The 1,082,868-nt window shown below is 42.7% G+C and overlaps 8 protein-coding genes, 1 long non-coding RNA gene and 1 pseudogene across 16 annotated transcripts in view; 4 read left to right on the plus strand and 6 right to left on the minus strand.

Annotated features, from left to right (window-relative positions):
* Window positions 1–22,288, minus strand: part of pds5b (PDS5 cohesin associated factor B) — a 218,689-nt gene extending 196,401 nt beyond the window's left edge. Inside the window, exon 1 of one of the 2 annotated variants that reach the window (XM_067985956.1) lies at window positions 22,218–22,288. The gene's annotated coding sequence lies outside the window, so the exon portion shown is untranslated. Of the gene's footprint in view, window positions 1–8,389; window positions 8,411–22,217 lie in introns of those variants that run through there. The other variant, XM_067985959.1, reaches the window with a different exon arrangement.
* Window positions 22,289–47,753: 25,465 nt separating this feature from the next.
* LOC137322837 (uncharacterized) lies at window positions 47,754–133,416 on the plus strand. 3 transcript variants are annotated; one of them, XR_010963241.1, is made up of 13 exons: window positions 47,769–48,065; window positions 50,273–51,285; window positions 55,042–55,166; window positions 71,304–71,392; window positions 71,914–71,990; window positions 77,936–78,085; window positions 106,917–108,628; window positions 108,764–108,985; window positions 112,292–112,377; window positions 124,531–124,576; window positions 126,304–126,541; window positions 131,902–132,006; window positions 132,560–133,416. XR_010963241.1 is itself a non-coding variant. In XM_067985961.1 (12 exons), the coding sequence occupies exons 1-11, from the start codon at window positions 47,882–47,884 to the stop codon at window positions 126,498–126,500; spliced, it is 3,720 nt and encodes a 1,239-aa protein (XP_067842062.1). In that variant the 5' UTR covers window positions 47,754–47,881; the 3' UTR covers window positions 126,501–126,541; window positions 131,902–133,416. The 3 variants fall into 3 exon arrangements, 2 of the variants coding, with proteins under 2 accessions (XP_067842062.1, XP_067842061.1); XM_067985961.1 differs by having other exon boundaries at window positions 47,754–47,884; window positions 131,902–133,416; XM_067985960.1 differs by having other exon boundaries at window positions 131,902–133,416.
* Window positions 133,417–135,982: 2,566 nt separating this feature from the next.
* On the plus strand, window positions 135,983–148,111 carry LOC137322838 (NEDD4-binding protein 2-like 1). Of its 2 annotated transcripts, none has more exons than XM_067985963.1 (5): window positions 135,983–136,402; window positions 143,487–143,614; window positions 143,727–143,815; window positions 144,591–144,686; window positions 144,905–144,981. In XM_067985963.1, the coding sequence occupies exons 1-4, from the start codon at window positions 136,245–136,247 to the stop codon at window positions 144,681–144,683; spliced, it is 468 nt and encodes a 155-aa protein (XP_067842064.1). In that variant the 5' UTR covers window positions 135,983–136,244; the 3' UTR covers window positions 144,684–144,686; window positions 144,905–144,981. The 2 variants fall into 2 exon arrangements, with proteins under 2 accessions (XP_067842064.1, XP_067842063.1); XM_067985962.1 differs by lacking the exon at window positions 144,591–144,686 and adding an exon at window positions 146,960–148,111 and having other exon boundaries at window positions 135,985–136,402.
* An 8,680-nt stretch (window positions 148,112–156,791) lies between these two features.
* brca2 (BRCA2 DNA repair associated) lies at window positions 156,792–274,298 on the minus strand. Its single transcript, XM_067985964.1, is given in 29 exon segments — window positions 156,792–157,034; window positions 157,037–157,112; window positions 157,114–158,106; window positions 159,094–159,243; window positions 161,204–161,460; window positions 163,965–164,103; window positions 166,375–166,541; window positions 172,035–172,233; window positions 174,391–174,515; window positions 175,242–175,389; window positions 178,222–178,377; window positions 181,724–182,111; window positions 184,552–184,722; window positions 187,092–187,279; window positions 198,163–198,353; window positions 209,456–209,904; window positions 220,824–220,902; window positions 231,941–232,039; window positions 239,364–244,505; window positions 246,221–247,642; window positions 248,041–248,164; window positions 250,900–250,952; window positions 256,403–256,517; window positions 256,599–256,639; window positions 256,946–257,001; window positions 262,442–262,547; window positions 269,354–269,608; window positions 269,845–269,996; window positions 274,138–274,298. Coding segments are annotated over 28 exon segments (11,490 nt in total). The 5' UTR covers window positions 269,903–269,996; window positions 274,138–274,298; the 3' UTR covers window positions 156,792–156,891.
* Window positions 274,299–282,582: 8,284 nt separating this feature from the next.
* On the plus strand, window positions 282,583–287,725 carry LOC137322478 (zygote arrest protein 1.S-like). Its single transcript, XM_067985397.1, has 4 exons — window positions 282,583–283,373; window positions 283,987–284,079; window positions 286,600–286,674; window positions 287,412–287,725. Exons 1-4 carry the CDS (start codon window positions 282,672–282,674, stop codon window positions 287,553–287,555), a joined length of 1,014 nt encoding a protein of 337 aa, XP_067841498.1. The 5' UTR covers window positions 282,583–282,671; the 3' UTR covers window positions 287,556–287,725.
* Window positions 287,726–290,735: 3,010 nt separating this feature from the next.
* LOC137322840 (protein furry homolog) lies at window positions 290,736–596,216 on the minus strand. Of its 3 annotated transcripts, none has more exons than XM_067985968.1 (61): window positions 596,082–596,216; window positions 519,275–519,474; window positions 502,157–502,210; window positions 477,997–478,136; window positions 476,555–476,645; window positions 475,531–475,610; window positions 475,357–475,437; window positions 471,320–471,488; window positions 470,146–470,238; window positions 469,958–470,056; window positions 467,917–468,018; window positions 466,974–467,077; window positions 460,949–461,057; window positions 458,876–458,962; window positions 457,796–457,967; window positions 455,420–455,552; window positions 452,362–452,469; window positions 449,438–449,693; window positions 442,362–442,517; window positions 441,434–441,520; window positions 432,876–433,135; window positions 432,205–432,394; window positions 430,646–430,770; window positions 428,024–428,081; window positions 427,048–427,139; window positions 424,603–424,775; window positions 420,952–421,112; window positions 411,503–411,613; window positions 409,405–409,559; window positions 408,371–408,470; window positions 398,883–399,054; window positions 397,034–397,290; window positions 392,221–392,367; window positions 389,791–389,959; window positions 387,225–387,315; window positions 383,516–383,601; window positions 379,445–379,595; window positions 368,982–369,085; window positions 368,001–368,186; window positions 365,725–365,923; window positions 359,889–360,010; window positions 356,107–356,294; window positions 354,234–354,328; window positions 350,786–351,393; window positions 346,475–346,572; window positions 346,204–346,374; window positions 344,834–344,974; window positions 337,659–337,838; window positions 335,724–335,885; window positions 335,467–335,541; window positions 332,441–332,614; window positions 326,526–326,726; window positions 324,587–324,748; window positions 319,407–319,555; window positions 318,054–318,261; window positions 317,795–317,944; window positions 315,248–315,346; window positions 311,199–311,282; window positions 301,263–301,373; window positions 296,408–296,610; window positions 290,736–292,503 (listed from the first exon to the last, which is right to left on the minus strand). In XM_067985968.1, the coding sequence occupies exons 2-61, from the start codon at window positions 519,392–519,394 to the stop codon at window positions 292,245–292,247; spliced, it is 8,868 nt and encodes a 2,955-aa protein (XP_067842069.1). In that variant the 5' UTR covers window positions 519,395–519,474; window positions 596,082–596,216; the 3' UTR covers window positions 290,736–292,244. The 3 variants fall into 3 exon arrangements, with proteins under 3 accessions (XP_067842069.1, XP_067842066.1, XP_067842067.1); XM_067985965.1 differs by lacking the exon at window positions 596,082–596,216 and adding an exon at window positions 574,244–574,537; XM_067985966.1 differs by lacking the exon at window positions 596,082–596,216 and adding an exon at window positions 548,960–549,612.
* On the plus strand, window positions 369,547–370,103 carry LOC137322841 (transcriptional activator protein Pur-alpha-like; annotated as a pseudogene).
* Window positions 596,217–610,050: 13,834 nt separating the features above from the next.
* On the minus strand, window positions 610,051–631,747 carry LOC137322842 (uncharacterized). Its single transcript, XR_010963242.1, has 3 exons — window positions 631,622–631,747; window positions 614,347–614,682; window positions 610,051–612,428 (listed from the first exon to the last, which is right to left on the minus strand). It is a non-coding gene; the product is annotated as an uncharacterized lncRNA (long non-coding RNA).
* A 19,906-nt stretch (window positions 631,748–651,653) lies between these two features.
* Window positions 651,654–777,285, minus strand: LOC137323169 (relaxin receptor 2-like). The gene is made up of 18 exons (XM_067986678.1): window positions 777,216–777,285; window positions 757,243–757,389; window positions 755,055–755,132; window positions 747,104–747,209; window positions 734,617–734,688; window positions 731,108–731,179; window positions 721,453–721,524; window positions 720,058–720,129; window positions 718,308–718,382; window positions 718,061–718,132; window positions 705,168–705,239; window positions 700,311–700,382; window positions 700,135–700,206; window positions 699,656–699,727; window positions 694,436–694,665; window positions 691,201–691,611; window positions 679,449–679,667; window positions 651,654–651,901 (listed from the first exon to the last, which is right to left on the minus strand). The coding sequence occupies exons 1-18, from the start codon at window positions 777,283–777,285 to the stop codon at window positions 651,654–651,656; spliced, it is 2,232 nt and encodes a 743-aa protein (XP_067842779.1).
* Window positions 777,286–961,085: 183,800 nt separating this feature from the next.
* On the minus strand, window positions 961,086–999,755 carry LOC137322479 (uncharacterized). 2 transcript variants are annotated; one of them, XM_067985398.1, is made up of 3 exons: window positions 999,691–999,755; window positions 970,172–970,404; window positions 961,086–963,156 (listed from the first exon to the last, which is right to left on the minus strand). In XM_067985398.1, the coding sequence occupies exon 3, from the start codon at window positions 962,747–962,749 to the stop codon at window positions 961,382–961,384; it is 1,368 nt and encodes a 455-aa protein (XP_067841499.1). In that variant the 5' UTR covers window positions 962,750–963,156; window positions 970,172–970,404; window positions 999,691–999,755; the 3' UTR covers window positions 961,086–961,381. The 2 variants fall into 2 exon arrangements, with proteins under 2 accessions (XP_067841499.1, XP_067841500.1); XM_067985399.1 differs by lacking the exon at window positions 970,172–970,404 and having other exon boundaries at window positions 999,691–999,754.
* Between the last annotated feature and the right edge of the window lie 83,113 nt (window positions 999,756–1,082,868).

A 1,082,868-nucleotide genomic window follows, 5' to 3' on the forward strand; every position in this document is an offset into this window, starting at 1 on the left:
ATAAATAAATACCAAAAGCAATCATGGTTACCTTCTAATATGTGATGATTTCTTGGATCTGATTAGATTGTGCTGACAAGGTCATGTGTAGCAGTTTCCAATCTGAAAGCAGAGAGGGACTGTAGACACGGTTCTTTTTAAATAGTAACGTTTTAGGTTAAACCCATGTCCTCCGAACTAATTTTGTTGAAGTTTAGCTGTGTTTGAACAATTTCATGCTAAAAAAAATAACCGAGACCTAAGTAGAGAGTTCTTTTAACTTTTTGCTGCCTGGATTTTCAATCATTAACCAGTCTTTGGTTCCTCATATGAACCCTTTAACTCTACTTAATGAAATTCATTTTTGCACTTTGGTTGCTGTGCCCTACATTTCCACTATGTGGGACGTCTTAACAAAGTTAAGATCATGAGCAGCATCACAGCTAAGTCCAATACTGCTGAAGTACTCACCATCCCAAGTGATCAGATTTTTTTTGATCAATTAATGATTGAACTATTCTGTTATATTTTATTATTAGATCTTGCTATTCATCTGAAAGAGAAGGCTGAGGGGTGACCTGATCAAGGTCTTCAAAATTATGAAGGGGTTCGATAGGGTAGACATAAAGATGTTGTTTCCTCTTGTGGGGGGAGACCAGAACTAGAGGCCTTAAATATAAAGATAATCACTAACAAATCCAATAAGGAATTGAGGAGAAACTTCTTTACTCAGAGTAGTTAAGAGTGTGGAACTTGCTACCACATGGTGTGGTTGAGGCGAATAGCATAGATGCATTTAAGGGGAAGCTAGCTAAGTACATGAGGGAGAAAGGAATACAAGGATATGTTGACAGGGTTAGATGACGGTGGGAGCAGGCTCATGAGGAGCATGGAGCCAGCACAGACCAGTTGGGCCAAATGGCCTGTTTCTGTGCCATAAATTCTGTATAAAACTTCCAAGTTATAATAGAAGGCCATGCGAAGAGGAAAGCGGTTACTATCAGCTATCTGGTAATGGGAACTGAGCCTGCATTGCAATGTTGCAGGATACTGTGATACTGCTAGATCAATATAACCCACAATCATAAAGGTCAATAAAACAGGCATGCTCAGCACAAATTAACTAACTTCAGCTAGTGATTAGAATTACATTTAAAAATGCTGACAACTGAATTTTCAATTTTTACGTACGTGTTCCACAACTTCAGTAATTTGTCCCATTCTAGGAAACCAAAATTTCATAGCACGGTAATGTAGCAAAAAGTAATATCAAAAATCTGTGGCACTAAATATTTTTTAACCAATAGTGGAACATTTAAGAGGACAATGCAGCATTAGCCAATTTGATTCTTATTAGAACTATACACTTAAAACATAAACTTGTCCTCTCATTTTATGAATGCTGACTGACCAGCTGTACATTCTCTTGTATTTTTGGCAGCATGTTAATATTTTGATAAGTTACAGCTGAAAATGATACTAACTGATATTAAATAATTTCAGCAATAATTTGTGTACTTAATTTACCCTGGGGAATTTCAAGATGACAGGCTACAGCACAAGAGGAAGTGTCAAATGTGCTGCAGGTGTTTACAATAATCACTATTAAAACTTCAAATCCAGGGCATACACCAAAGTTGAAGGAATCGAACATCCAGTTTATTCCATTCAAGGAAAATATGTCTTTTACATTTTGCTCACTTGAGTTACAAGGTTTTTGACACAAATGGAATAAACTTCTCATCTTACTGTGCCAGCATTCTCAATTCTGGGTTCAAGCCCCACATCGGGACTAGAGGTCATAATCTCGTCCGACACTACAATGTAATACTGACAAGTGTTGTCCAGTTACAGGTGACATCCTTCAGGAGACATTGGGTTCCTGCCTACTTCATTAAATATGCCACAGCAATATTCAAAAAACAGAATGTTCCAGCTATTCTCCTCTCAACCAATATCACTAAACAAAAAATGAACTGCGCATTCATTTAATTGGGGCTTGTGGGATGTCACTGGTGTAGAATGGATGGCACAGAGACTTACTAACAGCCAGTGCTATATAAAAGTAACCGTGATGAGACATTGACGTGATAAAGCACTGTTGAGGTCTTTTCATATCATGTATCCTCTTTATCCCAGTCTTAACCACGACCTAATGCAAGTTACTGTTAGTTAACAAGAGTGAAATCCAATTTATCACTCTTTCCAGCAAAGCACCAAAACCAAGTTAACTTTTAGTTCCTCAAACAATGGGGTGATTTTCAAATGCAACTGCATGTTCCTCATCTGAAAAACAAGCAAGCAGTAGTGGAAATATCAGAGGGGGGCGGAGACACACACCTCAGAGGAACCTTAGAGCCCAAGGCCCACCTAATGCAATTTTCATGCGGGCCTGTAAATGGGTGTGCACCTGTTTGCAGTGGGCGTGAGATTGATTACATATGCAAAATCGGGGTCCTAAGCTATTTGTGGAACCCCCATTTGCAATTTTTATGGAAACTCAATTCTGTAAAACTTATTTGTGCAATTTTGAGACAAAGGTGCATTCCACTTTCAATAGAAAATGTAAATTTACAACACAGAAATATCAGAAGAGATAACATACTTCGGTCAAAAGACTCATTTTCAATATCTCTTGAGAAGTGGGATTAAAGGATACTGGAGGTATTTAACAACACAGCTTGATATTTTTCCCCCCAGGGAGGAGGGAAAGAAAATTTGTGTTCCCTAAATTCAGTTGGGGGGGGTGGCGTTGGAGGAGGAAAGGAAATCAACTGGTGTCGTGAAATCTGCAATAGAATAATTGGATTCCAGCTCTGGGCGGAGTAGGCTCATTGGACTGAACGTTTTTTTTAAAAATTGACCATTCTTCTATGAGAGCAGAACTGCCTAGTTTGTATTCAGAGAGATAAATTCTATCAATTGAACAGTAAAGTAAATTAAAGCATCAATTTGAAAAGCACCTTTTGCAAAACCAATTTTTTTTTTTAAAAAGCTGCTGATTGCAATACAATTACATAACACTTTTCTAGAACATTAGATACTTCATCTGCACTCTAACATACCAATATAAATATCCTGCTGCATTTGTAACTGTCCTTTTTTGGAACAGATTATAACCTATGCATTACCAGTCAAGGCATTTTTTTAAAATGCAGACAAGAGCTTTTTTAAATTAAAAAAATAGAATTTCAAAACTTCTTACTCCAATTACGTTTTGTCTTCAATCAACTACCACCAGAAAACTTACATATCAATTCAGCAACAGTCATCCATCCTTCTTTCAATATCCAACGTAGAAACCAATTGGAAAAGCGGAACAATTTACAGAATTATACACACATTCCTGCTCATCTCCAATGTAAGGACTAAAATTAAACAAGCACAAATGCACCAGTTTCACAGTAAATGACAAACATAATGGTCTTTTTGCATTACAAAAAAAAACTGATGGTTACAATTGCTCTCGAAAGTCATTGTGGACAAGACCTGGCATCAATATGGACCAGCGATAACCATCTTGGGACATGTTATCTTCAATCTGTACTTTGAACTTCGGCAAAGTGAATCTAAATGCATGCTTGCAACACCCCCACCCCCGGCCAGTGTAATTTCATCTAGTCTCGACAAGGTGATTGGATAATTATAAAATGAACAAGCATTTGCAAATGTTGCCCATTTTCTACTAATAATATTCCTACAGATTTAATACATTTAGGAGGTCATCTGTTTCTGATTTCAAATACAAAAAAAAATTGCACTTTCTTCATTGTATGGTCCTCTATAAATGGGAGCACTCACATTTTAACAGTAGATGATCAACTTGAGGATTCTACTGAGCCCCATTAAAATGACCAATCTTCACATATAGATGCACTGGCTAGGGAGAGTTCCAATCAACATAAAACAAATAACCAACCAACCTGCTGAAAGACTGTTAAAAATCACCATTTACAAGATCGCCAAGAGCAGCTTCAGCTTGCTTTCATATCGACTCAAAAATTACTTTGCAAACTCTGAAAATACTATGATAAACAGACCTTTGAATGCCCAATTTGCAATTCACTCAACAGAGATGTTTCCGTTTATTCCTCAAACAAGAGGTTATCACAGAACAACCACCATACAGGTCATGAAGCAATCATTTCAACTCTAAATTCCTCAGCTACAACTGAAGATTTGATTCTCCAAAAATTTGTATTCTACTATTTTGAAATCAATCCTCTAGCTGAAAATATTACTTCATGGATAAATTATATTTTCCACCATGCTTTCATGCAAACAATATTTGAAGTCTTTTAGTATGTTGAATTGACACAAATAACCACTTCAAAACAAGAGAACTGTCCATCACCGACAATTCCAAATTAATTGACAATTCCACAATGCCAGTAAAATTGCTGATGCTGCCATGCGCATCCATTCGCAAACTTGGAAAATATTACCTAAAATAGTTCCTCCATGCAATACCATATAACTAATGCACCAATGGTAGTTCAATAAAAAAAGTCAAAATGAAACGGTACTTGACCAGTAAATGATCAAAGTTGCTAAAAGAAACAGAAATTATTCAATTTACACATGGACAGTTTTCAATGCAAATTCACACTTTAAAAATCAGAAATTCTGGCTGGTAGAATGTAGTCTCACGTAGGGCCGGCCAGCCCTCCAACTGTTGAACGTCCATGGCTAAACTTACAATTTTCAATTAGCATTAATTGAGAACACTAGGTTGGAACATCAATTTTTATAAGCTTTAAAAAGTACAAAATACAGGGATTTTTGAGAAAACACTTATTAACTTTTAGAGAACTACTCCAGAACTTAAAATCTTGAGGCTTCAATTAGTTTCCTTTGCCTGAAACACCAAATTCAGACAAGAAATGGCCCTGAACATTTGGTAAGTACACACTTAAGCAACATTCAACCTATGTCTCACCAAGTTACAAATTCTATGTTCTGCCAACCCCCGCCCCCCCCACCCCACATACAAATCTGATGAAAAGCTCCCAGAGTCAAAACCCAAGCATAAACACAGCTGTCCTGCAGGTTTTGTTGAATGCCGAATCAGAGCCACATAGTTAAAATAACAATCACAACTGAATAGACACTTGCTGCTGAAACTCTCATTCATGCCTTTTTCACCTCCAGATTCCACTATTCTGGTGCTTTCCTGACCCGCCGCGCCCCCCCTCCCCCCCCCCCCACCCCTCCACCCGCCAGAAACTAAATCTCATACAAATCTTTGCTGCCTGCATCCTTTCCTGCACCAAGTCCTGTACTGGTTGTAATGCTGTAGGAGATTAGAGATTGTACTGGCTCACCATCACCCATAAACTCAAATTTAAAATTCTCATTCTCGTGTTTAAATCCCTTCATGGCCTCATTCCCCACACAACTACCACCAACCCACCCCCAATACGAACATTAAGAGCAGGAGTAGGCCATTCTGCCCCTCGAGCCTGCTCTGCCATTTGATAAGATCATGGCCGATCTGATTGAACCTCAACCCTACTTTCCCCATCTACCTACTATAACCTTGAGTCCCTTGTTAATCAGGAATCTATCTAACTCAGCCTTAAAAATATTCAATGACCCTGCCTCCACCGCTCTCTGGGAAAGGGAGTTCCACAGACTCACTACCCTCAGGGAAAAAAAATTCTCCTCATCTCCATCTTAAATGGGAGACCCCTTATTTTTAAACTGTGTCCCCTAGTTGTAGTCTCTCCCACAAGGGGAAACATCCTCTTAGCATCTACCCCTTCTCGTCCCCTCAGGATCTTATATGTTTCAATAAGATCACCTCATTCTTCTAAACTCCAGTGTTTACAGGCCCAACTTGTCCAACCTTTCCTCATAAGATAAGCCCCTCGTCTCAGGAATCAGTCAAGTGAACCTTCTCTGAACCACCTCCAAAGCAATTATGTCCTTTCTTAAATAAAGAGACCAAAACTGCACACAGTATTCCAGGTGTGGTCTCACCAATGCCCTGTAGAACTGTAGCAGAACATCTCTACTTATATATTCCAGTCCCCTTGCAATAAATGACAATATTCAATTTGCCTTCCTAATCACTTGCTGTACCTGCATACTAACGACAATCTCTAATCTCCTACAGCATTACAACCAGCCACCACCCCCCCGCCCCCATTCCTCTGACTCTGGTCTCTTGGGCATCCCCCCACCTTTGACCCAACATTGGTGGCTGTGCCTTGACCTGTCTCAGCCTCATGCTTTGGAATTCCTTCCCTAAACCTCTGCCTCTTCACCTTCTTTAAATCCCTCCTTAAAACCTAACTCTTTCACCAAACTTTTGGTCAACCCCCTTCACATCTCATTCTTTGGCTCAGCATCCTTGTTTTGATGGCACCTTCAGCTAAAGTCCTTACAATATTTTTATACCTTAAAAAGGCACTACATAAATGCAAATTGTTGTAATAATAGTAATGTGGTAGTGGTAGTAAAGATTGTTCAGCACCTTGTTTGGTGACTCATGATTCTTCATCAAGGCACATGCAACAGTTACCAACTAAAACAGGCTGGTAAATTCAAGCACTACTCTTCCCACTAATTGTGACGGAATCTGACGATTACTTGCACTTACTTGATACAAATAATATTTCAAACCAAGCTAACATCTCAAGCAATACATCAGAGAGAAACATTCTATCTGCTCCAGCAGTTGAAGGAATGTCAGATACAGAGGTAGCCTGGATCTGGAAACAGTGTTGTTGAAAGGTACAGTATGTAAACAGTTCTTTCAAAACGCTGAAGAATGTCAAAATGTATTCATTGCTAGCAACTCTAGCACCCTTTTAACCAAAGAAAGCTGGGAGTGACATAACCTTGTGCAGAGCAGCTAGTAGGCAGAAACAGACCACTGCAAACTACTTAACCCCCCAGCTTTGGTTGGATATTGTGCTTGAAGTGCTACTCCTTTCAAATTGCAGTTTTTAAAACTGGCAGATTGCTGGTGGTACGCTGCAATATTTGCAATTCCATGCCCATATCAGTTGAAAGACTACTCCTTTGAATATTCCCTATACATATCATATTTCAGTTTAAATTTTGGCAATAAACATAATTATTAATTTAAGGCCTGTGCCTTAAACTTCTAGAATTCTATTTTTCACCGTCACTTAGGGCATTAATTAACAAAATTAAAATCAGAATTCTGAAAGACCAAGGAAGTGGCTTAGTAACCTCACTAACATTACCCACATTTTCTCCCCTCCGTGCCTCAAAGATGCAGCTCATCAAGACATCGTTCCATGGATATCAACCAACTTGGACACAAACAATCCACTCAGAACCCCACCTGTGACCTCTTCATGTATAAGCAGAGGCAGCATGTTGGTAAGCATTTCGAATGTGGGGCACAACACTGCCAATCCTGTCCTTGACAACAACGCCACACATTCCAGGAGGTAGCACTGGATAGCCAATAGAAGTAGGATTCCTTAGCTGATTCTTCCCCTCCCTCGCCTTGAGACAATGAAGCCAATTGTGATGCCCTCATCACTGCCCATCTGAGATCAGCAAACTCAACCAGGTGAGAGCTCAAACTTGAAACCTTCCTGATGGTTCAAAAAAACACCAAGCAGCATACTGGCCTACTAACCCATAAGCAATCTTGTAACATTTTTGAAATACTAATATAACTGGAGGGGGGAGAAAAAAAAAGTCTACATGTATATTGATATTCAACCAGCACTAAAACAGGATTTGGCCCATTACAGACATGTGGAACCAGACAGTCATTCCATCTACTGAGTCCAGTCTTGTGTATTTCTATGTTGTTCTCTCAAACCTAAGTTGATTCGATAGATACTCAACACTCAAGGGAAGTTATAATGACATAAGTGAAAGCAATTTGAGATGGTGGATTAAGACAAATCACCCAAGCAGCACATGGAACTTCTCCTGTAGCATACTGATAAATACACCTAGTGACAACACTGGAATACCTTTCAATAAAAAAGAAAAAAAGTCAAATTTTAAGTTTACAAAATGAAGCCTAACATGAGGAATATAATTACCACTTTTACCAAACCCAAAGTCAGACAAAGGACAGAAAAGAAACAGGTCAAGGGGTTGTGCCTCTGGACAAAAAAAACTGTCCAATACTTGTTTTGTTTAGAAAATAGGTAGTGACCCCATACTGTCCCAGGTTTTAGAATCTGAAGCCTACAAATTTTATTTCTGAATCATTCTGTGGTGTAAAACTAAATTCCACAAACACTACAGACTTTCGACTTTTAAAATCTATGACAATATGCGGTCACTTACTTTCCGAATAAAGCAAGCATTGGACTAAGTTTTGCTGCACAGAGTCAATCTGCTTCTTCCAGGCAAGCGGACAGTGGTAAATCTAACTTGGATAACAATTCAGCATTTTTGAATGTATTACCCAATGAAATGCAGAGATCAATACGAGGCTTGGATTTTACCAAACTGTGATCATCGAACGCTGAAAATTAGTTCTCACCGCCTCTGAAACAAAGCGTAACGAAAAAGTTTCCTGATGTTAATCAATATACAGCAACAGAATACTCACCACCTTTCAACAAGAGATTAATAATATAAACTTGAATTTGACACTTCCTTCAGAGAATTACAGCAGAACATACAAGATTCCAAATGCCCCTAAGCAGTGCATTTCTCAGATTAGATTTTTTTTAATGAAGAAGTTGGGTAATAACAAGCTACAGGGTTGGGATTGACAACAATGTAATTAAGATTAACTATGTCACTATGACGTGACACAAATCTGCCCAACACAATCATGAATTTCTGGTCTTATTTCTATTCCTTTATTTAAGTGATTGATCACAATAATAATGGTCACTAACTCCTCTTACAACCTAGTAAAGCCGGTAGCATTTAGATAATAATTACGACACAGTGCACGTCAAGTGAACACATAGCCGCAGCAACGACATCTGGCATTTATATTAAGAGGAGTATTAGGAGAGGTGGTCAAAAGGTGTGGGTTTTAAGGAAGGGCTTAAAAGGAGGAGAGGAAAGGCAGGGGTTTAGGTAAGGAATACCAGAGTATGGGACCTAAATGGCTGAAGGCACAGCTGCCAATGTGGGGTGACAGCAGGAGGGTTGCACAAAAAGCCAGTCAGAGGAACGGAGCGTTCGAGGAGGGAGGCTGTTGTCGGAGGTTACAGAGATAGGGAGGGTTGAAAGCATGAAGGGATTTGAACACGAGGTTGAGAGTTTTAAATTGGCTGGGGGTGGGGGGCGCGGGAAGACAATACAGGTCAGCAAGGACCGGGACAACTGGTGAGCGGGACTTGGTGCAGGATGCAATTCAGGTAACAGATGATATTTGGATGAGTTGAAGTTTACAGTAGGTGGAGGATCGGAGACTGGCTAGGAGAGCATTGGAAATCTGGAGTTGACAAAGGCACAGATGAGGGTTCCAACGGAGTTGGCTGAAGCAAGGGCAGAGATGACTGATTTTATAGGGATGGATGTAGGCGCGCTTTAGGATGGAGCGGGTATTTGGTTGGAGATTCAGCTCCGGGTTGAATAAGACACACAGATTGGGAGCAGTCTGGTTGTGCCTGAGCAAAATGGCCTGGATGGGGATGGAATTGGTGGCTAGAGTATATAGAGTTTGTAGTGGGAGGCCAAAGACAATGGCTTACTACCATCAAAAGCACAGGGAGAAGGTAAAGCCCTTTGGAGAAGATCAATCACTACATAACGACTACAGGCTGATGTTTCCAGCAGAAAGCAAGGACAGCACACAATTTCCCCCAATTTCCAGATTCACATTTCACACTCCCTTTAAAATGCCAGAGCAACACTCCATGTCCTCATCGAATCTGCCAGATTTGAGTCTCTTTTGCTCTGGTGGCCTTGTGATTGTTGGATATATCCCTCTTGGTTCAGATGTTGTGCATACAATTCCTTGCATTTTTAACCCTAACGTATATGCTTTACTGGCCTCCACATATGTCCACCAGTGCAGAGCGGACCTGAGGCGAGAGACCTGACAGCAGGGATATAAGGAGCGGCGACCCAAGGCCCGAGACCAGCGCAGAGGGGACCTGAGCGGGACCAGAGGCGAGAGACCCGATAGCGGGTGCTTAAAGAGCAGCGACCTAAGGCCCGAGACCAGAGCGGACCTAAAATAGAAAACCAAGGAGTAACGTCACAGGACAGCAAGTAAGTGATTGGTTGGTGAGTATTACATTTTTTTCCCTCTCTAAACTAGGACATTAGTTTCCCAGCTATTAGTTTAAACCAAAAAGGGGTAGGTTAATCGGGGTAAGTAAGCAGTAAGTAAACTAACAATAAGAGTATTTTAAGTTTTCAGTTCATCTGTTAAGTGAGTTAATAATCTAATAAATAGAGGCATGGCAGGGCGCCTCAGTCCCGTCAAATGCACATCTTGTACCACGTGAGAACTCCAGGGCACTTCCCAGGTCCTGAACAAGCACAGGTGCAGGAAGTGTCATCAGCTGGAGGAGCTCGAGCTCCAGATTTTGAAGCATGAGCAGCAGCTGGCATCACTTTAGTGCATCCGTGAGGCTGAGAGCTACATGGATAGCCTGTTAAAGGAGGTGGTCACCCCACAGCTTAAGAGGAGTGCAGGCAGAGGGGGACTGGGTGACCGCCAGACAGACAAGGAGGCCTAGGCAGGTAATGCAGAAGTCCGGGGTGCATCTCGCTCTCTAACCAGTAGTCAGTTCTGAATACTGGTGAGGGAGAGGGATCCTCTGCAGAGTGCAGCCAGAGCCAAATCCATAGCACCATGGGTGGCTCAGCTGTACCGGGGAGGGGAGGGGAGGAGCGGAGCGGAAAAAGGTCAGGAGAGCAAGAGATATAGGGATTCTATAGTTAGGGGAACAGACAAGCGTTTCCGCGGCCGCAGACATGACTCGAGGAGGGTATGTTGCCTCTGTTGTGCCAGGGTCAAGGATGTCACTGAGCGGCTGCAGAACATTCTGGAGGGGGGAGGGTGAACAGCCAGATGTCATGGTCCATATCAGTACCAACGACATAGGTAGAAAGAGGGATGAGGACCTGCGTGCAGATGTAAAGGAAAGAGATTAACAAGCAGGACCTCAAAAAATTAGTAATCTCCGGATTACTTCCGGTGCCACGTGCTGGCCAGTACAGAAATAGGAGGGTAGAGCAGATGACTGCGTGGCTGGAGAGATGGTGCAGGAGGGAGGGCTTTAGATTCCTGGGGCATTGGAACCAGTTCTGGGGGAGGTAGGACCTGTACAGGCCAGACAGGTTGCACCTCAACAGAGCTGGGACCAATGTCCCCTTGGGGAGGTTCACTAGTGCTGGGGGGGGGGGGGGGGGGGGGTTAAACTAATGTGGCAAGGGGATGGGCATCAGGGTGTAGCATTGGAAAAGGAGAAACAAGGGGCACAAAGGATCAGGAGACAAAGATAGCACTAGAGCAAGAAATAGTACAGTATTAGGTGGGAGCAGACTAAGAGTACAAGAAAGTCTAAGACTGGTTTGCAGTGCACATGTGTAAACGCACAAAGTGTGGCAAACAAGGTTGGTGAGCTGCAGGCGCAGATAGCCACATGGGAATACGATGTGGCGATAATGGAGACCTGGCTCAAAAATGGGTAGGATTGGGTACTAAATATTCATGGATACAAGGTGTTCAGGAAAGATAGGGAAGGAAAGAAAGGCAGGGGGTTGGGGTGGTAGTATTGATTAAGGAGAATATTGCAGTGCTGGAGAGAGAGGATGTCCTGGAGGGATCAAGGACAGAATCTATTTGGTTAGAATTAGGTAACAATTGAGGTGCCATTACACTCCTGGGTGTATTCTATAGGCTAACAACTGATGGGAAGGATATAGGGGAGCAAATTTGCAGGGAAATTACAGAGAGGTGCAAAGCTATAGAGTAGTGATAACGGGGGACTTCAACTATCCTAATATAGACTGGGATAATAATAAATTGTGTTCAGGATAACTTTCTTGACCAGTACGTTTCTGGTCCAACGAGGAAGGCGGCATTGCTGGACTTGGTTCTAGGGAATGAGGCAGGCCAAGTGTCAGTCGAGGAGCATTTAGGGAGCAGTGATCATAGTATCATATGGTTTAGAATAGCTATGGAAAAGGACGAGGACCACGCCAAAGCAAAAATACTCAATTGGAGGAGGGCCAAATTCAGTGGGACGAGAATAGATCTGGCCCAGGTAAATTGGAATCAAAGATTGGCAGACAAAACCATAATTGAACAGTGGGCAGCCTTTAAGGAGGAGATGGTTTGGGTACGTCTAGTTACATTCTCACGAGGGAGAAAGGTAGGGCAACCAAAGCCAGAGCTCACTGGATGACAAAAGAAATAGAGTGTAAGATGAAGTGCAAAAGAGGGGCGTATGACAGATGTCAGGTTGATAACACAAGTGAGAGCCAGGCAGAATATAGAAAGTTCAGAGAGGAATTGAAAAAGGAAACAAGAGGGGCAAAGAGAGAGGTGAGAATAGACTGGCGGCCAACATAAAAGGGAATCCATAAGTCTTCTCTCGGCATGTAAACAGTAAACAGGTAGTAAGGGGAGGGGCCGATTAGCGACATAAAGGAGATCTACTCAGGGAGGCAGAAGTACTAAATGAGTACTTTGCATCTGTCTTTACCAAGGAAGAAGATGCTGCCAGACTAAAAGGAAGATATAGTTCAGATACTGGATGGGCTAAAAATTGATGAAGGAGGTACGAGAAAGGCTAGCTGTACTTAAAGTAGATAAGTGACCCGGTCCAGATGGGATGCATCCAAGGTTGCTGAGGGAAGTAAGGGTGGAAATTGCAGAGGTACTGGCCATAATCTGACAAACATCCTTAGATACAGGGATGGTGCTAGAGCACAAGAGAATTGCAAATGTTCCACCCTTGTTCAAAAAAGGGTGCACAGATAAATCCAGCAACTAAAGGCCAGTCAGTTTAACTTCGGTGGTGGGGGAACTTTTACAAACGACAGTCCGGGACAGAATTGTCAGTTGGACGAGTGTGGGTTGATTAGGGAAAGCCAGCACGGATTTGTTAAAGGCAAACAGTGTTTAACCAACTTGATAGTGTTTTTTGATGAGGTAACAGAGGGTAGATGAGGTGTATATGAACTTGCAAATGGCGTTTGATAAAGTGCCACATGGTAGGCTTGTCATCAAAATTGGGGGCAGTAGCAACATGTATACAGAACTGGCTAAGTGACAGGAAATAGAGTAGTGGTGAACAGTTGTTTTTCAGACTGGAGGGAGGTGTACAGCGGTGTTCCCCAGGAGTTGGTGCTGGGATCATTGCTTTTCTTAATATATATTAACGACTTGGACGTGGACATACAGGACACAATTTCAAAATCTGCCGATGACATAAAACTTGGAAGAGTAGGGAACAGTGAGGAGGATAGTGACTGACTTCAAGAGAATTAGAGACAGACGAGTAGCATGGGCAGACACAAGGCAGGTGAAATTTAATGCCGAAAAATGCAAAGTGATACATTTCGGTTGGAAGAACGAGGCGAGGCAATATAAACTAGAGGGCACGATTCTAAAAGGGGTTCAGGAGCAGAGAGATCTGGGGGTATATGTGCACAAATCATTGAAGGTGGCAGGGCAGGTTGGGAAAGCGGTTAAAAAGCATACGGGGTCCTGGTCTTTATAAATAGAGGCATAGAGTACAAAAGTAAGAAAATCACGATGAACCTTCATAAAACACCGGTTCGGCCACAACTGGAGTGTTGTGTCCAGTTCTGGGCACCGCACTTCAGGAAAAATGTGAAGGCCTTAGAACATGCAGAAGAGATTTACTAGAATGATTCCAGGGATGAGGGACTTTAGTTACGTGGATAGACTGGAGAAGCTGAGGTTGTTCTCCCTGGAACAGAGATGGTTGGCAGGAGATTTGACAGAGGTATTCAAAATCATGAAGGGTCTGGACAGAGTAGATAGAGAGAAACTGTTCCCATTGACGGAAGGATCAAGAACCAGAGGGCATAGATTTACAGTGATTGGCAAAAGAACCAAAAGGTGACATGAGGAAAAACTTTTTATTAAATACAACGAGTGGTTAGGATCTGGAATGCACTGCCTGAGGGGGTGGTGGAGGCAGATTCAATCATGGCCTTCAAAAGGGAACTGGATAATTACTTGAAAGGAGAAAATTTGCAGGGTTACGGGGATGGGGCGGGGGAGAGAGACTAGCTGGATTGCTCCTGCATAGAGCCAGCGCGGACTCAATGGGCCGAATGACCTCCATCCGTGCTTTCGATGATTCTAAGGCACTGGGACTGCATTAATTTAACCCTGAAAGCTAGAGTCACCATCAACATACATCATCTTCCAACCAAATCATTCAGTTTTTCTGTTGTAATTATGAAAGGAAGATATATGATCAATAGATATGGATGCAAAGAAAAGCCACAAGACAGACAATGAAAAGGAGCAGATTTTTATTTAAAATTTTGGTGCTAGTGTGCGAGCACTAACATTCACTGACAGAACGTGTATCCCAATTCAGTCCTAAGATTGGCGGAATAAAGGTTTCCCCTCTCGATAAGCTTTAAGGTCCTGAGTACAGCAAGTTTGGCAGCTCAACCCAGTACAAAAATCTTACAACAAACTGACTACTAATTGGCAACCTCAAGGGTGGCTCCAGTAGGAAATTTGAAAATCACCTAGGAGAGGTGTTTTAATGAAGCGAGGGAATGAAGGGAAAATATTCCATATCTGGCCTGTGCTTACAGCTGATCTTGGAGTGTTGATGCTGTCTGGATGTAAAAAGTGGAAGTGTTCCACTCCCCAGCACCAACATCCCTGACCTTGAGCATAAACATTTAACTAGACAAAACAGAATATTTTGTACAACCATGACAAAATATCATTGAAAACTAATCCTTCAGTCTCCTCTTCTCCTTGTTAAAATAGCAAGACTTAAAATAATGTAGAATAGTAAATGTTATAACTTTGTAGTCTTGAAAGTAGGAAGAATCCATATCCAGATCAAAAAGGACCAATCCAATACTAACTTGCAGAGTGTGTTGCAGACAAACTGTACATTACTAAGTTCTCAACATTGCAGCGTTAGTCCCATAACCAAAAAAAAACCTCTAGCTCCATTCCATTCAGTTTAGTGAGTATGATGTAAACTTTAGTGCATTCATTTCTCGAAGGGGTATTCAAACACCTGGGAGTAATTATGACCACAGGCCACCACTGTCCAACAGCTATCTGCAGTCCAAGTGACACCCATGTGGTTGAATTACAGCACTGAAGATAATAAAACGCAAGTACAATTCTCAGCAACTAAACAATTATTTTCCCCATTCTCAACACATAGGAACATAGGAACAGGAGTAGGCCATTCAGCCCCTCGTGCCTGCTCCGCCATTTGATAAGATCATGGCTGATCTGATCTAACTCCATTTACCTGCCTTTGGCCCATATCCCTTAATACCTTTGGTTGCCAAAAAGCTATCTATCTCACATTTAAATTTAGCAATTGAGCTAGTATCAATTGCCGTTTGCGGGAGAGTTCCAAACTTCTACTACCTTTTGTGTGTAGAAATGTTTTCTAATCTCGCTCCTGAAAGGTCTGGCTCTAATTTTTAGACTGTGCCCCCTATGTCCTTAGTAGTCACATAAAATCGTGAAGTTGTAACTTTAAAAGTTTTTTTGACAAGTCAAATATTCCTAAAACTGAGAATGCATATCCTGAATTAATTTGCTCCATATCAGGTTGTTCAAATCAACAGGATGACTGAAACAGAGGCTTGTCCTAATTGCATCTTTTTTTAAAAATGTTAAGTCAACCAAGAAGGTTGACCCTATCCAAGTTAGCTAAGCAAGATATTTTGTTTGTTACAAAATTATCAGAATTATCTTCTTATTCCAAATTCACTTCCCTACCATAATGATTTAACGCAAGTATGGCAAATCACAGATCATTTCATTCAGCTGGAGTTCATTTATAACCTTAGATAAATTTCAAAGTCCTTAAGAAGCATGGATTTGTGCATGTGCAATACCCCAAGACAGGCAAAAAGTTGTTCACAAGTTCACCTACAAACAGGAATTGCATAACCATACAAGGTGATCATTTCAACCATTCACCAATTAACTAGTTCTCTTGCTGCTAATACTGAGTTTACACAAAAATTGATATGCTGTTACATTACCCCAAAAAATGTTGAGCACTTACAGTACCAAATAAACAGGAACAATCTGCACCTAGATAAAAAAGGTCAGCTTACATCAATATTTCTGCCATGAGTTTTCTCATACACAACTATTAATAACACCTGTAAATAGGAATATCCACTTAAGAGACTGTGTTGACATTGAATACTGTCAAGTCTTGTTCTTCCCATAGACTATCATTTTTTTTTAAATGTGGTTACTCCCCCCCACTACACATTTTTTTTAAAATACAATCAATAGTGGCACAATTTACTTATTTTCAGAGGATAAGAATGGAACTAGAGAAAATAAACTGGGAAAATTCACCAATAAACAAGGAAATAGAACAGCGGTGGGAAACATTTAAAAACAATGATCAAGAGAGTCCAGGAGAATTATATCCCACTAAAAAGCAAGAACAAACTTGCCATTGATGATACACCATGGATGAATAAAGAAATAAGGCCAAAATTAAAACTGAAGATAAAGGCATACACTGAGTACATAGACAACAAAGGAGAGGAAGACAAAAGGGACTATGAAAAGGTTAGGAAAGATGTTTAAAAAATTAGGACAGGAAAGAGAAACTACAAAATCATAGCAGGTACAGCACAGGAGGATGCCATTCGTACCATTGTGCCTGTGCCAGCTCTTTGAAACAGTTATCCAATTAGTCCCACCCCCCTGTTCTTTCCTAGCCCTGTAAATTTTTTCCCCTTCAAGTATTTATCTAATTTCCTTTTGAAAGTTACCAGTGAATCTGCTTCCACCGCCCTTTCAAGCAGTGCATTCCGGATCATTACAACTCGCTGCATTAAAAAAAATGTTTCCTCATGTCACCTCTGGCTCTTTTGCAGATCACCTTAAATCTATGTCCTCTGGTTACCGATCATTCAGCCACTGGAAACAGTTTCCTTACATTATCAAGGAATATGAAAAGAAATAGTAAAGTATTCTACAGACACAAACAACAAAAAAGGGATAGGGCCACTAAGGGTTACATACGATAAACTCACAGGTAATGACAGTGAAATAACAGAAACATTAAATAATTACTTTGCCTCAGTATCTACCAGGAAGACAAGGTGGGCATGACATCACAAGAGATAAAAAAAAAACATTTAAGATTTAAAAAAGAGATAATTGATAAACTAATCAAACTTAGAGGAGATAAAACCCCTGGTCCAGATGGATTGCATCAGCACATATTAAAAGAAGTTAGGGACGAGATAACAGAGGCACGACATATAAAAATTCATTCGAAAGAAAAAGAGAATCGTGCCAGAGGACTGGAGGACAGCTAATGTGATTCTTGTATTTAAAAAAAGGGAGATTGATCTATAGTCCCCTGGACTAGTTCTATTAGCTTAACGTCAGTGGTAGGAAAGATAATAGAATCGTTACTCAAAGATGTAATAGAAAAACATCTAGAAAACAAAAATATAATAAAGGATAGTCAGCACGGATTTCAAAAGGGAAAGCCATGCTTGACCAATCTTATTGAATTCTTTGAAGAAGTAACAAAAAAGAAAGATAAGGGTAATGCAGTAGATGTAAAATATTTGAATTTTCAAAAGGCCTTCAATAAAAAGGTACCACTCATGACTAAGGTCACAGCATGTGGAGTCAGAGGACAAGTAGCAGAATGGATAGCATGCTGACGACAAAACATAAAACAGAGTCGGGGTTATAGGTAGTTTCTCAGGCTGGAAAAGGTGGGAAGTGGTGTTCCACAAAGATCAGTGCATGGACCACTGTTCGCCATTTACATAAACGATTTGGACTATGGAATCGGAAGCACAACTTCAAAATTTGCGAACGGCATCAAACTGGGTGGGGTATAGTTTACACTGAGGAGGACTGCAACAAAATACAGGAAGACATAAATAAACTTGCAGAATGGGCGTGCAGTTGGCAAATGAATTTCAATATAGACAAGTGAGAGGTATTACATTTTGGTAGGAAGAATAAAGGGGCCACATACTGCTTGGATAAGAGTCTAAATGAGGTAGAGGAGTAGAGGGCTCTGGGGGTACAGATACACAAATCACAAAGTAGCGATCCAGGTTAATAAGGCCATAAAAAAAGACCAACCCAGCACTGGGGTTCATTTCTAGAGACACAGAATTGCAAAGCAGAGAAGTTATATTAAACTTGTATAGAACCTTGGTTAGATCACATTTGGAGTACTGTGAACAGTTCTGGCCTCCATATTATAAAAAGGATATAGAGGAACTGGAGAAGATGCAAAAAAGAAAAATTTACTGGGATGATATCAGAACTGCAGGTGGAAACCAGAACTAGGGGTCATAAATATAAAAAAAAGGCAGACACTAATTAATCCAATAGGGAATTCAAGAGAAACTTCTTTACCCAGACAGTGATTAGAATGTGGAACTCGCTACCACAAGGAGTAGTTGAGGCGACTAACATAGATGCATTTAAGGGGAAGCGAGATAAACACGTGAAGGAGAAAGAAATGGAAGGATATGATGATAGGGTTAGATGAAGTAGGGAGGGAGGAAGCTCATGTGGAGCATAAACACCTGTATGGACCTGTTGCACCGAATGGCCTGTTTCTGTGCTGTACGTTCTATGTAAATATGTACAGGATGCATAGGAACATAGGAATTGCTGGACAGAAAAAGACCCTGGTCCATCTAGTTCTGGCCAATATGTATCCTTCAACCAGCACTACTAAAACAGATTATCTGGTAATCACATTGTTGGGTGTGGGACCTTGCTCTGCACAAAATGGCTGCCACATTTCCCATGTTACAACAGTGACGACACTTCAAAAATACTTCAAAGACTGTAAAGTACTTTGGGACGTCCTGGAGGTCACGAACGGCACTATATAAATGCACGTCTCTCTTTAGTTTGCCTTCTAAAGAGAGACTTGGTAGTTGTATGACACAATGATGGAGTTGTTGACTAATCATAGCAATCAATCTCTATCAATCAATCAATTAGTTTACACTAGACCCAGAAATGACGAGAAAAAGTCAAGTGGTCGAGAGTTTTGGGAGCCATTAGATCCAAAGTCACCTTTTTCCACCGAAGCAAGCTACACTTTGCACGTCATGTTTCAAATTACTCATACACTGTGTCCCAAAATATCATTTTCTGAAAGAATCTAATTTGCATATTCCTGGATAATTTGGATCAATTAAACTTCATTCGGTAATTGTGTGCCCTCAATCTTACCCATTTACAAATATGCTAGTTCTTATGTTAGTGCCACATTAACACTATGCAGAACAATCTACTAACACTTCGTTCAAAACGCTAATGCCCATTGGGGTTACATTTAAATATTCCTTTCCTTACAGATGCTGCCTGACTTGCCGAGTGTTCGCAGAGTTCCTGTTTCAGATTTCTAGCATCCGCACTCTTTTATTTCATCAAGAATATCAGACTGCCGACACCTCGTCACAAAAACAAGGATCAGAGATTTATGTCAATAGATCCCCATTAACCAAGCTATCAAATATAAATGGTGTTTAAAGAACAAAAGCTATTCGGAGACTTACACATGACTGTTAAAACACCGAAACTGAAGTAAAACTTTACATGACAAGAAGGTTTAAGTGATTCAATTCCACTTACGAATGGAGCCTAAAACTAGCAACATCTGAAATATGAGCCACCAAGGTTTTTACAAGTCATTGTGGCATTTTATCTACCCATTTGCATGGGACTTTGGATAGTGGTCCTTTTGAATTTAATCAACAACAGAGCAGTGTCCACAAGTTGTAGTGGACACATAAAAATGAAATTGGATATCTAACTGACAACGTAGGGTAGATGCAAATACCAAATGCCAGCACACACTCGTTGCAGGCTTAGGGTAACAAAGCAAACTAAAACATTACACTTTGATCTGGGTTTGAATCTAGACTTAGTCAAAATTAATTGGAAAAGTCTCCTCAGACAGACGCAAGGGTCCTAATGAGTTTGACCAGTTTCAATCCAGTTCCTTCTGACCTCATCTCACTGCACTATATTTCAAAGCAAGAACTTGCACTTATATAGCATTTTTCACATCCTCAGAATGTCACAAAGTGCTTTGCAGCCAATGAATTACTTTTGAATTGTTGTTGCTGTGCAGGAAAACACAGCAGCCAATTTGCAAACAGCTACATGTCACAAAGATGGAACTGCGTCAGTATGACAATAAACTGTCAGCCTGGACTATTTGCGAGAAACCCTGGCGCAAGGCTTGAACTCACCACCTTCTAACTCTGAGGCAAGGGTGCTACCACTAAACCAAGCTCACAGATATTCAGTCCCAAAAAACTTGTGGTGTGTCTCAGAGATAATACAGAACTGCTGTTGAGGAAAAGCAGGAAATTTCACATTGTACTAACAAGAAACATTCTTCTGAGGTGGAGTTAAGGTATGTGTTGCAGGCAAAGTGAAGGAAATTTTACCTATATCTGGCACCTGCTATACCTGACCACTCATGCTAACATTGGGTACAGAAACAGAAAATGTTGCAATTCCTTTACCCTGGCACCCCCCATCTTGACAAAAACACCACTTCAGAATGCTGGTTAGCCAATAGTCAATTTTAATTGAAGCCAATACAAATACACAACCTCTTAAAATGTGCAGTCAGATGAATCTACATTGGCTCCTAGACTCCAGGTGAAGTGCCTGCACCACTGAACTAAATGGAGCTACTCCAAAATTCTTGTTTCCTCTCCTCCCTCCACCCATCAGGTTTGTCAATCCTTGACTGGGCTGCTGATTGCAAGTGCATTGTGGTGGTGGGCACTACAGAGAGAGTATGGGTAAAACTAATTGTCCCAACAGCTAACTGACATATCCTTCTGTTTTGAGAATATCTGGAGACACTAAAACTTGCATCACCTTTACCCAAGCCAAGTAAATCTGAAGTCAACAACTGTGATTGGTGTGTTGACATAAGACCTTTTGCGCGAGTTCAAAAAAAATCCTCAGTCCTAAATTTTAGAACAATTATTCAAAATATTAGACATCAAGCTGTATTAGAGTACAAGTCAAATGAGGTGCAAAAATATTCAAGACGGTTTAGGAAAAATAACGTTTTTTCAAAAATAGCAATTCTTTTTTGCTCTCAAACGATACACAAGCATTAACAAATCAAAGCTAGAAACGGCCACGAAAGATCATTAAAAAAAAATCTTACCTACGTTATGTGTCAAAATAACATTTTTAAAAGTTAACCCATCTTGCAGCTTTGATTGAAAATGACAAAAAAATGCCTTTTTAATAGCAAGGGCGAAAACACTTCTAAGCATCAAAACCTGTTACCATTCTAGATCCTCAATGGCTACTGTTTATCGCAGGTATTGAAATGACAGGAATGCCATAAATACGGCTATTCCACTTCTTGCTTTACAGTATTTTCCCCTGAACAATGTCAACTCCTATATGTTGAATTTAACATCTGTAGTAACCGTAACAGATTTAATAATCTAATTTTTGGCCAAGCTGACCATCTACAATTCAACACGTCCGACCTTAAAGAACACTGTACTACACCTCGTCTGATCTGATATTTCTTAGTGAAGGCAAAAAAGGGAAAAGAAATAGAAATATGTGGACGAGCCCAAGTACGTCAAGCTCTAGGCCAAAGCAAAACACGAACAAAACCAGGCCCTGAAACCCTGCAAACTCGACCCTTTCAGGAAAAGACCCATCAACCACACTTCTAATATCATTTTCAATCTCACTCTCTTTACACCCCTACAAAAAAAAACAAACAATCATAATCTCGCATCATGGCTTCCACCAGATCCGAAAGAGCTTTTCCAACCGATCCCCGACAGTGTCCAGGAGCAGAAGCACTCTCCTAATCACTAAAACAAAACGACAGCAGCGAAAGGCATAACCGAGTTAGAAAAAGCAAAAGCGGGCACGCAATGAAGCCGCTCAGCCAAGCCGCCACTGCACCCACACCACACTGCAAACTCGTACAACATGTCCGTCAATATACGGATTCTGCATTTATTGCCTTCCAATAAACGATAGAACAAAAAAACATTGAAATGTTCCATGATCTTTCTCTCGTCCCCCGCCTTGTACTTACCCGTGTCAAAGCCCAATCCTCACTGTACTGCTACCGCCTACCCCCGTACGCTTCAAAATGGCGCCAATTTGTCTCGGGCTGCACCAATGAACGAGAGCGACGATGAGACAAGGGGGGGGGGGCGGTCAGCAAGAGGGAATGGGAGGAGGCGAAGAGCAGGAGGCGGGAGACACTGTCAACAGATAATTGAACTCCACGGCACAGTGAAGCCCTGTACGCTGATGAGAGAGCAGGACATGCTGTATGGACAGTCACACGAGTTACCTAAAGTCCTCATAATGTGCACATTTGTTTTGGGAGGGGGCGGGAAGAGAGAACAAGGTCGACAACATACGTGTACCCTCTCTGTAATACTGTAAAATACATCGGAGTTAATAGGGAATTATAGCACCAATTACAGGGTATGAATCAATATGAAATCTTGAATATGAAATAAAAAGTGGTCTGTCTGTTAACGGTTATAGTGCATACATTTTATTATACAGCATTAATAAAAGTTTAGCAAAAAGAACTTTTATGATTCGTACCAGTTTGCTGGAAAATTGAAGCAAGAGCATCTCCAAACGTCGATAAGAAGGTATTACAAGCTAAAAAAAAGTACAGTGTTCCATTTGATACAAAAGCAAAAAGTATTCTTCGCGAGAGTTGAGATTTTGAGTTTGATGCAATGGATGATACTTTGGGAGAAACAAACGTTCCTTGTTGCAGAAAAGGTTCTGAATTCGAACACTAGCAGCGATGTGATTGTTTATTACAACGTCACAGAATCCTAAGTGTTCTTATCAGAATTTTGGAATCTTCGTTCCATTGTTAAAATGATGAAACAAACCATGTGTTCAGCGTGCTATCACATCGAAATGTTTTTAAAAATTCTTGATACTTCCAGTTTTTCACGCCTATTTCCCGTTCTCACCATTTAGTAACGCCTTTGTAATATTGGTAACACCGAGCGGTAACGCTTAAAGAAGACAAGTGCATTCTTTCATTCGGTTTTGTATTATTTTTAAGAGATGATACTGCAGCACTTGCTGTTCAGTCCTCCTGCCACTGGTGGTGCTATGGCACAAGTCACCCTGGCCCTCTGGCGATTTTGGCCTATTAAAACAAATACCTGCTATTCTTACTTCCTCCAGGGGTGGTGTTGGAACCCTTTTTGAAAAATGATAAGAACGCTTGTGATATTTGCTTGCTCTAGAGGTGGTACTGTAACCTCTCAGCTTTTTGGGGGAGAGAGTTCCAGACTTCCACTACCCTCTGTGTGAAGAAGTGCGTCATGACATCACCCCTGAATGGCCTAGCTCTAATTTTAAGGTTATGGACTCCCTCACCAGAGGAAATAATTTCTCTTTATCTAGCTTATCAACTCCTTAAATCATCTTAAACACCTCAATTAGTTCACCCCTTAATCTTATATACTCAAGCCTGGCTACAGCTAGATAGGTAAGAGTGGAAGCAAGCGATGAACAGAAGAGAGGCATTGGAAGAGGATGATATGGTTCACCATGTCAAAGGCTGCAGAGAGGTCTGCAATACCTCTATTGTTATAAAACAACATATCCTCCCACTCACAGTGAGCAATGTCACATATTTCTTCTCGTATCTATTAAAATGTTGCATTTACTGCACATTTTGTCCATTACATTCCATATGTCATACTTGATTAGAAATGCAAAATAATCTTTAAAAACTAAATAAATTTGTCTACTGACCTGGAGCCTTAAATTTACAAGCAGTTTCCATTCTGCATCATTCCCTCACCAAACTCTGATCTGAAGCTGTTTATTTAACAGCAATAGTAAAGGGATATAGTTCTGCCGATAGTACATCTATGATATAGTTAATAGAAATATTTACTTAACAGTACAACAGGAATCCAGAAAAAGTACTATTTTGAGCAACCATTCAAACTCTCATTAAAAAGGAGCAGAACAAAGGAAACTTTGTTTTTATGATATTGTCCCCCTCCATGTTTAACACTTTACTATCCTCCAACTAGGGTCCCTGGTGTCTCAGATGGTGACCTCATCATATTACAAATGCTAGTGAATAGGAAGTGCACAATGTATATGATAACAACCTACGATGTTTTTCCTGCACATTTTTTTCCCTCCTTGGTAGGAAGGCATTAATTTCTGCTCAGCTTTTCTCACACATGTCCTGACTGAGATTGGGAACTCATCATGAGGATAATCATGACTGTGAATCCAGATTAAAAGATTGTTTCAGATGAAGAAGGCAACGCCTTTGGTTCATTCAATTTTATTCTTCCAGAAAACCAATAGCTTTAATGTCCACTTGAACAGACAGACAGGATCTTATCTGACAATAAAACACTCCTTCAGTACTGGAGTGTCAGCCCGGATCACCAGTACACTAGGGTGATAGCTGGGATGATGAGCTCTGATGACAGATTGGAAAATTGGAAATGTCACTCTAGTATATAAGAAGAGGGGGAGGGAGAAATTAGTAAACTACAGACTTGTCAGTTTAATGTCAGTTGTGGGAAATTACTTGAATCTATCAGGGACAGAGTGACTGAGCACTTTAACACAAATGAGCTGATCAAAGGAGAAGGCATTGCTTTGTGAAGGGTAGGTCATGTCTGACTGATCTAGTTGAACTTTTTGAGTAAGTCACTAACATGATGGATAGAGGAACGTCTATGGATGTGGTCTATATGGACTTTGAAAAGGCATTTGATAAGCTTCCGCATAAGAGATCATTAGCAAAATTAAAAGCGTAGGGAATTGAATGTAACCTTGTGACATGGGATGATAATTGTTTGAGACATAGGAGACAGAGAGGAGAGATAAAGGGAATGTACCCTGGATGGCAGGATATGACAAGTCGTGTTCCCCAGGGATCTGTATTGAGGCCTCACTTTTCATCAAACATAACAATGACTTGGATGAAGCTGTATATCCAAGTTTGCAGATGACACAAAACTAAGAGGCACAGTAAGTTGTGCAGTTGGGAGCAGGAAGTTACAAAGAGACATAGACAGATTGTGAGTGGGCAAAACTATGGCAGATGGGGGGGATGTGTGAGGTCATCCATTTTGAATCCAAAAAAGACAAATTGGAATGTTTTCTTACTAGCGAGAATAGGAACTGTGAAGGAGCAAAGGGATTTGGGTATCCTTGTACACAAATCACTAAAAGCTGCTGCACAGGTACAAAATGTAATCCAATGAAATGTTGGCCTTTATCTCAAGGGGGCTGGGATACAAAGAGGAGATGGTTATACTTCAGCTGTACAGAGCTTTGGTCAGACCCGCATCTGGAGTACTGCATTCAGTTTTGGGCACTGCACTTCAGAACGGATATATTGGCCTTGGAAGGGTTATAGCACAGATTCACCTGAACGATACTGGGGCTTAAAGGGTTAAATTATGAGGCCAGGTTAATAAAATTGACTTGTATTCCTTTGAATTTAGAAGACTGAGGAATGATCTTATTGAGGTGTTTAAAATGATAAAGGAACTCCATAGGGTAGATACAGAGAAACCATTTCCGCTGGTGGAGGAATCGAGAGCAAGAGGGCATAATCTTAAAATTAGAATTAGGCCATTTAGGAGTGAAGCACTTATTCACATAAAGGGGAGTGGAAATCTGGAATTCTCTCCCCCAAAAGGCTTTGGATACTGGGTCAATTGAAGCTTCAAGACTAAGATCGATAAATTTTGATTAGTTAAGGGTATCAACAACAACAACTTGCATTTATATAGCACCTTTAATGCAGTAAAATGTTGCAAAGCACTTCACAGGAGAGTTATCAAACAAAACTTGACACCGAGCCACGTAAGGAGATATTAGGACAGGTAACCAAAAGCTAGGTCAAAGAGGTAGGTTTTAAGGAGTATCTTAAAAGAGGAGAGAGTGGTACAGAGGCAGAGAGGTCTCGGGAGGGAATTCCAGAGATTAGGGCCTAGGCAGCTGAAGGCACGGCCGCCAATGGTAGCGCGATTAAAATCGGGGATGCACAAGAAGCAAGAATTGGAGGAGCACAGAGATCTCGGAGGGTTGTAGGGCTGGAGGAGGTTACAAAGATAAGGAGGGGCAAGGCCATGGAGGAATTTGGAAAAAAGGATCAGAATTTTAAAATTGCAGCATTCCCGGACTGGGAGCCAATGTAGATCAGCGAGCATAGGGGTGATGGGAAAACGGGACAGTGCGAGTTAGGATACGGGCAGCAGAGTTTTGGATCAGCTCAAGTTTATGGAGGGTGGAAGATGGGAGGCCAGCCAGGAGAACATTGGAATAGTCGAGTCTAGAGGTAACAAAGGCATGTTACAGAGGTGGAAGTAGGCGGTCTTGGTGATGAAGCGGATATGTGGTCGGAAGCGCATCTCAGGGTCAAATAGGACACCAAGGCTGCCAACAGTTTGGTTCAGCTTCAGACACTGGCCAGGGAAAGGGATGAAGTCGGTGGCTAGGGAACGGAGTTTGAGGCGGAGACCAAAGACAATGGCTCCGGTCGTCCCAATATTTAGTTGGAGGAAATTTTTGCTCATCCAGCATAGGATGTCGGACAAGCAGTGTGACAAATGAGAGACAGTGGAGGGGTCAAGGGAGGTGGTGGTGAGGTAGAGCTAGGTGTTGTCAGCGTACATGTGGAATCTGACGTTGTGTTTTTGGATGATGACGCCGAGGGGCAGCATGTAGATGAGAAATAGGAGGGGGCCAAGGATAGATCCTTGGAGGACTCCAGAGGTAATGGTGTGGGAGCAGGAAGAGAAGCCATTGCAGTGAATCTCTGGCTAGGACCAGATAGATAGGAATGGAACCAGGCGAGCACAGTCCCACCCAGCTGGATGACGGAAGAGCGGCGTTGGAGGAGGATGGTGTGGTCAACCATGTCAAAGGCTGCAAGCAGGTCGAGAAGGATGAGGAGGGTCAGTTTACCATGGTCACAGTCACATAGGATGTCATTTGTGACTTTGATAAGGGCCGTTTCAGTACTGTGGCAGTGCGGAAACTTGATTGGAGGGATTCAAACATGGAGTTGCGGGAAAGATGGGCTCAGATTTGGGAGGTGACAACACGTTCAAGGACTTTGGAGAGGAAAGGGAGGTTGGAGATGGGGCGGTAGTTTGCAAGGACAGAGGGGTCAAGGGTGGGTTTTTTGAGGAGAGAGTGATCAACGAATCAAGGAATATTGACCACTTAACCAGCATAACTGATACAGATTATCTGGTCATTTACCACATTGCTATTTGTAGGACCTTTGACAGTTTCCACAAATATTCAACAATTACACCAAATAATTTTCTTGCTCTTTTTTGGTCTTTGCTATTATCCACTCAGTGTCTTCATATTTCAAGTTTATTTTGCCAATATGTTTTAACTTAGATTTAACTATATTAAACTTCATCTATATCAACAACAACTTGTATTTATACAGTACATTTAATGTAGTAAATGTCTCAAGGCACTTCACAGAAGAGAAGCAGATGGAGAGCAATAGTAGAAGGTTTAGTTGTGATGACTGAAAATATGATCAAAAAGATAGGATATCTTCTTGTAGAGGCAGAGGGCATGGCTAAGATGCTAAATGAATACTTCGCAGCCATCTTCACGAGAGAACAGGATGCTGTCATGTAGCAGTAAAGGAAGAGGTAGTAGTGATATTGGATAGGATAAAAATAGATAAAGAGAAAGTACTTAAAAGATTGGCAGTACTCAAAATAGAAAAGTCACTTGGTCCAGATGGGATGCATCCTCGTCTCCTGAGGGAAGTAAGGGTGGAAATTGCGGAGGCTCTGGCCAAAATCTTCCAATCCTCCTTAATATGGGGATGATGCCAAAGAACCGGAGGATTGCAAATGTCACACCTTTGGGAGAGGGACAAACTCGGCAATTACAGGCCAGTCAGCCTAACATCGGTGGTGGGGAAACTTTTACAGACAATAATCTGGGACAAAATGAATTGGCACTTGGAAAAGTATGAGCTAATAAATGAAAGTAAGCACAGATTTGTTAAAGGAAAATCATGTTTGACTAACTTGATTGAATTCTTTGATGAAGTAATGGAAAGGGTTGATGAGGATAGTGTGGTTGATGTTGTGTATATGAACTTTCAAAAGGCATTTGACAAAGTACCACATAATAGACTTGATAACAAAATTAAAGCCCAATGGGATTAAAGGGACAGTGGCAGCAAGGATACAAAATTGGCTAAGGGACAGAAAGGAAAGAGTATTGGTGAATGGTTGTTTTTCAAACTGGAGGCAAGTATACAGCGGTGTTCCCCAGGGGTCAGTATTAGGACTACTGCTCTTTTTGATATATATTAATCACCTGGGCTTGGGTATAGAGGATATAATTTCAAAGTTTGCAGATGACACGATACTTAGAAATGTAGTAAACAATGTGGAGGATAGTAACAGACTTCAGGAAGACATAGATAAGCTGGTGAAATGGGCAGATACATGGCAGATGAAATTTAACACAGAGAAGTGTGAAATGATATATTTTGGTAGGAAGAATGAGGAGAGGCAATATAAACTAAATGGTCCAATTTTAAAGGGGGTGCAGGAACAGAGAGACCTGGGAGTGCACATGCACAAATCTTTGAAGGTGGCAGGACAAGTTGAGAAGGCTGTTAAAAAAGCATATGGGATCCTGGATTTTATGAACAGAGGCATAGAGTACAATAGCAAAGAAGTTATGCTAAACATTTATCAAATACTGATTAGGCCTCAGCTGAAGTATTGTGTACAATTCTGGGCACCACACTCTAGGAAGTATGCCAAGGCCTTAAGAGTATGAAAAAGAGATTTACTGGAATGGTGCAAGGGATGAGGGACTTCAGTTATATGGAGAGATTGGAGAAGCTAGGGTTGTTCTTCCTAGAACAGAGAAGGTTAAGGGGAGATTTGATAGAGGTGTTCAAAATCACAAACGTTTTTGATGGAGTAAATAAGGAGAAACTGTTTCCATTGGCAGAAGGGTCGGTAACCAGACGATACAGATTTAAGGTGATTGGCAAAAGAGCCAGAGGCGACATGAGGGAACATTTTTTACGCAGCGAGTTGTAACGATCTGGAATGCACTACCTGAAAGGGTGGTGGAAGCAGATTCAATAATAACTTTCAAAACGGAATTGGATAAATACGTGAAGGGAAAAAATGTACACAGTTATGGAGAAAGAGCAGGGGCGTGGGACTAATTGGATAGCTCTTTTAAAGAGCCGGCACAGGCACGATGGGTCGAATGGCGCCCTCCTGTGCTGTACCTGAATCATACTATGATACTATGATAGGTTTTGGGAGGATGTTCCAGAGAAGAGGGGCAATACAGCTGAAGAAACTGCCACCAATGATAGAGCAGTGGGGGAGGGGAAGTACAGGATGCAGCAGTTGGAGAACTGAAAGCCATGGGCTGGGAAATAGGACTGAAGCAGTTTACAGAGGTAGGATAGGGTGAAGCCATATAAATCATTTTTTAATTCAATGTGATGACAGAGTCCAGGAGGACAGCAAGGACAGGGATAATTGAACAGCAAGGGCTGAAGCTGGAGAATTTGGGGTAGAAATTCGTCAGTGCCCGGTTTCTGGCTCAAAGATGGAGAAGAGACTGCATCGCATGCCCGAACTGGGAGGGGGCCAATTGCAGGCTGGCAGCAGCCCTCAGGATTGCTGTGGAGCTGGGAAAATAACTCCTGCTGTTTCTGGCTCCACAGGAAAGTTTTAAAAACCTTACCTTTTGTTGGCGGTTGCTGCCTAGGGCACTGAAGAATCCTGAGCAGGGCTGGCCCAAAGCCTGTCTCACTCATGGCAGACCAATTTTGGCAAGGGGGGCTTAAAACAAACATTTACAAATGCAGAGCGTAGAGGAGGAGGATGAGTAGGGAGAGATGGAAGGAGGGAGGAGAAAGGGGAAGGCCAGAGAGGATGGGGAGGAAGGGGGAGATGAGGGAGAGGAGGCAAAGGGGAGAAGGAGGGTAAGTAAAAGAGGGGCAAAAGAAGTAGGAGGGGAGGAAGGAGGAAGAGGAGAAGAGAGAGCAGGAATAGGAAAGGATCTAAGACTATAGTGGGAATTGTGTAACGGACCCCTGGCAGCAGCTCTGAAGTGCTAGATTGTATAAATGCAGAGATTAGACAAGCGTGTAACAAAGGCATAGTGGTCTTAATGGGGGACTTTAACCTTCACACAGATTGGGAAAAGCAGACTAGCAACTGTCAGAAAGGTAGTGAATTTCTTGAGTGTGTCCGGGATAGTTTTCTACAGCAGTATGTCCGAGAGGCAACAAGGGGGCAAGCCATACTAGATTTAGTAATGAGTAATGAACCAGATTTAGTTAATGGCTTAACTGTTCGCGAACATCTATCCAATAGCGATCATAACATGATCGAGTTCAATGTAGTGTTTGAAAGGGAAAAAAGTGAGTCAGCTGCTAAGATTCTAGACTTGGGTAAGGCCGATTTCAATGGGATGAGACGGAGACTGTCCACAGTAAACTGGGCAAATCTGTTAATGGGTAAAATGACTGATGATCAATGGGAAATGTTTAAAGAAACATTTAATATGATGCAGAATTGGTTTATACCCCTGAGGGCCAAGAACTCTACTTGCCAAAAAAAACAGCCATGGACAACTAAAGAGGTAAGGGACAGTATTAGACATAAGGAAAGGGCACACAAAAAGGCAAAAAATGGCATAGGTCCTGGCGAATGGGAGATACAAAGATCAACAAAGGGTCACAAAACAGATAGTAAGAGCTACAAAAAGATAGTATGAAAAGAAACTTGCAAGGGATAGCAAAACCAATACGAAGAACTTTTATAGTTACATTAGGAAAAAGAGGGTGGTCAGGAGCAGTGTTGGCCCCTTAAAAACTGAAAGTGGGGATATTGTCATTGACAATGGGGAAATGGCGGACATGTTGAATGATTGCTTTGCGTCAGTATTTACAGTAGAAAAAGAGGATAGCATGCCAGAAATCCCAAGAAAACTAATATTGAATTGGGGACAGGGACTCGATAAAATTAATATAAGTAAAGCAACAGTAATGAAGAAAATAATAGCACTATAGAGTGACAAATCCCCAGGTTTCCATCCCAGGGTTTTAAAGGAAGTAGGTGAGCACATTGCAGATGCCCTAACTATAATCTTTTAAAGTTCTCTAGATTCAGGAACAGTCCCTCGAGATTGGAAAATTGCACATGTCACTCCACTTTTTAAGAAAGGAGAGAGAGGGAAACCGGGGAATTATAGACCAGTTAGCCTAACATCTGTTGTGGGGAAAATGCTGGAGTCTATAATTAAGGATAGGGTGACTGAACACCTTGAAAATTTTCAGTTAATCAGAGCGAGCCAGCATGGATTTGTGAATGGTAGGTCGTGCCTGACAAACCTGATTGAATTTTTTGAAAAGGTGACTAAAGTAGTGGACAGGGGAATGTCAATGGATGTTATTTATATGGACTTCCAGAAGGCATTTGATAAGGTCCCACTTAAGAGACTGTTAGCTAAGATAGAAGCCCATGGAATCGAGGGAAAAGTCCGGACTTGGTTCGGAAGTTGGCTGAGCGAAAGGCGACAAAGAGTAGGGATAATGGGTAGGTACTCATATTGGCAGGATGTAACTAGTGGAGTCCCGCAGGGATCTGTCTTGGGGCCTCAATTATTCACAATATTTATTAACGATTTAGATGAAGGCATAGAAAGTCTCATATCTAAGTTTGCCGATGACACAAAGATTGGTGGCCATGATGTGGAGATGCCGGTGATGGACTGGGGTTGACAATTGTAAACAATTTTACAACACCAAGTTATAGTCCAACAATTTTATTTTTAATCCCACAAGCTTTCGGAGACCCACACCACCTGAGGAAGGAGGAAGCCTCCGAAAGCTTGTGGGATTAAAAATAAAATTGTTGGACTATAACTTGGTGTTGTAAAATTGTTTACAAAGATTGGTGGCATTGTAAGCAGTGTAGAGGAAAACATAAAATTACAAAGGGATATTGATAGATTAGGTGAATGGGCAAAACTGTGGCAAATGAAATTCAATGTAGACAAATGTGAGGCCATCCACTTTGGATCAAAAAAGGATAGAACAGAGTACTTTCTAAATGGTAAAAAGTTAAAAACAGTGGATGTCCAAAGGGACTTAGGGGTTCAGGTACATAGATCATTGAAGTGTCATGAACAGGTGCAGAAAATAATCAATAAGGCTAATGGAATGCTGGCCTTTATATCTAGAGGACTGGAGTACAAGGGGGCAGAAGTTATGCTGCAGCTTTACAAAACCCTGGTTAGACCGCACCTGGAGTACTGTGAGCAGTTCTGGGCACCGCACCTTCGGAAGGACATATTGGCCTTGGAGGGAGTGCAGCGTAGGTTTACTAGAATGATACCCAGACTTCAAGGGTTAAGTTACGAGGAGAGATTACACAAATTGGGGTTGTATTCTTTAGAGTTTAGAAGGTTAAGGGGTGATCTGATCGAAGTTTATAAGATATTAAGGGGAATGGATAGGGTGGATAGAGAGAAACTATTTCCGCTGGTTGAGGATTCTAGGAGTAGGGGGCACAGTCTAAAAATTAGAGCCAGACCTTTCAGGAGTGAGATTAGAAAACATTTCTACACACAAAGGGTGGTAGAAGTTTGGAACACTCTTCCGCAAATGGCAATTGATACTAGCTCAATTGCTAAATTTAAATGTGAGATAGATAGCTTTTTGGCAACCAAAGGTATTAAGGGATATGGGCCAAAGGCAGGTATATGGAGTTAGATCACAGATCAGCCATGATCTTATCAAATGGCGGAGCAGGCACGAGGGGCTGAATGGCCTACTCCTGTTCCTATGTTCCTAATATAAGGAGAGAAGGAGAAAGGAGGTAAAGGGGGAAGGGGAAGGGAGGAAAGGAGAGCAGACAAGGAAAGAGAGGGGAGGATGCAAAATTTTTAAAAATGATCCCAGCACTCATCTCTTCCCCTTTCACTAACCACTCAACTCCTATATCCTTCTCTCCTCCATCTCCCTTCCTCTCCTCCTTGTTTCTCAACTGCCCCCTCCTCCTTCCCACTCATCTTCTCCTGCCCCATCCTTTCCATTCCTCCTGCCCACTCCACACTCCTCCTCCTCTCCCTTTCTCTCCCTCCTCCTCTCGCCTCCTCCCTGCTCTCCCTCCTCCTCTTCCCTCCCTGTCCACCCACTAAACCTTTTCCTGCCCAGGTCTCCCATTTCTCTTTCCTCCCCTCCCCGTCCTCCTCTTCCCCCTGTCAGTCTCCCTCTTCCTCCTCAGTCTCCTCACCTCCTTCCCCTCTCCCTCTCCCGCTTCCTCCCCCTCATTTCCCCATCTCCTCCATTTCTCCTTTCCTCCCCCTGCTTTCATTCCTTACTCCAACTATCCCCTCTAAACCTACTTGACCTAAAAACAGGACTTATGCAATGCCATGGAAGATCGACTGGTAGTATGTTAATAATATTACTTCTGCATTCACTTCCTGTCAAGAAAACTTTGTTTCCTGTTGTCACAATTTTGTGTAAACTTTTTCCATGATAAATTTCTGTGTCCACATTTATGATGGAAACTGTCTTTGTAAACTTTCCGTGATGTAATTATACCTTACTGCCGATGGTCATGCTGTGGCATTTCAGTTATGTGTGTCTTTCTATCTCCCAGCTTCTCAGCCTGTACTGCAGAGAAAGGCTTATGCTCCACACAACTTCTCTGCTTCTCAAACAGCCATAAGTTTTGTTATTTCATTATAAATAATAATATTTTAAAAAGGACAAAATGTGTGACTTTAAAATGTGGACTGAATTACGTCTGTGCACCCTGATCCAATTATCACCCACCCTAACCTTACTTCATCTGACAACTACACTTGGTCTTGACTCCCCATATGCAATGCTACGGGAGATTGGCTGGTGATATATACATTTTTTTATATCTGCCATACTTCTTGTCTTTGCTACTTTGTCTTCCTGTTGTCATGTTACTTTTCACACTTTTTGCTTCAGCATTTTCATTATAAATTCCGATGTCCACATTTATAATGGGAAATGCCTGTGTAAACTCATCACTTTGAATGCAGTGAGTACTACTTTGAGTCGTGATGTTAAGCTGGGGATGTATACTAAATGGAGTGCCCCAGTGATTTGTGTTGGAGCTTACTGTTTACAATCTACATATAAATGACTTGGATTCAGAAGCACAATGCAAATTGGTCAAATTGGCAGATGATACTAAATCTGGGCACTTATTCAAATCTGTTGAAGTAGCCAAGGAACTTAAGAAGGATTTGGACAGCATTTGCAAATGGAAAAATGATGGCAGATTAAATTCAGTACAGATAAGTGCAATGTGGTACACATTGAAAGAACTGACCAGGAGGAAATTTGAAAGAGATCTGGGAGTGACAGTAGACTCAACACTTACTGTGTCTGACAGAGTATTAATCAACAAAGCAAACCGAATGCTAAGCTAAATTGCCAACTCAGTAAAGTATAAATCTGAGGCAGCTATGCTGAAGCTGTATAGGGCTTTGCTTAGGTTGCATTTTGAATGCTGCATTCAGTTCTGGCACTGAAGCACATGGAAAACATCCAAGTGCTGGAAGCATTGCAGATAACTCTCAGGCAGATCCTCATTCTTACAGGACTGAGTCATGAAGAAAGAATAACAAATCTTGAGACTTCAGCCTTGAAAGGAGATAAATGTGAGGGGATTTTAAACAGGTATATAACACCAAGTGGAATAGAAAAGTTGAGCACTGTTTCAAGTTAAACCATAAGTTTAGGTTAAGAGATCGATGGCAAAAAATGAAGTAATTCTGTATTTTTATTTTAGTTTGATTCAGTGGCTGTTCCTTTAAGTCTAGCTACAGTACATAACAACAACAACAATTTGCATTTATATAGTGCCTTTAATATCATAAAACATCCCGAGGCTCTACACTGGAGTATTATCAAACAAAATTGGACATCAGGCCACATAAGGAAATATTAGGACAGGTGACTAAAAGTTTGGTCAAAGAGGTAGGTTTTAAGGAGCATCTTAAAGGATAGAGAGGTAGAGAGGTGGAGAGGTTTAAGGAGGGAATTCCAGAGCTTATGGCAGCTGATGGCACGGCCACCAATAGTGGAGCGATTGAAATCGGGGATGCGCAAGAGGCAAAAATTGGAGGAGCGTAGAGATCTCGGAGGGTTGTAGGGCTGGAGGAGGTTACAGAGATGGGGAGGGGCAAGGCCATGGAAGGATTTGAAAAAAGGATGAGAATTTTAAAATTGAGGTGTTGCCGGACCGGGAGTCAATGTAGGTCAGCAAGCACAGGGGTGATGTGTGAACAAGACTTGGTGGGAATCAAGATACCGGCAGCAGAGTTTTGGATGAGCTCAAGTTTACAGAGGATGCAACTAGGACGCCAGCCAGGACAGCATTGGAATAGTTGAGTCTGGAGGTAACAAAGGTATGGATGAGGGTTTCGGCAGCAGATGAGCTGACGCAGGGGCAGAGACGCCTGATGTCATGGAGGTGGAAGTAGGCAGTCTTGGTGATGGAGTGGATATGGGGTTGGAAGCTCAACTCAGGGGCAAATTGTATGCCAAGGTTGCAAATAGTCTGGTTCAGCCTCAGACAGTGACCAGGGAACAGAATTTGTTGGCAGGGACCGAAGACAATGGCCTCGGTCTTCCCAATATTTAGTTGGAGGAAATCTCTGCTCATCCAGCACTGGATGTCAAACAAACAGCATTGCAGAGGCAGTGGAGGAGTCAAGAGAAGTGGTGGTGGGGTAGAGCTGTGTGTTGCCAGCGTATATGTCAAACTTGACGTTCTGTTTTCGGATGATGTTGTCGAGGGGCAGCATGTGGATGAGAAATAAATAGTTTCAAACTGTCTGCAGTTCAGATCCTAAGCTTATCTTGATACAACACTGCAAGATTCACAGGCTGCAGATTGGGAAAGGATAATAATTATTGACAGTATAAGTTAAATTGTATTATTTTACAGCATATGGCACAGGAGAGGGATTTGGGGTACTGATGGATATATTGCTTAAGCCATCATCACAGTATGTGGCAGCAGAAAAGAACAAAGAGGATATTGGGCTGTATAGCCTGAAAAATAGAACAAAATTCTCACAAAACAACTCTGAGTTTGTTCAGAGCACTGGTCTGTCCCCATCTGAAGTACTGTGCACTATTTCGGTCACCGTATTATGAAAAGGAGATCCAAGCGTTGGGAGGGTGCAATGAGGGGCAATCAAATTCAAATTCATTGCTGGAATTAGGCTTCTGAGGTATGAGAAGAGGCTGAGATGTTAATTTACATGCTGTCACAGAACCCTAAATGTTAATTTGCACGCTGGCACAGTCTCTGTCAAAGAGCCCTCTAACGTTTATAAGGTCACAAGATAGATACAGATGAAGAAGGCCATTCAGCCCGCTTTGGCTCATCCATCCACAAGGAACATACAAACTTCCTTAATCACATCTTGTAACTATTATTTAAATGATCCCGGAGCTTTCCCCTCAACTAAGCCACTCAGAAATCTATTCCCATATTCAATCCTGGCCACAAAGCATTCAGCAGTTCAATAAGAAAGTCTACCGTCACCTTCTCAAAGCAACTAGGGATATGGTAAGCGTACTAGGGTAAGCGTACTCCAAGGCGGCCTTTGAGACACACGACAACGCAAAATCGTCGAGCAGAAATTGATAGCCAAGTTCCGCACCCATGAGGACGGCCTCAACCGGGATCTTGGGTTCATGTCACGCTACACGTTACCCCACCAGCGAACAAATGTTATCTGTTTTTAATATAATGGGTCATTTGCTGGCTCTCTCTGCCTTCCGGATGTTTCTGCCTCTCTCTGTGTTTTTTTTTTCTCTGTTTTTTTTCCCTGTTTGTTTTTTTGTTGAATGTGTATTCGGGGGTTCTGCAGGTGACACCTCTCTGTCTGAACACGGTGATTGCCTTGGCAACGGGCAGTTGCAGGGGCAGTCTGTAAACACCATGTATTGTTCAATATGTATAAATGCATAGGCTTCAAGGAGCTCTTGAAACATTTGCCTGAGGAAGGAGAAAATCTCCGAAAGCTTGTGAATTTAAAATAAAATTGCTGGACTATAACTTGGTGTTGTAAAATTGTTTACAATTGTCAACCCCAGTCCATCACCGGCATCTCCACATCATGACTACCATCGACACCACAAACTGCCGGCTCACAGTGGAAAGGATATCCAAGAAGATCGCGCATTTAGACACAGACATCAAGTTTTTACAGAGCTGCAAGAAAGCAGACAAGCTCCCGAAAGGACTCCAGATCACGAACCCACTCAAGTCCACATACAACTCGGATTACGCTGAGAGACTCTGCCGCCGTACCTCTCGCACACTCTGCAACCATCTCATACACCAACTCTACAGCAGACGCCACAACCTCGAAACCAAGATAGAGTCCATACTCTCAACCTGTACTCAGGACACAGCAGACCAGCTACGTTATACCGCCAAACAGACGAGGCAACGGAACTACGCTGCCTACATGAAAACCAAGAGCAGGAAGCTTGAGAAACTCGGCATCACCACCAGCAACGACCAAGCTTCCCCTGGTACCACGGTTGCAACCACAGGGAAGTCTATTGTCAATTTATCCGACCACACCCTTCAACCAGACGAAATCGAAGTTCTCAGCCGAGGGCTCAATTTCTGCCCCACTACCAAAATGGACCCCACTAGTCTCGCGGCGGACACAGAGGAATTCATCAGGAGAATGAGGCTCCGGGAATTCTACCACAAACCCCAAGATTTCAGCAGCGAACCCAATGAGACAATCGACGATCCGGAACAGCAGACAGAGGGATCCGCGGTACAGCAACCGAAGAGGAAAGAGTCAAACTGGACTCCTCCGGAGGGTCGCTGCCCTCAGCTGGACATGTATGCTCAAGCTGTCAGGAAATGCGTCAATGCCAGATTCATCAGCCGCACTCAGAAGACAGTCCAGAATGTCACCCGAGCACAACGCAACGCCATCAACGCTCTCAAGACCAACCGCAACATCGTCATCAAACCAGCGGACAAAGGAGGAGCCATAGTCATACAGAACAGAACAGACTATTGCAAAGAAGCATACCGACAACTGGACAACCAGGAACACTACAGACGGTTACCCGCAGATCCGACCAAAGAACACACCCACCAGCTCAACAAACTGATCAAGACCTTCGATCCAGACCTTCAAAGCATCCTACGCATTCTCATCCCACGTAATCCCCGCGTGGGAGACTTCTACTGCCTCCCAAAGATACACAAAGCCAACACACCCGGACGTCCCATCGTATCAGGCAACGGAACCCTGTGTGAGAACCTCTCTGGATACATCGAGGGCATCCTGAAACCCATCGTACAGGGAACCCCCAGCTTCTGTCGTGACACTACAGACTTCCTACAAAAACTCAGTACCCACGGACCAGTTGAACCAGGAACACTTCTCACCACGATGGACGTCTCGGCACTATACACCAGTATCCCCCACGATGACGGCATCGCTGCGACAGCATCAATACTCAACACCAACAACAGCCAATCTCCGGAAGCCATCCTACAACTCATCCGCTTCATCCTGGATCACAATGTCTTCACCTTCGATAACCAGTTCTTTACCCAAACACACGGAACAGCCATGGGGACCAAATTCGCACCCCAATACGCCAACATTTTCATGCACAAGTTCGAGCAGGACTTCTTCACTGCACAAGACCTCCAACCAACACTATACACCAGATACATCGACGACATTTTCTTTCTATGGACCCACGGCAAGGAATCACTAAAGAGACTACACGATAACATCAACAAGTTCCATCCCACCATCAAGCTCACCATGGATTACTCCTCAGAATCAGTTTCTTTCTTGGACACACGAATCTCCATCAAAGACGGGCACCTCAGCACCTCACTCTACCGCAAGCCCACGGACAACCTCACGATGCTCCACTTTTCCAGCTTCCACCCTAACCACGTCAAAGAGGCCATCCCCTATGGACAGGCCCTGCGAATACACAGGGTCTGCTCAGACGAGGAGGAACGCGATGGACACCTACAGACGCTGAAAGACGCCCTAGTAAGAACGGGATATGACGCTCGACTCATCGATCGACAGTTCCGACGGGCCACAGCAAAAAATCGCATAGACCTCCTCAGGAGACTAACACGGGACGCAACCAACAGAGTACCCTTTGTCGTCCAGTACTTCCCCGGAGCGGAGAAACTACGCCATGTTCTCCGCAGCCTTCAACATGTCATCAATGAGGACAAACACCTCGCTATGGCCATCCCCACACCTCCACTACTCGCCTTTAAACAGCCACCCAACCGCAAACAGACCATCGTTCGCAGCAAACTACCTAGCTTTCAAGAGAACAGCGTCCACGACGCCACACAACCCTGCCACGGTAACCTCTGCAAGACATGCCAGATCATCGACACAGATACCACCATCACACGAGATGACACCACCCACCAGGTGCATGGTTCATACTCCTGTGACTCGGCCAACGTTGTCTACCTCATACGTTGCAGGAAAGGATGCCCCAGAGCATGGTACATTGGCGAGACCATGCAGACGCTGCGACAACGGATGAACGGACACCGCGCAACAATCGCCAAACAGGAGGGTTCCCTCCCAGTCGGGGAACACTTCAGCAGTCATGGACATTCATCCACCGACCTTCGGGTAAGCGTACTCCAAGGCGGCCTTCGAGACACACGACAACGCAAAATCGTCGAGCAGAAATTGATAGCCAAGTTCCGCACCCATGAGGACGGCCTCAACCGGGATCTTGGGTTCATGTCACGCTACACGTTACCCCACCAGCGAACAAATGTTATCTGTTTTTAATATAATGGGTCATTTGCTGGCTCTCTCTGCCTTCCGGATGTTTCTGCCTCTCTCTGTGTTTTTTTTTTCTCTGTTTTTTTTCCCTGTTTGTTTTTTTGTTGAATGTGTATTCGGGGGTTCTGCAGGTGACACCTCTCTGTCTGAACACGGTGATTGCCTTGGCAACGGGCAGTTGCAGGGGCAGTCTGTAAACACCATGTATTGTTCAATATGTATAAATGCGTAGGCTTCAAGGAGCTCTTGAAACATTTGCCTGAGGAAGGAGAAAATCTCCGAAAGCTTGTGAATTTAAAATAAAATTGCTGGACTATAACTTGGTGTTGTAAAATTGTTTACAACTAGGGATAGGTAATGAAATGTTGCCTTGCCCACATTGCCTACATCCTGTGAACAAGTAGGATACCTTTTTTGTGTAAAGAATTTCCTGGTATCAGTCCTTATTTTGACTTTCCATAGTTTATAATTTAACCTATCTGCATGAGGTTCCTTCCAGTTTCAAATCTTAATTTGCATACTTAGCCCAGCCTTGTCACAGAATCAAAAGGAAAATACTGCCGATGCTGGAAATCTGAAATAAAAACAGAAAATGCTGGAAACATTTAGCAGGTCAGGCAACATGTGTGGAGAAAAGGAGTTAATGTTTCAGATTGAAGTTCTGATCAAAGATCATCCACCTGAAACATTGGGGTAATTTTTACCTCCAAGAACGGGTGGGTTGGGGGCGGGTTGGAGGTTAAAATAGCAACTTTTTGGAGCGGGACGCATCCCAGCTCTAACGCTCCCACTTATGGGTTTAATCCAGGCGCATTAGGATGCGCACGCACAACAGAAACCGGAAGTCCCATCCCCACTCAAAGCCGGTGGGCCGATATTTAAAGGGGCAATTCAGATAGTTGAAACACTTTAGGTACTTAACTTTTTGTGGATTCTGCAAAAGAAGCGGATTTAACTAATCCTGAAAGCGTCTCCCGTGGCTTCTGAAACATGGCATTGAAATGGAGGCGAGTTGCAGCAGAAGCTCATTTGGCCCTTTAAACTAGTGATTAACATATCTCAATAAAAGGTGAAGTATTGCAGCTGGGCACTCAGTTCTCTCAGACAAATGTTTGGCTGGGAGTTCTTTGTGTTTAGACTGAGTTTTCGTTGTTGAGAATGAGAATTCTTGTGTTCAGACAAATTTACCTACATTTTGGAGCCCCTCAAACTGATAAGATCAGGATTGGGGGCACAATGGATATATTCCACAATACATCTGAGGAGGGGGAAAATGAAGATGGGGAAGCCATCACCAGGGCAGCGGCGCACATTGCTACCCATGATGTAATGGATGCCCTCATCTCTAACAGGTTCTCGTAATGAGATGTGCAAATTGAAGACTTTGAAATATTCAGGCCACCTGGAACAACCACCACCATAAATCCCCCCACCCTCCCTTTGCACAAAACAGACCTTCAACCATCCATACACCCATTGCACACATGCCCAATGGGTTGCATTATGTCTTGGCATTCATGATGAAGCACATGTAAAGGCAAATTCACAAAAGGGACTCAATAATGGCCAAGATGTGGCAGCGATGGCGATAATGATTAAATTTGAAGTGCCATAACAAAAAAAATATATAAATTAACAACATGACAGCTCGTCAAACACCCTTGTGCATACTATTGTGAATTACAATTGCTTAGCCTTTCTCTTTCTACCGCTTCTATGTGGTGCATGCCCTGTGGCTTCAACAGAGGTATTGGCAGGTTGCTCAATTCACTGCCTGACTACTGAGATGCTCTCGGCCTACGACCTCTAGGTTTTGGAGCCTGTGAGGGCCCCAAGACTGCTCCACCTGTGCCATTGCAAAGGCAGATGGCCATTGGGAGAGGAGGCAGCATTATGGGTACTGGTTGAAGAGGGGGCAACAGGTGAGACATGGGAGTGCTTTGCGTGGAATCCCCACTTCCATGTTCTCTTTCGCCATCATCCCTCTCTTGGGCCAGCGCGACATGTTAACATCCTGAGTCTGCACGGCTGTTGTCATGGCCTGCATGGACTCATTTGAGAGCCGTACTTGAAGCTCAATGGAGGCGACCATTCTCTCCATGGAATCATAGAATCATAGAATGGTTACAGCACAGAAGGAGGCCGTTCGGCCCATCAAGCCTGTGCCAGCTCTTTATAAGAGCAATCCAGTTAGTCCCATTCCCCTGCTCGTTCCCCGTAGCCCTGCAAACTTTTTCCTTCAAATATTCATCCAATTCCTCTTTGAAAGCCATGATTGACTCTGCTTCCACCACCCTTTCAGGCAGTGCATTCCAGATCATAACTACGCACTGCGTAAAAAAGTTTTTCCTCATGTTGCCTTTGGTTCTTTTGCCAATCACCTTAAATCTGTGTCCTCTGATTCTCAACCCTTCCGCCAATGGGAACAGTTTCTCTTTATTTACTTTATCTAAACCCTTCATGATTTTGAACATTTCTATCAAATCTCCTCTTAACCTTCCCTGCTCTAAGGAAAGCAACCCCAGCTTCTCCAGTCTATCCACGAATCTGAAGTCCCTCATTCTTGGAATTATTCTAGTAAATCTTTTCTGCACGCTCTCCAAGGCCTTCACATTCTTCCTAAAGTGTGGTACCCAGAATTGGACACAATACTCCAGCTGTGGCCGAAGCAGTGCTTTATAAATGTTCAACATAACATCCTTGCTTTTGTTTTCGTGCCTCTATTTATAAAGCCCAGGAACCCATATGCCTTTTTAACCACTTTCTCAACCTGTCCTGCCACCTTCAAAGATTTGTACACATATACCCCCAGTTCTCTCTGTTCCTGCACCCCCTTTAGAATTATATCATTTAGTTTATATTGCCTCTCCTCATTCTTCCTGCCAAAATGTATCACTTCACACTTCTCTGCGTTAAATTTCTTCTGCCATGTGTCCGCCCATTCCACCAGCCTGTCCATAAGAACATAAGAACATAACAAATAGGAGCAGGAGTCGGCCACGTGGCCCCTTGAGCCTGCTCCGTCATTCAATCAGATCATGGCTGATCTTCGACCTCAACTCCACTTTCCTGCCCAATGCCCATATCCCTTGATTCCCCTCGAGTCCAGAAATCTGTTTATCTCAGCCTTGAATATATTCAACGACTCAGCATCCACAGCCCTCAGGGGTAGAGAATTTTAAAGATTCACAACCCTCTGAGTGAAGAAATTCCTCTTCATCTCAGTCTTAAATGGCCGACCCCTTATCCTGCGACTATGCCCCCTAGTTCTAGACTCTTAAGCCAAGGGAAACAGCCTTTCAGCATCTACCCTGTCAAGCCCCCTCATAATCTTATATGTTTCAATTAGATCACCTCTCGTTCTTCTAAACTCCAGACAGTATAGGCCCATTCTACTCAACCTTGCCTCATAAGGCAACCCTCTCATCCCAGGAATTAATCTAGTGAACCTTCGCTGCACCACCTCTAAGGCAATTATATCCTTCCTTAGATAAGGAGACCAAAACTGTACACAGTACTCCAGGTGAGGTCTCACCAAAGCCCTGTACAATTGTAGTAAGACTTCCTTACTCTTGTACTCTAACCCCCTTGCAATAAAGGCCAACATTCCATTTGCTCTCCTAATTGCTTGCTGTACCTGCATGCTAACTTTTTGTGATTCTTGTACGAGGACACACAAGTCTCTCTGAACACCAACACTTGATAGTTTCATTAATTTAATATGTCCTCTTGAAGTTTATTACTATCCTCCTCACTGTTTACTATACTTCCAAGTTTTGTGTCATCTGCAAATTTTGAAATTGTGCCATGTACACCCAAGTCCAAATCATTAATATATCTCAAAAAAGTAGTGGTCCTGGTATCGACCCCTGGGGAACACCACTGTATACCTTCCTCCAGTCCGAAAAACAACCGTTCACCATTATCCTCTGTTTCTTGTCACTTAGCCAATTTCGTATCCTTGCTGCCACTGCCCCTTTTATTCAATGGGCTTGAATTTTGCTGACAAGCCTGTTATGTGGCACTTTATCAAACACTTTTTGGAAGTCCATATGCACAACATCAACCGCATTGCCCTCATCAACCTTCTCTGTTACCTTATCAAAAAACTCAATCAAGTTAGTTAAACACGATTTGACTTTAACAAATCTGTGCTTGCTTTCCTTTACTAATCCACACTTGTCCAAGTGACTATTAATTTTGTCCCAGATTATCGTTTCTAAAAGCTTCCCCACCACCGAGGTTAAACTGAATGGCCTGTCGTTGCTGGGTTGATCCTTCCACCCTTTGTTGAACAAGGGTGTAACATTTGCAATTCTCCAGTCCTCTGGCATCACCCCGTATCTAACGAGGATTGGAAGATTATGGCCAGCACCTCTGCAATTTCCCTCAGCAACCTAGGATGCATCCCATCTGGATCGGGTGATTTATCGACTTTAAGTACATCCAGCCTTTCTAGTACCTCCTCTTTATCAATTTTTAGCCCATCGAGTATCTCAACTACTTCTTCTTTTACTGTGACTTTGGCAGCATCTTCTTCCTTGGTAAAGACAGATGCAAAGTACTCATCTAGTACCATCGCAGACATTCTCACACTTACCTGTGCCACCAATCCATTACAAATGGAGTTGGACTCCTTCCTCCTCTCTGCTATTGTGGAGAGTATGCATGACACTTTTTCCATTTCCTCGCATAGTTGCTGCTGCACCTCTATCATTCCCCTTCTCAACAATGGTCTCTGGGTTTCAGAATCTATGTCCAGCTGAGCAGAGCCTGGAGAGGAGTGCGTTCCCTGGTGCGGATTCTCCACATCTGCCCTTGCCACAGTGTCTGCTCATGCTCATTTGTGAGTGGTGAATCACCAAGTGACAACTCAACTATCTGACTCACAGGACCCACCGATGTGCGAGTAACAGCGCTGGTACAAGGCCATATGTCATGTGATGGTGCACCCTCAGAAGGAATGAGCTCCTCTGATGAATTGCTTTCTTCCATTTCTGCAGATTCCTCGTAAAGGCGTGAAGGCCCCGGAAGACAACGGAAAACGATATTAATGATTCATCGCAAAAGTGACAATCTTTCCAATGACCGTACTGAGGTCTGGCACAGTTACATCATTGATAAAATCACAAGATGTTAAAGTTCTGTCACCAGCCATCTACGGGTTGCCAGTCTCTCCATCTGCGATGGATAGGCATGTGATGGTCCAACTTATTTCCATGGCCTCCTCCTCCACGTCTGTCAGCTCCACTATATCTGGTGGGCCACCTCCAGTTCTGGTTGTTTCCCTCGCATTTTGCGCTCTCTTCTACTACAAGGGGAGAAAAATCAGGCGTGAAGGTGATGTATTCACCCTTTGAATGCATTGCTTTGGGTGAGGCTGACCATGAAAGAGATGCATCAGAGGGTGACTATCAGACAGATACATCACATTGCATCAGGATTGGGATGAGTGGCAGTGGTGGGTGAATAAAAGGGCAGTTGAGGAAGTGCATGGAAAGTGAAGGATGGTTGCTTTGCTGACACTTAAGTGGGTGTGAGGAGTAATGTGATGGGGTAGGCTTGCCAACACAGAGTGACGGGGGCGGGGGGGGGCGGGTGTTGAACAACACAGGATGTGGGTGAATCAGCAACTATACTCACTTTTCCTGTCATGGTTTGGTCATTGAAACGCTTCCTGCATTGAACCTAAGACCTGGGCACTGTGCTCCTGCTGCTCACCTCTTCTGCCACCTCCAGCTAAGCATTTTTGGTTACAGGGCCAGATTTCTTCCTACCATCCATTGGAAACATTACCTTCCTCCTGGCTCTCACTGCATCCAGCAGAACATCCAGGGAGGCATCATTAAATCTAGGGGCAGTCTTTGCTCTCCTTCAAAATCCATTCTTGGATTGGCCCTTTAAATAGTGGGCTTTAAATCGAATCATTCGGGTGCGCAATAGGCCTGCTGCATAGCTTGGAGACTCGAAACATGGAAGCAAAGTTAATTGACTGGAATCAAGATACAATCGCAGATTTAAACACTCTCACTTTGACTCCGGGTTGCCCACGGGCAAATCCATCCACCAGCTGACATCCCACCACCATGCTAAAATCATGGCCATTAATTCTGTCACAGAATATTGAGTGGTGTTAATTTACATGTTAGCCCAGCTAGTCCATTTCTGAAGAAAGGTCTTCCACCTGAAACGTTAATTCTGTTTCTCTCTCCACAGCTACTCTCTGTCCTGCTGAATGTTTCCAGCATTTTCTGTTTTAATTTCTTTATTTTTTAGTTATGCCCCTTAAAAGTGGGTGGGTGGCGTCAGGTGTAAATTTGTTTCTCTGTTGATGACAATAGTGCAACCCATGTCAACTTTGTAGATCAATTTCAAAAGCCAACCAGGCAAATTAAATCCCAATATTATTATCAGTGTCTACTATGCACTCCAGTCCACATGGTGCCCACCGGCCGCGGAAGGCTTCAAGCGTACCGGCAGACACCACGTGCTCCTTCTCCAGGGCTAGCCAGGCGCGGAGAGAGCCACGGAAAAGATCTGTTTTTATTTCAGATTTCCAGCATCCATAATTTTTTTTTGTGTTTTAGGTCCCCTTTTATAAGAAGGGGGGGGGCGTTTAAGGTGTGTTTATGTACAGAAAAACCAAAAAACCCAAAATAAGTGTCAAATTAAAATTTTATCATGTCGGTCCAGGATGCACTCCAGTACATTCGGTGCCCACCGGTCGCGGAAAGCCTCAAGCGTACCGGCAGACACTGCGTGCTCCTTCTCCAGGGCTAGCCAGGCACGGAGAGAGCCACGGAAAAGATCTGTTTTTATTTCAGATTTCCAGCATCCATAGTATCTTTTTTTTTCTTTCTTTTTTTTTAAACCACTAATGCTACCGTACTGTATCTGAACAATAACATATTGATTTGACTCTGTTTATTAATTAGTATTAAAAAACCCGAATTCCCACGGGTCACACCGAGATGGGGCCTATTTTCAATAAACTATTAAAGGTGACGTTGGGTCTAAGAAATAAAAGTGACTAAAAAAGCAAAATAGAAACTAATAATGTGATTTGGTTCCAGTTTCGTTTAATTTTGTGATGAAGAAATAAAGGTGTCAAGGGGGAAATAAGCAACAATTTCAATGCAAACAAACAAAAAGTCCAGGGGCGACTTGTGGAGCTGTCGTTGGACCCAGTCTCACCTTTTTTCTTCCATTAAAAACAGGCCCATCTCCATGTGAGCCGTGCGAATGCGGGTTGATGTTCCGTAGCCCGTGGGCCTCGGACTGTGCCTCTGGCTGATTGGCACTTTTTTTTTTCTCTTTTTTTTTTCTTTTTTTCACCGAATTAGGCCCCCCTTTTATAAGAAGGGGGGTGTGGGGTGTGCTTAAGAACTAAAAACCCAAACAAACCAAAACAAGTTCTTCAAATTAAAATTTTATTCTCCTCGTTCAGGATGCACTCCAGCCCCTGCGGTGCCCACCGGTCGCGAAAAGCCTCGAGCGGTACGGCAGACACTGCGTGCTCCTTCTCCAGGGCTAGCCAGGCACGGAGAGAGCCACGGAAAAGATCTGTTTTTATTTCAGATTTCCAGCATCCATGGTATCTTGCTTTTGGTCCAAGACCTTGCTGTGCGGATAATTTGCATGTTGGACACGCCCAGCGCATTGTCGTCTGCAGACTTCAACTCCCGGAAAGCTGTGCGGGCCGTGACGTCAGTTACCCGGACATTTTCTAGTTGTGATACGGTTGGAGTTGGGTGTGAGTTATGGTGTAAAATAAACGGCCTGTGCTTTTTGTGGACATTAGCCTGGTTATTGATGGTGAGCTAGGTTTTTTTTTTACCCTACGTTGAATTCTGCTCCTTTTTTTGTTGATGATGTTGCTATAATTGCTCTGGTTGAAGACATACAAAACATTTTGGAGGAAGAATTGAAGCTTTGGCCTAGGAACGACTTTGGCCTCGGCATGATCGGGTCACCACCCCCAGGGCTGACCGTGAAGGTGAGTCGGGGAATTCGCAGATTTGCCGTCGACCTTTACCGTTCATATTGCAGTAAGGAAAATGAAGCTGGGCGGAAAGGATCAAGGAGGAGGAGGAGGGGGTGTGGGGAATGTTATTTGAGAGAGTGAAGCGTGCGCGCCCCGCGACGTCGCATCCGTTCCATATCCGCGCAGGTCACAGTCGTTACGTGTACTGTCAATAGTCGCCGCCAGCCCTCAGCGATTGTCGATTAAGAAACCGCGTTGTGTGCATTTCGTCTTTCCTTTTTTAAAAAGATGTTTCATTTACTGCAGCCTTTCTCTTTTTTTTGAAAAGAAATCACGATCATGGTTTCTGCAGCTAGCTAACCGAAGAACTGCATGCATTATGACACTCTAGCATTTACTCTTCACTCATCATAATTTTTTTTAAAGGTGTAGTTATTCTAGGTTTCTAATCAACATAAGTGGCAGTAGCACTTGCTACATTTTCCGAGCACAATGCAGTCCGGTATTTCTGCTGTAATTTTTTTCCCAACGATAATACTGGCATGCAGTTCACATGTACAATTATGTGCCGTCATATCTGAGTTAGCAGTGCATGTGTCGGAAGCCAGCAATGGCTTTTAAGCATGAATGATGCTCAAGTATATTATAACTCTAGCCAATTTGACCATTGTAAACAATTTTACAACACCAAGTTATAGTCCAGCAATTTTATTTTAAATTCACAAGCTTTCGGAGGCTACCTCCTTCCTCAGGTGAACGATGCGGAAATGAAGTCCTCGAAATGAAGTCGCATTTATAATTCACAGAACAATGCTGGTGATAACAGACAGTTTTTTCAACTGCCCGTTGCCAAGGCAATCAGTGTGCAGACAGACAGGTGTTACCTGCCAGGTCTCAGAATATACAAATCACCAAAAAAAACAACAAACAAAAAAAAACAGAGATAGAGAGGTAGAAACATAGAAAAGACAGCAACTGACCCGTTATATTAAAAACAGATAACATTTGTTCGCTGGTGGGGTAACGTGTAGCGTGACATGAACCCAAGATCCCGGTTGAGGCCGTCCTCATGGGTGCGGAACTTGGCTATCAATTTCTGCTCGACGATTTTGCGTTGTCGTGTGTCTCGAAGGCCGCCTTGGAGTACGCTTACCCGAAGGTCGGTGGCTGAATGTCCTTGACTGCTGAAGTGTTCCCCGACTGGGAGGGAACCCTCCTGTTTGGCGATTGTTGCGCGGTGTCCGTTCATCCGTTGTCGCAGTGTCTGCATGGTCTCGCCAATGTACCATGCTCTGGCATGGTACATGGTACAATGTACCATGCTCTGGCATGGTCCATCACCGGCATCTCCACATCAATTTGACCACTGCATTTAAACTGATAGGTGCATTATATTTACATCCTAAAAAAAACTGTTTATTGACGTTTTGAAAATAGACTACAGTCCTAGTCTTTCTTTACATTTGGCTGTAATCAGCTGTGCCTATAGTATGGATACCTGAGATAACATTTTAACAAAATGAAAACATTTCCTGTTAAACTACCAGCATGCCTCAACCTGTCTAATCTGCTTTGTTTTTCCTTGGTTTTAAAGAGCTACAATTTTAAAATAAGAAAAGGCTGTGTCAACTATTTGATTTTCTTCATTGGGTAGATTGGAAAGATGTGAGGAAACTTAACTGTGTGCTGCATTGCAGTACTATATTTCTGAAACCCAAAGCAAAGTAGAAATTTAGTTGCAGAGGATGACATGTAGTTATAGACAAAAGGAGTGAGAAAGAAAATTTCTGTTTTTAATAATGGCAACCTATCTCAAAATTGGAATTTTATTTCTTATAATTTGAAAACTGAAGAAATTAACCATGAATATGAAATTAAATCAAGGAGACTGGACCAACTTGACATCTGAGTAACTCCCAAACTCCAAAGTTAGAAAATTAGAAAACTTTCGATGCACAAGTATTTCCTTCAAAGACTTTTTTTGCACAAAACAAAATATCCCTGATCAAAACAACCCCGAATAAAACTATTTTTAAGTAACTGTGAAATGACACGAGAGTTGTTCAAATTTTATATTTTAGGAACTTTTTTATTAGCATTGTTGAAAAAATTGTATATATTTAAAAATGTACATAGTTACAATGCTTAAAAAAAGCTTCATACCTGGCCAGAGGAAAAAAAACTCTGCATATTTAACCAGTGCTTATTTTGTTTCTCAGATGCCTGGTGTAGAAGTTAATACTGGGTCTTTGGAACCCAGTGACGGAGAAACTAGTATTCCAAGTTCCAAAAGACAAAAAACAGAGAACGCCGCTACGCAAGATGAATGCGACTCCTCTGAACTGCCTGAGAAAGAGAAAAGCGATGATGCTGAACAGCAAAATGGAACTGATTTTCCGACCCCACACAGCAATCAGAGCTCACAGAGAGAAAGCATAGGGAATGAGTCACCAGCAGTTTCCAAATTCAAAGAGGACAATGGGCAACATAATGAGAAGAATTGTATTGTGCCTGCAAACAGACCTGAACTTGAAAATGAATTAAGTCTGTTTTATAAGGAATTGGAAAAACTTGAAAATGATACTGATTTGCTTGTGGATGGTTCAACAGAAAGCAAAGAAAATGCTGCAGTGGATAAACATAGAAAAAATAAAACTGGTAGTGGACGCAAAAAAATTGCAGATGTGAAACATAAAGCTGAAAACATAGGTGACCCATGTATTGATACCAGATTCTTGTGTTACAGTACATCACAAATTCCTGCTAATGCACACCCATGCTCTGTGCATTGGAATAACGTCATGTCCCTCTCAAGGCCTCAGTGGAACCAGCCACAAGCTTTCATAGGACCTCAAGGACCACCTCTGCCGAGGCTCAATATCCCATTCGCTTATCAAAGATACAGTGCCCCACCACGGGGGCCAATGCCTTTTCCTCATGACAGAGGTTTATTAAATAACTGCAACATTCCACCATTCACAGCAAAAAATGAGAGTTGTATTGTGCAGGCATACCCCGTCAATGACTGCCCGATACAACCTGGGCATAAATATTTTTGTAACTATGGCCCACGTGAAAATACCACGGGCCAGCCCATTATGTTGAAGCCGAGTAGAACTAACTTGTGTCAGCAGTACCAGCAAGCAGAGAAGCATTCAAGACCAGGTGTTGGAGATAAAGTGCTCATATTTATGCGTGGTCCACCAGGCTCTGGAAAATCTACACTTTCACGGTAAGTTTAATCCCAATTGATTGCAATTCACTGGTTACTTTTTTGACAAGAATATGTTCATATTTATATTGGCATTACTTAGACTCTATTGTCAGTCTACTTGTATTTCGAAGAGCTGCAGTCAGTGAATCAGAAGTGTAATCATTTTAGCCATCTGAAAAAGGATCTTGACTGGATAAGCGTTTGTGTTTTATTACTTGAACAAGGAAGAGATTGCTGTTTTTTTTCATATGCTTACGATGTAATACTGTGCAAACCTTAATGGCACAGATGGAAGGTTTTGAAACCTCTGGTTAGTCGTCTTCCAGAAACTCAATTAAAGTCGTTTGATACATTGGGTAGTTGGACAGGAATAGGTTTGTTAACCATTGGATTTTCCATGGAAGCTGCAGCATTCCGCAACTTTTCAGTTTCTAGTTTATGCACCATGATGAAATGATACCCAAAATTACAGTGCTATCACTCATCAGCAGCTTTATTACCCCTTTACTAGAAATATACAGTTTTAAATAGTTCAGTGTGTCAATGCACACTTTACCTATTCTCATTTCTATTTGTCTTTTAACTTTGTTATCTAATTTCTAATTAACAAAGTCTATTTTAACATTTGAAAGGAAACTTTATTAACATGTTTTTTCTGTGCCTTAGGAGTCCTGTTGCCCATTAAGTTAAGACCCACATCTTAATAAATTCCCTTCAGTTGAAACTGTTTCCAAAGTTGCCTTTTATCAACCGGTTGAAATTCTGAAGGCCCATGGCTATTATGATCCGATCAATTTTTTAATGCAGTTTTCCAGCATTGAAAAGAAGCATCATTGTTATCACATGTTACCTTGGTGGTTCCGGTGTAATGAAGGGGTAACTTGTCTGTAGCATAGCTTTTTGTGCTTGAATAAATCTATTTTTGTCAATATCTTTAAGATGTTTAATTGAGCTGTTTTTGACACAGTTTTACACTTGTCATTCTGTCTCTTTTTAATTGTGTTTAATGAAGATATACACAATTCCAGTCACGTGGCCATCACAATTTCAGCATAGCACTTGGCTATCATATTTTGCTGATTGGCTTAAAGTAAAATAGCAACAAATCAGAACTGAGGAGGTCGAAAACTTATGAATCAAAAGCAAGGAAGGTGGCTAGAAAGCTACCACTGTGGGCTTAGGAAAATATCAAATCCTGAATGACCAGCCTGGAGAACGCACCAATGAAGAAAGAAGGCAAACTGAATCAGATCAGTCTTGAATTTTTTTTTTGCCAACAGCCTGGCAAGTGTGTGCTAATATATGGCTTCTAACCCAGTAGAAGCATTAAAAAAATCACTTTTTCACAAGAACTTGATTTTATCTGTGAAGTCTTTCAAGTGTTTGAGTAACTTCATTAATGTTTTTATGTGAAGGTTTCAGCTTTGCTCAAAATCCTGGGTTTGCAGTTGACATTTGACCAACATCTATCGTGCTGTTGGCTTCATGGAGATGGCATAGTCTGTGAAGTTTAGAATTTCCCATCAGGCATCAATAGAATTCTGTCAGGGCAAGTGGCAGGCTAACATAACTGGAAGATTTTGTCATGGTGCATTAGGATTTTTTAGGGTTTTTTTCCAAATTTGTTGAACACAAGCTGCAGAATGATTTTTTTTTGTGTGAATTGTTAATTAGCTGTTACTTTTTTAGCCTAGAGAAATGGCATAAGTCGGAGACCACTGACCAGACAGACTGAGAGAGAACCAGTGTCTTTACTTCTCCTAACTTTTTTTTAATGAATAGATCTTAGAAACTTTTGAAGTAAACACAGGCTTTGATTACCATTTTACTTAGAGCTAAATGTTCTTCTTGGTGCCAGTTGTGCGAGAGGTGGACATGGTTTTTAGCACTACATTTGCTTTAATATTGTACTTGACAACTCTGTGTCCAAACAGTCTCCAAATATTGTACTTGTGCCAAGTGTACTTCAGACTGGTATAAGCATTGGTGTCGAGGAACATAACAGGGCCCCCTATGGGCTGGGGGTGAGAGAGGTCACATTTTCTCTGGGCCTGTCGTGTTCTGCTCCATCGAAGTGTTCTCAAAATCTGCCACTCTGAATTCAATTTTTTCGTCCATGAATTTATGATAAAATGCGATGTGCTAGTTTGAATCAGTAGCCTACTCCAGTTAAAACTGCCTCTTTCCTGGTATTTATGTGCTTGCAGAAACACTTCACTCATCCCAATGAGATGGGGGTAGGGCATAGTTTTCAGGAAGCATACCTCAAAATCAATCCTGTCCCTTTGGTGATGAGCTTATGAACAAAAATCAACCCTGCACCCCACAAGCTCTGGCAAATTCAAAATGTAACCACTTTTCCCACTCCTGCTTCAACATCTTACCTGACTGTGCGCTGCACCCCCTCATGAGACAATCTATGCCCACCATCCCATCTTTTTGTTGTAAACAAATACTGTTATCACAAAGAACCATTGTTTTAAAAAAAAAAACCATACGCAACCATACTGAAAGATAGAAACGCTACCATAATAAAAGGTAATAACTGTATCTTTACATTTATATAAACAGTGAGACTGAGTCTACATCCATTCAAATGATAAAAAATTCTGTTCATCTTAAGAATCAGATACACCAAAATAGCTCATCTTTCCATACTGTCAACTGTCCCTCATTTCAAATGAGGTTCACCTCTCTCGCTCGTATATCCTCCAACTTACTATGAGCAAGATCTGCTAAAATATTACAAACGCTTTGTCCAGCAATCCGGATACTACTGTTTGTTGTATATATTGGGTGCTTCTGACTTGCACTTCTAACCTCTGGTCTGGAATTGATTAGCACATTCCAATCTGCAGAGTTCCCTGACCAAACAGTTAAACTATAAATGGCTGGTGTCTCTGTTCCTCAAAGGGAAGTTGCTTTACCTTAGCAGTAGAACAATACATTGTATATTACATGGTATAAGACTCCTGTCCTCAAAACTGCATGGCTTTTGACTTATCATGAGCAACACACTGGGAGATGACTGTGTGTGTTTGAGTAAAATTAATTTCTTTTTGTTAAGGCCATTGTAGTAATTCAGAATTGTTTCCATCTCAGAGAGGATTGTTACTTATTTAAGATTGTTGATCTTGGCATAAATGAACAAGTATCCCTGTACTAAGCCACAGCTGGCCCAATTGCGTTTTCAAATCAGAATGGAACTTAGTACTGGCATTACTACTGTAGACGTGTATCGCCAAAAAAAAACAAGATTCTGTTGGCTTGCTGTCATGTTGGGTATTTTGTATCATCATCCATGAACACCTGGAGAATAATGTTCAAGGGAAATGTAATTATAATTACTGGCCATGAGCAGCACTAAACTGATGCTTGACATCCAGCAGAACAACAAATAAAATAGATGGTCTTTACATTTTGTAACCTTGTGCTAGATTCAGTTTTTTTTTTAAAAAAAAGCTTAAAGGAAAAAAATTCTTGCTGGATAACTTTTTTTTTTAAATTGGTAAACAAGTTCTGCATCCCTCGGTAATTGTATCCATTGCTCTAATTAACTATATTAACCCATAAGCTTTACTGTTACATTTTGAAGTAACTTAAATACTTTTATAATACATCTCCTGTCATAGGTTCATCTATTGTCAACATTCCAATTTTTAAAAAGAAATTCTCTTCCTGATGGGTTAAGATTATTAACTAATTTGCTATCTAATTTGACTCTTCCAAATCTAATCCAATTGCCTATGTACTCATGAGTATTTCTATCTGCAGGTTGCTGTTAGCTCAGAGTCCTAATGGTGTGGTGTTAAGCACAGATGATTATTTCTGTCAGAATGGAGTTTACTGGTTTGATCCCAGTTTCCTTGGGGAAGCTCATGATTGGAATCAGAACAGAGGTATGAATTAATAATTAGTGTTTTGTTTTATGTCACTCTGAACACTTCTTATCACTCTGTTTATTTTGGAAATTTGTGTTACGTTTATCCGAGGCTTTCTTATCAAAAGAGTGTGGAAGCTAAACCTAGTTAACTTCATGAATAATAAAGGACAAGCCTTAATGGTTTATTTATGGAACAGCTATGGGAATGTAAAAAAGTAGCATAGTACATTAATATGTCATGAGTAGCAGTGTGCCATGTCCTTCAAAATTTGTGAAATGAAAACACGAGGCCCTAAAGCAAAAGATGTTAAAATGAAGGGAACTTCAAATTCTATCAGTGGATTGAGAAGTAACCTTTAAACTTCCATTAAGGTATAATTGAAAAGTTCAAGGTTCATTCATGAATAAATGTGTTTTTTTTTCCTATAGTAGATTTTTGATTCTAAGATGTTTCCTTTTAATTTCAAAGAACAGTTTGCATTCTTGACCCAGCCTTCATGTACCATAAAGCTTTAAGCAGTATTGATTTGCAAGTATGGACTTTTTGTTGAGCCACTTTTTAAGCGGCTTTTATACTAAAGCCGCTTGAATTCAGATTTAAGGAGGCTGGCTTTTGTGAACTGGATTGTGCAGCTTACAGCACTAACTCGGGCTCTCGTCACAGTGACAAATTTTGTAGACGTAGTTTGTCACTGGGACTATGAGTCTGTCACTGAGACAAAGGGAGCGGGATTTAGCAGTTTGATATCCAGGTGTTGATAACCATTTGCATGAACAATTGTTTTCTGACATCAGTCCTGAATTTGATTTTTACCAGTCTGTATCTGTCTCCTTGTCCTACAATCCATTGTTTAATTTGAAATAGATATTAACCTTTTTCATTCCATTTATTACCTTCTCTCCCTGTGTAAGATTCTCGCTCATTCATCTCTTTCCAAGATTGAAGAATCTGAGTTTTTCTAACCTTTCCTCATAACTTGACCTCTGATACTAGGGTTCAGGCTCGTACACCTCTATACCATTTGGGTGTTTACTTTTTGCGTCGATGAACTGAACGTTGTGTTAAAATTGTGGTTTGACTTGAACACGCTACAGCTCAGCATAGCAGTTTCCGTTTTATTTTGTATTGATAAGGCAGAATAGCTCAGCATTCTATTTGGTCTACTGGTTGCTACTATACTGTACATAGTCAATGCATCTAATATAACTCCCAGATATGCTCAGGCTCTTGCCCAGCTAATATGACACCATTCATTGCAGATGTCCTCCAGTTTTTCTTCGTGTAAGTCATATTAATCTTAATTTGTTTAGATTATGCTTGATCGTTGAATAATTGTTGAGTTTCAACACAATACTGTGTGCTGCAGTATTGTGTTGAATAGCCTTCACTACTTTAGGTGTCATAACTGCAGCTTCTAGTGCCTTTTGTTTAAACTAGGATATGGCAGCCTGAAAAATTTGTTTAGGGTTCTTTATAAGGGAGAGGAACCACACTCAGCAAGAACAATATTTACATAGTGTCTTGCATGTCGTGAAATTTTGCAATACACTTTGCAGTGGCCATAGTGGGCATCTAGCAGAAAAAATGTGCCAAACTGACAAAGGAGGGTTAAAAAAAAAAAACAGATTTTGAGATTTGGGTATAAATGTTGCAATTCTTGGATTTTGGAAGAGAATTCTCGTGCGTGGGACATGGTGTCAAAAGGTTGTGCCACCATTGATGGAGTGGAGGTGGGTAGGGGTAATGCACATTAGACCAGAGAGAAATGGGATGGTGTGGTAGATGGAGAGCTGAGAAGATTTAAGGGGTAAAATGGAGGGATTTAAAGATGAGAATGAGGATTTTGAAGTTCATAAACTGGGGACAGGCAGCCAATGGAAGTTGACAAGGGTGGGGATGATGGACTTTGCAGGATAGGAAATAGACTGCAGAGTTCTGGATCATTTGGGTTTTATTAGGGGGGGTGGGGGGATCCATGAGAGTATCGTGGAAGACTTGCCGTGAGTTCATAAAGATGTAGATGAGGATATTGGCATTGATTGGAGTGAAGTAGCGGGATTAACAGGCACTGTTAGAGGTGGAAGCAAGCAGTCTGGGTGATGAAATGGATGTTGGGTGGAAAAGGACGACGAGGTTGCGTACTGTTGGGTTCCATTTGAGGGAGTAGATGGAATAGGTATCGGAGGCATAATATTTCTGGTAGGTCAATAGCATGTCTTATGGCCTGTTTATTTTGAGTTGACTTTTTTTGGTCTCATCCTGCACTTCATATCTGACGGGTAGTCAACTGCGGGAGACAGTCAAGAAATCAAGGGTGATGATGCAAAAGTGCAATTCGGTGTCGGTGTTATCAACAGTCATACGAAAACCAACTCCAAGTTTGCGGGTGATGTGGCTAAGAGGCTGCTTAGGGAATGAGGAATAGGAGGAGGCCGCCCGAAAGACAGGGAAAATAAAAAATGGCCTTGCACATATATTGGTCCTTTAATGTCTTCAGGACACCCCATAGTGCTTCACAACTACCCAATTACTTTTGCTATGTATTCCATACTATTTTGTAGGCAAGCATAGCAGTCAATTTTTGCACAGGAATATCCAGCACAGCAGTGAGATGAATGACCAGTTAATCTATTTTAACGGTGTTGGTTGAGGCATGAGTGATGGCCGGGATACTGTGGGATCTCTCTGCTCAAGTGATGGGATCCTTTATGTTCACTTTGAACAGGCAGACAGGCCTTTGGTTTAACCTATGAGCCTAGAGTTGTTTGGACGTTCTGGACTTTTTTGGGGAACTAATATTTCAGGTTGACTGTGGAAAGCTTTATGATGTGGTGATGCACCGAGGATTCCTGAAAGCATTTGACCAAGTTCTGCATGAAAGGCTATGACATAAGCTTAGTGTTCAAGGTACAACTTGGAATTGGATAGGAAATTAGCTGAAGTTAAGGAAGCAGTGGGCAATTGTGAGGGGAGTGCTGTTGGGAAGGGGAAGAGAAGTGCCCTCGGGATTGGTGTTGGGATTCTTCAGTTGTAAATTTACATCATAGACTTTAGAAAGTTATTGCAAACTGATGAATCCTAAACTCTGGGGGGATGCAATTAATTTTGATGAGGACTTAATGGATGAGCTAAATAAAATCGAAATGGCAGAATAACAGCAGTTAAAATTTTAATGTTGAATAAGGTATTGCACATTGCAACAATTAAGGGATCGATGGATGCACGATAAATGGATTGAAATAGCTACGGGTGAAGTTGAAAGTGGTCCCGATATCTGTAGACATCTTAACGTGTTCATTCACTCTGGAGCAGAATCAGCAGAGTAAATAGAATGCAGAACTTTGCCAAATTAGTGAAGTACAAGTTGGCGAATGCTATGTTAAAATTATACACTGCTCTTGATCTGTACCTTGAGTACTATATCTGGTTTTGGTCACCAAGATACGAAGAGATGTACACAACCTGGAGTGGTTCAGAGAGGAGCCACAAGACTGATTGATTGTACCTCAGATCTCTGATGCCAAGAGAAACTGAAGAAACTTTGGGTTGTTCAATCTCCAGAGAACTGACTGAGAGGACCTTTAGAACAGTACTTTGTTTAAAAGTGCAAGTAGGACGGGGGGTTGCATGTTTAAATAAGTGAAAGGAAAATTTAGGACTGATGTTGGAAAGTTGTTCACAAAGAATGATGAAAATTTGAATTGGGGTTCTGGGTAAAGAGAATTGGACGGAAAATGCTGGAATTAAATAATGAACCAGCTGAATACTGTAATTGGAATACTGTAGATTATTTCTGGACTGGTGAGCTCGGATGGGCGTGATGGCTTTCCTGTTCCACTGATGACGCAATCACAGCTATCAGAGCAACTCTGCAGAGATTTTTTTTAATAATGGCAATCTCAACTGGAAAATGTGACTGCTTCAGTGAAAAGATAGACCTCCCAATTGATTATGTAACTTTTTCCCCCATTAAGGGTGGAAAGAATTTGTTGCTTCTTGTCCCAGGGAGGGGGTCAATAAGAACAGGCTGCATGTGTGAACTTATGCTTGTGGTGCTGCTGGTTTAGGTCACTGTACTTGACTTAATCCAGGTTGGGTGTTGCTGCTGTTAGTTCTGCTCCTTCCTGTGTTGTTCTCCTTTCTTGGGGGTTGGTTTTGTGACATAATGAATATGTAGTTAACTTTTATGAGGATGACTGCCTTGAATTTCTCCAGCTCTAGATGGAAACCAAATGTCATTTATTTCAATTAGAATATGTTTCATTGGTGTTTCAGCAACATGTTTTGTTAGGGGCAGGGCTCTACTTTACCACAGTAGGGGAGGGTTGGAAGAAGGGAAGGAATGCTGCATAATTCCTGCAACTGTTGGTGAAAGTTGAGTAAACTTTCATGCTCGTGGGAGAAGGACTCATGGAACGAGTTCTACTGCCTGCCTCACCCCAGAGCCCTCTGTGGTCCTTGCTTCAAATATTTATCTTTTTTTCTTATAAGATGCAATTCCTTGTTCCCACAATCCTTTTGTATAAAGAAATTTCTCCTCACAACCCTCCTCACTCTGACAATATTAAATTGAAGATCCCTTGTCACTGACTCCCCAACAAGAGGAAATTGTCTTTCCCTCTTCACTGTCTAAAGTCTTCAGTTTTAAAAACCTGTTTTCTCTCCCACCCCCCCTCCGCCCTAGCCATGAACTCACATCTATCTCGAGTATCTCTCCTATCCCCCCTCTTGCCCTCGACGAGCTCATCTTGCCCATGAGCCACAGCTCCTGCTCCCTTGACCCTATTCCCACCAAACTGCTGACCACCCAACTTCCCTTCCTGGCCCCCATGTTAGCTGATATTGTTAATGGTTCCCTATCCTCTGGTACTATCCCCCTCCCTTTCAAATCTGTCGTTATCACCCTCCCCTTCAAAAAACCCACCCTTGCCCCCTCTGTCCTTGCAAACCTCCCTTTCCTCTCAAGTCTTTGTACGTGTTGTCCCCTCACCAATCCATGTCCATCTTGCCCGCAATTGCATATTTGAACCCCTCCACAGGTTTCCGCCCCTACCATAGAACTGAGACTGCTCTAATCACAGTAACAAGTGACATCCTATGCGACTATGACCATGGTGAACTGTCGTTCCTCGTACTTCTCAACCTGTCTCCAGCCTTTGATAAGTTGACCACACTATCCTTCTCCAACTCAACCTCCTCCGTTGTCCAGCAGGGTGAGATTGCTCTTGCCTGGTTCCATTACTATCTATCCAGTCGTAGCCAGAGAATCTCCTGCAATGGCTTATCTTCTCACTCCTGTACTGTTACCTCGAGTCGCCTAAGGATCTATCCTTGGCTCCCTTCTATTTCTAATCTACATGCTGCCACTCGGCGACATCATCTGAAAACATAACATCACATTCCACAGGTTCACCGACGACACCCAGTTTTACCTCATCACCGCCCCACTCGACGCCTCCACTGCCTCTGATTTGTCATGCTGCTTGTCCGACATCCAGTATTGGATGAGCAGAAATTTCCTCCAATTAAATATTGGTACGACCGAAGCCATCGTCTTCGGTCCCCACCACAAACTCCATTCCCGAGCCACCGACTCCATCCCCCTCCCTGGCCGCTGTCTGAGGCTGAACTGGACTGTTCGCAACCTCTGCATTCCATTTGACCCTGAGCTGAGCTTGCAACATCATATCCTCTCCATCACCAAGACTGCCTACCTCTACATCCGTAATATCGCCGGTTTCCGCCCTGCCTCAGCTCATCTGCTGTTGAAACCCTCGTCCATGCCGTTGTTACCTCCAGACTTAACTATTCCAATGCTCTTCTGGCCAACCTCACATCTTACACCCTCCATTAAACCTGAGCTCATCCAAAACTCTGCTACCAGTATCCGAACTCGCACCAAGTTCCATTCTCCCATCACCCAGGGAAGGGGAGGAATAAGAGTGGCAGGGCTACGTTGATAGGGGATTCAATTGTAAGGGGAACAGATAGACGTTTCTGCGGCCGCAAACGTGACTCCAGGATGGTATGTTGCTTCCCTGGAGCTAGGGTCAAGGATGTCACGGAGCGGCTGCAGGGCATTCTGGAGGGGGAGGGTGAACAGCCAGTAGTTGTGGTCCATATTGGTACCAACGACATAGGTTTCAAAAAAAAAAGGGGATGAGGTCCTGCAAGGTGAATTTAAGGAGTTAGGAGATAAATTAAAAAGCAGGACCTCAAAGGTAGTGATCTCAGGATTACTACCAGTGCCACGTGCTAGTGCAGGAGAATAGACCAGATGAATGCGTGGCTGCAGGGATGGTGTAGGAGGGAGGGATTTAGATTCCTGGGACATTGGGACCGGTTCTGGGGAAGGTGGGACCTGTACAAGCGGGATGGGTTACACCCGAGCAGGACCGGGACCAATGTCCTTGTGGGGGTGTTGGTTAGTGCTGTTGAGGAAGGTTTAAATTAAAATGGCAGGGAAATGGGAACCTGAGCTGGAAGACAGAGGAGTGGGAAACAAGGATCGAAACAAGACAGAAAGGGAAGAAGCAATAGTGGAAGGCAGAGAAAACAAGGGCAAAAAACAAATAGGACCATAGTGCAAAATAAAACTAAGATGACGAGCAATCTTAAGACAAATCTAAAGGCATTGTGTCTTAATGCGCGGAGCATTCGCAATAAGCTAGACGAATTAACAGCACAGATAGATATTAACGGTTATGATATAGTTGCGATTACGGAGACCTGGCTGCAGGGTGACCAAGGATGGGAACTGAACATCTAAGGGTATTCAAAATTTAGGAAGGACAGGCAAAAAGGAAAAGGAGATGGGGTAGCATTGTTAGTAAAGGAGGAAATCAATGCAATAGTGAGGAAGGATATTGGCTTGGAAAATCACCGATGTGGAATCTATATGGGTGGAGCTAAGAAACACCAAGGGGCGGAAAACGTTGGTGGGGGTTGTCTATAGGCCCCCAAACAGTAGTGGAGATGTAGGGGAGGGCATTAAACAGGAAATAAGAGACGCATGCAAGAAGGGTACAGCTATAATCATGGGTGACTTTAATCTACATATAGATTGATCAAACCAAATTAGCAATAATACTGTGGGGGAGGAATTCCTGGAGTGTGTACGTGATGGTTTTCTAGACCAATACGTTGAGGAGCCAATTAGAGAACAGGAAAGGTGGCTCAACCCTTCACTCGCTCACCTGACGAAGGAGGTAAGCTCCAAAAGCTTGTGATTTTCAAATAAAACTGTTGGACTATAACCTGGTGTTGTAAGATTCCTTACATTTGTCCACCCCAGTCCATCACCGGCATTTCCACATCATCGATCCGAGACTGGGTATTGTGCAATGAGAAAGGATTAATTAACAATCTGGTTGTACGGGGTCTTTTAGGAAAGAGTGACCATAACATGATAGAATTCCTCTTTAAGATGGCGAGTGAAGTAGTTGAATCCGAAAGTAGGGTCCTGAATCTAAATAAAGGAAATTACGAAAGTATGAGGTGTGAGTTGGCTATGACAGATTGGGGAACTTTACTAAAAGGAATGACGGTGGATAGGCAATGGCTAATAATTAAAGAACGTGTGCAGGAATTACAACAATTATTCATTCCTGTCTGGCGCAAAAATAAAACGGGAAAGGTGGCTCAACCGTGGCTTACAAAAGAAATTAGGGATGGTATTAGATCCAAAGAGGAGACATATAAAATTGCCAGAAAAAGCAGCAAGCCTGAGAATTGGGAGCAGTTCAGAATTCAGCAAAGGAGGACAGAGATTGATTAAGAGGGGAAAAATAGAGTGTGAGAGTAAACTAGCAGGGAACATAAAAACTGACTGTAAAAGCTTCTATAAATATGTCAAGTGAAAAAGATTAGTGAAGACAAATGTAGGTCCCTTACAGTCAGAAATGGGGGAAATTATAATGGGGAACAAAGAAATGGCAGAACAATTAAACACATACTTTGGTTCTGCCTTCATAAAGGAGGACACAAATAACCTCCCAGAAATGTTAGGGAACCAAGGGTCTAGTGAGAGGGAGGAACTGAAGGAAATCAGTATTAGTAAAAAAAATAGTGCTAGGGAAATTAGTGGGGCTAAAGGCTGACAAATCCCCAGGGCCTGATGATCTACATCAGAGTGCTAAAGGAAGTGGCCCTGGAAATAGTGGATGCATTGGTGATCATCTTCCAAAACTCTATCGACTCGAGAACAGTTCCTACAGATTGGAGTGTGGCAAATGTAACTCCACTATTTTAAAAAAGGAGGGAGAGAAAAAACAGGGAATTACAGACCAGTTAGCCTAACATCAGTAGTGGGGAAAATTATAAAAGATGTGATAACAGAACACTTGGAGGGCATTAATGGGAATTGACAAAGTCAGCATGGGTTAATGAAGGGGAAATCATGCTTAACAAATCTACTGGAATTTTTTGAGGAGGTAACTAGTAGAATAGATAGGGGAGATCCAGTGGATGTGGTGTACTTGGATTTTCAGAAGGCTTTTGATAAGGTCCCACATAAGAGGTTAGTGTGCAAAATTAAAGCACATGGGATTGGGGGGGAATATACTGGCATGGATTGAGAATTGGTTGACAGACAGGAAACAGAGAGTAGGAATAAACGGGTCTTTTTCCGGGTGGCAGGCAGTGACCAGTGGGGTACCGCAGGGATCAGTGCTTGGGCCCCAGCTATTGACAATATATATCAATGATTTGGATGAGGGAACTCAATGTAACATTTCTAAGTTCACAGATGACACAAAGCTGGGGTGGAATGTGAGCTGTGAGGAGGATGCAAAGAGGCTCTGATGTAATTTAGACAAGTTGGGTGAGTGGGCAAGAACATGGCAGATGCAGTATAATGTGGATAAATGAGGTTATCCACTTTGGTTCTAAAAAAAAAAGAAAGGCAGATGATTGTCTGAATGGTGATAGATTGGGAAAAGGGAATGTGCAACGAGACCTGGGTGTCCTTGTACACCAGTCGCTGAAAGCGAGCATTCAGGTGCAGCAAGCAGTTAGGAAGACGAATGGTATGTTTGCCTTCATTGCAAGAGGATTTAAGTACAGGAGCAGGGATGTCTTACTGCAGTTATAATAGAGCCTTGGTGAGACCACATCTGGAATAGTGTGTGCAGTTTTGGTCTCCTTATCTGAGGAAGGATGTCCTTGCCATTGGAGGAAGTGCAACGAATGTTTACCAGACTGATTCCTGGGATGGCAGGACTGACTTATGAGGCGAGATTGGGTTGACTAGGCCTATATTCACTAGAGTTTAGAAGAATGAGAGGTGATCTCATCAAAACATATAAAATTCTAACAGGACTAGACAGACTCGATGCAGGGAGGATGTTCCCGATGGCTGGGGAGTCCAGAACGAGGGATCACAGTCTCAGGATACGGGGTATGCCATTTAGAACCGAGATGAGGAGAAATTTCTTCACTGAGGGTGGTGAACCTGTGGAATTCTCTACCACGGAAGGCAGTGGAGGCCAAGTCATTGGATGTATTCAATAAGGAGATAGATATATTTCTTAATGCTAAAGGGATATGGGGAAAAAGCGGGAACAGGGTACTGAGTTAGACGATCAGCCATGATCATTTTGAATGGCGGAGCAGGGCCGAATGTCCGACTCTTGCTCCAATTTTCTATGTTTCTATGTTTCACCCCTGTGCTCACTGACCTTCATTGGCTCCCGGTCCGGCAATGCCTTGATTTTAAAATTCTCATCCTTGTGTTCAACTCCCAACATTGTCTCATCCCTCCCTATCTCTGTACTTCATCCAGCCCTACAACCATCTGAGATCTCTGCTCCTCCAATTCTGACCTCTTGCGCATCCCTAATTTTAATCACTCTACTATTGGTGGCCGTGCCTTCAGCTGCCTAAACCCTAAACTCTGCTATTCCCTCCCTAAGCCTTTACGCCTGCCTATCGATCTATCGATCTGCTTGCTGTCGCTCCTTACAACCTACCTCTTTGAGCACGTGTTTGGTCACCTGCCCTAGTATCTCCTTATGTAACTCGGTGGCAAATTTTGTCCAATTGCGCTCCTGTGAAGCACCTTAGGATGTATTTACCACATTAAAGGTGTATTTCAAACATAAATAATATTATAAGTAAATTTAATTTTCATGTAAATTTTATACTTAGTCTTCATTATGTTGCAAACTTTATTTCAAGAGAAAGTAATCATACAAGTGGAGAAAGCAAGGTGGTGATGGCAAAGGTTTTCAAAAAAAATATTTGGAATGATTGACTTGTATATCAGTGGTTGTTGTTGCTCGTTTTTGATTTGTGGTTTTGATGTTCATGATTGGTAGGTTTAATTTGCTTGCTAGTAGATCTTGTTCCCTGGCCCCTTTCATGTTTTCTATGCTGCCTTTTTTTATCGTGGAGGTGAATAAGGTTGGAAGGTGCCTGCAGCAGGCTGTCTGGTGGTATAGTTCTGTGCAGCAGTTGTATTTTAGATTCTTCTCGGTCTCATGTCTTTGGAGGTTGCGGTATAGGTCTTGCTGGATGAAATGGCTGACCAGGTGCTGGAAGGGGAATTATCTATCCCATGTGGAGGAGTCGTCCAGTGTACTTATAGCCATATCATGCAAGCTCTGAATCAACTCAAGGGAAATATTTCTGGACTTCATATGATGCACCAGGTTGGTTACGTAGCTGAGAAATGCAGAAGGGCCTTCAGAAAGGCACAGGCTTCCCTCAGAATGAAAGGATTGCTGCAATTTTTTGGTGCGTCTGGGTCACTTTCAGCCTCATCTGTGGGGGAGAAGGACTGTACAGGTGTTTGGAATAGATGTCCTTGTTTCCATCTTGAGATCTAGGAATTGTTAGGCTGTGACCTAGATTATGGAGTTTGAGATATTCATCTTTGTGATTTCCCTCTCCTAGAAGTGACCTAACAACCCCTTTTATCTGTCTAGGTCTGCATGTATACAGGTCTGGGTGAAGTGAAGTTTGTTTTGTGTACGTCCGAGGGTTCCCAAACTAGGGGGCACAACGGGATTATCGGGGGACGTAAGGAAGACAGGCTGGTTTAGAGTTTGCGCTGTGTCTCGAGTGCCCCATTGGGGGCGATCACTTGTGTTCTTTCATCGCAGAGATTGGCCAGCACTACCAGGGAAGCATGGAAATCCCCAAGCAGATTATTGACATGACGGAGGTACAGTGAAGGTCCGGCTTGCTGATGAAGAGGCCGGTATGGATACTGTTGACGGAAGGGCTGAGCCATTGCAACAGTCCCTCAACAGTATCCAACAGTATGCATTCCCCTATGTACCAGGGGTGTAGCCAGGCATATGTGCTGTACCTGTTAAACACCGTTCGTCTCCTGGGGCAGTAAATCAGCTGCTGTGGTGCAAGTTGTGCTGCACCAGCTGATTTGTTGCCCCAAGGAATCTGGCTGGGAGATGATCGCCACTTCACTTAATAGTGCTCTTCTCATTGCCGGTTCAGCTGTGGCTTGTATCTGATACTTCAGCTTTGCTTTGGGAATGGGCTCTCTGCTGCAGCAGCATTGGGTAGGAGCTGAAGGAGGACTGGCAGGGGAGACTGGTAGTGAAAAGAGCATCAATGAGGCAGAGTGCCTCTCTGAACTGAGGAAGGGCAAGGGTCAAAGGGTGAACAGTGCCATTGTGAACTGTAGTGAGGGGGCATTAGAGGAGTAGAGTGCCTCTGTGAACTGTGTGTTAGAGGGGCAACATGCTTCTGTGAAATATGGGGGGAGTGTAGAGGTGAAAAGTCCCTCTGAAATTAGCATTTGAGAGAGAATGCGTCTGCACTCGGTTGGGGTGTTGAGGTGTGGAGTGGCTCTATGAAGGAGGGAGTAATTGCCCCTCTCGGATGGTGGGAAGAATATGTCTCCCTGTGAATGGGAGAGTGATTGTTCAGAGATTTTGGGAAGTGAAATTCTGGTTGGTCTGCTGAAAATGAATAAACCCAAATACAACTTATTATTCCTCCTTAAATTAAACATTTGCTGATTTGAAATGAACTGTTTTAAACAAACTTGTATACACCATTTTCAGTACAAAGATTTGAAATTTTCCTGGAAAACATGCTTTAACCCCTTCGGAAATGCTTTGGCTATTAGGCACTGAGAAAGGTGGGACAGCCTTTTGCGGGAGGGTATTTTCTTCCAAATTTGTGGCCTTTGTCCCTGATACAAAGGAATCTGCAACCAGTTACTCTTCCTTCCCTCCCTATTCCGTTATCTGTTAATAATGTCTTCCACCTAATTGATTTAAGTTAATTAAGGGATTTTACCTCATTACTCCTGCAAGTCATTGAATGCTGTTCCTGTTAAAAAGGCAGTCTGGTGGTAGTGAAGACATGTCGCTCCTCTAGTGTGGTTGAACATCTCAATTAATGTGGTTGTCGAAATTAATTAATAAATTCTGCGACAGTCCGGTATCTACAAAGCCAGATTTTTCGAACTCTGTTTTCACAGATTTGTATTTTAATCTGACTTGACAAACTGCATTTAGGATTACCCTGAGGGGATAGTTAGCTGGATCATCTTGAGGAAAAAGAATAAACTGGTGAGGGACAGGTCCCCTCCCATATTGCTCAATTAGGCCTTTTGGTGAGTGAATCAAGAAGTGGAATTCATGTCTTCGAAGAAATCTGTTTTAGCTCTACATAAAGTAGCAATGGCTTTTTGAGAAGTGAGAACAAAAATATCCCCATTCCCCCATTAGTTTTATGTAACCATGGTCCAGAATTTGCTGGAGCAGGGCATCTCAGGCGTGCCACATTTGTTACATTTTTTTCCCTCTGCTTTCAACTCAAAATTTTTGCACCATAAGTTGCTGGAAGTGTGAGTTGATAACGGCGCGATGAGGTCAACGGGGCATCTGGGACCTTGGTGAACAACAGGACCAACGGTCTAACTCCTCAACCAATTAAATGTAAGGATAGAGAAAGAAACAGAGGAACAACTGAGAAGGAACTAGAGTGAATTAGAATCAAATTTGATACAGAAAGAGAGATTGGATTGAGAGAGAAAAAATAGATAAAACTAATATTGAATCGGGGTCAGGGACTCAATATAATTAATATAAGTAAAGCAACAGTAATGAAGAAAATAATAGCACTAAAGAGTGACTAATCCCCAGGACCAGATGGTTTCCATCTCAGGGTTTTAAAGGAAGTAGGTGAGCACATTGCAGATGCCCTAACTATAATTTTTCAAAGTTCTCTCGATTCAGGAACTGTCCTCCACATTGGAAAATTGTACATGTCACTCTGCTTTTTAAGAAAGGAGAGAGAGGGAAACCAGGGAATTATAGACTAGTGAGCCTAACATCTGTTGTGGGGAAAATGCTGGAGTCTACAATTAAGGGTAGGGTGACTGAACACCTCGAGAATTTTCAGTTCATCAGAGAGAGCCAGCATGGATTTGTGAAAGGTAGGTCGTGCCTGACAAACCTGATTGAATTTTTTGAAGAGGTGACTAAAGTAGTAGACAGGGGAATGTCAATGGATGTTATTTATATGGACTTCGAGAAGGCATTTGATAAGGTCCCACATCAGAGACTGTTAGCTAAGATAGAAGCCCATGGAATCGAGGGAAAAGTACGGACTTGGTTCGGAAGTTGGCTTGAGCGCAAGGCGACGGAGTAGGGATAATGGGTAGGTACTCATTGGCAGGATGTGACTAGTGGAGTCCCGCAGGGATCTGTCTTGGGACCTCAATTATTCACTATTTATTAACGACTTAGATGAAGGCATAGAAAGTGTCATATCTAAGTTTGCCGATAACACAAAGATTGGTGGCATTGTAAGCAGTGTAGATGAAAACATAAAATTACAAAGGGATATTGATAGATTATGTGAATGGGCAAAACTGTGGCAAATGGCATTCAGTGTAGACAAATGTGAGGTCATCCACTTTGGACCAAAAAAGGATAGAACAGGGTACTTTCTAAATGGTAAAAAGTTAAAAACAGTGGATGTCCAAAGGGACTTCGGGGTTCAGGTACATAGATCATTGAAGTGTCATGAACAGGTGCAGAAAATAATCAATAAGGCTAATGGAATGCTGGCCTTGATATCTGGAGGACTAAAGTACAAGGGGGCAGAAGTTATGCTGCAGCTTTACAAAACCCTGGTTAGACCACACCTGGAGTACTGTGAGCAGTTCTGGGCACCGCACCTTCGGAAGGACATATTGACCTTGGAGGTAGTGCAGTGTAGGTTTACTAGAATGATACCCGGACTTCAAGGGTTAAGTTACGAGGAGAGATTACACAAATTGGGGTTGTATTCTCTCGAGTTTCGAAGGTTAAGGGGTGATCTGATCGAAGTTTATAAGATATTGAGGGGAACGGATAGGATGGATAGGGAGAAAACTATTTCCGCTGGTTGGGGATTTTAGGAGTAGGGGGCACAGTCTAAAAATTAGAGCCAAACCTTTCAGGAGCGAGATTAGAAAACATTTCTACTCACAAAGGGTGGTAGAAGTTTGGAACTCTCTTCCGCAAACGGCAATTGATACTAGCTCAATTGCTAAATTTAAATGTGAGATAGATAGCTTTTTGGTAACCAAAGGTATTAAGGTATATAGAGTTAGATCACAGATCAGCCATGATCTTATCAAATGGCGGAGCAGGCACGAGGGGCTGAATGGCCTACTCCTGTTCCTTTGTTCCCTTTCTCAGCCTCCGAGGTTGAGTGGCATTGCAGGAACATAAATCTAGTCATTAAATACCAGCCCTAACTTTCTGCAGCGAGTTTAATTCGTTTAACAGCACAAATGCAGCGGTTTCTTGAAACTCGTGGGGAGGTTAATGGCGAGCTCCAGTTTTCGCAAGACTAACGGAGCAGTGCAAATCGTCCAGCAATTTTGGCGATTCGTAACTCACGCGTATTTCTTCCTCGCCACAAATTGTTGGGTTTTTTTTACACACTAATTATGGTGTGCACATTTAACTCGCCCTTATTTTCCCAGCAAATTCTGGGTCCATATATTTGAAGTGATCGTGTTGTATGTTCAAATGTGCCTGTAGTGCAAAAACTCTGTCTAGAACCAAATGAAAAATACTATCGCTAATTACTTAATTTTGATTCGGTGTCTCTCGACTTCTACCATATGCTCTGACTCACGGTGAGCAATGCCACTGGAGATCCATTAGTTTGTATGTATGTAATGTATACATAAAATTATCAATTTATAGTGTGAATTAGCCTTACTATTGAGGAATTTTGTGTTTGTAAGTGTAAAGATATTTTGCAATGCTAGTCAACATCCTGTAATGTTATACATGCAGAGCAAAGACCTTTACAATGTTGATCTGTCATCTCAATATTCCTTTTTTAAAAAAAAGTGATTTAATTCCTTAAAGCAGTGGATGACACAACCTCCTACTATTATGACACACAAAAAAGAAACCCAATCAATAGCATAACTTCAATTGCTGTGAAATGTTACTTTTCTTTGTTTGATTTTATGCAACCTCAGCAGGAAAACTCAAATCAAAAGCAAGTAACACGTACCAAATGCACCATGACTCACTTAGCATGGCTAAAGCTTACTGACCAACACATCAGTAAAGCATTTGCACAGCAAGACCAGAAATCAGTTGTTCTTCAAAGTAAAACTATAAAAATTGAAGTTCAATTCAAGAAATAAATCACAGCCAGTATAGAAATTTGACAGAACTGAGTTCTAATTTGAGATGAGCAGGCAGCAGCTGCAGTGCTGGTATTTATTTATTTTTGGTGGAAGAGTAAATTTATTTTTAGCATCAGTTTGGGGGAAAATATTTTTTGAATGTTTTAAAGGTGGAAATTGTCAAACATATATTGAATGAATAGATTAATAATAAATCTCAAGTATGGGACAATACCTTTCACTTCAGACTTGGAGTTAGCAAACAGCTGAGACAAGTTCATGGTTTGCATTAAAGAAATGAGCATTATTTCTTTAGAGGAAGTACGCACAGTCGGTATTACCTGTTAAAGCATTTTCTATTGAAAGGCCGTGCTGAAATGTTGGCAAATATCACAAGGGTGTGGGAAAGTTTTGATGATGGAGAGAAACTGAAGAGTTTAAGTAAGTTTAAATGGAAACTCCACTGCTTTCTTCAGTTATAAATTAATTATATTTTTGTAACAAAGCTGAATATAATCCATATCCTTTTTTAACAGCAAAACAATCAATGGATGAAGGCAGGACACCTATAATTATAGATAATACAAATATCCAGGCATGGGAAATGAAGCCATATGCAGAAATGGTAAGCTGTACGAGTACTTTTGAAGTGTGTTAGAAAGAAGTGGCATAGCCCCTTGTTGACTATTGTTAGCTTTTCTGATTGTACTGTTATTAGTGGAAATCAAATTAGCACTTTTAAAAAGAAAACTTTCTTTTTAAATAGTTTATAATTCTTAAAATCTTTTGCATATTAAGGTTGACTTGTATTGCATGCACCTTGTAACTGATGTACAGCTAGAAACAGTGTAAGCTACCTGCACCAGCTTATGTCAGTTAGAATTTGTTAGTTCAAATGACTTGCTTTCTAGGATTGTGTGTTTCATGTAACTGGCAACTTTTTCTGTAGTAAATAAACAGGTTTGTTGAGCTTACTGGTAGTAAGGTACAAATGGCAAAACTCCAGGAACTTTCAATTCTAGCTTCAATGCGCTTGTTCAAAACATTCAGTATATAAAAATGTTCAAGTCTGGAACTGCAGCGCATACATAGTTACTCATTTGTGAAATGCTTAATCCTGATGTTGATAACTATTATCCTGCACAGGCTGTGGAACGATGTTACAGAGTGAGTTTTCGGGAGCCAGAAACCTGGTGGAAATTTAATGTTGTGGAGCTGGAAAAGTAAGGACAATTTTTTTTAAAAAAAACTTGTATTAAATATTTCAGAAATGGCTTCAAAGGAAGATTCCATGTGTTATACACTGAAAAGTGCTAACTGAAGAAATGTTCACATGAAACCATTGTTTCTAAAATTGCTGCTTGTACAGTGTTTTTTAAAGTAAGCAGGTTCCATGGACATGGTCATTCAACCCTACCATGGACAGTAGGTAGTAAGGTAAACAATGAGTGAAAAGCTTTACATTATAGCAGTCATATCAAAGACATTATATGTGATCTTCACCTATGTTAAAGTGCATGCTTTCTAACACATTATATACATACTTCTTTGGAAGCAGAATTGTCATTTGCTATTCAATTCTATTCCTGATCCATTCTTGCTGTTTTGCTTTGTTGTATAAATTACTGCAGTATCTAAAGGAGATAGAAACCAGTCTGAAGCTGTTACCTGTACACTAAGGATATCTATGATGTATTAAACTTGCAGGATCCCACAATAATTTGTTAGAGCAATCTCTGTAAAGGATTGGAGAAATATATGCACTCAACATTTGATCCTTTCCACAAATAAAAATGAAATGCTTCATTTTCTGAAATAGAATGTCTTTCATAAATGATATAATCCTGTTCACGATGATTGAAGAAGAAAATCTAGAATTTGTTTTAAAAGGTAATCAGAACAGTATTTGCAAAATTGTGATTTATTAAATTGATGTTTACTTATGGAGCTGCAGCATAGTGGTTGTTACTGGACTAATAATCCAGAGAACGTGAGATCAAATCCCACCATAGCAGTTTGTGAATTTGAATTTGAAAAATCTAGAAATAAAAAGCTAACACCAGAACTAGCCGTGCCCTTAGCTAAGCTATTACACTGGCATCTACCTGACAAAGTTGAAAATTGCCCAGGTGTGTCCTGTCCACAAAAAGCAGGACAAATGCAATGCTGCCAATTACCATCCTATCGGTTTACTCTCAATCATCAGCAAAGTGATGGAAGGAGTTATCAGCTGTCAAGTGGCACTTACTCATGAATAATCTGCTTACTGGTGCTCAGTTTGGGTTCCAGACCTCATTGCTGCCTTGGTCCAAACATGAACCAGAGATGAGGTGAGAGTGATGGCCCTTGACATCAAGGCAGCATTTGACCAAGCGTGGCACCAGACAGCCCTGGTGATACTGAAGTCAATGGGGATCAGGGGGAAAACTCTCCAGTGGCTGGAGTCATACCTGGCACAAAGGAAGATGGTTGTGGTTGTTGGAGGCCAATCATCTCAGCCCAGGATATTGCTGCAGGAATTCCTCAGGGCAACGTCCTAGACCCAAAATTCTTCAGCTGCTTGTTCAATGACCGTCCCTTCATCATAAGGTCAAAAGTGGGACTTTACTAATGACAGTGTTCAGCTCCATTCACAATTCCTTGGATAATGAAGCAGTCCATTCCCACACACAGCAAGACCTGGACAAAATCCAGGCTTGGACTGATAAGTGGCAAGTAACAATCACACTGCACAAGTGCCAGGCCATGACCATCTCCAACAAGAGAGAATCTGACCACCTTGATATTGAAGGGCAGTACCATTTCCGAATTTTGCAGCATGAACGTTCTGGGTGTTGCCATTGACCAGAAATTCAACTGGACCAGCCACATAAATGGCGTAGCCACGAGAGCAGGTCAGAGGTTGGGTGTTCTGCAGCAAGTGGCTCATTTCCTGACTCACCTCCTGACTCCGCAAAGCCTCTCCAAGCCCCCACCTGCCTCCCAGCTTGAGTTCGTAGCCTGTTAGTTCATATCACTTCCATCACCTCTTTTACCAGATCTGTATCTCAGAAGCCTCGGCTCGGAATTGATTTTCTTGCCAAAGCTATCACTGTCAGATGAAGGGATTTACCACCTACATCAGTGTGTACAATTCGTAGGATGTTACTGTCAGCATGTTTGCAATGGGAGAATCTCCCAGCTTGATCAGTAATTCACTGCATATTTTATTCTTCAAGTTATAACAGTATTTTTTTTTCCAAATTATTTCAGAAGAAGCTGGAAACAGAACTTAAACCTTTATTGAATTAAGATTTCATAGGAAAGCAATTTGTTTATATTTAGAATTTGCAAGAAAACCATGATCCTTTGCAAGAAGATTTATCTTGGTGTAGAACTCAAAGCCTATCTTTCCTCAGGCTATAGCAGTATTTGCGCTTGTCTTTCCAAATGATTTCAAGACCAGGTGGAGAAGTGTTTTTTTTAAAAAAAAAATTGAGGTAAGGTTTTTCCAGGGAAACTATATAGTGTTTATTTTTTTACTTGATTATGACGAAAATGAAACTTTTTGTTTATGGTGTATAATTTGATTTCTTTCCCTGTTATCCATGCAGGTTTAAAAACCTAGGTTTAGGTACAAAAAATGCTTTGGCTTTCGGTACACAACAGCTGAGGAAAAGATGGATGCATTATGTAAAATATAATCTTGTACCAGACCCAAAAATGCCCGCTCAAATTGGTACTTGGGTTCTCGTGCTGTGCTTCTCACTCACTCCCAGTTCTTCTTGGCTGCTTTGATGTGCTTCTGTGTTCTGGCCTCTTGCTCCGTTTCCAGCTGTACCCAGACTCAATTCGGTCTTGCTCAGTTCTTCAGACATGCGGCCCATTGCTAGCTCTCCTCCAAAAAAATTTAAAATGTCGCCTTGCTCCCTACTCTAGTCTAGTAGTCTGGTGCCTGCACTTTTGGCCTAATTTGAAGTGCCGTTCCATCTGGCCCTGCTCGCTGCTGTTCCCACGAGACCATGAGAGATAGGAGCAGGAGTCGGCCATTCGGCCTCTCGAGTCTGCTCCGCCATTTAATGAGATCATGGCTGATCTGATTTTTACCTCAACTCCACTTTTCTGCCTTTTCCCCATATCCTTTGACTCCCTTGCTGATCAAAAATTTGTCTAACTCAGCCTTGAATGTATTCAATGACTCAGCCTCCACAGCTTTTTGGGGTAAAGAATTCCAAAGATTCACGACCCTCTGGGTGAAGAAATTCCTCCTCGTTTCCATCTTAAATGGACGACCCCTTATTCTGAGACTATGCCCCCTAGTTTTAGATTCCCCCAGGAGGGGTAATATCCTCTCAGCATCTACCCTATTGAGTCTCCTCAGAATCTTGTATGTTTCAATAAGATCTGCAATGTAGCCCATTGTTTTTTTATTCGTTCATGGGATGTGGGCGTCGCTTGCCCATCCCTAATTGCCCTTGAGAAGGTGGTGGTTAGCCGCCTTCATGAACCGCTGCAATCCGTGTGGTGAAGGTTCTCCCACAGTGCTGTTAGGAAGGGAGTTCCAGGATTTTGACCCAGCGACGATGAAGGAACGGCGATATATTTCCAAGTCGGGATGGTGTGTGACTTGGAGGGGAACGTGCAGGTGGTGCTGTTCCCATCTTCCTGCTGCTCTTGTCCTTCTAGGTGGTAGAGGTCGTGGGTTTGGGAGGTGCTGTCGAAGAAGCCTTGGCGAGTTGCTGCAGTGCATCCTGTGGATGGTACACACTGCAGCCACAGTGTGCCGGTGGTGAAAGGAGTGAATGTTTAGGGTGGTGGATGGGGTGCCAATCAAGCGGGCTGCTTTGTCCTGGATGGTGTCAAGCTTCTTGAGTGTTGTTGGAGCTGCACTCATCCAGGCAAGTGGAGAGTATTCCATCACACTCCTGATTTGTGCCTTGTAGATGGTGGCAAGGCTTTGGGGAGTCAGGAGGTGAGTCACTCGTTGCAAAATACCCAGCCTCTGACCTGCTCTTGTAGCCACAGTATTTATATGGCTGGTCCAGTTAACTTTCTGGTCAATGGTGACCCCCAGGATGTTGATGGTGGGGTATTCGGTGATGGTAATGCTGTTGAATGTCAAGGGGAGGTGGTTAGATTCTCTCTTGTTGGAGATGGTCATTGCCTGGCACTTGTCTGGCGCGAATGTTACTTGCCACTTATCAGCCCAAGCTTTGATGTTGTCCAGGTCTTGCTGCATGCGGGCTCGGACTGCTTCATTATTTGAGGGGTTGGGAATGGAACTGAAACACTGCAATCATCAGCGAGCATCCCCATTTCTGACCTTATGATGGAGGGAAGGTCATTGATGAAGCAGCTGAAGGTTGTTGGGCCTCGGACACTGCCCTGAGGAACTCCTGCAGCAATGTGCTGGGGCTGAGATGATTGGCCTCCAACAACCACTACCATCTTTGTGCTAGGTATGACTCGAGCCACTGGAGAGTTTTCCCCCTGATTCCCACTGACTTCAATTTTGCTGGGGCTCCTTGGTGCCACACTCGGTCAAATGCTGCCTTGATGTCATTTTACAAATGATTTTTGTGCACATTGCGGCTCTGCTTTTAATTGTTTTTTTTTTAAAAAGCATGTAAAATTCTTGGTCTCCACTGTTTCCCTTTCAGACGGGTTAATTTTAAAATTGAAAAATGCTCTCACTGTGGTGTGGTTAATTTGAAAAACTTTTGCTGCTCCAGCTTTTTTTTTAGAAAGTAAAATTACAGCTATGCTTTCATTCTTTGGCCTCACCCATTGCTGGCTTTTTTAGCACCCTTGCAGGTATGACTAGCCTGCAGTGAAAAGAATTCAAACCATAGGCATCTTGCAGCAATATCAGCTGTACAGTGGACCAAGGCTTCATCCTTTATTCCTCCTTCAGCTGCATACTGCCACTTGATTATATCCATAATCACAGGGATAACTTGCTTTTGTATGCAGATGACATGCGATTTCACCTCTTTGCTGCCACGTTGACTCCCATGTGGTGTTGGACTGACTGACATCAAGTCGTAGGTGAACCAATGCTTTCTCCAACTCAACATCAGTAAGATACAAGGCATCTTGTTTCACTCATTAGAAACTTGGCACCTCAAGCACTAATTCTATTCCTGTCCCTTGATGCTCATTTAATGTGAGCCTAAGACTCATGCTACTTACTTGGGAATAAGGGATCTGGAGCAAGGATGGGAAATTGGAATTAAAAAGATGGAGCTGCTGTGGATAACAAAATTGTGGAGCAGGCTCTGTGGGCTGAATGGCTGTCTCCTGTTTGTTTTTATCTGGAGGTGAACTTTAAATCCACATCTAGTCTTCCTGAGATTACCCATCTGTATTCCTACGTCACTGTCACCACCACCACCTCCGAACATTCATCACCTCAAGGCCTAATTTGTCCAATGCTCTCCTTGCCAGCCTCCTAACTTTGTCCCCATATGAAGTTCAACACCCACATAACTCTGCTGTTCTTATCCTATACTGCGCCAAGCCTTGCACACCCAGGACCCCTGTCCTCACTGGCCTTCATTGTTTCACCAACCCTCGGCACATCAACTTAAAAATCCTCATCCTCATTTTCATTTTACTCCATGGCATTGATTCTGTAATCTTCTCCAACTCTAAGCTCCACATCCCTGCACTCTGGAACACTCTTTCAAAACTTGTCTGCTTTGCTACCCCTCTCCCTGCTTTCAAAAGCCTCAAAGCTTATCTCTTTAACATTGCCTTCAGTCATCTGCAGTTTCTTGCTTGGTGAATTACAATCTTCTGTAATGCACCTTGGGTGTGGGAAGAATAGTTAGAGCGAGATACTAGACAGATACACACACAAACAATTGGAGATCCAGTCACCCAGACCTCTCTTGTATTTCTAGGGATATAGTATGTTTGCCATTCTTTCAGCATTGAATACTGCATAGTATGGGGGATCAAAATAAGGTGAGACAATTACAGGTATAAAGAAGTAAAAGTCCAAGTATGTCAAATCATAGTTTGATTTCAACATAGCACTTGTGGCAGTTGAATGCAAGATAAATAAAATTCATTTTTCATCACTGCTATTGCGCCGACAATAACTACAAACGGAGTTAAATCTTTTCTAAATGCTTTTTAATTTATATTTGCAAAATGTTTAGTGATCGATTGTATTCTCTTTTAGGAGGAATAAGCATCGAGTTCCACGTGAGAAGATTATTCAAATGATGGAGCGTTTTGAACATCCCATGTCTTCAGATATAGTGTTAAGTTCAGTGGAGCCTTCACGCAGTAACAAAATTTTGCTTAATCTGCCTGCACATTACAGCCAGAGGTGGGAAGGACCTGTTGATTCTAGTTCTTCTATCAGTGTTATGAATAACAGATAGCATGAGTGATGCTTTATGAACTGTTGTCATTTCAATTTGTACAATATTATGCAAAATTGTACCACTGTTTCTTCCCAACACGTGGATTCAAGGGAGAGCAAAGTTTTAATAGTTTGTAATGACCTTTTTTATAACCTTGGAACAAGCTGATTTTACTAACAAGTTAGTAAACTGTTTTTGAAGATTTTTATTTTTAAGAAGTCTGCATTTATTTTCTATGGGTAAGTACCATGCCAAAGGGCACATAAATAAAATAGTTAGGCAGAAAAATTATTTTTTAATTTGAGCATAAATTGTTTGCAATTTTATACATGAATTTGTGACGGGATATAAAATATGAATAGAAAGCCGGTATGTGAATTGTAATAGAGAGCTGGGTAATAAGACATACAGTTGATTTTCCATCAGCTTGTTGCTTCTAGTTTGAGTGACACTTCAGAAAGCAGTCAATAAGTTAGTGTATTGATTATGATTTGTTAGGATTGTACACAAACAAATGCTTTGCTGAAGGATCTGATAGCAAATTTTATTACAAAAAGTATGTTTATTTAACTTGCTGACTGCTGTCCAGAAGTTAAGCACGGCTCTTGCTGTCAAGATCAGAAGCTGGATTGATCATGTATGTGGGTGATTGCATGTTTGTAGAGACATAACCCCATTTCCTTTTTATGGTGGGACATATCGATGTCCCAGATTTACATGAAACAGTTGTGGGATTGACTGTAGTAAATTGTTGAAGTCTTTAAGATAGAGAAATTCACAGTTTTGTTATTAGGCATGATATTGCAAGTTTTTTTAATGGCCAACTTGCAGGTTTATTTGTACTTTTCTGTGCACAGTGGCTGTGATCATCAAATGATCAGGTGGTGTCGCATTTGAAGTACCCTGTTATACCAATGTAGTTGCACATGTTGCAGCAGAGGCCATCTCCCTAACTTGGCGAACTATTACAATAGTTATGATTGATCAATTTAATTGAGGAAAAATTGACATTAAGTTCTTCCTATTGAAAATTAGTTCCTGCTAACTAGAATTTGTAGGGGTTGAACTAAAACTATGGAGAGGTGGCGATAAATGAAGTTCTGTCGGCCTGCCCAAAGGATGTAGAATTATAGAAGAATGTTACATAATTTTTTTTAATGAATTAGTTTCAAAGTGTGATTTTTAAAAATAAATATGTAATAACATTGGTAGAACCTATAACTTCTCATCAAACTTGATGTGTTGCAGTTGAAACATGAGCTAACAGTTCTAAAGCAGGGTGAACCTGTGACTAAAGAATTTTAAAATAATGTCCATGGTGCATATATTAATATAAATCTTTTTAATTAATCAAAGCTGCATAATTCAGCTTTCCTGAACACTTGCATGCAAAGGTGTCAGCCTTGGCTCAGTGGTAGCACACTCACCTCTGAGTCAGAAGATTGTGGGTTCAAGCCCCACTCCAGAGACTTGAGCACATAATGTCGGCCGACACTTCAGTACAGTACCGAGGGAGTTCTGCACTGCTGGAGGTGCTGTCTTTTGGATGATACATTTAAACTGAGGCCTTGTCTGCCCCCCTCAAGTGGATGTAAAAGATCCCATGGCACTATTCGACGAAGAGCGGGGGAGTTCTCCTAGCGTCCTGCCCAATAATCATACTTCAACTTCACTTTAGAAAAAACGGTTTATCTGGTCATATGTTTCATTGATATTTGCTGTGTGCAAATTAGCTGCCACATTACAACAGTGACTACACTTTTTTTTTTAAAAAATGTTTAATTGCCTGTAAGCGCTTTGGGATGTCCTGAAGTCATGAAAGGCAATAAATAAATGTAAGTTTTTTTCTTTCCTTTCAAAGGGATTTTTTTAAACTCTTCTGACCTGCATTTCATGTATGCCAGCAATAAAAGTATATAGCAATATATATTCCCAATGACACAAACAATCCCAGCTACCCGTCATCTGGTACTTTAGTACTACATCCCATTCAGGCAGTTACTGTTAAAATAACAAAAATGTACTGAACTGTATTTGAAGGCCAACTTTTGAGAATACTGTTTATGCAGTTCGTCATTTGGAAAAGTGAAGATGTGCATAATTATAAATTCATTTTTAGGTCAGTAAAACCTTTGTCGACTAGTGTTTGATTAAAAATGCTTTGCAATCAAAGAAATAGATTTGGTAATCATTTAATCAAGTTGGGGTTTGGATCTATTAATATATTTTTAGAGTTAAGCAATTCCTTCCAGTAAGCAGGAGTTCAGTGACTGACAAATGTCAAGTTTCCAGAGATGGTGGTGAAATTAGGTTTCTTGTTCTTTTAAATGACCTACTAGTTCAGTGGACAATCCCACATTAAGTATGTTTTGGTCAGAGGTTACTTTTTAACATTAGTCATCACCATATAATTAATATGATTGTATTTTCCAAGGCTTCCAATTTAGATAGAATTGCCATGGAGCATTCTTGCGTATTGCCATTCGTGTGTGTATATATATATGTTGTAAATTTGCTAAAATGCGTTTTTCAACTTTGTACAGCAATTTGTTGTAAAAGTTTGCATTAAATCTTTCATGAATTGTCTATTAAAATGTCTCAATGTTAGGAGTAAGATTCTATGTCGTACAATTATCACTAATTGTGTACGATTTGTATTGTAAAAAAAAATTAATATGTGCAGTTTGTTAAATAATTATTCAGCTAAATGTTTGGAGAGTATACATTTTGTATCAATATAATAAATTGTGTTGTGTTTGTAAATTTATATTGGAGGATATAGAATTAAACAGTACAGGGTGGAAAGTATTCAGTTGTAGGTGTGTGCATACATGGAAAGTATGAGTTGCTTAATTTTTGAAAAGTCACTCATCAGAGTGAGAGAAATTTAAGCCAGCTTTTGTTCAAAATTATCTTTTTTACTTATTAATCAAAAGTCTTGTTGATAAATCTCTTGTAATGTTATTTATTAATGTCATTTGTTGTTCCCACCCCTCTGAAAAATTAATCAATGTGTTAGATGACATTTGGGGCTTGAATTTAATCCCCCCCGGATGGGTAGGAAAGTTGGGCGAAGGGTTAAAATCCTAAAAATCGCGATGCCGCCTCCAATCCACCACGTTCTAGGCCGCCATACTATTTACGGCAGCGTTTCCGGCCCTGGACAAGGCTCCTGCTAAAAGCAGGTGGGGGCCTGCTTAAGATTCAAAAATTGTGGCTTGATGATGTAATTGGCGCTGTAACAAAATATTACGGTCCACACAAGGGCTGTCCTGTGTTGCCTGCTGCCCGACATCATAAACACGGTGGGAGGAGCTGACTGGCCAGAAGAGGCCCAGGTAAATTTTAAAACTTTCCACCTCTTTGAACTCCTAGTGGGCAAGGAGGAGTAGGAATGCTCCTCCGAGGCCCCTCAAGAAATCCTTGGGCTTCCCCAGCTCCCGCATTCTCCTTTTTTTCCTCCCCCACCCCCCTACAAATCTTCAGGAAATCCTCAACCCTGGCCACCCCCAATTACTGATGGCAAGAAACCCCCAGCCTCCCCCTGCTGCTGATTGAAAGGAAACCATGACCCACCCTCCCACCGCGAGGCAATCCCCTTCACCAACTGACTACTGAGAACCGTTCCCACAGGTCCCCAGCTGCGGCCAAATTCTTGCTCCCGCCTGCCGGCCTGATAGTGAACCTGGTTGGATGTCGGGCATGAGTCTACAAAATGTTATTTAAATGAGGCCCTGGCCATTTCCATGTTAGTCCCTTGGGTTAGATTGTCTTTATTGCAATTATATACAGTGGATTGAGGATTATAAATGATATAAGGGTTATGTATATGAATGACTTATTCCTGGAAGTCACTAAAAGCAAACAATTTGAAATTGTAGTGCTGTGTTATGAATACTAAATTCAATAACTTCAGAACATTGATATTTTAACCAAATAATAATCTGCATGGGATGAAAGTTATATTCCAGTGTCAGTCGTGAATCAAGTTCTGTATCTGCCTACTGGGATTTGGGTTGCGTGCCAAAACTCTTCATGGAAATAATGACTCTTCAAGCCAGAGGATACTTTCAACTCCTGAGTTTAGACTGCATTAAAGTTCAGAACTTGTTGATGAAAAGACATGATGTTTGTTCCTCTGGATTTGGGAGTGACTGATTATCAGGAGTAAACTTGATAATTGTCTGTACAATGACCTAGTAAGCAGCAGTCAACATGAATTTAGATGGGGAAGATTCCACCTGATGAATATCTTGACTTTTTTTTTGAGGCAGGGACATCCCAGTGGACTTTGGAAAGTCCAAAACATAGTCTAAATATATGTCCAAAAACATTTGCTCAAAATGCTACTAGGTGAGCTTAAAACGGTGGTGTTTCAGTTTAAGCCTGAGAATGGGTGTGAGATTGGCTGAAGTCCTGAAAACAGCAGTTATTATTGGTTATGTCAGGGTCGGGGGAAATGGTAGGTGGGGTGCCCAGGGTATTATACTGGGATCATAGGAAGAAAACTGGGCAATACTTGTACTCCATGACTAGAACACCCACGATCTGGATTTGAGTCCCTAAACCCCTCTACCCCATCTCCTTTAAGACTCTGCTTAAAATCAAGCTTTTGGTCACCCTCCTAATACTTCCTCCTTTGGCTCGTTGTCCACATTTGTCTTTGCACTTTCTGTGAAGCACTTTTGGGATGTTTTTCAATGTTAAAGTTGCTATATAAATGCAGATTAGTTTTATTATGTAGCCAAAACAATAGAGTACAATGTCAGAGGAAGTGTTGCTCAAACTTTATATTGGAGAAACTTGGACTTTTCAGGCTTAAAAATAGGTAACTTGAGAGGTGATCTTGAGATATACAAGATGGTATGGAAAAGATAGATTTGGAAAATTCCTTCATTGCGAAAGAAGGACAAGGACAGGTTCAAAATTGTAAAAAAAAACTTGGAATTTTGTATAACAATTGGATGCCACAGTGGGGGGAGGGAAATATTTTTTTTAACCTTGTATCATCAAGTTTCAGGTAAATTTTGTAGGTGTGTGAAGATGAGAAGTTAGGAAGTGCTGTCATAGAATTTGTGTTAAGAGTGAGAGGAAGAGTAAAAGAAGTAAAACTCTTCATTGAATATTCACTAAAGGTCATTGGGAATCTCTCCCTCAATTATTTTTGAAATTGGATTGTATTAGAACTATCATTGCAAAAATATTTTTGTAAAACTAGCAGTTTTTCTGAAACTTGACAATACATTTCATAGTGCATTCGAAAATGCATATTGTACAAATGTATGACCAATACTTTTTTTAAAAGAGCACATTTCTCTCATGTTTTGCTTGTTGTTGAGTGACTTCAACAAATAGTATTTGTTGATCAGTTGGCAGTTTGATTATTGAACATGTTTTTTAGTGTACATTTCTACTGAATCAAACAATTTGTGCCTTTAGAATAAATGTGTAATCCAGTAGTATATGCATGTTAGCAAAGTGTGATTACTTTCCACTAGATTGCTAGTACTTACTCAGTTAATGCTCCAGAGAAGTTAGTCATGGGCTAGTTGTTTGATGCATTGCCACTGCAAACATAAGTGTAACCTTTAAACAGTTTAGAGACACTCCTGCTTCCTTGGCCAAAGTGGCTTTATTTTCACTCATTACCTGTCAAACATAATGTTGCAGTAATCAAGTATTCATTCATCATAAATAGCTTTGACTGGAATATTAACCCTAAACTAAACATCTAAAGCACATGTTTACATAAATAAACTAAAACTAAACCTCATACAAAAGTTTACATTTAATTAAAAAAAAAATTTAACCTGTGCTCACCTGTTTTTGCTTATAACTAATTTGCACATGTTAATTTTGGAAAATTCTGCACTGATCAAAAAATGTCTTTCTGGTGTAACAGCTCATAAATTTGAAGTGCAATGTTTGCATTTAGTAGAAGACCTAGAAGGATAACGTATTTTAAATTAAATCTGAGCTGTGAGCCTATTAAAGAAGATCCATTTGTATGTGTTTTTAATTAATCCAAACGTCATATGTTCCTTGATTCTTGTAAGTAAACTGATGGGGAAAATGGCCTGCTTATATTGGTAGTATAAACTTCAAATATGCTTGTAATGTCGACAAATGGATGGCAGGCAACTTTATGGATATTTGTCTCTGGATGTTGCAATAGTTGACTATAGAAGATGGAAAGTTAAGACCACAACAAAATTGAATGAAGCAAGGCGATTGGGTGGAAATATGGTTCAAAGTTTAAGATGCATGTAAAGCAGCAATACTGACTGAATTGGTATCAATTGTGAAGTTAATTTGATTCTTCAGTGACTGGTTTTTCTCTTGCTTCTTGTCATTGAAATATTTTTAAAATGTAAACCTGTAGAATCTCAGTATCATCTGTTGTTTCATAAATGAGTCAATCAGGCATTCAAATCACCCAGATGAAATAGCAGTTTGTTTCGATGATTATTTAGGGATGTAGCATCTAGAACAATAACAGGATGTCAGTTCAGTTTAGTGTCATTTTTAGATTGAAGTTTTCAGTTTCTTTTTTTCTTCAATTGGGGAGGTGCTAAAAATTAAACAGCTTTCTCTTGGTTTGGCATACAGCCAGCAGCAGATTTTCACTGTGTGGCATCACAATGCAAAGTGGGGAACTTCAAGTACCAGGCAAATCTTGAGCAATATTAGTAAAAGCTATCAGAAAGTACTCTGCAATCTGAATGATGTTAGAGTGAAATAAGGGACATCTAATTGGACGGACAGTAAAGTGTTATATGATAATGAGGTTAAGTCCTGCTTAACCTCAGGCATAGCTGCCACTTGAATCTGCCTGCCAAAAAATGGGCTGATTTAAACAGCTCTCTGGCTACTAGAAAAACAGGTACATTACACAATGGTGCAAATTGTTACAGTACTAACTGATATTGCACTGAATTTGAAAATCTGTCCATAAATATTTAATATTCTTTCCATATATACTTTTAAATTTTGCCTGTTTGTGTTTTTGCAATGATGTAATACATGCACATGCATTGCTTTGGCCTACTCATGACAGTAAAGTCATTACTCATACATTCTCTGCATTGCCCAATTAAATAGAAACATTAACAAATAAAATCAGATGTATTAATATTGCGGTCTAGTGTTTAATATTTGGTGTTGGGTTTTCATTTTCTGCTTGTGTAGAAGTTGAATTTTCGGCACTTATTGAAGAATAGCTTTAATTATTGAGCCTCATTTTCAGTTTCTTTAACTTATTTTCTTCCTCCAGTAGTGAGAAGAATGGCTAGATGACTGACGTCCTTGCCTCTGCCAGTGCTCATCTTGCGCTGCAGCTTGGAGACACAAAGGAACAGCCTCATTTGATTCTTTCTCTAATTTTATTTACTTTTCTCTCCTTATGAAGAAGTGCCTGGTCTCTGCTCTGCTTGTACGTCAATCACCCCCACTCCCCAGCAGCGATTGATTCTGCAGCTCATCATGTGGAAGATGATGGGTCTGAACCGAATAATGCAGCATGTGAATGCTCCTGGAATTTTTTTTGTTTTAATTTTCAACTTCATTAAAACTATTGACTTTTCATAAGCAGTAACTTCATTGAAACTGTTTTGCTACAATTCTATGCCATAACCTACTTGCAACAGAATTTCAAATCCCAACTATTTTACTTCTACTTAAGTTTTTTTTGTACTAATGGAGTCTATTTATTATGCTAACTTTCTAGGACAAAAGCGATTTTAACAATGATTAATGTATCACCTCATCAGCTTTTCACATGTTCCTTGGTATGAAGCATGTACAACTTTATTAATATCCTGAGAATACATTAAGAGCTGTCTATAATTGCCTTTTTCATAAGAGTGATAGACCTCTTACCCGGAACAGGTTTTTAAAATCCATTTCATAATATATAAACATTTGAGTATTACATAAGAAATAGCAGCAGGACTGGGCCATACGGCCCCTCGAGCCTGCTCCGCCGTTCATTAAGATCATGGCTGATCTTCAATTGCAACTCCTCTATTGACCTGCCTTCTCTTTTTGATTTTTATCCTTTCTAGGCACTTTTTACATATTCTGAAACATTTTTCTTTTAATTATTTTATTTTACTTTATTGCAGTGCAAGTTTTTCCTCACCCCTGACTTTTCACTTTTACAAGCCTGCTCAACCTCATAATTTTTGCTGGCAAATAGATATGATAGAGATTAGATTACTGTAAATAGCATATTAAATAGACCCTCCATATAAAAGTAATTTTAAAAAATCAAAATGGAAATGTCTTGGAAGCAAGTCTAAACTATGACATAAACTTAATTGTTTCATAGATGCTAACTGTAGCAGAGGCAGAGACCAAGTCACAAAAAGCTAAATGACCCTTATGCATGATGTCATGGGTGAATTTTGAAAACTGGCAGAGGATTTAGCAGGTGATTTGCCTACTGATTCAATATTTTTTTTAAAATTATGTTTTTGCCATTGCAAAAGCTCCATGTGTGGAATCACACAGATATGAATGCAGATGCTATCCTATCCTTGGCGGAGTATACTAGAGCATCAGTGTGATGGTCTGCTGCAGAAGTGTCCAATCATCACCCTGTGCTGTAGCTGTCTGACCCTTTGGAAACCCAGGCAACTCTGACCTCGTCACACATATTTCTTACTTGCTAGTTTTACTGTTCGAATTTTATGGGCCTGAGGGTTTTAGCACTGTTGCCTCTGCTTAAATCTGAACACCAAGACCTGCTGGTAAGAGCAACTTAGGCTCAGATTAATTTCTGTAAATCTTATCAGTTTTATGTGTGGTTGCTGAGGCACCATGGTACACACTGATCTGGTACACAAAGACAAAAAGCTTGGACAACCCTGGTCGAATGTACTTCCCGAGGTGTACATTTAAACTTAAAGAAGGGTCCAGCATTGCTAATTTGCAATATGTAAAACTGAAATCTAACTGCTGCTGGAAATATTAGTTTTGTTTTAACAGTGTTTTATTTTTTTTAACCGCCGCCCCCCCCCACCCCCCAAAAAAAAATCTGGTGGGAAGCAGCTCATGTATTTGGTAGCAACCCAACAGCATAGCTGGAATTGGAAATATGCTGCGAGAGGGGTTTTGGTTCTGAGCTCATGCCCTGTTGCTGCATGCACAGCTCAGTGGAGAACCAGGTGGTGATCAACCTTATTTATTTTAATGCAATAAAAGGAAAATATGTAGTTGGAAAAATAACAAAGCGGAAATAATAGTATTTTTTAAAGAAAACTGCTTCAATTGTAGCAGATTCACCACTAATGAAAATAATGTCTCTCTCAGTCCTTTTTCTGATGATTTTATTGTTAGAATTAGCATTATTCAATGAAGAGGTCTCGCTTTATAGCGATTTACATTGAAGAATATTTTGATCAATACGTACATATCTACAATATATATGTCACGTATGTTTATTCAAATCTGTAGTTTGGAAAGTAAAAACACAGCAACATTCTTGGAGGTTGAAAATGTGTCCAACATCAGTAGTAAATTTGGACAACTAACATGGTAAGATACAATTTAATTATTACAGATCCCATAGTGGTCTTGGGTTTCATTTTATATTTGTTCATTTTAGTACAAGCAGTCCTACATGAATATGAAATATAGACCAAGCCTACAATTGCAGTCTATTTTTATCCATTGCATATATAAGATAAACAGCTGTCAGAATCTTTTTTGAAAGCGGGCTTCGGGGTAACAATACTAATTGAGCATTCATTATGAAGATTTGTGGGATATGGTTTTTGTCTCGCGAGTGGACTGACCTAATAAATCACGTGCAATAAAGTTATGGTCAGCACCACTACATGGCGTTAAATCATATCCTGTATATTTAAATTACCTTGTGTTTAAAAATTGGGTATAAGAATTAGAAAAACATAAGACCATTGAATTATTCTGTGTTTCGGTTCCAGTATACTGGAGGCAGTGTAAATGTTAACTAAGCTGTTTTAATGCTGACTGTGTAGAATGCATATCATAGTATGATACAGCACAGGAGACTGCCATTTGGCCTATCATGCCTGTGCCGGTTCTTTGGAGAGCTATCCTATTAGTCCTGCTCGCCTGCTCTTTCCCTGTAGCCCTGTAAATTTTTTTCCCTTCAAATATTTATCCAGTTCCCTTTGGAAAGTTACTATTGAATCTGCTTCCACCACCCTGCGAGGCACTGCATTCCAGACCATCATAACTTGCTGTGTGAAAATATGATTCGTCATGTCGCCTCTGATTCTTTTACCAATTACCTTAAATCTGTCCTCTGGTTACTGACCCTTCTGCCACTGGAAACAGTTTCTCCTTATTTACTCTATCAAAACCGTTAATGATTTTGAACACCTGAATCAAATCTCCGCTTAACCTTCTCTGCTCTGAGGAGAACAACTCCAGCTTCCCTAGTCTCTCCACATAACTGGTACCATTCTAGGAAATCTCTTCTGTGCCCTCTCTATGGCCTTGACAGTCCTCAAAGTGTGGTGTCCAGAATTGAACGCAATACTCCAGCTGAGGGCTAACCAGTGTTTTATGCAGGTTTAGCATAACTTCCTTGCCTGTATACCCATGTCCAGGTCATTGATATATATTAAAAAGAGCAGTGGTCTAATACTGACCTGTGGGGAACACCACTGTACTTCCCTCCAGTCTGAAAAACAACAGTTCACCACTACTCTCTGCTTTCTGTCCCTTAGCCAATTTTGTATCCCTGTTGCCTCTGTCCCTTTAATTCCATGGGCTTGAATTTTGCTAACAAGTCTATTATGTGGTACTTTATCAAACGCCTTTTGAAAGTCCACATACACAACATCAACCACACCACCCTCATCAACCCTCTCAGTTACTTCATCAAAGAACTCAATCAAGTTACATCGAGTCTACAGCACAGAAACAGGCCATTTGGCCCAACTGGTCTATGCTGGTATTTATGTTCCACATGAGCCTCCTCCCTCCTTCATCTACCCCTATCAGCACACCCTTCTATTCCTTTTTCCTTTGTGTGCTTATCTAGCTTCCCTTTGAATGTATCTATGCTATTTGCCTCAACTACTTGTGATAGCGCATTCCACATTGTTACCACTCTTAGGGTAAAAAGGTTTCTCCCGCATTCCCTATTGGATTTATTAGTGATTATCATATTGATGAACTCTAGTTTTGGACTCGCCCACAAGTGGGAACATTTTATCTACGTCTATCCTATCAAACCCTTTCATTATCTTAAAGACCTCCATCAGGTCACCCCTCAGCCTTCTCTTTTGCAGAGAAAAGAGCGATTAGCTGAACATGATTTTTCTTTAACAACTCCGTGCTGACTTTCATTTATTAGCCCTTACTTTTCCAAGTGCCAATTAATTTTATCCCAAATTATTGTGTCTCAAAGTTTCCCACCACTGACATTAGGCTGATTGACTTGGAATTGCCGGGTTTATCCCTCATCCCTTTTTTGAACAGGGTTGTGACATTTGCAATCCTCCGGCATTGCCCCCATATTTATGGAGGATTGGAAGATTGTGGTCAGAGTCTGCACAATTTATATCCTTCCCTCAGTAACCTTGGATACATCCCATCTGGACCAGGTGACTTTTCTACTTTGAGTGTTGCTCTTGGGGATTGCTCTTGCATAGGGCCGGCACTGACTCGCTGGGCTGAATGGCCTCCTTCCATGCTGTAACCTTTCTCTGATTCTATTGCTGACCTTTTAAGTACCTCCTCTTCATCTATTTTTATCCAATATCGCGACTACCTTTACTGCTACATTGATATCATCCTCTTTAGTGAAGACCGATGTGAAGTATTCATTTAGTACCTCAGCCATACCCTCTGCCTCCACAAGATCTTTTTTGTCCCTAATTGGCCCCACCCTTTCTTTGACTACCCTTTTACTATTTATATGTTTATAAAAGACTTCAGGATTCTCTTATGTTAATTGCTAATTTATTCTCAATTTGTCTTTGCTCCTCTTATTCCCTTTTTTTTTAGATCGCCTGTACTTTCTGTATTTAACTTGGTTCTCTACTGTATTATGAATCATACACTTGTCATAAGCCTCCTTTTTCTGTTTCATTTTAATCTCTATCTTTAATCATCCAGGGAGCTCTAGCTTTGGATGTCCTTCCTTTCCCCCTCTTGGGAATATGTCTACTCTGTACCTGAACCATCTCCTCCTTGAAGGCCTCCCATTGTTCAATTTCTGTTTTGTCTACCAATTTTTAATTCCAATCCACCAGGGCAAGATCCCTTTTTAACCCACTGAAATTAGCCCTCCTCCAGTTTAGTATTTTTATGCTTGAATGTTCCTTGTCCTTTTCCATAACTATTCTAAATCTAATGATATTATCAGTGTTCTCCAAATGCTTCCCCACTGAAATGCTTGCCCCACTTCATTCCCCAGAACTAGATCCTGCACTGCTTCCTTCCTGGTTGGGCTGGAAAGACATTGATCAAGCAAGTTCTCTTGTATACATTTCAGGAATTCCTCCCCCTCTTTGCTCTTTATATTGTTACTATCCCAGTCTATATTGGGATAATTGAAGGTCCCCCATTATCACTACTCTATATAGTTCTTGTATCTTCCTGTAATTTGCCTGCAAATTTGCTTCTCTATCTCCTTTCCACTATTTGGTGGCCTGTTGTATACACCCAGTAGTATACTAGCTCCTCACTTGTTCCTTAATTCCACCAAATAAATTCTGTCTTTGACCCCTCAACTACATCATCGCTTTCCAATGCTGTAACAGTTTCTTTGATCAATACTGCCACTGCCCCCCACCCCACCTTTTTTTCTTTCCTTCCCTATCTTTCCTGACTACCTTGTAGCCAGGAATATTAAGTACCCAATCCTCCCCTTCTTTGAGCCAGGCATATTGTTATCGCTACTATATCATAGTCCCATGTGGCAACTTGTGCCTGCAGTTCACCAACCTTATTTACCATGCTATGTTCATTTACGCATGTGCACTCCAAACTCATATTAGACTGCCTCGCATTTGACCTCTCCTATTTCTGAACTGTTATTTACTCTAGTAATATTTGTCTCTCCCAGTCCTCTGCACCTTGTTTCTCCTGGCTAGTGTTTCATTCTGGTGCCCATCCACCTGCCAAATTAGTTTAAACCCTCCCCCACAGCACCAGATAACCTCCTTGGGAAGACATTGGTCCCAGCTCTGTTGAGGTGCAACCTGTGCATCTTGAACAGATCCCTCCTGCCCCAGAACTGGTCCCAATGCCCCAGGAATTTGAAGCCCTCCCTCTTGCACCATTTCTCCAGCCATGCATTAACCTGTCTTATCCTACTATTCCTATACTCGCTAGTGTGTAGCACTGGGAGTAATCCAGAGATTACTACCTTTTCGAGGTCCTGCTTCCCCCTACCCCCACCTCTTCTCCCCCCCCCCCCCCCCCCCCGCCCAGCTCCTGAAACTCTGACTGCAGGACCTCAACCCTTTTCCTTCCTATGTCCCATATTGACCACCACTTCTAGCTGTTCCTTCCCCTCAAGATGTTCTGCATCTTCTGTGTCCTTTACCCTGGCACCAAGGAGGCAGCACACCATGCAAGACTCAAGTCGGCAGTTGTAGAAACCCCTGTCTGTCCCCCTGGCTCTTAAATCCCCTATAACCACTGCATTCCAAACTTCGCTGTGCAGTACTTTGCCCCACAGTGCCATGCTCCGGACTGCATTCCTTCGAGGTGTCGTCACCTTCACTGGTATTCAGTACTGCAAACCAGTTCGTGAACGACACATCCTGGTGGATTCCTGCACAGCCTGCCTCTTCCTACTCTGCCAGATGGCCACCTTCTTACTGTTCTGAGCTTTCTGTGGCAATGGGGTGACCACCTCCTGGAAAATAAAATCCAGGAAATTCTCAGCCACCCATATGCCCTGCAGTGATTCCAGCTGCTCCTCAAGCTCAAACTCTGATATCGAGCAACCAGAGGCACTTCCTGCACACGTGTTCACCCAGGACACCTGAAGTATCCTGGAGTTCCCACATTGTGCAGAAATTGCAGGCAACAGGTTTCAGCTGTCCCTCCATTCTATTTAGAGTCTACATATGTACTTATTTATATGTTTTAATACCTCTTGATACCTCTTTAACTCCTATTTATTTATTTACCCTTTTTTTAAGATAACCAACTGCAGTTAATATTAGAGTGTATACTAAATTGACTTAGCTTAACTTTCACCTCCTCCTCCGCTACATTGACTTTTGCAAAATATCTCAGTTGTTTTCCGTGCTCTCCCGATGCTCTGCTACTGCTCTGCCGCGCTGCTGTTTAAATTCTTGGGGCAGCACCCGTGGTGCTCTGTGCTCTGTGCTCTGACCTCTGACCATGCTTTGAACATTCTCATCAGACACATTTTAAAAAAGAAAACTCCTACAATAATTGGAAAATGCTTAGATGTGCATAAATGTTAATATTTTTTTCACATTTTTATCATAATGGTAAAAATGTGAAAAATATACAAGTTTTCCTCACGAATAATGTTCATGTCAGTTGGATTGGTCAGCCGTGGTGAAATGGCCCCATTACAATATTTAACGTAACAGAACAAAATGCTAGGTTTATTTACAATATGTTGAGTGTTTATTTTTAACCCTGACAGTTCCGTGAATAAATGTTCTCACCCAGGCACTAGTAGAGTGCATTTGCTCCCAACGATTTGATTTGTTAATAACCAAGCACTTTTGGTTATCAAAGATGAACCTGGTAGCATCCAGGATGCCACCATATTGATGTACAGAATCTGAGCCTTTTAAAGTCTGTCTCCAAGTGGACAGGGAGGCAGAAGAAGAAAAACAACAAGAAGATTTAAGGTAAAAAGGAGTTCGAATAGGTATGATTGGTAGTAGAAAGAAACATGAAATTAAAATAAAAAAGGCAGATAGAATAAGAAAGGAAAATGATTCAGAGAATAAGATGTGTGGGTGACCACAAGTAAAGTCTTCAGATTTTTTTTTAATTGATGTTTCATTAGCTTTTTTAACTGAAGACAAAAAAATTGTTTAGCCCAAGAAGGCAGGAGTTTCCCAGAATGTTTCAGGAGTTTCTCAATTTGTACTTGAGCTCCAAGTCGAAGTTGGTTGGATGTTACTGATGGATGTTAAATGAGAACAGCCATATGGGTGCTCCTATTTATGTGATGGTTGTAAAAGTATATGTCAGGCTTTGTGGATCAGTAATACAATATTTTAACTTGGGAAGAATGTACAAATCTTGGCTTTACTGTTATTATTGACATGCTTCCATTTATCTCGTGTGTCTCGTTGATGTCTCCAAAGTACTTTTGAAGTGCAGTGATGGTTATGCAGGCAATCGTGACAATCTTTCTGAACTAGAAACTGCCTACAAACAGCAGTGAAATGGAAGAACAGTTTATTTGCTCTTTGGTATTGATTGAGGGCCTTGCTCTTGAATAGTGCCATAAAATCTTCAAATTCCACCTCCAGTCGAACAGAAAGGACCTCAATTTAAGACATCATCCAAAGGATGGCATTTGTCACAATACAGCACCCTCTCGTGACTACACTGAGGGGTTAGAATCGAAGCTCAAACTCTGGTAAGGGGCTTGAACCCATATCCCCTCTGACACACAGGCAACAGTGCCACCAAACTGAAAGTTTGCAATATACCTATATTTGGTACTGAATAATGCTGTCAATTTTAATTATTGTTATGCCTAGAGTTGTTTGATTGCAGCCTATTTCTCCATACTTGTCTGGTGGTTGAATCTTTCCTGGTTGCTTAATATCTTCATTAGGACAACTGAACCACGAGTTGGAACAATTGTGCGACTGAAAATGAATCGTGGTACATAGATTTTATATTTGTGGTGACTAAAAACTCGTGTGCTGCTGCGCTGAATAGGAATTTATTTTTGTCGATTTATAAATTAGCCCACCCACTTGGCTAATTGGATCAGATAACTCTACCAACTGTTAGTGGAGAATGCCATTTCATTGTGCAGGCCATTGTTGTTTCAGTTAAGTATGTACTTCAGTGTTGATAGAATCAGAACAAGTCATCAGTAAACAATTTACTTTTTAAAAAAAATTGGTAGCTACCTGGGTAGCCACTAAATTTTCATGTTTAACAACCGATTACAAGTTTTGCTGCCAGAGTTTTAATTTTTTAGCAACAATAACATTTTGGAAGTCAGCCACATCGTCCTTCTGTAAATTAGTAAGCGAACTATTTTTGTAGTATGTGGACTGCCACAAATTCAGATCTTGATTTTTGCTCATTTATCCTTGTGTATTGTCATGATTGAAAGGGCAGTCATGCACCCACCTATCAAGTTTTCCCAATGGCACATTTGGTACAGATGTTTGCAGCTGTCCAAGAATGGTTTGAGATCACTATCATTTGTTCTCTTTCCTCTTCGTAAAATCACTCAGCTACTTTTTTTTTTATATTTGTTCACGGGATGTGGGCGTCGCTGGCGAGGCCAGCATTTATTGCCCATCCCTAATTGCCCTGCTTAGTACCTTGCTAGTATGGCACAGCCAAGATCAAGAACTTGGTACAAATCAGTGTCCTGGACTCTGTGATATTGCATAATAAAACACAAGTTAAGAAAAGGCCATTTAAAAAGAAATCATTCTCTAGATCACTGGCAAAGCCGGCATTTATTGACCATCCTTAGTTGCCCTTTAGAAGGTGGTGGTAGGCCTTCTTGAATCACTGTAGTACTTGTGGTGAAGCTACTCTGACAATTCTATTATATAGGGAACTCCAGGATTTTGACCCAGTGATGATGGTGATATGTCAAAGTCAGGATGCTGTGTGACATGGAGGAGAACTGGTGTTCCCACGCACGTGCTGTTGCCCTTGTCCTTTTAGGTGGTGACGGTCGTGGGTTTGGGAGGTGCTGCTGAAGAATTTGGCCCATCAAGTCCGCTCCTTTCTTTTGAAAGACCAATATCTTCCCGTGATGGGCCCACTCCTCCTGAGTCCCTGTTACTTCTCAAACATAAGGCCCTGCCTCTTTTCCTGCCCAAGCCCCCTCCCCTAAATAATCCTTCCCAACCCCCTCCATGCCACTAGCTACCCTCTCCCATCCTGTTTTATTGCTATCCCTGTACCCCAAAGCCACCTTTCTCCCTCCCAATCTGAACTCTCCAGTATATCCTCGGTAAACCTCCCCTTCTGCCTTCCAGCCCAACTTGAGCCCCCCCACTTTTTCTGACTCGCATTGTATTCTGAACACACTAGTACCAGTTGAGGTCATGGTTGTAGATGAGATCATCCAGCCCCAAGGAGACATGCTTCTCCAGCTCTGTCCCCTTCCTCCCAGCCTGGTAATTCCTCGCACCCCCGGCTCCCTCACATCCCATGCTGGACCCCAGTTTTTCTGTCAATCACACATTTGACAGTAGCTTGCAGCTGGCCTCCAGCCTATCTTTACTGAGTCTTACATTACTCACTTCTGACATATTGACTATTATTATGCTGTATGCCATGAGCTTTAAAAAAGGTAAGAAATGCAAATTGAGTAAATCAATAAAGCAAAATATGAGATGCACAAAGATTCCAAGGCATAAAGAAGAAGCAAGAACAAACTTGCATTTATATGATGTCCTTCACATCTATGGGCATCACAAAATATTTCACTGGCAATGAATTACTTATTTCTTGGTGTGTAGGTAGCCATTTTGTACACAGCAAGGTTCCACAAACTGCATGCGAGATAAGTGACCAGTTAATGAATGAGGGATGAATGTCAGTCAGGAAACTGGGAGAACTCCTTGTGCGTCAAACTGAACAGGCACACTCCGTTTAATACCTGATCTTGAAGAGCGAAGGAAAGATTTATGTAAAGATTGAGATGAAAACAGTGACCAGTAGAGTCAGGTAAACAAATGCAGAGGCATATATCGACACAGAGAGGAAGCAAACGGTAAATAAACTAAAAAAGAGACAGTAGGAAAAATGGATAAATATTTGAAGCACAGGAAGATTCAGGGCTTGGTGAAAGAGCAGGGCAGTAGCATTAGTTTTGGATTTCTCTAGCGAAGAGCTGGCGCTGGCACAGACACAGTGGGTCAAGAGACCTCTTTCTGTGCTATTGGTTTTAAGGAAAGAATTGGAGATTAACAGATAATTGAGATAAGCATAGAATCCTAGTATGATACAGCCCAGAAGGAGGCCATTCAGCCCATCGTGCCTGTGCTGCCCCTTTTGAAAGAGCTATCCAATTAGTCCCATTCCTCTTTCCCCATAGCCCTGCAAATTTTCCTCAAAGTATTTGTTAAATTCCCTCTTGAAAGTTATTATTGAATCTGCTTCCACTGGACATAGTATTAATCAAGAAATAATAGGAGCTTGTAACAAAGGTAATGCAATAATCATTGGGGACTTCAATCTTCATATAGACTGGACAAATCAAATTGGCAAAGGCAGTCTGGAGGACAAGTTCATCGAATGTGTTCGAGACAGTTTCCTAGAACAATACGTCATGGAACCAACCGGGGAACAGGCTACTTTAGATCTTGTATTGTGTAATGAGACAGGGTTAATTAGTAATCTCACAGTAAAGGATCTTCTGGGAAAGAGACTGATCATGATGATCGAATTTCACATTGAGTTTGAGAGTGAATGCACGTAAGACTGAAATTAGTCTTAAACTTAATTAAAACCAATGATATAGGTATGAGGGACAAGTTGGCTAAGGTAGATTGGGAAATTAGATTAAAAGGTATGACTGTAGATAAGCAATGGCAAACATTTGAAGAAATATTTCAGTATTCTCAACGAATATACATTCCATTGAGAAATAAAAACTCCACGGGAAAAGTGATTCATCCGTGGTGAACTGAAGAAGTTAAGGATAGTATTAGATGAAAAGAAGAGGCTTATAATGTTGCAAAAAAGAGTAGCAAGCCTGAGGATTGGGAAAGTTTTAGAAACCAGCAAAGGATGACCAAAAATTGATAAGGAAGAAAATAGAATATGAAAGTAAACTAGCAAATATTAAAAACAGATTGTAAGAGCTTCTACAAGTATGTAAAAAGGAAGAGAGTAGCAAAAGTAAACATTAGTCCCTTAGAGACTGAGACAGGAGGAATTATAGTGGGGAATAAGGAAATGGCAGAGACGTTAAACATATTTTGTATCTGTCTTCACAGTAGAAGACACAAAAAGCATATCAGAAATAGTGGGGAACCAAGGGGCTTATGAGAGTGAGGAACTTAAAATAATTAATATCAGTAAAGAAAAAGTACTGGGGCAATTAATTGGACTAAAAGCTGATAAATCCCCTGGACCTGACTGCCTACATCCTAGGTTTCTAAAAGAGGTGGCTGCAGAGATAGTGGATGCATTGGTTATGATCTTCCAAAATTCCCTAAATACGAGAACGGTCCCAGCAGATTGGAAGGTAGCAAATGTAACCCCGCCATTAAGGAAAGGAGGGAAGAGAGAAAACAGGGAAGTACAGACTAGTTAGCCTGACATCAGTCGCCGGGAAAATGCTGGAACCCATCATTAAGGAAGTGGTAACAAGGCACTTAGAAAATCATAATATGGTTAGGCAGAGTCGCCACTGTTTTATGAAAGGGAAATAGTGTTTGACAAAGCTATTAGAGTTTCTCGAGGATATAACTAGCAGGGTAGATAAAGGGGAACCAGTGGATGTCGTATCTTTGGATTTTCAAAAGGCATTCGATAAGGTGCCACATAAGTTTGTAATGCAAGATAAGGGCTCATGGGGTTGGGGGTAATATATTAGCATGGACAGAAAACAGCGAGTAGGGATAAATGGGTCATTTTCAGCTAGGCAGGCTGTAACTAGTGGAGTGCCGCAAGAATCAGTGCTTGGGTCTCAGCTATTTACAATCTATATTAATGACTTGGATGAAGGAACCGAGAGTAATGTATCCAAGTTTGCTGATGATACAAAGCTAGGTGGGAAAGTAAGCTGTGAGGAGGTCGCAAAGAGGCTGCAAAGGGATATAGACAGATTGTGAGTGGACAAGAAGGTGGCAGATGCAGTATAATGTGGGGAAATGTGAGGTTATTCACTTTTGGTAGGAAGAATAGATGAGCAGAAAAGTTTTTAAATGGTGAGAAAATATTAAATGCCCTGGTGTTCAGAGGGATTTAGGTCTCCTCGTACAAGAAACACAAAGTTAGTACGCAGGTACAGCAAGCAATAAGGAAGGCAAATGGCATGTTTGCCTTTATTGCAAGGGGGTTGGAGTACAAGAGTAAGGAAGTCTTGCTGCAATTGTACAGGGCTTTGGTGAGACCTCACCTGGAGTACTATGAACAGTTTTGGTTTCCTTATCTAAGGAAGGATATACTTGCCTTGGAGGCGGTGCAGGGAAGGTTCACTAAATTGATTCCTGGGATGAGGGGGTTGTCCTTTGAGGAGAGATTGAGTAGAATGGGCCTATACTCTCTGGAGTTTAGAAGAATGAGAGGTGATCTCATTGAAACATACAAGATTCTGAGGGGGCTTGATTGGGTAGATGCTGAGAGGTTGTTTCCCCTGGCTGGAGAGTGTGGAACTAAGGGTCATAGTCTCAGGATAAGGGGTAGGCCATTTAAGACTGAGTTGAGGCAGAATTTCTTCACGCAGAGGGTTGTGAATCTTGGAATTCTCAACCCCAGAGGGCTGTGGATGCTGAGTCATTGAATATATTCAAGGCTGAAATAGATGGATTTTTGGACTCTAGGAGAATCAAGGGATATGGGGATCGGGCGGAAAAGTGGAGTTGAGGTCGACGATCAACCATGATCTTATTGAATGGAGGAGCAGGCTCGAGGGGCTGTAAGGCTGCTTGATTTTTTTTCCCTTTATCAAATCTCCCATTAACCCTCTTTGCTGTAATGAGAACAACCCCAGTTTCTCTCGTCTCTCCACATAACTGAAATCTTTCATCCATGGTACCATTGTAGTAAATCTCATCTGCACCCTCTCTAAGGCCTTGACATCCTTCCTAAAGTTTGGTGCCCAGAATTGGCTCCAATAGTCTAGCTGGGACCTAACTAGTGTTTTATAAAGATTTAGCATAACTTCTTTGTGCTTGTACTCTATATGCCTCTATTTATAAAGCCAAGCATCCCAAATGCCTTTTTAATGGCCTTCTCAACTTGTCCTGACACCTTCAAAAACTCGTGCATGTACAGCCCCAGGTCTTGCTGTTGCTGCACCCAGTTTAAAATTGTCCCATTTAGTTTATATTGCCTCTCCTCATTCTTCCTATCAAAATGAATCTACTGCGTCTGCCCATTTCACCAGCCTGTCTGTCTTCCTGAAGTATCCTGCTCACTGTTCACTACATTGCCAAGTTTCATGTCTTCTGCAAACTTTGAAATTGTGCCCTGCATACCCAAGTCCAGGTTATTATATATCAAAAAGAGCAGTGGTGCCAACACCAACCCCTGGAGGACACCACTGCACACTTCCCTCCAGAATGAAAAACAACTGCTTACCACTACTCTGCTTTCTGTCCCTTAGCCAATTTTGTATCCGCGCAGCCACTGGCCCTTTTAATCCTGTGGGCGCCAACTTTGCTAACAAGTCTATTAGGTGGCACTCGTTATTATCCAAGACATACCAATCATTGGTTGTAGGAATGAAATGTTGGTCCCAGACACCTGCAGAGGATTCGGAATGTAGACCGTTTGTTGGGTTTTGTCCATGGGTTGGGGGATGGGGATATTTTTAAATGATGAAACCGCTAAAACAATACAGCAGAGCCCCTCTGCCAGATCCAGGATTCTGGCATCTGCAGTCCCCACACACGGGTTTTCTTCTTCAGGCAAAACTGGGCTACCTGTGGCATAATATGAAGTTTGGGTTTCCGCCCATTCCTATTAACTATCTCCAACACTATTAAATGAAAGCAGCATGGGGCTTTAGTACTTGGATCAATCACATCTCAATACTGACTGGGATTTTCAAAGGAATGACATCCATGTATCAATATAATTTTTGAAAATGTAAACTGCCTTCTTTAATGTGATATAAAACACGAAGTTTATTACTACATAGGTATGTACGACGAAGTGAACTGCCCGGAATAGCTGGCAGGCTTAATACATTTCAATTGTAAACAATTTTACAACACCAAGTTATAGTCCAACGATTTTATTTTTAATCCCACAAGCTTTCAGGGGCTTTCCCCTTCCTCCACACCGCCTGAGGAAGGGGAAAGCCCCTGAAAGCTTGTGGGATTAAAAATAAAATCGTTGGACTATAACTTGGTGTTGTAAAATTGTTTACAATTGTTAACCCCAGTCCATCACCGGCATCTCCACATTATTAATACATTTCAGGCAGCACCTTTGTAATTGACTCCTGTGGTGATGGCAAATGGTTATTGCTATTTGGCCGAGATAGGCGGCTGCCCATAGTAAGCATGGACAGTGTAAGTGGTGGGGACTGTAGATTGTTTTTAAAAATCATTTGAAGCTCTTCTCTATACTGTCTGATTGTGGAGAAAATAAAGTGTTATGTACTGCCATGCCTAAACAAACATTAGGCCAGAGCATCTGGATTTTGCACATACTACTTGATGAGATGTCACTTTTTCCTTCTCCACAAGAGTAACTAGAAGGTAGATTTTGGTAATAGACAGAAAGCTCTGCAGAACTATTAACTACTAAATTGATTTTACTATAGTGGCTAAATTAAAAGGTTGCCAAATGCTAGACTTTTTGGTGGGCTTTTGTCAAGTTCAAGAGAATTGCACAAGAATTGCACCTTGCAAATTGCCTACACATTTTGAGATGTGTATTGAGTTATGTTCACATTGCTTGTTCAAGTGAATCAATTCAAGCAACAATGGGGAATTGCGCTCATCATGCATTCAAAAAAATATTTGCAATACTGATACACATAGTGACTAACAATTCTTCCCCCCCCCCCCTCCTCTTTCTCGTCTTCCCCCCCCCCCCCTCCCCAACGTTCTTTCACCTTAAAAACAGAAAATGCTGGACAGAAACAAGTCAGTCAGCATCTGAAAGAGAAAGGACAGGTTATGATGTATTTCCAGCATTTTCTGTTTTTATTTCATATTGACTGATCTCTTGTCTCTCTTTCCTTCTTGTCTATCTTTCATTCTCTTGTGCTTCCCTCTAACTCTTTTTGCTTCTCTTTGTCCCCTTGTGCTGTGTTGTTTTCTTTCAAGTGGGGTGTCATGGGAAAAGGAGACACCAACAGTTGCAGGCAGCATTTGGGCTACGGGTTGCAGAGGATGCAGTTGCCTTCCCCATCACATGCTTTCCCCAATCCCATATCTCATACCCCTTCACCTAGTCACTACCGTATCTGCTTTCTACCCCATCAATGCTGCTACATTTTTCCACTTTGAACTACCCACTCAACCACTGTATCCCACCCACTTGCCATATGGTCACTCACCTCACACTTACCCCTTCCAGGGCAAGTGATACGCTGGAGGCCCCCTCAACCAGTTTTCCCCTTCCCTCTGCTTATCTGTTTCCTCAAAGAGGCTTTGTTTCCTTTTCAAAATTCAACTTTTTTAAAAAAAAATTGCAATGAGTAAAGACTCTCTCTAGAATCTGTTTCTTACAGATGCATCATTTACCGTTTCTAATTGTCAACAGAATATAGATGAAACAATTAATCAATGTTTTTGAAAATTGAACTAACATTAGCATGAGGAAAGACTCAGCGAAATATGCTTTTTGAAGTTTAGGTGACTCAAAACAGGTCTATAGTCTATACTCACATTACCTCTGTATAAATCACTCAAATAAAATTTACCTGAATAAAGCTTTTCAAATCTGTCCTCTAGCTTTTCTTTAAATAATTTGAATAATATACCAGCAGTACAACTGACTGGTTCCAACGTATCCTGAACATTGCAAATACTCAGACTACACAATACAAATTTAGCTCAAAACGTCATTACTTTTTTTGAATAAATTTGATCATGCTATTGTTTACACCATTAATTTGGCGATTTGAATTTTTCGAAACGCATTTTCAGTGGTGTAAAGAGAAGAGAATGCAGTGCCACTGGGTGGCCGGATTCTGCAATTACAGGGTGAAGAGTTTACATATGTGGGTTGTCATATCAAAAGCAAAATACTGTCGATGCTGGAAATCTGAAATAAAAACAGAAAATACTGGAGAAGCTCAGCAAGTCAGGCAGCATCTGTGGAGAAAGAAACAGCGTTAATGTTTCAGGTCGAAGACATTTCGTCAGAACTAGAAGATGTTAAAGTTTTTGAGCAAGTACAGAGCCGGGGGAGAGGAAGAAAGAACAAAAGGGAAGGTCTCTGATAGGGTGGAGGGCACGCGTGATTAAATGACAAAAGGGATGATGGTGCAAGGCAAGGAAGGTAGTAATGGGACAGGTTAAGAAATAAAAGATTGATCAGGAGTAGCTGTAAATGGCAGCAGCAGAACTGTTACCAGCACCAGCTGACTGAAAAAATGGGAGCAGTGGTTATGATCTGAAGTTATTGAAATCAATGTTGAGTCCGGAAGGTTGTCAAGTGCCTGAACAAAAGATGAGGTGCTGTTCCTCGAGCTTACATTGAGCTTCATTGGAACAGTGTAAGAGGCCGAGGTCAGAGTAGGAGTGGGATGGGGATTTAAAATGGCAAGCGACCGGCAAGTCAGAGTCATGCTTGCAGACAGAGCAGAGGTGTTCAGCAAAGCGATCACCCAATCTGCGTTTGGTCTCCCCAGTGTAGAGGAGACCGCATTGTGCGCAGCGGATACAGTATACTAATTTGAAAGAAGTACAAGTAAACCGCTGTTTCACCTGGAAGGAGTGTTTGGGGCCCTGGACAGTAGGAAGGGAGGAGATGAAGGGGCAGGTGTTGCATCTCCTTCAATCACACGGAAAGGTGCCGTGGGGAGAAAAGCGGGTGTTGGGAGTGATGGAAGAGTGGACTCCTGTATTGCGGAGGGAGCGGTCCCTTCGGAATGCTGAAAGGGGAGGGGAAATGTGTTTTGGTGGGATCGTGCTGGAGGTGACAGAAACGGTGGAGGATGATGCATTGAATGTGGAGTCTAGTGGGGTGGAAGTTGAGGACAAGGGGGACCCTATCATGGTTCTGGGAGGGAAAGGAAGGAGTTGAGGGGCAGAAGTGCAGAAAATAGGACGGACACGGTTAAGGGCCCCGTCAGCTACAGTGGAGGGGAATTCTCGGTTGAGGAAAAAGGAAGACGTATCGGAAGCACTGATGCGGAAGGTGGTATTGTCAGAACAGATGCAACGGAGAGGGAGAAACTGGGAGAAGGGAATAGAGTCCTTACGGGAAGCAGGGTGGGAGGAAGTGAAATAATGGTAGCTGTGGGAGTCGGTGGGCTTATAATAGATATTGGTTGACAGCCTGTCCCCAGAAATGTCTTATCAATGTAGACATAGGAATTTATAGTGACAAAATTGACAGAGAAGGGTGACAAAAGGAAGTAAAGTTTTGTAGACAGAAAGGATGCATCGAATTTTGACATTTCTAGCATATGCCGTTTTTCCCTTTTCAATTTTTGTTCGCAATCAGTTTGAGGCTAGCGCCACAGTATGTCCCAGAAAGGCACTAAACCTGGAGGAATGCTTTTAAGTATTTTATGGTGTATCTCTTCAAAATATGAGGATTTTCTTTTAATTATTGAAATTTCAGCACAGCTCATCATGTTGTCGTTAACTCCACATCAGAGCTATTTATTCTAATGAATCATTAATATCTCTAACGTGCACCAAGATAGGAAATTGTCACTATGTAGTGTTGGAAAGAGAATTGTCATATGGGATGCTCAAATCAATCGTTTTAACACGGACATTCTATTGCATTTGTCAACTTACTGATTCATGTCTGAATGCCATCAAAGGTTTTCTGATTAGTTGCAACATAGCAAACAAGAAATTCTTATGGTAAATTACCTTTCCGTTTATACTTAAGAACACATAGGAGCAGGAGTACGGCCCCTCGAGCCTGCTCCACCATTCAATAAGATCATGGCTGATCTTCGACCTCAACTCCATTTTCTCCCCGACTCCCATATCCCTTGATTCCCCTAAAGTCCAAAAATCTATCTATCTCAGCCTTGAACACACAACGACTCAGCATCCACAGCCCTCTGGGGTAGAGAATTCCAAAGATTCACAACCCTCTGCATGAAGAATTGCCTCCTTATCTCAGTCTTAAATAACCGAACCCTTATCCGGCGACTATGCCCCCTCGTTCTAGACTTTCCAGCCAGGGGAAACAACCTCTCAGCCTCTACCCTATCAAGCCCCCTCAGAATCTCATGTTTCAATGCACCGCCTCTAAGCCAAGTATAACCTTCCTTAGATAAGGAGACCAAAATTGCACACAATACCCTAGATGTGGTCTCACCAAAGCCCTGTACAATTGCAGCAAGACTTCCTTGCTCTTGTACTCCAACCCCCTTGCAATAAAGGCCAACATACCATTTGCCTTCCTAATTGCTTGCTGTACCTGCATGTTAACTTTCTGTTCCTTTTACAAGGACACCCAAATCCCTCTGAATAACATTTAATATTTTCTCACCATTTAAAAAAAAAAATCTGTTTTTCTATTCTTCCTACCAAAGTGAATAACCTCACATTTCCCCACATTATACTCCATCTGCCACTTTCTTGCCCACTCACTTAACCTGTCTATATCCCTTTGCAGACCCTGTCTTCCTTGCAGCTTACTTTCCCACCTAGCTTTGTATCGTCAGCAAGCTTGGATACATTACACTCTGTCCCTTCATCTAAGTCATTAATATAGATTGTCAATAGCTGAGGCCCAAGCACCGATCTCTGTGACACCGCACTAGTTAGAACCTGCCAACCCAAAAATGACCCGTTTATTCCAACTGTCTGTTAACCAATCCTCAATCCATGTTAATACATTACCCCAAACCCATGAGCCCTAATCTTGCGTAACACCCTCTTATGTGACACCTTATCAAATGCCTTTTGAAAATCCAAATATACGGCATCCACTGGTTACCCCTTATCTACCCTGGTAGTTACATTCTCAAAAAACTCCAATAGATTTGTCAAACACTATTCATTTAACCTTTCATAAAACCGCGTTGACTCTGCCTAATTATATTATGATTTTCTAAATGTCCTGTTAATATGTCCTTAATAATGGATTCTAGCATTTTCTCTACTACTGATGTCAGGCTAACTGGCCTGTAGTTCCCTGTTCTCCCTCCTTTCTTGAGTAGCGGGGTTGTATTTGCTACCTTCCAATCCACAGGGACCGCTCTAGAATCTATAACTATAACTATAACTTGTGTGGAACTGGCATTTTAATTGAGCACTTTTATAGATATATTGTAGCTAGAAATAACGTCTCGACACATTTTATCAGAAAAGAGAAATTATGTTGCTTGACCTCTAGTCTTAATGTTCTAGACAAAATAGGCTTGCATGGCCTTTTTGGCGAGTTAAAGGCTGCAGAACTAAAATACAGATTGTAATTTTCACATATGACAAGATGAGGATTTCTGTATTTTTTAATGAATTGTTATACAGGGTAAATGCATTTTTTACAATAGCCAGAGATAAAATGGAAACTGCCTTTCATGACTAAATTTCAGACCATTTTTCTGCAAAACTGAAGCCAGGTTGTTTTGATCTGTAAATTAGTTTGGGTACAGAGGCTATGTTGTGAGTGTTAATTAATGGTACTTAGTCATAGCATTGACAGGTCCTGGGTGAACAGACAATGTGGAAACATCTGCTTGTCATTTATTCTATGTAGTGATGATCACTATTGCAGCATTGACCTTTGGCTGTATGACTTGGCTCTGTCTCCAAGGAATCTTTGAACTGAAGTAAATGATGGAGACTTTTCAATCGCTTTAGTCTGAACTCTGAAGTTTGTGTGCCGACATAGGGTTTTGTTTCAACCATGCACACTATCAAGTCATTGAATGTATCGAAAGACTGCTTCATCTGAAATTTCTCATCACGTAACAAACTGTAGAAGAAATGCGTTCTAGAAGAGTATTTCAACCCCTTATCAACTGATATTATCTTTGTTTTAAGTATTGTACTTTTAGTTTCATGTTGTATTTTCTGTATTACAGCACTTGTAAATAAATTTGACTAAGTTAGCAAGAACTTGACAGTTTGATATTTATCAAATTTTGGAGAAGGCAAAAGAATGTGATTGCCATCTCACATGATCTCAAGTACACTACACCATAATTAAGCGGTAATTGTGGTACATTATCCCACTCATAGGGTTCAGGTTAATGGAAACTGCCTTTCTGCTATGCGCACAATGACTTTTGTATTTATATCTCACTTCTTTTAACAGAAAAATTCCCAAAAAGTTTGAGGTGTAATCAAAAAAAAATGGACACTGAGCCAAAGGAGGAATTATTAGCAGGGATGCCCAAAAGCTTGGTTTTAAGGAACTGAGAGGAGGAGACCGAAGTGGAAATTTAGGGAGGGAATTCCAGAGCGTGGAGTCTAGGTGACTGAAAGCATGACTACCAACAGTGGGCAAAGGGAGGGGGAAATACAGATGAGTGGAGAAGTTGAAGGGGGAAGGGAGTTCAGTGTTGGGAGAAAACCTGACCTGCAATTAGGTTCTTCCCCGATCAATCAAAAAAGTCTTTTAACATTTTAAGAGAACTGGCTGAAATTTAACTTGATAAATGCAATATATGTTCATAAGCTTCAAAATTATTTGACAGTCTTGCTTCAAAAAGTGCAAATGCTGTCAAAGTTATGAATGATTGTTTGTTTTAATATTAGTCATTTTAGAAAGCTCTATTTATTGTTTTCACTTCTCTGATTACATTTTTAGGGAAGGCAAAGTTAAGAAGAAACCCAAGGTGCTTCCTCCTCTAAACAAACGTACAAAAAGAAACACAAAACACAAGAAAAAACGCAGACCGCACAGAAAAGTGAAAGCTAGCCAAAACCAGATATCTGAAATAACAGCTGAATCCCATTGGCCTGGAGGATCTCAAGAGCAGCACACATCTGAATGTGAAGATGACCTTTCAAATGAAGAGCACAGTGATGCAGAGGATATCATTGTAACTGATTTGGTGTCTACACTGAGAGATTCTCAAGATAGTATTGGAGCACCAGTTGAGAAAATTCTTAATTGCAAAAGATTTGACGATAAGGATGAAGTATTTTCTATCGAAGAAAATGTGTTTGTATCAATATATGAACCAGTTGGTACAGGAGATTTTAAAATGGCAGATGTTTTGTCTGTGGAGTCATATGACATACATATAAATCTACTAGAAGATTATGATAGAATAACTAATGAGGATTTTTCAGATGTAGAAAATAGTTTACTTTTATCTGATAGTCACCAGGAATTAGATCAGAGTCATGATTCTTTAGTGAAGAATTATATTTCTGTGACAGATACAGTAGCTGATAAAGCGAATCTTGTAATCTTGCCACAGAAATATTTTATTTGTATAAGTAAAAAAACCATTACTGATGCGGTCCAGTATCAGTCTGCAATTGGAAGTACATTTAAAGAAGCATTAGTGTATGTTGAAGGACAGGAGAGAGTGAAGACCCTAGTTTTGGAAGATGATGCTGATGACTATAAAAGAAAGGAAGAGGCCAATCTAAATTGGAATAGAAATTTCTTAACCAATTTATTGGAGGAAAAAAAAATTGCTAGTTGGGGATGTTGTGATTGGCCTGTAGATAACAAATATAGGCCTTGTGAGCAGAGACAAAAGAGAGACTGTAGATTCAGACACAGAGATGCTTCTGTTAATAAGAAAAATGAGAACAATAAAAATCAGGCTGAAAAATTGTTGCATAAGGAAACTGCTCAGCAAAACCCATTGGCTAGTAGTGCATTTTGTCAAAGTTCAACAGAAAACATTTCTCAAGGAAATGATTATGTTCTGCAACTGTGTCCTCAAGGTAACTCTTCCACAGCACAATGTGTGGCAAATCAATTTGCATCCTCTAATATTCTTTCTGAGACAACTGATGGCACGAAAGAAACAAAAAGTTTTTGCATTGGCAAATCAGTTAATGAAACTGGTAAAGAGGCAACCTTGATACTGCAAGATTCATTTTATAATCCACCATTAGTCAAGATAAATTACAGAAGAAAATCCAAAAGATTTTACAGATTAGCACCTACTTTTCAGCTTCCTCGAGAGATACCAGTGGATTCAAAAGGAAGCAGAAGGAAAGAATTGTTAACTGAGATTAAACCAATGAACTGTATATCAACTGATGACATCTTTCAGCGTGAAGTGACAAGTTTAAACCTTAGTATGAAGGAAAATATAGGAACATGCCAAGGAAAACTGGAACAAATTGCTGTTGAGGGCTCTCAATTTGTAAACCGATTCTGTGAAACCATTAAATTGAGCAAAATAATCAATAATGAAGTAAAGAAGGAAGGTAGCCAAGAGGACAACGTGCCAAAGCAGGGACTTGATGGTTCTTCCAGTGTGGAATCATTGCATACCCTCAAACATGAAACAATGCATAATAATGTGCTTCCAGGTCCATCACATGAAACAGGTGATTATATTGTTACTACTTCAATGAATATATTAAGACTTGAGCAAAACTTTGTTTTCACAGGAAAGACAGTTTTGGTATGTTTTCCTTTAGCAAACATTTCCAGATCTTCTGAAACTTTATTTTCCTATGTAGACAGCATGAAGAAAGAAGGTAATTTGTCCCAGTTTGATGAGCAGTATGGTGCATCACTCTGCAATCCATGTGTTGGCTATGAACTAGCAGAAAAATCAATGCAAGATGATGAACAAGACCTTCTGATGTTCCCAGAAAAATGCCCTTTTCTTGAGATGCAGTTATCACTTGAATTTGCATTGCAGCTTGTTGAGTTGTTTGGGTCTCCTGGTATTGACCCCGGTAAGTTGAAACAAAATAAATTAGTAAAGCATGTTTTTCTTTCTTCTCCTATTCCCTCCATCATCTTTTATCAATCCATAATTTTCTGACTTATGCAATTCTTTTGCAATGTATGTACGTATTTATTAAATTGATTAAAAGTTAAGTGCATTTATTTCATATTTTAATATTCAAGTGATATTTTATGCTAGCATTTATAGGTAAGTAAAAGAAAGCAAGGTTCAACTATTCAAATTACATAGTTTAATCCCAGGGGTCTGCCATCTGTCCGTTTCCTCTGTCAACAAAAACCTTTAGAAAATACAATTCAACAAACTCCATCATGTTTTGAAGATGGCAACACAAGTCAATGTGAAAATGACCTATCCATTGCTCCTGTGAATCCCTTAACAAGTTGATGTCTTGTAAGATACTCCAACAAATGTTATCCTATTTATAACTTTTTTGTTTTAAATTTCATCAGGATAACAAATATAATTTGAGTGCATTTATGTCATAATCTCCATCTTAGAGCGGCTGCAAAAGAAAGCCATGGAGGTCTTCTGAAATAAATGGCTAACTTTTTTCTCAAACATAATTATTCTGTACAAAAAGAAAAAAGAAGTTCTCTCACACACTAGAAGTGGCCAACCAATGTCCCCTGAGTTACATGCACTGTCCTGTGGGCTGTGTTGTGGCTCTTTGAAACCTTAGGGACATCTGCACCAGAAACCATTATAAACTCTCTCATTTATATTCAATACATTAAATAGCTGCCTGAATTGTTTCAAGTGTAAGTATATGTCCAATCATTCTCAGCAACAGATGGCTGATGATTTTTCCAATGAAGGAGCATAATTAGAAGAACAAACAGTAAGTTAGAAATTTTTTTTCATGGACTATTAAACCTTATATTGCGTTCATGGGGGAATTGAATGCTTTACCATAAGTGGCTAATGAGGCAGGGATTATAACATCATTTAAAATGGAATTGGATAAGTATTTGTAAAGGGGGAAGTAGAAGAAGTGGGATAAGAGCAAATAGCTCAATTTTAAGAGCTAGCATTGGCACAATTGTGATGAGGCAAATGGTCTCCTCTGTCCTATAATTTCCACCATTTCCAGCTCGGGTAACTTGTTCACCTCCAGTTTTATTAGATGGCTGAAAGCTCATGTTTGAGCTTTTGTAATTTAAAGAGACTTAAGATTCTCAATTGATAAAGTGCCCAAGTTGAAATTTAAAATCTGGGACACCTCCAAACCAAACAGATGATTTTTGGTTAAAGAAGGTAGTTGTTGTCCATCTTTATTTGGGTTGTGTACAAACATATTCCTGTACAATAACTGGCTACTCATTTCTTGGATTCTCATTCTATTGGTAGAGACAGCCATGAACTATGTGCAGTGAATGGAGGGTATAACTCTGGTTTAGAAGAACCATGTATCCAAATGTGGTATTTGAGTATGCTGCCATGGGACGATCTTGATGTAATTTTGTTAAAAATGTTACTGTTAAGTTAAATGAAGCTCACAAAGGATTAGATTTACAGAACAGCTCAGCTAGGAAATTATTCAGATGAAGATTCTGAACCAGAGGGCTTTAGATAATGAAAGTTTAGAGATCCCAGTGAACGTTCACCCTCATTTAAGGTGAGGATGTTTCTATTTGTGATCCCAGTATGAGTTGGTTGACAAACCTAATGGCAAAGCTCTAAAAGAGGGATGAGCTGGAGTCTCTGCACTCCCACTTGCTGCAACTTGTATAGGAGACAAGAGACACTTGGGCAGTCTATCAGCTTTCAAACGGGAAACTGAGAGGTGTTGGCCTGGGCTTGAAGCTGGAAAATAAAATGTAGGAGTTCAATTTTTGTGGTTTGAAGCTGTCTAGGAAGAAAGGTAATGCCAAAAACGTGCAAATTAGCCCTTGAAAAGAGAGAGGGTACATAGTTGATTATTTTTTTTCTCATATTTGAGGAGAGAATTGAGATTAAGTGGAGAAAATGGGATTTGCTTTGACTGTTCTGTATGTTTACTTGCTGTCTATAAAATAAAGCAGTTTATTGATTCACATGAGGCTTCATCTCACTAATGTTTCTTCCTACTGCAAGATTGAATAAGTGCACGTGAAGTATGTATAAAAGGACACAAGGGTGTCCTACTATATCCCTGGGCTACACTATTGTATAATTAGGAACTGGGCAGTACAGGCAAGACGTTCAAACCCCTTACAACAAACAACAACAACAACTTGCATTTATATAGCACCTTTAATGCAGTAAAATTTCCCAAGGTGCTTCACAGGAGCATTATCAAACAAAATTTGACACTGAGCCACATAAGGAGGTATCAGGGCAGTGACCAGAAACTTGATCAAAAAGGTAGGTTTTAAGGAGCGTCTTGAAAGAAGAGAGAGAGGTAGAGAGGCGGAGAGGTTTAGGGAAGGAATTCTAGAGCTAAGAGCCTAGGCAGCTGAAGGCACCAATGGTGGAGTGATTAAAATCAGGGATGTGCAAGAGGCAAGAATTGGAGGAGCGCAGAGATGTCGGTGGGTTGTAGGGCTGGAGGAGGTTGCAGAGATGGGGAGGTGCGAGGCCATATAGGGATTTGAGCACAAGGATGAGAATTTTTAAATCAAGGCGTTCCCACACCGGGAGCCAATATAGGTCCGTAGCACAGGGGTGATGGGAGAATGGGACTTGGTGCGAGTTAGAATACAGGCAGCAAAGTTTTGGATGAGCTCAAGTTTATGGAGGGTGGAAGATGGAAGGCCAGCCAGGAGGGCATTGGAATAGTACAGTCTGGAGGTAACAAAGGCATGAATAAGGGTTTCATCAGCAGATGAACTGAGGCAGGGGTTACCAGCGCTACTGTCCTGAAAAAATAGCTAAAGTAGACTCAAAATTTGTAACACCATGTTTCGAACTACTGTGAGATATTTGTGGATTTGTTAAATGAACTTTACCATTTAACTTTAATGTAGTGGATTATTTTTCTAGCTCTTGAGCTTTGGGAGTTTGATCACAGCTGACATAGTCCAGTAGTCGGTGGAAGTCTCAAATTATCCAATATATTTGAAAGGTGCTGCATTTATTCAAGAAGCTGATCTTGACCTCCAATAATCTGAATTAACTTTGACAGGCTCATTATATATCAAATACAAGTTTTTAATTATCTTTTATCCTAATCCTTTGTGTATTACTGTGGTATTCTGGAGATCAAAGACAAGCATGAATGAATTATGATTTGTTACTTTGTAAAATACATTTAAAATGTAATTTTGCATTATAGAAAATATGGACATGAATTAGTTTCTCCATCTTCTTTTAGACTTTTTATTGCCCGAAGACTGCAAAGTTCATTTAGACAAGCAAATAACAAAAATGATCCATTCACAGTGGAAGAAGTCTGTGGAGGCAAGTTTTTTTTAAAATTGCAGTTTATCTGTTTTCAAAGTGAGGTCAAATTATGAAGTTCTAGATGTTTAAATGTTACTTTGTACAGGAAGTAAAATATATTGGTGATAGCAGTAATTGATAACTTTGTAATGCCACTGCTTGATATTTTTAGACCATTTCACCCATTTTCTACCATTTTTGTATCTACATGTTATGGGGTGTATCATGTACTGCAAGTACAGCACAATGCATTTCATCATTCTGCATCCTTCACACACCATAGGAATTTGTCCAATCTTGGTTGGTTCTGGGGAACCACATGCTCAGAATGCCCTTGTACTGTATCTTGACATCATGCTGGGTAGTAGCTTGTGGCCACTTGGCCCCATCTTGTATAAAGCCCCAGACTTGTGTCAGAAATGAGTGCACCTACAATCGTGATTTCTGGACTTCCAGAGCAGATCCTGTAGCTTCCAACATCTTTAAGGAACAATAATACAGTCTTGGTGCATACTGACTTTTTTATTTATTAATATGTTAGCCTTGGCTCAGTGGTAGCGCTCTCATTTCTGAGTCAGAAGGTCATGGATTTCAGCCCCACTTCAGGTACTTGAGCAGGTAAATGCAGTGCTGAGGGAGTGCTGCACTGTTGAGGCTATTTGGAGAATATTTCTCTCTTTTGCTAGGATTTAAAGAAGGAACTTTCATTTACAAAGCACCAACTGTACTGATAGGTTAGTAAATTCAGCAGCCAATTTGCACACAGCAAGGTCCCACAAACAGGCAATGAGATGATACTGGATTTAGTGATGAGTAACAAACCAGAATTAGTTCACAATCTGATGCTAAGGGAACATCTTGGTAATGACCAAAATATGATTAAATTTGATACTAGGTTTGAGAGGGAGAGTAACAAACCAATGTTTTAAATTTAAGTAAGGCGAACTTTGAAGGGCTGAAACATAAATTGACTTACAGTAAACTGGGCTGAACTGTTAATGGGTAAACCTTACAGACAAACAGTGGGTTTTCAAGTATTTAAAGTATTTGTTACAATACAAAACTAGTACATACCATTAAATGGCAGAAACTCCACTTGTGCAGTTAAGCATGGTCAACAAATGATGTAAGAGACAGTATCAAGCTAAAAGAAAAGGCTTGCACAGCTGCAGGGAAAAGTGGAAATCCAGCACACTGGGAGAGCTATAACAGAGCAAGAAAGGGGTACAAAAAGGGAATATGAAAGAACTTGCAAGGGGTATCAAGGCAACAGCAAAAGCTTTTGTAAATATATTGAGAGTGAGTGGTTAGGAGAGTTGTGGGCCCATTGAAGACACATGCAGATGAAACTACTAATGGACAATAAGGCAATGGCAGACTAATTAAATAAATGCTTTATATCTGTTTTCACCGGAGGAAGAGGACAAAATACTAGCAGTACAAAGGAATGTTAAAAATAAATCAAGGGGAGAAACTTAGTGGATTTAATATAAGTAAAAAAAATAAAATGGTATTAGAGAAAATAATGGAACTTAAGATAGACAAATCTCTAGGAACTGATAGTTTCAACCCCATGGTATTAAAAGAAATAGGTGAGGACGTTAGATGTGTTTGTCATAATTTTCCAAAGCTCTTTAGATTCTAGATTGTGCCCTTGGACTGGAAAATTGTAAATGTCATTCCATTATTTAAGAGAAGGAGGGAGAACCTGGAAAACTATCGACCTGTCAGTTTAACTTCAATTATGGGGAAGTTACTGGAATCTATTATCAGCGATAGGATGACCTTGGCACTTGGACAAGTGTGAGCATGTCAAAGAGAATAAGTATAGATTTGTGACTGGTGAGGGAACTAGACCAATCGAGTTGAATGTTTTGAGGAGGTTGTTAACAAGGTGGATAGGGGAGTGTCTATGGATGTTGACTATATGGAGTTCCGGAGGCATTTGATAATCATAGAATGATTACAGCATGGAAGGAGGCCATTCGGCCCAAAGAGTCCGTGCCAGCTCTATGCAAGAGCAATCCAGCTAGTCCCACTCCCCCACCCTTTCCCTGTAGCCCTACAATTTTTTTCCCTTCAAGTACTTATCCAATTCCCTTTTGAAGGCCATGATAGAATCTGCCTCCACCACCGCCTTGGGCAGTGCATTCCAGAACTCGTTGTGTTTAATAAAAAAAAATAATAATTTTTTCCTCATGTCACCTTTTTTTTTGCCGATCCCCTTAAATCTATGTCTGCTGGTCCTTGACCCTTCCGCCAATGGGAACACTTTCTCTCTCTCTCGCTCTCTCTCTCTCTCTCTACTCTGTCTAGACCCTTCATGATTTTGAATACCTCTGTCAAATCTCCTCGCAACCGTCTCTGTTCCAAGGAGAACAACCCCAGCTTCTCCAGTCTATCCATGTAACCAAAGTCCCTCATCCCTGGAATCATTCTAGTAAATCTCTTCTGCACCCTTTCTAAGGCCTTCACATCTTTCCTGAAGTGCGGAGCCCAGAACTGGACACAATACTCCAGTTGTGGCCGAACCAGTGTTTTATAAAGGTTCATCATGACTTCCTCTACTCAATGCCTCTATGCCTCTATTTATAAAGCCCAGGATCCCATCTGCTTTTTTATCCACTTTCTCAACTTGCCCTGCCACCTTCAACGAATTGTGCACATATACCCCCAGATCTCTCTGTTTTTGTACCCCTTTTAGAGTTATGACCTCTATATTGCCTCTCCTCGTTCTTCCTACAGAAATGTATCACTTTGCATTTTTCTGCATTCAATTTCATCTGCCACGTGTCCGCCCATGCCACCAGCCTGTCCACATCCTTTTGAAGTCTATCGCTATCCTCCTCACTCTTTACTACCCTTCCAAGTTTTGTATCATCTGCAAATTTGCAAACTGTGCCCTGTACACCCAAGTCCAAGCCATTAATATATATCAAAAAAAAATTGAGCACAAGAGATTATTAGCAAAAATAAATGCACATGGAATTAGAGGTAACCTTGTGACATGGGTTGGTAATTGGCTGGGAGGTAGGAGACTGATAATAGGGATGGCAGGATGTGTCAAGTGCTGTTCCACAGGGATCTGTACTGGGTCATGTTTTTCACCATATATATCAATGACTTGGATGAAGGAATAGAGAGTTGTATATTCAGATTTGCGGATGACAGCAAGTTAGGAGGCACAGTAAGTTGTGTAGATGGGAGCAAGAAGTTACAAAGGGACATAGGTTAAGTGAGTGGGCAAAACTGTGGCAGATGGAGTTCAATGTGGGGAAGTGTGAGGTCATCCACTTTAGATCCAAGAAAGACAAATCAGAATATTTTCGTAATGGTGAGAGACTAGGAACTGTGGAGGAGCTGAGATTAGGAAGTTCAACTGCACAAATCACTAAAAACTAGTGCACAGGTACAAAAAGTAATCAATAATGGCTAATGAAATGTTGTCCTTTATTTCAAGGGGGCTGGAATACAAAAGTGAGGAAGTTATACTTCAGTTGTACAGAGTCTTAGTCAAGCCCTATCTGGAGTACTGCATTCAGTTTTAAGCACCACACCTCAGGAAAGATATATTGACCTTGGAGGGGGCACAGTGCAGATTCACCAGAATGATAACGGGGCTTAACTTATTAAAGTAAAAGGACAGGTTGCATAAACTTGGCTTGTATTCCCTTGAGTTTAGAAAGTTGAGGGGTGATCTAATTGAGGTATTTAAAATGATGAAGGGATTTGATAGAGTAGATACAGAGATACTATTTCCTCTGGAGGATTCCAGAACAAGAGCACAATCTTAAAATTAGAGCTAGGCCATTCAGGAGTGAAATCAGGAAGCAGTTTTTTCATACAATAGGTAGTGAAAATCTCGAATTCTCTCCCTGTAGATCAGGGCTGTATAATTCCTGGCAATAGATAACGATGGAAAGAGAATTTTTGAGAACATTTTTAACCATTCACTGGGATCAGATCAGGCAGCAGTAGAAATATTAGATGCTGCTCTGTCACAGAGTATGGCTGCACCTCTCAGCCCTACACTGGAAACTGCAGCAATAGCTTTGCCATTTACCTTTTGGATGGGAAAGATAATTATTTCTAAAGATGTTTTGGCAATCGGGTGCAGAGTTTATTAGGATATTTTAAATGGATCTTCAAAGCATTTAGGACACAATGGGATGGACCATAGGAGTTCTGTCGAGTTACAAAGACCTTTTAGGACATTTTTGTTCCAGGTATGTTCAAGACTAGTCTTTTTGTAGTCGAGGAATTTTGGATGCCTTGTGCCAAGCCATTCTGGTGCACCAGAGTAGGTGTCACTTTGCACAATTACAGTGGCATATGGTATAACTACCTCAGATTTTTGAACTCTAGGAGCTATTAGCCTCTTAATTTGTCTTGGGAAAGCAGGGCTTTTCAAATGTATTCCCCTTGAGCAATCATGAAGATTTCTTTCCTGCTTCATTATTATCCCCATAGTGGGATCTCAGAAAGCTAAACCAACAAGAAATAAATAAAAATTTTCAATAAGTATTCATCCAGTGCCCCAGAGATTAGTTAGTAGCAACATGTCTTACGGTGATTGAAATTTTTCAGGCTCTATTTCTGGGAAATATCAGTATAGATTGCACCTCTTCAATGTAGCTATGCACCTTTGTATGCAGCATCTCCTTGTGTGCCCTTATTTCGACCACTGTCTAGTCATATCTCCCAATCAAGATTGCTTGATGGGCAACTCTATAAGTAGTCAGTACTTTCCAGGGATTGGGCTTCATAGCCAATCGTGGAAAGTCTTAGCTGGGTCAAATATAGAACTTATTATTTTGGTGCAGTTTTGCAAGGTTAGGGTTTCTGAAGTCTCTTCAGATAAGTTCAGATATTTAGAGATCTTGGGAAATTTTCCCTTCTGAAAATCTGCTCCCACCACCACCCCGGCTCTCTTCCCCGTTTCGAGTAAATATTGGGATCCTTATATCTCCTCCAAAGGAGGAATCATGTATTTTGTGTTGGGCTTTTTTTTGGGTACGAGGGTTGGTGGCTGCAGCCATCTTCGTGGTTGCCGATGCCGAGACCCTTCCAATTATATCTACTGAAATAGTAATTTCTCCCCCACGTCATCTTTGTCAGATGCAGTTCAAATAGACTGAGAGTCAGCTCAGGGGAAATGGCACTTTATGAGCAGGCCTATTGCTTTATGATTAAGTTGGATTCTGCTTTTATTACATGAGGTGCTGGAATTTTTGTAAGTGTTTTGGAGGTCACTCATCACAATTCCATCTATTTTGTATTGCAAAAGCACAGACCAGTAGCCTTGCCTATAAGGCATTCCTCTTCTGTCAGTTTGTCTGAAGCTGGTGACGGCGATGGATCCCTGAGGTTGAGAGGTGCATTGCAAAGAGAATTGGGTAATTGCTAGCTTGAGACATGTTGCTGTGCATTTGAACAGACAATGCCATGGTCACCTGTTAATGTTAGCAGGAAAACTCTCATGCACTTGGCCAGATGCAGAACAGCTGAAATGCTATGGCATATTCCCATCAGCTTAGCTGAGATGGACATTACACAATGGATGTCCTCCGTTGCCTCACAACACATCTGCACAAATAAGTATGGAGTTCATATACCTATAACAATAACAACTTACATTTATATATCACCTTTAACATAGGAAAAAGTACCAAGGCACATCACAGAGCCATAATCAGACAAAAGCGCTGAGCTAAAAGAGGGGATATTAGAGAGGTGACCAAAAGCTTGATCAAAGAGATTGGTTTTAAGGACCGTCTTAAAGGAGGAGAGGAATGTGGGGAAGTATAGGGGTTTAGGGAGGTAATTCCGCAACACGGGGCCTAGACAACTGAAGGTACAGCCGCCAATGGTAGGGTAAAGGAAATAGAAATGCACAAAAGGCCAGAGTGAGAAGATCGTAGAGTGGGGGAGTCCAGAACTAGGGGCCATAAATATAAGATAGTCACTAATAAATCCAATAGGAAATTCAGGAGAAACTACTTTACCCAAAAAGTGGTAAGAATGTAGAACTCGCTACCACAAGGAGCAGTTGAGGTGACTAGCATTGATGCATTTAAGGGGAAGCCAGATAAACAAGTGAGGGAGAAAGGAATAGATGGATATGCTGATAGGGTTAGATGAAGAGGGGTGGGAGGAGACACATGTGGAGCATAAATGCCGGCATAGACCAAGTGGGCCGAATGGCCTATTTCTGTGCTGTAGACTCTTTATGTAATTCTATGAACAGAGTTCTGGGGGAAGGTTATAGTGCTGTTGAAGGCTTCAAAGATAGGGAGGGACGAGGCCATAAAGGGATTTTAAACACAATAATGAGAATTTTAAATTGGTGGCGTTGGGGAACTGGTGCAGGTGGTGGTGTGTGTCAGCTTCACGTCGGACTTGAGCGGTCCGAATCGCTCCCACTCCCTGGGCTCTAGACCTTGGACTTATTTGGGGGTTGTGACAAAGTGCAGCAGACAACTGTTTTTGGTGCAAGAAACTTTGACCTTTATTCAAGAGAGGAAATACAACACAACAATCTTAACACTAATAAAATGGGGAACACTTCAGTACACACGAGAGAAATTACAGTAGAAAGATACCTCACCCCTCCCAATCCCACTGTACTAGCTAGGTTGGACTCTAAAGGGCCAGAGATAATGCTCACCAAACGAAACCTTGACAGTAATTCACCCAGAGGTAAGTCAGAAATAGATTGTAGAGTGGAAACTTTGCGGATCTTTGGTTTTCTCCTGAGTTAGTTTTCTTTGGTCGCGGTGGCTCAATATTACCCGGTTGGTTGGTGGTAATATTCGGTTGGTTGTTTCGTAAGGCCCTTGTTGCCGCGAGGTGTCTGATGGTCACTGGGGCTGTTGCTCTGGTTTCTTCTTGTGTGTCGGCCTGCTTCTAGAGCTGCTTTCTAGAGCTGCTGACCTTCCCTGTCAAACTGCTTTCCCCTCGCCTTGTTGTTTGCTGGAAACTGCTCTTCTTTCCATACACAGGCAGAGCCAGGGAGAGGGAGAGGGAGATTTCCAGTTTCCACTTGTGGATGTCTCTTACAATTGGCCTTCGACACTTTTTTAAAAAAAAACTTTGTCTGTTTAAACAGTTCTTACAATGTCTTTAAGAATCTTTGATGGCTTTTTGATGGTCCCTCATCATGTTGCCATTGCTTCTCCCGACGGGTCATTGTTAATTCCGATTTGCTGATCACCTGGTACACAGGCTTCCTTTTGTATCCAACGTCCTAGGTGTTGATAGGTTTTGCATTTAAACAAAAAGATGGCCCCACCATGTCTGGAGCAGTTGCCTCTTTCAATGGCTGACTGTCTTTCAAATTCGTGCTGAGTGTCGACCACCTGCTGTCGGTTTTGCATTAAAACAGAGACATGTCGAAGCATTAATTCTCCAAAGTTCCACGGTATGTGTGTTGTTGATTTCGTCTGGTGACCTCTCACCTTTCCTTCCATTTTAGGATTATAGTCAATGGCCAAAGTTTTCCCATACTCAGTTTAAAACCTTTACTCTGCAGCAGCTCCAGCAATTCGGCCAGTAGCGGGCCATGCTCCCCGACTGAGTTAGTAAACGAGCAGGTCGTCTACATACTGCACCAATTGCCTGGGCTGACTGAAGCCCTTTAAACTGTTTGCCATGCACTGGTGAAAGATGCTGGGGCTGTTATGAAAACCTTGCGGCAAGCAGTTCCAAGTATACTGTTGCCCTTTAAAAGTAAAAGCGAACTTATACTGATCTTCCCTCCTCAAGGGGATCGACCAAAACCCATTCGAAATATCCAGCACCGTGAACGTAGTCGCAGATGCTGGAATGCTTCCGATGAGGTCGGCAACTGCTGCCACTGTGGGGGCACACGCGGGGATATTGCTGTTGAGCACCCGATAGTCCACCGTGGCTCTCCATGAATTGTCCGGTTTCTTGACCGGCCAAAGCGGAGAATTAACATGGGTGGCTATGGGCCTCAGCACTCCCTGCTGCACCGACGAGGATATGGCCATCTCCATATCGGGCTCTGCTTCTCTAGGAAAGTTATACTGCTTCTGAGGCCAGGCCATGGGGTCCCCGTCTACCCTGATCTCAAACCCGGTGACCCTCCCGCAGTCGTGTTTGTGCGTGGCGAACGCAGCTAGGTGAGCCTGCACGAATGCTTTAAATTCCTCCGGGACACCCTCCATCATGAGCCCGAGGTCGTAACCTCCTTTCGGCTTCACAGTACACAGGGATCCCTTCCCTTCTTTTCCTGGGATAACTACCACGCCATTCTCCTCACCCGTGTCGGCTCCCCAAAGGCAATGGTTGCGGAGATCCACGAGGATCCCGTGGCCCACGATGAAGTTGGCCCCTAGGATCCCCTTTCCTCCCTCCACTTCCCACCTCCCACTTGGTTTGGAGTGGGCCCAGGCGGATTGAGAGCAGCTTGGAGAATGCTCCCGCCTGTTCCTTGCCGGTGAACCCCGATAGAATGTATGGAACTCCTCTAGACAGAGGTGAGGTGGTGGGATTAGCTGTGTGGATCACGGTCCATGATGCCCCCGTATCCAGCAGATAAGTCCCTTTAACCTTCTCTACCTCCATCTGCAAGAGCAGTCTCTTCCATCATACCGGAGAGCACACAGGTAGACAGGCTGCGCGGGCTCTAGTCAGTTCAGGGCGTTGTCAGAGGGGGCTGAGTGAGCTACCACACCAGTAGTGGCTGCTATTTTTCCCTGGCTGGCCATAAAAGATCGCATGGCCCCAAAAAATGACTCCATGGCAGCGGGGGCAATTCCTGTCTCTGCCTCCCCCATCGCTGCCTTTTGGGCTGGGGCGGTGGGATTCTTTCCCTTGGTGTCCTTCCAGGGGTTTTTACAATCTTTGCACCAGTGGCTGTCCTTCCCGCACCCATAGCAGTTTAACTTAGCCTGGGCGGGACGATTCCCTTCCTGGTGCCATTCCCTTTTATGCTGGGCCTCTGGTTTAACCTCATGGACTTTCCCCTTGGGTTGGGGCGTCTCGATACCCCTGATATTTTTAAATGCTATCGTGAGCTGGCGGATCACCGTTTCCTCGGTGGTCTGGGGGTTACGGGGGTCAAACCAGACCGCAGCTCGAGTTCGAATTTGGGGCAGGCAGTTTGCCATGAGACAGCGGAGCCAGTGGGCTGATTGATCTCTGTCCAGGAATGCCCACCCTGGCATTCCCGGGCATGCGCTCCGGTAGACTGGCCACTGCCTGTCTGCGAACGCCTGTGGGGACTCCCCGAGGAGCTGTACCGTTTTTTCCACCCGGGCGAACGGACTCCCGTCATTGAGTCCCATGGCCTCTAATATCTCATCCCTTAACTCCTCATAATCTTTCTGCCCCCTTTTGCACTCATCTGATAAGGTTTGGAGGAGGTCACCCCGCAGAGAAAACAGCATTTTTGCTTGTTCTGCTTCATCGCAGTCATTAACGCACGCTGCCTGCTCTATCTCACTGAAGTGTAGAGAGGGGTCTCCCTTCACTGTAAGCTTAGGGATATGGCTAACCACGGCTCTGAGCTGTGGGGTGCCATGCGGCACTACAAACTGGTTCTGGATGGCCCCTAGATCCCCGCCATCGGCGGGCGGGCCGTACCTTTGTTGTCGGAGGGGGTACACTGGCCCCGGTCCTGGTCTATCTACCAGGGCTTGCTGGGTCTCCCCTAATGCTTCATCCTCCACCCCCCCCCCCACCTTGCTGCCAGACCTTCTGAAAACTCGGGGCTATGGGTGGTGGCCGTGAAGCCTCTGGTTCCCTAACCAGTGTCATTCTGGGAGCTGCCTGTGGGACTTCCCTGCTTGGGTTGCTGGTAAAATCTGACTGGCCCGCCGTCGGGCTAATGAGGCATACCATGCCCTTCGCCCTTGCTAAGGCCATGCCCAAGCTTTCTATTTCTTGCCTGCAGCGGCCATGATCTGCGTCTTCAAACCTCTGGGCGCAGGCCAGCTTATATGCTGCCTTTACCTCACCTACTTTCTCCTCCTGCTCTTTTAGTTCTTGCGTGAGGCTGTGGATCTTACCTATTAACCTAACCTCACTGCCTCTCGTCTCTCTGACCTGGTATTCCAGATGTTCCATTCTACCTCTAGCGCTACTTTTGAGCTCAGCGATCTGGTATTCCAGGCGCTCTACCTTTGCCTGGTGGTCCCTTGCCATCTGCGCCCTTTCTTGGCTTAGCGCCGCTACCCCTTTCTCTTCCGCTGCTGTCTTTTCCTGCAATTCTCGGGTCAACTGCTTAATCTTGGCTGCTGGCGCTGCTACAGCACGGTCTAGTACTAAGACCTGCTTTTTAAAACACAAGAGCCAGACCGCCTTCTCGATACCATTCTTATACTGTTTACTTGCTGTCCACTGGATGGCTGCATCTATGGGACGCTCGGCCTTTAACATATCGCCCACCCATTTTTTCGCGATATTTATCTTGCCGCACACGTAGGTAGACAACCTTTCCTCCATTGTGGATTCCTCTTCCGCACCACTGTCTGCCTTGTTACACACTTTCGCCTGAGCTCCCATCTGGGTCGCCATTCTGTAGGGGGTGGTGGTGTGTGTCAGCTTCACCTGACTTCTGAGCGGTCCGAATTGCTCCCACTCCCTGGGTTCTAGACCTTGGACTTATTTGGGGGTTGTGACAAAGTGCAGCAGACAACCGGTTTTGGTGCAAGAAACTTTGACCTTTATTCAAGAGAGGAAATACAACACAACAATCTTAACACTAATAAAATGGGGAACACTTCAGTACACACGAGAGAAATTACAGTAGAAAGATACCTCACCCCTCCCAATCCCACTGTACTAGCTAGGTTGGACTCTAAAGGGCCAGAGATAATGCTCACCAAATGAAACCTTGACAGTAATTCACCCAGAGGTAAGTCAGAAATAGATTGTAGAGTGGAAACTTTGCGGATCTTTGGTTTTCTCCTGAGTTAGTTTTCTTTGGTCGCAGTGGCTCAATATTACCCGGTTGGTTGGTGGTAATATTCGGTTGGTTGTTTCGTAAGGCCCTTGTTGCCGCGAGGTGTCTGATGTGTCGGCCTGCTTCTAGAGCTGCTGACCTTCCCTGTCAAACTGCTTTCCCCTCGCCTTGTTGTTTGCTGGAAACTGCTCTTCTTTCCATACACAGGCAGAGCCAGGGAGAGGGAGAGGGAGATTTCCAGTTTCCACTTGTGGATGTCTCTTACAATTGGCCTTCGACACTTTTTAAAAAAAACTTTGTCTGTTTAAACAGTTCTTACAATGTCTTTAAGAATCTTTGATGGCTTTTTGATGGTCCCTCATCATGTTGCCATTGCTTCTCCCGACGGGTCATTGTTAATTCCGATTTGCTGATCACAGGCTTCCTTTTGTATCCAACGTCCTAGGTGTTGATAGGTTTTGCATTTAAACAAAAAGATGGCCCCACCATGTCTGGAGCAGTTGCCTCTTTCAATGGCTGACTGTCTTTCAAATTCGTGCTGAGTGTCGACCACCTGCTGTCGGTTTTGCATTAAAACAGAGACATGTCTGAAGCATTAATTCTCCAAAGTTCCACGGTATGTGTGTTGTTGATTTCGTCTGGTGACCTCTCACCTTTCCTTCCATTTTAGGATTATAGTCAATGGCCAAAGTTTTCCCATACTCAGGGTTTTTTTTAGCGTTTTTCTCCGAGTTTTGGGGTTCTGTGAATTTTGAGAATTTAACACTGGGAGCCAATGTAGGTCAGCAAGGACGGTGATGATAGGTGAGCGGGACCTTGTGCAGGATAGGATATGTGCAGCAGAGTTTGAATGAGCTGAACTTTACAGAGGGTGGAGGATGGGAGGCTGGCCAGGAGAACTTTGGAATAGTTGAGTCTGACGATGACAAAGGCATGGATAAGGGTTTCAGCCATTAGGTAACTTTTTTCTACTCCAAGACAAAAGGGCACATCTGCTTGGATGCTGGATGACTTTTTTTCTATCGTGTTTCTGTATATATTTTCTTTGTTTCCCCTGATCCCAAAAGTGCTGTGGAAACACACTGAGTGAAACTCGTCACAACTTAGGTTGAACAAATTCCAGCAGTGTATAAAGGATGTTTTCATTCGAAGAAAGACAAAGACTTTGGAGGACAGATGATTTACTTCAAATCAGAAAAATGTTTAATTGAATTAAAATGTATGACCTTTTGCTGTTTTAGGAAAGGCTGAAACAAATTTCATTGATGGGTCCCAACACCTTCAAAGGTGAGTTCTTCAGTTATTCTTGGAATGGATAAATTGATATTTTTCTTCTAATAAAAATTGAAAATCCAATTTTCTTTTAAATGCTATTTGTTTGCTGTGAATTTTTGTTTTTATTACTGATTTAAGATGAAGAGATTGTGGTGCTGAGTAATGATGTGCAGCTCGTGTCAGCATTAGATACAGCCCAGTCAACTATAGAGGAGGATAGATCCCTAATTAGATACAGCCCAGTCAACTATAGAGGAGGATAGATCCCTAATTAGATTCAGCCCAGTCAACTGTAGAGGAGGATAGATCCCTAATTAGGTACCTTTACCCTCCCCCCACTGCCCCCCCCCCCCCCCACCAACCCCAGAAGAACATTTCCATCACATTAACGTTCCTTGTTCTCCTTCCAAGTTTTAATTCTGACTTGAGTGGATTTGTGATCCCAATTTACGTCCAATAGAAACCTAATGTGAAACAGGCCAGATTAATTTCATTTAGTACTCTTACAGTTCTCAGAGAAGATGCTTGCACCCCAAGAGATTCAATTGCACCTTAAGTCAGGGGCCAGTGGTAAAAGAGTACTTACTATGGTTTTATCCAGATCCAGCAAGTGACTAAATTGTACTGCCGATACTTTCTTTTGCAGTATTGTAATTTTCAGGTCCATGTATCTGTAAATAGTGACTTGGCACCTCAGGAATTTTGCTCGGCCGTTAATATACTTGTCACAGGAGTCATCCTGTGAAAGTTTTTCTTTTTCCAGTATTATATTTTGAAGCCAAAATATGCAATCACCAATGTGCGCATCACGTTCCATGTATCTTTTTGAATATTTACCCACGCATAGCAAACATAATGGTAAACACTGTGCATTCTGTACATAAGCTCAGTAGAAGTGGAAATCAGATTTACAGTAATGCTTGCATTTATATAGCACTTTATGCCAAAACATCTCAATGATTTACACAACAAATTCATGATTTTTTTTGGAGTACAGTGATTGTTTGTTTATTTATGGAGATGCAAACAGCAGCCTTTCTGCACTAGTAATAATCTGATGGCCAACCAAAACACCAAAAAACAGACCAAGAAAATTGGGGGAAATCCCTGCTCTTTAATGCGATGGAATGTTTAATGCTGAGTTGTTGGTGCTGCCCTTTAGATGAGACATTAAACCCATGCCCCATCTACCTGCTCAGGTGTGCATTAAAGATCCAGATATGATAAGACACTAAAATGCAAGTTTGTTCTTCAACTTTCACCCAAGGGAATGCATCTTTGACAGTGCAGCACTGCCTCAGTACCTCACTGCAGTGTTATTCTAAATTATGCACTCAAAGCCTTGTATCAAGTTTGAGCCCACAAACTTATAACCCAGAGTCAAGAGTGCTACTAGCTGAGTCTGGCTGGTGCTGGTATTTTCATATGCATGCTAAAGAAAAGGCTAGAAAAGATTGTTTCAGTAATCTGTACCTGATCTAGTGAAGAGCTTGCACACACACTATCGTGCTGTAAACTTCTATGGTTTGATCATGAATTGGGAGGATAGTAGGTAGAGAATTGATGCTCCCTACTCACATTTCAAGATAGATTCCATTTATTGACTGTTTCTAATATACTTTTATCTAACCCTTTGTCGTTGTAAATTGCAGAAGATTCTTATTAATTCAATAATCTGATCAATTTATACATAATCCATGACAATTGACATTCTTTTCCGTTGTGCATCTGGCCGGAAGGTGGCATGACATTCTACAATATTCAAGATATAAATGGAGAGATTCATCAGGAGCCTGATCACGAAGCTGAAGAAAAATCATCAGCTGTGTTGGATTCATATCCTGACACAGATTTGAGTAGTGAAGAAGACTTGAAGCCAACAGGCAATGATGATTTAGTTGCACTTTCATCTGATACACAGTTGCATACAGCTTGAAAAAATTTCACGAAGTAATGAGACCATCCCAGGAGCAAAAGGTAGGCTGGCCATTTAAAAAAAAATTATATCTTGATCTCATTAAAGAATAAGAGGAAGAAAATAAAGATTATTTGACCTTTTGAGTTTAGAGGGGCAGGGTTCTATCAGTCTGTGATACTGACCCTGTTGCTATCCAGGAAGGACTCCAATTTGAAAACACACTGGGTGCATTTTTTAAAATTCATTCATGGGATGTGGGCGTCGCTGGCAAGGCCGGCATTTATTGCTCATCCCTAATTGCCCTTGAGAAGGTGGTGGTGAGCCGCCTTCTTGAACCGCTGCAGTCCGTGTGGTGAAGGTTCTCCCACAGTGCTGTTTGGAAGGGAGTTCCAGGATTTTGACCCAGCAACAATGAAGGAACGGCGATATATTTCCAAGTCGGGATGGTGTGTGACTTGGAGGGAAACGTGCAGGTGGTGTTCCCATGTGCCTGCTGCTCTTGTCTTTCTAGGTGGTAGAGGTCGTGGGTTTGGGAGGTGCTGTCGAGGAGCCTTGGCAAGTTGCTGCAGTGCATCCTGTGGATGGTACACACTGCAGCTACTGTGCGCTGGTGGTGAAAGGAGTGAATGTTTTGGGTGGTGGATGGGGTGCCAATCAAGCAGGCTGCTTTGTCCTGGATGGTATCAAACTTCTTGAGTGTTGTTGGAGCTGCACTCATCCAGGCAAGTGGAGAGTATTCCATCACACTCCTGACTTGTGCCTTTATAGATGGTGGAAAGGCTTTGGGGAGTCGGGAGGTAAGTCACTCGCCACAGAATACCCAGCCTCTGACCTGCTCTTGTAGCCACAGTATTTATATGGCTGGTCCAGTTAAATTTCTGGTCAATGGTGACCCCCAGGATGTTGATGGTGGGGTATTTGGTGATGGTAATGCTGTTGAATGTCAAGGGCAGGTGGTTAGACTCTCTTTTGTTGGAAATGGTCATTGCCTGGCACTTGTCTGGCACGAATGTTACTTGCCACTTATCAGCCCAAGCCTGGATGTTGTCCAGGTCTTGCTGCATGCGGGTTTAGACTGCATTATTTGAGGGGTTGCGAACACTGTGCAATCATCAGCGAACATCCCCATTTCTGACCTTATGATGGAGGAAAGGTCATTGATGAAGTAGCTGAAGATGGTTGGGCCTAGGACACTGCCCTGATGTATGCACAGTGATTATAAACCTATTGTAATGTGATTTTTATGAATTATAATCTTTGCATCGAGATTCCTAGTTGCTGCTATCTTATCGATTACTAAACTTTGGCAGGAGCTGCAGTGGGAAATCTCCTGATTAATAAAGGACAAATAAAATCTGTAATCTCTCATACCTCAGGTGGTTCTGAACATGTTAATAGCAGGACCTTTTGAACCTATGGGTTTGTTTTTTGTAGGTTTCTTATTCTAAAATGGTGACTGTAATAGGCCTCATTTCAGCACAAGGGGTTAATGAGTTGTATGTTTTGGTGCAGGGGTAAGGTGGTTCATAGGCTCAATTTAAAGTGCATCTAATTTTCAAGTAACTCAAAGAATCAAGGTACTAAGATTTTATCGAAGACCTTTCACGACCTCAGGATGTCCCAAAGTGCTTTATAGCCAATGAAGTACTTTTTGTAAGGTAATGTATTATTCCTTGACACCCTTCTTGGTTTATTTAAATGCACCATTTGGTTGCTATGCAGTATATTAGTTTTCTGTTTAAGTAGGATGAAACATTTATGCCAATCCAGGCAATTGTTTGTTTCATTTGGAACTGAGTTTGGGTAAACAAATTTCTGTACCCAGATTAGTAAATTATATCATGTAGTGGACCTTATTATTCTATTCCTTTGCAATAGATAGAACTCATTCTTCTCGTGAATTGGCCACCTTATGCACCATGTAATGAGTTCCTCTTGAGGCTATTGGTAAAGATAGCTGGAGCAGTTTGTATGTTTTTTCAAAGAACTTTTATCTTGGCCAGACAGTTTAGTAGGTAAGCATTTGAGTGTTGCAAAGCTTCGAGCCAGCCTAAAGATGAAGGCGTGTGCAGCATCCACTTTTCCACTAGTTAATGTAATTCTATTTGTATGTGGATGCTGAACAAATGATGAATGTCATAGTTGGCCTTCCACAAGCAAAGCTCCCACCTGACCCACCCTTGTTTCTTTTCCTGACCTGGTGCTGCATTTATTCTCCTGTGTTTCTTGGCTCTCGCTCTCCAAATGAAGCAAACAATTGCCTGGATTGGCATAAATGTTTCATCCTAGTGGGTTCTTAATGTCTTATTTAGTTTAAGAACTAAAGCCTTACACATGGTGGGAGTGGGTAGGTGGGAAGTCATCTGATTGAGATGGCACTAGGAGTGTTCCAAGGTGATTCTTCCTTTTCCCCCCCCCCCCAACCCCCCAACCCCCCACCATATCCCAACGAGAAAAACCTAAACCACCTTATTTGCATGTAAAGATTGAGCTGCTTTCCAAGAATGGGGAAGACCCCATCAATGCATGTAAACAAAGGGTTGACAAAGTTCATTGAATCATAGAAATTTACAGCGCAGGAGGAGGCCATTCAGCCCATCGTGTCTGTGCTGGCCGAAGAAGAGTTATCCAGCCTAATCCCACTTTCCAGCTCCTGGTCTGTAGCCTTGTAGGTTACAGCAATTCAAGTGCATATCCAAGTACTTTTTAAATGCGATGAGGGTTTCTGTCTCTACCACCCTTTCAGGCAATGAGTTCCAGACCCTCACCACCCTGTGGGTGAAAAGATCTCTCCTCAATTCCCCTCTAATCCTTCTACCAATTACTTTAAATCTATGCCCCCTGGTTATTGACCTTTCTGCTAAGGGAAATAGGTCCTTCCTATCCATTCTATCTAGGCCCCTCATAATTTTATACACCTCAATTAAATCTCCCCTCAGCCTTCTCTGTTCCAAAGAAAACAACCCCAGCCTATCCAATCTTTCCTCATAGCTAAAATTCTCCAGTCCTGGCAACATCCTCATAAATCTCCTCTGTACCTTCTCTAGTGCAATCACATCTTTCCTGTAATGTTGTGACCAGAACTGTATGCAATACTCTAGCTGTGGCCATAATGTTTTATACAGTTCTAGCATAACCTCCCTGCTCTTCTATTCTAAGCCTTAGCTATTAAAGGAAAGTATTCCGTATGCCGCCTTTGCCACCTTAACCATCTTATCTACCTGTCCTGCTACCTTCAGGGATCTTTGGACATGCACTCCAAGGTCCCTCTGTTCCTCTACACTTCTCAGTATCCTCCCATTCATTGTGTATTCCCTTGCCTTGTTTGCCCTCCCCAAATGCATCACCTCACACTTCTCCGGATTGCATTCCATTTGCCACTTTTCTGCCCACCTGACCAGTCCATTGATATCTTCCTGCAGTCAATAACTTTCTTCCTCACCATCAACTTTTGTATTATCTGCAAACTTCTTAATCACGCCTCCTACATTTAAGTCTAACTCATTGATATATACCACAAAAAGCAAGGGACCTCGTACTGAGCCATGCGGAACCCCACTAGAAACAGCTTTTCCAGTCACAAAAACAAACATCGACCGTTATCATTTGCTTTCTGCCACTGAGCCAATTCTGGATCCAATTTGCCACTTTCCCTTGGATCCTATGGGCTTTTACTTTTCTAACCAGTCATGTGGGACCTTGTCAAAAGCCTTGCTAAAATCCATGTAGACTACATCAAATGTGCTACCCTCGTCAACCCTCCTTGTTACCTCCTCAAAAAACTTAATCAGGTTAGTCAGACACAACCTTCCCTTAACAAATCCTGACTGTCCTTGATTAATCCATGCCTTTCTAAATGACAATTAATTACCTCCCTCAGAATTTTTCCAATAATTTGCCCAACACCGAGGTTAGGCTGACTGGCCTGTAATTACTTAGTCTATCCCTTTCTCCCTTTTTAAACAACGGTACAACGTTGGCAGTCCTCCAGTCCTCCGGCATCACTCCTGTAGCTAGAGAGGATTGGAAAACGATGGTCAGAGCCTCCACTATTTCCTTCTTGTTTCTCTTAACAGCCTGGGATACATGTCATCTGGGTCTGGCGATTTATCTACTTTCAAGGATGCTAAACCCCTTAATATTTCCTCCCTCACTATGTTTATCCCATCCAATATTTCACACACCTCCTTCTTAACTACAATGTCTGTATTGTCCTCCTCTTTTGTGAAGACAGATGCAAAGTATTCATTAAGAATCATACCCACATCTTCCGCCTCCTGACACAAGTTACCTTTTTGGTCTTTCATAGGCCCTACTCTTTCCTTTGTTATCCTCTTGCTCCTTATGTATTTATGAAACATCAGTTCCACGTGAAAGGCTGTTGAATTCAAATCTGCCACAATTCTGGGTATGGATAAGATTTTGGCTGAAGGATAGGTGATTTTCACTTCAGTTTGGGTTTGAGAGAGAAATTTCTTCTCAATTTTTACCCGTGGCTTTTCATCCTCCTCCATAAGCTGAACAGAGTCCATGAGAATACAAATTGTGCATGATCTGTTCACACTTGTTTTGGTGGATTGAAAACATTTTCTTGTTCCATACCTATATTTTTATATATTTTTTTAAAACACCTTGTAGTATTACAGATCCAATTGTGTCAAATCACATGGAAACAGCAAGAACTCCTGTAAACAGGTGTTGTAAGGCCTCATCATTTCAGCCTCTATAACACTACTGCTTAATCCAGGGTTAGTTAGCTGGGAATACAATATCCCTTCGGTTCCCATATCTGAAAATCATACGATACCTCAAATGACAAGATAGTGTAACCATGTGGCTCGTAGACCATTAAAACGTTACAACTGTAGTCTCATCTAATATTCAATTGGGTTCCTGCTATAATCCACATGGAACTGTTCATTATTCTCTATAAATAGGTAAATCCAATGCAACATTCACAAGTGAGGTTGTCATTTATTTTTTCAAGTTAATGGCTATATTATCCTACTTTAATTGAAAACAAATACTGTACTACCAAGTTACTTTTCAAGTATTTTATTTGAATCAAATTGAGAATGTGAACATTCTTAAGTCAGGGAACATGGTGAAATGGATAATAAAATGATTAAATTATTAAGGGCAGTGTTTCATGCATCTCCACATGATCAATTGAAAGACAACCGGCAAGGCATAGAGTAGATAGGTTTGACATCAGAAGGCTCTGTTCTGTCTGTGCTGAAAACAGTTTTAGATTTTTTAAAAAGATGATTATTTAGGAAAAATGTCTTCGTGTATTATTACTGCTGGTATATTATAATAATTTTTTCTTTTGGACTGTTTAAAAATCATAATTTTTTTGCTCTGAATATTTTTACTTCCAGAATGTGAAGACTAATATTAACTATACCTTCAACTACAGGTTTCGGATTCCTCAGAGCTGGTCTTAAAATAATTGAGAGTGGGGAAAAAACTGTGGAATGAAGAGGACTAATTGGATTTTCAAGAGGTTTTGATTACAGAATTGGTAACTATACATCTGTAGTATTCTGTTCTTGCTTTGTTTTGTATGCAAGGTTTTAGTGGCAAACAGGATATGATCAGGCATGCATTTATTTGATTAATCACAATGTATACTCATTTTGAATTGTAAAGCTTCAATGTTTTGTAACTGTTATGGCTGTGTAGTTTCACAAACAATCATAACTAGAAGACTTGTGGAAAAAAATGCAGAATGAGAAAACATTTGATAAAATTGTTCAAAAGAGCAATCAAAATACCTAATTCCATATTTTAATGACTTTTTTGTACCTGCATAACCACAATTCATACACAGAATTTGAAGTTATCAAATATGTAGTTTAAGAAGTTGGATATATCCAGTTCAGAATATATTGTCTTTGTTGGTTTTTGAGAGGAATTTGATGCCATTTTATTTCTGGTAACTATATAATTTGTGTTTTACCTTGTAGGACCCATTCCATATGCCATACAGTAGTCCAGTTTGACTAAGGTGGTTTGGGTGCTACTTGTATTTACTTATATTGGAGTTGATGCTTTTCCTTTTAAATTTCATGTAGATTTGTGCCTGTGGTTCACCTCATGCCAAGCTCCTGATCTTTGACATGTCATGAAGGGGAGAAACTGAGTAGAGGCCAGGCACTTTCCCTGCAGGAATTGAGAGAAAATGTTAAGGCAAGTTGTTCTAGATCACTTTTGAGTATCTCCCAATGGCCTGATCAAGAACAGCATTAGTGGAAGCCTGGTAGTAGTTTATCTTCCAGTGTTCTTGATTAGACATTATAGAGGATCTAAGGAGAGGAGAAAACAGAAGACTAAACTTGAAAGAATTTGTTAGTTTGAATTTCAGCTAGTATTTAGTATGATGCTTGCGTTCCATTTATGTATTTTTCAATGCCAAATTGAATCACTGGGAAATGAATCAGCTACCCTACAAACAATAGCACATAACGTATTTTCTGCATTTGTTATTCTCAAGCCTAACCAAAATAGAACTTTTTTTCTTCATTCTAATTTAACAGTTGTGTAATTAAAAAAAAACTCTCAAAAAGTAAAAAAAAATGAAGTTGAATATGCAAAATAAGTTTCTAAGAAGTTGGAATTGTATTTCACATGCTTCTTCCAATTTAATAAGGGTTTGGGGATGTGCCTATATCTTCATGTTGCAAATCTTGATTAGTATTTGATGCAAGGCACTGAACTCAACATTGGCACATGTAGAAAGTATTGCCTTAAAATTGCACTGTGGAGAATTCAAAATAGCTTTTGATGCCTAAGATCTTTTGGTTTTCTTGAATGTAATCAGAACAGCTACATTGAATTACTGTCTTGTAATACTCTGGCCAGGCATTATCCTATGTACAAGCGATCAAATGTGGCATTTTACATTCACTGTGAAATAAAAGCTCGCTGAAGAGAGTAATTGTCCTGTGTGTGTATATTAGGGCTGTTTTGTCTGTAAGTATGAAGGTACTGCATGTGCTTAACACCAAGCTGTATGAGTGGCATTTTCTGCATTTCTCCTCAAAGTAACTTATTCACACAGTAGTTTAAATACTTCAAGAACGGTTCACAGAAATAATATGTGAGATTTCCCTTCCAACTAGTATTGTGAAAAATTCAAATTAACTTCAATTAACAATGAAATGTTTGAATTTCAATGGCCAGCATATTGGGCTGGTTGACTATGAATGCTCTCCAGTTCCCATCCTCATGGGTCCAAAATGACACACACTGATTAACTGATGTGTAGTACAGCAACCTCTGGTGCTAAGCTGAGCACAGACTCCCAATAAAATATTATTTCAGCAGTGCTGGAGGGAAGTAACACTGGGAGTTAACATTGAAGTTATTTTTGCTCAATTGCATGTTAATTTTGCTCAATTTCATATCTGGACAGGCACAGTCATTCTAGTTCCTCTACTCAGGTCTCATGATAAATGATCACTTGGGTAAGATACTGTGGGCATTTGGCATCCCTAATAATAACTTGTAAATTCAAATACTAAACTTTGAAACATTTTTAAACATCAGTCTCACTTTACATATGGTAAGTTGCAGCTACAAAAGAAACCTTGCTAGTGAAAGTTGGCAGTGATAAGTAGGACTTTGCACCCAGAAAGGTTCTAGAATTAATTGCTGGATAAGAACTTTGACGCCACCAGGTGCATTTTAACTTGCAACATGTGATCTCAACTGAATTTTCAAAGAGTATTAACTTCAAAAAGTTTGAAGTCTAAACCGAAATAGTGATGGAATCTCCCACTCCCCTAGCCCCACCATTGGCAGCGGTGCTTTTAGTTACCGAGATCCCACTCTGGAATTTGTAAAGCCCTCTGCTTCTCCACCTCCCTTCCAAAGCCCACTTCTTTCACTGAGCTTTTGGTGTCCCCTCCTAATCTCTCCATCTTTGGCTCAGCATCTCTTTTTTTTCCTAATACCTCTATGAAGCACCCGTGGACATTTTTCTCTGGCCCAGAATTTTCTGTCAAAATAACAGTGAGGCTAACGGTGCTCACTGTTATTAATGCGCAAATCGCACAACAACTTCAGGAGAGGGCAGAAGCACAGTTAAACGCGAAAATCCGAAAGTTGCTGTCCGAGATGCGCCACTCCGCCGTTAGCTTTGCGAAAATGGCATCTTGCTGTGTGACTCACCATTCAAATACATTGAATGGCGTGAAGCTCCTGTACTTGCATGGTAGATATGAACTAAACTCGCCACAGAAAGTTAGGGTTTGTCCATTTCAGTCTAAGTACCCTTTAACGATGTGATAAGTGTTAATTACTGCAAAACAACTTCTCTGGCACTGAAAATTAACTCTTACAAGTGTGGAATCTCATTCCTTTAGGTTTTAATTGTTGGAGTTTTTCTTAAAATTTAAATAATTAAAAAAAAACTTTTGTCTTTTCTCTCTCTTAATCCAATATTTTTTCCCCTCTTTCTGTACCTGTTTTGACATTGAATTCACCCACTCTAACTTGCACTTCCTTCTCAGTCCTTGCACTGTTCATTTTACAATCCTTCAATCTGATTAGTTAAGGAAATACACAGTTGCTTGACCTGTTCACTCAGGTCCCAGATGCACTGTAGAGGGCGCTGCGCTGTTTCCATCTCGCATTTCCAGCAACTTGCAGTGCAAAACATCTTGGAGATTAAACGGGCAAGGGCAAGTCTAACTAACGGTGGGTGCTGTTCGTTGACCAGTTACAGCAAATTCTGGGTCATTGTTAAAGCTGGTATATCAATGCAAGTTGTTGATTAAATGTTTTGTCAAAGCCTTAATCAACTACAATAAATTTATCAATTGTAAACAATTTTACAACACCAAGTTATAGTCCAGCAATTTTATTTTAACTTCACAAGCTTTCGGAGGCTTCCTCCTTCCTAAAGGAGGAAGCCTCCGAAAGCTTGTGAAGTTAAAATAAAATTGCTGGACTATAACTTGGTGTTGTAAAATTGTTTACAATTGTCAACCCCAGTCCATCACCGGCATCTCCACATCAATAAATTTATCAGCATGCAAGGAATGTAGGTCAAGTCTATCACAACAGTCTCCACAACATATTTAGATGGTTGCCCACATTCAATTTTGTTAACAGTTATATTGATTTTTCACTGGTTTGAAGTACACGGTTCACGAGGATAGAAGGGACAGATCATAGAATCATAGGATGATACAGCACAGGAGGAGGTATTTTAGGCCATGGTGCCTGAAGCTATTCGATTAGTCACACTCCCCTGCCCTTTCCCCTTAGCCCTGCAAATTTTTCCCTTTTGAAAGTTGTTATTGAATCTGCTTCCACCGCCCTTTCAGGCAGTGCATTCCAGATAATAAGATTTTTTTTAAAAAAATCCATAAGTCATTAACAAAAATAGCGACTGTTAGTAAACTTTGTTCTATATGTTCAAATGGGTTTGTACTATGGAATAACCCTGCTGACCAGTCCCTCCCAACATTGTCCTCTTGTTGATAGCGATTTAACACGTCATTTCTTGCATGTTGTGACCCATTAGTCAGAAGAGGCAGCAGGAAGCTCGCAGGGAACCCAGACAAACTGGAGAAACCACCACCACTTCTCATGTGACAACAAACCTGCGTGTAATTTCCTAAAGAAGGGGCTTTTTAAAAAAAAAAATTCATCGTGTTTAAACGGCATCGACCCCCTTCCCCCATAAAGGGCGGCTGCGGATGGCAGGCGCGGGGCTGGCACTAGGCCGCGGATTTTGTGGAATTCGGTAAAATGTCGGCGGATTTTTTGGTGCCGTCCTTTCAGAACCTGAGCCTGCAGCGCTCCGGCCGCAAGCGTCCCGGCAAACCACACAGAGGCCACTTTCAGAACAGAAAACGCCTTTATTTACTGAGGGGGCTTCCTGGATCAGGGAAATCCACTTTAGCCAGGTTTGTTTTTCCAACTCCTGACGAGTCCGATCTTCGCGATGACGCCACTGCATCTTTTGTTGCAGCAATTTTTTTTTAGGAAAAACAAGTAATTCGTAAGATTGTCCGATCGACCCATCCCCGTTGGGTTCATGTAAGGGAATGAGCGTCAACATTAGTTAATTCAGGAAATAGTGAACATTTTCCTGGTTTTTGCTCCCCTGCACAAAATGTGGAGAAAGGTAATTGGGAAAAAGTCACGAGGAATAAGTGCTGATGCTCTCACGTGAGCTGTGGTGTGATCTAAAGATTTATAAAGCTAATTTTTAATGGTTCGATTTTAAAAAAAGATGAAAACTTATACAGTTATCTTTAAACTCCCATTGCTGGAGGCTTTTGTGCACGAGACAGAGAAATATACAGTATATTTGTGCATCACCAGGGACCATAAAGGAGATCTACTCATGGAGGCAGAGGGGATGGTTGAGGTACTAAATGAGTACTTTGCATCTGTCTTTACCAAGAAGATGATGCTGCCAGAGTCTCGGTAAAGGAAGATGTGGTTGAGATATTGGATGGGCTAATAATTGATAGAGATACTAGAAAGGCTAGCTGTACTTAGTCAGGAATCTATCTTACAACACCAGGTTATAGTCCAACAGTTTTATTTGAAAATCACAAGCTTTCGAAGCTTACCTCCTTCGCTGAGCGAGTGAGTTAAAGTCAATAAGTCACCCGGTCCGGATGGGATGCATCCGAGGTTGCTGAGGGAAGTAAGAGCGGAAATTGCGGCGGTACTGGCCATAATCTTCCAAACATCTGTAGATACGGGGGTGGTGCTAGAGGACTGGAGAATTGCAAATGTTACACCCTTGTTCAAACAAAGGGTGTATGGATAAACCCAGCAACTATAGGCCAGTCAGTTTAACTTCAGTGGTGAGGCAACTTTTAGAAACGATAATCCGGGACAGAATTAGCAATGGACAAGTGTGGATTGATTAGGGAAAGCCAGCATGGATTTGTTAAAGGCAAATCATGTTTAACTAACTTGGTAGAGGTAACAGAGAGGGTCGATGAGGGCAGTGTGGTTGATGTGTATGTGGACTTTCAAAAGGGGCTTGATAAAGTGCCACATAATAGGCTTTGTCATCAAGATTGAAGCCCATGGAATAAAGGGGGCACAATTTCCAAATTTGCAGATAATACAAAACTTGGAAGTGTAGTGAAGAGGATAGTGATAGACTTCAAAAAGATATAAACAGGTTGGTGGAATGGGCGGACACGTGGCAGATGAAATTTAACGCAGAAAAATGCGAAGTGATAGATTTCGGTAGGAAGAACGAGGAGAGGCAATATAAACTAGAGGGCATAATTCTAAAAGGGGTACAGGAACCGAGAGATCTGGGGGTATATGTGCACAAATCGTTGAAAGTGGCAGGGCAGGTTGAGAAAGCGGTTAAAAAAGCATACGAGATCCTGGGCTTTATAAATAGAGGCATAGAGTACAAAAGCAAGGAAGTCGTGATGAACCTTTATAAAACACTGGTTCGACCACAACTGGAGTATTGTGTCCAGTTCTGGGCACCGCACTAGGAAAGATGTGAAGGCCTTAGAGAGGGTGCAGAAGAGATTTATTAGAATGATTCCAGGGATGAGGGACTTTAGTTTCATGGATAGACTGGAGAAGCTGGAGTCATTGACCTTGGAACAGAGAAGGTTGAGAGGAGATTTGATAGAGGTATTCAAAATCATGAAGGGCCTAGATAGAATAGATGGAGAGAAACTGTTCCCATTGGTGGAAGGGTGAAGAAATAGACGACATAGATTTAAGGTGATTGGCAAAAGAACCAAAGGCGACATGAGGAAGAACTTTTTTACAGTGAGTGGTTAGGATCCGGAATGTACTGCCAGGGTGGGTAATGGAGGCAGATTCAATTGTGGCTTTCGAAAGAGAACGTGATAAGTACTTGAAAGGAAAAAAATTACGGGGCTATGGGGAAAGGACGGGTGAGTGGGACTAGCTGGATTGCTCTTGCGTAGAGCCGGCACAGACTCGATAGACTGAAAGGTTATGGCACGGAGGGAGGCTATTCTATGATTCCGTGATCACAAAGATGTCTACTTATATCCCTAATATTGCCCGCCTCAGCCCATCTGCCTCTTGTCGGTTACACTAGTTCTTGTTTGTGTAATCAGTGACTTCGGACTCCAGAAATAAACGTGCTTACAGGTTGAATTTGAAAATATTAATTTGCGATACTTATAGACTAAGCAACAACAACTTGCATTTATATAGCACCTTTAATGTAGTAAAACATCCCAACGTGCTTCATAGGAGCGATTATCAAACAATATTTGACACTAAGATATTGACATGGATTTGACAAGGCGAGATTAGGACAGGTGACTAAAAGCTTGGTCAAATTGGTAGGTTTTAAGGAACGTCTTAAAGGAGAGAGGGAGGTAATTCCAGAGCTTATGGCCTAGACTGCTGAAGGCACGCCCCCAATGGAGGGGTGAAGGAAATCGGGGTGCACGAGGCCAGAATCGGAGGAACATGAGTTCTCGGAAGGTTGCAGGGCTGGAGGAGCTTCTGCTATGTTACCTATCATACTCAACTAGCCCACTCTAATCAGAACCACAAAGCCATCTGGCTATCACACAGAGCTATCCTGGCATGAGTAAGAATATTAGGTTATTATAACGTTATTGTCAGATACACAGACATTGCAGTCATAACAAAGCTAACGTTTCACCCTGATAAGAGTAACGGTTTTACTAATACAAGGATTTCAGTAATATTTACATTCCTGGAAAAATGTATGCCAGTATAACACATACTGGCCAGCTTAACAGAATCTCACTGGCCGACAGTAATTTTCCATTATAGCAAAATAGTAGCATGTCAAGACTGGAAGAATTTACAATGTTACACAGCAGAACAAGGTTTGTGAATATACATTAATTTATGGTCATATTGTTCTGGCTAGCCAAAGGGCCTACGTAATATGCTGAAACCCTCATCCATGGCTTTGTCATTTTCAGACTCTACTATTCCAATGCTCTGTTTGCCGGCCTCCCATTCTCTACCCTCTAAACTTCAGCTCATCCAAAACTCTGCTGCCCATATTGTATCACACACTAAGACCCACTCATCCATCACTCCTTTCCTTGCTGACCTACATTGGATCCCCCAATGTCTCAAATGTAAAATTCTCATCCTTGTGTTTTAATCCCTTCATGGCCTTGCCCCTTCCTATCTCTGTAGCTTCCTCCAGCCCAAACTCGCCGTTCCTCTCGCCCTGATTCCTTGTCCATCTTCTTTCCCTTTGCCCCACTGTTGGTAGATGTGTCTTCAGCACTCTAGGCCCCACACTCTGGAATTCCTGCCCTAAATCCCTCCACCTCTCTCTCATCCTTAAAACCCACCTCTTTGATCAAGCTTGGGTTACCCCCTCCTAACATCTTCTTTGTCTCAGCGTCCATTTTTGTCTAATTCAGCCTCTGGAAGCGCCTTGGGAAGTTTTTCTGTTGAAGGTGCTATATGAATGCAAATTGTTGAGAAAGAAAGCACTGTGTTTGAGATTAAACAGAGATGGACTCATAGTGAGTAGGATGCACACAGATTTAGCACAGATAGATTCCACACAGATTGAAAGTGAGAGTAAGTTCACAATTTCACATGGGTGTGCTAGAGTTTATAGCGAACTGATTAGGGAGTGATGATGGTGAAGGAGTTATAGGAAAGGGTGAGATTGTAGGTGGCAAAGGGGGCAATACAACATGCATCTTACACTTTCAATCTTATTGAAAGTGAAGAAAACTGACACCCAAACATTATTTCAGGACTGTGCTTAATGTGCACCATCTAGCAGAATTCATGTTAAGGTATTTGCCAGCCAGATATACTCCACAGTCTGTATGAATAAATGAATTTAAAAACTGCCGCCCCATCAAATAATCAATTTAAAAGCTCTATTCTGTGAAGTGCTCAATATAACACCACCATATCTTTCTCCAGAGCATTCTGCAGCCCTTTGGTCTGAGCACTGACATTAGTAACTTCAGACTTTAACTGTATTCCACCCATTTCTTTACACTTGTGGGTGCTGGGGATGAGGGGAGATGCGTTGATGTTTTGGATTCGTCCCTTTGTCAGAACACACTTATTGTGGAGTCTGTGCCCAGTGTGTTGGCCTGTTTATTTTTCATTTTGGGGGCTGGCGGACCTACTGGGGGTGATTTTAAACCCCAAGAATGGGTGGGTTGGGGGCGGGAGATGAAAGTAGTTGTTTTTTGGATCGCGATCGCAACCCAGCTTTATTTCCGAGTTTAACATCAGCACGCAAAAGTACAGGCTTCCCACTGGAATGCAAAGTCCGAAAATTTTGTGGTTACGACCCAAAAAAACAACTGTTTTCCAACTCCCACCCGCCCCCCAACCCACCCGTACTTGGAGTTTAAAATCACCCCCATTGTGTTTCCAGCATCTTCTGTTTTTATTTTAGAACCCCTGCATCTGCAGGTTTTTTTTAAACAGGATTTCATTTTAACATCTCGACAGAAAGACCGCACCGCCAACAATGCAGCACTTCATTGGTACTGCACTGAAGTGGCAACCCAGGTGCTCAAGTCCTGAAGTGAGTCATGAAGCTATGGCTGACTCAGAGGTGAGGGTGCTACACTGAGCCAACCTGACACTTAAGGATAGAATTGGCTACGATTTTGGCAGAGAATGTTAGAGGAAGAAGCTCCACTGTGAGGGAGAATTTGGTAAACTGGCATTGGAGCCAAAAATGGAGCAATGCAGACTGGAGGCTCACTAAGAAGAAAGACAATGTGCCAAAAGGCAGAAGAAAAGAAGTAGTAGCAACAACATCAATTAACATGGCAGAACAAGATCTGCCCGAGTGAGGGTACAGCAAATCAGCCCATTATCAATATATAATAACTTTATCAAAACTAGCCGTGTTCAAAATTGTAAGGAAGGGAACAATATAGATAGATTCTGAAGAGCTTCTGAAATGTTAGTAACCTATCATAGATGGGGTAAAGATATGTGGGTGAAAAGGCCGATTGAAGCATCTCTTGTTGCTTTTGACTTCGTGCCAGAACCATACTGGTATAAATTTAACATAATATTTAATGCTCCTGGCCACAATTATAGAGAACTAACCGTTGAAATGATAGACATTTGAGGGAAAGAATATAACAACTTTCAATGAATTGTGTGAGTTAATAATGGACCTTTTTTCTGAAAGTTATTCCAACTAATTTATGGATATGATTGCTTGTTCAGGGAACTACAATCCTAAATTAGATTGCTGAGCATTATATAGCCTCAGAGCTTTGGTGAATGGATAGGAAGCAACATTTTTCACACTGCTTAACTAGCCGGTGATTCACCAAACCAGATGAACAACTGACACCTCTAACATAGGCCAGGGATTTCATAGCCACATGGATCACAAAGTGGTGATTCATAAGGTGTTGTAGTAACAAGGTAGGGCACAAAGCAACTGAATTTTGGTCCAAGGGGGAGTCTGGATGCAGTTGGCAAGACAGTGAGGCACTGTGGGACCTGCCCATACTGTGCAGCAATACCAATTACGCAGAATATAGTGAAATATTTTTTGAACAATCACCTTTACTGATCAGCAAACAGAAGACTTACATGCATCAGGGTGTAGTCTGACTTTAGTACCCATGCATCTGGTGTGAAATGGTCTCTAGAAGAAGAGTGCTCACATTTTGGAGCAATGGATGTACCTTTTGCCAAAGTAATGCTACATTGTCCATTTTGGACAGATGAATGAGAGGTAGGGGTTGTCGTGACATTGCTGTAAGATGTATCATTAGGAAACAATTTAAATAGCAAATAGGTAACCTGTGCAGTTATTCAGAGTTGGGTGACTGCTGGAAAGCAAAAACAAACCAATGAGGCATCAGCACAGATGGTTGTAGTGGATGTGGTAACATCTCAGACTCCCTCTTGGACCAAAATTCAGTTGCTTTTTGGCCCACCTTATTATAAGGCTACAAGAGCAGGTCAGAGGCTGGGCATTCTGTGGGCGAGTGACTCACCTCCTGACTCCCCAAAGCCATCTACAAGGCACAAGTCAGGAGTGTGATAGAATACTGTCCACTTGCCTGGATGAGTGCAGCTCCAATAACACTCGAAGCTCGACATCATCCAGGACAAAGCAGCCCGTTTGATTGGCACCCATCCATCACCCTAAACATTCACTCCCTTCACCACTGGTGCACCATGGCTACAGTGTGTCCTGTCTACAGGATGCACTGCAGTAACTCGCCAAGGCTTCTTTGACAGCACCTCCCAAACCCGCGACCTCTACCACCTAGAAGGACAAGGGCAGCAGGCACATGGGAGCAACACCGCCTGCACGTTCCCCTCCAAGTCACCCACCATCCTGATTTGGAAATATATCACCGTTCCTTCATTGTCGCTGGGTCAAAATCCTGGAACTCCCTACCTAACAGCACTGTGGGAGAGCCTTTACCACACGGACTGCAGTGGTTCAAGAAGGCGGCTCATCATCACCACCTTCTCGAGCAATTAGGGATGGGTAATAAATGCTGGCCTTGCCAGCGACGCCCACATCCCATGAACGAATAATTTAAAAAAATTACTTTCTGAAACACCATCTTGTGATCTATGTGACTGTGCTATCCCTGATTTGTGTATGAGGTGTTACCTGAACATCAGGTTTAGTGAACCACCTACCTACTAGTTAAGCAGTGTGAAAAAATGGCTTCCCATCCATTCACCAAAACGCTGAGGCCATTGTGCAGGGGCAGATACCTTCCCAGATTGAACCAGATGAGGGGAAAGACTGACCACAGATGGGCGACAAGAAAATAACTTTCATTCTCATAGGTTTGGTGGGTTCAGACTCCGTTCTCAGGGTGATGGAAGTTGCCAATTTCCATTAAAAATGATTTTCCTAGTGATTTATTTTTGTACAGCAATCATATGATACTATGATATATGGTTTAGGCTATCTATTGCCACAAATCAATCTAGGATCAGGATTTGCAAAGTGGATTCTTCTCATTTCTTATTTTCTCCCCCTTATTCAATCAGGAATCTAAAATGTCAGTTTCGTGGTGCAGTGATACTGAGTACAGATGATTATTTCATCAGACAAGATGGCTCCTATTTATTTGAGAAGTACTTACTTGATGAAGCTCATGAATGGAACCATGAAAGAGGTGATCACTAAAACTTGTCTTTGAGTTTCTGAATTTTGAAAAAATTACATTTGAAAAACTTTAAATTTCCTATATTACACCTAATACATTTATATAATGCATCTACTTCCAGCCAAATCGGCCATGAGACAAGGGAAATCTCCAATTATTATAGACAATACCAACATTCAAGCATGGGAAATGAAACCATATGTGAATATGGTATGATCTAGATTTTCAACTAATTTCTTAAATATGTAATATTGATTGATACACTATATCTAACGAGGTCATTTGAAAATCAGCTTTGCAGTTCTTCCTGTTTTGCATAATTCTTTTGACAAGCTTTTCATTCTTGTTTCCTTTTTTTTGTATTTGTTAAAACTTTTTTCCTGTATTTGTGGAAGTCTGATTTTTTTTACTTCCATATTATCTTTGTGTAAGGGGAGTTGTCAGTGCTGTGCTCGGTCATTTAATTGTTATGATGTGGAGATGCCGGTGATGGACTGGGGTGGACAAATGTAAGGAGTCGTACAACACCAGTTTATAGTCCAACAGCTTTATTTGAAATCACAAGCTTTCGGAGCTTTGCTCCTTCGTCAGGTGAGCAAAGCTCCCAAAGCTTGTGATTTCAAATAAAGCTGTTGGACTATAACCTGGTGTTGTACGACTCCTCACATTTAATTGTTACACATAGTTACAGATTTATTGTAGCTGTTTTTTTAATGGGCGGTTGTCATTTGTGTTTTTAGAAATGTAATATTAAGGAATGTAGTATGGTGGATTAGGGCAATGCTTTGAGCACCTTAAATTTTAAAATGCATATAAACCACTTTCAAGAGTTTAATTTAAATTTGATAAAACAAAAGTGTGTAACCGCAGAAGGTCAAAACAAAAATATATCACATATCTTCCTGTAGTTATTCCTAGATTCAGCAGCCCTGTAATTAAGAAATCTTAACTGGTCAATCCTTATGACAACCATATTTTCTTGTAGAACTGTATTCAGACCGTGAAGGCAGTAGTCCAAGAACATACTACAGATTTTTTTGTTTGCTTTTCCAGTTATTTCCTGGTGGTATTTCACTGACAGGTATGTGCATTGTATTCTAGTGTTAGAAATATCTTGTTACAAAAGCCCAAAAAAATCTGAAATTACAATAAACTTATGTACTTTGTTCAAATTGATTTTCATAAATTTTCCAAGGATGATTAGGTAGTCTTGGATCTTAGATCTAAATACTGCTAAAATGAAGTAAAAGATTATCTCTCTAGATTTTAAATTTATGATTAATGTTTTGTCATCAACAGGCACGTGAGAGCGGTTATGAAGTGAAGTTCAGAGAACCAGATACACCCTGGAAATTTGACATTAGAAAACTAGCCAGGTTTAAACCTTTTAATTGCTTCATGTGTGAGAATGTGGCCCACTCCTGCTCCTATCTCTTATGGTCTTATAGAATGGCATTTGCGTTGTGAAAATAATTGCAATCTCTAGTGGAAAGGGGGAGAGCTATAAGGTAATCATAGTTTAATGTCGTCTTCCGTAGAATCTCGAACCTATGTTCTACTTATAGAAATACATAGAAGTTACAACACGGTAACGGGCCATTTGGTCTAACCAGTCCATGTCAGCATTTACCCTCCATTTGAGCAAATACTCCCTAATCACGTTTATCTGCCCTGTTCCCACATGCCTTTATCCCCTTATTCTTCATTTATTAATCCAGTCAAATCTTGAATATTGTCATAGTTTCTGCCTCAACCACTAACCCTGGAAGTGAAATCCACAGCCTCACAACTCTTTGTATAAAGAAGTTTCTTTTGGTCGTTTTCTAAACCTCTGCATTTAATCTTGAATCTTTGGCCACTCGTTCTAAACTCCTGAACTACTGAAACCAGAGTGCTTCTATCTATCCTGTCCCTTTCTTTCATAATTTTAAGCACTTCTATCATCTTGTCCCATAATCTGTTCTAATGAAGAAAGTCCCAATTTTTAAATTCTGTCTTTGTACTTTTTGATATCAGGCAGCAGCCCCTCTTCAATTTCAATTGGTTTCTAACCTCATTATTTATCGATGGCATCCTGAAACTAGTAGTAGTTTCCATTATTAATTGAATATACTTATTCTGTATCATTGCAATTTCTTTAAAAAAAAATTCCCAGTGTTGCTTTGCAGTCCAGTGCCAATTTCTCCTTCCACTTCACCTTTCTAAAATCTGCCCTAATCCAACTGGTGTTCTAGTACTTGATACTGACTTTTTGCCTTTCTAGTTGGATCTTAAACCATAGCATATTGTGGTCACTACTCCAAAGGTTCTTATCTGCTTCATCTATTTCATTACTCATAACCAGATCTAGCAATGTGTCCTTGTAGTAGAATTACAAAATAGGAATTTCAATGTGAAACCTAATACAAGTGGAGGGGGTGTGGTGGGGATTAAGTGGGTTATGTTCTGGAGGTAGAAACCGATGGTCCTGGTAATGACAGAATGTCAGGGTTGAACAGAATATTGAGGTAGCACCACATTTGGTTCAGCTGAGCGAGCACCTAGGATGCTTAATGGAATCAGAGCCCAAGGCACATGGTGGATGGTGAGAGGCAATCACAATAACTCAGGTCTTGTCAATGTTCAGCTGTAGAAAGTTACAGCTTATTCAGGACTTGATATTACCAGGCAAGTCAGACTTCCCACAGTTCTGGAATCAGAGTTTGTGGCAGAGGTAGAGTTAGGAGTTGTTGATGTAAATATGGATGCTAACATAGGAGTAGGCCATTCAGCCCCTCGAGCTTATTCCACCATTCAGTTAGATCATGGCTGATCTGCATCTTAACTCTACCTGCCTTGGTTCCATAACCCTTAATGCCATTGTCTAACAAAAATCTATCACTCAGTTTTGAAATTTTCAATTCACCTAGCCTCAACAGATTTTTGGAGAGAATTCCAGATTTCCTCTACTCTTTTTGTGTGAAGAAGTGCTTTCTGACATCACCCCTGAATGGCCTAGCTCTAATTTTAAGGTTATGCCCCCTTGTTCTGGACTCCCTCCCCCTTCCCCAGAGGAAATAGTTTCTCTTTATCTACTCTATCAATTCCTTTGATCATCTTAAACACCTCAATTAGATCACCCCTTAAATTGTAGAGGCTAGTTTATGTGCTCACCCTGGATGGGGGCTTGAACCTGTAATCTTTTGACGCAGAGGTGAGAGTGCTTCCATTGAGCCAAGCTGACACCTATGATTGTGGTTTTTGATATCATCTGAATATTAAGATAACTTAGTCATATAACAGTTATAATACAGTACTGTTTAATGGTGTTGTTTATAGTAGTTTAATTTTATACTTTTTTTTCACTGTGTATAGAACAAATACTCATGGTGTTCCAAAAGAAACAATTGAACGAATGAAGGAACGTTATGAGAGGAATATCACTATTGACAAAGTGCTGCATGCAGAAAGGGGAGACAGATATAACTGATGCCAAAGTTGCCAACAGGTTGCTTTGGAAAGAGGAACGGGGGCTACGCCGGGAAGAGTTTGTACAAACTCAATACGTGGAGGATTTAATACAATTGAATTGCACAAATCCAGGACAGCCAGCCAGGATCGAAATTCTGACAAATTCAAATTTTAAGCAGAATCAAACAAACTGGTTTTAAAGTAATGTTTTTTTTAACTTAAGTGAATGATATTTCAGCAAAGAAAGCAGAGTACTCTACCACTTCAGGTCTTTAATCACAAAGTAAGAATAACAAGTGTGACTAACAGATTTCATTCCTTAGTAATTTTGTCAAATACAATTTGATAAACTTTTTTAAGATGGTCACAGGCTACGAACCAGAAACTACTGCAGCAAACCTCTGTGCTGTAAACTTTCTGCAGGTGTTTTCCATCAACATTTATAGATTGGATATTACACTGTTAGGATTTGTATTGGTAAAATGCATTTTTTTTCAATGGTTTTATCTTTTAATTACTTTTTGATACTGGTTTAAATTGTAGACTCTGTGCAACAATTTTATACTCCCAGTTGCTGATGTGTAATTTAATACCTGTTGTCTGCAATTATTTTTAATTCATTCTCAGGATGTGAGTGTCACTGGAAATGCCAGCATTTATTGCCCATCTCTAGTTGCCCTGAGGAGGTGGTGGTGAGTCTTCTTGAACTGCTGCACTTGTTATTGTTTGCAACAGTTTGATACAACTGAGTGACTTGCTAGGCTACTTCAGAGGGCAGTTGAAGTTAACTGCATCAATTTAGGACTGGAATTCACGTATACGCCAGATGGGATAAGGACAGCAGGTTTCCTTCTCTGAAGGACTTTAGGGACCTGTTGGGTTTTTATGACAATCCGACCGCTTTGTGGTCACTTTTACTGATACCAGCTTTTTATTTCCAGATTTGAGTAGTTAAATTTTTTTTTACATTTTGTATTTTCTTTTAATCACAGTATGTACATAAGTTTAATATTATGAAAACAGATTGGAATCAAAAATTAAATTGTAAGAATTAAATATTTTGTTGCTTTTGACATGTCTCGCTGAACACTAAGTATAACGCTATGCATTATCACATGTTCATTCTAAAGAAAATTGGGTATGGAGTCCAGATACAGCTGCAGAACTTCAGTCCTGTGCAAATGTGAAGATGCACATCTCTGGGGTGGATTTAATGCCAATATCACACCAGACTCACAAAGAATTCTTTTAAAACCTCATTTCAAATCTGTTATTCCTTGATTTGTCAGACAAGCACATTTTGGTTAACTTTGTACAAGATTCCATAGCTGAAATAAGTAATGTGTTCAAAATTATGCAAATAAACAGATCTATAGAGATACAGCATCAAAACAACAGCCATTTAGAAGCTAACACATTGGAATGGGGATGGAGTTCTTTGAAGTTGAAATATTGCCTTGCCTTTTCATACCACCTTTTTTGTCTTCAGTGTTTTGATGTTTGATGTTAGCAGCAGTAATATACAAGTTTGACTATAGAGCTAAGTGAGGAATATAGTTTCCAAATAGTACTTTTAGAATTACACAAACTTTAAGTGCCTAAAACATTTTATGATGGAAGAACCCCCACAAAAGCAGCATCTAATTGGATTCTAATCTACAGTAGTTTTTTCTGTACAAGTGGATCTCCACCTGGGTAGTCAGAGGACTCACATAGCTTGTGAGTGTTAGCTGCTAACCTAACATGTCCCTTTAATGCGAATGCCCTTAAAAGGCAAATAGAGGTAATTGTAGATACTTGTAAACTGTCAGCCATAATTCATTGCCTGTAAGTTTCAGACTCCAATTTAATAACTGGCTTTTCTTCCAAGATCATTTGCATATGTAAAATTGTGTGACACTCTGAATTATGACATGCACACACTAGATACAAGATATGTGTACAGACTCAGCACATCTGTGGTGAGTTAGAGGTTACATCTTGCGTTGGGGAACACTCAAGAACATAACAAATAGGAGCAGGAGTAGGCATACGGCCCCTTGAGCCTGCTCCGCCATTCAATCAGATCATGGCTGATCTTCAACCACAACTCCACTTTCCCGCCTGATCCCCAGATCCCTTGATTTCCCCTAGAGTCCAAAAATCTATCTATCTCAGCCTTGAATATACTCAATGACTCAGCATCCACAGCCCTCTGGGTTGGAGAATTCCAAAGATTCACAACCCTCTGAGTGAAGGAATTCCTCCTCATCTCAGTCTTAAACGGCCGACCCCTTATCCTGCGACTATGACCCCCAGTTCTAGAGTCTCCAGCGAGGGGAAACAACCTCTCAGCATCTACCCTGTCAAGCGCCCTCAGAATCTTCTGTTTCAATGAGATCATCTCTCATTCTTCTATACGCGAGAGTATTGGCCCATTCTACTCAAGGGCAGGGTTGTTAGGGTGCGGAAGTACACATGAAACCCAGAGTCACGATAGATGCTTTGGTATCCATGAATGGAGGCGATGTATGGAGAACATAATAGGAAAGCAAAAAGAATAGCGATGAGCTATCAGCAATTTGAGAGGAAACTAGATAGCCATGAATATTGTTTTGGTGGAAAACCGTGTGATGGTAACTTGTTTGGAAGTGCACAGAGCCAACTCCTTGCAAAAGCCTTGGAAGTGATAAAACAAATGCAAATAACATTTATAATGTGTTCTTTTGTGTACAATACTCTGAATACATTTCCTGGGATAAAAAAAATCAGAAATTAATAGACCTGTTTTCACACAGTAGTATATTTTTCATGCACCATCACTTCCAATTCTGTATTCTTTCCTGCAGACTTCTCCAAGAAAATGGTGTTATCCTGGTCAAACTCAAGTCCAGCTATATTTAAAGCAGCAGCCTTTGACTGGCTAGAGAGTCTGTTTATGTACCACATATCTACCTTTAGTAAATCTGTTTTGGTGAAGATAGGGATATCTGTGCTGGGTAATGGAGCACTTATAGTTTGGCAACTCGGGAAGATTTTCTCAAAGCATCAAATTCATTTTTTTATTATTTTGTTGTTGGGATGTGGGAGACACTGGCAAGGAAGCATTTATCGCCCACTCCTAGTTGTCCCACGTGCCTTGAGCGTCAACAATGTAGTGTGGAACTGAAATCACATGTAGGCCAGACCAGGTAGGGGCAGCAGGTTCCCTTCCCTTGAAGGGCATTAGTGAACTAGTTGGATTTTTAATGACAATCTGGCAACTTTTATGGTCATTTTCCGTTGCTAACCCATAAATTGTCAGATTTTCTAGAATTCAATTTCAGAACTTGACAGTGGGATCTGAATGCATTACCTCTGGGTTGCCAGTCCACTACCATAACCATGGCAACCATACCCATAATTTGTTTGTTACAAAAAGCATGGCTAGAGGTACCATCAAGTCCCTCTGATCTCCCCCAGCAATATGTCTTAGCTTCAACCTTAGAACATCATCCCTACCTCACTAATATAGATATATAAAAGACACTGGGAACAAGGAATTAGTTGAATGATTGCTTGTTGTCCAAAATTTTTGCTAGTCACATCAAACCCTCATTTGAAGCAATAGATATTGAGGTCAGTAATGAAATTAAGTTTTTCCAGACTGCAAGTGGTGAGAGAGTTAGTCACCAAAGGAAACTTGGATGAAGCAAAAAAATTTGCTTGAGGCCAAAGGTTGCTACAGTGAAAACTGGCAAAACCTCAAGCTATCTATAGGAACAGTGAAAAATGCATTTCAACAACTTGATAAGAACATGAATACTTTTCAAAGCCATATAAAAAAGATGCAAATATGGAACTCTCTGATCATACAGGAAGTAGTCACACAGTATCAAATATTTCAGTTTGTGCTGCAGTTATAGTTCCCAATGAGGAAAACATCTCTCAGCATAGTGATTCAATTCAAAATGATTCCAGTGCCTGTAGCAGCAAACAGTGAATGAAAGGATTCCAAATCTCTGTGAACCGTCTTTTGACAAAGCAAAAGCTTTATTTGCTGAGGAGATCCTATTGAGTAAAACTATAAAACATTCTGTCGAAACATTTTCCACTGTATCTTCTCATCCACATACTGGCTCACCATTAATTCAGAGTGCAATAAAAAGTGCAGTGAATAAACAATTGGAGAATAACCGCAGTCCTGAAATGCTTCACCTTTTGAATCCTAAAATTCATAGCAAGTTGCATGATTTTTCTGTTCAAAGAGAACATATATTTAAGCACTTGGATATGGGCATTGGTACAGAAATGAAAGGTTGCCAGTAGTTTAATATCATCTGCAAACATTAAAAATACACATTCTGAGGGCACCTGACAGAGGAGGAAGCCTCCGAAAGCTTGTGATTTCAAATAAAGCTGTTGGACTATAACCTGGTGTTGTAAGACTTCTTACAAATGTTTTCAATGATGGAGACTCAGAGGAAGCTAAACTTCCACAGAGTGTAGATATGAGAAACTAGATGAATAGTCTTCCAGCTAAGCAGGCTTTAGGGTTCTGTACTGCAAATGATAACATTGTTTCAGTTTGATATATGCAAAAGAGAAGTTTTTCAGATGATGAACCTGGGCAATGCAAAATTTCAGTTTCATTTTCAAATACTGCAAATGTTAATAATCAAGGGGATTTTGCTGGTGATGTCATTGTATCTGAGATTCAACAGTTTCTTAAAACTGGACCAATTGCCTTCAGCACAGCAAGTGGAAAGTCTGTACAGGTTTCAGAAGAATCTTTAAAGAAATGTAAACATTTCTTTACTGAAGTAGGAGCTAATAAGGAGGAGTTTGAGAGGATCATAGACAAAGATTTGAAATCTGAGGAAAACAGACTTTCAGAAGAAATATGGCATTCAGATACCTCCAGTTCAAAGGCATCTCTTAGATTCAACACAGCAAGTGGAAAAGTGGTAATTGTTTCTGATAATGCACTTCAGAAAGTTAAGAATGTTAAAAGAATTTGACATGAATGATTGTACTTTGAGTAGCCCAAAATTGTGAAAAACCCTCGAAAGCTGCCAGTAACATCTACTTGTTCTTCATCTCTGTTCTGTAATATCCCATGAGCAGTGAACAAACATGTAAAGAAGAAAGTTCAGAGTTGATTCACAAAAGCTTATCAAATAACTGCTCAGTGTTCGACATGAAAAACCCTGTTCAAGTGGAGTCAAGTGAAAAGGAAATGAATGAGCCTGAGAATAGGGCTACAAGAAATTTGGCAGCATCTTGTTGGAAAGCTAACATTCTCATGTCTGGATTTCAAACTGCTAAGGGGAAAGAAGTTACGGTGGAAGAAAGTAGTTTAACCGCAGCAAGGAGGTGTCTGGCTTCAAACGAAAATAGTAAACTGGAACACTCAAGTTAATATGCACACTGAAAGTAGAATTAGACCACTTTGCAATGTAAGCAGCGTATCTACATCTGTAGTAGATGCATTGAAGAGTAATCATGGCACATATCTTAAAATGATGGAAAACTATATGGAAAATGAGGCTGTGGACGGTTCAAAGACTCTGATGAAAAATGATGAACTTTTTGATTTTACTTCAGGGAAGGCCTTTAGATCAACGTACGACAGCACAAATCAATCCATTAGACCAGAGTTGAGAACAGGAAAGAGAATGAGATCAGAGGGAAAAAGTGAATAATACTAAATTATTCACATTTAATAGTGAATATTATACACTATATTAGTATAGTAATATACTACTATATATATATATATATATGGTGATTTATATTAAATTATGAAGGATAATCTGTTTGATTTAGATAAAGGCATAATGCAGATGGAATGAGTCCATTGAATGCTGGACACAAGTTTAGACCACTATCCTGCACATATTTGGTAGGCAGGGCCAGCTGCTCTACCTCAAATCAAGTATTAACTCATTAAATATTGAAATATTTAAATGCTACCAGTCCACAGAGGGTGAAGATTGGACGGCTCTTGGCTAACTTTTGACCCTCTCCACCTTTTTAAAAACCACCTCAAAACCAATCTCTTCAACTTAGCTTAGTCACCCCCTTAATCTCTCCCTGGCTCGGTGTCTGTTTTCATTATGTCTATTTGGGAAGTGCCTTAGGACGTTTTTGACATCAAAAGTTTGAGATAAAAGCAGGTTGTCTTCAGATGATGATCATAAGTTTTTACGGAAGTGTTTGTGTTGGGTCCATTTAATGTAAGGTAATTCTGTTTCTGCTTAACCCGTGTATGCATGTTGATTCCAGCTCTAGACCCAATTTCTTTTTCCACCCTGCCCACTCCTATTTTTCTTACCACTTCCATCCCTGCTCTGTTCTCTTTACCTTTTCATCTCCTCCAACCTATCTTTTCTCCTGCTGCCATCTCTGTCTTGAGTCTATCCTGAATCATAGGAACACAAGTAGGCCATTTAGCCCCTCGAGCCTGTTCAGCCATTCAACGAGATCATGGCTGATCTGTGACCTAACTCCATATACCCGCCTTAACCAAAGGTATTAAGGGTTATGGGGCTAACAAAAATCTATCAATCTTAGATTTAAAATTAACAATTGAGCTGGCATCCACTGCCGTTAGTGGAAGAGAATTCCAAACTGCCACCATCCTTTGCGTATCGAAGTGTTTCCTAACTTCACTCCTGAAATGGAGATGCCGGTGATGGACTGGGGTGGACAAATGTAAGGAATCTTACAACACCAGGTTATAGTTCACCTGACGAAGGGGATAATCTCCAAAAGCTTGTGATTTTAAAATAAAATTGTTGGACTATAACCTGGTGTTGTAAGATTCCTTACATTTGTTCACTCCTGAAAGTCCTGGCTCTAATTTTTAGGCTATGTTCCTTAGTTCTAGACTCCCCATCCAGCGGAAATAGTTTCTCTGTACTATCAGTTCCCCTTAACATCTTGAAAACTTCGATCAAATCACCCCTTAATCTAAATCCCAGGAAATACAACCCTAGTTCGTGTAATTTTTCCTCTTAATTTAACCCTTGGAGTCCAGGTATCATTCTAGTAAATCTACGCTGCATTCCCTCTGAGGCAAATAAATCCTTCCTGAGGTGCCCAGAACTGAACACGGTACTCCAGGTGTGGTCTAACCAGGGCTTTGAAAAGCTGTAGCATAACTTCTACCCCTTTGCATTCTAGCCCTCTAGATATAAAGGCCAGCACGCCATTAGCCTTTATGATTATTTTCTGTACCTGTCCATGACATTTTAATGATCTATGTAAATGGACCCGTACATCTCTTTGGACCTCCACTGTTGAGTTTTTCACCATTTAGAAAGTACTCTGATCAATCCTTTTTAGGTCCAAAGTGGATGACTTCACACTTGCTTACATTGAAATCCATTTGCCAGTTTTGTCCCTTCACTTAATCTATTAATATCACTCTTTAATTTTATGCTTCCATCTACACTGCTTACAATGCTGCCTATCTTTGTGTCATCAGCAAACTTGGATATGTGGCTCTCTATTCCATCACCTAAGTCATGAATAAATACAGTGAATAGTCGAGGCCCCAACACAGATCCCTGTGGGACAACACTAGTCACATCCTGCCAATTTGAGAACCCGCCCATTATCCCTACTATCTTGTCTCCTGCCGCTCAGCCAATTTCATAACCAGGTCAATAATTTCCCTCAATTCCATGAGCTTCAACGTTATAGCTAACAGTCTCTTCTGAGGGACTTTATCAAATGCCTTCTGGAAGTACATATAAACAACATCCATAGAAATTCCCCTGTCCAATACTTTAGTTGTCTCTTGAAAAAATTCAATCAGGTTTGTTGGCATGACCTACCCGTTACAAATCCATGCTGGCTCTCTCTGAACACCTTGAAAATTTTCAGCTGATCAGTCACTCTATCCTTAATTATAGAGTCTAGTAATTTCCAGATGTTAAGCTAACTGGTCTATAGTTCCCTGGTTTCCCTCTCACCTTTCTTAAATAGCAGAATGATGTGCCATTTTCCAATCTAAAGGAACAGTTCCTGAATAGAGAGAACTGTGAAAGATTATAGTTAGGGCATCTGCAATGTTCTCACCTACTTCCTTTAAAACCCTGGGATGGAAACCATCTGGTCTTGTGTATTTGCCACACGTTAGTACCATTATTTTCTTCATTACTGTTAATTTGCTTACGTTAATCATGGTGAGTCTCTGTTCTTGATTCAAAATTAGTTTCCTTGGGGCGTCCGATATGCCAGCCTCTTCCTCTACTACAGTGATGCAAAGTAATTATTTAACGTGTCCACCATTTCCTTATTTGCATTTACAATATCACCATTATCAGTTTTTAAGGGACCCACATTGCTCTTGACCACCCTCTTTTTCCCAATTGTAAAACTTGTGTTGATTTTGATATCCCTTGCAAGTTTCTTTTCATACTCCCTTTTTGTAGCTCTTATTATCTATTCTGTCACCTTTTGCTGTTCTTTGTATCTCACCTAGTTGCCAGGATCTGTGCTATTGTTTGGATTTTTGTATGCTTTTTCTTTTAGTTTTATGTTGTCCCTTACCTCTTTTGTCCTCAATGGCTGTTTTTTTTTTGGCAAGTAGAGCTCTTGTCCCTTAGGGGTATAAATTGGTTCTGTACCACGTTAAATTATTTTTTGAACACCTCCCATTGATTTTGTGTCGTTTTACTTCTCCCTTTCAAACACAACGTTGAACTTGATCATATTATGATCGCTATTAGATAAATGTTCACGCACCATTAGGCTGTTAACTAAATCTGGCTCATTACTCATTATTAAATCTAATATAGCCTGCCCCCTTGTTGGTTCTAGGACATATTGTTGCAGAAAGCTGTCCTGAACACACAAGAAATTCAACCCTAGTTCGTGTAATCTATCCCAATCTATATGAAAGTTAAAATCCCCCATTAATACCACTCTGCCGTTGCTACATGCTTGTCTAATCTCTGTAATTTTACATTCTGCCACTTGACAGCTGCAACCAGGGGGCCTATACACCACTCCCACTAGTCTTAAATCCGTTTCTATTTCATAATTCTACCCATAAAGTCTCCACTGCCTGCTTACCTCTCATTATATCCTCTATCATTGAAGTAATTTTGTCCTTAATCACTAAAGCTACTCCTCCCCCTCTACCAGTTTCCCTATCCTTCCTGCCGTGGTGATGGTGTGGTTCTTATGCAGAATTAGATGGAAATTACAACATGGAAATGAGTCATTTGTCCCAACAAGCAATAGTCCTAATCCCATGTGCCAGCCCTGTTCTTGTATCCCTTTTCCTTCAACCACCTATAAAGCAATTAAAAGTTGACATGGTTCCTGCTTCAGTCACTAACTCTGGTAGTGCATTCCACAGCCTTGCAACTCGGTGGGATTCTCCTGCTCTCTGTTCTCAATCTCATCCATTTAATCTTGTATGTATGTCCACTTGTTCTGGACCTCAATCACTGAAAACAGTCTGTTTCTATTTGCGTTATAATATTAAACACCTCGATCAAATCACTCCTTAGTCTCTGTTCCAACAAAAATAGCCTCTTTCTTCACGCCTTTCTCCGTATTTGTATTTCCTCATACCAGGCTGCATCCTAGTGAATATGTGCTGTACTATCTCTATTGCCTCAACATCCTTTCTGTAGTAGAACCACACAGTGATCACTTTGTTCCACAGCTAAAAGGACACTGTGCTAGCCACCTGTGTCACTCAGTTCATGAAGAAAGCAGAATTATGAAATAGCAATACGTTCTGACATGAAGTATATACAAGTAAAAGAAAATAGTTTATTGAAAGCTGGTACATTGTGCATTTACAAAATTTCTAGATGTGCTAATTGTGAGCAGCAACAATGCATGGATCAAGTTTATACACAAATATTCACTCCTAAACAATGTATGTATATCCTAAATGCAGTGAAAAAAGCAATTACCTCAATTATCAGTAACATTTTCTTCTGCAGTTTCTTATGACACAAAAGCTGCTTGTTATATAAATCATCCTCATCTGTACTTCAACTTTATCATCATTGTTTTGGGTTGTGACAGTCTTCTTTTCAGACTGACAAGTGTCTTCACTTGCACTTACTTACCTTACTAGTTTCATCTTTACGCCTTCTTTTGGACTTTGATACAACAGGAGGACTTTTATCTGGCGAAGCACTGACTGTTTCAAGTTCACCGTCAAGATCATTTTTAACATTCTGTTGTAATGAGGCAGTGTCATTAGAACTGCCGAATTGTGCCTTTTCAATCTGTCCCCCACTATTTTCACTGCTCCCATTTGCCCAACCGTCACAAAGCGCCTGTGTATTTATCATTGCAAGCTCCTCATCTGCAACCCAGTTGTCTTCAACAATTTTGGAAACTTTGCTCCCAAGTTCACTATCAAGATAACTAGCATTTTGAGGCAATAAGGCAAGATCTGTAGTATTGACAATTTGTGCCTTTTCAACCTTCCCTCTGGCCTTTTCACTGCTTCCATTAGCCCACCCTTTTAAAAGTGCCTGTGTGTTTATCATTGCAAGTTCCTCATCTGTAACCCAGTTGTCTTCAGCTATTTTGGAAATTTGTGCCCCAAGTTCAATGTCTAGATCATTTTTAACATTTTTAGGTAATAAGGTAAGGTCCTTAGGACTGATGATTTGCACCTTTGTAACCTTTCTCTCATTTTCGCTGTGCCCATTTGCCCAACCTTCACGAAGTGCCTGAGTGTTTATCATTGCAAGTTCCTCATCTGTAACCCAATTATCTTCAACTATTTTGGAAATTTCAGTCCTCTTCAAAGATGATGCCTGGGCAAGTTTATTACTTCCAGTTTGAATTGCTTCTTCATAGCTTTGTGGTGTGATACATCTCCTGGGTGGTCTAAAACCTTTCTGGACAGATGGTGAAACAGAATTGCAAAGGGGAGACAACGGAGCAGGGGAAGGAATTCGAGACAAAAAATTAAGTCCTTTTTTCTTCAAATTTGTGAGGGAATCAACAGATGTCACTTTTGTACTACACAATGCAGATCTGGATCCAGATTCTACAGCTGGTGAAAGTGTCTGCATCTTACTTTCAGCACTAGATGGAGTAAGCTGTTAAAGGGTATGAAATGAAAAAAAATACATTAGGACATTAGAAATTAACGAATCCATGAAATGCTGTCCTGTTAATTTTTTTTAAAAGAACTGATCCAGTAGAATCTGTTAGATCATTAAAAATCTTTCAGCTCCAGTCTTACAACCCTCTGAGAACTCTGCATTCCTCCAACTCTGGCTTCTTGTGCATCCCCCCCAACTTCCTTCACCCCCCCCGTTGGCGGCCATGCCATCAGCTGTCTAGGCCCTAACTCTGGAATTCCCACCCAAAACCTCTCCCCCTCTTAACCTTACCTGTCTTCCTTTAAGACACTCCTTGAAATATACCTCTTCACCAAGCTTTTAGTCACCTGTCCTAATATCTCATTTGGCTTGTTGTCAATTTTTATCTGATTACGCTCCTGTGACGCACCTTTGGACGTTTTACTATGTTAAAGGTGCTATATAAATGCAAATTGTTGTTGCTGTTTAACTATACAGGACCATATAATAGGATTTCTGACATGCCATACAGTTGAGCTTAAAGACTCTGAAGAGTGGACCAAACCAGCAGCTTTCCTGAGATTATCTAAAGTCAGTTTTTGTTTAACACTCAACATTAAGCCAGCTGTTTTTTTTGGACAAGGGGAGAGCCAAATTCGCAACTATTAGATTTGGTAGCTTTTGGATTTAGAGTTGGAATTTGTTGCCGAAATCATTGAAATTTTATTTTAATTCTCCAAATCACAAAATCTTTAAGATCTTTTGTTTGTGACAATGGATAATCTATTCAAATAGTCAAAAGGTACCCTAGAATTAATTTATTTTGCATCTAATACTTATTGAAAATGTTGATTATAGAAGTGATTTTTTTTAATTTATAAAAAAAGTTCACCTGTCTACAAGTGTTTTGGGGGAAAAGCTAGCAAATAAAAACAAATTCTTTATTAAAGTAAAATCTACTTATGAAAAAGGAATATTTTAATAGAATGCATTTATACATACCACAGTGCTATTAACTGGAACAAAGCTGGACGTTCTGTTGGCAGGGGTAAGTGAGTCAGCACCAAAATCTCTGGACAACCGCGGAGTATTTACTGTTTCAAGCACAGTCATCACCTTTTCTTCAGTGTCCTTGATAAAACTCTGTAGATTCTAATGCAAGACAATAAGAATGCACATATGTAAACTGAAAAACCTCATGGTATCGGATTTTTGAAGGTGATAGTACAGATGCAAATTGTACAGATATTCAGTGACAAATCAGACAAACATAGTAGAACAAATTATTTTAATTTGGTCGTATTTATGCAGCTCATAAATTGATAGTATTGATCCTATTATAACAATAGCAACTTGTATGAAATTCCGTTTGAGACAATCTTTTTAATGACGTGTGTGCAAAAATAATTTATTGTTTTACTTAAGTTTATTTGACCAAAATAAAGTTACATCAGTTTTTCAACATTAAATGGTGGTAACAATGCCATGGAAATCCAGTCTCCCTCAGCCAGCCACTTAAAGAACTTTTCAGCTCACTGATGCTAAAATAAATCCCCTACTGTAATAAAGCTTTATTAGAAAGAACTTGCATTTATATAGCACTTTTCACATCCTCAAAACAGGCCAACAAGTTTATAACCAAAACTGTTGTAGTTTAGACAAAAGTGGTAGCCAATTTGTGTATGCAAGGTCCCACAAACAGCAAATAAATGAATGATCAGATCCTCTGTTTCTGTTGGTGTTGGTTGAGGGAGGAATCTTGGTCAGGAACTATGAGAGCAAAACAGAAACTGCATCCTGATGCAAGTGTCAAAGCAGTACGATAATGGGCCTGAATTTGCTGTAGCCAGTCAATGAATGGCACCTGCCGGTAGTTAGACTTGCCTCCTTAATTTCCATGAGACGTTGCACTAGAAGCTGCTGGAAATGTGAGATGGAAATGGTGCAGCGCCCTCTACGCAAGAAACTGTGTATTCTTATCCAATCAGATTGGAGGATTATTAAATGAACTGCACAGACTGAACAAGGAAGTGTAAATTAGAATAGTGAATTCAATGTCAAAGTCAAATCAGGTACAGAAAGAGAAATAGAGAGGGAAAGAAAGATTGGATTGAGAGAGAGAAAAAACAGAAAAAGTTAAAAAAAACTAATGTAAATTTAAAAAAAATCTCCAACAACAATTAAAATCTGAAGGAATGAGACTCCACCCTTGTAATAGTTAATTTTCAGTGCCAGTGAGATTGTTTTGCAGTAATTAACACTTATTATGCCAATAAAAAGAGTACTTACACTGAAATGGACAAGCCCTAACTTTTTGTGGCAAGTTTAGTTTGTACCTACCATGCAAGTACAGGAACTTCACGCCGTTCAATGCATTTGAATGGTGAGTCAGACAGTGAGATGCCGTTTTCACAAAGCTAGCAGCGCTTCTCGGACAACAACTTCTAGATTTTCTCGTTTAACTGCGCTTCTGCCCTCGCCTGAAGTTGGTGTGCGATTTTTTAGCCTCACCGTTATTTTGACAGCAAATTCTGGGCCAATATTACACAAATATTCGTATTTAGTAATAAAAATCAGTGACACAGGATCTACTGAGACTCAAAATCAAATGAGAACTACCATATGAACCATCAAAGAATTAAGCTTAAAAAAAAATCTGAAAGACAATTCCCTGCTCTTCTAATAGTGCCATAGAATCTTTTACATCCACCTAAGCAGGCAGGCTTGGTTTAATGTCTCACCCAAAAGACAGTGGGGGTGAAATTGGTCAACACCAGTAGCACAAAATGGCCTGATAGCGAATTGGAATCTTTTCAATGGAAAAGAAAATTGTGCGCAGTATAGAACGGGCTGCCGATTTGCTATCAGTATGCTTTTGTATGAAAGTACATCAATTTTCTCCACGTGAAATAGTTCTAGTGTGGTCAGGGTGAAGTACTACCATTGATGGGTTTTAACAATTTTTGTTAATGCTACAAATACGTCAGGTATTTTGTACTGATGAATATTTCAGTTTAAACCAGTTTGAAACAATGCGTAGGCTCACTATAGGAAAGATCTTATTCTATTGCCTGATTGCTATAACAAATATAGTTATTTTCAAATACTCTACCTCCACAGAATTTTTTAGTTGAGTGTACTTTGCCCGTAGATGTCCTTCCTTTGGATTTGCAGAAAAGCTGGAAAGATCCCCAGTGAACAGTATAGGAATACCCATGTAGCTTTCCGATGTCCACTGTAAGTTACTTGCAACAACTAAGGCACCTGGTTTGACAATATCTTCCAAAGCCAGCTGACTAAAGCCTGCCCAAACTTTCACAGCTACCAGATCCTGATTTTCATCAGCCAGGTACACAGTTGGAGGTGCACCTGCAATATGGCATAAAACAGACAATTAGCACTGCAGTGTTCCTTTAATTCACTTCCTGGATCCACACATTTGGTAACTTTTATGTTCAAAGTGAAAAAGCACCATCAGTCAAGTACAATGAAGAATAAATCTCATGACCTTACATTAACTTGACCACAACAGCAACTCCCTTTCACCATTGTGACATTTCCATTTATCACACTGAACATCCTATTGGCCTAAAGATTACAAATCCAATTGATGCCAAATTACAAGTTGTTTTTGAGATGTAGACACTCAGAATTGACTGACCAAACTAATTGCACTGTTTCAACCATTACAGGATTTTTTTTTCTCATGTTTCTGCTGGATCTAAAACCAAGTCTCAAAAGTGAAACAACTGCATTCTATCACACATTATCCAGTCCCTTAAAAGAAATGTTTTAAATGACTATCTACTTACATGGTCACCTTCAAATTTGAATCATGAGGTCTTTATTGAGTAATTGTTCTTGAAACAGAGTGGTTATAGTTACAAACAAACTTGCATTTATTTTGCACCTATCACATTCCGAAGTGCTTCACAGACAATGAAGTGCATTTGAAGTGTAGTCACTGTTGTAATGAAGGAAAACATGGCAGCCAAATTGTGCACAGCAAGGCCCCACATGCATGAATAATGATAAGACATAAATGACAAGATAATATGTTTTTTTGTGGTGTTGGTTGAGGGATAAACGTTGGCCAGGATACCAGATGGACTCCCATTCTTTGAGTAGAATCTTCTACATCCAGCTGAGAGGGCAGAAAGGGGCTCGGTTTAATGGCTCATCAGCAACTCCTCAGTACTGCACTGAAGTGTCAGCTTAGAACAGCTCTTTCAAAGAGCCAGCACAGGCACGATGGGCTGAATGGCCTCCTGAACTGTAAGATTCTATGATTATGTGGGTCATATCCGAAATGGGGCTTGACGCCATGACCTTCTGTGTCAGAGCCACGAGTGCTACCACTATATCCAGGTGTCAACCTCGGTTCAAATAATCTACTCCACTTAAATGAAAGCAGTTTAAAGTCAGATTTCAAATATGTTTATGGCTTATTATCAGGAACGTTCATTTCTATAGTCTTCTGCTGTAATTTGTACAAACCACAATTTTCATATTACAAACACCCACAGAAGTGAGACCTATGTTAGGAATTCAATTCATGTTAGTCACAAATGGGAAATTCACACAGTAGTGGTAGTACAATGATCTGAAGAGATTACTATTGGTTAGGTACATGATTTAACTAACAAAGCAATCATGTTACAGTATCCAAGGACAGTGACACAAATGGTCAGCTCACAGTATAGTACATCGGCAAAATGTTTTTAACGCTGGACTATCTTGAGAAATGAGCATGAAACTGAAAAGAAAATCTGACCAATAAAATACAAGCAACATTCAGCAATATAAAATAATTTAGTTAGCTTGTTATGTAATCATGACACAAGAGTTTTCTATAAATTTGTTACATTAGGAAATGGCTATAGGGAAAATCTCTTCACACAATTAAGTTTGAATTATATTCCAATTAAAGTTAAATTCATTTAACAAAAAAATCCCAGTCCCAAATAATTGCAGACAAGAGCCAGAGTTTATATTTAAAAACCCACCCTGGGTAAATTACCAAACTGCAAAGCAATTGAACTAGCCCTTTATGTAGGCTTGCAATGCAGAGCACAGCAACTACTTTTTAAAATTTAGGAGAAAACTTTTGTCATATTCTAATTATACTAGAAAATTATTGCCAGGGAATCAGCACATTGTACACCAGCATGGGTTTCCCAATTCAATCCTATTTGATATTTTTCAAAACTCTTCACCATGAAAGTTCTCCATTTGCATTTATCCAGAAAGGGCCAAACAGCAGAGACAAATTCCAACGAGGTTGGTTAAAATGATGTAGGTTGTGAAACACAGATAAAAGAATACCCGTTTCAATTTTCCTCAAGATAATTTTGAATTTGCAGTTTTTTGCTGATTGTGAATGAGTTATGTTTAGGGCACTTTGGCGCATACAGCAGTCCCATATCTAATATTAGAGCAACACCAACAAAACGTTTTCATCAGATCACTGCAGGAAAAGCCATATTGCTAATTCAAGATTTACACACTAAAAGTTAACCTGGAACATAGGTTTACTAAGAATTTTTACAAGAATGCAGGATTTTTATTCTGTAAACCACAACATAATGGCGCACATGATTTTTTTCTCGACTCTCGTTTTCCAAGTCTGAAACAAAAACTTAGCTATAATTCTCATTCTGATGGAAGTTTTGGAAACTACAGAAACAACTTTAATTTTTATTTAGCCAAGTAACCAACCATGAAGGCCGGTTGGCTGTCAGGAGCCTAAGTGGCTATGTAAAGTTCATGATAGGGCATGTACATCCCCTGTGAAATGAATAACCTTAATGAGCCAAACAGCCTTTTCCAGTTCCATATTTCTAACCTGGTAAAATAATTCCCATATGTGATACCTGGTTTTTCCAAAATGTGGACCACATATCCTGCTAGATCCACCTCTTTGCAGACAGGTCTAAAGAATGTATCAAGGAGCGTGCCATAGGTCACCGCCTGCCTGGGTTGGTAGAGTTGTTCCAACACTTTTGGAGATGGCTAAAAGGAGGAACAAAATGCATTGTAAGATGATAAGATATTCACAGATAAGGAAGGCCCATGTCCCAGCTCCATTCTGCCATCCAGAATGGCCATAAAGTCCCCTGTTGCAGCATCCAATTGGCTCTTAAATGAATCCAGGGTTTTAGCCTCCTCTGCTCTATCCGGGAGTCCATTTCGTGTATTGATCACTCTGTGTGAAGAACTTCCTGATATCATCCTAAATTTGTCTTTAACTAGTTTGAACCTGTGGCCCATTGTCCTACTCTTGCAGCTTTATTCAAAAGTAATTTTCTAGATTTACCACTTCCATAAAAATTATTACTATATATACACCTTTATAACAGTGTTGTCCCAAAAGGTTAGCTACTAGTCACATGTGGCTAATTGGGAATTCAGATGTGGGTAATTGCATTTCTGATTAGTAAATACAAAAAAGAGCAATAGACGTAATCATTGGGCATGCGATTTCAATATATATTCACATGGCGTGTGCATGTGAACATTAACCATTTTGTGCGATTTTTGGTAAAATGGTAAGACGAAATGCAGAGCGTGCGAGTATTTTTTGATCATTGAGTGCTTTTCTTCCTTGGTTACTGAATGGTGATAGAGGTTTGTTAAGTAAGTAAACACGTAATGTTCATGTACCTGCATTGTGTGAGTGTACATAATTCATTTTCTACAAAAATTAGTGTATATGGTTAAAATGGTGTAGTAGCCACACCTGTGGCTAGTCAGAAATTTCTATTGGACAATACTGCTCTACAAGATCGCCTCTCAGATGCCTCCTTTCAAGGCTGAAAAGCCCAGATTTCTCCAGCCTTTCCTCATAACTCTGATCTCCAACACTAGGTATTAGCCTTGTACCTGAGACACAAGGAAGACATTCATTTATTGGAGGTAGTGCAGTGACCAGAATTGAATACGTTTTCAAGATGTGGTCTGACAAGAGCACAATACAGTTTGATCACGATATTAAGAGGACCGACTATTTATTACAATCAAAACAGGAACTTCTCAACATTTAGCAGAATTGGGTTTGCCAATACAGTGAAACCTGTACAAACGGACAACCCCAAAATACGGACATCTGAAAAAAAAGGACACTTATTGACAGTCCCAAATAACTTGCATTGTAAGCTGCACCTTGAAACCACGGACACTAGCAAATTACGAACCTTCAATGCACCAAGTCCATTTACAACTTAAAACATGGGACACAGGTCAGCACGAGGCAGCAGCGGGTGAAACAATCAGCTTTTGTGGAATGGGAAGCTCTTTACCCAGCATCCATAGTGGCAGAGAAACCGATCTATCTCTGGGATTGAATGCTTGCACGACTCTATCTTAGGAATAGAGTGGTTCCTCTGCTGCTATGGATGCTGGGTAAAGAAATCCCCATTTGACAAAAGCCAGGCACTGCACTGGGCAAAACCACAACACTCCACCAGTATGTCAAGTACTGATGAGCTGCTAACAGCCCCCTACCCACGTCCCAGAACTTCAAACATCAGCAGCTACAGCACACGGAGGGAGGGGGTCCCGGAAAAGGATCTGCAGGACAATAATTCCCCCCCAATTTGTCTGGGATCTCCCGACATTCTGGCTCTACAGCAGCCATTTCGCTGGCTGCCAACATAGCAGATCCCAGGATCATGGCATCCCTCTCTCAATGGAAAACGGCCCTGGGATGGCAATAAATTGGGAAATCCAATGAACAGAAAATGAACTGAAATCACAACCCACTGGCAGGGCACCAGAATTAGGCACGATCCCAGGTGAGGGTGAAAAACACTGCAGGAGATACAGCCAATCATGGGATATTTAGCTCATTTAGTTTGCTGTTCATACAATGACCATTTTGAAAATAAAGATACACGCAAAAGAAAAGGACACCTGCTGCAAGTCCCTTAGGTCTCCCTAATTTATAGGTTTCACTGTAGCTACCTTATTTTGCTGTGCATCAAACCTTCATGTTTGTAGTCCACTGATATATGTTGGTATTTTATCAGTCCACATTTTGCCAGCTGAAAATCTATTCTATTATTTAATGAACTGGCTAAGGGATTTGCTAATTTTAACAAAATGTCTAATGTATGAAACATGAAAGCTCCTAATTACTGTGGCAACCAATATTTCAGGAGGCTTATCATTATTAACATAGTGTTTCTGTTATTGTTCAATTTACATGAGATGGTCTTCATACAATGTCCTCACTGAGAAACTTTAAAACAAACTAAATTGAAAATCTATAAGTATTTGAATTACCTGCAGCTGCTGGTATCTAGTTTTCTTTGTAGCAGTCAACTGCAGATCAACATGACTTAGCCGACTCTTGCATGATGATGTGGACAAATAGTAGATCCAATATCTTCCACCCTCCTTTAGTAGGGAATGTAGTTCAGCAACTGGACGCCAGATGTTTAACATATAGACTATTTTGGAGGAAATATAAGCTTAATAGAGGGTTTCTATATAATGTCCCACAGAAATGAAAATATTATATTTGTAAAGACATTAGGACAAGTTACATGAGCCAATACCTTGCAATAAAAGATCAACAGCATTATATTTCTATAGCACCAGGAATAGTAGCAAGTGACATCACAATGCAGTGTGCAGTAAAGAAGTTAAAACACATTGAGGGTAATTTTAACCCCCAATAACAGCTGGGTTGGAGGGGGTGGGAGGTTAAAATAACAGATTTTTGGCGCAGGACTGCATCCCGGCTCCAACGTGTTCACATCCAGGTTTGACCGAGGCGCACTTGGATGCGCGTGCACAGCAGACATCCGGAAGTCCGGCCCCCAATTAAAGACGGTGGGCTGATACTTAAAGGTGCAATAAACTTCACTGAAATAGTTGAGGTACTTAATTTTTTTGTGTATTGCAAAAGTTAAATACTTACCTGTTCGGCTTTTCCATCACTTCCGATTTATATCAAGTGAAAGCAGGTGGGAAGGGCTGGACCCATGAGGTGAGTGCCTTTATTGCACTGCTTGTGGGCCCGGAGGAACAGGAGTGCTTCTACCAGGCCCAACAAGCTCATCTGGCGCGACATGACCCGGCAATCGGGGGGTGGGTGGGGATTCCCCCTCCTGATGCTGACAGGACCCCACTAGATCCCAATGCTGGCCGACAACCCTCCCCCCAATCCCGATGCTGGCTGGATCAGTGATATCATCCACGTCCCCCCACCCCGCCCTCCGATTTGTTCCAGGACCTTTGATCTCCCTCTCTCTCCCACCCCTCTCTGTGATTCGTGGCTCCTTTCCCTTCCAACAGGCAGCCAGCCTATCAATCTGGCTGCCTGGTGCACGGGAAACCCGGAAGCACAAATACCGTCGCACATTGCGATGCACTCATTTGGCTTCCGGGTTCCCCACACAAATATCGAGGAATGGGCTGGGTTCCCGGTTCCAAGTTAAAATCATGTCCATTATGCATGGAAATATTCCATAGGTGACTAAGATAGAGTGCATTAACTTGAAGCTGCCCAACAAAAATGACAATTTCAAAGACTTGATGGATTTGGAGCCCCACATTTTTATAGGTCTTGAAAGCAGCCATTGGGCCTGTTAGAAGAAAAATGTAGAGCTGGATTCCTTCACTTTTAGCAATGGAAATCAACGGTTTCTGGGTGGCTAGGAAGAAAAATGAATTGGGAGGAGCAACATATAAAATTTGTAGATCTCCATTTATGCCATTTCCTCAGCACCACTTAATTTAACATATCACTGAAAACTGCAGAATTTAAGTCATGAAGTTCTTCCTCACTGATGGGTTATACCATAAAGCAAGATCAATTGTTTTATCATTTTCATCCTTATTCATACCAAGAATAAGCCTATGTCACTTCATTTCCCATACTATCTATCTTTCGGCCTCTGAATGAGATTGCTACTTAGTGCAAAATTAGAGACAGTTTTGTGCTTATAGGCTCATGCCTGCTAGGAATTGGATCGAGGTTGCCTAAACTCATTTCACGTAGGATGAAAATTTTCATGTCTATCAGTCTGAGATGGATTGGAACACAGGTTCCAGTGGTGGAAGGCCAATGCCTAACCCACTGCACCACTCAGTTTCAAGAACATGGTTCCAGAAACATTAGCTTAGATTTTCCGCACAGGCAAAAAAGCCAATTGGAAAAATGGTGGTGAAGGATTCTCAACCAACACAAGAACTGTCTGACCTGCTGGAGTTTCTGAGATGAACAGAATTAGCAATGGAACTCACCATTGTGGAGTTGGAAACTTATGTGCTGCTGCAGAATTTAAAAGTCTACAGCTGTTTAAAGGGAGATTCCAACAAACTCAAACTTCTAGCAGTTCTGAAATCTAAGATGGTGGAAGAACTTCTATGTGAAGTTAGACAAAGGAGTCCTTATTGGGAACCCTGTGATGGTATCCAGCAAGGAAAGTGGTACAGAAACAATGACAGGTGGTGGCCAGGGCAGTCAGTTTCAACTTCATTACCCCACACACTGCAATGAACTGCTGCAAAAAATGTAACAACTTTACATGGTTTCCCAAGAGCAGCCAGCCACACCTTCTAAGAATGCACTGAACTAACCATGTTTGCAAATTATAATCATCTCACCTCATTGAAATGCTTCAATAGCAACCGTAAATGCCCAAGAGAAATTGTGGTGTCCTTGACACTATAAGCTTTTCTCTGTATTCCTTCATTCACATTCTTCCTTACCTGCTTTCACTTACTAAAAGCCTCACATGATGTCACTGCTTATTTCATGCACCCGTTGTCACCTCCATTATGGTATACAGGCTAATACCTGCATTTGAATGCATCTTATGTAGGTCACTCTCAATTTTTGCATCCCTTGTAAAAGGAGAAGACAGCCCATAACACCGGAGATTGGCCACAAGTGGCAGACTCCTGAATCTTCTCCCCATCACCCCTCTCAAGAGACAAGCGTTGGAGGTTCCGGGAAGGGAGGCATTGGAGAAAGTTGGAGTTGGGGAAGTTGGAGGTCAGGCTACCTACTACAGATTGATCAGAGCATTGTATGTTTCTTTTTTCATGTGTGGTGCGATGCTATGACATTATCTATCGGCAAACCAGACTATAAAACAATCATATTATTCTTCTCCTGTGTGTCCTCTAAGTGACATGTTAATTCAGCTCCCCAGCAACCCATTCTAATCTCTCCCTCTTCTTCCACTAGATGTGCCTCATAAACTGCAAGAAACAAAAGGAACAAGAAGCAGGCCCATCAACCTCCAAACCTGCCAGCACATGAGAACATGTCGTTAATCACTCTTTCTCAGAGGCATCCACTCTGGGGACATTGAGAACAAGGCACAGAGGATTGCATAGGGCGGTGTGTGTGTGTGTGTGTGTGTGTGTGTGTGTGTGTGTGCGCGCGCACACACACAGTCGGAGCTGAGGTGGAAGATGAATGAGGAGGAAGCTATTGCTGACTGGAAGGTCAGATGTTGTCCCTTGGTTGAAGAACCTCAGGACCCAGATCTCAGGAGTCCTACTTTTAAAGAAGGATCCTTGCAGAGCACCAAACGTATGTGCAACAGATGACAAGTCAACTGCAGAAGTCAACTACTTGCATCTGGGACATCACGACAGTTGACTTCACAGCACCGCTGTCTACCATGGAGAATGTAGCAGCTCCAGGCCAATCTGTTGGAGATGCTCACAACGACTGAGACCCTAAGGACAGCGTTAGCTTGGATGCTCAGATTGATGCCAGAGGCCTTGGTGCCAGAGTGGAGAGGGCTGTATCTCGTAGTTTTGATAGGCTTGGCAAACAGTTATGGACAACCATCTGAAAGTTTCATTAATCTTATTAATCTGCTTTACCAACAATCAATTGCCATACGGAGCCAGTGCCCAGTATTAATGGCATGGCAGGAAGGTGCTGTCTCATAGGATAGTAGCACATGTGTCCCTTGCCAGATTCTTCAAATGCCAGCACATACAGCAGAAATGAGGCAGGTCCATCCCAGGGCTCAGCGGTTCAAGAAGGCGGCTCACATCCCATGAACGAATTTAAAAAAAGATAAATTAGGCAAAGATCCAGTGTTACAAATCCCCATGCTATTGGAGTGGGCAATAAACATAAGAAAATTCTGCCTGTTAAATTTTCCAATCTTAGCAGTTCCATTATGGAAAACCGCTAAGTAGAGACCAGCATTTGACCATTGGAATGGGGGTGGGGAGAAAAAGAGAAAGAGTGACCCTGGGTAACTCAAATACCTCCTACCAACCAGTCACACTGCAGGGTCGGGGGAGGCCTGGCCACCCCATTGATGTAAGCAAGAGACCATTTATACTTGTGAACGTCACGTATTATTGCTCATGGCAAATCAGAGGCGTTGATGTTTTATAAGGAGCAGCATTATACCACTTAACCTAAATATGTCATTCTAGTATTAAGGACCCTTTAAGGCCACATATTCTAAGTGTTGGAATTGGTAAATCCGGAGGAGATCAAATAGAGGGTAATTACTAATACTGAAAAAGTGGTACATCTAAAGGTCAAACAGAGGGCAACTGTTTCTCTGTATACTGTCTATAAACCTCTGGCTCCACCCCAAGGGTAGAAATCCGGCAGGAAATAACTGCCGTTCCTTCACTTTTTTTAAAATAAATTATTTTGTATCTGAAACGAAGTGCATGAAGTGTGATGGACTTAAACCAAAAATACACAAGTCGATCTATAATATAAAAATGGTACATCTCGCACACATTTATAGTTGAACACTTTTAAAAACCAGTATAGAAACAGTCATTTGACATATGAGCCAGAATGTCTGTACCCCGAGCAGCTGTACAAAATCACTTAAAATAAAAAGCCAGAGTTGTGGTGTGAAGAACTTTTAAACTGTGACAACACTCAATGTTTACTTAACAGCAATGAGACTTTTAAAACAGACACAGATTTGCTTTAATAGCAGAATACTGTGTACAGTTCTGGTCTCCACAGAAGGTGCAAAAAAGATTTACTAGGAATGATACCAGAACTGAGGGGTTATACTTATCAGGAAAGATTGAACAGGCTAGGGCTCTTTTCCCTAGAAAAGAGGCTGAGGGGTGACCTGATAGAGGTCTTTGAGATTATGAAAGAGTTTGAAAGGGTCGACGTAGAGAAGATGTTTCCACTTGTGGGGTAGACCAAAATTAGGGGCCATGAACATAAGATAATCACTAATAAATCCAATAGGTAATTCAGGAAACACTTTTTTACCCAGAGATTGGTTAGAACATGGAACTTGCTACCACAAGCAGTAGTTGAGACAAATGGCAAAGCATTTAAGGGGAAGCTAGATAAACACATGGGCGAGAAAGGAATAGAAGGATACGTTGATAAGTTAGATGATGTAGAGTGGGAGGAGGTTCGTGAGAAGCAGAAGTACCAGCATGGACTATTTGGGCCGAATGGCCTGTTTCTGTACTGTACATTCTATGTAATACAATATGCATTAAATGGTATAACACTCCTGCTCTTATAAAACACATCATCTGACTTGCTGTGTGCAATTCCACAGGAAATCTGCATGATATATACAAGAAAAGATTTTCACAAAGCAAAACCAACAATTAGGCAACAGTTATAAGTATTATTAAGCAAAGATCACCCCTTTTCTTTGGAAAAGTTGAATATTTGATTTAAAAAATCTCTGGAAACAAACCAGTAGCCAACACTTTGAAACATACAGCACACACTTTTAAGCTCTGTTTTTCAATGAAGGTATAAGGTATACATTTGAGCTTGAAGTAGTTCGATAGAGTGGCACTGATGCTAGTGCAGGGGCTGTTGTAATGTAGGTGCTTATCACATTGAGTCAAGTGCTACAATATCAAATTTTATTTGAATAGCCCAATAGTTAATTCAATAATATCCTTACTGTAAATTAGTTAAGCATTGATTAACATTTGTATCCAATACTCACCTGCATCATTGTCCTGACCTTTGTAGTCCACAACACGTAGTTTCCACACAGGGGTAACATCCCTTTTTGTGTAGCTATTTTCACTCTGAGCGCCTTCTAATGCTTTTCTGAATTCAGCCTCGATCTGGATCTGTTTGCGTTCCTTCAACAACTGTCTGTAGTTATTGAGAGCTCTCAACTGTTGTTCATTCAAATAGGCCTGTAAGATAAAACATATGATACGTATTCAATCCGTCAAAAATCCACTCAGTTCGCTAGTACTTGATGAACATAAAGGCATCATCAACATTTATTGCAGTTTGATTATTTAGAATTATTTTTAGTCTCAAATACCTTAGCAATTTTATACTGCAGAAATTACAGATTCATATTGTATAAAAGCTTTACTCACAGACAAATCCTCAGGTTAGCCATTGAAATAGTTAGCCACACATATCTGTGCAGAAAAAGTGCATCAGTTGCTAACTGCTGCAATAGTTATCTGTACTATGCATGTGAATCCACTACACTTGAATTGAGTAACACCATTAAGACAGCTGATCTTTCATTGTAATTGCTGCAGGTTTTAGGCTTACATAATTCACTTGCATAGTTGCATAATTTGGAAAACTATTGCAGCAGTTAGTGATTAATGCCTTTGAAGCAGGATTGCAGTTCATAGCTGAGAGCAACTTGCTGCACAGGTATGCGTGACTATTTCAATTTCCTGCCTGCAGCAGCCATTATGTCCCTCCCTCCAATCAAGATCCTTACTCTAAGGGGAAGCACCCCGGACAGAGTATTGCCACTTACTGGTCAATACCTCTTCCAAGACATAGTAGGTGACAGCTTACCAAATGCAAAAGGGCAGACAGGACAAAACAATGCCCAATGCAACTGCCAGACTTCCCACTAAAACTCCCCAACAGCCACAGCCCACATCACCTTATTCTAAGGAATAATGCTATACCCACAGGACTCAGGACAGACCCCACGCAATAAATGCCCAGCTATGTGGACCTGCGTGCCAAGACAGAAAACTGGATATGTTGACAAATGCCCTCAATACAATACACACGGAAATCTGTGAGCCCCATGCTGCAAATACCTAAGCAGAGCATTTCTTGGACATACTGGATGCCAGTCTAGATGCAGGACACTAGAAACTTCATTGAAATCAGAACCAAGACCTAATAGTAGAACAAAGAGTTGGATACAAAAATAGATGATTGACAACAGGGATTATCATAATAACATCTGCATCTTCGGCCTTCCTATCCCTAGAGAAATGGAAAAAAGTAACAGGCTTATCCCTTTCATCCATGACATCCTACAATCCATACTGGACCTCAACAACAGATTGGATCTAATTATGGACAACCCACAGAACACTTGCCCCCAACACCTTCAGATTCAAAATATCATAGGGGGTGTTGCAGCATGTTCAACAATCCTCCAACAAATATGTAGTCTAAGCACATACAGGATATCGGCCAATAAGGACAAGTAATGTATGGGCTGTGCATGGAGCTGGAGTAGCATTAGGAGATACGGTATCTCTGGTTATTTGCACTTTAATTTGATTTGCTCTCTTTCTTTGTTTTGTGGCCTCTGGACCAAGCCTACTCTTTCATACTGCTCTTAAAACTTTATAAAATTTTGCTTGCCCCACGACCTTCAGCTTTGTTACCGTTTTAATTTTCTTCATCTGTGGTCTCCAGATCTGGCTCTAGTGCACATTCTTAAAATAAAGAAACCTTTCCCTATAAATTATTAATAGTTAATCATTAAATATTTCCACACTGCTTTTCATTCTTAATGGAAACACAGCTAAAATACACAGCAAAATATCTATGTGTACCTAATTCTCAGTTATAACACAAACTCTGCAACCCCATAACACCATTAAATTTTTCAGCAGTCAATAAAGCAGACATCACTTATTTTGTGAGCAATGCCATGGGCAATTTACATTATATATTGCATGTACAGATGACAATTACATTTAAAATGTCACACTTTGTGTAAAACAACAAAACACATCTGTATAATCTTAAAAACAAGTATATAAAAGGAGAAGGAAAGGCTAACCAGTCTCTCCTATTTTTTTCTGACTAAGATAATCTGGCCTCTGCCCAAGGAGCTGAGCCAGGCAACTGTAAATCTAGACCAATTTACAACAGTAAACAGAGTCTAATTAACCTCAGGACGCAGCTATTTAGTCCATTTTCCCCACAGCAAGTACCTGAGCAATGGTCTTACAGGACAGGTCAGATTAGATTTAAACACCAGATTGCAGATTACTGGAGAGCAGCTAGTATATACACACACAAACAATATACACACTTAGGAATAGATGAAGTGCACATTTTGTTACCTCAACAGATAATGGATCTGAAGAATTCTCGATTGCTTCATACAACTCTATACCATCTTGAAGCATCATGATCTGTTGCTCATTTACCTTCTGCATTTTGTGTTCTTTCTTCTCCTTTTTGTCAACTTCAAAACAAGATATTTTACTCATTTAATACAATTAACTTTAATTTGTTACCTGTTTTTATACCCTGAAATTATGAAAACCATCACATCTTAGATGCTAGGACATAAAATAATTGAACCTTGTTACAAAAGTCAGATTAAAAGAGAAAGTCCTTTATATAGCTTTGCTGCTGTACCCAATACCCCTACTTGTAAAGCCGATGATTGCTTGCTTACTCGCTTAATAAAACCGAGCTTTATTAATTTGTCATCCCACTTTTAAAAGATCTGCATATTTGAACCTCTAAGTTTCTCTGCTCCTCTACTTCTTTTACAGTAGTTACAATTATCTAGCTTTGCCTGTTTAGAGTACTTTCCCATTTGCCTTAAGAGGGACACAGCTCCAGCTAAACATCACAACAGTGCTCCAGACCCTAGACTAATCATGAGTAATGCCATGCTAGATCTGCTAGAGGTATAAAAGTTGCAACATGGGCTAGTGTAGAATGCTAATTCTCCATTATTTCAACATATAACAGAGATTATAACTACAAAAACACAATCATAATCCAGAAAGTGTTTTCTTAAATAAAAAGTTCTGTTTCTGAACTAATTTCTTTGGCACTAATTACAAGAATTTGAAAGATCAAAGCATGTGTGGGACAAAACTCAGAAATCATAGCATTTATAAAAATATGACTCGTTACTTTCAAGGATATCCATTTAGAGGTGGAGTGTTGTGATTACCTCTGTATTGTTCCTGCAGTTCAGCTTCAATTTTAGCATACAGCACTTCCAGCTTCCTCTGTTGATTTTCATAGTGTATCTGAGCTTCTCGCTCTTCTGCCCGTTCATTCCGGAATACATACATTCCATTGGATTTCTTTTCCATCCACTGAAGAAAAACAGCATCACTTAACAGAAATACAAACCATACAGTGCAATGAATGTCGCATATGGAAATAAACTAAATAATTTATTCAGTACACAATGAAGATAACACTTAAATAAACTAAGTATATATCAATTTTCAAGTCTGTAAATAGTTCCAAGAGCATGTTCACAAGAATATACGAACACGACATTTAGATGAGAAGGAAAATCTATAGTGTGTCTTCAGTACAAAGTGTGTTCCTACATACATACGAGAGTAGGCTATTTAGGCCCTCGAGCCTGTTCAGTCATTCAATAAGATCATGGCTGATCTGTGACCTAACTCCAAATACCCGCCGTAGCCTCATATCCCTTAATACCGTTGGTTATAAAAATCTATCAATGTCCGATTTAGAATTAACTGAGCTAGCATCAACTGCCGTTTGCGGAAGAGTGTTCCAAACTTCTACCACCCTTTGCGTGTAGAAGTGTTCCCTAACTTCACTCCTGAAAGTACTGGCTCTAATTTTTAGGATATGTCCCCTAATCCAAGACTCCCCAACCAGCTGAAATAGTTTCTCTCTATCTACCCTATCAGTTCCCCTTAATATCTTGAAAACCTCAATCAAATCATCCCGTAATCTTCTAAATTACATTTTCACTGTAAGAAGCAATGTATATTTTCTATCCCAAGGGGACCCTATCATTTTGTATCTCCACATACCCCAAGCCAAGTTTGATGATACTATGGAGACAACTTGCATGCTTTATGTAGTTACGTCTAATATAAGCCATCCTATGGTCTCTCCAAGCAGGAAAGCTAATTTGTGTCAAATTTTATGAACACTTAAGAGCTGAACTGAGACTATTCAAATGCACTTCAGGACTTTTACAATCATCAAATTTTTAGTGGGACTGGATTTGAACTCAAGCTTCAGGGGTGGAAAGTAAGTGCCTCCTCCACGGCACCAAGTTCCACGTACCAGAATCTTAGAGAAATTCAATTTGTAAAATTATAACAGGGATTTAAAGCGTATTCCAAATGCCATCATAGCTCCACAAACTATACAAGTTGCACAGAATTTTAGCTCAAAAACAAAGGTTAACTTTTATACTGCTGATATTTCTGCTAAACAGATATTTTAATAATAAATCACATTGGAATAAAATAACATATTCTGCTCATGCCCTCACGTTCAGCCATTCTGGACATGGTCCTATAATTGAAAAAAGACCCAGCTCATAACTCAATGGGCAGTGAAGCCCCCTGCAGCTGGCACAACCATAATTACTATCTGGAAGGTGCATCTCTGCTCTGTTGTCAAGTGCAGTCCTCTCCATAAAAAATATGTAGCTGAAGCATTTGTGAGACATATCCCAATCAGAACGAATCCACCTGGGACTGATTCTTCAAGGTTCACTCAGCATAAACTGCCTTCTCTAACCCCTCCAGCACAACAATCCATCTTCCGACCATGAAGGATAACTGACCCACTGACATATCCTCCCAGCGCCACCCCCTCACCACCACCCCACAAATCCCTATACCTAATTAATCTCCAGAAATAAAGACCGAACAAGTTGCCTCAACCCCTTGATCTGCACTGTTCCCAGCATAAATACAACTATGCCAAAAAACCAAGCACACCTTCCGTAAGCACTGTGCAATCTAAATGTACAATAATGTCAAAAATACATATGTAAGCTTTGATAACTCATTAAAATAAAACTCTAGTCTAACATCTCAATCTCATGCAATTCCTTTTTATTATTGTGTCATGAAGGCAGAGGACAAAACTTGCTACCTAGAGATGTGGTGATCAGCAGTAAAAAAGACATTAGAGTAAATTCCATGCTCCCAGTGGGGAACCCCACAAAGGAAGTGTGAATAAAAGACAGCCGTGCAACACTGTAGAACTGATTCTCTGACCTGGACGGGAGACCAGTCAGGGAGAGGATGTGTAAGTCTGCAGGTAAGTCTTTGTTTGTATGGATTTGGGGGGGGGGGGGGGAAATAGGTTGGGATGGGGGTCGTGAGCGATGAGGGTCAGTCACGGGGGGAGGGGGATTGGGGGTCACGGCGGGGGTCCGCGATCATTGAGGGGGAGGATCGTGGGATCCGCGATCGGGCTTCGGGTGTCCGTGGTCGTTGGGGGGTGGTCGGTGTAGGTAGGCTTGTTGGGCCTGGGGGAAGCACTCCTGCTCCTCCAGGCGCACAAGCTGTGCCTTTCAGGCACCTACCCGTTAGTCTCGGGCCTTCTTACCTCCTTTCATGAGGTGTAAAACAGAAGGCCCGGGAATCCCAGCCCCCTGTGGTTGAAATTGGGAAGTCCAGAAAAATGGAGGCCCGAAGCCTCCTTGAAAGGTTTTAAGGCCTGACCCATCTCCTGGGAGCGGGTTGGTCCCCCGCCCCTCTTCCCACTCTGGTGAAAACCGGAAATGGGCGGGTTGGAGGCAGGTCTGAAATGGTGGCAATTTTCAATGCCCACCACCAATCCACCCGTTTTTCACAGTTACAATTGAGCCCAATCAGTCTCCTCTGTAGCTGTTTTGAAGTGGTAAAACAAATAAAAATCATTCTAGAATCAATGGAACAGTTATTTCCTAATTAGACTAAAGGATCTCAAATACACAAGATAATTTATCACAAGTCCTTGCATTTCGTTATGTCTTTCAACCTTATATACTATTTAAAAATATGCAAGTTAATGCACACAAAGATAAAAACTCACTTATTTAAGGGTATATATAATTTATACTCTCATGTTCTATGATCTTAAATAAAATTATTTAATAATTCTTTATCTAAACATGATATCCCATTTGATCAATTTTTGCTGCTTAATATCCATACCTGTATGGGGTAAATTCTTACAATGGTTACATCAACACAACCAACCATTCCACCTTCACCAAACAGGGCAGATAGTCGCAACGGGAAAGGCCGAGGATCACGATGAAATCCTAGTTTGGCATACCATCGAGCAGGTCTGGTACTGTTGGCTGAAATCTGAATTGGAAAGCAATTGTATTGAAATATTATCTATAATAGTTTTATTGCAATTTTATTTTAAAATTTAAAAAGGAAATAGTCAGTTAGATAAAGTCTACACTATTCATCATTTATTTGCTTTCCCAACTCCTTGTATGGAGTGTAATGATTAATGCACCTTGTTCATAGCCAGTCAACACTACTTTCTTGTATAATATTCATAGAATCAGAATGGTTACAGCACAAAAGGATGCCATTCAGCACATTGAGCCCATGCCGGCTCTTTGTAAGAGCAATCCAGTTAGTCCCATTCCCCCAGTCTGTCCCCGTAGCCCTGCAAATGTTTTCCCTTCAAGTATTTATCCAATTCCTTTTTGAAAGCCACAATTAAATCTGCCTCCACCACCCTTTCGGCAGCACATTCCAGATCATAACTACTCGCTGCGTAAAAAAGTTTTTTCTCATGTGGCCTTTGGCTCTTTTGCCAATCACTTTAAATCTGTGTCCTCTGGTTCTCGACCCTTCCGCCAATGGAAACAAAGTTTCTCTTTATTTACTTTACCTAAACCCTTCATGATTTTGAACATTTCTATCAAATCTCCTCTTAACCTTCTCTGCTCTAAGGAGAACAATCCCAGCTTCTCCAGTCTATCCACGTAACTGAAGTCCCTAATCTTCCCCACTCCGCCTCTTACTACCCGTTTACTATTTATATGCCAATAGAAGACTTTTGGATTTCCTTTTATGTTAGCTGCCAGTCTATTCTCATACTCTCTCTTTGCCCCTCTTATTTCCTTTTTCACTTCTCCTCTGTACTTTCTACATTCAGCTTGGTTCTCACTTGTATTATCAACCGGACATCTGCCATACGCCCCCTTTTTCTGTTTCATTTTACTCTCTATCTCTTTCGTCATCCAAGCAGCTCTGGCTTTGGTTGCCCTACCTTTCTCCCTCGTGGGAATGTACCACCTTTCCCAGCCACCTGTTTGCTCCATTGTAGTTTAGATGGGATTTTCAAGCAAAGAAGCAGAATGTCTAACTAGTGCTTGGTAATATTATTGAAAAGTGAACGTGCAACATCACAGGTAAGCTTTGGACAAAATTAGTGATCTTCACAACTGCCGAAAGAGCAAACGGTGCTGCTCTGGATTCAATGTAAAAGTTGGTAGATTGAAGGTGTATGAACTGTGTAATAGTGTACCTTCTTACTGACGTTCCAACAAAGGTCTGGTACTACTAGCATTACAAAGCAATTTAATGAAATTCCCTGGAAAAATGCATTCGCTGAGTTTTTTTGTTCCTGGGATTTGAACGACACTGACAAGGCAACATTTATTGCCATTCCTAGATGGTCTGAGGAAGTTAAGAGTCAACCACGTAATGTGCGACTGGAGTCACTTGTACACCAGAACAAGTAGGGATGGCAGATTCCCTTCCTTGAAGGACATTAGTGAACCCGCTGGGTTTTTATGACAATCCAGCAGCTTTCCTTTATTAGGCGCCGCAATCACTGAATAGCCAATACCCTATAAACATGCAGTCATTACCACTGGCATAGATCTAGAAGCCAAAATGGTTATTCAGTATTGTAACTGTGAAATGAGTCAGAAACTAAATATAAAGGAATGTACTGAGCTGCATAAATTGTTATGAGCTAGGCAATCTAGGAGTGAAATCAGGAAGCACTTTTTCACACAAAGGGTAGTGGAAATCTAGAATGTGCTTCCCTCAAAAAGTTGTAGATGATGGTCAATTGAAATTTTAAAGATCAAGATCAATAGATTTTTGTTAGGTAAGGGTATCAAGCAGGGTGGCACAAAGATGGGTAAATGATGCTGAGGTATAGATCAGCCATGACCTAATTGAATGGTGGAACATACTTGAGGAGCTGTATGGCCTACTCCTGTTCCTATGAATTACATAGAATGTACAGCACAGAAACAGGCCATTTGGTCAGATTGGTCTATGCCTGCTCATGCTCCATATGAGCCTCCTCCCACCCTATTTCATCTAACCCTATCAACATATCCTTCTAGTCCTTTCTCACGCATATGTTTATCTAGCTTCCTCTTAAATGCATCTGTGCTATGTTCCTGAATGAAAACAAAAATACATACTGTAGTGATCCAAAACATCTTATTCAGATTGAAAGTGGCAATTCTATCATGCCATTTCAGTAAAATATTGAACTTCCACATTTATCATACAAAAACATAATTCCAACACATAAGAACTTAATAAATAGGAGCAGGAATAGCCATAGGGCCCCTCGAGCCTGCTCCACCATTCAATAAGATCATGGCTGATCTTCTAGCTCAACTCCACTTTCCTGCTCGATCCCCATATCCCTAGATTCCCTTAGTGTCCAAAAATCTATCAATCTCAATCTTGAATGTACTCAACGACCAAGCATCCACAGTCCTCTAGGGTAGAGAATTCCAAAGATTCACAACCCTGAGTGAAGAAATGGCTGACCCCTTATCTTGAGACTATGACCCCTATTTCTAGACTCTCCAGCTAGGGGAAATAGCCTCTCAGCATCTACCCTGTCAAGCCCTCTAAGAATTTTATACGTTTCAATGAGATCATCTCTCATTCTTCTAAACTCCAGAGAATATAGGCCCATTCTACTCAATCTCTCCTCATAGGACAACCCTCTCACCCCAGGGATCAATCTAGTGAACCTTCATTGCACCCCCTCTTAGCCAAGTATATCCTTCCTTAGGTAAGGAGACCAAAACTGAACACAGTACTCCAGGTGTGGTCTCACCAGAGCCCTATATAATTGCAGCAAGACCTTACTCTTGTACTCCAACCCTCTTGCAATAAAGGCTAACATACCAATTGCCTTCCTAATTGCTTGCTGTATCTGCATATTAACTTTCTGTGATTCTTGTACAACGACACCCAATTCCCTCTGACTATCAAAGGATCGAAAGTTTGCAACAGGGTGAGGTCCATAATTAATGTAGATAAGATTGATAAAAACAGAACTGGCACAGTGGAGAATAGGGGCACGTAGAGCCAGGAGTCCTGCCCTTTTTTTATTCCTGATGTGAGCTGTGTTGAAGAGGCTTTAGTGAACTGGATCAAAATAGGGGAGGAGACACTTATCATGGCAGTCCTTAACACCTCCTAGTGGCCAGATGCCAGGGCAATGGCAGGCATATCCTCTCGGTTAGAGGCATTAGGTTAGGTGGATGAAGAAAGGAATAAAATTGTAGAAGGGGGAACGCCTACCCTCCTCCCACAAAAAGAAAAACTACCAAGAAAAATGTCATATAAAACAAAAACATCAAGTATATTTAAAAACTTTAATTATTTTAACAATTATTTCAGTCGCCATTCATTCTTTTATCCTTACCTTTATCATGAGTGATTCCGGAGCTTCTAGAGGTGTACAAGCATCCTGTGACCCTATCAGTTCTGCCCCATGCACAATAATCTTTTGACCAACTACAAGTCTTCTTTTCTGTAACAGTGTTGTGAGTGGAAGATCCAGAAGGGCCTTAATTCCATACCATCCATCAGTGACTTCAATAACTCCTAAGGACATATCCTTCTTTGTTTCTATGACACTCTTTTCAGTTACAGTTTTGGACTCATCGGGATTATGGTTATTTTGGAATGATTTTGTACCCATTGATATTATTTTAGAAACACAAACCACAAGTGTTTTTGCTGCTACGTCATCCCTCTCCATAATTTTTTTCATGGCAGATCGACGACTCTGATCAATCTCCACATCATACCTATAATGCCAAAATTTAAAGTTTTAATTAGAAAGTTATATTTTCACAATTTTAACATTTTCATGTTGGTTACCTCTAGACTTGACTGTTCCAACGCTCTCCTGGCCAGCCTCCCATCTTCCACCCTCCGTAAACTTGAGCTCATCCAAAACTCTGGTGTCCGTATCCTAACTTGCACCAAGTCCGTTCCCCCATCACCCCTGTGCTCGCTGACCTACATTGGCTCCCGGTCTGGGAACGTCTCGATTTTAAAATTCTCATCTTTGTTTTCAAAATCCTCCATGGCCTCGCCCCTCTCTACCTCTGTAACCTCCTCCAGCCCTACAACCCTCAGAGATCTCTGCATTCCTCCAATTCTTGCCTCTTGCTCATCCCCGATTTTAATCGCTCCACCAGTGGTGGGCGTGCCTTCAGCTGCCTAGGCCCTAAGCTCTGGAATTCCCTCCCTGAACCTCTCCGCTTCTCTACCTCTCCTCTTTTAAGATGCTCCTTAAAACCTACCTCTTTGACCAAGCCTGTCTTAATATCTCCTTATGTGGCTCAATGTCAAATTTTGTTTGCTAATGCTCCTGTCAAGTGCCTTTGGACGTTTTACTACGTTAAAGGTGTTACATAAATGGAAGCTGTTGTTACATTTACTCAGAAAATTCATCCTTCAAAACAAAACCATTATTCAAAATGAATCCCTTCCAAAAAAAATTAAAACTTTGAGGACATCGATCTTCAAAGATATTATATTGAATAAGGGAATATAAATTTAGGAGGAAAGAAAAAGAGTTTAAACGAACAATTATATAGAGCCTCTTTGCGTGCTGGAAGAACAAAGAGGGAGGTTAGAGGAAATGCATTCATGCAAAAGATTAGTAGAATTATGGAATGCATTACCACAAGTGGCTACTGAAGCTGTGTCAATCACATGCAGAGGTGGGAACACAAGCTGGAGATGCTCTGGCTACATTTTGATAGGAGTGGAATCATGCAAGGGCAATCCCATGAAGCTGGACAATGAAGGAAAGGCAATGAAGGAGGATGTTGTGGAGTGATTCAGGAAGAGGAGGAAGGACAAAGCCTCACGGTCATAGTGAAAGAGAATGTTATAGTTGTGCCTTTAATTAGGTTGGCGCTCAACCACCACCCCGCCCATCTGATTCTAGCTCCCAGTTAAAATTGGGGGTGAAGTGGAATTTGCATTCAGACTAATTTTTTGATCAATAGTTATGGCCCTCTTAAGGTATCATGAGGTACAGATTAAAACCAATTCTAAAGGACCATATAAAAAATAACATTTCCTAAAGAAATGCAATCTATTTATTATAGTTCACTAATGTATTTTTTGTTAATTTCTACATTCTCATAACAGGGCAGAAAGACAGGAGAGGTTTCATTCTTATAACATCCATATAGTGGTGGCACTATAAATAAGGTGCACTATTCTTAAATTGCATTTCTTAGGTGAAAAATGCCTAATGTAAATCTTGGCCCATAGTACAAATTTAACTTCCCACCCTCTCCTGTAAGTGGCAACTCAAGATGCGTGATATTTTCATGGATACTTGTATCCCTCCAGTTCCTCACTTAAGTGGACAATTTTCATGTGTGTGCTGGGAGAGTGAACACCATCAGGCTATTTGATGGGAATGTTGCACAGCTTTGCCTAGTCCTATTCTCACCTGACAGTCACACTTGCACTTTTTCCAATGGTGGTTGTTGGACAGTGAAGAGAATTGGGAACCCTGGATGGTTTAGATCTATTCTACTGGCAGTCCTCTGGTAGCATGTTCAAGTGTCCACTCTTCGTAAGGGAATGAGTGAGAGAGGGATGAAGAATAACTATTGCTTATATAGTGTCCAATTTGAGTCTCATTCCAGAAATTCCAAATCTAATTAATCAATGCTATAAACAAATACACCAAGACTGACCAAGTCTGTTTAAATATCATAAGTAGTTCAGTTCTTTGAATACTGTGAAATAAGTCGTAAATACCATCCATCTATCTATAGCTATTTCAGTAGTAGATTAGGACCTGCTTTGGACCACTTAAACTTACATTCGGTGGGTGGTTATTTATTTATTTCACCATTTTCACACGTGTGTTACATAAACAGTTCAAATTGCACGCCTTTATACTATAGTGAATTTTTCTTACTTCCACATAACACTGACTTCTGTTGAAGAGTAATTCATTGGACATGAAGCGCTTTAGAACATCTCGAGGACACAATAACATACTACATAAATGCAAGTTCTTTCTTCTAAGTCTATAACTGATTTTCCCATGCTTTAGACATGTACATGAGAGGTATAAAGGAAAAATATACCCTAGTACAAAGGTCATCTGATAGAATATAATAACATGACAAGATTCAACTTGAGAAAAAATTAAACCAATTATAAATAGAGATCTACATGCTTAGAAACAGGATGTTTAATAGACTACACCTGTATTTAAGTTGCAGAAGTATTGTTTCTGGTGTTAGGCACCTGCTGCCAAACTCTTTGGGGAAAGCTGTCTCCATAGCTGCAAGTTTCCACACTAACCACCTGTAATGGTTGTAGGCCCAAGCTTCACTGATTAGCTTGGGATCAACACCAGGAGCATCTAAAAGAGCTCTGGAAAAAAAAACATGATTCCTCCTGATCAAATTACAGCTTTCTACACAAGAACACAAGAAAGGTGTAGAGCAACAAAAGGCATTTGATCTATCAAAGCTTATCCCTCTTGTACAGTAACTCTCCCATTACAGTATCCAGCTATATTTTGAGCACCCTTAATATTTCTGCCTCTACTACCCACCATGCATGATTATTCATTTCATGTGCTCTTTGATTAAAGAAGTTCTCCTTAATATCAGTTTCAATTTTACTTCTCATCAATTTAAATAGTGATTGCAAAGTTTGCAACAGAGAATGGGGAGAGAAAACAAGAGCACATGCTGGAGGCTAATGAATAATCACAGCAGATTTTTCTTGTAACCTGTACAAAAGTGCAAAAGAGGTCTTACAAGAGTTGCCCAAGAAATGGGAGTACTCAAGTTTTGGACAAACTTGGGCTTTGTGAAGTGGCACAACTGAAGACAGTAAGCTGCTTAGAAATAGCTTTAGCAATGGAGGATATATCCATTTGAGATTAAAGGAGACAAAGAGTGGTGAGAATGTGGAACTTGCTGCCACAATGAGTGGCTGAAGCAGATAACATTAAACGTTTAAGAGGGAGGCTTAATACATACATGAGGGAAAAGGGAATAGAGCGATACAGGAACAGAGTGGGAAGAGGTAATGAGAGTGTGGAAGGAGGATCTTATGAAGTGTAAATACAAGTGTAAATAGAATTACATTTGGCCCAACTGGTCTATGTAAAACCAAGAATAGCAATAGTTGAAGGTGGTCTAAAGGAGTAGCCAATGCTAAGTGGCATCTGTTGCAAGATAATAACAAACTATATCTTTAAAGAACTGAAAGAAACATTTTTATTGTTGCATCGAAAAGCTGGAGGAGATCATGCCTTGCACTGACAGGATTCAGCCTTGCACTGACAGGAATGGAGTTATGTACACTGACGACATGCAATCTGAACATGTGTGTGCATGAGCATCTTAATTACAGACCAGAAATGAACAAAAGCAAAAGTCCTACAGCTTTTGCATGTGGGAAAAAAGAATTGGAATTTCAAATGAAATACTATAGGTGGAGAAAGATACACATCCAACACTGTTCCAAAAGTACTGTTCTACAGTGAAACCTGTAAATTAGGGACACCTAAGAGACTTGCAGCAGGTGTCCTTATTTTCAAAATGAACGTACAGTAAACTGGATGAGCCAAATAACCACGGATTGGCTGTATCTCTTGCAGCGTTACTTCTTTTTTGCACCCTCACCTAGGATCATGCCTACTTCTGGAGCTATGCCAGCTGGATGTAATTTCAGTTCATCTTCTGTTTGTTGGGTTTCCCAGTTGATTGGAAAAGGACCCCGCAATGGCATTGAGGAAAGGATGTCGTAATCCTGGGACCAGCTACGTAGGCAGCCTGCACAGGCCGAGGTGACTGCTGGGGGGCCGGAGTGCCTGGGAGATCCCAGCCAAATTGGGAGGGATTAAGGTCCTGCATACCCCTGTCCAGGACCCCCTCCATTCGTGTGCTGCGGTTGCTAATGTTTGAAGTGCTGGGGCGTGGGTAGGGAACTGTTAGCAGCTCATCAGTACCTGACATACTGGTGGAGTGAGGTGTGGTGTTGCCCAGTGCACTTCCCAGCTTTTGTCAAATGGGAATTTCTTTACCCAGCATCCACAGCGGCAGAGAGACCACTCTATCCCTAGACCAGCATTCAATCCCAGAGATAGAGCGGGTTCCCTGCTGCTATAGATGCTGGGTAAAGAGATTCCTATTCCACAAAAGCCGCTTCTTTCACCCACAGCCAGCTCGTGCTGACCTGTGTCCCGTGTTTTAATTTGTAAACGGACGTAGTGCATTGAAGGCTGGCTGTAGTTCGTAGTTTGTGAGTGTACATGGTTTCAAAGTGCAGCTTGTATCTGTTACAATGCAAGTTATTTGGGACCGTCAATCAATGTTTGTTTTTTGCAAGTGTCCTTTTTTTTGGGAGTTTATACAGGTTTCACTGTACTTTTTTTTCCAAGGAACACATTTGTACACTAAATTTTTTTAAAAAGTGTATTTTTGTCCCCTTTCACAGTTTTTTCTCTCACTATGGGCCAAAAAGGTGGACAAGCAACTTACTTTCCTGCCTTTGCCATTATATTCTTGAGCTGTTAGGGCAGCACAAGTTGACTCACCATCAGATTTTCTCCTCTTAAATTTTTAAAATTTTGCTTTGAACATTCCCCACAGCACATCAGACAGATTGCAAACTTGTAGAGCAGGTAACCAGAGGTGGATTTGCATTCTGTCAGCCTGTGTCACAGAGCATTTAAAATAAATTTTAATCTCTCATATAGAAGCAAATGGATAAATATATATTCTTACCTGTAAAATTCAGATTTTCCTGCCATCCCATTGTCATCAGGTATAAGCCAACCCCCATCTGCAAGCTGCATGCCATTGCCAGCTTTAAATAGTTCCTCACTGAAAAATTCTCGACTGTTGATCTGGAACGATTCTGCATTTTCTGCTCGCACCCACAGAGTACTTCTGCTGACCCCGTAAATGTATAACTGGGGGAAATAAACAAACATTTTTAAACTGTTGAAACATTTGATATTTTGTCATTTCTGAATTATTTCCAGGCTAAAGAAATGGGATCAAGAAAAACTGGAAGAGAATGGCTTATAAGATTTGGACCAAGCATTTCCCCTCAAACATTATCCATTGGCTTAGATCCCTCTGATCCAAGTGTAACACTGGCCTTAGTAAAAATAATACAACTCTTTCCTACTATCCTACCCCTCTACCACTCACTTTGTAACCTCATATTGAATGTTTTTAACCAGGTGTGTCCAAACTACAACCATGGTCTAGGTGGCAATCTGCTCCACAAAGCACAGGCAACTAAGTTCTTCTTCTACTGAGAACAGCACTGGAATGTTTACTATTTGAGGTCAAATATGCATTGAAATAAATAATTGGAAAAAAATGTTCATAACCTCCTTCCCCAAGTTTAATTTTAACTAGTTTCCCCCTTTCCTTTAAAGTCTCCTCAGACTAAGAACCACCCATGAGGAGTCTATAAAGAGGGTATTTGCACCTCTACAAAGCTACTCAGCCATGACAACCACTAGATCGTGTGCAAGAGTGACTCTGAGTGAGTTGTCCTCCAATTACCCCTCCATCTAAAAAACTCTGGACTGTGCCCTAGTGATATGACTGAGACCAGCAACTCATATATTGTATTGTAAGAGTGAACCCACATCATATTAGTCTTCCTCCAAATAATAGGTGTCTCAATGGGATCCCGTATGGGTCCTAACTATGCCTGTCTTTTTGTGGGATACGTGGAACGTTCTTTATTCCAGCCGTACTCGGGTCCCCTCTCTCACCTCTTTTTCTGGTACATTGATGACTATATGGGTGCCGTTTCCCGCTTTCTCCCCGAACTGGAAAATTTCATCAACTATGCTTCCAATTTCCACCCTTCCCTCACCTTCATATGGTCCATCTCTGACACTTTCCTTCCTCAACTTCTCTATCTCCATTTCTGGGGATCGGTTGTCAACCAACATCTACTATAAGCCCAGCGACTCTCACAGATACCTTGATTACACTTCCTCCCAACCCGCTTCCTGTAAGGACTCTATTCCATTCCCCCAGTTTCTCCGTCGCATCTGTTCTGATGATGCCACCTTCCACACCATTGTTTCCAATATGACTTCCTTTTTCCTCAACCGAGGATTTCCCTCCACTGTAGTTGACAGGGCCCTCGACCATGTCTGTCCCATTTCCTGCACTTCTGCCCTCACCCTGTCCCCTCCCTTCGAGAACCATGATAGGGTCCCCCTTGTCCTCGCCTTCCACCCCACCAGCCTCCACATTCAACGTATCATCCTCTGCCATTTCCGCCATCTCCAGCACGATGCCACCACCAAAAACATCTTCCCCTCCCCTTTCAGCACTGCGAAGAGAACCGTTCCTTCCACGACACCCTGGTCCACCCTTCCATCACCCCCAGCACCTTCCTGTGCGAGTGCAGGAGATAAAACACCTGCCCTTTCATCTCCTCCCTTCCCACCGTCCAGGGTCTCAAACACTCCTTCGACATGAAACAGCGGTTCACTTGTACTTCTTTCAATTTAGTATATTGTATTCGCTGCTCACAATGCGGTCTCCTCTATTGGGGAGACCAAACGCAGATTGGGCGATCGCTTTGCTGAACACTGTCGCTCAGTCTGCAAGCGTGACCCTGACCTGCTAGTTGTTTGCTATTTTAATTCCCCGTCCCACTCTGATCGCGGCCTCTTACGCTGTTCCAATGAAGCTCAACAGAAGCTTGAGGAACAGCACCTCATCTTTCGACTCGGCACTTTACAGCCTTCTGGACTCGACACTGGTCTCAATAACTTCAGATCATAACCACTGCTCCCATTTTTTCCCACGGCGGATGCTGCTAATGGTCCTGATGTTACCATTTACAGCTCCTCTAGACCCATCCTTTGTTTTTTTTTTACTTGTCCCATTACCACCCTCTTTGCCTTGCACAATTATCCCTTTTGTCATTTAATCACTCCTACCCTTCACCCTATCAGAGACCTTCCCTTTTGTTCTTTCTTCCCCTCTCCTCCTCTCCTTTCCCTGGCTCTGTACTTGCTTAAAAACTGTTTAATCTTCAACTTCTTTCAGTTCTGACGAAAGGTCATTGACCTGAGTCGTTAACTCTGTTTCTTTCTCCGCAGATGCTGCCTGACTTGCTGAGTATTTCCAGCATTTTTGTTTTTATTTCATATCACAGTGGAAAGGGGCTGGAATCCCAGCATGCTAAGCCTATAATATGCCTAAATATGCCCTTCAACTTGAGAAAACAAACTTAAAGGCATTACAAAATAAATGTAAAGAATTTAGACATTATTAACATATTTCATATTATTTATTTTACCAATATTGTTTTATACATAACATAGCGCTGTAATCCATTTTTCTAAAACATATAGGGCTCGATTTTAGGGTCGGGTTTCCTGCGGGTTTCCAGCAGGGGGCCCCCCGAAAATCCCGATATGTGGTCACGTGACCGGATCGCGTCGCGATCCCGACCACTTCCAGGTTCCCCGATGACGTGCGGGGCTGCGTGCGTGGCCCCCACTGGTGGGAATCCCGCAGGCAATTAAAGCCAGCGGGGTTCCACTTGAGAGTACTTACCTTGCTTGTTGAGGTCAGTTAATGAGCTGAATCAGCTGTCAAAAGAGGAAGTGTGGGATTTTACCTGCATCGCAGAGTGTTTCACACACTGGGGGAAACAGTCTCTCTCCAACCAGGCGTGTTGCAGCCAGCAGCCTGTGGCAGGTGCCAAGGTGCACTCCACGGGGGAGAGCCCTCACCCACGCAGGAGGCCACCGCGTCACATAGGGCAACCCCTGCCCCCCACCACCCCCCGCCAAGCCAGAGGACAGACCGACACGAAACCGCAGCCCCAGTCCGAGGAACCACCCACCTACCCTGCACAACCCCTCAGACCAACACCTGCCAGATGGGTGGTGCGTGGACTCCCTCGGAGGACGAACAGCATGACCAGCCCCAGCAGCCTCGCAGTCCACGCCGTCCGCCGCAGAGACGTGGAGCCCCCCAACACGGTGTTGTTGCACGCCCACCTGCACAGCAGGAGGGAGGGCTACCGCAGAGAGAGACGCATCGCAGAGGGCACTACCCTCGCCACAGGGTCCACAGACCGAGGCGCAGCTCCCCGGACCTCTCCGAGCAGCAGTGCACACGGAGGCGCAGATTCGCTCGACATGTAGTCGTGGAGATCTGCAGGCTCTTTCATGCCGAGCTTACCTGTCGCTGTCAAAGTCACCACTGCCCTCCACAACTTCTCCTCCACATCCTTCCAGGGTGCAGCCGGCTACACCGCCGATGTCTCTCAGTCGTCTGCGCGGAAGAGCCCTGCAAATACACCTGCACCTACTCTGCAGTAACACGATGGGTGGCATCAGTGGTGGGTCCTCATAGTGATACCCAGGAGCGGGCATTATTGGACACAACAGACAGGATTCGCGGAGACATGGCAGTGGTGGTGCCAATATAATGTGTGCCGTTTGTTGCTCTGAAATTCAATATAGGTAACACCCATGGCAAACCCTCCGACACCCTTGTGCACCCCCTTCATGCTCACGAAACATTTGCCTTACGCTGCCTACTGCACATATGTGATGCATGCCCTTTGGCTGCAGCACAGGTGGTGGCAGGTTGAGTGAGGCTGGCCATGAGGGAGATGCACGAGAGGGTGAGTATGGGATAGAGCCATGAGATTGTATGAGGATTGGGTCGCGTGTTAGTGGCAGGATGAGTACTGGCGAGGTGAGTAGGTGGAGGTAAGATGAGGATGGGGTTTGAGTGGGTATGAGGGGTGATGTGACAGAGTAGTGTTGGCGGTGCCGAAGGAGATGTGGGGTTGGGGCAGTGTTGTGGCAGATGGAGTGTAGGGGAAAGACTTCGTGTTCTCACTGTGGCTGACCTACTGAGGTCATTGCAGCGCCTCCTGCACTGTATGCAGGTGGGCGATATGTTGGTTGCGCAGGTGACCCCCTCTGCCACCTCGAGCCAGGCCTTCTTGGTGGCAGAGGCTGGCCGCTTCCTCCCGCCCGCCGGGTGGAAGATCTCTGTCTTTGCCCTCCTCCTCACCCCATCTGATGATACCTGGGGTGAGGCATCATTAAACTGGAAGCAGCCTTCCCCCTGGGCTGCTCCATGCTGTAATTTGTTCCATTGGTTGCAGCATCTGTCAGTGGAGGACTGCCCCTTTAAATAGAGCGCCTCCAGCTGACAGATCGTACTGCGCATGCGCAGCCCGCCCGACGCGCAGACCAGCAGCGCGGACCCCGGAGGAGCAGGTAATTGATTCCTATTAGTGTGTTGCCTGCTACGATCGCGCGGGCAACCCACTAATTTCACCGAGCGTGTTGACCACGCTCCCGAAACCCAACCCGCCGGAAACCCGCAGGCCTGGTAACATCGAGCCCATAAAGTTTACAATTTCTTTGTTTATTTTGTAACTTTATTAAGTTTGTTTTGTCAATGTTGTAGTGCTGTAATTTTGGAGTTATTTAAATTTGGCATGTTTAAATGTAGGCTATATATAATTAAACATACCCAACAAGAACAACAAATAGCAGGATGCCTGTTATGAAAAAAATATTTTTGTCCAATGCCTTGCACTACGCTAAAATTACTATGCATATGGTGATGTCGACACAATTCCAAATACCGTATTTTCACTTACAAACAGAGCCCAAAATGGACCGCATATTCAGTAGGAACACTTTCTGGACATTGGTCCAGTATCAACTAAAAACGTACAACTATGCCTGGACATTTAATTTAATCAGGGCAGATCCTGCAAATGAATGGTTTATCTCTATTCCTCTTCTTGTCCCTTATGGTCTTGGCACTCATTTTCTTTTTTTTTGTCATTTAACTCTCCTCTGTATATTTTGTAAGTTAGTTAAGTATAGCACTTATTCTTCCCCCCCACCCTCACCAACTCCTCAAAGTTTCTGGTCATCCAGTTTTTCTTTTCCCTTTTCTCCAACTTCCTACACAAATTAATTGCATCACATCCACACAATAGCCTGTTTTCATGACAAATAATGGAGTTTAGGTAGCTGTATGGGGTCAGGTAACAACAGAAGCCTGGATATATATGCACAAGGGTCCCAAAGGAGATTAGGTATTTAATTTGTGTGGCACGGTGTATAGTCACATGCTTGATTGGGCTTTTCGCCTCCTCCGTCAGTTCCCTACAGTTTTTGCGCCATTTACCTATTTGTTTTTGTCAGTTCTGAGAGGTATAGCTCCACACTCGAGGAAGGTGCCAAATGGATTTTTGCAAGGATAAGTGATCAGATACCCATTTCTTATTTATATTAATGAGGTGGATACAGAAACCAATTGTAATAAACCTGCTAAATTTGCAGATAACAGTAAAATAGGGAGTGCAGTAGGGATGGAGGATGCAGTTACTGTTTTACAGAAATATTTAGATGACACAATCAAATGGAAAATTAAATTTAAGGGTTAATTCACCAATCCTACACTCCCAGTGGGGAACCACCTTCGAAGGAGGTGTGGTTAGTAGAATCGGCACTACGGTCTTATAGCCCTATCTCCAAGCCACACTTTCTTTGAGCACAGTTCCCTGCTGGAAGCATGGGGTGTATGAATTTATCCTTTAATACTGACAAATACAAAGTATTGCATAATGGGATATGGAATAAGCTGCAAAGGAATATAATGAAGGGAAAAGAAATAAGAGGGAGTCAAAGAAAGGAACCTGGGCAAAATCGTCTCACTTTCAATGGCAAGACAACGGAGGAGCAATTAAAGTGAAATGTTGCGATACATGTTCAGTACAGTGGAGCAGAAATTTGCATATATTATGCTTGGGCTTTGTAATGCACTGGTCAGAGTACAGTTCAATTGCTGTGTAGTTTTGGTTACTTTGGTTACCACAACTCAAAAAGGATATATATGCATTACATCCAGATGCAAAGAATTGCAAAAAGAAATAATCCCTAGTGTAAAGAGCACAGTTAAGGAAGAAAGATTAGAGAACCTTAAGAACTACAGTCTAGGAAGAGGAGGGTAGGATCATAGTGAGGTAAACTACTATATCATATAGTACAAATAATGTGAACCCAGAATATTACTTCAAGTTAAGTCAGGCTAATAACACCAGAGGATATAGGTACATAAAATAAATCTTTATCCAAAAGGGTGATGATTATTTGGAATAATCTGTCAAACAAGGTAGTAGAGACAAATTATTCAAATTCAATTGAGTGTTGCTTGACTTTTTTTTTTATTCGTTCACGGGATGTGGGCGTCGCTGGCAAGGCCGGCATTTATTGCCCATCCCTAATTGCCCTCGAGAAGGTGGTGGTGAGCCGCCTTCTTGAACCGCTGCAGTCCGTGTGGTGACGGTTCTCCCACAATGCTGTTAGGAAGGGAGTTCCAGGATTTTGACCCAGCGACAATGAAGGCCGGTGCCTAGTGGTCCGATGCCGGGTGGTCCGTCCGGTTTTATTCTTATTATGACTTTTCGTAGCGAGATTTTACAACTGAGTGGCTTGCTAGGCCATTTCAGAGGGCAATTAAGAATCAACCACATTGACTGGGTGAGTTATAATACCAGAAGAATTTCACTTAAACAGGGCTCCATTTAAACTGGGCTGGGACCAGCGTCCTGGCGAATTGAATAACTGGGGCTGTAGATTGGACTTTAAATTAAAAAGGGAGGGGGGGGGGGGGGGGAGGGAGAAATTTAGAAATCTAATGAGAAAAGTCAAGGCAACAGAGCAGTGTAGTGATTTGGGTAAAGATAAGCAGTGTGGCAGGAAGGGACAGAGAGTTTACCAATAATAGTGCATCAGCAGATAAGGTCAAAGCAGGAAAAAATGGTAAAAAGTCAAAACTAAAGACTCTTTATCTGAATGCACGGAACATTCGTAACAAGACAGACAAATTAGTTGCACAAATAGAGATAAATGGGTTTGATCTAATAGCCATTACAGAGACATGGTTGCAAAGTGACCATGGTTGGGAACTATATATTCCAGGGTACATGACATTTAGAAAAGACAGGTAGAGTGGAATAGGAGGGAGTGTAGCCCTAAAAATAAAAGATGACATATGGATAGTCGTGAAAAAGGATCTTGGCTCGGAAGATCAGGAAGTAGAATCTATATGGGTGGAAATAAGAAATAACAAGGGGCAGAAAGCTCTGGTGGGAGTAGTTTATAGGCCTGCTATTAGTAGCTATACTGTTGGACAGAGTATTAATCATGAAATAATTAGGAGCTTGTAACAAAGGTAATGCAGTAATCGTGGGGACATTAATCTTCATATGGACTAGGCAAATCAAATTGGCAAAGGTAGTCTGGAGGACGAATTCATGGAATGTATTCGAGATGGTTTCCTAGAACAATACTTCATGGAACCAACCAGGTAACAGGCTATTTTAGATCTTGTACTGTGTAATGAGACAGGGTTAATTAGTAATCTCACAGTAAAGGATCCTCTGGGGAAGGGTGATCATAACATGATAGAATTTCACATTGAGTTTGAGAGTGATGTACTTAAGCCAGAAACTAGAGTTTTAAACTTAAAGCCAATTACATAGGTATGAGGGGCGAGTTGGCTAAGGTAGATTGGGAAATTAGATTAAAGCTATGACAGTTGATAAACAATGGCAAATATTTAAAGAAATATTTCAATATTCTCAACAAATACACATTCCACTGAGAAATAAAAATTCCACGGGAAAAGTGATCCATCCGTGGCTAACTAAAGAAGTTAAGGATAGTATTAGATTAAAAGACGAGGCCTAAAATGTTGCCAAGAAGAATAGTAACCAGCAAAAGATGACCAAAAATTGGTAAAAAGGGAGAAAATAGAATATGAAAGTAAACTAGCAAGAAATATAAAACAGATTGTAAGAGCTTCTACAAGTATGTAAAAAGGAAGAGAGAAGCAAAAGTAAATGTTGATCCCTTAGAGGCTGAGACAGGAGAAATTATAATGGGGAAATCAGGAAATGGCAGATACGTTAAACAAATATTTTGTATCTGTCTTCACAGTAGAAGACACAAAAAGCATACCAGAAATAGTGGGGAACCAAGGGGCTAAATGAGAGTGAGGAACTTAAAGTAATTAATATCAGTAGAGAAAAAGTACCAGAGAAACGAATGGAAATAAAAGCCAATAAATCCCCTGGACTTGATGGCCTACATCCGAGGGTTTTAAAAGAGGTGGTTGCTGAGACAGTGGATGCATTGGTTATGATCTTCCAAAATTCCCTAGATTCTAGAACGGTCCCAGTGGATTGGAAGGTAGCAAATATAACCCGCTATTCAAGAAAGGAGGGAGAGAGAAAACAGGGAACTACAGGCCAGTTAGCCTAACATCAGTCGTCAGGAAAATGCTGGAATCCATTATTAAGGAAGTGGTGACAGGCATTTAGAACATCATAACATGATTAGGCAGAGTCAACATGGTTTTATGAAAGGGAAATCGTGTTTGACAAAGCTATTAGGGTTTTTTGAGGGTGTAACTAGCAGGGTAGATAAAGGGGAACCAGTGGATGTGGTATATTTGGATTTTCAAAAGGCATTCGATAAGGTGCTGCACAAAAGGTTGTTACGCAAGATAAGGGCTCATGGGATTGGGGGTAACATATTAGCATGGACAGAGGATTGGTTGATGGACAGAGAACAGAGAGTAGGGTTAAAGGGGTCATTTTCAGGTTGACAGGCTGTAATTAGTGGGTGCCGCAAGGATCGGTGCTTGGGCCTCAGCTATTTATAATCTATATTGATGACTTAGATGAAGGGACCAAGTGTAATGTATCCAAGTTTGTTGATGATACAAAGCTAGGTAGGAAAGTAAGCTGTGAGGAGGACACAAAGAGTCTGCAAAGGGATATAGACAGGTTAAGTGAGTGAGCAAGAAGGTGGCAGATGGAGTATAAATGTGAGGAAATGTGAGGTTATTCACTTTGGTAGGAAGAATAGAAAAACAGAATATTTTTTAAATGGTGAGAAACTACTAAATGTTGGTGTTCAGAGAGTCTTGGGTGTCCATGTACAAGAAACAAACAGTTGGCATGCAGGTACAGCAAGCAATTAGGAAAGCAAATGGCACGTTGATCTTTACTGCAAGGGGGTTGGAGAACAAGAGTAACGAAGTCTTACTACAATTGTGCAGGGCTTTGGTGAGACCTCACCTGGAGTACGGTGTACAGTTTTGGTCTCCTTATTAGAGGCGGTGCAACGAAGGGTCACTAAATTAATTCCTGGGGTGAGAGGCTTGTCCTATGAGGAGAGATTGGGTAGAATGGGCCTATACTCTCTGGAGTTTAGAAGAATGAGAGGTGATCTCATTGAAACATTAAAGATGCTGAGGGGGCTTGACAGGGTAGATGCTGAGATATTGTTCCCCTGGCTGGAGAATCTAGAACTAGGGGGCATAGTCGCAGAATAAGGGGTCGGCCATTTAGGCCATGAGGAGGAATTTCTTCACTCAGAGGGTTGTGAATCTTCCGAATTCTTTACCCCAGCGGGCTGTGGATGCTGAGTCGTTATATTCAAGGTTGAGATGGATAGGTTTTTGGACTCTAGGGGTATCAGGGATATGGGGATCGGGCAGGAAAGTGGAGTTGAGGTCGAAGATCAGCCATGATTTGATTGAATGGTGGAGCAGGCTCGAGGGGCCGTATGGCCTACTCCTATTGCTTATGTTCTTATGACAAGCTTCAGTTAAATAAGGAGTTCCTCAGGGCAGTGTCCTAGGCCCAACCATCTTCAGCTGCTTCATCAATGACCTTCCCTCCATCATAAGGTCAGAAATGGGGATGTTCGCTGATGACTGCGCAGTGTTCAGTTCCATTCGCAACCCCTCAAATAATGAAGCAGTCCGAGCCCGCATGCAGCAAGTCCTGGACAACATCCAGGCTTGGGCTCATAAGTGGCAAGTAACATTCGCGCCAGATAAGTGCCAGGCAATGACCATCTCCAACAAGAGAGAGTCTAACCACCTCCCTTGACATTCAACAGCATTACCATCGCCGAATCCCCCACCATCAACATCCTGGGGGTCACCATTGACCAGAAACTTAACTGGACCAGCCATATAAATACTGTGGCTACGAGAGCAGGTCAGAGGCTGGGTATTCTGCGGCGAGTGACTCACCTCCTGACTCCCCAAAGCCTTTCCACCATCTACAAGGCACAAGTCAGGAGTGTGATGGAATACTCTCCACTTGCTTGGATGAGTGCAGCTCCAACAACACTCAAGAAGCTCGACACCATCCAAGATAAAGCAGCCCGCTTGATTGGCACCCCATCCACCACCCTAAACATTCACTCCCTTCACCACCGGCGCACTGTGGCTGCAGTGTGCACCATCCACAGGATGCACTGCAGCAACTCGCCAAGGCTTCTTCGACAGCACCTCCCAAACCTGCGACCTCTACCACCTAGAAGGACAAGAGCAGCAGGCACATGGGAACAACACCACCTGCACGATCCCCTCCAAATCACACACCATCCCGACTTGGAAACATATCGCCGTTCCTTCATTGTCGCTGGGTCAAAATCCTGGAACTCCCTTCCTAACAGCACTGTGGGAGAACCGTCACCACACAGACTGCAGCGGCTCACCACCACCTTCTCGAGGGCAATTAGGGATGGGCAATAAATGCTGGCCTCGCCAGCGACGCCCACATCCCGTGAACGAATAAAAAAAAAGTGCTCCGTGATTCAGCGCAAATATTACTTTGTGTGATAAGCACAAAAATTTAATTCAGTGTTCAGGAGTATGCTGTGAATTGTTGCCTAGAATACATAAATTTATATTTGAATTTAAAAAGAAAATCAAATAACTGTAATATAATATGTACCTGTTCTTCTGTAAAAGAAGTTGGGAAATTCCCTTCAACTGCTGCATGCAGAGACAGTCTTGATGCACCAGAAGTTTTAGTCCTGTACAAGCTCCCTGGCTGAGGATGAATTGTTTGCCTTCGCTTCTTTATTAATCTCATTTCCTGTAGATCCCTTGCACAACACAAATTCTGAACTATCCTTGAGAAACCTGTTAAAAAAAAATCAAAATGAATTACTATGATCCTTTTAGGGAGACCAGAAAAGACTCATAACTGAGTCACCTTGTCTATGTAGCACTAATAATCTTAACCATAAGACGGTTGACATGTCCAGAGACATTCCCATCTCTTAAGGTCGACAGGTTTTGTTCATTCTAAGCTCATGCACTGTGTCACTGAAATAAGCTGTTATCAGGAGCACAGCTTATTTCAGTGACACAGTGCATGAGCAGTTTTATTATAATCACTTTAAACACTTCACACGTTTTAATTAAATATATAACATTTAGAACACTTGAAATTCTGTATGGCCCATCATCTTTATTTTCTTCTGTCCCATCCTCGATCCTATTTTTATCTTCAATTTTATTTTTTATGCTCAAGTTAAAACATATTTTGTTTCTTCTTTCTCCTGACTCCCACTCTTGTTTTGGAGATGGGGCAAGTTTAGAAAACCTGGGATTTCAATGAGCAAAAACCAGCTTTAAGGGCTGCTAATTCAGTTGAGTTCAAATTTTTGACTGGTAATTACACAAAAAAAAATAGGAAGGCTTGCTGCTCTCGATAAAACGAGGGTTCACTAGAAAAAAAAAAGCATCGGCGGAAATGGTTATACTTCTGACATTGACATCAGACATCTGTTTATAAATTGTACTTCTATACCTACTTGGTCCATTCCGTTCCATAAAACTACTGTTAATTGGATTTTTCCTGCAGTATTTGGGTAGGACAGGATGTTTTATTCACAGGTTGGAGGTGAAGCAGTTCAATTCAAAGTCATGACATGGATCTTTTTAAAGTTATGTTTATTTGACAGTAGAATTAAGGTAGGAAAATATAGTTTTGAATCCTGTTAAATATATTTAGATAGTCAAAAATTATCAGAAATAGTTTTAATGACTGTTGTTCTGCTTTATTTTGAAAGGAACTTGGGCTATATTTTGACTGAATTGCAGCCAGATAACAGTCAGCCTGAAGCCAAACACAGGGCTAGTCAGAAGACTGTGAATACAGATAGTCAAGTAGAGGAACAGTATTTGAAAGGTCAGTGTCATGTTTTGATTTTTTTAAAACGGTAAAGATTTTCTTGGGTTAAGTGTTACTGGCCACTCCTGCAAGACCTCGCATCCCATACTTTCCGGCATGCATCTTTTTCTGCCCAATTTCTAGGTAAACAATAGCAAGACTTAGGCATTGCAACGGCGAACACTTGCTCTGTACATTCATTACGTGATTCTCCTCACTTTGATGAAATATAGTCTTGTCAGACCAAGACTTAAGCTCCGAACCAACAAGACAAATAGGGCTATAGTACAAAAAAATGTTAAGATGTCTAAAAATGTTAAAAAGACAAATCTAAACGCACTATATCTGAATGCACGAAGCATTCGTAATAAGGCGGACGAATTAACAGCGCAAATAGATGTAAACGGATACAATATAATTGCGATTACAGAGACATGGCTGCAGGGTGACCAAGGCTGAGAGCTGAATATTCAAGGGTATTCGATATCTAGGATGGACAGGCAAAAAGGAAATGGAGGTGGGGTGGTGTTGTTAGTAAAGGATGAAATCAGAGCAATAGTGAGAAAGGATATTGGCTCAGAAAATCAAGATGTAGAATCAGTCTGGGTGGAGTTAAGACTCACCAAGGGGCAGAAAACACTGGTGGGAGTTGTCTATAGGCATCCAAACAGTAGTGGTAATGTAGGGGATGGCATCAAACAGGAATGATGTGGAGATGCCGGTGATGGACTGGGGTGGACAAACGTAAGGAGTCACACGACACCAGGTTATAGTCCAACAGCTTTATTTGAAATCACAAGCTTTCGGAGCTTTGCTCCTTCATCAGGTGAAGTGAGGAGGAGTTGCATAAAGGCACAGCATATATAGTCAGAGAACAATGCCTGGTGATTACAGATAATCTTTCTAACTGCCCTTTATCACACCTCGGCAGACAGATAATCACAGCAATCAAAGGAGTGTTCAAACAGGTTAGTCAGGGAAACTTTACATCCAAGAATACTGAGGTGGGGTCACCAGGGGTCAAATGTAGCAGATGCTGGGGTTTGTATTAAAAACAGATAGCTTTTTTTTGCCGGCCGCATCTGTGTATGGAGAACAAGCCAACTACGACTTGAGTCTGGATGACTCTACGTCAGGTGGGGTTACATGTAGCGTGACATGAACCCAAGATCCCGGTTGAGGCCGTCCTCATGGGTGCAGAACTTGGCTATCAATTTCTGCTCGACCCCAGCATCAGCTACATTTGACCCCTGGTGACCCCACCTCAGTATTCTTGGATGTAAGGTTTCCCTGACTAACCTGTTTGAACACTCCTTTGATTGCTGTGATTATCTGTCTGCCGAGGTGTGATAAAGGGCAGTTAGAAAGATTATCTGTAATCACCATGCATTGTTCTCTGACTATATATGCCGTGCCTTTATGCAACTCCTCCTCACTTCACCTGACGAAGGAGCAAAGCTCCGAAAGCTTGTGATTTCAAATAAAGCTGTTGGACTATAACCTGGTGTTCCGCGACTCCTTACATCAAACAGGAAATTAGAGAGGCATGTAACAAGGGTACTACGTAATCATGGGTGACTTTAATCTACATATATACTGGCCAAATTAAATTAGCAATAATACGGTGGAGGATGAATTCCTGGAGTGTACATGAGATGGCTTTTTAGACCAGTACGTTGAGGAGCCAACCAGGGAACAGGCTATCCTAGATTGGGTATTGTGCAATGAGAAGCGGTTAATTAATAATCTTGTTGTGCGAGGTCCTTTAGGGAAGAGTGACCATAACATAATAGAATTCTTCATTAAGATGGAAAGTGAAGTAGTCCAATCCGAAACTAGGGTCCTAAATCTAAACAAAGGAAACTACAAAGGTATGAGGAGTGAGTTGGCTATGCTAGATTGGGAAGCTTCATTAAAAGGCATGACGATGGATTGGCAATGGCTAATATTTAAGGAATGAATGCATGAATTGCAACAGTTATACATTCCTTTCTGGCCCAAAAACACAAAATGAAAAGCGGCCCAACTATGGCTAACAAAAGAAATTAAGGAGAGTATTAGATCCAAAGAGGAGTCATATAAAGTTGCCAGAAAAAGTAGCAAGCCTGAGGATTGGGAGCAGTTTAGAATTCAGCAAAAAAGGACCAAGAGATTGATTAAGAGGGGAAAAATAGAGTATGAGAGTAAACTTGCAAGGAATGTAAAAGTGGACTGTAAAAGCTTCTACAAGTATGTAAAAAGAAAAAGATTAGTGAAGACAAATGTAGGTCCCTTACAGTCAGAAACGGGAGAATTTATAATGGGGAACAAGGAAATAGCAGAGCAATTAAACAAATACTTTGGTTCTGTCTTCACGGAAGAGGTAGGGAACCAAGGGTCTAATGAGAAGGAGGAATTAAAGGAAATTAGCATTAGTAAAAGAAAAAGTGCTGGAGAAATTAATGAAAGCGATAAATTCCCAGGGCCTGATAATCTGCATCCCAGAGTACTAAAAGAGGTAGCCATGGAAATAGTGGATGCATTGGTTGTCATCTTCCAAAATTCTACAGATTATGGAACAGTTCTTGCAGATTAGAGGGTGGCAAAAGTAAACCCACTATTTAAAAAAGGAGAGAGAAAACAGGGAACTACAGACCGGTTAGCCTAACATCAGTAGTACGGAAAATGCTAGAGTCTATTATAAAGGATGTGATAACAGAACACTTAGAAAATATCAACGGGATTAGACAAAAAGTCAACATGGATTTATGAAAGAGAAATCGTGTTTGACAAACCTACTGGAGTTTTTTGAGGATGTAACTGGTAGACTAGGTAAGGGAGAACCAGTGGATGTGGTATATTTCGATTTTCAGAAGGCCTTTGATAAAGTCCCACATAAGAGGTTAGTGTGCAAAATTAAAGCACATGGGATTGGGGGTAATATACTTGCACGGATTGAAAATTGGTTAACAGACAGGAAACAGAGAGCAGGAATAAATGGGTCTTTTTCGGGGTGGCAGGCAATGACTAGTGGGGTACCGCAGGGATCAGTGCTTGGGCCCCAGCTATTCACAATATATATCAATGATTTGGATGAGAGACCCAAATGTAATATTTCTAAGTTTGCTGACGACACAAAACTAGGTGGGATTGTGAATTATGAGGAGGATGCAAAGAGGCTTCAAGGCGATTTAGACAAGTTGAGTGAGTGGACAATTACATGGTAGATGCAGTTTAACGTGGATAAATGTAAAGTTATCCACTTCGGAAGGAGAAACAGAAAGGCAGATTATTATTTAAATGCTGACGTACAAAGGGACCTGGGTGTCCTTATACACCAGTCACTGAAAGCAAACATGCAGGTGCAGCAAGCAGTTAGAAAGGCAAATGGTATGTTGGCCATCATTGCAAGAGGATTTGAGTACAGGAGCAAGGATGTCTTACTGCAGTTATACAGGGCTTTGGTGAGACCACACGTGGAGTATTGTGTGCAGTTTTGGTCTCCTTACTCAAGAAAGGATATACTTGCCATAGAGGGAGTGCAGTGAAGGTTCATCAGACTGATTCCTGGGATGGCAGGACTGTCGTATGAGGAGAGATTGGGTCGACTAAGCCTGTATTCACTCGAGTTTAGAAGAATGAGAGGGGATCCAATTGAAACGTATAAAATTCTGACAGGGCTAGACAAACTGGATGCAGGGAGGATGTTTCCCCTGGCTGGGGGGTCTAAAATGAGGGTTCACAGTCTCAGGATACGGGGTAGGACATTTAGGACTGAGATGAGGAGAAATTTCTTCACCCAGAGGGTGGTGAACCTGTGGAATTCTCTACCACAGAAGGCTGTGGAGACCAGGTCACTGAATATATTTAAGATAGATTTCTAGGCACAAAAGGCACCAATGGGTATGGGGAGAGAGCGGGAATATGGTATTGAGATAGAGGATCAGCCATGATAATATTGAATGGTGGAGCAGGCTCGAAGGGCCGATTGGCCTACTCCTGCTCCTATTTTCTATGTTTCTATGTAAGTGGTTTTATTTACATAAAAAGGTGACTAAACAGTAATAATACATTTCTCTACTCTCCTTGTTACATAAAATAATAAAGACATCACTCACTTTATCTCTAAACATCAACGTCAAAACATAAACTCGCTTCTTGTGCCATAGAACATACACAGCAGCAAAACTGGCTCAGCTCTTCTGCTGGTTAGCACAAAACTTGAAATACAGCTCTACTCTGCCTGCTGGCCAAAGACCGATTTTTAAAAAACTAACTGGGTAGTTTCCGCTTTGGGAAATTGGGCTGGTTAGGTTATGCTTCAAGTTTCCACTAAAATACATTTACATAACCACAAATGTAAAATCTTCCATGAACCACCGCAATTAAGCAGCGTTGAACGTAATTGAGTCTTTTTTCTTTCCATTAGAAAGTATCCTTTGATGTACTTAAGAGTAGTAACTTGCTACAGTTTTATTAATACAGTTGAAAATGGGCTTTATCACCAAAATAAGCTTTTTTTAAAAAGGGTTTTCAGTCCTCCGCCTGTGAGTGACCCGATTTAAAAATCACTGAAAATGGCAAAAAACCCCAATGAACCATTTAATAGTTTCATTGGTGTACACTAGTCAGTTTCTTAGTAAATTAAATATTTTTTGATACAAAAAAAACTTTTAAAACATGTTTACTAGTGCCTGTGTGCCTAAGAAAATGAGCGTAACGTGAAGAGCCTTCCTGAACCAGCGCAATTGGTGGAATCTCGCAATTTCTACCTTGATGCGTGGTCAGTTTTTTGGTTGGGGCCTGATTTGGGCAAAATGAATCTTGAACCAGGGTAAAGGATCCTGGACAAGACGAGCGTAAGTGGTTTTGGGCATAACTCACCTACGTTGTAAATGTCCCAATCTTTTGCATTGGTTCGACTGCGCTAGAATCTGGGCACAAAACTAGCAGAAACTTCTCCCCAAAATATTAAGACCAATATAATCCAGAATTGGTGACTCTTAGCCACCGAGCCACCTGTTAACCAATTATTGACCTTGTCCCATTTTCAAAGGTCTCATTCACGGATTTCAATCAAACGCACTATTTCTCTGGCCTATTTTTTCGATCTATGCCAATATGGCTTAGGACCATCTCTGCAGACGTGCTTACCCACAGAAATATAGAACTTTAGAACACAGAAAGTGGCCAGTTGACCCATTGTGTATGTGCTGGCTCTTTTGTAGAGCAATTTTAAATGCATATCAATATCATTAACCCCCAATGAGAGAAAGTAGGGGGGAAAAAAAAATTGTATAAGGGCCATTTTTGGGCGCGGGTAGCGAGATGCGCGATGCGCTATTACCCCGGGCCCAATGACCCCTGCGCAGGCAGGATGCGTGTTTTGGCCGGCTGAAGGACTCACCTGCAATTAGCGTTCCATTCAGGCTTTGCACATGGAATCAATGCAATTCATACTTTCCACCACTAGGGGGAGCTCAATCTCTCAAAAGGGAGGATGTTTCTTAGAACTCTCTTGAAGGTAGCTGGTACCTGTTATTTGCTGAAAATAACAATCTACTGTCTGTACGGAGTCTGAATGGAGATCGCACACGTAAAACACAGATGCAGGTCCAATCCCTATGTTTACACACTGATGAGTTATGTTAAAACATTGAGTAAAGGTTGCGCACTACTAAATCCCACATCCTCCAATGTGCATGCCAGACATCACCAATCTGCTGATCTGAGTTGGTACCAGGCCTGCGAGAGTGCGTGCACCAAGGTTCTCTGCTGATGCACTAGAGTCCTTTATGCAAGAGATGGACAGAAGGAGGGATATCCTATATTCGCCAGGAGTGGGGGGGAACAAGAGGCCCTCCAGACATATATCCAAAAGGCAATAGGAAGCAGCGGGGGACGAAGTCAATGCCAGGCACACAGCATCATGAACATGGATGCAGTACAGGAAGAAGTTCAATGCTTTGACATGAGTAGTCAGTGAGTGAGGTCAACTGTCAAGTGGCATCCCCTACCAACTGCACCATGCACTACACCCCCATCACCCATATACCAATAAACTCACTCTTTCCAAGAGTACTCAACTCTTCCAAACAGATGCTTCCTCTCACCATTACACATTACTACTGTTTCAAGCCGCCTACCCACAAATCACAGGCCACACACACTGGAAGCTATTCAACCATGACAGGCACATCACCCAGACACACGTCCCACTTTCTTGCAGGAGAAGCTGGTGCATATCAGGAGGCAGCAAGTGGCAATGGCATTTAGCCCCTCAAGCCTGTTCCACCATTCAATGGGATCATGGTGGACCACTGACCTAACTCCATATACCCGCCGTAGCCCCATATTTCTAATACCCTTGGTTCACAGAAATCTATCAATCTAAGATTTAACAGTCAAAAGTGAGCTAGAATAAACTGCCATCTGCAGAAGAGTGTTCCAAATGTCTCCCACCCTTTACATGTAGAAGCATTTCCTAACTTCACTCCTGCATGTCCTAGCTCTAAATGTTAGGCTATGTCCCGCATCCTAGTATTCAAGTCTAGGAGACCTCCAAAAACAGTTACAAATGTCTCAGCAGCCAGAAGCAATAATCCAGCCATTAACCTGTAAATCCTGCATGGCCCCTTTAAATAGCACTGGTGGGGAATCCTCCAGGCACTCTAGGACAAGTTCAGATGGTTGGGGTTAAGACTGTGCGTTGGATTGAGCGTTAAGTCACAAAATGGTGTTCATCACTTTAAATCTGCGTTACACACTGATTAAAGCCATTTTCTCCCTACATTACATGATTCCAGCGTTCATTATCTGAGCCTGCGTTAACTCCTATACCAAGATGGCGTAGAGCGCACATCACGCAGGAAACGTTATCTTGGATGTCAGAGAGGCCATGTAGCGCCAAAACAACGGGTGCTACACGGTCCAATTTAGCGCCCATAGTCTCTCCCTATTCACTTTATCAAAACCTATCATAATTTTTAAAACCTCTATTAAAATTTCCTCTTAGCCATTTCTGCTCCAGTGAAAATAATCCCAGTACTACGTTTCACCTCATAACTGTAATTTCTATCCCTGGCATCGTTCTGGTGAATCTATGCTGTACGTTTAATGTACTTTCTATAATAGAGCAACTAAAATGTACACAGTAATCTAACTGGCCTAGCCAATGTTTCATAAAATTTATTACTTCTTTGCTCCTGTACTCTGTTTATAAAAAAAACTGTTGGCTTTTCAAAAAAAAAAATAGCTTAGACTACCTACACTCGTACTTTTATGAAATTACGTATTTGAACCCTAGTCTCTCTGTTCATCCACTCATTTCAACATTTTCCCATTGAGCGTACACTTCCATTACTTATTTATCTCCTAAAATTTACTACCTCACACTTATCCACATTAAATTGCATCTGCAACATTTCTGCCCATTCTGCTAACCTATGTCTTCATGAAATCTTTTACAGTCCTCCTCACTGTTTGCCAATGCCCCCCCACTCCCCCACCCAAATCTCAAGATCATGCTCCCTATGCCAAGTCCAAATCATCTATATGCTCATCTAGAACAAAACAGGACCTAGCACTGACCCCTGGGGTACACCACTTTCAACCCTTCTCCAATCTGAGCAACACCCATATACCCTATTTCCCTGTTTCATGTCCATCAATCATCTTTCTATCCATGCCGTTACATTTCCTTTTACCATACGTCTGAATTTTTCAAACTAGTGCCTTGAGACATCTTATCAAACACCTTCTGAATATCCATATACACTGCATTTCCTTTATCTATCCAAATGGCCATTTCTTCAAATTTGCTAAACACAAGTTGCCTTTAACAAATCTGTGCTGGCTGACCTTAATTAACTCATCTATTTCTCATTTTAAAACTGTCATTAGACTATAGTTAATAAAAACAGAAAATGCTGCAAATATTCAGCAAGTCAGGCAGCATCTGTGGAGAGAGAAAGAATGTGTTTCTCTCTCCACAGATGCTGCCTGACTTGCTGAGTATTTCCAGCATTTTCTGTTTTTATTTCAGGTTTCCAGCATCCGCAATATTTTGCTTTTGATTTAGAGTATAGTTACTTGGTTTATCCTTATATCCTTCTTGAACAAAGGTGTTACATTGAGAACTCTCCAGTCCCATAGCACAATGTGCATATTTATGATCCAATAAAATGATCCAAAAACCTTTGGTGTTTGGCATATTTCTTATAAAACCTCTTCACCGTGAGCAACACCAACGATATCATCGAATAGTTTACAGCCTGATGAGAGTGCTACTGATTATTGAAGTCACGTGATACTTTCACATTCCAATAAGCTGGAGTTACAGGGCTAAGGCTCACTGTTCGCGACTTGGTCTCATTACATTTACTTACATTTTTAAAAAAGGGCACAATCTGATTTGCAAGGTACATGAGATTTGCTTATGAGTGGTCAGTGATGCTGAACTCAAGAAGATAATCAGCATAAATCCCCAAAACTTAAACTACTCCGAGAAACACAATTCCCAAACCTCAGTATATGATACAAAGATAAACTTGTTATTAATTTTGTTTGTTTCAATAATTTCCAACAGTTAAAAGAAAAGCGTAAAGTTTTAAATTGTACTGTGGAGGTGATGAATAACTGCAAGTCACAGTATCAGCCTCTATTCCAATGGAGTTCTCCAATCTTATTCACTAGTACATCACTGAAGGATAAATTACAGAGCCAGATGAAATAAAAGGCACACCTAAATAGTCTATTAATAGACAAGGGAAAAGTAAAGCAAAAAAAATCAAATATTACACTAAAAAAATCACATTTTAATAGTTACTTTTTTTCTCAACCAGTAAAGCAAAAGGAGTTTGAAAAAAATTTACAGGGCTACAGGGAAAGGGCGGGGGAGTGGGACTAGCTGGATTGCTTTGCATAGAGCCAGCACGGACTCGATGGGCCGAATGGTCTCCTTCCGTGCTATAACCTTTTTATGATTCTATGAAATGAGAGACCCGAGATGCAAAAAAAATTAAGCAAATGTAAGACAAAGTAATTGTTTTTAAATAAACATAGTTTTGTTTTCATGAGTGACAGTGTGTGCCATTGAATCAGGCCACACAATGGATTTATTTTGTTCATTCTTGGATATGCTGATTTACTCAGCAGCAGAACTGCAGACACTCTTTCATGACCTAATTTATACCACTTCCTTCACAAATTAACTGTCTGCAGTAGCCAGCTCATACACATCATGCAAAAGTGGATATAATATCTACATTCTGTCTATAGGTTGACAGAATATCAGGCGAATTGTGGTATACGGTCAGTTTTACTTGACCTCAAACAGTATAAATTTATTCCCCTGCCCCTCCTCCCAAATATTACACAGGATAATTTCTATTTCTTACCCCCACCATGAAGATTCCAGTGCTCGCATGCCATCATTACAGCAGTATTAAGCAGGGAATTATTGTCTACAGGTAATAGTAAAAGTCTATCCACAGTTTTAACTAGGAGAATTATTTGGGACCAAGAGAATAGCAACAACCCAATCTATCTTTCAGATTAAGTAATAAATTGCAGGAGTGAACATCAAAATTTTAGATAGACTCCTGGCATTAGAGTAATGCCGTGTAATTACTCCCAGGTATATTACACATAAGATATTATAATTTAGGAAGGGGGTTTATTCTGTCTTGGTTCAGTCTTTGTCCTAGTGTGCTTCATCTTGATGCAAAAAGTTGTTCAAAACTGACAGTAATTCCCTCTTTACGATTCTTCATGTTTATTGGCCAATAACTGCACCAACAATAGATGGTAGGCTCCCATGCTTAAATAATACGACATTCAAAACTATAAACATGGCTATTTGATACACATTTCCTCCTGCTTAGAGGCAGGATTTTTTTTAAAAAAGGTGATAGACTAAGAAATGTTGGAGTCAGAGGAATTTGAGTGTCCTTGTACACAAATCACAGGAAGTTAACATGTAGGTACAGCAATTTAATGAAATGCAAGTGAAAGAAAATTATCCTAGTTTAAATAATTAAAATAAAAAGCAGGACAAATAATACACCTATAGGTACAACAGGAATACCTTCAGCATCGGCTTTAAGTTCTTCTGAAGTATCAGTTCTTGATCTGAGTTTGTCTTCAAGACATCTGACTATCACTGGATCATCTTTTAATGTGCCATCTTCTTGCAAATGTTTACTGTAGTTACTCATCTTTGTAGAAGTCCCAATTTCACTTTGCATTGGAGAATGAACAATCTTCACATTCTCTTGCTTTTCCATTTGAGGAGAATCTGGAAGAGTTTTGAATGGTGGGACAAAAGTTTTTTTTGGCTTTGATGTACTCTGTCTATCGCTGTTTTGCTGCGTGTAACCACCTGAATGCCTTTGGAATGGTGGTTTGAATACTGCAGCTTGTCCTTTCAGCAGCTTGACTTCATGATGATGGCATAAATTACGCTGAACTGAGTTTTCTTGGACAGGGAATGTGACATTAGGAGAAATCAACTGCTGATGAATGCTGTTTGAAATGCTGTCAAAATATATATATATATATCTTTTAAAAGTTATAAAATAGAGCAATTATAATACAAGATTTTCTTTTGAACAGAATTTTGTTCTTGCTAAGATGACTACTTGGGAAATATTCTATTATTAATGCTTCCAAGGGTTGTTAATCCTTCTTAATAATAACTTCCACAATGATTCGGGCCCGAGTGTGACCGAACATGCAAGATTTATTATAGGCACAAGAATGACGTTCTAATGCAGTTATACCAAACAAGAAGTATTTATATAACATTCTAATACAGTTATATCAGATAAACAAGGATGGTACAACCTGTCCTTAGGAAGTTTCAAGCTGATCAGGCCTGGTATCATAGGGTGTGAGAGCCTCCGTCGCCCCAGAAGCTGCCTTTAACTTTTAGTGGGACAGTGTCCCAGTTTATATATCTTTCTGAAGCATAGTTGCTTCTAGTAGCTTAACAACATTAGTCTCATGAGATCATCTGTCCCGAACATCTCCCCACTCCAGGGTACCCATTGTTCCAGACACCTTTCCGATATCCATTCTATGGTGTTAACTGTTGTCAATTCTATCTATCTTACAGGATTGTTCAGATGTAGACATTTAAGATGTCTCATCCTGTATATGCCAATCACGAAAGTTACCTAATTGTCTGAACAAAGCCCCTGCAATTAACATAATAGGATTAGTCTGTGTCCAGGTTCTGAGTCTTTGATTATGCCTTGGGACGTTTTGTTATCTGTTTCTGATAATTTGGTCTTCAATGTGTCTGTTCACAATTTTATTGTCTTTGCAATATTCTCAATTACTTTGCCTCATGTCAGGCATATCATTTTCTGTGGGATGCTGGTTTCCTTTGTATTCTCACAGGCACAAGGTCTGCCCACAGCCTCGCTTTGCAGGATGGGATACATACATGACTATGACTTGGTCTAGAAATTGTATTTCTTACGTGAATTGACATTGTACCTTTAAACACCCAAATTGGATCCCAAGTTTAAATTTAAGCCTCTACTAGAATTTTTACTGAGGAATGCCAAAGGAAGTCAATTTTTCTACAATTGGTTAGGGATGATAGTTGCTCCTCTAGTTCATCCTCTAAGTAGTAACAAGGAGTTCTGCGGAAAAAGTTTGCAGGCTGAACCATTGATAATTCCCCCAAAAAAGGAAAGCGCAAATTCTGAAGAAAAAGAGAAAGTTAATGTGAAAGTATAACTGCTGACACATAGAAGGCTCTATAGCAAATCTGACTGGGTGCCAACAAGACTGCATGGTAGGTATTGCTTTGAGGACTGGAAGTAATTTGTGACTAATTCTCAAAAGGTACATTCATACTAAATATGATGTATTTAGGATCACCTTCCATGTTCAGAAAGTTTTATGCATGCTTAATTTGGGGACCAGTGATCATAATATCATTAAGTTTAGAATAGTTATGGAAAAGAACAAGGAACAATTAAATGTGAAAATACTTAACAGGAGGGGGGCAAATTTCAGTGAGTTAAAAAGGGATCTTCCTTTGACTACCCAGCTGGATTGGAATCAAAAATTGATAGGCAAAACAGTAACTGAACAATGGGAGAACAAGAGGATGAGGAATTTCTGAAATGTATACAAGAGGACTTGCTTGATCAGTAGGTTTCCAGCCCAACCAGGAAAGAAGCAGTGCTGGATCTAGTTCTAGGAACAAAGTGGGGCAAGGGGAGCACGTTTCAGTGGGGAGCACTTGGTGAACAGTAATCATAATATCATTAGATTTAGAATAGTTATGGAAAAGGAAAAGGAACAATCAAGCGTAAAAATACTAAATTGGAGGAGGGTGAATTTCAGTTAGAAAGGGATCTTGCCCTAGTGGATTGGAATCAAAAACTGATAGACAAAACAGTAATTGAACAACATGAGGCCTTCAGGAAATGGTGCGGGTACAGAGTAGACACATCCCCACGAGGGGGAAAGGAAGGGCATCCAAAGCTAGAGCTCCCTAGATGATCAAAGATAGAGATTAAAATGAAACAGAAAAAGAAAAAGGAGGCTTATGACGAATGTAAGGTTCATAAAACAGTAAAAACCAGGCTGAACACAGAAAGTACAGAAGCGATCTAAAAAAAGGGAATAAGAGGGGCAATGGGAAAGTATGAGAATAGATTAGCGGCTAACATAAAAGGGAATCCAAAAGTCTTTTATAAACATAGAAATAGTAAAAGGGTAGTCAAAGGAAGTGTGGGACCTGAAGGCAGAGGGCATGGCTGAGGCATTAAATGAATACTTTGCATCGGTCTTCACTAGAGAAGAGGATGCTGCCATTGTAGCAGTAAAAGGAGGTAGTAGCGATATTGGGTAGGATAAAAATAGATAAAGAGGAGGCACTTAAAAGATTGGCAGTACTCAAAGTAGAAAAGTCATCTGATCTCAATAGGATGCACCCTAGGTTACTGAGGGAAGTAAGGGTGGAAATTGTGGAGGCTCTGGCCACAATCTTCCAATCCTCCTTAGATATGGGGATGGTGCTGGAGGACTGGAAGATTACAAATGTTACACCCCTGTTCAAAAAATGGGAGAGGGATAACTTCGCAATTACAAGCCAGTCAACCTAATGTCGGTGGTGGGGAAACTGAGAGGCAATAATCTGGGATAAAACAAATTGGCAGTTGGAAAAGTATGGGCTAATAAATGAAAGTCAGCACAAATTTGTTAAAGGAAAATTGTGTTTGACTAACTTGGTGAGTTCTTTGATGAAGTAACAGAGAGGGTTGATGAGGGTGGTGTGGTTGATGTTGCGTTTGTGGATTTTCAAAAGGCATTTGATAAAGTACCACATAATAGACTTGTTAGCAAAATTCAAGCCCATGGGATTAAAGGGACAGTGGCAGCAGGGATACAAAATTGGCTAGGAGACAAAAAGCAGAGAGTAGTGGTGAACGGTTGTTTTTCAGACTGGAGGGAAGTATAAAGTGGTGTTCCCCAGGGGTTAGTGTTAGGACCACTGCTCTTTTTGATATATATTAATGACCTGGACTTGGGTATAGAGGGTATAATTTCAAGTCTGCAGATGACATGAAACTCAGAAATGTAGTAAACAATGTGGAGTATAGTAACAGTCTTCAGGAGGACATAGACAGACTGGTGGAATGGGCAGACACATGGCAGATGAAATTTAATGCAGAAGTGATGCATTTTGGTAGGAAGAATAAGGAAAGGCAATATAAATTAAATAGTATAATTCTAAAGGGGGTGCACATACACAAATCTTTGAAGGGGCGGGGCAAAGCAAGTTGGGAAGGCTGTTAAAAATGCATATGGGATCCTGGGCTTTATTAATAGAGGCATAGAGTACATCAGCAGCAGCAGAATTGTATTCCAGCACTATCTGTAACCTCATGGCCCGGCATATTCCTCACTCTACCATTACTAAGCCAGGGGATCAACCCTGGTTCAATGAAGAGTGTAGAAGAGCATGCCAGGAGCAGCACCAGGCATACCGAAAAATGAGATGCTAACCTGGTGAAGCTACAACTCAGGACTACACACATGCTAAACAGCAGAAGCAACACGCTATAGACAGAGCTAAGCGATTCCACAACCAACGGATCAGATCAAAGCTCTGCAGTCCTGCCACATCCAGACGTGAATGGTGGTGGACAATTAAACAACTAACGGGGGGAGGAGGCTCTGCAAACATCCCCATCCCCAATGATGGTGGAGTCCAGCACGTGAGTGCAAAAGACAAGGCTGAAGCGTTTGCAACCATCTTCAGCCAGAAGTGCCGAGTGGACGATCCATCTCAGCCTCCTCCCGATATCCCCACCATCACAGAAGCCAGTCTTCAGCCAATTCAATTCACACCATGTGATATCAAGAAACGGCTGAGTGCACTGGATACAGCAAAGGCTATGGGCCCCGACAACATCCCAGCTGTAGTGCTGAAAACTTGTGCTCCAGAACTAGCTGCGCCTCGAGCCAAGCTGGCATCTACCCGACAACGTGGAAAATTGTCCAGGTATGTCCTGTCCACAAAAAGCAGGACGAATCCAATCCGGCCAATTACTGCCCCATCAGTCTACTCTCAATCATCAGCAAAGTGATGGAAGGTGTCGTCGACAGTGCTATCAAGCGGCACTTACTCACCAATAACCTGCTCACCGATGCTCAGTTTGGGTTCCGCCAGGACCACTCGGCTCCAGACCTCATTACAGCCTTGGTCCAAACATGGACAAAAGAGCTGAATTCCAGAGGTGTGGTGAGAGTGACTGCCCTTGACATCAAGGCAGCATCTGACCAAGTGTGGCACCAAGGAGCCCCAGTAAAATTGAAGTCAATGGGAATCAGGGGGAAAACTCTCCAGTGGCTGGAGTCATACCTAGCACAAAGGAAGATGGTAGTGGTTGTTGGAGGCCAATCATCTCAGCCCCAGGAAATTGCTGCAGGAGTTCCTCAGGGCAGTGTCCTAGGCCTAACCATCTTCAGCTGCTTCATCAATGACCTTCCCTCCATCATAAGGTCAGAAATGGGGATGTTCGCTGATGATTGCACAGTGTTCAGTTCCATTCGCAACCCCTCAAATACCTAAGCAGTCCGAGCCTGCATGCAGCAAGACCTGGACAACAACCAGGCTTGGGCTGATAAGTGGCAAGTAACATTCGCGCCAGACAAGTGCCAGGCAATGACCATCTCCAACAAGAGAGAGTCTAACCACCACCCCTTGACATTCAATGGCATTACCATCGCCGAATCCCCCACCATCAACATCCTGGGGGTCACCATTGACCAGAAACTTAACTGAACCAGCCACATAAATACTGTGGCTACAAGAGCAGGTCAGAGGCTGGGTATCTTGCGGCACGTGACTCACTTCCTGACTCCCCAAAGCCTTTCCACCATCTACAAGGCACAAGTCAGGAGTGTGATGGAATACTCTCCTCTTGCCTGGATGAGTGCAGCTCCAACGACACTCAAGAAGCTTGACACCATCCAGGACAAAGCAGCCCGCTTGATTGGCACCCCATCCACCACCCTAAACATTCACTCCCTTCACCACCGACGCACTGTGGCTGCAGTGTGTACCATCCACAGGATGCACTGCAGCAACTCGCCAAGGCTTCTTCGACAGCACCTCCCAAACCCGCGACCTCGCCCACCTAGAAGGACAAGAGCAGCAGGCACATGGGAACAACACCACCTGCACGTTCCCCTCCAAGTCACACACCATCCCGACTTAGAAATATATCGCCGTTCCTTCATCGTCGCTGGGTCAAAATCCTGGAACTCCCTTCCTAACAGCACTGTGGGGGAATCTTCACCACACAGACTGCAGCGGTTCAAGGCGGCTCACCACCACCTTCTCAAAGGCAATTAGGGATGGGCAATAAATGCCGGCCTCGCCAGCGATGCCCACGTCCCATGAACGAACAAAAAAAAAGCAAGGAAGTTATGCCAAACCTTTATTAAACACTGGTTAGGCCTCAGCTGGAATATTGTGTTCAACTCTGGGCACCACACTTTAGGAAGGATGTCAAGGCCTTAGAGAGGAAGCGGAAGAGATTTAGTAGAATGGTGCCTGGAATGAGGGACTTCAGTTATGTGGAACGACTGGAGAAGTTGGGTTTCCTTAGAACAGAGGTGGTTAAGGGAGATTTGATAGAGGTGTTCTGACAGAATAAACGAGTAGAAACTGTTTCCAGTGGTAGACGGGTCAGTAACCAGAGGACACAGATTTAAGGTGATCCCTGGCAAAAGAGCCAGAGGCGACATGAGGTAACATTTCTTTTACGCAACGAGTTGTAAAGGTCTGGAATACAATGCCTGAAAGGGCGGTAGAAGCAAATTCAATAGTAACAGTCAAAAGGGAATTGGATAAATACTTGAAGGGAAAAAATTTACAGGGCTATGGGGAAAGAGCTAGGGAATGGGACTAACTGGATAGCACTTTCAAAGAGCCAGCACAGGCACGATGGGCCGAATGGCCTCCTCTTGTGCTGTACCTGTTGTGATATGACAAAAGTGAAAACTGGAGACAAAAGAGCCACAAAATGATAGAACACAGATTGGCAAGGTGAGTTCTTGACTTCCATCGTGCCATTGTGTATAAGTGCTAAGAGGAGGCCAAGATGCTTTTCCATTGGAGAAAGAAAAATCAAACGGTCAATCATCTATCAACACTCCTGCATACCTCCGATTGGATGCATGGAGATTAGGATTGGCAGAGGGCTGGCAGGAGGTCTTCAGTCACTCTCTCAAGGAATAAGGTAAAAGGAGGAAAAAGATGAAAGATGGATTAAAAAAGGAAGCTGGACAAAGGGTGAGAACACAGGTACAAAATAAATAAAGCAAAGAATTCAAAGAACAAAATACACACAGTTGGTTATTTTTACAGGAATGCGGTCAGTTTGTTGCAAAACAAGGTACTTAAAATTCGATGTCATAACATCTGCATTGCTAAAACTAGTAAATTTGTCTATTTTTCCATCTTTCCAGCCAATAATTCAGTGGTTGTTGATCATTATATATTCTTTAATTTTCAGGGATCAGGTTGGGTGAAAAACAATTGATTTCCTTGTGCTTAACCAAAGAATAAGGAGAGGAAATATATACTAAATGGTAAAACGTTAAAGGGTATAGAAGATCAGAGAGACTTGGGGGGTTAAAACATACAAATCTTTAAAAGTTGGAGGACAAGTTGATAAAGCTTTCAAAAAATACATATGCTATCTTATAAACAGGAGCACAGAGTACAAAAGCAAAGAGGTTACAGTAATGGTTACCGTAGAGCAGTGGTTATGACTAGTAATCCTAGTCGGCCTGGACTAATAGTCCAGAGAACGTGAGTTCAAAACCCACCATGGCAGTTTGCAAATTTGAATTCAGTTTAAAAAAAAACCTGGAAATAAAAACTGGCATCAGTAAAAGTGACCGTGAAGCTATTGGATTGACGTAAAAACCCATATGGTTCACTAATGTCCTTTAGGGAAGGAAACCTGCAATTATATCCTAATATAGTAATAGTGTAAAGGGTAGAGAGGAAGAAGAATTTCTGAAGTGTGTTCAGGAGAACTTTCTTGATCAGTATTTTTCCGGCCCTTTGAGAAAGGAGGCATTGCTGGATTTGGTTCTGGGGAATGAAGTGGGTCAAGTGGAGCAAATGTCGGTAGGGGAACATTTAGGGAACAGTGATTGTAGTGTCATATGGTTTAGATTAGCTATGGAAAAGGACAAGGAGAAATCTAGAGTAAAAATACTCAGTTGGAGGAGGGCCAATTTAAGTGGGTTGAGAACGGATCTGACCCGGGTAAATTGGAATCAAAGATTGGCGGGCAAAACTGTAACCGAGGGATGGGCGGCCTTTAAAGAGGAGATGGTTCGGGTACAGTCTAGGTACATTCTCACGAGAGGGTAAGGTAGGGCAACCAACGCCAGAGCTCCCTGGATGATGAAAGAGATAGAGAGTAAGATGAAGCAGAAAAAGGGGGTGTATGACAGATGTCGGGTTGATAATACAAGTGAGAACCAGGCTGAATATAAAAAGTTCAGAGGGGAAGTGAAAAGGGAAATAAGAGGGGCAACGAGAGAGCATGAGAATAGACTGGCAACTAACATAAAAGGGAACCCAAAAGTCTTCTATCGGCATATAAATAGTAAATGGGTAGAGGAGGGGTGGGGCTGATTAGGGGCCAAAAAGGAGATCTATGCATGGAGGCAGAGGGCATGGCGGAGGTACTAAATGAGTACTTGGCATCTGACTTTACCAAGATGCTGCCAAAGTCCCAGTAAAAGAGGAGATAGTTGAGATACTGGATGGGCTAAAAATTGATAAAGGAGGTAGTGGAAAGGCTGGCTATAAAGTAGGTAAGTCACCAGGTCTGGATGGGATGCATTCTAGGTTGCTGAGGGAAGTCAAGGTGGAAATTGTGGAGGTACTGGCCATAATCTTCCAATGCTCCTTAGATATGGGGGTGTGCCAGAGGACTGGAGAATTGCAAATGTTACTCCCTTGTTCAAAAAAGGGTGTAAAGATAAACCCGGCAACTATAGGTCAGTCAGTTTAACCTCGGTAGTGGGGAAACTTTTAGAAACAATAATCCAGGACAAAATTAACAGTCACTTGGACAAATGTGGATTAATTAATTTTTGAGACAGGGTTAATTAGTAATCTCACAGTAAAGAATCCTCTGGGGAAGAGTGATTATAATATGATAGAATTTCACATTGAGTTTGAGAGTGAAGTACTTAAGTCAGAAACTAGAGTCTTAGACTGAAATAAAGCCAATAACAGGTATGATGGGCGAGTTGGCTAAGGTAGATTGGGAAATGAGATTAAAAGGTGATGAGGGTAGATAAGCAATGGCAAACATTTGAAGAAATATTTCAACATTCTCAATGAATATACATTCCATTGAGAAATAAAAACACCATGGGAAAGTCGATCAATCCGTGGCTAAATAAAGAAGTTAAGGATAGTATTAGATCAAAAGAAATTATAACGTTGCCAAAAAGAGCAGTAAGCTTGAGGATTGGGAGTGGGAGTGTTTTAGAAACCAACAAAGGACAAACAAAAAATTGAAAAAAACGGAGAAAATAGAATATGAAAGTAAACTAACAAGAAATATAAAACAGATTGTAAGAGTTTCTACGAGTATGTAAAAAGGAAAAGAAAGTAACAAAAGGTAAACGTGGGTCCCTTAGCGGCTGAGACAGGAGAAATTATGGGGAAATCAGGAAATGGCAGAAACGTTAAACAAATATTTTGTATCTGTCTTCACAGTAGAAGATACAAAAAGCACACCAGAAATAGTGGGGAACCAAGGGGCTAATGAGAGTGAGGAACTTGAAGTAATTAATATCAGTAGAGAAAAAGTACAATGGGACTAAAAGTCGACAAATCTTCTGGACCTGATGGTCTACATCCTTGGGTTCTAAAAGAGGTGGCTGCAGAGATAGTGGACGTATTGGTAGTGATCTTCCAAAATTCCCTAGATTCTAGAACAGTCCCAGTGGATTGGAAGATAGCAAATGTAACCCCGCTATTCAAGAAAGGAGAGAGAGAGAAAAAAAACAGGGAACTACAGGCCAGTTAGCCTGACAACAGTCATCAGGAAAATGCTGGAATTCATTATTAAGGAAGTGGTAACAGGGCACTTAAACATCATAATAAGATTAGGCAGAGTCAACATGGTTTTATGAAAAGGAAATCAGGTATGACAAATTTATTAGAGTTTTTTGAGGATGTAACTAGCAGGGTAGATAAAGGGGAACCAGTGGATGCCATATATTTGGATTTTCATAAGGCATTCGATAAGGTGTCACATAAAAGGTTGTTACGCAAGATTAGGGCTCATGGGATTGGGAGTAACATATTAGCATGGACAGAGCATTGGTTAACTGACGGAAAACTGAGAGTAGCGATAAACGGGTCATTTGGCAGGCTGTAACTAGTGGGGTGCTGCAAGGATGGGTGCTTGGGCCTCAGCTACTTACAATCTATATTAATGACTTAGTTGAAGGGACTGAGTGTAATGTATCCAAGTTTGCTGATGATACAAAGCTAGGTGGGAAAGTAAGCTGTGAAAAGGACACAAAGAGTCTGCAAAGTGATATCGATAGGTTAAATGAGTGGGCAAGAAGGTGGCAGATGGAAATAATGTAGGGAAATGTGAGGTTATTCACTTTGGTAGGAAGAATAGAAAAACAGAATACTTTTTAAAATGGAGAGAAACTATTAAATGTTGGTGTCCAGAGGGATTTGCGTGTTCTCGTACAAGAAACACAAAAAGTTAGCATGCAAATACAGCAAGCAATTAGGAAGTCAAATGGCGTGTTGGCTTTTATTGCAAGGGGGTTGGAGTGCAAGTGTAAGGAAGTCCTACTACAATTGTACAGTGTTTTGATGAGACCTCACCAGGAATATTGTGTACAGTTTTGGTCTCCTTATCTAAGGAAGGATATACTTGCCTTAGAGGTGATGCAACAATGGTTCACTAGGTTAATTCCTGGGATGAGAGGATTGTCCAACGAGGAGAGATTGGGTAGAATGGGCCTATATTGTCTGGAGTTCAGAAGAATGAGAGGTGATCTCATTGAAACATACAACATTCTGAGATGGCTTGACAGGGTAGATGCTAAGAGGTTGTTTCTCCTGGCTGGAGAGTCTAGAAATAGGAGGTATAGTTGTAGGATAAGGGGTCGGCCATTTAAGTCCGAGATGAAGAGGAATTTCTTCACAAAAGGTTGTGAATCTTTGGAATTCTCTACTCCAGAGGGCTGTGGATGCTGAGCTGCTGAACATGTTCAAGGCTGAGATAGATAGATTTTTGGACTTTAGGGGAATCAAGGGATGTGGGGGAAATCGAGCAGGAAAGTGGAGTTGAGGTTGAAGATCAGCCATGATCTTATTGAATGGCAGAGCAGGCTCAAGGGGCCACATGGTCTACTCCTGCTCCTATTTCTTATGTTCAAAGGTAGAGGTTAGGTGAATTATTTTTAAATGTAGAGTGTTGTTGGGACACAGAATGCCTACCAGAAGCAGTGGTGGAAGCAGAATCCATAATAGCTTTTGAAAGGGAAGTGGATAAATATTGGGAAAGAAAAGGTTGAGAGTCTGGAGTAAAAGCAAAGTAATAGGACTAAATTGATAGCTTTGAGAGCTGACACGATGGGCTGAATGGTTGTCTTCTGTGCTGTCAAGTTCTATGATTCTAATTTAGTAACCTTTTTGAAAAAAAAGAGGGGGCCTTGCAAATTACATTTTGGGTACCAATACAAAAATCACAATGGAGTATAGAAAGCAATTTAAAATACAAATGTTTTCTTGGATCAAGTATTAAATACCATTTATAAGTTTTGCTTTTGCAATAAAGTTACAATAATCATATATTCAAATCTTTTTAAATCAGAGGTTAAACTTCATTTCTGAAACATACTACTGAAATTACCTTTTGTCTTTAGATGGACCACAGACAACAGGCTTAAGTGGGACACTGTACATGAACTTCCTTCGGTCACAAAGTGCTCCTGTAAAGAAACAATACTTTCATTTTTCATCCCCAAATGGATGAAAAATTCCTCTATTGTCTAAATAAAGCTACTTAGCTCTCCAAAACTCCTGATAAATTTGAGCACCTGTATCAAATCGCTTAACCGTTTCTATTCTACTGAAAAGAGCCATACTTTCTTCAGTCTTCATAATTGTATTTCCTTCTTTGGTTAGTGGGATGTCAAAAATAAAGTTAATCAAAATGATTAAAACTATTTATGTAGAATTTAACTGTATTACCACATCCATTATGTGTAAAATTTGAGAATAACTGACATATGCTTAAAAATAACTGTGAAACAAACTAATTGTTTATGCTTATTAGACTGGATTTAAAAGTTGATTAAATTTATCAAAAGGGCTATTAGCTGCTTTAAATATTCTACTTTTTCACAACTGGAAAAATATCTGTGGTACTTCTTTCAGTGAATGAAACATTTTAAAAAGGTAAATTTTACAAAATTGCAATTCATCTCAGTAAGTCAATTGGTAAGAAATCTACACAGTTATTGTGAACAATACATGATGCTTGGAGCAGACATCTCTCCGGCTTCCAATCGCACGGCTCCTCCAGCTGGTATGGCCCTCACTCTCTCGGGCCTCAAAAATGGCATCAGATCCACTTGTCAACACTATCCCTGGTGCTCCTGCTCCTCAAAATTTAACTGCTGGTTTACTGGCAAAGATAATACACTGTTTTAGGTCCACTGGGATCAGACACAGTAGTGGTAAAGTAGTGGCAGATGAGGCCCTCCTCTGAACCTGTGATAACATTGCTAGCGGGTAGCAATGGAATTGCAGGATGGCAAAATAGGGACAGGTGTCTCACGCACACAGACACGCAAAGATAACTGAAAATCACAGACTTTATTTTAAATTGCTCAGTTCTTTCAATATTTCATCTGGTCAGTGAAAGACTTCTATACTATTGTTAATTAACTAAAAGTAAAAAAAAATCACAAGAAACAGAGTTCCAAATCTCTACTTATATTATCTCCACTTTTCTCTTATTTTTCATTTTGAAAACCAAGTATATCAGTAAATAAATGTTTTTGACAACTCACCATTATTTGGTATGTTAATGCTCTTGCAGTCACCTGCTTAGATTTCAGATTCTGCCTTCCATAAATCATGAAATTCCCTTTTATAAAATACTTGAAGTCACAATATGGTTTTGACAAAATGGGGACAATCTTCTTATATCATCTGCACTGAATAGCTCCTGAGCATTTACAAGAATTCTGACGCTTACTAAATTTTCTTTCTTCTCAATTTTTTCTTTTAATGAGGATTGATAAAATTCTTGAGGGCAGGTCTCTATTCCATCCACCCCCTGCTCCCGCAATGGTTACCATTATTTTAGTTCTGCTCTCCTCAGGTGATATTAACACGTGTGGAGACAATAATAGTGATACTTAGGAAGACCGATTTTTATATTCCGACATCAATATTAGATCAATAAAAATGTTGCACTCAATTTATTTAAAACCCTGCGAAGATACACTGAATGAGTCTGAAACCAGATTGTTGTTGGACATATATTGAAGAAATTACTAAACTATTCCAAGTCTAATGTGACGTTAAAAATCAAACCTCAAGACAATAGCAACAATCTTATACCACATGTTACCGTAGTGATTACTGACACAAAACACTGTTTGTTAGTGTGATATAAGCCAGTAATGGCAACACATTCTATAAGATTTGCTATGGATGTCACACACTGCTTATGTGGGCATCACCATTCTGTGATGCCTCTGGGTCAGTGTTGTCCGATGTTAGCCACATACGTGTGGCTAATTGCATTTGTGATTAGTAAATTAAAAAGAGTAATAAGACACTGTCGATGAGCATGTGATCTCAAACTCATTCAGACGGCCAATGCACGCAAATTTTAACTTTTTTTTAAACATAGAATTACTTAGAACGCTCAGCACAGAAACAGGCCTTTTGGCCCAACAGATCCATGCTGGTGTTTATGCTCCATACGAGCCTCCTCCCCCTTTCATCTAACCCTCTCAGCATATTGTTTTATTCCTTTCTCCTTCATGCGTTTATCTAGCTTCCCCTTAAATGTACCTATGCTAGTCGCCTCAACTACTCCTTGTAGTAGCGAGTTCCACATTCTAAACGCTCTCTGGGTAAAGAGGTTGCTCCTGATTTATTAGTGACTATCTTATATTCATGGCCCCTAGTTTTGGTCACCCCGCAATTGGAAACATCTTCTTCATGTCTACTCTATCAAACCCTTTCATAATCTTAAAGACCTCTATCAGGTCTCCCCTCAGTCTTTTTTCTAGAGAAAAGAGCCGCAGCTTGTTCAATCTTTCCTGATAGGTATAACCTCTCAGTTCTGGTATCATCTTAATAAATCTTTTTTGCATCTTCTCCAATGCCTGTATATCCTTTTTATCATATGGAGACCAGAACTGTTCACAGTACTCCAAATGTGGTCTAACCAAGGTTCTACACAAATTTAACATAACTTCCCCGCTTTTCAATTCTATCCCTCTAGAAATGAACCCCAGTGCTTTGTTTATTTTTTTTATTAACCTGGGTCGCTACTTTTAGTGATATGCGTATCGGTATCCCCAGATCCCTCTGCTCTTGTACCCCATTTAGGCTCTTATTATCCAAGCTGTTTGTGGTCCCCTTATTCTTCCTACCAAAATGTAATACCTCTCACTTATCTATATTGAAATTCATTTGCCAATTACACACCCATTCTGCAAATTTATTAATGTCTTCCTGCATTTTGTCACAGTCCTCCTTGGTATTAACTATACACACCAATTTGATGTCATCTGCAAATTTGTAAATTATACTTCCGATTCTCAAGTCCAAATCGTTTATGTAAATGCTGAACAACTGTGGTCCCAGTGCCGATTCTTGTGGAAAACCACTTCCCACCTTTTGTCAGTCTTAACTATCTTTAACCCCTACTCTGTTTTCTGTTTTGTAGCCAGCTCGTTGTCCTTTCTGCTACTTGTCCTCTGACTCCACATGCTTTGATATTAGTCATGAGTCTACAATGTGGTACCTTATTGAAGGCCTTTTGAAAATCCAAATATATTACATCTACTGCATTACCCTTATCTACCCTTTCTGTTACTTCTTCAAAGAATTCAGTAAGGTTGGACAAGCATGACCTCTTTTGAAATCCTTGCTGACTATTCTTTATTGTATTTTTGGTTTCTAGATGGTTTTCCATTACATCTTTGAGTAAGGATTACATTATCTTTCCTACCACCGACGTTAAGCTAATTGGTCTACAGTTTCCTGGACTGGTTCTCTCCCTTTTTAAATATAGGAATCACATTAGCTGTCCGCCATTCCTCAGGCACTATTCTCTTTTCTAATGAATTTTTTATATATATGTGATAGTGCCTCTGCTACCTCTTCCCTAACTTCTTTTAATATGTATGGATGCAATCCATCTGGACCAGGGGTTTTATCCTCTCAAAGTTTGATTAGTTTATTAATCATCTCCCCTCTTTCTATCTTAAATATCTTTATATCTTTTTTAACCTCTTCTTCTAATGTCATGCCCTCCATGTTAGTCTCCTTGGTAAATGCTGAGACAAAGTAATTATTTAATATTTCTGCCATTTTGCTATCATTATCTGTGAGTTTATCGTGTGCATCCCTTAATGGCCTTATCCCGACCCTGATTTTTCTTTTGTTATTTATGTTTCTGTAGAATACTATTTCTTTTTATATTCCATAATTTCATTGTTTCTCTTTACCTTCCTAATTGTTTTTTTTAAACTTCTTTCCTAACATTTTCGTATTCCCTTTTTGTCATCCTCTTCTTTGTTGTCTATGTACTTAGTGCATGCCTTTTTCTTTAGCTTCAATGTTGCTCATATTTCTTCATTCATCCATGGTGTATCATTCATTACTGGCTAGTTTGTTCTTGCTTCTTAGTGGAATATATTTCTCCTGAACTCTATTGATCACTGTTTTAAATGTTTCCCACTGCTGCTCTATTTCTTTGTTTGTCAGTAAATATTTCCAGTTTATTTTCCCTAGTTCAATTGTCATCCCCTAAAAATCAGCTTTTTTCCAATTTATTACTTTGGTCTTTGTCTTACTTATGTCCTTCTCAATCTTTATCTTAAACCTTATAATGTTGTAGTAGCTAGATGTTCCCCTACGCTTACTTCTCTTATCTATTCTGGTTCATTTCTCATTACTAGATCCAGTAGAGCTTCCTTTCTTGTTCGGCTTTTTACATACTGGGTAAGAAAGGAGGCCCGCACACATTGTAAAAACTCCATTCCCCGTACCCCTTTACCTACCTCTTCTTGCCAGTTTATTTGGAGATAGTTAAACTTTCCCATGATTAATTTTCAATGTCCTTTATTCATTTTACGTATTTGCTTACATATTTCTTCCTCCACCTCCTTTCCACTATTAGGGTCGATAGTATACCCCTGTTAGTGAGATTGATCCCTTATCTTTTATTTCAATCTATATTGATTCTGCTTTTAGCCTCTGTTAGTTATGTCCCTTTTTCCTACTGCCATTATGTTATCTCTAATTAGTACAGCTACTCCACTTCCTTTCGTCCTTCCCTATCCTTTCTGATTATGATAAAACCTGCAATATTTAGTTGCCAGTCCTGTTCTTTATGTAGCCATGTTTCAGGTTATTCTTACTACATCTGGATCCTCGCTATGGATTATTGTCTCCAGTTCCCTAGTTTTATTTTGGACACTCTGTACATTGCTGTATAGACATAGAAACATAGAAAATAGGAGCAAGAGTAGGCCATTCGGCCCTTCGGGCCTGCTCCGCCATTCAAAATGATCATGGCTGATCATCTAACTCAGTACCCTGTTCCCGCTTTTTCCCCATATCCCTTGATCCCTTTAGCATTAAGAAATACATCTATCTCCTTCTTGAATATATTTAATGACTTGGCCTCCACTGCCTTCTGTGGTAGAGAATTCCACAGGTTCACCGCCCTCTGAGTGAAGAAATTTCTAATCTCGGTTCTAAATGGCATACCACTATGCTACCGTACCGTACGGGTACGGTAGCATAGTGGTTATGTTACTGGGCTAGTAATCCAGAGGCCTGGACTAAAATCCAGAGTCATGAGTTCAAATCCCGCCACGGCAGCTGGCGAATTTAAATTCAATTAATTAATTAAAAATTCAATTAATTAAATAAAAATCTGGAATTAAAATACTAGTATCAGTAATGATGGCCATGAAACTACCGGATTGTCGTAAAAACCCATCTGGTTCACTAATGTCCTTTAGGGAAGGAAGCCTGCCGCCCTTACCCGGTCTGGCCTATATGTGACTCCAGACCCACAGCAATGTGGTTGATTCTTAATTGCCCTCTGAAATGGCCGAGCAAGCCACTCAGTTGTAAAATCTCGCTACGAAAAGTCATAATAAGAATAAAACCGGACGGACCACCCGGCATCGGACCACTAGGCACCGGACACGACAACGGCAAAACACCAAGCCCAGTCGACCCTGCAAGGTCCTCCTTACTAACATCTGGGGACGTGCCAAAATTGGGAGAGCTGTCCCACAGACTAGTCAAGCAACAGCCTGACATAGCCATACTCACAGAATCATATCTTTCAGCCAACGTCCCAGACTCTTCCATCACCATCCCTGGGTATGTCCTGTCCCACCGGCAGGACAGACCCACCAGAGGTGGCGGTACAGTGATATACAGTCAGGAGGGAGTGGCCCTGGGAGTCCTCAACATTGACTCTGGACCCCATGAAATCTCATGGCATCAGGTCAAACATGGGCAAGGAAACCTCCTGCTGATTACCACCTACCGTCCTCCCTCAGCTGATGAATCAGTCCTCCTCCATGTTGAACACCACTTGGAGGAAGCACTGAGGGTAGCAAGGGCACAAAATGTACTCTGGGTGGGGGACTTCAATGTCCATCACCAAGAGTGGCTCGGTAGCACCACTACTGACCGAGCTGGCCGAGTCCTGAAGGACATAGCTGCTAGACTGGGCCTGCGGCAGGTGGTGAGCGAACCAACACGAGGGAAAAACTTACTTGACCTCGTCCTCACCAATCTACCTGTCGCAAATGCATCTGTCCATGACAGTATTGGTAGGAGTGACCATCGCACAGTCCTCGTGGAGATGAAATCCCGTCTTCGCACTGAGGACACCATCCAACGTGTTGTGTGGCACTATCACCGTGCTAAATGGGATAGATTCAGAACAGATCTAGCAGCTCAAAACTGGGCATCCATGAGGCGCTGTGGGCCATCAGCAGCAGCAGAATTGTATTCCAGCACAATCTGTAACCTCATGGCCTGGCATATTCCTCACTCTACCATCACCAACAAGCCAGGGGATCAACCCTGGTTCAATGAGGAGTGTAGAAGAGCATGCCAGGAGCAGCACCAGGCGTACCTAAAAATGAGGTGCCAACCTGGTGAAGCTACAACTCAGGACTACATGCATGCTAAACAGCAGAAGCAACATGCTATAGACAGAGCTAAGCGATTCCACAACCAACGGATCAGATCAAAGCTCTGCAGTCCTGCCACATCCAGTCGTGAATGGTGGTGGACAATTAAACAACTAACGGGAGGAGGAGGCTCTGCAAACATCCCCATTCTCAATGATGGCGGAGTCCAGCACGTGAGTGCAAAAGACAAGGCTGAAGCGTTTGCAACCATCTTCAGCCAGAAGTGCCGAGTGGATAATCCATCTCAGCCTCCTCCCGATATCCCCACCATCACGGAAGCCAGTCTTTGGCCAATTCGATTCACTCCACGTGATATCAAGAAACGGCTGAGTGCACTGGATACAGCAAAGGCTATGGGCCCCGACAACATCCCAGCTGTAGTGCTGAAGACTTGTGCTCCAGAACTAGCTGCGCCTCGAGCCAAGCTGTTCCAGTACAGCTACAACACTGGCATCCACCCGACAATGTGGAAAATTGCCCAGGTATGTCCTGTCCACAAAAAGCAGGACAAATCCAATCCGGCCAATTACCGCCCCATCAGTCTACTCTCAATCATCAGCAAAGTGATGGAAGGTGTCGTCGACAGTGCTATCAAGTGGCACTTACTCACCAATAACCTGCTCACCGATGCTCAGTTTGGGTTCCGCCAGGACCACTCGGCTCCAGACCTCATTACAGCCTTGGTCCAAACATGGACAAAAGAGCTGAATTCCAGAGGTGAGGTGAGAGTGACTGCCCTTGACATCAAGGCAGCATTTGACCTAGTGTGGCACCAAGGAGCCCTAGTAAAATTGAAGTCAATGGGAAACAGGGGGAAAACTCTCCAGTGGCTGGAGTCATACCTAGCACAAAGGAAGATGGTAGTGGTTGTTGGAGGCCAATGATCTCAGCCCCAGGGCATTGCTGCAGGAGTTCCTCAGGGCAGTGTCCTAGGCCCAACCATCTTCAGCTGCTTCATCAATGACCTTCCCTCCATCATAAGGTCAGAAATGGGGATGTTCGCTGATGACTGCACAGTGTTCAGTTCCATTCGCAACCACTCAGATAATGAAGCAGTCCGAGCCTGCATGCAGCAAGACCTGGACAACATCCAGGCTTGGGCTCATAAGTGGCAAGTAACATTCGTGCCAGATAAGTGCCAGGCAATGACCATCTCCAACAAGAGAGAGTCTAACCACCTCCCCTTGACATTCAACGGCATTACCATCGCCGAATCCCCCACCATCAACATCCTGGGGGTCACCATTGACCAGAAACTTAACTGGACCAGCCATATAAATACTGTGGCTACGAGAGCAGGTCAGAGGCTGGGTATTCTGCGGCGAGTGACTCACCTCCTGACTCCCCAAAGCCTTTCCACCATCTACAAGGCACAAGTCAGGAGTGTGATGGAATACTCTCCACTTGCCTGGATGAGTGCAGCTCCAACAACACTCAAGAAGCTCGACACCATCCAAGATAAAGCAGCCCGCTTGATTGGCACCCCATCCACCACCCTAAACATTCACTCCCTTCACCACCGGCGCACTGTGGCTGCAGTGTGCACCATCCACAGGATGCACTGCAGCAACTCGCCAAGGCTTCTTCGACAGCACCTCCCAAACCTGCGACCTCTACCACCTAGGACAAGGGCAGCAGGCGCATGGGAACAACACCACCTGCACGTTCCCCTCCAAGTCACACACCATCCCGACTTGGAAATATATCGCCGTTCCTTCATTGTCGCTGGGTCAAAATCCTGGAACTCCCTTCCTAACAGCACTGTGGGAGAACCGTCACCACACGGACTGCAGCGGTTCAAGAAGGCGGCTCACCACCACCTTCTCGAGGGCAATTAGGGATGGGCAATAAATGCCGGCCTTGCCAGCGACGCCCACCTCCCGTGAACGAATAAAAAAAAAAAAAACCCCGTATCCTGAGACTGTGACCCCTGGTTATGGATTCCCCATCCATCCGGAACATCCTCCCTACATCTAGTCTGTCTAGTCCTGTTAGAATTTTATATGTTTCCATGAGATCACCTCTCATTCTTCTAAACGCGAGTGAATATAGGCCTAGTCGACCCAATCTCTCCTCATACGTCAGTCCTGCCATCCCAGGAATCAGTCTGGTAAACCGTCGTTGCACTCCTTCCATGGCAAGGACATCCTTCCTCAGATAAGGAGACCAAAACTGCACACAATACTCCAGATGTGGTCTCACCAAGGCCCTGTATAACTGCAGTAAGACATCCCTGCTCCTGTACTCAAATCCTCTTGCAATGAACGCCAACATACCATTCGCCTTCCTAACTGCTTGCTGCACCTGAATGCTCGCTTTCAGCGACTGGTGTACAAGGACACCCAAGTCTCGTTGCACCTCCCCTTTTCCCAATCTATCACCATTCAAATAATGTGCCTTTCTGTTTTTACAACCAAAGTGGATAACCTCACATTTATCCACGTTATACTGCATCTGCCATGTTCTTGCCCACTCACCCAACTTGTCTAAATCACATTGGAGACTCTTTGCATCCTCCTCACAGCTCATATTCCACCCCAGCTTTGTGTCGTCTGCAAACTTGGAAATGTTACATTCCGTTCCCTCATCCAAATCATTGATATATATTGTGAATAGCTGGGGCTATTGCACTGATCCCTGCGGTACCCCACTAGTCACTGCCTGCCACCCGGAAAAAGACCCATTTATTCCTACTCTCTGTTTCCTGTCTGTCAACCAATTCTCAATCCATGCCAGTATATTCCCCCCAATCCCATGTGCTTTAATTTTGCACACTAACCTCTTGTGTGGGACATTATCAAAAGCCTTCTGAAAATCCAATACACCACATCCACTGGTTCTCCCCTATCTATTCTACTGGTTACCTCCTCAAAAAACTCCAGTAGATTTGTTAAGCATGATTTCCCTTTCATAAACCCATACTGACTTTGTCCAATCCCGTTAATGCCTTCCAAGTGTTCTGTTATCACATCCTTTATAATAGACTCTAGCATTTTCCCCACTACTGATGTTAGGTTAACTGGTCTGTAATTCCCTGTTTTTTCTCTCCCTCCTTTTTTAAATAGTGGGGTTACATTTGCCACCCTCCAATCTGTAGGGACTGTTCCAGAGGCTATAGAACTGTCTATAGACAGTTTAATTCATCTTTAATAGTTGTTCCTTTTACTTTATTTTTAACAGCCCTTTAATACTTCTGTTTTATAACTGTATTTGTTTCTTGACCGTTTGTTATCTTTATTCCTTACCCTAATCTGACCTTTACATTCATCTCCTGTTTCTTTTATCTTTAAGCTTTTGTTATTGCTCCTTGGTCCCTCCCCTCATCTTGCTAGTTTAAAGACTTATGTACCGCCCTAATTATCCTTTCCGATAGGTCTCCGGTCCCATTCCGATTCGGGGAGCCCATCCCAGTGGTACAGTTCCTTCCTGAGCTTGTGTATTGGTTGGTAAAATGGTAAGATAAAAAGCACAGTGTCTGAGTGTTTTTTTAATCGTTGAGTGCTTTACTTCCTAAATTACTGAATAGTGGCAGATGCTTACGTAAATATAAGTGAAGTATATTTACCTGTATTGTTTGTAAGGCGTTTTCTACTAATATTAGTGCATGTAGCTAAAACGGTGTGGAAGTAGCCACACCTGTGGCTAGTCAGCAATTTCTATTGAACAACACTGCTCTAGGTGGTATTTCAATGGAATCTTCCCATTATAAAGTTACCCATCACAGTCACATCTGTAACTGTAGACTTCTACTAGATAGAGCTTCATAAGCCCAGGTCCTCATATATCTATAGAGTCACTAATGCGCTGAGGGAAGTTTACTTTGTCCTGACTTTATGAGCAACACCACAGGAAATCCACTATTATTTACCTAGGATACCAACTGCCTTAGGCTTTCTGTTGCAGTCTTTCATGCAAGACTTTATTGAAAGTTTCTGGAAGTCCAGATACACTACATCATGCCACTTCCCAAAACGTTGGTCAGGCAGGATCTCTCCCTTTTGAAACCATGTTGACTATCATTTACTAGGTTATTTTTATATAGCTATTCCTCAAGTTTGTTCCTAATGATCAAAATTCAATTTTTTTTTCCCCAGTTACTGTCACAAGACTAATGGATCTGTAGTTGTCACCTTTCTTGAAAATAAAAATCACAATGTCAGTTCAGTGGAAGCTGCCCTGTATTCACTGAGTGACTCATGATGACTGTCAACTTCTATTACCTGCATGTACAATATGTTGGATACTAACAGCCTGGAAGGCTGAAACACAGGTCGACAGCTGTAATTCTCCAATATTTTTCAGGCTGTCATGAAGAGAAACCAATAAGATTGCCCATAGAGGGGGAAAAAAAGCAATGAAGTGAGAACAGCATTGTGCAATTCCTCACATTCAAATACAACGCCTCAGAGCTAGGAAATAATGTGCGAAAGGAGAAGGAAACCTAAAAAGATGACAAAATATAGTTCTAAAGAAAGAAGTGAAGGCAAACACAACCATGTGAAAATATCAGCATATACTTTTAGAACATGATTGTACAAAATTAGCAGCCTACCTTCAGGGTTACATATTAAAGGTTTGAATGCAGTTTTGTGATCACTCTGAACAGTTCTGTCAAATTCAGATAACAGCTGTCTTTTTGGTAGAGGTTCCTCTGAAACAAAAATCACCCAGTTTTATTAATAACCATACATTGTTAAAATGTGAATACCGATCCCTATTTTGTTCCATGCTTACATGTTGTAAAGTAGGTTTCTAGGTACTGTCCTTATTCTGCCAACACCACCACCTTGCATTTAGATGGCATAGAAAAATGTCCCAAGGCATTTTTCAGAAAGAAAAATAAAGAGCAACAAACAGTGAACAATGATGGAGAGTTAGGAGGAGTAAATGAAAGCTTGGGCTAAAAGCTGGGTTTTAAAAAGCTTTTAAAGGTGGACAAAGGAGGCAGAGAGGGGTTTAGGAAGAGTGTTCCAGAGTAGGACCAAAATAGCTGAAGGCTCTGGCCCCAATGGTATGAAGGGTGGGGAGGACGCACCAAAGGCCACAGTCAGAAAACCAAAGGGTGCAAGAGGGGACTCAAGGTTGGAAGAAGTTAGAAAGTTCAGGTGGGGCAAGGCTATGGAAGCATTTGAAGAGGAAAATGAGAATTTTAAATTCAGTGCATTGAGGGACAGGAAGCCATGTATATCAGTGAGATCATGGCTGATGGGCAAGGGCAGGATGTAGTGAAGGACAGTTTTGAATGATTTTGAATTTATGGTGAGATGAGGATGGGAGGCTGGCAAGGAGGACAGTTGGAGGCAAGAAAAGTGTTAATAAGGTTTTTTGCAGTGCTAGGGATGAGGTATGGGAAGAGATGGCCAAAGTTAAGGAGGTGAAAGTAAGCAGTCTTGGTGGCATACAAGATATAGGGTTTGAAATTCAACTCTGGGTTGAACAGCATGTCAAGATTTTGCATAGCCTATGTGAGTGGCGAAAGAAGAGGATGAAATCAATGGCAAGGGAAAGAAGTTCATGGTGGGAGTCAAAAAAGATAGCTTCAGTTGGAAGAAATTTTGACTCATCTATACTACGATGTCAATCAGGCAGTCTGACAGCAAGAGGTGATTGCGGGGGCAAAGGAAGTTGTTGAAAGTAGAACTGGGTGTTGTCAGCATAAATATGAAACCTGACCCCCATGCCTGCAGAGGATGTAGCTGAGGAAGAAGAGAGGCGCCATGGATGCATCTTTGGGGAGCTCCAGAGGTAACTGTGGAAGCAGGAAGAGAAAGCATTGTTGGAGAAGTATTGGCTGCATTGGACTAGGTAGGTGTGGAACTACAGAAAAGCAGTTCCATTGAGCTGACAACAGAAAGGTGTAAGAAATACGATTTCTAGACCAAATCATAATTATGTATTCCACCCCACAAACCTTCAGACACTTAGCTAAAAAGCAAAGCACAAGACACACTGAAAGCCAATTGTCAGAAACCATAACAAAACGTCCCAAGGCATAATCAAAGACTCAGGACCTGGACACAGACTAATCCTGATATGTTAATTGCAGGAGCTTTGTTCAGTTAATTAGGTAACTTTTGTGACTGGCATATACAGGATGAGACATCTTAAATGTCTGCATCCGAATAATCAAAATACACAGAAAGATAAGGGCATTAGATAAAATGGACAATAGTTAACACCATACAATGGATAAAGATGTCTGGAACGGGCAGCCTGGTGGGGGGAGATGTTCGGGACAGATGACATCATGAGACTAATGTTGTTAAGCTACTAGAAGCATCTATGCTTCAGAAAGATACATAAACTGGGACACTGTCCCACTAAAAGTTAAAGGCAGCTTCTGGGGCGATGGAGGCTCACACACCCTATGATAGCAGGCCTGATCAGCTTGAAACTTCCTAGGGACAGGTTGTACCATCCTTGTTTATCTGATATAACTATTAGAATGTTATATAAATACTTGTTGTTTGGTATAACCGCATTAGGACATTGTTCGTGTGTCTATAATAAAGCTTGCATGTTTGGTCACACACGTGCCCGAATCATTGTGGAAGTTATTATTAAGAAGGAATAACAACCCTTGGTATCTTTAATAATAGCATATTTCCAACAGAAGGCAATTTTTGTTCAACTATGTCAAATGCCATGTGGAGGGAGGGTCAAGGAGGGATAATGCGCTGCGGTTACAGTCACAGAGGATAAAATCTGTGACTGTGGTCAGAGAAGTCTCAATGCTGAGTAGAATGGAAGCCAGACTGAATGGGTTCCAATAGGGACGTTTGAAAGAAATCGGCACAGAGCTGGGTGGCAATGACATGGCCTAGGCAGCTGCATGCATGGTCTCAATCTTGAGACACAAAGAAATCCACGAGCTCTTTGTATTTGGTGTTGGAGGCAGCGGTGGAGGTGCGTTGGCAGGAGAAAAGTGTTTCAGGAGTTGGTCTGTTATGCAGAAAAGGAGCCGTGGTTTGCCCGTAACCTTCAAGATGATCCCATAGTAATAAGAGGATGATTTTCCAGAGGAGATTAAGGTAAAGTGGAATTTAATGTGGTTCTATTACAGGACAGATGTTACAGCAATGGAGATAGTACAGCACATATTCACTAGGATGCAGCCTGGTATGAGGAAATACAAATACCGAGAAAGGCATGAAGAAAGGGGCTATTTTTGTTAGAACAGAGACTAAAGAGTGATTTGATAGAACTGTTTAATATTATAACGGGATGGGACAGCACAAATAGAAACACCAGTGAGTGAGGGTATAGAACAAGTTTAAATGGATGAGATTGAGAACAGAGAGGAGAAACCTATTTTTACCCACAGGGTTGCAAGGCTGTGGAATGCACTACCAGAGTTAGTGACTGAAGCAGGAACCATGTCAAACATTTAATTGCTTGATAGGTGGTTGAAGGAAAAGGGATACAAGAACAGGGCTGGCACATGGGATTAGGACTATTGCTTGTCACGCCAAACGACTCGTTTCCATGTTGTAATTTCTGTATCATTCTGCAAAAGAACTACACCATCACCACGGCAGGAAGGATACGGAAACTGGTAGAGAGGGAGGAGTAGCCTTAGTGATTAAGGATGAAATTACTTCAATGATAAGAGAGGATATAACGAGAGGTAGGCAGGCAGTGGAGACTTTACGGGTAGAATTAAGAAACAGAAAAGGATTTAAGACTGTAGTGGGAGATATGTATAGGCCCCTAGTAGCAGCCGTAAAGTGGCAGAATGTATAAAGGCGCAGTACAGACAAGCATGTAGCAAAGGCAGAGTAGTTTTAATTGAGGATTTTAACTTTCATATAAATTGGGATAAGCAGATGAGCTCCTGTCAGAAAGTTAATGAATTTCTTGTGTGTTCAGGACAGCTTTCTGCAACAATATGTCCTAGAACCAAATAAGGGGGCAGGCCATATTAGATTTAATAATGAGTAATGAGCCAGGTTAGTTAACAGCCTAACGGTGCGTGAACATTTATCTAATTGCGGTCATAATGTGATTAAGTTCAATGTTGTGTTTGAAAGGGAGAAACCCGTAACAGCTACTAAGATTCCAAATTTAAGTAAGGCCGACTTCAACGGGATGAGACAGAGACTATCCACAGTAAACTGGGCCAACCTGTTAATGGGTAAAACGACAGAAGATCAATGGGAGGTGTTCAAAAAAGAATTTAACGTGCTACAGAACCAGTTTATACCCGAGGGGCAAGAGCTCTATTTGCCAAAAAAACCAAACATGGACAATAAAAGAGGTAAGGGACAACATAAAACCAGAAGAAAAAGCATACAAAAGTGGAAAAAATAGCACAGATCCTGGTGTCTGGGAGAGATACAAAGAACAGCGAACGGTGACAGAACAAATAGTAACAGCTACAAAAAGGGAGTATGAAAAAAAACTTGCAAGGGATATCAAAATCAACACAAAAAATTTTTACAATTATATTAGGAAAAAGAGGGTGGCCAAGAGCAATGTGGGCCCCTTAAGCAATTGAAAATAAGAAAATGTTGGACATGTTAAATTATTATTTTGCGTCACTATTTATAGTAGAGGAAGAGGATAGCATGCCGGACACCCCAAGGAAACTAATTTTGAATCAGGGACAGGGACAGGGACTCACCATAATTAACGCAAGCAAATTAACAGTAATGAAGAAAATAATGGCATTAAAGAGTGGCAAATCCCCAGGACCAGATGGTTTCCATCCCAAAGTTTTAACGGAAGTAGGTGAGAACATTGCAGGTGCCCTAACTACAATCGTCCAAAGTTCTCTCGATTCAGGAACTGTTCCCTTAGATTGGAAAATTACACATGTCACACTGCTATTTAAGAAAGGTGAGAGAGGGAAACCAGAGAATTATAGACCAGTTAGCCTAACATCTGTTGTTGGGAAATTATTAGAGTCTATAATTAAGGATAGAGTAACTGAACACCTTGAAAATTTTCAGCTGATCAGAGAGCCAGCATTGGTTTGTAAAGGGTAGACAAACCTGACTGAATTTTTTTCAAGAGGTGACTAAAGTAGTGGATAGGTGAATGTCTATGGATGTTGTTTATATGGTTTCCAGAAGGCATTCGATAAACTCCTTCGTAAGAGACTGTTAGCTGAAGTTGAAGGTTTCATGAAAGGGAAATTGTGTTTGGCAAATCTATTAGTTTTTTGAGGATGTAACTAGCAGGGTAGATAAAAGGGAACCAGTGGATGTAGTATATTTGGATTTTGAAAAGGCATTCGAGAAGGTGCCACACAAAAGGTTGTTATGCAAGATAAGGGCTCATGGGATTGAGGGTAATATATTAGCTTGTATAGGGGGTTGGTTAAAGTACAGAAAACAAAGAGTAGGAATAAATATGTCATTTTCAAGTTGGCAGACTGTAATTAGTGGGGTGCTGCAAGGATCAGTGCTTGGGCCTCATCTATTTACAATCTATATTAATGACTTAGATGAAGGTATCGAGTGTAATGTATCCAAGTTTGCTGATGATACAAAGCTAGGTGGGAAAGTAAGCTGTGAAGAGGACACAAAGAGTCTGCAAAAGGATATAGACAGGTTAAGTGAGTGGGCAAGAAGGTGGCAGATGGAGTATAATGTGGGGAAATGTGAGGTTATTCACTTTGGTAGGAAGAATAGAAAAACAGAACATTTTTTTTAAATGGTGAGAAATTATTAGATGTTGGTGTTCAGAGAGATTTGGGTGTCCTTGTACACAAAACACAGAAAGTTAGCATGCAGGTACAGCAAGCAATTGGGAAGGCAAATGGCCTTTATTGCAAGGGGGTTGGAGTACAAGAGTAAGGAAGTCTTGCTATAATTGTACAGGGCTTTGGTGAGACCACACCTGAAGAGTACTGTGTACAGTTTTGGACTCCTTATCTAAGGAAGAATATATTTGCCTGAGAGGCGATGCAACAAAGGTTTACTAGATTGATTCCTGGGATAAAGAGGAGTGATTAGGTAAAATGGGTCTATATTTTCTGGAGTTTAGAAGAATGAAACGTATAAAATTCTTAGAGGGCTTGACAGGGTAGAGACTGAGAGACCTTTTCCCCTGGCTGAAGAGTCTAGAATTTGGGGGTATAGTCTCAGGATAAGGGGTCGGCCATTTAGGACTGAGATGAGGAGGAATTTCTTCACACAGAGGGTCGTGAATATTTGGAATTCTCTACCCCAGAGGGCTGTGGATGCTCAGTCATTGAGTATATTCAAGGCTGAGCTCGATAGATTTTTGGACTCTAAGGGAATCAAGGGATATGGGATCGGGCGGGAAAGTGGAACTGAGATGAAGATCAGCCATGGCCTACTCCTGCTCCTGCTCCTATTTCTTATGTTCTTGCGGAATTGAGGGCAAATTATTGACCTGGTTAGGAAATTGGCCGAGTGGCAGAAGACCGAGTGTAGGGATAATGGGCAGGTACTCAAATTGGCAGGATGTGACTAGTGGTGTCCCGCAGGGATCTGTGATGGGGCCTCAACAATCACTGTTATTATTAACAACTTAGATGACAGGATAGAGAGCCTCAGATCCAAGTATGCCGATGACACAAAGATAGGCAGCTTTGTAAGCAGTGTAGATGGAAGCATAAAATTAGAGCGATATTAATAGATTAAGTGAATGGGCAAAACTGTGGCAAAGGGATTTCAATGTAGGCAAGTGTGAGGTCATCCACTTTGGGCCTAAAAATAGATCAGAATAATTTCTAATTGGTGAAAAGCTTGAAACAGTGGAGGTAGAAGTTATGCTACAGCTATACAAAGTCCTAGTTAGACCACACCTGGAGTACTGTGTTCAGTTCTGGACATTGCACCTTAGGAAGGCTATATTTGCCTTGAAGGGAGTGCAGTGTAGATATACTAGAATGATACCTGGACTCCAAGGGTTAAATTATGAGGAGAGATTACACAAACTAGGGTTGTAGTCCCTGGGATTTAGAAGATTAATGGGTGATTTGATTGAAGATTTCAAGATGTCAAGGGGAACTGATAGTGTAGATAGAAACTATTTCTGCTGGTTGGGGAGTCTAGGACTAGGGGACATAGCCTAAAAATTAGAGCCAGGACTTTCAGGAGTGAAGTTAGGAATCACTTCTACATGCAAAGGGCGGTAGAAGTTTGGAATTCTCTTCTGCAAATGGCAGTTGATGCCAGCTCAATTGTTAATTTTAAATCTGAGATTAATAGATTTTTTGTAAACCAAAGGTATTAAGGGATATGGGGCTAAGGCAGGTATATGGAGTTAGGTCACAGATCAGTCATGATCTCACTGAATGGCGGAACAGGCTCGAGGAGCTAAAAGGCCTACTCATGTTCCTATGGTTCAAGAGAGACTTGAGCCTCGGATGCCACCAGGAGGAAAGATAGGTTGGAGGAGATGAAAAGGTGAAGAGAACAGATCAGGGATGGATGTGGTAAGTAAAGTGGGAGTGGGCAGGGTGGAAAAAGAAATTGGGTCCAGAGCTGGAGCCAACATGCACAAGCACAACAGAATTACCTTACATTACATGGACCCAACACAAACACTTTCGTAAAAACTATAGATCACCATCCGAAAACAACCTGCTTGTATCTCATGCTTTTGATGTCAAAAACGTCCTAAGGCACTTCCCAAATAGACATAATGAAAACAGATACCGAGCCAAGGAGAGATTAAGGGGGTGACTGTAAGCTAAGTTGAAAAGATTGGTTTTGAGGTGGTTTTTAAAAAGGTGGAGAGTTGCAGAGGGTCAAAAGTTAGCCAAGAGCCGTCCAATCTTCGGTAGCCAGGAGCAACTCTGCACCCTCCATGGACTGGTAGCATTTAAATATTTCAATATTTAATAAGTTAATACTTGATCTGAGGTAGAATGAGCAGCTGGCCCTGCCTACCAAATACGTGCAGGACAGTGGCCTAAACTTGAGTGCTCAACGGGCTCATTGATTTAGATAAAGGCATAATGCAGATGCAAACAGATAATTTAATATAATATAATTCACCTGATGAACTTTTTCCCTCTGATCTCACTCTCTTTCCTGTTCTCAACTCTGGTCTAATGGATTGATTTGTGCTGTCGTAGATTGATCTAAAGGCCTTGTCTGATGTAAAATCAAGAAGTTCGTTGTCTTCCATCAGATCCTTTGAACCCTCCAGAGTCTCATTTTCCATGTGGTTTTCCAGCATTTTAAGATATGTGCCATGATTATTCTTCAATGCATGTACTACAGATGTAGATATGCTGCTTACATTGCAAATTGGTCTAATTCTACTTTCAGTGTGCATATTAACTCTCTCAACCGTGTGGTTGAGTTTACTATTTTCGTTTGAAGCCAGACACATTCTTGCTGCAGTTAAACTACTTTCTTCTACCATCACTTCTTTCCCCTTAGCAGTTTGAAATCCAGACATGAGAATGCTAGTATCCCAACAAGGTGCTGCCAAATTTCTTGTAGGTCTATTCTCAGGATGATTCATTTCCTTTTCACTTGACTCTACTTGAATAGGGTTTTTCATGTCGAACACTCTCTCTGAGCAGTTATTTGATAAGCTTTTGTGAACCAACTCTGAACTTTCTTCTTCACATGTTTGTTCACTGCTCATGGTATTATAGAACAGAGATGAAGAACAAATAGATGTTAATGGCAGCTTTTGAGGTTTTTCACAAAACGTACTTTTTAGGCATTTTGGGCTACTCAAAGAACAATCATTCATGTCAAATTCTTTTAATATGTTCTTAACTTTCTGAAGTGCATTATCAGAAACAAATACCGCTTTTCCGCTTGCTGTGTTGAATCCAAGAGATGCCTTTGAACTGGAGGTATCTGAATGCCTTATTTCTTCTGAAAGTCTGTTTTCCTCAGATTTCAAATCTTTGTCCATGATCCTCTCAAACTCCTCCTTATTAACTCCTACTTCAGTAAAGAAATGTTTACATTTCTTTAAAGATTCTTCTGAAACCTGTACAGACTTTCCACTTGCTGTGCTGAAGGCAATTGGTCCAGTTTTAAGAAACTGTTGAGGAGACTCAGATATAATGACATCACCAGCGAAATCACTTTGATTAACATTTGGAGTATTTGGAAATGAAACTGAAATTTTGCTTTGCCCAGGTTCATCATCTGAAAACTTCTCTTTTGCATATTTCAAGTTTGTTTCAATAACTGAAACAATGTTACTATTTGCAGTACAGAACCCTAAAGGCTGCTTAGCTGCATGACTATTCATCTGGTTTCTCATTTCTAACTTCTGTGGAAGTTTAGCTTCCTCTGAGTCTCCATCATTTAAAACATTGCCCTCAGAATGTGCATTTTTAATGTTTGCAGATGATATTAAACTATCCTGAATTCTAAATTTATTATAATCCTCTTCAAAAAACAAAGCCCTTCCTTTATCTAAAGCCACCTTTGATACACTGACTCTTCTGCCACTAGCAGTCTGGAAACCTTTCATTTCTGTACCAATGCCCACATCTGTATGCTCAGATATATGTTCACTTTGAACAGAAAAATCGTGCAACTTGCTGTGACTTTTAGGGTGCAAAAGGTGAAGCATTTCAGGACTGTGGTTATTCTCCAATTGTTTATTCACTGCACTTTTTATTGCACTCTGAATTAATGGTGAGCTAGTATGTGGACAAGGAGATACAGTAGAAAATGTTTCGACAGAATGTTTTATAGTTTTACTCAATAGGTCCTCCTCAGCAAATAAAGCTTTTGCTTTATCAAGAGATGCTTTGCAGACAGGAACCATTTTACCACTAGCGGTTTGGAATCCTCTCATTCCAGTGCCTGTAGCAGCAAACAGTGAATCATTTTGAATTGAATCACTATGCTCAGAGATGTTTTCCTCATTGGGAACTATAACTGCAGCACATACTGAAATATTTGATACTGTCTGACTACTTCCTGTATGATCAGAGAGTTCCATATTTGCATCTTTCTTTTTTATATGGCTTTGAAAAATATTCATGCTCTTATCAAGTTGTTGAGATGCATTTTTCATTGTTCCTGTAGGTAGCTTGGGGTTTTGCCCGTTTTCACTGTAGCAACCTTTGGCGTCAAGCAAACTTTTCGCTTTATCCAGGTTTCCTTTGGAGACTGTGACTCTCTCACCACTTGCAGTCTGGAAACAGTTAATTTCATTACTGTCCTCAATATCTATTGCTCCAAATGAGGGCTTGAGGTGGCTAGCAAAAGTATTGGACAATAAGTAATCATCCGTGGGCTCCATTTTACTGTCATCTAATTCCTTGTTCCCAGTGTCTTTTGTGCCACTGTAATCAGATTGCCAGGTGTTCTTTTGACAAATTGTATTTTTCATTGTCCTAGGTTTCCCATTGTTCTTGCGGTCAGACTTTTTCAAGACGTTTCGGTCAGCAGTCATAGGTATTGCTTTATCCAGAGCTGTGTCTTCACATATAGTGACCCTCCTGCTACCTACTATTTGAAAATCACTTATTTTTCTATCACTGTTCACAATTTTACTCTCAAACCATAACCCGCTTTTCAAAATGTTATCCTGAATATTTTTGCTGTTTACAGTTAAATGATTGTCAAGAGTTGCATGCTGCTGGTGTGACTCACTGCTTTTTATTGTTTTTGTAACATCATTTAATTTATCTTCAGTTACTTTTTCAGACTCACTGACAGAACTATCTAGTAAATAACCTAAAGCATTAGTTGCATGTACCTGAGCCGTAGTTTGATCTTGATTATTGTCAATGTCCCTGAAAACGTTTGCTGCTTTTTTCAGACTCTCAACAGAGAGCTTGATTTTATTCCCACTTGCTGCACAAAAACCTCCATATTCTCTTTTAAAACTCACTTCATCTTTCAGAGGTGGAACTGCTTTAAGTGTTGTAACCGGTTGTATTTTAACACTGTTTGAGATAATTTCCATAGAATTTGAGAAGAAATTTGGTACTGTAGATGCTGCAATTTCTTTCTTTTTACTGCTCAAGCCAACAAAGGAATCAGCAAGTTTATTTGGTTTAGTTTGGTCTATTTTTTCTGTATTCTGCTGATAGATTTCAGATCTAGTCTCTGTTTTTGAGGACTCTGCTAGCTGTTGTGAGTTACATGGCTGATTGTTCAACAGCATTGAAGGTTCAACTTCAAAACTGTCACCAAAATCAATATCCTTCCATCCATCCAAAATAGGAGTTGGGGGAGTGTGACCTAAACGCTCAATAATGAGGAGGTTGGCATCCTTGTTTGTTACATCACCAACTGCAGATTGTTTTCTAAACTGTGTACATTCAAACTGGCCACCTGTGTCCTCTAATATGTTAAACAATTCTGTTAGTTCTACTGTTTGATTAGCTGTCAAACAAGTGCATTTCCCAAGTAATTCTGGCTGAGATAAAGTTGCAGAGAAATCAAAAGTTAGTGTTTTTGCAAAGGCAAGTGGTGGCTGTTTAAAGTTTTCCATGGCCATTTTGGGTTCAGGAGATTCAGTTTTAATCTCTGCTTTAGTTGAAGAAATTGGACTGTTACCTTGACTCTCAAATCTATTTTTTGAAGTGATATATTCATCGACAACTGCCTGTGTAGAGTTTACTTGTAAGCTATCAGTATCAATATTTTTGAACAATTTCCCTTTTGAAAGGTTTTCTGCAGATAAATCGATGTGCTTTTCAGCAGTTTTACAGTCATTAAAGTTGGGCCCACGTTTACAAGATTCAGAATGTCCAGATAGCAGTGGGGTTTTTGTGCTTTCTAAAACTGTACAAGTTTCTTTTATTTTTGTCACTGAACTGATTTCATCTTCTCCATTCTGAGATTTCAATTCCATTCTACTTGTGTTCCCTTCTTGTATTGGCACAATGCATTGTGAAGGTTGGGTAATTTCAGCAAGCTCATCCAATTCTGTTTCGGTGATAGATGCAGAAAGAGTTGTCCTTGTTTCCTTATGTGAATTCATGTATCCCTCTGTTAATTTGGAAGATTTGTTCCAAGTCATTCCAAGGCCAGATATAGTGGAACATGGTATGTTACATGGTATTTCCTTGGCTCCTGTAAAAGCACTTTCTATACATTCTATTTCACATTCTGGCAAAGACTGTACCAATACAGGTTTTGAAGATGCCAAGGATACATCATTGCCAGCTTCAGCAATCAATTTTCTGGTCTTCAGAGTGGATGCCAACACTGCAATTTTTCTATTACTAATATGAAAATCTGTATTAACAGAACAGTCTCTCTCTTTAGCTTCTACTAGAGTATGTACGCCAAGTCTCTGATCTTTATTTGACAATTCCATGTCAACAGCAAGATTTCCCTCAAAATGTTTCTCTTTATTCAAGCAAGTTGATAGTATCTCCATACTTTCATTTGGTTTGATTTGCTGGGGTTCAGACAGACCAGTCTTGTTTTTCAAAGTTCTCTTATAGTTTTCAAGATCAGAGAAAAGTTGCTTTGTTTTGTGCAAAACATTAGAGATACAGGAGGAGTGAGATGATACCGTATGAGATATAATTGAAGTGCAGGCTAGTTGCTTGGTTGATAATTGTGCAGAAACAGGTACAAATGTATAATTACTGTCATGGTCACCGTGGATAATGGTGTTCCCTTGAAGTTTTGTTTCACTGCAATTACGATGCACAGGACTTTGATTTGCATCAGATAAAGGTGACAAACTAAACTCAAAATAGGATCTTCCCTTATTCTGCATAACGGTGTTTTCAATTACACTTGCCTGCTCTGGTTGAACAGAGTTAACAACTGAAGGTGCGCAACTGTCCTTAGCATCTTCAGCCTGGACACCAAAACTATTAGTCAACATCACTTTAGATTCCATAGTTAGCCTTTTAGCCACTGTGTGACAAGCTGTGGCAAAAATTCTACGCTCCCTACTGTTACGGGGAGCTGGTCTGCTGTTCAGTGGTGTCACAAAATTATCCCAATTCTTGTTATTATTAGCAGCATGTGATAAATTATCAACAGTATCATCTTTAGGATGCGGAGGCATTACTTCATCTTCTACACTGCCAGGTTCCTTAGGAAGCTGATGATTGTGTTGCAGGTTTTCATTTGCTTCAGTGTCATGTATCTCACTGGCTTTCTCACAAGGATCAATGCATGAAGCACATTCAGCACTGGCAACTTCCTCATTTTCTCTGTAAGTAGCTGAAGTAGTGAAACCTATAAACAGAAAAGCATATTGAAAGTTTAAACCCCCCCACAAAAGTCACAGAATAAGACTACCTAAACAAAATTAATACTAAATGCAAAATCAAGTCTAAGTGACTCTTGAAAGAAATAAATTGCCAATATTTCCTTGAGAAAAAAAAAGTTCCTTTCAATTAATGTTAGATGATACCTCTACTGTCAACGATTAATCAAATTTTCATTTATTATCAGGATGTGGTAATGTCCATTTAAAAAAAAAACAACTGCATGGCATTAGTGCAGGACTGGGGAGGGTGGCAGGTTCCCTCAAGTTAGGTTTCATGTCAATTTTTTTTGTTACGAACCCTCTAATTATTAGATTTAATGAATGCAATTCCACAAGTTGCCATGGTGGGATTTGAACTCATGACCTCTGGATTGCTTGTCCAGTACCATAACCACTACACTACTCTTTCACATAGAACACTCGGCTTTGGCAAATAGAAGAAAAGTCAAATGTTATGTTATCTAGATGAGTCCAGCATGACTAAAGGTCGAGATCCTTTAGCTGTTGTGTAATTATGATTAAACTAAGACAATTTTTTGTGCTTTGACTGAACCACACCTTCCAAAATATGTGATCAACAGAAGTTGCCTTCTATACTGACATAGGTGACTAATAAATTACACTTTCCTTAGAATTGGCAAAATAGACAATACCTTTGATAAAGTTAAGTCCTATTAACATTTTGAGAGATGTTCAGGAATGGTTAAAAAAATTCTCATTACATTTTCAGAAGACTGACTTCAATAAATATGCAAACCCCTATGGGGTAGGAGGAGAGAGAAGAGAGGATGTTTGGAAAGGGAGAGAAAACTGAACAGGAGGAGAAAAGCACATTTATACTGTCTAAAAGCACACCTCATAATGAGTTATAAGTTTTAATACTGAAACTTTAAATTCTGAGGTTTGATAGCACATTTTTTAAATGCTAAAATTAAAAATAAAGTGATCAGATTAGTTAATTTATCTTTTCTTGCTCTCATTCCCACCATGACAAGTTTTACCATGCCTCACTTTCTGTGGCCAAAACTCCTTACTACTCCAGAAACATGCTGGAGAGCAAGGACAACTATGATTAACCTCCTCCTTACACTCTGCAAAGAGGTCATGAACACTAGACCGCTGAGCGCCTGCCTCTGCCGCTTCATCGCGTTCCTCTCCATCCCTGTTCCCAACCCTTACCCTCACCCACTCCAGCCCAATATCCCATCACTCTGCAGCTTCTCCCTCAGTTCTCCCCATGCTCATCACATCTATGAAACCCACTGTCTACTTCCTTGATCCCTCCTCCCCACTCAACACTTGAGCAGTGAAGTTTTAATCCCCATGCTAGGTGACTGTTAATGGCTCCTTTTTCTGAGGCACTTTTCCCCCTTCCTTTCAAAAAAAAATCACCCCCCCTCCAAGAAAGCCATCCATTACCGCTCTGTGCTCTCCAACTACCATCATATCTCTAAACTTACTGTCCTATCTAAGCTCCTCAAAGACATCATCATCTCCCAGTTTCATGCATTAAAAAGTAAGTTACCAGCTTAATAGGAGGAAGATGGACTGTTGTCAGTCCAAGCACATAGCAAAAATTTAGTATAAAGTCACTTTAGTTATCAATGGAGGTCATCTAGAATTGAAAGCATTCAGGATATCAGCTAAAAAAAAGTAAAAATTAGCACAAGATGAGTTTTACCTGACACAGACTTATGTCGCTTTCCAAATGTTTGAGCAGATGATTTGCAGGAAGGCTCTAGTACCAAAGGAAAAATCGGTGTTCTATTTTGTAAATCAGTTCTGTCCACAGAGATGTTCTTTTGCTCTTGGTGATTTGAAGGGTCTTGCACAGAGTAAAGGAATTTTCGTGGACGCCCCTTCAGGGTGGAAAGCAAGAAACTATGGTCTTCTTCATCCACTTGACATTTTACTGAATTCAGAACCAGTGTGGTACTTTTAGCAGTACCTGGATCTGTTACACTGTAAACACCATTATTAAGCATTCTAGAACCTACAGCAGGTTGATTGGGCATATTGTTGTTATTGGCAGTGTCTGTAAAACTGGCTGTGTGATCTTTCAAAGTAGTCACTAGCTTTATTAGGTTGGTTTTACTGTCAAGATTAGTGCTCTTTTTTATCTGTGCTCTTTCATTCTTGCAAATGGGAAAAAGTCTGGGTGAAACAGTTTCTGACTCTGAATCCATACACCTCTCGACAAGTGGTTGAATTTGTTTTGAATTACCAATTGTGAAATAATCTGTGTAGGGAGTTTCAGGAGAGGGTAGTTTTGACAATTGGGTTGTAACACAAGTATGGTTTGGAGAACTGGATTGCACTTCTGCTTCAGAATTCTTTGTGCTTTCACCAACTGTTCTGAAATCATTAGTAACTGCACAGTTATTAAAACGAATCTTTGTTACTTCACCTGTTAAGGAATGAGAGGTTGAACTCTGAGCTATTGGACCCATCTCTTCCCAGGATACAGATCCTTTATCAATGACTTCCTCTAAAGTGTTATCTAGTTGCAGATTACTGGCATTTTCATTTGAAATGAGTGCTAGATCCTCCCCATTTCTCAAACACAATGCATTTGTAGAAGAATCCACTAGGCCAGAGCATTCATTAATCATCTGACTTTCATCAAGTTCCGAGAGATTTAGCTGGGACCAGTCAGATGACGAAGATACATTATGGCCTGATAAATCCTTCTCTGAGCTTTTGTCATATAAGTGAATGTCAGCTCTCTGGTTTTGATTGACAGAGTTCTTTTCAATCAAGAAAATCGGTTTCATATTGCAGTCTTTAACTGGACTAAAAGTCAAGTTATTAGAAACCATGTTGCAGTTTGATTCAGCTACGATGCTCTCCAAGGAGCCCTTTGCGTCAGAGGAGTGAGATAATAAAGTTTTAATGCTGTTTGTCTGAAAATTGCCAACCGTAGAATTTTTCTTTCTCTTTCTTGTATGGGATTTCACTCTTCTCAGTCCCAAATGCATCGACTCAGTGAAAGACATCGTTTCATCAGGCACAGTCTGTTTCCAAATTATCTTAGAAATACACAGCTTTCCATCTTCATAGCTTTTGCTATCATTAACCAAATGGTCTGGTCCATCTCCAGGCTCTAAAAAGCACACAACAGTGACCTTTTTAAAACTATTCAAAGTTATTAAGAATGCTTAATTATCAGAGCATATGACTTGGAAGAGTGGCAGGTATGACAACCCTGAAGATTCTGCATTATGATTTTGGTTTGAAAGAATTACTCAACCCAAAAGGTGAGGAATATGAATTAACATGGGCTAGCAGCACATTAATATGTAAAAACAAAATCAAGAACTGGACCGCCAGTCCTGTTTTCAGTCTGCAAGTAGAGCTCGTTAATGATTAATTTAAAATGTGCTCTGTTTGCAAGACGATTGCCAAAATATTGCCATTATTGGGTCTTCTTTTGACAACTCTTTAGATGGTACCCAATTTGAAAGCAAGAGGTTAATTTGAAAGAAAAGCAATTACACTTACTACAACTCTGATCAACAGCTTCCATTTCTTCATTTTCCTCCTCCCCAATCACAGGCAGTGCACATGCACTGTTTAAATCAACAGCAAATGCATTGGATTGTGCATTTAAATTACTGTGTAAAAGCTGCAAGTAAATGAATAGCTGATTAGGATGTCAACAGTATAGATAATGAAATCAAGTTTTTAAAGCTTAGGTTTTAAACCCTGTAAAACAGGTTGATTACTTTTTGGTTCCAGTTGCAAGAACAAGCAACTGATCAGTGCTCCTGTGTGACTGCCAACAGTACTCTATAGTAAAATAAGAAACATGAGCAGGAGTAGGCCATAAGACCCCTCAACCCTGCTCCGCCATTCCATAAGATAATGGCTGATTTTCAACCTCAACTCCACTTTCCCGCCCGATCCCCATATCCCTTGATTCCCTTAGAGTCCAAAAATCTATCGATCTCAGTGTTCAAAAGACTCAACAACTGAGTATCCACTGCCCTCTGGGGTAGAGAATTCCAAATATTCACGGCCCTCTGAGTGAAGAAATTCCTCCTCATCTGACCCCTTATCCTGAGACTATGTCCCCTAGTTCGAGATGCTCCAGCCAGGGGAAACATCCTCTCAACATCCACCCTGTCAAGCCCTCTTAGAATCTTATATGTTTCAATGAGATCACTTCATTCTTCTAAACTCCAGACAGTATAGGCCCATTCTACTCTATCCCTCCACATAGGACAAACCTCTTATCCCAGGAATCAATCTCGTGAACTTTCATTGCACTGCCTCTAAGGCATGTGCATCCTTCCTTTGGTAAGGAGACCAAAATTGCACACAGTACTCTAGGCGTGGTTTCACCAAAGCCCTGTACAATTGTAGTAAGATTTCCTTACTCTTGTACTCCAAACCCCTCGCAATAAAGGCCAAAATACCATTTGCGTTCCTAATTGCTTGCTGTACCTGCATGTTAACTTTCTGTGTTTCTTTTACAAGGACACGCAAATCCTTCTGAATACCAACATTTAGTAGTTTCTCACCATTTAAAAAATATTCTGTTTTTCTACTTTTCCGACCAAAATGAATAACCTCACATTTCCCCACATTATACTCCAGCTGCCACCTTCTTGCCCACTCACTTAACCTGTCGCTATCCCTTTGCATCCTCCTCACAGTTTACTTTCCCACCTAGCTTTGTATTGTCAGCAAACTTGGATACATTACACTCTGTCCCTTCATCTAAGTCATTAGTTTGGATTGTAAATAGCTGAGGCCCAAGCACCGATCCCTGCGGCACCCTACTAGTCACCTGCCAACCCGAAAATGATCCATTTATTCCTACTCTGTTTTCTGTCCGCTAACCAATTAATCCATGGTAACATATTACCTCCAATCCCATGAGCTATTATCTTGTGTAATAACCTCTTATGTGGTACCTTATCGAATGCCTTTTGAAAATCCAAATATACTACATCCACTGGTTCCCCCTTATTTACCCTGCCAGTTACACCCTCAAAAAACGAACAGATTTGTCAAATACGATTTCCCTTTTAACACACACGTGTGCCATTAGTCTAGCTTTTTGGTGAAAGCAGCTTGCTTCTCCCAGAGCAGTTCCCTTGTTTCCCAACTCAGCAATTTGGCAGTCAGTATATTACACTGGCTCACCAGCCTACTTCCAGAATTTTAGCATTCACTTAGTCAATAGAAATACAAACTACTCCAGATAATTCAGTCATTTTTGTGCTACATTTCTATTAAACAAATTAGAAAGTTTAGTTGTAGGAGGTGTTGTATTACCCCCTCCTGGGAACAGTGAGGCGGTCCCCTTTGTAAGGGGACAGCATTAAACAAAGCTGGTCATAAATCATTGGAGGTCCAGGCCATAACCCCATTCTGAACCCCCTGGGAATTTAACACTAAAAATTTGAATGATCATAATTTTAAATTCAGTAGACTGTAATCAGAGTCTCTACCTTCTTAGTTCAATACCATGTAAAATGCAATTTTAAAAGGAATACATTAAGTTTATTTTAAAGCCTGGGCATACTTAATTAGGTTCTATCCAACAAAATCAGTTATACAGCAACAATCTACTTTTCTAAATTTAAAAACCAAACCAGTACAATTATGTTACTTTTAACTAGTCCCATTAGAAACATCTTGAGGATGAAAATCAGATATGTGAAGGACACGGATATGTGAAGTTCCAGCCTGCACTGGAAATTCCTGTAGGGCCTTGTAAGAGTCAGAGGGGAAGGAAGTTCCTGTGACCTTGATCTTAGAGAAAGTCAACGTATCTTCAGAGGCCAGCATGCCCATTGGGAAGAAGCATACTGGCCTCCTCAACATCGGTTGTGAGGCCCACCATGGGGGTTCAGAATAGGATTACGGCCAGGACCTCCAATGATTTATGACCAGCTTTGTTTAATGCTGTCCCCTTACAAAGGGGACCGCCTCACTGTTCCCAGGAGGGGGTAACACAACACCTCCTACCCTGGACCAGGGCATTTTGTGGCATTCTGAGACAGGTAGGCACTAGGCACACCGTACTGGCGTGAGAATCCACATTAAGTGAAGTGACGTCCCACTGATCCAGCATATTCCAGCGGGTTCAGTGGCAGAGGTCATCGGTGGGCTCAATCCCAGTGCAATTATGGAGATTGCTGCCCTGAGGAATTTCTGGCCCTACCTCGTTAAATATGCACAACTGCTTTTAACCATTTTTCCAGTCACTTATGCCAAAAAAATAAAAATACCCTCACCATCATACAGGATTTTGATGAGTGACAATGTGCTGCTTGAAACTGTGATTTATATAAGATAATTGGTTCCCTTACTCATGCCTAACAGACTCCAATAGATACATCAGCTTACCAAAGGCACTTGTACTTCCTTAGACCTGTCTTGAGGCAAATCATTTTCTTTGGCTGAAAAGTGCAACAAATTAATTAATGGTAGAATGCTCAGAATTATTTGCAAAGAAACAAAGTGAATCTGTTGTGAGCATTTTTTAGCCTTTCCTGACAGTCATTCCAAACCTGGAAGTTGCTAAAACCCAGATTCCAATGATATTGCCTTCAGTGACTACCAGGAGGAAAAGCATCCAGCAAAGGAGACAGAGGGGCATTCTGGGAGAAGTCGGCTCAGTCACCTTCTGGAGGGGGAGGGTGAACAGCCAGTTTGTCGTGGTGCATATAGGTACCAACGATGTAGGTAAAAAACGGGATGAGGTCCTACAAGCTGAATTTAGTGAGTTAGGAGTTAAACTAAAAAGTAGGACCTCAAAGGTAGTAATCTCAGGATTGCTACCAGTGCCACGGGCTAGTCAGAGTAGGAATGACAGGATAGCTAGGATGAATACGTGGCTTGAGAGATGGTGCAAGAGGGAGGGATTCAAATTCCTGGGCCATTCGAACTGGTTCTGGGGGAGGTGGGACCAGTACAAATTGGACGGTCTGCATCTGGGCAGGACTGGAACCAATGTCCTAGGGGGAGTGTTTGCTACTGCTGTTGGGGAGGGTTTAAACTAATGTGGCAGGGGGATGGGAACCGATGCAGGGAGTCAGTGGGAAGTAAAGTGGTGACAGAAACAAAAGGCAGTAAGGGAGAGTGTACAAAACATGACCGGACAGATGGTCTGAGAAAGCAGGGCAAAGACCAAGGGAAGTCTAGATTAAACTGCATTTATTTCAATGCAAGAAGTCTGATGGGCAAGGCAGATGAACTCCGGGCATGGATGGGTACATGGGACTGGGATGTTATAGCTATTACTGAAACATGGCTAAGGGAGGGGCAGGACTGGCAGCTCAATGTTCCAGGGTACAGATGCTATAGGAAAGATAGAGCAGGAGGTAAGAGAGGAGGGGGAGTTGCGTTCTTGATTAGGGAGAACATCACGGCAGTAGTGAGAGGGGATATATCCGAGGGTTCGCCCACTGAGTCCATATGGGTAGAACTGAAAAATAAGAAGGGAGAGATCACTTTGATAGGATTGTACTACAGACCCCCAAATAGTCAATGGGAAATTGAGGAGCAAATATGTAAGGAGATTACAGACAGCTGCAAGAAAAATAGGGTGGTAATAGTAGGGGACTTTAACTTTCCCAACATTGACTGGGACAGCCATAGCATTAGGGGCTTGGATGGAGAGAAATTTGTTGAGTGTATTCAGGAGGAATTTCTCATTCAGTATGTGGATGGCCCGACTAGAGAGGGGGCAAAACTTGACCTCCTCTTGGGAAATAAGGAAGGGCAGGTGACAGAAGTGTTAGTGAGGGATCACTTTGGGACCAGTGATCATAATTCCATTAGTTTTAAGATAGCTATGGAGAATGATAGGTCTGGCCCAAAAGTTAAAATTCTAAATTGGGGAAAGGCCAATTTTGATGGTATTAGACAGGAACTTTCAGAAGTTGATTGGTAGAGTCTGTTGGCAGGCAAAGGGACGTCTGGTAAGTGGGAGGCTTTCAAAAGTGTGTTAACCAGGGTTCAGGGTAAGCACATTCCTTATAAAGTGAAGGGCAAGGCTGGTAGAGGTAGGGAGATTGTGGCCCTAGTCAAAAAGAAGAAGGAGGCATATGACATGCATAGACAGCTGGGATCAAGTGGATCCCCTGAAGAGTATAGAGATTGCCGGAGTAGAGTTAAGAGAGAAATCAGGAGGGCAAAAAGGGGACATGAGATTGCTTTGGCAGATAAGGCAAAGGAGAATCCAAAGAGCTTCTACAAGTACATAAAGGGCAAAAGAGTAACTAGGGAGAGAGTAGGGCCTCTTAAGGATCAACAAGGTCATCTATGTGCGGAACCACAAGAGATGGGTGAGAACCTGAATGAATATTTCACGTCGGTATTTACGGTTGAGAAAGGCATGGATGTTAGGGAACTTGGGGAAATAAATAGTGATGTCTTGAGGAGTGTACATATTACAGAGAGGGAGGTGCTGGAAGTCTTAACGCGCATCAAGGTAGATAAATCTCCGGGACCTGATGAAATGTATCCCAGGACGTTATGGGAGGTTAGGGAGGAAATTGCGGGTCCCCTAGCAGAGATATTTGAATCATCGACAGCTACAGGTGAGGTGCCTGAAGATTGGAGGGTAGCAAATGTTGTGCCTTTGTTTAAGAAGGGCGGCAGGGAAAAGCCTGGGAGCTACAGACCGGTGAGCCTGACATCTGTAGTGGGTAAGTTGTTAGAGGGTATTCTGAGGGACAGGATCTACAGGCATTTGGAGAGGCAGGGACTAATTAGGAACAGTCAGCATGGTTTTGTGAGAGGAAAATCATGTCTCACGAATTTGATTTGAGTTTTTTGAAGGGGTAACCAAGAAGATAGATGAGGGCTGTGCAGTAGACGTGGTCTACATGGACTTCAGCAAAGCCTTTGACAAGGTACCGCATGGTAGGTTGTTACATAAGGTTAAATCTCACGGGATCCAAGGTGAGGTAGCCAAATGGATACAAAATTGGCTTGACGACAGAAGACAGAGGGTGGTTGTAGAGGGTTGTTTTTCAGACTGGAGGCCTGTGACCAGCGGTGTGCCTCAGGGATCGGTGCTGGGTCCGCTGTTATTTGTTATTTATATTAATGATTTGGATGAGAATTTAGGAGGAATGGTTAGTAAGTTTGCAGATGACACCAAGATTGGTGGCTGTGGACAGTGAAGAAGGTTATCTAGGATTGCAACGGGATCTTGATAAATTGGGCCAGTGGGCCGATGAATGGCAGATGGAGTTTAATTTAGATAAATGTGAGGTGATGCATTTTGGTAGATCGAATCAGACCAGGACCTACTCCGTTAATGGTAGGGCGTTGGGGAGAGTTATAGAACAAAGAGATCTAGGAGTACAGGTTCATAGCTCCTTGAAAGTGGAGTCACAGGTGGATAGGGTGGTGAAGAAGGCATTCGGCATGCTTGGTTTCATTGGTCAGAACATTGAATACAGGAGTTGGGATGTCTTGTTGAAGTTGTACAAGACATTAGTAAGGCCACACTTGGAATACTGTGTACAGTTCTGGTCACCCTATTATAGAAAGGATATTATTAAAACTAGAAAGAGTGCAGAAAAGATTTACTAGGATGCTACCGGGACTTGATGGTTTGACTTATAGGGAGAGGTTAGATAGACTGGGACTTCTTTCCCTGGAGAGTAGGAGGTTAAGGGGTGATCTTATAGAAGTCTATAAAATAATGAGGGGCATAGATAAGGTAGATAGTCAAAATCTTTTCCCAAAGGTAGGGGAGTCTATAACGAGGGGACATAGATTTAAGGTGAGAGGGGAGAGATACAAAAGGGTCCAGAGGGGCAATTTTTTCACTCAAAGGGTGGTGAGTGTCTGGAACGAGCTGCCAGAGGCAGTAGTAGAGGCAGGTACAATTTTGTCTTTTAAAAAGCATTTGGACAGTTACATGGGTAAGATGGGTATAGAGGGATATGGGCCAAGTGCAGGCAATTGGGACTAGCTTAGTGGTATAAACTGGGCGACATGGACATGTTGGGCCAAAGGGCCTGTTTCCATGTTGTAAACTTCTATGATTCTATGATTCTAACACTGAGGAATTTACTTCTGAGTATGAAGGGGTCAGGATCTAGGTGACTGTTGTGGTTTAAGAGCATGAGCTGAAAGGTGAGAATTCACTACCAAACCCCCAAAAAATGTGTTTCACTAACAGCATAATAGAGGTAGCAGAGGCAAACAGAGCAGGATCTTGCTGAAATTCAACAGCACACCCATTAAGAACTGGAGTCAGAAAAGCTTGCTATGTAGTAAAAGTAGGAGTGAAGAGTAGTTTATCAACAGAAGGAAGTCACAAGGAGAGAAGAATATGTTGGAGGGTTGAAAGTATAAGGAAAGGAGAAAGCTGAAGAACAGTGAGCAAAGAAAAAAATGTTAGTCATAAACACAAAAGTGCACAGTGGAATCTAGGAAGATAAACATAAAATTATCAAGACTGAAATGAAAGTCTGAGATGAAGAAACAGAAAAATCTAAACAAATCAACCAACCACCTACAGGAATGAACTGAACATTTTTGAAATATTGTTACACAAAGCCATAAACTACAAAACATCCATTATACCACCAACAGCAGGGGTGGGGGGAGGCCTTTGGGTTAAAGCTTAAGTAAGTGAACTTTGTTTAAGAAATGTTCCTACAGAATTTTTTTTCTGATCAGTCCAAATGTATTGAGTTATTACATTCTTTCTTCATATACGGTCAATCTTCCTTCATCTAAATATAGTGTAACTCATTATATATCAATAGCTTAATCAGAAATAGCTTGCAAGGATTTGGATGGGGAAGTTCTTGACAAACTTCAACTTCTTTTGTGCGTATATGAGACAAATGAAATTAAAATACTGAGAAGAACCAAAGAAATACAATGAAGGGAACAGAATTAGCATGGGGAAAATGAATATGGGGAAGTTACAATTGATTCATCACTTTCAATGTGGAGAAGCAATTAAATGAGCAAATAGAACGTTGGATTATGCAGTTATACCGGTTAAACCACAATTCTGGTTGCCCCCCTTCAAAAATGACATACATGCATTGGTGAGGAGACATAAAAGAGTGACAAGAACGATCCCAGTTGCAAAGCTATGATGAAAGATTAAGGTCTACAGTCAGGCCAGTGGGCCAAAAAGACAAATGAAACCTAGTGAATAGTAAATTTAAAATCAGATCTTAGAAATAAATTTCTTTAAAGGTTGGTAAATATGTGAAACAATCTTAAGTGTTAAGGTAGTACAGTGAAAAACATTAGGAGAGTTTGAAATGCAGTTAGTGCTTGGTTGAGTAAGTTGGAGTACTGGAAGGATAAGTTCACTAGGCCTGGGAACAAGGAACACAAGTAAGTCTTTCAGCCTATCCAGCCAACTCTGCTATTTTGTTAGCCATGGCAGCTGTTTCTTTTTAATCCCAATCCCCTGCCTTTCTCTATTTCCTTATACACCATATTTCCAAGTAGGCATCTATGTCCCTTTTGAACATCTCAATTGATTTTGCATCTTTGGACTCCTGGGGCAGGGAGTTCGACATTTCCAAAATCCTTTATTTCAATATGGTCTTCATGAATTTTCTTTTGATTAGCTGAGCTCGAATTCTAAAATTAATATCCCCTTGCTCTGGATTCCCCTACTAAAAGGAAGAGTTGTTCCCTATTTGCCTGTAAAATAATGACAAGAATTGAAATACCTCAATCAAATCACTCCTTAAAAGGATGACAAAACATTTTTTAAAATAGCAAATGGACCTGATAATCTGTGCATTTGGTAAAAAATAATATAAAAATTAACAGCACTAAGCAGCATTTGGTGGATTACATAAAGCATTATTTTGACCCAGTTTCTAAGGCTGAAATTGATTTCACAGCTCACCTTTACATATAATGACTGTTGGAGTTAACGACGGCGGTGTTGCTAATGAACTAGTCCAAGACATGTCAGGATCCACCTCAACTCCAAGGCTTTCCGCAATCTGCTTTGATGTGACCTATTAAGAAATAAGGTTTGCAATATTTTTCTTTAAAACAAAACAAAAAAAAAACAAAAATAAAACTGAATGAATCCTTACCTCGGATGATACTGGAGGGGTGAAAAATGAACATCCATCACCTGGAAGAAAATATATATTTTTTATAATGAACATTTTTGTTCCTTAGTATAAATGTAATTTATATTTTGCAGAGAATTGTAACAAAGTATGATTCAGTTCATCAGTTGTTAATTTGCCTGAATGAAGAGATACACATTTTACTCCCAGTTGTCAGACTTAATCTTTCTAATTAATCTAATATTACTTTGATAGTTGTGTGGGTGGAGAAATGAAACGTTTTACTGGTCAACATTTTGAAGTGCCAAGAGCATCTGGACAAGTTATTGCTGGTTTACTATAGGAAATCACATTGAAGTTACACCCACCTTGGATAGAATAAGTATGCTGTGGAGTCCTGCATGTATTGTGCAAGAGAGCAGGGCTAGAATGATTTAAAAAAAAATAAAGAATTAGCTTCAGGATTTTTTTTGCTGGATTTGTATGCCGTATTCCTAGTGTCATGAGGAGAACTGATTTACGAAGCATTTTCTTTCCCTCTTCCATGCAGATTTGATCACTAATATGTACAGTATCTCCTTTTTTCAGGAGGAAGGGATGTTAAATGTGTGGGACTAACTCTCAAAAAACTTGAGGTGCATTTTTTATGTGCAATACATACCTTAGAATTTGTTGGGATTAAGTGTAAGCACATCACCTCTCAAAGCTGGCAGTTTTAGACTAGATCCCAGAACTGAAATAAAGCTCAGTGACCTGCATTTTTGACATACCAACTTAGGATCATACTAATGTTATAAATGCTAATGCTAATGTTATAAACATTGCTAATGTTATAAATGAAAAATTGAGACAGGAACCCAACAATTCTTCAGTTTAATACAGAAATGTACAGTGTCCTTTAACTGATGTTGTTCCCCCCATCACAACTTAAAATAATTATCAACATTTTCTATTCAGTCTCAAAGGGTGCTAATATGGTATTCTCACTCTCCTTGGAAAAACAAGAGCTTCAGTTATTTAGGCAATAATGATCCTCTGTGCAGAAAATAAAATTTTATATTTTACGAGTAAAGCTTTAAAGTTACTTTCGCTTTTTTCCCTAAAATCTAGCACTGATAAACATGCCTCAAGTTACTTTAGAGGTTTAACTCCACCCCACATACTGTGAATCACTTTGTGCATTCAGTCATTGAGCCAAGTCTTGGGTAATGGTTCCACTATGTAAATTGCATATTACAATACAGCTATTTCAGCATGATTAATAACTTTCCCTACTGCTATCAGAAGTGCAGTAATGTAAATGAACAGTTCTGTTATTTGCAGTGGTTTTATCAGGTTCCAACAGAGATGAAAATTGACTTTTTTTTCCTGACCAAACATGAGCATGTCCAATTGGTGTGATTTCCACACAACTGAATTTGTTGCCACCAGTACTATGAAATCTATGGCACTGCAAGCTACAATGTATTACAGAATTGCTTCTACATGTAACAGTTCTGTAACATAAATGGAGTAATAAAATGTCAAGATTTCATGCAAACCATTTAGTTTCAATCCAAGGTTATGCTAAACAAAAAGCTGTTAATAAGGATGTACAAAGTGGACTTTAAGTTCCAGATGATGGCAAGGCAATTTGTAACTCCAACACATCAAACTCTCCACAAAGCAAGCTCCCCAACTCAGCTCTGTTGCTGACTAAAGCATCAAACAGAAACAGAAGTAGAAGCACAGTAAAGAATGAATGGTCTGAAAAGTGAGTGATTTGAACAACATTTCCAGAGCCCAACGCCAAGTAAATTCCAGCTAAAGCTCAGCCGCACCATGCTCAGACTTACAAAACAATACTTCCCAAAAGGAATGAAGAACACAAGTTATTTACTCCTTCACAGAATATGGGAATCATTAACTTTACAATAAGCATCATACAATTTACATCAATAAATAATGATCAAAATCTGTCTGAGATGACTTTTTGGTTCCCCATCCTTTTCATAATAATCTTAAAGCAGCCGTGTTCTCAATTCTAGTCTGCAGTTTGGTTAAGACTTTGTAGCAGTGAAGAACAAGGATACCTTCCAGTTGTTCACTAGTCTTCCTTTTGTGAAAATTGTAGTTATAAATTGTACTAATAATTATAATTCATACAATATGCCTTATTTTTTTAATCCCATCCAGGCAAAATATGTGAGAATGTGTAGCAAAATTGGTAGCAATCTTTTCAAAGAATGAAAGCCCTATATGGTAGGTAATTTTCTCCAAATACCACTAGGCTAAGAATCACAAATTTACAGTGCAGAAACTGGCCTTTTGGCCCTTTGAGTCTACGCCTGTGTTTTCCCCCAACATGAGCCACCTAGTTTAATCACACTCTCTTGCTCACACCCTACACCCTTTAATATTCCTTTTTTTGAGCATCTATGTAAAAGTACCCTTTTAAAAGTACTTATGAACTCTGCTTCTACGATGGTTTGTGGCAGATAATTTCACATTCTAACCACTCTGTGTAAAGACATTTTTTCTAACCTCCCCTTTAATTCTTTGTGATTACCTTAAATTTGTGCCCTCTTGTCATATTCTCACCAACCAACAGAAACAATCCATCATTTCATCTTATCATAACTCTTCATAATCATAACCGTTCATGATCTTTAAGACCTTCATCAGGTTACCCTTTAATTTTCTCTAGTGAAAAAAGCCCAACTTCTTTAGTCCTTCATAACTGCAACCATTCAACCCTCCTAACATCCTAGTGAATCTACAGTACACAGTTTCCATTTTTTATATCTTTCCTATGATTGAGTACCCAAAATGGTGTACAATATTCCAACTATGACCTAACTAAGATCTTGTACAAGTTCAAATTTATCTTTTGCATACTGTGCCTCTAGGTACAAAACCAAGGATTCAATTTGTCCTTTTATGGCCTTTTCTACTTGTGCTACAACCTTTAATGACCTGTATAACTGCACACCTAGGTTCCCCTGCTCCTTTAATCCATTTCAACACCTAGCATTTAAGCTGTATTTCCTGTTTCTTAATTCCAATTTATTACTTCTCATTTCAACTCCATCTCTTATCTGCCCCTCCTGCAAGCCTATGCCCCATGTCAAATTGGTTGAAACACTATTTGCCTTTTAGAAAACCATGCTGACTGACCCTAATTAGCTCATATGTCTCCAAGTACATAGGAATTTCATCCTACATTATAGCTTGTAATAGTTTAGCTACAAATGAAGACAAAATAGTCTATAATTTCCTGGCTTATCCCAACCTCCTTTTTTGAAAAGGGATGTCACATTTGCCACACTCCAGTCCTCTGGCAAAATTTCCCTTTCCACAGAATTTTGGAAAATTTTAGTCACAGCTTCCACTATTTCTTCTCCAGTTTCCCTCAGGACCCTTAGATATAAACCATTAGATCCTGGTGATTTGCCTCTTATTTTGAGCAACTTCTTTGATACCATATAACCTTCACTAAATGTTCTACACTAACCTCTGATGTTCTACAATTGCAATATTCACATCACCTATGAAAACTTAGGCAAAGTACTTATTTAGTATCTCTGCTATTTCCTCACTCTCCACCACAAGCTTGGCTCCTTCATCTCTTGGCAAACCTACTCCTTCCATGTCTATCCTTTTACAACTAATATGCTTATAAAATGATTTTTGATCGCCCTTGATGCTTATTGTTATTTTTCTCTTAACCTTTTTTTATGTTCTTATTTTTTTGTGCTCACCCAAGTGAAGGATGTTAGTAGGGGCAATGGAACGCCTCCTATTTTATGCACCCAGTGTCAGCATCAAGCACTCCCCAAGTCAGGCATAGCACAGCCAGATGCAAAGTAATGCTCCCTCTATTCTGGCCCAACATGTGTGGGCCCCAACCTCAGAAGGCCACCCTCTACAGTGAGACATTTTTTCCTTTTCCCACACCACCCATTTTGTGACCTTAGTGAAACTGCCAATTAATGCTGAAATAAGGACAGCTTTGTGCTGTAGACCCATGCCAACCAGGAATTGAATTGAAAGCAAAATACTGCGGATGCTGGAAATCTGAAATAAAAACAGAAAATGCTGGAAATACTCAGCAAGTCAGGCGGCATCTGTGGAGAAAGAAACAGAGTTAACGTTTCAGGTCGATGAATCTTTGTCAGAACTGAATTGAATTAAGCCTGCCTAAATTCATTTCACATAGGACCCTTACAGCCAGCAAACAGTGGAGACGTTCATCCTATCAGTCTGACTTGGATTTGATTCCAAATTGCAGAAGGGACCGTACCACCTAATTCCCTTCCCTTTTCGATTTTCTAATCTTTTTTGTAACTATTCTATACATTCATTATATTTGTCTAGCTTTTGTTTCTATTCTCTCTCCTGTAAATGCTAAATGCTTCTTTTTTAAAAAAAAAGTTTCAAATTTGATTTAATCACCCAATCCATCTACAGAACCACCCCCCACCCCCAGTCTTTGACAGTCCTTTTTTTCCCTTACTGGAATGTACTTTATTTGTAGCCTTTCCATCTTCTGTTTAAACAGTTCTAAATAGTGATTTACAGTTTTATTTGCCAAATTCTCTTTCCATTTGATCTAGGAGATGTCCCTTTGTATCGCTACAATTTGTTTTTTGGTATGTAACTCTGTCCTCCACTTTTCTTTTTAAGTGTAAGATGCCAGTAGAGAACTGCTACTTGCTCAAACAGAAGCATGGGAACAGATTGTCTAACCAGGAAATTAAAAAAAATAAATTCCACTTAAAACTGAATGAGACTATCAATTTAACCAACAAAAATCTCCCACCTCTAATTAAGGAAAGAAGAAAGAAAATGGAAGATATTCCACAAGTGACATCATTCAAAAAGGTGCTACCCATGTGACACTACCACTATGCTGTACAAAATAATTCCAGAGGGGGTACCACAGCTCTTCTTTCAGAAGAACATACAAATTACATAAATCCCTTTTATCAAAATTGTGTAGTTAAAATAACCACTTGGAGGTGCATGATACCCTGAGCATAACCCCATTGAAGGACAGAGTCTCTATCATATAGGACCATCTACATTTGCATTCTCCACAAACCAAAAGTTTTATAACACAGTAGTGCCCAGTCAATAAAGTATCTTACAGCAACAAGAACAGTAGTGCAGAGTGCTGGAAGCATGGGGTGGTAGGATATGGGTTTGCATCCACAGCACCCCTCTCTTTGCTTATTACCTGGTCATTTCTTTCATTGCTGTTTGTGCGACCTCACTGTGTTCAAACTGGCAGCTGCATTTCCATACATTACAAAAGTGACTACTTCAAAAGTACTTAATTTAAAAGACACTATATAAATGCAACTTCTTTCTTTCTTAGGATGTGTACATATTTAACATTGCATTGGTTCAAGTTTTGACTGCCCCATCTTATCTTGGCTATTCTGGTGAGGTCTTCAAACATCTTCCAGTATTGAGTAGCTATGTTGGATTTGTTGGAGTTGGCACTTACAGTCAAGGTCACCTCCTTCCACTGGGCCTGTATGATATTCTTTATGGGCCTCCTTCCCTCAGTCCAAAAAGGCTCGTCGCTAATTTGCTGAATTTCAGCTGGTAACCCCTCAACTAGAGAGCGTTAAAAATTTGGGAGCTCAGTGCTGGATTTTCCATCCCCCTCTGCCCTCAGAAGCAAGCTCCCAACAGATGGGGCAAATAGCACTAGAAGTCCCATCTCAACAAGCTGACTCTTGAAAAATAGGATGGGGTCACACCAGCAGGTGGAAGTCCAGTCCTAATATATTTCTGGCAGTAAACTTACCCAGGAAGAAAATCCAGCTCAGAGTGCCTTGCACTAAAATAAAGAGAAAGAGAAGAATTGAACATACCTTTTCATCAAAGAAATATCAAAGGTTGGACTCGAGGTTCCATGTTCGCTTGCCTTGTACGGAGGTCTAGTTTCTTGTATCATAGTAGAATAAGTACCATTTTCTGCTAAATGCAAATTCACATCAATTGTCTTGTTACATAGCTGTAAAATTAGAATTTCATTCATACTCACATTAAAGTTGAGATCAGTGTTATTCTTAGCCTTGCAATATGTTAGCACTGACTTAACATTAGAATGATATGGTTGCTGTATATTGATATTCCAAAGTGACTGGATTCAGGCTCACTTCCACATTTCCCCAGTGAGTTCCTACATTCCACCATTTATTAGGCAGAGGTGCCAAGCATAAGGCTGGCATATCCCTACTGGGGGAGGGGGGGTGGGGGGGAAGAGGAAAAAAGAAAACTGGATAGTAAACCATGCAAGATAGCTCTCACACATTTCCTAGAAGACAATTACAGTGCAATGTTGTCAAGGAGGGGGTCATCTGTCTACCTGCTTAGCTCATGAAGTCAGTATGGTATAGTTAGAGGTACAGTAATACTCTTCATTAATAAAATGCGGGGGGGGGGGGGGGCGGAGAACACAAGTTAAATTTTAAAAGAGCAAAATATTTATGGTACTTTATGAAGATTTGTGGGAGATTTTGTGAGGAAAAAAAAAACTACTCCCAATAGTGTGATTTTGCTCCAAGTTAAAATGTTTTACTGTGCTGTGGAATGGTGGGAAAACAGGATATTCAATGGGAAAAGCTGAGTCACACCAGGTCACCTTTCTTCACTTATCAGATGTATTGCAATAAGATATCTGGTTCTGATGGTATCCATCACACCAGCCTCAAGATGTGCAATCTCTTAAGAAAATTGATTCTCGTTATCCTTCAAACTACTGCCTTATTATTAGTATATTCTAAGATTATGGAATCTATTTGCTTTCAAATTACCTAGAAGGTTCTGGCCTAATCTGTGATTGCCAGTATGATTTTTTGCATTGCTGTTCAACTGGTGACATTAATGTTTATCACAACTTCCAAATCTCCTCTGGAGCTCTGTTCTTGAACACTTTGGTGAATCATTTGTCATTGCCTTAGACGTCCCCAAAGTCTTGGCTGGGCCTGGGACTGCACTTCTAAATAAATTACGATATGGTCTCCCACCAGAACCATATTCATTGTCATTTATTTTCCCTTCAAATTGCTCTACTGCTGGTGTAGTTGGCAGCTAATGCCTGGACTTTTCTTCCATTAATTTGGGAGTTCCTACTGCTCTGTCCTTTCCCCCATCCCCCTCTCTATTCCTTATTCACAAAATTACTTTGGTCATTCATCACCAATCCTATCCACTTGTTTGCTGGTGTTTCTAGTCTACGTTCATAAAATTATGGTGATGCAAGGCACACACTGGGATAAAAAAAAAGGTTAATTTCAAGTTAAATGACAACTGTGGGACAAAGAGACATAGGTACAAACTGATAACAGACAGTTAGATGCTCTGATGGGGGAGGAAACAGAACCACAAATTTCTGTGGAAGGACAAGCTACATGGATAGAATGGCCTACCTCATTTATCTTTATGAACTTCCTTCAGATTGTATGTCCTTAGTGCTCACAACTTCCAAATCTCCATGCCCCTCAACAGGCAATGAAGATCGTGTTTCAATTCTTCAAAGATATTATTTCTCACAGGTCTAACCAAGCTACCACCTCTTATCGTTGATGGCACAATCTTTAGCCCTTCTTCATCTCTTAGCCTCATTATGACCGTATGGAACACCCATTTCTTCTCCATTGCTTGATTTCCTCTTTCATACCAAATACTCCTTTTCTTCCTCAATATCCCTTAACTCTTTATGAAGTCCAACTCTTTATGAAGTCCAAGTTTGTTCAAGACTTGAATTTGGCTCTTCTCGATCGAGCATCTCGTTTCTTCTAAATTTCAAATATTCCACATGCTCCTCCTCGTCCCCAAATTTTCACTCTGCAATAAGTCTAAATTCCAAGTCTCCTGCTGTAACTCATTCTTGTTCAGAATTTTAAAATGGTGAAACTCTTTACCTAGCTCAGTCTTTCCCTCCTCCTACAATCCTCTAGTTTTTGAAACCCAAGTTCGGCATCATCTAATCACTACTTTCTGATTTACCTTGTCCTTTCATCTCTTTCAACCTTAGTTGTGTTGTGCATTATGGAGTTTGGCCCTTCACCTTAGTTTCTAAACTAAAAAAAATAATCCAACACTGCCAGAGGTGTAGGACCAAACTGCTTTTCTGCCATTTAAGCTATTTAATAATATGCAGCAAAATAAGTTAGTCTGGCACCACATTCCTACTTAACTTATTACATAGAATTATATAGAATGTACAGCACAGAAACAGGTCATTTGGCCCAACAGGTCCATGCTGGTGTTTATGTTCCACACATGCCTCCTTCCTCCATATTTCATCAAACCCTATCAGCATATCCTTCCATTCCTTGCTCCCTCATCTAGCTTCCCCTTAAATGCATCTATGCTAGTCGCCTCAACTACTCCTTGTGGTTGCGAGTTCCAAATTCTAACCGCTCTCTGGGTAAAGAAGTTTCTCCTGAATTCCCTATTAGACTAGTGACTATCGTATATTTATGACCCCTAGTTCTGGTGGAAACATCTTCTCTACGTCTATCCTATCAAACCCTTTCATAATCTTGAAGACCTCTATCAAGTCATCCATCAGTCTTCTCTTTTCTAGAGAAAAGAGGTCCAACTTGTCCAATCTTTCCTGACAGATATAACCTTTCAGTTCTGGTATCATCCTAGTAAATCTTTTTTGCACCTTCTCCAGTGCCTCTATACCCTTTTTATAATATGAAGACCAGAACTCTTCACAGTACTCCAAATGTGGTCTAATCAAGGTTCTACACAAGTTTAACATAAAGTCGCTGCTTTTTAATTCTATTCCTCTAGAAATGAACCCCAGTGCTTGGTTTGCTTTGTTTAATGGCCTTATTAACCTGGTCGCTACTTTTAGTGATTTGTGTATCTGTACCCCCAGATCCCTCTGCTCCTCACCCATTTAGACTCTTATTTTCCCAAGGAAAATATGGACTCCTTATTCTTCCTACCAAAATGTAATACCTCACACTTACCTGGTTGGTGCTGGGACCATTGCTTTTCTTGATATATATTAATGACTTGGACTTGGGTATACAGGGCACAATTTCAAAATTTGCAGATGACACGAAACTTGGAAGGATAGTGATAGACTTCAAGAGGATATAGACAGGCTGGTGGCATGGGCAGACACGTGGCAGATGAAATTTAACGCAGAAAAACATGAAGTGATACAGTTCGGTAAGAAGAACGAGGAGAGGCAATATAAACTAGAGGGCACAATTCTAAAAGGGGTACAGGAACAGAGATCTGGGGGCATATGTGCACAAATCGTTGAAGGTGGTAGGGCAGGTTGAGAAAGCAGTTAAAAAAGCATACGGGATCCTGGGCCTTATAAACAAAGGCATAGAGTACAAAAGTAAGGAAGTCATGATGAACCTTTATAAAATACTGGTTTGGCCACAACTGGAGTGTTGTGTCCAGTTCTGGGCACTGCACTTTAGGAGAGATGTGAAGGCCTTAGAGAGGGTGCAGAAGAGATTTACTAGAATGATTCCAGGGATGAGGGACTTTAGTTACGTGGGTAGACTGGAGAAGCTGGAGTTGGTTCTCCTTGGAACAGAGAAGGTTGCGAGTATTCAAAATCATGGAGGGTCTAGACAGAGTAGATATAGAGAAACTGTTCCCATTGGCCGTTGGCGGAAGGGTCAAGAACCAGAGGGCATAGATTTAGGTGATTGGCAAAAGAACCAAAGGTGACATGAGGAAAAACTTTTTTTACACAGCGAGTGGTTAGGATCTGGAACGCACTGCCTAAGTGGAGGCAGATTCAATCATGGCCTTCAACAGGGAACTGGATAAGTACTTGAAAGTAAAAAAAATGCAGGGCTATGAGGATAGGGCGGGGGAGTGGGACGAGCTGGATTGCTCTAGCATAGAGCCAGCACGGACTCAATGGGCTGAATGGCATCCTTCCGTGCTGTAACCTTTCTATGATTCTATCTATATTGAAATTCATTTGCCAATTACACACCCATTCTGCAAGTTTATTAATGTCTTCTTGCATTTTGACGCAAACCAAATCTGGTGTTGAATGCAAATTTTGAAATTATAATTCTGATTCCCAAGTCCAAATCGTTTATGCAAATGGTGAACAACAGTGGTCCCAGCACCGATCCTTGTGAAACACCACTTCCCACCATTTGCCAGTCTGAGTAACTACCTTTAACTCCTACTCTGTTTTCCGTTTTGTAGCCAGCTTGCTATCCATTCTACTTGTCCCGAGTCCACACACTCTTATCTTAGTCATGAGTCTACTATGTGGTAACTTATCGAAGGCCTTTTGAAAATCCAAATATATTACGTCTACAGCGTTACCCTTATCTACCCTTTCTGATACTTCTTCAAAGAATTCAATAAGATTGGTCAAGGATAACCTTCCCTTTTGAAATCCATGCTGACTATTCTTTATTATATTTTTGGTTTCTAAATGCTTTTCTATTACATCTTTGAATAAGGATTCCATTATCTTTCTAACCACCGACATTAAGCTAATTGGTCTATAGTTCCCTGGATTTGTTCCAGCTCCCTTTTTAAATATCGGAATCACATTAGCTGTCTGCCAGTCCTCTGGCACTGTTTCCTTTTCTAATGAATTTTTAGATATATGTATGTAATAGTGCCTCTGTTATCTCTTCCCTAACTTAATATGTGCAGATACAATCCATCCAGACCAGGGGTTTTATCCTCTCTAAGTTTGATTAGTTTAACAATTATCTATCTTAAATATCTTTTTTGATCTCTTCTTCTAATGTCATGCCCACCTTGTTAGTCTTCCTGGTAAATGCTGAGGCAAAGTAATTATTTAATATTTCTGCCATTTCAGTATCACTACCTGTGAGTTTTTCTTGTGTATCCTTTAGTGGCCCTATCCCTATTCTGATTCTTCTTTTATTATTTATGCATCTGTAGAATACTTCACTGTTTCTTTTTATATTGCTTGATAGTTTAATTTTGTAGTTTCTCTTTGCCTTCCTAATTGCTTTTTTGACTTCTTTCCTAACCTTTTCTGATTCCCTTTTGTCATCCTCTCCTTTGTTGTCTATGTACTTAGTGTATGCCTTTTTCTTTAGTTTCAATTTTGCCTTATTTATCCATGGTGTGTCATTACTGGCTAGTTTGTTCTTGCCTTTTAGTGGAATATATTTCTCCTGGACTCTGCTGATCACTGTTTTAATTGTTTCCCGCTGCTGTTTTATTTCTTTGACACTAATTTTTTTCCAGTTTATTTTCCCTAGTCCCAGTCTCATCCCTTTAAAATCTGCTTTTTTCCAATTTATTACTTCGGTCTGTCTAACATGTGTCCTTCTCAATCGTTATCTTAAACCTTATTATGTTGTGATCGCTACTGCCTAGATGTGCCCCTATGCTTACTTCTCTTATCTGTTCTGGTTCATTTTCCATTACTAGATCCAGCAGTGCTTCCTCTCTTGTTGGGCCTTTTACATACTGGGTAAGAAGAGTCCCGCACACATTGTAAAAACTCCATTCCCTCTACCCCTTTACCCACCTCGTCTTGCCAGTTTATTTGGAGGTAGTTAAAATCTCCCATGATTATTATTCTATGTCTTTTACTCATTTCGCATATTTGCTTACATACTTCTTCCTCCACCTCCTTTCCACTATTAGGTGGTCTGTCGTATACCCCTATTAGCGTGATTGATCTCTTAGCTTTTATTTCAATCCACATGAATTCTGTTTCCATCCTTCTGTTAGTTATGTCTCTTTTTTCTACTGCCATTATGTTATCTCTAATTAGTACAGCTACTCCACCTCCCTTCTTCCTTCGCTATTCTTTCTGGTTATGTTATAGCCTGCAATATTTAGTTGCCAGTCCTGTTCTTTATGTAGCCTTGTTTCAGTTATTCTTACTACATCTGGTTCCTCGCTAGGGATTATTGCCTCCAGTTCCGTTTTATTTTGAACACTGTGTACATTGCTGTACAGGCAGTTTAATTCATCTTTAATAGTTGTTCCTTTACTTTATTTTTAAAAGGTCCTTTTATACTTCTGTTTTATAATTATTTGTTTCTTGACCATTTATATTATATTTATTCCTTACCCTGGTCTGACCTTCACACTCATTCTTTTTAATCTTTAGGCTTTTGTTATTGCTACCAGATCCCTCCCCCCATCTTGCTAGTTTAAAGTCTTATCCACTGCCCTATTTATTCTTTCCGCTGGGACACTGTTCCCATTCCGGTTCAGGTGGAGCCTGTCCCAGTAGTACAGCTCCTTCCTGTCCCAATACTGGTGCCAGTGTCCCATGAAAAGGAACTCCTCCTTCCCACACCACTCTTTCAGTCACGCATTCACCTTTCTGATATGCCTATCCCTAAGTCAATTAGCACATGGCTCAGGTAGTAATCCTGAGATTAACAGCTGTGAGGTCCTGCTTTTTAAATTTAATTCCTAGCTTGATATTCCCTGAGCAGTACCTCCTCCTTGTTCTTCCTTATGTTATTGACACCAATATGGACCACAACAACTGGAACCTTCCCCCCCTCCCTTTCCAAGTTCCTCTGCAGTTGCTCCGAGACGTCCTTTACCCTCACACCAGGTAGGCAACACACCCTCCTGGACTCTCGGTCGCGACTGCAGAGGCACTATCTAGCCCCCTGATTATACAATCACTATGCTGCATCACAAAATGCCACACTTAACATACAGGTTTTGAAAGCCCCAAAAATCACAAATCTCAGGATACTTAAAGCTCAGGTACAAACATTATATATACACTGGATTTTTGCAGAGATTTGATGACTTACCTCTTTTCAACCTAGTTTGGTTATTCCTTTTTTCTGGTGTGGATACTGAGGTGGTTATTGAAGTCAGACCACTGAAGATTAATGGAGTACAATCTAACTGGCTATATAAAGTCTGTTTCTGCCATGGTGTTTTGAAATAATCATTATTGTAACTAGATGTAAAGCAACGGGCATCATCTCTAGGCTGTTTAGGCTGGTTAGAAGATGCTGACAAAGTAAGTTCTTCAAACCAATTTGGATATAATGTCCCCAAATCTGCAACAATGGACAAAAAGTGTTTTTTAAAAAAAAACAAGGATACAAATGCAATATTCCCTGATATTACCTTATTTAAATTAAAGTAGTTAAGGCACAAAAGTAGAAGTACAGAACAAACAATAATCTTGTGACATGCATGTAACAGGTTTTACCTATGTAATGCAGTTCAACAAAGTGGCAACATCACAACAGCAACTTTAAGGTATCTGTTAGTAAAGTTTTGAGTTCCTCACCTTTTTGACAGAGGGCTATAAAATCAAACATCGCCCTCTTTAAATTCTGTTCTTTCATCTCATTCAATAATGCAACCTCAACAGAACGCGACTCCTAGCAGATCAGGTCATTAAAACTGGAATCCAGTTTAATTCAGCCATTCCTGTGAAAACTGAAAATAATATTTAAGTTTCCAGAATGATTTATTCATGTCAGAAAATACTTGAACCACCCAAAAAATTACTAGTTTTGTCGGTACTTGCCAACTCATCATAAAGATGGTGAATAGTGACTATAGCTCAATTGCTCCAATTTATATTCTCCCAAAAAGATTTTAACTAGACTAACCTAGTATCTATCACGGAGGTAAAATTTTACTTGGCTGTCAAAAACAAATGTTTAGCATTGATTGAAACCATAACAATGCAGACCAGAGATCAACCATTGAGGAAAATAGGCAGGCAAAAGCATGCAAGCAAGACAAGGTCATAGTCACACAGGATGTTTGTTAACTTTGATTGAGGTGGCCTTGGCGCTGTGACTGAGATGAAAACTGAATTGGAGGGTCACAAATAACGTGTGCTGGGAGAGGTAAGGGCCTATTTGGGTTGAGAACGCACACCCAAGAACGATCAAAAGAAAGGATAAATTGAAGATGGGGCAGTAGTTAGAAAAAAGCAGAGGTTGAAGGCAGTTTTTTTTTGTGAAGACAGTAGCTTTGAAAGGATGGGGACAAAATTAGCAAGAAAATTATGATATTGCCAAACATGGGGCCAAGAAGGGGAAATTGAATAATTAGTAGCTGATGTGGAAATAGGTAGTGAGTTTCACAGAGATGCAGACAGGGGAGAAACTGCAGAGTGCAGTGACCTGAACTAGGAGCAGAGCTAGGTTTAGAGGGAGTCATTAAAGAATACTATGCAAGATGGCCTCAATTTTGGACATAAACTCTTATGAGTGTACATGGGGGAGAGGTCAAATGAAGTAGTTTGTGAAGAGACGGAGTTTGAGGTTGTTCATGCTCTGCAGGATGATCTTGGAAAATTAGAAGTTGGCCACCGTGAGTGAATCAAGCCAGCCATATTCCACATCCATTCTAGGCCAAGGCCAACATACAATACCATGGAAGGTGTTATACTGGGGTCCAGTAGGGGGTTTGGAAAGTGGTGGGAACAAGAGTGAAAATAAGGCAGTTGTAGAGCATAGTGACAGAGGGGTTGATGCCATTACATTTGAGGCAGAGTTAGAGGATAAGAGAGTGAAAGGAGGCTTTAAGGCAGATACAACGGGTGTATGGGTAGATGGCCTTTCTCTGCATTAACTTGCAAGAGGAAAGAGATGAGCAAGCTAACAGAAACAGCTCTGCTGTGATTGAGTTGGCACGGCCATACGTGATTACTAATTAGGGAAGAGTTTCTTCTCTAAAGTTTGTGTTTTGGGAGTTTATGTGGAGCATAAGGCTCAGGCAAGAGTGGGGAAATCAAAGCAGAGGCACCGTGGGAGAACCTCCACCACACAGACTGCAGCGGTTCAAGGCAGCGGCTCACCACTACCTTCTCAAGGGCAATTAGGGATGGGCAATAAATGCTGGCCTTGCCAACGACGCCCACATCCCATGAACGAATAAAAAAAGCGAGTTCAAGTGAAGGAATGAAGTCACCACAGATTAGTTGCTCAGTGTAAAGACTGTGAGGACAAAAGGGAGGAGATTTCAGTAATGTCTGATAAACAATGACTTGAAGCAGAGGTGGGAAGGGTGATAGTGAGCTCTTTGAACTTGAAGACAGTGCCAGGGTAATATGGGTAAATGAGCTGAAGCAATACCTAGTGATGAGTTACACACTGCAGCTTGAGAAGGAAATGTGGTAGAATCTGTAATTGGACAGAAGCAGCCTCAGTGAAAGGGAAGCTGTCAAGTTTTGATCAAGCACAAGATATCAATGACCTTAACCAAGGTGGCACTGTAGATGAGGATAGCCTTGTTTGCAAAAGAGCAAACACTTTACAAGGCAATGCACAGGCAAAGCAACAAGAGACTCACTAGGGGTAGGGGTTTAGAGGAAGCATGGGAAGAGTCGCTGTACAGAGATCGGAGATGTGGGGAGGAAGTTCAATAAGTTGACCTCCACGAAAGGTGGTAAACAGGGTACGCACCGGGAGAGCAAGACAGCGGAAGATCCTCAAGTTAGATCAAAATGTGTCAATGGGTCTGCCCTAGCGAGACAACAGCCTGGCGGTACAGCAGGATAGGAGGCGGGTATGGCACGATACATCAGAAAAGGAGCATGAGATGCAGTTAACGGGGAGAGGGGGCAGGAGATATGGGTCAGGATTTTTGCATTTAGGTGCTTGCCAGCCCCCGATTAAGTGACAATTGTAAACAATTTTACAACACCAAGTTATAGTCCAGCAATTTTATTTTAAATTCACAAGCTTTCGGAGATTTTCTCCTTCCTCAGGTAAATGTTTCAAGATCTACTCCTCAGAATCAGTTTCTTTCTTGGACACACGAATCTCCATCAAAGACGGGCACCTCAGCACCTCACTCTACCGCAAGCCCACGGACAACCTCACGATGCTCCACTTTTCCAGCTTCCACCCTAACCACGTCAAAGAGGCCATCCCCTATGGACAGGCCCTGCGAATACACAGGGTCTGCTCAGACGAGGAGGAACGCGATGGACACCTACAGACGCTGAAAGACGCCCTAGTAAGAACGGGATATGACGCTCGACTCATCGATCGACAGTTTCGACGGGCCACAGCAAAAAATCGCATAGACCTCCTCAGGAGACTAACACGGGACGCAACCAACAGAGTACCCTTTGTCGTCCAGTACTTCCCCGGAGCGGAGAAACTACGCCATGTTCTCCGCAGCCTTCAACATGTCATCAATGAGGACAAACACCTCGCTATGGCCATCCCCACACCTCCACTACTCGCCTTTAAACAGCCACCCAACCTCAAACAGACCATCGTTCGCAGCAAACTACCCAGCTTTCAAGAGAACAGCGTCCACGACGCCACACAACCCTGCCACGGTAACCTCTGCAAGACATGCCAGATCATCGACACAGATACCACCATCACACGAGATGACACCACCCACCAGGTGCATGGTTCATACTCCTGTGACTCGGCCAACGTTGTCTACCTCATACGTTGCAGGAAAGGATGCCCCAGAGCATGGTACATTGGCGAGACCATGCAGACGCTGCGACAACGGATGAACGGACACCGCGCAACAATCGCCAAACAGGAGGGTTCCCTCCCAGTCGGGGAACACTTCAGCAGTCATGGACATTCATCCACCGACCTTCGGGTAAGCGTACTCCAAGGCGGCCTTCGAGACACACGACAACGCAAAATCGTCGAGCAGAAATTGATAGCCAAGTTCCGCACCCATGAGGACGGCCTCAACCGGGATCTTGGGTTCATGTCACGCTACACGTTACCCCACCAGCGAACAAATGTTATCTGTTTTTAATATAATGGGTCATTTGCTGGCTCTCTCTGCCTTCCGGATGTTTCTGCCTCTCTCTGTGTTTTTTTTTCTCTGTTTTTTTTCCCTGTTTGTTTTTTTGTTGAATGTGTATTCGGGGGTTCTGCAGATGACACCTCTCTGTCTGAACACGGTGATTGCCTTGGCAACGGGCAGTTGCAGGGGCAGTCTGTAAACACCATGTATTATTCAATATGTATAAATGCGTAGGCTTCAAGGAGATCTTGAAACATTTACCTGAGGAAGGAGAAAATCTCCGAAAGCTTGTGAATTTAAAATAAAATTGCTGGACTATAACTTGGTGTTGTAAAATTGTTTACAATTGTCAACCCCAGTCCATCACCGGCATCTCCACATCCCGATTAAGTGAATAAGTAGAACATGGCTCTAAAAGTGGAAAACGACGGATATAGGGTAGAAACGGAATGTCGGGCCCGGAGCAGCAGCCAATATGCGCTCACAAGTGATCAGGATCAGTTACAATGTCTTCGTACTGACGAGCTCTTGTTAAAGGTCACGGAGGATTTGAAGTTCTTCAAATAGCTGCTATTCGTGTTTGGCCTCCATCTGCAGGCCGTGCAGTGAGAAACTTGAGTGACAGGGCAAAGCCCCACCCACCGGCTCTCCTCAGGTCCACCCACCAACAGGCGGCAGCGGCGGCAACTAACTCGGACCCGCTGACAAACCCAGAAAAACAGGCCGACAAACCTGTGGCGAACTAGAGCATCTGCCCCCGCCCCCGAGCTTTTCACCCGGTTTAAATCGCGATACCGAAACAAATCCATCCCCAAACCGCGGAGAAACTATTCACCTCGGTAGCTACTCCTAGCACGGGGCCAGGACTCCACTCCGTACCGTATAATAAACGGTATAATTCCTTAGGATCCCGAATGGTTCCAGCTCAACCTCAACCGTCGAGCTGGACTTTTCTCCACATTCGCCACCGCGAGCTTCTTCGGTTTCGCGCGCTCAACACACAGTCACGCAACGCCAAAGATCATTGGTCGATCAACCCGACACTCTCGGCCACTCGGAGCTGCCGTTTCTTCCGTGGGCGGGGATATTGTGACGTCAGCGGCAACCCGGTCATTTTAATTGTAAACAATTTTACAACACCAAGTTATAGTCCAGCAATTTTATTTTAAATTCACAAGCTTTCGGAGGCTTCCTCCTTCGTCAGGTAAATGTTCAGGAGCTCCTGAACATTTACCTGACGAAGGAGGAAGCCTCCGAAAGCTTGTGAATTTAAAATAAAATTGCTGGACTATAACTTGGTGTTGTAAAATTGTTTACAATTGTCAACCCCAGTCCATCACCGGCATCTCCACATCATGACGGTCATTTTAAAACCTTCTACCGAACAAGTGACGGGTTTCAAAAAAAAAGAGTAAAGTTGCACATTTTTTAAAAATTAGGCCCCCCTTTTATAAGAAGGGGGGCGTGGGGTGTGCTTAAATACTAAAAACCAAATAAAACGAAACCAGGTATCAAATTAAAATTTTATTTTCCCCGTTCAGGATGCACTCCAGCCCCTGCGGTGCCCACCGGTCGCGGAAAGCCTCAAGCGTACTGGCAGACACCGCGTGCTCCATCTCCAGGGCCACCCGGGCGCGGAGCAACCCGCGAAAGAGAGGCAGACAGGCCGAGCGACTGCCCCCACGGACCGCGAGCATCCTGGACCTGTGGATAAAAGTTGCACATTCCTATCATGTATTCATGTGCAGGCATACAATTTAAGTCAGCTCATGCACTGAATGGCATTTGACTAGTTTAGTTTAAAAACAGCAAATGGCATTTTTACAGAGGATGGAACTGTCCAATTTGTTAAAGCTCCTCATCAGTTCATCACTTCGTTTGAACACTTTTGCAATCCTGCAACCCTCTGGCGCTGACCCCATATCAATGGAGGATTTGAAGACTGTGGCTAGAACCTCTGCAATTTCTATCCTTACTTCCCTCAGTAACCTAGGATGCATCCCATCTGGACCGGATGACTTTTCGACTTTGAGTACTGCCAATCTTTTGGACTATAACCTGGTGTTGTAAGACTCCTTACATTTGTCCACCCCAGTCCATCACTGGAATCTCCACATCATGCCTATTTTTATCCTATCCAATATCGTTACTACCTCCTCCTTCACTGCTACATTGGCAGCATCCTCTTCTCCAATGAAGATCGATGCAAAGTATTTATTTAGTTCCTCTGTCTCCATAAAAAGACCTCCTTTTTGGTCCTTAATTGGCCCCACCCTTCCTGTGACTATCCCTTTACTATTTATGTGTTTATAAAGGACTTTTGAATTCTCTTTTATGTTAGCTGCTAATGTATTCTCATACTCCCTCTTTGCCCCTCTTATTCCCTTTTTTAGATCTCCTCTGTACTTTCTGAATATAGCTTGGTTCTCTACTGTATTATGAAACATACATTTGTCATAAGCCTCCTTTGTCTGTTTCATTTTAATCTCTATATCTGTTAAGCAGCAGGATGCTGTAAAATTAGGAACTAAGGAAAAAAACACTGGAGAATTCCTTTCCCTAAACATCTCTGCCTCTCTATCTCCTCCTTTAAGATGCTCCTTAAAACCCATCTCTTTGACCAAGCTTTTGGTCACCTGTCCTAACATCTCCTTATGTGGTTATGTGGCTCTGTGTCAAATTTTGTTTGATAATGCTCCTGTGAAGCACCTTGGGACCTTTTACTATGTTAAAGGTGCTATATAAATGCAAGCAGTTGTTGATATTCAAAAATACCATACGATGCCAAGAGCGACATGGTCCTAGAGGAATGATCAGCCGTGATATAACTGAATGGCAGAGCAGATTCGAGGAGTTGAATGGCCTACTCCTGTTCCTATGTTCTTCATAGGGCATTGCTTAAGACAGTTTATATCATTAAAAAAAGTGGACCCTCACAAGAAGCTTGTTTCCTCTGCACATCTGAGCCAGCCCACCCCTCTCAAACCTGGCTTGCATGACAAAAAAAATCAAAATATATTAAACAAAAACAGAAAATGCTGGAAACACAAGGAGAGCAAGGAAGAGTTTATATCCAAAACATTGACTTTTGTTCTTTCCATAATGCTGCCTGGCCTGCTGAGTGTTTCTAGTGTTTCCTGTTTTTGATTCAGATTTCCAGCGTCTGCAGTATTTTACTTTTTGTTCAAAAATATAGGCACGTGACAAATGGGTACTTCAACCTTTTCATCACCCCTCTGCCTCTGAGCATGGGGAATCTCACTCTGTGTCATATCTGAACGTGATAGTAAATGGTATGGATAAGGTAAATCTGGAAAATGATTTCAAACTAAGCCTTAAGAGTAGGACAAGAGGGCACAGATTCAAACTAATAAAAGGCAAATTTATGACTGATGTCAGGAAGTTCTTCTTCACACATGGAATGGACTTCCGGATAGAGTATTGTCAGCAAAAACCTTGCAATAATTTAAGAAGAAATTGAATTCCATGATCGTAGGATATTTTTGGATGACTGCGCTATCTTTATCTTCTGATTTTTTAAAAAACATATTGCTCGACAACAATAGATTCACTCTTTCCCAGTTAGAAGAATTTTGTACCACAAGACTATGTTAAGTTTCTTCTCTCATCTGCCGCAATTTCTCATCTCCTCCTGAAAGTTTTTTGGTACTTGAAACTCGATAATGATCAACAACAGCAGGAACTCTAGTTGATTTTTTCCTTCCCTGCCCCAAGGACATTGATATTAATTCTAGCTCCTCATTGTTGTCCTGGCTGAGACCAGCTAACTCCATATAATCTGGGGAAGGGCATGTTTGTTTTTTTTTAATCATACAAAAAACAAAGGGAACTTAGCAAATTAACTCATAATATTATCAGCATCCACTATGCACGCCATACTCTGCGGTGCCCACCGGCAAATACTGCGTGCTCCTTCTCCAGGGCCACCTGAGCACATAGAAAGCCACAGAAGAGAGGCAGGCAGCCACCCCAATGAGCTGCATCTAAGCTGAATGTGTGGATGGTTGCCTTGGCCAGGCCCAGGAACAGAGCCATGAGGAGGTCCTCCAACTTGTCTACCCCCCTCCTCACCGGGTGGCCAAAGATCAGAATCGTGGGACTGAAGTGCAACCAGTGCAATTTTGGAGCAGCCCCTTCAAATAATAGAACGGGGCTGCAACCTGTCACATTCCATATACACATGATACACAGACTCATCCAGGCTGGGGATGACGTGCTTGATTTCAGCAAGAAATGGCCGACCCCTTGTCTTGAGACTATGACCTCTAGTTCTAGAATCTCCAGCCAGGGAAAACAGCCTCTCAGCACCTGTCAAGCCCTCTAAGAATTTTATACTTTTCAATGAGGTCACCTCTCATTCTTCCAAATTCCAGAGAGTATAGGCCCATTCTACTCAATCTCTCCTCATAGGTCAACCCTCTCATCCCAGGAATCAATCTAGTGAACCTTCATTGCACCCCCTCTCAGCCAAGTATATCCTTCCTTGGGTAAGGAGACCAAACTGTACACAGTACTCCAGATGTGGACTCACCAGAGCCCTATATAATTGCAGCAAGACCTCCTTACTCTCATACTCCAACCCACTTGCAATAAAGACTAATTGCTTGCTGTACCTGCATGCTAACTTTCTGTGATTCGTGTACAAGGACACACAAATCCCTCTGAACACCAACATTTCTTAGTCTCTCACCTTTTAAAAAATATCCTGCTCTCTATTCTTCCTACCAAAGTGAATAATTTTACATTTCCTCACATTATACTCCATCTGACACCTTCTTGCCCATTCACTTAATCTGTCTATATCCCTTTGCACCCTCTTTGAGTCCTCCTCCCAGCTTACTTTCCCACCTAGCTTTGTATCATCAGCAAACTTGGATACGTTACACTCGGTCCCCTCATCTAAGTCATTGATATATATTCTAAACAGCTGAGGCCCAAGCACTGATCCTTGTGGCACCCCACTAGTTACAACCTGCCAACTCGAAAATGACCCGTTTACTCCTACTCTCTGTTTTCTGTCCATTAGCCACTCTTCAATTCATGCTAATATATTACCCCCAATCCCATGAGCCCTAATCTTGTGTAACAACCTCTTGTGTGGCACCTTATCAAATGCCTTTTGAAAATCCAAATATACTACATCCACTGGTTCCCCCTTATCTACCCTGCTAGTTACATCCTCAAAAAATTCTAATAGATTTGTCAAACACGATTTCCCTTTCAAAAAACCATGTTGACTCTGCCTAATCATATTTTAAAGTTCTAAGTGCCCTGTTACTACATCCTTAATAATATATTTTAGCATTTTCCCTACTACTGATGTCTGGCTAACTGGCCTATAGTTCCCTGTTTTCACTCTCACTCCTTTCTTGAATAGTAGGGTTACATTTGCTACCTTCCAATCCACAGGGACTGTTCTAGAATCTAGGGAATTCTGGAAGATCAAAACCAATGCATCCACTATCTCTGCAGCCATCTCTTTTAAAATCCTAGGATGTGGGCCATCAGGTCCAAGGGATTTGTTGGCTTTTAGTCCCATTAATTTCTCCAGTACTTTTTCTTTATTAATATCAATTACTTTAAGTTCCTCACTCTAATTAGATCCTTGCTTCCCCACTATTTCCGGTATGTTTTTTGTGTCTTCTACTATGAAGATAGATATGAAACATTTGTTCAACGTCTCTCCCATTTCCTTATCCCACATTATAATTTCTCCTGTCTCTGCCTCTAAAGGTTCCACGTTTACTTTCGCTAATCTCTTCCTTTTTACATACTTGTAGAAGCTTTTACAATTTAAAAAAATATTTCTTGCTAGTTTACTCTCATATTCTTTTTTCTCCCTCTTTATCAATTTCTCGGTCATCCTTTGCTGATTTCGAAAACCCTCCCAATCCTCAGGCTTACTACTCTTTTTGGCAACATTGTAAGCCTCTTCTTTTAATCTAATACTCTCTTTAACTTCTCTAGTTAGCCACGGTTGGGTCACTTTTCCTGTAGAGTTGTTAATTCTCAAGGGAATGTATATTCGTTGAGAATTATGAATTATTTCTTTAAATGTTCACCAATGCTTATATACCTTCATATCTTTTAATCTAATTTCTCAATCTACCTTAGCCAACTCATCCCTCATACCTAATAATTTTTTTTTTTGTCGCTGCAAAAAACCTGGCTGTGTTTTCTTTTATCCCACCAACCAGCACCTTTTTTTTTGTGTTTTTAGGCCCCCCTTTTATAAGAAGGGGGGGTGTAGGGTGTGCTTAAATACTAAAAACCAAGTTTTCAAATTAAAATTTTATTTTCCTCGTTCAGGATGCACTCCAGCCCCTGCGGTGCCCACCGGTCGCGGAAATCCTCAAGCGCACCGGCAGACACCGCGTGCTCCATCTCCAGGACCAGCCGGGCGCGGAGAATTCCGCGGAAGAGAGGCAGACAGTCCGAGTGACCGCCCCCACGGGCCGCGAGCAACCTGGACCTGTGGATGGCATCATACCTAATAATTGGCTTTGTTTAAATTTAAGACCCTAGTTTTGGACTTAACTACATCACTCTTTAACTCATCATGAAATTCTATCATATTATTATCACCCTACCCCAGAGGATCCTTAACAAAAGATTACTAATTAACCTTGTCCTCACTACACAATACTAGATCTAAAATAGTTAATTCTAATAGATTTTTGGTTCCTCGACATATTGTTCTAGAAAATAGTCTCGAATGCATTCCATGAACTCGTTCTCCAAACTGCTTTTGCCAGTTTGGTTTGCCCAGTGTATATGAAGATTAAAGTCCCCCATGATTGTTGCATTACCCTTGTTACATGCTCCTCTAATTTCCTGATTTATACCTTGTCCAACACTATAACTACTGTTAGGGGGCCTATAAACTACTCCCACCTGTGTTTTATTTCTTAACTTCACCCATACTGATTCTACACCCTGATTTTCTAAGCTAAGATCCTTTCTCACTACTGCCTTTACCTCATCCTTTATCATCAGGCCTATCCCCTATCCCCCACTCCCTCTCCTTTTCCATTTTACCTATCTTTCTAAAAGTCAAGTATTCTGGAATATTTAGTTCCCAACTTTGGGGTCACCCTGCAACCATGTCTCAATAATGACTACTAGATCAAACCCATTTATCTCCCTTTGTGCCATTAATTCATTTATCTTGTCACGAATGCTTCATGCATTCAGATGTAGTGCCTGTAATTTTAACATTTTACTATTTTTCCCTGATGTGACCTTAGTCATTAATGCCCTATTACCTTTGTTAAATTCATTGAACCTTCCTGAAACACTCTACTTATTTTTACCCAAATTGCTACTCTGCTCTACAGCCTTGACTTTTCTCTTTAAACGTATAAATTTACCCTTACCTGAACTTTCCCCCTCTCTTAATGGTTTAAAGCCTTATCCACCGCCCTAGTTATTTGATTCGGCAGAACACTGGTTTAACTGGAGCCCGTCCTAACAGAACAGCGACCTTTTTCCCCAGTACTGGTGCCCGTGCCCCATGAATTGAAACTCCTGCTTCCCACACCACTCTTTCAGCCACGCATTTAACCATCTAATCTGTTTGTCCCTATGCTAATTTCTGCGTGGCTCAGGTAGGAATCCAGAGATTATTACCTTTGAGATTCTGCTTTTTAATTTGGACCCTAGCTCCTCAAACTCCCTCAGCAGAATCTCATTCCTCGTTCTACCTAGGTCGTTGGTTCCTATGTGGATCATGACAACTGCATCCTCCCCCTCATGCTCCAAGTTCTTCTCCAGCCGCGAGGAGATGTCCTTAACTCTGGCACACAGCATTCGGGACTCCTGGTCGCGACTGCAGAGAACAGTATCTATCCCCCTGACTATATGATCCCCTACGTTACCACATTCCTTTTTGCTCCCCTCACATGAATGGCCTCCTGTACCACGGCACAAATCATTATACATTATATTGAAACATCCTCTCAATAATGAAAATAAATTGTTTCATGTTTACAACTGTTTGTTTCCATAAAATGTGCTTATTCAGATGACAGCTGTCAGTGCTGGGGAGTGAAACTTTCCATTTTGACACCCAAATGTCACTATCAAGCATTCTCAATTGAGGTATAGCACAGCAGATCCAAGCTCTCTACTTTGCCACATAAGTGTACCATAACCTCACAAAGAATTATAAAGTGCCTTTCACAACCTCAGGGCACCCAAAAGCTCTTTACAGCCATGAAGTTTTTTTTAATATAGTCACTGTTGTAATACAGGAAATATGGCAGCCAATCTTTGCACTGCAAGATCCCACAAACGGCAATGAGATAATGACCAGATAGATCTGTTAGTGATGTTGGTTGAGGGGTAAATATTGGTCAGGACACCAGGGAGAACTCCCCTGCTCTTCTCCAATTAGCGCCACGGAATCTTTTACATCTACCTGAAGGGGCAGATGGGCATCGGTTTAACATCTCATCCAAAAGACAGCACCTCTGACAGGGCAGCACTGCACTGAATGGAATCAGGGGATTATGCACTCAAGTCTCTGGAGTGGGGCTTAAACTCACAAACTTCTGAGTTAGAGGCGAGAGTGCAACCAGCGAACGAACATCCACAGGTCCAGGTTAGACGTGGCCCGTGGGGGCGGTCGCTCCGACTGTCCGCCTCTCTTCCACGGAATTCTCCATGCCCGGGTGACCCTGGAGAGGGAGCACGCGGTGTCTGCCGGTACGCTTGAGGCTTTCCGCAACCGGTGGACACAGCAGGGGCTAAAGTGCATCCTAGACTGATATAATAAAATTATAATTTGACATTTATTTTGTTTTTTTTGATTTACTGCACATAAACACACCCTAACCCCCCTTCTTATAAAAGGGGAAAAAGAGAGAAAAAAACAGCAAGCCAAGGCTGACATCCTAACAGAACTGTACTGCCTGCTGTACATTTTAAAAAGAGTAGACTTTTCTTTTCCTTTTTGTGTGCTGCCTGCTGTACTTTTTTGTGTTTAGGTCCCCTTTTATAAGGAGGGGTGGGGGTTAGGGTGTGCTGCCTGCTGTATTTTTTTCCCTTTTGTGTTTTCGGCCCCCTTTTATAAGGGTTCTTTTTCTTTTTTCCTTGTGTGTTTTAGGACTTTTTTTATAAGAGGGAAGGGAGGGGTTGGGGTGTGCTGCCTGCTGTACTAGTGTGAACCCACTGCTACCCAGCGTCACCCTATCAAAAATAGGCAATTACATAATTGGATTATCAATTAAAGAAAAAACTTTGAAGTTGTTTGGAATAATTAACACCTGTTGACAGGGGACGAAATGGCTCCCACATAAAAGGATATCTTGCGCCCTTTAGTTCGACCTGTGTATACTGATTCTCAGGATGGAGGGGTTTGTATATTCACCCCTGAACACGTATACTTATAACAACCCAAAACCACCGAGGCAACAAAACTGGAGACAGAAGAGCTACCCGCAAGGTAATGTTGAAGCTGTTGAGTATTTGGACAACTACAAGAGAGCGCAGCTGAAAGCTATTCTCTCTCAAGTGAACCCCAACTTGACTCCACGCCTGAGAAAAGCAAATACTAAAGAGATCGGGATCCAGGTTAACCCAAAGGTAGATGCTTCCGTCCAATGCTCCCTGGGCCCTAGGACCCTACCTCGTCAGAGGCGACGGATTGCAACCGAAGGAGCAATCCCAAGAGCGCGGTCGCCGTCGCCAAACAGTGCGGTAGATGTCAGCAGTGACCCCGAGGCTGTCGAAGCCACATCGCGTTCTCCAGCCGTCGTGCGTTTCTCCCGCCCCATCGCCATCTACTCACCTGCCTCTGATCGGTGCCCGGTGGAGAAGAACGAAGAACAAGAGAAGGACCAAGAACAAGAAAAGTCTGAGGAAAAGATTCCCCCGGAGGACTGGGAGGAAGATTCTGCCGCCCAGCAGGAACAAAAAGTCGAAGCTCCTCTTTCTGAGAGCGAAAATCGGGACACCGCAGAAGTGAAGGAAGAAGACCAAGAAAAAACAAAGCAGAAGAATAACGAAGAAACCAAAACAGGCGAAGGCAATCAGAAGTTCCGATTTCAGGTAAGATGAAACTCTTTACCTAACCGAGCGACTGCAATATAAATTGGGGGGGAAGAAACGTTTCCTGCCCCTATACAAAAAAAAGCATGGGCAGATAATGGAATAGAACTAATGGGGATCTTGAAGCAAAGAGACTAATGTGGGACGAATTGCACAGGAGCTGTCCACACCGGGAGTGAAACCTGAAAGCTCACTCAAACCTATAGAGCAGAAGTTATTTGTTAGTGAGGTACATGAAAATGTTACAACAAAATGAAACTTGACCAGGGTTGCTGAAACTTTCCTGTAATCGACGCGAATGAACAATTTTGAATAATGTACTAAGCTGAAAATACGATGTTGCCTTTTTGCATTCTCTTGCCCTCGTTTAGGCCCTACCCACTTGTTTGGGGGGGTGAGAGGATAGCGATGTGCACTTGCCTGATTCAGGCGTTGATGAATTGACAATGCTGGCACTCTTGCCCTCTCTCCAAGTACAAAGTCAATTGTGCATCAAATTGAAGAATGGCAACCTCTAGGCAAATGGCCATTGAATTTGGGCCTTTCCTAGTCTGCATGGTCAGCTACTCATTCCATTACTGAGTTTTGAAAAACTAACTAATCCATCTTTCAGTTTCTGGAACAGAAATATGGATATTATCACTGCAAAGACTGCAATATCAGATGGGAGAGTGCTTATGTCTGGTGTATTTCAGGAACAAACAAGGTAAGCTTCTGTTTAATTGGGAGAAATTATTTATGCAATGTAGTTGGAGCATTGAATACTTTTTGAAGGCAGACCCTTTATCTCAAAGGGGAAAAGAGTGGGTAAATATTTGAAATGGCAGCTTCAGGGCTGTGGGATTTGTTTTAGATTGCTCTAGCAGAAAGTCAGCAAAGATGAGGGGCTGAATGGACTTTGTTGTAACCTTCTATGGCTCCATTTCTCCACTAAATTATCAGATCTAATTAAAACTGGCCTCAGGACATATCTAGTAAGCCAGTAAAGGTCTTTAACATGGGTAAGCCATTCAATTAGATCATGGCTGATCTGTATTAACTCAATTTACCTGCCTTAGCTCTATAATCCTTTGATACCCTTGCCTAACAAAGATCTAGTGATTGCAGTCTTGAATATTTCAGTTGACCTAGCATCAATAGCTTTTTCTGGAAGCAAGTTCCAGATTTCCACTACCCTTTATGGAAAAAGTGCTTCCTGACTTTACTCTTAAATAGCTTGGCTTGAATTAAGAATCTTAGATTTCCCCCACCAGAAGAAATGCTTTCTCTTGATCTACCCTATCAAATCCATTAATTTTAAAGACTTCAGTTAGGTCACATCTTTAAGTTCAAGGAATATAAACCAAGTTTATGCAACCTCCTCATAATTTAGCCCTCAAGCCCAGGTATCATTCTGGTAAAACTGTGCTGTACCCCCTTCTAAGGCCAGTATCTTTCTGGTGGTTCAGTGCCCAAAACTGACTGCAGTACTCCAGATGGGGTCTGACCAAGAGTCTACAACTGAGGCCTCATTTTTTGAATTCCAGCCCCCCCTTGAGATAAAGGTCAATATTCCATTAGCCTTTTTTGATTACTTTTTATATCTGCATTAGCTGTGATTTGTGTACATGGACACCTAAATCCCTTTGCCCCTCCAGCTTCTAGTCTCTAAGAAAATATTCTAATTTTTGTCTTTGATTCAAAGTGGATGATGAGACACTCCCACCCACCCCCCATTGAACTTTTATCTACCATAATTTTTCCCACTCATTTTTAGTCTATCTGCCCTTTTGTAGCTTCCTGCTCTTATCCACACAACTTGCTGTACCTCCTAACTTGGTGTCATCTGTGGACTTGGATATACAACTCTATTCTTTTATCTGTTCATAACATATGGTGAAAAGCTGAGGCCCCAGTACATATACCTGCAAAACTCCACTTATTCTGCCAATCAGAACTAACCCTTAATCCCTACTGTCTCAACCAATTAACCAACCCATTTCCAATTCTGTACACTTTATTTTTGCTAACTTCTTGTACAGACCCTTCTGGAAGGCCATATAGATGACACTCCTATCATTATGCTAGTGACCTTTTCAAAATAATCAGTGCATTAGTTGATGACCTACCTTCAATTCCATACTAACTCTTGATCAGCTGATAACCTGTCCAAGTGCTCAGTCATTGTCTGCTAGATTCCAGTAACTTCCCCATAATTGATAAACTGAAGTTGCCTTATTTCTTCCCACTTGCATTAAATTGCAAATGTCACTCAATTATTTTTCAATCCAGAGGCACAATTCCTGAATGAAGAGCACTTTGAAAAATTATGACTAATGAATCTGTTTCCTCATTAATACCCCAGCATATTTGTTTTGGATTGTTACATTTCTCAACAACTTTGATTCTTTCTAATGGAATAACTACTTCAGCCTAGTTTTAGTTGGTGAGGTGGATGGTTTATTATCTACACTACATTTGACAAGACTTACTATAACTCAAAATAGTTGTGTATCCTACTGGTTGAAATGGTTTCTACAAATAAGATGCTGAGTAAATGAAATCAATACTTTTGATTAACTTGGGTGTTTTTTGTCCAAACAAGTCAGATCTGGTAAGTAATTGCATTTAAATTGGCACTGAATTTTTTTCACCATTAAAATTGCTGGATAATTTTAAATAGTGACTTAATGGAGTGGACTCTGCTCTTTGTACACTTGACCCTTTTGCAGAATTCTGATACCTGTGCATCACTCTAACTGTTTGAAGTATGCAGATAAACTCAAAGCAGTTAAAGCACATTACATTTATCTGTAGCACTTCATAGCAACTATTTTGCATAGTATATTGTGGCTGATCTGTAATCATGGACAGCTTTTATGATTGATCTGACTTATAACTTTTTTCCATGATACCTGGGCTCCATTTTGTTCTGCCCAAAGCAGATCTGATAGGCAAAAGGAGCTAATAAACTGTTAATGGGTCTTCATTTGATGCTGCATTCTGAAGAAAAGAATATTGAATCCTTTAAAATGGGAAAAGAATTTAAACTGAACATCCTAAAATTGATTGACTTGGTAGCAGGTGTGGAAACCTTGAACATAGCCCATTCTGTGACTGGTGTGTCATCACTTTTGACTGATCAGCAACTGCTGTAAAATGGCTTTGACCTAATCCTTGCTTTTTGGTAGGGGGCAAGGGAAAGAAACTAATTTAGCTACTCCTAAAGCACTTCCTAACTTTTCAGGTTTACTTCAAGCAATTTTGTCGCAAGTGTGATAAGGGGTACAATCCTTACAGGGTGGAAGCTATTTTGTGCCAGGTAAGCTAACTACGTAATTGCATATGTTAGACTTTCAAACTGAAGTAAAACTAAGCTATAAATTTCCCAAAAAAGCCTTGTGGTTAGAGGCAGTAGGAATGGCTTTTCAGAAGTTAGGACAAGGGGGCCTATGAAATTATCTTCCCTCAGTGACACTGGCATTCATCAACGAAGACTAAGCAATGTAATGTACCCCTCCATTGTGAAATGTAGCATTTTATTGATTTGCATGTTCTCAACAGCCATGCTATTTCAGTCACTTTCAATGTATTAATGTGCAGTACAAAATTGTGCTAATCACTACAATTCAGTGGCTAGTTACTAAATTGTTCAGTAACAGTGGTTGGTCTGAGTTTAATGCATGCATTGTTTGAATCAATTGCCTCAAACTATCCATATTGTATTTGATGGCATGGTTGAGCCTTTCTGCCCAGCTACATCTGAGGGCAGAGCACTTGTGTGGCTTTTCATAATATTGGATTTATGTGGAGTCTTGAGTTTGAGCTCACATGGATAAGTACCAAAACATCAAGACTGTTTAAACCTTCCCATTTTTAGTTTTTTATACACTCTAGGGTCTGTCTAGATACTGAAGTAAGCTATAAACCTGCCAGAATTGAAATCTTAAATGTTTAGAAGCAGTAGGAAATAATGCATTGCATCTTGGACCCAATAAGGCATGGGGAGTGCTCTTACTTTAGAAACAATTTTTCTTCAGTTATTTTTTCAATTTTCAGACTTGCTTCAAAACTCGCTGCACTTGCACTCAGAAGAAGCGACATATTGACCCAAAGAGACCACACCGCCAGGAATTGTGTGGCCGTTGCCGGGGCAAGAGGTTATCCTGTGACAATACATATAGCTTCAAGTATATTGTCTGAAATATTTACCATTCTCTAGTTTGTGCAGTTTCATCCAAAACATTGATTTTTGTATGGCACTAAGGCTACTGACCTGGCATGGATAATGGATTTTTTGTATTCCTATTTAGCATAAATGTATACAGTGTAAATGTGCAATATGAATTAAATTATTAAAGCACTTATTCAAACTTTGTTGTATCTAAGCATTGAATGGGGCTGAGAAGAAACTGCTGCCTTAAGTGAATCATAATGGTCAGGTTTCTTAGCTGGCCAAAGCCCTAGTCCAATCAAGAGTATTCCCTTTTTTACATGGGATAACTTGGTCCTCATTTTTGGTTTGAGCATTTAGTATTTGGAATTGGTAGGGGCAAATCTATCATTGGGTCATGCTGTACTCTTCTGCTTGTTGGCTGTAAAGGAATAGTTAAGTTGATTCATCTATTGTATGTAAAATAGGGATTTAATCTCTGATCAGCCTCCAGGAGGGAAACTAGGATCATGCTGTTAATTATACAATCTTCCACCCTAAATGAGTTATTCTATTCAAGGATTAGCTAATGTAGAGTTAAAATTAACTGTGCCCTTCTGATTGAGTAATTTTTACTCAGATTCAGGCTCTTTTGGTTTAGAGGACACTTGCAAGAAGGGGCATGTAGATCTCTTCCAGGCCACTCTGTTCAAGGGACAGGTGTCCCTTCTAATCAATTTAAGGGTATATTTCACTGATCTCTCTAGACCATTAAGTAGTACATGTAATATACTGACTCACTCACCTTGGGTGTAATCAAATGTCTGCAACTATGTACATAATTTAATACATTGAAGAAAATGGGTCCTCCTGGGTTGTAAACTTGTGATGCAATGAATGCTGGTTTTAAAACAAAGCAACATTACTAGTTGGTGCTAGCCAGACATGAGCAGATATAAACCACCTTCTGAAGATGCTTTGATTTTGGTAAAACTTTATTCCTGCAGCTCAACCTAATAATAGGGTCAGATTTCCTCTTTGTAAAATGTAATTTTGTTCTTGCTGCTTCCTTGCCCCCCCAAAAAAACCTGTTAGTCAGAGACTATGCTGCTTCTCCTAGGATTCCAGATCAACTCTTGTGGATGAGGTACCAAGGCAGTCTTATCTCCATTGCAACCAACAGCATTGCTTGATGGATACTGTTTCCTTCGACTTAGGAACTGTACCACTGTTTGCTGGAGTCCAATTCTACCAGATACACCACAATGCATTCAATGTCTATGCTATTGGTTGCTTTTTCTGATAGTGAACCAATTAGGCTTGAAGTCACTGCTGTTTGTGTGCTGCCTGATCCATGAAATTTCCTATGGATGTAGTGCATCAACAGGAGAAGCTCCTACAGTTTGTGGCACAGTTCCACCAAGTGCAGGGTGCTGTTGATTGACAGTCATATGGTGGCCTTCAATAATTTCAACAATCTGAACAGGACTGGGTTTCATGCTTGATGCAGTTGGTATGTGATCAAAACCACATTGCAATACTCACTATACAGGGAACTGTTTAGATAGTTTACCATGCCACCACTGTTGACCAGTGATGGATGGCTGATCACTGCTACCCTCTGCAGAAGTGGCAGGCTCTGCATTGGATGCTTAGGACTGGTATAATTGGGCTTATGCTGCCAACATCTGTGAACACTGTTACAAAGGAACATGTCTTCCTAACTACCACCACAGAAATAGACAATCTTCATTTCCCTATCTCCCTTTTCAAAAACTCAGTCCTAAACACTCATTGGTTTGTGTACATCTATACTCACTTCCTTGTCAAACATTGACATTTTTCTCCCTTGACATAGCATTGGCATTGTGACAATTGATAATTTTAATTTACAGACAAAAGTCTGTTCTACCTAACAATTCTGTGCCTCTTTAACCATAGCCTCTTATTTAGCCACATGGCAGGAGGTTCCAAAGTGGCTATCTAATCCTTTCTAGCAAGAGTCTTGGATATAACCAAAGGATTGGCAGAAGGCTGTCTTGTTTACTGCCACACTTGCAGGTGGCTGAGACTGCACAATGGCTAGGCAAATCTACCAAGCCACTAGTACTGGCCTGCAGTTCTGCCTTGGCACAGATCAGGAGGAAAGCTGACAATACCATAATCAGATCTTGTAAGCTCAGGTGTTTGTATGTATGCCAGTTTGGATTGCATAAATTCAATGTATGACTGCCCCCTCTTACCTTAGTTAAATGGGTGAGATTGTTCAACTTGCATTGAATGGCCATCTAGGGGTTTGGTGCAGGTATCACTCACAGCTGAGGGCACCTCTTTCCACTATGCCTGCACCATTCCCTTTGGGTTCTTTTTCCTCTGTCATATTGCAGCTTCCTAATTGCTGACCATAACACCTGCTGAAGAGCCAGAAAATCTGGGGTTTCAGACATCTTTGCTATCACTACTACCACTTGCTTCTGACACAAAATGGCTATAGCTATTTAAATACCCTCGCCTCAGGTGAGCTTCCAATAGAGTGCAAATAGTATTGGGGGCCCACAGACATTTATTAAAGAGCTGACCCAAGAAAATAGCCACATCAGTGGATGGAAATGCAGTCCTGCTGTGCTTCCAAAGGTGAGTCCACCAGAGGAAAATCTCTAGTCTACCTCTTAATGAGTCAAATATTGTGACAGCCAAGAAATATGCTGGTGTAAAAATGGGTCAGCACTTAAAGGAATAATAGAATTAATTTAGTCTAGTGAAGCAAAAAAATGCTTCACAGCACAGCCTTTTTTATTGGCCACAATTTTAAAAATTTTTTTCCTCCATTTCTTCTGAAGGTGACTCCTTGCTGAAGTGCAGTTCTACGGGTATCAGTCACCTGATATTTTGCTCAAATGCGTCATTGTCTAGGTTCACAGAATAACATGTTGGTAGGTATGTGATTGTAGAGGCCGCCACAGTTGAGCCCAATCCTATTCTCATATCCACTCACTTCCAGCAAGCATTACTGAATAGCAATTGGGAGTGAGAACCCTGCCTCATTTACCTGTCCTAGCGCAGGAAAGCTAAAGCTCATTTTAGCATCCTGATGGTTAGCAGGGATCAAATGTGAGACCTTGCTGATGGGTGTGGCTCTGCTATTTAACCAGCAGAGCCATTGAGGAGCTTACTTGCTATCTATGCTTATGGAACAATACACGTTGAATAATTAGTCATTTAAACATTAATTTACAATGCACAAAATTTAATGGGATATAGGTCAGCTTGGGAGAACTGTATCCTGATTTTTTTCCAATTACACTTCATAGAATCCTGTACCATTCAGATTTATACTCCCACCCACCCGAATCCGGAAGCTGAGGTTCAATAAAGGTGTAATAGAAAAGCGGCCAAATTCATAGCCTGCCACCTAAGTTTTTATACTGGAGGTTTTTAATACACCAGTTGAAATGTAAGAAGTGCAAATGGAAAGTATTAAATAAAAGCTCACTTTTCCACAAGGAATAACATCACTAAACATAGTTATGATATATTGCAGCTGTACGTACAGTGCATAAATTTACAGAACAAAACATCAATACTTCACAGTAGCTGTAAAATTATTTACAAGGTAAATAAGTTATATGGATAATCCTAAAGATATTAATGTGCAACAGATTTTTACATGCAAAAAAATTTGTATAGCTTCTTAACAATAAAATATTTCAGAAATGAGGAAGAATCTCAGCATAAGAGCCCCCACCCACATTACAAATGCAGAGCTACATGGCTTAATTAAAAAAGTTAAAGCATAGACTATTGGTTTTCAAAATGTTTCAATACAATTTATATTTTATATATAAATGTGCATGCTTGGCAGTTCAGCAGGCATTGACTAACAGGATGTTAAAGCCTTAGCCTCATCTACAAAACTATTTAAAGCAGCCTTTTTCCTATTTATAAATAAATCCATAAAAGCTTCCATCTAGTAGAAAAAGCAGCCAATACCCAAATATTTCTCATCTGGACTATTCATGGTATTTCAAATACAGTACAAATCCCATTGTATGGCCCAGTAAAACACCTTCTTAGACAACAACTAAGTGACATTTTTCTAACAAAAATGTGTTTTATAGCAGCTCAGTGTGAACAAGTACTGATATAGTAACTATGCTCCTGTCCATAGCATACAATAAACATTTTTAGCCTAAAAAAAGGGTTGAAACACACAGGCTTTCAGCTTAACAAAACTGCTTCCTAGTGCATTGCATACAGCTTCATGTTACCTGCTATCAAGTCATTTTATTAAGCCAGTAGTCACAAACCACACACTTATTTTACCTATAGCATACAATTGCAACAATTCTGTGGCAGTTTACACCTTAAAGTAAAATTACATCTTTGTCAAAATAGTTCTTCAGGAAGTATAACTTTAATGTGTGATGGCCTTTGGTATCCTCAGTTAATGTGTGAACTTATATATTGTCAGCTTAACATAATTACCCAAAGTAGGAATAAATGTGTGCTTTGAAAATAAGCTACTTTTATATCTGACTGGATGTTTTATTTTACTTTTGGTCTTTTGGTATTGCTGCACGTTTTTAGATCTGCCCACTTAAGTTTAGTGAAACTGTGAAGTGTCACAAATGTGAGAACAGCCTGGCCAAGTTTTTCTAAGGTTGAAAAGACACAGAAAGACTTCAGACCAGCATTGCAGCGTTTCCAGTCGTAAACAAAAGGGAGACAGAACAGTCCTGTCAGAGACTAGTGCTGGCAGTGCTGGTGTCTGGAAGATAAGTACTGATGACACGATAACTCTGAGCCTTCCGAATCATATCCTGAATCTCTCCATTCAGCTCCATCAGCTTGGAACTGATTTCTGATAGATCATGTTTGGAGCCCAGCAGAGCAAATGTGCCTGTTTGTCCCAATGTTTGGTGCCTGAAGTAAATGTTAAGAAGTGTCTGGACCTCATCCTCCACATTACTGCCAAATATATCATTGGGCCATATGGTCCTGTAACAAAATATTAAAGCAAGAGGGTTAGTGTATCAAATAATAACATACCATAAAAGAATAAATTTGCATAGATTTTCTGATTGGTTACGTAAATAGGTATAAAGTAAGCATAACTGATCAGGAAAATGGAGAGATCGGTTCTGCCTGATTTCCACCCATTTAGCATCCCATCCAATTTTCCAGTTGGGTTTCGTAATGGCACTAGAAATGCTTGCCAATTTGTAATTAATTGTATTAAAATTAGGCTCCATTGGGGTATAATGTTTGGTCATTTACCCTGCTGTATAAAATAGGTAGCCAGTATTCTTGAGTGTTCTATTTATGGAAATACTTTTAAGGAGCCCTATGACAAGATTTGTAGAAGCATTTTGAAACTATCTCTGAACATTTTTTTCTTTTGGCTGTCTCTTTCCCATTTCCCTTCATCCATAAGGAAACTTTGTGCCAAGTGCTCTGGAACTGCCATTGGTTTGGTATGTCCATGTTATTGAGGACAATGGTTGTCAATAGTGGGTATCCCCCATATGCTTTTTTGGAGGAAAAAAAAACTTGCACCTTTCATATCCTCAGGACATTCAAAGTGCTTTACAACCAATGGATTACTTTTTTGAATGGCTACTGTTGTTACATAGGCAAATGTGGCAGACAATTTATGCACAGTAAGGTCCCAAAAATAACAAATGAATTGTTTTTGATGATACTGGTTGAGGAAAGAATGTGGCCAGAATAGTGGAAGAAGTCCCTAGTCTTCTTTGAATAGTGCTAATGGATCTCACCTGAGCAGACTGATGGGGCCTTGGCTTAACATCTCATCCGAAAGATGGCACCTGTGACAATGCTACACTCCCTCAGTACTGCAGTTCAGTGATGGCCTACCTCTCCAGTACCTCCTCTTCATTTTGGACTCTGCTGAGGACCTCAGCAGCATCTAATCCGGCTGAATTTTCTTCCCCTTCGCGACTGGTGAGCTGCCTCTGGGGCTGTTACTGTGCCCGCAGCTCGCCGGTAATAAAGAAACGAGGCCATTTGTGCGCAATCTAATTTTTAGGCCAATAGTTCCTGCTAGCACAAATATAAGTACAAACATCCAACCCAGTGCTGACAATTTTGAGAAAGATAGAGCTGATGATTATTGCTGACCTAATTTAAATAAAACAGTCACAAGCGTGTTAAACCCAGTTGGTATTTTATTTAAATTGGTATTTTTCTCCTATTAAGTCCTCTTTTCCCATCGCATAACACCATATCAGAATAATTTAATTACAACTATAGTAATATCATTTTCTTGTCAATTTTTCTCCACTCTCCTGAAGGCATTGATGCTGGGGTTATGGCTCCATGGGCACTGATCCCTCTCTGGGATCTCACTCAAATGACCATTCTATAGCAAGGGGAAGAAACCAATCGTAGCCAAGATTGACCCTGACCTCACCCAATACATACATACAGCAGGGATTGCTGGATACCGATCAGGAACGGGGAAACTTGTCCTAATCCAGGGGTGCTGAAGCCAATTGTAATGCCCTTACTACCATTCTGGCTGATACCTGCTGGCTCAATACAGATGAAGTTTGAAGCTGGGATCTTTAAGGCTGGATGGCTCAAAAATTGATAAAGAAGGAGAAAATAGAATATGAGAGTAAACTAGCAAGAAATTAAAAAACAGATTGTAAGAGCTACAAGTATGTAAAAAGGAAGAGAGTAGCAAAAGTAAATGTGGGTCCCTTAGAGGTTGAGACAGGAGAAATTATAATGGGGAATAAGGAAGTGGCAGAGACGTTAAACAAATATTTTGTATGTGTCTTCATAGGAGAAGACAAAAAAACATACAAGAAGTAGTGAGGAACCAAGGGTATAGTGAGAGTGAGGAACTTAAAGTAATTAATATTAGTAAAGAAAAAGTACTGGAGAAATTAATGGGACTAAAAGCTGACAAATCCTCTGGATCCGATGGCCTACATGCTAGGGTTCTAAAAGAGGTGGCTGCAGAGATAGAGGATGCATTGGTTGTGATCTTCCAAAATTCCCTAGATTCTAGAATGGTCCCAATGGATTGGAAGGTAGCAAATGTAACCCCGCTATTAAAGAAAGGAGATAGAGAGAACAGAGAACTACAGGCCAGTTAGCCTGACATCAGTCATCGGGAAAATGCTAGAATCCATTATTGGGAATGTGGTAACAGGGCACTTAGAAAATCATAATATCATTAGGCAGAGTCAACATGGTTTTATGAAAGGGAAAACATGTTTGACAAATCTATTAGAGTTTTTTGAAGATATAACTAGCAGGGTAGATAATGGGGAACCAGTGGATGTAGTATATTTGGATTTTCAAAAGGCATTCAATAAGGTGCCACACAAAAGGTTGTTACACAAGAGCTCATGAGGTTGGGGGTAATATTTTAGCATGGATAGAGGATTGGTTAATGGACAGAAAACAGAGAGTAGGAATAAACACGTCATTTTCAGGTTGGCAGGCTGTAACTAGTGGGGTGCCGCAGGGATCAGTACTTAGGCCTCAACTATTTACAATCTATATTAATGACTTAGATGAAGGGACCCAAGTGTAATGTATCCAAGTTTGCTGGTGATACAAAGCTAGATGAGAAAGTAAGCGGTGAGGAGGACACAAAGAGCCTGCAAAGGGATATAGACAGGTTAAGTGAGTGGGCAAGAGGGTGGCAGATGGAGTATAATGTTGGGAAATGTGAGGTTATTCACTTTGGTAGGAAGAATAGAAAAACAGAATATTTTTTAATTGGTAAGAAATTATTAAATGTTCGTGTTCAGAGGGATTTGGGTGTCCTTGTACATGAAACACATAAAGTTAACATGCAGGTACTGCAAGCAATTAGGAAGGCAAATGGTATGTTGGCCTTTATTGCAAGGGGTTGGAGTATAACAGTAAGGAAGTCTTGCTGCAATTGTACAGGGCTTTGGTGAGACCACACCTAGAGTACTGTGTACAGTTTTGATCTCCTTATTTAAGGAAGGATATACTTGCCTTAGAGGCGGGTGCAACGAAGGTTCACTAGATTGATTCCTGGGATGACCTATGAGGAGAGATTGAGTAGAATGGGCCTATATTCTCTGGAGTTTAGAAGAATGAGAGGTGATCTCATTGAAACATGTATGATTCTGAAAGGGCTTATCAGGGTAGATGCTGAGAGTCTGTTTCCCCTGGCTGCAGAGTCTAGAACTAGGGAGCACAGCCTCAGGATAAGGGGTCGGCCATTTACGATTGAGATGAGGAGAAATTTCTTCACTCAGAGGGTTGTGAATCTTTGGAATTCTCTACCCCAAAGGACCGTGGATGCTTAGTCGTTGAGTATATTTAAAACTGAGATTGATAGATATTTGGACTCTAAGGGAATCAAGGGACATGGGGATCGGGCGGGAAAGTGGAGTTAAGGTTGAAGATCAGCCATGGTCTTATTGAATGGCAGTGCACGGTCGAGGGGCCATATGGCCTACTCCTGCTCCTATTGCTTATGTTCTTATGTATGTTTTTGTAAAGATTTGTAATTCCACTCGTGAGGCTAATCATATCTCACTCGCACTATTGTTGCTCAATATACTATTGACTCATATATGGTAATAATGGGCCTATATTTGGAAGAACAATGGTATTTATTATAACTTGTTAGTCGGAAGTTATAAATTGCAGAGTTTTGTTGATTCTAGTGTAGCTTATAAATATTTAAAACATATTAGAAAATAGGGTGCATTTGCTGGAAAACCAAGAAATATTGACTAAAGAATTAAGTATTTTTTCATTAAAAAATGTCCTTGTACCTGATTAAGCAAAGTAATCAAGAGACATAGGGCTTTTATACAGTGTGAGAAGGTATTATAAAAAGCAAGTATTTATGAAATTACAAACAACATATCCAAAGTCTAACCTGCAATCCCTGATTTGCCGCAGGGCGGTTGTAAGATTCCTGTTTTTCAGACACTCCAACATGGACTGAACAGCAGCTTCGGAGGAGGCTAATGTGAGGCCCTGTGAATTGGATTCATCTTTGAGGGGTTCAGCTGCTATTCGAGCCGAAGCTTCCTTCAGGTTATCCCGCAGATCATTCAGTTCTTTTGACATATTCAGTAGCTAAAACAAACATTAGTAACAAGAAACAAATCAGAGCAGTTTTTCATTTTAACCATTCCCCTTCCACCAAATCCTAGCATTATGGTGGTGTTCCCAATTTGTTTCAGATTCCAACCGTCCGTTTCTTAACCTCCATGTATATCCCACAGCCAGTTCTCCTTTCCCCGTCCTGTACTGATGAAGAGCCATCCACAAAAATTTTAAAATAGGGTTCTTCCTTTCCTGTTTCCTTTGTTTTTCTGCTTTCAGGCCTCGTCTTACCCCCCTCCCTTTTGTTTTGATACAAATGGGCCCTTGGGGTCATTTGCTATCATCAACTGACACTCATGTTTATGTCGGGCGAATACTATTGAGTTTTGTGCAATAATTTGTTGTACTTCACGATCGTCACTCATTTCTCCTGGTTTTATCCACATTTCCCCGATCATGCATATCCTATCCCGATATTCCCCCACCGGGACGAGTGTGTGATTTATACTGCCCATGCCCAAAGGCATTTGCCAAATCATACAATTAACGGGGTCAAAGCAGAGTCCCGCTTTGGCCATATAGTCACTCCCTAATATATGTTCTTGTTCTCTGGGTAATTTGATAAGGACCACTGAATGCTCTATCACTATGTCTCCCACAACGACTTCCAACGGTACACTCACATATCCCAGTTGTGAATGCCCTGTGAATCCGCTTAGAACAATTTTGTTTTGAATTTTCCAATCTATGTCATTGACCTGAGTGGTGTTAACGGTAGTTCGGGATCCCCCTGTGTCCCAAAGGAATGTAACAGGACGGCCTCCAACCCTACCATTCACTAGGGGTCTCCCCGTGTCATCCCACCGTGCGTCACACACCCATAACGGAGAGGCCTGAGACCGTCATTGCAGTTCGGGGTACAACTCGGAACTCGGTGATATTTCTATCGTATCACACTGAGGACTTGGTCTATTCGGCCCTTCCACGGGTAGGCTCTGGTTTCCTCCCCGACCTGCATTCTCTCGTCCCGGGTTCGGGCAGTCCCTTGCGAAGTGTCCCTCTTGGCCACAGTTATAGCATTTGGACACCTCGCCTTGAGTTCTCCCTGTTCCCGAGAAGTTTCCTTTTCCTCTGCCTCTACCTCTTCCCAATGTCTGATAAGCTGGAGGGGGTTCCCCCTGAGTAGGTCCCCTCCCTTCATTTCTCCAGGTTATCACCTGATCCTTAACAGGCATTGCTCTGTCCCCAGATGCCTTGGATCGTTTTGGTGTTTCCCATTCCCATACTCTAACCATCTTCCTAATTATCCAGGGCTCCGTATGTGTGTCATCAGCGGGATCAAACTGATCTAGTGCCATGCGACACTAGTGTTCTCAGCCATCGGTTCCTAAACTCCGGCTGTAAATCATCCCTGTCTAAGCCTGTGCCATAGACCCCTTGAAACACTGCCCAAATGCGGGCCGAAAATGCAGTGGGGTGTTCACCTTTTCTTTGATAGCATTTCATTAGCGCCTCCACTGGATCCCCTCTGTTATCACCCATGACAGATAATACTTGGTTCTTTAAGGCCTCATTTGTGCCTCTACCAAGTTTTTGTTCCTCCGGTAAGGCGGAGTGTATATGTGGGTGTAGGCACATTAGGATTAATTTTCTTTCCTCAGCATCGTCTAAGCCGTGTACCGCCCTCTGTTGCAGTAACCGTAACCGGTGACCTCCGGTCAACAGTGGCATTTCTGCAACACTGAAAAGTGTGTGGTTGTAAGTTTATTTACAACAAAGTTTCATGGCAGCATTGGTGGCAAAGCAACTTCATGCTCAAATGTGATGTGCTATGGAGCAGTAGTTGATTTTAAGCATGCAGTTGATTTTAAGCATGTTGTTGGGGAAAGCACTGAACAGAAGCTCGTAGCTTCCCACAGAAGGGGAGGGTAAGCTGTCCCCAGACCATTTGTACATCTGCTCCCGGCAAGCTCCAAACTGCATTGGTGAAGGACTAGGGTCATGTGCTTAATTTCTTGACTACAGTCACAGCATGGCCTAGCAAAACCATATGCAGAAAGCAGAGACTTAAATAACGAGCATTCCATTCTTTCTTCTAAATTTACCTATCATAATGATTAGAAGGTTGAGAAAACCTAATACCTTGCAGCCCTGAGATTCAAAATGACATATTTCTTACTGTCTCTGGGCAATTTTTATAATAAACCTCGGGATGAGTTCACTACCTCAACAGGGTCCAACTTTTCAATTCAGCAGCATTGGGTGGGTTATTGGGCTTGTCTGATTTTGTTGTGAATTAGACCGAGTTGAAAACTATACTAAAACAAGACTGGATACAGTTACTGATAATTCGTAGTTGGTATTGAGAGAATGGTTAACTGTACAAACCGGTGCAATAAAACAATTTGCTATCAGATATCTAACTTCTGTGTGCACTGTTATTCTATTTATAACTTCTACTTCCACTGAAAATAGTTATTGAGTGAGAGAGCAGCAAACAGTTATGTTGTCCTTAGGACCATCACCTTTTACCCAGTACAAAACTGGGCAAATAGGTGGACAGAGCAAGGCTTTGGACAGGAGCTAGAGCTAATTTTCATCTCTCCACTTTTTCTCTTCAAGTCTTCCCTCTCTCTCTGCATTACCCATTCTATAAAATATAAATATAATATCTATAAAAGCTGTTGTAATAGTCTGGTCTCTCTCTCTCTCTCTGTTGCTGGAAATTTGTCTACTGCCCTTGCTCTGCCATCTCCTCTCCCCAGGTATAACTCTGACTATGACTGTGTCCTGTAGTCTCTCCTCTGGACATCCCAATGGTGGCAGCAGCAGCCTGTAATATTGCCTGGCTTGTACTGTAAGGAAAGACTGAACTGGAGTCTGTTAATGTTATACTGCTATTGATTTCTCTTTATATTGTAGTAATAGTAACCATTAGCTTTTGCCTGTTAAGTAAGGAAGTGTAAGTCAATTTAGATGCAATGACCAGTGAACTGTTGAATTAAGACGAACCTTGAAGTAATGGTCAGTTTAGTCACTTCAGCAAACTTAATTAAAAGACATTCCAGTGAATACTGATGCATATATTTCAGAGAACTTTAAGTAGTTGATAACAAGTTCTGCAGAATATGTGAATACATCATCCTTTTTAGAAGCCGGAGATTGGTATGGAATGGTACAGACTTATAATTAGAAGTTTCACTTGGTAGAATAGCAATTATGTGTAACAAGGATGAAACTGCCGCTATGACAATAAAGTAGGGAAGTTGTATTGGTCTACGGAAAAATAACTCATTAAAACTAAAGTTATTGATAAGGGACAAGCTCATTAAAATTCTCCACATATGGAGTTGTATTATGTAATGCAGAAACATGTGAATTGTCATGTAGAGTGGGTAAGAAAAAGGTATGAAAAGTGGGTATTGGAACAGATAGTTGGATACGATAAGGTCTGATCAGCCTATATACTGAGCTCGGAACTGTGATGGGTTTGAGTCCCTGACTAAACCCACAAAGTTTTGTTGCAAATGCTGCTTTTAAGTGTATGTTTAAGTACTGTATACTTAATAAATCTGTGACACCTGACATTCAATGTTTATGAACCCTTTTGATTTGAGGAGTAACACACCTATCCTCTCTAACGGTACCCAGTACCTCTTCCACATCCCAGCTTAGCCCCTGCAGAATGTAGTATCCGTTACAGAGCTATGAGCTCAAGGAATTCAAATATTTGAGGTATGCACATGTGCAGGGTGACTTGCAGATGTGTGACAGCACTGTTTTTTAAAGAGCTGCTGGGAAACAGGTCTGTTGCTGAGCAATTTTTAATGAAGGAAATTACCCTGCAGCAAGCCAAAATTGGACGGTGTTAACTTCCCTCATGTTTATTTGCAATGGCAAGGTATTTGGTAGAATACCTAGTGGTTAATTTAGGCTGGAGGAAAACATAATTTATTTTTAAAATTGCAATACTGCAATGCAGTGGGGTGCATTATAGCAGAAACCTGTTGTGGCGTAGAGATACGATGAGGTATCATGCCCACAATTCCCCATATAAACACAATCTGTCTCAGATTCTAGGCTAAATGGAACCTGTGCACTTAGCTAGAGGGAGGGAGGTAAAATTAGGGAATCATCCCATGCCATTCTTGTACCCATTCTAGTGGGTGATTCAAAAGCAATTGGCATTGCTTTAGGAGCAAGTCATTTGTCCACTCTCTGGGGGTGGTTTGTTGTTTGGAGAGATCCAAAGAAGAAAGAAACAATAAAGTAACAACAAAAAAAGAAAAATAATATGATTTACTGGTTTGGAACCACAAACAAATCATGATAAACTACTGCAGTCAAAATAAGAAACTTCCATATAAGACTGTTACCTATTACATGCTACCCTATTGCATTACACGTCTAAAATATAAAAGTCCAAGTATCAATACTGCTATTGATTTCTCTTTACATTGTAGTAATAGTAACCATTAGCTATTGCCTGTTAAGTAAGGAAGTATAAGTCAATTTCAATGCTATGACCAGTGAATTGTTGAATTAAGACTGACCTTGAAGCAATGGTCAGTTTAGTCACTTCAGCAAACTTAATTAAAAGACATTCCAGCGCATACTGATGCATATATTTCAGAGAACTCTGATATTTAATCTAGTGTCAATCACAATGGAATTTATTTTACCTCTGGCATTGAGCTGACAACATGGATCTGTCCAATTAGTTTATAGTAGGACTGAAAGAGCAGCAACAGCTGAAAGTGGAGTTTGTAGAGTCTTTGACACAATTCAAGTTGCTGTGAAGGGTAAAGAAATCAGACAAATGGTTTAAAACAAGCATCAATAATATTGGGGACAATATTTGTTTTCAGTTCGGTAAATACTTAGCCACTAAACAAAGTAGAAAAAAACCCATAAAATAAAGGTTATGTACAGTCTAAAAATGATTAATTTTGCTAGATATGATTACATATCTATGCAAAAATTGTCCATTACTGCTGTGCAGTGCTTATCCATCACTCAGTACTCTCTTTCTAAGAACAAGAATTAAAATAAGTAAATTATTGAAAATCCAATATTTAAAAAAAAACTCTATTGAATTCTTTATTAGGAAGTTACCTTTCCAGAGAGTTTATTGTTATTAACTAGACTGAAAGAGGTGTCATTTGATACCTCTAATTTGGAAAAAATTACCAGGAACAATTTTCTTCTAAATAAAATACTGCTTTTATAAATTAATATTTCAGTCCTTTGAAATCCTTTCTCGCTCTAATTTCTGTCATGTAAGTAACTCAGTTCCCCTGGTGTAGAATAAATCTTGCTACTCTGCAGTCCACTAGTAGGTGAAGTTAGGAGTTTAGAGGCTTCTGATTCTTACCTTTGAATGACTCTGAGAAGTACTCACGATCTGTTCTGATCAATGCAGAGTTATAAGCCACTGGTTGTAATTATTTATTTATCAATGTTTTATTCTAAACTAATGTTTTATACATGTGCATTTTGCTATTAACATTAAATTCTAAAAGCTTTGGCTAATTCAAATACATGCATTATGTTCTTATCTCATTTAAAAATACAAGATTCTGAGGGGGCTTGACAGGGTAGATGTTGAGAGGTTGTTTCCCCTGGCTGGAGAGTCTAGAACTAGGGGGCATAGTCTCAGGATAAGGGGTCGGACATTTAACACTGAGATGAGGAAGAATTTCTTCACTCAGAGGGTTGTGAATCTTTGGAATTCTCTACCTCGGAGGCTGTGGATACTTAGCCATTGAATATGTTCAAGGCTGAGATAGATAGATTTTTGGACTAGGGGAATCAAGGAATATGGGGATCGGATGGGAAAGTGGAGTTGAGGTCGAAGATCATTTATGAAGTAAAATGATCTTATTGAATGGCGGAGCAGGCTCGAGGGGCCGTGTGGCCTACTCCTGCTCCTATTTCTTATGTTCTTATGTCATTGGATTATAAATTGAGCTGCTTAGCGCCTGTTTTGTACGCGGCCTCCTAAGGTTCCAAAATGGCATATGGAATGTGCGCGCACACTTCTAGCATGGCATGTGCCTGACGCCATCTTGGTAAAGGCGTTTGTGCACGTGCAGATAACGAACAGCGGGAGCATGTAAAGTAGGGAGAATATGTGGTAGATTAGTGTGCAATGCTGATTTAAAGGGACAGATGTGATTTTGGAATTCAACACTCCAGCTAACGCACTGTCTTAACCTCGCACAGCTGAACAGGTCATAAACAGCGTGGAGAATCTTCCACCAGCGCTATTAAAGGGATCATGCAGGATTTACAGGTTAGTTGCTGGATTATTGCTTCTGGCTGCTGATGCATTTGTACCTGTTTTTGGAGGTCTCCTATACTTGAATATTAGGACTAGGGAACAGAGCCTAAAAATTAAGAGCTAGGACTTACAGGAGTGAAGTTAGGAAACACTTCTAAATGCAAAGGGTGGTAGAAGTTTGGAACGCTCTTCCACAAATGGCAGTTGATGCTAGCTCAATTGTTAATTTTAAATCTGAGATTGATAGATTTTTGTTAACCAAAGGTATTAAGGGAAGCAATGGGTAATGGTTAATGGATGTTTTTGCGACTGGAAGGCTGTTTCCAGTAGGGTCCCGCAAGTTCTCAGTACTAGGTCCCTTGCTTTTTGTGGTATATATTAATGATTTGGACTTGAATGTGGAGGGGCTTAATCAAGAAGTTTGCAGATGATACAAAAATTGGCCATGTGGTTGATAGTGAGGAGGAAAGCTGTAGACTGCAGGAAGATACCAATGGACTGGTCAGGTGGACAGAAAAGTGGCAAATGGTATTCAATCCAGAGAAGTGTGAGGTAATGCATTTAGGAAGGGCAAACAAGGCAATGGTGTACACAATACATGGGAGGATACTGAGATGTGTAGAGGAACAAAGGGACCTTGGAGTGCATGTCCACAGATCCCTGTAGGTAGCAGGACAGGTGGATAAGGTGGTTAAAAAGGCATACGGGATACTTTCCTTTATTAGCCGAGGCATAGAATATAGGAGCAGGGAGGTTATGCTAGAACTGTGTAAAACATTGGTTAGGCCACAGCTTGAGTACTGTGTACAGTTCTGGTCACCACATTACAGGAAAGATGTGACTGCACTAGAGAGGGTACAGAGGAGATTTACGAGGATGTTGTCAGGGCTAGAGAATTTTAGCTATGAGAAAAGATTGGATAGGCTGGGTTGTTTTCTTTGGAACAAAGGAGGTTGAGGGGAGATTTAAATGAGGTATATAAAATTATGACGGAACTAGAAACAGTCCCTATTTCCCTTAGCAGAGGGGTCAGTGACCAGGGGGCATAGATTTAAAGTAATTGGTAGAAGGATTAGAGGGGAGCTGAGGAGAAATTTATTCACCCGGAGGGTGGTGGGTGTCTGGAACTCACTGCCTGAAAGGGTAGAAATTCTCAACTCATTTAAAAAGTACTTGGATGTGCACTTGAAGTGCTGCAACCTACAGGGCTACGGACCAAGTGCTGGAAAGTGGGATTAAGCTGGATAGCACTTTTTTGGCTGGCACAGACACGATGGGCCGAATGGCCTCCATCTGTGCCATAACTTTCCATGATTCTGTGGCGGGTATACGGATTTAGGTCACAGATTAACCTTGATCTCACTGAATGGCGGAACAGGCTCGATGGGCTGAATGGCCTACTCCTGTTCCTATCGACCTATGTTCCTATAATGAAGTTTCAATACTCTATAGGGAGTGGGCTGGCTAGCTGACAGGCAACAGTAAGAGCACTGGCAGAGTGGCACGGGTAGGACAGGAATGCTGCAATCCTGAGAGAGGACAGAAGTTTCATGTTCCATGGAGCCATTGCCACTTGCTGCCTCCTGTTATGCGTCACCTTCTCCTGCAAGAAAGTGGAACATGTGTCGGTGAGTGTCCTGCAAGATGTTTGCGTGATGTGCCTGTCATGGTTGACTAGCTGCCAGTGTGTGACCTGTAAGTGTGCGGCTTGCAACAGTGGTAATGTGTGAGGGTGAGAGGAAGCATCTGATTGGAAGAGTTGAATACTGATTGAAAGAGTTTGTTGGTATGTGGGTGATGGGGGTTGTAGTGCGTGGAGCAGTGGATACAGCTAGTGGTGCAGTTGTAGGAGATGCCACTTGACAGTTGACCTCACTCACCTTAACCACTCGTGTCAAAGCATTGAACTTCTTCCTGCACTGCAGCCATGTTCGTGGTGCTATGCGCCTGGCATTGACTTTGTCCCCTACTGCCTCTTGAGCATATGTCTGGAGGGCCTCGATGCCCCTCCTTCTGTCCACCTTTTGCACCAAGGCCTCTAGTGCAACATCAGAGAACCTTGGTGCACGCACTCTCACAGGCCTGGTACAAACTCAGATCGGCAGATTGGTGAGGTCTGGCGTGCACATTGGAGGATGTGGGATTTAGTAGTGCACAACCTTTATTCAATGTTTTACCATAACTCAACAGTTTGTAAATATAGGGATGGGACCTGCAACTGTGTTTAACGTTTGATGTCCGTTCAGACTCTGTGTGGACCCGTATGTTATATTTTGCAAATAAGAGGTACAGGCTGCCTTTACCTGGTGCTAGCCACTTGCGCAATATTGAGGCCCCCCTGCTGGTGAGCAGCCGCTCAACAGCACAGCTAGGCCTGGCTGCTCACAGATATCAGAATGTTACGTGCTGCCTGCATCTCAACGACCGGGCGTGGGTTAATCGCGCACTGCGACCCCCGCGCCCGGTTTCAGGAGCTATCCAACTTAACCCCCATTGTGCTTTAAATGTCATTTACTGTGCAAAGCCCTCGATGTTTCAATGTGATAAGGCATTAAACAAATACAAATTTCACTAAGTTAAATGGTATTCAAAACTGTTTGAAATAATAACACTTTTAAAGCAGTTTTTGATGAATATACATTCAAAACATCTCTGCAGAAATTAAGGATATATGGTAATCTGTCAGTGGCATTCCGTGTGGGTGTTCTTTTTAAATACAATACATTGAGTTTGCTTTATTAAAATTGTACAACAAAAGCAAGTGCAATATGAAAATGAATAATGGTTTTGTCTTTTGGCACGATACAGAATTTTTCCTTACATTGTGCTTTTCCTTCAGTTTTATTTCAAATTTTAACGTTTATACATTTATATTTTTCTTCTTCATAATTTCATTGATACTTCTTTAGTTTTAAACATAACAGGATTTTATTTTTTATAGCTACCATAAAATCTTGTGCATATGTTCCACTATAAACCTGTAATCTCAGGTAATTTTTATGCTGGTCCAATCTGTATATCGGATTCCAAAGCGAACATATTTAGTGACCTGGAATGATCTGGCAGCAGAATATCAGACTCCAGGCTAGAGAATCCATGTTTGAATATCCAGCTCATCTGACATTCAAGCTTGGTAAACATAAGGGTGGACACATGGAGCTGGTCTCCACCAAAATGAGAGACTGATATTGCTGACCTTTGAGGGGAAGGAGTTCAAATAAATTTATTGAGACCAAAAATTCTGTGAGCTTCCAGCAGAAGGAACTCAAACTAGACCATGATATGCTGGGTCCTGAACTCCCCTGGCAGTTTCTGTGGAGTATTGTTAGGGGCAGAGCCTCCGCCCATCCCCAAATAAGGCCAGCGGCATAAGAGAAGCTCCCAGGCCAAGAGTTTCCTGCTCTTGGTCTGGTGGGTCATGGATGGGTCAGTAAATTAAGTGAGACTAAGAGTACCAGCCTGCCAAATGGCAAAAATAGGGCCTACCTGGAGTCCAGGCCTGGTTCCTGACCCACGGAAAAATTTTGGGAAAATTTATAAGGGGCTTCATGGGCACAGATAAGGCATCTCTGCAGGGTCGGGTGGGGTGGTGCAGCATCCGAGACCAGATTTACCATCCTGTTCTAGCACCTGCTGCCAATATTTAATTTAGGTGATCTCCCCCTGGCCCCACCAACTTTGCTGGAGCGCTGGAGCTCAGTGGAGGGCAGATCCCGGTAATTACGTCAGGATCAAAGGCCCATAGGTTTTTGGCCATTTTATTGTTAGAATGTGTAATACTTCCTACAACTGAGCATAAAACTTATCTTTTTCAAAATTATGCAGTTTTTGCAGGAATTAGTGAGGAAGGCAGTTGAAGTAATTTTTTAAAATTCATTCCTGGGATGTGGGCGTCACTGGCAAGGCCAGCACTTATAGCCCATCCCTAATTGCCCTTGAGAAGGTGGTGGTGAGTTGCCTTCTTGAACCGCTGTAATCCGTGTGGTGAAACTGAATTTTAAAAAATGTTTTAAACTGTAAATGTTTTATTTAAATCTGGATAGCATTGGTTTGGTTGGTGCAGTGGATTAACACACTATCCTTTTATGCCTGGAAACTGATTGATAGTGAAATAATTCAGATTCCAATGGTCATAGGTCCACAGCACAAACTGTAGTCTCAATCAGAAAAGCCATGTTAATAACTGGTGTGCGGGAATGAAAAATGACCCACTTGTATAGTAGTTGATTTTCTTTGAGGTTGAAGTAAAGACACATTTTTGGTGCAGAGTAATGAAAGTCTTACTTCGGAATCTAGCCTGTGTTTACTTCAGAGCACTTGACTATGACACGCAATGCCAAATGTGGGTAAATGGTTCAGCTCCAGCATTGACACACCCACCATATCAAGCAGGAAAAAACAAATTACACAAAACAAAGAACTAAGTTTAAACATTATCTCACTTGATTGTTCCCAAAAAATGTTTAGTAGTAGTTTCTGGAAACGTTATGACCTTCTGTTAATTAAAGTTTTAATATATGTTTTTGTTTTGTGCCAAATTTACATTACTTTAAACAGGAAATGAAGTGTTTCACCACTGATTTGTATTTTGTGCTGCAACAAGCTTTTTTGGGGAAGGGTTTTTTGAGATAGCAAACCCCAGTTCTTTCGAGAGTATTGTGTTGTTTGAAAATTTACTGGCCTTGGAGGGAGTATATTGACAATTCAACAGGGTGATGAAGGAATTTACTTGAAAAATAAGGGTATTAAGGGATATGAAGGGTAGTGAATTGGGGTTAAAAAGATAAAGAGATGCCATGGCAAACAGGATAGTGGAGCAGGCTTGAACAATCTATTTTTTTCTTATATGTTTCTAAAAAGTTGCAAATGCATTGCATTTGTGCAAAATTAAGTTTTGCAAATAGATTATGGAATCTATGGGAAAATCCTACTCTAGTGAATGCAAAAGCTGGGAAAAATTGTAAATTTAGGGCCATAACATTTTTATTGATGTTTTCAATGGGCACCACCATATTGATGTAACAAGAAAGTTTACACTGATTTGCTGTAGTTTGGACTACAATGAAAGTTTTGCAAGGATTATTTTAAAAACACTTTCAATAATTTTTTCTAGCAGTTGTATCTTTGCATCATTAATCATATCACTGCACATCTCCAATATATCAATTTGTCAGGTTGATAAGCCAGTCATTTAAAAGGATAATGAAGATCCTTTAAAAATCTCCACCAATAATTTCCGCAGTATTCTCCTGATCGACCACTGTAACTTTGGCGGAAAAGCTGCAGAAAGGCTGGAAAAACGGCATAAACATCGTTGATGGCATTTCTCTGGGGTTTTTACAGATCTTTTGCTGAAGTTACAGTGGTCAATAATGAAAACTCCTGCAGAAATTAAACTCCTTATGTTTTGGCTATATAACCTGTAAATAGATCATGCTATGAAATTTTCATTGTAGGCATGCTAAATAATAAAAACAAATCTTTCTACAGATTGAAAATACTATTCATAATTTTATGATTTTGGAATAACATTTTTAGAACAGAACTAATCAATAAATTATATTTTTGCAAGAATACGTTTAATAGTGCACATAAAATTCTGTAAACATCAGGAATCTGGAACCAGATACAACGGATGCAACAAGGCCCAATTTTGGGGACCAAAGTTCTGTGCTTCAAGGAAGCCTGAAAAACGTTCGACGCGAAAGTGGGTGAGTTCATTTTTCAGGCATACAGGGTGGCCGCTTAAAACAGGTGTTAGGCCCCTTGCAGGTGCTAATGAGAAGCCAAATGCCTGTTTTAGGTCCCCCCTGAGAAACTGGGCTGCCCTGAGTTGAGTAGGCCCAGGCCTGCTTCGCTCAGGTTTTCTAGATGTGGTTGCGGACAAGCCAGGGGCCACCACCATTAGAACGTCATTGTACATTGAGTGTATAATTATGATGATTCCTGTCTTCCATGTTATGGTTGATTTAATCAAAGGCATTTGAGGAGAAAGAACTCTGACATTTTCTATTTCATAGTTATAAGGGTTCCTCTCAATCTAGCCATTGTCATACTAATGAATATTGCAGCTAGTATAATGAAATACTGTGAAGAAATCAAGCTGCGACAGTACTGAAAATTGGAATAACTTTGAAGTAATTTATATCTATGCTGTTAAGTGCAAAGAATGTCATTAGTACTTGAGATGTATGTATGTATGCAAGCAGAATTTAACAATCTAATAGTTAGAAAATATTCAAGAATTGTAACTTACTGCAAGGGATTCCATTTGCTACACAGCAAGCATGTCACAGGAGCAAAAAGCCAAGAAAACAGAGTATAGAAGATCATTGTAAAACATGCATTAAAGTGCACAGTTCCATACAAGGCATAACCATAGGAGTATTTATATTGAAAGAAACAAGATTAAAACAGCAGCCAATCCAATATGTTTTTTTGCACTACTGAATGATTTCAAATATATCTAAGTACATGGGCACATGCAATTATTTCAGTTTGCATATGAATTGATTGTCTATTCTGAAATGAACATATGGTAGTTAATCAATTCTAGATTTGATGAAGGATTATTTAGTACACAAATTATACAACAAAGTAACTACAGTCTGGAAATTACTGAATGATCCTATCATATGAATGCTTAACGTGCTCTCTGCTATTTTAATAGAGACCAGTGCATACTGGAAAATTGATTTCAATGAACAGAAAATCGCAGGAAGTGCACCTGTGATTTTCTGATATGTGCTGGCTGTGTGCGAGACCCTGCTGGTGGTGAGGGCCTCGCAAAATTTAGCCTAGTGTACCACTATATTGATTTAATGGCCATTAAGTAATTAGGCTCACATTATATCATTCAAATACAAATAGGATTTGTATTCTATGCACCAGGATTGACAGTCCTTTTACAATGAATTATATAGATTTACATAGACTGAAAAGCACAGAAACAGGCCATTTGGCTTAAAAGGTCTATGCTGGTGTTTATGCTCCACACCAGCTTCCCCCCTCCCTACTTCACCTAACCCTATCAGCATATCTTAGTTTTAAGTGTGGTGTTGTAAGAAAAACAGGAGAAATGTTACTTTAAACCCACACCCAAGGGTGAAGGAGAGGTAGTCAGTTTGGTTGACAGGCCTATTGGTGAGACACTGAATGGGGAAGAAGTTAGGGGAACACCTTATCACTTGCTGGAAACACAAAGAGAAAAAAGGACAAGGGGACACAGGGGTAGTCAGTCAATCAGCTAGGTCTGGAGAGGAAGCCTGGCTGAGTGAGGGGAAACACAGTTATCGCAAGCCCACAGCTGGTCAGCAACAGAAGGCTGGCTAGGAAAAGTTAAGTGAGCCCACTAATAGAATAATGTGGTATATTTTTAATATTTTCCTTGTTTGACAGGAGGCTTTGTAGTTCGTCAAATCAAATGAGATTTGGTTACATCTATTACTCTCTACACTCACTTGCTGTCTGTAAAGTAAAGCAACTTAATGATTAGTATATGGCTTCATCTCACAAAGTGTTTCAGTCCATCTTTGGTAATATCAGAGAAGTACACCTGAGGGTATGTGCGAAAGACACAATATCCAGTTCAGATCACAAGGGTGATGTTTACACCCCTGGATCACGCTATCATATAATTAGGTATTGGGCAGTATGGGCTTACTCCTTAACATAAGATGCTTGGACCATGGGGTCGTTCCAGGCTGCAGCAGGTGACATCAGCAACACCTCCCAGTTTGCTGTTCACCATTGCATCAAGGGTGACCGAGGCTCTCTATGCCAGAAGTTACATTACTTTCCCAATGGGCAGAGAGAAGCAGGAATGAGAGAACACCAGGCTCGCCCGCATTACAGGCTTCCCCAGAATCCAAGGTGCCATAGACTTCACCCACATTGCTTTGCGTCATCATTCCGGCATCTTTCTGAATAGAAAAGGACTCCACACCATCAACGTCCAGTCTGTTGGCGACTATAGGCAGCTTATCATGCAGGTCTGTGCCCAGTTTCTTGGCAGCAGTCACAATTCATTCACCCTGCGCCAGTCCTCTGTGCCGCCTTTATTCCAACCAGGCCATCAGGTCACAGGTTGGCTAGTGGGCGACAAGGGGTATCCCCTTCAGACATAGCTTGTAGCCAGTGTATGCAATGAGGTAACAAATTCAAACTTGTTAAAACTGTAAGCAAATGCTCGGCTCACAAAAGCAAGATTTGACAGATTCCCAAGTTTTAAGTTGCAATATAAAGAGTTGTGATAATATGGTAATTAGAATTTAAAAAAATTATAAATCACATCATGATTAATCATAATTTTATTTACATGCAAAGAAGTTTTTACCTTTTCCTCTGAGTCTCCTGGTTGGTTTGTAATCACTGTGTCTCCCATACTTCCAGGAAATGATGCTTTACAGTTTGCCAGCCACTTTTTTCAAAGAAAATACAAATAGTATTTTATTTGCTTCAAAATAATACTTTCTTGCGCCAAACAGGCATCTTTGTAAAATGCATATTCAAGCTAACAGAAACAAAGCAATAATGTATAAAAACAGATTTGTGAGCCCCTGTATTCCTCAGCATAACAGCTAATGGCTACTTGTTCGTGGGATGATAAACAGAGGAAAAAGGGCAGTGACCCGTTATACCAGATCTTCTCCCTCTGTGCTTGCTTCCTACTTCCTGGGGAATCCTTGATGTGGGCAGGAAACCCCTGCTTGAAACATAGGTGTGTGGGGCCATTTAAATCTTGTGTAAGTGACATTGGAGTGATGTCATAATGGGACTTGATTTAATTAATATAACTATGTAAATGTAAGTTTGGTTTGTCTATAGAACTACCTTTCTCCCTCTAAATCACGCCTCACAAAATAAGATGCGTTGAGCTTAGGGTTCAATTTTTCAATCTGTGCCCACTATCAGGAGGCTCTATGTCATTGCAGGAGTCTTGTAAAGGTAGCCCTTATATAGCTCTATAGTGCTGTGATCAGACCTGAGTTTGGTGTGCGAGCCATGGTTTAGTGAAGTATGAAATGTGAAAGTTTTTTTTGACTCTCTTGATCTCTGTCAATTATGTTTCTGGCGGCCCCCGCACCGCCCGCACCCCCCCCCCCAAACAAGGTGTAAGATTAAGCCTTTTACATGATATTTTTCTAGTATATTAAACTTACGTTTAGTGTCAATGTTTTTAACATAAAACATATAAACCATTCACTTTTGGGTTAGGCATTCTAATACATATAACCAGCTCATGCTTATAGAAATTACATTAAGCATTAAGCATTAACACATAAACAGTTAAAAAGACAGAGATGGTCAAATTAAACTACCCATAAGGCAAAGGGACATGGCCAATAAAGGATGCTTCTAAAAAAATTTTTAACAGCATGTCTGTTTCAAGGATGAGAAAAGAGACATTGAGAAAGTCCAGACCTTGCTAAGGCAAGATATGAGAGGCCCTCCACATTCCAATGTCTTAGGCAAACAAGATAAGAAACTAGCAGCTGTGCACAACCAACTCATGTATACATGACCAGGCTCTCTTATAATACAGAGGGTTTTAACTCTTGAATCTTTGTAGAGGTTCAGGGCTTGGATTGATGAGGTTACTTCCCTCTACCGGAGGAAAGAATGGGGTAATTGTCGTTTCTTTTCTTGGATGCTGTTGCTCAAACATTGTGTATACTAAGACCAATGTTAAGACTTCTTGTCACACAATAAATGGACTAGTTGCAACCATATTTGGTGTCAGATTAAAATTTCCTTACATAGGTGATAGATGTTAGTGCTGCAGAATGGAGCAATTTTCTGCTTTTGATACTCAATGTCAACATCAAGCACTATTGATTCAGATTCAGGTATCCACTGTAACACCAGAATGCCTTAATCACCAGAAAAAAAATATTTGAATTGTACCAATATGATTTTTTCCATTTCCATTATTGGTCATCTCTGAGGTCTCTGAGTGAGACTGCTAATTAATGGCAAATTAACAAAAGTTTTGTGTGATACGCCCCAACTTCACATATAGTACTGTTACAGGCACTGGAGACTTCCGCCCATCAATCTGGGCTGGATTCAAACCCAAGTCCCAGATGTGAAAAGACAGTAGGTTAACTCACTGCACCATCTTAAATAATTTCTTCCTGTATCATCTTTCATTCTACATACATATATGAAGCTTAAATGTGTGTGCAAAATAAGGAATAAATCTAGTTTATTCTCCCCTTACGATTCCTCTTCTGAAGTGAATCATCTAACGGCAACTCACCAATTAGACATTCTTTAAGTGATAGCAACAGATTATTTAACTATGAGGAACTTCACGGTTATGTCCTGGCCTTGTGGTCACCCAACAACACATGGTCACAAACTTCCACAGGTGGTTCATGGATAGTAATTAGGAACAGAAGTTGTTGCCAATTGTTCCATATCCTAGCCCAGGAATATTGGCCTAAAAATTGATTTAGGCCTGTTTTAGGAGCTTGCGCAGAAGCTGGAGGCCCAAGGCTCGCCTGAAATTGGGCCTCAGGCCTCATTTTATTTTATGTGGGAAACTGCCGGCGACTGTCGTACCTCCAGAGGCAGCTCGGCACATTGCTCTGCTCCAACTTAAATGCGTTTAAACTATGCAAAAGTAAGAATAGATGAGATGTTAGGCAGTTCTTCTTCTCCCAGAGAGTAGTGAGCCTCTGGAATGCGTTAGCAGTGGGTGTGGCGTGTGCTGACTCTCTGCATACCTTCAAGAGGGAGCTGGACTGGTTCTTTACTGGGGCAGAGATCGCATCATATAGAAGGTAAGTGGATTAACAGATAACGAACACGTGGTCCATGTGATCTCGAGTTTTTCCCCCATTATTGGCCTTGGGTTTTTTGCCTCTCCCAGCAGATTACATGGCTACGGATGGAGGAAGATGAGTAGGAGGTGACTCGTCATGATGCTTCAGTGCTATGATTGTGGAGCAGGCTTGATGAACCAGGTGGTGTTTTCCTGCCTGTCACTTTCGTATGTTCGTAATTTGGGCTGGCTGTCTCATCTGTAGCATCTCTCAGGTAAGACCTGGAAGGGTGAGGGGAGGGCCAGCAACAGCCTGCAGTAGTGCTATGGATCCAGACGGAGCACTCATGCTGCTCCTGGCTCCATATGAAGGTAAGTAAAAAAAAAACTTGCATTTTGGTGGTGGCCTCCACATGTAAACCAAATAATCCTGAGCGGAGCTAGCTCGGTGCCTAGTCCACTCAGCTCTGCCCAATTCCGGAAGGGGCCCTTAAACAAGCATTACGCCCCACATTGACATATGCAAGGGGCCTAATGCCTGTTTTAGGTGGCCTGGAAAGCTGCCTTTGCCAATATGGCAGTACCCTTGATGGAAGAGCAGAACGATTTATGCCTGGAAAATATGCGCAATGTGGACCAATTTCTCCCCCACTGAGTCCATTGCCACATTGTCTGAAATAGGCTGACTCAGCACAGACCAGGGGTCAAAATCTGCGAGTCTCCTGGTTGGTGCCACACCACACACTGAACTATATCTATACTGCATACATTTTTATTAACTAACAAGCTTATTTCTGAAATCATTAAAATTTAGTGTGTTAAAACAAAAAAATAGAACGCGTTCCCATTTTAGGCATCAACCATGCCCAGATCATGTATACCACAATTAGATGCAGGGTAAAGTTCTGTCTACTGTAGTTCAACAATTTGTACAGCTCCAACATCAGAGAAGCATCCTTTCTGTAGCAGTGCAACATTTTTCCATTAACAATACCAGTCATTCTGTGGCCCCTCTGAGTGAGATTTCCAAGTTAGTGCCAAATTTGGTGCAATTCTGTGTTGGAGATCCATTAGGGGGCAAATTGAGACTATCCAAACCCATTTCATGTAGAACTCCTGCAGAAAATTTGTGATTTTTTTTACATACTTTTAATATTACATATAATTCAAAGAGGCATTGATCAGCAGAAATTTCTGGCTCATATGCCAGAAATTACCAGATGTTAACAAACCCTATTTGGCAAACGAGGTGGGGGGGGAACAAAATATGAGGGAAAACTGAAGGAGAACAAATTCCAATAGACAAACCTACCCTTGTCCCTCAATGGAACAGCAATTCTACACTAGCAATTTAGATACTTTGGGAATTGTAGTTAAGTTCTCAAATGTTAAATGAACTGACATAACAAAGTTCAGTTAAGTATCCAGAGTGTTTGTTAGGCATGAACCTCTGTAGAAAGGTTTATTTGAAAGCAGAAAAACTTAAAAAAAGAGAAAAGGACATTTATAATTACTGTTATAGCTAATCAAAAATGTCAGAGTTTTAAATTCTATCAGTCAACATTTAAAACAGTAATATCAGAGAATTCTTTGGTAGGTTCTGAAAGCTGACTAACCGATTGTGCAGCTTCTTTCTTGTTGTTGTATGTGTCCAAATATTCCTGTAGTTCCAAGACATTGAATTTCAGCCTTTCAAGAAGCCCACAAGAAATCAGCTGGAGAAAAGAGGGTTTCTATCAGTATACACTATTTTGAACATACATATACAAATCATAAAAATACAAATCTTGTGGCTCGTAAGTTTGAAGTATTAACTCTTTGTTGAAAGTATTAGGGTCCTGTGGTAGAGTTAAATGGAACAGTTTTTTGCTAACTTTTTATGTGAAAGGAAAGGTTGAATCTGTATTTTTCTGAAAATAACTCCAGAGTGGGTAGGGGTGGGGTTAAGTATGTTTGCTTTTTTGGAAGTATAGTGGGTTAGTGAGGTTGGAAACATAGCCATGTTTGCTGCAGAGTGGAGATGCTAGGGTATAAGCCTTTAGATATCAGGATGAGACTTCTGTTTTACCACACTCAAATTTATAGGCACTGATACCAAGGTCAAAATATAGAAAACATGATTCTTAATTACTTGCGTGTTAATAAATTTATTTTTAAATGTCATTTTTAGAAGTGATTCAGAACTGTGGAGCTGTGCAGTTTTAAAGCTTCCACCTGACTGTTTTTTAAATTGTGATTTATTTTCTTTTACTCTTGCCCAAATGTGCAGAGGATTCTCAATGGTTAGTCATTCAATCCAGAGTTCATCCTACAAGTGAAGGGATTGAATAACATAACTGAATTGTGTGGGTCCCATTCCCAAGTATGATAAACTCTATAGTCAGCAGGTTTTGTTTACACCAGAAGTTGGTAAAATATGACAAATTCAATTAAGTTTTATTACTCTATGAATTGAATTTTAGTTTAATACCTTCCATATCTATGTGAAGTGGCTTAGATCATTCTTTAGATGATTTAATTTATCATTTTGAAATTGTTATTAGCAGGATGTGCAATCCTAACTATACGTTGCAATAACTTGTTTATTTTAATTTCTAGCTCCTTCAGTTTATCTGCCAACTATGCTCCCTGATTTAGTTCTTTCCCTAAACCGCAACTTCAAAAAGTATATATATTTATAGTTCATACATTCAAAGAAATAGAAACAATTATTAAAATATATGCTGTTTTCAGAACATTAACTGATTTAGTCCTGAGGATTGATTGCAGCTGGAAACGTGCCTTTGTTCCTGCATCTGAATAAATGATACAAATAACTGTCAGTTCAAACAAAACTGTATCCAATGGTCTGATCCTTCACTTCCATCTTAAATAAAGACAGCATTAGTTTTGATAGAATATGAGTGGCATAAACAATAGCATATCATGTTGCATAATTTTACCCTACAAATGGCTTAGAAATTAGGGAAAGCTACACAAGTTGAGACTGATTTTATTTACATACATCATATATTGTATTTTTAATTTTAATGCTGATCAGTCAGGACCCCTCAAAGCCTATTCACCATCCACAAGGCTCAAGTCAGGGGTGTGATAGAATACTCACCAATCGTCTGGATGGGTGCAGCTGCGACAACACACAAGAAGCTCAACATCATCCACGTCAGAGCAGTTTGTTTAATTGACTCCCGTGCCACTGGATTCAATATCTAAACTCTTCATCACTGGTGCACTGGCTGCAGTATGTACGAACTCCAGCATTGCACCAATTCACCAGAGTTTTATCAACAGCACCCCCATCCCCTCCAACCTCTACCACCAAAAAGAACAAGAGCAGCAATGTCGTGGGTACATCACTGCCTCCAAGTCACAGCCTGACTTGATCAAATATCACTGTTGGTTCATTGTTGTTGAGCAACTTAACACCGTTATCACCACAAGGACTGCAGCAGATTAAACAGACTATCAATTCCGCAGGGCAACTAAAGATGGGCAATGAATGCGGCCTTGCTAGCATTGTCTGCACTGAGGACAAATGAAAAGTTTAAATTGCATTATGGCCAAAACAAAGCTCATTTTCTCTCTGAGGAGTGCTAAGAAGGTATCTCCATGAGATGAGTTGCTGTGGTTGCTATGTGTATCTGCATCATAAATTAGTTGTGAAGATCTTCTTCGATATTTCCAGCTAAATCACAAACAGTAAATAAAAAATGGGGGCATTTTATGTCCAAACTTGGTTAACTGACATGTTTTCTAAAAATTAATCAGATAATATTTCAAGAAGGAAAAGTATGCTCCAGCAATAATTGCAACATTATAATTGATATAGTTTTAGTTGGCTAAACTAGGTGGCTGTAATTTACATTTATACTATTATTACTTCACTGCTAAATATATTTTGTCATGATCTTTCAGAAAAGCTTATATGAGTTTTAATACTATTTTAAATATTTCCTGTTTATATCAATAGTTTGTAAAATCATATTTCTAAACATTTGAAAAGAAGCATATATAGATTACATCGAATGTACTTCCACTTAAAATAAAGAACATACTTATTTATGAGCAGAATGTTAAAAGCTTCAATAGTCCTCACAAAATGTCATGATCTTGAATGGTAAATAATTTAATGAAAAAAATCATGTCAATCAACAGATACTCACAGTTTCAGCATCTAGGAAAACTGTGGGACAATCTGAGCATGAGGTGAGCACCTCCGAAGAACTCATAAATTTTGATCCTATTCCACGCAGACTATCCCCAAGGAAAATTGCTGCATCCCAGGTTAGGGAACAGAATTTCTTCTGAATACACTGGAAAAACAATCACATTATTTAAATAGTATTGTATCTGTTTTCAATTTCTGTTTAGATCAATTTATGCCTATTATCAAAATATGTACAAACCAAGATGGATTCTTACCTGAAACAGGGAAGAGAACACATGAAAAGTATGGACTGCACATGAACCGTCAGAATCAGACATGAGTTGATTGATATGGGTTCGCCATGCCTCTTCTGCGTCATCACATGCTTTAGGCTGAAAGGCTGCAAGTATTGCAGAAAAGAAAGGCGAGGGAGGGGGTGATGCACGGAGCTCATGAAGCCCATCCCTGTCCCCTTCAGCAAAGCTGCAAGAAAGTAACATAAAAATCATGCAGTAAATTTTACATTAGAAAACTGAATTAAAAAAATTAAATAAATCTAGTGGATCTTCCTTGAGGTTGCAGGCCCTCTCAATCCTGCTCCATCTGGGGTCTGATAGTCACTTCCCCAGTCTTGGATTGCTTGGCTCAACTTCTTAGCCCCTGCTACAGCCTCAGGCCCACTCTGTCCCGGTTCGAGGCTTTGGCATGCTTAGTCCATGAGGGAATTCTTCAGGTAACCAATAGCAGAATGAAGAGCAGATGGACAGGCAGAGTTCCTGTTCGTGATCGTGTAGGATGAGTGGGGAGACCGTGGAGAGTGAGAGTGGCAACCTAAGGCACCCAGCGGTAGACCTACACCCCCAGGCCGATGTTAATGTTGAAATTGGATTGGAAAGGAGGGAGGTGAAAGAACAGCTGCCAAAAGCTGGTAGCGAAAGAAAGAGATCTAGGTGTTCTATTGCATTGATCTCTAAAGGTTCATAACCAATGCTGTGAAGTTATAGCTGGAGTGCATAGGGTGCTAGGGTGTATTTACAGGACAATTAACTACAAAAACAAAACATACTCTTTTGTCCTTGTACAAGACCTTGGTTAGTCCTCAGTTTTGTGTTCAGTTTTGGTCTCCTCATACGGTAGGTAATATTAAGGATTTGGAAAAGGAGGAGGGCCACAAGATGAATTCCCAGTCTAAAGCATCTTAGTTACCCAGATAGGCTCAAAGAGCTGGGTCTCTATACTTTAGTCTTGAGTTTGGAGCATAGTTGTGGTGTTAGCTGCTAATTTAGTCCATGCTTTAAATAAGTAATTTCAGGTAATTGTAGCTACTTATAAAATGCTGAAATCAATTAAATCAGTTATAATTATCAGGGCCCAGGTCAATGTTACTTCAGATTTTTTTCCATTTGGTTAAGCTACTTGAAGCCAAAGTTCAGACAACTAGAAGCCTGAAAAAATTGGCTTTATCTGCTTAAAAGTGAAGATGAAGATCGGAATGCTCACTGCTAAAAGGAAAAGTGACAGATAATTTTGAACTTCCAACTAATTTCATGCTTTGTCTTTTAAAAATACATAAATAATTATCTTAAGCATGAAAATGTACATAAGACAATGTGAAGTTATAATTAAACCTTGAAAGCCCTGATTGATCGACATCGCCATCACCCTTTTCTTCTGGTTCTGTTATCTCAAGGCTGAAGCTATCATTGCCCTCAAGAGCTGATGGAAGTTCACATGTAGATCCAGAAAGTTCATCTTCCTCAGTCATGAATTCAATGTCCTAAAAAATAAAATTTATAAAGTCTAAGAATTAGGAACACCAAATAAAATAAAAAGCATACTGTATACTTTAGAATGCTATGTTGTGCCAAGTGTAAGATAAAATCTAACATAAAACACAAGCATACATTCATTATGAAAATTTAAACACCTTGTTATTAATAATATGGCGCAGTGCAATAAAACTCAAGTACATTGTGCCATAATGTTAGCATTCACTTGTGATTACTCAAATAATGAGTACCTAAATCCAATTGTGCTATGAAGGAGAGATGTCAACTACAGACAAGGGCCTAGAAATCTGATCGCGCCTGGAAACAGGCGTAGGGCATGCACTGCACACGCCTGTTAACATGGACACAGGCAGCATGCAATATTCATGCTGGCTGATCATTTTAATCATGCAGACATGCAGCCAGCGCTACCTGTGGTGCACGACTATTGTGGAGGTTGGAGATAGGGTGCCTCAGAGCCATTTAAAGTCAGCCAGTAGCTCTTAAAGGGGAGATGCAGTTTGGCTGCAAAACGGAAGGAACACTCAACAATAGTAAAATGGCTGAAACAAATGCTGAGAGAGCACTATGGTTCTCTGAAGCTGCCTTGAAAGTCCTGGTGCAGGCAGTGAACAGGAAGAGAGATATCCTCATCAACTCAGGAGACAGAGGGAAGAGGTCGCAGATCATATCAATGCTATGAATTTAGCACCCAGGACATGGCTGCAATGCTGGAAAAAGCATTTGACCTCACTAGAGTTGTTAAAGTAAGAATACTGCTCTCTTACTCTCTGCTCCACCACCCCCAGCTTCACTACTCACAATACTCCCTTCCCCTGCTTCCCTTCACTCTCCTATAATCACTGCACCAAACTTCACGACACCTCCTTCTCCTCAGACTCACCATTATTACAACTCTTACTTAATCACAACGGACACACTGATTACCAGCTATTCAACCATGACAGGTACATTCTCTGGACACCTCACAAGACTCAGTAACACACTCCCTTCTTTCTTGCAGGAGAAAGTCACACACAACTCTAGACAGCAGGCTAGCACAGAGGAGGAACAGCCCCTGTGCACACCCTCCCCCCACCTTGAAGAAAGTGTGGTGGCCATCATTGTCAGGAGGAGAGTCGTGGCCATGGCAACACTGGAGGAGACTCATGCAGGGTTTCTTCATACCTAATCCCCTTTTCCCCTTCTGACTTCTACCTCATTTCACACACTCTGCAAGACAAACTTCAGATGCTTTCATCAACTCCTTCTTTCTCTCTCCGCTCTCCCTTCACACCACAAGCTAACCCTTGTCCCTCTCTTTCATTTCAGGTGTTTAAAATGTGGAAGCCCCTCTGCCAGTCAAGGCCAGCCTTCCTGAAGATGCACCGTCACTTGATCTGTCTTTTGTAAGCACCAGCTCGGATACTGGCACCATGCGTATTTTAGAGACTAGGTTAGAAGAGGTGTCTACACGTGGTGAATCATCGGGCATTAGTGCGCAGGAGCCCAGGCAACCGAAGGCCATCTACCAGAAAATGCTAGGTGCACTGGGCAGTTTGCCAGTGAGCTTGCACACAATGTAGTAGAGCATGGAGGAGTCCAGCTCCAACTTGTCTCAAGCTACGCACAAAGCATGGAGACCATTCTGTCCAACATGGACCAAGTGGTCAGCTCCAATTACACGACAGTGGCGCCCCCTGTCATAAAGCCTCTCCTGACATCTCTCACAGCTGCGATGGAAACTTGCACAGTTGCTATTTTGGCTTTGGGGTCACTGTTGACAAGGGTTTCCAGAGTGTTACATCATTCCTGCACTCTGTTCTCGAGCAGAGCCGTAGGCATGCTAAGACAAAGACCCAGGAGAATGGCCATGACTCTATGGGAGAGGCATCTACTGTCGTCACTCAAGAAGACAACATGTCTGCTCCCATGCCAGCTAATCCGCCAGTGCCCTTGTTAGTGTCACACAGCCAGTTGGGCATGATTGCCCTGGCCTGCGTCAGGATGCTGCAGTCTGCAGCCAGGTCCTCAAGGCCCAGAGCTGTTCGAGGTCACCCACCACAGCCTCAATGGAAGCTCAGCGACCTTCCACCTCCCAAGCTATAGTCACCAGGGAAACACTTTGTAGAAGCACTAGGATAGGAAAACCAGCACAGAAGACAGGCACTAAGGGCTTGCACAAGGGTGATTAGACACTTTTTTTGGAAACAGATCAGCTTCACATACTAATAGGGTATTGCTGTCATCCCATGTGGGAGATGGAGAGAGGAATTAAGGGTGAAGGAAAAACCTACAGGGATTAATATAAATAGAAAAACTCAGATAAAATGGAATTGAAGCTGGATAAATATCCAGATAGTTTACACACAAAGGTATTAGAAGAAATAGGCGAGGAAATTGGGAATGAATTAGATATTATCTTCCAAAGCTTGCTAGATTCATTGGAAGATAGCAAACATTACATCTTTACTCAAAAATGAAGGGGGTAAACTGAGGTCAATGAGTTTAACATCAGTAGTGGGAAAATTGTGAGAATTCATCCTCAGTAACAGTGAGTGAGTAATTGGAAAGGTATAAGGAAAGTCAGTAAGGTAGCTCACATCTGACTGTCATGTTTTAGGATGTTGATCATGTTTTCATGGAAAGAATTTTGGAATGAGTTACATAGAATTACATAGATTTACATAGAATAAACAGCGCAGAAACAGGCCATTCGGCCCAACAGGTCCATGCTGGTGTTTAAGCTCTACACGAGCTTTCTCCCTCCCTACTTCATCTAACCCTATCAGGATACCTTAGGTTTAAGTGTTGAGTTTTGAGGAAAACAGGAGAAATGTTACTTTAAACCCACACCCAAGGATGGAGGAGAGGCAGTCAGTTTGGTTGACAGGCCTATTGGTGAAACACTGAATGGGGAAGAAGTTGGTGGACAACCTTATCACTTGCTGGGAACACAAAGGGAAAAAAGGACAAGGGGACACAGGGGTAGTCAGTCAATCAGCTAGGTCTGAAGAGGAAGCCTGGCTGAGTGAAGGGAAACACAGTTATCGCAAGCCCACAGCTGGTCAGCAACAGAAGGCTGGCTAGGAAAAGTTAAGTGAGCCCACTAATAGAATAATGTGGTATATTTTTAATATTTTCCTTGTTTGACAGGAGGCTTTGTAGTTCGTCAAATCAAATGAGATTTGGTTACATCTATTACTCTCTACACTCACTTGCTGTCTGTAAAGTAAAGCAGCTTAATGATTAGTATATGGCTTCATCTCACAAAGCGTTTCAGTCCATCTTTGGTAATATCAGAGAAGTACACCTGAGGGTATGTGCGAAAGACACAATATCCAGTTCAGATCACAAGGGTGATGTTTACACCCCTGGGTCACGCTATCATATAATTAGGTATTGGGCAGTATGGGCTTACTCCTTAACATAAGATGCTTGGACCATGGGGTCGTTCCAGGCTGCAGCAGGTGACATCAGCAACATCTCCCAGTTTGCTGTTCACCATTGCATCAAGGGTGACCGAGGCTCTCTATGCCAGAAGTTATATTACTTTCCCAATGGGCAGAGAGAAGCAGGAATGAGAGAACACCAGGCTCGCCCGCATTACAGGCTTCCCCATAATCCAAGGTGCCGTAGACTTCTCCCACATTGCTTTGCGTCATCATTCCGGCATCTTTCTGAATAGAAAAGGATTCCACTCCTTCAACGTCCAGTTTGTTTGCGACCACAGGCAGCCTATCATGCAGGTCTGTGCCCAGTTCCCTTGCAGTAGTTACAATTCATTCACCCAGCGCCAGTCCTCTGTGCCGCCTTTATTCCAACCAGGCCTTCAGGTCACAGGCTGGCTATTGGGCGACAAGGAGTATCCCCTTCAGACATAGCTTGTGACTCCTGTCAGAAACCTAGGAACAGCTGCAGAGCTAATGTATAACAAGAGCAATGCTGTCACCAGAAACGTCATTGAGCAGACCTTTCAGATGGAGCTTTGCAGTACAGTTTCTGACTGTATTTTCAGATTTGTGGTTGTGTGCGGCATGATGCATATCTTTGTGATAATGAGGGATCAGCCCTTACTGCTGAGAGCAACACAGGATCAGCCTGTGTTACTCTCAGCAGTCAAATTCCCTATTGGGTGGTGAGCATCCTAATAAATGAGTTTTTCACTTATAACAATATGCTTGCAGAAAGAAACACAGAACCCCAGCAATCCAATACAATATTCAGAAAACATCTGAAAGCAGAATAATCCTGTTAAAGATGTCGGTTGAATGAATAAGAAATAATAGAAAATTACTTTAAAAAACATTATTAAGTACATTTAAATATGGTTATTAATTGCCAATTGTGCAAGTTAAAAGCAACTTGGAATAAGAATAATACTTCAAACAATCTGTCTTTGTCTTGGAACTATTAAAAAAAAATGTAAATATATAACACATCCTAATAGAGCAATTATAAATTCGAGTTTATTTCTCACCAACCTTCATGTCAGAAACAGTAACCATGTCCTCATAAAACTGTTGATTGTATTCTTTTGTGCATTGGTAATTTTTGAAGAGCCTGGGTGTAATATTTTGGCTGGATACCAGCAAGCATAGCCTTAGAGCAATATGCACAACTAAATTGTATTCTCCCACCACAGATATAATATTGCACATGCAGATATCCACCACTTTGATATGAACATATGGTTAACAGGATAAACAATTGCCTCAACCCATTCAGAAATGTTATTTATGATCGTAGCAGCTTTGCAAAATCAAGCTTTGTTGCGAAATAAATTAGTATAAATTAACAACAGGCAGTTTCTAATAATTACATTTTTAAAGTGCAAACTCCTTAATGATCCATGCCCACTGCCAAGAAAAGTTGAGCAAAAGACAAAATGAAACATGCATATCCACACATGATTAGGCCATCTTAACCAAAGATTACCCTTACCACTTACTCCCGAAATGAATATAAACATATAGAAGAAATTTGCAAATACTTATTCATAATGAATATTTATTGGCATGCCACCAAAGCTCCTTCACCTTTGACCTCCCAGGCACTTGCTGGTTTATTTCATCAGCCAGAGAGACCTCTAAACTAGGGGTCCTTGTGTTTACTGAAAGTGGATCTACGGAGGCTGTGTCGCCTGAGGTTGATAATGAATCCATGTGATTTGTGTCTTCAGAAGGTGCAAAATTCATTATCTACAGAACACAAATTTAACAAGAAAATATCAGTATCACCTTTATGATTTGAATGCATGATATGATGCCAGTCAGAACTAAATTAAACCTTATATGCACCTGGGTTATAACCATATATGTTTAATAAAGCACTGCAGCATATTGTACAGTATAATTTAAAGACCTAGAGTAGATAAATGGAAGAAATCAAACAAAAAACTTAATTTTTGACATGTTAAACAGTATACATTTGATGAAAATTTTGTGCATTTGTTTTAGGTTTAAATATTTTTTTTAAATGGTGTAATTTCTTTGTGAGCCAAAATTCTGTAAAAGCATTTAACAAAACTAACATTCTTTGAATTATTGAGCAGAAGCAGTGGTGTTCTCCAGGTGCAATATTATGAAGTTGGTTGCTTTATAACATAATATTATGTTGTTCAAAACACTTGGCATAGTATTGTGTTTTTCACTAAATTACTGAAATTTATCTTTTCAAAATTAGATTAAATCCTGTTTTTGGTCTGTCCAAATGTAGGCAAAATTTTTAAGATTAGCATAACAGTGAAAATACTGTTTAATTGGGTGCCACTGGGTTTTGGATCTTGTTGTAACTGGAGGGTGTGTAGAAACAGCTACTGTTGAGGTACTTCCTTCACTTGGCCAGGCCTGACACTAGGCAGAGGGAATTAGCATCAAGGTAAGTAATGAGGCTGGTCTGCTTATCCATCCTGCCTCAAATTGCCCCATTTGTCCCACCAGGAATCATAAAACAGTTTCATCTAAGTTAAGGAACACATGGTAAGGTATAACAAATGGCTGACATTCTTACTCCAGCTCTTCAGTGTGTGTAGACTCACTCTATAGCTTTCCAGAACTATTTCATATACATTAAGAAATTTGGAAGAACAAAATCTGGCATTTAAAAATGTGCTTCAAACATTGGGGTTATTACTGCCTCTTGGCTTTTGTTATAACTGGTAAATATGGTATTGGAATGGGTACAAAACAAAGTGTTATATTGAGTGTTTAATCTGTGTAGAAATGTTGTTAAATTGCCCTTACTAGTACTAAAGGTGATGACAAGTTCATAACAGACAGAAATACCAGTTTCATGATATAGAAGCAAAAAAGTTAAAAGCATTGGGATATTAGCAAATAAATATGGTTCAGCAGAACATGGTGGTACAAGAATGTTACAAGGTTATTATTCATGTTATGTTGCCAGGTTATTCACTATCTTGGATAGGTTATATAAAGGGTATTTCTACAGTGACTGTGAGGTAGCTTCTTCACGATTGTGAAAGAGCCTCGCTTATGATTGTTTTAAGTATGAGGATTTTTACTATCTTTTGTACAAAGCATCTTTTGTACAAAACATCATGAACTCATCAGCATAGATGTGATGCAGAGGACACTCTGCGACTGTGGAGTAAATTCTCCATCCCAGTTCCCCACTGAATACTTTGTTTATTGATGCAATGAGTTGATAGGACATTTAACTTTTAAGCTAAGCTACGAAGAGAAATATTCTGTTTGCCTGCTTGCTTACTTTCTTGGCAGGTATTTGTGTGTGGTGTGTGGAGACTTAGAAAGGGAAGAGGAGAAAATACCTTCAAAAAGAAAAATTGTATTTCAAACTCAAATATATATTTACTTTTAGAATCCACTTCAAACACAACATTTTATGAGTTTGAGTTCTGATGGAGAGTGCTACCAAAATGTTAACCTATGTTGTGCATTTTATGTTTTAGTTCTTTTCACTATCTGCATGATAAATTGTAAAGCATTGACATACTAGTTGTGATCGTGTCAGAATTTGGCTTGCGGTGAGCGCCTCCTCTTCAGAGGACTCATCTGAATCCTCGTGGTTAATTTTATTTAGGCTGCGTGTGCTTCCTGAATGTCGGCTCTCCTCCAGAAGCTGCATATCCCCCTTGTCTAGGCTGTCAAGAGAGCGCCTCCGTACTCCCCAATTAAAGGTATCCATACTCTCACCCTGAAAGGAAGAAAAAGTGCAACATCATTCACATTTCACAAAAAATACATAATCAACTGATCAATAAACGTTTGTATGAAACAGAAAAGACTACCTAAATGTGATTCTACAAAACTACTTATTCAGAAGTACAAATCCAGATATTGATACAACTTTTTCGACCAACCTTAAGTCATTTCTTCCCACAGATTGTAACTAGTACTGACTTATTTCTGTACTATTAATGGGCATTCAGATATCCCTTTTCACCAATAATAGCAACAGAGAGCTACTGCTGGGGCTTAAGGAAATGTGCAGGCTAGTAAATGGCAGTACAACTGATCCACAAACTGACCTTAGGGTAAGCATTCTCTGGTCACTATGGGGGGATTTTCGACTATCGGGTAAATTGGGTATGCGGTGGGCGGTAAGTAGGGTGTACACTATGCCCGCCTGTTGATGTTGGTGCAAGACCCGAACCATGTCCACTGTCAGGCCTCATTACCATAATATCGGTGAACTGGCAGTGTTGAATGAGTACTGACAGGCAGCTTGGACCCGAGCCAGAAGTGGAGCATTAAGAGGAGAAGGCAAGGAGGGACTGGCAGCGGTCCCTTTAAGGACCGCTGATTTGGCCACTCAACGTTCAGTTCAATTGTCCAGTGGGAGACCAAAATTGTATCAGGGTCCTAAATACGGCTTAGCACTCTGATAAAGTATTGTAAGTAGGCTCCTGCCTGTTTTGCTTGTTTCCTGGCCCACTCCAAAATCGCGATGAGCTCGATGTTGTCAGGAATGGGTGGTAAGTCCTGCGCTGTAATTTATGGCTGACTACCGCACTGTTCGCACCTGAAAATGGGACAAAAATTGTCCCTTATGTGTTACGACATGGAAAGTGCATCCATGAAGATCTTCTCTGTTTGGTACTTCTATTTCTAATGAAATCACAAAGAGTTTCTAAAAGACCCCAGATATATGTAGGCCACGATCTCAACAGTTATACTGAGATCACATCTATAGACGCTCTCCAGTGCTGACATCACTGGAGCTAGCGGGGTCAGCAGGAGGGCACCTAATAGCAGGGGATCAGGGGCTGCACTTGCCACCTGCAGTCACAAAATCTGGCGCCTGGCTGTCTTGAGGTGGGGGGGGGTGTGGGGGGAGTTGCTCAGGATCTGGCCATTCTCTGGAGTTACAGCAGGAGTCCAGCAGAAGCCCTGCAAATTTCCATTTGTTATTTTGCTAGAAAAACCAAATAGCAGAAATCTTTATGAATGTATTACAATGTCATGATGTGGAGATGCCGGTGATGGACTGGGGTTGACAATTGTAAACAATTTTACAACACCAAGTTATAGTCCATAAGTTATAGCTGGACTATAACTTGGTGTTGTAAAATTTATTACAATGTCATTACACATAGCAATCAGAAGAAGTCTTCCCCATTCTGTTGAAGGGTCAGGAGAACAAACATGGTGCTTTCTAACTCCTTATTCTCTCTCAGATCTCTTTGCTGAAATTGGGGAGGGGGGGAGGGGGAAAGGTGGGTAAGTTAAGGCCTCGATGAAGGGCACAGGAAAGACTAGTTGTAGGGTTGAAAAGGGAAGGATCTGGTACGGCTCTTCAAATCTAGTGTTAGCCTCAGCAGCAAATGCGAGACCTAACTACAATTGCAACAAATAAAGTAATATTGCTCAATGTTAAGGAGCTTGGTTCTTTCATCCAGTAAAGGAGCGTGTTTGCCTTTCTCTACCGAGAACAAACTAATATAGCCTTCCTGTCAGAAACTAATCATGGTCTGAAGGAATATAAAAAGCTTCAGAGCAACTGAGTGGGTCTTTCTTTTCATCTATCATTCCTCACTTAAGAGTAGTGGTTATTCATCGGAACCTCCCTTTTAAAGTACAGCATGGTTAAGCTATATGTTCTATATGTTTATCACAGGATTCTTGGTCAAATGGTGTTTACATGAACAAACAAAATAAATTTCATACAACAAAATACTTCAATTTTGAGGCCTGAAATCGCAAAAGAAAGCCAAATGATTTCAGGCAGGTTCTATAAAGGACAGGCCATCTGCCCACCAGACTACCACCCAGGCAGTGAAGACAAAAATCTATCCCATGGCATCCACACATGCATGTACAAACTAGTGTTTTTGATTGACTTGGTTGTACACACTATGAGCTTAGATGATCATCAAACAAAGTCCCTGACAATGAGGTCAATGATTTTAGTGGTTTTTGTGAGATTAAATTTGCAAGGTCTTCCGGATTATACATAATTTGAGCAGCCCACACAGGCAATGAAAAATGTAAGGCCTAAGCGTGTTATATTAGATCTTCAGAGTTGTTATGTGCTGATGTTAACTCTATAGCAGACAACCCTGTCTCACTACATATGCATGCTCTAAAAGGGCAGAGTGAAGAGTAGTTCCAAGTAAAGAATTACAAATATTTGCTGCTGGCTCAGGATGGAACAGTATAAATGTGGCCCCAGCAAGTCCAGCTAAGTGTGATTTAATTCTTTCTCCTCCAACAATCATTTCAAATATATCTCTTAACTCTCATCCTTATCCTCAAATATTGCATCAGTCTATCAAACATGTACTTGTCCTTTAATTAAGCAGCCTATCCTTAATTCTCCAGTACCACACAAACCACAATGCAATTATTAGAGGTTGCTGCATTTTAATTAATATTAACCATATCATCTGCTTTACCACCTTGATATCTGTATGTTTTCTAGGCACATTTTTCCAGAGCTTAATAGCCTTTTATTGTAGACACATTTAATACACACACGCACACACACACACACACACAGGAGGTGGAGAGGGGGTGGAGAGGGGGAGGGGTTTCCAGGCAGTGGGACTGAGGTGGATGAAAGCACAGCCACCAATGGTGTGGCGAAGGGAAAGAGAGATTCACATGAGGCTGGAGTCAGATGAATTGAGAGTACCTGGGTGGGCGTAAGGGGGTATAGGGTTGGAGGGGTGAGGCCATGGAGTGATTAAAGTGCAAGGATAAAAGATTTAAATTTAAGGTTATGAGGGATTGGGAACCAATGCACTTCAGAGACGACAGGTGGTCATCAGTAACGGTGTATGATAGGATATGGGACAGGATATGGACGAGCTGAAGCTTATGGAGGGTGTGAGGCCAGCCAGGAAAGCATTGGAGTGATCGAGTCTGGAGGTGACATATGTATGTATGAAGGTTTCAGAAGCAGTAGTCTAAGATAGGGATGGAGGTGAGCGATGTTATGGAGGTGGAAGAAGGTGGTCCTTGTGATGGAGAGGATATGTGGTTATCAGCTCAGGGTTGAACAGGACACCGAGGTTGCGAACAGTCGGATTCAGTATGAAACAATGGCCTGGGAGGGGAAGAAATCGGTGGCAAGAGTTTGGCATTTGTAATGGAGGCCAAAATGATGGCTTTGGTCTTCCTAATAGCTAGAGGAAGTTACGGCTCATCCAAGCAATCTGACAGCACAGAGTCTGTGAATGTATCGAGAGAGGTGGTGGAGAGGTAAAGTTGGGAGTCATCAGTATACATATGGAAGTTGATCCCATGTCCGTGGATGATTTTGCCAAAGGGCAGCATGTAGAAGAGGAAGGGTCTAAGGATTGATCCTCAGGGACTCCGCAAGTGACTGTGTTGGGGTGGGATAAGAAGCCATTGCTAAAGATACTCTGGCTATGACTGGATAACTAAAAGTTGAACCAAACGAGAGCAGTATCATGGTGCTGGAAATTGAAGGAGAAGCATTTGAGGAGCATTCTGTGATCAACTGTGTTGAAGGGTACAGAGACATCAAGGAGGATGTGGAGCAATAATGCCCAATGTTAGCAGTCACAGAGAATGTCATTTGTGACTTTGTTTAGGGTAATTTCAGTTCCGGGGGTTGGGGGGAGGGGTTGGAAGGAAGAACCTGATTGGAGAAGTTCAAACGGATTTGTGGGAGAGGTGAGCACAGATCAGAGAAGTGACAAGATGTTCAAGGAGAGGAGGAGGAGGCTGGAGTTGGAAAGGTAGTTAGCAAGGATAGAGAGCTTGAGTATATTTTTTTGAGAGGGGGTAGTGCCTGAGGAGTGGGAGCCAGTTACAGCTAAAATGGGGGTCAAGAGAGGAGTTTGGGTGATCAAAAGTTTAATGGGAATGGGGTCGAGGGAGCAGGAGGTAGATTTCATGGGTGAGATGAGCTTTGAAAGGGTGGGGAGGAAAATCGGGGAGAAACTAGAAAGAGAGGGAGAGAGGAGGGTTCAGGTCTAGGGTAGGGATGGGAAGGGGGAATGCTTGACTTAGTGGGCAGAGGTAAGAGGGGTGAAGGAGCAGAGGCAACTGAGCAGATGAATAGCACATTGCTGTCAAGTAATACCAAAGATGGCAGTGGAATGCCAAAGCCTATTGCAAATTTTACAATTAACATTCGACAACTTTGAAAATACAGGCTTAATATGACAGCCGTGAAACGTTATTCATGCTTTTAAAACAAAATCATGGCAAAATGCACTATCTGCTTTTATTATTGTTATTACCAGAAAATCTGCTCTGAGCATCCACAAATGAAAAGGTGATGCTACCCATGTAAATGTTGTACAAACAATGGGTTCTGCTTTACATGCATTTGAAACATTTCCCCAGTCTAGCACCGGAGTATATGAGGTTACTTACAATACATAATGCAACAAGCTGATAAATTACAATGCAGCACAAATATTCCACTTGCAGACTACAACACATCAACAAAGCTGCATAATGGAACATCTTACCTGAAGTTCCTAGACAGCAATAAAGAGTAAAAAAAACACATTATAACATTCAGTTTCTAAGAAATAAATATAATTTCACTTCCTATAAAACAAAAATTCCTTTTTTAGGCTTGTCTTGTTTTCTCTTTTGACAGGATAGCTGACAACCCCAGCCCCTTCCAACACCACACTATTGGCTGACAAGTGGTGAATTTCTGTGTCTTGCTAGTTTTTATTTTCCCCAGAGTTGCATCATTTTGTGACTAGGTATTGCTCTAGTTGTCCAGTAAAGGCATGCTTAAACTTGTTTGAAGACAGAAGAATTTGCATGTTAGTATAAGCTGATAGTCAAGATAAAACGTTAGGCTGGCCTGATCAGGGATTTTGAGCTCTACTGGTCTTTGCTAAACTTTTCCTTTTCAAACTTATGAGATTAATACATACATTTGAATCTCTCGGTATTTCCATCAACATTTATTTAAAAAGATAAGTTTTCCAATTGACATTTTGTAATCATTATTTTAAACGCTTTGATCCTTGATACTAAACAGTTTATACATTATTACTTCACAGACTGTAATAGGATTAAAGCCTCAAATGTTAAGGGGGCAGGTGAATAGACTTGCTGTGGCATCTAACATGGTAGAGAAAAAAAATTGAGCTTTTGGAACAAGATGTTTTGAGCCAGTCTGAAAACTTGCTAATACACCCATTATATCCCTCTTATGGATTAAGTTAAAATCCAATAAACGTATGTCTAGTAAGTGATAAACAAAGATAACAATTTATCCATCCAAATTTAATAATAATGGAGGACTTGTTAATCATTCTGGCATCAAAGCAATAGTATGCTTTTAACTTATGGTTAATAGTTAGCAGAAGAAAATAATTACCCATATCTCCCTTAGAAATACTAGCCTATAATCCTTTCCACCAAATTATCAAGTATAGATTTTTTAATGCAAATTTTAATAAACCCTACCTCTCCATCCTCCAGTTCCACATCCAGGAAGTCAAAATCTCTGAAAACTCTGAACTGTTGTTCACTGGTTGTGTCATCCATGTTTTCTTGATCTCTTGGACCGTCTTCTGAAGATGACACCAAGCTTGCCTGATGCTCAATAAGGTCAAGATCACCACTTGAAGAGAAAATAACCTAAAACAGATAATATCCACATCTCAGTTTAAAAGACATCTCTACTGGGTGCATTCATACATTTAATGAAATCCTTACTTGGTGTAAAAAATTTACAATATAAAGTACACATAGCCAGGATAGATATGGGTATTCATAGACTAGCAATCAATTATTTATTTAAGAGAGTGGCTCTGCAGTGTTCCAATAACACTTGTACAAAGAATCAATGTCATCCTGTTGATACTGTTTCCATTGTGAAAAGCCTTTCACTGATCGTCCTAAATCCTACCTGGTCAAATGCATTCAGATATATTGCCTTGAAAATTGTTTCAACATCGTAACTAATTAACTTACCAATTATGCTATAGTAAATGCACTTTATTGCTTGATATAAATAAAATCCAAATAATGATCTTCATTAATGTGACTTTTACAGCCATATGTTTAATAAATAGCTTGAAAGAGCTAGCTATTGCTTCAAGTGACACAATTCATACAATCCTTTGAAAGTGAAACAAGAGTTGGCAGTGGTGTGAGGACTGAGTAAACAATGTGACCGTAATCAACAGCAGGAAGTTGTGTCATTGTTTTCATGTATGCAGGCTATCATATTCCATGCTGTGTGACAATGGAGAACTTGTTTTTAACCTGCTTTTTAAATTTAGAAACATTCTAAAACTTCATATTCTGTTTTCAATTTTTGATTTGTTGTTCTTAAGGGAAAGGCAACACTAGTAAATCAATATATCAGTACCCAAAACTTAACCCTGATGTTTTGGTATATTTATATAGGCACATGCAAGTCGAATTCATAAAATATCTGACTGAACATATTTGTGATCACAAAACATGTATCCATTTTTAGTCTTCTAATCATTTGCAAAAAGATTACAAGGCTAAAACGTGTGCTAATTTTTAAGTTTAATTTTACCCCTTTTATTGGTTAATTCTCCCCCTCTTTTAGATCTCTGTGACATTCACCATTCCCCTCCTTGAAAGGTGTTTCCGGGCCTCTAACAAAGCTATCCTTTATTTGATTGCTGGAAGGCACATAAGAGTAGTCTGGGTTAATTTGCCCTCTGAATTTTCTCCTTCTGGAAAAATACCTCACCTCAGTTTGACAATTTGTTCTGATGATCTAGCAGATAATGGAAACTCACCAAATGGAAAATTACAGGAAAGAGCCTATGTCCAACTTCTCCACAGCACTATGTATTGGTACACAAATCTTCCATGTTACTGAGCCACCTGGCCATTCTGCAAGCTTTGCAAAATTTTTTCAAAGATTATACTAGATCTATTACAAATCATGTACAACTAATGGGTAAGACTATGAACATAACTGGATAAAACTCAGAAAGACTTATATTGCTGAAGAAATGATGAATAAGCCAAAACTAAAATTGGGTAGTAGATATCCCTAATTCCATACATGTTATGAAACATACATGAAAAAAACATTCTAGTTGTTACTTGCTTAATTTTCTAATGGTGATTAGGCATAAAATCATGAGTTAATGCCATACAAAATGTAAACATTCTTTTTGAATACACAAACAGAAAATGTATTTGAAAATATCAACTTTTAAAGGAGTGATATGTCTTAATTGGTGTTTGTAAACAATTTTACAACACCAAGTTATAGTCCAACAATTTTATTTTAAAATCCACAAGCTTTCGGAGGCTTCCTCCTTCCTCAGGTGAATGTGGAAATGAAATCCTCGAACCTATCGCATTTATAAATCACGGAACAATGCCTGGTGATTACAGATAGTCTTTTCAACTGCCCGTTGCCAAGGCAACCACGGTGTTGACAGTAGAATTACTAATTTTACAATTGAAATACTGAATTAAAATTATTGAAAAAATGAATGTGACCAGCATTCCTGCCATTGCATTGAATCAGCGGCATGGACAAGTTGGAAACACTGGAGTTGTGCATTCCCACCCAACTGAACTTTGACCCTTATTCCTCAGGCAGCATGTTCAGCAATGACTGATATGATAGGCTCTCGCTAATGCATTTGTCACTACAGCTGATTTAAATAGAAGTGCGAACTGGATAGACTAAGAATGTAACTAATTCAGAAATTAATTTTAAAAATGATTTAGAAGTTTAAAAAAATAATCTGCTGGAGGGTTGGGGACCCACCCATACTTTTGTGCCGGGCTACAAAACACAGGTCATTCTGCGCATAAATTGCATTCCTATGATTCAGACATAAAAATTCAAACCAAACTTTAAACTTACACATTTGATCTTGTTATTATTTTTATAAATTTTAAGTGGTTAAATGAGTCAATCTTGCTTATTTAGCTCTTTTATTGAAAATCTATTTTTTAAATTTAGAAACTTCTAATTATGTATTTGATTAATATTTTATAAAGAAAGAAAATAAACAACATTCATTTATATACCACCTTTCACAGCCCGAGGATGTCCCAAAGCACTTTACAATGAAGTACTTTTGGAATGTAGGAAATGCGGCAGCCAATTTGCACACAGCAAGGTCCCACAAACAGCAATGTGATAATGGCCTGATAATCTGTTTTATTGATGTTGGTTAAGGGATAAATATTGGCCAGGACACAGGGGAGAACCCCCCTGCTCTTCTTTGAAATATTGCCGTGGGATCGTTTATGTTCACCTGAGGGGGTAGACGGGGCCTTGGTTTAACATCTCATCCCAAAGACGGCACCTCCGACGGTGTAGCACGGAAGTGTCAGCCTGGATTTGTGCTCAAGTCTCTGGGGTGGGACTTGAACCCACAACCTTCTGACTCAGAGACGAGAGAGCTACTACTGAGCCACAGCTGACACCTAAATTGATGGTTAAATAGTTACTGACATTAACAAAGTGATCAACTTACTGAAGGATTTTTGGTTAGGCCTACTTCCTGGCCACACAACGTAAGAACATTCACCAATTTTTCTCGTGTCCTTTTCTGTAAAAGAAGACATGGTAAAATTAAAGCAATATGTCACTTTCCCATTCCTTCTCTTCATATGCTATGCATTGCTTATATGTGACCAGTACACATCATGCAACATTTCACTTAGAGCTTCAATTAAACCAGAACAAAGAAAGTGGAGGTGACACACAGCAGGTTAAGTGTTTCAAGCAAACCTGGGAGAACTGGGGTCTCTTCCAGCTCACAGGGACCAAGACATTTGAATTAGAGCTCGATGAGGTGGATGAAGTGCTTCGAGTGACGGCTATTGCCCTAGGTTTTCCATCCCTCCCAGACGGACCATGCAGGTCATCGTAACTTCTTCCAATCACAGGAGTCTCCAAAAAAACAAGAAAATTGTACATCAACCTCATCCCACAAATCACTAATTAACTGACTTTAATTTCCTGTGTTCATTAAAAAGCAATCTACAAAATAGGAAGTGGGTCTTAACAAATGATAACTTGAGGATGTTCATGGTCTCTAATCAGGGTTTTATAGCAACAGACAGCAAGTAATGTTTAGGTTACATATAAAATAACCAAACAAGGAGGAACTAGAAAAGAATCATTTTTTAAAAGCTTGATGGTTTAAAAAATGGAAATTGCTTATCAGCTTATTGCATGGGTCAATGGACGAGCCAACAATATTTAATAGAAGCAATCATTGTTCATTTCATGACTAGGAAATGTTCAAAATGTACTCTGCTAACTATAGACTTGATCTATTTTCAGACGTAAATGCGTAATAATACTTTAAATTGGCAACTATACAATTTTCATTTCAGATAAAACAGGCAGAAATATCATGATCTAAAAGTAACATCTATTAGGGACCAAATTTACTCAATAAATTGTTGCAATTTTGCAGTAGTATGAACTGAGGCCACAACATGAAATAATTTCATTAAAAATAATCAAAAATAAAATCAACAAAAGTGACAATTGAAAAAGTTCCCATTAGGCATTTTCATGAAAGATATATATTCAGTTTTCATTTTAAAAACTTCTACTACTATAGTAATTGAGCCCATTATAATGATAAATGTTTTCCACGTTCCATGGATCCATTGAAAGAGGCTTGATAAAATGTTTTATCCCCACTCATTTTTTTTTCTCTTACAGATAAAACAAACATTTATCCCAGACAATAACTGATGCTTGAGGAATTTTATTTCCCTCAGTAATAAATAAGTTTAATTAAATACAGCAAAGGACGAAATGTGTTTGGATAGTCTTAATCCAGTTCTCATTCGCCATGGGCCCACAGCACAAAATGGTCTTTAATCAGCATTTACTGGTAATTTCACTCAGAAAGACCAAATGATTGCTGATGTGGGAAATGGGAAATTGTGTAAAGTAATGCTGGCAGAGCGGGAGCAGCTCCGAGGAAAAGAACAGCAAAATACAACAACTTGCATTTATATGGCACCTTTAATGTAGAAAAATGTCCGAAAGCGCTTCATAGAACCTCAATCAGACAAAAATGGATGCCGAGCCAGAGAAGGAGATACTAGGAGGACTGACTAAATGCTTGGTCAAAGAGGTGGGTTTTAAGCAAGGTCTTAAAGAAAGATAGGAATGTGGAGAAGCAGAGAGATTTAGAGAGGGAATTCTAGAAGATAGGGCTTAGATGGCTGAAGACATGGCTGCCAATGGTGGAGTAAAGGGAGGAGGGGGGGGGGCACAAGAGGCCAGAGTCGGAGGAATGGAGAGTTCTGTGGGGTGGAGTTGGAGGGATGGAGGCGAATACAGAGATAGGGAGGGGAAGGCCATGAATGGATTTAAACACGAGGATGATAATTTTAAATTGGAAGTGTTGAGGGACCGGAGCCAATGTAGGTCAGCAAGGACAGACGTGATGGGTGGATGGGACTTAATATGGGCTAGGATACAGGCAGCAGCTTTGGATGAGTTTATGGAGGATAGGGAATGGGAGGCCAGCAGTGAGAGGAATAATTGAGTCTGCAGATGACAAAAGCATGGATGAGTGTTTCAGTGACAGATGGGCTGAGGCAGAGTAGAGCCGGGTGATGTTATGCAGGTGGAAGTAGGTGGTCTTTGTGCTGGAGAGTATATGGGGCGGATGAGCAGCTCAGGGTCAAAATATACCTCAGAAATGTCAAAGCGAAACTCCAGTGTTTTCCCTGGCAATTCTTTCGAAGCATTTTTCCACATTCGATGTATATCTACTTGAGAAGGGTCACCATGTTGACAAGATGGCAAGACCAGACTTGCAGATCGATAGACGACTAGCTTAAGAATGTTTAAGGCCTCCTTCCAGTGAGCACTCTGTAAAGGTAAAGATAACGTGAATTATTTTCAAATTTTTTGGTAAACTAAAGATGAATACCAGGTCTGCAATCCAAACTGGCATTAATATCGACAGCTTGTCCGGTTTCATTTATTGTTCACATATCATACTGTGGTGTGGATTTATGTCCCTGCATTTTTCTCTATTTGAGTCCCCTTTGGGGATTAGGGTCTAAAGCTTCCACCCAAAGTAGGCAGGAGCTTCATCACCTTATGCAAAAGCGAGTGGGAAGGGCCCCAAGCTATTTTCTGCCTCACAGATGTGCTGGACAAAGTCTCCAGCAGGTGCGGTGATATCTGGCAGGAATGAGGCTTCGGATGGACCTGCATGTGGGAAGGCTTTAGCAGGCCAAAGGGGATTAAATTTGATAAGGCCCGATACCGGGCACGGAGGTCGCGGTGCACAGTTAACCTGCGCCCAGTGTTAGCGATGCAGGCAGCATGCGAGGTTCGTGCTGCATCCTTATTACCATGATTCCCACGTGCAGCCAGCGCTACCCGCGCCGTTGAGTGGCTGAATGCACCAGCAGGAGGCCAGGTATGGGGTATGGTCAGCACTAGGTAAAGGCAGCCTGTACCTCTTAAAGGGGAGGTACACTGTCAATGGAAGCAGTGCAGGATGGTCGGAGCGGCAAGAGAGCTTACCCCAAGGTTCTCTGACAGTGCACAGGAGGCCTTGGTGGAGGGAGTGCAGGAATGGAGAGCCATCCTGTACCCGCAAGGTGGCAAGAGACCCTCCAGACACCAGCTGCGGAGGCAGTGGGAGAAAGTGGCCATGCAGGTGAGTGGCAGGAGTACAGCACCACACACATAAGAACATAAGAAATAGGAGCAGGAGTAGGCCAATCGGCCCCTCGAGCCTGCTCCGCCATTCAATAAGATCATGGCTGATCTGATCCTAACCTCAAATCTAAAGATCACAAGTAGGAGCAGGACCCGGCCACTCAGCCCCTGGGCCCGCTCTGCCACCCACAGGGCCTTGACCGATCCGAACTCAGCTTCATGTCCAATTTCCTGCCCGCTCCCCGTAACCCCTAATTCCCTTTACTTCTAGGAAACTGTCGATTTCTGTTTTAAATTTATTTAATGATGTAGCTTCCACAGCTTCCTGGGGCAGCAAATTCCACAGACCTACTACCCTCTGAGTGAAGAAGTTTCTCCTCATCTCAGTTTTGAAAGAGCAGCCCCTTATTCTAAGATTATGCCCCTTAGTTCTAGTTTCACCCATTCTTGGGAACATCCTTACCGCATCCACCCGATCAAGCCCCTTCACAATCTTATATGTTTCAATAAGATCGCCTCTCATTCTTCTGAACTCCAATGAGTAGAGTCCCAATCTACTCAACCTCTCCTCATATGTCCACACCCTCATTCCCCGGATTAGCCGAGTGAACCTTCTTTGTACTGCCTCGCGAGCAAGTATGTCTTTTCTTAAGTATGGAGACCAAAACTGTATGCAGTATTCCAGGTGCGGTCTCACCAATACCTTATATAACTGCAGCAATACCTCCCTGTTTTTATATTCTATCCCCCTAGCAATAAAAGCCTTCTTGATCACCTGCTGCACCTGCATACTAACTTTTTGATTTTCTTGCACTAGGACCCCCAGATCCCTTTGTACTGCAGTACTTTCCAGTTTCTTACACGTGGTACAGTGCCGGAAAAAGTTCAATGATGTAACACGAGTGGTCAAGGTGAGTGAATGCACGAGTCGAGTGGCCATCCTACCAACCACAGCACTGCTCCACACACGACACGCCCCTTCATCCACCCACCAGCAAATGCTGTCTATCCGTACACAATGCTGCACTTTGGATGCTGCGTCTCACCCTCACATAGCAGCACACTTGCAATCCACACACTCACTACTTACAGGTCACACACAGAGGCAGCTATTTGACCATGACAGGCACATCACCCAAACACACCGCAGGACACTCACTGACACACTTCCCTTTGTCTTGCAGGAGAAGGTGGCGCATAACAGCCGGCAACCGAAAGACCCGAGGGAGGACAGGCACACCTACACAACCTCACCCCCTTGGAGGAGACTGTGCTATGAATCATTGGGAGGGACTTCGCTGCTGACGTGGCCACTGGTGGCGCTGGGGGTCCCGATGAAGTGGTCTCTGCATATCTCATCCTCCTTCTCGTTTCCCACAACTCCCTCATCCCACAATCTTTTCTGACACACATACTGCAGATAGTATCAGCACACACGTCTTATTCACTCCTATCCCCGCTCCACAACTCAACCCATCTCCCTTTATCATTGCAGGTGCCTAAGAACTGGAGTCGGCACTGTCCAAGATGGAGGAGGAGGACACCGATAATAAAGCCGCACTGTCACTTGGTCTGACACTCGCATCCACCAGCTCAGATGCTGACAGTGTGACTGCTGTAGAGGCTAGGATAGAGGGGGTATCTGCACATGGTGAGACTCAGGCACAAGTGCGCAGGAGCCGGGGCGGGAGGAACGGATACCGCAGGTGCTAGCTCACGCTAGGGCGAGGTCGTGCAATGGTTCTGCTGCCGAGGAATCAGATGATGACTTTGATGGGCCAGGCTACAGAAGAAGGCTGATGGGTGTACACCACCAAATACTTGGCGCACTGGAAAGCCTGCCAGAAAGCCTGCGCACAATATCAAGGGGCTGGAGGAGTCCACCTCGAACTTGGCTCAGGGTTTTGCGCAGAGCTTGGGGTCCATCCTTACCCACATGGAACGGGTGGTGACCTGCATCTGACCAAGTGTGGAACCCACCATGATGCAGCGTCTGATGACCTACGTGGCGGCTTCCATTGCAGCATAGACCAATGTCATCAAAGATCTACAAGCTTCAGTTGAAGTGCAGACTGCTGCTTTGGAAGCGCAGACTACTGCTATCGTGGCTCTGGGTATCACCGTGGAACGAGGCTTCCAGGGCATCACAGCAGTCCAGCAATTTATTCTCCAGCTGATCAGCAGGAGTGCAGAGGCACCACCCCATGCAAGCGACAATGGCGCCACGCAGTTGGACCTGCTGTCCTCTCTACGGATGACAGCATTCCTGCTCCCACCCTGTCAGTGCCCTTGCTGTTGCCCGTCAGCCAGCCAAGCCAGAATGCTGCAGCCCATGTCGAGATGGTGCAGTCTGAAGCCAGGCCCTCCCGGTCCAGAGCTGCTCGAGGTCGTCCTCCAAGGCCATCTACACGCTCCTCAATTAAAGGCCAACAGCCTTTCACCACCCATGCTCCAGCTACTGGGGATGCACCTCGTAGGAGCATGGGAAAGGTAAAGGCACATGAATGACAGGCACTGAGGGAATGCACAAGGTGGAGTAGTCTAACGTTTGATTCTACAGTTAATGTGTTACATTATGAACTTGGATTTGGAGTCGCAGTTGGTGGTGGCTTTTATTTATGGCGATGCACTGCGGGAGAAGGCAATGCGTAATCATATGGAGGGCGATGTGATGGTCATGAGGGAGAGGACAGGAGGGGAGTGTAGGACTGTTGTTGACTTGGGAGGTGTCGTTGAGGTTAGTGATATTGCTCACGAATAAGGCGAGCATGCAGAGCCCTGGCAGACAGGGCCTGTGCACCTTGTTACCTCCCTGCGACTTCCTCCTCTGTCTCGTCCTCCTCCGCCTGGTCCTCAAACTCCTTCTCCTCCGCCTCTGGCTCAGGGTCTTGGCGGATAGATGGTGGGAAGGGCTGTTCCCTCTTAAGGGTGAGGTTGTGCAGCATACCACGACAAATCTTAACACCCCCTCAATGGAGCACTGCAGGGCTCCACCAGAATGGTCCAGGCAGCAGAAGCGCTGCTTTAGGAGGCTACGGTGTGCTTGACGATGTTATGTGTGGCCACATGGCTCTCGTCGTATGTCTGCTGTGCACGCATGCTTGCGGCCTGGCCGGGGTCATGATCCACCACAAGAGGGGATAGCCCTTGTCACCCAGTAGCCAGCCTGCAACTTGCCGAGCTGGTGCAAAGATAAATGGGACGTTGGACTGCCGCATAATGAAGACGTGTGACTGCTGCCAGGGTAGCGGGCATTGACCTGCATGATGTGACCATGCGGGTGATCGCACACCAGCTCCACAATGAGGGAGTGGAATCCCCTTCTGTTCATAAAGATAGCTGAGTTGAGATGTGGAGCACGCACGGCTATATGCGTGCAGTCAATGGCACCCTGCACCATGGGGAAGCCTGCAATGTGAGCAAACCCTCGTGCTCTCTCGTTCTGTTTCTCTCTGTCAAGAGGGAACGTGATGAACCTGTTGTGCAGCTCATACAGAGCCTCCATGACCTCCCTTATGCAGCAGTGCACTGCAAACTGCAAGGTGTTGCACATATCGCCAGCAGAGGCCCGAAAGGATCCAGAGCTGTAAAAGTTCAGCGCCACGGTTATCTTGACAGCCACGGGCAATGTTATCCTTGCCCTGCTCTGAGGCGGCAGTTGTGGCTGCAGCAGTTGACATATCTCCGTCACAATCTCCTTGGTGAACCGCAGCCGTCGGATGCACTGATCTTCGCTCATGTTGAGGCAAGAGAATTGTTCCATGAAGGCCCAATGGGATATGGCTTCCTGCTCAGTGCCTTGCGCCTCCTCCTCCTCCCACTCTGCGCAGCTTGACCTGCTCTGCCTGGCTTCTCTGCATGCTCCCAGTCATGTTCTTTGCCCAGCGGGAGCGCTAGCAGGCCATCCATGGTTGCCAGGAATCTTGTTCAGCACATTGTTGTAAATGACACCAACAGTAATGCAGGACCTGCCTAACCACTCTTTATATACTATAGCAACTCTATCCACGTATAGGAAGCTTCAACAAATATGTACAATTGTACCAGCAGCCAGTAGCAGTAATCCAGCCACTACCCTGCAACACCTGCATGATCCCCTTAAATAGCACTGGTGGGGGGGTCCTCCAGGCCATCTAAGAGATGTTCAGCTGTTCATGGTTAAGAAAGTTCGTTGGTTGGATCATTGAGTGCCAAAATGGTATCTATCCCTTTAAATCAGCTTTGCACACTGATCTAACGCATAGTCTCCCTACTTTGCATAATGCCGGTTTTTGTTATCTGCTAGAAGCGTGCGTGCACGTTCTGGACGCCATTTTGGGTCCTTAGGAAAAACGGGCGCTACACGGCCCAATTTCAAGCCCAAAGACTTTAAAAATACGCACATTAAGCCTTTAAAGGCTCTTCCTGTAGTTTTCTTTGTTTTCTCCCCCTCAACTGCCACTCAGGCTTTCGTGAGCTTTGTAACAGTTGTTGTTATTTATTTAATTTTGTCCCAGCAGAAACTGTGCAGGCATGCAGTTAAAGAGTTCAGGGTTACTTACCTGCCCTGGAGCCATCCTTCCGTCTGCGATTTTGACCCAGGGTCCTGAGCGGGCAGCCAGCCTGCCTGCCCAAAGCTACAAGGTCCTCACTGACATGGGGTCCGATTATGTCATTGGGACTAGACTACTATATTAATGCTGGTCTAAACGGGGAAGCTACTGGGGCTTCCTGCCAGATAAATTCAAGTGAAAAGAGAATCCAGGACCAGAAGAGGCCATTTAAGGTAAGTTTTTTTTTTACTTTGTAGGGCCAGGGCCAGGAGGAGCTGGGGTTCTCCTCCGGCCCCCCCACAAAGAAGGTTTTGGCCTCCCCTGCTCCAGATTCCTCCCCTTCTCTCCTGCGAGACCCTCCCAGAATCTCCTTTCCCACATCTACCTGCATGCCGGCAGACGGCCAGGGGCCACCCTAATTACCAGAGACCAGCAGCATGAGACAAATGTCCAAGTGCAGAAGTTCAAAGGAAGAAGACATCTATCAAGTGCCACCACTGTTTTTGTGATGCCATTAGACCCTCTTCCTCAGGAGGCAGATGTTGCCACTCTTCATTCTCCTTTTGCATTGGTGCCTGCTGATTATTGGTAAACTGCCTCTACTCAAGGCAATGTTGTGCAGCATGCATTGCACTGTCACCATTTTGGCCACCTGAAAAACTGCTCGAGCATGCCGAAGGTCTGTTTAATCAGCACCCTGGTCCGGGTATGGGGTTCACTTTACAACAACTCCATGTTGGTGCATAGTTTATGCAGAGGCATCATGAGTCATGGTTACAAAGCAGTGGCCACATTACCCAGCTACCAGCCATTGAGCCTTCAAACCCTTTTAAGAGCTCTGTAAAGTTAGACTACCGCAGGATGATTGACTGACTATTTGTGGAGAAGTGGGCATCAACGTGCATAATTCTACATTGGTAATTACATACTATCTGCATATTAAGAAAGTGAAAGCTCTTCTGATTTATGTACCCAAAGGCAACCCTCAACAGAGCCTCAATAGCAATATAGGTACAATAAACTATTTGTGAATCCTAGGGAACTGCACAAGTTGACTATGGATTCTGGTGGATATTTAAACTTTAAAAGGCCCATTTCCCCACTACAATTGATTACAGAGCCTATTTTTTTTAAAAAGGGACATTTTAAAATTGTTTTTTAACCTTTTCCCTTACATTGTGGCAAGGATCTACAGTGAATCTCCTTCCTCAATATGAGGTGAGCACTTCAGTTGCACTGTAAATGGTGCAGGTACCTGCCTGAACTATGTAAATGCCCCATATCCGGAAAGTGGGCCAGGGTTGGGGTGCAGATACTAGATGGATAGAAGTCCCGCCCTGCCGAGGATCCACTGTCATTGTGGCAGGAGGAAATTCAGTCCAATAGCTCCAATTCAGTTTAGCAGCAACGCTCACCATTGAAGAATTTATTGTAACCAATGGAAAACAACACCAAATCAGTATTAACAGCCAAAGACAAGCCCTTAATTGTTAAGCTGTGGGTGTTAAAGTAACACCAGATTGTTAGTGCTAATAAATTTATTTCACTGCGTGGAAAACTTATAATGCTGATATTGGTATTTTTGTCTTGCCCTTTTTTCACCAACTTCCATGAGTGCCAGCAGCAAAAACCAGAACAGTTTGTTGGTTAATATTTTACCTGAATGAATTTTTCAATGATCTTCAGGACTTCCATGTTAAGTTGCTTGACGGGTATAGATGATAAGTCCACATGGCTCAGAAGGCTGTGAATGATCTGGAGTAATGACTGTTGCATACTGGGAAGACCTTTATCCAACAGCTGTTAGGTCAAAAGAGCATTCATTAGCTCATTTCAAAGTTGATTTAACCTTTTGTTATCCATACCATTATAGCCAAGATAGTAATTTAAATGAATGCTTAATGTTACCAAAACTGGATTATTGCATGCTTTTAAACATTAAATTTATCTACATTAAACAATACTCCTGTATATTTTCCTGAATAAAATCAAACCCCTTTTTCAGCATGCATTTGAGTAAATTAGGACCATGGGTTTGGAGGTCCATAATTTGAATCCTCCAAAACTAAATCTCAACTCTGAATTCTACGGCTGGGTGAAGTCAAAAGAATGGATATTCTTCTTCATGCCTTTGGGCATAGGGACATTGCTATAGGAACTTAGAGAAATTTTCCTTGTGCTAAGGAAAATGATTAAGGTCTGTTACTGTTTCATATGCTCCTTAATGTGGATGAAACCACTACTTTAGAGTTTGGTTAGGTAACCAGGCAGAAGTTGTATACTTCTCTCTTTACTACACCAGAAATAATTGGATGCCTACTACCACAAGGCTTCATGTCTTTGTCCTCCCTAGACTGTCATAGATCAGATGGATGCGTCAGCTCCTTGTGATCACAATACCATCTACCCATTAAACCAATAGGGATAAAAGCATTTTAAAATTATAGATAATATACACTTATCTTGTCATTGTGTCTTAACCACTGTTGGTAGCTGATCACAGAATAACCACAATCAGAACAGGATATTTTAGCTAAAACAACAGTACTGATGCAAAGTACATAATTCTGTTCCTCAGTGAAAGCTAAGTAGTATTTGTCTTTAAAGAGCTGTGTACAGTTGAACTCAAAGTGCCCAAACTACCAAACCTGACCAAATTTGGACAAATTAACCTAAACTTGGCATTTGAGGTTACTTTGGGTTTGGATCAGTACTCAACATTGCTACTCATTGTTTAAACAATCATGCTAAAATAAATAAAGAGCAAAATACTGCAAATCTGAAATAAAAATAGAAAAAAGCTGGAAACACACAGGTCAATCAGTGTTTGTGGAGAGAAAGACAGAGCTGGCTTCAGAACTGTTTCAAAGAAGAGTACAAACTATAAACATTCAACAGTCAGCTCTGCTATACGTTTCCAGCTTTTTCTGGTTTTGTTTCATGCTAAAATAAATCCTGAACACAATACTGAACAATGCACAGCTAAAGAATACAACATATTAACTGCAGGGAAAATATATTACACACACCTCTGCTAAGTACGTAACCAGGTTCAAAGTGATTTCAGCAAAGGATTCATGAAGATAACGGCAAACAACATTAACCCATGTAGCACAATCTCGTGTATAGCTGTGGGTCTTGTATAGAGTCATTACATGTGCTAGGTTGGAAAGCTTAGGGTTCTTTTCTTCCATACAAACCTAACAGGGAAGTAGTATAAAAATATTAGACATTTAGGTTTTAAAATATGATTGTAAACAAAAAATTCTGCTTGCTAAATGTACAATCTAAACCACAAACCTGGGCTATCCGATCTGCAGTATCCTTGCAGAACTGGGTAGGGTTATCAAAATGCTGAATCAAATGTGGAAGGAGGCAGAGAACATTCAAGGGGAATCCTGAAATAGCCAAATAATGGAAATATAATCGAACTACTACTGCATTCCAACCAATTTCTAAAGCTAATTTCTTGAGCACTTTCTAATAATAATCACTCAAAGTTAGTTACTGTATTTATTAATCATAATTATTTTGAAAAGATGAGCTTTGAAAACTTTTTGATAGTGTATTTTCAATGCATTTAAATATTTTACAATCTATAACAGTGCAGTTGTCTTCATTTCTTCAGCGATGGGTTACACTTCTTTGTTCCTAAACAATATTGCTGCACTTTCTGTTGATAACTAAGCAGTTTACGTAGGCAGAAGATTTCCTCTTTTTTATTTGTAGCAAAACTGTAAAGGTGCATATGATGAATGTGTAACATTTCACTACAAATACCAACAGAGGAAATCTTCCCTGTAGATTGATGGTTGGTCCACTGACCTAAAAGGGAAATTACCTGAATTTTCACATAATAAGGTAAGGTGTCTGTACACTTATGAGTCTCTCAGTCATTCCTTGTTTCTGTATTTTATACTTTAGAATTGCTAGTCATGGCAGGCAGGGAGCAGAAACTTTGTGCAAAACAAACCTGATAAAATTCTGGTCCTGTGGCATCATAAATTAAATTTATACTATCATGGAATCAATGGTGCCTCAACAGGGGTGGTTTCACACAAGACATCCACTGCCTGGCTGCCTTTGAGCATCAATTTAATAGCATAAAATGGGGTAATATGACAGAGATGCTAATATATGCAGAAACATTACAATTATGTGAAAATCTAGCAAAAAACACTTGCCCTTTACTATATATTAGTTAAAACTTCATACAAAATTTATAAATGAAATCAGTCAAATCCTGTGGTGAATTTGTTAAATTCATAATACTCCATAATTTCTTTGTGCGGTATTTTTTTTACATCGATATGCATTATTTTATATTTATTCACGTTAAGTCTCAATTGTCTATCATTTGCACAAATAACATGCCTCTCTAAATCTCTGAGAATAAGCTCTATTTTATCAATACAATTGTCCATCTCACAAAATTTTCATCCGGAAAAGTAATGGGTTGCAAAAGCAGAATTCTAAGAAGTTCCTCTGTCACTGAGAAAAATATAGCAGTCCACTGCTTTTTATCGTCGAATGTTCTTTTTTTAACCAATTTACAATTCCTGCTAAATTTGTGAAACAATGATTTTTGAAAGTGATTAAGTCTTCGTAGTGTTCTTTGTGAATAAATATTTTTTGTAACAATATTATAGTATTTGAGATAACAAAATCTTGGAGATCATTGCAAAGTGAATGTGTTAAAATGTTTTTGACTGTATTGGTTTTGTGTTAGTTCAAACTCTGACAGATCAATAATGTAATGGATCTTTTGTAATAATATTGAATTATGTAATAAGAGACTTGTATTAAACATCCTCTTATATTTCTTTTATATTTTTTAATATCCCAGATGAATGTATCTAGATTTTTAAGCACTTTTAAAGTTCTTAGTTTTTTAAGTAACTTTTCGCTGGAAATTCGGTTGGTTACCATAAAAATTTGGATATCGACATACTGAGAAGGGCAGCACATCCAATCAGTGAAGTTCATGTAAGACTGCTTAATACACTCACACTACATTCTTATAGGTGTTTTTAAACAGGTGTCAATCCCTGCATAATAGAACACAGGAATGTAGTAAAAGCACTTTAAATGGGGATATAAACTTTGCTGATCTACTCTAAAAGTTTTACTACGCCCTGATCCTCCACAACAAGTAGGCTGCCCTACCTGTCCTTTAATAATGCTGTTTGTTTTTAAATGTTTTATTTTCTAAATATAACCACAAAATGTCTGATTGATTTCTCTGATATGCAGAGCAATTTGTTTCACAAATTGTTCCTTTTCTCCCTAATTATGGCTGTTATTGTGCCTCCTCCATACTGTGCTTATCTGCACATTTGTGGAAATGGATATTACTCTTCAAGACTTTGGTTACTTTCACAGCATCAGACAGAGAAGTTGAAAGTCACAGAGGACATGGTTAAGTCATCTTCATCATTTCACAGAGGGTAAAACAAAACTTTGTCAGGCGGCAAAATGGGTGGTACTAGACCAGCTTTCTGTTGTATATATTGCCCAATTTTCCTTTCCGTTAACTCTAATGGTAAAGAAAATCAGGTGGCCTGTACAACGGAAGGCCGATCCGCTACCGTTCATTTTGTGCCCCTGCCAAAATTTAATTTTACCTCACGATGCTGGAATCCATTATTAAGGAAGTGGTAACAGGGCACTTAGAAAATCATATGTTTAGGGAAAGTCAACATGGTTTTATGAAAGGGAAATTGTGTTTGTCAAATTTATTAGAGTTTTTTGAGGATGTAATTAGTAGGGTAGATAAAGGAGAACCAGTTGATGGCGTATATTTGGATTTTCAAAAGGCATTCAATAAGGTGCCACATAAAAGGTTGTAACACAAGATAAGGGCTCATGGAATTGGGGGTAACATATTGGCATGGATAGAGGATTGGTTAACGGACAGGAAACAGAGAGTAGGGATAAACAGGTCATTTTCAGGTTGGCAGGCTGTAACTAATGGGGTGCTGCAAGTGCTGCTTGGGCTTCAGCTATTTACAATCTCTATTAATGACTTAGATTAAGGGACCGAGTGTAATGTATCCAAGTTTGCTAATGGTACAAAGCTCGGTGGGAAAGTAAGATGTGAGGAGGGCACGAAAAGTCTGCAAAGGGATTATAGACAGGATAAATGAGTGGGCAAGAAGGTGGAGTATAATGTGGGGAAATGTGAAGTTATTCACTTTGGTAGGAAAAATAGAAAAACAGAATATTTTTTAAATGGTGAGAAACTATTAAATGTTGGTGTTCAGAGAGACTTGGGTGTCCTCGTACAGGAAACACAAAAAGTTAGCATGCAGGTAGAGCAAGCAATTAGGAAAGCAAATGGAATGTTGGCCTTTATTGCCACGGGGTTGGAGCACAAAAGTAAGGAAGTCTTACTACAATTGTACAGGGCTTTGGTGAGACTTCACCTGGAGCACTGCGTACAGTTTTGGTCTCCTTATCTAAGGAGGGATATACTTGCCTTAGAGATGGTACAGCAAAGATTCACTAGATTAATACCTGGGATGAGAGGGTTGTCCTATGAGGAGAGATTGAGTAGAATGTGCCTATACTCTCTGGAGTTTAAAAGAATGAGAGGTGATCTCATTGAAACATATAAGATTATGAGGGGGCTTGACAGGGTAGATGCTGAGAGGTTATTTCCCATGGCTGGAGAATCTAGAACTAGGGGGGCCTAGTCACAGGATAATGGGTCGGCCATTTAAGACTGAGATGAGGAGGATTTCTTCAGTCAGCGGGCTGTGAATCTTTGGAATTCTCTACCTCAGAGGGCTGTGGATGCTGAGTCGTTGAGTATATTCAAGGCTGAGATAGACAGATTTCTGGACTCTGGGGCAATCAAGAGATATGGGGATCGGGCAGGAAAGTGGAGTTGAGGTTGAAGATCAGACATGATCTGATTGAATGGCGAAGCAGGCTCGAGGGGTCACGTGGCCTACTCCTGCTCCTATTTCTTATGTTCTTAATCTTTTACAAGTGCTTCCCAGGAGAGCCTGAAATTCGATATGCCTCTTTGTTAGGCCTAGGTAGCGCTTCTATTCCTGCAGATGCTCTCCCCTCAGATATGGAGTTGGTATTTTTCTTGTACTTTTGTCCCATTTTTCCTCTGAAAGAATGGTGGCTACCATGATAGGTTGCTATTCTCTTGCTGAGTTTGTCATTTAGTCCTATTCTGAATGTGACTTATACCCCCTTTCCCCATCTATGCATACCATATAATTATTTGGAAAATGCACTATGGTTACAATTAATTGGATTTGCTCTTCCCCAGTCATCGAAGGTCTTAATCACAACTAAAACTATTAGATTTAAACTCAGTAAGAAAATTGGAAATCGCATCTCCACTGCCTAACTGAGATGTTAAACCCAATATTGCATGTGTCAGTAATTTAGCAGCAAAATTACCAAATGATGGAAAATTGCCCCTTACTGTGGCTAAGCCTTGCATAAATACAACCTAGAGTTTTCCTTTAAAGAATTAGTAAAAATTAAAAACACTCAATAAATTAAAGTCACTTCAACATAAAAGCCCCAAACCATTTTCAATGAAATTAATAGTACTGTTGCATGATTAGAATTATTCCATGCATTTACCTATTGCTTGAGTTAAATCTATCACTGGTATTCGAGAAACAGGAGTCAGCTGGCTAAAGAGCTGTAGAGTTAGGTCTGTGGTGGATAAGGAAGTAAAGCCTTTTAGCAATAGCTGCTGTAACCCTGAGAAGTTTGTCCATTTCAGCTGTCCCTGTAGTTTTTCAAGTTTTTCCCTAGTTTCAGTCTTATCCAAAGGAAGATGAATCAGGAGTTTAGTTAACAGCCGCTGTGCCATTTGGTATTCAAACTCAAAATCTGACTCCATCAGTGCTACAGCAGACCAGAAGATAGTAGCCAAAAGATTCATGGGATTATTAATATTGGTTGGGTCAATTACGCTGTCTTTAAGAGAGGATGAGCTTCGGGTTTTCGACACAATGACTTGTTGTCCATTTGCCTGGATTCTGTCCAATGTAGCACTACGTGGAGGATCAGAGGATTTGTCTGAAACACCAAACTTCTTTGGCACAGAAAAGCTCCTCTGATGTCTACTGCGTTCGGCAGTAATTCCACCGCTGTTTAATATGCCTGATGTTAGATTTAGCTGCCCAGTGCTCTTCCGGCTTGATGCCAGTTTGGTATTCATCATGAAATCAGGAGAGGATGACCTGATAAAAAGAAAATAAGAAATTAATATAGCATGATGCATAAGTACTTCCAGGTGCACTAAGCAATTCTGATTGCCTAAAATATTCCTTATTTACACTTCCATTATTTATGTTGGTTGTACATATATGCATCAATCTGTTTGTTATGTATTCTAACTTAGCAAAAGCTGAAAGAGCAAGTTTTATCGTCAGGACCCCTTTTAAAGAATGATGGTTAATGCAGGCACTTTTTTCTGCTTCTCTTGATCTTGCCTGTATTTCTACAGCAGGTAATTTAGTCCCCTCATACTATTTTGCTCTGTAACTCCTCCAAGCCAATTCCCCGATTATACCACCAGTAGTCACTATTGAAACAAAATTACTTTTCAAAATTATGACTGATTTTTTGAAAGGTTGCTAATACTTAAACTTACTTCTTTAGATGCAGGTTCTATAAGAGATTGTGTCCAATTTTGGGTACCTTACTTTAGGAAGGATATCAAGGCCATGGAAAAGAGGCAGGAAAAATTCACTAAGATGATCCCAGGGCGGAAGGCCTTTAATTATGAAGAGACTACAGAAACTGGAGGTCTTTTCATTAGAACAAAGAAGGCAAAGAGGTGATCTAATTGAGGTATTCAAAATTATGCAAGATTTTGTTGAAGTAAATTGGAAGAACTATTTCCACTGGTCAATGAGTTGGTAACTAGAGAGCATAAATTTAAAATCATCAGCAAAAGAATGAAGGGAAAGGTCACAAGATTTTTTTTATGCACAGGATTGTTAAGACATGGAATGCCCTACTGGAAACAGCAGTAGAAACATAATCTATTACAGCTTTTAAAAAGTATGTGGATAACTATTTGTAAGATAAAATTTTAAAGGGCATGAGGAATGGGCTATGTGAATCACTCTTTCAAAAAGCTCGCACAGGCATGATGTGCTGACTGACCTCCTCTGTACTGTAAAATTCTATAAATTACATAATAGTATCATACACCAACATAGGATTTGTTAAAGGAAAATCGTTTTTGACTAACTTGATTGAGTTCTTTGATGAAGTAACGGATAGGATTGATGAGGGTAGTTGCAGTTGATGTGTATATAGATCTTCAAAAGGTATTTGATAAAGTACCACATAATAGACTTGTTAGTAAAATTAAAGCCCATGGGATTAAAGGGACAGTGGCAGTGTGGATACAAAATTGGCTAGGGGACAGAAAGCAGAGAGTAGTGGTGAACGGTTGTTTTTTTAGACTGGAGAGAAGCATATAGTGGTGTTCCCCAGGGGTCGGTATTAGGACCACTGCTCTTTTTGATATATATTAATGACCTGGACATGGGTATACAGGGTATAATTTCAAAGTTTTCAGATGACAAGAAACTTGGAAATGTGGTAAATAATTTGGAGGATAGTAACAGACTTCAGGAGGACATAGATAGACTGGTGAAATGGGCAGACACATGGCAGATGAAATGTAATGCAGAGAAGTGTGAAGTGATACATTTTGGTAGGAAGAATGAGGAGAGGCAATATAAACTAAATGGTACAATTTTAAAGGGGGTGCAGGCACAGAGAGACCTGGGGGTGTACATATACAAATCTTTGAAGGTGGAAGAACAAGTTGAGAAGGCTGTTAAAAAAGCATATGGGATCCTGGGCTTTATTAATAGAGGCATAGAGTACAAAAGCAAGGAAGTTATGCTAAACCTTCATGAAACACTCGTTAGGCCTTACCTGGAGTATTGTGTTCATTTCTGGGCACCACACTTTAGGAAGGATGTCAAGGCCTTAGAGAGGGTGCAGAGGAGATTTACCAGAATGGTACTAGGGATGAGGAACTTCAGTTATGTGGGAGACTGGAGAAGCTGGTTCTGGACAAAAATGCAGACATGACCTGCTCCCAAGTGTCTGCCTATGTCGATCTATAATCAGTCATTAGGGGTTACATGTCCGTGATCAAAGGTGACTCAGCTGCTGATTTTCCCCATTTCCCTAGTCACCCCTTGGAATCATTCCTTGATAACCAAGCCAAGATTTGGAACTTGATCAATAGCAGAATCATTGTTACCAATACCACTGAGAAAAAAAGTATTCAGAGACTTTTTCCAAGAGTTCTGCAGATCAGGGAGATTCTTAAATTCTACAGCTGGAATCTTTAAATTCAGCTGTAGAATTTAAGAATCTCCCTGATCTGCAGAACTCTTAATGCCTCAGGGTGCTAAGCCAAATTTAGTGCCCTTTGGCAAGTCACTGTTACCCTTAATTCTGGGAGTTGCTTTGAAAGCAATCTAATCACAGGATTTCATGTTTTATGAACCAGATGAAAGGAGGTATGACAGGGAGATCAGCAAGCACCAGAGCTGGTTGGGCTGCACCTAGCATGATGCCACCAATCAAATCAACAGCCCCTTGCACACCCTTTTAATTTTCACACATTTCATATAATGCATATAAAGGTTTAAGAAAAATGTTAATCTGTAAAGCCTTTAGAAAAGCTGTGCAAATTTCTGTCCCCATATATGTGTCCACTTACTTTTAAGAGGCTGCATCCCTCTTAATTTTCCAAAATTGCAATCTCAGCAGTCCTATGACCTATTTCCTATTCTCTTACCCCCTCTGTTGAGCTCCCAGTACTAGATGCAATATGGGCTGGGATCCCACCTGCACATATCTGAATATATTAAATCATTTATGTAAGAAATCCTATGAAGTCAGTGTTTGGTCAAAGCAGTGGGTGTTAAAGTACCACACTTGAGTTCTGCTTCTTTAACTCTGGAACAAAAGTATTTTTCTTGAAATATCATGCCATACATTTAAGACATCACATAATGTTCTGTAAGGGGTAAAAAGATCTTACCGAGACAGAACAGCTAACAGATCACTGTTCTTCAAACAATCTGCCAAATTGTCAATGCCTGATTCCAGTGTAAGGAGTGCTTCCATTACGTAACCCTAGCATAACATAAGTCATAATAATAATATTTAAAGAGAGTTTTGTAGGTAGCACTTTCTTAAAAGTACAACTTAACAGATTCCATTGAACCTTTCTTTTTCTAATAATTACACTTTTAAGTAAATTGGAAAGTCTTGGGAATTATACCACTGAGATCAGTTTGCTAAATAATTATCACAGATTAGTTAAAGGCCCCAAAATTCAGCAGGAAATTGATCCCAGAGGCGACTGATTACCTTCAAAGATGGCCCGACAGCTCCTTTGGGAGATGCAAAGTTCGGCTGCTTTGTGTCTGGGAGGCCTTTCCTTGGCCTCCTCTGCTCTATTGGAGCAGCATGGTGCCACTCAGACTTTCCAGACCTCTGTCAAGGTGGGCACTGTTGATGCACTCTTAGAGGACTTGGGATGGGATCTATAGTGTCTGCAAGGGCAGGTGGGGGCTCCACTCTGCCGCAATTGCGCCAGCAGAGAAGAGCCCCAGGAATTTAAGTGCAGAGTTTTTAAAACTTTGGCTAGAAATGGAATGCTAATTATTATTCATAACAACTGAATTTATTATACTGAAGAATTGTAAGAATTCTAACCTCACTTTTCAACTTAAATGTCTTTAAAATCTTAGTGATAACCCTAATATATTTAATAATGTTATGTGATTTTGTAAACATAGTAATAGTGTTAATAGAACCATGTTATTGTGCACAATGAATATGAATGGATATGAATCCTTCCTAATGTAATACACTTTTTAGATTCATAAATGAGACCGGATCACAAGTAATGAATTTGAGAATAAATTTAGTGTAACCTCATTAGGTGCAAGTCAGACCTAAAAAAACTTGGTGAGATTTTCAGTATTTTGTTTGCAACACTTAAGCATGGAAATCCCTCTAGGTGGTAACCCAAAGTGCTATTACTAGCAGATTTGTAGACCTTTTTGAAACTAGGCTTCACATTTCCTGCTCCTTCAATCTGGGTAGCAACTCTCAAGGAAGTGGGACTGGATAGGATAATGAAATCAATCATCGTCAACTATATTATGAACTGTGGGGCTCCTGAATTCTCATTTTGATAATAGAGACAGATGCAAAGGAACTGGAGTAAGCCATTAGACCCACCAAGCCTGCTTCTGCTATACGCTCTGCACGGCTTCTTTTCAAAGAAAGACTTTGCCTTAAGTTCTTGAGCAGATACTTAAATAGTCATACAAATCATGTGCACTGCAAGAATTGAAAGATAATAACAATTATCGTAGCTGAATTACTGTTAGTGGTAACCCAAAACCACCTGCCCAGAAGAAATCCAAGACACAGTGCAGTCTATTTTCAGTTTTTTAAAACAGTTTTACACTGGAGTAGAATTCCAGGCACACCAGAATTTCTCAACTAGCTTGCTCAAGTGGCCATTCATCATGCATGGACCCACAGTGATGTTTGCTGGCGACTTGGCGGTCAGTATCAGCCAAATACGACCGTATTCTCACTTGACATCCACACAAGTGCGTTTTCCAGCAGGATTCAATGTATATTGGTCAAGAGCTTTTGCAAACCCTAGCTGGGGAGACAAAAGCCAATTACACTGCATTCTGAGTTCCCCAAGTTGAGATCATCCAACTCTTCACAGACCAGGAATCAACCCTGAGACGTTTTTGGTTTGCATGGCTCAGTCCCACACCTGGGAGATAGTGTATTTAACCAATGAACCATGAGGCAAAATATTCAAAATTCTAGTTTCTGTTACAGTAACTTGCACACAGTTATATCAGACATGAAAAGTGTACCTGAACCTCATCGCCATGTTCTCCTACAACTTCTACCAGCCTTGAAAGTAGGTCAGATAAGGCATGTGCTGACAGAGGTTGCTTCAAAGCCCTGAAGATTTGGAATGAGCGGCCTGCATAATGCCTTGAAGAGCTGGAAAGTGCTGTTTGTAGAGCTACTTCACTCAATCGCTGTTCCATACAACAGCCTAGGAAAAATGGGGAAATCACGTATTTTAATTATTAAAAAATAGCTACAATTGTAATACACAAAGACTGACAATGATATCAAAAACATTATTTATTGTAAATTAAGTAATAATGCATTAAAAACACTGTAATTTCTTATCACTGAAATTGGATGGGCGGGGGCAGGCAGCAACCTTCCCTGACCTTGGCAGTGTGACTGTCATCTGCATGCCTAGTCAGTTTCCCACCCAAAACCAGCAGGAAACAGCACCTGGCCATCGGGCAGGAGAGCAATGTCGGGCAGCAGGAGGCTGTCACTAATGACCAAAAGAATGGTCCCCGGCACTCAGGTAAGTCTCGGGGAGGGGGTCTAGGGAGGACCTTATGATCGCAGGAGTGGAGGGAGGGGGGGTGAAGCTCGGGGAAAGGGTCCAACAAGGAAGGTAAAAGGAAGTAAAAAGACTTACCTTTTTGGTTTCTGGCAGGTGTCCTTCTCACCTGCTCAGAAGAGCAGGTTAAAATCGTCGTCTGTGTGATTGGTGCAGGAGGTCGATGGGTGATTTTAACTGGGCGGGCAGGTGTACAATCACCTCTATATTATGGATTTTATTTCACATACTACTTTAAATAGAATGATTATTGAAATTCCATTCAAAAAACTCAAGGTTGAATCTCAACCTTGGCTACATCATTGAGCAAATTTAGTCAGTTCTCATTGGGCCAAAGATGGGATGCTTTATAGATATGCGGTCACTTTGGCTGGCTTACACGGGTCGATTTTGGTCATCTAGTGAGAGGTAGGTTGGATGAAAGCAACAGGGGGACCCGTCCCTGTTTCCAGGCCATTAAATGTCAGCATTGGCTCAGTGGTAGCACTCTCATCTTTGAGTCAGAAGGTCATGGGTTCAAGCCCCACTCCAGAGATTTGAGCATGTAATCTAGGCAGACTTTTCAGTCAGGAGGTCAAAGGAGACTAAAATCGCACCCATAAACTCAGTCCAGTTCCATGTCTTGTCTGAATGTGATTACCAGGACAGTGGAGGTATTTGTACTTGGAACATTTTCTCACAACTGAAGGATATAGTGTAATGATGGCAGGACAGGGAACTAAAGTGAAAAAGTTAAATGCCTGTTAAGTAGCATGTTCAGAGTATCCAATGAACTACTAACCTCCTTAAATGTTTTAGTTTTCTTTAGTGAATACTTCTTTTAACTTAAAATTTTCTTTACTTCTTTTAAATATAGGGATCTCAATGTTTTTATGTATGTTTCATTATTGCATAATCAAATACAGCCCACTCACTGCATTTGTCTCTCCCCTCCAACTCCAAAAGGTTGAACATCCCTGGCCCATCAGACTATTTCCTGCTTCATGTCCAGGAGTGCGAGGAGGGTTAAAAGATAATGAGCTGGATTCAAGCCCTGGACGGACTTCAGCTTTGTGGAAAGTTAAGAGGAAATGAAGCGTTCGGGAACTGGGCCCCTGGGAGGCAGCTTTAGTAATAGAGGAGATCAGAGGAGACAGTGAGACCAAGAATGCCTGGATAAAGAAGGATTGAAGGATCTGGAATGTTTAGATCTAATTCCCGATATGCCTTGTTTACCACCAACCCATTCACTGTGTGACTGTGTCTGTTTATAGTCCCAATCCCACTTTGACCTACCTCTTTGAATAAGCTTTTGGTCACCTGTCCTAATAGCTCCTTATGTGGCTCAGTGTCAAGTTTTGTTTGATAATCGCTCCTATGATGCACTATATAAATGCAAGTTGTTATTGTTGTTGCTATGTCCCCAGTTTTGTCAAGTCACCTTTTTTTATCTGTAATCCCAGGGTAGCCTGGACCATATGCCTCTCAGTGGCCATTGTGAATACTACTAAATTGGCCAGAATGAGCTGGGTTTCTCTGGAAAGCAATTGTTCCTATTAGCTTCTCCACCCCATCGAAAATTGAGCATTTTGGTGCTTTGTTTAAGGACCAGATTATGACTTTGCAAAACTTACCCATTGAGAAGGCTCATAGGAAATTAAGACAGGGGATCCAACTCAAGTGTGCTTCCATCACTCTAATGCCAGGTGTCTTTATGTATATATTGCCATTAATAAAAATGTTCATTTGTCTTTTGTCCTTATGTTACAGTAAGCATCTATATTATGTTCAGTATGTGGAGTATGCATTTCATCTTTCACATGAAGCTTGCTCCTGTGAGCAAAACCCCTTCAAAAACCTGAAGTATGTGTAGGAGGCGCTTTAATAGAAATTTTCAACGATAAGGGTGGTCATTTTAACCTAACTCGCCAGGCGTGAAACCCACAGGATCAGGTGCAACACCGATTTTACACCTCGCCCAATGACTTCAATGGAAAGTAAAATTGGGCGGGGTGAAAAACTAGCATTGCACCCAACCACGTCAATTTCCCGACGGGCAGGTTGAGTTAAAATTGTCCCCAAGGTGTCACACCTTACCTGTTACAGATTCACCCAACCTAGTGTCCTACACACAAGGTGAATTCCAACCTCCACCCCCAACAAAGAGCATTTATGGGGCCTGTACCATACAAACCAACCCCTAATCCACACTGGTAGGAATTTCGGGGTTTGGAGGTAAAGGCAGCTGAAATTCATCCCCCACTAAAAGGAATTTTTGGGGTCTGGGGGATGGTAGGTTTAGCCTCTACCATTCCCCACTCTAATGAAAATCTCAGCCACCCCTCCCTGCTGAAAAAGTTGCCATGATTTTGCTTAACCATCCCCCCTCTCTCCAACTCCCCTCCTTTCCACCTTGCCCTTACCCCATTTACTTCATCACCCTCCTCTCTGCCCTCCCCATTACTCCTCTCCCTTCTGCCCCTCTTTACTCTTTGGTATCCCCCATCATCTTCCCTTACCCTTCATCGTCACACTCCCCTCCTCCCCTTACCCCTCCTCCTCATCCACCCCTCCTGTTCCCCTCACTCACCCCTCTTCTCCCTGTCCTGCTTCCGTTCCACACATCGCTCCAACTTCAAATCCCTTTTACTTCTCCTCTCCCTCTATCCTCCCCTCTTCCTTTCCCTCCCCTCACCACTACCCTCCTGTTCCTTTACCCTCTCCTTCCTTCCACTCCTCCCTCTCCATTCCTCACCCCCCTCTCCATTCCTCACCCCCCTCCTCTTCCACCTCATCCTCTCTCCCTTCTTGTCTCCTCCCATCCCACTGCTCTTTCCCCTCCTCCCCCCTTCCATCTCCTCCCTCTTCTCTACCCTATTCCCCACCCCTACCCCCATTTCTCACCCATTCCCATCCTCTTCCACTTCGCTATTTTCTTCTTTTCACCCCCTCCTATCTACCTTCCCTCTCTCCTGCTTCGGTCCAATTATCCTCACCCTTGAACCTTGCTTCACCTGAATAATCTTGGTGTTGACTCCCCATAGGCAATGCCACAGGACATCAATTGGTAATGATGAAATTACTGCCATTATCAAATTTTCATTGAGACATACATTACGTAGTGTTTAAAGCAACATATTTTGAGCTACCATAAACATGGTAACACGAAAATGTACAATGTAAACAACTGACACGTGTTTAGTATTGTTGGAACTGTAAATTTCTTGAAATAGTAAAGTAAAATACCTGATTTCACATCTTTGAATACAGACACAACATGACGTAGGAAGTTGGTTAGCTCTTCAGCGCTTTTAGAATTTTGGTTCTTTGGAGTAATATCTTCATGGCACCAAAGAGGTCCAAATGTCCTATACAAAATAACTTTATTCTGTAATTGAGCCTATTAAAGACCATGTAATTCACATTTTGGACTCTTGCGATCTGAGTTCAGAACCACGTAATCACTTCAGTCATAAGTGAACTGATACAAATTATGTTTTAAAATTAAAATAGTGTAGCTTTTGGCTTTATTGTTCACTGATTTTATTTACAGGATAAGGACTGAGTGGAAGGATACTTTCAGTATCAAATACATCCCAATTAATATAAAAATTAACATCTCCTAACTTTCAAAATATATACAGATAGATTTTGACTGAAGGCAGGTTTCAGGTGGCCGCCCAAAAGTCCCGACGGGAGACCCAGTCCATTTTGAGGGCCAGGCCTCGTTAGCAAGGCTGGTGGGCTGTGGACGGAAAATTAATGCTTCAAGGCAACGGGCTGGCTCTGGACCAGCGCAATGTCGGGCGGCCTGGAAGAACGTAGGTCCGAGGGGGGATGTTGTCTGTACTCGGAAGGAGGTGACCTGGTGCAGCAGTGGCCCTTGCTGTTTTTGTACAGCCTGGAGGAGCACTCATACACCTCCCGCCCCACAAATCTAAATTAAAACTTACTTGCTGGACCCCTCTTCGACTGGACCACCAGCTGGTACTGTGCGGCGCGTGCTCCACGCAGTACTGTCCTAAAATGGCACAGGGGTCCTATGTATGCCGATTTACATAATAAAAGGCCCTACCTCCTTACATAGGCACTGGGGAAAATAGGAACAGCCACACCATCAGCAGAAATGGGTCGCGTAGGAGGCCTCAAAATCTCCCTTGTGGTCAAATGTTATTATTTTCTAACATTCAGAACCAATGTTTTGCATCCTCGCTTGAATCAGGCAGCTGGTTCAATTGCACAGATTGCACATGTGTCAAGGAAAGATCATTGGCCTGAGCACCTAAACCATGGAAAGTTAGTGTCAACAGTGTGCTCAGATTCTACTGACTTTTTCAGGCTTGGGTATTTCCAGGTCGACATGAAGGCTGGTCCTAACACTTTTCCAGTTTTTCTAGGCGGCCACTTCCTGACACAGTAACTACATCATTGCAATAGCTCCCTGGTGTAAGAGGAGATCTGAAATAGTTTATCTCATGGTATGGGGGCAATGAATCAATAATGAAAATAACAAATATCTCCCACAGAGAAGGTGCATTCAGGAGAACTTTTTTAGCCAGTACATAGCAAGCCCAACAAGAGGTGGGGGGGGGGGGGGAGGGTGCAGTTCTGGGTTTTAGGGAATGAAGCTGGGCAGGTGGAAGGAGTATCTGTGGGAGAGCATTTTGGCGGTAGTGATCATAATTCAGTTAGATTTAGCATAGTTATGGAAAAGGACAGAGATAGAACAGGAGTAAAAGTTCTAAATTGGGGAAAGACCAATTTTACTAAGCTGAGAAGTGATTTAGCAAAAGTGGACTGGAACAGCTACTTGAAGATAAATCAGTGTCAGAGCAGTGAGAGGCATTCAAGGGGGGGATTCAAGGGGTTCAGAGTAAACATGTTCCCACAAAGGAAAAGGGTGGGACTGCCAAATCTAGAGCCCCCTGGATGACAAGCAGCATACAGGATAAGATAAGGCAAAAAAGGGAAGCTTATATCAGACACCAAGAGCTCAATACTGCAGAAAGCCTAAAGTATAGAAAGTGCAGAGATGAAATTAAAAAGGAAATTAGGAATTCGAAGAGAGGGCCTGTAAATGTACTGGCAAGTAAAATTAGGGAAAACCCAAAAATGTTTTATAAATACATAAAGAGCAAGAGGATGACTAAGGAAAGAGTAGGGCCTATTAGAGACCAAAAAGGTAACCTATGTGTGGAGGCAGCAGATGTGGGTATGGTTCTTAATAAACACTTTGCATCTGTCTTCACAAAAGGGGGAGACGATGCAGAGATTGTAGTTAAGAAGGTGTGTGAAATATTGGATGTGGTAAACATAGTGAGAGAGGAAGTATTAAGGGGATTAGCATCTTTGAAAGTAGATAAATCGCCTGGCCTGGATGAAATGTATCCCAGGCTGTTAAGAGAAGAAAGGGAGGAAATAGCAGAGGCTCTGATCATAATTTTCCAATCCTCACTGGATACAGGTGTGGTGCCCGAGGATTGGAGGACTGCTAACTTTGTACCATTGTTTAAAAAGGAAGAGAGGGATAGACAGAGTAATTACAGGCCATTCAGTCTAACCTTGGTGGTGGGCAAATTATTGGAATCAATTCTGAGGGACAGAATAAACCATCACTTAGAAAGGCACGGATTAATGAAGGACAGTCAGCATGAATTTGTTAAGGGAAGGTAGTGTCTGGCTAACTTGACTGAATTTTTTGAGCAGGTAACAAGGAGGGTTGATGAGAGTAACGCGTTGATGCAGTCAACATGGATTTTAGCAAGGCTTTTGACAAGGTCCCACATGGCAGACTGGTCAGAAAAGTAAAAGCCCATGGGATCCAAGGGAAAGTGGCTAGTTGGATCCAAAATTGGCTCAGTAGCAGGAAGCAAAGGGTAATGGTTGACGGGTGTTTTTGTGACTGGAAGGCTGTTTCCATTGGGGTCCCACAAGGCTCAGTACTAGGTCGCTTGCTTTTTGTGGTATATATTAATGATTTGGACTTGAATGTGGGGGGCTTGATCAAGAAGTTTGCAGATGATACAAAAATTGGCCATGTGGTTGATAGCGAGGAGGAAAGCTGCAGACTGCAGGAAGGTATCAATGGACTGGTCAGGTGGGCAGAAAAGTGGCAAATGGAATTCAATCCAAAGAAATGTGAGGTAATGCATTTGGGGAGGGCAAACAAGGCAAAGGAGTACACAATAAATGGGAGGATACTGAGAGGTGTAGAGGAACAAAGGGACAGGAGTGCATGTCCACAGATCCCTGAAGATAGCAGGACTGGAAGATAAGATGGTTAAAAAGCCACACGGGATACTTTCCTTTATTAGCTGAGGCACAGAATATATCAGCAGGGGAGATTATGCCTGAACTGTATAAAACATTGGTTAGGCCACAGCTTGAGTACTGCATACAGTACTGGTCACCACATTACAGGAAAGATGTGATTGCACTAGAGACGGTATAGAGGAGATTTACGAGGATGTTTCCAGGGCAGGAGAATTTTAGATATGAGAAAAGATTGGATTGGCTGGGGTTGTTTTCTTTGGAACAAAAGAAGCTGAGGGGAGGTTTAATTGAGGTATATAAAATTATGATGGGTTATGATGGGACTAGATAGAATAGATGGGAAGGACCTATTTCCCTTAGCAGAGGGTCAGTGACCAGGGGACATAGATTTAAAGTAATTGGTAGAAGGATTAGATGGGAGCTGAGGAGAAATTTTTTCACCCAGAGAGTGGCGGGGGTCTGGAACTCACTGCCTAAAAGGGCAGTAGAGGCAGAAACCCTCAACTCATTTAAAAAGTACTTGGATGAGCACTTGAAATGCCGTAACCTACAGGATTAAGGACCAAGTGCTGGAAAATGTGATTAAGCTGGATAGCTCTTTTTCAGCTGGCACGGACATGATAGGCCGAATGGCCTTCTTCTGTGCCGTAACTTTCTATGATTCTATGACGAAGGTATTATTTTTTCCAATTAATTGTGTGTTCCACTTGAGGTACCCAGTGTCAGTATCAAACACTTCCAGATCAGGTACAGGACAATTAGATAAAGAGTAAAGCTTCCTCTACACTTGTCCAATAATGTGCCTAAGTCCCCAACAAGTAACAGCATCTCTCACTGCACCTCAGTATTATATTTTTCAATTTCCCACATGAGCAATCCTGTAGTTTGAGTGAAATTACCAATTTGGTACCAAGTTAGAAGCTTTGTGGTGATTAAATTGAAATAATTAGCCTAGTGAAAAAAGGCAGACAGATGAAGTGGCCTGTTTGAACTTGGATTGGCACTGCCTAAATTCAATAAACAGAGGACTCTCACATTCTCAAAGGAGACATTCATCCAGCACTCTGGACTGGATTTCAACCCAAGTCACTGACGTGAAAGGTAAGTGTCTAATCTACCACACCACCAAGTCCTACAAGCAAAAGTTTATCTATATTACTTTTCTTTATTCCTCATGGTGGTATTTTTGGGTAAGTTTCTCCTTTTTTTTGGTATTTTATCCCCTTTGTCTTTTGCCCATGTGGTCTGATACCTCTGTAGCCCAAAGGGCAGGTGCATAGCCTGCTCCAGGCAATATTCAATGTCAAGACTTACAAAGCTGCAGTTCCCGTCACCTTCAGAGTGGCTTCTCTCCCTTTAAATACATTCCAGCCTCTTGTGGTGCTGCAGCGAAGGTCCCGCTGCAGCAATTCCCTCGGGGATAATGGTGGGCTGCCTCTTGGCAGCAAGAGCCTGCCACGGATTGGAAACGACGGCCAACTCAGGATAATGGGTTGGGGTTACGGCATAATCAGAGTGGCAGGTGGAAATCCTACTCTGCTGGAACTCTGATCTGAAGAGGAGCATCTGTCTTGAAATTGAAAGTGCTCCCTCCCAAGTTATCCTTTTCCATTAATATACAAGCATCATTACTTGAATTATATGACAAATTAGTTCGTTAAGCAATCAAAAAAATACAACTTTTACCATGGATCCAATTCTAAAGAAGGGCCAAGTGTATTCAAATCCTGTGTTTGAAAATTTACAATCAGTTTTTGAGTGAATATTTTCTCTTGACTAAGGTTCTCAAAATCAATTTATTCAAACTGTAGATGGCACTGTTCAATCATTCTATATGGTGCAAGCCCAATATAGGGCTTCTATATTGGTCTTCTTTTAAATTAGATTCCAGGAGCCCAACATCCATGAAGCGGTTCCAGCATTTAAGGTTTCCATCGGCTAGTGGCAGACTTGTAGATCCATTTTACCCATGGAAACTGGATTTAACAGCATAAATGCCAGGAGCTGGCTTATGGGCTGCAAAAGCTAAGGTGACTATTTAATTTTTAAATCTCTCCTCTGTCACCATAGCAACCCAGGCTGCCAGAGGTGTTCCTAGTACCCTGCATTGCAAGGCCATATTTGGGTGGATGTATTATTGTACATCCTTTATCAATTCTGGCAGAAAATCCTGAAAATGGCAGAGGACAGTGTGGAGCTGGCGGAGCAACTTTGGGAAAGTTTTCCATCACATTCTCGTGGAGTTATGCAAGGAAGTCAGTGTAACTCCAATGAAAACTCCTGCCTAAAATGTTAAAAGCATAGCAAACTTAGTGGCTTGTTGCGTCAGACAAACTGGAAAGTGTTAAAATAAATGTACATTGCCTTACTTTGACCATTCTTAGGTTCACTCTCTGAGGATTCAAATAAAAAAAAAGGCTGATGATTTCTTCTCTGTTGATAGTCTGCATAGGGTGTTCTTTAATTATTGGAAGGATTTGGTTGTTACCAGCATTCTTTGATTTCCTTTTGATTTGCGCTGAAATTGGAGATAATGGGATGTGCTGATGCAATGGGAGGCCACTTCACCTGCCTGCCATTTTCCATTAGTGGAAATAATATGTATGCTAATTATTTCAATTTAATGGAATCATTTTCTGATAATGAGTGCAATACAATTTTTTTTTACAGTATCACATTTTCCAATGTCATCAATGGAAAGTTTTAAATGCTTTTCTTATACTTTACATTAAATCAGCATCTTTCTCAACAGTGAACACAAAATGCCTTAAAGACGTGGATAGTGAAACCCATGTTTTATGCTAATTACCTGGTTGCTAAAAACTCAATTAGCTTGTGAGCCTTCTCATCTATTTCAGCTGCTGTTTCAATCTCTTCCATCTCCTGTGAGATTTGTGGAAGATTTCCACTACTACCTCCCAGGCTGATACTGGAAGAGGTAGAACTGGAGCTTAATCCTGAATCTGGAACTGGAGAGGACTGATATTCTCTTAAGAAGTCACAACCACCTAGTACAAGCAAACAAGATTATCACTGTAAAAATCACTACACAAAGCACATACATTTTGTACTGTAAAGGGTGCAAACTGCCCTCCTAACCCAATGTTTTCTTGGAACTAATTATCCCACAATATGATGCATAAAGTGATATAAGAAATTACGAGTATTTACTTTGCCTAGTAAATAATTATCCGGAAGTGAATTTAATTGAACCCAAACTCTTAAAAATATCAATTTTAAAATATTTTCAAAGCCTTTGTAAAGTACAAACATCTTTTTGTCTGTTTGTGAAAAAATGTCTGTACTATGCTTGGTATTTAAAAAATGTTTAACTACAAGAAATTTGCAAGACTCATTATCTTAATGACCATAATCTTCTACAAAGCATTTAATTATAGTGGTATGGTAGTGTAGTGGTTATGCTACTGGTCTAGTAATGCAGAGGCCTGGGCTAATAATTATGAGGAACGTGAGTTCAAATTCCACTGTGAGAATTTGAATTCAGTTTTTTAAAATAAGCTGGTACCTGTAAAAGTGACCATGCAGTTATCCATTGTCATAAAAACCTAACTGGTTCATTAATGTCCTAGGGAAGGAAACCTGCCACTCTTACCCAGGCTGGCCGATATGTGCTCTCTGAAATGGTCTAGAAAGCCACTCAAGTTGTATCAAAACCACATCACTTTCTCAAGGGCAACTAGGGGATGGGCAATCAATGCCAGCCTTGCCAGCAACACCCACATTGCAAGAATGAATTTTTAAAAATAGTTTACACTGACTGAATAAGTCAAATGTCATTTTTACTACATGGGATTCTGAATTTTTTTACCAGTGGATAGAGGCAAAATTGTCAAAATTTGCTGATGACAAATTCTTGGGACTGTATTAATGATTCCATCTGTTTTTCTGTAAAACCTGCAAACCAGCAGCTTTTCTTCAACTCTCAACTATTCAAGATATTTGTCCAGTTGAGTTGAGAAAATGGATTTGGACTTTCAGTTTCCCACATGGCGAATTTCAATTTTCAGCTGTGCCATCAAGGGATGCACCCAGTAGATGGAAAGGCTTCCCCATAGAATGAGAAACAAAACCTTGGGGTAGAAATTAATATGCGATGTCCATTTTAAGCATTCCAATTTAGCAGTGGGACAGCCTGCACCCAATCTGCACATGTGTTGGTCCCACTGATAAATTCGTAGGGCCCACTTTTTAGGCATCTTGGCCCCTTGAATATGTTAATTAGGGGCCTAACCCCTCTACAAAATTAGTCACCTGCTCAGAGCAACTCAGGATTCTTCGGTGGCTTCTGTTCATAGAAAGGTTTTATTTAGAGCCAGGAGGAGTAGGCATACTCCACAGTCCTAGCGATCGTGCTCCAATGTCCCTCCTGGAATTTACCTGAGGGCCACTGATGGCGAGGCAGACAGCCTGAAATTCAATGCTGGAGAAGGGTGAACTGCCTGTATAGGCGCAACAGGCGCCGGCAGCTTGCCTGGAATATTTAGATGAGGCCCAAGGCCCAATTTTGTGACAGCCTCAGGCCTCTGTGTTGGATACGTGCTGCTTGTACAGCTATGAGTCTGGGCCCAAAAACGGGCACAGACTAATTTTTACCCCCTTGAATGCAAGTCAACCAAGAGCACTTTTGCACCTGTCATAATAACTAGCTAACATTGTTGGCAGTGTTTGGGTACAAGCCATTTTCCTTTTCTCTTTGCTGGGGAAGAGTGAACAGTGCAGACACCTAATGAGGGCTCATAATATCAAAATAACAAAGTTTCAAAAGTAAGTATTTCAAAATAAAATCCCATAACTTGTGACACTGAGGAAAGTTCATGCATGTCACCTGGCCTTAGAGTACAAAAGTCATCTACTCAAAATAGTACTTTAGTATTTAATAGTAATTTGTAGTAATTTTAAATAGTATTTAAAATTTTAAATAGTATTTAAAATGTATTTTAAAAACAAGGATGCTAAAACATTTAAAATTATTTATGACTTTAATGCTACAAACTCACACGTTTATTTACCCTCCCTGAGTAACGAAATTGGTACAATCTCATTTTATTTCAATTTCACTTTTACCTGAATAGAGATAGTCTGGTGGATAAACTGGTTTAACTGTAAGTGTTTTACTCTCATTGACTTCTCTGTTAAGCAGAAGGACTGTAGCCACAGCCTGGAAATTATCATTGCAGGACAAGGCTATCAAGAGGTGCAAAAGTAATCTTTTGCTGTGTTCAAACACTTCTGGCCGATAATGATCAAGACCTAAAATATGGATAACAGGAAAATAAATTAAGTACAACCTTATCCTTTGTCTTCAGCTATTACATCGGAAAACAAGGTTTGTAACACTGATGTAAATTTGAAAATGAGAACTAATGCTAATTTGTGTTGCTTTTCTAGTACATGCATGGCATGAAATTATAGGAACATGTGAACTGTCTTGTATAATTTACTACTCAAATTTGGTGGCAGAAGTCTAAACAACCTATTAGATGTGAGATTATCATCTAATTGTCTATCATTCTGTGATTAACTTATTATTCTAAAACATTTTTCCTGTTAAGTCTGTGTCTGGTAGTTCTCCTGTGGTATGCAAACTAACTTTGTTTTGTAATTAACAACAGAATGTCATTTCTCTTTGTGTTATACCTGGGGCATGAAGAAAAGTTACCTATATCGGAACAGTGCAATAGTCACGGTATTTGCACTGAAACAGAGAAAAAAAAAGTGAATGACTTCATACTTTGGTGAATTCTGAAGTGTTTGTAGGGTGATGCAACATTAGTCACATATAGGGTGAAATTGTGCTGTGCAGTATTAATGAATGCATTAACATGTTCATATGACAATCTTTTCACTGCTATTTTAAAATAAACAGGTTAATGCTTTCATTAAATATCAAACAAAAGAATTTGTATTAACTCATGTTATCAATATGAACAGGTTTCAACCATGTAGAATGCTAATTGGAAAAGATGAACCTTCTGCATCTTTCATAAATTCATATAAATGTTTCTCACAATTTCAAATACAAAAAAAAATATTTTTCAGTCTTACCCAGAAAGAGTGCATGAATCAACAGAGGCAGGTGTAGAGCCCAGTCTTCTCTAACACTGTGATCAACCACCATCTCGGTCATGAAGATGACAGCTATATTACACCTGTTTCCATAGAAATGCAAAATGTAAGTACTGCACAATAGTAGTGCGTAAGTTCTGCTAAGCAACGTTATTTAAAATTAATTTATCCTCTTAGAATGTAGTTACTGATTACACTGTACAGAAGTATGTACTAGTGTAAAATATGATGAGAGGCATTCTGGCAGTTAGATAGGAAGGTACAAAGCATGGAATGAGAAAAGGTCCAGGGCAAGGAACTTGCTTTGTAAAACACAACATGTGCATCGTACTTAAAGTTGACAATTTTTTAATGTACCTAGAAATTAATTAATTTTGTTTATGATCATAATTTTGGTTTATATTTGTCTGCTAATGCTACCAATTACTTTTCCAGTTCAAATTGGAATTTGGAATTTTAAACTCTGTTTCCTTATAGAAAGTATATGCAATAATATGACCTTAGTATTGCCTTTGCATCCTCCTAAAAGACAGACTCAAAGATGATGGCGGTGGCAGCCGAGTTCTGTGACTACCTCGGGGATTTCATCGAGCACTACGCGCAGCTGGGCCTCTGGACTCGGACGCCGGCCTGAGCTCCGACGAGCCCCGCCATGTGCTGAAGAGCGAGTTCCTGGTGCGGGAGAACCGCAAGTACTACATGGACCTGAAGGAGAACCAGCGAGGTCGCTTCCTGCGCATCCGCCAGACCTTAAATCGAGGCCCCGGCTTGGGAGGGACGCAAGGCCAGACCATCGCCCTGCCGGCCCAAGGGCTCATCGAGTTCAGGGACGCGCTGGCGAAGCTGATCGACGACTACGGCGTGGACGACGAGCCGTGCGGCCAGTCTGAGTTGCCCGAGGGCACGTCCATCACCGTGGACAGCAAGCGCTTCTTCATCGACGTGGGCTCCAACAAGTACGTAGTGTTCATGCGAGTGAATGAGGTGAAGCCCTCTTACAGGAACTCCATCACCATCCCCTATAAAGCCTGGTCCAAGTTCGGCAGCACCTTCAGCAAGTACGCCGAGGAGATGAAGGAGATCCAGGACAAACATCGGGACAAAAAGGAAAAAGCAGGAACTAAGTGTCACAAAACACATTTGAAAGTTCTTTATCTGAATGCATGTAGCATTCGTAACAAAATGGACGAGTTAACAGCACAAATAACTACGTAAGGGTATGATCTTGTGACCATTACAGAAACATGGCTGCAGGGTGACAACGACTGGGAATTAAATATGCCAGGGTATTTAACAATCAGGAAGGACAGGCAGGAAGGAAGGGGAGGTGGGGTGGCTATGTTAATAAAGGAAGGAATCACTGTAATACAGAGAAATTATATTGGGACAAAGGATCAGGATAATGAAACAGTTTGGGTGGAGATAAGGAATAATAAGGGGAAAAAAACACTAGTGGGCGTAGTATATAGGCCTCCTAATAGTTGCAACTCTGCTGGAAGAAGTATTAATCAGGAAATAGTCGGGGCATGTAATAAGGGAACGGCTATAATTATGGGGGATTTTAACTATCATATTAACTGGACAAATCAAATTGGGCAGGGCAGCCTTGAGGAAGAGTTTATTGAGTGTATTAGGGATGGATTTCTTGAGCAGTATGTAACTGATCCTACAAGGGGGCAAGCAACCTTGGACCTGGTCCTGTGTAATGAGCCAGGATTAATTAATAATGTCTTAGTTAAGGATCCCCATGGAATGAGTGACCATAACATGGTTACATTCCATATCCAATTAGAGGGTGAGAAGGTTGGTTCTCAAACAAGCGTACTGAGCTTGAATAAAGGAGACAATGATGGTATGAGAGCGGAATTGATTAAAGTGGATTGGGAAAATAGATTAAAGGGTAAGACGGTACATGAGCAGTGGTGTTCATTTAAGGAGTTATTTTACAACTTTCAAAACAAATATATTCCACTGAGGAAAAAAGGGTGTAAAAGAAATGACAGCCATCCGTGGCTAAGTAAAGAAATTAATGACAGAATCCGACTAAAAACAAGGACATATATGGTAGCCAAACTTAGTGGGAGGATAGAAGATTGGGAAGTCTTCAAAAGACAGCAAAAAGTGACTAAAGCATTGATTAAGAAAGGGAAGATAGATTATGAAAATAAATTAGCAAAAAATATAAAAACAGATAGCAAGAGTTTCTATCGTTATATAAAAAGAAAAAGGGTGGCTAAGGCAAACGTAGGTCCCTTAGAGGATGAGACCGGGAAATTAATGGTGGGAAACATGGAGATGGCAAAAATGCTGAACAAATATTTTGTTTCAGACTTCACGGTAGAGGACACTAAGAATATCCCAACACTGGACAAACAGGGGGCTCTAGGGGGGGAGGAGCTAAATACGATTAAAATCACTAAGGAATTGGTACTTAGTAAATTAATGGGACTCAAGGCGGATAAATCCCCTGGACCTGATGGCTTACATCCTAGGGTCTTGAGGGAAGTGGCAGTGGGGATTGTGGATGCTTTGGTAATAATTTTCCAAAATTCTCGAGACTCGGCAAAGGTCCCGGCAGATTGGAAAACTGCTAATGTAACACCCTTATTTAAAAAGGGTAGTAGGCAGAAGGCTGGAAATTGTAGACCAGTTAGCCTAACATCTGTGGTGGGTAAAATTTTGGAGTCTATTATTAAGGAGACAGTAGCGGAACATTTGGACAAACATAATTTAATAGGACAAAGTCAGCATGGCTTTACGAAGGAGAAGTCATGTCTGACAAATTTGCTTGAGTTCTTTGAGGACATAACGTACAGGGTGGATAAAGGGGAACCAGTGGACGTAGTGTATTTAGACTTCCAGAAGGCACTCGACAAGGTGCCACATAAAAGATTATTGCTCAAGATAAAGAATCACTGGATTGGGGGTAATATTCTGGCATGGGTGGAGGATTGGTTATCTAACAGGAAGCAGAGAGTTGGGATAAATGGTTCATTCTCGGACTGGCAACCAGTAGCCAGTGGTGTTCCGCAGCTCTTTACAATCTATATTAACGATTTGGAGGAGGGGACCGAGTGTAACATATCAAAGTTTGCAGATGATACAAAGATGGGAGGGAAAGTAGAGAGTGAGGAGGACATAAAAAACCTGCAAGGGGATATAGACAGGCTGGGTGAGTGGGCGGAGATTTGGCAGATGCAATACAATATTGGAAAATGTGAGGTTATGCACTTTGGCAGGAAAAACAAGAGATCAAGTTATTATCTTGATGGCAAGAGACTGGAAAGTACTGCAGTACAAAGGGATCTGGGGGTCCTAGTGCAAGAAAATCAAAAAGTTAGTATGCTGGTGCAGCAGGTGATCAAGAAGGCCAACGGAATGTTGGCGTTTATTGCTAGGGGGATAGAATATAAAAACAGGGAGGTATTGCTGCAGTTATATAAGGTATTGGTGAGACCGCACCTGGAATACTACATACAGTTTTGGTCTCCATACTTAAGAAAAGACATACTTGCTCTTGAGGCAGTACAAAGAAGGTTCACTCGGATAATCCCGGGGATGAGGGGGCGGACATATGAGGAGAGGTTGAGTAGATTGGGACTCTACTCATTGGAGTTCAGAAGAATGAGAGGCGATCTTATTGAAACATATAAGATTGTGAAGGGGCTTGATCGGGTGGATGCGGTGAGGATGTTCCCAAGGATGGGTGAAACTAGAACTAGGGGGCATAATCTTAGAATAAGGGGCGGCTCCTTCAAAACTGAGATGAGGGGAAACTTCTTCACTCAGAGGGTGGTCGGTCTGTGGAATTTGCTGCCCCAGGAAGCTGTGGAAGCTACATCATTGAATAAATTCCAAGCAGAAATAGACAGTTTCCTAGAAGTGAAGGGAATTATGGGTTACGGGGAGCGGGCAGGAAATTGGACATGAATTTAGATTTGAGGTTAGGATCAGATCAGCCATGATCTTATTGAATGGCAGAGCAGGCTCGAAGGGCCGATTGGCCTACTCCTGCTCCTATTTCTTATGTTCTTATGATGGATCATCATTAATAAACATGAGGTGAAATTTCCTGGTTGCCAGTACTTATGGTGCCAGAATGAAATGGGCAGGGGGGGTTTGGAAAATAGGGCGGGGATCTATTTTGTTGGATCTGAAATCATTCTGCATCAAGAAAGATATTCCAGTTGGGCCTTAAGAACTCTCGCCTGAAAGGCAGGAACAGCTTCAATTTAATACATCATTATATTGTAATTACATACTTATGATACACTGAAATTCCTTCTGATTCTTGGCAGGAATGTACTGTGCCTCGTGTTCATCTGTATAAAATGGGTATCGGGAGGAGGCATGTTCAGGACTGACAGGAAGTCAGCTTTTAAAGCAGGACCTAGTGTGGGGAATGTTAGCATAGGGTTCCATACCCTTCCAGAATGACCAGGAGTTTCTCGGAATAGGAGGTTCCTCCCCCGAGCGCTGCCTTCAGCAGCCCGGGAGATCAGCGATTTAAATTTCCCACCCTGTCCCGCCTCCCCAGCTCCATGCCGTCACCGGCTGCTGTTGGAGAAGCCTCCGGCTTGGTGACATCACCTGCAGTGAGCCACAACCACGTGGAGTGCAGTGGAGAATCGGGAGGTGTCGGCAATCGGAGGAGTCTCTGAAATGGGGGGAGTCTCTGAAATGACGGGTTCCTCGGTTCCCGCTCTTCCCCACCCTCGCTTTCTCTTCGCCTGCTCACAGGAGGTCTCCTGGTTCTTGGAACTTGTCGCACAACATTTGTAGAAGTCATGGGATCAGGCGCACATGTGGTCAGAATGTTATGTAGTCAAAACGTTGTGTGATCAAACCTCCAGGAATGCCTGCAACCACAGTTGGCAACCCTATGTTAGCACTATGCATTGTCCGAACTCTGGGGAATTTCAACACAGAGTGTTGTCTGCGGGTATGCATTGGCTTCAATCTCACTATATGTTGGCAACTATCTTTGCATTGTCAACCATTGCTTGAAGACAGTACTGCTGTGTGCAGCCTGACTGCCAATGAATAGGTCAAATTACACATTTCAGGCAGAATGCTGGTGAGTGGTGTCCAATTACACCTCCCAACTCTCTACATTGCCTGTATACCTATATCTGATGTTGCCCCTCTATTTATCTGCTCTATAACCTATCCTAGTGCTCCTTCAAGCTGCTCCACCTTTTGGCAGGAGTAAGTGAAGTGACTAGCTGCTGGGTGTCCGTGGGGGTTTCTTGCCCTTTGGCCTTTATGCTGGATCATGAAATGGTCCTGCAACAGGCTCCACCACAGCTGCTGCTGTAGTGGTTGTCTGGTGCTACTCACTTTCTGGCACATCTACCTTCATTTGAGGGGGTAAGGATGGCTTGAGGGACTGGATCTCGAGTTCTCCTGAGAGACAACAGCCTCACCTTTACCTACTGCAGCCATATCCTGCTGCTGGGCACTCCATCAGTATGCCCAGAACTCTGTGTGGGAGCAGGCCTCTGGGCAGAAATGAGGACAATAAAATCATGCAAACTGGCTCTCTCATCATGCATGTTGACACCAAACCAAACAATCTCTTAGAATTTGGAACCCAAGGTCTCTATTGCTGCAATCTGCGTATTCGTGAGAGATTGTCTGGCGGAGCTTAAACTCTCTGGGCTCTGCTGTAGATGGCTCTGGAGTTGTCATGTACTCTGCGATTCTGTTATATGGTTATGCATGACTGCACAGACTGCAAGTAGTAGTTAATATCAGACCTTGCAGGCTGTTTGACACCCTGCAAGGGAAGCGGATAGTCACCCTCCAATGAATAACAAAATGTTGGTGATGTGAAGGCATTCTACTTTTAAATTCAAGCCCTGAGGCCTATATCCTATGGTTCTGCAACTAAGGAAAGTTATGTGCTGGCTCTTCGGTCAGCAGGTTTCAGTTCCCCCCCTGCCCCTGTTCACTCATGTTCTGTGCTTTTCCTGGTGTAGCCACCTCTAACTGACTATCTAAATCCATTGGGGTGGATGTACCTTTGCTGGTGCTTGCTACAGATGGAATGAGTGATGCTGAATGCTGTGATATGCTCATTTTGTGGATACCAATCAGAAAGGTAGCTTGTTCTAACTATAGAAAAAAGAACATATTATAAGCAGAGTTTACATAGCTAACGGTGTGTGTCTCATACTTGAATTTTTGAGTGCAAATGATTGAGTGAGCATACAAGTGAGTAAGGTGAGTAAGAATAACACTGACAAAAATGGTAATAGCCCCGAGGGATTCCTCCAACTTCACTATGGCCCATTCTCTCCGTGTTCTCAGGTGCCACCATATCCTGCATGGCCTATTCACATGTAATGAAGGATCTAAAACAAGGGGATCCTGCCCCAGTTCTGGTCTGCTTTCCTACTGTTATGTGCTGAGATGTTGGAAGTTTAAAGATTACATAGATGAATGGTAGACAAGTGGCCACTCTGCATTGCAGCTTGTATGTGAGTAAATAAGCAAACATCATTCAGCGTAGTTGTGTGGTAAGCTTGCGTTGTAGGAGCCCTTTTCCAAATGGTCAAGGAAGAACACTTGCAGTTTGAAGTGTGTCCTGCTGCAGTATCGACATGTGACACAATTAAAATGATCCTCTCGGATTGTTATTGAAAATATAAAAGGGGAATCCTCCAGAATCAGCAAGGCAGGAATCTAGAATTTAATGTTGGTCTTAAACAAAGTAAGCAGATACACATCATAAAAAATTGCTATCAAGGCATAACCTTTTCTATTTGTTTAGCTTTGGGAATTGCAATTGGAGTTTGTTTATGATAAGGATTGCCATTCCACATTTCTTGCCAAAGGTTGTGAGGAGGAGACAATGTTCTGCACCTAGTCTCGCTTTAATTTCACATGTTCAGTTTAAAACAAACATTTTTCTTGCTAAAGGGAAATATTTGCAACTTCTTTCTACATCAGGCTTAAAATCTACCTTCTCTTACACAGGCGACTGATTGCTTTTACACAACATATGATGTTAAGATTAGAGATAACTCTGGTGTCTGGTAGTCCCAAACTGATTATCTGGAATCTGACATTTCTGTCCGAGTGACCTAAACACGAAGTCCTTCCCAGTAAGCATTCATTGCTCCCTCTGGCCCTCTCCTACCCTTTTCTAATTTTGTCTCAACTTGAGTTTGTTTTTCTTGGTATGGTATCTCTAACTCCCTTCTCAATCTGTTCAATCTTTCCTGTCCTCTCATTCTGGTATCAAACTCAAGCTGTTTTTACATAAAACTGCAGCTAATGGAAAATGCAAAGTTCTGTCAACAGGCAGCAGTTTGAAATATAAATTGCCCCAATTATTTTGTTTCACCCTCAGCTAAGATCCAATTTTCCATTGCGGTTATGAGCCGTTGCTGGATTTACTAGCTCTGCTTCTGCCTGATGGAAAATGGCACCGGGTGGAAATGTATTGGGTGGAATGCACGCTTGGAGGCCAGTATAGCGCTACTCTTCCCAAACTAGTCCTACAATGTAAAAGAACATTTAAAGAGATAGTGCCCTCTAGTTTTTCATATGTTTGTACAAGGACATATTCATTTATATGTTGAAGTAGGACAAATAAGTAAGGATTAAGTTTTCAATGAATCTGGGGATTACTCTTATCCATACACACAGGAAAATCGCACACCTATATTCCCATGAACATTTTTTTTGAGATCATTCAGCTTTTCAGTGACCTACACTTCATGTTCAAGAAGGAACTCCACCTTTGCTTCAAAGTGCCAGTTATGTTTCTGTCCTTAATATAGATGAGTTGTTTTTCATTCAACTATCACGTCAGCTTGGCTCAGTTGGTATAACTCTTGCCTCTGAGTCAGAAGGTTGTGGGTTCAAGCTCCACTCCAGAACAACCATACAATCTAGGCTGACACTTCAGTGGAGTACTGCAGAAGTGCTGCCCTTTGGATGAGATAATAAACTGAGGCCCTGTTTGCCAGTTAGGTGCAGATTAATGATCCCACGGCACTTTTGAGGACGAGCAGAGAGCTCACCTCATGTCCTCGCCAGTATTTATCCCTCAACTAAAAAACAGATTACTTGGTCATTATCACATTGCTGTTTGCGGGATCTTGCTGTGCGCAAATTGGCTGCCGCGTTTCCTACATTACAAACAGTGACTACACTTCTAAAGTACTCAATTGGCTGTAAAGCGCATTGGGACATCTTGTGGTCGTGAAAAGTGTTATATAAATGCAAGTCTTTCTTTCTTTCTATTTAAATGCAACTTATTTCTTTTGATGTCTGACTAAGCCAATATATATTTATGCAAGTTATTTAATTTTATGCAAGTTATTTATTTAAGTTACTGAACAACATATTAAAAAATCCAGAAGAGACTAAAGGCTCACTTTGAACTCTGTGCTCGTCGAAAACAGGGCATATGGGGGGTTAAAATAGGTCAGAGCCTCATATTGATGACATAATTCAGACCTCGACATGGTTTTGATCCCAGGCCATGTGACTCTCGCTGAGTGCAGAACACGTCCGGGAAAGCTGGTGGCAGATGGATCCAAGGCCAGGAGAGGTGTAGCTAGATAAATGTAAATTCTTGTTATGGTTCCCCTGCAAGCCAAGAGGACCAGGAGTGTTCCTCCCGGTCCCTCAAGGAAACCTTGGGCCTCCCCTGCTCTGGATTTCCCCCATCCCCTGACCACATTGACCTCCCAATCCTGAGGACTTACCACAGTGCCGGGAACTATTCCCGTTGGTCTCCAGCGGCGGCCTAATGCTGCCCGAAATACCGCTCCCGCCTGCCAGCCTCCACGTCATTCCCACCGGCATCAGACGGGAGACTCAGCTCCAGGTTGGTAATGAGGCCTGGGGGTTAAAATGGCCCAGACCTCATGCAACACGGCCGTGCGAACTTGTCGCTCACTTCAGCCCCCAGTTAAAATCGAACACTGATATATTCATGAATCTATCTGGCGGATTGATCTGACAGGACAGGAGAATGGTTTTCAATTACATTGAGCTAGTCTGAAGAGAGAATTACAACTACTGAGAATTAGGTATCAAAGTCAAAGTCTGAGGCTATTAATAGTCCTGGCAATATTCATCTAAACTGTACAATTTAGATCTCTGAAATTAGTCTTCTTGTTTGCTGTGTCAAGTCAAAGGCAGAGTCCAAAGGTCAATTTTTTGAATCTGCATTCTTGGCACAGAGCCTCAGTCACCTGGAATGCATATTGGGAAATCATGGGCATGCTTCCACAAAATGGGCAAGGCTCTATTCAGGGAATGTACATTTGGAAATTTAGCCCCATAGTTTAAGATGTTCAAAGAAATCAGGGATGGGGACTGTAGAAAGACATAGTCACTCAGGTTCATTGAATTTAGTGAAGATTTTAAAAGGTTGGTGACAGTAGTCAGATAGTGAATCAAGTCTGTATCCTAGTCAGTCAGTATAAATAACCAGACTGTCATCAGTCTGCTCAAGTTAGTTGTCACTTTTGACAAGTGTTACTTTATATGGTAAACATAAGAACATAAGAAATAGGAGCAGGAGTAGGCCAATCGGCCCCTTGAGCCTGCTCCACCATTCAATAAGATCATGGCTGATCTGATCCTAACCTCAAATCTAAAGAACACAAGAAGTAGGAGCAGGACCCGGCCACTCAGCCCCTGGGCCCACTCCGCCACCCACAGGGCCTTGACCGATCCGAACTCAACTTCATGTCCAATTTCCTGCCCGCTCCCCGTAACCCCTAATTCCCTTTACTTCTAGGAAACTGTCTATTTCTGTTTTAAATTTATTTAATGATGTAGCTTCCACACTTCCTGGGGCAACAAATTCCACAGACCTACCACCCTCTGAGTGAAGAAGTTTCTCCTCATCTCAGTTTTGAAAAAGCAGCCCCTTATTCTAAGATTATGCCCCCTAGTTCTAGTTTCACCCATCCTTGGGAACATCCTCACCGCATCCACCCGATCAAGCCCCTTCACAATCTTATATGTTTCAATAAGATCGCCTCTCATTCTTCTGAACTCCAATGAGTAGAGAACCAATCTACTCAACCTCTCCTCATATGTCCACCCCCTCATCCCCGGGATTAGCCGAGTGAACCTTCTTTGTACTGCCTCGAGAGCAAGTATGTCTTTTCTTAAGTATGGACACCAAAACTGTATGTAGTATTCCAGGTGCGGTCTCACCAATACCTTATATAACTGCAGCAATACCTCTCTGTTTTTATATTCTATCCCCCTAGCAATAAAAGCCAACATTCCGTTGGCCTTCTTGATCACCTGCTGATAAAGTGAGCTTACTGTCTGAAAGTTTACAGATCAAAACTGGTCTTCCTTGTATTGGACACAAAATGTCTATATTGTTGTCACATAATTCAAATATTTTGCAAAGCATCTTGTAAAAGTGCAGATAACACATTTGAAGAAAATCCCCTGACCTGTGAAGTGGCCCACGAGGTGTGATGGTTTCCGGGAGGTAATCCACAAGGGGAGCCCAGCAGCCTCCATTAACAGGCATTGGCAGGGGCTGTGGTGTATTAGCCTCCACAGTTTTCATCAACCAACTAGCGTAAGGAGGCAATGGGTCACCTGAGGGTTATAGACATAACAATATTGAAGTTATCTCTTGTGAAATATTAAAAACATTCTTTGCATGAAGGTAACTCCCATTTTATCAATACCTGTCACTTTTAAAACATAATTAATTAATGCTTTAACTACAGCCATCTAATCTTGTGTCAGCAGACAGACATCACACATTATACACCTTTAGATATTAATGATAAATTTTGCACGGCCCGGCCCTGCCTTGCTTGCAGCCAATGCATATCGAAAAATCTCTGGTGCGTTTGCCACATTTTTCTATCCATTGAAATTGCAGACAGTGTACAATTTTCTGATATGCTCTGGCTGCGTGTGAGGTCCTGTCATGAGTAGGCGAGGCCTCATAACATTTATCCATAAAAATGTGGACTTTTTAAGATTTTTGGAATAAATGACAGAAAATAATTAAGAAGCATTAAGAAATATGATAGCAATTGACCTTCTGGTCCAATAGTACAATATCACAGTGCGAGATAACCTATAGCCAGATGGGAATACAGTCTCCACCACTTACACCGTCCACATTAGCACAGGCAGCCACCTATATCAGGCAAATAGTGCTAACCATTTGCCCTTACATGCTCTAGTAGCCACAGCATTTATGTGGCTGGTCCTGTTGAGTTTCTGGTCAATGGTGACTCCCACGATGTTGATGGTGAGGGGGACTCAGTAGTACCATTGTATGTCAAGAAGAAGTGGTTAGGCACTATGGGTAATGGAATTGTAAATCTATTTATAAAGAACAGGTTTAAAATTTTATTACATAGCGCATACGAAGAGTAAATCTTCTCTCCCCCCATCCCCATCCCACAGGAAGGACAGGATAGAGGAATATAAAAAGTCCAGGGATGACATAAAAAAAGGAAATAAGGAAAGCAAAGAGAGGGCATGAAAAAATATGAGCGAGTAAGATTAAAGAAAACCCAAAGATGTTTTATCAGTACATTAAGAACAAGAGGACAGCTAAGGAAAAGGTGGGACCTATCAGGGATGATAAGGGTAACTTGTGTGTAGAAGCAGAGGATGTGGGTAGTGTTTTAAATGAATATTTTGTCTCCGTATTCACAAAGGAAAGGGATGATCCGGACGTAGTAGTTAAAGAGGAGAGGTGTGAAATATTGGATAAGGTAAACGTAATGAGAGAGGAAGTACTAGAGGGACTGGAATCCTTGAAAGTTGATAAGTCACCAGGTACAAATGGATTGTTTCCTAGGCTATTGAAAGAAGCCAGGGAGGAAATAGCGGATGCTCCGAGGATCATTTTCCAATCCTTACTAGATACAGGGGAGGTACCGGAGGACTGGAAGATTGCAAACGTAGTACTGTTGTTTAAAAAGGGTACAAGGAAAGGCCGAACAATTATAGGCCAGTCAGTCTTACCTCGGTGGTGGGCAAACTATTAGAATTGATAGGATAAACTGTCACCTGGAAAGGCATGGTTTAATCAGGGATAGTCAGCATGGATTTGTTCAGGGAGGGTCATGCCTTACAAATCTGATTGAACTCTTTGAGGAAGTGACAAGGAGGGTTGATGAGGGTAGTGCAGTGGATGTTGTCTACATGGATTTTAATAAGGCACTTGACAAAGTCCCACATGGAAGACTGGTCAGAAAGGTATAACCCCATGGGATACAGGGAAATGTGGTGAATTGGATCCAAAATTGGCTCAGTAACAGGAAACAAAGGGTAAAAGTCGATGGATGTCTTTGCGAATGGAAATCCATTTCCAGTGGTGTGCCACAGGGCTCAGTGTTGGGTCCCTTGCTGTTTGTGATATATATTAATAATTTGGACTTGAATGTAGGGGCGTGATTGGCAAATTTGCAGACGACACAAAAATTGGCCATGTAGTTGATAGTGAAGAGGTTAGCTGTAGACTCCAAGAAGATATCAATGGGTTGGTGGAGTGGGTGGAAAAGTGGCAAATGGAGTTCAACCTGGAGAAGTGTGAGGTAATGCACTTAAGGGAGGGCAAACAGTAAAAGGGAATATGCAGTAAGCGGGAATATATTGAGAGGGGTAGAGGAAGTGAGAGACCTTGGAGTGCATGTGCACAGGTCCCTGAAGGTGGCAGTACAGGTAGATAAGGTTGTGAAGAAGGCATACGGAATGCTCTCCGTTATTAGCCGAGGTATAGAATACAAAAGCAGGGATGTAATGATGGAATTGTATAAAACGCTGGTAAGGCCACAGCTGGAGTATTGTGTGCAGTTCTGGTCACCACATTACAGGAAGGACATAGTTGTTCTGGAGAGAGTGCAGAGAAGATTTACGAGAATGTTACCAGGGCTTGAAAATTGCAGCTGTGGGGAGAGATTGAATAGGCTGGGGTTGTTTTCCTTGGAGCAGAGGAGGCTGAGGGGTGACTTGATTGAGGTGTACAAAATTATGAGGGGCCCAGATAGAGTAGACAGGAAGTACCTGTTTCCCCTAGCGGAGAGTTCAAGAACTAGGGGACATAGATTTAAGCTGATTGGCGGAAGGATTAGAGGGGACATGAGGAAAAACTTTTTTACCCAGAGGGTGGTGGGTCTATGGAATTTGCTGCCTGAATTGGTGGTAGAGGCAGGGACCCTCAACTCTTTTAAAAAGTACCTGGACCTGCACCTAAAGTGCTATAAGCTGCAGGTCTATGGACCGGGTGCTGGAAGTTGGGATTAGAATGGGCACCTGGTTGTTCTTCGAGCTGGCGCGGACATGATGGGCTGAATGGCCCCCTTCTGTGCTGTATCTTTTCTATGGTTCTATGGATTAGGTTCAGCTACAATGTCCTCCATGTTTGTCAAACCTGCAACACTCACTCTCACTTGCCATGCATGAGGAATGGTCACATAATGGAGGCTAGCCACCACATATGGAACAGACACTGGTATGAGTTGCCACCTTCAGTAGAAAATGAATTGGATGAGAACATTGGAGGGAAAGAGAAAAAAAATCTTTGGATATGTTCTATAACACTGTACAGAGTAGTCAACAGTGCAAAGTCCAGTTTAAATCCAATTATGAGGAACAGCTTCATAACTCAGTCAGGACTTATTAAGCTTTCCTCAACGGGTATTCTATTGTTATCTGTTATTTTCCACTCCAATGTATGTGCAGCAGTAGAATAGTTAACTTCTTCACTTTTGTTATCTTGTATTGTGAGTATAACATGCAAAATGCAGAAATTCAGATGTCAAAAGTGCAATTGCATATTTAGCTTAATTTGTAATGGTTGATCTGTAACCAGCTGAAGGGGAAAAGTTCATGTTTACTTTAAGAATTCCCTTTTTAATATTCTATGTTTTGATCAGTTATCTTGGCTTTTGATCTACGGTAGCAGAATTCAGCATACCGTGTCAGAAAGGAGGACTTTTACGTCTGACATTTTACGGCTGATGTGAACTAATCTCTGAATTGACGGATGACATGTTGACCATTCTGTTGATGCATTGTGTTTGTTAAGAGGTGTGTGATTTATTTTCAAAGAACCAATTGGCTGAAGTGTATGTTTGATTAATAGGTGATGTATGGGGCTTTTGCAGGCTGCCACAACATCTGAAGAATTTTTCAGCCTTTAGAAGTTCACTGATGACATTAAGCACAGGATTCTGTTCCTAAATGGATCCTTTTGTGGAAATATGTAAGTGCTAGCCACTGTAATAGTCAGGAGGAAGATGTGAAACCAATTACTTAAGACACTCAATGTTAGGGAGAAGCTGATGTTTTTTTTCAAGCAACATTTAACATACACTAGCATTCAGTCTTGGCCTATGCACATAGACAGCATTACTGAATTCAGTTTGAACAAATATTTACTTTGCAGAGAAGCAGTGCGATTGAAGTAACCCATTTAGCCAACTGCCAGTTGCAAACAGCACAAGATGAACAAATACATGAACTGTGATAAGTAATAAAGTGCTTACCTTTCTCATCATCATAGGAGCCCCCAGAGCTGTTGCTGTACCTTGATTCAAGACGAGAATGTGCTCTTATCACAATATTGTTGAACCTTTAGAAAATATGAAAAAACCTCTATATTGACAACATTCTAAAACAGGAATATATGGCATAAATTATTGTTTAGTCACATAAAAGGAGAACTTCCAGCTTTTAATGGAAAACATATAAGATCTTTTATTTATTAGGGAATCATCCAAAGTCCCCCCTCTCCCAAAAGTGGTAATTCGTCCTGGAGCACAGCTCCAGTGAAGGCTCCAGTTCGATCAAATGGCCATTCTTCATGTGCATGCTTAATTAGTAGTAGACTACTTAACCATTCCCACAATGCCCAACCATGTCCTCACTCAGTATCCACACTCGTGTACTTTGCAGCAAGGACACTGGATAACAGTTAGCAGTGCAAAGGTTGGCTAATTTTTCCCTTCTCTCGCCTAGAGATATTGAGGGCCAGGTGCATTTAATTACTGAGCCAGCAGTACTACATGCAGTACCTATTTTTAAAAAAGATCAGCCAAATGACATTTTGGGGGAGAATTTTGTCCCTCCACCATTCTTTCCTCACTGACTCCAGCTAGAACATAGTTGCAAGGGTGTCAGTCATTCTCCAGGGGCTCAGCCAAGTGGTCAAGCTTCATGTGTGATCCTAGACAGTGAGTGTTGACAGCTATTCCACTGTGGGGAGATGAAAGCGGTCTTCAATCTTGTTCACATGCATACACTTTCCATCTAGGGAAATGCTCACCAACATCAGTATGCTGGCTGAGAATTTGACTTCTGCTTGAAATGGGCATGAAGTCAGCGGAGCGGTCGCTCCGCCTGCCTGTTCATGCCAGTGTAAAGCCCGAACCAAATTTGATTTCTGGCCCCAAATGGATGGCCCGTTGCAGCTTACCAGTTCAGGGAGCGGAGGAAATCAGCCAGTTCCTATGCTGAGCCGACTGGCAAATCGGGTCTGGGGGAGATACGATCCCGGAGGGGGCCTCGAATGGGCCGGCAGCAAGCCGGAGTTTTTTTGTGAGCCCAGGAGGAGCACTCCTGCTTTTCCTGGGCCCACAAAAATAAAAAGCTCAAAATTTTCTGGGCCGTTTTTTTGAGTGCAATCCAGCGTTCCCTTTAACCACCACTGGTTAGGCTCACGTTTAGTACTTGGTACACACTCTGACCATTTGTACCTGAATTCTGCAATCGGGGTCCTACAACCAATTTGCCTATTTAAGCCGTATGCCTGATTCAGGCGGGTGGGATGCTCATCCATTTACAGACCAGCTTGAATATTGCATCAGGAGAGCACTAGGCGGCAAAGGGATGGCCGAGGTGCACCTCCCATCCCTCCCCTCCCCCCAGTTTTCAACTGTTGGCTGCACGTTCTTCAGGCACAAACTGGGCGGCCGTGAGTTGAATTTCTCTCCTGCAGTTTATAAATGCACGTATCACATCCTGTATGACGGCACAGATGAGGAATATGCTTCAAAGTCACTGACAGTTACATAAAAATATATAGAATATGATAAGCCAACCACGCCACCAAATCTCTATCTTCCATGAGGCCACATACAATTTGCATTATAAGTGAGTCTACACAACTATTTTCAATCGCATGAGAAACCAAAGGCAAAATTTCCAAGACAATTAAGCTCAGTGATTTCTCAACAGTGCCTAAATATAATTGAGAAAAACTCAAGGGCATAAATCTAATTACAAACCTACATTATTCAGCCTTGACCAGTTGTATTCCAGAAATGACATGATCCCAGTGGCATAGAAACCACAATGTTCCTCAGAGAATTTGATCATATAAATCTTATCTTCCTCTTATAACCTTCAATCCCATTCTTAAACTGAAATTGATCCACACTTTTTAAAGGAATTGATGAATTGCTTTTGCTGGGAGACTATTCTACATATCTACTACTTAAGTCATTTTGTACTTGTGGCTTCCAGTTCCCATAGTTGGTGCAAGTAAAATTACTAGCTTGAATCAACATTATTTATGCTTTTTGGTTTTTTAAATATCATGTTCATGTCCCTTCTCAAACTTCATTTCTCCAATTAAAAAAGGTTTAATTCTGTAAGCTTCCCTTTCAAATTTTGTAGTCCCATAAGTATCTTTCTAGCTAATTTCTGAAGCCTATTCAATACTTCAACATCTATTTGACTATAATATGCCCAAAACAAAGTATTCCCAAAATAGCCTCACCGATGAGTTAGATGGGACTAAATTAACTTGATTTCACATAAAATTAAATGCCATCAAGATTCATTCCTGCATTTAAATGATTTTGTTGATGACAGCTTGGCATTGACTGGATTTTCAGTGAATAGTCGATAATCACACTATAATTCTTTTCCTTTTCTAATGGACAACCGTAAATTATGTTTCTCAATTCCTGCTCCAATAGGCAATGTTTATTCCTAATACTTCACTCACTAGAACAAAATATTTAAACTTATCCATTAAAAGCTGCTTACCAATTCTTAAACCTGCTACTGTAACTGCATTTCACTCTTAATCCTGAACATTATTTTTTCTACTTCAGCAACCACGATTCGCTTGAAGGATTTGACTTTAGATGGAATTCGCTCCCCAAAAGGATTGGTACACTGATTGATGCTGATTGTATCAAACGTGCGGGCATTAGGAATGTTGATTTTAAAACCATTTAAGAGTGTTACGGAGGACTGGAAAGCACTATTTATCTCTGCACAGGGGGAATAAATACATACAATAAAATTAACAAAATGTCAAGTTTACATATATTTTTATGATGCTTCCATTATAGATGCTTTTACACTGGTTTACAAAACATAGGAAAATGTTTGAATTTTAACTGGGTTGGCAAACTTTATTATATCAGTCTGGCCACGCTGCTAGGAGGGAGGAATCACATAGGTTTGTAACTTTTTGATCCCAACCTTTATGATGTCGCTTTTAAACTCAAGAATATTACCTATTGGACAAATCCCCTTGGGTAGTTCTTTTGTGGCATGCTTCTGAGGAAAGAAAATGCCTGAACCAGTTCAGTTCCATGCTCTCTTTTTAAAAAAGACAAGCTTGTTGACTCTAATGGCTTTTCCTGTTCTTAAAATTCTTATCCTTTTACATGTTCTCAGGAAACAGGGCATAAAATTAGGTCATCACATCGGCCTGGAGCTTCGTAATGGGTGTGAGATGCCTTCTTAAAGATACAGTTTCTGGCTCAGGAAATTTCCCTCTTTAGGGATAATTGCATTACTAATTTATTAATTGCATTCATTAACCCCCACACCGAATAATGGCAGCTATCTTTACAGCCTGGAGGGAAGCCTATAATTTACTGAACATTGACCTGGTGTGTTTACCCTGTCCCTTATCTGCGGAAATTAACCCTCCAATATTCTTTAAGCCTCCACATGTGGTAGATTGTGCACAGACATGTTCAAATTAACACACTAAGCATACTTCACCACACAGGCTCTACCATGTCTCAGGGTATAATTTATATTCTGTAATGTAGAAAAAACTATTTATGAAGGATATTGGACACATTTTTCCTTAACTTGAAACCACCTGGCACTTATCCAAATCCATCACTAGGTAGTTGCCACTTAACGAAGAAATACTGTGCTGCAACTTTTAGCACTGAGTCTGAGACATTTACAAGTTGTTGATAAGCTTTAAGGCTCCACACAAACCTCTCATCGGTTTCTTTCATCATCCGTCCCTCATCTATTTCTGGGAAACTTTCTTGTCCAGCTACCAGAGTGTTGGTGCTAGACGTAGTTCCTGTAACAAGAATTATATTCAATAGTTACAAAGTCACAGGTTACTCAATAATGGCTTTAACCATCTGGCAAGAGTGCGTTTCTCTGTTAATGAAAGACTAGTTGATGGACAAGTAAATCAAAGGAAATGTCCATATTAAAAATAACACATTATAAGCGAACATTCAAAACTGCTTTTCCTGCAATGACATTGGACTCTGTGTTCCCATCAGCAGCTGCAAAGCCTTACTGCGCAGAAAAATAAGTTTGGGTTTCTGCTTAGGCTGTTTTCTGGTGGGCAGTGGGACTCATTTATTTAGTTATTTAAATTTTCATATTGTAAACATGAAATCATTGGTTCGACCAGTAGTGAATGTAAATTCAGACATCCAGCACAGGGTATAATATTTTGGCCAACAAAATATTAGCACAGATATTACTGTTTGTGATCTTAGTGTTTGAACGCTTAGTACATTTGCATGACATTCATTTGTCTGCTGTTCCAACAGAAGCATTAACCTGTACTGCAATTTTTAACACTTGTAAATATTTCATACTCAATGCTAAAAGTTGCTGTACACTATTTCTTTGTAAAGTGGCAGCTAATTAGAGATGGATTTGAACAAGTACCCATACTCATAAGAATAGAACAAAAAGCAAAATACTGTAGATGCTGGAACTCTGAAGGTAAGACAGCATCCTGATGAAACACGAGTCAGTTGATGTTTCAGGTATGAGCCTTCCTCAGAAGTGACCTTGCTGAGTGTCTCCAGCATTTTCTGTTTTTGCTTCATAAGATTGCATTTAATTATGTTTTGTTTGAAATAAACAAGTTCATGTTTGTGTAAAAACAGTAAACAAAGGGATGTCATAGAAATACACTAAGCATTTGTATGCTAATATCACAAATAGCAATTTGGATTTTTTTTATTGTTTCAAGTTGATAAGGAACCAAATACCTGTGGTTCAATTTTGAAATGGTGGTGGGTTGGCAGCGGGGGTTGAAGGTGCGCGTGGCAAACCCGAATAAAAAAAAATGTACCTTTTCCGATGCAATCGCAATGTAATTGATGGTGATTAAAATTTTCTGGTTTTGTGCCTGGCGGCCAGCCTGATTGAACAGGGAGTGGAGGGCTGGAACAGAGAGTGGAGGGCTGGAAGAGAGTGGAGGGCGCTGAAGATCGGAGGGGGGGGGGGGGGAGAGAGGGGGCGATCGGGGGTGGGGGGGAGTGGGGGGGATCAGAGAGGGAGGCATCGGTGGGGTGGGGGGGGGGATCGGAGAGGGAGAGGTCGGGGGCTGAGAGGGACATCGGAGCAGGGTAGAAAGGTAGGTTTATTTTGTTTTTTTAACTTTGTGCAATGGTTTTTTGTTTAATTTATTTTGTTTATTTTGCCTGATCCAGCCCTTCACACCTTGGTTCTTTAACTATCATCCCACCGGCTTTAATTGCCTGCGGGACTTCTAGGTTTGTGAGGCACGCGGGCACACAGGCACGTCTGTGGGGAACCCGGAAGTCGTCGGGTTGGAGCCGGCTTCCGAACCTGCTCAGGATTTTCTTGATTTTCGGAGCCCCCCCCAACCCCACCGCCCCTACAATTTGATTCGAAAGTTGGGGCCCTGGAGTATTACCCTGTTGGGGACATGATTACAACTGATTCCATGTTTTAATCAAATGCTCCAAAGAAAACATTCTTCCTATTTGCCGATGGCTCTAACCTAACTCCACAACTCAATGTGGAATGTAAGAGGATGGCAAATGCTACTAACTAAGTCCCCCCAGCAGCCACTAAATTTAAGCACCAACAAGAACATTAAGCTCCTTGAATGCTGAGCACAAAAAGGTTTGGAGATTGTCTTCTTATAGGATTGCATGTTCACTGGAAATTTGGACCCAGTGCATTTATATTTTACATTGAGCTTCAAAAGTATTTTTAGAACACTTGGAATGCGTCGGAAACTGCTATGAGGTGGGTGGGGTTACAGCAACGGGCACCCGGAGGAGCCAGCTGGGGGCTCATTTCCAATTTTCAGGTCGCCTTTAAATTGCAAGGTTGAGGCGAGCTGCCAGTAAGACGATTTCCCCATAGGCAACTCACTGCTGAGGAGACAGGAAAATAGATGTTGCTGCAGCTTCTTAAGGGTATGCAGTAGCTTAAAGGAGAGGTGCATTCTTTGTACCAAAGCAGGGAAGCAACACTGTGGAGCTGCAGAGAGAATTCTGGGGGCAAGAAGAATTCAGATAGGGCTCTGAGAGGGCAGACCAGGCCTTGGTTTAATATGTCATCCGAAAGACAGCACCTCCCTCAGTACTGCACAGAAGTGCCAGCCTAGATTATGTGCTCAAGTCTCTGGAGTATGGCTTGAACCCACAACCTTCTGACTCGGAGGCGAGATTGCTACCACTCAGCCAAGGCTGACACTTGACACCAAAAATGGGCAGCCTTTTACTGATACCTTGCTGTACATGAAAATCCATTAAGAACACTCATGTCTCACCTGATGCAGCTGTGGAAGTCTTGCTGCTTGCAGCAAAGCGATAAAAAGGTGGATTATCACAGTGCAGGACAACAGGGTTTACAGGATCTGTCTGTTGCATCTCCAACAAAAGCTCTTCCATTGTCTGAATAGTGTTGTTACGACACAAGTAGATTACTACTTTCTTTATCTGAAACATGATAGATTCACATTTATTACAGAAACAACTTTTATGTTGTGCATTTAATGTAGAAAAAGTCACAATGCACTTTACAGAGGTGTAAGGAAAACATGGACACAGTTGTAAAGGAGATATTAGGAGTGATGACCAAAAGCGTGTCAAAAAATTGGGTTTTGAGGAGGATCTTAACCGAGGTGAGGTTTGGGGGTTATTCTAGAGCATGGAGCCTAGGCTAGTGAAGGCATGGCTTTCAACAGGTGGGGTGGGGTCTGAAGTGTTTGGGGGTTGCTGAACAAGAGACCAGAGGAACAGAGAGTTTGAGAGTGGTTGTTGTAGTGGAGGAAGTTATGAGGTAGGGAGGGGTAAGGCCATGGCAGAATCTAAACATAAACATAGTAATTTGAAATCTGAATTGTTGGGGGACTGGGAGCCAATGTAGGGTAGGGGGGCAAGGATGTAAAAGGGCACAGATGCCCAACTTTATTTCTGTCGTCTAACAGTAGTCTCCTCTTCAGTGCCTGTTCTAAATAGGTGGAGCGTCACCAAGATGCTTCAGTCACATTATGGGACGGCTGTATAATTTATATCAAAGTCAGGGGTCTAATGAGCCGAGCCCATCGCTTGCAACCCCTTTGCGTTTGCCACCTGCATCTGGGCATGCCGGGCATCTCAGTCATGTTGCAGATCTCAGGCCTCTGTGCTTGATAATACGTGGTGCCCACCACTGTACTATCTTTCCCTACAATTTCTCTTCTGTCATTGTAGGCCTGGAAGATCAGTGTCAGCACAGCCAGTAATCTAGACGACAGCTCCTCACAGCACACTGTGTCACTCTCATCAACATTTGAAATCACCAGCAGTTGTACACCCCTTGCAGGATGCAGTTAGTGAGCTTTAGGCGGTAGCACCAGATGAATCAAAGTACATTGGTCAGGAGGAGCAAGTGGTGGTATTAAAGAATGGGCTGTAACTTGCTGCCTGAAGGGCTACAGGGATGGCCGATGATTTCCTGTACTTGGGGAAATCCATCAGTGTGGTGAAACTGGGCAGACATGTCAAGCTCTTGTTGTTACTCAATGGGAAAGCTGAAGAAAGTGTTAGCCCTGCTCAACCATGCAGCAGACACTTATTTGGTACATTTATGGGAGCAATTTGGCTGATTCAGTAGATGATCCTATGCTGCCTAGAAGGAAGTGGAGGCAGAAAAGTTAAGAGCAGAGATGACTTTGACTGTCATTGGCAACATCATCCCTATGCTGAAGGCTGGCTACAGGTCTTCTTGCAGCAGATGTCATAGCTGTGTCACTTATCAATTTGTGAAGGATGTTGCCCTCAGCCATTGCTAGATAAGTATGCTGGGGCCTGCAGATTTGGTTGGTGGCATAATGCTGAATGCTGACAGTTCAGCTCTGGTGATTTCCCTGCTATGCCTACTTTCATTTTACTTACTTCAACCATTAGAATACTGAAACTGGGATACATTAACAACCCCATCATTCATTTTAAATTGACTTGCCAAACAGGACTGAACTCTGTAGTTAGGTACCCTCTCATTTCCTGAGGAGGAGTGAAAGTGTGCATTCTGGAATCCACTTTACGGATTCCCTTTTCTTTAAGAGTCCTCCTGTTCTGCTGAACTCTTTTAGATGGTTTATGTACAGGTATCTTTCTGGTAATTTTGGAAACAATGAATCAACTACTTTTAAGTAAACATTTTATACAGGCTCTGATTTTTAAAAGAAAGAGAATAAAACATCCAAAAATAAACATAGCATTTCCTGCAAAAAAACAGCGAAGTCCCACCCCAACAAAAAGTCCTGTCCTAATATACATGCATATTAAACCTGTGTGAAAACAGAGACGTTTTCCAGTGGCCACAGGTGGGATTGCTGCCTGTCTGATTTGCTGGTCATCGCCAAGGCCAGTTCATGCCAGGCAGAAATTCTAGCCCATTAATTTGGATTATCAAGTGCAAATTCCATGTAATTAGAGAAATATATAAAAAAGCAACATACTTGATGACAACTTTAAAAAACAAATAGCATAATTTCTAATACTGATTCATTCCTAAATGAGACTATTCAATGCATTAACGCAGGTGTATAAAATACTGTCCAAAATGAATGAACTTGCTTTAGTGCATTGCTTTAAATACTAAAAAAATGGCAGAGGTAGATATGTTTGGCCTGCTATGTATTATTCACCAATTTTGCATGTCTGCTATTGTAGACTTAAAAGTATATCATGTGTTGCTGTCCAAAGCTACTCACATACAACAGAAGAGATGTGTCACTGCTAACTCCACAAAGGCTGATCAGAAATTGCAGGGCAATCCTGAGATTATTGCTCCATTTTTCATTGTCTACCAGCGCATTCCAGGCATTTTCCATCTCTGATCCAGGAACTTCATCCCCATACTAGAAAAAGAAACAAAAAAGGTTGTTTTTAATTGCGTTTAAGTCTTGGAGTCGATTTATGAGGCAGTCCATTCACAGATGTCAGATGCTGAGGGCTAACCGATTCCAATTTAAAAAAAATTGTGTCTATCAGCAATACTTAGTTATCATAATGTTTCCATTATGGGATGTCACACTGCCATCCAATAATATCCTTCCCATTCTTAAAAAGGATATTAGATCCATGGAAAGGGTTCGCACATAAACGGGGTTTCCACTACACATTTGGCAAAGTTAGGGCAGCAGAGTGGAAGCATCGCCGAGGACATTCTTAGCCAAAGAATCACTAGAATGACTCCAGGAGTGAGAGGTGATAGGTATGAAGAAAGGCTTGAAATATTGAGGCTTTTTCCACAAATCGGACGGGGTGTAAAACAGGCGACTGACGCGATCCCGTCAGATAACCGTTAGGTTAAAATGACCCTCGGGGACTCTAGTAGAGGTTTTCTAGATTATAAAGGGTTTTGAAGGGATAAATAAGACTTTTTACACTGGTTAGCGAATCGCAGGACTATCACTAAATGTATGAAGGGGAAGTTATAATCGAGTTTTACACACACAGTTATTAGAACATAGAATGTTTTAGCACAAGTGGCTGTTGAGGCAGACACTAACAATTAAAAGAGAGTCAGATAAATATTTTTAAAGGAAGAATATAAAAGAATACAGGGAAAGGGCAGGGAAATAGGATTAGGGTAGATAGATCCAGTTGACGAGCTCGCACTGGCACAGGCATGATGAGCTGAATGGCCTCCTTCTGTGCTGTAATGCCAGTTATTCTAAGTGCCATCAATGACAGTGATAACTTCTCTTTTGTTTGACGTATCTTCTGCTTTGGGGTTTGACATTTAATCAAAGGAACCATTTTTTCCTTTATACATTACTGACAATTGGAACCAATCATTAAGTATTGTACATTTCTGTTACTGGTATTTTCCTATTTCTTCTCTTCTACACTCTCCCCACAAACCACCATTAGTAGATAATTTTTCAAATCCTTAATCCATTTATCCTGAATAAGCTAATAGGCAGACAACCTATTCTGAAGTGTTTGCCATTCTTCAACAAATGCTAGGAGATACAGACAGTGAGCATGGGTTCCCTAATTCTCCAACCTTTCCTTCCTCCTTTAGGGTAGTGCGTTACATCCATTTAGAGTATCCCTAAGATTGTTTGGTTACTTCGGGCATTTTACAGAAGAAGGAAATTTGCATTTAAATATGCCTCGTTGCATTAAAGAACTTCTTGCTGAAGCTCAATGTGTATCATTCCACATTTTGTTTTCTAATGGATAAAGAAGTTAAGGCATGTATAATTCTGGGGCAAAGCAGGTTCTGTGTCTTCCCTAATACTGGTGACTTATATGATGAGCACAATACTGTTTGTTGCCTTTAAGGCTACACTGTGAGCATAATTAAAATATTAAAAAGAAGAAAAAGCAAAATATTGCAGATGCTGGAAATCTGAAAAAAAAAACATAAAATGCTGGAAACACTCACAACATCTATGGAGTGAAGAAGTTAGGGTTAATGGGCTCGATGTTACCAGGCCTGCGGGTTTCCGGCGGGTTGGGTTTCGGGAGCGTGGTCAACATGCTCGGTGAAATTAGTGGGTTGCCCGCGCGATCGTAGCAGGCAACACACTAATAGGAATCAATTACCTGCTCCTCCGGGGTCCATGCTGCTGGTCTGCGCGTCGGGCGGGCTGCGCATGCGCAGTACGATCTGTCAGCTGGAGGCTCTCTAGTTAAAGGGGCAGTCCTCCACTGACAGATGCTGCAACCAATGGAACAAATTTCAGCATGGAGCAGCCCAGGGGGAAGGCTGCTCCCAGTTTAATGATGCCTCCCCCTGGGCTGCTCAGAGCAACAAACAGCACACATTATATTGGCACCACCACTGCCATGTCTCCGCGAATCCTGTCTGTTGTGTCCAATAATGCCCGCTCCTGGGTATCACTATGAGGACCCACCACTGATGCCACCCATCGTGTTACTGCAGAGTAGGTGCAGGTGTATTTGCAGGGCTCTTCCGCGCAGACCACTGAGAGACATCGGCGGTGTACCCGGCTGCACCCTGGAAGGATGCGGAAGAGAAGTTGTGGAGGGCAGTGGTGACTTTGGCAGCGACAGGTAAGCACTTGGTGCTGGGGCCAGCCAGGAGCAGCTCAGCATGAAAGAGCCTGCAGATCTCCACGACTACATGTCGAGCGAATCTGCGCCTCCGTGTGCACTGCTCCTCGGAGAGGTCCGGGGAGCTTCGCCTCGGTCTGTGGACCATGTGGCAAGGGTAGTGCCCTCTGCGATGCGTCTCTCTCTGCGGTAGCCCTCCCTCCTGCCGTGCAGGTGGGCGTGCAACAACACTGTGTTGGGGGGCTCCACGTCTCTGCGGCGGACCGCGTGGACTGCGAGGCTGCTGGGGCTGGTCATGCTGTTCGTCCTCCGAGGGTGTCCACGCACCACCCATCTGGCAGGTGTTGGTCTGAGGGGTTGTGCAGGGTAGGTGGGTGGTTCCTCGGACTGGGGCTGCGGTTTCGTGTCGGTCTGTCCTCTGGCTTGGCGGGGGGTGGTGGGGGGCAGGGGTTGCCCTATGTGACGCGGTGGCCTCCTGCGTGGGTGAGGGCTCTCCCCCGTGGAGTGCACCTTGGCAGCTGACACAGGCTGCTGGCTGCAACACGCCTGGTTGGAGAGAGACTGTTTCCCCCAGTGTGTGAAACAGTCTGCGATGCAGGTAAAATCCCACACTTCCTCTTTTGACAGCTGATTCAGCTCATTACCTGACCTCAACAAGCAAGGTAAGTACTCTCAAGTGGAACCCCGCTGGCTTTAATTGCCTGCGGGATTCCCACCAGCGGGGGCCACGCACGCAGCCCCGCACGTCATCGGGGAACCCGGAAGTGGTCGGGATCACGGCGCGATCCGGTCACGTGACCTCATATCGGGATTTTTGGGGCCCCCCCGCTGGAAACCCGCAGGAAACCCGACCCTAAAATCGAGCCCAATGTTTCAGGTTGATGACCTTTCATCAGAGCCAGATGAAAGGTCATCAACCTAAAATGTTAACCCTACCTTCTCCGCTTCATAGATGCTGCCGTACCTGCTGCATGGTTCCAGCATTTTCTGTATTTATTACTTAAAATCTTAGTGTTTGAAATTTGTGTATTAGTCTGCTACTGTATTGGAGAACAGTGTTAAGTTCATGAGGAGGCCAGCTTGTGACTTTATTGAGAGATTTGATGTAAATATATTTTGCTAAACACTCCATGTGAATATATTTGACATATTATACTAGTGACCATGACAAATGTCTCTGACAAGCTATTACGTCATTATCAGTTACTTGATATAAATCTGAGTTTTGACTTTTTTTTGAGTCTTCTGGGAATGAGCAATAAATTAAATAGCCCTGTGAGGGCTGCGATAGTTTCTAAATGCTAATAGGCAACTTTGAGAATTTCAACACTTCACTAAGAGTAATATCATCTGCAGCCTGTTCTGTAAGGCTATGATGAATTACAAATAAAATAACCTATTTTTATTACTAAACACTTACAGCCTAAGACTTCATTCATGGGAGGAACATTGTTGCAAAATAGACTTCATTTGCATCAGCTAGATCATTTAATTGCAGTTAAATATTTTATGTATTGTGGTAAAGTTCATACATATACCATGTGACTGTTTAATATGACTGGTCAGACTTTGAGAGATTTTAAAGATATATTATATATTATGTATACCTTATAACAACTTGGCAATGAAGGGATCAGACAATTAGAGATTTTTTTTAACTATATAATTAGGTAGATTGGATTTTCGTATCATAACAAATTTTTGTATAATTACCAGTGGGTTACATTAATATAGGGGTAAGACATTGTGCAATGAAAACATAAAACTTAGGAATATCGCTGGAACTTTCAACTTCGTCGGGGGTGTAAAATGAGGGATATCGAATTGGCCGTCTGTTTTACAGAGTCACTGAAGTTGAAAGTTTTGCTCTATATTTTTCTCTGGTCTGTAATGTAACTAAAAAAGCAGTGGAGTGTAAAATTGATTTCCCTTACAGACACAGGTGAACAATGCCAATGCTACTGGTGTTTTTGGTTATATTACACAAAAGTAATATAATGTAGTTATAATTAAAGCACAACAACATGAAAGTGCTCCAGATTAAATAGGCCAAAAAAAAACAGAAGACCAGGATTCACTATCGATATCCAAATACCTTATACTTGGGGTAGATTCTTAACTTGCTGCCCTGGCGTAAAATTGTCGTTGCGGATCGGCTGCCCGTTATAGAAACCTCCTCATTTTCATTTCCATTGATTTTAGTGGAAATTAAAATCAGGCAGTTTCTGTAACGGGTGCCTAATCTACAATGACAAATTTACGCCTGGGTGGCAAATTGAAAATCTACCCCACACACTGTTTTATCTTTATCTAACAAAAAGGGCAACACTGCATGATATAAAGCCAAATTTAGAACATTATGTATTATTAATGTCGAGAACACGTAACTATTTCATGCTATATATTTCAAACTTAAATCATTTCACAGTGTTAAAATGAACATGAAATGGAATTAAATTCATGGCGTTTCATACTGAAGGAAAAACAAAACATTACCTTGGCAGTCATATACATGAGGTTATTAAGAACCAGAGAAGTGGCCTGTGGAGACCCCCAGCCATTTCCTTTCAGTCCATACTCCTCAATCATTTCCTCCTCCTTGTAATTAGCTTGTTCATCGGGAGTTTGTGGGTTTGATGTTATGGGAAGAAGTCCACCATCCACTAGCTCAATGTTACGAAGCCACGGCAAAAGGTAGCTGAGCATAATTTGGCGGCCATTTGGGTGAGTGGTTGGAAATCTCTGGCTAACCTCTGGTCAAAGAGATGTAAAACAAAACATTGTGATCCCTCAGTATTTCTAAAAAAATATACTTGTAGCAATAGTATTCCTGTCAGTGCAAAATAGCCTAGAAATTACTGTGCTACCATATGTATGGTTAATGTGCTGATACAAATTCCTTTCATTGCTACTTTAAAGGAGGTGTTAAATCACTTCACATTTGTACAATTTTACTCAATAATTTTCAGGCTAATGTTTGTAAGGAAATCACAAACATAAAGAAGAAATATTGAAAGCAGATAATTGGATGTACTATAGATGTTGCAAGAGAAAAACAGTTTATAAAATAACAATTTTTATTTTCAGGCATATAAAAGAAAATGTATAACGTAGTGGCTGTCATCATGGTTAGAACAGTATTACATAAATATCAAAAACCATAATTGCAGGAAATAATCTAACAGCTTTTGCCTAATGATACAAATCATTGTTATTTTTGACAGCGATCAGGTGCTTGACTTTAGAAATTGTGGGGTAGATTTTCAACTAGAGGATCAGCTGCTTGTTATAGGAACCACCTGAAATCAAATGGCAGCCAATCTGCAATGTCAGTTTTATGCCTGGGCAGCAGGTTAAAAGATCACCAGGCAAAGCTGTTAGATTACATCCTGTGTTTATGGATTTATATTTTGCTTAAGAAAAGTTCATGAACATTTATGATTTGCCATCATTCATAGTAGAAAAAAATATCCAGGGCATTGTTCTTTTAAGAAATGTGTACATTTGTACTAGCATTTTGGTTTTTTTTGCAACTAAGACTTAATTCTGAACTACATCCTTATTTCTTTTACCAATGGTGTCAGTAAAGATTTTGGTGCCGATTGTAACTCTCAGTGAGTTTCAGGTAGGAAACTGTGGGAATCAGTTAGTTTCTGACCCACCCGCTGGCAGCATGAAATGTCAGGCCTCATTACCATACCGCCAGTTTACTTCTTGTTCAGAATGGGCGAGTAGTGGCTGCTAGCTTGCGGAAGATCTGGTGGCCCATGGCCACCCACTGGCATGCAGGTAGGTGTGGGAAGGACGCTCTATATAGGGTTCCACGAGAGGGAGGCTTGGGGGGGGGGGGGGGAGGGAAGAATCTGGGGCAGGCTCCACAAACTAAAGTGAGAAATGTACTTGTCAGGACCTTTTTAAAATGGATTGGTGTTCCCCCAACCCCCCAGTCCAAAACATTCAACCTGTTTTTCTGAACTGTTGTCATTCAGGACCTCTATGTCCTGGTCAGTGAAACAACCTAGCCTATATGTTCATTGTGTCATTTTGGGAAAGCTTTGTGGGTTCCAGAGCCGAATGAATGAAATGTTTGACTTTGATACTGGTTTAACTGCTTGAAAAGCACAAAAAAGAACAATATTGCAGATATGTCGTGATTGGCTGATTTTATTTTGTCCCTTCTAATGGATTTACACTGCATGAGCAGTAAAAACCTGCACATTCGCACAGTTTATTTGTGCTCAATATGTCCTATAGGATCAAAGAAATTGTCCCTTCATTCACTAGAAGAGAAAAATGTGCCCTAAAAGAACCATTATTATCATGTATCTTATATATTAGGAAATACCTGAAAACATAGGAAGTGTGAGCTCAGGGTACATCCTTGCTAATTCATTTGACAGTTGAGACAATGATACTGAATACAGATGAGGTAATGGTCCATGTGTTCCAAACAGAATACTATCACGTTTCTGCTGAGCCACTTTTTTGGAATACAGGAATAGTTTTTCTTCCAGAATCTGAAAGCAAAAATAGATTATAAAATCAGCTTTTATACTGAACTGTAACTGGATGCATAAATACAATACATTATTTGTAGTACTCCTGGATTCATGGTACAGTATTTATGTCTTCTGTTAATCTTGGACTAAAGCTGCTGGATTTATGGTTTTAAGATCAGACTCTTGGGGCTCGAATTTAGCAGGCCTGTGGGTTCCCAGCGGGTGGTCCTCCGGGAGCGTGGAAAACGCGGACGGCTAATCGTGTGCGTCCCCCACGCGATCGCGGGATAATTGGACCCATTAAGCCCAGCTTCCGGGTTCTGCGCTCCCCAGCTGCGTGCCGGCCGGCTGCGCATGCGCAGTACCGTCGACGCGATGTAGGAGCTCCAGTTAAAGGGGCAGTCTCCCAAAGCCCCTCCTGCTACAAGCAAGCGGTTTGAGACGATGGCTCAACAAAGGGGAAAGGCTGCGCCCCGTTTTTCAGATCTGGCACTGCAGCTGATGCTGGAGGGCGTGAGGAGGAGGAGGGAAACACTCTTCCCAGAAGATGGGCGCAAGTTCCCTGCCACCGCAACCAGGAAGGCATGGGCAGAGGTGGCGGCGGAGGTGAGCAGCAGGGGCAACACCCCAAGGACTTGGGAGCAGTGCCGCAAGCGCTTCAATGACCTGACTAGGTCTGGCAAGGTGAGTACACCAACGCACCCTCCCACATCCCGTCCCCACCATCACGCCAAGCAGATCACAACCCCCTCCTGCACAGCCACCACTGCGCTCCATCAGCAATCCTCACAGCCACTCATTCACCATCCTCGCCGTGCACACAAGTACCCACCATCCCTGACCCCACCCGAACACTACCACACACCCCAATCCCCATGCAATGGGATGGGCACGTGGCCCAGGCTTCCTCCCATCCGTTCCACGCCACGCTCAACCCAACCACACCGATGCTCGATGCGTCTCACGATGCAAGACGCACCCACTCACACATCTGTGTTTTGCCTTCACAGGAGAAGAGAAGCAAGAACAATAGGGAAAGGGCACGCACCGGAGGTGGGCCGCCGCAAGTGGTGGAGCTCACCGACGCAGAGGTGGAGGCGCTCGACCTCGCCCGCACGCGACATTGCCTGTCGGTGGCCGATGGCGAGTGTGTCGCTGCCGAAACGGCCGGTAAGGGAAAGCTGACACTCAACACCCATGATCGCGAGTTACCGTCTCATCACCTGCCATCAGGTGCACTGTCAAGTTGGTCCACATGCCTCAAAGTGCCCTCTGTTCTCTTGCAGGTCCGTCTTTGGGTCAAGCGAGCGTGGAGGGCGATTCCTCAGAGGACATGGCGGTCTCTGAGGGTGCATCGTCACATCAGAGCCAACCATCCACCAGCGCAGAGACACGCACCTCGGTGGGTCCCCCTCGCTAACTAGTTGGGGTAGCACTTGGTGAGTCACTGAGCACGAGTGAGCATGAGCAGACCCTGGTGGCAGGGGCAGCCGCGGAGGGTCCGCGACGGAGGGCGCACTCATCTCCAGGCTCTGCTCAGCCGGACCCAGATGCTGAACCCAGGGGGCCACCAGTGAAAAGGAGAGTCGTCGAGGGCCACCAGCTAATTGCTGAGGTACTGGCAGAGGTGCCGCGCGCATTGTCCACAATAGCGCAGGCGATGGAGGAGTCCAACTCCTGCATGTGGGCATTGGTGGCGCAGGCACAGGAGGGTACCGGCGACACAGTGTCGCGGGTAGGTGCGGGACTGTCTGCGGTGGAGGACAGGCTGGCCTCCCTCGAGCGTCACGCACAGCTCCACTTCGAGTCCATGCAGGCCCTGACAACGTCTGTACGGATTCAGGGTGAGCAACATTCCGACGCCACCAACAGGCTGAGGGATACACTAGGGGTGGCCTTGCAAGGCCTCACACATGCCATCCAAACTGCCGTCCAGCAGGGTGGAAGGGGTGATGTGGGCCGAGGCCAAGAAAGGGATGATGGTGACCGGGGACATGGAAGCGGGGACGCCTCACAAGGCGTCCCCACGTCCCACCCGTCGCCCACCTCTCAACCAGTACCCGCAATGGTGCCTCCTCTCCAGGTGGCCGAGTCTGCCCCTGCCCCGGTGCAGGAGGAGCAGTCTGTGGAGGTGCCGTCACGGGCACCGAAACCCAGGGGCCGTCCGCCAAGAGCATCTACCCGGTCAAGGCAAGAAGACGAGCAACCTGCCACTACCTCTGCTGGAGCCACAGGGGTAGCACCACGTAGGGGTTCCCGGAGAAGAATTGCAAAGGCCTTATAATCACAAAGGGAATACACCAGGGTGTTTATTATTTTGTACTTTGTTTCTTGTATAATGTCACATTCCAGATATTAAATAGTCTATTCTCACCACTCCTGCCACCTCTCGTCCATTCTTCCGCGGCTTGTGCAATAGTTGCGTTCCGTGGAGGCCATCATGACGGCGAACACCTGCTGCCACCCATTGGGCACACTGCTGTGGGTGCAGGATTACTGGCAGCACTCTTCAGTGGAGGGGGCTGGTATGGCCGCTCGCATGTGCAGGTGAGGAGATGCGAGCGCCTCGCAGTGTCTGACTCTAGGAGAACCGTTGACGTATGAGTGCCTCCCTGGCCCGGCGACCATCCCGGTGAGTCGCGGCTCGGCGCATGGGTCGTCCAACATCCTCTGGCGCGTCCTCCTCCTCCGCCTCCTCCTCCTCCTCCGCCTCCTCCTCCGCCTCCTCCTCCTCCTCCTCCTCGCCTTCCTCAATGTGGGTGGCGGGTGTGGATGGGGCCTCCTCCAGCGGCACCCCTCTCTGTTGGGCCATGTTGTGCAGGGCACAGCAGACAACTATGATTCGTCCCACTCTGAATGGTGTGTATTGGAGCGCTCCCCCAGAACGATCAAGGCACCTGAAGCGCATCTTGAGAAGCCCTATGGTCTGCTCAATTGTAGACCTGGTAGCAGTGTGGCTGTCATTGTACCGACGCTCCGGCTCGGTGATGGGGTTCCTCAGAGGTGTCATGAGCCACGTGTGGAGGGGATACCCCTTGTCGCCGAGGAGCCAGCCGTTGCCGGCGTTGGGTGCCTGCAGGATGGGCGGGACGGCGGACTCCCTGAGGACGAAGGCATCGTGGCAGCTGCCGGGGTATCTGGCGCACACGTGTAGGAATCTCTGGCGGTGATCACAGATGAGCTGGGCGTTCATGGAGTGATACCCCTTCCTGTTGATGAACAGCCCTGGCTCTTGCGGAGGTGCCCGTATTGCGATGTGGGTGCAGTCGATTACACCCTGCACCCGTGGGAAGCCGGCCATGGCATGGAATCCAACCGCCCTCTCCATCTGGCTGCGCTCGTCCATGGCGAAGTTGATGTAGTGGGAGGCCCTGCGGAACAACCCATCGGTGACCTGCCTTATGCACTTGTGTGCAGAGGACTGACAGACCCCGGTGATGTCCCCGGTGGCACCCTGGAAGGAACCGGATGCGAAGAAGTTGAGGGCAGTGGTGACTTTGACGGCGACAGGTAAGAAGATGCTGCTTGGTCCATCAGGGAGCAGCTCGTCGTTAAGGAGGCTGCAGATGTCGGCGACTACCTGGCGATTGACTCTGAGCCTCCGTATGCACTGCTCCTCGGAGAGGTCCATGAAGCTGAGCCTCGCTCTGTACACCCTGTGCGGAGGGTAGTGCCTCCTGCGACGCATCTCTCTCTGCGGTTGCCCTCCCTCCTGCTGTGCAGGTGGGTGTGCCGCAGCACCGTGTTGGGGGGCCCCACCTCTCCGAGGCGGACGGCGTGGACTGCGAGGCTGCTGGGGCTGGTCATCCTGTTCGTCCTCCGACGATGTCAACGCACCACCCATCTGGCAGGTGTTGGTGTGAGGGGTTGTGCAGGGTAGGTGGGTGGGTCCTCGGACTGGGGCTGCGGTTTCGTGTCGGTCTGTCCTCTGGCTTGGCGGGGGTTGGTGGAGGGCAGGGGTTGCCCTATGTGACGCGGTGGCCTCCTGCGTGGGTGAGGGCTCTCCCCCGTGGAGCGCACCTTGGCACCTGCCACAGGCTGCTGGCTGCAACACGCCTGGTTTGAAAGGTACTGTTTCCCCCAGTGTGGGAAACTGACTGCGTTGAACCTAAAATCCCACACTTCCTCTTTTGACAGCTGCTTCAGCTCATTAACTGACCACAACGAGCAAGTTAAGTACTCTCAAGTGGAACCCCGCTGGCTTTAATTGCCTGCGGGATTCCCACCAGCGGGGCTTGCGCGCGCAGCCCCGCACGTCAGCGCGGTACCCGGAAGTGGCCGGGATTTCGTCGCGATCCGGTCACGTGACCGGAGATCGGGATTTTCGGGGCCCCCCCGCTGGAAACCCGCAGGTAACCCGACCCTAAATTCGAGCCCTTGATATTTTAACAAGGGGTTCTAAACCTAGCAAAACACCAAAGAACTTGAATTCTTTCATACAGAAGCACACAAATTCACTTCAGAAACACCTGTATTCTATCTGTCAGGACTGTAGAAACCACTGAAATACTTAATTTGACTTTGTAAATTGTTTGATAGGACTCCTGAGAATTTGGGTCAAGTGTTTTTTGGCTTCCAGATTTTTTTTTGATAATTATTGTGGTAAGAAAATAAACACAATTTATTCTTTAACAGATATCTTAAAAGGCACAGCCTTTATCACTGCAGAGGGAGAACAGCGCAAGTGACAAAAACAATTTGTGATGCATTAATGCGTTTTGAAGTAATTTGCTACAACATATTGCTGTATTCAGTAAACACAAGATAAATGGTTTACTACACACTTTTTTGAAAAAACAATATCACTTTAAACACTAATTTGTTGATGGCAGTAAACTGGAAACATCAAATGTTTGTCCATACTAACATGCATATTTTGCAAATATTTTGTTAATCAGTCACATACCACAAAATAATGAAAATGGCTGTTGTTTTTAGACAGCAGAAAGAATACTCTACAGACAGTAGCCATTACTGCTGCCGCAGGCTAGAGGGATGTATAGCATGTTACCGTGACCTTAATCAGGAAATAAAAGTGGGTTCAGGTCATGTGAGGTGGAGTGCAACCGAAGTGCCCAGGTGGAAGGAAGGAGGAACATTGGTCATCATTGCTTCAACTGAAACTTGACTTTACCAAAATCCTAACTGGGAACTAAACATTCTGGAACATAATTTTTTTTTGAAAAGATAGGAAAAAAGTCGGAGGAGGGTGTAACATTACTTATTAGGAAAGTAGTCTCAGCATTAGAAAGGAAACATAGGGCTCGGTATTAGGAGGGAGGCGGGTTGGCAGCGGGGGGGGTCGACTGGGCGCGTGGGTAACGCGCCCAGTGAATTCGGGGTGCTCCGCATGCGATCACAGCCTAATTGAAGGCACTTACCTTGGCTTCCGGGTTTTGCGCTGGAAAGCTGCGCAGCGGGCGGACAGCACACCCACATCATAAGCTGTCAGCTGGAGAAGCCCTATTTAAAGGGGCAGTCCTCCACTGACTGATGCTGCAGAAAGGAGCCAAAATTACAGCATGGAGCAGCCCAGGGGGAAGGCTGCTCCCAGGTTTAATAATGCCTCACCCCAGGTCTTACTGGATGAGGTGAGGAGGAGGAGGAGGAGGAGGAGGAGGAGGGAGATCTTCCACCCGGCGGATGGGAGGAAGTGGCCTGCCTCTGCCACCACGAAGGTCTGGCTCGAGGTGGCAGAGGAGGTCACCAGCACCACCAACATACCACGCACCTGCATACAGTGCATGAGGCGCTTCAATGACCTAAATAGGTCAGCCGAAGTGAGTACACTTACTCATTCACCTACACTCCGTCTGCTATATCACTGCCCCCACCCCACATCTCCTCTGCACTGCCAACACTACTCTATCACATCACTCCTCACACTCACTCAAAGCTCATCCTCATCTTACCTGCACTCACTCACCTCGCCAGTACTCATCCCACCACTACCACTCAACCCAATCTTCAGACAATCTCATGGCTCTATCTCATACTCACCCTCTCATGCATCTCTTTCACAGTCAGCCTCACTCAACCTGCCACTACCTGCTGCAGCCACAGGGCATGCATCATATATGTGTAGTAGGAAGCGTAAGGCAAACTGTCGTGAGCATGAAGAGGATGCACGAGGGTGTTTGAGGGTTTGTCATGGTTGTTACTTATATTTTATTCCTGATTAACTCACATTACATATTATATTGTCACCACTACTGCCACGTCTTTGCAAATCATGACTGGTTTATGCAATAATGCCCTTTCCTGAGGATCACCATGAAGACCCACAACTGATGCCATCCATTGTGTCACTGCAGAGTGGGTATAGGTGTATTTTTTAAAAATTCGTTCACGGGATGTGGGCATTGCTGGCGAGGCCAGCATTTATTGCCCATCCCTAATTGCTCTTGAGAAGGTGGTGGTGAGCCGCCTTCTTGAACCGCTGCAGTCCGTGTGGTGACGGTTCTCCCACAGTGCTGTTAGGAAGGGAGTTCCAGGATTTTGACCCAGCGACAATGAAGGAATGGCGATATATTTCCAAGTCGGGATGGTGTGTGACTTGGAGGGGAACGTGCAGGTGGTGTTGTTCCCATGTGCCTGCTGCTCTTGTCCTTCTAGGTGGTAGAGGTCGTGGGTTTGGGAGGTGCTGTCGAAGAAGCCTTGGCGAGTTGCTGCAGTGCATCCTGTGGATGGTACACACTGCAGCCACAGTGCGCCGGTGGTGAAGGGAGTGAATGTTTAGGGTGGTGGATGGGGTGCCAATCAAGAGGGCTGCTTTATCTTGGATGGTGTCGAGCTTCTTGAGTGTTGTTGGAGCTGCACTCATCCAAGCAAGTGGAGAGTATTCCATCACACTCCTGACTTGTGCCTTGTAGATGGTGGAAAGGCTTTGGGGAGTCAGGAGGTGAGTCACTCGCCGCAGAATACCCAGCCTCTGACCTGCTCTTGTAGCCACAGTATTTATATGGCTGGTCCAGTTAAGTTTCTGATCAATGGTGACCCCCAGGATGTTGATGGTGGTGGATTCGGCGATGGTAATGCCGTTGAATGTCAAGGGGAGGTGGTTAGACTCTCTCTTGTTGGAGATGGTCATTGCCTGGCACTTATCTGGCGCGAATGTTACTTGCCACTTATGAGCCCAAGCCTGGATGTTGTCCAGGTCTTGCTGCATGCAGGCTCGGACTGCTTCATTATTTGAGGGGTTGCGAATGGAACTGAACACTGTACAATCATCAGCGAACATCCCCATTTCTGACCTTATGATGGAGGGAAGGTCATTGATGATGCAGCTGAAGATGGTTGGGCCTAGGACACTGCCCTGAGGAACTCCTGCAGCAATGTCCTGGGGCTGAGATGATTGGCCTCCAACAACCACTATCATCTTCCTTTGTGCTAGGTATGACTCCAGCCACTGGAGAGTTTTCCCCCTGATTCCCATTGACTTCAATTTTACTGGGGCTCTTTGGTGCCACACTCGGTCAAATGCTGCCTAGGTGTATTTGCAGGGCTCTTTTGTGCAGACGACTGAGAGACACCGGCGATGTCCCCGATGGCACACTGGAAGGATGCGGAGAAGTTGTTGAGGGCAGTGGTGACTTTGACAGCGACAGGTAAGAAGATGGTGCTCAGGCCAGCCAGGAGCAGCTCGGCAAGAAGGAGGTTGCAGATGTCCACGACTACATGTCGAGTGACTCTGAGCTTCCATGTGCACTGCCGCTCAGAGAGGTCCAGGAAGCTGAGCCTCGCTCTGTAGACCCTGTGGTGAGGGTAGTGCCTTCTGCAACGCATCTCTCTCTGCCATTTCCCTCCCTCCTGCTGTGCAGGTGGATGTGTCACAGCAGTGTGTTGTGGAGCTCCATGTGTCTGAGGTGGACGGCGTGGCCGGTGAGGCTGGTGATGCTGTTCGTCCTCTGAGGAGGTCATGACTGCAGCTGTGGCGGCCCCCATCTGGAAGATGTACGTTTGAGGGGGCCCGCAAGGTAGGTAAATGTGTCTGCACACTGAGGTTGAGGTTGCAAGTTTGTGAATTTTATTGTTAGGAGGAGGGTGGTGGAGGCCAAACTTTATCCAAAGTGACAGAGCGGCCTCCTGCAATGAGTGAGGTTCTCCCCCCACACCTGTCAAATGGACCTTTGCAGCTGCCATAGGCTGGTGGTTGCAACACGTCCATTTGAACTGGGAGTGTTTCCCCCAGTAGGGGAAACACTCTCAGTTTAGTTGAAAATCCCACCCCTCCTAAAATATCCTACAAATCAGGTCTGCTAATGATCTGAACTATCACATTAATTGCCTTAAGTGGGATCCCGCTGGCTTTAATTGCCGGCGGGAGTCCCGCATGCGGGGGCTGCGCGTGTATGTCAGTGCATCACTGGGGAACCCGGAAGTGGGCGGGTTGGAGCCGGGTTCCAGACCCGCCCACGGAATCCCCGATTTTCGGAGCCTCCCCGCCACAAACCCACCCGCTCAGACGTCCAAAAATCGAGCCCATATTGTAAGTAATAATACGGAGTTGAGCTAAGGAGTAAAAAAGGTCACATTACAATAGTGGGTGTCCATTCTGGACGAGCAAATTATGAAGAATATATTGAGATAATAAAATATCTGGAGGGTTTACATGAGAGGGGGGGTTTAAAAGCTGCATTTAGGACTTTTTCTGAGTTTGTATGTAATAAGTCCTACAAGTAAAGATGTAATACTGGACTTGGCATTGGTTACTGAACCAGAGCAGGTCAGCAACATAAAGGTGGGAGAAAAATTAGGGATTGTGATCTGAACATAATTAGTTTTAATTTTAAAATAGAGAAGGAAAAATAGAGTAAAAACCTATTATTGGAGAAAAGCAAATTATATAGGGGTAAAAAGGATCAGCCTGGATATATTGGGGAGAAAGGCTAACTGGTAAGACAATGGGGCAACAGTAAGAAATAATTAAGTGTGTAAGATTGGAAGAGAATAGTCCAGGAACATTCCAATGTGGAAAAAAAAGGCAGCATCAGATTGTAGTGTGAAGGATGAACAGTCAGATTAAGCTAAAATAAAACTAAAAAAAAGCATGCAACAAAGCACAAAGCACCACGAGAAATATTGTAATCAACAAATAGAAACAAAAAATAGGTATGGCGAGCTAAGATGGAGTATGAAAAAAACTTGCAAACAATGTAAAAAGAAATAAACACATTAGGAAAAAGAGAATAATTAAGAAGGGGGTGGGGACGCTCAAAATGAGCATGGTGAGATCATTATGGTAGATAAGGAAATGGCAGAGTTGCTTAATTAATAATGAATACCTTGTTTCAGTATTTAAGAGTTAAAACTCTGCTACATTTCACTTTATTACCTGCAAGAGCTGCATTGAGATTTCATAAATCTCCCTGTCCGTATCAGAAGCTTTAAAAAGCACGAGGTTCAGCAGTGTCACTATATCACATGGATAGTTTCTATGAAGAAAAATGAAAACATTTCACAACTCACTGTCAGGATACTAGCTGATGGTTGGACACAGCCTTAACCTCACTAGCTTAATAAATAAAAGAATCAGCATTCATTTTCTTTTATACTGAGTAAATCTGAGAAATATCAAATATAACTGTGAATAACCTTGGATTAGTCTACATCGGTTACAACATTTTAATACGAGAACATACTGGAACCACAGAGCTAGAAACTTCGTTGCAGGTTTTTAAAAATTTCCTAATACCACATTACTTACTTATCACATCAATTAATTACCCAAGTCTGCTGACACATTGGGAGTAATTTTGACTTTGGATGATAATATAAAATGCGCGATATCTGCTCGGACACCTGTTAAACACCTCTCCTGATTTTCATTTCTATTGAAGTCAACGTAAATGAAAATCAGGAGAGGTGTTTAACAGCCCAGTAAAGTTTCTGGGTTATAATTTTGTGCAGCCAAGAGAAGCAGGAGTGCCCAGACTGACCCCCCCCCCCCACTGCATTTGCCTCCCTGGCCACCCAGGACTTATCTGTGGTGTCCGAGCCACACAATACTGCACCAGCCCACAGCTGGCAAGCTGCAGCTGGAAATCTGTTTGGGGCCTGCAGCTCGCTGGCGAGATTTAAAGAAGCCCAAACACAAAATGGCTGGGGCTTCCTCGCCCACTTCAAGGGCGGGCGGCTGGCGCTCTCCGTCGGTCGGCCGCCCAACGGTAAAAATCTATCGACAGCATCTGTCATGCAAAGCTATCAATATTTTTCTGACTGGCAGTTTGTGAAAGTGGAGAAGTGACTATATAAATAGTACAAAAAGATTCAAGATTAAGATGACGCAGTAAGAAATCACAAATACCAGATCTGATAGTATCTTGCATAACGTGCTGAACAGTGACCAGCAATTTGAAGTTTTTTTACCTGCTTCCACACACAGTAGCAATGGCTTTGAAACACCCTGATGCCAACTGGTGAGATCCTGTATAGCAACGATCTACAGCCCAGTTAAAAAGGTTTACTTGGTCTGGATTTAGTTCTAGCAGTAATATCACAACTTCACATCCAAGCTGATGTACCTACAATACAAAAAAAAAGTATTAATATTGTAAGAAGCTTCTTACTGTGGCCTGGAAGTCACACTATTCCATATTATTATATTAATGCTTAAAATGGTTGTATCAAATTCCTTTGTTAGTTATTTTGAACAGGCAAACGTCGCCATTGGAACAATGGACTAAGGAATTTGATATGAACACACAGTGTTCGTACGATAATATTGCATAGTGTAATTTCCAGGCTTATATGCATATGCACTTATAAATAAATAATGCCAAATTAATCAGTCTTGAATGTGCAGGTGTTCTAAGGTTAGCCTTTCTGTAGAACGTAAGTTTATGCAAGATCTGCATGTTAACAGTTGATTGCTTAAATAGAAGAAGCCCATACATGCTTCAAGTTTCAACCTTCTGTTCTTATGTGTAATCAAATTTGAAAGGTCATATTAGAAAGTGATTTTGTAAAGCAAAAACATTTAGATGGCCTTTTTATTTTGCAACATACAATGGCCCAGAATTTGCTGTAGCAGAGCAACAAACAGTTCCCTCCGTTAGTTAGACTTGCCCGTTTAATCTCCACGCTATTTTGCATCGCAAGTTGCTGTAAGTCTGAGATGGAAGTGGCGTGACGCCCTCTATAGGGCATCTGGGAACAGAGTGAACAGGGCAAACAACTGTGTATCTCCTTAACCAATCAGATTGTAGGGTTATGAAATTAACAGTGCAAGGACTGAGAAGGAAGTGTAAATTAGAGTGGGTAAATTCAATAAAAGATTAGATTAAGAGAGAGAAAAAAGACGAAAGAAAAGTAAAAATAAAATTAATTTTACATTTTCTTTTAAATCTCCAACAATTAAAAACCTGAAGGAATGAGACTCCACGCTTGTAATATTTAATTTTCAGTGACAGAGTGCTTGACTGGCAGTAATTAACACTTATTACGACGTTAAAAGGGTACTTAGTCTTGAAATGACTTGACTTAACTTTCTGTGGTGAGTTTAGTTCGTATCTACCGTGCAAATACAGGAACTTCATGCCTGGTGAGGCACATAGCAAGATGCCGTTTTCGCAAAGCTAACGGCGGAGGGGCGAATCTCGGACGGCAACTTTTGGATTCTCGGGCATCTGGCCTCGCCTGAAGTTGCTGTATGATTTGCGCATAAATAATGGTGAGCGCCACCGATATTTTAACAACAAAGTCTGGGCCGTTATAAAAATGATAAACAGTTTATAGGACTATATTAAGATAACATTCCAAAACCGACTATTCACTATTATGAAGCTTTTACAGTTAACATTGGCTTCTAAAGAACCTGGATGTACAAAAAGAGTATCCTGTGCAAATGCCAATTGCAAATTTTAACAGGTGATTCAAATAGGTATATTTTACCAGTAAAATTGTATTACGTTTTATATATCCAGAGTGTTATAAGCCTTGTGTGTTGGTACAATTCAAAGTACTGCTTCAATACAATTACAGAATACAACTGGCAAATTTACATTCAAAACTCACAGAAATATTGTATAGAAACAATTGTTAAATTCCTCTGGCTCTGATATAATAAAAGTATTCCTTGATAAAAATGTTTTCTACCATTCACGGTTTTGGAATTCTGTAAAATTTTTTGTAGAATAAATGAAATTTTTACTTCTAGGCTGATCTATCTGTCTTTAGAAAGTTCCCTTTTGACTCATATAGAATTTCAAAGTGTTGAGAAGAGGTGCCAGGAAGCAGGTTAATCACTATATCTATGACACCACAAAGTTAAATATGTACAATTGATGTCACCGACTGTTTTTTTTTGGAAGAATCTAATATATTCAACAGAGTGTTTAACCTCTCTTGTGCATAACTGGATTTTGTATCAGACTGAGGTGAAAGTAATGAATATCTATAAAGTGAAAGATTATGAATTTTCAACAACAATCTTTATTACTAAGAAATGACTTCATAAGTTCCTTACCCGTAGATCATGACATGCCAAAATATTATCCAGCCATTTATAAAGGTAACCATCTGGAGAGAGACCTACATTATCAAACACTGGGCCACAACACAGTACAGCTGACATTGCCTAAGAAATAAAAGAAAAACACAGATAAAGCATTTTAACATATGACAAACCTAGCTCAATTACAAGATATTTTACAGTAAAAGTTTAAGTAATATGTAGACATTTCCGTCCTGAAATATCTTGGATTTTTTTGGCCTCCTTCCGTCCCTTCATTAGAAGACTGATAGAACCCCCAGGAAAAGAAAAAGGTTAGATCCCATCAGGAGTACTGCATTCAGCTTTGGGCACTGCAACTCAGGAAGGATAAACTGGCCTTGGAGGGGGTCCAGTACATATTCACCAGAATGATACCAGGCCTTAAAGGGTTAAATTATGAGGACAGGATGCATCAAGTTGGCTTGTATACCCTTGAAATTAGACGGTTGAGGGGTGATCTATTTAAAATGACAGAGGGATTCAATAGGGTAGATACAAAGAAACTATTTCCTCTGGCGGGGGAAATGAGAACAAGGTGGCACAATCTTAAAATTAGAGATTGGCCATTTAGGAGTGAAATCAAGAAGCATCTTTTCACCCAAAGGGAAGTGGAAATCTGGAAATCTCTACCCCAAAAGGATGCAGATGCTGGGTCAATGAAAGTTTCAAGACTGAGATCATTAGATTTTTGTTAGGTAAGGGTAATATGAAGCAAACGCAGGCAAATTGAGTTGAAGTAAATTCATCAGAATAAATCAGGTGCAGGAGTCAATGAAGCACCCCAACACTGTTCGCCTGTCGGGACCGTACAAATTTTGGCCACATTGAGGCTCAGAGATAAGCCCTGAAGACCTGGAGGGGGCGGGGGCACGAGGGCGGGCTGTCTGAAGCCTGTAGTTGTTGTGTGCAGCTTGTTGTGAGGAGCATGTTTTTGAGTCTTTTTTTGGTGGCCTCCAGCGGTCCCTTTAAAGACCACTGGTTAGGCTGCTCAAGGTCCAGAAATACCAATCAGACCAACTAGGGCAAACAAATTTAAGAGTCCGGGTCTAAAATTAGCGCAATATTGAAATGAGGCCTGCCATTAGTTCAGGAGGCCACCAGGCTGCCTAAAAGTGGCCCCAATCAAGTTAGCAATGACCTGAACTTCAATGCAGATCGGGTGTAGGCCTCTGCAAGTCTAAATTGGTTATTGTTGCTTCCATTTTAGGCTCATAAAACGGGTGCAACAATGTTAAATTTAGACCCCAATAACTCATCTTTCTCCTGCGCACTACGCAGCCTTATGGTCTGAACAATGCATTCAGTTACTTCCGACTTTAACTATATCCTCCATTTCCTTTACAATAAGGGTTGCCAGTGATGTGGGGTGGGTCTATTTTTACTGGGGAGAGGGGAGACAGTTTGGTGCTTAGTGTGAGTTAGACCCTTTCTCTTTTCAGAGCTGATGGACCCACCATACTTTGCTAGCACCTTGTGTTTCATTTTGGATGGAATCTGGATCCACCAGGTTTCTGCCCTATTTAAATTACGCCGCTAATTCTGACTAGGAATAGGGGGATGGCCACCCGGTCACTTATTTCCCAATATGTATGGTACTTGCATATTGTCAATTGAACACTGGAGGGCCCCCTCAAGGGAGCAAGCATAGTGTAGCAATTACACTCCAGGGTCTCCTCTTATATTGTTATATCCTGAAGGCATGTTTGAGAGGGTTTGAAATAAAAGCATCCATTACATTACCATACCAACTTGAGTGTTTATCAGATCTAACACACTTTTGGGGCAATGAAAATATGACCCCGATTTTCATATTAAAAGGGTGTACTGCTTGACTCAGCCAGGCACTTTAGCCATCCAGCAGTAGGCTATTGGACATACAGGGCATGATTTTAATAAGGCGGCGGGATGGCAGTGGGGGGGGGGGGGGGGGGAATCAATGGGCGCGCGGCAAACGCGAGTAATATAAACTTACCGTTCCACATGCGATCGCAACTTAATTGGTGGCCATTAATTTTGTTTCCAGGTTTGCCATCTGAAAGCTGCGGAGCGGGCGGACTGCGCACCCACATGACAGGCCGTCAGCTGCAGCGCCCAGATTTAAAGGGCCATTGCTCCAATGGATTTTGCTGGAGCAAGAAGCAAGAAGACACAATAGAGCCAGTACAGGGGCAAGGCTGCTCCAAGATTCAGTGATGCCTCACTTCAGGTGCTGCTGGTCGGGGTGAGGAGGAGGAGGGAACTATTTTACCCGGCCAACGGGAGGAAGCGCCCTGCCTCTGCCACCAAGAAGGTCTGGCTCGAGGTGGCTGAGGAGGTCACTAGCAGGAGCAACATATCCCACATTTGGGTCCAATGCAGGAAGCGTTTCAATGATTCAACTAGGTCAGTAAGAGTGAGTACACTTACTGATTCTCCTGCATTCCATGTCGCACATCATTCTGCACTGCCAAGACTACTCCATCATATCACTCCTCACACCCACTTAAGGCTCATCCTCAACTTACCTGCCCTTCTTGAGCACTTCCTCACCTCCCCATTTGTGACCCCGCCACTACCACTCACCCTAATCCTGATCCAATGTGATGTCTCTGTCTGAAATTCACCCTCTCCTGCCTCCTCTCCAGGTGGCTGAGTCTGCCCCTGCACAGGTGCAGGTGGAGCAGTCTTTGGCGGGGCCCTCACGGGCTCCAAAACCCAGGGGGCATAGGCTGAAAGCATCTAAGCAGCCCGGGCATGGACATGAGCAACCTGCCACTATCTCTGCTGCAGCCACAGGGGATGCACCACGTAGAAGTAGTAGTATCATAGAAAGCTACGGCACAGAAGGAGTCCATTCGGCCCATTGTGTCCGTGCCGGCCGAAAAAGAGCTTTCCAGCTTAATTCCACTTTCCAGCACTTGGTCCGCAGCCCTGTAGGTTACGGCACTTCAAGTGCACAACCAAGTACTTTTTAAATGAGTTGAGGGTTTCTGCCTCTACCACCCTTTCAGGCAGTGAGTTCCAGACCCCCACCACCCTCTGGGTGAAAAGATTTCTCTTCAGCTCCTATCTAATCCTTCTACCAATCACTTTAAATCTATGCCCCCTGGTCACTGACAAGTCTGCCAAGGGAAATAGGTCCTCCCTATCCACTCTATCTAGTCCCGTCATAATTTTATATACCTCAATTAAATCTCCCCTCAGCCTCCTTTGTTCCAAAGAAAACAACCCCAGCCTATCCAATCTTTTCTCATAATAAAATTCTCCAGTCCTGGCAACATCCTCGTAAATCTCCTCTGTACCCTCTCTAGTGCAGTCACATTTTTCCTGTAATGTGGTGACCAGTACTGTACACAGTACTCAAACTGTGGTCTAACCAATATTTTATACAGTTCTAGCATAACCTCCCTGCTTTTATATTCTATGCCTCGGCTAATAAAGGAAAGTATCCCGTATTCCTTTTTAACCATCTTATCTACCAGTCTTGCTATCTTCAGGGATCTGTGGACATGCACTCCAATTTGTTCCTCTACACCTCTCAGTATCCTCCCATTTATTGTGTACTCCTTTGCCTTGTTTGCCCTCCCCAAATGCATTACCTCACATTTCTCTGGATTGAATTCCATTTGCCACTTTTCTGCCCACATGACCAGTCCACTGATATCTTCCTGCAGTCTGCAGCTTTCCTCCTCACTATCAACCACACAGCCAATTTTTGTATCATCTGCAAACTTCTTGATGAAGCCCCCCCACATTCAAGTCCAAGCCACAAAAAGCAAGCGACCTAGTACTGAGCCTTGCGGGATCCCAATGAAACATCCTTCCAGTCACAAAAACACCCATCAACCGTTACGCTTTGCTTCCTGCCACTGAGCCAATATTGGATCCAGCTGGCCACTTTCCCTTGGATCCAATGGGCTTTTACTTTTTTGACCAGTCTGCCATGTTAAAAGTCTTGCTAAAATGCATGTAGACTGCATCAAACATGTTACCCTCATCGATCCTCCTTGTTACCTCCTCAAAAAATTAAATCAAGTTAGTCAGACACGACCTTCCCTTAACAAATCCATGCTGACTGTCCTTGATTAACCCGTGCCTTTCTATATGACGATTTATGCTGTCCCTCAGAATCGATTCCAATAATTTGCCCACCACCGAGGTTAGACTGACTGGCCTATTGGTCTATCTCTTTCTCCTTTTTTAAACAACGGTACAACCTCTAGCAGTCCTCCAATCCTCCAGCACCACACCTGTAGCCAGGGAGGATTGGAAAATGATGGTCAGAGCCTCTGCTATTTCCTCCCTTGCTTCTCTTAGCAGCCTGGAATACATTTCATCCAGGCCTGGCAATTTATCTATTTTCAAAGATGCTAAACCCCTTAATACTTCCTCTCTCACTATGTTTATCCCATCCAATATTTCACACTCCTCTTTAACTACATTCTCAGCATCATCCCCCTATTTTAAGAAGACAAACGCAAAGTATTCATTAAGAACCATACCCACATCTTCTGCCTCCACACATAGGTTACCTTTTTGGTCTCTAATAGGCCCTACTCTTTTCTTAGTTATCCTCTTGCTCTTCATGTATTTATAAAACATTTTTGGGTTTTCCTTAATTTTACTTGCCAGTATTTTTTCATGCCCTCTCTTTGCTTTCCTAATTTCCTTTTTAATTTCACCCCTGCACTTTCTATACCCCTCTAGGCTTTCTGCAGTATTGAGCTCTTGGTGTCTGACATAAGCTTCCCTTTTTTGCCTTATCTTACCCTATATGCTCCTTGTCATCCAGGGGACTCTAGATTTGGCAGTCTCACCCTTTTCCTTTGTGGGAACATGTTTACTCTGAACCCCTTGAATCTCCCCCTTGAATGCCTCTCACTGCTCTGACACTGATTTATCTTCAAGTAGCTGTTTCCAGTCCACTTTTGCTAAACCACTTCTCAGCTTAGTAAAATTGGCCTTTCCCCAATTTAGAACTTTTACTCCTGTTCTATCTCTGTCCTTTTCCATAACTATGCTAAATCTAACTGAATTATGATCACTACCACCAAAATGCTCTCTCACTGATACTCCTTCCACCTGCCCAGCTTCATTCCCTAAAACCAAATCCACAACTGCCCCCCTCTTAGTAGGAAGAGAAAGGCTAAGGTTTCATGATCATGAAGGGTATGCACAAGGGTGTCTGACAGACAGTCATGTTTTTCATTTATATTTGTTTTTTGGTAAAGTCACATTAAATGTTATCATTCTCACCACTACTGCCACGTCTTGCCCATTGTTGACTGCCTTTTGTGATAGCGCCCTTTCATGTGCTTCATCATGAACGGCAACACTTGATGCCACCCAGTAGGTGTATATACAGTTGCTGGACTGTTTTGTGCGGGGGGAGGGGATGGCTGGTGTTGGTGCTGCTCTTCCAGGTGGGTGAGGACTGGACTATTCTCACTTTGTGATCTTATGAGAACCGTTCACATGTGAGTGACTCCCTGGTCTCACGAGCAGCCAGGTGAGCTGCTGCTCTATCGATGGGTCCGTCCTCCTCCTCCTCCTCAATGTTCAATGCAGATGTGGATGCTGGATGAGGCCTCATCAACCGGTACCCCTCTCTGTTGCACCATAATGTGACCCACTCTCGCTGGTGCGTATTGAAGCGCTCCCCCAGAATGGTCGAGGCACCAAAATCACATCTTCAGCAACCCTATTGCATGTTCAAAAAGAGACCTGGTGACGATGTGGCTGTCATTGTATCGACGCTGTTGCTCACGATGGGGTTCCTCAGAGGTGTCATCAGCCACATGTGCAGGGGGTATCCCTTGTCCCCGTGGAGTCAGCCCTTAAGGCTGTTTGGTGCGTGGAAGAGAATGAACGAATGAATGAATCATGGCAGCTGCCAGGGAATCTGGCACAAACGTGAAGAAATCTTTTGCAGTGGTCACAAACGAGCTGAGCGTTGATGGAGTGATAATCCTTTCTCTAGATGAACAATTCTGGCTCGTGTGGGGGTACTCGGATTGCTATCTGCGTGCAATCTATTGTACCCTCTACACGTGGGAAGCCAGTCACTGAGTGGAATCCCTCTGCCCTCTCCGTCTGGCTGAGGTTCTCCATGGGAAAGTTGACGTATTGTGAGGCCCTGCAAAACAAACCGTCGGTGACCTGCCTTATGCACTTGTGGGCAGACGACTGAAAGACCCTGGCGTTGTCACCAGTGGCACCCTGGAATGATCCAGAGGTGAAGAAGTTGAGGGCAGTGGTCACTTTAACAGCGACTGGTAATGAGATGCCACCAGGCCCTGCCAGGAGCAGCTCGGCATGAAGGAGGCTGCAGATGTCTGCGACCACCTGGCGACTGACTCTCAGCCTCCGTATGCACTGCTTCTCAGAGAGGTCCAGGAAGCTGAGCCTCGGACTGTAGAGCCTCTGACAAAGGTAATGTCTCTTGTGACGTTGGTCCTCTGTTGATCCCCTCTGTGCTCTTGTGCAGGTCCCTGTGGTGCAGCACTGTATTGTGGAGCTACAAGTGGCGGAAGTGCATGCCGTGCCTGGCGAGGGCGGTGATGTTCCTCGTCCTCGGATGTAGTGGTGAATGCAGCCTTCGCGTCCGCCCATCCTGATGGTGTCAGTTTAAGGGGATCCGAAAAGTTTGTAAATATGTGTAAACAGAACAATTCTGAGTGGAAACCAAGAATTTTCAGTCTAAACACAAAGATCTCCCAGCCAAAAGTTTGTCTGAGAGAACTGAATGCCCTGTTGCAATAACTCACCTTTTGTCCCCATCTGTCAAACAGGGATTTAAATGTCCAAATGGCTGCCGGCTGCAACCCGCCGACTTTCCCATGTGGTGTTTCACACAGCATAGAAAACATGTTGAGGCAGAGTTGAAATCGCTTGCCTTCATAGTTAATTGCATTTATGGGTTTTTTAACTACTTTAAATAGTTGAATTGCTGCTTTAAATACTGTCTTCGGATTCTGGGTTTGGGAACGGCGCTTGCACCCAGATGGCTCTGGGTCATGCACATTCTTCAGAATGTTGGAGCCAGGATTCCTGCCCACTCCTCAAAAACACAATTTTATTTGCCCCCCCCAACCCCAATGCACCCCCAGATTTCTTTTAAAATTGTGCCCATAGCGTCAGCTACACGTCGCCGGGAACAGGGCAGTAAGTCATGCCGCACCATTTTCAGGAGGGACACCAACACCACTTCTGCCTCAAAACAAAAAAGTTACCACAAAAGTGAGACACAAACATGACAAGAGGCAGTAAGGTTTTGTAAACAGGAAGTCTGTACAAATGCATGACTTTTAATATATATTTTTTTATTCGTTCATGGGATGTGGGTGTCGCTGGCAAGGCCAGCATTTATTGCCCATCCCTAATTGCTCTTGAGAAGGTGGTGGTGAGCCGCCTTCTTGAACCGCTGCAGTCCATGTGGTGAAGGTTCTCCCACAGTGCTGTTAGGAAGGGAGTTCCAGGATTTTGACCCAGTGACGATGAAGGAACGGCAATATATTTCCAAGTCGGGATGGTGTGTGACTTGGTGGGGAACGTGCAGGTGGTGTTGTTCCCATGTACCTGCTGCTCTTGTCCTTCTAGGTGGTAGAGGTCACGGGTTTGGGAGGTGCTGTCGAAGAAGCCTTGGCGAGTTGCTGCAGTGCATCCTGTGATGCCAAGCAGGTGGTATCAAAATGGGTTAGTGCACTGTCCATTCACTTTTGGGATCTAGGTTTGAATCCAGGCTAAACTGATATGATAAAAGTATATTTTCTGCTAGCTGTAAGAGTTCACGTAAAACGTGTTTGGCAGCGTGAAGCCAGTATCTAGTGGACATAAGTATGCAGCACAAAATTACATATTATTTGGTACAATTAGCACTAAACTGGTAGTTTTATGTAGGAGGGCCCTAAATGGCTGATGTGTGAAAATGATAATAACAGATTGTCAGTAAGTAGTTAAACACCTGAATACTTGACAACAAATATTACTAAAAATCTATTGCCTGTATCTGCAATTTAAGTATCATTTGTGCAAATGATTGTGAGCTTTAATTGCAGATTGTCAGTAGTAATAAGTTACTGACTAGTCCAGCACATTGAAACTAATAGTAAATTTATGCTCCCAAAGGTCCTGTGTAATTTGCATGGGATTAAAGCATATTGTGTTAGCTCTAGTGTCTTTATTACCTTGAGACCCACAGTAAGTTGAAGATGAAACATTTCATAGCTTTATTACAGATACATTAACTGACATGTTGACTCTGCTAGGCGTATACATGCTTCGCAAACCCTTTGAGCATTTTTTAAAATTCGTTCATGGGATCTGGGCGTCGCTGGCGAGGCTGGCATTTATTGTCCATCCCTAATTGCCCTTGAGAATAAATACCAGAAACCTGAAAATGGCTAATACATATTGTACATAGTGGCACTATTGATCCCAATCTCTGCTCACCAGTGGAATGTAATATTAGTTTTAGCCCATCCATATTGTTGAATTGCGATGATCAATAGAGAAAATTATCCAGGCACATCTTAGCATCTAAACCCCTATCGCAGGATGGAAATAGCAAATACATCAACAGCATGCTGGTGCTGGAAAGCCTTATCAAACACCAACATAGCTATTGGTGCTGAGCAATACATTATCAGGAAGCGTGTTTACAATAAAGAATGGAGAAAGTAGGCACCATGGCATAGTGATCAGCTAATCAAGGCAGCAAAGCTAACCAGGATATGCTTGCCAGCAAATGCTATAGGGATCTACCTACTAATCTGATCTGATTACTAATCTGATCATATTTCTGATGCTATAAAAGGATGCCTTCAGTCCCATAGCTAATTTGGTGCCAGAACCTTTTTAGATGCAAATTTTAATAGTTCTCATCCAGTCATTATAAATACGAAAACACACAATTAACAGTTTATACATTTCAAATTTAAACCATCTTCCTGAGAATGGGGGAGTTGGAGTGGTGGAAGCAATCTTAGCCATAGGCAGAGATTATGGTAATGATCAAAAACACCAGGAAATTAGAGACTTATTGATGTTTGAGACAATGGGGTATATTTCTTTCTATTAATGCTAGCACAATGCTAGCATGAGTTTAAATCGGGGAAAACAATGTTTTTGCTAACATTAGTGAACAAAGGAAAATATACACAAATAAATGTTGTCTATTTTACTTTCATTTAAATGTGGACATCTTTAAAAGATTTTTTAAAATTCTAACTCAAATTAAAAGCTAGTAATAATCACTGTGCAAATATAAAACTACTTTAGAAAAGGTCTTGCACTAGGACGAAATATAAGCTTGCAAAATGTTTTTCAATGAATAGAACAATTTTATTTAATCTTTTTTAAAATTCCTCTGGATATAAAAAGCTGACTCAACTTTATTATTAAGAAAATTTAACGTGTAATCAATTAGACAAGGGAAAACATACCTTTAATGCACAGTACTGGTATCTTGTGATTTGGTGGTTTCGGTCACTATAACGATCCAGAGGAGTAAACATGACACTAAATGGCCCTGCCCACTGGCTGAACAAGATGAAGAGATGATGACGCAAACTCTGTTGTGGGAATAGGAATCTGCGGTGATGTACTACAGAGAGAAAAAATGATTAATCTCTACTGATTGAAGAGAAGACACATGACAGAATTGCAGCAGTGCTAAACAATATGTCATTTCTGTGTCATAAGTTACATACTATACACAGTTCTAGACACAAAAAGCATCAAGGGGTATGGGGAGAGAGCGGGAATATGGTATTGAGATGGGGGATCAGCCATGATCATACTGAATGGCGGAGCAGGCTCGAAGGGCCAAATGGCCTACTCCTGCTGCTACTTTCTATGTTTCTATGCTACAGATGATAAGTAAGCTATTTTAAAATGCAACATTCTCATGTTATGTTAAAGTGCATTGCTTTCATAATTAAGCCTATATAATGATATTGTGGTGGTATGCATTAGTCCTGGCACAAATGATTTATGGGTGTGTATGTTCTGCTACTGTGCTTTTGTACTATATCAATTAAAGTATCTAAAAGAAAAATATTTTGTCAACAAGATGAAGGCCAAGTGGTAAAAGCTTTTCTTTAAGTTTCAGATGATCATAGCCTACTAATGTAATCCAAATTGTATTTTGAAAGTTAAAATACTCACAGTTATCACACTGCAAAAGGAAAACTGATACTCATGGTTTGGGAAACAATTAAACAAAAAGCTTAATTGTGATGAGAATTAAAAGACACTCATGGAATTGTCATTGTAAATTGAAAATGTTCATTAGCATATTTTAAATAGACTTCAGTTTATGGGGGCCTTTATTTTTTCCTGTATTCCGTATTAATTTTCAGTCCATTTTTGTGTTCACAAATTTAATGTATTCTTTTGGCATTTTGTTGTTTCTTCATTACAAAAAAAGGTAAAATTAGCCTTTTAAAATGTCTGACCAACCTTCCCTGTGGAGAACGAAGACATTCATGTTGGTCCAAAGAATGGATCCAATCCAAAAAAGGCAGGCAAGAACAGCTCTAAACGCAGCTGCATGTTGCGTTTTGTTTTAACAAAACGTCAATTTTAAAATTCTGCAATCAGTGGGATTTTATTAGATTCTAATATTTAAATCCAAAAACCGGGACTTCGAGTCAAAATTATTAAACTTGCGACTAGGCAAAACAGAATGATAAAAATATAACAAAACTGCATGCTGATGTGGGAGTAAAACATGTTTAAGAAATGGATTAAGGCTATATTGGAGTTCTATGGTAAGGAATATTAGAACTAATCCTTTACAGAGTGAGCTAAGTAAAATTTAAATGTACTTTAATAACAATGTAAAATGTCAAATAACTTGCAGTTTAGACAGAGGAAATACATTTTAATTGAAAAGCTGGGGAGGCACTATGTAAACAACCAAACTACTGGTCACTAGCATAAAGATTTGATTAGAGGAAGTCATCCATCTAGTTTTGGTGATAATGACATGAATACATTTTTAAAATTAAGTTCCATGCAAGATCAGATCACACACACAATTCTATTGAAATGAACAGAAACTGACAAGCTGATGAAAAGAATTCATGTACTTAGAATGGTGATCTTTTAGTTTTAAATATTTTGATGACATGTGCTGTAGTTTAATGAACAGGAAATGCAGACAGTGAGCAGACCACGTCCAAAAAATCAGTGTTTGATCAGAGAAGTTACTTATACAATGTAGTGAGTTATTTCTCTTCTAATTTTCTCCCCTTACTGCTACCTTGGCCAAGGAACACTACGGCCAATTATAGTTCCCCACTGCTGCCTGGATGACATCAGCTATCTCAGCACACATCAGGGATCAAAGCTGGGACTTGCCTGATTCTGTATGCCTCAGTACCATATCAGACAGTGTGACTGTTATAAAGGATATTATCAATAGGAATGAAGGCGCAAGCTGAGGCTCAAATATTTAGTTTGGCTTGGTTCAACCATCCCATTGGATGAACATGAACTCAAATGAAGGTAGCTAGTTTAATTTAGTAGAAAATATGAAGTTATAAATTACTGTCAGTGATATAAGGGGATGAATGCTTAATTTATTTACATGTCATTCCTCATGGTATTTTAAACCAGGTATTAACCCATTTATTTAAAAATAATGAAGGGGATTGATAGAATGTATCTTTCTTCTGGCAGGAGAGTTCAGAACAATGGGACATAATCTTAAAATTCAAGATAAGATGGTTAAAAGCTAATCAAAGAAAAACTCCTTCACACAAAGGTTTGTGAGACTTTGGAATGCGCTGCCCCAGAAGGTCTTAAATGCAAAATCAATCAAAATGTTTAAAAGGAAATAGATACTTATTTGGAGAAAAGGCAGGAATTAAAACGATAAAGCTGTCATGGCTAACTAAAATGGCAGAGCAGACTCAATAGGCCAAATGGCTCACTCCTGCTTTCATGTTAATAAAATAAAATAGTGAACTGAGGAATGTCATAAAATTACATTAAAAGTTCTTCAACCACTATTATCTCCAGCACTATTCTTTATCCTATAATTGTGTGAAGGTTGCTACTGTGCACAATGGACTTCACACAAATATAGCTGTGACCTAGAAAAAACTCCAAGATTGGAATTGAACATGTGTAGAACATTATGCTTGTACAGTTAAGTCTTTTTGGGCAAAAAAAATCAGAATATTTCCAGGTTTATAGCCATCTGTACACAATAGTAGTTTCTTACTAACATTCATTAACTCAAATTAACAAGTCAGGACTAGCTCAATTACTTCCACCCCAGTTCCTTAAATACATAAACACAATTCAAGTGACTTTAGACTTTAAGCTCCAGTTTGAGTTCATGCTCATTCCTAGGCATTATAAGTGATATGTTAGTGTTCACAGGTTTAAGTGTGGATAATAGATGGACTATGTCAAAACATATTTCCTTTTGCCTGTGGCAGTGGTAGAAAATTAATAATACAGCACGGTAGTACTTAATCAAGACAAACTTGCATTTCAGGATCAAAACATCACTTCTGGCATCATAACGCAATATCTAAAATATTCCCATTCTATTTACTGTTTGGAGAACTTCAAAAATAAATTATACTTAAATGAATTATAAATATGTATAAACCTTAAATAAAATGTATTAAATTTCCATTTAGTTTATAAGGATCTTACAGCCATATTTAGTGTTTAGGAATGGCTACATTTAAAAATGAGGGGTAATTTTCTAACTTTGGAATGCTGGTGGGAATCCCAACCTGCTGGGAAAATTTGGGTGCACGTTATTTATAATTTTCTAACCATCTGGATTAACAGTGGAAAATGGTGCACAGCAACGCCCCAAATTTCTGCCACGTGTTCCCAGCAGCTGAGGCTCCCTGCTGGAAGCACGAAGTTAGAAAATTAGTCCTGTTGTGTTTTTTTTAAAGTCTGTAAAGCTTTTTTTTTTGCAAATATCACAAAAAGGAGATGGGTGAGATTTAAATTTTACTTTTGGAAAATTCTTTCAGGATCAAACTTGCCACACTGGATTCGAGAAACCGACAACCATCCCTCAAAGTAGAAAAGGAATAGCACAGGTAGAATGGCTTTACCTGGAACACACTGGATCAAATTGGCTACCATTGCACTAAAATGGGCTCGGATGTCTTTTAGAATTTCAACATCTTTGTCATTTTCTGCCTCCAACAGCATCCTGGTTAAATCGACATACTCTAAGAACAAGGCTCCCAGTGCCAAAGTATCCCGTTCTAAAGCTCCATTAGTACTAGCAAAGAGAAAGAAAACTAAGGTTTATTCAATGCGGTTAAAGACTAAAAGCCATTTATTTACAACAATTAATTTAAACACAATGGGGCTAATTGTTATCTACTGGTTTAAATTGGTTTAAAATGGCTAAGAACTGGTACAAATCTTGCTAGAATGGTAATGTGCTAATGGCACTCAGTTTTCCAGGGTCAGCTCATTTGTATAATTATTTGCAGCTCCAAATGCAAATTTGGATGGGTGTAGTAGTGGTAGGAGCAGAAAACTGTGTGTAGGTGAAATTTAAAGGGATTTGGAGAATTAAAGAGAAATTGCAGAATAAGGGGCAAAAACTCTTGCAGCCTTTGAAAAAGTTCTAAAAGCATTTCAATCCATTGGCAGCCTTTGTAAAGGCTGATGGGGGAAGGGCAAAGAAGTGACAGGCAAACAATGAAGGGAAGGAAACCCAATATGTTGGCATGAGTCTGCAGACAAGTAATGGAGCACTCAGTACCTGACCACTTGTGAATGGGTGATGAAGTGGAGTGGTGATGCATGAGATGGTTGTAAAATGAGCAGATCAGTTTGCCACTCAATGGCACCATCCCTATAGGTTAGTTTTGCAATATGTCTGGAAGGAGATGGAGACAGGTCTGAGGTGCAGTGACCAGCACTTTCACTGCTGGTGCAGCCACATGCTACTTGATAGCTGCAGATGCCTTAGCAACAGATGGCACAAGTCTGCATTTGGCTCTCTGAAAACCCACAATCTATGAAGACAGTAGCCCATGATTGTTGCTAGGTAGGTGTAAATATGTCTGCATATATAATTGCTAGTATCTTGGTAGGGAGGGACAATGCTATCTGTTGATCGCCCTGGCATGCCTTCTTTTATCAGTACCAAGGAAAATCATGACATACTATGATTGGGGTGATTCCACGGAAGAATCCAATATTTGGTTGTCTGGCACTCACATATCTTACTTGTGCTATCTAGTCTACTGTCCTAGTTTCCTTTGGGAATAGAACCTCTTGCATGCAATGATTCTCTGCCAAATCTCTATCTGTACATATGGGTGTGAGGGTACTGGTGCGTGGGTATAGAATATCTTTGGCGCATGCACTGATTCTCTGCCAAAGCATCTCTATCTGTACTGGTGGGTGGGTATGGAACACCTGCGGTGCAGCCTGACCTGTCTGGCAACCCCCCAATGGTCTCCCTCTTTCTCATTCAAAATGCTCCGGTTGTGAATTCCCATTGTGGAACTCATTGGTGACACTACTGGAGTTGGAAGAAAAAACAGCAGCAGAGCATTTACTGCGAAGACTCATGAAAGCCTAATTAGATGCAAGAAGGGGGAAAAAATTGAGAAAATTGGTGCAGAGATTGCTTTAAAACTGTTTATTTAATCTTACTATTTCTTTAAATGAACTTCTGCTTGTAGCAGATTCCCTATCAACCATAGACTGCCTTTGTATATGAGTGTCATTACCATCTAGCACTGTACTGGCATAATGGCCAGAAAGTTTGTGCAGGAGACGTTCTGACATCAATCAAGTTAATTTGAATATTTTAAGAAAGCCCTCCTCTCCCCAGGCCCACCAAACATACATGTATGGTGGAAATGGAAGGAAATCAGGCATTACATAACTCTACCACTTTTCAGTTGATTACCTCCAGTGAACCGGCACACATGGGGTATGACAGACCTGAAAATCTTCTGCAATAGCTTCTCAAAAATACAAAATACATGCAAATACTTTCATTTATTTTAAACAAGCTAGTAAACTTTTAAAATGTTGGTTCTATTTTGCAATTTAACATTGTTATATATTGTATAATCCATGCTGTTTATCTTAAAAAGGAAACAATTCAAAGTTTAATTGTTATTAAAAGACATTTTTAGGAATGAAGGTAATCTTAAAACCAGGATAAGACCATTTGGCTCAACAAGCTGGCCCCTTTTTGCACCACATCTCTCAATTTTATCTTTTGGCAGAAAATATCTGGTCATCTTTTTAACTCATTTATGCTGTTTATTTCACTTTCCTTCCTTGGTAACTTTGTGTGAAACTGTTCTCCTTGAATTTCCTCTTCACTCCTGTAGTTTTTAAATTATCACTAAGCTGTTTCCAGAGCTACAAAATAGATCTAAAGTCCTGTTGCAGCTTGTTGTCTCTGTCTTGTATCTCAAGAATAGCAATCATGCATCTAATATTAAGCATTGAATCACATGTTGAACAACAGAAAATGTTGATAATCTTTTCTTTCAGCAATTTTACTGCAAACTTACTTGTCACTTATTACACCAGCATCAGCAAGAAGTTCAAATATCCTTAACAGCTGCAGTCGTAATAAATCTCGACGCTCACGACGCTTCTTGTTCTAAAGCAGAATACAGAGAACAGAAATCTACACAGACTGAATGGTAATGTACGATTAGATTGCATCCGTGAAAAGTAATAGCAAAAGCAGATCTAACTCTGTTGTAATTAAATAGATTACTTGAAAACCAAAAGCCTCCGAATTTCCTCTCTGAAATTGTTGTAGTCTGGGGGTGGGGGGGGGGGGTGGGGGGAGGGGAGAGGTTAAGTGGGTCCCCTCCCTTTTTTCCACCTATCAAACTTTTTGCCAGAAGTAACGGTGGTCACATAAGGGCTAGGATGGAGTGGGGCAAATTTTAAATTTAAAAGATACACTGGTTTCGACAATGCAATCTATTACAGAGCGATTGATTGCATCACGAAACACAGCATAATAGAGAACCATCAATTGAAAAAAATATTCTCTGGGATCTTTGGGCCCCACTTCCGTTGCCCTCTCCCCCACCTGGAGATGAGTGCTCCAGCAGCATCATGAATGGCGCCAATGCCTGCCGTGATATTTAAATGCCCCTGACCCTGGGAAGTGGGATGGGGTCAGGCATGCAAATAATGGCTGGGGGGAAGTCCCGCCCCACTGCTCTTATACCTGCAAAGCAGGACCTCAGAGGCCTGATTTCCACCCAGCCATTATTTTCACACCTGGCCCCAGCCCACTTCTTAGTTTTTAGATATACTAACATAAGTTCAAAATTCTAAATAAAATTGTATTTTCATGTTCTGTGCTTTTTTTCCCTATTTTATCAAAACTAATTATACAATATCGTTCAATCCAAACAAACATGAGTTGAAAGCATTTAGGCTGCTCAAGAAAAAAAATCAGGTTTACCAGAAACTCAAATTCTTTCTCTATTGGTATGCCATGCAAGTAAATTCTCAAAAACAAACCTCTGGTCGGCGTTCAAGAGCTTCCTTCATTAATGGATGCAGCTCTTCAACTAATTCCCTGAATCAAAAAAAAGAAAAAAAATATAACTAGTAACATTCAATGCTAAGATATATAAGCCTAGAAATTATTGTTAGTGGTATTAATGGATGAAGGCTTAACACTTTTGCATGACATTCTTTTGGCCACTACTTCAGCAGAGGCAGTAACCTATTTAAAGTAAATGAATTAAAATTAATAGGCTAAACTGGTGAACAAAAGAGTGCCATACAAATGTGTTAAGTCTTTGTTCGCCAATATGACCAACAGTAATTTCTAGGCTATAGTTCTCTGCAACACTAACAAACAGAAAAATAATATTTAATCTATGATAACCACACAAAGAAATAGCAATATGAATTAATTTAACCTAATCTAATTTCTATGGCACCAAATATATAACTTATTTAAGTCGGGCAGTCCCCACCGCTTATAGCGGCGCATTGGCATTAACGCGATTTGCCCGCTACAAGCATTAGATGGTTAAACCATAATAGGTTGTACTGTACACAAATCTCCAGTGTTAAGCCTTCCTCATTTTGTTTCTATGCAGCACCGCATGGTTGCTCTAACTGACTGAAGCTAGCTAACATATTGTCAACAGCTACAGGCATGGAATTCTTTTCAAATTTGAAATTAAACAATATTCAGGTGCAAAGAAGTAAATGGCAGCCTGTGAATTCATGACTCATTTTGATTGTGCGTTTCTCTCATCCTCTCTCCCCTATTTTAATGCCTTTGATGAAAGGAAGCTTCGTTGGAAGTTGTTTCATTCTCAGCGGGATTCCAATTATCAAGACAAAGGGCCATTTTCACAAATGTAGTAGCTAAAGGGTATGCATCCCATTAGTTCTTTACATGCATAATAGCTGGCGCACTTAATATGTTATAAGCAGTGCCTCTGTAATTGACTGCTATGGTGCTGGCAAATGGTTAGCGCTATTTGCCCGATACAAGCACACATGGGATTCAGGCACTCCAGTTGATTTATTGGACCTAGCCTTAATTCATATGTTTTTTAAGCCCTTAACAAGTCTAGTTCAAGACAGCTGCTCAAGCTCTCAGTGCCACAGATGCTTCCCAGTCATATGCACTTGTGGTGCTGAGCAGTCCTCAGGCTTTACAGACTCATAATGCGAGGAGGCAGCACCTGAAGCGCAGTAACACCATGGCTGAAGAATGTATTATGCGCCCCATGGATATTTTCACTTTTTAGGTGTCAGCCGTAGCTCAGTGATAGCTCTCTTGCCTCTGAGTCAGGAGGTTGTGGGTTCAAGTCCCACTCCAGAGACTCGGGCACATAATCCGGGCTGACACTTCAGTGCAGTACTGAGGGAGTGCTGCACTGTCGGAGGTGCAGTCTTTCAGATGAGACATTAAACCAATCCTCTCAGATGGACGTAAAATGTCTCTTGACAACATTCGAAGAAAAGCAGGGGAGTTCTCTCTAGTGTCTTGGCCAATATTTATCCCTCAACCAACATCACTATAACAGATTATCTAGACATTATCTCATTGCTGTTTGTGGGAACTTGCTGCGTGCAAATTGTCTGCTGCGTTGCTGACATTACAACAGTGACTACACTTCAAAAGTACTTCATTGGCTTTAAAGCACTTTGGGACATCCTGAGATCATGAAAGGTGTTATATAAATTCAGGTCTTTCTTTCTTTTAACTGAAATTTTAATTGGTTATTTTAGATGGATATGATGTTACTGACATGGCTCTAATGCAAGACAATCAACATTTTGAGGCATGGTTTGTACATAAAATTACAACATGGAAACAGGCAGTACTGAGGGAGGCCCATATTCATGTTTGCCCTCCAAACGAGCTGTAATCCTAATCCCTTGTACCTGCCTTGTTCCCATATCCCTTTACCCTCCTTTCCTTCAATCATCCATCTAATCTATTCTTACATATTGACATGGTCTCTAGTTCAATCATTAATTCTAATAGAGTTGTGAGGTTGTGGAATGTACTATGTATAAAATATTTTTCCCTCCAGTTGCTAACATGAGTAAAAAAGTCAGAGGGAGTGTCAATTGCATTTCCCTGTTTTATATTTGCACTGACATTTCTACTTAACTGTGTACATCATAGGATTTATAGTAATTCTAAGCCAAAGAGAATCCTTTTTATTCTTATTTATAATTTTTTTGACCATCAGGCACCTTGGAGTGCCAGGGTGCCATTTTGAATTTCCCAGGGCACAATGGGGCAGGTACTTCAACAGGTGCAGGGCACCTGCCCCAATTATTCAAATAACCACGTCCCTGCGATTTTGGATAGAGCGATGGCAAGGCTAAAGCGATATTGCAATTCTCACTCCACAGCACTTCTGTAGCCCTGAACGGGTTTGTGGAAATTCGAGGCATTTGCGTTTTTTGTCTTTAAAGAAATGTATAGAGTACTGAAAATATAAGATAGTCTGCAAGTAACGTGAAATACAAAGGTGTTTATTTCATAGCTGAAATTCATAATTATCACTAATAAAAATTGTAAAAGAGATATTAAAGACTTGATGTGACTTTATTATAACTGCTACATTTATGAAAGTCACAAAAATGTGGTTCTTGAGGTACCTGAACACAAGAGAATTCGTCCTTCCAAATCCCAGTACCAGTGATTCTGTAATTTCTATGCTTTCAGCACGCATCAATGGGACCAGTTGTTTCAACAGTACTGCCACAGATGGCGTTCCTATGACCTGTGCAATGATAAATAATGACAACCCTAAAATATATTTAAGAACTTTCTAGTACAAACAGATCATGATTTCACTTCTCCCCTCAAAGGCCTTCAGTTATTTCATACCAAAAAGTTTTTAAAAAACAACTAAGTAAATATATTTATACCATCTAAAATTAATCAATGATAGCAAAATTAAGATATTTAGATTAATAGTAATAGTTCACAATCTGACCCAGTCTAATTTGTTGCATAATCCTCTTACATAGTTGCAAGACAAGGTTGATTTGTGGACAGTAGGGAATTCAGACTTCTCTTCCTCCTACAATCTACAGATTTTTAAAACCCAAGGTTGCTGTTACCTAATTACAAATCTATCTGGTTTCTTCTCTTTCAACCTTGATTGTGGTTTTTCCCTTCATCTAGGCTCCATAATCACAGAAATTATGTTATTCACATGATACAGGGTCACATTTTGAAGCAACATTTGAGCTTAGGAGAACAAAATGTTCTTTCCAGTTTTCCAAGTACACACCTCTCCTATTATGCAATATTTACAAAAGTAATTTTCTGTATTTTTTAGAACTGTATAAAACAAATATAATGAATAAAATAACTTGTTTCAAGGTGTTTTCTTGTTGAGACCATCTGGTCTCCTTGGCCACACAAAATGTGTACCTAAGAGGGAACAGTAGATAGCCTGTTCTTATTCAATTCTGAACAACCACAAAAGAAAAATAGGACTTGCATTTATAGAGTACATTTCATGTGCTCAGGACTTCCCAAAGTGCTTCATAACTAATGAATTACTTTTGAAGTGAAGTCACTGCTGTTATGTAGGCAAATACAGCAGCTAAATTGCACACAGCAAATAGGATAAACGACCAGTTAATCTGTTTTGATGGTGTTGATTGAGGAATGAATGTTTACCAGAATACTGGAAGAACGCCTTGCTTTTCTTTGAAAGAACACAATGGGATCTTTTGCATCCACCTGAACAGGGCCTCGGTTTAATATATCATCAAACTACAGCACTTCGGACACAGCAGCCTTCCTTGGCACTGCACTGAAGTGTTAGTCTAGATATGTGTTCAAGTCTTTTGACTCAGAGGTAGAGTACTACCACTAAGCCAAGCTGACAATGAGCAAAAAGACACACAAAAATAGCATGGATTAACTCTTGTTTGTCTTCTTTCCTCTCTTCCAACAGTAAGCCATATTGCCTCTCTCAGCTCCTCTCTATAAAAACATGGCTGAGCACGAGTATGTAGTCAACCTACACATTAAGCTCATTATGGTGACACACATTGTTTTTTTTGAGACATACCACACCACATCATTGGTAAAATCATTTCAAAATTAACATCATCTAAAGAGCTTTGATTTTGCTGTAGAAATTTACTCAGCTGAAAAGCATTAAATTTACCCCCATGTTGAGGGAAATATTTGTTACCTTGTTATCATAGCTATAGCTACCATCAGGAGTTGTAGCCATGATTTCTGGAGTTGAAGCTCTAAGGTGACCAGGACTCATGATACTGGGTTTCGCTACTCCAAAGCAAAGGATAAGGTAGTTCCTCCAAAGGGTCACATAGTTGTCCCCACCAGTTGCTGTGCTCACTTTTTTTGTGTACATAGGACTGCTGCAAAATAACAGAACAGCAGAAATTTGAAATTGTAGTTGATCTTGAACTACTTATTGTCTGCTGGAACTACGCATAGAATCACATAAAATTTACAGCACAGAAACAAGCCAATCGGTCCAACAGGTCTACGCCGATGTTTATGCGCCACACGGACCTCCTCCCACTGCCTGCCCACTCAACAGTGCCTCCACAAACTGCCTTGGTTTTATTGTTTGCTGCTGATCATTCTCTTTAAGTGGTACAACCACTTATATGGAAAACATGCATTTAGTCTTTGCTGAGAATCACTCAGGTCAAAAAACAAATGCTTTCATTATGCCTAGAGCCTAGACCAGGTCTGGTGTTGCTCCAAATTGCTTAACTACTGTCTTGAGCAGGGCTGAGGAGAGAGGGAAAGGTTGGCGTAATAGAGTAATTCTTCCTGTGGTTTCTAAACATCTTTTAAAAATAAAATAATATATTTATGAATAATACTTACTTAGGATCAATGTGAGGCATCAACAGCTGCAATCTGGTAAAGGCATATGGCCAGGCATAGCTAAGTGCAGTAGGGCAATGCTTTGGAAGATTCTCCAGTCTTAGGAAGCTGAAGAGGCACAGAACCCAGGGATCTTTCACAGACTGTGCAAATATCCAGACATGAGAAGGACTCTTTACATCATAATGGCTGTTAACCAAAACTGCATTCCATTCTACCAGCCACTGTAAATCACCATTGTGTCCAAAGGGTAAGATGGTCTGTACAGAATTATAAATATTAATTATCCTGAAATCAATGTTAAAGTTACATTCACATTCAGCACAGTATTTATTACACGAATGAGAAAGACCTTATTGGGCGGGGGGGGGGGGGGGGGGGGGTGGATTTTAACCCCTACCAGCCAACAAAAACCGTTAAAATGGAGTGGCGGACTTATCTTTTGGCTTCCCGCCCCGATCTGGCTGACTACAATTTTAAATTGCAGGATAGCCAAGTGGTGAAGGATAGAATACTAGAGCTTGGTCTTCAGTTGCTTCCAAACCTTTATTCACAGAGATCCACATTACCCACTCCACACCCTAGATAAGCTCTTATACAAATGGATACAAGAGAATCCCCAATTGATACACACCACCTGAATACAATTAACACTAATTGATATAAATCATAGGGATACAATTAACAAAGGATACCTCCTCAAAGTCATCGGGGTCCTTCTTTAAATATGAAGATCAGGCTCCAATGACTGCAATATTAACCTGAGGCCTGAGCTGGGGAACAGTGGTGGCTTCCTTGCCAGGCCAAAGATGTTGGAAAGTCGATTGTGGGTCACAAGAGATCCAGGAAGTTAAGTTTAAAATTTTATTTTTTGTTTCCTTGTGGGCCAGGAGGAGCAGGAGTGCTCCTTCGGGTCAGACAAGGAAACCGTGAGCTTCTCCTATTCCAGACTTTCCTGCCCATTCCCCAATTCTTGTTGGACTCCACCTCCTGAAGACTTACCTTAGTATCAGGGGCCTGCAGTATTAAGTGCTATATTTCACAGTGCCTCATTCAACATCATTTTAAAAAATTAAGAGAATTACATTTTATTTCTGTTTAAAAATCTAACGTATTGATCCCCTCCAGGCTTATTAAACAACAACTTGCATTTATACAGTGCCATTAACATAGAAAAATGTCCCATGGCACTTCACATAGGCATTATCAAAAAACGGACAAGAAGCCAAAGATGGAGAGAAAAGAGGGGGTGACCAAAAGCTTGGTCTAAGAGATAGGTTTTAAGAAGGGTCTTAAAGGGGGATAGTGAGGTAGAATGGTGGAGGGGACCAGGTCAGCCACGACAGCAGTGACTGGGTGAGCAGGACCTGGTGTGGGATGGGATATGGCAGGTGAGGGTGGAAGGCGAAGGGGAGAAGGGACGAATGAGACAGTAATTAGTGGAGAAAAGAAGCCATGTTGTCCGTGAAGCCTGGATTACAGCATGGTATTACTATTACTAAATATAGCGGGCTAGAAATTCGGCTGTGTAGCTCCTGTTGTTTAGGTGCTACGCGGCCGCCTGAAGTTTCAAAATGGCGTCTGGAATGCGTGCGCACGCTTCTAGCGTGACGTGCACCAGACGCCATCTTGGTAAAGGGGTTCATGCGGGCGCAGATAACGAATGCCAGCTCCATGTAAAGTAAGGAGAATGTGCGTTAGAACAGAATGCAACACTGATTTAAAGGGATAGACACTATTTTGGCACATAACGCTGCAGCCAACGCACTGTCTTAACCACGACCATCTGAACATGTCATAGACGGCCTGGAGGACCACCCCCCCAGTGCTATTTAAAGGGACCATGCAGGATTTACAAGTTAGTTGCTGGATTATTGCTTCTTTCTGCTGATGCAGTTGTAACTGTTTTTGGAGGTCTCCTATATTTGAATAGTAGGACGAAAGGACCTAACCTTTAAAGCCAGGAATTGCAGGAGTGAAGTTAGGAAACGCTTCTGCACGTGAGGGGTGGGAGAAGTTTGGAACTTGCTTCCACAAACTGTAGTTGGTGCGAGCTCACTTGTTAATTTTAAGTCTGAAATTGTTAACCAAGGGTATTTAGGGATATGGGGCTAAGGTGGGTATATGGGGTTAGGTCACAGATCAACCATGATCTCATTGAATGCGGAACAGGTTCAAGGGGCTAAATGCCACTGCCACTTGCTGCATCCTGTATTGCGCCACCTTCTCCTGCAAGAAAGTAGGATGTCTGATGGTGAGTGTCCTGCAGGATGTTTGGGTGATGTGCATGTCATAGTTGAATAGCTGCCAGTGTGTGTGACCTGTGAATTGTGGGTGTGTGGCTTGTAACAGTGGTAATGTGTGAGGGTGAGAGGACGCATCTGATTGGAAAAGTTGCGTACTGATGGAAAGAGTTTGTTGGTATGTGAGTGATGGGGGGTATAGTGAGTGGAGCAGTCGATGTGGCTAGTGATGCAGTTGGTAGGTGATTCCACTTGACAGTTGACCACACTTACCTTGACCACCTGTGTCAAAGCATTGAACTTCTTCCTGCACTGTATCCATATTTGTGGTGCTATGCGCCTGGCATTGACTGCGTCCCCTACTGCCGCCCACTGCCTCAGGAGCATATGCCTGGAGGGCCTCTTGCCCATCCCCCCCCCCCCCGCCGCGGTTATGGCATGTTTCTCCTTCTGTCCATCAATTAGAAAATATCAACGGGATTAGACAAAGTCAACATGGATTTATGAAAAGGAAATCATGTTTGACAAACCTACTGGAGTTTTTTGAGGATGTAACTGGTAGAATAGATAAGGGAGAACCAGTGGATGTGGTTTATTTGGATTTTCAGAAGGCCTTTGATAAAGTCCCACATAAGAGGTTAGTGTGCAAAATTAAAGCACGTGGGATTGGGGGTAATATACTGGCATGGATTGAAAATTGGTTAACAAACAGGAAACAGAGAGTAGGAATAAATGTGTACTTTTTGGGGTGGCAGGCAGTGACGAGTGGGGTACCGCAGGGATCAGTGCTTGGGTCCCAGCTATTCACAATATATATCAATGATTTGGATGAGGAAACCAAATGTAAGATTTTCAAGTTTGCTGACAACAAAAAACTAGGTGGGATCGTGAGTTGTGAGGAGGATGCAAAGAAGCTTCAAGGCGAATTAGACAAGTTGAGTGAGTGGGCAATTACATGGCAGATGCAGTATAATGTGGATAAATGTGAAGTTATCCACTTCCGAAGGAAAAACAGAAAGGCAGAGTATTATTTAAATGGTGATAGATTGGGGAATGCTGATGTACAAAGGGACCTGGGTGTCCTTGTACATCAGCCACTGAAAGCAGGTGCAGCAAGCAGTTTGGAAGGCAAATGGTATGTTGGCCTTCATTGCAAGAGAATTTGAGTACAGGAGCAAGGATGTCTTATTGCAGTTATACAGGGCCTTGGTGAGACCACATCTGGAATACTGTGTGCAGTTTTGGTCTCCTTACCTAAGAGGGAGTGCAGCGAAGGTTCACCAGACTGATTCCTGGGATGGCAGGACTGACGTATGAGGAGAGATTGGGTCAACTCAGCCTGTATTCACTCGAGTTTAGAAGAATGAGAGGGGATCTCATTGAAACATATAAAATTCTGACAGGGCTAGACAGACTGGATGGAGGGAGGATGTTTTCCCTGGCTGGGGGGTCCAGAACGAGGGGTCACAGTCTCAGGATATGGGGTAGGACATTTAGGACTGAGATGAGGAGAAGTTTCTTTCACTCAGAGGGTGGTGAACCTGTGGGATTCTCTACCACAGAAGACTATGGAGGCCAAGTCACTAAATTTAAGGAGCAAGATAGATTTCTAGTCATAAAAGGTATCAAGGGGCATGGGGAGAGAGCGGGAATATGGTATTGAGGATCAGCCATGATCACATTGAATGGAGGAGCAGGCTTGAAGGGCTGAACGGCCTACTCCTGCTCCTATTTTCAATCTTTCCATGTTTCTTCCACCAAGGTCTCTAGTGCATCAGCAGAGAACCTTGGTGCACGCTCTATCAGAGGCCTGGTACGAACTCAGATCGGCAGATTGGTGAGGTGTGGCATGCAGTGTGAAGGATGTGCGATTTAGTAGTGCGCAACCTTCATTCATTGTTTTAAAATAATTCATCAGTTTTTTTTTTATTCGTTCATGGGTTGCGGGCGTCGCTGGCAAGGCCAGCATTTATCACCCATCCCTAATTGCCCTTGAGAAGGTGGTGGTGAGCCGCCTTCTTGAACCGCTACAGTCCGTGTGGTGAAGGTTCTCCCACAGTGCTGTTAGGAAGGGAGTTCCAGGATATTGACCCAGCGATGATGAAGGAACGGCGATATATTTCCAAGTCGGGATGGTGTGTGACTTGGAGGGGAACATGCAGGTGGTGTTGTTCCCATGTGCCTGCTGCTCTTGTCCTTCTAGGTGGTAGAAGTCGCGGGTTTGGGAAATGCTGTCAAAGAAGCCTTGGCGAGTTGCTGCAGTGCATCCTGTGGATGGTACACACTGCAGCCACAGTGCGCCGGTGGTGAAGGGAGTGAATGTTTAGGGTGGTGGATGGGGTGTCAATCAAGCAGGCTGCTTTGTCCTGGATGGCGTCGAGCTTCTTGAGTGTTGTTGGAGCTGCACTCATCCAGGCAAGTGGAGAGTATTCCATCACACTCCTGACTTGTGCCTTGTAGATGGTGGAAAGGTTTGGGGAATCAGGAGCTGAGTCACTCGCCGCAGAATACCCAGCCTCTGACCTGCTCTTGTAGCCACAGTATTTATATGGCGGGTCCAGTTAAGTTTCTGGTCAATGGTAACCCCCAGGATGTTGATGGTGGGGGTTCGGTGATGGTAATGCCGTTGAATGTCAAGGGGAGGTGGTTAGACTCTCTCTTGTTGGACATGGTCATTGCCTGGCACTTGTCTGGCACGAATGTTACTTGCCGTTTATAAGCCCAAGCCTGGATGTTGTCCAGGTCTTTCTGCATGCGGGCACGGACTGCTTCATTATCTGAAGGGTTGCGAATGGAACTGAACACTGTGCAATCATCAGCAAACATCCCCATTTCTGACCTTATGATGGAGGGAAAGTCATTGATGAAGCAGCTAAGATGGTTGGGCCGAGGACACTGCTCTGAGGAACTCCTGCAGCAATGTCCTGGGGCTGAGATGATTGGCCTCCAACAACCACTACCATCTTCCTTTGTGCTAGGTATGACTCCAGCCACTGGAGAGTTTTCCCCCTGATTCCCATTGACTTCAATTTTACTAGGGCTCCTTGGTGCCACACTCAATCAAATGTTGCCTTGATGTCAAGGGCAGTCACTCTCACCTCACCTCTGGAATTCAGCTCTTTTGTCCATGTTTGGACCAAGGCTGTAATGAGGTCTGGAGCTGAGTGGTTCTGGAAGAACCCAAACTGAGCATCGCTGAGCAGGTTGTTGGTGAATAAGTGCTGCTTGATAGAACTGTCGACGACACCTTCCATCACTTTGCTGATGATTGAGAGTAGACTGATGGGGCGGTAATTGGCCAGATTGGATTTGTCCTGCTTTTTGTGGACAGGACATACCTGGGCAATTTTCCACATTGTCGGGTAGATGCCAGTGTTTGTAGCTGTACTGGAACATCTTGGCTAGAGGCGCAGCTAGTTCTGAAGCACAAATCTTCAGCACTACAGCTGGGATGTTGTCAGGGCCCATAGCCTTTGCTGTATCCAGTGCACTCAGCCGTTTCTTGATATCACGTGGAGTGAATTGAATTCGCTGAAGGACTGGCTTCTGTGATGGTGGGGTTATTGGGAGGAGGCCGAGATGGATCATCCACTCGGCACTTCTGGCTGAAGATGGTTGCAAACGCTTCAGCCTTGTCTTTTGCACTCACGTGCTGGACTCCGCCATCATTGAGAATGGGGATGTTTACAGAGCCTCCTCCTCCTGTTAGTTGTTTAATTGTCCACCACCATTCATGACTGGATGTGGCAGGACTGCAGAGCTTTGATCTGATCCGTTGGTTGTGGAATCGCTTAGCTCTGTCTATAGCATGTTGCTTCCGCTGTTTAGCATGCATGTAGTCCTGAGTTGCAGATTCACCAGGTTGGCACCTCATTTTTAGGTACGCCTGGTGCTGCTCCTGGCATGCTCTTTTACACTCCTCATTGAACCAGGGTTGATCCCCTGGCTTGTTGGTAATGGTAGAGTGAGGAATATGCGGGGCCATGAGGTTACAGATTGTGCTGGAATACAATTCTGCTGCTGCTGATGGCCCACAGCGCCTCATGGATGCCCAGTTTTGAGCTGCTAGATCTGTTCTGAATCTATCCCATTTAGCACGGTGATAGTGCCACACAACACGTTGGATGGTGTCCTCAGTGCAAAGACGGAACTTCGTCTCCACGAGGACTGTGCGGTGGTCACTCCTACCACTACTGTCATGGGCAGATGCATTTGCGACAGGTAGATTGGTGAGGACGAGGTCAAGTAAGTTTTTCCCTCGTGCTGGTTTGCTCACCACCTGCCGCAGGCCCAGTCTGGCAGCTATGTCCTTCAGGACTCGGCCAGCTCAGTCAGTAGTGGTGCTCCCGAGCCACTCTTGGTGATGGACATTGAAGTTCCCCCACCCAGAGTACATTTTGTGCCCTTGCAACCCTCAGTGCTTCCTGCAAGTGGTGTTCAACATGGAGGAGGACTGATTCATCAGCTGAGGGAGGACAGTAGGTAGTAATCAGTAGGAGGTTTCCTTGCCCATGTTTGACCTGATGCCATGAGATTTCATGGGGTCCAGAGTCAATGTTGAGGACTCCCAGGGCCACTCCCTCCTGACTGTATATCACTGAACCACCACCTCTGGTCAGTCTGTCCTGCCGGTGGGACAGGACATACCCAGGGGATGGTGATGGAAGAGTCTGGGACGTTGGCTGAAAGGTATGATTCTGTAAGGTATGTCAGGCTGTTGCTTGACTAGTCTGTGGGACAGCTCTCCCAATTTCCCAATTGTAAACATAAGGATGGGAGGATGGGACCTGCATCTGTGTTTTATGTGTGCGACGTCTGATCTCTGTTTGGACTCCATGCATCCCCGTATCTTGTATTTAGCACTTATATATAGGGTGCAGGCTGCCTTTAAGAGGTGCGAGCAGCTCATGCGAGATTTCGGCCCGCCTAATGGTGAGAAGTGCCGCAGCTGGAGAGAATGTCGCAGCTCGGCCTCCATGCTGCGCTTCAATCAGGTAAATGAGGCGGCAGCACGAATCTAACGTGCTGCCTGTGTCTGGACCACTGGGGGCGGGCTAATCATGCACCGTGAAGCCCGGGCTTGGATTCGAGACTTATCCAATTTAATCCTCAGCCTACCAGTGCGTAAAACCCACTTTTCCACCTGAATAACAAGGTAGTTAAAGCTTGAGAAGCATCTACATATGCTACCAGGGCCAATTCTGAGCTCCAATGCTTGCAAGTAGTTTATTGTTGGAAATTGTGGGCTCAGATTGCAACATGAAAGTTCGTGATATGCTCCCTGTAAACGATGCTCCCCACTAGGTGTGCAGAATCAGCCCCACAGTCTCCAGAGTTATATTGATGTGGTCTGGAAGTTATCCACAGTTGTTATTTGCGAACATTGATGTGAAATATATGAAAACTGGCATTTCGGATTCTCTGTAATATTTTTACTTAATTTATTTCTGATAGGACATACCAGGTTTTTAACACTTTGATATACTTTATACATAAGTTTTTTTTTAATCTCTCATTGTCACCAACATTCTGACTTTTTATTGCACACTTACCTCTTCTGATAACTTTTTTAGTCATCCTTAACTGATTTTTCTATATACCTCCCAGTCCACATGTCTTTCCGATTCCTTCTTACCGGAAAAATTGGCGGCCAGCAATTAAAAATCGGGAAGGGGCAGGGGGGGGGGCTGGGGCGGGGGGGTGGTGGAGGAGTCTGGCAGGCCTGCAAATTGGCCAGCAACCCACCTACCTGAAACTGGCTGGAGGCTGCTTAAATATGCAAACCTAGGTTCTACACCAGTTGTTCCAGATGTTGAACGGCCTACTTAAATGGACTACTGGAGGCCACTGAGAAAACAGCCCAGGAATTTTTTTATTTTTATTTTTGTGGGGCCAGGAGGAGCAGGAGTGCTCCACCTGAACCCCCACAAAAATTGGCCTGTGAAGGCCCATTTGAGGCCCACCTCCCAGGTTCGCCATCCCCCGCTCCCCAGACTCAACCTGCTGGCCAGCTCAGTGTGGGAGCTGGCCGATTTCCTGCCCTCGCAGAACCGGCGAGAGCTGCACCCGCTTGTTGCCTGCAGCTCGCCAACGGCATTTAAATGAGGCCCAGGTCTCAAATTGGCTTGGGCCCACGCTGGCACGAACGGGTAGGTGGCGTGGCTGCTCTGCCAACTTTGCTCCCGTTTTGTACACTACTTGAAAATCTCCCTCTTGCATTATTTAGCCTTGGGTAGTTTCTGAAGATGTGTATACTAAGTCTGGAATGCACCTTTAGTCTCCTAATTTCACAGTCAATTATTTATTTGTACTTACTGAATCTGAGGCTGCTACATGGATAAAACTCTCCAGAATAGATGAACTCAACTGATCCATAACTTCAATCATTGGCTTATCATCATCCTATGTTTGGAAGAACAATTATGTCAGTATAAGTATGCAGATTGAACCATGCCAAGTTTAGGCACAATTCTAAAAAAATACAAATATTTTGAATATATTGTACTTTACATGCAAATGTCATTTTCTTTATAAATGTATTTTAAATTTTTGTGGTTGATCATTTGGAACTGCTATTGTAATGTTAGTGTAAGTACTTGGGGGTTGATATTTCTTGAGCCCTGTTCCACCAGAAGTGAGGTGGAGTGCAATTTCCAGCCGTCAGTGTAGCCCAATGTGAAGTGAATTAGAAGTGGTGGAGTGGATTAAAGGGGCAGGCACCCAGACTATTGACGATGGTTCCTGGGCATCTGCCCCATGGCGGAGTAAGGAAAATCAGATGGCATCTTGTCATTCTGTTTGAGGGAGGTGGCCAGTTTTGCGATTGACTACTGTTATGAAAATGGCATTGGGCCCCCAACTATATCTTGATGCAGTCAGTTACTCCTGCTTCATGTACTCCTACTTGATTGCAGGATAGATGGAACTGGCAGGTCCTGCCTCTAAGTGGTCATGATGGAAAGGGAGGGTTCACTTTTGCACCTGCCCCATATACGTTGGAATTTCAGAACATTAAGAAAAGGGAAGAGACCCAGTTGAACCAGGTTCTGCCCCAAACCATCCCCCTTTCCAACTTGGGTTCTTGTTCCTCCCTCCCAACCCCAGAAATGTCATCATGTTTTTAAAATAACCAATTTTGAATTACTAGCTTTAAAAATGCAAAACCGTAAGTTACTCTCAATTATCATTTATCCATAATATGTATTTTATCATTTTTAATAACAGAGGGAAGAAAAGTCCATACCTCTGACTGTCCTAAAGCTGAAAACAAAGAACGAACTTCCTTCAGGATAGAAACAGCCAACTTTCGTGTTGCAATCTGACAGCTACAAAGTAAAACAAGTGCAAATCCTTCCACAGCATGTAGCACATTTGAGTGAGGACTCCTTTCCTGCTGAAGCTAACGGTTAGATCCATTTGAAATTAACTTTGGGATAATTAGACAGCAATTCAAAATTACATAACATTTTCACAATAAAAATATTCTAATTATACATTCAAATTATTTTACATTAGGCTTGGAACATATGGCATTCTTTTTACTCATCTTTCTAAAGTTATATTTACAAATGTTTAAAATGTTGTAGCAGAGTAACCGAGGACCCTGATCCCTGAGTAAGGGGTGTAGCCCTTTTAAGGAGACTTCCCCATTAAGAGAAAGGGTCTGGCCCTTTTGAGACCACACCGTTAAAAAATAATTACGGCTGGAGTGGGTGAAGACCTTCCCCAGTCAGATGAGAGTTAAAAGGGTGAGGCACAAGAGAAACAGGGTTGCTGCTGCTGCAGCGGCGGTGACTGAGCCCTCTAAACACAGCCCAAAGAGGAAGCGGCAAAGCAGCTGTGCCTCACCTGGCCTGAGGCCTGAAAAGAAGCTGATGAGCTGAAAGGCAGTTGAGGGCAGTTGCAAGACAAAGTTGTGGACAGCTGAAAGCGGACTAGGCATTGGCAAAGGTACGGTATATTGGGAAAGTGTACTAGGCGTTGCTAAAGGTACTGTAGTGTGACTTTGTGTGGGTTGAATTAAAAGAAACTTGGTATGAAGTACGAATTGATCAAGGACTATCGTTTTTAATATGAAGAAGGTTATGAGAGGGTAGGACTCTGTAATATATGGTGTCAGAAGTGGGATCATGTCTCTAAGAGAGAAAAGAGACCAACCCAATATGGAGGAAAGGCTTGAGAAATTGTTGCGTGCTCAAGAGAGGACCAATCAGTTCCTGATCCGTAACGTCCAGCAAGAGTTCTGGGGTAAAGGGTGTGCGTTGTTGAGTGACAGGAAGCAACGTGCTGTGTACAATAAGCAAGGTGTTGTGGATAAAGAAGCTTATGTCCTAAACCAGGATTGTGATGGGGACAAGTTCTGGACATTCTATAAAGAAATGATGGTGGCTGACATTAGGGAGTTTGAGGATAAGTACAATTACACATTCACCGAGGGTACTGTAGCAGAGGCTTCTAAGAGTGAGCTGAGGAAGGAACGTACAGGAATTTTTCAGGAAACCTCTGCCCATTCTGAGAAGATACGGAAGTCCAGAAAGGGTCAAGGAGGAAGGCCTGGGAAGTCCATTCATAACCAAAAACAGTCCTGTACAAGGCTTTCCCCAGGATGAGGGAAGAAATCAGTGACATGTGCTTATGTGGGAACAGTCAGGAGGAAACTGGCATGGATCGGTTCCTCAAATTGCAGGCCGAGCTGGCAGACACCCCCAGAGTTCTGGGGAGGACAGTGTCCAAAGCTATCAAACTGGCCAAGGAGGTGTCAAGTTTGGAGTCCCACCTAAAGGACACTCAGAAGCTGCTCCAGGAGGAGAAGGAAAAGAGGCTGAAGCTGGGGTGGCAGGTGGTCTCCGTGCAGGTTCAGTTGGCAAATAGCAAGAAGAGACTGGCACTGGTTAGACAGGTCCAAGAGCTACATGAGGAGCTCGAGCACCTCAACAAGCAGCACCGGGCTGAGAAGGAGGACCCGATGAGCTCCAAGGATGATGTGGGCAAGAGTCCATGAGCTGGAGAAGGTGAAGCGAGCGCTGGAGCAGCAGGTAGAGGAGATGAGGACCCAGTTGGAGGAGTGGGCTGATGAGCTGCAGGAGATCGAGGACGCCGAGCTCCACGAAGGCACTTCACAAAGAAGAGAAAAGCCAGCAAACGGAGACTGTCACCAGCCTCCAGCAGTCAGTCAACGAGATGGTTGATCAGAAGGAGCTGCTTGAGCAAGCTGCGTGGGTTCAGGTGGAAAGGCTGACCAGACAGCTCGACGTGTTGAACGTGGAGATCATGAAGCTCCACAACTTCTTGATGCAAAAGTACGTGGAGCTGCAGGAAGAGAAGAAATTGAGGCACCAACTGGCGGAAGACTCGCAAAGAGCGGGCAGTTCAGCAAGTTGTCCTCGATCTCCGCTGGAAGTGGGAGACCCTCGAGGAAGCCCTGAGGGCCAAAGAGGATGCAATGCTCAGTTTTGAGGGAGATGGTAGCCGAAAGAGAGTAAGTTGCAACAAGAGTCCGTGCTAAGGAAAGAAGCAGAAAGGATGTGCAGTGAGAAGGCTTCTGTTGTCAGGCAGCACAAGACATTGAAGGTTGAGAAGGAAGCTGAACAGATTCAGATTTTGGAAAGTAATCAGATGGGCCTCGAAGACCTAAAGAGGGAGAAGAACGAGCTGGCGCAGAAGGTGCAAGAGTTGGACCCCAAGGTTGCGGAGCTGACCTCTCAAAACCAGAGTCTCCAGTCCGCCTGTGAAACCCACATGCAAGCAGACCCATGTTGAAGAGATTGTAGCTCTTCAAAGAAAGCAAGAGGTGACTTGAAGGTCAAAGGAGGCAATCCAACAATGAACAGGTGGAAAGATCTGCAAAACTGCAGCGTGATCTTTTCAACGCATTGACTATGGTCAAGAAGATTAGAGGCAACTTGGAAGAGTTCAGGAACAAGCTGGCTGGTCTCAGAGTCCTCAGAATAACAAGATCCTCCATGAGCAATTTGCTTCCCGGCAGGGAACCACTGAACGGTTGGAAAAGGAGAGGAAGCGATCGGAAGAGGGGAAGGGGCTTCGTAAGGAGGTTGCTCGACAAGAAAGATCAGAGCGAAAAGACCAGCGAGGAGTTGAAGGAGCAAGTTGCTCGATGCAGAGAGACCATCAAAATCACTCCAGCAGTGGAAGTGACTAAGGTTATACATGGTGAAGTAGCTCCTGAATCAAAGGGTCTAACTTTGGAAAGTGACCATGAAGTGAAATTACACTCAGCTTCTAATGACAAATTTCAAGCCATACAAAATGGGACAGTGACCCCACTGGTGGATCTTTCTGAAGTTGAGAGTTCAGAGTCCCATGAACTGGGGTTCCTTGTGACTGCAGTGGCCATTGTAGAGCAAGTTATTGCAGAAGCTGTAGACTCTGTGGATACAGAGATTCCAGAGTTAAGTGCTGTAGATCAGGTTCAGTGAGCTTGATGCAGGGGTTGTACAAGAACCGGTGATAGAAACTACAGCTGACATTACCGAAGCTGCAATAGAAACAATGGCTGGCTACTTGTCAGACGCTCGTAGTGTGGTCCGTGAAAATGGCTCTACTCTTGCTGAGCAAGAGCTGCTGAGCGGAACAGCTTGAAGGTGGGTTGGCTGAATGCAAAATCAAAGAAATTGGTGAACAGAAATTAGAGTCTTTAGGAATAGGTGTTGCAATAGTTGACCCAAGAGTGCAAACTATGGAAACCATCCTAACTGAAGTGGTAAAGAAGGTGGTAACAGAAATAATTGGGACCATTTGCAGGACCTCTGTTTTGTCATCCCAATCAGCACAGCTGGAAAGAATCAAAGCGGAAACCCAAACGGATCTCAGACAAGAAACCAATAGGACGGGACTGATAGGGCAGGACTTCGACAGTGTAAAGGCACTGAAAAGGCACCAAAAGAGGATGAAATGGAGGTAGCTAATGGAGTGACCGATAATCCCGTAATCAGGTTGGAGTTTCCTGGAGTTTGGGCCGCCATTAAATCGTCAATTGAAGGGTGCAAAGAGGAATCAGCAGAGGTCAAATAAGGACTAGGGGAAGGAAGATTCCTCTGGGGGAAGAGGAACAAAGCACAAGGAGGAAACCCACAGGAGGGTCAGATGGACCAAATCGAGGGGCAGGCGCAAACCGCAGGAATCAAGTGCAGGGAGGGATGGTTGCTTCAAAATGGAGGACAAAGTCAACTGCTCACGGTCGGAAAAGGCGTTGCAGTCATCATCCTGCGAAGGGTGGCCGAGGAGCAACGGCTGGAGTTAGGGCGGTTAAGGAGAAACCAGTTCCAATCTCTGAGAAACCCAAGGAACGGGATCCTTGGCCACCACCAGGGTTTGTTCGCTATCTTATGGAATTGAGTGTCGGTGCGGGCAGTGGCGAGTTCCACATCTCCAGATCCTGATGTCAAAGGGAGTACATGGGGGGAGGGGTGAGAAGGATTCAAGAAAAGACATAAGGAGGAAAAGTCCAAACATGTAACACCAACAGACATTGTTAAGCAGTGGAAAGAGAAAAAGTCTGCTCCAGATCAGGAAGCAGTTTAATTGGTACTTCTTCCCTCCGGTCTATCTTTGGTCCATGGGGTGAGCTTGCTGAGAGGACTGTGCTCTGAGGGGATATGGCTGCCAGCAGTCTTTCGAAAATGTAATGGAAAGGAGACCAAATGGACTGAGCTTGGAAACAGCCAGAATGAAGGAGAGTGCTTTTATTGAGAAGGCGGCTGGACAGGTGAAGCAATCGGCAGGTCCGATCAATGTTCTTCCGCAAAAAGGTGATTACACCAGAAAGGCAAGGTGACGGACATGAGTGGGAAATTTCCACGGGGAAAATCCAGCAAGAGGACTCCTGTGAAAGAGGGATGCTGGAATCCACACGAAAAGGAGGCGGGAAACTCAGATGCAACGTCGGTAGCCTTTGAAATAGCTAAAGGGACTGTCCATGGGGCATGTGAACGTGGGCAGCAAGAACTTGGTGAAATGATTGCAAAGGCAATTATTGGCCGATGGCTCTATGCTGGGGGGGGAGGGGGGCGGGGAAAGATGTGTAGCAGAGTAACTGAGGATCCTGATCCCCAAGTAAGGGGTGCGTCCCTTTTAAGAGACCTCACCTTTAAGAAGTAATTACGGCTAGAATGGGTGGAGACCTTCCCCAGTCAGCACAAGAGAAACAAGGCTGCGGCTGCTGCTGAGACAGCCCCCTGAACACAACCCAAAGAGGAACCTGGAAAGCACCCCAGACCTGAGACCTGGCTGATGGGCAGTTGCAGACAGCTGAAAGGGACTGAGAAAGCATACTAGGTGTTGCCAAAGGTACGGTAGTGTGACTTTGTGTGAAGTGAATTAAAAGAAACTTGGTATGAAGTACGAATTGGTCGAGGACTATCGTTTGTCGTATGAAGAAGGTTACGAGAGAGTATGACTCTGACAATGTATTGAAGAAGAATGAATCCTGGGGATGATTACATCAGCTGAAAACTGAGATGAGCTTACAGCTTTGAAGTCACTCCAGGGTATCTTTTTAATATGCACTGAGGTTTAAAAGGGTATGTTGATTTTGAGCAGGTTTTTCTTTTTTCCCACTCCAGCGCGTGAGAGCAGTGCACTACTGCACTGCACCAAATGGAGCTAAATTTAGCCGAGAACAATATCATAGTCTAACTAATTAGCATTCTTTGGCCTTCTCCCAAGCACACACATCCCTCAGTGAATGGGCATGCATCCAGATCAGGGGAGGAAACTTGTTCCGCTGCAGGCCTTAGCGTGCTATTGTCTGCCAATTTTGGGCCTTCTGACTACTGTGTAAAATCAGATGGCCTACAACCCTGGTGATCATCCTTGCTGGCTTTTAAAACAAATACTTCCTTATTCAAAAGGTGTGAGGAAGTTGCTGGCAGCCCTTTCTCAGATCCTCTAATCTGAACACAACCTGTAAGGCCCACCTTCAGTGGCTGAATTACTGTTTGGGCCTCTGCCAGGTGCAGACCCAGGAAAATGAAGTGAAAAGCATTTTGACATACTACAACAACTTGATTTGTATAGCACCTTTTTAATGCAGAAAAAAAGTCCCAAGGCACTTCAGAGATGTAAGGAAAAAAAAATTGGCGCTGAGCCAATGCAGAGGATATTAGGAGGGGTGACCAAATGCTTGGTCAAAGAGGTGGCTTTTAAGGAGAGCCTTAAATGAGGAGAGGGAAGTGGAAAGCCAAAGGGTTTTAGAGAAAGACTTCTGGAGGATAGGCCTAAGTGGCTGAAAGCACAGCCACCAATGGCAGGGCAAAAGGAAGAGGGGTGCACAAAAGGTCTTTGTGTGGGATAGAATATTGGCTGCAGAGTCTTGGATGAGCTAAAATTTATAGAAGATAGGAGGCCGGCCAGGAGAACATTGGAATAGTCGAGTCTGGAGGTGACAAGATGTGGATAAGGGTTTCAGCAGCAGATAGGCGGAGGTGGGGGCAGAAGCAGGCAATGGTACAGAATTGGAATTGGGCCATCTATGTGATGGAGAGGATATGGTGTCAGAAGCTCATCCTGGACTTGAACAGGACACCGAGGTTGCAAACAGTCTGGTTTAGCCTGAGAGTGCCAAGGAGGAGGCAATGGAACAGAGTTTGTGGTGGGGACTGAAGACGATGGCTTCAGTCTCCCATTGCTTTGTTAGAGGAAACTGCTACTCATCCAATAGTGAATGTTAGACAAGCAGTCTGACAACATAGTGGCAGTGGAGGCGTGAAGAGTGGTGAGAAGAGACAGAGCTGGGTGTCATCAGTGCACATGTGGAAGCTGACCCCATATCTGCAAAGCATGTCACCAAGAGGCAGCACGTAGATGAGGAAGGGGGCACAAGGAAGAATCTTTGGGGAACTAAGGTGATGGTGTGGCGGTGGGAAGAGAAGCCATTTGTACAGATGCTTTTGCTACAATCAGATAGGTAAGAGTGGAACCAAACAAGGGCAATCCCACTGAGCTAGACGAGGAGGAGGCCGTGCTTCTTGACCACCCCAAAGAGGTCAAGAAGGACGAGGGGGGATAATGCGCCACAGTCACAGAGGATGTTGCTTGTGACTTTGGTAGTACTTACTTAGTTATTAAGCACTGCTTGATTCTCACTAGTTTCTGCATGTAAAACATCTAAACGGAACATAGCAATATTTCATGTTTGTGAGGTAAAAGAGCCATCCAAAGTTTACCTGCAGAAACTAGTTCAACTGAAGCACTGTTTAATGAATAAATGCTTCCAAAAGAAAACCTAATTGAATATATAAATCACATCATGATTGTTATTTCAAGAAAAGCCATGTGTTCAGCAGATAAATTAGAACGTACCTCCGAGGTCCTTAATTTAGTTTGGTCTTGGCCCTTGCTTTGAGTCTGTATTGCAAGCTTCCATTGAGTGAGCAGATGTACCAACAATTTTAGAGAGCTATCAAGAAGATTCTGTTGTGTGTCATTCACCTCACGAAGTAGAAAGTTAGTGAAACCAAACAATACATCTTCCCTCCAATCAACAAAATCAACAAGAAGACTCTGAAGAGAGTTTTGTGCAATGTGGCGAAGTTCATCATCCATGTGGATGGTAAGCCTAAATTGGAGTAAGAAATTTTTTAAACATTATTACAATGTGTAGGTTTTCTCATTAGGGGGAATGAAATTCTTCTTAGCACACTGACAGAATGTTAAGTGGAAGTTAAACTTTTCCCCTGTTTTATCACACGTCTGGGAATACACAACTTTAGTCTATGCACTTTCTGGAAGTTTTACTTTCATTGTTCTGTGCAAAAGTTAAAGCACAAATGAGTGGCCAAAGTAATAATGTTACTGAACTAACTATAAAGCTTGTTAACTGATATAACAAATGCATACTGAGCCAATCTACGCTATGGAGTATACAATTTCAGGACAAAATAGAGGGAGAGTGTAGCAGATACTATCTCCAATTTTCAGATAAGCATCCATAGCTAACAGCACGTAGTGCAAGGTCATGTCAAAATGTCCCCTATAGTCTGGGGCAGGGAGACAACTCACTACTGAGCATGGGAGACATCATGGGTGCTGTGTATGTGGGGGAATACACCCAAAGGACTGGAGGACAGTCGTAAAAGGTATCTAACATGAAGAAAAGTGCAAAGGTAAGCAATTAGAATGATCATGAATAAATGTAGGCTGCCATATATGTAGAAAGAAACTTATGCCAATCAAAGTAACTTCGAGATATCAGATGTGTTTGCTTGAATAGCTTAGTATGCTTAACCCAAATTGATTCAGCAACCTGCTGGAATTCTAACACAAAACAAGTAACAAAGACTATTGAGAACTATTAGAACAGGCCAAAAAAGCAAAACATGGAAAGATGCAAGTGTGAAAGATTGATGACTGACTATCATTATTCAAACATACAGCTGACAATTCTGATGTACTTAGTCACCTCTCAAATAGGCTGTAAGCAAGATACTTTTATAATCTGGTAAGCATGGCATGGAATGGCCCACAGGTGCTTGAATGGCCCACAGGTGAAGTTGATACTGCAATGGGAATAGCTATCTCTATCGCCAAAAGTTAAAATTACCCTCTCTGTTTGAAGAAGTATCTCCTGCCCTCTGTTCTAAATCTCTTATATTTAATCTTGTATCTATTGCCCCTCGTTCTTGACCCCTCAACTACTGAAAACAATATGCTTCTGTCTACACTCCCATCTTTTCATAATTTAAAAAACTTTTATTACCACCCCATACTCTGTTGTTCTAATGAAAAAAGACTCAACTTTTCAAGTTGTTCTTCGTCTCTGCATTTCCTCATCAGGCAGCGTCTTAGTGAATCTGCATCATTCCCTCTGTAAAGCCTCAATAGCCTTCTTATAGCATGGAGCCCAATGCTGCACACAATACTCTAGCTGAGGTTTTCCTAAAGTTTCACATTTGAGATAAAACCTAGAATTCTATTAGCTTTTTTTACAGCTGTATCAACCGGAGATGCTGCCTTTAATGCTCTGTGTATATATATTCCCATGTCCCTCTGCTCTTCCACAGCACCATGTCTACTTCCATTCAGAGTATAATTACTGTTTTTTTTAACCAAAATACATCACCTCATACTTACTGATGTTAAATTCCATCCACTTTTTAGCCCATCTTAGCAATATCCCGTTGCAATTTCCTTTTGGTCTTCTAAAGAATTAACCATACCTCCTATTTTGGTATCGTGCAAATTTTGTCACCTCTCTCTCTAGGCTCATGTCCAAATTATTGATATGCACAGTGAACAGAAGTGGCCCCAAAACAGAATGTTCTCTTCTAATCTCCCATGTGATACCATGTAAAAGGCTTTCCTATTGTCCATATATACTACATCCACTGCATCTTTCCCATCTACCATGTCTGTTACCCTCGCAAACAATTCTGAGGTTTGTCAAGTATGATCGTCCCTTTTCAAACCTGTGCTGATTACTTCTAACTCTTTATCTAGCTATGTGATATAAAGGTTGAGAGATCCACGTGTATTGCACCTATGACATTAGCACATACACTGCATGCTGTATGTGCTGTGCTGATGTTAAGGTTGTGATGAGCGCACATCTGGACCTGATTTTCGGCAGGAAAAGAAACAAAAGTTGTGCAATTTGGATTTTTTTTTAAGGGGACTTAGATCATCTTTAGGTATTGCTATAAGGATGATATTATTTACACTACAGTAAGTGTCCTAATTGTCCTTCCTAATTGGGTATTGAGCAATAACAGTAGTGCACTGACAAAGTTGCCACACCAATAGACCCTGAGAACTGAGGTCATCAATCAAAGGCTGACTCAGGTTACACACTAATTGCACTGATTACTAAAATCAAGATTGCAATTGTTCCCCTGTGAACAGCCTCCAATATGTATTATCCCACCATGATGGTGGAAGATAAGTGGCTGGAGTTACAATAAACATAAGTTCTTCAATTTTATTTCTAGTTTTAAAAAAAAATCTAGGGTTGAGCGAGTCTATTGATGAGCCCCATAAAAGTGGTGTCCTTGAACTGGGAATAACTGTGGGATGTGATTTAGTTTGACTGTACCTTTTCTATGTTTCTTGCTTGTTTTTTTTAAACTGACTTTCTCCAAATTTACCAGGTTTTTTGGGTCCAATTTTTAAAAACTTTTTTTCCTGTTTATTTAAAAAAGAGAACCTGAAAAAATAAGAGTCTTCAAATTGGCAATAAAAATGGACTTTAATGATCCTTAACTATAATTTTAACTGATAACAAAACATACCTTGCCAGTAAGTCAATCAATTCCAGTTTTGACATTCCATCGGGTATTATTCGAGGAATGGCAGCTACACTGGTCCTAAAAAGATCAATTTTTGGTTTCCTCTCACCCCTGGATCAATGTAGAGAACAGTCAATTCATAACTTAAAATGAAAAAATGATAATATTGCATTTTTTTACATTCATCTGATTGAATTAGATTTTCTAAATACTTAAACAATAGACTATTCATTTCTACATAACCTTAAATCAAGAATGTTACTCAGGTGCAACAATTTAAACAGCATATATCTGTAAGAAATCCTGTCTCATGAATTAAACAGCATGTGGCTAGAACAAAATTTACTTCCCCAGGATCCACATATGTATACTCTTTAACTCATTAACATTCCCATAATGTCTTTATTATATTTAAGAAACATTTTTGAAATTAGAAATGATACGAAAAATGTACTTTTGTAAAAGTCGCCATAGCAAACTTGTATTGTAGCAATATCCATTGATAACTTGTGCAATTGTGCCAGATTGCAGGGGGGAATGCCCAGTGCCAATTGGCTCAGCCAACCCAAATGCAACACGACATGATAGCCAGAGTGCTACTCTGTTTATATTTTTCACGCATTTTCAAAAAGAATTACACGGGTGCTCTAGCGGCCTAGTTGCAGGCCCTTGGGAAGATTAAAAGGCAGTAGGGCCTTTTAATATGCTGTGCACCATGCACGCTCCACACAGTTTGAGCTGAAGGTGCAGCCAAAAAGTAGCCCAGCTGGTAAGTTCGTATTTATTTTTGTGGCACCACACTGCCAGCAAAAACAGGATGGTAAGTCATTCCCACCTTTCTCGGGGCACTACCGCAGGGCGGAAGGCCTCCACATCTCCCCCACTGTCCTTTCTGTAAATGTAGTGATTGTGCAAAATAATAAAATATAATATTTAATACATAAAATATAAGATTGATACTGGAATTAAAAACAGATGTAAATGACTTCAGAAATGTTTACATTTTCTAAATGTACATATGAATAAATATTCTCAACAGTTTAATGAACAGCCCTTAAGTTTATTTTAAAAGTGCTGGGAGATTAAAGGATATCCACCAGAGTCTACATATGTCCTCAGAGTGAGAGATGAAGAACTGGATGATAAGTTAATTCAGGCTACTCTTGCACACTTCAGGCCAAAGGTTATAAAACAACATTGAGAGATCTGCTAACTGAGACTGCTTTGGGTCTAAAGAGAGGAGAGTAAGATGATTTTCCTCGTAGGGTCTCCTTTATTATTCGAATGAGGCATGCTCTACATACATTGAAACCCAATTTACAAATAAGATAAATCACAGAGGATACATTCCCTATACAACTCTTTTAAATTCAATGATATCATGATTGATAGAGTTTTTTGATGAGCTAACAGAGAGGGTAGATGAGGGCAATGCAGTTGATGTGGTGTGTATGGACTTTCAAAAGGCGTTTGATAAAGTACTGCATGATAGGCTTGTCATCAAGATTGTGGCCCATGGAATAAAAGGGGCAGTAGCAACATGGATACAGAATTGGCTAAGTGACAGGAAACAGAGAGTAATGGTGAATGGTTGTTTTTCGGACTGAAGGGAGGTCTACACTGGTGTTCCCAAGGGGTTGGTGCTGGGACCACTGCTTTTCTTGATATATATATTAATGATTTGGGTGTACAGGGCACAACTTCAAAATCTGCAGATGACACAAAACTTGGAAGGGTAGTGAACAGTGAGGATGATAGTGATAGACTTCAAAAGGATATAGACAGGCTGGTGGAATGGGCGGACACATGGCAGATGAAATTTAACATAAAAAAATGCAAAGTGATACATTTTGGTAGGAAGAACGAGGAGAGGCAATATAAACTAGAGGGCACAATTCTAAAGGGGGTACAGGAGCAGAGAGATCTGGGGGTATATGTGCACAAATCGTTGAAGGTGGAAGGGCAGGTTGAGAAAGCTGTTAAAAAAGCATATGGTATCCTGGGCTTTATAAATAGAGGCATAGAGTACAAAAGTAAGGAAGTCATGATGAACCTTTATAAAACACTGGATCGGCCACAACTGGAGTGTTGTGTCCAGTTCTGAGCACCGCACTTTAGGAAAGATGTGAAGGCCTGAGAGAGGGTCTGGAGGAGATTTACTAGAATGATTCCAGGGATGACGGATTTTAGTTACATGGATAGACTGGAGAAGCTGGGGTTGTTCTCCTTGGAACAGAGATGGTTGCCAGGAGATTTGATAGAGATATTCAAAATCATGAAGGGTCAAGAACCAGAGGGCATAGATTTACGGTGATTGGCAAAAGAACCAAAGGTGACGTGAGAAAAAACTTTTTTTTTTATACAGCAAGTGGTTAGGATCTGGAATGCACTGCCTGAGGCAGATTCAATCATGGCCTTGAAAAGGGAACTGGATAAGTACTTGAAAGTAAAAAAATTGTAGTGCTACGGGGATAGCGTGAGGGAGTGGGACTAGCTGGATTGCTCTTGCGTAGAGCCGGCGCGGACTTGATGGGCTGAATGGCCTCCTTCTGTGCTGTAACTTTTCTATGATCCCCTGGTGCATTAGTTTTTTTTTCCCAGAGGAAGCAAAAAACATAGTAATAGACATTAACGGTATACTGCAACTATACATTATACACATCTCGAGAGACTAAGAGGAAAAGTATCTGGCTGCTGTCTGTTAGAAGTGTGAACAGAAGAATTGTTTGTGCAAGCCACTCAATTTACAATGCATCGTGCTGGCACAGACAGTGACAGTAAGCTGTGGCCTATTCTGCCACTTCTGTTTAATTTTCCACATCCTTTTAAATTTCAACGACTTGCAATTTTCCATTCCAATCACTAGTGTGCTCCTTGCATATGTCCAAATCTACACCTGGAGCTGTAATTATGGAAATGACTTGACCACAAAAATTAGCACATTACCATTCTGATAAAATTTTCACCAGTTTTGAACCATATGGAACTGACATACAAGTCAACCCCATCCTTTCAACATTAACAAAAAACTGAACTCTGCCTGAATTATATGCTTGCTTACGTGATCATGTCTTCAGGTTCTTTGTTCAATATTTGTACATTGGTCAACATCATACAACGGCCAACTTCTTTATCGAGGTGCCTCAAGATGCTATCTAGGGCTTTTCTTAGTTGTGGATAGTACAGAGACATGCCTGTTGAGGGTAAAATTTAACTTTAGAATTGTTTTGACAGACTCCATTAACTAAAAGCATTGGCCCTGAATTTCCTTGCTATCTTCAGCACTTATGCTGTTACTAGGCTGTCACTGTGCCACAAAGAGCGAGGAAATTTGTATTTTAGCGCAATCCACCGCTTATGTACTGTTTAAACAGCTCAGGGTCAAATGGGCTGCTGAGATTATGAAGTGTGGTTCGGCCTGAGGTAGTGGCAAGGGAGGGGATGGAATCGGTGCTGTTGTGGCACTGTTCAGTGGTCCTTGGTGTGAGGTCCAGAGCAACCTCCCTCCAAGCAGCTTAAGTAACATTCCTGGCTGACTTGCTAGGAGTCTGTCCCTCCCATCTTCTATCTCTTCCAGGAGAGCTTGCAGGCATTCTTCTGAAAAACATGTTGCTCCTATTTCAATGGTACCCTGTCATGGTGCCCAGTAGGTAGAGCAGTGTCCTACTGCTCATGGTGCTGCCAAAATCTACTGAAGATGAGGGTGAGAAATGCCCTGAAGAAATTTGATCCTAATGTGCTGAGTGAACATTCACTGCAGTATTCCTTTGCAGCCCCCAAGTGTTCTCCTGAAAACTGGAGTCTGTGGAAAAGACTAGCACTTCTACATACAGGTTTCTTGAGGACTAAGCTGCTCACGCTGATTCTACACGTGACTTACACCAGAGCCAGGTGAAATGAAAATGAACATATCCAACAAACTTAAGTGCAACTCCCTCTAGAGACGAGCGGCAGATGCAACTTTAAAAAAAAATCAGTCTATAAGCTGCGGAACTAACATCAACAAAATTCAGGTCCATAGTCCCTGCTTCAATCACTAACTCCTGTAGTGCATTCCACAGCCTCACAATGCCCTTTGTATAAAAGTTTCTCCTGCTCTCTATCCTAAATCTTTTACATTTAATCTAATATCTATGTCCCTTTGTTCTACATCCCTCAATCACTGGAAACTATGGGGCTTAAATTCAGTATCATTGCGCCCGTTTTACAGGCGTAAAACGGGCTCAACAATAACCAGTTTAGCAGTGCAGTGGCCCGTGCACCAATCTGCACAGGCGATCGGGCCACTGCTAGATGGACCTCAGGAGGCGGTCAAAAAAAGGCCCCAAAACTTTTGAAGTTTTGTTTTCTGTGGAGTCAGTAGGAACAGAAGTGCTCCTCCTGTCTCCACAAATCAACCACGACCGGTGGCGGTGTATACGCACCACCCTCCCAATTGCTTCTTCACCCCCGGACTTACCTGTGGTCGTCGGCGTCAGCTGAAATTGGTTAGGCCCAGACAGGCCGCCTGAATTATGATGACGAGGCCTGAGGGGAAATTTTGTTCGGTTCTTGAGCCTCTCTGTTCTGTCACGCTGTTGCTGCGTGCTGCCGGAATTGTGCTGGCTTGGGGCGCAACAAATTTAGGCCCCAGATGGTTTCGAATTACCCTTCATAATTTTAAACACCTCTATCAAATCACCCCATAATCTCCTGTTTTAATGGAAACAGCCCCATTCTTCATTTTTGTATTTCCTTATAACAGGCAGCTTGCTAATAAATCTGCACTGTACTATTTATTGCCTTAACATTATTCCTATAGTGTGGACCCCAAAACTGCGTACAGTATTCCAGCTGTGGTCTTGGTACGGTTTTAAATAGATTCATAATTGCATGTCAACTTTTAAAATCTATACCTCTTGCCATAAAAAACAGTATTCCATTAGCTTTTTTTGTGGTCCTATCCACTTAAAGTACTCCTCTTAATGTCTTGTGAACTTGAACTCCTAAATCCCTCTGCTCTTCCATACCACTCAGCTTTCCCTCATTCAAGGTATAATTATTTCTTTTATTTTTTTACCAAAATGTAGCACCTCACATTCACTGACATTGAATTCCATCCGTTACATTTTTTCCCATACTATCTTATCAATATCCCGTTGCAGCTTCCTTTGGTCCTCAGAATTATTTCTTATGCCTCCTACTTTAGGACCGTCTGCAAATTTGGACCTCACTTCCTCTTGCCCTATATCCAAAATAATAATTTTATTACAGCTGGTGGAGGTATCTATAAAATATTTTGGAATGCAAGATGGGTTCCATTTGCCAGAACTTTATTTTTACTGGGGTATAATTTCAACACGGTTTCTCCTAATCTCTTGCTGTAATGTCAGAAATTCTATCCCACTGTGTTTTACTGCACTAAAATACAATTTTTTAGTTACACTTTATGACTGACCTATCATTTTTGCTTCTTCTTCTGTCAGGGTTTTACTCAAGTAAGTCTTCTTTACTCTGAGTGTGTTGCCAGATGGGAGTACAGCTCCTGTGTTAGGCATTGGTGGCTCCCCATCCTTTTGTTGTAGATTGTCAGCAACCACAAGGAAGGCCCTCAAACCAATGTTCATTCTCTGTGAAACATATTGCGAAAGTACATTGAATTAATACTTTGTTATGAAACGGCAACCGTCCTTGATTTCCATAGGCTGGGATTAAAATTACACCTATTATCATACCAGTATGTGGTAATTCCCTTATTAAAGTAGTATCCAAAATGTCACATTAATTTCTAGAAAATTTTGCCTATTTTTTATCAATGATTTTCTTGGGTTCAAAGCAGTTTAGCCATAATTGAAATATTTAAAAACATTTTTCACAACCAACCTGGCAGTAAACCCAGAAGATAGTTGATTCAGAGTGAATAGATACTTTTAAGAAACAGCTGGCTCAACTGAGAAGGCAGACCAAGGGTTATAGAGATAGTAACAGTTGAAAGGCAGGGATGTACATAGCATGGTGAAGGAGTTTAGGACGAGAGCTTTAGGACCAAGATGGCTGTGAGGAGCTCCAGGTGGTATATGCACAGAAGGCCCGACTCAGTGGACCATAGGGCACAGTTTGGGATGAGCAGCTGGGGAGGGGACTGGAGTCGATGGTGTAATTGGCAGTATCCATATAAGATGCATCCAGTATTCAACTGGAGAAAGTTCTAGCTCATCACAACTCGATGCCAGATGGGCGGTCTGGGAAAATTGAGTTGGTTGTGGCACCAAGGATATTGATGTTGCATCACAGCCTCCATTTCATTAATTTATAATTTCTTTCAATGTTAGAAAACTGACAAACATAGTCATTCACCACTTTAATACTTTAAAGTTTGCCGTACATTGTGACAAACATTTCAAAATTTTATATGAATTTGAAAATTAAATCACTGGCAAAGTGAACAAAATATTTTTTTTATATATATATGCAATCATCCTATATACTAACAATCTTAAATTAAGAAAAAATTATTGTGAAAATAAGCAATAAATACCTCCGGATTCAGACTGAAGGTCTTTGGTGACTTTCCAACACTAAGAAGGTCAAATATAATTTCCTTCATAGCAAAATCTAATCGCTCCTGAAAAGTGAAAAAATATTTCTTAAATTATTCCAAAATCAAAGGAATTTTGCAAGTTTGTTATAAAAAGACACAAAAACCTTTATTGCAAGGGAGTTGGAGTATAAGAGTAAAAAAGTCTTGCTGCAATTATATAGGCCTCTGGTGAAACCATACCTGGAGTACTGTGTACAGTCTTGGTCTTTTTACCTAAGGAAGGATATGCCTGCCGTAGAGGTGGTGCAACGAAGGTTCACTAGATTGATTCCTGGGATGAGAGGGTTGTCCTATGTGGAGAGATTGTGTAGAATGTGCCTATATTCTCTGGAGTTTAGAAAAATAAGAGGTGATCTTATTGAAACATATAAAATTCTTAGAGGGCTTGACAGGTTAGATGCCGATTCCCCTGGCTGGAGAGTCTAGAACTCGGGATCATAGTCTCAAGATAAGGGGTCGGCCATTTAGGACTGAAATGAGGAAAAATTTCTTCACTCAGAGAGTTGTGAATCTTTGGAATTCTCTACCCAGAGGGCTTTGGATGCTCAGTCATTGAGTATATTCAAGACTGAGATCGATGGATTTTTGAACACTAAGGGAATCAAGGGATATGGGGATAGGGCAGGAAAGTGGAGTTGAGGTAGAAGATCAACTATTATCTTAGTGAATGGTGGAGCAGGCTCGAGGGGCCGTATGGCCTATTCCTGTTCCTATTTCTTATGTTAAGATTTACAAGAAGAGTACATGGAGACATGCAAACAGCACACTATACAGAAAGTCTATTTGCAGTACTTATACAAAGCATGGGGGATGAAATTTATCTTGTGCAGTATTGCAAAATGGGTGCTAGCACACTGACAGCCCGTTTGACACTCCGCCCGATTTTCTTTTACTTTGGAAATTGAGTTGCCAATTCCCTATTGCCCATTTTACACTACCGCCCTAGACAGATTTCACCCCAATGAGTCTCAATGGAATCCCTACATTTTATGTACAAAAATAGCCATGGGGAATGGATTTCCAGGCTTATGCAGTCTTATGATGCTCAAAAGTATGCAACTTGCTCCAAGATTCTCAAAGATGCAGTGGCCATTTTGTTACATACATGCTGCAACTTAATGTGAGGTCTTAGGTGAATGGGACCATAGGAGAATTAAATTAAAAATAATCAGAGTTGAAGTGGAGGGGAAAAAATTGATTCTTTCCTTTAAATTTCACCCATGTCCAATTTTCTGCTCCTTTCTGCTCCATTCACCCGAAGCTATGCATATGAGCAAACTTTGGAAAATTGAGTGCAAACAGCACACTTCCATTTGAGTCCACCTATAGCCTACCACTAGCCATTTAGATCTATACTATGCCCATATCAGAAAATCTAGGGTTGTGTTTTTTTGTGTTACAATGACATTTTCCTTCATTTTTGAATTTTATTTTCTGACAATACTTTTGATTATTGCTTTTCAGCCAATCACCTACCAGAAATAAATTGGATAAGATGGTATCACTTGGGAAGGATAGTTATAAACCATAGTACAAAAAAGCAACTGGTGCAAAGCCCCAACAAAAAAGGTACGTTTTAAAGTATTAATCAGGAAGAGCCATACTGGTGGTGGTAGGATGGTGAGCAGTGCTCCATATCTGCAATTCAGTATGCATGTGGGGGAGCTCTGCCTTCCCCAACTTTGCAGCAATGTGAGCAATAGTGTGCCCCCCCCAATAAATTCTTTATTAATATTTAACATAAAATACATATTTTTCAAGTTTAATTTTTTTCCTGCTGTAACAATCTGCACTTTTTTCCAAATTCTCTGTGGCAGATCTTTGAATCTCTTCAACTGTTAAAATATTTATATATTAAGGTCAACAACATATTATTTTACTACTAATTATACATTGGTAAGAATATTTTATGCATCGTGTATATATTATTTTTAATCTATTCTGTTACTGAGCTAATTCAAGAATGAAGTAAAAGTAATAGATACAATATTAGTGGCATCTTTTCCATACCTGTGCAATGAACTGTATGATTTTTACAAAAATGTTGAGAGGCATATCCCTTGGCACCACGCTACGAGATCCTTTGGGGAAAAGTGTTGTGATAATGCTTGCAAGTCGACTGTAAAAGAAAGAGAGATTGGTGGTTGACTGAATTCTCTTCTCAATGGAAAATTATGGAGGTGTTACTGCAGATTTAATGGCATTGACCATGAACGACTACATTTATTCGACAACTATATCTTAATAAACATTAACTAATCACAAAGTAAACTCTATTATTTTTACAGAATAATGCTATAATCGATCAAACACTTCTGTCTTTTAACTTGAGTAATCGTGTTACAAGCATTTATGCAACTTTTAATGATTTACAGACTACTGGCTATGAAATGCAGACATAGAAAAGCACATTGCATTAAAATCTTTGCTGTTGAGTACAGTATAATTTAATCTAGAACTGCATTTTTCTCTTTTAAAAAAAATGGGAGAAGTGTTAATTTTTAATTGAAATTGATGATCCACTAAAAATCGGGGAACGTGGAGTTCAGTAATGTGCCATCAAAACGCACTTCTCAAACAGAACATTAATCATTTCACCAGTATAATTGAAAAACATTTGTTAATGCAGCTATGGAATGCACAATATATATGCAAAATGGCAGAACGGCAATTTTCAGAAACCCGTTTTTACTGCACAGGCCCTGGACTCACTGTTAACTGCCGTAACACAGAAATGTAAGTAGATTTTTTTGGGGGCGGGGCGGGGGGGTGGGGGAGGACAGTCCCAAGTATACAAAGGAAGCAAGAAGTAGTAGTATGTCATGGAAAGACTGAACATAGGGGGTAATTTTATGATTCTGCATTGTTGGTAGGGAGTCCTGCTTGCCAACAACGTAAATCAGAAATTTGGGTGTACTTTTGGTCAGAAAATTGCAGGCAGTGTGTGCCTGAATTTCTGTTTTTTGCTGCCAGCGGATGAGGCTCCCAACCAAGAGCTCCGACGCATAAGATTACCCCGCAAATTATTTGGAAGAACTGTCAGGGGGTCAGGAAGAATTTGCATTACTTAAAGGGAAGAGAGGTAAGACTGACGGTAAGACTGTAAAGTAACAGTACAGTACATATATGGACATGAAAGAAAGCATCCACTGTTAAAAGTTCAGACAAAAAAGCACTGTGCTGACACACATAAACATCACTAAGGAAGTAAGTAAGGGAGTAGAAGTGAGAATAGTAGAATCATAGAATCATAGAATCATAGAAGTTACAACATGGAAACAGGCCCTTCGGCCCAACATGTCCATGTCGCCCAGTTTATACCACTAAGCTAGTCCCAATTGCCTGCACTTGGCCCATATCCCTCTATACCCATCTTACCCATGTAACTGTCCAAATGCTTTTTAAAAGACAAAATTGTACCCGCCTCTACTACTGCCTCTGGCAGCTCGATCCAGACACTCACCACCCTTTGAGTGAAAAAATTGCCCCTCTGGACCCTTTTGTATCTCTCCCCTCTCACCTTAAATCTGTGCCCCCTCGTTATAGACTCCCCTACCTTTGGGAAAAGATTTTGACTATCGACCTTATCTATGCCCCTCATTATTTTATAGACTTCTATAAGATCACCCCTTAACCTCTTACTCTCCAGGGAAAAAAGTCCCAGTCTGTCTAACCTCTCCCTGTAAGTCAAACCATCAAGTCCCGGTAGCATCCTAGTAAATCTTTTCTGCACTCTTTCTAGTTTAATAATATCCTTTCTATAATAGGGTGACCAGAACTGTACACAGTACTCCAAGTGTGGCCTCACCAATGCCCTGTACAACTTCAACAAGACATCCCAACTCCTGCATTCAATGTTCTGACCAATGAAACCAAGCATGCTGAATGCCTTCTTCACCACCCTATCCACCTGTGACTCCACTTTCAAGGAGCTATGAATCTGTACTCCCAGATCTCTTTGTTCTATAACTCTCCCCAACGCCCTACCATTAACGGAGTAGGTCCTGGCCTGATTCGATCTACCAAAATGCATCACCTCACATTTATCTAAATTAAACTCCATCTGCCATTCATCGGCCCACTGGCCCAATTTATCAAGATCCCGTTGCAATCCTAGATAACCTTCTTCACTGTCCACAATGCCACCAATCTTGGTGTCATCTGCAAACTTACTAACCATGCCTCCTAAATTCTCATCCAAATCATTAATATAAATAACAAATAACAGCGGACCCAGCACCGATCCCTGAGGCACACCGCTGGACACAGGCATCCAGTTTGAAAAACAACCCTCTACAACCACCCTCTGTCTTCTGTCGTCAAGCCAATTTTGTATCCAATTGGCTACCTCACCTTGGATCCCATGAGATTTAACCTTATGTATAGAATCATAGAAGTTACAACATGGGTTATGTAAATTATATTATAGATGCTATGATGGGAAAGAGAATATACCCCAAGAGAGAATTACCCTATTTCAACCTTAATGCTCTTATGCTTAAAGCAAAACAGGCACAAAATGGCAAATCACAGAATAGAAACAACTCACTCCATACAAGAAAATAATATTTCAGTTATTTAAGAGAGAATCTGAAAATTGTTAAAACTGCAAAGATTGGAGGGTGCACAGAACTACTGGTATGTACTATATTAGGGTCATGGAAATTGGAACTCTCTACCCCAAAAGTTGAGGCTAGGTCAATTGAAAATTTCAAAACTGAGATTGATAGATTTTTGTTCGGTAAGGGTATTAAGGGATATGGAACCAAGGCGGATAAATGGAGGTAAGATACAGATCAGTTGATCAGTATGATCTAATTGAATGGCGGAACAGACTCGAGCAGCCGGTGGCCTATTCCTGTTCCTATGTAATCAAATATCAATATGTTATATTAAAGTGTCCATACACACTAATTGTACACAACTGAAAAATTATTTGGTACCTTTTCTAGCATTTTGCTAGAGGCAGACCTTTCAGGAGCGAGATTAGAAAACTTTTCTACACACAGAGGGTGGTAGAAGTTTGGAACTCTCTTCTGCAAACGGCAATTGATACGAGCTCAATTTTTTTTAAATTCGTTCACGGGATGTGGGCGTCGCTGGCAAGGCCGGCATTTATTGCCCATCCCTAATTGCCCTCGAGAAGGTGGTGGTGAGCCGCCTTCTTGAACCGCTGCAATCCGTGTGGTGACGGTTCTCCCACAGTGCTGTTAGGAAGGGAGTTCCAGGATTTTGACCCAGCGACAATGAAGGAACGGCGATATATTTCCAAGTCGGGATGGTGTGTGACTTGGAGGGGAACGTGCAGGTGGTGTTGTTCCCATGCGCCTGCTGCTCTTGTCCTTCTAGGTGGTAGAGGTCGCGGGTTTGGGAGGTGCTGTCGAAGAAGCCTTGGCGAGTTGCTGCAGTGCATCCTGTGGATGGTGCACACTGCAGCCACAGTGCGCCGGTGGTGAAGGGAGTGAATGTTTAGGGTGGTGGATGGGGTGTCAATCAAGCAGGCTGCTTTGTCCTGGATGGCGACGAGCTTCTTGAGTGTTGTTGGAGCTGCACTCATCCAGGCAAGTGGAGAGTATTCCATCACACTCCTGACTTGTGCCTTGTAGATGGTGGAAAGGCTTTGGGGAGTCAGGAGGTGAGTCACTTGCCGCAGAATACCCAGCCTCTGACCTGCTCTCGTAGCCACAGTATTTATATGGCTGGTCCAGTTAAGTTTCTGGTCAATGGTAACCCCCAGGATGTTGATGGTGGGGGCTTCGGCGATGGTAATGCCGTTGAATGTCAAGGGGAGGTGGTTAGACTCTCTCTTGTTGGACATGGTCATTGCCTGGCACTTATCTGGCGCGAATGTTACTTGCCACTTATCAGCCCAAGCCTGGATGTTGTCCAGGTCTTGCTGCATGCAGGCTCGGACTGCTTCATTATCTGAGGGGTTGCGAATGGAACTGAACACTGTGCAATCATCAGCGAACATCCCCATTTCTGACCTTATGATGGAGGGAAGGTCATTGATGAAGCAGCTGAAGATGGTTGGGCCGAGGACACTGCCCTGAGGAACTCCTGCAGCAATGCCCTGGGGCTGAGATGATTGGCCTCCAACAACCACTACCATCTTCCTTTGTGCTAGGTATGACTCCAGCCACTGGAGAGTTTTCCCCCTGATTCCCATTGACTTCAATTTTACTAGGGCTCCTTGGTGCCACACTCGGTCAAATGCTGCCTTGATGTCAAGGGCAGTCACTCTCACCTCACCTCTGGAATTCAGCTCTTTTGTCCATGTTTGGACCAAGGCTGTAATGAGGTCTGGAGCCGAGTGGTCCTGGCGGAACCCAAACTGAGCATCGGTGAGCAGGTTATTGGTGAGTAAGTGCCGCTTGATAGCACTGTCGACGACACCTTCCATCACTTTGCTGATGATTGAGAGTAGACTGATGGGGCGGTAATTGGCCGGATTGAATTTGTCCTGCTTTTTGTGGACAGGACATACCTGGGCAATTTTCCACATTGCCCAGGTATTCTCAATTGCTAAATTTAAATCTGAGATAGATAGCTTTCTGGCAATCAAAGGTATTAAGAGATATGGGCCAAAGGCGGGTGTATGGAGTTAGATCACAGATCAGCCATGATCTTATCAAATGGTGGAGCAGGCACGAGAGGCTGAATGGCCTACTCCTGTTCCTATGATTTATTATATTACTCATTGAAAATAAGAGAATGTACTGAGCTGAACAGAAAACCATAATCACAAGCATGGCTTATTCCCAAACATTCAGGCCATCTTATGACTCGTGTCCCTGTTTTAAAAGCCAAGGTGCAAAAAGTATCTACTAGTAACAGATCTGGAGTATGCCTGGGGAGAGCTTAAAATCAGGATGCAAATTAGGTTAAGAGCTAGGGACCAGGAGGGGTGCTTCAGACCTTAAAGCTGCTTAGATTTGGAGGAAGCCTGGGGGAGAATTTGAGACCTGTAGGAAGCCTATGAGAGCACTCGGGGCTTGGAGGAAGCTTGGGGGAGTTCAACACCTGGATGAGAGCTCAAAGCTGGTAAATGGCCTTGGGAAGAACTTAAGACTTGGAGGATGCCTGGAGGACAGCTCAGAACCTGGATGACGGCCCGGGTCCTGGAAAAATTTGTCTCACATGTCCAAGAGGTAAAGTTGAAACTCCTTAAATGTTCTCTGTGGGTGCCTGAAAGGTCTCTGTGACAAAAATTAATGACAGTGATAACTTTTCCTGTTACTAGTCGTATCTGGCAGATTTTTGACTGTCCTAGAGGGTGTTCATAGCCTATGTTCACACCTCAATCACAGCCTCTCTGTTGATCCTCAGCCTCCTCATGCACTGCTCCTCTGGAATGCTTGGCTAGCTAGTTTTATTGTGGTAGTCCTGCTTCCTAGGATAGTACCTCCAAGTCATAAAACTCCTTGCTCGCTGCACTTTAAGGCCTCTCTCTCCTCTTTCTGGTCCATCTCCACTGTGATACACTTATCAATGGCTGCTATAACTGTGCTATCTCGACAGAAAACTACTTTGTAATATTCACTTCTTTCACTGTTAGGACAATACTTCAAAATCTTTCCCTTCATTAAACTCACTAAATCCAGTTCCTAAAAGGAATATTTTGATTTGACTATGCAGCTATGGAATGCCACAAAGATTCATTAATGATCTTCTTACGGTCCTAAAAGCAAAAATCGTCTTTTTTCCCTTTTTTTTAAAACCCTTTTCACCTATAGCAACAGAAAACATGAATAAATAGTCCTTCTGCACTTTCTACCAACATTAAAGTACAGTTTTCTTTATTGATAACCACTTTTTGTTAAAATTAGCAGAGAGAAGCCCCTATTTGAATCTAATCTTCCTGACGAGAACATTGAAGTCAATGGAGAGTAAAATCGGACGGGGTGTAAAACGAGCGTCCGCCCCATGCTCGCCAGGCAGGTTTAGGTTAAAATCGGGGCTAGAGAACAATATGCCCTATGTCTTTAAAATCTGACGTGTATCATGGCATCTTAATAATATAGATTTATATTACCTCTGTGTCACATTATTACTTTCACATTTGATCCTTATCATGTAGACCCACAATAGTCTGTACAGTGATTCGAGTGCGACACGAGCCATTTTGGGATCTTTGTTCTACAAGAAAAAGTTATAGTCATTAAATTGTTTGTCTATATATTTTGTTGTTGCTAAAAAGCCCTGTTTGAAATAAGCTTGGGACTTTCCTGGTGTTTATGCTCAGTACCACACGAGACAGACAATTTACCCACTAATTAATTAGTGTTCCCTGTGCTTAAAATTTGTTTATACACAAAGAGTAATTATTAGAGTGCTTTACTTTCCTGGTTACCGCTGTTGGTTACCTGCTAAAATAATGTAACATGGGTGAAAATGCTGGACTTCAGCACCATGGAAACACCAGCAACATTGTATGGAGAGGGGAACTGTCATCCTGGTCAGCTCGACCAAATGGAATAAGCGTTCCAGGCTAGCAGATGAAAGCAAGCCTAACCAATAACAAGCAGCTCCAACAGGGCATGTCATGGCAAAGGGCAAGCAGTAACCAACCACTTTCTGGACAAGTGTTGGGGCTAAAACTTAGAAGCTGCACTAAGATGTGCTGGCTCATGCCAGAATTCCAAACTTTAATGAAAAAGAAAGACTGCTAAGTTTCTCACTGAATGCTGGTAGATATTTAAGTAAATATACACATGAATTACATTTAGCTGTATTATGTTTTCTACTAAAATTAATGCAGGTGGCTAAAACGGTGTCTCCATAACCACACCTGTGGATAGTTAGCAATTTCTACTGGACAATGTGCTAACTTTATTTTTTCAAAGATTGAACCAGTTCTGCACTATTACATGAGACTTGCAGTGCTCTGTAAGCTATATGTGGAGAATAAAACAAAGTCCACCCTGGTAGTCACTGTACAAGCACACAAAGAATTGACCAGAAACTGTTATACTGACTTTGAGATTGGACAAACAATTGTTCAGGAAGATATGCCATCGAATGAGAAAGAATTGCTTCTGGCTGACACAGAGAAGGCAGGTTACCAAAGGGAACAAAGCCTATGGAATAAACAAAGAAAAATATTAGAAAAAAAGAACTTTTGTGTGTGTGTATATATAGACAGACAAATAGAGAGCACATTTCATATTCTCAGGAGTTCCCCAAAGTGCTTCACAGCAAGGTCTCACAAAAAACAATGAGATGAATGTCCAGTTAATCTACTTTTGGTGATGCTAGTTAAGGGACGGATGTTGGCCAGGACTAGGGTTGCCAATGCTGGTTGGACATATTCTGGGAGGTTTCAACACATGAGCTTCTGCCTCCAACTGCCTCGCCTCCACACTCCTGTCATTGGTCACTCGACACGTCCATCCTCACAGCCTTCCCACAACAATTGGAATGAGAACAGAGTCTTTATTACCTGATTGAATGATTCTTGACTATCAGTCAAACAACCTTTTTACCCCATCTTCAATATTTTTATAACTAATAAATGAAAGTGTTCAAAGAAAATGAAAAAACACAATTTTTTTTAATGCCCCTAAGATTTTTCTCCCGGGTTGCTTGCATAGCGACGCCAGGACAATCCGGGAGGGTTGGCAACTCACTCAGGGACAACTCACTGTGTTTCTTCACATAGTGCCATGGATCTTTTATGCCCATCTGAAATTGCAGGCAGTGCCTTGGTTATTTGTCAGTGAATTTTGTCCAAATCACAGTGTAAAAACCAGTTTATAGTTATATTACTGATCAATAGTGGCAGGTTTCCCATTCTTATCACTTAATGGCCCGTAAATTGCTCTGAGCGGTGAACCAACAGTGCTCGCCTTTCATGAGATTTAAATTTACCCACTAAATTATCACTTTTTTTTGACAGCAACTCCCTTGAAATCAGAGTTCAAAAAACAGCAACTTTTTTCCAGGGCTGTGTGAACAGGGAAAGGATCTCTATGTCCCATCAACCAATCAGCTTGAAGAAAGCCATGTTGTGAGAACCAGGAAGTGAAACTCAATTGACAAACCGCGCAGACTAAAAACCAGGAAGTGCCTGATAAGGTTAGTAAATGTACAATAAAATGAGATAGAAAAAAATGAAACAAAGAGAGTGTAAGATTTAAAGACTAAGATAAAAGAGACAAAGAAAAAGCAAAAAATGTTTACATTTTTTAATTAAAAAAGCAAATTTTTTTAAATGTCCAAGAACTATTAAAATCAGGAGTAATGAGACGCCAAATTTTTTTAAGGTAATTTTCAGTGCCAGTGAGGTTGTTTGGCAGTCATTAATACTTACCATGCCGTTAAAAGTTAGTTTAGACCTAAAAAACTCAGCGTATATTTTTTGTGGCAAGATTAGTTAGTTTCCAGCTGGGCAGGAGAGCAAGTTCATGCTGGTCCATTGATTGCAGCCGGCCAGGCCCCTTCAACGCGAAGCTTTCACATCACCAGTGAATCAGGAAGAGCAAGTTCCAGATTTCTGTGTTTGATTCCGCATGTGCGGTCGCCGGAACTCGCTCTTTGATTTGCCCATTGATAACAGTGAGCGTTGTTAGGCTCACCAGTATTTTACCAGCAATTTCTGACCCAATAATGTAGGTAAGGTAGCAAGCAGAAATCAAATTTTTTAAATTAAAAAAAAAATTGATTGTGTTCATTCACAGTAAACAGCCTTAGATTATCATTCTTCAGGATTATTGATTACTTAATAATCATTAATCCTGAAGTGTCGACATGAGCGAACTGCCAGCAACTGCTGTGATACCCAATGCCGGCAAAAATAATAGCCCCAAAACCTTCCCCACATATTTCACATCACACACATTCTTAAAAATAACAGACACCTCACTGTCACTCTTATGTTTTACGATATACTTTAGACACTCCAATTTTATCTCCCGCACATCCCAGATGACCATGATAAGTTTAATACTATGAAATAATTGACTGCAACACACATCCTACCTCCAGCTTCTACATTAGTGAAAGAAAGGGTTTACTCACCAACGAATGCTTTTTGCGTGTTGACAACTCCAGTGTTGTGTCATAGAGGCTCTCCACAAAGTTTCGAAGACATGGTACATTTACTTCATTTTTAACAGCCTCAAAAACATACAAAAAAATTATACTATGTATATGGTGTACAACTTATTCAACACAATTTGAGATTTAATTTAATTGACTATACTCACTGCAGCCACTGGAAACAGAATTTCCACAAAAAGACCGGCTAGTGCATGCCTAATGTCCTTGTCCTTAACTTCCAAAAAATACTGTGCACATTCCTAAGGAATCAAAGCAAAATAAAAGTAGGAATGAAAATTACGTAAATCACTTTACTGTTAACGTTTTAACATTTTGCTAAAAGTCAAACAAACAATTCCAACTGCAAAACTACATAAAACAATTTTAACAATTAGTAATTATCATAAGCAAATTATTCAAAATACATATTTAATAGCATTATAAACTAAAACCCTTTCAGGTCATTTTGGTTGACATAATTAGCTTTTGTGAAAGTTTTTTTTGGACTTTTTTTCAATAAATATTCATTGTATATTTCAAATAACGTATTTAAAAACATTATTTGAAATTAAACACATTTCAAATGTGAAATAATGGCCTCGATATGAACCCCCCACACGACGGGCAGGGGAGGGTCAGGGCGGGAGGGGGGGGGGTTAAACCATCAAATGTGTAAAAAGCGACACTAACCCGCCGCGCAAAGGCCCGTTGACATTTTTACCGCGGCGTATTTTGTGGTGTCCGAGTATCATGCCATGGAGAGGTGAGACACTTCATTGACATATTTAAATCAGGCTCCCATGGTGCAATTGGGAGCCAGATTTGAAATTCACTGCTGCTGCTTGGGTTTTTCAGTGGTCAGGAAACTCGGCAGTGAAAGGGAGGTGGAAGCTGCCGGCTCCACAAAGTTAGTACCTTTTTCAGTACTCCTTGTGGGCCAGGAGGAGCAAGAGTGGTCCTCCCGGCCCCTCATGGAAGCCTTCGGCCTCCCCTCTGCCGATCGTGGCATCTCTCATTCTGCCACAGGTGCACGGGAAATGAACTGACTCCCGCAGTTTCACACCAGAAACCCACTGGGGGTTAAAATCGATGCCTTGATATCACTGTACTTTTATTCTAAAATATTATGGCACAAAAAGTACAATTAAATGGGTCAAAATCCTGGAACTCCCTACCTAACAGCACTGTGGGAGAACCTTCACCACATGGACTGCAGCGGTTCAAGAAGGTGGCTCACCACCACCTTCTCAAGGGTAATTAGGGATGGCCAATAAATGCTGGCCTTGCCAGCGATGCCCATATCCCATGAACGAATAATAAAAGAGAGTCGAACTTAATTACCTGCATAAATTGGAAAGAGGCTTCAAAGTCCTCTACAGGATACATCTTAATACGAAAGAACTTCATACCCATTATGAGGCTAATACTGCTTTGAACTACATACGGGTTCTGTTCTTTCTGACGCAGTTCCTTAAGTTCTGATATAAATTTCTTTTTCACAGCTGGAAACCTACAAGGTAAAAGATACGATTCCTTCCATTATTTGTTTTCTGTTACTAGTTTTTAAGATATATATGCAATAATTTTTAAATCTTTTAATAGCTCAGACAGATTTAATTCCAATAGTATTTGTCACATTTATTGAGGTAAACGAGATCTATTTTTCATCAACTATTTTGAAAACAATTTCAGATACAAGTCTGACAATCAATACTCATGTACCAAAGAATATCAACTGGCAAAATTAGTTATAATAATTTATATAACCAGGGAACTGGCTATCCTAGATTGGGTATAGTGCAATGAGAAGGGGTTAATTAATAATTTTGTTGTGCGGGGTCCTTTAGGGAAGAGTGACCATAACATGATAGAATTCTTCATTAAGATGGAAAGTGAAGTAGTCCAATCCAAAACTAGGGTTCTAAATCTAAACAAAGGAAACTACAAAGCTACGAGGAATGAGTTGGCTATGATAGATTGGGAAACTTCATTAAAAGGTATGACGGTGGATAGGCAATGGCTAAGGTTTAAGGAACAAATGCATGAATTGGAACAATTATACATTCCTTTCTGGCACAAAAACACAAAAGGAAATGCTGCCCAACTATGGCTAACAAAAGAATTTAAGGATAGTATTAGATCCAAAGAGGAGTCATATAAAGTTGCCAGAAAAAGTAGCAAGCCTGAGGATTGGGAGCAGTTTAGAATTCAGCAAAAAAGTACCAAGAGATTGATTAAGAGGGGAAAAATAGAATATGAGAGTAAACTTTCAAGGAACATAAAATTGGACTGTAAAAGCTTCCACAAGTATGTAAAAAGAAAAAGATTGGTGAAGACAAATGTCAGTCCCTTACAATCAGAAACAGGAGAATTTATAATGGGGAACAGGGCAGAGCAATTAAACAAATACTTTGGTTCTGTCTTCATGGAGGAGGACACAAATAACTTCCCAGAAATTCAAGGGAACCAAGGGTCTAGTGAGAAGGAGGGATTAAAGGAAATTAGTATTAGTAAAAAAATAGTGCTGGAGAAATTTATGGGACTGAAAGCCGATAAATCCCCAGGACCTGATAATCTGCATCTTAGAGTACTAAAAGAGGTGGCCATGGAAATAGTGGATGCATTAGTTGTCATCTTCCAAAATTCTATAGATTATGGAACAGCTCCTGCAGATTGGAGGGTGCCAAATGTAACACCACTATTTAAAGAAGGAGGGAGAGAGAAAACAGGGAACTACAAACCGGTTAGCCTAACATCAGTAGTAGGGAAAATGCTAGAGTCTATTATAAAAGATGTGATAACAGGACACTTAGAAAATATCAACGGGATTAGACGAAGTCAACATGGATTTATGAAAGGGAAATCATGTTTGACAAACCTACTGGAGTTTTTTGAGGATGTAACTGGTAGAATAGATAAGGGAGAACCAGTGGATGTGGTTTATTTAGATTTTCAGAAGGCCTTTGATAAAGTCCCACATAAGAGGTTAGTGTGCAAAATTAAAGATTGAGAGTAATATACTGGCATGGATTGAAAATTGGTTAACAGGCAGGAAACAGAGTAGGGATAAATGGGTCTTTTTCGGGGTGGCAGGCAGTGACTAGTGGGGTACCGCAGGGATCAGTGCTTGAGCCCCAGCTATTCACAATATATATCAATGATTTGGATGAGGGAACCAAATGTAATATTTCCAAGTTTGCTGACAACACAAAACTAGGTGGGATCGTGAGTTGTGAGGAGGATGCAAAGAGGCTTCAAGGCAGTTTAGACAAGTTGAGTGAGTGGGCAAACACATGGCAGATGCAGTATAATGTGGATAAATGTGAAGTTATCTACTTCGGAAGGAAAAACAGAAAGGCAGAGTATTATTTAAATGGTAATAGATTGGGGAATGTTGATGTACTAAGGGACCTGGGTGTTCTTGTACACCAGTCACTGAAAGCAAACATGCAGGTGCAGCAAGCAGTTAGGAAGGCAAATAGTATGTTGGCCTTCATTGCAAGAGGATTTGAGTACAGGAGCAAGGATATCTTACTGCAGTTATACAGGGCCTTGGTGAGACCACACCTGGAGTATTGTGTGCAGTTTTGGTCTCCTTACCTAAGAAAGGATATACTTGCCATAGACAGAGTGCAGAGAAGGTTCACCAGACTGATTCCTGCGATGGCAGGACTGTCGTATGAGGAGAGATTGGGTCAACTCGGCCTATATTCACTCGAGTTTAGAAGAATGAAAGGGGATCTCAATGAAACATATAAAATTCTGACAGGACTAGACAAACTGGATGCAGGGAGGATGTTTCCCCTGGCTGGGGGGGTCCAGAACGAGGGGGTCACAGTCTCAGGATATGGGGTAGGACATTTAGGACTGAGATGAGGAGAAATTTCTTCACTCAGAGGGTGCTGAACCTGTGGCATTCTCTATCAAGAAGGCTGTGGAGGTCAAGTCACTGAATGTATTTAAGAAGGAGCTACATAGATTTCTCGACACAAAAGTCATCAAGGGAGATGCGGTGAGAGCGGGAATACGGTATTGAGATGGAGGATCAGCCATGACCATATTGAATGACGGAGCAGGCTCGAAGGACCAAATGGCCTACTCCTGCTCCTATTTTCTATGTTTCTATAAATTTATAGTTGAGCTCCGAAAATGTTGCCAAGAAGTATGTATAACTGTATTACACGGGGGGAATTTTAACCCCCAGGATGGACGGGACACTGGCACGGGGGGGGGGCAGCGGGGGGGGGGGGGGGTAAATTGTTAAAAATGGGAAACCCGACTCCAATCTGCCTACTTCCGATTTAACTGGGACGGGTTGGGGGTCGGGCGAGTAACCCGCTCTCAAGAGGCAGGTCGGTAATTATAATATTCAATTGAGACTCCACGCCTCAGATTTTTGCAGCCATTTGGATTTAACAGCTGCGGGCTGGGTTTCCTTGGGCTCGGGAAACCCTGCAGCTAAAGGGAGGCAGAACTGCCGCATCCAGCAGATAAGTGCTTTTCCGGCACTGCTTGTGGGCCAGGAGGAGCAGGAGTGATTCTCCCCGGCCCCTCAAGCAAACCTGCCGTGATCTGCCTCCTCCCCGCGATCTGCCGACACCGCCCCCATCCCCCCACCACGTGATCTCTCCCTCCCTCCCTCCTCTCCAGTCCCTGGCTGTGGCCTTGTACAGCAGGCTTTCCCGTCCTGCAGCCAGCCTGAATGAAAAATTTCTAATGAGGTCCTGCTATTAAATTCGAAAGGACCTCCGCCTTTCCTGTATTTATAGGTTTCCTGGCAGCTGACACGCACCCCCGCTCCCTCCCCGCCTCCCCATAAATATAGAGGCCATCACATCTAAATAAATAATGTTCTACTCCGGGCCCCACAATGAAAGTCCAAACCTTTTCTTCCCCGGATTCCCCCTCCCAAGCTACGAAACCCTACAAACATCCCACCTCCCGGACGCAGCTGGCAGCCTTCTGCCGATGTCGGCAGGCAGGCTCTGGGCCACCCGACTTTTGTCGTTTCCTGTCGACCAGCTGCCGTCTTCTGCCAGAAATGGCCGAGCAGCTGACCAGCGAGATTCAAATGAGGCCAGGCAGTTAAAATCAGATGGTCCTCCGATTCACACTTCTGCGGGGGATTGTCGTCTGCTCCTCCCAGCTTCCCGCTGGGAGCTGAAATCAGCTCTGGGGTTTCTGCCGCATTTCCAGTGAAGCTATGGTGGCAGAGTGGTAGCAGATCTGAGGAAATTCCTGACCAATGTCTTTCATGTTGTAATGGTATGGCAGTTACTGTGATATAAAACCCTTGATAACATAAATGTAAACAATCCTTACATACTATTGCCTCTCTGAAACTGATCACCTACTATAAAAAGTTGCGCAGTACTCACTTTGATTGTGCCATAACACCTATTACTTCTGCATATAAATCAGCTATAATATGCATATTTCCAGTGTTGGGACCAAGGTAACTAAACAAACAAAAGTGTGTATAATTAGTGTCAGCAATAAATAATATGTAAAAAGTTATTGAATAAATTTATTAATGAAAATATCTGTTTTACCCCTCTTTATATTTAAAGTGCTTGAATGCCAAGTTAATAACTTCCTGTACTAAGTTGTCTGGTACAGGATGAAGTGAAATCTGAAAAGGAATAAAATACAGTTTTTAATCTACTTAAACAGAAGACATTGCAGATGATTTTTAACTTCAGACCACCCATTTCTAGCTTGAAAGAACGGGCAACCAGTAGAAGAAAATTCGGTGGGCACCTCGGACACCCATCACCCAAGGTCTACTGATTTAATTTTCAGGCAGGCCTTTAAATGGGCACCCATCGCTCCCTCCCAAAACAAGTGGGAAGCTGTATAAATATGCAAGTCGGGATCCTATACAGGTTGTGGGATCCCGATTGCAATTTTCATGTATAAAAGGGTGGAGTATGCATGTTGGGTTCAGTTGTACCAGGTGTTGAGCAGCCTAACTAGCGGTCCTTAAAGAGACCACTGCAGATCGTGCAGGAAAGGGTAAGGTTTTGGGTTTTTTCTTAACATTTTTGTGGGGGCAGGAGGAGGATTCATGCTCCTCCTGACTTACTAAAATCTTCTGGCCCACTGCCAACCTGTCCTCACCCTCCCCCAGAGGTCTGTTTCCCCCGACTTGCCGGCTAACTCTGAATAAACTCCGGCCTTCCAAAAGCGGCGTGGTGCACCAAAGCGCCCATTTGTCGCCTAAAGTTTGCCAGCTAAATTCAAAGGAGGCCCGAACCTGAAAAAGATTTGGACCGCTCGACCATGGCTTTGGGCAGGTGCAGTGGTTTCTCTACCCACTTCACGCCCATTTTGGTGCAGGTTAAAAATCTCCTCCATTGCTTTATTCTAATCAATGGCACATACAAGGTATGCTGCTGTAATTCCCTCTCAAGGTAGAAAGGTAGAAATGCAACTTCAATTACCCCAACAGTAAAGAAGTTATTTTTATGGCAGTAATTTATTGCTGCCATATTTAATATTCAAAACTCTCATACTTGTAAGAATGGTAGATATTGAAGAATTCAACACACAAGTAATGGTAAAATTCTTACTTACCTGTTTTAAAACTTCAATTAATACTAGAGAAAAAATAAAATCAATGGCTAGATCTCTTCTCTCTAGAAGATAATCCCTTTGTTGTTCATCACTGAAAGAACAAAAGTTAAAACTGAATTGTAATTAATTGAATTGTCCAATGACATACAAATGATGGCTAGTTTATCAAATGCACACTAAGATCTAAAATATAAAACGTGTACATTTAGTATGCATTTCCTGTCCATTACAGTTCAAGTATCACACTCAAATTTCTTTGTCACACTTCAAAAAAAATCAAAGAAAGTCATTTGCAATATATGGAGAAATTTTCCCAGGAACAGATCATATTGGAGTCAACTTGGGCTCAGAGGTAGTACTCTTGTCTTTAAGTCAGAGGGTCACAGCTTCAAGCCCCACTCTCGGACCTGAGCACATAATCTAGGTTGACATTCCAGTGCAATACTGAGGAAGTGCTCCATCGTTGGAGGTATCGTCTTTAGATGAGACGTCAAACCAAGATTCAAATCTGCCTGTTCAGGTGGACATAAAAGACACCATGGCACTATATGAAGAAGAGGAGAGGAGTTCTCCTGGTATGTGGGCCAGGTATCCCTCAGCCAATGCCACCAAAACAGATTAATTGGTTATTTATATTATTTGCTTAATTGGGACTTTACTGTGCAAATTGGTGTCATGTTTACCTACATAACAACAGTGTCTACACTTCAAAAGTAATTCAATGGCTGTGAACTACTTTGGGACATCCTGAGGACATGTGAGGTGCTATATAAATGCAAATTCTTTCTTTCTTAATTGAACTTGGAAATCACACTTAGAAACAAAGTCAAACAAAGCCAGGTTTATGATGTGCAGCTGAAGGCCAATCAAACTCTCAATGACCTTAGGCTCTGTTTATTTAACAATTAGACTTTGTGACCTTAAAGAGACACAGGCACACCTAAGAAGCAGGATAATATATATTGTGCATTGGATATTATAATACTCCTGTCCTAACAAAACAGCATATCATCTGACTTACTATGAGCAACCACACAGGGAATTTGTTAGTGTATATAAAAAAAATCTCTACATGTATATAGAATAACATGTGTTCCTGGGTGGATTTCTCACTAGCTTAAACAAAGGTTAAGTGAGTGCATTCTATTTTACTCAGGTTAAATCTTAGTTTTATTCATACAAATTCTGTGTTAAATCTCGACTTGCAGTATTCTGTTGGATCTTAAGAGGGAAAATTCTGACCGTCAGATGATCTTATCATAGTTTTATCCTTAAGATTCTGACAATGACCTTTCTTTCCAGTTGGGTACTTTCAGTCAATAAACAATCTGAAGTTATATGTGACAAGTCCCTGAACAAGGGAAGGAGGTGGGTGGGTGGATAAAACTGACAAGGCAAGCTGTATGAACAGAAATAATCATCAAAATAAAGTGAAAAATTACCCTTTTGACTTTGTGCTTGTTCTGGGTCGATACTCGTGGGATTCATCTTCTATACCATTTTGTCTTTTATACCAATCAAAAAGTGTACGCAGAACAGAAGGTAGACAGTACTCTGCAAGTGAACTCATTGAGCTGATCAACTGGGGGAGAAAAGCACAAAAGATGAAACGTTACATGCAGTTAAATACCTAATTGGTTTACAAAAAAAAAATTACATTTGGATGAAGGTCTTAACCGTTAGTGGTAGCATCATCACCTTTAAGTCAGAAGGTTAATTCTCTCCATCACCAAGAGCGCCTACTTCCACCTCCGTAATATCGCCTGTCTCTGCCCCTGCCTCAGCCCATCTGTTGCTGAAACCCTCACCCCTGCTTTTGTTACCTCTAGAATGGACTATTCCAATGCTCTCCTGGTCGGCCTCCCGTAAACTTCAGCTCATCCAAAGCTCTGCTGCCTGTTTCCTAACTCACACCAAGTCCCGTTCACCCATTGCCCCTGTGCTCGCTGTCCTACATTGGCTCTCAGTCTGGCAACGCCTCAAATTTAAGTGCTACATTGTTGAAGGTGCCAACTTACAGGTGAGACAGTAAACCAAAAGACCTCAAGCACTATTTGAAAAATAGGAGAGTGGTGTCCTGGCCAACATTTAGCCCTCAATCAACACCACCAAAACATACTGGCCTAAAAATTCAGGGAGAGTATCGTTAGCCAGGAGGTAGGGAGGATCGGTTGCTTGGGGCGGGGGGGTAGCAGTAGCTGGAGCGGTGACGGCCTATGTTCTTTTAAGTACATTTTAAAAACTTACCTTCTTTGTTGCAGCCTAACAGCTGGTCCCTTTAAGCGCTGTTGCCGATTGCCTCGAGGCAAATTGATCTTGCAGTGTGGGCCTCAAACAGGCGCAAGACCCCTTATTTGCCTAAAGCCTGTTCAGATATGGGCACTGCACGCCAATTTTTTGGCCTTTACCGATATGGCGAGCGGTGCCCTTTCGGCTCATAATGAAAATGCGCTTCCTGCGCGCCATATTGGAAGCTTATTCGGCCGATTAGCACCTGAAAAATATGCTGCATGGCCGAATTTCTAAGCCATTAACTGCTCATTTATCTCACTTGCTCTTTGTGGAATTTAGCTGTGTGCAAACTGGTTGCCATATTTACCTACATAACAACTACACTTCAAAATAATTAATTGGCTGTGAAGCATTTTGGGAATGCTTGAGGACATGAAAAGTGTTCTTATAAATACAAGTTCTTTCTTTTCTTTCATGCCATAACCATTCTGCTCTTTCAATCAATATCAAATAGAAATTAGAAGGGTGTCACAAAAGGCTACGTCTGTATTTTTATTTCAAAATAGGAAATAAAATTTGGGTTTCTGATGGCTGAAGTTACATAGGAATGGGAAGACCTGGGAAAGACTACTGTAGTCCATCTGACCGGTCCCAAAGTTGAAAAAAAATGGCATTATATGTGCTGGCGTCTCCTTCCATTGTCAGATTAATACTGGAGTGAGACGACTGCCGACCCATGTGACTCCTCTGCTAACCTGCTGCAATTTTCCCCCGGGCCCTCATTACATATGTAAGACAGATTTGGAGCAGTAAATCCGCTCTTGATAGGTTTGTCACCATTAGAAACGAGGGAAATTCAGAGTTGCAGTGTTTAAAGAGGCACATGTCTTTCTATAGAGCAACAGAAATTAGTGTCTAAAATGTCTGAAAGTGCAGCTGCCCCAATGATGTCAGCAGCTGGAAGGATCCTCAGATTGTTGGATGCATCTATGGAGGTCCTCTTGACTGAAGTGAGGGCCAGAAGATTAAGACTGTTGAACACTGAGACTATTAAAAGGATGATTCAGTCTACATGGAAGGAGATGGCAGAGGCAGTCCAAAGAACTGCCACAGTGCCGGAAGATGTTTAATGGCCTCACAAGAGTCGCTAAGGCAAGTCAAGGCAATGGAGGTAATACACACATCTTCGGTGAATGTTGTTCTGTAAAGTAAACATGGCTTGCGCAAATAGAGTTGTGAGTTTATATCTGTGTATGCTTCCAACTCTTAGGGTTTGGATGGGAAATGTAGATATGTGTCTTGAGAGTGAGATTTTGTGTGGGTGTGGGGCAAGTGCATACAGGTGTGAAGTAACTTTATTTGGTGAGTTAGCCTTTATTTATTGAAAGCACAGGGCTATCAGTTGTGTCCTCCTTTCACTGGCTAATGCCTATACTGTTCCATGTCCTGTCCCACCTGTGCAACCTTTCCATCATCGTTGTCTTCAGCTTCCGGCAGCAGTGAGCCTTTCTTCATCACAGTGTTATGTAATATGCAGCATGCAATGATTCATGAAAGTCTCACTAAGATGTAATGAAGGGCTCCAACAAATTTGTCTAAGTACCTAAGACAAGACTTGAGAATGCTTATTGTCTGTTCTTTCATACTTCTTGTAGTGAAATGGGCCTCATTATATCTGTTGATCCACTCTGTCTGCAGAAGCCTTACTGAGTCTTAAGCCGTGACTGCAGGAGATAGTCCTGATCACCAATCAACCATTCAGATACATGGTTCAGAGTCAGGATGGTTGTCACAAGATGTAAGTGCCATAGCAGCTTCCTAGGTATCTGGAATTAATGTCTAGGATATGATGATATGGACATTACACACTAACTACATATTAATAGAATGAAAATTTTTCCTATTCTTAAAATTGAGGGTTGCCATATGGGGCTTTCAGTGCCACGTGCATTCCTTCAATGGCTCCTTGCACCTATAGGGATCCTGCTAGTCTGTAGAACTGGATAGCTCTCACCTTTTGTTTGTTGAAATTCACAATGGGGGAGAACAAATTCCGGGCTGCCGAATTTGAATGCGGCGACATTCAAGTGCCAGGGAAAGCTGTGTAAAACAGACATTAGACCCCTTGAATATGCAAATCAGGGGCCCAACATCTGTTTTAAGTCCCGGATGTTAAATTTGGCAAAAACTAAGCTCAGCTTCGTATGCTCTGCTCAATTTTTCTGGTCTACCGTGGCCTAAGCAGCGGTCCATAAAGGGACCACTGGAGGCCACCTACTGTGGGCTGATGCCGGCCTGCGCTAGCCCCCCTCACATTTGCCGTCTCCTCAAGGACTTACCTGCGGGCTAGTTTGGCTTGCGAGCCAGCCGATTTTGGGAAGGCCCTGACCGGCGAGTTGCATTGAGGCACCCGAATGGTGTCCATAACTGGTTGGTATTATGGAAATGAAGCTTTAAACACAATTTGGAGCAAGCCTCGCACCACCATGTTTGGGCACAAGCTCCAAATGCGCTGCTCAGTTTGCACTGGGAACTGGCTGAAAGCAATTTCTCCCAGTCTTTTTTTTATTGCTTTTATCCAAACTAAAAATAATAGACTACTGCGTTTTAAATGGACAATAACTTCATTCATTTAAATGGGCTAAATACCCCTGTTTCTAGCTCTGCATATGTCACAATAAAGGCACTTTGTAATGGATGAAGAGATCAGCGCGGTTTCGTCTGTCATTACTTTTTTATCATTTCTTCAAGTCAAAGCAGGAAGGAAGGGTGGACCTTGTAAAGGTTTCATACATGTAACAGGAAGGGAGGAGAGTCTGGACAGTCTGTGAATTACAGACCTCATTCACACCAGTTTTTAGGCCAGTGGAGAGATGAATCCTGGCTCTGTGTTACAGTTGGAACAGATTAAATATATGTGCAAATATGGTCTTATTGCAATGAATGCTCATTTTCTTTCATTATAAATGAGCTTCATACAGTTGGTAGATATCACTTCAGTGTACTCATTTACCTGGTTGTTTTGACCTTGGACTTCAACCATTAAAATACACTTGTCTGTTTAAATGAAACCCTGTGCTGTTTTTACTGGCACACACTTATATAAATAAACTGAATGAAGGTGTTCTTCTTGACAGTTAACCACACATAGGATTTACATTTTTAAATCAATGTCTTTACTGTACTGCAAGATTTGTTTTGTATGGATAACTCTGCCACTTGGATTTTAATGTAGCAGTCGTCTGGATTCAGATTTTTAAAAATTGTGATTACTTAGAAAGTTATGTGGATATATTTTAAACTCAGTGAATTTACAATGACATTTGTTGTTAACAAATGCTCTAAAAGAATTTAAAGTTTAAATTAGGTATACGGCATTGAAATTTATGATTTTTTTCCAAAATATCTATTGCAGAGTTATAACAATAATGAATGTATTTTAAAGTACAATCAGGAATTCATTTAATTAGTTATATTGATTATGCAAGTCTAGAAATTTATTAGGTTTCAGTTGAGAAATCACAGAATCCGTACTTCATTGCTTTATGAAGATAGCTTTAAGTTATTGTACATGCATTGTTTCTATCAAAAAAGTAACAAATTTGTAAAAAGTTCAGTATTGTAAATATTGTTCTTTGGCTGAAGATTCCCACTCAACCAGTCTGGAACTTTCCCATGTTCCTGAGCTGCAACATAAAACGACGTGAAAATTTGCAACTCTTTGTCAGATAGAATTTTCTTTCTCTACCTCGTGAGCTTTAAAAGTTTGGCCACCCTGGTCTAATAGTATTTGTTGTACATTGGAATCAAGAAGGATTACTGTTTTTAATCACCAGGGTTACATAACTATAGACCAGTTAGCCCAATATCATTTGTGGGCAAAATCTCAGAATCCATAATTTGAGATAAAATTAGTGAGAATTTAGAAATGCATGGGTTAATCAAGGACAGCCAGCACTGATTTGAAAGGCATAGAGTTTTTTTGAAGAGGTGGTTAATTAAGGGAATGCTATAGATGTAGTGTATGTGGATTTTTAGAAGTCACTCGATAAGGTGTCTCTCAAAATGCTTGTTAGAAAAATGCAGGCATATAGTATAAAAAGAAATGTGGCAGCATGGATAGAAAGAAGGTTCACAGACAGGGAACAGAAGATAAATGGGAGATGGGTTGAAAGTACTAAATCTAGGGGTCACTGCTGGTCTACTTTTGTTCTCAGTATAAAAATGATTTGGACCTAGACAAGCTCTCCTAGAAGTGTAATGCCAATAGTATGTCTCCACTGCTGTTGGCTCTGCAGAGAGTGAGTCATTTATTATCAGGAGTGCCACTACGGCCCAAAAATCATGGGGGTAATTGTCACCTTCACCAATTGGGCTATAAACCAGCGAGCAAATGCCCCCTCCGCCCAGTATAGAACCCATCTGATTTTAATGTCCATTGATTTCAATGGAAATGTAAATCGGATATAACAGGTAGGCAATCCACTCCACCAGTTTACTGCTCAAGTGGTGAAGGTGAAAATCTACCCTCATGTTTTTGCAGTCCATGGTACTCCATTATGGTAAAAGTGCCTTAAAATATTACTGGTGATATATACTAACATGAATATTTTAGGAGTAGGTGGAAAATCCAGTCATAATTTTTTTATTGAAAAATTGCAACAATAACAATAAAAAAGAAAATTCAATTATTTTTGTTACTAAAAACAAACACCACTAATATGCACGGTAAATACATCAAGAATACATTTGCATTGCACAGGGTATAATCAAGTGCACAAATCAATGCAATTTCCATTACTTCTTTAAAACCTGATTAGCACTTGGTTGTGCAGGAACTTGGAATTTGAGAGTCAGTGAGAATGGACTATGCTTTGATTTTACATGCTACAATAGGTAATCTGCACACATAGGGAGAACTGAACAGAGGAAACAGAAAAAGGGCAGCAACCTTCATGCTTGGATGCTTTTCACATGGTATCGCCCATCAAAATTCAAGTATTCCTTCTTTTAGAATTGGTTTTAATTTTCATACAGTTTAATCATTCTCAACTGAGAATCTGCTTCATTGGTAACTAATGGGCCCATCAAACAATCTGCCTTAGCACTGAAGCACTCAGCTGGGAACCTAACTAAGGCCTTTTCAACTCTACAGGGGAGGTTTTCTGATTTGACGTTCACAGCACACATCTAGAGCACAAATCAAGAAACTGCAGCCCTAGCCCATGATTTTAGTTATGAGGTGCCCAATTTCCTGATATATGCTGAAGGGGATGCACCCAGAGAGCTGAAGTGAAAAGTCTCCTATGAATCTTTAAATCGCTGACATGATTAAAGATGCATAATGTTTGTAAATCTTGAGATCTGCTATCAAATAACCACTTTCACGAGCCTTAAACATAGGTGGGTAGTGAACCATTTTGCTCTTTACAACTGAATTTGAAACAGTTTATGCTCATTTATAAAAGCAAAAACACTTTGTGTATATTGAGGTTATAATTTGAGATTTAATTTGACCAGATGTAGCAAAACCAAACACTAGAGAGATGGAATTGAAAAGCAGAGAAGTTATGTTAAACTTGCATAGAACCTTGGTTAGGCAACATTTGGCGTGAACAGTTCTGGTCCCCATAACATAAAAAAGATATAGAGGCACTGGAGAAGGTGCAAAAAAGATTTACTAGGATGATACCAGAACTGAGAAGTTGTACCTATCAGGAAAGATTGAGCAGGTGGGGCTCTTTTCTCTAGAAAAAAGACTGTGGGGTGACATTGTGAAAGGGCTTGATAGGGTAGATGTAGAGAAGATGTTTCTACTTGCAGGGAAGAACTAGGGGCCATAAATATAAGACAGTCACTAATAAATCCAATAGGGAATTCAGGAGACACTTCTTTACCCAGAGAGCAGTTAGAATGTGGAATTTTCTAACAACAAGGAGTAGTTGAGGCGACTAGCGTAGCTGCATTTAAGGGGAAGCTAGTTAAACACTAGCACTATCAAGTTCAGCCTGAATGTACAACCATGAAGGATAGAATCGAGGGCTATGGTAAGCAGTTTTTGATGTTTGCCAAACAGAATGGCTTCAGTCTTGCCACTGTTAAAGAAACAACTTGGATTTATATAGCACCAAACAATTAATTACTTCTTGACGTGCAGTCACTATTGTTATGTAGGCAAATGTGGCAGCCAAATTGTGCATAGCAATATTTCAGAGAAAGCAAATGAATGAATGAAAAGATAATTTGTTTTTGGTGGTGTTGGTTGAGGAGGAATATTGTCCAGTAAATCAGGAGCACTCTTTGTTGTTCTTCAAATAGTGCCATGCTATTTAGCTGAAATGGCAGATAGGGCTTCATCCAAAAGACAACACCTCTGATATTGCAGCATTCCCTTAATACTGCATTGAAGTGCCAACCTAGATTATATGCTCACATCTATAGTGGGTCTTGAATCCACAACCTATTAACCCAGAACCAAGAGTGCCGGTGATTGAACTAAGTTAGGACTTGAGTTGAAGAAAGTCTGATTCATGCAGGACTTAATGTCAGATAAGTCAAACAGCACAGTAACAGTTGTACGGCCAAGGGAGGTAAGGGGAAAGTAGGTCTGATTGACATTAACAGACATGTGGAAGTTGACCTTGTGCCTTTAGATGGCATCACCGAGAGGCAACATGTGGATGGTGAATAGAAGGGAGTGAAGGATGGGACTTTGGCACACTAACTTGATTGTGGTTGGGTGGCAGTAGAAGGCATTGCAGAAATTCTGTTGGAACAGGGACGAATGGAGCCAAGCAAAAGATAAGGACCATGGAGGAGAGAGACAATAGGAGGTTGGAGTGGTTCACCATGAGATCGAAAAGGACATGAAAGGATAGTGTCACAGTCACAGTCACAAAAGATGTCATTGGGGACATTCATCAAAGTAGTATCAGCGCTGTGGGCAAGGAATTATTTGGAGGCAAGGAATTCAAGAAGGGAATGATGAAAGAGGTAAGTAAGGAGTTAGATTGCAACATGCTTGAGGATGTTAGAGATGAAAAGGAGTTTAGAGAAGAGGCAATAACTGGAGAGGATGAGTGGTTAAGGTTGGAGTGTAATTATGGCACTTTTGAAGGAAGCAGGAACAATGTCTGAGGATAAAGGGTCATTGATGATGTCAGTGAGCAACGGCCCAACAAAAACATAGCTGTTTGTTCAGAAGTTGGGTTGGTAGAGGAGTCAAGTGTAAAAAGAGTTGGATTTCATGAAGGAGATGGGCATTATTGAGGAAGATCAGGAAGAAATTACAGAATGATACAAGATCAGGGCTGGGGTAGGGGAAGGCTGGGAGAAGGAGGAAGCCGAGACAGAGGTCGAGGCAGAAGCAGAAGAATGAACAATGTTAATTTATTGAGATTAAAAAGTCCATGGACTCCTCACATTTAGCTTTGGAGGTGAGGAAGGGGGCCTGAGGATGTAATTGAGAAGAATTTCAGATTGTCTTTAACCTCCAAATGATTCTGGAATATTCCGAGCATTTGGCATGGAGAGGGAGATGTAGAGAGATTCAGTATTTCTTAAGATGGTCGATCCCGTTCTGGCAGTGATAGCTGTAGGGTCAAGGGAAGTGTACAACCAGGCTAGTTGTGTGCCAGATGCGCTCACATTGATATGTCACTAGGGCCAGATGGTCAAGTACTCACACATATTGAGGGAGTTTAGTGATAAAATAGCAGAATCACTAACCCTAATTTTTCAACATTTTTTGGAAACAAGAATTGTAATCAAGGACTGGAGGGTTACAAATGTTACACTTTTGTAATTATGGGACCAGTTAGCCTCAGTGGCAGAAAAGATTCCATCGACCGCAATGAAGGATAACAATTTGAAAGGTTTAGGCTGATCAGGGACAGTCAACACAGATTGTGATGGGGAAGTCAAGCTTCACTAAATTGATCAAATTATTTTTTTTTTTATTCGTTCACGGGATGTGGGCGTCGCTGGCAAGGCCGGCATTTATTGCCCATCCCTAATTGCCCTCGAGAAGGTGTGGTGACGGTTCTCCCACAGTGCTGTTAGGAAGGGAGTTCCAGGATTTTGACCCAGCGACAATGAAGGAACGGCCATATATTTCCAAGTCGGGATGGTGCGTGACTTGGAGGGGAACGTGCAGGTGGTGTTGTTCCCATGTACCTGCTGCTCTTGTCCTTCTAGGTGGTAGAGGTCGCGGGTTTGGGAGGTGCCTTGGCGAGTTGCTGCAGTGCATCCTGTGGATGGTGCACACTGCAGCCACAGTGCGCCGGTGGTGAAGGGAGTGAATGTTTAGGGTGGTGGATGGGGTGCCAATCAAGCAGGCTGCTTTATCTTGGATGGTGTCGAGCTTCTTGAGTGTTGTTGGAGCTGCACTCATCCAGGCAAGTGGAGAGTATTCCATCACACTCCTGACTTGTGCCTTGTAGATGGTGGAAAGGCTTTGGGGAGTCAGGAGGTGAGTCACTCGCCGCAGAATACCCAGCCTCTGACCTGCTCTCGTAGCCACAGTATTTATATGGCTGGTCCAGTTAAGTTTCTGGTCAATGGTGACCCCCAGGATGTTGATGGTGGGGGATTCGGCGATGGTAATGCCGTTGAATGTCAAGGGGAGGTGGTTAGACTCTCTCTTGTTGGAGATGGTCATTGCCTGGCACTTATCTGGCGCGAATGTTACTTGCCACTTATGAGCCCAAGCCTGGATGTTGTCCAGGTCTTGCTGCATGCAGGCTCGGACTGCTTCATTATCTGAGGGGTTGCGAATGGAACTGAACACTGTGCAATCATCAGCGAACATCCCCATTTCTGACCTTACGATGGAGGGAAGGTCATTGATGAAGCAGCTGAAGATGGTTGGGCCTAGGACACTGCCCTGAGGAACTCCTGCAGCAATGTCCTCGGGCTCAAAGTAATTACCAAACATATAAACAAAAGGAATTTCAAAAAATGTTTGATAAAGTGCCACGTAAGAAATTTGTTGCAAAAATTAAGGCTCATAGTATTAAAGGTAGCATTGATAGAGGGAATTTCTCAGACTGGCAATAGTATGCCCCGAGGATCTGGATTAGGATCTCTGTTGTTGTTCATATACATAAATGATTTGGACATTGGCATAGAGGGGCTAATATCAAAATTTGCTGATGACACCAAATTACTAGATCGCAAACTATGATATGATGGGCATGATTTTTACGTGGTACCGGGAAGAGAGTGGGCAGGTAGATTTTTGCGCGAGAAACCCAGAATTGAAGTGAGCGCATCGGAATCTGTGATTGCAACTTAATTGAAGCCTAATATTTTTGCTTCCGGGTTTCGCCTCTCTAAGCTGTGCAGCGGGTGTAATGAGATCTGAAGGGCCAATACAAAAATGGATTTTGGAGAAGCATGGAGAAAATGAAGCAATGGATTCAAAGAGAACAAGGCCAGCACCCAGGTTCACTGATGCTTCCCTTGAAGTACTGCTGGGTGCAGTGAGAACCAGGAGGGAAATAATTTACCCCAGCAACGGGAGGAAGAAACCTGGTTTTGCTACTAAGAAGGCATGGCTGGAGGTGGCTGAGGAGGTGAGCAGCAGGAGCATGGTGCCCAGTCTTGGATGCAGTGCATGAAGCAGTTTAATGACTTAACCAGGTCAGGAAAAGTGAGCACAGTTGCTGCTTCACCCTCATCCTGTGGTGTACAACACCACCGCCACTCTGTCTTGCCAAGCATACTCCATCACTGCCCCTCACACCCACTTAAGCTTTAGCAGCACCCATTCTTCACTTTCTATGCACTTCCTCACCTCCCCATTTATCCATCCATCGCTGCCACTCACCCCAATCCTTATGAAATGTAATCCTTATGTCTGTCACCCTCACCTAATGCACTGCATCCATCGGGTGAATTCATCACCTTCAGTCACTCACAGGTCTGTTCTTTCGCCCCTTGTAGGAGAAGAGAGCGCAAAATGCAGGGGAGAGGGAGAGGAATGCAGGTGGCCCTCCACAAATAGTCCAGCTGACAGATGCAGAGGAGGAGGCCATGGAGATAAGTGGCACATGTGCATCGCTCTGGGAACCTGCAGATGCCTGGTGACAGAACTTAAACATCTTTTACACACTGCCTCCCTGGTGCCAGGGTCAAGGATGTAACGATGTAACTGAGCGGCTACAGATCATTCTGGGGGGGGGGGGGGTGAACAGCCAGAGGTTGTGGTCCATATCGGTACCAACGACATAGGTAGAAAGAGGGATGAGGTCCTGCAGGCAATGTTTAATGAGTTAGGAAAGAGATTAACGAGCAGGACCTCATGAGTAGTACTCTCCGGATTACTCCCAGTGCCACGCGCGAGTGAGTATAGAAATAGGAAGATAGAGCAGGTTAATGCGTGGCTGAAGAGATGGTGCAGGAGGGAGGGCTTTAGATTCTTTGGGCAGTGGGACCGGTTCTGGGGGAGGTGGGACCTGTACAAGCCAGATGGGTTGCACCTAAACAGGGCCGGGGCCAATATCCTTGCAGGGAGATTTGCTAGTGCTGTTTGGGAGGGTTTAACCCAACTTGGCAGGGGGGTGGGAACCTGAGAGGAGATTCAGAAGGGAGAGTAACAAAGCTGGAAGTGGAAGGCAGAAAAGTAATAAGTGAAATTGGAAGGAGTGGAAACAAAGGCCAGCAGCAAATAAGATCGAAATAGAAAAAAATGCCAAAAAGGCAACAAAGTAGATGAATTGATGGCACAAATAGAAGTAAGTGGGTATGATCTAATTGCCATTACGGAGACGTGGCTGCAGGGTGACCAAGGCTGAAAACTGAATGTTCAAGGCTATTTGAAATTTAGGAAGGGCAGGCAAAAAGGAAAAGGAGGTGGGATAGCACTGTTAATAAAGGATGAGATCGGTACAATAGTGAGAAAGGATCTTGGCTCAGAAGATCAAGATGTAGAATCAGTTTGGGTGGAGCTAAGAAACAGCAAGGGGCAGAAAACAATGGTGGGAGTTGTTTATAGGCCACCAAACAGTAGTGGTAATGTATGGCACGGTATAAAGTAGGTAATTAGAAGTGCATGTAACAGGGTAGTACAGTAATCATGGGGGACTATAATCTACTTATAGATTGGGCAAAACAAATTAGCACTAATACTGTGGAGGACGAATTCCTGGAATGTTGCGAGATGGTTTTCTAGATCAGTATGTTGAGGAACCAACTAGGGAACAGGCTATTTTAGATCTAGTATTGTGCAACGAGAAGGGGTTAATTAATAATCTTTTGTAAAGGAGCCTTTAGAGAAGAGTGACCATAATATGATAGAATTCTTCATTAAGTTTGAAAGTGATATAGTTCAATCCAAAACTAGGGTCTTAAATCTAAACAAAGGAAACTACGAAGGCAAGAGGCGCAAGTTGGCTGTGGTTGATGGGGGACTACATTAAAAGGCATGAGGGTAAACAGGCAATGGTTAGCATTTAAAGAATTAATACATAATTTGCAACAAATATATATTCCTTTAAGGCACAAAAATGCAACAGGAAAAGTAGTCCAATCGTGGCTTACAAGAGAAATTAAAGATGGTATTAAATCAAAGGAAAAGGTATATAAAGTTGCCAGAAAAAGTAGTAAGCCTGTGGATTGGGAGCATTTTAGAATTCAACAAAGGAGGACCAAGAAATTGATAAAGAAAAGGAAAATAGAATGAGTAAAGTAGCGAGAAACATAAAAACGGACTGTAAAAGCATCTATAGGTATGTAAAAAAGGAAAAGACTGGTGAAGGCAAATGTGGGTCCCTCACAGACAGAGACGGGAGAATTTATAATGGGGAATAAGGAAATGGCAGAGAAATTAAACAAATATTTTATGTCTGTCTTCACGAAGACGACACAAAAAACCTTCCAGAAATACTGGAGAACCAAGGGTCTGGCGAGAATGAGGAACTGAAAGAAATTAGTATTAGTAAAAAAATAGTACTAGAGAAATTAATGGGACTGAAAGTCGATAAATCCCAAGGACCTGATGATCTACATCCCAGGGTTTTGAAAGAGGTGGCTATAAAGATAATGGATTGGTTGTCAGCTTCCAAAATTCTATAGATTCTGGAACTGTTCCTGCAGATTGGAGGGTAGCAAATGTAACCTCACTATTTAAGAAAGGAGGGAGAGAGAAAACACGGAACTACAGACCTGTTAGCCTGACATCAATAGTAGGGAAAATGCTAGAATCTATTATAAAGGATGTGATAACAGGATACTTAGAAAATAATAGGATTGACAGAGTCAACATGGATTTATGAAAGGGAAATCATATTTGACAAACCTACTGGAGTTCTTTTCATACTAGTAACTAGTAGAATAGATAAGGGGGAACCAGTGGATGTGGTGTATTTGGATTTTCAGAAGGCTTTCGATAAGGTCTCACACAGGAGGTTGGTGAACAAAGTTAGAGCACATGGAATTGAGGGGTAATGTACTGGCATGGATTGAGAATTGGTTAACAGACAGAAAACAGACAGTAGGAATAAACGGGTCTTTGTCAGGTTGGCAGACTGTGACTAGTGGTGTACCGCAGGGATCAGTGCTTGGGCCCCAGCTTTTCACAATCCATATCAATGATTTGGATGAGGGGACCAAATGTAATATTTCCAAGTTTGCTGATGACACAAAGCTAGGTGGGAATGTGAGTTGTGAAGAGGATGCAAAGAGGCTTCAAGGGTATATAGACAGACTAAGTGAGTGGGCAAGAATATGGCAGATAGAATATAATGTGAAAAAATGTGAAGTCATCCACTTGGTAGAAAAAACAGAAATGCAGAGTATTTTTTTTTTAAATAGTGAGAGGTTGGGAACTGTTGATGTTCAAAGGGACCAGGGTGTCCTTGTACATGAGTCACTGAAAGCTAACATGCAGGTGCAGCAAGCAATTAGGAAGGCAAATGGTATGTTGGCCTTTATTACAAGAGGATTTGAGTACAGGAGTAAAGATGTCTTACTACAATTATATAGGGCCTTGGTGAGACCACACCTGGAGTATTGTGTACAATTTCGGTCTCCTTACCGAAGAAAAATTATACTTGCAATTGAGGGAGTGCAACGAAGGTTCATCAAACTGATTTCTGGGATGGCAGGATTGTGGAGAGATTGAGTAAACTAGGTCTGTATTCTCTAGAGTTTAGAAGAATGAATGAGAGATGATCTCACTGAAACATACAAAATTCTTACAGGGCTCGACAGGGTAGATGCAGGGAGGATGTTTCCCCTGGCTGAGTCGTCTAGAACCAGGGGTCACAGTCTCAATAAGGAGTAGGCCATTTAGAACTGAAATGAGGAGAAATTTCTTCACTCAGAGGGTGGTGAATCTTTGGAATTCTCTACCCCAGAGGGCTATGGAGGCTCAGTCATCGAGTACATTCAAAACAGAGATTGATAGATTTCTAGATACTAAAGGCATCAAGGGATATGGGGATAGTGCAGGAAAATGGCGTTGAGGTAGAAGATCAGCCATGATCTTGTTGAATGGTGGAGCAGGCTCGAGGGGCAGGATGGCCTACTCCTGCTTCTATTTCTTATGTTCTTACACATAATGACTTTATTTCATCAATGACTGAACTTTGAGAAACCTGGAGTATGGTAATTGGCAAGATTGTTACTTTGCCATAACAAATTCATATCACTTTCTTTTGTCTTCCAGGATCTTCACGAGAATAATGTGTGGAGTTGCACGACATCGATTCCTCAGAGGACCTCATTCCTTCTGAGGATGCACCGACACAGGACATACAGCCATGCACCAGTGCAGATACTAGCACTTCGGTGAGTCCTCTTACATAGTTAGTTGGGTTTTCACCTGGTGAATCACAACTCACAAGTGAGCACGAGCAGATACTGGTAGCAGGGGCAGCTGTAGAGAGGGCGCACTCCTCTCTAAGCTCTGCTCAGCTGAACACAGATGCTGAACCCCGGGGGCCATCATAGAGAATGTAAATGATTGAGGTACAGCTGCAACTTTGCAAGGTACTGGAAAACGTGCCATGCACACTCTCCTCAAGAGCAGAGAGGATGGAGGAATCCAACTCCAACACTAGTGGATTGTTGTCGCAGGTAATTGCGAGAATGTCTGCCGTGGAGAGAGTGGCCACCTCCATGGAGCTTCAAGCATGGCTCACAAATGAATCTATGCAGGCCACGACAACAGCCGTGCAGACTTTGGAAGCCAGCATGTCTGCCGCCTTAAACAGCATGACAGACACCATATTAGTGGCCTTACAACGCGTCACTAATCTGCACCAAGCTTTCTTCAGCAGAGTGGTAGGAGTGATATGGCCATGGCCCAGGAGAGGGATAATGGCAAAATGGGACAGGGAAGTGAGAACTCCACTCAAAGTGCTTCCACGTCTCACCTGTTGCACCACCCCCCAACCAGTACCCGACATGCTGCCTCCTCTCCTGATGGCCGAGGTTGACTCTGCACAGGTGCAGATTGAGCAGTCTCTGGTGGGGCCCTCACGGGCTCCAATATCCAGAGGTCACAGGCCAAAAGTATCTCAGCAGTCAGGGCATGGATCAGAACAGCCTGCCTCTACCTCTACTGAAGCCACAGGGGATGCACCACATAGCAGTAGGAAGCTAAAGTTCAAGAAATTGTAGTTCACCAAGGGTATGCACATGGGTGTTTGAAGAAGTGTAATGTTGTGAAGTTTCTTTTTTTTTTACTATTGGCACATAAAATTTAATAATTTGCAACACTTCCACGTCTTGCCCATTATTGCATTCCGAGTGTGAAGTCGTCCTTTCATTTGCTTCCTGCTGAATGCCAATACATGATGCGACCCATTGGGTGGATGTGCAATGGGCGTATGCGTGGTTGAAGGACTGTTTTGTGTAAAGGGCAGGGGGGGTGTTGGTGGTGGGAGCCGGATTAATTATTTTAATGTCCTTTTTTACCCCACTCTGACTAAGAGAACCTGAGAGAGATGAGTACATCCCTGGCATCCTCCTCTTCATCTTCTTCAATATTGTCGCCGTCAGAGGATGATTGACTAGCGCCTTCGCCCTCCTCCTCCTCTAAACCTCTCTGCTGCATTATGTTGTGCAGGACGCAGCACATCACGATGATTCTGGAGACCCTTGCTGGCGAGTACCAAAGTGCGCCTCCAAATCTATCAAGGCACCTCAAACGCATCTTCAACATGCCGATGGCATTCTCAATGACACACCTGGTGGTTACTTGTCTCTGGTTGTAGCGCTCTTGCACCTCATTGGTGGGGTTCCTCATAGGTGTCATGTGCCAAGTTTGAAGTGGGTATCACTCATCTGAACAATCTAACCCTTAATTCTGTCTCCTGCTTGGAATGTTGGACTGGCGCAGAATGAATGCATCATGCCAGCTGCCAGGGAATCTGGCGCACTCCTGCATAAATCTCTTCCTGTGGTTGCACACCAGCTGTGCATTGATGGAGTGAAAGCCTTTGCGGTTGATGAAGACTCCTGGTTCATGTGGGGATCCTCGGATTGCCACGTGTGTGCAATCGATTGCACCCTGCACCTGTGGGAAGCCAGCTAAAGAGGTGAAACTGACTGCCCGCTCATTCCAGCTATCGTCATTGCGGGGGAAGTTCACGGATGCAGATGTCCTGGCAAACAACCCATCCATCACGTGCCTTATACACTTATATGAAGATGACAAACACCCTGGAGATGCCACCAGTGGTGCACTGGAAGGAGCCAGAGGCAAAGAAATTGAGGGCAGTGGTGACTTTTACTGTGACGGGCATTGCGTGGCATCAGGTCCAGCAGGGAGCAGCTCTGCTTCAAAGAGGTTGCAGATGTCTGCGACCACCTGCCGGATCAATCGGAGCCTGTGAAGGCACCGTTCTTCAGAGAGGTCCTGGAAACTCAGTATCTGCCTGTAGATCCTCTCATATGGATAATGCCTCCTGCGACCTCGGCCCCCTGTTGCTCTCCTCTCTGCTGTTCTCCAGTTTTTTGTTGTGCGCCTTTCTCTTGTGCGCCTGCAGATCGCAACACAGCATGACACGTCTGCCGTGGATGGTCATTTTCTTCCTCTTCAGATGTCCTATCGAGTACAACCATTGCGCCACCAATCAGAATCTTGTCAGTTTGAAAGGCTCCAAAATTTTGCAAAAGCTGTCTAAACACAAGAACTCTCTGCCAAACATTTGCCAGAGGGAACTGAGGCATCAGCTGCAACAACTGAGCTTTTATTCAGATGGGACAATTAAAAGTTGAAATACCCACATGAACTGCGGCACAATCTTGCCTCTGTTTCATTGACGAAATTCAGAATCTCCGGGAACCGTACTGGAGATATTAAATTTGAAGTTAGGTTACATTCAATTAAAAAGACCGACTTGACGTCTCTTAACGACGTTAATTGTCCCGCTAATGACCCACCCACTGGCACTAATTGGGGACGCCACCTTGGCGAGTACGTTCCGCGCACGCATCCAAACGTGCCCACGTTAAACCCGGAACTGGGTGCATTGGAGCTGGGTTGCGGTCACGCTGGAAAAAGCTCTGATTGTCACCTCCCACCCGCCCCCAATCCACCCGTTCTTGGGGTTTAAAATTCCCCCCATATCTCCTGTGGTGTTTCTCACAGTAAGTTAGAGGAGACATTGTTTTATAATAGCAGCAGTGTTATACTGTGATATTTTAATTTTAATGGTAGCATGCTTTAAAATTCCAGTGTTCTGCCTCTCCCACACTGCCCAAGAGTGAAGGAAGTATCTAGTTGGTTACTCAGTCAGCACATAGTCCACTTAACAACAATTTAATCCAATCTCTAATTTAAAACAGTGGCCCTAAATTGTTTGGCCATTCCAATGGATTCCCGCTTTAAAGCATACGGGAGTCTGACTGAACAATTGTAAATTCTGTTGGGACCCAGAAATGCTACCTGTTGTGGGTAAGGAAAATACTATTTATTATTTTCTAGGAACCAATCAAAACACCTCACTGTCTCTAGGAACTTCTTTGCAAATTCTTTCAATGGAGATGTACATCTCTCGATCATTTACATGCCCAAACATCCCTCTTTCAACAGCATAAACTCTGCCTTATCTTGAGATAATGCCACAGGTGATATCCATATATATAAAATTTTGTCCATTGTGTCAAGCTTCTTGTGTAACATTTTTCAGCTTCATGTGTATAAATGACTTTCTGGCAGATGACTGGTTCAAAGTTCATACTCATTAAACAGCAACACACCAGAATCAAATGATAGTGAAAACCATCATAACGACTGCAGCAGTTCAAAAAGGATCACTACTTTCAGCGGGAAACTAAGAATGGGCAAGAAATGTGGCCTTGCTAATGTCGTGCACATCCTCAGAAAACTACAGGATGATGTGTATGCAGTCAATGATGCCCTGGACTTTCAAACATACAAAAATGACGTGCAGGAAAAGACCATCTGGTCCATCATGCTTGCAAGTTGTGTGATCCCCAAAACTCTATCCTGTTGCTTGCAGGTGTCCGTGGGGAGATTGATGAAATCATTTGCTCTGGCAACATGGCATCAGTCACTTGCTTAATTCAAGTATGCACTGCAAACTGACTGATGTTACTGATATGCCCTGTTTCAGCCTTGAGTAACTAGAGGCAAATGAAGTTGAGGACTACAGTAACAGTTCAAAATGTTGTATAGGCATTATCAGCAGTTATAAATGGTTCAAGTAGCCAAAAATCACTAATAGAAGCCAAAAGTCTTGTAAAATTTTCAGCATTTTACTTGAGAGCATTTGAAGACCTTTTAAATATTACTGAAAATGCATTCTTCCGATTTGTACTGTTGATGGTTTGTGGGCAGATTGAGGAATTGTCAGTAGCAATGCGGATCGCAACTAAAATAACATTTGGGTCCTAAAACCAGTGCAGGACCCCGATTTGTAGATGGTTATTAGGCTGCCATCTGCTTCCGGCGGCAGAGCTGGATGCCTAAATTAAGGCACAGTTAAAAATCGTATCAGGCAGGCCGCGGGTGCAAAATTGGTGTAAATTTGTAAAAACTCCCACTATTACCCCGTTCATATGAAAAATGGGGCGGTGGGCTAACGAAAAATTGCCTCCTTGTCTTTTGAATAGAAATAGCAATTTCAACCTGAAACACCAAAATCCTATTCCCTAATGTCAGATGGGCAGCTCTAAAGCAAGTCAGTGGTTCCTGTCACTTATCTCCAAGCACAAGAGTGTTTTCCCCCTACCAAGATCTGCATTTGAAAATGGTTTGCACCTGAACTGTTTAATTCTATCTGAGCAGCACACTCCCCGGTGCATCTAACAACTGAGTTCAGCTCAGTAAGGGAATTTAAAAGGAATTCATACATTATGTAAGATGGCACTACTAGAATTTGTTTTCAAATCAGAGCCTAGGTTTTCCACTTGGTTAAAATCCCAAGCGGAAGTGAAGCACATCACAATTCACACCCACCTGATTCTAAGTGGCTGACCCTACCTTAGTTTCCGTGGTCAGCCTAAATAAAATATTTGGGTTGTGCTTTAAGTACCATAGGAACAGGAGCAGGCCATTTAGCCCCTCGAGCCTGTTTCACCATTCAATGAGATCATGGCTGATCTGTGACCCAACTCCATACATTTGCCTTGGCCCCATGTCCCTGAATACCTTTGGTTAACAAAAATCTATCAATCTCATGTTTAAAATTAACAATTGAGCTAGCATCTACTGCCGTTTGTGGAAGAGAGTTCCAAACACCTCCAATTGGGAGCATGCCCATTTGGGAGTGGTAACTGGTGTGTCACTGCAGGATTTAAAAATGCAGCATCTTAAATGGCCAGGCATCCACCAAACAGATTTGGAGTAGGGCAGAAAGTTTATCATCCAAATGTCTGGCAGGTCTGCAGGACAACAGAGTTCCTTAGCTGCTTTTGAGAACCTAGGAAGTGTTATAGGAGGAAGTAAGGCAGAGAAGAAAGGCCCTGCTTGATACTGAGCAGCAAAGGCGAAGTGGAAGGAGATTGCCAGGCCGGTCAGTGCTACTACAAGACCAAGACACAAGTTTAATAAACTTATCAGATCAGACAAGGTAAGAGAAACAAGCCATGTCTTCCAGGAAAGCACTGTACCAAGCATGTCTGCCGCTTACAATGACTTCCCTCACACCGTGTTGAATTGCTCCCCATCAAAACTCAAGACAGCTGGGGCCCTTTACACCTCATCGTTCACCTGGACATGTTCCTTCATTTACAGACTTACATGCATCATCTTAAGGATGCCGCTGCTGCTCTTGCCGATTCCGTTGCTGCTCATGAGGATTTTCATCTTCCTTGAGGAGGCCTCTTTGTGAGATAAAGTTAAGCAGTCTGCAGCACACTACCATGATCCTCAAGACCCTAGCCAGACTATATTGCAGAGCACCTCTAGATCGATGCACCTGAACCAAGCCTTGAACATGCCAATGGTGTGTTTAATGATGATTCTGGTGGATGAATGAACCAGTCATACTCAGCTGGTATCTGGGAAAGCACACAGGTATCAGGAGCCACCCTAAGATTTGCCCTTTCTAGGTCAAAGAGTGCTGACAGTGGAATTCCTCAACATTAAAGCATCATGGCAGCTCCCACGAAAGGGAGTATCCACTCACATTATGGCATGCTGCTAGTCACAAACAAGTATGCACGAAGAGAATGGAATCCTTTCCTGTTGACATAGGCTGTGTTGTTAATACTTAATGTATCTTAATTTGAATTATTGACAACTGTGGGGCTCACATGATGTCTCTACATCTAGAGGTAATATTTTTACTGCCAAACACAATGACCATGATCTAATTGATGCTGACATGATTAATGCTGTGAAACAGCAAAAAAATTATTGCTGTACATAATACTATTTTTGTTGGATGTTCTGCAGACAATCCACAACATCCTTTCACCATGAGAGGAGCTGAAAGCAGAACCCATAGCTAATTGCTTGTCGTTGTCAATTCATCCCACCAACAGAGGAAACAACTGCATCTGACACACAGTTGAGGATCCCACACATGCACCAAAGGCAGACTCTGACACAGCAAATCTCAATCTGCTCAACCTCCTCTATCTTTGATGCCGTTGTCCCTGTTAAAACCCTTACTCTCTCGCATCTAGGTGTTTCTGCCAGTATGGCACCCATCTTCACTCCTTAAAGTACAAGGACACAGACTTGAGCACACAAGTGACTTAGCCATATCAAGCACTATCGGGCCTCACTCTCTTTTGCCAAAACCACTCATTACATCAGGATCATCCTGAAAAGCAAAAAGATAGTACCAGACTTCTTTTTTCCACTATAATCATGTTCTTAATCCCCTCTCCGCTGTATCTCCATCCTCACATTCAACAAGTTTGAAGAGCTGATGGACGACTTCATCACTAAGATTGGGACCATCCCTTCAGCTGTCTCTGCAGCAGCTCCCCGCTTCCTCCTGCCCACCAAGCCAAACCTTTCCTCAGGTACTGTCCCCATACCTCTCAAAACCACCGTTATCACCCCACCCCTCAAAAAGTCCATTTGTCCTTGAAAACTACCACCTCATCGTGAAGCACTCTCCAAAGTCTTTGAACGTACTGTCGCCTTCTAAATCTGTGTCCATCCATCCCGCAACTCGATGTCTGAATCTCTTTAATCCAGTTTCCGTCCCCACCACAGCACTGAAATGGCCTACCCAAAGTTACAAATGACATCTTATGACTGTGACGTAGTGCACTATCGCTTCTCATCCTCCTCAACCTCTTTGACATGGTCCACCACACTATCCTCTGCCAATGCATTTCCTCTGTTGTCCAGCTCAGTGAGACTGTCCTCGCTTGGTTCCATTCTTAATTATTCGATCGTAGCCAGAGCATCGCCTTCATTGGCTTCTCTTCCCATCCCTGCAACTCTGGATTTGCCCAAGAATCTATCCTTGGAACCCTCCTCAACCTTATCTACATGCTGCTTGACGACATCGTCCAAAGACAGGGGATCATGTTCCACATATATGTTGATGACACCCAGATCCACCTCTCCATCACCTCTTTCGACCTCTTGACCCCTCCACTGCCTCGTGTTGTCACACTGCTCATCCAATGCTTTGGTTAAACTGCAATTTCCTTTAGTTAAACATTGGGAAAACCAAAGCTATTGTCTTCAGCCCCGCCACAAACCCTGGTAACCCTCCACGCCCATTGTCTCAAGTTGAATCAGATTGTTCACAACCTTGACGTCCTAATTAACCCCAATCACACTCCATATCCTCTCCATCACAAAGACCTACTTCTATCTCAATAACATTGCCCACCTCCGCCCCTGCCGCAGCCCACCTCCTGCTGAAACCCACTGAAATTTATAGCTTTTTTGCCTCCAGCCTCGACTACTCCAATTATCTCTTGGCCACTTCCCACCTTCCATAAACTTCAGCTCATCCAAAACTCAACTGCCTCTATCCTATTCTGCACCAAGTCTTGCTCACCCAACATCCCTGTGCTTGCTGACCTACAACGGGACCTGGTGCCCCAATGGTTCGAATTTAAAATTCTCATCCTCGTGTTTAAATCCCTTCATGGCCTTGACCCTCCCTATCTCTGTAAACTCCTTCAGCCCTATAACTCGCCAAGAACTCTGTTTCTCTGACTCTGCCCTCTTGTGTATCCCCCACTCCCTTCGCCCCATCATAGCCAACAGTGCCTTCAGCCGTCTAGGCTCTGGAATTCCCTCCCTAAGGCGCTCTACTTTTTTCTCCTTAAAACCCAGCTCTCTGACCAAGCTTTTAGTCATCTTTCATAGTATCATAGTAGGTACAACACAGGAGGAGGCCATTCGGCCCATTGTGCCTGTGCCGGCTCTTTGAAAGAGCCATCCAATTAGTCTCATTCCCCATGGCCCTATAAATGTTTCCCCTTCAAGTATTTATCTAATTCCCTTTTGAAAGTTACCACTGAGTCTGCTTCCACCACCCTTTCAGGCAGTGCATTCCAAATCATTGCAACTCGCTGCTTAAAAAAAAGTTCTTCATGTTGCCTCTGGCTCTTTTGCCGATCACCTTAAATCTGTGTCCTCTGGTTACCGACCCTTCTGCCATTGGAAACAGTTTCTTCTTATTTACTCTATGAAATCTCCCCTTAACCTTCTCTGTTCCAAGGAGAACAACCCCAACTTCTCCAGACTCTCCACATAATTGAAGTCCCTCATCCCTGGTACCATTCTAGTGAATCTCTTCTGCACCCTCTCTAAGGCCTTGACATCCTTCCTAATTGAAGTCCCTCATCCCTGGTACCATTCTAGTGAATCTCTTCTGCACCCTCTCTAAGGCCACACTACCACTGGCCCTTTAATCTCATGGGCTTTAATTTTATTAACAAGTCTATTATGTGGTACTTTATTAAATGCCTTTTGAAAGTCCATATACACATCAACTGCACTACCGTCAACAACCCTCTCCGTTACTTCATCAAAGAACTCAATCAAATTAGGCAAACACAATTTTCCTTTAACAAATCCATACTGACTTTCATTTATCAGCCTATACTTTTCCAAGTGCCAATTAATTTTGTCCCGGATTATTGTCTCTAAAAGTTTCCCCACATTAGGCTGACTGGCCTGTAATTGCGGAGTTTATCCCTCTCCCCTTTTTGTTTTGAACAGGGATGTAACATTTGCAATCCTCCAGTCCTCCGGCACCATTCCCATATCTAAGGAGAATTGGAAGATTGTGGCCAGAGCCTCCGCAATTTCCACCCTCACTTCCCTCAGTAACCTGGGATGCATCCCATCTAGACCAGGTAACTTTTCTACTTTGAGTACTGCCAATATTTTAAGTACCTCCTCTTCATCTATTTTTATCCTATCCAATATCGCTACTACCTCCTCCTTTACTGCTACATTGGCAGCATCCTCTTCTCTGGTGAGGACGGATGTGAAGTATTCATTTACTACCTCAGCCATGCCCTCTGCCTCCACAAGATGATCTTTTGTTTATCCCTAATCGGTCCCATGCTTCCTTTGACTACCATTTTACTATTTATATGTTTATAAAAGACTTTTGGGTTCCCATTTATGTTAGCCGCTATCTCCTAATAACTCGTTTGACTCAGCATCCATTTTTGTCTGATTACGCCTCTGTGAAGTGCCTTGGGACATTATTCTACGTTAAAGGTGCTATATAAATGCAAGCTGTTGTTATTATTCCTGCATGGCATAACTAAATTAAGTTCAGAATATAGATATGTTACTTCCATTGTTATCTCTTCAATTGTGTTGCAAAATCTGTACTGTTTTTTTGCTGCTCTTTGATTAAGAGTTTTCACATCTCACATTTATTATTTCTTAAGAAATAAAAGACTTCAATATTAAAACAAATGTGTCAAGCATTCATTAATACTTGTTTTGCTTACCTGATCAAACTGTGGATCTTCTCCCCTTTGTAAGGATTTTGTCAATGACTTTTCCTGTAATAGAAAATGTTACAAGGCTCGTCAGGGTCGTCAAACATTACAAGGGAAAAAGATTAGTAAAGACAAATGTAGGTCCCGAACATCAGTAGCAGGGAAAATGCTAGAGTCTATTATAAAGGATGTGATAACAGGACACTTAGAAAATATCAACGGGATTAGACAAAGTCAACACAGATTTGTGAAAGGGAAATCATGTTTGACAAACCTACTGGAGTTTTTTGAGGATGTAACTGATAGAATAGATAAGGGAGAACCAGTGGATGTGGTTTATTTAGATTTTCAGAAGGCCTTTGATAAAGTCCCACATCAGAGGTTGGTGTGCAAAATTAAAGCACATGGGATTGGGGGTAATATACTGGCATGGATTGAAAATTGGTTAACAGGCAGGAAACAGAGAGCAGGAATAAATGGGTCTTTTTCGGGGTGGCAGGCAGTGACTAGTGGAATAATGCAGGGATCAGTGCTTGGGCCCCAACTATTCACAATATATATCAATGATTTGGATGAGGGAACCAAATGTAATATTTCCAAGTTTGCTGACAACACAAAACTAGGTGGGATTGTGAGTTATGAGGAGGATGCAAAGAGGCTTTAAGGCGATTTAGACAAGTTGAGTGAGTGGGCAAATACATGGCAGATGCAGTATAATGTGGATAAATGTGAAGTTATCCACTTCGGAAGGAAAAACTGAAAGGCAGAGTATTATTTAAATGGTGATAGATTGGGGAATGTTGGTGTACAAAGGGGCCAGGGTGTCCTTGTACACCAGTCACTGAAAGCAAACATGCAGGTGCAGCAAGCAGTTAGGAAGGCAAATGGTATGTTGGCCTTCATTGCAAGAGGATTTGAGTTCAGGAGCAAGGATGTCTTACTGCAGTTATACAGGGCCTTGGTGAGACCACACCTGGAGTATTGTGTGCAGTTTTGGTCTCCTTACCTAAGAAAGGATATACTTGCCATAGAGGGAGTGCAGCGAAGGTTCACCAGACTGATCCCTGGGATGGCAGGACTGTTGTACGAGGAGAGATTAGGTTGACCAGGCCTATATTCACTCGAGTTTAGAAGAATGATACGGGATCTCATTGAAACATATAAAATTCTGACAGGGCTAGACAGACTGGATGCAGGGAGGATGTTTCCCCTGGCTGGGGGGGTCCAGAACCAGGGCTCACAGTCTCAGGATACGGGGTAGGACGTTTAGGACTGAGATGAGGAGAAATTTCTTCACTCAGAGGGTGGTGAACCTGTGGAATTCTCTAACACATAAGGCTGTGGAGGCCAAGTCACTGAATATATTTAAGAAGGAGCTAGATAGATTTCTAGACACAAAAGGCATCAAGGGGTACGAGGAGAGAGCGGGAATACGGTATTGAGATAGAGGATCAGCCATGATCATATTGGATGGTGGCGCAGGCTCAAAGGGCCGAATGCTCTACTCCTGCTCCTATTTTCTATGTTTCTAGGTCACAAATGCACCGTAAATCATTATTGGGATAACGCTGAAAGATAACACTCTTCCTGTGTGCCTCTGCTCATTTGCAACAAAATGCTACATTCAAAACTGTTTTGGAATTTTCTGAACATTTGCCAACAAGGTGTTTAAATGAGGGGTGATGAATATGCTGATGTTAAAATAACAGTGATGCTGTTGTAATGTGTTACAGTATGCAGCAAAATTAACTGCTACTGTTATACTATCATTGCGGGTGTTGTACTACCACTTGGCCAGGCTGCGTGTGTTGCTCTGTGTCCACCTATCAGTGGCCATACACCTACCTACATAGGCAGACATAGGCCTGTTGATTCGGCTGGCGATTAGTACACGCAGAGGCTCCTATTCCCAAAGGAAGCCGGGCAGCAGAACTGATAGCATCACAAAGATGTGTCAATGTATTACTAACTGTAATATTGTATTGTTCTTCAGAAGCACATTGTGGCCTGGATTTTACTTTATTTAACCACCCTATTTCAGGCAGTCTTGGGGTAATACAACATTGGGATAGGGAGGCTTACTGTCAAATCCCTGCACCTAAATCGGCCCTACAGAATTTCCTGCCTCACCACATCAGAGGTTGGTGTGCAAAATTATAGCACATGGGATTGGGGGTAATATACTGATCCACCCGCCCTTAGACCTTCCTGCTACATTTAAATTATGGGGCTGAGGGTGGACCTTGGGCAACCAAACAATTTTCCTGCCTTTCTGCTGTAGTACCACTGACCCACAGCAAGACCAGTACTAGGATGGTGATACACAGAATTTTACTGCACAGAAGACCATTTGGTATTCAGTGTCTGCGCTGGCTCTTTGCTAGAGCAATCCAAAATTAATGCCACTAGGCTGCTCAATCCCCATAGCCCTGCATCTTCCTCTGCTTCAAACGTTTGTCCACTTTTCCTTTAAATTATGAAATAGTCCCGGTCTCAACTATTCCCTGTGGCAAAGTATTACATACTCCAACAACTCTGTGTAAGGAAATTTCTCCCAACGTCTCTCCTCACTCTCGGAGACAATTTAAAATTGATGACCCCTAGTTACTGACTCCCCAACCAGAGGAAATAATCTTTCTCAGTTTACCTGGAACAGGTTTGAGGGACAGAGGCCTACTCCTGTTCCAATGTTCCATAGGCAGTACAGGTCGCACCCCCCACCAAAGTCAATGACAATAAAAAAATCAGGAGGGATGTAAAACAGGCTGCCGATTAGCTATCACCTGTTTTACACTGTCGCGCAAAGTCAAAATTACCCCCAATAACTCTACACTGGCCCTTTAAAAAAATGTACCTTGCCTGAGCAGTGGGAAACTATAGATGTGAGTATGAACAGCACTATTTTCCACATGCAAACTTAATGGGATTGTAGCATCGATTTATGACTGCAGTCAACAAAGTTTTTTATATCTAGTGATCCTGTAGTTATGTCTCTTCCCTAGCAGTTTAGGTCAGGCACTAATACCTTTAAACCTGGTAGTTTGGGCAGTTTCCTGTATTTTTCTTAGTCTAAGTGGTTGTGTTCTGCATCCCTGGCAATCTAATGGCATGCATCCATGTTTCTGGCAGAGTTGAGTGTGGGTGGAGGAGTGTCTGGGGACAGATTGATGAGAATCTATTCACAGCCCAGTGGACAAAAATGTGTTCCTTCGTGGTCTAATGAGGCTTACGCACAATAGCTAAAATTCACGGGTTCTGAAACCAACCAGAAAAATCCAGTTTCCCTAGCCATTCTCCATAGTTTCCTTGTTTACAGGAATTGCCACATACTAATCTAATGGATATCAATGTTTGGAAATACTTGTACTTTGGAAATATCTACTACTGTTTTAATCAGTACTATATTTTTTCAAAAACCTATATTGAGGTACTTTGTTTGATAAGATTTTAAAAACTCTGTAGGAACAAATATGCAGAAATGAAGAGTAACCATAAATTCACATCTTTGAGCACACGGAAACAGGTACAGGATTAATGTTCTGACGTACACAAAACATGATCCTTTGACAGTACACACAAATATCAACGATTACATCCTTTTGACGTAACATCCAAATGTTTCCAAAACAATTTATAGTAACACAGCTGTCTTCTTATTGCAACTGCAAATTTTAATTTGCAAAACATTAACTTGTGCAAAAGGTTTGAATTAAAAACCACTACAGCGAAAGATTTCCCCTGTAACCTTTTTATAGTGAAATCGCAAATGCATATATAAAGACCAGAGGAAATCTTCCATCTAAATATCACTGTACTAATGATAATATTTTGAAGATTCTTAGAACAACTTGACAATCAAGCAGTTAATACTTCATTCTGTGCAATTGTAATTGCTACTTTTAATCAAATATATTGACTGATCCTCAAATCCATCAACCTTGCGTGCCTGTCTTTTGGCAGTCTACAGGAACAGGTGATACTGGTTTTTCCTCATAAATGTTCCTGTCAAATGATCCATGGAATAAAGTTGGGCGAGTTGCCAATTCAGTTCCATTTAAAGTCACTGAAGTTACATGCAAGTGATACTTAGTAAAGACTGGTATTTAACACCCAAATTCATTCTTGTATGAAATCTAAGACTTTTCACTCGTTGATATTAATGGACAGAAAATCAAAGGCAATGTTCTTCAGATTTTCCAATAAGCCACCAACCATGTGCGAAGCCCATCACGGATGCAGGGCCTTAGAAATTTCCACTCTGGGGGGTGAAATTGATCTTCGGTGTTAGCGCAAAACAGGTGATAAGTGAATTGGCAGCCCTTATTACAACCTGCCCAATTTTTCTTTCCCACAATGGGATGCCAATTCGCTATCGCCCGTTTTGCACCATAGCCAAAGACCAATTTCACCCCCTTGATGTTTAAAGCAGTGGTAAGAGCAAAGTACATTCTAAAACCAAATTCTGCTTCCATTCTTGCATTCAGCCTGTTTCTAAAGCCCCATTAATGTGACCTTGAATGTTGAAAGCAAAGGATCAATTTTAACCCTGCCCGTCTGGTGGGAAATTCGTGGGTGGGGGAGACTAAGATGGCAGGGGTGCGTTGTGCCACATTCCTAATGTATTCCCACCCCCACCATCTTAACTCACCTCAGAACAGGGATGGGAAGGCCGCCCACCCAAAGCAGGCAGGTACCTACCTTACATTCAAAAGTTGAGGCCTGATGATTTCATCGTCGCCGCAGCACCATTTTAACTAAAATATTTGGGGGGGTCGGTATGGGTCAAACTGCCAGCAGGACTGGTGGCAGCCAGCAGAGAAGCCAGAAGAACCCAAGTATTTAAATTTACCTTTTTTGTAGATTTCCTGTGGGCCAGTGGGAACAGGAGTGCTCCCCCAGGCCCCATAAAGGAGTTATTAGGCCTCTCCAGATCCAGCCTCATTTCTTCCTCTCAATGCCACCATTGCCTGTGTAAAACCCTTCCCACAGCACTAACCTCATGCCAAGGACCATTTATTTTGGTCCCAGGCATCCTCAGGCTTCAGTCTCAATTTCTGCTCTTGTCCTTTGGCCCTGGCATCATTCCTGCCAGTTTCAGGTGGAAGACAATGCTGCACTATTGAAATGAGGCCCAGTAGTTAAAATGGCCCTGACCTCAGACAGTAGTCTCTGCAGGGGTTTCCCTCCTGCCCCGATCGTGCCCAGAGATAACGTCAGCCCTTGAGATTTGCTATGGTCCACTTAGAAAAAACATAGCATGAAGCTAACTGAACATTAGTTAAAATAAACACCTACACTTCAAACACCTCCAAAAAACTGAGTATTTTATGGAGAAAACAAAATGGCCTAAAAATTGGATCATGCCCAAATTGGTCCACCAACCTCATTAGGATAGTACTAGTGAGCTGTAAGCACCATTCACAGCCCCCAAGGCAACTCGCTGGTCACAAGAGGGGTAGCAAGATCGGTCAGCTCAGACGCGGGCCGAGAGCCTCAGGAGAGCAGGCAGGGGTGAGAGTGGCGATCGGCAACAGCTCGTGGGTTTAATGTGGAGCCGGGACTTACCTTTCGGCTGGTAGTCCCCAGCGGTTGCTTTAAGGACCGTTGGTATGGTTACTAAGCACCTGAAGAAACTGACCGCAGCATGCACTGCGCATGCTGTGGTTAGTTGCAGACCAATTTAGCAAAATGGTATTACCCCCTCCAATTTGCATATTTAATGGACCTAACGTCTGTTTCAGGCATGCGCTCAATATGGTAGGTGGCGCACTTTCGGCATGGAATATGTGTGCACATGCTGCCCATCATATTGGACCTTTAGATGCCCATTTTACGCCTATAAAAAAGGAGCAGCACCATCGAATATCTAGGCCAATATCTGTTCAGATTATCTTGAGATTGTTGAATGATGGCAACAATCTCTCAGGCCTTTTTATATTGCACATGACCGTGGATTTTACAAACTTGTATTTCCAGCTTGGAGCTTCATGTATCAGAAGAGGGAATTTGTAAAATCTATTTTGTAAATACAATGTGGTACCAATTTATTCTGTTAGAAATAAAACTCCTGTTTTGCTTATGGTGAATGTAACACTGCTGGAGTCATTGCAAGTATAACTGCTGGGAATAATAGCATTTATTAAACATGTTCCATGTAATCATTATATAGATAAGGGCAGAAAGAAATCAGGATTGATCTACTACAAACATGGCCTCAGCTTCTAATCCAAGATGTTTTAGCTGGTTTCGAAAAACAGTTTTTCTTGACTCAGGTAGGGCTTAGTTCAGAACTGAATGTTCAACAGTAATAAACACTCTTGACAATCTCTTTGTTTTCTTTTCTAACCATCAACAAAGAAAATAGAATCACAGGTGCTGCTAATTATAGGTAGTACTGCTCACAGGTGTTGTCCCTAACAGTTCATAGTAGAAAACTGCATTTGTTAATAAATTTGAATCAATGCCAGACTTGTCTGAAATAAAGCTTTGATAATTTAATCTCTAGTTACTTTCAAAGTCTTTTGGAAAACACAAAGAGGGGACACAGCCTTCCACACATTAATTTCTGTTGACTAACAAATTGAATGCTGGGAATTTCTGCAAACTAGGCATGCTCAGAGTGTACAGATTGCATGTTGGGAAATTCTGCAAACTGCACAAGCTGATAATCCAAAGAAGTGGCTAAAAGCTCTCTCCAACTGTTGTGAAGTAAAAATATTGTCAGCTATTGAACAAAATCTAAGCCTTCAAGTAAAAACACTTTAACAGGGATATTAAAAGACAATTCAGTGAGTAAAGTTAAATATATGTAATTTCCTTTTTTAAAAATTTGTTTAAAACCTTGTTTTAGTAATTAGAAATTTCAGTTAGCGAGAGAAAAAAGGATTTCCCCCCCCCCCCCCCCCAAGAAGCTTTTTGAGCAATTCAATTGATTCATTAACAACCTGTAATGATGAAGGAAATGTTTACATATTTTGGGAGGGTTTTGCCACTATAAAAATTTATAAAAAGTGATCTTCAATGTTAAATGTTGACATAAAAATTGTGACTCAAAATCATGATACAGAGAGTAAGCTTTATGGATAGGTCAAGGGAGTGAAACCCAAAGGACCAAAAGCAGTGAAAAAAAATATTCTTCACTGCTCTTGGTCCTTGGGCTTCACTCCCACTACGTCTCGCCCCTCTGCTAGTATACTAGATCTGCTGGTGCACACGGCCAACACCGGTGCCACTATGCACCTCCAAATATTGCCTTAAACCTCCCACCTCTGCCCTCTCCACCCATCCTCTAATAACAAGTGCATGGAGCTCACAGACTTCTTTGCCACAAAGATTCAGACCATCCATTCAGCTGTATTTGCTGCTTCCCCTCTTCCCATTTTCCATCAAGCCAAACCTCCCCTACAGTTCTCCCTGCTCTAGGCCTGAACCTGCATCTTTCTCTAGTTTCTCTCGTATTTCCCCTCTTGCCCTCTCCAAGCTAACCTTGTCCATGAGACCCACCTTTTGTTCCTTTGACCACATTTCCAATAACTAAAAAATTGTTGCACCAGAATTTCTAGGCCAACATCTCTAACTTTTAATCCACTGTTACTCAATTAAAATTTAATATGAATTTAACTAGGGCATATCAATTATGCAGAGTTGCTAACTCTGACATGAGATACAACTGTGGTCCTATGAAACAATCTAACACAATCTAATTAGCAACATTCATTGATGGATGAAGTATAACTTCTTTGTTACAATATTTATTGTTGCAGTATACTTGCGGTACATCACACCAAAAGGCTAATTTTCCCAGTGGCAGGCTTTGTCCAGCTAGTGCGAACCCTGCGATCACAAGCAGACAACCCTTTTTGCCTGTTTCCCCGCCCGATTTGCACTCAACAAGATCTTCTGATGGAACAAAATGTGCTGGAGTTTCACGAAAGGGCTGAAATGTATAGGAATGTATTCAAATTACCCAAAGAAAGGCTATCTCAAGTTTCTTGTTGGAATACTGTGTACAATGATCTAGCCCATATAAAGTAGATGATCCTGGGAAGGCATATTCTGGCTAGGCATATTCTGGCTTTTGAAAACTGAGATCTTAAAGGTGTGTTGAAGCTGGCAAAACAGGTAAATAGGGAAATGAAGAGTTATTTTAACTAGGAAAGAAGGCAGCAAAGGAAAATAAAACCAGCAGAAAGAGAAAGTAGAGGAGGTAGAAATAGATGAGGTTAATATATGAATAAAAAATAATTTAGCAAAAGGATAGCAGACAGCAGGAGCAAAGTAGAAGAGGAACATCAAATTGACTAGTTATAAGCAGGAAAAAGACTTAAAGGAATGAGAACCTAGAAATTAAATTGTGCCTGAAAACGGACACACAGAGGGCGGGGCATACACTGCACGCGCCTGTTAGCGTTGTCCCAGGCAGCAAGTAATATTTGTACTGTATGCTCATTATCATGAGTCAGGAATGCAGCCAACACTAAACATTTGCTGCACACCTGTTTGGGGGTGGGAAATCAGGCCTCTCTGGTGCTACTTAAAGGCAGCCAGCATCTCTTAAAAGGGAAGGTGCGCTCTGGTTGCAGACACCAGGGAAACATGTAAAAAGAGAAATGGCTGCCAGACCTGCAGATCGTGCACCCAGGTTTACCGATGCCACTTTGGAGGCCCTGGTCCAGCTAATGGACAGGACGAGGGCGATCCTCTTCCTCCCAGGGGACAGAAAGCCCTCCAGGCAACAACTCCGCTGCCAGTGGGAAGACATTGCAGGGCAGGTCAATGCCAGGAGCTTAGCTGCCAGGACCTGCCTGCAATGCCGAAAGAAGTTCACTGACCTCACCAGAGTTGTCAAGGTAACAATACTGCTCTCTTATCCTCTGCTCACACCTCCACCTTCGCTACACTCCCTTCCCTGCACTCTTCTACAATCAGTGCACTACACTTCACAACACCTCCTTCTCCTCAGAGTCAGACACTCACCACTTTTGCAACCCTTACTTCCCTACAGCTCACATCTGACACAATGCATACCAGCTATTCCACCATAACAGGCAGATTCTCTAAACACCTCAAGACTCTCACTAACAACTCCCTTCTTTCTTGCAGGAGAAGGACCCCCACAACTTCAGGCAGCACGCTGCCTGTGGAGGAAGCTGAGCCCACCTGCACATCCTCATTTCCCTTGAAGAAAGCATGTTGGCCATCACAGGCAGGGGTGGAGCCATGGCCATGTCGACTGGCAATTATAATCTCACCAGTGGGTTTTCCATCCAATTCGCTGACCTGCCAGGAAACTCACCCACTTCAGAGTGCAATGTCCAGCAGATCAGCCAGAGGTGTATTTAACGCAGGAATGCACCCCTTAAATCAAGGTTGCATTCCTTTATGCAAGACTTCACTTGAGTTAGCATGAGTTGCAGGCAAGCCCCCGATTCTCTGAGGCCTTCTTGGAGGTCCTGCTGGAAAAGGTCAGGACAAGGAGGAAAGTTCTCTTCCCAGTCAGTACCAGGAGGATACACAAAAATCAAGTTCACCCGGCATGGAGACAGATTGCTGAGGTTGTCAGCTCCAGGAGCATCACCCCCAGGACTTGGATCCAGTTCAGGAAGTGCTTCAATGACTTGCAAGTCACTCTGAGTAGCAAGAGTGAGTACAGTTCTTCATTTATCCAGCTCGCTCAACACATGGCAACAATTCTTTCCCCCTACCCCTATCACTCTCAACAATTTCCTCCCTCAATCAGATCCTTTACTGCCCAGCACTATACCACTTCTCATTCTCATTACAAACACACATCACCTCTTTCTTGCTCCCTTCCCAGCACCCGCTAGCTCTATTCTTTTAAAGCTTGCTAGTCTTTGCACAATCACAATCAGGTATTGGAAGACCTACCAAGGAGTTTCACCATCATGGCTGAAAGGTAACACATCAGCTGCTCTCCCTTTTCTTTCTTGGGCACCAGCACACTCTAAAATTAAGAGCTACACAACTAATCCATCACACTACACTCTGGCTAAGGGGGTATGCTAACGTACAGTGTGTGTCACCATCTCTAACAGGTAGTACATTCATACAGTACCTTAAAATTCCTTCTCCCACTTTAACAGGGTGATATAACCAGATCTCTTATGTCAGCTGTCTGATACCACTGGGAAACAGTCCTCAATTATTAGCCATTACCTAATTCACTCAGTCTTGTTGCAGGAGGAACTTATGCACAACTTCCGTGAGAGACAGGGGACAAAAAAAGGAATAACCAACATTATGGAGCTTAACTCCTACGAGGAGCAGGCCTTGAAGATGCTGGAGAGGCACTCCTTTCCAGCTGTGGGATCTGGCAAGGTCAGTGGCACAATGCCTTGCCTTTCCCTGCTTTTCCTGCCTTGTTCCAATTATCCCCCCATCCTCTGGAATCATAGAATGGTTACAGCACAGAAGAAGGCCATTTGACCCATTGAGTCCGTGCCGGCTCTCTGAAAGAGCAATCCAGCTATTCCCACTTCCACGCCCTTTCCCCCGTAGCCCTGCAATTTTTTTCCTTTCAAGTACTTATCCAATTCCCTTTTGAAAGCTACGATTGAATCTGCCTCCACCACCCTTTCAGGCAGTGCATTCCAGATCATAACCACTCACTGTGTAAAAATGTTTTTCCTCATGTCCCCTTGGGTTCTTTTGCCAATCACCTTAAATCTATGTCGTCTGATTCTTGATCCTTCCACCAATGGGAACAGTTTCTCTCTATCTACTCTGTCTAGACCCTTCATGATTTTATCTCTATCAAATCTCCTCTCAACCTTCTCTGCTCGAAGAAGAACACCCAGCTTCTCCAGTCTATCCACACAACTGAAGTTCTTCATCCATGGAACCATTCTAATAAATCTCTTCTGCACTCTTTCTAAGGTCTTCACATCCTTCCTATAGTGCGGTGCCCAGAATTGGACACAATACTCCAGTTGCGGCCAAACCAGCATTTTATAAAGGCTCATCATAACTTCCTTGCTTTTGTACTCTATGCCTCTATTTATAAAGCCCAGGAGCCCGTATGCTTTTTTAACCGCTTTCTTAACCTGCCCTGCCACCTTCAAAGATTCGTGCACATATACTCCCAGATCTCCCTGTTTCTGCACTCCCTTTAGAATTGTACCCTTCAGCTTATATTGCCTCTCCTCGTTCTTCCTACCAAGATGTATCACTTCGCACTTCTCTGCATTAAATTTCATCTGCCACGTGTCCGCCCATTCCACCAGCCTGTCTACATCCTCTTGAAGTCTATCGCCATCCTCCTCACTGTTCACTACCTTCCAAGTTTTGTATCATCTGCAAATTTTGAAATTGTGCTCTGTACACCCAAGTCCAAGCCATTAATAGATATCAAGAAAAGCAGTGGTCCTGGTACTGACCCCTGGGGAACACCACTATATACCTTCCTCCAGTCCGAAAAACAACCAACCATTCACCACTACTCTCTGTTTCCTGTCACTTAGCCAATTTCGTATCAATGCTGCCACTGCCCCTTTTATTCCAGGGGCTTCAACTCTGATGACAAACCTATTATGAGGCACTTTATCAAATACCTATTAGAAGTCCATATACACTATATCAACCTCATTGCCCTCATCTACCCTCTCTGTTACCTCATCAAAAAACTCAATCAAGTTAGTTAAACACGATTTGCCTTTAACAAATCCATGCTGACTTTCCTTAATTAATCCACACTTGTCCTAGTGACTGTTAATTTTGTCCCGGATTATCGTTTTTAAAAGTTTCCCCACCTAAGTTAAACTGACTGGCCTGTAGGTGCTGGGTTTATCCTTACACCCTTTTTTTGAACAAGGGTGTACACTTGCAATTTTCCAGTCCTCTGGCACCATCCCCCGTATCTAAGGATGATTGGAAGATTATTGCCAGTACCTCTGCAATTTTCACCCTTAATTCCCTCAGCAACCTAGGATGTATGCCATCCAGACCGGGTGACTTATCTACTTTAAGTACAGCTAGCCTTTCTAGTACCCCCTCTATCAATTTTTAGCCCATCCAGTATCTCAACTGCCTCTTCTTTTAGTGTGACTTTGGCAGCATCTTCTTCCTTGGCAAAGACAGATGCAAAGTACACATTTCATACCGCAGCCATGCCCTCTGCCTCCATGCGTAGATCTCCTTTTTGGTCCCTAATGGGTCCCATCCCTCCTCTTACTACCCGTTTACTGTTTATATGCCTACAGAAGACGTTTGGATTCCCTTTTGTGTTAGCCGACAGTCAATTCTCACCCTCTCTCTTTGTCCCTCTTATTTCCTTTTTCACTTCCCCTCTGAACTTTCTATATTCAGCCTGGTTCTCACTTGTATTATCAACCTGACATTTGTCATATGCCCCCTTTTACTGCTTTATCTTACACTCTCTCTCTTTCGTCACCCAAAGAGCTTTGGCTTTAATTGCCCTACCTTTCCCCTTCGTGGGAATGTACCTAGACTGTACCCGAACCATCTCCTCTTTAAAGGCTGTCCATTGTTCAACTACAGTTTTGCCTGCCAATCTTTGATTCCAATTTACCTGGGCCAGATCAGTTCTCATCCCACTGAAATTGGCTCTCCTCCAATTGAATATTTTTACTCTAGAGTGCTCCTTGTCCTTTTCCACAACTAATCTAAACCTTATGATACTATGATTACTATTCCCTAAATGTTCCCCCACTGACACTTGCTCCACTTGGCCCGCCTCATTCTCCAGAACCAGATCCAGCAATACCTCCTCCCTCGTTGGAAATGTACTGGTCAAGAAAGTTCTCCTGAACACATTTCAAAAATTCCTCTGCCTCTTTGCCCTTTACACTATTACTATCCCAGTCTATATTAGGATAAATGTAAGGAATCTTACAACACCAGGTTATAGTCCAACAAATTTATTTTAAAATCACAAGCTTTCGGAGATTATCTCCTTCGTCAGATGATTGATAGATATATTAGGATAGTTGAAGTTCCCCATTATTACTACTCTATGGTTCTTGCACCTCTCTGTAATTTCCCTGCAAATTTGCTCCTCTATATCCTTGCCACTAATTGGTGACTATAGAATACACTCAGTAGTGTTAAGGCGCCTCTATTGTTTCTTAACTCTAACCAAATAGATTCTATCCTTTACCCCTTCAGGACATCCTCTCTATCCAGCACTGCAATATTCTCCTTAACCAATTCTGCAAGCCCCCCTCCTTTCTTTCCTTCCCTATCTTTCCTGAACACCTTGTATCCAGGAATATTTAGTACCCAATCCTGCCCTTTTTTGAGCCAGGTTGCCTTTATCACCACAACATCATATTCTCATGTGGCTAATTGCGCCTGCAGCTCACCAATCATGTTTACCACGCTTTGTGCATTTACACACATGCACTGTAAACCTATCTTAGACTTTCTTGTATTCTCTCTTAGTCTGATCCCACCGAATACCGTACTATTTCTTACTCTAGTGCTATCTGTCTCTCCCAATCCTTTGTGCACCTTGTTTCTCCTTTCCAATGCTGCAACCTGGTGCCCACTCCCCTGCCAAATTAAACCCTCCCCCACAGCACTAGTGAACCTCCTCGCGAGGACAATCATCCCAGTTCTGTTGAGGTGCAACCCATTCGACCTGTACAAGTACCACTTTCCCCAGAATTGGTCCCAATGCCCCAAGAATCTAAAGCCCTCCCTCCTGCACCATCTCTCCAGTCACGCATTCATCTGCTCTATCCTCCTATTTCTATACTCACTAGCACATGGCACCGGGAGTAAGCTGGAGATTCCTACCTTTGAGGTCCTGCTTATTAATCTCTTTCCTAACTCTTCCTATGTTGTTGGTACCGATATGGACCACGACCTTTGGCTGTTCACCCTCCCCCTTCAGAATGTTCTACAGCTGCTCAGTGACATCCTTGATCCTGGAACCAGGGAGGCAACATTCCATCCTGGACTCAAGTCTGCAGCCGTAGAAACGCCTCTCTGTTCCCCTAACTATTGAATCCCCGATCACTATTGCTCTCCTGATTTTTCTCCTCTCCCACCCCCCCCCCATACAGCTGAGCCACCCATGGTGCCGTGTACTTGGCTGTGGCTGCACTCCCCAGGGGAACCCTCTCCCTCACTAGCAGAATACCGGTTAGAGAGCGAAATGCACTCAAGGGACTCCTGCACTACCTGCCTGGTCCTCCTTGTCGGCATGGCGGTCACCCAGTCCCTCTCTGCCTGCGCATTCTTAAGCTGCGGGTGACCATCTCCTGAAACCTGCTATCCAGGTAACTCTCAGCCATGCGGATGCACTGCAGCGATGGCAGCTGCTGATCAAGCTCTGAAACCCAGAGCAACAGCTTCTCCAGCTGGTGACACTTCCTGCACCTATGTCCAGGACACAGGAAGCGTCCCACGTGGCACAAGATGTGCATTTAACGGGACTGAGGTGCCCTGCCATGCCTCTATTTATTTATTTGCTACTAACTAAACTTACCAGAAATAAGCTTAAGACTTGTCCCTGATCTGGAAAAAAACTCACCAGCTACTCACCAATCAGCTCCTTCCCTTGTGCCGATGTCATTTTAGGTGTTTTTTAAAAAATCTACCTCGCCGCTGCCTCTCCTCTTTGCCCCCCCGCTCTCGCCGCCGCCTCTCCTCTTTGCCCCCCGCTCTCGCCGCCGCCTCTCCTCTTTGCCCCCCGCTCTCGCCGCCGCCTCTCCTCTTTGCCCCCCGCTCTCGTCGCCGCCTCTCCTCTTTGCCCCCCGCTCTCGTCGCCGCCTCTCCTCTTTGCCCCCCGCTCTCGCCGCCGCCTCTCCTCTTTGCCCCCCGGCTCTCGCCGCCGCCTCTCCTCTTTGCCCCCCCGCTCTCGCTGCCGCCTCTCCTCTTTGCCCCCCCGCTCTCGCTGCCGCCTCTCCTCTTTGCCCCCCCGCTCTCGCCGCCGCCTCTCCTAATTGCCCCCCCGCCTCTCCTCTTTGCCCCCCCGCCTCTCCTCTTTGCCCCCCTGCTCTCGCCGCCGCCTCTCCTCTTTGCCCCCCCGCTCTCGCCGCCGCCTCTCCTCTTTGCCCCCCCGCTCTCGCCGCCGCCTCTCCTCTTTGCCCCCTGCTCTCGCCGCCGCCTCTCCTCTTTGCCCCCCCCGCTCTCGCCGCCGCCTCTCCTCTTTGCCCCCCGCTCTCGCCGCCGCCTCTCCTCTTTGCCCCCCGCTCTCGCCGCCGCCTCTCCTCTTTGCCCCCCGCTCTCGCCGCCGCCTCTCCTCTTTGCCCCCCCGCTCTCGCCGCCGCCTCTCCTCTTTGCCCCCCCGCTCTCGCCGCCGCCTCTCCTCTTTGCCCCCCGCTCTCGCCGCCGCCTCTCCTCTTTGCCCCCCGCTCTCGCCGCCGCCTCTCCTCTTTGCCCCCCCGCTCTCGCCGCCGCCTCTCCTCTTTGCCCCCTGCTCTCGCCGCCGCCTCTCCTCTTTGCCCCCCGCTCTCGCCGCCGCCTCTCCTCCGCCCACTCCTCTTCGTCCCCCGCTCTCACACTGGTCTGGGGCCTCTCACTGCCGTCGCTCCTCTTCATCCTCGCTCTCTGCTCTCGTTGCTGCTTTCGCGCTGGTCTGGGGCCGCTCCTCTTTATCTCTGCTCTTGCCACCGCTCTCACGCTAATCTTGCCTGACATGAATACTGCCCTTGATCTTGACTTGACGAACATCGTTCTTTTTAGATTAGTACCCATGAAATCTTGGTCCCTCAATTCTGAAGCCATTGGCAGCCTTCTCTTTGGCCTCCATGGGGAAGCTGCCATATGCTCACCCACTCTTCTGGCTCTTTTTGTGAATCACCCGCTGCCACATCCTTACCGATGCCATCTAATTCACCCCATGTGAAATTATCTGAGCTGATACGTGACAGTAAGAAAACAAATGACGCAGATTATGACAGAGGAACATGGAGTAGGATCTTGGTCCAGGGACTCCTGAGTGGGCTTGACCCTCACATCCTCTCCCTCACCATTTTCATCCCCCTCGGCATCGACTTCATCATAGTACATGAGGACGAGATAGAGATTCGGGGGCTGTAAAATTTCCTTGGGGTTGCAAGGGTATGGAACACTGCCAGCAACGACAAACAGCCCAAGAAAAGGCTGTGAATATTCCAGCTTGGCAGACTTAGAGCATAGGTGGTGGTGGTGAGGATGGGGGCTGAAAGCTTTTTCAGCGGTGAGGAGGGGTTTGAGGATCACAATCTTAGTCAGCAGTGGGGGAGGGGAGTTGATCACCCGCTTGGACAATTCATGACTTCCAGGCACCACGATTTTTACTTCAGAGTTTAATGGTTGTGTTTCTGTGTATTTAGTTAGGGGCTTTTACATAACATTACTTTCAGTAACATCGCCATAGAATACGATTGTTTATTTTATTCCATATTTATATTTTGCCAAAGTCAACAAAACTATCACAATAAAACTAAAAGAAAATGCTAAATATTTCTGAACAATGCACAAATTATAGTGCACAAATCAGCAATGTTCCTGTTGCTTCTAATATGTCAAAATTAATATGTAAAGTTTCAACAATCATTTTATACAACATGGCTGAGTATTAACAAATACAAATATGGAGACAATTTTCATGTAAGACATCCCAGAGAAACTGTGTGACCAGCTATTGCAGTAAGTACAGCCCGTGGGAGTAGCATGGTTGCTCCAACTCTACCTCAACCAAACTACATGCTGGCAAGTGACTGAGGTATGAAGTCAGGGTCTGGTCAGGTCCATATTTATGCCACTGCAGGGGGAGAGAATCCTTTATTAGTGGAGAGCCTAAGAGTGCTGTGGATGCAGAGGATGTCAGTGTTGTAAAACTATACATCCATCAGAACTACCAAAGGACAAACTTTGTACGAATGTCAAATAGATGAGGGAAATTGGACAGTGTGATTCACTGGTGGGATGCTTCATGAGAGAAATTCAAAAGAAGATGCTTCATCCCTGGATGCTAAACTATTTATTTTTATCTGTGAGCAGTGCCAGAGAACATCACTAGTATCTTTTAGCAGATCTGTAATAACATTTATGATTGGAACTGCCCATAGCTCCAATTAAGAAGCTAGCCCTGGAAAAAATCTGAGTTAACAAATGGAATGTGTCAATTTTACAGGCCATAGTCTAAAAAAATCTTACCAGCGGTTCTGCCATGATGATGCGAATCTTTCGTTCAGCCTGAGTTGTAAAGTTGGCGAATATGCTTTTTAAGACATATTCTCCTGACTTAATGTCAGGGTCGACATTGATGGGCATCATAGCTGGTGGACCTCTGTCACCTTGTATGCTGCTCGTAGGTGCCGTTGGTGGTTTGATGTATCCGTTGCCTACTGGAGAAGCTGGGAAAAAAACAAAATAATCAATAAACTGCCTGAACAACATCTTCAGCATACAAACTTTTTTTAAAAAAAAGCTATTTATTTTTCAGGTTTTCACAGTTGCATTTCAATAATACAGTGGGGAGATGGAATCAACCATCACAGCATCTAAGCAGCTAAGTAAAAGATTTGCATAACATTTACTTCCTATACTTGCCCACCATTGATCCTTTTGCTTTCTTTACCGGTGAAATAGTCAAAAGTTTGACATCCTCCAAGAGCAAAAGTAGCAGAAGCGTTAGATGTGTTCCTTCTCCATACATTTTAGCACTACTTAATCATCTACTTCACAGAACAGAGCACACTTGGTGAGGATAACAGTACTGTTGTTGAAGAGATGTGACCAAGAGGATTTATAAGAGGCTCAAAAGGTGCTGAGCTTTGATGTAGGAGCGGGTTTACAAAAGCCGTGCTGCCTTTTGGATTGCATGTATTGCTCTGTGGCAAAGATAATATATTGGTGGGCATCACAAATCGGCCTCTTGTATTGTTCTGTGGATTGAATTCTGGCCCATACTCGTTATGTCTCTTGTGGCCCAGAAGCTACCAGTCGTGCAAAAATTGACTACATTTGTTACATTTGCCCCGATCATAACTCTACCTGCCCCGCAGGAATGGAGTGGTGGGTGAATGGTTAAAATCAGGGGAATTCCCACCGTGAACTCTGTGATCCCAATTTTTTTTACGGACCAACTCATTCCAGTCAGTAAAGCACCTGCCAGAAACTGGTGGATGCCTGGTGAATATATTTAAATTGGGGTCCCACGATGTCATTGAGACCCCAACAATATTTTAACTGAGTAGGCAGGAAGTCCTACACAGCAGCCAACCCGCTCAGTAAAACGTTGCAGGATTGGGCTCAGAAACTGACTGACAAAACTGGAGCAATATTTAAAGGGGCACTCACCTGCACTCTTTTGGATTAATAGGATCTCTGTGCTTTTCTGATTTCTGCATTCAGAATTAATTTCAATGGAAATGAAAATTGGGTGGGGTTTCTGTAACAGGTGGCCGAGCCCTAATGTCACTTTTATGCCCAGGCAGCACATTGAAAATCTACTTCAATATGATATTAAGCCACTTATTTATGGCTTTGGTTGCCTACTATTCTTTGAAGTAGCAAGCATTTTGAGACTGACAAATATTAACACCTGTGATGTATTTGTAGATTTGTTATATTTAATGTAAGATGTTTGAGTAAATTTCTTATTTTATTACAAAATCCTGTGAGAATATTAATGATATTTTTGGGCTTGGACTCCATGATTATGAACATAGTGTGTAAATTAGTAGTTATTTGTATCACTTTTTTTTACAACCCAGGATACAGAGGAAGATGGTGGGGAAGATGTTCCAAGTTGTAGGTAAGTAGGAGGTAGGCTGCAGGTACTGCATGAAACATGGTGGGGGCATGTGGTTTAGTAGTGCTGGGAGGTTGGTCCCACAGTCAGAGAGTATGGTGCATCTAGCAAGAGCAGAGGAGTGTTGGGATCTCGATGCATTAGGGAGGGAAACCCTTGGGTGTGGGACTAGCGTGAGAGTCATTTTACGGTGCGGGATTAATTGGCAGTGATTGTGTGGGTGGGGGGGGGGGGGAGGGGGAATGGGTTAAAGGAGAATGTATAATGAATGCTGTAAGCCTTCATCAATTCCAATCTCACTGCAGAAGTTTCACAAAAGGATTCCTCAGGATTGACCTAGGGAAGCCTATGTTTTATAACATGTAAAAAATCCCAGCCTCATAGTAGGAAAGTACAAAAGTCAGGCTGCTGGCGGGGATTGGGAACAGCGCAAAAATCAGTGTTTGGATCAGAAAGTTAGCAGTTACATTGGGGGAAAGGCAGAAGAAAAGTTGGTTCCAGTTAAGACTGGGAATGCGGAGGAGGCGGGGGAAGGGGAAGGGTGGTTGGAACAGGTGCTTGAGTGGTGACAGGTGATAGTGACGTCTCAAGATTCCTCCTGTTATTTAAAGTACAAACAGATGGTATATTACAAATGGCAACATAAACATGCTTGGGGAAGTCCTTTTGGGAATCCTGGTTTACTCTACTATTAGAAAAGCCAGACTCCCAATCGTACCTGGGACCTAATTTAAGTTGTCATACACTTCTTATGCTTTTAAAAGTAGTTGAAAAGACATAGTAAGTGCTTTTATGACTGGAAACCTGTTTTTTCTGACTGTGGGGTCAGGACTTGAGGTTTGACTGGATCAGGTTGGGATGGCACTGCCGACCGTGGCTAAGGCCAGATCGGGCTGGGAGTCTGGTCAGGGAGTGGGCAGCAGTGACAAGGGCAACTTGGGGCTCGCAGCAGAAGGGACAAACCTAGGCAACATGCCCAAGTTAAATTGGCTGTGTGATGAAATAAAAAGACAATGCTGCAAATCTGAAATAAAAACAGAAAATGCTGGAAATACACACCAAATCAATCAGCATCTGTAAAGAGAAGATCTGAATTTGGTAACATTTGCAAAATGGGAGAATTTTAACTTCTCAAGCATTCAATAGTCCAATGGTGAGCCGTCTGGCATTGTGGACAGGTCAGCTAAAAGACGTGTAAACATTATGGCCTAGAAATTTGGGCATGCCCACTTCTGCGAGGCGAGCTTTCTTTAAATGTGGGGTCGGGAGAAGCACTTCTGCTCTTCCCGGCTCCACATTTAGGAAGGTAAATTTGAAAAACTTACCTTGTTGGTAGCAGATGGTTCCAAGGTCTGGATTTACTGAGCGCCGGCTGCCTCAGACAGGGGTTAGGCCCTTATTTTCATATGCAAAAGGCCTAATGCCTGTTTCAGGCATAGGCCCTGGACGCTTATTTTTTCCTTCACTAACAGGGCGGGAGCACACTTCCAACCAGAAATGTGCATGTGTTTCCTGCCCACCATATTGGGGGCTTATTAGGCCAGTTAGCACCTGAAAAACAGGAACTGCACAGCCGAATTTATAAGCCTATAAATGACTGTTAACTAGGGGTAATCGAGTATTTGACTTAGTCTTTAGTAATGATCCTCATATAGTGTCAAACCTTCATGTGGGGGAACACCTGGGGAACAGCGACCACAATATTATTAAATTCAATCTGATCAGTCATGCAAAAGTTGCCAAAATTTCAATGCCAATACCAAATTTCAAAAGGCTAAATTTGTAATGATAACAGAGGTCTTAAATTGAATCAATTGGGCCACCCTACTAAGCAAGGTTAATAATAGATGAAAAATTGAATATCTAAAACCTTTCTAAATGCAAAAAGAAGCCATGTTTTTCCCTGAAGTCATAAAAGGGGCATGGTAAAACCAAGCCAACTGGTCATGTACAACGACTAATCAGACTTAAGCAGAAATACTTTTACAGATTATAAGAAAACAACTCAAGAGCATAGGGTTAGGTATCATGCTCAGCTTAAGGCAACGAATGTGGCTATTAGGGCGGCCAAGAGGTCGTAGTAAAGAAGGTTGTAGACAACTGCACTAGCAATAGAAAAATCGTTTTTAGTTATGTTAGGAGTCAGAAGGTGATAAAGGACTGCTTTCTTTGAATACTGTCATAGGATCTTCACACGTACCTGAACAGCAGACAAGGTATTGATTTAATGTCTCATCCAAAAAAATGGCACCCAAGTACTTTACTGGCATGTCAACCTAGATTGTGTGCTCAATTCCTAGAGTGGAGCTTGAACCCACAATCTTCTGACTCAAAGGAGAGAATACTACCACTGGGCCAAGCTGACACTGAAATAATATATATAGGTAAGTTTAAATGTTTCAGGCAGGTATTACATAGAATGTACAGCACAGAAACAGGTCGAACGGCCCCATAGGTCCATGCCAGTGTTTACGCTCCACAAGAGCCTCCTCCCACCCTACTTCATCTAACCTTATCAGCATTTCCTTTTATTCCTTTCTCCCTCATGTATTTATTTAGCTTCCCCTTAAATGCATCTAAGCTAGTCACCTCAACGACTCCTTGTGGTAGCGAGTTCCACATTCTAACCACTCTCTGGGTAAAGAAGTTTCTCCTGAATAATCTTAAAGACCTCTATCACGTCACCGCTCAGTCTTCTCTTTTCTAAAGAAAAGAGCCCCAACCTGCTCAATCTTTCCTGATAGATATAACCTCACAGTTCTGGTATCATCCTAGTAAATCTTTTTTTCACCTTCTCCAGTGCCTCTATATCCTTTTTATAATATGGAGAACAGAACTGTGCACAATACTCCAAGTATGGTCTAACCAAGGTTCTACACAAGTTTAACATAACTTCTCTGCTTTTCAATTCTATCCCTCTAGAAATGAACCCCAGTGCTTGGTTTACTTTTTTAATGGCCTTATTAACCTGCGTCGCTACTTTTGGTGATTTGTGTATCTGTACCCCCAGATCCCTCTGCTCCTCTATTTAGACTATTATCCCAGCAGTATGTGGCCCCCTCATTCTTCCTACCAAAATGTAATACCTCACACTTGTCTATATTGAAATTCATTTGCCAATTATGCGCCCATTCTGCAAGTTTTTTAATGTCTTCCTGCGTTTTGTCGCAGTCCTCCTCAGTATGAACTATATCCCCCAATTTTGAAATTGTACTTACGATACCAGAGTCCAAATCGTTTATGTAAATGGTGAACAGTGATCCCAGCACTGATCCTTGTGGAACACCACTTCCCATCTTTTGCCAGTCTGAGTAACTACATTTAAGCCCTACTCTCTGTTTTCTGTTTCGTAGCCAGCTTGCTATCCATTCTGCTACTTGTCCCCTGACTCCAGATGCTCTGACCTTAGTCATGAGTCTACTATGCAGTACTTTATCGAATGATGGAAACTGCATCATAATAGGTGTTACACTTACAGGAGTGCACACTGTATTCAAAACCTTTAATGTATTACTAGAAGATCTGCCACGGTTGTTCACATTAAGTTGTAGGATAAGCTGTTCTATAAAAATAGGGTCTTATGCTACTTATAGAACCTCCCCAAACACTGGAAAGTCCGCTATATTTATCAGCGGAGGTTCCCATCGGGCTTTCCTGCTGGATAATATGCTAATTGTTTAACTGGCCAAGCTTATTATTTTGAAGCCACTAAACAGCAGCCAGATTTAACCTGTACCGCAAGCATTTGTCTGTATTTGAGTACTGTGGAATGATAGCCCATTTATGCAATTAGAAGTGTTTCACTTTGTTCTAACATGTCTTAAAAAGATTTTGAAAGCATGACAGTCAAATATATGTCACCAGAGAACAAAGCCCTCCTGGCATGTTGATTTTGATTGACAACTGTGTCTCAGACCTGTGAGAAGGAGCAGGGTCAATGATTGGCTATAGTCGTGATTGATTGATATACCTGTGGCCAGAAGCTTCTGACTGGGGCCTTATCTGCAGTTCCCTTAACACCCATGGACTTTCTCCAGTCTACAGTCAGCAAGGGGTCTGGAGTAGTTAGATACTACGGTAGCACATTGTTATCTGGAAAGATTGCTCAAGGAATGGTCTTTCTTGTTTTGGTCAATCCTTTGCAGCCTTGGCCAATTGGAGAAAATGCAGGCCTGGATTTACCTCAACATGTCGTGGAGGGTCAGGACAAGACTTCCAAATCATCTTGACGCTACCATGACTTCATTTTCATCTAATTTTTAAGCTATTCTGGTTGGATTTCTGCTATCAAGTGGGAGCCTTCTGCTGCAAAAAAGGAAATGCAGCCAGTACAGCAATGGGACACATACTGCAGCAACAGATAGATATTAGTCACTGTTAAGGGGTAAAAGAACCCTGAAGATTATTTTTCTTAAATTTGGACAATGCTCTCCAGGAACAACAGGACCTCTGAACAAAGGTAAAGAGCGCCTAAAGAGGGGAACAGGAGCCCAATACTAGGCCCTCTCCCTCCAACATGGTGCTTAGTGGGATTGCCATCACTGTGCTAGGGCACACCCCCCTTCCTGGTGATCCCTGGGATCAGCAGTCACACGAGTGGAAGCCAGGGAAATTGGGTGCATTGCCAGGCCCTGCCTTTCTGCTTTCATTTACATTCGTTAGGGTGGTGGTCGGGGGGTGGGGGGAAAGAGAAATTTAGATTGGGGCAGGTATGCAGTGGATGGACTCTCTGCCTTATTTTCCAACTGTTTCCATGACTATAGTACCTGATAAGGGGCGATATAGCGGAAGAAAATCCAAGCTGGTATGTGTTTCTCTGTGTCTGTGCCCCTTTCTGTAACAGTGTCTGTCTGTTGCTTCCTGTTTCACAGCTGTCACTAATTAGAATGTTTACATTTTCTATCAACCAGACACAGGTGATGCTAATCAGCCTGTTAGCCTGATAAAAGTTGAATTTTGAAAGTTTGTTTTTTATTTTTAGAAAGAAAACTCAAATTAGGATGAGGAAATACACTCTCACTGTCTGTCTCTTTCTCTCAGCTTGAATGCTTTCTGAAGTAAAAACTGAAGAATTCTCTTTGAAGAGCTAAGAAATTCATGATCCTGTTTGTATTAAAATCATTTTCAAAAATACAAAATGAAATAATGTTTCCCACTGAAAGAAAAGGTGAGGAAATTCAACTCAATGCAAAATGAACCACCAAGAGTTAAAAATTGGGGAAAGAGGCACTTTGGCCCATTTACACCCATTGCCCGCCTGATGCCATATTCAGGCGGGCCTGAAACAGTCCTTAAAAAGGACTCCCTTAAAGAGAATGCTCCTTCTAGCTCCACAAAAGTACTGTTAGCCGCTGCCGGCCTGGGCTTGCCCCCCTTGCCTTTGCCCCTCCCCTTCCCAGAATCTACTTGCAGGCTGGTTTGGCATTGGAGCTGGCTGGAATTTGTCAGGCCTAAACCAACAAGATGCATCGGTATGCCCATTTGGCACCGGCAGCTTGCCGCTTCCATTCAAATGAAGCACAATGCGAATTTGGCTCAGGCTTCATATATGTGGAGCAATCGCTCTGCCAACTTACCACATATTTTTGGGGCAAGTTGAATATCTCTCCCAGATTGTTTGTGAATTGAACTTGAAGCTGTAACAGGTCTGTATAATTAGTCCAGTCTGTTATGTTTGGATCGGGGGCGTTTATCTCTCCTGTGCACACGCGTGCGTGCGCACAAACGTACTCACACACACGTGCACTTGCACGCACACATAGCCCAACATGACAAAATTTGAAATTTCAAAATATTGACTTAGACTTCCCAATTGTCACCCACTGGTGGCAGATGTTGGGGGCGGGGGTAGGGCTGAAAATTGCTCAAGGACACAGCATGCTACATACCTCTTCCTCCTGTGTTCTCCCTCCTGGTGGCACAGGGTACACCTGCCCACGGAGTAAGAATGCACAGAAATGGGAGAAATATGTCCCTTGATATATTCCCTGCAACTTGCCTGTTTTCAACGCTGTTAAGCCCAGGTGCGCAACATTTTCCTGATGGTGGTGGAGACACAGAATGTGTGTGTGTGTGTCAGGGCCTGTGCAAGAGCTCAGAGCATTGCCTTGCATAGGCCTTATAGGCCAGAGATTTTTTTTTTTAAGATCAATTTTTACAGGTAACACGGAAAATGTCTGTATCCCTACACTGCGGTAGGCCTCTGGGTTCTACCACAACAAAACTATGACCCTTGTCTGGCAAAACTCCCCAAAAGAGGCTGTAGGGTTCTCCTTCAAAATGCTAATGACTCGAAGAGATGTGCCTCAATCATAGGACGGTGGAAGATGTCGGTCATCCTGTCTACCATTTGTACATACTTACCTTCAGAAAAAAAAGTTAATTATTGGAAGCAGCCTGGGTTGCTCGAAGATATTTTAAATCCAATGCAAATGTCCCAAAATAGTCACAAATGGCTGTTAAAAGCATTTTTAATGCAAATTAAATTGAATCAGACAGTTGAGATCCTGCCTTCTTATAGTATTCTGTTCTTATTTGACATGTTTATATAAGCATCACTTGGGTAATTTGAGACTGTCTGTCTCAGGGTCCTTATTTAGAACAGCAATGACTATCAACACTATGGAAAATGAATTCATTTCATACAAGCTTGCCAGACCTGAATTCAATCTCCCTGTATAAGCAGGGTATTGGACTCCCTTTATTGCTGCATAAATTCATGTAAAGTTAAAATATGCTCTTAAATATGTATCCTTTCTCTCAAACTGAATGATGCCACAAAATATTATAACTTCTGCTGCAGTTTCTGTTTTGAAACTTTACATTAGCTGTGGAACTGGGAAGTTTTAATTATTTTTAAATTAATTACAAATTAGGCCTACTAGCACTTGCCAGGAAATATTAATGTTCCAAGTATTAAAAAATAGCAGAATAAAACAATTTTAAGTAACAAAGTAAAAAAATGCATTTCATTTTTATCGGACTAAATCAATGAAAAAGCAGCCATTAAATTATTTGCTTTAAATTTTGACAGTATAGTTATGATTAAAAACTAGAAATATATTTACTGTAGCATTTCATTTCCAATAGCTACTGTGTATAGTTAATTTTCTAATTCAAAGCAGTAGAGAATATTCTCATTACAGTTCTTGGTTAGTATTATATAGTTGCACTCTAATAGTAGGCATTCATTTTTTGCTGTAGTGTTGCTGGAGAATCTTGATACCACTTTTTTCAGATTTTTCTCTTACCCATAGTTGACATTGCCTGTCTCACACAAACATTCAAAAGCCTATAGTTCAGAGTACCTACCAAGCCCTTTTATCAAACTGGTCACAGTGGACTTCCTCCAACAGGCTGCTGTAATCTCCATGAGCTCCAGTTTATCTGAGCAATTCAACTTCTAAAATTCTTTTGTGAGCTAAAAAGATATGTCTAAATATTTGTTCTAACATTTTGTCACCCATTTCCTGTGGTAAGTGACGTAGAATATGAAACTGTAGCCAGTATTCTTGGCAAATATTTTTTTTAAAAATCAATTCTGAAGGGGTGTTTTGTTGCAATACAGCCTTTCCCTTCTGCCCAGTAGTTGAGCTTTCCACAACTGAAGGTCAGAGAAAGGATAATTTTTAGCTGAGGCACACGATGATGAACTACAACATGCATAGTGGTTGCATGTCTATATTTATCTACTACATACTAAGCTATGGATTGCTGAAATGTCAAAGGATGAGTAGCACAAGTACAATTATCTACATAAAAAACTGTAAAGGCTCTCCAAAATAGCAGTTTTTGTAAATTCAATGTATGTTTAATGTCATTTCTTAAATTTAAACCAATGACAATTTTAAACAATTATCATTATTGATATAACAGTAGTTAAAAAGTGTTAAAAATGTACTGTTGAATCAACCATACATTGGCAACAAGTACGGATACCTCAGATTTCACCACAGAAAACCCCAGTATACACAGTGAGTGTCAGCAGCCAGCGTAAAACCACAAATTCTTCCAGCAGTATTCAGTAAACTGCTGCAGATAAACCCTGGATGTCATTTTTGGCCTTTGTAATCGCAGTGTGAGTTTCAAGAAAACATTTATTAAAACTTCATGGAATTTTACAAACACAAATAATATGATAATCATTTTTTAAACCAAACTAAAAACAACATGATCTCCTTGCTTGAGCAAGGATTTTTACTGAGTGAAATTTATTGTGAAATTGTGATATTACAACAACAACTTGCATTGATATAACACCTTTAACATAGTAAAACAACCCAAGGCGCTTCACAGGAGCGATTTTCAAAAAAAATTTGACACCGAGCCACGTAAGGGCAGGTGGCCAAAAGGGTAGGTTTTAAGGAGCATTTTAAAGGAGGAGGAGAGAGAAGTAGAGAGGAGGAGAGGTTTAGGGAGGGAATTCCAGAGCTTAGGGCCTAAGCAGCTGAAGGCCCGGCCGCCAGTAGTGGGGCGAAGGAAATTAGAGATGCACAAGAGGCTAGAGTTAAAGGAATGCAGAGTTCTCGGAGGGATGTAGGAGGTTACAGAGATAGGGAAGGGCGAGGTCATGGAGGGATCTGAACAGAAGAATTTTAAATTCGAGGCGTAGCTGGACCAGGAGTCAATGTAGGTCAGCAAACACAGGGGTGATGGGTGAACGGGACTTGGTGTGAGTTAGGATACGGGCAGCAGAGTTTTGGATGAGCTGAAGTTTATGGAAGGTAGAAGATGGGGGGTTGGCCAAGAGAATATTGGAATAATTGAGTCTGGAGGTAACAAAAGCATGGATGAGGGTTTCAGCAGCAGATGGGCTGAGGCAGGGGTGGGGTCGGGCGATATTATGGAGGTGGAAGGCGGCGGTCTTGGTGATGGAGGACATGGGGTCGGAAGCTCAGCTCAGGGTCAAATCGGTTGCAGAGGTTGTGAACTGTCTGGTTCAGCCTCAATATAATCTTATAGAATTCACAGATGAAGTATTACTATATTGGTTGGTTATTATTGTAACTGGGTTTCGTTGTATTTGGATATACAGTAATAATTCTTAGAATGTGCTATACTATAATCTTGTTAGGATCCCTTTCCCCCTAACGTAGATCCCTTCACTCTCTTCCTAACTCGACATCATTCTAACAGATGTATCAATATTCCTGCAACCGTCAATCCTTTTCCTTGACAGGTATTGACAAAGTTAATTTTTAAAGCATGAAACTCAGGGAGATAACCAATTACTGACTGGGCATGAGAATGGTATTAAAGTGGCTACCAAGGTAAAATAACCTTTGTCACTCCCCCCTTATCTGAGAACAATTTAATGAGAACATTAAAATAAAGAACGAGAAAACAATTAGCAAAGGAAAATAGAAAAACTTAGCATTTAAAAATAATGGGGCCAAGCTATAATTTTCATACAAAGCCTAAACAATAGTCACACACCATTCTTTTCCTACCCAATTTTCTCCTCCATTCAAAGCATCAACTCGTGCTAGGGTATGGTTCCACAACTGCCAAAGCTCTCTGGTACCTTACTAAAATGGACATTCTTTCATGTGCGAGGCCAGACAGATGGTAAGCTATTTGACCATGGAAGGCTTCACAGCTGAGGCTGATTATACTCTCTACCAACACCCCTGTGTGCACATTTTCCAGCAGAAATCAATGGAGCTGAATTTCCTTCTTCTGCCAAAATTATAGTGGTGCAGCAGGAGAAGCCCACAGCAGCAACAGGAGTGGAAACCTGAGGTGATTCTTTCTCCCCTCCCTACCCCAAGCTGTGTTGAGGTTAATTGTAGCAGCCTACCTGCTGGCCTGGCTGTGATCAGTTAACTCAGCATCGACTGGAAATGAAATCTGGCACCTTCTAACCTATACTCGTTTATGCCCATTAACCACTTGAGAATTGGGACAGGGCCATGACATGTGCCGTGCATGCTGTGGTCAGTTTCTTCAGGTGCTTGGCAGCCAAATGAGTGGTCCTTAAAGGGGCCACTGGAGGCCGCCATCGGAAAGGTACGTTTGAACTGTTTTTCCTACCTTATTGCGGAGCCAGGAGGAGCAAGAGTGCTCCTTCCAGCTCCACAAATCCATGGGCCATTTCCAGAAAAAAACAAAGGGACATAGCATAATGGCACTGTATACGTTATGTGTAGAAGTTATATTCATAATGTATGCCCAAGAGGAGAATGTACAAAGTTCTCCAGCTGGAATTGTCAATGTCAAGTCACGAGTCAGCAGAGAGGAGAATGAAAAAAAAAATTTTGACTGTGGTTACATAAAAGAAAGCAAATGCACAAATTATGAACAAATGAACGAACAAACTTCCATTTATATATATTAAAGTCTTTTGATCAAAAGCATCGTAGATTAGAATGCTTTTCACTGGAAATTATTTCAAAATCAGCCCTTTAGAATTCATTGAACAACTTTCAGTGTAATATTAACTTTTAACATGAAGTGCATTTCCCCATTCAATGTAGGCAAATGTGAGGTCATCCAATTTGGATCAAAAAAGGATAGAACAGGGTACTTTCTAAATGGTAAAAAGTTAAGAACAGTGGATGTCCAAAGGGACTTAGGGGTTCAGGTACATAGATCATTGAAATGTCATGAACAGGTGCAGAAAATAATCAAGAAGGCTAATGGAATGCTGGCCTTTATATCTAGAGGACTGGAGCACAAGGGGGAAGAAGTTATGCTGCAGCTATACAAAACCCTGGTTAGACCGCACCTGGAGTACTGTGAGCAGTTCTGGGCACCGCACCTTCGGAAGGACATATTGGCCTTGGAGGGAGTGCAGCGTAGGTTTACTAGAATGATACCCGGACTTCAAGGGTTAAGTTACGAGGAGAGATTACACAAATTGGGGTTGTATTCTCTAGAGTTTAGAAGGTTAAGGGGTGATCTGATCAAAGTTTATAAGATATTATGGGGAACAGATAGGGTGGATAGAGAGAAACTATTTCCGCTGGTTGGGGATTTTAGGAGTAGGGGGCACAGTCTAAAAATTAGAGCCAGACCTTTCAGGATTGAGATTAGAAAACATTTCTACACACAAAGGGTGGTAGAAGTTTGGAACTCTCTTCCGCAAATGACAATTGATACTAGCTCAATTGCTAAATTTAAATCTGAGATAGATAGCTTTTTGGCAACCAAAGGTATTAAGGGATATGGGCCTAAGGCAGGTATATGGAGTTAGATCACAGATCAGCCATGATCTTATCAAATGGCGGAGCAGGCACGAGGGGCTGAATGGCCTACTCCTGTTCCTATGTTTTACATTCCTACATACTATGCACCATTCCCTAGCCAATATACCAGACAAATGACCTGCTACAAGATCCATCTATACCACTCTTGAAAGGGAAATCGTGTTTGACAAATTTATTAAGAGTTTTTTGAGGATATAACTAGCAGGGTAGATAAAGGATAACCAGTGAATGTGGTATATTTGGATTTTCAAAAGGCATTCGATAAGGTGCCACATAAAAGGTTGTTACACAGGTAAGGGCTCATGGGAATTGGGCGTAATATAGAGGATTGGTTAAAGGACAGAAAACAGAGAGTAGGGATAAATGGGTCATTCTCAGGTTGGCAGGCTGTAAATAGTGGGGTGCCGCAAGGATTGGTGCTTGGGCCTCAGCTATTTACAATCCATATTAATGATTTAGAATGAAGGGACCGATTGTAATGTATCCAAGTTTGCTGACGACACAAAGCTAGGTGGGAAAGTAAGCTGTGAGCAGGACACGAAGAGATATAGACAGGTTAAGTGAGTGGGCAAGAAGGTGGCAGATTTTTTTTTTATTCGTTCATGGGATGTGGGCAGCGCTGGCGAGGCCGGCATTTATTGCCCATCCCTAATTGCCCTCGAGAAGGTGGTGGTGAGCCGCCTTCTTGAACCGTTGCAGTCCATGTGGTGAAGGTTCTCCCACAGTGCTGTTAGGAAGAGAGTTCCAGGATTTTGACCCAGCGACGATGAAGGAACGGCGATATATTTCCAAGTCGGGATGGTGTGTGACTTGGAGGGGAACGTGCAGGTGGTGTTGTTCCCATGTGCCTGCTGCTCTTGTCCTTCTAGGTGGTAGAGGTCGAGGGTTTGGGAGGTGCTGTCGAAGAAGCTTTGGCGAGTTGCTGCAGTGCATCCTATGGATGGTACACACTGCAGCCACTGTGCGCCGGTTGTGAAGGGAGTGAATGTTTAGGGTGGTGGATGGGGTGCCAACCAAGCAGGCTGCTTTGTCCTGGATGGTGTCGAGCTTCTTGAGTGTTGTTGGAGCTGCACTCATCCAGGCAAGAGGAGAGTATTCCATCACACTCCTGACTTGTGCCTTGTAGATGATGGAAGGGCTTTGGGGAGTCAGGAGGTGAGTCACTCGCCGCAGAATACCCAGCCTCTGACCTGCTCTCGTAGCCACAATATTTATATGGCTGGTCCAGTTAAGTTTCTGGTCAATGGTGACCCCCAGGATGTTGATGGTGGGGGATTCAGTGATGGTAATGCCGTTGAATGTCAAGGGGAGGTGGTTAGACTCTTGTTGGAGATGGTCATTGCCTGGCACGAATGTTACTTGCCACTTATCAGCCCAAGCCTGGATGTTGTCCAGGTCTTGCTGCACGCGGGCTCAGACTGCTTCATTATTTGAGGGGTTTAGAGTGGAACTGAACACTGTGCAATCATTAGCGAACATCCCCATTTCTGACCTTATGATGGAGGGAAGGTCATTGATGAAGCAGCTGAAGATCGTTGGGCCTAGGACACTGCCCTGAGGAACTCCTGCAGCAATGTCCTGGGGCTGAGATGATTGGCCTCCAACAACCACTACCATCTTCCTTTGTGCTAGGTATGACTCCAACCACTGGAGTGTTTTCCCCGATTCCCATTGACTTCAATTTTACTAGGGCTCCTTGTTACCACACTCGGTCAAATGCTGCCTTAATGTCAAGGACAGTCACTCACAACTCACTTCTGGAATTCAGCTCTTTTGTCCATGTTTGGACCAAGGCTGTAATGAGGTCTGGAGCCAAGTGGTCCTGGCGGAACCCAAACTAAGCATCAGTGAGCAGGTTATTGGTGAGTACGTGCCGCTTGATAGCATTGTCGACGACACCTTCCATCACTTTGCTGATGATTGAGAGTAGACTGATGGGGCGGTAATTGGCCGGATTGGATTTGTCCTGCTTTTTGTGGACAGGACATACCTGGGCAATTTTCCACATTGTCGGGTAGATGCCAGTGTTGTAACTGTACTGGAACAGCTTGGCTAGAGGCGCAGCTAGTTCTGGAGCACAAGTCTTCAGCACTACAGCCGGGATGTTGTCGGGGCCTATAGCCTGTGCTGTATTCAGTGCACTCAGCCTTTTCTTGATATCACGTGGAGTGAATCGAATTCGCTGAAGACTGGCTTCTGTGATGGTGGGGATATCGGGAGGAGGCAGAGATGGATCATCCACTTGGCACTTCTGGCTGAAGATGGCTGCAAACGCTACAGCCTTGTCTTTTGCACTCACGTGCTGGACTCCGCCATCATTGAGGATGGGGATGTTTGCAGAGCCTCCTTCTCCCGTTAGTTGTTTAATTGTCCACCACCATTCACGACTGGGTGTGGCAGGACTGCAGAGCTTTGATCTGATCCGTTGGTTGTGGAATCGCTTAGTTCTGTCTATAGCATGTTGCTTCCGCTGTTTAGCATGCATGTAGTCCTGAGTTGTAGCTTCACCAGGTTGGCACCTCATTTTTAGGTACGCCTGGTGCTGCTCCTGGCATGCTCTTCTACACTCCTCATTGAACCAGGGTTGATCCCCTGGCTTGTTGGTAATGGTAGAGTGAGGAATATGCTGGGCCATGAGGTTACAGATTGTGCTGGAATACAATTCTGCTGCTGCTGATAGCACATAGCACCTCATGGATGCCCAGTTTTGATCTGCTAAATCTGTTCTGAATCTATCCCATTTAGCACGGTGGTAGTGCCACACAACACGTTGGATGGTGTCCTTAGTGCCAAGGTGGGACTTCATCTCCACGAGGACTGTGCGGTGGTCACACCTACCAATACTGTCATGGACGGATGCATCTGCGACAGGTAGATTGGTGAGGACGAGGTCAAGTAAGTTTTTCCCCTAGTGTTGATTCGCTCACCACCTCCCGGAGGCCCAGTCTGGCAGCTATGTCCTTCAGGACTTGGCCAGCTTGGTCAGTAGTGGTGATACCAAGCTACCCTTGGTGATGGATATTGAAGTCCCCCACCCAGCGTACATTCTGTGCCCTTGCAACCCTCAGTGCTTCCACCAAGTGGTGTTCAACATGGAGGAGGACTGATTCATCAGCTGAGGGAGGGCGGTAGGTGGTAATCAGCAGGAGGTTTCCTTGCCCATGTTTGACCTGATGCCATGAGATTTCATGGGGTCAAGAGTCAATGTTGAGGACTCCCAGGGCCACTCCCTCCTGACTGTATATCACTGTACCGCCACCTCTGGTCGGTCTGTCCTGCCGGTGGGATGGTGAGGGAAGAGTCTGGGACGTTGGCTGAAAAGGTATGATTCTGTGAGTATGGCTGTGTCAGGCTGTTGCTTGACTGGTCTGTGGGACAGCTCTCCCAATTTTGGCACAAGTCCCCAGATGTTAGTGAGGAGGACTTTGCAGGGTCGACTGGGCTTGGTTTGCCTTTGTCGTGACCGGTGCCTAGTGGTCCATCCGGTTTTATTCTTATTATGACTTTTTTTAAGCGAGATTTTACAACTGAGTGGCTTGCTTGGCCGTTTCAGAGGGCAATTAAGAATCAACCACATTGCTGTGGGATTGGAGTCACATATAGGCCAGACCCAGTAGAGACAGAAGGTTTCCTTCCCTAAAGGGCATTAATGAACCAGATGGGTTTTTACGACAATCCAGTCATTTCATGGCTATCATTACTGATACTAGTATTTTAATTCCAGATTTTATTTAATTGAATTTAAATTCTCCAGCTACCGTGGCGGGATTTGAACTCATGACTCCGGATTATTAGTCCAGGCCTCTGGATTACTAGTCCAGTAACATAACCACTATGCTACCGTACCCCATGGAATATAATGTGGGGAAATATGAGGTTATTCACTTTGGTAGGAAGAAGAGAAAAACAGAATATTTTTTAAATGGTGAGAAATGTTTAAATGTTTGTGTTCAGAGAGATTTGGATGTCCTTGTCCACAACACACAGAAAGTTAGTATGCAGGTACAGCAGGCAATTAGGAAAGCAAATGGCATGTTGGCCTTTGTTGCAAGGGGGTTGGAGTACAAGAGTAAGGAAATCTTACTACAGTTGTACAGGTCTTTGGTCAGTCCTCACCTGGAATACAGTTTTGGTCTCCTTATCTAAGGAAGGATACACTTGCCTTAGAGATGGTGCAACGAAGGTTCACTAGATTAATTCCTGGGATGAGAGGGTTGTCCTATGAAGAGAGGTTGAGTAGAATGGGCCTATACTCTATGGAGTTTAGAAGAATAAGAGGTGATCTCATTGAAACATAAGATTATGAGGGGGCTTGATAGGGTAGATGCTGAGTGATTGTTTCCCCCTGGCTAGAGAGTCCAGAACTAGGGAGCATAATCGCAGGAAACGGGGTTGGCCATTCAAGACTGAGATGAGGAGGAATTTCTTCACACAGAGTTGTGAATCTTTGGAATTCTCTACCACAGAGGGCTGTGGATGCTGAGTCATTGAATATATTCAAAGCTGAGATGGATAGATTTTAGACTCTAGGGGAATCAAGGGATATGGGGATCGGGCGGGAAAGTGGAGTTGAGGTCAAAGATCAGCCATGATCTGGTCGAATGGCAGAGCAGGCTTGAGGGGCCATATGGCCTACTCCTACTTCTTATGTTCTTATCTACTGAGACCTTACTGTATGAGGAATTATGAGCTGTAAATTCATTCCCAACTGTATGGTAGAATGCATTAGTACTCTGCAGCATTTTTTTTTATTCGTTCATGGGATGTGGGCGTCGCTGGCAAGGCCGGCATTTATTGCCCATCCCTAATTGCCCTCGAGAAGGTGGTGGTGAACCGCCTTCTTGAACCGCTGCAGTCCGTGTGGTGACGGTTCTCCCACAGTGCGGTTATCTTTTAATTATCTTTAACTTATTGCATTATAATGACATTTTAAAAACTTCAACAGGTAGCTGTACCTTTTGAGTACTAGGCACCAAACCTGAGGTTCAACCTCAATGAATAAGTTCCGTCAGTTCTATCATCTCAGTGAAGCTTCAGCTCCAATATTGTGGCAGATGAAAACCTGTAAGAGGCCTGCTGAAGTGATAAATCCCAACAAATAAGTGCCAAAGACCTTTACTTAGAGATGAACGAGATTTGAAAAATAAGTAAGACCATATCTACGAGAATTGAACACACTCATTCAACCAACCTCCACATATAGATTATACCATAGTGAAAAAACTGTGCTTGAGGTTTGGGGCAATTTTCATTTCTCTGGAGCCCCTATTTCAGGCAGTAGCAAGACAAAAAGAGGAACTAAAATCCAGCAGACGTCAGTTCTGCAAAATTCTTGCTCAGTTACGGCCACATGTTCAATTCAGGCTTGGGATGGGCATCAGAAGCTCCCACTGAAAACGGGCGGATATTTCATTACCATATTGAAAAGGGGACATGGAAGGGCATCGCGACATTTTCGGCCCCAAGATAATGCTGGACGCAGGAGGGCATTTAAAAAGGCCCACACACTTTCAAGGTAAGTGTATTAGGCTGTTTAAAGGCCCTTCTTGTAGTTTTTCTCTGTTTCCAGCTGGCACTTAGGCTTTTATGTGCCTTAATGCCACATGCAGCTATTTATTTATTTAAATTTTCCTTCATTGGCACAGAGGGTTTGGCACTAGGAATCCTTTGAGGTGACGTGTTTGGAGGAAAAGGGGACCTACATAAGAATGCTAGGCAGGTCAGCCTGCTCAAGAGGTGCTCTGAGCCCTCCTGCCTGCACCTACTCCCAAATCCCAACATCTACAGAGTAAGATAGCAAACCCCACATTAGTAAATATTGTTGATGGAGGCTCTTCTCCCAATGATAGCTGTGCCAGCAGACCTCCAGGTGACACACTATGAGATATGAATGCCTGTTGTGCTGGAAAGTTCTTTAGAAGCCTCCCAATCACAGCATATCATGCTTTACATGTTATTGCATGAAAGAAGGCATGCCGGGGTGAATGGGAGTGAGGGTTGCCTGTTAAGATGACACTAATCATTTCTGTGAGCCCTGGCAAACCCACCTGGAAATGAATGTAAGCTGCCTTCTCAGGATCTGGATCAGCAGAGGGAAAGTTACCAAGGTATGCCATCAGCTGCAAGGATACAAGCAGCTACCATGCAATACAGAACTTGCACATCTGCAGCTGTGGCCTGAAATTTGACTGCACCTTCTCGCAGGCACACTGCAGTGCTTACCTATAGGATGGTGCTGTAGAGTGGCACTGAGGAATACCCTCCTCGCACCAATTTAACTTCGGCAGCCATCAAAGAAGAGGACGAGTGCTGGGCTGTTCTGTCACTTATCTGCCGACTCATGCCTGCACATATGGGTCCATTACCCTTCATCCTGGCCTGCCACTTCTTAATCCCATTCCCCATCAGCCATGGCAAAGGTTACTAATGGGCTGATATGCCTTTTAATGCTTTCCAGAAGCTTTCTAAAGTCTTGTTGCCCCCCCTTTGTGACACCCTTTTGATTGTTCCTATCCCTTTAAATTTGACAAGTGCAATTTTGTGTCTTTTACCAGTGTAGAACCAGCAGTGTTTGCACCTGGAATTGTGCATTATTATGTATATAAGGCTGAACACAAACAATGCATGTTATTAGTACTTGGGATTCTGGTGAGTCTTAAAGCATTGCAAACTAGAATAGAACTAACTCATACCTAAAGATGAAAATCGGCCTCCTTGTATTTACATAGTGCATTATCACATCATCAAACCATTTGAAAGCACTTCACACAATGATGCTGAGCCAAAGAAGGAGATGTTAGGAGGGATGACCAAAAGCTTGGTCAAAGAGTAGGGTTTTAAGGAGGTAGAGAAGCAGATCACCAATGGAATTAGCAGCATTCTCACTTGGGCACTGAAATTATGCTGTGGGATAACAGCAAGTGAATGTATTAAGCGCTTGTCTGCTATTTTAAATGGGGTAACACCATGGCTAAAATTGTGGAGAAAGGAATTTCTGACAACTGCATTAAGCTTTTATGCACTTTTATCCCACAGGGTAATTTCAAGGCCAAGAATTTTAGCAAAGTGGGAGTGTCTAATTTTGTGCAATGTCCACTTGCATAGCTATGTAATTATAAACTTTTCCTTCCAAACTTGGGGTTTGGAGTGGAACATTGATGATTATAGGTCTGTCACTGGCACTGGTGATGTTGGGAAGAATTTGGGGTGATAAGTTAAGGGTATCAGGCAAAAAAGTGTATCATTCAATATTAAAGTGCACTTGCTGAAGTACAATTTCCTATAGCATATTGGCATGGTAAATAGGCTAGATCTTTGCCCTTTCATAGTCAATGGATAGAACGTTTAGCCCAATGCATCTTCTCATGTTTTTACTGGCAACTCTCTATGTTATCTTCTAGAACACTTGTCTCAGAAATAAAAATTACATTCACTGGAAATGTCAGAGTATTGAAAAAAGAACATACTGCACAATTAAGTAATTGAAAAAACAAGTCTCATCACTTATTCTTGGAATGCTTTTCACAGGTTATGGATAATGAAAGGTGAAAGAGACCAACTTTTAAAGTAGAAAACAAGAACCTATAGCACTGGAGTATCAAACGAGGAACCCCGAAAGACCACAATGACTGATTTGCTTTGCGATACTGTGAAATTTATATGCGGGCAGTTGTAACACATCAGTAGATTGATGTGACAAGTAGGGAAATTTGTGTATTTTATGTCATACAATTTTGAAATAACATAAAATTAAAATGACAGATGTCATTCCTGACCAAATTTCAACATAGGAACTGGAGCCCAGTTGTCTGCAAAATAAAAGCCAGATTTTTTGATCTGTAAATTAGTGATGATACAGAGGGAGGAATCTTAGTTTGTCGATTTTAACCCTACCCGCCTGGCCAGGCGGATAGGCAGTTAAAATAGACCAGGTGACTTACCTGTCGACGTCCCACCTGGATCCTGCCGTCTTCAATTTTAACCTGCTCTTCTGAGTAGGTGGCAAAGGCATCTACCTGACACCAGAGGCGTCCTTCTTTAAATATGCAGATTGAGTTCCGATGATGATATTGGGCCAGCGACTGCACTGTTAATTCCGACCTGAGCAGAGAAGACGTTGCAACTTTCCCGCCAGATAAAGTCAAGTAACAAAGGGTTAGAAAGTTGAAGAGGCCATTCAACACGTTTTTTTTTAAACTTTCCTTTGTGGGGCCAGGAGGAGTGGGCTCCCCCCCTTTCCTGGACCCCCTCGGAACACCAGCCCCCAACACTTACCTGACTGCCTACGGGCAACCAAGAGCCCCCTGAATTTCTGCAGGCCAGCTGCCACTTCCCAGAATGTTAATGAGGTGCGACAGTTAAAATTGTTGTGGCCTCATTCTGCTGAGGGCAGGTGTGAATCTAACTCAAGCCAGTGGCCGGAAATCCGGTGGCAATTAAAATCCCCCCCCAGGTGTTGAGTTGTACTAGGTCAAAGCATTAACAGGTCCTGGGTAAATTGACGACATATAAACACCTGCTGGACAGTCTTTCCATGTCATACCGTGCACATTGTATCACTGATCGATTATGTCCTTGATCTTAGCTGGCTGACAGCTCTGTCCCCAGAGGTCTTTGGTTTGAAATATTCACTGGGGACATCACTCACTAACTTTAGTTCTATCAAATATTGAACTACATTAATTAGTCATTCACTCATCGAAATATGACTTTGTACTGTAAAAATCTACGAAAGATTGTTTTATCCAAGACTCCTGCCACTTAAACTGTGTAAGAAATACATTCTACAAAGGGTATTTTAACACTTTGTGGATTGATTTAAACTTCATTGTTTTAAGTATTGCTACGTCTTACTGCTTCTATGTATTTTCTTACAGTACTTATAAACAAACCTATTAGTTTTAGCTTATACCCATCGGTCTTACAGTGTGGTATTTCTCACCTTTCAGTGACGTTATAATGTAAGGGGCATTCTGTAACATCACCGGTGGCTGATAGCACAATAAAATAGTAATTGTTAATCCTGGGCATGCTATCATGGTGGTCTGGAGTTTCCTCTGCATTTGCACCCAGATACACATAATCTGGGAGCAAACAAATTACTTGGCTTAAAAGATCTCAGAAATTTGGGCATAAGTTACGCACGTAACTACAATACACCCAAGTCTCCTCAATCTATTACATTGTCCATCAAACCTACCGTCCAAACGAATCTGGTCATGTCCGACTCTCAAATGAGAGTAGACTCCAATTACGCTTGTTCTGGGTCTCAATATTCCGTCCAGATTTTCAGGCTCAGCAGGAAACAAAGAGATTTTTCTGGTCTTTTAATTGCAATTTTTTGAGCGTTTTTTTAAAAAAAATTATCCTTACTGAGATCTGCTCTGTATTTTATTTTTATTTTAAGGCTGCATTTCATGACACCGCCAGTACACCATGCGCGTCATCGGCCGATCTTGAGTTACGTCATGCGCATGCGCGACGCGTCCGACTTAAAATGGGCAACTAAGACAAAAAAGGTCACAACAATGCCCCTAGGTACCAAGACAAACAGGGTGTAATAGGACACTAAAGTGGCGACTTTCAGAGAAAGGAAGATGGCTGAAGTGTTTAATATATTTAAGGCCGCGTTTTGTGACACCGCTGGTACACCAGGCACATTATCGGCCTCCATTCTTTTAACGCATTTTTATGGCATAAATATAAGTCACATTAAAAACTGAGAAGCTTCCCCAATTGCAGGTTCTTAAACATGCTGTTTCTGATGTACATGAATGATAGTTAAACGAGATGAAACTTAAATTTTAAAGACTCACAGAAGAAATATACTGGTGTGGGTTCGGCATTACCTTGGGCACCGATCATTTACGCTGATTTATGCCCAATTCCACCTATTTTAAGCTCAGGCATTTTCTAAGATTGGGAGGATACTTTGGTGTAATTTGACATCGGCAAAATGGGCGCACTTTTGGGCGCGCACAAAGAGGAAACTCCACGACAGCATATATAAGGGTGCGGGTTTCAGCTCATAACAGACTTGGTTTGTTTATGGAAACTACCTTTTACCCCGTGAACACAAAATATAGTTATTCAGCAACAAATCGAATCATAACAATAGATTATATATGATATATATTTCAATTGGTTGGCTAAGGAGTCTAATTCTAAATAAGATTGTGTGTTCTAAAAGTGCAATTTGAAGTTTACATTTGTACCATGTACAATTTAGCTAGTAGTGGCTAGAATATTGTTGCTTTTGAAGGTTCTCTGCTTAACAAAAGAACCACAGTCTAACTTAAGTGGCTAGCTGTTATAATCAGTTCACTGTCCTCCACTGTAGCAAAATTTGTGGTAAATTCCATAAAACCCCAGTAGGAAATATATGCTATTCTTACAAAGTAAATTTCTGAAACGTGCTGGTCAAACTCTCATTCTGAGAAGATTCAATAGGTTTCAAAAAGGTGACCAGTACTGTTCATAATGTTCAGTGTAAAATTTATATTTTCTATAAATCTTCTATAAAAGTCAGTCTTTACCTACAAGTGGAAACAAATATACAATCCTTACCTTTACAAGCTACTTCTTGTACAGCTAGCTTGGCAGAAACTGTTTTACATTAACCAATCGAAAATGAAGATGCTTTTGCACTGTCACACCAGTGAAAATGTAGCAATATCGAGGAAAAGTTGTTCACAAGATCATCTTGTATATAAACAGACAAGAGCACAAGGATGATCATATTTTATATAATTATCATATTGCCAATCATATCTACTGCTGTTTTAAAAATTAAACATGTAGTGCATTTTATCCTACTTGACCCACTTCTAAACCCTATCATTGTCACGACCAGACAACCAACTGCAGCTGCTTTCTATGCAATATTTTCTACTTTTGGTTCTCATGCTGTTTCTGTCGACACCATTTTGACCCGCAGCCTACCACAATCATATTGAGCAAGGCTAATCCTCACTGCAGCCACCAACCCATTCTAGGTTTTAGCTTTAAATTTGCAGTGTGTAGTACTGATAATTCTCAGGAACAATACCCTTTTTCTTTGTCATTCAAAATCACATAACTTTTCATAGTGCGAAGCCTGCGCCAGTTTGAGCACAAAAGCTCAACAGGGCTAATTTATATTCCGCAAGGTTGTCCTGGCATTTAAAGTGCCAAAAGCTCAATTCTTTGTTGTGAATTGAGATCTCGGGGTTCAGCTCAGGATGGAAGCATTACTTCAGTCCTAGGTCCAATGATGAATTGAGAGTAAACAGGAAATGTTTGTAAGACCAGCCCTGAAAGTCAGTAGTCAAGCCATGTTCTACATCAGCTCGTATCCATGGTGCAAAAGTGTCTGGAATCTCTAGGCCCAATGGAACCTCCTCTAGCATTGATCACAGATCTGCTCTCAAACTGGACTCTTATCTAGTGCTGATACCAGAAAATCTTCATCTTTGACCAGCACTTGTGCAATGAAGAATGCCAGTGGTGGCAAATGAAACAATTATCATTTCAGCCACTCGGTGTCAACATCAAACAACAACAACTTATATTTATATTATACCTTTATTGTACAAGAAATCCCAGAGCGCTTCACAGAGGCGTAATCAAATATACCCAGATCGTATAAAGCTGCCACATCCAGTGCAAAACTCTTCCCACTCTGCCCTAACAACATGGCATAACCTTCAACTGAGAAAAACGCTCCTAACCATTGCGACATTTCCATTTTCTATACCAGACATTCTTGTTATCTAAGTGAGACCACCAATGCTGCAGCAATATGCATTGTACTATGCACATTTTCAGCTGCAGATAGTACCAATTAAGAGCTGGGTTACAACTGCCAGGACCGATTTGAAAAAAAGACATGTATGGCTAGAGGAAAGGAGGCTCTTTAAATTTATCAGACAGAGCTGATGGGTGTACCAATCAACTGCACCATCCAGTTCCCCCTTTATTAAATATTTTTTAAAGTTTTGAATGTTGGCTATTCATTATAGAATAAATAACTAAACAGGTATTTATAATTTTTTAATAAGTAAAATCTATAACCAGAAGAAAAAAAATACATTGCACTGATCAGGACAAAGATAGTGCACTTTTGGCTTTCAACACGATTTCTTGGTTTGAATCAGGTATGACAGGGTAATTGGGATGCAATATGTGAACTTTTTCTTAATGCCATGTAATAAAAGATAGCAATAAGTACAGAACTGCAAATTAAGAAGGCTATTATAAATTCATGATCAGACTCTAGTGTTGTCACAGACTTATTTAGCATGCTGGATCCAATACATCACATTTGTGCCAATATGCTTTTAATATTTTGTGATCACCTCAAATTGTTCCTAACACTACCAGCTACAGTGACAAATTGCTAACAACCAGTACTTCGCTCCAGTTAAAATATATAGCTCAAAATTCTCTCTCTGGACACAACCCAAGCGACAAAAGCAAATTATTGAATGGTACTGTTGAATGCTTCTCACTATTCAAATGAATATAAGACAAAGATTTCACACAGTCACCATTATCAGTTACTGAAATCCTAGTACCAACACTGGGCTGCTGTGCCTTAATATTCCACTGATCTTTATCACCATTTCTCTTGTTTTCCTTCAACTATGCTTAATTGTAAGAAATATTCTTTAGTTTTAATTTAAAAGAAAGGAAGAAATTGCATTTGAATGGCACCTTATCATGTCCCAAAACACTTCACATCCAATAAATTATTTTTGAAGTGCAGTCACTGTTCTTATGTGGGGTAATACAGCAACCAATTTGTGCACAGCATGTTCCTACAAACAGAAAAATATGCACGATCAGTTAGTTTATCTTTTGGTGATGTTGGTTAAGAGCGGAATGTTAACTAGGACATTGGGAGAACTCCCTGCTTTGAATAGTGCCATTGCATTGTTAAGTCCACCTCAACAGGCAGACAGGGCCTTGATCTAACTTCTCATCTGAAGAAAAGCAACCGTGATAACCCTGGAGTATGAATCTAGTTTACATGCGCAAGTCCTAGAATGGGGGTCAAACTTACATCCTTCGGAATTAGAGGCAAGAATTCTCCCGTAAGCTAAGCTGACACTTGATAATATCTTCTGGATTTGTTTTCAAAAGTCTGAAACTGTACAATTCAGAAACTGCATTTAATATATATATTCTGCTTCTATTTTTGTGTTATTCAGTCAACAATAAAATTTAAAATATACAGAAAAAGGTAAGAAATCAATCTGTCAACAGGTTGGCAGCTGGAGGATCTACACACAAATTTACAGGCATGAATGCTGGTGCTATAATGCCCACTTTGCCTGATGTCTTGAACTGTGCAGCTGGAGATGAGGACATCAGCTGGGAGTCAGTTGATGCCTTGGGTACCCAGCCAGTATAAGCATCAGCTATTAATGGTTCAAGCATGTAGGCTGGATCATCCCATTGGTTACTGATGCTGGTCAACTGACCCACATCAGTGTAAGTTGGTGCCCGTTTAAAGACCCTATCCTGGAATGGCCATACCTTAGTGACCAATGCTGCAGGAGGTTATGCAAGATTCTAAGCCCATCCAATGTCTTCTTACATGACACAGAATCTCCTGCAGAACTGGTCTTAAGTTGCGCATTGAGGGGATGCTAGCCCAAGTGCTCCCAACTTTAACTGATTTGGTCCCTGGCCTGGTGACGGAAGTGGTTCTTACCGGGCTGATAACCAAAGTTTACCAGATTAAATTGACTTTAGCCATTTGGGAGGCCAGGTTTCATTTCTGGTCATTTTTGCAATCTTTGCAGACTCTGAAGCAAAGCTTTGAGTAAGCCTGGTATGCATTAAAATCACGAGTAGATAGGAAATTCTGAAACAACTATCATTGGTGTCCAACATCAGAGAGCAACTCTAAATAGAGTCATAGAGTTATACAGCACGGATAGAGGCCCTTCGGCCCATCGTGTCCGCGCCGGCCATCAGCCCTGTCTACTCTAATCCCATATTCCAGCATTTGGTCCGTAGCCTTGTATGCTATGGCATTTCAAGTGCTCATCCAAATGCTTCTTGAATGTTGTGAGGGTTCCTGTCTCCACAACCCTTTCAGGCAGTGAGTTCCAGACTCCAACCACCCTTTGGGTGAAAAAGTTCTTTCTCAAATCCCCTCTAAACCTCCCGCCTTTTACCTTGAATCTATGTCCCCTTGTTATAGAACCCTCAACAAAGGGAAAAAGCTCCTTAGTATCCATCCTATCTGTGCCCCTCATAATTTTGTACACCTCAATCATGTCCCCCCTCAGCCTCCTCTGCTCCAAGGAAAACAAACCCAATCTTCCCAGTCTCTCTTCATAGCTGAAGCGCTCCAGCCCTGGTAACATCCTGGTGAATCTCCTCTGCACCCTCTCCAAAGCGATCACATCCTTCCTGTAGTGTGGCGACCAGAACTGCACACAGTACTCAAGCTGTGGCCTAACCAGTGTTTTGTACAGCTCCATCATAACCTCCTTGCTCTTATATTCTATGCCTCGGCTAATAAAGGCAAGTATCCCAAATAGATTTCAAACCTTGGTTCAACGTGAACCAGTGGCTGAGTTCTAGGCAAAAATCACAAAATTGATTAAAATCAAGCTAGCTGAAAGTAGGACATGGTAGATCGAAAGAAAACAACAGCACCAATGGGTACCCCATTAATTTTAAAAATTGGTGATCATAGACTATAACACAGTGACGTGCTTCAAGAAAAGATGGAGACAAATGGGAAACTATGGATTTTTACAGAAAACTGATCCTATTTTATTTGCATGCGCTGACTGAATGAGATATATATATATATATATAAAACATGTAAAATTTCCTTGATAAATGTATATTGTGGCATGAATCCCATAATTTTCTCCTGAGTTACACTTGATGCCATTCCAGCCAGTTTCTAGGAGATGCGCAACAGTAGCAGAATGATGATTCTCCTTTTCTTCCTTCCCATAGGGAGATACCTGGCCTCTGCACAGTATCTCCTCACTGGAATACTGCTGAAATCTGGAAGTTAACAGAGTAGGTGACTGAAACTGCACACACCCATCCCATACTCTAATACACTACCACCATGCCACATAATTATCTATGTCTACATACTTCAACTAGTGAATGTTGAAAAATATGCATTTGAGATCACACAATGTAAACATGTTTGAAAAATAAATTTAAAAAACAGATCTACATCTTCTGCCAAACTTGCTGAAAACCTTTCAAGCAGCAATAACCCTGCTGAAATCATGCCTTCAAAGCTAAGTGTTTACATGAGTTTAATTAGCCAATAACAGGTTAATATAGTGTCCTAAATAGCCGACCAACAAAATTAGTAATTTCTCACTATTGTGATTCTATAGAAATTCAAAATCATAATCCTGTTAGATCTTAGGGAATTCACCCATTTTCTTCCAGAAGGCTTATATTGTTTTTTTAAGATTCGTTCGAAAAGTCGTAAGGATTCCTATAAACATCCTACAACATTTTTCAGTGAGTACTTCACACGTAGAATGTGCAGTCTACTCCTAATAATTCTAAGTTCTTTTCAAATTATCCAAATATTCATATTAAAGTAACTTAATTAAAATAGTACTTACATTTTCTTCTCAAAATAAATGAAATTGAATAAAAAGGAGTAGACTTTAATGCGAGATTGTTGGATTCTTAGAGGACTACTTCTTGAAATGACAAAATGCCTTTTAATTGTTATGTAATTGTTTAATGGCTATGTATGGTGTCAACAAACTGTCTGCAAGTTAAGAGATCCAAAATCAAAGATGGTGGGTGGTTGATGTAAATACAGTTCTGTCATGACCTTAAAGTAAAAGATTTTATACAAAAACTCTACTTTTAAATTATCTAAAAATAGTTACAGATCATAGCACATTAACAGCAACATCTGTTCTGATCTTTTGCAGTATCAGTTTAGACTGTTCTAAACTGTTATCACACTAGCTCTCAATTGCACAACACACATTTAAAACATTTTGAAGGACACAAACATGAAAGGTCTGTTAGAATGTAAACAATTCCAAAATCAGGGTCCAGAGGTAGAATATATTGACACTGAATAATGCATACTAATGTTAATTCTCAAATTCACAATTTGTGTTTAATAATTTTGTGTACAATATATAAGCTTGTCGATAACTGATTATTCTGTGGCAAACTGCCTGTGCGTTAAAACCTCCATCATTTCTTTATTTTGTTTTTCTAAACCAATGAATTGTTAAAATCAGATACAAGTATTATGCATGGATTTTAGAACTAATTGCTAGATTCAAAATAGACAAATATTCAAGCTCTACACCTACTACCTAAATTTATGGAATGTATAATCCTATCTAAATCAATTTTTTTAAATGACAAAAAAAAATCAAAAACACACATGAAAACAAGTGACTCTGTTGCCTGTCATTTCATAGTCAATGTGGTGATTAATATACGTTATCGTTGTAACTGTTGCCTGCCACAACTACGCAGTTCTAAAAAGCAATTATTAAAAACAACTAGCATGTAGCCGTACCAACCTCCTGTTTGTTTTTTTAAACTGCACGGGAATTTTTTGTCATTATGAAGACTAAACAAAATTAAATACAGGCAGGAAATGCTATTCTGGAATGCACTGCAATTGTAGGCCTAAAAGCAACTTGATTAGGGAATTCAATCAAGGCAAATCTTGCTTAATTCCATTACAGCCTCTGCACGTAATAAGAACTATTTAAATCTGTGACATTTTAGTTCCAAATGGCAGCTGGAAACAAAACAAAAAACACACTGTTGTGTGCAACGATGGCATATATAAACCAAAATCATTATCCATAAAAAAAATACTGTGTCCAACAGAGCACACTATGGTTAGTGTTTACTTACTATTGCTCCAGGATTTCAGCAATGACTTGATGCTGATCTCAAAGAAGCCTGAATCTTGCTGGCTGGCCATATCGGCAGTATACAAAGAAGCTACTGTGATCCTAAACAGCAATGGCAGGTACTGTGCACAATCAGTAATGCAAACAGCAGGTTAGGAGAGACAAGAGATTTCTATACAGACTCTTATTCTTGTCCTCAGCAGTCCTTTTAAAAGAGCATAAGATGTCTTTAATTGGTCTCTTGGTGCCTTGTGTAGCTTCTATCTTCTCGGTAGTCTGCCTGCCAATGGCTGGTATTTATCGGTGGACTGAGATGATGTTGAGGTCTGCTCTCTTTCAACATGCATTCTTTGTATGTTTGCTCAAAGCAATTGCTAGACAAATACTATTAGAATGGGTCCTTCAATAGTGTTTGAGGTGTCCTTTTCATTGCTTTTCTGTCTGACAGACTGAAATCTATGCAAAAAAGGGAACAGCCCTGAGCTGATCCATTGAATGCATACGCCTCCACAAGCAAACACAGCACCGACTTGGAACCACACTGAGAAGGCGGTGAAAGCTTTTCTGCAGTCACGGGAATTTAACAGGTTCTGATATCCTTTCTTTCCTTTAAAAAAAACTCTTAGTGAACACTCAGCATGTGCAGCGGTCTGATCTTTTCTTCAAGCAGAGTGCACTGAAATATATTCAGCCGCATCATGCTGCAGTAAAGCAAAACTGCACCCATATATCTGGTTGCAGTGACGTTAAAAAGCCCATCAGTCAGTCCAATCCCGGGGGAGAGCGCCTGCGAATCAGCAGCAGCACGGCGTTAAGCTTGGCTTTTTTTTCTGTTATTCTGCCTTTACGGTAACTATCTTTGGCTCATTTAAAAACCCTACTAATCAACGCACCATTTTAAATACATGCCATCGTTGGATGCAGCCAGTGATCAAAAAATATTTTCCAGACAGCTGGGATAATCTTACTCCTTTAATTATCATACAACATGACTCAATTTAAAGAGAATAATAACATCTTGTTTCACATTAATAAATGATCTTTGTGGTCACACTGCCAATTTAATTACAGCGCTTACTACTGTCACATAAAGCATACTGCCACAGCATTAATATTGCCTGTATACAATATTGCTCCTCTCAGAATGCATGATATATTTCCAGATTATTGCACTTCCTCCTTCTATAAATGATAACACTTACCAGCGTACAAAGCACCCCAGAATACAATGGGCCAGGTTCTGCTGTCAAAATAATGGTGAGGCTAATGGTGTAACCGTTATTTATGTGTAAATGGTACAGCAACTTCAGATGAGGGTTAGATGTGCGGTTAAATGCAAATATCTAAAAATTGCTGTCTGAGTTGCGCCGCTCCACCATTAGCTTTGTGGAAACGCCATTTCGCTGTCTGCCTAAACATTGACATACATAGAATGTCGTGAAGTTAATTTATTTGCACGGTAGATAGGAACTAAACCCGCAGCAAATGTTTAGGGCTAGTAATTACAAGCGTAAGTACCCTTTTAACGAAGTGATATGTGTTAATGACGGCCAGTCAACCTCTCTGGCAACAAAAATTAATTATTATAAGTGTGGAGTCTCATTCCTTCAGGTTGTGAATTGTTATAGGAGATTCTAAAAACGTCAAATTTTTAATTATTTTTCTTACTTTTCCTTTCTATCTTTTTTTCTCTCTTTTAATCCAATCTTTCTTTCCCTCTCTTTATTTCTCTTTCTGTACCAATTTGACTTTGAATTCACCCCTTTTAATTCACCCTCTTCAGTCCTTCCACTGTTTATTTCCCAATCCTTAAGTCTCATTGGTTAAAGGAGATACACAGTTGGTTGCCCTGTTTGTTCAGGTCCCAGATGCCCTGTTTTCCTCACTGCGCTGTTATCAGCTCGCACTTTCAGCAACTTAGTGGCCAAAACATTTTTGAGCTGAAGGTTGCAGGGGCAAGTCTAACTAATAGCAGCTGCCGTTAGATGCCCTGCTTCAGCAACATCTGGCCCATTGTATGTCTTGAGCAGAGCCGTTTCTAATGTTTACTATTAAAACAAAAAATATTCCATACAATGAAACTCTCTTTGAATTCAAAGCAACTATCATTGCAGTATAGGCAGCCCCTTGTGACATCAAGCATTCTGCAATACATTTTGACGCTCCTTGGCGCAACAGCAATGTTTTTTTGCTAACATCAGTACAAGAAATCTGACCTTTGAAAAAATACTATTTACCAAATCCCTTAAACAAGTACCACAAATTTTCTAAAAATGTATTTATATTTAGAATATGGACTATGTAACAAATATAAGAGATTTGGGAGCTGAAAAAATAATATTTATTGAGGTTGCCAGGTCATCAGCTAACCTACTGCTACCATTTAGCCATAAGACTTGGCAATAATTAAAGATTCATACAACTTTTTACCTCCTGTACTTTGGTGCTTTATGACAATAATTTACAGCTCATGCACATGGCTAAAACAATGGCCTGCAGTTTCCTTTGCATTTGCGCCCAGAGACACGCCGAATCTGGGCGCAAATCAATTACGTTGCTTAAAAGATTGCAGAATTTTGGCTGTAAGTCAGTTACGTGTATAACTACAATATACCTATGTGTCATAGAATCATAGAATCATAGAAGTTTACAACATGGAAACAGGCCCTTCGGCCCAACATGTCCATGTCGCCCAGTTTATACCACTAAGCTAGTCCCAATTGCCTGCACTTGGCCCATATCCCTCTATACCCATCTTACCCATGTAACTGTCCAAATGCTTTTTAAAAGACAAAATTGTACCCGCCTCTCCTACTGCCTCTAGCAGCTCGTTCCAGACACTCACCACCCTTTGAGTGAAAAAATTGCCCCTCTGGACCCTTTTGTATCTTTCCCCTCTCACCTTAAATCTATGCCCCCTCGTTATAGACTCCCCTACCTTTGGGAAAAGATTTTGACTATCGACCTTATCTATGCCCCTCATTATTTTATAGACTTCTATAAGATCACCCCTAAACCTCCTACTCTCCAGGGAAAAAAGTCTCAGTCTATCCAACCTCTCCCTATAAGTCAAACCATCAAGTCCCGGTAGCATCCTAGTAAATCTTTTCTGCACTCTTTCTAGTTTAATAATATCCTTTCTATAATAGGGTGACCAGAACTGTACACAGTATTCCAAGTGTGGCCTTACTAATGTCTTGTACAACTTCAACAAGACATCCCAACTCCTGTATTCAATGTTCTGACCAATGAAACCAAGCATGCCGAATGCCTTCTTCACCAACCTATCCACCTGTGACTCCACTTTCAAGGAGCTATGAACCTGTACTCCTAGATCTCTTTGTTCTATAACTCTCCCCAACGCCCTACCATTAACGGAGTAGGTCCTGGCCCGATTCGATCTACCAAAATGCATCACCTCACATTTATCTAAATTAAACTCCATCTGCCATTCATCGGCCCACTGGCCCAATTTATCAAGATCCCGTTGCAATCCTAGATAACCTTCTTCACTGTCCACAATGCCACCAATCTTGGTGTCATCTGCAAACTTACTAACCATGCCTCCTAAATTCTCATCCAAATCATTAATATAAATAACAAATAACAGCGGACCCAGCACCGATCCCTGAGGCACACCGCTGGTCACAGGCCTCCAGTTTGAAACACAACCCTCTACAACCACCCTCTGTCTTCTGTCGTCAATCCAATTTTGTATCCAATTGGCTACCTCACCTTGGATCCCGTGAGATTTAACCTTATGTAACAACCTACCATGCGGTACCTTGTCAAAGGCTTTGCTAAAGTCCATGTAGACCACGTCTACTGCACAGCCCTCATCTATCTTCTTGGTTACCCCTTCAAAAAACTCAATCAAATTCGTGAGACATGATTTTCCTCTCACAAAACCATGCTGACTGTTCCTAATCAGTCCCTGCCTCTCCAAATGCCTGTAGATCCTGTCTCTCAGAATACCCTCTAACAACTTACCCACTACAGATGTCAGGCTCACCGGTCTGTAGTTCCCAGGCTTTTCCCTGCCGCCCTTCTTAAACAAAGGCACAACATTTGCTACCCTCCAATCTTCAGGCACCTCACCTGTAGCTGTCGATGATTCAAATATCTCTGCTAGGGGACCCGCAATTTCCTCCCTAACCTCCCATAACGTCCTGGGATACATTTCATCAGGTCCCAGAGATTTATGTACCTTGATGCGCGTTAAGACTTCCAGCACCTCCCTCTCTGATCTTTAATGGCCCTCCATCAACCCTCCGCCTATATGAATCTCCACCCACAAAACTGGTCATGCACCCAACTATCAAATGCAGGTGTCCTCCAATTGCACTCGTTCAGAGGGCCTCTTCACATTAAGACCAGATTTTCAGGCGTAGCAGGAAAGAAAGTCATTCTTCTATGTGTTTTATTGCAATCTTTTGAGCATTTAAAAAAAATTATCCTCACTGAGACCTGCTCTATATTTTCTGTTTCTTTGAATGGATTTTTATGGCATAAGTATAAGTCACATTAAAAATTAAAAAGCTTCCCCAATTGCAGGTTCCTAATCATAGTGTGCCTGATGTAAATGAACGATGGTTAAATGAATTAAAACTTTAATTTTCAAACTTAAAGTAGAAATATATGGTGTGGGTTCAGCACTTTCTTTGGGCCCCATTGTTTACGCTAATTTCCGCCCATTTTAAGTTTGGCCGTATTCTAATGAGATTGGGAGGATACTTGGGCGTAACTTGACATGGGCAAAATATACGTGACACTGGGCGTATTTTCAGGTCTAATTTCCGTGTTGCGCCCACGAGGAAACTCCAGGCCTGGTACTCTTTCCAGACAGCGGCCCCACCTACCAATTCCCCCACATTTGGCAGGAATGTCGCATGGGGAATCCAGATCTCCTGCTTTAGGATTGTGAATTCCCTTTTGTAAGACCACTTTTTCAAGTATCCAGATGTGTAATTGACAGCAACACGATAAGGGAAATTTCTCACAGCCAATGAGAGCGGATGATGGCCGGGCGCAGCTTGTAAAGTTAGGTTGGGCAAGATAGACTTGGACTGAGAAATGACAGCGGTAGACAGAGACTTGGATGAAAGCCAGTGAAGAGGGCACATCTGCAAATAACTTTACGTTGTAGCCCTTTATTTGTACGCGGCCAGAAACATTCATTATTCTTACTGCTTATTTTTATTTTACTCCTATATTCATGGCAATTTACGAGGGTGGTGTTTATAATACTGGGTTCCAACTAAAATTTCTAGCATATTAAAAATGTTACTGATATTAAAATTTGCAGACTTTTTTAGACTTTGCCAACCATTAAGGGTTTTTATTTACTTTATCGTCTCATATCACTACTATTAGGTCAGTGGTTTAGGTAACTTTTGTTGCTTGTAGGCACGTGTGCAAATGCTTAAACTACAAACTAATCGTAGAAGCGGAGGATACGCAAAATACATCATTCAATAGCTGGACAGTAGACTTAGTACCCTAATATTTAGGGATAATGAGGTCTTTGTAAACAATGAACATTGATTGCAATGAATGTTCAAAGACCTACAAGGGAAAACAAATTGCAGTTGTCAATGTTTTATTGTGAATCATTGTTAGATTAGTGCCAGTAAACTTGCTTTAATTTAAAAGCTTTTGATTTTCTTCATGCTACATGTTGCCTATCTGTTTGCACCTGTGGATGTTTTAAATCTCCCCCGCCCCCAAATTTGGGTTTTTTTGGTTGCAATTTTTTCATTCTGTTCAAATGCGTAAAGTACTGACTTTTATACATTTAGGAGTCATTCCTCAAACATTTGTCACTTTAATGGCACATTCTCAACCTGGTCAGTCCTCAGCAATCAACTTTTCTTCATTCGATTCTTGCATTGCTTTTTTTTTATTCGTTCACGGGATGTGGGCGTCGCTGGCAAGGCCGGCATTTATTGCCCATCCCTAATTGCCCTCGAGAAGGTGGTGGTGAGCCGCCTTCTTGAACCGCTGCAGTCCGTGTGGTGACGGTTCTCCCACTGTGCTGTTAGGAAGGGAGTTCCAGGATTTTGACCCAGCGACAATGAAGGAACGGCGATATATTTCCAAGTCGGGATGGTGTGTGACTTGGAGGGGAACGTGCAGGTGGTGTTGTTCCCATGCGCCTGCTGCCCTTGTCCTTCTAGGTGGTAGAGGTCGCAGGTTTGGGAGGTGCTGTCGAAGAAGCCTTGGCGAGTTGCTGCAGTGCATCCTGTGGATGGTGCACACTGCAGCCACAGTGCGCCGGTGGTGAAGGGAGTGAATGTTTAGGGTGGTGGATGGGGTGCCAATCAAGCGGGCTGCTTTGTCCTGGATGGTGTCGAGCTTCTTGAGTGTTGTTGGAGCTGCACTCATCCAGGCAAGTGGAGAGTATTCCATCACACTCCTGACTTGTGCCTTGTAGATGGTGGAAAGGCTTTGGGGAGTCAGGAGGTGAGTCACTCGCCGCAGAATACCCAGCCTCTGACCTGCTCTCGTAGCCACAGTATTTATATGGCTGGTCCAGTTAAGTTTCTGGTCAATGGTGACCCCCAGGATGTTGATGGTGGGGGATTCGGCGATGGTAATGCCGTTGAATGTCAAGGGGAGGTGGTTAGACTCTCTCTTGTTGGAGATGGTCATTGCCTGGCACTTATCTGGCGCGAATGTTACTTGCCACTTATGAGCCCAAGCCTGGATGTTGTCCAGGTCTTGCTGCATGCAGGCTCGGACTGCTTCATTATCTGAGGGGTTGCGAATGGAACTGAACACTGTGCAGTCATCAGCGAACATCCCCATTTCTGACCTTATGATGGAGAGAAGGTCATTGATGAAGCAGCTGAAGATGGTTGGGCCTAGGACACTGCCCTGAGGAACTCCTGCAGCAATGTCCTGGGGCTGAGATGATTGGCCTCCAACAACCACTACCATCTTCCTTTGTGCTAGGTATGACTCTTTAGTCGTGAAGTGTACATGCACTTTCATTTGACTGTAGACTTCCTGTTTTTGAATATTTTTATATGCCTTTACATCAACAAAATAGCTAATTGTCCAGGTATTTATTCCTTCGTATTCGTCTTAAAGGTTGACTGCCTAAATGCAATGTGATGAATATTTAAATTGACGTTTGCAGTGAAGCAGAAACGAAATGGTTGCTCACCACTGGGAGCAAGACATGAGTACTGAAAGCCACAATGAGCTGCCATGCCTCAAACACACAGAATTCTCAAGCAATCTTGGTAAATTAGCTGAACATGGCTATGTACACATTAAACAGCAGTGATTTGTGTGAAACTGCTGAAGAGACAGTACATGGCAATGAGAAATGAAAACAACCACAGCAGCTGGATGCTCCACCTCTCAATATTACAACTAAATGAATGCTGGGCTTAGTTTCAATGCAGCCATGAAGCCTATGCAGTCAGCAGCACCAGAGCCAGCTATGACCATGTGATCACTCTCCAGCCATTTTCTTTATTGGTTTAAAGGATGCTGACAAGGTACCATTGCCAGCAACCTCCATGACATTACATGCCTTGGTATAATTCTTTCAGATTCTGGGACCAAGCTTCTGCACATTGGCAGTGGCAAGAAGACTACATATTGTCGCAAGGAATAGTTGGTGCAGTCTTTTACTTAAATTATACCTCTGACTTTAGGACTCAATCTAAATATCGTGACTTATTTTCCCCAATGTGACTCGTGAGAGGCACTGTGCGTGGACTAACTTAATTTTGTCATGCCAACATACCCAAAGATGACATTCTCAATGATACAGTCACCTAAATTGTAGAAAGGTCTTACCGGTATCTGATGATCACTTTCAGTAGATCATGCTCTAAATGCTTGCAACTGAGTGCAGCAGTGAGCAAATGACAAAAGGTGGTAAAAAGAATGTGGGCAAGAATAAATAAATGCCTAGAAGTGAAATAAATGTAGTTAACAGAGATAAATGGAGTGAATGCAACATAAATAGGGTATGCTGGGAGAACAGAGATGGTACTGGTGTAAAGAAGTTGATACAGGGCCTAATATGGCACATAAATTCAATATATGTGTTGGTGGGGAGATGTGCAGCTCATACCACTACAACATTAGTTCAATGTTGCATAACATAACATATAAATAAGCACATGTTGGGGGGCAGGAGGGATTGGGTGACCCATATTGCTGAAATGTAACTGCACTAATACAATTTGATATTTATATATTTTATGTCCTCAAGCACTGTAGGTCATATGGCAAAATCACTGCCAGCAACAGTCCAATGCATAATTGACTTTATTTGATGCCCTTTAAACATTTTCTGCACATATCATACAAGGAACAGAATTAAAAACCAACACCAAAGCAACAGATAAATGATAATGCTGTATCTGTTGTGCATTTAAGACTATTAATATGCAAACCATACCAAGCTTGTTCAAATACCAGACCACAACAATGAGGAGTTGATTTTACAATTTACCGCTTCCAGTGAAACCCATCCTACAATGGGATGCATGTTTGGAATTTGGTGGTAGCACAATTTTATGTACATTATCGACTTCTATGCTTGAATTCCTGATCTGCAATTGCATCACAAAAGGTTCATGTCAGGATTGCTAAATTGTAAAATTTAGCATCATTATGATATGTGAATGCCTGACTAACTGTTATGCTGGAAAGTTCTTCAGAAACATTTCAGTTACAGTATGTCATGCTTTACATGGTACGACATGATAGGAGGCATGCCAGGATGATCATGAGCCAAGATGCCACCAGCTATTTCTGTTCCCATCTGTCTGTCCAGGTGGATGTAAAAGATCCCGTGACACTAGAAGAGCAGGGAGTGCTCCCAATGTTGTGGCCAACATTTATTCCTCAACTAACACCACCAAAACCAGATTAATTGGTCATTCATCTCATTGTTATTTGTGGGACCTTGTGTGCAAATTGGCTGTCATATTTGCCTACATAACAACAGTAACTACACCTGAAAAGTAATTTATTGGCTGTGAAATTCTATGGGACAAGGATGTGGAAAACACTTTATAAATGCAAATTCATGCAAATGCAAATACGTTCAGTGATAGGAAGGGTCAGCTGTGGCTTGAAACTTGCCTGTACCTCCAGGCAAGCTGCAATACTGATCTATGGGATGGTGCTGTTGAATGGTATAGAAGGCAACCCTCCTCGCAGACAGCTCATGAAGCACCATCTCACTTCAGCAGCTATCAAATAGGTAATCAGGTGCTGGGCTACTCTGTCATTTGTCTGGAGACATTCCTGCATCCAGGATTCTCTTTTCCTTCATTTTGGCTTGGCACTTCTTAATCTCTTGCCCCTTCAGCTGGATTGCTCTTGCATAGAGCCAGCACGTACTCGATGGGCCGAATGGCCTCCTTCCATGCTATAACCTTTCTATGATTCTTTGAGTCTATGATTCAGCCCCGGCAATGGCTCCAATGAGTTGAGATGCCTTTTAAGGCTAACCAAAACATTTCTGAATTTTTATCCCCCTATTGTATCACTGCTTTAACACTTGGGCCTAGAAATTCGATCGCGCCCATTAACAGATACGCAAGGGACGGGACAAACAATATCCGAACCTGTTAGCGTTGACTCAGGCAGCATGTAATATTCATGCTGTGTGTTGATTATAATCACTCAGGTGTGCAGCCAGCGGTACCCGCACTACACGTTGGTGCAGGCCTCTCTGGGGAGCCAGATATCAAGCATCTCTGACACCACTTAAAGGCAGCCAGCATAATTTAAAGGGGCGCTGCATTCTGGCTGCAGGAAGAAGCAAGGAAGCACTTCTGAGCAAAGGAATGGCTGCCAGACCGGCAGATTGTGCCACCAGGTTCTCAGATGCTGCTTTGGAGGCCTTGGTCCAGGAAGTGGACAGGAGGAGGGACATCCTCTCCCCCACCCCAGGGGGCAGGAAGCCCTCCAGGCACCAACTTCGTTGACTGTGTTAAGAGGTGGCAGAGCATATGAATGAGGAGGCAGAGCAGCTTAGCTCCCAGGACATGGCTACAATGCCGAAAAAAGTTTAATGACCTCACCAGAATTGTCAACACAACAATACTGCTCTCTTACTCTTTGCTCATACCTCCACCACACGCTGCAGCCTTACTAATCATAATACTCCGATCCCCTACTTCCCTGCACTCTCCTACAATTACTGCACCACACTTCACTACACCTCCTTCTCCTCACATTCATACCTATATTCCAACCCTCACTTATCCACAACTCACATCCGACACACTGCATACCTGCTATTCCACCATGACAGGCACATTCTCTAAACACCTCACAAGACTGTCACTAACGTATTACCTTCTTTCTTGCAGGAGAAGGTTGCATACAACCTGCGCCAGGAAGCTGCCAGGGGAGGAGAAAAAGCTCGTCTGCATACCCTCTCCCCCCTCAAAGATAATGTGCTGGCTATCACTGGCAGGGGGAATCACGGCTGTGGCGATTGGCAACGCTGGAAGAGATGTCATGCAGAATCTTTTCATACTTTATCCTTTTTTTCCCTTATTAGTTCTACCTCACCCACACACTGCATGACAAACTACAGATGCTTTTACCAGACACTTCTCTCTCTCTCTCTGCTCTCCCTTCACTCCACAAGCTAACCCTTGTCCCGCTCTTTCTTTTCAGGTGCAGAAGATGTGGAAGCCCCTGTGCAGGAAGAGGAAGCCAGCCTTCCTGAAGATGCAGCGTCACTCAATCTGATCCTCAGATACTGACACAACGCGTACTTTAGAGGCTAGGTTAGAGGAGGTGTCTTCACGTGGTGAATCACCACGTACAAGTATGCAGGAGCTGGGCAGGGGATAGGATGCTGCTGGTGCCAACTCAGTGGAGGGCGAGATCATATACTAGTTCTGCTGCTGAGGACTCAGATGTTGACTTCGAAGGTCCAGCCTACCAAAGAAAGCTGATGGGTGTATACCAGGAAATGCTTGATGCACTGAGCAGTCTGCCAGCAAACTTGCACACAATATTGAAGAGCATAAAAGTGTCCGGGTCCAACTTGCGTCAAGGCTTCATGCAGAGAATGGAGACCATTCTGTCCAACATGGACCAAGCGTTGATATCAATGATATCTAGATTGTTCTATAGCTCTGCTTCAAAGCATGAAATAGTCTGTTAGGTGTGGATGGTCAGATTATCAGTTCCTGGTTGGCTGCACTAATCTGCCATATTATGTAACATACAAATGCTGAAATTCTCCAGTCAGTACTTTTTACATTAGACTGATTTATATATACTGTAGATTAGTCTATTTTAAAGCTACTAGACGTGACATACATAGGTTCTCAGAGACTAAAAGGTACATCAGTTCCCAGGATAATTTCTAGGCAACTGTACCTGTACTCTTAAAGATTTCAAAGGGCCCGATTTTAGCAGCGGGTTTCCGGTGCGTTCTCGGCGGGGGGGGGGGGGCCTCGAAAATCCCGATATCCAGGTGCGTGACCGGATCGCGCCTCGATCCCGGCCACTTCCGGGTTCCGCGCTGACGTGCGGAGGTGCGTGCGTAGCCCCCGCTGGTGGGAATCCCGCAGGCAATTAAAGCCAGCGGGATGCCACTTGAGTGTATTTACTTTGCTTGTTCAGGTCATTAAATGACCTGATGCAGCTGTCTTATTAGGAAGTGTGGGATTTTACCTTCAACTCAGACTGTTTCACATACTGGGGGAAACAGTCTCACTCCAAACGGACGTGTTGCAGCCAGCAGCCTGTGGCAGCCGCCAAGGTGCATTCCACAGGTGGGGGGGAGGGAGAGCCTTCCCCAACGTAGGAGGACACTCCGTCACATTGGGCAACGCCTGCCCTCCACCACCCTCCTCCAAGCAAGAAGATTCACCGGCGTGGAAGTGCAACCCCTGTGCGAGGACACACTTTTCTACCGTGCACAACCCCGCAGACCTACACCTGCCAGATGGGTGCTGCGTTGACATCCTCGCAGGACGAACAGCATGACCAGCCTCAGCAGCCTCGCAGTCCACGCCGTCCGCCTCAGAGACGTGCATCCCCACAACACGGTGCTGTGGCACATCCACCTGCACAGCAGGATGGAGGGCAACTGCAGAGAGAGATGAGTCGCAGTAGGCACTACCCTCCGCACAGGGTCTACAGACCGAGGCTCAGCTTCATGGACCTCTCTGAGCAGCAGTGCATACGTAGGCTCAGAGTCACTCGCCAGGTAGTCGCCGACATCTGCAGCCTCCTTAATGACGAGCTGCTCCCGGATGGACCAAGCAGCATCTTCTTACCCGTCGCCGTCAAAGTCACCACTGCCCTCAACTTCTTCGCCTCCGGATCCTTCCAGGCTGCAACCGGGGACATCCCCGGTGTCTCTCAGTCGTCTGCGCAGATGAGCCCTGCAAATACACCGACACCCACTCTGCAGTGACACACTGGGTGGCATCAGTGGTGGGTCCTCATAGGGATACCCAGGAGCGGGCATTATTGCACAAACCGGACAGGATTCGCGACGACATGTCACTAGTGGAGCCAATATAATGTGTGATGTGAGTTGTTATTTAATTCAATAGAAGTACGAACCATGACAAATCCTCAAACACCCTTGTGCATCCCCTTCATGCTCACGGCACGTTTGCCTTACGCCGCCTACTGCACATGTGTGATGCATGCCCTGTGGCTGCAGCACAGGTGGTGGCAGGTTGAGTGAGGCTGGCCGTGAGAGAGATGCACGAGAGGGTGAGTATGGGATAGAGCCATGACATTGTATGAGGATTGGGTTGCGTGTTAGTGGCGGGATGAGTACTGGCGAGGTGAGTAGGTGCAGGTAAGATGAGGATGGGGTTTGAGTGGGTATGAGGGGTGATGTGACAGAGTAGTGTTGGCAGTGCCGAAGGAGATGTGGGGTGGGGGCAGTGTTGTGGCAGGCGGAGTGTAGGGGAAAGACTACGTGTTCTCACTGTGGCTGACCTACTGAGGTCATTGGTGCGCCTCCTGCACTGTATGCAGGTGGGCGGTATATTGGTGGCGCAGCTGACCCCCTCTGCCACCTCGGGCCAAGCCTTCTTGGTGGCAGAGGCAGGCCGCTTCCTCCCGGCCACCGGGGGGAAGATCTCTGTCCTCCCCCTCCTCCTCACCCCATCTAATGATACCTGGGGTGAGGCATCATTAAACTGGGAGCAGCCTTCCCCCTGGGCTGCTCCATGCTGTAATTGTTACTGTTTGTGGCAGCATCTGTCAGTGGAGGACTGCCCCTTTAAATAGAGCGCCTCCAGCTGACAGATCTTACTGCGCATGCACAGCCCGCCCGACGCGAAGATCAGCAGCGCGGAACCCGGAGGAGCAGGTAAGTGGATCCAATTAGTGTGTTGCCTGCTGCGATCGCGCGGGCAACCCACTAATTTCACCGGGCGCGTTTTGAACGCGCCCGCAGGCCTACCCGCCGGGAACCCGCACCCCTGGTAAAATCGGGCCCAAAATGTCAACATAAATGTCAGGTAGAATGATCCCAAATAGGAAGACAACAATCAGAAGACTGAGGGGTGACCTGATAGAGGTCTTTAAGATTATGAAAGGGTTTGATAGGATAAACGTAGAGAAGATGTTTCCACTTGTGGGGAAGACCAAAACTAGGGGCCATAAATATAGTCACTAATAAATCCAATAGGGAATTCAGGAAAAACTTCTTTACCCAGAGAGTGGTTGGAATGCGGAACTTGCTCCAAAAGGAGTAGTTGAGGCGACTAGCATAGATGCATTTAAAGGGAAGCTAGATAAACATGAGGGAAGAAGGAATAGAAGGATATGCTGATAGGGGTAGATGAAGTAGGGAGGGAGGAGGCTCAGATGAGCATAAACACCGGCATGGACCTGTTGGGCTGAATGGCCTGTTTCTGTGCTGTACATTCTATGTAATTCTATGTAATCAAGTGTAAACCAACAATTAGTGCTACCACACAAGTTCAAGTTTTGCAAAGAATGCCCTTTCCCAGCTTAAACTTATACTGACAAGCAATAATAATATGTAAAATTAGTGACTGGTGTATAGATATTTCAGTGAAACTGTCATTTCTTGTCAGATTCCAGTATAATGTTAAATTCATCATGCCACGATTGATGTTACATGAGGTGGATACCTGTGACCTATTGGATAATATTCCTACCCGAATTACACACATGCCATACCTGTGAACAGTTGGATGATATATTTATTTGAGTTATACACAAGCCGTGACTGTGTTACAATGTCAAATTCACTCTTTGGATGGCTCCAACATATTTCTATTTATACCAAGTATATAAATCTATCTATTCCATTATATAATAAAAATGCTGAATGAGTCACAATATTCCATTTCAAAATGCAATTGAAAACTCCTATGTCAGGCTCTGTCTATGGCAAAATCTATTTTAAAAGCGTCAATATCTACCTGCAATATATTACGCCTGACAGTGCCACTGTGAAAGACCTGTCATGGTAACATTAGCTGCAGAACCCAGTACCATTACAATATTTTTGTTTTCCTCACATTAAACTTTCATTCTTATCTTTCTGAAAGGAAATTAATTTTAATCTGCAATTATTCTGAGTCAATAAAAGTGGATGTAAAAATGTCACAAGCCTGAGGAATTTTTCTTCAATTTTGATCAAAGCCTAGATCCGTGTTTAAATTTTTCTTATCATCCCTCAGGCCATTGGAAAGTTTCTCCTCTTGACATCTCATAACCCACTATCATTATGCCTCCTTGCAGGCATTTTCCAAATTCGGTGATTAAAATTATTAGCCTCCCCCTAAACCTGGCATTGCCCAAATCTGACAAACCCAAATTGTTACAACTGACATTGTAAGACGACACATTCTTCAGCATCTCAATAGTCATTACTAAATGCCAAACAGAAAATATACTTAATGTAAATGGGAAATTTTTGTTGGACTTTTAAAACCCCCTACTTTCATAATATTAACATTCTCCCATGAAGGGTTCTTTTTTCCCTTTGACATCCTCTCCCTCTGTCGAGAGTATTTGCTTTACTATGTAATCTGCAGAGAGCATATCAGGCCTTAGAAAACTCAGCCACCCCCTGATGAGAATCTTGGCCCACCACTGATGCTGAAAGTGTTATCTGGCCTTCCCTCCCCCAGCCTATGAGAGAGTTTTAAAATCATCCCCAGTCTCCAACTGCGGGTGTTTCCCAATTGTAACCCCTCCCTAAGTCTGTTTGCTATTCTACTCCTCCCATGACATGGTTCCCTACCCTCACTGAAAGTTTTATGGCCTTCGCCAACCCCTTCCCCGCATAAGAGAGTTTTCTCATCTTCCCACACCCTTTCCTATTGATAGACCTTATTGAGCTTGAGTTCCCCCCAAATTTGTTTGCTAGTCCCTTCCACCCACTGCTGAGATCGCTTCCCCTTTCTCCCCACTGAGTCTGTGTGCCAAACCAATTCCTCCAACCCGCCCCCCAGCTGAGAATTTTTTGCTGGCCGTGGTCTCTGTCCCTATCCCTTCCCTGTTCCCCTCCCCCCATTCTCCTTTCCCCTCCCTCTGCTCTCCTTGCCCCTTCCTCTCCTGGTCCCCCTGTTTCACCTCTCTCTTCAAAACTCTCACCCCTATTGCCCTCTTCTGATGAGTTACACTGCCCCACTCCCTTCTCAAATCTTTTTCCTCCTTCCCCCACCTTAATCCAATTATCTTTCTGCCTGATAAACCTACTTGACTTGAATATTACAATGCCACTGGAGACCAACTATTGCTAAATTTGGTACATGGGATGCACGTTCCATTGAAAACTCCTATGTAAACCAGCTCTTGTGGGACATCTCATTATTAAAGTGTCCACATTTTTTCCTCAACTATCTGTGAAACCTTTAGGAGGCACTGTGATAGTATTTTCAATGTTAGAGGTGTCACACCTTGCCAATCATATATAACCCACAGTTTTAGTGAGTGTCCTGCAGCGTTCTCTGACCTCCACAAGTGACTCAAAATGTTTTATGAAAATAAATCCTGCCATTTTTTCTCAGTAACTGAAATTTCTAATGTTTAAAATAAGGGTTTAAACAAAATATTTTTTTTCACAAAAAGATGATAAATATATACACTGAATTGTCTTTTGTGTCTTTTAATGTCTTCATAAGATTTTTATTTGAAGGCCTCTGCCCCTCCCAGAAGCCCGGGCTTGTACTTGATAGTACCTATCTACCTCTCCCAACGCTATCCTGGAGCAATCAGTGTGGAGCACACCAGAGTGCACTCTGTTCCAGCAACATCTTCAGCACCCCAGCAACCTCTGGGGCCTCATTACAATGAAGCAGATGCAGACTGGGAGTACTCTTAGGCACAATTTTGGGCACAGGGCCAGACAAAAGAGGAGATCTGGGTATTGCTTGGGCCTTAAAGGCACCAGCATCATTGAATGAGCAGATAAAGTTAAAGCTCAATGGGAAAGCCAGAAAGCTTGATTTTTTTCAGGTAACGTGGAAGGATTTTGTTCTGATAAAGAGTTATATGTTTACAAATTGATGTATAAGAAAGAAAGAAAGAAAGACTTGTATTTATACAACGCCTTTCACAACCTCAGGATGTCCCAAAGTGCTTTACAGCCAATGAAGTACTTTTGAAGTGTAGTCACTGTTGTAATGTAGGAAACGTGGCAGCCAATTTGCACACAGCAAGGACCCACAAAGAGCAATGAGATAATGACCAGATAATCTTCATCCTCCTCCACTTCCCCCAAGCAGCACACGTACAAAAATATGCCAAATGGGATCCCCATTCTGCTTTTGCCCACAATTCACCTCTACTGCAACAGACTACTTTTTAATTCTTACCACAACAATAGCCAAAGATCAATTTATTAAATAATTAATCAATTCTTACTATATTGCTGTCTTTCCCTTCAAAGGTAACAGGATTTCAAATGGAGTATTAGGAACTGACTGCCCAGTTAACATGGGGGCAGTCTGCAAATGACTTGCGATCAGCTAAATGGCATAAATCGACATGCGGACTGGCATTACAGCCAGGTTTTGTAAATAAGATTTGCGTAGTAACTCCTATTTCAGATGCAACAGAGCAGCCTCTGCCTAACCCGTGATCAGTAGCGCATGTGAAGCAGAATGGGAATGGAGATCCAGCAAAATGGGACTCTATCCCTATTTTCTTCCGTGTTGCGCCCCAGAAATAGGGGCCATTATAGGAGTTGTTGCTTGAACATGCCTCCAGTCATATGGGATCAATATAGAGGAAAATCGGCCTCATGAGTACATGAATGTCTGAAAAGGGAAATCCAAATGTTGAAGACACAAAGTTGGTGGGGTAGATGCATGCCCCCTAGAAAATTTTGAATTTTTACGTTAAAATTGTGCATTCTTGTTAATTTGAAGCACTTTTATACTTTACGATTGATTTTTTCTTATTTTTAGATTTGAAATTATTATTTGTTTCTTATTTTTAGAATAAAAATCAAAATGACATTGGTATTTTCAACCGACCAACCAGGCCCTAAAAGTTACCTCAACAGTGTCACTCTGCCACATCCAACCTTCCCCTTCCATCCAGTTCACAGAGGCACTCCATCCCCTCAGACCAGTTTACAAAGACACTGGTGTCTAAATTGTGCCACGTAGCGCCCGTTTTGCAGGTGCTATGCGAACTCCTAAGGACCCGAAATGGCATCCGAAATGCGCATGTCTGGCACACAGGGTGTAAAAGAAATGACAGCCATCCGTGGCTAAGTAAAGAAATCAAGGATAGTATCCGACTAAAAACAAGGACATATAAGGTAGCCAAACTTAGTGGGAGGATAGAAGATTGGGAATTCTTCAAAAGACAGCAAAAAGTAACTAAAGGATTGATTAAGAAAGGGAAGTTAGATTATGAAAAGAAATTAGCAAAAAATATAAAAACAGATAGCAAGAGTTTCTATAGTTATATAAAAAGAAAAAGGGTGGCTAAGGCAAACATAGGTCCCTTAGAGGATGAGACCGGGAAATTAATGGTGGGAAACATGGAGATGGCAAAAATGCTGAACAAATATTTTGTTTCAGTCTTTACAGTAGAGGACACTAAGAATATCCCAACACTGGACAAACAGGGGACTCTCGGGGGGGAGGAGCTAAATACGATTAAAATCACTCAGGAGATGGTACTCAGTAAAATAATGGGACTCAAGGCGGATAAATCCCCTGGACCTGATGGCTTCCATCCTAGGGTCTTGAGGGAAGTGGCAGTAGGGATTGTGGATGCTTTGGTGATAGTTTTCCAAAATTCCCTGGACTCAGGAGAGGTCCCGGCAGATTGGAAAACTGCTAATGTAACACCGTTATTTAAAAAGGGTAGTAGGCAGAAGGCTGGAAATTATAGGCCAGTTAGCTTAACATCTGTGGTGGGTAAAATTTTGGAGTCTATTATTAAGGAGACAGTAACGGAACATTTAGATAAGCATAATTTAATAGGACAAAGTCAGCATGGCTTTATGAAGGGGAAGTCATGTCTGACAAATTTGCTTGAGTTCTTCGAGGATATAACGTATAGGGTGGATAAAGGGGAACCAGTGGACATAGTGTATTTAGACATCCAGAAGGCATTCGACAAGGTGCCACATAAAAGATTATTACTTAAGATAAAAAATCACGGGATTGGGGGTAATATTCTGGCATGGGTGGAGGATTGGTTATCGAACAGGAAGCAGAGAGTTGGGATAAATGGTTCATTTTCGGACTGGCAACCAGTAACCAGTGGTGTTCCACAGGGGTCGGTGCTGGGTCCCCAACTCTTTACAATCTATATTAACGATTTGGAGGAGGGGACCGAGTGCAACATATCAAAATTTGCAGATGATACAAAGATGGGAGGGAAAGTAGAGAGTGAGGAGGACATAAAAAACCTGCAAGGGGATATAGACAGGCTGGGTGAGTGGGCGGAGATTTGGCAGATGCAATATAATATTGGAAAATGTGAGGTTATGCACTTTGGCAGGAAAAATCAGAGAGCAAGTTATTTTCTTAATGGCGAGAGACTGGAAAGTACTGCAGTACAAAGGGATCTGGGGGTCCTAGTGCAAGAAAATCAAAAAGTTGGTATGCAGGTGCAGCAGGTGATCAAGAAAGCCAATGGAATGTTGGCTTTTATTGCTAGGGGGATAGAATATAAAAACAAGGAGGTATTGCTGCAGTTATATAAGGTATTGGTGAGACCGCACCTGGAATACTGCATACAGTTTTGGTCTCCATACTTAAGAAAAGACATACTTGCTCTCGAGGCAGTACAAAGAAGGTTCACTCGGTTAATCCCGGGGATGAGGGGGCGGACATATGAGGAGAGGTTGAGTAGATTGGGACTCTACTCATTGGAGTTCAGAAGAATGAGAGGCGATCTTATTGAAACATATAAGATTGTGAAGGGTCTTGATCGGGTGGATGCAGTAAGGATGTTCCCAAAGATGGGTGAAACTAGAACTAGGGGGCATAATCTTAGAATAAGGGGCTGCTCTTTCAAAACTGAGATGAGGAGAAACTTCTTCACTCAGAGGGTGGTAGGTCTGTGGAATTTGCTGCCCCAGGAAGCTGTGGAAGCTACATCATTAGATAAATTTAAAACAGAAATAGACAGTTTCCTAGAAGTAAAGGGAATTAGGGGTTATGGGGAGCGGGCAGGAAATTGGACATGAAGCTGAGTTCGGATCGGTCAATGCCCTGTGGGTGGCGGAGAGGGCCCAGGGGCTATGTGGCCGGGTCCTGCTCCGACTTCTTGTGTTCTTTAGATTTGTGGTTGGGATCAGATCAGCCATGATCTTATTGAATGGCGGAGCAGGCTCGAGGGGCCGATTGGCCTACTCCTGCTCCAATTTCTTATGTTCTTATGTTCTTATGTACTTCTAGTGTGGCGTGTGCCAGATGCTATATTGGTAAAGGCATTCGTGCACATGCAGATAACAAACACCGGTGCCATGTAAAGTGGGGAGAATATATGGTAGATCAGTGTGCAATGCTGATTTAAAGGGACAGATGTGATTTTAGAACTCAACGCTCCAGCCCAACTCACTGTCTTAACCTCGCACAGCTGAACAGGTCTTAAACAGCATGGAAGACCCCCCACCAGTGTTACTTTAAGGGATCTTGCAGGATTTACAAGTTAGTTGCTGGATTATTGCTTTTGGCTGCTGATGCATTTGTACCTGTTTATGGAGGTCTCCTATACTTGAATACTAGGACTAGGGAGCATAGCATAAAAATTAAAGCCAGGACTTGCAGGAGTGAAGTTAGGAAATGATTCTACATACAAAGGGTGGTAGAAATTTGGAACGCTGTTCCGCAAACAACAGTTGATGCTAGTTTAATTGTTCATTTTAAATCTGAGATTGATAGATTTTTGTTAACCAAAGATATTAAGAGATATGAGGCTAAGGCGGGTATATGGAGTTAAGTCACAGATCAACTATGATCTCATTGAATGGCGGAACAGACTCGAAGGGCTAAATGGCCTACTCCTGTTCCTATCTTCCTATAATAAAGTTTCAATACTCTACAGGGAGTGGGCTGGCTTGTTGACAGGCAACAACAAGGGCACTGGCGGAGTGGCAGGGTGGGACAGGAATGCTGTCATCATGAGAGAGGACAGCAGGTTCATGTTATATGGAGTCACTGCCACTTGCTGCCTCCTGTTAAGCACCATTTTCTCCTGCAAGAAAGTGGGACGTGTGTTGGTGAGTGTCCTGCAAGATGTTTGGGTGATGTGGCTGTCATGGTTGAATAGCTGCCAGAATGTGTGACCTGTGAGTTGTGGGTGTGTGGATTGCAACAGTGGTAATATAATACCCTGCTGGTGAATGTGAGAGGAAGCATCTGATTGGAAGAGTTGAGTACTGATTGAAAGAGTTTGTTGGTAAGTGGGTGATGGGGGGTGTAGTGCGTGGAGCAGTGGATGCGACTAGTGATGCAGTTGGTAGGAGATGCCGCTTGACAGTTGACTTCACTTACCTTGACCACTCGCGTTAAAGCATTGAACTTCTTCCTGCACTGCATCCATGGTTGTGGTGCTATGCACCTGGCATGACTTCGTCCCCTACTGCCTCCCACTGCCTCAGGATCATATGTCTGGAGGGCCTCTTGCCGCCCCCTGCGGATATAGAATGCCCCTCCTTCTGTCCACCTTTTGCACCAAGGCCTCTAGTGCATCAGCAGAGAACCTTGGTGCACGCTCACTCGCAAGCCTGGTTCAAACTCAGATCAGCAGATTGGTGGGGTCTGGCATGCAGATTGGAGGATGTGGGATTTAGCAGTGTGCAATCTTTATTCAATGTTTTAACACAACTCAGCAATTTGTAAACATAGGGACGGGATCTGCATCTGTGTTTCACGTGTGCGATGTCTGATCTCCGTTCAGACTCCATACGGACCCATATCTTATATTTTGCAAATATCTCACAGTTGTTGCTCATTAAAAATTCCAGCGGTCCCATCATCACCATGCTGCACTATATTGCAGCACAGATTCACTTTCCAATTGACTTCTACCACTTCCTGCAGCCACAATGCACCTTCCCTTTAAGAGGTGCAGGCTGCCTTTAAGTGGTGCCAGCTACTTGCGATATCTGGGCCCCCTGCTGGTTAGCAGTCACTCAACAGAGCAGATAGCACTGGCTGCATGCAACAATCAGGTAAATCATCAGGCAGCACAAATGTTACATGCTGCCTGCATCTCAATAACCAGATGCGGTTAATCACGCACCGCGACCCCCATGCCTGGTTTCAAGGGTTATCCAATATAACCCTGACTGTACTCCATCCAACTCCCTATCCTATCATAGAGATATTGGCCCCAATATCTACGGGGAGGTAGCAGTGGGGGGGGGGGAAGGGGAGATGGATGGTAGCGGCCGGAAATCCAGAAATGCAGGTAACGCGGAGGTCCTGCTGAATTTAATGACAGGACCTCATTTGAATTTTTTTTCCCCGTTTCCTGGCCGGCAGCCAGTCAGATTGAGAGGCTGGCTGGCTGTCGGGTGGGAAGGCCTGTGCTTGAATGCCATAGCAGGGGATTGTAGAGTGTAGAGGGTGGGAGAGATCACGGGAGGAAGACATCGCGGGGGGGTGAGAACGCGGGGGAGGAAGAGATCATGGGGGAGAGATCGCGGGGGGGCTTCGGGTCGCGGGTCAGGGGGGAAATTGCAGGGGGCTTCGGATCACAGGTCTGGGAGGTTTGATTGCAGCTCAGCCTGGAGATCGGGCTGATCAGATCACAGTGGCGGGGGTGGGGGGGGGGGGTGGGTTTCAGCAGATCACGGAGGGGTTTTGGCCGATCATGACAGGTTAGCTTGGTGAGTCGGGGGGAAGCACTCCTGCTCCTACTGGCCCAAAAGCAGTGCTGGAAAAGCACATTTGCTGGATCTGGCCACTCTCGCCTTCCTTCAGCTGCCAGGTTTTGAAAGCCCTGGGAAACCCAGCCCACAGTAGTTAAATGTAAAAGTCTGTTAAAATCTGAGGCACGCAGCCTCATTAACATATTTAAGTTACTGACCCGGCCACTCAAGAACAGGTTACTTGCCCGCCCCCAACCTGTCCCGGTTAACCTGGAAACAGGCGCATTCACAGCGGGTTGGGGTCAGGTTTCAGATCTTTTAGAATTTAAACCCCCCGCCCCTCTCCCGCCCGTCCTGGGGGGTTAAAATTCCCCCCAATTTTCTCCTTCTCCAACCTTTCCAGCACTCCTTACACCCCCAATCAAGCTGTAACTCTTCTCCCTTTCCCCTCAATTGATCCTGGCCCCTTCTCCTCTCCTACCCAGTTAATGCTGGTATTCTTTTTCCACCCCCCATTCAAGCTGATACTCTTTCTACTATTCCTCAGTTCAACCTGTCACTTTCCCCCAGTTTATGCTGGCACTCTTCCGTCCAGTTCTAATTGGCACTCTTCGTCCCCTCCTCCAGCTTAAACTGTCACATTTCTCCTTCTGCCTCATTTCAAGCTAACACTTTTTAACCCAGTTCAGACTGGCAGTCTTTTCCCTGCCCCCTCAGTTAAAGCTGGCACGGTTCTTCCCCACTCCCTCTCAGTTATGTGGTTATCTCCTTCCTTCCCCATCCCAAAGTGCTGCTCTCAGCTTCTTCCATCTTTGTCCCAAAACACCAATCCGAGCTTCTTCTCCCCTTCATTACCGTCCATTTCCCTCCCCTTCCTTCTCCCATTCATTTCCCCTTCATTACTATCCATTCCCCTTTCCTCTCCCCATCATTGCCATCAAATTCTCTCCCTCTCTGCCCCTTTCAGTGTTGTTTCTACTTAAGCCCAGTTGCTAATGGAAATAATTCTGGCCACTGTATACCATGGGCAGACATTCCTGTTCATGCATGAATTTCCACTTACAACATGCAGAGGCTGGACCTACTTCCATTAGCAACAGGATTTGGATCGGAGCAGCACTGAGGGGAGAGGAACTACGTCCCACTGATTTTTGTCAGCAAATGCTGACACTTGAACTGGGTCTGGTCCTTACTGAGTTTTGCAGCCCCCAAAATGTTGATGATTGATATGCATGATCTACTAGATTTTGACTATAATTGTAAGAAAGATAGTGCATTTTGCTCAAGTAATTTCCATAATACTTAGTCAAATCAAACTGGTTAGCTCCAGAAATATCTCAATCTAAAACAGGATGCTGCACTATTTGTGACACACCTAAAACACAGAGTGCAAATATTAGATGTTTCACTTTCAGGAACAATGATTAAAAACCTAATCCAGGGCTCCCACCTTTTGTTTGCTCTCTAAGGCAGCTGAAGGGAGCAAGTCTTCCTCCCCCTCCCCCCAATGTCACGGGGGAGAACTGGCAAGAGTTCAATCCAGAGCCCAGCAAATGCCCCAAAAGTTCTGTAGACAAAGGTAGTTGATCCCAGAGGAGTTAATTACCTTTCCAACAGTGGCCTTTAGCACCTTAGAAGCACTTTTAATATTTGGGACTTGTTCCTTCCCTTCCTGAGCCTCCGATCCACCATCAGACTGGCATGGCGCCACTCCAATTTTCCTGGCTGCTATCTGAGTGGGTGCCTCTTATATGCTCTTACATGCATGGCTGTCGACCCCAAGTATTTAAATGACCCTATCCCAACAATTTGGGACAGCGTCTGTGTTAGGATTCAAGGTGTACGAGTGTTCTACGCAGCACTTCTGCAGGCGGAGCAAGACTCTGTATTTTGGTCCCAGAAATAAGACAAAGAAAGAGAAAAGCAAAAGAGGGCACAGACAGAGCACAAAAGAACAGAAAGACAAAAGGAGATAGAGAACCAGCAACACGAAGATGTCAGAGACAGAGAGCATATGCTGCTTTCTTATTATGAACAATGCCATAACAGACCTACTATTTTATTTTAGTCCACCTCCCACTTCAAATCCTTTCATTCCCCACCAAAACCTTAAACCCTACCTTTACCAATCTACCCCACCTTCACTTCTGGCCCACCCAACCCTCCGACTTACCGTGAAGAACACTGCGTAAATATGGCACACACCTTACTCCACTACATAAAACTAAAAACATGGTATGCTGTGTGATATGATTAATAACATTATAAAAAACAAATGTAAGGTGTCGCACAACACCAGGTTATAGTCCAACAGCTTTATTTGAAATCACAAGCTTTCGGAGCTTTGCTCCTTCGTCAGGTGAAGTGACGAAGGAGCAAAGCTCCGAAAGCTTGTGATATCAAATAAAGCTGTTGGACTATAACCTGGTGTTGTGCGACTCCTTACATTTGTCCACCCCAGTCCATCACCGGCATCTCCACATCATTATAAAAAACACTTTAGGGCAAATCGCCCTAAAGTTTTATATTCACATATTGCTTCACAATAATTTTAAAGTATACATTCGGCAACTTTCGCACATAGATCATATAGTGATATGGCTGAAACAACCACTCATATCAACAATCTTCAGGCTCTGCTGAAGGAGAGGAATGCAAAGCATAACTTTAGATAATTACCAATTGCTAGCTGTGCAACCATCAGTTCTACTTAGTCATAAACAGACTCTTGCCATGGGCACTTTTTAAACTCTTGTATATAAAACACTATTTGTGGTGCACCACGCTGCTAAAACCGGCAGCACATGCAACAAGTTAATTTGACTGATATTTCTCTATTCATGTTTTTCCTGGTTAAACTGATACAGTAATATAGATATCATTTTAAACAGAAATATATCCTGAAATCTACAATGAGGTTTAGAAAATATTTTAAAAACTGTTCGATAATCATCAGTCACAATCAATATACATCACAAAAACAACACCTACCTGGAAAAATTGAAGGTCTTTTCTTTGGGCGCCTTAAGTGTATTTGCTCTACATTCCTGTAGTTTCTATTACCCTTTTCGTAATTATCAATCCCCATCAAGAATTCTGGTGGAAGGCTGATCCTCCGCCTTGAATCTAATTCATTCTGGAATAAATCTGCAGTATCTTTGATCCCATTGCTATCGTCAAGTGCCATTGAAATGGTCTGTCAACTAAACAACAGGAACAAAGTCTAGCTTCATATGGGAAGATTTCTTAGATGATCTTGTTCCTCAAACATATGTAAGCGCAGCTATCTGATTGCCTATGGGTTACCTCACATTCCTAGCTCCTGCACTTGTTAGGGCAGTCCAGCGAGTTAATGGGCGAAGTCTCACGCAGGTGTAGAATTACAAAATAGCCTCTCCTAGCAGCAGTGGATAGCTTCAGAACAAAGTTAAGAAAAATATATTAAATAATTAAGATCCCATTTCTCATAAACTGTCTGCTATAAAAATGTGGAAATATTTCTAATATTTTAAATAATTTCAGGAACATTCTCAGAAAACTGTGACGGTATATTCTTCATGTGCAAACTTCTAACTTCTGCATACTCCCTCAGCATTAGATGGTATAGTCTACCTTTTAAACTTTACTTCATCTACTTTAGGCAATTTCTGACTACTTCAGACAATAATATATTCTTGTAAAGTTCTAAACACTGGTAAACTGCTAAGGTATTATGGCACAAGCAATCTAGCAAATCCTTACAATGATTAGCAACCTTTGTACTAAATACACAATTACCTGTATGATTAATTATACATTGCTTTCTACCTTAAAGCAGCTGTCATCTGAAATTGTTTGTAGAAAACAATTAATGTTAAACAGTTTGGCTTGTTCATAATGTCACCTGCCTATCCATTAGTTGGCTGAATATCAAACATCTTTTGTTATCCTAGACCTGCCCATTAATTTGACAATTGCATACCTGGGTAGGGACTGTACTTTTATAGAATCACACAGGTAATGTAAATGAAAATCAGGCAGTTTCTATAGTTGGCAGCAAATCCGCAACACCAGTTTTGCTCCTGAGCGGCAAGTTGAAAATCTGTCCGCATTTGTGTGCTATTTATCAGTTCCTAAATACTGCAGTGCATCAGATCTTGGTTTATTGCATCCAATGTGCTGGGCAGTATGCACATGCACATTCTGCGCCAGAAATACGTCACCTGCCATTTTAGTAAAGGCTCCAAAACAGGCGTCAAGGGCCCGCGCCTAAAACAGTCATTAGGCCCTTTATGTATGCAAATAGAAGGCATAATGCCTGTTTTAGGACTCCTAGGCACCAGGCCTGCTGTGTTCAGGATAACCTTAAATGGGCTGCTGGTGCAGCTCTGAGATCCCTTCCCAACAGGTGAGAACCTTGGAATTTGACTTTTTAATGAGGGTCATACATATTCTGTGTGAGTGTGTGCATCACCGTAAGACAACCATATGAGGAAAATAATGTGATTTGTGAAGCTGGCAGGAAGCTATTGAGTTTCTAAATACAAAATTCTCCAAACCGCACTTGCCCATTTTACCACGGCCAAAGTACTTTCACCTGCAGGGATTTCTAGACTATATGCTTTTAAACACAAAACAAAAGAGATAAGATTACATATATTAGTGAGTTTTAATGCTCTTAAACTTGAACAAAATAACCATTTAGAGACTGTTTATGCTACAGCTGGAAATTTTCACAAAGAAAGAAAATTCAGCCTTACCATAGAAAGAAAGAACCTGAAAATCCACAGGGTCCTCCCGTTTACACTATTTCTCTGGGGGTTTTGCTGATCTCCTGCCAAAGTGGGACAACAGCTGTGGAATTTCAGGGCCAAAATATTTTGAAAACCTAGTGAAACCATCTAGTAAACAAAGGTAGCCAAAGCATTGTGCTCCATCAACCTTTCCTATCCCACCCTTACCTTCACAAATTACCCACAAAACAAGTCATTGCTCAACAACACAAAAGGTAAAAAAATCAATGTTTTGGAATTGCTTAAAATAGCACGACACTTAAAATAGCACGATTGCAGGGGCTCCCAAATTAACCAAAACTTGCTGATACTGGCTGATATTGCAAGTCCAGCCATAAGCATCATGATGATTTGGTTAGTATTAAAAAGTTCAAAAAACCTTCACAGTTTAATTGCATGTTAAATGACTTCACACAGCTAAATTCTCCATTCATACACATTTATACAGATACAAATTAATTATGCATCTCTTACAGTCAAAATCATTTTAGTAAATTATTATTTTCTTGCATGGTAAATGTGCTTTGATCTTCTGCCTGCCTCTCCACATCAAGGAGGTGTGTCAGGGGGAATTCCCATATTACCCCTGGAGTTCTACCCCTTACATCATTAAAAGGCCTTAGCAGAGCTCTTATCAGCTGAAAGCTGGCATGAGTCCCGCCGAGCCTTTGAAAAGACAGAAGTAAAGTCATCAATCCCAGAGGGAATTGATTATGCTGCCAGAGTTATGGTTCCTGAGGTCCTTTCCATGCTGAAGATCCTTCAGAACACATTTTTCTTCAGCCTGGAAAGGGCCTCGGGGGCAACCTAGTGGAGCGGCTGTGTCACTCCACCTTCCTTACAAGTGTAGGCCACCCACCCAAGAATGATAATGGTCGCTTCCACAATCTGGGATATGGTTGGCATCCTTCAATTTGGGGGGCGTTGGGTTCTTCTGCTCCTCATTCATGCTGGTGTAGTGGGCCCATTGGAATTTTGGCCTCTGTCACTTTAAGAAGCTGACTCTACAAATTCAAGAACCTTTGTGCCTAAGCAACAATTCAAATAAGCAGACAAAAGAAATTCTGCTGTACAGCTTTGAAACATATTTTGTTTTAGGAAAATCATTAACAGGTTATGCCATCCATTTGGAAAAAGGCAGCTGACTTTAAAAAGGAAACAAAACACTACTGAAGGAAATTCCATTTGGAAGTGGTGCTGCTCAGACGCTCAGGGGGCATTCTGGGCTTCTCCCTCATTTATATTAAAGTGGGGGTCTTAATGAGCCTTTAGCACAATCTCTAAGGGCCTGATATAGCATTCATGGTGCAAGAGAGGTTTTTGTGCTGCCTTGACTGTGCAGAGGTGCACCAACTGCTCTGAAATTTGCAATGCAACTCCTTTGAATAATTACGCACAGATACCTGTGCAGCTTTGTCCTTGTGCAGAAAGCCAGCACAATGGAGCAAGTAGAATTTCTGGCTATAAGGTCCAATTTAAAGGTAAATGTCTGCATATGAGGACAAATATTTATTTCAGCTTTATCAAGCTTCAAAATCAATTTCACATATTTGTGAACTTTGGTAACAGCTGAGATGGAAGGAGAGAAGCGTCAGGTATAAATAAAGTGCAAGGAAACCAATATGGAGGCACATAACCGATTCTGTGGGCAATGAATGAGTGATACAGCAGCCACTCCTTTGTTTCAGGGATTGCTAAATGGACATGCAGCTGCAAAGGATACCATTCATGGCAGATGATTATCAAAGAAATACTACACAACTATACCAGGTTTCTCATAGATGGCCCTAACATTGCTTGCCGCAAATTGTTCCCTTTTCTGTCTATACTCCTTGCCTATGCTGACCACTAACACAGCTTACAGCTCATTCTAAAGTATAACCATGCCTCAAAATTGGAAACTTTGCCACACCTACATCTTTCAAGGCCATAACACCACAAGTCATTTTAGGTTTAGCCTTGGCTCAGTGCCTCTCAGTCAGAAAATTGTGGGTTCAAGCCTCACTCCAAAGACTTGAGCACATAATTTAGGCTAACACTTCAGTGCAGTACTGAGGGAGTGATGCATTGTTGAAGGTGCTTTCTTTCAGGTGAGATGTTAAACTGAAGCCCTGACTGTCCTCACAGGTAGACGTAAAAGATCCCATGGCACTATTTGAAGAAGAGTAGGGGAGTTCTTTTGGTGTCCTGGATAATATTTATCCCTCAGCCAACATCTAAGACAACTAAAACAGATAATATGGTCATTAACACATTTTTGTTTGTGGGACCTTGCTGTGCTCAAATTGTCTGCCACTTTTCCTACATTACAACAGTGACTACACTTCAAAAGTACTTAATTGGATGTAAAGCGCTTTGGGGTGTCCTGAGGTCGTGAAAAGCACTATATAAATGCAAGTCTTTTTTTTTCTTTCCAGACGGGTGCCACCTTGGCTTTGGGAGCTACTGTTGAAAGGGGCTTCCAGGGCGTCACATCACCCAGTACTCTGTTCTCCAGCAAAGCCCTAGGAATGCTGAGGCGCCACCCCAGAAGTGTGGCCTTGATTCCGTAGGAAAGGCACTTGCTGTCCTCTCTCAGGAGGACAGCACACCTGCTCCCCTGTCAGCCATTCCGCCAGTGCCCAGGACTTGTATGTATACTTAGCATTGGTCCTGCTACAAGCATAACACTACATTTGTCTAAGTTAAATACCATTTGCCATTTATGGGCCCATTTCTCCAACACACTGAGATCTGCCTATAACTTACTCGCGTCCACAGTCCCAACACCCGCACAAATCTTTGGAGAAGGGTCTTTTTCCATGATCATTTGAGGATAAAGTCACAGTAGAGCTTTATCCTTAAATGCAGAAGGGCAACATGGTGGATGTACTTGCTGTATGAAATATTCTGTCTGTCTCCATATTACCAAAATATGGTGGTATTAAAATCTCTTAAAGTACTAACCACCCTCCTCTTATTCCCTGGTGGAAAGTTGTCATTTTCACCCCTTGACACCAGGGGCATGATTTTAACTAGGAGGCGGGTTCTCAATGGGGAGGGTCAATAATCGGGTGGGAAACCCAGAGAAAAAAATTGTGCTGTTTCCCGTGCGATCGCGACTCAATTGGAGCCACTTAACGCAGCTTCCGGGTTTCATGTCCTCAAGCTGCACAGCGAGCGGACTGCGCACCCACATGATGCGTTTAAAGCTCACTATTTAAAGGGCCACTCTCTGTGCACTTCTTCACCCACCTCCCCCACCATTTGTGCACCCACCTCTCCCACTCACCCCAATCCTGATACAATGTGATCAATCTGTCTGATAGTCTCCCTCTGATGCATCTGCTTCATCGACATCCTGACCCAAAGCAATGCATCCATTGGGTGACCACATCACCCTCACTCGCACGTCTGTACTTTCTCCCCTTGTAGGAGAAGAGAGCACAAAATGCAAGGGAGAGGGCGAGGACTGGAAGGGGGTATCCACAAATAGTAGCCCTCACAGAGGCAGAGGAGAAGGCCTGACCGCCGAGGATGCTGAGACTGGCACTCTGCAAATGTCTGGTGACAGAACTTTAATATCCCTCACACACAACATGGATTGACATTATCAATGATTGATCTGTTGTACACCTCAGTATGCTCATCACAACATTACTTCTGCGATGATTATTAATATTGCTGTATGTTCTCTTCCACGAGCATCACGGGCTGAAGACATGGTCGAGGGCGATTTCTCAGAGGAGCTCCCTGCCTCTGAGGGCGCACTGTCACATCTTAGTGAGCCATCCATCAGCGCAGATACTCACACCTCAGTGGGTCCTATTAGAGAGATAGTCGGGTTGTCACCTGGTGAATCAACACACATAAGTGAGCACAAGCAGACAATGGTCGCAGGGGCAGCGGTGGAGAGTCTGCGTCGGTGGGCGCATTCCTCTCCAGCTGTACTCAGCTTGGCACAGATGCTGAACCCCAGGCGCCATCCTTGAGAAGGAGACTGATGGAAGTATAGGAGCAACTTTGTGAGGGAGTGGAAAACGTGCCATGCACACTCATCACAATAGCAGAGAGGATGGAGGAGTCCAACTCCATCACGAGTGGATTGGCGTCGCAGGTAAGTGCGGAAATGTCTGCGATGCAGAGAATGGCAACCTCCATTGAGCTTCAAGCACCACACATAATAGAGTAAATTCAGGCCCTGGCAATGGCCATGCGGACTCAGGGCGAACTACATTCTGCTGCCTTAGACTGGCACACAGATACATTAGCACTGGCCTTACCAGGCATCACACATGTCTTCCAAACAGTTGTCCAGCAGAGTGGTAGGAGTGATGTGGCCCTGGCCCAGAAGATGGATGATGGCAAAAGGGGTCATGGAAGTGGGGACGCCACTCAAAGTGCTCCCACATCTCACCGGTTGCTTCCCCCTCAGCCGATACTCGCAATGCTGCCTTCTCTCCAGATGGCCGATTCTCCCTGCACAGGTACAAGAGCAGCAGTCTTTGAAGGGGCCCTCACAGGCTCCAAAACCCAGGGGTCGTAGGCCGAAAGCATCTAAGCAGCCCGGGCATGAATCTGAGCAACCTGCCACCACCTCTGCTGCAGCCACAGGGGATGCACCATGTAGGAGTAGTAGGAAGAGGAAGTCAACGGTTTTGTAATCACCAAGGGTATGCACATGGGTGTCTGACAGACTGTCATGTTTTTCATTTCTATTTGGTTTATGTTAACATCACATTAAATGTTATGAGTCTCACCACCACTGCCATGTCTTGCCCATTCTTGAGTCCCTTTTGTTAAAGCACCCTTACAAGTGGTTGTTCATGAAAGGTGAGTTGATGCCATCCATTGGGTGCATTTGCAATGGGTGTATATGTCATTGTATGACTGTTTTGTGCAACCTTGGTGGAGGGGCGGTTGTGGTTGTGGTGGTCATTACAAGTGGTCTGAGTACTTGGCTCTACTTTGCAGATCTCCCTACGCGAAGTATGAGTGACTCTCTGGCATGACAAGCAGCCAGATGAGACAATGCTTTGTCGATGGTTCGCCCATCATCGTCCTGTTAATCCTCTTCATCCTCCTCATAAAAACATAGAAAATAGGAGCAAGAGTAGGACATTTGGTCCTTCGGGCCTGCTCTGCCATTCAAAATGATTATGGCTGATCGTCTAACTCGGTACCCTGTTCCCGCTTTTTCCCCATATCCCTTGATCCCTTTAGCATTAAGAAATAGATCTATCTCCTTCTTGAATATGTCTAATGACTTGGCCTCCACTGCTTTCTGTGGTAGAGAATTCCACAGGTTCACCACCCTCTGAGTGAAGAAATTTCTCCTCATCTCGGTTCTAAATGGCATACCCCGTATCCTGAGACTGTGACCCCTGGTTCTGGGCTCCCCAGCCATTGGGAACATCCTCCCTACATCTAGTCTGTCTAGTCCTGTTAGAATTTTATATGTTTCCATGAGATCACCTCTCATTCTTCTAAACTCTAGTGAATATAGGCCTAGTCAACCCAATCTCTCCTCATACGTCAGTCCTGCCATCCCAGGAATCAGTCTGCACTCCTTCCATGGCAAGGACATCCTTCCTCAGATAAGGAGACCAAAACTGCACACAAAACTCCAGATGTGGTCTCACCAAGGCCCCATACAACTGCAGTAAGACACCCCTGCTCCTGTACCCAAATCCTCTTGCAATGAAGGACAACATACTTTTGCCTTCCTAACTGCTTGCTGTACCTGAATGCTCGCTTTCAGCGACTGGTATACAAGGGCACCCAGGTCTCGTTGCACCTCCCCTTTTCCCAATCTATCACCATTCAGATAATCATCTGCCTTTCTGTTTTTACAACCAAAGTGGATAACCTCACATTTATCCACGTTATACTGCATCTGCCATGTTCTTACCCACTCATCCAATTTGTCTAAATCACATCAGAGCCACTTTGCATCCTCCTCACAGCTCACATTCCACCCCAGCTTTGTGTCATTTGCAAACTTGGAAATGTTACATTTAGTTCCCTCATCCAAATCATTGATATATATTGTCAATAGCTGGGGCCCAAGCACTGATCTCTGCGGTACCCCACTAATCACTGCCTGCCACCCAGAAAAAGACCCGTTTATTCCTACTCTCTGTTTCCTGTCTGTCAACCAATTCTCAATCCATGCCAGTGTATTCCCCCCAATCCCATGTGCTTTAATTTTGCCACATCCTTTATAATAGACTCTAGCATTTTCCCCACTACTGATGTTAGGCTAACTGGTCTGTAATTCCCTGTTTTTTCTCTCCCTCCTTTTTTAAAAAGTGGGGTTACATTTGCCACCCTCCAATCTGTAGGAACTGTTCCAGAGTCTATTGAATTTTGGAAGATGATCACTATTTCCAGGGTCACTTCCTTTAGTACTCTGGGATGTAGCTTATCAGGCCCTGGGGATTTGTCAGCCTTTAGCCCCATTAATTTCCCTAGCACTATTTTTTTACTAATACTGGTTTCCTTCAGTTCCTCCCTCTCACTAGACCCTTGGTTCCCTAACATTTCTGAGAGGTTATTTGTGTCCTCCTTTGTGAAGACAGAACCAAAGTACGTGTTTAATTGTTCTGCCATTTCTTTGTTCCCCATTATAATTTCCCCCTACATTTGTCTTCACTAATCTTCCTTATCCTCCTCTTCCACCTCGTCCTCGTCTTCAATGTTGAAGGTAAATACGGCTGCTTGTGGAGCACATGGGACCTCATCCGTCAGTAACCCTCTCTGTTGAACAATGTTGTGCAGGATGCAACACACGAGTATTATTCTGCACACTCTCACCGATGAGTACTGAAGGGCTCCCCCAGATCGATCCAGGCACTGGAAGCGCATCTTCACATCTTCAGCAGTCCAATGGCTTGCTCTATGACAGATCTGGTGGTGCTGTGACTGTTGTTGTACTGCTTCTGTGCATCACTAGTGGGGTTCCTCACAGGTGTCATGAGCCACGTCTGCAGAGGGTATCCCTTGTCTCCAAGGAGCCAGCCCTTAAATCTGTCTTGTGCGTGGAAGAGGGCCAGGATGTTGGATTCACGCAGAATGAAGGAATCATGGCAGCTGCCCGGGAATTTGGCACATACCTGCAGAGACCTTTTCCGCTGGTCGCAAACCAGCTGTGCATTGATAGAGTGATATCCTTTTCCTTTGATGAACGTTCCTGGCTCATGTAGAGGTGATCGGATTGCTACGTGTGTGCAATCAATTGCGCCCTAAATCCATGGGAAGCCAGCCAGAGAGTGGAAACCCACTCCTCTCAGTCTGGCTGATGTCGTTGATGGGGAAGTTGACGTTGTGGGATGCCCTGGCAAACAAGCCATCCGTGACCTGTCGTATACACTTATGGACAGACGACTGAGAGATCCTGGTGATGTCACCGGTGACAGCCTGGAAGGATCCAGAGGCGAAGAAGTTGAGGACAGTGGTGACTTTAACTGTGACGGATAATGCATGGCCACCAGACCCAGTTGGGAACAGTTCTGAATGAAGCAGCCTGCAGATGTCTGCGACCACCTGGCGACTCAATCTGAACCTTCGTAGATGCTGCTCCTCAGAGAGGTCCAGGAAGCTCAGCCTCTGCCCGTACACCTCTCACGAGGGTAGTGCCTCCTGCGATGTGGGCCCCTCCGTTGTTCCCCTCTCTGCTCTCCTGCAGGTCCCTGTGGCGCACCTCTGTCTTATGGAGCTGCAACTCTCAGAACTGCACGCCATGCCTGGCGCAGATGGTGATGTGCCTTCTCCTCAGATGTAGTGCTGAATACATCCATTGCATCCTCCCATCCTGGTGCTGTCAGCTTGAGGTGGTCCAAAATGCAGGTAAATATGTCTGAACAGAAGAATTCTGAGTGTGAATAAATAAATCTGAGTCTAAGCACCAAGAACTCCCAACCAAAGGTTTGTCTGAGAGAATTGCTTGCCCTGTTGCAAAAACTCACCTTTTATCCCCATTTGTGAATCACTGGTTTAAATGTCCAAACGGCTGCCGGCTGCAACTCACCTCCATGGCGTGTTTCAGAGGCCATGGGAGTCACGTTCAGGCAGAGTTAAAATCATTTGTCTGCCTCAATCCCCACAAATTTAATTGATATAAGTACCTAAACTATCTTAATTCCCCCTTTAAATGTCATCCTGCCAGTTTTAATTACCGGCGGGACTTCTGGGTTTCCGAAGCGCGCACGCACCCAGGTACATCTGGTGAAACTAATTTTTTGGCGTCTTGGAGCCGGGACTCGTTCCCGCTCCCAACTTTTAAAATTTTTACTGCCCCCCTGCCCCCAAGCCATCCGTTCTTCGAGGTTAAAATCATGCCCCAGGGATTTGCTTTGATGACATTGTTTACAGACGCATTAGGATTTACAGTATGCATCAGTATGCAACTGGTACTGGTTCAGACATCTCCAAATCACGGAAGTAGAAAATGACAATTTCTGTGTTTTGATTACATGCTTCCTAATGCACCCCTTGTTATCAGAGTAAAAACTAGGGTATCTTCTACAGGAGCCTTTTTATGAATAGACATGGAGAGGAGTACATTTCAATGTAACTACTCCACCAATGCTATCTTTCTACTTCTGTACACGGCACAAAAAATATCCTGTGTAAAATCAACACCAAGGATGTGTAGTAATTCTTTCTGATATCACAGTGGGGTGACTCTTATATGTTAACAAAGAACAGTACTGTGCAACAGCACTTAGCTGCCTCTAGTGTTGTTTAACAAAGCTCTAGACAATGCTTACATCTGTGGTTTGCACACAACTTCCCCCTACTTTTCTATGCCCTTTCCTCTAAAAGTATGAATGCCCAGTATTACTGCAATCGTGTGGCCTGAATGTTAACTCAAAACTCTGTATTTAAGTATATTTAAACAAGTACTATCCTTACTTTGTACAAGGCCTTGGTCAGGCCACATCTAGAACATGGCATCCAATTTTGGTCCCCTCCCATGGTAGGAGATATTGAGATCCTGGACTATTTTGAATTGGACAACAGAGTGGCACTGAGTTTTGCCCAATGCCACCAGACAAAATATCTCTACAAGTGCCTTCTTCAAGAGGAGGGCACCACTAATACAAATGGTTCAATCAAACTAAAATGTTTACAAATAAAAATAAAATTAAATTGTGATCTGGTTCCTTTCGTTAATGATAGTTGGTGTCCTGCGGTGCCCACTCGTCACGGAAGGCTTCAAACGTAATTATCAGGACAATCTCAGGGAGCTGGGGCTTTTTATTTTGTAAAAGCATAGACTTCGAGGAATTAAGATAGTTTAGGTACTTATATCAATTAAATTTGTGGGGATTGAGGCAGACAAATGATTTTAACTCTGCCTGAACGTGACTCCCATGGCCTCTGAAACACGCCATGGAGGTGAGTTGCAGCCGGCAGCCGTTTGGACATTTAAACCAGTGATTCACAAATGGGGATAAAAGGTGAGTTTTTGCAACAGGGCAAGCAATTCTCTCAGACAAACCTTTGGTTGGGAGTTCTTGGTGCTTAGACTCAGATTTATTTATTCACACTCAGAATTGTGGTCTTTAAAAATAATGAAAGGATTAGACTCAGTCAACGTGAATAAAATAGGTTAGGGAGGACCAGTTGACATAAGTATAATTTATGAAAACGTACCACTAGGTCAGATGTTAGGAGGTATTTCTTTTTGCAGAGAGTTGTCAACTTTTGGAATAAGTTACCAGCACTTGCAGTGAATTTAGATTGGTACAAACATTAAAAGGGGAGCTGTCAATTTCCTGTGAGTGGCAAACTTGCATATAGAAGATAGGAGGATCATTGGAGGTTAGTGTCTCCAGTCACTGTGATCTCCTGCAGCTTGTTTGGTCACCTTCAGGGATCAGAAAGAAATTTCCCAGAATTTTTTCCTAAATTGGCCTAAGGTTTTATTCTAATTTTTTTTTGCCTCTCAGGAGGTTGCATGACTACATGGGATGTGGTGGTATGGGGGATTCAAGGATGCTGGTATGTGTACGTCACACCATGTTGGTTCGGACATCCTCAATGGAACAGCTGATCTTTTCTTGTCCTTTTTTGTATTTTTGTATGTATCTTTATTTGGTGTTTGTGAAAATACCAAACCAACATCATTCAATTTCAATCACTGTAATGTTCCAAATGTAATATTTGACTATTATTGCATGCCGATTCTAAAGTCAGACTACTATGGATCAATTAATTATGCTCCAGGGAATAAAAAATAAGTAAGATGAACTTCTCCACCCTGTAAGGTGTATAATTGTTAGATATTATGACAGCAGCAATGATTCGCACTTTCAGCTGAATGAAAACGACATATATGCTAAAAATGACTACAATTGGGGACATGAAAAGAGGGGAAATACTAATAATTTTATACAAAAAGATGATGACTTTAAGTGAATTGTTCCTTCTTCAAATTAAGTTTATCTTATCATACTATGGATAAGTTCAGCAGAACTAATGGACATATCTGAATGGACACCTGTGCTTTTAAGAGATTTTCATCCAGCATGTGATTTTCCTTTTTCACATCTTTTAAACTGCACCACATATAACTTTTTTTTTCAACCATGCACACACAAAATGGGTCAGACTGTGCTGTGAGTGGCGAATGAATGACACCAGCCGTTCGTTGGACTTGCACTTGCCCAAAGACTTTCTGTGAGCTTTTGCACAGCAAGGTACTCTAAGTTAGAGATCCAGTCAGCATGGCACCCTCTAGAGGGCATCTGGGACCTGTGTGAACAGGGCAAGCAACTGTGTATCTTCGTGACCAATCAGATTGAAGAATCATTAATGAGCAGCGCAAGGACTGAACCAGAAAGTGTAAGTTAGAATAGTGAATTCAATATCAAATTAGGTACAGTAAGTGAAATAAAGAGAGGGAAAGAAAGATTGGTATAAGAAACAGAGATAATAGAGACAGAAAGAAAAAGAAAAAAAAAGTATTTAATTTTTTAAAAATGTCCAACAATAATTAAAAGCTGAAGGAATGAGAGTCCACACTTGTTAAAGTTAATTTTCAGTTCCAGAGAAGTTGTTTGGCAGTAATTAAGACTTACCACGCTGTTAAAATGGTACTTGGACTTGAAATGATTTGACTTAACTTTCTGTGGCGAGTTTAGTTCGTATCTATGATGTAAGTACAGGAACCTCACACCGTTCAATTCATTTTAACGATGAGACAGCCGGCGAGATGCCGCTTTTGTGCAGCTTTGGGAGGGACATCGCATCTCCAACAGCAACTTTGCAATTTCTGCACTTAACTGCATACGTGCAGTTGCCGGAAGTTGGACATAAATAACAGCGAGCACTGTTAGCCTCGACGTTATTTTCACAGCAAAATTCAGCCCAATATAAATAAAAGAATCTAGGTCAAATTAAGAAACTAAAACAGGTGCTTACTTCCTTTTATTTATCTTTTAGCTAAGAATACAACATTTCTTGAACAAGAATAGTGTATGATCATTAATTTAAAAATGGATGTTTTAAAGGTAAGAACATTGCTTTAAAAAAAGGTTTTCACCTAAATGCAGCAGTGAATCAGTCAAATCAAAATAATCTTAACAGGCATCCAGTTTTCACAAAAATTTGTTTTAATGCAGTTATATTCTAAAAATACAACCAGTGGCACAAATTCCAATTATGTCTCTTGACCCAGCTGTGGCCACTGACATGATGTAAGTCCCAATTTTGTGATGCACCTTTACTACCAGTGGCAGGGGGGCTTGCAGGAAGCAGGAAGCGGTTGCAAAATCAGATGCCCAACATTCCATGAATAAGTTGCAGCGCATCATATTTTGTGAACCTTAACTTGGGGGTGAAAATTGAGCACAGCCTCATTTGAGTATGGTAAACTCATTTTAAAATTTTGGGGCTTCGGGGCATACTGTATTTGTAGGTTCAGGTCATCTGCTTAGGTCCAATGCATCCTAGTCACAGGCTTGCCCCTGCCAGTGTTTTATGCCTGATAACTGGAACAAAATTAACCACTGTTGCAGGCCTGAGAGGTGCATTCCACTTGATATCCATTCAGGCTGTTTGGGGGGCGGCAGGGGGGAAGGGGGGCGGGGGGAGGTTGTGGAGGCAGGCTTGGAAGAAAATCTGGACCTTTGTTTACTCAGGAAAGGATGAATAGAGAGAAGGTACAGCCAGTGTTTCAGAGGAACTTTATATCTACAGCATTCTAGTTCACTATTGCTATCTTTGCCGAGTGCCAGTACAGCTAACACACATGGAAATATATAGAACATACTACATGGAAACAGGCCATTCAAACCAACCAGGCCGTCAGTATTTACCCTCTACACAAGCAAATAGTCCTAATTACATTTATCCAGCATGTTCCCATATTCCTTCGTCCCCTTTTTCTTCATCCGCCCATCCAATCTAATCTTGAATGTTGGTGCAATTTCTGCCTCAACCTTGGAAGTGAATTTCACAGCCTCTAAACTCTCTGTATAAAGAAGTTTCTCCCATCCTCTGTTCTAAATCTCCTACTTTTGATTGTGTATCTGTGACCCTGCAGGATGGAGACAGTGATTGAGGAGGAAGCACAAGATGAATCACAGCACATAGCTGAGGAGCAACACTTAGTGTTGAATGCTCAAGGATGGATATTTGCTGGCTGGAGGTCAAACATAGTTCCTGGTTCTGCTGCAGTGTCTTGAGATTCAGATTTCACAGGGCCTAATTACAATTGGAGATTGCTGTCTGAGCAAGATCGTCTAAATAAATCACTTGTGTTCATACAAAATACACTGCAAGGTCTAAGAGGGAGTATGGAGGAGTCCACCATCCAGCCCTACACAATTATGAACAAATAGTTATCTGCAATGCAGTGCAGTCTGCCATGGAGCCCCAGGCAATTGCAGTGACATCTGCTGCTTGGCTAGTCATAAGTGATGCTGGTCATACACATAGTAGAAGCATCTTTCATGAATGCTTATGGAGTAATAAAATTTAACATGATCTGGGAGAAAGAAATACCTAGCACTAAGTAAATATATAACTTTAAAATGGCTAAATTCAATGAAATTAAAATTCAACTAAAGCAAATATATTAGAGTTACACGGCACGGATAGAGGCCCTTCGGCCCATCGTGTCCGCACCGGCCATCAAGCCCTGTCTACTCTAATCCCATATTCCAGCATTTGGTCCGATAGAGTCATAGAGATATTGAGGGAGGTTGTTCAACTGCACCTCAGTAGAAGACAAGTGGAACCTACACCTGTAATTTCATAACGGCTGTTTACACTGTTTCTCCAGGGTTTTCGCTGAAGTTACGGTGGGAGATCAGGAAAACCCCTCATAAATAATCTTCCATAATGTTGACCATGCAGGATAAATACATTCCCAAAACCAACAAGCTCAGACTAAGCAAACGTGACCCTAAATATATTGACAAACAAATTACAAGTGAGATAATGAGGAAAATGGCCTGTACAACTGCTGCAGGGAGAAAGGAGAAAGGCTTCACTGGGATGAATATTTTAAAAATGAAGAAGCACTTCAAAAGGGCAATCTGAGGGGCATAAAGAGAGCTGGAAAAAAGCATAGCAGCTGAGGCTGAACATTAAAATAAAAACATTCTTTCAGTACCTTAGCATCAAGAGGTCAGTGAGTGAAGATGCAAACAGGCTTGAAACTGAGGATGAGGATAAAACAGCAAATATTCTGAATGAATATTCCTCCAAGTGTTCACAAGGGAAGATATGAGCAATGCGCCCGTCCTGGACAAAGACATCCCAAGTAAAATTAATGATTTTATTATAAATGTGATGGAAGTCCTAGACTATCTAAATGGGCTGAAAACAAATAAATAAGTGAGCGCTGCAAGAGACGAGAGAAGATCTGTGTGGTACTGATGGTCATTGTAAGGGAGCCAATGGACCAATGGGAAGTTACCAGTAAATTGGAAACATGCTAAGGTGGTGCTCATAGTCAAAAATGGTGACAAAACAGACACATGCAACAACAGACCAATTAGTCTTATTTCCATTTCACATAAAATAATGGAATCGATTATCAAGAATAAATTTGAGGATCATTTGTACAACAACAACTAGGTAAAAGCAGTAAGCATAGACTCAAGGGCAGATCCTGCCCGACCAGCCTCTTCCACTTTGAGGAAGTGGCAATCCAAGAAGACTGCGGTTAACCCTATAACATGGTTTACCTAGACTTCCAAAAGGCTCTTAATAAAGTTCCATAAAAAAGCTATTAATTAAACTCAAAGCTGTGGGGATTCAGAGAAAATCCTGGGAATGGATAAGAAACTGGCTGAATGATAGGAAACAATGAGTTCACGTTAGAGGAGTTATGTTGGAGTGGGGATATGTATTGAGCAGGATGCCTCAGGGCTCGGTGTTAGGACCAATACTGTTTCTAATTTATATAAATGACCTGTATTCAGAAACACAATGTAAAGTGGTGAAATTTTCAGATTAGAACAATGACGTACATTCATATAGTGCCTTTGCCATAGAGAATCACCCCAAAGTGAGCCATAGAGGCAGAATCAGAAATAAATTGGTGCCGAGCCAAAGAAGGACATATTAGGAGGGGTGACCGAAAGCTTGGTGGAAAAGGTGTATTTTGAGGTGGGTTTTAAGCAGGATTTTAGAAGAAGAGAGTGAGATGGAGAAGCAGAGACCTTAGGCAGGAAATTCCAGGAGAGTGGGGCCTAGGCGACTGAAGGCACAGCTGTCAAAGGTACAGAAAAGGAAGGGGATGCATAAAAAGCCAGAGTTGGAGGAACAGATAGTTTGCGAGGGGTTGTAGGGCTGGAGGAGGTTGCAGAGTTAGGGAGGTGCGAGGCCATGAAGGGATTTAAACACGAAGATGAGAATTTTAAATTGGAGGTGTTGGGGGACCAGCAGCAAATGTGGTTCAGTAAGGAAAGAGGGGATGGGTGAATGAGACTTGGTGTGGGATAGGATACGGGCGGCAGAGTTTTGGAACAGCTAAAGTTTACAGAGGGTGGTGGGTGGGAGCCTGGCCAGGAAAACATTCAAATATTCGAGTCTGGAGGTAACAAAGGCATTGATGAGGGATTCAGCAGTAGATGGGCTAAAGGAGGGACGCAGGCAAGCGATGTTAAGAAGGTGAAAGCGGGTGGTCTTTGTGATAGAGAGGATATGGCATCAGAAGAACAGCTCGGAGTTAAATAATTCACTGAGGTTGCAAACAGGCTGGCTCAGCCAGAGACAATGGCCGGGTAGGGGATGGAATCGGTGGAAAGGGTATGGAGTATGTGGCAGGGTCAAAGGTGACGGCTTTGATCATCCCAATGTTTAACTAGAGGAAATTGCCGCTGATCCAGGACTGAATGTCGGACAAGCAGTTTGACAACGCAGAGGCAGTGGAGGGGTCGAGAGAGGTGAAGAAGGGTTAGAGCTGGGTGTCGGCTCCCACCCACCACCCTCTGTACATGTGGAAGCTGACCCCATGTCCACAGATGATGTTGCAGGGGTAGCATTTAGATGAGGAAGTGGTCTTCAAATGGTCCTGCATCTGCGTCAGTCATATAGTTTATATGGACTTCCAGAAAGCATTTGATAAAATGTTGCATAATAAATTTACATTCATCTAATCCAAATGGATCAAACATGTCAAAATAACAGTTGTGTTTCTTTTTTCACATCCTTTTTTCAATTGTGGTAAACAATGGCTACAGGATTTATAATATAACCTGAAAGATCAATTCCCAGCAACTTCCCCTCCAGAACTCCAGTGTTCTAATGCAAAAATACATTGGATATCATAATTAATTCATATATATTCAGTGGTGCAGAAAAAAAACAACAGTGTTGCAGTACAAAATCAAGCACAAATGTGTCCAGGTAGCAATTCATTATTTATTGCTGTTTCCAGTGAGCTGCAAAAACCACATGCAAATTAGATATTTGAGTAGTCTGCCCTGCTTTTGACTGCCTAATATACTAATTTGCGAAGGGATTGTCAAGTAGGAATGACTGCAGTGAGCGCAGATGATTAATAGGTCCATATCAGCCAAATCTATCTTTTTTCAAAAAGGTGCCTTTTTATAGAAACAAAAGTAGAAGGTATCTTGATGAATTCCTGTCTTGTAGTAACAGAGGTATTTTTTAATAAAACCAAAATATTATGTCCTTGCCCTTGCAACATTACTAACACGGATTTAATGTTTGGCGGTCAATAAATTATTATGCACTGACAAATTTCAGAATATTTTGGCTTATTGCATAATGAAGTGGCATAATTTTTTTTAAAAAGATTTGCATTCTTAAGTACCAGCCATAAAAAGAGCAACTACTCCATCTACAGTACAGAATTGGTAGAAAACACCAGCCTAAATTTTCCAATCGGACATCTCAATGGAGGTGTGGTGGTGCAGAGAGTCCAGCCGTCTAGCCTTTAGTGTGCTGACTTCACATGCCTTCCTGGGATCAACATTATTATCACAATATAACCAAGTTTGACATGCTTTATTTGACTTTGTGTACTGGGCTTCAGTCTTACGCCAAGTCTCATGGGCCAGGGAAGTGGGAACTCCCAGAGATTCTGCCCCTTACAAGGCTGGGTAGGATTTTCCAACTTAGGTTTCGGAAAAAAAAACAAAGTAACTTGTCTTTTAAGCATGCTTACTGAAGTGGCAAGTAAATGGTATTACAAATATTGGTCTGGGCTTTCTGCCTTATTCCACTCCTCTGCCCCCCTTCCTCCAGCTTGCCCTGCTGATTTTTCAGTGGATCTGGGCAGGCGGATGCAGAAAGCTGTGATTTGCTTCATCCCTGTCTCCCCTCCATTTTCCACTGGGCTGGCTCCATTGGGGCACCCTATGCCCACCCATAGGTGGCCGAGTGCATTTATAGTTCACGTATTCCATGAAGGCTGAACATTAGGGTCACCTGTAGGCCCCAATGTCCGGCGTTCAGATGTCAGGCTGAAAAGAGAAAAGAGTCTGTGCTCTCACAGCACAGACATGCATAGATCCCACCAAGTCAAGGTAAAATTATCACAAGAACAATTTTTTTCTAAGAAAACATAATGGCTGCCTCTTTCTCCTGCTGGAGTAGGGGCTGCCACAGCAAGTTTCCACCCCCACACTGGCACAACTCCTCAATGAAGGCCACCTTCCATAAGATAATGACTCCAGTGCCAGAAATATGGCCAGTGTGGGCGGAAGTCCCATCCCGCTGGAGAAACATTCCAATTAATGGGGGAGATGGGAAGCTTAGGCCATTATATTTGTGAGGTCTGTCTCTGTCAGTATCAATAACATGTATAACAGTTATGCAACCTATTATTTCAGTAATGAGCAAGCTGCTGTTGGGTTCAGGCTGCTGTGGGACCATGCCAAACATCAGAAGCTGTGCTGCAAGTTGCAGATTCCCATAGCAACCGCACAGGAGTTATGTTTAAAGTGTTGCCTACTGGTGTAATACCTTTAGAATCTTGAGACTCAATATTTTCAATATATAACAGATAAGCTAGTTTTGAATAATGCATGTGTAAGTATAGATACATATGTACCTTTGTTACCAAACAGCTTTGGGGACCAGAAAGAAATTTTCCTGATTTTCCTCTCAGGTGAGATTGTATGTGAAATAAAATCCACAATAATGCAGAGGCTACATAGGTTGAGGAAGAAGCAGGCTTGATGAGCTAAATGACATTTTCTCACTTTCACACAAGTAGTTTTTCCTCCAGTTGCTCACTTGAGCAAGAAAGTCAGAGAGTATTAAAAAAAATCACACTTATTAGTGACAGGAGGAAAACATACCCATCCAGGAACATAGAAACAGGTGTATGTCATTCAGCACCTTGAGCCTATTACGCCATTCAATTAGATCATGGCTGATCTGTACCTTAACTCCATTTATCTGCTATCTATTGATCAATTGATCTATCTCTCTGATTCTGCTGGAGACACATTGGCTCCCCAGTGTAACTTTGGCAGAAAATCTAGGCTAATGTTTCTAACATAATATAAGTGTTGTTTCTCTTAATCTCTGATCTATCTCTGACCAAACTTACTCGCTACATCAAGTTGCCTTTAATGTCTTTGAAAAGACTCCACAAACGTTCCCATTAGGAGGCCTGGCCCTGGATCATAAGCCTAAATTTAAATTTGCTGCATTGCCAAAGCCTCTAAGACAAAAAAGTAGCAGACTCCCAGAATGTACTAGTGTCCCTCTGTACATATCAAACTGTTGCATTACATTTCCCAGAATGCACCAGTGTCAACATACATGTCTTTGTTAGATTTCAAGGGACACTTCAGTGCATAACATGGAGCCTTGCGAGCCACAAATAATGCTTACGGCAATGTTTTCATTTATTTGCACGTTTTCTAAGCTACAGTTGCTAATATATCTTGGCATTCTCTTTTAGGATGAATCCACTTATGAGACAACCGTGTTAAGAACAGTTCTTTCCATACCCCCAGGCCCTATCTTCAAAACGTCCTCAAAACTTACCTCTGCTCACCTCCCTTAACTCTTCTCCTAACTCCTGCTCAATGGCTATCTTGTGAAGCGCTTTGAGAAGTTTTGCCTTATTAAAGAGCTCATATAAACAACAGTAACAAATTGCATTTATATAATGCCCTTAACGTAGGAAAATGTCCCAAGGAGCTTCACAGGAGCATAATCAAACAAAAATCGATACCAAGCCAAAGAAGGAGATATTAGGATGGATGACCAAAAGCTTGGTCAAAGAGATGGGTTTTAAGGAGGATCTCTTAAAGGAGGAGAGGCAGGTAGAGAGGCAGAGGGGTTTATGGAGTGAATTCCAGTGTGGGGCCTACTTGGTTGAAAGCATGATTGCCATGGTGAGCAAAGGGAGGGAGGGATGCACAAGAAGTCATAGTTGGAAGAATGGAGAGTTCTGGTGGGGGGTTGTAGGGTGGGAGGCAGTTACAGAGATCGGGAGGGGTGAGGCCATGAAGAGATTTCAACAAAAGGATGAAAATTTAAATTGGAGGCTTTGGAGGACTGGGAGACAATGTAGGTCAGCAAGGACAGGAGTAATGGTTGAGCAAGACTTAGTGCACAATAGGATATAGGCTACTGAGTTTTGGATGAGCTGAAAGGAGAAACCCGGGATGGGACTGGGTGGGGTGGGGGGGGGGCAGTAGCGAACAAGGATTTTAAAGGAGAGGTCAGAAGGGTGGAACAAGGTGAGGAAGGAGGAGAAGTAGGGGAGAGACCAAGGTGTGATTTGATGATAAGGACCAAATTGCCACCGCAGAGGTTTGGGCAGGGCAGATGGTGTAAAGTATGGCCAGGCAGGTGGACTCAGTAAGGGACAAAGGTGTCGCCATCTATGAACCAAGTTTCAATCAAAGCTATGATGTCAATGCAATCATCCACAATAAGGTCGTGGATGGCAAGGGCCTTGTTCGTGAGTGAACAGACATTCTGGAGGGAAAGGTGGAGAGCGTCGGTGATTGTTGATCCTTTGGCAGAGCCTGAAAAGGCAGTGGTGGGTGGGATGAGTGGGACGGGAAGGAGACTGGCAAGATTAGCACGCAGCAGGCGTGCTGTGCATGAAAGTTGGAGAGAGAGGAGGGCGGGGCAGTTGGAGTTGCTGCTCATAAGGACGCAGTGACGAGTGCCTCGACGGCCCCTTCGAAGAATGCCAAGAAAGGCACAGAGGCTACCTGCAGGCATATCCCACATCAAGCCTGGAATGGCAGAAGGAGAGTAGGAAGACAGAGGAGTAGTGATGAGTTAGGGTAGGGATTGGGGGAGCAAAGTACCCAAGAGGGGAGAAATGAAAGTTAATGAGTAACAGGAAGGGGAGGAGGCTGGAGAGAAGGGCCCGAGAGGTGTTTTAAGATAACAAAAATACTCCTCTATTTTTCCCCATGGTGTACAATTTACCTACAGTATACATTTCTCTTGCCACATCTGAGACCATAAAATCATCAAGATAAACTGTTGTATATGTAGTAGTTGCCACGAACAGCTTTGTGTAGGATATAAAAATGAGTAGTTATCAAATCTCTTGATATGCATGTCTACTTTATTCATACAAGGGCAATGAAAATTAGACATGTATTTACCTGTTTTTAGTGTCTGGGCAATGGAATTATTCTTTGTGGATGCCAGAATCAGAGACACAAGGCAGCTGAGAAAAGATCTGGTGATGTCAATGGTGCACCTCCTGAATTTTGATGTACCTTCAAGACCTTCAAGGATTCTTCTGCAAGTGAATATCACAGGTATTAAACAACACATTATAAATTCAAAAGAGGGTGAGGCTGTTGCTAAGAGATATGAAGTAACCTAGGTATTAAGGAAGACCAATATTCAAAAATCTAGCTAATTCTTTCCACTAATCCTGCTGAATTTATAACCCTACATGACTATAAGGAACAGTAATAATACTAAAATAATAGTTTGGCATAAAAAGAAAAAAAACTCTTCTATTGCACACGCAGGACCTTCCTTTCCAAAGCCTCATCATCCGAGATTATGAGATTTATAATAATTAAAGTATACAGAGATTTCCACATCACCACTTTAACAAAAGTAGAGCGTGGGCACTGTGTCAAACTTCAAATAAAGATGCCATAGTGCAAATCAACTCGGTCTTAACCAGTCTAGTAATGACTGATTACTGGAAATATGAAGACATACCAGCTCCAAGTTTGCAGGAGTGGCAAAATCAGAGTTAAGCTGGCCCATGGCCAGGCACAATTTGCTGGCAGGTCAGAGGGTGCGCCATGCTGTATTTAGCAATGCTAGTTCCTCCCACTATTTTGAACAGGCTCCCAGCACATGAAAAACATACCCAGGAAGCTTGATCTATAGCACAGTTGGCTGGGGTGCAAAATCTGTTAAACAGCCGCAGCTTTCTATTGAAGAGCAGGTTGTGGTAGTTTATCTATCCAATATCACTCCCACCTCCTCCTTTACTGCTACATTGGCAGCATTCTCTTCTCTAGTGAAGACGGTTGAGAAGTATTCATTTAGTACCTCAGCCATACTCTCTGCCTCCACAAGAAGATCTTTTTTATCCCTAATTGGTCCCACCCATCCTTTGACTACCTTTTTACTATATATATGTTTATAAAAGACTTTTGGATACCCTTTTATGTTAGCCGCTAATCTATTCTCATAATCTCTCTTTGCCCCACTTATTCCCTTTTTTAGATCTCCTCTGTACTTTCTGTATTCAGCCTGGTTCTCTACTGTATTACGAACCTTACATTCATCATGAATCGCCTTTTTCTGTTTCATCTCTATACCTTTAGTCATCCAGAGAGCTTTAGCTTTGAATGTCCCTCCTTTCCCCTTCATGGAAATGTATCTACTCTGTACCCGAACCGTCTCCTCCTTGAAGGCCTCCTATTGTTCAATTATTGTTTTGTCTACCAATTTTTGATTCCAATCCACCTGGGCAAGATCCCTTTTTAACTCACTGAAATTAGCCCTCCTCCAGTTAAGTATTTTCACATTTGATTGTTCCTTGTCCTTTTCTATAACTATTTTAAATCTAATGATATTATGATCACTGTTCCCCAAATGCTCCCCCACTGAAACATGCTCCACTTGCCCCACTTCATTCCCTAGAACTAGATCCAGCACTGCTTTCTTCCTCATTGGGCTAGAAAGACAATGATCAAGAAAATTCTCTTATATACATTTCAGGAATTCTTCCCCCTCTCTGTCCTTTACACTGTTACTATCTCAGTCTATATTAGGATAATTGAAGTCCCCCATTATCACTACTCTATAGTTCTTGCATCTTTCTGTAATTTGCCAGCAAATTTGCTCCTCTATTTCCTTCCCACTATTTAGTGGCCTATAATGTACACCCAGTAGCATAATAGCTCCTCTATTATTCCTTAATTCTAAACAAATAGATTCTGTCTTTGACCCCCCTTTCCAGTGCTATAATAGTTCCTTTGATCAATACTGCCACTCCCTTCCTTTCTTACCTTCCCTATCTTTCCTGAATACCTTGTAGCCAGGAATATTAAGTATCCAATCCTTCCCTTCTTTGAGCCAGGTCTCCGTTATTGCCACTATATCATAGTCCCATGTGGTGACTTATGCCTGCAGTTTACCAACCTCATTTACCACGTTACGTGCATTTACGCACTTGGACTCCAAACTCATCTTAGACTGCCTCGCGTTTGCCCCCTGTTTGATCCCTCCTGTTTCTGAACTATTCTTTACTTTTGTGGTATTTGTCTCTCCCAGTCCTCTGTACACCTTGTTTCTCCTTTCTAATGTTTCATTCTGGTGCCCATCCTTCTGTCAAACAGTGAAAGATTGTTTCCACTGGTGGACGAACGAGGAACAAAAGGAAGGAGACCAAGGATTCTCACTAGAAGAACCAAGGAGGAGGGGAGAAGGGCTATTAGACCATGGGATGCTTCACAACAAGTGGCTATTGAGGTCGAGACTGGAACATCATTTAAAAGAGAATGGCATAAATAGAAATATAACAGGATCTGGATGAAATTGGGTTACAGGAGAGAGCGCCAGCACCGGCAGATGCACCGGGGGCCAAATGGCCTCCCCCGTGCTGTAATTTCTATCATTCTATGAAAACTCTCTTTTATTGACTCTGAGCTGAGGGAGTGATTTAGAAATGTTGGAGCTGAGCTGAGTTTAAGACAATATGTTCAGGTCGGTCTATGTTGGCCGGTTTGGACGTGTGAAGTCCAAGTACAGATCGGCTCTGACTGAGGCTTCCAGTTCAGAATTTCACCTTCACACAGAACCTGAGTCCAAGGGGAGATCAGGCCTATTAAAAGTGGCATTGACTAGGGAGCCTGACCTTGTGCAGTGCAGGGGGAATTCTAGTTGTAGTTTCAGGGTGAATATCAGTGGGTTATCAGATTACTATTAGTTACAGGTAGGATATTGGGGCATTGCACCCATTATTACCAGTTATATTTAGATTATCAGTGAGTTATTGTAATACTGTTGGTTAAAAGGGCAATTTCAGTGAGCTACTATTAGTTACTCAAAAGCAAAATACTGCAGAAGCTGGAAATCTGAAATATAGAAACATAGAAAAGAGGAGCAGGAGTAGGCCATTCGGCCCTTCGAGCCTGCTCCGGCATTCAATATGATCATGGCTGATCCTCTATCTCAATACCATATTCCCGCTCTCTCCCCATGTCCCCTGATGCCTTTTGTTTCTAGAAATCTATCTAGCTCCTTCTTAAATATATTCAGTGACTTGGCCTCCACAGCCTTCTGTGGTAGACAATTCCACAGGTTCACCACCCTGAGTGAAGAAATTTCTCCTCATCTCAGTCCTAAATGTCCTACCCTGTATCCTGAGACTGTGACCCCTTGTTCTGGACTCCCCAGCCAGGGGAAACATTCTCCCTGCATCCAGTCTGTCTAGCCCTGTAATTGTAATAAAAAGAGAAAATGCTGGAAAAGCTCAGCAAGTGAGGCAGCTTCTGTGGAGAAAGAAACAGAGTTAATGTTGCATCTGACAAAAGGTCTTCGACCTGAAATGCTAACTCTTTCTTTCTCCACAGATGCTGCCTCACTTGCTGAGCTTTTCCAGTATTTTCTCTTTTTATTACTATTAGTCACGGGTTGAATCAAAGTTCCTCTCACCTCTGGTTTCTTCTCTGTGAATTGTTCCCTCACCTTCAGTTTCCCCTCTTCCCTGCCCTTGGTTTCCCTTCTTCACCTGTTCACGGGTGGCCTTCTGGTTCTCGGAACTTCTCGCACACAACTGCTAGCGTGAAACCACGAGCAAAGATACTTAACTACAGTGGGCCCATTCTCTATAAAATAACGCAATAACATTTGCAGACATCACGTGATCTGACATTATGTGGTGAGATGTCTTGTGGTTAGAACGTCACGTGATCAAACCTCCAGGAATGCCTCCAACCAGACTTGGCAACCCGAGTTACCACACTGATTGAAATGTCTCCCTTAGATATGGAGCTTGCGGCACCTGAGTGTCTGCTGGGAGGATTGAATGAAAACCATTCTTGGTTGTTTAGGTGTCTTAAAGAATCCATTCCATAACAACGGTGAGAAATGTTTCGAACTATATCCAATGTATCACCCATTGTCTGAGAGCTACAATAACATACAAAAATGGCTGTCCCAACTTTCTTTGAATAGCTCATTGACTCTTCAAATCACCCTAATTTCATGTCTGCTGGTTGATGTTAAATCAAAAAATGTTCCATTTGATGTATAAGAGATAGAGAAAAAAGCAGACAGGGGGAAATTTTGAGGCCTTGCACCCAGCAGAAACAGTGCGGTAGCGCCCCGTAAATTATAGGAAATGAGTTACTGCCCTTTTCCCACCTACACTGTGACTGCAACAATGTTCACCCAGGCTTGAGATCCTTGGGACCCTTCATTCAGATATCACTGGTCGTGCTGCGCTGGGCCCGAAAATGGGCACAGACTAATTTCTACCACATCGTGTACAATATCATGGGACATCAATTAGTATATTAAAAATCTTACATCCTGTGCACACTTCTTGTCTGCGTGCCTTTCTCTCTAATTAGCAATTACCTTTTTCTAGCTGTCATCAAAACACAGATGGATAACTAGTTGACTTCAAGATTTAACCAGAGTTTTTTTGAAAATAGCATGAACTTTAACATAAAGTCTCTATCTCTTTCTACTCCCCCTATCTCTCCCTCTCTCCCAATTGATTGAGAAGGAGGAGACAGAGAGTAGGAATAAAGAGAACGTTTTTCGATTGATGAGATGTGATGAGTTGTGTTCTCCAGGGATCTGTACTGGGGCCTCAGCTTTTCATCATATATATTAATAACTTAAATGAAGGAATAGAATTGTATATCTAAGTTTGCAGATGACACTAAGTTAGAAGGCACAGTAAGTTGTATAGAATCAGGAAGTTACAAATGGACATAGGCAGACTAACTGAGTGGGAAAAACTATGGCAGATGGAGTTCAATGAGGGGAAGTGTGAGGTCATTCAATTTGGATCCAAGAAAGACAAATTGGAATATTGCCTTAATGGTGAGATTAGGAGCTGTGGAGGAACAAAGTGATTTAGGTGTCCATGTATACAAATCACTAAAAGCTAATGCACAGATACAAAAGGTAATCAAAAAGGCTAATGGAATGTTGGCCTTTATCTCAAAGGGGTTTGGAATTCAAAAGTGCAGAAGTGATGCTTCAGTTTTGCAGAGTGTTGGTCAGACCCCATCAGACATACTGTGTTAAGTTTTGCACACCAAACCTCAGGAAAGATATATTGGCCTTGGAGGGGATACTGTGCAGATTCACCTGAATGATACCAAGGCTTAAAGGGTTAAATTATGGGGACAAGTTGCATAAACTTTGTTTTTATTCCATTGAGTTTAAGGTTGAGGGGTGATCCAATAGAGATATTTGAAACAATTAAGGGATTCGATAAGGTAGATTTAGAGAAACTGGCCTAGAAATTCAATCGCGTGTGAAAACGTGCACGGAGTTGGGGGGGAGGGGCGGAGGGGCAGTGTGCAGATTACCCGCACCAGTTGAGACCCATGCAGGCAGCACATAAAGTCCCCGCTGCTTGCTTATTAGAATTATTCGTGCATGCAGCCAGCGCTACCGGCACTGTTCATTGGCTGCACACCTCTCAGAGCGGGGGCGGGGGGGGGGGGGCGCAGGGGGCGATATTAGGAGGCCAGAACGCTAATTAAAGGCAACCAGGACTTCTTAAAGGTGAAGTGCATTCTGGCTGCAAAACCTGTACTGCAACCTCTGGAGGAAATGGCTGAAGGAGGGAGAGAGTTTTCTGTTGCTGCACTGGAGGTTTTGGTGCAAGAAGTGGACAGGAGGAGGGACATCCTTTTTCCCCCAGGGAGCAAGTAGCCCTCCAGGCATCTGATGAGGAGGCAGTGGGAGGGGCCAGGAGTGTTGCTCCAACAACATGGATGCAATGCAGAAAAGAAGTTCAATGATTTGACTAGATTTGTCAAGGCAAGAACACTGTTGAAATAGATTCTCATCACAGCTGCAACATTCACAGCCTCATTAATTGCAACACTCACAGCACTCACAAATGTCCACCCCCCCCCCACCACCACCCTACACACAGAATGCAGCACACTTCCCTAAACATTCTTCACCTCATCTTCACACACTCAGCATTATTACAAATTTCACACCCAGAACTCACACACACTGTCAACTATTGACAGCCACATTCCCCAAATGTTTCACAAGACTCTCACTAACACACTTCCCTCTTTCTTGCAGGAGAAGGTGGCACACACCGGGCAACAGGGTGCCACGGGAGGAGTAAGAGCATGTATGCACACCCTCTTCCCCTTTGAAGAGAGCACCCTGGCAATCATGGGAGAGGGCAGAGTGGAGGCCATGGCCACTGGCGATGCTGAAGGAGATGCCGAGCAGGGTTTCTTTATACCTAATCCACTTTGTCTCTTCTGACTTCTTTCTCACCCCACACACTACATGACAAGCTGTCCCTTTCTTATATTTCAGCTCCTGAGAATGTCGATGTGCATCAGCCAATGGAGGAAGACAAGTTCAGTGTTCATGAAGATGCACCGTCACTTGATGTCACTCTTGCAACCACCAGCTCAGATACTGACATCACGTGGACTTTAGAGGTTAAGGGTGCGATCTGCATGAGATGACTCCCTGGAAACAAGGGTCGCAGGAGCTAAGACATGGGAATAGGACACCACAGGTTCCAGCTCACCCGAGGGCGAGGTTGCATACTAGTTCTGCTGCAGAGGACTTTGATGGGCCAGGCTACCAAAGAAGGCTAATGGGCATACACCAGAAATGCTTAGTGCACTGGGCAGCCTGCTGGAGAGCTTGCGCACGATGTCGTGGAGTATGGAGGAGTCCAGCTCAAACTTGGCACAAGGCTTTTTGGAGCGCATGGAGAGCATTCTGTCCCAGGTGGACGGAGTAGGCAGCTCCATCAGCAACGCAGTGGAACCCACCTTGATGGAGTTTCTCATGACAGCTTCCATCGCAGCACAAACTGCTTATTTTGTCTCGCGTAGCCAAAGCAAGAGTCTGCCAGTTGTATTCACAGTACTCATCTGACTAGCTATAAACTTCATGGCAGTATCAGCCATGAAAGGCTGGCATCTCTACTTCATAAAGGCTCTGTGGACAATTTAATTGGTTTAATTTCAGCCCCGATTTCTGCTGTCTGACTGTACTCTTAAGAAGAACCATATTCAATGGACCTTTTGGATCAATAGCACTCTTCTGAGTGGAGATTTTTTGAACTAATGTTCATTCCAGCAATGGAAGGATGCCATTCCACCACATTCCCCAATCCAGAATTGTGGCCTGTTCTTGTTCACATTCCCCTCAATTTTTCACAAGTAACTTTCCAAACAAATTGACCACACTTCTTAACTTTTTAATGAGAGGACGTATATCATCAGGTATACATACGGTCATGTCAGAAATTGTATCACAAATAATTTTGAGCCTAACATCTTTAACAATGCTGGCATTCTAATTCTCATCACTTTTGCTATTATTTTTGTCAGCACTAACATATTTACGTTTAGAATGGGACTTATCAAGCAATTCAGGCATGGGATGGGAAACAGGGCCAGGCTTCTTGTTGCTGCTCTTGTTTTTGTACGGTACATCAGTTGAATTGCACGCGTGGAGCAAAGCTGATATTCAGCTTTCATAAGTTTCCCAACTTTTACCATTATACTGTAGCTATCAGTTATGATGCAGACATGTCATTCAACAATGATAAACCATATGATTTGAGCCTCTAGGAGCTGGACACATATTTTTAGCTGACACAGAACCATGAGCTCAAATCACTGTAAGCAGTGTAGATGAAAACATACAATTACAAAGGGATATTGATAGATTAGGTGAATGGGCAAAACTGTGGCAAATGGAATTCAATGTAGACAAATGTGAGGTCATCCACTTTGGATCAAAAAAGGATAGAACAGGGTACTTTCTAAATGGTAAAAAGTTAAAAACAGTGGATGTCCAAAGGAACTTAGGGGTTCAGGTACATAGATCATTGAAGTGTCATGAACAGGTGCAGAAAATAATCAAGAAGGCAAATGGAATGCTGGCCTTTATATCTAGAGGACTGGAGCACAAGGGGGCAGAAGTTATGCTGCAGCTATACAAAACCCTGGTTAGACCGCACCTGGAGTACTGTGAGCAGTTCTGGGCACCGCACCTTCGGAAGGACATATTGGCCTTGGAGGGAGTGCAGCGTAGGTTTTTCTAGAATGATACCCGGACTTCAAGGGTTAAGTTACGAGGAGAGATTACACAAATTGGGGTTGTATTCTCTCGAGTTTCGAAGGTTAAGGGGTGATCTGATCGAAGTTTATAAGATATTAAGGGGAACGGATAGGGTGGATAGAGAGAAACTAATTCCGCTGGTTGGGGATTCTAGGAGTAGGGGGCACGGTCTAAAAATTAGAGCCAGACCTTTCAGGAGTGAGATTAGAAAACATTTCTACACACAAAGGGTGGTAGAAGTTTGGAACTCTCTTCTGCAAACGGCAATTGATACTAGCTCAATTGCTAAATTTAAATGTGAGATAGATAGCTTTTTGGCAACCAAAGGTATTAAGGGATATGGGCCAAAGGCATGTATATGGAGCTAGATCACAGATGAGCCATGATCTTATCAAATGGCGGAGCAGGCACGAGGGGCTGAATGGCCTACTCCTGTTCCTATGTTCCTAACCCAAGGCACCAAAACATTGCACCCATTGAATGCACATTTATGTTCATATGCTATCTATTTTGTACTAAAGGTCACTTGTCTAAAGTTAGGCTAAGCTTTCCATTTTTCTCCCTGTCAGCACATCACCCTTAACAAAAGATCTTAAGGGTAAATTTTCATCATTGGTGCTCCCAGTGCAGAGCTTCGTGAGTCAGGAATGCATAAAGAGAATTTGGGGGTGTGCATGATTCATGGACCCACACTTTTCCAAACACTAAAACTAAATTTTTTACTTATTATTGGCTATGTTCCATCGTTATTTTTGTTATACAGTTTAACAATGGCAAAATATTTTTGCTTGCTGAAAAGTCAGGTGAGGGACAAAACATCCCAAAAGGTAAACAATCTCTGGCAGTTGTGTCAAGCGTTGCTTAAAGACTATTTACATCAGTGCCTGAGAAATCAGTAATGTTATCATGGTTGTTCCTGCAACCACAAAGATGTCAGTAATCTTTGTGGTTGCAGGAACAACCATGTAGTCATTATAATCAGGCTGGGAGCAGCACGTGGCAATAGGTTTTTTGTTCTTCTTAGTTCGGTGTTGTGCTTTGCCTTAAGATGTGTTGGCAAAAAAACTAGTCATCTTCAGTATTTGTCGATACATTTTCTCTTACAATTCTTATAAAGAACTGCCATATTCTTTCTGATTTGCATCCTTCAAATCCATCAGTCTTCTAAACGTCTGTGCTATTTGTACTTTTGTTACAACCAGCTCTGCCACTTCAATTTTATAATTGAAGCAGGATTCTGAATCTCGACTAGTAATGACAGCCTTCAAAAATTTTATAAATGTCTGCATTTTTAGCTTCTCTGTATCTTCAGTTTTCCATGCCTATAATCTAGCTGTCATTATCAAGCGACAAAATCGTACACAGAAGTGGGGCATGTACAAGGGGAAGTTCGACAAAGTTCCAAGTGCTGGTCTTATTGGTTTGGTGAACTTTGTTCTGTTAGCTTTGCCTCACTTCCACAATCCCAAAATCCTGGAATATCTAAACTGTAAATCCAGGATTCTGGGGCTGTGAAATTATCCAGGAACCTAGGATTGCAAATCCTAAATAGGATGTCTAATTTCAGATTACTGATCCATCAGTTTACTTATCTGTTTTGATTCCATACTGATTCTTTGCAAAGGACTTTCAAACAATACAGCTTAATTGTTGGTTTGATTGTTGCATTTTAAGATATACAATTTCCATACTATATAACGTACCCAGCAACCAATTTTAAAAGCATTTAATGAATATTAATAGTTTAAATCACCACATTAAAAGACATTTCTTAATTTTCTCTGCAAGGTGACAGCAGAGGCTACACTCCTTTAGCAAATGGATAGAACAGACACTGGGTAGGACTTGCGATAAATTCCTTCCTCATATCCTCTAAACAGCTGACAGTTTAATATTCTGACACTTGATGCCTTCCTGTTAGTGATGACAATATTCATTATGACCTGTATTTAAACTCCATACTGGTGGCATGTTCTTTAATATTTATGCTCCAAATGCAGACTCTGGATCTTATTGTTGAGATATTTTCATACTAGCTCCTTATATCTGTCCCAATACCTTTAAATAAAGCAATCTTAACTGCATCTTTGCATCTTAGGTGAATAAGCAGTCAGTTCTTCTCCACCTTAGGACTTGGTTATACTATTGCTCAGATCTTGTTTTGGTTGATGTTTGACAAAGGTATAAATTCAGCAACCTCAGACCATTTTCTACTCATTTCCTCAAAAATCTTTTTTTCCCCTGCTGCTCCAAGGATTACATCCTCTTATTCAGAACTGTTACATAGGTTCAATCATTTTATCGAACAATGCTCTGGAGCCTTTGTGTGCCAATCTTACTGGATGTCCACCAAGGTCTTCACGCTTGTGACTCAATGTCACCCTTCCAGGAGTTACTCTCCTATATTGGACATGACTACAGGTCTTTATAGATACCAACAGGTCCAATGAAGTCTCCTTTGCTTCTATGGGAGAGCACCAAGGCTATGTTGAGGAATGGTGTCATTTCATTTGATTCCAGAAAAAAAGGCTTTTGCCTCTCAAACTCCTGGAATAGAGAAGGAAACTATTAGAAACATGGCACAAAAAACATCCCTTACCACAGGGATGCTTTGATGCAGTCTAGGAGTCCTTCTTCACTACTCACATTCTCACATTGAATGTCTGGCCTGATTTATGGATGCTTTTGACCTTATAGTAATCAGGGTTAGGCTGCATTAAGGGACAATCGAATGGTGACTGTACTACCTATATAATTTATGAATACCACCATAAAGAAGGTAGTGATGAACAAAGACCATATTGAGCGCCCTGATCTTTTGGTCTGTGTTTGAGACCATTCAAAATGTTATCTTTCATCTGCCTTGGTACAGTTTCTACATTTTTAAGTGACACACTGCATGCCAGTTATAAAACCATGACAGGTACATTCTCAAAACACCTCAAGACTCTCACAAACACACTCCCTTCTTTCTTGCAGAAGGTCGCACACAGCCTGTGCCAGGAAGCTGCCACTGGAGGAGGATGAACTTCCTGCATACCCTCCACCTCCTCGAAGAGAACGTGCTGGCGATCATGGGTAGGGGGAGAGTCACAGCCATGGCGACTGCCAATGCTGGAGGACATGTCGTGCAGAGTTTCTTCATACCTTATTATCTTTTTCACTTCAGTCCTCTATCTCACCCTACATGTTCTGCTTGACACACTGCAGATGCTTTCACCAGCCACTTTTATCTCTCTGCTCTCCCTTCACACCACAAGCTAATCCTTGTCCCGCTCTTTCACTTCAGGTCCTGAAGATGTGGAAGTCCCTGTGCCAGCCTTCCTGAAGATGCATTGTCACTCAATCTCACCCTCGCGGGCAACAGCTCAGATACTGGGACCATATGTACTTTAGAGGCTAGATTACAGGATGTGTCTTCATGTGGTGAATCACCAGAAATAAGTACGCAGCAGCTAGGGCAGGGGGACAGGATTCCACAGTTGCCACCTTGCTGGAGGGCGAGGTCGCATAATAGTTCTGCTGCAGAGGACTTAGATTGCTGACCACAAGGGCCCAGTCTACCGAAGAAGGCTGATGTGCATATATTAGGAAATGTTAAATGCAAGGGCAGCCAGCCAGCAAGCTTGCGCACAATGTTGCAGATCATGGAGGTGTCCAGCTCCAACTCGTCTCAAGGCTACTGGCAGAACATGGAGTCCATTCTGTCCAACATGGATAGAATGTTCAACTCCCATCAACACTACAATGGCATATCTATCTTAGAGCCTCTCCTGACAGCTTTCACAGCTGCCATGGAATCTCAGGCAGCTGCCATCTTGCCTTTGGGGGCCACTGTTGACAGGGTCTTCCAGAGCATTGCATCATTCCAGAACTCTGTTCTCGAGTAGAGCCATAGGAGTGTGAGACGCAGTCCCAGGAGAGTAGCCTTGACTCCATGGGAGAGGCACCTGCTGTCATCTCTCAGGACGACAGCATGCCTGTTCCCTCGCCATTCACTCTGCCAGTGCCTTTGGTTAGTGTCACACAGCCGGGCACTCAAGGCCCAGAGCTGCTCCAGGTCAATCTCCACGACCATCTGAAGTGTCCTGAATGGAAGCTCAGCAGCCTTCCACCTCTCAAACTGTAGCCATTGGGGAAACTGCAAAACCTCTTTCTCATTCTTGATGGCCGGCGCGGACACGATGGGCCGAAGGGCCTCTATCCGTGCCGTATGACTCTATGACTCTCTAATTACAAGCACACTAACCTCTTCCTTTCCCCTCTTCACACCATACAGACACCATTTTCTTCTCACATACTACCACTTGAACAACCACCATCTCCACCCATAACTCCTTCCTCACTTCACAATCTACACACTTTACATTCATCACCAACCCCTCCTCATTCCATCTAGCATCTTTTCCACCTCTCAACACATCTGCTATATGCAGAAGCCTCACACATCTCCACGTACCTTTTCAAGTCACTTACTAACTCTCGCCCTCTCTTTCTGCAGGTCAAGACAGCACACATTGCGAAGGATAGAGTGAAGACCAGGAGAGGAATACCTAACATCATTACCCTCACCCAAGCAGAGCAGATCCCCCTGGAGATCAATGGTTTAGGCTGAGCCAGCACCATCAGGGAAGATAAGGCTGGCGGAATATCAGAGCAGGGTGTCTGCATATTACTTACAACACTTCCTTCACCTCAGTAAGCTGTACAACATCAAGCTGTTTTCTCAAGACTATCACCAGCAAATTGTCAGCTGCTATCTCCCATCCTAACCCCTTTTCTCCAGATCCTTCTGAGAAGTAAGATCCTCCTGCACAAGAAGGTACCTCAGAGGAGAACAATCCTCCCGAAGATTCACCATCAAGCGCTCCATCTCTCCCAGGTACCAGCTCAGACACTGACACTCCATGTGGGTTAGATAGTGAGTTTGATGGGCCTGCACGTGGTGAATCAGAGCACCAATATGCAGCAGCAGATACTGGGGGCAGGAACAGCACAGGAAAGAGCTCACCAGAGGGTGAGATCCTTTCCTAGCTCTGCTCAGGTGAACACAGATGACGACTACATGGATGCAGCCATGAGAAAACAAATTGCTGGCATCACACAAATAGTTGTACGAGGTATTGCAAAGCCTGCCAAAGAGTTTCACCACTATGCCTGACAGTTTGAAAAATTCCACTTCCAGCCAGTGTGGTGTCATCTTGCATGGCATCTGCACTCTACACTGGACGGTGTGTCCACCTTCAGGGACGCTGCAGGTCCATGTTTGCAAGATATGCAGCTTTTGGCGGAAACTCAAATGACTGCGTCAAGATATAGATGTCTACCTTGGACAGTGTGGTGTCCACCCTGGACAGATTAGTGGACCGAATGGACAGGGACTTTGAAGGAGCCACCCATCTTCAGTGGGCTCTCCTGCAGATCAGTGGAAGTAATGAGCTCCAGCCCCATTGGGAGTGCCGCAATGGGAGCAGAACGTGCTGCCCTCTCCCAGGATGTCAGCATGTCTACTCCTTCCCCATGACTCCAATACCCATCATGGTATCAGCGTCAGCTGGGGCAGCAGGATGCCCTGGCAGCAAATGAGGAGCAGCAATCTACAGCCAAGCCATCACAGGCTCGAGCACCCAGATGACACTGGACACGAGTATCTGAAGGGTCTCAACAGCAGCCTTCCACTGGGTTTGCTAAGGCCACTGGGGGACCATCTCATTGACTTCGGAAACCTCCTTTAAAGAAAAGCACTATGGGTTGAGCACTTGGGTGAGAGATGAATTCAAAGCAATTACTATGTTTGGTTTTAAATTGATCACCTTTATTAAATTTGGCGTGTTGGTTCACAGCGTGGTTTCATAGCAGTTTTTGAGTCCGCATTCTCAGTATTTCATTGATAAAGCAGTTGTCCGAACAGATCATTAGGATCGCTGAGCAATTAGTAGATCCATCACTGTTTCCACTGGCAGGAGGGTCGGTAACCCGAGGACACAGATTTAAGGTAATTGGCAAAAGAATCAGAGGGGAGGTGAGGAGAAATGTTTTTACGCAGCGCGTTTTAATGATCTGGAATGCACTGCCTGAAAGGGTGGTAGAAGCAGATTCAATACTGACTTCCAAAAGGAAATTGGATAAATACTTGAAGGGGGAAAAATTGTAGGACTATGAGGCAAGAGCAGTTGAGTGAGACTAATTGGATAGCTCTTTCAAAGAGCCGGCATAGGCATGATGGGCCGAATGGCCTCCTTCTGTGCTGTATGATTCTATCATTCTATGATGTCTTGATGCAAAGCATTGAGGTGGCTCTCCTTCTTCTGCTGCTTCCTCCTCTTCCCCCTCGTCTGACGAAGGCCTGTTACTGCTCCTCTGGCTCTTCCAAAGGCACGCCTCTCTGTAAGGCAAAGTTGTGACATATGCAGAACACAACGACTATATGGAGACTATTCACAGGCATATTGTAGAGACCCCCTTCCTCAAGGCACCTGAACCTCATCTTCAGCAGCCCTATATTGTGCTCAATTCTAATCCTGGTGGTTCCATGGCTTCTATTTTATGTGTTGATCAGGACTGATGGGTTGCAGAGGGGCTCATGAGCTATGTCTATAGAGGAAATATCCCAGCAGCCATTCTGCCATGTTCTTAGGAGAGTCAAATACTGGGGGGAGGGGATGGGGATGGTAGAGTGTCCCTGGAGAAATGCTTCGAGACTTTGCTGACTGGATACTTTGCAGACACTTGCATGATCCTGTTTCTGTGATCAGCCATTAGCTGCACATTTATCTTTTTCTATTGATGAATGCTGCTGGCTGGTGATGTGGTGCCCTAATGCCAACATGTGTGCAGTTAATCTCCCAGCATGCGGCAGAAACTGGCCAAGCTACAAATCCCTGAACTCTCTCCTGCTGACTGTTGAGGTCAGTGGGGAAGGTGATGTATTGGTTAGCCCTGACGAAGATGGCAAAGGTGACCTGTGTACTGCAGACTGGGAGATGCAAGTGATGTCCACTGTGGCAGACTGGAGTCAGTGGCAAAAAAGTTGACTGTGATGTTGGGGACTCAGCGATGGTAATGCCATTGAATGTCAAAAGGAGGTGGTTTGGCTCTCACTTGTTGGAGATGGTCATTGCCTGGCACCTGAGTGACCTGAATGTAATTTACCCCTTATCACCATATATCTGGATGTTGTCCAGGTTTCGCTGCATGTGGACATGGACTTTTTCATTATCTAAGGAATTGCGATTGAAGCTGAACATTGTGCAATTATCAGCCAATAGCCACACTTCTGACACTATGATGGAGAAAAAGTCATTAATGAAGCAGCTGAAGATAGTTGGACCTAGGAGGCTGCCCTGATGAACTCCTGTGACGATGTTCTGGGCCTGAGGTGATTGGCATCCAAAAACCACAACCATCTTCCTTTGCGCCAGGTATGACTCAAGCCACTGGAGAGTTTTCTCCCTGATCCCCACTGACTTCAGTTCTACTAGGGCTTCTTGGTGCCACACTCAGTCGAATGCTGTCTTGATGTCAAGGGCAGTCACTCTCGCCTCACCTCTGGAATTCAGATCGTGTCCAGGTTTGGACCAAGGCTGTAATGAGTTCTGAAGCCAAGCGGTCCTGGTGAAACTCAAACTGAGCATCGATGAGCAGGTTATTGGTGAGTAAGTGCCATTTGATAGCACTGTTGACAACTCCTTCCATCTCTTTTCCGATAATTGGGAGTAGGCTGTTAGGCCGGGTTGCATTTGTCATTTTATTTGTGGAGGCAATTTTCCATTGTCGGTTAGATACCAATGTTCCAGATGTACTGGAACAACTTGGCTATGGGTGCAGCTATTTCAACAGCATAGGTTTTCAGTACTCCAGTTGGGATGTTGTTATGTTCCGTAGCCATTGTTGTGTCTAGTTCATTCAGCCGTTTTTTTTTTATGTGATGTGGAGTGAATCGAATTGGCTGAAGACTGACATCTGTGATAGTGGGGACCTTGGGAGGAAGCCAAGATGGAACATCCACTTGGCACTTCTGGCTGAAGATGGTTGCAAATGACTCAGCCTTGTCTTTTGCACTCACGTGGTGTGCTCCACCATTGTTGATGATGGAGATGTTCATAGCGCCTTCTCCTCCCATTGTGTACAAAGCTGGCCTGCAGGAAGGGGCCACGTGCAGTACAGGTTCACTAGGATGTTACCAGGGATGAGAGGTTAAAGTTATGAAGAAAGACGTCAGAACTTACATCTTTTTTCACTAAAGTTTAGAAAGTTAAGGAGTGACAGGGGTCTTTATAATTATGCAGCATTATAATAAGGTAATTTGTAATAAATTGTTTCCACTGGTTGGAAAAACCATAACAAGAGAACACAAATGAAAGATAATCACAAAAAGAACTAAAGGGGAGATTAGAAAAAAATTCTTTAAAGAGGATGGTTAGAAAGTGGAATTCTTTGCTACAAAACCTTAGGGGGAATTTTAACCTCACCCACCTGGCAGGAACGATGCCAGCAGGGGCTAAGATGGTGGGGTGGTTCGTGCTGTGTTTCCGCACCCCACCATCTTAACTATCCTAAAATCTGGTATGAGAAGGCTAGCCACACCAGGGGAGCGGGGGTCTAATTAGAATCGAGGTGACGCATCCTGCTGATGTCATGGGGATGCGCAAGCCATTTTAACCGCAGGCCCAACTAAGGATTGCACAGTCTCAAACCTGGCACAGGCGCCATCCAGGCTGGAGGAGGCTCAGGTAAGTGTTCTTTTTAATTTTTTTTTAAAAGGTTTCTTGTGGACTAGGAGGAATACGAGTGCTCCTTCTGGTTCCACAAGGATACCACAACCCTCCAAGCCCCAGAATCCCTCTCCTCCCCTCGATCGCGAACTTTCCCTATCGCCCCCATTCCTGACTCATCTTGCCGGGGACTGTTTCCATGGGTCCCTTGCAACACCCTGACACCCCCTTGCCAATTTTGGCTCCTGCCTGCCGGGGGTGATGTATTTCCCACCAACTTTGGGCAGGAGTCAGTATCAGAGCATTTAAATGAGGCCCAGGAGTTAAAAACTCTCCGGGCTCTTGCTCCAAGAGGCTAGATCATTTGCCACCCGCTTCGGCCCCTGCATCCCCCGATTCCTGTTCCGAGTTAAAATCAGGGCTAGTGTTCAAGCAGAGCACATAAATTCTTTTAAAAGGGAATTAGATAGCTGCTTGAAAAAGAATATTAGAGGGCCTGGTGAACGGGCAAAAGATTGTGATCAGATTAGGTGGCTCATGCGAAGAAAAACACCAGCACAGATTTGATGAACTGAATGGCCCATTTCTATGTTGTAGCAATCTCTGATTCCAAACAGCCAGTTCTTCTCTGTTGTGCACCTGAGGAATACTTATTTTCCAGGAACCAAACAGAGGAAAGCAGGACCCATGACACTGGGTCTTCGCCCACTTTGTGCTGTGGGATAATAAATGCCTTCCATTCATTTCTCACCCAGGTGAACAACCCCATAGTGCTTTTCTTTAAAGAATGTTTCCTAAATCTACTATCCTTATAAGGTGCTCCCCTAGTGGCCTGAACAGAGCTGGTGGAAGGTTGCTGTTCCTCACGTGCGAACCCTTGAGATGCTCGTGGCCGGTGAATTCTGGGTGCACGAGCCTGGCTGCAGACTGCTGTAACTTGCTGGCACCATGGTGGGTACTGGTTGGGGGGAACAAATGTGCGGACATGCTGACATCCAGAGAGAGGCCAACAGGTACTACTCTCATCACGCCAAATCCACTCTCTTGGCTCGTCACTTCCATTGATCTGCCGGAGAGCAGATTGTAGAAGATGACTGACCCCTTCAAAGCCCTTATCCATTTGATTCACCATTCTCTCCAATGTGGAGCCCAGAGTTCACTTGGCAGCCGCTTCAGCTTCCACCAAAGCTGCAAAGTGTGATGGCATGGACTGTTGCTGTAAGGGCTCGGATGTAACATCCCTGGAGGTAACAACACTATCGAGGGTAGACTGCAGAGTGGTGATACCATGAGAGATAACACTACAGAGGCTGAATGCAGACTCCTGCACACTCTCAGCCATTGTGGTGAAACTTCTTGGCACGCCTTCCAATACCTCATACAGCTGTCTGAGTGTGGCCAACAGTTTGCTTCTCATGGCTGCGCCCTGGAAGTCCTCATCTCTGTTGTCCTCAGCAGAGCTGGGAGAGGGTGTCACCATCTGGCGAGGTCCCTCCTGTACTGTCTCTACCACTGGTAGCTGCTGTTGCCCATTGGTTCTGGGTGTTTCACCACATGCAGACCCCTCTAGCTTCGCTTTCTAGGGCACGGGGAGTGCCAATGTCGGAGCTGGTGCCAGTGAGGGGTGGAGCGCCTGACACTGCATCCTCAGGGAGATTATCCTCCTCCTAGGTCTGTTTTACTGCTACAATCTCTTGGTGGTGAGAAGGCCCTAGAAGAAAGAGAAAAGGGAGAAGAATTAGGAAGTCAGAGAGAAGCTGCACATGGTCAGGTAACAGTCTGTAGAATGACCCTGCCTGGGCGAGTTATCTCTAGGGTGTCTGGCTCTGCCTGTGTGAGGGCAAAAGTTTTGGGGACTGCTCCACCCCTCCTGTTCTTCTCTCTGGTATTATGTACTGTCTTGTCCTGCTGAATGAGAGAGCGAAAGTGAGTGGCTGTTAAGAAGGTAAATGGAGTTGTGCAGGGCTTGTGCATACAGTGGATGTGTTGAGAGGTGTAGAAGATGCAAGCTGGAAGGAGGACGAGAAGGTGCTGAATGTAAATGGAAGTGTGTGTGATGTGGTGAGGAAGAAATGGTGGGAGTAGTTGGTCATTGGGCAAGTGGTAGTGTGTAAGAAGAGAATGGTGCTAGTGTGTAATATAAAGAGAGAAAAGGAAGAGGTGTGTGTTTTAAATGAGCAAGGAAGGTGTCTTAATGTCTCCTTGTGGTTGTATGGTGAAGGATGTGATGGAGTGGAAGTAATAGTTGATAGTGGTAGGGAAGAGATCAGAGATGTTTCTCAGGTGGTGTTCAGAGAGGTGGAAAGATGAAGAGGTGTACTCACCCTTGCTGCTCTTGTGAGGTCATTGACCTTCCTTCTACATTGAACCCTGGTCCTGGGGGTGATACTGCTGACTGACCCTCTCAATCACCTCTGTCCAGGCCTGCCTGACAATGGCCTTAGAGATACTCTTGTGGGTGCTAAGGAAGAATACTTCCCTGCTGGCCCTCACTTCCTCCACGACAACCAGGGATACATCAGGAAAGCGGGGGACAGCCCTTCAGCTCATCTCTGCAGAGGATGCAACCTCGCTTTAAGAGATGCATACCCGCTTTAAGTACAGTCGGGGAATACGCCAGAAATTGTGTGGGTCACATGGGCAGACTGCACAATTCTGCAGGTGATCAAAAAGGCAGCCCGCCCTTCAAATGTTAATGAGGCCTGGGAGCTAAAATGGCCTGGGCATCATGCAGCTAACGTCATGCGGGCTTGTCGCCCATTCCGTCCCAAGTAATCTCTCAACTCCACTTTTAACCAATTCAGGATTTACCTCCTTTGCAATCCTTCTCTTTTGTAAACACTGATGTAATGTACTTGTTAAGTATACTTGCCAATTTTCATTTATCCTTTATTAGCTCACAATCCTTTCCTATTAGATGTCTCATCTCACATTTAATCATTTTCTTTTTGCTGATAGATTTGTAGAATAATTTACTATTCTTAATATGTTTTGATTCTCATTTTCTCTCTTATTTTTAATCATCCGTAAAGGCCCCAATGCCCTTTTCTTCAATTTTGTTTCTAACCTCTTTCTTTATGCACAGAATCATTTTTAATGCTATACATTTATTTTGCACCTTTGCAGCATCCTTTTAAAAAATATCCCATTGTTGATCTGAAGTCTTTGTATGCAAATTTCTCTTTTCACCTCATCTCCACTAACTCACCAGTGGATGTAGTATATTTGGATATTCAAAAGGCATTCAACAAGGTGCCATAAAAGGTTGTTACACAAGGTAAGGGCTCATGGGGTTGGGGGTAGGAATAAATGGGTCATTTTCAGGTTGGCAGGCTGTAACTAGTGGGGTGCCGCAAGGATCGGTGCTTGGGCCTCAGCTATTTACAATCTATATCAATGACTTAGATGAAGGGACCGAGTGTAATGTATCCAAGTTTGCTGACGATACAAAGCTAGGTGGGAAAATAAGCTGTGAGGAGAACACAAAGAGTCTGCAAAGGGATATAGACAGGTTAAGTGAGTGGGCAAGAAGGTGGCCGATGGAGTATAATGTGGGGAAATGTGAGGTTATTCACTTTTTAAAAAAAATTTGTTCATGGGATGTGGGGATCGCTGGCAAGGCCAGCATTTATTGCCCATCCCTAATTGCCCTTGAGAAGGTGGTGGTGAACTGCCTTCTTGAACTGCTGCAGTCTGTGTGGTGAAGGTTCTCCCACAGTGCTGTTAGGTCGAGAGTTCCAGGATTTTGACCCAGCGACAATGAAGGAACGGCGATATATTTCCAAGTCGGGATGGTGTGTGACTTGGAGGGAAACATGCAAGTGGTGTTGTTCCCATGTGCCTGCTGCCCTTGTCCTTCTAGGTGGTAGAGGTCACGGGTTTGGGAGGTGCTGTCAAAGAAGCCTTGACGAGTTGCTGCAGTGCATCCTTGTAGATGGTACACACTGCTGCCACGGTGCATCGGTGGTGAAGGGCGTGAGTGTTTAGGGTGGTGGATGGGATGCCAATCAAGCGGGCTGCTTTGTCCTGGATGGTGTCGAGCTTCTTGAGTGTTGTTGGAGCTACACTCATCCAGGCAAGTGGAGAGTATTCCATCACACTCCTGACTTGTGCCTTGTAGATGGTGGAAAGGCTTTGGGGAGTCAGGTGGTGAGTCACTGTCCGCAGAGTGCCCAGCCTCTGACCTGCTCTTGTAGCCACAGTATTTATGTGGCTGGTCCAGTTAAGTTTCTGGTCAATGGTGACCCCCAGGATGTTGATGGTGGGGGATTCGGCGATGGTAATGCCATTGAATGTCAAGGGGAGGTGGTTGAACTCTCTCTTGTTGGAGATGGTCATCGCCTGGCACTTGTCTGGCGCGAATGTTACTTGCCACTTATGAGCCCAAGCCTGGATGTTGTCCAGGTCTTGCTGCATGCGGGCACAGACAGCTTCGTTATCTGAGGGTAGGAAGATTAGAAAAACAGAATTTTTTTAAATGGCGAGAAACTATTAAATGTTGGTGTTCGGAGAGATTTGTAACACCGAAAGTTAACATGCAGATACTGCATGCAATTAGGAAGGCAAATGGTATGTTGGCCTTTATTGCAAGGGGGTTGGAGTACAAGAGTAAGGAAGTCTTGCTTCAATTGTACAGGGCTTTGGTGAGACCATACTTGTGCTGTGTACAGTTTTGGTCTCCTTACCTAAGGAAGGATATACTTGCCTTAGAGATGGTGCAACAAAGGTTCATTGGATTGCTTCCTGGGATGAGAGGGTTGTCCTATGAGGAGAGATTGAGAAGAATGGGCCTATATTCTCTGGAGTTTAGAAGAATAAGAGGTGATCTCATTGGAACGTATAAAATTCTTAGAGGCCTTGACAGGGTAGATGCGGGGAGGCGGTTACTTCTGGCTGGAGAGTCTAGAACTAGGGGGCATAGTCTTAGGATAAGGGGTCAGACATTTAGGACTGCGATGAGGCAGAATTTCTTCACGCAGAGGGTTGTGAATCTTTGGAATTCTCTACCCCAGAGAGCTATGGATGCTCAGTCGTTGAGGATATTCAAGGCTGGGATAGATAGATTATTGGAGTCTAAGGGAATCAAGGGATATGGAGTTCAGGCGGGAAAGTGGAGTTGAGGTCGCAGATCAGGCTCAAGGGGCCATATGGCCTACTCTAGCCCCCTATTTCTTAGGATCTTATGATCTCATTCCTCATCTTTCTAAAATTTGCCCTTTTCAATCTGGTGCCTTGTTTTTCTACTAACTTTTCCCCCTTTTAACTGCTTTAGTCACCTCTTCAAAAATTCAATCAGGTTCGTCAGTCATGACCTACGCTTTACAAATCGATGCTGGCTCTCTCTGATCAGCTGAAAACGTTCAAGTGTTCACTCTATCCTTAATTATAGACTCTAGTAATTTCCCGACAACAGATGTTAGGCTAACTAGTCTATAATTCCCTGATTTCCCTCTCTCACCTTTCTTAAATAGCAGAGTGACATATAATTTTTTCCAATCATTCCAAAATGTCCCTTACCTTACCACCTTGGAGGCAAGAAAGCATCCAGGACTCTTGGTCTGGACGGCAAAAGATAGTGTTCACCCTTCTAACGATCAAGTCTCCTATTACTACTGCATTCCTAAATAAATTGCTAATCTGACCCCATTAAGCCATGTTTTTTGATGCCACTGTCATCCATTTGATGGTCCTATCGAGAGTTATCATTCTTCCCACAGGAAGCCAGTACTTCAAACTTATTGGAGAGAATAGTTTGTTCTGGGTGTCCCTGCTCTAGCCTGTCCCTCTTTCTTCTACCACTGCCAGCTCCCTATCTCTCAGCGGGGTGATTATCCTTTGAAACTCTTGTTTCTTCCTCCTCTTCTGTGATGGATCAGGTTATCTCCAACTACACCTCAAGTTCTGAGATCTTGAGCTTAAATAATTTCAATCAATCAGAGACACTGTCCAAGTCAAGGCCTCATCCTGTAGAAACAACACATCAATATCCTTTTCTTTCTGCCATTCTTACTATAAACTGTAGATAAGCTACAGTTAAGTTTTAAGTTTCTATTCTTTTCCTGCATAAATTTCAATTAAACATATCTGGTTATCCTTCCCTATATGCTCCGAATTCCCACTCTCACCAAATTTCCATTTTGGAAGTACCGTTCTCACTGTTCCCAGTTCACACTATGTGTGCTCTCAACTCAAGTCGGTGCGCTCTTGTTACTATCTCTCCTTTCAATTCATAAGTTAAGGAAGGCTCTAAAACTATTTACCAGTGAGTGCCTTTGAGAAGGCAACTTTGCAAATCTTCGGGACTGAGAGCGAAGAGGGAGTGGAGTAAGGTGCAGTCAGAAGCATCTTCCAACCAGAGGGTTGGTATCACTTTCTCAAGTTCTTCCTTCTGCCCTTACTCATGCATTCACTCACTATCATGCAGGCATACATCCAAGAATATCACAAGATACAGTGTATTGCGACATAAGTAGTATTTGAAGGGATGCACACAGGCAGATTGCTAACATGTTCCTCTTATATTTTTATAAGTGTCCGCCAAGAACCACCTGTAGGTCCTAGTGCCACACAAGAAGCCAGCAACGCACAGCACCATGTGTCTCTTACTCAATCCATCACAAGGAATAGCATAGGTGCATCCACCTTAAAGGATTTAGTTAGTCAGTTTGAAGAGGGTGCACCAAGTTAATCATAGAGTACGAGTGAGCAGGAGTACGTGGGATGCTACTGGATGAGCGGGAACCTGCTGGCCCAAAGGCCAACTTACATTCTTCCTCAGTTGCCGAGCCCTGGGATTCAGACGTCACAAGTTCTGTATTTATAAGAAAGCTGCTATCTGAGCATGAATGTTTTATGAGGTCATTTTAGGTGGTGCAAAATGCCCTGCAAGGTCTGGGGGTGATTGCGAAGGTGTCCATTATCTGCATCTGTGCAGTTGTGCATGACTGCTCAACTTAACTTCAGTCCACCATGGAGCGTGTGGCTATTCCAGAAGCATCTGCAATGGTAACAGAGTCCTTTGCACATTGGCAGTGTCATGAATGCTCACATTCATCTCACAATACTGGGAGATTGAATGGAGAGCCATTTTGCAGGGACATGGCAGGAGTAGATGCAGAGCAAAGCCACATTTGGTACATCCAGCCCTTTACCTCAAATAAAAGTAGGTGTGCCAGAAAACAGGCAGGACTATGCAGCCCCATCACAGCAGTGTGGACAAAACGGAAGCAGTAGCAGACCCATTTTGTTACTGGGCAAAAGACGGGCACCATGGTCACAGCAGCCAAACATTTCACTTAACTCCCTTCCACTGGGGAAGCGCTTAGAAAGAGTACAAGATGACACACAATACCATTATCACCCAGGAGAAGCACCAGGGTAAAAAAGTACTGAGCACCAATGCACTGAATACTTGTAAAGAAATAAATTGGATTTACTTTAAGACCAGTTTGTCTAGAGAAATTCTTCCTGTTGTTGCAGCTCTCCTTCCCAACTAAGATTAGGATTCAAACTTGGAATGCTTGTGATTTATACCATACAGCAGTACATATCCCCATAGTCTTTGAAGAGCCTTTGATAATTCTTTATCTAAGTGAGAATGAAGTGTTGAATTTATTTTCATAAAGTAAGAGTCATGTAGTTATGTGCAATTCTGACACGAGGAAATTCCTAAATTGCAAATTTTGACTGTGCTTACCTAGTAATTGCTGGTACAGTCCCCATCACTTAAACCACTCACGTTTAAATGGGACAATCATTTAAATTGGGCAAATAATGCAAACATTTGCCATTACCATTATTGTCAATTACAAAGTTGCCGCTTACTGCATGTTAAGTGCACTGGCTATTTCGGTCAGTGAGCACCTCGTTAAGGTGCAATAACCTATTTTACTTAATAACCTATAAGTGATGTTGGTTAATACTGATGGTGCTTGGAGAAATAGTGAACACGGTGATTGACAAATGCATGAATTGGGGCAGCTTTCAAGCCTCAGTTAGATTTTTAAAATTTGTTGCTAATAGAGGATTTCACATGCTAAGGTGATATCCGAAAGCCACGTTCACCTTTGTGACTTCCCGATTTAACTAATTCTATGTCGTGAATTTATCTATTGGCGGCAGTTTGGAATTAAAGCTACTCCTTCAGTTCCCCTCATTTACTCACACAGAAAGCAACTAGTCAAGTGAGGAAATAATTCATCTGTAGTACTGTACAGGGTTATAAACAAACATCACAGATTCATATAAACCAATCATTGTGTATAGCAGGCAAATCGGGTTAGCACCATAGCGCTCGCTATAAGTGGTGTATTGCAATTTTTGTGACATGGTGCAGTGAGAAACCTTTGAACAATAGCATTCAATGAGGGAGGAAGAGATTTTCCATATTGTAGGATAAATAATTATCTGCCTGTCCAAATGGACAACTTGCATTGTGGAACTTTAATAAAGTTTTGGACTAGCTAAAGACTTTACTACACAAGATCACAAGATAATTACAGTTGAAGGCCTTTGGTCCATTTTAATTCATCAATCCAGAGATCATAACATTCCCCATTGTCACATCTGGTGTTTCTTAAATGATACCAGGGTTTTTGGTTCCACTATTCTTTCTGGAAGTTTATTCCACATGTTGATCACTTTTTGTGTAAAGAAGAATTTCCTGATATTAGTCCTAAAACTTCATTTTACTAGTTTGAACTGGTGTCCCCTATTTCTACTGCAGTTTAATTTAACTAATATGTTGGGTTAAATGTTTCTATACGCTTAATAAGATCACCTCTCAGATGTGTCCTTTCTGGGAAAAAAATCCAAGTTTGTCCAGCCTGTCATCACGGGCAGGATTTTAATATGCCGGTGGGAAGAATCCGGGAGGGAGGGAAAGTGTGTGATTTTTAAAAAATTTGTTCATGGGATGTGGGCGTCGCTGGCGAGGCCTGCATTTATTGCCATCCCTAATTGCCCTTGAGAAGGTGGTGGTGAGCTGCCTTCTTGAACCGCTGCAGTCCATGTGGTGAAGGTTCAACCACAGTGCTGTTAGGAAGGGAGTTCCAGGGTTTTGACCCAGCAACGATGAAGGAACGGCGATATATTTCCAAGTCGGGATGGTGTATGACTTGGAGGAGAACGTGCAGGTCGTGTTGTTCCCATGTGCCTGCTGCTGTTGTCCTTCTAGGTGGTAGAGGTCGTGGGTTTGTGAGGTGCTGTCGAAGAAGCCTTGGCGAGTTGCTGCAGTGCATCCAGTGTGTACCATGTTACTGCAGTGCATCCAGTGTGGACGGTACACACTGCAGCCACAGTGTGCCGGTGGTGAAGGGAGTGAATGTTTAGGGTGGTGGATGGGGTGCCAATCAAGCGGACTGCTTTGAACTGGATGGTGTCGAGCTTCTTGAGTGTTGTTGGAGCTGCACTCATCCAGGCAAGTGGAGAGTATTCCATCACACTCCTGACTTGTGCCTTGTAGATGGTGGAAAGGCTTTGGGGAGTCAGGAGGTGAGTCACTCGCCGTAGAATACCCACCCTCTGACCTGCTCTTGTAGCCACAGTATTTATATGGCTGGTCCAGTTAAGTTTCTGGTCAATGGTGACCCCCAGGATGTTGATGGTGGGGGATTCGGCGATGGTAATGCCATTGAATGTCAAGGGGAGGTGGTTAGACTCTCTCTTGTTGGACATGGTCATTGCCTGGCACTTGTCTGGCATGAATGTTACTTGCCACTTATGAGCCCAAGCCTGGATGTTGTCCAGGTCTTGCTGCATGCGGGCACGGACTGCTTCATTATCTGAGGGGTTGCGAATGGAACTGAACACTGTACAATCATCAGCGAACATCCCCATTTCTGACCTTATGATGGAGGGAAGGTCATTGATGAAGCAGCTGAAGATGGTTGGGCCTAGGACACTGCCCTGAGGAACTCCTGCAGCAATGTCCTGGGGCTGAGATGATTGGCCTCCAACTACCACTACCATCTTCCTTTGTGCTAGGTATGACTCCAGCCACTGGAGAGTTTTCCCCCTGATTCCCATTGACTTCAATTTTACTAGGGCTCCTTGGTGCCACATTCGGTCAAATGCTGCCTTGATGTTAAGGGCTGGCGAAACCCGGAAGGAAAGTAGGTGGGTCACGATCGCAGACCCTAGTGTGGCCAATCAATGCTTCTTCCAGGTTTCATGTCCGGCCTGGATTGATAGGCTGGCTGCCAACAGGAGCTGCACATCCAAGGGTTGGGCGGGGGGGGGGGGGGGAAAGAGAGAGTGAGAGACCTTATCGGCAGTTAAGATCAGAGTGGAGACATCGGGATCAGAGTGGAGACATCGGACATCGGGATCAGAGTGGAGACATCGGACATCGGGATCAGAGTGGAGACATCGGACATCGGGATCAGAGTGGAGACATCGGACATCGGGATCAGAGTGGAGACATCGGACATCGGGATCAGAGTGGAGACATCGGACATCGGGATCAGAGTGGAGACATCGGACATCGGGATCAGAGTGGAGACATCGGACATCGGGATCAGAGTGGAGACATCGGACATCGGGAGGCGGTCCAGGCAACATTGTTTTTAAGGTATGTTTATTTACATTTTTTTACAATGGGAAATGTAATATTATTTCATTTATTTAGTCTATTTCTCATTGATCAGGCGTGAATGGAAGCCATTGGAAAGCCGTCCAGGTAACGTTAAAATCTTTTTAAGTGTCCAATACACAAAAAATAAACTACTTTAAGTACCTCAATGAGGTACATTTGCCCCTTTAATAAATGGCCCACCGGATTTAAGTGGGGGCGGGACTTCCTGGTGACTGATATGCACACGCAAACAGGTCTCTTTCAAAAACGTGCGGGTTCCAGCCGGGATGTCTGCCTGCTCCCAAAAACACCAATTTTGATTGCCTCCCTATCCCCAACCCACCCGTTTTTCCCTTTTGAAATCCTGCCCCATAACTCAGTATGCAATATTCAAGATGTAATCTGACCATAGCACTATAAAATTTGATCATTACCTTATCTGACTTATATTCTACTGTTTTGGCTATGTTTTTCAATATTCTATTAACTTTGTCGATTATTGCTCTGCATTGTTTGGACATGTTCAGTGTCAAATCTACAAAGATTCCTGGGTCTCCATCAGCGTAATTCATGGTTATTTCAACACTATTCATGAAGAATGCGTATCATCTATTTTTCTTTCCTTTGTATAGCACTTTACACTTGTTTGCATCAAATTTCATCTGTCATTGTTCTGCTCATTTACATATTTCCAACTCATTCTGTAATTTCTGAGCTTGCTCCTTTAATTTCACTGCCACTGGTAATGGTATCATCTGCAAATTTGACCACTTTGGATTGAGTTTCTGAATCTAGGTCATTTATGCAAATTAGAGACAATACTGGTCCGAGCAGCCAGCCCTGAGAGACACCACTCAGTACTTCCTCCATTACAACATAATTCCTCTAACGATTGCATGTCATTCCTACTCTTCAGCCAGTTTCTTATCCATTCCCAGGATTTACCCTGAATCCCCATAGCTTTGAGTTTAATTAATAGCCTTTCACATGGAATGTTATCAAAAGCTTTTTGAAAGTCACGGTACAGCACTTCATAGGGTTTATCACAGTCTATTTGGGTTGTCACTTCCTCACAGAAGTCAAGGATGTTGGTCAGGCAGTTTCTTCCCCTTCAGAATCCATGCTGACTGCTATTAACTAGGCTACAACCACAAAACACAACAAAGAAAGTCAAAAGGTTCGGACTTTAGTGTCCTGTGACACTGCAAGCGAGAAAAATCATAAGTTGATATCATATCCTAAGCTGCTGATTCTCCATCATCTGATGAAATTCTGATGAGATATTTTGGCAGCATGCAGCCTTAATGCTCAATGGCGGGGGACAGGAATATTGCCCGGTGAACTTAGCTGGTATGCCAGAATGCTGCCGTATTGTTTCAACAAATGCTGGCTCCTGTGCCCTTTTATGAGTGGTATTATACATGTTAAAGTCAGCAATCTACAATATGTAACTACAGATCTATGGTTTCTATACTTTGAAGACTGAGGCTCTACTGACCTTTTATTACCAAATAACTTTTGCTTACATCCTTGTATAAAACATTTTTATGTGTGATTTTAGTTTATGTAATTGTGCATTATGTCTGCTCACCCACAGGTTATTTTTTTTAAATATTCAATGCTTTTGTCAAATACTAAAGCCAAAATACTAGAAAGAATAGCACAATAATATTTTTCCCTTAAAAATGCACTCATTTCTATAGAGGTGAAGCAATAATTCACATCAGGCTATGCAGTTAGTAAATTCTCTGCTATGGGTTTTTGTGGCAATCAGTGAATCCTAAGTCACTCTGACAGTACAAACTAGAATTTAAAAATAGAACACTGGAACTGGAATGTCAATAAGGAGACTCAATTTTCAACACCTGTCTCAATTTAACGTTCATACGATTATCTCAGGTCGTGCCTGGTCACCTGGAGAGTGAGGAGAAACTGACCAAACAGAGGAGAAATCCTTTTCCACATTTAACTGGAATTTCCTGATAACTTGCATTATAATAATTATGTAACTGCATTGTACGCCACTATTCTAGCACAATGTTCCAGGAAATTATGGCATTATTGACTTAAACCATTACTTAGGCCACGCCAAAATTTTCTGGGCCATTTGCGCCACTCTTGCCCTTGACGAAATAGTATTTAAGTTAATTAATTAAGTTAAAATTAATGGCAATCGTAACTTTCCTGAATGGACGCTTACTTTCTCGCCACTACCACTTAGATTGGAAAATTACGAGGCTGGTGACCTGGCAGTGGCGTGATTTATCGCTCCAAGATCGGTATGAGAAACAAGAGAGCCATTTGTTTAACTTCATTAGGTTTTCTAAATATTAGAATTATTGCTTCACTAACTTCATTGATATTATTTTTTGTACATACATGAAGATGTCCTTGAATTTGATTACGCAATGAATTAAAACTAACCTGTGCAATGAATCCGTAAGGAAACAGTACCAGCAAAAGCAACATTCTAATTTGATTTCAATATTTTGTTTGAGGAAAATAACTCATGCATTGATTTGAGGTGACAGAATAAATTGTAGCATATAAAGCTGCAGAGACCTGAGTCACATTAGCTTAATAAATAGTCATGATCATAATTCATCTAGTTAATAGCCATTTATCACTGAGATTACAGAGTGTGAAAGGTGTTCACAGGGCAAACAACTCCAAGCTGAAACTTATTGCACACAATGATGCAGTTTAATTCAACTGACAGCAACTCCTGTCAGTTTCATTGCCTTTTTAAAGAAATGTTTCAATTTATTGCTTCAACAAATTTGCATACAATGACCTAAAATTGTTAACATGGATCGGCTTCGGAGGCCAGAAAGGAGAAGTGAGGACTTTGGTTTGATCACAGTTTTACATGAAAACTACAAAGATTAGACGGTTGCTAAGATTCAGAAATGAATTTCAATGAAAGTATTGAGAAAGGTTGACTCGATAAATACGTTAAAAGAGATTAAAGGCTGCAATGAGATAACTTTTTGATTAAATGACTGAGGTTTTTGTAAAAATCGTTGCCACTCAAAAGTGCCCCGTGTCACTGAGGGATTTAAAATATCAGTATGATTCCAAATATTTTGAGGAGATTGCAAGAACAGTTTTGAAACTACAAGGGTCCTGAAATATCAATTGTACTTGCACTCCCAGCCAAGATGGTGCTAACATGTGAAAACCTACACCAGAAGATAAAATGCCTTTTAAAAATCATTCTGGTACCAGGGTTACATATGGCAAAGATCCATATATAAATATAAACTATTTACTGACTGTTCCATGCAGACATTCTTTCAAGGCTTCAAATGCTGGAATCACATTACGATACAACACATATCATGGGGCTTGTATTTCTTTGCTTTGTAATAATTGATGTTAAAAAGGAAACAAATCACATGCAAGAAGAATCAGGAGTAGGCCATTCAGCCCTTCAAGCCTGTTCCGCCATTCAATTAGATCTTGGCTGATCTGTACCTCAAGTCCATTTACCTGCCTTTGTTCCATTTCTCTTGATACCCTTACCCAACAAAAAATTATCAACCTCAGTCAAGAAGCACTTTTTCCACACAAAGGGTAGTGGAAATCTGGAACTCGCTCCCCAAAAGGCCATGGATGCTGAGTCAATTGAAATTTTCAAAGTGCTTCTTGATTTCACTCCTAAATAGCGTAGCTCTAAAGTTAAGATTATGCCCTGTTGTTCTGGATTCCCCCACCAGAGAAAATAGTTTATCTGTATCTGCCCTATCGAATTCCTTAATGATTTGAAATACCTCGATTAGATCATCCATCAACCTTCCAAACTCAAAGGAATACAAACCAAGTTTATATATGACCTGTCCCCATAATTTAGCTCTTTAAGTCCTGGTATCATTCTGGTGAATCTGTGCTCTACCTATTCCAAGGCTAATATATCTTTCTTGAGGTTCGGTGCCGAAAACTGAACACAGTAGTCCAGATGACGCCTGACCAAGGCTTGTACAATTGAAGCATCGCTTCTCTACTTTTGAATTCTAAAGCCCTTGAGGTAAAAACCAACATTCCATTAGCGTTCCTGAATATTTTATGTACCTATGTACTAGCTTTTGTGTACATGGACACCTAAATCCTTTTGCTCCTTCGTAGCTCCTAGTCTCTCAGCATTAAAAAAAATGGATTTGTCTTTCTCAGATCCAAAGTGGATGAACTCACACTTCCCCAAACTGAACTCCATCTGCTATAGTTTTGACCACTCACTTAGTCTGTTTATTGTAAACAATTTTACAACACCAAGTTATAGTCCAGCAATTTTATTTTAAATTCACAAGCTTTCGGAGATTTTCTCCTTCCTCAGGCAAATGTTTATGTCTCTTAGTCTGTTTATGTCTCTTAGTAACTTCTTCCTCACATCCACACAACTTACAGTGCCTCCTAACTTAGTGTCCTCTGCAAACTTGGATGCACAATTCTCTAGTCCTTCATCCAAGTTATTAATATATATGGTGACATGCTGAGATCCCAGTAAAGGTCCCTGGGGAATACCACTTGTCACATCCCGGCAATCAGAGAACGAACCTTTTATCCCTACTCTCAGTCTCGTAACTCCCAACCAATTACTGACCCATATCACAAGGTTACCTACAATTCTCATTTTTGCTAATAATCTCTTATGCGGAACCTTATCAAATGCCTTCTGGAAATTCCTACAGACAATATCCATAGACACTCCCCTATCTACCATCCTAGTGACCTTCTCAAAAAATTCAACTAGTTTAAATCAGAAATGACCTACCCTTCACAAATGCATGCTGACTCCCTTTAATCAACTATCCTTGTCCAAGTGCTCAGTCACTCTGTCTCTGGTGATAGATTCCAGTAACTTGATGTTAAAGGCAATTGATGTTAAGCTGACAGGTCTGTAGTTATCTGGTTTCTCCCTCTCTTAAATGAAGATTTGACATTTGCAATTTTGTAATCCCAAGGCACAATTCTTGAATCTCGTGAGCTTTGGAAAACTATGACTAATGCATTTGCAAATTTCTTTAAATACCCTGGCATGAAAAGCATTGGGTCCTGGAGATCTGTCCATCTTAAATCCCACTACTTTCTCAATTACCATTTTTTAAACTTATATTAAATCCACTAAGTTTCTCCCCTTGAGTTATAGTCAAGTTGTAAGATTTAGTACCATCGATGAATGAATTGTAGCAAATTATTGGCCATTGCCTGTGCCACTTCTGATATGCCGCAATGCTTGCTGTGGCATATGCTAATTAGAAAACCAGGAAATTTTGGAGTAAGTTAGAAATGGCGAGATCGGTATGTGAAATGGCAAAATTTCATTGTGTACATCGCCAATCTTGCCATTGCTGGAAATTCTGGGCCATTATTTCTTGGCATCTCAGCCAAGGGGAAACACAGGCAGCATGCTCCAGAACTAGCCGCGCCTCTAGCCAAACTGTTCCAGTACAGCTATAACACTGGCATCTACCTGACAAAGTGGAAAATTGCCCAGGGAAAATCCTGTCCATAAAAAGCAGGACAAATCCAATCTGGCCAATTACCGCTCCATCAGTCTATTCTCAATCATCAGCAAAGTGAAGGAAGGTGTCGTCAAGCGGCACTTACTCACCAATAACCTGCTCACCGACGCTCAGTTTGGGTTCTGCCAGGACCACTCAGCTCCAGACCTCATTACAGCCTCGGTCCAAACATGGACAAAACAGCTGAATTCCAGAGGTGAGGTGAGAGTAACTGCCCTTGACCAAGTGTGGCACCAAGGAGCTCTAGTAAAATTGAAGTCAACGGGAATCAGGGGGAAAACTCTCCAGTGGCTGGAGTCATACCTAGCACAAAGGAAGATGGTAGTGGTTGTTGGAGGCCAATCATCTCAGCCCCAGGACATTGCTGCAGGAGTTCCTCAGGGTAGTGTCCTAGGCCCAACCATCTTCAGCTGCTTCATCAATGACCTTCCCTCCATCATGAGGTCAGAATTGGGGATGTTCGCTGATGATTGCACAGTGTTCAGTTCCATTCGCAACCCCTCAGATAATGAAGCAGTCCATGCCCGCATGCAGCAAGACCTGGACAACATCCAGGCTTGGGCTGATAAGTGGCAAGTAACATTCGCGCCAGACAAGTGCCAGGCAATGACTATCTCCAACAAGAGAGAGTTCAACCACCTCCCCTTGACATTCAACGGCATTACCATCACCGTATCCCCCACCATCAACATCCTGGGGGTCACCATTGACCAGAAACCTAACTGGACCAGCCATATAAATACTGTGGCTACAAGAGCAGGTCAGAGGCTGGGTATTCTGTGGCAAGTGACTCACCTCCTGACTCCCCAAAGCCTTTCCACCATCTACAAGGCACAAGTCAGGAGTGTGATGGAATACTCTCCACTTGCCTGGATGAATGCAGCTCCAACAACAATCAAGAAGCTCGACACCATCCAGGACAAAGCAGCCCGCTTGATTGGCACCCCATCCACCACCCTAAACATTTACTCCCTCCACCACCGGCGCACAGTGGCTGCATTGTATACCATCCACAGGATGCACCGCAGCAACTCGCCAAGGCTTCTTCAACAGCACCTCCCAAGCCTGCAACCTCTACCACCTAGAAGGACAAGGGCAGCAGGCACATGGGAACAACACCACCAGCATGTTCCCCTCCAAGTCACACACCATCCCGACTTGAAAATATATCGCCGTTCCTTCATCGTCGTTGGGTCAAAATCCTGGAACTCCCTACCTAACAGCACTGTGGGAGAACCTTCACCACACGGACTGCAGTGGTTCAAGGTGGCGGCTCACCACCACCTTCTCAAAGGCAATTAGGAATGGGCAATAAATGCTGGCCTTGCCAGCGACCCCCACATCCCTTGAACGAATAAAAAAAGATGCCACCCTGCCAACCACAGAGGAAAGTGTTTGTGAAAATAAGGTAAGAAATTACAAAACAAAGTAAGTGCATAAACATATTTTCTGACAAAAGGGCACTTATTAATCCAGAACACTATTTACAGTTGGAACACTACCCCTTCATACGTTCCCTTTATTAACAGTAGTTGTTTCCTCTACCATTTCCATTTTGTTGCACCTGCGCTAGAATTACTTAAATGTATTACGCAATTTATAGAAGAAAGAAAGAACGTGAATTGATATTGCACCTTTCACGACCTTGGGACGTCCAAAAGCGCTTCACAGCCAATGAAGTCGAACTTTATCACATGTTTTTGAATTCGGCAAATACCTCTAGTTTTCACTAACTAAAAGTTCTTGCTGTCACTAACAATTTCCTGTAATCCTTTTAAAACTGTTTTAACAATTATTATTTCTGTATCAGGTGCAGTTTCATTTTTCATTCTTTATTCTAATGGAAATGCACAACTATAAGGAAATTAAGCATTTGAAAAACAATTTGGAACTCAATACCAGAAAAGTACAGGGAAGAAACAAAAACGGAACAAAATAACTTTCGAAATTATCTTTACTGAACATCAGGGATCCTTAAATCTTTATTATAGGACATCATATCCTCACTGTGAGGATTTCGAATGAAATTGTTTTTTTGTTCACACTTATTTAATGCAGACATGTCTCTGTTAATGAAAAAAGTAAACTGCAAAGAGAATAACTAAAACCCTTCAATAATATATTTTTAATTAAATAATGTAACCACAGAGGATGAAAGCAATATGTATTATTCATGAACAGCTTTCTCCTCGTTTTATTCTTTTTTGGAGCGGGGAGTAGGGGCGGGGGGTGGGGGGAAGAGGATAATATCGGAAACGAAAATCCCATCAGAACACCTGCGATTCAAAACAATGAATTGGGACAAGACGTTAAAAGGAGAACATTGTTGCTTTCTCTTTTTCGGGAATTTATCCGAGTGGTGAATTAACTATTTTTTCCCCACAAAGCTATAAACGAATAAAAAATGTGCGTTGATTATAAATAACTTATCCTCCCAAAAATAGTACACACTGTGAGAGAAATGTTCGACTGGATACTTAATATTTCTATATAAAATAAAGATTTATTTATGCGCGACTGTATCTATATCTACACAGAAATATGCAGTTCCATACCGTTTGGCCGTTGTTCCCAACTGTCACCATCGTTCGGTATCGCGGAGACCGTTAACTGTCACTGGTTCCACTCCAGCTGCTGTGGTTCCCACAGCTACCGGGTAGGTTCACAACTCTCCTCTCAACTTAACCTGATAGCGGATCGCCCGCCTACTCATTCCATTCATTGGCTATTGAAAACTTCGCGCAGGCCAGTCTTTTACTTGAGTGGTTAACAGCGATGCCACTCACTCTAGTTTCCGCCTTCGCGTTTGGTTGTTGCATGGCTCGCGCCGTCTTTCAGTCGCTCCAATACAAACATTCCCTCTAGGTCTTAAAGCCCGTAGAAGAATACGCTGGTTTCCACCAAAGTGTGCATCCTGTTGGAATGGCAATCTGATGTTTTTAAGCTACAGAATGAGTGTGGAAACGCTGGCAAAGTTACCAAACTATTCAATTTTCTTTTCCACGGCTGGCTTGCAGCAAAACGTTTAAGATTTTTCTAACAGAAATTCCGGAAATACTCAGCAGGCCAGGTAGCAGCTTTGGAGAGAGAAACAGTGTTGAAGTGTTTCAGTTTGGGGACGCATTTGGGGACAATGATCATAATATCATTAGGTTTAGTATCGATATGGAAAATGACAAGGAACAATCAAATGTGAAAATGCTTAACTGGAGGAAGGCTGAGTTAAAAAGGGATCTTGCCCAGGTCGATTGGAATCAGAAATTGGTAGGCAAAACAGTAATTGAACAATGGGAGGCCTTCAAGGAGGAGTTGTTTCTGGTACAGAGTAGACACATCCCTACCAGGGAGAAAGGAAGGGCATCCAAAGCTAGAGCTCCCTGGTTGACTAAAGATATAGAGATTAAAATAAAACAGAAAAAGGAGGCTTAAGATGAATGTAAGGTTCATAATTCTGTAGAGAACCATGTTGAATACAGAAAGTACAGAGGAGATCTAAAAAAGGGAATGAGGGGCAAAGAGAGAGTATGAGATTAGATTAGCAGCTAACATAAAAGGGAACTCAAAAGTCTTTTATAAACATGTAAACAATAAAAGGGTAATCAAAGGAAGGGTGGGACCGATTAGGTACAAAAAACAAGATCTTGTGGAGGCAGAGGGCATGGCTGAGGTACTAAATGAATACTTTGCATCCGTCTTCGCTAGAGAAGAGGATGCTGCCATTATAGCAGTAAAGGAGGAGGTAGTAGCGATATTGGATAGGATAAAAATAGATTAAAAGGAGGTACTTAGAAGATTGGCAGTACTCAAAGTAGAAAAGTCACCTGATCCAGATGGGATGCATCCTAGGTTACGGAGGGAAGTAAGGGTGGAAATTGCAGAGGCTCTAGCCACAATCTTCCAATCCTCCTTATATATGGGGACGGTGCCAGAGGATTGGAGGATTGCAAATGTTACACCTACGGAGAGGGATAACCGAGCAATTACAGGCCAGTCAGCCTAACGTCAGTGGTGGGGAAACTTATAGAGAAAATAATCAGGGACAAAATGAATTGGCACTTGGAAAAGTATGGGCTAATAAATGAAACTCATACATTTGCGAGTTTTGTGTTATCTGCAAACTTTGAAACTATACCTTCTATACCCAAGTCCAAGTCATTAATATATATCAAAAAGAGCAGCGGTCCTAATACTGACCCCTGGGAAACACCACTGTACACTTCCCTCCAGTCTGAAAGACAACCGTTCACCACTACTCTCTGCTTTCTGTCCCCTAGTCAATTTTGTATTCACATTGCCACGATCCCTTTAATCCCATGGGCTTTAATTTTGCTAACAAGTTTATTATGTGGTACTTTATCAAATGCCTTTTGAAAGTTCATATACACATCAACTGCACTACCGTCATCAACCCTCTCCGTTACTTCATAAAAGAACTCAATCAAGTTAGTCAAATGTGATTTTCCTTTAACAAATCTGTGAATAAACAATGTGGAGGATAGTAACAGACTTCAGGAGGACATAGGCAGACTGGTGAAATGGGCAAACACATGGCAGATGAAATTTAATGTAGAGAAGTGTGAAGTGATGCAGTTTGGTAGGAAGAATGAGGAGAGGCAATATAAACTAAATGGTACAATTTTAAAGTGGGTGCAGGAACAGAGAGATCAGGGGATGCACATACACAAACCTTTGAAGATGGCAGGACAATTTGGAAGGCTGTTTAAAAAGCATATGGAATCCTGGGCTTTATAAATAGAGGCATAGAGTAAAAAAGCAAGGAAGTTGTGCTAAAACTTTTTAAAACACTGGTTGGGCCTCAGCTGGAGTATTGTGGAGAGAAGGGGAGAAAGGACCAAAAGGAAGGTCTGTTATAGGGTGAAGGGCAGGAGTGATTAAATGACAAAAGGGAAGATGGTGCAAGGCAAAGGGGGTGGTAATGGGACAAGTAAAGAAACAAAAGATGGGTCTAGACGAGCTGTAAATGGCAACAACAGAACCATTACCAGCACCCGTTGTCTGAAAAAATGGCTACCATCGACACCACAAACTGCCGGCTCAAAAAAAATAAAATTGCTGGACTATAACTTGGTGTTGTAAAATTGTTTACAATTGAAAAAATGGGAGCAGTGTTTATGATCTGAAGTTATTGAAATCAATGTTGAGTCCAGAAGATTGTAAAATGCCTAACTGAAAGATGAGGTGCTGTTCCTCGAGCTTCTGTTGAACTTCATTGGAATGGTGTAGGAGGCCGAGGACAGAGAGGTCAGAGTGGGACGGGGAATTAAAATAGCAAGCGACCGGAAGCTCAGGGTCACGTTTACGGAGGTGTTCAGCAAAGTGATCATCCAATGTAACTCTGTTTCTCTCTCCACAGATGCTGCCAGACCTGCTGAGTATTTCCAGCATGTTCTGTTTTTATTTCAGATTTCCAACATCCGCAGTATTTTGCTTAAGATTTTTCTAAGCAAGCCACTGAGAAATCCATACAGGAGTTTCTGTTTAAACCATACAGAGTGCACACGCTTTTTAGGACCCCCACCTGGCCCCACATACCCCATATTGAGGATATTTTATTTAACAAATGTTGATGGATGTTAGGAATATTGGCCTCACAAACTGAAATAATTTCCCATTTTGAGCACTCAGTGATAGTATCAATTGCTTTGAGTAATGCATCGAATAGCACAGTTTGATGAATAGTTAAATTGCCTTTACTCTGACCCAACAACATGCTTTAATCCCAGTCCCAAGAAAACATCCAGCACTGCACCAGAGTGACATTTTTCATTTCCCATCCACATGTGGCATCTCTAACTGAGACTGCTAATTTTGTGCCAATTAAGTTCTAAGTTAAGGGCAATTTTGTCTTGTGTGCCCATGTCCACTAGGAAGTGGGTGGGGGGTCCCCAAAATTCCTTTCATATTGTACTCTTAAAGCCAGGACAAATGACCTTTTTATCCCACCAATCTGGATGGATTCAAATCCATGTCGCAGAGGTGAAAGGCCAATGTACCTTTTGATCATATTTTAAAATACAATAGCGTTTACACTTTAAAAAATAAATCCTTTAAAATGTAGATGTGAGAACATCAGATTGGCAAATATGAAATTTAATTTTCCAAACACTTTTTATTCTGTGCAGCTGTACTCAGTTTGTTCAGAGAACCTAACATCTTAATTCATTCAGTGAACAACAAAGCAATAAGGTTTGCAGATCTACCAACCCATCCCTCTTTCTCATTTCACTTTTCTCTTCTTTGACAAATACCTTTTATATCTGGGTCAGTCAATGAGCTCCTTTAAAAGTGCCCTTTACAAAAATTGCACAACAGAATTACTGGTCAAAGGGTTACTCAAGTTCTTAGCATATTCTGTTTGAGAGGAATAGCTAAGCAAAATTTTAATGTAGTACTTCATTATTATTTCAGCTCCGATTCTGCATCAGTTTCAAAGTAACATTCTTAAGCAATGGAGTTTTGAGTATTGAAGTCATAACTTTCACTAGTGGGAGTGTACACAAGTTACATTTTCTAGAATTCCGATTATCATTCCAATATTAAACACAAACACACAGAGGACATTAAAACCATGGGAAGCTTCTTGCTTGGTTGAAGGAACTCATAACCTTAGCAGCAACACTATTATAGTCTCCATTGAATGATGGTAGTCTGAGCTTCTTCCTAATCATTAAACCAAAGAGAAATAAACACTTTCTTCACAGACATTGCAGATTCATTATAAATACAAAATGTTAGATTATGGCGAGAAGAAATATTTGAGCAAAAGTTTTAACAAAAATTGTTGTTAAATATATTATGACATATAAATATATTAATGAAAATATGTACCTTTCCCATTAAATGTGCACCACAGGAAATTCGTACCACTTATGCTGTTTATTTGTATTGTATATTGTATTTATGCTGTTCTAAATTGCTAAAGGTGAAGTGTAGCAGGAATTAAAGATCTTGTAATAGATATTTCTGATGAGCTTGGAAGAAGAAATGCATCCAAAAAAGAAAAAAATAAACTATCAGGGATAAATTTTCAAGCAGTGGATAGTGACCAAATTTACAATTTGATGGTATAGTATGTTGCGATAGAAAATGTTTACAGTGTTAACTTTTCTGTGCCAATATACTGTTCATTACAGTGCAAGCTAATTTTTTGATATAGAGAAAAATTGAATCAAACATCAGAACAGTAAGAATGCCTCAATATGGAGTGTCATTTTTTTTACAGTAAAATATATATTTATTCAGTGAAACTTGTAGTTCAATGGCAGATAGTTTGGCTCCTATTCACAGAGCCTTGATGAATCCCAGCACTATAAGTGGCTTTCAAATTCAATTGTGCTCTGGGCAAGTTTCATAATTTCTCAGATGAGCTACTAGATGGAATGTCTTAACTGGTGAAACAAGACTGGTAAGGAGCAATGTTGATGACAACTTTGGATAAATCATGCCCTATGGGCTTCAAAGGGTATAATGTGGATATTCAAACATTGAAAGTGGAGATTAAATAGAAGAAAGATAGAGCTTGCATTTATATAGCGCCTTTCACAACCTCAGGATGTCCCATAGCGTTTTACAGCCAACGGAGTACTTTTTTGAAGTGTAGTCACTGTTGTAATGACAATGTTAGTTTGATTGGCAACTTATTTGGTTCCAACCCTCTTTGTCAGCAGATGAGAGACTTGTTTGCCATACTTCATTGCTACAGCACAAACCTGTCTCTGCAGAAAATAGTATTTCAGTTGCTATTTATTTGCATCAAATTTGCATTAACCCCGTAATAAAACTTGTCAAAAAAATCATGCCCATACTCCGATTCCCATGGAAATCTTAATCTGCAAAAAGTCTTTCCATATTATATGCATGAACAAACAAACTTACATTTATACACAGAATTGATGTCTATTTGACTGTTGCTTCTTGGTTCCCAAAATGTAGTGTAGGTATGCTTTCTTTTTATTATAACAGTTACTGCATCCAATGCTTCCAATTTTCTATTTGCTATCTCCTATCTCTGTTGCATATGTAATCACAGAGGGTAATTTGGGCTATTCACAACATTCCAGGAGAGCTCACTGACCTTTTAAATTCTTCAAAGTGGAAACTGGTTTCTTGTACTAAGAACTTTTCAAATTTCAGATCCTGTGTAAGAAGGAAGTAGTCATTCTCCAATGTCTAGATCTAGTTATTTGCTGCAGTACACCTGAACTGCCTGTGGCTGTGGTGGATCTGCTAGAAGGGAAGGTAGAAGGTAAGAATGAAGGAACATCATCCCCTTGGGATTTTAAAATAATATTCATTCTTGGGATATGGCATCGCTGGCAAGGCCGGCATTTATTGCCCATCCCTAGTTGCTCTTGAGAAGATGCTGGTGGGCCTGCTTCTTGAACTGCTGCAGTTCGTGTGGTGATGGTGCTCCCACAATACTGTTAGGTAGGGATTTTGACCCAGCGACGATGAAGGTATGCTGATATATGTCCAAGTCAGGATGATGTGTGACTTGGAGGGGAACTTGGAGGTGATAGTCTTCCCATGTATCTGTCCTTCTAGGGGTGAGGTTGTGGGTTTGCCCATCCAGGCACGTGGAGAGTATGCCATCACATTCCTGATTTGTGCCTGGTAGGTGGTGGCGAGACTTTAGGGAATCAGGAAGTAAGCCACTTGCCACAGAATACCCAGCCTCTGACCTGATTTAGTAGCTATGGCATTTATGTGGCTGGTCCAGGTGAGTTTCTGGTCAATGGTGACCATCAGAATGTTGCTGGTGAGGGATTTGGCAATGTTAATGCCATTGAATGTCAAGGGTAGGTGGTTAGATTCTCTCTTGTTGGAGATGGTCGTGGCCTGGCACTTGTGTGGCGCAAAAGTTACTTGCCATTTATCAGGTCTTGCTGCATGAGGGCATAGGCTACTTCGTAATCTAAGGAATTGCAAATGGAGCTGAATATTATGCAATCATCAGCGAGCAATCCCACTTCTGAACTTATGATGGAGGGTAGGTCATTAATGAAGCAGCTGAGGATAGTTGGACCTAAGATGCTGCCCCTGAGGAACTCCTGCAGCGATGCCTTGGGCTGAGATGATTAGCCTCCAACAACCACAACTATCTCCCTTTCTGCCAGGTATGACTCCAGTCATTGGAAAGTTTTCTCCCTGATCCCCATTGACTTCAGTTTTACTAAGACTCCTTGCTGCCACACTCAGTCAATTGCTCTTCTTGATGTCAAAGGCGGTCACTCTCACCTCACCTCTGGAATTCAGCCTTTTTGTCCAAGTTTGGACAAAGGCTGTAATGAGGCCTGACGGAACCCAAATTGAGCATTGGTGAGCAGGTTATTGGTAAATAAGTGCCGCTTACTGTTGACGACTCCTTCCATCACTTTGCTGATGATTGAGGTTGATAGGGTGGTAATTGGCCGGTTGGATTTGCCCTGCTTTTTGTGGACAGGACATACCTAGGCAATTTTACACATTGTTGGGTAGATACCAGTGTTGTAGATATACTGGAACAGCTTGGTTAGAGGCATGGCTAGTTCTGGAGCACAGGTCTTCAGCACCACAGCTGAGATGTTGTCGGGGCCCATAGCCTTTGCTGTGTCTACTGCGCTCAGCCATTTCTTGATGTGAATAGATTTGGATGAAGACTGTAATCTGTGATAGTGGGCACCTCCTGAGGAGGCCAAAAAGGATCATCCAGTTGGTACTTCTGGCTAAAGATGGTTGCAAACACTTCAGCTTTGTCTTTTGCACTAATATGGTGGGCTCTGCCATCATTGAGGATGGGAACGTTCATGGAGAATCCTCCTCCCGTTAGTTGCTTAATTGTCCACTGGCATTCACGGCTGGATGTGGCAGGATTGCAGATCTTTGACCTGATCTATTGGTTGATGGATCGGTTAGCTCTGTTTATAACATGCTGCTTCTGCTGTTTAAGATGCATGTAGTCTTGTGTTGTAGCTTCACCATATTGGTACCTCATTTTCAGGTACGTCTGGTGCTGCTGATGAATCTGGATTGGTCATCTGGCTTGATGGTGATGAAGAAGTGATGGCTATGCCGAGCCTTGAGGTTACAAATTGCAGTGTACAATTCTGCTGCTGCTGATGGTCCATGGTGCCTAATGAATGCCCAGTTTTTAACTGCTCGATCTGTTTTAAATCTATCCTATTTAGCATGGTTTTAGTGCCACACGACATGATGCAGTGTGAATACGAGACTTTGTCTCCTCAAGGACTGTGCAGTCATTCCTACCAATACCATCATGGACAGATGCATCTGCAACAGGTAGATAGGTGAGGATGAAGTCAAGTAGGTTATTCCCTCATGTTGGTTCTCTCACCACCTGCCGCAAGCCCAGTCTGGCAGCTATGTCCTTCGGGACACTCCAGCTCCATCAGTAGTGGTACAACCAAGCCACTCTTGGTGATGGACATTGAAGTCCCTCACCCAGAGTACATTCAGTGACCTGACTAAAGAGACAGAGAAAGGGGTGAAATGTTGTGGCTGTGTGGTGCTGCAGAGGGTGCCAGGGTGACAGTGCAGGCGCTCAATCAGTAGTCTGCTACTAACTAGGTGGCCCTGATATTTACGGGGCGGGGGAGGGTGCGGTTGTAGCAGCCGGGAAATCTGGGAATGCAGAGATCCTGCTGAATTTCCTTTCCTTCTTTCCCGGCCAGCAGGCAGCCATATTGAGAGGCTGGCTGCCTGGTGGGTGGGAAGGCCTGAGCTGGAAGGCCGGGGAGTGGAGAGCAGGGAGGGTGGGTGGGAGAGATCCCGGGTCAGAGGGAAGATCGCAGGTCAGGGGGTGGAGATCGCGGGCGGACTTCAGATCTCGGGTCAACCTGGAGTTTTGGAGGGTCGGCAGATTGCGGTGGGGGCGTTGCCGGATCATGGGGAGGCTGATCTCGGCAGGTTAGGTTGGGGGACTGGGGGAAAGCCTTCGACAGGCATTGTGTGTCAATTTCTCCTGCAAAGAGATAAGTAAATGAAGGCAAGGCTGGCAGTTAAGGAGTGTGCAGCAAGTGGCATGGGAGAGGTGAAGTAATCGATGTGGGAGTATGAGGGTATTAAAGTGGAGGAAGGGTATTGCGGTTGTGGAATACAGTTGTTGTGTATTAGGGGAGCAGTGTTACCATAATGCAATACAGGGAGTTGAAGGGCCCTTAACCAGAGAGTATTGTGAAGGGCTGGTTACATCAAGTTACATCGAAACTACAGCACAGAAACAGGCCATTTGGCTCAACTGGTCTATGCCGGAGTTTATGCTCCACACGAGCCTCCTCCTTCCCTACTTCATCTAACCCTAACAGGATACCCCTCTATTTCTTTCTCCCTCATGTGTTTATCTGGCTTCCCCTTAAATGCATCTATGCTATTTGCCTCAACTACTCCTTGCGGTAGTGTGTTCCACATTCTTACCACTTTTTGGGTAAAGAAGTTTCTCCTGAATTCCCTATTGGATTTATTAGTGACTATTTTATATTTATGACCTCTAGTTTTGGATTCCCCCACCAGTGGAAACATTTTCTCTATGTCTGCCCTATCAAACCCTATCATTATCTTAAAGACCTCTATCAGGTCACCCCAATGAGGTTAGTCAAGCATATAATTCTTTATTATATTTCCATTCTCTAGATGTCTTTCTATTACATCTTTGAGTAAAGATTACGTTATCTTTCCTACCAACGGCATTAAGCTAACTGGTCTATAGTTCCCTGAACTTGTTCTATCTTCCTTTTTAAATATAGGAATAACACTAGCTGCCTGCCAGTCCTCTGGCACTATTCCCTTTTCTGGTGAATTTATATATATATGTGTAATAATGCCTCTTCTATCTCCTCCCTAACTTCTTTTAATATTCGCGCATGTAATCCATCTGGACCAAGGGGGTCTTATCCTCCCTAAGTTTGATTAGTTTATCAATTATCCCCCCCCCCCTTTCTATCTTAAATGTTTTAATATCTTTTTTGATCTCTTCTTCTAATGTCCTGCCCACCTTGTTGGTCTCCCTGGTAAATAGGGAGGCAAAGTAAATGTTCAATATATCTGCCATTTCGCTGTCGTTACCTGTAACTTTATCATGTGCATCCCTTAGTGGCCCTATCTCTATCATGATTTTTCTTTTGTTATTCATGTGTCTGTATAATACTTTACTATTTCTTTTTATATTCCTTGATAATTTAATCTCATCGTTCCCCTTTGCATTCCTAATTGTTTTTTGTTACTTCTTTCCTAACCTCTTCATATTCCCTTTTGTCATCCTCTCCTTTATTTTCTATGTACTTAGAGTATGCCTTTTCTTTTAGTTTCAATTGTACCCTTATCTCTTTATTTATCCATGATATTTCATAATTGGCTAGCTTGTTCTTGCTTTTTAGAGGAGTATACTTCTCCTTAACTCCATTGATCACCTACTGCTGTTCTAGTTCTTTGTCTATCAAATTTATTTCCAGTTTACCTGCCCTAGTTCCATTTTCATCCTCTCAAAATTAGCTTTTTTCCAATCTATTACTTTGGTCTTTGTCTTACTTATGCCTTTCTCAATCATTATTTTAAACCTTATTAGATTATGATTGCTATTGCCTAGATGTTCCCCTATGCTAACTTCCCTTATCTGTTCTGGTTCATTTCCCAATTTTAGATCCAGCAATGATTCCTCTCTTGTTGGGCTTCTCACATACTGGATTAGAAAGGAGTCATGTACACACTGTAAAAACTCCATTCCCTTTTCTCCTTTCCCTACCTCTTCTTGCCAGTTTATTTGGAGGTAGTTGAAATCTCTCATGATTATTATTCAGTTTTTTTACTCAATTCATAGATTTATCTACATGTTTCATCCTCCACTTCCCTTTCACTATTAGGTGGTTTGTAGAATATACCTATTAATGAGATTGATTAATAGGTATATTGTGGAAGTGTTGCTTTAAGAGGGTGAAGAGTGTGCCAATGCTCAGAATGGGCAAGGAGGAAAAGGAAGAGCTGTGCAGTGTGTTGTCTTGTGTGCCCCACTGAGCATGTGAAACATCTTGTGACACTGTTCACTGGGTGATGGAGTTGACAGCCAGTACTAGTGCCACTTCCCTCAGGCGGCACAAGTGATAATTCTAGGTGACGGTAGCACCCATACCCAGGACTCTGTTCCTCCTGCTTATAATGCTCCCTAGAAGGCTTGATTGTCTGAATAAGTGAAGTTGCGCATTCTTCTCTCCATAATTCTGTCCAAATGTAATAAAAATATTGGTCAGGCATGCAGTAAATTAATTTGAGAGAGAACGAAAGAGCCAAGCAATGTTCCTGCCTTATTTTCTTATCCCCCCGTGTTCTGCTGAATAGCACAGGCAGAACTGTGTATTAAAAAGGCTGCCCAGAAGTTTCCCGCTGGTTTAGCTGCTTGCGCTGGTTTTACAATGCTTGGATAAATGGATATGGATAAGTTTCCGTGTAACTCTCCCGAGAAGCGAGCAGCAGATGTAACAGTTTTTTTTAAAGGTGAAACAGTAGTGTAAACCACATTGAGGAAATTCTGGGCCCAAGTGATAGGTTTATACCTGCCTGTATCTGGCTGGTGTAGCCATACAATCTTAATTTCTGTAACCTTTCTCTCTTTGTTTGAGATGCACTTTCCAATTTTACAGAGACACTCTTTTACATACATACAGCACTAGATCAAAAACTCCTACCTGTTCTACTGCAAAGAATACTACAAGAACTACCAGAACTAGAACTAAACTAAGAACTAAAGGCTGAAGATTACAGACTGAAGACTGGTGTCAAAAACACTATCTTATATATCCTTAATTTCCAAAGAAACCTCTTCAATCCAGTTGATCAATCCGAGTGACACGTGTTAGAGGAGTTCAACCCTTCTGGTATCAATCGTCTCACATAGCCTGTTGGTACTTCAATGACCGTTAAATCAATGACGCACCGGCATCTAGACATGCCAGCTTACCCATTTACTCCCTTGCTTCTCATGTCTTTCCTAACAAAGCAGTCGCACACAGGTCCAAATAAGGCAGGACATATGTATGTCATCCTTAATGAGATGTCTCTGGGCCTGTGGCCTTGATGGTTTGTCTTCTATCCCTGGTGAAGAATGTTTCTTTAACGCTTTATAGTTTAATTAGCATTAGCCCTTTCCTTTCCCAACATTCAGTCTAACTACAGTATCCATTTTGAGGATGCATTTAAGGCAATTCTTAGGGTATTTCTCCTACAGTAGCTATGAGCATACTGTCCTTCAATAGGTGAGTCATCATTTTCCAGCTTCATTGAAGCCATCTCTGAAGCAGTCATCTTTGATGAACTTAGTGACCAGGTACAGGACCTCAAATAGCTGAATGAGAAAGAACTATCTATAGCCACTAAGAAAACATGACCGAGGGAACACAATCCATTTTATGCTGCAGAGTTGCAGGATGACTCTGTGTCTGTTCTCAAATCCCTTGAATGGCTATATCTGGGTTACACTGCAAGTCAGTAGCGTTGAGCAACAGACCAGGGCACATATCAGCCATTAAAGACAGATGCTGGCCGTCCCATACATCCATCACCATTTCTGAACCTGCTGGAGGAGTACACGTGCCAACTTAATTAGGCTATTAACAATCGCTCTGATATTGGCAGAGCGTGACTTCTGCCCTGTAGCCCCATCTGAATTCCCAGGGTCAGGGGCAAAAGCATACAATGGGTGGATGTCCATGCCAATTGTGATGCAGCTAGAGTGCACATTTGGTGAGAGAAGGTTTGGAAACTTTCAACAGCACCATATCACTGCATCCAAGAGCCAGGGCTGCCAGATGAATAACTTCAAAGTGGTTCATGTTCTGAAAGTAGATTTCAACATGGTGATTGGTTGCCTTAAGAAACTTGGCCTTTCAAAATCTTCTTAGCCCCAATTACACTCAGGATGAGGTCCTGTCACGTTATGTATGCCTGTTTCATGCTTGCATACATAATATTGAGTGCAGTGGAAGCAGAAGTCGTGGCAATTCTGGTAGGTGCTATCAGTCCACTGTCTCTTCCAGTGACATCATGACTGAAGGGAAAGCATTCATGGAGTTACACACCTTAAAAGTGTTACTAGAATTTCACACCCAGCACGTCACACCTCAAAAGCATATGTCATGCTTTTCTGATTGGCTAAAGTAACTACTATTAAGTTGACCATGTTGATTTGCTCAAATATAGACAAGTAGGAAGAGGTACCAATCAGGAACCAGCAACCAATCATTTAAATGATTCATTTTTTTTTTCAAAGCTGCCAAGTGACATTCGCGTCAGACAAGTGCCAGGCAATGACCATCTCCAGCAAGAGAGAGTCTAACCACCTCCCCTTGACATTCAATGGCATTATCATCGCCGATTTCCCCCACCATCAACATCCTGGGGGTCACCATTGACCAGAAACTTAACTGGACCAGCCGCATAAATACTGTGGCTACAAGAGCAGGTCAGAGGGTGGGTATTCTACGGCGAGTGACTCACCTCCTGACTCCCCAAAGCCTTTCCACCATATACAAGGCACAAGTCAGGAGTGTGATGGAATACTCTCCACTTGGCTGGATGAGTGCAGCTCCAACAACACTCAAGAAGCTTGACACCATCCAGGACAAAGCAGCCTGCTTGATTGGCACCCCATCCACCACCCTAAACATTCACTCCCTCCACCATCAGCGCACTGTGGCTGCAGCATGTACCATCTACAGAATGCACTGTAACAACTCGCCAAGGCTTCTTCAACAGCACCTCCCAATCCTGCAACCTCTACCACCTAGAAGGACAAGGGCAGCAGGCACATGGGAACAACACCACCTGCGCATTCCCCTCCAAGTCACACACCATCCCGACTTGGAAATATATCGCCGTTCCTTCATCGTCACTGGGTCAATATCCTGGATCTCCCTATCTAACAGCACTGTGGGATAACCTTCACCACACAGACTGAAGCAGTTCAAGAAGGCGGCTCACCACCACCTTCTCAAGGGCAATTAGGGATGGGCAATAAATGCCTTGCCAGCGACCCCCACATCATATGAACAAATAAAAAAAATAAGGAACCAACAACTACGACCAAACCAATTAATCAAATGACTCAATGTTTGAAGAGCTATACTGTTTCCTTGCCAACCAACCAAAATCTTATAATAAGTTTAAATAATTCAATGATTCAATAATTCACAAAAGGCATGTAAATTCACTTATGCCTGTTGGAAATCGTCCCCGCAAATTTTGCCCTCAGCGACCTATCCTTTCGCAGACACCTTGGGCTTGACCTAAGCTTCTTTCCTGGAGCTTGCTTTTTTCTTTTAGAGGCCAAGCATATGCATGAACTCACTGCTGTTTAACCTCCTGATGAAGTTCCAATGATAAGGAACTCCACTCCCAAAACCATATTTGGTAAGTCTTATTAAATGTCCTTTCTTCTTTCTTCTTTGTGAAAATATAACAAAGCAATCAAGTCAAGTTACTCTGTCTAAACAAAGCCTCAAACAGGACTCGCTTTATAAATATATTAAATTGTAGTTTTTTTAAACACATCAAACAGCCCCATTATTTAATCACAGATTGGCAATTATATCCTGCCATCAGATTAACTTTTAATATTATCATTGATACATATTGTAGTGCACCATTGATGTTGAGGTTAATTTTAACTTTTATCACCCGTTGAAAAACTTGCGATAGTGAATTAGCCACCCGATTTACACTCCTCCGATTTTCCTTTGCATTTAAGTCAATGAAAAAGAAAATCGGGCGGGATGTGACTCAGGTGGCCGATTGACTATTGTTTGCTTTTCGCCTGGCGATAAAAGTTATGGTGCTTCTTCACTGTATACATCCTGGGTTGGATGCATTATTGAAATACAGTTTACAGTGCAACCCACTTCAGTTCTTGCTAATATTAAATCCATATTTTTTGCCTGTGCTGTATTTTCCTCCTCATTCTCCCAACCTCTGGTAAAATCAGTGGTCAACTTGTTTTTAAAAAATGGTGTAATTTAATCATAATCTTATTGTACACGCACTCTTCTTGTGTTAGGGATGCAATTTGTCTGTTATCAACGGAGAAGTATTTCTGGGTGAACCCCCATTAATCACACTTTAGGAATGTCAAATCACATTTCTTCATCACAAACCTCAAGCTTATATTGTCAAATAATCTTGTGTGTTACATGGTATAATGCGCATGCAATTATAAAACTGCATATTCTCCAACTCACACCTCTAGTGCTCCACTAGGTGTCAGTTTTGGCTCAGTGGTAGCACTTTCACATCTGATTCAGAAGGTGTAGGTTCATGTCCCACTCCCGAGAATTGAGCACTTAATCTAGGCTGATACTTCAGTGTAGCACTAAGGGAGTGCTGCACTGTTGGAGGTGCCATCTTTCAGTTGAGATGTTAAACTGAGTCTGCTCTCTCAGGTGGATATAAAAGTTCCCATGGCATTAGTCGAAGAACAGCAGGGGAGGTGTCCTAGCCAATATTTATCCCTCAATCAACATCACTAAAGAACAGATTATCTAGTTATCGGGCTCGATTTTCGCACCCCCAAGCGGGTGCGTTCGCGGCGAAAATCGGGGATTCCCGGGACGAGTCTGGAGTCCGGCTCCAACCCGCCCATTTCCGGGTTCCCCAGTGATGCGCTGATATGCACGCGCAGCCCCCGCATGTGGGACTCCTGCCGGCAATTAAAGCTGGCAGGGTGCCACTTAAACTAATCATTAAGGTATTTCAGGTCGTTTACATAACATTTTAGGAGGGGTGGGATTTTGCAATGAACTGAGACTGTTTCCCGTACTGGGGGAAACACTCCCAGTTCATATGGACGTGTTGCAGCCATCAGCCTGTAGCAGCTGCAAAGGTCCATTTGATAGGTGGGGGGGGGGGGGGGGGGGAGACCCTCACTCATTGCAGGAGGCCACTCTGTCACTTTGGACAAAGTTTGGCCTCCACCACCCTCCTCCTAACAATAAAATTCACAAACTTGCACACTTACCCCGGTGTCCAGACACATGTATCTCTTCGCGGACCCCCTCAAATGTACCTCTTCCGGATGGGGGCCGCCGTAGCTGCAGCCATGACCTCCTCAGAGGACGAACAGCATCACCAGCCTCACCAGCCTCGCCGGCCACCTCTGACATGTGGAGCTCCACAACAGAGTGCTGTGACACATCCACCTGCACAGCAGGAGGGAGGGCAACGGCAGAGAGAGATGCATCGCAGAGGGCGCTACCCTCGCCACAGAGTCCACAGACCGAGGCTCAGCTTCCTGGACCTCTCTGAGCAGCAGTGCACACGGACGCTCAGAGTCACTCGACATGTAGTCGTGGACATCTGCAGCCTCCTTCATGCCGAGCTGCTCCCGACTGGCCCAAGCACCATCTTCTTACCTGTCACTGTCAAAGTCACCACTGCCCTCAACAACTTCTCCTCCGCATCCTTCCAGGGTGCCACCGGGGACATCGCCGACGTCTCTCAGTCGTCTGCACAAAAGAGCCCTGCAAATACACCTACACCCACTCTGCAGTGGCACAATGGGTGGCATCAGTTGTGGGTCTTCATGGTGATCCTCAGGAAAGGGCATTATTGCACAGACCAGACAAGATTCGCAAAGACGTGGCAGTAGTGGTGACAATATAATATGTTATGTGAGTTGATCACAAATTAAATATAGGTAAACACCATGACAAACCCTCAAACACCCTTGTGCATCCCCTTCATGCTCACGACACGTTTGCCTTATGCTTCCTACTGCACATATGTGATGCATGCCCTGTGGCTGCAGCACAGGTAGTGGCAGGTTGAGTGAGGCTGACCGTGAAAGAGATGCATGAGAGGGTGAGTATGAGATAGAGCCATGAGATTGTATGAGGATTGGTTTGAGTGGTAGTGGCGGGATGAGTACTGGCGAGGTGAGTAAGTGCAGGTAAGATGAGGATGAGCTTTGAGTGGGTGTGGGTGTGGATGTGACAGAGTAGTGTTGGCAGTGCAGAAGGAGATGTGGGGTGGGGGCGGTGATGTGGCAGATGGAGTGTAGGGGAATGAGTAAGTGTACTCACTTCGGCTGACCTACTTAGGTCATTGAAGCGCCTCCTGCAATGTATGCAGGTGGGCGATATGTTGGTGGTGCGGGTGACCTCCTCTGCCACCTCGAGCCAGGCCTTCTTGGTGGCAGACGCAGGCCGCTTCCACCCGCCCGCCGGGGGGATGATCTTTGTCCTCCCCCTCCTCCATTAAGACCTGGAGTGAGGCATCATTAAACCTGGGGGCAGCCTTCCCCCTGGGCTGCTCCATGCTGTAATTTTTCCTATTTCCTGCAGCATCAGTCAGTGGAGGACTGCCCCTTTAAATAGGGCTCCTACAGCTGACAGTCTATGCTGCGCATGCGCAGTCCGCCCGCTGCGCAGCTTTCCAGCGCGAAACCCGGAAGCACAGGTAAGTGGATCCAATTAGCCTGCGATTCCATGCGGAGCACCCCGATTTCACTGGGCAGGTTACCCACGCGCCCAGTCAACCCCCTGCCGCTCTCCTAACATCGGGCCCATTATCTCACTGCTCTTTGTGCACAAATTTATTGTTGCATTTCCCTACGTTACAATAAGAGTACTTAATTGGCTGTAAAGCATTTTTGGACATCCTGAGGTTGTTTCTTCTTTCTAATATATAATGACATCTGAAAGTTTCTACCTTTTTGGTATAAGTCACAAAGCTGTAGCAAGAAATTTTGTGATCATACTCATTATAATTTACTACGAAAGAAGAACTTGGATTTATATAGCGCCATTCACGACCTCAGGACGTTCCAAAGCACTTTACAGCCAATTAAGTACTTTTGAAGTGTAGTCACTCTTGTAACGTAGGAAACATGGCAGCAAATTTGCATACAGCAATGTGATAATGACAAGATAATCTGTTTTAGTGATGTTGGTTGAGGGATAAATATTGGCCAGGACATCAGGGAGAACTCCCCAACTCTTCTTCGAATAGTGCCATGGGATCTTTTATGTCCACCTGAGAGAGCAGACGGGGTCTCGGATAAACGTCTTATTCGAAAGATGGCACCTCTGACAGTGCTGCACTGAAGTGTCAGCCTAGATTTTGTATGAAGAAGATAAAATAATGGTTCTCAAAAACCTGGCATGGCTACATGTAATTTTTGGTGTCAGCATGATTACTGACCTGGATAAAACAAAGATGACAACAATAAATGGGTTATCAATTCATCTGTATTTATAAGTTAACTTTAAGATACACATTCAGTTCTAAAATGTTTGAGTAATGATTTCCCATGTAAATCAGCCAAATTGATAAACTATTTTGCTGCTTGGCTACATCCCTCGAAAAGTGTCCATTAATTAAAGCAAGTTTCATTTTTGTTGTACAGTACATGCATGCATAATTTAAGACAAAATTCACAATGGTTCTCAGGATACCTTAATCATAAAAATATAGAGAGGGCAGATTAATTAGAGCAAACACAGAGTAGATGCTCCAGTCAGAGAATATTAGGAGCTGAAGTGTGGAAGTAACATTATCAAAATATGGGGGAAGAATTCTAAAATATGGTTGAATATTCTGCTGGGTGACACATAATAAGATACTTTAACATTCTTGGAAAGAGATTTTTTGTGATGAATAGTAATAAAGATAATAAAAATTATAATAAAGGAAGGCTAAGACACCCACCCTGGGCTTACTAGTAAACATCTGAAAATTCTAGTAATGCAAAGTTAAACTGCCATTTTATAGTATCAATATATAATGATAATTAATGCAACTCCATTAATAAGAACTTGATGCATTAATTTTCTTTTTAACTTCATGATGTCCTTCTGAATGCAAGTGACTTGTGACAAGATCCAACATTTTTGTGTAATTATGAATTTTCTGCGAGACAGCTGGTGCATTATGGAACTGGAAATTTATCTGAAAACTAACTATCTTATTTTTACTGTTTGCCACTGACTACATCAATAATGTTTAAGCACAGTTTATTGCAAGTAATGTGGGTTCAGATGAGAGGATGTGTCAAATGCCTAGTTGAAATTAAACCATTAAAGCTGCAAAATGCCTTTTTAAATGGACTTTAAGTTCCCCACTGCCTATTGAGCTTGGGAGCTGATCTCCAAAAATTGACCTGCCGTTTCTTCAGGGGCTCCAGGCCATTTCCCCACTGGTACAGCCACATAAGTCCTTGTGGAGGCCAGTACACCTCCAATCACTCAGCGAACCAGCCGCTACTACTACTCCAGGTCCCCTTAGAGTCTGAAGAGGGGGAACTCCTAGCTTAGTGAGCACACACCCCTGGCTGTCATTTGCCCTATAAGGGGCGGACGGAGGTTCCACTCCTTACAAGACATGAGGAGAAATAATGGAGGCCTAGCGCAACCAGGTCTCCATCATTTTCCTGGGAGTTCCACCTGGCTCCTGCCAGAGTTACATCAGATGACCATCAGAACTCCCACAAAAATTTGGGATCAATATCCCGTTGAAAAGAAATATTGAAAATGCAGAAATCATTTGACAACTGGGGCATTTTTCAAAAAAAATCCTTGCATTAAGATTGTTTATAATTCTTAACTGTTAGATTGATACACCACGGATGAAATAACATGATGGTTATGCTCACTAATTTGATGCTTTTAAACACAAGCATGCCAATCTTCTGCGACTCAGTTATCCAAAAAAAAAGCCATGAGAGATATTTTGCATCCAATCTGATGCTACTTTTTCCATATGGGTCTCATCTATTAAATTGAGGCCTGTGGTATAGGAAACTAGATAAATGGGTGTTTTAAGTATTATTTTTAAGAATGGGAAAGGCACAGAACAGATAAAGTAAGGTGAGTTAGAAATAAAGAAAAAATAAAGTAAATAGAAGAGAATGGGAAAGCCAGGAGAATAATGGAAAAAGTATGATCAGAAGTAAAATGTTTAAAGTTAGTGTTATTTTAGCAGTGCAGGGTTAATAATACACACAAAAAGTTATGCCAGACATTTGGGTGGCTTTGTTATGTAATACTAAGGCTTGTTTCTGTGCTAAAAATCTAAAAAAAATGGCTAGCTGAAAGAGCCTGTAATTCCTTAGAGCTGTTGGTGCTCTAAAGGGCACAAATGAAACACTGTACTTGGTGCAACAAATCACAATTGAATAACAGTAGCACAAGCTTCCCATTCTTTTTCACTGCCTACTCATTTTAACAAGAATTTCACAAAATTACAAAACACAGTCAAATTAAATTTAAAATTACTTTTGTTGAAGTAATATTTCCATTTCCCTTTGCTGCTTCTGTAGAATTTCTTTCTCTATATTGAAGAAAAGAGAGTTATACTAATCACCAACGTTGTATATAAAGCTTTAGGAGAAACCACTTTCAGGTAGTAACTGCTACATAACTACCAAAGACACTCGCTTTCTGCAAATTTTGCAAGTTTTGAACTGTAGTGACGAAGGCATACTCTCAAAATACAGGCAACAATTACTGTATTCAGCGACCTCCTGAATAATCTAATCTGTGTTTTCCTTGTAAACTATGCTTCCATACTTGATGGTAACAATGTTCCACAGTGTCAGCGATGTCTTGAATTCATTACATTTTCTACAACAGATACCCTTTTTAAAAATCCAAGTTTAACTGATGAAGTTGACTGTCTTGAAGAACTCTCTGTCCACACGTTCTTTCCATTACTTTGTTGATGTTTGCACAGAAATTGTTTCATCTTATCTCTGAAGAAACTGGTTGTGAGCGTATAGAGAATTGGATTTAAGGCACTGTTTATTGGGAGTATGAATACAACTACCCATGATGTAATTGTTCCTGAAAAATCAAGAAAACACCAATGAGAATACATTTATATTTTTAACAACATTGATGGACTGAAATATTGCTTTTACTTAGGAAAATATAACAACCAAATAATCTGAATATTGCAAATATTGATTAAAGAAAAGCCGCAGACCGTCCTTTAATTTCTTTAAAGAGCCAACCCAATGTTGTATTTATATTTCTTGAATAAACCCAAATGTCAATTAAAATGCTATGAAATGATTGAAATCTTACTTTAAAAATGGATTTTTATTCAACTGCAGAAAGCTATTACAATTTTCATCAGTTTGTTGTCATATTTTCATAATGTGATGTAGCATAGGAATTTCAATTAATATTTAGTAGTACTATTCTATACCAGCAAGCAGCTCTGGTGCACTTTGTAACAATTAATGTCTTTTAAAAAAGTACTTGCATTTATATTGTGCCTTTCACAACCTCAGGGTATTAAAAGAAACAGGTGAGGAAATTGCAGAAGCATCAGTCATAATTTTCCAAAGCTCTCTAGATACAGGCATTGTGGCTTTGGATTGGAAAATTGCAAATGTTATTTTGTTATTCAAGAAGGGAGGGTGAGAGAAACCGGTTAACTACATACCTGTCAGTTTAACATCAATTGTGGGGAACTTAATGGAATCTATCATCAGAGACGGATCCGGCCTCAATATTTACAGGGAGCCGGAGAGGGAGCGGGGGTGCCTGTCAGCGGCCGGAAGTCCCGGAAATACCGGGAAGGCAGAGGTCCTGCCGAATTTATCGCAATTTTTTTCTTCGTTTCACGCCCGGCAGCCTGCCCCAAAATCAGACACCCTAGATTGGGTGAGATTATATATAATCACACCACTGAGTCAGAAGGTCGTGGGTTTAAGTCCCACACCAGAGACATGAGCACTAAATCTAGGCTGACATTCCCAATGCAGTACCGAGGGAGTGCCTGCTGTAGAAGGCAGTAGCTGGGGACCGGAGAGGAGGGAGGGGGGGAGGGAGAGATCGTGGGCGGTGGAGGGGGTGAGAAATCGGATCGCGGGGAGGGAGAGATTGCGCATGGGGGAGATTCCTGATTGCAGGGGGGTGGGGAAGATCACCAGAGGATAGCACTCCTGCTCCTCCTGGCCCACAAGCAGTGCTGGAAAAGCAAATTGCTGACAAAATCTGAGGCACGGAGCTTCATTAACTTACTATAATTACTGACTCGCACCCCCCCCCACACCCTGGTTTCCACCCCCCCCACCTCCTGGTCCCCAGAGTATAAGGACTCAAGATAATACCTGTGACTGTTGTAAGTAAAGACCATTGGGGGTGAATAAATGAAGCTGGTTTGGATACTTTAGCCTGTGTGTCTAATTGATTCCTGGGTCTGTAACAGCCAGTTACATTTGGGGGTAAATTTTAACAGTGTGGTGGGGGGAAATTTCTGGGTGTGAAACCTGGAAGATAAGTGGGCAGATCGTTACCTTAATGAGGCTAATCAATTTCATTTCTGGCTTTTGCGCCCAGCAGCCAGCATAATTGACAGGCTGGCTAGCAGTTGGGCAGGAAGGCCTGTTGTTGCAGGTGGGGATTGGAGGGAGGGATGGATCATGGGCTGGGGAGCAGACGAACAGATTGGAGGTTGGTTGAAGAGTCAGAGGTAGGTGGAGGTCCGCCATCTGGGGGTGTTGATTGCGGGGGTCCTGTTAGCCAGGTGAGCTTGTTGGGGCCTGGATGAAGCACTCCTGCTCCTCTGGGCTCACAAGCAGTGCAATAAAGGAACTCACCTCATGGATCTGGCCCTTCCTGCCTGCTTTCACCTGACATGAATGGGAGCGATTTATTTTCTCTAGAGCAAGAGACAAAACCCAGGAGAGGGGGCTGAAGTGGGGCAGCAAGTGTTCTCTCCATTCGCTAACTGAGCCTGCAGGGAGAAGAGGCGAGTGATGGTTAGACAGGTCCGTGAACACCTCAAGAAGCACGAGTGCCTCTACAAGCAGCACAGGGCCAAGATGAGGATCCAGTTGGAGGACGAGATACAAGGCACCGAGGATACCAAGTTCCGCATGTTGGTCTCCATCCAAGCTCACTTGGTGGATGTGAAGAAGTAATCCATCGATGATCCAGTGGAAAGACAAGTTGGAATAACGAGACCTTCCAGAAGCAACTCTCTTCCCTGCAGTGAGAAATCAAGAAGAAACCAGAGTCTGAGACCATGCACACAACTAAAGTGGGGGGGAGAAAGCAGAGACGGTATGTGAAGAGGCCATTGAAGTCAGTCCAATGGAAGTGGCAGTAGAAGAGAGTAAGTCTGCGCCTGAAGGCAGAGAGGATCTGTTAATTATAGAGCAAGATCCAAGTATTGGAGGACTATGCATTTAAATGATCCTAACAGAAGGATTCCTCTGGGGGGGGGGGGGAGGAAGAGGAACAAAGCGCAGGAGGACCAAATCGAGGGGCAGGCACAAACCGCAGGAATCAAGGAGTGAGGGACAATTGCTTTAAGATGGAGGACAAGGCCAAACGCTTGCAGTCAGAAAAAGCAACACTGTCATTCATCATCCCACGGAGTGTGCCAAGGAGTAGCAGCCGGAGCTACAGTGGTTAAGGAGAAATCCCGAGAGACCAGTTCCAATCTGTAAAAAACCCAAGGAATGGGCTCCATGGCCTCCACCAGAATTTGTTCGTGATGTTATAGGATTGAGTGCTGGTGCGGACCGTTAAGAATGCTACGCCTGCAGACATTTATGTTAAAGACATAGCTCATTACTAAGGTCAGATCATGTGGAGTCAGGGGACAAGTAGCAGAATGGATAGCAAGCTGGCTACAAAACAGTAGGGGTTAAAGGTAGTTACTCAGGCTGGCAAAAGGTGGGATGTGATGTTCCACAAGGATCGGTGCTGGGGCCACTGTTCAGCATTTACATAAACGATTTGGACTCTGGATTTGGAAGGAAAATTTCAAATTTTGCAGATGACTCCAAATTGGGGGTATAGTTAGTGTTGAGGAAGACTGTGACAAAATACAGGAAGGCATTAATAAACTTGCAGAATGGGTGTGTAATTGGCAAATGAATTTTAATATAGAAGTAATTGAAATTCATTTTGGTAGGAAGAATAAGGGGGCCACATATGCCTTGGAAAATAAGTGTCTAAATGGGGTGGGGGTACAGATGCACATCACTAAAAGTAGTGCATTTTAATAAGGCCATTTTTATAAAAAAATGCAAACCTGATGGCAGTCTTTACGCTATCAAACCTATAATCTTAGACGTAGAGATGTTATTTCCACTTGCGAGGGGAAACCAGAACTAGGTGCCATAAATAAAATAGTCACTAATAAATCCAATGGGGAATTCAGGAGCAACTTCTTTACCCAGAGAGTGGTTAGAATGTGGAACTCGCTACCACAAGGAGTAGTTGAGATGACGAGCATAGATGCATTTAAGGGGAAGCGAGATAAACACGAGGGAGAAAGGAATAGAAGGATATGCGGATGGGGTGGGAGGAGGCTCGTGTGGAGCATGAACACCAGCACGGACCTGTTGGGCCTGTTTCTGTGCTGTACATTCTACGTAGAGTACCTGAGAAGAATTTAAGGAGGAAAAGTCCAAAGATTTAATAGCAAGAGGTTGTTAAGCAGTGGAAAGTAAAAAAGAAGAAACCTGCTCCAGACCAGGAAGATGGTCAGGTGGAAATAATAACAAAAAGATTAATAAGCAGTGGAAAGAGAAAGAGGAAAGTCTGCCCCAACGAGAGCGCTGAAAGAGTTCAAAAGATTATCTCTTTACCAGCCTGAGAGTGTAAAAGGCTGGGAAATGATTCAGTTAGAGAGAAGCTTGGAGTGGAAAAGTTTCTGGACAAGGTCAGGAGAAAGAGAAACCATGAGGGACAAGTGGTAAGCTGGAAAATACTAAATGTCCCTGTCCAGTACAATGTAGGGTCAGAATGTGGGTGACTAATCCACATGGAGAAGCGTGAAGCAGAAGGACCTAATACTGGGACTATCTGATTCGATGCTGTAAGTAAAGACCCATTGGAGGTGAATAAACTAAGCTGGTTTGGATACCATAGTCTGTGTGTATAATTGACTGCTGGGTCGGTAACAGCCTGTTACAACAAAATTAACAAGGTAGGATTTTATTTTGTACATACACAACTTTGTTTGTTTGTAAGCTGCTTTGGAATATTTCTGAAAGACACAATAAGGTGCTATATAAATGCAATCCCTTCCAAGCACAGGTCTGTGTTCAGGCTTTTTTTGTACTAGTTTCCATTAATTCTGTGCCCTCAATTCAAATTAAGTAACCTGCTTGAATTCAGATTATCAATTTCTCATAGCAATTGAGAAACTTGAAAAATGTCTACTCTCAATCTTTTCCTCTAATGAAAACAAATCATGGCTATATTTTCTGCTCTATATATGTTAAAGTTAACAGCCATGGATTAATATACTTAAAGTGGTGGCAAACCAGGTAAAATACTGAAACAGTGCTTGCTCCTGGCAACACTTTCCTCAGTTTTCACTTTAAAAAAAAAATCTGACAAGTGAACATCAGCTTGGTGAAATAATGATGACTGAGGGAAGGGTTTCTTTATTTGCTATTTGTGACAAGATCATAAACATGTAATAAGAACACTAGAACAGGAGCACTCACTGAGCACAGAATGTGCAGACAGCTAATGACACACTGACAGTACCATGTCATTGCAGGCTTGTATCCAGCTAGTCAGATTCATATTCCTCCTTTGTAACTGTGAAGGCAACCAATTTTTAAGTACTAGTTGTCAGTGAAGGGGTGGGTTCAGATTGTTTCTCCCCATCTCATCCAGTTAGGAAATACGTCATCTGCTGAGCTGGAGTTAATTGAACAATTAGATAGTAACGCCAATAGATTATTTTTTTTAGAGTGTGATCTGTGGCCTTTGGGTCAAATGCCCCTTTTAGACTATCTGCATATGTATTACCAACGGGAGTGAAAATTGGCTCAAAAGTGAGACTCCATTAAAGAATAACTGTACCAAACACGAACCACAGTAGCGAACAGGTTAATTGGGAAAAGTGCAGCTTTTCATGGAGGCAGTGCCTACATAGAATTACATAATGTACAGCACATTTGGCCCAACAGTTCCATATTGGCTTATGCTCCACACAAGCCTCTTCCCACCCTTCTTTGTCTAACCCCATCAATATATCCTTCTATTTCTCCCTCGTGTTTATCTGGCTTCCCCTTAAATTCACCTATGTTAGTCACCTCAACTGCTCCTTGTGGTAACGAGTTCCACTCTCTGGGTAAAGAAGTTTCTCCCAAATTCCCTATTGGATTTATTAGTGACTATCTTATATTTATGGCCCCTACTCCTGGTCTCCCCCACAAGTGGAAACATCTTCTCTACCCTATCAAACCCTTTAATAATCTTAAAGATCTCTATCAGGTAGCCCCATAGTCTTTTTTTCTAGAGAAAAGAGCCCTAGCCTGTTCAATCTTTCCTGATCAGTATAACCTCTCAGTTCTGGTATCATCCTAGTAAATCTTTTGCACCTTCTCCAATGCCTCTCTCCATTTTTATAATATGGAGACCACACTGTTCACAGTACTCCAAGTGTAGTCTAACCAAGGTTCAATACAAGTTTAACATAACTTCTGTTTTTCACTTTTCTATCCCTCTAGAAATGAATCCCAGCGTGTTGTTTGCTTTTTTTATGGCTTTATTAACCTTTAATATGGCTGATTTTGTGTATCTGTACCCTCCCCCACCCCCTCCAATCCCTCTGCTCCTCTACCCCATTTAGATTCTTATTTTCTAAGGAGTACGTGGCCTCCTTATTCTTCCTACCAAAACGTAATGCCTCACACTTATCTACGTTGAAGTTCATTTGCCAATTACACATCCATTCTGCAAGTTTATTAACGTCTTCCTGTATTTTGTCGCAGTCCTCCTCAATATGGGCCTCAAGCATAGGAGAAGGAGCGGCCCATATAAAAGCGGGAGTCGGAGGCGACAGAGCAGAGAAGAGAGGGAGAGCGACCGTCAGGGAGAGGAAACAAAAACCAAAGTGACATCAGCACAAGGGAAGGAGCTGATTTTTAGTTTATTTCTGTTAAGTTTAGTTAATATAATTAATAGAAGCTTGGCAGGGTACCTCACTCCCCTGGAATGCACATCCTGTGCCATGTGGGAACTCCAGGATGCTTCCCATGTCCTGGACGGCTACAGGTGCAGGAAGTGTCATCAGATGGAGGAGCTCGAGCTCCAGGTTTCGGAGTTTGAGCAACAGCTGGTGTCACTGCAGTGCATCTGCAGGACTGCTATCTACATAGATAGCACATTTCAGGAGGTGGTCACCAATTGTTTAAGAAAGTGCAGGCAAAGTGGGAGTGGGATGAGGGAGAGGGTTCCCCTGGGGATTGCAGCCAGATCAAAGACCATGGCACCATGGGTGGCTCAGCTGTACAAGGGGAGAGGAGGAAGGTCGAGAGCAATAGTAATAGGGGATTCTATAATTAGGGGATCAGACCGGTGTTTCTGCGGATTCCAGGATGGTATGTCGCTTCCCTGTGCTAGGGTCAAGGATGTCACTGAGCAGCTGCAGAACATTCTGGCGGGTGAATGAGAACAGCCAGAGGTCGTGGTCCACATAGGTAGAAAGAAGGATGAGGTCCTGCAGGCAGATGTTAAGGAGTTAGGAAAGAGATTAAGAAGTAGGACCTCAAGGTAGTAATCTCTTGATTACTCCCGGTGCCACATGCTAACGAGGATAGAAAGAGGAGGATAGAGCAGATGAATGCATGGCTGGAGAGATGGTGCAGGAGGGAGGGCTTTAGATACCTGGGGCATTGGGACCAGTTCTGGTGGGGGGGGGGGGGAAGGTGGGACATAGAACCATAGAAAAGATACAGCACAGAGGGGGTCATTCGGCCCATTGTGTGCGCGCCGGCTCGAAGAACAACCAAGTGCCCATTCTAATCCTTCCAGCACCCGGTCCGTAGCCCTGCAGCTTACAGCACTTTAGCTGCAGGTCCAGGTACTTTTTAAAGAGTTGAGGGTCCCTGCCTCTACCACCAATTTGGGCAGCAAATTCCATACACCCACCACCCTCTGGGTAAAAAAGGTTTTCCTCATATCCCCTCTAATCCTTCCGCCAATCAGCTTAAATCTATGTTCTCTAGTTCTTGAACTCTCCGCTAGGGGAAACAGGTACTTCCTGTCAACTCTATCTAGGCCCCTCATAATTTTGTACACCTCAATCAAATCTCCCCTCAGCCTCCTCTGCTCCAAGGAAAACAAACCCAGCCTATCCAATCTCTTCTCGTAGCTGCAATTTTCAAGCCCTGGCAACATTCTTGTAAATCTTCTCTGCACTCTCTCCAGAGCAATTACATCCTTCCTGTAATGTGGTGACCAGAACTGTGCACAATACTCCAGCTGTGGCCTTACCAGCGTTTTATACAATTCCATCATTACATCCCTGCTTTTGTATTCTATACCTCGGCTAATAACGGAGAGCATTCCGTATGCCTTCTCCACAACCTTATCTACCTGTACTGCCACCTTCAGGGACCTGTGCACATGCACTCCAAGGTCTCTCACTTCCTCTACCCCTCAATATATTTCCGTTTACTGCATATTCCCTTTTACTGTTTGCCCTCCCTAAGTGCATTACCTCATACTTCTCCGGGTTGAACTCGATTTGGCACTTTTCTGCCCACTCCATCAACCCATTGATATCTTCTTGGAGTCTACAGCTATCCTCTTCACTATCAACTACACGGCCAATTTTTGTGTCGTCTGCAAATTTGCCAATCACACCCCCTACATTCAAGTCCAAATCGTTAATATGTACCAACACTGAGCCCTGTAGCACACCACTGGAAACGGATTTCCAGTCGCAAAGACAGTGCAGTGCATATACAGGCCGGACGGGTTGCACCTCAACAGAGTTGGGACCAATGTTCTCACGGGGAGGTTTGCTAGTGCTGTGGGGGGGTTAAACTAATTTGGCAGGGGGATGGGCAACAGGGTGTAGCATTGGAAAAGAGAAACAAGGTGCACAAAGGATTGGGAGAGAAAGATAGCACTCCGACAAGAAATAGTATGGTAGTAGATGGGAATGGACTGAGAGTACAAGAAAATCTAAGATAGGTTTACAGTGCATGTGTGTAAATGCACTGAGCGTGTTAAACAAGGTTGGAGAGCTGCAGGTGCAATTAGTCACATGGGAATATGATGTTGTAAGACCATAAGAGATAGGAGCAGGAGTAGGCCATTCAGCCCCTCGAGCCTGCTCCGCCATTTAATGAGATCATGGCTGATTTGATTTTTACCTCAACTCCACTTTCCCGCCTTTTCCCCATATCCTTTGACTCCCTTGCTGATCAAAAATTTGTCTAACTCAGCCTTGAATGTATTCAATGACTGAGCCTCCACAGCTTTTTGGGGTAAAGAATTCCAAAGATTCACGACCCTCTGGGAGAAGAAATTCCTCCTCATTTCCATCTTAAATGGGCGACCCCTTATTCTGAGACTATGCTCCCTAGTTTTAGATTCCCCCATGAGGGGTAACATCCTCTCAGCATCTACCCTATCGAGTCCCCTCAGAATCTTGTATGTTTCAATAAGATCTCCTCTCATTCTTCTAAACTCCAATGAGTGTAGACCCAACCTATTCAATCTTTCCTCATAAGACAACCCTTCCATACCCGGAATCAACCTAGTGAACCTTCTCTGAACTGCCTCCAATGCAACTATGTCCTTCCTTAAGTAAGGGCACCAGAACTGTACACAGTACTCCAGATGTGGTCTCACCAGCACCCTGTACAGTTGTAGCATGACTTCCCTGCTTTTATACTCCATCCCCCTAGAAATAAAGGCCAGTATTCAGTTCACCTTCCGGATTACCTGCTGCACCTGTATGTTGACTTGTTGTATTTCATGTACGAGGACACCCAGATCCCTCTGTACTGCAGCAATTTTTGCCCATTCGCTTAACCTGTCAATATCCCTTTGCAGACACTTTGTGTTCTCATCGCAACTTGCTTTTCCACCTATCTTTGTATCATCAGCAAATTTGGCCACAAGACACTCTGTTCCTTCATCCAAGTCATTGATATATAATGTAAATAGTTGACCAGCACTGAGCCCTGCGACCCCCCACGAGTTACAGATTGCCATTTTGAAAATGACCCTTTTATCCCGACTCTTTGTTTTCTGTTAGTTAGCCAATCCTCTATCCATGCCAGTATATTACCCCCAACACCATGAGCTCTTATCTTGTGCAGTAATCTTTTATGTGGCACCTTATCGAATGCCTTTTGGAAATCCAAATATACTGCATCCATTGGTTCCCCTTTATCCACCCTGCCCATTACTTGCTCAAAGAACTCTAATAAATTTGTCAGACACAATTTCCCCTTCATAAAACCATGTTGATTCTCCTTGATTGTATTATGAGTCTCCAAATATCCTGCTACTACTTTCTTAATAATGGATTCTAGCATTTTCCCAATGTCAGATGTTAGGCTAACTGGTCTATAGTTACCTGCTTTCTGTCTCACTCCCTTCTTGAATAGGGATGTTACGTTTGCGGTTTTCCAATCCGCTGGGACCTTTCCAGAATCTAGTGAATTCTGGAAGATTACAACCAATGCATCCACTATCTCTGTAGCCACTTCCTTTAAGACCCTTGGATGCAAGCCATCAGGTCCAGGGGACTTGTCAGCCTTTAGACCCATTAGTTTACCCTAGTACTTTTTCTCTAGAGATAGAGATTGTTTTTACTTTCTCCCTCCCTTTGCCCCTTGATTTTCAACTATTATTGGTATATTATTAGTGTCTTCTACTGTGAAGACAGATACAAAATATTTGTTCAATTCCTCTGCCATTTCCTTGTTTTCCATTATTATTTCCCCAGTCTCATCCTCTCAGGGACCAATGTTTACTTTAGCTACCGTCTTCCTTTTTATATACTCGTAGAAGCTTTTACTGTCAGTTTTTATATTTCTTGCTAGTTTACTCTCATAATTTATTTTCTCCCTCTTTATTATTCTTTTCATCATCCTTTGCTGATTTTTAAAGTTTTCCCAATCTTCGGGCTTACCAGTAATCTTTGCCATGTTGTATGCTTTTTCTTTTAACCTGATACCATCCTTTACTTCCTTAGTTAGCCATGGTTGGTTCACCCTTTTTGTGGAGTCTTTCCTCCTCACAGGGTTATATTTTTGTCGCGAGTCATAAAATATCTTTTTAAATGTTTGCCACTGCTTATCCACCATCATGCCATCTAATCTGTTTACCCAGTCCACTTTAGCCAGTTCCGCCCTCATTCCTTTATAATTGCCCTTATTTAAGTTTAATACAGTAGTTTCAGACCCAAGATCCTTGCTCTCAAACTGGATGTGAAATTCTATCATGTTATGATCACTGCTTCCCAAGGGATCCTTTACTTTGAGATCATTCATTAATCCTGTTTCGTTACCCATTACCAGATCCAAAATGGCCTGTTCCCTGGTTGGTTCCCTGATGTATTGGTCGAAGAAACAGTCCCTAATACACTCTATGAACTCCTCCTCATGGCTATTTTTGCCAATTTGATTTGTCCAATCTATGTGAAAGTTAAAATCGCCCATGATTATTGCATTACCTTTTTTACAAGCCCCCCCTTATTTCCTGATTTATATTTTGCCCTACAGTGTAGCTACTGTTAGGGGGCTATATACTCCACCCACCAGTGATTTCTTTCCCTTGCTATTTCTTACCTCCACCCAAATTGATTCGACATCGACATCTTGATCTTCTGAGTCAAGATAATTTCTCACTATTATGCCAATTTCATCCTTTATTAACAGAGCTACCCCACCACCTTTACCTTTTTTCCTATCCTTCCGAAATGTTAAATAACCCTGAATATTTAGCTCCCAACCTTGGTCACCTTGCAACCACGTCTCTGTAATGGCCACGAGATCATACCCATTTGTTTCTATTTGTGCCGTCAATTCATCTATCTTATTACGAACGTTGTGCGCATTCAGATAAAGAACATTTAATTTAGTCTTTTTACCATTCTTTCCTACCCCGGCCCCATTTGCTAGTGTACTCTTATGTTTGTACGCTCTGTCCCTACCTGACACACTCTGTTTATCATTACCCCCATTACTTTCCTATACTACTTCCTTGTCTTTTCTCTTTATCAATCTAAACTTCGCCCCACCTGAGCCCCCACCCCCCTCTATTTAGTTTAAAGCCTTCTCTACCGCCCTAGTTATTCGGTTCGCCAGAACACAGGTCCCAGCATGGTTCAGGTGAAGCCCGTCCCAACAGAACAGCTCCCTTTTTCCCCAGTACTGGTGCCAGTGCCCCATGAAACGAAACCCACTTCTCCCACACCAATCTTTGAGCCACGCATTCATCTCTCTGATCTGATTTACCCTGTGCCAATTTGCTTGTGGCTCAGGTAATAATCTGGAGATTATCACCTTTGTGGTTCTGCTTTTTAATTTAGTCCCTAGCTGTTCAAACTCCCTCAGCAGAACCTCTTTCTTAGTCCCACCTATGTCATTGGTACCTACGTGGACTATGACAACTGGATCCTCCCCCTCACACTCCAAGTTTCTCTCCAGCCCTGAGGAGATATCCTTAACTCTGGCACCGGGTAGGCAACACAGCCTTCGGGACTCTCGCTCTTGGCTGCAGAGAACAGTATCTATCCCTCTAACTATACTGTCGCCTACTACAACCACATTCCTTTTTACTCCCCCCACTTGAATGGCACCCTGAACCACGGTGCCGTGGCCAGTTTGCTCATCCTCCCTGCAGTCCCTGCACTCGTCCACAAGGGCTGTGAGAACCTCGTATCTATTGGACAAGTGCAGAGGCTGAGGCTCCTGCAATGCTACCTCCTGGATCCCCATACCTGCCTCACTCACAGTCACACCCTCCTGTCCCTGACCACGTGCCAATTCTACACTATTTAGTCTAAGGGGCATGACTGCCTCCTGGATCAAAGTGTCCAGGTAACTTTCTCCCTCCCTGATGCCTCGCAATGTCTGCAGCTCGGACTGTTGTGATAATAACGGAGACCTGGCCCATAAAAGGGCAGGTCTGGATACTCAATATTCCTAGATACAAGGTGTTCAGGGAAGAAAGGAGGGGGCGGCAGTATTGATTGAGGAGAATATTGCAGTGCTGGAGGGAGAGCATACCCTGGAGGGGTCAAGGACAGAATCTTTTTGGTTAAAGTTAAACAACAGAGGTGCCATTACACGACTGGGTGTATTCTATAGGCCACCAACTAGTGGGAAGTAGATAGAAGAGCAAATTTGCAGGAAAATTAGAGAGGTGCAAAAGCCATAGAGTAGTGATAACGGGGGACTTCAACTATCCTAAAATAGACTGGGATGGTAATAATATAAGGGGCAAGGAGGGGGAGGAATTTTTGAAGTGTGCTCAGGAGAACTTTTTTTGACCAGTACGTTTCAGCCCAACGGCGAAGGAGGCATTGCTGGACTTCATCTGGGGAATGAGGCCGGCCAAGTGGAGCAAGTGTCAGTTGGGGAACATTTAGGGAACAGCGATCATAGTGAGAATCCCTACGTGGTCAGTTTTCAGTAAAATATTAAGATGCCTACGTGGCAAAGAAGCAGAATGCAAAATGGTTAGAAAGGGTTAATTAGTTAGTAACTGAGATTGGTACAGGTGGCCTGGCTTCCTGCTGGGCCATATGTTTGCGTAGTCAGCAGGTTTGCATGGTCTTAGCAATGTAGAGTCTTTGATGTGATTCAAGGACTGGTCTGAATGTCTCCATGTTTATGGCAGATCAATATAGGTAACGAACTTAGCCAAAGTTGAAAGACATTCCAGGTTGGGAGATAAGGAACAGAAGGGACAGGGAAGAACATTCCAAGTTGGAAGGTGAGGAAGTATCCCCTTTGATGTCTAACAGCAACATGATCAGCACATGGACGATTTATGATTGGCCGGAAATAATGTAACCTCGCATGGCAACCTATGCCCAGCTTATGATTGGTGTTGACCCTCGTTAAGTATGTTCCAACCCGATTGATTTGTATAAAAACGTGTGGATTTCTGTATGTTTTTGTTCTTGCTCTGCCAGCATAGAGGGACTCTATCAGGAGTCCAAATCAATGCTGCAGACTAAGAACCCTGCTATTAAAGCTGTGATGAACTTTAAAATGTACTCGACTTCAGATTTTACTGAACCAGACTGAGGGGAAAGAATCCGGATCGTCATTTGGTGGCGCGTACGGGGATCTTAACGGTCGTTCACCGAGAGTTCGCGGAGTAAGAGGCGGATTGTCTCAGACACGGAGGAAGGAAATGGCGCCCCGATGTAAGTAGTCTTCATTTACTACGTCGGTTTTCCTCCAATCCGTCAGTCTGACGACGAATCGTCCAATCGCTAACACTCATGTGGCTTCCTTACAAGATTCAGGTCAGTCTGGCGAATACACAGAAATAGCAGGAAGAGGTCAGTGGTCGAATATCACTGAGGGAATAACTTGTAAGCGGTAGGTCAGTGGTTAATATCACTGAGGGTAGTCAGGGTTTAAGTTCCTGGTGATTGGATATAAACAGGAACTATTGATAAAACTTAGATGCCGCCAAAAAGGCTCAGGAATTAATTTGGAAAAATAACAGAGGTACCACAGCCAAAGAACTAATTGCTTTATGGAGACAGTACTGTAAAAAAAAATATGGATAGAATTAAGTGACTAGACAAACGTTTAAAAGACAGAGACCCGAAAAAGAAAGGTTTTGTTGTTTAAGTGTACTGTCCCTTTAAAAAGCCTGTCTTGATCAGTGTTTTTTTTGTCGGTGTTGTGGGCCACGCCCCCTTCTTACTGTGTCTTACGTGTTTTCTTCCTTTGTGTAATGTATCTGTCTTGTCGTGTGTTTAATTCTGATACTGCCGAATTAAAATTGGAGTTATTGAGGTTAAGTGACCTATTAAATTCTGGTTCTTATAAAGTGTGGGCATGTTAAATTCTAGACATGGGATCTTCAAAAAATTGGCATTTTGAATGTTTATTTTGTGATTGGCTGTGGTTTAAAAAGGTTAAAAATTAACGGGATAGATTAAAAAACTATCAGGATCATTGTGATAGGAAAAGTCGGAAAGCTGGAACAGCTCGGAGCGTTGATTATAATCACATCCACTAAAAGTATGTGAAAAAAGTGTGCAAAAATATAGTATAAAGCAATCCACAAATGTGAGAAGTAAAAAAATCAGTCAAACCTGTGTGAAGTGAAATTTTGAAGGTGAGAACTTAATCTCAAAAGGGAGAAGGATCAAGTTACTCCTACCACAAGAGCAAGTTAATATTAACCCCTTCCATCCCAAGAAGCTAGACTGTCATGCCAAGACCAGTTCAAACAGATAGAAATGACCCAGTCGGTTGAGAACTGTCTGAGGCTAACCATTACACAGGTGAACATGAGGTAACAATTGGTATAGGTTATATTAGTAAAATTGTCCCAATCACTCGGAAATGCCAAAGGCTACAATTGACTGAGATATAAGTTTTCACGCTACAGTGAAAAATTGATAAGAAAGGAATGTAAAACAAATCATATGAAAAGGAAGCTTAGGTTAGACAATTGGAAGTCCATTACTTGAGCTATGTACTGACACAGGGTACTAAACGCCTATCAGTTTTACCCTGCCACAGTATGATAAGGAAGTTTTGACAAGTTCTGGGGCTATTCAATTTTATTTGAAATTAATAGTAGAATACAAGATCTGACCAAAGAGGGGAGACCTTCCCTGACAAATTATATAACTCGCATTGAGAATGCTAAGAAAACTCAACAATTAGATCAACACCTCCTAACTCAAGTGTTAAAACAAAGAGCGACATGGAATGGAGGTGGACATCGTAAAAAGAGATAGGCAAATATGGAGACGTAAAGATCTGTGATAAGTGATATAGCAACTGCCTTTGCCTCAGTTGTTAACACCATTGATTTGACAACATTAGATCAAAAGGTCAGAGATTTAGGGTCTCGCATTAAAGATATATTAAAAGATAAATGAAAATACAGATAAGGAATTGTCTGAGGATCAAATGCTGACCATATATTTGCAAAGGATAGCTACAGTGCTAGAAACACATGCCCAAACCATTAATAAATTAATAAAAGAGGAATATAACGTATCTTAGCAGGCGGCTGCTAATGATATCTGCTTAATGTGGTTACATCTTGAAAACACAGAGATTAGGACTTGGAGTTAGAAATTCCAGTCTGCAGCCCTGCGTACATCTGTATGTGGGAGAGACGGTGTTTATTTCAGACAGGCTGCGTGCTTCAGAGAGAGAGAGACTAGGCAATTTCTCTCTCCTGTTTTGTTTTCTAAATTTGTTTTGGGTATAGGGATTATTCCTTTGGATAAATAAATAATAAATGAAGATTTGACAAATTAATCAAGAAGAGCCGCAATGGATTTTCTGTGTTTCTTTTAAAACAGGTGACCCTGGTTTTTTTTTGGGACCACGTGAGTGTTGATGGTGCAGGATTACCAAGAGTAGTTACAAAGTTACGGTGCAACCTTTGCTGGAGAAATTTGGTGCAGGAAACGATCCAGTGGTGTTAAAGATTAAGACTTTAGCTGCAGACATCAGCAGATACCAAATGTCACAGCGTGTTGATATCAACCTGATTCTCTTCTTTTGAAAACATTTTGATTTGTTTTGTTTTAACCTATTTGTTGTCTTCCGAGACAGAGTGCTCGAGGTGGGGAGACATGGGAATTTCTCTAAAGTCATTGAATTGGGCATGATAAAAAAAATCAATCTGGCATAAATATACAATCTAGTGGAAGTCAGGAAAGTGTAGTTGAGAATAGTAAATTGATAGCTTTCTCGTGGAGATATTTGTGTCCTTGCCTATAATGAATAATGAGAAAACTACACTCAATAGCCTGGCCACTACCCTGACATCGGGACCATGCAGGGGGAGATAAGCACTCTAGACACCCCTGATCTTTTTGATAAGATAACCTGAAAACCTAAGAGTGGCTACAGTGGACATAAAAGATACAAATGTATGTTGCCATCATCTGAAACGGAGATCAGGATGAAGAACATGATTACAAAGGCCTGTGGCCTGGTGAGCTATTGCAACCACTCTTTAAACAAACCAGTTGCTTTTACAGGACTGAATCCTACAGGACATATGATGTGTGCCGTGGAAAATGTTCAGAAATACCATGAGGAAGAAGAGACGGGCCAGCAGAAAGTTAATATCCAAGAACACTAAGCTCATTCCTATGAGATGCTGCTAGTATGCGGAGATACATGAAGAAGATACATTGAAGAATGAGTCTCAGACAGGCTCAGTTACTTGACAACAGCACAACAGGAAAATGGTTAATGTGGTCCAGGCGAGTGAGAAATCCTTTTAAACAAGGCACTGACACATGGTCCATAGAGAAACCAACTAATTAATGAAACAGTCAGGAAACACTGGTATCAATCAAAAGGACTGAAATTAAAGTAAAGAGGGACACAGTAATTTGGATTTCCAAAATTCAGGGTTAGGTTCCCATCAGTTAACAATAAAATTGGGAGAAACAATATTTAGAAGATATCCGCACAATGGATACAAAATTACAAGATTATGAGGGGCCCAGATAAAGTAGACAGGAAGTACCTGTTTCCCCTAGCAGAGGGTTCAAGAACTAGAGGACGTAGATTTAAGCTGATTGGCTGGAACAAAATTAAAGGGATGTGTTACTAGACATGCTGTCACTGTGTGTCCACATAGTGTTGGACACAGCCTAGAAGCACAGTGTGGGTTTAATAATACCGGTACCAATCAGGATATTAACTGTACCATGGAGGGCCTAGAGGCGGATCTAAAACCCACTTAAGTGGCATATGCCGGAAAGGGCGAATATTGTGTTACAACTAATTTGAAAACGTTTAAATATGCCAATCTAACTTGTGATATTTTAAGTCCAGAATTCTACTCCATTTCTGAAGTCCTGGTTCGGATTGGACCCGAGGAACTGGTAGAGATACACCGGCATAACCTCACCACCGTACAAGTTTCTGAGAATGTCAGAAAGGACTTAAAAGCATATCAGGACACATTTGGGTATCTGACACCCCTGTTGCCTAAATACTTGAAAGTATTGCGAATGGAGATACGCCTCTCCCAGAAGGTTTATTATAACCTACAACAGGACAATAACAACATTAAGCATGACATTGACCAAATTAAAGTCACCACCTGGTGAAATGACCTCTGGAATTTGGGACTGAATATACAGATCCATCTTTGGATTAGATTAATTTCATATGTATTAGTCGTAGTGCAGTTTGTTGTAATGTGCTTCTTGATTTTCATTGCATGTAATAAATGTAAGCAGAGGATGAAGGGTTTGGCAAAGATAGTAAAACAGAGCCTGGGTGAGAATGTCCCCATTGTCTCTGTGGTTTCAACTAAGAACACATCTTAATGGTACTGGGAGTAGCACCCGCTGGGGTAAGGTGCATGTAAAAGGGAAGACAATTATAGTTTGATAGGATTATCAGATGCTCTGCCTCTCTTCCACCCGGACTGGTGGCCAACACGAAGGGAACCTGGTTAAGATGAGGTACAGCATCTAACGGGATATTGTAGGGAGAATTTGGATTAAGGGATATAATGGGGAGGGCACCAATTCACAGGTGTAAAATGGTCTGAAAGGTACCATTCAGTCTAGTTAGGCTGGAAACAAAATATAAAGCACCATAGGATATTTGACTATGTTAGCCTTTTCAAATTAACATGAATAGGTTTAGCTGACCAAGGACATTCGCAGCTTACTTGAGAGATGTTTAGAAGGAGTCTGTTCCTGAGAACAGATAAGATACAAAGGCGTATTGATGAAACATGTCTGTGTTCTATTGGGACTTCTCTAGTTCAAGGGCTAGTTATATTCATTGTTATAATTCTTATAGTTTATTGCTTACTTAAATGTTGCTGCGCTGCAGAACCTGCAGAACCAGTGAGCACCGTAATAATTGGTTATCATGAAATGATAAAAGGGGGGAATGAGAATCCCTACGTGGTCAGTTTTCAGTAAAATATTAAGATGCCTACGTGGCAAAGAAGCAGAATGCAAAATGGTTAGAAAGGGTTAATTAGTTAGTAACTGAGATTGGTACAGGTGGCCTGGCTTCCTGCTGGGCCATATGTTTGCGTAGTCAGCAGGTTTGCATGGTCTTATCAATGTAGAGTCTTTGATGTGATTCAAGGACTGGTCTGAATGTCTCCATGTTTATGGCAGATCAATATAGGTAACGAGCTTAGCCAAAGTTGAAAGACATTCCAGGTTGGGAGATAAGGAACAGAAGGGACAGGGAAGAACATTCCAAGTTGGAAGGTGAGGAAGTATCCCCTTTGATGTCTAACAGCAACATGATCAGCACATGGACGATTTATGATTGGCCGGAAATAATGTAACCTCGCATGGCAACCTATGCCCGGCTTATGATTGGTGTTGACCCTCGTTAAGTATGTTCCAACCCGATTGATTTGTATAAAAACGTGTGGATTTCTGTATGTTTTTGTTCTTGCTCTGCCAGCATAGAGGGACTCTATCAGGAGTCCAAATCAATGCTGCAGACTAAGAACCCTGCTATTAAAGTTGTGATGAACTTTAAAATGTACTCGACTTCAGATTTTACTGAACCAGACTGAGGGGAAAGAATCCGGATCGTCATTAGTATCGTAAGGTTTAGAATAGCTATGGAAAAGGACATGGACCACTCTAAAGTAAAAATACTTAATTGGAAGAGGGCCAATTTCAGTGGGATGAGAACTGATCCAGCCTGGGTGAATTGGAATTAAAGATTGGTAAGCAAAACTGTAATTGAATAATGGGCACCCTTTAAGGAGTAGATGGTTCAGGTACGGTCTAGGTGCATTCCCACGAGGGAGAAAGGTCGGGCAATTAAAGCCAGAGCTCCCTGGATGACAAAAGGGATAGAGTAGAATGGAAAGTGGGATTAGAATGGGCACCTGGTTGTTCTTTGAGCCGGCACGGACACGATGGGCCGAATGGCCCCCTTCTGTGCTGTATCTTTTCTATGGTTCTATGGTTCTAGTAAGATGAAGCAGAAAAAAGGGACATATGACAGATGTCAGATTGATAACACAAGTGAGAACCAGGCTGAATATAAAAAGTTCAGAGGGGAAGTGAAAAAGGAAATAAGAGGGGCAAAGAGTATGAGAATAGACTGGCGGCCAACATAAGGGAATCCAAAAGTTTTCTACAGGCGGGTGGTAAGAGGAGGAGTGCAGCCGATCAGGGACCAAAAAGATCTATTCATGGAGGCAGAAGGCATAGCCAAGGTACCAAATGAGTACTTTGCATTTGTCTTTACCAAGGAAGAAGGTGCTGCCAGAGTCTCAGTAAATGAAGATGTAGTTGAGAAACGGGATGGGCTAATAATTGATAAAGAGGAGGTACTAGAAAGGCTAGCTGTACTTAAAGTAGATAAGTCACCCGGTCTGGATGGGATGCATCCTAGGTTGCTGAGGGAAGTAAGGGTGGAAATTGCGGAGGTACTGGCCAGAATCTTCCAAACATCCTTAGATACGGGGGTGGTGCCAGAGGACCAGAGAATTGCAAATGTTACACCCTTGTTCAAAAAAAGGTGTAAGGATAAATCCAGCAACTACAGGCCAGTCAGTTTCACCTCAGTTGTGGGGAAACTTTTAGAAACGCTAATCTGGCACAGAATTAGCTGTCACTTGTGGATTGATTAGGGAAAGCCAGCATGGATTTGTTAAAGGAAAATCATGTTTAACTGACTTGATAAGAGTTTTTTGATGAAGTAAGAGAGGGTCGATGAGGGCAATGCAGTTGGTGTGGTGCATATGAACTTTCAAAAGGCGTTTGATGAAGTGCCGCATAATAGGCTTATCATCAAGACTGAAGCCCATGGAGTAAAGGGGGCAGTAGCAGCATGGATACAAAATTGGTTATGTTACAGGAAGCAGAGAGTAGTGGTGACTGGTTATTTTTTGGATTGGAGGGAGGTATACAGTGGTGTTCCCCAGGGGTTGGTACTAGGACCACTGCTTTTCTTAATATATATTAATTAATAATGTCCTAGTTAAGGATCCCCTTGGAATGAGTGACCATAACATGGTTACATTCCATATCCAATTAGAGGGTGAGAAGGTTGGTTCTCAAACAAGCGTACTGAGCTTGAATAAAGGAGACTATGATGGTATGAGAGCAGAATTGATCAAAGTGGACTGGGAAAATAGATTAAAGGGTAAGACGGTACATGAGCAGCGGTGTTCATTTAAGGAGTTATTTTACAACTTTCAAAACAAATATATTCCACTGAGGAAAAAAGGGTGTAAAAGAAATGAAGCCAACCGTGGCTAAGTAAAGAAATTAAGGATAGTATCCGACTAAAAGCAAGGACATATATGGTAGCCAAACTTAGTGGGAGGATAGAAGATTGGGAAGTCTTCAAAAGACAGCAAAAAGTAACTAAAGGATTGATTAAGGGAAGATAGATTATGAAAATAAATTAGCAAAAAATATAAAAACAGATAGCAAGAGAATCTATAGTTATATAAAAAGTAAAAGGGTGGCTAAGGCAAACGTAGGTCCTTTAGAGGATGAGACCGGGAAATTAATGGTGGGAAACATAGCGATGGCAAAAATGCTGAACAAATATTTTGTTTCAGTCTTTACGGTAGAGGACACTAAGAATATCCCAACACTGGACAAACAGGGGGCTCTAGGGGGGGGAGGAGCTAAATTTGATTAAAATCACTAAGGAATTGGTACTTAGTAAATTAATGGGACTCAAGGCAGATAAATCCCCTGGACCTGATGGCTTACATCCTAGGGTCTTGAGGGAAGTGGCAGTGGGGATTGTGGATGCTTTGGTAATAATTACTAATGTAACACCCTTATTTAAAAAGGGTAGTAGGCAGAAGGCTGGAAATTATGGACCAGTTAGCCTAACATCTGTGGTGGGTAAAATTTTGGAGTCTATTATTCAGGAGACAGTAGCAGAACATTTGGATAAACATAATTTAATAGGACAAAGTCAGCATGGCTTTACGAAGGGGAAGTCGTGCCTGACAAATTTGCTTGAGTTCTTTGAGGACATAACGTACAGGGTGGATAAAGGGGAACCAGTGGACGTAGTGTATTTGGACTTCCAGAAAGCATTCGACAACGTGCCACATAGACCAGTAGCCAGTGGTGTTCCGCAGGGGTCGGTGCTGGGTCCCCAACTCTTTACAATCTATATTAACGATTTGGAGATGGGGAGCGAGTGTAACATATCAAAGTTTGCAGATGATACAAAGATGGGAGGGAAAGTAGAGAGTGAGGAGGACATAAAAAACATACAAGGGGATGTAGACAGGCTGGGTGAGTGGGCGGAGATTTGGCAGATGCAATACAATATTGGAAAATGTGAGGTTATGCACTTTGGCAGGAAAAATCAGAGAGCAAGTTATTATCTTGATGGCAAGAGACTGGAAAGTACTGCAGTACAAAGGGATCTGGGGGTCCTAGTGCAAGAAAATCAAAAAGTTAGTATGCAGATGCAGCAGGTGATCAAGAAGACCAACGGAATGTTGGCGTTTATTGCTAGGGGGATATAATATAAAAACAGGGAGGTATTGCTGCAGTTATATAAGGTATTGGTGAGACCGCAACTGGAATACTGCATACAGTTTTGGTGTCCATACTTAAGAAAAGACATACTTGCTCTCGAGGCAGTACAAAGAAGGTTCACTCGGTTAATCCCGGGGATGAGGGGGCGGACATATGAGGAGAGGTTGAGTAGATTGGGACTCTACTCATTGGAGTTCAGAAGAATGAGAGGCGATCTTATTGAAACATATAAGATTGTGAAGGGGCTTGATCGGGTGGATGCAGTGAGGATGTTCCCAAGGATGGGTGAAACTAGAACTAGGGGGCATAATCTTAGAATAAGGGGCTGCTCCTTCAAAACTGAGATGAGGGGAAACTTCTTCACTCAGAGGGTGGTAGGTCGGTGGAATTTGCTGCCCCAGGAAGCTGTGGAAGCTACATCATTGAATAAATTTAAAACAGAAATAGACAGTTTCCTAGAAGTAAAGGGAATTAGGCGTTACGGGGAGCAGGCAGGAAATTGGACATGAATTTAGATTTGAGGTTAGGATCAGATCAGCCATGATCTTATTAAATGGCGAAGCAGGCTCGAAGGGCCGATTGGCCTACTCCTGCTCCTATTTCTTATGTTCTTATGTTCTTATATTAATGACTTGGACTTGGGTGTACAGGGCACAATTTCAGAATTTGCAGATGACACAAAACTTGGAAAGGTAGTGAACAATGAGGAGGATAGTGATAGACTTCAAAAGGATATAGACAGGCTGGTGGAATGGGCGGACACGTGGCAAATGAAATTTAACGCAAGAAAATGCGAAGTGATACATTTCAGTAGGAAGAATGAGGAGAGGCAATATAAACTAGAGGGCACAATTATAAAAGGAGTACAGGAACAGAGATCTGGGGTTAGATATGCACAAACCTTTGAGGGTGGCAGGGCAGGTTGAGAAAGTGGTTTAAAAAGAGCATACACAACCCTGGGCTTTGTAAATAGGGGCATAGAGTAGAAAAGCAAGGAAGTCATGATGAACCTTTTATAAAACATTGGTTCATCCACCACTGTGTCCAGTTCTAGGCACTGCATATTAGCAAAGATGTGAAGGCCTTAGAGAGGGTGCAGAAAAGATTTACTAGAATGATTCCAGGGATGAGGGACTTTAGTTACGTGGATAGACTGGAGAAGCTGGGGTTGTTCTCCTTGGAACAGAGAAAGTTGAGAGGAGATTTGATCGAGGTATTTAAAATCATGAAGGGTCTCGACAGAATAGATAGAGAGAAACTGTTCTCATTGGTGGAAGGGTCAAGAACCAGAGGACATAGATTTAAGGTGATTGGCAAAAGAACCAAAGATAACATGAGGAAAAACTTTTTTACACAGTGAGTGGTTTGGATCTGGAATGCACTGCCAGGGGGAATGGTGGAGGCAGATTCAATAGTGGCTTTCAAAAGGGAACTGGATAAATACTTGAAAAGAGAAAATTTGCAGGGCTCCGGGGATAGGGCTGGGGAGCAGGACGAGCTGGATTGCTCTTGCATCGAGCTGGCATGGGCTCGAAGGGCCGAATGGCCTCCTTCTGTCCTGTAACCTCTCTGTTATTAACTATGCCCCCAATTTGGTGTTCTCTGCAAATTTTGAAATTGTACTTGTGATTCCAGGTCAAAATCATTTATGCAAATGGTGAACTAAAGTGGTTCCAGCCCCAATTCTTTTGGAACACCATTTCCCATCTTTTTGCCAGTCTGAGTAACTACCTTTAACCCCACTTTCTGTTTTGTAGCCAGCTTGTTGTCCATTCTGTTACTTGTCCCCTGACTCCACATTGCTCTAACCTTAGTCATGGGTCTACTATGTGGTCCCTTATCAAAGGCCTTTTGAGAATCCAAATATATTACATCTACTGTGTTACCCTTGGCTATCCTTTGTTGCTTCTTCAAAGAATACAATAAGGTTGGTCAAGCATGACCTTCCCTTTTGAAATCCATGCTGACTATTCTTTATTATATTTTCGGTTTCTAGATGTTTTCTATTACATCTTTTAAGTACAGATTCCATTATCTTTCCTACCACCGACATTAAGCTAATTGGTCAATAGTTCCCTGGACTTGTTCTATCTCCCTTTTTTTAAATATAGGAATCACATTAGCTGTCTGCCAGTCCTCTGATACTATTCCCTTTTCTAATGAATTTTTACATATATGTAATAATGCCTCTGTTATGTCTTCCCTAACTTCTTTTAATATGCGCTGATCAATCCATCCAGACCAGGGGTTTTATCCTCCCTAAGTTTAATTAGTTTATCAATTATCTCCCTCCTTTCTATCTTAATTGTCTGTCTTTTTTGATTTCTTCTTCTAGTGTCATGCCCACCATGTTAATCTCCCTGGTAAATAGTGAGGCAAGGTCATTATTTAATATTTCTGCCATTTTGTTGTCTTTACCTGTGAGTTTATCATGTGAATCCCTTAGTGTTCCTACCCTGATTTTTCTTTTGTTATTTGTGTCTGTAAAACACTTCACTATTTCTTTTTATATTCTTTGATATTTTAATTTTGTAATTTCTCTTTGGATGCCGTGTACATTCCTGTACAGGCAGTTTAATTTGTCTTTAATCGTTCCTTTTACTTTATTTTTAACAGTCTTTTTATATTTCTGTCTAATAACTATATTTGTTCCTTGACCGTTTGTTATCTTTCTTCCTTACCCTGGTCTGACTTTTACACTCATCTCCCCCTGTTTCTTTTATCGTTAGACTTTTGTTATTGCTATAAGAGTCATTCCCCCCCCGCCCCCCAGTCTTGCTCGTTTAAAGCCTTATCCACTGCCCTATTTATCCTTTTCCGCTTTCCACTATGACTCTGGTCTGATGATGCTCAGACTCATAATGGTAGTTGTGATATCTGCGATGTAATTTTCTGATTCTGCACCCTTAGAGGGGAGCCTTGTCCACTGACAAGGCATATCATATATTTGGGCATGAACTGCCTGTGATTTTCCAACTAAATGCAATTAGCTTTCAATGCAACCTTTCCTATGGCAGTTACCACTGTATTCAATAAGTAGGTCAAAGTTTCCAGGCACCCACAGGCATACTGATGCAACAACTCGCAGTGTCAGATTAAAAGGCAGGGTTAGCTTTTAAGTCTAGTGATGATGGTGATTCACGTATGTGACTTAAGTGTTCTTACTGAGGAAACATTTGGAATGCTCAAGCAACTCTTTAGGTGCCTAGATCATTCACTGTGCATTACAATATGCTCCAATGAAGGTGGGTAAAAATAGTGAATGTATGTTACATTCTGCATAATGTGGTCATGGACAAAGGCATTGCAATTAATTTGAATCAGCAGCAGTGAGCAATGGAAGAACAAAGAGTAACATGCAGAACACCCAGCAGCAGATGAGTGCTCCATACAGGTAGGAAGACAGACACATCAGGAGTTGCTGTGATTCCAAAGACAAGTGTTTTTGAAGCCATAACAGAGTTCTAAATGGTGTTGTCTTCCAGGTGTCGGGAAAGGCTATTTCCTCTGGTTGGGGAGTCAGTAATGATGGGTCCTGCATTTAAAGTTGTCATTGAGTGAGAAAAAAAGTTGGGAGCAATTTCTTTACGCAGAGATCTTGGAGCATGGAATGTTTTGCCACATAGTTGAGGCAGAGACTATTGCATTTCAAGAGAAAAGCAGATAAACATTTGAAGCAGAGGAAGACACAGGGCAATGGAGAGAAAGCATGGCAGTGGGGATTAGTTTTGGAATGCCTTAGCAAAGAGCCCGCACAGACATGACAAGCCGAATGACCTCCTTCTGCACTGTAAACATTTGTGATTTAAATATATAACCCTGTTCCATTTTAAATGGGGATATTTGTAGATCCAGAATTTGCTGGGAAAATAACAGGAGTGTAAATAACCCAACAATTTATGACGAGGAAGAGATATGAGGTGAATTGTGAATTGGCACAAATTGCTGGATGATTTGTGCTGCTCCGCTGATAGCCTCGTGAAAACGAGAGCTCACCATCAACCACCCCTTGAGTTTCAAGAAACTGCTGCATTTGCGCTGTTAAAATAAATTAAACTTGCTGCAGAAAGTTAGCGCTGGCACTTAATGACGTACAGACCCTTTTAATGACGAGATTTATGTTCTTGTAATGCCACTCAACCTCCGGCTTAATCAGAAAAAAGTGGACACTGAGCCAAAGGAGGAGCTATTAGGAGAGGTGACCAAAAGCTTGATTAAAGAAGTGGTTTTAAGGAGGGTCTTAAAGGAGGTGAGGGAGATGGAGGGTATTCAAGAGAGTGGAGCCTAGATGGCTGATGGCATAGCCACCAATGATGGGGCAAAGGGAGGCGGGGAATGCACAAGAGCAGGGATGGATTAATATACAGATCTACAGGGTGTGTTGCCAAATATGATGCCCTGCCAGGAGCCCCATGCAAATATGGGACCACTGGTAAAATTGAACAGTTTAATTTAAGTGTAGTATCTTGTGATATGATTTGCTTTATTAATGCAATGTGTGAACATTTTACAGGCCTATTCCTTCATGAATTTTACTATGTTTTATTTTAATGGATCAGACAGGGGTTGTGGAGGAGGGGGAGAAGAGGTGCTGAGCAGCCCCAAATGTTCTTGGGGCCCCAAGAATTCTTAATCTGGTTCTGCGGAAGAGTCGGAGGAACTGAGAATTCTTAGAGAGAGCGAGATTCAAGGGTTTACAAAGATAGGGAGGATAAGGCTATGAAGGGATTTAAATATGAAGATGAGAATTCTAAATTGGATGTGTTGGGGACCAGAAGCCAATGAAGGTCATAGTGATGGTGAGTAGGACTTGGTGCAGGATAGCATACAGGCAAGAGAGGTTTAGATGAGCTGAAGTTTAGAGTTTGAGGATGAAGGCTAGACAGGAGTCGTTCAGCCTGGCAGTGACAAAGGCATGGATAAGACTTTCAGGAGCAGGTGAGGTAGGGGCAGAGGTGGGCGATATTATGGAGATAGAGGTAAAGTAGTCTTTGTGATTGAAAGTATATGGGGTCAGAAGCTCCGAGCAGGGTCGAATAGAATGCTGTGGATGCACAGTCTGGGACAATCTGGGAGGGGGATGGAATTGATGGTGAGGGTATGGAGTTTTTGATATATCAGCAACAGTATGGTCTAAATATTCATTGTACTCTTCCCACTATGCATAAAATCTGACAAATGTATTGACCTATAACTGTCAGTGGTGTTAAACCATGATCTAAATGTGACTTAAAGCTCATAAAAAGCTTAATATCAGAAATGCAGCTGTTCCTCAGATCTGCCCCAAAAGTTGTCTCAGTTGGTGTTTCAGTCCATTGATCAATTGTTTACTGGTGTGTTAAACGCTGAGGATTTTCAGTTAATCCTTAACCATCTGCAGGCCCAGAGAAATAAGCCAGCTGATTTTATAAATTTTCATCTCGTGCATGTTCTGAAACAAACAGTATATTAGTAATAAAATTACTCAAGTATCAGGAGCAGCTTTATTGCTGCAATATTAACCACATACACCTAAGGTAAATGTTGCAAAACATTTTTAAGTTTTTCAGAGAAAAATGCTCTAATACGGCTTGTCCTTTTTCCCCTCCATTGTCTTTTTTTATTTTTAAACTTGTTTCTACCTAACCTAATTCACCTTTTTTCTTTAAAAAGCCCCATTGAAACCTATAGTTTTTTTTCCCTTCTTGAAAACCTGAAACACTGAAAGTTGCAATGTGCAGATGGAATTATATATATACACAAGTCAGCTTCCAGGAATAAAACCAGTCATTAACCAGAAATATAGGTAGGCAAATGCAGAAAAATGAATACATATGTGATCAAGATTACACTGAACCCATCTTTCTGTAACAAACAAAACATTGTGCCTCTTTAAGGGAAAGCAACAGTAACAGCAGTACAAGATACCTGGAATCTCCACCTGAATCAATGAAAGAACTTTTAAGAGAAAAATTGGGATCCAGCAGAGGGCATCAGAAAGCACTATGAAGAAAAATCTGTAAGCGACTGCAACTTCACTTCGAATGTGTTTTTTCATTTCTGGTGTCTGGATTCCAGTTTTGTGAATAGAATAAAACATGCTGGAGTAAGAGAAGACAATTATGATGAAGGCAATCAGATTCAAACCTATCAGAAAAGAAAAAGGAAATGCTGCATAAGTTGGTATCTAAGGAAATAATGATGATATTTTATTTTTTCTCCTATCTTTTGCTCCCTATGCATACAAGATATAAACAGATGATCTATTCCCAGGCCCTTGCTCATGTTACTGCTACGGCTAGCAACTAGGATATATCGCACAGGATCACAGAAGCAGTGAGTTTCTGTCTACTACTTGATCACCTGTAGTGTTACACATGAGGAATCAAGACCAAGGGTAGTTTTTAATGAGGAATCAAGATCAAGGATAGTTTTTAGGTGAAGTGGTTTTAGAGGCTGGGTATAATTGGACCAGGGTGTACAGGGATAATTCAGTCCCCATTTTAAAGTCATATATTCTGTTACTTTATATTCACACTATAAACTCCAATCTCCACACTTATAAAGGAAACTGTCTATTTAAGCTTGTCACACAGTGAATCTACCCTCCTGCTGATGGTGGTATGGCAGGAGGTTACATAGACAATTTCCATTATAAGGACACAGGGATTTATAATGAAAAAAAGTTGACAAAGTGCATGTAGATGTATGATTTTTAAAAATGTATTACTAATTGATCTCTTATGGTTTTGCACATGACAACTTAGTGAATATTGTCACTTTTACCTGTCTCAAATGTCTTCATGTTGCTGTTCTCTCTATCTCCTTTTCTGCTTCTGTCTCTCATCTTCTGCTATTGTCTCTTGTGTGTTCTCATGCTTCTTTCTCTTTAACTTCTTTTTGCTTCTGTCTCTATTCTTGTCTGCTTTCTTTTTGAGCGGGGTGGGGGGGTGGTGGGGGGGGGGTGGTAAGTGGTGGAAGAAGCCATCATTGAATTTGGGGGTGACGGTGTTGGGGGAAAATATGGTTCTCATAGGCTCCCTTCTCATCCCCTTCCCCAATTGCTTGTGCAACTCTACTCCATCTCATCACATCCTCTACCCCTTCACCATCTCATTATCCCCATATCTTCCAGCCACCCTTCACTACCCCTACATCTTCATTTAAGAATGACACACTCAACCACTCTATCTCCTTGATTCACTATCCATTCATCTCAGCTTTAACCCAACTATTCTCTCTCCATTCCACTCCTACAAACAGTGGTGGTGAGACCAGAGGGCCATCACCCTTAACCAGTTATCCTCCTCCCCTGCCCCTCCTAGCACTCCTTCCTGTTTCCCTAAACGGTTTTGTTTGCTTTCAAAATTCAATTATTTAAAAAAATACTTGTCTGTCTCAACCTCCTTTCTTGCATCTCTCTCTCTCTCTTTCCCTTCCCCATTCTACCCTCTTTTCCTATCTGTTTCCCTCAGAGATTTGCTTTCTTTGAGAATTCAACTTTAAAATAAAATTAGAATGAGAAAATGAACTAACTGTCTGCTGGCTTTCTCTCGCTTTGTGTCTGTCTGACATTCTTACCGTCTCATATGTTGGAAATTAAAACTTCTGTCACATGTATAAACTGTTAGCATTTTTCTAACGCTCAACAAAATCAGGTAGAGATAATTAGTTGGCTTCAAAATTCAACTATTTTTTTTTGTTGAAAATTGAACATGAGCTTGAACACACATTCTGTCTCACCAATTTCTCTCAGCTTAGTACCTTTTCTGAAGTTTGTCAAACAGAAAATAAAAGATACAACAGGTATGTAATTAGTAGACTCATTTTTCTCCTCAGTTTCTCACACAGACATAGCCTTTTTAAATAATAATTTTACCTCAATTAAGCTTTTCAGATTTGTCTTGTTTTTCAAAATCATTTGAAGAAAAGCTACTGGGCAGAAAGTTCCAGAAGCTAAAGAAAATTATTCCATCAGCAGAACTGACTATGGTATTGAAGCATCCTGGGAAATTAGGTGCACTTCACATGCTCAGATTTCACAATCCAAACTCATCTCATAGAGGCACAGGTTAGGGCAAAAATATAAACTCCAAGCCCAGACTTTTGGGAGAAGCTGAGGCCTTCAAGTAAAAACATTAATGAATGTATTAAAAGTCACAAAACAATTAAATGCATAAATTTAATCATGTTATTGTGAAATGTCATTTTTATTTTTTATGTTTCAAAATTTGAACCCTTATTTTAAACTCATCTTTCAGATGAGACATTAAACCAAGGCCCCAACTGCCCTTTCAGGTGGACATAAAAGATCCCATGGCATTATTCAAAGTTGAGCAGAGGAGTTTTCCCGGTGTCCTGACCAAAATCGATCCCTCATCCAGCACCACTGAAGAGAGATTATCTGGTCATTTGTATTATCGCTGTTTGTGGTTCCTTGCTGTGTGCAAATTGGCTGTCGTGGTTCCCTACAAAACAGCAGTGACTACACTTCAAAAGTACTTCATTGGCTGTAATGCACTTTGGGATGTCCTGAAAGATGGTATAAAAATGCAAATTCTTCTATTAGAAATTCAGATACTGAGAAAGACGATAATGAAAATATTTTCAGAAAGCATGTTGAGTGATATATTGGAGCCTAGTGGCCAGGTTGTGCAATCAGAATAATTAGTTTACATAGTCAAAACCCACATTAAATGTGGACATTGGAATTATCATGGGGGGTGGGGGGAAAGTTGACACACAAATATGACAGAGACTGCAAATGTCCACAACTCTAAGATTTTTAATAAGATATGGATAGATGGGGAAGCACCTAACCGACACATAACATAGGAACAGGAGTAGGTCATTCAGCCCCTCAAGCCTGTTGTGCCATTCAATTAGATCATGGCTGATCTGTATCTTAATTTTATCTACCCGTCTTGGTTCTGTAACCCTTAATACCCTTGCCTAACAAAAATCTATCAACCTCAGTTTTGAAATTTTCAATTAACCTAGTTTCAACAGCTTTTTGGGGGAAGAGAGTTCCAGATTTCCGCTACCCATTGTGTGAAGAAGTACTTTCTAAAATCACCCCTGAATGACCTAACTTTAATTGTAAGGTCATGCCTCCTTGTTCTAGACTCCTCCACCAGAGGAAATAATTTCTTTCTATCTAACCTATCAAATCCTTTAATCATCTTAAACACCTCAATTAGATAACACTTCCTGTAATAACATGGCTTGGAACTGGAGTTTGGTGTGCGTGCAAATGGAGTACCAAAATAATTCTCATTACTCTATGGATGCTATTATTGAACTAATTCAGTCAATTGCTTATTTTGGCAATGTAATAGGAGTGATTTAGCAACATACAATTAGATTTTATGCATGCCCACGGCCAATTTATGACGCGTGATACCACAAACAAGCTTTTTCTTTTTAATTGCTCTACTATAAAACCACACACTAATGCAAATAATCAGCACCATAGGTCTGATTCAAAGCTTTAGGAAGATTTTCTTTAAAAAATCACGTCCCTTTAAGTTAATTTCAATGTGAAAGACCTGCTGACTAAACCCATTAAAGAATGTATGGTCATAGCATTTCAGTGTCATACCAATGTCCCTTCTTTAGCTGTAAGGTCTGAGAAGGAACAGTGCAGCTTATTTTGTATAAATCAGATAAAACTGCCAGAAAACTCCTTGTTACATGATGCATCATACTGTGTGCATATTTATGTATATATAAAAAAAATGTGGAGGGCAGAGGTATAGATTTGCCTGGAGCTACACCAGACTAGGTATACTAGTTTTCTAAAGCACTCAGCCAGCCCAATTTTTAATAAAATGCAAATATCTGCTCCAATTATTTTGACTTACAAAGTTTTCTTCAATCAGTCAATCAATCTTCAACAGAATTGCACCAAAATCGATAGGGTACATTTTTGTCTTCACTACCTGGGCAGTAAACTAGCAAAGCAAATCACTCTCCCTTTATGGAATGAGAATCTGGTTGATTCTGTAAAAGATGTGCAATCCATTTTGCCAGATTATCACCTCAGCAGTGAAGACATTAATCTACCCCAAAATGTAGATGTAATCTCATCGTACACAGAAAAATGAGTCTACTCACCTGAAATTCAAGGTGGGAGCCCACCTGCTCCTCCTGGCCCCACAAAATAGCTGCATTAGAATGTCCATTTGGGGCGAGCAGCTTACTGACACCGTTTAAATGAGGCCCAAGTCTCAAAATGGCTTCTGGTCTCTCCTACCGGAATGGGCGGGCTGCTGGCATGCTTCACCAGTTGATCGGCCAAAAGTTAAAATCATCCAGTTAGTTCCCTATGGCCTCGCCGGAATCTTCACTGGCTCTGATATCTAGATAAGTTTTTAATATTCTGTGCTTCAGCAGGATTCTACTCCTCTTTGAAAATTGCCATCAACAGATTTTGATTCTGGCTTATTTACCAAAAACATTTTTTGTATAATAGATGAACAATTGAATAAATAACAGTAATATACATTTGCAGTAGACATGAGACTAATTCCTCAAAATAAAGAAAGTAATAAAATGTTTCAGAAGCTCAAATATCAAATTGTATTTTATAAAGTGTGTATTCTTACCAAATACAGGAACTAACTGGCTTGATTTGTTGACTCTCTTGCATTTGGATAGCACATGCTAATTAATAACCCCAAAACAGTTGCTGGAGCTTCATGAATTTAAATAACCATCGGTTAACAGTTATTCAAATAACCGGTGGCATAGAAACTTTGGAGAAGGTTCAGAGGAGTGGCACCTAATTTAAAAATTCTTAGTTATCACGATTGGCTTAGAGAGCTGGATCTTTTTACTCTAGAAAAGTGTAGAATGTGGGGAGGTTTGATTGAGGTATATAAAATAATGAGGACTATTTGAATTAGATAGGTTAGGGAGAACAAGGGGACGTGCATATAAGTTACATAAGCATAGAACTAAGTTAGATATCAGGAGGTTTTTCTTTTCACAGAGGGTCATCTGAAACAAGTTGCCAGCTCATGCAATGAGTGTGGATTCACTGTGTTCAAAAGGGAGCTGGACGAGCTCCTGACTGGGGCTGATATCACTGCATACAAAAGGTAATGGGATGTTGGGTGATGCACGTCGTGGTCGCCTGGAACTCGTTTTGGTCGTTTTTGGGAGTCAGAGAACTTTCTCAATTCTATTTTCCCCTGAATTGGCCTAGGGTTTTTTAAAACTTTTTTTTTGTATCTCCCAGCAAATTACATGGCTGCTGGTGGGTGGGGAGCATTGGGGGCCATGATGCTTATTTGCAACATGACTATTTGGGACAGGTTTAATGGACCAGCTGATCTTTTCCTGTCCATCATTTTTGTATGTTCATAGTTAAATTGAAAATGAGCTTCCAGTCATAAGCATACATGAACAAATCACATTTTTTTGTGTTTGAATGTATGACTTGGCTCCTTTTCCCAAGCCAACAACCGAGGAGACAACCAAATTGTCTTTATAAAATTTTTATCAATTAAGGCTGGGGACATGAATCTGAATGCAGCTGAATTTCAAATCCTTATGTAATGTGACTGAATTAAAGAAACCACTGCCAAAATAAGGCTAGGCAAAAATGTTTGATCTTTGTCAACGTAATCACAAAAGCAAAATTTACAGTATTTTGCTAAATGTTGTGTAGCATTAAAAAATATTTTGTATTTCTTTATGAATGGAGAGCAGGTGTTGAAATGCAAACATGAGGTAAAATGAGCACTTTAGCAGAACTGTTTACTATAGATAAGATGGTAGAAATAAGATGATAGAAATGGTCATTACTTGGCTACATTAAAAAGGTACATGCTATTCATTAAACTCTCAATAAAAGGTAAAAAAATTCAACTGTTAAGACAGTATTGTAATTATTGTCATTTTAATATGCTATCTTGGATCACTATAGGATTCAGAATATTTCTTTACCAACTGACAAATCTTTCTTACTAATAGTGGCTGATCTTAACTGAAAAATGTACAACAATGAAAGACTTGAAAAAAACATGCATTTACATAGTGACTTATCATGTCTCTGAGGAATATCTCAAAGCACATCAAACAAATTACTTTTTGAAGTGAACTTACTGTTACTTTGTTGGCAAATGTGGCAGCCAATTTAGTTGAGGAGTAAATGTAATGCTCTTTAACTTCCAACTCAACAGGCAGACGGGTCTCAGTTTAATGTCTTATCTGAAAGACAGCACGTCTGATGATGCAGTGTTACACTAAAGTGTCAGTTTAGGTTACGTGATCAATTTCTAGAGTGAGGCCTGAACCTGACAAATAGGCAAATCTGTGACAAGAAATCTATTGTTGTTTGCACATTTTCATCTCTCTCCCCAGCTCCCCCTCTCCCCCTCACACACATTGGGGCCGATTTTCAGATGGGTGCGTTGGGGGCGGGGGGCTCCTAAAATGGCGGAATCCCGGAGCAGGTTCGGAGCCTGGCTCCATGCCGCTGACTTCCGGGTTCCCCAGTGACGCGTTCGGGTGCGTGTGCAGCTCCTGAATGCGGCACTCCCACCGGCAATTAAAGCCAGCGGGATGCTGCTTTAGATAGTTAGGTAGATAGTTGAGGCACTTGACAGATTTTAGCAGGGGTGCAATTTTGAAGGATCCTCAGCATGTTTCCTGTGCTGTGGGAAACACTCCCTGTTGGAGCAGACGTGTTTCAGCTAGCAGCCAGTGGGAGAGGCAAAGGATTATTTGACAGGTGGGGTGAAAACCTCATTTATTGCAGCAGGACTCTGTCACTTCAGACAAAGTTTTGGCTGCAACATATTTGTCTTTCCACTCAAAATTCTTAATTTGTACCCTAAACTCTGCTGTGCAAACACATTTACCTACTTTGTGGACACCCTCAAATTCACACCATCAGGATAAGGGGCGCCATAGCTGCATTCATCACTTCATCTGAGGACAAGCAAAATCACCAGCCTCGCCAGGTACGCCGTCCACCTCCGCCACGTGGAACTCCACAACACAGTGATGCGCCACAGGCACCTGCACAACAGCATGGAGGGCAACAACAGAGAGAGCGACGTCACAGGAAGCACTACCCTCGCCCTAGGGTCTACAGACCGAGGCTCAGCTTCCTGGACCTCTCTGAGGAGCAGTACATACGGAGGCTGAGAGTCAGTCGCCAGGTAGTCGCAGATATCTGCATCCTCCTTCATGCCGAGCTGCTCCCGGCTGGCCCGAGCATCATCTTCTTACCTGTCGTTGTCAAAGTCACCACTGCTCCCAGCTTCTTCACCTCTGGATCGTTCCAGGGTGCCACCAGGGACATCGTCGGGGTCTCTCAGTCGTCTGCACGCAAGTGCATAAGGCAGGTCACCGACAGCTTGTTTCACAGGGCCTCGCACTTTATCAACTTCCCCATGGATGACCTCAGTCATACAGAGAGGGCAGTGGTATTCCATGCTGTGGCTGGCTTCCCACGGATGCAGGGTGTAATCGATTGGACCCATATAGCAATACAAGCACCTCCACACGAGCCAGGACTGTTCATCAACAGGAAGGGCTATCAGTCCATCAACACTCAGCTCATCTGTGACCACCGCAAGAGATTCCTTCACGTGTGCGCCAGATATCCTAGCAGCTGCCACGATTCCTTCATCCTCTGGGAGTCCAACATCCCGCCCCTCTTCCACGCACCGAACACCCGCAAGGGCTGGCTCCTCGGGGACAAAGGATACCCCTTGCTCATGTGGCTCACGACACCTCTGACGAATCCCCACCACCGAGCAACAGTGTCGACATAACGACAGCCACTTCGCTACTAGGTCTATAATTGAGCATGCTATAAGGCTGCTCAAGATGCACTTTAGGTGCCTTGATCGTTCTGGGGGAGCGCTTCAATACGGACCAGAGTGGGACACGTTATAATCATCTGTTGTGCCCTGCACAACATGGCACAACAGAGAGGCGTGCCGCTGGAGGAGGCCCCATCCACATCTGCCACCCATATTGAGGAGGAGGAGCAATCCATGGGCAGAACAGCGGCTCACCTGGCTGCTCGTGAGGCCAGGGAGTCACTGATATGTGAATGGTTCTCCTAACATCAGACAGAGTGAAAAGTCCAGTCCTCACCACCTGAATAGAGCAGCGGCTACACCAGCCCCCTCCCCCGCCCCCTGCACAAAAGAATCATGCAACTACACATCCACCCACTGTAGAGTGACCCAATGGGTGGCATCAAGTGTGGGTGTTCATGTGAACCTCATGAAAGAGACTTATTACACAAGCCAGTCAAGAATGGCCAAGACGTGGCAGTAGTGGTGACAATAATAATATTTAATGTGCCATTAACAAAAATCAAATATAAATAAAAAACATGACAAACAGTCAAACAGCCTTGTGCATCCCCTTTGTGCTCACAAAACCTTTTGCCTTACACTTACAAGTACTCCTATGTGGTGCCTCCCCTGTGGCTGCAGCAGAGGTAGTGGCAGGTTGCTCTTGTTCATACCCTGACCAATTAGATGCTTTGGGCCTACACCCTCTGGGTTTTGGTGCCCGTGAGGGACCCTCCAAAGACTGCTCCACCTGCACCTGTGCAGTGGCAGACTCGGCCACCTGGAGAGAAGGCAGCATTGCAGGTACTGGTTGAGAGGGGTGCAACGGGTGAGACGTGGGGCACTTTGAGTGGCGTCCCCACTTCCATGTCCCCTTTTGCCATCTTCCCTCCCCTGTGCCAGGCCCACACCACTCCTACCACTCTGCTGAACGACAGTTTGGAGGACATGTGAAGCCTTGTAAGGCCAGTGCTAGTGTATCTGTCTGCCTGTTTAAGGCGGCAGAATGTTGCTCACCCTGAGTCCGAAGGGCCGTTGTCAGGGCCTGAATGGACTCATTTGTGAGCCGTGCTTGAAGCTCCATGGAGGCTAACCTTCCCTCCATCGCAGACATTCCCGCACTTACCTGCGACACTATCTCAGAGGTGCCCTCACGTCCCTGTGACAGTATCTCAGAGATTCCCTCCTGTACCTGTGCCACCATTCCACTCAGGCAGGAGTTGGACTCCTCCATCCTCTGTGCGATTGTGGAGAGTGTGCGTGGCACTTGTTCCAGCACCTTGCAAATGTTTTGCTGCCCTTCGATCATTCTCCTTTTCATGGATGGCCCCCAGGGTTCAGCATCTGTGTCCAGCTGAACAGAGCCTGGAGCAGAGTGCTCCCACCGATGCAGACTCTCCACAGCTGCCCCTGCCACCACTGTCTGCTCGTGCTCACGTGTGTGGTGAATCACCATGTGCGACCCCAAGTAAGTGAGGATGGGGACCCACGGAGGTGTATGTATCTGCTCTGGTGGATGGCTCACTCAGATGTGATGGTGCCCCCTCAGGGGCCGGCGGGTCCTCTAAGGAATCGCCCTCTGCCGTCAAGGCGATCGCTGAAGGCCCTGTAAGAGAACAGAAGGCAATATTTAGCATGATGACAGATGTTGAGGTGCTGAAGATGGAAAGGCATGTTAACGTCATTTGCTATTATGAGTGCTGAATGTTAAAGTTCTGTCACTAGCCGTTTGTCGGGTGGCAGTCTCGGCGTCCCAGACGGACAGGCACTCGAGGGTGCGGCTTAGTTCCAGAGCCTCCTGCTCCGCGTCTGTGAGGACGACCAGATGTTACGGCCCCCCTCCGGTCTTCGCCCTCTCCCATACATTCTGGGCCCTCTTTTCCTATAAGGGGAGAAAGTACAGACACGTGAGTGAGGGATGGTGACGTGGTCAACCGCTGAATGCATTGGTTTGGGTGAGGCTGACCGTGAAAGAGATGAATCAGAGGGTGAGTATGAGACAGAGCCATGACATTGTATGAGGATTGGGTTGAGTGGTAGTGGCGGGATGAGTACTGGGGAGGTGAGTAAGTGCAGGTAAGTTGAGGATGAGGTTTGAGTGGGTGAGAGGAGTGACGTGATAGAGCAATGTTGGCAGTGCAAAAGGAGTTGTGGGGTGGGGGGCGGTGATGTGGAAGACGGACTGTAGGAGAATGAGTAAGTGTACTCACTTTGGCTGACCTAGTTAGGTCATTGAAGCGCTTCCTGCACTGGATCCATGTACGGAAGACGTTGTTGCTGCTGGTGACCTCCTCTTCTACCTCGAGCCAGGCCTTCTTGGTGGCAGAGGCAGGCCACTTCCTCCCGTCCGCTGGGTAGAAAATATCCCTCCTCCTCCTCACCCCATCCAGTAGGACCTGGAGTGAGGCATCAGTAAATCTGGGAGCAGCCTTTCCCCTGGTTTGTTCCATTGTATAATTTTGGTTGTTTGCTCCAGGAGCAGCATTGGAGGAGTGCCCCTTTAAATAGGGCTCCTCCAGCTGACACATGCAGGTGCGCAGTCTGCCCGCTTCGGAAAACCCGGAAGCCACGGTAAGTGGCTTCAACTTACCCGCGATCGCACGGGGAACGGACGGATTTTACTGGGTGGGTTACTCACGCGCCCAGTTGCCCCCACCCCCACCTCTGCTGCCATCCCGCCTCCCTGGTAATATCGGGGCCATTATCTTTTTTGATCAAGAATGCGGGTTTTTGATCAAGAATGCAGGATGATCCATCTCACAAATATATCCGTGGATGTTGTGATTACTGCTCTTTGTTTGACCCAGCATGAACAGTGGTGATTGGGCCATTTGGGAAGAAGCCTTTCAGTTGTAGTTTTCTCTCCCTCCCTTGATAACATGATGAAATTGTCCTTTACAGGAAGCTAAAACATGACAACCAGTTTCAAACTTTGAGTCTCCTAGTTGGATATGCAGAAATATTGGGATACTATCCTTTACGAACTATATTATTAGAAATTTACACCATAAACAAACAGTCAGGATACCATTTTGACAGAATTTGAAAACCATCAGGGAATTAAATTTACATTCAAAGTTAACTATGACCAATTAGTGTACGAATGCTTTAATGTTTTCATCTGTAATTCTTCTATCTGCTATTTAATGAAAGCTTATTTTGAATGGGTTAATGTCTCTGCTAAAATAATGGGGAGAGAAATTTCAAATGAATACTTTAAGGCTTTATATACTTGTATTCCAGTGTAATTTCAGGACACATATATTTTCATATGTTAAGAAAGAAAGAACTTTCATTTATGTCCTTTCATGTCCCCAGGACATCCCAAAATGCTTCACACCCAGTGAAGTGTAGTCACTGTTGTACTGTAGGCAAATACGAAAGCCAATTTGTGCACATCAAGGTCCCACAAACACCAATGAGATAAATGACTAGATAATCATTTTAGGTGGTGGTGTTTGAGTTGACCAGGACACCAAGAGAACTCACCTGCTCTTCTTCCAATAGTGCCACAATATCCCTTATGTCCCCCTTAAAGGGCAGACATGGCCTTTGGTTTAATGCCTCATCCAAAAGACGACAGCTCCGACAGAGCAGCATTCCCTCAGTATTGTACTGAAGTGCTAGCTTTAAAGACTGTTTGCAGGACAAAGAAGGAGTACCTCACCTCTGCTTACTATCTAATGTGATATATAGCTTGCTGCCCCAATAATGGATTTGTCAGCTGCAACTATTATCACAGCCATGTTTGAGAATCTTTGCTTTACATGTGTCTCGAACATTTTGCCTGCTGTAATATTTCTACTTGCCCTGTCCCCACAACAAAATTAATCATTAATAAAAATATAAATTCATACCAAGGAATATTCCAATAGAATAGCCTTTTGCAGCATCCTTTTCAATTTGGTCTGCATGAAGAGGAAAACAAACTCCATTTCTTCCATAGTAATTCCCAAACGTGTCTTCATTACAGAGTGGAATTATAGCAATAATAAATCCAATAAGCCAAATGGCAAAGAGTACTATCAAAGTCTGATGCTTTCCTGGTTTGATATTATTGAATGGGAAGACTATGACAATATACTTCTCCATACTCAGGTAAGTCAATAACAGAACTGAGACCTCAGTAGAAAGCATAGCCAGAAATCCTATCATTCGACACTGGACACTTTCCATCCATAGCTGTGCATGTTTGTTGTACTCTCCACGATATTTGACATCGAAAATTCCAACAAAGAACAGATATACTCCCATCAGGCAATCAGCACCTTGTATACAAAAAAGGAGAGACAGACATCTTTTTAATACAAGGTATTTGTATTTCATAGCAATATCAACAGTTGCAAATAGTGTAAACTTCGGTAAAAAGGACTTGTACAGAGTTTCATTATCTATAAAAAGACCTTTAGATATATTGGGCTGGTTTTGTGCTTGGAGAACACTTACTCCCTGAGCACAAAGCATAGCAAAAAGGTTGGAGACCGGTGATGCTAGATCTCCGCCCTCTTTGAATTGCTCCAGGATTAATTGGGCTTCCCCTGATGAGGGGGTGGAGATGACTGCACTTACTATAGGCACAGGCTAAGGGCTGCCATAGTAATGAGGTGGGAGGCGGCATACCCAGATTTGCTCTGTTAGTACCGATTCATTCTCTGCAAAAGTTGCTCACTCCACGACTAGATTAACAGATTTCCTGACATTAATATTGATTGTTCTCATAGAATCATAGAAGATTTATGGCTCAGAAGGAAGCCATTCGGCCCATCGTGTCAGCGCCAGCCAAAAATAAGCCACCCAGCCTAATCCCACTTTCCAGCACTTGGTCCGTAGCCATGTAGGTTACGGCACTTCAGGTGCACATCCAGGTACTTTTTAGAATGAGTTGAGGATTTCTGCCTCTACCAGCCTTTCAGGCAGTGAGTTCCAGACCCCTACCACCCTCTGGGTGAAAAAACTTTTCCTCTCTGCTAAATCCACTCTATCTAGACCTCTCGTAATTTTGTACACCTCAATTAAATCACCCCTCAGCCTCCTCTGTTCCAAGGAAAACAACCCCTGCCTATCCAATCTTTCCTCATAGCTAAAATTCTCCAGTCCTGGCAACATCCTCAAATCTCCTCTCTACCCTCTCTAGTGCAATTACACCTTTCCTGTAATGTGGTGACCAGAACTGTACGCAGTACTCAAGCAGTGTTTTATACAGTTCCAGCACAACCTCCCTGCTCTTATATTCTATGCCTTGGCTAATAAAGGAAAGTATTCCATATGCCTTCTTAACTACCTTATCTACCTGTCCTTCTACCTTCAGCGATCTGTGGACATGCACTCCAATGTCCCTCACTTCCTCTACACATCTCAGTATCCTCCCATTTATTGTGTATTCCCTTGCCTTGTTTGCCCTCCCCAAATACATTACCTCACATTTCTCTGGATTGAATTCCAATTGCCACTTTTCTGCCTACCTGACCAGTCCATTGATGTCTTCCTGCAGTCTTCAGCTTTCCTCCTCACTATCAACCACACAGCCAATTTTTGTATCATCTGCAAACTTCTTAATCATGCCCCCCACATTTAAGTCCAAATCATTAATATATACCACAAAAAAGCAAGGGACCTAATACTGAGCCCTGCGGAACCCCACTGGAAACATCCAGTCACAAAAACACCAGTCAACCATTATCCTTTGCTTCCTGCCACTGATCCAATTTTGGATCCAACTTGCCACTCTCCCTAGGATCTCACGGACTTGTACTTTTTTTGACCAGTCTGCCATGTGGAACCGTGTCAAAAGCCTTGCTAAAATCCATGTAGACTACATCAAATGCACTACCCTCATTGACCCTCCTTGTTACCTCCTCAAAAAATTCAATCAATTCAATCTTTGCGAAATGTTAAAACATGACTGCAGTTTTTTATTGCTGCTAATGGATTGCATTGCCAGAAACTGCACATTGCAAAACATGATCAAATAATTTCATTAGTAGTTGTTAATCTTGATAAAAAAGTAAGAATTTTTGGCCCAATATGTTTCTCCATCTAATTTTGGAAAACCAGCCCTTATTTCCCAATGAGACAGTTCCGTTTCCCACATTGACTATCCATGTGCTTTCTTTGAGCAAGACTGCCAGTTTGATGGCAGTTTTGGCAAGTGGGACCAAGTTCACTATGAATTGGATTGACATTTCCAAACTCATTTTGCTTACGACTGAGCAAAGGAGACCTCTGTCTTATCAGCCTAGGAACACAGGAACAGGAGAAGGCCATTCAGCCCCTCGTGCCTGCTCCGCCATTTGATAAGATCATTGCTGATCTATGATCTAACTCCATATACCTGCCTTTGGCCCATATCCCTTAATACCTTTGGTTGCCAAAAAGCTATCTATCTCAGATTTAAATTTAGCAATTGAGCTAGTATCAATTGCCGTTTGCGGAAGAGAGTTCCAAACTTCTACAAACCTTTGTGTGTAGAAATGTTTTCTAATCTCGCTCCTGAAAGGTCTGGCTCTAATTTTTAGACTGTGCCCCCTACTCCTAAAATCCCCAACCAGCGGAAATAGTTTCTCTCTATCCACCCTATCTGTTCCCTTTAATACCTTATAAACTTCGATCAGATCACCCCTTAACCTTCTAAACTCTAGAGAATACAACCCCAATTTGTGTAATCTCTCCTCGTAACTTAACCCTTGAAGTCCACTTCTTGGCCTGGACCCCCATGATTGTCCCCATTTGCATCCTTTACATGGCCGGTATTCCCCTTTGCACTTGGCCTACCAGCCTCCAAAGCGTTATTCTAAGTCCCTGTAAGGCCAAGGATGCAGGAACTCCCAGTGCCCCTCTGACGTGGGTGAACAGAGGTTCGACCCTTTACAAAGCCTCATGGATATTAGTGTTTCTAGGTCCTAATCTTTTTTTGACTCTTTCCACCACACTTCCATTGGAGTTGTGACAGAAGTGTGCCAGAATGACTGTGGAATTTCCAGTGTCACTAATTGACAGATGGCAGGATAACTTGACAGATCTGCAAGAGTGAAAGCTTTACCAGCTGTTTTTTTTTGCAAGGCAGGTAAAACGTCAAAAAGAAATGATGCTTACAGCATAAAATTTTAATGGACATAGCATGAAGTTTGTTTTCAGCTCTGATAAGTGACCTCATAAAAATGACGAAAAGGTTTCCGAAGCAGGTGAGACAAGCTATGACCCAGACAAATACTCTAAGGATGATGTTTGCTAGCAGGTCTTCAAAGGAAGATATCCCATCTGTATTTGGTTTACAGCTGCGTACATGAGGAGAATATGCACAGTACTGAAATTTATTGAAATATCTGTGAAAAAAATAGCACAAACAACATTACAGTGACAAGTATGCCCACTGTTAGCTGCTACATTTTTGCACATCTTGTCAGAAAAGGCATTGTAAATTGAGACTATGAAGTGGTATTAAAATTTCTGTGGAAGCTACAGTAAATCTATATAGTTTAAAATTTGTTTTTTTTTTACTCCTGCCGGCATGCAAAGCATCAATCACAATGGTCAATATCTAGTTTTTCCTCTTTTAAAAGATATGCCCAATTTTTAAACTTAGTTAATAACCAAACAAAATTGCATAATTTTGAAATTGTGAATGCCATTTCAATAATGGTGACAAAAATTTAATAGTCAATCATGACGCACAGTAATAATGATCCATTAACACTTCTCAAACAGCTGATCACCACTTAACTGGTTTTGGAAAAGTTTGCTAATGCAGTTGTGGAATACACAACTTTTGTGGTCAATGACCTAACACCAATTGAGAAAAGTCTGTTTTACTGAACATGCTCTTCTTGTACTAGTAGAATTTGTTATGGAGAAACGTGACCAAATTTTTGGTAGGAGATGACAGGCTCTAAATATGCAAAAGGAATTGGATCAATAGTTGAAAGGAAAAAATTTGCAGGGCTACGGGGAAAGAGCGAGGGAATGGGACTAACTGGATTGCTCTTACAAAGAGCCGGCGCGAACAGCTTCCTTCTGTGCTGTAACCATTCTATGATTCTAAAAGAGGTAGCAAGCATAGCTACTGAAGGCTTTAAAGCATATCAATTATTCAGAGGAGTAGATCTGGATATAAACTTGAAAAGGAAAAAATTGCAGCACTATGGGAAAAAGCAGTGGAGTGGGACTAATTGGATAGTTCTTTCAAAGAGCCAGCACAGGCACGATGGGCAGAATGACCTCCTACTGTGCTGTATGATTCTATGGAAGTAAGTTTTTCAACTTATTTCCTTGGAGGTTCTCCTGATCAGCCAATGTAATTTTGAAGGAAGATGGGTGGAAACCATAGACAGACGCATAAACAGAGTTTCCGCCAATCTTCCACCAAAAGTTATGGCGGTCAATTGGGAGAACGCCTGAGGAAATTCCCAACTTCTGTCTCGATCCACACTGCTCATGTTGAAAGCTGAACTTGCATATAACAAGAAAGCACAACATGGTGATCTCACCGAATATAACAATAGGATGCAATTCAAGGAAGCAATAGTTGATTTACTCAGAGGCGAGAGTCTGGAAGGCATTTGGACTGTGGAGATTGGAGTGGTGCACAGAACTACTCATATGTACTAAATTTATTATATATTGTGCAGATCTGCATTATAGTACATGTAATGACAATGCAGCACTCAGATGAATAATTGTGTTCAATACAGTTTTAGGTTTCTTTTACTTTTTTTTACACTAAATATTTTTGGCTTCCACGTTTCAGACTATCCTCATAGGTGAGCCCTTGCTCTCTCCGCCTTGATAGTGTTTTCACTTGCTGCAATTTCTAAGTAAAATTTTGCAGCATGGTTGGGGAATGTTCAGAGAACCTACTATTAAGACAGAGGTTGATAGATTATTGTTAGGTAAGGGCATCAAGGGTTATGGTGCAACGCGGGTAAATGGAGTTGAGGCACAGATCAGCCATGATCCGATTGAATGGCAGAACAGGCTTGAGGGCTGAATGGCCTATCCCTGATCATAAAATGAGCTTGAATATTTTAATGTGGATGAAGTTGTTTTTTAGTTCCATATATTCTGTGACAGAATTGAAGAACCAATACCAAGCTAAATTTTAAGACAAAAATGCTTCATTTTTATGTCCTTATAATGTCCAATTTCTCCTCTTCACGGAGCAAGAAGACCCAAAAGTGGCCATATGCATTCAAAGTGCACCACTCACCTGAGCACCAACAACTATCATCCTTATTTGAGGCAGCCACCAGCAGAGATAAACACACTATGAGAAAAGGTCATTATGATGTTGAGGAGGAAACACAGGCTTAGGAACCAAGCATTGGTGATGAAAGGATAGTGGTGGTGGAGGTTGATGAGAAATTAGCAGGTATAGGTTGACAGTCCATCATGCTGAGTGTAAATCCTGAGTTGTATAGAATACAGAATTTTCTGGGGAGTCATGCAACATTGCTGCTCCCCAAACAGTACATGGTAGTAGTGCACACAGACTACATAGTGCACACGCTATCAAAATGGAGAAGCTTACAACACCGAAGGTGCTAACGCACGGGCAAAACAAATTAATCATACACATCACAAGCAAAATCTTAAAATAAATTAATTTTAATGAGATAGATCTTCCCTCTGTGCAATTTTTAGGTGGGTGGCCAGCAGAAGTCTGGTTCATTTTGAGGGCCGGGCCTATTTAACAGAGTTGGAGGGCAGTGGAAGGAAAGCAAGTGCCCTGAGACAGCCCGCCGACTCCAGGCCACCACAATATCAGGAAGCCCAGCCTGCCTCCCAGCCCAGAAAAATATAAATTGGGGGGGGGGGGGGGGGGGGGAGGGGGGGGAGGGGGTAAACTGGTGGGCCAATGGCCCAGGTTATTGTTATGGAACCCAGAGGAGCACTCCTGCTCCTCCAGACCATACAAATAAAAATCCTTGCCCGACAAATAAAAATTAGTACTTAGCTTTAGGCGTCTCTTCAGCTGGACTGCCAGCTGATACTGGGCAGAGCGTGTCTCCACCCAGTTGAGTTCTAAAATGGCATCGGGGTTGTATGACATCACAGGGCTCCAATTTAAATTTTTTTTATTCGTTCATGGGATGTGGGCGTCGCTGGCAAGGCCAGCATTTATTCCTAATTGCCTTTGAGAAGGTGGTGGTGAGCTGCCTTCTTGAACCGCTGCAGACCATGTGGTGAAGGTTCTCCCACAGTGCTGTTAGGAAGGGAGTTCCAGGATTTTGACCCAGCGACGATGAAGGAACGGCGATATATTTCCAAGTCGGGATGGTGTGTGACTTGGAGGAGGAACGTGCAGGTGGTGTTGTTCCCATGTGCCTGCTGCTCTTGTCCTTCTAGGTGGTAGCGGTCACAGGTTTGTGAGGTGCTGTCGAAGAAACCTTGGCAAGTTGCTGCAGTGCATCCTGTAGATGGTACACACTGCAGCTACGGTGTGCCGGTGGTGAAGGGCGTGAATGTTTAGGGTGGTGGATGGGGTGCCAATCAAGCGGGCTCCTTTGTCCTGGATGGTGTCGAGCTGCTTGAGTGTTGTTGGAGCTGCACTCATCCAGGCAAGTGGAGAGTATTCCAGCACATTCCTGACTTGTGCCTTGTAGATGGTGGAAAGGCTTTGGGGAGTCAGGAGGTGAGTCATTCGCCGCAGAATACCCAGCCTCTGGCCTGCTCTTGTAGCCATATTATTTATGTGGTTGGTCCAGTTAAGTTTCTGGTCAATGGTGACCCCCAGGATGTTGATGGTGGGGGATTCGGTGATGGTAATGCTGTTGAATGTCAAGGGGAGGTGGTAAGACTCTCTCTTGTTGGAGATGGTCATTGCCTGGCACTTGTCTGGTGCGAATGTTACTTGCCACGTATCAGCCCAAGCCTGGATGTTGTCCAGGTCTTGCTGCATGCGGTCACGGACTGCTTCATTATCTGAGGGGTTGCGAACGGAACTGAACACTGTGTAATCATCAGCGAACATCCCCATTTCTGACCTTATGATGGAGAGAAGGTCATTGATGAAGCAGCTGAAAATGGTTGGGCCTTGGACACTGTCCTCCTGCAGCAATGTCCTGGGGCTGAGATGATTGGCCTCTAACAACCATTACCATCTTCCTTTGTGCTAGGTATGACTCCAACCACTGGAGAGTTTTCCCTGATTCCCATTGACTTCAATTTTACTAGGGCTCCTTGGTGCCACACTCGGTCAAATGCTGCCTTGATGTCAAGGGCAGTCACTCTCACCTCACCTCTTGAATTCAGCTCTTTTGTCCTTGTTTGGACCAAGGCTATAATGAGGTCTGGAGCCGAGTGGTCCTGGCGGAACCCAAACTGAACATCGGTGAGCAGGTTATTGGTGAGTAAGTGCTGCTTGATAGCACTGTCGCCGACACCTAAATTAGGTGTGTTTGCTGCAGGTGGCCACCAAGCCCACCTATTCAGAGGACACCGGAAAAATATCAACAGCCATTGCGATGGCGAAAACTAGGCTGTAAGTTTGTCCCTGCAATTTTCGGGTTGTACCGTCCCATTTCTGCCAGGCAAGCTGCATCAAAATCTCCCCAAATATATCTTACAATATACCATTATTTCTTGTGCAGAAAAGAAAGTGTCAGGTGTCCAAGAGCCAAACCAACAAAGTGACTGACTCTTGTGATATCCCCTCTGGATGCCTTGTGGTATAAATGTTGAGGGCAATGTTGACCTTCATTGTCAATGGTAATGCAAGATTGACCAGGAAAGAATTTCCTTTTGCATTAGGCCAGTATAACTTGCTGGGTGTGGGGGCTTTTTCTACTGCCTTCTTTTATCCCAATGTCACTTCTGAGAGACTGTCTAAGAAGATCTTGGGTTGTCTTGGAAATCACTATTTATGCTTCCTCCAAGAAGCAGGCATACTTGCCAGTCAGGGCTGTATGCGAGCCCCACTATGACATTTTCAAACAGCTTTTGATCCAAAAGAGATCAAGTACAATTTGAATATGTGACCCAGCAGCAAGGGAGCAGCAGCAAAGAGATGGGGTTTGAAATCTTCAAGATCAGCTTGTGTGGGGGTGATTTGTTGGCAGCATGGTGTGCCTCCTCTGTCCCATCTATTGCTTCTGCAGCTCCACTTCTCAAAGCCCATAAGTGCACCAGCTTCTTATTTTTTCTTCAGAAATGGATTTAAAAATTGTTGGATGAATCAGTTCTGCACAGATGTCAACAAAGATTTTAAACTCTTTTCAAAGCAATACTATTCTCTAATGCATATTTAATGATAAATTAAATGCTGATGTATCTATCTAAAAAAGATACTATGTGGTGAATCTTCGGCTGTGTACTTACATATGTTCTAAGTTTGGCATGGGGTTGAACATTCTGCTTTCTATGTTTGTAATTTCTATACCTTCAATACCGCTATTAAAAGAAAATGAAAACAACAATTAACCTCAAGTTAAACGGTAAGATGGATCCTTAAGTAAAAAACAACAAAATACTAGGAACTTATTCAATTTTATGATTTCTGAAAATGCATTTTATTAAATAAAACATGCATGAAGACATACCAAACTTATTTTCTAATGGTAAAATCTTACGACACACAAGAACAGTACTTTTTCTTTCAAAATGAAGCAGTATAATTCTACGCAGTGGCTCACCTGTTTGATCTCATATACTATTTTATCCATGTGATGAACTCGAGCCAAACTATATAAAGCTAAATAACTGATTAGATTATGACGTCTTAGAGATGACGTATAATATTTTATCTCATTCCACAAAAACAGTAGCTTATATTGGTCTAAATTTTACAATTAACTTACAGAGATTGAAGTTGCCTAAGAGAGTCAAATTGATCAAGATGAATAAGCTTGAGGGGATTGTCAGATATATTCCTGAAAGAAGTTAATATGATTATTTTTATTACAGAAATAAAAAAATGCAAATTATATTAAGTAATAATGCATCAATTATGGTAACATTAACTGGTTTTGCTTACAATTTTATCAGTAATTTAACATTTTTGAAAAGGTGTTTGGGTAGTTCCTGAATCTTGTTTGATGACAATTCCCTGAAAAAAATATAAAATGAGCTATCATGAAATTGTTGGTTATATTACTTATCCAGCAAAGCACAGTGACTTCATGGTACAATAAAACTTAAAAGATAATTTGTACATAGAAACAAAACATTAACATTGAAAGATTAGCATCAACAAAAAAAAATCAATGATTAGTCTATATGAAATCATCTAAAATCAAATCCAAAGATAACAGAGTTGCACTTCACTTTTCTGTATCTAAGACACTTTAGATCTATTTTAATTTTAGAATTTTGGTTCAAATTGCACTTGTGAAGATATTGGAAGAAACTTCATGAAAAAAACTTCAAGGAAGTATAGCCAATAATGCACATTTGTTGATAAAAGTTAATGCTAAACATATTCAGGCTATTAATATCCTAAATAAAATCATTTATAATTAAAAAATGCTTTTCCATCGTATCTTTATTAAGCTATAAATAAGTTAATTTGTATGTGCAAATTAAGAGGGGAATCATCCTTTGTTTCCATAGTTTACAAAATAAAATAATGTTATAACCAGAATTCTGAAAAAAGTTCCTCCATCCAAAAGAAACCGGCTATAATTGCACCCATAATGAGCACAGAAAGCTTGCCGAGGGTGATAAGGTCAAAAAAGTGGGGGAAAAGCGATCTGGTAGCTGGAAATTCTCCTTTAAAACCCAGACAGCAAAAAGATCCAATGATCCACTCACCTGCAGCTGAGTGCCCCTTGTATATAGCTTTAGTGGCTGAGACACCAATCCCACCAGATTTTAGTTAAAATGGCTTCAGGGTCCTTTGATGCTTAGGACCCCGATTTAAATATATTCACGAGGCTGGCGACCACCATTTTAACCACCCGCCTGCCCTCGTTCCCGTCAAGTGGGCAGGGTTAAAATCAGCCCATTATTATTTACATGTTTTACACATTCATAAGGAATTTCTATTAAAATAGTAGAGAAAGGAGTTTGCTACAAATGCATTAAGTGTTAATACACAAATATTTGAAGAGCTTAATTTCCAAGCATCAATTCAGATTTTGGAAACACCAAGATTTTAGACAATTGGTACCAAATTAGAAGCAGAAAACAAAAGGAAATTAAATCCTCATTACTACACAGTGATGACTGAAATCTTTACATGTGGCTTTGTGTAAGCCCACTAAAAGCCTTTAAGTTACATAGGTGACAAGCAACTGACAGATAAATTCTCCTGCAGGGATTAAAAATGCTCATGAAACAGATTGTATTTCAAAATTGCTCAAATTTCTGGTATTTTTTAAGGTGATCAATTTTGAGATGCAATGCTAGATTCTCTTGCATTTACAGTAAATCTGCCTCCCTACCATTTGGCCCATTTGCTTCTGATATTGGTCAAATTGGACTATTGATATATCCATCAAGCAGGTGGTATTTAGGTCAGAAACGTAACAGTAATGAGAGAACAGAAAGTCTATCCAAGAAATAAATGTTGCGTCGTCTTGCTAATTTTCTCCACACCCATTCGTGAGTATACTATTCGATCCGTTACCATATTATCTAGGGTGAATCATTTTACTGATGGGGTAAAGTCTTTTTATTGTTTTGACAAATAAAAAGCATGCTGGCATTAAAAAGCATGCTGACACTAAGAATATCCCAACACTGGACAAACAGGGGGCTCTACGGGGGTAGGAGCTAAATACAATTAAAATCACTCAGGAGATGGTACTCAGTAAAATAATGGGACTCAAAGCGGATAAATCTCCTGGACCCGATGGCTTACATCCTAGGGTCTTGAGGGAAGTGGCAGTAGGGATTGTGGATGCTTTGGTGATAGTTTTCCAAAATTCCCTGGACTCAGGAGAGGTCCCGGCAGATTGGAAAACTGCTAATGTAACACCGTTATTTAAAGAGGGTAGCAGGCAGAAGGCTGGAAATTATAGGCCAGTTAGCCTAACATCAGTGGTGGGTAAAATTTTGGAGTCTATTATTAAGGAGACAGTAACGGAACATTTAGATAAACATAATTTAATAGGACAAAGTCAGCATGGCTTTACGAAGGGGAAGTCATGTCTGACAAATTTGCTTGAGTTCTTTGAGGACATAACGTACAGGGTGGATAAAGGGGAACCAGTGGACATAGTGTATTTAGACTTCCAGAAGGCATTCGACAAGGTGCCACATAAAAGATTATTGCTTAAGATAAAAAATCACGGGATTGGGGGTAATATTCTGGCATGGGTGGAGGATTGGTTATTGAACAGGAGGCAGAGAGTTGGGATAAATGGTTCATTCTCGGACTGGCAACCAGTAACCAGTGGTGTTCCACAGGGGTCGGTGCTGGGTCCCCAACTCTTCACAAGCTATATTAACGATTTGGAGGAGGGGACCGAGTGCAACATATCAAAATTTGCTGATGATACAAAGATGGGAGGGAAAGTAGAGAGTGAGGAGGACATAAAAAACCTGCAAGGGGATATAGACAGGCTTGGTGAGTGGGCGGAGATTTGGCAGATGCAATATAATATTGGAAAATGTGAGGTAATGCACTTTGGCAGGAAAAATCAGAGAGCAAGTTATTAACTTAATGGTGAGAAACTGGAAAGTACTGCAGTACAAAGGGATCTGGGGGTCCTTGTGCAAGAAAATCAAAAAGTTAGTATGCAGGTGCAGCAGGTGATCAAGAAAGCCAACAGAATGTTGGCTTTTATTGCTAGGGGGATAGAATATAAAAACAGGGAGGTATTGCTGCAGTTATATAAGGTATTGGTGAGACCGCACCTGGAATACTGCATACAGTTTTGGTGTCCACACTTAAGAAAAGACATACTTGCTCTCGAGGCAGTACAAAGAAGGTTCACTCGGTTAATCCCGGGGATGAGGGGGTGGACATATGAGGAGAGGTTGAGTAGATTGGGACTCTACTCATTGGAGTTCAGAAGAATGAGAGGCGATCTTATTGAAACATATAAGATTGTGAAGGGGCTTGATCGGGTGGATGCAGTAAGGATGTTCCCAAAGATGGGTGAAACTAGAACTAGGGGGCATAATCTTAGAATAAGGGTCTGCTCCTTCAAAACTGAGATGAGGAGAAACTTCTTCACTCAGAGGGTGGTAGGTCTGTGGAATTTGCTGCCCCAGGAAGCTGTGGAAGCTACATCATTAGATAAATTTAAAACAGAAATAGACAGTTTCCTAGAAGTAAAGGGAATTAGGGGTGACGGGGAGCAGGCAGGAAATTGGACATGAAGCTGAGCTCGGATCGGTCAATGCCCTGTGGGTGGCGGAGAGGGCCCAGGGGCTGAGTGGCCGGGTCCTGCTCCTACTTCTTGTGTTCTTTAGATTTGTGGTTGGGATCAGATCAGCCATGATTTTATTGAATGGCGGAGCAGGCTCGAGGGGCCGATTGGCCTACTCCTGCTCCTATTTCTTATGTTCTTATGTTCTTATTATCACCAAGAGTAAAATCTAGACACCTCAGCTGGTATTTCAAAACTCAGGAACTTTTCAATACGTGGCAAATCATGATCAGCTAACTTGATTGAGTTTTTTGATGAGGTAACAGAAAGGGTTGATGAGGGCAATGCAGTTGATGTTGTGTATATGGACTTTTAAAAGGCATTTGATAAAGTGCCACATAATAGGCTTGTCAGCAAAATTGAAACCCATGGAATAAAATGGGCAGTGGCAGCATGGATACGAAATTGGCTAAGTGAAACAGAGTAGTGGTGAACAGTTGTTTTTTGGACTGGAGGAAGGTATACAGTGGTACTCCCCAGTGATCGGTACTAGAACCACTGCTTTTTATGATAAATATATTAATGACTTGGACTTGGGTGTACAGGGCACAAATTCAAAACTTGCAGATGACACAAAACTTGGAAGTGTAGTAAACAGTGAGGAGGATAGTAATAGACTTCAAGAGGACATAGACAGGCTGATGGAATGGGCAGACACATGGCAGACGGAATTTAACGCAGAGAAGTGCGAAGTGATACATCTTGGCAGGAAGAACAAGGAGAGGCAATATAAACTAAAGGGTACAATTCTAAAAGGGGTGCAGGAACAGAGAGAGACCCAGAGGTATATGTGCACAAATCTTTGACGGTGGCAGAACAGGTTGAGAAAGCAGTTAAGAAAGCATACAGGATCCTGGTCTTTATAAATAGTGGCGTAGAGTACAAAAGCAAGGAAGTTATGTTGAACCTTTATAAAACACTGGTTCGGCCACAACTGGAGTACTATGTCCAATTCTGGGCACCGCACTTTAGGTAGGATGTGCAGAAAAGATTTACTAGAATGGTTACAGGGATGAGGGACTTCAGTTACATGGATAGACATGAGAAGCTGGTGTTGTTCTTCTTACAATGGAGAAGGTTGAGAGGAGATTTGATAGAAGTGTTCAAAATCACGAAGGGTTTAGATAAAGTAAATAAAGAGAAACTGTTCCCATTGGCAGAAGGGTCGAGAACCAGAGGACACAGATTTAAGGTGATTGGCAAAAGAACCACAGATGACACGAGGAAAAACTTATTTACGCAGCGAGTGGTTATGATCTGGAATGCGCTGCCTGAAAGGGTGGTGGAAGCAGTTTCAATCGTTGCTTTCAAAAAGGAATTGGATAAATAAATGAAGGGAAAAAATTTGCAGGGCTCCAGGGAAAGAGCAGGGACTAACTGGATTGCTCTTACAAAGAGCTGGCACGAGTTCGATGGGCCGAATGGCCTCCTTCTGTGTTGTAACCATTCTATGTATACATATTAAAAATAAAAGCAAAATTGCATAGATGATATTAGAAAGCATTCAGACTTACAGTTCTATCAAATTATGTAGTGGAGCAAATGCCTTTTCTGAAATGGTAGTAATTTCATTCCGCTGAATGTACCTGTCAAAGAAAAGAAATCACAACTGTGTTTTCTACATAATCAAATTGGTACGTTTGTCTTTAAATTCTAGTGTTTCCTTCAATTGTTAAAGGCTTAGACCTTCATGCACAAGAGTTATTTCAGACATTCAAGTTGTTTGTAGTCCAACTTTGGCCTCTTATGCATCCCCCACTCCCTTCACACCACCATTGGCGGCCATGCCTTCAGCCGTCTAGGCCCTTAGCTCTGGAATTCCTTCCCTAAACCTATCCATCTCTGCCGGAGGTGAAGTGAGAGATCAGAGAATATGGGGGAGATAAGAGGCCAGGGGAGATCGGAAGCGAGGTCGGAGAGAGTAGCGGCGATTGAGGGAGGGGGGGATGGGGGGAGTGGCGGCCCGCGTTCTTTAAATGTGAGGCTCCTTCGAGCTCCACATTCAGGTAAGTATATTTCAAAAACTTACCTTGTTGGTAACAGGACTGTTCACAATCTTGGTGTCATATTCAACTTCAGTTACCTGCAGACTCAACTATTCCAATGTTCCCCTGGCCAGCCTCCCATTTTCCACCCTCCAAAGGCCTCTTGCTGATTTCCACCCACTACACCCCCTCAACTGACGACTCAGTACTCATCCATGTTGAGAACTGGGCAAAACTGTGGCAAATGGAATTCAATGTAGACAAATGTGAGGTCATCCACTTTGGATCAAAAAAGGATAGAACAGGGTACTTTCTAAATGGTAAAAAGTTAAACAGTGGATGTCCAAAGGGACTTAGGGGTTCAGGTACATAGATCATTGAAGTGTCATGAACAGGTGCAGAAAATAATCAATAAGGCTAATGGAATGCTGGCCTTTATATCTAGAGGACTGGAGTACAAGGGGGCAGAAGTTATGCTGCAGTTATATAAAACCCTGTTAGGCCGCACCTGGAGTACTGTGAGCAGTTCTGGGCACCGCACCTTCGGAAGGACATATTGGCCTTGGAGGAAGTGCAGCGTAGGTTTACTAGAATGATACCCAGACTTCAAGGGTTAAGTTACGAGGAGAGATTACACAAATTGGGGTTGTATTCTCTCGAGTTTCGAAGGTTAAGGGGTGATCTGATCGAAGTTTATAAGATATTAAGGGGAACAGATAGGGTGGATAGAGAGAAACTATTTCCGCTGGTTGGGGATTTTAGGAGTAGGGGGCACAGTCTAAAAATTAGAGCCAGACCTTTCAGGATTGAGATTAGAAAACATTTCTACACACAAAGGGTGGTAGAAGTTTGGAACTCTCTTCCGCAAACGGCAATTGATACTAGCTCAATTGCTAAATTTAAATCTGAGATAGATAGCTATTTGGCAATTAAAGGTATTAAGGGATATGGGCCAAAGGCAGGTATATGGAGTTAGATCACAGATCAGCCATGATCTTATCAAATGGCGGAGCAGGCACGAGGGGCTGAATGGCCTACTCCTGTTCCTATGTTCCTATAGAACACCTGAAGGAAGCAAGGGCACAGAATATATTATGGACTTTAATGTCCACCATCAAGAGTGGCTTGTTAGTGCCACCACTGACCAAATACTAAAGTACATAACTGTCAGAATGGACCTGCATTAGGTGGTGAGGAACCAGCATGATAAACCTATTTCCACTATTAACCTACCTGTTGCAGACTGGTCTGTCCATGAAAGCACTGGTAAGAGTGACCACCACCACAACAACTGTGAAGACAAAGGGCTCAATTTTCCCGGGAAATTGTGGGTGCGGCTCCAAAAATCGGGGAAATCCCGATCGGGTTTGGAACCCGGCTTCAACCTGCAGACTTCCGGGTTCCCCACTGAGGCGTCTGGGTGCGCACGCGCCTCCCAAATGCGGAAGTCCCACTGGCAATTAAAACCGGCGGGTTGATACTTTACATAGTTGAGATAGTTTAAGTAGTTGAACTACTTCATTTTCTCTACATTGAGACAGGGGTTCGATTTTGAAGCTTCCTCAGCATTTTTCCCATGTTGTTGGAAGCACTCCATGTTGCAACAGACATGTTTCTGCCAGCAGCCAGCTGTACATTCAAATGCTTTTTTGACAGATGGGGAGAAAAGGTCACTTATTGCAACAAGGCACTCAGTTCCTTCACACAGAGTTTTGGCTGCGAGATCTTTGTGCTTTCTCTGAAAATTCTTACTTTCCACTCATGCATACCCTTCCTGCTTACAAAACCTTCGCCTTTCTCTTCCGACTACTTCTACGTGGTGCATCCCCTGTGGCTGCAGCAGAGGTAGTGGCAGGTTGCTCTTGTTCATGCCCTGATCGCTTAGATGCTTTGGACTTACACCCTCTGGGTTTTGGTGCCCGTGAAGGTCCCTTCAGAGACTGCTCCACCTGCACCTGTGCAGGGGCAGACTCAGCCACCTGGAGAGGAGGCAGCATTACGGGTACTGATTGAGAGGGCGGTAACGGGTGAGGCGTGGGAGCGCTTTGAGTGGTGTCCCCACTTCCATGTCCCCTTTCGCCATCATCCCATTCCTGGGCCAGGCCCACATCACTCCTACCACCCTGTTGGAGAACAGTTTGGAGGAATGTGTGAAGTCATGCAAGGCCAGTGCTAATGTATCTGCCTGCCTGTTTAAGGTGACAGAATGTTGTTCACTGAGAGTCCGAACGGCCATTGTCAGGGCCTGAATGGACTAATTTGTGAGCCGTGCTTAAAGCTGAATGGAGGCTAGCCTTCTCTCCATTGCAGACATTCCCACACTTACGTGTGACAATATCTCAGAGATTCCCTCACGTCCCTGTGACACTATCTCAGAGATTCCCTCCCATACCTGTGCTACCATTCCACCCATGCAGGAGTTGGACTCCTCCATCCTCTGCGCTATTGTGGAGAGTGTATGTGGCACCTGTTCCAGCACTTTGCTGCTGTCCCTCGATCATTATCCTTTTAAAGGATGGCCCCCAGGGTTCAGCATCTGCGTCCAGCTGAGCAGAGCCTGGAGAGGAGTGCTGCCACCAATGTGGACTCTCCGCAGTGTGGTAACTCACCAGGTGCCAACCCAACTAACTGAGGACTAGGACCCACCAAGGTATGAGTATCTGTGCTGGTGGATGGCTTGCTAAGATGTGACGGTGCACCCTCGGAGGCCGGCAGGTCCTCTGAGGAATCGCCCTCTGCTTTCACAGCGGTCGCTAAAGGCCCTGTAAGAGAACAGAGGGCAATATTAAGCATCATCACAGATGTGTCAAGTTGCGATGAGCATACGGAGGTGATGAAGATGGCAAGGCATGTTAATATCATTTCATATTGTGTGTGATGAATGTTAAAGTTATGTCGCCAGATGTTTGTTGGGTGCCAGTCTCAACGTCCCCGACGGACTGGCACTCGAGGGTTCTGCTAAGCTCCAGCGCCTCCTGCTCCGCGTCTGTAAGGACGACGATTTGTTGTGGTCCCCCACCGGTCCTCGCCCTCTCCCGTGCATTCTGAGTTCTCTTCTCCTATAAGGGGAGAAAGTACAGACGCATGAGTGAGTGATGGTGAAGTGGCCAACCAATGAATGCATTGGTTTGGGTGTAGCTGACAATGAAAGAGATGCATCAGAGGGAGAGTATGAGACAGAGCCATGACATTGTATGAGGATTGGGTTGAATGGTAGTGGTGGGGTGACTAATGGGGAGGTGAGGAAGTGCAGGAAAGTTAAGGATGAGCCTTAAGTGCATGTGAGGAGTGATGTGATAGAGTAGTGTTGGCAGTGCAGAATGAGTTGGGGGGTGGGGGTGGTGATGTGGAAGACGGAATGTAGGAGAACCAGTAAGTGTACTCACTTTTGCTGACCTAGTTAGGTCATTGAAGCACTTCCTGCACTGGACCCAGGTGCGGGATATGTTGCTGCTGCTGGTGACCTCCTCTGCCACCTCGAGCCAGGCCTTCTTGGTGGCAGAGGCAGGGCACTTCCTCCGGTCCGATGGGTAAAAGAGATCCCTCCTCCTCACCTCATCCAGTAGCACCTGGAGTGAGGCATTGTTGAATCTTGGAGCAGCCTTGCCCCTGTGCTGCTCCATTGTGGTGTGTGGGTGTTTGCTCCAGGAAAAGCCATTGGAGGACTGCCCCTTTAAATAGAGCTCCTCCAGCTGACAGCCTGTGATGTGGGTGCGCAGTCCGTCCGCTGCGCAGCTTTCAGACGGCAAACCTGGAAGCTACGTTATGTGGCACCAATTGACTCGCGATTGCATGGAAAACGGACATTTTTTATTGGGCGGTTTACCATAAGGCAAGTGTATCCTTCCTTAGGTAAGGAGACCAAAACTGTACACAGTACTCCGGGTGTGGTCTCACCAAAGCCCTGTACAATTGTGGCAAGACTTCCTTACTCTTGTACTCCAACCCCTTTGCAACAAAGGCCAACATACCATTCGCCTTCCTAATTGCTTGCTGTACCTGCATGTTAACTTTCTGTGTTTCATGTACAAGGACACCTAAATCCTTCTGAACACCAACATTTAATAGTTTCTCACCATTTAAAAAATATTCTGTTTTTCTATTTTTCCTACCAAAGTGAATAACCTCATATTTCCCCACATTATACTCCACCTGCCACCTTCTTGCCCACTCACTTAACCTGTTTATATCCCTTTGCAGACTCTGTGTCCTCCTCACAGCTTACTTTCCCATCTAGCTTTGTATCATCAGCAAACTTGGATACATTACACTCTGTCCCGTCATCCAAGTCACTGATATAGGTTGTAAATAGCTGAGGCCCAAGCACTGATCCTTGAGGCACCCACTAGTTACAGCCTGCCAACCTGAAAATGACCAGTTTATTTCTACTCTCTGTTTTCTGTCCATTAACCAAACCTCTATCCATGCTAATATATTACCCAAATCCCATGAGCCCTTATTTTGTGTAACAAATTTTTGCTGGCACCTATCGAATGCTTTTTGAAAATCCAAATATACTACATCCACTGGTTCCCCTTTATCTACCCTGCTAGTTACTGCCTCAAAAAACCCTAATAGATTTGTAAAACACGATTTGCCTTTCATAAAACCATGTTGTCTCTGCCTAATCCTATTATGATTTTCTAAGTGCCCTGTTACCACTTCCTTAATAATGGATTCCAGCATTTTCCCAATGACTGATGTCAGGCTTGCTGGCCTGTAGTTCCCTGTTTTCTCTCTCCCTCCTTTCTTGAATAGCAGTTTTATATTTGCTACCTTCCAATCCACTGGGACCGTTCTAGAATCTAGGGAATTTGGAAGATTTCAACCAATGCATCCACTATCTCTGCAGCCATAGATTGGAAAAAAGCTAATTTTGAGGGGATGAGAATGGAACTAGGGCAGGTAAACTGGAAAAAAATGTTGACAAAGAGATAGAACAGCGGTGGGTAATATTTAAACGGTGATCAATGGAGTTCAGGAGAAACATATTCCTTTATAAAGCAAGAACAAACTAGCCAATAATGAAACACCATGGATGAATAAAGAGATAAGGGTAAAATTGAAACTAAAGAAAAAGGCATACTCTAGGTAAAGAGACAATAAAGGAGAGGATGACAAAAGGGAATACGACGATATAGGAAAGAAATTTTAAAAAAATCAGGCAAACAAAGAGCAACTACGAGATTAGATTATCAAGGAATATAAAAAGAAATAGTTAAATATTCCACAGACCCATAAATAACAAAAGAAGAATCAGGACACTGATAGGGCCACTAAGGGATGCACAAGATAAACTCATAGGTAATGACAGCAAATTGGAAGAAATATTGAATAGTTACTTTGCCTCTGTATTTACCAGGGAGATTAATAAGGTGGGCAGGACATTAGTAGAAGAGATGGAAAAATATATTAAAATATTTAAGATGGAAAGGGGGGAGATAATTGATAAACTAATAAAACTTAGGGAGGATAAGATCCTTGGTCCAGATGGATTGCATCCGCAAATATTAAAAGAAGTTAGGTAGGAGATAGCAGAGGCACTATTACATATATATAAAAAATCATTAGAAAGAGGAATAGTGCCAGAGGACTGGCAGACAGTTAATTTTATTTCTATATTTAAAAAGGGAGATAGAACAAGTCCAGGGAACTATAGACCAGTTAGCTTAACATCGGTGGAAGGAAATATAATGGAATCTTTACTCAAAAATGTAATAGAAAGACATCTAGAGAATGAAAATATAATAAAGAATAGTCAGCATGGATTTCAGAAGGGAATGTTCATGCTTGACCAATCTTATTGAATTCTTTGAAGAAGTAACAAAGAGTAGACAAAGGTAATGCAGTAAATGTAATATAGTTGGATTTTCAAAAGGCCTTTGATGAGGTGCCACAATGTAGACTCATGGCTAAGGTCAGAACATGTGGAATAAGGGAACAGGTAGCAGAATGGATAGCAAGTTGGTTTCAAATCAGAAAACAGAGAGTAGGGGTTAAGGGTAGCTACTTAGGCTGGCAAAAGGTAGGAAGTGGTGTTCCACAGGGATCGGTGCTGGGACCACTGTTGATAACAATTTATATTAACAATTTGGATTTGGGAATCAGAAGTACAATTTCAAAATTTGCAGACGACACTAAATTGGGGGGTGTAGTTAATACAAAAGGAAGAACGTGACAAAATGCAAGAGGACATTAAATGTGCGTGTAATTGACAAATGAATTTCAAAATAGATAAATGTGAGGTTGTGCATTTTGGTAGGAAGAATAAGGAGGCCACATATTCCTTGGATAATAAGAGTCTAAATGGGATAGAGGAGAAAAGGGATCTAGGGGTACAGATACACAAATCAGTAAAAGTAGCGACACAGGTTAATAAGGCCATAAAAAAGGCAAATCAAGCACTAGGGTTCATTTCTAGAGAGATAGAATTGAAAAGCAAAGAAGTCATGTTAAACTTGAATAGATCCTTGGTTAGACCATACTTAGAGCATTGTGCACAGTTCTGGTCAACATGTTTTTATGAAAGGGAAATCGTGTTTGACAAATTTATTAGAGTTTTATGAGGATGTAACTAGCAGGGTATATAAAGGGGAACCAGCGGATGTAGTATATTTGGATTTTCAAAAGGCATTCGATAAGGTGCCACACAAAAGGTTGTTACACAAGATAAGGGCTCATAGGTTGCGGGTAATATATTAGCATGGATGGAGGATTGGTTAACAGACTGAAAACAGAGTAGGAATAAACAGATCATTTTCAGGTTGGCAGGCTGTAACTAGTGGGGTGGCGCAAGGATCAGTACTTGGTCCTCAGCTATTTACAATCTATATTAATGACTTAGATGAAGGGACTGAGTGTAATGTATCCAAGTTTGCTGACAATACAAAGCTAGGTGGGAAAGTAAACTGTGAGGAGGACACAAAGAGTCTTCAACAGGATATAGGCAGGTTCAGTGAGTGGGCAAGAAGGTGGCAGATGGACTATAATGTGGGGTTATTCACTTTGGTAGGAAAAATAGAAAAACAGAATATTTTTTAAACAGTGAGAAACTATTAAATGTTGGTGTTCAGAGGGATTTAAGTGTCCTTGTACACGAAACACAGAGAGTTGACAAGCAGATACAGCAAGCAATTAGGAAGGCAAATGGTATGTTGGCCTTCATTGCAAGGGGATTGGAGTACTAGAGTAAGGAAGTCTTGGTACAATTGTACAGGGCTTTGGTGAGACCATGCCTGGAGTACTGTATACAGTTTTGGTCTATTTGCCTTAGGGGCAGTGCAACAGAGGGTCACTAGGTTGATTCCTGGGATATGAAGGTTGTCCTATGAGGAAAGATTGATTAGAATGGTCCTATACTCTCTGGAGTTTAGAAGAATGAGAGATTATCTCATTGAAATGTATAAAATTCTTAGAAGGCTTGAGAGGGTAGATGTAGAGAAGCTGTTTCCCCTGGCAGGAGAGTCTAGAACTAGAGGGCATAGTCTCAGTATAACGGGTGGGCAATTTAGGACTGAGATGAGGAAGAATTTCTTCACTCAGAGGGTGGTGAATATTTGGAATTCTCTACCCCAGAGGGTTATGGATGCTCAGTTGTTAAGTATATTCAAGACTGAGATCGATAGATTTTTGGACTCCAAGGGAATCAAGGGATATGGAGATCCGGCAGGAAAGTGGAGTTGAGGTCGAAGATCAGCTATGATCTTATTAAATGGCAGAGCAGGCTCGAGGGGCCATATGGCCCACTCGGGCTCCGATTTCTTATGTTCTTATGGTCTCCATATTATAGAGGCATTAGAGAGGGTGCAAAAAAAAATCATAAAGATTATACCAGAACTGAGAGGATAGCCTTATCAGAAAAGGCTGAACAGGCAGAGGCTTCTTTTTCTAGAAAAGAGAAGGTTCGGGGTGATCTGATAGGGTAGATGTAGAGAAAATGTTTCCACTTGTGGGCTAGTCCAAATCTAGAGGTCATAAATATAAAATAATCACTAATAAATTCAATAGCAAATTCAGGAGAAACTTCTTTACCCAAAGAGTGGTAAGACTGTGGAATGTGCTACCACAAGTAGTTGTGGCAAATAACCTAGATGCATTTAAGGGGAAGCTAGATAAACACATGAGGGAGAAAGGAATAGAGAATGGTATCTTAATAGGGTTTGTTGAAGTAGGAAGGGTGGAGCATAAAAGCCGCATAGGCCTGTTGGGCCGAATGGCATGTTTCTGTGCTGCAGTTTCAGTATAACTCAATGTCCCATAATAAAAAAAATCAGATTAAAGCTTTCTAGCCCTGTATTGAGAATGGTGGTGGACTACCAGGCAATTAACAGGAGCTGACGTCTCCATGAACATCCCCATCTTCAACCATGATGCAGCCCTTAGCATGTGAGTGCAAGAGACAAGGCTGAAGTGTATGCAGATTTCTTCAGCCAAAAATGCTGATTGGATGATCCTACTTGCCCTCCTCCTGAGGTCCTCACCATCATAGATACCAGTGTCCAGCCAATTTGGTTCACTCCATGTGACATTAAAAAATGGCCAAGTGCATTAGACACATCAAAGACCCTAACAACATCCCGGCTACACCGTTGAAGATCTGCTAACCGGAGCTTGACACTGGCATCTACCTCACAAGGCAGGTGATTGCCCAAATACAACATACATGATACATCTATCCTGACAATTACCACCCTATTTTTTCTTAATCATCAGTAAAAAGTGATGAAGGGAGTCATCAATAATACCAACAAGCAACACCTAGTCCCCAATAACCTGCTCACTGATACTCAGTTAGGGTTTGGAACCACTCAGCTCCTAACCCTTGATCCAGACATGGACACAAGAGCTGTATCCCAGAGGTGAGAGTAGCTACCCTCAGGCAATGTTTGACTGAAGATGGCACCAAGAAGCACTGGCAAAACTGAGTCAATAGACATCATAAGAAAACCCTCCAGTAGATAGTCATACTGTATACACTGGAAGATGGTCATGGTTGTTGGAGGTCAATCATCGCAGCTGCAGAACATTATTACAGGAGTTCCTCAGGGTAGTGTTCTTGGACCAACCATCTTCAGCTACTTCATCAATTACCTTCCCTCAGAGAGGAATAAGGTTACAAGTTGGGCTTGTTCGCTGACAATTTCAGAGTTCAGCTCCATTCACAATTCCTCTAATAATGAAGCAGTCCATACTAGCCTACAGCAGGACTTGAGACGACATCCAGGTTTGAGTTGACAAGTGGCAGGTAACATTTATGCCATATAAGTACCAAGCAATGACCATCTTCAACAAGAAAGCCCAACTACCACCTTCTGACCTTCAACAGCATGGCCACTGCGGAGTCCCTCACTGTTATCTCCTTGGGAGGTCACCAATGACCAGAGCTTACCGGACCAGTCATATCAACACTGTGGCTCCAGGAGCTGGGCAGAGGCTGGGTACTTCGCAATGAGTGACTCGCATCCTGATGCCTCAAACCCTTGCATCTACCATCTACTCAGCTGAAGTCAGGAGTGTGATGGAATACTCACTACTCATTCAGATGGGTGCAACCACAACAACACTCAAGGAGCTTGACACCATCCAGGATGGAACAGTTCACTTGATTGATGCCCCTGACACTGAACTCAACATCCACCCCCTTCATCATTGGTGTAGTGTGGCTGCAGTACATACTATCTGTAGGATGCACTGCAGCAACTCACCAAGGCTATTCCGACAGCACCTCCCTTCCCAACCGGGTGGGATCTGCAAAGTGGGTAAGAAACACAATAGAAATAAAAGTAATAAGGGAGGTATTGAGAAGAATAAGGGTGCATCTCAGCCTGAGAGCAAGCGTTCCTAAATGACATGGCTCCCTCACCTGGCAGGATAGATTGAAGTGAGAGAATTAGCTACATTTTTTAAGAAAACATTTTTTAAGAAAACATTCTTATGCCACATTGCAGAACCAGTTCTATGCCAGGAACAGAGCCTTGAGAATCTATCCCATAACGTGCATCCTCACAAGATCGGGCAGTCTCTTGAGATACCCGAGAGTTGCTGAGCCTCTGGGATCATGAGGGAATAAAATGCCTTTTCTTTACAGTATTATATCTATGTAAGATTTTGTATTTATTTTGTTCATTTTTAATTTTTTATGCTACAATCTATGGTTGATGTATATATCCTAGCATCCTCAAACGTCTGCACTATATCTTATTTGCATTTATCTGCCACCACCCCTTTTAGGAATGTCAAAATGGGTGGGATCACTGCAACATTGAAATGGTAGAAAAAGGAGAAGGTCACTGCCCTCCTAAAACAATAGAGTGTACAATCACAAAAAGGTTTACAAAGAATTACACACCCTCCACCATCAGATATAATTGTAAAATACCATGGATCATGTTCAAGAATACTGATTTGCGGTTTTCACTGAAATATGAATGGAATATGATCCTGGCAATAAGCCAGTCAGCCTAACTTCAGTGGTGGGGAAACTTTGAGACAATAATCTGGGATAAAATTAATTGGAACTTGGAAAAGCATGGGCTAATAAATGAAATTCATCATGGATTTGTTAAAGGAAAATAGTGTTTGACTAACTTGATTGAGTTCTTTGATGATGAAAGTAATGGAGAGGCTTGATAAGGGTAGTGTGTATGATGTGTATATGGACTTTCAAAAGGCAATTGATAAAGTACCACACAATAGAAGCCCAAAATTAAAGCCCATGGAATTAAAGGGACAGTGGTAGCATGGATACAAAATTGACTATGGGACAAAAAGCAGAGAGTAATGGTAAATGGTTGTTTCTCAGGCTGGAGGAAAGTATACAGTGATGTTCCCCAGCGCTCGGTATTAGGACCCTTGCTCTTTTTGATATATATTAACGACCTGGATATATTAACGACAGGATATAATTTCAAAGTTTGCAGATGATACGAAACTCGCAAATGTAGTAAACAATGTGGCGGATAGTAACAGACTTAAGGAGGACATCGAATGGTGAAATGGACAGACACATGGCAGGTGAAATGTAATGCAGAGAAGTGTGAAGTGATACATTTTGGTAGGAAGAATGAGGTGAGGCAATCCATATAAACTAAATGGAACAATTTTAAATGGGATACAGAAACAGAGAGACAGAGAGAGGGTGTTGTACACAAAACTTTGAAGGTGGCAGGACAAGCTGAGAAGGCTATTAAAAAAGCATATGGGATGCTGGGCTTTATTAATAAAGGCATAGAATACAAAGCAAGGAAGTTATCCCCAATTTTAATCACTCCACTATTGGCAAACGTGCCTTCAGCTGCCTATATCCTAAGCTCTGGAATTCCCACCCTAAGCCTTTCCAGCTCTCTACCTCTCTCTCCTCCTTTAAGACGCTCCTTAAAATCTACCTCTTTAACCAAGGTTTTGGTCACCTCTCTCTGTGGCTCAGTGTCAAATTTTGTTGAAAATGGCTCCTGTGAAGCACCTTGGGACATTTTACTATGTTAAAGGCGCTATATAAATGCAAGCTGTTGTTGTAAACCTTTATAAAACACTGGTTAGGTCTCAGCTGGCGTAATGTGTTCAATTCTGGACACCACACTTTAGGAAGGATGTCAAGGCCTTAGAGAGGGTGCAGAAGAGATTTACTAGAATGGTTCCAGGGATGAGGGACTTCAGTTATGTGGAGAGACTGGAGAAGCTGGGGTTGTTCTCCTTAACCTTCTCTGTTCTAAGGAGAGATTTGATAGAGGTGTTCAAAATCATGAACGGTTTTGATAAGAGTAAATAAGGAGAAACTGTTTCCAGTGGCAGAAGGGTCGGTAACCAGAGGACAGTTTTGAGGTGATTGGCAAAAGAACCAGAGTTGACATGAGGAAACATTTTTTTATGCAGAGAGTTTTTATGATCTGGAAGGCACTGCCTGAAAGGGTGGTGGAGGCAGAATTAATAATAACTTTCAAAAGGGAATTGGATAAATACTTGAAGGGAAAAAAATTACAGGTCTATGGGGAAAGAGCGGTGAAGTGGGACTAATTGAATAACTCTTTCAAAGAGCCGGCACAGGCACGATAGGCCAAATGGCCTCCTTCTGCACTGTAACATACTATGATCCCCAAAACACCAGATAAATTTCCAGTAAATCCCACAGTTCTGTGCAATAAAGATAGAATTTGATTTATTCAGTCAGCATAAACCAGTGGGCCTATTTATGAATGGACAGAATTAAAAACGCTGGTTAAAAATCTCAGAATACCCATGTAACAAAAATGAATTTGAATAGTTTAGTCACCGTAAATCAATGACTGTGCTAATAAAATCTCGGTGTCCATATCCTAATCCCTGTGATAGCGTCAACAGATAACTATATGGAAGAATAGACTTTACTATTTTGTGGGCTTCTCCCATTATCTTACAAATAGATTTGGTTGCATTAATATACTTACAGCACAATCAGTTTATCACACCTTAGGAAAGTTGAATAATCTAAAGACTTGATGCGATTATTGTCAAAATCCCTAAAAAAGAACCTAACAATTAGTATCAAAATAAATTTGAGCACAGATATAATAGGATGAATTGGATCACAGTAAGTATTTGCAAAATTAAGAGTAAATAATAATATGAAGTTGAATCAGAAAGAAAAATACTCACTAACTTTATAAACAACAAATACAAGATGTATTCACTCACAGCCAATACACGTTTGGGATTTCAGCACATATTGTTCTCTTTGGTAGTTTTTCCAGTAAATTGTTAACCATGGATCTAGAAAAAAAAATCAGATTTATTATAGCATGCTGAACTAGGAAACAAAATGGTCTCCCACTTGCAGAACAAAGAAGAAGCAGAAGATCACAATTGCAGATGAGGAAGGCCATTTGGCCCATCCTCATTTACAGGCCTGAAATGAGTGCTGTACATGGAGAATCATTAATAATAATTCTGTGAGGGCAGATCCTGGTCCGTTCTGTGATCTTCAGTTTCCCAGAGGGGGCCTAAAGCAGGCATTAGGCACCTCAGTTAGGTACCTGCCAGCGACGCCTGAAAAATGGCCTGACCCAATATCGGGTTGGACGTCTTTCAGGCATCCTTTGGATGTGAATCGTTGGCCCCTGAAATTGGCCCTCAATGCACCCATTTTATGCCTGTAAAATGGGAGCAATGATGTCCAATTTCTGCCCCAGGCTGTTTCCAGTGGTGGAGGGGTTGATTAATGAGGGGACATAGATACAGGATTAAATGTAAAAGATTTAGAAAAGAGAGCAAGAGAAACGTTTTAACACAGAGGGTTGTGAGGCTGGGGACTGCACTACTGGCGTTAGCGATTGAAGCAGAGACCATGTCAACTTTTAACAGGTTAGTTGGTGGTTGAAGGAAAAAAGGGTAAAAGGACATGAGAACAAGGCAGATATATGGGACTATGACTGCTGCCCCCATGGAGGTTAAACACTAACATAGACTGGCTGGGCCAAATGGCCAGTTTTCCTGTTGTAATTTCTGCGTAATCCTATGGTAGTTGTGTTGTTTTTCTCTTGCAATAAAGTGAAGGAATGTTAGTTATATCTTCAGCTTAATTTACACTGCCCATCATAGTTTTATTATGAGGGCTGTCTTTGAGATATCACCTTTTGGGGGATGTGCCAGCTTTTGCTAGTTTTGTAGTTTGGCATGTTTGAATAAACATCAACTATGCCTGCAGGCTAATTCTGGTGCATAATATGCCTGTACAGGAGGATTGGGTGTTGCAACAGAAATGGGATATATGAACAAACTTCAAATTGCTGGCTACAGGCCTGCAATGTGAATTTCTGAGGCAGTTTCTGACTGGAGGGAGAAAGCAGCATTGTTGAATCAGATGTTACTGCCCTCCCTGGCCAAGGTTGCAGAAACAAGGAGGAGAGAGAGATAACTCGCCCACTTTTCAAAAGGTTGGACGGTATGTTTGAATAATTATTTGGTAAGGCACAGTAGTTGCAGTTCATTTAAATACAATAACAGCAGGATAATTTATTCCAATAGAATAAGAAAAATTTCTCATCAGCGACATTGAGCTCAATGCACTTCTTTTATGTGAGTTATACATCATCTATACTTATGAAATCTGCAATGTACATTATATACAGCACAGAAATGTTAAAATACATCAGCCTTATTCAGGAGAACAGCATTAGGGCATCAGTTACAACCAGCAGAAAAGCTTTGAGAAAGTGTAAATGCCAAGAGCTCCAAAACACAAACTGCAATAAATTCACATTCTCCATAATCTATAAATGCTGGAATATGGGATTAGAGTAGACAGGGCTGATGGCCGGCACGGACACGATGGGCCGAAGGGCCTCTATCCGTGCTGTATGACTCTATGACTCTATGACTCTATGACTCTATAAAGAAAACCCTCAAAATATTTACTAAGTTGGAAGAGTGGAAAAAATGTACTTACAAAATAAACAAAGACTTTAGTCCAATAAATAACTGTGGTGAGATTTTTGATATTAGGTTATCATCAAGAAATCTGAAAAAAATCACAGTATTTCAAGCAAGTAAAGCAAAATATGCAAGATTTATGTTTTATTAAGCTGCATGTTACCGTGGCTATATTCAGAAGTGTTGTAGGATGCATAAAGCATTTCGCGGCTGGTTATAGGCAACATGTGGCAGAGTTTCCTGTTCCTGCACTTGGGCGTATTGGATTGTTGGGTTTAGTGTATAAAGGAAAATCAGGTGGTGATGTTTGTATGCTCATAAGGGAGCTCCCTGGTTTTCTTTCAAACAATTAAAGTGATGGGGAATGCACCTACAATTTCCTGATGTGGGCTCCCAGTGATAAAGATTCACACCAGGAATGCACATTCATAAAATCTACCTTGTATTGTAAGCTCCCTTAAAGGACCCACGTCTTCTGAGTAGAACCTGCCTCTGTACATGTTTTTAAAAGGTCTCTATGACAAACAGTCATTGGGAAAATGCTGGAATCCATTATTAAGGAAGTGGTAACAGGGCACTTAGAAAATCATAATAGGATTAGGCAGAGACAACATGGTTTTATGAAAGGCAAATTGTGTTTTACAAATCTATTAGGGTTTTTTGAGGCAGTAACTAGCAGGGTACTGTCTGTTAAATTACACGGCTTCCCCAACCACCACCCCATCTTCCCCTCTCCGTCCCCCATGGTTTATAGTTGGTTGATATCAAGGGTAACTTTATAAAATTGCACTCCCGGCAGGGAACGTCACCCACTTATTGGGAAAATGTTTGCACCCTACGATTTTCCATCCATTTGGACAGAAAATCACACCGAAATTGCTGATATGTATTTCCAGTGATGAGGCTCCGCACTGGGTGTAGATTTTATAAAATTACCCCTCGAATGCCCGACTTGTTCACAAAGATGACGGGTTTCATTGCTAACTGCACTGATTAATTTGTATGATGATTTAATCTTACATTTTATTGGATGCTTCAACTTGCAAGAGGTGGAAACAGAAGATCATGTGTTAACACTTAGGTGCTAAAGGTCAGGCATTATATTTAACTTATCAACTAATTACCCTGAACACATGTATCTTGAAAATCCAGCTCAGACAAAAACAATTCTCTTGACTGACTTATAAACATTTAAAAACTAAAATATCAATGTGGCCAAAATATTACATTTAAAAAGAAATGTTTATCCTAATAAGCATTTAATTAGTATACAAAAACATCTTGTAAATTATAAAGTGCCTCAAAAGTACACAATTATTTAAAATAGGTTGGAAATAATCAAGCAAATACTATGTAAAATTGACGATATAACAACAGCAGGAGAGGTACTATGGAAATTGTTAATACGTACAAAATTTCCAGCTTATGTAGATCTTGAAATGTTCTTGGCTTCAGAGCTGTGATTTGATTCTGACTGATGTACCTAGAAAACAAAAGGTAATGTGCAGTTAACTACCCTTGTGCACAAGACCATTGTAATAGTTCACAGTAGATCTGTAAATATTAAAAATTTGTAGATAATATTAAGCAAATACAACATGAAAAAGACAGCAAATCATTCTAAACACATTGTTAAATTGCATTGTATTGCAAGATGCAACACTTGGGGAATTTGAGGAATGACATGTCATTAATTGACTACTATCCTAAAGAGAAATATATTCCCTTTAAGTTTACTAAGGAGGCAAAGGAAACTGCAATGGAGGCACTCTGTGTCTCAATAAATATAAATATTGCAAACTGTTAGAAATTATTTTAAAGATAACTAACCATGACAATGTGATTGTATATGAGGATAAATGCTCTGAGCATATATAATTTAAACACCCGCAATGACATTGAGCCCTGCGGGTGTCCAGCAGGAACTGGTGTGCGGGCGATGGCCTGCTATCACTTACCTTTATGGGATAGTAAGTCTGCTACCACCCCAAAGCTAGGCTCTTTCATACTGTCATTAAAGCCAACTCATTATAAGTATTACCACCGTTCCGAACATTTTAGGACAAAAATCTTCAAAAATGGCTGAACTCTTGTCCCCTGCTGGAGAAGCAGGACTCCAGCCATTCATTTGTCCTGCAATTTGGAAGAGAGAGAGAAAAAAATCCAGCTCAAACCCTGCTCTGGGTTGATGTTTCCACTTACCTTCACGATCAGCAGTAACTGTGGTTTCAGATGCAAAACATTTTTTTGGACCAGAAAACACTTGTAGTTTGATAGGTGATCCTTTTCTCACTCCTGATTTCAACCTCACTGTCTCTGTTGCAACCCTTCTTTCCTCACTATATTTATCAAAACTACGATGATTGTTGCTTCTCCTGTTCCTTCTAAGCTCCAAATATACCATCTTCCCCCAGCCTACAACCATACTTTGTTCAGTAAAGTATCTGCTATTTTATCTTGTGGAATGTACATGCACAAATGCATCAAGCAATGAAAAGTGATCATTTTGGCTTACCAGCAGGCAATTCTATATAAAGTGAGAGAGAGAGAGAGAGAATAGTTTTAATTGCTGATTTATTCTTGGCCACCAATCAATGCCTTATTCTGATCCTTCAACAAAATACATAATTCAAGTGGAGCAAATTATGTTTTGGGTTTTCCCTTCTACCAACTATGGCACCCACTATAGCAGTGGATGTTTTCCATGTAAAAGGTCCCAGCTGAGAGCTAGCAAAGTCCATTCAGCAAGTACAAATGAGTTCAAGTGTGAGGCAACCATGAGACTCAAGTTCATCATCTTTTACATTGCTGGGCCAGCTTGGCAACAACAACTTGCATTTATATAATACCTGTAAGTCGAAAAACATCCTAAGGTGCTTTATAGAAAACAAAAATTAAAGCAAGCAGATGCTGAGCTATGGTGGGATTGTTAGGAGAGGTAAAGAGAAGCTTGATCAAAAAAGTGGGTTTTAAAAGAGAGGGTTTAGGAGGGAGTTCCAGAGAGTAGGGCTGAGGTGACTGAAAGCTTGATCAACAACAGTGGGGTGAGAGGAAGGGGCTGTACAGAAAGCCAGAGGATTGAAGAATATAGGATGGGACATAAGGATGGTTGAGGTTGCAAAAGTAGGGTGAGATGAGGTCATGGTAGGATTTGAAGGTCATGAGATCACAAGATGGTTATGGATGGGGAAGATCATTTGGTCCATATTAGTTCACCCATCCAGAAAGATCCTAAAGCTCCCCCATAGTTGCCAACTGTCCGTTTTCCAAGCGGACATTATCCTTTTCTGGCTACCATTCATACTGTTTGCTAAATCTGCTGATCTGAAGTTGGTTGAGCTCGCCCAATATATCACGGCTGACATCCTTTGCATATGTGCTGAAGTACTATGCTTACATAGAATAGTTATTATACACAGTTACTATACCCACCAGGTACATGGTTCATACTCCTGTGACTCAGCCAACGTTGTCTACCTCATACGTTGCAGGAAAGGATGCCCCGGAGCATGGTACATTGGCGAGACCATGCAGACGCTGCGACAACGGCTGAACGGACACCGCACAACAATCGCCAGACAGGAGGGTTCCCTCCCAGTTGGGGAACACTTCAGCAGTCAAGGACATTCAGCCACCGATCTTCGGGTAAGCGTTCTCCAAGGCGGCCTTCGAGACACAAGACAACGCAAAATCGTCGAGCAGAAATTGATAGCCAAGTTCTGCACCCATGAGGACGGCCTCAACCGGGATCTTGGGTTCATGTCGCGCTACACGTAACCCCACCAGGGGAAAAAAAAAATCTGTTTTTAATACAACTGGTCATTCTCTCTCTTTCTCTTCCTTTCAGATGTTTCTCTCTCTCTCTCTCCCTCTCCCTCTCTTTCTTTCTTTGGTTCTGGCCGTTTGTATATTCAGTTGTCTGGGGTATCTAAGGTTTCTCTGTCTGAACACTATTCAATTAATTTGATGGCCTTGATAACGGGCAGTTGGAAAGATTGTCTGTAATCACCAGGCATTGTTCTGTGACTATATATGCGGTAATTTTCAATGAATCTTGACACTCACCTGACGAAGGAGAAAGCCTCCGAAAGCTTGTGATTTTCAAATAAAACTGTTGGACTATAACCTGGTGTTGTAAGATTCCTTACATTTGTACACTCCAGACCATCACCGGCATCTCAACATCATACATAGAAGAGGTCAGCTATAATGCATTGTTGGGTGAGTTCAGACTAACTGTTTCCTGGCCCCATTGACAAAGTTCTGGAGAGGTTTGGTAGGTATGTTTTCCAAATGTTACATCTGTGGCAATTGTTGAGGGAAGTGTCCTTAGCTGCCTAGAATTGCACAATTGGCTTCCCAGCTCTTATTCTTTGATAACATGACATCCCCCTCACCTTTAATTCTGCATTTCAACACTAAATGATGCCCCAGGTGATTTAATATGTACTGCTTGAAGTGATTCAGGTTGATCAAGTACTTACTCCTCTCAGAGGGATTGTCGCACAAGCACAATGTCTTAACAAGTGTCCATGGTAAAAGGCTGGGACTACTTTCTGTTCTGTCCATCGGTGACCCTGAGTGGGTGTGGTTTGCCCATTAACTCTCAAGACTAGGGGGCTGTTTGAAGTGAAATACCTCATCAAAAAAGGGCATCACTCATCACTGGCCCATTTACAGAGTCACAGAGTTATACAGCACGGATAGAGGCCCTTCGGCCCATCGTGTCCGCGCTGGCCATCAAGCCCAGTCTAATCTAATCCCATATTCCAGCATTTGGTCCATAGCCTTGTATGCTATGGCATTTCAAGTGCTCATCCAAATGCTTCTTGAATGTTGTGAGGGTTCCTGCCTCCACAACCCTCTCAGGCAGTGAGTTCCAGACTCCAACCACCCTCTGGGTGAAAAAGTTCTTTCTCAAATCCCCTCTAAACCTCCCGCCTTTTACCTTGAATCTATGTCCCCTTGTTATAGAACCCTCAACGAAGGGAAAAAGCTCCTTAGTATCCATCCTATCTGTGCCCCTCATAATTTTGTACACCTCAATCATGTCCCCCCTCAGCCTCCTCTGCTCCAAGGAAAACAAACCCAATCTTCCCAGTCTCTCTTCATAGCTGAAGCGCTCCAGCCCTGGTAACATCCTGGTGAATCTCCTCTGCACCCTCTCCAAAGCGATCACATCCTTCCTGTAGTGCGGCGACCAGAACTGCACACAGTACTCAAACTGTGGCCTAACCAGTGTTTTGTACAGCTCCATCATAACCTCCTTGCTCTTATATTCTATGCCTCGGCTAATAAAGGCAAGTATCCCATATGCCTTCTTTACCACCTTATCTACCTGTTCCGCCGCCTTCAGGGATCTGTGAACTTGCACACCAAGATCCCTCTGACCCTCTGTCTTGCCTAGGGTCTTCCCATTCATTGTGTATTCCCTTGCCTTGTTAGTCCCTCCAAAGTGCATCACCTCGCACTTTTCCGGGTTAAATTCCATTTGCCACTGTTCCGCCCATCTGACCAACCCATCTATATCGTCCTGCAGACTGAGGCTATCCTCCTCGCTATTTACCACCCTACCAATTTTTGTATCATCAGCGAACTTACTGATCATACCTTTTAAACACGTGATACTGTTCAGTGTGAGTTACATCGGAATATGTCACATTTTTCTGCCAGAAATGGGTCTCATTCCAAGTGAGCAAGGCTTGGCAGATTTGCTTATACAGTCTTTCTGTTTGAAAATCAGGGCAAAATCTCACCCAAGACTATTGCTACTGGATTTGCATTTCAGAGTCAATAGTGTAAAAGTAAAAGTTTGCAACTGCACTGTCCATTGCTGCATATTCTGCAACATCAGTATGTGATCAAGTACAATACAAGGTGGGGGGGGGGCGGGGGAAGGGATTTTCAACTGCTAGGCACCTGCTTTTTTGCCTGAAAGATGGGCGACTAGCAGGGGAAAATCTGGTGGGCACCTTGGACATCCATTTGCCTGCCTGATTAAATTTCCAGGCAGCCTTTTAAATGGGTGCCCACCACTTTGGACCAAAAATGCTTAAATATTCAAAATTAGGGCACTACGCCGGTTACTGCCTCAGCTTATCTGCTGCTGAAGACCTGATCCATGCCTTTGTTACCTTTAGACTTGATTATTCCAATGCTCTCCTGGCCAGTTTCCCATCTTCCACCCTCCATAAACTTGAGCTCATCCAAAACTCTGTTGCCCGTATCCTAACTCGCACCAAGTCCTGTTCACCCATCACCCCTGTGCTCACTGACCTACATTGGCTCCCGGTCCGGCAATGTCTTGATTTTAAAATTCTCATCCTGGTTTTCAAATCCCTCCCTGATCTCGCCCTCCCTATCTTTGTAACCTCCTCCAGCCCTACAACCCTCCAAGATCTCCGCACTCCTCCAATTCTTGCCTCTTGCGCATCCCTGATTTTAATCGCTCCACCATTGGCGGCCGAGCCGTCAACTGCCTAGGCCCTAAGCTCTGGAATTCCCTCCCTAAACCTCTTACACCTTTCCAACTCTCTCTCTCCTCCTTTAATACGCTCCTTAAAAGCTACCTCTTTGACCAAGCTTTTGGTCACCTGTCCTAATATCGCCTTAGAATCATAGAAAGTTACGGCACAGAAGGAGGCCATTCGCCCATCGTGTCCGTGCTGGCCGAAAAAGAGCTATCCAGCTTAATTCCACTTTCCAGCACTTGGTCCGTAGCCCTGTAGGTTACAACACTTCAAGTGCACATCCAAGTACTTTTTAAATGAGTTGAGGGTTTCTGCCTCTACCATCCTTTCAGGCAGTGAGTTCCAGACCCCCACCATCCTCTGGGTGAAAAAAATTCTCCTCAACTCCCCTCTAATCCTTCTATCAACTACCTTAAATTTATGCCCCCTGGTTACTGACCCCTCAGCTAAGGGAAATAGGTCCTCCCTATCCACTCTATCTAGTCCCGTCATAATTTTATATACCTCAATTAAATCTCCCCTCAGCCTCCTTTGTTCCAAAGAAAACAACCCCAGTCTATTCAATCTTTTCTCAGAGCTAAAATTCTCCAGCCCTGGCAACTTCCTCGTAAATCTCCTCTGTACCCTCTCTAGTGCAGTCACATCTTTCCTGTAATGTGGTGACCAGAACTGTACGTAATACTCAAGCTGTGGCCTAACCAATGTTTTATTTGTTCTTATGTAGTTCGGTGTCAAATTTTGTTTGATAATCACTCATGTGAAGCACCTTGGGACGTTTTACTATGTTAAAGGCGCTATATAAATGCAAGTCATTGTTGTTGTTCTTGTTATAGTACCCCAATTGCAAGTTTTGCGTACAAATAGGCGGAGCATGTACCGTGCGAGCTGGTCCCAGTTGTATCATGTGTTGAGCAGCCTAACCAGCAGGCCTCAAGAGGACCGTTGGAGGCCTCTCAGGAAAAGGTAAGTTTTAGCTTTTTTGAAGATTTTTGGGTGGCCAGGAGGAACATTCTGGCCCACTGCTGGCCTGTATTCACCTCCTCCTCCGGGATTTGCTCCTTCCCAATAGGCCCTACCGGCCAGCTGGCTCATTGCAGAAGGCAGCTGATTTTCCACAGTCCAAAAAAAGACGAGCTGCAGCTGTTTGTTGGCTGCAGCTCAATGGTAATATTCAAATGAGGCCTAAACCTGAAAATGGCTCAGGCCTCCCGACTGTGGCCTTGTGCGGGCACTGTGGGTGCACCCCCGACTTTGTGCCCATTTCTCCATATCTAACAAGTACTCCTTGTTTTCTACTCTTCAGCCAGCTTCTTATCCATTCTGAAGAAGAGGGTGAAGATTTTAAATTCGGTGTTGTTGGACCAAAGGGACCCATTGTAGATCAGCAAGAATGGCGGTTAATGAGTGGTTGTAGTTGCAGATAGGGTAATGTTCATCACAGTCACAGTAACAGAGGAGGTCTCATTGCCGTGAGCAGGGCAGAAGCCAGACTTAAGGGATTCAAATGGGAGTGTTAGGAGAAATAGGCACAGAGCTGGGAAGCAACATGTTAAAGGATTTGGGGAAAATGTTAGAGATGGGGCGGTACTTGGAGAGGATGAACAGGTCATGGGTGGGTTTATTGAGGAGGTGGGATGGCAGTGGCAGTTTTCAAAAGAAGGGGAGATGACTTAGCAAAGGGAGTCATTAACAACTTAGCAAATCTGAAGGACAAGAGAGGTAATTGAGTGTATAGGAGTTGGGCAAGGTAGGCATTAAGGAAGAAGGTAGGGGTCTCATGAAAATGGCATGGGAGTAAAAGAAGCGTTCTTAGCATATGGGTGGAACAGGCATGACCATGTTAATTGCCCTAGATGCCGCGAGGTGATGATGGTAGACCTTATTGAACTGCTGCAGTCCTTGTAATGGTGGTGCTTCTATGATGGTGTTATGTAAGGGATTCCAAGATTTTGACTCAACAATGATGAAGGAATGTTGATATATGCCCATGTCAGATTGGTGTCAGACTTGGAGGGCAATGTGGAAGTGATAATGTTCGGATAACACTTTTTTTCCTTGTCCTTCTCGACGGTAGATGTCATAGGAGAGGGAGGAGCTGTCAAAGTAAGCTTGGTAATTTGCTGCAGGATATCTAGTAGAAAGTACAGACAGTAGCCACAGTGTAGCAATGATTGAGGGTGTGGATAATGACTCCAGTGTTAAGTGTGTTGATCAAGTAGACTGCTGTTTTCTGAATGAGCTTCTTGAGTGTTGTTGATCCCCAAGATGTTGATGGTGGGGGACTCAATGATGGTGATGCTGTTGAAGGTCAGGGGGAGGTGGTTAGGCTTTTTCTTGTAGGAGATGGTCTTTACTTGGCACTTATGTGGCATGAATGTTACTTGACACTTATCAGCCTTAGTTGTCCAGATCCTGCTGTACATTAGCTTGGGTACAGAAGAATATTGGGCACTAAATTGGGCCGTGTAGCGCCCGTTGTTTTCTGCACGTTTCCTGCGTGACGTGCGCCAGATGCCATCTTGGTATAGGAGTTTACGAGGCGCAGATAAAAAATGCTGGAATCATGTAAAGTAGGGAGAAAATGGCTTTAATCAGTGTGCAACGCTGATTTAAAGTGATAGACACCATTTTGGGACTTAACACTCAACTCAACGCAACACAGTCTTAACCCCGACCATCTGAACGAGTCTTAGAGTGCCTGGAGGACCCCAAACCGGCACTATTTAAAGGGACCGTGCAGGATTTACAGGTTAGTGACTGGATTATTGCTTCTGGCTGCAGAGACATTTGTAAGCGTTTTTGGAGGTCTCCTAGACTTCAATACTAGGACGTGGGGACATTTAGAGCCAGGATGTGCAGGAGTGAAGTTAGGAAATGCTTCTACACGCAAAGGGTGGGAGACATTTGGAACGTTCTTCTACAGACGGCAGTTTATTCTAGCTCACTTGTGAATGTTAAATCTGAGATTGATTGATTTCTGTGAACCAAGGGTATTAAGGCATATGGGGCTAAGGCGGCTATATGGAGTTAGGTCACAGGTCCACCATGATCTTATTGAATGGTGGAACAGGCTTGAGGGGCCAAATGCCATTGTTAATTGCTACCTCCTGATATGCACCACCTTCTCCTCCAAGAAAGCTGGACATGTGTCTGGGTGATGTGCCTGTCATGGTTGAATAGCTGCCAGTGTGTGTGGCCTGTGAGCTGTGGGTAGGCGGCTTGAAACAGTGGTAATGTGTAAGGGCGGGAAGAAGCATCTGATTGGAAGAGTTGAGTACTGATGGAAAGAGTTTATTGGTATGTGGGTGATGGGGGTGTAGTGCATGGTGCAGTTGGTAGGAGACGCCACTTGACAGTTGACCTCACTCACCTTGCCCACTCATGTCAAAGCATTGAACTTCTTCCTGCACTGCATCCATGTTCATGATGCTGTGCGCCTGGCATTGACTTCGTCCCCCGCTGCCTCCCACTGTCTTTTGAGTATATATCTGGAGGGCCTCTTCCCCTCCACCACTGCAGATGTAGGATGTCCCTCCTTCTGTACATCTCTTGCACCCAAGGTCTCTAGTGTATCAGCAGAGAACCTTGGTGCACGCGCTCTCGCAGGTCTGGTAACAACTCAGATCGGCAGATTGGTGAGGTCTGGTGTGCAGATTGGAGGATGTGGGATTTAATAATGCGCAACCTTTATTCAATGTTTTAACATAACTCATCAGTGTGTAAACATAGGGATGGGATCTGCATCTGTGTTTTACGTGTGCAATGTCTGATCTCTGTTCGGACTCCATGCAGATAGTAGACTGTTATTTTCAACAGATAACAGGTACAAGCTTTCTTTAAGAGATTTCTAAGAAACATCTTCTCTTTAACAGACGGAGCTCCCTCTGGTGGTGGAAAGTGCGAATTGCATTCATTTCACGTGCAAGGCCTGGAAAGGAACGCTGATTGCAGGTAAGTGCTCCCTTGGGACCAAACGTGCGTCTTGTCTGCCCAGGGTCCGTTGGGCGTGGGATGTGCTAACATCTCCAAGAATGGACCCTTAACCAGTTTATCCCCCATTGTGTCTTACCAGTCTGTGGGAGAGTACGTTGGACTATAATGTGCTGCTCTACCACATTTACAGCACTTTAAAAAAAATTAAACTTTCCCCTTAGTCATTTCATCTGGGGTGAGAAAAACACAAATTTTACATCTTCAGCTGAACTGAACATCCAAACTGAGCCTGTTCCACTCATCCTTGAACACAACGATAAATTCTGGATTTCATGCTCCTAGCAGGTGATGATGCTTAAAAAAAGGAGAAAATCTCCGAAAGCTTGTGAATTTAAAATAAAATTGCTGGACTATAACTTGGTGTTGTAAAATTGTTTACAATTGTCAACCCCAGTCCATCACCGGCATCTCCACATCATAAAAAAAGTATGGGCTGGAGATAGGGCTACACCGCTGGAAACACTCTGCGGACAAAACTGAAGCCCTAACCACATTTCATTTAGTTAATCATGTTAAACCTATGATTAATCACACACAATATTTATTAACCTTATCACTAAGCATTAAAATAAGTCACTGTGTATAAATTAACTGTTTACTTACAATCGTCTGAGTTTGTAAAGTCCGCAAAATGCTGTTTTTGAGATGGATCTGATCTGGTTATTCTGCAGATATCTGCAAGACAATTAAATAACAATATTGTAACTGTATTCTTAGGCATGTTGTTAAAGATAACATTAAACATTGCAAATGCAAATTTGAACTACCCATGAAGAGAGCTACCAACCTGGGCATGTTTGTGTTTGAATTTATATTTGTCGTTACTTCAGAGACCAAAAGAAATATCCCACCTGTCTCAAGTAATATACACTTCAAAGTAATGGCAGGTCATGTCTTTAGGTATAATGTACCATGAGCTCTCTAGGGTAATGTTTACAGGATTATTTATTTTACTAACTGTTACTGTACCCCAAACCCAGCTGATCTTACTGCTTTTTACTCCATCTGTGTCAGGTGTATTACCAAGACATAACAGTGACTTTATTGCTTCTGTTGCTGCAGTATGTGTGGCCTGGTTGGGAATCTACACTGTACTTCTCTTAATCCACTCACATTCAAAACAAAATATTTGATCATTTTTCAGATTGCTGCTGGTAGAATTGCAACTTTAAATTTACCACCACTAATCTCAACAAAGATTAAACGCTGGATTATCCAGCTGGAACTGTCTGTTCTCTGATGTCTTGGGTGGATTTTTCTGGGTCAGCTAATCTAAGTATTGTTGGACGGGGTCCCAGTAGGTTTCTGGTGATGCTGGGGCGTCTTAGGTACCTGCAGCAGTGGAATGTGACTGACTACTCTTGGGGCCGTTGAAGTGCTGATGTTAAAATTGGTGCGTTGACCAATTTGCAATCAATCGCCCTAAGGCTTGGTTACAGTCAGATTGTGGATTATTTAAAATTTAACCACTCTCCACTGCCCGAGCAATGTCGGACACTGCAAGACTCCCAACACCTGTGTTAACGAAAGAAAATAAATTGGATGACATATTTCCTTCATTTGAGTGTATCTGTACAAATATGATTATTCAGTGTCTGCTGTCACTTCTGGAGGAAAGTCTCAGTGGCAGGGAGGCAGAATGGCACCCTATCTACCTTCCCTCTCCCACCTGCCTGAGAAGAGGTGGCAAAGGGGAGAAAAAACTAGCCATGTCTCCTTTAAATGATCATGGGCACATTTATAAGGATTCCAACTGATCAATTTGTCTGGTTAACAGTTGACACTCTAATTATATATCTTTCTGTGTATGAATGAATGCATATAGAATCCCGCCAGATTTTGCGATGGTTTATGCTTACCACGTGGTATTATCCATCATGTGATTAAATTCTAGACCAAAAGTAAGCTCTGGAGCAAACCCCCAGGTTTCGAAGTAATTCCACAGGAGATCTACTATTTACCTTTTAAAAATTGTGTAGATCAGTTTTGTAAAGCCTGTCACAGCATGAAGTAAGCAGCAATCTTTGCATGTAATTTCTGTGTCACACCTTTGTCACCAAATGGCATATATCATTCCTCATTTTACTGGATCATCCCTGACTGTATTAAAATAGATATAGCTACAGGTAAGTGACTGGCTTTTTATTTTATTACATTATTTTGCATCTGTAACAATGAGGGAGAAATTGATCCCCATTGCATCCGTCTTTTGGGTGCAAAATTCAAGTTGGGGGGAGGGGGGGGGGGAATCAATTTCCAGGCGCGATCTCCCACTCCCAATCCCCCCAAAAGAGCGCTGCTGATAATTTGAGACTTCTAAGTGCCCAGGGCTCCAACCTAAAACAGGCATTAGACCTTTTGAATATGCTAATACCCCACTGCAAAATTTGGCAGAAACTGGCCGGAGCATCCGGGTATACTGTGGCCTAATCAGTGGCCCTTACAGGGACTGCTGCAGGCCGCCAAAGAACAGGTAAGTTTTGATGTTTTTATTTACCTTAATGTGGAGCTAGCAGCAGGAGTGATCCTCCTCGATCCACTGCAATATTGCAGGCCGCTGCCAGCCCACGTTCAGCCCCCCTCTCATTCGCCACCTCCTCCCACACTTACCTGTAGCCAGCTTGATGTCCGAGCAGGCATGGGAGGAATACTTAGGCAAGGGTTCAAATGCAAATGCAAAATAGTTCGGTGGGCAGTGAATGAGCAAAGAGTTGAGTGGGGAGCCAGTGGAGAAAGAAGTGTGAAGGAGGCTGAAAGGAGAAAGAGTTGGATAGAGGAAGAAAGAAAAAAAAACATTTGGCTGGGCCTTGGAGTTGGAAGAGTTAAGAGCTGGTAGAGTTAGGAGCAGAGTCAGGTGGCCAGTTTAATAGGAGAACCACAGGGAGGAGAAAGAGTAGAGCTTGGAGGAAAAGGAGCGTACAGGGCCTGGAGAAATGGTAGCTATGTGGGGGGATGTGAAAGTGAGGTCTGGAGGAAGAAAGATGAATAAATTGAAATGTTTGGAAAATTATTTAAGGTCTAGCCAGGAATTTCTGGACCAAGGTCTTCAAATACAGGCACACTGAATGAATGGAGAAATATGTATGTAAATTCAGTCAAAACCAAGCAAAATCAATTCTCTGTCTACTAAACTGGTTACCCCATAAGTCTGAGAATTCCCATGACCAGCCAACTTGTCAAATCCAGGGTAGTCCATGAATCCATGGAATTCCAGAGCTGGATGCTGCTTTGCAATTTCCTAACATTCTTGCAGACCTTGAATTAAATATTCATAGTGGAAACCAAAATAATTACATAGGCTAGATTATCACAGGATAGTCTGAATGTAACCAAAAGGTTGTAGGAGTTCATAATTGTCATTCTCATTTGTAGGAATACAATTTTCAGAATGTCTTTGGATTTGACAATTCTATCACTTTTAATCTTCTTATTAAATAGGTAGGAATGACAAAAATATAGGGACTTGTGGCAAAGTGATAGGACACATGATCAGTTCATGATCTTAATTTTGCCATTGAAGGGAGTGCAGAGCAAAAGTCAGGTACTCCCTGCAGCGAGGGAGGGGAAGTTACCATGATCCACTGTTATGCACCTGCTAACAAAAGATTATGGCCAGGAATTTCCTTGGAGTTGCTCCCGCTCTGTCACCGTAACTTTGCTGGAAGTGTTCTATGCTGGGATTTTTCTGCTGAATTTATGCCACTACGTTATAAAGTTAATGTAAAAATTCTAGTAAAACAAAGGCCTTTGTAGCTGGTTACACAGTAGTATTGGTGAAAGCTTGAAAGTAGTTTACTTGCCTATACTCTTGGCCAGAAAATGGTGCATGGCATGGAGAGATCAGAAAACCAAGAAAAAGGGTTCAGTTCTCTAATTTTATTCAGGAAATATAAAAAAGTAAGGCTGTCCACAGTATTTATGGGACAACCTGAAAACAGTTGTTAATAGTGACTAGTTAATCTTATTTAATAAATAATTTCAAAAAAAATCTTAAGTACCTCAATATAGACTTTAAAAACTATGCAATATCCATGGAAATAAGAATAAACAATACTTGGAAGTTAAAGAAAATATATGTCATGCTTGATAGAAAAAAATGAAAATGCACTCACAATTCTTCCAGGTCATTGTACATGATGAAAACATCTGCAGGCAGACTTTTGATTTTATTGCTCTTCAGCGATCTATTATGGAGAAAAGTACTTTTAATACTTAAAATGCAGTAGGTGTGGTGTAAATTTCTTTCCCTCAAATCTTTCACCATATTAGCCATTTAAATTTGTGTTAAGTTGATTCAAATAATGATATATTAACAATGGCACGTACAAGGAGTAATTGAGGCGACTATTACAGATGCATTTAAGAGGAAGCTAGATAAGCACGAGGGAGAAAGGAATAAAAGGATATGTTGATGGGGTTAGATGAATAAGGATGGGAGGAGGCTCGTGTGAAGCATAAACACTGGCATGGACCTGTTGGGCCGAATGGCCTGTTTCTGTGCTGTAAATTTTATGTAACCCGCATAAAGAATACATGTAGGAAATCTTTTAGATAGGGTGTTAATCCAAAAGGTTCAAGTAACCAAATAAGACCCATGTCAGAGAATCCATAGGGGTGTGATCCCAGCAGTTACTCTAGAATTGTACCTGCCACTTAACCTGTTGAGGGTTGCAGGGTCAGGAGGAGAGGCCTCCAGGATTGGGCCTTTGGTGGTGTGGGGGTGGCCAAGCTGGGACAGAGCAGAAATCTACCCCATACCCCATCTTCTGGCCAAATTGTGCAATTACACAGCATGACAAGTTTGTATAAACAAAACATCTGGGGCTCAATTTTACCACCTGCTATCGGCTGCGTTTCCCGCGGGGGGGGCTCCGAAAATCGGAGAATCCCGGCGCGGTAGCGGAGCCCGCCCCGAACCCACACACTTCCGGGTTCCCCGCTGATGCGCCGGCGTGCGCGCGCAGCCCCCGCTGGTGGGAATCCCGCAGGCAATTAAAGCCAGCGGGATGCCACTTGACAATATTTAGTTAGGTATTTCAGGTCATTAACTGACCTGATTAAGGGACTATGTGGGATTTTGGACCAAAATGGGACTGTTTCCCACACTGGGGGAAACACTCCCAGGCCGAATGGACGTGTTGCAGCTGTCAGCCTGTGGCAGCTGCAACGGTCCATTTGACAGGTCGGGGGTGGGGGGGGGGGGGGGGGGGAGACCCTCACCCATTGCAGGAGGCCACTCTGTCACTTGGGACAAAGTTTGGCCTCCGCCACCCTCCTCCTGACAATCAAAGTCACCAACCTGCACACTTACCCTGGGGTCCGGAGACATGTACCTACCTTGCGGACCCCCTCAGATGTACATCTTGCGGATGGGGGCCACCGTAGCTGCAGTCATGACCTCCTCGGAGGGCGAACAGCATCACCAGCCTCACCAGCCTCGCCATCCACGCCGTCCACCTCTGACACGTGGAGCTCCACAACAGAGTGCTGTGACACATCCACCTGTACAGCAGGAGGGAGGGCTACCGCAGAGAGAGATGCGTCGCAGAGGGCACTACCCTCGCCACAGGGTCCACAGACCGAGGCTCAGCTCCTGGACCTCTCTGAGCAGCAGTGCACACGGCGGCTCGGAGTCACTCGACATGTAGCCGTGGACATCTGCAGCCACTTTCATGCCGAGCTGCTCCTGGCTGGCCCGAGCACCATCTTCTTACCTGTCGCTGTCAAAGTAACCACTGCCCTCCACAACTTCTCCTCCGCATCCTTCCAGGGTGCAACCGGGGACATCGCTGATGCCTCTCAGTCGTCTGCGCAGAAGAGCCCTGCAAATACACCGACACCCACTCTGCAGTGACACAATGGGTGGCATCAGTGGTGGGTCCTCATGGTGATACCCAGGAGCGGGCATTCTTGCACAAACCAGACAGGATTCGCGGAGACATGGCAGTAGTGGTGCCAATATAATGTGTGATGTGAGTTGTTCTGAAATTCAATATAAGTAACACCCACGACAAACCCTCAAACACCCTTGTGCATCCCCTTCATGCTGACGACACGTTTGCCTTACGCTGCCTACTGCACATATGTGATGCATGCCCTGTGGCTGCAGCACAGGTTGTGGCAGGTTGAGTGAGGCTAGCCGTGAGAGAGATGCACGAGAGGGTGAGTATGGGATAGAGCCATGAGATTGTATGAGGATTGGGTTGCGTGGTAGTGGCGGGGTGAGTACTGGCGAGGTGAGTAGGTGCAGGTCAGATGAGGATGGGGTTTGAGTGGGTATGAGGGGTGATGTGACATAGTAGTGTTGGCAGTGCCAAAGGAGATGTGGGGTGGGGGCAGTGCTGTGGCAGACGGAGTGTAGGGGAAAGATTACGTGTACTCACTGTGGCTGACCTACTGAGGTCATTGGACCGCCTCCTGCACTGTGTGCAGGTGGGCGATATGTTGGTGGCGCAGGTGACCCCCTCTGCCACCTCGAGCCAGGCCTTCCTGGTGGCAGAGGCGGGCCGCTTCCTCCCGCCCGCCGGGTGGAAGATCTCGGTCCTCCCCCTCCTCCTCACCCCATGTATTGATACCTGGAGTGAGGCATCATTAAACTGGGAGCAGCCTTCCCCCTGGGCTGCTCCATGCAGTCATCTTTGCTGTTGGTTGCAGCATCTGTCAGTGGAGGACTGCCCCTTTAAATAGAGCGCCTCCAGCTGACAGATCTTACTTCGCATGTGCAGCCCGCCCGACGCGCAGAGCAGCAGCGCGGACCCCGGAGGAGCAGGTAAGTGAATCCAATTAGTGGTTTGCCTGCTACGATCGCGCGGGAAACCCACTAATTTCACCGGGCGCGTTACCCACGCGCCCAATAGCCCACCCGCCGAGAACCCGCAGCCCTGCTAACATCGGGCCCCTAATAACTGCAGACATAGGAATTTATATATAAAAAAGTTGATATAAAGTGTGCCAAAACATTACAACAGAAAGTCAAGTTATGCAGAAAGGAAGTGCATACAAATAGAAATTGCTGAGAATTGCAAAGCAAAAGCCCTAAGGAAATTCCCAACAAATTTCTTTTAGACAGACAAACACACACACTCACTCAGAAAAGCAAAACACCTAACACTGATCTCCGGGGACATCATCTCTCCAGTCCAAAAAACATCCATTACTACTACTCTCTTATCTTTTAGCCCATTTATTATTCAGGCAGCTACACTCTGTTACAATGTACCTTAATTTTAATTAACAAGCCTTTCTATGCAGCACTGCATCAAATGCCTGTTGAAAACTCATACACAACATCCACTGAATTAAAATTAGTCCCATTGCCCTGCTTTTTCCCCATAGCCATGCACCTTCTTCTGCTTTAAACATTTATCTGTTTTTCCCTTAAAATATGCAATGGTTCCTGCCTCAATCGCTCCCTACAGCAAAGCATTCAATGCTCTAATTACTGTGTAAAGAAATTTCTTCTAACCTGTCTTCTTATTCTGATAACTTTGAATTGATGACTCCTCACCAAAGGAAGTATTCTTTTTCTATTTACCCGAATAAGATACTTCATAATTTTAAAAAACCTCTTAAATCTCCTCTGCTCCAGTGGAAATGGTGTCAGTCATTTGGATCTTCCTCAGGAGTGCAATCCCAACAGTTATGCTGGGCTTATACTCACCGCTGAACTCTGCTGGTGACCCCACCGAAATTGGTGTCATAGAGCCACTTTAAAAATAAGAACTATTTTTTTGGGCCCTGTCTTTTGGTGTCCAGACCCTAATCCTGGTCTGGACCCTCAGGTGGGCCCCACTTTTGTGAGTTGTTGGGGAGGTATGCCTGGTATACCTGGTATACTTGAAGACACAAAAAAGACAATTTTGTACTTCTTAAAAATAATATTATTTAATTTTTCAAAATGTTACAGACCTTATTTTGGACATCAGGGCTCTAAATTGCTGTGAGGATTATCTCGATCTCCCACTATAACTTTAGTGGGACATCTCTGGAACCCCTGGAGAAATGGAATAAACCTCAATTTTCAGCCATTTCTCCAGAGGTTCTGCCAATCTCCTGAAGCCATGGCGGGAGATCAGGAGAACCCGCCATGGAAATTCAGGACCTAGAGATTTTACTTATTGGCAGCTGCAAGGATTTTGAATTTCTGTGAGCACTTTGATTGGTTGAGCTTCAGATTAGGTAGATTTCCTCAAGTTTGTGTAATTACAGGTGAGTTAGGATAGTGAGAGTGCTGCCTGTAAAATAAGTGTGATGACAGAGCTTTACAGGTAAGAGCTGCATGTTATTGTACTGCTAATATATTATGGATGGATATATTAGAATACAACTGTGTTTGGTTGGTTCAGACAGTCTCGTGAATTTTTTTAAAATGCCACAACTCATGGTATTCGTTATTCTATCGCATGAAATGGAGAAAATCACACACAAAATAAAGATTGCCACAAAAATATTCTTTACAAATCTTTTGAGCAGCAAAATTAAATTTACTCAGGGATTTAAAAAATATAATACAATTCCAGCAAAACTGTGGGCTTGCAATAGAAGCCTAAAGCAATGATCTGAAATTCCTCTCTCTGCAGCCATTAGCTCATTGATTTTAAATGGGTTAGCGTCCCTGCCACGATAGAGAAGGATTTCAAACTGATATGTTGTTAAGTATCTGTACCCATTCCCCCACCCCAGTGTAATTTCAAGGCCTGTGTTTTCTGGCTTGTTTTAGTTCCGTGATCTGCACTATTGATGTTTGGAAGAGTTCAGAAATTTTCTGCTCATCACATTTTTCAGCAAAAAGGACTACTATGGAGATAGCAGATGACCTAAACAAGATGCTTGCTGTGCACCATACTTCAGATTTATTACCATTCTTATTGGGAACTGGAATATATAATTATCCTCAGTGGACACACTGTCAGATGATTGTTGTGGTCCAAAAAAATACTGCTTTTTGATTATAAAAGAGGAGAATGTTACACTTCAACTTTAGATTAGTTTACTTAACTTAGTAAAAGACAGCTCAGAAAAAACTTCTGTAAAGAATTACTGCAATATTTGATAAATATATTATTTTCACATAGGTAAAACATGACAATCAACTTAAACCATATCTGAAATAAATTGACGGGTTCCTGGCTTCTCATTAAAATGGAGACATTTATTGTAAAATCTGTTGTGTAAATTGTCCATTTATGGAAGTTGTAGAATTCAGTGAATTCCACCTTTTCCCTGAGTCTGTAAAAATTGGCCATTGACCAAAATTCTAAGATGGAAGGTGCAGTTGAAAGGTCACCAAATGAATCAACAAAACGCAGTGGTATGCGGGAAAAAAACAAGGTTGAATTAAACAGCCACCACCCAGTGAATCACATCTCCAGACAAGGTGGAGCCATGTCTTTGTTTTAAAGCAAAACCGATCAACACCTAGGAAGTTGGATACAAAAGGAGCCCTGTATAGCAGGTGATCAACAATCAGCATTAATTTGAAGAACAATAGCCCATCGAGAGAGGCAACTGCAGCAAGACGAGGGGCCATCGAAACCCATCAAGGACTTTTAAGAGGCTTTGAAAGAACTTTTAAACGAGCATTGAAGTAACCTTGTTAGCATTAAAAACTACTGTAAGAGAGGGGTATAAAAGTGGAAGCCCGAAACCCCCTTTTTTCTCTTTTATCTCTCGGATTCCTCACTCATGCAACTCAGCCCTGACCTTTGGACTGATTCCTCCGCCACCCGAGCTCTCTCGAGAGAGAGAGAGAGAGGAGAGCGGCTTCCAGCGAAACCAACGAACCCTACATGAGAGAACAGGTCAGCCAGACCCGAAAGTGTGCAAGGATTGCGTAGGACCATTCTAATCGTCATTTTCTTCGCGTTGGCGGTACAATAAAACCAACCTTCCAATTCAAAAATCAAACACCGAGTTTGTGTGTTCTTTGTGCTATTCGGCTACGTGATCCATCACTGGGTGCGTTAGCATAAGTCCCGTTTTTCCTGGACCCCGATCTGTGAGGTATAGGTGTTCCTGGGCTAGACCGGGGACTCGATATCGGCACCGATCAATAGGGTGAGAACACCCCCAAAACACCCTACAAAGTCTTGATCTGTGAACCCTGAGTGGCGGTTATCTTTCAGTGCAGATTATCACTTGACAGTTGACCACCTTGCATAAAAGTTGCTGGTATGGCATATACTCTAAACCTATAATATAAGTTTACAACCAGTTTTGATCTCGTACTCAAATTGATGTCAAGGAATGAAAATCAGGCGGGTTCTACAACGAGCGGGCGATCCGCTCCGCTGGTGTCAAGGCGGTTAAAGTGAAAATTATCCCCCTTATCTATAACCAGTGTGGCAAGAAATGATAGAATTGTCTGGTACTTTTCAGCTACCTTCTCAGCTGAATTTATTCCCCGTCTTGCAGTCCACGTTAGTAAGCACTGAGGCAAGAAGTGCAAAGAATTGGATTCAGTTACTGAATTGATCAGAGTAATGTTACAAGGAATAAATGATGGATCGGAACCATGTTGCAGATAGCTTAAACAAACCGTCTCCTTTGTATGGAAGACAGCTTTTAAATTTTTTATCTCCACTTGTTGGATAAGCTGATGCTCAGATGATGATTTGAAATTCAGATTGCAAGTGATCGCCACAAGTTCAGGAAGTAACAGTACAGAACCTATCTTTAGCTCCATTGTATTACATGCCAGCTTTAATTTGACTTACGTGGTTATCTGTGACAGAACAACCTTAGTGACATACAAGTCCAACAGATTTTTATAATTAGATTTCAGCATCTGAAGTTAGAACCTATTGTATATTTGGGCTGGTGAATATTTCTTTCTCTTATAGTAACAATGCTTTCAGCCTACCTTTTCATCCTATTGCTATCCAATGGATTTTCACTACATCTTTATGTTCTTGATCAGTGCCTGTAATGACGTTTAGAAGAGATGGGACTTAATTTAGGGAAGGATACTAAATAGTGTGTTTTTTTTCAGATTAAAAGCTGGCATCCTGTATTGCGAACCTAGCTTTATGTATAACAATTTGTCTTTAGCTTTTATTTTTGACTATGAATTTAAACCTCTGTGGTATCCATTTTTCCCTTTGCAGCTAGGCCTGATCCATCTAGTGTAAAGCAGACTACTACACCACATAACACCAATATTCACACTGTGACTATATTGGTTACCAACACAGATACAGAGCTACCAGCACCTACTTACTTAATATGGAGGATGTAGCATCTCCAAAAGGTTCAATGTGTCTGGTAGAGGCTAATGAGAGGCCACAGGCATTATAGATCCAAGTCACAAATAGAAGGTCAGACATGTATGGCGGGAAGGTGGGACAGGGGTGAGGGGGCTGGCGGCTCAATGGACTTATGTTCAAAGCAAGTGTGTTTTAGCACAAAGATAGCCACAATGCCATAGCAACTATACATAGTGTTGGAGGAGAGGATAGAAAGATCCACTGAAGATACAGAATCCATAATATGCTGCATTAATGACTGTACTGAAGTCCTTCATAGACAAAATGTCAACCAACATGGTGGTTAAATAGAAATCCTTATGATCCCGAAACTAAGCAACACAGGGCATCACTTCAAAACATTTGATTGCAGCTATGTCTCCCATGGGCTCTACTGTTCAAACAACTTGAGTTTTGAAAAGGTAGCAGTCAATTATTTTCTTTGATCTTATAGCTGTAGTCATGTGTCCCATTGGTAGACGTGAGCAGAAGCTAACAAACTAAGCATGGAGACTTCAGCACCCGAGCATTAAAACTAAGGCCAAAAATCTGTCCATGAGGTTGAAAGTCTCTCCAAACCTCCTTTCCACCCATAACCTGTGCTATTCTGTTCTGAAGTGTTTTAATTAAAATATTATTTTAGTCATCCGTATATGATGCATTCTAGGTTGCACAGACCATAACACAGATTGGGGGTCATTTTAATTTTTGGCACTAGTGTAAAATGGCAATATTGGATTGGCCCGCATGTCATACACCTCCCGATTTTCCATTGTATTGAAATCAATTTGGTTCCATTTGAAGTTCCATTAGGCCCTACTTACCTGTACTGAATTTAAGTAGGCCCCTCTCAAAAGTTAATTTTACACATGAAATTTCTTTTTTTGAGAAAGCCTCTAAAAATTAACTTAATGAACATGACTTTGAGTACTTATTGCATTTAAAAAAAAAACTTTTATGGGCATTGGAAATTAGAATTAAGAGAAGTGCCGCTGATGGGAGCTGATTCTAGATCATCCTTTCATAGAATCCTATGATTTACTCCACCTCCCTCCCATCACTATCAATTTGCTTCTTGAATAAATCCAGAGTGTTTTTATTAACCTCCACTATCCTACCTGGAAGACCATTCCATGTATTGGTCACTCTTTACATAAAGAAATGCTTCGGATATCAGTCCTGATCTTGCTTTTACTAGTCTATTCCCATGTTCCCTTGTTCGAACATGAAATAATGCTTTTTTTAGTGCAATTAGTATATTGTATATCTCTATAATGACCCTCTCATTTGTCTTCTTAGTTATGTCTGTTAATTGTATCCAGGTGATTTATATCAATTAGTGTTAATTGTATTCAGGCGGTGGGTATCAATTGGGGCTCTCGTATCCATTTATAGGAGGGAGCTTACTTGGGGGAGGCACAATGTGTAAAGGGTAGCTCTGAGAATAAAGGCTTGGAAGCAACTGAAGACTAGACTGTAATATTCGCTCCATCACCATCTGGCTCACCACCTTTTTACAATGTATACTTTTGTTTGTATAATTTTTAGTTTTTTAAACCAAGCTCCTTTCTTGGACAAGAGGAAAAAGTAAATTATAAATATCATGGTAATAAAACTATGAGAGGGAATTTAGTAAAATGGAAATAAATTGGACAAAGACCTATAGTCAAATTATAAAATTTTAAACAGGACAGCCTTTTCTGTGATGTATCTTTTTACCCTTTGTTTAAGCCCTGATTTTAACTTGGAGTGGGAATCTGGCAGGTGCGGAACGAGGCAAATCCCCTGGCTTCATCAACGTGAGTCTTGAGATTTTAAACTCTCGGACCTCATCTGCATGCCCCTGGTCAATTGCCCGTCTGAAACTAACGGGAAGCAGTAGCTGGCTGGCGAGCAGGAGCGGAATGTTTGGCAGCAGAAAGCTGCCAGCCGGGACTGAAGGAACGCGAGTTGCGGGGAGAGGGCTTTGGGAGAGTGTCATGATGGGGAGAAGGGATGGGGGGAGCCTGGGGTAAGGGAGACTTAAACTTTTCTTGAGGGGCTCAAAGGAGCACTCCTGTTCTTCCTGGCCACACAAGTAAAAGAAAAACTTACCGTTTGGGCATCTTCTGGTCCCTCCTCAACTTCCAACTAGCTTCATCTGGTGGGAAAGCCAGAATGAAATCCCTGCTCAGGCCAACGGTTAAAATAGAAGTTGGGGCCTGATCTGCATATTTAAATTGTAAACAATTTTACAACACCAAGTTATAGTCCAACAATTTTGCTTTAAAATCCACAAGCTTTGAGGCTTCCTCCTTCCTCAGGTGAATGTGGAAATTCACCTGAGGAAGGAGGAAGCTTGTGGATTTTAAAATAAAATTGTTGCACTATAACTTGGTGTTGTAAAATTGTTTACAATTGTCAACCCCAGTCCATCACCGGCATCTCCACATCACGCATATTTAAAGAAAGACTCCGCCAGTTTCAGGCGAGTGTCCTTTAACCTTTTGAGAGGGGCCTACTTAAATTCAGCACAGGTAAGTAGGGCCTAATGGAACTTCAAATGGAACCAAATTGATTTCAATACAATGGAAAATCGGGAGGTGTATGACATGCGGGCCAATCCGATATTGCCATTTTACACTATTGCCAAAAATTAAAATGACCCCCAATCTGTGTTATGGTCTGTGCAACCTAGAATGCATCATATATGGATGACTAAGATAATATTGTAATTAAAACACTTCAGAACAGAGTAGCACAGGTTATGGGTGGAAAGGAGGTTTAGAAAGACTTTCATAGAATCCTATGATTTACTCCACCTCTCTCCCATCACTCTATCGATTTGCTTCTTGAATAAATCCAGAGAGTTTTTATTAACCTCCACTATCCTACCTGGAAGACCATTCCCTGTATTGATCATTGATGTATAGGAAAGACTTGCTGCCTGCTCATTAGAAGGAGCGGCATATCAGTGGTTTTGTGCTGGGCAGCCAGGGTTAAAATCCCTCCTTTAATTTTTAATCTTTTTTCTTTCGTGCTCATTTACATTTAACATTATAGATTTTATTAAGTCTTCACTTTCATGAGAAAATTTGACAGTTTTCAATTTAGGGTCATTTCTTTCTCTTAAACCCATGAACCTTTGGTATAGAAGAGTAAGAGTTGACAGCAAGGGAGCACCTGTAGTGAGCACGAGGAAGAGAATCCATTATTATTAATTGGAACTCAACACCAGGGTGGCAGAAAACGCAAATATCCTTTACAGCTGTGTTTTCTTCTACACTGTAAGAAAACAATGAGTCACTTGACAAGATGTGTCCCCAGAACAAGAACATGGTAATGATTTGCTTGAAAATACATTACAATTTTGATATGCAGAGAATATTTATAATTCCCCCATTCACAACCAAAATAAAACTAAAACAGAGCTTAATGGGTTTGGACATCAGATGAATAATGATTACAGTAATACGCTAATAAAATAAATATGTTCCTTTGTTTTTATTTTATTCTGCAGTATTTATGATTAGGCATATTGGGCTGGATCTTGCTGAAAAAAATTAATGTGCAAATCGGCCAGCGAGTTCAGGTTATTAAAGGATAGACTGTGGGTTGCGAATTTCCAGAACTTGCTGGTCGGTTTATGCCTCTCTGCCGTTTGCTTCGCACAAATGGCATCTCGCCCTTAGTCTCCGTTATTTTTAAGAACTTGCTGGATTTTTACATTAATTGCCCATTAAGCTCGCCACAGAAAGTTAAGTCTGGTAACCAACAGCGTAAGCACCTCTTTAACAACGTGATAATTGCTAATGCAGTGCCAATCAACCTCTTTGGCCCAGAAATTGAACAGTTTAAATTGTGAAGTTTCATTCCTTCAGGTGGTAAATTGTTCTTGAGATTTTAAAAATGTCAAATTTAAAATGTTTTAATTTTTTTCTTACTTTTCTGTCTCTTTTTCCTCTCTCTTTTAATCCAATATTTCTTTCCCTCTCTTTATGTATCTGATTTGACTCTAATTCGCTCTCCTTCTTAGACATTCCTCTGTTTCTTTCTTAGTCCTAAAATCTATTGGTTAAGGAGATGCACTATTGGTCCCACCATTCACTGAGGTCCCAGATGCCCCGTTGCCCTGGTCACGCCATTATCAGCTCGCACTTCCAGCAAGTTATGGCGCAAAAAATTTATGAGCTGAAGGATGCAGAAAAAAGTCTAACTAACGGAGCATGCTGCAAAATGCCTCGCTCCAGCGAGATCCAGCATTGTTCACACAAAGGCTGTTTTTTTTTAAAATAGAGAAAATGGTAACTCCTATGAACAAGGGAAGCATCTCATGGTCAAGGTGAATCATTTCACTAAGCTAATTGTCTTTGATAACTTTGTGGGAATAAAAGTTATAGCGCACAAGATGCAAAAATGAAAAAAAATCAGTTTGAATATGGATGTAGGAGAAATAATAATAGTCAGTCTTGAAATGTAATATATTATGCTGTTTGAATGCTTGGGGGGAATATTTAAACCCCCACGACAGGCAGGAGTGGGTTCAGGAGGCGGGAGGTGGGATTTAATTGGCAAATTTGCGAAACCCGACCCCAGCCCACTGTGAAAGTGCCTGCTCCCATTTTAACTGCGGTGCGTTTGGAGGCATCTGAGTAACCCGCTCTGGAGAGGAAGATCTGAGATTATAATATGTAAATAAGGCTCCGTTCCTGATATTTTGGCAACCTTTTAAATTTAATGGCTCAGGGCCGGGTTTCCCAGGGCTCGGGAAAGCCAGCAGCTGAAGGGAGGCAGAAGCAGCCGGATCCAGCAGGTAAGTGCTTTTTATAACACTACTTGTTGGCCAGGAGGAGCAGTAGTGCTTCCCCCCCGACCCCTCAATCAAATCTTCTGCCACCATCGGCCGACGCCCCAACCCCACCCCCGCCCCCCACAACCACCAACCCCCCACAAAGTTTCCCAGTTTCCGGGGACATCCCCAACGTTTCCCAGCTGTCAATCTGGCCGGCTGCCAGGTGGGAAATGGAGTAAATGATAATGAGGTCCTGCCGAATCCTCTGCCATCCCAGCATTTCCAGCTTTCCCCCCCGCAAACACGTGCCCCCACTCCCTCCCCGCCTCCCCATAAATGTTGTGGCCCTTGTGTCTGTGGGAATGAGTGTAGAAGTGATATTATGAAAGTGTATTCTCTTTTTCTGAATTCTGTAAACTGGTATTAATGTTTGTTTTACATAAAAACTGTTGTATGCAGCCACTATTTTTATATTTTATAGATGGAAATCCCACATTTGAAGAGTTGTAAAGTACATGAAGGGTATTCTATTGACACTAAAAGACATACCTGCACAATGTAATTAAATATAATGGATTTACTTACAGCAAAGTCACATTTACTGAAACCTGTGGCACATAGCGTAGGTTCACATCTACACATTCCACTTCTGTTTCCTGGCAATCACATTTCTGTGGGTAGTGCTGAAGTACTGTAAAACAAGTACATGTCACATTTGATCATATGCTAAAGACTTCCCAATAGCTTTTGTACAGCTGCTAAAGTTTCTTCTCTGTATACTAATATTAGGGGGGCAGGAGGGATCTGTTCAAGATGGACGGGTTGCACCTCAACAGAGCTGGGACCAACGTCCTCACAGGGAGATTAACTAGTGCAGTTGGGGGGGGGTTTAAAACTAATTTGGCAGGGGGGTGGGCATTATGATGAAACATTAGAAAGGAGAAACAAGGTGCACAAAGGACTGGGAGGGACAAGTAGCACTAGAGTAAAGAATAGTTCAGAAATAGGAGGGATCAGACAGGGGGAAAATCTAAGGAGGCAGTCTAAGATGAGATTGGAGTGCATGGGGCAAATTTTAACTTCCAGCCAGGAAGGGAGCAGGGGAAGGTTTCCAGGTGCAAAATGTGGAAGGTAAGTGGGTGGATCGCGATTAATGAGGCCCATCAATGGCACTTCTGGGTTTCGCACCCGGCAGCCGGCCTAATTGGCAGGCTGTCTGCCTGTCGGCAGTGAAAGGAGCTGCACATTAGAGAGGGGGGTGGGAGGGGGAAGGGAAGGAGGCGTTAGCCACCATCGTGTATCGGGGGGGGGGAGGGGGCGTCAGCCACCATCGGAGGGGGGGGGGGGGGCGTGTTGGGCCTGGTTGAAGCACTCCTGCTCCTCTGGGTCCACAAGAAATGCAATAAAGGCACTCACCTCATGGAGCCAGCCCTTCCCGCCAGCTTTCACCTGACGTGATTTGGAGGCGATGGGAAACCTGAACAAGGTTAATTTCATTTTAATGTTTCAATGCACAAAATATTAAGTACCTCAAGTATCTCAATGAGGTACATTACCCTTTTATGTATTGGCCTGCTGGCTTTATGTGAGGGGAGGACTTCCCAGTGCCTGCTCTCCATTTGCAGACCAGACAAACCTGCCTGGGTTAAACCCAGAAGTGGGCACATTGAAGCCAGGATGCAGTCCCACTCTGAAAACTTACTGCCCACCCACCCCCACCCACCCGTTCTTGGGAGTTAAAATTTACCCCCATGTGTGTAAATGCAGGTAGCGTGCTAAATAAAGTTGGTGAGCTGCAGGCTAAAATCACCACATGGGATTATGATATCGTGGCAATAACAGAGACCTGGCTCAAAGAAGGGGAGGATTGGGGACTTAATTCTCCTGGCTACAAGATGTTCAGAAAAGATAGGGAAGGAAAGAAAGGATGGTGGCTGGCAGTATTGATCAAAGAAACTATTACAGCACTGGAAAGGAATGATGTAGTTGAGGGATCAAAGTCAGAATCGATTTGGTTAGAATTAAGGAAGGGAGGAGCTATTACACTACTGGGTGCATACTATAGGCCACCAAATAGTGGGAAGGAGAGAGAGGAAAAAATTTGCAGGCAAATTACAGAAAGGTACAAGAATATAGGGTAGTGATAGTGGGGGACTTCAATTATCCCAATATAGATGGGATAGTAACTGTGTAAAGGGCAAAGAGGGAGAGGAATTCCTGAAATGTATTCAAGAGAACTTTCTGGAACGGGTGCATTGGGGGAGGGTGGGCAGTGAAAATTCCAAGTTTTCAGAGCGTGACCACATCCTGGATCCAACTGGCCCACTTCTGGGTTTGTCTGCATGTGAAGATCAGACACCAGGAAGTCCCGCCCCCACTTAAAAGGGCATTGTACCTCATTGAGATACTTAATATTTTGTGTATTGGACAAATAAAACAAATTTAACATTACCTGTTCAGGTTTCCTATCGATTCCAAATATACGTGCTGTCCCTCAGCGGCATCATCCGCAAACACAACGTCAGATTCCACATGTAAGCTGACGACATCCAGCTCTACCTCACAACCACCTCCCTTGACCCCTCCACTGTCGCTCATTTGTCACACTGCTTGTTCGACATCCAGTAGTGGATGAGCAAAAATTTCCTCCAATTAAATATTGGGAAGACCGAAGCCATTGTTTTTGGTCCCCACTGCAAACTCCGTTCCCTAGTCATCGACTCCATCCCTCTCCCTGGCCACTGTCTGAGGCTGAACCAGACCGTTGGCGTCCTGTTTGACCGAGATGAGCTTCCAATCACATATTCGCTCCATCACCAAGACCGCCTACTTCCACCTCCGTAACATCGTCAGTCTCCGCCCCTACCTCAGCTCATCTGCTGCTGAAACCCTCATCCATGCCTTTGTTATCTCCAGACTGGACTATTCCAATGCTCTCCAGGTTGGCCTCCCATCTTTCACCCTACATAAATTTAAGCTCATTCCAAAACTCTGCTGCCCATAAACCTAACTCGCATCAAGTCCCGTTCACCCCTGTGCTCACTGACCTACATCGGCTCCCAGCCCAGGAACGCTTTGATTTTAAAACTCTCATCCTTGTTTTCAAATCCCTCCATGGCCTTGCCCGTCCCTATCTCTGTAATCTCCTCCAGCCCTACAACCCTCTGATATCTCTGAGATCCTCCAATTCTTGCCTCTTGCGCATCCCCGATTTTAATTGCTCCACCATTGGCGGCCGTGCCTTCAGCTGCCTAGGCCTAAGCTCTGGATTTCCCTCCCTAAACCTATCCGCCTCTCTATCTCTCTCTCCTCCTTTAAGACACTCCTTAAAACCTACCTCTTTGACCAAGCTTTTGGTCATCTGTCGTAATACCTCCTTACGTGGCTCGGTGTGAAATTTTATTTGATAACGCTCCAGTGAAGCGCCTTGGGATGTTTTACTACGTTAATGGTGCTACATAAATGCAAGTTGTTGCTGTTGTCATTGATTGTCAGGTGAAAGCAGGCAGGAAGGATCGGATCCATGAGGGGAGTGCCTTTGTTGCACTTCTTGTGGGCCCGGAGGAGCAGAAGTGCTTCAACCAGGCCCAACAAGCTCACCTGGCCGACAGAACCCCCGTGATCAGCCGCAAACCTCCCCCACTCCTGCTGGCGGACCACCCCCGAGCATCCAAATGGCAGACACCCCCACCGAAGGTGGACCCCCACCTTCCTCCAAATCTGCACTGGACTTCCAGTGACCTCCAGTCTTTTTGCTGGCCCCCCACCTCGATCTTCTTGCTGGGCCCCCCACTGGGTTGATCACGACCCAGCCACTTACCTTCCAGATTTCACACCCAGAAATCTTCCCCCCACAAATCCCTTCCCAGGTCTCAGTTAATATTTACCCCAGTGTGTTTCCAACCCAACAAGGAAGGAAACAGCACTGGATCTAGTTCTGGGGAATGAAGTAGAGTAAGTGGAACATATTTCAGTGGGGGGAGCATTTGGGGAACAGTGATCATAATATCATTAGGTTTAGAATAGTTGTGGAAAAGGACGAGGAACAATCAAACGTGAAAATGCTTAACTGGAAGAGGACAAATTTCAGAGAGTTAAAAAGGGATCTTGCCCAGGTTGATTGGAATCAAAAATCGGTAGAAAAACAGTATTTGAACAATGGGAGGCCTTCAAGGAGGAGTTGGTTCCGGTACAGCATATACACATTCCTATGGAGGGAGAAAGGAAGGGCAAGCAAAGCTAGCTTTTCCTGGATGGCTAAAGATGTAGAGATTAAAATGAAACAGAAAAAGGAGGCTTATGACGAATGTAAAGTTCATAATACAGTAGAGAACCAGGCTGAATAAAGTACAGAGGAGATCTAAAAAAGAGAATAAGTAGAGGTAAAGAGAGAGCATGAAAATAGATTAGCGGCTAACATAAAAGGGAATCCAAAAGTCTTTTATAAACATGTAAATAGTAAAGGGATAATCAAAGTAAGAGTGCAACCGATTAGGGACAAAAAAGGAGATCTTCTTGTGGAGGCAGAGGGCATGGCTGAGGTAGAATCAAAGAATGGTTACAGCACAGAAGGAGGCCATTTGGCCCATCGAGCCCATGCCGGCTCTTTGAAAGAGGAATCCAGTTAGTCACATTCCCCCACTCCCCCCCTCCCCCCGTAGCCCTGCATATTTTTTCCCTTCAAGTATTTATCCAATTCCTTTTTGAAAGCCATGATTGGATCTGCTTCCACCACCCTTTCAGGCAGCGCATTTCAGATCATAATCACTTGCTGCGTAGAAAAGTTTTTCTTCATGTTGCCTTTGGTTCTTTTGCCAATCACCTTAAATCTGTGTCCTCTGATTCTCGACTGTTCCACAATGGGAACAGTTTCTCTTTATTTACTTTATCTAAACCCTTCATGATTTTGAACACATCTATCAAATCTCCTCTCCACCTTCTCTGCTCTAAAGGAGAACAACTCCAACTTCTCCAGTCTATCCATGTAACTGAAGTCCCTCATCCCTGGAACCATTCTAGTATCTCTTTTCTGCACCCTCTCTAAGGCCTTCATATCCTTCCTAAAGTGCGGTGCCCAGAATTGGGCACAATACTTCAGCTGAAGCCTAACCAATGTTTTATAAAGGTTTAGCATCCATCTTCACTAGAGAAGAGGATGCTGTCATTATAGCAGTAAAGGGGGAGGTAGTGGCAATATTGGATAGGATAAAAACAGATGAAGAGGAGGCACTTAAACGATTGGCAGTATTCAAGGTAGGAAATTCACCTGGTCCAGATGGGATGCACCCTAGGTTACTGAGGGAAGGGTGAAAATTGCAGAGGCTCTGGCCACAATCTTCCAATCCTCCTCAGATATGGGGACGGTGCCGGAGGACTGGAGGATTGCAAATGTTGCAACCCTGTTCAAAAAAGGGGAGGGGAATAAACTCAGCAATTACAGGCCAGTCAGCCTAATGTTGGTGCTGGGGAAACTTTTAGAGACAATAATCTGGGATAAAACTAATTGGCACTTGGGAAAGTATGAGCTAATAAATGAAAGTCAGCATGGATTTATTAAAGGAAAATCGTGTTTGACTAACTTGATTGAGTTCTTTGATGAAGTAACGGAGAGGGTTGATGAGGGTAGTGCAGTTGATCTCGTGGATATGGACTTTCAAAAGGTATTTGATAAAGTACCACATAATAGACTTGTTAGCAAAAACAAATTAAATGGACAGTGGCAGCATGGATCCAAAATTGACTAGGGGACAGAAAGCAGAGAGTAGTGGTGAATGGCCGTTTTTCAGACTGGATGGAAGTATATAGTGGTGTTCCCTAGAGGTCAGTATTAGGACCACTGCTCTTTTTGATATATATTAATGACCTGGATTTGGGTATAGAGGGTATAATTTCAAAATTTGCAGATGACACGAAACTCGGAAATGTAGTAAACAATGTGGAGGATAGGAACAGACTTCAGGAGGACATAGACAGACTGGTGAAATGGGCAGACACATGGTAGATGAAATTTTGACGCAAAGAAGTGTGAAGTGATGCATTTTTGTAGGAAGAATGAGGAGAGGCAATATAAACTAAATGGTACAATTTTAAAGGGGGTGCAGGAACAGAGAGACCTAGGGGTGCACATACACAAATCTTTGAAGGTGGCAGGACAAGTTGAGGAGGCTGTTAAAAAAGCATATGGGATCCTGGACTTTATTAATAAAGACATAATGGAAGTTGTGCTAAACCTTTATAAACACTGGTTCGGCCTCAGCTGGAGTATTGTGTTCAATTCTGGGCACCACACTTTAGGAAGGATGTCAAAGCCTTAGAGAGGGTGCAGAGGAGATTTACTAGAATGATACCAGAGATGAGGGACTTCAATTATGTGGAGAGACTGGAGAAGCTGGGGTTGTTCTCCTTAGAACAAAGAAGGTTAAGGGGAAATTTGATCGAGGTGTTCAAGATCATGAACGGTTTTGATCAGAGTAAATAAGGAGAAATTGTTTCCAGCAGCAGAAGTGACGGTAACCAGAGGTCACAGATTTAAGGTGATAGCAAAAGAACCAGAGGCGACATGAGGAAACATTTTTTTACGTAGCGAGTTGTAATGATCAGGAATGCACTGCCTGAAAGGGTAACAGAAACACATTCAATCGCAACTTTCAAAAGGGAATTAGATAAATACTTGAAGGGAAAAAATTTGCAGGACTATGGGGAAAGTGCAGGGTAATGGGACTAATTGGATAGCTCTTTCAAAGAGCCAGCACAGGTACGATGGCTGAATGGCCTCCACCAGTGCTGTACTTACTATGATTATTTGAAAGACAATGACCAAAAAGGTCCAAGCTGACTAGAGTTTGGACATTCAGTCTGATCCAATTGAAACTAAAACTCACTGGGGGTTATTTTCGTCTGCCTACTGCCCTATTCACACTGAAAGTCGGGGCATTCAGTAGACAATTTTTTTTTGAAAAAAATCACCCACCAATTTGCCTCTTGAGGCCCACCTAACTTGATTGTCAAGCGAGCCTTGAAATGGGAAGCCAAAGCTCCCACTTAAAACAGGCAGATGCCTTATTTAATATTTAAAATTCTCATTCATGTGTACAAATCCCTCCATGGCCTTGCCCCTCCCTAACCTCCTCCAGCCTACCCTCTGTGAACTCTGCATTCCTCCAATTCTGGCCTCTTGCATACCCCCCACTTCCTTCATATCCTCCAACATTGGCGGCCGTGGTTTCAGACATCTAGGCCCTAAGCTCTGGAATTGCCTCCTTAAAGCTTTCCGCCTCTCCACCTCTCTCTCCTCCTTTAAGATCCTTCTTAAAACCCATCCCTTTGACCAAGCTTTTAGTCACCTGTCCGAATATCTCCTTCTTTGGCTCAAGTGTCAATTTTTATTTGATTTTGCTGCTGTGAAGTTCTTTGGGACGTTTTACTACATTAAAGGAGCTATAAAAATGCAAGTTGTTGTTGCTGCTAAATTAGTTGGGCCTTGCACTGATTCCATCAGACGGGCAGTGGGCCTGCACTGCTGTCCTCCTGTCCAATGGAACCGGTCACCTGAAACTTGCCCCCACTGAATCTAAAGCTAGAATTGGACTTCTTAACCCCGCCAAAATCATATTACAATTGCTACCTAAAACTAGAAGTATAACAGGTTTTTAAAATCTTACTTCCAGACATAATACAAAACAATTGAAATGGGCAACTCTTCATTACTGTAACCTCTCCCCATCCCATATTAATTCCTAATTATAGCAATAATTATGGTGTACTTATAAATGGTTCGAGCACAATCAATTAACAAGATATAGCAGAAACTTGGTGGCCATTAAGGGGTAAAAAAAATGCCCTTGGATTAGTGTGTAGACAGATCTTTTTGCATCAGTATACTGCTTCATTCTTTTCTTAATAAAATTGAGGCTACATGGAGCTCTATGGAAGGGCCCTATAAATAGGAACATTTAAAAAAAATTAGACTTAGGAAAGTGCTTACCAAACAGATCTCCAGGTGGAATTCCCACTACATTACCTCGTTGCCAGGCTACCCTGGGAATTCCACCTGAAGTGCCCTCGATAGATTCAGTGAGACCCATGTGAGCCTTAAGGTGGCCCCAAAGTAAAAAAAAGATAAACAGCAATCGATCCCTCTGAATACTGGGATGAAACGTCACCACTCAAGAACTTAATTTACTTTGGTGTCTTCTCTTCAGTCCAAATGGCTTCTTGTTCTCCTTCCTGGAGTGGTAGAATGTCGCGCTGAGATTGCATTGCCTCAGTGGGCCAGGCACCTCCGTTAGATCACTACAGATGTGGGAGCCTGCCCGAATATTTAAATGATCCCATCACTAGGGATGGGGTTAAGGCAAGGTGAAAGTGGTAAATGGAAATTCCAGCCCACTGCACTTCTGGCATTGCAATAGCGTTGCCAGAATTTTAATCCTCTAATGTCTGAAATAAGGTTCCAGTTTTATCAGGTTTTTAAAAAAAACAAATGATAGATATCAAGATTTTTAAGACAACAGGAGTTTGAGACTAAATCACTTACAGCAAACTTCTGATATGTTCTCATTGCGAGTTGAACTGAAGATGATTTCAAACATATCTGCCCAGCCAGTATTGTCGTCTAAAAGAAAAGATAGCAAAGCACATTTTAAGCAAATTTTTCACACAAAAAAGTACTTAAAGCTGATTATAGTAATACAAGGCCTTTTAATCCCAGGATTAAAATCAAAATTAAAATAATGAGAGCATTTGATTACTAGGAAGGATGTGAAGGCCTTAGAGAGGGTGCAGAAGAGATTTACTAGAATGGTTCCAGGGATGAAGGACTTCAGTTATGTGGATAGGCTGGAGAAGCTGGGGTTGTTCTCCTTAGATCAGAGAAGGTTGAGAGGAGATTCGATAGAAGTGTTCAAAATCATGAGGGGTCTAGACACAGTAGATAGAGAGAAGCTGTTCCCATTGGCAGAAGGGTCAAGGACCAGAGGACACAGGTTTAAGGTGATTGGCAAAAGAACCAAAGGCAACAAGGGGAAAAACTTTTTTGCGCAGCGAATGGTTATGATCTGAAATTCACTGCCTGAGGGGGTGGTGGAGGCAGATTCAATCATGGTTTTCAAAAAGGGAATTGGATAAGTACTTGAAGGGAAAAAATTTACAGGGCTAATAGGAAAGGGTGAGGGAATGGGAACTAGCTGGATTGCTCTTGCAGAGAGCTTGCACGGGCTCAACTGGGTGAATGGCCTCCTTCTGTGCTGTAACCAATCTATGATACTATGATTCTACTTCAAAGTAAGCTAAGAACGTTGGACCAGAGGACAGAAATGGAAATTAGCGACAAATAAACTTAGAACAGATATCAGGAAAAAATATTTTGCTTAAGTATATTTATAATAATCTACCAAGCAAGGTAAGAAGAGACAAAAACACTAGGCTCATTCAAAATACAATTAGAGGTTATGATGGCTGAGCTAATATGAGCTGAGGTATGATTCCATAGGGCCAGCAGTCCTTTTGAACCTTGTTCAAGTTCCAATTTTTCACATGAGCCTCCACAGCAAGTGTCAGCAGGCTGTCCAATGGTTGAATGCATCACAGGTGGTCCCGATTCTGTTCTCACCCAATGTTCACCCATATGTGCTTTTGGTAGAGGTCACTGGATAGTTAAGAGAAGTGGAAAACCTAGATTTTTTTTTGCTCCCTATATAGCCACGGCTTTGTGGTCAATTGTAGCAGCACCCCAACTGCTGCACCAGTTACTTCAGCCCATATTTTCTGTCCCTTACTCTCTAGTGCTACAATTGATGCTCAGCAATCAAATCTACATGGTCAGACCAGTACAGCTCAGCCCCAATGTCAAGGGGACCAAACATCAGACAATGTGTGAGGTACATGGGAAGACTTCAAAAATCTTTCAGTGCAGATGTGCAATCTAAAATACAACAATACATGACCTATATTATAGTAAAATACATTTAATTATCTTTTCCATGTGTAACTAACTTGCAAACATTTCAGAAAATAATTTTTACAGGCATACAATGACAATGCTTTAAAATAACAAAATCTTCAGGAGTAAACCTACAACATTCATTTCTTCACTAGAAAATATTATGTTTTTTTAGTTTACAATGCTGAATCACTTTTGGCAATGCAGCATGGCAGTTACCATACTCTCTGTGGAATCAATTCTAAGCTCCAGTAGAAGCTAATACCCCAATAGCATTTGAAACTCAGTCTAAAATGCTGGAGGTAATGGCCAAGATTCTAAAGCTATTTAATATTATTGTAATCATTGTTGTGAAAGAGTGTGTATGGACAAAAATATGTTTGGAAATCATTGTAAAAGGTCAAATTTTAAAAAAAATGAAAAGGCATAACAGCTAGAGATAACTAGGTAATACAATAGCATTCTGACTTCCCAAAATGTTCTGCATCTATTCCAAATTTATGGGGGGGGGGGGGGCCGCGGGGTGCGGTGGACCAAAACAAATACCATATTTATCTTATTCTCGGTGAATCTACTTCTTTGTATAGTCACAATTTTTTTAACTGTGCAACTTTGCAGCACTGGCAACTTCCAATGAATAAGCATTTCTAATTCAGACAGCATGTAACAACAAGTCAGATTATAATAATTGTTCCAACAATACATTTTCTCAAACAGGAATTATATGCAATGTAAATGACAGTCTGACATGTTACTCCATTTCAGATGATAAAAAGTACATTACCACAATCCTCCTCATCAGCTCCATTTTCACAGTCTTTAATTTTATTGCAATGCGATGACTGCGGTATACATACAGAGAGATTGCCACATGGGAAGAGTCCAATTGGGCAACCAGGATTCTGAGAGATAGTTTCTGTCATCACAAGTTCTAAAGAGGAAAAAGAGGAAAAAAAACACTCAAATTGTTTTAACATGAAGATCTACATTTGTATCTACTCTACTAAAAGGAACAGACTGTTTAAGTGTCGACACTTTAAATTCATCCAAATCCACTTGAAAGAACAAAATGATTTAAACATTTTGTTTTCTTTTTCTAATTTTCTCTCAGTTTCTATTCTCACTTGCGGGCACTGACTGTTGCTGAAGTTCATGTGTGGGCCTAGATAGCGAGTATGAGGTTATTCATTCACAGTGGGCATCACAGCCAAGCCACATCCTCTCTTCACAGACTTCCATACCCACACACACACTCTTCAATTGCGGTTACAGAATAGCAGTTAAGAGTAGGAAGCCTGGTTGTTTTTTTTTTCCTCCCTGGTCTGAGGATGCCAAGGAAAATGGTAGTGCCCCAATATTGCCCCAGTTGAGATTAGTTAGTTCAGCAAAAGTAGGCACTGAAATCACAAACGAGGCTCAGTATCACATCTTGCTGTGCATCCACTTTACTGAGCAATTGGAGAAGCCCAACATCCGCAGATTTGGAAGAAAATCCAAAAAATATACATACCATCCTTCTTTAAAAAAAATTCTCCAGTTTTGCCCTTCTGTTCAACTTCTTAAAAAAAATGATTATTTTCCTTTTAAGTACAGCTGCCTATGGTAAACTTGTAACTTGATCAGTTTTGTCTATAATATATTCTGAACTATGAATTTATTTAAGAAAGGGGTGATCTAACTGAGATGCTTAAGATGATTAAAGGAATTGATAGGGCAGATAGAAATAAACTATTTCCTCTGGTGGGGGAGTCCAGAAAAAGGGGGCTTTACCTTAAAATTAGAGCTAGGCCATTCAGGGATGATGTCAAGAAGCATTTCTTCACTCAAAGGGTAGTGGAAATCTGAAACTGTCTCCCCCAAAAAGCTGTTGAGGCTAGGTCAATTGAAAATTTAAAAACGGAGATTGATAGATTTTTGTTAGGCAAGGGTATTAAAGGTTACGGAACCAAGGCGGGTAGATGGTGTTAAGATACAGCTCAACCATGATCCAATTGAACAGCGGAATAGGCTCGAGGGGCTGAATGGCCTACTCCTGCTTCTATGGGGTTAGAAGCCTACCCTTCCATCTGTGACCTAGGTTCCAAACCAGCCCAGACTGATGAAAGTCTTCTCTTCCCTATTGACCTTAAAGAACCATAATAGTGTAATAGTGCAGTTATACTGTACATCTTAAGGCACCGCAACACAATGACCATGTCCAAGCATTTAAGATAAGTGAAAAGAACTGGACTAGAACCAGTGTTAGTCTAACAGTATGCATCAGGTGTGAAACCAGCCAGTCTCAGTGCTTCAGCTTCACAACAGTTGAAATAAAAAAAGGTGCCCGAGCCAATATTTTAAGCTTTTTGGCAGTTCTGTAGTGAGTTTAAGTATCAATTTGTTTTGTCTCAGCAGAACGCAATGCAAGCCAAAAGTATAATTTGGTGTGGTTCATGTACATGGCTCTAAAAATTCCTATTGTGTCAAACTAGTAGGTTCAGTAGCCACAGCATTATGTCATAAGTAATGGGAGTGCTCCTCCGGGGCCCACACAAATAATCTGGGCTGCTACATCCCCAGAACCCCCACCCTCCATGAATACGACCTCCAAACCCCCCCACAACTTACCTTGCTGGCGACAGATTTCACCCGATTTCCAGTGTTCAAATTGGCGAGCTGCGTCGGGACCCTGATTGGGGCCCCACAGCTCGCCTGGTGGATCTAAATGAGGCCAGAGCCTCAAAATCACAGGGGCCACTTCATCGCCAGAATGGGCGGCCGATCAGCGCGCTCTGCCAGTCGCCCATCCAATGGTCAAAATCTACCCCTGTGTGTGCACAAGAAAACTTAAATTATGTTGGATAACTTTCACAAAACTGCACCTGACAAACACTATTAAATCTGTACTTCACATTTGCAGACGTTTGGCTGGTAAAACTTCCCACATTGGGTTTTACCGGCCATGATAATTACCCATTCCCAAAGCACACTGCCAAAACTTTACCTATAGTTCCAGAAAACAAGTTACTGAGACAAATGAATTCCAGATCCAGTCAATGGTTCGAGTCATATCTAAACAATTTCATTGATCTTTGCTCTTTCACAGATTTGTAAGCACAATGATTTCAGGAGCACAAAATGTCCAATTTAATGAACCACCGGTGAAACCATTTGGAATAAGAAAATTGAGGATAGAATTATCTAAACCTTTCTCTAAGTCAGCACAGGCTGGGAATGAACTTGGTTTATATTGCACAGCTTTGTGATCTCTTTGTTAAAATAGTCACCTACCCTAATTCAAACTTATACTGTACTCAACCATTTGGTGTTGAAACGAGGTGCAAAATCTGAAAAAAGCACATTTTCCTGCACAATATTCCTTCACTTTTTTGAACTATTAAAAAACAGCCATTAATACTGCATGCATTACATTTATTGTAACAAATGGTGACACTACAAAAGAAAGTAGCAAAATCAAAGTCCTCAATGTGGTGACCATGGCATTTTGGGTCAGGGTTGGGGACCAATAGAACGTTAATCATAGACTCATAGAAAATTTACGGCACAGAAGGAGGCCATTCGGCCCATCATTTCCATGCTGGCCGAAAATGAGCCACCCAGCCTAATCCCACTTTCCAGCACTTGGTCCGTAGCCTTGTAGGTCACGGCACTTCAGGTGCACATCCAGGTACTTTTTAGATGAGTTGAGGGTTTCTGCCTCTATCACCCTTTCAGGCAATGAGTTCCAGACCCCTACCACTCTGAGTGAAAAGATTTTTCCTCATCTCCCCTCTAATCGTTCTACCAATCACTTTAAATCTATGCCCCCTGGTTATTGACCTCTCTGCTAAGGGAAATAAGTCCTTCGTATCCACTCTATCTGGGCCGCTCAATTTTGTACACCTCAATTAAATCACCCCTCAGCCTCCTCTGTTCCAAAGAGAACAACCCCAGCCTATCCAATCTTTCCTCATGGCTAAAATTCTCCAGTCCCAGCAACATCCTCTCTAGTGTAATTACATCCTTCCTATAATGCGGCGACCAGAACTGTACACAGTACTCAAGCTGTTGCCTACCCAGTGTTTTATACAATTCCAGCATAACCTCCCTGCTCTTATAGTCTATGCCTCGGCTAATAAAGGAAAATATTCCATATGACTTCTTAACCACCTTATCTACCTGTCCTGCAACCTTCAGGGATCTGTGGACATGTACTCCAAGGTCCCTCACTTCCTCTACACCTTTCAGTATCCTCCCATTTATTGTGTATTCCCTTGCCTTGTTTGCCCTCCTGAAATGCATCACCTCACACTTAGAATCATAGAATCATAGAAGTTACAACATGGAAACAGGCCCTTCGGCCCAACATGTCCATGTCGCCCAGTTTATACCACTAAGCTAGTCCCAATTGCCTGCACTTGGCCCATATCCCTCTATACCCATCTTACCCATGTAACTGTCCAAATGCTTTTTAAAAGACAAAATTGTACCCGCCTCTACTACTGCCTCTGGCAGCTCGTTCCAGACACTCACCACCCTTTGAGTGAAAAAATTGCCCCTCTGGGCCCTTTTGTATCTCTCCCCTCTCACCTTAAATCTATGCCCCCTCGTTATAGACTCCCCTACCTTTGGGAAAAAATTTTGACTATCTACCTTATCTATGCCCCTCATTATTTTATAGACTTCTATAAGATCACCCCTTAACCTCCTACTCTCCAGGGAAAAAAGTCCCAGTCTATCTAACCTCTCCCGATAAGTCAAACCATCAAGTCCCAGTAGCATCCGAGTAAATCTTTTCTGCACGCTTTCTAGTTTAATAATATCCTTTCTATAATAAGGTGACCAGAACTGTACACAGTACTCCAAGTGTGGCCTCACCAATGCCCTGTACAACTTCAACAAGACATCCCAACTCCTGCATTCAATGTTCTGACCAATGAAACCAAGCATGCCGAATGCTTTCTTCACCACCCTATCCACCTGTGACTCCACTTTCAAGGAGCTATGAACCTGTACTCCTGGATCTCTTTGTTCTATAACTCTCCCCAACGCCCTACCATTAACGGAGTAGGTCCTGGCCCGATTCGATCTACCAAAATGCATCACCTCACATTTATCGAAATTGAACTTCATCTGCCATTCATCGGCCCACTGGCCCAATTTATCAAGATCCCGTTGCAATCCTAGATAACCTTCTTCACTGTCCACAATGCCACCAATCTTGGTGTCATCTGCAAACTTACTAACCATGCCTCCTAAATTCTCATCCAAATCATTAATATAAATAACAAATAACAGCGAACCCAGCACCGATCCCTGAGGCACGCCGCTGGACACAGGCATCCAGTTTGAAAAACAACCCTCTACAACCACCCTCTGTCTTCTGTCGTCAAGTCAATTTTGTATCCAATTGGCTACCTCACCTTGGATCCCATGAGATTTAACCTTATGTAACAACCTACCATGCGGTACCTTGTCAAAGGCTTTGCTGAAGTCCATGTAGACCACGTCTACTGCACAGCCCTCATCAATCAAATTCGTGAGACATGATTTTCCTCTCACAAAACCATGCTGACTGTTCCTAATTAGTCCCTGCCTCTCCAAATGCCTGTAGATCCTGTCCCTCAGAATACCCTCTAACAACTTACCCACTACAGATGTCAGGCTCACCGGTCTGTAGCTCCCAGGCTTTTCCCTGCCACCCTTCTTAAACAAAGGCACAACATTTGCTACCCTCCAATCTTCAGGCACCTCACCTGTAGCTGTCGATGATTCAAATATCTCTGCTAGGGGACCCGCAATTTCCTCCCTAACCTCCCATAACGTCCTGGGATACATTTCATCAGGTCCCGGAGATTTATCTACCTTGATGCGCGTTAAGACTTCCAGCACCTCCCTCTCTGTAATATGTACACTCCTCAAGACATCACTATTTATTTCCCCACGTTCCCTAACATCCATGCCTTTCTCAACCATAAATACCGATGTGAAATATTCATTCAGGATCTCACCCATCTCTTGTGGTTCCGCACATAGATGACCTTGTTGATCCTTAAGAGGCCCTACTCTCTCCCTAGTTACTCTTTTGCCCTTTATGTACTTGTAGAAGCTCTTTGGATTCTCCTTTGCCTTATCTGCCAAAGCAATCTCATGTCCCCTTTTTGCCCTCCTGATTTCTCTCTTAACTCTACTCCGGCAATCTCTATACTCTTCAAGGGATCCACTTGATCCCAGCTGCCTATGCATGTCATATGCCTCCTTCTTCTTTTTGACTAGGGCCTCAATCTCCCGAGTCATCCAAGGTTCCCTACTTCTACCAGCCTTGCCCTTCACTTTATAAGGAATGTGCTTACCCTGAACCCTGGTTAACACACTTTTGAAAGCCTCCCACTTACCAGATGTCCCTTTGCCTGCCAACAGACTCTCCCAATCAACTTCTGAAAGTTCCTGTCTAATACCATCAAAATTGGCCTTTCCCCAATTTAGAATTTTAACTTTTGGGCCAGACCTATCATTCTCCATAGCTATCTTAAAACTAATGGAATTATGATCACTGGTCCCAAAGTGATCCCTCACTAACACTTCTGTCACCTGCCCTTCCTTATTTCCCCAAGAGGAGGTCAAGTTTTGCCCCCTCTCTAGTCGGGCCATCCACATACTGAATGAGAAATTCCTCCTGAATACACTCAACAAATTTCTCTCCGTCCAAGCCCCTAATGCTATGGCTGTCCCAGTCAATGTTGGGAAAGTTAAAGTCCCCTACTATTACCACCCTATTTTTCTTGCAGCTGTCTGTAATCTCCTTCCATATTTGCTCCTCAATTTCCCATTGACTATTTGGGGGTCTGTAGTACAATCCTATCAAAGTGATCTCTCCCTTCTTATTTTTCAGTTCTACCCATATAGATTGAATTCCATTTGCCACTTTTCTGCCCACCTAACCAGTCCATTGATATCATCCTGCAGTCTACAGCTTTCCTCCTCGCTATCAACCATACGGCCAAATTTTGTATCATCTGCAAACTTCTTAATCATGCCCCCTATATTTAAGTCCAAATCATTAATATACATCACAAAAAGCAAAGGACCTAATACTGAGCCCTGCGGAACCCCACTGGAAACAGCCTTCCAGTCACAAAACCGCGCGTCGACCATTACCCTTTGCTTCCTGCCACTAAGCCAATTTTGGATCCAACTTGCCACTCTCCCTTGGATCCCATGGGCTTGTACTTTTTTGACCTGTCTGCGATGTGGAACCTTGTCATAAGCCTTGCTAAAATCCAAGTAGACTACATCAAGTGCACTACCCTCATCGACCCTCCTTGTTACCGCCTCAAAAAATTCAATCATGTTAGTCAGACACGACCTTCCCTTAACAAATCCATACTGACTCTCCTTGATTATTCTGTACCTTTCTAAGTGACGGTTTATCCTGTCCCTCAGAATTGATTTCCATAATTTGCCCATCACCGAGGTTCGACTGACTGGCCTATAATCGGTCTATCCCTCGCTCCCTTTTTAAACAATGGTACAACGTTAGCAGTCCTCCAATCCTCCGGCACCATGCCTGTATCCAGTAAGGATTGGAAAACGATGGTCAGAGCATCCTTTATTTCCTCCCTTGCTTCTTTTAATAGCCTGGGACACATTTCATCCGGCCCTGGTGATTTATCTACTTTCAAAGATGCTAATCCCCTTAATACGTCCTCTCACTAAGTTTATCCCATCCAATATTTCACTCCTCCTCAACTACAATGTCTGCATCGTCCCTCTCTTTTATGAAGAAAGATGAAAAGTATTCATTAAAACCGTACTAACATCTTCCATCTCCACACATAGGTTACCTATTTAGTCTCTAATAGGCCCTACTCTTTCCTTGGTTATCCTCTTGCTCTTAATGTATTGATAAAACATCTTTGGGTTTTCCTTGATTTTACTTGCGAATGCCTCCCACTGCTTTGACATTGATTTACCTTCAAGTAGCTGTTTTCAGTCCACTTTTGCTAAATCACTTCTTAGCTTAGTAAAATTGGCCTTTCTCCAATTGAGAATTTTAACTTAAGTGGGTATTATGATTAAACTTGGGAATTTGGGGCAGTTAATTCCTTGAGCAGTCAGCGTTCAATGGTCGCTTATAATTCTGTTACAGATGAGGACTTTCCTTCTGCAGTACCGTTAATGACTTTCAGTAATAATGGTATGAAATTTATAAAATGAGAGGTACATTTTGAATTGACAAGAAATACTCCCGGAGTTTCTGACAATATATTGGATTAATCACTTCATCTTGGTGTACTCATTTTTGACTGTATTTTTTTATACCCTTAGAAGAATTTTCTGTTAGATAAGTAAAACCAATTTCTCTGCAGGTTTCTGAACACTGTCGTGTTACTGAGCCACATGCATAACTGATTCTTGATTACCTTGAAATGACCTGAATAGAATCTGTTCACCACTCATGATCAATTGGAAAATTCTAACCAACATTCTGAAGCTGCCTGCGTCTTCACTGACATTACTTAGTTTTAACGGGATTATAATGGAATGTCACAACTTCAGTTTTTTTGTCAAAATCATGATGACAGAATATGCTTTCTTTATAAAAATTACCTCATTGTACACATTCCATTCTGTAGCAGTCCCCAGTGACTTAACTCTGTGATTAGACCTGTAAATTCATTCGTGACAGCAACAACAGCCAGTGATGGCAGAGTGGGCAGAACCTTGGGGAAAACTCTTCAAGGTGTCGGCTGTCACAAGGGTGGTGAGAAAAAAGCATGGGTTGCATGGTGGAACTAAGCCAGGAGACCATGCACTGCCTGCTGGATCCTTCCTCACTATTTCATTGGAATTAAGCTGGAGGTCTGGGGCAGACAATACATTAAAATACATTAAATTTGACAAGATAAGAGAGCACTACAACTTGTACACCTCAAATTCCCCTTTACCAAAAGCAAAATACTGCGGATGCTGGAAATCTGAAATAAAAACAGAAAATGCTGGAAAAGCTCAGCAAGTGAAGCAGCATCTGTGGAGAAAGAACAGAGTTAATGTTTCAGATCGAAGACCTTTCGTCAGAACTGGAAGATGTTAAAGAGTTAAAGTTTTTAAAGTCCCCCTTTACATTGCATTCAAGGGATGCAGAACTATTAATGCTGAAACTTAAGAAAATAGCTGATCTGGAGACTCTTTCTATGTACAGCCAAGGGAAGAAATCCTAATAAATTGTTTCCATATGATAAACATATACAGGGAAGTCCAAGTATTCAATTTCCTGGTGTTCAACGTGCTGCACTGTTTTATTTACACCTGCTACAAAAACAGTTCCAACTATCAAAGAGTCAAGAGAACAAGCTTGTTTCACTTCACGCAGTGTGACCAAGATGGAGTCAAACCGCTAGGGATATTACATTGTGAGAGGAATAAGACTCCATGGAAAATCAACAGCTAAAGATATAGCACAAGATGTTAGAGATAAACGTAATCTCCGTAACAGAAAAATCCATGAACAGAATAAGCTGGGAATCATTTAAGCAGGTTAGGGAGCCTCAGACATGTGGAGTGGCGAGGCATCAACGGTTTGGCCAGCTCCTGAAAGAGCTGCACATTGAGGACAGACAGAGGAAAAGAGAAAACGGCAGAGACCTTCCTTCTCCAACCCTCCCAACATTCCATCCTTGAAGCTCTGAGAGGCCTCTGTCCACAATCTCAAAGACTTCCTACTCCATGAAACTTAGTACCTGAATGGAAGTTGTCCCCCTCACGTTTGCTACCAACCTGTCTTGCAGAAAAGAAAGGGAGCTTATTAATGTGTGGCTCCATCAAAGGCTGGTGAATTTATGTGAGGTATGCTTATGTGTGTATGATGAATGTGATATTCAGCAAGCAGTACACAGGATGTAGAGGTGTCAGAGAGCAGGAAAGCAGCAGGAGGGTGACAGTTGTTGGCAAATACAAAAAGAGTGCATAGCTTTCCCTGTGCAACCAGGTGACAGCAACACACTGCAGGTGAATCCTGAGAGGGCAACAGCAGCTGCTGATAGTGCAGCTGAAACTAAAAGGAGGATAGGCTTAGATTCCATTGCTAATTGGAGCATAAGCAGGTGAAGGAGATGAGTGCACTTGCGGTGGTTTGGGCAGGGGGTAGGGAACTGCTGTGGCAAGTTGTGATACAGAAAGGAGACATCGCAAGAAGCATTCTTACCTTGGCCAAGCATGTCAGATCATTAAACTTTTTGCGGCATTGCAGCCATGTCTTGGAGGCAAGGGTCACTGCATTCACTTGTTCCGAAATCTCCCTTTGGGCCTGCTGCAGTGTCTGCCTTGGCACTCCAGTCCTAGTGGAATAGAAGGGGTCCCTGCGCACCCTCACTTCCTGCAGGAAGATCTCCACGACAGTGACTGAAAATCTCGGTGCCCTTGCCTGTGCCGTAGCAATTTTTCAGATTCACCTCCCAATGTGCAGAACAAAAAAAAATCCTCACTTTAAGAGATGCAACCTCTCTTTATATTGAAGCTAGGCCTGCCTGAAATACCGTTCACCTCAGTGGCGAGCTGTCTGTTAATACCAGAAAACTCTGGGCAGCTCAGCAATTTGAAGAAGTCACCAGGATAGTTGATGAGGGAAACCCGGTAGGTATTGTTTACCTGGACTTTGAGAAGGGTTTTGATCAGGTACAGTATAAGAGACTTCTCTACAAGATTGAATCTTCTGGAATTAGTGGTAATCCACTGCGCTGGATTGAAAACTGGCTGAAAGCCCATAGGCAGAAAGTGGTTGTAGATGGATTTGGATCTGCTTGGAGACCAGTCACCAGTGGTGTCCTGCAGGATTCAGTGGTAGGACCATTGCTATTTACTACGAATGATCTAGATGTAGGTATTGGGGGAATGATCTGCAAGTTTGCAGCTGATACCAAGATGTGAGAGAGTCAGGACTGTAGAGGATGCTCTACTATTACAAGCAGATTTAGATATGCTGGGGGATTGGGCCAGTGACTGGCAAATAATGTTTAACTTAGAAGTGCAGTGTTATGCATGTGGGCAGGTCAAATGCAGAACATACATACACCCTTCCAGGAAAAGAACTAAAGCCAGTGATGAAAGAAAGAAAACTGGGCGTTCTAGTACATAGATCTCTAAATGTTCGTGACCAATGTTGTGAAGCTATGGCTACAGTGAATAGGGTTCTTGGGTATATTTACAGGACAATTGACTACAAAACAAAGCATACTATTTTATCCAAGTACAAGACCATGGTTAGGTCTTAGTTAGAATACTGTGGCCAGTTATGGTCTCCTCACATGGTGGGTGATGGTGAGGCTTTGGAAATGGTTCAAAGGAGGGGCACAAGACAAATTCCCAGTTTGAAGCATCTTACTTGCCCAGATAGGCTCAAAGAGCTGGGTCTCTATACTTCAGAGAATCATAGACTTAGGGCTGATTTGATCGAGGTTTATAAGATAATGAAGGGAATAGATTGTGTTTGTGTAGATAAATTGTTTCAACTAAATAGGTTAAGGATGAGTTATATACAGGCTGAACTAGGTTAGTTGTCAGGGGGTGGTTCTTTTCCCAGACAATGGTAGACCAATGGAACAAGCTGTCAGCTCATGGGGTGAACACTGATTCGCTGAATTCCTTCAAGTGAGAGCTGGACCTGTTTCTGGCTGGGCTGGTGATCTCCTCGTACAAGAGGTAGGTACCTGGTAACGTTAATCATGGCCATAGTGGTCTCCTGGGCTAATTTTGATCACCTAAGGGGGGGGGGGGTCAGAGAGGAATTTTCCAGATTCCCCCCCCCCTAATTGGCCTGGGTTTTTAAACCTGTTTTTTCACCTCTCCCAGGAGATAACATGGCTTCTGGGTAGGTTGGGGAGTGAAAATGTGGTGATGCACAAGGCATCACAACTGTATGGAACAAGCTGGATGGACCAGTGGGTCAATTCCTGTCTGTCATTTTTCATATATTTGTATTGGGTAATGAGGCCCGTTCATCAAAATGGTTTTGGCCTCAGATGAATGGCCTGATCGCCCCGCCCATCGAGCGCCGATTGGGCGCCTGAATTTAAAATCAATCCGCCTTAGTGTTATGGGTACTCCCATTCCCAATTAGGGATTTGTGGACCTTGGTGTTTTGACCCCTAATATGATGGTATGTGAAAAGACCACAACACATTCAGTAACTACAGAATTCTAGTCCTATGTGGTTCTTTGTCCCGGTCGATTTCAATTTACCTCCAACCTAATTTGATTACCTGCCACTCACCGACTTGTTCCTTTCCCACTTGATTTACAATGACAGATAGGCTTGCAGAGATTACGACCAAGAGCTGATGTGATACAAAACTAAAGGAAATACCTCAGAAAGGAAGAGATAGAGAGCTTTACAGAATGACAAAGCAATTGGCTGGAGAATTTATGAAAAATGAATTAACACTTAAAAATAAAAGTGAATTCTCACAGAAGCAGATTTGATAAGAGTTTGAATCTGTTGAAGATATTTCTGAAGATTGTGGGTTTAAGTCTCAAATCGGAGACTTGAGCACATAATCCAGGCTGACACTTCAATGCAGTACTGAGGGAGTGCTGCGCTGTTGGAGGTGCCATCTTTTGGATAAGATGTTAAACTGAGGCCTCATCTGTTTTCTCAGGCGGGCGTATAAGATCCCATGGCACTATTTCAAAGGACAGCAGGGAAGTTCTCCGCAGTGTCCTAGCTAATACTTATCCCTCAACCAACACCTAAAAACAGATGATCTGGTCATTATCACATTTCTGTTTGTGGGACCTTGCTGTGCGCAAATTGGCTGCAACGTTTCCTACATTACAACAGTGTCTAAACGTCAAAAATTAAATACTTCATTGGCTGTAAAGTGCTTTGGGATATCCTGAGGTTGTGAAAGGCGCTATATAAATGCCCGTTCTTTCTTTCTTTAAGGCAGCATTGAAGAGTCCTGAACCAATGATAAATGGTTGCATGACCAGATGAGACTTTGTCCAAAATGGAGAAACTATATTACATCATACGGAAGTAGAGTATAAAGGAGGAAAACATCAAAATATATACAAGACTGCAATGATTGGATGAGGGTGACATACAATACATTCAACTCCATTATACTGCAATATGTATGGAAATAAATTGACCAACAATCGAAGAAAAGATTTTGTTATAGTCAAATCATGTACAGATCAATCTTTGTAATAATTTCACTGAAATTGAGTAAAACAGCAGCGAACAATCATCCACTGCAAAAAAGCATAATACAGTGTTGGTGTTCTCTGTGGATTATGTTAAAAATATAAAGTACAGCATATGTGGAGTATGTTAAGTTATATAGAACAGCATGTTACAAGTGAAATGAATGTTAGTGTTAAATGGAGGAAAGATGTTGTAGAACTGTTTGATGCAAAGCAGGTGTTTAGCAAGACAGTACACTAAACAGAAAAGGGTTGGTTGAATTTATATACAAGAACACAAGGGAGTCCGGACTGAAGAAAGGCCATTCAGCTCACCAAACCTATGCCCTTTGTATAACTTCCCTATCATGGACTCTTCCCCACGTTTTCACTCTTTTAAAGGAAAGCAACTAACAAGCAAACATCCAAAAAAATGACTGAAATTTCTCTTCGGCTCCCTAGAACATTAATCCAATTTTACAACCTTGAAATGGGACCTATCATTATAGTGATGGATATCGCCTGAAGTATTCAAGTATGCCATTGAATTAAATGGTTCCTTGGGGCAGGGGAACATTTGGAGAGCAACAGGCCAGGATTGAATATTTCAGAGGTCAGAGCAGTTGAATATTCAGGAATTCTGTTTAATGATTACTGTGGATTAGGGAGCATTTATACAGGACTTTCCTCAGGAGATTAAAAGGATGGGATGCAGTTCATGTTAGGATCATATGTAGATGATTTGTAGAAGGTCAGGCTTGATGGGCGAAACGGCCCTTTCTCCTTCCGTACTTTCTTATTTTTTAAACCCATACTTACAAATATTCTGCAGGTGACTGTATGGTCCTACCAGTGCCATTAATCACCTTCCATAGAACATTTGGTCATCTCTGCCTTCCAGTCCATCCTCAAACATGTATCCAGCTCTTTTTAAAAAGGTGTATTTCAATGGTATTTATTGAATATCCAATGCTGGGTACCTATTCCATATATGTACTTTTCTGCAGGGAGGAAAACATTCTAACATATAGTTTTGCTTGTGGCTAGGCTTTAGTTTGTGATCACAGTCCAGTTTGTATCAGACTGGAGCCTATTCGGAGAACATAAAACATGTGGTTCAGACCAAATTTATGTTACATTTATCCCTCCACCATAATGCCTTGTGTCAGATCCAAACCTGGATTACAAAAACAGGATTCAGTCATGCCCTAACTTCTGTTCTGCTTCTCTTGTACTTTACCCCCCACAATAAACAACAAATGTTGTATTTAATTCAAACATCTGACAACAGTCTCTATCAGTGAAAAGAAACATTTCAAAAGCAGCTGTGGTTTGCTTTACACATGGAATGTTTATTAAGAATAAATCCATAATGATATAAATGTTTTTCAGCTACAGTTAGGGCATTTTGAAAAATTAAATGATCGATGCATGGAATTACACCGAGAAGTGTAATGAACACAAAATAACAGTACAGAGCATTTAAATTTCAAGTGTCTTTTTTTCCCAACACCAGTCGTTTATCACTTTTTAATTTCTGTCAATACTCCTATTTGCACTGTACACTTCCACCTGCCTATGCTTTTCTCAAGATAGAGTTATATGATAAATTATACCACATATAAATTTTCCAACACCAGTCGGACCTTGACACACATTACACACTTATTTTTGTTCTTGAGAAATCCATTCACACAGTGTGACTTTCGGAGTTCGTTAGCAGTACCCGCTGGAGAAATGCTTTAAAATAATTATATTAACGAATACAGGCAATATCCCAACAGTAGACCGCAGCTGCTGTGTCCAGAGAAACATCCCTGACCCTCAGCCAGTTATAGAGCGACTGGTGCAGCCTCAAGAGTCAGGCACTGAGGAACCAGATCTGCAGAGACACAAACAGGCTGCAAAGGGGAACGAGCAGTTAGGAAAGCATTACTCACTACCCAGGCTGTTCTTTTACTCACTGCCTACATGAATTTATTTATATGCTTCAAATCATTAAAACCGGCTAGTTTAATATTTGCTTGATTTCTGATCAATAGTTGTAACATTATATTTTAAATAATTTTTTTTAAACTTCCAGGGGTGCCAGCATCAAAGAAACAAACTTGCATTTATATAACGCCTTTCCCATCCTCATGAGGCTTTACAGCCAATGAATTACTATTGAAGTGTAATCACTGTTATGTAGGCAAACGCAACAGCCAATTTGTGCAGAGCAAGATCCCACAGCAGCATCCCTCTTCTATCTCCTTCTTTGGCTGGACATTTATTTCTTTGATTTTGCCTCTGTAAAACTCCTTGGGACCTTTCTCTATGTTAAAAAGATGCTATATAACTGCAAGTTGTCGTTGCTGACCTGGTGTGGGTAAATTTTTGTCTTCACTGCCTGGGCGGTGATCTGGAGGAGTGGAGAAGATCGCTCACTCAGTTTTTTATTTTATTGAAAACAATGGAACAAAAGTCTCACAGGTTCTATAGCAGGCATATGATTCGCTTCATCAGGTTACCACCCAGAAAGTGAAGATAAAAATTTATCCCATGGTGTTAGTTGAGGATAAATATTGGCCAGGACACCAAGAGAACTCTCCTGCTCTTCTTCAAATAGTGCCACAGGATCTTTTACATCCACCGAAGGGGGCAGACTGGGCCTTGGTTTAACATCTCATCCCAAAGACAGCACTTGCGACAATAAAGTACTCCCTCAGTACTGCACTGAATACGCTAAAGAAACTTTAAAAAGAAAAAAAATGCCTGGCTTCTTTATAGCTACTTCTCCCCATGATATGGGTTAATTGAAATCATCCATATAGTTTTAATGTTCTTTGCACTTTTTAATTTACACTATGGGTAAGTAGAGGTTTTTAATCACCATTCTCAATGATGTGTTATATTGTATAATATCGTAGTCACAATCAATGATACTATAACAGCCCTAAGCTGCAATAAATTGTAACTCCCCAAAATGCATTTTCTCTTCTTCACGTTGTTGGAGAAAAAATAGAAAATACCACCATAGAAATAATTATTTATTACATATAATAATATAATGGTGCAAAAAATGTGACTAAACATAAAAGATGACATTGCTGAGATATAGGCAGTGAGTAGGCTTGGTATTTAATAACGAAATGTTATGTTGGTGATGATTACAATGTTATGGGTGAAAGTCTTTCACCCTTGGACTGACTTTTTCAAAAAAAGATGCACATTGCACCCCACACAGTGACAGGCTCGGGAAATACTCACTTCATATTACAGCGGTGTTAGGACTATTAATGTAATGGCAATATAATAAAATATATACTTTGAAATCCTAAATTAAAAATAATTACATGAAATTACCAGGACCACTGGTTTAGGGTGACCACAAAAGTTAATTCTGTTTTTTTATTACAAGGGATTCCAAATTATTTACGAATGTTTTGGGGATCTGATTCAATCATTCTGTCCGTTTATAATTAAGGTTACAGGTTTATTACTAACTGGATCAGTCAAATTGGATTTTTACTGGTGTTATGGGGAAAATTGCATTTTGTGATTTCACCATTTGCCCCATGAAAGCTGCAAACCAACAGCCTCGATTATTACTTCTGTCTGTCTTCTCTTCCCTCATTTTCTATTTCTTACCTGTACTAGTGAATTTCACGTGGTGTAGCTCACAGTAAGTCAGGGGATACATTGTTTTATAACTACAGAAGCATTATATCATGTGATGCTCAATGTATCTTTATATAATGGACTGGTCATCTTATAAGCAAAAAGGAAATGCCTTGAGGAAAGCTATAAACTGCTAAAATCGGAACGGTGTTTAACATGTCCTGTCCCTTTAAGGTACCAAAGCGCAATGAGAGCAAAGCAAAAATTCTGTTCTTGTACCTGCTCAACTACTCCCTATGCGGAAGTGCTCCAAATAAGCACACTGAGGTCATTAGAGGCTAATTGCTATTAGTTCTTGTAGTTTGTCTCTGGATTGGCAGCTGTTTGTAAATCCTTGATATTTCGCCTTGGTGTTAGGTTATCAAGGTCACCAGAAACAAGAAAGAAATAACCAACTTGCTTTCCTGTTTTCAGTATTTTATTTTTAAAAGATTATTCCATTGTGATTGGTTGCTGTTTTATAGAATCATAGAAAGGATACAGCACGGAAGGAGGCCATTTGGCCCATCGAGTCCACGCCGACTTTATATTTGAGCCAGTCAGATATTACATACACTTTAAATGTGTGAATTTCCAGTGTGACACTGAGGTATGAAAGATGCACTACTGTGAAAAATAACAATCAGAAAGAGGAGTTAATTCCTCCCGTAACATCAAATTAATTTAGTTCAGTATTTCTACTGTGAGAGATAACCAATTAGAAAGCTCAGAAGTGAGCCTACACTGAACCAATTAGAAAGCTACCTGTGAAACTTCAGAAATACACGAGGTCAGTTAGCAACTGCGAAGAGAAAAAAAAGAGAGGCCCTGACAGTTCAGGGGCATATCCTTCATCAGAACACATCCAAAACATCATAACCTGTTGTTTCTCTTTACAGATACTGACAGAACTGTTCGTATTACATAGAATTTTACACAGCACAGAAACTGGCCATTCGGCCCAACTAGTCTATGCTGGTGTTTATGTTCCACATGACTCTCTTCCCATCTTACTTCATCTTATTTCCACCATTTTCTGTTTTTAATATAGATTTGCAGTTTTTCTTTTTAAATTTTACTTAAGATCTTTAGGATGGGCTGAAAACTCATTTCAAAATCTCCCCTCCATCAAGTCGAGGGATGGATTACTAAAATTTGACTTCATCATGTCACCAGAGTAACAGGTCAAACTTTTCAAGTTTTTCTTTGGTGGATTCTGCCAACTTCAGTGCAAAATACCTGATGTGATAACTTAGTGATGGTGGATGAGTAAGGAAATACACGGAAGCCAGTTATTTTGTTGGTGACACTGGAGGAGTTCAACAGCAACTGCAGAATAATTAGAAGGGTTAGGTCACAACCTGTGAGCTCCCAAATTAACACAGAAATTCTTAAGTATAAAGGAAAATGCTTTACAAAGAATAACTTCCCTATTCCGATCAGTTCTGTCTTTGAAAATGTAAGCACTTAACTCAAGCAATGGGCTGAACATTGATGTTTTCCAATGTAAATTAACCATGAATAAAAGCCAGCAATAAAATATCTGTTCAGCAAAACAGTAGCACAGCTGCAGAGTTTTCATACCTTTTTAGATTTAGTTTTTTTTTAAAACGGTACAGAGGAAGATGTTGAAAGGTGCAGCTATACCGCTACTATCTCATCAATAAGAATCAGCTCTGATGCTCATAAGTAGCAGTACATCTCAGGAATGGGGTGATGACTGAACAGAGGGAGACGATATTGAATTCCTACAGGATGCAATGGAATTTCAGTCCAGTGTAAAGTCATATTTTAAAAGTGCTTAGGTGCTGAATTTCCTGGGAACTTATACAAGATGGGGAAATTAGTTTGTTATGTTATGAGAGCCTGAAGTTTAACATTAAAAAGGCCGGGGAGCGAGCTCTGTGGATATAGGTCCAGGCACATGCCCATAGCTGCTTTGTGGGTGATCTTTGTGCGAGGTGCAATCAGTAGCATAACTCAAGTCTGCTGATCGATATTGGAACCTGTAGTATAACTTCACCCTACAGCTACATTATAGTAAAAGACCAATATGGATTGGGGCGCCTTTTCAGCGGTTAGGGTTCCTATTAACCGTAGGTTTACGAACAGGGTTAGGATTAATCAATAGGGTTAGGATTCGTTGTTGGAAAATCCGCGTAAGGATCGACAGATTTAGTCATTTTACCATTGGGATTAACGTTAACAGAAAGGCACCGTAACTTCTGTGAACCCCACTCAAAGGACAGTCTCGCTACATGTCAGCAGAAAAATTATTTCGCTATTAACGCTGGGGTAGAGTTCACAGCCTTGTTTTCAGATTGCGTTGAACAAAAACGGTGATGTTACCATCAGCACCCGGAGCACAGAAACTACAGATTCCTTCCGATAACATGCCAAATGGCAAGAGCAAAATATTCTTCCAGGTCTCCAGGTAGCTAGACAATTATTACAATGATGTGGAGATGCCGGTGATGGACTGGGGTGGACAAATGTAAGGAGTCTTACAACACCAGGTTATAGTCCAACAGCTATAACCTGGTGTTGTAAGACTCCTTACAATTATTACAATGAAAGATAAGCTTCTGAAATGAACGAGATTAATAGCGCGTTTTTTTGCTTTGCGAACAGTTTTGATGTGATTTTTTTGTACTGATTTAAAATATTGACAGAACGGAAGGCAGTATTCGTTTTGTAAAAATATACTGGTTTGTAATTTCCAGCTTGGATTCCACTCTAAGTATGTTACGAGCCAACTCGCGTTTCTGTTCAACAAATGTTAAAATAATTTTAAAATAAGAAAGATCGCTTTTCAAATTAGCCTCTTAACAGTGCTCGTAAAATGTAGCCTTTTATGTGGGTAACTTTCCAGCTGCGCGCAGTACAGTGTCCAGATGTCATTTATAGAATAGAAGACTTTTGAATGCTAAGCGAATCCACGTTTCAGAATTGTCTAGGAGAAGGGCTTCGCCAAAGCAAACTTCTACATTTATAGATTTCTCTGAATTAAATACAAAGCAAAAAAAGACAATCGGCCCAAATCAGCTCGATTACTTTTCTTAATGTACATTACAGTTCATGCAGATCTTAGCAAACGATTGGGAGGCTTGTATTGAATAACGTGAAGGAAAGTGCATCGATTGTGATATTTTCCCCCTTCTAGTCACCAGCCTCTTAGTGTCATTTCAAATTTGTATTCAGTAAGTATAAGAGTAGTTAAACCTCATCCATCTTCAGCAATCCCAACTGACATTATTGGGGTGGAAGAGGCAATTGCTCCCATTCCTCGTGTAAAATTCAGCACAGTGCAATTATGACACTCAGGGATTTAGGAAACAAACTAAATGTTGGGAGGTTTGGGTTTAGGAAGACTACTGTCATTTATTCAATTAGACAGACATACTTAAACCTGCACTCCTACTTGTTTGAGTATTGAGAAACAGGTTTGTTTTTCCAAAATTAGGTACGGCATTGTTTTCGGAGAAAGATGTCTACCACTTGTGCCTATCCTCACCCTAACTTTAAACCACGACTACTGTTTGTACTAGTCCTTGCCCTAACCCTAAATATAACCTTAAACCAACACTACGGTTTGTGCTATCCTTACCATGACTAACCCTTATCCAATGTGCTATCTTTACCATGACTAACCCTTATCCAATGTGCTATCTTTACCAAAACTAACCCTTATTCAACGTGCTATCTTTACCAAAACTAACCCTTATCCAATGTGCTATCCTTACCAAAACCAACCCTTATCCAATGTGCTATCCTTACCAAAACCAACCCTTATCCAATGTGCTATCCTTACCAAAACCAACCCTTATCCAATGTGCTATCCTTACCAAAACCAACCCTTATCCAATGTGCTATCCTTACCAAAACCAACCCTTATCCAACGTGCTATCCTTACCAAAACCAACCCTTATCCAACGTGCTATCTTTACCATAACTAACCATTATCCAATGCTGCCATTGAACTTTCCACCACTACTGATAATCCATAACCTGGGACGAATCCAAGCATGTTTCCGACTTACTATGACCACCTCTGATACAACCACTAGTTCTTACTCGAATGATAATCCTAAAATACCACTTACTTCTACTATGCCATACTCCACGTCTAAAACAACCATTAATGCTGTAACTTTCACGTGCCGCGAATCCCAGTGTAAATTACCCACTGGTCACTTGCTTACAAATTCACACAATAATTATAAGTCAGTAAGCGTAACAGCTGCTGACAAGCGGTGTAAATCAATCATAAAATTGAAAAAAAAAGTCTTACCGTTTAGTTGACCGAGCACAAACAGGTAAGGAAGTATCATCGCGGTGGGTGTGCGGGCCAGGAGCAGGGAGGGACGCTGCTGAGTTCGCATGTTGTCCACTTCACATCTCTTGGTCCTACTAATAAAGCCAGAGTCCAAGATCCGCGCAGGCGCCCATTCCAGGACCGACAGGAGCTGTGCTGAGCTGCAAGGTAACAAGGAGCTGGCACTTTATTACAAATGATATATGTAACCCGACTAATTTATAAACAACCCCCCAACACTAACCATTTAAAGATCAGCGTTAGTTGGGGGTACACTCTCTCTTTATATGAATCACGGGAAAAGGAGGGAGCGGACTGATTCGCCTCTGTTACTGAATGAAAAAGACAACGCTGCTTGGTACCAGGAGACTGCTAGGTAGCCAGTGCTGATAGTTTGCAGTTGACGATGCAAATAAGCCTGCGTTGCAAAATTGCAACACATTCATCTATGAACCACTTGAAATGCCCAGCTGCAGTCCTCAGGACAACGGCATCCTAACAACTGAGTGAACTGTCATCACATGAACGGGTTTACAAGGAATCTCAATCCGCAAGGTGTATTAAAACTCAGTTCATGATTATTGATTCGAATATCCTAGTAATGACGTGGCATTTTCTAAAGAAGGATTCAATAAATATTATATTTTGACACCAATTATAGTTTTAACACCAATTGTAACGTGTCCTTCAAATCGATCGAACTTTCCAGACTCAATTTCAAACCAATTGTGACATGTTAGGTGAAATTCTGTTTTGCTGACTGTTGTTGGAAATATTGAGTTTCCTTCCACACCGGTTGCACATCACTGGTCACTCCAGAAAGCAGATCCACTTTCCTCTAAGATTAGGCTTATTATATTACTGCCCAATATCTAGCTACGTATCGAGGGCCCTAACAATAAGACCCCTTGGGGGTAGGGCTACTGTAATCTTACATGTGCCCCACATTGTAAACCAACAAGTTGATTTAATTTACATGAAATACATCGATGAACAGGATATTATCGCAATGAGATTGACTTATTTCCTATTACTCCTCATAACATCAAAAATGATAAATCATGTAAGTGTTGTCTTTTATAAGGGGCCACCTTCACTTTACAAGTAAGTATCAATGACAATGTGGCTCTCAACTAGAAAGAGAGTTCAATGACTCCCATTCTGTTCCAAAACTATTGCTGACTTTTTTTTCACTCAGAGAGATAGGCAAAAGCTTAACATGCCCCTCCTCAGGTATCTGTGCTAAGGATTGATTGCCTCATTGAGCTGTCAATTAAAGCTATCCCCCATCCCCAATGTCAGTCATGGAAACTACATTGCCTTACCTTGCTCGGACTCCTGCTGTGCTCAATGAATGGAAACAGTTCTGACATTACCATCATCATCACCACTCAATCTTATTACTCTTATGGAGTATAGATTGTCTACTGTATCTCACCATTAAACTCAGTTTTAGTCAACCACTTTGAACTGATCCCACGTGTAGCCTGCTCTCTTTACTTCAGCATCCACAGTTTTATGCCAAACATTTTTTGTCCCGAGGATTGCAACAGGGCATGTCAAGTGGCTCATAGATGAATTTGTTGAAATTTTGCATCCTAGGCTTATTTGCATCATCAACTGCAAACTATCAGCACTGGTTACCTAGCAGTCTCCCGGTTCAGGACTGCGTTGTCTTTTTCATTCAGTAACAGAGGTGAAACAGTCCACTCCCTCCTTTTCCCATGATTCACAGAGAGATAGAGTGTTCCCCAACTAACACTGATCTCTAAATGGTTAGTGGTGGGAGGTTATTTTTAAGTTAGTCGGGTTCTCTCCATCCTTTGTTATAAAGTGCCAGTTTTTTTTCTTGAATTCCTTTTCAACAACTGTCTAGTGACACAGGTTTGGGGTTTTCGAAAGGTACGTCCAATCCAACCCAATTTTCTCCATCTTATTTGCAAATCTATTAATTCCTGTCCAATTTATTCCCACAGTTCCTCTCAATCATAATGGTCTCTGGCCAGCAAATGCCCAAGATTGTTATAAGAACATAAGAACATAAGAAATAGGAGCAGGAGTAGGCCAATCGGCCCTTCGAGCCTGCTCCGCCATTTAATAAGATCATGGCTGATCTGATCCTAACCTCAAATCTAAATTCATGTCCAATTTCCTGCCCGCTCCCCGTAACCCCTAATTCCCTTCACTTCTAGGAAACTGTCTATTTCTGCTTTGAATTTATTCAACGATGTAGCTTCCACAGCTTCCTGGGGCAGCAAATTCCACAGACCCACCACCCTCTGAGTGAAGAAGTTTCCCCTCATCTCAGTTTTGAAGGAGCAGCCCCTTATTCTAAGATTATGCCCCCTAGTTCTAGTTTCACCCAACCTTGGGAACATCCTCACCGCATCCACCCGATCAAGCCCCTTCACAATCTTATATGTTTCAATAAGATCGCCTCTCATTCTTCTGAACTCCAATGAGTAGAGTCCCAATCTACTCAACCTCTCCTCATATGTCCGCCCCCTCATCCCCGGGATTAACCGAGTGAACCTTCTTTGTACTGCCTCGAGAGCAAGTATGTCTTTTCTTAAGTATGAAGACCAAAACTGTATGCAGTATTCCAGGTGCGGTCTCACCAATACCTTATATAACTGCAGCAATACCTCCCTGTTTTTATATTCTATCCCCCTAGCGATAAATGCCGACATTCCGTTGGCCTTCTTGATCACCTGCTGCACCTGCATACTAACTTTTTGATTTTGTTGTACTGCAGTACTTTCCAGTCTCTTGTCATCAAGAAAATAACTTGCTCTCTGGTTTTTCCTGCCAAAGTGCATAACCTCACACTTTCCAATATTGTATTTCATCTGCCAAATCTCCACCCACTCACCCAGCCTGTCTATATCCCCCTGCAGGTTTTTTATGTCCTCCTCACTCTCTACTTTCCCTCCCATCTTTGTATCATCTGCAAACTTCGATATGTTGCACTCGGTCCCCTCCTCCAAATTGTTAATATAGATCGTAAAGAGTTGGGGACCCAGCACCGACCCCTGCGGAACACCACTGGCTACTGGTTGCCAGTCCGAGAATGAACCATTTATCCCAACTCTCTGCTTCCTGTTAGATAACCAATCCTCCACCCATGCCAGAATATTATCCCCAATCCAGTGATTCTTTATTTTGAGCAATAATCTTCTGTGTGGCACCTTGTCGAATGCCTTCTGGAAGTCCAAATACACTACGTCCACTGGTTTCCCTTTATCCACCCTGTACGTTATGTCCTCAAAGAACTCAAGCAAATTTGTCAGACATGACTTCCCCTTCGTAAAGCCATGCTGACTTTGTCCTATTAAATTATGTTTGTCCAAATGTTCTGCTACTGTCTCCTTAATAATAGACTCCAAAATTTTACCCACCACAGATGTTAGGCTAACTGGTCTATAATTTCCAGCCTTCTGTCTACTACCCTTTTTAAATAAGGGTGTTACATTAGCAGTTTTCCAATCTGCCGGGACCTTTGCCAAGTCCAGAGAATTTTGGAAAATTATTACCAAAGCATCCACAATCCCCACTGCCACTTCCCTCAAGACCCTAGGATGTAAGCCATCAGGTCCAGGGGATTTATCCGCCTTGAGTCCCATTAATTTACTGAGTACCAATTCCTTAGTGATTTTAATCAAATTTAGCTCCTCCCCCCCTAGAGCCCCCTGTTTGTCCAGTGTTGGGATATTCTTAGTGTCCTCTACCGTAAAGACTGAAACAAAATATTTGTTCAGCATTTTTGCCATCTCCATGTTTCCCACCATTAATTTCCTGGTCTCATCCTCTAAGGGACCTACGTTTGCCTTAGCCACCCTTTTTCTTTTTATGTAACGATAGAAACTCTTGCTATCTGTTTTTATATTTTTTGCTAATTTATTTTCATAATCTATCTTCCCTTTCTTAATCAATCCTTTAGTTACTTTTTGCTGTCTTTTGAAGACTTCCCAATCTTCTATCCTCCCACTAAGTTTGGCTACCATATATGTCCTTGTTTTTAGTCAGATACTATCCTTAATTTCTTTACTTAGCCACGGATGGCTGTCATTTCTTTTACACCCTTTTTTCCTCAGTGGAATATATTTGTTTTGAAAGTTGTAAAATAACTCCTTAAATGAACACCACTGCTAATGTACCGTCTTACCCCTTAATCTATTTTCCCAGTCCACTTTAATCAATTCTGCCCTCATACCATCATAGTCTCCTTTATTCAAGCTCAGTTGGTAGACATTTATTGACAAATGTGTGTAACTTGTTTGTCATGGACTTAATTTCTCTCCATGAGTAGGACTCTTCCAGCCATTAGTGAGGAGGTAATCACCTTACCAATTTGGACTAGCCTCAAGGCAAGGTCTGAGTCTACAGCATGCATTACACTGTAGAATCTGTCTGACTTATCCATCAGTTTCAGTTCAGTCTTTCAGCAATCATCGCATTTGTGAGATATCTGCCCTTGTTGGTCCCTCCCAGCCACACCCTGCTATTATGCCATGTTATATAATAAAAACTCATAGCATCATCCAAAAGATAGATCTTTAATATCAACTATATTCAACTAAATCAATAAAACCAATATTAATGACTTCAAACAGCCATAGTATAATTAAACCACAGCATAAGAGTTCAGTCACTGTACCAGCACTGTGATCGTCATGATCTGTATAAACTTTCCATTTAATGCAGAAATAGTAAAATTCGTGTTGTGGAGCCACATCCACTGGTTGGCTCATGATTGGCCAGGCTCAAGTCACTTAGCAGGTGTTCAAGAAAGACCTTTCCTCTCTCAAATGTATATGAACTGAGGTTTACATGTAAAATGTAGTGCTCCAAAACAATTTCAACAGGCTCAAAATAAGGAAGAGGAACATAAATCAATCTTGAAATGTTAGTAATTTTACAACAATTTCCTCAACCCAACATCATAGCCAAGATCTCCCTTTGGCAATCGAATAGACTGCCTAATGTTGCCAACCTTCTGCATCTGCTTGTAAAGAACATTCAACCCAAATCACTACTACTAACAGAAAATGCTGGAGAAGCTCAGCATGTCAGACAGCATCTGTGGAGAAAGAAACAGAGTTAACATTTCAGGTCAAAGACTTTTCGTCAGAACTGGAAGATGTTAAAAGAGTTAAAGTTTTTAAGCAAGTACAGAGCCAGGGGAAGTGGGGGGTGGAGAGGGGAGGGAGGAATGAACAAAAGGGAAGGTCTGTGACAGGGTAGAGGGCACGTGTGATTATGTGACCAGAAGGGATGATGGTGCAAGGCAAGGAGGATGGTAATGGGACAGGTTAAGAAACAAAAGATTGATCAGGAGTAGCTGTAAATGGCAGCAGCAGAACCATTACCAGCACCAGCTGACCGAAAAAATGGGAGCAGTGGTTATGATCTGAAGTTATTGAAATCAATGTTGAATCCGGAAGGTTGTAAAGTGCCTAAACGAAAGATCAGGTGCTGTTCCTCGAGCTTACATTGAGCTTCATTGGAACAGTGTAACAGGCCGAGGACAGAGAGGTCAGAGTAGGAGTGGGATGGGGATTTAAAATGGCAAGCGACCGGCAGATCAGGGTCACACTTGCAGACTGAGCAGAGGTGTTCAGCAAAGTGATCACCCAGTCTGCATTTGGTCTCCCCAGTGTAGAGGAGACCGCATTGTGCGCAGCGGATACAGTATACTAAATTGAAAGAAGTACAAGTAAACCGCTGTTTCACCTGGAAGGAGTGTTTTGGGCCCTGGACGCTGGGAAGGGAGGAGGTGAAGGGGCAGGTGTTGCATCTCCTGCACTCGCACGAGAAGGTGCCGTGGGGAGGAGAGTGGGTGTTGGGGGTGATGGAAGAGTGGACTAGAGTGTCATGGAGGGACCGGTCCCTACGGAATGCTGAAAGGGGAGGGGCGGGGAAGATGTGTTTGGTGGTGGAATCGCACTGGAGGTGGTGGAAATGGTGGAGGATGATACGTTGAATGTGGAGGCTGGTGAGGTGGAAGGTGAGGACAAGGGGGACCCTATCATGGTTCTGGAAAGGAAGGGAAGGGGTGAGGGCAGAGTGCGGGAAATAGGACGGACACGGTCAAGAGCCCTGTCAATTACAGTGGAGGGAAATCCTCGGTTGAGGAAAAAGGAAGACATATCGGAAGCACTGTTATAGAAGGTGGTATTGTCAGAACAGATGCGACGGAGGTGGAGAAACTGGGAGAAGGGATAAAGTCCTTACAGGAAGCGGGGTGGGAGGAAGTGCAATTGAGGTAGCTGTGGGAGTCAATGGGCTTATAATAGATATTAGTTGACAGCCTATCCCCAGAAATGGAGATAGAGAAGTCGAGGAAGGGAAGAGTCAGAAATGGACCATCTGAAGGTGAGGGAAGAGTGGAAATTGGAAGCAAAATTGAATAAATTTTCCAGTTCTGGGCGAGAGCAGGAAACGGTACTGATACAGTCATCAATGTACCAGAAAAAGAGGTGAGGGAGGCGACCTGAGTAGGACTGGAACAAGGAATGTTCCACGTATCCCACAAAAAGGTAGGCATAGCTGGGACCATATGGGTTCCCATAGCGACACCTTTTACTTGGAGGGAGTGAGTGGAGACTGTAGTTATACAAAGCCTTGGTGAGACTACACCTGGAGTATTGTGTGCAGTTTTGGTCTCCTTACCTAAGAAAGGATATACTTGCCATAGAGAGAGTGCAGCGAAGGTTCACCAGACTGATTCTTGGGATGGCAGGACTGTCGTATGAGGAGAGATTGGGTCAACTCGGCCTGTATTCACTTGAGTTTAGAAGAATGTGAGGGGATCTCATTGAAACATATAAAATTCTGACAGGGCTAGACAGACTGGATGCAGGGAGGATGTTTCCCTTGGCTGGGGGGTCCAGAACGAGGGGTCTCAGTCTCAGGATACGGGGTAGGACATTTAGGACTGAGATGAGGAGAAATTTCTTTACTCAGAGGGTGGTGAATCTGTGGAGTTCTCTACCACAGAAGGCTGTGGAGGCCAAGTCACTGAATATATTTAAGAAGGAGCCAGATAGATTTCTAGACACAAAGGCATCAAGGGGTATGAGGAGAGAGTGGGAATATGGTACTGAGATAGAGGATCAGCCATGGTCATATTGAATGTCGGAGAAGGCTCGAAGGGCCAAATGGCCTACTCCTGCTCCTATTTTCTATGTTTCTATGAGTCAAAGGAGAAGTTGTTCAACCTAAGAACAAGTTCAACCAGGCAGAGGAAGGTGGTGGTGGATGGGGACTGGTTGGGCCTCCGTTCAAGGAAGAAGTGGAGGGCTCGCAGGCCGTCTTGGTGGGGAATGGAGGTGTAGAGGGACTGGACGTCCATGGTGTAAAGGAGACCGTTAGGGCCGGGGAACTGGAAACTGCTAAAATGGCAGAGGGCGTCAGAAGAGTTGCAGATGTAGGTCGGAAGAGACTGGACAAGGGGAGAAAAAATAGCATCAAGGTAAGAGGAAATAAGTTCCGTGGGGCAAGAACAGGCTGAAACGATGGATCTCCCAGGGCAGTCCTGTTTGTGGATCTTGGGCAGGAGGTAGAAGCGGGCTATGTGGGGTTCGGGGACTATGACGTTGGAGGCCATTGGGGGAGGATCTCCAGAGGAGACGAGGTCAGTGATGGTCTGGGAAACTATGCTTGGTGTTCAGCAGTGGGGTCATGGTCCAGGGGTAGGTAGGAGGAGGCGTCAGAGAATTGGTGTTCAGCCTCCGCAAGGTAGAAGCCTGTTCGCCACACAACTACAGCACCGCCCTTGTCAGCAGGTTTAATGACAATGTCAGGGTTGGACCTGAGAGAATGGAGTGCTGCGAGTTCAGAGGGAGGTAGATTAGAGTGAGTGAGGGGAGTAGAAAAATTGAGACGGCCGAAGCCACGCCAGGAGTTTCCAACGAAAAGATCAAGAGAAGGTAAGAGGGCAGAGGGAGGGGTCCAGGTGGAACTAGAATTCTGAAGATGGGAGAAAGGGTCTGCTGTGAGAGGGGGGGAAGACTCCTGGGCACGGAGGCGAAGGCGACGGAAGAAGAGCTCAGCATTGTGTCGAGCTCGAAATTCATTGAGGTAGGGGCGTAAGGGGATGAAGCTAAGGCCTTTGCTGAGGACTTGTCGTTCAGGGTCAGAGAGGGGTAGGTCAGAGGGGATGGTGAAAACACAACAAAGGCTGAGATTGGAGGGAGGGACAGGGTCAGAGGAAAGTGAAGGAGAAGAAGGATCAAGAGGGATGCTGGTATCTAAGAGTTGTTGAAGCTTGTGGCCCTTGACACCTGAAAGGAAGACAAAAAGTGTTTTGTTAAAGCATCGGATGAGGTGAAGGATGAAAAGAAATTGCGGACCAGGACAGCTCTGAAATAGAGTGAGTCAGTGCTGCTGAAGAGAGAGGTTGAGAGTGTGTATATGGTTTTGCATGGTGTTGAGCGTGGATCTCAGGAAGCGGCGAGAGCAGTGGTTCGAGGAACGCTGAATATATTGGAGATATCTGTAATCACGGGTGAATCCGAACTTGTACTTGCTTAAAAACTTTAACTCTTTTAACAACTTCCAGTTCTGACAAAAGGTCTTTGACCTGAAACGTTAACTCTCTTTCTTTCTCCACAGATACTGCCTGACTTGCTGAACTTCTCCAGTATTTTTTTTAATTCAGATTTCCAGCATCCACAGTATTTTGCTTTTGATTCACTGCTACTAACCATGTCCAAATCGTAGCACTGTACATGTGCACAAGACTTTATTCTGCCAAACTTCATTTGTGCATAAATATATTAACTAATTAAGTTACACATGATTTTATTTATCATTTGCACAAGCTTCAATATTTTTTGTTGGCTTCTGTAGCTAGCTTAGACTTTGGAGCTTCAGTTCTTCAAAGTTTTAGTGACTCTTCATTGCTTCCCAGATCTTATCTGATCGGGAAAATATATATATTTTAAGCACAATGTGACGAGAGGTATTTGCTCTACTTCTTAAAGGCTATAGACATTGGGTCTAAATCCAATATCAGAACAAACAAATCATAGGATCAGGGTTAAGTGATTGTCACAGTCAACCTTTACATTGCCAATGGAGAGTGTACAAGAGCTCAAGCAGTAGAACTCATGACTTCCAACCAAGCAAAGTCTCACCCCGCAAAACTCAGTAAAGGTAAACATGTTTTTATGCACCCACTCTACCTCTTTTCCCAGCAGAGCAGTTCCATGAAATCAAAAGGGATGTCTCAAAATTCCAATGGGGAATCTACAAGTTCCCAGCAAAAGAGGGGCAAATGTCAGATACTACTAATAGGCAGCATATGTTTAAGCTGTTTTGGCCAGGAGCCACCTGTGGCTGGCTATGAAGGTGAAAAGCATGATCCTAAAAACATGCAGCACTGTTCAAGTAAGTGAAACCATAGCAGTAGAGTTACTCCTGTAAATACCATGTGAGCACAATAAACATCAACAATAAAGTTATGAAATACAATGGACAAAAAATGACATCTCAAGAATCAGTCATGCTTATACCATTTTTAATGACGAGTTTAATTACCATTTAAGCTTAGTTTTGTACCAATATTCATAGGAACTGGGTTAAGGCTCTCCAAATGTATTTCACAAGATTCTTATAGCTATTAGAGATCGACTTTCATCCCATCAATCTGAATTGGATTTGAACCCAAGATCCAAGGTCAAGAGGTATCCCAGTATGCAGGAAGCTACAGGAAAATCCTTGAGTTGCCTGTTGGTATCCCAATACGATTGCTCCAAATCTTTCTATATTGCCAGCAACCACCCAGGCACACTTTGAGATATCTGCCCTTGTTACAGGTGCACCTTGCTGATGTGCCAAATATACATGCGTCAAAAGAAAAATTCATCACCATGCTTGCCTGTCGCTCTAACTTAATAGCCTCAGCTTGGAGTACTTTCTCAGTTCTGAGAGACTTTGGGCAATCTTAATACAGATCCTTGTTGTCATAGGATTATAGCACAAATGACTTAAACTGCAATGTGATTGTCAAATCACACTCAGACCATAAGGTGGTTTGGTATGGGAAATGAAAATGGAGCCTCACAGGGTAGTACAATTTGCTATGACTGAAATACATCTCCCTCATGCCAATCACAGAGCAATATTGTCAGTTGTTGCAGTAAAATGGATTGTCAGGATTAAAAGGTTCCACCCTTCTGGTTAGTTGAAATAATTGTGAGCAAGTTGCAAAAGGAAGAATACTGAGCGGCACCAATAATCAGCTGATTCAGTTTCCTTACCAGCTCAGTTGATAAAGGCACTGCTCAGTGTGGAATTGAACCATACAGACAAGAATGATCCCAGATATGATTCCTGGTCTGTGCAGAGTTAGTTCATCTTGGCCAGGGGCACTTTTATTGCTCTCAGTTGGACAAACAATTGGGATGCTAAAATTGGCCTCTGCACCCTTAGGCTAGGAAAAGAATGGGGAAATCAGCTGAGTTTCCCATTCCTGATCACCACCTCCAATTCTTGCTGGAAAGTACATGTGTTGATGTTGAGTGCGAATAAGATCAGGCTTAGCTGTGATGCCCCCACAGTTGAATGGCCCACTAATGCTCACTATCTAGGGTTACACATGAAGACTGGACATCAGAGGACATCCATGGAAACATAGAATCATAGAATCATAGAATCATAGAAGTTACAACATGGAAACAGGCCCTTCGGCCCAACATGTCCATGTCGCCCAGTTTATACCACTAAGCTAGTCCCAATTGCCTGCACTTGGCCCATATCCCTCGATACCCATCTTCCCCATGTAACTGTCCAAATGCTTTTTAAAAGACAAAATTGTACCCGCCTCTACTACTGCCTCTGGCAGCTCGTTCCAGACACTCACCACCCTTTGAGTGAAAAAATTGCCCCTCTGGATCCTTTTGTATCTCTCCCCTCTCACCTTAAATCTGTGCCCCCTCGTTATAGACTCCCCTACCTTTGGGAAAAGATTTTGACTATCGACCTTATCTATGCCCCTCATTATTTTATAGACTTCTATAAGATCACCCCTTAACCTCCTACTCTCCAGGGAATAAAGTCCCAGTCTGTCTAACCTCTCCCTGTAAGTCAAACCATCAAGTCCCGGTAGCATCCTAGTAAATCTTTTCTGCACTCTTTCTAGTTTAATAATATCCTTTCTATAATAGGGTGACCAGAACTGTACACAGTACTCCAAGTGTGGCCTCACCAATGCCCTGTACAACTTCAACAAGACATCCCAACTCCTGCATTCAATGTTCTGACCAATGAAACCAAGCATGCTGAATGCCTTCTTCACCACCCTATCCACCTGTGACTCCACTTTCAAGGAGCTATGAATCTGTACTCCTAGATCTCTTTGTTCTATAACTCTCCCCAACGCCCTACCATTAACGGAGTAGGTCCTGGCCCGATTCGATCTACCAAAATGCATCACCTCACATTTATCTAAATTAAACTCCATCTGCCATTCATCGGCCCACTGGCCCAATTTATCAAGATCCCGTTGCAATCCTAGATAACCTTCTTCACTGTCCACAATGCCACCAATCTTGGTGTCATCTGCAAACTTACTAACCATGCCTCCTAAATTCTCATCCAAATCATTAATATAAATAACAAATAACAGCGGACCCAGCACCGATCCCTGAGGCACACCGCTGGAAACAGGCATCCAGTTTGAAAAACAACCCTCGACAACCACCCTCTGTCTTCTGTCGTCAAGCCAATTTTGTATCCAATTGGCTACCTCACCTTGGATCCCATGAGATTTAACCTTATGTAACAACCTACCATGCGGTACCTTGTCAAATGCTTTGCTGAAGTCCATGTAGACCACGTCTACTGCACAGCCCTCATCTATCTTCTTGGTTACCCCTTCAAAAAACTCAATCAAATTCGTGAGACATGATTTTCCTCTCACAAAACCATGCTGACTGTTCCTAATTAGTCCCTGCCTCTCCAAATGCCTGTAGATTCTGTCCCTCAGAATACCCTCTAACAACTTACCCACTACAGATGTCAGGCTCACTGGTCTGTAGTTCCCAGGCTTTTCCCTGCCGCCCTTCTTAAACAAAGGCACAACATTTGCTACCCTCCAATCTTCAGGCACCTCACCTGTAGCGGTGGATGATTCAAATATCTCTGCTAGGGGACCCGCAATTTCCTCCCTAACCTCCCATAACGTCCTGGGATACATTTCATCAGGTCCCGGAGATTTATCTACCTTGATGCGCATTAAGACTTCCAGCACCTCCCTCTCTGTAATATGTACACTCCTCAAGACATCACTATTTATTTCCCCAAGTTCCCTAACATCCATGCCTTTCTCAACCGTAAATACCGATGTGAAATATTCATTCAGGATCTCACCCATCTCTTGTGGTTCCGCACATAAATGACCTTGTTGATCCTTAAGAGGCCCTACTCTCTCCCTAGTTACCCTTTTGCCCTTTATGTATTTGTAGAAGCTCTTTGGATTCACCTTTGCCTGATCTGCCAAAGCAATCTCATATCCCCTTTTTGCCCTCCTGATTTCTCTCTTAACTCTACTCCGGCAATCTCTATACTCTTCAAGGGATCCACTTGATCCCAGCTGCCTATGCATGTCATATGCCTCCTTCTTATTTTTGACTAGGGCCTCAATCTCCCGAGTCATCCAAGGTTCCCTACTTCTACCAGCCTTGCCCTTCACTTTATAAGGAATGTGCTTACACTGAACCCTGGTTAACACACTTTTGAAAGCCTCCCACTTACCAGACGTCCCTTTGCCTGCCAACAGACTCTCCCAATCAACTTCTGAAAGTTCCTGTCTAATACCATCAAAATTGGCCTTTCCCCAATTTAGAATTTTAACTTTTGGGCCAGACCTATCATTCTCCATAGCTATCTTAAAACTAATGGAATTATGATCACTGGTCCCAAAGTGATCCCTCACTAACACTTCTGTCACCTGCCCTTCCTTATTTCCCAAGAGGAGGTCAAGTTTTGCCCCCTCTCTAGTCGGGCCATCCACATACTGAATGAGAAATTCCTTCTGAATACACTCAACAAATTTCTCTCCATCCAAGCCCCTAATGCTATGGCTGTCCCAGTCAATGTTGGGAAAGTTAAAGTCCCCTACTATTACCACCCTATTTTTCTTGCAGCTGTCTGTAATCTCCTTACATATTTGCTCCTCAATTTCCCGTTGACTATTTGGGGGTCTGTAGTACAATCCTATCAAAGTGATCTCTCCCTTCTTATTTTTCAGTTCTACCCATATGGACTCAGTGGGCGAACCCTCGGATATATCCCCTCTCACTACTGCCGTGATGTTCTCCCTAATCAAGAACGCAACTCCCCCTCCTCTCTTACCTCCTGCTCTATCTTTCCTATAGCATCTGTACCCTGGAACATTGAGCTGCCAGTCCTGCCCCTCCCTTAGCCATGTTTCAGTAATAGCTATAACATCCCAGTCCCATGTACCCATCCATGCCCTGAGTTCATCTGCCTTGCCCATCAGACTTCTTGCATTGAAATAAATGCAGTTTAATCTAGTCTTCCCTTGGTCTTTGCCCTGCTTTCTCAGACCATCTGTCCGGTCATGTTCTGTACACTCTCCCTTACTGCCTTTTGTTTCTGTCACCACTTTATTTCCCACTGACTTCCTGCATCGGTTCCCATCCCCCTGCCACATTAGTTTAAACCCTCCCCAACAGCACTAGCAAACACTCCCCCTAGGACATTGGTTCCAGTCCTGCCCAGATGCAGACCGTCCAATTTGTACTGGTCCCACCTCCCCCAGAACCGGTTCCAATGGCCCAGGAATTTGAATCCCTCCCTCTTGCACCATCTCTCAAGCCACGTATTCATCTTAGCTATCCTGTCATTCCTACTCTGACTAGCCCGTGGCACTGGTAGCAATCCTGAGATTACTACCTTTGAGGTCCTACTCTTTAGTTTAACTCCTAACTCCCTAAATTCAGCTTGTAGGACCTCATCCTGTTTTTTACCTATATCGTTGGTGCCTATATGCACCACGACAACTGGCTGTTCACCCTCCCCCTCCAGAATGTCCTGCAGCCGCTCCGAGACATACCATGGAGCTCGTGCCTTTGGGAGGGAAAGGAAAAAAAAACAGCAACCCCACCCCTAATTGAGACAGAAGGGGAGATACCGTATGCTTTTTTGATGCTGCCATCAATTTAATACATTGCAGTGACTTTCAGGCATACCAATTGAGGTCAGTTCCATTCACAGGACACTGAGAAGAAGGTTAAACAATCCAGCTGGATCTTAGATTCCTAATTGAAACATTTACTTACTGTGCTTCTTGATCTGTAAACACAATCAAAGAGAGAAGCATCGAATAAAACAAAGTGAAAAAAGTGAAATACAGAAGACAAATGAAGCTGAAGGTGAAATGCACAGCAATGGACATAAATGAGTTAAATTACTTATGATTCAGTACTTCTCCGATAAGTTACATCCTCCAAGTAAGCACCAGGTGACCCAGCAGTACACATTGAGATCTCATTCTCAATAGAGTTGTCCAAGAAAGACACCAAAGGGGTCAGAAAACCCCCAAGAGTTGGGAAGATCAACTCAGGTTGCTCTACAATTGTAGATATACAATATATCAAAACAATATCCCATTGGGCTGCTAAGCCAATATCACGGTCACTGGGAAGTCTGTAAGAGTGACGGTGGTCGATTTTCAGCCGCCAGTCGCCTGTTTCTCACCTGAAAAAAGCAATTGAAAATCGGGAGAGCATCTCGGTCACCCCATTTATACAATTTTCCTGTAAATGGATGAGCAGCCCGCCCTGCTTGTAGGAAGCACTGAGCGGCCTAACCACCAGTCCTTAAAGGGACTGCAGGAGGCCACTCAAAAAATTGTTCAGGAAAGTTTTAGGTTTTTTTTTGTTGGGTCAGTAGGAGCTCTTCCAGGACCCACAAAAAACTTCTGCTTACTGTTGGTTTGTACTAGGCCCCACTCATGATCACCTTCACCCACCCCCCACTCAGGCTCGATCTCCCGGCCGGCTTGGCATGGGAGCTGCCTAATTTCCCACCCTCCCACAACCGGTGTGAGCTGTAGCAGGGTGCCCATTTGGCAAATCGTCAATGGCAGTTAGATGAGGCCCAAACTGAAATTGGTTCGGGCCTCCCAACATTGGCTTTCGGACAGAACAGCGGCTTTGCTGACCATGCTCATTTCAGGCAAAAGTTGAAGATCGCCTTACCGTCCCATATTAAATTCTTCATGATGGTGGGGGAGAGTTTACCCGACCTCTAAATTGGACTGTTTTATCAATGGAAATATTAGTACTATGAATAAAACTTGGATTTATATAGCAGCTTATTCCACCCCTCAGAAGGAGCTGCTCATAACGAGAATTACTTTGAAGAGCAGTGACTATTGTTAAGTAGGCAAAAACCACAGCCATTTTATGCGCATAAAAATCGTACAAACATCAATGAGATGAATGAGCAGTTAATTAATTTTGTCAGTAATGGTGGATTGAGGGTGGAATATTGGCCGGGACATCAAGAGAACTCTTTGCTGTCCTTTGAGCAATATCGTAGGATCTTTAACATCCACTTGAACAGGGAGACAGTTTAATATCTTCGGTAAAGGACTGAGATCAGTCTAGTTTTACACATAAACCTGCTAGCTGTATTTTGTCCATTAATAACATTATAATTATACAATAGGTCACAATGAGATTCACATTAGTATTGTGTTTGGCTATCATGGCAATGTAGACCTCCCACAGCATTGAAGACGCCTCCTCCATAGAATCAATGAGAACGTTGTGTTTAGATTCTTTAACTGTGTTGTCCCTGTGCCACGATGAAAAGATTTTGCCTGTTACTGGTATGACTTATACAAGATCATTAAAGATATAAAGAATAGTTTTGTGAGGCTTCATTCTGTGTGGAGCCGTATTAGAAAGGAGTGTGGCTTACAGAATTGGTCTTGTAGTGTTATAAGTGTCTCTGATTCACTCTCCTGTTTAGCAAGGCTAAGTGTTAGGAATGGAGCTTTGCAAATGTACCCCTATATAGTTTATTTTAAACCATTAGTGAAAGTTCTGAAAAGAACACAAAAGGCTCAATTTTAAACCTGCCTGCCTGACGGGAACAGGGCGGGTAGGCGGTTAAATAACGGTAGAGTATTTATGGCTCAATTCCTGATGTGCTCCCGCCTGCCACCATTTTAATTGTGCACTTTTCGGAGGCGGCTGAGGCACCCGCCACAGGCAGGTGGGGTCCTCATAAATACATTTGAGTTGGGGTCCTATGACGCAATTAGAACCCAGATGCCATTTTTATTTCAAGTCAAGGAAACCCTGCCCAGTGCTCAAAGCCACTGAAGCAGTAGTTAAAGGGCCACTCCCATGCAACTGATTAGATCACAGGATCTTTGTGCTATTTGAATTCCCAGGAGAGTTTCCAGCTTCCAGTTAGCTTCTTTCTCACTTTTTTTTTGCCTTATTACCCTCAGTAAGTTTTATCTGCTTATCACGGGTGCTGTATTGCTAGTTTCATTTGGATGGAGGAACGTTTCAGGCAGCAGCCTCAACAACCAGTAGCAGCTGTGCCTATTGGAAGACAGCAGGTGAGGGGGGCTGCTCGTAGGAGCGTATAGGGTCTACAGGCTGTCGCTCTCTTGGATCTATCCGAAGAGCACTGCATCAGGACGCTCCACTTCTCCAGGCAGAACGGTACAGATCTCTGCAGCCTCCTGCAACAAGACCTGCTGCCTGCTTGACCAGGGGGTCATGCTTTGCCAGGGGCTGTCAAAGTAACCACAGCCCTTAACTTCTTTGCCACTGGCTCCTTCCAGTCTGCTGCAGGGGGCATTAGAAGCATCTCCCAGTCTGCAGTACACAGCTGCCTCAAGCACGTAACTGATGTCCCCTTCAGCAGGGCTGACTATTACATCGTCTTCCCCATTGACCTCAACAGTCAATATGAGAGAGTTCAAGAATTAGCAGCAGTGACTGGCTACCCCCGCGTCGAGCGGGGTCATTGAGTGCGCAAATGTAGCCAACAAGGCACCAGAATGCCAGCCAGCAGCATTCGTCACTAGAAAAGGCTACTACTCCATTAATGTCCAGGTAGTGTCCGATCACAGAAACAGGATCATACAGGTTTGTGCACGGTACCCAACCAGCTGTCATGATGCATCTATCCTGCAACAATCTACCATCTCCCCCAATATTCAACCTTCCAGGAATGTGGCAGGATGGCTGCTAGGGGACAAGGGATACCCCTTTTAGATGAGCAACAAACGTTGTTCATTCCAATGGGTGGCCTGGTAGATCTGTATTGGAGGAGGGGGAGCAATGAAGACAGGAAAGGACAGGAGCAGCTGGTAGAAGAGGGAGGAAAAGGGCACTGGAGGCAATACCCACAGCGGGTCTTCAGGGAGCACATCTCTTACCTCATCTTCACCAGGAGCAGTGTGTGAGATACCTGCTCTTCAGCAAGGAGGCTCTCACAGAGATATGTCACCCACTGAAGCTACAACTGGAGCCCCAAACCAGGGCATGGATAGCACAGCCTGTGGCTGTAAATGTCACTGTGGCCCTTAACCTTTACTCATTGGGGTCGTTCCAAGCTGCAGCAGGTGACATCAGTGACAACCCCCAGTTCGCTGTGCACCACCATATCAGGGAGGTGACCAAGGTTCTCTATGCCAGGAAGAACACATTCCCCATGGACAGAGCAAAGCAGGACGAGAGAGCACTAGGCTTTTTCCACATTGCAGGCATCCCTAGGCTCTAAGGTGCCATGGACTGCACCCACAATGTCCTACGTGCTCCCCATCACCAGCCTGACATCTTTTTCAATAAAAAGGGATACCATTCTTTGAATGTACAGCTAGTTTGTGACCACATGTAGATCTGTGCCCAGTTTCCTGGCAGCAGTCATAATTCATTCTGTGCTAGTCCTCTGTGCCACCTCTATTCCAACCAGACCGCCAGGTCGCAGTCTGGCTACTTAACGACAAGGGATGTTCCCTCCAGACAAGGTTCATGACTCCTATCATGAACCCGGGCATAGACACAGAGCATGCCTACAACGACAGCCATGGCACCACCAGTTTCAGAAAGCTAGTGACAAAAGTTCCACATGAAGGACTCCAAATTAAACTAAGAACCAGAGAAATCCAGGGTAGAAGGTAGGACTGGATCAGAAGTGGATGACACTCATGAAAGAAGAAATGTCAAACTGGGGAGAGGTGTTGAGTGAAGTGCTTATCCATGCTTGGACCACGAATGTTGCTAATAATAGCTAGCAGCAAGAGGGATCTGAAGAAATGTCTTTACTATGTATGTAGTGGATGGGGAATGTGAGACTAGATGGGCACTGTTATGAATTTGGATTTGCCTTAGACACCTCGTCAGGTTCAGTGACAGAAAGTCACTCCTTGAAGTAGTCTGAGTTTCTTACTTTTATGGAAGCTGATTCACACTGTCCTATGTCTATTTGTATGATAGCATAACTCATGGATGTAACAATAGCATCCTCCTGTGATATGGACTTGGACCAGATACTTGTGTCTTTTCAATCTTCTTGAACCTACTAATTCTTCGAGGAGTTGGTTAAATAAAGAGAAATGTGAAAATCCAGTGGATTATAACATTATAGCTCACAAAGCAAAGGCTTCTTCCAGAAGGTCGCAAGTGTGTCGTCTTGACTGCTTACGCTAGCCTCAGCAAGACTAGGTTAAAGTTCCCCAGGAGCTCCAGTGCATTGTATCTTTTATATGTTTATTTACATAGGACAAATGTGGGTACCATATGTCATCACATTCTGTGTGTATGCTGTTGACACGTAAGCCCATTTAGTGGTAAGGTTAGATGCTACCATTTGTTGTGCATGCCTTTGATGTCTTAGGTTGTTTATTACACTCTGGACACTCCACACATGAGTGCTCATTAGTTCTCTGTAACATTGAAGTCTTATCTCACCCCAGTACATTCATAACCCAACTCCTATTCATACCAGATTACTCCCTACAGTCTCCTTGACTGATTTGCAATATTCCGACTATATTTCTTATCTCTTCTCATGGACGGTTAATGAGGTAATGTTTCCTATATTCCAGGCCTGCCCTTCTATAGCCATTACAACCACTGCCAAATCAATCTTGAATATATGGATATATATTTTATAGTAACAAAAGCTTACTATAGCTATTCAACAGGTACACCTGTACTTAAAAAATTCATTTGCCTTTTTAATTGCCTTTTCTACCTACACTTCAACCTATAAATATCTATATTCATATCCATAGAGATCTTTGTTTGTCTACTCTGTTAAACATTTTGCCATTTAGCGTATAGTTGCTTTCACTATTCTTTTTGCCAAAATGTACTACTTCACATTTCTCTGCATTGAAATATATCTGTCTCCTATATATATATATAAATATACATCCATTCTGATGTGCCTATGTTCTCCTGCCATCTCCTACACTTCTTCAGTGTGACAAGCCTCTTAATTTAGTATTATCAACAAAATTTGATATAATTGATAAATAGAAAAAAAGCTCTGGCTGTGGAGAGGCAATGACTATTGAAATTCCAGTGGTCTGTTCTCAATCTTGCTTTATTCACGATATTCATAAATGATTTGAAGGAGAAACTGTTTATAATATTATAACATTTGCAGATAGCACTCAGTTATGTGGTCAGGTAATAAGGGAGATTGATAACATTCAAAAGGATCTGGAGAAATTATTCAGGTAGACTAAGGGATAGCCAATATCTTACCTATATTAAGTATATGTTATTAGAACAATGAGTTTGGAAGGTGTAGTGATGAATGGATGATTATGGAAAAAAAAGTTGTAACAAGAAAATGATTTGGGAGTAATGATCAAAGTATAGTCAATCTGAATATGTTATCAGCAAGGATGTAGCTTGAGAGCACTTACTCATAAACTGAAACAGGCAGTGTATACTAACCATGTACAGATATGGTGGCATTTGGAATAGTGTGCAATTTTGGGCACCTCATTTTCAAGGGAACATCACATAGTACTTCTTTCGCTCACAGGTCCTTATTTACAAAGGGCTGCACCTGTATATTAGATATTTTAAGAGCTAATTCAGTCCTTTTCTGGCTATTTATCACTGGACTCAGATTGAATCCCAGAGGACTGGAAAATAATAAATGTGACTCTCATCTTCAAAAATGGGATGAAGAATGAACCATCAAAATATAGACCTGTAAGCCTTATTTCCGGTGTTGAGAAAGTCATAGAGTCATAGAGTCATAGAGTTATACAGCACGGATAGAGGCCCTTCGGCCCATCGTGTCCGCGCCAGCCATCAGCCCTGTCTACTCTAATCCCATATTCCAGCATTTGGTCCGTAGCCTTGTATGCTATGGCATTTCAAGTGCTCATCCAAATGCTTCTTGAATGTTGTGAGGGTTCCTGCCTCCACAACCCTTTCGGGCAGTCAGTTCCAGACTCCAACCACCCTCTGGGTGAAAAAGTTCTTTCTCAAATCCCCTCTAAACCTCCCGCCTTTTACCTTGAATCTATGTCCCCTTGTTATAGAACCCTCAACGAAGGGAAAAAGCTCCTTAGTATCCATCCTATCTGTGCCCCTCATAATTTTGTACACCTCAATCATGTCCCCCCTCAGCCTCCTCTGCTCCAAGGAAAACAAACCCAATCTTCCCAGTCTCTCTTCATAGCTGAAGCGCTCCAGCCCTGGTAACATCCTGGTGAATCTCCTCTGCACCCTCTCCAAAGCGATCACATCCTTCCTGTAGTGTGGCGACCAGAACTGCACACAGTACTCCAGCTGTGGCCTAACCAGTGTTTTATACAGCTCCATCATAACCTCCTTGCTCTTATATTCTATGCCTCGGCTAATAAAGGCAAGTATCCCATATGCCTTCTTTACCACCTTATCTACCTGTTCCACCGCCTTCAGGGATCTGTGAACTTGCACACCAAGATCCCTCTGACCCTCTGTCTTGCCTAGGGTCCTCCCATTCATTGTGTATTCCCTTGCCTTGTTAGTCCCTCCAAAGTGCATCACCTCGCACTTTTCCGGGTTAAATTCCATTTGCCACTGTTCCGCCCATCTGACCAACCCATCTATATCGTCCTGCAGACTGAGGCTATCCTCCTCGCTATTTACCACCCTACCAATCTTTGTATCATCAGCGAACTTACTGATCATACCTTTTACATTCATATCCAAGTCATTAATGTAGACCACAAACAGCAAGGGACCCAGCACCGATCCCTGTGGTACCCCACTGGCCACAGGCTTCCAGTCACAAAAACAACCTTTGACCATCACCCTCTGCCTTCTGCCACTAAGCCAGTTTTGTATCCAAAGTGCCAAGGCACCCTGGATTCCATGGGCTCGTACCTTCTTGACCAGTCTCCTGTGGGGGACTTTATCGAAGGCCTTATTGAAATCCATGTATACCACATCCACTGCGTTACCCTCATCCACACGCCTAGTCACCCCCTCAAAAAATTCAATCAAATTAGTCAGACATGATCTTCCCTTGACAAAGCCATGTTGACTATCCCTGATTAATCCTTGCTTCTCCAAGTGGAGACTAATTTTGTCCTTCAGAATTTTTTCCAATAATTTTCCTACCACTGATGTTAGGCTCACTGGCCTGTAGTTCCCCGGTTTTTCCCTACTCCCCTTCTTGAATAATGGTATTACATTAGCGGTTCTCCAGTCCTCTGGCACATCCCCTGTGGCCAGAGAGGTTCTGAATATATGTGTCAGATCCCCCGCAATCTCCTCCTTTGCCTCACACAGTAGCCTGGGATACATTTCGTCCGGGCCTGGGGATTTATCCATTTTTAGGCCTGCTAAAACCGCCAATACCTCCTCCCGCTCGATGTTAATATGTTCGAGTATATCACAGTCCCCCTGCCGTATTTCTATGTCTACATCGTCCTTCTCCATCGTGAAAACAGATGCAAAAAATTCATTTAGAACCCCTCCTACATCTGCTGGCTCCACACACAGATTGCCATTTTTGTCCCTAATGGGCCCTATTTTTTCCCTAGTCATCCTCTTACCCTTAATATACTTATAAAACATCTAAGTGTTTGAAAGTATTATGAGGGATAATATAAGGGAGCATTTTGAAGGGAATAAGCTAATCTGAACCAGTCAGCATGGTTGACTAAATTATTGAATTTCTTTGAGCAGATGACAGACCCAGTAGATAGGGGAGAGACAGTGGATGTTATCTACCTGGATTTCATGAAGGCATTTGGAACTATCGCATGTAATAGGCTATTACATAAGGTCCAAGCCCGTGAGATAGATGGGAATGTATTAAAATGGACTGGTAAATGGTTGGTTGATAGACAACAATGAGTAGTAGTTCATGGGTAGGTATCTAGTTGGCAGCAAGCAACTCAGTGGAGTTCCATAAAGTTCAGTGTTGGGGCTGCTAATGTTTATAATTTTTATAAATGATTTAGAGGAAGGAATCATGTTCAAAGTGTCCAACTTTGCAGATGAAGTCAAATTGGGAGCAGTGGCAAATGATGAATATCAATATGTACAAATTCAAAAGGATCTTTATAAGCTCAATCAATGGGCAGAGAAATAGCAGATACAATTTAAAACAGGAAAATGCAAACTTATAAGATTTGGTAGAGGGAAGGTTGATGTGGGTTATGAGAGGGAGAGACTTACATTTACATAGTGCCTTTCACAACTTTAGGACATCCCATAGCACTTTACAACTAATGAAATACTTTTGAAGTGTAGTTACTCTTGTAATGTGGGAAATGCAGCAGCCAATTTGCGCACAGCAAGTCCCACAAACAGCAATGTGATAATGACCAGATAATCTGTTTAAGTGATGTTGGTTGAGAGATAAATATTGGCCAGGATACTGGGGAGAACTCCACTGCTCTTCTTTGAATAGTCCCATGGGATCTTTTATGTTCATTTGCAAGGGCAGACAGGGCCTTGGTTTAATGTCTCATCTGAAAGACAGCACTTCTGACAATGTAGCTGTCAGCCTAGATTTTGTGTTCAAGTCCCTGGAGTGGGACTAGGACCCCACAACCTTCTGACTCAGAGGCAAGAGTGCTAACACTGAGCCACGGCTGACACACCCCGTGCTAAATAGAAATGTACTAGAGGTACTACAGCAGGAGAGAGATTGTGGGCTTTTAGTGGACAGGTCGTTAAAACCATCAGCACAATCTTCTCAGGCTGTTAAAAAAAATAAACAGAATGTTGGGATGCATAGCAAGGGATATAACAGATACATTCAGAGTGGACATTTTAAAATTCGGTCCTGGTGAGACCACATCTGGAGTACTGCATGCAGTTTTGGTCCCCCTATTTTAAAAAGGATATTCATTTACTGGACTGGGTACTGAGAAGGGGTTACACGTTTGATTCCAGAACATAAAGGAATGATGTATGAGGAAAGATTGACTATCCTTTTCTCTCTTCATAAGGGAAGACTGAGAAGGGATATGATAGAAGTGTTTAAAATTTGAAAGGTTTGGACAAATTGGATCCAAATAAGCTTTTGATCCGTGTACAGGGTTTAAGCACAAGATGTCATATTTACAAATTGAGGACAACAAAAGAAAATAGGAAATGGAGGAGGAATTTTTAATAAAAAGGTGGTTAGTGTGTGGAACAAATTACAGGCATGGGTGGGGGAACAAGGAACTTTAATCAGTTTCAAGAAGGGACTAGAAACTTTCTAATCTCCAATAAATGGGATATAGGATTATTAGGAATGCACCAAGGAAATACTGTGGATAGATGGGCTAGATGGGCCGAAGGTCCTGCCTGAAACTGTTACTATGACAAAATTAGAATATTTGGAGTGAGAATGAACAATAAGTGTTGGTTTAAGAACAAAGGGATCTATATTCATCAATAGTTTGAGATCTTTTAGTTATGTATAGAATGATAGAAAGAAAGGGAGATATATAATATAGTGAACCTCCCTCAGCATTGCCGAGAATAAGTCAAAAGAAATGGTAGAAAGTTGCGAGCAATGTGGCGGAAGATTGGCTCAGTGGGAGTACTCTTGCCACTGAGGTCAAAGGTCATAGGGCCGATTTTTGGATGGCTGAGTGGGTGCATTGGGGCCGGGGTGGGGGGAGGAGGGGTGGGCTCCTAAAATGGCGGAATCCCAGAGCGGGTTCGGAGCCCGGCTCCAACCCGCTCACTTCCAGGTTTCCCAGTGATGCGTTTGGGTGCATGCGCAGTTCCCACATGCAGAACTCCCACCGGCAATTAAAGCCGGCAGGATGCTACTTTACATAGTTATTTAGATACTTGAGGTACTTGACAGACCTCATTGAGTGGAGATTTTGGCAGGGGTGCAATTTTGAAGGATCCTCAGCGTGTTTCCCATGCTGTGGGAAACATTCCCTGTTGGAGCAGACGTGTTTCGGCCAGTGGGTGATGCAAAGGATTATTTGACAGGTGGGGTGAAAACCTCATTTATTGCAGCAAGGCACTCTGTCACTTCTGACAAAGTATTGGCTGCAACACCTTCGTCTTTCCACTCAAAATTATTAATTTATATCCTAAACTCTGCTGTTCAAACACATTTACCTACTTTGCGGACACCCTCAAGCTCACACCTTCAGGATGGGGGATGCCATAGCTACATTCATCACTTCATCCGAGGACGAGCAACATCACCAGCCTCGCCAGGCACGCCATCCACCTCCGCCACGTAGAGCTCCACAACACAGTGCTGTGCCACAGGCACCTGCACAACAGCATGGAGGGCAACAACAGAGAAAGCAACGTCGCAGGAGGCACTACCCTCGCCACAGGGTCTACAGACCGAGGCTCAGCTTCCTGGATCTCTCTGAGGAGCAGCGTGTACGGAGGCTCAGAGTCAGTCGCCAGGTAGTCGCGGACATCTGCATCCTCCTTCATGCCGAGCTGCTGCCGGCTGGCCCGAGCAACATCTTCTTACCTGTCACTGTCAATGTCACCACTGCCGTCAACTTCTTCGCCTCCGGATCATTCCAGTGTGCCACTGGGGACATCACCGGGGCCTCTCAGTCGTCTGCACACAAGTGCATAAGGCAGCTCACCGACGGCTTGTTCTGCAGGGCATCGCACGATATCAACTTCCCCATGGATGACCTCAATCAGACGGAGAGGGCAGTGGGATTCCACGGTGTTGCTGGCTTCCTACAGGTGCAGGGTGTAATCAATTGCACTCATATAGCAATACGAGCACCTCCACACGAGCCAGGACTGTTCATCAACAGGAAGGGCTATCACTTCATCAACACTCAGCTCATCTGTGACCACAGCATGAGATTCCTTTACGTGTGCGCCAGATACCCTGGCAGCTGCCACGATTCCTTCATCCACCGGGAGTCCAACATCCCGCCCCTCTTCCACACACCGAACACCCGCAAGGACTGGCTTCTTGGGGATAAGGGATACCCCCTACACACGTGGCTCATGACATCTCTGAGGAACCCCACCACCGAGCAACAGCGTCGATATAATGACAGCCACATCGCTACTAGGTCTATAATTGAGTATGCTATAAGGCTGCTCAAGATGCGCTTCAGGTGCCTTGATCGTTCTGGGGGAGCGCTTCAATATGCACCAGACAGAGTGGGATGCATTATAGTCGTCTGTTGTGCCCTGCACAACATGGCAGAACAGAGAGGGGTGCCGCTGGAGGAGGCCCCATCCACATCTGCCACCCATATTGAGGAGGAGGAGGAGGACAAGGAGGAGGAGGCAGAGGAGGTTGAGCAACTCATGGGCAGAACAGTGGCTCACCTGGCTGCTTGTGAGGCCAGGGAATCACTGATATGTGAACGGTTCTCCTAACATCAGACAGTGTGGAGAGTCCAGTCCTCACCACCTCGACAAAGCAGCGGCCACACCAGCCCCCTCCCCCACCCCCTTCACAAAATAGTCGTGCAACTACACATACACCCACTGTAGAGTGACCCAATGGATGGCATCAAGTGTGGGTGTTCACGGTGAACCTCATGAAAGGGACTTATTACACAAGCCTGTCAAGAATGGCTAAGACATGGCAGTAATGGTGACAAGAATTATATTTAATGTGCCATTAACAAAAATCAAATATAAATGAAAAACATGACAAACTGTCAAACAGCCTTGTGCATCCCCTTTGTGCTCACAAAACCTTCGCCTTACGCTTACAAGTACTCCTACGTGGTGCTTCCCCTGTGGCTGCAGCAAAGGTAGTGGCAGATTGCTCTTGTTCATGCCCTGACCAATTAGATGCTTTGGGCCTATGCCCTCTGGGTTTCGGTGCCCGTGAGGGCGCCTCCAAAGACTGCTCCACCTGCACCTGTGCAAGGGCAGACTCGGCCATCTGGGGAGGAGACAGCATTGCGGGTACTGGTATACAGGGGGGCAACGGGTGAGATATAGAAACATAGAAAATAGGAGCAAGAGTAGGCCATTCGACCCTTCGGGCCTGCTCCGCCATTCAAAATGATCGTGGCTGATCGTCTAACTCAGTACCCTGTTCCCACTTTTTCCCCATATCCCTTGATCTCTTTAGCATTAAGAAATATATCTATCTCCTTCATGAATATATTTAATGACTTGGCCTCCACTGCCTTATGTGGTAGAGAATTCCACAGGTTTACCACCCTCTGAGTGAAGAAATTTCTCCTCATCGCGGTTCTAAATGGCATACCCCGTATCCTGAGACTGTGACCCCTGGTTCTGGACTCCCCAGCCATTGGGAACATCCTCCCTGCATCTAGTCTGTCTAGTCCTGTTAGAATTTTAAATGTTTCGATGAGATCACCTCTCATTCTTCTAAAGTCTAGTGAATATAGGCCTAGTCGACCCAATCTCTCCTCATACGTCAGTCCTGCCATCCCAGGAATCAGTCTGGTAAACCTTCGTTGCACTCCCTCCATGGCAAGGACATCCTTCCTCATATAAGGAGACCAAAACTGCACATAATACTCCAGATGTGGTCTCCCCAAGGCCATGTATAACTGCAGTAAGACATCCCTGCTCCTGTACTCAAATCCTCTTGCAATGAACGCCAACATAACATTCGCCTTCCTAACTGCTTGCTGCACCTGAATGCTCACTTTCAGCGACTGGTGTACAAGAACACCCAGGGCTCGTTGCACCTTCCCTTTTCCCAATCTATCACCATTCAGAAAATAACCTGCCTTTCTGTTTTTACAACCACGTTATACTGCATCTGCCATGTTCTTGCCCACTCACCCAACTTGTCTAAATCACATTGGAGTCTCTTGCATCCTCCTCACAGCTCACATTCCACCCCAGCTTTGTGTTGTCTGCAAACTTGGAAATGTTACATTTAGTTCCCTCATCCAAATCATTGATATATATTGTGAATAGCTGGGCCCATCACTGATCCCTGAGGTACCCCACTAGTCACTGCCTGCCACCCCGAAAAAGACCCGTTTATTCCTACTCTGTTTCCTGTCTGTCAACCAATTCTCAATCCATGCCAGTATATTCCCCCCAATCCCATGTGCTTTAATTTTGCACACTAACCTCTTGTGTGGGACCTTATCAAAAGCCTTCTGAAAATCCAAATACACCACATCCACTGGTTCTCCCCTAACGTGGGAGCACTTTGAGTAGCGTCCCCACTCCCATGTCCCCTTTCGCCATCATCTCTCTCCTGGGCTAGGCCCACATCACTCCTACCACCCTGCTGGACGACAGTTTGGAGGACATGTGTGAAGCCTTGTAAGGCCAGTGCCAGAGTATTTGCCTGTCTGTTTAAGGCACCAGAAAGCTGCTCACCCTGAGTCTGAAGGGCCATTGTCAGGGCCTCAATGGATTCATTGGTGAGCCGTGCTTGAAGCTCCATGGAGGCTAGCCTTCCCTCCATCGCAGACATTCCCGCACTTACCCATGACACTATCTCAGAGATACCCTCACGTCCCTGTGACAGTATCTCAGATATTCCCTCCTGTATCTGTGCCACCATTCCACTCATGCAGGAGTTGGACTCCTCCATCCTCTGTGCCATTATGGAGAATGCGCGTGGCAGCTGTTCCAGCACCTCGCAAATGTGTTGCTGCCCCTCTTTTGAAGGATGGCCCCCAGAGTTCAGCATCTGTGTCCAGCTGAGCAGAGCCTGGAGAAGAATGCTCCAACTGACGCGGACTCTCCATGGCAGCCCCTGCCATCAGTGTCTGCTCGTGTTCATGTGTGTGGTGACTCACCATGTGCAACCCCAACTTACTGCGGACAGGGACCCACCGAGGTCTGGTGGATGGTTGGCTCAGATGTGACGGTGCCCCCTCAGAGGCCTGCAGGTCCTCTGTGGAATCGCCCTCCACTGTCACGGCGGTCGCTGAAGGCCCTGTAATAGAACCAAAGGCAATATTAAGCATGATGACAGATGTTGAGGTGCTGAAGATGGCAAGGCACGTTAACATCATTTGCTATTGTGAGTGCTGAATGTTAAAGTTCTGTCATCAGCCGTTTGTCGGGTGGCAGTCTCGGTGTCCTCGACGGACAGGCACTTGAGGATGTGGCTTAGTTCAAGAGCCTCCTGCTCCGCGTCTGTGAGGACGACCTGATGTTGCGGCCCCTCTCCGGTCTTCGCCCTCTCCCGTGCATTCTGGGCTCTCTTCTCCTATAAGGGGAGAAAGTAGAGAGGTGTGAGTGAGGGATGGTGACGTGGCCTACCGCTGAATGCATTGGTTTGGGTGAGGGTGACCGTAAAAGAGATGCATCAGAGGGTGAGTATGAGACAGAGCCATGACATTGTATGAGGATTGGATTGAGTGGTAGTGGTGAGATGAGTACTGGGGAGTTGAGTAAGTGCAGGTAAATTGAGGATGAGGTTTGAGTGGGTGTGAGGAGTGATGTGATAGAGTAGTGTTGGCAGTGCAGAAGGAGTTGTGGGGTAGGGGCGGTGATGTGGAAGACGGAGTGTAGGAGAATGAGTGAGTGTACTCACTTTGGCTGACCCAGTTAGGTCATTGAAGCGCTTCCTGCGCTGGATCCACGTGCAGGAGATGTTGCTGCTGCTGGTGACCTCCTCTGCCACCTCGAGCCAGGCCTTCTTGGTGGCAGAGGAAGGCCACTTCCTCCCGTCCGCTGGGTAGAAAATATCCCCCCTCCTCCTCACACCATACAGTAGGAGCTGGACTGAGGCATCGGTAAATCTGGGAGCAGCCTTTTCCCTGGTCTGGTCCATTCTGTACTTTTGGCTGTTTGCTGCAGGAGCAGCTTTGGAGGACTGCCCCTTTAAATAAGGCTCCTCCAGCTGACAACCTGCAATGCGGGTGCGCAGTCCGCCCGCTGCGCAGGTTGACGACGGGAAACCCGGAAGCCACGGTAAGTGCCTTCAATTTACCCGCGATCAGGTGGGGATCGGACGGATTTTACTGGGCAGGTTACCCATGTGCCCAGTCGCCCCCCCCCCCCCCCCCCCTGCTGCCATCCCGCCTCCCTAGTAATATCGGAGCCCATGAATCCACTCCAGAGATTTAAGCATATAATCCAGGCTGACACTTCAGTGCAATACTGAGGGAGTGCTGCGCTGTTAGCAATGGCATCTTTCGGTGAGACGTTAAACCAAGGCCATGTCTGCCCTCACAGGTCACAAGATCCCACGGCACAATTCGAAAAAGGACAGAGGAGTTCTCCTGGTGTCCTGGCCGATATTTATCTCTTAACCAACATCACTAAAATCTGGTCATATATCTTATTGCTGTTTGTAGGACCTTGTTATGCACAAATTGGCTGCAGGGTTTCCCTACATTACAACAGTGACTACATTCAAAAGTGCTTAATTGGCTGTAAAGTACTTTGGGACGTCCTGAGGCTGTGAAAGGTGCTATATCCTTTCCTTTCTTTTATGAATCAATACTTTTTTGATTTTCCCAAATTTTCCAGAAACCTGTCAGAAAAGCATAGCAGACTTTTTGTGCTATGGACTCATTTAATGTGTGATACATTCAAAATTTGTTAAAGGAAAATCGTGTCTGACTAATCTGATTGTGTTCATTGATGAAATAACAGAGGGGGTTGATGAAGGTAGTGTAGTAGATGTTGTGTATATAGACTTTCAAAAGATATTTGATAAAGTACCACATAATAGACTTATTCGGAAAATAGAAGCACATGGTATTGAAGGGAGGGTGGTAACTCGGGTATGTAATTGGCTAAGGGATAGGAGGCAGAGAGTAGTGGTAATCAGATGTTTTTCTGACTGGAGAGAAGTATGCAGTGGGGTCCCCCAGGGCTCGGTATTAGGACCATTGCTTTTCTTGTTATATATAAATGACATGGACTTGGGTATAGGGAGTACAATGTAGAAGTTTGCAGATGAGCGGCGGCGGACCTGGGCGGAACCAGAGGCAAGAGACCGGAGAGCGGGGATATAAAGAGCAGCGACCCGAGGCCCGAGACCTGAGCGGCGGCGGACCTGGGCGGAACCAGAGGCAAGAGACCGGAGAGCGGGGATATAAAGAGCAGCGACCCGAGGCCCGAGACCTGAGCGGCGGCGGACCTGGGCGGAACCAGAGGCGAGAGACCGGAGAGCGGGGATATAAAGAGCAGCGACCCGAGGCCCAAGACCTGAGCGGCGGCGGACCTGGGCGGAACCAGAGGCTTGCTCTGAGACCAGCGGCAGAGTTAGGGGTGACGTCACCAGTCAGAAAGTGACGCGGCACAGGGGAGGCAGCTGATTGGTGAGTAGGTTCAGGTGAGTATTTCTACCATTTTACTGTAAGTAAAGTAATAAGAAAGGGAAGGTTTGCAGGTTTTATAGCAGGTTTTTTTTTAGTGAACCTAGGTCCCTAGTATAGTTAACATTTTCTAATTTCAACATAATTTAAAAGGGGTAACTAAGCTAAGGCAAGTCATGGCAGCAGACCTCGCACCCGTGATATGCCCCTCCTGCAAGATGTGGGAAGTCATGGACACTACCAGTGTCCCTGCCGACCATGTGTGCAGGAAGTGTGTCCACTTGCAGCTACTGACCGATCGTATCTCGGAGCTGGAGCTGCGGGTGGATTCACTGTGGAGCATCCGCGATGCAGAGAAACTCGTGGATAGCACGTTTAGCGAGTTGGTCACACCGCAGGTAAAGGGTGTACAGGCAGGAAGTGAATGCGTGACCACCAGGCAGAGTAAGAGGTGCAGGCAGGTAGTGCAGGGATCCCCTGTGGCCATCCCCCTCTCAAACAGGTATACCGCTTTGGATACTGTTGGGGGAGATGACTCACCAGGGGAAGGTGACAGTGGCCAGGTTCATGGCACCGTGGCTGGCTCTGCTGCACAAGAGGGCAGGAAAAAGAGTGGCAGAGCTATAGTGATAGGGGACTCAATTGTAAAGGGAATAGACAGGTGTTTCTGCGGACGCAACCGAGACTCCAGGATGGTATGTTGCCTTCCTGGTGCAAGGGTAAGGGATGTCTCGGAGTGGCTGCAGAACATTCTGGAGGGGGAGGGTGAACAGCCAGTTGTCGTGGTGCATATAGGTACCAACGATACAGGTAAAAAATGGGATGATGTCCTACAAGCTGAATTTAGGGAGTTAGGAGTTAAACTAAAAAGTAGGACCTCAAAGGTAGTAATCTCAGCATTGCTACCAGTGCCACGGGCTAGTCAGAGTAGGAATGACAGGATAGCTAGGATGAATACGTGGCTTGAGAGATGGTGCAAGAGGGAGGGATTCAAATTCCTGGGCCATTCGAACCGGTTCTGGGGGAGGTGGGACCAGTACAAATTGGACGGTCTGCATCTGGGCAGGACTGGAACCAATGTCCTAGGGGGAGTGTTTGCTAGTGCTGTTCGGGATGGTTTAAACTAATGTGGCAGGGGGATGGGAACCGATGCAGGAAGTCAGTGGGAAGTAAAGTGGTGACAGAAACAAAAGGCAGTAAGGGAGAGTGTACAAAACATGACCGGACAGATGGTCTGAGAAAGCAGGGCAAAGGCCAAGGGAAGTCTAGATTAAACTGCATTTATTTCAATGCAAGAAGTCTGATGGGCAAGGCAGATGAACTCAGGGCATGGATGGGTACATGGGACTGGGATGTTATAGCTATTACTGAAACATGGCTAAGGGAGGGGCAGGACTGGCAGCTCAATGTTCCAGGGTACAGATGCTATAGGAAAGATAGAGCAGGAGGTAAGAGAGGAGGGGGAGTTGCGTTCTTGATTAGGGAGAACATCACGGCAGTAGTGAGAGGGGATATATCCGAGGGTTCGCCCACTGAGTCCATATGGGTAGAACTGAAAAATAAGAAGGGAGAGATCACTTTGATAGGATTGTACTACAGACCCCCAAATAGTCAACGGGAAATTGAGGAGCAAATATGTAAGGAGGTATAAACTGGGCGACATGGACATGTTGGGCCGAAGGGCCTGTTTCCATGTTGTAAACTTCTGTGATTCTATGATACTAAACTTGGCAACGTAGGAAACAGTGAGCGGGATAGTAGCAGACTTCAGGAGGACATAGACAGACTGGTGAAATGGGTAGACCATTGGCAGATCCAATTTAATGCGGATAAGTGTGTAGTGATGCACTTTGGAAGGAACAACATGGAGAGGCAGTGTAACTTAAATGGTACTATTTTGAGGGGGATGTAAGAGCAGAGAAACTGGGGGGCATATTTGAAGGTGGCAGGGCAAGTTGATAAGGCGGTTAAGAAAAGGTATGGGATACTTGGCTTTATAAATAGGGGCACTGAATACAAAAACAAGGCAGTCATGCTAAACCTCTACAAATCAATGATTTAGGCCTCTGCTGGAGTATTGTGTACAATTCTGGGCATCACACTTTAGGAAGGATGTCAAAGCCTTGGATAGCGTACAGAGGAGGTTTACCAGGATGACACCATGGATGAGGGACTTCAGTTATGTGGAGAGATTGGAGAAGCTGGGATTGTTCTCCTTAGAGCAGAGAAGGTTAGGGGAGATCTAATAGAGGCGTTCAAAATTATGAGGGGTTTTGGTAGAACAAATGGGGAGAAACTGTTTCCTCTGGCAAGTGGATCGGTAACCAGAGGTCATAGATTTAAAATAATTGGCAGAAGAACTAGAGGGGAAATAAGGAGAATTTTTTTCACACAGAGAGTTGTTAAGAACTGGAATGCACTGCCTGAAAGGGTGGTGGAATCAGACTCTATAGGAATTTTCAAAACTCGATTGGAAATGTACTTGAAGAGGACTAATTTGCAGAGTTATGGGGAAAAAGCTAGGGTGTGGGTCTAAATTGGACAGCTCTTTCAAAGAGCTGGCATCGGCATGATGGGCCGAATGGCTTCCTTCTGTGCTGTAAGATTCTATGGTTCTATGATTCTAAAAAGTAAATTTGACCAAGCTTTTAGTCACTCCTCCTAATATCTCTTTCTTTGGATTGGTGTTGACTTTTGTCTGATTACGCTTCTATGAAGCACCTTGGAACGGTTTTCTACATTCAATGCAAGTTGTTGTTGTGATGCATGCTATACATAGACTTATGATATATTATTACGAGCTGGTCTCCTGTTGTGTTGCTAGTGCATAGTCTGGGGAATGGAAGATGATCGCAATGTTTAGCATGGTCTCATTCTGAGCCAGGGAATGGCGTACAGTGGGGCAGGAGAGTAGATTACAGCAAGAAGATGTGGGGTGATAACCGCAGAGCACAACAGGTGGAACAAAGTATAGTAGAGGGATGAAGCTATAGAACAGAGCCCAGCAAGGGAAGAGGGCTGGAGAATAGAAAAAATGCAGAATGGAAAGAAGAGGGCAGTACAGAATTTTAATATTAAAACCACTGGACCTTGAAGTGTGCACTTACCTGAGACCATTTTTGTCTGAAAACCAACATGTTTTGTTAACCAGAATTTTGTAAAGATTAATGGGAAAACTGGCCATTTACTGAGGAAAGAGAGAGGCAGTTCTCCTTTGCAATTTGGAAGTTCTGGATTATCAGAACAAAACACATACTTGTGGTGAATTTTTGGAGTTGCACTTCACCAATATGACATGCACAGAGACTGCTACTTGGTTGAACTTCTTCACTGAGCGTTGACTGGGATAACTCTACTCTGGTTTAGGCAGGGATCTCACAGACACAGTATAGCTTAAGGTATAACTTTATTAGTCTAAAGTCCACAATAGCTTAACAGCGTTTTACACTTATAGATTGATCATAATGCTATGATACCTATTCCATTACAAGTTACAAGTATCACATACTCACAACCCAGGACACCTCAGCTGGGTCAGTGATGGTTGTTTGTTCTCCCAAGATGCTGACTAACTAGTCTTATTCAGCTTATTTATATGGTTTGCTGATGAGCCATAAACGGTGTTTCTATTTTGTGATCAGGCTTACCTGACCTTCTATAACGGGATTATGGCTGAGCAGACCAAAAACAGCTTTATCTTCTATCACAAGATTCAACCATGAGTTTTACTTGTCACTTGCCCTATATCACATCAGCAAAAATCCTATTAACTCTTCTCTTGAAACAATGGAACAGCAAAATCATATTAATTCTTTACTTAAAACAACAGAACAGGAAAATCACATTGACTCTTCTCTTGAAACAAAAGAACAACAGAAATCATATTAGCTCTTCTCCTGAAACTAAGGAACAGGATAAATTATATTAACTCTTCTCTTGAAACAAAGGAACAGTATAAATCATATTAACTCTTTTGAAATAAAGGAATCTCTTGTATATAAAGATTTGACAAAGTTTGTCGCTTATATCTCAACACTGAAGGACTTGGGCATCTCGCAAAACTCTAGTCCCAGGCTTCTATCACAGGTACAAGCTCGGAACAAAAACATTCATGAAAACATTCAAACATGTAATAATCAACAGCATAGGTAAATTTAATGGTGTTGTTGTGAATTCTTTAATTTTTTTGTTTTTCTTACATTAGACAGCTTAGCTCCAACAGTGAACAATCCAACAGTAATGATTACCATTATAGAGTGACCCTTCTGTTCCTTTGCCTCAATCCAGGCCTCTGGTTCCCCCAACTCTGGAGGCAACTCAGAACTGGCATCTCTGTTGTGCCGCTACAAATGCCCACCCTCTTATTTAAATGAACTCATCGCTGTAATTAGGAGTCGATTGAAAACAGTGGGAGGAAGTTCTTCAGGGGTAGCACAACAGTGCGGCAGGATTTCCCCCTCTTATTTTTATTATATTCTTTTGAGGTGACCGAAAAAACAAGATGGTGTCAGAAACAATTTTCAAAAAGTAATTTGAGTGATTTCAATGATTACCCTATTTATTGGCAGCTGTTTGCTGACTTCTAAATGTTAATTGGTAATTTTCATTTCCTTTGGATACTTGATGATTTGTAAGTTCCATAACTCATCAGTTGTGATTTGTTCCTGTATTATGAAAATTATATTTGACCCAATCAGGCGCAAGTGTGACAAATAATTTCAGATGTGAATGGACATGTGCTAGGCGCAAGACTTTTAAAATATATATATATATACTAGTGGATCTCTCGTTCGCTCTAATGGTGAGTCAGAGACTGCACTATTCCAAAGTAGGGTCGGCGGGAGAGCAGCAGAGGTACGGAAAATTCTATGAGGTCCTGGCCCCAGTATTTTTATTTTTGACAATTGATTTGGTGCATTTATTGGTATTTTGGAGCCTACTGTAATTCTGAATATGAATCTCAGTATAATTTTTAAATTAATTAAAACTTCACTCCCTATTTTATTTGCAAACCTTGGTAATTCCACAAGTACAGTGACCAAATATTGTCAAATAACAGCAGTTCATGCACTCACATCAGGAAATGTTCACCTTACCTCATAAAAGCAACTTGCAGGGTGTGGTCACTAAATTGGCTTTTTCTCTATTGAGGTTCTCCAACGACTGTATGTTGTACAGCTGGATCATTACCTTTTTGACATTTATTCTGGTTAATTGGGTTGTTAACTGATTGAGAAGCATTAAAGGATCATTATTGCAGATGTGCTGTATTTGGCTGTTATTTTATTCTTTCCTGCTAATTAAAATCCTGCTTAGAAATTGCACATCTGAAGCTCATGCACTCTCATGATATTGTTACCAGTGTTTTAATTTTGGAGAAAATCTTGCTCTACTCCCCATTTCTCATGAAGAGGAACTGCAGGTCTTCGGTGTCTCCTTTTAATATATTAAGCTAAGGTTTATTAACAGTAATATAACAGATGCATCATCAGAGGGAAAAAGACCTGAAAGAAGCTATTTGGTGATGTTGTTATTGGATTATAAGGCGAGATTCCTCCTGTCGACAATTAAGGTGAAAAACTTAGCCGGAATACAAAACACAACTTTTTTGCAAAATATTGACAGGGGGAATTTTGTATTGTTGTATCAGTAAAATGTTTGTTTTATTGAAGTTTTGGGCCACGAAATTCCACGCCATTGTTTTCGGCATTGCTATAATGTATATTTGAGGCAATTTGTTTTTCAGGCCAGCAAATTGGGGCAGAAGCTTTTCCGCCAGTTTTCCATCCCGAAATTGATCCCCTGAGTTTCCAAATGTGGTTCGGCCCTTCTTGCAATCCTCCCGCTGAGTGCCCAACCAGCTAAACATATGCTAATGAGAGTCAGTGGTGCTGCTGAATGTCCTGGAAATGCTCTAGGGGTGAGTTAGAATGAGAAATTTAAGGTACATTTGTTGCCCAAATTAGCTGAGAGTGGTGGAAGTGAGGAGTTTTTCAGCCTGAAGATTGCTGAAAGTTTGAGGAGTGATTTATCTGGGAATGACTTTTTGGAGTGATTTTCTTTTTTGGCATTCTGCCTACATAGCCTTGCACTTGCTTCTGGGAGTGTGAGACCGCCAGGAGATTTTGACCCTCCCCAATCACCACACACAGGTAGCAGGCATGGCATTCCCTATGGACATACCATTGTATGCCATTATCATGGAGGATGAGTAGGAGGTAGCAGAGCGGAGGATGGAGAAAAGGAGAATGTGGCAGCATTTAAGCATAAACGCCACAAGATATTACACCAGCTCAAAGAATATACAAGCAACACAGGTCCTGTGAGGACCTTAATGAAGTGATATGTATTCAAAGAGTAGCAATAGGAGATCTCTGCCACCTACTGTACGAGGACCTCCAGCAACAATTATCTGCCCATACTTTTTGACTGTGGCTATGAAGATGACCACCGTACCCACCTTTTATGATCAGGATCATTTCAGGTAGCCACAGGGGATCTCTGTAATATCAGCCAGGGTGCATTTGTCAGGTGACTGAAGCACTTTACATGAGAGCTGGGGAATTCATTAACTTTGGTATTATAGCAAGGCAACGGCAAGATAGGGCCATCCAGTTTTAAGGGGTTGGTCACTTTAAAGGTGCACCAAAGGTGCGAACGATGATACCCACATTGCTTTGTGAGCTCTTACAGTCAATCCCTTCTACTTCCTTAACAGGAAAGGCTTCCACTCCCTGAATGTACAAATTGTGTGTGACAACATGCAAAAGATCCTGCATGCCAGTGTGATATTTGCTGTAAGTTGTCACAATGCATCCTTTGAAATTCGGCCCTTTCTGACCTCAAGGAAGAAAATCATGTCAACGGATGACTTGCAGGTGAAGAGGCCTATCCCCTGCTCCTCCTCCTCATCATCTACCCACCGCTGCTGTGGTGGATCTGTGGGAAAAGAGAGATTTTTTTAAAAAACCTCCTTATTTAAGTATACTAGGGCAAGATACTGGCTGATTGCAGGCCTCTGCAGGAATACATGCCAGCATGAAGCCCATTCTTCAGAAGAGGGGTATGGGAAGAAATCTAGAAAAAATATTACAGTTCACGCTACTCAGGTGGTACAATGCCACACCTCATAGCCTATTATATTGAAAAGGTGGGAAAAGATCTGAATCAGGAGCACCGTTTCCTGTAGAAAGGGCAAGTTCATTTATTATTCCCTGCTTGGAAATCTTGCCCACTGCTGCTCCTGTCTCATCGGCCCCGTTTAATGTTGGTGTATCCCAATTAAAACAGGACAGGATGTCTTGCAGGAAGTCTTTCTATAGCCACCAAAGTTTGCATTACCACAAAAGCTTTATACTGCATGTTTGGCATCAATGTGGTGCAAACCTTTGTGTCACACCAATGGTAACCATGCAATACAACTAGAGCAGCAGATAATGAGAAATCTTAATGGTTTGCTAATAAAATTAGTTCCCTTGCATGTGTTTTATTTTAACTGATTCCTTTTTGAAATATTGGAACGACAACAGTTATTGGGTGTAACTTTTAAAGCAGTTTTTAAAATAAATGTAGGCATAACATTGAATCAGTTTTAATTGAATTGCTAGAAATTATTTCCGCAATCAAATTTTTGAGGAAATGGCAGTAAAATTTAAAATGTATGCCAGACAGGACAGTCAATAAATCACTATGGGTAGGATTGTCATAATTGCGGTTGTACTTTTGCATGCTTGGTATTCAGTGGACGTTTTGCCATTTGTTTCTGCTAAGTCACATTTCATGCAGTGAATTAATTTCAGATGTTAAGCATAACATCCAAATAGAACACCATCAATTAAAGAATTGCCCTTAATAAATTAAGCCAAGTCATGACTTTACATCACTGCTAAATATTAAGCAAGTGTGCAATCGAGAATTATTTGAAGTAGAGCTGAATTTTTCCCCTCTTAAATGGAAATGTTAGTCACAGATCAGAGGCATTTACTGTATTACAGGATGTAAGAAATTAATGTAATTGTTTATATTATGATTATATGCAATATAATTCATAATACTTGCAATTTTACAGGAGTTTCAGAATTTGTAAAACATAAATGAATTTTACAAACTCAGTACAACTTGAATGCACTTAAAGGAAAAATAATAAATACAATATTACTTAGACATAAGCTGCATTCCATTCGACAGTTTTGATGAATTCCCAGCAGGAAGCAAGACATTTTCTGCATGCATATAAAAGCCTCCTTACACAGATTTGTTTAGAAATAAGCTGGGATGATATTATAAATTTATGGTTACACAACTTGACAGTTATTTAAAGTTTGCCATCACGCTTGTGAAACAGTGATCCAAGTTAGGATTGACAAGGAACTACATTTATTTTTCTGGTGCTAAATCTACTTAAGCCATTATTTCTGCTAGTCATATTTCTGATTGTGAATTCATATAGATGTTAAGCATGATAACAGAAGTAGAAAGTCACCAGTGAAACCAATAATTAAATGATAGCCCTGACTAAATTACACACTGTGCCGGTGTTGCGTGACTCTTTAGGCTTTAAACAAATGTGAAATGATAAACTACAGGGGGAATTAAAACCGGGAGCCGGTTCTGGGCAGGTGGGGGGGGGGGGGGGAAAGGGGGCAGGGGAGTTGCTAAATTCACCTGATGTCATCAGTGTGAGCCCCGGTCGATTTTAACTCCCGAGCCTCATTTACATGTGATTGATGGGATGTTCACCAAATCATGTCGGGGAACAGGCAGCCCATCCACTTCTAGGGCACAATTTTCAGTGGGCCTCCAGATACCTATTTACAGAGCAATGCACCTCTTAAAGGGAGGTACCATTCACTGTTTTCAGATTCCGTTGTTATACTGTCGCAAGGAGGTGAATCTCAAAAATTATTCAGAATGTTGCCCCAAGGTTCTGTGACACCTCCCTGGATGTCCTGGTGGAGCAAGGAGGGACGTTCTCTTTTCCACCAATGGGAAGTTTCCAAGGTCCTTCATTCAGCAGACCTAGAGAGAGATGGCTGAGTGTGTCACTGCCAGGAGCATCACCTCCAGCACCAGGATGCAATGCCGAAAAAGGTTCAATGAACTAACGAGAGCAGCAAAGGCGAGTACAACTCTTCATTTCTGCATCTATCTGCATAACACATGGCAATACTTTTTGCCTCCACCTCTCCCAGCACTCTGAACACTTCCATCCCCTGCATCATATCCTTCACCACCACCACCACCAAAAACAACTTGCATTTATATAGCTCCTTTAATGTAGTAAAGCATCCCAGTCACAAGGTCACACTGTACCATCTCTCATTCCCATTTAACACACATTCACCTTGTAGGAATAGTAGAGTTAGTAAACCTTCTTTTAAGAAAGCCACTATGGATTGACGCTTGGGTGAAAAATGAATTCAAGGCAATTATTGAATTTGACATTTAATTAATCACCTATTCATAGGAAATATGATGAATAATTTCAATGTTTTTAATGCAGGTTTAAGGGAGCAGTGAAGGATGTAACAAAGGCTTTGTTTAACTTTTCAGTGGATGAGAATGGGGAGGTCACCTGAAACAATGTGCATTTAACTCAACCCTTGCATATCTGGTTGCAATGCGCTATGATGGCCCTCCTTCTTATGCTTCTGCCTCACCTTCGCCCAGATCTTCCTCATCAGATGAGGTTGCTCTGCCTCCTCCAAATGCAATTTTCTCTGGAATGCCATGTTGTGCAATCTGCAACACACTACAATGATGCAGGAGACTCTTTGTGGGGAATATTGTAGGGAGCCCCCAAACCTATACAGGCAACTAAACCATTGTTTGAGAAGCCCTACTGTGTACTCAGTGATCATCCTGGTGGTTCCATGTCTCTGGTTGGAGGCGTGACTGCAGCCATGTTTGGAGGGGGTAGTTTTGTCCCCAAGCAGCCATCCTTCTGTGGTCCTGGAATAGTGGGGGGGGGGGGAGCGATGGTTGATTGGTGTCGGATAAAGGCATCATGACAGCTGTCTGTAAACCTGACACAGACTTGCATGATCCTGTTGTGGTGATCACAGACGAGCTGTGCATTAATGGACTGAAATCGCTTTTTATTGATGAAAGCTGACGGCTGGCTTCTGGTGCCTTGTGTTATAAGCTGGATAGCTGATGGTGAAGGATAGACTACTACAGCCTGGTCTTTAGTTGCTTCCAAGCCTTTATTCACAGAGATCCACATTACACACACACACCCTAGATAACCTCATATATGGATACAAGTGAGCCCCAATTGATACACACCACCTGAATACAATTAACACTAATTGATATAAATCACTTGGGTACAATTAACACCTTGAATGTATTGGTTGACCCTGGCAAATAGCACATTGGTTACCTGCTTGATGCACTTGTGCACTGCAGAATGGAGATGTGAGGATGTTCCCTGTAGCACCTTGGAACAAGTTTGAGGCAAAGAAGTTAAGTGCAGTGTTAACTTTGACAGCCACTGATGGTCAGCTGGCCCAGCAGGCAGCAGGCCTTGATGCAGGGATTGCAGAGATCAGTGACAGCCTGCTTGGAGAAGGCCAGCTTCCTCATACACTGCTCCTCAGTCAGATCCAGGGAAGTGACTCTTGGTCTATAGACTGTGTAAGGCATTCTACGAGCAGCCCCCTTACCTGCTGTCTTCTAACAGGTTCAAATGCTACTGCTCCTTGTTGTTCAGCCTGCAGCTGATGCTGTTATTGCTGCTGCTACTGCTTCTCTCCTCTTCCACCATCTAAACCAAAGCAGCAATAATGGCACCTATCATGAGCTCTGAGAACTTATTCAGAGAAAGGCAAAAAAGATCAGAAACAAACAATCTGCAAGCTCAAATATCCCTTAGAAATCCAAATAACAGTAGTACAATAGCACACTAATCTCTATGGTCTGAGTGCCTGCAGCTTGGTGTCCCTTTAAAAATTGATTCCAGTGGCCTTCAGAGACCAATCTGGCTAGATTTTATTCAGCGGGTTAGGCGCTGGGCAGGACCTCTGTGATTTTACGTTAAAGTCGTATTGGGGTCCGAATGACAGCACAGGACCCTGATTTTCATGTATTTATGAGCCGTATGAGCCACCTAAAAAAAATGCCCGGTTAAAATAGCAGGCAGCAGGAATGGAGTGGGAACGGGTAGTGGTACCCCCAGGCCATTTTATCTGTGCATCTGCCCCATTCCCAGCTGGAGGGATGGATTAAAATTCACCTTCATTTGAAGTAGAGGTTAATTCTTCACTTTCCTGTCTAATTTCTTTTGTTTGATATCATCAAACTGTTTAATGTTACAAAATAAAATTAAAACATTGTGGAAGCAGTGATGTAAAGAAGCCCACCAGTGCCACGTATTGTCATTTTCTGGAGTTTTCACAATGAAATCCTGGACAAGACGAGCTGACTGCGAATCCTAAATGTTTATTTAATACCTCATAAATCATATCGCTGGGGATCTGACTGATTCAGCAATGAGTTCGGTTTTATGTGAAGTTGTTGTTGCGGTACAGGTGTTAAATTGTGCTATGGAGACTCATTTATGTTGTTCTTGATTACTATAATAAAAGAAGGTGAAAAGGAAAAAAAATACAATCCAAAGTCATTTTTTTTGTTATATATAAATAAGACAGGGTCGTGTTTCTGGGTCAGTAAAATGTGGAAGTAGTCAACTATTTTTGATTAATGAGGTTGGAGTTTACCCGAGTTTCAGCTGGCAAAAACATAAATAAGCTACGGTGGGGATTCCTTTGATTTGGGAGAAAATATGGGGGAAGTGCTGTAACAAATGGTTCTTGGTAATAACAGCTAGAATTATTTATGGGGCATAAGTGTAGGAAATTTAGAAAGGAACGAGCTGGAAAAAAAATCCTCTGAAGAATTCTTTATCCATTTCTGTCCTTGGCTCAAGAGCAAAAGCAGAAGCACGAATGATATCAGTGGGATAGAGGGAAAAATAAAGGCTTTGAATTGGGTGTAAATTGTAAAATGGTAAAAGTTAGGCTTCCTTATAAATATGTTAGAAGCAATGCAAATGTTGGAAAGCCCATCGTTCCCATGGTTACAGTTTTTAAAAGAAATACAACAAAAGAATCTAGTCTAGGTTAGCTATAAGGAAAACAATATCTGGAAACCAGATGAAAAGCCAAATTTAATGCATTATCTGATACAGAAGGTATAAGATATAAACATCTGCCCCAGATGATCCATTAATTAGAATTATATTTGATAATATTTTTGACCCCATATCAGAGCTGCACTAATTCATTTCTGTTCACAACTAATGAATACTGCAGTAGTTGAGAGAAAATATTAATATATCCAAATGGGTGAAAGAGCCTGTGGTAATCGAAAAGATAAAATAGTGAGAAATTGTGCATTATTGGGCCAGAAATCACGCAGAACGGCGAGGCAATGCTCTTCTGTGACTTTTCCCACTATCACAGTGGGTTAGTACGCTCTTGTATATCGTTAACTATGTGGGGGAAGGTGACAGGCAGTGGATAGAGTTGTTAAAGGGTTAATGAGAGACACACATTGCTGAGCTTGTTGGATCTTGGCAATATGCACAAATTGACAGAAGAATAGGATGTTCCTCTGTGGCTAATATGCTGAGTATCAATAATGTACACAGTACCCTGCCTAACGGTCTACCCAAAATCACCAGCAAAAATCATAAAATGCTGTCCAGACATTCAATTCTATTAGTATTAGGTCAAAAAATGGCAATGCAAACATGGACATAGCGTTAATAGGACACATTGTATTGACCTTTTTCTGTGTAATGCACTGGAGAGAGCTGAAGAAGTTTTCAATTCTTTAATGGAAGCCTAATGACTTTTAAGGCCAGTCTTTGTTCATAAAGATAGCTAAAGCAGTTTTTCACACTGTTATAGAATACTCATCACATGCCTGGATGAGTACAGTCGCACCAACAATCAAATAGTTCAACAGCACCTAGGATGGAACTGTTCACTTGACTGGTGCCCCTGACACCAGGCTCAATATCCCTCCCAATCACAGGTGCACAGTGGCTGTTGTACATATGATCTACAGGATGCACTGCAGTAACTCGCCAAGCAACTCCCTCCCCTGTGATCTCCAGCACTTAGAAGGACTAGAGCAGCAATGTCATGGGATCATCATCACCTCCAAGTCACACACCATCCTGCTGCCTTGATGTCAAGGGCAGTCACTCTCACCTCACCTCTGGAATTCAGCTCTTTTGTCCATAATTAGCATAGGAATTGGGGCCTTTATCAGCTTTGTATACAGTGTGTGCAAAGGCTCTGTGGACTGACTGCGCCTGGGCCCCATACTGCGTGCCAGTGTGCACATCAGGTGCTGAATAAGCCGCAGGGTTCGTGTCTGATAATGCGAGGCATCTGTGCCCAATGCGCAGGGTGCTACAGAATTAGCCACTGTATTTGCTAGTTCAGGATGAGGAAGGGAGGACCTGAGGTGACAGGAGAGGGAGATAGTTATGCCTCACCCACCATTCTCTGACTATGCACACAGACAGACCAAGGTGCACCTGCCTTGATATGTAAGAGAAGATAACCCTTAAGATCCCATTCCCTTAATGTGTAGTGGTTTGTGGCCATAGGTCCAGAATCAAGTACATGAATACTCACTACATTGGTGGCAGTCATGATTCATTTACTTTATGCCACTCATGCTACCGTCATTAATTGAAGAGCGGGAAGACGGGACAGATGGTTGCCTAATAATCAAAGTTATCATCATCAGCTGTGGCTCATGACACGTTGAATCAGCCACACACGAGATGAAAAGAGACACTGTGAGGCCTAAACCACCACCTCACCTGCATCATTGTGAAGCAAATTATCATAATGTTAAAACAAAGGGATTGACTTTAACTCCCTCCGCCTGCCGGAAACCAAGCCGGGGGGGGGGGGGGGCAGCTAAAATGGAACTGGGGACTTTTATGTACTTCCTTCCCGCAGCAATCTGGCCAACTGTAATTTTAAATTGCAGGTGGCAAGGACACCCGCCCGAAGCAGGCGGGGTCCTCTTTAAATATGCAGGTTGGGCTATGATGACATCGTCAGTGCCTGATCTAATATTTTAATCTGAGACCTGAGCTGGTGAACAGTGATGGCTTCTTCGGCCAGGCCAAAACTACTGGGAACAGGAGCCAGGGCCAGAAGAGACCCAGCAAGGTTAGTTTTTAATTTTTCTTTTAGCTTCCTTGTGGACCAAGAGGAGCCGGAGCACGAGTGCTGGACCAGCCACATAAATACTGTGGCTACAAGAGCAGGTCAGGGCTGCTTTGTCCTGGATGGTGTCGAGCTTCTTTGAGTGTTGTTGGCAAGTGGAGAGTATTCCATCACACTCCTGACTTGTGCCTTGTAGATGGTGGAAAGGCTTTGGGGAGTCAGGAGGTGAGTCACTCACCGCAGAAGACCCTGCCTCTGACCTGCTCTTGTAGCCACAGTATTTATGTGGCTGGTCCAGTTAAGTTTCTGGTCAATGGTGACCCCCAGGATGTTGATGGTGGGGGATTCGGCGATGGTAATGCCATGGAATGTCAAGGGGAGGTGGTTAGACTCTATGTTGTTGGAGGTGGTCATTGTCTGGCACTTCTCTGACACGAATGTTACTTGCCACTTATCAGCCCAAGCCTGGATGTTGTCCAAGTCTTGCTGCATGCGGGCACGGACTGCTGCATCATCTGTGGGGTTGCGAATGGAACTGAACACTGTGCAATCATCAGCGAACATCCCCATTTCTGACCTTATGATGGAGGGAAGGTCATTGATGAAGCAGCTGAAGATGGTTGGGCCTAGGACACTGCCCTGAGGAACGCCTGCAGCAATGTCCTGGGGCTGAGGTTGGCCTCCAACAACCACTACCATCCTCCTTTGTGCTAGGTATGACTCCAGCCACTGGAGAGTTTTCCCCCTGATTCCCATTGACAAAGCTGATAAAGGCCCCAATTCCTATGCTAATTAAGGGTAACCCCCATATTGTGCTGGAGCAAAAGACATTTCTCTTGTTTTTAAATTAAAATTCAGCAATTTATTGAGAAATACCCTGTCAGTGGTATGTTAATATCATCGTACCAATCATGTCATTGCAGCGCCTCTACTTTCAAACCTAGTTAAGTATTTTGTACGGCACTTCAGCAGGCAACAAGGCTCCTATACATTTTCAGTTTAATTACAAATCCAATCTCAGTCCAAGGGTTGACAATATAATTAGTTACACGTGTATGGTCTATCTCAGTCTGTCATTTTAACAGAGATGTTAACCCACTCAAAATAAATCGGTTAATGTCGCCATTAAAATAGAGGACAGAGAAAGATAGGAAAGACATCTTGGGGAATCACCATTGATCAAAAACTTTACTGGACCAGCTATATTAACTATGGTGGCTACAAGGCCAGGACAGAGGCTGACTACTCTGACATGAGTGAGCTCACCTCCTGACTCCTTGATATCGTCAGCATACTTATGAAAGCTGACCCTGCGCCTATGGATGATGTCACTGAAGGGCAGCATGTAGATAAGCGAGAGGACTAGGCCAAGGATAGATCACCAGGGACCCCAGAAGTGACGGTGTAATGGATTAAGAGACACCATTGCTTGTTGTTTTCAGAAAAATAGGAATGGAACATGTAAGGACAGTCCCATGGAGCTGGACGATGGAAGAGGAGGAAGATAGTGTGGTGAACAGTATCAGATGCTGCAGAAAGATAATGGTCACAGCTACAAAGGATATTGTCTGAGGCTTGGGCTAGGGACATTTCATTGGGAGAAGGGCAAATGCCCTACTGGAGGGATTTGAACAGGGCCCGCAAATTTACTTGGGGCCTGCATGGCAGCCAAACCAGCAGGATGGGAATTCTGCTTCTTGATCAGCTGTGCCACTGACCCTGTTGGAATTCTAAGAGGCAGAAGGGGCAGAAGTTTGTTGCTACTGCAGAGTTTAAAAGCCTGCAGCAGCTGAAAGGGACAGCAGCAGTATGGAAGAGAAGCAGATAAGTGAAGTTTCTTCCATGAACTTTTGGCTACATATTAGCAACTAGTTGCTGAACTTGTATTTGTGCAGTAGCCTTTACTGCAGAACTTCAAGAGAGTTTCCCTAGTTATGGCAACAGTCAGCCTCAGTATCTTACTTTTCCATCTCCTGCCGCAGGAAAATAGGCTATCTTGCAGCACGCAAATTCTTGTTACTCTTTCTTCTACAATTCTGTCTTTTCTGGGTGCGCCACCCATTCTAACTTCCCTTCCTCTTCTTCTGCAGACCGATTAGTGGAAGGAGTTGAAAGATGAGCCAGGCTCTTCTGCTTCAGAGGCTGGGCCCATCTAGGCTGACACTCCAGTGCAGTACTGAGGGAGTGCTGCACTGTTGAAGGTGCCGTCTTTTGGATAAGACATTGAACTGAAGCCTGGTCTGCCCTCTCAGCTGGATGTAAAAGAGCCCATGGCACTATTTTGAAGAAGAGCAGGGGAGTTATCCCTCAACCAACATCAATAAAATAGATAATTTGTCTGGCTCCCCCAATGCCTGAAGATGCTGATTTGCAACAGCACGATCGGGTTGCCCCACATCAGATTTCAAAATACAATCTGTGGCTGGACACTCTCAGGACAGTAGCTGCTGTAGACATCAAACATCTCAGTCCCATGAGATTCTATTTAATTGAGAGCAGCCGGCCATCCCCTTGTGCACTCTGGTAGCACCTAGAAGAAATTCATGATCAGCTAAAAGTTTTAAAGTACACAGAGTGACAAACTGGAGGCACTATGGTGATAATTGAACAGATTCTATAATGTTGTACCAATGTCATTGCAATAAATTGGTGCCATACTATGTTTCCATTTTTATTCATATATAATCTTAAGTCTGGTGAGAAACAGAGGTATCTATTAGTGTTGAATAACTGAGTAGGGCATAACGTTCAATATAATGGAAAGATAGTGCTAGATACGTTAGTGAGAACGAGAGATTATGAGTATAAGTTAGATATACATAGAGCTAGGTTAGATGGCAGGAGGTTTTTCTTTTCGCAGAATATCTTAGACCTTTGGGATAAGTTGCCAGTTCATGCAGTGAGTGCAGATTTGCTGCAAATATTCAAAAGAGAGCTGGATGAATTCCTGGAGGAGGCTGATATCGCTGTGTATGAAAGGGAGGTGGATATTAGGTGATATACTTTGTGTTCACTGTCATTTCCTGGAACCTAGTTTTTGACTAACTTTGGGGGTCACAGAGGAATTTCCTAGAATTCTTTTTTCCCTTAATTGGCCTGGAGGTGTTTTATTTTCCTGTCCCAAGAGATTACACAGCTGCTGGTGGGTGGATAGCATTGGGAATCATGATGCTTAGTTGCAACATGATGAATGGGACACGGTGGTCTTTCTTTGTCCATCTTTTTCATATGTTCACATGTATATTCATCAAGCACAAGGGAGCAGACCATTGGATTTGATTTCATTCACAATAATTCTAAGGCACACAATAAGATCCATGCGCTATAAAAACATTTAACTGAATTGATAATATTGAGCCAGTTCTTTTGCTGTGCTCAATATTTCTAGGGCTTTACTGTTGTTTAATTAATTAGGATTTTCCATAGCTAACCTAACGCTTGTAATTTTCAGAAACAATCTATGAGGGACATACCCAACTAGAAACTTTACCATTGAAAGCAGTACCCCGCTGTTAGTGTAATAATCAGATAGAATTGTTTCTAGATTGGCCATGTTCACCAGATGAATAATGAAAGATGGCTTAAGGGTTTTTGGAAAGAAAGGAATCTTTCAAATGAGCTCAGAATAAATGGTTGTATTTGTCTCTGCAGACAGCAGTATTGCGGGAGCAAACAACTGACTGGAAAATTCACAAGAGATGGTAGACTAGCAACGCCTGTGCCCAAGCCTCCCAGTATGAAGACCAATACATCAGAGTATGATTGAAGATGAATGATTATGGAATCAAAACCTCCAGTAGGCTTACTTGACATGTCTGTTGCAATGATGAATCGCATACCTACTTTGTGTTGTCCAAGAGTTTTGAGCTTTGTTTGCAATTAAATATATTTTTTTAATGTGGTTGAGTTCAGATCACTTCACAATGTCATTGTGAGATAAATCATTTTTTTCCAGAGAAGCCAAGATATTGTATTCTCATCTGTTACCAGAGCACTGACCTCATATTGTTCTCATTCTCTGTGTAATTTACTATTTCAGCTGCAATGCCTGGTTCCATGGCTTTTATACTTTTGAACAAAAGTTTCTACAGTTATATTGTTTAAACTGAATTTTCTTTTCTGTAGCTATGGATACTTCACACATATGGCCTGGCTTCTTACTAGTTGCTTATTTGATTATCTTTCCATTCTTCCAATCAATGAACATACCCAAAAAGACTTACAGCTTTGACCACTTGTTCCATTTTTACCATCTGTTGCAAGACTTATACTGATCTTTACTTCCATTACTTTCCATGGGTGTGTCCAAAAGAGTGATTTTTCAGTTTTTTGTTTATTAATACCTGATGTACCTTGCGATCCGGTTGATAGAATACAAAATTCAGTGATTTCTAAATTAAATAGTGCATATTTGTTACTTGAAAAAGTATGTATACTCTACCATTTCGATACTACGATAAGCCAGAGGAACCGTAATGATCTATTAGAATCATAGAAAGGTTACAGCACGGAAGGAGGCCATTTAGCCCATTGAGTCTGTGCCAGCTCAATGCAAGAGCAATCCAGCTAGTCCAACTCCCCCGCCCTATCCCTGTAGCCCTGCAAACTTTTTCCTTTCAAGTACTTATCCAGTTCCCTTTTGAAAGCCACAAATGAATATAACCACTCGCTGCGTAAAAAAGTTTTTCCTCATGTCACCTTTGGTTCCTTTGCTAGTCACCTTAAATCTATGTCCTCTGGTTCTTGACCCTTCTGCCAATGGGATCAGTTTCTCTCTATCTACTCTGTCTAGACCCTTCATGATTTTAAATACCTCTATCAAATCTCCTCTCAACCTACTCTGTTCCAAGGAGAACAACCCTAGCTTCTCCAGTCTATCCACGTAACTAAAGTCCCTTATCCCTGGAATCATTCTAGTAAATCTTTTCTGCACCCTCTCTGAGGCCTTCACATCTTTGCTAAAGTGCGGTGGCTAGACTGGACACATTATGGTCCTGTACATTCCCAAATGCTAAGTGGGGGATAGTATGCAGCTGTGCTGTGGTCTGTGTAACTATTAGTACCATATTTTGGTTCTTGAATTTCCACTGGAAAGGAAAATCAGGCGGAGTGTACAACGGGCGACCAATTCGCTACCGTCCGTCTTGCACCCCCACTGAAGTTGAATTTTGCCCCCTAGAGGGGAAATTTTAACTCCCTCTGTTTGTTGGAAACTGGGCAGAATGGAAGTTAAAATTAAGCGGCTCCACTTGCTGCTCCATTCCTGCTCCGCAGCAAGTTTAACCTTGCTGTTTTTGCCAGCAGCTAAGGAGCCCACCTGAATCAGGTGCTTGCCTGATTAATATATGCTAATTGTGGTCCTATGAGGTACATTGGACCCAACGGCATTTTCGTGGCGTATTGAATTGGCCGCCCATTGCAAACGCCACACTCAGTAAAACCTGCTGAGAAGACGTGGAGGCCCTAAAAGGTGAGTAGTGCTCCACCAGGCACCTCCCACCTTCCCACTCACGAAACCTTGCTAAACCTCCACCTCATGACTCACCTGAGTGCCAGCTGGGGTCCTTGATCTTTGGCTGCCTCTTTACGCCCAGTTTGGGTGGGCAGTTGGCCAGCAGGATGTGTATGAGGCCTAGCAGTTAATATCGGCCAGGCCTCTGTGGAGACTCCTGAGCAGGCGGACCAGGTATCCCGCCAACTTCCCGGCCAGGAATTAAAATCCCCCCTTTTGAGTCCTTGCAGTGAGTATTCACAGTTTGTATAGTTTCATATTCCAGATTTCTCAAATATACACTCAACTATTATGCTAGAGCCATACCCACTCGAGTTCACTGCTGCTAATCTGCATCAATAAAAGCTGTTGTGCACTCAGAACTCTTCTCATTTGTTAATTACAATGTTTTTAACATTTTAGCTTTTGCTTTAACATTTTAAAGCAAAAGCCATTTCAAAATTTCTCCTTTAACAGACACAAAATTGTTTCTTTTGTATTCCTAGCACACAACATGTTGAATTCATAAACTAATCACAGATAACATTTTGTATCCAGGGTGCCTTGGCACTTTGGATACAAAACTGGCTTAGTGGCAGAAGGCAGAGGGTGATGGTCGAAGGTTGTTTTTGTGACTGGAAGCCTGTGGCCAGTGGGGTACCACAGGGATCGGTGCTGGGTCCCTTGCTGTTTGTGGTCTACATTAATGACTTGGATATGAATGTAAAAGGTATGATCAGTAAGTTCGCTGATGATACAAAGATTGGTAGGGTGGTAAATAGTGAGGAGGATAGCCTCAGTCTGCAGGACGATATAGATGGGTTGGTCAGATGGGCGGAACAGTGGCAAATGGAATTTAACCCGGAAAAGTGCGAGGTGATGCACTTTGGAGGGACTAACAAGGCAAGGGAATACACAATGAATGGGAGGACCCTAGGCAAGACAGAGGGTCAGAGGGATCTTGGTGTGCAAGTTCACAGATCCCTGAAGGCGGCGGAACAGGTAGATAAGGTGGTAAAGAAGGCATATGGGATACTTGCCTTTATTAGCCGAGGCATAGAATATAAGAGCAAGGAGGTTATGATGGAGCTGTATAAAACACTGGTTAGGCCACAGCTGGAGTACTGTGTGCAGTTCTGGTCGCCACACTACAGGAAGGATGTGATCGCTTTGGAGAGGGTGCAGAGGAGATTCACCAGGATGTTACCAGGGCTGGAGCGCTTCAGCTATGAAGAGAGACTGGGAAGATTGGGTTTGTTTTCCTTGGAGCAGAGGAGGCTGAGGGGGGACATGATTGAGGTGTACAAAATTATGAGGGGCACAGATAGGATGGATACTAAGGAGCTTTTTCCCTTTGTTGAGGGTTCTATAACAAGGGGACATAGATTCAAGGTAAAAGGCGGGAGGTTTAGAGGGGATTTGAGAAAGAACTTTTTCACCCAGAGGGTGGTTGGAGTCTGGAACTCACTGCCTGAAAGGGTTGTGGAGGCAGGAACCCTCACAACATTCAAGAAGCATTTGGATGAGCACTTGAAATGCCATAGCATACAAGGCTACGGACCAAATGCTGGAATATGGGATTAGAGTAGACAGGGCTGATGGCCGGCGCGGACACGATGGGCCGAAGGGCCTCTATCCGTGCTGTATGACTCTATGACTCTATAACAGCAATGTCCCTGTTATTCACGCAGCATTCCCTCCTTGGAGTGTGGTTCAATTAGAATGCTGTATGTTCACTGGGCATCCTTCTATTATTATTCATTCCTTTCTATATTTGGTGTATTAATTACTGATGTCATACATGATTGGATTCTTCATAATTTCTAATACAACACTTCAATGGTCAAGGAGAATATGTCAAGAAACAGACTTTAATAACAATTATTATATTTGGTTTTATTAGATTGAGTTCCAGAAAAGCAATAAATTATTTTTAAAATTATTTCAATAATACAAGATCCCCTGGATGCTAAATTGATATATAGAGTTGTTATTCTTTCAAAATCATATTTTTTATTTTGCTCTTGGGATGTGGGCAACACTTATCGCTCATCTTTAGTTGCCCTTAGAAGGCGCAGGTAGATTTTTCTGCTCCAACCACTGTAGACCTTGTGCTCATTGTTCCCCTGCGATAGTGTGAAGTAAGGAATTTCAGGATACTGACCCAGTAATGATGATGTCCCAAGGATTTTTTTTATTCATTCATGGGATGTGGGCATCGCTGGCAAGGCTAGCATTTATTGCCCATCCCTAATTGCCTGTCAGAAGGTGGCGGTGAGCTGCCTTCTTGAACTGCTGGAGTCCGTGTGGAGAAGGTTCTCCGACTGTGCTGTTAGGTAGGGATTTCCAGGATTTTGATCCAGCAACGATGAAGGAACGGCAATATATTTCCAAGTCGGGATAGTGTGTGACTTGAAGGGGAACGTGCAGGTGGTGTTGTTCCCATGTGCCTGCTGCCCTTGTCCTTCTAGGTGGTAGAGGTTGTGGGTTTGGGAGGTGTTGTCGAAGAAGCCCTGGCAAGTTGCTGCAGTGCATCCAAAGATGGTACACACTGCAGCCACGGTGCACCGGTGGTGAAGGGAGTGAATGTTTAGGGCGGTGGATGGGATGCCAATCAAGCAGGCTGCTTTGTCCTGGATGGTGATGAGCTTCTTGAGTGTTGTTGGAGCTGCACTCAGCCAGGCAAGTGGAGAGTGTTCCATCACACTCCTGACTTGTGCCTTGTAGATGTTGGAAAGGCTCTTGTAGCCACAGTATTTATGTGGCTGGTCCAGATAAGTTTCTGGTCAATGGTGACCCCCAGGATGTTGAAGGTGAGGGATTCAGTGATAGTAATGCCGTTGAATGTCAAGGAGAGGTGGTTAGACTTTCTCTTGTTGGAGATGGTCATTGCCTGGCACTTGTCTGGCGTGAATGTTACTTGCCACGTATCAGACCAAGCCTGGATGTTGTCCAGGTCTTGCTGCATGCAGGTATGGACTGCTTCATTATCTGAGGGGTTGCAAATGGAAATGAACACTGTGCAATCATCAGCAAACATTCCCATTTTGACCTTATGATAGAGGGAAGGTCATTGATGAAGCAACTGAAGATGGTTGGGCCTAGGACACTGCCCTGAGGAATTCCTGCAGCAATGTCCTGGGGCTGAGATGATTGGCCTCCAAAAACCACTACCATCTTCCTTTGTGCTAGGTATGACTCCAGCCACTGGAGAGTTTTCCCCCTGATTGCCATTGACTTCAATTTTACTAGGGCTCCTTGGTGCCACACTTAGTTAAATGCTGCCTTGATGTCAAGGGCAGTTACTCTCACCTCACCTCTGGAATTCAGCTCTTTTGTCCATATTTGGACCAAGTCTGTAATGAGGTCTGGAGCCGAATGGTCCTGGCAGAACCCAAACTGAGCATCGGTGAGCAGGTTGTTAGTGAGTAATTGCCGCTTGATAGCACTGTCGATGACATCTTCCATCACTTTGCTGATGATTGAAAGTAGACTGATGGGGCGGTAATTGGCCGGATTGGATGTGCCCTGCTTTTTGTGGACAGGACATACCTGGGCAATTTTCCACATTGTTGGGTAGATGCCAGTGTTGTAGCTGTACTGGAACAGCTTGGTGAGAGGCGCGGCTAGTTCTGGAGCACAAGTCTTCAGCACTACAGCAGGGATGTTGTCGAGGCTCATAGCCTTTGCTGTATCCAGTGCACTCAGCCGTTTCTTGATATTATGTGGAGTGAATTCAATTGGCTTAAGACTGGCTTCTGTGATGGTGGGGTTACCAGGAGGAGGCCGAGATGGATCATCCACTCGGCATTTCTGGCTGAAGATGGTTGCAAACGCTTCAGCCTCGTCTTTTGCACTCAAGTGCTGGGCTCTGCCATCATTGACGATTGGAATGTTCACGGAACCTCCTTCTCCCGTTAGTTGTTTAATTGTCCACCACCATTCATGACTGGATATGGCAGGACTGAAGTGTTTTGATCTGATCCGTTGGTTGTGAAATCCCTTAGTGATTGTACAAATCGTAAGTCTGTATCAACCACATTTATTTTAGGGAGCCACAGTTACTCAGTATATTAAGGTGATTAGCTTGGGGGATGTGTATTTAAAACCCACAGTTCACATCTTGTTTGAATTTTGTAGACATAGAAAAATGTAGCATGCCTGAGAAAGGGCGCGCTGCGTTCTCCAAAAGAGATAAGAGGTCATCAATTTTGATATTTTGATGAGGTTACATGTCTTGCCATTGTCTAGAACACATTAGTGTCACCAGCTCAATCTCATCAATTTTGATGAGGTTAAGTGTCTTGCCATTGTCTCAGCAAGTTGACAATGTCAGGTCAGCGCCATCAGCCGGGATCTTTTCAGCAAGTTGATGGGGCTACGTCTGGCCCTATCATCAATTTTGATTATGTTAAGTCAGCGTACCACATGATCTTCAGCTAACAGTGTATAAAGATAAAAGCTCAAACAAAGGTTCGGCGTTGAGGATCCCTCAGAAGCATCAGGCTAGGTTTGTTAAGGCTGACATGCTGGCAGTGTATTCAGAAGAAGGAAAGAAATCTACAGAAGGAGGATCCATGGGATCCAAGAGGGTGCGGGGCATGAGGACCGCGAGAGGCGAGAGGCCAAGGCACGAGCTCTGCCCGGAGTGGAAGCGGGTAATATATCTTCAGTTTCCATTCTGTAATCTGCTGCTTAAATACCGAGCATATTAAACTATTCTTTGTAATAAGGTACTTGCCACCGTAACCAATTGGTGTCAATTCAAATCTTTCGGAACTGGGAGTGTGAAGCAGAGCAGGGGCTCCCTAAGCGGTCAAAGACCATCTATATTCCCAATAAATTGGCGAGTCAGGCAAGAGTTGACAAACTGTGGTTTACAGTACCTTGTTGGGGTAAAGTACTTTGTTGTAAAGACAGGCTTAGGACTCTTTCACCTAGCTAGTGCATGGTCTAAGTAGAAAACTGAAAGGGTGTGTGAACGACAATTTTTACTCACCAGCAATATTAGTGCGGAGATGGCGGACGCCATTCTAGAAGTAGTGACGCACCGTGAGAAATTGTAGGATCAGGGAAAATTCAAGTTGCAACAGCAGCTTGTGGCATTCCTGGCACTCCCCGATGGGTGATCATATGGGCAGGCCATTGAGTGGATACAGAAACAAGTAGATATGAAGCAATGAAATAAGAATAAGGGAAAACACCTGTTAACCTACGTATCACATTTCTGCGCCCAGAAAGTTGGAGAACGAAATAGAGCAAGCTCAACAGGAAATTAAGAAAATAGAACAGGAGAGAGCCAAGGATAATGAGGAGGCTCAACATAAGATAATGGGGTCGATTTTAGGATGGCTGAGTGGGTGCGTGGGGGCTCGTAAAATTGGGGAATCCCAGAGCGGGTCCGGAGCCTGGCTCCAACTCGCCCACTTCCGGATTCCCCAGTGACGCACGCAGCTCCCGCAGCACCGGCAATTAAAGATGGTGGGATGACAATTTAAATACTTACTTACCTAGTTGAGGTACTTGACAGACCTCACTGACAGGAGATTTTGGCAGGGGTGAAATTTTCATGGATCCTCAGCATGTTTCCTGTGCTGTGGGAAACACTCCCTGTTGGAGCAGATGTGTTTCAGTCAGCAGCCAGTGGGAGATGCAAAGGATTTTTTGACAGTTGTGGGGAGTACCTCATTTATTGCAGCAGGGCACTCTGTCACTTCAGACAAAGTTTTGGCTGCAACACCTTTGACTTTCCACTCAAAATTATTAATTTATACCCTAAACTCTGCTGTGCAAACACATTTACCTACTTTGCGGACCCCCTCAAACTCACACCGTCAGGATTGGGGGGTGCTATGGCTGCATTCATCACTTCATCTGAGGACGAGCAACATCACCAGCCTCGCCAGGCACGCCGTCCACCTCCGCCACTCTGGGCTGCACAACACAGTGCTGCGCCACAGGCACCTGCACAAAATAGTCGTGCAACTACACATACATCCACTGTAGGGTGACCCAATGGGTGGCATCAAGTGTGGGTGTTCATGGAGAACCTCATGAAAGGGACTTATTGCACAAGCCAGTCAAGAATGACCAAGACGTGGCAGTAGTGGTGACAATATAATATTTAATGTGAGTTGAACCAAAATCAAATATAAATAAAAAACATGACAAACCGTCAAACACCCTTGTGCATCCCCTTTGTGCTCACAAAACCTTTGCCTTACGCTTCCTATTACTCATGCGTGATGCATCCCCTGTGGCTGCAGCAGAGGTAGTGGCAGGTTGGGTGAGGGTGACTGTGAAAGAGATGCATCAGAGAGTGAGTATGAGACGGAGCGATGAGATTGTATGAGGATTGGGTTGAGTGGTAGTGGTGGGATTAGAACTGGGGAGGTGAGTAAGTGCAGGTAAGTTGAAGATGAGGTTTGAGTGGGTGTGAGGAGTGATGTGATAGAGTTGTGGGGTGTGGGGGCGATGATGTGGAAGGTGGAGTGTAAGAGAATGAGTGAGTGTACTCACTTTGGCTGACCTAGTTAGGTCACTGAAGCGCTTCCTGCACTGTATCCAGGTGCAGGATATATTGCTGGTGCTGCTGATCTCCTCTGCCACCTCGAGCCAGGCCTTCTTGGTGGCAGAGGCAGGTCACTTCCTCCCGTCTGCCGGTTAGAAGATCTCTCTCCTCCTCCTCACCCCATCAAGTAAGACCTGGAGTGAGGCATCATTAAACCTGGGAGCAGCCTTTCCCCTGGGCTCCTCCATGCTGTAATTTTGGCTGTTTGCTGCAGGAGCAGCATTGGAGGACTGCCCCTTTAAATAGGGCTCCTCCAGCTAACAGCCTGTGATGTGGGTGCGCAGGTTTCCAACGGGAAACCCGGAAGCCAAGGTAAGTGGCTTCAATTTACTCGCGATCGTGTGGGGAACCCACCGATTTTACTGGGCAGGTTACCCACGCGCCCAGTCGACCCCCCCGCTGCCAACCTGCCTCCCTGGTAATATCGGGACCTATGTGCCTGTCCTGTTTAGTAGCCCAATTACAGCCTGGAGAGGCTGCTGCCACTGCCCAAGGGTTAGGAGCTCAACAAATGAAGGAAACATACAAGTTTAAGGGTCTTTCCTACACGAGATTTTAAATGGGGACAAATTTGGCTTAAGTAGCAAATGTCAGAAATTTAAAATTGGTCTGAGAGAAAATGGATAAATTAGTTTTGATGGAATACAGGAGAGAGGGAAATATTCTGTTCCTTTTCTACTGTTAAATGTGTCTCTGTGATGTTTGCTTAAGCTCCACCCTTACACAGAGCTAAAGCAGTTTAACTCTCCATTGTCCATGTCTTTGGTATTAGGTGTAACATATAACATGCGCTGTCTTACGTTTGTTTTCTGTGTGTGTGTGTAAGCATATTATTTTTGAGATATTGAGTCCTTTTGTTTTTGGTTTTGAACTGATTTGGAGTAATTGATAGATTGAGTGTTTGAGTAAACTATCAAATGATGAAACTGGTTTTCTGTGGGTGACCACTAGTCAGCTAGTTATTTAAACTGTGTGAATATTCCTGGGGCTCAAGACCTGGGATTGTCACATAAAATTTGGCACTCTCTGAGTTCATAACCCATTACAGGAATCAATATTTTAAGATATATGAGTCTGTGAATATAGTTGTCAAGAGTATGTTAATTTTGACTTAATTTAAAATCTTTGAGGTGATTCTGTTTGTTTAAAATTATTAAAATGCAATAGCGGTCAGGAGACTGCCTGCACTCTTTGATTTTGTGATTGACTGTGGTGGAAAACAAAAACAACCAGAGTCCAAAATAAAAATGATTTAACGAAATTTGGATTTTTAATTTAAATTCCAGTCCAGGAGAAAACCACTCTTTTCAATTAAAATGGACAAGCTTAAATGCTGTCTTTCCCAAGATTGTGTTTAAAGTTAATTACTCCCTTATCTTCCTCAAGATCTTCCAAAGTCTGAGGAGGCATGAAGTACAGCCCTACAATTCTGCAGTATTGTTTCTTTTTGAAGTGTCAGGTTTAATTTGAGAGGATATTTACAAAAGCATTTCTTTAACCCAGTGCAGGCAATTGGGACTAGCTTAGTGGTATAAACTGGGCGACATGGACATGTTGGGCCGAAGGGCCTGTTTCCATGTTGTAAACTTCTATGATTCTATGATTCTAACCCATCCAAGGCTCTCAAGACAGGCCACGGTGGATTTTTCCTTGATTTTTTTTAACAGATGACCCATGGATTTCGAGACCATGTCAGTGGTAGTGGCGCAATATTTCTTTTAAATGAAAGTAGCTCCACAGAGTTACAGAGCAACCTTCACAAGAAGGAGATCAACAGGCGTTAAGAATTTAAATTCAGATCTGCAGAAATATTAAAGGTCACAGCATAGTGACAAGATGAACTAAGAACTTTCCCTCTCAAGGCTCGCCGTTAACCCTTTAATCCTTTGATATCTTCAGAGACAAAGGGCTCGAATTTAGCAGTCCTGCGGGTTCCCAGCGGGTGGTCCTCCGGGAGCGTGGTCAACACGCTCGGCGAAATTAGTGGGTTGCCCGCGCGATCGTAGCAGGCAGCCCACTAATAGGAATCAATTACCTGCTCCTCCGGGGTCCACGGCGCTGGCCTGCGCGTCGGTCGGGCTGCGCATGCGCAGTACGATCTGTCAGCTGGAGGCTCTCTAGTTAAAGGGGCAGTCCTCCACTGACAGATGCTGCAACCAATGGGACAAATTGCAGCATGGAGCAGCCCAGGGGGAAGGCTGCTCCCAGTTTAATGATGCCTCACCCCAGCTATCATCAGATGGGGTGAGGAGGAGGGGGAGGACACAGATCTTCCCCCCGGCGGGCGGGAGGAAGCGGTCTGCCTCTGCCACCAAGAAGGCCTGGCTCGAGGTGGCAGAGGGGATCACCTGCGCCACCAACATATCGCCCACCTGCATACAGTGCAGGAGGCGCTGCAATGACCGCAGTAGGTCAGCCGCAGTGAGAACACGAAGTCTTTCCCCTACACTCCATCTGCCACAACACTGCCCCCACCCCACATCTCCTTCGGCACCACCAACACTATTCTGTCACATCACCCTTCATACCCACTCACACCCCATCCTCATCTTACCTCCACCTACTCACCTCGCCAGTACTCACCCTGCCACTAACACGCAACCCAATCCTCATACAATCTCATTGCTCCATCCCATACTCACCCTCTCGTGCATCTCCCTCACGGCCAGCCTCACTCAACCTGCCACCACCTGTGCTGCAGCCACAGGGCATGCATCACATATGTGCAGTAGGCAGCGTAAGGCAAACGTCTCGTCAGCATGAAGGGGGTGCACAAGGGTGTCTGAGGGTTTGTCATGGGTGTTACCCATATTGAATTTCAGAGCAGCAAACAGCACACATTATATTGACACCACCACTGCCATGTCTCCGCGAATCCTGTCCGTTGTGTCCAATAATGCCCGCTCCTGGGTATCACTATGAGGACCCACCACTGATGCCACCCATCGTGTTACTGCAGAGTAGGTGCAGGTGTATTTGCAGGGCTCGTCCGCGCAGACGACTGAGAGACATCGGCGGTGTAGCCGGCTGCACCCTGGAAGGATGCGGAGGAGAAGGTGTGGAGGGCAGTGGTGACTTTGCCAGCGACAGGTAAGCAGTTGGTGCTGGGGCCAGCCAGGAGCAGCTCGGCATGAAAGACGCTGCAGATCTCCACGACTACATGTCGAGCGAATCTGCGCCTCCCTGTGCACTGCTGCTCGGAGAGGTCCGGGGAGCTGCGCCTCGGTCTGTGGACCCTGTGGCGAGGGTAGTGCCCTCTGCGACGCGTCTCTCTCTGCGGTAGCCCTCCCTCCTGCTGTGCAGGTGGGCGTGCAACAACACCGTGTTGGGGGGATCCACGTCTCTGTGGCGGACGGCGTGGACTGCGAGGCTGCTGGTGCTGGTCATGCTCTTCGTCCTCCGAGGGTCTCCACACACCACCCAACTGGCAGGTGTTGGTCTGAGGGGTTGTGCAGGGTAGGTGTGTGGTTCCTCGGACTGGGGCTGCGGTTTCGTGTCGGTCTGTCCTCTGGCTTGGCGGGGGGTGGTGGAGGGCAGGGGTTGCCCTATGTGACGCGGTGGCCTCCTGCGTGGGTGAGGGCTCTCCCCCGTGGAGCGCACCTTGGCACCTGCCACAGGCTGCTGGCTGCAACACGCCTGGTTGGAGGGAGACTGTTTCCCCCAGTGTGGGAAACTCACTGCCTTGAACCGAAAATCCCACACTTCCTCTTTTGACAGCTGCTTCAGCTCATTAACTGACCACAACGAGCAAGGTAAGTACTCTCAAGTGGAACCCCGCTGGCTTTAATTGCCTGCGGGATTCCCACCAGCGGGGCTTGCGCGCGCAGCCCCGCACGTCAGCGCGGTACCCGGAAGTGGCCGGGATTTCATCGCGATCCGGTCATGTGACCGGATATCGGTATTTTCGGGGCCACCCCGCTGGGAACCCGCCGGAAACACGATCCTAAAATCGAGCCCAAAGTGCTTGAAGTGGGGAGACATGAGATTTATCCCAAATGTAATTGCAAGCACTTTTGTCTCTGCTGTAAAACCACCAAGCCTGGGTTTCTTTGGTTTCTGAAATTTAAATTGATAAGATACAGTGATATGAGTTGCTGTTCAAGCACTCAAAGGGCAACATTTTTACCTGAAGGATTTAATTGATTAAAAATTGTATTAAAAAAAGTTCAGTCTAGGTGGTTTCTGTACAGTGCTGTTTTTCCCTGGATATAAAATTTAACATTAACATGTCCTGGACTTATCGAAGCTGTGCTCAAAGCTTTAAGGGAAAAAGGTGTCTGGCCAGCAGGTGCCTTCCAGTTTAAAGACCAATGGGTTGTGCCAAAAGTCCTCATATGTTCAGCGGACACCAAAAGGCAGGCAAGCTAACAGTTTCAGCCGAATATTATTCAGCCCACATGGTTAAACCATTTTTAGAAAGGAACAATTGCTCTCAAAGGCAATTATGTATGAAGGGTTTTTACTTTTTTGTTTACTTAAATCAGATCCAAAAAGGGGTTAAATGGTATTGGTAAACAATTGGATCCCAAATTTTATTTAAAAACAATAAATCTGGAAATCACATGGGAATATGGTTTGGAGTAAGGTGCAAAGACTCCGATAAGTGTGTTCTGCCAGGAAGACGGAAGAAAATGACATAATTTCAAGATGGATTCCTGCAACAGTGGCAATGCCATTGCTACCTCTTGATGAAAGACGGATTAAAATATTTAAAGTGGACTTGATAGACCTTTGAAGGAGGATATACATGGAGGAGTTCGTGAACTATCTAAGGATGCTGGTTGGTGGGAATGAGGAAGTCTGGAAAGCCCCAGGTACCTTTTGCTGGTCCAGGAGTCGCTATTCAGCTGTGATATGCTGCAGAACTCATTGTTAGCAGGTGGCTTCACCCTGGATGAAGAATCCCGTAACTGCTCTCTACAGGTTGATCGATGGAACTTGGAGAACTAACATGCAAATTCAATAAAGTACTTGCCGCAGTAACCAATTGGTGTCAACTCAAATGTTTCGGAACTGGGAAGTGAGTAGTGGAGCAGGGGCTCCCTAAACAGTCGTAGACCATCTATTCCCAGTACGACTTCACTTAAGCATCTTGCCAAACAACGTACAGACATCTCCACAGTTGCCCAACAAAGTGGAACAATACAATATCCACCACTGCCCTCATCCTTACCTCAAGCAGCATGGCTACCACTCCATTCCTGAACTACCATTGTATGCAGCCTCATGCTAAATGAACTGACGTAACAGTTGATCCAATTTTATTTTCCATACCTGTGTGTGTTACATATGTACTTAGTGTTCTCACCCTGGTACGTCCCTGTGTGAGAGTGTATGATGTGTGTCTTCTACAATCTAACCATGTGCTTGATCTAAATGATTAAATATCAAATACCATTTGCATGCAATCCCTGTAAGGTCCAAAACCCTGGGATCAGCATTAAAACAGCATGCAAGCTGGCCCTCTGGCACCTAGAAGATCAGAAGAAAAACATATTTTGCAGCGCTTCCAGGCAGACACTCCTTTTAACACAGCGTGCCTGCCAAGATATTGTGTGTCATGCTACTGCAGTGCAGTGTATGCCAATGTTTGTATGATTAGGTAGTAGGAGACACACATCATACATTCTCACAAGGGGAAGCGCCAGTGTAAGAAAGACTAAGCACACACAGATATGGAAAATAAAATTGGATTAACTGGAACTCAAGCATGCTCACCGGGTGGGTGGGCAGCTAAAATTGTCCATGTTACTTAGCCATGTGAAAGCTGCCAGGAACTCACAGTTCCGAATTTTAACATGCTCTATGGAGCAGGTGGCAATGACACCTGCCAAAGCTGACGGGGTCCTTCTTTACATATGTATGTCGGGTCCCAATGTTGTCATCAGGACCTGAACGCAATAACTGGTGGTCTGAGTGGGGAAACTGCTGTAGCTTTCCTGTGAAGTGAAGACAGGTAAGTTGTTTTTTTTATATTTTTGGGTTTTCTTGTGAGCCAGGAAGAGCAGGAGTGCTCCTCCAGGCCCCACAAGGAAACCTTGGGCCTCCTCTGTCGCGGGCTTCTCCCTCCTCCCCGGACTACGATTGCCGCCGGACCCCCTCCGACCCACTTACCTTAGTGCCAGAGCGTGGTCATGCGGATGCCTAGTTGCAGCCTCCTGCCGCCCAAAATCCCACTCCCGTCCACCGGTCAGGTACTGATTCTCACCGGGATGGGGCAGGATACTCACCTGAGAGATGGTGATGAGACCTGGGAGTTGAAATGGCCTGGGTCTCGCGCCAGCACAGTCATGTCAGCTTCTCACTTGTTCCACCGCCTCCACACCGAACTCACATCCCGAATTAAAATCGGGGCTTATGTCACTGCCTGTTTGTCATTATTTAAGATCTAACATGAGCTATCTCACACAGCGTTGTCCTTGAAGCAAAGCTATGTTATACATGCATGCATGAGATAGACTTCGCAAAACTTAATCTTTCTTTAGATAATGCAATCACGAATACTACTATAAAATACAAGTGTGTAACTAAAGGAAGTTTGGTTACAGCACAGTGCAGATAACTTGTCATTTATCACAAATAATTTAATGTTCCCATTTATTACAACAGGTCTACCTGAAATTGAAATTAGGTATGGAACACAAGTTTCAAAATCTTTTTTAAAAAATGAGATTTTAGCCTGTTTACTGGTAAAACTTTAAACAATGAGAATTCAGTACATCAATACTCCACACATCATTCAAAATACCAATGGAAGAGTTCCATCAAGATAGAATGAAAATCTCCTGCTACCATATACCAAGTGAGGTTCTTTGGAGGTTATGGGAGGACAAGATTTGATGCTGCATTCATAGAACAGAATGTCACAGTTCAGGAGCACACCTTGTTAAATCAGACGAGTGGACCCGAATACCCTGTTTGCAAGGCATCAAATTCAGCAAGCTACCGTTTTCCAATATTTGGAGGCATCACACAGAAGGTGCAGCAGCCTCATTACAATTCTTAATTTCAGTCAATTGTATGTAAATTGGTTCCACTCTGAAAGCAGTGATCATTTTCATCTGAACCCTTTTTCAGCACGCTTGCCTATTTAAAGTGCGCTCTGCAGGGATTTCCTGTTCTGGTCTTTCGAAACTTGATTTTAAAAGGTATGATTGACATTTGAATATTGCATTCAAATTTCTTTGTTTTTGGGGTTTTTACGTAGCTATATGTGGATTATCTTTGGTGCATTTATTGCAGCTTATGTGTACAGGTACATTTTTTGCAGCTACTTTCTCCTGCAGTAATATTGCTGACAGCAGCTGTTTCATTAGCAGCAACCACAGTGTTCAGGGAATTCCATTAAGCATCCCAATGGTAGTGTGGGATTTGGATGAGGAAGAGGAGTTCACGCAGAGGGAACAAACACAGTGCATTTGCACCTTAGTCAGTTGCTGCCCATTGAGCTTTATCCTAAGATCTGAGTTTTCAGAATTCAGAACACCTACTTAAGGATATCTGATGAGTCCTGCCTTCAATGTCTGTGCTTCACAAGGAAGGTTGTCATTGAATTAATTCTCCTTGAGCCTTACCTACAAACAATATCTAACACAGGGATAGCTCTGCCCACGGTTGTGACTGTTACTACAGCATTACACTTTCACAAACTGAATCTTGCCAAACCACAACTGGTGCCATTTACCACATCAGTCAACCTTCTGTCCTCTGGTGAATAAATCAAATGATAGAAGCCCTGTTTGGCAGGGGAAACACTTTTACCACTTTCCCCATGGAAAGCAGGCAACAGTGCAAAGGAAGATGGTAGTGGTTGTTGGAGGCCAATCATCTCAGCCCCAGGACATTGCTGCAGGAGTTCCTCAGGGCAATGTCCAAGGTCCAACCATCTTCAGCTGCTTCATCAATGACCTTCCCTCTATCATAAGGTCAGAAATGGGGATGTTCGCTGATGATTGCACAGTGTTCGGTTCCATTCGCAACCCCTCAGATAATGAAGCAGTCGTGTCCACATGCAGCAAGACCTGGACAACATCCAGGCTTGGGCTGATAAATGACAAGTAACATTCACGCCAGACAAGTGCCAGGCAATGATGTGGCGATGCCGGTGATGAATGTCACCTGAGGAAGGAGGAAGCCTCGGAAAGCTTGTGAATTTTAAAATAAAATTGTTGGACTATAACTTGGTGTTGTAAAATTGTTTACAATTATTAAATTCAAGACACGGTGCCGATGATGTCATCAAGCCGCAACTTTGTTATATTAATCAGGCTCCCGCCTGCCTTTTTTGCGGGAGCCTCGTCTATGGCCTGATTTCTGCACTTTAAAATTTAATGGGGCGGGAATGGGATCAGATTGCCCAACCCCAATATTTTCACCACATCCCTGACACTCTCCGGCCAATCTAGGAGGGTTAAAATCGAGGCCTTTGTATCTGCTGTACGTTGCATTATTTCACCATCCAGGGAGAGGTAAACATGCAGCAAGAGGACCAAGAGGGGCAATTTGAAGCCTTGGCAGAGGTGGAGGAAGAAGAAATGACTGAGGGCGATGTGCAGCCAGTAAGACTACTGCACTAATTATTACTTGACAGGACTTTCACTGAACTCTGTAAAAGTGCTATTACATGAAGAGTCCTATGGTCTGGAGCCGTAAAGGGGCACTGATAAGATAGTGGAATGGGCAAGAAAGTGGCAGATAGAATTCAATGTCAACAAGTGTAAGATGGTACATTTTGGCAAAAAAAAATCATAGTTTGAATGGAGAAGTTTAGGTAATGTAGAAGAGCAGAAATTGGCGCTTCTGGTTCACAAGACATTAAAGGAAGCACCTCAAGTGGATAAGGCCATTAAAAAAAGCAAATTGAATACTTGGTTGGGGGTGGGGGGGGGGTAGTTAAAATAATTGATTTTTAGGGCGCGACTGCAACCTGGCTCCAACTTCCAGGTTTAATGGAGGTGCGCTTGGATGCGTGCAAGTAACCTACTCACCGCAGTCCGGACCGTAAATATTTCAGGCGGGCGGGTAGTTATAGCAACAATTAACATCCTTATGAGACGTTAAGTAGGTGTTTTTCAATTGAATTTTACTTAGCTTTAAATTTAACTTCTCCACATGGGTTTCCCGGGGCTGGTGAATCTCGCCAGTGAAACAGAGGTGAGATTGAGCCGCAGTTCAAGGGGGTATTTAAAGTTGTGATCGCCCCATCTGAATAAAAGCTCATTACAGCTGGTGTCTCAGATCTCTATGGCAAATGTATGGCACATAGTTCTTGTGTTGATACAGCTTTTTCAAAACTTTGGAGCCTTTCAAACTGACAAGAACAGGATGGGGGGGCCACAATGGATGCATTCAAGATGACATCGGAGGAGGAAGAAAATGACCATCCACGGCAGCCATCTCATGCTGTGTTGGGATCTGCAGGTACACAAGAGCGAGGTGCACAACACAGATCTGGAGGACAGAAGAGAGGGGAGCTGAGTGGACAACAGTAGAGGAGCAACTGAAGGGCAAGGTCGCAGGAGGCAATACCCACGTGAGAGGGTCTACAGGCAGAAGCTGAGCTTCCTGAACCTCTCTGAAGAACAGTGCCTTCACAGGCTCAGATTGTGCCGGCAGGTGGTCAGACATCTGCAGCCTCCTTGAAGAAGAGCTGCTCCCTGCTGGACCTGGTGGCCACGCATTGCCCATAGCTGTGAAAGTCACCACTGCCCTCAATTTCTTTGCCCCTGGCTCCTTTCAGTGCGCCACCGGAGACACCTTCAGGGTGTCTCAGTTGTCTGCACATAAATGTACAAGGCAGGTAACGGATGGGTTGTCTGCCAGGACGTCCATTTTTGTGAACTTTCCCCATGATGACAATAGCCAGAATGAGTGGGCAGTCGGTTTCGCCTCTCTGGCTGGCTTCCCACAGGTGCAGGGTGCAATCGATTGGACACGTGGCAATCCGAGGATCACCACATAAACCAGGAGTTTTCATCAATCACAAGGGGTTTTGCTCCATCAATGCACAGCTGGTGTGCGACCATATGAGATTAATGCAGGTGCGTGCCAGATTCCCTGGCAGCTGCCATGATGCTTTTATACTGCGGCAGTCCAACATTCCAGACCCCTTCCAACCAGGAGACAGACTTAAGGGCTGACTTGTTGGAGACAAGGGATACCCCCTTCAAACTTGGCGAATGACACTTATGAGGAACCCCATAAATGAGGCACAAAAGCACTCCAAGGAGAGCCACATAACCACCACGAGTGTTATTGAGCAAATCATCGGTATGTTGAAGATGAGCTTCTGGTGCCTCGATAGGTCTGGAGGCGCTCTTCAGTACTTGCCAGCGAAGGTGTCCAGAATCATTGTGGTGCACTGTGTCCTGCACAACACAGTGCAGCAGAGAGGATTAGAGATGGAGGATGACAAAGGCGCTTGTCTATCATCTTCTGATGACGACAACATTGAAGAACAGGAGGAGGCGGAGGAGGAGGAGGTATATGATGGGGCACCCATTGCCAAACCAGCCGTGTACATTGCTGAACGGGATGCCAGGGATGTCCTCATCTCTCACAGGTTCTCTTAGTCAGAGTGGGAAAAAAGAAACATTAAAATACTCCGGCCGGCTCCTACCACCACCCCTTTGAACAAAACAGTCCTTCAACCACGCATACACCCATTGCACATCCGCCCAATGGGTTCCTTCATGCATTGACATTCAACATGAAGCAATTGAAAGGGCGAGTTGGCACATGGGATGCAATAATGGGCAAGACGCGGAACTGGTGCTGATCAATAAATTTTACGTGCCTAGGTTTTATGGCAAGAGGTATAGATTATAAAAGTTGAGATGTAATGGTGAATCTATATAAAACCTTAGTAAGGCCACAGTTGGTACAGTGTTAGGCTCCATACTATAAGATAGATGTTGAGGCAATAGAGAGATTACAGCGCAGATTCAATAGGATGCTGACTGGTATGAGGAAATGCAAATACAAAGAAAGACTTGTAAAACTGGTGCTGTTTTCATTAGAACAGAGATTATGGGGTGATTAAAAAAAGTGTTTAAAATTATGACGGGCTGATACAGAGCGGATAGAAACAGAGGCCTAGAAATGTAACCACGCTGCACTCAATCTTCAGGCTTAAGGGTCCAATATGTTGGGCAACGTGTGTGCCCCTCCCGCATCGGAAGTGCACCATTCACACATTGGATTGGGCTCCTCCATAGACACCTAAGGAACTATTCAGGAAGTTAATTAACATATTTAGATAAGAGTCCTACGCTTGTTGTATGAAATTGATCGGTCTCAGTGCCTGATTCACCATGTGATATACTCGCCCACCCCCTGCAGGATGCTATTTAAAGGGTTCATCCCCTCCATAAAGGTCAATTGCTGGTTCGTCCTTTTAGGCTGCTGGTCACCTCTGGGCCTTATTTTTGGCTATTTTCTGCACTCCACAAGTGAATTTTGACTTCTGAAAATAACTTTATGCTGGTGATGGACTGTTTATGTCTGCTTTGCAAACAGTTTATTCCAGTCATGGGTGCTCCATTAGGTCTCCCTACACGGCTGGAGGAGATGGGGAAGCAGCGAAGAAGGCTGGAGAGAGCAAGAGCAGCTGGAAGGAGGAGGAGGAGGAGGAGGAGGAGGGTGCTGCGCAGGAGGCCATGCCGGCTCTTCACCAAGGAGCAACGTCTGAGGCGCCTTCGCTTCACCACGGGGACTCTCACCGAGCTATGTCACCTGCTGCAGCCACAATTGGAGCCCTAAACCAGGCCATGGACAACACTGCCTGTGGCTGCCAAGGTTACCGTGACCCTTAACATTTACATCACAGGGTTCTTTCAGGCCACAGCAAGTGACATCAATAACATCTCCCAGTTTGATGTGCGCCGCTGCATCAGGCAGGTGACCTTTCTAAACCAGGAGAAACACATACATCACATTCCCCATGGACAGAGCAAAGCAGGATGAGAGAGAGCACTAGGCTTTTCCCGCATTGCAGGCATATCCAGGCACTAAGGTGCCGTGGACTGCACCCACAATGTCTTACAGGCCCCCCCATCACCAGCCTGACATCTTTCTCAATAAAAAGCAATACCATTCTTTAAATGTGCAGCTTGTTTGTGACCACATGTGGAACATAATGCAGGTCTGTGCCCAGTTTCCTGGCAGCAGTTATGATTCATTCATCCTGTGCTAGTCCTCTGTGGCACCTTTATTTCAACTAGGCCATTAGGTTACAGACTTGGGTACTTGGCGACAAGGGATATCCTCTCTGGACATGACTCATGACTCCATGTCAGGAACCTGGGCACAGACACAAAGCATACCTACAATAAGAGCCATGTCGCCACCAGAAATATTAATGAGCAGACCATTGGCATGGTCAAGCAACACTTCTGCTGCCTGGACTATTCAGGAGGAGCTCTGCAGTATCCCCTGAACATGTTTCCAGATTTGTGGTTGAGTGCTGCCTGCTGCATAACTTTGCTATACTAAGGGACCAGCCCTTATCACCACCTTTGCAGCATGAAGCACACCTGGTCCCACACAAATAATTTAAAACTTCCCTTTCTTGGGCCTCTCCAGCTCTATCGCCAGTGAAAGTGGTCGGAGTAAACTACGACCAGTTCAATCCTAAAATGGCAATCAAGGTTCTATATATAATTTATAATGGGGAACAAGGAAATGGCAGAGCAATTAAACAAATACTATGTTTCTGTCTTCACGGAAGAAGACACAAATAACTTCCCACAAATGCTAGGGAACCAAGGGACAAGTGAGAAAGAGGAATTAAAGGAAATTAGTATTATGAAAAAAATAGTGCTGGAGAAATTAAGGGGACTGAAAGCCGATAAATCCCCAGGGCCTGATAATCTGCATCCCAGAGTACTAAAAGAGGTGGCCAAAGAAATAGTGGATGCATTAGTTATCATCTTCCAAAATTCTATAGACTATGGAACAGTTCCTACAGATTGGAGGGTGGCAAATGCAACCCCACTATTTAAAAAAGGAGGAAGAGAGAAAACAGGGAACTACAGCCTAACATCAGTAGTAGGGAAAATGCTAGAGTCTCTTGTAAAGGATGTAATTACAGGACACTTAGAAAATATCAATGGGATTAGACAAAGTAAACATGGATTTATGAAAGGGAAATCATGTTTGACAAACCTACTGGAGTTTTTTGAGGATGTAACTGGTAGACTAAGTAAGGGAGAACCAATGGATGTGGTTTATTTGGATTTTCAGAAGGCCTTTGATAAAGTCCCACATAAGAGGTTAGTGTACAAAATTAAAGCACATGGGATTGGGGGGAATATACTGGCATAGATTGAAAATTGGTTAACAGACAGGAAACAGAGAGTAGGAATAAATGTGTCTTTTTCAGGGTGGCAGGCGGTGACTAGTGGGGTACCGCAGGGATCAGTTGTTGGGCCCCAGCTATTCACAATATATATCAATGATTTGGATGAGGGAACTAAATGTAATATTTCCGAGTTTCTGACGACACAAAACTAAGTGGGATCGTGAGTTGTGAGGAGGATGCAAAGAGGCGTCAAGGCGATTTAGACAAGTTGAGTGAGTGGGCAAATACATGGCAGATGCAGTATAATGTGGATAAATATGAAGTTATCCACTTCGGAAGGGAAAGCGGAAAGGCAGAGTATTATTGAAATGGTGATAAATTGGGCAATGTTGATGTACTAAGGGACCTGGGTGTCCTTGTACACCAGTCACTGAAAGCAAACGTGCAGGTGCAACAAGCAGTTAGGAAGGCAAATGGTACGTTGGCCTTCATTGCAAGAGGATTTGAGTACAGGAGCAAGGATGTCTTACTGCAGTTATACAGGGCCTTGGTATTGTGGAGTATTGTGTGCAGTTTTGGTCTCCTTACCTAAGAAAGGATATACTTGCCATAGAGTGAGTGCAGCGAAGGTTCACCAGACTGATTCCTGGGATGGCAGGACTGTCGTGTGAGGAGAGATTGGGTCGTCTCGGCCTGTATTCACTTGAGTTTAAAAGAATGAGGGGATCTTATTGACCAGCCATATAAATACTGTGGCTACAAGAGCAGGTTAGAGGCTGGGTATTCTGCGGCGAGTGACTCACCTCCTGACTCCCCAAAACCTTTCCACCATCTACAAGGCACAAGTCAGGAGTGTGATGGAATATTCTCCACTTGCTTGAATGAGTGCAGCTCCAACAACACTCAAGAAGCTCGACACCATCCAGGACAAAGCAGCCCGCTTGATTGGCACCCCATCCACCACCCTAAATATTCACTCCCTTCACCACCGACGCACAATGGCTGCAGTGTGTACCATCCACAGGATGCATTGCAGCAACTTGCCGAGGTTTCTTCGACAGCACCTCCCAAACCCGTGACCTGTACCACCTAGAAAGACAAGGGCAGCAGGCACATGGGAACAATACCACCTGCACGTTCCCCCCCAAGTCACACACCATCCCGACTTGGAAATATATTGTCGTTCCTTCATCGTCGCTGGGTCAAAATTCTGGAACTCCCTTCCTAACAGCACTGTGGGAGAACCTTCACCACACGGACTGCAGCGGTTGAAGAAAGCGGCTCATCACTGCCTTCTCATGGCAATTAGGGATAGGCAATAAATGCTGGCCTTGCCAGCGACACCCACATCCCATGAACAAATTAAAAAAATATATAATATGCTGACAGGGCTTGACAGACTGAATGCAGATAGGATGTTTCCCCTGGCTGGGGGGATCCAGAACGAGGGGTCACAGTCTCAGAATACGGGGTAGGGCATTTAGGACTGAGATGAGGAGAAATTTCTTCACTCAGAGGGTGGTGAACCTGTGGAATTCTCTACCACAGAAAGCTGTGGAGGCCAAGTCACTGAATATATTTAAGAAGGAACTAGATAGATTTCTAGACACAAAAGGCATCAAGGGCTATGGGGAGAGAGCGGGAATATGGTATTGAGATTGAGGATCAGCCATGACCATACTGAATGGCGGAGCAGGCTCGAAGGGCCCAATGGCCTACTTCTGCTCCTATTTTCTACATTTCTATGTATGTCATAGGACCCTGATTTGTATATTAAAAGGGGCCTACTGCCTAAAACAGGCAGTCACTTTGGCCGCCCACCGGTCGGCCCCTTTGAAAGTGGCAGCAGGCCGATCATCGGGATTAACGCTGCGGTAAATCTACTGACCCATTTTGAGGCCATTACCGCCCTGTTAATGCTCATTTTGGCAGGTTAAAATCAACACCACCGTGTGCGTGCCAGGTGAGATCAACCAATATATGCAAAGTGTCATTACTATTGAAGATTTTGTTATAAATATATATATATTTAAATTAATTTCCTACTCACAAGAGAAAGAATATATACTTAGAGATGAGATGGCCCTTTGAATTTAATACTGAAGAGGATTTTTGAGTTTGGTGGTCCATCGCTGTTAGAGTGCAATTAGAGACAGTTCTTGTGACACGGTGGGAAGTATTAAAGTATCTTCTGCATTGGTGATTTTTCTTATTAAATTTAAATGAAAGTTAATTTGTTCCAAAATGCTTTATATGAATGGAATACACAAGAGGCGCCAGTGTAATGCCAAGATTATTCTATTTTTTGTGTAATTTGTTGGAACAGATCTTTCATATAATTTTCTTGATGGTTGGTGATGGGATAGAAAGATTTGGAGAGATGCTACTGGGGATACCAACAGACAATGGATTTCTTACAGCCTAATGCAATTCTAGCAAATGGTTAACTCTGTTTTTGCACACAAGGGACAGTATCAGATGACCACATTAGCTGGAATGCACTTGCCTGGTGCTGACCCAGCCAAAGATTTTTGGGTTAGCGGGAGGTCACTTAATTTAAATAATAATGGCAGGCGCCCACACCACTAGGGTGCATCTCGGGCATAGGCCATATGGAAGAGGGTGGAAATTGCGGCCTAGGGCTCTGGGCCCAGAGGTGTCCCAGGGCTTCTTCCCAGAAGGATGCCATACCTGTGCCTATTGAACTCCCAACCCCCACCATCCCATCCACTTAAGGTGTTAGTCTTGGCTCAGTGGTAGCATGCTTGCCTCTGAGTCAAGAGGTTCTGCATTCAAGTCTCACTCCAGAGACTTGAGTACATCATCTCGGCTGGCATTTCAGTGCGATACTGAGAGAATGCTGCGCTGTTGGAGGTGCCATCTTTCGGATGAGATGTTGAACCTTAGGACTCATCTGCTCTCTTAGTGTTAATTGTATCTATGTGATTCATATCAATTAGTGATAACTGTATTCAGGTGGTAGGTATCAATTGGGGACTGTCTTGTATCGATTTATAGGATGGAGCTTATCTAGGGGGTGGGGGGGTGTAATGGGGAGTTCTGTGAATAAAGGCTTGGAAGCAACTGAAGACCAGGCTCTAGTATTCTATCCTTCACCACCTGGCTATCCAATTTGTTACACTTAGGTGGGTGCAAAAGAGCTCATGGCGTTATTTGAATAAGAGCAGGGAAGTTCTTCATGCGCATTAGCTAATATTTATCTCTCAACCAGCATCACTAAAACAGATTATCTAGTGATTATCTCATTGCTGTTTGTAGGACCTTGCTGTGTGAAATGTGGCTGCTACGTTTCACTAAAATAGTAACTAAACTTCAAAAGTACTTCATTGGCTGTGAAACATTCCTGAGGTCATGAAAGGCACTATCTTAATGCAAGCTCTTCCTTTATAAGAGGCTCAACAATTGTACCCAAACTTTTTCTGTTCTTTGGAGGTCCAGGTCACAACCCAGACCTGGACTCCCAGATAAGCCTCACTTGTGCCATCTGGCAATCTGGTACATCTGCTTCCATTCCACTGATGTCCTGCCAGGCTGGGGATGAGGAAATCCTTGGATTGATAGTTCCTGTACGCCAGCCATGCATTTCTGACATGGAAACCATGTTTGTTGCAGGCAGAGAGCCCGCAGGAACTGGGGGTTTCCAGGTCCCAGCCCCAATTTGCAACATTATAACAAAGTACCACAGATTTTGAACCCCAATTTCACATGGAGAAGAAGTAGTATATAATCTCTGTCTTTGGTATTCTTTGCGGAAGTTTTGAATTGATCTGAAATAATTTAAAGGGCAGCTGCCATCGCTGTAATGTTCCTGGCATAAAGACGGATGTCTGGATTAAACATTAGCAAGACTTTTGGTGCTGCTCCAATTATAATTTTGTAAAGAACTGACAGCCCATCTGTTACAGAGAATAAGCAATGCATGCATTTGAGCATTATCATGCAGTCTACAAGTCTACTGTTTTGCATCCAGGAACCTGAGATGTATTTTTTTCAATACTTGCCAAATGGGGCCACTATATTTTCTTATTGAGTGAATATAAGCCTGAGAATTGCAGTTGTTGCACTATTCAGGGGTTGATGATGGGTTACTTACAACACTGACTACACTTCAAAGGTATTTAATTAGCTGTAAAGCACGTTTGAATGTCCTGAGGTCATGAATGGCGCAATATAAATGCATGATCTTTCTTTCTTGTCGTTTCTAATCAATCCCCTGAATTTCCTCATGCTTTTCGGCTCTTCCAGTGATCTGCCCATTGAATCCCGAGTGAGATAATTTAAAAATATTATAAAGAGGGCTGGTGGCACTGCAATCCGAGTCTCCTGCTTTTACACTCGCTAAGCAGCCAGGGTAAGATAAACTAAGAATTATAAGGTGCAGCTGTTGTCAGAAGCAGCTAAGACTGGAGGAAGTGAGGGAATTTTGAGTTTGAAGAGTGTGGAGAGTTACCGTAGCGATTTCTGCTTCTGGGAATTACTTTTGCAACGTTTTTTTGGCATTCTACCTGCACAGAGCTTGACTTCTTTCTCACAGCTTCTGACAATGTGAGACCATTGGGAGATTTCACGATTATCATGGAGGAAGATGAGCACTACGAGATGGAACAAAGGAAAGTCAGGCAACATTTAATGAGAATGGGCCCCACCAGACATTAAACCTCCCCCCCCCCCACCACAACACACAAGAGAATATACACATTGTGTACAAGAAGAATGTGCTAAAGAAGCAATGTGATCGTACTAAAAGATGGACAGGAAAAGGTCCATCAAGCCTGCCCCATACAGCCATGATGCCCTAAGCATAATGATTTACAACACCCGCCACCTGCCAGCAGCCATGTGGTCGCATCAGAGAACCAAAAAAGGAGAAAAAACCCAAGCCCAATTTAGGGAGAAAAAAAATCTGGAAATATCCTCTCTGACCCCCTAAGGCGATCTAAACTAGTCCAGGAGAACACACCAACCAACTGGACAAGATTAACACAAGGCTTAGGTTTAGTAGTGCAAACAACCTCAGCAATAATACAGAAATTTTGGGGCAGGTGAAAAGCAGAATACACAGGCCTCCCCAAACTGCTGACCTGTAATGCTCAATTACCATTGATGTTAACCTTTACACCAATTGCAATTTCTATGCTTATAAGAACACACCCCTGAATCTCAAGTTATCACTTTAAATTCAACATTAATTCTTTAGAGAAAAGAAACAATGTCCTGTAGCTGAGGACAAAAAGTGATGCAAAAAGCACTTTCTCTTTTCCTCCACCAACTTGAGCAAAGGCAATTTTTAGCCCAACATCTCACGTGAAGAAATATCAGACCAGCACTTAAGCATGTAAACAGATCAGTATTTGACACAAGTTCCAGCTGAGTTCGGAATTGAGTTAAATAGTAAATTAACCCATGCATGGAATCCTAGAGCAGGCTATCAACTTGGCCAATAAAGTAGAGATGCAGGTATAAATCTTGCAAGGTAGTTCCACAGCTATGGAGGTGAAATTAGGGCTCCAGAGTAAGAAATCTGCTCTATTAGATCAAAATTTGATGACCAAGAAAACCAAGATAGGTACAAGAATATTCATATCACCAGCCATCCAGGAGGAATTGAGTATAATTAACCCAAAGTAAAGTATGTAATATAACAGATGCAAAGTTGGCCAAATCAAATTTGAGCAAACAATATGCGATTGTCTATTTTCCTATGCTGATCAGTTCTTCCTTCAGTTACTTTCAAATGCCAGAATTACTACTATTGTCCAGATGTTTAATCCATCTTTTGTTTTAGTTTCCTGATTACAAATTTCATGTTAATTTCTGCAATATTCACTCAGTGAATCTGCCAAACACTCTATGCAGATGGTTGGAGGTTTTAAACCATCCCTGCAGTTTTTATTCTTTAAAAACAGTACTCATTCAATTACTCAATTTCAAGGATACCATCTGCTCCATTATATATTATTTTATAAATCCTGAGCACAAAGTGATTTCAACTTTCTAATAGTAAGAGATTTAAATTAAGTACAAAATTCCTTAGAGGCAAATGATTGCTTGAACTATTATTTTGAAGTCTAAGTAGTAAGAGTGCATTGTCGAATGGTATGAGTAGTGTACAAAGCCTCCTAGAAGCAGCCTGGGTTGGGAAATCATGCCTCAAACCTTGCATACTGTGGGGGTAATTTTGACTTGTGCAATAGTGTAAAATAGGTGATAGCGATTCAGCAGGCCATTTTACATCTATCCTGATTTTTATTTCCATTAACTTCAATGGAAATAAAAATTGGAGAGAGGTAAAACAGGCTGCCGATTCGCTATTACCCATTTTACACTCTCGCACAAAGCCAAAATGACTGTCTATGACTTTTTGGCACCAAACTTTCCATTGTCCTTTTTTACTGGGGGAAAGCAAGCCTCACTTTTTGTACGTGCAATCCTGCTTTAAATGTAACAATATAGAAATTGGGTCCCATATACCAGATTCTCAAATTTCAGATGAGTTGCTCACCCATATAAATTTGGAGGCATCCATTTCAAAGTGGCCTGCTCTAAAGATTGAAGCTGACATGGTGCAGTTTGTAGTGCAGCAATTTAATTATGATTTATCTGGATGGCCATTTTGCTTAACCTGCATTGGTCATTTTGCCAATTTTTGTAATGGCTGAATTTTAGCCCATTTAGGCAGAAGAGGGAAATTCTGCAACTTGCACTAGCCTGCAGTTGTAGGTGAGGCTACTGTCCCAAGTGCAGACAAGCAAGGCAAGAGGATAGGAATCTCTTTGGCCATTCCAATTGCACTCCATGACTGGATGAAGAGGACCAATTCATGAGGGTACATCATCTTCAGGATATTTACTTCTAGGTGGTATTAGTCAAACAAATTTGCATGGCTTTAAGGTTTAATTGTTGACCTCGTTATAATTTACTTTTTATATGTTTGTATGTGTTTTAAAGTAGTCTTGGGAACATTCATTAATTATTTAAAGTAAGAGAAATTAAGCAAATCTCTAGAATGTTTATCCATCCCAATGTTTCCACTATTCTACCCAATCCTTCTTCCCTCTAAAAATCTCAGGATGTCCCAAAGTATTTTACAGCCAATGAAGTACTTTTTTGAAGTGTAGTCACAGTTGTAATGTAGGAAATGCAGCAGCCAATTTGCACAAAGCAAGGCCCTACAAACAGCAATGAGATAATGCCCAGATAATCTGTTTTAGTGATGTTGGTGAGGGATAAATATTGGCCAGGACACCAGCCCTACACGTCTTCAAATAGTATCATGGGTTCTTTTACGTCCACCTGAGAGGGCAGACAGGGCCTCAGTTTAACATCTCATCCGAAAGATGGCACCTCTGACAATGCAGCACTACCCTCAGTACTGCACTGTCAGCCTGGAATATACACTCAAGTCCATGGAGTGCGGACTTGAACCCATGATCTTCTGACTCAGAAGCAAGAGTGCTACCACTGAGCCACAACTGACACTACACATAATAACCTTGCACCAGCCTCAGCAATATAGAGATCATCATGGCCTGTGAAATATTTGACTGATTCAGACTATTTTTAGCCCTGTAATCTCCAATCCTCTTCCCCATCAGATATTTATTTTGTTGCTTTTTGAAGAAGCTTTACTAGCTTTTGTTCAGTCAGTTCAACATTCGCACTGTTCCACTGGAGAAAAAAATCTATAATTTTGCTTCAGGATTGTTCATTTTAAATCTGTATTGGACTCATGATCCAAGTCAAATATAATGCCTACATATAAATCATCTATAAATTCTAGCATTTTAAAAATCTGGATCAGTCCCCTTTAGTTTTCCTTATTCTAATGAAAACAAGTGCAGCTCTGCAATTCTACCCAATAATGTAGAGACCTAGGTCCCAGAATCACCATCATCACTCTTTACATATCACTTTCCAAAACATCAATCTCCGTGTTTTGATTCAGACTTTCATCAGACTTTTCCTTATAGCCAGTGTAAAAGGCCACACAATAAGTAAGCCCTCACTCCCTATGAATCAAAGCATGGTCCAATGTGCAAAGTATCTGATGATGCAATGTGTCTGGGGTGAACAATGAACCCACTATGCTACTTACAAAGCAGTAGTACAAGATATTTTGGGGGAGATTTTCAGTTAGATCCAAAACGTGCGATATCGACGGTGCACCACCCAAGGCCACGGTCGGGTGCAGCAGCCATTTTCAGAGTTGGACCTCATTTAATTTTTTCCGGAGCTGCTGGCATCAACCGGGTGCTCCGTTGAAGTTTGCTAGATTTGGACCTCAGAAAATCATCCGGCATCTGCATGGAGCCGGACGGCAGGTAAGACCTGTTGGGGGGAGGGGCGCGAGGGAGCAGATCCCAGGTGGAGGAGGGGCGAGAACATGAATGTTCCTCCTGGCCCCACGAAAATCTTAAAAAAAGAAAACCTTACCTTTTCAGAGAGGCCTCGAGCGGTCCCTTTAAGAATCGTTGGTTAGGCCTCTTAATGCCTAGAAAAAGCGGGACAAGCCATCATTTTGCAAGCTCCACCCATTTCTCCTTGAAAATTGTAATTGAGGTCTACAACCGGCATAAAACCCTGATTTACATATTTAAGCAGCCACCCTTCTGGTATGGGCGGGAGTGCTGGGCCCCTGTTTAAAGGCCTGCCTGAAAATTGAAACAGGTGGGCAAATGGATGTCTAACAAGCCCACCAGATTTTCCTCTCCTGGTCACTTATTTTTCAGACAAGAAACAGGCGGCCGGCAGTTTAAAATCCGCCCACCCTTGTATTCTTCTGGTCTCTCATACCTGATTGGTAAGGAACATTGACAGGCTATAACTTATGAATCAGATTTATGAAGAAGTAAATTTAAACAGAAGCAAAACAAAACGTAGCATATTTCACTAGACTCCAGTAAAATACTTGATTTCTCAACTGTATTTGAAACCTCTTTAAAAATAATAAATGTTTCAAAACTGTGATAATTCTCATAATGGGGAAGACATCGTATGAACTTGGCTATTTCCAGAAGCTTTCATTTTGGCCTTGCACTACTACATCATAACAAGAACTGAACTGAACTAATTGGGTGGGCAATTCTGAAATATATGGCCAAAATCTCTCTTTCATCTAAAAGTTGTTAAATCTAAAATATGATATTTTTCATCAGACAGTTTGAATAAGATTACATGGTGAATGTACTTATTGCAAACAGATCAAACAAGGTGATAAGCTAACAATCTGCCAGTTTCCATAGTTAGGTAACTGTGAATAGATAGCAGTAAGTGTTTGGGTGCCATATCAACATTAACAACTTTGCAATTAAAATATTAGCACCTAAAGGACACTTCGTGCCTCACAGAAATCTCTAGCAGCTTGAGTCAAGTCAAATACATAGTTTTTTTTAACAAATGTGCAGCTTCCATTATGAGGGTGGTATTTGAAAAGAGGAGCCTATTTTAAACTAAGAACTATAGTAAAGGAAAAGGACAAAAAATCATGAACAAAGTACTCTATTGTGTCACATTTCTTTTGAAGTAAGACGCCCAGAAATGCACACATGGGGTCAATTTTGCAAAGCTCTCCATGTCAATGGGATCACATACAACTAATCCATATTAGAAAAGCATGGGCAGTGTGCGAGGCTGCACAGCGGCAGGGGCCTTGCAAAGTTTAGCTTATTGTTCTAGGTGCAGTTTCATCAGGATCTATAGAAGAATAACTTTTAGCGAATTAGAATCAAAAGTCTTTGAGATGTTCCCAGTACTTGATTGAGTCTATGCGTAACAGATTCATACTGACTGGAAATAATCATATGCAAATCCATTTTCTTTTCCACCTTTGTTGATGGACTTAAAACAGGACTCTTTCTTCCTGTAATATTTTTGCTGTTTCTTGTTCCAAAGTGCATTATCTTACATTTATCTATATTCAGAATCAGGCGCCACTTTTTAATCGATCTACTTCATTGTTTCAGATCGCTTTGAATGCTGATGAAAACTTTATTGTCGATGACTAAATATTAGTAGGCTACAAAGCCATGCTTTCAGTTTGATAAAATATATGAAAAAGAGCTGTCTAAGCAATAATCAGGGGAATTTTAATTGGGGGTGGTATTCGGGCAGGAGACGGGGCAGGTCAAGTGGCAAACATGCCTGACATCGGCAGTGGGAGACCTTGATGATTTTAACGCCCAGGCCTCATTTAAATATAATTTGCAGGCTGCCCACCCAATGTTGTTGGGGAAACGGGCAGCCTACCTATTTTTGTGGTCCAATTCCCGGCGGGCCTCCCGAGGCCGATTTAAAGTGGGAATGTACCCCTTAAAGGGAGGTTGCATTCTCTGCTTTGAGCTTACACTGGAACAGTGCTGGATAGAATTCTGCTACCAGAAATGAGTCTGAGGGCTGTTCTAAGTTTTCCAATGCCTCCCTGAAGGTCCTGGTGGAGGTGGTCAGGGAAAGGAGGGAATCTCTTTCCCACCAACGGGAAGAAGATACACAGGACAAGTATCCATCAGGTCTGGACAGAGGTGGCTGAGAGAGTCAGTGCCAGGCCATCGCCGCAAGGACCTGGATTCAATGTTGGTGAGGTCAATGACCTCACAAGAGCACCAAAGGTGAGTACAGCTCTTCATCTCTTCATCTCTCCATCTCCCTCAATAACCCCTGCTAACAGTCTTTTCACCCTCTCTCCCAACACTTTCAAATTCCCCCTGCTCCATCACTTCCATCACCACCAATCACAAAAGTGTACTCTCTTTCTTATTCCAAATACACTCACCTCTTCCTTTGCTGTCTTCACATCGGAAGCTCAAAGCATTCTCTTCCCACATGGCGGCAATTAGATAAACAGGAACACCTCACAGGATTCCTTCCTCACTTCACATTCCATGCACTTGGCTTTCCATTCATCACTTCCCCCTCCTGATTCCGCGTTGCTTTCTCAGCAGATACATTCTAGCCAGATGCCCTACAAATCTCCATTTTCCTTTTCAATAGCCACTCACTACGCTCACTCACACTTTCTTCAGGACAAAACGGCACATAATGCCAAAGGGGAGTAAACCTGGGGGAGGAACAGCCGATATCATGGCCATCATCTAAATGGAGCAGGAAGTCCTGGAGATTAGTGGCGTATTGAGACCGATAAGCATTAGGGAAGGCTTTCCCTAGGTGGTTTACTTGAGTATCTATTACTTCTACCCTTCATTCCCCTCAGAAAATTGCACATTCAGTCAGCTTGACACCTTAAAGTTGCATTCTGAAGAATGTCAGCTGCTAATGTTCATCCTGTCCGTATAATGCTAACTCTTGTCCCTTTTCTTTTTCCTTTTGGTCCTTCTCAACATCTGGACTCTGCAGAAGACACCTCGGAGAAGGACAATCCTCCTGAGGATGCACTGGCACATGCTCCATCCGTCCCAAGCATCAGCAAAAGTGAGCACGAGCACCAGAGATTGGCACCCCGGCTAGGTTAGACGGTGAGGTAGAGGGGTCTGCATTTGGTAATGCACTGAGCATGAGGGGTATTGATGCCAAGGCCAGCCCAGGAACTGACTTGCTGGAAGGCGTGGTTGTCTCCCAGTTCTGGTGAGCAGGAAAAGAAGGCTCCTTGAGGAACACAAGCAATTGTATGAGGAATTGGAAGACCTGCCAAGCAGATCATGGCTGAAAGTATGGAGGAGTCCGCTTCCAGCTCACGAACTGTCATCTTGCACGGCACCAGCACTCAAGTCTACCATGAAGCATGTGGCCACCTCCAGGGATGCTGCAGCCGGGCCTATTTGGGTTAGGTGGAAGCTGGGCTCCACCTTGAAGAGATTGGTGGACCACATGGAAAGGGGCTTTTAAGCTGTCACTCAACTCCAGCAGTTTGCTCTCCTGCAGATCAGTAGGACTGATCAGCCTCAGTCCCTTGGGAGTGACATTGGTGGAATGGAAGTGGTAGATGTTGCCCTCTCTCAGAAAGTCAGTAGGTCTGCTCCCTCACCACCCTTTCAATTAATACCTGCCATGGTGCCAGGAGGTCAGCTGGATCAGATTGCCTTGGTAGCAGACGGTGCACAGCTGGGGCCTCACAGGTTTGAGCACCCAGAAGTCACCGGCTGCAAGCATGTCAACATGATCAACAGTAGCCTTCCAATAGCTTGGCTGATGCCACTACAGGCACACTCTGTGGGAGTAGTAGACTTTGTAAACCTTCTTTTAAGAAAGGCACCAAGGATTGACTCTTGGATGAGAATTGAATTCAAGGCAATTATTATATTAGCCATTAAATGAATTACCTTTATCACATTTGGCATTTTGGTCTGCAGTTTGGTTTTATAACAGCTTCTGTGTCTGCATCGTCAGTATGTCATTGATGTAGAAGTTGGATAATGGTTTCAATGTTATTTAATTCAGGATTAAGGGAGTTGTGAAGGATGTAACAAGGATTTTTAATGCAGAGGGGCTTTGTGTAAGTTTTGAGGGCAGGGGAATGAGCAGGTCACCACAATCCCTGTGATATTAAATTATGTCTGGCATCTCTGGTTGAGATAGCATTCCTTCTTCTGCTCTTTCCTTGCCTTTACCCTTGACTTCCTCATCTGAGGATGAGTCCTGCTGTTGCTCTGCCTCCTCCAAATGCAGCTCTCTCTGGATGGCAAGGTTGTACAGAACGCAGCACACCAGTATGATGCAGGAGACTTTTTATGGGCTATATTGTAGGGAGCTCTCAGATCTGTTGAGACACTCAAACTTCTGTTTAAGGAGCCCTATGATGTGCTCAATTATGATCTTGGTGGTTCCATGGCTCTGATTATACCTGTGTTGCTCAGGTCCTAAAGGGACTCCAATTTGCATGGGTTCCTGAGCCCGCCCGCCTGTTTCTGGCAAGCACCCCTAATTGCCCCTATAATTCCTCAAAATTAAATAGTCCTCCTGATAAAAAAGAGAATTGAAAAGCCATCATGGTACTGTATTGTGTTCGGGCCCTGCCAGCATAGATGTAAGTTTGTATCCACGTTTGGTATAATGAGGAGATGCATCCATGTAACCAATCAATCTAGGGATCTTCACACTTTGGGGTCAAAATTCTTCAGCTCTTCCATCACACTCCTGCCAAATCTCCAGTGGGATTGTAGTGATGGGCCACAAATCAGACTGGAACCCTGATATGCTGGGTTCTAAATTTTCCAGATGGCCTTGCAGAGACAAAGCCTCTGCCCACCTCAAGCAAGGCTATTGGTGCATGATGGAACAAGGCCGCGGGCATGTACTCTGAACTGTGTCCCCAGCGTCTCAAAGGCCTGGTGAATCTTTGGAGGCCAATACACTGAGAAGGAAGAGGCATACCGGCTTCTTCAATGGCAGGTTTTTGGACTCTATTAGTCCAGAGGACCAGATCTACAGCCTCATATATGCCTGAATTTGACCAACTTCAAAGCTGCATCCCAGAAAATCCTGACTGCTTGTGTCTGTTGCTCCGCACACTGAAATTGTTGAGGGCATAGAGTAGATTGTCTGATCAGTTTACACCTGATAAATGGCATAACCTATTGAAAACATGGGCAGAAATAAGTTATACTGGATCTCCATCTATTTGGTGTCTCAGTTAATTTTCCAGTCAAATTTTCAAGTGGCACTTGAAAGTCTCCAATTTCCCACTGGCAACATTTAAATAGGGCTCAGATGATATTATTTCGAAGCCCATGCAATTTCTTGGAATATGCACAGGAATAGCAATGAGTCAAAACGTGTCAGTATAAAATGGATATTCAGAGTTGCTAGGAGCTGTGTTGTATTTAAAAGAGCCTATTAAGAAGACTTACTGTGCCATTTTGAAGCTATTTCCATTTTTTTGGTTGATTTTCATCCAGTTTTTCCCTGTGCATTTATTGTTTAAGAAGCTTTGTGTCAAGTGTTTCGGGCCTCCATTTTTTGTAGAATGCACAATATTGGCACAATAGGTTGGTCCATGGGAATTTTCCTTTATTTGTATTTTTTGGAGAAAGAAGAGGACAAGCAGCAGAGGAATGTTTCCCAGGTTAGGCTGCATCTGAGACAGTAGCCTCAAACCTGCATTGATAGGCAGAGGCACACCTACCTAGATTTGTCAGATGCGCTCTGACTGCCAATGCACTGAATCCACAGGAAGTCAGTGACAGAGCTGTGCCACATGTTGCAACGTCATCAACAGCTAACATGGGCCTGATACCCCCAGTGGCTGTAAGTCAGATTATCCTTTAAGTTCTCTGGCTTCGCCTATTTCCAAGTATGCTCCAATACTTTCCTATGGGTTGGGTATCCTGGAATATAAATAGGATCGCCGTCCTCACTAACACCTAATGTAGCAGCACCTCCAACTCACCAGCCATCGGAGGAGTAGAGTTTTGTGCCACTCCATCCCTTCTCCAAAGGCATCCATAGTTATCGTGCCAACCTCTAGGTTCTGTCAGCCATTTTTGTTACCCAAGCAGCCTTTGTAAAGGCTGAAGTATACTTTAAATATACTGTAAGCCTTTGTAAACAGCATCAATATTTTTGTCCCTATATGCAACCATTCACGGTTCAGCACCTGCCTCACATGTAAGCAGCAATTAAAAGGACTTCTTACATGAGATTCCCCCTCCCAATGCCAGGCCCAATATGAGCCAGGAGCTCACCCACACTATGCAAACAAAGCTGACCTTGTTAAGTTAGGCTGGGTCACCGCATTAACCACCACCACAACAACAAAAACTTGCATATCTACAGCATCTTTATTGCAGTAAAACATCCCAAAGCCCTTCAAAGTAGCGTTGTAAGACAAAAATTGACACCGAGCCAAAGAAGGAGATATTAGGACAGGTGACCAAAAGCTTGTTCAAAGAAATATGTTTTAAGGAGTTCTTAAAGGAGGAGAGAGAGGTGAAGATGCTTGGAGAGGGAATTCCAGAGCTTAGGGCCTCGACGGCTGAAGGCAAGGCCACCAATAGTGGAGCGAAGGAAGTGGGGGATTCACAAGAGACCAGAGTTGGAGGAACACACAGAGTTCTCGGACAGTTGTAGGGCTCGAGGAGATTATAGAGATAGGGAGGGGCAAGGCTATGGAACTATTTGAACATGAGGATAAGCATTTTATTATCAAGGTGTTGATCAACAGGGAGCCAATATAGGTCAGCAAGCACATGGGTCATGGGTGAACAGGACTTGGCGCGAGTGAGAATACGAGCAACAGAGTTTTGCATGAGCTTAAGTTTCTGGAGGGTAGAAGATGGGAGGCCGGCCTGGGGAGCATTGGAATAGTCGAATCTGAAGCATGGATGAGGATTTCAGCAACTGGTGCGCTGAGGCATGGACGGAGGCAGGCGATATTACAGAGGTGGAAGTGGACAGTCTTGGTGATGGGGAGGATACGGGGTTTGAAGTTAAGCTCAGGGTCAAATAGGACACTGAGATTGCGAAAAGTCTGGTTCAGCCTGAGACAATGGCCAGGGAGGGGGAATGGAATCGTTGGCTAGGGAACAGATTTTCTGCTGGGGGCCGGAGGCAATGGCTTCAGTCTTCCCAATGTTTAATTAAGAAATTTACAGCCAAATGAGTGCTAATAACACACCTCTCAAGTAATCCCTGGTCCAAGGCCTGATCAAGGAAACTATCCCTTTTGCACAGAGGCAATTGTTTGGAATACTGCAAATCCAAAATAAAATCTATTATGATGCAAGCGTGGGTCCTGCACTTCAAATTCTTAGTACAAACTTGTATCGGAAGTCCTGTAACTTGAGGAGGGTATTTTAACTGGGCTGAGGTGGAGGGGGGAGTGTCAACCTCACCCCCCGACGCCATCAATTTGAGGCCCAGGCTATTTTAACTCACGAGCCTCATTTACATTCCACCATCCGACTGCCCGCCCAAAATGGGCAGTAAGAGGAAGCTGGCTGGTTGCATGCAGGTGATGATGGGGTGGCTCAGAGGCCGCCCACTGGTACTCAGGTAAGTCGCAGGGGGTTTTTGACAGGGCCTCATGAGTGGGAACGGGGGGTGGGAGTGCCTGGGGCAGCAGAGGCCTGGACTTTCCTTGTGCACTCCTGCTCCTTCTTGCTCCACTAAAGTAAAGGTTAACACTTACCTTACAGGGCTCCTTCTCCCTGCAGAGCAGGTTTCTATGAACCGGGCAACCATAGTGGGTGTCCTGCTCATTCGGCAATTAAAATGCCATCTGGGTCCTAATGACATCACAGGACCCTGTTTGCATGTATTAATGTGGCTCCCAGCTGATTCAGGCGGGTACCTTGGCTGCCTAAAAAATGGGCCCAGTTAAGCTGGTGGTGGGTGGAACTGGAGTGGGAACAGGTCAGTAAGTTTTTATAAGGCGATTTTAACTGCATAGCCACCCCATTCCCACCAGGCAGGTTGGGTTAAATCCGTCCCCCTGGCCTTCCTTTAGTGATTCAAAACAGGATCAGAAACTACTTAATGGAAAGCGAATGGCAGCAGGAGTTATATTTAGCCCACTATAACATGCAGTTAAAGTCGGCAAGCCAATGATCTAGGACAAGAAGCTCTAACAACATAAAAAGGGAGGTTCAACATAAATTATAGTGCAAGAGAAGGTTATGCTTTGAATTATGAGGAGGTGATTTGAAAAATGCAATAGAAGTTATGTTCTTGAAGAATAAAGTCTCTTTTTTTAAAACTACAAAGCACAGGCACCAGCATACCAAACCCTTTTATCATTGCAATTTATGGTTTGGAACTAAACTTATCGCAAATGAGCTTTAGAGTAGTAATGTGTCTATATAATGTATATTTTTTAAACTGTTTGGCCCAGAAATTCTTTGGGGCAGTGATCCCGACAACTATGCAGATCATGGCTGCTGGTGATCTCCATCACCACCCTGCTCAAGTATGCGGGGTCAGTGGGAGGTCACCTTACCTGCATTCAGGTCATGGCCACCCATGCCACTATGGGTGCATCTTAGGTGCACCCGCCCCAGGATGCTGCAAATGGAGCCCTGATGTCCGAGCCTTGGGGGCAAGGGGGAGAGGAAGTAAAAGTGTTATGGGGTCCGCTCACGAGGTCAATCACAAACTGGGAAGTAAGGTTGATATCCGGTGTATCCGGGCCCCAGCCTAGCTTCCGACCCTCCCACCACTCTCCTGCCAAAGTTATGGCAGCAATGGTGTCCTGGCCAATATTTGGCCCTTCTCCAAAGCAGATTATCTCATTGCAGTTTGTGGGACTTTGCTCTGCGTGAATTGGCTGCATCGTTTCTCTACATTACAACAGTGACTACACTTCAAAAGTTCTTCATCGCTTTGGAAATCCTGAGGTTATGAATGGCACTAAATAAATGTTCTTTTTTCTTTTTTTTAACATTTTATTAATTACCACAGAATTCCCTGGATCTGTGCACAATCTTACCCATTTGCTGTATGCAAACATTTTTAGGAGGATACTGTGCATAAGGATAGCTCTCAACTTGGCAGATGACACTGGTGCATAGCTCCCAAGTGATCGAAGAAATAGCCTGGAACTTGGCTGATGACACCAGTGCAAAGAGCACATAATTAAGCAGAACAAAAGTATAATAAGATCACCAGAACAATTACAGAGAGTACATTCAAAATGATTACATGTGGAAGAATTAATGATCCTGACATCATCGTAGCTCAGGATCTCAAAGCAATTTCTATGAAGCTAGCTATCCTTTTTATTCACCTGTTCAGCTGACCCTGTCAACTGATGTCCATGTGAATGGGAACAGCAAATATGCATATCTGTGCGGAAGGTGGGATAAAAATCAGAACCCGACAACTAGAAACAGCATCCTAAACCAACTACATCAATTCTCATTGAATTCATAGTGAAGGAGATGTCGTGCATCACTTCAATTGCACCAGGCTACAACTGTCAGTAATCCAGTTTCAGAGAAAAATATGGTCAACTTGAAATACCCTTAGTCTTTTTGTTGGAGCAATAGAGTGCCCCTCAGGGGAATCCTGCTTGGCTGCATTCTGTTCCTTGCCTTCATCATAAACAATCTGGAGGATGTTAATATAATTAATTTCTAATTTTTGGTGTTAACATCACTCTCCATGCCTAAGAGTTACGTTATCACAGGTTCAGAAAGAGACAATATGGTTATAGATCAAAGATAATGAAAGGATTGTTACATTAGTGGGGTTGTACGAGTGACCCCCTAATAGTAGGAGGGAAATGAAAGAGGAAACTTTCGTGGAAGCTGGTTCTGATGCTTGTATGTCTTAAAAAGGCATCCCTGAGTCACCACTGGTCTAATTTACATACCATTGCCTGAAAAACAGTGGTGCAGTGAATGGGAGTTTCCTGGACTTATCCCGCTAGTGCACTCAGGGTAAGTTACACTTGTTTCAATGAAGCGTAGCAGGTGCTGGGATCAGCTTTTGAAGGTGGAAGTGAGGAGTTCCTGAAATAGAAGAAGCTGGCAATCTTTTATTGAAGATTTCTGAAGGTAGGAAACATTTTTTTTAATGGTTTTTGTTTGTATTCTGCCTACAGACACATGCACTTGATTTTGACTGTTTCACAGAGAGTCTAAGCGCTGGCAGATTTTCGGACACCCCACACCACTCCCTCCCAACTCCGGGATACTCAGGAGGAGGTATGGCATTCCCAATGAGCACCTCGTGCTACTTCTGTGTGCCACCTAAAGGCCAGGATTGCAGTAAGCGGCTAGCTCCTCATGCTGCCCGGAAGAGTTATGGGACTGAGTCCCTCGTCTCATGGCAGCTGGCTCCTGGCATGGAGCCACTGCTGGCTGCATCTCTGTAGGATGGTTCTGGGAAGCTTGGTCTCACTTCCCACGTTCCATTGGCATGGTGCTCTGAGGGAGATGGCTGGAGGCATGGTATGTGCTGTTGTCCTGCGGAACGACAATATCATGCAGCTGCTACCCCTGGATGACTTGATCCTCATTATCCTCTTCACTATCATTTTCCTCCTCCTGTGCCACCCATTGCTGTTGTGGATCTGCAGGAATGGGGGGGGGGGGGCGGGGGATGAGGGGGGATTACAAGGCAAGAATGGAAGAGCACCAGACAGGTGATGGAAGGTTCTGTCTTGTGATGCTTCACGACTGGGTGTAGAAGAGCAATGATCCATCTGGCCTGCCCTTCCAAAGTACTCATCAGTTTCCTTAACTTGATTCTGCAGCAATAACCCCATATCCCCTTTCTTAACGGGAATTCATGCAGTCCTCTTTTAAAATCTGGCAAGGCTTTCTATTCCTTCATCCCTGCTGTTTATCAGTTCGACAATTCTATCACCCTCTTACTCGAAAAATGTTGCCTGAATTTCCTATTTACTTTTGACACCCTTAACTGTGCCCCATTGTCCTCGAATCCTGTGCCCAACAGAAGATCTTTGCTGAAACCAAATTCTCTGTACTGTTGAAAATTTTTTAAGACCTTTATCATGTCTCCCCTTATTCTCATCTTCTCCAAAGAGTAAACTCCTCATAATCCGGCCCTATAAATTTAGGAATCAGCCTTATAATCCTCCTGTAGAGTCCCTCCAATAATTCTACCTCTTTCTTCTAATAGGGAGACCAAACTGCAGGTCTCTCATCACTCCTCCTCTGGAACAATACAACCTCTTCATCTATAAACATGTAAGCTGTCCAATATGACAAATACATCTAAGCTATAACTGAGAAAACCATTGTGGAAGATGATTGAAAATATGGTAGAAGTATTGGAGTTCTGAAGAAACTTTAGCTTCAATGCTCTACAAACCTCTTTGCTTCTAAAAACCCATCTGGTTCACTAATGTCCTTTAGGGAAGGAAACCTGCTGTCCTTTCCTGGTCTGGCCTATCTGTGACTCCAGACCCACAGCAATGTGGTTGATTCTTAATCACCCTCTGAAATGGCCTAGCAAGCCACTCAGTCAAGAAGGCGGCTCACCACCACCTTCTCAAGGGCAATTAGGGATGGGCAATAAATGCTGGCCTTGCCAGCGACCCCGACATCCCATGAATGAATAAAAAAAAAAGAATCCTTTAATCCCTAATGTGTAACACATGAGTTATCTCATCTGGGTGTGACCATGCTACTAGCATTACAGGCAAGATCCAATGAGAAAAGAGATTGTAATGTTTTGGATGCATCCCTTTGCATTTGTCTGTTGAAGGGTTACACTGGAACATTAACTTGTCGGTTCTCTTTAGAGTTGCTGGCACACCTGTTGTGTATTTCCAGCATTTGTCTTGTTTTGTTTCAGATTTACAGTTTTTAAAAACATTTATTTACAACTCATTCACTGGTACTGCAGTTCTATTTAATACTAAGAAACCCTGTCAAAGATTGACCATCACAGATATGACCAAGTCCATCTTTATGCTTTTTGAGCCTTGGCTGAGTGAAAAAGTAGTCTTTGGAATTAAGTCTTGTTTAAAATTTATTTAAAATTTTAAAAGTTAGAGTATAAACTAGGATGTATTAGATAGAAATAAAGTATAGCAAAAGTCAAATTAAAGTAATAAAAACAGAAAGAAAGAAAAGAGAATGAGAGAGAATAAGAACAAAGGAAAGACAAGCAGGAGTATTTATGTTTTTTAAATTTTTATTTTAAATTGCACTTTTAGTGCTTAATTTTGCAGTACATGGCTTATTACAGTAATAAAACTACTCCTGACATTTGAGTAGTTTTATGACTGTAATATTAGGTTTTCCTAAATGTATGAGCTGAAAACTTAGGGAAAAAATGGTCGAGCTGAAAACTTAGGGAAAAGCCCAGAAGTTGAGCCCAGAAGGTTAAATTTCCCTGTTAGTCTAAGGGTGAACTGGATAAGAACTTTACTCCAAACTATAGCACTACCTCTATAAATTGTAGAAATCCCTCAGGGCTGTGAGTCCTCAATGAGATTAAAGCTACACAATAACAGTGATTGTACATCAAACACTTGTTTATTGGATGCGCAATGCTTTGGGATGTCCTGGAGGACTTGACAGGGTGCTATATAAAGGTAATCTCTTTCTTTCTTCTTTCTAACACTTATATCAAATAATTATAGCCATGACTTTGTGAGAAAGGTAAAAATGGGATTGAGTTGGTCCATGACTCAGGCCCATCACCTGCGCCGGCAGCTAAGATGGTGCATTGCACCGAATTTTGTGATGGGAGATCTCCTTCCAATTTCAATAGGCTACGAGCACATGAAAAGTTTACCCAAAGAACTTGGCCTGTAGCATCATTGGCTGAGGAGCATAAAATATGGCAAGGCAGCATGTTTTCAAGGGATGCAGCTCACCATTAAAGGGGAGCATGTCCTGGTGGCAGAATTGTTTGAAATGCCACAGCAGAGACATGTGGGCAACACTGCTACATTTATGTTAAAAATTGAAAGTCCTGCTTTAGGAATTGCACCAATGGAGGGAGGCCCTATTTTGGACTGAAGACCAGCCTCCAGTAAAAGCATTGGTGCAAAGTTCATGAAGAAAGGTTGCTGACTGAATCAGTGCAGCCACCCAGGTCACTTGTACCTGGTTATAAGTGAGGAAGAAGTTTGTTGGTATCAGGATGAAGGTGAAAGTAAGTTTGCTGTTCACTTTTGTTTACATTTCTTATAAGCTCATCAAACTTGGCACAAACCAAAGTTGGGAGTTACTACACCCCATAGACGATATCATTTGAAGCATTGCACATTACCATTACCTTTTTTGCAGAGTATTTTATTGTGCCAAACCTGGATTGTACATTTTTCTTGCAGGTTGCCAGAGAACAGCAAACAGATGCTCAGGCATCCAGGACGTGGTGCTCCTCTTCTGGTATAGGGTTTCTCAGTGGGTTTGGCTGCCATGAATGCAGATGGTAAGTCTGGTTTTCTAAGAACCATTCATCCAGTATTTCTTCTCTTTTAAATAATGCAGGCAATGTGGATTGCCACACATTGAAGGCATCATGGCTGCTTCCTGGATAACGGTCATTGATGTACATAATCCTGTTTCTGTGGTCAGATATCACCTGAACCTTCATTGAGTGCTAACCCTTGTCATTTATGTGCGCCATAGTCTTGATTCTCAAATGGGTAGTATTTTCAATGCTTTGAACTTGAAGGAACCCTGCCACCCAATGAAAGCTCTGCACCCCAAATGCAGAGAAAGTGATGATAATGATGCCACTTGAAAACATAGGTCCAGAACTTCCATGACGTGAGTTACACCACTATTGGGCCTTAGTTAAAAAAATTCACCCACTGGTGGTATGCAGAGGGAACTACAAATGGGTTTCCTGGGTCTGTTTATTTGCATTCCCATGGTGCAGTCATTAGCTTAAATCCTGTGTAAAATGGATGTAAGCAGCTTTCAAATAACTTCATTGCATGTCTTATCAATACTTTTATCATACTTTTACAGCGTAATGACCGCTCAAGTACCATATAGAATCATAGAATGATAGAAGTTTACAACATGGAAACAGGCCCTTCGGCCCAACACGTCCATGTCGCCTAGTTTATACCACAAAGCTAGTCCCAATTGCCTGCACTTGGCCCATATCCATCGATACCCATCTTACCCATGTAACTGTCCAAATACTTTTTAAAAGACAAAATTGTACCCGCCTCTACTACTGCCTCTGGCAGCTCGTTCCAGACACTCACCACCCTTTGAGTGAAAAAATTGCCCCTCTGGACCCTTTTGTATCTCTCCCCTCTCACCTTAAATCTATGCCCCCTCGTTATAGACTCCCCTACCTTTGAGAAAAGATTTTGACTATCTACCTTATCTATGCCCCTCATTATTTTATAGACTTCTATAAGATCACCACTAAACCTCCTACTCTCCAGGGAGAAAAGTCTCAGTCTATCCAACCTCTCCCTATAAGTCGAACCATCAAGTCCCGGTAGCATCCTAGTAAATCTTTTCTACACTCTTTCTAGTTTAATAATATCCTTTCTATAATAGGGTGACCAGAACTGTACACAGTATTCCAAGTGTGGCCTTACTAATGTCTTGTACAACTTCAACAAGACATCCCAACTCCTGTATTCAATGTTCTGACCAATGAAACCAAGCATGCTGAATGCCTTCTTCACCACCCTATCCACCTGTGACTCCACTTTCAAGGAGCTATGAACCTGTACTCCTAGATCTCTTTGTTCTATAACTCTCCCCAACGCCCTACCATTAACGGAGTAGGTCCTGGCCCGATTCGATCTACCAAAATGCATCACCTCACATTTATTTAAATTAAACTCCATCTGCCATTCATCGGCCCACTGGCCCAATTTATCAAGATCCCGTTGCAATCCTAGATAACCTTCTTCACTGTCCACAATGCCACCAATCTTGGTGTCATCTGCAAACTTACTAACCATGCCTCCTAAATTCTCATCCAAATCATTAATATAAATAACAAATAACAGCGGACCCAGCACCGATCCCTGAGGCACACCGCTGGTCACAGGCCTCCAGTTTGAAAAACAACCCTCTACAACCACCCTCTGTCTTCTGTCGTCAATCCAATTTTGTATCCAATTGGCTACCTCACCTTGGATCCCGTGAGATTTAAACTTACGTAACAACCTACCATGCGGTACCTTGTCAAAGGCTTTGCTAAAGTCCATGTAGACCACGTCTACTGCACAGCCCTCATCTATCTTCTTGGTTACCCCTTCAAAAAACTCAATCAAATTCGTGAGACATGATTTTCCTCTCACAAAACCATGCTGACTGTTCCTAATCAGTCCCTGCCTCTCCAAATGCCTGTAGATCCTGTCTCTCAGAATACTCTCTAACAACTTACCCACTACAGATGTCAGGCTCACCGGTCTGTAGTTCCCAGGCTTTTCCCTGCCGCCCTTCTTAAACAAAGGCACAACATTTGCTACCCTCCAATCTTCAGGCACCTCACCTGTAGCTGTCGATGATTCAAATATTTCTGCTAGGGGACCCGCAATTTCCTCCCTAACCTCCCATAACGTCCTGGGATACATTTCACCAGGTCCCGGAGATTTATCTACCTTGATGCGCGTTAAGACTTCCAGCGCCTCCCTCTCTGTAATATGTACACTCCTCAAGACATCACTATTTATTTCCCCAAGTTCCCTAACATCCATGCCTTTCTCAACCGTAAATACCGATGTGAAATATTCATTTAGGATCTCACCCATCTCTTGTGGTTCCGCACATAGATGACCTTGTTGATCCTTAAGAGGCCCTACTCTCTCCCTAGTTACTCTTTTGCCCTTTACGTATTTGTAGAAGCTCTTTGGATTCTCCTTTGCCTTATCTGCCAAAGCAATCTCATGTCCCCTTTTTGCCCTCCTGATTTCTCTCTTAACTCTACTCCGGCAATCTCTATACTCTTCAAGGGATCCACTTGATCCCAGCTGCCTATGCATGTCATATGCCTCCTTCTTCTTTTTGACTAGGGCCTCAATCTCCCAAGTCATCCAAGGTTCTCTACTTCTACCAGCCTTGCCCTTCACTTTATAAGGAATGTGCTTACCCTGAACCCTGGTTAACACACTTTTGAAAGCCTCCCACTTACCAGACGTCCCTTTGCCTGCCAACAGACTCTCCCAATCAACTTCTGAAAGTTCCTGTCTAATACCATCAAAATTGGCCTTTCCCCATTTTAGAATTTTAACTTTTGGGCCTGACCTATCATTCTCCATAGCTATCTTAAAACTAATGGAATTATGATCACTGGTCCCAAAGTGATCCCTCACTAACACTTCTGTCACCTGCCCTTCCTTATTTCCCAAGAGGAGGTCAAGTTTTGCCCCCTCTCTAGTCGGGCCATCCAAATACTGAATGAGAAATTCCTCCTGAATACACTCAACAAATTTCTCTCCAGAGGACAGCAGTGCAGGACCCCATCCAGGAGAATACAACCCTTTACTAATGCAGACCACCAAGCCCACTTCAAGGAACCAGAAGGCAGGAGGCACAGACTTCTGGGTATAGATGCCACTATGCTTGCCAGGAATGTAACCTCATACCATCTGGAAGAAGGTGGCACTGGCACAGAATGCCAGCTTCTCACCTCCAGAACTGCAGACCAGTTCTGCAATAAGTTCAACAACCATGCCAGGGCTGGCAAGGTAACACACTGAGTGCTCTTCTTTTCTTCCTTGCCCAATCTCGGCACCAGCATATTCTCCACCCTCTTAAAGCAACACATGCACAACTAACCCTTCACACTGCACTCTGGTTAAGAGCAGTGTTCTGAATTATGACAACACAGATCATTTAACACCATGAATGCACAACCCAACAATCCCTTCCTCCACTTTAACAGCCTCGTACATCTGATTGGTACACAATCTCAAATGCCAGCCTCACCCTCATTTGCTCTATCTTTTTGCAGGAGAACTTGGTGCATAATGGCTACCAAAGGGGGCCCACCTTTAAACCTACTGAGCAAATACATTGAGCAAAATATCATTAAAATAGAGAGGGGGGAGAAAAGACTTTAACCAGCAACTCAAACATAGATCTCCCTTTAAAAATCCTACTTGAGCAGGCTAGGCCCAAAACTCCCTTGTGCCCATATTATATGATGTGGAGATGCCGGTGATGGACTGGGGTTGACAATTGTAAAAAATTTTACAACACCAAGTTATAGTCCAACAATTTTATTTGAAATTCACAAGCTTTCGGAGGCTTCCTCCTTCCTCAGGTGAATGTTGTGGAAATGAAATCCTCGAACCCTTCAGACTTATAAATCACAGAACAATACCTGGTGATTACAGAGAGTCTTTCCAACTGCCCGTTGCCAAGGCAATCACAGTGTGCAGACAGACAGGTGTTACCTACAAGGCCACCGAATATACAAACAACCAAAAAAAAACAGAGAGAGAGGCAGAAACATAGAAACATCCGGAAGGAAGAGAAAGACAGCAAATGACCCGTTATATTAAAAACAGATAACATTTGTTCGCTGGTGGGGTAACGTGTAGCGTGACATGAACCCAAGATCCCGGTTGAGGCCGTCCTCATGGGTGCGGAACTTGGCTATCAATTTCTGCTCGACGATTTTGCGTTGTCGTGTGTCTCGAAGGCCGCCTTGGAGTACGCTTACCTGAAGGTCGGAGGCTGAATGTCCTTGACTGCTGAAGTGTTCCCCGACTGGGAGGGAACCCTCCTGTCTGGCGATTGTTGCGCGGTGTCCGTTCATCCTTTGTCACAGCGTCTGCATGGTCTCGCCAATGTACCATGCTCTGGGGCATCCTTTCCTGCAACGTACGAGGTAGACACGTTGGCCGAGTCACAGGAGTATGAACCATGTACCTGGTGGGTGGTGTCCTCTCATGTGATGGTGGTATCTGTTTCGATGATCTGGCATGTCTTGCAGAGGTTGCCGTGGCAGGGTTGTGTGGTGTCGTGGACGCTGTTCTCCTGAAAGCTGCGTATTTTGCTGCGAACGATGGTCTGGTTGAGGTTGGGTGGCTGTTTGAAGGCGAGTAGTGGAGGTGTGGGGATGGCCAGAGCGAGGTGTTCGTCGTCATTGATGACATGTTGAAGGCTGCAGAGAACATGGCGTAGTTTCTCCGCTCTGGGGAAGTACTGGACGACGAAGGGTACTCTGTTGGTTGCGTCCCGTGTTCGTCTTCTGAGGAGGTCTATGCGATTTTTCGCTGTGGCCCGTCGGAACTGTCGATCGATGAGTCGAGCGTCATATCCCGCTCTTACTAGGGCGTCTTTCAGCGTCTGTAGGTGTCCATCGCGTTCCTCCTCGTCTGAGCAGACCCTGTGTATTCGCAGGGCCTGTCCATAGGGGATGGCCTCTTTGACGTGGTTAGGGTGGAAGCTGGAAAAGTGGAGCATCGTGAGGTTGTCCGTGGGCTTGCGGTAGAGTGAGGTGCTGAGGTGCCCGTCTTTGATGGAGAGTCGTGTGTCCAAGAAAGAAACTGATTCTGAGGAGTAGTCCATGGTGAGCTTGATGGTGGGATGGAACTTGTTGATGTTATCGTGTAGTCTCTTTAGTGATTCCTCGTCGTGGGTCCATAGAAAGAAAATGTCGTCGATGTATCTGGTGTATAGTGTTGGTTGGAGATCCTGTGCAGTGAAGAAGTCGTGCTCGAACTTGTGCATGAAAATGTTGGCGTATTGGGGTGCGAATTTGGTCCCCATGGCTGTTCCGTGTGTTTGGGTAAAGAACTGGTTATCGAAGGTGAAGACATTGTGATCCAGGATGAAGCGGATGAGTTGTAGGATGGCGTCTGGAGATTGGCTGTTGTTGGTGTTGAGTATTGATGCTATCGCAGCGATGCCGTCATCGTGGGGGATACTGGTGTAGAGTGCCGAGACGTCCATCGTGGTGAGAAGTGTTCCTGGTTCAACTGGTCCGTGGGTACTGAGTTTTTGTAGGAAGTCTGTAGTGTCGCGACAGAAGCTGGGGGTTCCCTGTACGATGGGTTTCAGGATGCCCTCGACGTATCCAGAGAGGTTCTCACACAGGGTTCCGTTGCCTGATACGATAGGACGTCCGGGCGTATTGGCTTTGTGTATCTTTGGGAGGCAGTAGAAGTCTCCCACGCGGGGAGTACGTGGGATGAGAGCACGTAGGATGCTTTGAAGATCTGGATCGAAGGTCTTGATCAGTTTGTTGAGCTGGTGGGTGTGTTCTTTGGTCGGATCTGCGGGTAACCGTCTGTAGTGTTCCTGGTTGTCCAGTTGTCGGTATGCTTCTTTGCAATAGTCCGTTCTGTTCTGTATGACGATGGCTCCTCCTTTGTCCGCTGGTTTGATGACGATGTTGCGGTTGGTCTTGAGAGCGTTGATGGCGTTGCGTTGTGCTCGGGTGACATTCTGGACTGTCTTCTGAGTGTGGCATTGACGCATTTCCTGACAGCTTGAGCATACATGTCAAGCTGAGGGCAGCGACCCTCCGGAGGAGTCCAGTTTGACTCTTTCCTCTTCGGTTGCTGTACCGCGGATCCCTCTGTCTGCTGTTCCGGATCGTTGATTGTCTCATTGGGTTCGCTGCTGAAATCTTGGGGTTTGTGGAAGAATTCCCGGAGCCTCATTCTCCTGATGAATTCCTCTGTGTCCGCCGCGAGACTAATGGGGTCCATTTTGGTAGTGGGGCAGAAATTGAGCCCTCGGCTGAGAACTTCGATTTCTTCTGGTTGAAGGGTGTGGTCGGACAAATTGACGATAGACTTCCCTGTGGTTGCAACCGTGGTACCATTTTATACGGGTGAGGTGCACACTGTGACTGGGGTCTTGGCCCAAGATCTGGTATAGATCCTGCTTTAATTCATTTAAATATTTTAATGGGGACTGTGAATGGCCCAAATCAGCCGCTACAAAACATGACGTCCAGTCTATGGGTATGTGAGATTGTACACCCTGCACTGCCAGTGGGGCCTCACAAAATTGGCTCTTATGTTTATCTGTATTAAACATTCTGTTTCAAAACAATATATTTTAATACACTTTCCGCAGAAAAACCTTTTTGCTGTCCCTTCTATGCAGATGTTTGAGTGCTGAGTTAACTATCCGCAACTATTAGAATAGTTTGGGCTTATTTATTCCACCGAAGATTCACCAGTCATTTTGTAACTGTTGGAGTCATCTTTTTGGAGTCATTTGTCCCCCTTACAATAGTTACATGCTGCAACCTATTTGTTATGCAATGTCATTAGTAAAAAAAAGACAGATGAACCCCTTGCAGCCCAGTGGGGGGACAAAGCTCTGCCTACTCTGCCTTAACAGTATTAGTCATCCTACACAATGATTGCAGACTTTTTGTTGGTCATCTAAACATAATACCCAATCAGACAGACTTTGTCTTTTTCTGCCCTAATTTGTCCAACCTTCAACATCATAGTTGCTGTGCAAAGTCTGGGAAACTGTCATGACTCTGGAAATAAAATGTAGAGGAGTAATAAATCTACTATCTCCTAGTTGGCACAAGCATCTGGAGATTAATTCAAGCAGGGGAAGTGTTACTTGTATCTGAAGAGATATGATGACAAAATATAAATAAAGTGCTTCACTTGTGCCTGCATACTTAAGTGCTAGACTATAACTTCCCCAAACATCCATATAGAGATATCATAATAGTATTCGAGTATTGTACAGAACACTGCAAAGGAATATAACTCATGCTTCCTTCATGATGGGCAGTGTGCAGTTCAGCAAACTCCCCACAACATTCTTTCTGAATGCCAAACTCAGTTACTTCATGAGACACCAGTCTTTTGGATAACTTTTGCTATCAGCTTTCAGACAGATGAGGTAGATGTGATCATGGGGTAGATTTTCAACTTGACGCTTGGGCATAAATCTGGCATAGCAGATCAGCTGCCCGTTATAGAAACAGCCTGATATTAATTTCCACTGATTGCATTTCTGTAATGGGTGGCTTATCTACAATGTCAGTTTTACACCTGGGCAGCAAGTTAAAAATGCACCCCCATATTTCCCTCCTGAAAATTCCAATTAGGACTGGCAAAGACCACTTCAGATCAGTTGCCTAACTATATTTGATCTGGTGCCAAACGGGATGTAGAGCAATACTAGCCTCATTTCAGCTTAGAACATCTTGACATGGCTCTAAGCTGCACTTAGTGATTGCAGGGGTTGCGTAGGAACATTAGGTAGATGCTGCTATTTTATCAGAGCTCTTCTATTTTCCTAACTGCAGCCAGAATGTGAGTCTCATTTGTAAAATATAAGGTATAAATATAATTGCTGAAGGTTACTCATTGTCTAGCAGCTACAGCCAAAGCTGTGATACGAACTGCCAATTTGTACCTTCAGCAGAGCTGAAGAACAATTGAACGGAACATTGTAATTTCTTACGTTTCCTCTACGAGTAGTAACCCTAGTAACCACAAGCTGTATCTATAATAATGATGTGGTCTTCTTACTTATGTCGCACATTGAATGATCTGGTTTTGTCAAGTAGTTTCCTATAAGACTGAAGCTTGTACACCTCTGTCCTAGGCATAGGGGTAGAGAAGATTGCAGAGTTCCATGCAACATGGCCATGGAGGGATTTAAAGATGAGGATGAGAATTGATATGTTATTGAGTCTTTTATGCTCAAAATATTTTTCAGTCTTTCAGACTGCTTTCATAAGTGAGTCCTCCCTACCTTCATCCTTAAGAGTATTGACACTTGTTCTGATATATATAGGTAAGTTTAATAGCATGCCCATGGATAATAAACAGAAAACAGTTCTTTAGAATGCTTTAGTAATTGATTCTATATCATGCCTCCATAGGTCTCGCCTTATCTTTGAGAAGGGGCAGAATGACACTACACTTGACATTGTTTTAGGCTTTAGATGCCAAACTGATTTATTGAATAGTAAATAAACAGCAAATAAATAGCAGAAACTTGACTTAACTGTTAAAGCTTTGCTAACAGATTGAAATAAAAGATAAGAAGGGATCAATCACACTTATAGGGGTAAACTATAGACCACCTAATAGTGGAAAGGAGGTGAAGGAAGAAATATGTAAACATATATGTGAAATGAGTAAAGGACATAGAATAATAATCATGGGAGATTTTAACTACCCCCAAATAAACTGGCAAAAAGAAGTAGGTAAAGGGGTACAGGGAATGAAGTTTCCCTGTACAGGCCTCTTTTCTTACCCAGTATGTAAAAAGCCCAACAAGAGAGGAAGCACTGCTGGATTTAGTAAAGGGAAATGAACCAGAACAGATAAGAGAAGTAAGCGTAGGGGAACATCTAGGCAACAGCAACAACAACATAATAAGGTTTAAGATAAAGATTGAGAAGGACATAAGTAAGGCAAAGACCAAAGTAATAAATTGGAAAAAAGCTGATTTTAAGGGGATGGGAATAGAACTAGGGAAAATAAACTGGAAAAATTTGACTAGTGGTGATCCTATTTGTGTTGGGATTCATTATAGTGTGTTGTAGATAATGGGTTCCACGGTATGGGCTCAGGAGGGGTTGGAGGTATCACGACCTCTGAGTCGGTTGAATCATTAGGTGGTGGACAGGGATCGGGTGGATCAGGTGACTTCGGCAGCTTGACAGGATCAGGCTTTCCCTCAAGCACAGCCGCTCTCCATCGGTCCCATCTATTGGAGCGTGCCTATGGCCTGACTGAAAGCACCCGTAGATTCTGTTACTCTGTTTCCCGATCCTCCAAACGTCACTTAAGTTCCTTATCATCCTCCTCTAACTGTTCACGTTAACGTGCTCCTTTAATCAGAGCTTCCCCCGAGCTATAGCACTGAGCCCTAAATTCGGTTACTTTATCCTTCAATTCTTGGACCTTGTCGTCTTTTACTGACTTTAACTCCATTTTTAGTTTACGATACTCCTTTTTCAAAGAGGCATTCCTATCTGCCAGTGTCTTGACTACAGCAAACAATTTCCACACCACTGGTGCCTTAGTCTTGTCCTTTCCCTCCTTAGGATTATCAAATAAATCTTTTTCTAAGATCTGGACTAATTCATACAATAGGTTATTTTTCCCCAAAAGATTTTCCACCTTCAGCAGACCTCCATCATGTTAGGCAGGCTATTTATCAATAAACTCTCCGACCACATCCATTTCCTGAAATAAAGCCAGAATATCACATTTTAAGTCAGCGGTCTAGATCAAGATCCCTGCCTTTGGACAATTCAACCCTCCTGTCCTCCTGCCTGACTTACCAGAATGTTCAACCAGAAGGTTCGGAGGCAAGGGTGAGTTAAACCAATATTTTATTAAGCAGTATAATAAGCAGCATTAGTGAGTATTATGTCTAGATACTTAGAAATGGGATGCTCACTGGGTGTTCCAGAGAATGACCGTCTTGGTAACTCGCCCTCAGCTTCATCCCCAATTTATATAATCTATGCCTACTAGAATATTCTATAGGATATACCCTGGGACCCATGTATTCCACCTTTGCTCAGAACCAGTTTGAATGGTTTACACTTAGTTTACTTGTGCTAATTTGATCTGCAGAGTCTGTCACCCAAATCTCATCAACTTGTACTAAATCCTATCACCTTGTGCTAAATCCTATCATCCTATATATTAAATGTTATCATCTTGCATCCTTGTTTACAGACATTGACCCTTACAAGTATTATTTTGGCTAGCACTTAAAAAAGCAATTGCAAAGTACTGCCAGCACTCAGATCCTGCAGAAGGCTCATTAAGGGTCACGACTTTATTTAAATGAGATCCAAACCTTTTAGTGTGGTTTGAATACCTGAGCAGCACTCCAGTCACTTATGATTTGTTACAAACAAGTGCTGCAAAGGAAAACTGGGCGTAATTTTTTTTTTGCCTGTGCATTCCTGTCCTTCGAATAGGGCCATGCTCCATTCTCTTCTTCTTTGGCCTCCAAAGGCTAATCATAGAAAGGGATCATTGTATCCCAGACAATTGTGGCTGAAGAAAAAGTAGATGGTCTAAGGACAGTCAGCAATCTTTTACAAGCTGCTAGTGCCCAAAATCCTGCCCCTGCAACCTCAGCTCACTCGCGGCACATCAACAAGAGTGGCTTGGTAGCACGACGACTGACCGAGCTAGCCGAGTCCTGAAGGACATAGCTGCCAGACTGGGCCTGCGGCAAGTGGTGAGTGAACCAACACGAGGGAAAAACCTACTTGACCTCGTCCTCACCAATCTACCTGTTGCAGATGCATCAGTCCATGACAGTATTGGTAGGAGTGACCACCGCACTGTCCTCGTGGAGACGAAGTCCCGTCTTCGCTCTGAGGACACCATCCAATGTGTTGTGTGGCACTATCACCGTGCTAAATGGGATAGATTCAGAACAGATCTAGCAGCTCAAAACTGAGCATCCATCAGGCGCTGTGGGCCATCAGCTGTAGCAGAATTGTATTCTAGCACAATCTGTAACCTCATGGCCCGGCATATTCTTCACTCTACCATTACCAACAAGCCAGGTGATCAACCTTGGTTCAATGAGGAGTGTAGAAGAGCATGCCAGGAGCAGCACCAGGCATACCTAAAAATGAGGTGCAAACCTGATGAAGCTACAACTCAGGACTACATGCATGCTAAACAGCGGAAGCAACATGCTATAGACAGAACTAAGAGATTCCACGACCAACAGATCAGATCAAAGCTCTGCAGTCCTGCCACATCCAGTCATGAATGGTGGTGGACAATTAAACAACTAACGGGAGGAGGAGGCTGTACAAACATCCCCATCCTCAATGATAACGGAGTCCAGCACCTGAGTGCAAAAGACAAGGTTGAAGTGTTTGCAACCATCTTCAGCCAGAAGTGCCGAGTGGATGATCCATCTCGGCCTCCTCCTGATATCCTCACCATCACAGAAGCCAGTCTTCAGACAATTCAATTCACTCCACGTGATATCAAGAAACGGCGGAGTGCACTGGATACAGCAAAGGCTATGGTCCCGACATCATCCCGGCTGTAGTGCTGAAGACTTGTACTCCAAAACTAGCCGCGCCTCTAGCCAAACTGTTCCAGTACAGCTACAACACTGGCATCTACCCGACAATGTGGAAAATTGCCCAGGTATGTCCTGTCTACAAAAAGCAGGACAAATCCAATCCGGCCAATTACCGCCCCATCAGTCTACTCTCAATCAACAGCAAAGTGATGGAAGGTGTCATTGACAGTGCTATCAAGCGGCACTTACTCACCAATAACCCGCTCACCGATGCTCAGTTTGGGTTCCGCCAGGACCACTCGGCTCCAGACCTCATTACAGCCTTGGTCCAAACATGGACAAAAGAGCTGAATTCCAGAGGGGAGGTGAGAGTGACTGCCCTTGACATCAAGGCAGCATTTGACCGAGTGTGGCACCAAGAAGCCCCAGTAAAATTGAAGTCAATGGGAATCAGGGGGAAATCTCTCCAGTGGCTGGAGTCATACCTAGCACAAAGGAAGATGGTAGTGGTTGTTGGAGGCCAATCATCTGAGCCCCAGGACACTGCTGCAGGAGTTCCTCAGGGCAGTGTCCTAGGCCCAACCATCTTCAGCTGCTTCATCAATGACCTGCCCTCCATTATAAGGTCAGAAATGGGGATGTTCGCTGATGATTGCACAGTGTTCAGTTCCATTTGCAACCCCTCAGATAATGAAGCAGTCCATGCCCGCATGCAGCAAGATCTGGACAACATCCAGGCTTGGGCTGATAAGTGGCAAGTAACATTCGTGCCAGACAAGTGCCAAGCAATGACTATCTCCAACAAGAGAGTGTCTAACCACCTCCCCTTGACATTCAACGGCATTACCATCGCCAAATCCCCCACCATCAACATCCTGGGGGTCACCATTGACCAGAAACTTAACTGGACCAGCCATATAAATAATGTGGCTATGAGAGCAGGTCAGAGGCTGGGTATTCTGCGGCGAGTGACTCACCTCCTGACTCTCCAAAGCCTTTTCACCATCTACAAGGCACAGGTCAGGAGTGTGATGGAATACTCTCCACTTGCCTGGATGAGTGCAGCTCCAACAACACTCAAGAAGCTCGACACCATCCAGGACAAAGCAGCCCGCTTGATTGGCCACCCTAAACATTGGCCATCCACCACCCTAAACATTCACTCCCTTCACCATCCACAGGATGCACTGCAGCAACTCACCAAGGCTTCTTCGACAGCACCTTAAAAACCCGCGACCTGTACCACCTAGAAGGACAAGGGCAGCAGGCACATGGGAACAACACCACCTGCACGTTCCCCTCCAAGTCACATACCCTCCCGACTTGGAAATATATCGCCGTTCCTTCATCGTCTCTGGGTCAAAATCCTGGAACTCCCTACCTAACAGCACTGTTGGAGAACTTTCACCACACGGACTGCAGCGGTTCAAGAAAGCGGCTCACCACCATCTTCTCAAGGGCAATTAAGGATGGGCAATAACTGTTGGCCTTGCCAGCGCGCCCACATCCCATGAACGAATAAAAAAAAATCTGCCATATGCTGGAAGCACCGTCAAATTATGTAAATAAAGTGACTTGGAATTATGGGGCAAGGTCAGCATATTTAGTTGCAGAGACCCCTGACGTCTCAGGTTTGGTGGTCCCAGGTACGGTGTGCTACGACTGCATTATTAGCTCCATAGATTTCTCTCTTTCTCCATTCCATTAAAAACATTACTATTAAAGTTATATTTCCATTCTCTGTTCTTCTTACCAAAATGATCACTATTATCTATGTTGAGCTGCATTTGCTACTTCCCAAACCTATTGTATGTTCTCCATGCCCCTTAATTTTTTTGTCATCAGCAGATTTTAATATTTGTCCCACTGGATAAGTCATTCATGTATGTGGAGAACAAGAGAGGTCCCAAAGCAGATTCCTGGGGCACACCACTGGCTACATCTTGCCAATGTGGGAAAGATCCATTTGCTACATACTAAGAGTTCAACCTGTTAGTGTAATGTACAGCAAGGTGATCCAGACCTACTTGCAAAATGCCTGTTAAAGTTATTATTAGCAACATCACTATTTGTTTTTTGACCTTGGATATTTGGGCATGTCAATCGCCTGAAAGTAATTTATAATAATATTGCTGCTACAATTCAGTTTCATCCCAATACTCTTCTCTTGTGCTGAACATAAGAAGTCAGGTTCCTTGAGTAAGTGCATGCTTCCTACAAACTGAAATGTGACCTTGTGATTAAAGTATTTGAGGTAACGTGCCGCCAGGCAAACGATGAACTCGACTACAGTTAGGGCAAGAATCAGAAAGAGAATGGCCTATCAATCGTGTCCTTCAGCTGTCATTGAATCTGCATAAAATGCCATGCTGATGAACCATATAACTCAAGCTAAAAACTAAACAAAAATGATGGCACCCACAACGACAACCAAGAGCCACACTCAACAACTATTTCCATTGGTACATTGCTTTAACATGGGTAAATGTCCTAAAGTACTATACAAAAGAGGGAGGGGAAAAAAACAGAAATATATAAAGCATTGGGCATTGACCCATGGAGGGAACAATTAGGAGGGGCAACTAAAAGTTTGCAAGGTGGATTTTGAAAAGAGGAGAGGGAGTTCTAGAGGATGAGGCCGAGGCGGCTGAAGGCTCCGACATTCAATGGTGGGGTCAAGAGAGGGGAGATGCACAAAAGGCTAGAGTCATGCATGAGAGGATATAAGTTTGGAAAAGCTTGCAGAGATAGGATGGGGTATGGCCATGGAGCGGTTTGAAGATGAGGACGAGGATTTTAAATTTAACATAGAGTCATAGAATGGTTACAGCACAGAAGGAGGCCATTCGGCCCATCGAGCCCATGCCGGCTCTTTGTCAGAGCAATCCAGCTAGTCCCATTCCCTCACCCTTCGTAGCCCTGCAAATTTTTTCCCTTCAAGTATTTATCCAATTCCTTTTTGAAAGCCACGATTGAATTTGCTTCCATCACCCCTTCAGGCAGCGCATTCCAGGTGATGACTACTTGCTGTGTAAAAAAGATTTTCCTCATGTCGCCTGTGGTTCTTTTGGCAATCACCTTAAATCTGCGTCCTCTGGTTCTTGACTCTTCCACCATGGCAACAGTTTCTCTTTATTTACTTTATCTAAACCCTTTGTGATTTTGAACACTGTGTAAACACCCCCATCCTCAATGATGGCGGAGTCCAGCACGTGAGTGCAAAAGAAAGGCTGAGGCGTTTGCAACCATCTTCAGCCAGAAGTGCCGAGTGGATTATCCAACTCGGCCTCCTCCCGATATCCACACCATCACAGAAGCCAGTCTTCAGCCAATTTGATTCACTCCACGTGATATCAAGAAACAGCTGAGTGCACTGGATACAGCAAAGGCTATGGGCCCCGACAGCATCCCAGCTGTAGTGCTGAAGACTTGTGCTCCAGAACTAGCTGTGCCTCTAGCCAAGCTGTTCCAGTACTGCTACAACACTGGCATCCACCCGACAATGTGGAAAATTGCCCAGGTATGTCCTGTCTACAAAAAGCAGGACAAATCCAATCCGACCAATTTCTGCTCCATCAGTCTACTCTCAATCATCAGCAAAGTGATGGAAGGTGTCGTCGACAGTGCTATCAAGCGGCACTTACTCACCAATAACCTGCTCACCGATGCTCAGTTTGGGCTTCGTCAGGACGACTCAGCTCCAGACCTCATTACAGCCTTGGTCCAAACATGGACAAAAGAGCTGAATTCCAGAGGGGAGGTGAGAGTGACCTCTCAGATAATGAAGCAGTCCGTGCCAGCATGCAGCAAGATCTGGACAACATCCAGGCTTGGGCTGATAAGTGGCAAGTAACATTCGTGCCAGACAAGTGCCAGGCAATGACTATCTAAAACAAGAGAATGTCTAACAACCTCCCCTTGACATTCAACGGCATTACCATCGCCGAATCCCCCACCATCAACATCCTGGGGGTCACCATTGACCAGAAACTTAACTGGATCAACCATATAAATACTGTGGCTACAAGGGCAGGTCAGAGGCTGGGTATTCTGCGGCGAGTGACTCACCTCCTGACTCCCCAAAGCCTTTCCACCATCAACAAGACACAAGTCAGGAGTGTGATGGAATACTCTCCACTTGCCTGAATGAGTGCAGCTCCAACAACACTCAAGAAGCTCGACACTATCCAGGACAAAGCAGCCCGCTTGATTGACACCCCATCCACCACTCTAAACATTCACTCCCTTCACCACCGGCACGCCGTGGCTGCAGTGTGCACCATCCACAGGATGCACTGCAGCAACTCACCAAGGCTTCTTCGACAGCACCTCCCAAATCCGCGACCTCTACCACCTAGAAGGACAAGAGCAGCAGGCACATGGGAACACCACCACCTGCACGTTCCCCTCCAAGTCGCACACCATCCTGCCTTTGAAATATATCGCCATTCCTTCATCGTCGCTGGGTCAAAATCCTGGAACTCCCTTCCTAACAGCACTGTGGGAGAACCTTCACCACACGGACTGCAGCGGTTCAAGAAGGCAGCTCACCACCACCTCCTCAAGGGCAATTAGGGATGGGCAATAAATGCTGGCCTCGCCAGTGACGTCCACATCCCATGAACGAATAAAAAAAAACTCTGCTATCAAATCTCCTCTCAACCTTCTCTGCTCTAAGGAAAACAATCCCAGCTTCTCCAGTCTATCCATGTAACTGAAGTCCCTCATCCCTGGAATTATTCCAGTTAATCTTTTCTGCATCCTCTCTAAGGCCTTCACATCCTTCCTAAAGTGCAGTACCCATAACTGGACACAATACCCCAGTTGTGGCTGAACCAGTGTTTTATAAAGGTTCAACTTAACGTCCTTCCTTTTGTACTCTATGTCTCTATTTATAAAGTCCAAGATCCCGTATGCTGGAGTACAAAGAGCCAATATATGTACAGAAGTGATTGGAGAGTGGGACAATGTACACCAGCTGCCTTACGGACCAGTTCAGTTTGTGGAGGGTGGGAGTCAAGTGTCGGGACATTAGAGAAATTGAGTCTAGAGTTGACAATAGCACAGATAAAGGTTTCAGTGCCAAAAGGGTATTACACCAATAAAAGTTCAGTTCTCTTCTATAATTTTTAAATATGAGTCCACGAGGAAAAACTTTACGTGAAACAAACACCAGAGTCCCAAAGCACTTGATTAGCATTGTGGCATTATGCAATAGAAAACTGCAGATTATGAACATATCTGCTTTTCTTTTCTTTGATATCCTAGCTGGCACAATGAAAGCTAAAATATCCTTCACAATTAATTAAAAACTGTCCCACTTCAAATTGTAAAGTCAGACCAGAGACAAAAGTAATCACAAATGTAAACAACTTGAATAAATACAGCCTAGTCAAACAGGTTATAGTCCAACTGTTTTATTTGAAAATCACAAGCTTTCGGAGGCTTTCTCCTTTGTCAGGTGAGTTTGACGAAAGAGAAAGCCTCTGAAAGCTTGTGATTTTCAAATAAAACAGTTGGACTATAACCTGGTGTTGTAAGATTCCTTACATTTGTCAACCCCAGTCCATCACCGGCATCTCCACATCACAGTAAAACAGGATTTGCCTTTTGGGTGCCAGAGTGATGCTTATGACTCAGAAACTAATCAGTACTTTTTAACAATTCAGTTAACAGTGCCAACATAATTTGTCATTAATATACAATGCTTCCAGACAGAGGTGTTTTTTTCACTTTGTCTGCCGTCTCTCAAAGTAGGAACTCTTAGCAATTGCAGCAGCTGTGATTTACACTTTAAGCATTCTAGTGGCTAGGACAAACTATAGATTAATTTTTAAAAAAAAGAAAATTTTAATGATTCAAACAAGACTGATTGGGCCCGAATTTAGCAGGCCTGCGGGTTCCCAGCGGGTGGTCCTCCGGGAGCGTGGTCAACACGCTCGGCGAAATTAGTGGGTTGCCCACGCGATCGTAGCAGGCAACCCACTAATAGGAATCAATTACCTGCTCCTCTGGGGTCCACGGCGCTGGCCTGCACGTCGGTCGGGCTGCGCATGCGCAGTACGATCTGTCAGCTGGAGGCTCTCTAGTTAAAGGGGCAGTCCTCCACTGACAGATGCTGCAACCAATGGGACAAATTGCAGCATGGAGCAGCCCAGGGGGAAGGCTGCTCCCAGTTTAATGATGCCTCACCCCAGGTATCATCAGATGGGGTGAGGAGGAGGGGGAGGACACAGATCTTCCCCCCGGCGGGCGGGAGGAAGCGGCCTGCCTCTGCCACCAAGAAGGCCTGGCTCGAGGTGGCAGAGGGGGTCACCTGCGCCACCAACATATCGCCCACCTGCATACAGTGCAGGAGGCGCTGCAATGACCGCAGTAGGTCAGCCGCAGTGAGAACACGAAGTCTTTCCCCTACACTCCGTCTGCCACAACACTGCCCCCACCCCACATCTCCTTCGGCACCGCCAACACTATTCTGTCACATCACCCTTCATACCCACTCACACCCCATCTTCATCTTACCTCCACCTACTCACTTCGCCAGTACTCACCCTGCCACTAACACGCAACCCAATCCTCATACAATCTCATTGCTCCATCCCATACTCACCCTCTCGTGCATCTCCCTCACGGCCAGCCTCACTCAACCTGCCACCACCTGTGCTGCAGCCACAGGGCATGCATCACATATGTGCAGTAGGCAGCGTAAGGCAAACGTCTCGTCAGCATGAAGGGGGTGCACAAGGGTGTCTGAGGGTTTGTCATGGGTGTTACCCATATTGAATTTCAGAGCAACAAACAGCACACATTATATTGACACCACCACTGCCATGTCTCCGCGAATCCTGTCCGTTGTGTCCAATAATGCCCGCTCCTGGGTATCACTATGAGGACCCACCACTGATGCCACCCATCGTGTTACTGCAGAGTAGGTGCAGGTGTATTTGCAGGGCTCGTCCGCGCAGACGACTGAGAGACATCGGCGGTGTAGCCGGCTGCACCCTGGAAGGATGCGGAGGAGAAGGTGTGGAGGGCAGTGGTGACTTTGCCAGCGACAGGTAAGCAGTTGGTGCTGGGGCCAGCCAGGAGCAGCTCGGCATGAAAGACGCTGCAGATCTCCACGACTACATGTCGAGCGAATCTGCGCCTCCCTGTGCACTGCTGCTCGGAGAGGTCCGGGGAGCTGCGCCTCGGTCTGTGGACCCTGTGGCGAGGGTAGTGCCCTCTGCGACGCGTCTCTCTCTGCGGTAGCCCTCCCTCCTGCTGTGCAGGTGGGCGTGCAACAACACCGTGTTGGGGGGATCCACGTCTCTGCGGCGGACGGCGTGGACTGCGAGGCTGCTGGTGCTGGTCATGCTCTTCGTCCTCCGAGGGTCTCCACACACCACCCAACTGGCAGGTGTTGGTCTGAGGGGTTGTGCAGGGTAGGTGTGTGGTTCCTCGGACTGGGGCTGCGGTTTCGTGTCGGTCTGTCCTCTGGCTTGGCGGGGGGTGGTGGAGGGCAGGGGTTGCCCTATGTGACGCGGTGGCCTCCTGCGTGGGTGAGGGCTCTCCCCCGTGGAGCGCACCTTGGCACCTGCCACAGGCTGCTGGCTGCAACACGCCTGGTTGAGGAGGGACTGTTTCCCCCAGTGTGGGAAACTCACTGCCTTGAACCGAAAATCCCACACTTCCTCTTTTGACAGCTGCTTCAGCTCATTAACTGACCACAACGAGCAAGGTAAGTACTCTCAAGTGGAACCCCACTGGCTTTAATTGCCTGCGGGATTCCCACCAGCGGGGCTTGCGCGCGCAGCCCCGCACGTCAGCGCGGTACCCGGAAGTGGCTGGGATTTCGTTACGATCCGGTCACGTGACCGGAGATCGGGATTTTCTGGGCCACCCCGCTGGGAACCCGCCGGAAACACGATCCTAAAATCGAGCCCATTATGTCTGCTTTTTTTTTGTTAGGCTGGTTCTACTCCCAAGTACTGGTCATAGGTGGTTTTACTTACATATTTTAAGTTTATTTAAGTGTTTTCCCCTTTCCCTTTCTCAGAAAGCTGGAATACTTTTATAATACATGTGTCCAATATTCTTTGAATGGACTGGATGTGAAGTGGGTGTGGGCATGGTAACTTAATGGTTATGGTACTGGACTAGCAACTCAGAGATTGTGAGTTCAAAGAAAGGAAGAATTTGCATTTAGACTTCAACCTTCCCCTTCAAAGTGCCTTTCCAGCTGTTACAAGTTAAAGGCCACTTCAGTCTCATGACCCTTCTGTACAGCATGAGGAGCCACTCATCCCCCGCGATCCTGGCCTTGAGGTGGCACTTAGAAGGAGCACAGGGAGATAGAAAGGTATGTGTAGGCACCAAGGTGAGCACAGTGTTAGGAAAGAGCAGGGTGACCTTTTTTTGCACTTGGTCATTATTGTATTAAAGTCGAATGTGCACTTATCTTGTGCTTTGTTATTCGTGGGGATTGCAGTCATACAGGAAACAAAACAATCGTTTGGCACTCATTCACTCATTGGCAAAGTCCTGTTGGGGCAAAGAGGGCTGTTGTGCCCCCATGTGTGAGGGTGGGTAATGGGTTGAGGGAATGTCTCGTTATTGGCAAGTGGGGGAGAAGGAGGTCAGGCTGTGGTTTCCAGGTAGACTGAATCATGTAGTGAAGACTTTGGGGATATCTGCCTTCTGATGCCCCTTACAGCTGGGGTCAGAAAGATTGAGGAAACTTGGAGGAAGCAGCAGAGATCACTTATAGCCCCGATTTTAACTTGGGGCGGGAGTCATGCTGGCGGGAGCCAAGGCATTTGGCACACAGAATTTAACTCTCGTGCATCATCTGCACAGGACCTCGACAGTCTCCTGCCCATACCTAGCGGGAGGCATTAGCTGGCTAGTAGGCGGGAGCGTTGTGTCGGGCTGCAGAAGGCCGCTACTGTGGACTCAAAGAAATCTTCCCCAGCACTCAGGTAAATGGTTGAGAGGGGGCTTGGGAGGGCCTCGTGGTCAGGGGAAGAGGCTGGGGCAGGGGAGGCCTAAACTTTCCTTGTGGGGCACGGAGGAGCATTACTGATTATGTCACTGGAGCCCGATCTGCATATTTAAAGAAGGACCTTGCTGGTTTCTGGACGGGCAGGGATAAAATTTGTCTTCATAAGTACACCGGAAATGGAGGGAGGAAATTAGCTAAAGCTCATACACCATGGGGAGGAAAAGGAAGCTGGAAGATGGAGATAACTGGTGAGAAAGGCGTCCCTTCCTCCATTGTTCAGGTAGGTCCTCTGATGGATCTACTAAGGTGAAACATTGGTAGTACTTGTGAAGCTGAGTATGAGGTAGAATATCTCACTGCCTAAACAAGATGTTAGTGTTTATGATTAATGGTAAATTGAGGTGAGAGAGAAACAAAAACAGGAAATGAAAATAAAATAAAACCAAACTAGTATAAGTTACTGGATGGAATGTATCTCAAGTAGCTGAGATCTCTACTCCAACCTAGAATATCTTGATTTCAAGCTTCACTCAGTTGGTCTATTTGTCTTATCTGATCTGGGGTTTTTTTAGCTAGATTACCAGATCCTAAAAGCAAGAAAAATTTCCTTAAGAATTCAATTGCAATGTACTTTCAGTTGTTTTCAGTAGTGTGCGGTTTATTCGTTAGTTGGCTAAATGTTAATGATCTACAATTGAATTCAGTTTGACACCAGTGTGCAAAAAATTATTCCTGATGGTATTGAATGAATTACTGTGGTATACCTTTTTGACAAGAGGTAAGTGAAACGAATGCAGTGAAGATAGGTATTGTAATTAAATGTCATAAGAAGTATTGTGCCAGACATGCAAGAGTTATTTAAACTGTATTCTTCTGTCAAAAAAGAAATACATCAAAGGAGATGGAACACAGTCTGACATTAGAAAATCGTCAGCATTGTGTGTTACATTAATAAGCTACATACATATAAAAGCCAAAAGCAGTCTGATTGTGCAAAACAGTTAATCTTACTTTCCACTTTTTAATATTAGAACAATGCCTCTTAACAAATCAGACACGTTAATTCTTCATTGACTAACCACTATTTCATTGCAAAACAATGAACTGACCATTGTCAGAGTTTCAGCTATAGTAATCCACAGTGAGAAATCACAGCATAATTACAAATCATAGTAACAGGAGTAGGCCATTCAGCCCCTCGAGCCTGTTCTGCCATTCAGTTAAATCATGGCTGATCTGTGCCTCAACTCCATTTGCCCACCTTTGTTCCATATCCCTTGATACCCAACAATCTATCGATCTCAGTCTTGAAAATTTGACTCAGCACCCACAGCCTTTTGGTGGAGTGAGTTCCAGATTTCCACCACCCTTTGCTTGAAAAAGTGCTTCCTGATTTAACTCCTAAATGGCCTAACTGATTATCAGCTGATAATCAGGCGGGTGCTAAAGTGGGCAGGGATCTAGTGTAATAGATCCCCAACCCATTTGATGTCCCGGGCCATCCAATTGCCTCCCCAAAATCAAACCAAGCACAACGTGAAATGTAGGCTTGAAAGTTTAACAGATCTCACACCATGTGAGGTGAGGTGTTAATGTCTAGATATTTGCTCCTACTTGCATACATTTCCCTTAATAGTGTTATGCAGAAGGAGTAGTATCTCTGACTAGGGACATGCTGCATCCCTTGGATAGTCCCCAATCTTTGATCTGCTCTGCTTATGGCAGTGGCCTCATCCCGGGAAACTGCGTTAGCTCACAGGCTAAACTAGGTGAGGGTAGCCTGTGGATCATCCACTCCAACTATCCCCATCTCCAGATGTCTCGACATCATCTTGCACTGAATTCAGATGTCGGGTCAAAGAGAGTGAGGCAAACTCTGCACAAATTTCCCTCACTTAAATCAACCTCACGTGCAAGTGCGATTCATCTCATATCTTTCCCTTAACGGATCAGCATTTGGAGAGATTAGAATGATCTATTCCATTGCCTGTTACCCACATTTGTTAACATTTCAAATAAGCTGTTCCAGCAATCAAGCAACTTTTTGGCAATGCTTTCTGTCAGAAGTCATTGAGCTCATGTAGGACAGTCATTTCCTATTGGACTTGCTGACAAAGTTTGATTGCATGTAGTTGTATATATTAGTCATCACTGCCACAGCGCAATGAGGTTCTCCTAGACAGAAAATATTTTTAAATTGGATTTGCCATAACTATCTGACATACGTAAAAATACAGAAAACCCCCTTTCTATCACACTATGCACAAGCTAAAACAGCATTTATAAATTACTTCTCCAACAAGAATTTTAAAATCAATAAATTCAGGCAAGCATAGCAATAATTTGAGGAATACATAAATGAGTGCCATGTAAGGGTGCACAAGCTGGTTGTGAACTCACAAATGTGGTTAAAGGGGTTGAAATTCAGATACTACAATGGTGTTTACTGAGAAACTCATGAAGGCAAGTTTTAAAAGATCCTGAAATAACTTTAACCAAGGTATTAGATATTACCAGAACATGTGAGGCACAGGAAGTAATGGCATAGCAAATATAGAAAAGGCTGCATGTTACACTGTACAACAACAACTTGTATTTATATAGCGCCTTTGATGTAGGAAAATATCCCAAGGTGCTTCACAGAAGCATAATAAGACAAAAATTGACACTGAGCCAAAGAAGGAGATATTAGGACAGATAAATAAAAGATTGGTCAAAGAGGTAAGTTTTAAAGGGGGTCTTAAAGGAGGAGAGGTGGATAGATGGAAAGGTGTAGGGAGGGAACTCCAGAGCTTAAGGCCTAGACAGCTGAAGGCACAGCTGCCAATGTTGGGGTGAAGGGAGTGGGGGATGCACAGAGTTCAGAGTTGGAGGAACGCAGAGCTCTCAGAGGGCTGTAGGGCTGGATCAGGTTACAGAGATAGGGTGGGGCAAGGCCTTCGAACACGAGGATAAGGATTTTAAAATTGAGGTGTTGGTGGATTGAGAGCTAATGTAGGTCAGCAAGCACAGGGGTGATGGGTGAGTGCAACTTGCTGTGGGTTCAAATACAGGCAGCAGAGTTTTGGATGAGCTCAAGTTTATGGAAAGTGGAAGATGGGAGGTTGGCCTGGAAAGCATTGGAGTAGACAAGTGTGAAGGTAACAATTGCGTGGATGAGGGTTTCAGCAACATTTAAGCTGAGGCAGGGGTAGAGATGGGCGATGTTATGTAGGTGGTCTTTGTGATGGAGAGGATATGGGGTCGGAAGCTCAGCTCAGAGTCAATTAGACACCGAGGCTGCGAACAGTCTGTTTCAGCCTGAGACAATGGCCAAGGAGGGGGATGGAATCGGTTGCAAGGGAAGAGATTTTGTGTTGGGGGCCAAAGACAATAGCTTTGGTCTTCCCAATGATTAATTGGATGAAATTGCAGCTCATCCACGACTGGATGTCGGACAAACAATCTGACAATACAGAGGTAGTGGAGGGGTCAACAGCTGGTGGTGAGGTAGAGCTGGGCGTCATCAGCATACATGTGGAACCTGACATTATATCTTCTGACGATGTCGCTGAGGGGCAACATGTAGATGAGAAATAGGTGGGGGCCAAGGACAGAACCTTGAGGAATTCCAGAGGTGCAGGGGCGAGGAGGGAACTTCGATGGAGGTGAATACCTACTTACTACTGTTTGTCCTGCTTAGTGTGTTGTCTGTTGGAGTTGTTGGAAGCACGATTTTTACAAAACCATACAAACATACAAAACCAAAAAAATGTACAATTGAGCACTGTGTAAATCAAATTCCACAAAGATTCAGATGAAAATGGCACTTCCATTTTTCCTGAAAGTCGCCCTGAGTCTCAGCAGCTAATGTGTCCAACCCAGCCAAAATAGGCAATACTGTTGCAAGAATATCTATTAGAAGTCCCAGTTGGTATTAGTAGGTGTAATGGCAAAAAACAGATATGAGCCACTGCCCACTAAACCACTTCTCAAGCTTAACTTCAATCTTTGTAATGTAGGGAAATTTCAGACTCAAAAGCCAAAGACAGGTTTCATGCGTTTCAAGACCTCAGGTCATCCCAAAGCATTTTGCAAACAATGAAGTACTTTTGAATTGTAGTCACTGTTGTAATGTTGGCAAACACACAGCCAATTTGTGCACAGCAAGGCCCACAAACCGCAATGAAATATTGATGACCAGATAATCTGTTTTAGCGAAGCTGGATGAGGGATAAATATCATCCAGGACAGCTGATGAACTCCCTTGCCCTTCTTTAAATTGCACCATGGGATCTTTTACATCCATCTGAGAGACAGATGGGCCTCAGTTTAACATCTCATCTAAAAGATAGCACCTCAGACGTAAGTGGCAACCATTGCCTTTTTTTTGTTCTCGACATAAGGGCAACACTGGCAAGGCTATATTTATTGCCTACCATTTGTTGCCCTGGAAAGGTGGTGGTGGATCTTTTTCTTGAATTGCTGCAGTCCTGACATAAGTAAGTCACCTGGCATAAAGAAGGTAGTGGGCATAAAACATTTCAGCAAACCAAAAAATTCACCTGAAGTAAAGACTTTGTTGGGTCTTGCCAACTATTGTGGGCATTTTATTTCCGATTTTACCACCTTAATATATTCCCTTGGAATACTAACCAGGAAGAACTAGCCACTGAAATAGACATATGAACATCAAGAGCCTTTGATTCTCTGAAGAGAAAACTAATGAGTAACACTGTACTACATTAGCTTCATTTTCATAAAAACAAGTGTGTTGCAAATTCCAGCCCTGTGAGTCTCAAGAGATGCCTTGACACAAAAAGGCATGCATGAGCAAATCTCCAAAACTCCATTAGCCAACAAGACATTCTCACCTGCAGATAAGAGCGAGAGAAACTTCTTCTGTGCTTTGCAGTTGAATCGATTTTTATTTTTACAGGTATAGTCACGGCTTCACCATTGTTACAGACCACAATTACCCTGAAATCACTCTCTAGCAGTCCTTTGTCAAAGCCATTACCTAATATTGAACATGAGCAGTAGAGAGTAGCAGAAAAACACAGCTTGAGCACAGAGATTGTGAAAGACAGAGAGTGAACATCTAATGGCGTGAAGTGCTAATAGAGTGAGGACATTCAACTGGGAATTTGGTGAGTGTGGGAATTCATTGGGTGTGTCAGAAAGGTATATAGTATAAGGATCTTTGCAAAAGCACAGAGCTTGAGCACAGAGGTTGGAAAAGACAGAGAGTGAACCTCTAATGGAGTGAAGAGCTAACAATGAGGACATTCAACTGGGAATTTGGTGAGTGTGGGAATTAGGTCCAGAGGGGGAAGGAGGTGCTAAGTGAGTTAAACTGAAGAACGATAGACTAAGACTGAGCAGAGCATGAAGGGAACTGCATGAGGAATCAATATCAAGAAAAAGTCAAAAAGTGACTTCACAAGACAAGGAGGAGCACTGAGGGTAAGTCAATAAATATTTAGTTCGTTGGTTAGTGTTTATAATTTTTAGCGGTTACTGGAGATAAAAGGAGCAAGTGTGGAGCCCTGAGAACAGAAGGAACGGCACCAGTGACCGAGAGCAAAGCACATAAAGCTGAGACCAACTCAAACACAGGCAGAAGTTTCAAAGTGACATCAGAGGACAGCAGGTTGTTAACTGATTGGTGAGTAATAGATTTTTTTCCTCTATGCTAGTGAGTGGTTTAAACTAGGAACCTATAACTTGCTAATACTTTATTAAATTAATAACTGAAACTAGATAAATTAATTTTAAAAATAACTAAAAATAAACCAAGTGAATTAATTATATAAAAACTCTAATTTAAGTAAATAAATAAAACAAGGCTAGATAGAAATGGCTGTGCAAGTGGTGTGCCATAACTGCAGCATTTGGGAGTTTGTGGTCACAAAACTGAGCCACTCATCAGGTACAGTGAGCTTCTATTTGAAGTGAGAAAATGCATGTAAAGAAAGAAAAGAATTTGTATTTAAATAGTGCCTTTCATGTCCTAAGGATATTCCAATGTGTCACTGCAGGCAACCACATCTGCAGTAAGTGTTTGCAACTTGAGGAACTTCGGCTCAGAGTTGTTAAGCTAGAGTCCGAGGTGCAGACAATGCGATGCATCAGGGAGGGGGAGAGTTACCTGGACACTTTGACCCAGGAGGCAGTCACACCCCTTAGGTTAGGTAGTGGTTTAGATTTGGTTAGTGATCAGGGACAGGAAGATGTGACTGCGAATCAGGCAGGTAAGCGGACCCCAGATGCAGGGGTGGAGGAGTCTCAGTCTTTGCCCTTGTCCAGCGTCCACGACACCACACAACCCTGCCACGGTAACCTCTGCAAGACATGCCAGATCATCGACACAGATACCACCATCACACGAGAGGACACCACCCACCAGGTGCATGGTTCATACTCCTGTGACTCGGCCAACGTTGTCTACCTCATACGTTGCAGGAAAGGATGCCCCAGAGCATGGTACATTGGCGAGACCATGCAGACGCTGCGACAACGGATGAACGGACACCGCGCAACAATCGCCAAACAGGAGGGTTCCCTCCCAGTTGGGGAACACTTCAGCAGTCATGGACATTCATCCACCGACCTTCGGGTAAGCGTTCTCCAAGGCGGCCTTCGAGACACACGACAACGCAAAATCGTCGAGCAGAAATTGATAGCCAAGTTCCGCACCCATGAGGACGGCCTCAACCGGGATCTTGGGTTCATGTCACGCTACACGTAACCCCACCAGCGAACAAATGTTATCTGTTTTTAATATAACGGGTCAGTTGCTGTCTTTTCTATGTTTCTACCTCTCTATTTCTGTTTTTTTTTGTTTGTTGTTTTTTTTTTGGTGATTTGTATATTCTGTGAGACCTGGCAGGTAACACCTGTCTGTCTTGGCAACGGGCAGTTGAAAAAACTGTCTGTACTCACCAAGCATTGTTCTGTGAATTATAAATGCGATTTCATTTCGAGGATTTCATTTCACATCGTTCACCTGACGAAGGGGGAAACCTCCGAAAGCTTGTGAATTTAAAATAAAATTGCTGGACGATAACTTGGTGTTGTAAAATTGTTTACAATTGTCAACCCCAGTCCATCACCGGCATCTCCACATCATGACTACCATCGACACCACAAACTGCCGGCTCACAGTGGAAAGGATATCCAAGAAGATCGCGCATTTAGACACAGACATCAAGTTTTTACAGAGCTGCAAGAAAGCAGACAAGATCCCGAAAGGACTCCAGATCACGAACCCACTCAGGTCCACATACAACTCGGATTACGCTGAGAGACTCTGCCGCCGTACCTCTCGCACACTCCGCAACCATCTCAAACACCAACTCTACAGCAGACGCCACAACCTCGAAACCAAGATAGAGTCCATACTCTCAACCTGTACTCAGGACACAGCAGACCAGCTACGTTATACCGCCAAACAGACGAGGCAACGGAACTACGCTGCCTACATGAAAACCAAGAGCAGGAAGCTTGAGAAACTCGGCATCACCACCAGCATCGACCAAGCTTCCCCTGGTACCACGGTTGCAACCACAGGGAAGTCTATTGTCAATTTGTCCGACCACACCCTTCAACCAGATGAAATCGAAGTTCTCAGCCGAGGGCTCAATTTCTGCCCCACTACCAAAATGGACCCCACTAGTCTCACGGCGGACACAGAGGAATTCATCAGGAGAATGAGGCTCCGGGAATTCTACCACAAACCCCAAGATTTCAGCAGCGAACCCAATGAGACAATCGACGATCCGGAACAGCAGACAGAGGGATCCGCGGTACAGCAACCGAAGAGGAAAGAGTCAAACTGGACTCCTCCGGAGGGTCGCTGCCCTCAGCTTGACATGTATGCTCAAGCTATCAGGAAATGCGTCAATGCCAGATTCATCAGCCGCACTCAGAAGACAGTCCAGAATGTCACCCGAGCACAACGCAACGCCATCAACGCTCTCAAGACCAACCGCAACATCGTCATCAAACCAGCGGACAAAGGAGGAGCCATTGTCATACAGAACAGAACGGACTATTGCAAAGAAGCATACCGACAACTGGACAACCAGGAACACTACAGACGGTTACCCGCAGACCCGACCAAAGAACACACCCACCAGCTCAACAAACTGATCAAGACCTTCGATCCAGACCTTCAAAACATCCTACGCACTCTCATCCCACGTACTCCCCGCGTGGGAGACTTCTACTGCCTCCCAAAGATACACAAAGCCAACACACCCGGACGTCCTATCGTATCAGGCAACGGAACCCTGTGTGAGAACCTCTCTGGATACATCGAGGGCATCCTGAAACCCATCGTACAGGGAACCCCCAGCTTCTGTCGCGACACTACAGACTTCCTACAAAAACTCAGTACCCACGGACCAGTTGAACCAGGAACACTTCTCACCACGATGGACGTCTCGGCACTCTACACCAGTATCCCCCACGATGACGGCATCGCTGTGACAGCATCAATACTCAACACCAACAACAGCCAATCTCCAGACGCCATCCTACAACTCATCCGTTTCATCCTGGATCACAATGTCTTCACCTTCGATAACCAGTTCTTTACCCAAACACACGGAACAGCCATGGGGACCAAATTCGCACCCCAATACGCCAACATTTTCATGCACAAGTTCGAGCAGGACTTCTTCACTGCACAAGACCTCCAACCAACACTATACACCAGATACATCGACGACATTTTCTTTCTATGGACCCACGGCAAGGAATCACTAAAGAGACTACACGATAACATCAACAAGTTCCATCCCACCATCAAGCTCACCATGGACTACTCCTCAGAATCAGTTTCTTTCTTGGACACACGAATCTCCATCAAAGACGGGCACCTCAGCACCTCACTCTACCGCAAGCCCACGGACAACCTCACGATGCTCCACTTTTCCAGCTTCCACCCTAACCACGTCAAAGAGGCCATCCCCTATGGACAGGCCCTGCGAATACACAGGGTCTGCTCAGACGAGGAGGAACGCGATGGACACCTACAGACGCTGAAAGACGCCCTAGTAAGAACGGGATATGACGCTCGACTCATCGATCGACAGTTCCGACGGGCCACAGCAAAAAATCGCATAGACCTCCTCAGGAGACTAACACGGGACGCAACCAACAGAGTACCCTTTGTCGTCCAGTACTTCCCCGGAGCGGAGAAACTACGCCATGTTCTCCGCAGCCTTCAACATGTCATCAATGAGGACAAACACCTCGCTATGGCCATCCCCACACCTCCACTACTCGCCTTTAAACAGCCACCCAACCTCAAACAGACCATCGTTCGCAGCAAATTACCTAGCTTTCAAGAGAACAGCGTCCACGACACCACACAACCCTGCCACGGTAACCTCTGCAAGACATGCCAGATCATCGACACAGATACCACCATCACACGAGAGGACACCACCCACCAGGTGCATGGTTCATACTCCTGTGACTCGGCCAACGTTGTCTACCTCATACGTTGCAGGAAAGGATGCCCCAGAGCATGGTACATTGGCGAGACCATGCAGACGCTGCGACAACGGATGAACGGACACCGCGCAACAATCGCCAAACAGGAGGGTTCCCTCCCAGTCGGGGAACACTTCAGCAGTCATGGACATTCATCCACCGACCTTCGGGTAAGCGTTCTCCAAGGCGGCCTTCGAGACACACGACAACGCAAAATCGTCGAGCAGAAATTGATAGCCAAGTTCCGCACCCATGAGGACGGCCTCAACCGGGATCTTGGGTTCATGTCACGCTACACATTACCCCACCAGCGAACAAATGTTATCTGTTTTTAATATAACGGGTCAGTTGCTGTCTTTTCTATGTTTCTACCTCTCTATCTCTGTTTTTTTTTGTTTGTTGTTTTTTTTTTGGTGATTTGTATATTCTGTGAGACCTGGCAGGTAACACCTGTCTGTCTGCACACTGATTGCCTTGGCAACGGGCAGTTGAAAAAACTGTCTGTACTCACCAAGCATTGTTCTGTGAATTATAAATGCGATTTCATTTCGAGGATTTCATTTCACATCGTTCACCTGACGAAGGGGGAAGCCTCCGAAAGCTTGTGAATTTAAAATAAAATTGCTGGACTATAACTTGGTGTTGTAAAATTGTTTACACTTGTCCAACAAGTACAAGGTACTTGCTACCTATGCGGAGAGAACAAAGACTGCAGGGACGATGAGCAAATTGACCATGGCACCGTGGTACAGGATGCCATTCAAGTGGGGGGAGTGAAAAGGAATGTGATAGTGTTAGGGGAGAGTATAGTCAGGGGGATAGATACTGTTCTCTGCAGCCGCGACTGGGATTCCCGAAGGCTGTGTTGCCTGCCCAGAGCCAGGGTTAAGGACTTCGCCTCGTGGCAGGGGAAGAACTTGCAGCAGGAGGGGGAGGATCCAGTTGTCATGGTCCATGTATGGTCAACGACATAGGTAGAACTAGGAATGAGGTTCTGCTGAGGGAGTTTGAGGAGCTAGGATCCAAATTAAAAAGCATAATCTCTGGATTGTTACCTGAGCCACGTCCAAATTGGCTTAGGGACAAAGAGGTTAGATGGTTAAATGCGTGGCTGAAAGAGTGGTGTGGGATGCAGGGGTTTCGATTCATGTGGCACTGGCACCAGTACTGGGGAAAGAGGGAGTTGTTCTGTTGGGACGGGCTCCACTTAAACCAGACTGGGACCAGCGTCCTGGTGAGTCGAATAACTAGGGTGGTAGATAGGGCGTTAAACTAATAAAGGTAGGAGGGTGGGGTTCAGGTAAGGGTAAATTTATAAGTCTAAAGAGAAAAATCAAGGCTGTAGTGCAGAGTAGTGATTTGGGTAAAAACAAGCAGAGTGTGTCAGGAAGACTCAGAGAGCTTAACAAAGGTAATAGGGCACTAATGACTAAGATCACATCAGGGAAAAATAGTAAAAAGTTAAAATTAAAGGCGCTATATCTGAATGCATGAGGCATTCATAACAAGATAGATGAATTAATGGCACAAATAGAGATAAATTGGTTTGATCTAGTAGCCATTACTGAGACATGGTTGCAGGGTGACCAAGATTGGGAACTAAATATTCCAGCGTACTTGACTTTTAGAAAAGATAGGCAAAATGGAAAAGGAGGGGGCGGGGGTGGGGGGGAGAGTAGCCCTGATAATAAAGGATGAGATAAAGGTAGTAGTGAGACAGGAACTTAGCTCAGAAAATCAGGATGTAGAATCAGTATGGGTGGAGCTAAGAAATAACAAGGGACAGAAAACACAGGTAGGAGTAGTTTATTGGCCTTCTATCAGTAGTTATAGTGTTGGACAGAGTATAAATCAGGAAATTAGAGGAGCATGTAACAAGGGTAATGCAATAATCGTGGGGGACTTTAATTTTCATATACACTGCGCAAACCAAATTGGCAAAAGTATGCTATGAGTTCATGGAATGCATTCAAGACAGTTTTCTAGAACAATATGTCGAGGAACCAACTAGGGAACAGGCTATTTTGGATCTAGTATTGTGTAATGAGACAGGGTTAATTAGTAATCTTATAGTTCAGGATCCTCTGGGGCAGAGTGATCATAATATAATAGAATTTCATATTGAGTTTGAGAGTGATGTAGTTAAGTCCAAAACTAGGGTCTTAAATTTAAACAAAGCCAATTACGTGGGTATGAGGGGCAAGTGGCTAAGGTAGATTGGAAAATTAGATTAAAAGATATGGCAGTAGATAAGCAATGGAAAACATTTTTAAAAATAATTCATAATTCTCAACAAATATACATTCCCTTAAGGAATAAAAACTTCATGGGAAAAGTGATCCAACCATGGCTATCTCGAGAAGTTAAGGATAGTATTAGATTAAAAGAAGAAGCTTACAGTGTTGCCAAAAAGAGTAGTAAGCCTGAGGATTGGGAGGGTTTTAGAAATCAGCAAAGGGTGACCAAGAAATTGATAGAGGGAGAAAATTGAATGAGAGTAAACTAGCAAGAAATATAAAAACAGATTGTAAGAGGTTTTACAAGTATGTAAAATGCAAGAGATTAGCAAAAGTCAATGTGGATCTCTTAGAGGCATAAGCAGAGACCGGAGAAATTATAATGGGGAATAAGGAAATAGCAGAGACGTTAAACAAATATTTTGTATCTGTCCTCACAGTCGAAGACACAAAAAACATACCAGAAATAGTGGAGGACCAAGGGTTTAATGAGAGTGAGGAACTTAAAGTAATTAAGATTAGTAAAGAAAAAGTACTGGAGAAATTAATGGGACTAAAAGCCAACAAATCCCCTTGACCTGATGGCCTACATCCTAGGGTTTTAAAAGAGGTAGCTGTAGAGATAGTGGATGCATTGGTTTTGATCTTCCAAATTCCCTAGATTCCAGAATGGTCCCCCTGGATTGGAAGGTAGCAAATGTAACCCTGCTATTCAAGAATTGAGGTAGGGAGAAAACAGGAAACTCTAGGTCAGTTAGCCTGACATCAGTAGTAGGGAAAATGCTAGACTCTATTATTAAGGATGTAGTAACAGGGCACTTAGAAAATCATAATATGATTAGGCAGAGTCAACATTGTTTTGTGAAAGGGAAATCATGTTTGACAAATCTATTAGAATTTTTTGAGGATATAACTAGCAGGATGTAACTAGTAAGGAGGAACCAGTGGATATGGTACATTTGGATTTTCAAAAGGCATTCAATAATGTGGCACACAAGAGCTTGTTAGACGAGATTAGGGCTCATTGGGTTGGGGATAATATATTAGCTTGGATTGAGGATTGGTTAATGGACAGAAAACAGAAGGAATAAATGGGACATTTTTGGGTTCGCAGAGCGTAACTAGTGGGGTGCTGCAAGGATCAGTGCTTGGGCCTCAGCTGTTTACAATATATATCAATGACTTAAATGAGGGGACCGAGTGTACTGTATCCAAGTTTGCTGACAATACAAAGCTAGATGGGAAAGTAAGCTGTGCGCCAGACAAGTGCCAGGCAATGACCATCTCCAACAAGAGAGAATCTAACCACCTCCCCTTGACATTCAACGGCATTACCATCGCCGAATCCCCCACCGTCAATATCCTGGGAGTCACCATTGACCAGAAATTTAACTGGACCAGCCACATAAATACTGTGGCTACAAGAGCAAGTCAGAGGCTGGGTATTCTGCAGTGAGTGATTCACCTCCCGACTCCCCAAAGCCTTTCCGCCATCTACAAGTCAGGAGTGTGATGGAACACTCTCCACTTGCCTGGATGAGTGCAGCTCCAACAACACTCAAGAAGCTCAATACCATCCAGGACAAAGCAGTCTGCTTGATTGGCACCCCATCCACCACCCTAAACATTCACTCCCTCCACCACCGGCGCACCATGGCTGCAGAGTGTACCATCCACAGGATGCACTGCAGCAACTCACCAAGGCTTCTTCGACAGCACCTCCCAAACCTGCGACCTCTACCACCTAAAAGGACAAGGGCAGCAGGCACATGGGAACAACACCACCTGCATGTTCCCCTCCAAGTCACACACTATCCCGACTTGGAAATATATCGCCGTTCCTTCATCGTCGCTGGGTCAAAATCCTGGAACTCCCTACCTAACAGCACTGTGGGAGAACCTTCACCACACAGACTGCAGCGGTTCAAGAAGGTGGCTCACCATCACCTTCTCAAGAGCAATTAGGGATGGGCAATAAATGCTGGCCTTGCCAGCGATGCCCACATTCCACGAACGAATAAAAAAAACGCTGTGAGAAGGATGCAAAGCGATATAGACAGGTTAAGTGAGTGGGCAAGAAGGTGGCAGATGGTGTATAATGTGGAGAAACATAAAATTATCTACTTTGGTAGGAAGAATAGAAAAGCAGAATATTTTTTAAAAGGTGAGAGACTAAGAAATGCTGGTAGTCAGAGGGATTTGGGTGCTTTTGTACATGAATCACAAAGTTAACATGCAAGTACAGCAAGCAATTAGGAAGGCAAATGGCATGATAGCCTTTATTGGAAGGGGATTGGAGTATAAGAGTAAGGAGGTCTTGCTGCAATTATATAGGGCTCTGGTGAGACCGCTCCTGGAGTACTGTGTACAATTTTGGTCTCCTTACCTAAGGAAGGATATACTTGCTTTAGAGAGGGTGCTACGAAGGCTCACTAGATTGATTCCTGGGATGAGAGTGTTGTCCTATGAGGAGAGATTGAGTAGAATGGGCTTATATTCTCTTGAGTTTAGAAGAATGAGAGGTGATCTCATTGAAACGTATAAAATTCTTAGAGGATTTGACAGGGTAGATGCTAAGAGGCTGTTTTCTATGGCTAGAGAGTCTAGAACTGGTGAATATAAGAGGTCGGTCACTTAGGACTGAGATGAGGAAATATTTCTTCACTCAGAGGGTTGTGAATCTTTGGAATTCTCTATCCCCAGAGGGCTGTGGATGCTCAGTTGTTGAGTATATTCAAGACTGAGATAGATGGATATTTGGACTCTAAGGGAATCAAGGGATATGGGGATAGGGTGGGAAAGTGGAGTTGAAGTAAAAGATCAGCTATGATCTTACTGAATGGTGGAGCAAGCTCGAGGGGCCATATGGCCTACTCCATCTCCTATTTCTTATGTTCTTATGTTCTTAACTTGTCTCAATGAAGCCCACATTCATTTTGTCCTCTTGGATGCAATTCCAAAAGACGTGATACTGTATGAACACTAAAATTAAAAATAATTTGATCCTTATTTTGAGCTAGTCTTCAAAATAGTTAGAGATGGATGGTGGAAGCATGATTGGAAACAATGAAGATGAATGGTAGAAGAAGCACAACAGATGCTTCCATATACATTGGCTGCCATGTTTGCTTACATAACAACAGTGACTGCAGTGAAGCACATTGGAATATCCTCAGGACATGAAAGGCACTATTTAAATACAAATTCTTTTCTTTCTGTACATGCATTTTCTCACTTCAAATAGGAGCTCACTATACCTGATGAGTGGCTTAGTTTTGTGGCCACAAACTAATAATTCTAATAAAGCTATGGAGTGGCGCCATTGCCCTAGCCCATGAAAGATATCAAAGCATGGCTAGAAGTAAGAATTTCTTCCAGGAAATTGTATTGTTCCATGGCATTGGTAGGTTTGGTAGAAGGTTACATTATCAACCCTGCCAAGCCATATGACCAATTCCAAAGTACCACTACAGGTGACATAACTGTCAGAGATGGATGGTGGGAGCACTAGGAGAAACAGTCAGAAGTAACATATGAACTGCAAACATTTCCGACTTCATCTTATCATTGTTTGAACAGTCAAACCAGAGTACATATCATAGAATTTTGGTCACTGTATTGTATTAGAAAGAAAAAACTTGCATTTATGATGTCCTCAAGATATTCCAAAACACTTAACACTAATAGATTACTTAGTGACCAAGAAGCATTGTTGAAAGTGTTAGTTCATAGACACAAAATCTGGATTTCTGGTATTCATACAAAACTAATTGATATGGTAAAATATGCATTGCTTGTTGTAACATTTTTGTCACACTTTTGTGTTAACTTTTTCCCATTACAAATTCCTATGTCCATAATTATGATGGAAACTGCCTTTATAAACTTAGCACATTGTGATTACACACTCCTGTTAGTGGTGCTGCTGTAACACCTAAGTTTTGTATCTCCCATCTCCTCAACCTGTACTAGTGAAAATCCTATTCTCCAACAATCTACTTCTCTGCTTCCCAAATAGCCTGTTTTACTATTTAACTATTTAAACAGCAATATCAAGTATTATATAAGAATAAAGGCCAGAATGTATGACTTCAAAATGGGGACTGAATTGGGCATGTATGTCCTGATCCAGTTATCCCCCCTGTTCTTAACCCTACTTTACCCCTAAAGATTACACTTGGTCATAACTTTCTGTGTGTAACATTACAGGAGATCAGCAGTATTATTTAAAAATGGCAGCCATTTGAGCAGATGCATGATGATAAATTCTCTATTTACTCTAAAGCAAATTTTAGATTCATTTCTGGATTTTAGTTTTAAAATACAACTAATCCTGCCCATGAGGTTCCTTTTTTTGCAAGAATGAGGATATATTCCAAACAAAAACAGAAAATGCTAGAAATATACATCAGGTCCATCAGCATCTAAAAAGAGAAAAGGTTCATGCTTCATGTTTTAGGCTGAAACTCCATCAGATTGGATCAACACCAAAAATATTAGCATGCTTTCTCAAAGAAAATAACTTATATATCCTATGCAAGATATGCTTATCCTTTTTGGCAGATTTTCTTCCATTGTGCAAACTGCTTTGCTTTTGAATACAATGACTTCTCTTTATGTGATATACAGGATGAGGCTGACCCAACGATGTACAGCATGTTTTTGGAGTCGTCTTTTCACATATGCTCCTTGATTCTTATTAATTTTGCCTCATAATCAAAGCTATACCTAGCTTGTAGGTCTGAAATTTTCCACTATGTGGCAGCCTTTATACTATGCCTTTCTCTCACTCTTACACGTATGTATATAGATATATGTGTGTGTGTGTGTATATACATATATATATATATACACACACACACATTGGTCTAAGCTTTTGGCTTTTAAATATCACAGATCTGACCTATTAATATTGTAATGATTTATTGCCAGCTTTGGGTCATAAATTTCTCAGCCTTTCTTAAGAATTTCTTTGTTGCCTTAACATGCTAACTTTGTGTCTAAAATGACAAAAGTCTCCAATTTTGCTTCTAATCTTCTTAACATTAACATTTCAAAGTCCCTTTATACCTTCTGAAGTGTTAATTTGGGTTTTAACTTAACATATTTTGTATCTTATTCATCTGTTAAAGGACTCCAAATAACCAAACTTCTTGTAGTGCAATAAAAACAGACAATTAATCTGAAACTTTGTAGCGCATCTGAAATTGGGAAGTGATCATTCTATAATTATTATAGTAAAGTTAACATTAATTAAAGTGATTCGGCTTCTTGATGTGCCATCTATTATAAGTCGTGCAAGCTATAAGTTTTCTTTATCTGAGGCCTTCTGAAACCCGAAAACATTTTTTCCAATATGTTTGTAAAAATATACATTATTTGCTGTCCTACCTGCTCTCCTTTTTGTTTCCTTCTCACTATTTTGTTCTCTCTGTAACCTGCACACATCACCTCCTGTAATTTAATGTGACCATCCATTGCTCGATGTATTATTTTGAAGTACTCTTGGACTGAAACATTAATATGAAGCTTTTGAAAGGAAAGATGTATTTCAAGGTAACTTTTTAATCTGCTGTTAAATTCTCTCACCTCATGATGTAGAAACAGACTTTTTGGAGTAATCATGGGATTTTGTGAACTGTGCAAAACTATGAACTATTGATCAGTGATTACATAGTTTTGTCAATGATTACAAAGTTATGTCAACTGCTTTAACTGCTTAGGCTGTTTAGTGGGTTATGACTTAAGGAAATCAGATAAAAGAACGTCAAATGGGATGAGATAAGGATGGCGACAGGTAAGGGACTGACTAAGATTTCAACTTACCAGACAATAATCTCTCTACTGGTAAGATAAGGAAGGGATTTCTAGAGTTAAGGGAAGCCTTTTATCGCTCAGTTTATAAAAAAGCCAACAAAGAGAGAAAACATGCTGGATTTGGATCAAATTTCCAATGCAAAGGTGGGTCCCCATGTGTTGAGAATCACAAGATCATTGCCAGAACTGGAAGTAGTTCCTTGGTGTCTCATTTCTCATTTCCTAGGGTTTCAGAAGTCCTTTCCAAAACTAGTTAGCACTTGTTATTACCTGTCTTCAAGAAAAGTGAAAAATATTGGAAATGGAAAAAATGTCCAAATGGTTTGATAATGTCCAGTTAGAAAATGATATCTGCACCCTGATATTTCCTCTAATTAGGAAGAGGAAGGTTGACAGAGTTAAATGGCATCTTAGAATTGAAAGTATCATGTGCATAATTCTTATCTCTGACACCAAACAAGTAGATTTAATTCATTTAAAGGAGTGGATCACCATTTTGAGAGAAAATTAGCAAGTAGAGACTAGGTGGCACAGTGGGCTAGCACACTATTCTTTTAATTCTAGGATTTGCTTTTAATCGGATTAAATTCTTCTCTGTTGTCAATAAAGGTTTTAACTAAATAAATTTGTACAGTTTTAATCCAAACACTAGTAATCCAGATACTAGTGGGCACAGTTGCTCATCACAGAGTTGCCCATAATTTAGGACAAATTGAAAATAAACTGGCAAAGTAAGTTACACAGGTTACAAGGATGGCTAGTTTGCTAAGTAGACAAACTCAGATTGGTGCAGTGAGGGATGCTTTTCTGAGGTATAGATAGAGTAGAGCGCACTTTAGTTTGCATTTGACCATATTATATTTGAACACAGAATGCTCAATCCCTGAAATAGAAAGTATTCCAGCAATAACACCCTTCACGTTGATGAGCAAAGACCAAAGAAGGGTGATGGTGGATTGTGCCTACCTTTTGGGTTAAATGACCTGTACAATCCGGGTTGTGGTGGTCAGGGGAAATTAAGTTGCTGTAGAAGTCGACATATTGTTTTATTCTGAAAATAATAATGTTGTCACACATTCCTTTACATTGAATTCAAAAACAGATTGTTGTGGGGGGGGGGGGCGGGTATAAAGTTCTTCCTATATATGATTCTTTATGGAATTAAAAAAGGAAATTGATCATTGTTTAAAATTTTGATCTGTCTGCAACTTAGAATGTAAAGGAGTTTATACAGCCAAGAGCAAAATTGTTAATCAACCAAATTCAGAAAAATAACATGGGATTTCTGTGACTTACTTGAAAGTGTTAATTAAAATATAAAATGATTTATGCAGATTATGAAAGAAAGTTAGTTTTAATCAAGAATGCAATAAGATTTGAATGTGTTGAAAGGAAATATAAACTCCTTTCAACTTGTGTATATGTATACCCATTTGAGAGATTCAGATGATTCAACCAAGTTCTAATCTGTCTGGGGCATTGTCATTTCAATGGTGGAAGGAAATTGGATTAATTAGTACATTTGTTTTGATAATTCAACATCCTTCTTAATGTTCTCAGTTTTAAGTATTCCACAAATATCAGAGGCAATGAGACTCAATTGTCTAATGGGTATATAAATTGTAAAGAAATTATTTTCTTCAAAAACACATTGCAGTCACTCAAGTATCGATCACTTATTTTGTGGGTTCCAATTTACAACTAATGCTGGTTATATTTATCATTGACGTCGCCTTATGAATGGGTTTCCTGCTGTAAACCCTGGACTGAGCTCGGTATGGGATTGTTATAGGTATGGTAGGAGGAAAGGGCGACTTCAAGATATTTGAAGAACAGACTTCTACTTCTACATGGTGGCCATGTTAATGCATCAATAAAGAAGTGAAATAAGGCCATATGCAACAAAATAACTAAAATTTTAGATCCTGCACCAGTGCTTGTACATTTTGTCACAGACAGAAAATCTTCAAAAGATGGTTATTAAATGAGTCCCACTTAATGAAATATGACTTTAATCAAATGTACTAAAGGAACCTTTTAAGATTTCTTTTATGATAATGAAGAAAGGAGATGCTTCTGTAACAAGGCATGGAAACATATTTAAACTGCGTATTTTCCATACATCCAATTAGAAAAATTAACAGACTATATTCATTTGGAAAATAAAGTTCAAATTTAGAGGAAACTAATGCTTGTAGTAAAGATGCAGCACACCTAAATGATCTATCAGTTAAAACCTAAAATTGGAAAATTAAAAATTGAACAGTCTTACCCGAAGACATGAGCTCAATATTTTAACAACATGACCTGAAAATTCCTGATTGCATATTCGTGATAAAAATTGTGATGCTTCCTCCACTCATATGGTCATTTACTCCTCATATTTAGGATTTGCAAATTGTTACCTGTTCTTTGCAAGTTCCTGCCTGTACATTAGGCTGCATGAGGGTGTGTTCACATGAGGTTCCATAGGTGGCAGGAAACTAAAGGGCTTCTGCAACCATTTAAACAACTGCACTTTCACCTACAACACAAAGATTCGAGTTTTGAGCTACAATATTGCACCTTCTTGACCTCGCACCACCAGATGTACTGATGTTGCACTGGAATTCATGCTGGACAAAGTGAGGGAAAAGACAATTTTCCTCTTTGGTACTGAAGTGCACTCTCCACAGAAAAGACTAGTGCAACAAGTCTGACAGATAGTAGCTGACAGGGTGAATGTTGCCAACTGGCTCCAAATGTGAGAGAAGATGGTAAATCTGAATATAGCCTCCAAGGTAACGCTATCCAACAGCTTCCTATACCAAATAGTGGCCCCAAGCATCCAGGTTATAAAATGTTTTCTCATAACCTGATACCTCGCCCACCAAGAGCACATTTCAGGAAATCAAACAACTTTCTGTTCATTAGTTTTAAATCATGGGGTCATGCCTGTGATTTCACAATATGCACTCTGAGCAGGCAGGGCTCAGCGCTGGGGCCATGCATTAAAAAAATCGGTCCTATATTATCTTGCAGTAGGATTGTCAAGGGACTGAGCACCCACCATTCTCACTAACTGTAACAAGCACCGACACAGTTACACACATCCTAAAGGATCTAGAGAGTGAGCTTGAGGAGGTAGCACTGCGTGAGTAACAGTTCATGCGTGAGGAGGAAAAGTGGCGGTGGCAGAGAAGGAGCAGGCATCTGCTGGCTAAAGGGCAGCTCAGTAATCTTTCTAAGCTGCAGTACTGAGGGATTCATACCTCAGGGCTTAAATGTAAAAGGAGATTGATATTGGAATACGATTGTTCATATTGTAGGGATGGAAGGCACTTTTAGTATCCACTATGAGACCAGCCTGTTCTAATAGAAATTCTGCATTGCATTTCTGCAGTTGATTTATTTTCTTTTTAGTTCATTGCACCTCTCCCTTACTCTCTAGCTCACACATACACACAATTAGATCCAAGAGTCGGCTGTGTGTGGTTAAAAAAAGACGGTAGATTTTCCTCTTTGTTGCACCAAGTGAAATTCCTGTTCCACAGGTGCACAAAGAGCAAAAAGAGGCCAAGACCCTTATGTCAGATTTCTGCCCCACTGCCCTGGGATTTTCTGGGGCTTCCTCGGCGGGCACACTGGAGCTGTGCCTGTAGTAGGTGCAAGCTAGTGTTGCTATTAGAATGAGACAGAGGTGGTGTTCTCAGCCTCCTGCTTCATTTTTTGATGACTGTGGCCATTGGTCATCTTAGTGTAGATACCTGGAACAAGGGCCTACCCCCAACCCCTTGTAGACTGTACAGTCTGCAGGGGTCCTGGTGGCAGGCTGAAGATTAAGCAAGCAAGGTAAAAGAAATGGAAAGAGCCGCACTCTTTCCACCACCACCCGCCAACCCCCCCCACCGCCACCGCCACCGCCACCCCCCCCCCCCCAAGGATGATCTAAAGGCATGGAACTTCTGGTTGCTAATCTCACACCCTTCAAATGATGGGTCCTTCCAAGTTTGGTGTCAGTCTTCCAGAAAATCTGTAAATAAACCAAATATAAATATTTAAAATCTAAAATCATATTAAAAATGTTTATTAAATATACACATCAGTGGTGTAAAGACTGAGAAATAGCAAAATAGCAGAATATAATATACATACTTAAGTTAATTAAATCTGCCCAATCTGGTGTTTTTAGTCCGTACGTGTTAAACAATTACCTGTTTGTTAAATCCATTTGCAATATCCTAAATGGCACTGAAATTATCAAAACAAGCTTTAGTGTCAATATCATTTTTCACTTGTGGCAATATTATCTTTTCGTTTTTTTATTTGTTCATGGGATATGGGCGTCGCTGGCAAGGCCAGCATTTATTGCCCATCCCTAATTGCCCTTGAGAAGGTGGTGGTGAGCCGCCTTCTTGAACCGCTGCAGTCTGTGTGGCGAAGGTTCTCCCACAATGCTGTCAGGTAGGGAGTTCCAGGATTTTGACCCAGCGATGATGAAGGAACAGCAATATATTTCCAAGTCGGGATGGTGTGTGACTTGGAGGGGAACATGCAGGTGGTATTGTTCCCATGTGCCTGCTGCCCTTGTCCTTCTAGGTGGTAGAGGTCGCGGGTTTGGGAGGTGCTGTCGAAGAAGCCTTGGTGAGTTGCTGCACTGCATCCTGTGGATGGTACACACTGCAGCCATGGTGCGCTGGTGGTGGAGGGAGTGAATGTTTAGGGTGGTGGATGGGGTGCCAATCAATCAAATAGAGCCATGGGATCTTTTATGTCTTCCTAAACAGGCAGTCAGAGCCTTGGTTTAACATCTCATCTAAAAGACAGCACTTCTAGTAACGCAGCACTCTGTCAGTACTGCAGTGAAGTCTCAGCCTAGATTATAGGGTTGACTTTCCCCAGCGGTCTCCCAAATGTCTGGTGTGACTTCAGTGGAAGATTTGCAGAAACCATGGAGAAATGTGTAAACAGTCTTTAAGCCGTTCCTTTAGGGTTTCTGCAGATCTTCTGCCAAAGTTATGACAGATGATTGGGAGATCCACCGTAGAAATCCAACCCCTATGGTTCAAATTCTGGGTTGATTATTGCTGTTTAACAGATTGGGGAGGACCAGGGGACCTGAGTTTAAACTATGTAAGAGTAGGAATAGACTGGCTGTTAGGCGGTTCTTCTTTTCCCAGAGAGTAGTGAGCCTCTGGAATACATTGCTGGCTGGTGTGGTGGGTGCTGACTCTCTGCCCTGGGTTTTTTTCTCTGTTTTTTTTGCCTCTCTAAGGAGATTACATGCTTGTGGGAAGGGTGGGGGGAGGGTGTAGGAAATGTCTAGTCATGATGCTCCAGCCAACATGAGTGTGGGGCAGGTTTAATGGACCAGCTGTTTTTTTCCTGCCCCTCAATTTCGTGTGTTCGTAACCCACAAACTTTGACTTAGAGGCAGGACTGCTAGCACTTTGCATTCATTTTTTATAATGTTATCCAAACCCCTTGAATGAGGTACTTTTATCTATTGGTTATTTTCCATATAACAGATACAAGAATATTGTCTTAGATATATTCTACATATAAAGTCAATTGTGTTAAACTTGCTGAACTGCAAATGGGTGTTTCCCACATATCCCATTTCCAATACTGGAATATTTTAATTCAAGGTAACCCGGACGGTGGGTGAAATTTTAACTTTGGTATCCTTAAGGAAAATAGAGCTAAATACAGAAATATGACATTGTCATTGCTTTATTTTGGAAAAAGCTACATTTTTTATATGATAACAGCCAAAAGTCAATTACAGCTAAGTATGTACACCCATGTGAAGGGATAATTTTGATATTGGAGAATCTGTCTACCAATATTAAGTAAATACCACTTTGGTGTTACCTAAATCAGTATCCAATTTCACTGCCGCCACTGATTTTGAGACAGAATCAACTATTCCCACTATCAGAACCATTATTTCTGTGACCATTTAATGCACATTCACAAATAACTAAATTTAGAGGCAGAAAGGTATTAAGTATTTTCATTAACATTGTTATTGCTGATATTTTTCATTGTGTAGCCATGCAGTTTCCCGACAGCATGAAACATAAAAAACACCAAAAGTACAGAAACCATACAGACTGCACTATAGAAGATGTCAGCCTCAAAAACTAGTTTTGAAGTTATGGACTTGACACTAACTTATGCAGTCTTAATATATCATGTGCCAAACCTAATGATATGGTGAATGTTGATGTACTGCAAGAAATCATGGCAGTTCCATCTTCTGGGAACTGTGTATGGAACTGTCTTGCTTAATAAACAAAGAAATAGGAAGGCTTTGATCATTGTGATGCTGAAGTAACCTAAAGCCAGACCAATATGAGCCACAGCACCACATTATCAATCTGATATATGTTTTTAAAAAGTTACTATTTGAGGAGATAAGTAAAATCAAAGGGATAATGCAAGAATTCTAATACCGCTAAAGATAAATGAAAGCATCAAACTGAATAAAAAGGAAGAAAATAATAAAGGGAAGAATGGCCTAGAAATTCGACTGAACCTGAAAACAAGCGCACAGGAGGCGGGGATTACACTGCACACGCCTGTTCACGTGGACACAGCAAACAAATAGCAGCAAATTTGAAATTAGCACCTCTCAAAAAATGTTTTAAAGACTTATGGCCAACATAGCCAGTCCAATTACACTGCGACAAAGTACCACAGTAATACCATTTTTCCCCAGCTGAGGGGAGTGCCTGCCCAAAATATGCTAATACCCTGGCGCCAGGATTTGGAATGAGGTTGGATCACATCCACGGGGCAGGCAGAAGTTCTTCTCCTAGGAGGTTGCCACAGGAGTTTCCATGCAATGATATTTACTGACACTTTGCAAGATGTCAGTAACTCCTTTAAGTATTAAAGATTCTCGGCAGTTTGTCTACATCTAATTTAATTTGTGGAGGTGATTTTAATCCTACTTGCCCAGCGAAACCAGATGGGTGGGAAGTTACAATGCCTCGGTTTACTTCTCTGTCAGAAAGCTGTCCAGATCCTACCAACTGCAATTTTTACTCAGGCTTCTAGGTGGGCAGCTAAGCCTCCCACCCAAAGCCGTGGGGTCATTCTTTAAATATACAGATTGGGTTCTGATGATGTCATCAGGCTCCAACTATGATTCTAACTCAGGCCTGAGCAAAGAAGTCACTGCTGCATTCCGCCAGGCTGAAGAAAGTCGGGAACTACTGGGAAGATGAAGAGGCCCAAACAGGTCTGTTTTTTTACTTTCCTTTGTAGGGCCAGGAAGAGTAAGAGTGCTCCTCCGGATCCCACAAGGAAAGTCACAACCTTCCTGCACTGGACTCCCCCTGTTTCCCTCTCCACAAGTCCCTCCCAGAACCCCCTTTCCCACACCAGCTTCATTTCAAGAGATTGGCAGCCACAACCTGCCCACTTTCTGCCCATTCTGGAGGTATGTTAATGAGGCCTGGAAGTCAAAATAGCCCAGGTCTCAAATTTTTTCCAGCGAATGCGTTTTGCACTCGCCCTACCCTCTGTCCACCCAAAACCCACCTGGAGTTAAAATCAACCCTGTTATTCTAAAATTTTAGTCAACGTTCTGACCTTGTGTACACTAGAAAGATCTGATCAGCAAGCTAAATCATAGAGGTACTCCTTCAATATCATATGTTGTTTAGTCAGTATTCTTCATGGTATCTGTATGGCAGCGGACTCTGCAAAAGCAGTCTCCATTGATGCAGGAAACACATTAGGGGTAATTTTGACTTTGTGCGATAGTGTAAAACAATGATAGTGAATCTGTAACCCGTTTTACATCTCTCCTGATTATTATTTCCATCGACTTCAAAATCTACCCCATTTATCCAATTTGCATAGGAATTTCTATATGGACTTGTACTTAAGAAGTGGCTTGGTAAGGGCGACATTACATTTCACCCATAATAGAGCAGATCCTCAGTGATCAACAAGATAGTTTCTCATCTTTTTGATCTATCTAGAGGAATATGACAAAACCATCCATTATCTCTATTATTTTCTCTCGCTGTTAAGCCTTAGTCATCGTATGGACCAATTGGGACATTCACTAGACAAGGTTGCAGGTCAAAATATAACATTTAGTTATATGCAGATGTTTTTTTTTATGGTCTGGAGCGTCCAGTTTCCTAGTTTGTCTTCTTGGTGTTATGGCCCATATTAAGCAGTATGGTGATCTTCCAGGGCGTAAGATTAATTACACTAACACAGAAGCCATGGGCCTTGGGGCTTCACCTGGTATTAAAACTTTTTTCTCTTTCAGTAGGAATAATCTTTCAAGTGATCTCATATCACATCCCTCGAACCACCTTCAGGAATCTTGACTCTAAGCTGTTCCATTTTTTTTCTGGAATGGTAAGCAACCACAGTTAGATGCCTTCAAATCTCTACGCCTTAGGGGCAGATTCTCCCTTCGCTATTATTTGCAATGGAGTACCAATCATACCATCCGTTCTTATAGCCAACTTTATTCTCCTTTCAAGATTAGTAATGCTTGGCTCACATGTGGCCTAATCTATGCATGTGCACAGTTTTGTGCACTTGGGGAGAAAATTGACGCTTGTCATCATCCCAATTTCTCTTTCTGCTGACTCTCTCTCTTCCTGCAATCCTGATATCTCCTGTACCTTAGAGGAAGTGGGATTCAGCACCCAGTGCAGCAAATGGATTCTGTGTCTCTCTTAAGGATTTTATGAATCACCACAAAATAAATTTCAGCTTGAATGATGAGATTTTTGTTGGTAACTGTGCATAAGGTACTTTGGGGGAAAAATTGGATAGGGCCTGTTTTTGGATGGCGGTAGTGCGATCCACTATTACCCCGCGCCCAATGGCCCCTGTGCAGGCAGGTCAAGACTTGCGTCAGGCCTGAGGACTTACCTGCAATCTGCGTTGCAAATCAGCGTTCAGCGAGGATTCCATGCAATTTGCACTTTCCACCAGCAGTGGGAGCTCCAATCTCTTAAAGGCTGCCTGTCTGTTAAAAATCTCTTAAAGGTAGCTGGTACCTGTTATTTGCTGAAAATAACAGTCTGCTGTCTGCACAGAGTCTGAACGGAGATCAGACATTGCACACGGAAAACACAGATGCAGAAGGTCCCTATGTTTACACACTGATGAGTGATGTTAAAACATTGAATAAAGGTTGCTACAACTAAATCCCACATCCTCCAATCTGCATGCCAGACCTCACCAATCTGCCAATCTGAGTTTGTACCAGGCCTGCGAGAGTGAGTGCACCAAGGTGCTCTGATGCACTGAAGGCATTGGTGCAAGAGGTGAACAGAAGGAGGGGCAGCCTGTATCCGCAGCGGGGTGGGTGGGGGGGGCGGCAAGACGCCCTCGAGACATATGCCCAAAAGGCAGTGGGAGGCAGCAGGGGATGAAGTCAATGCCAGGCGCACAATATCATGAACATGAATGCAGTGCAGGAAGAAGCTCAATGCTTTGACATGAGTGGTCAAGGTGAGTGAGGTCAACTGTCAAGTGGCGTCTCCTACCAACTGCATCACTAGCCGCATCCACTGCTCCACGCACTACACCCCCCATCACCCACATACCAAGAAATTCTTTCAATCAGTACTCAACTCTTCCAATCAGATGCTTCCTCTCACCATTACACATTACCACTATTGCAAGCTGCCCACCCACAACTCACAGGCCACACACACTGGCAGCTATTCAACCATGACAGGCACATTACCCAGACACAGGTCCCGCTTTCTTGCAGGAGAAGGTGGCGCATATCAGGAGGCAGCAAATGGCAGTGGCATTTAGCCCCTCGAGCCTGTTCCACCAATCAATGAGATCATGGTTAATCTGTGACCTAACTCTATATACCCACATTGGCCCCATATCCCTTAATACCCTTAGTTCACAGAAATCTATCAATCTCAGATTTAGAATTCACAATTGAGCTAACATCGACTGCCGTTCGCAGAAGAGTGTTCCAAACTTCTCCTGCCCTTTGGATGTAGAAGCATTTCCTAACTTCACTCCTGCACATCCTGGCTTTAAATGTTAGGCTATGACCCCTAGTCCTAGTATTCAAGTATAGGAGTCCTCCAAAAACAGTTACAAATGTCTTGGCAGTCAGAAGCAATAATCCAGCTACTAACCTGTAAATCCTGCATGGTCCCTTTAAATAGCACTGGTGGGGGTCCTTCAGGCACTCGAAGGCACGTTCAGATGGTCAGGGTTAAGACTGTGCGTTGAGTTGAGTGTTAAGTCCCAAAATGGTGTCTATCACTTTAAATCAGCATTGCATACTGATTGTATCCATTTTCTCTAAATTAAATCTACATTTCGATTGGGCAAACTAAATTAGCACTAATACTGTGGAGGACGAATTCCTGGAATGTATACAAGATGGTTTTCTAGATCAGTACGTTGCGGAACCAACCAGGGAACAGGCTATTTTAGATCTAGTATTGTGCAATGAGAAAGGGTTAATTAATAATCTTGTTGTAAAGGAGCCCTTAGGGAAGAGTGACCATAATATGATAACTTTCAAACTTAATGAAGAATTCTATGTAGTTCAATCTGAAATGAGGGTCTTAAATCTAACCAAAGGAAACTACGAAAGTATGAGGTGCAAGTTGGCTGTGGTTGATTGGGGAACTACATTAAAAGGTATGATGGTAGACAGGCAATGGTTAGCATTTAAATAATTAATACGTAATTTGCAACAAATATATATTCCTTTAAGGCACAAAAACCCAACAGGAAAAGTGGTCCAACCATAGCTATCAAGAGAAATTAAAGATAGTACTAAATCAAATGAAGAGGCATATAAAGTTGCCAGAAAAAGCAGTAAGCCTGAGGATTGGGAGCATTTTAGAATTCAACAAAGGAGGACCATGAAATTGATGAAGAAAGGGAAAATAGAATATGAGAGTAAACTAGCAAGAAACACAAAAACGGACTGTAAAAGCTTCTATAGGTATGTAAAAAGGAAAAGACTGACGAAGGCAAATGTGGGTCCCTTACAGACAGAGATGGGAGAATTTATAATGAGGAATAAGGAAATGGCAGAGAAATTAAACAAATACTTTGTGTCTGTCTTCACGGAAGAAGACACAAAAAACCTTCCAGAAATACTAGAGAACCAAGGGTCTGGCGAGAATGAGGAACTGAAAGAAATTAGTATTAGTAAAAAAAATAGTACTACAGAAATTAATGGGACTGAAAATCGATAAATCCCAAGGACCTGATGATCTACATTTGAAAGTGGTGGCTATAGAGATAGTGGATGCATTGGTTGTCTTCTTCCAAAATTCTATAGATTCTGGAATGGTTCCTAGAGATTGGGGGGTAGCAAATGTAACCCCACTATTTAAGAAAGGAAGGAGAGAGAAAATAGGGAACTACGGACCTGTTAGCCTGTTATCTGTAGTAGGGAAAGTGCTAGAATCTATTATAAAGGATGTGATAACAGAATACTTAGAAAATAATAATAGGATTTGGCAGCGTCAACATGGATTTATGAAAGGGGAAATCACGTTTGACAAACCTATTGGAGTTCTTTGAGGATTTAACTAGAATAGATAAGGGGGAACCAGTGGATGTGGTGTAGTTTGGATTTTCAGCAGGCTTTCGATAAGGTCTCACACAGGAGGTTGGTGAACAATGTTGGAGGACGTGGAATTGGGGGTAATATACTGTCATGGATTGAGAATTGGTTAACAGACAGAAAACAAAGAATAGGAATAAACGGGTCTTTTTTTTCAGGTTGGCAGACTGTGATTAGTGGGTTACCGCAGGGATCGGTGCTTGGGCCCCAGCTATTCACAATCTATATCAATGATTTGGATGAGGGGACCAAATGTAATATTTCCAAGTTTGCTGATGACACAAAACTAGGTGGGAATGTGAGTTGTGAGGAGAATGCAAAGAGGCTTCAAGGGGATCTAGACAGGCTAAGAGAGTGGACAAGAACATGGCCGATGGAATATAATGTGGAAAAATGTGAAGTTATCCACTTAGGTAGGAAAAACAGAAATGTAGAGTATTTTTTAAATGGTGAGAGATTGGGAACTGTTGATGTTCAAAGGGACCTGGGTGTCCTTGTACATGAGTCACTGAAAGCTAACATGCAGGTGCAGCAAGCAATTAGGAAGGCAAATGGTATGTTGGCCTTTATTACAAGAGGATTTGAGTACAGGAGTAAAGATGTCTTACTGCAATTATATAGGGCCTTGGTGAGACCGCACCTGGAGTATTGTGTACAATTTTGGCCTCCTTACCTAAGAAAGGATATACTTGCCATAGAGGGAGTGCAACGAAGGTTCACCAGACTGATTCCTGGAATGGCGGGATTGTCATATGAGGAGAGATTGAGTAGACTAGGCTTGTATTCTCTAGAGTTTAGAAGAATGAGAGGTGATTTCATTGAAACATACAAAATTCTTACAGGGCTCAACAGGGTAGATGCAGAGAGGATGTTTCCCCTGACTGGGGAGTCTAGAACCAGGGGTCACAGTCTCAGAATAAGGGGTATGTCATTTAGGACTGAGATGAGGAGTAATTTCTTCACTCAGAGGGTGGTGAATCTTTGGAATTCTATACCCCAGAGGGCTGTGGAGGCTCAGTCATTGAGTACATTCAAAACAGAGATCGATAGATTTCTAGATATTAAAGGCTTCAAGGGATATGGGGATAGTGCAGGAAAATGGTGTTGAGGTAGAAGATCAACCATGATCTTGTTGAATGGTGCAGCAGGCTCAAGGGGCCAGATGGCCTACTCCTGCTCCTATTTCTTGTGTTCTTATGTTTGTTTTTTTCTCTTTACTTTACATGCTTCCGATGTTCGTTATCTGCGCCTGGGCTAACTCCTATACCAAGATGGTGTCCGGCGCACGTCAGGCTGGAAACATGCGTGCGCAGCCAAGACGCCATCTTGGCACTTCGGGAGGCCGCGTAGCACCGAAACAACGGGTGCTTCATGGCCCAATTTACGCCCTTTGTTTCTGCTCTAGGATCAATAAAAACATGTCTAAAATAACAAAGACATGGAAGTCTTTATAACACATATTCAGTTTTGAGACAGTCTTCCTGCTTTATTCCATTTTGCTTTCCATCAATTCAGTGAAGAGTCAACAACAATGTGAGATATGGAAGGTGTCCATTAATGATCCTATCAAAGAAAAGGAATAGGAAAATATCCCATTGGTAGTAAGAAATGTCTCTATAAGTAACTTATCTAGAAGGAGAAAGTTAAAAATCATACTTACTACAGCCCAATATGAATTTCCTGCTGAAACCTGTCAGGATCCGACATTTGTTGTGGAGGTTGTAGAAACTAGTGACCTTGTTTATATTTTCTGGGATCTGTCCATAGTTCCAATAATTCTGAGATTGAGGTAGATAAAGTCAGAGATAGAGATTAACATAAATGTGTAATCCTTTCAATGCTGGTTAGGAAGCCCAGAATCCATTTGGACACGGCTATGGCCTCCTGTGTGCTACTTGGCAATTCTTCATAGTGTTATGGTACCAGGCAGTGCTGTAAATGTGGTCATCATGGATTCAGAGGGTCTGGAAAATAACCCTGTTAAAGGATTAGGTGTACTCTCCAGTTAAATTGGGTCAAGATCTGACAAGTAAGATCTCCATTCATGCTGTGCTCTGCACAATAATCAGAAGGATGCTCTTGGTGTACTATTTATCAAACCCTTCTGTCCTTGGGCTGTTTAAAAATGTAGTTCACAAGAATAAATACAGAAAGAGGAGGACATTCAGCTCATCTAGTTTGAGCTGATGTGGTAAGTTTTCTGACCACTTGTACCTGATTAATGGGAATAAAGGGAATTAGGGGTTACGGGGAGCGGGCAGGAAATTGGACATGAATTTAGATTTGAGGTTAGGATCAGATCAGCCATGATCTTATTGAATGGCGGAGCAGGCTCGAGGGGCCGATTGGCCTACTCCTGCTCCTATTTCTTATGTTCTTATGTAAAGCGGGCATTACCAAAAATGGGCAGAGATCCATTACGCCAGATTTCATCCCATCCAATTTGCTGATCAAATTTTGTGCTGATGCCAAAATACCCTCCAGTTTTCAGTTAATTATATTAAAATTAGGCTCTGATGATATTGTTTAGTTGCCCACACAATCTCCTGGTATTTATGCTGATATAATCATCTACCCACCCATATTAAATGGGAGTTCAGGGTTGGTAGGGTACGTTGTTTACAAAAATGCACATATAGAACTCTATAATAAAAGCTTTATAATAAGATTTGTAGCGGGATTTTGAGACTATTTCCAAACCTTTTCTCTGACTTTTTTTTTCTTTCCTGTTTCCTCTTAACTGGTCAGGAAACTTTGTGCCAAGTAAAAAAAAATGTGCGTGATATTGGGATAGTGGGTTTCCAAAAGGGGATTTCCCATTTTTTTGAGGAAAGAAGATGAAGAACAGTGGGGTGAATCCAGCCAGGTCAAACTGTGCCCACCTGCCAGTACTTTTCCACTCACATCTACGGGAACTGGTGCATCCACCTGGCAATGACCATCCTGAACTGGCCACACAGGCCAGATGCAGAGCTGTGCCATCAGATATGAGGATACCTGCATTGTAGGGCTGACTTTGCCAGAGGCAGTAATGGTCATCTACTCCCTCAAGTGAGGACACCATCCAACATGTTGTGTGGCACTACCACCGTGCTAAATGGGATAGATTCAGAACAGATCTAGCAGCTCAAAACTGGGCATCCATGAGGCGCTGTGGGCCATCAGCAGCAGCAGAATTGTATTCCAGCACAATCTGTAACCTCATGGCCAGGCATATTCCTCACTCTACCATTACCAACAAGCCAGGGGATCAACCCTGGTTCAATGAGGAGTGTAGAAGAGCATGCCAGGCGTACCTAAAAATGAGGTGCCAACCTGGTGAAGCTACAACTCAGGACTACATGCTTGCTGAACAGCGGAAGCAACATGCTATAGACAGAGCTAAGTGATTCCACGACCAACGGATCAGATCAAAGCTCTGCAGTCCTGCCACATCAGTCGTGAATGATGGTGGACAATTAAACAACTAACGGGAGGAGGAGGCTCTGCAATCATCCCCATCCTCAATGATGGCGGAGTCCAGCACGTGAGTGCAAAAGACAAGGCTGAAGCGTTTGCAACCATCTTCAGCCAGAAGTACCGAGTGGATGATTCATCTCGGCCTCCTCCCGATATCCGCACCATCGCAGAAGCCAGTCTTCAAGCCAATTCGATTCACTCTATGTGATATCAAGAAACGGCTGAGTGCACTGGATACTGCAAAGGCTATGGGTCCCGACAACATCCCGGCTGTAGTGCTGAAGACTTGTGCTCCAGAACTAGCTGCACCTCTAGCCAAGCTGTTCCAGTTTAGCTACAACACTGGTATCTACCCGACAATGTGGAAAATTGCCCAGGTATGTCCTGTCCACAAAAAGCAGGACAAATCCAATCCAGCCAATTACCGCCTCATCAGTCTACTCTCAATCATCAGCAAAGTGTTGGAAGGTGTCATCGACAGTGCTATCAAGCGGCACTTACTCACCAATAACCTGCTCACTGATGCTCAGTTTGGGTTCTGCCAGGACCACTTGGCTCCAGACCTCATTACAGCCTTGGTCCAAACATGGACAAAAGAGCTGAATTCCAGAGGTGAGGTGAGAGTGACTGCCCTTGACATCAAGGCAGCATTTGACCGAGTGTGGCACCAAGGAGCCCTAGTAAAATTGAAATCAATGGGAATCAGGGGGAAAACTCTCCAGTTGCTGGAGTCATACCTAGCACAAAGGAAGATGGTAGTGGTTGTTGGAGGCCAATCATCTCAGCCCCAGGGCATTGCTGCAGGAGTTCCTCAGGGCAGTTTACTAGGCCCAATCATCTTCAGCTGCTTCATCAGGATGCACTGCAGCAACTCGCCAAGGCTTCTTCGACAGCACTTCCCAAACCCGCGACCTCTACCACCTAGAAGGACAACAGCAGCAGGTACATGGGAACAACACCACCTGCACGTTCCCCTCCAAGTCACACACCATCCCGACTTGGAAATATATCGCCGTTCCTTCAAAATCCTGGAACTACCTTCCTAACAGCACTGTGGGAGAACCTTCACCACACGGACTGCAGCTGTTCAAGAAGACGGCTCACCACCACTTTCTCAAGGGCAATTAGGGATGGGCAATAAATGCTGGCCTCGAGCGACGCCCACATCCCATGATCGAATATAAAAAAAGAGTCCTCTTCACCCATTACTTCCTGGGTGAGGGTGCCCTGAAATGGAATGCATCACCTCTTTCTGCACCACTTCACTTCAGCAGCCATCAAATTGGGGGGGTGGAGTGTTGTGCCACTCGTCTCTTTGCTACAGACTCAGTTTCTTGTTTCCACATTTATTATGCTAGCTACTGGGTTTTGTCAGACATTTTTGTTAACCAACCAATCTTTGTAAAGGCTATCAACATTTTTGAATCCCCATATGCAGTGAGTTATATTTCATTGGCTGCATCTCTTTAAATTTACCCATCACATCCTTAAGAGCTGCTTACCAAGGTACTTCATGTCCCCTCTGGCTAGTTCCTAACACGAGGCTCAATATGTAAGTGAAGCTGACTCTGCAAAGTCAGCCATGGTCAGCAAACTAATGGTTGAGCAGGTAACTATTAATGCATTGCCCAATGAATGCCTGATCAGAAAGTTCACCCTAATTTCTTACAGGATACGAGAAATGGGAAAAAAGGTACCTTTTGCCAAGAAAAGAACATTGGCTGCTCTATTTCCTCTTTTCAAAAAACAATTTTATTACCTTGGACAAAAAAAAACTTTAACAAATTAAGTTTAGCACTGCAAAAGGCAGCCTAACATGTTAGCTATTAAAAATAAAGAATCCCTAAATCTTTTACATTAATTTAGTAATGATACTAAAATAATTAAATTATAGAATTATGATTGTTATATTAGGTACTAAATGGGTATATTTTCTTCTTTTCACTAACTTTAGCAAAAAAGTAGATATGAATGTGAAGCAATGTTCTCTTATTTTATGCTCACATCTAGTTTTTGGTAAAATTAAGGAAGAGAGAAAAATGTTGCCCTAAGTAACTATCTACTCAGGTTTTAACTAGGATAATAGACTGTGGGGGATTTAATATATCCTTTTCAATGCCATTCAATTTCACCACGGAATGAAAGACCATTTTTATTGTCAAATTGATAATATGGGCATGATGGCAGCAGCTGGGACCAGATGAATTATGGACTGTTTCAGGGGTATAATTTATATCTTTTGAAAGGTATGTGCCCAATTTAGACTATAGAAATGGCAAGTTTTGAACTCTCTTTGAGTAAAACCCTGTGAAAAGAGTTACAGCTATCAAAAATAAATATCAAGATAAGAAACCATTTGTCGATCATCTGAAAGGATAAGGAACATCATATTTCCTGTAGGTGCAAAGTTTAAAGAACATTTTTCAGATAGTAATGTGCGGAAGAGGCCAACCTTTGATAACAGAACCAAAAAGCCATTTGCAATGCTATTCAGTGCATTCTTCTCATTGGAGAAAGACTCGTGTGATTATTGGGGAATGAGGTGAAAATAAGGGGGGAAATGAGCTAATAGACTACTAAGGGTTTGTTTATGCTATTAAGACCTTGTTCAGGGTAAATGCTGTAAAATCTGATTAATTCCACAAGGTGTTGTACAAAAGCACCTTCAGTTCTGAAAGTACACTGAACCTTGTGTTCATGATAGAAAGAAGGAAAAGCTTCAGAAGTGAAGGCAGGGTCCAGCCTTAATGTGTATTCCCACTGGAGTTCTGAGTTGAATAGCCTGAATGTTGGTCCCTTAATCAGATATCAAATTGGGGAGGGCTGGATGGAGGAGTGGAAGGCCATTGAGTGTAGAAAGCGTAGGGGGTGCACCAATGTCCTAAGGAAGTACCTCAGGATGAGGCATTATCTCCTCGGACACAGCTGCATCAACCTAACTGAGGAGCAATGGCTCAGAAGGCTAAGGCTAGGTAAAAATGTAACTGGTACTTTCCAGGCACCAAAAGGGACATTTCTGGAATCAGACTATGCTGTCAATGAATGTATTATGGACATAACTGAAGCACTGTCTCAGCTCGCACGCAGGCACATCATCTTCAGCAAGGACCAAGAAGCAGCAACAGAGACAGTTGGGCTATTTTTATATGGCTATTTTCCCTAATTGGTTGGTCATCACTGTGCATTTATAACCATTTGTGCATCAAGCAACAATCCAGCACTATATGGCAAAGGGCTGTTATTCAATAAATATCCAAATGGACTTTACCATACACCTGACAATAATACATATGAATGCACATTTACCTGGCAGTACAGGTAATTCATTTATTTTCAGGTAATCCGTCATGAAGAGCTGTTTTACAGTGTAGGAAGGATGAATGATTGGCTCTTTTGGAGACATGGGACATTCATTGCAACTATGGTTTATAACACCCAAACTAAATTACACAGCTAAATTACAATATACATATTTCCTGATTGGGGTATTAAAACAGTTCAGATATGTTGATCACTAGTGAAGGTGGCCATAATTTTGACCCATTTCTTTTAAATTGGTTAGCACTTCCACTAAAATAGCAACCAAAGGAATGTCATGCAAATGTGCATTCTGCATGTTGAACTCACTCCTATCTTGTGGGTTGTGCTATGTTTCAATAATTATTATAATACCAACTTCCTGCTGCTACATATGCCTCTAATTGTAGCATTTTATATTGAATGCTTCCAGCATTCAGGTATAGGCATCTAATTCATAGAATCATAGAAAGGTTACAGCACAGAAGGAGGCCATTCAGCCCATTGAATCCGCGCCGAGTCTATGCAAGAGCAATCCAGCTAGTCCCACTCCCCTGCCCTATCCCCGTAGCCCTGCAATTTTTTTACTTTCAAGTATTTACCCAGTTCCCTTTTCAAGGTCATGATTGAATCTGCCCCCACCACCCCCTCGGGCAGTGCATTCCAGATCACAACCACTCGCTGTGTAAAAAAGTTTTTCCTCATGTCACCTTTGGTTCTTTTGCCAATCACCTTAAATCTATGTCCTCTGGTTCTTGATCCTTCCACCAATGGGTACAGTTTCTCTCTATCTACTCTGTCTAGACCCTTCATGATTTTGAATACCTCTATCAAATCTCCTCGCAACCTTCTCTGTTCCAAGGAAAACAACCCCAGCTTCTCCAGACTATCCATGTAACTAAAGTCTCTCATCCCTGGAATCATTCTAGTAAATCTCTTCTGCACCCTCTCTAAGGCCTTCACATCTTTCCTAAAGTGTGGTGCCCAGAACTGGATACAATACTGCAGTTGTGGCCGAACCAGTGTTATATAAAGGTTCATCATGACTTCCATACTTTTATACTCTATGCCTCCATTTATAAAGCCCAGGATCCCGTATGCTTTTTTAATCACTTTCTCAACCTGCTCTGCCACCTTCAACGATTTGTGCACATATACCCCCAGTTCTCTCTGTTCCTGTACCACTTTTAGATTTGTGCCTTCTAGTTTATATTGCCTCTCCCCATTCTTCCTACTGAAATGTATCACTTTGCATTTTTCTGCGTTAAATTTCATCTGCCATGTGTCCGCCCATGCCACCAGCCTGTCTATATCTTCTTGAAGTCTATCACTATCCTCTTCACTTCCAAGTTTTATGTCATCTGCAAATTTTGAAATTGTGCCCTGTACGCCCAAGTCCAAGTCATTAATACATATCAAGAAAAGCAGTGGTCCCAGCACTGACCCCTGGGGAACACCACTGTACACCTCCCTCCAGTCTGAAAAACAACCATTCACCACTAATCTCTGTTTCCTGTCACTTAGCCAATTCTGTATCCATGTTGCTATTGCCCCCTTTATTCCATGGGCTGCAATCTTGATGATAAGCCTATATACACCACATCAGCTGCATTGCCCTCATCTACCCTCTGTTACCTCATCAAAAAACTCTATCAGGTTAATTAAACATGATTTGCCTTTATCAAATCCATGCTGGCTTTCCCTAATCAATCCACACTTGTCCAAGTGACTGTTAATTCTGTCCCGGATTATCGTTTCTAAAAGTTTCCCCATCACTGAGGTTAAACTGACTGGCCTATAGTTGCTGGGTTTATCTTTACACCCTTTTTTGAACAAGTGTGTAACATTTGCAATTCTCCAGTCCTATGGCACCACCCCAGTGTCTACGGATGTTTGGAAGATTATGGCCAGTACCTCCGCAATTGTGTTCCTTTCTCTTATCTTAGATAATTCAGCTTTTTTGTGTATGTTTACTTATGGCATTCTGTCCTTTTCCATGACCACCCTTCAAGCTCCGCTTGTCCATAATTATAGATTTATTCCTTAACCTGGTTACTTTCTAGATTAAAAACAGCCAAAATATTTTATATTAGTGAATCTTCCCTGCTCACAGAAAGTTGAATGATATGCTGTTTTATAAGGACTGTAGTGTTATATGATGTAATGCAGAATGTACTTTTGAATTCCTTACATACGTGAACTTATTAAGATATTGCATTTTGCAGTAAAATCGCTGACTGTTAATATAGTATAACATAAATTAAAGTTTTGATAAAAGTAGAAGCTAAAAGAAAATCTATATAGAGGTAAGAGCAGCAGTTGGGATTGAAAAATGTGTTTTATTGACAAAAGCCAATAGTGAATTAAAAAAAATAATAACTGTAGGTCTAAATACTAAAATACATTTTTTTGAAGTTTTTTTCCACTATATATAGAGCCAAATGGAGGTGAGTAGATATGTTTAATTATTTAAGTAGCATATTCACTCTATAATCTCATCAGGGCTGGCTGAGACTGAGAATTTCATAAAAATATAAGCTTTTAGATTAAAATAGAATCCTGAACACAAACAGCCATCCGTGACTCAGTTTGGTTTATCCTCCCACAGTGCATGAAAGTAAATGTGACTCTGTAAATATGTACTTACGTGTTTTTTTTATAAAAGCTTGGGTTGTGTTTTTACTCGAGGAAGAAAGTTGAATATTTCTTTCCGAGAAAGACTTCATCCCAAGTTCTGTAAGAAAAATTCAGAGGGACATGTCTATGGGGTTGTTTAATTAGCCCCTTGGAATCTGTCTCCAAACTCCTAATACTGTATTGTACTTCTCAATTGCTTTATTACTGGCTGCTGTAAATAACTATACTTGTGAATTAACTTGTTCAATAATTTAGCCTGTTACAAAAAGTGTCTGATAATGGCTCATATCAGTTGTCTTCTGAAGTGATGTGAAACATAGTAGAATCTTCTGTATTATCTATTAGCATATTTACAGTAAAGGGAGGATTGTTCCAAATATGGTTATGTTTCAGATTATAGAGAACACAGACTCTTCCAAGGGTGTAGAAATTTAGCATGGTGGTCATTTTTACTTGTAGTGAGATCTTGATGTTGCTGCTTTGCTGCAGATCTGGTTCCAGGAATTCACACAGGACTGAGAACATGGAGCAATTGAGATGCAACCTTCTTGTTCACTGTTCCTACAAGTAAGATACTCAGTCTGTTTTACACCCTGTCTGATATTCTTTTCCATTGACTTCAATGGTGTAAAATGGTCTGCCCATTTGCTATTACCCATTTCACGCAACCACTGAAGAACAATTTCATCTACATATGGTTTTTTTTGTTTCATAATAAACATTTCCCATTCTTATCAAATGGCAGAGCAGGCTCGAGGGGCCGAATGGCCTACTCCTGCTCTTAATTTGTATGTATGTTTATATAAAGAATTCTAAAAATAAATTCAGAGAATTAAAAAACAGAAAAAACAAGCAAATCCTGCACCGAAAAGGTACTGGAAAACTGTCATCTTTTTTAGAAATCATGTCTTTTTAAAAGTTCCAGCCCACAAACTGCAGCTTTCCTAATACATACTTCAGATGGCTGAGCAGAAGGCACAACTTGATCCCATCGCAAACAGATGGGAAATACTTCTGTGATTCATTTAAATATGTTGTAATGTCTAAATTCAGCTCTGCACATTTAATACAAGAGTACTTTAGGCCAGTCTGAAAGGCCTAGCTGGAAGATCGCACAATGTACTAAGCGGGTGGGGATCTGGCAAGTGGGATTCCCTGCCCAATTTCTGGGCCCTGGGCACATATCCACACCTGCGAGACAGTCTTCCCCCAGCCACAAGATATACCCTAATAAGCATAAGCCATCCTACTCTGCTCAAATGGGAGACATTAACACAATGTGAGAATTAAATATATCCTGAGTGAATTTACACATTCCCTGTAAATTACATTTTAACAAGCAGTTAACAAGCGAAAATATGCATTAACTCTGGACCTGTGTTTTAATATGCTTTACAAATATTTAGTCTCAGGAGAAATGTTACCAGCATGGGAAAAAGTTAGGGCCCACTCTAATAACACTCTAATAAAATAATTACACATTAATGCACAATTAGTGAAAATTAGCAATGTTAGCTCCAACACTCAAAGTGAATTAAAGCCGTAAGTAAAAAATAATTTCTGCCCAAACAAAGGACAGAAAATTCATACTAGCAGAAAATCAACCATAAAATAAGCAGTTCACCAACATTTTCTGCCTGATAGAAACTGGGTTGCCAATGTTTTGTTATAAATGTAATGCAAACAATTCTCAAACTTGATAAAGTAGAAACTTGTTTAAGTAAATAAATTAATCTCATGGATAAAATATTTTCATCATCATTGTGTTCCCTTATGTACTTCACTTGTTTAATCAATCTGTAACTAAGCAGTATCAGGTCCAGACACTGATTGTTTGAAGATTAAGTTACTCAAGGAGCTGCTCGCCTAGGTGTTTACTTAAAACTGTTATTTAAGCTTGTTAGGACAGTGTAATTGAGAGAAAGATCTTCAGTTGCCATATGATGTTAAAAAAACTTTATAAATATTTTTACATTTCACTTCAAACATTTTTGTAGATTGTGAATGAATACTACAAAGTACATTTGAGCAATGGCTCAATTATAGAATCATGGAATGATACAGCACTGAAGGAAGCCATTCGGCCCATCATGCCTATGCCAGCTTTTTGCAAGAGCTATCCAATTAGTCCCAGTCCTCTTCTCTTTTCCCATAGCTCTGCAATTCTTTCCCCTTCAAGTGTTTATCCAATTCCCTTTTGAAAGTTATTATTGAATCGGCTTCCACCACCCTTTCAGCAATGCACTCCACATTATAACAACTCGCTGCCTAATTTTTTTTTTGCTCATGTCGCCTCTGGTTCTTTTGCCAATTACCTTAAATCTATGTCCTATGGTTATCGACTCTTCTGCCACTGGAAACAGTTTCTTCTTATTTACTGTATCAAAACCGTTCATGATTTTGAACACCACTATCAAAACTCCCTTAACCTTCTCTGTACTAAGGAGAACAATCCCGGCTTCTCTAGTCTTGCCACGTAACTGAAGTCTTTCATCCCTGGTACCATTCTAGTAAATCTCCTCTGCACTCTCTAAGGCCTTGACATCGTTCCTAAATTATTGTGCCTAGAATTGGACACAATACTCTAGCTGGGGTCTAACCAGTGTTTTAAAAAAGTTTAGCATAACTTCCTTGCTTTTGTACTCTATGCCTCTATTTATAAAGCCCAGGATGCCCTATGCCTATTTAACAGCCTTATCAACTTGTCCTGCCACCTTCAAAGACTTGTGTATTTACACCCCCAGGTCTCTCGATTCCTGCATTCCCTTTAAAATTGTACCATTTAGTTTTTATTGCCTCTCCTCATTCTTCCTACCAAAATGAATCACTTCATACTTTTCCGTGTTAAATTTAATCTGCCATGTGTCTACTCATTTCACCATTCTGACTATGTCCTCCTGAAGTCTGTTATTATCATCCTCACTGTTTACTACATTTCCGAGTTTCGCGTCATCTGCAAACTTTGAAATTATGCCTTGTATACACAAGTCCAGGTCATTATTATGTGCCAATTAATTTTGTGCCAGATTATTGTTGGCGCGGACATGATGGGTCGAGTGGCCTCCTACTGTGCCGTAACTTTCTATGATTCTATTATCCTTAAAAGTTTCCCCATCACTGATGTTAGGCTGACTGGTCTGTAGTTGCCGGGTTTATCTCTCTCCCTTTTTTTGAACAGGGGTGTAACATTGGCAATCCTCCAGTCCTCTGGCACCTCTTCCATATCTAAGGAGGATTGGAAGATTGCGGCTAGAACCGTCGCAATTTCTACCCTTACTTCCTTTAGCAACCTAGAATGCTTCCCACCTGAACCGGGTGACTTTTCTACTTTGAGCGCTGTGAATCTTTTAAGTACTTCCTCTTTATCTATTTTTATCCTATCTAATTTCTCTACTCCCTCCTCCTTTACTCTGACATTGGCAGCATCCTCTTCTTTAGTGAAGACAGATGCAAAGTATTCATTTAATACCTCAGCCATGCCCTCTGCCTCCACAAGAAGATCTCCTTGTTGGTCCCAAGTTGGCCCAACCCTTCCTTTGATTGCCCTTTTACCATTTATATGTTTATAAAAGACTTTTGGGTTCCCTTTTATGTTATCCGCTAATCTATTCTCATACACTCTCTTTGCCCCTCTTATTTCCTTTTTCAGTTCTCCCCTGTACTTTTTGTATTCAGCTTGGTTCTCTACTGAATTATGAATCTGACATTTATCACAAGCCTCCTTTTTCTGTTTCATTTTAATCTCTATAACTTTAGTCATCCAGGGAGCTCTAGCTTTGGATGCCCTTCCTTTCCCCCTCATGGGAATGTGTCTACTCTGCATCGGAACTATCTCCTCTTTGAAGGCTTCCCATTACTCATTGACTGCGTCCCAATCTTTGATTCAAATCCACCTGGGCAGGATCCATTTTCAACTCACTGAAATTAGCCCTCTGCCAGTTGAATATTTTTACATTTGATTTATCCTTGTCCTTTTCCATAACTACTCTAAACCTAATGATATTGTGATCACTGTTTCCCAAATGTTCCCCCACTGAAACGTGCTTCACCTGCCCTACTTCATTCCCCAGAACTAGATCCAGCAATGCTTCCTTCCTCGTTGGGCTGGAAACATACTGATCAAGAAAGTTCTCTTGTACACATTTCAGGAATTTCTCCCCCTCTTTGCCCTTCACACAGTTATTTTCCCGTTCTATATTAGGATAATTGAAGTCCCCCATTATCACTACTCTAAAATTCTTGCATCTTTCTGCAATTTGCCTACAAATTTGCTCCTCTATCTCCTTCCCACTATTTGGTGGCCTATAGTATACAACCAGCAGCGTAATAGCCCCTGTATTGTTCTTTAATCCTAACCAAATAGATTCTGTCTTTGAACCCTCAAGTACATCATCCCTTTCTAGCGCTGTACCAATATATTTGATTAATACTGCCACCCCCTCCTTTTTTTTCCTTCCCTATCTTTCCTGAATAAAGTGTAGCCAGGAATATTAAGTGCCCATTCCTCCCCTTGTTTGAGAAAGGTTTCTGTTATTGTAACTATATCATAATCCTATGTGGCTACTTGTGCCTGCAGCTCACCAACCTTATTTAGCATGCTCCGAACATTTATGCACATGCACTCCAGGCCCATCTTAGTCTGCCTTCCATTTCCCCCCGTCTGATCCCTCCTAGTTCTGAACTATTAGCAAACACCACCTGATGCCTTGTTTCACACTATTTGGTTTGTACATAAACGATCATAGTGTAGGGCAGAGATGTAGCCAATGGTACAGTAGCAATTTTACAAGTAGGTTACTGCACATCATGGCTGAAAGTTTATTCTCGGGGGCGTGGGCAGGAGGTCCGATAGCATGACCCAAGAAAATGGTGATTTTTGTGACAGTCCGGCTCAATGTGATAGATGCTTCCCATGCCATTGTTGTCTGGAATTTTTTCTCGAAGCACATCGAAGGTGTCTGTTATCGCATCGTAGATTTTAAGATATCATTGTCTCAAAATTGGCGGTGGAAACATTCATAAGCGATGCTCCTTCTTTCTGCTCCACTTAGGTCTCCACAGAAATTGTCAAGATAGACAGCTAGAGTGCTGTCAGACAACAACTCCATTCTGGCAAACAAGAGTGACTAGTATTTATAATACTGTACATATGGGGCTGTGGCGTTGGATTTCCGCAGAGGTTCTCCCGATTGTCCGTTGTAACTTTAATGGAAGGTCTGCAGAAACCCTGGAGAAACTCCATAAGCAGACATTTATGCCATTTCTTTGGGGTTTCTGTGGATTTTCCACTGAAGTTACAGCAGGCAATTGGGAGAACCTCTGCAGAAATCCAACTCCAATGTACTTTTGTGGTGCTCCATTGCACAGTAGGAGTTTTGTGCATTGATAGCAATCATGAAGTGGTTGCTGAGGTTTATGTGCTAGCGGTGTCAGCTGATGAGTCCAAGCTGTGATGATAAAAACTTTGCTGTACTATTCACTGCTGACAGTGATTGGCATCTTGCTGAAGCTGTGAGTAAATAGCAAAATTTCTCTGATTAGTCCAAACTGAGGGAGGTTCTGCATTTCTAAGCTGAATGGCCTTTAGCAGTCCCATAACCAGCCAGGTCATAATGGCCTTATTTTTACTTACACTTCTAAGAATGGCAAGAGACAAATAATAAATAAAGTTCCGTTACCACTTTCCAATGACTTTCTCACAAGTTAACTCAAATCTACTTTTCTGTTAGAATATAATTTCACATCACAGAGGGAGGCTGTATGGCTGACTGTGCCAGAGCTGGCTTTCTGAAAAAGCTATCTACTTAGTTCTTTAAGCTTTGAAATTTTTCTTTTCCAAATATTGATTCAGTTACCTTTTGAAAGCTATTAATTCTGCCTCCACCCCAGTTACCTATAGGGCATTCCATGTCTTAACAACCCTCACTGTAAAAAAAAATTCTAATAATCTCTCCCTTTGTTGTTTTGGTGATAATCTTAAATTTATGCCCTCTAGTTACCGATTTATCAACCTGTGTAAAGAGGTTTTTTTCCCTGTTTAGTTTGTCAAAACCCCCCATAATTTGGATCACCTTTCTCAGATCTCTGTTCTAGTGAAAAACACCCCAGTTTATCTAAAACGTAAACAGAAAATGCTGGAAACATACAGTAGGTCATTCAGCATCTGTAGAGAACACAGATGTGTTAATATTTGAGGCATACAGCCCTTCATCAGAACTGAAAAAGTGAAAGATGAATAAGTATTTTAGTAGAAACAGAACAAAAGGGAGGGGGAAGGGAAAAACATGACAGAGGAAGTACTGGTAACCTACTTAAAAGAAAAACAAGAGATTGTTAGATGGCTGAAATGATCTTTACATTAGACAGTGGAAAGAAGCATTGAAGAAACTGAAGACATTAGAGAAACAAAGAAGCTGTGAATAGATGAGGCAACCTAGGGAAGAAAGAAGATGGATTCACTATTTTTTAGAATTTCCCTTTGTTCACAGTTAGAAAGAAATCAGAGATTTTCCAACACAATGGGTGAGAGATGTTTATCAATTGCTGAGACAGAATAATGAATTGCTTATCAATACTGACTATGGGGAAACAACATTAAAGCTTAACTCATTAACATTTTAACCACCTGTTGGGTTACATTTTCTAACTTGTCGCCTGGGTATAAAACTGATATTGCAGATCGGTTGCCTGTTATAGAAACTGCCCAATTTTCATTTCCACCCCATTGCCTCAGTGTCCTTTTTTAACTTGTGTGAATACAATATGCTTTAAAACACAACATTTAGAAGTTTTTCTGTGGGCAACGCTGGCTAGACCGCATATATTTCCCATCCCTAGCTGTCCTGAGTAGGTGGCAGTGGGCCTTCTGCTTGAACCGTTGCAGTCCTTGTGGTGCTCCCACAATGATCCTTTCTGTGGAAAATGGACAGAAATTCCCAAAACCTGACAGTGGCCACTCAGAGGTATCCATCAACTGCGGCACAAACCTAAACTGAGAACAACTGCTCCCTCCGGGAGGTAGGAGTCCAAGAATTGCAGGCAACCATTGCTGTTTTGCGCGCACTATTTCATTTGCATAAGCCGCATGGAACACTTTTCTTGAAGTTGGCTGTGGCAGCGAAGGAATAAGCAGCCAAGGAACAGATGCTAAGCCCTCCAGGCCAAGGTGCTCCTCTGATTTTAGGGGGTTTCTCAGTGGGGTCAGCAACCATGGACAAACAAAATAGACCTCCTAAGAGCCATCCACCCAGTGTTTCATCTCCTTCAAATTATGTAGGCACCATGGATTGCTGCACAACAAAAGTACGATAGCTGCTTCCTGAATAATAGCATCTGGCATGCGTGATAATGTTTCTGTGGCCAGATACCAACTGACTATTAATTAATTCTTTTCATGAAGATCACAGGACCCAAATTCCTTGGGGATCATAGCACTTGAATTTGCTGGCCTCTCATAAAATCCTCTTCCTCATTTCAATTCAATTATACAGAGTTTGGAACTCCCTAAGGAATAGCTATTCTCATTCTTTGTAAACTGCACCATCAAAGGCAACTGCACAGAATAATGAGGGAAAGTTTGGCAGGCAGTCTCCTCACACCCAAATACCCAGAAGTTAAAATAGGTGGGAGGGGTGGGGAGGGCGAAACACTGCGAGAACACAACGGGTTCCACCCAACCACATTGTTCCTGCTGGGTGAGCTGCGTTAAACTTGGGGCTTTGGTCTGCTCAGTGTCCTTCAATGCAGTAATGAGGATTGTGTTTCCTTCAATTATTTGAAAACACAGTAGGGGAGATTTTTAGGCCTCCCAGGGTCCAACAGAAGAGGAGCCCATAGGTTATGATATAGGCACAAATAATCTCTGTCCTTTAACTCTATTTACCTCATTGATGAAGCTAGATTTGGAATATTATGTGTGATTTTGGATGTACTACAATCAAAGAGACATATCTCAACTGTACTTAAACTTGGTTAGAGACTTGGAGCTTTAAGTTATGAAATAAGACTCACAGAACTGAATGGGCCGGAAATTGCTCACATTGGCATGGCAATGTCCGCAGCAACTCATACAAATAAAAGTTACGAATTTACTTACCGCGGATCCGAGGCATGAACTTGAAGATTTGAAAAAAATCGCGACATCAGCCCAGCCTCTGATCAATGTGGGCTGATGCGTATGGGAAATGTCTGTGAGAATGGAAGCCCCGCCCACAAGCAGACAAGTAGAAATCATTCATTTAAAGTAAACTTCTCTATGTTAATGTAAATAAAACTTTAACATATCTTATAAAAAGCCAAGCAAATGATTTAATTTAATGAAAATTACAGAAGTTAAAAGTTTAAAAAAATTTTAAATTTGTAATTTAAAAAAAAATTTTAATGATCAAAAAATATAAAAATAAGACTAACTTGACATTCCACATTTTTAAAATTTATTTTTTTGTTGTTTCACAGTCATTAACAGTCACCGCACTTTTAAAAAGTAGTGTAGTAGTGGTGGTGTAAGTATCTTTCTTCCAGCTGGGCAGATGGGTAAGTTTACGAATGTTTAATAATTTCAATGATTTTTAACGTACCATGTCTCTTTAATGTGGAACTGTCAAACCGCCGGCGAACCAATGGGAGCAAGTTCGCGATTTCCAGGTTCCGGTTTCCTGGCGCATTCGTGAACTTACTCAATCAAGTCTCCGGTGATCGGAGAGGACGCCATTATGGAATTTCTGGGCCAATTAGTTTTTGTCAGAGAAAAAAGATTGAGAGGATCCATGATCCAAGCATTTAAAATGCTGAGAGGCATGAATAATATTGAAATAAGGTGCACTATTTAATTTAAGCAATGGTTGCAAACAAGCCTTAAGTTAGTCAAGATATTAATATTTATACCCAATGAAAGGTTGATATTTAGAATAGTTTGGCTGAATAAAGCAGTGAAGGCAATGCCAACTAATTAGTTACTAAATGGCTGAATCACTCTCTGTTTAAGAATGTGATTGAAGATTATAAAGTTAGAGCTGACAATTGATCCTGTGTTGCAGGAATCATGGAGAAGTCAACTGTGGAAAGCCAACCATAGAATCACAGAATCATAGAAAGGTTACAGCACGGAAGGAGGCCATTCGACCCATTGAGTCCGTGCCGGCTCTCTGCAAGAGCAATCCAGTTAGTCCCACTCTCCCGCCCTATCCGCGTAGCCCTGCAATTTTTTTTTATTTTCAAGTACTTACCCAGTTGCCTTTTCAAGGCCATGAATCTGCCTCCACCACCCCCTCAGGCAGTGCATTCCAGACCACTCGCTGTGTAAAAAAGTTTTTCCTCATGTCACCTTTGGTTCTTTTGCCAATAACCTTAAATCTATGCCCCCTTTTGACCCTTCTGCCAATGGGAACAGTTTCTCTCTATCTACTCTGTCTAGACCCTTCATGATTTTGAAAACCTCTATCAAATCTCCTCTCAACCTTCCCTGTTCCAAGGAGAATAATGTAGGCTGTAATATGAGACTGATATTCTAGAGTTTCATAAATTATTTTAGGGGGTAATGCTCATAACACTGTTCAAAGGCCATTTGAGGCCCACTTCCCCTTCTCTTGTGGCCCTCAGCAAACTTGCTCCATGTGTCTCTAGGCTTCCATTTACTTTGTGCCCTGTTCTGGAATGATGACCAAGGTGGGATTCAATATTGTTCCCTCTCCTGCTCTTGCGTTCCAGAAATAAAAGGTAAGAGGATATTATTAGGAGGCAGGAGTAGTCTAGCTTCCATACAGCAAATGAAAGACCTATCAAAACAAAATATTAAATAGACCAATTGGTCCTATTGATCTTTTGATCCTGTAGGGAAGTGTCTGGCCTCTATTTGGCAACTTTCCAAAGTGGTACAATTTATATCAGGAACGTATTTTGTGGAGAATCACAGGTACATACACTTGTAATGGCAAATCGCTGTTTAGCTGTTCTATTACATCAGGATCACAAGTATTCAGTGACCACTGGGAAGAGCTGTCTATTAGAGAATTGAGCCAATGGAAAAAGAGATTGTCACAAATGACTCTTCATGATAGTTCATTGTGATAAGTTTGATAAGATTGAGTCTATGAGGCTCTGTGGGCCACCAGCAGCAGTAGAATTGTATGCCACCACAATATGTAACCTTATGGCTCAGCATATCCATCACTCCTACCCACCATTAAGCCAGATGACCAATCCCAGTTCAATGAGGAGTGTAGAAAAGCATTCCGGGGGCAGCACCAGGCATATCTGAAAATGAGGTGCCAACCAGGTGTAGCCATAACACAGGACTACATACATGCTAAACAACCAACATAGCATGCTGTGGAGAGATAAGTGATCCCACAATCGACAGATCAGGTCAAAGCTCTGCATCCATACCACATCCTGTCATGAATGGTAGTGGACAATTAAGCAACTAATGGGAGGATGAGGCTTCATGAACATCCCCATCCTCAAAGATCGTGATTCCAAGCACATGAGTGCAAGAGACAAGACTAAAGCGTTTGCGACCACCTTCAGCCAGAAGTACCAGGTGGATGATCCTTCTCGGTCTCCTCCTGAGGTCCCCGCCATTACAGATGCCAGCCTTCAGCCAATTCAATTCACTCCACGTGACATCAACATATAGTTGAGTGCATTGGGCATAGGCTTTGGGCTCTGACAACATCCCAGCTGTAGTGCTCCATAACTAGACACACTCCTAGCTAAGCTATTGCAGATATGTCCTGTTCACAAAATGCAGGAAAAATCCAACCTGGCCAAATATCGCCCTTTCAGCCTACTCCCAATCATCAGTAAAATGATGAAAAGAGTCATCAACAGTGCTATCAAGCGCCATTGACTCACCAATAACCTGCTCACTGATGCTCAGGTTGGTTCCCCCAGGACACTCGGCTCCAGTCTTTATTACAGCCTTGGTCCAAGCATTGACACAAAAGCTGAATTCCAGATGTGAGGTGAGAGTGACTGCCCTTGAAATGAAGGCAGCATGCAACCGAGTGTGATACCAAGGAACCCTAGTAAGACTGAACTCAATGGGTATCAGGAGCAAAACTGTTCAATGGCTGGAGTCATACCTGGCATAAAGGAAGATGGTTGTGGTTGTTGGAGGTCAATCATCTCAGTCCCAGGACATCACTGCAGGAGTTCCTGATGGCAGTGTCCTAGGTTCAACCATCTTCAGCTGCTTCATCAATGACCTTCCCTCCATCATGAAGACAGAAGTGAGGCTGTTCACTGATGATTGTATAGTGTTCAAATGCACAACTCCTCAGATAATGAAGTAGTCCATGGCCCCATGCAGCAAGACCATGACAGCACCTTGAGCTGATAAGTGGCAAGTAACATTTGTACCACAAAAGTGCCAGGCAATGACCATCTCCAACAAGATAGAGCCTAACCAACTCCCCTTGACATTCAGTGGCATTACCTTTGCCAAGTCCCCGACCATCAACATCCTGGGCTTCACCATGGACCAAAAACTCAACTGGACCAGTCACGTAAATGACGTGGCTGTTAGAGCAAGTCAGAGACCGGGTATTCTGCGGCGAGTGACTCACCTGATTCCCCAAAACCTCTACACCACCAACAAGTCAAAAATGTCAGTTGTATGATGGAATACTCTCCAATACTGTGCAGCTGCAACCACACACAAGAAGTTCAACATCAACCAGGACAAAGCAGTCGGTTTGTTCGGCACCTCACACCATCCATCCCCATTACCACCAGCATACTGTTGCTACAGTGTGTACTATCTACAGAATGCACTGCAGCAACTCGCCAAGGTTTCTTTGAAAGCACCTCCCAAACCCACAACCTCCACCACCCAGGAGGACAAAGGTAGCAGGTGCATGGTAACACTATAACCTCCCAGTTCCCCACCTAGTCACACACCACCCTGACTTGAACATATATCGCTGTTCCTTCATTATTGCTGGGTCAAATTCCTGGAATTCCCTACCTAACAGAACTGTGGGAGCACTTTCACCACACAAACTGCAGTGGTTCAAGAAGAAGGCCCACCATCACCTTCTCAAGCGCAACTAGGGATGGGAAATAAGTGCTGGCCTTACCAGCGACGCCCACATCACAAGAATGAATTAAAAAAAGTTATACACTTCAAATCATACATTTTAATTTGTTGAGCAATTTTATTGTTTTATTATCTTTTTACTGTTATTAACATGGTTACCTATTTCTGCAAGAAATTATTTACAAACAGTAAGACGTTAAAAGCCTTTCAGGGCTGTTTTTGAAACGGAACTTGTCCTTTCAGTTCTCTAGTCCTGTTTTTTTTCTTTAAATCCTTCTCTTGTACTTTGAAATATGCAGCAAGATTTTCCAAAGGCTTCAGATACTCAGTTTCCAAATGTCAACAGACCGTTGATGGTTTCAGGCAGTCATTTAAAAGCGCTTCATAGCGAATTGCACAGAAGCAGAAGCTCTGCTTCCAGTCTTTGGATTGTAAAGCCCAATAAATTACACTTTCCTCTAGAAGTGGACTCAAGTCAGATGATTACATTTCCCCTCAGCTTTTCCTCTGTGGCCTTGTTGATTAAAATGAAAGGAATGTTAATTGTAGTGCTCTCCTAAGTTTTACTTTTGTTTCAAAAGTCCTTTCTCCAATGTTACCTAATTTATTTTTGAATCTATCTTTTCTCGCCTTCTTTCTCGAAAGTAGTGACTAAAACCAGAGTATTCTGGCTGCTCTCTTCTATCTTGCCCAAGAAGGCATTCTTCATGTGTCAGTCTAGACAGTGAGACTCTAAACTTGCACAGGGCCAGTTGCCCAAAAAATGCGCTAGTCAATCAAGACTTCCCCCCACCCCGATCCACAGCAACGCTGACCCTCCTATAACTTGTGGAAGTCAGCTCATTTTCATACCCACTAGTGTGGATGTAGGGGAAATCCCATATAACACAGGAGTACTGTGCTGGGGCAGGGAGGAAATTTCAGGTATATTACAGAGAATCCATGACACAGAAAAGACCATTCAGTCCAACTGGTCTTTGCCGGTGTTCATACTCCAAACGAGCCTCCTCCCACTCTAGTAATTTCTTCCCACTCAGCCCCCATGCCCCTTTCTTTCCATGTATTCATCAAGCCTTCCTTAAATGTATCTTGAGCCTCCCCGTACATGTACAGCCTTAAAAAATCAGCAATTGCTTTAAACTTTCAACAGCAGGTTGGGGGAGCAGCAGGTATGGATTGAATCTCACGCAAAACTGTATCGAATGCCAGTTAGTGGTATAAATGTCTCATCTGAGATTTCATGACACTTTTAAAGATTTTTTTTTCTACTGGAAGAGCAGGCAGATGAGAAGAAACCAAAACTTCACTGAGTCTGCCGTTCAGACAATCTTGGATGTAACGCAACATGGAGAGAAAGGTTGATGGATGCCTATGGGAGAAACTTCAGAAAAGGGAGGTGGCAGCGAGTGCCATCTATTGTACCCCAAACTTTGGGGAACTCAGAAACTTGATGAAACTGTATGGCTCTATCACATTGCTGCCCATCATTCATGCCAAACTGATTGAATTTCCTTGCTCTCCTAAAAGTAGGGTCAGTGATCTGATGAATGCATGCTTGGATGGCATCCTGAGTGATATTACACAGGTCCCTTGTGTGGCCTGTAAATTCTTTCTGGGGATGGGAGGTTGTGGGTGTGTCCGCCACAAAGGCTCCCTCACTTTCCTTTCCTGCATCCTAGAATCAGAAATTTACGGCAAATCTCCTCTTAACCTTCTTTGTTCTAAGGAGAACAACCCCAGCTTCTCCAGTCTCTCCACATAACTGAAGTACCTCATCCCTGGCACCATTTTAGTAAATCTCTTCTGCATCCTCTTTAAGGGTTTGACATCCTTCCTAAAGTGTGGCGCTCAGAGATGAACACAATACTCCAGCTGAGGCCTAACTAGTGTTTTTTAAAGGTATGGCATAACTTACTTGCTTTTGTACTCTATGCCTCTGTTAATAAAGCCTAGGATCCCATATGCTTTTTTAACATCCTTCTCAACTTGTCATAGAATCATAGAAATTTATGGCACAGAAGAAGACCATTTGGCCCATCGTGTCTGTGCCGGATGAAAAAGAACTATCCAGCCTAATCCCACTTTCCAGTTCCTGGTCTGTAGCAGACCAGGAACCGGGTTACGGCACTTCAAGTGCATATCCAAGTACTTTTTAAATGCAATGAGGATTTCTACCTCTACCACCTTTTCAGGCAGTGAGCTCCAGACCCCCACCATCCTCTGGGTGAAAAGATTTCTCCTCAACTCCCCTCTAATCCTTCTACCAATTACTTTAAATCTATGCCTCCTGGTTATTGACCTCTCTGCTAAGGGAAATAGGCCCTTCTTGTCCACTCTAAGTAGGCCCCTCATAATTTTATATACCTCAATTAAATCTCCCCTCAGCCTCCTCTGTTCCAAAGAAAACAACCCCAGTCTATCCAGTCGTTCCTTATAGCTAAAATTCTCCAGTCCTGGCAACATCCTCGTAAATCTCCTCTATATACCCTCTCTAGTGCAATCACATCTTTCCTGTAATGTGGTGGCCAGAACTGTACACAGTACTCAAGCTGTGGCCTAACTAGTGTTTCATGCAGTTCTAGCATAACCTCCCTGCTCTTATATTCTATGCCTTGGCTAATAAAGAAAGTATCCCATATGCCTTCTTAACCACCTTATCTACCTGTCCTGCTACCTTCAGGGATCTGTGGACATGAACTCCAAGGTCCCTCTGTTCCTCTACACTTCTCAGTATCCCACCATTAATTATTTATTTCCTTGCCTTATTTGCCCACCCCAAATACATCACCTCACACTTCTCCGGATTGAATTCCATTTGCCACTTTTCTGCCCACCTGACCAGTCCATTGATATCTTCCTGCAGTCTATAGCTTTCTTCCTCACTATCAACCACACGGCCAATTTTTGTATCATCTGCAAACTTCTTAATTTTGCCCCCTACATTTAAGTCCAAATCATTGATATATACCACAAAAAGCAAGGGACCTAGTACTGAGCCCTGCAGAATCCCGTTGGAAACAGCCTTCCAGTCACAAAAACACCCATCGACCATTACCCTTTGCTTCCTGCCATTGAGCCAATTTTGGATCCAACTTGCCACTTTCCCTTGGATCCCATGGGCTTTTACCTTTCTGATCAGTCTACCATATGGGACCTTGTCAAAAGCCTTGCTAAAATCGATGTAGACTACATCAAACGCGCTACCTTCATCAACTCTCCTTGTTACCGCCTCAAAAAATTCAATCAAGTTAGTCAGACACGACCTTCCCTTAACAAATCCATGCTGACTGTCCTTGATTAATCCGTGCCATTCTAAATGATGATTTATACTGTCCCTCAGAATTTTTGCCAATAATTTGCCCTCCACTGAGGTTAGGCTGACTGGCTTGTAATTACTCAGTTTATCCCTTTCTCCCTTTTTAAACAATGGTATAATATTAGCAGTCCTCCAGTCCTCCGACACCACGCCTGTAGCCAGAGAGAATTGGAAAATGATCAGAGCCTCCACTATTTCCTCCCTTGCTTCTCTTAACAGCCTGGGATACATTTCATCCGGGCCTGGTGATTTATCTACTTTCAAAGCTAAACCCCTTAATACTTCTTCTCTCTCTATGTTTATCCCATCCAACATTTCACACTCCTCCTCCTTAACTACAATGTCTGCATCATCCACTTCTTTTGTGAAGACAGACGCAAAGTATTCATTAGAACTATACCCACGTCTTCCACCTCCATACACAGGTTACCTTTTTGGTCTCTAATAGGCCCTACCCTTTCCTTAGTTATCCTCTTGCTCTTTTGTATTTATAAAACATATTTGGGTTTTCCTTGATTTTACTTGCCAATATTTATTTATTGCTTTCCTAATTTCCTTTTTAATTTCACCCCTGCACTTTCTACACTCCTCTATGCTTTCTGCAGTATTGAGCTCTCGGTATCTGACATAAGCTTCCCTTTTTTGCCTTATCCTACCCTATATGCTCCTTGACATCCAGGGGGCTCTAGATTTGGGAGTCCCATCCTTTTTCTTTTGGGAACATATTTGCTCTGAACCCTCACTATCTCCTCCTTGAGTGCCTCCCACTGTCCTGACACTGATTTACCTTCAAGTAACTGTTTCCAGTCCACTTTTGCTAAATCACATCTCAGCTTAGTATAATTGGCCTTTCCCCAATTGAGAACTTTTACTTTTGGTCTATCTTTGTCCTTTCTGTACTGCTCCTACTCCCCCTCCATTAAGATAGACTCCATTAAGATAGACTCTACAAATACACAGAGGGCACTACCCTCTCCACAGGGTCTACAGACCGAGGCTCGGCTTCCTGGACCTCTCTGAGGAGCCGTGCACATGGAGGCTCAGAGTCACTCGACATATAGTCGTGAACATCTGCAGCCTCCTTCATGCCGAGCTGCTCCCGGCTGGCCCGAGCACCATTTTCTTACCTGTCGCTGTCAAAGTCACCACTGCCCTCAACAACTTCTCCTCCGGATCCTTCCAGGGTGCCACCGGGGACATCGCCGGCATCCCTCAGTCGTCTGCACAAAATAGCCCTGCAAATACACCTGCACCCACTCTGCAGTGACACAATGGGTGGCATCAAGTGTGAGTCTTCATGGTGATCCGCAGGAAAGGGCATTATTGCACAAGCCAGTCAAGAATGGCCAAGACGTGACAGTAGTGGTGACAATATAATATGTAATGTGAGTTGATCAGAAATCAAATATAAGTAAAAACCATGACAAACCCTCAAACACCCTTGTGCATCTTCTTCATGCTCACAACACGTTTGCCTTATGCTTCCTACTACACATACGTGATGCATGCCCTGAGGCTGCAGCACAGGTAGTGGCAGGTTGGGTGAGGCTGACCGTGAAAGAGATGCATCAGACTGTAAGTGTGAAATAGAGCCATGAGATTGTATGAGGATTGGGTTGAGTGGTAGTGGCGGGATGATACTGGTGAGGTGAGTAAGTGCAGGTAAGATGAGGATGAGCTTTGAGTGTGTGTGAGGGGTGATGTGATAGAGTAGTGTTGGCAGTGCAGAAGGAGATGTGGGATGGGGGCAGTGATGTGGCAGACGGAGTGTAGGGGAATGAATAAGTGTACTCACTTCGGCTGACCTACTTAGGTCATTGAAGTGCCTCCTGCACTGTATGCAGGTGCACGATACGTTGGTGGTGCAGGTGACCTCCTCTGCCACCTCGAGCCAGGCCTTCTTGGTGGCAGAGGCAGGCTGCTTCCTCCCGCCCGCCGGGGGGAAGATCTCTGTCCTCCCCCTCCTCCTCACCCCATCCAATGATACCTGGAGTGAGGCATCATTAAACCTGGGAGCAGCCTTCCCCCTGCGCTGCTCCATGCTGTAATTTTTCCTATTTTCTGCAGCATCAATCAGTGGAGGACTGCCCCTTTAAATAGGGGTCCTCCAGCTGACAGACCTTGCTGCGCATGCGCAGTCCGCCCGCCGCGCAGCTTACCAGTAGGAAACCCAGAAGCACAGGTAAGTGGCTCCAATTAGCCTGCGATTCCATGCGGAGCACACTGATTTCACTGGGCGCGTCAACAATGGTGGACTCATCCAGGCACTTACACTGGGATGCACTCACCTGAGCAATTTCAGGGCCTTCTACTTTCCAATACGAATCTAGCTGGTTCTGTTGGATGTTCTGTGTCAAGTTTCAGTGAATGCCAGAATTTCAAATATACATTGGGTGAGGCTCCCTGCATACAGCCTGATGTTGGAAAATGATCTCTTGCATAATCATAAGAGGCTTTGAACAATATCAACGTTGCTATTACATGAAAAAAAAAGCCCCAATTTTAATGTCCGTGCAGGAATCGGACGAGCAGGGGCCGAGGCAGGTGGCAACCTATTCTGTACTCTGGAACGTGAGTTCTGGAATATTTTCCCTCAGGTCCCTGGTAGCGGCCTCCTGCCACCAGAAATTCCATTCCCATCTGTCGTTCTCCTCGTCATTCCTGCCGGGTTTGGCCGGGAGTCCATCCTACAGAACGCAAATCGGTTGGGCCTCCCCACTGCCACTCCCTGACCGGCCAGTCGATCCCAAGGCCGCGTTCCTGTCCAGGAATTAAAATCAGCCCCTGAATTTTACATTCATTCGTATCTTCTACCAGTCTTTCTCACCTGCTTTCTCATGTTTACTTTTTCATGCAACTTAATACCCAGAGCAAAACATGGTCCTTTATAGGAGACCATTCTCCTTTTACCAGTTCTTCATTAAAAAATTGATTAATGTTTGCATGCTTCTGGACAGCTGTCGAAACCATAATATGAGAGTGGAATTACAGTCAGTAATCAGGTTGGGTGACAAATGATATCTGGCTCATGAAATCCATATTAATGATAGTATGACTGGAGGGCTTTATGGGAAATTAAGGAGCCGAGCAAATGAAACCCTTCATTATGTAGAAAGTTCCCTTCTCCCTCAATACCTCTTCCAGTGATGAAAGGTGCTGGACATACCTTGTATGCATATATCTCATAAACATGAAAGTCACAGGCCTAAAATTTGTTCACGCCTGGTGGGGTGGGGTGGGGGGTGGGGAGGGAATGGATCGCTTGAATGCTTGACTAGATAGGCCCAAGGCACACCTAATGTTGGGCAGATAGTAGCGGCGATCTGTGGGGCAGGGGTCGAGGTTGCAATCGGGGGGGCAGGGAGAGGAGCAGTGATCGGCAGCGGCCCACTTCGTTTGGATGTGGACCCGGGAGAGCACACTCGCTTCTCCCGGCTCCACATTCAGATTCAGGCAAATATACTTTAAACATTTACCTTGTTGGTTGCAGCCTGCAGCGGTCCCTTTAAGGATCACCTGTTAGGCCGCATGTAGACCTGGTTTTCGTGAATACAGCCGGCCCGGCAAAGGGTCTAGCCCGTTTCAGGCATGGGCCCTGGACATCTATTTTTTTGTCTACACCAATATGGCAGGCAGAACAGCTCCGAATTGTAATGAGCGTGCACTTCCTGCCCACCATATTGGAGACTTAGGCACCTGTTTAGCACCCAAAATATGTGCGCAGTGCCATCCAATTTCTAGGCAACAGTATTGCCAACACGTGCAATTTTATTAATGATCTGTCAACTTTGCTTTGCTTGCACCATTGCATCACTCACAATATTTTAAGATTTTACTGACTTTATTGTTTCAATGTGCGCAATTCACGGAAATGGAGAGACTCTATGAATTACACACATTGTTAAGGTATTGTGATTGCTAGCAATGCAAGCAGCACAAAATGACTAAATTGTTAACAAATCATGGGGTATAGTTCCACATGCACAAGCCTTTTGGTACCTCAGTCAAGCCATTTCATGTGTGTCACCTCAGACAGTGAGACGTCTCAGGCTATTTGATCAAGTGGTGAATCAGAACTGAGCTAGATCCATCCTCACCTAACATTCACACACACCCACACGGGGATCAATGGATAGCGATCAGGAGCAAAAACCCTGGCCTACTTTTTCCTTTCTCTAGCTCAGGGGGATTGAGGCCAAATGTAGGGCACCTAATGCCACCCCTGATGGAAATCAGCTATCTCGAACCTGAAACCATCTGGTCTGTAAGCCCTAGTTTCACACTGAGCTGCACACTTATCAACTGGGCCATCAGGAGATCTAACTAAGTGCTTTATGTATTGCTAGGTGTATGTTACTGGGTTGTTTTTCTTGTACTGTTAATTCAATATTTTGCTTTACTGAAAAATTGACTCAATAACAATAACTTAAAATTAGTTCTGTATTTCTCCAGGAAGTACGTACACAGTAAATCCTGGCACGGAATTCAATGTCAGCATTTACAGTGTCTCATTGCTGAATAATAGAGCAAAATAATTTGATGAAATACCATGACATTTTAATGAATTATATTATTGCATTATTTAGCAATGCAGATGTTACAGATGTCAGATGAATCCGTTGTCACACTGACACTGCATTTTGTAGCAAAATGTGAAAATTGATATTAAACAATATTTTTTACAACTACCATTAAGTCAAGAAGCTAATGCTTGAATCAGCTCCATGATCCAATATACAAAACATTATATTTAGGATTATAATAGTTCTTATTTGAGGGAACAAAGGAACAGAAGTAGACCATTCAGCCTCTTAAACCTGTTCCGAGGGATTTCAATAAAGCACCAAAAATTCTATGAAGAGAACTGAATGATGGCATCTGGTATGATTTTACAGGGAATGTTAAAGTCCATTTTGGATCTTTAATAATCCCCAATAAAATTAGAGTAATTTATGAAGATAAATACATTTAAAACCAAACTAAATAACCATGGTGTTGAAATTGCTTGGGTCATGATCCTGACAGCTAAACTGGAATTGCACTTGATGGTGCCCTTCAGCACCGACCATGCCTCTGTTTTGCAGGTTCAGTGGGAGGGCACCCCATTTACAAGTGTAGGCAGGCACAAAGGCCACTGCAGGTGCCTCTCTGGTGTTACCTGCCCATATCAACCGGAAACACTAGTGCTCGCCCAGTGGTAGGGATTTACCCTGCCACCCTCTAACCATGGCTATGATCTCCTCAGCCCCCTGAAGTAAGGGATAGGTCTGCACAATATTTTATAAAAATCCTGGTCCCTGGGCTTCCAGTCCATTTGCCTGGCCTGGGCCTCACTGGTGGAGGCAGTACACTTTCACTCACTTGACATATCATTCTCCACTGATACGCTAGGTTTTGTCGGAGCCTAAGAGGAAACTCCTGGCCCCATCCCATGGCCATCTTTGCCTTGTAAAAGGGCAGATGGAGGGTGCAACCCCCACAAGGCAACCATCAAATTCCCAGAAATGACAGAGATCCAGCGCAATTAGGTCTTTACTGTTTTCCAAGGGGCGTCGAACCCCCGCTGGAGTTATGGCAGGATTCCAGTGGATTCCTCGATGAATTTTGGTCCTTGCATTTATTCCACTCAAGAGAAAGATCCTTTATAAATCATTTATGAGTTATTTGGTCTTTTGCATTCATTAGAGACAGGATGGTGTATGAGAAGGAGAATAAGATGAATCTGTTCACTATTGACTATTAATTCACAAGTCATAATGGTCTATCTTTTCCTCTTCTCCTATAATTGCATTAATAAATCTAATTTTTGGTTGCATCTCCTAAATTTCCTTCCACTCTTTTTGTGACATGGAAATTTTCCAATCACAAGTGGCAGAATATCAGCATTTAATTAAATGTCACCATGAACAGTGTCTGCGTTTTGTAGAAAAATGTGGAAATATATATTAAACAATATTTTTTATAACCCCCATTTAGAACCCAACTGCAATAAAGCTCATTTTCACAATTCTGAGTAGCTAAAAAACTTAACTAATAAATGCAGCTACGGAGAATGCAAAATGATTGTTTTGTAAATGTTCGGTGAAATGTTTGCGAACATCAGTTGTGTCAATTCTGATTTGACCTCACTTCCATTTCTGAACTGATCTTCCCACTACCATTACTGACCTGATGCACAGTGCTACTAATAGTCTGCCTTCTATTGAATCTCAAGTCCATTAGGTACTGTATGTTATTATCATTCCAGCTCAAATTGATGGACCACGGTAGTGAGAATGCACTCTGAATATTGTCATTTTTCTCAGTTTCCACAATATACATTAAAAATCCAATGAAACAGATAAGATTATACATTGTAAGAAAGAAACTACATTTATATAGCTCCTTATCACATCCTCAAAGCAGTTCTTAACCAATTAATTACTTTTGACGTACAGTCACCGTTGTTACACAGGCGAACACAGTAGTGACCCACAAATAGCCAATGAGTAGGTAATCTGTTTTTGGTGGTGTTGGTTATAAGAGTAATATTGTCTAGGATATTGGGAGAACTCTCTGCTCTTCTTTGAATAATGCCATGGGATCTTGTACATCCACCTGAGCAAGTAGACAGGGCCTCAGTTTAACATCTCATCTGAAAGACAATACAAGACCCTACTGAAGTGACAGCATATTTTGTGTGTTTAAGTGCATACTGGGGCTTAAACCCACAACTTTCATGACTCAAGTGAGAGTACTCCCAGCTGAGCCATGCTGACATATAGCAATTAATCTCAAGTAATGTTACAGCTGTAATTGCCTGAGCTGCGGTCGTATCATTCATTCAGCTCACAGAAGCTGCTTCATTCATTCTTTTCACTCAAATTCAAAGCCAAAGTCCAAATTAATTTGATTTATTGCTCCTGCTCAGTTCATTAATGAGTCAGACAAGTAAAATTACTTTGCACCAGAATGTTTTTTGATGAATCTTGGAATGAATTATACTGAGAATATCAGAACTGTGTCTTTTTTTCCCAGTTTCTCGTTCCATCAATTTTGTGCCCTCTCCTTTTTTTGAATCCATTGACTCTTGCAAGAAATTGATTCCACGGATGCATTTTGTACCTCATCAAATGGCACTTCTTCTCAGCTGTTATCCTAGATAGTGAGGGTTAGCAGAATATACTACGATAAGGGAGCATCACAGCTGTACCCAATCTTGTCCTCATCTGATGTCCACATACAGGGATCATTGAATAGTTACCAGATGGAAACATTTGCTCTGTGTGATTTATATAACAAAGTCATAAACATATTCTTTAGAAACAGTTTATGATTTTGTTATACAAAGCATACAGAGGAAATCTTCCGTGAAGACTAGGAACCTTGCCTGACCGAAACACAGCTGAAGCCATTTGCAGCACCCTACTGCTCACCTCTAATGAGCCAAAAATGGAACCTGCAATCTTCCTAGTTTGTATGGGTTAGTTACTCATGGCATTAATCAGTTGAGCCATCAGGGAGTTAATAATCCACACAAGAAGAAATAGGAGCAGGAGTAGGCCATATGGCGCCTTGAGCCTGCTCCACCATTCAATAAGATCATGGCTGATCTTCGACCTCAACTCCACTTTCCTGCCCGATCCCCATAGCTCTTGATTCCCCTAGAGTCCAAAAATCTATCTATCTCAGTCTTGAACATATTCAATGACTCAGCATCCACAGCCCTCTGGGGTAGAGAATTCCAAAGATCCACAACCCTCTGAGTGAAGAAATTCCTCCTCTTTGCAGTCTTAAATGGCTGACCCTTTATCCTGAGATTATGCCCCCTAGTTCTAGACTCTCCAGCCAGGGGAAACAGCCTCTCAGCATCTATCCTGTCAAGCCCTCTCAGAATCTTATATGTTTCAAAGAGGTATCTGCCGTATCCAGGGGGTGAATTCCGCCAGAGAGCCCCTCAGAAATTCAGCCCTCTACTGTTTTGATTACTGATTATTTTAAGGTCCACAACAGGGCTCCCTCTGTTTATTGTTTGCTCTGTCTATAAAACCATTGCCACTCATGGGTCATAATTTTAAAATGGCGATGCAAACTCAACGGGTTGCGGGGGCCGTGAACAGTCGTGTGGGAAACACAGAAAAAATTTCTGTGCATTGGCTTGAGCGATTGTATCTAAATTGAAGGCCCTTAATGTAACTTCTGGGTTTCGCATCTCCAAGCTGCACAGTGGGCGTACTGGGAATGACGTGCTGGGATCTGGAGTATTTAAAGGGTCATTGCAACAATAGATTTTGAGGGAGAAAGAAGGAATGTGCAGAGATGGAGCACCAAAGGAGTAAGGCAGCACCCCACTTTAACGACTCTTCTCTTGAGTTGCTACTGGCTGGTGTGAGGAGGAGGAGGGATATACTGTGTCCGGCTGATCGGAGGAAGTGCCCTGCCTCTGCCACCAAGAAGGCCTGGCTCGAGGTGGCAGAGGAGCTGAGCAGCAGGAATACTGTGGCAAGGTCGTGGGTGCAGTGCAGGAAGTGCTTTAATGACCTAACCAGGTCAGGAAAAGTGAGTACAGTTATTGATTCTGTGGTGTACATTACCCCCCCCCCCCTCACACTCTGTCTTGCCAAGCCTACTCCATCACATCACTCCTCATACCCACTTACATCTCATTATCAACTTACCTTCACTTTCTGTGCACTTCCTCACCTCCCTATTTGTGAACCCACCACTCCCACTCATCCCAATCCTGATCCAGTGTCATGAATCTGTCTGATAGTCACCCTCTGATGCATCACTTTCATTGGTAGCCTCACCCAAAGCAATGCATCCATCAGGTGACCACATCACCTTCACTTACTCACACGTCTGTTCTTTTTCCCCTGGAAGAAGAGACCACAAAATACATGGAAGAGGAGTAGGACTGCAGGGGCCACCACAAATAGTGCCCCTGACAGAGGCGGAGGAGGATGTCTTGGAGCTCAGCTGGGCGGTGGAATGCCTGGCCGTCCGAGATGCCCAGACTGACACCCCACAAACGACTGGTGACAGAACATTAACATCCTTCACATACATCATAAATTGATGTTATCAATGATTGACCTGTTCCACACCTCAGTATGCTCATTGCAAACTAACTTCTGCGATGATTCTTAATATTGCTTTATGTTCCCTTCCAGGGCTTTCACGGATTGATGAAGAGGCATGCGCCATGGAAGAGGGCAATTCCTCAGAGGTGCTCCATTCCTCTGAGGGCACACCATCACATCATATCCAGCCATGCACCAGCGCAGATACTGGCCCTTCGGTGGGTCCTGTTAGACAGTTAGTTGGGTTGGCACCTGGTGATTCACCACTCACAAGTGTGCACGAGCAGACACTGGTGGCAGGGGCAGCAGTGGAGAGTCCGCGACAGGGGGCGCACTCCTCTCCAAGCTCTGCTCAACTGGATGCACATGCTGAACCCCGGGAGCCATCATTGAGAATGCGAATGATAGAAGTACAGCTGCACCTTTGCATGGCACTGGAAGGTGTGCCATGCACTCTCCACAATAGCAGAGAGGATGGAGGAGTCCACCTCCAGCATTAGTGGACTGGTGACACAGGTAAGTGCGGGAATGTCTGCGATGGAGAGAATGGCAGCCTCCATTGAGCTTCAAGCATGGCTCTCAAATGAGTCCATTCAGGCCATCACAATGGCCGTGCGAACACTGGATGCCAACATGTCTGCCGCCTTATACAGGCAGACAGATACCTTAGCCGTGGCCTTCGAACACGTCACAGATCTGCTCCAAGCTGTTGAACGGCAGAGTGGTAGGAGTGATGTGACCCTGGCCCAGGAGAGGGATGATGGCGAAAGGGGATGTGTAAGCGGGGACTCCATTCCAAGCGCTCCCATGTCTCACCCACTGACCCCCCCCCCCCCAACCGGTACCGGTACCGGTAATGCTGCCTCCTCTCCCGATGGCCGAGTCTGCCCCTGCACAGGTGCAGGTGGAGCATTCTTTGGCGGGGCTCTCATGGGCTCCAAAACCCAGAAGTCATAGACCAAGAGCATCTCAGCAGTCAGGGCAGGGACTGAGCAACCTGCCACTACCTCTGCTGAAGCCACAGGGAATGCACCACGTAGAAGCAGTAGGAAGAGGAAGGCTAAGGTATTGTAATCACATTGCATTAGGGTGTCAGACAAGGGTGTAGTTCACTATCTTCAGTTTGCAGATCTCCTTGTGAGAACCTGTTAGATATGAGTGACTCCCTGACATCAAGATCGGCCATATGCACCGCTGCACTGGCGATGGGTTCCCCATCTTTGTCCTCCTCCTCCTCCTCAACGTCTTCTTCAATGTTGCCAGTAGATGAGGATGATTCATGAGTGCATTCGAGCTCCTTCGCCTGTAACCTTCTGCTGAGTGATGTTGTGCAGGATGCAACACATGACTATTATTCTGCACACTCTCACTGCTGAATACTTAATGGCTCCCCCAGATTGATCCAGGCACCTAAAGCGCATCATCAACATTCCTATGGCTTGTTTACTGACAGACCTGGTGATAATGTGACTGTCGTTGTACCGCTGCTGTGCCTCGTTGGTGGGGTTCCTCACAGGTGTCATGAGCCACATCTGCAGGAGGCATCCCTTGTCTCCAAGGAGCCAGCCCTTAAGCCTGTCTTGTGCGTGGAAGAGGGCCAGGATGTTGGACTCGCGCAAAATGAAGGAATCATGGCAGCTGCCAGGGAATCTGGCACACACCTGCAGAAACCTCTTCCGGTGGTCGCAAACCAGCTGCGCATTGATGGAGTGACATCCCTTTTGGTTGATGAACAGTGCTGACTCATGTGGAGGTCCTCAGGTTGCTACGTGTGTGCAATCAATTGTGCCCTGCACCCGTGGGAAGCCAGCCAGAGAGTTGAAACTCACTGCCCTCTCAGTCTGGCTGATGTCATGGCAGGGGAAGTTGACGTAGTCGGATGCCCTGGCAAACTAGCCATCTGTGATCTGTCGTATACACTTACGTGCAGACGACTGAGAGACCCTGGAGATGTCACCAGTGGTGCCCTGGAAGTTTCCAGAGGCAAAGAAATTGAGGGCAGCAATTACTTTGTGTACGACAGGCAATGCGTGGCCACCAGGCCCAGTCGGGAGCAGTTCTGCATGAAGAAACGTACTGATGTCTGTAACCACCTGGGGACTCAAACTGAGCCTTCATAGGCACTGCGCCTCAGAAAGGTCCAGGAAGCTCAGCCTCTGCCTGTAGACCCTCTCACGTGGGTAGTGGCTCCTGCGACGTCGGAGGCACTACCCACGTTGCTCCCCTCTCTGCTCTTCTGCAGGTCATAGTGGCGCACGTCTGTCTTGTGCATCTGCAACCCCCAGAACTCCACACGGTGCATGCCACAGATGTTGATGTGCCTCCTCCTCAGATGTACTGCTGAATACATCCATTGTGTCCCTCATCCTGATGTTGTCAGTTTATGGGGATCCAAAATGTAGGTAAATATGTCTGAACACAAGAATTCTGAGTGTGAACAAAGAAATCTCAGTCTAAAGAGAAAGAACTTCCAGCCAAAGGTTTGTCTGAGAGAACTGAGTGCCCTGCTGCAAAAACCCACCTTTTATTCACATGTCAATCACTGGTTTAAAGATCCAAATGAGGGTCGGCTGCAACTCGCCTCCGTTTCCATGGCATGTTTCAGAGGCCACGGGAGACACAATCACAAGGAGTTAAAATGGTTTGTGTAACTCAACACACAAAAAGTTAATCGCATTAAGTGGTTTAATTGCCTAAATTGGCCCTTTAAATATCGGCACTTAAAGCCGGCGGGACTTCAGTGTGCGCACATTCAAACATGTCTGGGTCTAACCCAGAAGTGGACACATTGGAGCCGGGATGCAGTCCCGTTCCAAAAACAGAGTATTTTCACTGCCCACCCATCCCCAACCCACCCATTGTTGGGGGTTAAAATTTACCCCATGGTGTTTGAGGAACCTAACAGTCAGGTCACAAACAAACATTCTTCAAATATAAGTGGTAGATGGTAGATCATCTGAATGATCTACCTTGTATTGAAGACTATGGTGCTGAATCACACCAAGACTGATTCTCCCTTAATAATCAAGTTTCTGTTCTGTTAAATTTCTAAAAGCTTTAGAGTACAGATCATTTATAACCAGAAGTTTATACCAAGGTAACTGTTCCTAAACACTATGGATTATCAATGGAGATTTAACCAAATGGTTTGTTCTTTCCTTTTCAATTCTGTGGACAATCAGCTTGCTTTATTTGCCGTAACTTTTCTAAATTCTTGAAGTTTGGATTCACCATATCATCTTCAGGGATCTGGAATATCACATTTCTGATCTTGTGTGAACAACAAATGGCTACAGATTCAGCTGAGCTACCTCCAGTTGTTTTGCGATTTTCTGAGGAGCTCTACTTTTCCCAGCTATCTCAACAATTGCTGGACTGCTCAGATCCATTTTCTTCTTTAATGTTTCTATTAATCAACTCTCACTTAGTATGGAGTAGGGTTGCTGTTCGCTAATATCAACTGAGAGGCACCAATCCAGAAATTCAATGGTGCCGTGCCCATTTTTCAGGCATTAAATGGGCGCCTATACCTCCAAAATGGCAGGCAGGAAGCGCACGTTCATTTCGAACTGGAGTTGCGCCACCCGCCATATTGGTATAGGCAAAAATATTAGTCAAACAGAGCGCGCGCCTGAAACATGCGTGAGGCCCTTTGCATATTCAAATAAGGGGCCTAAGGCTTGTTTAAGGTCCCCTATGCAAAATTTTGTTGCATGTGGCCTAACCTTAAAAAAAATACTTACCTAAGTGTGGAGCCGGGAGGTGCAGGAGTGCTTCTCCCGGCTCCATAATAAAACCTCAGGCTGCTGAGGGCCTCCGCTCGCACCCCCCTCCTGATCGACTTCCCTTCCCCTTTAAGCACTGGTGACACAGCAGCCCAAAATTCTAAGCCTCCTCGCCGGCAAGCTGCCTGGGAACGCCCAGCAGGTGTGCGTAGCTCGCCAGTCTCATTTAAATCAGGCGCGAGGCTCAATATCGAGTGCGCCTCGGGCCTACCCGTTGAGGCACAGGGATCGTTCCCTGCACCCAGTTCACACTGGTAGGCTGCCGTGGGCAATTTTCTAGGCTGCACCATTTTTTGGAAAATGTGTTTGTCTCTCCTTCCCCTCCCCCGCATGCAAATATCGATTATTCATTCCTTGTATTTCTCCATTTCCATATACCCATGAGTCTCTCAGTGAACTTTCCATCTAAACTAACTCAGCTATTCCCTTAAAATGAAAGACAGATGGTTCCATTCTTAGTAGTCTGTAATTGTATTGCAATTTATGTAAGAGAGTTTATGGATGTTCCTTTAACATCAATAAATGTCAATGTTTCCATTAAGCATAACTGATTAGAAACAGATTGCAAGAGTAAGAAGAGGCTGTAAGCATTGCCAGTGAGCTGCTTAATGTTACCTGAATGTAAAGTTTTTAAAACCCATAATAAACCTACTTGTTCCTCCTTTAGCATTCCATTTTGGTTATAAACTGTAACCATCTAAGAATGAACACATTAGACAGGGGCTTAAGTGCCTATCACAGATTTTGGAAATTGGGGCAGTTTGTCTTGAGGTCGTTCAAAAATAAGTTTGGGAGTTTTTCACTACCTACAAATTTGTGTATACTATTTAAATTATAGAATCATAAAAGATTTCAATACAAAAGGAGACTGTTCATGTCTGTGTTCCTTCCAACTCCATACCGGTACTATCTATTCTAATCTCGTTTCCCTGCTCTATCACTGCACCTTTGATATTTTTATTCTTCAAGTGTTTATTTATTTCCGTTTAATGTTCTGATTGGCTCGGCTTCAATAGGCACCGTGATGATATGTTCCATATTCTAATAACCTTGTGTTAAAAATTTTCTACTAATTTCCCTCTCTATGCTTCTAGTGCTAATCATAAACTTAAGCCAATTCATTAAGAGGTAAAAATCATTTTTCACCACTTAATCTCAAATTAATAATTTTGAACACTTCAGAACAAATCTTCTAATCCTTCCTCAAACAACATTATTTCATGATATTGGAGCTTTTTTAATTTTTCCGAGTAAGGACAATTAGTCTCTACTTTCTACACCATTGAAGAGGAGGAGGAGGATATTTATGGGACATTGCATACTTATCACTAGATTGTACAATAGGTCATATTTTACCTCCGGTCGTTCCGATGCAGGCAGCACGTAACATTCATGCTGCCTGGTGATTTACCTGATTCCAGCGAGCAGCCAGGCCTAGCTGCACTGTTGAGTGGCAGAGGGACCCAATATCGCAAGTGGCTAGCACCACTTAAAGGCAGCCTGCACCTCTTAAAGGAGACTGAACAAAGATCAGACATTGCATGCATAAAACACAGATGCAGGTCCAGTCCCTATGTTTACAAACTGTTGAGTTATGTTAAAACATTGAATAAAGGTTGCGCACTACTAAATCCCACATCCTCCAATCTGCATGCCAGACCTCACCAAACTGCCGATCTGAGATTGTACCAGGCCTGCGTGAGAGCATGCACCGAGGTTCTCTGATGATGCACTACAGGTCTTGGTGCAAGAGGTGGACAGAAGGGGGGACATCCTATACCCGCTGGGGTTGGGGGGGGGGGGGTGGAGGGCAAGAGGCCCTCCAGACATATGCTCCCGAGGTAGTGGGAGGCAGTAGGGGACAAAGTCAATGCCAGGTGCATAGCACCACGAACATGAATGCAGCGCAGGAAGAAGTTCAATGCTTTGACATGAGTGGTCAAGGTGAGTGAGGTCAACTGTTAAGTGGCATCTCCTACCAACTGCACCACTAACCGCATCCACTGCTCCACGCACTACACCGCCCATCACCCACATACCAAAAAATTCTTTCAATTAGTACTCAACTCTTCCAATCAGATGCTTCGTCTCACCCTCACGTTATTACTATTGCAAGCCGCACATCCACAACTCACAGGTCACACGCACGGGCAGCTATTCAACCATGACAGGCACATCACCCAAACATCTTGCAGGACACTCACCGACACATGTCCCGCTTTCTTGCAGAAGGTGGTGCATAACAGGATGCAGCAAGTGGCAGTGGATCCAGGGAACATGAACCTGCTGTCCTCTCTCAAGATGACAGCATTCCTGCCCCATCCCCGCCATTCTGCCAGTGCCCTTGCTATTGCCGCCTGTCAGCCAGCCGGCTCATTCCCTGTAGGGTACTGAAACTTTATTATAGGAACATAGGAAGATAGGAAGACGATTAGGCCATTTGGCCCCTCGAGCTTGTTCTGCCATTCAATGAGATTATGGCTGATCTGAGACCTAACTCTATATCCCCGCCTTAGAATCATAGAATGGTTACAGCACAGGAGGCCATTCAGTCTGTCGAGTCCATGCCGGCTCTCTGCAAGAGCAATCCAGCTAGTCCCACTCCCCCACCCTATCCCCGTAGCTCTGCAAATTTTTTCCCTTCAAATACTTATCCAATTCCCTTTTGAAAGCCACAATTGAATCTGCCGCCGCCACCCCCTCAGGCAGTGTGTCCCACAGCACAACCACTTGCTGTGTAAAAAAGCTTTTTCTCATGTCGCCTTTGATTCTTTTGCCAATCACGTTAAATCTAAGTCCCCTGATTCTTGACCCCTCCGCCAATGGGAACAGTTTCTCTCTATCTACTCTGTCCCAAGCCTTCATGATTTTGAAAACCTCTATCAAATCTCCTCTCAACCTTCTCTAATCTAAGGAGAACAACTCCAGCTTCTCCAGTCTATGCACTGAAGTCCCTCATCCCTGGAATCATTTTAGTAAATCTCTTCTGCACCCTCTCTAAGGCCTTCACATCCTTCCTAAAGTGCTGTGCCCAGAACTGGACACAATACTCCAGCTGAGGCCGAAACAATGTTTTATAAAGAGTCATCATAACCTCCTTGCTTTTCTCCTCCATGCCTCTATTTATAAAGCCCAGGATCCCATATGTTTTATTAACCGCTTTCTCAGCTGCCCTGCCACCTTCAATGATTTGTGCACATATACCCCAGATCTCTCTGTTCCTGTACCCCTTTTAGAATTGTACCATTTAGTTTATATTGCCTCTCCTCGGTCTTCCTACCGAAACGTTTCACTTCACACTTTTCGGCATTGAATTTCATCTGCCACGTGTCCGCTCATTCTACCAGCCTGTCTATGTCCTCTTGAAGTTTATTGCTATCGCCCTCACTGTTCACTCCCCTTCCAAGTTTTGTGTCATCTGCAAATTTTGAAATTGTGCCCTATACACCCAAGTCCACGTCATTAATATATATCAAAAAAAGCAGTGGTCCCAGTACCGACTCGTGGGGAACAACACTATATACCTTCCTCCAGTCCAAAAAACAACCGTTCACCACTACTCTCTGTTTCCTATTACTTAGCCAATTTTGTATCCATGCTGCCACTGCCCCCCTTATTCCATGGGCTTCAACTTTGATGACAAGCCTATTATGCGGCATTTTATCAAATGCCTTTTGGAAGTCCACATACACATCAACCACATTGCCATCATCCACCCTCTCTGTTACCTCATCAAAAAACTCAATCAAGTTGGTTAAACATGATTTGCCTTTAACAAATCCGTGTTGGCTTTCCTTAATTAATCCACACTTGTCCAAGTGACTGTTAATTTGTCCCGTATTATCGTTTCTAAAAGTTTCCCCACTACCGAGGTTAAACTGAGTGGCCTGTAGTTGTTGGGTTGATCCTTAAACCCTTTTTTGAACAAGGATGGAACATTTGCAATTCTCCAGTCCGCTGGCACCACCCCCGTAGCTAAGGATGATTGGAAGATTATGGCCAGTACCTCCGCAATTTCTAACCTTACTTCCCTCAGCAACCTAGGATGCATCCCATCCGGACCGGGTGACTTATCTACTTTTAAGTACAGCTAGCCTTTCTATTACCTCTTCTTTATCAATTTTTAGCCCATCCAGTTTCTCAACTACGTCTTCACTTACTGTGACCTTGGTAGCATCTTCTTCCTTGTTAAATACAAGGAATCTTACAACACCAGGTTATAGTCCAACAATTTTATTTTAAAATCACAAGCTTTCGGAGATTATCCCCTTCGTCAGGTGAATGAGTGAAAGATTCTCAAATCGCATAACTTATATTAGGCTGGGACAGCATCACACCAATCAAAAGGTGTCGTTGTTGTTCAAACAGGCCAGTCACGGAGAACAGCACGTCCCAGTACACTGGATATACATTGTGTCAATTACACAGACAGAAAGAAAGAGACCCAAATGGCAGAGAGAGAGAGAGAGAATATTAAAACACATAACTTTTTTTTCCATTTTTGCTGGTGGGGTTATGTGTAGTGTGACATGAACCCAAGATCCCAGTTGAGGACGTCCTCATGGGTGCGGAACTTGGCTATCAACTTCTGCTTGACGATTTTGCGTTGTCGTGTGTCTCGAAGGCCGCCTTGGAGAACACTGACCCGAAGATCAGTGGCTGAATGTCCTTGACTGCTAAAGTGTTCCCCGACTGGGAGGGAACCCTCCTGTCTGGCGATTGTTGCGCGGTGTCCGTTCATCCGTTGTCGCAGTGTCTGCATGGCCTCACCAATGTACCATGCTCCGGGGCATCCTTTCCTACAACGTATGAGGTAGACAACGTTGGCCGAGTAACAGGAGTATGAACCATGTACCTGGTGGGTGGTGTCCTCTCGTGTGATGGTGGTATCCATGTCGATGATCTGGCATGTCTTGCAGAGGTTGCCGTGGCAGGGTTGTGTGGTGTCGTGGACGCTGTTCTCCTGAAAGCTGGGTAATTTGCTGCGAACAATGGTCTGTTTGAGGTTGGGTGGCTGTTTGAAGGCGAGTAGTGGAGGCGTGGGGATGGCCTTAGCGAGGTGTTCGTCGTCATCGATGACATGTTGAAGGCTGCGGAGAACATGGTGTAGTTTCTCCGCTCCGGGGAAGTACTGGACGACGAAGGGTACTCTGTTGGTTACGTCCCGTGTTTGTCTTCTGAGGAGGTCTATGCGATTCTTCGCTGTGGCCCGTCGGAACTGTCGATCGACAAGTCGAGCGTCATATCCCGTTCTTACGAGGGCGTCTTTCAGCGTCTGTAGGTGTCCATCGCGTTCCTCCTCGTCTGAACAGATCCTGTGTATTCGTAGGGCCTGTCCATAGGGGATGGCCTCTTTGATGTGGTTGGGGTGGAAGCCAGAAAAGTGGAGCATCGTGAGGTTGTCCGTGGGCTTGCAGTAGAGTGAGGTGCTGAGGTGCCCGTCTTTGATGGAGATTTGTGTGTCCAAGAAAGAAACCGATTCTGAGGAGTAGTCCATGGTGAGTTTGATGGTGGGATGGAACTTGTTGATGTTATCGTGTAGTCTCTTCAGTGATTCTTTGCCGTGGGTCCATAGGAAGAAAATGTCGTCGATGTATCTGGTGTATAGCGTTGGTTGGAGATCCTGTGCAGTGAAGAAGTCGTGCTCGAACTTGTGCATGAAAATGTTGGCGTATTGGGGTGCGAATTTGGTCCCCATGGTTGTTCCGTGTGTTTGGGTAAAGAACTGGTTATCGAAGGTGAAGACATTGTGATCCAGGATGAAGCGGATGAGTTGTAGGATGGCGTCTGGAAATTGGCTGTTGTTGGTGTTGAGTACTGAGGCTGTTGCAGCGATGCCGTTATCGTGGGGGATACTGGTGTAGAGTGCCGAGACGTCCATCGTGGTGAGAAGTGTTCCTGGTTCAACTGGTCCGTGGGTGCTGAGTTTTTGTAGGAAGTCTGTAGTGTCGCGACAGAAGCTGGGGATTCCCTGTACGATGGGTTTCAGGATGCCCTCGACGTATCCAGAGAGGTTCTCACACAGGGTTCCGTTGCCTGATGCGATAGGACGTCCGGGTGTGTTGGCTTTGTGTATCTTTGGGAGGCAGTAGAAATCTCCCACGCGGGGAGTACGTGGGATGAGAGCACGTCGGATGCTTTGAAGGTCTGGATCGACGGTCTTGATCAGTTTGTTGAGCTGGTGGGTGTATAGTCCAATGAATTGAACCTTGCAGTTCTACAGAAGTGTTTTACGGGATGTAGGGACCACGGCACCTTCTTCCACACTTTCTGGGAATCCACTGGTGCCTGCATGTTTTGGTAAACAGTTATTGAAAAGATTGATCAGCGCAGAGGAATTATTATTAACGTTAAGCCTAAACACCATCCTCTGTTCCTCAAAATAGAGACAACTCCGTCTTTTCAAAATGATCTTTAATAGAATAATGGAATCCTGCAAGTGGCTACATGACAACAATTTAATTAAAGGGTGCAGATGCCATGATAAATCTTGATAGTGCGCCCTGATACTAGATTGCTGCTTAAAATCATGAATAATAGCATATTTCATTTTATTGATAATCCATACATATGCTGTCAATTTTACGAGGTAGTTTAATTCACTTCATTTTTGACTGGCTGTCAGAGTGGGTAGTGGCTCCATTGTGGAATGAGAGTCACTCCTGGGAATTAATAATTGTGATATTATTAATGCAGGATTAATGAAAAATAGCTTGCATTTAATTTCTGGAAAAGTCTGTTATGCAGACATACTTTAAAACGACAGTTCTTTGTCGTATACCCCTTATAATAGGCACAGCCTGCTGTTTTGTGATTTATTGGTGACAATGATTGATCATAAATGCATAATTAAAATAGTGAAATCTCCAATGTCAAGGCAAGAGGTAGACAGATGGGACTTGGGACAAAGTCTTTAATAGCAGGTCATACCAATAACAACAACAACTTGCATTTATATAGCGTCTTTAACGTAGTAAAACGTCCCAAGGCACTTCACTGGAGCGATTTTCAAACTAAATTTGACACTGAGCCACAAAAGGAGGTATTAGGACAGGTGACCAAATGCTTGGTCAAAGAGGTAGGTTGTAAGGACGTCGGAAAGGAGGCTGGAGAGGTAGAGAGGCAGAGAGGTTTAGGGTCGTAATTCCAGAGCTTAGGATCTAGGCAGCTGAAGGCACGGCCGCCAATGATGGAGCGATTAAAATCGGGGATGCGCAAGTAGCAAGAATTGAAGGAACGCAGAGATCTCGGAGGGTTGTAGAGCTGGAGGAAGTTACAGAGATAGGGAGGGGCGAGGCCATGGACGGATTTGAAAACAAGGATGAGAATTTTCAAATCGAGGCGTTCCGGGACCAGGAGCCAATGTAGGTCAGGGATAATTTCCAAAACTAAGGAAATGGTTTAATGGTGAGTACAGGTGGCAAACCCTTAAACACAAGAGAGGATGTAATGGAGAAATTGCAGGAGCTCAATGTGGATAAGACTCTGGGCTCTGACAACTTCCATCCCAGGTATCTATACCATGTCTCAAGCTATGCATAGATCTCCCTTAGCAATTCTTCCCTATTTCATTTGTGAACATGTTTGCAAAGTAGTGGTTTAGTATTTCAGCAATATCCCATTCCTCACTTAGCACCTCCCCATTGTCATTCCTTTCTGGACCAATGTCTCTCTGCTTGCCTCTGATATATTTGAAGAAGGCTTTGCTGTTCTCCTTTATGTTTGCAGCTGCATGCTGCCTGTGCTGTTTTTAGAGTCTCATCAATTTTCTCACATTTCTCAGCTTGTCTTTGAAAAACTCCCTATCCTATTTCTTTCCTGTGCATTTTAAAATGTTGTACACGTTCTGCTTCTCCAGCTGTTTCTATTTTATTTTGCGCATGATGTAATTCAGGGATAAATTGTTTTGCATTAAAGATAAATATCCCTTTAAATCTTACCTATTTTTTGTCCAGATCCTTTTCTCTAGATATTTCCTTCCATTTTAATTTTTTCATACATGCCCTCATACTCTCAAAGTTAGCTTGTTTAAAATTAAGCTTCTTTATAGGCTACGTTTTACATTCCATTCTTATCTCCACCCTGAAAGTAACAATATCAAGGTCACTAGTACACAGTTGTTCCCTTTCTAATACTTGACTTCTCATGATGCCTCCTCATTGCTCAATACCAAATCAAATATCACACTCTCCCTTGTAGTTTCCTGCATATGCTTTTTTAGGAACAAGTCCCTTATAACTTAATTAAATTCCCATTCACACACACATGTTCCCATTTGTATATCCCAATTAATGTAGAGAAGACTGAAATCCTCATGACGACCTAGCACTCATCCATTTGTGGCCTCCCATGGCATCACATCTATCTCCTTTAGATTATTTGATGGCTTAGAGTTTATTCCTATCTATAACTTTTCCATTTTCTGATTTCTAAGTCCAACAAAAAAAACTCAAGCCTGGAAATTCCACAGGGGTTCTCCCAATCTCCCACCCTAACATCAGTGGGAGACTGACGCAAAGCAGCCTTTTACACAATTTCTCTGCGGGTTCTAGCATCTCCCACCAATGTTACACCGAGAATCCGGGAGAACTACCCTCGAATTTTACAGCATTAATATCTTTGCCGGCTCATGGAGTGAATGTGGATTTGCTGCGAGCATTCAAGAGGGAGCTAGATGAGTTCCTAACTGTGGCTGATATCACAGCATACAAAAGGTAGGTGGGGTATTGAGTAATGTGTCTCTAGGCCACCGTGGTCTCCTAGAACCTGCTTGATCGTCTTCAGAGGTCGGAGAAGAATTTCTCAGATTTTTTCCCCCTGAATTGGCCTTGGGTTCTTTTGCCTCTCCCAGGAGATTATGTGGCTGCTGGTGAGTGGGGGAGTTGGGAGCTGATGGTGTTGAGTTGCACCATAATGGTATGAGATAGGCTTGATGGACCAGCTGGTCTTTTCCTGTCTGTCATTTTCCTACATTCATAATTCTAACATAAGAACATAAGAAATAGGAGCAGGGTAGGCCATACAGCCCCTCAGGCCTGCTCCGCCATTCAATAAGATGATTGCTGATCTTCGACCTCAGCTCCACTTTCCTGCCCGATCCCCATATCTCTTGATTCCTTTGAGTCCAAACATCTATTGATCGCAGCCTTGAATATACACAACGATTCAGCATCCACAGCCCTCTGGGGTAGAGAATTATAAAGAATCACTTCCCTCTGATTGAAGAAATTTCTCCTCATCTTAGTCCTAAACGGCCGACCCCTTATCCTGAGACTATGACCCCTAGTTTTAGACTCTCCAGCCAGGGGAAGCAGCCTTTCAGCATTTACCCTGTCAAGCCCTCTCAGAATCTTATATGTTTCAAAGAGATCACCCTCTCATTCTTTTAAACTCTACAGAGTATAGGCCCATTCTACTCAATCTTTCCTCATAGGACAACCCTTTCATCCCAGGAATCAATCTGGTGAAACTTCATTGCACCACTCTGAGGCAAGTAAAACCTTCCTTAGGTAAGGAGACCAAAACTGAACACAGTACTCTAGGTGTGGTCTCACGAAAGCCATGTAGAACTACTGCAAGACTTCCTTGCTCTTATGCTCCAACTCCCTTGCAATAAAGGCCAACATACCATTTGCCTTCCTAATTGCTTGCTGTATCCGCATGTTAACGTTTTGTGTTTCGTGTACAAGGACACCCAAATCCCTCTGAACACCAACATTTAATAGTTTCTCACCATTTAAAAAATATTCTGTTTTTCTATTCTTCCTACCAAAATGAATAACCTCACATTTCCCCACATTATACTCCATCTGCCACCTTCTTGCCCACTCACTTAACCTGTCTATATCACTTTGCAGACTCTTTGTGTCCTCTTCACAGCTTACTTTCCCACCTAGCTTTGTATCGTAAGCAAACTTGGATACATTACACTCGGTCCCATCATCGAAGTCATGAATATAGATTGTAAATATCTGAGGCCCAAGCACCGATCCTTACGGCACCCACTAGTTACAGCCCGCCGACCTCAAAATGACCTGTTTATTCCTACTCTCTATCCATATTACCCCCAACCCCATGAGCTCTTATCTTGTGTAACAACCTTTCGTGTGGCACCTTATCGAATGCCTTTTGAAAATCCAAATATATTACATCCACTGGTTCCCCTGTTATCTACCCTGCTAGTTATATCTTCAAAAAACTCTAATAGATTCGTCAAACACAATTTCCCTTTCATAAAACCATGTTGACTCTGCCTAATCATATTATGATTTTCGAGGTGCCCTGTTACTACATCCTTAATAATGGATTCTAGCATTTTCCCGACAACTGATGTCAGATTAACTGGCCTATCGTTCCCTATTTTCTCTCTCCCTCCTTTCTTGAATAGCGGTGTTACATTTGCTATCTTCCAATCCACTGGGGCCGTTCTAGAATCTAGGGAATTTTGGAAGATCACAACCAATGCATCCAGTATCTCCGCAGCCGCCTCTTTTAAAACCCTAGGATGTAGGCCATCAGGTCTAGGGGATTTGTTGGCTTTAGTCCCATTAATTTCTCCAGAGCTTTTTCTTCACTAATATTAATTACTTTAAAGTTCCTCACTCTCATTAGGCACTGGTATGTTTTTTGTGTCTTCTACTGTGAAGACAGATACAACAACATTTTTATCAGTTCCAGATAATATCTCCTTGAAAACAACACCACTCCATCCCCATTGTTCTTTCTCTGCCCATCCTAAAACACATGGGAGGTGAAATTGGGTGCTGTAGCAGCCGTTGTGTAGGCGCTACGTGGACTCTTAACCCCAAAAATGGCATCCAAGATGCGCATGCACACTTACGACATGAAGTGCACAGGACGCCATCTTGGTAAAGGCGGCTGTGTACGCACACCTAACAAACGTAGGGAGATTATGACGTAAATCAGTGTGCAATGCTGATTTGAAGCAGCCGGCAGCATTTTGGAACTCGATGCTCCATCCAACTCACTGCCTTAACCTCGCACAGCTGAACAGGCATGAAGGACCTCCCCCACCCAGCGCTATTTAAAGGGATCATGTAGGAGTTATAGGTTAGTTGCTGGATTCATTATTCTGGATGCTGATACAATTGTGCGTGTTTGTGGAAGTTTCCTAAACTTGAAGAAAGTTGCAATATTATATGGAGTGGTCTGGCTGGTCTTGCAGTACTGTTAGTAGCATTTAAAATAGTGTGCTGACGAAAGTTGCTTCCAGACATGGGTGGCCTGCTAGGGCTTCCTCTGAGAATTGAGCATGACTGGGAGTATGCAGAGAGGCTATGCAGAGCAGGACAAGCTGCTAGAAGAGGGAGGGGGAGGAGGAGGAGGAGGTAACAAGGTAGACAGGCCCAGTCTGCCCGAGCTCTGCGTGATCAGATTATTAATAAGCGATACCAGTAACCTCAACGACACCTCCCCATTCATCAACAGGCCCACACTCCGTGCCTTTCCTCTCCCACATGACCATCAAAATGTCCTCCTTATGATTACACAATGCTTCCTTCCTCAGCTTATCGCAGAAATGAAATCCAACACCAAATACAAATTCATAACCACATTTATAGATTTACACATGAAATGATTCAAATAAACTGATAAGGTTCACCCTTGTGCATTCCCTTAGTGCCTGTCATTCGTGTGCCTTTACCTTTCCTAGAGCTCCTATAACTTGCATCCCCAGTGGCTAGAGCATGGGTGGTGGAAGGCTCCTGACCTTCAATGAAGGAGCGTGCAGATGGCCCTTGGAGGATGACCTCGAGCAGCTCTGGGCCAGAAGGACCCAGCTTCAGACTGCACTATCTTGGCATGGGCTGCAACAGTCTGGCCTAGCTGGCTGACAGGCAACAGCAAGGACACTGGCGGAATGGCAGGGGTAGAAGCAAGAATGCTGCAGCCTCCCCCATAAACACAACATGTAAGTGAGCTATGCCCAGCAGCTCTGAGCCAGGGTGGCTTTAGGGCCACCACAATTGGCCCAGATACCCTGGGGATAGTTAAGGGCAAAGTCAGCCAGTGATTCCTGGAAAGTGCATGTGTGTGGATATTAGATGAGGACAATATTGGGCTCCACACTCGACTAGCTTGCTGCTTGTCTGGGCTCACGCCTGAAGAATGGTCACTTCAGGGAGGCATTGAAGGCTGGCTGGCAGCTTTGCGACTGTAGAAAAGAATCAGATCTCTGAGGAAGAAAAGAAAGAGCAAAACGATGGTGGAGAGAATGACTGAGGTTTGAAACCCCTGCCCCTGAGTTGCTGATCTCCGGGGTGCTGCTGTAGTGAGCTGCTGTGGGGAAACCAAGCACTAATGTACATACAGGAGGCAGTCTCGAACTGAGAGTCATTGCCAGACTGCGGCTTCACATCTCCTGCTTGCTGGCATTGATGGAAGCCTGAGAGTAGGTTACCCAGCCTATGAGCCACAGGTGGTATGGCCTCACAAGGAAAGAAGAAATGGGATAAAAATGGTTTTCATGGTAAAAGCTTTGTGTGACTGGAGGGATCAAGAACCAGAAGACATAGATTTAAGGTGATTGGCAAAAGAATCAAAGGCGATATGAGAAAAACCTTTTTTAACACAGTGAGTGGTTGTGATCTGGAATGCACTGCCTGAGGTGGTGGCGGAGGCAGATTAAACTGTGGCTTTCAAAAGGGAGTTTGATAAGTACTTGAAGGGGAAAAAATTTGCAAGGCTACGGGGATAGGGCGGGGGAGTGGGACTAGCTGGATTGCTCTTGCAGAGAGCTGGCACGGACTCAACACACCGAAAGGCCGCCTTCCGTGCCATAACCACTCTACGGTTCTATCCTAAGAGAGGACAGCAGGTTCGTCTTCCAAGGCGCCACTGCCACTCTCCCGGGGTGGCACCTCAGCAACCCTGGTGATCTGCTGGAAAAGAGATTGCTGGACTGCTGTGAACCCCTGGAAGTCCCGTTCCACAGTGGAACACCAGAGCCATGATAGCAGCAGTCTGAGCTTCCAAAGCAGCAGTCAGATCTTTGATGGCAGATGTTTGTGCTGCAATGGAAGCTGTGACATCGATCATCTGACGTTGCATCATAGTGGGTTCCACAGGTGAGCATGTGGGAAAGGATGGGCTCCAAGTTCTGCACAAAGCCCTGGGCCAAGTTGGAGCTGGACTCCTCCATGCCCCTTGACATGGTGCACTAGAAAGCCTACGCACAAAGAATTTGGCTGTATTTGGTTGTACGCCCATTAGCTGCCTTCTGTAGCCTGGCCCATTAAAGTCATCATCTAACTCCTCTACAGCAGAACTAGTGTGACCTCACCTTCCGACAAACTGGCACCTGCGCTATCCGTTCCTTGCGCCCTGGCTCCTGCGCACTTGTGCCCGGTGTCTCAACATGTGCAGATCCCTCCCCTATCCTAGCCTCTAAAGTACGTGCAATGTCAGTATCTTAGCTGGTGGCTGAGAGTGTAAGATCAAGTGACGGTGTGTCTGCATCATCAATGTCATCTTCCTCTGCTTCCTCTGATTGTGCTGGTTCCAGTTCTTGGGTATCTGAAATGACAAAGGGACATGGGTTGAGTTGTGATGGGGGAAGAGGAGAAAGTAAGACATGAGTGCTTACATCATCTGCAGCACGTGAGTCAGAAAAGATTGTGGGCTGAGAGAGAAATGGGGAGCGAGAAGGAGAATTAGGTATGCAGAGACCCTCATCATCGATAAATCCAGCACTGCCAGTGGCCACGGCCTCAGCGACGGCCCATCCAATAATGGATAGCACTGTCTCCTCAATGGGGGTGAGGACGTGTAAGCATGCCTATCCTCCCCCAGGTCTTTCTTGCTGCCGGGTGCTGTTTTTTAAAAAATTCGTTCATGGGATGTCGGCGTCGCTGGCAAGGCCAGCATTTATTGCCCATCCCTAATTGCCCTTGAGAAGGTGGTGGTGAACCGCCTTCTTGAACCACTACAGTCCATGTGATGAAGGTTCTCCCACAGTGTCATTAGGAAGGGAGTTCCTGGATTTTGACCCAGCGACGATGAAGGAACGGCGATATATTTTCAAGTCGGGATGGTGTCTGACTTGGAGGGTGCAGGTGGTGTTGTTCCCATGTGCCTGCTGCCATTGTCCTTCTAGGTGGTAGAGGTCGTGGGTTTGGGAAGTGCTGTCAAAGAAGCCTTGGTGAATTGCTGCAGTGCATCATGTGGATGGTACACACTGCAGCCACAGTGCGCCGGTGGTGAAGGGAGTGAATATTCAGGGTGGTGGATGGGGTGCCAATCAAGCGGGCTGCCTTGTCCTGGATGGTGTTGAGCTTCTTGAGTGTTGTTGGAGCTGCATTCATCCAGGCAAGTGGAGAGTATTCCATCACACTCCTGATTTGTGCCTTGTAGATGGTGGAAAGGCTTTGGGGAGTCAGGAGGTGAGTCACTCGCCGCAGAATACCCAGCCTCTGACCTGCTCTTGTAGCTACAGTATTTATATGGCTGGTCCAGTTATGTTTCTGGTCAATGGTGACCCCCAGGATGTTGATGGTGGGGGATTCGGCGATGGTATTGCCGTTGAATGTCAAGGGGAGGTGGTTAGACACTCTCTTGTTGGAGATGGTCATTGCCTGGCACTAATGTCACTTGGCACTTATCAACCCAATCCTGGATGTTGTCCAGGTCTTGCTGCATGCGGGCACGGACTGCTTCATTATCTGAGGCGCTGCGAATGGAACTGAACACTGTGCAATCATCAGCGAAGATCCCCATTTCTGACCTTATGATGGAGGGAAGATCATTGATGAAGCAGCTAAGATGGTTGGGCCGAGGACACTGCCCTGAGGAGCTCCTGCAGCAATGTCCTGGGGCTGAGATGATTGGCCTCCAACAACCACTACCATCTTCCGTTGTGCTAGGTATGACTCCAGCCACTGGAGAGTTTTCCCCCTGATTCCTATTGAGATCTTTGTGTTTACACTGAAAATTCTTAATTTCCACTTAGAATTCTCCTATTGACACATATTTACCAACTTTTCAGACCCCTTCATGCTGACACCATCAGGATTTGGAGGGGGGGGGGTGGCGGCTCCATGGCTGCATTCACCACTGCATCCGAGGACAAGCAACATCACCATCCTCACCAGGCACAGCGTGCACTTCTGCCACTTGGAGCTCCACAACACAGTGCTGCGCCGCAGGCACCTGCACAAAAGCACAGAGGGCAACAGAGAGAGCGACGTCGCAGGAAGCACTACCCTCGCCAGAGGGCCCACAGACCGAGGCTCAGCTTCCTGGACCTCTCTGAGGAGCAGTACATACGGAGGCTGAGAGTGTGTCGCCAGATGGTCACAGACATCTGCAGCCTCCTTCATGCAGAGCTGCTCCCAGCTGGGCCTGGCGGTATCTTGTTACCCCTCACTGTCAAAATCATTACTGCCCTCAACTTCTTCGCCTCCGGATCATTCCAGGGTGTCACCGGGGACATTGCCGGGGTCTCTCAGTCATCTGCACACAAGTGCATAAGGTAGATCACCGACTGCTTGTTTCGCAGGGCCTCGCACTATGTCACCTTCCCCGTGGACGACCTCAGCCAGACAGAGAGGGTAGAGGGATTCCACTCTGTGGCTGGCTTCCCACGGGTACAGCGTACAATCGATTGCACCCATATAGCTATAGCAATCCAAGCACCTCCACATGAGCCAGGACTGTTCATCAACAGAAAGGGGTATCGCTCCATCAACATTCAGCTAGTTTGCGACCACTACAAAAGATTCCTTCACGTATGCATCAGATTCCCTGGCAGTTGCCACAGTTCCTTCATCCTGAGGGAATCCAACTTCCCGGGGCTCTTCCATGCACCGAACACCCTTAAGGGCTGGCTCCTCGGCACATGTGGCTCATGACACCTCTGAGGAACCCCATCACCGAGCAACAGCGTCTATACGACGACAGCCACATCGCCACCAGGTCTACAATTGAGCATACTATAAGGCTGCTCAAGATGCAATTTAGGTGCCTTGATCGTTCTGGGGGAGCGCTTCAATACGCACCAGACGGAGTGGGACGCATTATAGTAGTGTGTTCTGTCCTGCACAACATGGCACAATAGAGAGGGGTGCCTCTTGAGAAGGCCACATCCACATCTGCCATCCACATTGAGGAGGAGGAGGAGGATGATGGTGGTGGTGATGAACTCATGGCCAGAGCAGCGGCTCACCTGGCTGCTTGTGAGGCCAGGGAGTCACTGATATGCGAACGGTTCTCCTAGCATCAGAAAGCGTGAAGAGTCCAGTCCTCAGGCCATCTGGAAAGAGCAGCATCAATACCAGCCACCCCCTCCCCCGTCCCTGCACAAAACAGTCCTGCAACTACACATACGCCCACTGTCAAGTGACCCAATGGGTGGCATCAAGTGTCGCCGTTCATGGTGAAGCTCATGAAAGGGTGCCATGACAAAAGCTAGTCAAGAATGGGCAAGACGTGGCAGTAGTGGTGAGAATGATAACATTTAATAACAAAAAACAAATATAAATGGAAAACATGACAACCTGTCAGACACCCTCGTGCATACCCTTTGTGCTCACAAAACCTTAGCCTCTCTCTTCCTACCGCTTCTACATGATGTTAGGAGAACCGTTCACATATCAGTGACTCCCTGGCCTCACAAGCAGCCAGGTGAGCCACTGCTCTGGCCATGAGCTCATCATCCTCCTCCTCCTCCTCAATGTGGATGGCAGATGTGGATGGGGCCTCCTCAAGCGGCACCCCTGTGGCTGCAGCAGAGGTATTAGCAGGTTGCTCATATTCTTCCCCTGACTGCTTAGATGCTTTTGGCCTATGCCCTCTGGGTTTTGGTGCTCGTGAGGGCCCCTCCAAAGACTGCTCCACCTGCACCTGTGCAGGGGCTGACTCGGCCACCTGGAGAGGAGGCAGCATTGCAAGTACTGGTTGAGAGGGGGGCAATGGGTCAGACGTGGGAGCGCTTTGAGTGGCGTCCCCACTTCCTTGTCCCCTGTCGCCATCATCCCTCCCCTGGGCCAGGACCACATCACTCCTATCACTCTGCTGGACAACAGTTTGGAGGACATATGTGATGCTATGTAAGGCCAGTGCTAGTGTATCTGTCTGCCTGTTTAAAGCGGCAGAATGTTGTTCACCCAGAGTCCGAACGACCGTTGTCAGGGCCAGAACGGACTCATTTGTGAGCCATACTTGAAGCTGAATGGAGGCTGCCATTCTCTCCGTCGCAGACATTCCCACACTTACCTGTGCCGCCATTCCACTAATGCAGGAGTTGGACTCCTCCGTCCTCTGCACTATTGTGGAGAGTTTGCGTGGCACATGTTCCAGTACCTCGCAAATGCGCTGCTGTCCCTTGATCATTCTCCTTTTAAAGGATGGCCCCTGGGGTTCAGCATCTGCATCCAGCTGAGCAGAGCCTGGAGAGGGGTGCGCCCACCGACGCGGATTCTCCGCAGCTGCCCCTGCCACCTGTGTCTGCTCGTGCTCAATTGTGTGTGGTAACTCACTAGGTGCCAACCCGACTGACTGACTGACTGACTACTAGGACCCACCGAGGTGTGAGTATCTGCGCTGGTGGATGGCTCGCTATGATGTGACAGTGCACTCTCAGATGCCGGGAGCTCCTCTGAGGAATCGCCATCTGCCATCATTGGGGTCGTTAAAGGGCCTGTAAGAGAACAGAAGGCAATATTAAGCATCATCACAGATATGTCATGTTGCGATGAGCATACTGAGGTTTTCAACATGGCAAGCATTGTTAACATCAATTCATGTTGTGTGTGATGAATGTTAAAGTTGTGTCACCAGACATTTGTGGGGTGCCAGTCTCGGCGTCCCCGATGGACAGGCACTCGAGGGTGCGGCTGATCTCCACCGACTCCTGCTCCACGTCTGTGAGGACCACTATTTGCTGTGGCCCCCCTACAGTCCTCGCCCTCTCACGTACATTTTGCGCTCTCTTCTAGAAGGGGAGAAAGTACAGACGTGTGAGTGAGTGATGGTGAAGTAGCCAGCTGATGAATGCATTGCTTTGGGTAAGGCTGACCATGAAACAGATGCATCAGAGGATGAGTATGAGACAGATTCATCACATTGGATGAGGATTGGGGTGAGTGGTAATGGTGGGGTGACAAATGGGGAGGTGAGGAAGTGCAGGTAAGTTGAGGATGACCCTTAAATGGGTGTGAGGAGTGATGTGATGGAGTAGTCTTGGCAGTGCAGGATGAGTTGCGGGGTGGGGGCAGTGATGTGGAACACGGAATGCAGGAGAAAGAGTAAGTGGACTCATTTTTGCTGACCTAGTTAGGTCATTGAAGTGCTTCCTGCACTCCTGCACTGGACCCAGGTGCGAGAGATATTGCTGCTACTGATGACCTCCTCTGCCACCTCAAGCCAGGTCTTCTTGGTGGCAGAGGCAGGGCACTTCCCTCCGTCCGTGAGGTAAAACACTTCCCAGCTCCTCCTCCTGGCCAGTAGCTGCTGAAGTGAGGCATCATTAAACCTTGGAGCAGCCTTGCCCCTGTGCTGCTCCAGAGTGCCTTTTTGGTGTTTACTGCAGCAAAAGCCTTTGGAGTAACGGCCTTTTAAATAGAGCCGCTCCAGCTGATAGCCTGTCATGTGGGTGCGCAGTCCACCCACTGTGCAGCTTTCGGACGGCAAACCCGGAAGCCACATTAAGGGCCACCAATTAACTTGCGATTGCGTGGGGAACGGTAAGATTTTCGTCGATGGGTTACCCACACGCCCATTTAACCCCCCCCCCCCGCTGCCATCCCGCCGCCCTTTGAAAATCAAGCCCAACGTTTCAGGTCGATGACCTTTCGTTTATATAGCCTTCGCTTGACCAGAAGTAATCTCAATGTCCCAATAAAGTGAAACTCTCTTTTTCTATACCATGTCTCAAGCTATGTGTTGATCTCCCTTATCTGTCTGTCTCTCCCTAACTGGTCCCATGCATGGTATGGAGAGTAATATGAGATTACAACCCTGGAGGTCCTTCTCTTTAATCATTCATCTGCCTCTTAAAACTCCTCTTGCAGTATCTCCATCCCACTTTTCCTATATCGCTGATTCCCACATAAACCACAACATCTGCCCATTCACCCTCTTTTTGCAGAATCTCCTACCCACTGGGTTTAATCTCAAACACTGACACCTGGGAAGCAACATACCATTCAGGACTCTCGGTCACTGTTGTATAAGTGGTTTTCTATCCCCCTAATTAAAGAGTCGCATAGCACTATATCTCACCTGTTTTTCTATTTTCATTCTTCTCCCTTGCTGCCTGAAACATTACATTTCCCTGTAATTCCATCTTTGTTCATATCCAGCACTTAGAACATTTTGACAATTCCAGTTTCTCAGGGGCTTCGTACTCGTCCCTTTTCTTCCTGTTTGTCCAGCAGACAGTCACCCATTTCTTCATATCTCTTGGACGAAGCCACCTCTCCATGAAGTGGTCACCCACAGATAAAGAATCTTCAAGATACCCTTGCATAAGTTACTTGATCTCACAATTTCTCTGATTCCAGTGACTGAACTAACCAACCCTTTATGCAGGCATACTTTCCCTGGTTACTCTGTGGATTCAGGATGGCTCACATCCTGCATCAACAACTATTATTTGTTTTCTTTTTTTTTGATTGCCCTGACTTAACTTCTCCCCAGCCCTAACTCTGGTCACATAAAGATCTTACCTACTCTGCCAAGATCTCTCTCACAGTAGTTCTTAAGGCAGAAACCAATTCCTCACGGGAAACCAATTCGCAACCCAGTCATGTTTGATTCAATTGGTTGGTCATACTTTGAGAATTAAGCAGTGTGGTGAAATTGAGCAGCTGTGCCAAACTCCTGTTGCTTTCAGTGAGAGAGGAGATAGAAGTGTTGGCCATGTTAATCCAATGCATTAGTCATCTGTTTGATACATGTGTGGCTAGCTTATTGTCTGATACTTCATTTGCTCCCTATGCCATCCTAGAAGTCAATGGAGCAGAGACGATGCAGGAAGTGGTGACCTTGCTAGCAACTAGCAATTCTGTTCCAGTGTTGGGCGTTGACTACAGGTATCCATGCAACTGATGGTACATCTGTGCAACTGGCTTGCTGCTGACCTGGATCTTGTGGAGCCAGTTGCCCTCGGTCATTGCCAAGTAGGTGTACCAATGCCTGCTTGTGAGGCCAGGGAGTCACTGCCAATATGGTTGCTGGGCAGAATGGTGGGCATCATACCAGTTCTGTGCCTGATAATCTCTTTGGCATTCTTTCTTTCATCATATCCACTTCAACCAAGAAATAATGTAATTTGGGCACTTTCAAAGCAACCCTCATCACTAATGTTCAATTGTTCTGCTAGCTTGTATGGCCCTCTGTAGCACACAGTTGGATGTTTTCTTGATCCCTGAGCTGGAGTGAACATTTGTGTTCTCACAGACCCCTTTTATATCTGCTCCTCTTTTATCATTTTCTTGTTCTAATGAAGTCTTGTAAATGCACAAGAACACAAAAGGAAAAACGGTTCAACCATGGCTAACAAAAGAAATTAAGGATAGCATTACATCCAAAGAGGAGTCATATAAAAGTTGCCAGAAAAAGTAGCAAGCCTGAGGATTGGGAGCAGTTTAGAATTCAGCAAAAAAGGACCAAGAGATTGATTAAGAGGGGAAAAATAGAGGAGGAGAGTAAACTTGCCAGGAACATAAAAGCAGCCTGTAAAAGCTTCTACAAGTAAGTAAAAAGAAAAAGATTAGTGAAGACAAATGTAGGTCCCTTACAGTCAGAAACGAGAGAATTTATAATGGGAAACAGGGAAATGGTAGAGCAATTAAACAAATACTTTGGTTCTGTCTTCACGGAAGAGGACACAAATAACTTCCCAGAAATGCTAGGGAACCAAGGGTCTAGTGAGAAGGAGAATTAAAGGAAATTAGTATTAGTAAAAAAAGTGCTGGAGAAATTAAGGGGACTGAAAGCCGATAAATCCCCAGGGCCTGATAATCTGCATCTCAGAGTACTAAAAGAGGCAGCCATGGAAATAGTGGATGCATTGATTGTCATCTTCCAAAATTCTATAGATTATGGAACAGTCCCTGCAGATTGGAGGGTGGCAAATGTAACCCCACTATATAAAAAAGGAGGGAAAGAGAAAACAGGGAACTAAAGGCCAGTTAGCCTAACATCAGTAGCAGGGAAAGTGCTGGAGTCTTTATAAAGGATGTAAAAACAGGACACTTAGAAAATATCAACGGGATTAGACAAAGTCAACATGGATTTATGAAAGGGAAATCGTGTTTGACAAATCTACTGGAGTTTTTTTTAAGGATGTAACTGGTAGAATAAATAAGGGAGAACCAGTGGATGTGGTGTATTTGGATCTTCAGAAGGCCTTTGATAAAGTCCCACATAAGAGGATAGTGTGCAAAATTAAAGCACATGGGATTGGGGGTAATATACTGGCATGGATTGAAAATTGGTTAACAGACAGGAAACAGAGAGTAGGAATAAATGGGTCTTTTTCAGGGTGGCAGGCGGTGACTAGTGGGCTACCGCAGGGATCAGTGCTTGTGCCCCAGCTATTCACAATATAGATCAATGATTTGGATGAGGGAACTAAATATAATATTTCCAAGTTTGCTGACGACACAAAACTAGGTGGGATTGTGAGTTGTGAGGAGTATGCAAAGAGCCTTCAAGATGATTTAAACAAGTTGAGTGAGTGGGCAAATACATGGCAGATGCAGTATAACGTGAATAAATGTGAAGTTATCCACTTCGGAAGGAAAAACAGAAATGCAGATTATTATTTAAATGGTGATAGATTGGAAAATAATGATGTACAAAAGGCACCTGGGTGCCCTTGTACACCAATCACTAAAAGCAAACATGCAGGTGCAGCAAGCAGTTAGGAAGGCAAATGGTATGTTGGCCTTAATTGCAAGAGGATTGAGTACAGGAGCAAGGATGTCTTACTGCAATTATACAGGGCCTTGGTGAGACGACACCTGGAGTATTGTGTGCAGTTTTGGTCTCCTTACCCAAGAAAGATTATACTTGCCACAGAGGGAGTGCAGTGAAGGTTCACCAGACCGATTCCTGGGATGGCAGGACTGTCATATGATGAGAGATTAGGTTGACTAGGCCTGTATTCACTAGAGTTTAGAAGAATGAGGGGATCTCATTGAAACATAAAATTCTGATAGGGCTGGACAGACTGGATGCAGGAGGGCTGAATGGCCTACTCCTGCTCCTATTTTCTATGTTTCTTTGCTTCTATTATAGTGGGCTTCCTGGGGATTTTGCAACTAATTATTTTTGTTTCTACAGAAACATTGAAACCATGCCAAAAGACAAAGCATACATGAAAAAAAGCCCAGGATGTATCATTAAAAAACCTTTAAAAAAGCAACAGCAAAACATAGAAGCATAGAAAATAGGAGCCATTCAGCCCTTTGAGCCTGCTCCGCCATTCAATATGATCATGGCTGATCCTCTATCTCAATACCATATTCCTGCTCTCTCCCCATAACCCTTGATGCCTTTTGTGTCCAGAAATCTATCTAGTTCCTTCTTAAATATATTCAGTGACTTGGCCTCCACAGCCTTCTGTGGTAGAGAATTCCACAGGTTCACCACCCTCTGAGTAAAGAAATTTCTCCTCATCTCAGTCCTAAATGTCCTACCTCGTTCTGGATGCCCCAGCCAGGGGAAACATCCTCCCTGTATCTAGTCTGTCTAGCCCTGTTAGAATTTTGTATGTTTCAATTAGATCCCCTCTCATTCTTCTAAGCTCGAGTGAATACAGGCCGAGTCGACCCAATTTCTCCTCATACAACAGTCCTGCCATCCCAGGAATCAGTATGCTGAACCTTCGCTGCACTCCCTCTGTAGCAAGTATATCCTCTCTTAGGTAAGGAGACCGAAACTGCACACTATACTTCAGGTGTGGTCTCACCAAGGCCCTGTATAATTATTGGAAAAATTCATCAAAAATCTCTCTGCCCATTTCAAAGCTCCTTTACACCCACTCCTGATGATAGTCTGACCACACAGGGAAATCCAATCATAAATGACAAGTAATTGCGTGCTCTTCTATTTGTAAATTGTATGAACTAATTTCAATATTAAAATTAAGATTTGTACGAGAACAATTTTCAGCCAAATGGGAAATTGGAGATCATTGCCTGAGAGGCTGTATAGGACATAGGGAATGCTGAATTTTGTAGAGTTGACAACTTTCCTGGACTGTGCAATGATAATCACATACATCCACAGTGCTAATTCTATTTACTTTCATCCGATTTAAAGTAGCAACCGTGCTTTGCCACAAATCATTGCCTTTAGTCATTACAACAGCAACAGGAGATGTTTTGTACAGTTGTTTGACAGCAGCAATGGCAAAGATGGGCATTAAAATTAGTAGAAAACTGGGAGATAAGATGAAACTTTCCATTTTCTGATTTGCTTCTTTTTCTACCCTCCAAAAAACAGAAATTAAATTGATAATAAAATTTCTTTGAAAAATCAGCTGTTGCTTTTTAAGGCCTTGTTAATGACCTTTCAGAGAAAGATATGGAACAATTTTCCACTGGGGAAAATTAAAGTAACCAGTTAGGAATTAGTTCACCTTTAAGCTAAATTCTTTGACAGAGTATCAGTCGAAACGTGAATTTCCCTGCTATTGTAACATTAACCAGTGCAGTGCAACCATTGGTGGAGAAGGCTGTTGGGGAATCCACACTCCATGGGAGACTATGTACCCAACCCTCAGGAGACTAAGCAATCAGCCCACCAACTACCACCAGGCTTTTAAACAGTCTACTGCACTCACTGGCACTTCAATCAGATGAGCTGTAAAAACAGAATGCATTTTATAAACTTGAATATTGTTATGCACATTCCTTTCCATCAAGAAGATAACTTACTTCTACCTCCACAACATTCAATCAGATGCGCTGGGCTCAGGGCCACTTTTAAACAGATAAGCAGCAAACTGTTAAAAAGCAGCTGTATATTTCATTCTCCTTTATGGGAAATTGAAAATCTCATGATTATTTAAATAAGGCTATTTAAATAAGTAGAAAGCAGGCCAAAACTAAACAAGAAATTAATTTAAATAATTTTCAGAGCAAACTGAACGCAGCACAGAAATTTTAAAACTTGAAATGTAGCTTTCCCTTTGTTTCTGATTTCAAAATTCAGAGATTGATTACATCAGATCAAACACTTTGGCTCTAATCTCATGGATCAATAGTTCAGTCTTTGAAAAGCTAGAAATGGTCATGTCAGTGAATTGGGATGCACAAATTAATCAGTCTGCTTAACTCCCTTCAATTTCCAGTTCTCCAAAACTGAATTAAAGTCCTTGGCTGTTACTTGGCCAGTTAAGTGGTTGTTAAGCCACTTGAAAGGCACAGAACAAACAATACTCCAGGTGAATACTGATTGGTCAAGTTTCTTCTGCCAGCAAGTCTCATGAAATCCTATTGGACAAACCCACGCAGCGGCAAACTAAAATAATTAGTTTATCTATTTGTTGTCGTTGGAAAAAAAAATCAAAAAATGGCAAATGCTGGAGAAATTTGTAGAGATTGGATGGAGGGATTTATGGACAAGGATTTTAAATGTAATACATTAAAAAAGGTGGAAAACATTCCCCAAAATGTATCCACATCAATATCTTAAATTTATACAATGCCTTCAACGTAGAAAGATGTACCAAGGTGCTATACCGATGACAATTGGGAATGAGCAAAACAGAGAGTTGGGAAATGGCATCGAAAACTTGGCTTGAGATAAATTTTGAAAAGATTTCTAAATGGTAGAAAGAGAAGTGGAGAAGTCTAGGGAGAGAGTTTTAGAAACCAGGACTGATGTGATGGAAAGATGTACCCCAAATGGTGGGGTGAAGCCTGGGAGGGATGAATAGAAGATCGGAATCAGAGGAGCAGATCGTTCAGGAGAGATTAAAGGCTGGAGAAATTTGCAGAGATAGGATGGAGGGATTTATGGATAAGGACAAGGATTTTAAATGTAATACATTGAAAGATGGGGAGTCAGTGGAGGTCCGAAAACATGGGGGTGATGGATAAATGGGATTTAGTGCAGAACAGAACACAAGTAGTAGAGTTTTGGCTAAGTTGGAGTCTGTGAAGGGAGGAGAGTGGGAAGCCAGCAAGTTGGTCATTGGAGTAGTCAAGTCTATTTGTGACAAAGGCACATATAAGGGTTTTAGCAGTGGAAGGACTGAGTTAACGACAGAAATGGGCAATGTTGTGGAGGTAGAAGTAAGTTATCTTCTTGATGGAAAGGAATGTGCATAACAATATTCAAGTTTATAAAATGCATTCTGTTTTTACAGATAGGCCATAATTCAGGAAGATGAAGCAATACAATAGGACTGTCCTCTTCATTTACCTCAGCACTTTGCATCACCCTCATTATTTGAAGCAGATGCCAGCCCAATCACACTTCAGAAGAGAAAACAAGGCTGAGCCACTGACAAAGGATGAGAAAATGGCAGAGGTGGATGAAGTATGGCCGGTGTGGCTGTGTGATGATACAGCATGGCCACCGACCATGCTGAATCACATTGTGATTCTGACTTAAAAGGGCCACCAACAAAATGAAGATCTATCATCACCAAGTTCCAGCCTCATTATGCAAGGTAATGTAAGGATGTCTCATAAACCTCTACATCTCAGTGCAAACATCAATCTTCCTCAGCAACAAAAATAAAACCTTTTCTCAAACAACACTGATAAAATATTGTTTCCTTTCCATCATCATGACTCGCAATTATTTTTAAATTTGATACCTGGTTGTCTTGGTGCTGCAGATCAACAAGAGCAGGATGAAAGCTAGAAGTTCCATAATGTACACACGAGCGCACACCCACTTTATTGCCTGAAGCTATAATTTCCTGGTACTTTTCTACCTGGTTATCATGTGAGTTGTTCAATAAGAGCAGGGTGGAAGCTACAACTCTCATAATGAATCTCTCTTTCTCACACACGTGTGTACACATACACGCACATGCACAAACACATTCTGGGTATTGTACTTCCAGGGGAGTAGAATGAAAAGTACAATTCCCATGATATAACTCCTGCTTACACACTGAATTTATCTTCAGCAGCTGGAAATCGCAGAACCCAAGCCCCAGGGGCAATTTCCAACTCAGGCTTCAGACTTCAGATAGAAGCACAGCCTTATGTAGGGGAAACATCTTATTTTTTTTGCATTTTGTCAATAACTTAACAGTCAAGTGGTTATTTGAGCCAATTACATGTGACCCTTTGAGGTGTGCTGTCTGAGGCCACAATCTTGAAAAGTGTAATGCTACAAACATGTGCTAAAGGCAGGACTTTTAATTATGTAGATAGTAATGACCATGGTGTTATCACAGATAAAAAGGTAAAAATGTCAGTCTCACTGCTTTCCACTGCTAGCATCTCTCTAATTGAGTGCATCTTACTTACTGCCAGTTACACTAATAATCCTATTGATCTGAAAGTGTTTGATGTTACATGAATTTGAATGATCTCACACAGTATTACAATTAATGGAATTCAACTATTGCAAATGGAGCGGGGGAGGCAACTGAGAGGCCTGTGGGGAGTATCTGGGAACATAGGAACAGGAGTAGACGATTCAGTTCCTTCAGCCATTTCCACCATTCTTTTAGATCGTGGGTGAGCTCTACCTCAATTCCATTTATATGCCTTTGATCCATATCCTTTGATACCCTTACCTAACAAAAATCTATCAATTCCAATCTTGAAAATTTCATTTGACCCAGCATCCACAGCGTTTTGGGAGGGCGAATTCCATATTTACACTATCCTTTATGTGAAAAAAGTGCTTCCTGATTTCATTCCTAAATGGTCTAACTCCAGTTTTAAGATCATTCCCTTTGTTCTAGATTCGCCCACCAGAGGAAATAGTTTCTCCATATCTATGCATTCAAATCCCTCATTTATTTTAAACAGCTCGATTATATCACCCCTCAACTTTCTAAACTCAAGGGAACCCAAGCCAAGTTTATGCAACCTGTCCTCATCAATGAAATCTTTAAACCCTGGTATAATTCAACAACAACAACTTGCATTTATATAGCGCCATTAACGTAGTAAAACATTCTAAGGTGCGTCTTAAAGGAGGAGAGAGAAGCGGAGAAATTTAGGGAGGGAATTCCAGAGTTTCCAGGGCCTAGGCAGCTGAAGATATGGCCACTAATGGTGGAGCGATCAAAATCGGGGATGCACAAGAGGCCAGAATTGGAGGAGCGCAGAGATCTCGGAGAGTTGTAGGGCTGGAGGAGGTAATAGAGATAAGGAGGGGCGAGGCCATGGAGGGATTTGAAAACATGGATGAGAATTTTAAAATCAAGGCGTTGCCAGACCAGGAGCCATTGTAGGTCAGCGAGCATTGAGTTGATGGGTGTTCGGGACTTGGTGCGAGTTAGGATACAGGCAGCAGAATTTTGGATGAGCTCAAGTTTATGGAGGATGGAAGATGGGAGGCCAGCCAGGACAGCATTGGAATAATCAAGTCTAGAGGAAACAAAGACATGGATGAGGGTTTCAGCAGCAGATGAGCTGAGGCAGGGGCAGTGACGGACGATGTTACAGAGGTGGAAGTAGGCGGTCTTAGTGATGGAATGGATATGTGGTCGGAAGCTCATCTCAAGGTCAAATAGGACAAGGTTGCGAGCGGACTGGTTCCGCCTCAAACAGTGGACAGGGAGAGGGATAGAGTTGGTGGCTAGGGAACAGAGTTTGTGGCTAGGGAACAGAGTTTGTGGCTAGGGAACAGAGTTTGTGGCTAGAGCTGAAGACAATGGCTTCGGTCTTCCCAATAATTAACTGTCGGAAATTTCTGCTTATCCAGTCCTGGATGCCGGATAAGCAGCACAACAATCAGAGACAGTGGGGGCGGGGGTCAGGAGAGGAAGTGGTGAGGTAGAGTTGGGGGTCATCAGCATACACGTGCATAATGATGTTGTGTTTTTGGATGATGTCACCGAGGGGCAGCAGGTAGATGAGAAATAGAAGGGGCCAAGGATAGATCCTTGGGGGACTCCAGAGGCAACGGTGCGGGAGTGGGAAGAGAAACCAATGCAGCTGATTCTCTGGCTACGACTGGATAAATAAGAATGGAACCAGGCGAGCGCAGTCCCACCCAGCTGGATGACGGAGGAGAGGCATAGGAGGAGGATGGTGTGGTCAACCATGTCAGGTCGAAAAATGAGGAGGGATAGTTTACCATGGTCACAGTCACATAGGATGTCATTTGTGACTTCGATAACGGCCATTTTAGTGCTGTGGCAGGGGTAGAAACTTGATTGGAGGGGTTCAAACATAGAGTTGTGCGAAAAATGGGCACGGATTTGGGAGGCAACAACACGTTCAAGGACTTTTGAAGGGAAAGGGCTGGTGGAGATATAGAGGATAGAAGATGGGAGGCCAACTAGGAGAGCATTGGAATAGTCAAGTTTAGTGGTAACAAAGGCATGGATAACATATTAATAGTAAAAGGGTAGTCAAAAGAAGGGTGGGACCGATTAGGGACAAAAAAGATCTTCCTGTGGAGGCAGAGGGCATGGCTGAAGTACTAATATTTTGCATCTGTCTTCACTAGAGAAGAGGATGCCACCATTGTAGCAGTAAAGGAGGAGGTAGTAGTGATATTGGATATGATAAAAATAGATAAAGAGGAGGTACTTAAAAGGTTGGCAGCATTCAAAATTCAGAAGTCACTCGGTCTGGATGGGATGCATCCTAGGTTACTGAGAGAAGTAAGGGTGGAAATTGCAGAGGCTCTGGCCACAATCTTCCAATCCTCCCTAGATATGGAGGTGGTGCTAGAGGACTGGAGGATTGCAAATGTTACATGCCTGTCAAAAAAGGGGAGAGGGATAAACTTGGCAATGACAGGCCAGTCAGCCTAACGTCAGTGGTAGGTAAATATTTAGAGACAATAATCCGGGACAAAATTAATTGGCACTTAGAAAATTATCTAATAAATGAAAGTCAACACGGATTTGTTAAAGACAAATTATGTTTGGCTAACTTGATTAAATTCTTTGATGAAGTAACGGAGAGGGTGATGAGGGTACTGTGGTTGATGTTGTGTACATAGACTTTCAAAAGGCGTTTGACAAAGTACCACATAATAGACTTGTAAGCAAAATTCAAGCCCATGGGATTAAAGGGACAATGGCAGAGTAAATACAAAATTGGCTAAGGAACAGAAAGCAGAGAGTAGTGGTGAACGGTTGTTTTTCAGACTGGAAGGAAGTATAAAGTGGTGTTCCCCAGGAGTCAGTATTAGGACCACTGCTTTTTTTGTTATATATTAATGACCTGGACTTGGGTATAGAAGGTAGAATTGCAAAGTTTGCAGATGACATGGAACTCGAAAATGTAGTAAACAACGGGGAGGATGGTAACAGACTTCAGGAGGACATAAACAGACTGGTGAAATGGGCAGACACATGGCAGGTGAAATTTAACACAGAAGTGTGAAATGATTCATGTCAGTAGGAAGAATGAGGAGAGGCAATATAAACTAAATGATACTATCTTAAAGGCAGTGCAGGAACAGAGAGACCTGGGGGTGTATGTACACAAATCTTTGAAGGTGGCAGGACAAAGTACCACATAGTGGGAGTATGATATCATAGCTATTACTGAAACATGGCTTAAAGAAGGGCAGGAATGGCAGCTCAACATTCCTGGTTACAGGGTTTTCAGACGAGATGGGAGGGGGGGGTCACAATACTGGTTAAAGAAACAATTACAGCTGTGTGGAGGAATGATATGTTAGAAGGGTATGATATGTTAGAAGGCAATATGGGTTGAACTGAAGAACAAAAAAGGGGCAATCACACTACTGGGAGTGTACTATAGACCCCCAGTCAGAGGGAGATAAAAGAGCAAATATGTAGACAAATTTCTGAAGTGCAAAAACAATAGGGCAGTGATAGTAGAGGATTTCAACTACCCTAATATTAACTGGAATAGAATCAGCATAAAAGGTATAGAGGATGCAGAATTCTTAAAATGCATTCAGGTGAAGTTTTTTAGCCAGTACGTAGCAAGCCCAACAAGAGGGGGGGGGGGGGGCAGTTCTGGACTTAGTTTTAGGGAATTAAGCTGGGCAGGTGGAAGGGGTATCAGTGGGAGAGCATTTTGGTGGTAGTGATCATAATTCAGTTAGATTTAGCGTAGTTATGGAAAAGGACAAAAGTAGACCAGGAGTAAAAGTTCTCAATTGGGGAAAGGCCAATTTTACTAAGCTGAGATGTGATTTAGCAAAAGTGAACTAGAAACAGCTACTTGACAGTAAATCAGTGTCAGAGCAGTGAGAGGCATTCAGGGGGGAGATAGTGAGGGTTCACAGCAAATATGTTCCCACAAAGAAAAAGGGTTGGACTCCCAAACCTAGAGTCCCCTAGATGTCATGGAGCATACAGGGTAGGATAAGGCAAAAAAGGGAAGCTTATGTCAGATACCAAGAGCTCAATATTGGAGAAAACCTAGAGGAGTATAGAAAGTGCAGGGGCGAAATTAAAAAGGAAATTAGGAAAGCAAAGAGAGGGCATGAAAAAATATTGGCAAGTAAAATCAAGGAAAACTTGAAGATATTTCATAAATACATAAAGAGCAAGAGGATAACTAAGGAAAGAGTAGGGCCTATTACAGACCAAAAAGGTAACCTGTGTGTGAAGGTGGAAGACATGGGTTTGGTTCTTAATGAATACTTTGCGACTGTCTTCACAGAAGAGGGGGATGACAGAGATTGTAGTTGAGGAGGAGGAATGTGAAATATAAGATGGGATAAACAGAGATGAAATATTAAGGGGTTTAGCATCTTTGACAGTAGATAAATCACCAGGCTATTAAGAGAAGCAAGGGAGGAAATAGCGAAGGCTCTGACCATCATTTTCCAATCCTCTCTGGCTACAGGGGTGGTGCCAGATGACTGGAGGACTGCTAACGTTGAACCGTTGTTTAAAAAGGGAGAAAGGGATAGACCGAGTAATTACAGGCCAGCCAGCCTAACCTCGGTGGTGGGCAAATTATTGGCAAAAATTCTGAGGGACAGTATTAATCATCATTTAAAAAGGCATGGATTAATCAAGAACAGTCAGCGTGGATTTGTTAAGGGAAGGTCATGTCTGACTAACTTGATTGAATTTTTTGAGGAAGTAACAAGGAGGGTCAATGAGGGTTACATGTTTGATGTAGCCAATGTGGATTTTGCAAGGCTTTTGACAAGGTCCCACATGACAGACTGGTCAGAAAAGTAAAAGCCCATGGGATCCAAGGGAAAGTGGTAAGTTGGGTCCAAAATTGGATCAGTGGCACAAAGCAAAGGGTAATGATCGATGGGTGTTTTTGTGACTGGAAGGCCGTTTCCAGTGGGGTCCCTTGCTTTTTGTGGTGTATATCAATGATTTGGACTTAAATGTAGGAGGCATGATTAAGAAGTTTGCAGGTGATACAAAAATTGGCCGTGTGGTTGATAGTGAGGAAGAAAGCTGTAGACTGCAGGAAGATATCAATGGACTGGTCAGGTGGGCAGAAAATTGGCAAATGGAACTCAATCCAGAGAAGTGTGAGGTAATGCATTTGGGAAGGGCAAACAAAGTAAGGGAATACACAATAAATGGTAGGATACTGAGAAGTGTAGAGGAACAGAGTGACCTTGGAGTGCATGTCCACAGATCCCTGAAGGTAGCAGGACAGGTAGATAAGGTGGTTAAGAAGATATGGGGGATACTTTTCTTTATTAGCTGAGGAAAAGAATATAAGAGCAGGAAGGTCATGCTAGAACTGTATAAAACACTAGTTAGGCCACAGCTAGAGTACTGTGAATAGTTCTGGTCTCCACATTACGGAAAGATGTGATTGCACTAGAGAGGGTACAGTGGAGATTTACGAGGATGTTGCCAGGACTGGAGAATTTTAACTATGAGAAAAGATTGGATAGGCTGGGGTTGTTTTCTTTGGAAAGGAGGAGGTTGAGGGGAGATTTAACTGAGGTATATAAAATTATGAGGGACCTAGAGAGAGTGGATAGGAAGGACCTATTTCTCTTAGCAGAGAGGTCAATAACCAAGCAGCATAGATTTAAAGTAGTTGGTAGAAGGATTATAGGGGAGTTGAGGAGAATATTTTTCACCCAGAGGGTGGTGGGGGTCTGCAGCTCACTGCCTGAAAGGGTGGTAGAGGTAGAAATCCTCACTGCATTTAAAAAAGTACTTGGCTATGCACTTGAAGTGCCGTAACCTACAAGGCTACGGACTAAGAGCTGGAAAGTGGGATTAGGCTGGATAGCTCTTTCTCGGCCGGCACAGACACGATGGGCCAAATGGCCTCATTCTGTGCCGTAAATTTCTACGATTCTATGACAAGTTGAGAAGGATGTTAAAAAAGCATATGGGATCCTGGGTTTTATTAACAGAGGCACAGAGTACAAAAACAAGTAAGTTATGCCATACCTTTATAAAGTACTAGTTAGGCCTCAGCTGGAGTATTGTGTTCAATTCTGAGCACCACACTTTAGGAAGGGTGTCAAGGCCTTAGAGAGAATGCAGAAGAGATTTACTAAGATGCTGCCAGAGATGAGGGACTTCAGTTATTGAGAGACTGAAGAAGCTGGGGTTATTCTCCTTAGAACAAAGAAGGTTAAGAGGAGATTTGATAGAGGTTTTCAAAATCATGAATGTTTTTGATAGCATAAATAAGGAGAAACTGTTTCCAGAAGCAGAAGGGTCAGTTACCAGAGGACACAGATTTACGGTGATTGGCAAAAGAACCAGAGGCGACATGAGGAAATTGTTTTACGCATCGAGTTGTTGTGACCTGGAATGCACTGCCTGAATGAACCTGCTTCCACTACCCATTAATAACTTTCAAAAGGGAATTGGTAATATTCTTGGAGGGAAAAAATCTACAGGGCTATAGGGAAAAAGCAAGAGAGTGGGACTAATTCCATAGTTCTTTCAAAGAGTCAGCACAGGCCCGATGGGCCAAATAGCCTCCTTCTCTGCTGTATCATTCTATGATTCGATGAGATGGATTGATAGTTTGCAAGGTCGGAGGGTTCAAGGGTGGGTTTTTTGAAGAAGGGGTGATGACGGCAGATTTGAGAGGGAGGGTGACAATACCTGAGGAGAGGGAGCAGTTAACAATATCTGCTAACATGGGGCCAGGAAAGGAAATTGGGTGGTCAGCAGGTGCGAATAAGGTTGAGGGAGCAGGAGGCGGGTCTCATGGACAAGATGAGCTCGGAGAGGGCACGAGGGGAGATAGGAGAGATACTAGAGAAAGATTCAAGTTCAGGGATAGGGCAGTAGGGAACCTTAGGGGTTAGGGGTAGTTTGGCTCGTGGGCTAGGGGAAGGGAGGAAAGCGGCAGAGGCAGCTGAACGGATGGCCTCAATCTTTGTGACAAAAGTCTATGAGCACCTCGCACTTGTTGTTGGAGGTGAGGGTGGAGGAGGTGGGGAGAGGGTTTTAAGAAGATGGTTTGTAGTGAAGAGAAGCCGGGGGTTATTTTTGCATTCCAGGATGATCCTGGAACAGTAAGCAGTTTTGGCAGAGGAGAGCAGGACCCGTCATTGCTTTATGTGGTCCAGCCAGATGAATGGCTAAACCAGTTGTCCGCCATAAACGTTCAAGTCTGCGCCCCTTAGACTTAAAGGAGTGGAGATGAGGGCCATACCGGGGGGGAAAGGGAACAACTAGGGTGACAGAGAGTAATGGTTTTAATGGGGACAAGGGCATCAAAGGTGGAGGTGAGGGTCTGATGAAGCAGATCCCTCCCTTCCCCTAGCACACCAAGCCAAGCAGAAATGTCATGGTGAATGGAGAACCAATGGCTGAACAGTTGGGAATTTGAAAGTGCTGTTGTAAGTGACTTGGGGGGGGAAAAGAGTTTTTTTCCAGGGGCCAACACAGAAGGAAGTGGGATTGGGAGGGGGAAGGGGGATGTGGGTGGAGAGGGATACAAGGAAATGATCAGAGATGGCCTCATCTGGAATTGACATGTCGGAAGTAGAGAGGCCAGTTGAGATGGCAAGCTCGAGGGGGGTGGCCGTGAATATGGGTAGGGGAGTTTATATGGAGGGAGAGATTAAGGGAGGATAGGAGGGCAGTGAACTCAGAGGAGACAGCATGATGAGTTGAGATGGAGGCTGAAATCACTTGAGGATGAGAAGTCACTCGGTGCAAAGGCTGAGGGAAGAAAGCAGTGAATATATCTCAGTGAGAAACTTGCTGTGGTAGTTGGGTAGAGGGTAGAGAATGAGAATTTTAAAGGAGAGGTAAAGGGGGTGGTATAAGGTGAAATGCTCAAAGGAGAGGGTGCCAGAGTAGGGGGGGACAGACCAAGGTGTGATTTTGTAATAAGGGCCACACTGCCAACACGGTGGTCTGGGCAGGGAAGATATAGCCAGGCAGCGAGGCTTCGTTAAAGGGAAAGCTGTCATCACCCATCAGCCAGGTTTCCATCAAGGCCATGATGCCAATGCAATCATCCACAATAAGTTAATGGATGCAAGGGCCTTGTTCACAAGTGAACGGACATTCTAAGGGGAGATGCGGAGAGGGGCGGTGATAGTTGATCTGCTGGCAGAGTCCACAGGGTCAGCGTTGGGAAGGGCGAATAGGATGGGAAGGAAATTGGCAAGATTAGCCTCCAGCAGGCACGCTGAGTGGGAAAGTTGGTGAGAGTGTAGGATGGAGCAGTTGGGGTTGCTACTCGTAAGGAGACAGTGATGAGGGCCTCGATGGGCCCTTCGGAGGATGCCAAGAGAGGCACAGAGGGACGCTGTAGGCTTATCTAAGGGGGAGTCAAGCCTGGGAAGGCAGCAGGAGAGTAGGAAAGTTGCAGAGTGCTGAAGGATTGTGGTAGGGATTTGGGGAGGGGCAGACTATCCAAGAGGGGAGAAATAAGAGGCAGGACGACAAGAGGGGCTAGGGAGGGATAAAGAGAAAAGAAAAAAAAGGGGGGAAATAGAAGTGATGGTCTCAGGTCCGGAGTGGCAGCCAAAATGTGCACGCGAATGGACACAGGGAAACTCATTTACATAGGCGTAGTTACATAGCAAGATTAAGATAGATATGTCCTGGTAATAAACAGGGAAGAGGGAGAAGAAAATAGGAGCGAGGCCAAAGTTAAAGTTAGAGGTCCCATGGTGGGATAAAGTTGATGTAGATAGGGTGGAGTCAGCTTGGAGCATCGACGAACTGATGTCCAAGTTCAGAGACAGGTGTGGAGGGCGACTGAGTCCAGAAGCTATTTGAAGGGTAGAGTATCGGAGGACGCACTGCTGGAGGTATTTCCATGGGAATGAAGAGCTGGGAGGTGTGCAGAATTGATCGCAGGGCAGAAAAACGATGAGGTCACTATAAGATTCAGAAGTGGCGGAGAAATGGACTTCAGCCCAGGATAGTGAATTTCTGGCCAAGGACCACATTGCAGCAAAATAAAGCTGAAAAACTAGTAGGAGCAGTAGGACAGTCGTAAGCTCAGCAGGTAACAGCAGCGTTGGGCTGTAGGCTAGACAAAGTTACCTTAAAACTTAAGCAACTGAATAGAAGTGTCATAGCAGCTGAGTCTTACAGTGTAGTCTGGTGGAGTAGCATAGTCTTAATGGCACAGAAGTCCAGGAATTTGGAAGCCAAATTTGAGCGAAGATCCAGTGCTCGTTGATGAAAACAAAGAGCAGGCATGGTCGGGGGATGATGGGCAGTGTGCCCAGGTAACTTTAAACTTGCAGCTTGAACTTGTAGTTAGGACTAAAATGCACCCACTATTAGAGCCAGGGGAATTTAAACAGTGGAAGAGAGAAGACTGGGGGAGAAAGGGCAAAGAATGGCAAAGGATAGAGTTGCACAGCAAAGAAGCTCCCGAGGGTGCTGCCAGCCCGGGAGCCATCTTGATACCACTACATACTAGTGAATCTGCGCTGTACCTCTTCCAAGGCCAATATATCTTTCCCGAGGTGCGGTGCCCAAAACTGAATGCAGTACTCCAGATGGGGTCTGACCAAGGCTTGTACAATTGAAACATCAATTCCTCACCATTGAATTCCAACACCCTTGAGATAAAAGCCAACATTCCATTAGCCTTTTTGATTACTTTTTCTATCTGTGTACTCTTTTAGGGAGCAGTATGTGAGCTGAGACCAGAGAGGACGGCAGGTCCAGAAGCACTACCAGGAGGTGGGGGGAGGGGGGTAGGAAAGAGATTATATCGTGATCACATTTTGCGCAAGTCTGGAGTCTCAGACCAGTAGGGACTGGGAGCACTACCAAATAGAGTCCGAGATCTAGAAGCAATATAGAGGGGTCACGGATCTGTTAGCACAATGGGGGAGGAGAGTCGTGGAGCACAATGGAGATTTGGGGATACTACAGGGTAACGGTCGGAGGGTCAGTACTGAGGGAGTGCTGCGCTGTCGAAGGAGCAGTGCTGATGGAGTGCTGCACTGTCGAAGGGGCAGTGCTGAGGGAGTAAGGGAAGGGTTCTGGGAGCATGATGGGGGAGCTGAAGGATATAGTACTCACTATATCAGTGTCTGTTACTAACTGATCTATAGCTTAGTATGTTGACAAATTGCTCTTAATCAGTAAAATGATCAAGTGATCTGTCAAATGTTTTAAAAGCTTTGATTTGTAATCTAAATTTGATATGAATACTTCATTTTAGGATGTCTGTTTCCCAAAGCTATTTAATTAATGTTACGTACTGTGATTCTCACTCTCTATGAATAAGTTGCAAATGGAATTTAAGGCTTTTGTAATGTGACTGAGAGTCATAATTAACAGTGAAATTTATTTTCAATCCAGCTGACTATGCTAGTGGGGGTTAGAAGGCCTTCTTACACCAAAAAGTTGTAGATAGGAGGGTTTCTCTCTGTCATAGATTGTGTCTAAGCATTGCATAGATTAAACAATTGTAAACAATTTTACAACACCAAGTTATAGTCCAGCAATTTTATTTTAAATTCACAAGCTTTCGGAGATTTTCTCCTTCCTCAGGCAAACATTTGCCTGAGGAAGGAGAAAATCTCCGAAAGCTTGTGAATTTAAAATAAAATTGCTGGACTATAACTTGGTGTTGTAAAATTGTTTACAATTGTCAACCCCAGTCCATCACCGGCATCTCCACATCTAGATTAAACAAGCCCAGGTTCCAGGAGCGAATGGCATCTTAGACTCACTAAGATATGGATCTATGTTGGTGTTATCTGGATAAAGGTTTCTATGTAAAAGTGACCCTTTGTAGGTCTCCATATAAAAGTGGAGCCTAGCGTGCCTTCGGAAACTAGAGGAACGGTACGGTAGCAGAGGGTTCCCGCCCCCCCCAACCATATTAACTAGCCTGAGATCAGGCAGAGTAAGGCACCCCCGCCTCAGATTTAAATGGTGATGTCATTTTAACCATGAGCCCAAGGATCACACGGTCTCAAACCTGTCAGCGAAAGCTGGCGCAGGCGCCTTCCAGGCCCAGGTAAGTGCTCATTTTTTACTTTTTAAAAGGTTCTTTGTGGGCCAGTAGGAACAGGAGTGTTGCTTCGAGCCACACAAGGATACCTCGGGCCTCCCCTGCTCCAGGATTCCTCTCCTCCCTCAATCGTGGACTTTCCTGATCCTTCCCAATTCTTGACATACCTTGCCAGGTTCAGCAGCAGCCAGGCTCCCAGTCAATTTCGATTCCAGCCACTTCGGCGATGAGGCCATTCCTGTCAGCTTCAGGAGCATATTAATGAGGTCTAGGAGTTAAAAATCTCTCGGGCCTCACGCTCCACGCGAGGCTGGACGGTTCGCCACCCACTTCGCCCCCGAGGCTATGGAGTTCAAATCGGCCGAGCATCAAACTGGCGACGTCTAGGGGACGTTTGCTGTTCGCCCTGCCCGCCAGTCTCCCACCCGAGTTAAATTCAGGGTTACGGTGTCCATTCAGTATCTAAACTATCTGTACCACCCCAAATCAGTCTATCTGACCTGTGCCACGTCCTTCCACATGGTTCTGACTGTGGGTTGGCAGGTTTTTTGCCACCCACTCCCATTATTGCTTCCCTGCTGTGCCTAATTTCAGTAAGGAGAATCTTTGTATCACTCCGAGAAATTGTTAGCATTACTTTTAACTGTTTGTGTCAGAGCCATTTCTTCACCTTGCTACCTGCTGGAAATGCAGTCAAGCTTTAAATCCTGCACTTAGAATGATTTCTCCCAACTGCCCCTCCACCCCCACGAATTTTTCAGGCCTCTCGATCACAGTGCACCAATTACTGTTGAGACTTGTGCCTTTGCCCTGCCCAGCAATTTTAAAATTAGTTGACCACATGATTCCTGGCAGGGTTGGCTCCAGAGTCATTGGGTGGCTCCAAGTGCTGCCCCATCAAATGTCCGTTGGCGGATTGCAGGACTCTCAAATTCGGGGCCCGCTTGTTTAACTTTTGATGATGTATAGTACATCAATGGTGGGCAGTGGTTGAGTGAAGCATAAACCACCGATTGAAGTCGGAACTATGTATCCTAAAGGGTGGAAGGGGCAGGTATACGGTTTGGATCTTGCAGCATAGTACAATTTTAAGTCAGCTACTTGACAACGGGAGTTAAATCCAAGCGGAACAATTACTGCTCGTTTATCGCCCAGCTGCCATTTGAACATGTTTTCTTTGGCGATTGAAGCAACTGCCTGACTCAGGCGACAGCCTCGTAAATACATGTAAATTGGGGTCCTGTGACATACATAGGAGCCTGGAGCTAATTCAGTAGTCCACTGGACGGAGCACCCAGTGCAGATGCTCTGCTCAGTAAAACTTGACAGGCAAGAAGTGGAGACCTTTTACAGGTAAGTACAAAAGTTATTTTTCCGGGGCCACGAGGAGCAGAAGTGTTCTTCTGGGCCTCACAAAGAAAGTTTGGGTCGCTGGCGCCCTAGGCTCCGCTTCTGCGTTTGTGAAACCCTTCTGAACACCGATAATTTACTTGAATGCCGGCCACCTGGTATTTGTCAGCTGCTTCTGCATGCCCATTTCGGGTGTGCAGCTCTCCTAATCTATGTCAGCCATGGCTCAGTTGGTAGCACTCTTGCCTGAGTCAGAAGGTTGTGGGTTCAAGTCCCACTCCAGAGACTTGAGGACAAAATCTAGGCTGGCATTCCCAGTGCAGTACTGAGGGTGTACTGCACTGTTGGAGGTGCTGTCTTTTGGATGAGACATTAAACCAAGGGCATCTGCCCTCTCAAGTAGACGTAAAAGATCCCATGGCACTTTCTAAGAAGAGCAGGGGAATACTACCCGGTGTCCTGGCCAATATTTATCTCTCAACCAACACCATTAAAACAGATGAACTGGTCATTATCACGTTACTGTTTGTGGGATCTTGCTGTGAACAGACTGGCTGCTGCATTTCCTACATTACAACAGTGACCACACTTCAAAAGTACTACTTTGGCTGTAAGGTGTTTTGGAACATCCTGAGTTCACGAAAGGCGCTATATAAATGCAAGTTCGTTCTTTCTTTAATGATGCCCAGCCGTTAAAATGGACCGGGCCTCTTGTAGCACCTCCTGTGTGGCAAGTCCATGCGTTACGGGAGTTAAAATTCCCCCAATTATGTCATTTACTACCAGCTTTAGTTCAGTTGCTGATTGGCAGGTACTCTGAAAGAATTAAGAACCAATGGAGTGTAATTGTTTTGAAATTTCAGTTAGTCATTTCCTGTCAAATCACTTTGCCTTGCTTTCAAAGTGTACAGAGAATTATGCAAATGCTCAAAGTGCATTACTCGAATGTAGGAATGGATTATTTTGGATGGAGATGGTCAGTTTCTTGAAGACACGCTGCTCATTCAGTTGTGATAATTGTTCCACATTGTGTAGGATGAGGGAAGGGCACATGTACTAGTAGTACACATTACTTTCCAGGTGTCTCTCCTTTCTCTCTCTCTCTTCCACGGGCACTGAGTGTTTCTGGGGTTCCACAGCAGTCCTTCAGTACCTCATCTAACTGATCATTTTTCACGTGGACATGGGCCAGATCTTGCTGGAGCGGGGCATCTCGCAGCGTACGCCATTAGTTAGACTTTTTCCTGCACCTCAAAACTTTTGGGCTGTAATTTGCTGGAATTGTGAGCTGATTACAGAGGGCAATATGGCATCGCGGACCTTAGTGAGCGGCGGGACCAACAATGTATCTCATTAACCAAAGAGATTTAAGGATTACGAAAGAAAGAGGAACAACAGAGAAGGAGGATGATTTAGAGTCAAATCAGATACAGATAGAGAAATAAAGAGGGAAAGAAAGATTGGATTGAGAGAGAGAGAAAAAAGACACAGAAAGGAAAAGAAATAAAATTTAAAATATTTTAAATCTCTAAGAAGAATTGACTGTGCAGGAATGAGATTGAACAATTTAAACTGTTCCCTTTCTGGGCCAGAGAGGTTGATTAGCATTGCATTAACAATCAAGTTGTTAAAAGGATACTTGCGCTGTTAAGTTCCAGCCATAACTTTTGTAAGGAAGGGGTTCAAACCGCATTTTAATATTGTGAACTGAAGACCTACTGGATGACTCAAAGTAAAGGGTTAACTAGTCCCTTTAAGGATTTGGACATTCACTTGGACAGTACATGTGAAAGCATGGGTTAACTCACCCCTTGACATTACATTTGGACAGTATAAAGTCAAAACTGCAAAGACAGTCAGTTTACAACTGGACATCAGTTTAAAACTGCAAAAACAGCAAAGTACAAAAACTTCAACAAGCTGCGGGTTTTCAATAACAACTGATAAGCACAAAAGGCACCAGCTTTCATCACCTTTGAGAGTTTGAACTGGTCTTCTGTTCACACAACCAATGTGAAGTTCACACAACGATAAAGATGACAACTGTAGAGAAGCTTTGAGAAGGTTTGAATAACTTCAGTTCTCAGGCCATCTTTGATGCTCAAAAACAACCTGGTTCTCAAAACAAAAGAACTCGTTAAATGCACCTGGATTCATATGGAGAAGATGTTACAGTGGACTCGTATGCTTCTTGCTTGGTCCAACCAACCATCCAACTAGGTTGCCTTGTAACTTGGATCACACCCTATCAACTAAGAATCATATATGTGGAGATGCCAGTGATGGACTGGGGTGGACAAATGTAAGGAGTCTTACAACACCAGGTTATAGTCCAACAGTTTTATTTGAAATCACAAGCCTTCAGAGCTTTCCTCCTTGGTCACCTGATGAGGTGACCAAGGAGGAAAGCTCCGAAAGCTTGTGATTTCAAATAAAACTGTTGGACTATAACCTGGTGTTGTAAGACTCCTTACAAGAATCATATAAAGAGAGGACATCATAGAAGCTTCAACAGTTGAAGGACCACTACAGTCAGAGTTCCTCCAACAATGATGAGAAGACAAAGAACCTCAATACTTCACTTCTCAACTGCCTTGACGAGAAGACAACAAACCTCGACACATCACTCAACGACGCAGCAATCGACGCATTACTTCTAGACCTAGATGGCTGCCTTGATTCTTTATAAAGGTTGTATATATTGCTTGCTTTGCTTTATGCTTGCTGGTGCGAATCGGGTAGAGTAATCCACATATTGATTGATTTGCTTCATGCTTATGTGCACTTTAAGTAATTAGTCACTTTGATTAATGAAATCACCGCATAAGGGTGTCTTTCTTTGTCTGAACCACAAATCACTGGGAGTAGCTATTTCCCAAGTTTTCTGTGGTGAGATTAATGTGCAAATCCAGCAAGTTCTTAAAAATAACGGGAAGGCTAAGGGCAAGACGCCAATTGCGTGATGTAAATGGTGGAGAGGTGGAAATCAACCAGCAACTTCCGGAAATTCACAACTCCCAACGCATCTCTTAATCCTCTGAGCTTGCTGACCGATTTACGCATTGATAACAGCATGCGTCATTAACATGCCATTATTTTTCGAGCATGATTCAGCCCATTGAATGACAATAGGATTTTTGGCAATAAACAAGCGGCCTGGCATGTCAAGGTGCCAGTGCTTCATTGGTTAGTGGGGATACCAATATGGCTATGTGAGGTAACTTTTAATTCGTTCGTGGGATGTGGGCTTCACTGGCGAGGCCAGCATTTATTGCCCATCCCTAGGGGATGAGAAGGGCTGAATTCCTCCAACATGTGTCACTCAGAGGGGTCAACAGAATTCAGGAGGTTGCTTTGGATATTAAGGATATATAAGATGTTTTTGACACTAAGTCCTCAGTTTAGTTCTATTAGTAGTTCTGGTAGTAGTATTTATGGAAGAAGGTGTAGGAGATCTTTGTCTAGTATTTTAATAAGGGTATCTGATTTACAAAGTGCCTCTCCGACAGAGAGGTTACAGACGTTAATATTGTACGGCTATACCATCCAGATGTAGGCAACTAGATGTACAAATTTCCCTGAGATCAGGCATCTGAGATTTAAGGCAATTAGTCCAGATACAGCTATCAGCGTGGAAGAAGAATATACTTAGAAGCGGAGGAGATCCCCAATCCGTCCCCGCCCCTCCCCCTGCAGACCAGGCTTCCCCCAGGAATCTACATCGTGGATTTAACCTCAGAGCAGAATCTGGGCGGTTAGCATTTTTTTTTTGCATTGGGCCGGATGAACAAGGCCGGAGACCGAGCACCCGGGACAGCCCGCTGGAATATCAGGCGGCTTGGCTGGCCTTCGGGCTCCTGAGGAAGGTAGGTTCCTGGGCGGGCGGAGCAGTAGCAGTAGCAGCCCAGGCTAAGTTTGGGACATCTGGAGGATCATTCCTGCTCCACAAAAGGCAAAAAGAACTTACCTTTGGGATCCTCTTTGGCCGGCCCGCCACCTGATGCTGGTCGGATCGTGCACACCACCACCCCGTCCAGCTGAATCCCAAAATGGCAGTTAGGGTCCTATGTAAATTATAGAACCCCGATTAGCATTTTGAATGGGCTTACCGCCTGAGTCAGGGGCCCGCCCAGGTCCGGGGACGGCCACAACCACGGGGCAGTAGGTCATTGCCCATCATTTTCGGACACTCCCGCTCCATTTCCACTTGAGCTGAAGGCCTGAAAATTCGCCCCTCTTGTAAACAATTTTACAACACCAAGTTATAGTCCAGCAATTTTATTTTAAATTCACAAGCTTTCGGAGGCTTCCTCCTTCCTCAGGTGAACGATGTGAAAACGATTTTCCACATCGTTCACCTGAGGAAGGAGGAAGCCTCCGAAAGCTTGTGAATTTAAAATAAAATTGCTGGACTATAACTTGGTGTTGTAAAATTGTTTACAATTGTCAACCCCAGTCCATCACCGACATCTCCACATCATTACTTTCCTCTGGCTTAGAGGCCACCAGGACTGTCTGATATTGCGGCGGCCCAGAACCGGTGGATTGCCCCAAGGGAGCTTGGTTTCCGGCCGCGGCCTGAAGCAAATAAGGCCCCGCCTGCAAAATGGACCGGGCTTCCCGGACAGACGGCTAGGCACTCTGTTTCCATTCTGGGGCAAAAATCCACCCCTACAAGAGGTGTTAACTCTAGCAACCAGTTTTGATGGGAATCTCTGACTCAATTTTCAAATAGACACATTTCAATTTATACTTTATTTTGTTGAATCTGAGAGGCTAGCTATTCAAATCACAGAAAGTCTCATATATATAAAAACTTTCTTCAAATGACCTGGAGCAGATTAAACACTGAGCTTCCTCTCAAGAAAATATAGTTGAAGAATGTTCTCAGGTTTGGCAGATACCTTTTCAGATTTCAAGGCAAAGAATTATGGTAGGTTAGAATTATAGGTATTCTATATAGATCTTAAGCCAAGTAAAAAAGATGAGATGAATTTTTAAAGTTGCTATCGATTTGTTAATTGACCATTCCGAAGAGATAATAAAGTTATCACTGTATTCATCACTGTCAGATTATTGCTTGTTCATCATTTATTTAATTAATTCACTTCATGTTTTATACTTTAGTCTATTGTGAGTCTCTATTCATTTAAATGGAAATGTGATGGGCATAAGATTGTCAATTACCAAACACTATTCACTGTTTGTTAACCCAGAAACATTACCAAAACCTTTCCTAGAGCTCCAGGCAAAGATAGAGGGCACAACTCTAAAAGGGGTACAGGAACAGAGAGATCTGGGAGTATATGCGCACAAATTGTTGAAGGTGGCAGGGCAGGTTGAGAAAGTGGTTAAAAAAGCATACGGGATCCTGGGCTTTATAAATAGAGGCATAGAGTACAAAAGGATGGACGTCATGATGAACCTTGTTTGGCCATAACTGGAGTATTGTGTCCAGTTCTGGGCACTGCACTTCAGGAAAGATATGAAGGCCTTAGAAAAAGTGCAGAAGAGATTTACTAGGATGATTCCAGAGATGAGAGACTTTTAGTTACGTGGATAGACTGGAGAAGCTGGGGTTGTTCTCCTTGGAACAGAGACAGTTGCAAGGAGATTTGATAAAGGTATTCAAAATCATGAAGGGTCTAGACAGAGTAGATAGAGATAAACTGTGCCCATTGGCGGAAGGGTCAAGGACCAGAGGACATAGATTTAAGGTGATTGGCAAAAGAACCAAAGGTGACATGAGGAAAAACTTTTTTACACAGGGAGTGGTTAGGTAGTTAGGATCTGGAATGCACTGCCCGAGGGGGTGGTGGAGGCAGATTCAATCATGGCCTTCAAAAGGGAACTGGATAAGTACTTGAAAGTAAAAAAATTGCAGGGCTATGGAGAAAAGGCGGGGGAGTGGGACTAGCTGGATTGCTCTTGCATAGAGCCGGCGTGGAATCGATGGGCCAAATGGCCTCCTTCCGCACTGTAACCTTTCTATGATTCTATGAATTTGGACGTGGGCAGTAGCGCAAAATGGGCACTAGTGAATCTGCAGCCCATTGACTGGTGAGGAGGAAAACCAGGCAGGGTGTATAAGGGCCTGCCGATTTGCTATCACCTGTTTTGCACTACCACCTAAGACCAAGTTCACCCCCAGGTACTCTTGAAGGGTTGGAGAGATAGGGCTCACCCACGAGAGTGATGTAAAACATGATAGCCAAAATAATCTTGGATAAAAATGTTTGAAAGGACCCAAAAATATGACATGCACACATACCCACTTTCTAGTAGGGGTCATTAGACTGTCATTTGGAGCAAGAATGTCTGATTTTTTTTTTCCCTCTCTGGATCTCAGAGGCAACAAGACCGATTGTAGCTCTAACAATTGTCCTGGCTGAAATCTGCACATGAAACCTGGGACTTTCTAGTCCATGTGGCTTGCAGCTGTACTGAATCCACTAGGCCATCAAGGGAGCTCTAGCAGTACATTTAAGCTCTGATATTCCAAGGGTCTGCCAGTGCTGTGGAGCCTCACTGGTGGCAGGTGGGGGGGGTCAGAAAAACAGCGATGAACAACTCTTACCACTGACCAACTTTATTTTTCCAAAGAACTCCCGCAGATTGTCATCTCAAGAGATCTCTCCATTCGATCCAAACTACCAGCAGAAATAAAAGATCTAGATTTATTTTGTGATGATTATATTGCTGTATGTGCTGTAAGCCCTATGCCTGATTTTCTCTGTGGTGACCGTATAAGGTGTGCTTGTCCTACATCTTAACCTAAGACTGTAACTGTGTGCTGTCTGAGCTATTGGAAGACAGTACATGTGGAAGCACGTACGAGACTTCAGTATATAGTTCCTTTAACGTAACGCTGGATCACGCTATCATTTGTCTAGATATTGGGCAGTAAAGATAAATTCCAGATCATAAATGATTCAGGATCTGCTTACGGGAAAAAACTGGTGATGCTCAACCCGAGAGAATATCTAGAACAAACCCAAAATATGCAACAGTAGGCAAGGCACCAGTGGGTATCCCTGGTCTTCCACAAGCTATCCATCAAGGGCCGACTGTCCCTGGAACAAGGATGGTACTGCGGACCATCTCAGCATGAAGGAGTCATATTTGCTTCCTGGGTATTTGTCATTGGCCTGCACATTGAGCTGACAAGCTTTGAGTGGACCATCCATTGAGTGGAACTGCTTCCTGTTGACGACAAATGCTGTAAGGAGTCATAGGGTCACATGAGTAGCATCAATAAGGCCTTGAACCTGTGGGATTCTTGCCATCCTGTAAAAGTGCTGGACCCAATTATTCTGCTACAGCTCTTCTTAGAACATGTGGTGAATTTATTTGCCATTTTAAATGCCTGCTGGATGGAGCCATGCACTGCATGCTGGCTTATCTGGTAGAAGTCTTGTGTTGCACTTTGAAAAGAGCCAGTACCATAGAATTATAAGGCAGAGCTGTACCAATCCTGGAGATGGTTTCCAGTTCTCCGAGTAAAAGGCAACACATTTCCGCTACTGACCCCTGGTGAACCTCAATTTCCTGAGACTCATCTTCTCTCCCATTTCTAGGAAACTGTTTCTGGGCCTATACACAAGTCTTGGGATATGTTTCTGTGCATTGCACCTTCCTGTGGTGCAGGCACACCTGCCTCTGCTCCTGGTACATTTCTTCCTCATCCTCTATCTCAAAAAGTGCCAGTGGAATCCCCAAAGACATGCTTGCAGTGTGGGTCAACTTGTCTAGGCCAGGCAAGTTGCCTAGGTGTTCTGATTGAAATTTGAATTTCACCAACAAATGGATGTTCCATAGAAGTAAAACAGACAACAAGCAAAATACTCAGCAAATTCAAATTGAAGATCAGTGAGTACACCTTTAACTGTTTGTTGGTAGGCATTGGACATGTTAGAGAATTAAGAGTTAGTGATCAAACTAAACTGTATAACTATAACTGGTCATGGAGCAACAGGCTGCATATCGTAACAGGAGAGATGGAACAGTAGGCTGCCTATGAGCGAGGTGGGCGGGGGGGGGAAATGATTTATGTTCCGCTCCAGATGACTTCTTATCATCGCCAAGGAATGTCTATGCAAGGAAATACGTGACTGAAACGAACATCGACCATGAGCGATTAATGTATAACTAGTGATCAGAGTAATAAATATAAGCAGAGGGATCAATTAACCGTAGTATAGAATGGATATCTGGGTAAACAAACTGTCCTTGGGAACTCCAGAGACAGCTAAATCATCAAGTTTGGAGGTAGTTAATCATGAGGGAGTTAGATTGGTTAGGAGTCCAAAGGTCTACTTATCTGTGAAATGTACTTCTGAACTAAACAACTAGGATATGTAAGAGAGTTTTCCAGGGCTAGTTAGGTAACTGGAGAGAGAAAAACCCAATGCTACCCTTGTACTGTATAGATTGATCACCTATGCTGTATGAATAAAGTCTGCTCTGTATACTTAACTGTCTCATGAATATCTTACTCGAAGCATGTTGCTGTGAACCATAGAAGAAAGGAGGTTGACTAACAGTAGGTCTGCCTCCTCTAAATTTTTATGGTGCACCTGGGCAATATTGCACCAATGGCACAAAGCATCAAAATGTCAGGGACCCACAGTCAATATATTTCATTCAATGAAGGAACATGAGGCACTTGACACAACTTTGATTTTCATTGCCATTGAAATATGTGAAAAAGTACTTCATTGTTTCTTTATGTGAGACAAGATTCTAATAAATGCATTAATTTTTTACTCCACACAATTAAATATACTCTATTATGAACAATGCAATACACAACTACACAATTAAAAAAAAAAGTTTTACCTTTGCATAACATTGTTTTCTATGAGTAGGTAAAATGTATTGTGACAGAAGTTTATAATTTTAAAGGTAGATTGCCTACCTTAGTGGAGTGTTTTTCATTCTTCAAATGGATGCAGTCCCCACAGAGTGTAGGATCCGTCCCTTGTCCAATTGCACCTGTGGATTCACATGCTGAACACTGATGAAATTGATGTCATGGATGTGCTTGTTGAAATGCGTTTGCTTGTTTTCCATTCTCTACAGATCATCAGTTATCTAACTAGAAAACACACCCTAATTTGGAGCAAGAACACCTATTAGAGCCTATGGGGCTGGCTAGGATGGATATGAAAAATGCATGCATTCAAAGAATGATGAGGACTGTACCATGTTAAGTTGTCTTATCTTTCTCCTTCTATTCATTCTAAGAGTGCAGCAAAGTAGTACCGATTAGGCGGAGGGAGACCTCTGATTTGGATTTCAACACCAACTGTAACAGATTTGGATAAAATTAGGTATTGGCAAGCTGATAAATCCAAGGAATAATGTTTTGCTTCGTGCATTGGTTTTACAGATGGCACCATTGGTATTTGATTGAATAAGGCTCATGATGCGAGTGGGTATAATTGACTTACAGTCTACTCTTTTTAATTAACCAAGAAGGAGACACTGGGTTGCCCCAGTGTCATCAAACAAAAAATAAATCTAACAGAAGAGCTCCCTTTTTAGAGGGGCATAACTAATAAAACCCAAATTATACAATTGAAAACGGAAACTTTATCAAATTAAATAATTATATTGTTTTCCGTATCTACTATGCATTCCAACCCCTTTGATGCCCACTGGTCGCAGAGGCCTCAACCGTACCAGCAGACACCGCATACTCCATCTCCAGGGCATGGAAAACGCCGCAGAAGAGAGGCAGGCAGCCAAAGCTACCACCCCCATGGGCCACGTCCATCCTGCACCTGTGAATTGCAACCTTGGCCAGGCCCAGGAGCAGACCCACGAGGAGGTCCTCTGACTTGCCCCCCCACCCGCACCAGGTGGCCAAAGATCAGGAGTGTGGGACTGAAGTGCAGTCGGAAATTGAGGAGCAGCCACTTTAAATAGTGGAAGAGGGGCTGCAACCTCTCACGTTCCATGTAGACATGGAACACGGACTCATCCAGGCCGCAAAAGTTACAGGCGGCCTGGGAGTCTGTAAAGTGACTTAAAAAATTATTTGTCAGTACTGCTCCGTGCAACACTCTCCATCCCAAATCCCCAATGATGCAGGAGAGGACTCCCGCGTAGAGAACCCTCCATTGGAGCCTCCCGCCTCTGCCCGATGGCAAGCTAGGCCTTTCATTCTAGCTCTGGGCTTTTTGTTGGAAAGATAATAGTGCATGATTCATTCAAGCAGCCACTTAACTATGTGAAGCTTAGTTAAAGTTTACTGAGGGTTTTAGGGGATGAACAATTATGGTGACTAGTGGAGTTGCTCAGTACAATTAATATGAAAATTTAGCACCCTACAGACATTGATTGGAGCTGTTGCTTCCAATTGGATTTGGGAAGAGCAGCACAGAATGCTTGAATAACAAATTCCTGTCCTACATGAAAGTGAGATGCAACCTTCAGCAGGAATTTAGGATGAGTTCTAAGGACTCCCTGGTCCAGATCACAAATAAGGTAGAATAAAAAGGAAAGAACTGCAAATGCTGGAAATCTGAAATTGAAATACAGTAGCGAAGTCGGCGTCTGTCAATGGAATTGAAAAGGTTATGACATTTCAGGTGTATACCCTTCATCAGGCTGCAAAAAAGGTTGGCATGGTTTTCAGTAAGAGCCTGCAATTTGTTAATTCTGTAGGCCGAAACTAATGCTAGTAATGACACAGTTTTCCAAGAAAGACAATTGAGATTGCAAGTAGCAAGTGGCTCAAAGGATGAGTCCATTCATTTTTGTAAAACTAAATTAAGATCCTAATTCAGCGCCAAGTGAAATGTAACTGGACATAATTTCCAGATAGCCTTCATAAACTCACCTGGCGAAGGAGGAAAGCTCTGAAAGCTTGTGATTTCAAATAAAGCTGTTGGACTATAATCTGGTGTTGTAAGACTCCTTACATTTGTCCACCCCAGTCCATCACCGGCATCTCCACATCATTCATAAACTGAGGTACTCAACAGGTGATGCCCTAGTGAATGAAACACTAGGGCTTTGTGAAAAGATGTAATGGCCAAGAAATGAGTCATAATAGAATTGGGATTGGATGAAGAGGGGTGGGAGGAGGCTAGTGTGGAGCATAAACACCAGCATGGACCAGTTGGGCCGTATGGCCTATTTCTGTGCTGTAAATTCTATATAAACCAACAATGAAAGTCTCTGCAGATAAAATAGTACAGATAACATCACAGGAAATAGATATATCTGCTTAAATGCAATACCCCAAAACAAATCTTTTCCACTTTGCATTTTAGGCTTTGATAGTGGCTTTGATAATGGCTCAGACAGTGGAGCAAACCTGATTCTATGCTTTTCATTGCAGAAAACCAACAAAACAATATTAAAAACAATATAGGCCAGGAAATTCCTCAGAATTGGTCCCAGAAACCCCGCTTATGCTCCTAAACTGGTTTCCACTCCATTTCCAGCGAAGCAATGCCGGCGGAGCAGGAACAGCTCCGAGGAATTTCCCGACCATTGGTCAAAAATTGGGAAGAATGAACAGTTAATCTGTTTTTGATGATGCTGGTTGAGGAATGAATGTTGGCCAGGACACCGGGAGTACGCCCTGTTCTTTTTAAAAATGTGTCTTGGGATCTTTTATGTCTGAACAGGTAGATGGCGCCTCGATTTAACGTATCATCCAAAAGAAGGCAGATCCAACAGCGCAGCAATCCCTCAGTACTGCACTGAAGTGTCAGCTTAGATTATGTGCTCCAGTCTGTAGTGAGGCTTGAATCCACAACCTTCTGACTCAAAGGCTAGAGTACAACAAACTGAACCTAGCTGACACTTGATGGTATTGCCACTCACCGGGGTGAGTGTGGATCACGATTTCAGACAAGTGGGCACATGTGCCCAATTTACATTTTACTGCGTTGTGTAGCAAAGAACAGAATGAGCCAAAGGGAGGCTGTACAGCTGGGCAGTGGCAGCCACAATGTAATGTTAAAATTGTTTAACATTACACTCACATACCAAAATTCATATTGTTCTAGAAAATCCTGCCCCAGCTCTTACTTTGTCAATATTAAATGAGCAAAAGTATTGATTCAGTTCCCAAGGTTGATTCAAAATTTTGTGGGTTTTTTTGGTAGAAGCATTGATATTTAGTTGTATTGAGCTCCATGCATTCATTTATTTTGCTGCAAAGGGTGCCATTTTTGCATTTACATTACTTCTTTACCAAACTTTCCTGCTTGCTGCTGCAAACAAACTTGCAGCAAACTAAATCCTGAAAATACAAATTGCTTGGGGGTTTGCTATTGTGCTTCACGATTTAGATGAGCTGATAAGGGATGCAAATGCAACAACATCTGAGGCTTAGGCCCCGATATTTATTCGGGGCCATGAAGAGAGCAGCGGGGGGAGGGTGGAGGGAGGCTTTCCGGATGGGAAACCCAGAAGTATGGGTTTCTTGAACGCCCGGGGGGGGGTTGGAAATTGTGGGGGGGTTCGGAGATTGTGGGGCTTGGTCGGAGATCATTGGGGGGGATGGAGATCGTGGAGGGGGGGCGGAGATCATGAGGGGGTCAGAGATCGTGGGGTGGGTCAGACACCTACCACCAATTTACCGGTCCTTGGGGGTTAAAATTACCTCCTTTATGTCTGTGCCTGTCACTCCTCCATGAGTTATATTTACAGACACAGATACTCTTAACTGGATATGTCAGAGGAGACTGCCTCTGCTTCACAAGAGAGGCTGTTATTAAACTGTGCTTCAGGCTGACCTGTGGATTACTTTGTGAGGAGGCAGCTTTTCTGTAGCTGTGTAGGTTATCATACCATTAGCCTTTTATACCACTAGATCATTCCAAGCCACTGTGGGGACATTTGGCAGCTCAGACAAAGTGCTGTCCATAAATGTGTGAAGAAAGTGACAGAGGCAAAGTTTGCAAAAGGCAATTTGCAACAGCGTCATCATTTTCCCTGTGGAAAAAAAGCATTAGCTCAACAGAACTTTCACCAGTGGCAAAATGGCACCCTTGTGGGAATCAGAGGTCCTCACATGAACCCCATGGATTATAAGAATAGAAAGGACTTCCATTTGATTAATGTTCAGGTGGTGTCTCCCCGCTGAAGCATCTTTATGAAAGGCAATGCCCATTAACCAGGAAGCACTCATAGGGGGTCGATTTTCACTCGATTCGCCTGGCGTTAACAAGGTGGTAATGGCCTCAAAATCGGATTGGTAACCTTACCGCCCTGTTAAACCTGACAATGCGACTGGCTCCATGTTGAAAGGGGCCGACTGCCGGGCATCCAAAGCGCCTGCCTGTTTCAGGTGGTAGGCTCATTTTAATATGCAAATCGGTGACCCATGATGTAAATAGGATCCCGAGCACCATTTTAGGTTAGAACTGGTCGGAGCGTGTGCCGTGCATTCTCTGATCAGTTCCATGGACGATGGAGCCGAGGAGGCCCAGCAAAAGTAAGTTTGGAATTCATCTTGTGGGGCCTGGAGGAGCAGGAATGCTCCTTCGCATCCTGCAAAAAATAATATGGGCCACTATCACCTCAGGACCACCCCTCCCCCGCGATTACAAACCTCCACTTCCCCTCGCCCCCCTCCCCGAACTTACCTTGTTGGTGGCCGGAATGGCCCGATATTGGTAGGCCTCAAGCTGTATTGGGCTGCCGTTGTGACTGATGCCGGAACCTCAAAATCGCAGCCACCTCTTCTCTTGGAATGTGAGCAAATCGCACAGCATGCTCCACCAATTGGTCGTCCAAAAGTCATAATCAACCCCATGACACCTTCATTCTGCAGCAATTCATGCTGCCCTCCAGGTACTGGACAGGGAGTATTATCTGCTGCTGACACAGACCCCTGTGCAGAGAGCCTGACCACACGTCCAATACCACCAATAGTTGTTGATGCATATCAAGCAGTTTCCATTCGTAGGCTGTGCCTCTGAAGTCGGCGTCTCTATTCTCCAAGGCGGAGCTAGAATTTGAACTTGTCCTCCAACGAGTGTCTCCTGGGCTACTCTTTCCACTAGCTCCTGCTCCTGCTCACCTGTGAATCACCTTATGTGTCCCCCTCTAGCTCACTATCCATCCCTACAAAGGTACCAATTTCTGTGCTGGTGCTTGGTAGGGATGGAGTGAGTGATGGTGCTTCTTCTGAAGTGTTTTCCCCCTCCAAGTTTTCTCTTGAATGGTCCAAGTAATGGGAAGAACCTAGAGAAAGGGCAGAGGGACAAGGTTCAGCATGGCAGGAAAGGGTTATGTAGCAACAGAGACTGGCAGCGCTAGGCAGCACCGGGGTGCCAGGTTGCCTGTATGTATGATCGGTAGAGGAACGAGAGAAGGAAAAATAAAATAGCAGACAACCTGTTAAGTGCTGCCTCCAACCTTACCATCGCCGACGCTCCTCAAGTTGCCATCTCCAATGATCAGTGTGAGGGCCTGATTGGAGGCTGAATGAATTCAGTAATTACCAGATTATTACATCAAAATAACCACACATGAATGGCTGAAAAATTACTTTTCAAATCTCTAAAGCGTGCATGGAGCAAATGTAGATACACAGTACCACTAACAACATGGGTAATCCAGAATTATTAGTTTCCTAAATAGGAGGAAAGTCATATGTCTTAGATTGAATCCTCGTCTCCAGTGAAGCATTTCCTGAACATCTATTTGGAAAGGAAAACAATTTTATGTATATTCATGTTAATCATGATTAAACCAGTCACTTTTACTGTGACACACCTTTCAGTATCAGCTATCTTTGGCATGTTCTGAAAAACCATTGCACGATAAATAATATATATCCAGATGCACTACTTAATCATTGCAATTTATAAGCCACTGGGGTAGAGTTTCCGCTTTGGGCACAATCGGCAAATTGGGCACAAATTTCCCTTGAAATTGCACTGGTTCCGTTAGCGTTCAAGTCACATTAAAATGTATTTGCATAATCACAAATATAAAATCTTTCATGAACCAGCGCAATCGGTCAGCGTAATAGAACGTAATCATTTTTTTTTCTTGGCATTAAAAAATATTTATTGATGTATTTAAGATGTAATTAAGAGTGGTAGCCTGGTGCAGTTTTATTAATACAGCTGAAAATGGGTTTATCACAAAAAAAATAAGCATTTTTAATAAGCGTGTCCTGTCCTCCACCTGTGAGTAACCTGATTTTAAATCACTGAAAATGACTTTAAAAAAAAATCTATACTGAACCATTTACTAGTTTCATTGGTGTACACTAGTCAGTTTCTTCGTAAATTAAATAGTGCCTGTGTGCCTAAGAAAACAAGCTTAATTTGAAGACCGTTGTGGGGTTCAAAACCCCTTTAACAAAAGATATTTGAAGGAAAGGGTTAACTGTACCCCTTTTAAACAAAGACATTTGAAAACCTGCAAACACTGTAATGTGGTAAACTGTGTTCTCACAAATCCTGTTTTTCCCTCACTGACGATGATGGCATTGGAGAAGTGTGAGTTTCGAGATCAAAGGCATTGATTGTACTGTGGATAGATATCTAGATTATTAAATAAATAAGGTGGATGGATAATACTGAGCTTAAAGTGTTGTCAGGCTTTCAAAACACAAAGGCTTTTGGAAGCACAAGCTTTTCAACACAGCAGGGGGTAATGTAAGAAAGGCAACAAAGAAATACATCAAAGGCCTCGGATCAGGAAAGCAAAGATAGGTTTGAAAAAAGCATGGGCCTCTCATTCCTATCTGGTAATCTGTTCAAGAGAACTGGGCTTTGTAAAACATCAAATAGTATTGCACCCAGCAATGGTCAAATGGTACAGGGAATGGATTTGAAGCCATTGACGCAATCAAAATTGGAGACATAAGGACCATTAAGAATGTCTGGGAATAGAAATGTAAGGGGCCTTTTACAACCCATCGTTCGAACACATGGGGCTCAATTGTCAAAGGGCGGCAGGATGGCAGCGGTGGGGGGGGTCAATGGGTGCGTGGCAAACCCAGATAATAAAAACTTACCGTTCCCCACGTGATCGCGAGTTAATTAGTGGCCCTTAACGTGGCTTCCAGGTTTGCCGTCCGAAAGCTGCGCAGTGGGCGGACTGCGCACCCGCACGACAATCTGTCAGCTGGAGCGTCTGTATTTACAGGGCCATTGCTCCATTGGCTTTTGCTGGAGCAAAGACTAAAAAGACACAATAGAGCAGCACAGGGCAAGGCTGCAGCAAGATTTAATGATGCCTCACTTCAGGTGCTACTGACCGGGCTGAGGAAGAGGAGGGAACTATTTTACCCGGCCGACAGGAGGAAGCGTCCTACCTCTGCCACCAAGAAGGCCTGGCTCGAGGTGGCAGAGGAGGTCACCTGCAGGAACAACATCTGCCGCACTTGGGTCGAGTGCAGGAAGCGTTTCAATGACCTAACTAGGTCAGCAAAAGTGAGTACACTTACTGATTCTCCTACATTCTGTGATGCACATCCACCCCTCTCCCCAACTCATTCTGCACTGCCAACACTACTCCATCACATCACTCCTCACACCCACTTAAGGCTCATCCTCAACTTACCTGCACTTCCTCAGCACCTCCTCACCTCCCCATTAGTCACCCCATCATTACCACTCACCCTAATCCTCATCCAATGTGATGTCCCTGTCTCATATTCACCCTCTCATGCATCTCTTTCACGGTCAACCTCACCCAAAGCAATGCATTCATCGGCTGGCTACTTCATCATCGTTCACTCACACGTTTGTACTTTCTCCCCTTCTAGAAGAAGAAAGCGCAAAATACACGCGAGAGGGCGAGGATTGGAAGAGGGCCACGACAAATAGTGGTCCTCACAGACATGGAGCAGGAGACATTGGAGATCAGCCGCACCCTCAAGTGCCTGTCCGTCGGGGACGCCGAGTCTGGCACCCCGCACATGTCTGGTGACACAACTTTAACATTCATCACATACAACATGAATTGATGTTAACAATGATTAGCATGTTGAGCACCTCAGTATGCTCATTGCAACATGACACATCTGTGATGATGCTTAATATTGCCTTCTATTCTCTTACAGACCGTTCAACGACTGTAGTGACAGGAGAGGACGATTTCTCAGAGGAGGTCCCGGCCTATGCACACCGTCACATCTTAGCGAGCCATCCGCCTGTATCCAGCACAGATACTCACACCCCGGTGGGTCCGAGTAGTCAGTTGGTTGGGTTGGCACCTGGTGAGTCACCACACACAAGTGAGCACGAGCAGACACTGGTGGCAGGGGCAGCTGTGGAGATTCCACATCAGTGGGCGCACTCCTCTCCAGGCTCTGCTCAGCTGGAGGCAGATGCTGAACCCCAGGGGCCATCCTTTAAGCGGAGAATGATCGAGGGACAGCAGCACATTTGTGAGGTACTGGAATAGGTGCTACGCGCACTCTCCACAGTAGCGCAGAGGATGGAGGTGTCGAACTCCTGCATGAATGGAATGGTGACACAGGTACGGGAGGGAATCTCTGAGATAGTGTCACAGGTACGTGAGCAACTGCCTGAGATAGTGTCGCACGTAACTGCTGAAATGTCTGAAATAGTGTTTCAGGTAAGTGTAAGAATGTCTGCGATGGAGAGAAGGTTAGCCTCCGTTGAGCTTCAAGCGCGGCTCACAAATGAATCCATTCAGGCCCTGACGACGGTCGTTCGGACTCGGGTAAACAACATTCTGCCGCCTTAAACAGGCTGACAAATAGTTTAGAAGTGGCCTTCCAAGGCATCACATATGTCCTCCAAACTGTTTTCCAGCAGGGTGGTAGGAGTGATGTGGGCCTGGCCCAGGAGAGGGATGATGGAAAAGGGGGACATGGAAGTGGGGACACCACTCAAAGCGCTCCCACTTCTCACCCATTGCCCCCCTCTCAACCAGTACCCGTAATGCTGCCTCCTCTCCAGGTGGCCAAGTCAGCCCCTGCACAGGTGCAGGTGGAGCAGTCTTTGGAGGGACCCTCACAGGCTTCAAAACCCAGAGGACTTAGGCCGAAAGCATCTAAGCAGTCAGGGGATGAACATGAGCAACCTGTCACCACCTCTGCTGCAGCCACAAGGGATGCACCACATAGAAGCAGCTGGAAGAGAAATGGTAAGGATTTGTGAGCATGAAGGGTATGCACAAGGCTGTCTGATAGACTGTCATGTTTTTCATTTATATTTGTTTTTTGTTATATTCACATTAAGTGTTATCATTCTCAACACTACTGCCACGTCATGCCCATTCTTGACTGGCTTTTTTGATAGCGCCCTTTCATGTGCTTCACCATGAACGGCGACACTTGATGCCACCCAGTGGAACACTTTACAGTGGGTGTATGTGTGGTTGCAGGACTGATTTGTGCAGGGAGGTGGGGGTGCCGGTGTTGGTGCTGGTCTTTCCAGGTGGTGTGAGGACTGGACTCTTCTCACTTTCTGATTTAACGAGAACCGTTCACATATCAGTGACTCCCTGGCCTCACGAGCAGCCAGGTGAGCCGCTGCTCTGCCTATATGTTCGTCGTCCTCTTCCTGCTCCTGCTCCTGCTCCTCCTCAATGTGGATGGCAGATGTGGATGGTGGATGAGGGGTTGGGGCCTCCTCAACTAGTACCCCTCACTGTTGCACCATGTGGAGCAGGACACAACTCATTACTACAATGCGACCCACTGTCACTGCTGCGTATTGAAGCGCTCCTCCAGAACGACCAAGACACCAAAATCACATCTTGAGCAGCCCTAGCGCATGCTCAATTACAGACCTGGTGGCGATGTGGTTTTCGTTGTATCGACACTGTTGCTCGCTGATGGGGTTCCTTAGAGGTGTCATGAGCCACATGTGCAGGGGGTATCCTTTGTCCCAGAGGAGCCAGTCCTTAAGGGTATTCGAACACATGGGGCTCAAATTTCAAAGTGAAAAACTTGTGGGGTGGGGTGGGGGGGCATTGAAAATTGCCACCATTTCAGACCCGCCTCCAACCCTCCCATTTCTGGTTTTCACCAGGGCGGGAAGAGGGGCGGGGGACCAACCCGCTCCCAGGAGATGGGTCGGGCCTTAAAACCTTTTCAAGGAGGCTTCGTGCCTCTGTTTTTCTGGACTTCCCGATTTCAACCCCGGGGGGCCGGGATTTCCAGGCCTTTTGTTTTACGCCGCGATGACCCCCGATCCCGACATTCCCCCTGTGACTGGCCCCCCAATCCCTCCCCCCATGACTTACGACCCCCATTCCAATCTATGCCCACCCATGCCAACCTATGCCCCCGTGCTCACCCATGCCCCAGTGCCCACCCATGCCCCCCCCCCCATTCATTCAAACAAAGACTTACCTGAACACGTCCTCAGCCTGGTTGGTCTCCCGTCCAACTGAGACCAGCCTTTCAATCAGGCCGATCAGTCGGACAGAAAACCAACATAAAAAAAGACGAAGTTGCAAGGACGTCTGGGAAACCCGTACTAATGGGTTTCTCGTCCTCAATTTGACCCCCGCCCCCTTTCCGGCTCTGTTTTAAAATTGAGCTTGTGGTCTTTCCTACATCACAGGGTCTCCAGTCATATGATCAAAACCTAAACTGTCAATCATTGAAGTATGTTAATGATTGAGGCATAGCAACAGGGAGCGATTGGACAAAAAGAATGACCCTCCCCAATCCTACGTCCTATTGATAAAAAACAATATAATAAGACTTTGAGAAAGGAAGGCTCTCTCTTTTCTTCTCTTTTCTCTTCACCACCCAGCAGTCATAAGGAAAGCACACTGCAGTTGAACATCACGCAAGAAGAAGAGGACCTCGAGTACTGAAGAGCTGATCAACCTTTGGGCCCGATGAGCAAAATCCTTGGTTTAAAGGTTGTATATGTATTAATGATTTGCCTGATGTGTGTATGAATTGTTAAGTCATTACATAATAACATTGCAAATTATTAAGTGTATAGCGGGATTTAATAGAGGAAAGTCATATGTATGGTTTGATTTTGCTTCATGAATGCTCGTATGAATGATAACATCATTAAATAATTACTTTTGATTAATGAAACTACCGTGAGTGAGGGTGACTTTCTTTGCTTGACTATTCATCCAGTGTCCAAGAATCACACGAAATAAGGAATTCCCTACACCCTCTTCGAACGGGTGCAATCAGCGGAAACTTGCCATCCTCGTAATTTCGATCCGGAGGTGTGGTCAGTTTTGTGGGCGGGGCAGGTTTCGGGCACAATGATTTTTGATCCAGCGTTAAAGATTGCGGAAACTTGATTTACGCTTGACGTAACTTGCGCTTGATTTTCCGCGATCTCTTGCGCTGGTTTGGGCGGATTGCGCTGATAAAACCAGCGCAATCTAGCAGAGACTTTACCCCACTATCTATATAGTTACTTCTTTAGATTCAAACATGTGTAAAAGAAAAAGTGTTTCTTGTTTCCTCCTTTAAAAATATTCTGCCAGAACTTTCATGAAGAGAAACATTAAAAGGCTGAATTTAGCTCCTGGCAGGAGTCATGCGGGCAGGGGTCGAAGCGGACAGAGAGTGAGGCCCGGGAGATTTTAACTCAGTCTTCCTCCTGAATCCAGCCAGATGTGCTTGCTGGCTGGCTAGCTGGAGCAGGATTGTGGGCTAAAGGAGGCCTGCCTGAAGAAACGGTCCCCGGCATTCAGGTAAGTACTTGGAAGCGGGATCGGGAAGGCATCGTGGTTAGGGGAGGGGCAGGGAAACCTGGGAAGAGGAGGCCTAGAGTTTCCTTGTTGTGGCCGAGAAGCAAACAAAAAAAAAATTACCTCACCTTTCTGGATCTCCTCTGGCCCTGGATCCTCTTGCCCCAATCCTGTCCTAGCAGGGATGCCATGACGGCTTCCCCACGGGCCCCGATGACATAATTGGTGCACCATCTACATACTTAAAGAAGGACTTCGCTGCCTTGCAATGGGTGTTCCTCTTGTGTGCTCAAAAGAGCAAGTTAAAATTGCAACCTACAGGAAGCAAGCAGGATCAGTGGGGGGTAAGTTGCTGCAGCCATTTTAACTGCCCATCCGCCCAGTTTCTGCTAGTCTGGCAGGGTTAAAATCGACCCTTGATCTCCAATCAGCAGCATGTAGGCACAGCCTCTTGAAGTTTCACCATTAGTGCCACGGTACTGGTGAAACACAAATTTAAATCCCTGCATTACCGAGTTGCCAATTTCAGCCATGTTACTGTGCGGAGCTGCCAAGTGGAGGTGTCATCCTCCGAGGCCCCTGCCATGTGGCTCCTAGTACCCTGCATTGAGTTAGGACTGGTCATCTTTGTGGTTTCTCAGCTACAATTGATGGGGTGCCAGGCAGAGAAGGGGCCCTTAACTCCTTCAGAAAAATTGCAAGGTAAAAAACAACATATACAATGCCTTGCAATAATTCATCTTTACAATTAGATATGCATAATAAAAATAGACTTCAGGTTCAAAACAAACTTTTCCCACATATTCATATATATTATTTCTTGCTCTTAAACACATTTCATTTTAAAATTTGTTTCCCTCATGGGTCAATTTTAATGCTACTATGAGTTTGGAGTTGCTGGGAATTGAGGAACACAATACAATGGTTCAGCAATCAGCTTCCTAGCATAAACTCATAATTTTCTCATCACGTGCCATTAGTCTTGTTTTGACTCCTTTTTGATAGTGAAAAGGAATAATCTGATAATAGCTGTAACTACTGCCACTAAGACTGAATGTATGTAACTTTTATCCTTCCTGCCTATTTGTATTATGTTCCACATATTATTTTTAAGTCTCAGTCTGAGTATATAATAATTCAATAAAAATACTGTATGGAAATGATGCCATTCACACACGTTTAAGGGAGTGCATAGTACTGAGATTGGGTATTACATTTATATTGGAAGTCATTGGAAGTTGCCACAAAGTTCAATAACGAATGGTGCTATTTACAAAAAAAAATTTCATTCAGGTCATTTGTTCATGTTCAGAATTTTACTTTAAACCTCAAAACTTGTAGGAGTGATCATTTTTTCTAGTCATTCCTGTGCAGTTTTGCACTATGTGTGATTTTCAAACTCCTGAATGACCACAAATTATCAATTTGTATGAAAATAATTATGGCAAGTTTCAACCTGCCATAAACCCTAAAGGAAAAGAAAAATACATTGCTCCATATGAATAATTATTTAACACCACATCTCTCAAAAAAAGAAAAACAGATTGTATATTAACCTTTAACTCGGTTGGGTGATAGTTCCAATTGTTGTCAAGGACAATCCTTTCCCCTTGATCTATATTTTAGTTTTCTGCTGTATCTGATCATCTGTCAGAACTAAAATGCAATACTTAATCTTTTGTCCAATGAATTTGGTTAAAATACATGTTTAACCTTAATTGCTGTAACATGTTGAATGTTGAATGTGACAAATGCTTGGAATTTTATGATATGAACTCTTTACACATTCATATTAAAATCCTCTCTATGTTAACAGGGCTATTCTGTGCAGCACTGAAGGAGTGCTGCTTTGTCAGAGGTGCCGTCTTTTGGATGAGGTGTTAAACCAACAACATCTTGCATTCATATAGCACCTTAAACGTAGTAAAACATCCCAAGGCGGTTCACAGGACCATTATCAAACAAAATTTGACACCGAGCCACGTAATGAGATGTTAGGACAGGTGACCAAAAGTTTGGTCAAAGAGGTAGGTTTTAAGGAGCGTCTCAAAGGAGGAGAGAGAGGTAGAGAGATGCAGAGCTGAAGGCAAGGCCGCCGATGGTGGAGCGATGAAAATCAAGGATGTGCAAGAGGCCAGAATTGGAGGAGCGCAGAGATCTTGGAGGGTCGTAGGGTAGAGGAGGTTACAGAGGTAAGGAGGGAAGAGGCCATGGAGGGATTTGAAAACAAGGATCAGAATTTTAAAATCGAAGCGTTGCCGGAATGGGAGCCAATGTAGGTCAGCGAGCTCAGGGGTGATAGGTGAAGGGGACTTGGTGTGATTTCGGATATGGGCAGCAGGGTTTTGGATGAGCTCAAGTTTACGCAAGGTGGGAGGCCGGCCAGGACAGCATTGAAATAGTCGAATCTAGCAGTAACATAGGCATGGGTAAAGGTTTCAGCAGCAGATGAGCTGAGGTAGGGGCAGAGACGGGCAATGTTACAGAGGTGGAAGTAGGCGGTCTTGGAGAGGATATGGGGTTGGAAGCTCAGCTCAGGGTCAAATAGGATTCCAAGGTTGCGAACAGTCTGATTCAGCCTCATGGTGGCTAGGGAATGGAGTTTACGGCTGGGGCCAAAGACAGTGGCTTCAGTCTTCCCAATATTGTAGGAAATTTCTGCTCATCCAATGCTGAATGTCGGACAAGCAGCGTGACAAATCAGAGGCATTGGAGGGGTCGAAAGAGGTGGTGGTGAGGTAGACCTGGGTGTCGTCAGTGTACATGTGGAATCTGACATTGTGTTTTCGTCCAGGGGCAGCATGTAGATGAGAAATAGGAGGGGCCGAATGATAGATCCTTGAGGGATTCCAGAGGTAACCGTGCAGGGGAGGGAAAGGAAGCCATTGCAGGTGATTCTCTGGGTACGACTGAATAGATAGGAATGGAACCAGGCAAGCACAGTCCCACCCAGCTGGACGACGGAGGAGAACCAAGGTCCCATCTGCCCTTTCAGGTGGATGTAAAAGACACTATTCGAAGAGCAGTGGAATTCTCCCGGTGTCCAGGCCAATATTTATCCCTCCACCAACATCACTAAAACAGATTATCTGGTCATTTATCTCATTGTTGTTTGTGGGACCTTGCTGTGTGCAAATTGGCTGCCCCGTTTCCCTATATTGCAACCGATACTACACTTCAAAAATAACATCAGTTCTTTCATTTTCTTTATTAAACCATTTCTTTTAAATGGATTGACACATCTGTTAAAGGTGCAGTGAGAGGAATTTGGTTGAATGCTTTAAGCTTTTGTGTGATAACATCATTCACAGTCATTTTCAGGCCATAGTTTATATAGCACTCCAGCTTTTGTAGTGCAACTTTGAAAATATTCTCAAAGGACTAGGGCCATTTAGGAGTAAATCTAATGTTACAATCTTTTATAAATCCATTCATTTGATTGATCTTTTGAATTATAGAACTCTTCAAAATAGATATGCTTGGATAATATGCTCCAAAGAGTAAACATTCATTGGAGTGCTGCAATTATAGTGGTTTACAGAGAGAAAGTGGGTCTTTCATTTTTTGCTATAGTTAAAGTTTACAATGAGTATTTTCTGAAAAGTATTGGGATACATCGAAGGGTAAATATATACCTGTTACAGCACTTGTCTCAAATGTCTCAATAACAAAAATGAAGCATTTGTGTGTAGGATGTATGGTGGTGTTGGTTTCTTTCTTTCTGTATCGATACATAGGGGATTAAAACCAAGTTCAATCACAGAAAATAGTCCAGATTATTTGATATATTAACTCAGAAGTTTAATGCCTTCACTAAAACAGCAGCCAGAGGAATGTCATACAAATGCATTTTGTTCATCTGTTAGTATTGCCAGGGCTACGGGGATAGGGCGGGGCAGCGGGACTAGCTGGATTGCTCATGCATAGAGCCTCGATGGGCCGAATGGCCTCTTTCCGTGCTGTAACTTTCTATGATTTGATGGGCTTCCAACATATTGATATTCTTAAATTTTTCCTGTAGTTTCTGATTGCAGCCCTTTAAGATAGTGAGAGAATAGGATAAGCAACAAAAGCATATGAGGAATAAAAAGCACATGAAATAAATTCATCCAGGCTAAACACAAAGAATAGGAGAGAAAGTAGAATGTCTATTTCATAGCATTTTATTCAAATGTTAAATTACAGATCAATTACAGGTTCAAAATGAAGAGGTCTCTTAAATTGCAGAATTAATTGTATACATGCACTTCACTTGCAAATTATCTTGGGATGTATTTCAAATTATGTTGGTATGTCCTATATCAAATCATATTTTATAGCAGAAGTGAAGACTTACAGGTATATTTCACTAATAGCAGTAACAATAAGTGTATTGAATTTCCATTTTCATAACTACATCTGTGGCAGAATGATACTTTCATTAAAATGCTGAAATTAATAACTACTGGATGCCTTGGTTTATGCATTCCTCTGAATAGTTTTCCTACATTCAAACAGGCCTCAACCAAAAAACATACTCTAGAGAATCAGAGAGAGGGGGAGGGTACCCTTTGCTTTAGCATTAGGATTTTAAAAAATCTTTTCTCCTGAGATGGGAATTAAATGATAAAACTGCAAATTCCACTTCATATTGAGGATCCACAATAGAAGACGGGGTTTACAGAAATTAAGCACAGATTGGCTCAGGCTGCGTGGCTTACAATTACCACAGGTGCAAGTGAATTATGATACTGTGGTTTATTTATCAACAGCCATTGGTCCACCACTAAATATTTGCATCAGAATTGGGGCCTTAATTATCCTAGTGCACAACTAATGTGTAACTCTAAGCACCTCAGTTGCTTCTGGATTGGATAATTGTGTGTAGAGCACCATAATGTGGGTAGCTGATGATGAAGATCACATTATTGGAGCCAATATTAAAAAGGGATCTAATTCTATCAGTATCCAGCTGGTATGTGACCACCAACACAGACTAATGCAGGCAAATGCTTGCTTCAGTGGAGGTCTCACAATGCCTTCATTTAAAGGCAATCATCTGCATCGCCCTTATTTAAAGTAGAAGGAAGAGGAGAAGCTTAGTGCCTAGCTAATGCTCCCATGCAACCACGGCTCATAACCTGCATGAATCATGGACAGCCGTGTGCGGGCACAACTAGAATTGTCATTGAACGTAACAGTGGGATCTTGAAGCAGCGCTTCAGATAGCTCAACATTACAAACCCCTTACCCCAGGGTTTCAAGACGAATTGTCATTTGCTACATGCTCCATACCTTTATCTTGGAAAGAGGCCTCGCCGTGCAGATCGATGACCAAGATGGCAAAGTATGGCAGAGAAGAGGGTGAATATTACAAAGAAGTAGCTGTGGAATCAGAAGCACAGCAAGGAAGACTAGTGTGTCATTGCTCATGTGGAGGTTAAGCGCCGACATGGACTAGTTGGGCTGAATGGCCTGTTCCCACATTGTAATTTCTCTCTCTCCTCCTTTAAGATGCTCCTTAAAACCTACCTCTTTTACCAAGCTTTTGGTCACCTGTCCTAGTATTTCCTTATGTGGCTTAGTGTCAAATTTTATTTGATAACACTCCCGTGAGCGCCGTGGGACGTTTTACTATGTTAAAGGCGCTATATAAATGCAAGTTGTTATGTATTTCTATCTCATGCAGTAATTCAGTGTATCAGGCAATAATTCCAATGAGTGTCACAGTTACATTACTTCTTAATGCTGGAAACGAAGGGGGTTAAATTGGGCCACGTAGTGCACATTGTGTAGGCGCTACCCGGATTCCTAAGTACTGAAACTGGCGTCCGAGATGTGCGCGCACACTTCCAGCGTGACGTACGCAGGAAGCCATCTTAGTAAAGGTGGTTAATGAACGCCAGAAGCATGTAGAGTAAGAAGATTATAACGTAAATCAATGTGCAACGCTGATTTGAAGCAGCTGGCGACATTTTGGAACTCCCCGCTCCAGCCAATGCACTGTCCTAACCACACACAGCTAACAGGACTTAAACGGCATGAAAGACCCCCCCCCCCCACCAGCTCTACTTAAAGGGATCATGCAGGAGTTAACAGGTTAGTTGCTGGATTAGTTATTCTGGCTGCTGGTTCAATTGTAGGTGTTTTTGGACATTTCCTATACTTGGAGAAAGTTGCTATATGATATAGAGAGTGGTCTGGCTGGTCTTGCGGAACTGTTAGTGGCATTTAAAGTAGTGTACTGAACGAGGTTGCTGCCAGACATGGGTGGCATGTTAGGGCTTCCTCTAAGAATTGAACATGACTGGGAACATGCAGAGGCCACGCAGAGCAGGACAAGCTACTAGAAGAAGGAGGAGGAGGAGGAGGAGGCACACGACACTCAGCAGGAGGCCATATCCAATGAGGGTCTTCAGGGACCAATTCTCCTACCTCAACTTCAGCGATGATCAGTGCATCCAACAGCTGCGGTTCACGAAAGAGGTAGTGACTGAGATTTGTCAACTGCTTCAGCCACAACTTCAGCCTCAGAGCAGGGCAAGGACAGCGTTGCCTGTGACTGTCACGGTAACCATGGTGCTTAATTTTTACGGCTCTGGCTCCTTTCTGGCTGCTGCTGGCGATATAAGCAACATCTCGCAGTTTGCAGTGCACTGCTGTAAAAGGAAGGTCACAGAGGCTCTGTACACACTCAGAAACAGATTCACCACATTCCCTCTGGGCAGAGACAATTAGCAGGAGTCAGCACGAGGGTTTACTCGCATTGCAGGCTTCCCCACGGTGCAGGGTGCTGTTGATTGCACGCATGTTGCCATGCGTGCTCCACATCAGAACTCGGCCATATTCGTAAACGGAAAAGGATTCCACTCCCTCAATGTGCAGCTGGCGTGCGACCACACGCAGCGTATCATGCAGGTCAATGCCTGCCATCCTGGCAGCAGTCATGATTCCTTCATTCTGCGGCAGTCCAACGTGCCACCTATATTTCAACCAGCACGGCAAGTCAAAGGCTGGCTACTGGGTGACAAGGGTTTTCCCGTCATGAAGTGGCTCATGACTCCAGTCCAGAACGCATGTATGCAGAGCAGGCATACAATGAGAGCCATGCTGCCACACAGAACATCATCGAGCACACCATAGGCATCCTGAAGCAATGCTTCCACTTCCTGGACCGCTCTGGTGGAGCCCTGTAGTACTCAGCTGAGCGGGTATTGAGATTTGTCGTTGTACGCTGCATGCTGCTCAACCTCGCCATTATGAGGGGACAGCCCTTGCCACCGCCTATCCAGCGAGAACCTGAGCAACAGGCAGAGGGGGAGGAGGAAGAGGCAGAGGAGGAAGTGGAGGAGGAGGAGGAGGAAGTGCAGCAGGAATTGGAGGGAGAGGCTGGGAGGCAACAAGGTAGACAGTCCCTGTCTGCCAGGGCTCTGCGTGATCAGTTTATGAATGAGTGATACCAGTAACCTCAACGACATCTCCCCATTCACCAACAGTCCCACACTCCTTACCTTTCCACTCCCACATGACAATCAAATCGTCCTCCTTATGATTACACATTGCTTCCTCCCTCAGCTCATGGCAGAAATGAAAACCACCACCAAATACAAATTCAAACCTACATTTATCAATTAACACATGCAGTAAAACAAACAAAATGAGACTATTCACCCTTATACATTCCCTCAGTGCCTGTTGTTCATGTACCTTTACTTTTCCTAGTGCTCCTACAAGGTGCATCCCCAGTGGCTGAAGCCTGGGTGGTGGAAGGTTGCTGACCTTCAATGGAGGAACGTACAGACGACCTTGGAGGACGACCTCAAACAGCTCTGGGCCAGGAGGGCCCGGCTGCAGACTGCACCATCTCAGCCTCGGCTGCAGCAGTCTGGCCTGGCTGGCTGACAGGCAACGGCAAGGGCACTGGCGGAGTGGCAGGGGTGGGAACAAGAAGGCTGTCATCCTGAGAGAGGACAGCAGGTTCTTCTCCTATGGCGTCACTGCCACTCTCCCAGGGCGGCAACTCAGTACTCCTGGTGATCTGCTGGAGAACAGATTGCTGGAGTATTGTGACGTACTGGAAGCCCCGTACCCAGAGCCATGATAGCACCAGTCTGAGCTCCAAATGAAGCATGCAAATCATGGATGGCAGCTGTTTGTGCTGCAATGGAAGCTGAGACATCGATCATCAGATGCTGTATCATGGTGGGTTCCACAGGTGTGCTGATGGAGGTGACCACCGTTCCATGTGGGAAAGAATGGGTTCCAAGCTCTGCGCAAAGCCCTGTGCCAAGTTGGAGCTAGACTCCTCCATGCCCTTGACATTGTGCACAGGCTTCCTGGCAGGCTTTTCAGTGCACCAAGCATTTGGTGGTGTACGCCCATCAGCCTTCTTCTGTAGCCTAGCCCATCAATGTCATCATCTGACTCCTCTGCAGCAGATGATTCGCAGGGTTGTGTACTGATTGAAAGAGTTTGTTGGTAAGTGGGTGATGTGGGTGTCGTGCATGGGGCAGTGGATGAGGCTAGTAGTGCAGTTGGCAGGATATGCCACATGACAGGTGTGCGACCTTGTCCTCCGGCGAGCTGGCACTTGCGGTATCTGTTCCCTCCGCCCCGGCTCCTGTGCACTTGTGTCTCACCACATGCAGGTCCCTCCTCTACCTTAGCCTCTAAAATACGCGCAGTGTCAGTATTTGAGCTGGTGGCTGCAAGTGTAAGATCGAGTGACGGTGTGGCTGCATTATCACTGTCACCTTCCTCTGCCTCCTATGACTATGCCAATTCCAGGTCTTGGGTATCTGAAATGACAAAGGGACACGGGTTGAGTTGTGGTGAGGGGAGAGGAGAAAGTAAGACGTGTGTCAGAAAAGATTGTGGGCTGAGGGAGAGGTGGGGAGCGAGAAGGAGGATTAGGTGTGCAGAGACCCTCATCATCAATATCTCCAGCATCGACAGTGGCCACGGCTGCAGTGACAGACCCAATGATCGCCTCCATGGGGTGAGGACGTGTAGGCGTGCCTGTTCTCCCTCAGGTCTTTCCTGCTGCCTAGTGTTATGCGCGACCTACTCCTGCAAGAAAGAGGGAAGTGTGTCAGTGAGTGTCCTGCAAGATATTTGGGTGATGTGGCTGTCATGGTTGAATAGTTGCCAGTGTGTTTGACCTGTGAGTTGTGGGTGTGCAGCTTGCAAGAGTGGTAATGTGTGAGGGTAAGATGCAGCATCTGATTCGTGGAGTTGCTCACTGATTGAAAGAGTTTGTTGGTAGATGGGTGATGGGGGGTGTTGTGCATGGAGCAGTGGATGAGGCTAGTGGTGCAGTTGGTCGGATATGCCATGTGACAGTTGAACTCACTCACCTTGACCACTTGTGTCAAATCATTGAACTTCTTCCTGCACTACATCCATCTGAGTGGAGTGATGCTCCTGGCATTGACCTCATCCGCCACAGCCTCCAACTGCCTCTTGAGGATGTGTCTGGAGGACCTCCTGCCCCCCTGTGGATAAAAGATGGCCCTCCGTCTGTCCATCTCTTCCACCATAGCCTCCAGTGCACCAATTGAGAACCTTGGTGCACACTGTCTCACAGGCTTAGCCATTTCTTAATATCTTCCAGCCCAGGAATCACTTCTCCCACCACTTTCTGCAGCTACAGTGCTCCTCCCATTTAAGAGGTGCAGGCTGCCTTTAAGTGGTGCTAGCCACTCCCGATATCAGTACCCCCTGCTGGTGCATGCAGCCACTCACAGCGCAGGTCGCGCTGACTGCACACAGCAATCATGTAGATTAGCAGGCAGCACAAATGTTATGTGCTGCCTGCATCTCAACGACCAGGCGCGGGTTAATCGTGCAGCACGATCCCCGCACCCATTTTCAGGGGTTAACCAATTTAACCCTCTATATATCAGCAAATTCACTGTGTCCAAGCCACCTTTTCCAATACTTCAGTGCTTCATTCTTCAACTAACATATATTGCTATCTTGTGCTGGAATGCTGCTTTATTGTAATCAATGACATCTCAGGTACAATGAGCCTATCTGGAGGAAAATTGTTCCTATCATATGGCACAAAACTTCGCACACCCCTCCAATCAAATTTTTTACCACCTTCTTATCCAGCTTTCTGCTTCTTCCACTTTATTGACTGGCCTGCTGCACAAATGTTAAAGCCTACTTTTTAGACCCAAGTATTGAAAATAGTGAAATCAATGGGTAAATGTAATGAATGCATTCTCCCAGCATTGAGCCTTGCCCATTGGAAGCACGTATGAGGAAATTGTGGGTACGTTCCCCTCAGTTTTCTATCCAAACAGCTCATCTGCGATTTCCTGATATGTAATCTAACTGGGTACGGCTTCAAATTTGGAGCACACATTCATAAAATGTACCCTCGTGTTAAGCAGCATTCTTTATAACCCCTAAAGTAAGCATCCATTTTTAGGCTTCTGTGTATAACAGAGCATGTTAAGGATAAAATTACAATAATAAGGCTACTGCTAATTTTTGAATTTCATTACTTATCAAATATTACTAATTTTGCTTCAAAAATGTCACCATTTGGCCCATCTCACTCATATAAATCAACACCTCCATTTTTTAAAATGGTTTTGCAATTTGTCTCATTCTCTGGATCATAAATCCCACTGCTAATATTTCCCTAATCTTGAGTGCTATATATTAACATTATAATCAGCTGGCATCTTCACCTGGCCGTTTTATTCACTGGCACAATTGTTTTTTTTTATTGACCCTGGTTTCCAGGTAAAAGTTTTAATTGGTAATATAGTAGCAAGTTTTTTTAAATATCTTTAGAAGAGTTCACTTAAATAGTTGTCATCTCCAATGTATTGAAATGTCCTTTTGATTATACACAGGAAAGAGCTGGAGTTATTAAAGAGATGACCAAATGAGGGAGATGACCAATTTCTCTATTCATTGTGACAGATTGAGGGTGATTTTCAACTGCACTGTATGGTCAGTAATCTGGAATCAATGAGGTGAAAATTGGGCAGGTTCTACACCGGGCAGCGATCCACTGCCCCAGGTTACCACCCAAGCAGTGTAATTGAAAATTACCCCCACTGATTGCAAATTATTTGTTAAATTTAGACAGGCTTTGAAGGCCTGCTGCAGTGTTGTGTGGCTGGTAGCCTCTGTGCTGCCATAAAATTAAAATTAAGAACAACTTAAAATTTTCAAAAAATAATACCTTGGCACATGCGATTTAATAGACTATGAGTGACTGCATGTGTTTTTTGGCCTTTTAAAATTTGAACATTCCTTTTGCTGAATATAGAAATGTCTGACTTTGGGGTGAAGACACATTCATTGAACCCAATGTTGCAAATGATGAAAATACATCAGACTGCATATTTCCATCATTTACCTGTTGTTCTAATATGCCCGCCCATATATGAATGGCCATAGTTGATGTCACCTATCAGTTCAGGGGTCATTTTAATTTATCCGTCCAGCGGGTTATCCACCAATTTTATACCTCTCGCTATTTTACTCTTCATTGAAGTAATTTGTATGTATCCCTATACTTTTCACAAATTTTTAAAAATTATTTAACTTGAGTAATGATTTGGCATCACAAGTGAATCTTTTTTTTACTAAAGCAAATAAGTTTTAAATTTAAAAAATGAATGAAATGTGCAAAGTATGACTGCTTCTATTATAAACTGGGGTAGCAACCAGCCAACTAACACAAATGACATTTTTTGGTTATGCTGGGTGCCAGATTAGTTGGTCCTAGTAGAAACGGAATATAAATGAATCAATTCTTCAGAATTATAAGTGTCTTAAGTGAAGCAAGGTGCATAGTCTGGAATTTGATTACCTACGTAAAACCTGTTTGCTTTACAATTTTGTGTTTATTCATGATAAGTGGAGAGATGATATCTGCCTGAAAACTTTCTAATGTTGTGTCCCTTAAAGCTGAACTTAATGCTGGAAAATGTTCTTTGCAAATTTTAAGTGTATGAAACCATTTTCATATCATACATATACTTTTCCTGGGCACTTCTGAGGCAGAAGTGCAGCGAGAGTCGGAATAGGAGGCGGGACTCAATTGTACCAGTTCTCAGCCCCTTTTTGTTAGACAGTGTTAAATTTCAATGGGGAGGGTGGGCACTTCATGCTTCATCCACACCCCACCCCATATACTGGCATCAGGAAAGGAGGTAGGACTGGCAGGATTATGTCAGCCACCAGAAATCCCGCCAGTTCTGCATCCCTTGCACCCCATGCAAAGTATGCCTGTGTCATGCATTGGCTCCCTTTATGCAAATGACCCCATCGCTGGTATTTCGAATAGGGTCCGGGGCAGGGCAGACTGACAGATGGAAATTCCAACCTGCCACACTGCCAGTGGCGGAGCAGGACTCAAGGAATTTTCAGACCCACAGTCTCATTGGTCACTCTACACCCATTTGTAACTTTTGTAATGCTATGCATCATGATCTCAGTAAAAAGCAAACTGTGCTTCTGATGGATAAGCAGAGCTCAAACAATGTTGATTCAAGACTGTGAAAGGATATTGTAAAGTCATCTCTGCAAAACCATAGTATTTTAGGATTCACTAGCTGTTATAACAGGAGCTATTTTCCCATTCTGAAGATGATTTAGAGGCTTGAGACCTTAATATATATATTAAGAATTTTGTCCCATTGTAGTAGACTTATAACCCTATTTGCATAATGCATTAGGTGAAAACAAAGAAAGCCAATTAGCCCAGTGAGACATATTTTTTCTTTATATCTCTTCTGAATGCTTTCCATAGCTAAGATAATGCTGAGGATAAGTACATATGGTTTTTATTTAATTTCTATGCTAAGTACCCTATTCTCAAAATCAGGAGTGCTGCAAATTGCCTGCCCCAAGATCAGGCAGATGCAGAAAATCACAATATGACAATAATTACTAATAAAAAGATCATTATAGTCTTATTAGGAAAATTATTTTTGTGCAATAATAAAACATGGTCTAATTTAGCATTCGGCAAATAGTCCCAGTGGTGTAAGTAAAAATAAATGTTTGGAATAGACAACCCCACATAGCATGGTATCGTTGATAGCAATATAGGAGCATATTATCAATCCAACCATTTGGTGGCCATCCTTTCAGTTTGTTTTGTATGAGTTTGTGATAAAACAAAAATAAAAAAAATAATAATCTATATCTATATTTATTAAACATTGCTTTAAATACTCAACATTCTGAATTAACTGTTTGAAAAAAGTCTTAACTGGTGTCTGTTTGAAAGTTGTGAGGGAACAACAGAATTCCTGTAAACACTAAGCCAAAGCAACAGGAAATCCTAGGCTTCATTCCCAGTCTGCTGATTTTTAGCTGATTTCAACTGGGGCAGCATTTGGGACACTACAATTAGGCTGTGCCTCTGGGCTAGGGAGAGGAACGATTTGCCAAGAGCCTCCCAATTGTTATTAAACGACTGCTGCTGCCTGGTGTGCATTTGTGGATTGTTGGACCAGGATAGGATAAGGCTCAGGTGTGATACTGTCCACTGTAAACCAGTTGGCATAACTTAGGTTCACGCATTGTTAAGAAAAGGAAAAAAGAGTGTCACTATTAATAAGGAAGAACGTAACAGCTATTGAAAGGGTGAATATAACATCAAAAGGTGAAATGACATAAGCAAGTTGGGTAGAAATTGTTGATAAAGGCAACAAAATTAATATTTGGCATTGTGTACCAAACCCCCAACGTGAAGGGATAGATGATGGAATGCGTGAACAAACAAAAATAGCTGTAGGAAATCATAATAGTTGGCAAAACTCCTTGGGGTAAATTTCCGATTTTACTGCCTGGGCAGCTACCGGTAGTGCAGATTGCCCGCCTGTTATTGAATCGGCCTGATTTTCATTCCATAAAAATTAATGGAATCAAAAGTGGGTGTATTCTATAATGGGCAGGAGATCCTCCCCACCAAAATATCACCCAGGCGATGAAGATGAAAGATTACCCCTTTGATTTCTTTGGGGCATTAACATCCCAAGTGGACATTTAAAATTTTGGCGGATGTGGCATGCCTAGGCTTTCAGAAAATCTGCTTTCCACCGCCGCCGAATTTGAATTTCGCCCCCATTATCTAAAAAAAGAAATAGAGGGTTTGAGAAAAATAATCAAATGTTTCTAGGACTCAAACTCACAATTATAATAATGGACTCAAAGAACTGAAATTATCTTCATTGGAGAAAGGAGAGTGAGGGACAACATGACCCAGGTCATTAATATGAGGAAAGGACGAGACAATTCTAATGTAAATAGGTTTCAACTTCAACTATAATTGTGTAATTAAGTGGGTGTAAATTCAAATAGCCAAGTCTCCTTCGAGTTAGGGATTCATAGAAATGTTTTCCCAGAGAATGTTTGAAGTGTGAAATGGATTTCCAATTCTTTCCTTTAGTAAGGAGTTGGATGATTATATAGCTAGAAAATGGAATTGAAGGTTATGAGGATACATTTAAGCATTGATGATTGAGTAGTTTATATAACACTAAGAGGCATGTTTGTCAGTACATGGGAATATTATCTGTAAGTATACAGTTTTGGCTTCTTTGAAGTTTTATCTGTATTTGGCCACCTGCCTCAGGAAATGTAAATAAGAGGCCAGGAAATGAAAACTGTATGTGATCCATTGGAAAGAATGGGCCATTCTACACTTTCTTTTGTTTCTTATGAAGAATGACTTACTGGAGGGCTGCTGGCACCCATGCAAGAGTACATGCCTTCTGGAAGGAAGAGGATAAAACGGGGAGAAGATCATCTTAAAATTAGTTCCTGATAGAGTCATTTGGTCCACAACAATCTGATCTCAATCTTTTCATGAGAGGGGGCTATGAAGTTCTGGCTGAGCAGATTCAACATCATTGGGATCTTTGCTGTCCTCAGCAAGCAACACTATCACAATTGATTGACATCATCAAAATGTAGAGTTTAATTTTTTTAGTCAATTATTCACTGATTAGTAAGAGAAGTTAACAAAATCATTAAAATCAGATTTTGTAAGAATAAATTAATTTTTCTTTTTTTTGCCAGTTTTCTCCACCAATTTGCTCTTCTTCCCCTCCTCTCAGCATTGATTCTTTGCTGATACCAAAAGCTTGTTTATCTCCTGGTAATTTGCCAAAATGGTCATTCTTCATGTATCAGACTTGACAATGCAGGCTATTAAACTAATGGGAATTAAAGTTGAGCCTGATCTTATCCTTATCTTGCATCCATACATGTACACTTTCAGCAGAGGTTGCTGGATTAGGAGCAGGAATCCTGGCCAATTCTTTTGCCCATAATGCACAACACTGAGACCAACTGTAGTGCCCGTACTGTTCTCCTCGTTGAGATCTGCTAACTCAGCACAGAGAAGGGAACAAACTCAAAAGCTTGCAGATCTGTATGTAAATTCATTTTTAAATCAGTTCACAAACAAATATCAGTTAACCTAACCGTTTTTTTGGCTGTGTATTGAACAGAGAAATTTTGTATAAATTGATATGCTTAAAGAATATTGCAATATAAATTTGCCTTCCAAAAACATACGCACAACTGTTAGCTGATCAGTATTTCAGAAACAAAAATCAGCTCTTTCACCGAGATGGGAGGTTAGCACTATGAATCAATCAAATCAGTTGGAGGACAGGACTGAACGCTGTTAGAGCCAATCAATCGGATGTTATTTTCTCCCATCGTTGGTTGCACATAAACTTGAGACAGAAAGGTTATAGGATGGGCCAATGGTTTCGGACAGTTGCAGTTACAGCTGCGTTTATTGAGTTTTGGCCTGGGTATTCTGCTGTTGCACTGCCGTTTTCCAGCCATTCTCTTTAATGGGCAGAAAATCTTGGGCTAGCAACCACAGAAGCAAACACAGGCCTTTACGTCAAAAGAAGTTACAAATAAGGTGCTAAGATGCCTTTAATTTTCCTCTTAGGAACTTTATGGGGCATGTTGTCTTAAGCAAATATTTATTTGTTTCAAAAGTAGTTTTGGTTGCTTTTTTGAGGTAAGGAGGATGTTCTCTGATGTGAATGTATTAGCTGGCTTTGTTTGAACATACTTGTGTCATTGCCAAGATAGGGAAATAAAATATGGAGTGCAGTAGGAATAATGATAAGTTTTACTTAATTTTTTTAAAATTACACTACGGTGCTTATTTTTAGGATTTTACTACAGAGTATGACTGTGACATCTGATGCAGACTGTTGGCTCGTGAGTCTAAGTGCCCAGTTATGTTCTCTAACTTTGATGGTTGCTTCAAGTTTGTTTACTTGTGCATGCGGTTACCATGGTTCATGTTAGAGTAATGAAACAGAGTATAATAGATTGTAAGCCTTGGGCTGGAAGCAGTCAGTCAAGTGCAACTGAGAGCACAAAATTCAGCACCCTTTTCAGCAAAACCACTATTTTTTCTCAGGATGTGGACAACACTGTCAAGGTGCATTTATTGCCCTTTGCTGCTCTGTCCTTCCCAGACTTGGACATATATCACTGTTCCTTCATTATCGCTGGGTCAAAATCCTGGAACTCCAGAACTAACAGCATTGTGGGAGTACCTTCACCACACGGACTGCAGCGGTTCAAGAAAAAGGCTCACCACCACCTTCTCAAGGGCAACTAGAGATAAATGTTGGCCTTGCTAGCAACGCCCACATCCTGAGAATGAATTTTTAAAAATCATTGAAAATAATGGTGATATATCTCCAAGTCAGGATGGTGTGTGACTTGGAGGGGAACTTGGAGGCGATGGTGTTCCCATGATATTACTGCTCTTGACTTTCATGGATGGTCGAGGTCATGGGGCTGGGAGGTGCTGTCGTAGCAACCTTGGTAAGCTGCTGAAGTGCATCCTGTAGATAATACATACTGTAGTCACTGTGCATCAATAGTGGAAGTGGAATATTGATTTCTTGACTTATTTTTTCCCCTGTGTAATGGATTTCATTTGCAGTACAAGAAAATAAACTTTTTTAACAGGTTCAAAAGAACATTAACTCCTCGAAAATACTGTTGGTAACAATAATAAATGAATGTTTAATGTTTTTTGATATTCCTCTATCAGCTATTTTAATTTAGGAAATTAATCCATTTATTTTAATTTATTCTGCAAGGCTGAATTTAAACCCGTACAACTAATTTTATTATCATAGTCTAACATATCTGTAACCCTTCCAGGAAAAAGTATTTTTGCTTCTAATGCAGAATTCTAATAGGCTCCAAAATTATAGAAAATGCATCAAAGAAAGTGCAAAAACCAAAACCTTTTTTGAGTGATTTTTTTTTTATTCGTTCATGGGATGTGGGCATCGCTGGCAAGGCCAGCATTATTGCCCATCCCTAATTGCCCTTCAGAAGGTGATGGTGAGCCGCGTCCTTGAACTGCTGCAGTCCGTGTGGTGAAGGTTCTCCCACAGTGCTGTTAGGAAGGGAGTTCCAGGATTTTGACCCAGCGACGATGAAGGAACGGTGATCTATTTCCAAGTCGGGATGGTGTGTGACTTGGAGGGGAACGTGCAGGTGGTGTTGTTCCCATGTGCCTGCTGCCCTTGTCCTTCTAGATGGTAGAGGTCGCAGGTTTGGGAAGTGCTGTCGAAGAAGCCTTGGTGAGTTGCTGCAGTGCATCCTGTGGATGGTACACACTGCAGCCACTGTGCGCCGGTGGTGAAGGGAGTGAATGTTTAGGGTGCCAATCAAGCGGGCTGCTTTGTCCTGGATGGTGTCGAGCTTCTTGAGTGTTGTTGGAGCTGCACTCATCCAGGCAAGTGGAGAGTATTCCATCACACTCCTGACCAGTGCCTTGTAGATGGTGGAAAGTCTTTGGGGAGTCAAGAGGTGAGTCACTCGCCGCAGAATACCCAGCCTGTGACCTGCTCTTGTAGCCACAGTATTTATATGGCTGGTCCAGTTAAGTTTCTGGTCAATGGTGACCCCCAGGATGTTGATGGTGGGGGATTCGGCGATGGTAATGCCGTTGAATGTCAAGGGGAGGTGGTTAGACTCTCTCTTGTTGGAGATGGTCATTGCCTGGCACTTGTCTGGCGCGAATGTTACTTGCCACTTATCAGCCCAAGTCTGGATGTTGTCCAGGTCTTGCTGCATGCGGGCACGGACTGCTTCATTATATGAGGGGTTGCGAATGGAACTGAACACTGTGCAATCATTAGCGAACATCCCCATTTCTGACTTTATGATGGAGGGAAGGTCATTGATGAAGCAGCTGAAGATGGTTGGGGCTAGGACACTGCCCTGAGGAACTCCTGCAGCAACGTCCTGGGGCTGAGATGATTGGCCTCCAACAACCACTACCATCTTTCTTTGTACTTGGTATGACTCCAGCCACTGGAGAGATTTCCCCCTGATTCCCATTGACTTCAATTTTACTAGGGCTCCTTGGTGCCACACTCAGTCAAATGCTTCCTGGTGTCAAGGGCAGTCACGCTCACCTCACCTCTGGAATTCAGCTCTTTTGTCCATGTTTGGATCAAGGCTGTAATGAGGCCTGGAGCCGAGTGGTCCCGGCGGAACCCAAACTGAGCATCGAGTGATTGACCCTAGATTCCCTTTAGGACTCATCTCCCTTCAGTAACTTTGAAATCCATTGCTGCTGCAAATTGCACTGTTGTTTACCCTGCAACACTAGTGGTGGATTAGAAACATAGAAAATAGGAGCAAGAGTAGGCCATTCGGCCCTTCAGGCCTGCTCCGCCATTCAAAATGATTATGGCTGATCATCTAACTCAGTACCCTGTTCCCGCTTTTTCCCCATATCCCTTGATCCCTTTGGCATTAAGAAATATATCTATCTCCTTCTTGAATACATCTAATGACTTGGCCTCCACTGCCTTCTGTGGTAGAGAATTCCACAGATTCACCACCCTCTGAGTGAAGAAATTTCTCCTCATCTCGGTTCTAAATGGTATACCCCATATCCTGAGACTGTGACCCCTGGTTCTGGACTCCCCAGCCATCGGGAACATCCTCCCTGCATCTAGTCTGTCTACTCCTGTTAGAATTTTATATGTTTCGATGAGATCACCTCTCATTCTTGGGCATACCTGGAGTTGAAGATATGAGTGGTCTATGTCGCACTGCACTCTTGTCTTTATTTAACATAAGGCTTATATCATCATCATTGGTCAGCTATCATCAGAGCTCCTGTGACTGTCCTCATTTTAAGACAGGGACTTGAACCCTGGTGTTATTTTTGGATTGTCCACTCCATTGGTTGCTCTTTCATTGACTTGTTAAGTACTACAGCTTTGTCATGGCTTGCAGGTTGTGGACGCCATTGGCTAATTCAAGGATTAGCTCATCCGCCTTTTCATGGCATTTCTTCCATTAAGGCTCCCACTATCTTCCTCTCGACATTCATCCATCCGACGCCATTAGTATTTTCTGGCAGGTTACTTAACTGCCGGCCAGAACTTGGCGTTGACCAGTCACAGGTAGCAATGTTTACTGTCATTGTGGTAGCAGGTTTTAACACCTAATCTGACATACAATATATCGCTGCTTTTGAACGGTCAGCTTTTTGAAGCCATTGGTCATGTTTTGCTAGTTTTGTAGTTTAGTGTGTAAGCAGCAGCAATGGCAATCAGCATGTGGCAGTAGCATTAATGCATCCCAAATGAATCACATAATCCTTATTCTTCTAATCCAACAAATATCATTCAGTACATACAGCCAGTGTCTTGTGTGGCAACATTTTTATTATATTCCAGTTCTATTAGCATTGTAGAACTGTTTAGTATTCACCTATACTGTTTTGTGCCTACTACTAAGTTCAACTGATAAATTACCACTTTGGATGTATTTTCAGGTAATTTCAGTGCTTCAAGCTTCACCTCTCCAATGCCATGGTATTCCTCAAAATGCTAGCATGTATGCTTGGTTGAAATCAGTTTTTCATTTATCAGCTCCAGGCTCCATCACTGCTTAAACCTTTAGTAATTCTTTTCAGTTCTGATGCTGATTGCAAGAAAATTGAAGACTGGAAAATTCAGTACAGTAATAGTAGGATATTATTGTGTACTCAACCACACTGAACTTCTGATACTTCCTATTCACACCTTGGTCTCTCCCTCCACCTCTGATACTTTCTCCTCCTTCGAGCACCTCACCTTGTTCCACCCTTCTCACCTCTCCTTTAAAAACCTTGTTGTTTACTACCCCCGAAGTCCCACCCCAAGTTTCTCACCAAGATATCCTCCATCCTTTCCTCCCTCAGTGTCTACACCGGACACTCCTGATTCTTCTCAGCTTTCCTATTCTCCCTAAAACTTTCCTCCCATATATTCTCTCCTACCCATATTCATAGTCACCCCCCTCGACCTTGCCACCTCCCATGGCCTCTCTACTCCCATTGGGTTTCTGTCAGAAGCAAGACCACCTCTGACCACTTCCTTGTATCCTCACCACCCACATCTCTCTATCCTCTTTCAACCCCACTTCTTCCTGTGTCTGTCCCTGGAAAAAACTCTCCCCCACGTCATTTACAACTACACTTTCAAAATTCCACCTGCCTAGCCTTGGCCTTCCATTCACCACAATACATCTCCAGCCATCAATCTGCTTAACCATTCCCTCATATACACCTTTGATGCCTTTGTCCCAAGCAAAACCTTTACTCTCTCCCACCCCAGTTGATCCCCATGGTATGGCCCCCATCTTCGCTCCCTCAAGTTCAAGAGGCACCGAGTTGGGCATAGCTGGGGCTTTGGTTTAGATATCTATCACAGGATCTGGCTAGATCACCTCGGGCCGCAGTCTCCTCTTCCAAAACTGCTCACTAATCCAGGATCATTCTAGAAAACAAAGATAACCCCTAGCTTTTTTCTCCAATACCATCCGGCTCTTTAAACCCCTTCCACTGTCCCCTTCACCCTCACCACCAACAACGAGGAGCTAATGAACTTTTTTTTATGGCTATGATTGAGACCATCCATTCTGCTGGCTCCTTTGCTTCCCTCTTTTCCCCCTCTTCCCCGTGCCCACCAAGCCAAATCTCCTGCCAGACTTCCCTCTGTCCTAGCACTGAATCCATATCTTTCTCCAGGTTCTATCCTATTTTCCTCATTCCTTCTCCAAGTTCATCTTGTTCATGAAGCCCAGTTCCTGCTCCTTGGTCCCATTCCCACTGAATTGCTGACCACCCAGCCACACTTCCTGACCCTCATGTTAGTTGACGTTGTAAATAGTTCTCTCTCCTCAGGTACTGTGCCTCTTGATTTCAAAACCACCATCATCACCCCCTCCCCCTCAAAAAACATACCCTTCATCCCTCTGTGCTTACAAAGTATCACACCATCTACAGCCTCCCTTTCCTCTCCAAAGTTCTTGAATGTGTTGTCGCCTCCCAAATCCATGCTCATCTTTCCTGCAATTCTATGTTTGAAGCTCTCCAATCAGATTTCCATCCCTGTCACAGCACTGAAACGGCCCTAATCAAAGCCACAAATGACACCCTCTGTGACTGTGACCATGGAGCATTATCCCTCCTCATGCTTCTCGACCCCTCAGCAGCCTTTGACATGGTTGACCACACCGTCGTCCTCCAATGCCTTTCCTCCATTGTCCAACTCAATGGGTTTGCCCATTCTTATTTATCCAATCATAGATAGTCCATCTCTAGCAATGGCTTCTTTTTCCATCCCCGTCCCCTTACCTCTGGAATCCCCCAAGGTTCTGATCTTAGCCTCCTCCTCTTTCTACTCTACATGCTTGGTGATATCATCTGCAAACATAGGGTCAGGATGCTCAGGACACCCAGCTACACCTCTCCACTTTCTCGACCCCTACACTGCCTCTGTGTTGGCAGACTGCTTGTCTGATAGCCAGTCTTGGATGAGCATCAGTTTCTTCCAGTTAAACATTAGAAAGACTGAAGCCATCACCTTTGTCCGCGTCACAAACTCTCGCCACTGGTTCCATCCTCCTCCCCAGCTATTGTCTCAGACCGAACCAGATTGTTTGCAATCTCAGTGTTGTATTAAAGCCTGAACTGAGCTTTTGACCCCACATGCATTCCATCACAAAAACCACTTATTTCTACCTCTGCAACATCCGCCCCCGCCTCAGCCCACCTTCCGCTGAAACCTTCATCCATGCCTTTGTCACCTGCAGTGTTAACTATTCCAATGCTCTGCTAGCCAACCTCTCATTCTCCACCCTCCGTAAACTTCAGCTCATCCAAAATCCTGCTGCCATGAAGTCAATGGAAATGAAAATTGGGAGATATGTAAAACAAGCTGCCAATTCGCTATCACCCGTTTTACACTATTGCGCAAAGTCAAAATCTACCCCAGTATCATGGCCCAAACACAAAGGGCATTAATTCCATAAAGGCGCAGCTATTCAGTGATCAGGAAAACTATATCATAGAAAGCAATGGCTGCCTCCCAACTAGCAGTCACAAACTCTACTTTAATGAAAGTGTACAGATGTACACTTCATCTGTGTACACTTCATCTGTGTACAGATGATCTGTGTACAACTTCATCTGTTAAATATTATAGTTTAAAAACAAACACCATCATTAATTTTAAATTGGCTTGCCAAAAATTGTCTTGTGTCCCTTTAAAAGCTTCCTTCAGAATAGAGCTTTTTTTTTACACCCATTGTGAAGGAGTGGAATTAACACTGAGTGGACTTTTGCCGAAGATCAGAAAATCCTTACTTTTAGGAACATAGGAACATAGGAACAGAAGTAGGCCATTCAGCCCCTCGAGCCTGTTCTGCCATTCAATGAAATTATGGCTGATCTGTATCCTAACTCCATCCACCCACCTTAATATCCTTGGCTAGCAAAAATCTATCGTTCTCAGATTTAAATTATTGAGCTTTTTGTGGGAGAGAGTTCCACACTTCTACCACTCTTTGCGTGAAGAAGCGTTTCCTAACTTCTCTCCTGAATGACCTGGCTCTGAACTTTTTAGAAAAAAGTCCTCATTTGCATGCAGAATAAATGCTTAATGCAGCTCTCACACACTTCTTGCAAAAACACTATATGCTGACATAAAGGCCAGCCAGAAATTTGCATGGGAGGGATTTTAAGCAGGCCTCAGGCGATATAACAGAACTTATGATGAGCACAAGATAGTGTGCAAGTGAAATTTAAAGGGATGAGGTCAATTAAAAGGAAGTATCACAATAGAGTGAAAAAATTTTGAAAGGTTCAAAAAGCATCTCAACCTACTGACAACTTTTGGCAATACTGAAGGGATAGCAGATTAAGAACTGTGAGACAATAATGAGGGGAAAGAAAAGCCCATGTGTTGGCATGAGTCTAGAGGCAAGTGACGAAGCAGCCCAGTACCCGATTCCCTGGTTGATAGCTCCTAAAATGAAGGTGATGCTGATGGAGGTGGTTAAGAAAAGGATCCCTCGCTGTGTCACTATGTGGCACCAACCCATAAGTCCACATTAAGACATACCTGGAAGAAGGCAGAGAGAGGCTTGAGGTTACAGCTAACCGATACCATCACTGGCTGTGCCAGCTTTACAGTGCACGTTAACAGCACATGTTCTCAAGGTAGCTGGCACAGTTGTGAGGTCAGGCCTCACAGTAGGTGGGGTTGGCAATGCCTGCAAATATGTTAGGTAGTATCTTTGTGGCTGCAACCAAACTGCCTTTGCTGGCTGATAATCGCTCTGGCTTGCCTTCTTTCGTGCAGTGCCATGTAAAGCATGACATGCTGCGATTGGGCTGCTTCTAACCAACCATCTAGCATAATGGTTGATGAAGCCTTCACAAGTATCTGTGCCATCATGCCTGCTGCCACAACCTACCTTTAAAGTTAGTGCCTCCACATGCACTATCATCTGCCAAAATGGGGTATATGCACCTCTGTCTGCAGATGCAGACATGCAGGTGCCAACGAGTGGAGACAGAGCAGCTCTCAGCTTTACCTGCCTGCCATCTCTTCAGTATTCTCTTCTTCTTCTTCCAAGCACCTCAGATGGGGATTCTAGTTCAGAAACCCATTGATGCCAGTAATGACGCTGGGGCAAAAAAAAAGTTAAAACTATTGGTGAACGGTTGTTTTTCAGATTGGAGGGAAGCAAACAGTGGTGTTCCCCAGGGATCAGTATTAGGATCACTGCTCTTTTTGATATATATTAATGACCTGGATTTGGGTATAGAGGCTATAATTTCAAAGTTTGCAGATGACACTAAACTCAGAAATGTAGTAAACAATGTGGAGGAAAGTAACAGACTTCAGGAGAACATAGACAGACTGGTGAAATGGGCAGACACATGGCAGATGAAATTTAACACAGAGAAGTGTTGGGTGATGCATTTTGTAGGAAGAATGAGGAGAGGCGATATAAACTAAATGATACAATTTTAAAGGGGGTGCAGGAACAGAGAGAGCTGGGGGTGCACATACACAAATCTTTGAAGGTGGCAGGACAAGTTGAGAAAGCTGTTAAAAAAGCATATGGGATCCTGGGCTTTATTAATAGAGGCATAGAGTACAAAAGCAAGGAAGCTATGCTAAACTTTTTTAAAACATTGGTTAAGCCTTAGCTGGAGTATTGGGTTCAATTCTGGGCACCGCACTTTAGGAAGGATGTCAAGGCCTTAGAGAAAGTGCAGAGGAGATTTACTAGAATGGTACCAGGGATGAGGGACTTCAGTTATGTGGAGAGACTTGAGAAGCTGGGGTTGTTCTCCTTAGAACAGAGAAGGTTAAGGGGAAATTTGATAGAGGTGTTCAAAATCATGAACAGTTTTGATAGAGTAAATAAGAAGATTTCCAGTGGCAGAAGTGACGGTAACCAAAGGACACAGATTTAAGGTGATCGGCAAAAGAACCAGAGGCGGCATGAGTAAACATTTTTTTACGCAGCGAATTGTAATGATCTGAAATGCACCTTGATGACAATTTGAAAATCTACCCCATTGAATCCCAGGTTTTACAATTAGGGCTTTAGGGTACAAAAGCAAAGTGATAATACTAAACCTGTATACATTGATTAGGCAGCAGTTAGAATATTCTGACCAGTTTTCGGCACATTCCTTTAAAAAGCATGTCAAGCGCTAGAAAGGATGTAGAAGAGATTCACTAATATGAGAATTGGGAAGAATTTAGTTAAGAAGGGAACTCTTTATTAGAACAAAGAAAAAAAGAAATGAAAGAAAGACTGGCATTTAGAAAAAAAATTATAAGAGGTTTCAAAGGGGGTCTGCTCGAAATGTTTAAAATTATGAGAGGGTTTGCCAAAGTAAATTGGGAGAAAAACTATTTTCACTGGTTGGTGAGCTGATAACCTAAGGGCATTAATTGAAGATCATAACCATAAGAACAATGAGACTGATTAGGAGAATTTTTTTATGCAGAGTGTTGTTCATAGAATCTTAGAATGTTAGAATGTTACAGCACAGAAGGAGGCCATTCGGCCCATCGCGTCCGTGCCGGCCGAAAAAGAGCTATCCAGCTTAATCCCACTTTCCTTTCCTTTCTTTTTCTTTTTCTGGTGAGTGTCTTTTTTTTAAGTCTTTAGTTTATTTCCAGTTAAGTTTAGTTAATCTAATAAACTGAGGCATGGCAGGGCAGCTCACACCTGTGGAATGCTCATCCTGTGCCAGGTGGGAACTCCAGGACGCTTCCCGTGTCCTGGACAACCACAGGTACAGGAAGCGTCGCCAGCTGGAGGAGCTTGAGCATCGGGTCTCGGAGCTTGAGCAACAGCTGGCGTCACTGCAGTGCATCCGTGAGGTTGAGAGCTACAAGGATAGCATGTTTCAGGAGGTGGTCACCCCACAGCTTAACAGAGTGCAGGCAGAGAGGGACTGGGTGACTGCCAGACAGACAAGGAGGAACAGGCAGGTAGTGCAGGAGTCCCCTGAGGGCATCTCACTCTCTAACCAGCATTCAGTTCTGAATACTGGTGGGAGAGAGGGTTCCTCTGCGGAGTGCAGCCAGAGCCATGGGTGGCTCAGCTGTACAGGGGGGAGAAGAAAAAGGTCAGGAAAGCAATAGTGATGGGGATTCCATAGTTAGGGGAGAAGACAGGTGTTTCTGCGGCCGCAGACATGATTCCAGGATGGTATGTTGCCTCTCTGGTGCTAGGGTCAAGGATATCACTGAGCAGCTGCAGAACATTCTGGAGGGGGTGGGTGAACAGCCAGAGGTCGTGGTCCATATTGGTACCAACGACATAGGTAGGATGAGGGATGACGTCCTGCAGGCAGAGTTTAAGGAGTTAGGAAAGAGATTAACAAGCAGGACCTCAAAGGTAGTAATCTCTAGTGAGTATAGAAATAGGAGGATAGAGCAGATGAATGTGTGGCTGGAGAGATGGTGCAGAGGGCAGTGCTTCAGATTCTTGGGACATTGGGACCAGTTCTGGGGGAGGTGGGACCTGTACGGGTCAACGGAGACCTCAACGGAGCTGGGACCAATGTCCTCGCTGGGAGGCTCGCTAGTACTGTTGGCGGGGGGGGGGGGTTTAAACTAATTTGGCAAGGGGGATGGGCACCAGGATGTAGCATTGGAAAGGGGAAACAAGGGGCACAAAGGATCAGGAGAAAAGGATAGCCCTAGAGTAAGAAATAATAAGGTGGGGTCAGATCAAGAGAGAGCACAAGAAAGTCTAAGATGAGTTTGTGGTGTATGTGTGTGAACGCACGAAGAGTGGCAAACAAGGTTGGTGAATTGCGGGCGCAAATAGCCACATGAGAATATGGTGTTGTGGTGATAACGGAGACCTGACTCAAAAAAGGACAGGATTGGGTACTAAATATTCCTGGATACAAGGTGTTCAGGAAAGATAAGGAAGGAAAGAAAGGAGGGTGGAGGGGGTGGCATTATTGATTAAGGAGAATATTGCAGTGCTGGAGAGAGAGGATGTCCTGGAGGGGTCAAGGACAGAATCTATTTGGTTAGTGTTAAGGAAAAATAGAGGTGCCATTACACTACTGGGAGTATTCTATAGGCCACCAACTAGTGGGAAGGATATAGAGGAGCAAATTTGCAGGGAAATTACAGAGAGGTGCAAAAGCCATAGAGTAGTGATAATGGAGGATTTCAACTATCCTGGGATAACAATAATATAAGGGGCAAAGAAGGGGAGGAATTTTTGAAATATGTTCAGGATAACTTTCTCGACCAGTACATTTCTGACCCAATGAGGAAGGAGGCATTGCCGGACTTGGTTCTAGAGAATGAGATGGGCCAAGTGCAGCAAGTGTCAGTGGGAGAGCATTTAGGGAGCAGCAATCATAGTGTCATAAGGTAGCTATAAATAGCTATGGAAAAGGGCTTTGACCACTCTAAAATAGAAATACTCAATTGGAAGAGGGCCAATTTCAGTGGGATGAGACCAGATCTGGCCCAGGTAAATTAGAATCAAAGATTGGTAGGCAAAACTGTAATTGAACAGTGGGCGGCCTTTAAAGAGGAGATGATTCGGGTACAGACAAAGTACATTCCAACGAGGGAGAAAGGTAGGGCAAGTGAAGCCAGTGCTCCCTGGATGACAAAGGAGATAGAGAAAAAGATGAAGCGGAAAAAAGCGGCATATGACAGGTGTCAGGTTGATAACACAAGTGAGAACCAGGCAGAATATAGAAAGTTCAGAGGGGAAGTGAAAAAGGAAATAAGAGGGGCAAAGAGAGAGTATGAGAATAGACTAGCGGCCAACATAAAAGGGAATCCAAAAGTCTTCTACAGACATGTTAACAGTAAACGGGTAGTAGGAGGAGGGGTGGGGCTGATTAGGGACCATAAAGGAGATCTACTCATGGAGGCAATGGGCATGGCTGAGATACTAAATGAGTACTTTGCATCGGTCTTTACTAAGGAAGAAGATGCTGCCAGAGTCTCGGTAAAGGAAAATATAGTTAAGATACTCGGTGGGCTAAGAATTGAGAAAGAAGAGGTACTAGAAAGGCTAGCTGTATTTAAAATAGATAAGTCACCTGGTCCGGATGGGATGCATCCTAGGATGCTGAGGGAAGCAAGGGGGGATATTGCAGAGGTACTGGCAATAATCTTCCAAACATCCTTAGATACGGGAGTGGTGCCAGAGGACTGGAGAATTGCAAATGTCACAGCCTTGTTCAAAAAAGGGTGTAAAGATAAACCCAGCAAATATAGGCCAATCAGTTTAACGTCAGTGGTGGGGAAACTTTTGGAAACGATAATCTAGAACAGAATTAACAGTCACTTGGACGAGTGTGGATTGATTAGGGAAAGTCAGCACGGATTTGTTAAAGGCAAATCATGTTTAACCAACTTGATCGAGTTTTTTGATGAGGTAACGGAGAGGGTAGATGAGGGCAATGCAGTTGATGTGGTGTATATGAACTTTCAAAAAGCATTTGATAAAGTGCCGCATGGTAGGCTTGCTATTAAAATTACGGCCCATGGAATAAAGGGGGCAGTAGCAACAATGGATACAGAATTGGCTAAATGACAGGAAACAGAGAGCAGTGGTGAACGGTTGTTTTTCGGACTGGAGGGACGTGTACAGTGGTGTTCCCCGGGGGTCGGTGCTGGGACCACTGCTTTTCTTGATATATATTAATGACTTGGACTTGGGTGTACAGGGCACAATTTCAAAATTTGCAGATGACACAAAACTTGGAAGGGTAGTGAACAGTGAGGAGAATAGTGATAGACTTCAAGAGGACATAGACAGGCTGGTGGATGCATGGCAGATGAAGCTTAACGCAGAAAAATGCGAGGTGATGCATTTCGGTAGGAAAATGAGGAGAGGCAATATAAATTAGAGGGCACAATTCTAGATGGGGTACAGGAACAGCGGGATCTGTGGGTATATGTGCACAAGTCGTTGAAGGTGGCAGGGCAGGTTGAGAAAGCGGTTAAAAAAAGCGTGCAGGGTCCTGGGATTTATAAATAGAGGCATAGAGTACAAAAGCAAGGAAATCATGATGAACCTTTATAAAACACTGGTTCGGCCACAACTGGAGTATTGTGTCCAGTTCTGGGCACCACACTTTAGGAAGGATGTGAAGGCCTTAGAGAGGGTCTGGAGGAGATTTACTAGAATGATTCCAGGGATGAGGGAATTAAATTACATGGATAGACTGGAGAAGCTGAGATTGTTCTCCTTGGAACAGAGAAGGTTGAGAGGAGATTTGATAGAGGTATTCAAAATCATGAAGGGTCTAGACAGAGTAGATAGACAGAAACTGTTCCCATTGGCATAAGGGTCAAGAACCAGAGGGCATAGATTTAAGGTGATTGGCAAAAGAACCAAAGGTGATATAAGGAAAAACTTTTTTACACCGCGAGTGATTAGGATCTGGAATGTACTGCCTGAGGGTGTGGTGGGGGCAGATTCAATCATGGCCTTCAAAAGACAACTTGTTAAGTACTTGAAACGAAAAAATGTGCAGGGCTATGGGGATAGGGCGGGGCAGTGGGACTAGCTGGATTGCTCATGCATAGAGCCAGCGCGAGCTCGATGGGCCGAATGGCCTCCTTCCGTGCTGTAACCTTTCTATGATTCTATGATTTCCAGCACTTGGTCCGTAGCCCTGTACATTACGGTCCTTCAAGTGCTCATCCAAGTACTTTTTAAATGAGTTGAAGGTTTCTACCTCTACCACCCTTTCAGGCAGTGAGTTCCAGACCCCCACCACCCTCTGGGTGAAAACATTTCTCCTCAGCTCCTCTCTAATCCTTCTACCAATACTTTAAATCTATGCTCCCTGGTCACTGACCCCTCTGCTAAGGGAAATAGGTCCTTTCTATCCACTCTATCTTGTCCCATCATAATTTTATATACCTCATTTAAATCTTCCCTCAGCCTCCTTTGTTCCCAAGAAAACAACCCCAGCCTATCCAATCTTTTCTCATAGCTAAAATTCTCTAGCCCTGGCAACATCCTCGTAAATCTCCTCTGTACCTTCTCTAGTGCAATCATATCTTTTCTGTAATGTGGTGACCAGAACTCCTACGCAATAGTCAAGCTGTGGTCTAACCAATGTTTTATATAGTTCAAGCATAATCTCCCCTGCTCTTATATTCTATGCCTTGGCTAATAATGGAAAGTATCCCATATGCCTTTTTAACCACCTTATCTACCTGTCCTGCTACCTTCATGGATCTATGGACATGCACTCCAAGGTCCCTTTGCTCCTCTACACCTCTCAGTATCCTCCCATTTATTGTGTATTCCCTTGCCTTGTTTGCCCTCCCCAAATGCATTACTTCGCACTTCTCTGGATTGAATTTCATTTGCCACTTTTCTGCCCACCTGACCAGTCCATTGATACCTTCCTGCAGTCGACATCTTTCCACCTCACTATCAACCACAGGTTAGGACACAGAATGCCCTACCTGAAACAGTGGTGGAAGCAGAGTCCATAATAGCTTATAAAAGGCATGTGGATAAATACTTTATAAAAGTTTGAGGTCAACTTGACCCAATGATAGCACACTTACCTCAGAGTCAGAAGGTTGTGAGTTCAAGCCCCATTCCAGAACTTGACTCCATAATCTAGGCTGATACTTCAGCAGAGCTGCATTGTTGGAGGTGCCATCCTATATTGGGGCCTTACTAACCTGTTCAGGTGGATGTAAAAAATCCTATTCAAAGAAGAATAAAGGAATTCTCCCAGTTTAGTGCCACATTTTCTCCATAATTTTTTTTATTCGTTCATGGGATGAGGGCGTCGCTGGCGAGGCCAGTATTTATTGCCCATCCCTAATTGCCTTAAGAAGGTGGTGGTGAGGAGTTCCAGGATTTTGACCCAGCAACGATGAAGGAACGGCGATATATTTCCAAGTCAAGATGGTGTGTGACTTGGAGGGGAATGTGCAGGTGGTGTTGTTCCCATGTGCCTGCTGCCCTTGTCCTTCTAGGTGGTAGAGTTCGCGGGCTTGGGAGGTGCTGTCAAAGAAGCCTTGGCGAATTGCTGCAGTGCATCCTGTGGATGGTACACACTGCAGCCACAGTTCGCCAGTGGTGAAGGGAGTGAATGTTTAGGGTGGTGGATGGGGTGCCAATCAAGTGGGCTGCTTTGTCCTGGATGGTGTCGAGCTTCTTGAGTGTTGTTGGAGCTGCACTCATCCAGGCAAGTGGAGAGTATTCCATCACACTCCTGACTTGTGCCTTGTAAATGGGGAGTCAGGAGGTGAGCCACTCGCTGCAGAATACCTAGCCTCTGACCTGCTCTTGTAGCCATAGCATTTATGTGGCTGGTCCAGTTAAGTTTCTGGTTAATGGTGACCCCCAGAATGTTGATTGTGGAGGATTCGGTGATGGTAATGCCATTGAATGTCAAGGGGAGGTGGTTAGACTCTCTCTTGTTGGAGATGATCATTGCCTGGCACTTGTCTGGCGTGAATGTTACTTGCCACTTATGAGCCCAAGCCTGGATGTTGTCCAGGTCTTGCTGCATGCGGGCACGGGCTGCTTCATTATTTGAGGGGTTGCGAATGGAACTGAACACTGTGCAACCATCAGCGAACATCCCCATTTCTGACCTTATGATGGAGGGAAGGTCATTGATGAAGCAATTGAAGATGGTTGGGCCTAGGACACTGCCCTGAGGAACTCCTGCAACAATGCCCTGGGGCTGAGATGATTGGCCACCAACAACCACTACCATCTTCCTTTGTGCTAGGTATGACTTCAGCCACTGGAGAGTTTTCCCCCCCATTCCCATTGACTTCAATTTTACCAGGGCTCCTTGGTGCCACACTCGGTCAAATGTTGCCTTGATGTCAAGGGCAGTCACTCTCACCTCACCTCTGGAATTCAGCTCTTTTGTCCATGTTTGGACCAAGGCTGTAATGAGGTCTGGAGCCGAGTGGTCCTGGCAGAACCCAAACTGAGCATCGGTGAGCAGGTTATTGGTGAGTAAGTGCCGCTTGATAGCATTGTCGACGACACCTTCTATCACTTTGCTGATGATTGAGAGTAGGCTGATGGGTGGTAATTGGCCGGATTGGATTTGTCCTGCGTTTTGTGGACAGGACATACTTGGGCAATTTTCCACATTGTCGGGTAGATGCCAATGTTGTAGCTGTACTGGAACAGTTTGGCTAGAGGCGCGGCTAGTTCTGGACCACAAGTCTTCAGCACTGCAGCCGGGATGTTGTCGGGGCCCATAGCCTTTGCTGTATCCAGTGCACTGAGCCGTTTCTTGATATCACATGGAGTGAATCGAATTGGTTGAAGACTGGCTTCTGTGATGGTGGGGATATTGGGAGGAGGCCGAAATGGATCATCCACTCGGCACTTCTGGCTGAAGATGGTCGCAAACGCTTCAGCCTTGTCTTTTGCACTCACGTGCTGGACTCTGCCATCATTGAGGATGGGGATAATAATAATGACTGACCCTCAAAAGTAACTGAATGGTTGTGAAATGCATTGGGATGTCCTGAGAACATGGAAGATGTTATCCAAATACACGCTTTCTTTTTTTCTTTCTTTTTCCTTCCTTCCCTCACCTCCCACCCACACCCCATCCTGACTACTGTGAATGGTAACATATTGGATTCAGTAGTAAATATGCAGTAACAGCATCCCACACAGGACAGGTGATCTTTATTTAAATTTCACTGAGCTGAATATTTCCTCTTACAAAGCAGATGAGTGCTCCCAAATTTCATGTTCTAATGAGCCTCATTATAAGGTTACACCAGTAATGTATGCGTAATATAAGGCTATTAGATCTTGGCATCTTATATTCAGGGTGGAGTGCACAGCTGAGGATGTCACAAATCTTGGAAATAGATGATAATTACCTCCATTTTAACATTTTTACTAAGCGGAAAGCCTTTTGCTCCAATTTTTCTTTTTTTTCTCCCATGTTCATGAAGTTATTCGTACATGTCTTATCTGGGATTTTCATTGTGCTGGTAGACTACACCAGGAACGAAATGTTCCAAATCTTAGACAAAACACATGGAACATAATGTTCTCTTTCAATGATTAATTTATTGTTGTGTATAGCAGATAAATAGAACCTTGATACTTTCCGACTGCATTCATCAAGATATTCCAAAAGTAGAACTAGGAAATGCTCTGTATGAAAATTAATTTAAGAGTTCCTTTATATATATTCTAAGATACGAACTACAAATTTCTACCTAATATGGTGTGCTCTGATAACAAAAACCAGACTTTCTGGTTAAAACATTCTATGGAGGCTCAACTCACCATAGCAGTGAGGAGTTATGTGCATAATAAAACATATACTGAGCTCAATTGACTAAGAAGTCACTCCTATGCCAATAGTTATATTTGTAGCATTTTAAGGAGAATTAAACCTCAGTGATGGAGTCATTCCTTAAATTACGTTTCCCATCCTCTTCGACTGCAACGTTTCTCAGCTTTGTCATGTCCCTCTTATAAAAGAGTTACATTCTCACTTCCTTGCCTCAATTGGCTTGCTTTTGCATGACATCTGTTTCCGACTAAAAATGTAGGAAAATGAAGTATTCAGGCTTCTGGTGGGAATCATGCTGCGTGTGTGCAAATTGTTCTATCACTTGATCCATAAGGATGCTACTGTCCACATTTCTGAATGGTAATTTATCACCATGAGTAATTATACCTCCTAGTGATAAATGAGATGGTGTTGTAATAACTTACCATCTCAAAAAATAGAAATGAGATGTTTGAGCTTTTTTAATGAGTGTGACTCCTAATCCTCCAAAGTGGCATGCAAAATTAAACTAACCAGAACCTCTACCATGAGAAGAAATGTTGGTAGGTTTTGGTAATTTTTCAGCTAGAGAAGGATATCATAGGATCTTCATTCAAATTCGCCACTCCATCAGAGCATAGAAATGCCTGGCTAAAATATAGTCAAAAATGTTAATAAAGTATTTAATTTTTCTAATGGCACAGAAAAGTGCACATGGATTCAACATTCTTAAAAGTTTAGCTAGAATTAATGGGACCTATGTCTGTACTGATAGTTAACTATACGAAGTTCCCGGATTATTCCTTTTACTTGGAAATCTTTGTATATTAGACAACTGCATGAAGTCTACACTTAGCACCCCATTCATACCCGCTGCCATTTTGCCCAGGGCCTTTACAACGGTGGCCCACGTGCCCGCCTGAATCAGGCAGGAGGAACATAGGAACAGGAGTAGGCCATTCAGCCCCTTGAGCCTGTTATGCCATTCAATTAGATCATGGCTGATCTGTGCCTCAACTCCATTTATCTGGTTTTGATCGATATCACTTGAAATCCTTACCTAATAAAAATCTGTCGATCTGAGTCTTGAAAATTTCAATTGACCCAGCATCCATCGCCTTTGGGGCAACAGAATTCTAGATTTCAGCTACCCTTTGTGTGAAAAAGTGCTTCCTGATTTCACTCCTGAATGGCCTAACTCTAATTTTAAGATTGTGCCCCCTTGTGAATTTCCCCACCAGAGGAAATAGCTTCTCTGTGTCTACCCTATCAAATCTTTTTATCATATTAAACACCTCAATTACATCACCCCTCAACCTTATAAACTTAAGACAATACAAGCCAAGATTATGCAACCTGTCCTCATAATTTAACCTTTTAAGCCTCATTAAATTCTGCAATTTGAGGTCCTTTGATATGACATAGAACCCCGATTGCAATTTTGAGTTACAAATGCACAGAGCATGTATCACACAGACACTGCCTATTTGTGCCAGGCAGTGAGTGGCCTAACCAGTGGACCTTAAAGGCAACCTGCCAGCGAGCTTTGTGCAATGACTCAGAGCACGGAGGCGTCCAGCTTCAACTTGTATCAGAGGTTCGTGCAGAGCATGGAGACCACTCTGTCCAACTTAAACTCCATGAACAGTGGCACCCATCATGATGCAGTCTCTGCTGGCAGCTCTGACAGCTTCCATGGAAGCTCACACTGCTTCAGCACACCAACGTCTGCTCAATTATATTTCTGGTGGCAGCATGGTTTCTGTGCCAGGAAATCAAGCACAGACCTGCATCATGCGCTGCCTGTGGTCACAAACAAGCTGGATATTATAAGAACATAAGAAATAGGAGCAGGAGTAGGCCATATGGCCCCTCAAGCCTGTTCCGCCATTCAATCAGATCATGGCTGATCTTTGACCTCAACTCCACTTTCCTGCCTGATCCCCATATCCCTTGATTCCCCTAGAATCCAGAAATTATGGGCGTGGTTTCTCTTTCTTTTGAGAAAGCTGCCAGGCTGATAATGGGGAGCATGCAGGGCAATGCATGTACAATAAATGGAGCCTTGCACCCTGCGGAAGCCTGAAATGCAGGTGAAGCCTAGCGTTCTCTCGTCCTACTTTGCACAGCAGTGAAATGATGTAGATGTTCCCTCCGGCATAGAGAGCCTTGGTGACCTCCCTGATACGGCAATGCACAGCAAACTGGAAGATGTCGCTGATGTCACCTGGTGCAACCTGGAAGGAAACCGTCGGTAAAATCAGAGAAGTGAGATTAGCTCTGGTGGGGAGCTAACACAGGCAGAATGGCCTCTTTCTGCACTGATTCTATTCTGGGAGTTAAATTGGGTAACCCCTGAAAACGGGCGAGGGGATCGCAGTACGTGATTAACCTTCGTCCATTCATAGCGATGCAGGCAGCACATTAAATTTGTGCTGCCTGCAGATTTAAATGATTGCCGCGTGCAGCCAGTGTTACCTGCACTGTTCATTTTGTGATTGATTGATTGATTTCATTCGGAAATCTTGGGAACTCCATTGAAAGTCTGTTATGCATCAGCAGGGGTCCCGTTATCATGAGTGGCTGGCACCTCTTAAAGAGGGGGTGCATTGTGACTGGAAGAAATGGTGAAAGTCAATTATGAAGTAAATCTGTGCTGGAATATATTGACGAGTGGCTGAACATGCGAGAGAGCGTGCACCCAGGTTCTCTGATAATGCACTGGAAGCCTTTGTGCAAGAGGTGGAGAGAAGGAGGGGCATCCTGTATCCGCGGGGGCCACGAGGACCTCCAGACATATGCTCAAGAGGCAGTGGAAGGAAGTAGCGGAGGATGTCAATGCCAGGAGCATAGCTCCAAGAACATGTATGCAGTGTAGGAACAAGTTCAATGATCTGACACGAGGGGGAAAAAAAATTGTATAAGGGCTGTTTTTGGGCGTAGGTAGCGTGATGCGCTATTACCCCGCGCCCAATGACCCCTGTGCAGGCAGGACGCGAGTTTCAGCTGCAATCAGTGTTCCATTCCGGGCCTTGCATGTGGAATCCACCAGCAGGGGGAGCCCAATCTCTTAAAGGGAGGATGTTTCTTAGAAATCTCTTAAAGGTAGCTGGTACCTGTTATTTGCTGAAAATAACAGTCTACTGTCTGCACGGAGTCTGAATGGAGATCAGACATCGCACACGTAAAACACAGATGCAGGTCCAATCCCCATGTTTACACACTGATGAGTTATGTTAAAACATTGAGTAAAGGTTGTTCACTACTAAAACCCACGTCCTCCAATATGCATGCCAGACCTCACCAATCTGCTGATCTGAATTGGTATCAGGCCTGTGAGAGTGCGTGCACCAGGTTCTCTGCCGCTGCACTAGAGATCTTGGTGCAAGAGGTGGACAGAAGGAGAGATATCCTATATCCACTGGTGGGGGGGGGGGGGGGGGGGCAAGAGGCCCTCCAGACATATATCCAAAAGGCAGTGGGAGGCAGCGGGGGACAAAGTCAATGCCAGGTGCACAGCATCATGAACATGGATGCAGTGCAGGAAGAAGTTCAATGCTTTGACACGAGTGGTCAAGGTGAGTGAGGTCAACTGTCAAGTGGCGTCTCCTACCAACTGCATCATGCACTACACCCCCCATCACCCACATACCAATAAACTCTTTCCTTCAGTATTCAACTCTTCCAATCAGATGCTTCCTCTCACCCTCACACATTACCACTGTTTCAAGCTGCCCACCCACAACTCACAGGCCACACACACTGGCAGCTATTCAACCATGACAGGCACATCACCCACTTTCTTGCAGGAGAAGGTGGTGTATAGCAGGAGGCAGCAAGTGGCAGTGGCATTTAGCCCCTTGAGCCTGTTCCGCCATTCAATGAGATCATGCTGAACCTGTGACCTAACTCCATATCCCTGCCTTAGCCCCATATCCCTTAATACCCTTGGTTCACAGAAATCTAACAATCTCAGATTTAGAATTCACAATTGAGCTGGCATCAACTGCCGTTTGCAGAAGTGCGTTCCAAACTTCTCCCACCCTTTGCGTATAGAAGCATTTCCTAACTTCACTCCTGCACACCCTGGCTCTAAATGTTAGGCTATGTCCCCAATCCTAGTATTCAGTTACAAATGTCTCAGCAGCCAGGAGCAATAATCCAGCCACTAACCTGTAAATCCTGCATGCCTCTTTAAATGGCACTGGTGCGGGTCCTCCAGGCACTATAAGACATGTTCAGACTGTGCGTTGAGTTGAGCGTTAAGTCCCAAAATGGTGTCTATCACTTTAAATCAGCGTTGCACACTGATTGCAGCCATTTTCTCCCCACTTTACTTAATTCCAGCGTTCCTTATCTGTGCTTGTGCTAACTCCTATACCAAGATGGCGTCTGGCGCATGTCACGCTGGAAACGTGCGTGTGCAGCCAAGATGCCATCTTACATGTCGGAGAGGCCGTGTTGCGCCGAAACAACAGGTTGTCAAGGTGAGTGAGTTCAATCTTCAAATGCATAGCCTACCAACTGCACCACTAGCCTCATCCACTGCTTAATTCACTACACCCCCATCACCTACCTAACAACAATCTCCATCAGTCAGTACATAAACCCTTCAATTCATATGATTTACCTCACCCTCACACACTTAGCACTGTTGCAAGCTTCGCACCCACAACTCAAGGCTGACACACATACTGGCGCATATTTTAAAGGCTAGGAGAGAGGAGGGATCTGCACGTGGTGAGACATCGGGCACAAGTGCGCAGCAGCCAAGGTGGGGGAAAGGACACTGCAAGTGCCAGCTCGCCAGAGGGCGAGGTCGCACACTAGTTCTGCTGCAGAGTATTCAGATAAGGACTTCGATGGGCCAGGCTACAGAAGAAGGCCGATGGGCGTACACAACCAAAGGCTTGGTGCACTGGAAAGCCTGCCAGAAAGCCTGTGCACAATGTTAAGGAGCATGAAGGAGTCCAGCTCCAACTTGGCACAGAACCTTGTGCAGAGCTTGGAGCCCAACCTTTCCAATATGGAACAGATGGTCACCTCCATTAGCATACCTATGGAACCCACCATGATGCAGCATTTGCTGACTGATGCAACAGCTTCCATCCAAGGTCTGACTGCTGCCTTGGAAGCTCAGACTGCTGCCATCGTGGCTCTGGGTGCCACTGTGGAAAGGGGCTTCAAGAGTGTCACAACAGTCCAGCAAGCTGTTCTCCAATAGATCAATAGGATTGCTGAGGCGCCACCCCGGAAGAATGGCAGTGGCTCCATGGAAGATGAACCTGCTGTCCTCTCTCAGGATGACAGCATTCCTGCTCCCACCCTTGCCATTCCACCAGTGCCCTTGCTGTCGCCTGTCAGCCAGCCAGTCCAGACTGCTGCAGCCCAGGCTGAGGTGGTGGAGTCCGAAGCCGAGCCCTCCCGGCCCAGAGCTACTCGAGGTTGTCCTCCAAGGTCATCTGCACACTCCTCAATTGAAGGTCAGCAACCTTCCACCTCCCATGCTCCAGCCACTGAGGATGCACCTCGTAGGAGTATTAGGAAAGATAAAGGCACACAAAAGACAGGCACTAATGGAATGCACAAGGGTGAATAGTTTCATTTTGTAAGTAATATTTAATGAGTGAATTTATAAATGTGGATTTGAATTTCCATTTGGTGGTGGCTTTTATTTCTGCAGTGAGCTGAGGGAGGAACTAATGTGTAATCATAAAGAGGACGACATGATGGTCAGTGAGAGAGGAAAGGTAAGGAGAGTGGGACTGTTGATGAATGGGGAGGCGTAGTTGAGGTTACTGGTGTCGCTTATTAATAATCTGAACACGCAGAGCCCTGGCAGAAAGGGCCTGTCTACATTGTAACCTCCCTTCCTCTTCCTCTTCCACTATTTCCTCCACTTCTTCTTGCACTTCCTCCTCCTCCTCCACTTCCTCCTGTTCCTCCTCCTCCTTTTGCTCATGCTGCTCAGGTTCTTGCCTGAGAGGCGGTGGCAAGGGCTGTTCCCTCATGATGGCCGGGTTGTGCAGCATGCAGCATACTACCACAAATTTCGATACCCGCTTAGCTGAGTACTGCAGGGCTCCTCCAGAGCGGTCTAGGCAGCGGAAGTATTGCTTAAGGACGCCTATGGTGTGCTCAATGATGCTCGCGCCTCCTGCTTGTCTCTGGTGAGAGGGAATGAGATGAATGTGTTTCTCATTGTATAGAAAGCCTCAGTGACCTCCTTTATCCAGCAGTGCACTGCAAACTGTGAGATGTTGCTTATATCTCCAGCATCAGCCTGAAAGGAGCCAGAGGCATAAAAATTAAGAGCTACATTCACCTGACAGCCACAGGCAATGCTGCCTTTGCCCTGCTTTGAGGCTGAAGTTGTGGCCGCAGCAGTTGACAAATTTCAGTCACGACCTCTTTTGTGTACCGAAGACGTCTGATGCACTGGTCGTCGCTGAAGTTGAGGTAAGAGAATTGCTCCCTAAAGACCCTCCGTGGATATGGCCTCCTGCTGAGTTCCCTGCTCCCCCTCCTCCTCCTCCCTCTTCTAGCAGCTTGTTCTGATCTATGTGGCGTCTCTTCATTCTCCCTGTCATGTTCAATTCCCAGAGCAAGCCCGATTGGGCCACCCATGTCTGGAAGCAACTTTTTTCAGCACAGTGGGGCAGAATTTGTGCTGAGCGGCATGGCAACAATTGCTGCGGGCTCTTGCGAAATAAATTTATGAATGTACTTACTGCGGGTTCTGTGGCACGACTTGCGTGATTTTGAACTTTTAAAGAATTGTGCGCTATCAACCCAGCCTCTGAACAGTGTAGGTTGATTCGCATGGAAATATATGTGAGACTAGAAGACACGCCCACAAAATCTGTCAGGAAGAGAAGTCGCGCCCACAAGTAGGCAAGCAGACTTCATTCATTTAAAGTTAGGATTCTGAAAGCCGTTGTAATCAAAAAAACATTTTTTATATATAAAAAGCCAAAGAAATAGTTGAATTAAAGGGACAGAAGGGAAAAATGTTAAAAAATAAAATTAATTTTTAAATTTTTTTATTTTTTTTAATGACCAGAGACTATTAAAATAAGGAGTAATATGAGACTCCACATTTTAAAAATTTAATTTTTAGTTGTTTGGCAGTCATAAAGAGTTATCGCACTTTTAAAACTTAGTTTAGACCTGGTATTTTTCAGCGTACTGTTTGCGGCGTAGTTAGTTACGTTCAAGCAGGGTAGATGAGCAAGTTTGCGATTTTTCAGTGATTTCAATGATTGCAGCGTGCCATGGCCTTTAATTCGCAGCTGTCAATTCGCTGGCGAACCAATAGGAGCAAGTTCTCGATTTCCGCATTTTAATGCAGATGTACAAAAGCGGGAACTTGCTCCTTCGCTTCGCCATTAAAAACAGAGAATGCTGTTGAGCTTCTCCGTTATTTCGGGAGCAAGTTCTGCCCCAATATTTCAAATGACACAAAAAGTACTGCAAGACAAGCCAGGCCAATTACTTAAACTTTAGCCTCCAAAAATGCTTACAATTGCACCAGCAGCCGGAAGAAATAATCCAGCAACTAACCTGTAAGTACTTCATGATCCCTTTAAATAGAACTGGTTGAGGGTGGGGGGTCCTTCATACCGTTTAACATCGTTTTCAGCTGTGCGAGGTTAAGGCAGTGTGTTGGGTGGAGTGTGGAGTGTGGAGTTGCAAAATGGCAGCGGTGGCTTCAAATCAGCATTGCACACTGATTTGTGTCATAATCTCCGTACTCTGCATGCTGCCAGCGGTCGTTGTGGTTCCAGCACGCAAACACCTTTACCAAGGTGACGTCCTGAGAACTTCCCATCGGAAGCGTGCGTGCGTATCCTGGACCTCAGTTTCAAGTCTTAGGTGTCCACATAGCACCTAAAAACGGGCGCTACCCAATCCAATTTAATCCCCACTGTATTTTACTTGCACGTTTTATTCCTCTGATCCCAAAAACGGAGTCAGTCTCCATAGCCTTTTAGGAGGTAATTTTCCGAGGATGTGGTGCTGTGGGGTAGGGTTCCACACAGAAAATTTCATCTGTATTTTATCATTTTTACCATTAGTTATACAAACATTTTGAATAATTATATCTATAAATACACACATTGCTGATTTTTTTCAAGGACAGAAGGATAACGTTTTCTCCATAGTAACAAACATTTTTGATCCATGTATTTTCTCACAAAGACCAATTGATGTTTTCTCATTTATATAAAATTTTAATTCTTTAAAAACAGAATCATGTTGAAATCATCTTCTCACATCAACATCGACAGAAATATAATTGTTGAGCCTTGTAAGGCGTTTTAACAGCCACTCAGTAGATATTGTAATTCCAGGTATACATCCAAGTTTGTGCTATTTTGAGACAATTAAACTTCAGAGTTCTTCATATCCATTTATTATGGATTCGTTAAATTTTATCTCTCAAAACAATGCTGCAGTTACCAGGCAGAGAGATTATTCTGTTATACCGAATAAAGAAAAAAACAGCCGACCACCTCTATATCAAACAACTGGAGGAATTTGAACACAAAGGCAGCCGTAGCATTTATTCAAAGCTTTATATAATTCTCTTTTTGTAAGGCTCACCGCTATTTACCAATGTACCATGTGTTTAAAAGAGCAGATAAATAATTGGCTTGTAATTTATGGTGCTTTAGCATTTAACAAGATGGATGAAAAGATATTTATATTTGGAAAATGCTGGAAACCTGATCTGCAATGCAAATATATTTTAAGAAGGATATCTCAGCATTTATTTAAAATGAGTTTTCCTTTTTGAGGTAAATAATTTTTCTTGCTGATGACAGAATGGATCTGGGAGAATAGAAAACAGAATGCCAGCTTGAGGATTGGGCTCACAGAATTCAGGATTAAATAGCTACATCCCATCCCATTTAGGATGTATATAAAACACTTTCTTTTTTGGTTACACCAGGGATCATATGTTCAACTGACTGTAAATAATGGTTTGTGTTTTTTTCAGTTGCATCCCTTTTGCTTTTGATATATTCCAACTTATTAATGTTGTTAAAGGGGAGGAGGGACTTTCCCTGCTATTGCATGATGCCAGGTATGGATTTGGTTGCAATGGATTAACTATATTGGTGAGGCAAACATAAATAGTGCAAACTGCTGATCACTACTTCGTGCTTGCTGGTGTGGGGTGGGGTGCTCAGGAGAGGATTATGTGAGAAGCTCAATAAAAGCGTTATCGCTATGTGCTTATACATCAGATTGACAAATTGAGACAGCATTGTAATCTCAAGGTTGAAGGAATTAATAGCCCTAAAAATAAATCAAAAAGATTAGTGAAGTTGGGCTTTCTGTGATATTGGTTTGCTCCAATAAACATATTTCTCTGAAGTTGGGACTGTAAAGCTGAGATGCAGCAGGCTGGGTATCATCCTGAATGTGCTGTTTAATTAACAGGGTAGTAGCATGGCTATACAGTTTTAAAAAATTACTTCAGACTGATATAATCAATCGAAGCTGATTGTTAACAGCTGATGGAATTAGCGATGGATAAGAATCAATGACAACTGACATCAGTACATTTAATGTTGCATCAGCCTTGTCCAAACCAAGCGCGTAGTCCTTTGATAACAAGGCATGATTCGAATGCCATATTAGAACTCATATTGGATAAAGCCAAAGCACATAAGAGCAAATGGAGTGTAGGATTGGAGATGTTCTTGGGATTCATAAGGGAGATGTTTTATTAACATTTGGCATGTTCTCCATCCAAATGTTGTTGTTCTGTGCTTTACTATTTATAATGTGGAGATGCCGGTGATGGACTGGGGTTGACAATTGTAAACAATTTTACAACACCCAAGTTATAGTCCAACAATTTTATTTGAAATTCACAAGCTTTCGGAGGCTTCCTCCTTCGTCAGGTGAATGTGGAAATGAAATCCTCGAACCCTTCGCATTTATAAATCACAGAGCAATACCTGGTGATTACAGATAGTCTTTCCAACTGCCCGTTGCCAAGGCAATCACAGTGTGCAGACAGACAGGTGTTACCTACAGGGCCACCGAATATACAAACAAACAAAAAAAAACCAGAGAGAGGCAGAAACATAGAAACATCCGGAAGGAAGAGAAAGACAGCAAATGACCCGTTATATTAAAAACAGATAACTTTTGTTCGCTGGTGGGGTTACGTGTAGCGTGACATGAACCCAAGATCCCAGTTGAGGCCGTCCTCATGGGTGCAGAACTTGGCTATCAATTTCTGCTCGACGATTTTGCGTTGTGTGTCTCGAAGGCGTCCTTGCAGTATGCTTACCCGAAGGTCGGTGGCTGAATGTCCTTGACTGCTGAAGTGTTCCCCTACTGGGAGGGAACCCTCCTGTCTGGCGATTGTTGTGCGGTGTCCGTTCAGCCGTTGTCGCAGCGTCTGCATGGTCTCGCCAATGTACCATGCTCTGGGGCATCCTTTCCTGCAACGTATGAGGTAGACAACGTTGGCCGAGTCACAGGAGTATGAACCATGCACCTGGTGGGTGGTGTCCTCTCGTGTGATGGTGGTATCTGTGTCGATGATCTGGCATGTCTTGCAGAGGTTACCGTGGCAGGGTTGTGTGGTGTCGTGGATGCTGTTCTCCTGAAAGCTGGATAATTTTCTGCGAACGATGGTCTGGTTGAGGTTGGGTGGCTGTTTAAAGGCGAGTAGTGGAGGTGTGGGGATGGCCATAGCGAGGTGTTCGTCGTCATTGATGACATGTTGAAGGCTGCGGAGAACATGGCGTAGTTTCTCCGCTCCGGGAAGTACTGGACGACAAAGGGTACTCTGTTGGTTGCGTCCCGTGTTAGTCTTCTGAGGAGGTCTATGCGATTTTTCGCTGTGGCCCATCGGAACTGTCGATCGATGAGTCGAGCTTCATATCCAGTTCTTACTAGGGCGTCTTTCAGCGTCTGTAGGTGTCCATCACGTTCCTCCTCATCTGAGCAGACCCTGTGTATTCGCAGGGCCTGTCCATAGGGGATGGCCTCTTTGACGTGGTTAGGGTGGAAGCTGGAAAAGTGGAGCATCGTGAGGTTGTTCGTGGGCTTGCAGTAGAGTGAGGTGCTGAGGTGCCCGTCTTTGATGGAGAGTCGTGTGTCCAAGAAAGAAACTGATTCTGAGGAGTAGTCCATGGTGAGCTTGATGGTGGGATGGAACTTGTTGATGTTATCGTGTAGTCTCTTTAGTGATTCTTCGTCGTGGGTCCATAGAAAGAAAATGTCGTCGATGTATCTGGCGTATAGCGTTGGTTGGAGGTCCTGTGCAGTGAAGAAGTCGTGCTCGAACTTGTGCATGAAAATGTTGGCGTATTGGAGTGCGAATTTGGTCCCCATGGCTGTTCCGTGTGTTTGGATAAAGAACTGGTTATCGAAGGTGAAGATATTGTGATCCAGGATGAAGCGGATGAGTTGTAGGATGGCATCTGGAGATTGGCTGTTGTTGGTGTTGAGTATTGATGCTGTTGCAGCGATGCCGTCATCGTGGGGGATACTGGTGTAGAGTGCCGAGACGTCCATCGTGGTGAGAAGTGTTCCTGGTTCAACTGGTCCGTGGGTACTGAGTTTTTGTAGGAAGTCTGTAGTGTCGCGACAGAAGCTGGGGGTTCCCTGTACGATGGGTTTCAGGATGCCCTCGACGTATCCAGAGAGGTTCTCACACAGGGTTCCGTTGCCTGATATGATAGGACGTCCGGGTGTGTTGGCTTTGTGTATCTTTGGGAGGCAGTAGAAGTCTCCCACGCGGGGAGTACGTGGGATGAGAGTACGTGGGACGAGGAGGAACGTGATGGACACCTACAGACGCTGAAAGATGCCCTAGTAAGAGCGGGATATGACGCTCGACTCATCAATCAACAGTTCCGACGGGCCACAGCGAAAAATCGCATAGACCTCCTCAGAAGACTAACACGGGACGCAACCAACAGAGTACCCTTCGTCCTCCAGTACTTCCCCGGAGCGGAGAAACTACGCCATGTTCTCCGCAGCCTTCAACATGTCATCAATGACGACGAACACCTCGCTATGGCCATCCCCACACCTCCACTACTCGCCTTTAAACAGCCACCCAACCTCAAACAGACCATCGTTCGCAGCAAATTACCCAGCTTTCAGGAGAATAGCGTCCACGACACCACACAACCCTGCCACGGTAACCTCTGCAAGACATGCCAGATCATCGACACAGATACCACCATCACACGAGAGGACACCACCCACCAGGTGCATGGTTCATACTCCTGTGACTCGGCCAACGTTGTCTACCTCATACGTTGCAGGAAAGGATGCCCCGGAGCATGGTACATTGGCGAGACCATGCAGACACTGCGACAACGGATGAACGGACACCGCACAACAATCGCCAGACAGGAGGGTTCCCTCCCAGTCGGGGAACACTTCAGCAGTCAAGGACATTCAGCCACCGACCTTCGGGTAAGCGTACTCCAAGGCGGCCTTCGAGACACACGACAACGCAAAATCGTCGAGCAGAAATTGATAGCCAAGTTCCGCACCCATGAGGACGGCCTCAACCGGGATCTTGGGTTCATGTCACGCTACACGTAACCCCATCAGCGAACAAAAGTTATCTGTTTTTAATATAACGGGTCATTTGCTGTCTTTCTCTTCCTTCTGGATGTTTCTATGTTTCTGCCTCTCTCTCTCTGTTTTTTTTTTGGTTGTTTGTATATTCGGTGGCCCTGTAGGTAACACCCGTGATTGCCTTGGCAACGGGCAATTGGAAAGACTATCTGTCATCACCAGGTATTGTTCTGTGATTTATAAATGCGAAGGGTTCGAGGATTTCATTTCCACATTCACCTGAGGAAGGAGGAAGCCTCCGAAAGCTTGTGAATTTCAAATATAACTGTTGGACTATAACTTGGTGTTGTAAAATTGTTTACAATTACTATTTATACGCATGGCTTAAATGTAATCTTTGTCTTCAAACTTCCACACTCTGCTAATAAAGGATTCTTAAATACTAGTTATAATCCTTCTAATACATTTCTAAACCCAGGCAGGAAAAAAACTCCCAAATGAAAATTGCATGAGACCATGTACCAAGACAAATCCTAATTTGAAGTGATTACCATTGAATTGGCAGATTGTCGTGGAGATTTTCCTGGGTTGGGATAGCCAGGGTGCAGTAAATAGTAGTTTAAATGGAGTAAAATTGTGCAGCTGCTTCACAAGCATGCTGTCAGACCGACCTCATTCTCCCATATTCACTGCACCCACACAATCCTGTGTGTCTTGCCACGGACTGAAGAAAATCACCCCTTATATGAAACATAATCACACCTTGGAAATTGGTCCTCTTTCTCCATAAGGAGGGTACAAAACTGACAAGTGAAGAATGGCCACTTGAGGAAGGTACTGGGGCACTGTTGACCCCCACTGAACCATTCCAGTATGAGTTGTTCCTTCAGGAGAGGAGAGCAGAAGAGAAAAAGGGAATGGGACAAAAAAAAATTATCTCCTCCACAAAAATATTACAATTGCAAATGCATTCGAGACCAATGCACATATAGAATGTAATGCTATTAGTTGCAATCCACAAATTGAACTAAGCTGCAATGTTGGAAAATCTCATTAGGAATACATTCATAATGCATTAATAAGCTTTAAGCACTCATTTTGTATTGGCAATTATGTTAAGTGTGCAAAAATAGGTATTAATCCTGTCAACTTAAAATATGTGGCTTTATATGTGACTTATAGTTCTGGTGCGGTAAGGGATTTTTAAAAATGTGAGAATATGCAGCAAAACCTATGTTAATTGGATCTGCCCTCAATAATTGGCTGAATGTTAGTTCACTGCCTGCAGTCATTTACTGCTGTGTTAAACTTACATTTAAATGTGAATATTGACATTAACCTTGCTCATGTAACATCCCATGAGCTTCTGGGCCTCTCCTACAAGGCTATTCATGCATGTATGTTTCCACCTGTCAATAATTGGTTACACATTGATTAATCCGCTACATAGGTACTCAGTATTTTCAAACCTCTCCATCCCCAGACAAACCTAAATTCTTACAAAGTTTCCATTTATAGTGCTGTAATTTTGGTCCTTTGTTTTCAAATTATTTTGCTCCTATAACTTTACTGCATCGCCTTAGCATATGTTTGTCCATAATGCCATGCTTCTGTGTCAGGTTGCACTTGCATGGATATGAGAAATTATGGGGGGCTGGGCAGATGGGCAGTTAAAATCGCTTACGTTTCTTACCCACCATGAACCAACAAATACCAGGTTCATATTTTAACCCAATCAGCTGAGCAGGCAACAAGTACACCTGCCCAAAGCCGACATGGTCCTTTTTAACCTATGCACAGTGAATCCTGATGATGTCATTGAGACCCAACTGCAATTTTTACTAGGCAGCCTGAGCAGGAAGTGGCAGTAAGATTCCCACCAACTCAGCAAGGAATGGGATTGGGGCCAGAAAAAGACCAAAAGGTAAGTCTTTACATTTTAAAAAAATTTTCCTTGTCGGGCCAGGAGGAACAAGCGTGCTCCTCGAGGCCCCACAAGGAAGCCTAGGCCTCCCCTGTCGCGATCTCACTCTCCGGGACCCCTGTAATACAGCCCGGCAGCCAATCCTGCAAATTAACTGCTGTCAGCAGGAAGACTCCGGTCCATATTATTTTCCGCCACTTTGGCTGGCAGGATTTAAATGAGACTCGACCTTTTAAATCGGCCAGGTTTCATTCTGCCGCAAGCAGGCGGGATATTAATTTGCCCATGCGGTTAATTTAGATAAAGTCTGCATGTACATCTGTGTAATGGTCTTTTAAGTCAATTATTGAGTTTATCTTCTGATTTATAATCAGTGGTAACAGAAATTGATAGAAAACATTGGATCCTTCCTGTGTCCCTGGTTCCTTCACCTGCGGGAAGTGTGTCCAGCTGCAGCTACTGTTTGACCGCTTGATGGCTCTGGAGCTGCGGATGGACTCACTTTGGAGCATCCGCGATGCTGAGGAAGTCGTGGATAGCACGTCGTGGATAGCACGTTCAGTGAGTTGGTCACACCACAGATAAAAATTACTGAGGGAGATAGCGAATGGGTGACCAACAGACAGAGGAAGAGTAGGAAGGCAGTGCAGGGGTCCCCTGCGGTCATCTCCCTCCAAAACAGGTATACCGTTTTGGATACTGTTGTGGGAGATGGCTCACCAGGGGAAGGTGGCAGCGGCCAGGTTCATGGCACCGTGGCTGGCTCTGCTGCACAGGAGGGCAGGAAAAAGAGTGGCAGAGCTATAGTGATAGGGGACTCGATTGTAAGGGGAATAGACAGGCGTTTCTGCGGACGCAACCGAGACTCCAGGATGGTATGTTGCCTTCCTGGTGCAAGGGTCAGGGATGTCTCGGAGCGGCTGCAGGACATTCTGGAGGGGGAGGGTGAACAGCCAGTTGTCGTGGTACATATAGGTACCAACGATATAGGTAAAAAACGGGATGAGGTCCTACAAGCTGAATTTAGGGAGTTAGGAGTTAAACTAAAAAGTAGGACCTCAAAGGTAGTAATCTCAGGATTGCTACCAGTGCCACGGGCTAGTCAGAGTAGGAATGACAGGATAGCTAGGATGAATACGTGGCTTGAGAGATGGTGCAAGAGGGAGGGATTCAAATTCCTGGGCCATTGGAACCGGTTCTGGGGGAGGTGGGACCAGTACAAATTGGACGTCTGCATCTGGGCAGGACTGGAACCAATGTCCTAGGGGGAGTGTTTGCTAGTGCTGTTGGGGAGGGTTTAAACTAATGTGGCAGGGGGATGGGAACCGATGCAGGAAGTCAGTGGGAAGTAAAGTGGTGACAGAAACAAAAGGCAGTAAGGGAGAGTGTACAAAACATGACCGGACAGATGGTCTGAGAAAGCAGGGCAAAGACCAAGGGAAGTCTAGATTAAACTGCATTTATTTCAATGCAAGAAGTCTGATGGGCAAGGCAGATGAACTCCGGGCATGGATGGGTACATGGGACTGGGATGTTATAGCTATTACTGAAACATTGCTAAGGGAGGGGCAGGACTGGCAGCTCAATGTTCCAGGGTACAGATGCTATAGGAAAGATAGAGCAGGAGGTAAGAGAGGAGGGGGAGTTGCGTTCTTCATTAGGGAGAACATCACGGCAGTAGTGAGAGGGGATATATCCAAGGGTTCGCCCACTGAGTCTATATGGGTAGAACTGAAAAATAAGAAGGGAGAGATCACTTTGATAGGATTGTACTACAGACCCCCCAATAGTCAACGGGAAATTGAGGAGCAAATATGTAAGGAGATTACAGACAGCTGCAAGAAAAATAGGGTGGTAATAGTAGGGGACTTTAACTTTCCCAACATTGACTGGGACAGCCATAGCATTAGGTGGCTCGGATGGAGAGAAATTTGTTGAGTGTATTCAGGAGGAATTTCTCATTCAGTATGTGGATGGCCCGACTAGAGAGGGGGCAAAACTTGACCTCCTCTTGGGAAATAAGGAAGGGAAGGTGACAGAAGTGTTAGTGAGGGATCACTTTGGGACCAGTGATCATAATTCCATTAGTTTTAAGATAGCTATGGAGAATGATAGGTCTGGCCCAAAAGTTAAAATTCTAAATTGGGGAAAGGCCAATTTTGATGGTATTAGACAGGAACTTTCAGAAGTTGATTGGGAGAGTCTGTTGGCAGGCAAAGGGACGTCTGGTAAGTGGGAGGCTTTCAAAAGTGTGTTAACCAGGGTTCAGGGTAAGCACATTCCTTATAAAGTGAAGGGCAAGGCTGGTAGAAGTAGGGAACCTTGGATGACTCGGGAGATTGAGGCCCTAGTCAAAAAGAAGAAGGAGGCATATGACATGCATAGGCAGCTGGGATCAAGTGGATCCCTTGAAGAGTATAGAGATTGCCGGAGTAGAGTTAAGAGAGAAATCAGGAGGGCAAAAAGGGGACATGAGATTGCTTTGGCAGATAAGGCAAAGGAGAATCCAAAGAGCTTCTACAAATACATGAAGGGCAAAAGAGTAACTAGGGAGAGAGTAGGGCCTCTTAAGGATCAACAAGGTCATCTATGTGCGGAACCACAAGAGATGGGTGAGACCCTGAATGAATATTTCACATCGGTATTTACGGTTGAGAAAGGCATGGATGTTAGGGAACTTGGGGAAATAAATAGTGATGTCTTGAGGAGTGTACATATTACAGAGAGGGAGGTGCTGGAAGTCTTAACGCGCATCAAGGTAGATAAATCTCCGGGACCTGATGAAATGTATCCCAGGACGTTATGGGAGGTTAGGGAGGAACATGAGAACATAAGAACATAAGAAATAGGAGCAGGAGTAGGCCAATCGGCCTCTCGAGCCTGCTCCACCATTCAATAAGATCATGGCTGATCTGATCCTAACCTCAAATCTATATTCATGTCCAATTGCGGGTCCCCTAGCAGAGATATTTGAATCATCGACAGCTACAGGTGAGGTGCCTGAAGATTGGAGGGTAGCAAATGTTGTGCCTTTGTTTAAGAAGGGCGGCAGGGAAAAGCCTGGGAACTACAGACCGGTGAGCCTGACATCTGGAGTGGGAAAGTTGTTAGAGGGTATTCTGAGAGACAGGATCTACAGGCATTTGGAGAGGCAGGGACTGATTAGGAACAGTCAGCATGGTTTTGTGAGAGGAAAATCATGTCTCACGAATTTGATTGAGTTTTTTGAAGGGGTAACCAAGAAGATAGATGAGGGCTGTGCAGTAGACGTGGTCTACATGGACTTTAGCAAAGCCTTTGACAAGGTACCGCATGGTAGGTTGTTACATAAGGTTAAATCTCACGGGATCCAAGGTGAGGTAGCCAATTGGATACAAAATTGGCTTGACGACATAAGACAGAGGGTGGTTGTAGAGGGTTGTTTTTCAAACTGGAGGCCTGTGACCAACGGTGTGCCTCAGGGATCGGTGCTGGGTCCGCTGTTATTTGTTATTTATATTAATGATTTGGATGAGAATTTAGGAGGCATGGTTAGTAAGTTTGCAGATGACACCAAGATTGGTGGCATTGTGGACAGTGAAGAAGGTTATCTAGGATTGCAACGGGATCTTGATAAATTGGGCCAGTGGGTCGATGAATGGTAGATGGAGTTTAATTTAGATAAATGTGAGGTGATGCATTTTGGTAGATCGCATCGGGCCAGGACCTACTCCGTTAATGGTAGGGCGTTGGGGCGAGTTATAGAACAAAGAGATCTAGGAGTACAGGTTCATAGCTCCTTGAAAGTGGAGTCACAGGTGGATAGGGTGGTGAAGAAGGCATTCAGCATGCTTGGTTTCATTGGTCAGAACATTGAATACAGGAGTTGGGATGTCTTGTTGAAGTTGTACAAGACATTAGTAAGGCCACACTTGGAGTACTGTGTACAGTTCTGGTCACCCTACTATAGAAAGGATATTATTAAACTAGAAAGAGTGCAGAAAAGATTTACTAGGATGCTACCGGGACTTGATGGTTTGACTTATAGGGAGAGGTTGGATAGACTGAGACTTTTTTCCCTGGAGAGTAGGAGGTTTAGGGGTGATCTTATAGAAGTCTATAAAATAATGAGGGGCATAGATAAGGTAGATAGTCAAAATCTTTTCCCAAAGGTAGGTGAGTCTATAACGAGGGGGCATAGATTTAAGGTGAGAGGGGAGAGATACAAAAGGGCCCAGAGGGGCAATTTTTTCACTCAAAGGGTGGTGAGTGTCTGGAACGAGCTGCCAGAGGCAGTAGTAGAGGCGGGTACAATTTTGTCTTTTAAAAAGCATTTGGACAGTTACATGGGTAAGGTGGGTATAGAGGGATATGGGCCAGTAAGGTGGGTATAGAGGGATATGGGCCAAGTGCAGGCAATTGGGACTAGCTTAGTGGTATAAACTGGGCGACATGGACATGTTGGGCCGAAGGGCCTGTTTCCATGTTGTAAACTTCTATGATTCTATGATTCTAAAACCTTGATAAATTCTTCATTGATTTTTGGGTGAAATAGTTGATGTTACCAGTTAAGACTGAAGAAGAAAAGCAACGTTCTAATTTTCTTTATTTTTAAATTTATGTGACTATCTAATGAGTTTTAAAAAATGTTTTGCAGTACAGTGCCCATTGGTTATATCGGATGCATTAGTGCTAACGCGGTTTGTCCGCTATACGGGGTGAACGGTAAAATCCTAATAAGTTGCTTCATGATATAGTTTACTATGCGAATTGCAATCAGAGTAATTTTACATTGAACTGACAACCTCAGTTGTTGTAAAGGGCACTCTTGTTCTAGTTGTTGATTAACAGATGCAAATGTAAGTAATCTAGGTAATCGTACCTTAATGAGGTGTGAAGAGCTGGTTAAATAGCTGCTTGAAGACCTGAGTTTGCCAAAATAACCGGAGTTTTTAATCGGTATAAACGTGCTTTTCTAATTGACATCTATGAGAATGGCAAATGGCTACCCTTAATTGGCTGGTGTAAATGGTTGCCCAGAATAACCATGGACAGTATAAGTTGTGGGGACTGTATCTCCTTGGTCAATCGTCAGTGCGTGGTCAGTTTAAGTTTGGCAATGTGAAACTGAACAGGTAAGGTCATCATAGAATCATAGAACCATAGAAAGTTACAGCACAGAAGGAGGCCATTCGGCCCATTGTGTCCATGCCGGCCGATAAAGAGCTATCCAGCTTAATCCCACTTTCCAGCACTTGGTCCATAGCCCTGTAGGTTACGGCACTTCAGTGCACATCCAAGTACTATTTAGATGAGTTAAGGGTTTCTGCCTCCACCACCCTTTCAGGCAGTGAGTTCCAGACCCCCACCACTCTCTGGGTGAAAAAAATTCTCCTCAGCTGCCCTCTAATCCTTCTACCAATCACTTTAAATCTATGCCCCCTGATCACTGATCCCTTAGCTAAGGGAAATAGGTCCTCCCTAACAACTCTATCCAGTCTAGTCATAATTTTATATACCTCAATTAAATCCCCCCGCAGCCTCCATTGTTCTAAAGAAAACAACCCCAGTCAATCCAATCTTTTCTCATATCTAAAATTCTCCAGACCTGGCAACATCCTTGTAAATCTCCTCTGTACCCTCTCTAGTGTAATCACATCTTTCCTGTAATGTGGTGACCAGAACTGAACACAGTACTCAAGCTGTGGCCTAACCAATGTTTTATACAGTTCCAGCATAACCTCCCTGCTCTTATATTCCATGCCTCGGCTAATAAAGGAAAGTATCCCGTTTGCCATTTTAACCACCTTATCTACCTGTCCTGCTACCTTCAGGGATCTGTGTACATGCACTCCAAGGTCCCTTTGTTCCTCTACACCTCTCAGTATCTTCCCATTTATTGTGTACTCCCTTGCCTTGTTTGCCCTACCCAAATTCATTACCTCACACTTCTCTGGATTGAATTTCATTTGCCACTTTTCTGCTTACCTGACCAATCCATTGATATCTTCCTGCAGTCTACAGCTTTCCTCCTCACTATCAACCACATGGCCAATTTTTGTATCATCTGCAAACTTCTTGATCAAGCCCCCCACATTCAAGTCCAATTCATTAATATATACTACAAAAAGCAAGGGACCTAGTACTGAGCCATGCGGAACCCCACTGGAAACAGCCCTCCAGTCGCAAAAACACCTGTCAACCATTACCCTTTGCTTCCTGCCACTGAGCCAATTTTGAATCCAACTAGCCACTTTCCCTTGGATCTCATGGGCTTTTACTTTTTTGGCCCGTCTGCCATGTGGGACCATGTCAAAAGCCTTGCTAAAATCCATGTACACTACATCAAACATGTTACCCTCATTGACCCTCCACGTCCTCAAAAAATTCAATCAAGTTAATCAGACAAGACCTTCCCTTCACAAATCCATGCTGACTGTTCTTGATTAACCCCTCATCAGACACAATTGCTAAGTTTTAAGTCCAAATATAATGCGATTGTGTGTAAAATTGCACAAGCTCCAGTATTTCTCCTATAAGGCTACTCATGCATCAGCCTAGAGTTGACTTGACTATTCAATATTACAAAGCCAAGACTGATCCTGTCCACACACGCAACTTTTCAGCAGGAGTCAATGCACAGAGATCAGAAGCAGGAATCCTGGGTTAATTTTTCCCCTCCCTACCCCAGGGGTGATAAGGTCATTTATAGCATCCCTGTCACGACTCAACTAAGATCACCTAACATGATAAACCAGGAGTATAGAAATAGGAGGATAGGGCAGATGAATGTGTGGCTGGAGAGATGGTGCAGGAGGGAGGGCTTTAGATTCCTGGGGCATTGGGACCAGTTCTGGCGGAAGCAGGACCTGTACAGGCCAGTTGGGTTGCACCTCAATAGAGCTGGGACCATTGTTCTTGCGGGGAGGTTCACTAGTTCTGTAGGGGAGGCTTTAAACTAATTTGGCAGGGGGTTGGGCACCAGGATGTAGCATTGGAAAGGAGAAACAAGGTGCACCAAGGATAGCACCAGAGTAAGAAATAGTACGGTATTAGATGGGATCGGACTAAGAGAGAATACAAGAAGGTCCAAGATAGGTTTACAGTGCATGTACGTAAATACACAAAGCGTAGTAAACGAGGTTGGTGAGCTGCAGGCACAAATAGCCACATGGGAATATGATGTTGTGGCGATAATGGAGACCTGGCTCAAAAAAGGGCAGGATTGGGTACTAAATATTCCTGGATACAAGGTGTTCAGGAAAGATACTGAAGGAAAGAAAGGAGGCAGGGTGGCAGTTACGGTTAAGGAGAATATTGCAGTACTGGAGAAAGAGGATGTCCTGGAGGGGTCAAGGACAAAATCTATTTGGTTAGAGTTAAGAAACAATAGCGGTGCCATTACACTACTGGGTGTAGTGTATAGGCCACCAACTAGTGAGAAGGATATAAAGGAGCAAATTTGCACAGAAATTACAGAGATGTGCAAGAACCATATAGAGTAGGGATAATGGGGGACTTCAACTATCCTAATATAGACTGGGATAGTAATAGAGTAAGGGGCAAAGAGGGGGAGGAATTCTTGAAGTGTGTTCAAGAGAATTTTCTTGACCAGTATGTTTCTGGCCCAACCAGGGCTCGGGAAACCCAGCAACTAAATGGAGACGGGAGCAGCCGGATCAAGCAGGTAAGTGCTTTTTATAGCACTGCTTGTTAACCAGGAGCAGAAATGATACCCCTGCTCCTCAAGCAAACCTTCTGCCGATCGCAGTCTCTCTACCTTCCCTACATTACAACAGTGATTACACTTCAAAAGTATTTCATCGGCTGTGAAGTGCCTTGGGAGGTCCTGAGGTTGTGAAAGGTGCTATATAAATGCAAGTTTGTTCTTTCTTTCTTTACCCACTACCAATATATACTGACTTGTCCATTGTTACCATCATTGATGAAGCCTAAGAAATCTCGGGTTGGAGACAGAGAAGATTCATGCTGTTTGTGTTTCCAGTGCCACTCACACGTGGTGAAAGAGGCTGTTCTCAACAGTTTCAACCAGACCATTCCCAACCTTGGCATCCTGTTTGACCCTAAGCTCAGTTTCAGACCTCATATCCTTTCCATTGTAAAGATCGCTTACTTTCACCTCTGCAACAGTGCCCACCTCCTTCCCTTTCTCAGTGCCTTTGCTGCTGAAACCTTCACATGTGCTTTTGTCACTTCCCTACTCAACTACTCCAATGCTCTTATTAGGCTTCCTTCCTCTACTCTCCATAAACTTCAATTGTCCAAAACTGTGCCATACATATCCAGCCCTACACTAATTCCTGCTCACCCATCACTCCTGTCTTCACTAACCTAAATAGGCTCCCCATCCCCCAAAACATTAAACATAAAATCTTCATTCTTGCCTTTACGTCCCTGACGATCTTATCCCACCCTATTTCTGCAGCCTCCTCCAGCCCTAAATTCTCCCCCAACATTCCGTTGCTCTGAATCTGGCTTTTTATGTAACCCCATCCTTTTACCCTACCATTCATTGCAGAGCCCTCAGCCACCTGCGTCCTAGTCTCTGGAATTCACTCCCTAAACCCGTCCACCTCTCCACCTACCTCTCCTCCTTTGAAAACCTTCTCAAAACCCATTTCTTCAACCATCTTTCCATCACTCTCTTAACCTGCCCCATCCTGGCTCAGCATCCAAATTCCTCACACCCATCTGTGAAATGCATTGGAACAATCTTTCCGTTAAAGGTGCTTTCTAAATACAAGCTGTTCTTGTTGAGGCTTTCCACAACAAATTGAGTTGTTGAAACATAGACTGTAGGGACTGTATATCAGAAATCAAATTAAAACAGAAAAGCAGGTGCGTGATGGTACCTCATTTTGACATAATGTGAGTAGCAGCTGTGACTGCCTGGCACCAAAACTAGGTTTTGTTCTCCCTGGTGCAATACAGCATCTTCAATCTCTTACCAGCATAAACCCTACCCTAGTGAATGAAGCGTAAAGTTCATCAGCATTTATGTTGCCAAGTTCATGCTGAATCATTGAAAGATTGGATTCATTGGGAGCTAAATTGGGCCGCGTAGCACACATTGTGTAGGCGCTACGCGAACTCCTAAGCACCGAAAATGGCGTCCAAGGTTCTGCAGCGGGTGACTCACCTCCTGACTCCCCAAAGCCTTTCCACCATCTACAAGGCACAAGTCAGGAGTATGATGGAATACTCTCCACTTGTCTGGATGAGTGCAGCTCCAACAACACTCAAGAAGCTCGACACCATCCAGGACAAAGCAGCCCGCTTGATTGGCACCCCATCCACTACCCTAAACATTCACTCCCTTCACCATCAGTGCACCATGGCTGCAGTGTGTACCGTCCAAAGGATGCACTGCAGCACCTTCTTCGACAGCACCTCCCAAACCTGCGAACTCTACCACCTAGGAGTACAAGGGCAGCAGGCACATGGGAACAACACTTGCACATTCCCCTCCATGTCACACACCATCCTGATTTGGAAATATATCGCCGTTCCTTCGTCATCGCTGGGTCAAAATCCTGGAACTCCCTACCTAACAGCACTGTTGGAGAACCTTCACCACACGGGCTGCAGCGGTTCAAGAAGGCGGCTCACCACCACCTTCTCAAGGGCAATTATGTATGGGCAATAAATGCTGGCCTTGCCAGCGACGCCCATATCCCACGAACGAATAATAAAAACTTCCTCCTGCACTGCATCCATTTTTGTGGTGCTGTGCTCCTGGCATTGACCTCATCCCCTACTGCCTCCCACTGCCTCGGGAGCATATGTCTGGAGGGCCTTTTGCCCCCTTGTGGATATAGGATACCCCTCCTCTTGCACCAAAATCTCTAATGCATCATTAGAGAACCTTGGTGCAGGCTCGGTACAAACTCAGATTGGCAGATTGGTGAGGTCTGGCGTGCAGATTGGAGGATGTGGGATGTAGTTGTGAGCCACCTTTATTTAATGTTTTAACATAACTCAACAGTTTGTAAACATAGGGACGGGACCTGCATCTGTGTTTTTACGTGTGTGATTTCTGATCTTCGTTCAGATCCATATCTTATATTTTGAAAATATAAGAGTCCCGCAAACTTTGAGCAGCCAATTTGTTGCTCATTAAAAATTCCAGAGTTCCCATCATGCTTCACCATATTGCAGCACAGATTCACTTCCTGCAGCCACAGTGCACCTACTAAGTCCAAAACTAGAGTCTTAAACTTAAACAAAGCCAATTATGTAGGTATGAGGGGCAAGTTGGTTAAGGTTGATTTGGAAATTAGGTTAAAAGATACGACGGTCGATAAGTGATGGTGAACATTTAAAGAAATATTTCATAATTCTCAAGGAATAAAATCTCCTCGGGAAAAGTGATCCATCCGTGGCTAACTAAAGAAGTTAAGGATAGTATTAGATTAAAAGAAGAGACTTATAATGTTGCGATAAAGAGTAGTAAGCCTGAGGAATGGGAGAGTATTAGAAACCTGCTGATGACCAAAAAATTGATAAAGAGGAGAAAATAGAATATGAGAGTAAACTAGCAAGAAATATAAAAACAGATTGTAAGAGCTTCTACAAGCATGTAAAAATGAAGAGAGTAGTGAAAGTAAACGTGGGTCCCTTAGAGGCTGAGACAGGAGAAATTATAATGGGGAATCAGGAAATGGCAGACGTTAATTAAATGTTTTGTATCTGTCTTCACAGTAGAGGACACAAAAAACATACCAAAAATAGTGGGGAACCAAAGGACTAACAAGAGTGAGGAACTTAAAGTAATTAATATTAGTAAAGGAAAAATTAAAAGTCAACAAATCCCCTGGACCTGATGGCCTACTTCCTAGGGTTCTAAAAGAGATAGAGGATGCATTGGTTGTGATCTTTAAAAATTCCCTAGATTCTAGAATGATTCCAGTGGATTGGAAGGTAGCAAATGTAACACCGCTATTCAAGAAAGGAGGGTGAGAGAAATCAGGGAACTACAGGCCAGTTAGCCTGACATCAGTAGTTGGGAAAATGCTGGAATCCATTATTAAGGACGTAATAACAGGGCATTTATAAAATCATAATATGATCAGACAGAGTCAACATGGCTTTATGAAAGGGAAATCGTGTTTGACAAATCTACTGTAGTTTTATTTTGCGGATGTAACTCGCAGGGTAGATAAAGGGGAACCAGTGGATGTAGTATATTTGGATTTTCAAAAGGCATTCGATGAGGTGCCACATAAAAGGCTGTTACACACAATAAGGGCTCACAGGGTTGGGGGTAATATGTTAGCATGGATAGACGATTGGTTAACGGACAGATAACAGAGAGTAGGAATAAACAAGTCATTTTCAGGTTGGCAGGCTGTAACTAGTAGGGTACCACAAGGATCAGTGCTTGAGCCTCAGCAATTCACAATCTATATTAATGACTTAGATGAAGGGACTGAGTGTAATGTACCCAAGTTTGCTGTTGATACAAGGCTAGGTGGGAAAGTAAGCTGTGAGGAGTACACAGAGAGTCTGCAAAGGGATATAGACAGGTTAAGTGAGTGGGCAAGAAAGTGGCAGATGTAGTATAATGTGAGGTTATTCATTTTGGTAGGAAGAATAGAAAAACAGAATATTTTTTAAATGGTGAGAAACTATTAAATGTTTGTGTTCAGAGAGATTTGGGTGTCCTTGTACATGAAACACAGAAAGTTCATATGCAGATACAACAAGCAATTAGGAAGGCAAATGGCATGTTGGCCTTTATTGCAAGGGGGTTGGAGTACAAGGGCAAGGAAGTCTTGCTGCAATTGTACAGGGCTTTGGTGAGACCACACTTGGAGTACTGTGTACAGTTTAGGTCTCCTTATCTAAGGAAGGATATTCGTGCCATAGAGGGGGTGCAACGAAGGTTCACTGGATTGATTCCTGGGATGAGAGGGTTGTCCTATGAGGAGAGATTGAATAGAATGGGCCTATACTCACTGGCGTTTAGAAGAACGAGAGGTGATCTCATTGAAACATATAAGATTCTGAGAGGGCTTAATAGGTAGATGCTGAGAGGCTGTAGCCCCTGGCTGGAACTAGGAGGCATAGTTTCAGGAAAAGGGGTCAGCCATTTAGGACTGAGATGAGGAGAAATTTCTTCATTCAGAGGATTGTGAATCTTTGGAATTCTCTACCCCAGAGGGCTGTGGTTGCTCAGTCATTGAGTATATTCATGGCTGAAATCGATAGATTTTTGGACAGTAAGGGAATCAAGGGATATGGGGATCAGGCAGAAAAGTGGAGTTGAGGTTGAAGATCAGCCATGATCTTATTGACTGGCGGAGCTGGCTTGAGGGGCCGTATGGCCTACTCCTGCTGCTATTTCTTATGTTCTCCCCTTTAAGATGAGCAGGCTGCCTTTAAGTGGTGGTAGCCACTCGCAATATCTGGGCCCTCTGCTGGTGAGCAGCCACTCAACAGTGCAGGTAGTGCTGGCTGTATGCAGCAATCATGTAAAACAGCAGGTAGCACGAATGTTACATGCTGCCTGCATCTCAACGATCAGGCGTGGGTTCATCGCTCACCGCGATCCCAGTGCCCGTTTTCGGGGATTAATCAATTTAACCCCCATTCTATCACAAGCTTGCCAATACAAATGTAGTTCAAAATAAATAATAACCAACTGGCCCGAATCAGTCCAAACAGATAATTCATCACAGCAGTGAATATTAGATGAATTTACAACCCTTGCTTACTGCATAATTTTTTAATTTTTAACTCCATAATGTAGCATTGAGGCTATAGTGTGTATTTGAGGCGGCTCATTATGTGTGGGGATGTCTCGTATAAAGGACAAACCCATGGTTTTAGGATAGCTGAGCTTGTATCCTGAGAGCTGGCCAAACTCCTTGATCTTTTTGGAAGATGTGGGGGAGTGAGATGGAGTGATTAGTTATGTAAGGTAAGATGCCATCAGAAAATGGTGACGTTTTATGTTTGGCTCCTTAAGCCTCTATTCCATTGATGTCTGAGCTTGCCTTGATGTTTGCCACCGGGGTTTCTATGGCCAGAGCAAATAAAAAGTGGGTATCCTGGTCTGGACCTCGATGAGGAGGAATACTGGGGTACTGAGGCCATTGCTGTACACATTGGATATGGTATTCACTGAAGACCATTCATCCAAGTACAGTGAGAAGGGCAAGTGATCAGAATCACTGCTCAGAGCTTTGGAAGGGTATTTCCTACCTTTTTTGTTGCTTTCCCGGCAGGCATGTCGTGTGGGAGGTACAATGCATTCTATTGTGTGCTTGTTCTGTGGGGCAATTTTGGCAGAAATCTGTATTCAGAGCTCACAGTCCAGACAGCTTGCTGACATCACCGGAAGTCAATTGTTTTCTTCTTTTGTGTCAAACATTTCTCTTCCCACCTAATGCTTTGAAAACTCCAAGGTTGTTCCGGGCTCGAACACGGACACAATGGGCTCGATATTAGCAGGGCGGCGGGTTCTCAGCGGGGGGTCGACTGGGCGCATGGGTAACCCGCCCGGGTGAAATCAGTGTGCTTCGCATGCAATCGCAGGCTAATTGGAGCCACTTACCTTTGCTTCCGGGTTTCCCGATGGTAAGCTGCGCGGCGGGCGGACTGCGCATGCGCAGCGAGGTCTGTCAGCTGGAGGAGCCCTATTTAAAGGGGCAGTCCACCAATGCTCCTCCCGCAGCAAACAACCAATGCTGAACCATGGAGCAGGCCAGAGGGAAAGCTGCCCCAAGATTTTCGGACTCCTCTCTCCAGCTGCTGCTGGATGGGGTGAGGAGGAGGAGGGAAATCCTTTTCCCGTCTAATGAGAGGAAGTGCCCTCCCTCCACCACGAAGGTGGCCTGGCTGGAGGTGGCCGAGGAGGTCACCAGCAGCGGCAATGTGCCACGAGCCTGGGTCCAGTGCAGGAAGAGATTTAATGACCTAACTAGGTCAGCCAAAGTGAGTATACTTACGCATTCTCCCACACTACATCTTCCACATCACCTCCACCACCACACAACCCCTTCTGCACTGCCACCACAACGCTCTCGCATCACTCCTCACATCCACTCAACCTTGCCTGCATGTATTCACCGCCCCTGTCCCCATTCGAACACTACCATGCAACCCAATCCTCATACAATATCATGGCTATGTTGCACACGCACCCTCCCATGCATCTCCTCACGCTCAATCCCACCCACACCAATGCATGCAGCGGCTCACCATGCAACCATCACTCAATCACGCCTCTGTGTTTTGCCTTGATAGGAGAAGAGATGCCAGAACGCCCGGGAGAGGGCACGGACTGGAGGGGGCCCACCACACCAGGTGGCACTAACAGACGCAGAGCAGCAGGCATTGGAGATCAGCCGCACGCTGGAGTGCCTGTCTGTGGCGGATGCCGAGGCTGGGATTGCACAAGCGGACGGTGACAGAAAGCTAACACTCAGCACTCATGATAGCGAATGATCTTAGCATCACTTGGCATCTGCAGCACCTCAACATCTGTCCACATGCCTAATATTGCTCTCTGTTCTCTTGCAGAGCCATCTGCGAGTGCCGTAACTGTGGATGGCGATTCCTCAGAGGACCTGCCGGCCTCTAAGGGTCCATCGTCACATCTGAGCCATGCATCCACTGGCGCAGATACATACACCTCGGTGGGTCCACGTCCTCACTTAGTTGGGCTTGCACATGGTGAGTCACCACGCACACGTGAGCACGAGCAGACCCTGGTGGCAGGGGCAGCCGTGGAGAGTCTGCGTCGGTGGGAGCACTCTTCTCCAGGCTCTGCTCAGCTGGACCCGGATGCTGAACCCAGGGGGCCAGCCGTGAAAAGGAGAGTCGTCGAGGGGCAGCAGCACATTGCCGAGGCACTGGAACAGGTGCCACGCGCACTCTCCACAATCGCGCAGAGGATGTAGTTGAGATTCTGAATGGGCTAAAATTGATAAAGAGGAGGTACTGGAAAAGCTAGCTGTACTTAAAGTAGAAAAGTCACCTGGTCCAAATGGGATGCATCCTAGGTTGCTGAGGGAAGTAAGGGTGGAAATTGCGGAGGTACTGGCCATAATCTTCCAAACATCCTTAGATATGGGGGTGGTGCCAGAGGACTGGAGAATTGTGAATGTTACACCCTTGTTCAAAAAAGGGTATAGGGATAAGCCCAGAAACTACAGACCAGTCAGTTTAACCTCAGTGGTGGGGAAACTTTTGGAAACGATAATCCGGGACAGAATTAGCACTTGGACAAGTTTGGATTGGTTAGGGAAAGCCAGCATGGATTTGTTAAAGGCAAATTATGTTTTTGATGAGGAAACAGAGAGGGTAGATGAGAGCAATGCAGTTGATGTGGTATATATGTACCTTCAAAAGGCGTTTGATAAAGTGCTGCATGATAGACATGTCATCAAGATTGAAGCTCATGGAATAAAATGGGCAGTAGCAGCATGGATACAGAATTGGCTAAGTGACAGGAAACAGTAGTGGTGAACGGTTGTTTTTCGGACTGGTGTACAGTGGTGTTCCCCAGGGGTCAGTACTAGGACCACTGCTTTTATTGATATATATTAGAACTTTAGACATAATAGGAGCAGGAGTAGGCCTTACGGCCCCTCGAGCTTCCACCGCCATTCAATCAGATCATGGCTGATCTTCAACCTGAACTCCACTTTCCCGCCCTATCCCCATATCCCTTGATTCCCCCAGAGTCCAAAAATCTATCCATCTTAGCCTTGAATATAATCAATGACTCAGCATCCACTGCCCTCCAGGGTAGAGAATGCCAAAGATTCACAACCCTCTGCAAAAAGAAACTTCTCCTCATCTCATTCTTGAATGGCCGACCCCTTATCCTGCGACTATGCCCCCTAGTTCTAGATTCTCTAGCCAGGGGAAACAATCTCTCAGCATCTCCCCTGTCATGCTCCCTCATAATCTTATGTTTCAATGAGATCACTTCTCATTCTTCTGAACTCCAGAGAGTATAGGCCCATTCTACTCAACCTCTCCTCATAGGACAACCCTCTCATCCCAGGAATGAATCTAGTGAACCTTTGTTGCATTGCCTCCAAGGCAAGTATATCCTTTCTTAGATAAGGAGACCAAAACTGCACACAGTACTCCAGGTGAGGTCTCACTAAAACCCTGTACAATTGTGGTTAGACTTCCTTACTCTTGTACTCCAACCCCCTTGCAATAAAAGCCAACATGCCATTTGTTTTCCTAATTGCCTGCTGTACCTGCATACTAACTTTTTGTGTTTCTTGTATGAGGACACCCAAGTCTCTCTGAACACCAACATTCAATAGCTTCTCACCATTTAAAAAATATTCTGTTTTTCTATTCTTCCGACCAAAGTGAATAACCTCACATTTCCCTACATTATACTCCATCTGCCACCTTCTTGCCCACTCACTTAATCTGTCTATATCACTTTGCAGACTCTTTGGGCTCAATTTTAATTTGGAAGTGCAGGTGCATTGGGAGCTACAAAAATCAGGGAAATGAGCAGCAGGAAACGAACCTGACTCCAACACGCTGACTTCCACGTCTCACAAAGACCCATCTGGGTGTGTGCGCCGTTCCTGAACCCGGAAGTTCCGCCGGCAATTAAAGCCGGCGGGACGAAATTTGAAGAAGCAAATGTACCTCATGGAGGTACTTAAGGTATTTTATTTCTTACATATTAGGTAGTTAAAACGATTTTCAACTTACCTGGGCGGCTTTCCCACAGCTTCCGATTCACGCCTGGTTAAACCAGGGCTGGATCGGTCAAAAATAAAGTAAATAAATGAAATGAAATAACATTTCACAACGTAAGAAAAACTACCTTTGAAACGATGTCACCTGTAGCCCCTACTCTGATGTCTCTCTGAGGTTCCCCCTCCCGATCTTTGTCACCCCCCGCATCTTTGTCTCCCCCCACACTCTCTCTTGCAGTGCCGAATGATGTCTCTCTCTCTCTTTTTCCCACCCCCCCCCCCCCGGCGTTGCAGCTCCTATCGGCAGCCAGCCTGTCTCTCAGGCTGGCTGCCAGGTGCGAAACCCAGAAATAAGTTTAATGAGCATCAGTTACCGCGTGATCGCATGGGGAAAGTTAAGTTCTTATTTTTCCAGTTTGCCACGTGCCCATTGACCCCTCCCCTCCGCCCGCTGCCATCTCGCCACCCTTTGTGTCCTCCTCACAGCTTACTATCCCACCTAGCTTTATATCATCAGCAAACTTGGATACATTAGACTCGGTCCCTTCATCTAAGTCATTAATATAGATTGTAAATAGCTGAGGCTCACGCACCGATCCTTGCGGCACCCCACTAGTTACAGCCTGCCAACCTGCTCTCTGTTTTCTGTCCTTTAACCAATTCTCTATCCATGCTAATATATTACCCCAAATCCAATAAGCCCTTACCTTGTGTAACCTTTTGTGTGGCACTTTATTGAATGCCTTTTGAAAATCCAAATATGCCACATTCACTGGTTCCCCTTTTTCTACGCTGCTAGTTACATCCTCAAAAAACTCTAATAAATTTGTCAAACATGATTTTCCTTTCATAAAACCATGTTGACTGTGCCTAATCATATTATGATTTTCTAAGTGCCCTGTTACCACTTCCTCAATGGATTCCAGCAATTTCCCGACGACCGATGTCAGGCTAACTGGCCTGTAGTTCCCTGTTTTCTCTCTCCCTCCTTTCTTGACTAGCGGGGTAACATTTGCTACCTTTCAGTCCACTGGGACCGTTCCAGAATTTAGAGAATTTTGGAAGATTATATCCAATGCATCCGCTATCTCTGCAGCCACCTCTTTTAGAACCCTAGGATGTAGGCCATCAGGTCCAGGGGATTTGTCGGCATTTAGTCCCATTAGTTTGTTCTCTAGTGATATTAATTGTTTTAAGTTCCTCACCCTCATTTACCCTTTGGTTCCCCAGTATTTTGGTATGCTTTTTGTATCTTCTGCTGTGAAGACGAGTGCAAAATATTTGTTTAACGCATCTGCCATTTCTGATTCCCCATTATAATTTCTCCTGTCTCAGCCTCTAAGGGACCAACATTTACTTTTGCTACTCTCTTCCTTTTTACATACTTGTAAAAGCTCTTACAATCCGTTTTTATATTTCCTGCTAGTTTACTTTCATATTCTATTTTCTCCCTTTTTATCAATTTTTTGGTCATCCTTTGTTGGTTTCTAAAACTCTCACTATCTCCAGGCTTATTACTCTTCTTGGCAACATTATAGGCCTCTTCTTTCAATCTAATTAATGACTTGGACTTGGACTTGGGTGTACAGGGCACAATTTCCAAATTTGCAGATGACACAAAACTTGGAAGTGTAGTGAACAGTGAGGCTAGTGATAGACTTCAAGAGGATATAGACAGGCTGGTGGCATGGACGGACATGTGGCAGATGAAATTTAACGCAGAAATACGCGAGGTGATACAATTCGGTAGCAAGAATGAGGAGAGGCAATATAAGCTAAAGGGCACAATTCAAAAGTGCACAATTCCAAAAGGGGACAATTCGAAAAGGGGTACAGGAACAGAGAGATCTGGGGGTATATGTATACAAATCGTTGAAGGTGGCAGGGTAAGTTGAGAAAGCGGTTAAAAAAGCATACGGGATCCTGGGCTTTATAAATAGAGGCGTAGAGTACAAAAGTATGGAAGTTATGATGAACCTTTATAAAACACTGGTTTGACCACAACTGGAGTATTGTGTCGAGTTCTGGGCACTGCATTTTAGGAAAGATGTGAAGGCCTTAGAGAGGGTGCAGAAGAGATTTACTAGAATGATTCCAGGGATGAGGGACTTTAGTTACGTGGATAGACTGGAGAAGCTGGGATTGTTCTCCTTGGAACAGAGAAGGTTGAGAGGAGATTTGATAGATGTATTCAAAATCATG

The sequence above is a fragment of the Heptranchias perlo genome, chromosome 6 (genome assembly GCF_035084215.1).
Source record: "Heptranchias perlo isolate sHepPer1 chromosome 6, sHepPer1.hap1, whole genome shotgun sequence".
Classification (NCBI taxonomy): domain Eukaryota; kingdom Metazoa; phylum Chordata; class Chondrichthyes; order Hexanchiformes; family Hexanchidae; genus Heptranchias; species Heptranchias perlo.

Coding starts and splice junctions, on each gene's coding strand:
- LOC137322478 (XM_067985397.1), top strand. CDS start 282,672: ATGGAGGGGTTTGTATATTCACCCCTGAACACGTATACTTATAACAAC. Junction 284,080..286,599: donor GTATTTCAGGAACAAACAAG/GTAAGCTTCTGT, acceptor CTAACTTTTCAG/GTTTACTTCAAGCAATTTTG. Junction 286,675..287,411: donor TGGAAGCTATTTTGTGCCAG/GTAAGCTAACTA, acceptor TTCAATTTTCAG/ACTTGCTTCAAAACTCGCTG.
- LOC137322840 (XM_067985965.1), bottom strand. CDS start 574,439: ATGGCACTTGACGATAGCAATGGGATCAAAGATACTGCAGATTTATTC. Junction 441,521..442,361: donor CAGCTTTAGGACAGTCAGAG/GTATGGACTTTT, acceptor TTCCAAACATAG/GATGATGATAAGCCAATGAT. Junction 335,542..335,723: donor AGAGACCCCAGTTCTCCCAG/GTTTGCTTGAAA, acceptor CTTCTTTTACAG/AAAAGGACACGAGAAAAATT.
- LOC137322837 (XM_067985960.1), top strand. CDS start 48,030: ATGATCGGGTCACCACCCCCAGGGCTGACCGTGAAG. Junction 48,066..50,272: donor CCCCAGGGCTGACCGTGAAG/GTGAGTCGGGGA, acceptor TTTGTTTCTCAG/ATGCCTGGTGTAGAAGTTAA. Junction 55,167..71,303: donor TGATTGGAATCAGAACAGAG/GTATGAATTAAT, acceptor CTTTTTTAACAG/CAAAACAATCAATGGATGAA.
- LOC137322838 (XM_067985962.1), top strand. CDS start 136,245: ATGTCGGCGGATTTTTTGGTGCCGTCCTTTCAGAACCTGAGCCTGCAG. Junction 136,403..143,486: donor GGGAAATCCACTTTAGCCAG/GTTTGTTTTTCC, acceptor TTATTCAATCAG/GAATCTAAAATGTCAGTTTC. Junction 144,982..146,959: donor GACATTAGAAAACTAGCCAG/GTTTAAACCTTT, acceptor CACTGTGTATAG/AACAAATACTCATGGTGTTC.
- LOC137323169 (XM_067986678.1), bottom strand. CDS start 777,285: ATGCTTGGATTCGTCCCAGGTTATGGATTATCAGTAGTGGTGGAAAGT. Junction 757,390..777,215: donor AATGGCAGCATTGGATAATG/GTTAGTTATGGT, acceptor TTTCCTCTTTAG/AACTTGTGATGACAGAAACT. Junction 651,902..679,448: donor GATTCAGGTGGAGATTCCAG/GTATCTTGTACT, acceptor TTGATTTTTCAG/GAACAATTACATCATGGGTA.
- LOC137322479 (XM_067985398.1), bottom strand. CDS start 962,749: ATGGACGTCTCGGCACTCTACACCAGTATCCCCCACGATAACGGCATC.